The sequence below is a fragment of the Oenanthe melanoleuca genome, chromosome 2 (assembly GCF_029582105.1).
Source record: "Oenanthe melanoleuca isolate GR-GAL-2019-014 chromosome 2, OMel1.0, whole genome shotgun sequence".
In the NCBI taxonomy this organism is placed as follows: domain Eukaryota; kingdom Metazoa; phylum Chordata; class Aves; order Passeriformes; family Muscicapidae; genus Oenanthe; species Oenanthe melanoleuca.
In genome coordinates, this window is record NC_079335.1 from 139,208,377 (window position 1) to 140,303,469 (window position 1,095,093).

Sequence of the window (1,095,093 nt, forward strand, 5' to 3'; positions counted from 1 at the left end):
CTCACTAAACCATACTGCCCTCCCTGCCATTCAGGAATGGCCAAGCTCTTCTTCCCCAGCTATGCAAACAATGACTCGGCCACAACCCCAGCAGCAACAGCTTCAAAACATTGCCTGAATACTCAGCACTGCTGACACAGCTGAGTGCTGTTGCCAGGTAGCATCCCAACATGAAATATTTCAACAGGAATACACTTCCACAAATTCATTTCAGCCAAAGTGGTCTGTTCCATGCTTAATATTAGTAATACTCAGCCAACACTGGTAGTGACTTCACTGCCAGTGTTCCCAGAAGCAAATAACCCAGACTTGTTTTGAGCCAGGAAGCTAAACTAGGGTTTAAGAGTGAGAATTGCAACCAACAATGTACCCAGAGAATCAGACTTCAGAAAGTTGTGTAAGAATTTCACAAGAATTAAATAATTCAGAGTACTAGAATATACAGGAAATGTCAAGATTTATATTTGCTAGTTATAAAACTTAGAAATAGAATCCTGAAATTAGTTGATCCTACTGAGGGTATCTGGAACTTTTCCTTCCATATTCAACTGCAAACTTGCTATATATATAAATATAATGTTTTGGATACCCTAGATATCCTAGTTCCCAGGATAGGAACTGCATATTGATACTCAAACTAACCAACAAAACACAGTCCTATGCAGTTCATCATGAACCATACATGTGTTCATATGACTGCACAGTGAATTTCCAGGTGGTAAAATACAGCATTATTGTCTCCCAAACTAAGTGCCTAGATTAACATATATGTAGTTTACAAGGACTGAAAAACATCTCTTGCTACCCTGCTGAAGAAAAAATATTTAAAGGAATACAAATACATACATTTTTACCTGAATCATCTTAGAGGTAACACAAAGATTTTTTTTGTAACTGTACTATTAGGCCTATGAACAAAAATTACACTATCCCTAGATACATGAGATTAAGAATTTATGCTTATTGGCTTGGCAGTGACTGAATCTTAATAGACACCATTTAGTAAATAATTATTATAAATCTCTGAGTTTACCTTACAGGCTGATGGCTCATTTCTTCTTGAATCCTCTCCTCCTTTTTGTATTCACTGTTCTGTGAAAGAAGTCACAATATTCATGAGTCAGAAATGCTGGGAGGGAATATGTATATGCACCTGTATTAGTAGTATTCTCATCACACATTAAAAAAGGTTGCTCATGAATTGTTTCAATTCCAGACTATTTTTTTATTTCAGTCATTGCTTGTACGATGCTCTGAAAAACTGGCAGGGGCTAAGGGCTGACCTTGGAAGGCTATGGCAAATCTGTTCCAAAAAATGAGATTTTAACAGTATGTATTCAATTTACACAAACTGGACAGAGGTACAGAAAACAGGGCATTTTTAATCCCCAGTAGAGGGACTTGAATCCTAAATTCTGTATTATGAAGGTTTGCTTAAGTTTGGTATTCAATAGGTTGTCTCTCTACAGAAACAGAAAACAACATATAAATCTGGGACAGAAGTATCAACGTGTGTGTGTTCTCTAATAGCTACCTGAGTAAATTTTCAAGGAAGTCAAACATTGAGCAAGCCCCTGATAGATTTTTGTTGTCTGCTGCAGTCAGTCAGTTACAGGAATCACTCATGGGGGGCCCCTACACTGCAAATTACTCATATTGTCTCTATAAAATATATTTCTGAACTTTTATTTCAGAACCTTGTACATCTTCACTCTTTAGGTAGCAGAAGAAACTATCCTAGACCATCTCAACTGTTGCACGTCTCATAAAATTTATTTGATTTTAAGAGTTACAAATTACTAGTGATTCCTTTCCTTAGTCTTGTTGAATAAATACTTATAAAAATCAGTAAAAAAGGTCAAATTATTGATTAAGCCTCTAGGATATGCTCATGCATCATCATGCTCCATATTAGAAACATAGAAGATACTGTATGGCTTCAGAAGTAGAGGCAAACACCACAAATATAAAGGGTCTATATTGACATGCCTACTTATGAGTTCGATAGCTGTGCTCCCTTCTTATACAACATAAAAGTAGCTTCTATTAAAATCATACTTTTTGCTATAAAGGCAGCCTTCAATGGACCTCAAGCCTTATAATATCTCCACTTCAAAGTGTTTGTAAAAATTTCAAAAGTCATAGCAAATAAGAATTTTATGAATAAAAGACGTTTCTACCATATAGGTGGTTTTTTCTTTTTTTTTTTTTTTCTTTTTTTTTTTCTTTGTTTGTTTTTTGGGTTTTTTTTTCAAATTTTATGGAAGAGATCAACTCTGAATTAGCATACTTAAATGCAGATGTAGGATTTTCATCTACCACTTTTTCCTCAAATTTCAGAAAATGTTGACTTAAAATCTTAGCATTTTTATCATTTCCCTATTGACAATACACTAATAATTAAAGTAAGTGATAAGGTAATGCTTTAACAAAACTTACCCTCAGATCATATTTTTTTCTTTCATTTTCTCTACTTTTTACTCTCTCATTAGCTTCTGCTTCTGGCCTTTCTCTGTCTCCATGGGAAGATTTTTCTTTAGATCTCTTTGATTTATGTTTTTCTTCCTCTTCCTTCCCATAATGTTTATGACTTTTCTCTTTAGAAAGCCTCTCTTTTTCTGTTCCAACTGAATGTTCTTTTTTTTCTCTATGTTTTCTTTCTCCCTCTTTATCCAATTCTTGATATTTCTCTAACTTGTGTACACTTTCACCTTCTTCAACTTTGTAGACTAAAGTTTTCTCAATTTTCTTTTTTAAATCATTATCCTGCAAAGAGGAAAATAATATCAAATGGTTTAAAAGTTCTCCAAGACTGTTCTATCTTCACAAATCTATCCATATTTGACCATTAAAATGACTAAATTGTAAGTACTTAATCATTCCATCACATGGCTCTTTCAGCAATTTTTTTATTTCCTATGATAACAAGTTTCAAATTATGGCTGTACTTGAGTTTCTTCTAGGTGTTTCTTCTAGGACACTGCACATTTTACTACAGAAATTCTTTGAATTATATGTTCTTCACACAGAAAACTAATTCTTGTCTACTAGGTGACCAGTAGACTAGTAGTAGATTAGTGTCTACTACTCATCAATTACCCTTGTAATAAAGGCATAAATAGCAGAAACTGTGTAGCTGTACTAAAATGAAGCACTTCTTGCTATGAAATTTCATGTTTACTTAAAAAAAGAACAAAATATATCATTAAAATTGGGTAACATATATATTTTGTTTGTGTTCTGTACACTTGTTATCACCTTACTATCTATGCATCTCTTTCATTTCTTGGGAGTTACAGTCTGATCCAGTTTCTTCATTATTCTACAATTTTATCTTATTCTGTTATGGAAACACTTCAATAACTTCCTTTACCTTCTGTGATTTATGTCTTCTTTCTCGCTCTTCAGTTCTTGCTTTCTCCTCCCCTAGAAAACAGATGTATAAATTAGGAAACAGGTCTTATAATATTAAAACTCTGTACATAATTAACACTAGCATGTAGGAAATAGTATTTTAGCTATGTGTTTTCTCTAACATAACAGCTTTCTTAAAAGGAATTCTGTTGAAATTCTCTCTCCAAAGCTGGCTACTCCTTCTCTCATAATGAATCCCTCCAGTCTTATGTGATGATAAGAGTAATGACTCCTGCTACTCATTTCAGCAATCCCCCTGCAAGTGAATGGATCACTCAGGAGAGAGTGTCTAAGCACTGACCAACAAAACCAGTGACATCCATCCCCTCTTCAGAGGAAGGGAAACAAGCCTCAGTTTTTCTAAAAGCATCAAAATAAAACTAGGTTATCAAACCATTCCATAACGTACACATGCCAGTAGTACTCACACCTGCTTGTTTTATCCTCTCTGCAGTTGGGGTATGGTTTCAGAGTATCCTATCTAAATATCAAATATTTCCAAGTACAACAGCAACCCGAGGTTACTTACCCAAACGATGCCTGACTTCTCTTCTTCTGTGATGTTCTGTATCTCCCCCTTCAAATGATTTCAGATAATTTTGTGGATCTATTTGCTTTATCTCATATGTCTTGTGCTTTTTGTCTCGTTCTTTATCAGTCTCCCTGTCTTTAAGTTTTAGTACACTGTGTCCCTCCTCCAAATGTGACTCTTGAACTTTATCTTTGTGTCTCTCTCGGTCTTCTCTCTGGTGTTCTTTTTCCCTTTCTCTCTCCTTCCTTTTCTCCCTGTCCCTTTCACTGGATTTAAACCTCTCTCTTGCTCTTTCCTTGCTCTTCTCTCTGTCTCTGCGTTCATGTCTGTTAGGGTCTATGTCATGAACAGTCCTCTCTCTCTGCAGTTTCTTTTCTCTGTGTTTTTGGTCTTCATTTTGAATATCTAGTAGCGATGCCTGAAATAAAATTAAAATTCTATCATTATAATTCAGCAATTTATTTTGATAAGAGCATATTTATGTGAAAAAAATATTTGCTGGACTACTAAATGTGTATTTTATTTCCCAAGCCTGCTGATACAGTTCTAGGTTTACTTCATAAATACTAACATTATGTCTGTGTTTATCAAAAAAAAAAAAAAAAAAAAAAGGGACAATAATAACACATATTGGAAAACAGCTTTTAAAAAATAAATAAAACCTAATATGAATATCAATATGATGTGACTGCAGCCTGAATGCCTATTTGACCAGAGGATAATATAATTAACCAGTTTTAAAACACAGGACAAACATGATAGATGATGATAAATACAATAGATAATACACACTTCAGGAAAGTGAATAATATATATAAAGCAGAGCTGTCACTCAGATTTGGGTGACCACCAAATCAGACTCCATTGACTGCTGTGTGGTTACTGTAACAATGTATTACTCCCATTTACCTAATTTAGAAATTTGTAGGGTAATCTTATACAACTCATGTAGCTAGAAAGAGCTGAGTGGGGCCAGCCTCTGGGTAACCTTGGACTGGAGAGATTCCAGAACAGTCAGTTGTGACAAGGAACTCAGCAGTATCATTTATATTCAGTGATGCAGATTTAAAGCATCTGGTGCGCCAGGAAGTGTTAAAGAGCTACTGCAGATCCCACAAGGCAGAGTGGCTTGTGGAACAGAGTCAACTCTTTATGTTTAGACCACCAATAAATTCTAGTGCTGTAAGGCAGCTCAATATCAAGACTAGCAGAAATAAAATAAATCCACCTTTAGGTGTTTCCTAAGTTCCTCTGCTTTCCAAGTATCTTCTTTGGTTCTTTTCTAGAAGAGAAAATGCAGAAAAGACTGAGTAACCAATATGCAGAGAGAAGTAAATCATTTAACAATCAATCATATTTCTAAGATAAAGACCAAGGTACACATAGCAAGTATCACTGGAAGGATCATGCAAACAGTAATATGATTTTGCTCTAACACTTATTTACAGTAAATCTCACCTGACTGGACCTGGAAGAAGCCTGAAGCTCAGACTACATGTGTAAGTTGACTACACCTTAAATATTTATATGTAGCACTGAAGGGAAAAAGCAAAAAGATAATGAAACTAATCAAAGTACATGATTGTTTCACTAGAGTGCTCCCTAGTAAAATTGGTTATATTTCCTCTATCCACATTTGCAGAGCTCCTGCACTTGGCTGCTAGACTGCCAATAAAAAGACTAAATAAAAAAATCATATTGTTTGAGATCACTAAGGGAAAGGAGGAATTTTAATCTATTGAATATTTTAACTAGTTCATTGGAGGATGATGACCATATCCAAAGTGACATGATCAGGCTATCCTAATTGTCAAATTTAGACTTGGCAATAGCTACTGAAGATTAACAAAATTATCACTGATAAATATTGTAATGATGAGCTGTACTGGTGGAAGAAAAGAAACATATGGTGCCCCTTTTTTTTTTTTTATTGTTTATTTATTATATGGAGGTGGTATTTTAACAGTAGATATATATTTTAAATTATTCTACATGAAAAAAAAAATCTTGTCTTTTCAAACTTGGATTTTATGGAAGATTGTAGTGGACTGGTAAACTTCTAAAGTCAATGAGAAGTCCCAAGAAGGCAGTATTTGTAACAAACAGAAAAGTGCCTTTTCAGTTTTATTTTCTTCTGATACTTAAAAAAGACAAAAAAACCCCAAAGAATCCAAATATTTACTACTGCAGAAAGATGAGAAAGTAAAAACAATGCTGATAATTGCCTAAAGTCAAGCTTTAAGAAAGCCTAAGAAACTCAACAGAACTTGTGTGAATGTAACCTGGAAGGAAGGATATGGATGGGAAGAGAGCAGAATGTTGCTTTATAGTCTCAAACAGTAACCTATTTAAAATCATGTTTTGTTTTTAGACAATACTTAGGTATGTATCAGCAAACAAAGGAAGAATGCTAATGATGTCAATAGCATAAAATCAGCATAGCCAACAGACAACATCAGATAAAGCAGCTTCAGATTTATTTTTAAGCTGAGGCAAAAAGCACACAGCAAACATTCACAGGTGGCTCTCTGGCACCCAATAATATGCATCTGTCAGTTTTCTGGGATCTGCAGTTTTCACCTCCCCATCACAACCAGAAACTGCTGCTTTTGTGTATGATGATTTTCCACTTAAATCTCTAATTTTGCAGAAGTATAATAAACCAATAGGGAAAATGAGATATTTTATAAAAGCTTGAGATCTCTGTCCCTCTGTAAGTAAATGTCCACACAATAATGTTTCAGACAAACTTTCAAATGATTTATTGAACTTTCTCACTGTCTGCTAATTTAGGAGTACTTATATACTAATTTAAATCCAGATTAAGATTAATTAATTACTTAAATGACACTGGGGTTAACCTTAATTCATCCACCTGAAAACATTCAGCTCGCATGAAATGCCACAGATTTACTGAACTCAAAAAGCACTATGAACGTTTTTAACACTTAGGAATCTGTCCTTTGACCTAAAGAAAAAGAAGTCAGTGGAAAAAAGAACCTTTAGATAAACTTTGAAAAAGAATAAAGGGGCTTCTTCACTAACAACTAGAAAGGTAAGAGGTTTTCAGAGCATACTGTTTTTAACTAATTTAAGAACTCAGCTAAATGGCATTCAAAAAAAAAAAAATAAACAGAAGATCAGTAAGACAAAATTCTGTCTTAAATTTTTAAGCCAGAGAAAAGTACTTTATTTTTGGCATGTAAACATTTATCCTTTTTATTTCTAATATGAATTGCCAATTTGAGAGCCCTCAAATAGGCAAGAGCAGACTGACAGAAGCAGCAAAAGGAGGGTTCCTCACTCAGTGTGGCTGCTGTGTCACTGTCTCTGGCTCTACGGCACTCCCACAGCGACACACCTGAAATGTTTTAGATCAAAGCTCTACTTTTCCATCACAGCTCACCAGCTCACTGCTTTGGCACTTCTAATTTTTCAAGTGAAAATGGCACACAGTAATTGATGTTAGCACGCGCATGTGGTTTTGTTTCCTTTATTCCGGAGCTCTACAAACGTTCAATAATTGAACACCTTAATGTAAGAGTTACGTGTGTTCCCGAAGAACTAAAGCCCGACAATTAGCGCTTACAGGAGAATCAATTATTAAACACACTTTTATCCAGAATGGAAGCAATGGGTATTCCCGTAGCCACGATCCCTTCTGCAGGAGAATGTGCGGTGGGTACAACCCCCCTCTGCCAGCGGGATGAGGATTTATTTCCTCGCCCCGGCGGCTGCGGGGGGGATTCACCGCGCAAACAAAGCGGCCCGACGGGCCCGGCAGGGCCGCGGGGCTCTGGGGGCTGCAGCCGAGACTCCAGGGCTGCTCCCCGGCCCTGCCCCGCTCTCCCGGCCGCCGCCCCTCACCTTGTCCCCCTCCATGGGGCCGGGAGGCCGCGTCCGCCCGGGCCGCGATCGGGCGCTGCTGCGGGCCCGCCCCGGCAGCCAGGGCCGGCAGCCGCTCGCCGAGCGATGGATGCGGCGCCGCCCGCGGGGAGCCGCTCCCGGCCCGGGACATCCGTGCGGCCAAGGACGGGGGAGTCCTGCCTGCAGCGGGGACAGCACTGCCGGCAGGGCAGGGACCTGGTCCTGCTCCTCTCGTCAGCCCGACTGAGGGACATCTGGAGTCTGCGTCCTGTTCGCGCTCCTCCGTACAAGAGACACAGGGACCCTGGAGCGGGTCCAGCGGAGGGCCACGAAGGAGCATCTCTGCTCGGAGAAAAGGCTGAAGGATCAGGCTCTGTTCAGCTTCGAGAAGAGACAAGTGACAGGGGACCTCGTTAATATGTAGAGATGTCTATATGGGAGAGTGCCAAGAGGATGGACCAGGCTCTTCTCGGTGGTGCCCAGCAAAAGGAGATGAGGCAATGGGCAGAGGCTGATACACAGAGATTTCCACATGAACATGAGGAAGAACTTTTTTACTGTGCAAGTGACCGTGACTAGAACAGATTGCCCAGAGAAGCTGTGGAGTCTCCCTCTGGTGATATTCCAGAACCATCTGGACGCACTCCTGTGCCGTGTGCTCTAGGATGACCCTGCTTGAGCAGGGAGCTTGGACGAGATGGACCATTGGTCATATTCTAATTTCAATATCTGTAGTACATCAATCACCTCTTTGCTGAAAAGAGGAGAGTTAATGAATTGTGATGGAAAGACCAGATGACTGTGCTCCCTTCCAGCCTGACCCATTCTGTGGTTCTGAGTTAGTTGCCCAGCTGGGTTTCCCCAGGTGAGGGCTCGGACCCTGTGAGTTGGGAGCTGCTGTTCTCCTCTGCAGCGCTGCCTATTCTAGGTGAAGTGTAAATTGAAACCATCCTTCATCGTGGCTGACTCACTTTTAACAAAGTTGTCCACAATTACTGCAGGGCAAAAGAACTGTAAAGGGGTGCTATGCTTAATCTGACACTTATCCAGATGGGTAGAGGCAGGTATGAAGAACAGTTGGATAAATAAATTAAAATGCTGATAATCTTCCCCCAGTGACAAGTATCAGAGCTGATTTCTGCAACAAAGCACAAGTGGCAGCTCACCAAACACACCTGGAATGAGCTCGATGGTTGCCTGCAGGAAAGATGTGTGCCATTTCACAGTAAATATTTACAACCCATTAACACGTGCAATTTAAAAGACAGAGTGAAAATTCCTCCGGGTTCTTTTAACTTTGTTCGCAATTTTCAGAGAGTAAAAACAAAGTTAATATGTAACTGCTAGTGCTAATATTGATTGTTGTAGAAAAGTGACTACAGCGAGAGGTAAAGCAGAGGAAGAGACATTTTTGCATTTGAGAAACATTCTTACCATAGTTCAATGGGAGTTTGTGGCTGACTTCAAAGAGATAAAATTCAACCCCTTATACTTGGCCTTAAATAGTCAGTTGACAAGTACATACAAACAAACCCGTGATACCTTGCCTCATATTCAAATTTTCAGAATAAATTAAAAATGCAGCAAAGTTTTCACTTGTCTAAACTGTGAAATATTTTCCTTTCTCATGTAGCAGAAAAGTAAATCAGGCATGCAATTATGAGCAAAAAAACCCCAGCTTGATATTTTCTTGGAAAAAAACAAAACACACAAAGCATACCTGCAAAAACACCAAGGGAAAAAAAACTCCAAACACACAATTAAATGTAAGTATGATTTTTAAGGGCTATATTACATCCACTAAATATAAACATCTATGGATGCTAAAATATTTATGAGGCATCTTGGATTAACTCAGAGAGCTCTTTAGCCATAGTAGTGACAATGCTATGAACACATAAAACTAGGCATTTGCTTAGGAAGGGATCTCTACAGAAATGCTGTCCTATGTATAGAGGCTGAAGGACAAAATAACCTTTTAACTGAGTTTTATTTTTAACAGAAATATAACAAACACATATAACTAAATAAGCAAATGTGACAGTGATACCAAAAACTGTATAGAAGAAACAGCTTTTTTTCAAATTCTGATGGAACATGCATCTGTATTTACTGCAAAAATATTTAAAATACCAGTTTTGGTGGCTGATAGCTTTTTCTATCAGCCCTATGATAGTATACTAGTCAGGCATCTCTAAGACAAGAGAAAAAATACATATGTGGGAAAGTGCCACTAGAGGGTTTGGAAAGAACTTTTCAAACCTTAAACCTAGGAATCAAACTGAAGCTTAACTGCTGCATGAGAATACAAGGTAGAATAGCACCTTTGGAATAAAAATAATAAAATCTGTGCTTGAATAAATGTATCCACCATGTATTAAAATAAACTACAATGTGTCACCAGCGTAGAGGAGAAAATGAATACACCAGTGGTTTGACTGCTTTTATAAAATATGTGTTAGGCTCAAGTGAATACAGGCAATAAAATGACACATACCTGTTTTGTGTAAAGCCAGCATAAAATGATGCCCTATATTTTCTTTCCAAATGTTGTAAACAAGAGGTTTGGTAGCCCTGAGAATTTTATTACAATTTTAGTATCTACAGGTTTTTCTCTTCTCTGGCTCCTTCTCCACCTGCACTGTTATCTGAAAAACAGGAAGATAAAATAGCACAGCTTTTTATACTCTGTAGTTATAAACCTTTTTTTTTTTTTTTTTTAATTTGTTTTTATTTTATTATGTTCCTCTAAGCCTGTGAAGCAATATTGCATTTTTCTCCACCTCTGTGGAATGACACATCTCGGTATTATACTAAAAAGTTACTGGAAATATTATCCCTCAGAGGGACAACAGGACAACATGGCAACTTTCTATCAGGCTTAAAAATCATGACATGCTCTTCTATTAGTAAGAAAAAAAAAACACTTTTTTTTTCTTTTTTTTTTTTTTTTTTTTTTTTGGTATGAAGAAAGGAACTTGTTAGGATCTAGGCTTTGTAGGGTTCCCCCTCCTTTTTTTTTAACTACTTTTTGCTGAGGCCTTTTGAAGACGAGAAAAGATTTAAGTATTTCTTTCAGGAGATGTGCATAAATGACCTCCTGCAAAGTGTCAAAATGCTTTTGTTCTCCAGGTTCATAAATAGAAACAGCAAAAATTTGGATCTCTGCAGTAAAGTTTGTGTCCTTAGTTTTGAACTTGTAAGAATCCAACAAAGGGAAAAAAGGGGACTATAATTACTGTGAAGACTTGTAAAGAAACACGTTTTAGTGGAAAGTATTTCTGTCTCCAGGAACAATAAATATTTGAGCATCTTGTCATGAGCGTACAGTTTATGCATTCAGTGAAACTGAAGCCAGCCTGGGTGATAGCAGGGACCAGACATACACAGTTTTTCTCCAAACAGCAAAAGCTCAGGTATGTTAAGAGTCTTTTGACTCTTCTTTGTGCTATATATTAGATAATTTGAAGCAGGCAAAAAGTATTTGCAGTAGATGATCTGGAGCAGGTTGAGACAGCTGCATAAAATCAAGCACAGAAGTAGAGAGTATTCCATCATAAGAATCTACTAGGATAAAATTTCATGTAAATTGTATTTTCATTAATAATTAAAATTTTTTTAAGGATAAAGTTTCTCAGCAAAAATTCTCAGATTTCTATTCAATAAAGATTTCTCTTCAATAGCTAAAAAGTCTAGAGAGAAGCATTAGAACCATTAGAAATAACGCCTCGGTAAAATAAGATGTAATACCACATATTGTCCTTCAGGGAAACAAATTGTTACTGAAAATGGTCATGAAGTAACAATTAAAATTACCTCCAAAACATGTTTTTTCTGTGAAATCCAAAGAAGTTGGGAAAACTTAGGCTTTCTTTTTTACCACATAAACTGAATTTTCCCAATTTTTCTCATTGTCAAACATGATGTACAAACAAGATCATTTGGGAAGGTATTCTGGAGAGTAGTGCTGGTACTTACTGGAAAAAAAATAATCATGGCAAACTGATGGTGATGCAATGTAAAGGTAAACATAGGATGACACTACTTTGCAATGAAAGCTATGGCATTTGAAAGAGCAAAAAGGAGAAACAAACATATGGCTAAGAACAGGTACAAAGGAATGTTGCAAACAAAATGTATTAATTAAAATTCTAATAATGCAACAGGCCTAAAAAAACAGGATGTGAAAAGAATAAATGTTATCTTAATGAAATAATCAGCTGTGTAGCTGATACAATTGATTATAGGATACTCAAGGAGAAGCCAGAGCAGTCTCTGGGCCATAAATGATTATCTTCAAGAGATCTTGATGCACAAAAGACTACCTTTTAAAATATTAAAATATAGGATCAGGAAATATGTGAATAAACATGTCCAAGTTTCTTGAGCAATTTATTAAACTCTGTATCCACACCAAAAGATTAGAATAAACAAATAACTAGTGTTTATCTAGAACATTTTATTTAAACATTTATAATGGAGTGACTAACTCTAATTTATCCCCTAGCAGAAGACTTTATATCTTGATTCTAACAAGACTCTTTTGCCTCTATTATAACAATGGCTATGCTAATTTCATACCACCCAGCTTCTTCATAAAAATATTGTGTGGGCCCAAGTCAGTTATCTACAAAAGTTCTCAGAAGTCAGCGGTAACCTCTTTATCAGAACTTCCTCTTAATGTTACAGATAAATGTTATCAAATTCATGCTACAAGATCTTACTTCTGTTCTCCTATTTGATTGGCACATAACCACCCACTTTTAGTTCTGATTAATCAAACTTTCACATCGATTAATGAATTACTCTGCATAGGATCAGTGCTAGGCTTCCTGGTCTACAATTATATTTTATTTGTCATCCTTAATGCTCCTACAAGATAAATTTTTATTTTCTGTTGTGTTTCTCCATTGTATTAAATTTTACTGTATGGGGTACTCCTCTAAATTCTATATTCAACTCATTTTCAAAATACACACTGAACATACATGAGAGCAGAATAATATGTAGCTTATTGTAAAGTGCTACTTGCCAAATACCACATTAATTCGATCACTTTTTTTCTCTCATTTTGAATTTTCATTTTAATTTGTGGTAAAATTGTATTATGACTCAGACACTGTGAGGCCGGATAAGGAAATAAAATGGACAATGCACTCCAAGGCTAAGAACAAAAGACTTGAAAAAATGAGAGAGTATTAATAGTGTTGGTTGTAATGGAGGGGGCCAACATACAATGTGGCCATTTGTAATGGTAATTTGAAACTCGGGAGTGACATTAAAGTCACATTATAAGCAGAGTAAGTAATAAGAAGAGGAATTCAATACATGTAAAAAAAAAAAAAAATCAGATTTACTGTAATTAATTTCATTGGTTTCCAGAGGGGTCAAAGCATCATACTTGATACCCTCAGTTCAAGGTCACAAGCTTTCCTAGGGTCTTTCCATGCTCTTCAGTTCCTTCAGGGTTACAGCCTGTAGGTGTTTTGAGTCCTCTAGAAGACCCAAAGTAAATTATAATTTCAAAACTTGGTGAACCACCTAGTTGTAAATCACTTATTTTGTTAGATCTTTTTGTATCATTTGGTTGCTCTAGATATTCTAAATACAGCATCAGAGGTAAAGAGGACGTAAAGAAGAGCAGGAGTCTATAGCCAGAAATTGCTTTAGCTTAGAGTGGTCCATCGACTCTGGAAGCAGACATGGAGGGATTTTGGAAAGATGAGAAAACAGAACACCATATTCAATTGTCAAAATATGGATTTTTTTCCCCCAACTCTGCTGTGTCACACGAAGCAAACAACTTTCCCTTTCTCTGGATAATTGAGATGAGGTTGCTTTCACTTCCTAAGAAAATGAAGCTACTTGTGTGTGTTTTCATAACTTTTCAGTCTATTGGCTAAAGTCATTCTCCCCTCTTCACTGTCTGCAAAAATTAAGTCTCAAAGTCCTACGCATTTTGTGAAAATTGGCATCTGAGAGGAGAAAGGACCCTCATTCCCACTAAGTGAAAGGTTAGCTATTTAAAGAAACCCAATCAAACAAAAACTGCTGGTAAATGCTGAGTTTAATCTGCGAGTATGTACCAGCAAACTGATTAGGACATAGCTAAGGACAAGCAACAGCTGCCTCTTACGAAACTCGTGGCTACATTACAGTTATTTGAAAAGGTAAAGGACTGATAGGAGGAATGGTGCGGGAACCGGGTGCTAAAGTCATACAGGACACAAGCTTGTTATGAAACCAGCTTTTTCAGATTAACAAATTCCAACACAGTGGGTGCCACGCTCCTTACTCGTGTGTGTTAACAAGATGACAGAGAGGCAGCTTTATGTGAGGATGTGCGAGCAAAGCTTCAGGAAACACCTGTTGTAACGAAGGCGCGGAGTGACCAGCGTCTGGTTCCTCTGAGGCATTGATCAGTCTCTCCTTTATTAATACCCATCAACAGGGAACAAAGCGAGACACGAAGGTTGTTACCGAAGGGCGTAACAGGTAGAAACCATCCAGCCGCATACGCGACTGAAGAGAACAGGAGACGGTGTGGTTTGCCCATGAGGAAGCGCACACACGCCTCGGCACGCTCGTCCTGCTCCTGCCACCCATCAAAATCCCCTTTTCTGGCGGCGGCCCCAGAGCCGCGCTCCTCTCCCCGCGCCCCCGGAGGCCGCGCAGCGCTGGCCCCGAGCGGGCGCGGGTCCCGGCGGCAGCGCCAACCCGCGCTTCCCGGTCCGGCCTGGGAGGGAGGGATGAGCGAGCGGCGGAGGGGAGGGAAGAGGCTGCCCGGGGCGGGGGAGGAGGCGAGCGGAGGCGTTCGTGCTGCGGCCGGGCGCCAATAGCGGCGGCCGGGGCCGAGCCGGCTCCTCCCGGCGGCAGCGGCTGTCGGAGCTGGGCCGGCCGAGTCCGGAAGCGGCGGCGGGTGGTGCCGGAGCGCGGTGAGCGGGGCCGGGCGCGGGATGCGAGGAGGCGCCGCCGCCCTGCCCCCTGCCCGCTCGCAGCCAGCGCCCCAGGAGGAGGAGCAGCGGCAGCAGCAGCAGGAGCCGCCGCTGCGGGAGCATGAGCGGGGCAGCCGCTAAGCAGCCCCCCGGCGCGGGGTCCGCCGCCGATCCCGCCACGGAGAACGCGGCGGCTGCGGACCCCGTGCCGGAGTCGCCTCCACCGCTTCTGAGCGTGGACGTGACGGGATTGGTGTCGCAGTTTGCGAGGAGCTTCGTGCTGATCTTCCCCGTGTATGTGCTGGGCTACCTAGGGCTGAGCTTCAGCTGGGTGCTCATCGCCCTGTGCGGGCTCTTCTGGATCCGCAGGCACCGCGGCGGCAAGAGCTCCCGCCTGGGCCGGGCGCTCGCCTTCCTGGAGGACGAGGAGGAGGCGGTGCGGCTCAGCGTCTCCTCCGCGGATCTGCCTGCGTGGGTGAGTGGCCAACACCCTTCGGCGCTGCCGCGGGCACCCGCGCCCGGCTGGCCGGGGCCTGTTATCTCCCCGGGACCGGCGTGACACCCAGCCCCGCGGCCGTCCCCCGCCCCGGCGCGCGGGGCTGCGCCACAGGCCGGAGCCCCAGAGCCGGCCTGGCGGGAGGGGTGCGGGCATTGCATCCCCGTGCCCCATGGCTGCTTGTCCCGGTTCGGCAGCTTCTTCCGAGACCGTGCTGCGGCGGCAGCGGGCCGGCAGCGTGTCCCTTCCCTCGGTTCTCCCTCCGCCGGGGTGGCCTGTCCGTGTCCCTTCCCTCGGTTCTCCCTCCGCCGGGGTGGCCTGTCCGTGCCCCCGCCGCCCGCTCCGCTGGACCCGCGGCGCTGACGGCGCTGACAGCCTGAGCCTGCCGCGGCCGGGCTTCCCCTCGCAGAAATAAACTTTACTGCAGGGTTTGAGTTTCTTTCCCCTCAGGTGTCAGTGACGCGCACGACTTGGTTCTGGCGCGGTCTCGCAGCAGAACGCGGATGTCGCGGCTTGGGCCGTTCCTTAGAAAGTTGAGATGAGAGGGAAATAGAATCGGGTTCTTAATGCTGTTAGGTGTTTCAGTAGGATGTTACCAAACGGGAGATGAACCAGAAGTGAGGCTGTGTTTCTGGCTGGTTTCAGGGCTGTGACGTGAGGACTGAGGTACAGCGGCTGCGGTCGCTTTATTTGTGCATTGGTTTTTAAAAGGCTTTCTCCGAATCTTCCTTTGAAAGGCTTTCTACTAAGTCTTCAGAACTAACGTTTCTTACCTTTTTTTTTTAAAGCTTAAATCCAGCTTCCAAGTTGCATAGGTTTTGTTTGTGATTTCTCCTTTGGAGGATTAATGATGTTTTTGATGCGGCTGCCAGCTGCCAGTGGCAGTGAGCATCCAGGCCTCCCTGTGCCCTGCCCTGGCCCCGTGATGGCTGTGCAGAGCTTGCTGCTCTATTAGTGCCCATACCCGAAGTCTCGAGGGTTTCTGCTGATTCTTTATGTGCGATTCCTTTATTGACTGCTCTCTGCTCCTGACCTATAGTCACCCACATCTCTCCTAGGGACTCTTTGCAGTGACTGTGCATCCAGCGGTATTGAGATCATAAGAGTCCGACTAGCTGTTTTATTGTGATCAGATTGCAATACCTGATGTGACCTGTTCTAGCTCTACTAAGGAAATTATAGGAGGGACTAGAGTGGGTAGGTGTGAGACTAGAGTCTTTTACTCCTCATATCTTTTGCCAAAGTTCTGGTGGAAGATCGTGATAAAAATGAGTCCAGTGTACAGAGAGATTAAATGCTTTTACCTCTTGAAGCCGAGATGTGAGTCTCAAATAATGTAGTTAATAGCTCTTACATTACCGGTGTGTTGTGTTTGGTTTTTTCCTGTAATCACACAGCAATCTAATGGAAATTTTCTGACGATGCATTTTAAATGAATTAATTGAAGCTAGATTTGTAGGGGAGGCTTGTATATAGTAACAGTCTGCTGGTAACTAAGCTGTAGATATTCAATCTTAGTGCTGTGTGTAAGTTTTATTTTTAAATCGCAATTGGATACCTTTGATAAAACAGCGATTAATTTCTGTGTGGAGTTGTTCAAATAACTAAAGACTTAGAAAAGGCCCTCCTGATTGAAGTCAGAGGCAAAAAAAATTGAGTGCTGGCTGCAAGCACCTCCTGTAGCATCCTGAGAAAGCAACTAATCAATATGCAGAGTTTCCCAAAAGCGTGACCCTCTTATACACCAGTTGGCAAATGGATGTAGATTTTTTTTGGCTGTAGATTTGTTTTATTATTTTTTCCTCCGTCTTTATCTATGTTCTTAAATTTTAAAGGTCTTGGTTCTTTTCTTTCTGCTGATGTATTTGCTCTGTTCTGGAAGCATCCTTCTTTCAAATAAAAGTAGCCTTCAGAATAAATGTAATCTGGAAAACAGAAGACTTCTACATACTGAAGACCCCCTTAAATCAAAAGTAATCTTCAGTGTCTGCTGTCATAGTCCTTAAGGTTTATGTGAGTCTTATGCTGCTTCTGTAATGCATCTTGAAAAACTACTGTTGTTCTTACTTCTGCATTGTGTGTATTTTCCTGGAGATTTATGAATTTCAGTCATATTTGAAAGAACTGGATGGATCCTGCCATCTCTAATGGGGATCAGCTTTATCCATCTCAGTGTGAACTCCAAACTGAAGTATCTTCTGTTGGTTTCTGGTTATGGAAATAAATTTTAAATTGCTTGAGTAGGACAATGCTGTGTTTTAAATATAGGAAGCTTTGTACTCTCCTGGGTCTAATAGGGAGGTGTAATAAACCATTTTGTAACTAAAATTATGTGGTATGTCAAGGATGTATTTGATGTGTGGTATCTTCCTGTGCCCTTGATTGGAGAAGAGCTTTAGCTTTGTGTGTTGGGTATGATTTCCTTTCCCCACATGCCTTGGTATTGTCTGTTGCTTTAGTGGTTCATATTAAGTACTCAGTAATACTGCATTGAGTTATTTATTTTCAAGAAAGTGATTATTTTAGGAGAATGTTTTTCTGCTGGCAATATGGTCAGTTGCAATTTGAAAATGATACTGTTGTGCTACCACACTAGATAGAGTTTGTGATGTTAATTGTTAGTTTCCTAAATTAGATTTACTTCTCCCGTGAGCAGGTGGTTATATATCAGGAATATTCTGTACTGTGCATGTAAAATGAATTAATTCAACATGAATACAAGTTATGATGCTTAAAATGTCAACACATAATTAGCTACCAATAAGTATGCACTGGAAAATACTGCATTTACTGTCTTAAAAAATAATATTTGTACTCATAGACTTGCTAACATGTAGTTATAGCTCTGCTGCATGTTTGAAAGGTGTCATGGATTATATGGGGTAGGAGGAAGTAGAGGTGGGTGCTTTTCCAAATAATTTAGAGCTACACAGCAGAACTTAGAATGAGAACTGGAGATCAAAATTGTCTTTATTTAAAGACATCTTAAGACATGAAGAGGTCTTTTGAGAAAGACATTTCCCCTTTATTTGCAACATTTTTATGCACCAGCTGTATTTTATACTAGAATGAATGTAATTTAGACACAAACCTTTATAGAAGGAAAGTGGCAATTTAAGTATCATAACTTAGAAGAGCAAAGGTAGGAAACTAGGACTCCTAAGTTTTTAAAGGCCAGGTATCATGTTGCCTTTTATTTTAAAAATGGTAATGGAATTTAATAATCTAAGAGGTATAACAAATTTACTTTGTTCTTTCTCAGATCAGCTGAAAAAGTTAATCTAATTTTTCCATTTTAGCAGTGGTTCTTGTTGCTTAGTGCCACTTTCATAATGTGCCAGCATATCATGTTCAATACGTTTTTGGATTAGTGAAACTTTGGCTCCTGTTTTCTTCAATATACAGATAAAAAGCCATGCTGAATTTGTTTTCCCCAGATTAAATGTAAATTTGGCCTGGTACCAGGAGCTGTATCTGTGTGCAGTCTGTCAACAATCAGCAGGTGACCAAAATAAGAACAAATCCTAGCATTTCTAAAGAATTGATTCTGAAAACAGATTTAGACAGTATTTTGTAATCTGAAGTATGTATTATACAGAAACTGAAATACTGTATGTGATTATAGTAAAAGTAGTGACAAGTCTGCTGTGCCATTTTGGATCTTACACGCTTGCTTAAGTTTCTGCTCTAATTTGGAGTGATTTTTATGTTGTTTTTTTCTTGTTTTATTTTTTCTTGTTTTTATTTCATTTACTTAAGAAAAAGAAAAAAAGCCTGCCTAAATCTAAATAGGTGTCATTACCTTTTAAATTAAACTTATTTGGAGTAATATTGTAAAGAAATCTGATACATCTTTCTCATGGGAAGCTGCATGAAGTTTTCACCACTGAACTGTTGTACCACTGCTACACCTAGAGGAAGAAGATAATGTCCAGTTATATGGTTAGAGAACAATGACTTTGGTTTTTACTGGTGTGGGAAAGGCAGAACCTGTGTTTGTGGAAGAAAAGTGATTCAGTAGATCTAACTGCAGGATCACACCTGTACTGAGTGACATTTGCAGAGAAGGTTAAGATGGTTATGCTCTGTCTTGTGGAGATTTGATATGAAGATTTCTTGATGATACAGAACCAAACTTGCTAACTAGATTTAAGATAGATAGTTCAGGACAGGAATCTCCAAAGAATACCTGCTGATGGATGTCATGTATTCAGTAGACCTGATAATCAGGTGGACTTATGCAATACAATGTGTGTTATTTACTACAGAAAAAAAAGAGGTTCCTCTTCTCATTATAGCTTTGGTTACTGCTGTTATTGCTGCAGCTGTAGGACCTGTAGGAGGATTTTCCTGCAGCATATGAAATTTGAAGAAACGGAGACATTGTGATACATTCTTCTGAAGCATTCTCCAACTTGAGCATGTTTGATTAAATGTACCAAGGGGTGATTTATAAGAAAAATTACTCCCATGTACAGTAACTTAGTGTTAAGCAGGCTCTAATCAGTCTGGGTGGTGAGTACTGCAGGTGGCTGTTGCTCTGGGCTGCCAGCCTGCATCTGGAAAGAGTGAGGAGGAGTGAGATTAGAGTCGTAACTTGTGAGTACTGAACAACTGAACTCTGTGTCCTTCTTCTGCCTGATTATTTTTCATTTTAAACTGTGTTCTGTTCTAGCTGATTCATAGTATATGAATATGCACATATATATATGCATATTGTGGGTTGTGTGTGTTCTTGTGGTTGGGCTTTCTTCTTAAAGGAAGAACTTTAATTTGGTTCAGTGTTACTTCTTGAAATTTAGGGAACCTGAGTGACATCCTAAGAGTACCCCATAGTCAGGAGAAATGTAAATGATGGGTTTGGGAATGGATAACCAAAGGGGAAAAAAACATATTGGACAATTGGTCCTATCTCCCTGTTTCTCAGAGTTTTCAAGTTGAGGGTGTTAAAGCTATGCTGAGATGATGTCTGTCCCAAAAAACCTTCTCTCATGTTTTAATGTGGTGAGTTGAGGCTATGTGATTCATATATAAAGATCTCTTTCCAAAATATTTATGGTAGAAACCCACATGTTGAGGTGATGTTTATGAACATGATATCAACTTTCTAAAGAAAAACATCAGCCCAAAAGTATTAGTACACCTCTTGAACTCCTTGTGGGTGACATAGACTTTCTAAATACATAATACGTTCTTTTTTAATCTCACAAATCATTATTTAATAAAAATTATTACCGAGTTTTGGGACTACTGTAAGTGTTCTTTAAATATGCAATTTGTCTAAATAAGGAAGATGTGTACAGGTCTCTTTAGTTTTTTTTTGTTTACTTGTTTAGTGTTTTTAATTTTGCATTTTAGTCTGCTGGTGTTGTTTCCATGCCTAAGTGCCTTTGCATATAAGGACTGGCCCATCTCTAACCATGTTTGAAAATGCAGGAGTCAGAAAGATCTTGTCTGTAGAGGCTGAGGTTTTGTGGAAGAAAAAAATCTAGCATAGCAGTCAGCCTTTTCTGCTTCTTCTACAAGATTCTTCTCACTTTAAGTAACTGCTATTTGAGATTGTTGACATGTCATAGTGTAGTGGGATATGCAATCTAAGATTTTTTTATTTATTTTTTTAACATAAGTGCCTTCTGGGAAATAAAGTTGAATCAGTATTATTGTCAAAATATTTTCATTGCAGTTTATAGTAATGAAAGCCTGTTTTATATATTTGAAGTGTTCAAAACAATTCTTTGGTGTCCTGTTCTTTTTCTTCAAAACAAAGAGGTGGCATGTTGTTTCTAGTAAGATAAAGATCCTAGAATTAAACTTTAATATAAACCAAATTATTTATCTCCCATTTATCAATTCATCACTAGTTCTCTAGTTGCTGAAATTGCCTTTGGCAAAGGTTGGTTGACCATATACCCATACTGAATCTGTTTTTTTAAAAAAAACTTTCAAATAACAGCAAGTTTTAAAAGAATGCTAATTTCTAAATATCCTCTGTAGTGTCTAAAATGAGTTTGTCAGAGTTTTATAATTGTATACAAAGTTCTGAAGCAAAAGTTAATTATTATGAACTAATCTATACCACTGATTGGGTGTGTTCTGATATGCAGATAGAAGGAAATCAGTAAAGAATATAATTCTTCTGGATGTACAGAAATAATGGATTTGGTATGAGGCATTGCTAGTTTAGATACAGAGTTGTTTGACCTGTGGTATCATATCTTTGTCTTTGATTTTCTCTACTCTTGGACAATATAAATTAAATCTGATATTATCAGAAGGACGTGGAGAAGGGACACCCCACCAGCAGCTTTGGAGCTTTCCTGTGGCCCAGCAGGGGCCAGCTTCTCAGGGTTATGTACCTAGCTTGAAAGGGCAGCAGAATTTCAAATGTAGGATATGTAAGGCAGCTTTTGCACATTGAGGGTAAATACTCTGCCACTTCAAAGAAGAGAATTAAATCCTTATCTTTGGCTGCTGTTTGTGAACACTTAATGAAAATAAAGGCTATACAGAGTTGGTGTGTTCAACTTAGAATCAAATGTGAGTAACACTGAGTAAAAAGTGTTTTGATAAGAATAAGGGGAGAGTTTTTTATTTTAAACAACTGTTTGAATTCAGTTAATTTTGAAACTGAACTGTTTAGAGAAGTCTGATACTTTATCATTTGTATAGCTTTTAGATCATATGACACTTTGATTCTGGGTAAGACTTTTTTCAGTTGAATGAGGAGAGAGTTCTGTGAACTTGAGAAAGGAAATGTTTGATAAGAAACAAGAGGGAGGAATTAAACCAAGAATTTGCTAAAAGTGTGTGAAATGGTGAAACCTAGTTGCCGGATTTATGTGTTTGACAGACTTTGTAGTTGTCCCAGATAGCGTGAACTGATCCAGTACCCTGCTTTGGTTCCATCTGCCATGCACTGAATGCTTTTCTTGTTATGTAGGGAAAAAAGAAAAAAAATAGTATTTGCACTTTCGTTTCTTAGACAGTCTTAACTTTTTTTGAGGAGGCCTTGGCCTCTTGTAAAGTTTCCTTGGGGCAAGTAGGAAAAGATGATAGTGCAATTAAACATGTTTGTTTATTTTTTGAAAATAACTAACTTAAATTGTTCTGGCATATGACATGTTCTCTCTGTTTCTTAGCTGGCAATAATGGATCACCAGGAGTGGAAAGAGAGGTTGTACAAACTTGCCCCATCAGCTAGGGACATATCTGATAGTAGGCTTCTACTCCATTGACTGGAATTAATTCAGATTTAACTTCCTTTGTGAGGACCTCATTACAAAAGCGAGGTTCAAGAATTAGAAATAATTTCCTGGCTTTAGGGGCCTGTATTAAACCAGCACTAGCCTTGGGAAGTCTGTTCCATTTACCTCAGATTTTCAAGATACTTTTTGATCCCTTGTTCCTTTATAAAGGCCTTATAATTTCCATCCTAATGTCAGGGTTCAGGTAAGAAGCTGTGTCCCATCTCTTCTTGAATCCCATTAATAGGAGAGGGAGGAAAAGAGGTATTCCTAAGCCTTCTTGCTTAGGAATCATTGCTTAGGGATCGTTTGATCCCCATCCCTAACCTACTTCCAGTGTTTTATTCCCAACAGCTTCAAGCTTCATGTACCAGTCTTTTAGTTTTTGTTACATTAGTGGAGTTTTTATTTCCTTTCATTTTAAATGGCTTGGGTTTTTGTTGATTGGTTGGTTTGGTTTTATTCTCTCTATGTGCTTCCTGTGGTACAGTTAAAAGTTAGAGCAGCAGCAAGCATTTTAAAGCTTCTTTCTACTTGGTTCTTACTTAGGATAATTTAGATTTTATTTGTGGACTCTGCTCTGCATTCCTGCATTCATGCTTGTGGCAGAGAGTAGAAGGGACATTAGTGAAGGGACTGATTCTGCAGTTTCAAAAGGAAGTCAATGTGCACTCCTGACAAAAAGGATGTTCTGCATCCAACTACACTTTCCCAGTGCCACCTTGTGCCAACATTAAAGTTTACTTGGCCAGCTAATTATAAGTTTTCTGCCAAGTTGGGTGCTCAGCTGGATGAGTTTCATGAGTTTACTGTGAGACCACACAAGTGCCAGTGCCTACAAAAGGGAGTTAGCGGAAGCCCGTGCTCAGGTTTGAAGGGAGATGGAGTAATGGCCTGCACAAAGAGGCTGTTCTTAGAAAAAGGGTGGCAAAAAATGCTGCTGAAGTATCTTTGTGGGGAAGCAAAGTTTGAATGGGAGTTATTTATAATGTCAATTTGCATGTCTAACTTCTTTTATAACATTTTAACATATGTGTTAACGTATCTAATCATCAGGCATAATACTCTCAGTATTTTGATTCAGCTTAAAAGTTGACCATGTTTTTAGTGTGTGGCTGGATTGGATGAACTCCAGAATTATTCTATCATTTTCCTTTTCGTTTTAAGCTGTCATTTAAATTAGCTTTCACTCTTCAGTTACGGCTTAGAAACGGTAAGAAATCTTTTCTGCTTAAAATAAAAGTATTTCTTTAGATATTAAGTGTGCTAGCAAGAAAAAAATTTAAAAGAGGCTATCTTTAGAGAGGTGTTTTGTTGGAGGTAGTGACACCTTTTAAATCATTCAGATGCCTTTCAACTAAATAGGTAATATTAAAAGTTCTGTGCAGCAAACATTAAAACACACAATTTTTCAAATGGAACTCCTGTTATATAAATAACTTTTGTAAGAGCAACGTTCCCAGATAATGAGTCATTGCACAAAGTTTTGTCTGCTGCACCCTGATGTGACTAAAAGATTCTCCTTAAGAGCTGAAAATCTGAAACAGGACTAACGGTTTTCAGCTGAAGCAGTCTGGATTTATGTACCACGAAGTTGTTACTATACTAGAAACATGAAACTAGTTTTACTTGGCTGAAAATAACTGTCATATGACAGACAAGAATTGCATTGTCATTTGGCTGTCCTTATCGTATAGCAGCATGGGTCGAGTTTACATTAGTTCAGTTGCAGCACTTTTACCTGAGATATTTATATTTGCCATGTAAATTGCATAACTTTTGGCATCTGTTTATGTGAAATCGTCAGTTGAGTCTAGTACAGACTACACTATTGTTTTCATAACCTTTGTTTGCATTCCTTTAGTTAGATACTGTCTCAGTGGATTATCCAAGCAGACTGAAATAGTTTCCGCTGAGAAAATTTTGAAAGATGCAACAACAGAATGTAATATTAAATGTATTGACAATCCATTGTGTTGTATTCTGTCATTGTCAATCCTTAGCAGGAAGATGCCTTAAGAATGCAGTATCTTACTGTTTCATTTTTAAAAGTAAATGCAGGATACGCTGAAGCTTGAAGGTACCTGTAAAACCTTGATTGCTCTGATTTGAATAAATTGTGCAGTGTTACAATCCACAATTCTACTGTTAAAGTTCGTAGGTGATCTTTTTAAAAATAGCTTATTAAAAACAAGTGAATTGTGTAGAGGAAAATTCTGTGGGGAAAACTGAAATGGAACTTCACAGCTCAGGGATCTCACAGTTTGCTTTATATTTAAGCATTATTTCTGCTTGTTTGTACTCCATGGTTCTTCATGCCTTATTTCAGATCTGCATAGCTTGATAGAAAAAAATCCTGTGTCTGTGCTTTCTCAGATGCCCTTCTTCACATAGCCTACTCCATAGACTAGTGAGTAAGTTTACAGCTTCATACCCAAAAGCTCAACAAGAACTCCTGTGGTTTGTTTTTTTCCTGCAGGGAAGAGTATTAGAAGACATGCTCTGAGCTGTGAGTTTTGTGCAGACTTACAGGGCAAACTCTCGGGACTTTTTGATGTTTAGCATGTTTGAGGTCTCTGCATGTTTCAAGCTGACTGTTAATGTAATGAATGTAATAATACTTCAAATGAGGAAATGTCTTGTCTTCATTTGCTAGTATTTCCTAATGCAGTAAACTTGCTGGTCCAGAATTTTGAAAAATTGTAGTTTGTTTTGAGGCAAGTCTTCCCTCCTCCCCCAGGCTGTTGATTCATCTTGCTAATTGTTGAACTAGAATGCTAAATTCTCTCTTGTGTGTTAGGCTAGGAAGTTGCCTTAGTCTAGTAATAAATTTTATGATGCAGACTAAATTTATATCTTAAAATGTGTTCCTCACTCAATGACTTTCTCCAAAAATACTTGAACTAGAAAAAGTATGCTTTTCCACCCACCCACCCTCTGCCAGTTAAATATCAAATGGCAGCCAGGAAATGATAAGAGAGTGTTTCACAGGGGAACGGAAAATCAGTGTTCAGTCATCTGACTTGTATGTGTTAAAAGAATATTCAGTAGAGATTGATACATTATATTATTGATATATTATATTATTAGATTAAATTGTAGTAATGTCTTGTTCTCTAATTGTTCATGCTAATCTTTATATTGGTTTGTATTTTAGGGAAGATATTTGGGCTTTTGAAAGTGTTTGGATTTCTTTTTCTCTTAAGTGTGTGCTAGGTATGAGTACAGTGTTGATGTAAATGTGCCTAAACTGTCCATGTTCATTTGATAAAATCACTTATTTCTGTCATGTTCGTGTAAGTGCTTATAATGAGAATTAATTTTTCTGTTACATTTGGCTATGTATAAAGTTTTTTTAAAAGTTGCATATAATATATGCTTGTGTTGTTTTTAGGTCTTAACATAGATGTCTAATAAGAGGAAACATATTTGGCAACATTGTTTTTCATGTCCTTTGTGTTTTGCAAGTTTTGCAATTGCAGTTGACATTTCTTTCCCTTGTGTCCTATCTTTCATGTATTCAATTGAATAACCAAAATGTTACCTATCTGTTAATTTTGTTACTTTTGATTTACCAAAAGAAAAGCCCTGAAGAAGTTTTTTATTGTTAGTTCATTGAGATAATCCATTACACACAGAACCATAGTGACAGCCTGACAGTAGATCTGATTCGGAGATTTCTTAGTTTACAAATAAAGTTTGCAAATAAGAATGTGTACTTTAGTTTTGCTGTTTGAGAGATGAGGAGTTACAGAAGTGTTTCAGTGATTTGCTTCCAGTGCACACAAGTTGTTACTGGTCTGCCTGCTGCCTTTGTGCTGAACTCTGGTTTTATGGCACAGCCAGTGAGGAAGTCTATTGTACTCACACCATGACAGTAAATCTCACAGAGTGCTTCACCCTCTGTTGGATTTGAGGAGAGGGTCTGCACAGTGGTATTCTGGATATGATGCAGGAGTGGCAGACAATTGTAGGTGGCAGTTCATGTTTGGGAATAAGTGTAGACAGGACCATTGAGGACTAATGGACAGTTTTAGATTATGTTAAAACATTTACCAAGGGAAATGGGCAATAGGAAAACTTGAAGGGATACTGGAAGATGGTCTGTGTTGGCTCTGGTGGGAGGCACCTAAACTTTCATCTTCATTCACTTTAAGTAGTGAGTTTGGTAATTGGGATGTAGAATATTTAGCAGGTATTTTGTAAAACTTCTTTGAGTGTAAGAAGTGGAGGTATTTGTGCTTGAAGTGAACTCTGCTAAAGGGATAGAAGTGATTGCAGCTTTAAGGCGTTTATCCTTGACTGAAATAAGATTGATTCACATCTCTGTCCTCAGGGAGGAAGCTGATAAACTGTAGGCTCAATTTATTGGAGAGCAGTAGAATGTATCCACTTGCCAGAGAGAGAAGATTAGTTCATCAGTGTTCCTAAAATTAATGGGTTTTAAGCTCTGACAAATCACTCAGGAATTTCCTTTGCTGTAAAGCTCTGATTCTTGATTCCCATGTAACACATAAGATTCTAGTTTAGTTTTAACATGTAAGAACTTACAAGGTCATTTGCTTTCTTGCTAGCGACTTGCAGTGCTTGGGGAAATGGATTTTCTTTTTGTCAACCCCAGCTGTCTTGAGGGTTTTCATTTGTTCTAGTTTTCTTTTCCAGCAAAGTTACAAACTCCAGCTCTGCTTTCTGCTACTGTGGTTGTTTGCATTGTCAGTCACATGGAAATAACATTCCTGTATGACATGTGTAAGTACAGCTCTTGCATTGTGATCTCCCACTGAGTAAGTAAAATAGAAAAAACTTGACTTGAAGCAGTCCAGATTAGTCAATGACAAGGGATTTGAGATGTCACTATTTTAAAAGAAAGTAACTACTTGAGCTTGTGACAATTGAAACAAATACATTAAAAGCCTCTTTTTTCCCAACATAGTTTACAAGTTAATTTCACTCATTGTGGTTTGACGCTCCCCTCCTCAGCTGGATGGGGAGAAAAAAGCAATAGAAAAGTTTGAGGATTTAGATAAGGACAGGGAGAGGCATCACTCACCAGTTACCAACATGGGCAAAACAGGCTCAAATTGGAGAAATCACCTGAGATTTTTACAGATCAAGTCAGAGTAGATTAATGAAAAGTAAAACAAATATTAGAAACACCTTTCCCCTACCCCTTCCTCTTTCCTGAGCTTTGCTTTCTTCCTGATTCACTACCTTCTCCTTCACAGACTGCAGGGGAGTCTCAGCTCTGGTACCTGGGGCACCTCTTCCCCTCCTTCTTCACTGACCTTGGTGTCTGCAGAATTGTTTCTCTCACTTTTCCCTGGACAGAATTACTTCTGTGCAGAAGTTTTTATTTTCCTCTGAAGTAAGTTATCCCAGAGGTGCTGCTGGGCCTTGTCTAGCAATGGGTCCATCTTGGAGCTGGCTGGCATTGGCTCTGTTGGGAGGGAAATAGGGAAATAACTCTATAGGGAAAGCTTCTGCCAGCTTCCCACAGAAGTCGCTCCTGTGGCCCTAACCCTCCACCTAACCCTCCCAAAACCTTGCAACAACACCCAATACAATCCTAAACTGTTCAGTTAAAAGAGATGTCTTTAATGTATTTTTTAAAAATGAAAATTTTGGCAGCTTAGTATTCATGTCCTAATGATTTCTCAAGTATGTTGAGCAGTCAGATCTGTATCAGATAAGACAAATCATATATTGCAACAAGGGCGGTGGACTTGACTTCAGCATCCCTTGATGTTGAAAAGAAATAAAATACTTCTCAGAGCCTAGTTGTACATGGAAAAGACTTCTATCAAATTCTTGAAAATACTTCTTTGAGCTGGGAAGATATAGTTGCAAATTAGCTGCTATTTATGCAGATCTCTGAAAATAACTGTGGCATTTTACTCAAGGGGGTTGATTTCATTTTAACTGTCATCACTGCATTCTTCTAACTCAAGTGATGTCTTTTGCAAGAAAGTTATTACATGTGATTAAAAGCTGAGTACAGATCTGAGATTTCTGAAAATGTCTAGTAGCTGGAATTCAGGCCTGGAACAGCACAATAAACCTGTAAGAGAATCTGTTGCCAGTTAGCACACACAGTCACATTTCCTGTAGCAAACTGCAATTTAGATACCAGACTTGGGCACCTCATTCCAGAGATGGTCTCTCCCTGGCACCTGCCTTTGGTGAATGGGAAGGGGTGAACAGAACTCTTTGCAGGAGGTCCCTTTTCTCTGTATAATAAGAACCGACAGTAACAAGGTCATAACTACCCTGCTACTTTTTACATTTTAAAATTTATCAAGGAATAATTTGGGCCACAGCTGTTAGATTTTAATTAATACATGTAGTAAATATTCTGTGGTGGAACTTCTAAAAAAATTACTAGCATCTGTTATAAAATCTGCTGAAAGTTTCAGAGCTGACAGTGACTTGGCTGCATATATTATTCCCTTCATGGGCACTAAGATTAACCTCTCCAAGAGGAATTCAGCTTGAGGAAGGCTCTGCTTAGGAGCAGTCAAATAAATTGGCATTGCCAAGGGCAAGATTTCTTGGAGCTGGGTTTTAGACAACTGACTTACTAGGTTGTTGTTAGCATTCCAGGCAGTTGTCTTAGAATTGACAGAAAAGAAATTTTGCTATAGGATTATTACTAAATTCGATTTTAGGCACTAGATGTTTGGTTTCCCCTTGGAACTAGAATCTGCTAAACTTAACATAAACATTATTTGGAGTTTATCTTTATGGTCATTATACACATCTCCAGAGGACTCTATTTGATTACAAGAAAATTTTCAAGATGTCAGCTAGATCTCTCCAGAGGCCTTTATTTCTTTTTTATTGATGATAAAGCAGGTGTAGAGTGACTTGTTTATTTTTGAACATATAAAAGACCAAATTTAGAGATTTAGAGAAAAGTAATTAATCAGTTGCAATTGCATACTGATTAACAGTTTTTGAATCTTAGAAACCGGAAATCTTTGAAATTGCTATGAAACTGTATGTAGGTAAAAGGGGCTGCTGAGATGTAAAAAGTTTTTTTCATCTTTCCTTTGTCAAGAACTACAACCAGGATCTAGTGGGTATGATCTGATTATCACAGTTCCAGCTATAGACTGTACAAATACACAAAGTGGGACAGTAGATGCAGATTAAAATGCACAAATGGTGAGCTTAAGTATCAGTTATAAACTGCTCAGTCTGAAAAGACTCTTACATGTGTAATGTTATGATTAATTGTAGACAGTATCTCTATAATGTGACACTGCCTACTGCTGTCATTAATTAAAATGATAATGATTTATGATGGCTATTTTTGCTACTAAGTGGTGAAGTGAAGGAACATAGTGTGTTTGTAATAGTTGAGCTAGGGGTAAAGAATATTCAAGAGATTCCCAAATGCTTGGGTGATCTTCAGCATTGATAATTAGTAACAGGAGAGGTGACAGTTCTGAATTGCATTTATAAGAGGGATCATGTATCCAACTCCTCTTTTTTCACATTTGCCCTCCATACCTCTCCATCCTGTCTATCAAACGCCCAACAATTCTAAGGCAGGAACATTCCTCCTCCAAAACCAAGAAAATGTTGAATCTTAATCACTCAGCTGCTTGCTACCCATTGTTTGAAGGGCAGAAGCTGCCTTTACGTAATGGCTGGTTTAAGGTGTGGGTAAAACATCTGCATGCAAGTGGTGCTGGACATAAGCAATGGCTGTGTGTAGAAGCAAGGTTATACCATTCAGTTGGCACTGCACACTTGATTGGCCATTCAAGAGGTGAACTGAAGGTAGTATTGAAAATCTTTGGTATAGACTCAAGATAGTAGTTTGTCCATAGTTTGTGCTTCCACTGAAGGGCTGGTTTTGTAGCTGTTTCTGTGAAAACTAGAGTATATTCTCTCAAAAAACACAGGAACTCCTCTCCAAATGTATGCAAATAAAATACATGAATTCACATTAGAAGCAGAGAAATTGAAATGGAGTATCATTTAAGATATATATGGCCAAATATTAAACTTCCCAAAACAAGGGACAAAGCAGATTCTTCATTTTCCAGTATTGTTTTAAAAAGACCTTAATTTAGAAAGAGGATTTACATTTTTTAGAATTTATGATCACTTACTTTGCTTACTTTTTTAAGATGGAAATTCAGCAGAGTCTGAAGAATGTTTTGATGCAGAGTGTTGCAAGACAGCTATTTCAACAGAGTGTATCAGTGATGGTTTGCAGTCGTGGCAGGAGAGAAAGTGTTTGTGTCTGCAGGAAGCAGGAGTCTTAGGAGATGTTTCCTGGAAACAGGGCCTCGAGGAATTTTTTATATGCTTCAAGGAGAGCATTGCAAACTGACTGGACTTTTAATTTCTGTTTATTGTTTTGTATTTTTGTATTTACTACTGATGTCTTAAAAGATGTCAACATCTTGAAACCTCATCACTGTTTTTCTTTTTCTTTCCCCAAAATATGAAATGTTGGTTTTAAACTCCAGATTTCCTACAACTTAGCAGTATTTCTTTTCCCTTGGCTTTGTTGAGTTGTAAAAACTTGTGTAGTGGGACAAGTGACTGAACAAATGTTACTGTGTACACAAGTCAAAGGATGAACAGGACTGTCAAATATCCAGGTGTGTTTTAACTAAAATATTAAAACATGTAGTACTGTGTTGTTGGGAAAAAGGTACATGCCAGCCTTGAGTGCTCATTTACTCATTTGCTGCAATTCCATATGAGGGGCTTCATCTTCCTTTTTGCTATGTGTGGACTTCAATATGTTGCAGACTGTGATGTGTCTGCCAGGCAGTGTCCATCTGTTTGTGGATGAACATACATCTCCTAGTGCTGTGATAGTGTATTTTGGTATTAAATTCACCTTCTGATGAAAATTATAGTACAGTTCTAGAGAGACACTGCAAGCCCAGGAGATTTGCACCTTCTGGATGTTCCACTGTGCAGATGCTGTATGTGCTAACCCAGTAACATAAGCACATACATTTTCCTCAGAGGATGCAGTTCCAATAGTGGTCTGTCCTTCTGCAGGTTTGATTTAAGTACACTTACTCTTCTTTTTCTAAAATAGCTTCTTGGATAAGAGGTGCTAAGCTCAGTCATGGGATAGATACTCCAGCTGGAAGATAGGCTGTCCAAGCGTGGCTTGTGTGAATACAAGAATTAAAAGCTGTGGGTGCAAGCTTAAAAATCTTTTTAAGTGTTTGTAAAATCTTTTCAATAAATGATGAAAATATTTTTTCTGTTTCAAAACAAAGTGATATTACTGGCTGGGGATTTCTGTTTATGTTGAATGTGACTTTCTGTCATTTTTGAGGACTTTTTTTCCTCTGAAGTACTTTTTGTTAACATATAGAGTCAAAATAGTGAGAGTGATATTTAAGGATGAGGATAATAGTTAATTTAGCTGGGGAGGCAGTCTGGATTTTGATTCCACCTTGCAGCTCAAACATATGATTCCTAAGTTTAGAAACTTGATTTAGCAGGGAATGCTTTCAGTGTTTTTCCTTAGCAACCCAGCCTACCAAAACACACCAGAGCTGCCCTTCCTGCTCTGTACTGAGGAACAGTAGCAAACTCCATGGTTTTAAGGTGGAGTTTATAAACAAAAATAGGATAATGAATCCTGCAATTGTAGGGGATTGGAATTCAGTGGTCAGAGTGTTTTCCAATTACATATTTCATTGGTCTTGCATTTTCAGTATGATTCTGTATGAGGTTAAGGGCTGCACTAAAAATTTGGAGCACAATTTTTGTTTTAAGTTAACTTAGCTGAAGAGTGTTGATGAAATGGAATTGCTTGTGGGGCTTTTTTTGTTTGTTTTCTTTAGCAGGGGCTGAGCATTCCTCAAGATAGAAGGGATGCTGGAGGATGCCAGCAGCTGCTAAGGGATACAACCATCCTTTGCAGAAGCTGAGAGGGCATTCAAGGAAGGATAACTCCATGGTACTGTTTTAGTTTTGATTTTTCCTTAGACATCACTTCTGATTGCTGTGTTCGCTGGACCTTTGATCTCGCTTAGTGCAGAAGTTGCTATGTTATGTGTTGCCAGTGTGACATACTTTGCATATCTTTTTCTAACAAATAACACTGTTCTGTATTCGGTGCTGATACACAGCCCACTGAGGGGACAGAATTTTTCTAGAGAGAAGAGAGAACAAATCTTGTGGACCTTAAAAATTTACCTAATTATTAAAAACTGAGCTTTGTATATGAACCTGGTATAAGAATTTGGTTAAATGCTTGAGTGAAAGAACCAGAAGGAGTTAGACATGTAAGCTTGTCATCCCATACCTGATGCTGTCAGGTTAACTGGGGCTTTCCTCCGTACTCTTTGTCACTGCATTAACTGAGACCTGATTTAAACACTGCAGCTCTTTTTGCTTTCACTTCATTAGAATGCTCTGCTTTCTGTTACTTTGTCAGCACACAGTTTCAGAGAGGACTAATCACTGATTATTTACAGGTTCCACAAAACTCCCAGACTGTTGGTCTGCATTCTTTATACTCTCTGAATTTTGCATAATGAGTTTCTAGTGTTCCGACTAGAAATGAAATGGGGATTTTAAAATGCCTCTTATATCTTGCATGATTTCTGATTATATTTTAAAAATGTTTTAATATTAAGAACAAGCTCTGTCTGGGTAGTACTGGATGCGGTGTAGTATGCAGAAGTGAAACACCTTTGCTGGTGTTGGGTCAGAGTCAGTCAAAACAAACATTATGTTTTAACTACTGAGTGTGTTTTACAGACTTGTTTGACTTCTTAGGATGCAGGTTAACCTAGCTTGAATTCTTGTATTGTGATGCTGTATTATTTTGATGCCACCCACCAGAAAAATAAAAACACAAGTTCTACATTTTGCTCTCTTGTATTTTTAAACAGAAATTTGCTGTTTGCTCATTCCCAATCAGTATAAAGTGAATGATACTTGTCAAATAACACAGATTTGTTTCAGATGTATTGTGAATTATAGATAACATTAAAAAAGTAGAAGGTTGGGCTTCAGTACTTGGTGATGTTTCAGGCAAAAGATGGTGAAAAAATTTAATCTGCCTGAGAAAGAGGAGTCTTGCAGAAGATGATCATTGCTTCTTAACACTTGCCTTTTCTGAAAGCTGATGCCCATTTTGGGCCTCATAGAACACCTGCATGGTTCCCTTAGAGAGGAATTGTGTAATCTAGTGAATGGTAAAGGAATGAGCTCTCCCTGCTGCATGAACCTCAGTCTCAGTGGATCAGGGCTGACTGCGGGGTTAGGGAATCGGGCAGCAGGTCAGTGGAGTAAAAGGTGAAGAAACTTTCAGTGTTTTATTGTAGATACCAGCAGCAAGGGTGGCTGACAATTTGGTGCAGAGCCCAGCACTTCTTTTCACAGCTGTAGACAGTTCAAAGGATAGTAAGTTGTGCTGTGACACTGGTTATAGAGGCTGTTTGAAAGCTAATGTTTAGCAGTCCAGAGAGGAAAATTTTTCTTCTCTTGTCTGTCAAGAGAATAAGATGCTCTGGCATGCAGTGGAATGGGAACATGCCTGGATTCTCATGGGAACTGGAAAGGAATTTGTTATAGAGACTTGAAAATACAAAAGAGGTCATGTTTTTTTAAATGTGACAAATTGAAAATATCGTGTTAATGCTTTTATAATTTTATTTTAAAAACCAAAAGATGGAATTTCAAGGTATTAAGACTTCATTTGTGCATGGAGAGGAAGAAATTAAATTACTACTGAGAATAAAAGGGTAAAGTCAATAATGTCAAAAAAGAGTACTGTGCAAAATTTTTTAAGTGATAAAATTTGGTGAGTCCTGAGAGACATGGTTCATCCTGTGCCTTTTAGCAGTTTAAACATTTAAAATCTGGGTCTTTGCTTTCAGTAGTTGCAATGCTCATGGGAATTTGGAGATGTGCTAATGCAGGCTGTCATTAAATGTTAATTTTGTAAACTTTGGTTGCAATACTTCTCTGTAACATGGTGTGAGAGCAAGACTTCAGTCAGCATAAATCCAGTTTTTGATATTTTCCTTGTATAGAGTTTTATGCTTTTTTTTTTTTTTTAACTGTGCTTGTCCTGGCCCTGTGGTGGACATCAGCATTTATAAAATACAATTTTTACTGCTGTAAATGCCTGTAAAGGTGAGTTTGGAAAAGGGTATCCTGTTGTCCTAAGAGTTCATGTTGAGTTCTGGTCTTCTGAATGAGGAAGTGGTATAGACAAAAACCCTGCTGTAAATGTGGATAGTAAACAGTCAAAATGTTAAACTTAAATTCTTATGTTTCCTCTTTGAGGTGCTCAACAGGTGGTACATGTGAAAAATTTTCCTATGTCAGGATATCAGTCTTCTGTCAGAGGTTCTGGATGTCAGTCCCTCAGAAGTGGAAACGGTTAAAAGGTTCCTGCAACCTAATACCCCCATATGCCTTCTGCTTCTTTATTATTATTCTTACTGTCCTGTCTCACTCCAAACTAAGCACTGAAAACGTGCCTTTGTCCTTTTTGAGATTGAAAGTGTAAAAGAAATGTGAATGTGGCAATCCAGGAAAAACGACAAGCTATTGAACTGCAGTGAAAATAAAGCAGTTTGGCTAGACAGTTGATGTAACCTCTATATTGAAGCCTTAGTTGTGATATATATTACTAATATATATAAATATATAAATATATAAATATATAAATATATATATACTATATACTAATATATATATATAGAATATAGTATGTGAATACTTGAAGGTAATTCTGAAATTAGGCTGTGCTAGAAGATGAGTCTGGTAGTGGACTAAAAGCTTCAAGCTTCCTGTTCAGAAAGAGGTAACAGCTGAGCAAGGCAAACCCCTGTGGTTCCCTCTGGCAGATTCCTGAGCTGTGTTTAGAGTTGATTCTGGAGCCAGAGAAAACCATGCCAGTGTATTTCCATGTATTTGGAAGGAACCTCTGACTTTTACTGGTAGAGAAATGGATTTTTGTTTCATGTTGTTTGTCAGTTTGATTAAGCCTGGATGCTTCTGGAAGTTAATGATGATCAGTTTTTAATTTCTAGGCTGTACCTCTTTCCTCCAGTTGAGGCTATAGAGGCTGAGTGTCAGGCTAGAAGCAGGATTTCCCAGCTCCCTTACTAGCAGACTACTGTTCTGTCATTCTTCCAGAGCAGCTGCTTATAATGCCTGTCCTGGAGGATTTTGTTAGAGCAAGCTGCTGCTAAGTAGGAGGTCTGTGGGTAACTTTCTGTTGTGGCATGCTTGCTCCATCTCTACAAAAATAGCAGCACTTAGGCAAATTTTATCTAGTTTTAGTATTGATGAGTTAAATTGCTGAAAAGTAATGCAGCTTTTGACAAGTTACACTGCCACTGTGAGAGAAGCATATTTAATAGATACTGAAGTGAAAGATGTGCATGAAAAAAATGAAACTGCTGTGCTTTGAAATGGCTCAGCATCCTTCACTTTTGAATTGAAGTATTTAGTTCTGGGCTGCTTTTTCAGTCATATCAGAGCTCTGGAGCTTCTTTTTAGGCACGGTATATCTTTTGCAAATACAGCATTATTTGGCATTGCCAAAGACATTATTTGCCATAGAAATTGGAGAGAATATCCAGGTGAGAATATTCTGGTGGTGTTGCAGGGCTGCATAAAGATGAATTCTGAATCCTCAGCTGCCAAAATGATAAGCTGATCAGGCTTTTGCTGGGCTGCTAGCAAAAATTGGAGGATTGTTAATTTTCTAAAAGCTTTTCCAATGAATTCTGCAATGAGAAGGAAACAGAAAACTCTCAATTACAGTACTGTATATGTATTTAATATATATTTTAAAAAATAATCTTAGCAAAGTAACATGTTTGTATTATTTAAATGAGAAATACAGATACATTTATGGTTATTGGAAAAATGAAGAAAAGGCATTTTATAGTTTGAATTAACGGTATGCTTTAATTTTAGCACAGCAGAAAGGTTGGATATGGGATCCCTATATCCCATATGGATATGGGTGGAGTTTGGGCTCTAGTGAGGTTCAAAGGGTGTATGTATGGGCAGTGGTGGCTCATGGCAATATTTTAGGAAGGTCTAGTTGATGCTAGTTTAGCCTGACTTTTCAAGATGCAGTCTGTGTGCTGCTAGCTGTTTTCCTTGTTTCCCAGGTATAGTACTTATGAATATATATTAGGAAATAATGTCCTTCAGGCCATACCAGGATGCTGAAATGTCCTGTGTATGTGAAGTGCTGTTTATTTTAGGTTTGAACTACTCAATATGTTAGACTTTTCTTTAGACTTTTAAAAAAGGAAAGAGGAACAGAGGTAACAGAAGGTTGCAAGGAAATTAAACTTTCTATAGCTTATAAAGGATGCCAGTTTTATTACTGGAGGTGTATGAATTCTATTGTAGTAGCTTTCCTGTGTTAGCATTGAACCCTGGAGGTGTTGAAAAGCTGTTTGTTTCAAACTTCTCCAAGCACCAGCTTGTTTTGTCTTTAAGTGCTGTGTTGTTGAAGGAATTACTTTTCACCCTAGTGCTCACAGTGACTGAAGCAGATAGCTCAGCATAGTGGGGAATACAGAGATCACCTGGGAAAACTCGTGCTGAACAGCAGTCTGTAATTTTTGTGGCACCTCACAGGACTTGAACTGATAGAGGCAGCTCACGTGGGATGACAGTGTTTGTGCTGGTAGAGTGTTTTGGGAACATTTGGTGGGGTACCAAGTATGTGTTTCTAAAGCCACTCTTGTCTTATAGGTGCAAATCTGACTCAAAGGGTGTGTAATTACTTCTTTCATAAAGGTTTATTTTGTTTTCCAGTGTGTTGTCCAAGCCCTTAAATGGCATAAGTTCCAGTTTATAAATAAATACAGTCCTTAATCTTGCTTGATATTACAGCTGTTTCTTTCATTTAAGTATGTTTTCACTTTTTCCAATATTTCTGTTTTACTTTGATCATTACTTTGTCATGATCATAGGGCCATGGCAAAAATTCTAGGGCCCTTCCCCATCTCCTTTATCTCTGTATCTTACCCTGTGTTTGTGTACTCTGTGTGAAGGGGGGTAGTTTTATTTTTCCCCTACCCATAATTCTGTGATGTTTGATTTTTTTTTTTAAACGTTTTTTGTTTATTTGTTTATGGGCAATTATTGTCAAAACCTGTACTGCTTATTTTGTAACAATTTTAGGTTAGTTGATACTGATTTGTATGGATCTTTCTAGCTGTTATTCTGTGAAGTACCCTATGGACATAAAATACTTGTTTGACAAAACTGATTTTCTATATTCAGTCTATTTCTGGACCTTCCAGATGTTTCTGTTGAAAGATGTGGCACATGCAGCTCATCTGTAGTGATTCTCAGGGAAACTCTTTCAAGAGTCCTGGCTTAATTCTCATACTGCAAACACACTGCATTTGTAGTCCTGAGCATGAATTTTGCTTTTCAAAGGCTAATCATTTTAATATATTTAAAACTGCAAACACAAAATCCATCCCAAGGCATGCTAAACAGAAACTGAATCAGATTACCACAAGTAATGGAAATACAGTTGACTGTTAGTTTAGTAGCAAAGGCCTGCAGGGTTTTTAAGGAATCATCACTGTTAGCATTTAACCTTTTATTTCAGTAATACTGAATCCTGCAGCTCTGCAACAGTAAATATTTTGTGGTATTTTCTTGTTATTCAGAGGAGGAGAGAGCCAGGGTATTTCTAGTATTGGTAGAAGTCAGGAAAATCTCTCGGTTAACCCTGGAGGTGAATTGCTGAAGTAACAGAGGCCGGCTGCTCACAGCCCCCCTTCTTTAGCTCTTGTCAAAAAGGAATGGTCCTCCCTTCAGTCTGCATTTGGGGAGAAGCCTCTGCTGGTTGTGTCAAGTAGAAGAAGACTCTGGGTCAGTTCCTCTGTGGAAAGGAACAAATAGTTCACCTATTGCTGCTCCTTTTTGCTTCAGAGTGAGAGGGGATTGCTGGCTGAAATACATGGGATTAAGCTATTAGCCCTGCTCAGCTCTGTTTTAACTAAAATGTCCTTAGGCCAGCCTGCTTTACCAACTGGAAAAAACTGGAGTGAATAGCTGTTAAATTGAGCTTGAATATCACTATATGACATGATTTGTTCTATCCATGCTGAGCTGCTTCTTTTAGTAACTTTCTCTGGCCTTTTTGAATTGCAAGTGCAGTGAGTTTAGACAATCTGTCAGCTATAATTCAAATGATAATTTAATTTTAGTGTGTTTTGGTTTTTTGCCACACCACTGGCTTTAGGCTTAATAGTTAAGTAACTGCTTATGCTGTGCTTTCAGAAGGTTTTAGAGCACCTAATTTGGGCTTCTGTCCTGGATTTCCTTCTGTGGTATGGTCTCTCTATCCACTGATTATGCATGAAGAGACTATGAAAACTTACTGTGATACCCTTATACATTTTTACATTTCAACTAGACAAATGTACTTTTGATAGAGAGAAGGATTTTTATATGTAATTTTAGCTTTCCAAAATAAGCAGAAGGGATTGGTATCTAATAGAAGACATATTTGTGAAATAGCTGGAAAACTGCTCAAGAATACTTTGCTGCATTGTAACTATATCAAGAAACTTGATTATATTGTATGACCTGAAAGTGACTTGTATAGTTTCTTAAAGATTTACATCTGGAGCAACAAATAATCAGTGCAAATGGAAGGAACTAAGTTGAGTCATGCTGGCTCAGATAAGTATGATAATATGATAATACATTATTTTTAATGTAAAATATTCTGAGTTGGAAGTGACTCATCAGGATTGTTGAGTTCAACTCCTGGCCCCATGCAGGATACACCAAGAATCACACCATGTGCCTGAGAGCATATGAATTTTGGGGGGTTTTGTTTGGGGTTTTTTATTTGTTGCTGTTTGTTTGTTTTAATTTAAATTTAATCTGCTTCTATTGCATCCATTTCTTCCATTGCTGTAATACACAATTCATGAGGAAGTGATTGGTTTGTAGCAAATGAAGTTTTCGGTTTTTGGAATGCTCTGGTCAATACCTGTAGTTTTGTATTTTCAGTGTAGGTGCTCCGTTTTTTTGTTTGAGTTATGTAGATAATAATTAGGGGCTATGTGTTAATCATAATCATCAAATAAATGTTCAATTTAGCAAGGGTTGCTTGCTAAATTCCTTTAAGAAGGGAAAAAGCTTTCAAAGATATTTTTTAAAAGAAGAATGCAAGGGGATCAGTGAATTGTAACAGCTATTATGCAATTTATATTTTATAGTAGATTATTAGTACCTGTGACTTGTGCTGAGAGCAATTCAACATTACTTACAGAAGGGTGTTGTCATGTCTTTCCTTCTGAATTTCTTGTCGATGCTTGCTTTTAGTGACATTTATGTAGATAAGTGAAATTTCCTTTATCTGAATGAAGAATTAGGGCATTAATGTTTTTGTTTGCACTTTCAACCTCATTTCATGATATATGCTGATTGCTATTTGACTTTTCAAAATGTCCCACCAATCCTTAGTCCATGGTATTTGAGTGTAATAGTTATTATTCTGTGTCTAGCCATGTGTCCTTGGAAAGATGCAGATCATAGTCTGGCCAGAAAACTGAGTCAGTTTAGCCAATATGAAGAGTGTACGTAGAGAGTTTGAAAAATTAAATAATTGTGGGTAAGAAATGTTTCTACTGTTGTTCCTGTTACTGTAAGTGGTTTTCTTTTGTCCATTTTTTCTTTTATTGTCTTTCAGGACAGAATAAGGAACTGCATTCTTTGGGTTCTTTCTGCTGTTTTATTGATCATTACAAAAAACACTGTATCTGAATTGAGGTTTTGAAAGTGCAGGATCCGAAATAGAAAGTAAATGTGAAAGTTGTTTAGAGCTAAGCAAGAGCAGTTGTGTGAGAAAGCCAAGTAGTGTCTTTTTAATGTGCAGAAATGCATCTTTTGAGCACTTCCAAGTATTTTGCAAAATAGTGTTTAATAATAGAACTTTTCTGGAACATGTGATAGTATGATGTTTTTGGTGTTGAACATGGCCATTAGGGCATTTCTTGCAACAGTTCTCTCTTGTTATACTTTGAATAATAAATTACTACACAAAGTGGTTGAAATGACACTTGCCAAACCTGCATGAGCAATTTGCTAACAGAAGCCAAGAGGAAAATGCTTTTAGTTGTTAACTGTCTTAGTTAAAATCTTGACTTCTGTCTCTTTCTCTCATGCTTGTCAATAGACTTTTATACAAGAGTTAACAGATTTTGCCCATCAGTTAGTCTGATTCTTGCTTCTGGCCATAAAAATGTTTGTGCAGTTGCTTCAATGTTCTTGTGCTGGCTGGTCCAGCATGCTAACTTCCATCCCTCAGGCATTTGTCTCTGCATAAGACTGTATTTGAAGTCAAAAACTCTTAAAGCAGAACATAATTTTGTCACTAGTATTGCAGTCTCATATAGCAGGCATAAAATATATGGGATTAGTAGATGGATAAATATTTTATTCTTTGTTTTCAGACAACCTGGGTTTGAAGCATTTAAAGATTAAGCAAAGCCCAGCTTTTGATTCAAGGTTGGCTGGACTGAAAATTTCAGTCTTGAAAATGTAAAGTTCTGTGCTCTCTGTTTTGAGTGTCAGAATAGATGCCAAACTGAACTGTATTAAAATTGGAGTGAGCAAGCAGAAAAGCAAGAATGGAAAAGGGATGAGAAACAGAAATGGAAGATGTTGTATTACTTGTTGCCTATTATCACATGCAACTGCAGGAGTAAGCTAGTCTTACATAGTAGAGGAGCTGGCTTAGTGCCAACTCATATAACTGTAGGAACATGATAGGTGAGGCACACTAAAGGACAAATAATGATTAAATCTGTGGAAAAATTAAGAGTTTTGTCCTGTTAAGCAAGGTCTTAATAAAGACTGTCAATAAAACAATCAAAAATTAATAGATTATCATATATGGGTAGATTTGAGTATCTGTGGCCTCTTGTTTATTTCCCAACCTATCTCAAGTGTTTCTGCATAATTTGGGACTGGACATGAAGAGTCCTTGATAGATGCAAGAGAGATCCTTCCTCTTTTCCTCATTCCACAGAGGTGGAGTACTGGATATCAGCTGTGTGCATGGTGCAGGGAATGTGGCCTGTGCTGCCTTCAGAAGTTTGTACTCCGAATCTGGGAAGTTGGATCACCCCTTGGAGAAAGGTGAATTTCATCTGGGCTGAAGTTATATTTAGAGCAGGAAGCCTCTCTCAAGTCTAGTGTGTCTCTTCTGTTGAATGTCAACTGGATACTTGTACAGAAGACTAAAAATGAATTGTGAACATGACAACTGTTACATCTTGCATTACTCACAGCAGACAGGTTTGCTTTTGATATTTCCATTAATTTTCTTTTCCTTTCCTTGTCTCTGTGTTTAATTTGTTGTTTCTATTTATTTTCTTGCTGTTCACTGCAATGGCTGTAGAATCATATAATTTAGGAAAAGACCTCTAAGATCATCAAGTCCAACTATTAGTCTGACACTGCTAGATCCACCACTAAACTGTGTGCCTAAATGCCACAGCTGCAATGTTTTTTTTAAGACATCCAGCACTGGTGACTCTACCACTTCCTTAGAGAGCCTCTTCCAATGCTTAACAACTCTTTCCATTAAATTTTTTTTCTTATATCCCTTTGAAGCCTCCCTGGTGCAACTTGAGGCTATTTCCTCTTATCCTCTCTCTTTTTCACATGGGAGAAGAGAGGGACTCTCACCTGGCTACAGCTTCCTTTCATGTAATTGTAGGGAGCAATAAGGTCTCTTCTGAGTTTCCTTTTCTCCAGTCTAAACAACACCAGCTCCATCAAGTGCTCCAGCTAAGACTTGTGCTCCAGACCCTTTTCCAGCTCCACTGCCCTTCTCTGGACGTGCTCCAGCACCTCATTGTCCTTCTTGTACTGGGGGGTCCAAAACTGGCCTCAGGATTCCAGGTACAGCCCCACAAGCGGGGACAATCCCTGCCCTGGTTCTGCTGGCTACACCATTTCTGATACAGGCCATGATGCCTTTGGCTTTCTTGGCCACCTGGGCACACCTGGCTCATGTTCAGCAGCTGTCACCAGCACCCCCAGCTCCTTTCCCACAGGGCCACTTTCCAGCCACTCTTTCCCCAGCCTGTAGCACTGCCTGGGATTGTTGTGACCCAAATGCAGGACCCAGCACTTGGCCTTACTGAACCTCACACCACTGGCCTTGGTCCATCAGTCCAGCCTCTACAGACCCACCTGCCTTCCAGCACATAAACACTGCCACCCAGCTTGGTGTCACCTGCAACTTGACTGAGGTGTGCCATTGACGCCTTCATACAGGTCATTGATAACGACAGCAAACAGGAGTGTCTCCAACACTGAGCCCTGTGGAACCCACCTGTGACTGGCCAGTTACAGCCATGGATGTAACTCCATTCCCCACCACTCTCTGGGCCTGGCCACCCAGCCAGATTTTTACCCAGCTAATTGTTTGCAGGTCCAAGCCATGAGCGGCCAGTTTCTGCTGTGTGAGAAAATGTCAAAGGCTTCAGTGAAGTCCAGGTGAACACAGGGACAGCCTTTCCCTTGTCTATTAAGTGGATCACACTGTCAGCTCCATGACCTTTGCTGTCACCAAGGTCAGAGTGACAGCCCTGTAGTTCCCCAGGCCATTGTGGATGGGGTTACATTTGCTGCCGTCCAGTCACCTGGGACCTTCCCACTTAGCCAGGACTGCTGGTAAACGATGAGGAAGTGGCTCTGTGAGCACTTCTGCCAGCTGCCCCAGGACCATTGGGTGGATCCCTTCCAGCCACAGACACTTGTGCTTGTCTAGGTGGTGTAGCAGGTTGCTGACCATTTCCTCTTGGATTACCTCTGTTCTTTGTAGAACAGAACAGCTCTGCAGCTCTCACCCGGTGAAACTGAGCATCACTGATTGCTCTTCTAAGCAAATCAGAATGAAACATGTTGCTCCAACTTCATGCACAAGTCATTAACTGAGAATTGACACTTTTTCTGTTTGCAGATTCAGAAGACAAATATTTTAAAGGAAAGATCAGAATGTTATTTATTAGTGTTGGGGTTAAGTGTTCATTCTTTCTATTCCTTAAACTTTTGACCATTGGGAGCAACTTGAGAATCCTGCAAGACAAAAACTGAATGTAAGCTGTTGTAACTGCTTGTGTTGCAAAATTAAAAAACAAATGATGTATTTTTTGTTTTAAAAAAGTGGACACCACCCCCAACCTTCCAAGTACAGAGTACTGACATTCTACCCTCCATAATTTTTTAGGAAATTAATTGTAAATGAATAAAATAGCATTACTCCCAAACTTTTCTGTCTATTATTAATAATTCTATTATTTAAGTTATTTAGTACAATAAATGATGTTGGATGTTTTTTCTTACTGTCAGATCATTGGACATTTTTGCATCACTTATAATGCTTTTGAGAGATGTGTTATACTTGGAAAATATGCTGAGAGCCTTTCTTGACAGTGTAAGAAAGCAGCATTTGTAATTCTTCAAGAATTTATAGAAATATAGGGTTTACCTTTGTTATTGACCTGGGATTGTTGAAAAACAGACTGGAGAGATTACTGTGACACTGTTGATTATGCTGCTGGGGAGCAGCATAGTAAAAGCTGTATAGGAAAAATTTTGGGGTTTAGATGAGATTAGGGACTGCTCTGAGGGTGGATTGAGTATATGAAGAATATGTTAGTGCTGCTTGTTAATGCAAGAAGTGAATAAAAACTGGAAAAAGTAATTAACAGGGCTTGCTTTCCGATTCATCTTGTTGAAAATACAGTTTGAGTGGGTCTTTCACTGACTGCTCACATCTGGGATATGCATAATAAAAATAACTGCTGTTGAAGCCAGTGGCACAATCTGTTATGCTATGAAGAGATTAAGACTCTGCAATTTGGTTAAGTAGAGACATTGCTTCACGAAAGTCACTATATGTAGGTCATGGTTTTTTAGCATGTTCAAAGGCTCTTTGTTTGGGAAGTGTGGTCTGTATCTTGTTCTAGAGCCTGGGAGTTTCTAAAGAAATTCTTGTTAGCTCTATTTCTTCAGGGCTTTATTTTTGTTCGGTGGTGACTTTTGGTTGGGGTTTTTTTTTGTGTGCGTGTGTTTGTAAAAGGTAAAGCTACCAACTGTGCTCTCCTTCTTTAGCTGGAAAACTCTGTCTGTTCTTCCAGCATTTAATTGATGTTTTCCTATTCCCTTGGGTACTTTCTGCTCCATGTGTAAACTGTCACGCTGTCTCTGATTGGTTTCTGCAGTTGTTTAAGAAAAGAAATAACTAGAAATGTATTTCAAAGAGCTTTTGGCCAAATTTAAATCCATATTCCTGAGCTTCAGCTTCACTGATTAAGTATTTATAGCCATGATTTATTGACATTGGAAAAGCTTGGGCATGAATGAAGGGAAGTAGAAATGCAGTGGGGACTCTGGCAGTTGTGTGTGTCATGTTAATATTGGTTGACACTGGCTGTGTTGGGTGTGCTTGTTTTTTAATTTGTCCATGGTGTTACAGCAATACTTTATTCCAGGTGCTACTATTAGGAATAAATCCAAGCATACATTTATGTAGTTCAGAAATGGGTTTGTATTTTGATTCTCTTGTCAAGAGTTTTAACTGCTCAATATGTTGCCCACTGTCTAGGGAGATCCCTAAGCTTTCTGGTATTATAAATGACTGGACAAAATTAACTAAAAAGTGTTTTGTATTTGTATTAATTTTTTGTTTTGTGTTTATTTTGGTTTTTTTAGGTGCATTTTCCAGACACAGAGAGAGCAGAATGGCTCAACAAGGTAAGGAGAAGCATTGCTCTCAGATGGGAAGGGGCAGGAGGGAAAGCTGACATTAAAATAAAAGGTGAGGTAAGAATCTGAGAACAGAGTAGTCTTAATGTTATTCTTTATACGCTTGGTTGTTGATCCAGTTGGTCATAAGAAAGATTAAATTTAGTTTCATGGTGCTGAAATTATGAGTTTTACAAATGATTTAAAGTGGCATTATAGTAATGACAGCTATAATTGTGTGGAAGTCATAGCAGCTGTAAACAAAATCTTTAATTTTCTACTTGTCTGGGATACTTTCCAGTTACTGTACGTTCCTGACCGACAATCTAAAAATAAATGAAATTTGCAGTTTTGATTTGTGTGTGTGATAATCTAAGATATAAATCTATGTAGTTTACTTTTTAAAAAATATCTTTTATTCAAAGAATGTAGAAAAACATGAGTTAATTGGAAAATAGTAAGAAAAAAAAAGCAATATAGAATTTAGTTTTTCAGATAAAAATTCAGATGCAGTGAAATACTGTTTGTTTTTTTTTTTTACATTTATAACTTATTCATGTATTCAAGAACTGTACTTCCATGCAGATTTTTTTTTCTCCTTAGACTGTAAAACAGATGTGGCCTTTTATTTGTCAATTCATTGAGAAACTCTTCAGAGAAACCATAGAACCAGCAGTAAGAGGAGCAAACAATCACCTCAGTACCTTCAGTTTTACAAAGATTGATATTGGTCATCAGGTCAGTGTCTGCTGAAGTTTTTTAAGAGACTCTGTTTTACATAACATTTTCATATAGCCTGTTCAAATCTACCCAGAAATATTTCTCTGTGACACTTGGTCATAAGCCTGATTCTGATTTCTGTTGTAATATTAAAATAAAAATGTGTGGGATTTTAGCAGGGCCTTTATTGCATTTCCTGGGATCTATGCTTCAGAAACTTGACTGAGAATTTGGAGGTGACTCAGTGTAGTAATGCCTGGTCATGTGAAGAGCTCACAGCAATGTGATTTTAATATTGTTCATGCAATGCTTTACCTTAAGTGGGCAGGGACCATTTGCCTTTTGCCAGATGATCCAAGTGCAGTTTTCTTGTAACAGATGCTCTTCTGATCATGTTATGTGTGGGGTCAATGACAAGGCTGCTGGCTTGGCTTTTCAAGGACAGCACATAACACAGTATCAAGGGGCACACAGATGTTTGTCTGCTGTTCTATCCCATGAAAGAAGGAGTCTCATGCCTGCAGGAGAGCCTGTTTGACCAGTGCAAGCTGAGAATGATTCCCTCTGCTTGCAGCAAGTTCAGCACTACTTAATTGTCCCTGCATTAACCAGAACTTTACTGCTTTGAGATGCAGTTTAACAGCTTTTGTTTGAAGTTGTCTTTCGTGTTTCTATTGCTTGTCATAAATGAAATTTCAAGTAAGGATTTAAAAATAAACACCCCCACATACCCTCAAATGTTAGAAAACCTGAAATTAATTTTCAGGTGTGATAGAGGGAAATTGTTTTTCCTCTCTTTGGTACTCTATTTCATGTAGGTTACAGTTCATTGTGCTTTACTGCACCTTTTGTGTGTTTGGTTTATTATTTTTTTAAATTGTAAATTTTTTTACACAGGTCCTCTGTCCTGCCCTAGATATATTTTTATTACAGACTAGCATTCATTTTAAGCTATACTAATTTTAAGTAGGTTTTAGATTAGCTCCCAGACCTCTGTATGGTTCTGCAGCTGGATTGGGTAACCTTGGACATGACAAACAGCTATTGATACTTTATATTGCAGCCTTGATTGAGTTGATTGAACTGCACAGCCCCAAAACAACAGTGAGATTTTGATTTACATAAATTATCAAAAAGGTGTAAATAGAAATATGAATATTTTTCAAGAAAGGAAAAACTCAAAAGTGATGCTGTTAGTCATCCTCTCCTGCCTAGTGTTTGATGAATGTTTGAAGCTTGTGTGTGTGATTGATATGTGTTAATTCTGTATGAGGATGGGAGAGAGGGGAGAGTGTGAACACAATGATTTAGAGAGACAGCACAGAGTGGTTGACACAACTTTTTATGGGAATTACAGATTTTTTTCCATCTATTCTCACTGAATTTCACTTAAGGCACCTGTCTTTTTGTGAACTAAATTTAGCTTGTTTTTGTAGTTACACAGAAAAGAATGCTCTGGGAGAATTAGACATACATCTCTACAGAGAAATCAGATGTTTATGCAGGGGAGAGGGAAAGCTTGATTATTAAATATTATGTAAATCTTGAAGTTTAGTGGTCTATACCAAAGGTAGTTGCTGGATGGATTATAGGTAATTGGATCCCAGAAGGGCAATTCTTGAATAACCTTTCTGGCAAATTTTGAAACAAGAATTTGAACTAAATTGATAGCCTTACTGCACACCTTTCAATGTTTATAGTAGGTGCTTAACTTCAGGCATGAATATGCCTATATTCACCCTTATTTCAAAGTTAAGAGTTTAATGTACTTCTGTAGAAGAATCCAACTTTTGCTTGCTTCGTTGTTCCAGCCTCTGAGGATAAATGGTGTGAAAGTGTACACTGAAAATGTGGACAAAAGGCAGATCATTTTGGATCTTCAGATCAGGTAAACTTTATTACTGTACTACAATGAGGTCCATGCTTTATAATCTGCCCATTGTTTGATTTGGCAGTTACCTTGGCCTAAAAGGAGAATTGCTTCATTATGCAATATAATTAATTCTAATTGTGTATGAATGGAGGAAGAAACTGCATGCTGTAAATAGCATTTATCTGGGGGGAATGGAATATCAGCTCTGTGTGGTTTCATCATTAAAGTCATGTTTGTTAACTAAAAAATACTTTCCAAAGATAAAGCACTATCTTTGACTTTTTTCCTTAGTGTATTAATACTTTTCCATTAAATGTAGTCTGAAATCTAAGATGTAAGATTCTTTTGGTTTTTTACTTTTCTCAGTTACTTATATTTTTTAATTAACATAGTATTATTAAGAAAACGTTATAGCTACAGAAGAATTTGTGTTTATTTTGCCAGAGTAAATCTGTGCATTATAAAATGCCAGAATGACTATGCTCCAATGCTTCAGGTGTCTTTGCTATTTCATCATGACCCCTTTTATATAGGTTTCTCAGTAGGTCTACCCTATATTTACCTAAGTCATTCTCAATACAATCTGCAGTTGTAGAGTTTTTTGAAAGTTCAGTGAGTGAACCCAGCAATGCTTTTATAATTGACTATCATAGGTCTGTGTTACTGTGGCTACATTTGCCTGTTTGTAAGTTATGGAAAAGGCCAAATTTGTCAGACATTGACAGTCCAGCAAAGAGCAGCCTCTTGTATTCCCCACTCCTTCCCTGGCAGTAGCCAGGAGGGTCATCAGGCATCTCAGCTTCAGAGGCACTTCCAAAATTTGAAATGGTTATTCTTAATTGAATTATTTGTCTAAAGCTCAGGCATGCTGAAGTCTTTGCTGCTCTGGCAGAACTGGGCAGGCCCCAGAGTGATAAGAGAAAAGGCTGCTGTCTCCTTCCCTGGATTCCAGGTGAGGGCTTCATCTGTGAACAGAGCCCAGCCTTATTTTTGAATCACTTTAGTTCTGTAGGAAAAAGACAGCTATCCAAACCAGGGATTGGTGTTGCTGGACAAAATACAGCAGGTTTGACTCTTGAGAGCTTACTTCACTGGATGAAAGTGTTAGCCTTAATGGAGCAACTTCCTTGAGTTTTCTCTTGAGTTCTCTCTTTGTTACCACTTTTGGTAGCAGCTGGGAGAGCAGCCTCACCTCTTCAGAGATAAGCACTCAGGAAAACAATCTTGTCTGACTGAACAGCCCAGAGAAATTGTTTTTGAGAAGCTGTTTCTGTTCCAAGACCACTTCTTCCCTTTAAGGCAGAACTATTCCCAAGAAGACAGAGTAAATCTAGTATTTGATTATTTTTTTTTTAAATTTCTGCTCATCTCATGAGGTAGATAAAAGGCCAATAGGTTTGTAGAAAAATTTCAGGAGTAATGCCCTGTTACATAGACCTGAAGGAAATCTTTACCCATATGTCTCATTGCATTATCTTGCAGTCTACTTAGAGAAGTGGTAGACAGTTGCAATAGAATCCAGTCTAAAAGGCTGAAATAAATTTCTTGAAGTGGTTTCAATAACAATGATAGTGCAGCTGAGTACCTGTTGAACCCAACAGCCTACAGTCCTACTGCCAGTAGCACTGGCTTCCAGAAAGAAAATGGAAGCAAGAGCTCTGGACTGACTATCACAGCTTCTAGGAATCAAAGCTTAGACAAAACCATCAACAAAGGAAGTCTTGTTTAATATTTAAGACTTGTCATTGGCACCTCATTCAGAACGGGCTCTTTTTCAAAGACTTTTAGTATGCAAGTTTAAGACAGCCCCCCTGTCCCCCTGTGCCAGTTGTTACTGTTTGATGTTGTTTGCTTTTAAGTAGTTTGATTTTTATATCCTCTGGGATTCTTATCACTAGGATTGTCTCAGTCGTAACAGGAAGAATAAGTGTCTCTTGGTACATTTAGATACAGAGTTAAATACAGATACCAACCCTCAATTATGTCTTATATTGTAGTTTTACAAGATTATAAAGAACAGTCTCACTGCTGGAGAAAAGTCCATCCTTTGGAGTATTTATCCCTGTACATTTTAATCTCCAGTTAAATTAGTTTGTTATAATTTTAATTTATTTCTAAGTTTAAAGTTAGGAGCTTTCTATAAACCCTTCATATTCTGTAAATACAATGTAGAAGGACGTCTCAAACAACCTCTCTAAGCATTCAAAAGAATAGTTGTAGGAAGCCAAGCCCTGTGGGGTGTGTGGTGAGGGAAGGAAGGAAAGATTTTATTTAAATATTTTTTCAGTTTAAAGTACATTAATTCTTTTAAGAATCCCCTTTTATCCTTCAGTTTCACTGTTGTGGCTTCTTTTAGCCCTTTCTACTGTCAGTTGTTTGTGGTGGGGTGTGTTCATTTGCTTTGGACCTTCCATAGTGCATTTAAGTAGTTTCAATGTGTCTCCAAAACTCTAGAGCATTTTTTTGCATCATCCTTGAGGGTTTTGTTTTTGTTTTTTTTGTCTGCTTTTAATTTTAATTGCAAAAGGAGTGTGTTTTAGTTTAGTTTCTATTGTTTCTGCAAGGATGTTGAGTGCATTGTGATCATTGCTTCAGGCTATTTTTCAGAACTCTTTGGAACAGGTTTTCTGCATCACTCAGGATTCAATTAAGAATTTCACTCTAAGTAGCTTGTAGAGCTAATCCACAAAGCACTCACTGGAGAATGTATTTGAAGTTTGAGTTTGAGGACCATATTTGTGAAGGGAATGCTTTGCCTTTCTCTTACTGTGAGATTATGTTAAAAAATATCAAAACTCATTACAGTTTAGAAATCTAGTTCTTGATGACAAATATGAGCAAGAGAAAAATTTCAACCAATTGAGCAAATGAAGATAAAATCTAAATAGATTGTTACTAAAAAGAAATCTTACTTTCGATAAAGTGCATGAATGTAGTAAATACTTAAGTAAAGATTATGGATCAACAGAAAACAAGATAAACTCAGTCAATTTAAATGTAAACTGTAGCAAAGAAAGCAAAAAAGATTGAGAGATTGAAGAAGTGGTTGTTAATAGCCTCAGTTTTTTCAGCTTCTCATGGCACAAAAAAATTGATGCACTGAAAGAGTTTTAGGCTGCAGATTGAAACACATGGCAGATTTTTTCAAACATGGAATACTTGAATGGGGAGACTCAGTACATGATACTGACAGAAGACTGTTGTAAAAACAGGGCCAAAAGACTTTCTGAAAACAATTAAGGTAGTCCAGTATACAGAACCACATATCACTGTAATACAGGAAATATTTTTGCCATAACCTTTTATTTTTTCTTCTTTTTCTTCTGGGTATCTTCCATGGGTTACAATGGCCACATGCAGTACATTGCGCTTCTCTTTTGATTCTGTACAGCTACTGTTAATATTATGAGAGTGTCCTCATTAATCTGTAATCTATCTCAAGTGTTCTGTACCCTAAAGGGATCATAAATATTTCTGGATATTATGATCTGAATGTATAGAATTTGCTTGCTAAATGAGCTTTCAAGTTTTATGGGATATTACTGTGGAATTGTGTAGCCATTGACTCTTAATGGACCCAGCCAAATATCTTAGGGGATAAAACCATATATTTAGCTTTATTATAAAGTTAAATGTTGTTGACTTAGTCCCCTCAAATGCAGTTTGTTACTATTTTTATTTCAGTTTGTCATCGTGTTGTTATGGATTTTCAAACAAGCATGTTGCTTCCCAGTCTTCATAACACAAATAGTTCTGATGCTGCAGAGTGCAGAGATTGAGGTTTCAGTTGCAGGTTTTAATTGACCTTGCTTCTCTATGTCATGTTGTTATGCAATTACATATATATATATGGGAGTGTATTTATATATATCTCTACTATCTCTATATATAGTTAGATAGGTTAAAAATAGAAATTACATAGTTTTAAATTGTGTATTTAAAGTTACATACCTATTTTTAAACTGTACAGTCATACTACATTCTTTCCAGGGAAAGCAACTGTCACCTTCTTTTGACATAGACCCCATCATGTTGTTGTCTTCCAGTTCCCCAGTGGCCATTGAACAAAAAAGATTCTGCATAGTGTTATCTTTTGAATAGTCAAAAATAAATTCCAGTGATGGATGTTTACAAGAAATTCTTGGTGCTATTGTTTATTTCTGTTTAAGGGATTGATAAGATTTGCATTTGTTGAAATCCCAAAGACAGCACCACCACACAAAAAGCAGGGGAGGATGCAAATGATTTGGGTAATGGATATGTGGAATGCAGCAGCTCTCACCCTTTTTTTTATTTTGGTAGTACTTTATGGCCATCAGGCTCAGGGGGAGGGAACAGCAATCCTGCTGTTCTCTTCTTGCTGTAAGAGTGATATATTTTATATTGACTTGAGCCTAGAATGGCCAGTGAAGAGAGCAATTCCATTTTGTTCACAATTCCCTAAGCATTTTTGTAATAATATTGCTTCATGCTCCCAAACACAGCTAACAGTGTTTCACTGTACAGGCCAGTTCTGAGGAACTAATGTGCAGAAAGCTGGGCTCTGCTGCAGAATCTGGAACAGGATGCCCTGCAGAGGAAAATATTTCATCCTCACTTCTGCAGTATCTGGCTTTAATCTGGCTCATCTCAATCCCGCTTAGTTCCTTCTTCCATTTTCTTTACCTGGGCAGTCTGTTCAGAAAGCTCTTCAGATTTCATTTGTCCTTCTGTTACAGCCTCTATCTTCTTAGCTGGTGTCCTCATCCAGCTCATCTCTCCCCACCTGCAGCATGGTATCCAACCTGTTGGGTTTTGCTTTTAGCGCTCATTCTGGCCAATTCTGTGCTAAACTAGTCTCATGTTTTCTTCCTGAATTCCTTGTTGAGTCTCAAAATTAGTTTTCAGAATCAGTGTTTCTCACAGCAGTACCAACTCTGCTGGTACATGCTTGACCTGCATGAAGCTTCAGGGAAAGCAGCTAAAAATCCAAGCTTGAGTTGTGTGTAAATGATCTTGTAGCCTTGAAGCATGGGCAAAATAGATGGGACTTCTTTTTACCAACTTCACCAAATCTGAAATACAGGGCAGCATCTGGAAAATTTCAATCACTTGACCTTGCATCCCCAAATTTGTGATGCAAGAACTGTTCAGGGAAAAACTTGCATAGTTTTTAATATGTTCTCTAATTTACTTCCTGCCTTCTCTCCCTTCAGAAAGGGCTCAACTGTTTTTGGGTTAAAACTTGTTCAGAAGATCATTCAGCTCAGCATGCCCTGCTTATTGAAATTCTAAATATGATTGGCTTTGCAAGTCTATGAATATTTCAGACAAGTTTCATTTTTAGCATAACCACCAGCTCTGTCTAGTGCTTCTCATTATTATGTTAGATGAGAGTGGATTTGGATACATTTAGAATCAATGAGATCTGTGGAGAGCTTTCCTGAACTGGAGTATGAATTCTGTGTCCATTATTTCCCAAAAGTAGGCCTCTTGCTTGTTTCCTATTTTGCATCCTTCTGGAGGTGGTAACAAACCTAGGTATTAATTTGAGTGATTTTGATGACAGTGATGATGTTTTGAAGGGGATATTTTAGCAAACTGGCATTTTTTGTATGTTTTAATATTTCAGCAGACAATTTTTTTGCATACACTGACAGACAAAATAGGTTGTAATGACAGTGCAAAACAGAACAGTTTATTGCAATGTAATCAAAAAAAGTGAAATGTATACTTTATTTTTTGGTTTAGTTTTGTTGGAAACTGTGAAATTGATTTGGAGATCAAGAGATACTTCTGCAGAGCTGGCGTGAAAAGTATACAGGTGAAATTCAGCTTTTTTCTTTTGATTTTCATTTCATTAAATCACTATTTTCTGACAAAATAGCTATAAGAAAGCAACATTAATTCTGTAGTTTTGTAGCTTGCTATTTTTTTCTCATTTGAATAGTATTGATACTGCATTAGAACTTCAATAACATGACTTAACAAAAGAAAAAAAAATCCTCTAAGATGTAGAACAAATATATAACATTAAATACAGAAAAAGCTGGAGATAATTTCACATCAAGCCGATGTGATGTGTCGTGTTCAAGTGATGTGTCAGTTTATAAAGGCACCATGGAGCTTAAAATTTTATTTCAAATATATAAGGGTCAGATAGGATTACTGGTTTAGATGCAATTACTATTAGTAGCCTTGCCTTCTGATATTGTTTCTGAGATTTCCTTAATTTTCTGGTAACAGATCTCTCCCTAAGGTGCAGAATTAGCTCTTTTGCATGTGTGTCTTGACACACTTATAAGCATTTACCTGCTTTTGCTCCAGTACCTGGGGATGCCACTGTGCTTCTTGTGTCACATTTGTTTATGTGGAGCTGTAGAAATAATCTACTTCACACTTCTAAAAAATTACCACCAACAGGACACTGCATGGTACAGATGAATGTAATGTATTTTTAAGCACAACTTCTACGTGTTTGTATTAATTTTTGGGGGTTTGGATGACATATAAACAAAGACTTTTTATATATATAAAATTCTTCCATAAACAAGAACTTAATGAATTAGAAGTGTGAGCATTGCCAGCAAATAAATTTTATTTAAAACTTGACTAAATTCAGTTTCATTGTCTTTTTTTCTTCCTCTTTCACAGATCCATGGCACCATGAGAGTTATCCTGGAACCACTAATTGGAGACATGCCCCTAATTGGAGCACTTTCCCTTTTTTTCCTTAGGAAACCTGTAAGTACTTCTATCTCCCTTTCCACTTTTTTTTGAGTGTTGATTATGGTAATTAGAAAATTATGGAATAAGAATTAAGCAGCAAAAGGAAAGAGTTTGGGAAATCACTGCTGTTTGGTTGAACTTTGACAGATAAGCACTGGAAAAAATTTATGAATGCTAGCAGGAACCAAGATGGATAATAATTACCTTGGAATTTGGAAGTGTGTTTTGTCAAAGCTGTCAAGGTTTTCTTACAAGTCTTCTGGGTAAGGAAAGATCAATAGATACCATCTAGATTGGTTGTAAAAAAACTTTCGTTGCTGTTCTCAAGATAAGTAAGTAAGTAAGCACGATCTGACTTAAAATTTCACAAAATCTGTGCAGGATTGTTAAGGAAACCCCAGTGCTGGTGTTAGCACAAATTAAAATTAGAGTGGGAAATTACCCACCTACTGTGTAGTTTTTGTGCTAGTTAGCAAGTGGGCGATTTCCACTACACCTACCAGTGACCCAAGTGTGAGGGTGGACGAAGCAATAGTGAGGTGGAATTGGAATTCAAAATGATCATGATAACAGCAAAAGTGGAAAGCAGAGAGAAGGTTACAGAATTCAGCTGGAAGATATGCTAGGCCAAAGTGCATGTTTGGGCAGGAATAATAGTGAAACAAAGGTGAGCCTATAAGGTCTTGCTGGTATGAAAAGGATACAGCCAAACTGGCATGTGTTAACAAGAGGACAGCCCTCAAATGCTTTCAGTTTTAGGCACAGGAGTTCAACAAAAACTTTTTTAATAAAAGTATAAAGGATAACATGATGCACATTGCACTTGGCTGGTGGAAAATTCTTTGATGTTGTGTATGTGTGTGAGGCAGTTTTAGCAATTTGAAGTTTGGTACTGCTTTTAAGTATCCATAAGAGCTTGACAGAAAATGTGAACAAAGTGGAAATTCTTATGTTCCACAGACTTCTTTCAAGAAATTAATTGTTTCCATCTCTCACTTGAATTTGTTCATGCAAAACTGATAAAACATTGTTGCTCTTATTTGGAAATAGTTGGGGAAGTACATTGGGATGAACCAAACTTGGATTTCCACAGATTTCTTTGAAGTGAGCCTAAACACTAGATGTCTGCTTAAGTTTCACCTAATTTTTAATCTCTAGCTGAGCAGTGAGTGTAGGACAACTGTTAATCTTCATGTTTATCCTAACAAAGTAAGCATGGCCCTGAAAAGGATTGAGTGTTGTCTTATGCTGGTTTGCACTATGTAATTATTAGCATACTCTGATATCATTTTGCTATTTAATCCTGTCCTAAACAATTTCCATACTCAGTACAGTCCCCAGCTCATTCCAGAGACCATCCAATAAACAAGTTAAATGCAAAAATTCTGGTTTAGAGGAGCAGGGAGAAAAGTGTAGCTGTGTGGACTTGTCACAAAGGCAATGCCTTTTTCTTTCTCTACAGTAATAATGTTTCTCCATTGTCTAGATGTGGTTTGTGTTGTGTCTCTCAGTTATGTTTTGCACAGTCCTTCTGTAGAAGCCATTCTGACACTCTGTGCTGGAACCATGACCTGACCCAGTATGTCTGGATTGCCCTGGGGTACCTCCTGCAGATGCTTCTGTTTGGTGCCTTCTAGGGGAGAGGTTGGAAAGCTGGCAGTGGTAGGGAGAGGTCAGCAGCAGGAATCCTTAAAAGTAGTTCCTGGCACTGCTCTGCTTCCCAGGTATCCAAACCTTCCACTTCTGCTACTCCCAGAGACTTCTCCTGTAGATTTTAACTCTTGTACCTGTGCCCACTCTTTTCTAGGTGCAATGCATCTGCAAAGTGCTTAACTAGGACAACTTGCACCTGAGAGAAGAAACTAAAAACATACCAAGTGAAACACCCCTCACTGGGGTCAGTTTCTGAACTTTGGGAAATACTTTATCCATAGTAATTTTGTCTTTTGTCCTACCCCTGACATTTTATTAGTGGGACAAAAATAGGATGGGAAGTAGAATGGAGTATCAGCTTGGACTAAAAAGAGTGAAGCCCTCCCCAGAAGTATTCAGTTACAAAAATGTTAAGTGTTTTTCACCCTCCTTTCATTTAAAAACTTACATAGTGGTCAAGGCTTGAGCAAACCTAAGGGTGAATGGTTCACAGAATAATCTAACATGACTCATAACTTTGACAGTTATGCATGGCTGTTCAGCTTTTTCTGAGCAGACTTCTCTTCCCACTACATTGTGTTTTTTCAGTGTTTATTTTTCTAACTTCTGTAGAAAAATGTAAAATAATGCTTATTATAGCAAGAACCAAATTCTGTTCTCTTACTAGAGAGCAGGTGGCTGCAGCCAAAGAGAGCTTTTCTTAAATATTTTAGTTAGAAGAGAAGAGGAATTAGCTGGCAGCTAGCATTAGATTTTGTTCTCATATTTTCCAGTCTAAAGTAACTGGCAACAATTCCTCTTGCTCTGTATCATCTGTTTGCTGGACTTAATGACTATATAAGGCAACATGGCCTATGAGTTTACCAGTCTCATATTTCTGAGTAATACATAAAGTTTTTGATCTTTCAAGAGTTCTTCCATTTTATGAAACCTTGTATATACTGCATTTTGTTGTTGTTATTGTGAAAAAGGTCATTAAAGTTCATCAGCTTATAAAAGAAGTCCAAAGAAGTAGAACATTTCAAGGGAGGGAAATATGTGCATGCTAATGTTTGAAGTAGTCTGAGTGTCAGTGCTAAAGAGAAGGTAGCACTGGATTAACAGTCAGGATTTGTGAGGTTCTTTGCATATTTCTTACTATATTAATGTTATGTATATTTACCAGATAGTCAGTTCTCAAAGTTTTAGTTACTGTTTTACTTTAAGCACAAATCAGTGCATAGTTTTGATTTGTGGCTCAGTTATAGAAGTTTATAGGGCTTATAGCTGTACTGTAAATGAGTAATTTTCAAAAGCTTGTTCAGTGGCATACTCAGAATTGAGGGTGTGTCCTAACCCAACCGTTTTCTCTTAATAAAAGCCAAAACCCTCCCAATAAGACAAACACATTAAAATACTATTGTTCTAAAAAGAACAATGGCTGGAAAACAGGATGTCTTCCAGGAAAAATGGGCAGCTCTTCCAAAGCTCTCATTTTCAGATTCACAGTTTTGCCTTCTACTTGCTGACTTGAGTACCACTCTCCTTCTTCTCACTTTGCAGATTGGTTCTGTCCTGTCGTTTTGATTGATTTTTATATAGGTTTAATTTCATTTAATACTGTCTGCCTTTGGAAAACTGGCTGGATGGGACTTTTAAAAATGTTAAGTCCTGATGAAAGTCTGGAGTCCTAGACTCAAAAAGAAGTGCTTGCAGCCATAATCATCCCAGTGAAATGGATGGAAATAAACTAAGTGGTTATATAGAATGTACAGAATGCCTCTAGAATATATGGGACTGTCAGGTTTGTGGAACACCTGGATAAATGCTGATGCACAGCTGTGTTAGAATAATATTTGTAAAAATTAGTCTTGTTGCTTATGAAGTGAATGATTTGCACTGCTACTCAGCATACTTATAATTTGCTACAACTTACATTTTTTCCTCAGTGATTTTAGATTTTGGTAACTTATGGGATGTTTTAAGGGCCATCACAGTTGATGTTTCCATAGTACCTTATTCTCCCTGTGCCCTCCCATTCAGTGTTGTTGTCTCTCTTACTTACACCAGTGTTGAAACTTCTGCTGCTGGAGGAAGCTGGCTAAAGAACATGAGCTGCCTGGATATTAAACACCAGAAGAAGTACCCTGTTGCCTGTCCTTCAGATGTATTTTAGTTGCCTGATCAGCTCTCTAAAGTCAGGAGAATGTCAAGATGTGAGGATGTGCACCAAAATGCAGACTGGTAGAAGGGTAGGAAGGAGTAGAGAAGGTGGAGAGAATTGACTTGAATGAAACTGTGGGTAGTTGACACTGGAGAACAGCAGGTGCACTGGATTTGTGCAAAGTCAACTGTGATCCTTCTGGTCACTTCAACTCACTTGCATGCTGTGTCTTCTACCCCCTCAAGTACACATCTTATATCTCTAGCAGTTGTCTCATTTAAATCTTCAGAGAGTTACAACTGAAAAACTAATATACCATTTCTATGCAGAGATATGCTGTGTTTCCTATAGCAACCAGTGGGAAGCACCTACTCTCTGTAGTATTGTTTGAGAGGTTGAGGTTATTATATATTTCTTGGAAGATACACTGGATAATGTTGCATATTGAATTATTACAGCAATGCCAGCACTTCAGTTGTAGGTGGTGATGGGCTTTGCTCTACTAACAAACAAGTTGTACCTTGTCTCTGTATGGCCATTCACAGAATAATAGTAGAGGGTATGTTAGTGCCCCCCTTGTAATACATTCCTGAGAGAAATCACACTTTATCCCATGGAACTGTGTCCTCTTGGCCTGTAGTAGAGCTTAAGTTTTCCTACAAAAATCTTACACTTCTATAACTCATTTAGCAGGAAATTGTTAATCAGCATTTTAAAATACTCTGTGGCTTCTCTTCTGAGAATTAGTATTGCTTATGGCAGCCAAATCAAGCCACAAGGTTGGCAGTGTTTACAGGCTATATTTTTTACTTCTGTGAACTTATTTATGGCCCTGTGTATTATACATTCCAGTATGTATTTTTCCCCTTTGTAAAGGTTTCTAGAGTCTTGAGAACCCCCCGTTTGTGTAGAAATGCTCATTAGTTTTTAGCCTATCTTTTCTTATTGGCTGACGGGGTTTATTTTTTAATTTTATTTTTTAACCTCTTCCAATGTATGTGTTGCATTAGTTCTCAGTACAGAGTTTTGGTAAGATGTAAATTTCTTGATTTGCAGGGAGGTAACAAAATTTGTTTTCACTTCTCTGAGCAGAGGAAGAATTGTAAGAGGTTTGAGTAACAGGACATACAGATGACTTCACTGGAGAGTGTAACTGGTATCTGGAATCCTGCCTTTGTCCAGTGAGCTGGCTGGTAGAGTCTGCAAGGCACATCACTTCTCTTGGTTGTGGTGTGTTGTGGAAAGACACTGTCGTTTCTGGCTTCTGGCAGAATTTCATTTAGTGACGAATCCTGCACACAGTTTTTCCAGTGCCCTGTTAGTTCTGCTGCAGAGAACCAGCTGGCATTCTCTGAATTTAGCTAAACTAAGAGAATTATGCATTGCTTAAAGTGGTGACAGAGGAGGAAATTATATTGTTAAGCTATTCTTTGAATATGGAAAGTTTTTACATTTGTGCTTCATAAAAGATTCATCAGCTGGCAGTCCTTTGCTTGCTCCCTTTTTCTCCATAGGACTCTTCAGTTAGTTATGATGGCAGTATTGCTGCAACTTGTGTCAGATCCACATGTTAGGGGCTCCTGTTCTTCTCCAGCAGTGCCCTAAATAAAGAATGTAACCCCTTGTTATTTTGCTGGACTGTGGCTGGAGGGCTCCCTCCTGCCTACGAAGAAGTTCTTTGCCTCCTTTCTTCTCATTCTGCTGTGTGTGTGTCTGCTGTCAGTGTTATTTCTATACTTTTGCAGGTATTTTTTTTTAAATTTTTTTTCCCGAGTTGCCTTTTGGAAAGCTCTTATTAAGTTGCAAACAGTGTATCTGTTGCTGGTCTGATTCTGTTTGGAAACCAACTGCAGACTTGAAACAACTTTATTGACAGGAACCTTGAGGTGATGGTTGGGGGAGATAGAACACTAAAAAAAAATGTAAGAGTAGAAAACAAAAAAAAGCATTTCTCCCTAATACCTGTAGATTAAGGTTAGAATGTATGTTAGTGCTGGGTGCTTCTGGTAGAACTGGAAACGAAGCTCTTTGGTGGGCAAATGCAACAAACTTTATCTGCAAGAAGAACTTGTCTTCAAAGCCCAAATGGTGAAATCTTGGTTATGCCAGGAGTTTGAAGGCTCATATTCCTTCCAAACATTTAATGGCTTAATATTTATTTGCAAAGCTTTTCTAATAATCTTGCAAAGTGTTTAGGTGTAAAAATGTTTTTTAATTTCTGAGCTTCAGCTTCAAATGGAATAGGATTTGTCTTCACCATTTCTGAAATTTGTCTTTATTCCTGTACATTAAGTGGATTAAGAGAATTTCTGATATTATATGTACTGATTATATTTCTTGTCTGAATGGTCACTCTTAGTGGCACAAATCTCAGGTTTTTTGTGAAGTTGGTTTTCCATGCTTCATGTAAGTAAGTAAGGACTGATGATGGAATGAATGGGTAGGCTTGGTTTTTAGCAGAGGTATGTAATAATCAAAATATTGACAGTGAGGTTGTACCATAGGCCATGTTTGTGTTTCACAGGCTGTGTTGCAACCTTTTGAAATGCTTTTTAGTCACATCAATGGCAAGTGTCAGTTCTCAGTGGCATCTCTTAGGTTGTTCTTGGTTTTCTTCTGGGCTGTGGCAGTTAATACAGAAACCACTGTGATAAATGTTCCAGTCCAGTGCAGGAGATGTTTCTCAATGTTGAGTTTCAACATGCACTGTGTTGCTCAACACATTTATTCAGTGAAGTCTGTTTAGGAGACAGGACTTGCTGTGTTAATTGCTATATGCAATATACTGAACGAAATATGAAAACAAAAGGAAATGCAAATATTTTCTCATTTGCTATTTAATCTGAAAACATTGATATGTTAAACTATTAAATACAGGATGCAGGTATGATCACCTCAGGATAGGGACCACTTATTGAAGGTATTTATGGTGTACATTCTATTTTGCCTATGAATAAATAAACCATATAATAAACTAGGTTCTTTATCCTTAAACACTATAAAATTACTTCTTCTAGAAGCTTGGCAGACTGCATTGATTTTTTAAGTATCTCATAATGTACAGTCAAAACTTGTGATTAGAACAAGAGAATTAGTCTGAATACTCAAATTGTGGTTAGTCTTATCAGCTACTACCAAGTTACTTGTTTGCAATATTACTTAAACATCTGTGGGTTTGCATGATTGAGGAAGTAGTATAAAACTGAAATTACTCTCACTAAGTTGGACTTTTCATCCTGGTTCAATTTTGTATTTCTTAGCTTTTTTTTTTTCAAATTTAAGATGAGGAGATTTGAGAACATATACTAATAACTTGCACATTCAATGTACACAACAATGTACTGTAATTATCTTAGTTTTTCTAAGTGCAAGGGCTCTGTGTTCTAGCTCATAATTTGTTTTTGTAGAACCGTACAACTAAATCTTACATACCAATGTAAAAGAACCCATTTTATAACAAATTAATTGTTTTCAACAATGTTTTTTTTTACATTTGGAAATTAAAAATCTCATAGCTTTAAATTGATAATTGTGCAGGAAAAAAAAACTACAGCACCTCAAAAAGAAAAAAAAGACTGTTCAGTATACACTATGTGTTGTAACTAGGAACTTATTCTCTTCTGAAAGGTATTACTGCCATTTTGCCTTGCTGGTATTCCATAAATAGATTTATTAAGCTTTTCTTACTAAAGTGTGAGTATTAACCTTTTCTTACTGAAATAATCCTTCTAGTGCTCTAATAGAAAGTGGGCAAAACTAGTTGTAAATGAGGTACTTTACAAATGGCATTGAATACAAAATGGTCCTGCAGCCAATGATAGCTTTGTGCTTTCACCTAGAAAAGGAATCAGTCAAGTCAGCAATCTCTGTAGAACTACTGAAGAATTTTTTCACTCTAGATTCTCATAGTCAGGTTTCATGCATAACAAATGTATATGATCTGGTAGATGGCTTAGTCTGAATTTAGTTTCCCTCACATAGCGTGACTCCGTGGAGAGGGGCCATCTGAGACAGGATCTCTGACTTTCTGGATAAACTACTGGGTGGAATTATTCCATGGTGGAGAAAGATGGAAATTTTCTGCCACAAGGAGGATGACTCCTATCCCATTTGCAGATTTGCAGCTGTGGGACAGGTTTGGGGCCAGTGTAGCAGAAGAGGGCCTGGGAGCATCCAAGCCAGCAGAGCCTGAACTGCACTGTTCAGCTGGAAGGAGTGCTTGATGCACTGATAGTTGTGCTGCTATTTAGAGGGATCTTGACAAGCTGGAGAAATGTGCCAGCAGGAATCTCATGAAGTTCAACAAATGGAAATGTAAAGTCTTGTTCCTAGAAAGAAAAACCCTGTCTCCCAGGACAGACTAGGGGCTGACTGGCTGGAAAGCAGCTTTGCTGAAAAAGATATAGGCTGTTCAGTTGACAGAAAGGGGGAGAGAAGTCAGAAATGCACACTTCTGACTAAGAAGGCCAACAGCATCCTGGGCTGCTTTAGGAGAAGCATTGCCAGCTGGTTGAGGGAAATTTTTCCTTTTTCCACAGCACTGGAGTGCAATGTGAGGTTCCCCAGTACAAAAGAGACAGAGAGATGCTGGAAATAGGTCCAGTGAAGGGCCACAAAAATAAGGAAGGTGATGGGCATCTCTTATGACATCTTTCTGCAGTCCCTTTATCATCTTCATGATGCCCAGGATAGACTGAGCCCTGTTTGTGGCAATGGCATAGTGGTAACTCATGTAGATTCTGGCAGTACATCCCATGATATGTCTTGCCTTTTTTTTCTGGAATATCTGGTTATTGCATGTTATTTTTTTCACTGAAAGGGTAATGATTTTCTTTTTTCTTCCTTAATTGTTTGTTATAGGCCTGGTAATACTGTTCATAGGTAACATTCTTGAAATACTTGCCACCTTTACAAAAGTTCATTAGTGACAATGCTCCCTATATCAGTAAATCTATTATGTGTTATCTTTACTGGAAGTATTCACAAAGGAAATCACTAATTAAACTATTAATAGATCCTTTATGAAAGAATGGTATGTGCTATTTTTAAAAAATAAAGTGGAGGTAGGGTGATAATTCTTGTCTGTTTGTGAAAATATAAAGAACATTTGTTCTTGTTTTGTTTTAGCATTTAGCTGAACCACCACAATTAGTTTCTTAACTGAGGAATATCAAAATCCTTTTCTCATGCAGTTACACTTAGATTGGGTGAGTTGGATTTGGAAACATGGTGGTAACTCAGTGGGTTTGGATTGGTTTTTTGCTTAAATATTCTGTTAACTTCTGTGAAGTCTCAAGAGAAATCTTTCAATAAAGAGAGAGAACTATGGGAACTCAGGTCTGTTGGTTTTGTTATATAGAATTAGAATATTATAGGATCAAAAAGGATGTTTTAAATTAGTTTTTAATGCCAGCAATCCTGAAACAGAATAGGTACCTTTATACAGCATAATATTCTGCAGAGATTTTCAGTGAAGAAAGTATGCATGATCTAGCAATGAGTTATCTCTTTTAATTATTTATCAATTTGATACTTAATCCTGTTAATACCTTTTTTCTTTATCAGTGATAGAATGAACTTGTACCTTGAAAATAGATTCTCTGTTTGCAAGCTGTTATCACATCTCCCTGCCATCTTCTTAATCCCAATTCTTCATTCTTTCTGCTGGTTATGTCTTCTAGATCTCTTATTTTCTTGTTCTCATGTGGCATTCCTTGTCAGTTTATTATAATTTGCAAACTGATCTTAATGACTGTTCATCTATAACAGGTCTATAGTGACTTCAGAGGTATTTCTCCAGAAAGTAGAACCACATTTCATTATTCTGTATGGGTTGTACAGACTAGATACTGTGTATTTGTGTATATTGAGGGGTGTGTATTTATGTGAATGGTGGAAGAGTGAGTAAGAGAATGGTGAAACTTTTTATAACTTTTAAAAAATGTGTCTAAAAATTCTTAAGAATGGAAGAGGTTGTTTTGTTTGTTTGTCTAAGATGATTGTGGAAACTGGTTAATTCTGCATTGATCAGAATCTGTAACAATTGTGTTTATTACCTCAGTGTTACAAATCTGAAATGGCTTTTTTTTTTTTTTTTTTTTTTTTTTTTTTTTTTTTTTTTTAATTTTATTTTCTTTTTCCCCTGCCCTTTTTTTCTGCCCCCTTCCCTCTTTTCTCTGTAATTCACAGCTTTTGGAAATCAACTGGACTGGACTGACCAATCTTCTAGATGTTCCAGGACTGAAGTGAGTATACATAAAGCAGTGTTTGATATATCTGCAGCCCAGTAAAGCCCAGAAAATCTCAAGACCATCAGTTGAACAGTTTCTGGGTTAGATGACTCTGAGCAGTTCTCTCTTGATGTAGAACTATATGAAATTACTCAGTTTGCAGAAGGTAGTGATTTCACCACAAGTCAAAGTATGCCATAAGTATATCTAGTAGGTCTTAAAAATATTTTGAAACTATAATTTGTAATGTACTTCTTTCAGTGTTCTCAGCCTTTCCAGATTTCCAGAATCTTGTGGATTTCCTATCTGGCATATCCTATGACAGCAGAAAGACAGAGCCTTCCTTTCATGCCAGTGGGTTCATGACATCTTGGTTCTTAGATTTGTATGCCAATCCATCTCTATTTGCTTGTGTAAAGGTAGTTAGTAATACCTTAAGACTATTCAAATTAAATGAAGTTTTTGATCTCTTCAAGTGCTTACTTTTAGAGTTTTCAGTTTATTATGTGAAGATCAAGTAAAGTAGCAAGAATATTGACTGTATATAGCTATAAAATAGCTTAGCTTATTCAGAGCTTTTCCTAATACCACATGATAATATCCCAAATTAAAAAGCATCAATAGAGGTGCAAACAGGCTGCTTTGAATTATTTCAAACCTGATAAAGTTAAATCCATGAATATATTTATCAGGTTTTAATAGTTACCCAGGGGCTTTTTAATATGGAGACAATGGCAAAGGAGATAATGGTGGATCTGATATACACTTGGATTTTGTGACTACCCCTTTTATTAGATCCCATACTCTCAACAGTTGGCTGACTCAGGAATTATGTTTTGTTTCAAAACAGGAGTTTGAATTTAGGTATTAAATTAATCCCTTAGTAATCAATTGCATGACTGAAGTGGGTTTTGCTTTCCTTAGACAGGTGAAGCCATTGCATGGAATCCCAGTTGAGCAGTTGGAAATTAGAACTTGCATTAAGTAGGTTAATGGCTGCAAGAATTTCTCATGTTTCAAGCCTGCTTAAGAGTGTCTATGAGGAAAGAGGTTTTCTTGATGAGTGAGAGAAAATGGCTTCCAAAATACAGCTCTTGAGTAATAATTCTCTCTTTTGATATAACATGACTAAATCTACATTTAGTACTTAACTTTACTAGGCTCCTGAGACTCACATCCTGCTATATATTTGCCTGACTGCAAACACAAAACCTCAGATGTAAACAAAGTCTGGCTTACTAAGTATCTCAAGTTTATGGTTTCCAGAGCAACCAAACTTGGCCACATATGCTCAAACCAGTGCCATCTAGACCTGGTATAGTTTCTATAGTAACTGTAACTGAGGTGACTCATGTTCTGCCTTGCCAAGAGGTTTCTTTAGTGCTGTATTTGTTTTTCTTATCTGTATAGATAAGTTGTGTATTTTGGTCTGACAACTTGACATATTGTAGTTGTTATAAACAATGATGAACAAGAGATTGCTGCCACCACAGGTGCCTTGTCCTATGGCTGTTGGCTGCACACTAAACTGCTTATTTGTACTGTTTGCAAATGTCTTCTGCTAATTGAATTTGAGCATTAGCTGCTGGAAGCTTCCCTGTCAGCTGTCAGCAGTTTTCATTGCTTTTCCTGTATGACTCCACAAGGAGAAGGACACACAAGTAATTCATATTCCATCATTAGTGTAGCTTGTGAGAAGTGGAATTAAAATCTCCGTGTGAGGAGGAACCAGGCTGGGAGAATACTCAAGTATTTCAGGAGGAGATGTGGATGATGGGTTGGGGTTGCATGAGATACAGTGAAAGCCCTCTATGCAGTCAGAAATGTGCTGTCTCTGCAATATGAATAAAGATAGCACAGGAGAAATATACAGCTGATAAAAATTGATAAAAATTAAGTAGCACTAAGTAGAGAGCAATACAAAAGAGTAGGCAACTAACAATCATTTGTCTGCAATCAAATTGAGCTTTTGAAGACAGTCTAATAAACTATATGAAACACTGCACACTTCTTTCATTTTTTTGAACTGAAAAAATAATTGTACATAGAACCATTGACTAAAGTTTTATGGTCTTAGGAAACTTTTTTAATGATGCATCAACATGAGAGTTTATATTAATGCATCTTTCCCTGTTGCTTGCAGTGTTTTGTGTCTATTTTCCATAGATCAGACCACTTATTTTAGATAATAAAAAATGCAAAAGATTGTCATTTTTGTCTTGTATTAATGAAGAATACTTTGCATCTGAGACCACCCCAGCTGGCTAATACTAGATGAGATTTAAACAGCTTGAAAGCATCATGTTTTAAAATTTAATTTAGTAGTTAATTGCATACAATCTTCAGTGTTCCTTTTCAGCTCTCTATATTTAAAGTTCATTTATCTGCTACATCCTAGGAGTTCAGTTTCTCTGTGTAAAACGGTGAAACTTCATTAATGCTGCCCCATTTTCCTCAGATGTTTTAGTGAAATTCAAGTAGTAATAATGGGATAAAATTATGGGACTGACCTCTGGAGTCAGAGTTGGGGTTTGGTTCTGGCATAAAGGATTTTAAGTCCCTCCCAGTGCTTGGGCTGTGTTTCTTTCTCTTTTTTAAGGAGATTTGCTGTAGCTGTATTTGAACATTAGTCAGTCTCTAAACTTTATGCTAGTCTAGAGTAGGTTTATTTGTGCCATAAAGTCTGTGATCTTAAGGAAACACTGGAGAAGAGTAGGGCAGCCTTTCTTTTGAGGCAGCTCTGGTATAATTGCTCTCCTTGCACTGCTCCTTTGGTTTCTGCAACCCAGGTCACTTGGTTTTCTCCATTAGTCATCTGTTCTTAAGGAACTGAGCATAAAGGCAGAGCTTTCTCTTCTTGCCAAGTAGGGACACTAACAAAAGCAGGAACATAAAAGCTTACCTGATCTCTATACTAGAGTTTTGTCATTAGACTTGTATTTTGAAAAGTGTGATTTTTACTTTTGTAGTTACCATCACCTCAGCTTGGGTTTGGTTTTTCTTTTTCTTTTAATGTTAAGACTGGTTGAGATGTTTATCTTCAATTTTTTGTCAGCTCTTAACAAAATAATGAATTTTATTTTCTTGGCTCATATCAGGGAGTTTAGCACACATAAATTGAAAGCTAGATGTTTGTCAAAAGGAAACTTTAAAGTTTGAAAAGCAATATGTTAAAATGATGGCTAAAGTGATGCTACTCTTCAAAGAACATGATTATCTTGTAGTATTTGTCATAAGAATTACTGAAACTGAATTTCTAGGGTTCACATAGAATCATAGTCTCTGTAAATGTGATTGGATAAGCTCTGCATTAAGGGGAGGAGAAGGAGGACTCTAGGGCAGATGTGAATTAATTCACACAAGTGGAGAGGAAACTTTTCCTCTGAGCAATATCTTAGCACTATCCACTGCTTCTTCTTTCTAACCAGAGGTCTGCACAGACCTGCCCATTGATTTTGATGCAGCCTTGAGCTCCTTCTGTTCCTGTTGTTCTGAGTACCTTTAAAAAGTCAGCCATGCTCCATCATATATTGTAGTTACTAGATTTACAGTGGCAATGGACAGCCAAGGGGATGCAGGCTGTTCAGGTTGCAAATCTCTGCGTGAAAGTCAATGTGCATTTTTAGTGGGCCAGATTGTATTTAATGGGTTCATTCTGTTGCCCATCTCTAGCATAATGTTAATTGCTCACTGCTACATTTCCTTTCCAAATGAAACTGTATCACATTTCACTGCAGCTTTTGTGTTTTTATATGCTAGCTCCTGAGTCAGAGCTATTTCCAGCTTTAGATTGAGTCTTAGAAAAACTTCATAAGGTGCTGACACTCAAGTGCTTCATCCAAAAAATGTTTAAAGTAATCAAACTTTATCTGCAGCTTGATTTCATAAAGACTGTAAAAAAGAAATACTGGAGTATATTTAGGAGGAGAAATCGCAGCTCCACCAGCTTTAGTGAGAATGCAGCTCTGCAGTTCAGAGAATCTGAAGTATTGTAATTACGTCTCTGAACCTTTGTGCATCTTCCTGAGATGTCCTGAACTTGTGTTCTGTGTTCTGCCCTTTGCCTGTGAAGGTAATGCATGTAACCAGTGCCATTGGTCTGACAAGGATTTGTTGTCAGTTCAGACCTGAGCTGGGTGATCTTGTAGCTTAGGAAATAGTTCTCTGTGTTTATGGAGGGGTGTGGGGTTGGGTTTTATGTGATTCATTACCAGTGTCGTTGCACTGCCACTCCCTTTTCACTGAACAAAACCTGTTTTGCTTCCCTAGGCTACATTTTATTCAGCCATGAGCTTGTGTTCTCTGTGTCTATGGTTTAAGTGAAGGTCCTCCCAGCTAAGAGGACAACTGGTTTCAAAACAATACAGGAATGGTTAGCCAAACTTCCAAGGACAGATGAATCATTATTGAAATACAAAAGTAAATAAACAGTTACCATCTGCTTGGTTATATGCATTAGAGGCAAAAGAACTTATGCAATACCCTTTACCCAGACTGGTTTTAAAAGGCAAGGGTGAGGGGGAAATTTAACTGTGGCAGGGAAATAGGAACTTTATATTCATCCCTGTGGTTTCTGCTGTTTGGTGTCAGCTGCTTCCACCTGGTGGCCGTTTGGGCAAGAATCCTTTATTTTACATTTACAGACCAGACGTGTCTTCTACTCCTCCAGAAAGGCAAACATTTTCTTCATTTAGGTGTTAAGCAGCAAAATACTTTTTTAAAGTAATTGAGGATTCTTTTCTCCAACAGTGGCTTATCAGACACAATAATATTGGATATAATATCCAACTACTTGGTCCTTCCCAATAGAATTACAGTGCCCCTTGTCAGTGAAGTGCAGATCGCTCAGTTGCGGTTTCCTATACCAAAGGTAAGCAAGTTTCTGTTAACAGTAGTAATTGGGCATTTAGTTTCTTCTGTAGTAACTGTTCCAGACAATCTGTGTGGACTTTGAAATACAGTTACTGCAATGGTACAAGTTCCTGTGAATTCAATCACTTCTAATAACTGATTAAATTTATACATGATTTCTGTGAAGTTAATGTTTCAAAACAAGATTGATTGGTTTATTTATTCATTCTATTTTGTTGGAATCTTAAACATACTACTTTTACAATTGCTAGATTGCTGCAATGTAGTTTAACTGTGTAGATTAAAAATAAAGTAGCATGTGTTTATATTATCATGGAAAATTACTATTAGTGTGCTTCACTAAACAGTTGTTGCTATTTTTTGCTACTCACTTCCAGAAACCTGGTATTTCCTGATGTAACTGGCATGTCTCTGATGGTTGATGACAGTTTTTCTTTTCAGGAGTCTCTTGAATGCTAGGTCTGTTGAGTGTGTGGATCAACACTGATATCTTCTATTTACATTATGTCCAAAATAAGCTTCATGTTAAGGAAATGGCAATGGAAATTCTAAAACATCTATTGTGTAAATTGTGATGACATGGAAGCTTTGAGATTACTATACAAACTCATCTTTTCTTTTTTCAGGGTGTTCTGAGGATACACTTTATTGAAGCTCAGGACCTAGAGGGTAAAGATACTTACCTAAAAGGGATTGTCAAAGGAAAGTCAGATCCTTATGGAATCATCCGTGTGGGCAACCAGATTTTCCAAAGCAAGGTCATCAAAGAAAATCTCAATCCAAAATGGAATGAGGTTTATGAGGTATAACAAATAAAAATACCTTGTATGGAAGAAATAAAAGAAGAAATATTCTCTTTTGTTAAAGAGGTTATTTTGGGGGTTTCCTTAAGAAGCTTCTTGATGTCTCCCTCTAGAAACCCAAAGTTCTGTAACAAAACAGAAACTCTCCCTTGATTTATATAGTTACTTATTTTTGTCTTGACTTCAGTAATTCTGAAAAAGTACTTTGGGCTTTTAGAGCCAACATTGACAGATTTGTCTGAAAAGCTCTTAAAATTGCAGTACTTACTAAATTGGAATTTTTTAAAGCATTTGCTTACTGGTGTGTTTTATTATACAAAGCTACTGCACTTCAGCTTTTTACTGTTATTATGCCATTTAACCAAGCTGGTCAGTTTTACTGATAATGCCCTCTCACTGAACTTCCAGGCCTTAGTGTATGAACATCCAGGACAAGAGCTAGAGATTGAGCTCTTTGATGAAGATCCAGATAAAGATGACTTCCTGGGAAGGTAAATGTTATGGAGAATATGTTTTTAGGTATTGAAAGAGATGAAATATTGTAATTTTTCTTCAATCATTATTTTTATTTTATTGCAGTTGTTCTGGTATCTAATTGTATTTATAAATCAATTATCTTGGTAGTAAGTAATTCCCTAACTACTTCATGTATGTAAATACATTTATATGAAAATGTGCTTGGGTGTGCATATACACATCTAGATGTTTACATCTTTTTTGAAAAAAATAGGTGAGTATTGTGGGTACCCAGAATTGTGCCCTAGCTTCTTTAATGTTTGTGAGCTAACACTAAGTCTTAATTCTTTCTTCAGGCAAAGTTAATATAATTTTATAACTCTGTATCTTCTTCATCTTCATAGCTTCTAAATGACTGTCTCGAGTTTATTTTCCTCTTAAGAGCTGATCTTAACTATTTGATTAAAGAAAAAATTTTACTGTAATGCTTTCACAAACATGACTCACTCTTTGACTCCATAGGCATTTACCCATAAACGTTTCAGGGTTTTTGCCAGCTTCTTCCTTCAGTAATTTGTCACCTTTATTTCTTGCAGTTTTGGAACTTTGCATACAGAGTAGAGCTCCCTTACCTTTCCAGCTCCTTCTCCATTACCAGGAGCAACAGTACCTACTTCTCATTAAAATGAAGAAGTAGGTAGTTCAAAGCCTTCTTTTTCCTTGCACTTCCCTAATCTTAAACTTAAGTGATGATGGGAGGAAGTGACATAATGTGTACATCAGTACTAATAGAATAAAAAGCCAGACAAATGTTCATGCACTGGCATGCAGCTGTCTGCTCTTTTTAATTTTTAGTAGATTCATCCCCTGCTACATTTTTAGTTTATGTGAACTAGAACTCTCCCAGACAGTGCCAAAGCATGAGTTTGGTCATAGCCTATGTCCAGGTGCTATTTCCAGTGGGCAGTTTGGATGTGCTGGTTTGAGAGTTGAGTCATATATATGTGAATTATATTGTGCCAGTTGCCCTCATAGCTACAAGCTGTTGGCATTTTTCTGTTATCCTGCACTCATCTTTGCTTAGCCATCTCATTCCCTACTTCTTTTCTTAGGCACTAAAAGAATAGTATTCTACCGTTTTGATCTCAGTGGATACTCAGCAAACGTGGTGCTTGAGTTCTGTGCTAGATCTTTTGTTTCTTGACTAAAATGCTACTTCCTTTTCTCCATTCTTCTAGTTTGATGATTGATTTAATTGAAGTTGAAAAGGAGCGTCTTCTAGATGAGGTAAGCAAGTTCAGTAAGTTTTGGGTCAAAAAGGCCCATATCTTGTACATGTAGTTGTTCTTGCATTGTTTTTTCCTGGGCATAGTTCCTGTATGTGCAAGAATAATTTTAATGCTGTAGAAATAGATGCTGTGATGATCAGTACAGTGGTTTAAGAGATACCTAAACTGGTAGGATCTGAAAAATGATGACATTCTTTGTCAGTCTTGGAGTTTTAAGGTTACTCCTTTGCAAATGCAAAAAATAGTAACTTAGGTATTTGGTGAGAAGGTTTTTTTGCAAGAGAATAGTTATTTGCTGGACAGACTAATTTTTGTCCTATATGTAAGAGATTTTATAGGAGCTTTGTGCATGGTTTGTTTTCCCAGAACATCTGTACAGAACTTTAAGATTTTTCTTGGTATTTTAGAGATGCATTTATTGGATAGCATAGAGGTTTACCTAGGTAGTTTTATCATTCTGTGTTGTAATACTTTATGTAAAACATGACATTTTAATGGATCAGATCTTTTCAGGTTGTGTGGACTTCAGATCTGAGAGATTCTTAGTAGATTTTAGTGCTTCCTACATGTCCTGAAGAACCAATTGCAATCATATATTTGTTTGCCCGATTATTTCACATTACTTTGCTTAATTTTCAGTGGTTTACTTTGGATGAAGTGTCCAAAGGAAAGTTGCATTTAAAACTGGAATGGCTCACATTGATGCCAACTGCTGACAACCTAGACAAGGTATTAAAGGAACACATTACTTTCATTCTAATCTTAATTGTTTTGGGGTGATTTTGCTGTGACTTTTTTTTTTTATTTTTGAAGTATGTAACCAGTTCTCTAGCTGCTATGAATTTGGAGAAACCTGTAACTTTATTCCAAGCTGTCTGTCTTTAGAAACCTCAAACCAGTCATAAGTGTCAATGGTTTAAATGAGATTTTCAATGCTTTTGTGGTTCTCTTCTTTTCTCTTACTGTTTGAAAACATTTGCTAACATTTCATTAGTGTGGGAGATAAAGCTGGATATGATTTTACAATTTGTCCAATCTAAAAAAAAATAAGTAGGAAATGGGGTGCAAATTTCCATGCAAATGGTTTTGAAATGTCTGTATGAGTCTTGAAAACTTACTTTTATGCTTCATGCTATGAATTTGTGAATGTTTCCTTTTTGGGAGATGGTTTGGGGATTTTTGGTTTTTTTCAGAAATAGGACAGAATAGTAATACTTGGTTTCTAGAAAGGCTTACAGTGTGTTTTTGTTTTAGGTGCTAACAAGCATTAGAGCTGATAAAGACCAAGCTAATGATGGGCTTTCATCTGCATTGCTTATTCTGTATTTGGACTCAGCAAGAAATCTTCCTGTAAGTTATGTTCTCATGGATACCCTTTTGTGACATAGTCCCTTGGGTACTCCCAGCATGTCTTGCTTGGTAGTGTGACACACACTGCTTTACTAACACACATTGTGCCATCTTCTCTATAATTCCTTTCCTTTCAAGACGTGTAATGTAAGGTCCACATTTTTAGTAGTATAGTATTATAGCTGTATATTTATTAAAAAATTACTCTTTAACCAGTATGATTTTTCTTTAAAGAATGCTCCTTTCCTGGACTTGAAAGGCTGCATGGTTTTATTACATAATGTTTTCCATAAATCCTATGGGATTAGCATGAGGAATACTTCCGTGTGTTCAGGTAAACTTGCTTGCTTTGGCTTAGGATATTGCTGGAGATTTGAAGGCACTGAAATCCTCATCATGAAATTAATACTATGCAGTTGATATTACAGTGCCAGAATACTTGTACGAGATTTCTATCAGTTTGTTTTTTGCAGGATGGTTTATTTGCTTGTGCAAAACACAAAAATAAATCACTTTCTCTCACTCTGTGAATTTATCCTTTAGGACTGTGAAATAACTTGTTTTGGAGTTTATTTCAGGTTAATGAAGTACTGTTCCTGCTTGTAATTGATAGCAGTAACAAATTTAACTCTACCATAAAGATACATGAAGTTTAACTGAGTTTTGCTGGCTTTCAGCATTGCTATTAGAATGAGAGGTTCTGGAAGTGATGACTCAAATATAAATCAGAGAGTACAGTTTTCTAGCTTTGGATTTTTTTGCATGCATTTTTCAGATTTGTCTGCTGAAATTTAAGTTTAAATTAAGTTAAATCAGAGTGGTAACAAATGAAACCTTAGTAGCCCAAACAATTTTCATGACTGACGAGTGATTTCATGTCTGTTCCAGGGTGTATAGAGCAGAGTTGGAAGCAGTATTTCTAGGCTATTTTAAAAGCTAAAAAGACTCATTTGGAATAGATCCTCATGTTACATTTTTAGCCTCACTGTATATTGAATTCAGGTAAAATCTCTAACTTAGCAAAAAAAAAAAAAAAAATAGAATTACTGCAGTACAGAGTAAGCAGCAACAAAAGAGAATAGAATTATGGTGTGCTTAGCTTCAGTTTCAGAGCACTGCAACAGACAAAGACTGTCTGCCATCTGTTTTGTGTACTCAACTCAATTGAACCAATTTATGTATCTTCTTGTTCAACTAATGGATTTTACTGAAACAGCTACAAATTTAATATGTTTGGTAAAATACACTAAAGCCTCTCATTTAAAATAGATGGTGTAAAGTTCTCTCGTACACCAGTTCCAGTCTTTTCCATAGAGCTCTGATTCTCTGTTACATTCTCCAGCAAATACTGTGAGGCTTTGACATAAATTAAATTTTTTGTTTTAAACAAACATTCTGTACTATTGTCTCCCTCCTTTGGAAAGATTAGGTTGCAAGTCTTGAGTTCTACTATTTTTGCAGACAGTATTTTAATTTCGGTGCATTTAGTCAGTAGATCTCTACACTCTAGGGCACAGAAAGGGTGAGTTGTTTGCACAAAGCTGACCAGTTAGGAAATTTGGGAACAGCATCCCAAATTTCCTATTGCTGCATCTGATATTCTGTCTACAGTACAAGAATTGCCTGGGTGCGTTGAGAATGATGGTCATGGTGTGGGACTGTTTAACCCTCTTACTTTTTTCTTCCTCTACCAGCCCAGAAAAGCAGTTGCAACAAATGACTCAATATCTAACTTCAAGTAATTTTCCTTCCAGTGTTGAAAAGAATATAATAGAAAGTAACATGGAACAATTGCAAATTCCACGTACAAGTTTTCTACAATAGAATTATATGATACTGTATTAAATAAACTTTTCCAAAAACCAGAGACCAAAAGACTTCACAGTTATGTCAAACAGGGGGGAAATACCATGGGAAGACATTTCTTATGCAGGAGGACTGAAAAGGTTCCTGTATATTCTAGAAAAACAATGTCATGGAGCTTCTACATGAACTGCAGTTAATTGTAAATAACTAGAGCTTTTTTTATGGCCATAGGATTCTAATATGGAGCAACATTTACAAAAGTAGACATGAAATTTGCTGGTTTCTCATGTTTTGCTCAAGTTCAGTGGTAGGGGCTGTGTAGAGCAATAGCAAATTAATTTCTTGGATTGCCTGTATTTATGGAGAAGAGAGAATTCAAAGAGAATGAAGGGTTAAAATTATACTGACCCTTATTAAGAGTTTGAGGACTTTCGTGCACGACTTTAAAAGTTACAGTGAAATGTTTTCTACATGAATAATTACTTTTTATTACCTTTTAAATTGCCTTAAGTGATTGTTTATCACTGGTACATTTTAGCTCATGCCTTCAGCCTTGTTTTGTTCAAGTTACAGTGTTTAGTTACCCCAACACAAGCCTTTCTTTTGCACAGGTGCATCATAGTTGTGAGTTTCTGGCATACTGGGATGATATATCTGGAAGAGAAATAGAAATAGTGTAGAAGGCTGGTTTCTGAGTTAGTAAACATTAGTTGCATCTGCCATATAAATCTGAACTACCAAGAGTGAGCCTGGAAAGTGGGTTAATATATTCAAATAATTAATAAGAAAATAAAATTCAAAAAACATTCCACCTTGCTGTGTGCTACAGAAAGTCATTTCTGGATGAAACTATTTATAATGACAAATATTTACTTTTTGTAACCTGCTGTTTACTCTGGAATCCTTTGACTATTTTCCTTAACTTTTCTGTGTAGTAAAGCTGCTTATGCATTCATTCTGCCACAATCCCATCACTCTGCTTTCTCCTTCCATTTCCATCTTCCTAAGAGTATCTACGAGGGAAACTTTGGGTGTGGATACTTAAAAGAGAGGAGAGCATCGGGACTAGTCTTTTGTGAAAACACTACCTCACTCTATAGAGCACTATTTGTGAGTTCTCTGGTATTGTTTGTATTGTACCTTTTCTCTGCCAGAGTGTGGATTAGTGCTACTAAAGCCACTCACTCTAGTGGAATGAGAGCATGCAATTTGTTTTCCTGCATGGTTTCAACAAGTGTGCATTGTTTTTGTGCTATTTTTATTGCATTTTAAAGGCTACTTAAATTTCATTGATCAGCATATAATTGGGTAAGTAATTAACCTTTTATGATAAAAACCCAAGATAAGTTTGTCATAAAAGTTCTTTACATTAAATTTAAATTGCTGATTCATTGAGAAATAAAATACATATTGTACTAGCACACTGTGTGCTGGTTAATTGTTGGCTTTTATTACAAAGAAATTAAAATAATAAATACTGCAAACAGCATCCCAATAGTTTCTTTAAAAGGTGACGCACTTAATGTTTGTAAGAAGTTGCAACCTCTCCACACTGGTTCAAGTTGCTTTAAAAATGGGTGCAGTTCTTTCTGCTTCCCAAACTATAAATTCCCTTGTAAATTCTATCTCACTCCATGATGCTCCTTGTTTTGCAAATTCCCAAGCTCCTTTTCTTTTTCTCAAATTAATCTGTAGTTGGGAGAATCCAGGTGAACTACCAAGTAATATTTTTTGCTTGAATTTAATATTACAAAATTATTAAAAACTGTACTTCTAGATTTAAGTGTAAAATACTCAGACGCTCAACCTTGATATCTTCAAAAAGACTGAGAATCTGTTCAGAATAAATATATTTTTGTCATAGAGAGGTGGGTTTGTCTCCGGAGACTGTGCAGATAAATTTGTTACTGGCTGGCTACACCATAATCCTTGATTTTACAACACCTTTCCAAAGCCCAGCAAAACCCTTTCTGTTAGTTTCTCTGTAGAGGTTAATTCTAAAGTATCTAAAAATTTATAACCATTCTGTAATCTTGTTAAAAATTAATGAATGAGAAGGACAATTTACAACCTATGGTCCCATATTTTGGTGTTAAAACTGTTATGGAGCTGCTGTTTCTTTTAGTTATACAAATACATCGCCAGATACATCTTTAAAGTAATTATTATTTTTTAAAAAATCAAGATGCTGGATTAAGGATGTATCCCTGATGGTTTTTGTGGATCTTACGATCTTTGTCTTAAGACAGGTTGTCTACATAGAGCATTTATTTAGAAATTGGACAAAACTTTACAAATCCCTATATTGAATTGTGAGTCAGAGTGGAACAGCAACTGTTCAAAGAAAGCTGGGTCTGGATTCCCTTCTGCAGCACTGGGAACTGCATGGCTCTGCAGTGTCTTGGGTGCTGATCTTGTTGTAAGCAGCCCTAGAACTGCACTTGTTCCTGGGACCTCCTTAAACATGGGCTGTTACACAAACATTCACTCCTGCAAGCTCAGTCTATAACCTACGTGTAACATGAGTTACTGGGGAAGTGTTAAAATGGGAACTCACTTCCTATGGGGAGAAGAAAATCCTGAGCGCTCTCTGCTGCTTTCTAGATGGTTTATTGACTGCTGCAAGTCGAGATTTGTGACACCAAGACATTTACCCATCTAAATGTGATTTAGCTGAAGTTGTGATGTAAGAATTGTGTTGATTTCCAAAAGTAACACTAGTTTTATGATAATCTGTAGTTCATAACAGTTTTGGTGTCTGTGTAATATATAAAATATATATTTAAAATTAGCTCTTACAGGTAGTGACAGTCTTCTGGTTATTCGGCGAGGATGCACTCAGAGATACCCCAAACAACACTTAGTGAATCAAAAGAAGTATGAGTCATAGCCAAAGCATATTGAATCTGGAGCTGGCTGAATAACAAATCAGTTTTTCACTTGTGTAATTAATGGATGTGTTATTAGGATTTACTGTAAATGTCACTGGCTGTTAGAGAATTCCACTGTGTCATTATCAGTGTATTTCTTGGATAACCCATCCTCTTTTCCTATAACTGCAGAGACACTCAGAACCATAACGAGACTATTTTGTCACCCAAAGCAAGACCTTCCCATTTAGATTGGACACCCCCTTTTCTCCTCTGAGTCCTTCTTCCCAGCCTTTCAGCTACCATCTTCATGGATGTGCAGCTTCTTCCCTTGAAGCCTGAAGCTTGGCTTAATTTGCCTCAGCTGATGTCCCTCTTGGCCTATCCTTGCTATGATTCCAGAGGAATTGAGATATGTTCAATATTCAGGAGTCAGTGGTTGCCCGCCTTTATGTATGATCACATAGGTTTGGTTTTGACTTCTCAAATTCTTTGAAATAATAATATAGGAGGGGAAGGATTTGTATTGAATATGCAGATGCAAATGGAAAGGAAAAAAAAATCCAGTAAGTTGAGTGGCAGTTTAAGATTCAAAATTATCTTGTTAAGTTGTAAATGCCACCTGATAGAATCAGGTACTTTTCTCTAGAGGACAGTCATTGCATCCTTATAAACATGGGATGGAAATAGAAAGAAAGAGATGTGAAAATATATCTTTCTACAGAAAGAGATTTTTAGTTGTGCTGTGTATATTGTTATGAAAGAAAACACTGTAATCTATGTAGAAAAGAGGAATGCAGCCTGTAAGATGTATGGCCTAATCCTTTTGTTCTGCTTAGCTGTTGCTAAGGCCCTGATCTTGGCTGTAGCAACTTAAGGTCTGGAGCACAGCACTGATAATGAGAGAGACAGTAACCATGGCTGGCAGAGGAAGGGAGTTCAGCCTTAGGAAATAAATCATGGAACCACAGAAAGGTTTGTGTTGGAAAGGACCTTAAAGATCATCTCCTTGCAACCCCTTTGCCATGGGCAGAGATACCTTGCACTAGATCAGTTTACTCAAAAGCCCCATTCAACCTGGCCTTGAACCCTGGATGGGGAATCCACAAAGTACAAACAAAGTGACAGTTTTATCTTTGTCATAAAACAGGTAACAGTGCTTAAACTCCAGCAAAGAATGTACCTGTCAAGCATTTAAAAATTTCCTAATGAAAAAAAGATAAGCATTAGTTTCAATGAGGGATAGTTAGTTTCAATTAGCTTCAGCTAGGCATAGTGTGCAGTCTCCATCTTTGAAGTTCTGCAAGTACAGTACTAAGTTCCTAATACATCAGATAAATAACTGTGGACAATTCCTTGATTTTATTTTAAGAAAGATAATGTTCAAGAAAAATACCCCACAAAAGTAGTCAAACCTTATTTCTGGTTCTCTCAAGTTTAAGAGTTGCTTTCCTTATGAGTTGCTTTCAACTCAAAATATTCTGTGATTTTGTGCTGGCTATTGTATGTTCATTCTGAAATAGAAATTTTGGAAGCAGGATGCCAGAATCTTTGGAATATTTTGGCCAAGTGGAGTATATGATATCCCAAAAGAAAGTGTAAAATAATATTTCTGCATAAAGGTTAAATGTTCTCAAATTTTAGTCACTCAGATCTTCATTTCAGAAAGGCATTTCTTTTGGCAAAGCATTAATATCAATTCCTCTTCATAAACTAGAATATTTTAAAAGGCCATTGTGTGATTTTTTTTTTTTTTATTGCTGCTGTCCACAGCTTCTAAAACAGAATTCTCCCTTGAAGCAAAAATGTATCCCTAAAGAAAAAGCCAGCCATTAGTACACTAACTTGAAGTCTGTTTTATTTACAAATCTTATTTCTTGAAATTATTTCTTATTAATTAAATGCAAGTTTTCCTAGACATTATTGTGTCACTTAACAATATATTAATCTTCAAATAAATTTCTAAAATTTCCTTATTTAATGGAAAGCAGTCAGAGGTTTTGTCCTGCTAAGCCAGTTTAAATTCCTATTTTTAGTATACTTGCATGTCTTCATTCAACTGAGTAAGGTAGCAGACCTTCATTCTAGTTAGCATGCAGTGTTTGCATCAGTTTTCTGAAGAGGCTTAAAGAACTTTGACTTCTATAATTGTATAAGTCCCTATCAATTAGATATTGTTATTTCTCCCATAAAAGGACTCCTTTGCCTAAATACTTATCATCAGAGAAGCTTCTGGGTAGTGAAAATATGCTCAACCAAATTCTAAAAAGGTTCATTCAGAAGGGTGTTCATAGGGCATCAGGCATTAAATAAAAATATTTTGTGAATTATCTTTATTAGGATTTAAAAAAAAAAAATATCGGAGTAATACAAGCAGACTGAAATTGTGTATATTAGTTTTAAAGCAGAATAAAAATGTCTAGAGAAGAGGAGGGAAAAAAAGTTTTGTCAGACTTTTTGTTGTTGTGGTGGTCCTTCATTGTTATGTTTTAAAGATGTTGGTTTTATTTTTTTAGATTGATTTTTTTTTTTCCCCTGCTTTGTCCTATGTTCTTGTGTCATAATTTATTAACCTAGTGAAATTGCTTCATTGCATGTCTTATTAACCCTTCCTATGTTCATTCTCTCCTGACTTAAAAGAATAATCCATTAGAATTTAACCCTGATGGCTTGAAGAAGGCTGCTGTTCAGAAAGCCCTAAAGGTAACATTAATATAGTTGTCCATTTAAGGTCACAAGAGTAATTGGAAATGCACAAATGCCTGCAACACTCCACTCCCAACACTGGATGGGATTTCTATTGCCAGATACACACTTTGTGTAATTCTGTTTTACTTACATTTGATTTCAAGAAGCCAGTGCTAGAATGTTGTTAAAATACTGTGGTCTGTGGTAATTTGAACTCTAGATCAGGTTAGTGGAGTACAGGCTGCTTGAGAAGACTGGGGAAAAGTGCTGGGAACTAATTTGTAGTAGTGACTAAAGAATGAAGCTGACATGAAAGCTAAGACATCTTTTACATACTGAGTGAAACCTTATCACTCAACTCTGAATGACTGGTTTTGAATAATCCTCTTCCTGCTAGATGTTTTTAGAAGGTTTTACATCTTTTATATGACTGCTAAAGAAATTTGGGCCAGCTTTTTGGTAGGCAAACTTGGAAAGTGCTAAGCTATATGCTGAGCTGGAGTAACTTGATCAAGGGACAGACTTTATGGGCTGTCAACAACAAGTCTGTCAGTAGCTGGTGTTAGAAGTGCATTACATGTGTGTGTGCACATTAATACCTGCTTAATTTGAATTAAAATTATTCCTATTTACTATCAGCATAAGTGACAGGGTGTTTTTGTCAACTCCTGTAATTTCATCGTTTTATGAAGAAAGTTTCAGGCACCATTTTGTGAACAAAGAAAAAATAAAGATAATGTCACCTACCATTTTAAAACACCATCTGTTGCAGTGTAATATGGCTTTATTTCTGTTCTGTAAACCTTTGTATTGGGCTTTATTTGAGAGCTAAATATTTTTTTATTGGAAATGATAAAAAAAAGAAGGCAGCATTCATCCAAGAAAGGAGTGCTTTCTTAACAGCTTTATTTCTAAAGGAAAGTATGGTTCTAAGCAGTATGTCATATTAAAGTTGAGAACTATTAGTGGAAGTATAATGTCCAAAATGTAAGTTCAGAACAAAAAATATATCTAAATGATGAACTTTCTTAATTGAAAAATATAAAATATTTGAATCACTTGGTTGCAATTGTGACCTTACATGCATTAAGAAGATTTTAACTAACTTTCTGTTGATATACCTGATTTTCCTACAGGGTAGATCTCAAAATAACCATGTATCCTACATTTTCTAGGCTTTTTAAACTGCATTAACACCTGCTTGAGATGATTAACTTTCATGTCTAAATTTTCTTTCTGAGCTGAATTTTTGTTATATTAAATTGAAATTTATAAAAGAAACATACAGTTGGAATGTTCCTTTGCATATATAATTTGTTTCTAAACTGATGTTTGTTTTCACAGTTTGATGTAGTGCTATACAGCTGGTGAGCAAGGCTCAGATATGGCAGATGATTGATTCTCTAATAAAGAGTATTTGGTAAACTGTAGAAATATCCCTCACATACATTATAGTGCATATTCTTTCTCCCCAAACTGAAAAGTAAGGAACATCAGTGTTGGATACCACATCCAGTTTAATAGTTCTGTATATAAAGTTCCTGAGTTTGTGTTTTCTTTGTATCTCCCATCTGCATGCAGTATTCATTTTGCAGTTTTAACTATGCTTCATTAGCTTTGGGGATTGTAATGCTCATTAGAAGATAAGAATTTGCATCTTACCAGTTTCATTTAAAGAAAATGGAAATAAGTCTAAATCTCCTGCTTATTAGCAGCATTTTGCTTCAGCATATTTAGGTAGTTGGATGCCTTCGAGTTGATGTGTTCACCAGCTACTTGCCAGTCTGCCATTCCAGCCAGCTGAATAAAATACTGAGAATAATAGAGAAGCATGAAGTAGAATGTATATGATATATATTTTTAAGATGCAAACATTAAGTTTCAGAGGGGAGAGGTTTTGCTTTATTCTGAAGGCAAAGTTTTTGCTTTTTCTTCACCAGTCAGGAAAGAAAATAAACAGCAATCCCAACCCACTTGTTCTGCTGTCAGTTGGACACAAGGCACAGGAGAGTAAGGTAAGTTCCTGCTTTTTAGGCTTGGCTCTGTCTCCACATATTTGGTAGGTCTGTGAGCTTGGCATTTGGCTACCAAACCATATACACAACACTAAGTTATCACCAGAGCTGAAATTAGCAACAAGCAGCCAAGGGATTACAACCTATGACCTAAAACCAATTTATTAACTAAACCATGGCACCAAGTGTCACATCCAGTCTTTGCTTAAACACCTCCAGGGATGGTGAATCCACCACTTCCCTGGGTAGCCCATTCCAGTGCCCAGTCACTATTTCTGTGAAGAATTTTTTTCTAATGTCTGGCCTAAACTTGCCCTGTTGCAGTTTAAGACTGTGCCCTCGTGTCCTGTCAGGGAGACAGGGAGAAGAGGCTGACCCCCACCTGGCTACAGTCTCCTTTCAGGCAGCTTCCTCTCAGAGAGTTGCAGGGAGCAATAAGGTTCCCCCTGAGCCTCCTCCAGACTAAACAACCCCAGCTCCCTCAGCTGTTCCTCATCAAACTTGTTTTGTAGACCCTTCCCAAGTCTTGCTGCCCTTCTCTACACAAATAAAATGCCAAAATGAAAAATGTGCTCATCTCTTGACACCATCTCTATTAGACAAACTGTTTTATAATTTGTATACTTCCATTTTTCTTAACTTCAGATTAGATACAAGACCAATGAACCAGTTTGGGAGGAAAACTTTACTTTCTTTGTACACAATCCCAGAAGACAAGATCTTGAAGTTGAGGTATGTTCTCACTCTCTTTAGATACCTTTCATTTCTAAGACGTTGCAGTAGCAACATTCACACATTAAGGGCTGTTATGAAGGGAGACTGAATATAATGTGACCACCATTAAAATTATACTTAAAGTATTTTTTTTAGACCAGGCAATGAAATGTTTATTTTCATTTACTACTAAAAGGAAGAAAAACTATAACCAGGCTCTCACATGAAAAGATAGTTAATGGTTGTCTTTTCTAATTTAAAAAAAATTCAAAAGTAAAGTTAGTGTACCAGTTTGGAACTAGGAATCTTTCCTCTGTCATATCAAGGAAACTATTAACTTTATCCAAATATTGTATCCCTTTATGGTGTTGACATGTACATATGCATGTTGACATAGTTCCAAGAGACTGAACTGTAATTGAGGACTGTCTTAGCCACTCATCCTCTAATAGCTGTGGCAATTCATTTTCACATGGACAGTTTGGAAACCATGGAGATACTTTGATCAAGGGTCTGGTAGATGTAGATGTGGTGGTTACTTTTCTGTATTACTTTTGCTGTAGAAGGCAAGGTTGAAGAAACGAGGCATTGAGTATGTTTGTTTTTACCTCCTTCAATGAAAAGTAATCTTAAAATCAGTGAATCTTGATTTAAGAACAAACTACTTTCAATATTGTTTGCTTTTTTTGTTTTTAAATAAAAATGTAATTTCCCTGTTTGAATTCTTACAAAGCAAATGATACAAAGTGACTTAATTTCTGTGTTCCTTCAGGTGAGGGATGAACAACACCAGTGTTCTTTGGGGAACTTCAAGCTGCCTCTAAGCCAGTTGCTAGAGAGTGAAGATTTAACTATGCATCAGCGGTTCCACCTGAGCAACTCTGGTCCCAACAGCACTATAAACATGAAGATTGCACTCAGGGTACTCTAAAACCTTTCCCATTGTAAATATCTGAAAGCATATTTAGAGCTGTGGTGACTCCTGGTCTGGCAGCTTTTGAAGAAGCCAGTGCATTTCCTTTGGTGTCACCTGCCAAGTGTCCTTGGTCAGGCACACCTATCAGTACACTGAGACAGCCTCTAATTTAAACACAATCCGTTTGAAAACTGTACAATTCTCAAAATGAAACAATAGTCACCTGCATTAATTAAAACTTGAGGTTCCCTGTGGCTTTAGGTTTGGAAATCATGTTTGGAATCTGAATTCCTTCAAATCTCTTTTGAACCCCATGGGCTACAGATCAGTCAAGTAGCCTCTATCTAGAAATGGAACTGAGGTTCTGATGGTTTTAAAAAATAAAGTATATAAGGAAAGGAAGTACGTCCATAGTACTGGAAAAATTCAAACCAGCTTTCAAGCATATTGGAGTTTTGAAAACAAAACTTGCATACCTGAAAGTTTGTCTTTTTTTCCCTGTCTAAATTATTTGATTTAACAAGGTACTATATCTCTTTACAAGTGCTGTCAAACTTATTTTTCTTTCCAAAGCACTTTGTTGCTTACATGTCATTAATAAAGTAACCTATAAAAGAGAAAGTAAGGATAATTAATGAGAAAAAATTGTGATGTAAAATTAAATTTCAAAAGAGTAGAAGAAAAAATTGAAGAATATCTATCCAGATGGCTAGAGCTGCCAAATAAATAGCACTTACACCAGAAGTGCTTAGAATATGGGAAGGGAATAATGAGGAGAATAGTTCTTAATGAATGGAGAATTTCACGTTGCTTTATAGTTACTGTTGTTGCCATGAAGGACGGGGAGATGTGTTTTGTCATGCAAAGCACTTCATATTTTAGAGTTAGTAAGTCTGAGTGCTTTTGGTTCTGCTTTGGTGTCTTAAATTTACAACTTGTGACCAACCAGTACTCTGATAGAAACAAATTTGTTCCTGTTTCTTATACTGCAAAATAGTAACTTTATGTGTGTTTCCCTGTATCCAGGTCCTTTCTCTTGAAAAGCAGGCAAGATCTCCAGATCATCAACACTCAGCCCAAGTAAAAAGGCCATCTGTTTCCAAAGATGCACGAAAATCATCCTTTAAGCCTCAGGTTCCTGTCTCGCCAACATCTGACCCAAACAAGTCTGTTCCAGCATCCCCAGTGACTGACAGTGATAAAAAGACTGATGCAGCTGATAAAAGTCAGCCTCCCAATGCCAGCCCGCAGTGGCCAACAGATCTGAGCCGCAGCTCCTCCAGCCTTCAGGCCTCCAACTTCTCCTGCTCCCCCAGCCACCTGTCGGTGAAGGAGCCCACGCCCAGCATCGCCTCCGACATCTCGCTGCCCATCGCCACGCAGGAGCTGCGCCAGCGGCTGCGCCAGCTCCAGAAGTACGGCACTGCTGCCCTGCAGCACGCAGCTGCTGCACAGACAGTGGCACAGAGCAGGAGGGCTTAGTTCACATCTCAGTAATGCTTTTCACTGTGCACTCATTATGATTTTCTGCTTCTTCCTGGTACCTCAGACAGAAGCTGCAATTAGAAGTTCCTTACTGTGATCATCTGGAAGATAAAGTCCCACTTCTTCCCGTAGCTGCACTTTGTAGTTTCATGGCAGTAGTTGTCTGTTTCACCACTGAATCCTATTAGCAATAATTAAGCCAATTAAGCTGGAAATAGTTGGTCTTTTTAAATAACTCAGAGGGATATTTGACTATAAAGAATGTTAAATGGGTAGTCAGTTACTATGCAGTCTATGAAGATTGCTGCAGTCATACTTTCTTAAATTTTGAATTTTTTTTTTACTTGCCTCAGTGAGCAGCTATACTTACCAAGTACAGACAGCTGAGCAGCCATCCTGCTCTGAATAGGAGACTGAAACTATTCATTCCCTATTCATAGAGCTTCTCTGTGAATCTAAGTAGGAAGATTTTATTTCTTTACTTGCAAGGGATTGCAATTCATCTTTTTTTTCTGTCAGAGTTCATAGAATCAGCTGAGTTATAGACTGGCTGGTCATCCCTCTGCTCAAAGCAAATCCCTCTTCAAAGTTAGATCAGGTTTCTTGGGCCTTGTCCAAACAATTTTTGGTTATCTCCAAGGACAGAGATGCCATAAACCTGTTCAGCAACTCTAGTGCTTAACCACTCCACTGTTAAAATGTTCTTCCTTATTTCTATTGAGATTTATCTTGCTGCAGCTTGAATAGTCAAACTGTGGTCTCTTGTTATTTTACTGTGTACAGCCCTGAGGAATCTGACTTGATCTTCTCTAAAATGTCTGTTTTAAGTAGTGGAAGGGCTGCAATTGAGTCTGCTGTTGGCTCTCTCTTCAGATGGTAGAAATACACCACCTGCTTATGTACTCCAGACCCCCATCTACCTTCATAGTCACATGCTAACTCGTCTTGACTTTGTTGGTCTCTCCCCTGGTCCAAAATTGAGTTAGAATTTCTTAATTGTGATAAAGATTTAAGTACTACTCCTCATGTAATTCACAAATGTTATACTTTGTCATCTGATAAGAGTGGTAAAGCTACAGGTAATGAGGTCCTTTATTGCAGGCCACATGTTTTACGTGCTCTGATTTTTATTTAAAATTTTATTATTTTAACTAAGAAAATACTGAAATTAAATCTTTATTCTATTTTTTTTAAGTGAATGACTTGGGAATTTTAATGGAACAATCACTTTGTAGTAGGTAATCACAGAACAGGCACTCTTCTGCCTTGAAAATAAGAGATCCTTAGATCATCTATCTCAGCCTATCCTTAGGCTGAGAAATGTCAAATATGGCACATACTGTCACATACTGTCCTGTGGGATGTGGAAAATACTTGTAGTCAGTTCACACAATCTAAAATGAGCATTTCATGGAGATGAGAGAATGGCACATGTTGGCCATTCTGTAAAACACAAATTCTTAAGCATGGTGCTTGCTTTTCTTAAACACGACCTGTAGATGTAAATTTATTCTAATCTTATTTTCATGGTGATATAAGCTATAGAAAAGTAAAATGGTTGTGTTTATACTGTGATTTGAGCTTTTACAACAGGAAGTGGATTGAAATTATCACTATTTTAATCCCAAGAACATCTATATTTCTGTGATAAAAGAATTCAGAAAAGAGTGAGCTGGTCTTCTAATTGGCTTCTGGCCTTAGGTCAGAGTGGCCCGTGACTGAGGTTTTCATTACAGTTAGCACTATTATTCTTTCCAATTTCCTAGATGCTGCTTTGATGTTTATTTTATGGCAAGCAAGTTCTTTACTCATAATGATTTTTGAAGTATTAAGGAGCAGCTGACCTCTAAACAGACAAGAATAGCTGGTCTGTTTTGGATTGCAGAGTTGTTGGCCAGGGAGCTGAAGTATGAGAATCTGATGAGGATATGCTCACACATTTACTTACACGTTCTGTTCTTTCACATTGGTCTAGAGAAGTTAAATGGATAATACATGATTTCTGGGAAAACTGCTCAGTTAAATCTTACTTCTCATGTGCATTATAAAAATTAAGCACAATATTCTGCTTTTTCCTGCAGTGGAACAACTCTGGGGCAGTCTCCATTAGGACAGATTCAGCTAACAATTCGTCATAGTTCACAAAGAAACAAACTGATTGTGGTGGTGCATTCCTGCAGGTGAGCATACAATACACAATCTCATATCTGGGCATATTTCTTTATAAAGGTTGTCATATCCTGACATACTCTTAAGTAGATTGGTTAATCTTTGTTAACTTTAAAACAACTATGCATAAACGCAAAATATACAGAGCTGTACTCAAATCTTCGTGGAAGATTTTGCTGTGATTTTATATTTGTATATTATGCCTCTGTCAGATTTTAAATGAAATGACATTTAGCTTTTTATCAGCTGTATCTGAAAGCTGTTTCTAAGAGACTGCATTTTTTACAGAATGACCAAAACACGTGATTTCTAAAAGGCCCTATCTAAACTTCAAATTGCAATTTAGGAAACATTCCATTCCCACCTCTGTTCGTTGCTTACTGGTCATCTGGTCTTGTACAAGTCGCTCCACATTCACATTTTGTGCAAGGGAACTGCTTCATATACTAAATTAAGTGATGGTAACATAGACACTTATATTCAGCAATGTCTGATTGATTTTCTAAGTGCTTTCACTTGTTTTTCACTTTCACAGAAATCTAATAGCGTTTTCCGAAGAAGGATCCGATCCCTATGTGCGAATGTACTTGTTGCCTGATAAGAGACGATCAGGAAGAAGAAAAACACACGTATCAAAGAAGACTTTAAACCCAGTGTTTGATCAAATGTAAGTTCTAAATTATGTGTAGTAGTTTTGTATCATGGAATTACAAAGCTGTCAAATCGAGATTTCTGTGCTTACTGAAGGGTGAGCTGTTGAAGTTCCTGATTGTCACCATTATACTTGATCATACCTTTCTCTTCTGCTGTAATAGCTCTTCTCTCCTTCTATTCCCTGTTATCACTATAGCCCTTTTTGCTGTTAGCAGCCACTTCTGTCTTTCCTGCCTTCCTACACCAGTTCAGTGCCCTTTGTGCTGGTAGTTCAGCTGCAGAATTTGCTCTCCTGGCAGGTGGTGAGAACACGAGTGCCTTTAGCTGGCCAATGCTGCTGATCTCCCTTCCTGCCAGAAAACTTTTGGCTGCCTGAGTGCCTGGCTGATGCTGCCAGCCAGTGTCTGTGCATGGTCACATTGCTGACTAACTCAGTGGCACTTCTCAGCATCCAGGGAGTCAGGAAATTTCCTTGTAGATTATATCCTGGCCCATATGTTGGAAGTTGTACCAGCTTGTGCAATGTTATATTGCAAAAAAATCCTTATCCTTGCACTCATCTTTTTGATAGTAGTTTCCCTCACATGTCTGCCCCTTAGTCTCCCACCCATCGCTTTTCAATAAAAAGACCTTTCTCTACAGACAGCAAGTGAACTCAGGGAAAACACTTCAGTCCCTTCTGTCCAAGGCAAATCTGTAAATCATTAGTTATAGGCTCCAGCAGATTTTCTTGGTAGTGCAGTTCTCTCCTGTGCATTCCAGGTAATAGATTTATTTTGCCATGTCTTTCCAAGGAAAATATATTGCAAAGCAATAAAGCTGTTTAAGAACTGTAGTGACAAATAGATATAGGTTGTGGTATAACCTTGTCCTGACTTTGTCTAAGTTTCAGCTCTAGCGAAGAGCTATCTTTGATAGTTTTCTTTAGCCAGCCAGGAAAGAAAAGGAGCTCTGGTTATCAATTACAGTAAGACTGAGAAATCTTTCCCTTTTGGAAAATACCAATACTGAGCTGTCAGTACAGTAGGATTACACATTCTCTTTTCTCTAGAGTCAGTGCTTGACCTTTGCCTCCTTTTGTCTTGTTCATGTGTTTTGTTTTGTTTTACAGTGGCCTCTAGAGGCCAATGGTAACAGAAGTCTCAAATATTTGATGTTAGGCAAAACATTGGGATTTTTTTCTTTAGTTGTCTCAGACTTCATTTTTTAATTTGGGGAGGGAGATGGTTTGCTTTTGATTTGAGTGTTTACCTGTAAGAACTGAACTTGTACCTCTAGTACAGAATTTCCTCTAAAGCATCTCTTTGCCTGTCAGGTTTGATTTCAGTGTTTCCCTGCCTGAAGTACAGAGAAGAACACTAGATGTAGCAGTGAAGAACAGTGGTGGATTCTTATCCAAAGATAAAGGGCTGCTTGGCAAAGTAAGTTGACAATAAGCAAATTCTGTAAATACAGCTTGTGTAAAACAAAAAAAATCCTCTTCGCATATGAGTTAGTGTTGATTGAAGCACCTGATTCAGCTATGAAGCTTTCAAAAATTACAGGTGCCTTAGATGTCAGGCTTTAGTAAGGGGAAGGAACAAACTGCAGAGCCAGACTTAGAAAGAAGAGGTAGTAATCTCTTCTAGAGAGTGGTACATTCACAGTAACAGAAGAAATGTGCTTGTCAGACTTAGTAACCTGTCAGAGAAAGGAAAGAACCAGTAGAAACCAGGGAATATATCAGAAAATGTTCAGACAAAACTGGAAAGACAAATGAGTACTTAGGGAAACACACAAGTAATTAAATTCCCAGTTTGTAAAACCCATGAGAAAGAGCTGCTACTGGAGACATTCTCAATGCCAACACCAGCTGTTGTGTTTGAAACTTCAGTGTTCTATAGGCACACATTAAATCACCCAATTTGCTACACATGTGATTTGGAGCATGAAAAAGGAATAGTAAATTTCTACACCCTTTCAAGTTGCCATATTTGAACCCTATGAAGAGAATGAGAGATACAGAATAATGGTCAGTTCATGGTGAACAGTATCCTCAATGTTCTTGTTCATCCAGAAAGAAGGCTGTTAGGAACATATTTGCTGATTGCTGCTGCCATGCTGTTTATATGCTCTGGGACTGTACCACTGAAGGTGTGGATTTTAAGGTCCAAACCAGCAACTTGAAATTTTAGGCAGATAGCAGAGAGCTGTGATGACAAGGATGTAAAATACATCATTTACCAGTTGCATATCTTACACTGCAGTTTACAGGATTGTCAGATTTGATATTTAATAGAAATAGAACGAAAGGCACACACAGTGCATTGACTGGTAATTTAACTTTCCACAGTTATTAATACCTCTGGCATCTGAAGAACTTGCTAAAGGCTGGACCCAGTGGTAAGTATAACATTTCCTTTATTAATAACAATACTACATACTAACAACTACTATGTTAATAATAGTTTTAATAATACATGCTAAATATAAAAAACCTAATCCTTTGCTTTTTCTTTTTCAGGTATGATTTGACAGAAGATGGTACAAGGCCACATGGTGCAAGTTAGGCCCATGGACACCAGGAATTCCTCATGCATAATTTTGCCAACCTTTATATATTTTTAATGCATTGTTTTCAGAGACGTACCAATATTATTTTTATAGCTTTACTGATTTAGTTCTTAGACACATCCCCAATAATTTTATAACACTTGGTCATTTCATTTAGACATAGCCTTCCTCATTGTTAAACTTTGTATTTTATTTTGCTAAACAGTTCTATGTGTTACTGTAATGTGCAATAGTACAGTAAAGTAACCTTTTGTGTTTAAATTGATCTTTATGATGGCTGTACCTATTAGAAAGAACATGTTCTGCTGTTTTCCTGCCTTGTTTTATATCTCACCAAGGTATACTGTACCATGTAAATATATACTATTTTTTTATAATACTTTCATGCTGGTTTGAATTCAGAAGAAAATTAGATAAAGGATACAGATATTTTCTTCTAAATGCATGTTAATTTCTTCAGATGAATCTCTTTAGTCTTTGCAGCACAATGGTCTTAATCATTTTGTGATATTCTGCAAAAAGAAACTGCAGAAAAACATTTTTACTTTATTGTGTTTCTGGCCCAGTGGGGCTAGCTTAAAATGTATAAAACATTAACATTTTAATATTTATATATAAATGTATTATTGGGAAATCATGCTATAGAATATTATAAATAAAAATGAGAATTCTATAAATATTGTATAAATAGAGGATGAGGTCCACATATCACAGTTTCTAAATCTGAGTTTTCATTTAACGGAGTAAACATAACAAAAAGTACAGTTTTATTATACAGGTTCAGTTGGATTTTCTTATTTATTCCTGTACTTTGGAGTACTAGACATGTCATTTTTTGAAGGTATGAGAACATGGACTTTTCTGTATTATAAAAAATATCTCTAACTACTTTAAACTGTCCTTACCACCATGTTTCACTGATTTATAAGTAGACAAATCAGCTTGCAAGTTAAGTTCATATAGTAGGCATATGTACAAGACATATGTTATTTTTATTGTACAGTACTGTGCTAGAATGTATGTTATGCGATACCTTCTGTAATCCTGAAATGAACACCAGTAGGTCACAGAGTGGGGAACTGAGATGAACCTGGATGTCTTTGACAGTTGCTTCATTGTCACTTGGTATGTTTGGTGCATGAACAAAATGCACTGCAGGGGTCCATGCAGGTTTCTGAGCAATGCTGTCCTTCTCCTGAAGCAGTGCCTGGGCTGGGCAGGAGGCAGCAGGGACACCATTAGCACAAACTGATCCAGGCAGGCAGGATCTGAAGGGAGCGCATCAGCCCCAACGGCTGAGCTCGTAACTCTAATTTATGAATTATGGAAAATTTTTTTTGTATTCAGAACTGATTTTTCTTTTTCTAGTAATTTTTTTCAGACTGTTAGAAAAATGTGCATTAAGAATCCAAGAGAACAGCTTGGCTTTTGCAGAGCCAGTGTCCTCATCCTTGGAGAAGTATGCAATTAGACAAAGTATATTACTTAGCTAAGATTCTAAAATGATGTCTCAGCCAAGAAAGAATTTTAAAGCAGAATGATAAACTCCTGAAATTAGCTTTATTGCAAGACTACTGACAGAACCTTAACTCTAGATGTAGAATTTGCCTACATTACTAGATGTACCAAAGTGCCTACCATAGATGTAGCTTTTTGTCTTTTTCAAGTCTAAAAATGTAAGTTTGTCTAAATTCACTTTAACATGAACATTTGTTATAGATGTGTGTGACCTGCATCATACAGCTCTATACAGTGATGGCCTTCTCATTGCCATGTTTTATACAAGACAATTTTATCAAACAATCTGATATTGTAAATTGCACTGTAACTGCTGTTACTGGGCTGGGGAATAGAGATTCTTCGTAAGAAAACATTTTTCTTTGAAGGCTTCACTGTATATTGGAATGTATGGGTAGCTATATATTCACTCATCTATTCATATAAAATATATTATGAAATACATAGTTTCTTTGCTAGTTCTCCATTAAGACATTAAGAATGGAAAGACAGAGAATTGTTCTTAATGCAATGACAATGCAGAAACCAAATGCTAATCTGAATAAATGAGGTGCAACAGTTGCAGTTCAACATAATTGTCTTTTGCCCTAGTTCAGTCTGAGGTGGAAGGATTTTTGCTCTACATCTTGGCCAGTGACTGCACAGAGTTTGATTTGCAGCCAACAAAGAGGGTGTTAAACTGATTCAGTGTTTCAAGTCTTAAGTGAAGTCTGGGTACAGAAAACTGCACTTGAACAAAAAAAAAAATTGTCTTTTAAAGTTTCAAAGTGGAAAATAATGTCATGTTCAGACAAATGTGAAAGGATAGCACAAAGTGAATAACTGAATAAGAATATAGAGAAGGTTTTCAAAATAGCTCACTACCTAAAATTAGGGATTGGTTCTTAGAGACCCCATTTTCCATTTAGGAATCTGAAATTAAGAGATTGAACTGTCATTGCAGTTCAGCAACTAGAATTCCCATAGTCTATCAGTTCTGGATGCCAGATCTTCAGAAATATTCTCCCGAGTGAATTTGGATTATATTGTGAGTGCTAGATGAGATAAATTCTTTGGATAGTGGATGCAAGTTTTGTATTACCAAATTCAAGTTGTTCCAATTATATGGAAGTAAGAAGGACAATGTTGCCTCTGGGAAAAAACTGCACCTCATTATCAAGTCATTTATTCAATATCAACTGGTAGCTTTTCATGTAGTTCTTGTTTATCCTGTGCCTTAAAAGATGAACATATGAAGATGTTTAAGAAATGGTTAAAAATAAGCTTTGTTACCTGTATGTACCAACACATGTTCTGTACTATTGAAACTGTTTTTAGAATTACTCTGCTTCACTGACAAGAAAACCAGCTTTCTTAAATACAGCAGTGGTATAACTCGAACTCAAATCAGCATGGATATCACTTGGAGGTGGACTGAGAGAGTTTTAATTTTCTGTCTTGAATCCTTTATCAGAGCTGCAGCAAATGGTGAGAGTTAAAATGAGAACAAAGGGTAATCAATTTTGTACAGATTGCCTTTTTTGCTCATGTAATTCTACATTATGATGCATGTATTTATTCAATAAATGGTTCATATGGAAGTCAGTGTGTTGCTTCCCTCTTCAAACCCCTTCTCCTCTATTGTATATCCCTGTTGTAACTGGTAATACAATGAAGTGAATTTTTAAAATAGTCCTGTATCCAGACACCTCCTGTAACCTAGGAAGCCTTCCTGTCAGGCTTGGTTCTTACATGAGAGAAAGCAGAGTGAGAAGTGCAGGATACTTCATGGGGATTTCTGTGCTTGTTCTGGAACAGATTCACTCGTAAGAATTAGTAGGTTCTTTGTTCAACTTTGGTGGTTTTTTTCCTCTTAAATTGATCGATTGAACAAATTGTCCTAATTCTAGCACTTATTAAATAATTTTCATTAATTGTGCTTTCAAAAAGAACCTAGAACTGTATTTAATTGTTTTAGATTTTGAATCAGCAGATTTCTACCTGTGGCATTATTTCCTTTTATTTGCTTGGTAATGCAAATACTGATGGAAAATATAATGGTGTACTGCATAAAGAAAAAGAGGGGTGCTGTATCCTCTTAACTGTTCCAGAAAAAGTGCCATAGAAATTATGCTCTTTGCATTAATTTATAATTAGTTATAATTCTGTAATTAGTTATGATACCTCTTCCCATAAAGAGCTACAGCTTGTCTGAATTCATAATATTCAGTCAGTTTTCATCAGCCATAAATAAAACCTATATCAATCAGTCACCATCTCATTTAGAATGGGCCCCACTGGATAATCCCTAATTTTACTATCTACAAAATTATGTTACATTTTAGTTTGGGATTTTGTGGTTTGTTTTTTTTTTTCTTTAGAGGAAATACATCCCTTTTTTAGCAGAATAAAAAGCATCTGCTAATCAATAAGAAGGCACCTAAAGCCAAGGAAAAGCATGGCTGTCTCCACATTTCCCTCATGGCTCTGGATTGCACACCCCCTGGCAGTGCCAGTACTGATCAGGTGTTGGCATTTTTCTGACTTGGGTCGAGATCAAACCTTCTATTCAGTCCTGTAAGAAGGTGGTACCTGGATCAGCACTGCCTGTGTATTCACAGATCTCATTAGAGAGCAGAAGTAACTGTGCAAGACACTCCTGCAGATGGTTTTGGTGGGCTCGCACCAGCCTAGGATTCTTCTTAGTATTTGCTGCACTGTTTAAACTGGTTTGGGCTTTTAATTCATCCAATTTCCACCTAGGAGCAGTGTTTGCCAATAAAGTTACCTATGTGGCTGTTTTCAGTATTTTTGCAGCTAAGAACTGAATACAAAATTTGTTTCCTATTAAGTACCTTTTTAAATCAATTTAATTGTTTATATTCTCCCCCAAACAAACTCTGAATGTTGGATGGTACCTTGGGTAGAAAGAACCAAAACTGTAGATTTTCCTGGATTCATTTGTGGTTTTAGCTGGCTGCTGAAGCAGCCAGGTTATTTAATCCCAAATGGTGGTTTTGTATATTATAAAGTGTCCATCTGTTGTATGCTTTCCTACTGATTTCTAAGGCAGTCAGGCTCTCAACAATATTCTCAGGCACCTTCTGAAATATGTTTTATGAGAAATGCAAAAATCCACTTGGTATTTCTTTCAGTGTTAGCAGTAAATTTAGCTGCCAGAGTAGATGGCAGCTGCGGGAGGAAAGTTCTCTAATCTGTATTCATGTGATAGAGGTGATACTCTCTGTTCTCACTGTCTGCAGGGAATATTGCTTGCCAGTCATCTACTGTGGAATCCAATTTGAGCAGGCTCCTGCATCTGTTTCCTCAGACACCAACAAAGTAAAGCCAACCTCTCTTTCATGCTAATCTTTGAGTCCTCAGTAGCAAGGGAACTAAGGCCTAATAATGATCATTCTTCCCTCCAAGATCCATATAGGAAGATGTCCAACGACAGCCCAAAGCTAGGCAGGATTCCAGCCTTTCACACCCAGGTAGTGGAAGGGTGTAAACCCTTGGTGCCATCAGAGCTGGGCATGAAGCACCTCAGCCTCTGTGCAAGAAATGACAGAAGAAAGTTGTGATGTCCCTGCACCCAACCCAGCTGTGTCCTGTGAATTCATTCATCAACTGTGTGGTAAGGATCTAACTGATGATCAATTTTATTTATTAATTATTTAAGCAAAGTAGCTCCATTCTGCAGGATGTTGCACTAGATGAACTGGTGAGGTCCCTTCTAACCTCAATTCTATGGCTCTAAGGCATATTTATTTAAACATTAAGGTGAGCTCAGTAAATGTGCTGGAGCTCTGTGCACTCCTGGCCTGTCTGTAGGTCTTCCTGGGCACTCCCCTTCCTGAGCCCAAGCTCTCAGGGATGGGCATGTAGCTTCTGCAGCTGGGCAGAAACAAGGAGTCCCACAGCTGGGAGCTGCAAGCTTTGCTGAGTCAGGATGCAAAAATTTGATAGGAATTAAAATTACATTAATCTGTGCATAAAACTTGAGTTGTAGTGTAGATCATGCTAGTAAAATGTTAATTATAGGTACTGAATGAAGGTCAGTCATTTCACTCAATAACTGGGACAAGATCCTTAAACCCAGAAAGGGTGCATACATTTAACAGAGGTTGTTTTCAGCATGGAATTTCAAACAAGTTTTTTTGTCCTTTTATTCTAGTTGAGTTTGCAAGCTGATTTGTTATTCTACAAACTCTGAGAGCCTGACAACTAAAGCTTAATAAGCATGTCACAATGATTAATAATTTAATACAGAATATTTTGCAAGACAGTTTCATGCAGAATTCTCATGAGATAAACACTTCAACTGATAGGCTGATATCCCTGATGTGTTTTGCATGATTGTTGTTCCTATCTCCTGGGTTTAAGTTGAATTTACAGTGTTGCACTGTTTTCCACCTACAATTTATAGGAAAGTTTATCTAGTTTGGCATGAATCATGAAATTCTTTGAGCTCAAGTAACTGTAATAGCCACTGAATGGGTGCTCTCTTTTAACTTCGAGCTCAGAGTCCCACTGGATACATTTGATGAACTGACAACAGCATCCAGACAAAGGATTTGGATTGTCTCTAGACCTGTCATTTATCCAGGTGATGATAATGAAATAGAGGGTAAAAAATGGGTTAATGGAAATGGATATTCATGACTTATGAATGGTATTGGTAGCAGTGCTGGTTTTTTTGTTTATTTGGTAAATCCTGAATTAATTTGCATGTAAAATAAGTTGGAATCAAAAGTTTAAAATACTAAGATTAGCTTTCTGAAAAGTTTTAATCTTAGTTTTAGGCAACTTTGTTCTATGCCATATTTTTTTATTCAATATGCTTTTTCAAGTTTGGATTGTTTGAGAGAAAAAATGCTTAGTTTCTATTTTTTTTTTTTAATAAAAACATTTTAGTTTTGCTAATCCTGTTTTTCACATTGAGACATTAAAGTTTTTCTATGTATAGTCATTAGTGCCCAGTGTTTATTTCTGAAGGTCCTGTTATATTCCACTAGATGGTAGTGCAGACCCTATTCTCAGAATCGTTTTTTGCTGCCTGTGCACTTTGTTTCTTGTACAATAAAGAAGTGGTCTGGATGAGAGATATGTTTGGGAGTGCAGCCTCAAGTCACCCTGGCTTAAAAGCAGTGAACAACAGGTATGGTCCTCACTGTGCTCTGCTTTCCCCTTTCCTCTGAGGCTCCAGAGATCCTAGAAAAATTGAGTTTCATAATGTGGGATTCAGTTTGCCAGAAGAGTTTTGTAGAGGTGTTTAGTCATGAGGCACAAGGAAATTTTAAAAATGGTCTGTGATGTGAGGAAACATGAAACTCCTGGAAGATTAAGGTTCACAGTTCACCAGAAATTCTGCATGCTTCTGTCAGCAATACACCATAGGTGTTTCATGCCTTAGATACCAAATTAGATTTGATTTTAGAATTCCCTTGAGTTGCTGGCACAACTTTAATGAGATTAAGTGCAAAAAGCTGAAATTAATCAGAAGCAGGCAGAAGTGAAATTAGAGTTTAGGATATGGAAAACGACCTTGATCAGCACATTTGAAACATCACTATGCTTTAAGTATTTATTGTTGATTCAAGCATATGGCTAGAAACTCAGGATAGCTAACAATGAAATCAAACATGGAGCAGTACAATTAACTCGGGCTAAAGAGAAGACAGATAAAATTCTACTAGAAAAAATAAGTTAAGAATCAATTTTCCTTTGTTTAAGGACACGATCAGAAAGTTTGGTAAAACACTGGTCTTGTGATAAAACTCTTTGATGCCCAGAACAGGAATAAATGATAAGTATGTCTCAATTCAGTGGATATGGAAACCCTCACAGGTACCTGGCTCCACATTTCCCCCCAGGCTGATACTACACCAGTGTCAGTTTTGCATGAAGGCAGCAGGACATGCAGTCTGTAAAAAACCCCAGTGGGCTTTGGTTGGGCTCCTGTTCTGGATCAAGGACATGGGGAACACCCTTGCTGACAAAGCCAACACAGATGTGAGAGACAAGTGATTATATATATGTTATAATGTCCAAGAAATGTAAAACAGTTTGTTGAGTGTGTTTGTATATGTATAAACTAATATGGATGAGCAAATCATGTCCATTCTGATATTTGTACAGTATTTTCATGTTTTGTACTAGACAGATGGAACAGAGATGGTGTCATATCTAAATGATGCATGTCTATCACAATGAAACCTCTAAGAGCAGTTGTAAAATTAATAATAATAGTGATTTTGTACCTTAGAAGCAATTTTTCTCTTAAAGACTAAAACAGAATGAGAGCTTCAAGGAGACAGGACACTTACAAGAGCAGTAAATCTCTATCAGAATGTAATTTAATAGGGTTAAAGTAATACAGACATGGCATTTGTAATTGGAGTGTTTTTTATCTGGAACAAATTAGCTGACAAACTAGTATTATAAATTTACTCAGTGATACATAATATTCTGAAAGATGACAATGACTGTGCTAGAAAATGTTTGCTGTAGTTGTAATGAAAAATGACTTTTTTTTTTACAGTGGGATGGATTCAGCTATGCAAATACTGTTATTGTAATTTCTTTTTGTGAGCATCTTACAGCATTTCAGAAATATTTCCATTTTCATGGTACTAATAGCGAGCAGAGAAAAATTACAGTGACTTGTAACACTTTTTATAAGGAATGAGTGACAACAGTAAGGGCACAGTAATACAGCAAATAATAATTATAGGACCATAGAAAGGTTTCGGCTGGAAGAGACCCTAAACATCAGGTCTCCCATGTCTCCATGGGAGAGGTGCTCCACCCCCCTTCATGATATCATAACTAAGTATTTTGTCATCAAGCATCATAACAAAGCAAAGAAAATGAAGTTGCAGTGTTTTTCCAGCTTAAATTGAGCAGGGTGTGGATCCCGCAGTAGCGGGGAGCTCCCGCGGGGCGGCACTTCAGGACTTCGGCTGCACTCCAGGGAGTGGCTCTCCCGAGCACCTTTCGCATTCCCTCTGCGCATTTCATTTCCTTATTTTTGTGTGAGTTAACAAGGATCATTTTTTTTTCTTCTGCAGTGATTTTTTTTTCTACTTAATCTCTTAAACTCTAAAATTGATTCGTGTTAATATTAATAATTTAAGGGAAATAAGCCTTTTCACGGTCTAATCACACCAGCATTGAGAAGTGACAGTTGCCTCTGAATAAAGGATGGCATGATTGGCAGGATTACCTTCAGGCAAGGGGAGATCTGGAGAAGTGGAATAGTGTGAAACTTCATCTCTCTCCCATGCTGTTCGGATTATTTATCAAAGTATGTGAAGATCAAAAAAAAAAAAAAAAAATCAAGGGAAATGCATGCATGTAAATTATTAACAGCCTGCCTCAGAGGATGAGCAGATTTTCTTCATACTGTATTAACTATAACAAATTTTATTACATATTCAAAGAAAAAGAAATAGAAGTTACAACTTCAACGTGGCAGTAGATAACATGTGAAATAATCTCATAAGAAACAATTACCTACAAAATAACATTGTAAATATAAGAAAATATTGTGAAGAAAACGTCTGATGTTGAGGGAACTACTTGTTTATTTTTTATTTATACTGATGACTCCTAGAGGTTTAAGTGGAATGCTTGCTCTAGCCCAAACAACAATATTCTGGTATGAGCCATCTGTAACTGAGATTTCTAATGCAGGGCACCAACTAGAATAAGGACTGGTTCATGAAGCAGTAGCACAAAAGCAAATCTTTATTTGCTGTTGCTCAGCAACCATGTGCGAAAGGCCCATTTTTCATTTTTGCCTTAACTTGACAGGAAAATGATAATAAATATGAGATTATTATCACAGGGTATAGATTATTTTGAACAGATGAACAGATATGTCAAAGAGAGGCATGTAATTTGGTACTCTTGAAAAGGAGAATATTAGAGAAACTGAAAATAGAGTTGTAGGTTTATTACTGGCTTGCAGTTCATGCACAGTTCTTGAAAAAACCTAGAAAACATTCTGCCTCTCTGGTTTTTCTGTGTGGTCCTTTAAAATGAATCACTTGGTGTTATTCAGCCTGTTATTATCTGTGTCAACTTCTAGTTTCAATACTATGAAAAAATCATTCTATGGTTGCTATGCAACAGACATTAAAAGCTAAAATATGTTTTAGTTTGTTTACTAAATAAACAGTAACCAGGTGACTAATGTAGCACCTAATTAAAAAGCTAATCAAGGTATTAATGAAATATCCAGTCTACATGAGTCATGATAAATAAATCCATCAGTTTGGATATAAAATTGCAAGGATTTTTAACATGTAGAAAATTTTTAATATAGGTAGGTGTTATACTTTCTTATTTGTTTTTACAGTTCTACAGATATGCTGATTGCTCATGCAACTTACTCCAAGCAAACTGTTTAACAGGCTCCTTGCACTTAGCTGAATACCTAACTTGGTTAATAAAGTCAGGTCCACAGGATCTGAAACAAGTTGCTTCTTATATCAAATAAAGGTGGCAGAACATGTGAAAAATCTTAATTTTTAATATAAACTAAAACTGAAAGGCAAGATCATTAAGCAAGAGTCTATGTTAAAAATTAGAACAGCAGAAGATGTAAATGCTACTTTTAAAGGAGTAAATTTTTACATTTAATACAACATAAAATCTCAATTTTGTAGTATTTTTAAAATTACAATTCTGAAAAGTCCAACCAGATGTAAGAACTTCTCTAGAAATTATAGTTGGTTTTCTGTTTCTTTGCACAGTAAAGCAGCACACTGCTTCTACAGACTGAAAGTGAATTACTTCAGTTATGCACCTCTCTCTTCTCAACAGACAACACTGAGAAATGCTACTGAAAATGCCAAATGGAAAGATATAAATTAAGCCCTTAACAAGATACTTTGACTGGTTTTGGTTTGCAGAAGAGTGCAAACAAATGGAATGAGGAATATTACAGGATTCAAGATCTGACTCTATTTCCAAAGACTGCAAAGAAGAAACAGAAGACATAATTTCCTGAGATATTAAAAAAATCCTCAGTTATCAAACTCTAAATATCATCTGACTTACATCATCTCCTATACATTCTGGCATATAGGCTGTTTAACTCTTGATTGCTTTGGATGAAGAGTGCAAAATACTCATATTGTTCACCAGGACTGTGTGTAAAAGCATAGCTGTCAGCAATAGCAACAATAACGTTATTGGAGAAAAAAAACACCAGTGCAATCAAATGCGTGATGTTTTTGTAAAAGCAGTTATGTCCACGTTACCAAAGGTCCATAGAAGAAGGGATACTGTTTCTTAAGCATGAACATGAATTTAACTGAGCTTGTCTTATCCCCATTTGGAAGCAATGATGCTGCGCAGGTAGGTACGGAAAGGGAACAGCGGGGCGTTGGGTTTGTACCATGGCAGCAGCCAATAGATAACTAATGGGATGTTCCCCGGGACAAGCCGTGTCCCCAGCCAGCCTGTGTGAGAAAGCAGCGGAGGAAGGAGCCTTGCAGCGCGGCCGGAGCTGCCGGGAGCAGCGCAGCGCAGCCCCGCTGCCCGCGGGGCGCTGCCGGGGCCGGGCCGGGCGTGCGGCCACAGGCGCTGCTCAGCCGTGGAACCGGGGAAGCGGCTGGGACACAAATGCCACAAGCAGCGGCTGGGGCACAAATGCCACAAAGCAGCGGCTGGGGCACAAATGCCACAAAGCAGCGGCTGGGCTCAGCCTGAAGAGGAGGCTCCGGAGGGACCTTTTCCCTCTCCACAGCTCCCTGAAAGGAGGGTGTAGCCAGGTGGGGGTCAGGCTCTTCTCCGAAGTAGCCAGCCACAGCACAAGAGGACACACGAGCCTCAAGCTGCGCCAGACGAGGTTCGGGTTGAACATTATGAAGAATTTCCTTCACAGAAAGAGTGACCGGAATGGGCTGCCCAGGGAGATGATGGAGGCACCCTCCCTGGAAGTGTTTAGGAGACTGGAGGTGGCACTGAGTGCCATGGTCTACTTAACCTGCTGATGTTCGGACACAGGTAGGACTCGATGGCCTCAGAGGTCTTTTCCAGCCTAGCTTACTCCGTGCTTCTCTGACTTTTGAACACCTCTCCCGCTCCCGGCCGCCTTTTCCCCAGCCCGCCCTCAGCGGCACCGCGCGCGGGAAGGGGCGGGGCGGCCGCCGAGCTCTCGCGAGACGAGACGGTAATTCCGCGGCGCGCGCTCCCCGTCGGCCGCGGGAGGATTCGAAAAGTGGCGGGTGTGGGAGGGAGCGGGCGGGGCTGTCCCGTCCTGGGCTGTTCTCCGGGATCCCGCCTGTCCGCGGGTGTCTCCTGTCAGCGGCTCCCGGGGCCGGTGTCTCCTCGGGCGGTGTTGCCGTCCGCCGGCTTCGTTCCGCTCCGTTGAGGCGGCGCCGCGGTGTTGGAGCGCATCCCGCGGATCCATGAGGGTTCGGCCGCTCTGAGGGAGCCCGAGGTAAGCGGCGTGTCCCGGTTCCTGCTGTGCCGGGGCCTGGCGGGAGCCCCGGGTGAGTCGGGACGGGCCTGGGCCCCCGCCCCGTTCTGTGGTGTGGCCTCACACGCAGTAAGTGCTGTGTAAATCACCTTCCCAACTGGAAGAGCGCGTCTGGAGACACCTAGGATGGAGGGAATGTTTACGTGAGCAAAAAAGTGGTGGCCTCTTGGCGGCCTTTCCCATTGCCCATGGTTTTCACTTGACAGTCGAGAAAAGAGACCATTTTACTACTCCTCGGTGCTTCCGAGACAAATGAATACTGTTGTTGGGAATGACGACCGGCTTAAATAGTGGGTATGTGCTGGGGAATGCATTGTGCTTTTTCAAAATGAATGTATCCAGTAAATGTTTATTCTGCTTGAAGGTTTATTTACTAAAAAAACCCAAAACAAAACCAAAACAAAACAAAAACACTACTAAAAAGAAAGCAAGCTTTGCAACCTAATGATATAGTGAATCTAAATGCTGATTCAGATAACTAAGGTATGTTGGAGGGAAAAGCTACTTTAACTATGTAGTACATGTATAACTACTGTAATATATAACATGTATATATATATATATATACATATACTATCTATATAACTGATACACGGCTACAACCAAGACCAAAATGATCTTGTTTTGATATACAGTACCTTCTCTAATGTTACCTTTTGTTTATAAAGTAGGGAAGACCAATTCCAGGATGAAACGTGAAGCGTTTTTGCAAGTTGTGTCTAAAGAGTCAATTGAAGACTTCCTGCATTACACTCAGAATCCTGTAAGTAGGCCAGTGTATACATATATCACTTCTGGAGTCATAAATCTGTTAGAGATGCAGAAATCATGTTACAAAGGGACAGAAACTATTTGTCTGGAATTTGCAGATGTGTGGGAATACTTGCTGTAGAAAATAAGTTCAAATGGTACTTGAAGAAATATAGGCTGAAAAAGTTGTGGAATCTGAAATACGAATGTTTATAAACCAGCTAATTTTTTGATACTTGGTTGTTCCATATACTGCTTTTTAAAAAGAGATTATTAGTACTGTAGTAGTTCTAAAAAAATACTAATTTCATGTTGTTGAAGTATTATATTTTTTAAATTTCAATCTATGAAAGAGTTTATTGGTATATAATGAATATGAGTTAATGTACAAATGTAGCAGAATTGTGTTTCACTAGTATTTGTACATTCATTTGACAGTTTGGGCTGTCCACTTGTTCTTTGGTCCATGTTTAATTTTACTTGAAATGTTCTTTCTGACACCGAATGCTTTATAGAAAGGGTAGGTTGCTCTCTAAATGAAGTGTGGAGGGAACAGGGAGGAACAACAAAACAAATCCCCTAAAATCTGCTATTAAAGGCTCATTCTCACATTGTGTATATATTGCATAACAACGTGAAATAATAATTTGCATTAAGGTGTTTTCCACTCAGCTTCAATCTGTCTGGTGTTAAGATATACATGAGTTCTTCTAAACATCTTTTGCTTCCTGCCATAAATGGTATGGTCAAGTTAGTTTCTTAAGCTTTCTAACGGGTATTTTCCTAGTAGTACCTGTATCAGGATAAAGTACATCAGTTCACCTCTGTGCACACAGAGACATGAACTGATTTAATGTAGCAACTACATTAAACTCACAATCATGTTCTGCACAATAAGCTCAGAGTTTGTTTCTCAAACATCCTTGAATCTTTCCTCAAGAAATTTGCTATTTCTTTCATTTGTGTGCCTGCATATGGTTATAGATGACAACTTTATTACCAGATTGCCTCTGCTTAAAGTCTTCTTCCCATTTTTCCCTAAATCTAAACACTTCAACAAAAAACTATTCACTTTAGTTTTCACTTGTAGTGTTTCCTTTTCAATTGATTTAGTTGTGCTGATTCTGCCATCTGCATTCAGTAATTTATTTTAATGTTCCATGGGCTATTTGGATTAAAAGTGGTTGGGGTTTTGGAGTTCTCTTGCAACAGTTTTCAGCTGTTGCCAATATCTCTGGAAGCTTTGTCACCAGTTACAATGAGTACATTGATTAAAATTGTCTTTATACCTTGTAGCATAAGGGAACACAAATATCCACATGATTTTTTGACTGTCCAAGAGGCTCAAGTTATTTTATTAATTTCCTTTTGAAACTTTCAGTGATGGAGCATGTGTAACTATGTCTTGTCTTAGTAGAGGATCCTCCTTTTTGGATCTCCCTCTCCCTCCCTCTGGAGGAGGCTGTGGTTAAATAAATCATCATTAAATCTTCACTGCTTTCCTTAGTTTTTGTATTATATTTGCTACTTAGTTGGTGCTCTAGCCTTAGAATTTGTCTTTTAAACTCTCTTGAAAGTTCTTTTTTTAGCATCACTGCTTCTTTCAGTGTCTGTTTTCTGCACACACCCCAACCCCCTTTTACTTCCCCCTTGAATTTTTCTTTTCTGCACTCTCAATGTTAAGGTTCATCAGTGTCTTCTAAAATTCCAGGGCTTTACTAATTTTCCTTCAAGGTTTCTCATGGGCTTTTCATTTTTTCTTTTGTAATATTTAAAAAATGTCATATTGTGGTGCTGTTCGTTGAGATCTTCAACAGTGCTGTTAATTTTTTCCACTAAATCCCATTCCAATTCAAGAAAATACATACTTTAGACAGAAAGATAGGAATCACAGATATGATTATCATTCATTGTTATCCTTTCCCCTCATAGATTTTGGAATAATTCTATCTCATATCATCCCAAATAAAAATCCAGAGGCTCTGGTCTTATTATGAGTTCATTCTTTCTGTTCAAAACAGTACAATCTTAATATCCTGTCTTTTGCGTTTGTTTGAAGCACAGGGCTGCAGAATTCTTTGTGAGGCCTTTGGTTTATTGTATTTGTTTTCAGTTGAAGAATAGAATAGAAATTCTCTTATAAATATGTAACAGGATTTTTATTCTCATACCATTTTGGGAACTTTCTAATATTTATCACTACTTCTTTTATTCTTTTCTGTTTTTACCTTTGACTTCTTCTTTTTGATGCCTTACAGTATATCTGCAAACTAAAAATATATTTATTTCAAGATCATGGACATTCTCCCTCTTTCCCCCGAAGTGTTTTTGATCCAGTAAACCTTCACTTCAGCATTGCAAATTACATCTCAGAAACTATCTGTTCTTTCTCTTGGTTGTGCCTGGTTTTCCTTCTCATCTCCTCTCTGCATATTCCCTTTCCTAGCAGGTTGCCTACCCTTCTTTGATGCTAACAGACTCCATGTGTCTCTGAGGTAAATTCTTCTAGCAAAGTTCTTACTAGGAAATAGTTCAGATCAGCCTTGTGGTGCAGTCTCTACTGGAGATGATGGTGCTTTCTCTGTCAGTAGGGTTTCAGCAGGAGGTGTGAGGTCAGTGAGCTCAGGAGCTGGGTTTGCTGTGGGCTTTAAAACAGTGCAGATGATGTGTGCAGATCATATCCCAAATTATTGTTGCCCCTAAGGCTCTACTGATTGCTGCATTTCCAGTCCTTGCTTAAGGATTTTCTTTCAACAGCCATCATCAATTGATGCTTAAGAGAGCAAAGATATAATCAGGGACTTAAATTCTGTGCAGTTCTGAGCTTCTTAGCTAAGAGTATGGAATTGTCTTCATTGCTATCAAGGGCTAAAGACTTTTGTCTTAAAAGCAGCACTCTTGTTTCATGATGAAGAGTTACCTAGCAGGAATTTCTTATGCTGTTTTTTAAAAAATATAACTTAACCACATTAAATGTAGAAAATATGATGATGGAGTATAAACCACTTCACTGATGTGGGATTGTGTGCTATATTCTGACCATTTATAGGAAAATACATTAGATCATTTTGACTTGAATGAGCTACTTCAAGAGTTGCCAAGAAAGCAAAAAGAAGTGTTATGGCAGAGACTAACACAACTATTGACAGAGAGCTTGATGGAGAACCCTGTGGAAACATGGCACAGGACTGGAGGTGATAAATGTGATGATGACATGGAAGTTGACATAGTTCCAGAAATGGTAAGAATTTTGTAAAATGAAAATATAATGAATGTTTCATGTCTTTTTGGGAAATAAAATGGAATATTTCCATAACATCTGAAAACATGCAAGGGTTATTAAATAAGATCAGTTCCAAATATCACCTTCTTGCCCATTTTTTAAATGACTTAATTTATGCATGGGTTATGCTGAACATATGATTGGTCTATACTGTAAAAGACTAGATCTGCTGATAATTTTAATTATGAAAGATGTCACTTAGTTTTCTCAGTAGAGTCGAGTGGGCTTTTTCTGTCTTATTTCAGTAAACAAATGTTAATGTTGCAGATGTTAAGATTAAGTAGTTGGCATATAGTATAAAAAATTCACTACCTGATTTGTGATGTCATTTTATTTAATGAAGATCATGAAATCTAAATTTGACTGTCCCTTGACACAAATTTAGAATATACAGAACTTTTCTGACTCAGACCCTCATATATTGCCTTCTGTGCTTTAGTCTATGTAGCCTTGAGAATACTGGGAGAAGTTATTTCATTTTGGGGGAAGAAAAGAAATGCAGTGGGGAAGTCATTAGAGAAACCTGGAGCCTTGTAGAAAAGGCCTGTAGAATCACACATCTGGAGTGACAGTCACCAAATGTACACATCTCTGAGTTACACAAGACCCTCCTGGGGGCTTTTCAGCTCTGAAATGGATGTTTGGGTGGGTTTGTCACAGATGAGGATTTTAGTGCAGGAATGCACACATACAGTCACAAAGTTATCTACTAGCTGGTGCTGGAAACCCTTTTCAAACTTTTTGAGAAGATGTACTGTAAAGATCTATTCTTTTGCCTCTTATTTGATAGGTTTTAGGTGCCAGTGTGCTCCTTCTTCAAAATGGAAGCATAACAATTCAGCTTTGCTCTCTGTTGCTAAGGTTTATTTCATGTTTGAACTATTTTCTGAGTCCAAAACAAACTGCAGAAGTGTTTCCTCAGCATTGCTTTCTTTCAGAAACAAACTGTAGCAGTGATCCAAGGAGTGGCAGCTGTCGTTACTGCTTCCATACCTGCGGTGGATGAAAGTGTCAACTACAAAGCTCTTGTAGAATGCGTTTTTATATTGAACAGTGAGTACTTCTCTGTACAGAATGCAGCATTTTACAGAGACTGTTTGATCTGACTGAAATCCAGCTGGCCTATGAAACAGAATTCACAGGAGAAAAGTTGGAACTGGTTTGAGTTCATATTTATGAGACAAATTTAAGGGAGTATTTACCTAAAAATCAGCTGCACAATTTTGAAGTTGAAATGTAAATAGTTTTCTTTCTCCTAGCTGTTCACGCAGTGGAAGGTAACTTTGATTATCCTGTAACTTATTATTGCTTTTGAGGGAAACTCAGTATTCCATTGTTACTGATCCAAAAACTTGAGCCAAACCTTAGAGTTGCCTAAATACTCCAGTGAGCATAAGTCAAGAAGGTGTGTAAATGTGGCAGGAACTAGCTGACACTGTAAGGTATAGTTAGTGTGCTAAGAGACTGTTGTTTTACAGGAATGACTTGGTTCATTGCAGTAAATAATTATTTCATTACTCTTGCAGGTATTTTTACTGCATTACCTGCATCTGAAAAAATCTTACAGGATGCTGTCCAACATGTGTGTGAAATGTGGTGGGAGAAGGGACTGGAAGGGAAGGAGCAGCTGGGGAAGACTCTGTTTGCCATTCTGCTGAGAAAAAGCCTGAATAAAGCTGCTACGGTATGCTAAGACTATATTGACTTTCAGGTTTTTATTGAGTATTTCAGAAAAGACCTAAAGACTTCCAATAAAACATTGTCTTCTCTAGAACAAATTGTAAAGTTTCACAAGAACTGGATGTTTGGGGTTTTTTTGCATTCCTTTTCATCTTTTCAGTTTGTACAGTCCAATGACCAAGGTTTTTATTGGAATTAACTCTTTTTGTCAACTCAAGTGCTATGTTCAGCTAAGCATAGAGACAGCTTTTGTGGAAAGCTTCATCTTCTGCTCTTTTTCTTTCTACAAATAATTTTTCATTCATTTTTCAAAATGTGTGAGTTTCTTGGAGTATTGTGATGCACATCTTTTTCACTAACCCAATGGATGTATCCTTATTTCTTCTGTTTTTCCCTGTTGACTGCATTTATTGTATGAAGTTTAAAAAATGGAATGATGTGATTTTAACATATTTTCCATGGAATGCCAACTTTTTTTCTCTACTTGAGCATGTCTTAATTTGTTGGAAGTCAAAATTTCTGCAGTTACATATATTTTTTCCCAGTAATGTGATGAAATGAATGATCATAATTTCACAATCTGTAACAACAATGCATTTTAAGTTCATTATTTAAAATCCCTTCAATTCCACTTTGCATTAAAGCCATGACTACTACATTCTAATATGGGCTTCTTTCCTGTCAGGGTGCAGATATAGTTCGTCTGTGGAATCTACATCAGACATTACTTTGTTTTGATTATGATTCAGATGAGAGTAATGAAGTCAAGGACTTGTTGCTTCAGTGTTTTATGAGTGTAAAACACATTAAGAAAGAAGAGGTAAGCCAACTTTTATCTTACTGTGGTTTTGTGCCAGTGAGCTTTGGTTGCTTTTAATAGTCTTGCAGTTTGTCTTTTTTTACTGTACAGTAGGTATCAACATGAGACAAATCAGCTCTGACTCAAAGCTATAAATGGTTGATACTCTGTTTCATTTGGAAAACTTGTTTCTATTCCAGACTAAAGTGTGAAAGTTTATGTCTAAATCTTCAGTCCAGTTCTCTTATCCTGAGGCAATAAGAATCAAGTGCTTTGCTGCCAGTGCATTTCCCTCGATATTTAAAATCATTCCCTAGTGTAATTATTTTCTTCTCTTTTATAGCAGTTTTTCTTTTATTGAAGACGGTAACTGTAGCAAAATCATTTTCGTTCTAAATGGCTCCATGTAGGAAATTGTGTTGCCATATTCTGTTTTAAAAGTAGCATGAGAAGAACCCAACTTTACAGAAAAATGAGAATTACTTTATTTAACTACATACATTTCTCTGTTGCTGTTTAGTTGTTTTTAGATTGTGCCTGTGCACCAGAATAGTGGTGTCCAAGCGTTTTTTCTGGTTAGATGACCAGACCACCTGACTTTGTCTGTGAAGTTCTAAGTCCTCCCTTCATGTGTACAATAGATATATTCCTTTTCCTGTGGAATATATGAACTTCTGTCATAAAATGAGCATGGAGATTGCTGCAGTATAAGGATATGGCATTTTAAAAATGGAGATAACAAAGGAGTTAGGTGAAATGTTTGATAGAGCAGGGTTTGGATACTTGCCACAAAGTTGATGGGGTCTTTGTTATTTACATAGTGTATTTTAAGCTGTCTTAGTTTTGACTAAAATCATGATGTACTAAGGCAATATGAGAGATGGGAATGGAAAAAGAAAACATTAGTGGAAAGAGGAAAGACAGGTAAGACTTTAATTGACACAATTAATTTTGTGTCTTTGATTTTTAATTTTAAGACATGTTTTTGTCATCTGGAAAAGGTGTGTACTTGTGTGTTCTTTGTCATAGTACTTAAAATGCATTCGCTATTTGATTCTATATTTTTTTTTCTTCTGTTGTATTTGAATCCACTGTATTATTTTAATATTTTATCTTCATATAGGCACAGTAAATAATTGTAATTATATATGTAAAGTACAACTGCTGTCTATGCTTCAGAAGCAAATTCTTATAGTTCTTTTTTTCTTCCACATCGTGTGAGACTTTCAGTATAACGTGTTAATTACTACACAGCTTTTCTAAAGGAAATTTGTACCTTGAATCTTTGATTGAAACAGCCTTCAGTATAAAAGTTGTGGTTTTGTTGTGGGTTTTTGTTTTTTTCTTAATAAGAGGGGAAAAAAGCAGTGGCAGTAAGACTTGGTAATGAATATTTTTCCTGGCATATTAAAACTCATCCACTTTGCTCCACAAGAATGTACAGATTTGGCCACTCTTTGCACATTTGCTTCTTTGCCCAAGATCTTTCTTTTCACTCTCCCAGGGGTTTCTGGTTCTTGACGTTTTTGTCATGTTTGCATTTTCATAGGCCTGTCTCTTTCTAGGTAGATATAGAGAGCACCTTACTGCACTCTCTGCTCTGTCATCTGATCATTAGTGGTTTAAGTCCTTAATTCTGGATTCTTGGCTTTCTGGCTGGAAGGATTGAGTGAAAGCAGCAGCTCCCAGCTGTATCCTAAGGGCTCAGCCTTGGCCAATGGTGGGTGTGCCTTGGAGCTCTGGCATTGGCTCTGTTGACATGGGGAAAGCTTCTGGCAGCTTCTCACAGAAACCACCTCTGCAGGCCTCCACTACCAAAGTCTTGTCACACCAGCCCAATACACAAGTCACTTTACATCCTGGAGGATAACACTTCAAAATAAAAGGAGAACCGTAATCCATTCTGGAAAGATCCTAGGACAGGGTTCAGTTAAATTAAGTGTATGAAATAAATTTAGACATCTGTGCAGGAGCATAATCAGTGAAGGTCTTGGGGAGGATTTGATTGCTTAAGTGAATGACCTGTGCTACATTAAATGACCTAAGTTGACATCCATGTGGGGCTGGCATGTAAAGGGCTTTAATAGATCTCTGCCTTCTGGAAAACCATCTGGGCGGGCATGTAAAATTGCTCTGTGTTTAGGGTGTGCCATATCAACCCTAGTCAGCAGAGTCAACAGGCCAATTCAGCTCCATAAAATAGTAACTAAACAGCTGATCACATGAATCACTCTTTAGACAATTAACATTTCAGGGATTTAAACATCCAAATTCACGTCTTGTTTGTGAGCAGAAATCCACCTTCACTATATGAGCTTCCAGTACTTATCCAGAATTGCAACCAGCTTGGATTTTCCTAGCTCTGCAGACAGGAGATTCAAAGTGTTCAAAGCATTTTCCTGTTGCTATGAAGCCATTGTACTTCACTTGCGAGTCCTTTTGTTTGGGATTTGCATGCTGTGGGAGTTTTGCAGCGATAACACACCTCATGTGTGTTCTCTAATTTTTCTTCCTGGCTCATTTACTAATGATAGATTTCTTGTAGCAGCAAGAAAGCAACCAACACTCCCCCAGTATCTCTGCTGGACCTTTTTTTTTGCATCCTGTAATTCTTCTAAAATTCTCAAAGTAATACTAAATATCAACATGATATATGAATTGCTTTGAGATGAAACTGAGCTTCTGTATATCAGGCCTAATACTCCCTTTAATGCCTGCAGACTTTCCTACAGTTCCTAAGTAAAGTAATCTTAGGTTTTTTTAGAGTACATGTCCCAGAGCACAGCAGCTTAAGCTGCTATAACTCCAGGTTGCAATGATCCTGTGTTGCCATGGGCTGGCATTCCTCTTTTCCTTTCCACAATGTAATGTTCAAGCAGCAATGTCATGGGTTGATTGAAGGAGGTAGCTGTTTTCTCCTAGTAAGATTATTTTTCAGACAGATTAACTGTCTGGAAAGGTTCATCCTATGCAAGACTGAAGGAAGGGAAAGGCAGGAATGCAGTGATCAGTTCTAAATCAGATTAAACCAATAGAGAACTGAACATTTATATATCATTGCAGGATCAGAGAGTTCAGTGTTTCTGCCTTCCCAGGCTGTGCTATTCAACACAGAGTAATATGTCTCAGAGGATTATTATCAGGCTGCATTAGTGGGGTGATCCTCTGAATTTATATCTCTGATTTATGCAAGCATTCTTGTTCAGATGGGATTTCCAGTCAAACAGCTGCCAAGCCTGCAGAACATGTTATTGTGTTTTAGAGGTGGGTCTGCTGTACTCTTTCCTTGCTAACCTATGTGTGTGTAGAAAAAAGTCACGTGCCTACACTCTGATACTTCATTAATCCCAAAGATGACAAGTTCACGGTGTTATTCACCTATTAGCAGGCTACCTCTCACAATAATGAGAATGTTGATACTAGTAATTATTTCAGATCCATTAATCACAAGCAGCAGATTTAGTTAGAGGCACTTATCATTATTTTAAGGAGCAGGCTCAATCTTTTGAAACTTAAGGTTGAAAAGAATTGGTTGAAAACTGTTTTTTATGTCTTTTTATTATCTGTCTTGCTGCTGGGGTTGTAGAAGATGAGTTCGAGTTTGTCCTCATCCATGCTTTGTTGAGGAAAGAACTGTAGGTCAAAACTCCCTTGACCTTTTGTTTTGTCAGGGATGTTGATGTGTGACATGCCAAGTGGGACTCCTCTATGTTTATATTAGGCCACCAAAGTTGGAGATAGAGACAACTCTCACTGACAACTGGAAGCATTCCATCAGACCTGTAGACAAGAATCTTGACATTGTATTTAGCCTTCAGGTCTTGATTTTGATGAGCTTCTGAGTTACTTCTTCAGCTAAAGGTATTTCAGCTATCAGTTGCCCTACAGGGCAGTTTTTGACTATGTGCTTCTATCTCCCTCCCCTACTCTGAGATTCCATCTCCAAGTGTGATTGGCTTTCTATTTCTCTGTTTGGTCTTAGGTGTGACCATAACTCTTGGTCTAGGCTCTCAATGGAAGTGCCTCTTAACCTCTGCTCTTTGTTCAGTGACCCTTTTGCATTTCTGCCAATGTGCTCGTTACTACTGTACTTCCTTTATTAATATTCCTGATTTATTTTTGGCTAGAAAGCTGGCAGATAGAAAGGACCCTTACAGTTGGCTGACTCACCCTTAATGTGTGGTCCAACATTTTGAAGTCTTGCCTTTGTCTGTAAGCTAAGTCAGAGTGAGGCTGCCTGTACGGATACTGTATAAAGCTCCAATCCCTTGGGCAGATCTTGCTGATTCTGGAAGAGCATTGGCTTATTTCCTTCATCCACAGCCTTCCAATGCCTTTTATTGCGAAATTCTATTGGTCATGACATTTGTCATCACTGTTCTTGACTTGTTAAAATTAAGAAAACTGATTTGGCAAAAATAGTTTCTGTTTTCATGAATGAAAACTCCAGCTCCAGGAGGTTTGAAATATTACCTTTCATGTGGCAAAAGGAAAGGAATTGTCCTTGCTGATCAGAACATTAATTTCCTCAGTGGCCCAGCTGTTCTCTGTGGCTTTGTTAAAAGTGCTTCTGTGTCCAATTCTGGTAGAGTTGTTGTGGTGTTTTGTTTATGCCTTCACTGTCATTCCAATGTGGTGCTGGGATCATACTGCACTTGGCAGAGCTCAGTGATCCAGCCTTGATGAGGGTGCTGATTGCACAGTCTGTTATCTTTCTGGAATGCTGCTTGAAGGCACACCAAAACAGAAAGGATGTTGAAAGAGTGGAGGCAGATACGTGATCCACGTGTTCATTTGTTCTGTGTTTTTTCTACAGTATGAATAGCCGAAGTGCTTAAATTCTGTTTAATAATTAAGAATCTTAAATAGTTTTTTCCATTTTACCTCTGCATTTTAAAATTAAAGATGTAATTTCCTTTGTATTTACTGATTTTTGAGGTAGCTCTTCGATTGGGTATTTTTCTGAACTTTGAGTTCCCATTGTTTTTTCCTCTCCCCACAGGGAAGAAGACTCCTGAGTTTTTTATTCAGCTGGAATGTAAACTTCATTAAAATGATACATGGAACTGTTAAAAACCAATTACAGTTCTTTCCAAGGTATGGATCCCAGTTAGAGTACTTAATTAGGAAGAGCTTGTCTAAAATCTTGTCTCACTCTAAAAATACCTATTGTGCTGAAAAAATATATCAATGTCCAGAAAGCCACAAATCTTCTGAATTATAATCTTCTGCTATATAGTTTCAGCAACTTCCTTTAATAGTAGCTCTGATGTGCCTGGTGTACAGTTGCAGGAGTAGTGAATGTTTATTTGCCATTAGCTAAAACAAATGACTTTGATAGAAATTAGACTGCATTATTTGCTGTGTTTGTGTGAGGGTTGCAGGTCCATTTCTCCTTTGTTGGGTGTTTCTATTTTTTCCTACGAGCAATCTCTTAATTTAATTTGCTCAGTTTCTATAAAAGGCATTCTAATAAGAAGTGACTTGCAGGATAAATCATAGCCTGAAAAGTTGGCTCATGGATGAAAAATACGGAGATATTTTTTTCTTTGGTTATTCAGTTAAATATTGCAGAAGTAATTCTGTGTGTTAAAATCAGAGGCTTTCTAGTGCTTTCAGGTAGAATAATGTATTCCTGTAAGTCACTATAAAGAATTTAAGGCATTCTTCAAGACATAAATGGTGAAGTGTCTCTCTGAATGTTTTGACTCTCTTATGTCTTTGACATAAGAGATATTTCAAATATCATGTAATAGTGCTTGGGTTCATTAATTAAGAGTTAACTTGCTAGTTTGGGTGTAGACTTGAAAAACAGGATTTCTTATTCTAAAAAGCAGTTTGGTGCACAGAATTAAGAACAGTATTGGTTCTTACACAAAACTTCGTATTTCACCTTTATGAGTTGTACATAGATACAGTTAGATACATGCTTTCTTGACAGTGTTTCCTATATGTTAATACAGATCCTTGATGGAATACATTTCAGAAATTTACTTCAGGGCCTGGAAGAAGGTGTCAGGAGAATTCACAGAGGTAACACTATGCTTGAAATTTCATTTGCATAGTTTTGAATTTCAAGGTCGGAAAGACTCATGACTTTCTACCTCAGAGAGGTTCCTTTAACAATCCTTAAAAAGTTATTTCCCTAAGGAAAGGGCCTCTTCAGCATTGTCATGCTTTGAATCTTTTCCCACTGAGATCAGTTTGGCTGCAGTTAAACACCTTTAATTCTGCTACTGAAGTTTTGGTTCACACAAATATACGTATATACAATGTTTTTCATAAACATACCCATTAGCTGAATTACTGAAGCTTTTATTCAGTATGTGCAAGTCTGTATAATTGGTATTTATCAAGTATTTATCTAGCTTTTGGGGATTTCCATGGAAATTATTAAAGGCATAATTACAGATCACAACAATGATAGAGCAAAATTTCAGATACGCAAATATTCTATTTACCTTGCTAGTAGCTTCTGACAAAATCAGTTGAGGCAGACTGAGGCCCCTAGCATGGAAAAATTTGGGCCAAGCAGAAGCCAAGTAAGAAATAATAGTAGATACTATTTTCGGTTGCTTGTTTTAGGGAAAAATATAGTTGCAGAACAGCTACAGTAGCTACAGTACTTACTATTGTTTTATTGCATTAATGGGAGCATATTTGTGTTTTTACTGCAGGTACTTGAGTATAACTGCATTCAGGATTTCATGCATCATGGAATTCATCTTCCCAGAAGTTCTTCTGTTCATTCTAAAGTTAGAGAGGTAAATTCCAGGAAAGCATGACATGAACTAGTAGCATCAAAATGAGATCAGTTGCTATAAAGTAGAAAATTTCCATTTCATACTAAAATACCATAGCAGATGTGGTTGGAATGGAAATACTTTCCTTCATAGCAGTCTGTATGGGGCTGTGTTTGGGGTTTGCTGGTGGCACAGCAATGTTCTGGCTGCTGCTGAGCAGAGCCTGTGTGGTCTCAAGGCTTTCCTCCTCCCTGTTTTCCCTTGTGAGTGGGCTGGGCATGAGCAAGAAGTTGGGAGGTCACAGCTGTGACAGCTGACCCAAACTGACCTGAAGGATACTGCATGCCAAACAATCATCATTCACTCAGCAAACTGGGAAAGTGGGTTTTGGGAAGGCAGCCATTGCTAGGGGGCTGGTTGAGTATTGGCCTGGCCTGCTTTTGACAGGTGATGAGTGGTTGCATCACTCCTTTGAGTATTTTTTGGTCCTCTTTTACTTCATTTATTAAACTGTCCTTATCTTGACCCATGAACTTGCTTTTCTCTTCCAATTCTTTCTTCCCTACTGAGCATGGAAGGTGTGAATGGTTTTGGGTGCTTAGCTGGTGACTAGGGCCACCCCACCACAAAAACTTAAAAAATAGCGTATTCTGAGAAACAATGTTAGAACGAGTTTTAGGAAGAATCTGCTTATAGTTTTGCACCAGATTTGTCTTTGCTGCTCAAAAGTAGAAATAGAAGAGGATTTTCCAGAGTGCCAGAATTAGTTTTTGCTGCCTATTGTCTAAGCTTTCTTTATCTATAGGATTGACTTTTCTATAGATCGTCACAGGGACAAAAAGTCATAATGTAGCTGAGGCAAACTTAGTAGGGTCTGAAATGAAACTTTTTCTTTTTATGGCTTTTTTCTTTTTATTATATGTAAGGGATTTCTGTATGTTTATAGGTACAAGCTTTGATTCTAGTTGTCTGTCTGAGCAGAACATTTGAAGCAGAATGAGAAATGCACAAGGCTTTTGTAAAACATTTGTATTTGATCAATGCCCCTTCCCCTCCCATGCTTTCTTCCAAATACCCAGCCTCTAGAGTGTATACTGTGTGCAATGTACAGCTCAACACACCAGTGTACAATAAAGTAGTGGGTTTTTTGTTTGTCTTGTTTTGGATTTTTTGGGGTTGGTTTTTTAGGGGGTTTGTTCTGTTTTCTCCTAGCTATAGGATTTCCTTGTCCTGTGTTTTCTGATTGATGGAACAGACTTTTGACAGGGCATTTAATGTTTTCAGACTCCAAGGCTTATGATCTTGAAAGGACAGTGAATAAATATGTCTTTGGGCTGCAAGTGGAGTAGGTCTTGGAATAAATTTGAACTGACCACCAGAGGGTCAGCTTCTTTTCAAATTTGTGTAATCTTGTATTCTGTTTTCCAAGATCTTCAGGGAATTATCAGTGCCATATTGATCTAGGCCAGAAATGCTCAGAGGATGATCTTGTTTCACTTTCTGATTAATTGCCAACCTTAGAACAGAGCTCAAACTGCTCGGTATTTCAAGTGGAGGAATTCTTCATATCAAATTCCATTATGTCCTTTCTCATGTTCTGCTCTGGTCTTCCATTTTTTCTTTCTTTTCTGCATAATTCAGATACAAAAGTAACAGGATTTTTTAGCTAATTAAGTGCAGTTTTGAGTCCCAAGGAGTGCTGATACTTGCTTTTCATCAATGCATAAAAATGCATTAGGTTTGTATATGTGTATTTGGATAACAGCACTTAAGATAAGTTCCTTTGTTCTTTGCAGAAAAAAGACTTATTTATCTGTAGTTTATAATTTCATGATTTCAAAGTATTTCTGCCAGTTACTTTAAAAATATTTTTTACAGTAACAAAAGTGAGGTGTTGCTGTGACATTTTCTATGTTTTTTGCTTAGTTGTAGATCTTTATATAAACTTACTGACTCCATTATAAAGTTATAGAATATATTTATTAGATTGTTTTAATTTTTACTATTTTTGAGATTTCCTAATAGGATATAGAGATAATTAAAGTGTTTAGTTTTATCATTTCCATAGTAAGAAAACTCTGTCTTATGTAATTATGAAATGTGACCCCTCACCCCTTCCTGAATGCAGAATGTTAAAATGGCTTTGGGGTCTGTTTTATTTGCTTTTTCTTAGATGCTGAGTTATTTTCATAAACAAAGTAAAGTTCGTCAAGGAGTTGAAGAAATGCTCTATAGATTGTATCAGCCCATCCTCTGGAGAGCACTGAAGGTAATTATCCTTTTCAGAAAATACAGCTGTCTTTCTCCAGCTATTAAATTTTGGGTGCCTTCCACATCTTCTGTTTTTATTATTTGCTTTTAAAATGAAACGGCCACAAAAACCAAAATGAATGTTTAACATCACAGATGTAGCTGAATAACTTTGCAAGTTATTAGGCATAGCATGCACAATAATATTCTAACTTGTTAATATAATTACTTGTAAAATTCACTTTTGTTTACAGGTACCAGGAGTGCAGTTGGTATTCTTACCTTCTCAATCTGAAAATTCTGTGTAATCTTTTATTATCTTTTTCAAGATCTTTAGGGAATTATCAGTGTTTAATTGATCAAAGCCAGAAGTGTTCAGAGGATTGTTTAGTCTCACCTGTTGATTAATCAATTACCAGCCTTAGACTATAGCTCAATGAATTTTTTAGAGTATTAATTTAGGAAAGCTTTTATTCTAGTTGGATTGTATGGACAGACATTAATGGTATGGATGGGCACTCAGAATGAAATTTCTTACTTGTAGTTCTTTTATGGTGTGTGTATGTCCTTCTGTGGATTGCATGTGTGGACTAAAGGGGACCCACTGCAGTTTGTCTACTCAGTTACACTCTATGATTAAGAGGAGCCCAGCTTCCTTCTTTGGTGACAGTTTTTATTTTGTCTGAAGTGATGAAATCTGTTTGTGAGAGCGTACACATACAGCCAAGTTAATTTCTGGTAAACATTTACAATTTCTTTTACTGGTTTGTCATAAGCATCTTCTCTAGACATGAGAAAGGTATTTGAAATTCTCAAAATTGAAGGTATTTACTATTAACTTCAAAAGTTGTTTACAGTGGATTTTATGAGCTACAGGAAGGAGTTGAGAACTATTTGGTTTCAACAGACCCCTGTGGTAGAGGTGGAAATACGAACAGAGCCATTGCTAGCCCAGTATCTTGTTTGGTCTGACATTAAAGGTTGGATCCCATCCTTTTAGAATTAATGTAAACAAGGAACCTTCTGGATGAAACATTTCTGTCCTAGTGACAGAGAATGATAGCTTCAAAGCATGGCTTCCTATAATTTCTACATTTCTGTCCCTAAAAAGAATAGGGGCTTTAACTGATTTTTGGTTAGTTAACAAAATACAGTGTTCCATTCTTAAGGGAGTTGCTGCCTATCAGTAGAGGGTTGTAGTCACTTTCCAAAGCCCAGGACTCGAATGAGACCAGACTACTTTTTGGAGAAAGATTCTGTTAAACTTTATGAAATCTGCATACATTTATTTTGCGAAATGTAGCAGATGGTGTGTTTTGAGGGGAAAAAAAGGTTAATGATTGATTTGCAGCAAGACAACAGGAGAATTCCTCATTCCAGAAGTGGTTGAAATTTTTAACAGCTGCTATTCATAATTTTCACAACACTAATGGTTCCATTGCTAGAACCAATCTTACAGTACTACATGAAGTATTTGACATTTTGAACTGTTGCTGTGACTCACAATCACCAGTAGTTTAGTTTAAGACACAGAACTAAGAAGGGAAGCTTATAACTGTTCTTACTGTTATGAATTCTACTCCAAAGCTTGAAATGTCAATTTAATTTTAGATAACCAGTTTGATGCTCTTATTTTAGCCAAATCCCTAATTTAATATAGAGAAGAACAAATTCTCTTTTAGAACAATGGTTATGGAACAAAGGATACACAAAGCCTGTTTACTCCTTCTTGCAGAAAGAAAAACTACTTCAGTTGTAGGAATACAATGAATTCCAGAATTGTTCATCTTTGAACAGAGAATGCACATTTGTGACACAGTTCTCTGTTTTTTCTTCACTTGCTTGTTTTACAAGTACTTAGACTTAACAAGCTTTTGTTGGGGCTTTTTCCAAGACATCTTTTATAAGCCTTTATGCAACTTTAAGTTTTTATAATATAAACCCATATGTAATTTCATCTTTTTTCATGTTCTTCTTATGAAAAGCAAGTGTCATGCAAACATAAAAGAGATGTGCAATGATTGGTTGTTAGTATGAGAAGATATATGGATATAAAAAATATGGATATTTAGTGTGAGGTAAGTAGTTATTAAGCTATTTCTTATCAAGCTGAAAAAGTCAAGAACCACTCCTCCAGGAATTCAAGCTGTTGAAGGAAGTGATTCCTTTAAAGTGTTTGGTTGTCTTTTAAAATTTTTGTTAACATCCCATGCATTTAAAGTAACATGTCTTGGGAAAGCAGTATTTTAAATAATGGGAAGTGAATTTCAGAACCTGTAAGACCAGATAAAATTTAAAAGAAAGCTATCAAAATTAATTGAAGAAAAAAATTAAAATATTTTTCAAAAGGTTCTGAAAGTTCCTCAGAATAGTACAGACATAATGGTAAAGAAATATTAGTCATTTAAATAACTGCAGGCTCTGGCATGGAAAAGTCAGTGTGGATTAAAACAGGCCATGAATTTAAAGTCTTTGGTGCTACGTCTGTGAAGACATTGTATGAGCCTGAATATGCAAATACATTTGGGATAAATTCCAGTTAATTAAAGGCAGGAATTTGAACTGTGGGTACTCAGTTCAGAATTAAAAGTGAGCTTAATGGAATTCAGTGTAATGCACTTAAAAAGTTTATGGAAATTAACTTTCTGGAATGGCTGTGGTAGACAAGGTCTAGGTTATTGCACAAAAACACATTTGAATTAATTTTCACATGCAATGTTAGTGCAGAAGAGCCTGTTTCACCCTGAATTCACATATTATCTTGTTATATGTTAATTCCTAAATATAGACAAGCTCAGAGTTAAGGATTTTCTACAACTTTATAGGCTAGAATTAAGAATTGCAATCTTTTCACCTTTAAACTGTTTGCATTATCCATAATAAATAAAGGAAAACACAGGTCTCTAACTAAAGAATGTATGTGTGTGCTTTATTTGCTTTTGTAGTATTCAATTTAGAATTCCTAGTAGTTTTCTTGACTTGAAGAATTTAGAATGTTATGGTTCTAGTCTACCATATCAGGATTGGTCAAGAAGAGAAACCCAAAACAGATTGTAAATGAAGTAATTGTTACTAATTTCTTTTGTGTTTTTCTGGTTTTATTTGTCACTAGTTTATTTAAGTCTAACTATTACATGGTTATTGCCATGTTTCTTTTCCCTGCCTTTGATCTGTGCTTTATGATAAGGGAAGAAGAAAATTAGATTATTAGAATAGGCAAAAATTACCTTGAACTGTCTTGTCTTGCTGTTAAAATTAGGTCTAGTTTGCATGTTATATTGAGAGATTTTCTTTAAATAAAAAACAAAATCTAGAAAAAATTCTTCCTTCTCCTTTTCAAGAGAAGTCAGCAGAGGCTCTTAATCACTGCACTGCTATCTTTGATAAATAAAATGCAGTTTGATGGTTAGATTTCAGCTCTCTCCTTGAGATGCCCTGAATTTCTTCATGGTTTCATTGCCTGCTCTCTTATTCCTTTAAGAGTCCAGAGGATCAATTATCTGTCACTGAATGGGTGTCTAAATATGCACCTTTTTCTTTTTGCAATTGTGACTCTACAACCAGTAAAATATATGGTGGAGTACACTGAAAATTGTTAAATATGGTAAAATGTTGTGAGGCTTCCCATAGATTTTTGATGAGCTGCCTGGAGCTGAGAACATGGTTCTAATACTTAGGTGCAGAGATGCAGAACTGAATATGTTTTTGCTGGATAAGTTACTCTCCAAACTTTCTGGTGCTTAGTTACCAAATACTATTTTCTTGAAGAAATAGACTTTAGCTTTTCAAATTAAATCACCTGTCTCTTGACAAGCAAGTTAATTAATCCAATCTGATTCAATTCAAGAGTCTTCTGTCTGAAGAGGAGCTTTAAGGCCACGAAGAGAAATCCCAACTGCTTTTAATTTATTCAGCATTACAGAAAGCAGAAGGGCTCTGACTGTGATTTTTCAGGGTCATTGAAGCTGATATGCTTTAAAAGCTGATTGTAACAAAAATTCAGGTTGTACTAAATGGGCAGAAATGTAAGATAAAGCATTAAAACTCATATGTGACTTTAAGTTCTTCCATCCATTTATAAATTCATCTCTTCCATCTACTTAATTAAAAAGACTTGTTAATATGTTTGGAGAACAATATTTGACAGGTTACACCTTTGGATATTAACAGTTGGTCCTTATGGAAAAATTATCTTTGCCTCCATTGTAACAGGCCAGAAACAAAGAAGTTCGAGCAAATGCAGCATTTTTGTTTGTTGATGCTTTTCCTATTCGTGATCCCAGTTTTACTGCTGAAGACATGGACAATGAAATTCAGAAACAGTTTGAAGAACTTTTTGTAAGTTTTAATGAAACTAAAATGTTAAAAATGAAACTTTTATCAAAGCTAACTAAAAAAAATTGTTGATGCAATTAAAATTTATGGAATTTCTGGGTAATTCTAGGGAATTAGAGGTCTGTGGTGCAGAAAATACAAAACTAAACTAACATTTAAATTTCTGTAGTATGTTTTCTGCAGATACTAAATACCACTTTAAACTCTAAAAAGGAAATATTTTTTTTGTTATTCGTTAATCTGTGAATGAGAGATGCCTTTGAAAGATTAAATGCATGAGTAATGATTTTGATTCTTACTTGATCTAGGATTGTGGGGGAGAGCTTCACAGTTACTATGGAAGCACTCAATGAAAGTTCAGTACTGTATTACTAAGTAGCTCTGAAATTAAGTATAATGGAGAAAACCTAAAAATCCCCTTACCAGTCCAGATGGGTGAGAATGGGCATAGTATTTTCATTAAGAAAAAGTTTGGGAATTCCTGAGACAACTTCAGATAATTGAATGAATTTCAAAGTTTTTATATTGTTCCATAGGAACAGTGAGTAGTGTAGACTCATATAAATAGAAGTCCAAATATTCTTAATTAAGTCAGAAATGCAAGACTTGATTTATTAAAAAAAATAATTTCAAAAGTCCAATGAAAAATGTTGGCCAGTAGTTATCTTAATTTTGCTTCTGATTTAAATTTCCTTGTTTTCTTCATAGTAAAATGCCTTGAGAGACTATTAATATTACAGTTCCTTTATTGTATGACAATTTTCATAATGATTAAAAGGTAATGGAATGCATTTTGTTTATGATAGGCTCAGACCAAACAGCAGTAGAGTCACAATAATCCATATGCTCACAGTATTATTCTTCTGTTTGTTTTAGAATCTCTTAGAAGATCCTCATCCAGTTGTCCGCTCTACAGGGATCCTTGGAGTTACTCAGATCACATCCAAATACTGGGAGATGATTCCTTCAACGATTCTTGCTGATCTTTTAAAAAAGATAACTGGAGATCTGGCCTGTGATATAACATCTGCTGATGTTCGATGCTCTGTTTTTAAAGTAAATGGGTTTTATCATGAGTGTTATTTTGTATTTTACTTGATGTACAGGTTTCTAATATAGGCCCAAATCAAGGAAATTACTTGTTCTTCACAATGTCTTAAGTAATAGAATTCCTAATACATGGAGGTTTTGCACGTTTCATAAAAGCCACATGTTTGGAAAACACGAATGTCTTTTAAAATAGTAACTGGCTTTCTGACTCTCTAAGGTTTTTCAATTCCAGAGTTGTATGCACACTGTTTGGACCCAATCATTGATTTTTTTTTTAGCTATTAGAAATTATGCTTAGACTTAAAAATATTTGTAGGCAGGTTCCTGGATGTTCTTACATTACTGGCTTTAATGCATCCCAAGACATGTACGATTAGGATTTTGTACCCCACTTTATGTGTCTGAGGTTTGGATGGATATAATTCCATAGTTTGTCTGGTAATGTCTCCTCCCATTCATTGCTTACTGTGTTAGAAATAGTTTATCTACATTTTTCTGGCATGTGAGAAATAACTGATAGCTTGGACAGAAAAATTAACTCCCTAAGTTGCATTTTCACGTGAAGATTTTGTGTCTGTGTCAGTTCAGCCTTAAATTGAAGTTATTGTCCTGTTAATCCTCACTTTCTCCACTGCTGCTTCATGGAGGAACTATCCTGCATAAGCAGAAAGTGCTGATATAAAAATGAATTGGAAAAAAGAAATATATTTTTAATTTGAAATCAGTGTATTTTAGAGAGCTGGTGTGCCCTCAGGTAGAGGGCAATACCATGGTCTTAGTGTAGGGCTGAAGTGAGTTCACTGAACACAGTTCACTGTAAATTTGAAGTAATCAAAGCAGTTTTTACCAAAGAATATTACAAGAAAAATAATCATGTACAGTGTCTGCCTCTGCTTTATTTAACATGAGAAGTGTCATGGTCCTCTTCAACAATTTTTAACTATAGATTTTTCAGCTCTACTTTCTGGATTTGTTTTTTTATTTATTTTAGTGCCTACCAATAATTTTGGACAACAGATTAAGTCACCCACTCCTGGAACAGCTCCTGCCTGCAACCAAACACAGTCTTCATGACAATTCTGAGAAGGTGCGAGTGGCTTTTGTGGAAATGCTGCTCAAAGTGAAGGCTGCCAAGGCTGCTAAGGTAGGATAATGACACTTGATAAGTAGCAAGGAGACAAAATCAAGGCATTTATTTAAAATTTTAAAAGACTACATTTTGAGATTGCTGCAGTGTTCCTACTCTGCTCTGCTCTGGTAATCCTCTTTAATATTTGTTGTGTCATGAGTGCTCTGTGGGCCCTTGTTCTCTCTGTGGAGGGGAGAGCAGTGTGTTACAACAACTCTTCCCTCAGCTGCCCAACTCTTCTAAATGCCTAACACCTTAACCCAGCAGCTTTTTTTCTTTGATTCTCCTGTTTTTATAATGTCTGTTTCTACTTTGTAGGCACATCTTTCAGGATTTTGGTGTTTAATTTTAGTGATTTTTAATGTATTTTGTGTTCTGTGGACTCTTACTTGGGGTATTACTGTCCAGCCACAGGCATTATAGCATCTTTGAGCTCTTACTCCACTCTCTAATGTTAATAGCTTCTTAATTTCAATTTTATATTTTAACTTAGCAATGGTTTTGTCTCTTGCTAAGCCTAATAAAGACAGAGAAGTGCTCTGAGTATGGTGAAGTGTGTAGAGGGGAAGCCGTACAAGGCATGGCTGAAGTCACTTGGTTTGTGAATTGTTCTGAGTTTGCTGCCATTAAAGACAAAGAAAAAAGATAATTCTCAATGTCAGTGACTTTTTTAGGGGACAGAAAGATCAGGTTTGTATAAAGAAAAAAAAAAAATCTTAGTAAGTGTTGGATGTTTTTCAATAACTTCATATTGATTTAAAACTGTAATGTGTTATCTCTGCTAAGTCCTGGGATCACTTTAAATTTGCTTTTTATGACAGTTCTAATAGGGACATCTATAGTTTGAATTCACAGGGTAAATAGCTGCTGCAATATTTCTATTCAAGAGTGAAATAGGTTCCTTGGCATTGAAAAATACTTTCTTTTTGTTTTTTGTTTTAATTTTAAATTGTCCAGCATGATTAATTCAGAATCTTTTCACAAAAATTACGAGTGTAGTGTTACTGCTGGCATAATAGCTGTGTAGTCTTTCTGAATTTCATAGCCTTTGTTTTCTGTGTTACAAATAAACTAGAGCTCTGCTAAGGATGGGATGAATTCAGTATTTAGTAATGTAGGATTTGGGATTGTTTTGGAAAGGGTGTTGATCCATACAGGTTTTTAAGGCATACACCATACTTGTAAGTTGTTTGGTCCTGCTTTGTCCTGTGAGGAGAATATGCAACATGACACATAATGACAAATAATTGCATTTTATGGTGATATCCTTATTAAGTAAATAGTTCTTCCCTGTATCTATGGAGTTGCATTCATATTGCAGGTGTATTGAACTGGAATGGCTTGAAGCACAATTTTACCAATGAGTCCAAGATACTAGGAGATTTAAAACATCAGCACAGCAAAATAACATTATTGCAGCAGAATTTGACTTCCAGTGCACATTGATTTAAAAATAAAAAGTGCTTATGTTTTCCAGGTTAATGTTCCTTATATCTGTTTAAACTATTGACACTTAATGAAGGTGATGTTTTTTTCTCTATTTGTATTTAACTCCTTTGAATATCTTTTTCTGACTTGACCAAGTTCTGGAATATCTGTCCCATGGAGCACCTCCTGTCTCGCCTTGAAGCCGACTCTCGGCCGGTGTCGCGGCGCATCGTGAACCTGCTGATGAACTCCTTCTTCCCCCCTGGCCAGCCCGAGGACGTGTGGTGTGAGCGCTGTGTCACTCTGATCCAGATGAATCCAGCTGCAGCCAGGAAATTCTATCAATATGCTTGTGAATTTACTGCCCCCACCAATATAGGTAAAGTACAAAACGTTGTCAGCTTTTGGAATTACTGATATAACACCATGCAAATGCTTTTTTTTTCTTATTTCTGTAACAATGTTGCTAGATCTTTTTGAGCTCTTAGTTTTTGAAATTTTTGACACCAGCAATAAGCACAGCAGGCAAAATAATCTGCTTTTTCAACAGCGAGGAGATCAAAGCTTTTCATCTCTGCTCTTAGACACTGTACTGTACACTCCAGCCCATAGTGGTACCTGGTCCTTCTGTTCTGCTTTCTCCCCACATGTACCTTAAAAATATCTGAGTTGATACCTATTTCTCATGTAGAAACAGGGTAGCAAATGGTGCCTTAAGTGACTTGAGATCTTCACGTGAAAAATTATACAGAAACTGAAAAAATGTTTACATCTGATAATCTGCTTATCTGGGATTTGTGGATCAGTATTTCCAAGTTGCTCAGAGAAAATCTAAAAAGTACTTTTTCAGAGAGCTTCAGAAAGTTTCAGTGAAGAGGGCAGGTACTGCCCAGAATGTCAGTGCTTTTTAGAAAAGTCCTATCAAACCAAGTAAAATCAGGAAATTTTTTTCGGAGGAGTTCTGATAAAACCCAAATAATCAGCATGGAGTGACTTGAGTGAAATGCCCAAATCATTGCCTCTAAACTGCTCATCTTGATAAGGTTATGAAATCACATTTATGAAAACAGCTCGTTATACTTCCACCAGAGTGGGCATAACCCTTTCACTTTTTCTGGAGCAGAGCTCCTCATTCAGGAGTGCAATGGTTGGGCTACGATATCTTTTCCAAAGAATGGGAATTAACACAGGAGGGAATGGGAATTGACATAGGAATGAACATTGACCTAGGAGGGAATGTGTTCTTGAACATGGATCATTAAATTAACAGCTATGCCATATTAAATGTAGGAGTTGGAGGAGCTTCCTCTGATTCTGATTTGATAAAGTGGGGGTTATTTAGGGTTTTTTTTAGTATATTGTTTTAACAGTAAAATTACAGAGCCTAATGATAATGTTGTCATTTCTTCATCATACTTGAGAATATAAAACATGTTCACATTTTTTCCATTTCCTTTACAAGGAATTTTTCTCCTAGCTGTTTCTGGTTCTGTTGCCTACTTTTTCATACTGGCTTTCCAGCATTATAATTAGAAGCATTTATTACCAACATTCTTAGCAAATTGCAAATGTCTGATTTTATTCTCATTCACTTTAAATGTAGCAAAATTGATGCTTACTATTCGGCGCTGCTTGAATGCCTGCATCCAAAAATCAGTGAAAGAGAGGCTTCATGACAGTGATGATGATGATGATGATGATGATGATGATGATGATGATGGTGATGAAGATGAAAGTGGAAAGGAGAACACCAGTGTAAGAAAGTGCACTTTATGCTAAATTCTGGTAACTTCAGTTGTGCTTAATGTGAGATAGAATATGACAGAAGTCTAAAGGAAGGCCCTTGGGCATCTGTGGGATTGGCAGGAGGGAACTGCTATTTTGGGGTTTTCATGTCCTGTGATAGCAGAAATTTGGTCAAGTAGCTAAAATAAGACAGAAGGAATATGGAGCATATTTTAGATTAATAGTTGCCTAATTCCAGTGCTGATTATAAGTTGGTTTGGTTTTGCAGTTAAATTATTTTAAAAATTACCATTGCAAGATATGTGACATTAAAGAGAGAGAGACTGAATTGTGGAGTTCATGTTCTACAGCAACCACAATGCCTTTGTAAAGGGACTAGAAGGATTTTCAGTGCTTTTTTCCATTTGAAAATATAATGGGGAATATCATCTAAATGTTTGTATTTCAGGTGTTGGATAATGTGCTGTCAGTGAATGATGTGGCCAGCATGGCAAGTTTGTTGGAGATCACTGTAATACTTTGGAGAAGTATCCACAAAGCACTAGATCACAATGAAGATGCCAAAGATTATGCTATCAAGAAGTTTGCTGCTGTACTTCCTGAATATTTTAAAGTATTTAAGGTAAAGAAAGCCTAGATTTTCCTGTATTTTCTTAGTATTTTCTTCAGATGCTTTCATGTTTTATGTCTTTTATCTATTTTTATGGCATTAACTATTCTTTTTTATTGTTGCTATAAACCACAAACAACAGCAAGTTTCTTGGAATCCCACAAATGGGTAGAATCTATTCTCCAACTGCAGTGTCTGACTGATGACCATTATCTAAATAGTCAGCTCAGAAATACTTAATAAATTGCTCTCCTTGTAAGGTTTTTCTAGGGTTTCATAGTTCTGGATGTTTTAGAACTTTTGGAAAACAGTAAATACAAATGTGCCATTGCAGAATAAATACTCAGTGTACATTAGAGTCCACATGTTTTCCTCCCCACTGTCCTCCACATTCTTCCACCAGCAGCACTTCTTATAATTCAGCTGCAGCTGAGGCTCTTTTTTCACTGAATATGAGCTGGCAGAGTGCACTTGCAGCCCAGAAATCCAAACATCCTGCTGACCTTCTGGAGTGAGTCCAAAGGATGGCCACCAAGATGATGAGAGGGATGGAGCACCTCTCCCAAATGGAAAGGCTAAAAAAATTGGGATTGTTAAACCTGGAAAAGAGGAGGTTTTGGGGTGACCTAATTGCAGCCTTCCAACACCTGAAGGGAAAGATAGAGAGGAACTTTTTACAAGGGAGTGGAGTAGCAGGTCAAGGGGGAATGGATCCAAACGAGAATACAGTAGGTTTAGATTAAATATTAGAAAGAAATTCTTTTTTGTGATGATGGTGAGACACTGGCACAGGTTTTTTAGAGAAGCTGTGGATGCCCCATCCCTGGCAGGCCTGTTCAAGGCCAGGTTGGATGGGGCTTGGAACAACTTGCCTAAGTGGAAGATGTTTCTGCCCATGGCAGGGTGGTTGGAAAAAGATGATCTCTAAGGTCCCTTCCAACCCAAACCATTCAGTGATTCTGAGGTTTCTGCTAATTTGAATCTACTCTCTAATAATCTATTGATACACTTCTTTATTGCTTTGGTTTGATATAGGCAGTTAATTAAAACCAGTCATTTTCAAATTGTCAGTCACCTTGCTCTAATTTTTTAAGTGTTGTTCTTGAGGAGGATGCTGTCTTGAGAGTGCTAATGGTGGCTGCTGCACCCAGAGTGAATTTGGAAGGATTACATACTGGTTATCTTTTTCTTAGTTGATGGCTTTTATTCTGAAGTGTCCTGAAATATGGTGGCTGTTCACTGCAACTTTTCTTTAGATATTTAGGGAGTGAAAAGCAGCTCATTGCTACGTATTATTCTGCAGCACAGATACGCAAGTGCTCTCTACCCTGAAAGCACTTGGAAAAGTTGTCAAAAACATTCCAAATCTTTTTTGGTAGAGGATGTAGCATGCCTTCTGAAAGGATCTGGTGAACAGACAAGATATCCAGCTTTAGCAAGCAGCCTCTTTGACTTTGATATTCTTACAGTGAGTAAACAGCTTGGATCTAAAAGGACCTGTCATCATAGGCTTAGTTCCTAAAAGACTACAAACATACTGAAGCAGTCTGTCTCTTTCCTGAAAAAGCTACAAATGTATTTTAAAAGTTCTTTTAAAAATATGAGCTTTAGAAAAGGTTTTAGATCTTGGAATGACTAAGTAGATAATGATTTCATTTGGCTGTTTTCATGAAGTTTGGACATAGAGATAAACCATTTATGAAGAGTTCTTAACATAGATTAGTTTCTATATAACCTGAGTGAGACTATGTTGTGGCCTAGACCATGTATTCTGACATGCTGTAATGAATAATAGTACATTAAACACTACCATCATGTAAGAACTCTTTTGTTTAGAGTCTTTTTAATAAGTTTGTGGTGTGAATGAATTTAAGGCACTGATTGCAAAGAGTTGGATAGTGTCATGGTTGTGCAATTTAACCTTAGTCACTACTGGAAAAAAAAGCCATGTGGAGCTCCTATTTCTTTTGCAAACATTATTAACCTAATGGAGCCATAACTATTCATGGTAGTTATTCTGGCAGTTTGTCAGAAATTGAAGCATAATTGGTAACTGATCTCCAAAAACAGGAATCAGACATTTCAGATTGCAAGCCACATACTGTTTTGAGCTTCTTTCAGCTCCATTTGTAGTGGGAAAGGGAAATCCTTAATTTGAGGAAATGCAATAGTTTTTCAGTACTTTCTTTAGTTTTGCTTGCATATGTGTACCTTTACATTTACGTCATACAGTGTCATTCTTTTATCCTAGGATGAGCGGTGCATGACTCCACTGGTTATTCTGGCATCCTTTTTGCCCCCTGCTGCTATTCCTACATTCAGGTACTGTTTAGAAATCCAAAATGCAAATGACAAGAAATTTCTTGTTGACTGTATTTGTTCGTTTTTCACAATCTGATACATTAAATGCCCATTTGGATAAATTAAGACACTAAAAAACTGTGATAAGTCAGTAAAATTTGTGATGTTCAAGTCTGTTGAAGTCATTGGTGAATCCTTTGTTTGTATTATACTAATTGTTTTCTGCACTTATGGGTGTAATGTATCTCTTTGTCTTTCTGTTTTCTTTTAAGCTGTGGTGTGGTTTCCAGACTCAGAAATACTGATACTGGAGCTGACCAAAGCAAATATTCTATCCTGATCGACTGCCTGTGCCGCTGGGGTCAAGTGGGGCACGTCATGGAATTAGCCTATGACTGGCTGTCTGACTCACTCACCCCCACAAAGGTGTGCATGTGTATATGACAGGGAGTAGAGCGATTGCCAGACTGCTTTAAGGCATCATGCTGTTTTAAAATAGAATATGGCTTTTTAATGCTATATTATTTTGCTTTGAAATCAGTTCTAAAGTCAGATGCTAACAGAGTTGTACTGGTTTTGTGCTTCCTTCCTATTCAGAATACTAGAACATCTAAACATCGAGTACGCATCCAAATAACAGATGAATCAAAGCCAGACTTGGCAGTTGATTACATTGAGTATTTATTGACTCATCCTGTCAATCGTGATTGCCTCCTTTCTGTTCCTAAAAAGACACTGAAGAAGCTTTTGAGGATCCTCGGTGCTGCAAAGGTTTCCTCCTTATCATTAAATAGTGCTTATAAAATCAATGCTTAATATCATTTATTGCCTGAATCAAACTAAAGGCCTGGGATAACAAATAAATGAAGTTCATGATCCCCTCTCCCTTTTAAAGAAGATTTTTCCTTTTGATTTGTACTTCCAACAAATACTCTAAACTAGAAGTATAGTTTAAATTTGTTTATAGATGGCAGATTTTAACCAGCTTCTCAGTTTTAGGTGACTCAAAATTTTTGTCATCTAGTGTTGAGTGTTTTTATTGGACATGACTTTTATAATATGTGAATAAGGAATAGTCTGAAAATCAGTTATGGCATTGCAAAATGGAAGTAATTCAAGTATGCTTGTTGCTTTTTTGGGGTTGGTGCTTTGCTCTTTTTTTGGGGTTTTTTTTAGCCTTTGTTTAAAGCTGTTGAGGAAAGAAACATTTGAAAGGATTTTCTGAAAAATATAAATGTAAACCTTTATATTTCAGAGGGTTCTTGACTCAATTCTGAAAGGAACAGATTCTGGTGGCTGGAATCAAGCAACCAGCCTAAGAGCCTTCAGCCTCTTTTGCAGATTGAGTATTCATCTTCAGCACAAGGTATGGTTATAGGTCTCCAAAATAAGCTGGAGTTACAGTTGACAGTATAAGGAAATTCCAAAACAACTGGAGAGACAATCGGTAAAGTTCCCTTTGTTTGGTTTTTTTTGGTTTTTTTTCAGTTTTCTGAAGAAGGAGAAGATTACCTTTCACTTCTGACGCAGACAGGTGCTTGGATAGAAAATCAAGTTGTACCTTTTATACCAGCAAGTGATCAAGAGGATGGTATTTCAAAACACAGTGAAGTTTCTGAATTAATTATCCAGGTTAGAGGATTCTTATAATATAAATCAAGCTGCTTTCAGTTTCAAAAGCTGTAGGTGTAGCAATCTGTATGCAGACAAACTGCACGGGCATTTGTGTCATCACTTAGTGTCCCTTACCTCTGATCTTGATTTGCCCTTCAAAGAAAGCATTTGATGATAAAATATGGGTGAGGTTTTAGCTAGTTCTGAATTGTTTTCTGTTGCATTCCTCTGACATTTCATTTAACGCAAGGTGGATTTTAGCACTGAGCTTTTACCAGATTTTGGTGATAGGAAAGATTTGGCTTACTTTGGTCCCAGTAAGTGTCCTTGAACAACCTAGCTCACTCTTTCTGTATCTCTGTCTCATAATCTGTTTAGTATGTAGCAACTGTTTGTCTGTAGGGAAAAGCTCTTTTTGTCTGCTGGTTTTAGTTTTGCTATTAAAGGCAGGTAGATATTTTGCCTCAGTAAATGAGAAGTATCAATGCTTTTGATCTACTAGACTGAGCCTGAGTATAAAAGAAGATTTACTGCCTTTTGAGAAACTACTGTTGGGAAAGGGCAATGGAAGCATTTGAAGGACTGCCTGGAATTCTTGCTTTTCAGCAGGTGTGAACTGAGTAACTCCAGTTAGGTATAGCAGCTCTCAGGACACCTTGGCTAAGAGTTTGTGGTTTTATTATTTTTGAGTTTTACTGAATGGTTACTTACATGAAGTTTGGGTTTCCTATAATTTTGCACTTCTCTTCTAGGCCTATCTGACAGTGTGCAAAGATGTCATAATGGTGGGCCTGGGAAATACCACGTTTCAAGCACACCTCTTAGAAATGGCTCTTCTGATTATGCAAACAGGTATCCTATTTTGGTACTTGTAGCAACATCTGCATTTATACTAGCTGATTTTTTTTTGTATTACCAAGTTAGTTAATCCTTAACTTTTAAGGGTTGGAGGGAACACTGGATTCATACTTAAAATATTAATTGGACCATATGAAAATTTCAGCTAAGGATGCTCAGAAACTAAATGCATTGTCTATACTTGGAAACTATCACTATTTGTTGTATCCAACTGAGTTTCATTCTAAGCTTGTACCTGATGAATATTACAACTTTTATATTGTGGGTTTTTTTCTTTCTCTAGAGAGAGGTGGCTTCTGTGCTCCAGTGTTGCTGTGTGTTCTAAAAGAGATCATTGAAGCTTCTTTAAATCAGAATGCTGAGACAGAGGAAGTGGCAAATCTTTTCCACACTCTACAGAACATTTTTCAGAAAATTTTAGAATGTGTGGTACATAGACTTAAGAAAGAACAGGAAAAAGGAATTCAGGTATCATTCAAATTGCTACATAATTGTTAATGTGTAGATAAATCCATATTTTTTATGCAAGGGGGTATACTTAAACACTTGAGGTTGTTACTTGACTATTGCCTACTGTTTGGGTAGATATGTGATTAAATTTTCAGGTAAATTTTATAAGTTTTCTTGTTACCAATTTTTTTTTTGTTGTTCATTTTGGTCTCATCATGACAGAAGAACTAGTAAATTGCAGAACAAATGCATTCTGTTGCCAATGACCCTGGAACATGCTGGTACTTCTAGGTTGTTAATCTTGTCTGCAATTCGATAAACTTCCTCAATCCAGAGCAAAGGATTTGTTTGTATATATTATGATCTTTGCAAGAGAATAAATTTTCTTTATTATTTATTTCTTTTAACCTAAATGACACCAACTTCAAAATATGTATCGTGTTTAAAATTCTTGAAAACCTTGCATCTTCACAGAAAAGTTGACTTCCTGTATTTTAAAGCAGATACTAAATAGTAGTGAAATGGATGGATCACTCTGGGAAATTTGATTATCTACTTTTTACGACTTCTGAAAAACATTCAGTTCTTCTTTGTAAGAACCACTGCTTTGTTCATTTCTCTCAAATTTATGAGTAGACTTACCAGTTGCTGGTTTCCCCTTTGATCCTGAGTGACTAGAATACCTCAAAAGTTTTCAAGGTGTGGTCTGAGCTTCACAGAATGGCTTGCTGGTATATTTCAGTTATACTCAAGCAATCTGAAAAAAAAGTGGTTTTCTTTTTCATTTTAGTTGATTCGCTCTATTCAGATGCCTCTTGGAGAATTCATCCATGCACTGCAGTGCTGGCATTCCTCATTCCCAGCAGTTCACCAGGGTGTACTCTCCACTCTTTTGGCTGCAATAGTAGCAGAAATAAATTGTGTGCTACAGAAGGTAAAGTTAATCCTGATTTTCTTTTTTCTATTTAACACTTTCTGCTTTTTGAATTTTATGTTGGAATGACAGAGCTTTATTCAGAAAATTGATCTTTGTACTGCAGATGAGGATTTTGCGCTGGCGTGAAACAAACAGGAGATTTTATTTGCTATAATTTCATATTAGAGTTCATCCCTCAGATTTCTGACTACAAGTGTGTAGGGACAGACTATGTCAGTATCTGCCTCTGACAGGAGAACCTAGTAGGTAGGCAGTGTTGGAAATTAATAGTGTGGATTCTTATTAATTAATAGTGGAGTATTCCCTCTGTGATTTTGTACTGGGTCAGGCTGGAGCCAGCTTTCCTCCCTGCAGTCCCTGTGCTGCTGTGGTTGGCATTTGTGGCCAAGACACTATTGAGGACACAACCAGTTTGTTTTGGCTGTTTCTGAGCAGTGCTTGTAGAGTGTCAGTGTTTCCCTGGTTCCTCCACCTTCACTCTAAAGAAAACTCAGGCTGTGGGTGGGCAAGAGGCTGTGAGGGGACACAGCCCAGACCCTGGACCCAAACTGATCGAAGGCTTAGGCCACACCGTGCAATTCTGTATTCAGCAATTAGAGCTCAGGGAAAGGAGGAGGGCAGGGGCTTGTTCTAAACCCACCTCACTTGCTCTCACTCAATTAGGGAACTTCAGAAGTTTGATGTGTGACAGATTCCCATTCCCTATTCTTGGAATGATCCCATAAGGTTCTGTAGTCCCCGTTTCAAAGCAGGCCAGTGCCCTGCTTGGCACTAATCGCTTGTGCATTCTCTGCTTCCATACAGAGACATTTTACACGCTGCATCTTTTTTTTTGGTTCCTTTGGTTTTTGTGCAGAGGATTTCCAAATATCTGATCTGCATTGCTTTCGAAAGTAAAGAAAGAATCTCTAATACTGAAAAGAATGTGTAGACAGAGGTTATTTGATACTCTGAAAGTCCAAGGAACCACAATTGTCATTGAAGGAGAAGGGCAATATTCCGACCCCATTTTTCTGATGCAGGTAGTGTTAGGAGTAAATATGATTAGTAAGACTGGAAGCTTTGAGAACTAAAAAAGTAGAGCAGAGGCTCTTTAGTAGAGGCTGTACTTTTGCTCTGGGTTTTGGGTGTGTCAGAAACAGAGCAAGAAACAGTTGCCAGAAAGTACAGTAGAGCAGCTTTCAAGGAGTACTGTATGGCTGTTTGCCTGCAGATACTGATGTATCAGCTGAGACTGTGGGTGACAGGTGCTCTTCACAGATGATGCACAGGAAACATTCCTGGTTGAATATACTGGAGATTTATACTCATAGATTGAGTGCTCATTCCATTCACTCATCTGAGCTGGGGTTTTCCCTGCCCCCAGGTTGTTGTAAATCAAAATTCAGTTCTAAATAAATATTTGTCATACTGTTCAGAACTTGATACCAAAAAGAGCAGGTATCCAGAAAATAACTGTCACTGAAGTTACATTTAGAAATCATGGATGCACACTTCAATTTGGAGCCACAGAGGGCACTCATTTGTGTTTAATAGGCTGTGCCTTTTTATAAAGAGTGACCACGAGTGTAGTTAAATGAAATTTCTGATAAAAGCAACTGCAGAGAATATTTGCCTTGGTAAAAATTCTATTTATGTGGTTTAGTTTCAGTCTTTATAATTTAAATTAGTTTTGTTTATTTGGACACAACACAGTTGGATTAAAGCTATTTAAAGAACACTTGTGAATGTTCTAATTATTTAAGGATTGGTCCTGGTTAGTGCAATTACTGAAATGCCATATCCTGCATACATATCTTTCTTGGGCTACAATGGTTTGTTGACTTTTTTCTTTTTTTAGGCTTCCAGTGGAGAAGATTTAACCATGCCAAAGACTATTTCAGACCTTCCCCCTCTTTCAAGCTGTTTAATGGCTGTAATTATGAAGTCAGTTCATGTTGTCAGGTAAATGTTTCTATATTAATTTTTCCAAGGTTTTTGCTAATATAGGACAGTTTATATGTTGTCAATAAAATTTTAATTTCTAAATTCAAATAAATTTCAAAGAACTAGTTGCTTTCTAAGATTATTGGGACTATTTAATAATCCCTTTTTCTTGACATATTGCCTGTAGGTGTTGATTGCTGGGGTTGAGTCCATTTTTTTAACCAAGAGTGTTTCTTATTTACAAGACACTTAATCATGATGAGCATCTCGGCTTGCTTTTTTCATAAGATACCTATAAAGCTGAGTCCTCTCAACAAAGAGATGTTAAGATGAGATAAAATATTTGCCAGAAATAGAATTAATCCTCTAGTTGAACATCTGCAACGAGATGACATGTCTACCTATGGCTGTATGAAAGTCACAACATTAAAAATAGAAAGTATCTAAGTGCTAAAAGCCTCCAAAACTGAGCCTATGTTATTTATTTAAGACTTAAACTGGGAGGGAGGGTATTTGTTCTATTTAGTGGTGGCCTTGAATATCTTCTAAAATTGTTACAACTAAATTTTATTTTGCATGCTTTGTTCATATTCAATATTTCTTAACGTGACTGTATACACTAGACTTGTTTTAAATTATAAAGGGGCTTAGAAGTCCATCACTCTCTCTGACTTACCACAACTAATTCTTCTTCTTAACTTCCTCATCTGACAGGCACTGAATATCACTGGCTCTCTGTCATGAGGTGTTCTTTTTCTTCGCAATCTTTCTCTAATTCTAGCTGAATTTGCAAAACAAAAGATTCCAGAGACTCCAGCAATAGTCCAACTAATCCAAATCTTGCTCTTCCATGAGGAAGCAGCTCTCTGTCAAGGTGTTCTCTTCGAGTAAAACAATTATTTTACACAGCTCTTTTCAAAAGAGATGCAGAAAATCAGTTATTTCTTCTGAAACTTTTTCTTGTAGTAATCAAGGTGAATCTTGTCCATTCTTGGTGGAGAAAACTGCAAGTTTGGGCCAATTGTTTCTAAGTGCTTGGGAAAAAAATGTGTCTTCTATCTTTTTGGGGCAACAATTTGGAGATAATTACCATCTGGTTCTCCTGGTGCTTCAGAATTGAGACTACTTTTAAGACTCTTTTATAAATCTGTATTGATAGGCCATAATCAGAGTCCAGTAGTAAATCATTCAGTATTTCAGAAATCTGTATGTCAACATGAAAGCCTTTAACATTATGAAATCTTATGTGAGCTTCTGCTCTGTGAGCTCACAGTCATCTTGCTCTGAGCTCTGCAGAATATGATCTATTTTCAGTCAGTCTCTAGCACTGAATTTAAATCCCCATAGCAGTGATAATACTGGGAGGCTTGGCAATATCTGTCCAATTGAGAGAGTATCCTTCATTTTAGTAGTGAACTGTCTGTATAGGAACCAATTACTTACCTCTGAACCTTATATGTATTTTTAAATAGCTTATTGTTCTGTTCATTTTATCTTTGCCTGCAGGCTCATGTGACCCTTTTTCAGGGGGAGGTGGGGAAAGGCAGCTGCAGTGAGGCTTGATACAGGTTAATGAAATTCCAGTGTTCCTTCGTGGAGGAACATGGAGTGTGTGCTTAGTGACCCAAACAGTGGTAACAACGAAGTCAGGACTCTGATCCCAGTACTGTCCATTAGCAATTTAAGAGCAAGGTGAAATGGAATCAATGCTTGGTCACATTAGTCCACAATGATACAATGAAACTGATGCAATGCATGAGCAACTTCATAATTCTTATTTCTGAAGCTAAAGATTTTTCATCTTTCTCAGCTCTTAGAAGCAGTATTTGAATTTCTGCAAAATTTTTTTACTGAATTGGTTCTTAACTGCATATTTCATTTTGATGTCTTAGCACAATAAAAGCCTGAAGAACAATTGAAGTCAGAACTGGTGATGTATGATGTTCAGTTTTCGTAATAGATAATATTATTACTAGAGGTATTTTAAAATATGTTAGGGAAAGGTACTGTAACATTGCTGCTCTCACTTTCCTCTTTAGTTCTTCACAGAGCATTTAGCTTTGTGCTCTGAGGAGTATCAGGATTATGGATCTCTTCCATCTCCTATTTTATCCCTCTTGTACTTCTCTTTTTCTCTGGTTTTGAAAATTGCTTCTGAGTTAAATGTGGGCTTTTTACCACAAGCACTAATGACCAGTTACTGTTTCCATTTTGTGCTATTGACTTATTACCTACTGTAGTTTAGTTTGGTTGCTAGACCCTACCTGTGACTATCATTTCATTTTTCTTACCTTGATATATATCCCAAAACACCACTAGAGTTTGCTGGTAGTACTTTAATCTCTTGCTAGAAGTGACAAAATCTCTTAAGATACATACTGAGTTAGTATTTTACAAGTATTTTGCTGTCATGGTTCTGTCCATAGTTTCAGTAACTAAAATGTTGCTTGGAAGTGTTTCAGGGCATTGTTTAGTTAAAAATGATCTTCACTGGGTTGTAATTGGAAAACCATCTATTTTAATATTTATGAGAAACACATTTAAGGTCAAAATGTTAATTAAGCCTGAGTAGATACTAGCAAACCAGGAGTCCTAGAATATATTTTTTCAAACTTCAGTAGAAATTTGAGTTTAAAATGTCAGTACAAATTCTGTGAATTAAATTCCAGTAGAACCAGTAGTTTTTTCATGGATTGACTTTCCTAAAATATACCACAAGCTCTTCAGTTCTCTTAATAGCCGCTTTTTCTATTTGCAGACTTTATTTTCTCCCCAAGCAATTTATCATTCTTTGATATTCTCAGTTCCAGAGGCAGCACATGGTTTTCAGTTGCCCAGTCACTCTGCTTTGTCGTGCATGGTATCTTTGAAGCTGTGGTAGCAGGGTAGCATGATGACAAACATGTTCTGTTCAGTTCTGTTTTCAAAGAAATAAGGTTTATAACATATTTTTTCTTTTTTTTCTTAGGTCAATTTTAAATGAATTAATGGAGTGCATTCTCTCTGAAGAAATTGAAGGGATTTTTAGTCTAACTGCTACTGTCTGCATTGTGATTATAATTAAAGGTCAGTTAAAATATTTTAATCCTTTTTCCATCTTCTTTTTATGTACTACATTGAAATACACAGTAGTTAATCCAGGACAGTGAAAATCCAGTTTAATATCTAATCTTCCTTTAAGCAATCTTTTATGTTTAAAGTTATTCTATGAAATATGGGAAGGTGGGGTTATTTTTTTGATAAATTATTATTTTTGTCCAACATTTCAACTAATTTCAAATAGGTAAGCACAAAACTTCACTTCTAAAGGATATTGCACCTGCCATTCAAAGGAAACTGACAATATGCAGGGATGCTGCCACAGGAGAATCCAGCAGCATTGAAAGGTGGGTGTGCTGTGGGAAAGGAGCACTGAGCTCTCCTATCCCCTCTCTGCAATAATTGGCTCTGTTCTGTACTTACATAATACTGTTAGAGCATTCTGAGTGATTGATTGCAAGGTTTAAAATACTAGGGGTGGGGGGGAAAGTGGGAGGTATTGAGCCCAGTACAGTATTAAATTTCCTGCCCTTATATCTGCTGTGATTATAATCTTTACATATTTAGCTTCAGGCTTTTTTCATTTAATTTGAATGTGTTATCACTTGATCCCGTGTATTGCAGGATTCACTTCTGAAATCCAGGTCTTTTTGCAGCAGGGGTAGAACAAAGCGAATAGTCCAGTTAGTATTTCTTATTACTAAAGGATTTTTCATCCACACTTTGGCACTGGGCATATGAATCCAAAGCTATGCAGGCAGTAAAAATTTAACTGAATATAACAATGACTTTGAGACCTGTCCACAGGTGATTTTATTTTGCTCTTTTTTTTGGGGTGGGGGGATTTCAATTGTCATATTTGGTGTATCTTTCATGAAAAGTTTTTTGAAAGTGATTGGCTGTATTGTATTTGCAATCAGTTATCTCAGTTGTCTACAGAATCACGATGAATGCTTTAGCCTTTAGGGTCTCAAACTTGCTTAGGTCTTAAAATGTGTGAAATCTGATATCTGCCTAGTTATTGAACTGCCCATGAAGCCAAAAAGTGTGCAAAGGAAATATTTTAAGCACCAACATGAAGAAACCAGACTGAGCTTATGGGCATTAATCTAAAATTACTGAGAAAGTTTTCGATGCACCACAGAGGCATGAACATGCAGAGGCCCTTGCAGTCTTTCATTCTTCAAATTAGTGATTCTTACTATTCAGTCAAATAATGGATGTGGACAGACTCTGAAATAAAATTAAAAAAGAAAAAAAATACGACAAGCCAAAAAAGCCCATTCTGCAGCAATCTCATTGTATAGGAGCTTCATTTACTCACTTTACTCAACAGTTTCTTGCACAACTCTCCCATCCTGAGCACACTTCCCAGTTTGCTCTGCTCACGGATCCCTGGCCTGAGGCATGTTGTTTTCTGGTATTTTAGTGACTTCATATAGACATTAGTGGCTGAGCTGTGCCTCCATCCAGAGGATGATGCTCTGGGGTCCCTTCCACTATCTGAAAGAGGCCTGCAGGAAAGCTGGAGAGTTATTTGGCTGTGAACAAAATGTCCTTTAGTCAGAACCTAGCTTACACACAAAATCAAACACAAATAAATAAACAGAACCCCATTCTTTTCCACATGAAATTATTTTATGATGACTTGCCAAGTGTCCTACTAGAATATTTTTAACAATAATAATAATAATTATTATCTGGAAAAGAAGGAGAGCAGCAGGGTATCGTGTTTCAGTTTGCATTTCTAATCAAGGCAGTAGAAAAAGCTGTGAAATTAAAGTGAATCTTAACATGATTAAATAAATAGGCACATTAATGTGAATAATTGCTGCCACTTGAGAGCACTAGTGACTATAAATTTCAGTGAGAACACAGATAATTGCTTTATGAATCTATATGATCGTCTCTGCCCGGTGAACTGGGACAAATCAACCTGCATGTTGGGGCAGATGAAGAGTATAAGATGCTACACAGTATTTTAATTTCGTGATATATGAGTGACTACCTTTGTATAATACCAGCCCAGAAGACAGTTGCAGACAAAATTCAAGGGTTTGGGATATGAATGTGATAATGGGAAGATTTTTTTCTATTAATTGGAATTGCACTGTGATAAAATTCAGAAGCTATCACACCTCGCAGAATTTGGGGGGATTCATATTTGTATAGTTATGTTGGGGAAATTTCTCTCCAGAAGGGTAAAATAATTGATGCTGGAAAGAGGTTTGGAGGAAGTTCTGCAGTGATTAGGTTTTGCATGATGAATTAAAGTGTGTTTGCAGTCTCACAGCTGAGACAGAATGTCAGACTAGGCTGGGCCTCTGGTGGCTTCTGATCTGCCATTTTTTAGTGCTCTGCTGCTTGTGTGCTAATGTACAGCTAAAATGTGATTATACCTGGTCTAAAGCATGCCCTGTTGTTTGTAAACTATTTTATCACCCTACTCCACTTACCAAACAGCAAATTTTACTTTTGGTATGCTGCAAGCTAGATGTCTGGTCATTAATTTGAAGACAGTCCTCCAACACACAGTGCTGTGCTGCTGCTTGCTAAAACACATTACTAGATTTTAACTCCTTCTTAATAATATTACTATTTTTTGCTTCTGAATGCATTATCTCCTAATAACTCCTTGAGGGATTATTTTATTCAATACCCAGGTAAGCCAGGAAATGGTGACATTCTTTAATTTCCCAAGAGAACTGGCATTCTGTGCCAGCATCTTAACTTCAGACTTAGAAGTAATCTCTTACATATTAGTAATGAAAGAAAAAAAGCAAAAAAGCTGTTTGGTGTGGTAATTAAGGTGCTGCCCTTATACAAGGAATTATTGCACTAATTCAGAAGCAAAACTTTTCACTGCAATTTACTCTTCCCTCTTCAGCTGAGTTAGTGGTTTCAGATGGTCCTGTGGGTCTGTATTTTAAAAATGCTGTTCAGTGCATATAAAAATTCTGGACGAGATACTGTATATTGAGAGAATTTCCTCAAGAGTAATGGCACACACATTAGTTTAGTTTATAAAATGCAAATATTTATGCCTAACAAAAAATGTAGATAAAGCTGTCAATGCAGTCATTTGGAGGCTAGAGAAAAATGTCTCACATTCTGTAAAACCCAATGTGCTACAGGGTAATAACTTTTATTTAAAACTGTGTATTTACTTTATTTAGCATTTTGATATATGAGTAATATAATTTAAATTTAGCTAATGGCTGTGCTGAAAGATATTTCTTTAGTATTATTATTTAGCCAGCTCCCAAATTCTTAATTGCACTCTCACTGCATCTGTAAATTATGGCTCTTCAATTGTTTTGATGTATAATGCTGGGTATGATTTCTCTGCCTCCCGTCTTTTAAGTTCTCTGGAAAGGTACTGAAGTAAGTTTTACTTCAGCTTTTCTGTTTGGGAGGAGCACAGTTTTCCCAATTGATGGCTTTTTGGCCAATGTGCCAATGGTCCCACATTACAAATCCATTGTTTTTTTAGCCTTAAGCTGTAAAGAAATAAAATTTATCCAAAGCAGCATTGTGCCTAAACCCACAGAACTTAACTAATTATGCTGATTCTGTAGTACTCTGTAACACTACCTTACTTCGACATTGGAGTTTCATCCTGGTTTAAAGGCTGTGGCACTGTGGAGTGGAGCGTGTGATTAGAGATTAGAGTCAGAAGGGGACTAAGAGGAGTCTGAGGGCAGCTGGAGGAGGCAGCTCCTAATAGGGATAAGATAGGAAGCTCAGGCTTGGAAAAAAGTTGCTATGGATGAGAAGAAAAATTATAAAGACTGAAGAATAAGGGAGAAATGAATGAAGTAAAAGAATGAAAAGTTGTCTTGGAATTAATTACCTGTAAAGGATTTCACTGTTTTGTTTGAACAAAAGAGTAACAATGCTGTGCAGAAAACAAGTGGGTTCTTTAGCTAGATGATTAAATGTTAGAAAATGTGCCTGAATTGACATAGTAATTTAAACTGGTTTGCTGTTGGTTATTCTAGAGACAGAAATGATCAGCAGAAAAATGGAAAAGTTGAAAGAAAAAGAATCCAGCTATTTCAAAAGTAATTTGTGAAGGCATTTTAATAAACTAATATGGACTAACTGATCAAAGAAATCATGTGGTAGCTGTGCTCCAAGAATCAAGTAGTTGAGGATTGATTTGGCGTGTAGCATTTCTAATTCTGTTATGTATTATTTTTATGGCATTTCAGATTCCTGTGTGAATCATCTCTGAAAATTTTGGATGAGTTTTTGAATCCTTGACCACGCAGAAGCTTTTGTCGTGAAAACTGAGGGAGATGTATTGCTTTTTGAAAAACTTATCTTGTAAACTTGTGAATTGTTTAAGATTGTTTTCTATTCTGTACATTTAAAGCAAAAAAAATGTATAAAGATGTGTATAGAAATTACATAATAGGAAAGATTTTTCAACACCTGCAAAGGGGTTATTCTGTATAAAAATGTCTTCTTGCGGGGAGTGTAAAATCAGTATTTTTGTATCTTTGTATTTGTAAAACAAATAATAATTCTATCATAAATACTCTTGAAACTGAGGTCACACGTAACCTCAGTCTCTGGGGGCGACTAGAGCATTTTCCTAGGCATTATGTAAATGAATCTTATTTTGAGATATGTGAGGGTCCAAAGGGTGATTGGGAATAGCCATCATGCCTTTACCAGGGGCAAACTCTGCCTAGCCAGCCTGATTTCCTTCCCTTTGGTAGAAGAAGAGAGAGCACAGCATGTCCTGTTTCCTGTCTTTGGCAAAGACTTTTACACAGTCTCACACAGTCTTACAGCCAAACTGGAGAGAGATGGGATGAATGGGTAGACTTGGAAGATGAGTGGGAAACCGGGTGGACCAGAGTGGAAGAGTCATCTGCTAAGGGCAGAGATTGGCAGCTGTGGCTGTGGCACTGCTGAGGGCAGGCCCTGCTGCCAGGGCTGCTTGGTGACAGGGTGGGAGCAGCCTCGGACTGATGGCAGATGACAGCAGCGGGGAGCCACAGCTGACACCGAGGGGCATCTCCTGGTGTTCAGAAAGACCTGGACCTGATGGACAAATCCTGCACCACCCGGAGGCACCTGCTCCAGGGCAGCTTCTTGCCGCCTTCACCTGACTGCAGGAGGATAAAGGAAAAACTTTCCCCAGAGCTGAACAGAGGAGAATATGAGGCTACAGAAACAATTTGGCAAAGCAATTTCTTATCATTATGAGAGTGAATTGGAGCTGGAAGTGGAACTGGAAGAGGTTGCTCAGAAAGCCTGAGGAATACCCATTCTTGGAGATGTGCAGAACTTGGCTGACAAGGAGGGCTCTGACCTTCCATGGTGTCATAGCTTTGGAGTTAGCTTTGCTGACCTTGGGTTTGGACCAGATTCTCCCCAGAGCTTCCTCATAACTTGAATATTCAGGTGATTCAGTACCCAGTGCACTGGGGGGAAATGTCTTAGCTATTAAAACATAGGCTTGAGTAATATATAAATTGTTTTATATTTAGCTATTTTTAAAAATTACAGCTATTTTGATAAGTTAGTACTAATGATGCAGGTAATGCAGGCATCTAAGCCACTTATTTCATTTTCTTCGTGCAACCAGCTGTTCTCCCAAGACTAATAGAATGCTGATTGCACAATGTTATTTTGCCTTAATGGAGATACCTGTAAATTACCTGTGAGCTCATGGAGTGGTTCAAGCCCAGCCAGCAGCCAAGCACTGCTCAGCTGCTCCCTCACTGCCTCCACCCATTTGGACATGGGATAAGGGTACAAGGGGGAAAGAGTACAAGTTAAAAAAAAAAAAAACAGTTGAATAATTAAGAAAAAAATAATAGTGCTTTTTCAAATTGTGAAGAAAATAGATAAAAAGAGAGGGAAATAAAACAATACTGCCAGTCCCTGGGCAGTACCCTCCCCACAGCCTCCCCCCCAGTTGAATGCTGAGCATGGTGCCATATGGTGTGAGATACCCCTTTGGTAGCTTGGGCTCCCCTGTCTACACTCCTGGTGGACTCCCAGCCTCCTCAGGAGTGGGGTGAGAAGCAGAGAGAGGTGGGGTGAGAAGCTGCGTAAGCCCTGCTCAGCAACAGCTGAAACATCCGTGTTATCAGCACTGTGTCCAGCACAAATCCAAAATAGAGCCCTATATCAGCTACTGTGAAGGAATTTATCTAAGCCAGAAGCACAGCTCCTGAGGCTTTAGTTTAGTCTGGTTTAGGATATTTAATAGGAATCTCCAGAATACAATGCAGCCACAGACCAGAGTCACATCTGCCAGCTTAGGCCTAGAGATGTGGACATGCAGCACCTGGTTATCTACAGTCAAATGCAGTGATCCTCAGGGTGGGCCTGTGCAAAAGGCTATTGAGTCTCCAGTGTTAGTGACTGGCACTGACACTGAACCAATTTGGCCAAATTAAGACAGGCTCTTCATTCTTGATTAAGACTTGTGCAAAAGCTGTACCTCCCATCTGTCTAAACAAACATCTACTCTGCTGGTTTTCTTTCTGTGCTAAGAGACTGTAAGGTTTTTTCAATATCTGCTGTCAGTATAAACATCATACAACCCATACTTGACCTTGTACATAAAACTTCCCGACTGGATAAAAGCTGTTTTAGCTGGAATGTTGATATTTAAAAGCAATGCAGTTCTTAATAAACGACTGGCAAGCTTTGCAACAGGACAGTCAGTGTGTGCATGGATTTATGAGTTCCAGATTTACCTCATCCACACCAGTGGCCTGACCAAAGGAACTAATGCTGCCCCAGCAGGTAGCTGCAGATCTGCCAACTGTTTATCTATCAACATCTTTATAAAAACTGTGTTCTTTGGCCTTCATTCTTCTACATCTGTTAACAGGCAGGTGTTCCGGTAATGACCTTTTAAATCTTCTGATTATACAAATTACTCAATGAATATGTAAATAAGTTTCTTTTTTCTGCTTCTCAGTCTCTCAGTATTTGCTCATATCATTAGATTAGAAAAGAATCCAAATTTACTGCCTTGTTTTCCCTCAGTGTATAATTTTGCTTTTTTCATGGAATTCACGATTCACAGATGCCATAGCCCTGCGCCTGAAGGAAATAAAGGTCATTCCATCAACATCAGAAATACGAGGATTTCCTTTGAAGAACCCAGAGGTGAAACTGCTAGGAAGGGTAAAAAATTTAAAGATAAACCTTTGTCTTCCTGGTGGCTGGTACTCAAGGGGTTCTTAAGAGGTTTGAAATAATTTTCTGTTAGTCCTGCAGCTGGTGAACATATTTCAGCTCAATTTCTAGTCTGGCTCTACTAAACTACTCTGCCATGAAAAAACATTGGCTTTCTGCAACACAAATAATGGTGTTGGGATTCCTTGAGCCGCGGTCTGCTGGGCCTTCTCCTTAGGCCTTTGTGGCAAATTTCAAAAGAATATTGGAGGAGTTCTGTGTTTCACTTGCTGTTCTCATTGCAAACTTCAATCTTGCAAGAATTTCAATCTATATTTTCCTTCAGTTTGGAGGATACAAATAAATAGGACAATTAATAGGACATAAGCTGTTATCTTTTGTGAACCTGTAACACAGATTTGTTTCATCTTATTAATAAAAGTGCTCTTGGGGAAGAGGTGCTGTTCTTTGGTTATGTTTGAAAACTTTCCTTAATCTTGAGACAGACTGAGATCTGTTCAGCTTGTTGAAGAAGTTGAACCTGATTTTGACTAGTAAAATTGCTTGAAAAATGAGCAAGATAACACCAGTCTGTGACACTCCTTTGGGCAACTGGCACTGGCGGGTGCTGGTGATGAAGAGCTGCCCACAGGAGAAACATTCTGGCCACAGTTGTATCTGTGAGTGCCAGGGCTGGAACTCTTCCCTTTGTGCATATGCATTCAGAATCAGTGAGACTGAAGAAAGCAATAACTTCAAACTACTTTCAGTAATCAACATTGTTTGTAATGATTTGGGCCCTTTTTGTAATGACATGGTTCATTTGCTTTGTTGTCTGGATGGGAAACAAAGCCCAGCATCTGCCACCTATCACAGCTTCAACTTGTGAGCTAAGCAAAAGCCAGAAGAAATTCTCAAGATTCTTCCTTAGCAAATAAATGTCTTCAGGTATGGATCCAAGCAAAACTTTAGAATACCAGAGAAGTTATTAGAAAAATCTACCTTGCCACCTGCTGGTTACTCCATGAGAGCTGCAACTCACTTAAATATAAACTCCCATGTTCTGCTGCTCTCAAGTGTTCGGAGGTTGTCTGACTTTCAGAAGGACATCAGACTAATTTTGACAAAATCTTTCACCTTACTCAAAAGATGCTTAGTGAAGGATACTCTTGATGTACGTATGTGTCTTGAATGACTGTGATGTGAAACCATGACACACAGCAGTGAACTTCCCATATTCTTTGCTGATCTGCTCCAGTGTCTTGCAAACCAAACCACTGCAGATCCACCCATTCCTGAGCCAGGAGCCCCTGTTGTGGCAGCTGCCCATGGCCGAGAGAAGAGCACGGCTAAGTACTGGCACCATGACAAGCAGCTGGCCAAGGGCAGCTTTCAGGAACAGCTGCAGAGCTTTCCTCAGGGGGCCAGCAGTTCTTCAGGTTCATTAAGCCCTTGCAAATAGGCACAGGTCTTGCCTAATCTGCTCTGGATAAGAATTCTTGGTCCTGGGCTCTGTGTGGCTGCTTGTCTGAGTGTGACCCGAGGCACAGCCCCTGGCGTCCAGCAGTGCTGCAGCTTTGGCTTTCATTTACTCAGTCACTGGGGGATTTTCACTTGGTTAGGGTGTTCAGCACAGATGTGTTCTGGGTCTTCGCTAATCAGAGTCCTTTTTCTCTCTCCAGTTCCACATCATGGTTCTAGCAAAGCTGCAGAAATGATAGGCTGTGGCAATGAGGATATTTCATTCTCTGTGGTATCTGCCACCACTGTTTGAAAACAGTGTGGCAGTAGGAGTTCTGTAACTTTTATTTTGTTCTTGCTCATGACTCTAGTAAGCAGAAGCTGTTACCAATCTTTTTCTTGTGTCATACTTTTTAACCAGAGGACCACCTTTTTCTTAGCAAAATGACTTGGTTCTCAAACATGTGACTTGACAATTGTTTATCTCATGGTGCTTATATTACATAAGACATCATTTCATTAGATTATTCCTATGTAAAAATCTAGGATTTTTTTTATACTCTGTCAACTTGTCCTGGTTTCAAATATATGTTCAAACTTCATTAGTTTATGCTTATTTTTTTGTGCTGTCATTAATGAAAATATTAAATAAGATGCTGTTACAAAACATCATTAGTAATTACTTTTCAGCCTAATCTGGTTCCCTCTTCTGTTCAGTTGGTTCCTTACCCATCTTACTACACCTACAATAAATTCTTGTCTTGGGTTAATACATTTTTATTATGCTGCAGTAGCAGATGCTCTGCTGTAAAGCCTTACATTTTAAACAGGTACATTTGAGCAGTTCTTGCTGGAGATGTATGTCAATCCTGTGTGACTCCATGCCCACATCAAAGGACATAGAGGACAGAGCCAGCCCAGCCTCCTTTAGAGTTCTTTGCAATGTGCAATGGTGTGTGCTTCCTGCCTGTAGAGGTAATTATTAAACACTTAGATAAACTGTTTGTGTTAGCTTAGCTTCCATCTGAATAAAAATATTGATTTGGCTTTTTTTTTGTTGTTGTTTCCCCTTAACATCTTTACTTACCCACTGCCTGAGCACAAGCTTCTTAGCGAGAAATTCAGGCTTCATGCATAGACCTTTCTGAAATCTTGCCATGATTATTAAAAATAGGTATTTGCAGCTTTATTTTCTCAGAACAACCTCTAAAGGAAAAATACAGCATCTCTAAGAGCCTACAAATTCAATTAGACCAGTCTAGAACAGTACTTAGAAACAAAACAAAGCAAAACAAAACAAAAAACAAAAAGTAATTCTACTTCCTGCTCTAGTTCTGGCTGTTTAAGTGACTGTCCTGCATTGAAGGAAAAGCTCCTTTGACTGGATAGGTTCCTTTTATTGATTACACTTGTGTGTGTGATCAATAAAAAATTGTGTCCTTTCCTTCACTATCCTCTATGGTGTACACTACCAATACACAGCATAAAGAAAAGGCATTAGCTCTCAGCATTTTCTCAGTTCTGCACAAATAGAAGTTCTAGGGCTTGTTCTGTATTTAAATGTGGTCCTTTATTAAAGGAGATCGTCCTTCCTGACAAAAATCATTACTTTTCTCTTCTGTCCCCAGTTTCCCTCTCATGGGCTGCTCTCTTGGTCTGCAGGACAGTGGTTTTCTGGATCTGCCCCCCATGATGGGTAAAACACTTGTTTGCCAGTGCCTGAGCTGGTCACTGGGCACAGCAGATGAGTTTGCCTTGTGTACAGGAGCTGTTGGGAAATGTGCAATGACCACAACCACCTATATTCTAACTCAAGGACAGTAGCAAAAATGTCTGAGATGGACATTGCATGGTGCAGTCTGTGTCCCAAGAATCTGATTTTTAAATGAAAGAAGCTAAAGGTGGGTTTACCGTCTTCCAAATCAAATTTTTTTCCTTTTGTAGGTGTCTCCTATTGTCAGAATTTTAAAAGTTAATGTTATGCTAGGGCTCAAAAAGGATATAAAACCACTCTATCTGCAATGAAATTGAGAACTGTTTAATGCAAGAAAGGGATCTGATTACAGCCTCCTGGTTCACTGATTTGGTCCACACTGGAATTGACAGCAAACTTTGGCTCCTAAGCCATCCATCACAGGCCAGCCTCTGGGGGATTCTTATCTTCCCAGCTGAGATCACAGAGCCCTAAACTGCATGAGTAGAACATAGAGATCAGGGAACCTAACCTGCAGTTTTTAATTTATCAGTGGATCATGATGCATTGATTGAATGCTTAAAAGCAGGCCTGTTTCAGTGTGATCTAATATTAGAAAGCACTCTGTGCTATCTGATGAGAGACTCTCCAGGGCAATTAGCACATCTGAACAGGTGTGATGCTTTTGACTCTGGAAATAAACTGACTTTGTGGAACAAAATACATGGAACCATTTTTCCAATTTTTTTTTGTTGGTTGGGAGTTTATTTGTTTGTTTGTTTGTAATTATGGTGAGGGAGAAGCAAATATTTTTTTTTTAATAAACCTGTTTGTGAAGACCATCTTATTCCTCTTGGCTCTTACGCTTCCTGTTGCAGTTTCAGTTTAGGACAGCCCTTCTATCTCGAATTGTATTCATCTGCTAATGAAAGAAAATGCCAGTTACAAGTTTATTTTTGTCTTGGTATTTTTTCTAATTGTGTTTAATCTAATTCTTGCTAGTAGAATTCTGTGCCTTTACCATTTTTCCAGCATGATTTTCCTTTTTTTTCATTGGCAATCTAGGAGATGAAATGATAGAATATTAAGTATCCATCACACACCTCAGAGCAAGAACCCTGTTCATCTGTTCATGTACCTCTTCATCACACACCCTAGAAGCTCTGTTGTACAGAGCAGAAGAGTTCAGGGGAAATGCCCAGCCTAGGAGGGATATTCTCTTGAGAAGCAAAGTAGGTGTTTTTGTTTGGATTTGATGCTCCATTGGAACATCAAAAAAGGAAGGCTTTTAAAGTAGTGATTCAGAACAGAAAAAGAGCATTGTCTTTTCTATTATTCAACTTTTAATACTTTCTCCAAAACCCATGATTGTTCTCAACATAATGCTGTACTTGCAGAGACACATAATATAATTTCAGCGTAGTCCAAACAATGTTCCTCTCCCCAGTTATCATTACCTTGAACTTTCCCTATCTTTTCTTTTCCTGATCACACCCTCAAGAAGTGACCTTCCTTTAAAAGAAATACATCATAGGCAATGGCCCAAGCAGTCTTGTACTCTATCAGAATGCCTTCAGCAAGACTTTCTATAAATTTTAAACTGGAAATTAAGTGCTTACTTTATTTTTTATTCATTTTTAGCTATTCAAAATAACCCATGTCATAAGAATTGTTATAAAACTGCAGTGAAAAGGATTTGAGCTCAATTGTTCTTGCTCCATTTTGAGTTGCTATCAAACATATTGGTCAAGTCTACATTTCCTTTACAGTGTACAAGGAGGAAAATATCCCCAAGGATGCTCCAGGCTTATAGACACACAGCAGCTGTAGCAAATATTCTAACCTCTGGGCAACCACCAGGTTTGGTTCTGTGTTTTATAGTAAGCAGGACAACATTTCCTGGATGAAACAAAGAGTATGGGCTTACCCCCAAGGCAGTTACCTCCAGTAACAGGCAGCCAAAGTGAGAGAGAGATGCTGGAGAAAATAATGGAGAGGAGCACATATGACTGCTTGACAGTTTGCTGTCCCACCAGCACAGCAAGGGGCTGAAAAATGCAAGAATCTGCACTCTGTGCTGTGTGAAACCAGATACTCCCTCCTATGTTTTGAGGATAAGAGGAATGGCCTCAAGCTGTGCCAGGTGAGGTTTAGATTGGATATTAGAATTTCTTCACTGAAAGCATGGTCAAGCATTAGAATAGGCTGCCAAGGGAAGGCATGAAATTGCCATGCCTGAAAGTGTTCAAACAATGTGTGGATGTGTCCCTTGTGGATATGGTTTTGTGAACACAGGGTTGCTTGGGTATCAGTTGGATTCAGTAATCTTGGAAGTCTTTTCCAACCTTAAAGATTCTATGATTCTTTGAAACACATAAATACATTATTTAAGAGTATTATTAGAGCTGAAAAGTCAGGCACTCAAAAGTCAAGTGATATCATAATGAAGATGTGCACAGGTTTTTAATCTCTCCTGTGATTATGTGTCAAATGACACATCTCCAATCACATTAACAGAAGTTATTCACTCCACACAAACTGTTCCCTGTACCTGTTCTATGGATCATGCTAACCCCTTGCTGTTGATGACACAGCAAATGGTCAGTGCTTTTATCCCCTGGTGGTTCAGCACACGGCTCCATGCTGAGCCTGCTGCCTGCTGTTCATACCCAGCTCCTTCTGCAGTGGCGTTACTATGGCACTACTCACTGCAGTGCCAGAATTTCAGTGATTCATGTCTCTTTCCAGCTCCCTGGAGGTTTGCTTATCACCATCTTAAAAATGCACAGTGACACTAAGGTAAAAAATTTCCATGGATTTCTTTTTCCATGCCAGATTATAACACTTGTTGCCTCAAGGCCCCCATCTCCAGCTGTGGGTACTCAGCACTGGAACCAGGCTGCAGGTTCTGAGTCAGGTACAGCAAGTGGGGGACACATAACCACTTCAATCAACTACAGGCCAATTCTTTCAGAATGACAAAGTGCACTAATCTCATTCATCCTTTAATTGAGCACAAGAGAAGTGGGTATCCCAGGGGATTAGTTACTCGTTGTAAAATCCATTCACCAAGTATCAAGTCTTACAGATTAGCAAAGCTGGATGAAAATAGAATTTTTAAACTGTTTTTGAACTTCCTTCCATTAAAAGAACCTAATTAATTTTAAAAATTGTCTCCCTATTGACATTTCAAATCAATTTTGATCAATGGTAACAAAATCTAATTATTCATTGCACACCTAAGGGTTTCAAGATGGTTTTGAAGAACAAGAACCTCAAAAAACATTAGAATTGTCTAATCCTTTCACTTGGACATCCCATTGTGTTGTGCTCAGACAGCACAAGTTTTTAAGCTGTGCTGAGGCCTCTAAATGCCCATGAAAAGCAGCAGAAATTTAGGTGGTTTTGTTTTGAAATCTGTCTGTGACAAAGCAGACAAGCCACAGTTCAGCGTGTGTTGAGCTGAGGTGACAGTGGGCATTAGCAGGAAATACAGCCTTTCTCAGTCAAAAGGGACCAGCTCTAGAGCACCTCAGCCACCTCTGCTTGTTCTCACAGAGGCCATCCCTCTCCCAGGGAAGCCCAAATTCCCTTTTATAGCTTGACACAGACATAAAGATGTCAGAATGGCCTCAGAGTTGGATTAATCAGTTACTGTAGCCCTGCCTTGAGACACCAGGGTTCTGTTCTTCACAGGTTCTGGACATTCACACATTGTTACTTGCTTCACTCCACCTTTGCCTTCTCTTCCAAAAACTTCACACGAAATGCAGCTTCAGCAACCTGTTTCCTGTAGGTATCACCATAAGTGGTATTTGAACAAGTCAGCTAGAATTTTAGATGAGTCTTAAATGAATTTGGGTTCAATCCAGACCTGCAAATGCCTACATTAACAGAAGCTGCTCTCTCCAGCATCCCTAGCAAACCAGCAGGAGAGATTATGGAAATTTTCCTCACACATGCACACCAAAGTGGCTGGTCTGGTACCAAGGCTTCTTACAGTCTTGGAAGTCAGCCCTGAGCACTATATACAAAGATGTTTAGGTCTTCAGTTAATGTAAGTCACATCTGCTATTCTCACTGGTAATTTTCTCTAGCTGCATTTCATCTCTTAGGCCTTGAACATTCCACTTTAGGCTTCTTTCCAGAAACACATGAAAACTATTATCATTCAGTTACAGCACAGGGAATAAAAGGCTCACTCACATCTTAACAGTCATAACTAAAATAAACCTTTCTTTTTTTTTATTTTTTTTTTTTTTTCCTTTTTAAAATTTCATCAGTCATGCACTTGCACAGTTCTCTAGGATTTTTCCTTCTGGCTCTATATTGAACTCCTGCTCCTCAGTAATGCTGAAATATCTAGAGTAAAACTTTTAGTGTGCACCTGGGCAAAGACATTTTCTAATACAATTTTGGAAACAAGAAAAAAAGCTTTAAATACTTGAGAACAGCCAGACAACATCATTCTTAGATATAACAGAATTGCTATGATATTCATAAAGTTAATCATACCACTATCTCCCATCAAGCAGTCTGATATCTTCTAGACCTAGCAATATTTATTTTCATGCTAAACGGTATTCAGTATGAATTAATTAAAAAATTTCTAAGGCTTTGCTAGTTTTATAGACATTAAATAAAAAATACTGAAAATCAGTAATTTCTGTATCAAATGCTAAATCCTTTCAAGTACCTTTAGTTACACTATGAATTATTCAACAATTGAAAAAGACCACAATCACTGCTGATATGACCTTGGACTATACATTTTCACACCAGTTAAAGACTTTTCCCTTTAGGAACTTTCTATTCCTTTGTCCTAAAACTTTGTTCCCGAATGCAGAAAACAACCACTGAACTGAAATTTAATTGAGTATTTGTACTGCTATGGAGAGAGTGATATGACTTCAGGTCTCAGTAAATCAGGTTTCTATAGAATTTCTCATGCTTTGAACACTCTCATTGTCTCAGGCACTGGAAGACTTTTTAGACATATTGTTTATAACTACTGTAAAGTTCTTTTTTCTTAATTGCTTTCAAATATTAGCTATTTAAATTCTATATTTTAAAAGATGAGTACATGGAATGAGTTGTACATTTTCTCTTACTGAAAGGATCAAATACACAAAGCTATATAACCATATCTGTACTTTTTCAACATACATGTGTAAAAGAAGCTACTGGTTAAGTGCATAGTACAAAATTTCTATTAAACTTTCTTGATAGTTTTCAATACCAAGGGCTATTAGAGCCTCTGCAATACAGTTGCAATACCCTCTCACATAATTTGAATATAAATCTTTGACTTTAAACTTTCCATGAACAATAGTGAATTAATGTAAATAAAATATGCCAGGATATGAATGTGTGAACAGTTCTGCAGTCACTGTTTGAGTGTCTCTGCATGATCACTGTGAAGAGTGTCCAGTGCCAGAGCAGTTTATGACTGTTCACACCAACAGCCTGCAAAGTGGCAATTGGTGCTGCTTCTCTTGTAACCGTGGCACCCCAGCATGGGGCTCTAGAGATGGTTTTTGTGGCCTCATTTTTCAGTCATGTGAAAGAAGTCGTCATATCACAGACAAGGTGCAGGAGGCTCACTGCTCTCAAGCAGCTCTTTCTGCCCTCAGAAAGGTGTGGTGAAGGTTACACATGTGTCAGAGCCTTCAAAATCTCACTCAGTGTCTGTAGATACATCTACAGGCTTTGAATATTTTACCTACATCCTCTCAAGCCAGAACATGGAAATAACAAAACAGTATAAATCCTGTCTTTTCTGGGCACGGATACAGGACAAGCCTCTCTATCTTTCTCTCTTCTTTCACCCTTAACTGCCCAGTACATCTTAAAGCTCTGCCAAGATATCTAGGTTACTGAATCTGAGATAAGCTGCCTGATAGGTATTGTTCCCTGTGGAGTTTGGGCCCATTAGCAGGACAAATGATCTGCAATTAATGTGCTCAGAAGTCTTGATTTGGGGAGGGGGGAGTGGAGGGGACAGGGGGATGAGAGGAAGAAAGAAAATGAAGAAGGTAATTTTAATGCTTGTTTTTCCTCTAAGGGCTTGTTTGTCTGTGCAGGTAGAGTGTATTTAGCATAGCTGGAACTGACCTTTTGTTCAGGCTCTTCTTTATACTTGGATAAACTGACAAACAGATCCATGATCTTTAGATGAAACATGCAATTCTGTCCAGTAAAAATATACAATTACTACAATCACACACGTGTACCTATACTTATAAATAATTCCCATTTGTAATTAAAAAACAGACCTGCAAAGGCTTTCAAACATGACCTCAGTAACTAAGTACACAGTAAAACTCAGATACCTTTGTGTTGGAAGGTTGAATACTTAGCATCTAACTATCCTGTATTATTCAAGTTCTGTTCACAACATTTTATTTATATCACAATTATTTACAAATTGATAATTATTAAGAGTATTTTCCCTTTACGTATCTTTATGCCTAACTTATTCTCTGGCAATGTTCTCCTTCAACTGATACCTGTGTTTGTTTTTTACACCAAATAAATGTCTGGTTTGTGTAATTTGGGCACTTTTTGTTCTTACATCTCTAAAAAATTCTACCATCAACTCAATTCACAGCTGGTTAATACACCACTCCTAGTATTTCATTCTAAACAGTAACTAATCAACAAAATAAATCCTATTATGATCTTCTTGCCTCTCCCATGCTAAACTCCTACCTACAAGGTCTTTTCTAGCAGAGCCCTTTGCTTTCAATATAATCTTGAATGGCCCAGTGAAATTGAGAGAGGCTGACTTAAATATCCAGTGGTTAGTTCATGCCTTTGAATCAACCAGAGCAAAAATTTGAGCCTTTAAAATACCAGGCCACACAGGTGTCCTGGCTACTGGGCTAATTAGCCACCCTGGGATCATTTCTGGCCCTTTCTGGATCTTTTTTTCTAGCCCTTACTAGTGGTTTTTTATTAAAATGTGTATATTTCTCAGGAACAACCTTAGTCAGACACAGCATTTTCAAACAGAAAAGTGTTCCCTTGAAAAACTCCTGTTCAGCTGTGGTTGCCATGGATAAGGATGTAAATCTTTCACATGCATAAAATAATATAGATAATCCAGCTCTCCTTTTACTTTGCCTAGCATGTTTTTCACATTAAAATGGGCATCATAAAAAGACTTAGCTTCAGCAATTAAGGACATGCTAAGCCTCAGTGTGTTATTCACTGGGCTGAATTTCTCAGTTCTTTAATTTCCAATGTCATTCTTTCATGAAGCCTCACACTCACCTCCAGACACATTAGCAAGGGAGAGCTGATATTCTACCCTCTCAGCCATCATTCAATATCTTTAGAATCCCTTTCCAAAAAGATTTAAATATGCCCTTACAGAAATAATTTGCTGATACTGTTTTTTAAAAATTATGAAGTCTCACAGTTCTGTTTGAGTCCCACAACATCCCCAACTTTAGGAATGGAATAATTTCTCTAGTCTTTCTAGAAATTTTCACAAATTATTTACACACTTTAGAATTTCTTTTTCCACAATTCAGAAACTTATTGAAAGCATGATAAGAAAAACCACATTCAAAACAACTTCACAAGGTTGGTGGACTTAACATGGATGCTTAATTTATTATATGAACTTTGAAAACCTTGGCACTGATAATTGTCTTGATAAAATGACTGTGAATCGGCAAGGATGCTGCATGTGACGTGTTACTTACACTGTAATACTGTCTTTCATCTAATTTGCACACAGACTCAAGCCTTGCAGTTTTTACACTTCATTAACAAAATTCATTATACCTAATACCCATTACTTCAATCTCTCTGCTCCTGGGGCTTTAAGACAGATCTGTGTATCTTTGTTAGGTGAAGCCTACTACAAACCTGTAAAATACAGCCAGGCAGGGAATGCCTTGCACTTCCCAGTCTTGAGAATTGCTACTTGAGTAATCTCCAAATGCCTAATTCACCTACTGATTGACTCTTTACTCTTTCCTTGACACTTGACTCCTGTCTTTACTGAACTTGTATGTTCAAGGATTTCTTCCTGTCCTCGATGAATGCCCTTTCTTGTCCTGATTTTTCACATTGCTTCAAATGCTTTTGAACAAATGTCGTTATTTTGCTAATCCTCTGCACGGAGTGGCTATGAGAATTTTAATTTCCTTTCAAAATCTGCATAGTATTTGATCATAAATTCACAGGAACTATGCAAATCATTCCTTGCAGAGCTGCACTGATTCCCAGTAATATCACTGCTATTTTGTATTTTGACGTACAACTTGTTCTCTCGCTGTGCCTGCCATTTGCTGCTTCCTTACCTTCAGTTGTTTTGCAGTTCTCTGCTAATTCTGATGACCTTTTTCCTTGTTCCCACTACTAGCTTTTAAAGCCAGATGGTTTGCATAACCCATGAGAATATACTAATTTATGTTTCAGCACTTTCATTTCTCATCTTGTCCTTTCAACAGAATGCTTTTCCCTCCTTTTTTGTTCTTCCCCCTTCAATGCTCACATTTCTCTCAGTGTCGTCAAAATTGATTTTTCTGAGGTAAAGGGACCTTTTGGCTTAGTGAAACCACTCTCCTGCAAGTCATAAACAGTCATGTAACAGACCTCAAGAGCAGAAATGTTCACAGAGACCGTCCAGCATCAATACAGTTTTTTGAAATTTCTGAATCAAGTATTGCCCATTTTTGCACCTGAGCCACCAGCCTTAACCACAAAGGAAAGGAAATGACTTTGCACCAGTTCTAGAAGCAGTGATTTCTTTTTTCCCAGCACAAAGGTTCATGCTTTTCCCACAAAGCAAAACTGAGAGGAGAAGAGTTGTCTGCAGCTGTCTGTAAGTGCCCCTTGCTCTCCCTATGAGCTCCCACCCAGCCACCCTGCCCCAAGTCTTGGAAGTGAGCAAGGTGGAAGGTCTCTGCTCTTCCAGGGTTAGTCTTTTCTGTGGATCTTTGTTGTTTCCTTTTCTGCTCTATGGCAAAGCTACTTCATGTACAACATTTTTTACTCTTTTTAAATACCTTGAGTATGTCTCAGTCTGGTTAATGCCAGAGATTAAGCATGTCAGGTATACTTAGAGCTGCTTACCTGAAGTATGAAGAAAGTGATGGTAACCTGAAACTTCAGGGAGGAATAAAGTAGATGTTTAGGTGATAGATGGAGCTGGGACCAACATCACTTGGTGTGGTATGGAGCTGTCCTGGCCAAAAACACATCCCCCTGTATGGAGACATGGCACCTGTGCTGTTTCACCTTGGTGGCTATGTTAAAGGCTGAGTATTGCCACAGTGAATTTGTGAGAAAAGAAGAGCCTGTGAACCAGGAGGGACTCCATGAGCCTGAGACTCCCGATCCCTCCTGGCAGGCTGGACTGATGCTCCCACTTGCACGGAGTGATTTGGGGACAGGATGGGGAGGATGAACATGTCACACATGGATGTCTCCCAGGCAAACTCACAGAGATGTTCACCTCAAGGCTCATTAAATCCTTTGGAAGAGCCAGTAATTTTCTGTGGAGAAAGCACTGGTACACAAACAGCTTCTGAGGAGGCCACAAGGAGGATCCACTCAGCTGGCACATGTTTCAGGACAAAACTTTGATAGGGTGAACTGGTTTCACAGAATGCCAGAATTTTTAGGGTTGGAAGGGACATCTGGAGATCACCTTATCCAACCTCCCTGCCACAGCAGGGTCACCTGGAGCAGGTGAGACAGGAACATGTCCTGGAGGGTTTGGAATGTCTCCAGAGAGGAAGAGTCCATGACCTCCGTGGGCAGCCTGTTCCAGTGCTCTGACACCCTCAATGTAAAGAAGTTCTCCCTCTTGTTGAGGTGAAACTTCTTGTGTTTCAGTTTATGGCCATGAGCCCTGTACGGCTCCATTGTTTCCCCGTACAGGTGTGTGAAACAAGCACATTAACCCCCTTCCCGTGCCCAGCCATCTCCACGGGGGCTGCCGGCGGAGGCGGGCAGGATCCCGGGCCGATGCCGGGCCCATCCCGGGCCGGTGAGGCTCGGGGCCCGGGGGAGCCCCGGCGCTGCCCTCGCCCGGGGCAGCCGCTCCCCCGCGGCCCCGGCGGGGCGGGCAGGGCGGAGCGGGGCGGGCAGCGCTCCCCCCTCACGGCTGCCGGGCGGGCCGGGGCGGGGCCGGGGGCGGGCGGCGCTGGTCGCTGTCCTGGGTGTTGAATCTGCTGCGGCTGCCGGAGCCGGGGAGCGGCCGCGGGAGGCACAGGGCGGGCGTGCGGCATGGAGTGAGGGCTGGCGGCGGCGGGCAGAAGCGCGGGGCATGCGATGGGCCAGGCATGATGGACGCGCTCGGCTCCGTCCTCCCGCTGCTGCTGCTGCTGCTGCCGCCGCCGCCGCTGCCGCTGCCGCAGGTGCTCGCCGCCGCCCCGCGCATCCAGCCGCCCTCCGCGGGGGCCGCCGCCGAGGCGCGGATCGGTGAGTGGGGCGAGGGTCGGGGGGCGCGGGGCTGGCGGGGAGCGCTGCTGCCCGGGAGCTTGCCCGCAGCAGCCCGGCCGGGCCCCGCGGCCGCGCCCGCACGGCGGGCGCTGATCGGGCCGTCCGCCCGTCCCTCACCGCCGGCTCCGGAGGAGCGGCGCAGTCCGCCGGTCCCTCACCGCCGGCTCCCGATACGGAGCTCCGTCCTCTGCTCCCTCACCGCCGGCTCCAGATAAGCGGCCCCGTCCCCCGGTGCCTCAGCACCGCCTCCCGCTGTCTGTCCCCGTCCCCCGGTGTTTCCCGACCCGCTCGCGGCCCCTCGCACCTCCTGCCCCCCGCTCGCCTCAGCCCTTCCCCAGCGGCGCGTCCCGGCTCGGGGGACGCCTCAGCGGGGCCGCTCTCGCCCGCTGTCCCCACATGCTGAAAACTTCCTCCAGGCCCCTAAAATCGAGGTGCGCCAGTGGCGAGTCCCCGAGAATGCTTCCAGCCTCCACATATTTCACCTTTCTCCCGGTTTGTTAGATTCAGCCCACTGAACTGCCCTTATATTTGAAGGAGACAGGGAATCTCCCGGCCACAATCCCCCAGATGCAGCCTGTGGTGGTGTCCCCCTCCAACTCACGCTGCTGGGGGTGGAAGTCAGCCCTGGCTCCGGGTTAAGGCTCTTGCAGAGCTGCCAGAAAACCTCCAGCTGCCCAGTGCGGACCATTAAAGAGCCGCTTTCTTTTGAGACATTCTCGGCCTTCATTTAGAAGGCACCATCTGCACTGAACATCCCCACCTGCCAAGTGACCCGCACGGCCATGAAGGGAGCCTGGAAACGAACTCTATGTTTCAAATCGATGCAATTCTCCGGTGGCACTCTCCCTGGCAGTCCCTTCCTTGCACTGAGACACTCAGCACTGAATGCTCACCTGAATTGTCTATTAATATTAAGATCTATTCATAGAGTCAGTATCATTTTCACTTACAGCATCTTCCCAAAGCTCACTTTAAGTCAAGAAGGTCATGACTAGGAGAATTTTGTATTTTCCCCCATTTTAATATCTTCCTAGGGTGGTTATGGAGGTCAGAGTGAAAGCTGAACAAACTATCCCTAAGAAATATTTTTCTAAGACAAAAAATTTAAATTCTTTAAGAAACAAAGGAAGCCTTCCAGAGAGATATTGCTGCAGTTTTCCTCATGTACATTCTGTTTATTAAGAAGGAATTAAAATCAGCTGACCGTGTTTTTAATGAGACTTCAGTCAAATGGCAATAAAAATGAGCTATTATGCTTGCTATGGTGAAGGTAGTGATGCAAGGTTTTAAGGAGAAATGGTTTGGACTGGATTTATCCATCCCTCCTCTCTCCTGGTTGCTATAGATATGGACTGCATCTCCTAATCTGCTGAAGAGAAAGCTTGCATAAAAATATTGCAAGTAATAGCTGTAATTTTTTTACCTTTAATAATGCAATAGCCTACACTGTGCTTTCAAAGTAGTCAGATTTTGATTCTCTCTCCCTAAACACAAACTGCAAATCAGTTTGGGTCACAGAGTATTTTATTTTTCAGTTTGTTGTAGCTGAAACACAAAAACAATGTGTGTGTTTGTTACTTCCCTCCAGGTTTCCTGTGCTCCTGCCTCGGCAAGGATCCCTGCCTGCCAGTTAAGGCAGTCCTTGTGTGGAAGGGGCTGGGGAAGAGCAGCCTTGATTTTACACAGTGAACCCACAGGTCTGGAGGTATAATCTGGAGGCATTTCAATGACAGCAAAACAAGCTGAGCCTCCCTACTTCTTGCTGGGATAGGGACCTCACTGATACCTCACTGATCTCTGTGAAAGATGGGAAGGCATTGATTGTGTTTGACAAGATGCAGAAAAATGTTTGCAATGCTCCAAGTGAAACAGTGCTCCAAGTGAAACAGTTTTAGCTGTCTCTTCCTCTGGAGTTCCTTTCTTTCACTGACCAATGTTTCAGATCTTATTAATCTTGAGTTCAAACTATTTATTATTGTAGATTCTGTTCAATATTGGGATACAATTTTTAGACACAATCAGGAGACATACCTATCATTGTATCCGAGTTTTGTATCATTTGTACCCGAGGTATCCGAGTTTTGGGATTATTTGTGATTATATGTGAAAGATACTGATTTGGTTTTTTCTTTTGCACAGTCCCATCTTCTTAAATTGAAAATTTAAGACAGATAGATGCTTTATGAGACATCTAGAATGTGTGCTGAAAACTGTGCCTTAATAGCAAAGTAATTATAGAAACATATTTTTATTGGGTTTTTTTCCCCCCCATTATTTCAGGAACTCTGCCTAAAAGTTGTTTCAGAAGCAGAAGTTCATGACCTTTATCATTTCAAAGGATGTATTAATCCAATTTCATTCCTTCCATCTTTTTTTGTGGTCAACTTTTGTCTGCACTTTCCAGTATAGTGAGCATCTTTAAATGTTGACCTTTGTTTTGCAACATAATTACAAATTTGTTTAAGAAACTAGAATATTAAAACTTGGAGTTAACTGAGATACAAGATTCCAACTTCTGTTTCTTCTGCATGGATAATTCATAGATTGTTCCTGTGGGGAGGTGCCTTGTTAAGGTGCAATAACCAACAGAAGCACATATTCTTCCATTTCTTGACAATTACCTTTAATCATTCTGTGATGATTTATAGTAACATTTTAAATGGGAAAAAATAAGGAAAAGGACAGTCTTTTACCTCTCTTTCCTGCTTAGGTCCAGCCTGAGAGATTCTTATCTTTTCCACAGAAAAAAATTAACTGAGTACATAGTAATATTCACTAGTCTTTAATGAAACACTGGGGTTAGAAGTTTAACATTCTAAATAAATCTTTATTCATTTATAAGACACAGTTCATTTAGGATTATGGAACTTCTTTTTAAGTGTTTTACAAAGTAATCATCTGTGGAAAATTACATCCTGATCTTGTTTGCTCAATTCCAAAGGTTTGGGTTATTCCATTCTTGTGTTGATGGTCATAACACTAAGAAACGTCAATAAGAACTGCAGGTCCAACTACTGAAAGATTTTTGTGGTACAGCTTTTTAGGTAGACTAATTGATCCAGAAAGTTGCAGCAGTACTTTATTTTCATTTTAGGTAGGCTGGGTGAGATAGACAACTTAATAACATAGTAAGCTGTGAACATTCTTAATCATGTTTTTTAGTGATTAAGTACTAAAGCACTGGTACTTCATAGTAGAAGTTGTCCTCAAACATTTCAGAAAAGAGTAAACGTGTTTGCTGCAGTACCTTCACATTGACCTCTATTGTGTAAAGTGATGCTTATAACCTTCAGTGAATATAATTTTGCAATATAATTTGATCTTTTGTGGTGTGTGCAATCCCATTTTTCAGTATGCATTTTCCTCTTAAATGAGTACATTGATATGCTGTGGAAATTTCCGGAAACGTTTGTTCTGCACTCAACGTAAATTTGTTCCATACACTGTGTAAAAGTTCCTTCAGAGTTGTATTGAAGTAATTACAGGCAGAATTTTTGTCTGTGAAATGTGTTAATTTAGTTTTTAACTTGCAAACAAAAAGTCATATTTCAACTTATAAATATGAAATATACTCATAGACCTTTAGTGAGTACCTGACACACATAGTGAGCAAAGACAGTGTCTTACATTTCTCTAGGATTTAAATGTTATTGAGGATAGAAACTTCACTCAAAGACTTGAAAAATATCCCATGTTAAGTTTAGTACTTTCACAAAGTACTGTTGCATATTTAACTACTGAAAAAACATTTTAGAGAGTGGGTTAGGAATTCCAAGTGGCTAAAGTTGATCAGAATTAAGAAGCTGCAAGAACAGGACTTCAGTTACTATTGGTGAAAAGCATTTCTCCAGTGTTGAGTTTTAAATTGCAAGAGAGTGCAATAAACATTAGGACAGTGAAAAAACTATTTATTTCGATTCTTTGCATTTCATTCAATGTTTCAAACACAATCCAAAGGAGGCAGTGATGGAGAGCTTTTGTCTATGGATGTTTCATGGGGAATATCAAAGAAATGTATCTTGGTTTAGTCCTTGTTGGATGGATGTTACCGTAACAAAACTACCACAACTGTTGTTCTCAGCCACCATTGTTAAATGATTTGAAGATCCATGAGGACAGAAGTTTTGCTTCTTGCAGCATGTTGTAATTCGGTAAATGAGGTAAAAGAAATGAAATCAGCATACCCTGCAATCTCCTTCCGGCTAGTCCTCTTTCATGGTCCTGTGACCTTCCCCTGTGACCTGGTACCCACCGAGGGCTCGGGAATTCTGATCCTAGTCCCTCTGCGTCCTCATCCCATTGGCCGCCAGCCAAGGCCGCTCCCATTCCCTTCTCCTGAATACCTGGTTCGGAGAGAGTCTCTCCCTCTTTCGGCCACACCATCGCCATGGAATAAACTGAGATTGAAAGAGCCTCCTTTGTATCCTTTTTCCATCCATGCTATGATACTTGTCTGATCTTAAGTAATTAGGAAAAAGACACAAAGTATCGTAGCAGTAGCAATTGAGCTGAAGCTCACTGAAGTCAATATCAACCTTCCCATTGACTTCAGTAGCATTTGGATCAAAGTTCTGCTTTGAGGCTTGTAGCAGACTGACTGAGAAAGTAGGAGAATTAGAGTGTTGCCATCTGTTCAGTGCAAAAAAATTGCCTGACTTTCCAGTTGCATTAATTTGGAACTTCTCATAGGTGCTCTGGTTTTTAATAATATATTTATTTGATGTAATTATTGATTATGGAGTGTAATCTATGATATAATATTAGAAAATAAAAATAACAGTGAGATAATTTAATTAAGACAAGGCTGTGTGCTCAGAATGTGGAGGATTCAATGTTGGAAACTGGATTCTTCATCAAAAATATTTTTGCATATCCTAGAAATATTTCTTAAGTTATCAGTTATGTTAAAAAGCAGCTTTAAGGTAGATAAGGCATTTCTACCTGTCAGTTCCACTGAATCACAGGTAAGAACATACATTAATATTATTGGCATCATTACTGTTCTACAGTGGATTTTTTACTATAACTTGCTCGTGTTCAAAGTTGCAAGTGGACAGGAAGTGAATTATTTCTCAGTCAAAGGAAGCAGTTGCAGGGTGCTCTTAGGGTTATTCATAGCATGGGATTTCTCTGGAGGTCTTTTTGTGTTCTTGTTTGTCTTACTGGCTAAGAGAAAACAGAGAAGTTTCTGGCAAGAGAAGTTTGTCTCTGCTTCCTACCTGAGTGTGCCCCAGCACTTGTAAACTTCACCACAGCACACCATCATGTGCCATGACGTCAGGCAGGCTCTGAGGGGGAGTTGCTCTCCTCCTGGTGGTTAGATCCCGGAACATTTGGGCAGTTCCTATAAAACAGCCCAGGGCAGGTCGTGTTGACACACTGCTGATAGACAGGCAGTGGCCTGTGTACTTTGTGACTGTGAGCAGTGTGGGTTTTAGGCAGCACTGTGGTGAGACTGCCATGGAGAGGAAAGTGCAGCTGCAGTCCCTGGGGATGCTGAGCTCATTGAGAAGCAGGAGCTGAGGTCCCCTGTGCCAGTCAGATTTCCACTGCCTGGAAAGAGAGCATTAGAACATGAGCTCAGATGTAGGTGGTTATCAGTTATATGTATCCAAATCCACAAGAAGATTTGTGCAAGTCAAAAGGCAGTGTATATTCCACTGCCTGAGAATGATACATATTTTGGTCTCATCCCACTGAGATTGTAGCCTAAAATTTAGCTAAAGTCTCTGCAGTTATTCATATGAAATCAGTGTATTTACTGTCTTGCTAAAATCTGTGTTGGTGTTTACAGGTAGATTTGGGAAGAAATTCAGTAACTGGAGAAAATATGGATTTGGTTTTGGTCATAATTTTGGTAGAGGATGGAAAGTCTCCAAGAGGCAAAGTTCACTGCTAATTTCCATCATAGGATTGCTGAGCTGGATGTGTATTTGGTTTGGCTTAGCATGGTCATTATTAATTCATCTAGGAAGGCAGAGAGTAATATTATTGTTGGTCAAACAGTTTTATATTTGCAAATGAGGAGTAAGCAGGTGAAGATGCAGATGAAGAAGGGAAGCAAGAAGAAGAGAAGCCAAGGAATAAAGGCATGTTGGAATGTGGATGTTTAAAGGATAGAATGAAAAATGAAATTGTCAGAATAGGAGATCAGAAATGGAGATTAGTGAGTTATATATGATCTGTAAATATGTAAATTTAAGATTAAATGGAGTTACCTTTTCTCTTGGAAGAAACAGTCAATTGCAGCAGCAAACCTGAGATGTTCAATGTATCAGTTTGAGGCATGGGAAAATGAAGGAAAGTGACTAGAAGGATAAGGGATTTGGAAAATAAAACTATTAACTCATTCTTACAGGCCAAAGCTGTGGCAAAAAATGGAGTAAAAAAAACGCATATACACTATGAGAACCTGCTCTGGGAATAGAAAGGAATTCTTTCTCTTAATGTAAGGGTTGGGAATAATCTAACTAAATGTAATTAATTGAGCTAATCACGCTAGACTCCTTTTAACCTATTTCTAGTTTATAAATTTCAATTAATTTTACCCAACTGTACATATATAACACAGGTCAGATAAATGTCTCCCTGAGTGTAGCTATTGCTTTCTACTTAGTATTATCTTAATACACTTCCCAGGTTAGGGCAAGTATCTGTAAATATCTACATGGTAGGTACTGCACTTCAGCTCTTCAAAAATCAGATGCTCAGCTTAAACCTGGGGAGAGCTAAACACATTTGGAGAGTGATTCACCTGTCCTTCCCCACTAGGTGAGACTAATGAAGTAGCTTATACTCAGATTAGGTTGCTTGAGGAACACCAGCTATATTTCTTCAAAACCTTTCTGAGATCTATAAGTCTGGCCAGTGACCTGTTCAGGGAAGTTCTTGTATGGTCAAGCAGGTTTGTCACATAAGGGACTGAAGTGAGTTGGCTGTTGGATATTTAAAATATTTGAAAGAAATTTCTCTGAGAAAATCAGCCTCTAGTAATTGCAAACAAGTGAAGGTGACCTCCAAATGAAACAGAGGAAAAATAGGTGTAACAGAATGAGCAAGCAAAGAGTAAAAAGCAGGTAAATGTGCAGGAGGTCTGCTGACAAAACAGAGAAAAAGGCAGGGGAGTCTGGTATTGAAGAGCTGAAGGAAGAGGACCATGGAGACATGAGTTTTGGACAGTCAAGTGAAAGCATGAAGAGAAGGGTTGTCAATGTGTGCATACATTAGCAAGCTTTCTTCTGGGAGTTTTAGGCCCTTTATTTGTGGTAGAAGGGCTCTATATCTATCTCAACCATTCCACAGTGTCAATGCATTACTGCATTCCCAGTAGGAGTTTGCCATTCAGAACAGCTGTACACATCCAACAATTAGGGAGTTTTATTCCTGAAAAGATTAGAGAAACTTATCTTTAAAGATTTTATTCCTTTTGAGAAGGAATTTAGGAATTTCTTGATAAGTAGCTTAGTAAATTACTGTGTCTTACTGTGTTGTTGTTTTTTTTCCTATAGTTTGTTTCACCAAATGGTACTTAAATAACAAAAATAGTTTGTTGATACACAGTCTCTCTGGACAGAGAGTTAGTACTTACAAAGTCTACCAATTTTGCTTCCAAGTAACACATTGATTAAACAAGCTGTTTTTACAAGTAAAATGAGTAACTAGAAGTTTTATGGGAAGTACAGCTGGTTGTAGTGGGTGTAAGGTCTCTTCTTTCAGTCACAGCTTAGCAGCATTCAACGATGGTTACATAAGTAAAGTCACAGCCAGCAAGCACAAGGTAATGTGCAGAGATAGATGTGCCTCTCCAAATGTCCCATACTTCCAGATGTCCTCATAGAAAACAAAGAGCAGGCACCAAACACACACTACATATTGCAGTGAACTTACCCAGTTCAGCAAAGCTCAGGAAATGCTCTGTCAATTTTGAACCTCAACATATTCTACAAAGTACCTTATGAAAATCAGTCGTGGATGCTGAATGACGTGTTTTGAATTTCTGACACACAGAAATCATCTGCTCATGTTGTTCTGCAGGAGATTATTACCTGTCTGTCTGTTGCTGTCCTGAAAGGGGTAAAGATATTATAACCTCTTCTTACTATTCTGTTCTGCACCAAGAGCAGAAGTTGTCTTTTCTCTACAACTGTTTTAGTTGATTGATACAATTCAGTTAAACTCAGAGCAGTTGTTTCAGGCACCAACTTTACTTCACCTGGAAGGTCCTTCCTCATCTTCAGGCCTGAGGAAGAGTTTGTGTGTTAAGCAATTGTCTGTGTTTATTTCAGCTAATACCACCCTGCAGTTTTGCAGTACAGAATGAGAGAAACAACATTTTATGCTATTCCTGACAGTGACTGTTGATGTTGCTTTTGTAAAGGCTATTGGCTTGGAAGGAATAAAAAAAAAAAAGACCTAAACCATAGCCTTGCTCACAAGCAGTGAAACCAGTGTTGGTATTAGTGTTGGTGTCCATGACAGGGGCAACAGGGAGGTGGGTTTTGGGCATAGGATTAGTTTATGCCACTATTTCTCTAAAGGTCTCAAAGGCATGAAATCTTGACTTGTGTCTGTGTAAAAGATAGTCTCCTATTAACCTGGCCTCTCTTACAGAGTAGATTTGTTAGTCAGATATTACATTGTATTTGCACTTTAGTGCTGAATTTAAAAAGCAGCATCAAAGATTATAATATTGATTAATGTGGATAAATCACCACCAAATAATGTGAATGTATATTCTATTCTTTTGAAGAATGTATACATTATTTTTATTTCCCTTGGAAAAAAATGGTAATTAATTTGTAGTGTGGAATACTTTATATATAATATACTTATGTTTCAGCTTTATTTGATATCTGATGATGTTAAATATCAACTACTTTCAGTGAGCAATTACTCATGAAATCTTCCTGAAATCTGTTCTAGATTTCAGCACAACACAGTAGTCTCAGTATGTAGTCAGTCATTGCCTTAGTCAAACTAGCAAAATCTTCCACCAAGCCTCTTCTGAGACCTGGCCACACCTCCCAGCCCAGCTTCTCAGCTACACATTGGCTCTTATCTTCTTGGCATCAATCTGTGGCTTATGCAACTCTATTTCTTGGAGATGGCTGCACTCACTGGTGACTATCCCAATTCTTACTGTAACGTCCTAAAGGAAGAAAAAAGGGAGGGGAAAGGGAAATTTGAGAATTAGTCATCTGTCATGACTGTTTGGAGATAGCGGAATATTAATGAAAACAAGATTCCAAGATAAATACCATCAAGCATTTAGGTAGGTCACCTTGAAGGTAGCAACATAGTTGACAGACATAACTCCACCCCAAATATTTTTCAGGGCAGAGTATCATTAAATTTTGATTTTTGCTAGGTCTATATTTAAGAAGTATCTGTTTGTTTTGTTTTGCTCCTTTTCTTTTTTATTTTCCTCTTGAAAACCAGGGCCAGGCTCTGCAAACTTGTCTTACCTCAAGTTTAAAGTTGTGAAAATATTTGTGTTAGTACTACCTACCTGGAAATTTATTTTAGTTAAGTAGGTCAGCTCATAATTACAGTTTACCAACATATGTTAGATGCAGGGTACAAATTCCAGGGACAAAAAGCAGCTATAAAAATTGTATGTTCAAAATAAATGTGACTGGAATGAAAGCTGAAATTTTGAAGGAAAACCCAAAGTTAACTGATGCTATCTGGTGAATTTCCATCCTAAGAGCTGCAGAAAAATAAAACAATTACGTTCTTTGGAAGCAATCACTCACAATTTCAGACAATATAAAATTTGTAATGCTATAATCAAGTGGCATTTGAAAAGCAGAATGGGAAGGTTGTTTAAGTACTATGTGTGCTGGGTTTTATGCTGCCCAACAAGGATCTAGGGATGAGGGCGGGTTATCTTCTGTCCATTTGCTTTTGTTCCTCTGAGTAACACCTGCTCTAACGAGTTTGTAATCGGAAAGTAAATAACTGAGTAGGGAGGAGGAAATGGACACAACACACAGGCTTGAGAATAAACAGCTGTCAAATGGCTGCTGTTTCAGAAAGTGGGACACACAGCTTTGATGGAAGATCTGATTCAGCTTGAATGAAGGAACTGATCACACCCAGTTGCCAAACTTTCCTAATTGAAGAATTACTTGAGAGAATTCTAGAACAATATGTTATTCTCTTCAGATTATTTTCACAGAAAATAATTTCAGAACTATTTTCAGAACTATTTTCGCAGTTTAGCAGGTAGGGAAGAGCTCTGAAAGGATCAGCTACCCACTGATGGCTACACAGGTTGTAAAAGGAGTGTAGTTGTGCTGCTTTCTCTTAACTTGCAGTTTGGGGAGGCTCATCCCAAAGAGATGGGGATAAATGGGGAGTTAAATAGTAGTGAATTAAAAGGGGATGAGCTTCACCTAAGTCTGCATGCAACTGCCAGAATCTGAACTTGTGTTACATATGTTTGGCCACCTAACACTCTTGTCATTCATTGTCTTTCTTTTTGTCCATCTGGAATTAGAATAATATCCAGTTGCTTTCAGATGAAAGTTCATTCCTGCACAAGGAGATTGCTAATGAGAGAAGTGTATAAAATACAAGTTTTAATGAGTAGCTTCAACAGTTTTCCTGAATTTGTTCCTGTTTTTGTTGTAAATTAGAGGGTTTGCAGGTTCAGTTCCTTTTGATGACACTGTATTAGTCCAGGGTTCCTGGATTTAAGGGGATTTAAGACACCAAATATTAAACAGGGTTTGCCTGATTTTGTAGAATACATTTAGCTCTATTTAAGACAAAGCATTGCCAAGTAAATATTTGAAAATTTTCTTTCTAGTCAGTTTTCTATTGTCTCTGTTTCAGTCTGGAAGATAGACTTGGCTCATGTTTTCCTTATACTTGACAAAGATACTCTGCTTAATTCTTCTCAGTGTGGGGAATTCTTCTTGCCAGATGATGGGCTTTGGTGGTTTGATGGAGTTCCATTTTACAACCCTGATCCTGTAGAATGGGGTGTGAGTGTTACCTTGTTTGGGAATGTCACTCTGGGAAGCAGATGGCAGTGTTCTGCAGGCCACACCAAAGTCACTCCCCAAGCCTGGACAATGTTCATGGTCATATGAAAAGCAAGTATTCCACTCAATACAGAGTGCAGTAAAACAACTATAATACAAGAGAATAGGTGCAGAGAAAGATCACATAACGTTTCATAGCCTGTGATTTTTACCAGAGTGTTAAAGTAATTATCAGAATGCTTAATTACATTTCCCAGAGACAGATTATTTTTGATCAAGTCTCATCCCCTGAAATGCATGCTGACTTTACATGAAGAACCTGCCTTTCTGCTGTGGTTTCTCTTGGGAGAAGGCTCATTCACACCTGGGATTTCTACCCACCTGCCAGCCCTTCAGCTCCTCTCAGCTGTGGTAACAGAACTCTGTTTGACCAGTTTCATCATAGCTGTGGAACTTTTGGAAAGCCTTTCCCAGTTGTACAGATGCCAACTAAACACCAGTTTGAGAAAAACAAAACAAAACAAAACCATAAAAAGCATCCCCTGAACCATTTACACACTTCCAATGCAACTCTTCCTGAACACACATTATTAAGCTGGGAGTCATAGTACTCTAATATCTATTATGTTGGTCAGTATGCAACAGCTCATTTTCTAGTCTTTGTAAATAAAAGTTGAACTGGCAGCTCTGTTGGAAAGAGATTAATTTCAGTAGTTTCTTGCCACTTCTTCATTCCACAGTATTTTACATTACATTTATTCATAATTTATTTTTATTCACATTTCATTTGTGAAAAATGTGTGTCAGGTATTATGATGATATTTTTTTCACTTCATAAATCAAAGGGGAGCTATTTCTGTAATGGTTTATAACCTGAAAGCTGTGATTAAGTCTGTCTGTTTAATATTGGTACTGATTACCATTGCAAAGAGTTGAGCATGTGCCCAACTATAAGTAAATGCTGTTGTCACTTAGTATGTGAGTGTTCACCCTTTATCCTTTCAGCATGGAAAGATACAGGTCACAGTAGTTTTGATTATTCTTTGAATTTTTGTAGAATCTGGACCTTTACCTCACTCATTTAGTTGGCAATTGAGCACTTTGATGACATCAAAATTTTACACACTAAAAAAACTTGAAATTCGAAATTTATAGTGCTGTTACTTGCATACATGTTCAAGGTTACTCAAATAATTCATGCATTCCAAGTAAGACAGTTACAGATACAGGGTTTCTAAAATTAGGCTAGATAGAAGTTCCTAAAATTGCCTTGAATCTGCTGTTTGGAGTGCCTTGTGCAATAAAAATACTTTGTGTATTTCACTTACTTTTGAAAATTTGATATGGCACAAATCTAGATGAGCTAGAAGATTTGGTTTTCATTCTTCTCCAATGAGTAGGTGTCTGCTGACATCTGGGAAGGACAGTAAAACCTACATTTGGGAAGATGCAAATGAACTGAATATTTCTCTGAAACCAGATTGGTGCTGAAAAATCCACTAACTGATGCCTTACAACTGCATGAAAACAGAAAGAGGTTATTCCTCCTTTTCCAAAGATGATCCACAGTATGCATATTGCCAATGCTTCCCCAGAAAAATGACTTGAGCTCTGGACCTTACCTACCAGACTAGTGAGATAATTGCATAGTTACAGAAAAAATAAATATAAATTTCTGTCAGAATCCCCAGGTGCCTCATGAATGAATTTTGTATTCACTCTGCAGTTTCTCAGTTCATATATTATCTGTGTGTAGTTTTTCTCCATATGTGACAAATTGGAAATAGCTTTTTATTCTTGGTTTCATCTCAGGAGGTAAAAACTTATTTCTGCAAATATATCCTTTTGCAAATGTAAGCTTTTTTAAATTTTTTTTTTAATGAAGATGATAAGTTGCTCTAGGATAAAAAATTATTAGAGAATTTTCCTTAGCGGCCATTGAGAATTCTCTCCTCACAAGAGAGACTACTGGGTGGCTAAGGGGAAAGAAAGTAGGACAGACCACAGCAAGTGAGAAGTCATTATGGAAATAGATAAAAACTTTAGTTCACCTTTTCTGTTCCATCCTTACCCATGCTGAATATGAACTGGATTCTTCTGAAGAGCTTGACTGTGCTTTTTAACTTGACCTAGAACTCTCTTAAGACAGTGTTAAAATTTAAAGGGCTTGTTAGGAAGATATTACTGTAGCAACAGAAAAGTAATATTTTTCAGATTTGACAAAATCTGGCCTTCTTGACTGTATCTTCCAGATTTCACAGTATGAGTTTTTTTCAAAGTCACATATGGTATTTGTTGGATGAATTACCAAAAAATAGTCAAGTGGTGCAAAGACAAAAAGGATGATTTCAGATAGTGATTTTAAAAAAGTAATAATCTTACCTACAGTAATATGTTGCCATTCCATTATATGAGGCTTTAAAATATTAATAAAGTGATGATTCCTGCTTTTTCATGGATCTGCTGAGGGACACTGTTGGTGGATCAGCTCTCCAGGCTGGAATGAGGCCTGGCAGCCCTGAGGATATTCCACAGTGATGGATGGCTGGCAGCTGGGAAGGTCACACCAATGTAAATGTTATGATCTATTGCCCCAATCTTTCCTTCTTTCCCTCAGCAAATGCTACTGGTTTCTATCAGAGAATGTTTTCAGTTTAATCTGATTAGATTCTTTGTATGGTTGGCCCCTTTTGACAAGAGCAAACTGAGTAAGCACAAATAGCAGCCTTGAATAATGCTTGGGCTCCCTTGCAGACTGATGGGGCCAGGAGTCTGCTGAGGGTATTCTGAAGAACAATGGAACAATTCTGATGTGGACAGATTCTAGGTGCAGGTAATCAGAAACTCTCCTTAGAAGAAAAAGAAATAGATATTCACAGTAATTGTGAATCAAAAATTATACTAGTATTTGTTCATCAGGCCTTGAATAGGAAATATTTAATGAGAAACAAAATTCCATGGATTTTTTGTTACTGAATTGCTAATGTAGTGCTAAGCGTGGGCAGAAAATACAGTAGTTAAATGAGTTTTTTATAACTGTGTTCTGGCTAGAAGTCTCTATATTAAAGTGCTCCCACTGGGTTCCTGTAGCCATGGAAAGTATGTAACCAGCTTTGATGAGAGAAAAAGCCATGTATTTGCATTGTGCTTGGATTTCAGTCCACAGAAGAAAGTATGAAAGCAAAAATGTTGCATCAAGGCAGAAAGCACAGAGTACTATGAGAACTGGATCCTGCTGAGCTGTATCATTCTACCCAGCTAAGCCAGGCCTCCCCTGCATCCTTCTGCCTCTGCTTTCAGACTGTGTGGCAATTCTATATTTACCAGTTCTGTATTCACCAGCATGTGAGAGCTGATGAAAACATGGACTTTGGAGTGAGCAAATGCAAGTGGGATTTCAATGTGGCCTCCAGCTAATTTCTGTGCTCTAGGTGATGGGAAGGAACAAAACTAGGATTTATTTTACTTCTTGGGTGAGAAATAATAAAAATGCATCTTCCTGCATGACATCTGTGTGAGAAGGAAGGTAAAATTGCAAGCGTGCTGAATTTTAAAAGAAAATAACTCTATAGGGCACTCAGAAAATAGGTAATTGAATAAAGTAGAAAGAGGTACAGTAAATGTACGGATTTATCATGATCTTATATCAAATTGTTGGATATTGTAACCACAGCTGAACCAATTTTTTTTCATTGCTTTGGTTTACTTTCATAAATGAACAAAGTCTTAAAAAATAAGTGTAGAGACAAACAAACCAAGGAGGATAATATTAACAAGAAAGGCTGTTCAGATTCAAAATTCTGTAACCTTGAAGTCACAGAGTTTAAAGAACCATAACTTTTGAAGGCTTGTTTAAAGGAGGTAGGTGAAAGATTTTTGTAAAAATGAGACTGCTTTGACCTTTTAATAGTCCTTCTAGTTATTTGAATATGCAGTTTAAAACAGAGCAATTCCTTGAATCTTCCAGCTTCCAGAACAGGTTTGTCCTAATACAAGCCTATAGGAATGGGCTTATCATTTTCTTTAAAATTAGAATAATGAAGGAAGCATTTAACTCTTTGCCAAAAATTACTATAGTGACAGAAAATGGCAGTTCCTCTAATCTTTGGCTGTTGTATATAGGTTATTTGAGCAATGATTGTGAGTTTTTGCTTGAAGGGCAAGGGATCTCAGATTGCTCCCAAGTGTAGTGTGGCTGCATAGAGCTGCTGTATTTTACTTCTTGAGCCCTGGTTTTCTGTGATCATTAGATTAAAACTCTAAAGTGTACAGATACTAAAGTTATGCTTTACAGGACCCAACAGAGCAAGGAAATACATTATATTTTGGGATGGTTTTGCCTGTATAGTTTTTGTGATTTTTGCTTTCATTCCTTAGTTGCAGCAGAGAGTATTCCTTGAAGAGGTTTTAATTTTATCTGCTCAACATGTGGAGTTTTTCTTTATGGGAGCCTCTCATATTGTAATATTTGTTTTTGCTTCATCTCAGGGCAAAAATAAAGTAGTAAATGAACATGTATTAATGGAATAAACCACTTAAATATATTAATTTTTGCAGAAAGTGAAGTACTGAAATATTTTTAAAAATTGGGGTTTTATGTTAACACTGAATTTTTGCAGCCTGAGCTGTAAGGTTTGTCAGCCCAAGGGCAGAGTGAAGGATTTGCCTCATCCTAGAGGTTGTATCCTTAGATCTCATGTATCCATGATGGGCAGGAGAACCCAATCTTGTCACTGGGCCAGGCTTCCCTGTTCACCTGATCCAGGAGGCTGCATTCTGAAAGGGGCATTTGAAATACCCAAAAGTCACTAAATCAGAATAGGATCACAGAATGGTTTGGGTTGAAAAAGACCTTTTAAAGGTCGCCTGGTCCAACCCCCCTGCAATGAGCAGGGACATCTTTAAACATGCCAGGTTGCTCAGAGTCCTGTCCAACTTCTTTCTTTTATCTAAAGACCCAAAAATTCATATCTGGCTCAGATGCATTGTAATGTTAAACTTACCTCAAATGAAATATTTTGATTCTATATTTGCTTCATTTGAACTATCTTGTAGAACCTCCATTTTCTGAAAACTACATTTTTCTTTGAAAGATCTGTTGACAGTCTCCATCAACTTTAGTTTACATAAGAATCAGAATGTTCAGAGAAGTCAATTGGTTTTGTTAAAAAACCCAAACAACCCAAAATAAAGCAATCTTTTTCTTACACAAGAGCAGAATGTGAGTGAAATTTTCATGAAAATTGTGTTTTGTTTTTTTTTACCAGGTATCTGCCACCTGGTCTGTTTTCTTTAATACCAGGAAAAGAAATCCTGTTTCTCAGCTGTCTTCAAAGAACATGTTGATTTCTCTAAAAAAAAGTGTGTTTTTATGTGCTTTCAAAATCTCCAGCTTTTACAAAATATCACAAAATGTGTAGATATTTATCCTCTAGTGAGAATTACAGCAAAATAGGTTCTGCACAATTTTTCAATTATTTTCTAAACCCAGACAGACTGGAAATTACACCTATTGACAAATCTCATGGGATATAGCAACATGTACCAAATTCTTTTTTAACTCTAGTAGTCTATCAGAAATAAGACTAATCTAATTTATGTTAGATTAGATATTTAAAAATCTGATCTTTTTTTCTTAAATTGCTTTTGATAAGAAACATTTCAACTTTTTTTGAGAAAACTTGCTGGAAAAGCAAGTTTTTCTTGAGAAAACTTGTTAGGTTTGTGGTGTGGGATTCATCTTACTTCAGATCTCTGCAGCTGAGTCAGTCACTCTGTCCCATTTATAGTCACTGAAGGAGAAGAGGTTCTCATGGGACATACTTGATCTGACCTATTTTACGTGTCTGCGTCAGGAGGGGTGAGTGGTACTCCAGGAACATTTGGCAAACTGACTGAATTCCCTTCAATTGCAGAAGCAGCAAAGTGTGAGCAAAGGCTGTATTAGAGAAATGTAGAGGAGTATGAGCTCCCAAAGTTTCTGAAATATCTCCATGAACTTTTTAAAACTCCAGATCTGCATCTTAACTTCAAATAATTTCCAAATCCTCTCTCTTGAGAGTATTTTGTAGTGCTAAGATTTATAATCTTTAGTGGTGCCTTTGTTACGCATAGAAGGTAAATACATTCTCATGCAAATTTTTTAAAACTAAGAGAACCACAGCAATAAAAACTATGTAGGGGGATGGCACTGTCTTCCTTCTCTTGAAGCACATTTTGGCTTTACAGTGATGGAGTATCTTATGAGTTGGCATTAAAAGATATTTTTGAGAAGTCAATTATTTTGACTTCTTAAAAAAACTAATCTTCTTGTTTGTAAATAAATTCTTAGTTGAAATAAGCAATGAAAATATAATCAGCAATAGACAATCACTAACTTTCAACTGAAAAGATGAAGTTAAGTTCCAGTTTGTTTCTAAGCTCAAAAAATTTTTGGCCACGGTATACAGTCATACAAATGCACCAGCACAGACACACTTGGCTGCAAATACAGTCCTTCCTTCTTCTCCTACAGTATAAGAAGTTTCATAATTTGTGATGATTATTTACTTTATCGTGCTTTGCTCATGTTCAGCATGTTTTTTTTTCCTCAGTACTAAGTTATCTTGGGTTACTGTAAAAAGTTCAGAGATACATTTTAGGGATTTTTCTTTCACCTGTGCTTATTAGAAAACAAACCTGTCTTTAGTCTGATGTAGACTGCTTTGTATATAGAAATACTGCATTTTTTGCAAATATCTATAGTGAACTTTATAGTGCTTATTCATTTTATTTTGCCACCTAACATGTTGGAAATTTTAAAGCTCTTTGAAAAGATGCACTTCCAGTCTGAAGAGGTTGATAAATTAGTTAGGATGTATAATTAATGCAAGGATTTAGAGGTTTTATAAGTTCATAGTAGTGCAAAGATGGTTAACAATATGCTGGTCACATTAACTTAATTTGGCAGTGAATTCTTTTCTGTAGTGTAGTAAGAAGAAAAATATTTAACTCATTGAAGAAAGAGCAATATTGTAGTCACTGTGGGCTGAAAACCCATTTGCACCTGGCCTGAGGGGCTGAAAACTCCATGGATATGGATACAGAAGGATTGAGAACTGGTCACACACAAGGACATCTTCTGTGCTGGCCCATGACCACCCTGACGGACTGGGTTTTAAGCTGAGCATTGAAAAATAGAGGATAAGCTGTAGCTTGGTTCAGAAAGGGAACTCTAAATGTATTAAAGGCAACAGCAACTGAGAGTAAAATGAGTTGGAGGACTCAAGTTGTTTGACTTGAGAGGTGGGAGTGATGGGAGAAGAGAGAAATATTAGGAAGCAGATTATGAAGGGCTTTGAATGTCAAGTGGCCATACAACAGGATTTGATTCCTGTTTCCTGCTATGTGACATTAGGCAAATCATGACATTTCTCTGGTTTTTATGAGTTGAAAATGTGGATAATGCTTGCATACCAAGTAGCAAATTGTGGTGACAGCTCTGATCTTGGTGCAATGTAAATGAGATATTTAATTTACTAATTTTAAAAATTCCTAAATGAACACGGTGATGTAAAAGCATTAGGTTCACACTTTCCTTGAACTTACTTTTTGTAGTACTCATTAACATGTTTTTCTGTAATCAAGATTTCTACAGAGCTTGATTTCTGTATACAAAGCTTTTTATTTATGGAAAGCAAGTTTCTACAAGGTGATTTTCTTTCTAATCTGTAACCATATTGAGTAGCAAATGAGGAAGTGTCCTTCTTTTTGTACATTATGATCCTAATCTTTTTTAAAAATCCATAGGTAGGAGATTATACTGTGTCACTGTTGAACTTAGTGTCCCCATTCGTTACATAAGAGAAACATGTGCAATACCATTGCCAGCTGCAGAAGCAGTCCTTGCATGTATTGATTTTATTTTCCAAATAAGAACTGACTTACTACATAAGATATCCTCAGAGTGGTAGAGTTTGTAAAAGCAAAATACAGTACTGCAGAGAAACGAAAATGTTCTGGAGGGAATACATGGTTTCACACAAATATTTCTTTTCTTGAAGGTTAAAAAATACTAAGAATTGAGTCTGTTTGAAGTTGAAGAATTGTTGTTATGTCCAAGATGATCTTGCACAGGATTATCTCTAAGAATTCCTGTCTTCCATGTCCAGCTGGCTATAGTACCATGTTTCATGCTGGTAGGTGATGACCAAAGCTGGATTTTACATCCTTTCACTGCCTCTCATCTGGATTTCAGTAGGATAATGCACTGTGATTTAAAGTTACCATTCTTTAATAAAGGGTTGCTTATCCAGGAAAAGGTACTGAGTGAATTCAGCTAACACAGGCAGAGGTGAGTTGGATTCTGTTTTGAACACTGGTGTCCTGCAGATCAAGCTCAAAGCCTACACTCTTGTTTGTAAGAATGCCACTGGAACTGAATGGACAAGACTGAGAGAAATTCACACAGAAAGAGAGCAATAGAGAGAAAACTTCAAAAAGTTACATATTAGTCATGTAAATTGCACATCAAAGCACTAGAAAACAATTGAATATGACAGCAATACAAAAACACATAATGACAAAAAGTTCTTTATAAAAATACCATGGAGCTTATGTTTGAAGATGGTAATAATTTTATTGACATATGAGAAAACTTATCTTTTCTAAAGTTAACATTTTATGAAAATGATTGACAGATCTGGAGAAAAACCTATATGTGAATGAGTCAGTTTGTGGGTTGTTGAGTCAGTTAGTGGCTTAGGCAAATTAAAATGAAAATAGTTTTTCTTTCTGTTGGTGTTTGGATATTTCTCTCATCTGCAGTAAGTAAGCAACTTGCTTCTAATATTACTTGTATTTTTATTGAAATTATACTTACTATTGATTGTGACTGGGCAAGCAAAGTGCTTCCCACTGTAGGTTAAGACCAAATTCATGACCACCTAAGGAATCTGAATATACATGAGTTGATGGGACCTGATGAGATGTGTCCCAGAGTCCCGAGGGATTTGGGAGATGTAGCTAACACGCTACAAGCTAGCTCTGTGATATTTGAAAAGTCATGGCAGTTCAAAAAACCCAGGTTTCTGGGGTTCAACAATTGCAGTGTTGTTGTATTGAATGCATTTCATAACAGGTTGACTGTAGAAGCTGGTGTGGATGGCAATTTTGTATTCACAGTTTTGTCATTTATGGCTTGTAGTGATATAAGAAAACATAGCTAAACATTTCTTATTATTTTTGTACCAACTGCAGAAGGAAAGGATGGAGGTCTTTATACAATACGGAAAGATAAGTGGAAAATATTTTTTACCTTTTCTACTATTTTAAAATTGATTTTGAAGACTTGCTCATGAAACACTGCCGTACTCAAGGAACAAAATCAAATTCCTGAGTTATAAACCAGAGAAATGATTTCTTAAATAAACTGCCATAAGACTTTTTTCTAGTTCTTGCTTTTAGTCTGTGCAAGTCTTGGAGAAGAGTTCATTTTTCCAGGGACAAGTATGCCCTTGAGAACAGTGGTTTTCAGCTCCACCAGAACTTTATAAGGTTATTAAGTCTTTTATTGTTGTTCTGTCTTGGTAATGTAGCAGCACTTCTAGTGGAGTTTCACCAGAACAGAAATAGTCTGAGTTATTTACTATCAAGATAGTACTCAAGTGAGAGCATCTAGTTGTTCTGTGTTGAAAATCAGAATGAATGAGCATCACCTTGTAGCTCTCTATCATGTCACTTGTAGTGCTCAGCCTAAGCTGATACATTTTGGGATAGCGAAATCCTCAACGTGACGATTTTCCATGTATGTGTGTGTATGTACATGTATATATTATTAATATCAAATCAAGCCCAGGTTTTCAGGCTTTCATGTTCTGGTTCAGCAGTGCTCACTGCTGCTCACTGTCCTTAGATACTCACTGCATTACAGACATCTCCCCACTGAATTCTTCTTCAGGGTTCTGGTTACAATTCCACCAGCATTACAAAGCATCAGAGATTCTTCTGCACTTGTCTGTTAAGTTTCCTCTGCAGTGTTTGAGATCAGACAATCCAGCCCAGCTGATTTTATGGTTATTGGGAAGGAAGTTACACAGAGAAAAATCTGACTAATCAGACTTTAAAATATAGCAATTTTGACCCCAAAGGGATGTATGAATTTTTACTCTTTTGACGAAAAAGGGATGGTTATTGGTTTTGGCCTGGTGTTTCACTGCAGTGCAGCTTTCTATGCCTTCTTCAGCTTTTTCTGTGGTGTTTCTCACTGAAGAAAGAGAATGAGTGAATGAATCCTGTGACTTCAGGTCAGCACAGATCATGCCCCAATGGGCACTCTACCACTGGCTCATATGGAGTTTTAGTCTTCTTACTCACTGCCAAACTCAACATCAGAGAAAAGGAAGGCAGCAGGTGTTCCCCATATTGCATGGGGAGAAATCTGTCTAAGCTTCTATCTACTCCATTCTGCAACTGCTGCAGAGATTTTTAGAGGCAAGAAGAGGCTAGAATACAGTTGTCTTTCAGAAATGAACAGAAAGTTTTTTAGACAATACTTTGTCCTCTGATTTTTTTTATGATTAGACATAAAATTTTCTTATTTTTAAAAGATGACTACTAATGACTCAACCCGTGCTGCTGGTTTAATTTTCATAGAAATGGCATGAAAAATAAATATTAGACAATACAGTAATAATAAAAAAATGGCCATGACCACAGAAGCATGAAAGGATCACCTGCCCTTAGCTTGTTTGAAATAGCATAAACAACAACAAAAGCATACCTAGAAAAACAAAGTGTGTTATTAAAAAAATTTTCCTTGAAAATATATGTGTTGTAGAGACAAACAGAATGTGAGTCATTAGGAGGTATGGTCTGATTGACACTCAGCTCATTTTGTGTTTTGCAAAAATAGATTACACACTTTTCAGTAGCACTAAACATAAACTTTCTTTGTTGAGAGCAGGAGCAATTGTAGCTTGGATAATAAAAATGGAGATATAAAATAATTTCACTGTATTTTGCTTCCATTTTATGGTGTAGAAATTTGTGTAACTTAAAATGTCAATAAGGAGATAAATTGCTGGCTTTCACTGTGAAAAAATAATAGTATGATTTTCTTATGCCAAAAGATACAGCAGGTATCTGTTAAAAAGTAAGAAAAGAACAGCTATTTTTGAGGCAGCAGAGGTTTCTTTTATTCCATACTCTTGCACATATTTTTTCTAGCTATTGAAATTTTTATGTTATAGCTGTTGAAGTAATGAAACTACTGAAATATTTCTGTCCTTTCAAAATTATTAAGAGATAAGTGTCATAGTTAGGAGGTGCTTCCAAATGGTGTTCACATTGTCCTAAAGAAAGGCATGTCCTTATAGACCCAGTTTTAATGTATGGGTAGCTTCTGCTGGGGTGAGCTCATGGTGCAAAAGTGTCACAGCAGCTTTGCCAAATGACAGGAAACAAAAGAGAGCCAGAAGATGTTTGGACAGTGAAGGCAGCAGAGAAAGAATATATTCAGTGATCACTGAGGAAGGCTGCTGCTGCTCTCTGTAAGTGCATGACTGGAGCTGCAGAGAATGCTGTTGTGTGGCTGGACAGCTCTTGGTGATGGCTCCATGTCACCCAAATACTGATCTGCCTCCGCTGCTCTTGGTCAGACAACTTGCTGGTTGTTTTATGGGGAAGATTTTTTGTTTCACCCAGTAAGACAAATTCTTTAGTTTATTTTATAATATTTATTTTACTAAATTTTCCTAGCAGCATTAGAAATGGCAATATTTAGGAATGATTGCATGCCTTTTAGAGGAGCTTATGTTTTAGAAACTATCACACATCTCAGAATAGCTGGTGCAGCACAGGCTTACAAAGCCAGATTCACTGGCAATGTGTATTGATTCTGGATCTGAGAGTTACTTGAAAGAGTGAGAAGTGCCTTGCTGGGAGTGAGATGATTCAGGAGTTGGGAGATTTTCCCTCAGAATCATGGGCTAGTTTTACTGAATTTTTTGCTGTGACACAGCACACTCTCACAGCTCACCAAATAAAGCCTAAAAACATCATGGAAGGCAGTTTGGTGTAGGAAAAGAGAAAAAAGGAGAATTAAAAAAAAAAAAAGAATTATGGAAAAACCTATATTTTAGAGCACTAAATTTAGATGTATGGTTCTATCTATATAATTATGGACATTTGAAAACTTCCATGTCTTTTGGTTTAGTGAATTAAATCCAAATTCTTACAAGATTTGCTCACCTACTTCCAGAATAGAATGATCCTTATGGTGCAACTACCTGTGATGGAAAGCCTACGTTCTTGACAGAGGTGCCATTTTTTTTTGGAGGAGACATTTCTGCTTCTGGTAATCAAAATTTGAGTGGCTTAACACAATTGAAAGTTATATAATTTATTTAGAACACAAGATCACTGAAGCTACAAAGTAAGATGTGAGGGTGGAACACTATTAGAATAGAATCCATAAATCTGAGATATAAAATTGCTTTAGCTGAAACATAGTAAAAGGCAGCGTGGCCAGAAGTACATAAAGTAATTGTACATAAAGAAGTAACATAAAGTATTGAGGACTGAATTGTGACAAATTTATGTCATCCTGAAATCAAATAGTTTGATTTTTAAAGATCCTTTGTTAGATGTACTTTGAGGAAAAAAATGCAAACATTTTACAAGTAAGAACAAAAAGAAATTAAGAACTGGACTATGAAGAGGCTTTAGGCATAATTTTCCAAATTGTAAAGATGGTAAAGATTGTGCTTTCTCCTTCTCTCACCAGAGTCTTTAGCGTGTCTATTTCATTCTGAGGTCTAAAGATGCTCAAAGCTGAGCTGGTCCTCTTGAATCTGTTCCTATGGTCTGCATGAACCAGCCAGGTGTTAACCAGTGGAAATGCTGGTGGCTTGGGTGCACTGGGGTGCAGGTCTTTTGTCTCAATGAGGCTGCAAGGACATTTTTTCTCAAAATCCTCACATTTTTTGGTAGATCTCACTGCTAAGGGGGCAACATAGCAGGAAACCCCAATCACATTTTGATTTCTCCAGCAGGACTGTCTGCAATGCTCTGAAATTACTGAACTACAGCTGGTCTCATGGAGCTGAGATTGGGCTTTAAATAATATTGGTGAATCAATCCTTCAGTGAAACAATTAGCTAGATCTAGTACTTAAAAACAAGGCGGAGATTGTTGGTTTGGTTTTGGTTTTTAAAAAGTTTTTGCTTTTAAATTGAGGAATAAATCTATGTTTTTCGTACAGGCAGTAATTCTGCCATGCAGCACTATGATGAGATTCTAGGGGTATGGCATAAGAGTACTATTCAGGCATTACAGGAGCAGCTCATTTTTTCCAGGAAAGAGAACAAGAAGAAACTATCATTACCAGAGGCAGATATTTTCCATTTTTTCACAGTAGTAGCAGTACCTATTTTTAATTGCTGATAGTTAAGAACTCCATGGGAAATGGAAAAAACCTATAGCTAGTAATTACAGCCTCTTCTCACCTTTCAGTCCTGAAGGATCCTGTCCTCTGCTAACAATTATGAAATCTGGCACTCCTGGATCACGCTGCATATTAGGTTAAACCTAAGTAGCTGTCAAGGAGAGGAGCTATCATACCCAAGACAGGCTACCAAAGGAGGTCTGCATTTCCAAAAAGTTTGAGAATTGCTGCTTTACACAGTCCTAGAGGCACAGATTGGAATGAGCTGTCAAATACAATTTTTCACAGACTATTGTTGAGTTTATATAATGAGGAGGAACCTACCTGCAGAATAGGATGAAGAAAGAGAAGATTAAAAGAGACATTGAGCTCTACTGGCTGATCTCTAGGACAGTAAGAAAAAAGCTGAATGAGTTTTTTATACTTAGATGAAAAGTCTGTATCTAGTTATTTGGCAGGCTGGAATAGCAAATGTCTGAGGCTTTGGTTTGGGTTGGTTTTTGTTTTTTTTTTTCCTTTTTCCAAAGCTTTGTATGATAGAGGGAATAAGTCAATAAAGGGTTATTTTAGGTGGCCTTACAGAACAAATTCAATCATCTGCAGATACATGCAATTCTTTGATGAGCTGGTAGTTTGGACATATCAATTTGAATGTGATGTCTTAGTAAGACTTAGTAAGTCTTAAGTGGACTTAGTAAGTCTATTTGGTTTATAACAGATATGTAGAGTGAGAATTTAATTGTGTGAAAGTAGTATATACATTTCCCCCCAATAAATATAGCTCTTTTAGCTTCCAAGCAAGATTTTGCTACTCTAATAAATCCACACTCTTGCTTAGCTGCAATGTTAATAGTGATTTACCATCAGCTCCAACAGATGTCAATTTTCCAAGTGTAAGCAGCTCAGAAGGAGACACATATGAAGGAGACAAATAGATGTACAGAACCTGGCTGGAGCAGTTATATCAGGTTGACTGATTCATGAACATATACTGAAAGAATTTAATATGTGGCAGTCTGAATCAGTGATTTGTAAGAGATGACAGATGTAGTCAGAAACACCTTACTGGCTGAGGACTGAACATAGTGTTTCTGACCATCTGAAAGTGTTATAGATGTCAATGACAGGCTGTGTTTTATTTCTCCTGCACATCTTGTTCAGGCATTGTGTATTTCTCAATTGTTCTGATTTGTATTAAATTGCAAGTGGCTATGTAAAATGTGTTTTCCTCATCCTTCCTCCTCCTACAGGAAACACACTCTTAATTCAAATATTTCTTTTCATCTTGGAGTGAGGGACACTGATAAAATGTAGAAAGCCAGAACTGGCTATTTGGGCTATCCATTATCTTTTGCTTAAGGAAGAAAATCTTTAGATGGATTTTGATACAGCTTTATTTGTTGATTTTTTTTTCTTTTAAAAATAGAAAAAAAGAGCAAAATACAGCTTGTTGAGGTGTGAGACCTAATACAAAAGCAACGTGAGACAGAATTTTTTGCATTGAATTTAGATTCCCACTTGAAAGGCTAAAATACGCAGAAACTCTCCTGTGATTTAGTTGAAACTAGTTGGCAGATGTTGAATGATTGCAGCAACTGTCTTTGTTGCTATTCCATAGTAAATATGTAGCAGACTGACTGTTTATAATCTCTGTAATATGGGATTTGTCAGTCTTTCTTTATTACCTGTAAAATGGATTAGGAGAACAGTAAGATTGGACTGGTTCTCTAAGGAATGTAAGCGAGTTAAATGTCCATCTTTATTGGGGATTTTAATGAAAAATATGTCTTTAGTGTTTATATTAAAATAGCAGGACTATTGTCTCTGCTTCAGCCTTTCTATTTCTCCTCATCCAACTAGATCTTAATGCTCTCACAATTCCCACCCTTTCTAAAATTACTGGGAAATTACATTTATCTTTGGACAGAAAGTGCTGAGCATCTTACTAGAGCCAGTTTATGATTTAATGTCTGTTTTCAGTGATGCAGTAGTAATGAAGATGCAGATCTGGCTGGGCAGATAGAAAAGGTTTATTTTTCCACAGATGTAGGTTTTTCCGTGTCTTATCTTTGCACATTTTTTCATTTCAGGCTTTATTAGCAGTGAGTTGAAAAGATCAACATTGACATATGTGACGTGTCTGTGATTCCAAGCTGGAAACCATTTCTAGCTTCTTTGCTGGGGAAGCAAAGCACTATTCAGCTGAAAAAGCCCTTCAAATATGTCCAATCATGCAGTTGCATGAGGAAAGTGTGAATTTTAATGAATTGCTTCTTGAACATCACATAGCAACTGGGAAAAGCCACACAATTTAAAGTGAAAAAGAAAAGCTAAACTACAAAGAGCCATTAGGCTTGTCTGATCCATTAAAATGTACATACTGTGTTGGACCTAAAGTGTATACAAGTGAAAAAAATGAATGCAGTAAAAACAACCCAATAGACCAGTCTGGATAAATCACATAGTTAATTATAAAAGATACTCAAGATTCAGGGTTTAATTTAATCAGTGTGAATAAATCATCCTGCAGTCTGCTTTGGAATCCAAAACAGTTTGTCTTTCTTACCCACTACTGCTAATATGAAAAAATGCTGTTCATGAGTTAATTTATATTAACTCATGGAGTTAATATATGGCTTAGTAAGAGAACAGAAGATAATAAAATCATTTATTAGAATTAATATAATCTGTTTTGCTCTGGAAATAGAGAGTTCACAGTGGAACGTCAGAGTAAAATCAGTGTTAAGATTGCCATGCAAGTGAGGACGCCTTGATGAACAGTTTTTCTGAAGAGATATTCACAGATCCATTTCTCCCAAGATAGCAGCTAAATCCTACTGCTGGCCCATTGCTGCAGCAGTGTCTGGGAACACAGGCAATGGCTGACAGCCATGGGAGGCAGAACGTAAAACTCGTTTATTTACTGACGTATTAAGCTAACTTCAGTAATCATTGTTAATACTTTGGACAATATCCAAGGCAGAAGACCAGAGTTCTGTTGGCTCAGGGGTATAAGGAAGCTTTCTGGAAATTGAAGCATTAATGAAAAGCTTATCTTACATACCAGGACTTGAGCAAAAGGCCAGAGCATCTGATAGAGTGGTTCTTCTGAGTGGTTCTCTTTTTTTCTTTGAGGGTCTGACTTGTTTTGGAATAAGACAGCAGAGGATTGGCCCACATCTCTATACTTTAGAATCAGGTGGAAGCTTTTAAGTATGTTTGCATGGCTGTATAAAAATCTATTACAAATATACCTAAAAGGGAAATATGTCACAGACATTTCCCCAGCTTGATCAATATTTTTCTTATAGTTCAAGGTAAATAGGATTTGAGGATAAGGCAGGTAAATGTTCTATCTGTAATCAAGTGAGAGTGGCAGGAGGTTTTGTTAGTAATTTTCCACTTCAAAAACCAAAAAACAAGCAACTGAAAAACTCATACAAAAATCTTGGGAATCCTATACCTTTTCCAGGCAGCCTAGAATGCTTAGAGACTTTGAGTAAAATATGAGATTCATAGCTTTATGTGTCATAAAGTTGCATAAGTCATGGAGATGATTTGTGCAAAATGATTATATGTGAATGCTGGATGGGAGGCAACTCATAAACACAATTTTGTTGCTGCTTGTGTTGATGAATATTTCTCTGAAGTGCTTCTGTACCACAAGGAGAGCACACACTGCTGATCTAACTTATGGTTAGATGGTTCAACATGGGTAAAATGAGTCTCATCTCCCCAGTAAAACTGGACTGGTTTAAAGTTTCATTTGGTTTTACCCAGCTGCCATAAAAATCTCTGGGATATATTTATATCCTTTTTAAATTAGTTACAATGCACTTCAGTGAACAAAGCTTTACAAAATCCCTTTACCTTACAGAGGTTCAAAATCAATAAATGTTAAATTCCAAGAACTTCACAAAAAATGTGCATAAGGATTATGCTGGTACAAGCACAGAAATATTTTAACTACCTTCCCAGAAGAATTTTCATCATATCCCTTTATTATTTTTAAGAAGATTTTTGTTTGCTTTCTTCATGCTTTCACTCTGTTGCATGAATTATATTACATCTGCTTTTCTCTTGAGTATTTTGGCACTGCTGTCAGGCACGGGTTACTTGAAGGGATGAAGGAATCCATACCCACTGCTAAATCCAGCCACTTCCATGTCATACCCATCCAGATGAGCAGCTTGCTCATTCAGATGGGCTGCATTTATTCCTGAATCTGAAAAGAATATGGTTCTCTTATGCTGCTCTATTTGCATTGAAAGTGTAATTTACAGTGAAGGAAAAAATAAGTTTTTACTTGCGGTTGTTAATGTGTTAATATTGACTGTGTTTTAATCTCCATATTTTGAGATTTTAGAAGGTTAACTGGGAACTTTCTGCATATCATCCAGTTGGACTACATGATTTTTGTTGGTCCCTACTAACTGAAATTATTCTATTCTATTCTATTCTATTCTATTCTATTCTATTCTATTCTATTCTATTCTATTCTATTCTATTCTATTCTATTCTAATGACTGCTGAATGTATATTTTGAGAATGTTATAATCAATGTTAAGTAAAGCAAGTTTTGAAAGAATTGATGTTGAAATCATGAGAGAAGGCAAGTCCAGATCACCAATGGTAAGGAGTGCAAGGATAGAGGGAAAATAGAAAGATGATAATAATCTACTAAAAAATACTAAGATTATGAAAATGTTGGAAAACATATAGGAAAATCTACAAGTATTTAAGAAGAGAAATGTTGATTTATATTGTTACATCTCATCAAAATTGGTCAGGAAAGTTTTTCTTATTCAAGCAGTAATGTATTACTGACACATTTCCTTCAGATACATGAGATGCCATCTATTCTTAGCTGGAAGGCACAGCAATTTATTTTCTTTGACCATACTGCTCTGTAGGCAAGCTATCTCCTGAACAAAATGGATTATCCCTAATCCAATGAAAATTAACAAAGTTTTTTGTTACTAAAAAAGTTGTGGAAGTGAAGTAGCTATCAAATGAAGTGCCTTTCTTTGACTACAGCAAGAACAGAAAAGCAATGTGGCAGAAAGTGTTAATGGTAATTACCTGCTAATGATGAAATTATGTGGAAAACCTGAAAGCCAGTGGAGTTACAGAACTGCCAATAGACATGAAAGTCTCTTCTGTATCTCATTAAATGAAAAACTAGAAGTGAACTGAGAAACTCATTCTCGACTATGTGGCCAAACACAGTGATCAGAGTCTGCACTAATAAACCAAATGTCTGACCCATTGTCTGACCCACAGTGACACACTGAAGAGAATAAAACAGGATTTATTAACTTCTGTATTTCACAGAAACTGCCATTCTCATTTCTGAAAGTAGCCCAGATTGATCACTGCATTGTGGAACAAATCCAATATAATATCAAACTCTGAATAATTTATGACAGTGCTTGTAAGCCTATATTAAAAAACTTCTCAAATGTGTAAGTCCTCCAAAGGCCAGAAGAGAGTAATGAATTTATATTTGTCTTATATCTGCAGTCTAGACAGGTTCTTCAATGAGGGACTATTCATGACTTGAAATGATAGAAATTACTTTTTAAAATAAAAAACTGCCAACCCCTTTCTTTACAACATTATTATGATTTTTTTTTCCTGATTTCATCATAATCTTTGACAATTGCAGTCCAGATGTTTTCTTATTGTTATTGGCATATGTGGATTGGAAAAGACTGTTTCAATGAAAATTCCACCAAAGTATCCAAAAAACCCCAATATAGGCAGAAGGGCCTACTTCTCCCCATACATCTAGGATATTTAGATCTCATTCTTGATTGGGGAGCCTGGCATTATAATAAGTTTCTACTTTTCTTACTTCTCAAATACAAAAAAACTCAATAAAAACAGGACATAATACTAATTATACTGGTCAGATTGGCAGTACTCTTCTGGTTCAGAATATATTTCACCACTTATGTTGCCAGAAACATGCATTTACCATTATGTTAGTAAAACAAAACGCTGTGAAGTTGGCAGCCAGAGCCATGCTTCCCTTCATGACTGTCACCATAGGATTTGTAGGTGAGATCCATGGCTACTTATTTAAGGCTTATTAAAAAGATGAATATTTTGCCAATAGATTTTATAGCTTTCTTCACTCTTGGGAAAAAATTTACTTATGGTTTTGTTTTCCACTCTCAGTGCTTCCCACTAGCCCCCACCACCCTGATGTCAGTACATATTAAAACATTTGAGAGGCTGATTCATCATTGTGGTGAAGCCACTAATTCTCATGATGAACATTTCTCTGTGCTTTGCTGTGAATTATTGACAGAATTAAGTAAACTAGGAGTGCTGCCTACTAATGCCCAGCTGCATTCTGAACACCAAAAGCAGTAAGAACATTAACAGTAACCCTGTTCCACTCCCCCAGGGCTGCTTTGCACATGAGACCATCAACATTTTGCTGCTGGTCTGTCAAAATTTCTCCCAGTTCCTTCTCCCCTTCTTGTACTCAGAAAACAATATATAATCCCTGTTTGGAATGCAGAAAGGTGAGGAAATCTGTTGGATTTTATTAAGGGCTATCCTTCCTTGCCTTCCTTTGGCCTGTATTCAATATGCAGAACTTAGTAGAAGGTTGGAATATCAGAATAAGGAGGCAGAAGAATGGTAGAAAATGGGAAGAAGTTACTGCATCCTCTGTTACTTTTGCTCATCAAAAAACCTCCAATTTGTCACCAGGGTTATTCATTGCTCTGAAAAGTAGATGAAGGCTTTCAAATAACATCCCCTTTGAATGTAATAATAATTCTGGTATTAAAGATTAGATTTTTGTGATCATAAGACTAACATTTTCTAAACTGGATCCCAACTGCCTTCTGAAACTCAAAACCTTAAATTTCTCATGTCATTTGTCACCCTATTGATGAGTTTTGGGAGCTTGCTGTACTGCACACATATATTTAATGTCTCTTTTATGGTAATACAGCTTATGAGCCAAAATGTAATATAGGCTTCTTAAATCCATTATTCAAAACTTACATTTCTGTCACTGCAGTAGATTTGTGGTGAGTAATTTCAGCATTTTGGAAAGTAGCCATCAGCTGAATGACTCAGAGCAAAGAGTTTTACACAAATGCAGATCATGACAGTATAAAGTCTTTCATAAAAAGACTGAATCATTGACAGTAAATGTTCTTAATAAAGATGTGTTCCAAGGGCCCAATTAACACAGTCTTTTTTTAAGCAACCTTTGTGCTGCACGACAAAAAACTTGTTTTAAAAAAACTAAAATCACATGCACTTTCCAATTTAGTCTCATGTTTTGCATAAGTATCCTGCATTCTCCATAATAAACTTAAGAAGAAGAATAATGTGTTCCTGGACATGAAAGAACAGGAGGCTTTAGAGAATCACTGAGGCTTTCAGGTGGAGTAAACAACGAAATGCTTGTGCTTAATTCCCACCCAGTCCTGGGCTGTACCATCAGCACCATGGGCAGCAGGTGAGCAGGATTCTGCCTCTCTGCTCTGCTCTGCTCTGGTGAGACCCCACCTGGAATTTTGCATCCAGCTTTGGGGCCCCCAACATAAGAGAGACACAAACCTGTTGGAGTGAGTCCAGAGGAGGCCACAAAGATGCTCAGAGGGCTGGAGCACCTCTGCTGTGAACCCAGGCTGAGAGGGTTGGGGCTGTTCAGTCTGGAGAGGGCTCTGGAGTGACTATATAGCATCTTCCAGTACCTAAAGGGGGTTCTAGAGAGCTGGAGAGGGACATTTTCTATGGAGTGATAAGACAAGGGGGAATGGCCTTAAGATGAAGGAGACAGGTTATGATTAGATATTACAAAGAAATTCCTTACTGTGAGGGTGGTGAGGCACTGGCACAAGTTTCCCAGAGAGGCTCTGAATGCTTCATCTCTGGAAGTTTTCCAAGTGGCATTGGATGGGGCTTGGAGCAACATGGTCTAGTGCAAGGTGTCCCTGCCCATGGCAAGGGGATTGGAACTAGATGAACTTTCAGGTCCTTTCTAACCCAAACCATTCTGTGATTCTATGATTCCGTGACCTGATGGTTCATTTTTTTAATTTAAAAATTAGATAAGAACAATAGGAGGGTGTGACAGCTTTTGCAACAAAGTAAGTTGGTGAGCATACAGACTTTTCCATGGATATTAAAGGGAACAGAAGTTGTTGAAATAGAATCAAAATGGCAAAAATATGAAAAAAGTAAAAACCAAGAGACAGAAGAGTATCTATAACAATATTAAATAATTGAACAGTTCCTAGGTCTTATAGTGCATCTTCACATTTGAATTATAAGAGTGTAGGTGTATACAAAGTAACTTTTAAGTAGTTGAAAATACAGGTGACAACTGAAGAAAACTAGGCTTTCCTAGTTTATGTTTGTATTCAACTATTTCTCTCCAGAGAGTCAATACCAGGAAGCAAGGAAGTAGTAGTAAAGATAGTATAGAAAGACTGGAAAGGCGTGTTTTTGATTTAAGTATAGAAACTGTAACTTAGAAAAGGAAAGACACTTTAGGAAAGGCATGTGAAAGAAGGAAAGCATTAGAAAGTGCTAAAAAGGAAATTGCTAGACTCAGGGGAGATGCCTATTATAAAGGGAGAGAGATTATAATTGCCATATTTCCTGAAGGATTACTAAAACAGAAAAACCAAACCTATCACTGGTGCACACTATCTAAATAAAGTATTTAAATCAAGAACAATAATGAAAGAAGCAAGAGCTTTTTGAATGTGTTTATTTCTCACATGGTAGAAGCCAAATGCTATTTCAGCAGAAGTAAAAGTCTGAATGAAAAATGGCCCAAAAAGAATCTGCCAGGGAACAGAGGCAGTCTGCTCCCTGAAGGAAAGTGAGCTGAGGATGGGAACACGGCTGGCACGGGCAGGAGACTCCCAGACAAGGAGCCAGTCCCACCACACCTGAGCAAAGCAAGCAGGGCAGACTGATGACTGAGAGTCTGGGCCACAGCAAGCCCAGTGTGATGAGAAAGGCTTGAGATCAGGCTGAGATATAAAATCTGAAGGTCTGGGTAAGGGTTTGGGTCAACAGGAGGCATGCCAAGGCACTGATAACCGTGTCAACAGAGCTGCAGTGCAGTTCAGTCCAGGGGACATGGTCTCAGCTTAATAGCAGCTCCCAAGAGATGGAGTGGGGAGTCCCCAGTTCCAGCTTTTTATTTTATTTTATTTTTTTTTTGTAACATCTGAAAGCAGTGAACTGGTTAGTGAGCAGTGAGCTGCTTCTAGGAGGGGAGAGAACTCAGAGCCCCGAGCACATCACAGTAAAATGGTGGTTTGCATAAGGAGGAACTCACATACAAAATATGTGATTTGGATATCTAGAAGAAGATTGAGTGAAGGATAAAATCAGAATATAATAAAGCAACAGATTAATTTTTTTTAATGTATGGCAGGAGAGACAGATTACAGACCTGAGACAAGGAGCACTTTTCCTCCAGAAAAGTTGCAGAAGGAAGAGGGGAAAGGAAGGATGTGGGATAACACAGGATGTTGTTTAAAGAATGATTGTTGGTTTCAAAATGAGACAACTGAAACCATCAATTTCAGAGAAATAAGAAGTGGCTGAGAATGAGAATAGCACAGGAAAAGTGGAAAGTGGTATCTGGATTAGGCAAGAAAAGGCAGCAAGTGTTGAGGTCTAGATCCAGACATGCATATAAATTGTTTGGCTAAGTAATTTCAGTTTAGGCAACAGAGTTTTCCAAGCAAGGAACAGGAAGTTAAGCACCTCCTAGAAATGGGGTTCTTAAGACATTGGGGGCTGACAGGTAGCAGCACTCTAAACTCTCATCTGGATTTGGCACCTGCCTCAAAGTTGTGGTTAAACTTCCATGTTGAGACTGCAAACCTTCACCTTTTACCTTCGACACTTACCTTGTGATGGTGACTGAAACAGACATCTCTCAACATATTTTTGTTAAGGGGTTTGTTAAGGCTGCTTTATAAAACTCACACTGGCAACTCTTGGCAGAGAGAGCCCACCACACTGAAGAGATAACTAAGTAATTTTTGAGTGATTTCTCCATTTTCAGAGAATGTCACTATGTCTTCAGGCTAAGAAAGGACAAAGTTACTTCCCCAGGGAAGAATATAATTGCTTTATTAAGAAAAAAATCTTCAGTGAAATGCACCCATCAATAAGTATACTTTTCCTTACAGTTCCAGACAAAAACCAATCCAACTGTCACCCAAACTGCATCATCCTCTAGGAGCATGAGGTTATGTCTTTGTTAATAAATAATCCTGGACACACTTTGGGCCTGAACACAGATATAAGATCATTCAAACTCCTGAACTGCCAGCATGGTCATGTGCATGGTGCAGTTCGGAGTGTTAAATAAGCACTTTTGCAGATAATTGCCAGGCAAAGACTGGGGATATATTATGGGCCAGGGATCCAGGGAGGTAGGATGCAGCTGTTTTATTTTGGAGAAAAAGAAGATAGAGTGAGAGAAGTCAGCCAAATGCATGTAAGCCAAGCTGTGCTAATAAATACTAGGGTCAGAGAATTGTTGCTGGCCCATTTCATTTATTTTTAGAAAGGACAGGTAGCAGCATCCCAGAGTTATCTTGACATTTGAAGTTATGTATTGAGGAATCATAAGACTTGATAGCAAGATTGCAATGGCACAGGCATCATCTTTGGTTGTGGTCAGGTAAGTAGCTCCTTGATTTAAAACCCATCCTTTAAACCTTGCTTTGTGTCAGTGATTACCTGCTCTTGGTAGTGACTCAGGGCTGCAGAATGTGAAAGTTTACGGGAGCAAGATAAGAAGTTTCAAAAAGTTAAAAGCCCAGTTCCCAGGGACTTCTAATAAGACCTCAGAATCCCTTAGGTCTCTTTGAAAATCCTATCTGAAAATAAAAATTGGATGAAGTGTAGGATTTATTGGTTCTGACAAAAAAAAAAAAAAAAAAAAAAAAAAAAAAAAAAAAAAAAAGCGGAAAAAAAAAAAAAAGAGCTGCAGCAAGTTTTCAGACAAGCTGCAGGCTGGAATAACAGAAGAGAAGTGATATGAATTTTCTAACAAGTTCTGTCAGCTTTGCTGTCCTTATTAAGGAGAACAGAACATCTGCAAATGGGGAAGACATGATCTTGAAAATAAGTCCTGAATCAATTCAGCAAAGAACAATCTGTACACATGATTTTGGTTTTGGCAAATCCTCAAACAGCTATTAACTGGAAAGCTAAATGGGGTCAGCAATTCAAGCCTGGCTGAAAGATAATAAAATCATAAAAACATTATAATATGCATTACTTAAATATGAATAGTCAAGGCACATTTGAATTAAGTGTGGCTGGTTTCAGCTTCAGATTATGACACCTGTGTTTAGACGTGTCCATGTAGGTGCCTGTAATGAATTTGTTACCTAAACTCCCATTATAGACAATGTGATCTGTCAAGGCCAGAGGCCTTTTCAGTTGATCACATGTGGGGTGTTCCCTTAGAGTGAGCTGGATAGCTATGGACTTTTGTGACTACTGTGTCTGCTGGCCATCCATCCCAGCTGCTCCATTCTTTGTGAGAATATGCTTTTATTTGTCAAATTCATAACAATAAACTTCTGCAACACTTGCATTTTAAGCAAAGCATTTATAATGATCTCCAGCATACCTTGACAGTTTCTTCTAATTAAAATATAAATCCCTTCACTACAAGATCTGTAGCCAGCTGATCATCCATGTGCTTTATAGAAACAGAACTTAGAACTGAATATCCCATGGAACTCCTATATCTATTTTTGGCTTATATTTTCTTGGGTTTAACCCTGGTCCTATTTTTAACTGTGGAACATCAGTACTTACCAGTGAACCTGATAAGAGTAATTCTAGAGCACACTCAGGACCCACACAGCCCATACATTCTCTCTAGCATGTAGTATTTACCTGCAGCTTTGGTGGCCTATAGCATTTACCTAAGAGTACAAAGGAATAGGGCAAGCACATAGTCACATTTCTCTAGTTTACTTTTCCAGCCTTGAGAAATTTTCAGCTCAGAAAGTGCTAAATCAAAAGTTATACATCATTCTTGCTTATTAGTGTCTAGAATTTTATGAGTCGCTCTTTTAAAAACTGTCCTTGTGTGTTGACAGGATGGTGAACTTAGCTCTTCATATTTATGTTTTCCATGCTACTTAGGAATTTTTAATCCTTCTGTTTTACACACTCCCTCCTCCAGAAAAGAACAGGCTGGATCCTTTCACTGTGTTTTCCAGATTTACTTATTTGACCATAACGTGCATTTTTGGAACCCAGCAGCCTAAGTCTGAGATTTTGTTCCCTAGTAATAATTCTAAAAGGAGAGGTGAATTTCTGTTCATCTAACCTCTATGTTGGCAAATACCATTTATATCCTAAATTTTGTTGTTCTAATCTTAGTTTGTACTAGTGTCAAATAAACTTAATAAGAAGCATGTTAATAAAAGCAGTTTTTGACAATAGTGATAATTCTACCTTTTGGACTTTACTAATATTGAGAAATATTTTGTAATTCTACCTTTTCTGAGGGGAAGAAAATTAAGGGTAATGAAGGTTTTCTAAATCAATGGGAAACAGATGTGATTCCATGAAAACTCTTGCATTGAAGCTTTATTATCTTGTTTATAATGTTTAAGTAAATCAGCTCTAAAATAAATAGTGCTGTGGGGCAGAGGACATTGATTAACTGCCTGAGTTTGGAGGACAGTTTTACCCAAATCCGATTTCATAGGCACCAAGATGTGGAAAATTTAAACTCACTTCAACACTAGGAAGACTTTTTGAGATCATTGATACAAATTGAGCATTTTAGTCTATTTTTTAAATTACTGCATTATAATAATAATAAAAGATCTGTTTTTAATGAGATTACACATAGATACTAACGGTAACTAAAGGCTGATGAATGGGACATACTTAGAAAAATTAAATTGTGAATTAATGAGATGATGCTCTGACCTGAACTAATGTGGTTCTAAATCTCCAAATTTGCTGATAACTGCAAAAAGTGGGAAACAGTAGGTGTGTGCTATTTGAGTGGAATTATATTAATTGCTGTAGGTTGATACAGACAAAATATAATCTGTGAGGCTTTTGAATGGAAGTGAGTTGGAATATAGCTCTGGCAAAAGTTTGAACATAAAAAGAACTGAGGTTCTAAGTATAAAGAAATGCTGTCATCTTGAAGGGAAATTTTCCTTTGAAGATGATAATTTTTTTTGCTTTGCAAAGCTTATGGTTAGATTTGTTCATATTAATAATAACGTCAATTATAATTTTATTTTTTCTACTTAAAAATGTACAAAAATCTAGAAAAAATTTTAGACAAAAAAAAGTAAATTCTTTCTTTTTGATTGCTTTGCCAGGATATTTTACTTCTCTTTTAATGATGATATGTTAGGTTTAATTCATGTTATTTTTTTCTTTCTTTTTTTTTTTTTTTTTTTCCTAAGTGGCTCATTTTTGCGTATAGCCTGGAGCAGAGCTGCCAGCTTTGAAAGCAGAGGTTTTAACTAAGATGATATGTACCAGTTGCTTCTGAAGCAAGGTCATCTGGGATTTCTCACCTCTCATTTTAAGCTCTGGATGAAGCTCAGGATACCAGATGCTCTCAGTGCTCCTTACCTGTTCCATCCCAAAGGATTCAGTTTTCTGGTTTGCACTGTTCCCTTTCATCATCACAGGGCCTGAGTGACTACTTTGATTTGCATTCTGCATGAAGTATTTTGGGATAGAATTTTGCCAATTATATTTATTTCCAATGAGCTACAATAGTAACTCTGCATGACACCTTAAGGAATAAACTGCACTAATTACAAAGAATTATAAATTTTGTATTTAGAAACTTTTTTTCAAAGTGGAGATACATCACAGTGACAAGTAAGAGCAGCTGAGATGTAGTAGTGTGGAATAACTGATTACTTCTTGGCAGAAAGAGCAATGATTTACTGGTGAGAAAATTTCCTCCTCTGTTCCTTTGACAATCACCAATAAATTACTGTGCCTTTTCCCTAATTTTAAATATTTACAAGCATCCCCAGAGAAAAATGTATTCTTCATTCTCTGAACATACTTTCTGTGTCTAGTATCATCACTTACTAAAGGTATTATGACACAGTGCTATTTAATATATCTCAGAATCACAGCTTTAAGCCATCTCTGTCTTCTGTTTGGCTATATCTCAAAGGAGGTGACATGTTTCTCTTTTCTTTAAACCTGTCCCATGGATGTGTGATATTTAACTGTTGAATTTAATGGAAATACAGGGATGAGTTAAACCACTGACCTCCTGCAGGAAGCAGCTATCATTCAACTTGCAGTTTGGGACTGTCACATTTGGTTACTGAACAGCTTTTAAAGCAAGGTGCTGCAGATTCTGAGGTGAATCAGAGGGGACAAAATAGTTGTTTCTTCAAAAAGTCTGCACCCTGGAATTTTTTGAGGTTTATAAATATGCTAGGACTGCCACTCTCAATTGTTTACTTATGTTTTTAGTAACAGTGTTTAATTTTGACAGAACCTGTGGGACAGTTTTAAAATTTGATTCAGCATTTTTGTAAAAACTGAGGGCTAGGCTGTAATTCACTCTGTCATTCCATTTCATTCAAGGGTGTCCCTCTAATCTTGACTCTTTTTATATTGCTGTAGTTATTCAGTATCCAGTTACTTTTCTCATTGCTTATACAACTTTTAGTTTTTACATTTTAGAATGCCATTCAAATATATTCTTTACACTACAACCTACTTTTTCATGAAATAATTTTTAATCATAAATTTCAAGTAGAAATGGGAGACATGCCCTGATATGTAGAAATTTCATTCTAATAAATATGGAAGCAAAATGAGGTAATATCTTAAAATATTTCAATAAGAGTGCAGATAATATAGAATCAGTATTGCAAAAACTGGAAATATTATGATCTGCTTCCTAAGTCAGGATCAATTTTGTAATCTAATCTAAATCACATTTTTTCAGATTTCTTCCATAATTTTGAGCAGTGGAAGCTTATTGTTGGAAGCTAATATTGTGTTATTTTATGTTATGTTGTATTTCATTGGTTGCAATTAAGTTTGATGGGTTGGCTGCACTAGTAATTGTCCTAGAGTCATGGAATGGGTTGTATTGGAGAGGACCTTAAGGATCATGTAGTTCCAAACCCCCTGCCATGGGGAGGAGCATCTTTAACTTGTCCAGCTTGCTCAAAGCCTCATCCAGCCTGACCTTGACCACTTCCAGGGATAGGGCATCCACATCTCCTCTGGGCAGCCTCATCCTGTGTTTCACCACCCTCACAGTACAGAATTTCTAAGTAATATCTAATTTAAACTGGCCTTTCAGTTTGAAACCATTCCCCCTTGTCTTATCACTACATATCCTCGTAAGAAGTCTCTCTCCATCTACTTGTTTATGCCAAGGCTTCCTTGGATAACTGTGATTTTTGCCTGTGTAGTATAGCTTAAAAGATTTTTATCTCCCAAAAAGTTTTCAGTTGTGAAACTTTCGACAAGTTAATGTTTGGGCCAAGGAGCTTGCGGGGAGTGTTACTTTTAATAGAAACTGGAAGCCAGATTTGTCCTTGGTTATTTGAAACAGCAAAATTCATAAAATTTTACAGAGTATATGTATATTTCCTTTAACATGAAAGCCTATATTCTTTATATAAACTTGACAATACTGCAGAGAGTAATGAAAATGCAAAGCTGCAGGAGGGTACAGGGCTTTCAGTAGAGATGGTAATTTGCAAGGAATACACTGGACTTCAGTTTTAGTTTGGCCACAACCTGCAATCAACTACTTGGACTAGTACATCTGAGTACTCACCCTGCAGAATTCCAAGGTTTTACAGGAAATGGACTACAGAACAAAATAGTGCTCTTCAATTCTGGCAACGCATAAGTATTAACAGTGTAGTTTCATGCACACTTTAAGGAATCACAAAGTTCTCCTGATGCCAAAAAAGCTGCCTGATGGATCTGCTTTCTCCTGAGCTGGCAATCAGTTCTGCTCCTGTGCTGTCCTCCTGCTGCCCTGTCCTCTGCAGGCTGGGGAAACTAAACCCAGTAAAACTAACCAGAGGTGAAAGAGGCAGGAATGAACTGTCAAGGCTGTGATCATGCCACTCTATGCCAGTATTAAATGTTCATGAAGTTGTTATTTTCCTGTGGTTTTTTTCTTCTCTCTATCTCTGCAGATAAATATGTCCTCTTTCTTCCTGAGACAGAGCCACAGTATAAGCTCCTCAAGGCTACTCATCATCAAGGAGATATTATATTCTTGTGTCATAAAAAGATTCGATCCAGGGGAGGTATTTTTTCTTAGAAAATGAAAGTAGCTGGAGCTGGTGAAGGGGCATGAATGACTCAATTAACTTGTCAGGTGTCAGGAGTTCAGGAGATCATCAGATCTAGTCACAATTTCCACTGGCTCTGAACATTTTCTGCCAACAGTGTGTTTTTAAAATCCTTAATTACATATTATTATTGTCTCTAACTATTTGAATTATTTTATTTTGCCCTCTAGCCTTTTATCTGTTGTTACTGCTTTATCCTGGTTGTGTTGCTCTAGTTTCTCCCACCTAGAAGTTTGGTTTCACTTATTTGGACAATGCTCTTAGGCACACAGTGTAATTCTTGGGGCTGTCCTGTGCAGGGCCAGGAACTGCACTTCTGTGATCCTTGTGTGTCCCTTCCAACTCAGGGTATTTGAAGGCAGAAAATGAAGGGAACAATCCAGCATGCATTGCTTGAATCCAGTGCCCACAGCTCTTTAAGAACACAGGCCTTGACTGCAGAGCAGGGATGCAGGGAAAGTGGCTTGAGAAAGCCAAGAGAACAATTGCAAAAACAGCTTCCTAGCAAGAAACATGGAGTCAATGAACTTGAGTATCTCTTAAAAACATTTTTGTGCTGCAAGTGGGGCCATATACTCCTGATGAATTATGCTGCATCTGTAGTATATCCACGTCCCAATGTGTCACATCAATAGGGGATTCAAAGGGAATGACAAGTAAAAGCAAGGAGTAACAGTGTGATGGAATGTAAGTAACATTAGTGTTTCTCTTTTTTTTTTTTTTTTTTCTCCATCGTGCCACTGAAGAGGTCTGTGCTTTGATGTATAATACAAAAGGGCAGTAGTGGAGGGAAATGTGAAGGATGGGTGGATGTTGGTGATGTGCAAAATAACAAGCTTGCCTTCAAATGGCTTGGCAAGGACCTAGCTGTGAGAAAAAGGCACTGCTGACAACTTGGAATCCCCCTAAGTGTGATGTCCCTTCTCCTTGAGCAGTCTTAAAATTGAAATAGTGACAGGCTTTTAGTTATGTACATCTGCCTTCTCATTATTGAAAGTAAGTTAGGAAAATTTATATTAATTGATATAAAGAAAAGCTGAAGAAATGCTTTCAACTGAATAATTATATTTCCATTTATAAATAATGGTCTTTTGTTGACATTTAAAAAAATAGATTAGCAAATAAGGAAAATTTATTGTGATTTTGCTTTAGCCTTGTTGCAACATTTACCTGGTTAATGTCTTTGCTGATGATCTCTTGCACTAGCTGGCACGTGGCTTTCATTTTGCTTTAGTTAAATTCTTGTAGCTTATAGCTTCAGGTAGAAACTGTTTATAAGGAATGCATACAGCCATGTGTTATTTGGTATTTTTGCAATAGACGTCCAGAACTGCTCTGGTTCCCCCATTTGTGGAATAATTATTCTGCATAGTTAGAAATCTAATTAAACTTTTAGACAGATGTTTTGTTCAGAAAGTGTTCTTTGCACTTTTATCTCCAATATGGAATAACACAATGAATCCCCCCTAGTGTAACTGCAGTCCAGTTTTGTAAGAACAACCCTTGAAGAAGGAAAGCCTAAAATTTGTTAAAGCACAATGAGGGGATAGAAAGGATTCTTAAAAATTAGTTGTCAGCTCAAGGTCAGCTTGAAGCCGTGCCAGGCTCTCAATCTTCTACTGCTCCTAGCAAAGGGTATAGTCCTACAGGTAAGTGGTAAGGGCCTCTTCAGCTGTTGATGCACAGGATCTGCAGCAGTTGCAGATAATTTGATTTCTTTTCCTTTAAAAAATAAAAAGAGTAAAGAAAACACATCCCCCAAATATGAAAATATCACTGCTTAGGCTTTTTTTCTGCATGTGCCTACATAAACAAGATAACCTGAATTATTAAAAGTGTGAATTTAAAGAGGATTTGTTGTGCCACATTTGTTAAACACCCACACTCTGTGTGGGCACTCAGAAGTAAAGTGATGTTCTTTGAGTTCAGCTTAACTGGTGACTTAGCCTTTTCTTCACAATGTGGTTGAGGGAGCTCTGGGGATCCTCATGTCCAACCCAGAGGCTCAGGCAGGGCCTCCTCAAGCCCAGGATTGTGTCCAGTTGCCTTTTGAGTACCTCTGACAGAGGAGATGCCCCAGTCTCTCTGGGCCACCTGTGCTGGTGCTGCCATCCTTATGGTGAAGGTGTCTCCTGATGTCTGGGGGGAACCTCCTGTGTTTCAGTCTGTTCCCTTTGCCTCTGGTCCCATCACTGGGCACCACTGAGAGAGGCTGGCTTCATCTTTGCACTCTCCCTTCAAATATTTATACATAAGATTTCTCCCAAGTCTTCCCCAGACTTATCAGTCTCAGCTGTCTCAGTTTTCTTCACAGGAGAGATTCTCCAGTCCCTTAATCATCCTTGTGGCCCTTCCTTGGGCTCACTCCCATATGTCCATGTGCAGGAGTCCAGGTGTGGTCTCACCATGCTGAGTAGAGGGGAAGGGTCACCCCTTGAATCACTGGCAGCCCTCCTCAAATGTAGCTCAGGACATTAGCCTCCTTTGGAATATGGATCAAGCCTCTCATGGCAGCCTTTAGCACTTAAGGATGGAAAACACCTATTTTTAAATTGCTCCTTTTGACTCATACACTGGGATTGTTTTTTAGCTATGTACTTTAAGACCATTTTCCCACAGATCTCTCTCTTGACATCTCTTCAGTGAGTAAGACTTTATTTAAGATTATATGGTCACATCTACCGCTCTAGCTTTTAGAAGTTTGATTTAATAAATACCTGGGAATTAAATTTACAGAAATGCTAATGTACAATTAATATATATATTCTCTGAGACATACTAGGAAGGGGCTCACTTTACTGTGTCCTTCTCTATTGGAATTTCTAAACATTAATGGAAATTATGACGTGTTTTTCACAATACTTCCTTCATATTTTCTGGCTTTGGAATTAGCCATCTGGTCTTCAATCCAGTGCTGACTTCAGCCAGGCTGTGAGAACAGTAGGGGAACTGAAGCTATTGCAGTTACCTGCACTGCTGATAATTCAGTGCAATTTAGCTCTCTCTTTCCCAGACTGGTGCTCAGTATTGCAGTAGCCATGGACCCAGAAGGCCTCTCAGTCTTGGATACCCTGTTGTCTCTTTCAGATGACATGTTGACCCTCCTTCTTATGGAAAAAAACTGTTATAATCAAATGCAGATATTACTGCCCAGTGTGGGATTTGGGAACAGTACACCTACCTACATGCTAACAAAGTGCACAAATTGGGATAATTTATCAGAATTCCTGTACACAATGTAGCTTCATAGAACCCATAAAGACATTCCTAACTAATTACACTGGTGGTGTTAAATGACACATGGCAAACATGCTCCTACATCCTTTTTTTCTAGAGGAAAAAATGTGTGCAGCCAAAGGCATTGCCACCTGCAGTTTGAGAACTTGCCAGGATGACTGGTGAAGTTTAACTTTGGATGTAAATATATAATAGACTTAGATTCATTAAGCATTAAGCATTTCTGTCTCTGGCAGAGCAGAGAACGTACCTCTTTAGTTATTTATATAGTAATTTTTCCTCTTGGAATGAAAAAGTAGTTGGATCTATGGTACCTAACTTCTCGCACACCAGAAAACTTTATGGATTAACTAAATCAAGGTGACTTTAAACATGTTGTTTACAAAGAGGTTTATGCTGCATTTTTTTTTCTTTCAAAAATCCTATTTCATGTCAGGATGACTGGAAAATGTGTAGTGTAAATTCAGTTTAAAACAGAAGCCTACGGTAGGACTCTCTTTGACTTGTGCTCAGACTGTATATTATTTATCATCCTCAGTGTTCTGTTTCTGCTATTCTTAGAATGTGGCTTTGTTTCATTCAAGCAGTATATTGACTATGAGCATTAGTTAGAAGCAAATTGTAAAAGGCAATGAAAATCTCTTTTATTTTAGAAGTTCATGAGGAAAATTATAAGGTGGAAGCAATACCAATACAAAATTGCTTGCATTTTGGTTATGTATTAATGAAGAAAAGAATTATTAGAAATAAGAATTCAGGTAAACATCTCCCATTTTTCTGTAGTGTGTTTATCTCAGTTTGTACAGATGATGTGTGCCATGAAATGCATCCAGTGTGCAGGAAAATCTGGAGGTAATACAGCTGCAAGATGGAGACAAGATCTTCAATGAAGTTTTTTACCTGATAGTAAAATGCGTTTTGAATACTTTTTTCCATCCACTAAGAAGTAAAAGCTAAGTAACTTTTTAAGCATTTCTTAAAAACCATAATAATCTGCTGTAGCACTTAGGCTTCTTACAGATTGACAATTTGATTCTTGGTTTCAAATTCCTGGGTGCTTATTCTTTCTCCCAAAGCACTGAGTAATACTCCTGCTTTAATTTAGCACTCCTCTAGAGTACTCTTTTTGGATTGGTTAATTTTTACTTTTGTACAAACTTTTCTGCTTTGTCTTCTGGTCTTGTGCACTGTTATTACAGGGGAGGTAAATGTGAAGAGTTTGAGTCCTGCTTGTTCTGTAAAGCAAGGTTCTCTCATGGTCTGTTTTGTTTCCTGTATTATGGCTGTCACCTTCAGTTTGCTCCTGCTGTGCTTTCTGTTCCATTTCTTGTTTGGCGAGCGTCAGGAGCTTGGGCTTGTTACCCTGGTGGGGATTCATGCTGCTGATTAATAGCACAAGTGGCTAAAAATATCTGGAGTTCAAGTAGGAGACATTTACTGATAATAAAAGGTTATGCCTTTTATCCAGGGTTCTCAAATGTGATTCTAATCAGGTGATGGAATGACCACTACTGCTCACAAAATGAAGGAACTGATGTCTAACTTTTTAAAGTTATCCTCTGCAGAATGGAAACTTCTTTTGAGCAGAACAGAAGGCACAAGCATGTTAATCAGTTTAAATGTTATCTACAGTTATTTTTTTGCCATGGGTGAGAGGCTTCTGCTGAGGGAGGCTGTTAAGAGTGTTGTGAAGAGCATGTGACAAATATCTTCTATCCCTTTTCAAAGTGGGAGCCTTGCTTCCTTGTTTAACTGAATATAATAGGTTTTGCTTGAATTTGAAATTCTGAAATCTATATAGCAAACATTGGACTAATGAAGATGCCAGTCATTTTATTGCTTAACTGGTAATACACATTCAGATTTTTTTTTTCCTCAATCTGTATGTAAGTTGTAATTATTCTTGCAATGAATTTTAATTATGGTTGTTATTAAGTGTCACATGGAAAGCTAAATACAAGCAACTTCAGGCAACTTTCATACCCCTTGACATTTTTCATCAGTTCTGCTACAATTGGGTTCTCTGTGCTCTTTGAAAGGATAAGTTGTCTTTCCACAAAGTGGAAGTGCACAATTTGAAATGCTAGAAGTTATGCTTTATGTTATAAACATTAGAAGTTATACTATACTGTCATACTATACTGTCAGTATTAATTAATCCTCAGGTGTATTGAAAAGATTCTAGTCACCTAAAACTTGTGAAGTGATGCAGAAGAAAAGTGAGCACTTTTATGGGAGAGCTGATGATGCAGGTTATGTGGGGAGTATAAAAGGTGTATTCTTGACCTCTTTTATCACATGCTAATATATTTCCAAAAGTTTCATTTCAAGAGCTTAAACTAAAAGTTTTGTTCTTTCAAGAATATTCATCTGCTTGGAAAAACTGTGTCAAGTTCTTTCAAATGCTTAAGTTAGAAGTATGTTATATTTGCCCACTGGAAAGGAAAAGCCAGAAATTTTGCAATCATTCAAAGAAAAGTAAAACTTTGTGGTTTTTTTTTTTTTTTTTTTTTTTGTTTTGTTTTGTTTTGTTTTTTGTTTTTTGTTTTTTTTGCATACTCAGCTTGAAAATACTGTTTGTGCATAAAGTAAAAAAATATCATTACCTTGAAAAATGCTGCTGGTTGGATATAATCTATACATTTCTTCATTTGAGCACAAAATACCCTACCCTACCTAAATCTCCTTGGCATTTAGATCCCAGAAGTCCACCTTTGAATTAACTGAAAGTAAAAATTGCTCTAAAGTTAGAAAGATAAATACACTCAAACCTCATTTCCAGCCTAGCCAAAATTCTAGTATTTGGCTCTTTTATACCTTAGAACTTATGACTGAAGAATAAGAAAATAATATATTCATGTTACTGATGAAATGATTGGACTGTAGTGAAGATGGCCATACTTTCTAGTCTGTAAAATAGTTCATCTTCTGCTTGTGGCTTAAAAAAATTATCTATTTTGTGGTGGAAAGGGAATGTAGTGAGAAAGTAAGAGCAAAACAGGGAAGCATTTTGATCTAATAGGGTTATAACAGATATTCAGAACCAGAAGACCTAATGTATTAAAATGGAAGAAAAAAGCAGTCAGCTCTCCACTATTAAAAAAACAACAAAAAATAATCCCTCTGAAAAACTTTTCCAAGTTTCAGGCTAGACACTTTTCTGTTCTTCTGGAGTATTGTATGCCATCTGTCTAGACTGTAAGATCTTTAAGGCAAAATGACATACACAAGTGGCACATGGACCACTGCTAGGACTGTTAATTGCTTAGTTTTCACAACATCTGGCACACATTATGTAACACATTTTCTTCCGCCTGTTAAAAGCAGATACTATTTATTTACCTGCCTGTCACTAGGGCTTTGAAGAGTCTCGTGGAAACCAAAGGAATAAATGAGCCCTGGAGGGGAATTGATGCTTTTCAGACACCACAGTCCAAATGCAGCCTCTAACTCTAGGTTTTTTAAACAGTGTCTTGCCTCTCACTGGAACAGTTTTCTGATGCTCTCTCCCTGAACATCTGCTGTAGCCACTTTCATAGCCAGAATCCAGGTCCAGACAGAACTCCCCTGTTGCAAATGGCCAGCCTGATGTTCTTAAAATTTCCACATTTCTGAGGGACCCATTCAGTTTCACGCTGGTGGTTTTATTGTGCCATCAGTGCCACCTCAGTTGACCGAATGGCAACAGCCATAAAAGGGGAAGGAAAACATTTTATCTTCTGTTGCCTGTGTTTCCTTCTGCCTAGCTGAGGAGATATAAAAGAGCCCTTGGAGTACCAGAATTGAAAAGGTCTCAGCTGGAAATTGTTTGACAGCACTGTCTCCAACAGAACAGGAAGACAGGAAATAAAATGGGACCAAAAAGTTCACTGTGCAGGAATAGCATATACAGAGTTAAGCTTGAACTGGGTCACATAACAGGAATTTATTATTTTTTTTCCTTTCTCATTATTTCTTTTGGCTTTGAACCATTTCTTTTAAAAATGAGACCTCTTCAGTTAGTCATCATAAATTAGTCATCCTCCAGTGTTTGAGGTATTGGCCCCAAGTGAACTAGTCTGCTGTAGTAAAGTATCATTCAGCCCCTGCATAGCCTTTCTTTGTGAACAGGGCAAATGAGCTTGGATGTGGTCTCTGTTTCTTTGTGCTTGGATTCCAGCTGCTGTGACTGGTTATGGAGGGCTCCTGCATGGCAGTTCTCTATTAGGACCTCACTGCAGAAAGGAACTTGCTGGTGCTGTTCTTACATCTCTCTGACTGCAGGAAACATCCATATTTATCTGCATGAAGCTGCAGAAGCTAAAAGTCATCCCACGGTGTTTTAGCATATGTCGAAAAATGAAATACTGTCAAACTCCTACAGTACTTGAAATAGACTTGAAATAGCCTTACAGTTTTGCTCCTTTACACTTTTTCTGTAGGGATCATTCAGGGATTCAGATGCAGTGGGGCACAGAAACAGAGAATGAATCTCTCACTTGTCGAAATGAAAATTAACCTTCTGAACTAAGATGGCTTTAGCTAACTAGAATCCCCAGTTTCATGCCTCCTTTCTGTGTTACACAGAAAGTGCAGAATGAATAATTCAATAAGTGATATCCAAGTTTATAATTTAAAAAGAGAAATGTCTGGAAATGTTCTATGAATGAGATCTTTGTCATTTTTTAAGCCTGATTGCTATCAGCACAGATGATGGTCTAAAATCGTGCTAACTGTTGTTCATACCTATTCAGAGGAGCCAGCAAGGAAATTTCATGTTCTGATCAGCTGTATAAATCTGCAAAATAACATTCTTGGTGCCATTTGCAACAAGTAGGAGCTTTCCATTGATTTTAATGTGGCTGAATTTCATTGCTCTGCATATGATTAAAACAACTTTATAGATGGGAGAAGTATTGAATATCAATGCCTTATCATACACAATTATGAAGCCATCCATCTGATTTGAGGATGCTGGGTGCTGTTCTGCTTGAATTTTGCAGTTTATAAGTTTTTCTTTTGTGTGTTTGTATGTGTTCTTGATGACAGTCTTCTCCACAGACTGGTTTATTACCCTGTGATTGTACAATGACTAAGTAGTGATTCAAGGAAGCTTGAAATGTTAATTTCCTTTGTTCTCTTGTTCTTTTAGAGGCCATCATAGGTAGGGTAAACACCATTCAAATAATTTTGGTTCTAATATTAACTGCACATGTACAGAATGAGATTATCTCTTCTCATTGAGTTGAAAGAAGAAAAACCCCCAAGCTAAGGTTTATGAATCATCACCTTTCTTCCACAGATGATAATTTTCATGTGGCAGATGATTATTTCTGGAATCAAGAATCATACTGCTTCCTAATGTGTTTTTCTTTTTATTTTATTTTTCTAAACTGCCTTTAAATCCTGTTTAGGGATAGATATCAAACATAACAAAAAAATGTGATCCTAAATGCCTAGGCTAGAGGTAAACTTATGAGTTATGTTCTGGATTTTTCATGTGTGCAATGATTATTTGAAACCATTCTTGTCTGTATCTAGGGTGATATTTAGGCTGCAGCTGTCTTGCTGAATATTCATTATGAAATGCTTGTATTTAAAAATAAACCCATTAGTTTTGTTTTTATCACACAAACTTGTCTTTCAATATGTGCCAGTGACCTGGCATGGTGACTGCATCTCTGAGCCTTAGGTCTTCATGGAAATCTTCATATTTTAGATTTCTGTTTTTTGGTAAAAATATCCAACAATATGCAGATAATGCCAAGTATTTTCAGGAATGAATCCTAAAAATATAATGCAAAGTTATTTAGCTGTTTTCTACCTTCTCCTTTAAAAGCCCATGTTGGGCTACTCTCTCTTGTCCTAGGCCCCCATCCCTACTTCCAGGATAAGATGTGTGCTTTCCAGTCTGGAGTTATTTCTGATTCACAGAGTTGCTCATTCAACAACTATGTGACTAGAACAAAATATAGGGAAGGGGAAGCATATTTCTCCTTTTTCAAGTAGAAAGAAAGGTTAATTCACTTTTATGTTCCTAATTTAGTTGAGGAACAGCATCTCTTCTATAATGCAGCAGAAGCATTTTCCCAGACTGCTTTAATCCCTGTTCCTGTCCTGAACATTTAGGATCCAAACTTCTTATTTCAAAAATTAGTGAAGGCCTGTCAGTGCCTGTACCAGGAACAAGATACTCCCTTGGTGACTGCTCCACTCTATATTGTGGAAATACAACCACCTGCAGCACTGGAAAATGAGGCACAGAGGAGCAGGCAAGCCAAGGTTACAAAGCCAACAGAACTAGTATCAAGCAGAGACATTCAGCAAACCTTGAAACCTCATGAAGCAGTTTAATAAATGTACAGGGCCTCCTTTTTTAGTTCTTCCTTTCTCTTGAGTCCTTATATCATCTGAATCTGTATTTTTCAAAGGTATTCAAATGATTGAGACTTGAAAAATTACCAGTTTTGAAGGAGAAGACTTTTGGTTTTCTGACATTTTAAGGAACACAGTAGAGATGTCTCATCTCAGGTAACTGTATTACTTGGGCAGTTGACATTTGTTTTTAAGATCACTAAGAGAAACCTGCAAGACCAGTTGAAAAAAATATGATTTTTATGGCATAGCTCATTTAGATTATTTTAGAAAAAAAGTCCGGGTTCAGTTGCCTGACCAAGTGCACCTTGAGTTGTTCCAGGTGCTGTGGGTATTCTGCCCAATGTCCCTGACACTGAATTTCCCACTGATCTCTCAGTGCTCTGTAGGTACCTTACTCTGTGGTATCTTGGGTGACAGTAGAAGACAATGTTTTGGCAACAAATTTCAACCCATTTTATTGCAACAACAGCAGTAATAACAATAATAATGAAGATGTTTTTAATGCATATATCCTACAGACATGCTTAATATATTTGTATCCATGTGGGTATAATAGAGATGTATACATTTGTAGATTGCAAAGACAAACACTGATAGTGAGTTTTGCAGAGTGCTTGGCACTGAGTGAAGGTGGGAGAGCTGAGGTGCAGCAGTTGGTGAGATTAGCAATCCTCTTTGATCTGTAATTGCAGCTGTGTGGTTCGTGCTTTTGTGTGCCGTGCCTCCCGCTGGGGCAGGCGCTGCACACTCAGGAGCTTTGCAAGTGAAAACATAATGTACTTTATTATTCTCCCAGAAAGGGGAGGGAGAAACCAAGCAAAAAATAACAAGAAACAAAAGCAAAGTACTTTTAGCTTCCCTTCATCATAAAGGGAAAAAAGAACACAGGAGGAAAATAGCTTCCATATTTTTAGGCATTTGTGAGTCACCCTAAATCTCTCAGGATATTTTAGTAAAAATTATATTAAAAAAGCTTCTATCAAGTAATGAACTCGTAAGTTTTTCTGTGTGACATATTTCAGTTGCTTTTTTTAATGTTTCTTTTTAACTTCTTCAGGGTAAAGAATCAGTTATTCATCTGGGAATGCAAATGTTCTGAAGTGAGCAATGTGGATTGTAAGAGAAAAAAAAAGATTGGGTAATCTTTTCTGAGGTTAGATGTAGCATTCTGTGGCTCTACACTAGATTATCAGTAGTAGCAATAAAGGTATTCACACATCTGGGAAAGTAGGGGCTGGTGGGATAATCCATGGCCTAAGGTCACTGTACTGCCCATAAAGACCTTATTGGCAACTGTAGGGTCTTGGCTTTGGCAGGTGTGGTGGAGATAGAGAATGGGTTACAATAAAGCCATAGTCTTGTCAAAAAGTGTCAACAAGGGAATTGCATCCTTAGAGAAGGTTATACCAACAGTGCAGGTAAAGGCTTGGAAGATCTGGAATGATAAAAGGCTCCAGTAACCAGCTGTCATTTGAAAGCTTGTGGACACTTTCATACCCATTATGGAATTAAGGTATTACAACTAAAAGCAGCACTAACTGAGCAGTAATTTTCTTTTATATGTGTTCTACCTTCAACCCAGAATTACATAAATTGTGTATTATTACATCATCAGACATCAATGGCCAGAGCTGCTGAGTGCAAGGAAAGTGAAGATTTTCTGAGAGGTAGGAGGATACAGGTATGTCCACATACTGCCAGCCATGAGCAGCTTTCTCCTTCTTCCTCACAGTTGCTCCCTGTCCTCATATTTTATTTAAATTGGGAAGTTGAATAGCTGGGTTACTGTGATGTAAGACTCCAGCACATCTTGGCCACTTGAGGACTGTTTTTTTATTGAACCTACATATTAACTTAATGTTTTTATTATGCAAAATTGCTAAAAATTGTTGTGGCAATTACTCAAGAAATGGCACAAAAGGTTTTTTATTTTGTTGTTCTGCTATCACATGAATAGCTAAAGACAAGTTGAATTGATTGCAAAAACCTCTTAGCTTAAAAAATCCTGAGTCTCTCCTGAACCAAATTTTAGCCACTGCACGTGAGCAGAATACAGCTCATATTCCATGAGAACCATTTCCCCTCCTCCATGTACCACTCTGTAAAAATGTTCCAGAAAGTTGTACAAAAGGATGAGAACTGTACATGGAGAGTTTCTTTTTCTGATCCTTGACCTGATACTCTCCAGCTGCCTGCAGGAAACTGAAGCCACCTTCCCAAAACAGGCCAGTGCTTGATGTGAATCTGATAGTTAAATTTTATTTTTAATAAAGCTAAATGAAGTAGCTGATTATTATTTCCTTGTACAGAATAGTGTGTAATAACACATCAAATTTTGCTTTTTTTGACATACCATTAATGAAACAATTTCAGATCTTTCAGGCATTCTTGTCATAGTCCGACGTTGGTTTGAAAGAATACTTCAAATGAGATTGCACAGTTAAAAAAAATTAATTTATATATAGGGGTGTAATTTTAATATTCTTGTGCCTTTACTTCTGTTGCATGATATTTAGGTTGTAGAACAGAGAATAATGGTCACAAAGCTTTGGATTTTTAGGGTGATATATTTGTTGCTTTTTTTGGTGTGTGTTTTTTTAAGGTCTTATAATTGGGATTTTTTGTAAACACTGTATTGATGTAGAAAGCATTGCATGCACATTATTCCTTGCTTTCTACAGAGCATTGGATTCAGAAACAACACAAAATTAGATTTGTAATATATTCATCAAATAGAAAGTCTCCAAGTATAGTTTTAAACATTATGTTTTAATGTTTTGGCTGAAGTTCAAATCCTGAAGGAAAAAAATATTTTTTTGAATAATACTGGTTCATTAGAATAATTTAAGAATTTTTAAGAGGGCTCCCATATGAGGTGCCAGACTGATTCTAAACCTTGCTGAATATCATGTCTCACAGAATTATGCAAATGCTGGTCAACTGCAGACTGAAGACTCATGTGTGGAACTTCATGAAATATTAACATCAAACATTTTTTGGAGGAAAAAATTAAAATCCAGTCTTTAATTAAAGAATCTTTTGAATCAATTTGCAAAACTATCAATGGGATTACTGTAAAACAACTTTTATTCTCAGGATGCCTCCAAGAAATGAGAGAGTCCCCTTCTTTTAAATTCTCAGAAATTCCAAGACAGCATCCTGTAAAGTCAGTGTAAGGTGCTAGCAGGGAAATGCAGGACTGTTCTTATCTCTGCCATTGGCTTATCTCTGTACCTTGGACTTTTTATCACTTTTAACACATCATTCATTACAGATATTTCTGTGAAGGTTATTCTCTTGCATTTCCTTTCTCAGACCCTCTTATTTTCTCCCATTTCCTCTTTTCTTGTACATTTTTCTTCTTCAGGTGTTGCACACCGAAGTGTTCACTATTACCTCTGTTCTTCCTCCAGCATTTTCTTCTGAATTTGTACCTTTTACTGTTTCCAATCTTCTAAGTTTCCTCATCTGTCTTGATTCTCTATATTTCCATACAGGGAAAAAAAAAACCCACAAAAAAACAACCGAACAAACAAAACAAAACAAACTAAGAAACCCCCTCTGACGTAAATGTTGGTAATTCCTTTATGAATTAATAGGTCTCATTCTTCTTTCATTGTGTATGCTCTAGGCTAATTATTGTTACTAAGGAGAGGCTGGATTCAGCAGACAGAACCAGCTCTGGAGCTCAGAGCAGCTTGGTGGAGCAGTGGAGGAATCTGTGAGGAAGATCCTGATTGGTGAATAGAGATGTGAAAATCTCTATTCCTTTCTCTTTTCCATTATGTGCCTCCTATCTGGTAACTCTCAGTAGCAAAGAATATCCAGGATAGGATAGGGAATGAGCACAGAGGAAAAGACAAAAAAAAAAAACCACAAAAAAAACCCCACAAACAAACAAACAAACAAAAAAAACAAACAAACAAACAAAAAAACTTGAAAAGAAAAAAACATAGGCACTTGTACCCTAATTCCCTGCTCAGATGCTTCAATTCATCCAAAATCAACAAGTGTTGGAGGCTAAGTTAGTGAGAGCTGGTGTGTCTATGGCTGCAGTGTAGCAAAGGCTTCTGTCTACTCTTAATGGAGAGCAGTACTTCTATAAAGCCCTGACACCATCCAGCCTTCAGATTTTTTTCCTTCATAAATGAATTTCCTTAAATGCAGTTTCTCCTTGGTGTTTAAGGAGTGTAATGGATGAACTTCTAGAATCTGAGAGGTTTAGTTTTCTAATGATCTTTTTCTTTTTTTCCAGACAGAGAAAAATAGTCTTTTGTGCACTTTTTAGGAAGGAAACAGAAAATGAACTCTGGTGCTACTCAGTATGCACAGTATTTGTCATATTTCAGAATCATCTCTAATTTTCTTGGCTTCCTCCCCAAATTGCTTTAATCATTAGGCTTTTTCTTAACTACATCTCTGATGTGTGTCATTATTGTGGCTGCCTGACAACAACTAGCCTAGGGAAAAAAACATCTCACTGGTCTCACAGAGTAGGCAGAGCTGCTTCACAGACACAACAGCAGGATGTATTCTAGGACAGCTGGCTCTACTGCCAGCCTCAGAAACATCAGGGTGAGTCAGGAGTAATTAGAGCTCAATTACTGGTCAAAATCAAGACCATTCACTCTCAGTTCTTTCAAATAGGTGTAATTTCATAAAAGTAAGTAGAAGCAGATCATTTTTACTCTGTGATAAATTTAAACATCTACCTGAAATGAGTTTTTAATCACTACAGAATAGATTTATCAGCATAGCAAAGCATTGTCCTAATTCTGTTCCTTGTCATCATGATGCCCATGTAGGTGGTTACAAACACCACAGCCAAACAGGACTTGAACAAAGCCACAAGGTGCTGCACATGGATTATTTGTCAAGAGATAATTTGTATTGATAGGGGCAGCTGAGTTCTTGGTAGCTTTTAAAAAATATCTAGAAGATAAAGAATTTTATGATCCTTTGGTTTGTTGTGTTTTTTTTTTTTTTTTTTTTTTTTTTTCCTGTGGAAATGGAAAAGTTTTGGGCATCTTAGTAAGAACTGTTAACTTTGATGTGCTTCCAATATCCTTGTCTGACCCATTTCTCATAACTCTGTGCCATCCTAGAGGATGCTGCAGCTTCATTAGCAATTCAAATTCCCAGGGTAAATTGTAGAGATAAATCTTGATGTCACAGTCCACTGAATTTTACCTAATATTGTTATTTTTCCCTCAAGAACTCCAAGAGTCTATGAATTTCTTCATTTAATTTCATTATGTTTCCCCAGTACGTGAATAATTAATGTGGATTACTCTGGACTGTTTAAACTCTTTATTAAAGAAATTGCCAAGTGTATATAATAGTGTCTCTTCCATTAGATGAACACAGGTGATTTCACCACTCTAAATTAACCTTACAATGTGATTCAGAAATGCATGATAAAGGCATGAAGCTGTTTTTCCAAACAGCAATTTTTACTGTTTTCTACATCTATCAGACCTCCATGTGGATACAGAGAAATATATAGATTTAGACCAGTGTTTGGGTCCTGCCTTCCTTTTTGGAGCCCTTCAGGAGTGTACCTCCCACACCCATGGGTGCTGCTGTCCAGATTAGAATTACTTCCCTGCAATAAATGACTCTGAACTAGCCCCTTGCACTTCAGTCTTCTCAGAGTGACGTGTTTCTTTTTTCCTTCCAAGTTGCTTTCACCCAATCCACGTGGTAATTTATCCAGCTCAAATTAACTGTGAAGTAGAGATGAAGCAAAAAAGAGAGGGATTTTTAAAAAAGTCTGAGGAAGTAAAGCAGAGGGGACCCTACGTGATAGGCACTTGGTCATACTGCAGCTCTTGCTACAGGCATCATTGGCTGAAAGATGCTGTATTGTTTTCTAAGTGAAACAGAACAGAAAAGCCAATAGCAGAGAGGTCCTCTGCCTTTGAAGTCTGTTTAAGATATTGTTGGGAGAGGAACATTACCCCTAAATATTGGGCAATTGCTTCATTTTAGAGGCAATATAAGTGGATGAGAATTGTTGTAAATTCCAGTTATGTTTTTTTAAGCACCAAGGAGATAGTCATTAAGAATGTCTGCCAAATAATGAAAAGAAAATTTTGGCACCTGTTAGAGGGAAATGATAAACATGTCTCTTTTCCTTCCTTTGATTATGGAAATAATGGGAGTTTTCCCAAAACAGGAGGCAAAACTTTAAAGAACCCTTTAAAAAAATCCCCCTCTGTCACTGAATCAGGCTCTTGAAGACTGAGTTGTTTCAGAGAATAGAATATAATTTTCTTAACCCTGTAAGTGTTTTGGATATTTTATCTGAAAAAGTTGTCTTCCAAAGCACATAACCACCAGACAGTGTTCCTGTTTCTAGCTAATGGTTCATTACTTCTTTGACCTAGCTTGTCTTAACCCTCACCGTGGAAGACATCTAGAATTGTGTTATAATTAGGATTTAGAATTCACTCCTGTACTGCAATTTTGTTAAACAAGCATGCTGGAATAGACTGGCAGTTAGTGATGGGCAAAATGAGGTTGACAGATATAATGATGCCAGCAGTTCTTTCACAGAATAAATATCACAGAGACCTCTGCAGTGCCGTGCTTGCTGGCTTGTGTGCAATGATACTGAGGAAGGTATTGCTGGTAAAGTCCTACTCTGCTGTATGTAAACTTCAGTGTTATATCTTTTGGCTATGGATAACCCCAGAGGGTTTTGCTGCCAACAGATTTTGTGGGCAAGGTTATTGTACAGGCAATGGCAAGTAAAAAAATCAGGCTGCTTGTTGATGTATTTAAACAGTGAAGTGGAATTTAGACTCAGTGCTGCTCTGCCTTCAAAATCTCTGCCAGGCACAAAAGAAATTTTTGCTTTGCAACTGCTTTGCAGCTGGGATTTCAGTGGGCATTGGATGGTTTCAGTTCCTGCCCAGTAAGGAATGTAATTTTAGCAGCTGGTGACCAGAAGGTTTGAATCACAGTTACTGAAGGCCTGCTCTGACCTTTATGACACTTTGTCTACAGTTTTTGAGTACTCCAATTAACAGTTTGTAATTTTGAAGGAACAGATCCTACATGCTATATTGTAAAGATGTTATTTTTTCCCAATATGAGACACCAAAATGGCAAAAATATTTTTTTTCTGGGGCTGGGTTACTTAAGTAAATCACATTTGACCGCTTCTGCCACAATTAAAAGTAAAAGATTTCAGTCATGATCCTTAGAGGTAGTGTTTGCAATGTTTTAAAATTATCTTCTATTTATTCTTCAATAATGGATTAATCTTCTGTTTTTAAAATATAAATAGAAAGCATGTTAGCGTTCAGTATAACTAATAATTAGTGGAGCTACTTGTTTGGTAGATTATATCTGTGCCCCCCACTTTCCTTTGAGTGAATGGTGGTCTTGCTAAAGAAACAAAATTATACAAGGAAATGCAAGAGAATTGTAATTTTTCAAAGGAGATAATGCAAGTTCTTTCAATGTTTACTGTGAAAAAATGACAAAATGGCACATCAAATGGTGTATGAGCCACTTTCTGAGCCCTGGGCAAATGCAAATGCTGTTCTAAAGCTTTCTTGGTGATGGACTTTCAGCATCTCCTCTCTTCATGACCTGTTATTACCGCTCACATCTTCAATTATTCTTAGTACTGACCTTTTCTCAGTGCTCCCCAGAAGAAAAGCCCTACATCATTGCAATCATGCCATTAGTAATCAGATAAGCTAATAGTACTCTCACCACAAAGCAATTCTTTTCTTTAGTGATGAACATGCTCAGAATACTTACATGCAAAGGAAAAGATCTGTTTTTTCCCTTAAATGCAGAAAGGACAAAGTACAGATTTACACAGTGAAAAACAATAATATACACCACAGCATTTCTATACTATGGTGCCTATTTCATGCACCAATCCATGCACGTTGAAGGGCAAGGGATACAAAGAAGATAACTGAAGTATTGCTATGTAATGTCATTGAGGCTTCAGGGGCAAATCTTGGCTGTAAGTTTAGTGCTGAAATTTTTCCTAAATGAATTAAAAAATCTTTATTCTATGATGAATTATTCTGGCTAGAGTCATGTTTCAGTATACAAATCAGTGTGTATGAAAAAATGATTGAAAGAAGAGGTAAATCTGAGATGAGAAAGTGTTAGAACCATATGGTAACACTTATGGGAAATCTTTCCTTTACTTTGGAAACTTTTCATGTAAAAGTTTGCACAGTCCTGCAGTTAACCACTGCAGGGATTTCTTTTGTCATCTTTAAAACTGTTAATTTGGATTAGAGTAAAGCCTGGATTCTTCACCAGGGAGAAGTGTTCCGTTGTATGAGGCTTTGTACATGCACATAATTAAAAAAGAAAGGAAAAACCCTTCTCTCAAGAGTTTGCAGTATTACAAAAACATCAGGCACATATTACATTCAAAAAACATAAAAGGTGGAAGTAAAGAAAGAAGATCAAAGCTTAATAGATTTTATGCTGTCACATGTTTTTCTCACCTTCCCTCTTGGGAGAAATATCCCCTTTAGTATTATGTGCCACTTTAATATTACTTTTGACCACATTGATTTTCTCTTCTTTCATCACTTAACTATCATCCAAGCAGTTGTTGATAAACCACCACAGGTTCTGAGGGCTTGATAAAATACATTTTTCAGTGTAGAACATTCTGGATATCCTGAGAATCTGAGGAGACAAACCAGAATGTAACTGAGCCTGCTCCAGCTCTGAAGTGCTCTGAATTAAGGTAGCAAGACAGAGCAAATCCTGCCCTTGTTTTACCTCCTGTCTCTTTAGCTCTCTCCCAGTCACACATGAAGAGGCAACTGCATTCTGGTGGTGGGACATTTTCTTGGAGAGTAGGAGTTAAAAAAAACACTTCTGTTGAAGAGAATGGAGGAGTTTGGAACAGAAGAACGAGCAAGGGAAAAATGGGATAAGAATCAAAATTCAAAAGGTAGGGCCAGGGAATATCCAGGATTTTTATCAAAGTGAATGCCACAATGAAACTAAAGCAAGGAAGGCAGTTGATCAGTTGATTTTTCACAGGCAATTGATGAGTTTTGAGTAATGTTTGAGGATATACTTACATTGTATGTGCACATACCTATGTAACCCTAGGGCTTGGGAAATTGGGATGAACTTTGCTTAAAGCCTGTGGTCAGCTTAAAGTACATTTCCCCCAGACATTCTTGCAATTTTGGATAACACTAGGCTTGTTAAGCACATATGTATGCAGGACAGATGAGGATGTGTGAATAGATCACAGCTTTAGCAGACTGAGCAAATTTATCTCTCACCTCTATTAGTGAGCAGAACATTTCTCTCTCAAACAGATGACTTCTCCCATCAGTTTTCTGCAAGAAACCTCGTGTGATTTTTCCTACCAATGTGTTCACATTATCATTCATTATTGTTGGGCATCATCTTGGTTTTTTCAGTTAAAGCTATCCCAGTTGTGTGAGTTGAGTACTTCTAAAATGTAATTACTGGACTGTATTTATTAATCCTACTATAGGAAAATAAACATGTCAGTTACTATTTAGACTCTTCCACAGCTGGGGCTACAAACCTAAGGAGGCATTAACCCGCCCAGGTGTTTCCTTGTTTCTTACCCTCACCAGCAGTGATGAGCTCACTCTTCAAGGTCTCCTGACCTTATCTTGCAGGCAAATGTAAAATAAACAGGTAAATGTGGGGTGCACTTTCATTCTGGACTATTAAAATGTTAAAGATTGTTGGCATGTTTTAATTGAGGAAACATATACTGGCTAAAATGTTGTGATGGAGAGAGTTTGTTAAGGCCTGCAAATGTGAAGAGATATTAAGTGCTTCCATTAAAGTTGTAGTGAGAATGAAAGGAAAAGATAGGGAACCCTTAACAACACAAACTATTTATAAGGTTTTTATTTTCCCAGTTTCAGAAAAAATATAACTGTTCTTGCCTGTTGTTTGGTTTTTTGTTTTGATGGTTATAGGAAAATTTTTGACAAACAGGGTCTATGACCTGCTTTTTAATTTAGAAAAATGCTTACAGGATTTATGGCATTCTTGGGAGAGATGTTTAGTTCAGGATCATCATGAGTTGGTTAACAGGGGGAAAGGACAGAGAAATAAACATAATATAATCTATTTGAATCATCAGTCAATGTCAATTTTTAAAAAAATATTTTCCTGATGAGTAAATTTTTACATTTTTTTTCCTGGATGAAGTTCAAGAGATTTCATCTGCTGCCTTGACTGTCTCAGCCTTCAGAGGCTCCTCTTATAAGTCAAAACAAACAATATGTTCCAGTGCAATTTAAACTTTCCTGTTATTTTTCTTTAGGAAAGCAGAACTGCTGTATGATGAAGAGAAGGAAATAGTTTTATTACTGTTGCATGAGAAGAATAAGTTGAAAAAAAGAAATAGAAACTTTTAGGTCCTATAGTATTTTGTGATTATGCTTTGCTGTCTGTCTGAGAAACAGCACTGGAGTTATAAAGGGAGGGAGTAAAGGGAGGCAGGAGAATTTACAAGGCCCTATGGAATCTCTTCTTGTGGCTATTTAATAATGCATCACGTAAATGTACTCTCGTATACATTATATACAATATATTGCACTGTTTTGTCACTGCTGAAACGTGGAGACCATGAAATTGTTAGCAAAGAGTTGAATTTCAATGAAAGTTACCTAAAAAAAAACTCTTTCAACTCTACATTTAGCAAGGCATGGTAGCCTGGATAATTATATGGAGTCTTTGTTATTTCAGGGCTGCTGTTTGAAGTGAGATTAGGACTTTAGGTTTGGTGTTTGAAAGTATTGTATCAAGAGTTGATGTGTACTGGGAGATTATTTGTGGTAGGGAGATTTTTTTTTGATAGAAAATGCAATGCAATTTTGTTCCTGTAAGGCAGGAACTGAATTAAATATATTTTGGAGATGATACCACTTCACTCTTCAGAGTTGACTTATTACCACCATTACTAATAGCAGATAGATGATATTTAAAATGAAATATGATGCTTCTTAATGTTTCAGTAAATAGCAGGAGATAAATTAGTAGCTAAATTAGCATATTGACTGGTTGGGTGAAATGTGCGTAACAATCAACTCTAGCAATAAATAACTTTAAACAAAATATTTTTCAAGGCATTTTAGAGGTACTTGTCTATCCTAGAGTAATCCTACATGGATATAATTTACTATGTCTTGACTTTAATAAATTTCTCACCAAGACATGTGTTTGCAAGTCTAATTGCATCAGATTCCTTGCTGCAGTAAGCATCAAATAAACAACAGTTATTAAAAGAGAAACTAAAACATGATAATGTCAGTTTTCTTTTGTGCTTTTCATAGAAAATGTATTAGTCAATAAGGCAAAACCAGAGTTCTGTATAGAGGTTGCTTTGCTGTTGATTTCTTTGTACCTAAGCAGGCTCATTTTATTCATTTTGTATCTGTATTTGCTTCTGAGAATATCAGTATATTATTATAGGATGCCCTACCTCTGGCAGGTGGCTACAGACAGCAGGTGGTTGTAATTCCAGCTCCCAGGTGCTTCAGAATCAGTAGAGTCTAGGTGAACCAGTCACTGTTTTAACGTGCCCTCCACTAGAAATATTCCTGGCTGAAACAACTCATCTGACACCTTTTGGATCCACAGCCCTGCAGGATGGAAGATAACTACAAAACTGCCTGTCTTCCCTTCATTGCAGGACAAGTTCAGCAGCATTTTACTGCACACAGATATTTCAGGCTTCTGGGTTTAATTATTTTGTAATCTCTCAGGAAGAAAAAAAAAAACTGATTTTTTTCCTAGCCAAAAAACCTTTTTCTAGAAGACTTAGCTTTAGATTTTTGGAAACAGGAACACTGAAGTATACATTTCCATGTCTACTTTATATTGTTGCTTGAAGTCTTTATTATTATTACTTTTTTTTTTTTTTTTTTTTTTTTTTTTGTCAGCAAGAATGCCTTTCTAAAGTGATCATTGTTATTCTTTTAGTTAGACTCTTGTGCTGTGAACTCTGTGTGGATGTGTTTTGGTCACTGCCTGTCATAATTTTTGCCTGATGTTCTTTATGAGTCAGTGTACACTTCAGGCATCCTCCTGCTTGGCTAGGTCAGTAGCAGGGATGCAGTCAGCTATCTTCAGTGAGTTTCCAGACACTGTTTCAGGTCAATTGGTTCTTACAGCAGACTTGTCTGGAGCAAAATCATCCACCTCTCAAGAATATGTTACAAACCACTGCTTGTGTACTGTGTAGGCACATGCCATTCTGCCACACTCTATGTGAAGAAGCTTTCCTGGTCTGAAACTTTCCTTTCAAAAGGCACCAAATGTATATCCACAGGTTACTGGGGCAGGGGTAAAAATATGAGAGAACTCTATTGGTGTGAATATTGTAAATCTGCTTAAGGTGTGTGAATATTGTAAATCTGTGTAAGGTTATGTGTGTGTGGTCTTCGCAGGCAAGTGTGGGATGGATGTGGAGAATCTGCTGATTCTCCAACATGTCTTGCATTCAGGTAGCTGTGCTTGCCTAGCTCAGACCTAGCATGTGCTACTAAATCCTGTTGAGAGACACAGCATCTTAGTTCAGCTTAATGATGTGCTGATACAGTTATCTGCTGAAAGGCTTTGCAGAAATTCCTAAGTCACTCTATCTCACCAAAACTTTTCTTTTAGCAGAATTAGGGGCCAGGTAATTAATGGTCAGAGGGTTTTGAGCCTTTCAGTCCTTTTTCTAGGACATCTTACATAATCCATTGGTCTCCCTGGTGAATAGAGGTGCTGTACTCTGTTCTTTCATGGAGATAGGCATGGCTGCGGAGAGAGGATTTACTTATTTGTTTGGATCTGGTGTAGTTTCTGGCTGTTTTCTTGATACAAAGTGTGGAAAAGTTCAATATTGTTTAATATCTATACCTCTGTGTGTCCATTTATAAACAAGATATTTCCCAGGAAAGTTAAAATTCTTAATTGTGAAAATATATTCTTAAGGGCTTTGTTTGTGTCCAACATACAGCTTCATTCCTCAGATTTTCTCCAGTCTTAGCTCTTTAGCTTTGTCAGAAAATAAAGAAACTACTGGTTGGGTTAACAAAGTGAGTGCCCTTAAGAGTAGCAGGCTATTTCACAGTGCTTTTGAACCTGATCCTTGAACCTGTGCCCCAGTGTGGAGTGACCAGAGCAGAGGAACATCTTGCCCACTTCCCTGCTGCCTTCCCAAATATCAGCAGGGATTCATTCTGGTTGAAGATAAAGGCAATAATCACTATTGTCTCAATACCTGGTTGGGTGACACCAAGGGAACAGAACAATTTGGTGACAAGGGAACAGAATACTTTATCCATGAAGATGTGTTCAAGTGAAAGAGCTGGGATTGCCAGCCTGGATGAAGTTTCTAGGGTGAGGAGTGGAGCTTGTGCAGCAGGAGCTCATCAAGCAGCAAGTTTGGGAACAAATTTCCTATTTTAAATGGAAAAAATCCAAGGTTATTCTTCATGGACCTATTCTGATTTGTCAGCTGTCTGTGAGGTATCTGGGTGTTGGTAGGGATGGCTTAATTTGGAAACCTTTCTCCAAAGACTTAGCACTCCTGAAGTCTTAGGCATGGTCAGTGGTTGCAGTTATTAAATCCAAGCTTAATCTGAGCAATTTATAGGCTGATTTATAGGCTTGTCTCACTGCAGTAGCATTATTGTCAGGATATATATTCTTGTGGTGTATTGCAGCATGACTGCTGTGGTACAATAATGCACTCAAAATTAAGAGAACATAAAGTCCCTCAAATTACTAAATGAAAGAGAGACATGCATGGAAAAACTGAACCTTCAGTAGAGGAATGAGAGGAAGAAAAACATCAAAGGTTGTTCTGGACAGAGCCAGTTAGTAAGATGTGCTGTCTAATCAGATCTTTTTCTGGATTTTCCCTACTGCCCAGTTTGAACTCCCAAGGCCAACCAAATGTCTGACTCTTGCAGAGCCTTTAACAGGTCTTCAATATGCACTAATTATCCACAGTTTGAAACCTGCATTAATTTTTACCTTTCTTTTGTGTTTTTTAGGCTGCCTGTTTGAGGATGACCTTTGCAAATCTTTTGAAGTCTGTGTAAATGGTAAGTCTTCCATGTTTTATTTGCTGATTGGTCTGTCCTCTGCTCTGTAATTGCTATATGTTTGATTCAATAAACCAAATACATATGTGAGTGAGAAGGAGGGGAAAGGAAAGCTACCAGGTATAACTATTCTGGTCAGCAGTTAGGAAAAATTTAATAGATTTAAGAATAAATAAATAAATAAATAAATATTCTCTCAACTCTGAGCAAAATAATTTCTATTTAATAAATAATTTTTATTTGAAATAGATTTTAATTTAATTAAACACACTGAAATATGCTAACATTTAATTTGTCTTGATATGGTTGAAAATAACTATTTTGTTACCTTCAGTTTGTTCTTCATTTTAGAGGATAATGTTGAGTAATTATCCATCACCTCTTCTTCAAAAGATTGGTTTTTTTTATAATAACAAAGGAGGTCTCAAAGGAACACTGCAATTTTTGATTGTACTGCTTCCTTTTTCTGTGATTTTACTTGAATTATGAAGAAACAGCTTTCTTCTGCTGTCCTGCACAATTTATTTTCAGTAAGTCAAAAAAGCCAACACAACATATGAATGAGGCTGATGGAATAGTAGGAAAGAAGTGTTCTAATAATAGTTGAAGATTGTAAATGTGCTATATGAAATAATTTAATTCCCAGTGAAGGACAGAGGGTGTTTTGAGAGAGATTTTTGAAACAATTACTGTTATAAAATATCTGTATGTGTGATGAAAGGAGGAAGGGAGTAGGTTTACTAGTGCCTTTTGACATGGATATATATAGTAATATGTAGATCTGTAATAAGGGGAGGTTAATTTTTTAATTAAATATTTTATATGAAATTTTTGTTTGTGACTTCATATTGAAAAGAAATTTCGTTTTCCATCAAACACAGAAACAATAATATAAGTCTATTAATAAATGTAGATATTAATAAGGTTTATCTAATGAACATTTAAGATGAAATGAGATTAAATTTCCAGTACTGTTTAACATCAGACAAATGCAAATTTGTAAGAATTCTGTATTGACAATTCCCATAATTGACACCAGGAAGGGCACTGACAGATTTCTACAGGGTGAATTTTGCTGACTATCAATATTTTCCAGTGCCTAGGCTAGTCTTCCTCAGTACAAGCAGATTTAATCAGATTTAATCATAGGCAACTTTTATGTGTGGCAGACAATGCATAATGGAGAATTTATGCAACAGATGATAGTAATTTCTGTACTTTAAGGGGTCTCTCTATTGAAGACATTGCTGTTCCTATAAATGAAACTTCCTAACTTGCTCTATTCATTTTCTTAAATGAAAATGCAGTTTGTAAAATGTTCATGTGACACTCACTGGCATGCAAAATTAAATTATGGAAGTTGCATCTTTGAATCTGAGTGGATCTTTTTTGTAGATCTACTAATATTTTGGCATAACTAACTTAAAGAAATGTCAGTAATGAATAAGACAGTTGATCAATAATATCTCCTAATGTCTGGTTTTAAAAAATACTTGCAGGGATTCTATCAATGTGTTTAACTGCAAAATATTTCTTATTTTTTCATCCCACTGGACAAATGTTGTCTAGAGTGTATTTTAAATGCTGTCCTTGATACAAGTGAAGATAAAGCATTCTTGAGAAAATAAACAGGAGTATTGGAAGATCATACATTGAAGTACTAAGAAACTATCAGAATTTACTTTTTTTACATGTAGCAAAAAGGAAGTGGGCCTTTTGCTTCTGAGCAATCCTTCACATTTTTCCTGCCCAAACTGCTGCTGATTCACCCATATCTCTGAAATTTTTCAGAAATTCTGACTTATTAAAATGTGAGCATTTTGCTGGGTTGAGAGCTCAGAAACTGAAGTTTGTGGAGGTCACTGTGCTCAGAAGCAGAGCTTACTTTGTGTGTTTCAAGGTCGTGAAAAGGTTTGCCTCCTTTCTTGTCACACACGTGTGTATTTCTGAAGTACGGTGTGCAAGTGGGTAAGAAACAGCAGCTGCTTTTCAATACCATCTTTGATGCATCTGTGATCTGCAGGTCTGCTTCTGACTCCTGCAGGAAGACTGATAATTTTGATCTTTTTCTCTGCCTCCAGCAGAAGCAGCTGGACAGACCATGTTTTCAGAAATAAAACTAGGTTTTCCTACTGAAGACATAAGTCATAGTATTTGCTCTCTCACATCTGTCCTCAACTGTAGATTTCAAGTGCATTTCATGCATCAAACTTATAAAAGCATAACCAAAATTCCAATAACTGAGCTATTTCATAGCTTAAAAAAAAACCCTACTCTTCTTCTCATTTCTTCTGGAGAGAGATTTTGACTGAAAGATTTAGAAAAATTTTCCTTTCCATGAAGAAAAAATTGGTGTTAAAAGAATGAGTTTTGTATTGTTAAAAGCAATGTAATAGAGCTGTAAGATCTAAGATAGGCAGCATAACTGTTTATATCAGAGATAAGCACTGCTTACATCTGTTTAGGTCACATGCCATTTTTGCAGGGCAAAGGACCTGCTGTAATAATGAATGTTGACTTTTCTGCCACTTTCCCTTATCCTATAAAGGTCTCTTTTGGCTTCTGTGATGGGTTTGTGCTTATGTTTGTTTAATAGCTCCAGCAGCATTCATGCAATATTAATTTATTTCCTTTTATCAGTTTTCTGAGCTGCACTGACTCATCAATTGGTTAAAAAGGAACATATTGTTTCATGTTAATTTTAATGGCATAAGGATAAAAGGTAAAAAGACTGAGTTAGTTTTCCTGGACTCTTCCTTTGCAAAGCCAGAACTCTGAGAGGTAAAGTGACTTAGATGTCAGTTTTTTATCTTCTGGTACATCATTGCTTCTTTCGTAAAGTTGGAGGAACTGACATTTTCACCCGTCTAAAATGCTTGAAGCTTGAAAGCCTGCAGCTAAAAAGACTTGATGGGAAAGGTGAATATGCCTGTGAGCAGCAGACTCTGATTGAAAGTAACCTGGCATACTATAAGCTTGGAAATTCCCCCAGTAAATGCTGAGAAGCTGTTACAGATACAACAGGAAGCAAATAACATCTTAATGAAAGAAGATATATAGGAGGAAAATAATAATATTAGGAATAGTATTTGCAGTGATGGTATGTGTAGTGACAGCTGTGGGTAAAGAGGGATATGGTTTTCACATGTTCCCCTACATTCTGCTGTCTGGGTTAGAATTAAAGTGAAAGAGTTTGCCTGTGTGTGTAATCTTGTCTTAACAGTCTGCCTAGAATGTGTATGTATGAAAAGGAAAGAAAAAATCATCCAGAAGGAATTTTTAGAGGACCTCTGAGACAGAAATCCTTTGCTTACCCTTGAACAGTCCTTGTATTTATATACTAAATTTAGTACTGCTGGATAAGAAGGAATATGTCATGTTTTGTTTTGCATTTTAAGTGATAGATAAAGCAGTTCATGTAAAGCATCAACTCATTTATCTTCCTTGTTGGAAAGTTTAAACAAACTGGCTCCTGAAAACAGCAAAACAAAGACAAGCTCTTATTCTTTCTCATGAAATCTTGCTATTGAATTCTAGCAGTGCCACTGGGAAAGACACCATGTGGTACAGATAAAAGTGTTCATTTCAAAATAACCATCCTTTATTGGCCTCTTTCCTCTCTTTATTAAACTGTTTGAACTGCTCATGTAGAAGGGTGGCATTCTTTCCTTTAGCTTTAATCTCCAGATATTTTGCTTCAGAAAGCAGCTTTGTGCTGTGTTTTATGCGGGCATGGATACCATGATATCTTTGCTCCTATCAACAGATCCTTTATAAATCAGGGCAGTTTTATTTATGAAAGAGGCTGTGGCTGAAAGCCTCCTTCCAGCATGAAATCATAATGGGGTTCATGCAGACAAGATCAGATAGTAGAAAACAACTCTGTGAGGCCAACCAAGAAAAGTTAATTAAATGCAGCTGTTGGCGCAGAGTGCATCATTAAGTCAAGCTTGGCTGACAAACACCAACCTTCTCCTGGAAGACACGGTCTGATGTCTGCAGCAGTGTTTGAGGAAGCTGTGCTGCTGAAAGGCTGGGCAAACAGCACTGCACAGCTGAATCAATATTGCTTTATGTATGCAAGCTGCACTTGTTAGGAAAGACTTAGGTTAGCATGGTGTGTCAGAGGCACCCAGGCATTGCAGTACAAAGTCATGAACCTTTCCAAGTCCAGATCTCTGCACCTAGTTCAGAATATTAATGCATTTTCTTCCCCAGCTACTGAGCCTCTTGAACATTTGGAATATAAGCGATTGCGTGTGCTGGTGATGAGCCATAAACGGTAAACATGTGCTCCAGATGATAAGGGAGAGAAGTCAGGATCCCTTAAACGGTTTCTTGAACTTAATGTGTTATGCTTTGAGGCTTTCCAGACCATTGCCTGGTAGGGTGGGATTGCAGAGGGAGGTGCACCTCGGCATTGTTTAGCTAGCAGATGTCTGCAGCAGCATCTGTGTTAGCGAGGCACTGCTCTCCAAAAGCTATTGAATTTTTGTCAAATGACACTATAAATCTGGGCCTAAGCTTTCTGAGCCCTTTCAGTGAGCATCAGTGCCTGTTATAACTAAATTCAGACTTCTGAGGAGTAACACTAAGTGGTACCTCTGCATGCACTTGCTGTGTTGTTTGTAGAGACTTTCTGTGCTTTTCAAGGATGTGAGGATTCTTCACAAATAACTGAAGTTCAAATACCACCTGATGTCATTTCTTACCTGAACTCTGAAGTAAATGAGAGTGCATGGATGTTTGAATTAAAAACCTGTCCAATTATTTAAATATTAGGATTTACTTCCAGTGGTTCCTCTGTACTAGTTCAAAGAAATAATGGAAATTTTTTTGTCTGACACTTAATTTTTTAAAATATGCCTTGAGTAAGTAATATCAGAAGAAGTCACAATCTTGTGTGGTATTCAAGAAGGAGTAAAGCTTAAAATCTGCCATTGTATAATGGTCTTCTGAAAATCCAAATATTTAGAAATATCTACACACTTCACTCAACTGAAATCAAGGGTGAGTTAGCACCTAAATATTCCTGAGAATCTGTGGGTATGAGGATGGTGTCTCAGCTATTAGGAATATTTTATAATTTTTAAAGCAATGTACACACCTTTTGAAACAAGTCTGTGGAAACAAACACCAGGATTGAAATTGGCTCAATTTTTTTTGTTCTTCACTTGTTCTTCATTAGGTTATGTGACAGTTGTGTAATAGAAGTGGCTACATGAAATGGAGTTGGTTTGGGAGGAAGACTCCAATTTCCCATTAGCCTGTGCTCTCCTGTGTTTTAGCTCTGACTTCCCCTGAGCTATTGAGGTGCTGGAGGTGAAAAATTAACATTATAAGTCTTAAGGTTAAAATGTCAGTGCAGTGATGGCTTCATCTCCTTTACTCTGAAACAGTGTGGTGGTTTTTTTCCCCTCATTGAAAAAAGCCCCATCTATCTTCCAAACTGTGTACTTGTGTCTTGTATTTATCTCAGTGTGGTGTTAAAAGAGCTGCCTATGTGGGATAGAAATGCCCAGCACAACTGGCACTAGAACTGGGGTAGTGGTCAAAGGGGAAGTTACACTCCTCTTAGGAAAAGATGTTTAACATGATAATGCAACTGGGTTATCCACTACCCCACTACCCCAGCTGTTAGTAAAACTTTTTTGTGGGGTAGGGTTCTTTTTGTGAAGAATCTCAAGGTGCAGGGCAGAAAGCATCACTCAGACTTCAGTGACAGTGTGCTGCTCAGCACCAGGTGTGAGAGGCAGCCATACATCTCCCACCAGCCAGAGGTAATCCTTCATGTTCCCGTGTGCTGTGCTAGTAAATCAGGTTTGGAGCTGCTGAGTGCTGCAAAGTGTTATTTCATGTGGACAGACCTGCTTTAGCTCAGAGCTCAGGCACAAATTCTGCTGTGCTGTCACAAGGAAGCTTTAGTTCTTAGTGTTGTAATTTGGGGTAATGTATTTTCTTGACTTTCACAGAACCAGGGCAAGCATTGTAAGAAAATGGTTTAACCAGTGTTGTTTTGAGTGATTTTGGGGACATTTTTGTGTTCTACTAAAGAATTTAGATTACAAGATTCCACTCTCCACCAGTAGATTGAGGGGATGTGGGGTGTGTGTGGTGGAAAGTTTGACATCACTGGAGAATAACCATAGTTATCTGGTATCTCTCTAATCAAAATTATGCATTTGTGGTGATAAGGTGGATTAATCTCTAAAATCTAATGTAATGATCTGATATTAAGTAGGATTTAAATTCTGAAATTTTGGGAGTTGCCTTTTCCTTTTTTTAGATTCAGTATTTCTTCCTGAAATATTTAAGTGATATGAGGTATTAAACCTTATGAGACATGTTAATTTAAAAAATCCAACAGAATCTTATTTTTCTGCTGTTTTTTGGACAAGTACTAGGCATTATATGTACAATTTAGGGTAACTCTGAACACATATGTTAAACTAGCCTGCTAAATGTTCCATTAAAATATATTTGTGTATTAGAGATGTTGTTTTTATTGTGTATCTTATCATGTGTGGTGGACCTTTTTGTTAACTAATTTTGGTTAAGATACACAGCAGCCCATTCATTGGGCATGTTCAGAGATGTTCCCTATTTCACTATTGTATTACACAAAAAAATTATTTTAACATTTGAGAGGCCATGGAAAAGTACAGCCTGTTTGATAAAGGCATTAGGGAGTCTCAGTAAGGTTTGAGCCTGATGAATGATGAAACACGAGAGCTTGAAAAGGACAGTGTGGTCTGGAGAGAAGAAGAGAACACCAAGGGATAATGTTCTGGCAGTGAGGTGGAAAGCAAATGAATCCTGGTTTGGAGTGACACTGCAGAAGTGTGCCTCTGCTCTAAATCCATCATGGTTTGTCCTCTTCTTGTGTCAAGGGACATTCACAAGTGTGGTTCACTTCATGATGATTAAGAGGTTTGGGTTACAGTCTTTGAAAAATAGAATAATAGGCAGTTTTTTCTTTAACTGTTCACCTTTACTAAGAAAAAAAAACAAACCAAAACACCACCAACAAAGAAAAAGCATAATTTTTTTAAATGAACAAAGGGTAGTAATAAAAATTGTCAAAAGAGAAGAGGTGTGCAATGAGTTAGCAGTGATGACTACACAACCATATTGTGATTATTGAGCAGCCCCAGATTTGAGTGAGATAGAACCTTTCCCCCTGGTGTTAAAGGACACCTTCTACTTAGCTCTTAAATTGCTTAAAAATGTGTCATTCCAAAAATGAAGCACTTAACAACTACTTGCTTATTCTGGGCTTCATCTATTCTCAGTCAGAAGGAAACTGGTGTTTGCCTTTGTCCCCCTAAATATCAGTGACTATTGTCTCAGTCTGGTCAGTTGGGTCAATCAGATTAATTACTGAGGTACTTTGGTAATTAACGGAGGCATTGATGGGAATGTCTGAAAGAAGACAGACCAGAAAACTTTGAATCCATCCCCTGCTTGGGAAAATTGTGCTTCTTAAAATATTCATGCTGCTTGTGTCTTTCTGTTTTAAAAACTTCAGTAATCCTGTCTAATCGGACGTAAACTTAAGACGTGAGGTCATGAATCAAATGTATTTCCAAAATGTACCAATTTTGCAAGGACATTAATGAATGACTCAACTATTCACACTCTGCATTTTCTTGAGTGTGTAGGAGGCAAAGCTGTGGAATTCTTAAGTATATTCTGAATAACATTCTTTTGGATTATTCTTCAGTTACAAGTTTTTCTGAGATGCCATTTTTTTTTTCCTGTTTTTCTGTCTTTTTTTTCATCAAATGTTCTTTTAAAATCCTCCCCTCCTTGTTTTCTGCATAAACTGTACCTCACCTGACTGCTGTTGCATTGCAATAATCATTTAGTGAACATCATTTTGGTTCTGATTTCTTAGCATTTGACAAGCATTAATAGTCTTTTGACTCTCAATCTGCCTTTAAACAGTAAACATAATAGGAAAAAAGTATTTATGGTTTTCAGGGGAAGGATGTTGTGGTCCTGGTTAAGTAGCTTCTCAGACACTATAGGAGAAATGAATAAAAACCTTACAAGATGATTCACCTGAAAGTGATGTCTGCATGAAATAGGGATTTGTTTTGTCTCAAGACAGGTTGTGTGTGAAAAATACATACAGCAATTATTGACATCCACTTTGTCAAGTAAGAAGCCAAAGAGGAAGGTATTACTTTATAATATTCTAAAGGAGATGCAAGTTTATATGCATATGAAAAATAAATATGTAATATACAAAAAAACCCTTTTAATTACCATTATTGTTTTGAATAGATGTACTAAAGAAGTTCAACATTTGCTTTTTAAAAAAAAAACATTTTTGAATAAAGAATGTAGAAGTTTTTTCCCAGGTTGTATACCTAATACTCAGAGTCCTTGATTTGGATTGATTCTTCCAAAGTAAACGAGAAAATATATCCTCTCTTTATTCCAGTGCTTAGAACAAATGCTTTGTAATAAAGAACTGTGAGAGGATTTTATTGTTATATGTCCTCATTTAATAAACAAGAACAATCTGAAAGTGAACTAATTATAGTGCTGTTGATTAACAGGTAAAGACCTGTTAATGAAAAGTCATCCTGCATTATATGACATTCCAAGCCTTTAATTTAAGCAGGGTTTTCCTTCATTCCCTCCAACCCCATGGCAACAGCAACAAAAGTTGCTCTAGAGGTAGACAGAACAATAAATATATTTTATGGTCCCAAACCATTTATTGTAATTTGGTCTTTACTGAAATAGCTTTGGCTGGTGCTCTGCATAAGTTGAGAATATTTGGTAGCTTTTGCTGCTGTGTCAGCGTGTTCCCCTAGTGCCCTGTGGTAGGATCAGTGTGATTTAAGGCTGGTAACAGCAGTGGATGTTGAGGCTGAGCATGGGAATATAACATTTAATGTTTGGACTCATAACCATTCAAGGTACAATGGAAAATGTTTTTAATGTAATGCAGTAAACATTTGTGTTAGTAATGAATTTGCAAGCTTGTGATAAGGTTTAAAATGTGTACCTAATTTATTCTATTTAATGTTAACCCTCTTAAGATTGTATTTAGACTTTCAACTGCATTAGCACACTGAGTCTTCCAAATATAAGGTGGTATCATCTTAGTTCTTTTCCTGGAAGCAACGTGACAGGCTTGATTGTGAACAGCTGCACGCTGTGTGATTTTTCAATAGCAAAAATGTCTAGTTTTTGCTCTCTCTATCTGTTATTGAGCTGCAATTGATGTTTTCTCTATCATAAACCCTATAGTAGATGAGAGAGAGGTGTATTACCCAACCAGAAACAATAATGTACTGGTGGGGAAAAATAAATTGAGGAGTTGAAAACTGCTGAGATCTTCCTTCATTTTTGTCTTTGTTGTGTACTCCTCTCTCTTTACTCCACATTATGCTGCTGCATCTCTACTTCTGTGAGGTTAAGATAGGAAAGGTATTGGGGGATAATTTGATGAATAGATTTTTGGATGGCAAGACTGCTAATAGTTTCATAGTTTATTGAGCACTTAAAGAAAGCAATCTGCAATACCCAATCACAGTGGAAGCAGTTTAAATGGGTTCTGTATTTCCAAAATTAAATCAATTTGTTTTCTTTGGAGGAGGAGTGGTTTTCAAGGCGATAGTGTTTTGTTTTAAAATTTTAATTAATTTTCTATCTTTAGGTAGTAAACTTGACTGCTTCTGGTTTACTGTGACTTAAAAATCCCCCAAACTTTCCAAATTATAATAGTCTCCTGTTAGTCTTCTGATTTAATCTCTCTTTCTGGGATGTTGTTTCACTTCCAAGTTAGAGAGGTGTAGATTTACTAGATTTCTACAATAACTAAGACTTTCTATTTTGCTGACAACTTGCCTTCATATTAGTGGAATTTTGGTGATGGCTTATGCTGAGTAATTTAATGGAACAAACTGTTCTTTCACTGACAGTTAGAAAAGTTTCCACTCAGTTTTTACCTGTAATTTTGATTGATGTGTTTGGTGAATGATTGCTTTTGAAATACTTGACTTTCAAAGCCTTTCATTTTTTTTCTTCCTTACTTAAAAATTTCTATGAATAATAGTCAGACAAAAATGGATCAATATGCAGTTAAGAAATACCAGTCCCATTCCATGTCTCAAATTCTTTTTTTTATTAATTTCAATTTTGTTATGGTAAATCTAACTTTAGATGTCAAACTTCCACAGTTTTTGTCAGAAATTTTTTAAGTTTTCTGATATTAAGATTTCTTTTCTCTATTGTCTTTCTGCTCCTCCATCCAAACATTTGAGGCAGAAATTTTTCTAACAGAAGAAATGGAGAACTCTGAAAGAAGTTTGGGCAGGAAAGGATCCCTCTTTCAGCACTGTTTTTCTCAGTAGCAAAGGTCTGATGGACGTGCTTAATGTTGCAGTACAAATTATAAATCCATGTTCACTAAAAAGGTAATCAGGCAGTTAGTGCCCATTTCGTGTCTCTGGGTCCACTGCATTCCCAATTAGAAGTCAGGCCTTCTCTCTGGGCTTTATTTCAAATATCTCAAGAGATTTATACTAGCCCTGAAATTTTGGTTTTTCCCCTCCCAGGAATAAGGTCATTGATTAAAATTATTTTGTTGTTCTGTGAAATATTACCCTTCATGTATGATGCCAAAAAAGATTTACTTGTCTCAATGTATTTTGTTGGCATGTTAATTGAAAATAAGTTATGCCTGGCATAGAGGTTAATGGCATATTTTAGAAGGCAAGAAAGTTGGAGCTTCAAAGATGTTATTTCATCTCAAAAATCTGTGGAAGGATTCAGTCTAACAGAAAGAATTCTTTTTCTATCCCCAGGCATCTCTTCACCAACACATTAACTAATTCTTGAGTTCTGAAGAGTCATAGTGTGTTGGCTTGGGCTGGGCTAGAGTTAAATTTCATCACAGCAGCTGGTATGGGGCTGTTATGGATCTGGGCTGGAATCAGTGTTGGTAATTCAGAGATGTTCTCAATGCTGGGCAGCAGGGCTTGCCTAGTATCCTAGCCTCTTCTGCTGCTCATAGAACCCCACAGGGAGGAGTCTGGGGAGCAAGAGAGTCTGGGAGACCTCTGGGGTCTGGGAGGGGACCCAGCTGGAAGAGCTGGCCCCAGCTGGGCACAGGCATGTCCCACACCCCAGGATGTCATAACCTGGGAGCTGCTGCTCAGGGCCTGGCTGGACATCTGCTGATTGGTGGTGAGAGAGTGTTTCCATTTGCATAATTTATCTTTCCTGGGTTTAATTATCTTGATCAATTTATTACTATTGTTTTATTTAAATTCAATTATTTAGATGTTATCTCAACCCAGGAGTTTTCTTGCTTTTGCCCTACTGATTCTCTCTCCTCCTTTTCATTTGCTGGGGGGGCAGTGAAAAGCAGCTGTTAGGTGCTTAAATTCTGGCTTGGTTAAAACATGACGTGGTTTCACAGGGCTCCAATGGCTCATGAAGTTAATGTTGTGGCTCCTTCCTGCTTTGCTTAGACAAGATTCCCACAAATGATGCTGGCTCAAATAATTTCTCCCCAGTTATTGGGAGAATGACTTAGTTCATGATAGATAAAAGGAAATTATAGTTCCAAATTCTAGGGCTAAGGGGTTTTCATCATGCATTTCATTCATGTACAGTAGTACAGGCATAAATATTTCCCTTTTTTAGGCTTGAATGTCTCCATAGTAGATATAAACGGGAAATGGGCATTTGTTAATTAAGCTGCAGTAATTGCAAATTTCAGTGCCACTGCAAGCTGCCTTCTTAGGAACCATGACAATGACATTAAGCATTTGCTAAACAAAATCTGCTCCTGTATGTCATGCAGTTCACATCCTGTTAGCTATTTAAAAGTCATTGGCACAGGTAGAAGATGTTTTATTAAAAACAATGAATAAACAGAATTTTCTTCATCTGAAATTGGCTATTTTCAGAAGTATAGTTTTTAGATGGAAAAACAAGTGGAGGCACAAATAGTTTTATTCTCACCTTTTCTTGCCTTATTTTTTTAAAATCTGAATGTCTTTTCAAGCAGAGAAATACTTTCTCATCACACACACACAAAAACATCTAGTCCCTGGCCACAAAGAAATCTTGCAATCAGCCATTTCTAGAGATCTCCTGCAGGACATTGGGGACCATGGCTTTGTGTCTGCCTCACAGAGATGGAAGTGTCAGCTCTTGCTTCTAGAACAGTGATCTAGAATAGTCTCTGCTCTCCCCATGGCAGCTGGTCATCGTGCAGGGGCATGGGGAGGAATTACACGGCCAGGAATTACACTGGAGGAATTACACTACCTTTAATCAAAGCCACAGTGTATCAATATACACACTACAGAGAGTGCTTTTGGATTAAAAAAAAAAATAAATCTATAATAACCTGTAATACCAAATCCCCTGAGGTTGAAAGTTGTATTTAAGTAATCAACTATGAAATACCTCTTGCTTTCAAGGTTCTGCAAATCTTAGTCTCATCTCAATTCATGTCCCCTAGACTGTTCTTTATGTTGTTTGAACTATGCAGGAATTGCTCTGCAGTCTGTGAGCCCCAAGCTGGCTCTTGTGCTGGAAAAAATTGCATGTTACAGCTATATAATCAATGACATAGTCCAAAATCACCCCATTAATGGAGGAAAAAAGTGCAAACAATGTGAGAAACTCATATATCTGTATAGATAGACAATTATGATGATATGTGAGGTTTTCTTGGTGGAAAATACAAATTAATGCAGGTAATTTATTTTAAAAAGCATTATCCTTTGCTAGACAAGGAGATTTGTAAGCAGTCTAACATACTTGCAGAGGAGCAGAGCCATATGTCACTGCAGAAGGTTTGTCCTTTGGCTTCAGTAAAATGAGAATGTGAAAGATTTTATTACTTTGGGTGTTAATACAGGTCGTAATCGAGATGAAACCGAATTATCTACAGTATCAGTGTGCGAGACACTGCAACTCAAGTGGCAGCAATTTTATGGGGGAACAGACTGATTTATTTCTACTTGTTTACTGCCTGTGCCCGTGAGCCGTGCTGTCTGGCAGGGCTGGGTCTGTGCTCTGCACAGGTCTGAGCTTTGAATCAGCCAGGAGCTGATTCTCCCCCATCTTACACTCCTGAACTGGAAGTAACTGAAAATATTGATTAGTGGCTGTTTTTATGGAAGGCAAAAAACAATCTGAGTGAGACCTAAACTACTTTATAGTTTCATCTTTTGCTGTTGACAGTATCTGAATCAACTTTAGGCTCAACTGAGGAATGCAGCTCATTCTCTCAAGGCTTAGAAGGGGATGATGAGATGTTCTGACTTCAGATGTCCTTGCAGCAGATTGGGCACTGCAGAAAGGGGCTGCAGAAGTTGTGGTTTGCTCCTCTTTCACCTGGGTCACAGTGAGCTTTGTCCCCCAGAGCTCCTCAGCTCAGTGCTGTTCTGCACCTGACCATGCTGTCCTTGCCTTATCAGAGCAGAGTCTGACTGTGACCTGACACCTTTTCTCCTTGCCAGAGCCTGGGATCCTCTCTGTGAGCAGTACTAAATGCTCCAGGGAAGAGAAGCTGATTTATTTCACAAATCATGCTGAAAAGGTCCTGAATGGGGGAAAGAGGTTCTTTAGGACTGTGGAGGGAGCCTGGAGCTATATACAGGGTGGAAGAAGAGATGAGGGAATCCCAAATGTCATAAAAGTCTGGGGGAACCTTGACTTCCTCCAAGCCTCCTTCCCATGAGCATCCTCACCCTTCCTTCCCAGGATGTCACCAATAGTTAAATTTAGTTTTGACTCCATAGCTGAGAAACTCTGAAGCACTGAAAGGAGCCTCAGAGTTGGGTGAGGAGAAGACATGAAAAGGACACCTAAGGAGAAAGCCTGATGGTGGAGCAGGGGGTGAAACCTGTGTAAGTAACTTTTATTTTTGTTTTATCAAGACTGGCATAAATAAGCTGTTTCTGTTGGGTTCTCAGATAAATTTACCTTCAAATTTGTCTTCTGCAGCAGCCAGGTGGGGCAAAAGCACAGATATTGTTTAGCATACCAGATCTCTACAGGTAAACTTTGGACATTGTTTCCATTGACAGTCCCTTATACTCTGCTTCCATCCCCAAATCTGTGGGATTAATTGCTAACCCAAACTAATATTAGTTTCAGATCCTTGTCCTTTAAGTTCAAAGGAGCCCTCCACACATCTTACTGTGTTAGGTCTTGACTTCTGAATCAAGTATCAGGGTATATGAGTAGCTCAGGCATTTCTAAAAGCTTATATGGACCTAAAAGATAAATAATGTTTGGCACAACTGCACCTCACCAGCAATTTTCAGAAAAAAACTGTAAAAAAAGGAACCTAATGAGGATTTTTGTATATATATTTTCAGAAATAAGATTGACATACTTTCTTCTGTAAACAACCTTTAACTCTTTTTTCATGTTTAAATCAATCCGTAATTTATTATCATTTTAAAATATACCAAGTATTTTATTTTCATCTTTTTACAAGAGTGTTTACTTTTAAAATAGGAAATTTGCATTTTATGGGGGAAAAGTACAAGGCACATGGGAAAAATAATTTATAGAGTTGGCCCCTAATTTTATTCCATGAGCCACTGTTTGCTCATTTGTATCAAGGGTACTTGTGTAAGGAAAGGGCCAAAAGTCTTGGGAGAAGTGAATCAGCTTCAGTGCCAGAAGACTGGAAGATAATCCAATATAGACACATAATGAAAAGACAGTTTCTTTTCCTGAATCTTTTGTATCCTTTTGAAGTTATATTCTAAGAGAGTAAGAAGTATGAAAAAATAGCAAATTAAAGTGAGAGCTTACACAAGAACATGTCAGAAAAGGCTGTAACATCCAGCACTTGTATGGATATCCCTCTTGTCCTGCAGGTGTTGTGGGAGGTCAGTTTGGTTTTTTTGCTTGCTTGTTTTCCTAGTCTTCAAAAATGGAAAAAATTATGTGATGAGCTGATGTGGTTGTTTGTACTTTAATGTGTTTCACCTGATTTGTGGGCAGTTGAGAGTCTGCCACCAGTGCTGGGTAAAGCCAGTAGCAGGCACAGAGGGTTCATTTTCTGTCTGCCTCTGTCAATCATCACTCCTGTTTAGATAGGTTCAGTCTGTTCTCACTGCCTTGCTTTGGCAAGTGCTTCAACAGCAGCTGGATGAATTAGGTTATCTCTCAATCCCATTAGCATCTCTCTGCCTGATGCCCCTGTCAGGTTGCTAGGTTATGCTGAAGGGTGCAAGCAGGGTACAGCTGGTAGCAGGAGAGGCTCGAGTGACAGCCCCACAATGTCAGGGTCAGGACAGAAATTATTGCAAAGAGAAGCAAAAATTGAGCAGCATAACCTGTGAGTCTGCAGAACAAAGCCCCATTACTTAAGCAGCAATGTATTCTGTCAGGGGTTGGTGCCAATGTGGAGTGGTGGATGGGTGCCATAAAGGCAGCTCCATTGATATTGTGGGAGATTCTGGATGAATGGATACAGCCAGATGCCAAGTTCTACTCCAGAACTACCTAATGGCCTTCTTGGCATGTCCATCACTATTTCAGTGGCAGACAATGTGGAACTGGTAAGAAAGAAAGTTGCAAAGGTGAATTCACTACTCTAACAAGTTTTAGTCTCTTAGAAATACTTGCTTTAAGGTGAGCTTGAGTAACAATAATATGTCTTCAAAAATATCTTTTAGTACTGAATTTCTAAAACTTGATGTGTGTTCTCTTTTAATTTCTGTGACATAATTGTGTTAGCAGATGTAGTGGCATTATGTGTGATAGAAAGGAAATCCAAAGAAATTTTAATGCTTAAGATTAGCCTAAGAGAGCTAGAAATGCTGGTTAGTCTGTCATATATTCAGTCATGTACCTTTCCCATTAAAATTAGTTATCAGAGAATGGAAGTGAATTGGTGAAATTGGTGTGCAATAGCAAGGAGCAATGACATAATGGAATGTGGAAATCTGATGGATTCAGGTGTGGTTTCGGTAATAGCAGTAGAGAAGGCAAAGAATTTCATAGAATTCAGACAATTTGATAGAGCTGGCAGATAACAAAGAAAAGAAAGAACAAAATCACCAATACTTAGAAAGGCAATTCAAGATGGCAAAGTTTTGCAGTATTAGTGTGGATACTTGCAATTCTGCAAATCTTTGCTGTTTAGAATGATTCAGCATCAACTGCAAGGGGCAGCAGTGACTGATAGTTTTTGTTCAAAAGTGTTTGGGCTCTCTTTATAAATTGTAAGGATATTGGTGCATCAGGAAAAAATTTTAAGTTTTCTAATGTCTTAGAAATAACTTCTTGAAATGTGATTTTTATCATTTTTGTGTGTCATGCTACCAGTATTACAATAATATTTATGTGTACTTGTAAGCAAAATAAACATGGACAAATGTGATATGCAAAAAGTCAAAGAAAGTTGACATTGTGATGTTTCTGACTACATGAAAGAAAAGTTACTTTTATGTTTGTGTTATCCATGTGATATAGTTCCTACAGGTTTTGTAAACTCATATATTTGAAAGAAGTTTTTACCTGGGCAAGTTATTGTAGTCTTTGGCATGGCCTCAGCAGATACAATTCTTTGAAATCCACCTTATTTGTGCTGTTGTGGCCAGGAAACCCCTTCTAAATCGTAAGCTTTGTTTGAGACTCCTGGCTGCTCTCTCCAGTCTGCAGATGGTCCTTCCTCATCCTCCCTGGCATCTTCATGAGCAAAAGCAGGCAGCCTGGCTGCTCTCATGAGTCTCTGCCTTTTATTCCCCACCTTGGGTCAGAAATATTGCTGGTGTGAATGCAGCACTTGTCTTTTTCTGTTCCCTGACTGTTGTGGCTGGATTGTCCATCTCAGTGTCCGTGACTGATGCTGGCAGGCAGGATGTGGGGTCACCTTTTTATCTTGTACCCTGCAAGGGTCATGTCCTGTGTGGGCAGTGCAGTCCAGCAGACATTAGGAGGAGAAGGGCTGCCTGTTGGGCTTGACACACCTGATTAAAACCTGTCTGGCCACTGGTATGTGCCTCTTGTTTTCATCCCAGGAGTACCCCAAGCATTCAGACCTTGGTTTTCATTGAAAATAGCTGTCTAACTAGCAGTCAGGTGGTAGGAGAGCACAAACTAGAATAGGATTGATTATTATGCTGGGTTGTGACTTCTGCTTCACCAGAGGCACATTAATGTGTCCATATGTAGCTTGCATGTGATCTTTGTGCCAATCTGAAGTGGTCAGCCAGAGGTTTATTGTTGTGGAGTCCTGTGTGCTGACCTCAGAAATCCCTGAGCACAGAGTTGAGGTGATAGTGGGATTTAAACCCAGCTTAAAGAGTGTGTTCTACCCTTCACACAGCTCCACACCCCATGATGATCCAGATGATCAGAAATCCCATGAGCAGAAGCACAAATTCCATTTTTGCTTTGGGGAATGTCTTTCTCCTCACCTGACCCAACAAAGACCCAGATTTGCAGCCCATCTCTGGCTATGGGAGTATGATTGCCAGGTGGGTCAGAATTTGTATTTGGGGTTATGGAGGCATGGAACTGGCTAGTGAAGTTCCTCTGGATTGTGCCCATTGCTGTGCTCCTAGTGGGAGGCATCTCCTGGCTGCAGGTGATCCCTGCCAGGCTGGTGATGCGGCTTTGGGAAATCCTCCTGGTGCTGGAGATGTGCCCACAGCATGAGGCTCTTGTAGCCATGTTAAGAACAGAACAGAGGTGGTACTTTTCATATACATTTTTTTTTTTCCAACACTGAGCTGAAAAGCATCAAAAAGACTTGTGGGTAGCTAGGCTGAAAGGACAGTGCAGGAGAGAATTTTCCCAATGACTTGCAGCTGTACTGATTACCAAGGAGTGAAACATCTGTGCCTGCCCAAACAGTTTGGGGGATATGAAGGAGTGGGATAGCTGGCTACTACATAGGCACTTGTAGCTGGAGCTTGAGACCAGGGGTCTGCTGGAGCAAGAGAAGGAGGCTTCTGGCTGTGCTGTGAGGAGGTAAGGGACATGTGGGTGTGTAAGGGACAGGTAAGGTAAGAAGATGTTGTGTGAGGGACAGACAGGGCCAGGTAGCTGGGCAAGAGACAGCTTGGGGTGAGTCAGCCATGCAGAAGGAGAGAAGGAGTCAGATGGATGTGGATCTGCCTGTAAGGAATCACTGTAAGGTACAGTGGGAAGCTGCTAATAAGAGGAGAAGTCGGAGTTATCAGAGAGAGGTCTATAAGAGAAGAAAGAGTTGTGTGAGAAAAAGGTCTGTAAAAGAAGGCATGTGGGGTTTGTGAATGAAGGACTGGGGGAATGCCAGTTAAGGGGTTGGTGGTGATACCAGCCCTGCCCCTCTCTACTTAACTGTGACAAAGACTCTTGCTGAAGATACTTTGGGAGCATAATTTGGACCATAACTTTATCTTGTCCACAGTCACTCGATATTTCTGTACCTTTTGGGGTTCAGTTCTGACCCTTCTTTCCCTCTCCCATACAAAGTTTATTCCGCTGTAATAATCATGGATGCAGAATTAAGGACCTGTTTTCAGAGAGTCCAGGGAGATGCAGTGCTCACATCCAAGAGCACAGCTTTAACAAACTAATTGATTTCTAAAGGAGAAAATACATCAGTGTTCAGTACCCAGATAATGTACACCTAAAATGACTTATTTTCTAATAATCATGTATAATGGTTATCTTGTATGAGATGAGAGTATTGTCTGGGGAGTTTAGCAGCAGCAGAGCTGCCCTGTTTGCTTTGCAGCTCTCTGACCTGCTTATTAGAGGACATTCTTATTAAACAGATGAATTTATATGAGAGGTTTTTAGGGGGCCTGTTGTTGCTAAGGGTCTGTCAGCACTTTTTTTTTCAAGGTGTTACAAATATATGCAAACTGTATTTTAAGTAGCTGCTCATCCTTGGTCAGTAATAGGCAGAATAAAGCCTTATATGATCAAAATTGTATGTTTTATTTGCTACTTTATATGAGAAATAGTTGCACATAAAAAGTGGGGAAAACTGAAAACTGCTGAAATTCATCATTAATTTTACAGTTTTTAATATTTTTCTGGGTAATAGTAGATGGGAAATGTGATGTTTTGCATTATAATTATTTAGTGGGGTTTTATTTTGTAGTTTTTCATTGTTTGAGGACTACTTTTACTGAAAACAAACTTGTGTAGCAGTACTGTTGTCTTGAAAAAAAACCTCCAATAATTTAAGAGAAAATTCTTCACATGAAATTTAAAATAGCAAACAGTATGTTCTCCCCCAGAATGAACTGTTCTTTCCTCCTGTTCCCTTTCATTAGTCCCTCCTTGAGTACTGACCTTTTACTTTCTGCATTAATGCAGCTCTGTCTCTTGGCTCCTTATCAGCCTCTCCCTCTTGTACCCTGCTGAGGCAGGCATCCCTCAGAAGCAAGTGCAAGACTGGAGAGCACAGGAGCCACAGCTCAGGATCCAAATATGCCCTGTGAATGACATTGAAGGTTGTCATAGGTAGGGCTGATTCAATGGCAGAATTCATAGTCTGGGCCATTGTGGTAAACCCTGAAACTGTACAAGGAAAGGGAATTTTGAAACTCAAGTTTTAAAAACACAGCAAATCTCTCCCCATAACCCATCTTGGTTCAGTTATTTAAGAAAGAATTGACTTCTGTAATTTTGGGGGAGGGGTAGGGTTTGGTTTTTTGTTCATTTGTTTGGGTTTTGTTTTTAATAGAAAGGCAACATATTAGAAAGCTGCAGAGCTAAATTCTTAAAAATAGGATTGTTACAGCATAAGAGCAGTGTAACTGGCCTTTAAGTGTTCAAAGGTAGCTGGAGCAAATGGTACCTGGTGAATCTTTTTATTGTGTGTGGTTGGCAGTTACATGTGCAACAAGGGGGGGCCTCCAGAAAGGCTTGCCCACCTTAGGAAGGCTGTAGATAGCTTCATGTCGGTACTGATGTCTTACTTATTGGTAATTCAGCACCAATAGGTGTAAATTACTTTGATGTAACATTTTGCTGACCCTGCTTATATCATAGATGAGCAGATGGTATGGAAAACATTTTGTACCTGTGCCAGAGAAAGGCAACAAGACTGAAAAGTAAACCTTAGGCTGAGAGGCTTGGGCACGATGAGCTGACTGTGAGCATCTCTGGATGAGCTGACTGGAGAGCAGCCCAGGCATCGTGGCTGTGCAGCACCTTTCCTCAGGAGCAGCAAATCCTGCAGGAGGCACCGGCTTACAGGCAAGGAACTGCCTTGCCAAGAGGAAAACTGACAGTGAGCTCTGATCTGTAATGGTGTGAGGAGGCTGTTAATTAACACCCCATCAGTCACAAGTGCCAAAGGAGGAGTGGATTCAAAAGGGTAGCTGGTCATTTTGGGCTTGTCCCTTTTTACCACTACTTTCCTTAAGTCAAGGGTGTGAGTGGGGAAGCTTTGTTCCTCTTGATGGCCAGATGTGGTTAACTGGGTTTTCAGGTTTAGAGGTGTATTCAATTTGATGTTTTTTGTTGGCAGTGTACAGTGCTAGAGAACAAAATGCAGCTCTCTAACTAGTAGACAGGTGGTAGGAGAGCACAAACAGAGTAGTAGAAGTGTGTAATGGGACAGGTTTCTGCAGTGCCAGTATGTGTTCATCAAAAACTTGTTCAGGTGTGTGTCAGCACAAAGTTATACCAAGTATGTGTCATATAAATCAGCAGAAATGGAGAGTGTGTAATAACCATTAGAAACCCAACTCAAACCACAGGGGAGAATATTTACTGCTAAGGCTATTGGAATTGCAACCCCTGCTTTATACGTGTTCATTTATGGCTGCATTTTGTACTCTGTCTTAATGCTAGAGTGGAAATCCACAAGGAAATAATCTACTTTTGAATTCACAAAATGTTTATTCAGCAAGAAACCAGTTCACACCCTCTACATGTGCATTGAGATGAATGGGGAAAAAACTATGAATGAGGAAATAGTTTTAGAGAGATAAAATACTGTTTCATAACATGTAGGTACAAAGGACTGTCTTAAGGCGTATAACCTATGCAACTTTTATTCTTTTTTCAGTGTTTGACATAGCAGGTAGAATCTTTAGGTGCAACATTTGAATTTCTGAGAGATACTTTGAAGAGCAATAGCAGTCATATTACCAACTATGTAGTAAATGCTTTAATTTGCAATGCCTGCTTTGTTAGTAAGACCTTGAACTAAATGTAAATGCCTCCCAGGGGTTGTTTCCACCTTCCAAGTTCTCATGCATGGGATTATTGTATTGCATATGAAGAAGAAAACTGTAGAGCAGAAGGGAGGAGGTGGGTTGTATTTTTAGCATGTATAATGTACCTGTATGTAGCTTGGTAAACACCTTAAATGAAATAAAAATCTTGGATCAATCATCTGAAACCATTCATCTTAATTTAAAAGGAGAAAATCAATTATGCCAAACATGCAGCTACTTTTGTGACAAATTCAGATGTTCATTTGTTCTGTGGTTTTTTTTTTCTCAGCAGGAAAGTTAATGATTTCCACATAAGCATGTAAATTATTAATTCCCTGTCAATTTAACTTTGTAAATGGCACAAAAATTGAGCTGAGGAAACAATGCACAGTGCAGTCTGAGGGGGAAAGTCTTCTTTGAAAGAAATTTCACAAAATTAGGCACTTGCCAGAATTGTGAATACTGTGCTACATTGACACGTTTCAGACTCTCTTTAAATTTACTATTTAGCTTTGCAAAGTGAGCATACCAAATTACGTCAGTAACACACAAAAACTTGTTTTGATTTGTCTTCTAGCACAATGAAGGTGACCACACAAGTCTTGAAACTGGATCCTGTGCATCTGCATGGTGTTGTTGTGTTGTACTTGACATAAGCAGCTCTCCTCAGAGGTGAATTTTAGGGTACAATTCACCACTGGGGTGATTCCTGTCTCATCTTCCTCCCCACCCACGAGCACCTGGTGGTCTCCTTGAGTCAGACCTTTCTTCTCTGGTTTTGGGGTCCCTTGGGATTCAGTAAGTTAGCCTGGTGGATAAGGACCATACCTACACAGTTATGTGAGGGAGGCATCCACAAAAGGCTGTTTGGGGAACTCTGCTGCCTGCAAACAATTTTGTGAGGCCGAGCAGCTTCCTTATTAGCTCAGCTCCAGAACTAGAATTATTTTTCCATGCTTTGTGGGTATTTCATTTTGGCTCTCACTGCAGAGGTCTGAGCCATGGCCTCTGCTCCTACTGTTCTGCAACCTCATTTGTAATAATGGAGTTTAATGAACTTGTTGTCTGTGTTGTGGTTCACGTGCTGCTAGGGGAAGTGTAGGGTTTGAAATGCTCCATTTTTCCACATTAGAAACTCAATAATATGAATTAATAGAAGGTAGAAATCAAATTAATTCTGGTGGCTTTTTTTGTTTGGGTGTGTTTTTTTTCAGAGGAGGTAATTAAGAGAGATTTGAGCAATAAATCAAGTCTTTACTATCTTTTATTAAATATGTTGGAGTCAGCAACCAAAAACACAGTTGGGAACATGGAAAAGCTCCCCATTGTCTGTAATAATGAGATATTTTGACTGGACTGCATTCTTCACAGAGTAAATGTGTCCTTTTAATGATATCATTAGGGAATAAATAGTTGTACTATTAAAAAATCCAGTGATTCCACGAAAGAGGAGCCTTTTTCTAAAATGGAAACAGCCTGCATAAAAATAAACTTCTATGCAAGAGTTCAGCTTTTTTTGTTTACAAGCAAGGTATTGTATTAAACTTTCTCTGCTTTGAGAATATGCGGAGGTTTAATATTTGCTAGAAATAGATTTTGTTGTTGTTTAAATTTGGAGTTAAGCATGCAAAATGGGAGATAGCTGAAATTCTTCACCCCACAGGTCAGTTTGGTCCTAGCAGAAGACAGAACCTATGTGTGCTGTCTGGGCAATGAGTGTTGGACTCATGGCACTTCTATGAAAGCTTTACATGGCCTCCAATCTCTAAAAGTGCAACCTGCTTTTAAAGAGATTATCCAAGTGTGTAATTAAATTACATAACCATTTTGTGGTGTGCTTGACTCACTGTAAGGTGTGTGGTGTAGGAGGATGCAGCTACTTAGCTGGCTACTTTCATTTTGCAGTGAATAAGGCTTGGAAAGATGTAAGCCTAGTGCATAGTTGGAACTCCTGTGGATCAGAGTTTGGGCAATGAAATGGGCCTGGATCTTTGGCCAAGTGTCAATGAAATTTCAGTAGTATTGGAGTAGGTAAATATTTGTTTTTAAACTGGTTTTTTGTTTCCTTTGAATTTTGAAGGAAGTTTTGGGAAAGCTTTTCAGAGAGGATTCAGGTCACTTAGGGTTGGGCTCATTCTGGAAATGAAAAAATAAATCAGTCTCTGTCCAGGCATTAGCTGATCTCACTGCTCCCCAGAACTGTAGCTGGGATTGTTACATGTCATATGTAGGGGAGATTGTTTCTGTCCCCTAAAGGCTGGACAGGCCTCATCTGATCACTTTTCTATAAACCAGTAGCCTTAAAGGTCGTTAAGCCTTGGTACAAAAATATAATTAAAAACCCAAAATCCAGGTGTCCCAGTGTGGGAAATGCCAACTGGGCTCTGGATAGCTTCATTATAGTGCCTAAAATGAAATCTTTACAGTATTTATGAACTTGTAAGTTCTTATACTTGGTTATCATTAGTCATATTTGGAATTACTTAATTTTTTTTCTGAAATTAAACCTGTAATAATTTATTAAATGAAAAAATCTTGCTGGCAATGCAAAGGGCAGTCATGCCAAAGCACAAACCTTCTGGAGTGAAGGGTCAGCTTTTTCTCTCCTTTATTTTTTTTTTTTTTTTTTATTTTCAGGGAGGAATGCCTTCTGGTAATAGAAAGAAGTGCAGGTGTATCATAATTAAATTTAGCAAGGTTTGCATATTGAATGACCAGGTGTTGCAAGCAAAAAAAAACCCAAGCACCTAAAAATCCCTCAACAAATACACATATAAATACATAAAGTTTCTCTAAAAATGAAGACATTTTTATTAAGGTATAGAAGCTCAAATAAAAATCTCCATAACATCTTATTTTTCCCTTCATTTTCAACAAATTAAGCTCCCATATTGCAGCTTTTTTTTCCTGCCCAAACAGGCAAAAAGCTTGGGTTCATGCATAACTCAAGAAAGCAGGGATGACACTGAGCCAGAACTTAGTTCTGCTTTATTGATAATAGAGCTGACAGTTAAGAATAAATCTACAGAATGTAACTGCAAATCCTTTAACCAAGCAGCAAGCTGAACATCTGCAATGAAATTGGCACCTAAATTTAAGTTAAGCAGAAGTTTAAGTTCTCAGAAAGCAATTTAGGAAGCTAACTAGATCTGTAATTGTAATAGAGATTGTAGTGAGCACAGAGCTGGACTTGGGGATTGTTTTTTTTTTTTTTTTTTTTTAAATTCAATAGCAAGCAATTGTAAACATGTGAATTTGCAGGTATGGTATGTGTTTATATAAATGAGTAATCAACATATTCACATCTTGCATGCTTCTGTTTGCACTATTTTAGAGCTCCTGTACCAGGGAGCTCCAGTCATGCAGTAAATACAACACAGGGAGAAGGGAAAGGAGCTTCCTTGCTTCCTTCCAATGGACATAGAAAACAACAGGAGACAGGCAGGAATTCTGAGGATGTGGAAAGTATAAACAAAACTAAGCAGTAAAAATCTAATACACTTTGAGAATACAATTGTTTAAGCCAGAATGTGGGTCTATGAAGCTTTTGTTGATTTTTTTTTTTTTTCTGAAATTCTGCATCTTTAGTATTTTTAAATACGTTAGTTAAATTAACTTAAAGTCTCAATTATATTATTTAAATCTATTAATGAAGGTAAATGTATTTTTCAAGTTATGCAGTAATTATCTTTTCAAGTTCTGTGCTTTCTCTTGCCTTCCAAGATCTCTTGTGAAGTAAAGAGAAATTACCTGTAATGTCACTCTTATTATTATTAAGGGAATAGAAATTCCCAAAGAGTTTTTGGGACATGAATCCAGTATAACTCTTGGGGGGAAAAAAAATCTCACCATGGAATAAGTTCATTTAACAGATATCTAGTTTTTAAATTATGCCACAAAAATATTTTGAAGTAAGAGTTAGGAAAAAAATAGTAGGAATATGGCTTGGTTGGTTTGGCCTTGTTCTGAGCTGGAGTTGACCAATATCAGACTAGTAATGAACTGGATTTTAACGTAGGATTCAGCTTTATTCTGTTTAGAAAATGATTAGGAAAAATATATAATTATTTTCCTAAAACCAAATAACTGTGAATGACCTAGGTAATGGTCAGAATGGGTTTTGATGAGGGCATGGCTGTTTTTTGTGCTTCCAAGCACCCAAATGGAAAGAGGTGTTTCTCAAAGAGGAAAGCACATGCTGCAAAGCAGGTGAGGACAGTCTCCCAGGCATGTCCTCAGTAATAGATACAGGTGGCAAGGAGCTTGATACAGGTTTTATTCTGGCTTTATGGCATAAAAGGTTAGCATAATTCATGATGTGAGAACAGAGAGTAACTGAGGGACTTGGGGTTTGGCTTTCATCAAGTCTAATGATAAAGCTACCATGAGAATGCTGCATACAACTGTCATGCCAACATTTTAAATTGTTGTCAAAAATTGGCATGGAGACAGAAAAGAGTAGCTGAAATGATTTTAAGCTAGAGAAAACAATAAAGTACATGAAATTCAGTTGGTTCATTTTTTCAAAGAATGTTGTGGGATTGCATGACTGTGTGATAGTATTTTAATGCTCTGCAGGTACCACACATTAATATCTCCCCAAAGAGAGTCTAAATATGAACTGGTGGGCCAAGGCTGAGAATAGGTAAATAGATTATTTATCATTTGTTTTCAAATAAGCCTCATTGGTTTGATTGGTTTGTTTTTTTTTTGGTTTTTTTTTTTTTTTAATATATTTGATCTTAATATGTATTTTCTGCAATTTTGGACAGTTGATAAGAAGAGAGGAGTGAAGCTGGAGTCTGAGAGGCATGAGCAGTTTGGTTAAATGGCCAAATCATCTCTTCTGGCCTGAACTCTGGCTGTTCAATTTTTACAAAGCAAAGGGGCAGTTTGGGTCACTTGTTCCATCAGTGCACAGGAGCACACAGACTGCAGTTCTGTAGGATAAAGGTTTCTGTAACTGCACTAAAGGACATTTGGAATATAATTTCAGAACAAGATAAATCATGTTCTGCACTGTTTCTGGCTGGTTTCTGAACTGCATACTGCTGTGGGTGACATGGATTGTTCTGATGGAGTTTGAGCTATCACTGTCATTTTTAACATGGCCCTAATCAGATCTGACCAGCTCAGATCTAAATAACCCAATTCCTAGAGCAGAGCTGTTGCATTAATCATAGCCTTGCCATTAACAGCAGAGCTGCACTTTACACTAATGAGGATGGAGGAGGATTTTCATTAAAACACTCTGAGCAGAAGAGGTTTGGGAAAGACTGGGAGATTTCAGTCCTGGGTCACTTTCTAAATTCTCTGTTCATGGCTTTCTTTGGAGCAAATACTTCTTATCTGGCCAAGTCTAGTGCCTCACTTCTGGAGACATTCTAGTCAGGTTTCTTAATTAATCTTTTCTGCATAAATTTTGTCTCAGAATAATTTATGGGCTTATTTCAGCTTTCTTACTATATTAAAAAGTCTGGGTTATATATGATAGCCACTCCTAGCCTAGTCCATTCAATTGTACTTGGTTGAAAAGAAATTGCCACTGATGAGAATGTTATTCCAGAACATTGATGGCATAGGCAAGTTGCAATCTACATTCCAGTTTGAAAAACATCTTTAACAGTTATAAAAGTAGGTATGTATGGTTAATTTCCTTTTCAAAACTACTACTGGGCTTTTGAAATTTTTCATTATATCTAATGGGTGAACTGTGTTCTCTTTTTTTCCTTTGGGTACAACATACAAATTTAAGTTTATGGTTGAACTGCAAATTTGTGATGAGTACTTGGACTTTCTGATCATGTTACTTCAATATGATATTTAAATTGGTGAGAGCTGAGTAGGGAGTGAGATACTGGAAAAGAATCTCTAAGTTTTTAAGATTTGATCCTGTGCTTATTGAAGCTGAAATCTACCCAAAGTGCTACAAAATAACACAGTATATTTCAGGGACTGGTTTGTCTTCTGCTTTGGCCCAAAGAAGGATTGTGGTCAGAATGTTCATATCAGCATACAGGAGGAGGAAAGGATGAAGTCAGAGAAAGATAGATACAGGTGGAGGGGGACTAATCAGCCTTAACCTTAGATATTTGCAGTTTGGATGCAAACCTCTGAGTTGATTTCCCAGATGTTGCCATATATCTGAGAGTAAAACAGGCAGTTTTTAGGTGATACCTGATCTTCCATGCTTTAGATCTTTTCAGTAAGAGAATATAAATTGTTCCTTTGACTGCAGCTCTGCAAACGCAGTGGATAGGATGACTGGGTCTGCTGTTGAGACCTGTTTTTAACCTTATGAATCCCATCCATGCTGTCTTGGATAATGGCCAGTCCCTGGTACTGGCAGGCAAAACTAAAGATCAGGCAGGTATGAAGAACCTAATGCAGTCAGCACTCCCCAGGATAACTCCTGTCTCCTTCCTTTGATTGTCTGAAAGGGAAATGGAAAACTACCCCCTGTGAAGGGAACTTTCTCTAATTAGGTAAAGCAAGTACCAGTCATGTTGGGCAAGTGAACAGCAAAACACAGCATAACCTTGGCCATGGGGTCTGGCACCACAAATGAACAGGGATGACAGACCTTTGCTGGCACTGGGAGCTGTTGCCTTGCACCCTTCCCCTTTCAAACCATGGTTGATTAGACATGCCAGTAGTTTAAAAAGTGTCAGCAGGAACACCCACAAGTACAGCCTAAGATCTTATTAACTCCTGGGGGCAGCACAATAATCACAAAGCTACAGACTGTGCAAAGACAGACTTTGCCTTTCTCTAAAGCCATTGTATAGAAAAGACAAGGTTTTCAGAGCTGGAAAAAGAAGACAAGGGAACAGGATTTTACCCTTGTGGTTAGGCTGTGATTGAGTCTCATTCCCAAGATTATGTAAAATTTTCACTGAATAGCTACTCAATGTACAATACATTAACAATCCTGGGGGAAGAAGCAGAAAATTATAATTGCATTCTCTCCAGCTGAATATCCTATTAGGGTGCAGAGTCATACTTTTCCTTTTTCTTCCTTTCTGGCTCTATGCAGCTTTTCTATTCATTGACATGGCTTCAGCAAAAATGAGACTTGTCCCTACCCCTCTTAAAATCTAATGGCCTGGGACTATCCTGTGATATGGCAGATCAGGGAGTGAACCACCTTCAGACTGAAGAACGTATATTTCTTATTTCCTGAGTGCTAGTCAGTAGTCTCTCTATATATGAAAATGTATTTTTTAAAAAAAATAAAAAAATATATATATGCCTAAGTGTAACTTCCTCACAGTTCCTACCAGACAAGAGCTGCTTTTAGCTGTGAACACCTTCCCTCTGTGCATTTGGATCCAGTTGGTTCTCTCAGCACACTCAGTGAACTGGCTTATTCACTGTACTCCTGGCTTGTTCAGAAGCACTTCCAGTTTGCCACCAAGAATGATGGTAGTGGGGATCATATTTTTTTCAAAGCAAAAAGTACAGAGCTTTGCTGATCTTTTTTGGCCATGGGATTGATTTTCGGTTGCAGTCTGGCTCCCAGTGACTTCATGCTGGGAATTTGCACTGGCACACAGCAGTCATAGTCTTCAGGTAAATGAGGGTGATACTTGTGCTGCATCTGTGTAAAAATGTATGTTGTGGTTTTAATTGTGTGCTTATGCCCACTGGGGGATGCTGTGATTCCTGCCCTGACAAGATACAGAAAAGGAATTTGATTTGGCCTTTTTCTGAGCATGCCCATGGGATGTGACTGGCTTGGGCATTGCTGGTACATTGCAAGTCACTGTGGTATTTTTGGATGTTAAGCATTCTGCAGCCTTTCGAAAGGTTTGCTTTTATTTCACAGATTTGGACTGGAGGGCATGATTTCAGATCTATGATGAGAATATTATAAATAAAGTGATTTGTCTGATTTGTACTACTGCTTTTTGTACTGAGTGCAGGTTGGAATAATTAAAAAAATAGTCTGTTTAAGAATGAATGGCTTGGACAGTTTGGCTCTGGGATTTTATACTGAGGTTATCAGTATCTTTTGCAGTCCATTTTATGTTTCAATGTAAATATAACTAGTTTTTTTGTCCTGCTATTTTTTGTTCTGCCTCATACACAGGTATCCAGTGCAGTGGGTGATATTCTTTCCATAACTATGTAAAACTGGAAAAAGAAATATATTTTGCTTTTAGAGAAAAAAAACCAAGGTTGATGTTTGACTTGTTCACAGATGGTTTTTGATGTGAATAAGTCTGAGGACATTTGAGGATGGTGCAAGGAGCTGTGTTCCACACAGTATGTTGAAATTCCTGAATAGACCAGTACATTGTTCTGGGATTGCACAGCAGGCTGATTTGGGTTTTGGCAAGTGTTTATATCTGATTCAAAAGCCTTTTCTTAGTTTTAGTTAAAGGGCAGCAATTAAGACACCTAGTAGCACATTTGCTTATGAATCATTGGGCTTTACACTAAACACATGGACATCAGTATTGTGGGAACTGCACCTACTTGTAAGTGGGTTTGTTGAAAATTTGTTGTGCAAATACTGAAGTGTTTTGTGGAAAGCTGTTTGATATCTCTGACTAGTCTGAATCATTTTATATTTTGAAAGTAGCTGGATTTCACCTTAAATACTGTGCTGCAATTATCTGTAGAACTTGCTGTCAAAAGTCTCCATTGGTGGTTACCACCACACTAACCAAAGTTTGTTTGTTCTCAATATTTTCTTTCCTTCAGCTACATTATCACACCCTTTTTCAAAACCTATAAAATACTATTTATTTACAAATAACAAGTACTGTTGCTGTGGTTCATAGGATGCTATGTTATAAAACTATATATTTTTCTTTGTCCTACCACCACTAATTAACAGAATCAGACTCTGTTAAGTTCTTGGTTTATTGATTTAGGTGGGTGAGGTCTACTTTAAAGTGTGACTTTAGTTTTAGTTGGGTTTGTTTTTAGTGGTTTTTTTTTTTCTTCACGGTACTTTTTAAATTAACAGTGGTCATCGACCATTGGTTAGAAGACACCTAAGAAACTCTGTTACATGAAGGTCCAAATCCCTGTAGCCACTCTAGAAGACCTGCAAATTTTCTGGGTTAAGTCCAAGCAGAAGAAATAAGAGCTCTGCTACTTGTCTTCTAGAGAACCTGCTTCTCTGCCAAATAAGCACAAGAATTATCTTGCCTCTCAAAAAGAGAAGTAAAGCAGAAATAGCCCTGACAATGAGAAAAACCTGAACTCCTGTTGGAACTGTTCCATTAAAACTTGGTTGGCACGGTACCAGGATCTGCTCAGAAACCCCTGCCACCTCATGTTTTTAAAACATTACTTCCAGTCAATATTTAGGCATTGCATTTCTTCTTTCATTTGCTGTAGTTGATACTTGTTTGGCTTGTAAACCACCTGAGGATGTGGCTTCTTTGAAGCCCCTAGACACAAAACCAGTCTTACAGCTGGGACTTGAGTTGTGAGGAGATGTGAAGCCACAAAAGCTGGAATTGTGCCTGGATAAGATAGGACCAGCTCTTGCATCTCAGGGCTTGCAGGTGACCCTATCCCTATGCCCCTTAAGAGGCTGTGTTAATTAGTGATATTGTGTGATATTCACCTGGTAATGGAATATCAGTGCACACTGCCCACCTGCAGTTTGTGTGGCACCCTGCAGCTGGGAGTGACTGTAGCCACTGTGTGGGACTGGCTGTAATACATTTGCATCCTTTTGCAGATATCTTAGACAAGGAATGAGAGAAATTTGTTAATTTACTAAATTATAGTAAGGAATTGAGTATGTGCTCAATAGCAGGTGACACACAAGGCTCTGTTTCTGCATGCCATGAGAATGCCTCCCAAATCTTGAACTATACTTGTATCTTAATTCAGTTTCTTGCTATTTGAATTTTACATGAGCTTAATTGAAAATGTATTGTCAAGTTATATTAAGTTACAAATTGAGTTCCTCTTGTTAAAGGTGATCAGAACCTATTTTCAGGCACTGCCCCCATATTTTTAACTAGACAATTATATTACAAAGAACCTGTTTTCTATGGAAGGATGCTCCATTAAAACAACCTACTAGATTGGTTTTCAGATAGCAGAAAAAAAAGAAGCCAGAAGTGGCTGCTGCTGTTGATTGATGTAATTGTATTTTTGATATGCTACATAGGAATATAATACATCTGATGGAACAAGTGTTTTTAGAACGTGGTTCAGTATGGTCTTTTTACATGTTTGAGATCTTTTACCCAGGTAGCTGAATAAAAAGAAAATTCTTATAAAAAGAACAAAGAACTTCAAGGCAAACTGATGCATTCTCTCAAATACAAGATGCTTCTAGAAAACATTTGATTTGACATCATTTGAATTTTACATCTCGCAGTCAAACTTTGCTTAATCTGGTTGTCATCAGAACAGTAATGGACCACCTCAATTTGTATTTTTTTAATTATGTATTTCTCTTTTTGATTTAGTTGGTATATCAATAAATGGACAAATGAGTTCTTACCTTACTTAAGAGCTTACTTCAGCAAGCATATATCTTTTATGATATTATCAACTTGTCAAATGTGCAAAGGCTGCCTACTGTGATGACTGTTATTAACAAAGACCATAACATGATGTATTATGGATAAACATACTGAGTTTCCAAAGGGAAACTATTTTAATTGACATTCAACATCCAGTACTTCAATTACATGACGCATTTGCCAATAGCCAGCTTTTACATATTGACATACATTTTTATTTAACTTTACCTGGAAATGTCAGGAGGAGAGTTCAGGGAAAACAGAAGAAAGATGTTAATTAATATTGCTCGCAGCGGGATGCAAGCATTGTTTCAGTTTCAAATTAGAGCAGTGCTCACTCAGGCATACACTGCTAATATGTTATAACTAAGGACTTGTAGAGCAAGGAAAAGTTAATGGACAGCATCTCTAATAAGGATGCTGTACTTCACTCCTGACTTGCACTACAGCAGAGGGAATCAATATGGCCTCACAGCTCATCTATCATTTCCTTTGCTTCAGGTTGCTCTGTATGTGTGTACTAATATACCTGTGTGTGGGATTAAAACTCAGCAAAGGCCAGAAATTAGAACAGGTTTAGAGATGTTGTGTAGATGTATAATCATTAAATAATCAAAAGGAGTTTTTAAAATTCTAGATATACGCTTGCATTTATTATTTTGGTGTGTGATAAAAAGTTTTTAGCACATTTATAAAGATTTTGTTGTTCTTATCCCAGGACTAAATATTTTCTCTTGCAAACACCTTTCTCTGTAAAAGAATCCTGGGAGCTGTAATCTCATAGAGAAACAGCTGGAAGGTAGACTAGCTGTAGAAATTAAAGATATGAGAAGGACTAGTTTGGCCACTTTTGCCATTTCCCTTGGTCTAAGTAAAAACCAAACTGTTAATTCACAGGTATTTGAAAATTGTAATCATTAAGTACTATACAGAATAAAAATTCACTGTAGAGAGAATAAATCAGGTAAGGCACATTTAATGGAAGCCATGGATAGGTATTTATAAGCATGATAAATATAACAGGAGGGATCCACTTTGTTTCATTTGTTATGATGAAGATTATTTAAATCTCTTGAGTTTTGCTCAAAATTTTAAAAGCTACAGTGATCCAACTGGAAGCATTTCTTGTGACAGGCAAGATGCTCATGCTCTGTTGGTAATATGGATCTGAGGATGGCATTGCTGCTCCAAAGGTGGGAAAGTAAGACTTGTACTTGATTTGAGTTATCAAGTGAGCATCTGAAATTGCTGCTTCCAGATGGCTACTAGCTGCTTCTCCATCTACTTGTGAAAAGAGATTGTCAGACCTTGTTTTGGTGATGATTCATCCCTGACTGATAGTTTTACATAATTATATGATTCTCTGCCTCACATGAACCTGATATTTTTGTATTGTGGAAGAAAAAAGTCTCACAAAAAATATATAGAATTATTATAGACTTGCATTTTGTTTTCCATCCAAGGATTTCTAAATATTTTGAAAATTTAAATACATTAAGACTTGTAACAATGTCTCTTTTAAGAAAAGACAAGTACTATTTTACTAAATGTTATGCCTTGTAAAGGTGTGATAACACTGTCTCATGTAGGTAGTTCATTAAAATTCTTAGATTTCTCATCAAGAAGATTCAAGATGACTATTCTGCATCTTGTACAGCTGATTATTTCTACCTAGGTACAGGCATAGCATCTCAAATATCTCCCCACTAAATCATGTCCTTTTTATTATGCCATTTTTCCAAATTGAAAAGATTATTTTGATATTTATCTTGTTTTCTAGGGGCTTGAAAGAAGCTGCAGGCCCTGCATTGTGTGCAGAGAAACATCACATTTGATAAGCATTCACTAGGTTCCATCTAAAGGATTAATGAAAATACTCAATAAGTACTACTAGACCCAGGGCAGACCCACCTCACAATCTTCCTTGATACTGCCTTTTCTGCCAGCCTGTTTTCACATTTATCCTTTGCTGGGTCTAAATATGTTTTTCAAAATAGCTTTGTCAATTTTAGGGAGGTCATTTAGACTTGCTAATGAGTGTCATGTGAGATGGTACCAAAAGCCCTGCTAAGGTGAAAATAAGACATCTACTGACTTGTTCGTTGCACAAGGGCTCTTATCTGTCATGGAGAAAATCAAATTGATTCAACAATCTGTTATGTAAAAAGTCATGTTGACAATGCTTATGTAACTCATCCTATCTTCTGGGTTTTTTATTTGCTTTCTGAAACTTTAGCTTAAACCAAGTAGTTAATATTTCCCAAAACTTTCAATTTTCTCTCATTCTGAATTTCTTTGATTTACTTTTTCTAATATCCTTGAGCTTCATTTTTTCCCTACAAGTCCTCTTAAGTATTAAGTGCTCTAAATTTCCTTTAGTATGCTTTCTAAAAATTAATTAAAAATTAATTCTAAAAATTAAGTTCATCAGGGCTGTGATTTGAAAGTGTAGGATATGTTTAAATGCTCACTTACTGTATTTTAGCTTTCATTTCCTTCTTTTTCCCTGTGCATACTTATTAATTGCCTGATCACATTTCTCTTTCTAATAAAAAATGAAGCTGAAGCAGTTTGTGTGTTTTCTCACGGTCATATATTTGTAGTTTTCCTGAGTAATGTGCAATTCTTATTTTCAATGCACCTATTTATATTAAAAAGGTCCCAGAGAAATCCATGCATTGCCTAATCATTTAAAAAAAAAAATCCATGTATTTTTCCTGTGGTGTAACTATGACGGCTCTTATTTGTGAACCAACTGCAGGATTTTATTTTTTTATCTTTTTCCAATTTTTTTTCTATCCAGAAAAATGTACAAATATTTTCAAAGTCTACATGTATAATTTTCATCATGTAATGGTTTGAGTTGGAAGGGACCTTTAAAACTTCTCTTGTCCATTCCCCCTGCAATGAGGAGGGACATCTTCAACCAGACCAGGTTGCTCAGAGCCCCGTCCAACCTGACCTTGAATGTTTCCAGGGATGGGGCATCCGCCACCTCTCTGGGCAGCCTGTGCCAGTGTTTCACCACCCTCATCGTAAAAAATTTCTATCTTACACCTAGTCTAAATCTACCCTCTTTTAGTTTATTGTCACTTTTCACTTCTGTTATATGTGGACTGCCTCCTGAGGGAACCCTAGGTGATCTAGCAACCATAGAAAGAGAAACTGGGAAGGATTGAACCATCTGTTTCATGACTATTTTCATTCTATTTCTGTGTCCTTTTTATCTGTGCCTTTGTTATATGCCACACTTTTATCTTTCTGACTTTTGTGCCATTGTATTCTTGCTGTTTTTATATTCCTACTTACTAACTTGGCTTCTGAAGTGGTTTATTTTGAAGACCTTGTGATTTATCTACCTACCACATCTCTAGGCACAATGGAATTGACTTCCCAGAATCAAGTCTTCACTGGATTTCTCTTAGGAAGAACTCAGGACCTTTGCCATTTTGCCATCTTTTGTACCCATAACTCCTTTGGCAGGTCTTGAAAAGCCCCTATTTTCTGCCAGAACAAGCTGCTGAGTGTATTTCTCTGTTGCTGTCACATGCTTTTATATAAATAACCAGCCCAAAGTGTCCTGCTGCATTCTGCTTCCAGCTAGCATTTGGTAGTTCTCTTTTACTTTGTACTTAGTGTTCTTGACTTTTTTCTATTTTTTGGTGTAATTGATTGCAAAGCATTAGAAAGCTATAAAATGCTGTTTGGTAGTGTATGTATATGTATACATACAAATACATGCTTAGAGAATTGTGTATGCCTACAAAGTGCAAACAAACTGCAAGGAGGATGTTGATTTAACTTTGTTTTGCACCAGAAATTGGCCAAGGATAGTGCCTGCTTTGCAATCTAATGGTGTTACTTGAAGACTGTGTATTCTCATTATTTCTAGTAAAGTTTTATCACTTGCAATGAACTTAAAGAGTTAAACACTAAGGCAATGTCTTTTAATAAATTTTTTTTGTGGTAGAAAATGTATGCTGATGCTTTGCCTTCCTCTGAGTATTTTTGTTTTCCATATAATTTCTGAACAGCTGAGGAAGGTATGAATTTATTTGACAGCAAAAACTGAGTTTCTCGTCTTGAAATGCTGCAGAACTTGGGTGTGAGAGCAGTGAAATATTTTGGCATGACTGATGAAAACTGTAAATTTCAAACACCTTCCTAATCTGGGTGAACTCACATAACAAATAGTATTCTTTTATTAAAACCAGTAACTAATTTAGATTCCATTATTCAGATTTTACCTTTATCTCCAGAATCGCCCTGTTCTACTTTGTAGTTTCTGCCCCAGCCAGATATAGTAGCACCATTCTGTTTCTGCCATTTTGACATCTGTTATTGTTTTGCTTTGTGTAGCAAGAATCACAGAACTTCAGTTGACTAGTGCAGATGACAGCTGAAAAAACTCAAAGCTGTTTGGATTTAAAAATCATTAATATAGGGAAATTGGATAATTTTAGCACTGTTGTAGCTATCATGAGACTTGTGGCTTCACATCAAACTCAGCTTGTTTCTTTTTTCTCCCATGCATCCTTCAGGGGGCAAAAAAGAGAGCTTCAGAGGAGTTCAGGAGTTTGCTGAAAGCTGTAAAGGGCCTTCTCCAATCTGAGTTCTTTCTGTGATGCAGTCACTGCCTTTCCCTACAGATAAATCCATTTATCTGTACCTGACTTGTGGCTTCTGCTGAAAGTAGAATGGCTCCCTCTCTCTTCAGTGCTGCAGTTGTGTAGTCTGCTAATGAGAAATTTCACCTACTCTCTGTTTCCCTTGAGACATCCACCAAATGTTGAGATGCTGAAGCTGCTAAACATTACTGCATTTCTTGTCTTCCCTAGGTGAAGAGAAACACCTCAAGGGTTCTGTGTTCTTGACCCTCTTCCAGTGATGCACAAAAGAGAAAATTAGGGAAAAAAAAATAATTTAAATAGGGATGGCGTGGACAGAGACTTCCTTCTAATTTCCATTGCTACTGCTTACCTGTGGCATTTCTATTCATATAATCCCTGTGCTTTAGCAATTGGATTTATGTATGTATCCTCTGCATCAGCTGCCAATTGCTGTTTATATAAATATATGCATTTTTGCTCCAGCAAAGCCTCTTTTGGCTCCCTCATTTTATTTTCTTGCTGTTTTGAAGTTAAACACGTTTCTGAGGTACCAGATGGCCAGGTATTAAATACATAAAATGCATTATTTCCTTCTTCCCTCCTCTGCAGCAGTCTGTTTCTGTTTAGCTATGCAAATAGGAGCAGTTGAGATGAAAAGCAGGAGTTGCAGCTGATATAGACCCCAGTAAAATCAGGTGGCATTGAATAGGTCTGAAAAGTAAGCAACTTTTAGCATTCTTAAGGTGCTTTAAATAGTGGTAAATAAAGCTGTTGGCTGAAGAGAGAATATTTATTCATTGTGAGTTTCATGCTGACTGCTGGGAGAGGGCAGTTTGGAGGTAGAGCTCTTCTTTAGCTGATTATAACATCTGTTCCAAACAAGCTGGAGTGGTTCAGAGCTGATGTGACAGAAATCATTCTCAGCTGTTAATGAATTGAGGTGAATTTTAGCATGAGAGTGAAGAATGTGTGGGGAGTTCAAATAGTTAACCATGCTGTTGTGGACTTGCTAAAGCTACAGTATGGCATTGGTATTCCCTTATGTGGATTTAACCTTGTGAAATGCCAATAAAACTAAAAGCTCCTCAGTGCTCATCTCACCTAATATTGAGAGTTAAGTCTTGTGTAAATGGGGTTTATCTGAGTGGCAGGAAAGTACAAGTAACTTATGGATTTTTTTGGTGTTTTATAATTTACTTTTCAAAGAAAAAGTAGCAGAGATTTTTTGCAGACACATTTTAAGTAAGCTTGTCTCAGTAGGCAAAGTCACATAATGGTCCAACTTTGCCAGGTAGTCCCTGTCCTCAGACTTTGCTTCACTGGTTTAAAGCTGAACAATTCATTTTAACTCTTATGATTTTTTTTTTAAATTAAACAATGTACTGTAGGAAGAAAAATGAATTTAATAACTTTGAGACTTCTAAGATTTCTTGATCTTTCATATGAAAATATGAGGTATGATTTCTTATGACTTTATATGACCAAATATCTGAGGTAAATTCCACAGTTTTATAGATACTATTGGTTTCTGAAGTATTTTATTAAATCTCAGGGAAAAACTCCTGGAAGGTATGGGGCTTGCTTTATACAGAGGTTGTAGTATACAGGACTACTGAAATTACTTGTGACCTTGCCTGTCATTCATTAGTGAATGCAGCAGCCAGCAGCATTAATCAAAACATACTCATTGGAGAATTTTCATCTGTGGCATATTGCTCCCATAACTCTTCCTGTGCTTTTCCTAGTGTCAGCAAGATCTGACATTTTTAGAGCAGATGTGTAATTTCTGAAAATATTTTTAATTCACTTTACAAGGCATATGTATGACATAGGAGATGCTATGATATTCAGGTTTTAGTATGTACAACATTTTATGGTTTTTAGGGGCTTGACCTCAATTTATTTGCAAAATAAGCTTTTGAATACTAGTACAGAAGCTTTATAATACAAAGTATTTAAGTCTCCCCTACTAAGTTGGGTTAGTCTGTCATAAAAGTAGCAAACAATACATTTTAGTCCATGAGATTTTTTCTGTGGAAATACTGAGGCACGTTGAATCAGATTGATGCATAAATCCTACTGATTTCAGCAAAGTCAAAATATCACCTGCTGTCTCTCTCACCCTGTCATGACACCTCAAGCATAATAGTCTTTTTGAATCCTGGTTCTGATGATGATGTTACCAGGCTTTGCCTTATTGCTTCTCATCCCATGTGTTTGTTCCAGCACCTCATCTCTGTGCAGCAAAGTACGTGACAGAATTCCATTCTTATTTTCTGACAAAAGTAGGTCAAGAGTAGTTTCATCCCTGTTGTCATCCACAGTTTGCACTGATAGAAGGAAATCTCTTAGCATCTCTCTAATACCTTGTTATTCTCACTTTCACCTCTTGCTCTCTGTTGCTTTGCAAAGAACAAAGCCTTACATTTGTAATGTAGGGCTGTGGTGTTTAGCAGGAATATTAAAACATGTTGGTTTGGGAGTTTATTCAGGAAAATAGGTCCATTTGTTACTGGGCAATAAATCCTTTTAAGGGTAGCCATGTGATGAGAACAGCAGGAAATGTGAATGGAAAGCCATCTGGTCCATGCCACAACCCCTGAGGATATGTCTGTGCAGGCTGGAGGGACTGTTGTAGGAACTGTGCTTGTAACACTCATGCTGGCTTGTTCTTCCATTTATCCTACCTGTGCCTTGACCTCAGCCTGGGGCCCTGGTGTGGGACAGAACTGTGTGTGTTACAGCTGGTGCTCACACTGCTCCTGGGATAGCTCCTGTGCTGAAATGTGAACAAACAGGATTACTGCACTCAAACCACACAGTGTGAAAAGGGGCATTAGGTTCAAATATTGTCCTGCACTCTCCTGTGCAACCTCAATCCTTCTCCCTTTCCTGCATAACCTCAATCCTTCCCCCACAAGGGGGAGACAGAAAACGTGACTGAATCCAAGGAAGAAAGTATTTGGTATGAGGAGATCCTAACTAGCAAGGAACTTTACCATTCTGGAGAGAACAAAACTCACAGAATGAGTAAATATCAATAGTGTGGGAACATTTGGTGTGACAGAATGTTTTCTTGCTAAGGAAAGAGAAAGAGACTGTGTAAATGTGATTATAGATTTTGAAGGAAGACAAAATGTTTCTCAGCTAGATTCTGGCTATGTTTATGTTTGCACATAATGTGGTGCAATTGGAGCAGACCTACCAAGCAAAACACTTGATTTGCAAACCTGACATCCAGACTTGCACAGATATCAGGAGGTGCTTTCCCTTGGAAGACCTCTGGTCCAGTTCCAGGACTTGAAAGCCACTAGTGTTTATTTCCAAGAAAGAGATGAATGTGTGCACTCCACTTTGGAAACCAAAGTGTGTTCAGTGAGGGTGAGCAGAGATTTGCTGCAAAAACATGTCTTGTAAAAAACCAACTAAAACCAACTAACAGTACTGTAAATACACCTTCCTCCTTCAATTTTTCTAAGTATTTGTGCCAAAGATTGTGTTTGAAATGTGAAATTTCTTATGGAAACCTCATCCAAACTTACAATGTGAAATTTCTTATGGAAACTCCATCCAAACTTAGGTTTGGTCTGAAATATGTTTCCTAGTATAAAATCAAAGGAATTTCCTGGACAGAAAAGCAATGAAGGTGGCAGTTCTCTACTAACACCATCTTCTGTTACTGAAATGCTTACCAACCTCAGAAATATATAAACTATTATATGGCCATTTTGTAGAAAAGGAGGGCAGAAGAAGTGAAGTCTGTTTGGATATTTCTTTTTAATCATGCGACATATTGTCAGCATTTTTTAATCAGTGTTGACAATATCCTCTAAATCAGAGCAAATGCAGATGTGCTTTCCAAACCAAGTTATTATTGACAGTCACTGCTGTACTGCTCAGTTCCTGAGGTGCTTTGTTGTTGTTGTTACTGATATATTTTTCAGCAGTATTCTTCCTTCTCGGGGTTATTGATTGTTTCCCACAATCAGAGCTGAGCTGCTTGCCACAACACTGTCTTCAGTTTCTGTTCCTCCCTGTTTTCTTTGTGCAGGTTTGTACATCAATCTGATTTTACTTTAACCTTTATCTTCTCTCGTGAACAGCCTGTGCAGCCTCTGCAGTGGCAGGGACCTGAGATTCTGGCAGATCATCCAGAGTTTTTCTATATTTTTCCAACCCATTTAAGGGTACTCTTTCTCATCAGGAATAAAAGCAAAGTGAAACAAATAAATTTGTGTTTAACTAAATAAAACCTTTCATGCAATAAAATTGTGAATAGTTGAGAAAAAATGAGATTAAATGAGAATATTTATTGCTTACTTCGTACATTGCTGCATGGACTAATGCAGAGTTATTTTGCTACCCAGTGTAGAGATAAAAATGGAAGTTTATTGTGAAGACAAAAATTATTTGCTCTCCCTCCTTCAATACTATGTGTGCAAAAAAGATTAGCTCTGCATAGTTGACGCAAGCAGCAGAGGAGTAACAACACTGCTGGAACTGGGTAGAAGCAAAAGGCAGAAACTATTTAAGTGAGATAATTTGAGATTACTTCACTTTATTTCCAGGTGCTTTGCAGTGAAATATATTCAATACAGTCTTAGTGCAGCAATTTTTAAGAACTCATAGGCACTAGAAAAAATAACCTAACCTTAATTTCTGGGAAAAAGTTCAAGTATATGTACTTCATCTGTCTGCTTATAAGTCTCTGCTTGAATTAAAAAAAAAAGTAGGATAGTAACAAACAGATAAGATGGATTTGTCAAAAAGCAAACAAATAGAAAAAAAGAACAGGATTTCCTATGAACTGATTTTATCTTTAATAAGCATAAGGGCTAAGCATATGCAGTAAACATGATTAAAGCATAAGTTTGAGGATTTTGAGACTTGGGAGTCTCGAAAGGAAGTTGTACAGATACTGTGTGTGTGGAAGTCCTTAACCTGGTGCATACATCATTAACCTGATGCAGCAAAACCACTCCAGGAGGGAACCTGTTACTTTTGGAGACCCTATGGGCAGTGGGTTCCTCTGGTTTTGCTGGCACTGAGTCCTTCCATGCTTGACTTGAGCAAATGTCTTCCTGGGGCCAGGAACTTCTGCTTGGTTGGAGATGCTTACCTGGTGCTTTTCAATATTTTGTAATGATTTGCATGATACACCTCAGAATGTTCTTATGGAATCTGCTGGGAGGTACAGGTGGGCCTGTCAACATGTGAAAGGGAAGACACTTGAAATCCAAAATGACTTAGAAAATATTTGGAGAAATGGCTGAAAGAAAGGGGCAAGACTAACTAAGAAGGATGTAAAACGCATTGCCAACTGTGCAGGAGTCAGTCATGTCATATTTTTGCACAAATATTAAGTGTCCCAAAGGTATGTTTAGTAGGGTATGTTATGCTGGATGTATGGGAGATAATAATTCCACTGCTTTTTCTGGAGCAATGCTATTTTGGAGCTGGAAGGGATCTGCTTGAGCAATGAAGGGATACCAGTGGAAGAATCAGCGATATGAAAAAGAAAAGCCTGATAGGGAAGAAAAAGGTTCTCCCTATAGCAAGAACAACATCTTGTAGTTTAAGCTACATCACGGGATATCAAGGGGAGGAATCAAGATAAATGTCCAAAGCTTGAGACAATAACTATGTAAATAGATTTCTGGTGAGATATAGCCTATAGGAATGGATTAGGGATTTTTGCATCTGCCTGCAGGTGGGTTGATGGGCTGTCTGCTGTCACGAGGTCAGAATGTACATCCTATTTTTCCTGAGCAGCCAGCTGGCTTGGGTGGAGACCTTGGAGAACAGAGAGCCAGAGGAACTGTGTGGAAGAGACAAAAAATGGAAGCAAAATATGTTCAGCTTCCCAGGACTTTAATCTTTGAGCAGAGAAAGACACAGGTGCCACCAAATGATAGGCAGTGCCTGCAGTGTGCCAGAACACGAGTGTGTGCTGTGCTCTGCCATCTGTCACACAGTGACGAGCCTCGCTGCAGCAAGGCAGGCCTTGCTCTTGCACAGGGTTTGCTGCCTACACACTCCTCCTGTGTCCCAGCCCTGAGCTTTAAATTGTCTTTAAACTTCATGAGAAAGTTTTCTGGCAATTTGGTCTTTTGCATTGCCATTCACTTGAGGTGTCACAGGGCTTGTGGGGGAAGTACAGAGATCTTCCAGATAAAGCAGTTCTTGAAGGGTTCCTGTTGTTGTTCTAATTGCTTCCTTGTTTATTCCAAACTGATGTCTTAAGAACAATAAATATAATTTTCACTGATGTTGGTATTGTGTATTTTCACCACAGGACCTATCCAGTTGGATGCTCCAGCTTTGAAAATGGAATTAATTTCACATAGTTTTAGCAACTCAGAGGCTTAGATATTTAGCCTAAACAACTGTAGGTTTCTCCTTCAGGCAGTGGATGGCAATAGGTGCCTTTGAATGAAGATTTGTTGGTTAATTTTGAAGGAAAGGACTCTGCCTCTGAAAAGAAAAGAGAGAGCAAAAGCTTTGGTTACAAAACAATGGGAAAGTGTCTATTCTTTATTAATTAGCCATTAACTCTAATTTTGTGTTGTATAAGTTTGTTAGCTTTGGAATATGCATTACTTAAGAAAATGAAAATCATCTAAGCAGCTTTTATAATATAATTTTGCTGTAACTTAGCCATACATGTATTTTAAAAATATTTTGACTTATTAGGATATAATTAAATAATTATTATTACTGTGGTATGAATTCAAATGAAACAGCATTAATAGTTGCTTTTTCTTTGTTGTGGGATCATACATACAACCTGTGACTGAGCTAGAATTGTGAAAAAAAGCTGGATGGAGGTTAAAGAAGGTAAAATAGCTTTTTAGTTTCTCTTTCCCCCAATTTCCTTCTAACAACTATAATTTCATCTTCTCTGGTACATGAGGGTCTGAAAGAGCTTGTCCGACTGGTAGGTTGAAGTTACAGAAGATGAAGCCCATCCATGGAGTTTGCATGAAAATACTTTGCATATTATTTCAGGAGGAAAGTAAACTGTGCTAGTTTGTTATAAACTAAGCATAGTCTCAGCAATGTCAATGAAGTTTATTGGGGATTAGTTTTATCCAGCTTTGTAACTGAAATATGGCTTTTAGCTGCTTCCCTGTAAATCGTTATAGTCATACACGTATAAAATTGGACTCTTTATGGGAAGAAGCATTTATTGGATTATTTTTTATATGGCAAATCTGGGGATACTAATACATACATGTATGTATTAGTAAATTTTACCTTCTAGTTTTTCATGTGGAATACTAATGTGCATTTTTTGCCTTTGGAAGCAAAGCCTTTTGGGAAGTCATAGATTGGAATGTGCAAAATATTTCCCATAAGTTACTTTTAATATGCATTTCTCTTAATAAATATATATTAGCTTCATATTTAGTTCCTGGCTTTTAGTAATTATTTCAGTGAGGATTGTATATGAAGGGGATGACAGAGCTTGCACTCATACAGTCACTTGTGGTCCATAATTATTGAAAGTGATTTTGGATGGCTTCCTATTCCCTTTTGGAGGCTGCCATCTTGTGTTCTGAAATCAAAATTTCCATTACCATGATTTCTCTCTATCAACCACTGTAGTTATGAAGATAGGTATTAAATTGTGAGCACAGGATAAATGTAACAGTATTTACTGTAAAAAGTAGACAGTAGATAAACTCATATAGTAATTGGTTTGCTTAAAACCATGTGATCCAAATAGTCTCTGAAAGATGTTTATTCTGAAACCCATTGCTGATCATTGGAAAGACAACAGATGTGAAGAACTTTGCAGCAGACTGCTTGATTTAATTCTGAAAGATAATTTTTTTGTAGATTTATGTGACATCACTACCAAAATTTTTCTTGTAAAGTTCTTATTAGAGAACTTTTCTTGTAACTTTTTCGTGTAAAGTTATCTTATTTAGAGATAATCAAATTGTGAGGTGTGCAGAATTTGATATTAAAGAATGTAGTTTTGGAGTACCTCTTCCAACTTGCTTCATGAAATTGTCTTCAAAAAAATTTAAAATTAAGGGTGAAATTCAAATGCAGACTCAAATTTTATTAAGATGGGTCTATTTCATTCTATTTTATTGTTTTAGACATGCTTCTAGCTTCAGGCTTAGTTTGTCTTCTGGGATATTTTCTTGTGTGAAAAGTTGAATGAGCAAATGCAAAGGTTATCTCATGCTTACTGGTAAATTGTTAAATTAGGGTATTTCAGGGCTTTGAGGGTCAGGGGGGACCCATAATGAGGCTTCAAATGTAAGAATCCAGCAGATTTGTATCTGCTACCTTTAGGTGGTGAGCATTAACTTTAATTTATAGCATGAAGTGAGTTACACTCTGAAAAGTGCTAACACCACAGAAAATGCTTAGAAAAGTTTTCAATGTCTCATACAGATGAAAAGCTAGAGCAAGACTTTTGAAAGTTGATGGGAACAGGAAGGTTTTGGGTACTTTTCAGACATCAGAATTGATTTGTCTTGTTCTTCTTTGCAACAGTCCCAGTCTCTTGACAGAGTGAATTAAGCAGAACCTTGCTGAAATATCTACCACCTATCTTTCTGAAATGAAACTCAAAGTGATATTTGGAAGTTCACTTCAAAGTGATATTTTTCCCCACCTGTCATGATGTAAGGACTGAATTATTCTTGATTCATGTATGAGGGAAAAAAGAAAGCTTGTGTGACATGATCAGTGGAGAGGTGTTACAATTGTTCTTGATTAATTCCTGCTCAAGATATAGTTATTATTTTAACAGAGCTGCTCCAGTCTATGATGTACTGGTGTGATGCTTTTCCTTTCATGCTTATTTTTAGCACAAATATATGTTGGGCTGAACATGAAAACTTATTTAATGTTATGGGCTGTCTTCATAGTTACTAAATAAATTAAACCCCCTTGAAGCAATCAATAGCAGGTAACAGAAAAGCAAGACATTTCAATTGTAAAAGCATTAGGAAGCATGTGAGACTGCTCAAATGCAAATCTAAACTCTCACTGAATTATTAATAAAACGTGGTTAAAAAGCAGTTAGTAAAGATACTGTTTCCAAAGCAAGTGTATGGACTCTACTGCTGCTTTTAGGGCAATCTGTGCAATTTCAAAGGTTTGCTAAGGAAAGAAGGAAAAGGCAATTCATGTGCCCTTTTGTGTACTTGCCTGATCTAGAAAATCAAAAATGAATTTTTAGAAAATGTCAAGTGAAATGCAGTCTATTTTATTGAAAAAAAAAAAAAAAAGAAAATTGGAGAAATTAATAGCCCCTATAGTTTGTATTCTAGAAATGGCTGTACCCTCAAAAATCTGCATGTCACTGTGTAGCTGCAGATCCCAGGAGGCCAGCTGGAATCCAGGATGTGTTTGTTTAAGCAAACGTAGCAAGTTTCAAGCCTAGTTAGGTATCAAAGCTAGGGCTTACAATGGTGAAAAAATCAGTAGTTTTGCCAGTGGTGCAGCCTAAACTGAAGACACAGTTCTAGACAGAATTGCAGAACAGGTCAAAATTGAGTACATTCCTACCACACTGTCCAATATTACCATAGCTGTTAAAGGTGTATATCTGTCATCATCAGAAGTATCAGCAAACCCAGAAAGTCCCCAGGCTTGCTGTAATGCTGGCAGTCCCAGAAAATGGAAGGAAATTGCAGTCATGTATCACTCTTAAGAGACATTGCTGAAGGAGAACCTGCCACGAAGTGTCATTTTCAGATGTCAAGGGAGGGGATGGATGACACTGGAATTAATTTCAGACTGCTGCTGGCTTGCTTCACATTGGTTAAGTCAGTGCCTTATTAAAGCAGAGAGCAGAGTGCAGTACTTTCCAAGGAAGAAGCAAGAGGAAACAAGCAGGGTCAGGAAAAATAAAACTGCTCTAGAGGCTTTCATTAGTTCCATTTGCTTAAATCCAGAAATGGTTCTCTGCTGGGGAAAAAGATTTTTAGAAGCAGCTGAACATATGTAGCAAGTCTGTTGCAAAACAACTGGAAATGTGTTACACTCCAAGTACTGCAGGAAGGACTGGACTTGGGACTATGGTTAACATTTTTTTCCAGTTCAGTAGTAGAAACAGATTTTTGATTCCTTTGGATTAGCTAAAATGCAGAAGAATTGTTCATTTGATGGTATTGCTGAATCATTGTCCAAAACCTAGGAAAAAGCTATTCTTTGTTCTTTCTAGTATTCTGAAACTAATATAATTTCTTTCTTTCAGCAAGCAGCAGTTTTCTTCTCAGCCAAAGCTGAGATCTTGTCTGCAATATCAGTTACTTCCTGTCTTTTTCTTTCAGAAGGAAAGAGATATAGCAATTTAAATGTGAAAAGCCTTTGATTTTGAAGGTAGAGACCAAGGGGAAAAGATAGAAATTAAATGAAATTCAGGCTATTACTTGATGCAGCAAGAAAGAAGTGAGTCTCAATTGTTGTTACAACAAACTTTATCCATCCTAAAAAACAAATCCCTTCATAATTTCAGTGAGGATCAAAAGCACTGAGATGAAATCTTGTAATATTCCTTTCGAAGGGGGGAAAAACTCTATCTAAAATCTCCCATGGGATCTGTGATGAAAATTTTTTCTTCTTGGCTTGCTACTTGGAAGGATAAAAGTGTGATCCAATAATCCCTTCTTAAAAAAACAAAGTTGTGGTACCTTTTTCTGAACCTTAGAAGTTTCCCACAGGTTTTCTTTTTTCCCAAACTTTCCTCTGCAGAGCATCAGGTTGCTGTGGATGGAGACACATTGCAGCATCCTGGAGCCCCCTATCCCAGTTCTGTAAGTGAAGAGCAGGATAAAGAGTCACTTCTGCTCATCCTGAGGCTGTTACTAATTTTGTGAACACAGGGAGAACATACAAACTGTGGGAGCAACCATGTCCCATGCAAGCCAGGTCTTCTTTTAGGGCACATGTCCACTTAGTTCAGGCTCTTATCAAGTGACTGTCTCCAAGTTGTTCTACATCTCTTAAATACCTGTTAGTAGTAGTAAACTGCTTGAAAAGGAAAAATAAAATACATCTTGAGATGACTTTCTGCCTGAGGGCAAGAAGCACTCAGCTGTGAGTGTGCTGGGGGGTTGTTCTCTATAACATCCTGCTTTTCCTTTGTGTTGTGTACACACAACACATCCCTTGAACAGGAGGCCTGAAGATTTACCTGACAGAGTTTTCTACCTGTGGGACTGTGTGCTCAGAGATGCATCACAGGTAATTTTGCTGCAAGCTGGCACAAGGGGATGTCCCACTTGACACCAGAAAATTCAGCTGTTTTCCCCTTTCCTAACAAGGTATAAACTGCAGCTAGGTTTTTGCAGCTCTGAAGTGGTTATGAGATGGAAATGAGTACCAATTAAACAACTGATAATTTTTACAGTGTTTCAGGCTTTTCACACTGTTGTGTGGGTTCTGTGGGTGAGACCCTGCATGCAATGGGTGCTTGTTCTGCAGTGCAACAGAACATGGGCAGCAGAGGATTCAGCTGCTTCCAGGTTATCAGCAGCATCTTGGGAATTCACCGTGAATTATCAGGTGTTCTTTCTGCCATCCCGTGGCAATCCTGACACACTGCAAAGGCCTCTCCTGGCTTGCTTAAACATGGAATGTAGAGTGATTCTGTAATGAATCACACTCTGGTTCTTCTTCTCAATGGAGTTGGTTTTCCTTGTGCATATCTGCATGATACAAGTACTCAAACCTGTGGTATCAACCATAATACCACATCATACATAAACCACAAAAGGGGATTTCACCCCCACCTTGTGTATGCAATTTAGCACACACTGCAGCTAGCTGCAATTGTTTCTTGTTCATGAGAAAATGAAGATGTTTATTGTGCTTCCTGTGAGGAAGATGTGAATTATTTCTGACTACTGATCTTTGGATAATTCTATATATACTTGATACATTTCTGAAATAAAAAGGAGTTATATTAACTATTAATGTTAAATTCAAAAGAATCCCCTCATACAATTGAGTTCTAATTAATATGCCTAAAAGTATTTTCTCTTCAGCTTTTACTTTAAAAAGAATCCCTTTAATGGAATTTTTGGAAAGAAATTCTCTTTGGTTCTATATTCCCAGATAAGCCAGCATTCTTTTTATTGCAGTGTATTAATCTTTCTACTCTGGAATGGTTAATTTCTTTGAGTTGTCTTCATGATGGATAAAAATTTGAATTTTTAATGAAAATATGCCTTAAGATAGACCTCAGAACTTAAATTTCTTAATACCTCTGTGGAATAAGCCCAAAACATACATAATGAAAACATGAGATGTAGATTATTTTGTTCCCTAAATACTGTTTTCTTAAATACCTTTCTAGAAGTTGAAATTGTATGAGTGGTAGAGCCTGGAGCAAGAGAAGTGTTTGTGGCAGGCACTACTATTATAAATTGAAAGAGATTAGTGGTCTGTCTGACTGCAAAAAACCTCTAATCTCTACCCTTAAAAACTAATTTTGACTTATTTAAAAGCTGAAAATTATACTTCTGTTTATGGGTATGATGTTTTTTTCTGTGGCTATGTATGTACTTTGGTGCTCTTGTAGAAATGTTCAGCACCTGAGGGAGAGGAGAGATTGTGTCTGTTAAATATTACAACAGATTTGTGATATAAACTTGGAGAGGTCATTCCATGCTTTTTGGCACAGAGACTCCATGACATGGGTGGCATGTGGATGCCACTCCAGGAGTTCTGTTGGTTGGTCTTTACATGAGACCAACAGGTCTTCATTGGGGTGCCCTTGACAAAGCTGATTCAGTTTGTTCCAGGTGAGGTGTCCTGAAAAGCCTTGGGTATTCCAAGTCTTCTAATGCCACATCATTTCTGAATGGAAAACTTATTTCAGAATGTTTTTTCCAGTCAAGTTGGTTACCTTACTTTTTTCAAATAGAAGCACGATGAAGCTGCAGACATAGAACAGTTTTGAAACAAGGCAAATTCTGCATACATAATATAAGCAGTAAAATACAAGGAAAGCAAAGCAAAACTGTGGCTGAATTAATTTTTTTATTCTGCATTCCTTATATTAAATATTTGTATTTTGACTTATATGTGTCTTAGCAGGACCTTTTATTTGTCTTATCTGACCTTTTATTTTCTGACATTCACTACAAAATTAAGTAACTTAGGGATGTTATAGTCTTTAAGGGTGAGGCACCCTTATAGTTTATACTGTAGTATATTCATCCTGTTTGTTTGCTAAGCCACAAACAAATTTCCATTTCTATGGATACAAATGTTATTTCTATTTTCAGCAAGATCATTCCGGAAGAGTAAACTGTTTCTCTAGTTTATGAATCCTATCTATACCCATGACCTGCTCATACTTTAAATATGTATGGCTGTGCATTGAGCTTTATGTAACAGTGTGCATTGTACAGCAGAGGGAGTATTTTGTCAGGAATAGAGAAGGCAATTTGTCACAGTGTCACTGAGTACTTGGCACATCACCAGCTCTAGCAAGCTATAGGATATCTTTCTATCAGGAGCAATCAGGCACTAGCATGTTAAACAGGATATAAGTGCAGAGGTTGGATGGGATAAGCTTTGAGTTACTAAACCCTTGCATTTTGTCAACTGATACAGAATAGATATCAACATTGCTGTAAATGTGGCAGAAAATGGATATATGCATTTAAAAATTAAATGTTCTATTATCAGTATTTACCTTTCTGTAGGCTGGGATTTTAAAATGCTTTTTATGATTTAATTATTTTTGTACAAATTCTCTTCTCTTTCTGTTCCCTAAATCAGTGATTCCTAATGTTTAAGGTTTTATGCTCTTTCTGTCTTTCATGCCTCTGTGTGTGTTAATTTGCAATGGTCCAATCCCCACTGGTCTTAATGGCATTTGCCCCTCTCCTGCTGGACTTGAAATGCTGTGCTGGGCATTGGTAGGGGGCTAAACTGTGCCATGAGGGATGTGGGCAATGTGAGGCATGGTCTTCCATTCATAGGTAAAACAAACAAACAAAAAAAAAATTACAATCAACAGGCAGAATAGAAGGAGGGGATGCAACCAAACTAATCCTGATATTCTGTGGCTTATTTTATTACATATTGGCCATGATTTAAAATTTCTGCCTACTATATTTTATAAAAAGGGGATATTAAGTAAAAACCCCAAATGAACTCTTTGCTTATGCTATTAGGAGTGTTCATTTATAGCCCAATAACCACAAAGGTAAACTGACTTTAAATTGATGGTGCCTTTCTGCTTTGTCCCTGTGCTCCCCTCATCATAACCTGTTGTTTAATTCTATTGGAATGCTAGAGACTAAGCTGGATTTTCAGCTCTGTTTCTTTCTTTTTTTCTTATTTTCATTAGAAAACATTACTTGTACTTCCAAATCTTGATACTGTCATCACACTTCTATTATTTCACATTTCCTATTAGAGTTTCTTTTGAGCACTAGATTTGCTATGTTGTACCTGGCATGACAACAAGAACTGAACAAAACCGCTGTCTTTAACAGAAGGCTCTTGGCAATTCAGTCTTATCACAGAAGTGTGTGTCAGCAACACAGGGCTCAAATCCTGGAGGAGTTTAGGTCTTCATTCTTGTTCCTCAGCCTGCTTCTTAGAAATGTGTGTGAACAACATGTGTGCAGTTCTGTGGTGATGTGACAGACCTCACCTTGCCTTTTGATTTCAAAGATTTATACATTTTTTTCGTAAGAAGATAGCTGAAATAAGGTACAAAGAAAACTTCACTGAACAAATACAGAACTTCCAACATATGCACAAAAATTGTGCTGACTCCTCTGTGTGTATTTTATGTAAAAGCCTGGAACTTCCTTTTATACAGTGTGTCAGATGGTCCCTTCTTCCCTGTTTGGTGCCGACCATTCTGTTCTCTGTTGAATCCACCTGATGCACAAAGTCCCCTGTCTGGAACTGCATCTGGGCTTGGGACCTGGCATGTTTCCAGGGCAGCTGGCTCTGCTCCCAACTCTCTTGTTGTTTTATAGTTTGGGCTCTGTGGGGTCTCATGCTGACACATATTTGCTCTCAGCTTTAGCCTCTGAAGCAGAAAAGGCGAACTCTCCTAAGCCTTGAGACATCCTGAGGTTCTTCAGGTTAACTGTGCTCAATGATTCACCACAGCACAGGAGCTCTCTTTGCACTGGTGGAGATTTGAGACCTGCCTTGCCAGCAGAATAAGAAATCTTTTGTTCTGCACTAGCTTTTACTCAAAGCTGGTCTTCTAAGAAAAACAGAAATTTGGAGCTTCTCTCTTGCCTTACCAATTTTTGTTTGCTTCTTAGGGCCTACTGAGTGTGGCAAGTACCTAATGACTTGACTGTGCCCATTCAAATCCACTCCTGGGATTTGTTCCCAACTTCTCTGTGTTGCACTTGTTGGTCTAGTGCTGGAATTCCCTACATAAGTGAAGATTGTGGTGCACAAACATGTTAATCCTTCATTTTGAAGCCCTTGACAGATGAATTGAGACAGTGCAGTGCATCATGCTGCTATCTCAGAAGGATACATCCATTTCTCATGATTTTGTTTATAATTTTGAATACAGTGTGGGCTGTAGATCCCTGAGCTACTGCTGAAAAATCGAGCTCCAGAACCCAGAAGCAGCACAGCAGTATCAGTATGGTGCTGTACTGGGAATAATTAGCTTTGCTTGAGAGGCAGGCCTAATTAGCCCATGCACAATGTTGCTCTAACGAGGTTATATTCTCTCTGAGACCTCAGCTAATATCCCTGCATGGTGCTGTATAAATGTACTGGTTTGGCTGAGCTTGGCTTTGACATGATTTTGCATTGCATGGAGTAAATATGCATTTGAAGGGGAAAATAAGGGTCCTGAAAGAACTTTTTACTTTCCTCCTTTTTCCTTTTGTTTAGGTTTTTTTTTTTTTTTTTTTTTTTTTTTTTTTTTTTTTTTGTTTAGTTTCGTTTGCTTTGTTGTTTATTATATGCAGGAATATTTATTTATATATATGTATATAAATATCTATATTTATATATATAAATATAGAGATATTTATATATATACCTATAATATATATATCTATATATATTTAATCCTAGCTCACTAGGAGCATCCTGGTGAAATAAATCAATGGAGCCATTGTTTAGAATTCACTCAGAAAAGAGCTCTGTCATTCAAGGTCTTAGTTTTAGACTTATGAAAATGCTACTTCTCATAGAAACATATATAAAAATTACTGTCTTATAAGTTATCTGATCTCTGTTAACATGCCACAGTGGCAGCAACAGACTTCTTTTTAATTCTGTCAAAATATTAGACAGATGTGGTTTAGTCAATTAGGAAACTTCCCCTAATTTTTCTTGTGCCAAGTTGAAAGGCATTGCTGATTACTTAGTCTGAGTGCAGCCTGTCTTTCATCATTGTTCCAAATTTTTAGTTCTGTAGAGTCCTCCTGTTCTCCATAACATTTTGGAAGAGACTTGTAGAAAAATACCTGCTTCAGTGCCTATTGATTATTAGATTAATTCATGCTTCTGTTTCAAAAGACTGATTGTCAAAGATGATTTAGCTTCAACTTGAATTTGTATTTTTTGTCCCACTGTTGCTAGAACGGTTTTCTGAAATATTTGAAACTAGTCCCAAAGCATGTAAAATGAAGTGCCCTGAGAGATGGGATGACCCAAGTTATCCCCAGATATTTGCTTTGTGAATTAATTTCTAAAGCTTTATTCAGACAAAATGAAACATTTGATGTTGGAATGCTGTTCTACCCTAAGGCTCTTCCTGAACAGGGAACAGCACAGGCAGGGCACCAGCTTAGGTTCTGGGCACTGTCCTGGCTGTGGGTTCTCAGAGAGCTGTCCAGAGATTCCCGCTTGGATAATTGTCTCTGAGAGCAATGCCATCAAAATTATTTCAGAAGGGTAGGGAGGAAGGCAATACATTTCCATACCTTTGCCAGGCTCTGTATCCAATTCATGGACAGTATCATACTACTTGTAATTTCCACTGAAATGCTGATTTTACTGGACCAGTCCAATCCTTGTCACTCATCATGTGGAAATGACATTGCTACTGGTCACAGCCCTAAGAGAAATGAGGAACTTTTTGACATCTGTAAAAAATACCACCTCTTGCACATGCACTGAGCAAAAGTCGTTGTGTTGAACTTGGGTATTATGTGAGGAGGGCAGTTAAGGTCACTAAGAAAAGATTGTGACAGTGCCTTAACATGGCAGTGTCTAAGATGTTGGGCTGGATTTTTTGTTATATATACTTTCAAATTCTGCATCCAAATAGTTTATGAAGATGTTGAAGAGCACTGGCCCTAAAATGGAGCCTTTCTGAACTGCACTAGTCACTGAGAAGAATTTTATAAAATAAATTTTTAGGCAGTAAAATGAAATCTCACTGTGACTGCATATTCCATGGCTGAGATAGAAGTACTGTAGGGGTCTACGCTGTGCCAAAGTTTTTTAATGAATATAGTAGTATAGTAGTGCTCCAATATCTAGTATGAAAAATGAATGGTGGTATTTCTTTGGTGGTTTATGAAAATGTTTGCCTATTGGTAAGAAAAATTGATTCAATGTTCTCCACTGTAATTCTTGCTTTACTCTTGACAGAATATTCTAAAATACCAGTATTAATTATTGTCTTTAATGAATAGTGCATGTACTTGCAATCTTTGGGTTTCTTCTACTACATTTCTTCCATATTTTGTTGTCACTCTTCCAGTACATATTTGTATAAATTCGTACTGGTTTCACTGGAATCACTGAAAGGAAGAAAGAGACTCTGAAGCACAAAAATATTGCTCCTGTTCAATATTTCTCTCAATTCTTATTCAGGAGGTTTTTTTCCCCCCTTACATGCAAAGTTGCTTTATGTCTTTTATCTCAAATGCTTAAACCCTTCTGAGATTTTCTTTCATTCTTTTCTTGGTCTATTTGATTATGTTTTATGTCTGTTTTCAAGGATAATTTTCATCTAACAAATAGCCATGGTGTCTTAGTATGAAACATGATTTATTTATTTTATTGTTGATAACATCATTTGTGAATTCAGTCACACACTGAGTGCACCTAGCTAGAATATTAATTTCCTACAAATATGAGAGCAAATAGTGAGTTGTACTGTACATCTTGATCACAAGGTTAAGTGAATTCAGCTACTGTGGACTGGAATACAGCTGCACAATTTAATTTTGTTTCTTCCTGTTGATTACCGTATTTAGATCTAGAAGTAATGTTTTTACAGGAAAAAAGCTAAAGAGAGAGGAAAGAGTGAAACAGCACAGTAATTTTCTTATGTGAGAGCTAAGCATGTTAAATATTTCAGTATTCACTTTTAAAGCAAATTAGATCAAACAAATCACTGTACTTTTGATCTGTTTCAAAGAGTTCAGACACTTTTGTCATAGCGTTTTGACTGTTTCAAGTGTTGTTGATGCCTTAACTTTTAACAGAAACAAAACAACCCTACAAATATTTCTATTTTTAAGCAGAATACAGAACTGAAGACTATGGCTTTACTGCCACCTTTGCTATGGAACAAACACATGTACTTTTAAATAAAAGCAGCCTAATTGATTCAAACTATTTCTGCAAGAGCGTTGCAAAGTTAATATGGATCTGCATTCACTAAGTGCTCCAGCATGTTCGTTGTCCAAGTCTGAAACCCTCTATATTGAGTGGGAAGGTTTTTTAAAATTTAACATTTAATGTTGGAGTGATGCAGGTCAGTGTTCTCAGGGCTGGAAAATGGATTAGATTGCAGCACACAACATGTAGTGAGTCTGTATGTAACTGTGTCCCCACTGTATCTTCCAGCACCTCATTAGAAGTGTTATGTTGCAAATAGTTTTGGGAACCTACCAGATGATCAAATGTTTGGTGCTGGGTTCCCTTGAGAATTCAGTGGGGACAGTAACTGGGAGTGCTGTGGGTGTGCATCACTGAATTTGGAAATTTATCCAGCAGAAAGCCATGCAAAGAATTGTCTACTTAAACAAGGATCTACTGAGCTATAGAAATCTGAGGTGAGCTAATTACAGATAAAAATATAAACACAAATTTTTGTAAATGGTGATGGATGGTATGATTGTGCTTATCTGTAATTCTGTCACCAAGAGGCAGGGACAGCCTCCTCATACAAAAACATATGGGTCCCTTTGATTGTACAAGAGTTCTCAATCCAGTGCAGACACTGGGCATTTATGGTCATTCTCCAAAACTTTCAGGCTATTCTTCTACAGGTCCAATCCACCAAAGCCCCATGGGTTATCCTTAGCAAGATCCACTATTCCATACCAGAGAGGGAATGGGTGTGTTACTGCCATGTGCTCCTGTGTCCAGTCCTAGAGCAGCCTCCTCCCAAAGGCATGTTTGTGCTAATATCCAGCTCTGCAAAAGATCATAATTCTCAGTGAAAAGCTAAAATTCAGCTCAGAAACACAGTTTCTAGAATATTTTAAGGTGGAAGTAGTTAACTAAATTGAAGGGGGAAATTGGAATTGTAGTGAAGAATGTGCAGTAGCTGAGTTATGCAGCTGGTGCCAGTAGTCTTGGGATAATACATGGAACCCTTTGGAACTGGCCAGCTGGGACAGAACTGCAGTGGATGTGGATTGTGGATACTTGGATCAAGCTATGACTGAATAAAATGTAGCTCTGAGGTTAGCCCTAGAATGAAAGCTCTACTTAAAAGTACTTTACAAATTTGGGACTTGGAATTGATTATTACAATTTGATCTCCTCTTCCATGGCCTTTGTATTTTCCCATTTCACTTGTGCCTTTTGCTTTTAGAGCCAACTCAAAGGAAATGTGTCAAATTCATGGAATGCTGGTGTCCCAGCCAGTGAAGGGAAGAAGTTTACCAGAACTTGCATCTTGCTAAGTGTTGTCAATGTGTTCTGTTCTGGACATAGTAAGAAAACTTCAGAAATCTAGGAAAAAACCTACTGGCCACATCTTTTGACGCTTACCCTTTGGTTTTTGAACCGAGTTAGTGATTAATTCTATTTTCACACAAGAAATGTTTGTAAATAAGTAGTAAACCCAAAAGAGTAATCTTGTGGAGAAAGGCTATTCTTCATGTCAGACAGTGCCAGTTGCAATATTTTAGTAATAAAATTCCAAATGATAATCCAAGTCAGTTTTTCAGATCCTCAGTAGCTTTGGTATTAAGCCTCAGCTAAAGAAATAGAAGAAAACTAGCACAGATTCCTGCAGGAACACTTTAGTGTTGTATATTGATTTGATCTACAGGAATAATTTAATAAATAATATATGTATTATATAGATATAAAAATAGATAATTTAATAAAATATATGGCCAGAAGGGTGGTCTAATGGTGGGATAAAGTAATGTCTCATAAGTCAACTCAAGCTTGTGACCTGTCACATTACTTAATATCTTAAAAAATTTAAAAAGTTCCAGAGTCTGGTGTTCTCCATTTTTCAGCCAAGGAATTAATTGAGCTGACAAGGTATGAGAAAAGCATTATAAATCATTTTCTAATGAACTTACATGTCTGAAATTTAGACCAAAAGCTGTAGGCACTTTTAATACAAGTTAGGTTTGACATTATCCTGGCAGTGAATTCACTAGTATTCTGCTGCAGGCAGTTCTTTTGAAGTCCATATTTTTCCCATAGCTTCTTCTATATGTGTAGATCACAGGAGTACCTTTGCCATGCCAAACATTGCTCCTTGTACAGCACATAAAAAATGCAAGGCAGGAGAGAAAATCTTTAGCAGAATGGCTGGTTGGTAAAATTTCAACAATAATCAGTTTCCTTCTTTCTGTTAATGGTATTTAATACATATTCACAACAAATATGCAAACTTGGGTTTTTTTTTTTTTTTTTTTTTTTTTTTTTTTCCTTCCCTCTCAGGAGATTCTTTTACCTGTAAAGCTTAGACATGTTTGGAAATAAAGCATACCAGGCAGACATGATCAGTGGTTTTTGGGTTTTTTTTCCCTCTTCTGTGAATAGCGGGTGCCACAAAAATTGCTGGCCATACTTGAGTCAGTTTTTGTCAGTTTGACTAACACTGTGTAGTTATGTAGAAATGCTTGCAGCTGAATTAGACCAGCTTATTTTCTTACCATGAAGATTTTGAAGAAAATTTAGAGAGAATTGTATCGCTAGTGAGCTGTTGGCTTTGTGTAGAATTAATTACTGCTTCTTGAATATAATATATGGTGCTTTTGTGCCAAAGTCCTTCTAATGACAACAGTCAAAAAATTCCATTTGTGATTCAAAAATAGTTGTTCCACAGCTGATGCCTTCATATCTGCCTGAAGATATGTTCCTGCTTTAATTTAAGTTGTGGAATGGCAAATTCAAATTCTGGAAGAAAGAAAGTAGATTTTGTGCTTCTGTCCTTAAACCTAGAGTTTTTTTATGACATTGTGTGAAATAAAGTTATACTGAGTGTAGTATTTTATTTGGGATAGAGGAAAATGGAAGGAAAATAATGCAAATCTATTAAGTATTCAGCAACAATATTTAGGTGTATGCTAAATTCTTAGTATTTAATGGTGGAATTCCATGGCTGTCCAGCTGTATTCGTTTTCAAAAAATTAGGCTTTTTCTTGAATATTTGTGTCTATGGAGGAATGATTTACAGCATCCTGATTTATATCCTGAATCTTAATACAGATTTAGAGTTTTAGGAGCACATCCTGCCCAGTTCTTCTCACAGTTCCTCTGTCTTCCCTCTGTGGAAATGCTCTGCTGGTAAAAGGCTGCGTGGGGTTGCCTTCCCCATTTTGTCTGCCCTGAGTGGCTGAAGAAACACAAGATGAGCCATCCCAGCTGCTCCATGAAACCATTAATAGCTTAGAAGCCCCCAATCTGAATACACTCTCCAAAAAGCAATTTAAAGACTAGTCAGAGGGTACCAGGAGAATTAATTCAGGTGACCATTCATATCTATGACTGCAGAAAATACAGGGTTATTTTCAGGTATGTGCAGGGGAATAAAATCTCAGTACCATGACATCAGTTTACTATCTATAAAGTCAAAAGCATTATATAACTTCATGGGCAAGAAAAGCCAAGGTCAAAATACAAGACTTATGCTTAGAGCTTTTCTCTTACCACTTTAATTTTCTTCCTTTCCTTAGAAAGGTTTTGAGATCACTGAAACCTATATTTTCCATCCTTTTTCAGTTTCCTGAATTGGTCTTTTTCCAGCTAGTTATGCTGGTGTGATAAGTGCTGCTTCTTGTTGGAAATATTTCATTTCCTTTGTGCATATTGATCTTACAGTATCTGTGTATACCATTTCTTACTCTTTAATTTTCTATTCTGTTAGTCTTACTATTTCTTTTTCTTGTCCTTTCTCCTCATTGGAGGAAAAGAGCAATTTCAAAACCCTGTGCACTTTTTTGTTTTCTAGTTATGAAATTATTTAATTATTGGAAATGAACAGTTGCCCAACATTGCCTGGTGGAAAATGAATCAGTTCATTCACTAAACAGAATATAGCAAATCCCATCTCAGTGAGATGAAGAATATACAGGAAAAAAAAGTTCCAGTAGTGTTTTGCTTTGTTTCTGTTGAGTTACATTACTGACACTTTTTTTCCTAGCTACCATGCCTTTCATTAAGAGAGCTTTGAATTTAGGAGAATTATTTTTCATCAGAGAGATCTCCCAATTACCAGAGCTTTATTCTGATAATTAAGGTCAAACTCATTTAAAAAAACAAAACAAAGTAGAGACAAGAAAAAAAATGCAACTGGATACTCTATTGATGAAAGTACAAAATTTAGAATTACCAAAATTATTGTATGTCAAACCCACATGCAATGTCATGAAAGTCAACCACGTCCCATGATGTAGTTTGGGATGAGCAGAACTATTCCTTTATTAAACTCACCAAAAAGTCAGTCTCCATCACAGAGATTTGTGTGCTGTGCTGCTGTGACTGCTGAGTGTCAAGACCAAAACCCAGAAGCCTTTCAGGACTGGGTGTTGTGAGGCTCCCTGGGATCCCACAGTCACATAGAAAGTGGGAGCTGCTCTTTTGGGAGGGACTTTGGTTTGAGGGCTGGTGCTGGGACTTCAGGCTCCAAAGCTCTCAGGAGAGGGAATTGCAATAAACAACATAAAGTCAAATAGATGCCTTGGGTGCTTTGCTGTAATGAATATAGAGAAGAAATGTAGTTAAACAGTTCCCAAATCTACTTTATGCACTGGTGACCTGCTTTTTTCCTTTGAGATGTTTACAGGCGTACACCATGGTCTGAGTCCATTTCTCTGCCAACATCAATAAAGCTGCAAAGTCTATTTAAATAGGTAACAACAATGATATTTCTTTGTTTCAAAACCACGGAGAACTTTAGAATTTGAAGTTTTATATTGCTGGCTTCCAAAACAGTTTAGTGTGTCTATAATCTTAAATGTAACTTTTTTTTCTTTCAAGTTTTCTATGTTGTTGATGAAACCAAAGCATTTTGAAAGATGATCAGGTGTCTTAATCTAGTTACTCAACACAAATGTTAGCAGATGTGTATATTGACATTGGTTGGGAGGCAAGAAGATATCTTTCAGAGAGACAATTTTTCTGTTAATATTAGGGTCCTGGCTTTCACATGAAGACATTTAATGTATTCCCATAGGTCATATTTGTCCTCCATGTCTATTCATATAAATATAAATCGCTTCTTACCCTTTAGGATGATGTCACAAGTGATATTTATTATCTAACATTCTGAATTGACTTATTTTGGGCATAAGTGGGAGAGAGAATTGCAGTGTCTGTCCTGTGGCTTCATCCTTGGAAGAGGCTGAGAATCAGTGGACCAAGTCCCCAAAAGTACTCATGCATGGTACCAGCCCTCTGCTTATGCAAGTCCACATGTGTAAGCAGCTATTTGAATTTAAGCATCTGAGGGTGCCTGTCTGTGCTTTAATAAATATTACCCATTCTGTATTTCATAGCTATATTTATTTTTATTTTCATCAGCCTGTGTCTACTGCACAGCATATCCAATCCCTGTGCTAAGTCCATAATTATTATTTAACTGTCACATATTGCAATGTCAATCACTACAGTACTATTTACATTTTTCAACATGATTAATTAGTTTACTTAATGGGGAAAGTTGATGTGTCATCAATTGGGAATGGGAAGTGGGGAGAATAAGGCAGAAACTGTCAATACTGAGCATGTTTTTTTTGATCTCTGAGGGTTATGAATATATTAGATGAGAGGGGGTTTGGAACTGAGAATTAATGAGATAATATAATAGGATGGAAGAGACCTTAAAGATCATGTTCCAAGCCCCATCCAACCAGGACTGGGACATCCCTGTTCCAGGGCCTCACCACTCTCACAATAAAGAATTTCTTCCTAACCTCTAATCTGAGCCTGCCCACTTCCAGTTTGAAGCCATTTCCCTTATTCTTTCACTGCATGCCCTTGCAAAATGTCCCTGTCCTGCTTTCCTCTACACCCATTTTACATACTGGAAAGTGCTGCAAGGTTTCCCCAGAGCCTCCTGGTCTCCAGACACAACCACCCCAGCCCCCTCAGCCTCTCTCCATAGAGAGCTGCTCCAGCCCCCTGATCATCTTTGTGGCCTCTGGACTCACTCCAGCACTTCCATGGTTTTCTTACGTTGGAGGCCCCAGAGCTGGACCCAGCCCTGGAAGTGGGGTCTCATGAAACCAGAACAGAGAATCCCCTTCCTCCCCTGCTGCCCATGCTGCTGTTGATGAAGCCCAGCACACATTTGACTTTCTTGGCTGTGAGTGCACATTGCCAGATCATGCTGAGCTTCTCATCCACCCACGTCCTTCTCCTCAGGGCTGCTCTCATATTAATTCTTACTTATTTGTTTTTGAGGGCAACAGGGCTAGCCATAAACATTGCTGCAGTCTGGCTGAACTCAACCATTAAACTCTGTTTCCTTTATCACATCATATATCCTATGCCCAGCAAAAATAGTTTTATTAATTATAATCACCTATTGGTAACATGAAATCAGACAGCATGACTCCTTCTCTTAGTAACATCGCCTGCAGGATTGCAAAGGGGAATGCAAGATAAACAGCTTGTGTGAATGGAACACCCAAAACTGCTTCAGAGGATGTTTGCCCAGAACCTGGTGCTGCTAAAGCAGAAATTAAAAAAAACCAAAGTTTGCTTAACAGCAATATTAGCTGGTTGAAATTGTAGCTAGGGAGTTACCTAGATACTTTTGAGAATTTCAAAGCAAACAAACAAAAAAGAGAGGTAGCTGGAAAAGAAGTGTAAAAGAAGCATGAAAAGCTGATACAGCAGGGAGACAGAAGTGGGAAGAGAGCAGCACCAAATGGTGTTTGCTCTGCTGGAGGCTGCCCCACCACCATCACAGCCTGTGCTGTCCTGGGTGCTGCTTCCTCCCTGCTGGAGGCTGTGGGAATCTGGCACTGCTGGGGCATACCCTGGGCGTTCCCACCTGGCTCCAGGAGCTTCTGATCACTGCCTGCAAATTATGCAGATGAAGAAAGTAGGACAGGTTTGTGCTGAGCTGGAGCCCCCACATCTCCTGGAGGAGAGGCCTGTGAATAGGAACGTGTACCCCAAAAGAGGGAGATCCTTTTACACTGAGTAGGCTGTGTGTGTGCAGGGAACTGTGAACGTGGCTGTGGGCATTATAAATTTTGGGGATCTAGCAGTAGGAGACTGTTTAGAAAATTGTGAGCATTTGCTATCATTTGGTAAGTGCCTGGTACTGTGGTTTATCTGTTCTTTTGCTGGTATTGATCCTGAATGTATGGCTCACTGATTGCCAGTTAATTATGTCCCATTAATAAATCAATAAACCGCTTCAACTCTGAATTCATTGAAACCATGTGACTTGGCTAATTTTTTCTTGTGACAGCACTTTATGTAAAATTGAGGTAAAGGAAGATAATATATCTAGAAAGTATATAATGAATGCCTGCTTTATTTACTACATCAGCTTAGATCATATGTTTTTTAGCATGATGGCTCAGGCTAGCATGTTTTGACAGCAACATGGGCTTTGTTCCTCAGCTGATCCTGTTGTTATGGGATGTGTGGCTGGCTCCAGTAACTCCTTCAGTGTGGCTGTTTTCATAAACCCAATATAAAATAACTGTAGTCTTTATTTTTGTTTATAGATTTTGATCTTTAATCAACAGTAATCTTTTATAGTATTTTAGTGCTTGTTATCTTGGGCTTCAACCAAACTTCCAGGAAAAGTTCAAGTGCCTCTTTGAATTGGAAAGCACATCTGGGAACATGCTATTCTTCTTACTCTGTGCTTTTAGGCATAATCACTTTCTGCCACATGTCAGTCTAAGCCATAGCTCTGGCAACTACTGTCTATGCTTTGTCTGAAATTGGCCAATTAAAAAAATAAAATGATCTCACAGGTATTTATAGAAACTGGAGATAGACTTTTCACTTTTATCTGATGAATTATTGTGCTCCATGGCCAGGGTATCTATCTCTGTATCTAGTTTGCATATCATATGTTGATAAAATTAAGAAGTGTTTTGTCAGTCAAGGTTATATATAAAGGCTAAAGGAAGGCATTCAAAAAGTGTTCACTCTCTGAATATATATGCTATTTTCATGTACCCAGGCTTACAATTACAATTTTGAACTTTTGCTGCTGTTAGTGGCATTGTGCTTTGTGTTTCAGCTACGTAACACTAATTCATGCTGTGAACTTTGTTTCTGTGGTGAGATGGTATTCAGAGATCCCTCTGAGACAGCATTGTATAGAGAACTGCTTCATTAAATTTGTCAGTGCTGGCTCTAAATGAGTGCCTTGAAAATGAATTCCATTCTATAGTAAGAAAATGCTTCTAGAGATGTAGTTCATAAGGACTGTTCCTGCAGGTGAGCAAAGCTAAAGGCATTGACACGTGTGTTGCTATCTCTAGCTAATGACTTGTAAAGGATGAGAATATGGAAATTCTAAATTCATTTCTAGTGATAAATGATATCCATTAAAAAATCTCAATAAAGTGTTTCAACTTTGTAAAACCTCTCTCAGAAAATACCAGAATAATATTTGATTGATAAAAGACTCATGTTGCTTGTCTGCAGGCTTTGACTTCAAACTAAGCTAATAAACTAGAAGGGCAAGATTTAGAAGAAGAGTTCATTGCTTGTTAGAAATATATGTAGAGGGGGAAAAAAAAGAGATATTCAGGCTTTGGGATGGTTGTTGAGATAGTTTTATAGAACAAAAGGTTTAGAGTTGAAATATTACTCACAGGTAAGCTGGAATTGTACCACCGTAGATCCTGTCATTTTGCTTAATGTTTGCAGTTTTGCTCGTGGTAGCTATCTGCAGGTGATTTTGATAGTTGAGAACATGCACGTGAAATTCTTGTCAGCAGGGTGCTTTTGTTACAGGAAACTTTCAGACTTGATTTAATAGCAGTCTGCCCAGTAAATCATCTTCACTCCAGAAAGTATAACATTGGCATGTACTGTGTAAAAGTCTGCTGTGTTAAATTTAATAAACTCAATAATCTATTGCTTATGCATCAGCAGATTAATCTGTAATCAGGAGTACATAGAAATTCTTTCTAGCTTTGGATGTTTTTTGACCACTGTGACTGTGTGACTACTCTTTTCTGATACCCCACACCACAAATTAAGCAGAACCTTTTGTGCTACTAGGCAAAATTATTCAGAGCTTCACAGTTTATGGAAGCAGAACTACCCTTCAATGACACTAGGAATAGATTCAGGCTTGAGGCAGGCTGGAGGATAGCTGCACAAAAAAGGACTTTCTTCAGCTTGGTAGAAAGGTGGAAGTTTGAAGTCAGGCCTGCCCAGTAATATCTGAAATATTTCACAAAGTTGCAGCCTATGAACGCTTCCATGTGGACTTGGAAGATGGTTCCTGGGGACTGCACAGAGAAGTCTCTGTGTTGATAGATGTTGTATTCATCTTGGCAGGAGCCATTCAAACTTAGTTATTTGTATAAACTATGAGCATTTTCTATAAAGGGAATAAATGGTTGTTATAGCTCAATGCAGATGGCATCAGTGCCTGGCTTTGGGCTTATGAAATGCATATATGTATTTCCGTAGATAACATTTCTCAGAGTTTAACAAACTATTAGAAAGAGCATTAGGGAAGATTTGTATGCTATGTACATATTTCCGAGACCTGAATTCTGCCCTTGGGGAATTGACACTGCTACTGCTCAAAGGAGAAGCTATCAAGGGAAAAAAAAAATTGAAAATCCAAATAGGAGTGAATAAGAGATGTTTTATTTCCCCTTCCCCCTTCTCCATTTGCAGAAGATTGGAAAATAACTGATATTGCAACTGTAGTGGCATAAGCCACTGAGAAGAAAAAAGGATCTGAGAAAAAGCAAATAATATTAGTGCTTTGCTTTGTATTATATCTTCATCTTAACCTGCTCAAATTACAGTTGTATTGTGGCTCTGACAATGGCAGGGTTGAGGTTTTTTTCCTAGATTAATGTTATTTTTCTTTCAGTTGTCATTATAGGCTATAAAGTGCATATCTTCACAAATTTTCTATAAAGTGCTTTCAGAGCGACTGAAAATATATTTTTGTAGTGCATGTAATTTCTGCTATTTTAGATCTCCTTACCCTATAACTTGAGTACATTCTAGATCCCATATATGACTATTATATTTAGAGATTTATTTTCATCTTCTTCCTAGAAGATAGAAAAAGAACATGCAAGAGAAGAATAATTTACTCTGCATTTCATTAGGTGGGAACTTTGAATTTTCATGAGAATATTTTCCCCCATTTCAAACATGATATCAAAAGGCCTCAGTCCTTCACCTTTGTCATTTGGACAATACAGATAATTTCTCATTCTAAATCTTTGTGTGCTGAGAACTCATACATTTGTGTAATGAAATGCACAGGTTGTTTTGATGGCAATTACTTGGTGGTTTGTAATATGTGGTTAAAGTCAGTGTCTTCCTGAGGTGCAGCTCTTGCTGTGAGAGGTGTAAAATAAATGGATTTTGTGGCAGGACCTTGGCATTTCCTGCCCCACGTAGCAATATTCCTTATTGTCAGCCCTTAGTTACGGTTTGCTGCTCACTGGGTTGGAATTAGTCAGGGTCTCATTGAAAACCTTGGTGCAGCCCTTGTAGGAGGGAATCTCTGTGATGCTTTGCTGGTTTTAAAGGGCCTTTGCAGAATTGCAGGATTTTATCAGCACAATCTGGTTCAAAGATTTAGGGTATGCGAAGAAAAGTCAGATTCTGACTTTTTTTGATTCTGATGGAAAAGAAATACCCAAGAGAAGGAAGTGTGTTTGGGGTAATTTTAAGCACACTTCTTACTCATTTAGTTACTGAATAATAAACTCTTTTTTTTTTTTTTTTTTTTTCCCTGGATGCCTTGTCAGCTCCCACGGTAAATAACCCTCCAGCACTGTGTTCCTGCTGCACCTTGTAGATTGAAACCTAGTGCAAGTAAATAAATGGCAAGTCAGACAGTATCTGCTTTAATCCAGGCCACTAGAAATAGAGACATGACTTTTAATGCCGGCACAGGTACAGTCCTGGCTGTAAATGCTGTATCAACTCCTGCTGCTTTTCCTTCTCCTCCTGCCCCTCTTTCACATGAATAAAGTCATGATGGAAATTGCACCGCAGCTACATCTTCACTTGGGTGATTTGTCCTCTTTTGGCTGCTACTGAGTAATTCTGGGATGCGGATAGAAAGATCATCACAAATGGATGCTGCTAACCTGAGTGTAACAATGCAAACTCAGAAAAATGTCTGTTGTAAAATATTACTAAAGAATTCACTATCGTGGGAATTAAAGTTATTAGAAATTAATAATAAATATTTATTTACTATACCTTTTACAGTCACAGACTGAGAATCTATGATTAAAAATATCAAATCTATGTTTAAAAATAAATAGCATGAAGGTCTGACATCTGTCATCTATTTATATCAAAATCTCCTTTGGATGGTGGATATCTGCAGTGTCCAGCTTAGCATACCCACCAAGAAGCTGATTTTTAAAAGCTTTTACATATTTTTTTTTACATATAGCTAGCTAGTAGTTGCTGATGCTGAACTGATATTTCCAAAACTGATGTCTTTTGAGTGTTAGCCTGCATTATGGTAAAGGTACATAGTATTTCTAGCTGTGCTATTATGCAATATATAATGTGTGTTTGTATAGACAATTTCATATTCCATTAATACGTACCTAAGGTATTGCATGTGAACTTTACTGTGGCAGATGTGTTGGAAAGGTTAAGCCTGTTTATAAGGCTTGCAGAGAAATATTTTTATTCTGAAAATATCATGGTGTTTTAGGGAGGGCATACAGGATCCAGTGTGTGCATAGCATGGCAGTATCTTTGCCAAAGTAGAAAAGATTTCTGGAATAGAAATAACCAGACAGTATTTCTGAATGCCAAACAACTACACAAGAAATGTCCAGAAGGCCAGGCATTAGAAAATCCCTTTTATCTGAGAAAGCAACCTTCACTTCTTTTAAGTCTTAGCTCACTGATGTTACTGCTTGTGGAAGCAGAGACAGAGCCGGACCCCTCTTGAAAAACAGCTTTAAAGGGCCCTAACTGGAAGAAAATAAAATGCTTACCCTCCAGAGGGTTGAGGGAGGTTTTTTTCTTTCTCTTGTTACCCCTTGCCTTTTTCTATTTTAGATATGGAAATTGGGAACAGGTGGTAGTTAGAGGGAGTATGTGTGTTGCTTTGCAAGGCACCATATCCTTTGCTTGACTGTACTTGTGATTTGACCTTGAGTCATGACTGATTTCCCAAGGTCTTTCCAAGGGCAACGGCATCAAAATTCTCCACAGTGCTGCTGTTCCACTTTTGCTATCCCTAAGTCAGCAATACTGTGCACATAATGAATTTAGGGTCAAACTGGAAACTTCTTATTAAACTAGACTACACTGGTGGCATTGCATTGTGAGTGGTTAGCTGGCGAATAAAGTTTTTATGAGCTTCTGCATTAACATTTTTCTTCCTTGGTATGAGGCCCCAGTCCTCATCCTGACTGTTAGTTTTCAGGTCCTGGTACTTTTCTGCATTTGGGGATCTAAATCTGAGGAGAACATAGAGAAGTGCATAAAGTATATTCAATATCTCATGAAAATAGATTTTTAAGTTAATTAGCAGATGGCTTTTCAATTCCTCTGGAGTGCCTGGTTTAGCAACTTTGCATTCATGTGAGTGATCCCATTGACTTTAGTGGGAGCCGGTATGAAAGGCTGTATGCTCTGGAGTCTTTTGCCAGCAGCTGGCAGGACTTAGAAGGATATTTCCTTTTCTGCAGATATGAGAATAAAAAGATATCTTTATCCAAGAGGCAATGTGCTAGAAACCTGCCTAAGCTCAGTGTCAGCCTATTGTTCTGCTGTTAAGAATGGGGCTGCTGACATTAGAGACGCACAAAAAAGCAGCATAACACTTGTGGGCTCTACCAGCAGTAGACCTGTGAATTAGGGCAGGATGTTGACTCTGATATCTTTTTTTTTCCTCCTTAGAAGCCTCAGCTCCCCTTTGGAAGTGCTGTCTATATCCTATTAAGCAGTCAAAGCACATGTTAATAGCACTGATTAGTTTTTGAATCTTGGACAAGTAAGGAGGGGTTCAGCAGAATGGCTGCCTTTTGGACTCCCAGAGGGGTGACTTTATCCTGTTTGTGAGAGGACCAGACAGAGTGTCCCTTTGAAGACTGTCTTGAAATGTGAAGGTTTCCAGGAAGGAAATCCTAAAGTTGCAGGAGCAGGACATCCCAGTGTGCCTGGGATGGCACAATAAGATTACCTTTGCTGGTGGTGAGGAAGACCAGCCTGCTGAACAGAGAGTTTTTACTGGAACTCAGGAAAAAAAAAGGCAGAATTCGTGTTCTTTGGGAGAAGGGGCAAGCAGCTCACGTGAGTTTGTGAAAGGCAGATCCTGCTTGACCAACCTGATCTCCTTCTATGACAGTGTGACCCATTTAGTGGATGAGGGAAAGGCTTTAGATGTGTCTACCCAGACGTTAGTAAAGCCTTTGGCAGTTTCCCCCAGCATTCTCCAGCAGAAACTGGCTGCTCTGGGGTCTTGTCTTTGCTGGGTAAAAAACTGGCTGGATGGCTGGGGCAAGAGAGTGGTGGGGAGTGGAGTTACATCCAGCTGGTGGCTGGTCATAAGTGTGTGCCCCAGGGCTCAGTGCTGTTTACTATTGGTATCAATGATCTGAATGAGGGGGTTGAGTACCCTCAGTCAGTTTGCAGATGACACCCTGTTGAGTGGGTGTGTTATCTTGTGGAGGGTGAGAAGGTTCTGCAGAGGGGTCTGCAGGCTGGATTGAAGGACTGAGGACAGTTGTATGAAGTTCAACAAACTGGGCTCTGCACTTGCATCACAGCAACCCTGGGCAGTGCTACAGGCTGGGGACAGAGTGGCTGGAAAGTGGCCCTGTGAGAAAGGACCTGGGGGTGCTGGTGACAGCAGCTGAACGTGAACCAGGTGTGCCCAGGTGGCCAGGAAGGCCAATGGCATCCTGCCCTTGATCAGAAATGGTTTGGCCAGCAGGACCAGGGCAGTGATTGTCCCTCTCTTCTCAGCACAGGTGAGGCCATGCCTTGGGCTTGGCTGTGCTGGGTTACTGGATGGACTCGATGAACTTAAAGGTCTTTTTCAACCTAAAGAATTTTGTGATCCTACCTTACTTTCTGATCCTTAGAGATAAGCAAGCTCTGTCTGGCATACACAGAAGTGCTATAGTGTGCAAGAAACTGGAAATAAAAAAGCAGACAGAAGGGAAGGACTTCTTTAGAGTCACAATCCTTGTATCCCAACACCTGCCAAAGTGGCCATCTTTTTCCACCTGTGCTCCAGCAGAGAAGTATGTTCCCAATCTTACAGAATCTCTCCTCTCTTTCAACATCACAGGCACAATGCTGTCTGTGTCAGAGCTGCAGGCAGACTTAAATAGCTGTAGATATATAAAGGAACAAAGTGAAGGAGTCTTTTGAAGCCCAGAAACCACTTTGAATAATTTAGGGATCTTCCTTATCATCCTACTGTTTACCTTGGCAGTTTAGATGTACAGAGTCAGTGGCTTAGTTTGTCAGAAAGAAGTCAGAGGTTGGGTGACTGCAACAACTCAAGCCTGTATAGTTCATTATGCACAGCATTTTTCTCCCCTCATTAGAAATAAGGGTTTTCTGTAGATTTTCAGTATTTATTAATTGGGCATTTAATATAAAGGGCTTTTTTCCTGTTTTTTATTTAAATGCTGCTGAGCTCTCAGCAAGTTTATGACAACAGATTTGCATTTTGCAGTTTCATAAAATGTCTTATTTCTTGCAAAATACCTTTATTTCCAGAGTGTTTTTTTACTTCAAGTTGAAAATCTGTCTTTTACTGAACAAAGTAAGAAAGCTTTCGGAAAAAAGGTGCACAGAGGTTTGAAATACTCATGAAAGTCTAAAAATGACTACTAACTTTTATTTACTATAGATTGCATTGGATTTCACAGAGATGAGAATTGGCTTTTAAAGAGAAACCCAAATCTCTCCAAATGCTTCATTTTGGGTAGGAGGGGGAGAACCAACACTCTCTGATGATTTATTTTCATGAGATGTCTGCATTAGCTCTCAAATTACAGAGCTGATTTGATGGAAAATTGCAAGAGGCTGCTCGTTTGTGACTGACCCTGCCATCTAACAAGAAGATAGACCTTAGGCATAATTGGGTTGATGCTGATTTGATCGCACACACACACAAAAAAAGCTTAAAATAAGTCTTAGATCTGCAGAAGCAAGGCAATGCTCCATCCTTAAATTGCCCCTTTTGTTTGTTGTCACAGGATTTTACTACAGTGGATGACTGCTTACTGGAAATCATATGCCTCCTTCAGTGGATTGAGGATAAAGGGATTTTTATTGATGCTTTGTGCATCTATATTTTGTATGTATGTTTGGAGACAAAAGCATTTGCCCAACATACACAAAGAAATGCCACACAGCTTACACTACATAACTTGAGTGGAAGCAATAAACCTAGTGACATTAGATTCCCTGAAAACTTCCCACCCACACTTTTCATATATCCTTGCCTCAGGAACAGGTGAAATATTAGATTTGGCTAATGAAGGTAACATGACTCTTGAATAGTTTATGGGGAATTGATATTATGAATTTGTTTCATTTTCACTGGAAATCCAAGAAATGGAAACAGGGAGTTTGAATGGGAAGGAAGCACAGTTCTTATTTCATGGTGTATCTGGAAGATAGATTTGGATATTCTGTGCTACTGCACATACAGGGAGGCAGCCTGCATAATCTGGGGTGTCTGGGAGGCTTGTGGTGGCAGGGCTGGTTTTATGGAGCAGTGAATGAGGACTGGGAAGCCTGTGAGATGTGTTAATTCGGCACCTCTCCCAGGCAGTCTCCACTGCTCCTGTGGAGCACGGCCAGCCAATTAAGCTGCCTCCACTCAGCCACCCCGTCTTGCTCGGATGCCCACGTGGATGCAGAGGATTGTAATTTGCAGCTGCCTATACAGGTGAAAATTTTATCCAAACATCCTGCTGCTTAAGGACATAGATTTTTTTGCATCCAGAGTGGTTGAGAAGCTCACTGCTTGTGCTTATAATGGGTTTGCAGAAACATTTTGCATAAGGCTGAGAGTATTTTGCTCAGAGATTTGATTAGACATGTCTACAAACCAAACTTTCACCTCCACACAAACTGGTATTTTAAACAGGTATTATTCTGAGGCCTTTTAGGTAGCAATGGAAAAGATTAAGGCTTGTTCTCACAACATCCTGAACGATGCTGCAAATAACTTTCAACTCTGTTTTAGCATAGTCACAGCAAGCATTTCTGTGTTTGTAACAGACTCCTCCCTTTGATAAGGAGTAAATTTGCATGGCTGAGTTAAGCCCTCTGAAAATAAGGGCTTACAATGAATAAAACACCAATGTACTGTACCCCTTTAATTACCATAGTTCTAAGACAGCATAGTTATAACATGTAATTAAATTTCATTGTATAAATGGAACATGGGCTGTGGTAGGCACATCTTTCATCTTTTGATGTATAATGACATTCAAAATATTCTCTAGTACTCAGTTGATAAACAACTTGAAGAGTCAGGGTCTACAGAGTAGCTTGTTTGATTTTAAATTTGTAAGATTGGCACGTGGTCTCTTTTGACGATACTGCATTCTGATGTGATCCATTTATCTAATGTCATTAACAGTACATGCTGAATGTACAATTAAGCTTGAAACTGTCAATGTCAGTGGCTGTTAAAAAAGGGTTGATAAAAATGAGAAGAGGAACCGCTGTTTTGTAATAAGCATCTGTGTTGCTTTTAAGTCAAGAAAAAAAAATCAATGAATTTCAATATATTGCTGTCTTCATTGCCAATGTAATTCAATAAATATGTTAATTCACTTTTCTGAACACTCAAGAGTGAGAGCTTTTTGTGTCATTTATTTTTGTCAGTTCTGTTTTTCTTTTTTTTTTGTTTTAGTTAGACTTCAAGCTTAAGTCTAGTAATAAAAATTCTATTGAATTAAAGTAGAAAGGAAATGTTCTATATCTCAGACTTTTAACAAACTGCAGGATTTTTTATTTATTTGTTTATCTTTGAACTTGCAAGCCAGCAAAAAATGGATGTATTCTTTTATCTTTAACAATTCTCCTCCTGATAGAATAAAATGGGAGTACTTTGAGGTTCAACAAATACAATTGTCAGTCCTCATGCTAATTTCAGTGCAGAAATTTCTTCCAAACCACATTGCTGGTCTTTATCATGAAACATGATAGATCAAATTCATATACTTTAATCCTATTTAGGAATTTGCATGTTCTGTAGTTTCACAAATCAACACTGAAGTGTTTCTTTAAGAACTCTATGACATAATAGCATTATCTGGTAGTGAATTACATAAACTGATATGAGAAATAACTGTATTTATATCTCTCTACAAGCATGCCCTTGTTTTGTAATAGTCACATCTGTTTTCTAAAGAAATTATTAACATATTGCTAAGTGCAGCCATATAGGATAGGCTCAGAAATCATGTTCACTATTGTAGTGTCCTTTGCTGTTGTGGTTTCCTATACAACTAATAGGTGTGCAAGTGTTGGAAAGGAAGTGTTAACTTGTGAGTGTGCAGAGCTGTGAGCTCCTCTTGCTATCAGCTCCGTTGCTGTATTTTGGAAAAGACTGAGAGTTTTCTGCTGATTGAGTAAGAAAGAGCCTGTGTTTGAAGCACAAAATCACCTCAGGGCATCTGTGTGTTAGGCTTCTCTTTTAACATGTGAAATCTGCTGAAAGACACCATTGGTGACATATCAGACCTCTTCTGATTCTTCTTTCTTAGTGCTTTCCTGTTTAATCCTCTAAATACTAGTCAAGAAATGTATTATCAGAATAAAGATATATGTGCTATTATATATATTTTCTGTTGTCTAGTTAATGGCTGAGGTTGTGTGGACCACATGTCAATAAAATATCCATCTGGAAGGAGTTATTCCAAACAAGGCCTTGCAAGTGGACAGGAGAGGTACAAAGCTGCAGTTCCTACAATTGCCAGTTAATATTCTGGGTGATAAGACAGCCACAGATTTGCCAGCTGAACTGCTTTCGTGCCAATGAAGGTTTTCAAAGGAGACAATACTATGGCTCTATTAATGCTTTCCCCTTTTTTTTTTTTAGTAAGATTGACATTAACTGAGATTACTAAACACTGGCAAAAACAGAAATTACTCCAACTAAAGGAAAACCCATTTAAGGAATGTGATGCTGTATAAGCTCCATTCCACTTTCCAGAATGGTGGTTCTGGCAGCAGGTGTTGTAAGCCCAGCACACAGAGTTAGCTGTGCTTACGTTTGAGGACGGCAAACACAAGCTGGGGAATCAGAGCTGAGCTAAAAGGGAAGACAATAATATGAATCATAGCAATCACCTGAAAAGCTTTGCTTTGCTTTGCTTTGTCCTCTTATTTTTGAAGGAGAACTAAGTTTCTAGATAGGAAACGGAGGCAATGGCATCAACTGGAAATGGGTACAGCATTGGTTGGTCTGTATAAGAAAGTTTTCTTTAAATTTAAGAGACAAAATCTATTGAAGGAATTGTGAAGCGAATACAATGTCTTAATAGAATGTCAATGGGAAGTATTAATGAGAGAAGTACTTGGACTGAGCTTTGTAAAAGAAATTTCTGAAGAATTCTTTTCCTAAAAGATCTCTCTTTATATTCTTACTATTGATTTTGGGGCAAATATTAAGATAGTACTGTCTGGGAACAGTGCTTCTTTCTTGATGAAAAAAAGAATATTACAATGAAAAGAATGTGCACTGTGAGAAGTAGAATGATAAACTCATGTGAACAGTACAGAATGAAAGTTGATACAGCCAGGGACTAAAAATTTCACTATTATTAGAACATTCCCAATTGGAAATGGTAGAGGAGAAGGGCTTGTATGTAATTTTCATCCTTACCATAGTGTTACTATGAAAGACCATGAACAATTTCAGAATGCATCTCTCCAGGACATGGATGAAGAGAGAAAGAAGTAGCAATGTTCATAACATTAACAAAACATTGCCTGTAATACCTGTATGGACACTTTCTTTTAAATGTGTTGGAGAAAGTTTAGTTGAAGCTGGAGGATGGGAAAACAAAGGCTGATGATAAGCTTAGAGAGTGAAGTCTCTAATCAATGAGGAAACTTGAGGAGGGCATCCTAGTTAGCCTTGCACATTACACCTTGAGAGATGATACCAGATAGGCAGAGGATACAGGATGATGTAGCTGATATCTGTCACTATGTGGCTGATAAAAGACCAGGGAGATAAAAGGTCAGTTTAAGGCCAGCATTAGCATGAGAACTGGTGACTGATGAGTAGGTTCAGAGCCAGACTTAGAGGATTCTTCCAAGACTTTGGGCTCTGGAGCCGCCTTCCAGATAATAACTTTGAACAAAACAGTGAGAAGGTGAAGCTTGGTATATTTATATCCAAGGAAATGTGCTATATGCAGCACAGAAGAAATTCCTTTAACTTTTCTTATCCTACACTTGACTTTGAACTTAGTCGCCATGCTGCCTGTTGCACAACATTGCACTTCTGTTAATGGGGTCAGGTACTTTTGGGATGCTTATATGTTTCAGGGAAAAGATTCTGGAGAGAATCAATATCCATTGCTGTTTATGCTGCCTCCCTAAAAATATGTGGCAATAGTGGCCACAGAAATACTGGGACCCACTGTGTGCACCTGAGCAGCACAGAGTGATCCATTTCCAGTTGAAGCCAGCCAGAGGTGCACTGACTCCTACAGGTGTACCTTGAAATCCTGTAGCCCATGAACTATCCAGTTATCTTTGGTGTAAAGCAGTAGCTCAGATATTAATCTGCTGTGGAATTAAACAAGAAAAGATCTATTTTTAAAGACAGTTTGGTAAGCTGCTACTGAATACTATTGTCCTGGAAATCATGGCTTTCTATAAGGTTTTCAGTTTGTGCTTGATTACACTTTAGTGAGCAAATAAAAATAATACTAAACAGCAAGATCTCATAAGAGGTTGCTAATTGATAAATATGGTTTTTTTTAAATTTGAGATTTGGTAAAATACTAACAAATTTTAAGTCTTTGTGTTTAGACATGTAATTTGAGAATTTTTTCTTATACTGGATACAGGCTCTGAATGTATTAGGTTTATTTTTTAAATTAGTAGTACAAGTTTTAATTCCTTTTTCTGTTTTACCAGTTACTTCAGGATTTTCCTTCTTTGTATTCATTTTCAAATAAGCACCTTTGTCCTTCTCCCTCATACCCACTATGTTTGACAGATGCTGTTTGTAACCATTCATGAGCTGACTTAAATATGTCCTTCAGATTCCTTCTTGAAATTCTCCTCCATGGAGCACACAAAGTATGCTCTGGGAACTGGACTGTGTTTAGCATTACTTGCCATTCTGCCTGGTATTGCCAAGCTCTTACTTTGTGCATCTGTGTCTGAATGCCATAAATACTCTTTGGGGGAGAATATTTTAGATTGTTATTTTATATGGGTATGTAATATGTAAATTACATATTTATGTTAAAAATGTAAGTTATATGTCTGTATATATATATATATAGAGAGAGACATATGACATACAGTTATATGTCAATATATAGAGATGGTGGTTTTCTGTTGTTCTATATTTGTATTTTAAACATGTTTTCTGAACAATTATTGAGGATACTAGACACTACAATGATACCAATAATTAAAACCACTGATATAAAAGGCATGCTTTAAGACTTGTGGATCTTACAGCACGTGTTCCTCTCCTTTGTGATTTTTGGTGGTATCTGATATATATATATATATATATATATATATAAAGTACAAACAGTACTTTATGCAGATTTTTGACCTTGTGTATAGGATTATCCTCCCATAACTTCTGCTTTGTTTAGAATTATTTCAATTCTGGCTTCAGCCACTATATTGTGACATTTTCCCATTCCATGAAATGGGGTGCCCAAAATTTAATGTCTCATGTTAAACAAAGCTATCAAGCTCATATTTTTAGCTGTTAGTCTTCTACAACAGATTATATAATTTATTACCATTATTTGAAAGTGATATAATTGTCTGAAGGAATATCCTCATGCTTTGTATTTCACATTCACTTATAGTATCAAATGCTCAGACCAATGTATCCTGTAAAGAATAAACAATTGATACTTTAGTGCATCCAACTAATTCAACTGTAGCACAGATTTCTCCCTGAAGTGATTTAAAAATTAACTGTTAGAAATTGACTATGGTAGAAATCACAGAAAATCAGTTCAAGTTTTCTAAGAATAAGGCTTGAAAATATATTTCAAAACCCTTAAATAACTATGTTTAAGAATATCCTGCTTAATGCTAGGAAATTAACAGTCATTTTATTCATTTGAAATAGAAATGCCTTCAACCTTTTAGGGAAAGCAAGAGCAAATTACAGCCAAATTTTCATTTCACAAGTCATCTTCATCCAGGATAAGCCAGGGCCCCAAGGTCAATTCTTCAATTTGGTATCCTATTTCCATAATGTTATTCTGCAGTGTACTTTCATTATTACTGGAGCACTGCTCGCTTTCCTATTAGTTTTATAAATGGCTATGTTAATGCCTTTTTGCAGACAAAACCATCTTTTGTTAATATCCCAGTGGATTTCCTAAGGATTAAAATATAGTTTTAAGCAGCCATTGGTTCTATTTATATTTTTTCATTGATGATTAGCCCTTGTCACCTACCCAAAAGTGGCATTGTTCGAACAGAGATCGAAGCAGTTTTTAAGAAGATATGAGTGATTGGCTTGACTGACAGAAAAGAAATAATTAGAAGCTGAAAATTCTGGTAATCTTTGTAAAGTTTAGTAATATCTAAGGCAATGCAAAAGTAGAGAAAGAAGAAAAAAAAGAGGTGTGAAGGACAATCTATATTGGCCAGGGAGTAGCCTTTTGTTAAACAAGGAGTTCTGCAGATAAAACTGTTTTCTTTGTCTTTTCTGTGCTGTTTGTGGTGAGATGGTACCAGTGCAGCTCAGCTGGGGTACAGCTCTTACCCCTAAAATCTTGCCAGTTTTATTTTAGATTATTAAATGTTTACCTCTCCAGTTGCAATAAATACATAACTGTAATATTCAGGACAAAAATGTGTTGTGTTCAACACAGTGCAGTGTTCAATAGTCTACATCCTTGATAGGAGGATTTGTGTTACTGTGCATAAGAAGCTCTCCTCATACCTTAGAGTGGAAAATAGCATTTCTTGGGAGCCATATTGATGAAATTTGTTTTTTTCAGGTGTTTCTTTTGTTAGGAGAATAAATTATTTATATATATAAAATATAAACTTATTCAAGAAAGAGGATAATGGAAGAAGCTATTGACTGATTATCTTGATTTTCCATAGTCTACATATCTTGTGAACACTGTGCAAATATTTCCATAGATATACAACAAAATGGTGTTCATAGTAGCAGAGTATTCTGTTCTGCTGTGGAGATTTGAATAGGATATTTCAGTTGAAAGGGACCTACAAGGATCATCCAGCCCAACTCTCTGACCTCTTCAGGGCTGATCAGAAGTAAAACCATGTTGTTAAGGGCATTGTCCAAATGCCCCTTAAACACTGACAGGTTTGGAGCATCAACCATCCCTCTAGGGAGCCTGTTCCAGTGCTTGGCCACCCTCTCAGCAAAGAAATGTTTTCTAATGTCTTCTCTAACCCTCTCTGGCACAGTTTTGAACTATTCCCTTACATCCCATTGCTGGATCCCAGGGAAATAAACTCAGCACATCCCTTTCCAATTCCCCTCCTCAGGAAGCTGTAGACAGCAACACAGTCACCCTTCAGGGTGACCCAAAGCCCTTCCCTGCTCATCATAAGAAACACCTTCCTGCCTTTTCACCAGCTTTGTTGCCCTCCTTTGGGTGCATTCAAAGACCTTCACATCCTTCTTAAGTTGTGGGGCCAGAACTGCACAGAGCACTCCAGATATAATCTGTTTTGAGCAGCTGGTTGTGCTGTCTTAGGTCCAGGTTAATACATTTGTGAAGTGGATTTTTGTAACAGAAGGTGTGTCTTAGCAGGAGCTTGATCTTCCTGAGAACAGCTATTCAAACAACTATGTTTAATTTCTGAAATTGGACTGATAAATGTTTCATACCTGACCTGCTGCATCTGGAACAAAACCAGTGGGCTCCAGATGGAGCAACCCTTTGGCTTTGTTCAGCAGAGCTCCAACTTGTCTTTAATCAGACTTTTTAAAAAAGAGAAACCATTCTGAATGAATTTTTCCAGGCATCCTGATATATTTGTAGGTCTTGGAGACATACAGTCTAGTACTTGGTAATGGAACTCAAGCACATCTGGCATATTGTCTCTGAGGAAGTTATTTTAGTTGAAATTTTCAAACTCCAATGCTTAAATATGAGTATATGTGACAACTTAACAGCAGTCTTCTGAGTGTGGTTTGCTGTTGTGTCAGTGTCAACTTGGGGTAGGCACATACTTCAAAAAAGAAAAGAGCATTTTCACTTTAATACATAATAATATTTCATGTTTTCAAGGTGTTTTATACTTGGATTTGGAGAAAAGTTCAGAGGTCCTTGAAATAATGGACACTTGAACTAGGATTCCACACTGTGCTGATGGAACCAATTTAGATCCTGAACATATATGCATAACCTCAGAAAGGCTTTTTAACACAAGTGAAGGAGAAAACTATTGTGGTCAAATTACTTCTAGACCTCCTCTGAGTGCATTTAGCTAAGTCAGTGCCCCTGCTTTTTGGGCTTACCCCTGTCCTGTTCCTGTTTAGGTGCTGATGTGAGTATCTGCTTTGGACATTGCTCCAGGTTCACCTGACCTCACTTCAGGCACTCTGCTGAGTGTGAGCTGAGAGCTGACAGGCTCTCCACAGCCAATGTAGAGAGGCACTTTTGCAGAGTGTCATTCATCCATCCTAAAATCTGAAATTGCTTCCAAATGTATTCCTCTCTCTTGGAGAGTGTCCTCTTGGAGACTTTCCCTGTGCTATTCTTAATTTCTTCTAAAAATCTCCATAGGTCTTGTGGCTTCCAGGGTATATGTGCTGCCTATTAGTTAAGATACTTTTTATTAAAAACTGTCAAAGAAATGAAAGCAATTTCGTATGGTTCCCAAATTAATGACAGTCTGCTTGCACATTGGTTGCTTTCTGTTGGCATCTGGGTCCTAGAACAGACTGCCATTCTTAATCATATTTTAATTTTCAAATAAATTGCTTTCATTATCCTTTCATTTACAATACCATGTGTGCATTACTGCTCATTAATGTTTGTCATCTACTTTGCTGAGACTGGGTTTTTAAATAGCCATGGTTGCAATGCAGTAATTAAAGATGATCCATGTTGGTTTTGTAGAAATTATTCTGAAGCGTTCTTACAGAAAAAAAAGAATAAAGAAAAAAAGGGGAAAAAAAGACCCAGAAACCCAGAGTACTGTTAAAATCAATTTCTTAAATGTAGGGAGGCAGCTTAGCATAAGGGGTTGCCTGTGGGTAAAAAGGGGGCATTTCTAATGCTTCTGCTGGAATGATGTCTAATGATGGATCTTTGTGAAAACTGTATATTTCTGTAATTACTGTTGGGTTTGACTCTAATATTTTACACTTGAGATGAAGCAACTTTTTTTCCAAATTTTTTTTCAAATTTTTTTATTCCACTCCCTCTTTTGTACCATTAGTTTCTCTACAGCCAATTCCTTCCCCCTTTTTTCTATTTCTAAAACCATGAAGGGACAGAAACCACACAACAGGGATTTTAAAATTACAGTTTTGGAACAGAATCTCTACAAGATAGAAGTCAAAACAATAGCAATAACATCTGCCCTGGTTTTGGTCTACCCATCTTCCATGGGTGGAATATGGAAATGCTTCCCATATCTGCATTTGCAGTTAGTATTTACTTGCCTGTGACATCACCTGTGCAACTGAATTTATGCACACACAAAATAGTGAATCTCCATGTCTATGCTTGTTGGATATTTTTTATTCCTTTGCTCTTTAAGTGTCTGTGCTCAGCTTTTAAGACCTGGCCCTTAGGGATCCTAGTGTGAACTTTCAAATGGAATCTCACTACTGATACAGCACAGGAGTAAGGGAACAATTATACTTTGTTCAAAGAAATTTAAATGGATTTTTGAGATATGATACTGCCAGAAAATGAGTTGTTTTTCTGGTAGTAATATTTTAAAAAGCAACTTCAGGATGTATCCATCCTTACATGACAGCACTTGGCACCAAGATGGGAACCCTTCTTGGTGGGACTTGAAACTTGAATCTTGCAGTGACCTGCAGAGCTTTCGTGTGGTGCTGGTTGGGTCGTGGCTGAAGAGCCTTCTCCTCTCTCAGGCTGCGTTTGCTTCTGAGCTGAAACATGAAACACATCCTGCTTCTTTCAGTCTGGACCATTACTTGCTTCCAATGAAGCTTGTCAGCTCTCCATGACCAAGATCTTCAGTCACTCCCTGCCTCAGTGCAGTAAGCAAAAGTCTGAAGAACCAAAATTAATGATGTGCCCAGTTTTTTTCCTATGGTTTATATATCTTCATGGAAGTGTTGTGAAGTGAAAATATTTGCAAACATGTGTTGGTGTTTTCACACCAAAAAAATGAACATAACTAGAATAAAATTATTTAAATAGTAATAATTTCAAATATATTCAATTAATCATAAAGCAATAGATTCAAGTTTATGATTTTACTTATTTGACTGATAGAATAAAACCCAGAAACCTCTCCACTTGAGTCATCTTTTAGTTTATGATTGTAGTCAAGCAAGTTGAAATAGGTGTAACACCTCCTCTTAGCGTTCATTAGCTGAAAAGCCAAAATGGATGCAAACTAATAGAAGCACCTCAGCTAAGGCTGAATCAATGAAATTTTTTTGAGTTTGTTCTTTTGTTATGGTTAATCCAGTCATCTTAGCTTCATATCAAGGCATGTATCTCTTCAGTTTTTATTGGTTTAGATTTTAATTTAGCCAAAACACCTACAGCATGTGCCTCTTTGTTGTCTTTGGAGTGAATCTGTCACAAATACACCCCTAAATTACTTGTTCAATCTTGTATGCAAGGTTTGGTAAGATGTGTCAGACTTTAAAAACACTTCATTAAAATTAAATCATTTGCTATGAAAAGAATTGCTGCATTTGTTTGTTATTAGAAAGAATACTTCCTCTTATTTGAAAATTTTAGGTTCTCTTTAGTAGTAAAAAATGGAAGGAAATTAAGTATAGAATTTGATAAGCCTGCACCAGATAATCTAAGGATAATACCTAGATAAAACTACAGGTTTACTAGTATGAGTTTGCTGAGCTTTGGGAAGATATTTCAGAAGTATTTGTCACTAAAAGGACAACAATTATCCCTCTCTGAAATGAACTAATCTATCCCAGCCTGAGTGTAAGAGCCCAGAGTTGTAGCTCTGTACCATAACCACACAAAACACTTCAAACCAAGCATGGTCAGTACTTTGAAATCACATCTGCAGAGGAGGCTTCAGTGCCAGTGCTCAGTACATCTTCATCCCACAGGCTCTGTGTTACAGCAAAGCTTTAACATTTCTTGAAGGGTGTGGTACGATCCCAGAAGCATTTTGCAAATGCTTGTAATTTTTTGCATTTTTTCCTAGATCTATGAAAAAGCAAGAGATGCTTTTCTAGAAATGCTAGTCTGAGGCTTCAGTAAGGACAATTGCTTAAACAAGTAGCTGTGTTTAAGCATAAAAATGTTACAAGTAGCCCCTGGGAGGCTTTCAATAAATGGAAATTTAGGCATATCTTTAATAGTAACTGGAGGCATTGGAGCTGGTACAGAGAGAGACTGGGTAACTTGACATCCTTCAGAAGTACTTGCAGCCTTACATGCTTATGAATATTTGTCTTAAGTCCATAGCTAAACTTTGTGTGAAAAGCAGAGAATTCCATGACTGTAAAATTTGTTCCAGGATATTAATTTCAGTTTCTGGACATCTATAAATATGAGAGCTCATAGCCCCCTGGATATGTAGCCTTGAGGATGTTTAATCATTTATTGGGATAGAAAAAAGGTAAACATATTTATTTCCTAATTTTGGACATACTTCATTAGGTGATTTATTCTGATGCAGTGAATCTGTCTAAGCATCTTCTTTTATTTATTTACCACTTTTTCCTTTGGTGGATAATGATATAATTCTGTATATGCTGATTATAAGATGCAAATAAATTGACAGTTACAATTCATCATGAATCTGGATGGCCCCAGATTTAAATTTTAGTAACCAGATACTCAGGAAAGGTTATTATACTAAAAATTCATAATCAGAAGACATGCAATAAGGCCTTTTTATTCCTGTTCAAGTACATGAAGAGTATCAATATTCAGACTGAAATTCAAAATCTGTGCAGAGATGGAGAGGAAGGAAGATTAATGATACTCTAAAAGAAATGTGGTTGGTTTTGCATGGATATCCTTATTCTGGTCATGGTTATCAAGGTTACAGAACATCCCTGCTCCTATGAGGACTCCCTCAAAGCATTGAAGCTGCTACAATAGCTTTAGAATAAGCAGCCAACACTTGCTTTTCAGTAACTTAATAGAGGATCTACACAACCCTTGTCTTTCTATATAAGAGGTATCAGTGATGTCAGTGAAGTGCTGAGGACCAACAATGTTAAAAAAGTAATCTTATTTATGTAGGTATATTTTTCTGTTTGTTTTGTGATATTAAAATAAGCAGAGCAGAAAATGATAGATGATTTTTGTTTTGTTTTGTTTCTTTTTTTTTTTTTTTTTTTTCCTTTTCGAGTAACAGTCACTGTCCAGATAAGGTGAGGGCTAAAAGACTTCTCTTCTTCATACCACATAATATGCCATTTTCATTTTGTGCTGCTTATAACCCTGAGTGTCACAGCTTTCTATTCTAGTCTGAATAGTCAATGAAACATTATGAAGCCGATAAGAAAAGCTGGTCCCGTTCCTTGGCAACGGCTGTTAAGCAGAGCTGAGTGCTGTTGATTGAGGAGATTAGCTGCCAGAGATAAACCTCCTCTTTTTGCTGCCCTGCTGCTTATCTTTCCACCCATAACAAGTTGCACCAAATATGACAGCAGTCAGGGGTTTAGGCAGAATATGAACTTAGCAGCAAATGAAATTTGTGCAAAACACTTCAGGTGCTGACGTTAAAGTCTTGAATTTATTAAAATTTTGCAGGTTGTTTAGTGGACTGTAGTTCCTTGACTTAGGGATGAGAATTTTTATTTGAAAGGGTGGTGCTCCAGATGTGAGGGGGATGTCCTGTTGCAACACTGGACGTTCATAAACAGTGAAGATAGTAGCAAATATTGCTCAAAGTTGTCTCTTGCTGCTGTTCTCAGTGACATTTAAAGAATACATGAGCTACAAAGTAAAATTACTGCAGCTACTCAGCATGCAGAAGTTGGATTAAAAAAATAAAAATTTACTATTTTGGTTGATGTCTTTAGGAGAAAATGCTATTATATATTAAACAAAAACATTTGGATACATCTGTATCTGTGTCTCTCTGTACATGGCTTGGAAATCTTTCTGGTTTCAGTATATCCACATTACATTTAATGACAGAAGCATTGTAGCTGACTGGAAAATTAGTGCTGAAATATGACTAGAGAGAGGAGCTGGTGACTTTTTCCTTCCATAAGATTTGCATTTCTGTTTCCTTTCCCATTTTAAAACTATCCCTTTGCTTTCATGAGTGAGTCTGCAGTTCTGTGTTTTTGACCTTGGGGAGGTCTCTGGTGATGCCCACATCACCACCCTGGACCTGTTGGCCCTTTGCAAACCTCTCTGTTGGCCAGAAGAGAAGCATAGGCTGGGCTGGCTGTTGGATAAGTGGGGAATGACCAAGCACTGGCAAAAGAGTGAAACTCTGAGTTGATGTGCTTAAGAAAAGTCATCTGTGTTCAGAGATCTGGGTGAATAATTATCCATCTAATAAATGTTGTAAGTTCAGCAGTATTATTTAAATGTGTGTGATTATTGTCACTAATGCAGCAGAAGCTTCAGAATAGTAATTTTTGGGTAGAGGCATTTTCCTTCATGTAATATTGCAACCCCTTTCTGTTAGATCTATCAAAACATACTAAAAACCAGTGATGGCTTCTGCTGGAACGGAGGAAGTAACAACAGAGTTAACATTTTCTGTGTGGTTTTGCTATTCCAATCAAGAATCTGGCACTTCATAAGCAATATAGTATCAGGAAAACATTTAGGAAGATACAGTTTGATGCTCATTAGCAAAATATTATTTCAGTGGGTTATTTTGCTGATTCTAAAGTCCTGGCTTTCAAGTTTTTATTTTGTATCTTTGATGAATGGTTTTTTCATCCTTTTGTAGCATTTTGAGTATTTTGTTCAAAATTATTTTTATTTATCTTCTTTTAAGTATATGTGGTGAGTGTACATTTTCTGTACTTAACCACTCCAGTTGCAGGATATTCTAAGGGTGCAAGCAGCTTAAATCCAGCCCCCAAAGTCTAGTTAAAGAATGGGTTTTAATTGTATACAGCATTTTAAAAAGCCCATTACAACTTCTTAGTGTGCATAAATGTTAAGTATTTCACAGGAGTTGTATGCATCCTGTGAGTAAAATAGGAAGCAGTTTGGGGTTGCACATATCATATATATTGAGGGGGTCTCTGTACCCATTGCAAAAGCAAAAGAAGTCTTGCTTTTCAGATCCTTGCTTATATATATTGCTGGTCTTAAAAGTTGTTTTGAATTGTAGCAAACAAAACTGAGGAGAATAAAAACTTCTGAAACTGCTCCCAGCCCTGTTCCTGATCCCTGTTCCCAATGTTTCCATCTGTCTGCAGGCTTACTTAGACAGACAAGAGATCATCTGCTATGCTGAAGACTTCTGGCTGGAAAAGGCATTTCACCACAGGGCTTTTTCCAGCCCATAAATAATCTCCTTTGCTTCTTTCAATGCCCTTTCCAAAATTTATCATTCATCTTCAGATTTGGACTTCAGAACTCTGCATTCCCATACTGACTTTACCACCTCCTTGTTCCCACTTATTGCTGTTATGTTTATATGTCCCCAAGCCCTCTTTGTGCTTTTGGCCTCACATTGTCTCAGGCTGAACACTGGGGTTTGAATCAGGCAAGGAGGACTGTAACATGCTCTGGGTCTGTCACTCAGATGGGGTAAAGCTGTGTCAGGACCTCTAATTAGTTGTATCAGAAATAACTTTTCTGGATGCAGCTTCTGATAGACGGTCTGAGGTATGTAGCATCATGTTTAGCTATTTCAAAGCACAGTTTTCTTGAAAACTGTCAGATTTTTCATGTTCTCCAAACTGTTCTGTTGACACTGTTAGCATCCTGATGTTGAAGTTTCAGTGAGGTGCTTGGCTGTTCCAGTGCCCAAGCCTAAGCTTCCAGAGGCAGCTTGGTGTGCTGTGGTTTCTGTAGGCTCAGACTTGAGCAAGTTATAGAGATTTCTGAGACAGTTGCAATTAGTTTTAATCAGGCCACTCTGAAGTTATCCTTGTTTATAAGAATTTCCCCTCCCTAAAGGATTGCATTGAATTTTTCTGCTGATGTTTTCAGCTTCACATAACATAATTTTCCATATTTTTTTTTAATATTTAGTAGCTAGGGAGCAAGATGGAGATCTTTATTACTATAATTCCATGCACGTCTGAAGTCAGTTCAATTTAGGAATAAATTCAGAACTCAGCTTACAAAAGCAATCTGCAGTCTCAATAAATATTGTCCTGCAAAGATCTAGAAAGCTTCTAGTTTGGCAAAGGACAGAAATAGACCCAGTTTGCTCTGTTAGACACTGCAGCTGGTGAGTATGAATGGAGTGGTCATTAGTCATGTTTTCACGAGAACAGTGTCTCCAGCAAACACATAATAACTAATTCCTAAAATATAAGCTCTTGGCACTTAGGACAATTTAAAACTTTCACTACTTTGTTTTTCATACAAGATTAAAATTAATGCAGAAATGCATTTTTCTGAACATGTTTCCTTGCAGAGTTATTTTTGCCTTGGGAATACAGATGCAAGAGCAGCTACAGTCTGATCACACAGTGAAGACATTGCCAGCACCAAAGTGGTTCTTGGCACCAACCAAAAATGTAATGGGGATCCTTGAAGTGACTGAAGTACATCTCAGTGATACTTGGAAAATTAGTGTACATAAATAAGCATTAGTATATTTGCATCCCACTGATTCCATAAATAAATTCTTAGCCCCTCCAGTAACCTCTGTTCATAAATGCATGTTGTGTAAAAAAAAGAAAAATAATTGTTCATGTTTCACCCTTCCTTATTGCTCTGGCTTAATTTTAAACAGTGCAAGAAATAGGAGCTCCATTAGTCTTCCAGAAGAGACCTAAACAGCCCCAGAAAGTTTTTCCCTGCTTGAAACTTTTTCTGATTCAAAATGTTCATTTTTGTCTTTTCACTCCATTTCTCCCAATAATATCATAAATAATTAATCAACCAGGTTGCACATGTTTAATGTGGACATGTTTGATGTTTAGTGTTTCCTGTAAAGAATCAGGTAGTTAATGCTTAAGGCTCTATGTGACTGCCTCCTTTCTTTCATTTTTCTCTGAACTTCTCTAGTTTTTTCATATCTTTTTGATGCAGTATTCTGGTTTTGTGTTGTTTGTTGTTTGTTTTGTTTGTTTTGTTTTGTTTTGTTTTTGGGAAAAAAAAAAGGGTTTTTCTATATAGGGGGTGTGTTTAGATTTCTCAGTATTGAGATAGTAATGTATGGTAAACCAACATGTTAATCTTGCAGTCCAGTGGCTAAACATGTTAAAGGAAGAGACAGCTTTATTGTAAGCCTACTAATACTTGATTTATACTTGAATTTAATGTATTTATCCGCTTGGAGGAGGATTTATATGTTTAAATATTTCTTCCTTTTTCTCTTTACTACCAGTATTGACCAGAAAGGGAGTTGCTGCTCAGAGGATTTTGACTGCAAGCTCTTTTTTTTAGAAGCATCACAGAGAATACTGAAGGCATAGTTTTGCTTAGAAAATCCCTCTCAGCATATTACAATTAGAAGTTTTTGGACTTTTTTCCTCAAAAGTTTTCTGCATTTGCCTCTGATCAAAATTAGAGACAGATGGTTCCTGTGTCTTACAGCCTGTAGTGGTTATCTGGATGTGGAAGGTGTTGATTCAGTCATCCTTTTTCTGATCCTTTATTATCCTCAGCACAGAGCCAAAAACATAAATTTCATGCCACGTAGTTACCTAAGCTGTGGAAAGTTCAGGCTTGGTTCTCTAAGAAGTACCAAGTTATTGGAGCATTATTCAACTTGAACATTAGCTCCAGCAGCAAAGTGTTAAGTCTTGCTTTCTTTTCATCTCCACTTTTTCCTTTCCTTAAAGTCCCTCCTGCCCTCTCCTCCCAAGGAGGATAATGGCCATTATTTCAATGTTTGTAAGGCTTAAGTATGACCTGTTAAGGCAGAGCTTCATTTCTATGCTCTGAATCACATAAAGTAGGCATTGAAATCTGGACCTCTTATTCTCTTAGCTGAATAACTTAGGGGCATTTTGGAAGCAGGCAGCACTTCCTTCATGGCAAACCTGCTCTCCTCTTGCTTTGTTAGCCTGTAACTCAGTTTTTCACAGGCCTTTCCTTCCCTCCTTTTGCCATACTGAGGATTTTTTAGTTACTTTCTCTACAATTTGCATATTTCTGTTGTAACTTAAAAAAAAAATCTCTAAGTGTGCATAATGCTTTAGGACTGTACAATCCACCACTTAAATTAGCAGGTGAACACAGAAATAGTTACTGAAATTATTTTTATCTTCTGTTGAAGGTTATATCTCTTTTTTTTTTTAAGGAAGGACTGAGTCCCCAAGAACCTGCAGTCAGAATGACTCCTTGGGACAAGGGGACCATAATGCCCAGAGGAGCTATTCATGCCTCGGAATGATTTGGAGCTTTGCAAATCCCAGCCCTATCACAGTATTTGCACAACAGCTAACTAATGCTGCTGTTAATGTTAGCTTTTATCTATTCATATGAGCACTTTCATAATCACTAGCATCCTACATGATTCTTTCAAACAGCAGAAATATTTGGGGGTTTTAGGTTTGGGGAATTTTTCAAAGTAGACCAGCTACCCACCTTTTTTCCTTAAATATCTGGGTCCAGAGAGGTGAGAAGAGGCATTAAATCTTGTTAGAGTTCTTTTATAGGACTGTTAGGTGATCTGGATTGCAGCAGAATTTTTTAAAGTTACCTTTGCCTTCCAGGCAGCAGTTTATTCAGTATCTGAGGAAGAGTGGAATTACTGAACTCTAGTTATCTTCTGCATGGCAACTTTTTCTTGGATAAAAAAAAGTCATGTTTAGAGTGTCCTACTTCATTGTTTTCTGCATTTTATTGTGTTTCTATTATGTTCACAAAATAAATTTACAAAAATATGCTGTGTTTTTTGTGAAGTTGAGGATTCACTTTTGTTGCATAATGTTTTGTGCCTCATGTGGTAGCAAAGCAGAATTCCACCAGATACTCTTGTTAAACAGTCTCAGTGCACTTTCCTTACTTGTCTTTATAATGCTTTACTTCTAGAAACAAATATCGTAGCCTTTAACTTTAAAACCATTTCTTTTAATTTTAAATAGCTGCCTTAAAGTCTTCCACCTTCCTGCCAGCCTTTAGGATAGGGAAGGACAGCGTGGGTTGAGGGTGGCTGGAGCTGCTTAGTTCTGTGCTGGGGTGAACATGATGCTCCAAGTGGATCTGGAAGCAGAGAGTGCAGGAGGTGACAGCGTGTGCTCCAGCACTGATCCCTGTCCACTAGGTGCCACTATTACTGCTCCAAAACGGGAATAACCAAGGACCACTGAGGAAAACAGCCAAGGACTATGGAGATAAGCAAAATAAAATGGCAAAAAGGTTATAAAAGTTGAGCAGGGGGAGGTTGCCCCTCAGAAAGCCTCTCTCAGCTCCCCTGACTGCACACAGCAGCTTTTCTGCTCAACCACTGCAGGTTGTGCTGTTGGAAGCACTGGACTCATGTTTTAAAAACATTGTATGAGAAATGACACTTTAGAAGCCACTGCTGCTCTATCTGTATTATCTCTACCTTACTTGCAAAGTGAATATAAATGTAGAGATATAAATTATGAGCAAATCTTTTTTAATAGATGGAATATTAAAAATATGGTGTTTGCTGAAGACTTTGCCTGTAAATGTTGAATGTGCATTGTGGACTATATAAGGCTCCTGGCATACAACTTAACATCGTCTTCAAGGAACATAATAATAATAAAAAAATAATTTAATTATTTTCTTTTTAATTTTTGAAAAGGGATTTTGAAAACAAACTCCATACTATGGGAAACAGCAGGGAGAGAAGAATAAAATACTGTAACAATCTCCTACATACTTCCTAAACATTTAACATCTGTGACCTTGAAGTTCAGTATCTTGAGACTTTTGAGATGCAAATATTATGCTTCCCATTGGAAAAGGATTTAGTCTCTCCAGCAGGCAATTCAGTCTCTTACTGTGGGTTGCAACACTGACCTTTTTATTAGTCCTGGACCTTATAGCACCTTAAACCACTAGCCAGGGGAAGGAGTGTGATGCCCATATTAAGAGAAGAAAGGATTCTTTTCTTACAGAAGGTTAAGTTGCTGGAAAATGATGCCCATTGAGAACATTATAGCAGCTTCTCTCGTTAACTGTAAGAGCACCAATGATGCAAGCCAAGGTGGCAGAAGTTGCCATTTGACACACCACTGGGTCTGTGGGCTTTCTTTTTTGCATAACACAAGAACAAAGCACAGTGACTGCAGTATGGGGAAAAACTTGAATTTTATACAGAGCTTTAATTTGTTAACAATTGTCAGGTAATTAGTGCAAGGAAGCTGAAGTGTTGGTTGGCCCATGTATGTGAGTACTGACACTGTCTGGAGAGCTGCTCCTTTCTGGCTGCTGCAGGAAATTTGAAGAGCAGAAGAACCAGGTGCTTCAGAGCATCTGCTCAAATGCTCCTTTGCAAAGGTCACTTGTCAGTGCCATGTGAAAGTTTCACTGCGTGGAGATCTAAATAATTAATTACTGCACAGCACAATCTTTTAATTTACATGTATCAGGCTTTCAGCTGCCTGCAGACAAACTCCAGTATCTCTACCAGTCTTCACACTTCTGCTAAGTAGCAAAAGACACTAAAAAAAATTATTCAAAACTGTGCCATGTCTTGGATGCATCTTAATTTCAGTAGGCAGATTAGCCATACATAGTGGTTCCAGGATGGGATATATTTCTCTTGTTTTCACGTACACTTTTTTTTTTTTATTTTTTAAGGAAAGACTGCCTAAAAAGAACATAATGAATTAGCTGCCCACAAATAATGTTGCCTTCAAGGTGAAGGTTGTCACTCAGCACATGTTTCCAAAGACTTTTTAGTGCCTCTTAAGCACTTGATGTCTGTCTCCTTTACCAAGTGAACATACTGAAGAACAATCAACTCTTCAAAACTATTTCGAACTATAGGTTATTGTGGTGTTTTTTTACATAATTCAGTACCTGGATGTCAATCATGAATGTAATGTGGTGCTTTCTCAGTAGGTAATGGAGGTCATAAATATGCACTAATTCGTGACAAATGGGCAATAATAATGAATAATGATGGGTGTTTTCTATTTTCTTTTAAACTTCTCTCAATGATCAGCCCTCAAGAACTTGTGTTTTGACTTGCTCATGTTTTAATCTACCAGTTGTAATTTTTTCATTAGAAGTTGATAAATATTCAGTGTAAATACATATACTGTACTCCAGGGTTTTGTCTTTAATAAAAGACATCTGACACTATTTGAGGTCTCATTGGGTACCTGAATTATAGTAAATTTGTGCCTTTTAATCTTAGCACCTAACTCTTTAGTATATAAATATTTGTCAAAATCCTAGATTTTAATTAAATACTTGTAAAAATTTATGTTTGTGTTTCTTCCCAAACATTTAGCCTATCAGCAAAAGACCCAAATGGTTAAAGAAGCATTTCACTGTTTCCTTGGGTATATGGGTGTATAATTCTTCTGGTTTATTATATTATTTGAAAACAAATCTATCAGCTCTCTAAAAGCCTACATGAGCATGTTGTTAATGCAGATTTTTCCACGTGTAAGTATAACTTTTAAGATAATATTATGGAAATTTCTACTTTTTGCTGACAGCAAGTGATAACACCTTAGTAGCAAACATATGTCCCTATTGATCAGTCTCAACCTTCCCTCAGTCTGGGCTTGTGTGAAGTGCAATGTCCTTTGTGTGTTACGTTCCCTCTCCTAACACAACTTGAATGGAAGTTCAGTATGAGCACACTCTCAGCAGCTATGGGCATGCAGAGCATGGTGCTATTAAAACATCACTCACTCTTTGAACTTCCTCTGTCCTGATGCATCTTCTGTAAAATCTGGGAGTTTTCCACTTTCTTTTTTGCTTTGTGCCCAGCTTTGGGCATTTCTCCCATTGTTTGAGGCACAGCAGGGTCCAGAAAGATGCACCACGAATAGACTTGCTGTAAATACCACAGTGAGTGGGATAGTTCATGGCAGACTGAGGTAGTAATTTTAAATATTAGCTGTAATTTAATTTAATCTGTTTTTCAAGTAAAAATGAGCTTTGTGCTGGACCTAAGGCATTTCTGACCCTACATCTTCCATTTAGGTTTCTTGAAAGTAGAAGAGGGGCACCTTTGACAATTTTCTTGGTAAAATGTCTCTTCCTTTTCTTCTGCTGCAATCTGTGTAACTGAAAGCAAATTTACTTAAAAGACACCCTGAAAATTGAATGCCCAACCCCAATTTAAATTTTAGGTCTCATATCTTGCCACAGAAATCTTATTAATTAAAAAAAAAAATCATCAAAATACACCCAAAACCAAACAAACCAACCCCAACTAAAAAAAAATAAAGAAAGCCCCAAGCAAACAGAAAAATCTGGGAAAATTCCTACTTTTTCTTTTTAGAAAAAGCAGCTGAACTATGAAATGTATTATTTGCACGACTCCAGTCCAACTGTAATCCCCAGCACAAAGATCCTCTGTATTTTAGAGCTGGTATTTGCCAACCACTCCTTGGGGCATTCTGCTCTTGCTCCACTCTCCTTGTGCTGCCTTTAGCAGAGCCCAGTGCTATTTGTGGTTGCAGCCCCTCCAAAGCTTATTATGCCCATATTTCAAGTACAAAAGCCAAAGTAACTTGCAGTTTCTCCCTAAGCAGTCCAGTGTTTTTGGATAGATTGTATAATGCAGCTCAGGCTCATGTGCTAATTGTTAATTTTAGAATTTAAATGGGTTTTGTTCTATTCAAAGGAAGTAGGCTGAAGGTTTCTGAAAACTCTGAGTTTAGGAAAATGGTTTGGTTTCTTTTAGAGTTTGTGAGTGAATTAGCTTTTGCATCCATGGTGATACCCTTAAATGATATTTAATACAAAAATCTTTAATTTTTACTGAATATGTGTGCTTTTCTGGACTTTAAAATAAGATTAGAATTACTTTTAAGGTACATTATCTCTAAAAAAATGCATGGAATATTAGTTGTTTATGTAAACATAGGTTTTGTCCTAATTGTTTGTAGCCAGTAATGGTGGTATTCCAAAATAGAGCTGGCTGTTTCAGGTTATGTTTCATTTTGAACAATCTTGTTCCTAAACACTGAGATGTTCTTCTGTTCCTTTCTGAATTAAAGCCTCATTCCTGTTATCATCCATTTACAAGCTGACTGATATTTATATATTTTGCTTATTTTCAACTGCAGCAGGTTTTTAAACAGAGATTAATATTTTAATCTTCTGTTAGGCTGCTTTTCACATTACATATCAGAAAACCAAACCATATCTGTCTATGTGGTTTCCAAATTAAACCTAGTTTCCAATGGCAAAATTAGATTCAGATGTAGGGTTTTAATTTGAATTAACTTAATTTGGCAGTTGTAAGTGACAGGAGGATTGGAAAGGCGAAGAAAGAAAAAGTTGGCTAATTTCAATGAGGTATTTGTGTTTAACAGTGAGGGCTAATAATGCCCTTTTTCTGCACCCTGGTTTGGTTTATTTTCTTTTATGCCATTATTTGTGTTTAGTGAACAGCTGGGCCAGTAGTTCCCATTTGTAGTCTTTTAGCTCTGTGAAGTAGCACAGAAAGTAATGGACATTTGCAAATTAATGCTTACCCTTATTTTCTGCTCATCTGATGTAGTTCTCCTTTTGGAGCATAGACGTAGTATCAGAGCAGAAGTAATTACTGTGTTAAAACTAGGATTGCAGTAGAATATTTTGCTAATTAAACTTGTTGCATTTAAATTGCTTCCTTTGGATCACTATATAGAAGAGAACTATTTTGAACAATAAATGAAACCTCTTTCTTTCTCGGAGACCCAGAATTGCAGATGGTCAGATTGTATGTGAAGCACCTAGACTCTGAATTAGGCTTTTGTATGAAAGGGAGAAAGGTAATTTGAATGTTTGAACTCCCTGTTCCTCCCACACATACACAGGAAGCTTGCCTCAAAATGAACAATTCTCTAAATAAAGACTAATAAGAAGCTAAATTAATTAGAAGGTGTGATTTGAAAAGACATTGATGAGGAGAGTCTGTCATTTCAGACAAATGGAATGGAGCTAAATAAATTAGGCCACATTAATATCTCATTGTTCTGTGAGGAGCTTTCTTTTATTGCATTCATTAGAGGGTACTACTTGAAATGAGCCTTTACTAGCCATTATGGATTCAGTTCTCATTTACCAATGCCTAACACACAGCTCCTGCATTAAAAATGTTTCAGCAAATCCACATAGTTTCTGGAAATTAATATTTATATTTCTGGATGCTGCACTTTTCATCCACAACATAGTAGGCATTGAGCATTAAGGTTTTCTCTCACTGAATTGTCAATAAAGAAGTCTTACATCTAAAGATTTGGAAAGCAGAAGTCTGAAAATACTTTATAAAATAAACTGTATGCTTATCTCATACAATAGGATATTCCTCCAACTAATATTCTCTCCAGTATTTATTTATTTTGATAGAAAATATCCTGTCTCATGACTTCAGTTGTCCTTTGATAGCTTTTAAAAGTGTCTTTTAAAAGGTTCCTTCAGTGTATAATTAGGATACATTGGAAATGCGCATCTCATCATGCCTCTCAGAAAATGAAATGTGTATTTTTCCTTTTTTTTCTTCCCTGCAGATGGAATATTTGGGAGATGTCAGCGAGTGCCAGTAATAGACATCTATAAATATGACATTTCAGCCCCTGTTCTGCAGCACCTGAGGATCATCCTGGAGCAGCTCTCACACAGAGGTACAGTCGAAACCTGAGTGGGGTTAGATGCACTGGGGGTTGCAATTATTTGTGCTCCCTCTGAGGTGATGTCTCCAGAAGTTTTTGAACACATTTGTGTTTCAGCCCTGCTGGTGCAGACTTCATAAAAGTAAAAAGCCTTTGCATTCACTAAATCTGCCAGGAGGACCTGGGGAAACAATTCCAGGAGAGAATTTCCTCCCTGTGCAGCACATGTCTGTGGCTGACACTGTGCTAGAAAATGTTAGCATCCATGAATGCTGGTGTCAAATAAATAAATCAGTAGGAAAGAAAAAAATGATTTGTCTTTTACACCACAGCATATTTTAGGGTGCATGGGCCGAAAACACAAAACTTCCAGTTAGCTGGAAACAGTTCTCAACTTTTTAATGAATTCAGATAAAAAACTGCTCTCATTACCAGCTGCAGCTGGTCTCTTTCTTTTAATTTTTGTTCACCTTTCCAGTGTTAATCTCTCTGCTCTTTCCAAAGCCAGAAAGGATTTTCTAGCCTTTGAATGGCATAACTTGAACTAACAAATCAAAACTTGAATAAAGTGAAAGCCAGTAAGGTGAACAAGCCTTTCAAATACTAATACATGAAATAATCATCTCTTGTAGACAGTCACTGGAACAAGACATTTTGTAATCCAAATTGTTCCAAGAGTATTGTTGGAACATTTAACTTTGCACTTGCATCGTCTGTGTGAGTGTTTTTATCTAAATATTTTCCAGTCACAATCTCAATGACAAAGCAGTAATGTTGTATTAGCATGATGCTAATTTAATAATGAGAAAAAATTGATTTCTCAGAAGTTTGAGCCTCTGCTTAGAGACTGGACTTCTAGTTTGGACATTCATTTAGAGTATTTAAAAATTTTCTAGAGATTTATTTGCTGTCCAGCAGCCCATCCAAATGAGACAAACTCAGTAAAACTTGATTGTAGTAGCTCCTGCCTGATTAACAGTTACATGTGAATAGTAGTTGTGCCTCTTTTACTTGTCATTTTCTAAAGGCTAAGTAAAGCAGGCAAAGTTATGAAAATACTCTGTTGTCAGGACAACACTGTATGAATGAAAAAACTTGTGTCTGGGCTCTGTTTGAATATAGTGAGGAAGGAGGAGAGGACACATTCATCTCATTAAGTCACCTAAATTAATCCCTGAAGTGATCATGGACAGGCAGCAGTTATTTACATCACCTGGATATAGTCAGGTGTCCTATGTAAAGCTTCTCCTGTGAGGAAGTCAGAGGTAAGAGACCTGCAGGAGACTGATGTCCTTGTGAAGGGAACATTCAGAGGGGGATAGGATACCCCAGGCCATCTCAAAGGATGCTCACCTGCCTCCATCTCCCTGCTTACCATGAGATTTTGGTTAGTTCAATGGAATTGATGTGGCCTCCCCTTCTAAGTGCTCCTCTGATGAATAAAACCACCTTTCCTAGGTCCTTTGTTGTCCACAAACCACCTCCCTGGATTTTGCTTTTTTGTTGCAGGAAACTGTAGTATGCTTCTTTTAAGGAAACTTAAACATTGAAATTTGGTCTTGTCTCATACTTTTTAATAGCAAGAAAATGACAAGGAAAACACAGATTGAAACCATGGTGGAAATTAAGGACTTCTGCTTTTATCTGCTTTACTTGTGACATTCAGAGGTGTATACACAAATGTGTGTACTCGAACTGACATAAAACTTTTGTAGCTGTTTTTGTGGTTTCTAGGTATCCCAATGAAGATGAAAGATAAGAGAATGCTGGAATGCTCTTGCTCAAATAATTGATGTGATAAAACCACTTTTTCATTTTCTTTTTACTCTTAGTATCTTGCAAATTTTGTTTAGTTGGGACAGAAATAGGGAAGGAGTGGAATCAATGCTATCAAATTCATGGATTACTGACAGGTTGCTCAGACAAGACTCTGAAGCTTACTGGTGCTATCAGATATAAAACATCCAACCCTCAGGTTTTCTGGCTGTGATGGTCACTTGCACAGTTAATGCTGTTCTTCTGCACATGGTGTGCAGAATTGGATAACCATTTCTGCAGGATAGATAGATAGATAGATAGATAGATAGATAGATAGATAGATAGATAGATGAAATATTGTCAAGACCACACAAGCATTTCAGGAAACCACCAGAAAGGGCTTCATTTTTTCAGAGGTCTTATTTCCTTTATTTGTGTGATACCCCATTCTTGTCATCTCCAAAAGACTTCTGTGTAGCTCAGCTTGGTGTTGCCCATCTTCCCTGGAAAGAATAGAGGACAACATCTCTTGCATCTGTTCTCTACCTTCTGTAAACAGCAGAACAGTGTTCTCTTGAAAGACTATATAGTAGGTCTCATGATTAGTTAAAAATTTTAGTTATGCTTATGTTGAACCCTCTCTATTTTTATTAGATGTATATACAGTTAAGGATGAGATATTCTGAGGGTAATTAACTTGACTGGTCTTCTAGGTTCTTATTTATTTAATTTTCTAATGTGACTTGGTTTGTCTATTCCATTTCCTTCTTGATATATTCTTGCAGAATTAGTAAGATCTTCCTCTCCCTCCCCAACCCTGACAATAGTCTGTTGAAATATATTTCCATAGGATTAAAAAAAAAGTCAATAGAAAACCTTGTAAAATGTATATTCTTTCATTCTTTTTCATCCCTCTTTGCTGATTGCTTGTAAGTAAGTGGTGCCTATGTTTGTATCATGGCCCAAATGGAAGAGTGTGTGGTGAGATGTATAAAACAAAGGACAATGTGATGTGAATAGCAAATTGAATTTGTGACTCTGCCAACTCTAAATGTTTACTACAATGGGGAAGAATAAGACAGAGGCTTAGATGAGTGACACACCTGATGATAATCTGTTTAATAAAGGACTTTCACTAAAATTGAATTCAGGTTTCATAATGATACAGTTTTTACGTCTTCTTTACACATTGAGTCTATCTTTGTCTACACTATCTACTGGGTAGATTGATGATAGAAATGAATGCCTTGGAATATTAGACAGTTCCCTACAAAGAAATGATCTGTTAGCATTCAAATACCCTTGCTTGTGTCATTTTCACTCACGCTGTCCTTGAGTCAGTCAAACCCTCATGAAGATTTTCTGAAGGTTCAGTGTTTATAAATGGGACTGTCTGTATAGGAAAAACCCTTCTCACTGTAGCTGAAACATGATAAATCACTTTCTGAAGCTGATGGTACTTTATATTATAATTCATAATAAGTTATGAGGAACTGAAACATTTTTCATTGTGTGATAAACAGGACGATCAAAATGATGCCATGTAGATGGGCCTGAATCATTTGAAAAGGGAAGTGTAGGAAGTATCAGTGTAGAGGGGTGAAAGGGTAGTGCCTGAAGGAAAGGGAGATACTTGTCCCTGTGGTTGGTCTTCTGCGTCCTCTTGTCCAACTTGGAAGAAGATACTTTTTGGAGTATAGAAGAAAGATGTGTGCATTTCCTGGTTTGAGATAAAATGCAGAAGATATTTTTTCCTATTTTTTTTCTTTTTAACCTAAGTGAATTAAATTAATTTAAAAAAAACTTTCTTCTTGTCCCTACAATAGTCACATTTATATTGTAAAGGCACAGTATTCACTCCAATAAGATTCTTAACAAGGTTATGGAAACAGTTGCACATTGATTATTGACCTGTAAATCAGAGCCATGAAAGCTGATAGGAGAGCTGACCATGGGACATCATAACTCAAACATGAACCATAAATAGTACATGAAATGCTACCATATGCAATAATACATGGGAAGAGTAGTATTTTTCAACCTGCATGCTCCAAGAGGCATTAATGTGTGTTTCATGGGATTAGAAATAGTAGCAGTGATTAAAATTGGTACCATGATACCGTGGTGCTAACGCTGTGAATGTGCAGCTGCCTCAGCAGTGAGCATTCCCTGATGGAGGAGCTCAGAGGCTGGACACACTTCCATAAAAATATCAGGACAAGAGGGTTTGCTCTGGGTCACAACAAAAGCCCATCTGCCTCTGAGAGAGGGCACTCCACGTTTAGGGAAAAACACAGTAATAAAAGATTCCAAGTCCAGAGAAGAATTTTGCAGCATTCACACCTTTGCGCTATGTCCTTGTGTGGTGTGGTTCTCCTGAGCTGGGGATCGTGTTTGTGTTTGCTCCGTGCTCATGGACAGTTTCCAGCACAGCTGGACACGTTGCTGTGTATTAGAAACAAAGTATGTTAGACTAATAATCAGTATTTCAGCTTCTGTTTTCTGTTTTACTCAAAATGTAACTTAATTACCTGTATTTTCACTTTTCTGCAGGAAATGTGCAGTGACCGAAAAACAGATCAGTTATATATTTTTTAAAAATTTTATTTTTGTGTGATCTGGAGCCATTCCTAAATAATTCTTCAGTATGCTTGCTGCTACTTAATTTTTGCAATAATACCTTGTTCAAAATGTTTCAAAAAAAGTTTATTTCACTCTGCTATGGCGAAAGTCCTGCTTAAGATATTCAGATATCAACAATAATATTAAGAGAACCAAAAAGAGTAGGACGTGTTTTTAAATTCATGTAGCTTAAGTCAGCAAGAAATTCTGGAGAGATTCATGGGCTGTAGCAATAAGCAACATATTTACAGACTATTTGAAAAAAAATAGTACTTTTCCCCTCTTATTGCTTTTTTGCAAGCCAGGAAGCTCTTGACAGGGAGAAAAAATTATCTGTCTTAAATTAATTCTAACCAGTTAAGTGTAAGGTGATTAATATAACTTTGCTAGAAATAATTTTATACTCTTACAGCAAACTTGTTTTAAAAACTGAAATGATTTACAATCAGTTAACTTGAAAATTGAAATGAATATGACTTGTCACTTATAGCTTGTGAATTACAAAAGGGTTGCTAAATATTTCTTTCAGTCAGGACTATTTTTCAAGAAAAAGTATAATCTTTTACCCAAGAAAGGTAAGAGTTGAAAGTAAGCCTTTATAAGCTCAGTTTTGAAATAAACTTAAAAGGAATAATGCAATTCTTGCACACATTTTTGAAGTGATTATCACATCATTAGGGAGGAATACAGAAAGCTGAAACTCTGAGAGGTAAGAGAAAGCAGTTTTTTCTTTAAATTGAAATATTGATATAAATGAAGGCAAACTCTTCTTTGGCAGAGAGCAGTGTGTTTACATCTAATTTCTTGGGCATCAGCCTGCTCCAGACATCTGTCTACAGAGCAAATTCTTCTCCTAGATGGCTGCTGAAGCCAGGAATTGAAGCATAAGTCCCATGATGAGCTGCACCAGAGGAGCTCAGCTGGGACTGGACATATTTACTTTCTCCTGGTATCACTGTCACGCTGCCTTAACTTTTTGGCTCAATGAACAAAAAAATGCTGAAAAGGTTGCAAAAAATTCCTGCCTTTGTTAAGTGCTGAAGCACCACTGACATTTTTCAGTCTTCAAATACATAAATGGAAGTTTCAGAAAAAGCAAGATTTATTTATACAGCAGCAGATCCTGTTTTGAACACCCATGTGTTACATAGCAGAGAACAAAAAAAACCCACAGATTTTATTTTTTTTCCCTGTTTGTTTCTTTGTGTGGCTGCTCTGTTTACCAGGCATAATCTGACATGGCACTGACTTGTCCAATACCATATAATATATTTGTGAAAAAGGTTCTTTTCAGGAAATTGGTATTTATGAAGAATGTATTGGAATTAAAAAATTATTATAGGAATGAAACAGATTCCATGTTTTTCTGGGAAAGATATAAGTACAGAGGAAAGCTTTTTGCAATGTATATAGTGTTTTATATGCATCCACAACACCATTGTGTAAAGCTTTTGATTTTGCATCATTTGAATTTTTCTTTTTTGGAATACATATATGTCATTGAGAAAGCACCACATTCTCTTGTCTAAAAAGAATGACCAATCAGAGCTTTTACTTGTGTTTTGATAAAATAATGCATTAACTAATATGTTTGGTACAAAGGAGAAAAGGTCTGCATGTCTCCTTTGTGTCATGTTTCTATCAACTAGCAGCGACAATTACATCGAACTCTTTGTGGCCAGGTAACTTTAGAGCTCTTCTTCCAAAAGAAACTTAGAAATTAGTGATAATGTAATGCAAATATCTAAGGCTGCTGATCAATTCCTGCCTTGCTTACTTCATTTAAAGGATCTGTATGGTATTTTGTGAATTTTAACCTATGCATTAATGTTTTTCATGTCTTTTCCATGTCTGTGCTGGCTCTTTTGCAATTTGTTCTCTTTCTGGTCTTTCAAAAAAGAGGACTGTCTTTGTTTCTTCCTTCTGTGGAAGAATGCAGATGCCTCTTCTTTTTCCTTTTGGGCTTCCCTGAGGAAGCTGAACAGCTATCCTCTGGATGGTTCTCAGCATTGGACTGAGCAGCATCCCAACTGCTGAAAGTCTCTGTATTTGGGATGTTCATGAATGTGTTCCCCTGTCAGTGATGTCACAGGGAGCTCTGAACTTCATTCTTACCCTCCTAGGTAATTAAAAAAAATTAACCCCTTCCACAGGACCATTGGGCCAGGCAAACACAAGGCTTGAAGTGATATAGGTGCATAATATATTTTTTAAAACACACTTGAAAATGCATCAATCAAATTGCAGTTCATTATCAGTTGTTCCCACACTCGGAATGTCAGCAAGTCTCAATTCAAGCATGAGATTACTTCTTTAGCTGCTATATCCTCTAATAACACCACTTTTGGAAACTGTGAATAACAATATAGCATACCCAGACTAATTATGCCATTTTGTACCATTAATCTGTAATTATAGCCTATTTACATATTCAATATAAGACTGCTTTTTCATCATTGCACTACTAGTGCTTTCTTCTTGACTTGTTTATTAATAGGGAATATTTTCCTTTTCTATTTCTATATTCTTTGCATATCCATATCTACAGTTCTAATCTCTATCTGCACAGCCTCATGTTTTTTCAGATATAGATTCTTAATGACACCCAGTGCTTGACATATTTTTTTTTAGCTTTTTAATAGTTACTCTAAATTCTGAAACTTTTTGACTTATTTCTCAATATCATTATTTAATTTATTAATACAAAACTTCAGTGGGTAGATTTTGTCCCTCACACAATCATGGTAAGATTGAAGTTTTACTTTGTTTCAGTAACAAGTGTGAATTCCAACAAAAGTCCTTTTTTCCCTTTCTATGTAGAAAAAGAACATATATATATACACATACATAAAATATGTTGGTGGCTTTTTATTTTCCACTGACAGTGCTTTCATTGTTTACCTCTTGGCTGTGGCAAAGTTCTTCTGACAAATGTAGCAGTTTCCTGAAAAGGCTGACTAATGTTAAATTTCTTTTTAAACTTTACTTTTGCTTTTTTAATGCTGATTCTTAGCATATACTCACTACATTTCAAGCATCCCCTTCTGTTTTGTTTTGCCTATACATGGATAGACAAAGAAGTTCATGATAATAAAACTGTTGCATCCCTCCAGTATTGTTCAGTTTTTCTTTTACAGATTCTCCCAGCCTTAAAATGGCAAAAAATGAGTTTCCCCCCATTTTTAGTCTTTATTCCTATTGTTGTCTGGTGTCTATTTAAGCATTGCATAGACCTGCACTACATTCTTAGCTATATAATTTCCAGTTTTTTGGGAATGCATTGAATGTTCTTCCTGCTTGACTTCCTGCTTTAATAGCTATAAGTCATACATATAGCTATTAAACTATCTTTTGTTCTTTGCCCCACTTTGAGTTTTGTGAGGTTTTCCTCATATGTTGTATTCTCACATTTCTTTAGCATGGCAAGATAATTGATTTTCTTTACCTTATTTTATCTGTGAGCTACTCAACAATGCAAAACCTCTGACCAGGAGAGAAAGTATAAGGCTCCTGAGTCTGTCATTTTTCAGAAATTTAACTTTTTTGTTCCTTTTATTTTTATGTGGCTCTTTTGAAGAGCTGAAATTCCTGCCTGAGCATCCTCTAGTTCTTTGATACATTCCTAGAAAGCTGTGTTGATTCTTTAGATGTCACTTCATCCCTTCTTCAGTAGAGAGAGTAATGAAATGGAAAGGTTTCAGCATTCCAGCACAGCTTTTTCTAATTTCTGATGAGTTTCAAGCCTTTCCAGGTAAATTCTAACTGAACTGTGCTCACTTCTGATAATGTTATAGTTACTGATGTTCATTATAGTGTTAAATATCTATCTTTTCATTGCTTTTTTAGCTATTAGGTTTTAGCAGGCATCCAGCTCATAGTCACATTCAAGATGTTGGAAGGGTTTAATACCAGCCAATGCTGCAAAGTAGAGTAAAACCTATTTAAAAATTCTGCATGGTCAAATAAACAGTTATTTGTTCATTCACATACCTTTTCTCTTTGCAACTCTCCAGGATAAAGGTCTGTTCTTTGTGAAATTCCAGGCTTCCCATTTGATCTGCAGTATGAAAGGCACTGTAATGAATATCATCATCCACTGAAAGTATTTGGTAAAGTCAGTTCTATGTGATTTAGGCCAGGCTTTTTCTAAAAAAGAAATAGAGATTTAAAAATTCATTAAGTTAAAAATAATTCACCTTAACCCTTCATAAAATATTTATGGGTAGTAAATAATTTTACAAAATTTAGAAATTAATTTCAAACAATTTCTAAATAGAAGAAGGGTTAAACTCTCAATCTAATTAAATCATTAGAAATAAGTCAATAAGCCCTACATAGGAAGGAAAATACACTACTTTATGTTTTGTGTTATGATGGCTCTGACATCGTCAACAATCTTCATTGAAAACTGCAAACTGGGCATTAGCATTTTTGCATATATGTGGGAGAGACAGTGATGCAATATTCTTCCCTTTTCATCCATTAAAGTTAACTTTGCTCTGATATTGCTTTCAGGCTTGAACGGAGGGCAGTCAATGCTCAGAAATCAAGACACTAAATTTAAGTTTAAAATGTTTATCAACATGTAAAATTTCTTACTATCCATCTTATTAACCTGTGAAGTAATTCCACCAGTAAATAAATGAAAATGGAATGTGGTCCTCAGTACTTGTTACTTAAAAGGAGAGAATTTTCTTTTAGCTAAGAATAGCCTTACAAAGAGTGGATAGCAAATTCAATTCAGAAATGGGAAAAATACTCTTGAACCCATCTTGACGTAACTCTGCTTTTTCTCCCTTGTGGGCAGCACAAAACCTGTCTGCTTTTAAATTTTAATTAAAACTTAGATTAGTTATGATCATCTAATCTTTCCTTTGCTCTGCAGTGTCTGATCACTGTGTATAAGTATCCAAAGTTTAATCTGCTTCTGGTCCTCCCAGATTTGACAGTCTAATTAAGTGCTCGACTTTAGCACTTAGTATATAAGCAATCCCACTTCATGTTTTGATAAGATTTTAGATGAAATTGGTCACTTACCTGTTCTGCTGAAATGTTCCTGAATAATTTTATTATTTCATCCTTACTACTGCATTCATCTCCTTTAGGAAACAACAGATTTCCTTCCTGCATTATGCTTAAAAATCTGTTTAAAGGCTCAGCCTACCATTGACTGTAAAGCATCATTCTGGGGTGTCTTAAAGACATTCCTTCAGTGTGAAAATTAATATATAAAAATATGTTAACATGCAAACATTGGTTCTAAGTCTGGTGGTTCATTGTTTGTAAAATCCAATTTTTCTCAAGTTATGGTACTGATCAACATGTGCAGATATCTCTTTGTTATATCTTGCACAGACTTTGCCCTTCTCTCTGTTGACGTGATCTTTACTTTTCTTCTGTAATCCTTCACTTCATCCCAGGTTCCTTGTGACTAATTGTTTTCCTTTGAACTTTGGGACATAACATTCATGCCTTATTCTTAGGCCAACAGCTAAGTGTCACAGAAAGCTGTAGCACAAAGCCTACTGTTTCCAGTTTAGGAAGTAGATCTTCTTCCTTGTGCCAGCTTGCTCAGTGTATAGACATGTGATCCCATTCTGGTAATTCCAGCAGATGTTAAATGGATGGAGATGTTATTTCCATTGTTCTTAGCAGCTCTGTTGAAAGCAGTCTTACATTTGCTCTCTGGGGGTCAGCTTGACTCAGTATAAATAGCTAAGGGATTGTAAATTTACAAAACTGTTAATCTTCCACCTCTTCACTTCCCATCCCCCTCCTCCCATCACGTCCCATTCCATTTTCCCTGACACATCCCATCCCATTCTTAATGACAGTGACTTCCAAGATGGTTGTTGGAGCACTTTGCCACCCTGGCTTGACTCTGCAGCTGCTGAACCCACACTGTTAGCTCCCATGGGTGGATGGCCCCAGCTCACACACACAGACCCTGGGACTCTTTATAAACAGTAGACAAACAGGCACTTTTAGGGTGCCTAAAAGGGTGTAAATTCAGAAAATTGTAGGATGAAGCGAATAATATATTTGATTTCACTGATGATATTGCTTTAGCTGTCCATTGACTGGGGAGTCCCTGGCTGATTACCTCTGTCTCTCATTTAGTCATGTAAATTTGGTCCTTTGTGTCTCACTGAGTACAGTATTAAGTTCAGCCTTGTTCCAGGCCCTGTGGAGAGGTGTTTAGAGGAATTCCCTTGTACTCTAAGATAAGTAGCTTCTGAGTACAGCTTCAATAGTCCTATTCAGACTGAACAGAATATGAGAAACAATTTCAAATTCCCAGTGCCAGGGTCACTGAAAAAAAAAATCAACTTTGCTACTGTTCGCTCTGGCCCTTGCTCTTGCAACATTTTAATTATTTTTCTGGAATCCTCTGGGCACTCATCAGTTATTTATGTAGTAGCATAAACTAATCAGTGCTCAAATTCTGACCTTTGTTGAATAGTAGGGGCTCAGGCAATTTCTAATCCTGCTGTGTTATTTTGGCATGAATTTCTTTGTTCAACTTATGCTAGAATAGATCCTGTTTTTTTCTTGAACTTCAGTTGGACTGATCATGGTACAGGTCCTTGCCTGACTATTGATGGTATGAACTCATCTTCACTGGAAGAAGTTCTACTTTTAGCCTTGAGAATATTCTTATGATCTTATAATTTCTTATAATTTTTGTACTTCATCACTAGGGACTAGGGACTAGGACTAGGGAAGAGATATACCGTTTGCATGTCTTTCATATTTTAGCGACTATGTTGTGTAATTTCAATTTTTATGGGGAGAAAAAGCTATTTTATCTTTATAATTTTCACATAAATGCTGTAGAAGCAGACCTGTTGAAACAGAAAAAATGCAGTATTTTCTCTCTTAAAAAGCAAGTGGGTTCGGAATGTCTTTTTTTAGGACTGTTTCATTAATTTAAAAAAACTGCACCTATCTCTGTTTCTATATTAGTCATTCTGTGCTAAGGCTATGGAAAGCATCAATTTTTATAAGAAAACCTGCCATTTTAGCACTTTCACCTCCCTGCTGTTTCACTGAGCAAGATGCAGTTGGGGGTGGGAGATGCTAAGGAAATGACATTGATTTTCTGCTTTTGTCATACAGGAGTATTTTAAAATGTTCCTCTTTATTTTAATTTTTCTTTTTCAAGGATTCAAGAAATATAGGAGAAAAATACTCTGAAGTTCAAGTCAAGGATGCTAGAATCAAAACATGCATGAAAAATATGTCTTTATTTTCTGGAGGATCTGTGCTAGGACATTGGAAGGGTTGGGTGAACTGCCAACTGAGTTTTGCAATGGTTTGACCACCTAGGGGGCTTGAGAGATCAAAGGGCCAAAATTGAGAGCCTCTTGGTTTCCTTCCTGATGACTGAGCAATAGGCCAACAAGCATTCATCTTCTTTTAATTAATTAATATGTATTTCAATTAATTAATATTTAATCATATTAATTAATATGTAATATTTAATATGTAACAGGAAGTATAACAATTTTTTTTTCTGTAAAGCAAAGAAAGTATTCTTAAGTCAATAATGCTTTTTGCTATTATGCTTCCAAAGACTAGTGGTATAGACACTGCTTGCATCAAGAAGGTAGAAGTCAATGGCTTCTCTTTATTTATTTTGCACACTTATTATTTTATCAATTTTTGCAGATTTTTTTTTTAATTTCTCTCTCAAAATTTTCTCCTGCATAAATAATTTCCCAAATGTATCTACTAAAAGGTCTGGGTGGCTGACTCCTTGTCCCATGAAAAATGTACTTAGGTAAGTTAGTAAGATGTTTTCACAAGTAATTCCAGATATGAAAACTCAGGTATGATATCAGAAACCAGGTGAAACCTTTTGTTTGAGTCAGAGAATTTATAACCTTTTATAGTAGTTTCCAAAACACCCATCACTCTGCAGAGATGCTGCAACTTCAGTGGTGCAATGAAGAGTGAGCAGCAGGTGGAGCATGCGTATTGATTTTGTCACTGCAGGACTTTGAATCCCACAAAGCAGAATCTAAACAAAATCCAGCAGCCCAGAGAGCAGTGTCACCAGTTCTGAGCTGGAGAAAAAATATCCTGAGGCTATTATCTCTGTTATAAATTGTAGTGTGGACTTAGCATTTCCTTCCCAGTGGTGCTTGCTGTGTTACTCTATACTCTGAATAATGAATCTTATATTTTGCATGTGCTCTTTCAATTTGTGGAAGATTCATCAGGTGTCTGTGTCTATTTTTGAGAGAAAAATTACTCATCTGGGGTCGAATCACAGATATATAGAGAATAATCAACAATTAGTCTCCTTACCTGCTTTGCTACAGTGCTGATTAATGGATTTAAGTTCAGTATTTCTAGACTTAGTTCTCATGTTAAGCATGGTCTATTATTGCACAAGTGATATTTACATTGTTTACAGCTCGTGAAATGCCTATTGCAGCTCCTATGAATATGAGATTTAAGGAACTTTAGATCAAATTACAGTACATCCTTCATTTCCAGGCGGCAGAGTTACTCAGCTTTGTTTTATTGAGTTAGTTAGGCAATAAAAAGTCAATCATTGCAGAGTGTGTGTATGTTTGTAGGCTGCTGTATGTTGGGAGGAAGCTTCATTTTATCAGTGAGTTTGCTGTAGCTGGGCCATGCACAGTGAGAAGGCTACATGTGTTCATTCCATCAGGATTGGTCTCACACAACACCAGTTAAGTTCCATGGCTCTTTGTGCCAGGAATTAGCTTGCAAGTCATAGCTTTAAGACTGTGAAAATTCTCAGCCTCAGTAATCATTTTCATTAACCTCTGTATCTATTTGCATTGTTTTCAAGTGAAAGATGGAGGGTCTTTGAACCTTTGGCCATTTCCTTTGATTGTCCAGCATTGCATCCAGTGTGTCTAATACTGAGCATTGAGAACTTGATCTGCAATTGGGCTCTTCAAAGGGAGTCTGAGTTCCTGGAGTTCCTCGTTTCTCTTTGGCTTCCCTATGGAGTTCAGAGCAGAATCCAACTTGTTTTTGTCTTGGCAAAGCCAGGAAAGATGCAAAAAGCACAGTCCCATCATGTAGCTGGCTTCTTTTTTTGGTTGCAGATGAGTCTGAAATAAGTTTTATTGACATTATCCCATGGCAACAAAACACCATTAGGGTTTTGTAAACAAATGTAAACATCTAAACAAATATTTACATTTGTCCTACCTTTGCTGTTAAGCCATCAGGTCTGCTAACATATTTCTGCAGACTGAAATAAAAGGTCCAGAAGCAATTGTCTGGTTTAGCCAGCTAACAAGTCTGGATAAGTGTAAAAGCCCATTGCTCTGGGCTGGTAAATGATGAAGTGCAGTGTTAGCTCACTCAGGTGATTCATCCGGCTGAACATCCTCCTCTGACAGTGATTGGTAGCAGATACTTTGGGATAGAGTGAAGTGTAAGACACTGAGCAAGTATAGAATAAGCTCTTCCCTTGTATCACTTCTGAAACTCAGATTTTTTAGGGAGTTCACAATTCCTGTATTTTTTACTTGTAATATGTAAAAACTAAAAGTTGCTGTTGAAGCAAAGAAGCCATGATGTGATGAAATAGGAGGAAAGATGAGCAATAATTGCATCTTGTCATCACAGGGTTCCCTTAAAAGTGCTTTAAGGAGCAGTGATAGTCTCTGAAATTCAGTCTCTGAATATTAGTGACATTTTTATGAAATACTGTCTTTCCTCAAGCAAAAAATCCTTATTATTCATATTGATTGTCAAGAAAATGACATAGCACATTTTTGGGATGGCTGTTCTGTTTTTCATTAAAATAACTTCTAAAATAGTTAATAGTTTCCTCTTTTGGCCAGGGCTTCCAAAGTTCATTGTGAACAACCTCTTGGTTTGTCCTCAAAGGAGCCAAAATTATTCCAAAGTAGAGTCATAGCTGAAAAAAGTTCTGCATTTCCAAGGACAAACTGCACTGGTGCCAGAGCCCAGGGAGAGCTACTCTTCCACCTTCTACACCAGAGGACACTTTCTCCTTAATTGTAAATACTGCAGTATGACATAGATGAAACCTGGATCTAGTATTTTTATCCTAATGTGTTTTTTTTTATGCCTATCAGAAGTAAAGATTGGTTTTCTTAATCAATTAAACTAACTGGTTTCTGGAAGGTTTGTAAGTGGTGATGTGCACATTAGGAGCATGTTTCATAGGAGACTTGCTTTAGGTTTTCACAGTAATAGACCATTGGGCCACTGTCCCAGCATCACTTTTTGGGATATCACATAGCAATATCCACTGTACCTTCTGGATCCTTCCTTTGGCTATATCACCACTAATTCTCATTACGAATTTTTCATGCATCATATGTTTGTGCTTTTAATGGAAAAGGAAAACACCAGCACCTTCTGGTTTGGGCAAGGAAACAGATGAACTGATTTGACTGAAATGATGATGATGTGGAAAAGTACAGGAAAGTCAGGAGCAAAACCGAATCTGCTGTGGACCCATTCCAAATCCTGTTTTGGCAGCCCAAGATTAACTGTGATCCAGCTGTGGAAAGGACCCAATTATTTGCCCCTTAATCTTTTGCAAACTAAGTTCCTGGAAGCTGCATTCCATCTGTCTTGAAATCTGTGTCTTGGCTTATTTTTTACTAAGAAACTCTACAGCCTCTAAGGATGGACAGCTTTGGGATTCAGAGTGACTGTGCCATATGATACATCATTTGAATGTTAGAAAAGCTGTTTCTTTATGAGGAGTATACTTAGTAGATAATCTAATAGGTCCATTTACCCTTTAATTTCTTACATTGCTGTTAATTAGTATCAAATTCTGGCTGCATTGAAACACTGCTGTTGGCCCCATTTTCCAGTGCTGTCTCTGGGATTAAGCTTAATTTTTCACGTTCCGTAGCAAATTTTCATTACTCTAGGAAAAAAAGGCATTTTTTTTACTACACCAAGAATGGGATTTGTTGTTGTTGTTGTTTTCTATATTTTTTTCTTTCTTTATGAAATCAGTGACATCATGTTGAGGATGATTTTTTTTAAGCATTTGGTAGAAGAAAACCCATGTTTTAAACCTGCCAGAAAAAGTGTGCCAGCATACTCCAGATGCTGTCTCATAATGGTTTAGCAGGATCTGGGCTAACTATGTCTCCCTTACCTAAATTCTCTTTGTGGTCATTGCTTAAGGGTGTTATTTGGACAAGATACCTTTTTAAGATATTTTCTTGGCTCCCCACTAACTCTTTGTAAAATGGCTACCTGTAGTGAGCATAAATTGGAAACAGGTGCTCTTCTCAAAGTTTTCATCAGTTTTTTTCCTAATTAATTTTTGAAGAAGAGCCCACATATGAGCAAGGCTTGCTGGGGGTTGTGCTCTGCCTCCCTTCTGCTGGGAGAAGTGATAGAGAAGGTGGCATCAATTCATTTGATGCTGTCCACAGCAGAGCAGGCACATCTGGATGGGAGACTCTTTGTGCTGAGGAAGAGTGTTAAGGGTCTCTCTCCCTTATTCTCAGAGATGTCAAAAATGTTCCAGGATCTCATAAAAACATGTTGCTGGGCAAATAATGCAGACCTGAATTAGCTGACTATTTTGCTTCTGTGTTCCTGTTGAAGAAGCAGGTTCATCTAAATGAGGCAGCATAAACATGAAGCAGAGTGTTTGGGCTTAATGTTACAATTTATGAAAAAACCGTAACTGTCAAAGACTTAAAAGGTTCAGCATCTGCTGTATCATATACTGCCAGCCTCTGCGGGGGAATCAGGGCAGCATATTCCAGAAAAGCAGCAGTAAGATAAAAGCACAAGTGAAGTTAGAATCTTTCCTTTGTATTTAGAAAGTTTTCATTGAAGGCTAACAGATCATTGAGCATATTTATCCCTGTTCTTCCCCAATTTTAAGGCTTTCCCCATTTAAAATGTTTTTGTTTGTTTGTTTTTTGTTTTTGGGGTTTTTTTTTTATATTACAGTAAAATCTGAGCACCTTTTAATTTTCAGTATTTGTATTCTCTGTCTCTGGTAGATAAAGAATTAATGTTATCCTCATTTCACAGAAGGGACATGGAAGGACTAAAGGGTCAGGTTCACAGAGATATGTAAATATTTATATTTCCATTGATTTCAGTAGCAAGTCTCCTACCTACATAAGATGCTTAAATATGTTTTTGGTCACGGACCTTGGTGATTAGCTGACATTTTACAGGAAATCAGTAGTGACACAGGGATCTGAACCCTTTAGTGTTCTTTGAGTTCATCTTTTTTTGCTGTGTGCTTGCTGAGATTATGTGAAGTCTAAGCCTTCCATTCTCACCAAGCTGGTTTTAGCATAATGGGACAGAGGTAGAGAAAGCTGCTTTGATAGCTGTTTGCCTTGGGCATTATAAAACAGAATTGACTTTAAAAAGGCATTTACAAGTGACCTGGTGCTTTCTGGGAGATGGGCACTGCTGTTGGATCAAAAGCTAGAGGAGATACAGCTTTGGGACAGAATTGAAATCTCTCTGTACTGCTTAAAGTATCAGTATCAGAAGAATTGGAGGGAAGAGGGGGGTGTGGGTGAGGGAAAAGCAGAGTAGGTAAAAGTGATAATTTCTGAATATTTATAACCTCTTTTGTGCTGTTACACAATTGAAAACAAAGGAGGTGGAGCCTGTGTTCATAATTAAACTCTAATTCTTCAGGTCAGAGGGTAAAGTGACCTGTCTGCACTATCTGCTTTTCAGGCCAACATATGGTGTGATTGATATTGGCTCTAGAGGGGTCCTCATACAGCTGGAATGCTGGGGATGTGAATGTGATATCAGTTCTCTAGGGAGAGCTGTAAATTTAACATTGGGGGATAAAGTGAATACAGTATCAATAAAAAGATATTGCTGCTATTTTTGTCACCTGTACACTGACACTCACAGCATTGGCAATAACATGTGGGTCAAAACACCTTCCAAAATGTGATGAAAAACTTACTGTGTTCTTCAGTTTCACCACTGGGGAAAACAGATCTGATTTGAAAATAAATAAGTAAGGTCTCTTTCTTCCACTTTGATGTAAGAGCTGTTGATATGGCAACAAAGGTTACTTGAATTAATTCTGGACTGGAATGTAAATACCAAAGTGTAGGATAATGGGATAATTGTATTGATTGTTACAGTAAGGGTATTTTCTTCTCCCACATGAAAAAAAAAAAAAAAAGTCTTTTCTGTGTTAAATATAAAAAGGAAGAGTAAAGGAATGACTGCTTAAAAAACAATGTAGAAAAAACAGTGGGAAAACCAGAAAAAGCTGCCTGCCATCAGATGTAAGACCTCTGAGTTCAAGAAGGTAGTACATGATGCAGGCTTGCTGATTTAAACTGAGGTTGGATTGGTCCTAAGAACAGCTTTTTAGTAGTCCTTTTCATCTTGAAGGATAAGGTTATAATTACATATTTGGCATCTATGTCTTTATAGGTCTTTAATTCCTGTGGTGAACACAATTGTGAAAAGCAAAGCAGACTTTTTCTGTTTCAATTAGGCAGATTTTTTTTAATCAAAAGTGGTGAGTGAAAAATTAAATGAACACATTCCAAATAATAGAATTTTAATTCTTTTAACCAAACCCTGCAGTATTCTCACAGCATAAAAAGCTCCCCTGGCAGACGTTGTGTTGTATGTTACAGAATAGGCTCAGCACAGGCAGGTACTGGAAGACCTATGACTTCAGAGACAACAGCCAGACCCTAAAGAGCATCAGTGCAGCACAAGGAAACTCTGGAATAACGTGGTTTGGCACATGGACAGTAATTTTGCCATGGCAGGAGCCATTCAGGGATGAGGAAAGGGTGATATGTCTTTGCATGCACAGTTCATTCTGTCAAGACTTGAACATACAGCTTTAGGCAAGAATATTAGATACCTCAAGTCTGCTACATACAAAGACATTTTTCTCAGTTCAATCACTTCTGTACTTTCCAAGTGATTGGTGATAGGAAATCAGTAGCTTATACCTGGGGTTTCTGGCTGATTTTTCCTTCCATCAAAAGTCCAGAAAACTGAGAACTTATCTGGGGATTTTAATGGTGGAAATTCAATACTGCAGCCTCATTACCATTCTGTTATGGATTCTCTTCATCCGATATCTTGATATTACCACTTAGAGCAGTAAAATGGTTTCAATTTATTAAACTAAGTGTTTAGTTGGAGAAAATCAAAAGTGCATGCTAATGTCACTGTATTGACAAACCTTTATCCTTGCTGTGGAGCTGCCTGTATTTATGTTCCCATTCCACGTGAGGCTCTTGAAACGTTGGAGGCTGAAGCCATAGTGAAGACATTTCTGTCAGAACACTGCTGCTTAATTAGACAATGTTGCTTTCAACAGTCCTGCAAGATAGTTGTACTCTTAAAATACCAGGCTTTTCCAGGGACCTGTGGACATTGTGACTTGTGTAACATGGTCTCCAGCCTGAGTATTTCTGAAAATTCAGTGTAAGTATTCAGAATGATTTAAAAAGTCTTCAGTTAGAAAGCTGGCAGTATAGAGAGTTTTGATTTGCCTGGTTTTGAAGCATGTTTGCACATGTTTTCTAGAAATAAAATATATATGTTGCTAACTAATTGGCTGAGGCTTGATTGACAGACCAAAATATTTTTAATTGCAAATTCTAAATCTAATTTAAATCTCATTTCATCTGTTCTAAAGAAGCTTGACTGATTAAAGGCATTTAATTTCACTGCCTTGCAATGGATATGATTTTGGTGCCACTTTTTTTTTAGCTGGCTTTTCAGTGCCAGCAGTGCAAGTGTTGCCTGTAGACCTGAAGGGAGACAGGGTTATATAGTCTGAGTACAAAACTTCAGTGTATTACCCACAAATAGAAAAGATAAAAGTTAAAGAATAAAACAGATTGGTCCTTGTCCCCTTTAAAAATACACCCTGAAACTAACTCTAAAGAAGTTACCATGATAAAGCATGAGTGTCAACCTCTATCAGAAGAACAAATGTGTTAGGGTGATGCTAGGTAAGAATGTAAGTCTTTTATTTCAGGCTTAGATTTACTGTAGGTGATCTGGATTTCCTTATTGTCGTATAATTTTGGCAGTATGAAGGAAGTTATAGTCAAAATCTCTTTGAGTGAGATATGCTTTGGAGGAAGGGATAATATTATTGTAGTAGCTGAGATACTTGATAAAAAACAGCCAAGTTTCTGACATGTCAGCCTTTCTTCTAAAATAAACAGGGAAGGGGAACAGGTGCAGGAGTTGAAGGGATGTGCCCCTAGGTGGGGACATACTGTCAAGGCATTGAAGGAAATGCACTTTGCTATTTCCCCTGCACTGATTGTTTTGTGGGTGAGGTTTTAGCCTCTAATGACAGTCTGGCAGAAGTTATATGAATTTTTCTGTGGAAGAAGGAATGTCTCTGTTTAAGTGTTAGAGGGGAAAAAAAACTTTCTGTACATGGAATAAAAATGCAAGCTGCAAATTGATCAGATAAATGCACTGTTTCACCTAAATCTGTGTATTTTGATTGTCCAGGGAGGTGGGAAAACTCCTAATCCTTGTTGTTTTAGCTAAGCCTGTATCTCACTGCTGACAGTGTCAAGACAAGATATGTGAAGGAGACTTTGGAGGTTCAGTGGATTCTATAATTTGGGCATTTCTCACTCCTGTGGTAACTGGCTCTGAAAAAAGTGCTGCAGGGCAGTTGTATCCTATTGAACAAATGAAGTCTCCTGTTCCTGTTTGATAGAACCTTGACTACCTTTGTATTTACCCAAACAAATACCATCCCTATGTTAGTCTCCTACCAGAACCATAGAGTCAGGTACCAGTGAATTCCTCTCAATTATTTATTTGCCTGATGTGACTTTGTTGTTCGTTTTTTTCTAACACAGCATTGCAAGGATGACCATTGCCTGCCTCAGCTCAGTCGTTCATTAAGTTTTGAATTTTGACAAAAAGCCAAGGTCTGAAATACTTTCAGTGTATACATTTGGTGGCTGGCTCAGGGAGAGCTCCCAATACCCCTACAGAGGGTTTCTTTGATGTGTTTGGCTGGGTGATACAGATATTTTGAAACCAGCCACAGGATGCAGGGAAGCACACGAAAGACAAAGAGCATTTTAGAAGAATGAGAAAGGTAAATAAAGGTGAGAAATAGAGATTCTGGTGTAGGACCTGTGGTGACTTGAGGAGAATGGAACAGAATTGCAGGAGAAAGCAGCAGGTATTTCCGTGGAGGTGGGATATGAACCTTAAGGAGTAAAAGTTTCAGGTTTTTCTGTTTCTTTAGCCATTCTCATTGGTCAAATCTGTTCCTTGTTTGGTTTTGGATAAGCACTACTCAGAGTATTTTAGTGGGGGCGTTTCAGATGTTTCAATATTTTAGGACTAGTAACAGCCTTCCTGTGCTCCTGTGTCCACAGCTGAGCATAATAGTGAAACTTTCCATTTATTTCCCTCTAAAAGAAGATAATTAAATTTGTTCCCAGCAAACCATAGATTATTTTGTGCAATGTATACAAATTTCCATTTTTCAGCAGTTGACTTTGTTTTCTCAGATTCCCATGTGTTAGCAAGAGGCTGATTTTTCACAATTTTGCCAGATTCTCCTTCATTTCAGGGTATATACTAGCTTGTGAGGATGGCCATACCACTGTCACAGCTGCTTTATAGATCATTATTAAATAATCCAAAGAGTCTAAAGGACCTTATATTTAAGCAAGAGAACTGAAATTGAATCAAAATTTATATAATTGTAAATGCATGATGAAAATGGAATTCTTCTGACTGCTATTTTTAAGTTAAATATCAACATTTTCCATAACACAAGTGTTTATTGGTAGCAAGTGAAAAATTTATTGATGGAAATGTTTAAAATAAATAGCAAGGAGGAAACACTTGTGTGTGACTAAATGTGATTAGAATACTTTTGGCCAATCATTTCTTGAATTTACTGTCTGTAAATCAGTGTTGTCACTACTTAGAGACCAAGGAAAAAGAGAGGCAATGAGTGTGTGGCAGTCACAACTGGGAGGGACACACCTCCCTCACCAGAGCTGCCCATTTCACCATTTACTACATCTGCTGAAATTATCCTGCACGTGGGGACTCCTGGAAAGGGATATGGGTAGGAGTTTCCTGACCTGTATCACTAAAGCTGAGATCCTGTGCAGCAGCAGGAGAGGCAAATTTAACCCCTATTCATATAGCTCCTTTCTCTAAATGAAGATGTTCTTTGAGAAATAGAATACATTTGACACTGTATTTACCATTCATGTCTACTATGAACAGAATTTTTTTATAGACAGACACATTGTTCTCTCACATATTAATTTTTTTAAATGCATTTCACTTCTGCTGACAAGCTATTAAAATTCAACATTTAAATGTCACACTATGGCATGTAATTTGCTGTCGTGAAAACAGCTATGGATTTATTTTCTGGTGAGATTCTTGTTAGGTATTGAGCAATATGTCAAAACCAAAAAGTGTCATGATTTCATAAAGGGGGGGGAAAGGAGAAATCCACAAATGGTATGGAATATTAAAAATTGCCTGTACTGATAGGAAGAGATTCAATTTTTTCAGTTTGGAAAAGGAAATAGAATTGTTCTGGTGGGTTGGAGTTTTGATATAATTCTGAATAGGTCAGACCAATCAAAATGTAAGAGTTAATTATTGAAGCTAAGTTCAGTCAACTTCTGAATGGAGACCACCAGTGATAAATTGAAGGTGATATACAAAACAGTTGTCTTGCTGCTGTTCTTTTTCCTTCTTTCTGAGTCTATTTAACATTAAAGTGATAATCCAGCATGGCTCTAAAGAGGAGTGTGCTGTTTCAGACACAGATGCCACTGCAGAGTATAATGCCTTGATCCCCTCTGGATTTTAAAGATGATAGGCACCTTTTGCAAGAAGCAGCACATAAATTTCAGTGACTGACACAAACTTAATTTGGACAATTTTCTTCACCAAATTCCTCCCACACCCGTATAAAATCCATTATATTTATTTAATCGTTGCCCTTATCAGCTGTTCAGGTTTGTTTTATGCTATCAGACAGGCACTGTATTCCAGCCCTCAGAGGGCAACATATTAATCTCAGCTGAAAAAAAAAAAGCATGCAATGATTTTCCAGTGCTTTCATACTAAAAGTTGTTGGCAACAGTAATAAAAATTATTTTATGCTTAATACTGTTTGATTTGGTGATATTTTGAAGGTCCAGCTAACAGCTTATTTTCATTCCCACATTATCCATAGAAATTGCTTTATTCCTTTCATTTTTTTAACACTAAAATAGATCTAAAGTGAAACCAAATACCGTATTTGTTATTTCAAAATATTTTCACTGAAAACTATTTTATATTATGCACAATAACATATTCAATAACAAAGAATGTGATTGCTTTCTTAGATAAATGTTATATTATCCCCCAGGCTTCTGTAAACTTCCCCCCTAAGTGATTTTTTTTTTTTCCTCTTCTGTTTTTCATTTTTACTGAAGCTCTAACAGTATGCATAACTTCGATGTGACTACACAACAGATTTTCATGTGAAAAGTGCTGTGAAAGATTTTTAGTAGCATTTTTTTTTTTTACTGTCAGGTTACCCTGTCTTTCAAACAGCCCTTTTAGAAATTCTGTTAAAATGTGTGTGTCTGGTGTCAAAAGCATCAGATCCAGGCAGGGATGGGCAAGATTTCAAAATGACCTGTAATTGCCAAAGGGAAGTGGTAAAGAACACTGTGCTGCTCTGAAAGAAACCTGTCCATGCTAAAGTCTCTAAAAGTTCCTATATGCAAAAAACTGGGGGAAAACCATGTCTATAAAACTTTTAAATTAAACTGTGAATTTTATCATAGAATATTTTTTAGAAATTTTTTTAGAAATAAAATTAATACTGCTGCCATGGTTGTTACAGGACAGTCCCAACCTGGATTTTGCTTTTAAAGTCCTTTCTGTTACAGAAACCTAATAGCAAACAGAGAGCAAAACCTGGCTTGTCTAAGGAGAGATGCCTGCATTATTCAATCTGCTTTAGATGGGGCCCAGGGATTTGGCACCAAGGACACTAGACTGGTTACTCCAGGCAAACAGGCAATCATGGAGCTCTACAAAAAAGTTATAACTGTTAGTGGAGTTAATGTATAAAGCTTCTTCCTGAGGTCTTATTGGTAGCTTTTGTAACAATATCCTGTTGCAGTTCTAGCAAAGATTTTGGTCTGTGGGAAGAAACGAGTCCAAGTCTGGTACTGGCAGAATGGAGAGAGAGATACGTAAAGGGAAGAGATTGCCATACTCTGCCTTTAACCAGAAAAAGGAAATAATATAAAATGAGAGCTGCAAAGCACCTGATCCTCTTCTCAATTAAACCTCAGTTTAGGTTTAATTGGCAGGCTCACCTGCACAAGATTTGGAAGAGCTGGTGAGAAGCAGCAGGCAGCTGTATGAAATCTCACTGTGATTGCAATAGGGCTGCAAGGTTGATGGGATGAGCTCAGAACACTAAAAGAAGTCTCTGTTCTCTTCCTCCATCTCATCCCTAATTTTCCTTCCCTTTAATGTCACACAGAGGAGTACACCAATATTTTTATTAGCAGGTCACCAGGTTCATCTTTCAACAAGCTCAGCCACTTCAAGTGAGTGAATCCAGATAGAAATTGTAATGTAGAAATAACTAGTTAAAATGTCCAAGATGCTTTTGTCTTTGTTAGAGAGGTAGAGTATGCTTTTATGTCTTTGCATCCTGGTTAGCCACTGAACAATATATGGGATTGGAGGGGATTCAGTACAACTGTGTCAGCATAGTGCTGTTCCTGGGTTAATTAGCCCTGCTAAGATCTGCAGTGCTTTGTTTTGTACATTATAGCTTTGACAGTGCTAACTTAAGTATCTTACCATGGTAGTGCATTTATTGAGTAGATATGCTATTTATGGTCAATTTTAGACTATCTTGATATTAAAAATGCTAAGTCCCTACCTTAAATTTCTATCTGAGTTTTCAGGTTGTCAGCTTTCTGCTTACCATGTTTGGTTTTTTTTAAATTTACTGAAGCTTTCAAGTGATTTCACTGTACTGATCATTAGAAGTTGAGTATTATTGCTTCAGTAGATTTCTGAACAAGGCCTACATGTACTGAGTTCTTGTTCTAAACTACCTTACAATGTGAAAGCCTTATCAAGTTTGCTGCTTTTCTTTTCACAGAGGAAATATTTTGAGTTTACTGTTAATCTACAATTGGAATATAACCTCTTATGATAAAATTAGTCTGTATACAATGAACCCAGACCAATGTCTTCAAATGCACCATATGCATATTTTGTCTGGTATTTCTGAGGAGTTTCTTTTGTTTAGTGTGATAGTCAGTTTACACACAAAAAATTTATTTGCCTTTTATTTACTAGCAGTTTTGTGGGCTTTAAAATTTGTCATCTAGTTCCATATGGACTGTCCAAGATACAGAATCCTCCCTCCCTAAATCTTTGCAGCTGGTTTTGTAAGAGAAACTGGTCCATGAACAAGCCCAAGATTGAATGATGAACAGTTGAATTCAGTGTTTTCAAAGAGACAGTGAATCAGTGCTTAGGTTAAGGTACACAATCCTCTTCTTCTGTCTCTAGTGAGTAGATAATTCAAGGTTTAGATGCCTTCTAAAACAACTTTTTTTGCCATTCCAGCTGTAAATAATTGAGCTATCATTGGGTGCTTCCCCATGGATGCCCTTTAAATGGGAAATGAGAGGGAAATTAGTCTTGTATCACCCTGTGCACAAGCAGGAGTTTTGCCTAGTAGACTTAAGAGAAATTAAATGGAGAGAAGAAGTTAAAGGATTTTTTATTTGTTTGTTTGTTTTCTTTGTTTTGTTGTTGTTGTTATTGGTTTTTTTCTAAGAGCGATGAAAAAGAAGCTTTACCAGTGATAAGGGTTCATCTGTCCAGGTCTCCAAGGATTATAATGTTTTTATTATCTAATTGATCCAAGCCTCTGCACTGCCCATGGTGGTTCAGAAGTGATCACCACGGAGAGGCTGTGATTGGAGTCACAGCCCTTTCACTTTTCACAAAGCATTCTGCATCCCAAAACACAACGTTTTTCCTCCCATTTACATGGCATAGACTGATAGTTAGTGCTGTCTAAATGCTGCAAATGAGCTTCTTGCTGCACTAACATTCTCTAGGAGTCATAGATTATATTTCCAGGCCTAAAGCTGTTTACTACATCCATCATCAACACCTCTAAATGGTAGTTCACCTAATCTGCCTTAAGGGACACAAGTGAATTTTGTCCAAGTAGTCTCAGATAAATGATTGTACAATATACATTATTTCTCCACAGTTATTTATAAATACATTTTAAGGAAAAAAATATATTGTGGGAAAAATTATTTGCCTCACAAAAAGAGTTACAAATGCACATTGTCATGGATGCAGTGACATATTTTGCTTGTAGGAGAAGTAGCATAACATTTATTGATATAAACCAGTGATTTAATAAAGCTTGATAGTAAATGCTATAGTGGTTTAACAAGATTCAATGGCAAAGCACACTTGTTTATTTAGGGCATAGAGGACAGGGTCAGACAAAACTGCCAGGAAGTCCCTACCATTGAGTGACAAGGGTTATAAAGGAACCCCTCGTGTTGTAAGATCCTTTCTGAGAGGAGTTAGGTGTGGCTGGTTCAAGACTTAGTCCCAGGCTTGGTTGATGGTTTGTTCTAAGGGATTATATGTGCACATTAGTCCTTTGTATCACTTAGCTAAGGCTCCTTAGTCTCAGCTCTCCTCTTTCCAATTCACTTACTGAGTGCCTGGTGGGATAAGCATTCTCTCAGTTTTGTTGTGCAGCCTCGAGAGGTGTCCCTGCTCAAGGGCAAATCCTGGCATGGAGGTCACTGCTGTGCAGAGCTCAGGGGGCCCTGGGCTGTCTCTGTTTGTGGCATGATTGATTTATAGTCATATTCTCATTCTGAGCATATTTCAACTGGCATGCACTCAACTAGCCCTCAGCTGTCAAGCAAGATTTTTGGCCTTCAGCTATTTTGGATTTTTCTGTCTTCCCAGAGTCCAGTTCAAGCCAGATGCAGACACCATGATCACCACTGGTGGCTATTGCTGAGTGGGGAAGGACCACACCACCACAAGATTACATTAGCTGTAAAACTTCCCTTTCATTCAATCAGGCACTGCCAGCATGGATGTCATGCTTATTTGTTTGCATAATAATGTTTTTAACTACATGAACACGTATAAAATTTTACTATTTTACAATCTTAATTCAGAATTAGACATTTATTTCCTTACCTTAAAAGTTACAGGTGATTAAGATGACCTGGACTGAGCAAGACCTTGTTTTTGAAAGGCACAGGATAACTCCAGTCTGAGCAGGGAACATCAACTCCCAGCAGAAACTGCTTGTCATTTTGCAGGAGGGAGCCTCTGTGCCTCAAACTGAATTATAGAAATCTGTGTCAGGGAAAAAACCTCTCTTCTCTCATGGGCATGGCAATAAAGTAAATATATCTAAACAAGTTCTTTGAAACATTCCACAGACTTTTCTGCAAGGTGATGCATTGTTAGATTAAAAAACTGCTCAATGCCACCTTTTTTTTTTTCTTTTTTTTTTTTTTTTTCCCAAAGAATTACTATAGCAAGATCAAATCTAAAACCAAATTGCTTTCAGTACAAGATAGCATGATGGATCATTTTTTGGCTTATTTTCTATTTTCAGAACCTCATTCTTTCATTTTTAGTGCTATTCCAAAGAGTGAAGTGTGCATATAAAAGGATTGGTGGGATTTTGCCTTTCTCTTGAAATGCCAATTAGGGTACTGAAATTCTTTTTAAGAAAGAAAAAGGAGTAATCTTAGAACCCCAAACCTAGAAAACATTATTCCAAAAGGAATTGACATTCTGTGAAATGGAGATAGGGTAAAAGCTCAGAATAGAAATTGCTATCTAAGAAAAATAAGTATATATGGTTCTGTTTCCTACTGACTTGTTAAAATGAGACAAATGTTTGAGGGCTATGGGAAAAAAATCCAGAGAAATGAGTCTGGATGAGTCTGATGGATTTTAAGCTTTACATTGGTCATTCTTTAAAATTGTCCTTGAAAGTATTTTCCCTCAAATGGATTGTGCAACTGTTGTATTTAAGTAGCCTGTGCATTTACAGTGGGATGCAGTGGAAAGAAAGTTATAATTCCATTATGTTGTTTGTTTTCTTAAATTCTGAGTAATGTGGAAAAAATGTGCCACTTTTTAATCCTAACTTGGAATAAATGAAATCAGGGATGTCATGGTAGCAGCAGTATTGAGCCAGAGCAAATTGCAGGACAATGGATTTAGAATAGAACTAATCAAATATTGGAAATTTTCATCTGTGAGAAATCCTCACATCTCAAAGACAGTGTCTTGGGGCATATGGATTGATGCTTGGGGGTAAACTTTGATAATTCTGAAATAAATTGCATTATTTTAGAACTCTCAGAAGCTTGAGAAGCACTATCTACTTGGAAGTCCTTGGAGTTTCAGCTGCTGTGAATTGAAGAATTGCCAGGATTTCCTGTCTTTCAGCTGACAGGCTGGAGCTCCCAGGACTTCTTGTACTTCAGCTTTTCTTCCTAGGTGAAAGGATAGGAAGACAGGTTGCTGTGAGGTATTTTCCAGAATGTTTTCTAAACAGAACCTCTGTCTCTGTAAACTTCTAAGCTAATACAACATTCAAATCATGTCAAATCATGCTTCTTTTTGAGTAGTCACTGTTACCTGTTCAAAACCAACAACAGTACAATAAAGCTCTATGCTTTGCTTTTTCCAACATTTTTTCTCAGTACATGGAATTGTCTCATTAAGCATCTTACTGACCTAGAGCTGAAATATCCTCCAAAAGAGCTGAGGAATCACCCCAGGTATGTATGCATGTCTGATAGAAAATCATCACTTCAAATGAGATGGAAAGAAGAGATTGTTGATTGTTGGAGTGGAGAGAGAAAGCATTTGGGTGAGGGAGCATTAAACTCTAAATTGCATTAATATTGGTTAAACTATTTTGTCTGGCAATTGACCAAAACAGATAACATCCTGTATGGCTTGGGGATGTCATTAGCAAGAATGATCATGCTCTAGTAATGGCCAGTGATCATCTGGTGATTGCCCTTGTGATTTTCTGGTAAATTTGATACAGTGCAGTTAAATTTTCAGTGACCTGAGTGTGGGCCATGTCCCTGGGGTTATTTGCATAATCTGAGTTACTCTTACATGGCAGTATCTGACAGCAGTAATGTTGGTGCTGTGAACCACTGTGGTTCCTCTCAGCTGTTGATTAGCAGGAAGAATGTCTTCCTGTGACAATTTTCAGATCTCTCCCTGCAATTTAGCACTTTAGCCCCATCTCTGACAGTGTTCAAGGTCAAGTTGGATGGGGCATTGATCAGCCTGGTCTAGTGGAAGGTATCCCTGCTTACAGCAGGGGATTGGAACTAGATGGTGTTTAAGATCCCTTCCAGACCAAACCATTCAATGATCTTATGGTGATGTTTTCCACCAGTAAAAAGATTTCACAATCCCCATTGACACAACAATGATTCCAGAGTGTTGTTTCAGAATCTAAGATACTTATAATGAAAAGAACTGAAAAAGCTGTTTTACAGTGATTCTTACCAGTTGGATCAATTTTCCTACTGAGATGGATAATAAGATAATTATAACTTTGCAAAAAAATAGATGTGTTTACTAGATGAAGAAGTAAGCTGTAGCCCCTTTTCTATCAGTGGTTTAGCTGCTGAGGTAAATAGTGTTACTTTTAGCATGAAGATTGGACCCCCATGTGCCAAATGTGATACAAATACATAAGGAGAGTTTGTTTCTCTTCCATTGACTGAATCTAAGAATAACTCACGGTAGACGTCATACAGTGATGTTCCAAAAGCCCAGATACTCAGTGGTGCTGTCAGACACACTGAGCAGGTCACCAACACCTGTTCAGTGAGCAGCAGTGTCCCTCCTATTAGTCCCTGTTTGAGTTCTCAGTCAGATGTTCTGTAAAAAAACCCCAACATTGATGACAATCCTGGTTTTGTGCTTCTGCAAAGTCATGTTCTCAGCTAATGATAGGATGTTCTTTTGATTCTCCAAAGGATAATTGTGATGGAGTTCAAGTTGTCAAAACATGTTATTAGGATTGTTGGAGGAAGAATATAAAGCTTTAAATGATCATTAGGTGATGCTGGCAATGATACATACATAAAGACACCTGGTTTAGTGCAGAAGGGAGAGGTGATGAAGGCTAAAAGTTAGAGGACACTTGGGTAAAAGTGTTTGCTGTTTTCTTCTTTCTAAGGATTTTGGGAATCATCTTAGCACAGAATGACTTCTGATCTTGTAACTCCTCTCAGCTGTTGCTGTGTGGTAGTGGTGACTTCAGTGCAGTGGAGAGCCCGGCTGGATTGCTGAGAGAGGCTGAGTGACAGAGGGGGTGACTGGGTTTGGGTCAATATTAATGAAAACATAGGAGGATAAAACTTATTACCTTCAAATGGGACTTGGAAAGAAAAACTGTTTATAGAATGTTCTGTGGAAAAAAATAGGATGGTGGGTTGGATCACTGTAATTTTGTAATTTCTGTGAATAATGTGGATTACTTTTTACTATGAGTGTGCGGCAGAGGTTGGATAGTTTTCCAATCACCCTGGAATCAGTAGATTCTTCAAGTATTGCTACATACTTTAGTCTCAGTCAAATGTTTGTAATTATTAGGCTTCTCTTGTGATTATCAGCAGTTTTCTTTTGTTGTCTTTCAACGTTTCATCCCCGAATGAACTTCTTTGTAGCCATTTTACCAATCAGTACTTCAGGGTCTGAAAAGGGGGAAGAGAAACTGAACATAGTGCCAGAACCCAGAAGGTTTTTTGTATACAGAGGGCATGAACCCCGGGTCTTGCTCCATGATCCATGCGATGGAATCTTCCTTAGTGTTCCCAGCTCTGTTCTTACCGTGAACTGCAGAGCTGGAGGTGAGAAGCTAGTGACAAGCATGCTGAGCTGCCACATGCTGCCCAGCATCTTGTTGAAGGAAAAGAAAGCCAGAAGGGCCTTGACCCCAAACTACAAGATACATTTTCAGACCTAACACATTTTTCCTGTTCTGTATTGTTGGGATCATTTCCTACTGAGGTAGATACAGCCAAAGAAAAGAATGAATGTTTTCAAGTAGTTTACACTGCCCTTGTTGTATCTCCTATGCACTGGGGTGACTGCTTAGAGGAAATTGTTGATAAGTTGAGAAACTTTCACTGGTCTCTTGCTGGGACACAAAAGTTTCAGTTCCCCTGAACTCTGGTTCAAGGCAGTCAGAAAAATAATGCAAAAATACAGGCCTATTCAGAAGTACAGAGGGTGAAAACTTCAAGAAAGTAACTGAAGTAAACAAGACTATACAGTAGATTTCATGGTGATAAATCCTTATAGTATATGCAGTTTACTGTGTACATTCTTGACAATTACAAGGAAGCCATATGCTTCACTTGCAGCATAAGCACTCCTTATCAAGAGAAAATCTGAGCTACTTAGCACAGAAATGTCATTGAGAATCAGGGAAATGGAGAAGTAAACCAGGATCTAACACCATGATTTGGAGCCAGATGGCTCTTCTGAACAGAATCATGCCATGAGCAGAGGATTGGGGTCTGAGAACAGTGCCCACTCCCTTGGCACATCTGTGGTAAGGAACCTGCAAGATGGGATGAGGAGAAGACAATAAAATTACCTTTGACATGAGAGCTGGGGTAGGCATTTTGGGCTGAAGGCATTGGAAAGAAAAAGGAACAGAAGGTTATTTCTTGAGAAATGCTCATTTATCTGGAATTTAAATGAGAGACTCATATAAAACTGACATCCTAACCAACCAAATTAAAAGCAATCTGTATGTTAAAGAAGTCAAGAATATAAACAGGGAGGAGGAAGAGATAAGATATTTCAAACATTTTAACAATTACCCTGAAAGTAGATTAGAGTAGAATCCAAAGAGAGATCTTTTATCCTCTGTGGAACAGTATGAGTAATTCTTGTTTTCATTAAAAGTTTTCATTTCTTTAATGATGTTACATTTGCATTTTTTCCCCCTAAAAGATAAGAGTTGATTAACAGTGCAATGAGTTTTCTTTCTGTGTTTCCAAAGTTTGTTTGAGAAGTTTTGTGGACTTGTCTCTTCAGCCACATTTGGCTGGTTCAAAGACCAGATGCCATGGTCAGATTGAACAACAGGGAGAGGGATAAAGTGCTGAAGGTAATTCTGTGTCCTTATGTTTGTGCCAGCTGATTATATACAACTTCCCTTCTCTGTGCTGTAGCTTAGAAAAGCCTCTGAGCTGCCCCTATTTGTGTTCAGGAGATAACATTTCCTGAAGAGTCGTAACACAGAAGAGAAATTGTTAGAGTCTCTTGGGTATTTTTGCATCAGATTAAATGAACTGTCCAGTCTGCTCTTTTATTATGTTTTTAACCCAACATTAATTTACTAGGGTAGGAAATAAGGAACCAAGCAGTTTTAATCTCCTCCATGCTTTCTTTCCACCTTTTTGACCCAATAGAAATTATTTGGAGCTTGAGAAAAGACTGGATAACCTTGCTTGCAGCATTAGAAAATATATCAGCAAGTTGGTGTAACATTATGTACTTTACTTTCCCTTTAGAATTTAAGTTCAAGTGAAAAAAATGTTAGAAAAAGACATATGGCTTATGGGGACAGGTTTATTCTCTGGTGAAAAGCGAAGTTATTAAATGAGCAGTGCCTGCCAATTGCAGAAAAGTTGGCAGGGCTGTCTTGGCACTGTAGTTTTTATTTATTATTTAAAAGGCCTCATGCAGGGCCTCTGAATATGGCCTTAAAATTTGAGGCAGTATGTGAACATACAGGGTCAATGCACAAATTATGTGCTGTGTTACAAGCAGGAAGAGATTATAAAATGGAAAAGGAATGATATTACAAAAAATCCTCTCAGGAAAAATAAGTAGATATAGTAATGACAAGATCTCACTTTAACAGATTAGAAAACCTTTCCAAAAGATTAAAACTACGTAAAAGGGGAGAATTCCTTGTCTGAGGTCCTTGCCTGAAGTCAAAGCAGAGAAGATTCTGTAATATTTGCTGGTAGTTACTGTAGAAAATTGGTCGATTATCAGAAAAAATAACCAAACACTCAATGGAATTTTTTAAAAAATGTTATTTATTTTGTTTTGCTTTATTTATTTAAATTTTATTTTTATTATGTTAAAAATCCATAATTATGAATTTTGACACTATTTTAAAAATTGTAGATTGGTAAAGAAGTTAATCACATTTTCAAAATAGAACCTAGTTGTTAGTGCAAAGGAATCCCAACATACACAACAGCAGGTACTTCAGTTAAGAATCTGGCTTATTGTTAATATGAGTGGGATGTAGATATTCATTCTAGGGAGCTCTTACTTCCCAAGACTGAAAAAGTTTCAGACTGATACACTTAAGTGATAATTGAATTTTTGCATCTCTGTATAAGCCAATCGAACAAAACTAAAAAATCTTTCAAAAAATTAAATCATTTAATAGAGATATGCCCTCTACAAAATAAGATGTTCAATATTTTTAATATAATGATTCACTGAAACGACCATGGGAACTTCCTGGAAAGCAGTTTCCAAGCAGGCAATAGGCACAAGAAAACCATGTGGGGGCAGCTTTGTGTAAGAAGGTTGCAAGGCAGAATCTCCCAGGGGTTTGTGTCTGCAGGACTGCCCTGCACATTGGGTACTGCTGGTCCAGAGCCAGGCTGCAGTGTCCCACAGCTGGAATCACCCTGCTGGCAGCAGGAGCAGAGGGGATTAAGGACAGCGATCTGAATACACCCCCCGCACTCTGAAAATGTTGCACTTTGTCTTTTTCTTCAATCTGTTACAAATTCACAGCCCTGTATTTTTTCCCCTTATATTAACTTGACCTTTTTTTTTTTTTTATTTTTTTTTTAACCTAAGAGGCACTATTTCCTGATGGTTTTGTACTTTTTGAGATGTATATTGTATCATTTTTATGCTAAAAGTTTTCTAGGAAAGAAAAAAAGATTTTTAGCACTGAGCATCTGTGTAAAAATAACATGATCATATGGTTTCTAATTTGCTTTTAAAACACTGGAAAGGATTGCCTTTGTACAGGGGAAGCTTCAGCTCTTTTGCAAATCCAGAGTCTTCACTTTCAGTGGAATCAAATATATCAACTGATAGGCTGAAAGCCTACTAGATGGGACAAAACCCCTGCATTTTTAGAGGGAGAAAACCATTCATGAGAAGGATAAAATGTAATTTTGTTTTAAAGCTCACTAAAAGCTATATAGGTCATGAAGACAATCAGTCTTTTATTCTTTGAAATAATTCACATTACAGCCCTATGTATTACCACCCTTATCACAGAAAAGCCTTTAGATATGTGTTGGCAGATAATTACAAATTGATTTCTGGACCCTCATTTTAACAATGGTTTTGAAAACCTTTTCTCTTTTTTCTTTTTTTTTTTTTTTTTTCTTCTTCTTTCTTTCTTTTTAAAAGCCTTTTATGATTTCTCCTGCATCATAGTGGAGAAGTACTGTCATGATGGGCTGGCCAGGTGTACTAAGCATTTATAAAAAAGAACCAAAGAGTACAAGACCCAAAATTTTCTGAAAATGAACTGTGAAATGCTGCAGGTAACTGCAGTGTACTTAATTTATGTCTACCTTCATCTCTCATCCCACTCAAACTTGAAATAATTTTTAAAATAGATCGTAATTTAACAAATGATTAACCTAAAATTTTACAACCTGCAGGTTGTTCCTTTCACTGCATACCAAATCCAGTTTCCTTGTCTTTTCAGCACTTATGACTGTCAAAAAGTCTTCAGGAAACGAAAATGCTTAACTCTTTACTGCTCTATTTACCCTTAAGGGTCAATCTGTCTCTGAAGATGCCATGGAGTGATTACCAATGTCACAGGCTGAAAGTCTAGTTTACCTGTTCTAGGGGTAGCAGCCAAGTTTAGCATGCTAATCCCTGCCTTGAGGAGGCTGCAGTTTAAAACTCAGCATGTTACAGCTGCAAAACACATTTAGGTAAAGTTGATGAGTAGGAAGGGAGAAGATGAGTAACAAAAATAACTGGATATCTTGGTATAGATGTGCTGTGTGCACAATCTGCAGTCAGTCAGTGACAGCTAGTGCAGTAATCACTACTCACCACCTGCTTAGCTGAGCTATTTTTAAAGACTCACTGAATGACAGAAGTAGTGGGGTTTTTTTAATTGTTTATTATTCCAGAGATTTAAATAGCCTTATCTCAGCATTTGGGCTACATCTAAAGGATTTACAGCACTAAGAATATCCTAGGCATGCAGGTATGTGAAGTAGCCTGTACGACATGCAGTAAACACTGGCATAGAGTAACTGGAGGCTAAATTGAAATTTTTTAGTTTTGCAGACTTTATTGATTTGCTTTTGAGTTGTTTTCCTTTCTAACTCAGACTTATGTATTATTAAAATGTTTGCAGAACGTCAAGCATGATACCATTTTTCTTTGGTTTATTTTTCTTTCGGGGGGGAAAAAAAGAGACTTTTAGATATGTGGGAATGGTGGCCATTAACTTTAGCTAATAACCCACTTGCATGCCTTTGAAGTATAATTTTTTTTTCTACAACTCCCAGAAGGATATAATTTGTAAACAGTATTAAGAAAAGCATATGAAGTGCCACTGTCTTCAGTAATCTGTAACTCTCAAGGGAGGATGCATTTAGATCATACTTCTTCTTGAGCTTGAACCTGAATACTACAAAATTCAATTTACTTGTCCTTTTGTTTACTGTTTCCTGTGTTTGCTTTTTCCTATGTATTTATAAGTCATTTACCTTCCTTTTATTTTCCATCATTCTTGCTCTTATTTGGGTGAAGAAAACTTTTCACTTTAAAACAAAATAAAAACCCAAAATTCTTTAAAATGACCACTGGAATAACTGAAGTTATATGAAATAAAAATAATAACCCCCCTAAATTTTTGTATAATTGAAATAACTCAGGAAAGTAAGTTCTGAGCAGGTTGAGATGTGATTTTTATTTCTCAGGGGCAGATCTTTAGCTGTTTAGCTTTAGTTGTTGGAGTTCTTTTTATTTCAAAGAGCATTTAGCAATTTGCACAGCTTGGAATCTGTTACCTGATTTCTTCTGTTTTTTTAAGAATATCTCTCACTTCTGTCTGTGCTGTGTATATTTGTATTTGTATGAATGATACTTGCTATAAGCTGTCTTTATTTTTTCTAGAGAAGCCACTTTAGGATTATTTTAGTGTATTGCTAATTTATCTCCATGAGAATGCTGCTGTCCTGTTGTCAACATAAACTGCTGTTTGCAAGAGGCAGAAATTTATGCCTGCATTTAAAGTATTTAAAATCACAGGGAAAAAACAGGAGAATAATTTAGGAATGAGGAACAAGGATTAGGAATATATTCATTCTTTATTCTTCAAATGAGATCAGGAAAGAGATGTGAGTGACATGTGTTTATGTGTTATTAAGGAACAGCATTTGAAGTGGAAAGGATTCCTGTTTTCCAAATTCAGCTGTGTGTGTTCTGCTGTGGACAGGTATCAGTAGGAGGGGCTGCATGTGCTGCCTAACCCTGCTCGAGCCCCCATCCCCCAGGCAGAGGAAGGGAGCAGCACAGCTCAGGCTGTGCACAGTCATATTCTTTTGGAGCTGTTCCTACACTCTGGCAATGCAAATGCAAAGACTCATTTCTTCCCCTGTAAAGCCAATGCTCAGACAATATTGCAGAACAAACCTTTCCTTACACAAAGGTTATTTTCTCTCTGGAGCATTCTCTTTTTTACTGAAAGGCATTGTAGACTAGAAATTCTCTGAGAGTTCATGACACCCTGAGAGTCTTCTTTTCAGAGACAAGCTGTATAATAATAATGTGGTGACAGAAAAATCGAGGAGAGGTGGCTTTCTCTGATAGAGAATTTGCCTTTAATTCTACCCTGAAGAGATTGCAATGGAGCACCAACCTTTGTTCTTACTGTAGTGCTTCACTGCTACACCAACCATTTGTTAAATGGGAAGTAATTGAGGTTGAAAAAGGATTGAATGAATAAAGCTTTTGGCAGGGAAGGGGAGGAGGCAAAGTATGGGTTAAAGGTTATTCCTTGCAGAAATTTCATAAAATGAGAGGTAATGCAGCTTTTGAGCTAAAATTGTTTGTGCCTCTGGAGGGGGAAGAGAGGGAAGAGAGCAGGCTGGGGGGAGGGAGACTCAGCCTGCAGAAGCACAATGGGAATAATAAGCCAGCATCAAATATTCAGCTTTGTGGCATCTTACTGATTATATTACAAATTTCACCCAGAGATGTAGTGCTTTGGCCACCTCTCTAAGTTAGCAGAGAGCAAAGGAGGAGGAACGGAGGAGGAGTCAGGAGAGTAACATGAATACCCTTTTGAAGCTTTTCTCTCGAAGAAATATTTTAGTATTGCTGTAAATTGTAATTGCTGCATCCAGAGGAATGAGTGAGCTTCATGTTTCAGTGCTTTCCTGAGTCCTACAGTTCTAGTAATCTGAAAAATAGTGCATATTTTGATTTTCTTCTTTTCTTGTTATGAACTCATATGTTTTGAGATTTCCTCTGTCACAATGACACAGCATTTCCCCCTCTGCCTTTCCTCCTCCTCCTCAAAATAAAAAGTCTATTATGAAAGTTAATCTTATGCTCTTTTGGGTCTGGGGACCCTGAAGACAGGCAGAAAGGATTTATATCCTTGACATAGCCCATGTTAAATAAAATGTCACTATTATGGAGCATTAATGTATTTCCATCTACTATGCCTGCCTTACGATATTGCAGTTATTTGGAATTTTTTGTTGATTCCTGTATTTATAGTCCAAATGAGTATAAACATACTTTTTTCTTCTCTTCAGAATTATTTTGTGTTCTCCTTATGTACATTGAATTGTGGAAAACAAGATTTTTGCCAAAAAACTCCTTATTTTAAGTTTTTTATTCATTTTCATACACAGCTTTCCTACTGCTACATAGTTAAGCCATTTGTTCGCTTTGTCTTGAAAAGACAGGCTTTGCATATTTTTAGAAATATTTTTAAAACTTTTTTACTCTTTATTTGGATAGAACAATGCTTTCCACTCCCAAAATAATAATGAGATCTAAGTAGGATTGTTTTAGTGAAATACCTTAGGGAGAGATGCTGGCTCAAATCTCATCCACAATTTTGTCAATAAATTGGAGATACACATATCCTAGCTGCCAGTAAAGAAACTTCCAGATGACTAATAGACTATTGGAAGGTGAATAGTAGTTGAGAATTCTACCAGAGAATTTAGAGTTGTTGCCAACTTGGGCCATTCAAAAAGAAAAAAAAAAATCAAAATAAGGAGAATGTAGGCTAGCAGTTGTAATGAGGATATCTATTCTGTTGAGAAAGGTGTCAAACCAGACAAGCAGCTCACTGGGGCTTTCTGTGAGAGCTGGGGCAAAGAAGGCAAATGTGGATCATGGATAGACTGGTTAAAACAGTGATTTAGGGATAAGGAAGTGATTTGGTCTATATTTCTTGTGTAAGGTAACTACTGAAATATCTTTTTCAATTTTGTGTCCACATTTGTTTAAATTATGTTGACAAATTGAAGAAAGTAAAAAAAATGGGCAAGAATAAGAATCTTGAGAGAATGCTTATAGTGAGGAATTTAGAGCTCCATCTGTTCTGCTCTTCTCAAGGAAAGAGAGACAATTTGTTTACAGCTTAGAAGGGCCTTGATGTGTTGAAAATATTGGTTACCTCTATAATCTAGTAAAGACAAGATTTGGCTGAAGTACACTGGAAGCTGAATCCAGATGAAGTCAAATGGGAAAGTAGAAACAAATAAACAAAAGACAAAAGTAGCCTTAATCATGGAATAATACTTCATGAAAAATGAAAGTCAAGATGCTATTTTTTATTTTTAATGAGGTAGTATCATTATTGCCAAACTTGGGAAATAAACAGTGCAAAGGATTATTCTACATTGACAGAGTATCATCACCAGTACATCTTGAGATGATATAGGCTCTAATTTTGAATCTCACAGTAATAAATCATAATGCCAGACCAGCAGCCACCAGCACTGATAAATACAATACTTTATTGTTTTGTACAAGCAGTGTGGCAACACCAAGGGTGAACAGCTTACTCCCTACAATTGAAGCTTTGCTGGTCGCTTAAGGAGGATATGGCCTTTGAATGAGAGCCCTTGGGAGAGTTTGGAAACACTTTTATTGTCCTGGAAAGGTGCCCATGTCCTTACACCATGCAGTGCTCCAGCATGTGTCCAACACTGCAGCTTCATCCAGACTGGGCAGTAATGGTCACTGAAGCACCTGCAGGGTCCTGAGCTGGATTTCACTGGTGTAACTTCAGCTGCCACTTTAACAGACACATTTTCATATTGTGGGATGTTGAGGAGTCCCTACATCACCTCACAGTCCAAGGTCTGAATGTGAACCTTGCACAAGTCCAGCCACCCAGTTACGTGCCCACTTAATGCTCAGTGCAGGGGCTCGAGCAGCCAGAGCCTCTCACTGCTTCCTGCTGCTTCTGGAAGGCTGGGCTCACAGAAATGAGTATTATCATGCACAGCTGAAATAACATTTGAAATTGGGGTTAACAGAGAGATACAAAAAGTGTTAATTCTGTCAATAATGTGTTACAGTTAGAAACCATCATTAATTAAAGACATTCACTTACAGAATGAGGTATTTTCTCTGTGGCACGTCCCTGGCATTCTCTTTACTTACATTTTTATTACTTGCAATTACAATTTATTACTTTCCATAAAAGTGATATTTTTCAAGCATACTAAGTTAAATGAATGATTCAGTAATTTGAAACTGAGTATTTGTTATCTTTGAGGACTATGGAATAAATCACATATTGTTGAATTTAAAATGCCAGTCTCATGGATAAATCAGTCCCTGGGGGCACCATGAGCAGCACTGTCACAAAGAGAGAAGGGGATAGTTTGCAGGGTACAGATATTTACTTCTTTCATATTTATGGCCTGATAGTCAAAGAGGCTAAGCATTTGAAGATTCAGCTGAAGTGAATCGAGTTGAAGGTGCTTCCCAAAAATCTAATCTTCATATATATGTTCACAGTTGACTGGTGGGAAAGAAAAGTTAAAGCAGAGAAATATAGGCAGGAAAAAGACTCAGGCATGAGAGGAATCTGAGTTATATGAAGTTAAACATGGGTTGTTCTTTCATTTCTTGAGAGATCAGAGAGGTTCCCTTTTTGTCTGAGTGGAAAATTTCATGCAGGTTTTCATGCAGATCAGCTGTCCTGGACCAAAGTCAATGCTAGGGACATGACTGGACAGCCCTGTTTGTGTGACTTTTACTCCTTATGTAGGGGATCTAGATATTCCAGCATTCTTGGGGGTGGCAAGCACTGTATAAATGTAGGACATGGTGTTATTAGCAGCACTGGCACTTCAACTACTCATCTGCAAAGAATGCATTGTCAACCACTTTGCTGGTGATTCTGAGGTGGGTTAAATGGAGTGCATATAGCACATGGAATGGTTTTGATGGATTCAGTGGAAACTGGATCAGTTCCTGTGTAATTCCTGCAAATTTATTTTGCCATCATTGCTTTTTTCTTCAAGGTCTTTTACTAACCCAAGACATTACAAATCCGATAGTTTGTTGTTTTGCTTCATGTAAAACCCAACAATTGTGTATCATGTAGGCAAGCATGAAAATGTTTTAGGATAATTGTACACAAGCTATTAATTTTTGGTGGTCTAAACACTTGTACAAGCACACATCTATTGAAAATCTCTGTGTGGTTTCTCAGTTCAGAATTACACATTAAGGATTTTTACATTGATTTTTAAGGAAAAGGGGAAATCTGAAGCTCTTGGCATGAGCTGGGAACGCAGCAAAACTAATAACTGATGGGCCTGAATATGAAAACCAGACTTGTGTCTCAGCCTTTGTCTAGCAGAGGAAGAGAGAAGATTTTTATCCTGTGTGGATACTGTCATCTCCTTTGTTGAAAAGAGAATAAATATACTGGGTAAATTATTTAAAAAAAAAAAAAAATTACTTCAGCTTTATCTAAAAAATGTACATTATTCCCTTTTCAAATTAGTCATTTCTGTTACGCCTGGCATCTCCTGCCATTCACTACCTTAATTGAAACTCTAATAATTGATGCCACTTTTTCAGATTTATTTCCTGTAGAAATAGTTTACACAGAGTCAGAGATGCAGAAGATAAGAAAAGCATTCTGGTCATGGGCTTCTCTCCTCGAGACGCTGTGATGATAAAAGTGATTTCCTGTAGAACAGGCAGCCTGGGACCACAATTGCACGTGCACGAAGCTTCTGATTTACAGGGGTGCTTAGCACCCTGAACTCCAGTTTAATTCAGTAGGAGCTTTAGCACCAATAAATTAAAGTCAACTATGTGTTTGCACATATTTTATATACTGTGTGGCAGGTTCTGATTACTTTCATTGTCAGCTAAACTCAAGCTTACATTTTCCACCTCTCCCCCCAACACTAAGTAGTTTGTGGTGTTTCTCGTGCTTGTATAAATTACTAGAAAAACCCTACAGCAACAATTCCCTCTCCCCCAAGGCTCCTGCTCTTCTTCTATAGATGTTTTAGCCTTTGCTTTAATGCAAACTATATCAGAGGGCACAGAACACTGCTGGCAGTGGTTCAGCAGTGTTTATCAAGGATGCATCTGGCTTAGCCAAGTGGCACAGGTTTACTGTGTTGTGACCAAGCTCAGAAATTGCTTAGGGAGTAATGCCTGTTTGCCACAGTGCAGATCTTGGAGGCACAGAAAATTCTTGAGACATCAGTGTTCATGATAATTAGGTTAAACAGTGTATGTGAGGCAATCAAGTGGTCATATGCATGAGTGAGCTGATATACAGAAGATATTATATTATTAACCACTGGAATATCCATGTCTAAACAAGAAAAATTCCAGGACACTTAACAAGCAGGAGCTGCACACCAGAGGTGTTATTATTACTCAGTACTGTATCATATTTTGTGTGTGTTATACACAATAGTTGTGAATACTAAAAATAATATTAAAAAAAACTCCTGACACTGCAAATCAAGCATTCAGAAGGTAGACAAATGCAATTCTGGCATTTCCTACACTGCCTTAATTCAGCATCTTTCTGCTTCTGTGTTTCAGTGTATTGTCTGATTACAGCATCACATACAATTTTTTTTCCACATAATCCCTGCATCATTTAGTGCAGGAGGAGACCTATTCTTTGGATCACCTGGGATCTGAAATAGCTCCATTTGCAAGCTGATAGTTTAAACTCCTAGCAACCCAGGCATGCCTACATAACCAGCAAGCTTATCTAAGGTCTTCTGTCTCAGGGAATAAATTAACTCCTTCATTCCCAATAGCTAACCATGAAAAAAGAAGAGAAATTGAGTCGGACATGGTTTTTATTTAAAAGCACTGCAGTCTTTTATTCTTTTTCTATAATTTGAAGGGTTATTAATCTCTTAAATATTTAATGGCAGAAGGGTGTGAGCAAGAAGCAGTAAGATGTTATAAATATATTGCTTCTTTTTGTTTCTTCCTTTGAAAATGGGAATTTTTATTTTTGTTAGGAAATGAAATAATTGCATATTGAACTTGGACTGGTGCATGATATACAGGAGCACAACTGCCTTTCTAGGAATGTGTTAAATCAAAGTGGTGTGTATTCCTGAATTGAGATTTTTAATAGGAAATTTAAGTGGTTTTGAAACCCTACTTACTGTGAACGCTGGAGGGAAGGAATGTGTTACTGTATCTACTTGTGAGCTGTATTTTGAGAGTCTGCATGAGTCGTCAAAGGTGCCTGTGTGAGATGTGACCTTTTCAGATTGTATTTATTATGTCTTCCCAAATACACACTGTAGCTGTACAGTGCCTGTCAACATTACATTTAGTGAAACCAGTTCTCTGAAGAGTTCTTTTTTGATACTTAAATACTCCCCGTCTGAAGCTAGTCCTGAAAAAGGTAAAAAAACCATGAAGAAAATTGTAGGAAGGAGAGAAAGAAATATGTTTAAACCTCTTTTCCCTCTTTCTATTTCAAAATCTTTCCTCCTGTTATCTCCCTCTTCTCCTTGTGATCTATTCTTTATATTTTACTTTGTTCTTCTGAGGGCTTTTCAAATAGATGAAGTGCAAGTATCTGATCTCCAATAAAACACAGTGCATTTAAATTATGTTGTATATAGACCATGTTGGGCACTCTTCTCCTTCCCAGAATTGTCTCAGCTACAGCAACTGGCTGTTTCCACCTGTGTTGGTCATGGAAGAAGGCATTAAAACATGTTCAGCCTTTCCAGCACTTTTGCTGTCTCCTTCCAACTTGCAAAACTCTAATTATAGCCCCTAAACTCTCACTGGGGCTGATACAGCAGGCATAAGAGCCACAAACAAAAAATAATGAAATATATATTAAACCTATTGAAAACATGGGAAATATTCTGTTGTCTAACCCAAGCCACCGGGTCAATAGGCCACCATCTTTCTGCATTGTGGGTGGAGACCCTTGTGACCTACACTTGTTTGGTGGAACTTATCTCAAAGCTGAAGTGGCACTCTCCACTCTCTCACAATTTAAAAAATAACCATCCTGTAAACACAGGATATGACATTCTGGGAAGTGAATAGTTAGTATTGAATTGATTTTGATTCAATAAATCAATGTTCCTCCTGTTGAAGGAACATTTTGGAAACCAGCTTTTAATATTGGTAGTAGTAGTAGTAAACTAATAGTAGTAAACTAGTAGTAGTGTGAAAACTTAGTTCATTTATCTGAACACCTGGAAGGGTAATATCAGACAGTCTGATTTGTGTCATTGCGTTTTCTCAAATCTTGCAGTTAGGTCAGGCTATCAAAGTCTTCAACAACTGTGCAGTTGGTCTTTATAGCAATATGCCTTTCCTAAATCCCCACTGTGAAAAGAGATGTCCTCGGTGGACTGGATCTCGTCTTGTCTTGAGCAACCTCATCTATCTTCCTGCTCTGCACTGCTGCAGACAGGCTGGAACAGCTCTGAGCACAACTGGACTCTGACCAAGGCCTTTGGGCAATCCCATAATGTTTCCAATAAATCAAAATAAACTGGCCAGCTGCTCTTTCATGTCCCCTCAGTGCGCTGTATGCCTTGTTTGAAATGGGAGAAAGTCTTTTATGGATTGAGTATTTTGGCAGGGAAACAAAAAAAGCCTCCAGAGCCCTCAGGTAGCAAGCCTGGGTGATGGGAAAGCAGCTGGCAGGGATAAAGTGTGTGGATAGCTGAGGGTAGAAGGAATGATTGAAGAGCACAAGGTCTTGTTCCTGTGAGTGCACATCCTCTTCAGTACGGGGTCAACAGGAGGACCAGGGCTAACTTTTATTTTAAGTAATCCTTTTTTGCTCCCCACAAACAGTGCTGGTGAATGGGGAGACCAATTTACCGGCTAAGATGTACTACTCGCTTGACTTTAGTGTTTTTATTTATTTTGTATTTTTCCATGTAAGAGTGATAATTGACCACCTGAAGCATCCTTCATAGCCCTCATGGGTGTACTTCAAGTGGGATGTTGGTGGAGATAAGTAAACAGCAGCATCTGTACCTCAAATGCTCTGTGGGCCTCACTGTTCTTTGCATTGGCTTCATGCTCTTGTAGCTCTGTAGGATGGAAACTAGATTACTCTTATTTTCTCATGTGTGAATCAGCAGATAGTCCTATTCTTTGTCTCTCATCAAGAAAATGAAAAAAATGTACATAAGATTGGAGGAAAACATTCCCAAAGTTGTTTTTTTTGTGTATGTGTTCTGAATTTCTACAAAAATTTCTGCAGGTCTAACAGCTATGTAATGTATAAATCATTATAAACAAGGCATGAAAGGAACTTCAGTGTTTATACTATAACTTGCCTGCCCTTTAGCAGTGATGAAAACTGAAAATACCAGTGCATCTTCAATTCAAAGGAGAAAAAAAATAGATGAGAGATCATAAAGGGGTAACACAGTTCAGCTAGACTCAGCGTTTGGAATATTAAGCAGATTTGACCCATGCTGAGAAGAGTCTGAAGAGCAAATTCTTCTCAGCACCATCTCTTATGTCAGGACCCTGATTAACAAAGACATTTAAATAATGTCACTGCACTTCATACAATTTGAGCCCATTTTCTCTTTTGTATAGCTTGTGAATGTAATCTTTTTTTTACTTGCCATATTTGACCTCTGTGTCCTAATAGTGGCAGGCAATGATACTTTGAATTATTATGCTGAATATAAATGTAAGCTTCAAAACTAACAAAGCTTTTGTTCCTTCCCTGATGAAAGCACAATTTTGCAGTTGCTTTAAATATTATAGCTCTAAGTCTGCTGTTGCTACTTCTACTGAGGATTTCTCAGTGAATTCATTAGAGGTGTCTGTTTTCATAGCCTGGCTTGTACAAATAAGAAGAAGGGATTTGCAAGTTCAGGGTGTATCTTGCTGAGCTTAAGCTGCAGCAGTGTTACATGTGCTGAATCTAGTTTCATGTTTCTAGTGAGGAATAATGCAAGCTGAACTCAGAATTCCAGCATTAGGGGTTTTAGGTCTCTAAGGCCAAGTTTTGATATTTATTAATTCACCTGTGTGAATTAGTATTTTCTAAGAGGCACACTGAACTTTGAAGGAGCAAATCTAGAAACATAAAGTTAAGGAAAAGCCACGTGTGTTTTCCAGGCATGTGAAAATAATTTCAAGGGTCAGTGGCTTCACAGTTGGAATTAAAAACATGGTAACAGAACTAGGAAGAGAAGGCAACCACAGCTCCAATTTTTGTGTGTAATGCAGAGAACACCGAGAATGCCCCTAATGAAATAATGTTTCTAGAAATAATATGTATCATTACATCATCACACAGATTTCTTAGTTTCATATTTTCAGTTGTCCTAATAAAATTTCTTTTCAGATGAAAATGAAATGAATGGACAAAACCTAGCTATTTCAAGTTGTGTCTAGAGATTTAGGACACAACAAACTTCTGATAATGATAATTTCAGCTTTCAAGTGTTTTTCTACATTTCTATTTCGGAATAATGGAAATGAAACTGCTGTTCATATGATTAAAATATCTGAAGATTGAAGTGATTTTTGGGAGAAAAATCTTCCCTTACTGAGTATCTAACTGAGAGTTTGCCCAAAGCCTCTGTGCTGTGTTTTGAGGTAGCTTGAACTGTAGAGAATGCCTGCCAACTGCCCAGATGGAAACTCTAAATCAGGCAGCAGGCAAATGTGGGATTGCCTCTGTAAAAAATATCATTTTTCAGTTGTTTTTCAGATTAGGAACCTGTCACACTTCATTGCTGTCATACAACCCTGAACATTTTTTAGGGACATACAGGGAGCACTGTGAAGAATATGAAATGTGTAAACACATTCTTATGTAACAGGAAATTGTATCAGATTTAGATGTCATTGCAATCCATACCATGAACAAGTTGTATTTCTTCCCTCCTGTTTTATTCTAACCCCTTAATTCACTGCACTTAGGGAACATTAAATATTTCCCCAAATTATTCCAAATCAAGTCTGTCAGTTACAGTTGTGTGGAGTCAATGCCACAGACTGGGAAGGAACTTATGGAGAATCATTTCCTCCTTCCAACAGGTTCTCACTTCACTGTCATGTAGCCAAAGAGAGAAAGGGCAGCTTTCCAGCATCTTGACACCTGGCTTTCAGTAATTTTCAAACAGGGAGCTGGAATATTTCTTTTTATCAGCTGAGATATCTTCAGGGTTGGTGGATGAAATGAAAGACTTTTTGCATTACACATTTGAAAACTTTGTAGGATGTGTGATGCTTTTTGCCAATATTTAGTGGCTGCCATGTAATCCATCTCTCCTGTTAAGATCCAAAATACCCTGCTGTTGTTGCATTAAGACAACTATTTAACAAACCATACAGGAATTAGAGAAAAGGAAGTGGTGTGTGCTTAAGCATTTTTTATAAGCTTTACAAATCACTGTGTGCAGACATCAAACACAAATTGAAATTGTGAAAGCAAAGGGTTTATCTCTTATTTAAAAGAATGAATTTAAAATAATAATTACATTATTGCATTAAATAAAAAAGTGCATTAATGTAATAATCACATTTTCTATAGTCTCATGTAGCCCAAGAAATGTTTTCATACCTACTACAACATACCATCCCAAGGATGTTATTGAATAGGGTAAAATTGCCAACAGGTTATTTATCCTTTTCTGGGGGAGGGGATGGCGGGGAATGTGTTTTGTTTAACTTGGAAATAAAAAGTAGCAAAGTATCTCAATCTTTTTGTCCTTCATTTTCCTGGATGTGTGCTTGAGAAGTCATTTTTGCTCATCATCACCATCTAGGCTGTGGGTTTTTTGTTTCCTATTGAAACTTCCATTTCAAAGCCAGTTTTCCATTCTGAAGCAATTAGAAGCCTGACAGACACCAAAAGATGGAGTCTTGTTTTTTTTTAAAACGACTTCTACCAATGTCTTGATTTGAACCAATCTTTTTTTCCATTTCACTTTGTATTTTATCAATTAATATTGCTGCAATATCTCATCTATCATTGCAGTGTCATTTCTATGATAAGCTCTGCCAATTATTTTCTGTTTAATTAACACGTTCAGCACCATTTGAGAGTGAAACAAATGTAGGTTTTGCTAAAAAGAAAAGAGATGCTGGTTCTGGCTAGTGAGGGAGGTGCCCTGAAGATAGCTGTGGGTTAGGTCAGGAGAATCACATATCCAGTTTCTCCCCAGAAGAAAAGATTCTTATGAAAGGAGGGAGACTCTGTGTGGCTGGAGGGTATAAGGTGCTATGGGGATTATAACTCCGAAGGAGAGACTTTTCTCTACTGGATCTCCATGGATTCTCTTTATCTGGTCTTTCCTTGCCCTGTGCTGACAGCATTTCTTCTCAGGGAAATTCCCCTAACTCTGAGAAATCCACCATGGGCAAAAAGATGATATAGTTGCAGCTCTGCCACAGAAACATGTCATTAGCCTAAATCAGCTGACATGCTCCTGAAGAATACTATTTGCTGTATAATTCAGAGCCCTGACTAGACTACCCCATACCCTTTTCAACCATTGCTGTTATAGAACCAGATGGAAACGAGGATGCTGCAGTGCTTCCCTTGGAAAAGCATTTGGGTTGTGCCATGTCAGGCATGACAGCAAATCTGGACTGTGCTGCTAACAGAGCAGCTCCACTCTTTGGAGATGGGCATCCCACTGACACTGAGCAGACTGTTCCACAATTCACTGGCAGCATGCAAGAAGTTAGAGTACATAGAACATTTTTTTACTGTATTGCTCAGTTTTTGCATTTTTTTTTCACTTGGATGTTAGAGGTATAGTTAAAAAAATCAGAATTATCTTTCCGAAAATGAAAGATACATAGGAAACACAAATATGCAGCCCATAACATTGCCTGATATTATGCCAGGATAGTTTCTACATGGTTTTTAGAATTAAATATTATACATCTATATTTGGATTTTTAGTTTATATATACTTATTTCAAAAGAAGTCTAATGAGGTACTAAAGCCACATCAACATAAGGTGACTGCTTTTCCATAGTGTATGGATGACCACTGCAAAATATTCCAATGCAGAATGGCAAGAAAGTAATGGGCTTTAAGTAGTGCATTTCACAGAGTTTACAATGGAAGTCTTAAAGACTTTCCTGTTTGTATTGAACTTTTGCATTTACAGTAACTTCTTCCTTTCCTCAGTGCCTCTGGTGCATTGCATGTGCATTTATGTTGCGTGTATTTCTGAACAGGTTTTTAGAATTTGGACTCAGATCCAAACACATGAATTCTTCAAGGGCAAAGGCAGCATCACTTGTCATTGATTCTGCCAAGCATTTAAGAAGAAGTGACATTTACCAGGGCTTGTTTTGAAGATTTATAAACGCAATATAGATTTGGCAAGAATATCTGCTTCAATAAATGTTGTGCTGTAGCATGTAAGCACGGGCTTTACCACCAGCAGATTCACAAACACTGTGTCATCCAAGTAAAAATAAATATTCAATAAACAATTTATTAGGGATGTGAGCTCACTTCTGCTTCATTCCACTTGGAAAGGCTTGAAATCAGTTGCCTACGTAGTATTATTAAAGACACAATGAAATGAAGATAAATTAATTGTGAGATTGTCAAAACTATGTCAGGAAAATTTTCCCTGGCCAACAAAAATGATGCAAAGTATAGTAAGACAAGGGATATATGCAGACTGTATACCTGAGGCTGATTTTTATAATAGCTAGGGATAACTGAATCCTAAACACCTGACTAGAAGCTATTATTTCTTGGGCCTGACTTCTGTTTTATGAAAAAGGCCTTGCATTCTTCAAGGCCATTCGAGGAGCTTGCACTAGAAATAAACAGGATTTACAGCCATTATGATCATGATTTGGACTAACAAATCTGTTGATATGGCATTCATGTAAATTATAACAGGAATAATAAAGAAATTCTGCTTTCTTTTCCTATTATCAATGTAAGGCCATAATGTGGGGAGAATGAGAAAGCACCTAATTTAGCTTTTTCAGTACAATATTTACACAAGTTCCCATTCAGGACCATTTCTTCACACCCATTCAACCAACCACTTCTGGACAAGCCCCACACCATCCAAGGCTCCACCAAAACTGGAGCATGACCTGTTCTGGACAACACTTCCAGCTAAACTTCTGTATTGATGGAGATAAAGATTTTTTAGAGCATGTTTATCCATACAGCATAACCTGCTCAGTCTCTAGGAGAGCCATGGGAAATAAATGGCTCTGTTTCTGTGCCAGGTACCAGGTGACATCTGAGTGTGCAGGAGAGGAGCTCCAGGAGCAGGGACACCTGGGGAGTGCATCATGCCTTGCAGTGGTGGTGCCTGCACAGCTGTAATCTGGTGTGGCTGCACAATCTAATTTAGACTGAGTTGTAATGGGGATCACCAAAACAGAAAACAACAAACCTGAAACATTACATCCACAAAGTATATAAACATCACAGTCAGCTAAACTGGTTTTTTTACTAAATACAGAATAGATGTGAAAAAGACTTGTCTTTTTTCTGACATATCAATGTGAACATCTTTGCCATAATCTTGGAGATCTTGACCAATTCTAATTTACTTTCAATCAAACAGGTTGATCAAAAATCATCTTTCTGAATAACATTAAATATATTTGGCTTCTAAAAATGTCATAGATTTAAGGGCATAGCTTGGTACTGCATAGAGCAAAATGATCCAAACCTGACTCACTGCTAAATATAATGTAAAGTAGAAAAGCTCAGTCTTATCTGGCTGTCAAGAGAGACATGTTCAGTTTATATGTTTGAACCTTTGGCATTTGGCTGAGAAGTAATTGAGAGAAGGAAATATTTTCTTTAATGTCATATAATGCATGTAAAGTAAAATATATATATAGTTTTATCTTTATATCTAGACATAGAAATAAATGGTGAGTAGGAATTGCAAATTAACGATAAATCATTGAATTTGCAATGCCCTGTGTTTCTCTTTATTTGTCATTGTAAATAAAACAAGTTATTCCTAGTTTCCTCCTTTCAAAAAAAAGTCCTGAAGTGTAAAATAAACTGGTTGTTTCCCTAGACAAAGTATTTTTTTTTTCTATTTGAAACTGCTAGCACTGTGTGAAAATCACTCATTGCTCTTTCTAAGATTCGTGCCTTTTGGGGCTGTGGTAGGAAATATTTTGAGGTAGATTACTTTACTGAGCTACAGATTTGGACAACTGAGCCACAAAGATTTTGGAGTTAGAAGAGGACAGTTCTTTGCCATTTTTATTCTGATATTTGGAACACCCATGGTGGAGTGTATGGAACTCTTGGAGACCTCGGCTCTTGGTTACATTTACAGAGACAATTGCTTGTAATTTCTCTACTAAGAAACCTGGTCAGTGACACAGAAATCTTAATTTAAATAACAAAATACTTCTAAAGATTGTGCCATATTCTGGCTTTTTAACTTTCTCTTTTGTTGAGAATTAGCTTAAACTGCTCTCAGAGCAATCAGATTGATTGCTGCAGGTTTCATCTCTAGCAAGACTGGTATAACACAGGGGGAGCACTGCTGTTAATTAAAGCTACATTACATTTTCCAGTATTATTTATATGTCTATTGGAGTAGTTTATAGATGAATAGAATAATCAATGTTCTTTTCTTATTGCATTTTATGCCTTCTTTAAAAGGAATTAATATGCAGGTTTTGTTTTCTTAACGTGGGAGAAAAATGCATGTGACATTTTACCAGGATACCCTGAGGACGTAGAAAATAAGGCACATGACTGTTCCACCACATCAAAAGTATGGTAATAGGTAGCAGTTGATTATCTAGAAAAATATCATTATTTCTTAAAGCTGGGAGCCACTGATCAGACTTATCCTCTGTAACAATACCAACAGTGAGAAATAAGAGCTATACCACCAGTGTTTTGGTAATGCTCTAACATCATTGCTGCTTCACTTCAGTGTTGCTTTAAAACAGATTTGCTGCTTTTTACAGTATTCAAAGCTACTGATGAACAAATTTCTAGAATAAATAATGTTCATGACATTAAATTCCTTGATATTAGTTACTAGTCCTTAAATAGTAAAAATACACTGAAGTTAACAAAATAATCCAAGTACCTGCCACTTAGTTTGTGCCATATTGCAGTACCTCCTGGTGAATTCTCTTTTTGCCACTGTTCCTTGTTTTCACCAGCACAGTTCTACAACATTCAAATGCCTCAAGAAATGCAGCACAACTTTAACCCCTGAAATAGTGTGTTGTTATTTCTGTGGTGCAGATAGAGAAATGAGCCATAGAGCTGGTGCTGCCTTACAAGAGGAAGGGCAGATCCAAGAAAAGGCATGATGCTTCTGGTCCCCCATCATGGGCTCCCCACTCTGTGGCTCAGCCTGCAGAAACCATGGTTTGTGCCCAGAGAAAGTTCTCTGAGTTCATAGTGAGCACACTGGGAATAACAGGTCTGTGCAATTAGTGTTAGACCTTAGTGGCATGAAACTAGTGGAGCTTTTATTTGAGAATATTTGGATTTTAGCTAAGCATATAACTCACAAAGATAAAATTTCTCTCAGGACTGATGGGAATTTTTATGTCCTCTCAGTATGTTTTATTTCAGTGTTATGTCACTGTTTCTTTTTTGAAGGCATTTTGTTAATGTCAGAGTTTCCAGTGAATTACATTTAGACCTAGCTGCTCTTTAGAGTTACAAGCAAAAACCTGATGAAGCTTTTTGAATGCAGTGATGTGTTATGAATAGACACCAACAGAAACTGTCCTCATATAGACTCAGATTTTAGAGGTTTTAAGTTCATATCTGATGAACTTTTCCAGCTCTTCTAGTGAAAATATTTAATTCACTGACAGTCTTTTTCAAAAGCTAATTTAAAGATTTTTAAAAAAACCTTTTTTAGTGGCATTGTGGTATACTGTGGTAAAACTGAGTCACAGCTTTATCATGGCATATTTTAAATGTACAGAGAGATCAACCCCAGAAAGCAGTAAAGAAACAATAGTGTGTGCAGCTGACAAAGCATCAGTGTGGATCCATGAATCAGCACTATATGAATTGTCTAAAAACGTTATTGAAGCTTACTGAGGTATTAACTGCATGAAACAAAGGAGGGAGTATGAACACCATATTGGAAATCATGTCAGTCAGAGATTCCCTAATGAAAACTTTTTCATTGTTGGCTAAAATAAGTCAAATGATAGAATTTTTACTTACAGACACAGCTTAATACATGGGCAGACACTGTACCTTGGCTTAAAAGTGGTACAGTAATTTTTTAATTGGAATTGAGTTGTAAATCAGAGCCCTGAGATGCAAAGACTAAAATGGCTTTAATTAAAAACTTACCTGTCATTCAATGTACAGTAATTGTATCCTCCATTGCAGTTGGTTGGATGGTCAATACCCAAAAATTTTATGAGCATAAGAAATTAAAAAGAAGATAATTCAAATACTCCTCCGGCTGAAAATTATTCCAGGGTTGCACAAATTTTGTGTGTGTATTTTCTCTACATGGGGTGAATTCAAAATTAAACCTGAGGAGCTCTAATCAGATTTTAGGGAACAGCATGACCTGCAAATTGTTCATCTTTGCTACAGGCAAACTGACTTTGCTAATGCAGTTCCCTGGAAAACTCCAAGCTTCCAGCCTCTAAGATCCTTACAAGATTCCTAAGGGAACCCTCTTTTCTGTAACTGCTGGACTTTTATTAATAATAATAGCAACAATAACAATTATTGTTATTGCTATTGTTGTAGAAAGAGACTCTGCAAAAGCATGCAATATATGGCCTGTCCCAGGAAGAATTTACAGTCTCAGAGAAATTACTTCAAAGTGGAAAATGGAAGACATGGTTCTGCACAAACTGCATGTAGAGTTTCTTCCAATCCTTTAGAATAAACAAATTACCTTTTACCTGCTTTAATTTGTGTTTGTCATAATGCAGCACAGTGTGATGAGTAGCAGAACTAAGGGCAAGTGTGTCAGGAATATGGAGTTTCCCAATGGAATAGACTGGGAGTGTCCTGGAGAAGCCTTTGCTCTGCCCATTGTGACCCTCCTTACATGCTGCTGGTGCATTGTCTGTACTTTGTTCAGAGGGAATTTTGTTCAGAACCAAAGGTGGAGGAGCCCTTGCAGCTGCAGCCCTCCCTGTCCAGCCTGGTGTGGCACTCCTGGGTATTGGCTTTGCATGTACAGCTGAGAGCTCTGCTCTGACAGCTGAAAATTGATTTTTCACAAACATCTATGACAGTCCAGCAGTTACATAAAATGGGGGTGAGAACCACTATGTGGAGCTGAAAGAACATTTCTGCTCATAAGCATTTAAAAATACATGAAGAACTGTAGGTCTGAGATGAATTTGCCAGAGTAAGTGTAACCTGTATATCCACTTAATTTTCTGTGCTGATTTAAGTGCCAGCACATTTTCAACCAATTCTACCTTGTTACAGGTGATGGTTTAATTTCCAGACTGAACATACTTCAAAATCCTTTCCCAGTAACTATATTTTTTTGTGACAATAAGGCTGTCTTCATACTGATAGCATGAAATGAGTTGGATTAAATAAAATAAGACAGAAAACCTGCTGATTTTAAATGCATGGATAACTACTATTTGGACAAAATCTCCATTCTTAGCATTGTACAGTCTAGCATTGCAACCAATTTCTGCATACTTAAAGAGATTCTGAGTTTGAGAGAAACTCTGAGTTTGAATGAAAGTGTAGAGGGGTGTAAGACATCTTGGAAGGGGATAATAAGATAGAAAAGGAAAGAGAAAGGAACTGAAAAATGAAAGTAACTTTGACAGAAAAAAAATCATCACTACTTATTCTAAAAGGAGATTGCAGAGGATTAATATATTAAAGAGGTGTTTCGCAGTGTGGAACTAACATCAGACCTTTCTGGGTTAAATTTGGAATAGTTACATCTTGGTGTGATTGCTAGTTACTGCATTTGGGTTCAAAGCTCGGTGAAACAAGCAGTCTCATCTTTATTTTAGTGTCACTATTTTGAGTGCATGTGAATATTTCCTCATGTTCATGAAAACTCCTTGGGCTGACAGCACAGAGGAAATGTCTGTGCATAGTACAGGGACAGAAGCAAATGGAGGAGTAGGAGGTGAACCTTTACTCACCATGTATTAGAGCTGATGGGTTTTTTTAATAAATAGGTTACAGCATAGACAGGGCAGAAAGATATTCAATTTATAGATGGCTTTGGCCATGACTTAAATTAAAGTTGAACATTATTATGAAGTTGTAATGAAACAAGACAACCACCCTTCCTAAAAAGCATTTCTGTGAGTGGAATGATATGCTTTTGGGTTGAGGGTCAACAGTTTGTGAGATGGTCAATGTGACACGGTGAATAGCATGGGATTCATCTCAGAGATTTGGGAATCAAGTATCCATTCTGCTATGTTCTTTGGAAAGTAACCTGCTCCATGTGGAAGTCTGGAGATATATTTTGCATTATAGTATTATTCTTTTATTGCTATCTGCTCCAGTGGCAGAAAAGTCTTATGTAACACTTAGAAACTTTCTCTTGTAGAAACCCAATTATTTGTAGCTCTCTGCAAGAGCTGAAATAAAGGTAAGAAAATGTTACATACTGAGTCCTGTGAGAGCATTTTATAATCTCCTTGGCAAATGAAGCACTCATTTGTCTTTTTCAAATAATAGAAAAATATCAAAAACTGAAGAGAAAAGCCTTCCCTCTACCTTCTGGGATAGTTGCTTAGAGTAAATTAAAATCAGGTCTGTAAGCAGATCATGGTTGTAATTTAATTCTATGGAGATTATCGCTTTTATGTATAATAAAACAATATATGAAAAATTGAAGCCGTAATCCTTAGGCAGCCCTTTCATCTGTTCATTCAAACAGAAGCTCTTTGAGTGTGTGAGTGAATTGCTGCTGAGTGCAGCAAATGAAATTCTTCCATATTAGAAAGGTCTCACTAGAAACTCCGAAAGAAGGCAAGTCACCAATGCAAACCTGGTACCTGGCAGTGGAAAAGGGAATGAAACAAAAAAAAGCTCCAGAGGACTTTCAGGAGTGGATGACCACAGCTCCAGCTGAAATTGATTGGACAAGAGTGGTGACGACTGGTTGTAACCACCAGTCATGTCTTCAAATAAATTCTGAACCAGATTTTCTTGTTATCTAGAAAGAAACACAAAGTTAGAGCAGAGCAAAAAAAATCCGTTAAAGTAAGTTTTTGTGGAAGTGTAATACAAAGTATTTTGGCAGACTTTCTTCCAATTTTGTAGCAAACGTCTTAGTCAAAATTTTCACTAAAAATGAATATTCCAAAACACAGAAATGAGAAATGAAAAGGTTGTGGTTTAAGAGCTGGGTTTAACTTCTCTATTTCTATTTTTGCCATTAACTTGTCATTTCAAGCTGTATTGCAAAATTGCTTTTGGATGAAATTTTATTATAAGACAAAACACCAGGATTTTATCTTTTGGCTGCAATCTTAGATAGGAAATACAGCAATAGCAATTGAAAGGCTTAATTTTGTTGTACACAGCAACTTCAGCATTAAAGCTGCAATTTTGACTTAGCCAGAGCTGAAATATGTGAACATTATTTGGTATGTCCTTGAGCTCTGAAAAGGGAGGTCTGGAATGGGAACAAGAGCAGCTCCTCTGGAGAATGTGGACAGGCAGCCTGCAGAAAGGCATGTCTGTACGTTACGCTGACCTGTCTGTTGTGAAAATAGGGAAGAAAGCAAATCATTCCCAGTTCTGCAGACGTTCTGACAGCTAAAGTAGGCATTAACAATTTGCAACACATGGCATGGGGGATGAAAGTCTCTGAGCTCTACAGTTGAGAGTTTCCTGGCTGAAATGAAGTAGCAGTTGAAGGTAGCTCAGAGAAAAAAAAATATTTTTAATCTACCATATAGGGACAAAATGCCTAACATTAAAAAAAAATTGGAGAAAAAATAATGTCACAACTCAGAAATAGTGCCTATCCTGGCTTTAATTCTGAATCATTCTGAGGGTTTTGGGCCTTTATAAAGGGGATTTTTCCTGACAAAGAGGGATCAAGTTTTAGTATATAGGTTTCTGCAAATTTAGCATAATCTCCTGTTGTTTTTAATGAACTTGGTTTGTAAACATAATTTTGTTGATCATATATTGATGCAGAACTAAAGACAAAGGTTCTGCTGGACTTTCCTGCAGATCCCTATTCAGCCTCACCCATGCTGGCTGGGAAGAGGGTTGGGAACAGCAGCAGGAAGATTTGCACAGCCAAATCTCTGGGCAGTGAGAACTGTTGTTTCTTTAAAGGACATTTATTGAGTTCTGATTTACACCAGAACTCCTCCAAACTGTTAAAAGACTTTTTATGGTTTTCTTGCTTAGGCCTTCAGAGGGAGGGAATTTCATTTGTATTAGTAAGTTTGAACTAAAATAAGTTTAGAGAGAGAAGTAGCAGATGAATGTTTTCAAAAGATGCTGTTATAATTTACATGCATTAAAGATGTGGTCAGGTATATTTGGAGAGACATCACGTTTCTCCAAGATGGAAAACAAAGTCAAAACCACACAAAAGATTACAATTGCTTAGAAAAATTGATCAGCTGGAAGAAGGAAATACATATTTGAATTTTGAGTATTTTTCAGTAATTCTCTCTAATTGCTGTAGCAGCAAAGGCAATTAAGCAGGTTAAGTGAAATTTTATGATGAATTTGAAAGTAATTTTAATTTTAATTTTGTAGATAAAAGCCAACATCTTCACCACTATGAATCTCTGAAACTGCTTTCTTCACTATTCAAACTGCTTCCTTTTGATTTGATTTCAACTAATAATTCTTAGAAGAGTAGTCTTTGTTGACAAAGCCATTGCTAAGTGTTGAATATAATGGGGACCTAAACAATTTTATTATTTTTTAGTTGTGGGTAATAATAATAATAATAATAATAATAATAATAATAATAATAATAATAATAATAATATTGATAGACTATGATGTGGAAATAAAAATCCTGGGGAGATATCTGATGATATGAAAGACTGTGTCATATCCAGACAACCTCCATTAGATTTGACCTTCCAGTTGGGTTTGATAAAAGTATTAATCTCTTCACTGTCTTTATACTGGCATTCCTTTTTCACATACATTTAGGTTATGGAGTTCCAATTAAATTAAAAGAAAAAATTAAACATTGGGCTGAAACCAATGAAAAGTTGGGAAAACCTGTAATGATGGCTGTTTTTCGTGGGATCTCTCTACTATCAATGACCTTCAAGCGAGAGCAGTTTTGTGGCTGCTGCTGTCACAGTGTTTGCGTCATTTCAGTGTCCTCCAGACTCCTTCTCTTCCCTTGACCTTGTCCCTCGGTGGGAATTTGGGCTGGGAGAGCAGTCCTGGGCCTTGCAGCAGCAGGGGGGACGGCGAGGATGCTCGATCGGGGGCTGGCCGCTCCCCGTTGGTGACATGGAAATAATGAGTGCGCGGGGCTCCGCTGTGATCCTGCTCAGCCACTGCACACTAATTGCGGTAATTGGTGCCGCGGCCGGGGCTGTGTGACGGCACAGACAAAGGGCACAGGAAATCGCCGTGCGGCGTCATGCGCTCCTCTCAGCCCTAACTTTGATTGCCGCTGTCAGCGAGGCATTATGGCTCTTGAATGCCCTGGTTTATTCAGCTCAGTGTGTGGGAAATATTTTTTTGAAACTGAAACAATGCTGGAAAATGATTGGCATGAGGTTAACTTTAGACAAGCTGCAGTTCCTGAGATCGTTGCATAAGAGACAGCAATATTAAATTACTGACAAGGGAGTTTTTGAATTAGTTAAAATTTGTGTTTTGCATCCATGTCTTGTTCTAACACTGAAGTGAGTTAGAAGGACTGGAGATAGAGCTGAGGACATATTCCCTGTATAACAAGTAGTTTGTTTTTCTTTCATCTATTTACTCTTTTTTACTGCCATAGTTGCATTTTTCACAGCATTAAGAATGATAGTGCATCCTTACTGGTTTGAAATGCATTAGGAAAAGATTTTAAAATAGTGCAGCAGAAGGAAAAAGTACATTGAAGATAACAACAGACCATTCTCTTGTCAATAAGAACAGACAATGGGTTCATCCACTCTTTTACTGAAAACATTGGGGTTTGTAGGCATAAAACTCTGTACTGCTCAGCATTCAAAGAGATTAATTTCTTATGTGTATGCAGGTACCATGGATGAACTCTTCTTGCCTTAATTTGAAAAAAGCTCTTCAGAATAATTCAATGTGTTTTTCTTCAAAGTTTATGTTATTTGTTTTGTATTCTTTAGCCTTTAATAAGGGTGGCATTGGCTTAGAGGTAGAGAGTGAAACTGTAGTGATTTTGGACTCATAGTTCATAAATTAGTAGTTTTAAGGCTGTGCTAATGATTTTACTACATATGTATTTTACCTGAATTTTTTAAGTTGCACATTCTCCTAAAATTGAAAGTTGTCTTAGTTTTTTTCTCCTTCATTATAAAACAAACAGAAATGTGTGGTGCTAGACAGAGAAGTAAAGCTGAATATATATACATACATATATATAAATAAATAGGTATGGAATATATCTCAACTTTGTTTTGAAATCATTTTAATTGCATTACATCAAAGTAATCATTGGTGCATGGTGACTCATTTTTGTGTGTTCACATAAAAACATGTTCTGAGCAGCCTTAGATTTAGATTTTTGAAACTATTTGAATCCATCTTCTTACATGGCATCTTTGAAAAGGTGATATTTGCATTTGAAAAGGATGAATCAGAAATAAAACTAGATTAGATAGAGACAGATATTCATTCCCCTCCCAAGTGTCTGGAATCATTTACTGTAGCCATTAACATCTAATGTAGCTTCAGGTGAAGTGTTTCCTCAATAAATTTGAGTAATATTTTTTTTAAGGAAAGGAAAAAGAACGATCTCAGGAATGTTAGAAAGTTTTTTTTGTTTGTTTGTCTTTTAAAGCTTTCATGCATACTTACATTGGTTCAGATTTTTTATTTTTATTTTTTTCACTAATGAAAAGAGAAGTTTGGGATGCAGTCCATCTGAAAAATGGGACCTTTCTTTTTTTCTCCCCTAAATCTTGTCTAAATCCAAGACAGCAGCATAGTTTTGATGCTTCCTAGCCCTGTCTAAACGTATATTGAACTTATTTAAGCATCTCCTCTCTAGGATGAAAATTTAATAAATATTAAAGTAATTTTTACTTCTGTGTGCTCAGAATTGTCTCCTTTGGCAGAACGGAGAAATGCTCTATTTAGGCTTCTTTTTTAATTCTAGAATTTAGTAAACAGATAAATAACTCCCATTCAATACAGTGGAAAAATCTGAAGAGCTTAATGAATAAAGCACCCATCCAGGTTGTGTAGTAGCCAAGTTCTCAGTTCTGCTGAGGCTGAGGATGTTTTATCTTCATCCTAAGGGTCTGCCTACACCAAAAAACCTCATGTTGACTCCAGATGGTGATGAAGTTTGTAATTTTTATATAAAATAGGGACTGAACCAGAAATCCTCCTTCCAAGTTCTAGCAGCTTCCCTTCCTGATTCTAACATCCAGATCCAACTGCCTGCATATGGTGCTAGAGAGGATTTTTCTTTAGATGGCTTCTTACAGGAAGATTTTATCAGGATAACCATATCTGGAACTTCTATCAATATTCATTGAGAGATTTATGGTGGTTGCCTGCACAGGGCATATCAGCAGAAATTCTCTTCAGCTGTGATATTTAGTTATTAGATATTTACAGATAATTGTATCACCAGATTCTATGAGCTGGAGTGTTACTATAACATGTAAAAATCTACAAATCAGGAAACAATTATGTTTGGGATTATATCATAATTTCAGGTATAATTACCATGAGATTGGAAGTGCATGTACTTAATGAATTGTCACTCTAATTTGCCTACATGTTTCCTGGGGAAAACAGAGAGGGGGCAGTGTGCTGTGAATGGAGTGGAAATGAAGCAACCTTTCAACAGATAGTGGGATAATTTCCATAGCTATCAAAAATAACCCTTTCTTAATCTATTGAAACTGGTTTGCAGCTGGTTAAGATTCTACTAAGACCAAAGGATTTCAAAATGTCCACATGTGATTTGCTTTCTTCCTTCCATTGCAAGGACGTTTCATTTGCAAAATTTCATTAACAGAATTTCATACAGAAGAGAACAATCTGCAGGTCATTCTTTGGTTGCAGCTGAGTGGGACCTCTTTTTTTTCTTTTTTTTTTTAAATGTTGTTTATATAGGGCACATTTTTGCCAAACTTCCGAGTTATTAAACAGAATCTTTTTTAAAATGAATCTTTTTCATTCTGTTTTTGTTTGCTTGTTTGGTTATTTATCAGGTTTTACCTGGCGAGATGATTACACACAGCATGTTATTGGTCAGGAACTCTCAACCATTCACAAAATCCACAGCAGACACCCTGATATGTTTGCATCTGAAGGATCTGACACAGGAAGGTAAGTCTTCTGTAGAGTTTTTTACTTGGGTTTTGGAAACATTTGCAAATAATAAGAAAGAGATTGGCCCAGAAGCAGAATTTTTAAAAAAAAATCACAAAAGCCACTATCTATATAAAGGTATTCACCAGTGTTCATCAGTGTTCAGGAGACAGAATGAATTAAACCCCTGGACCTTGTTCTTCTTTTTATTATTAAGTTAAGGAAACACAATTCTATTGTTAATTAAGGTGTCAGAATTCAAAACATCAGGCCTTTCATTCAGTTTATGCACTGTCTAGTGTCAGTTCAGCCATCTCTACCCATGACTGGCTAAAAAAAAGCTCAACTACAGGAGATATTTTATTCTGGACTAAGCATTGAATGACATTCTGAGGGACTAATTATATTTTCAAAGTCAAATTCTTCCAAAACATACCTATAATTGATTTGAAGTCCATAGATTCCTAGTGGTAGTTTCAAAATTTGTTCAGGGAGGAGAGATTCCTGCAAGTTCTCATGACAGAAAATAATGTTGGGACATGGCTTGAAAGGTATTGAGAGGTGACTTTGCAGTAATTGGTTTCAAGAGACACGTCAGTAATTCTGTAGAGTGATATGGTTGTACAGCCTGAAATTATATCATCTCCATATACAGTTACACATATATAGAGACTCTTTTACCTGGGCTGTTCTGTCCTACAGGCTTTTAATAGAACCCAGCCACACAAGCCCTAGAATGAAATTTTAGGAATAATTAAAAATGACAAATTTTGCTTTCTCTTACATGATTTTAAGAAATACATTCTCAAAAGCAGTGAAATTGAAAGAAAGGGCTTTTTGTTAAAAAACCTTTCATCATAGTGGGATAAATCTGAGCTTCTAGCCTTGATGGGCAAAATATTGAATGTTGGAATCCAGATCTTCATGTACTGCAGTATGTTGTTTGCACATATTGCAGAACTATTTCTTTTCTACATTGCTTTTTTCTGGACATAAAATGCTGTGTAGCTGATACTTCTCAGTGCCTTGAAATGTATTTGCCTCACTTTGTTTTGATTTAATTCAGAGACTTTGACCCTGTTTTTCACGTTTGCTGATTCAAAAGCATTTCTTAAAATCACATCACTATTTCAGAAGCACAGTAAGATAGGAACTTAACTTTTAAAGAAGATAGTGATCTAAAGATTACCATAAAGTTGATAAGAACATGTGGTTGAATCCATAAACATGTTTTCACTGCTTAGGTACACAAAATGTCAGTATTGAATGGATTACTCTCAGTAGATGGTATCAGAAGTGATCTTCAATATCTTCTGGGAATGTTTTTTTAAGAGAGTACCTAAAATTTTTATTCATGAGAGTAAGACAAAATAGGCCAGATTTCCATGAGATCAAGACCATATTCTGCAGTGTTCCAGATTCATAGTTATATAAAAATAAAAATATATAAGAAGACACAAGAAATTATTTGAGGTTTGTATTGAAAAAAAATTGCACACTTTTAGGAATTCCTGTTTTTAACAAGTTTGAGATGGTTTACAATTTTAACTATATGTGTTAGAAAAAACTGCAACATATTGTATATTGATACTTCAGGAACATCAGAATTTCCAATGTGTTCATGTGAAGCAGCTCCTATTGTGGATAGATTTTCTGCAGTCACCAAGCTGTGCTTCTGAAAGCATTATCTTATGTGCCAACAGTTTAAAGCATTAATTGATTTTTCTGGTTGTCCATTTGCAACGTGTTTTGTAGGTCAGAGAACAGTAGGAAATCTGGTGTCATGTAGATTCTGATCAAGTGTGTTATATGTTCAGTGTGCTCAGTGTGCTTGCTAAAATCTTATCAGATAATAATTAAATAATTTAAAAAGCAACTTAGAGTAGGTATCTAATTATCAAAGAAACATTATGTTAGGAAGGCCTTTTATTAAGGGTAACGTGTGTAATAAGACAATATGAAGTCATACTAATGAGTCATTAATCCCCACAGAGCTGGTGAGAGCAAGAAAATAGACTCAGACACTTGAAAGGTAAATTGACTTAGGCTAAATTAGTGCATACGAAATCTGATGAAACAGAAGACATGGATTTCATCTCAGAAAAAAATGCTGAAACTGGGAGTTTGATTTCAAGATGAAAGTTCTTTCTTTGCTGGCTAACTGGAGTGTACATGGTATTTCCTGGGTCCTTATTAAATTTCAAAAAACCCTCTCTTGAAAGAGGGCTCAAGATAAAGGAAAAAAGTCTATTCTGCACAGAGGGAATAAATGTCAGTTGTGTTCATTGGTGCAATTAGGCAAAACCACAAACGTTTCCAGCAAACTTCAATGTATGAAATGGGGTATAGTATTATTTCTATAATAAAACCATCATTAATTCAGTAATAAGATACTCTCAGCATTTTAAAGGGAAAAATTTATTCTAAAATGTATGGTATCTATTAATTGGGAACATTCCAGAAATAGCAGAGGTGCAGTGATATAGATATTTCCACAAAAAAAGCTTCTGAAATGCTGGATTTTGTAGGAAATGCATAATTATTTCTGTAGATAAATGATTATATGTTGTATTGTCCTTAAACTCTTAAGTTCATTGCATGCAAAGTCATTTTTCAGAGCAAATTAAAACTGAAAATACTTCCAAATAAGTGCACAAAAAGAACTCATCTGACACTAATTTCTCCAGCTCACCAAGTGCTTTTATACAGCTGTATTTCATCTCTTTTCCAGTATGACTTTGTCATATTTAAAAGAACTATTTTAATTTTGTTGCAATAATTGGTCAGTTAATGCATTTTCATTCCCGAGTCAACAAGGTGATATAGTGGTGAACTACAAAAATTTTTAAAAATCTTTCAGATGTATTCATAGTGTCTTCTTAAAGTTGTCATCAAATGAAACATAAAGCTTTATAGTCTTTTACATTTTAATTGTTTAAATGTTTATAGGATAAAATACACATTTAATGTGGAATGTAAATATGTAAATATGAGTGCAATTACTGTCTCCATATGAAAAATGGGAAATCTTAGATCCCAGATTCTACCACCAGCCACAGTGACTATATATTGTAAATAATGGTTTGAAAAGCCAACCTAAACACTGTCCTTTGTCTGTGCACCCAGCTCCCTTTAGCTCCAGTGGAAAACCTTGGGGCAGAATTTGATCTGGTTTGTTTTTTTCTTTTCCATTTTCCCTTCCTTTAAAAATTAGTGAAGAAAGCAGGAGATAGGTGTTGGAATTAATCAATGAATGAAAGATGAGTGTTGGCAACTGGGATCCTTCCTATGAAGAGAGCCTGTTAGGATTAGTTCATCTCTACTGAAGCAGAAAGCACAGTGTACAGGTTTTTCTAAAACTGCAGAATAGTTTGGGTCTGGTTTAAGCTGAAAAGAAGGTGGATAATGTTACTTGCATGTCCATGCTCCATCAAAAGGCAGAATTTAGAGCTCTGGAGTAAGAGAAAAACTCAAACAGCATGAGAAGGAAGCAAGACTGATGGTAAATGAGATCAGGTTTGCTACAGTGCTCTGTGCAGTAACCCTTCTTTTTCCTAGAGTTTGTGTCCCTGATGGGAACCTGCTGTTATACACTGGGGAGAAATGGAGGATTTTTCTGCTGTTTCAAAGTGAGCAAACCTGTGAGCACTGTTGGTTGCAATGCCGCCACAGTAAATTAGATTATTAATTACATCTATTAGTATTAAATTAGTAGGCACACACATTTGGTACAACTGTGAGCATGGAAGGAAGTCTGTTAATTTTTGATGAAAGTAATATAATTAAACTCCAGCTTTGGAAAATAATGTAATGCTCTCTCAGGCTGTGCCTCTACATTAGGACCAAGATGTGGGCTGGTAGAATAAAATTTTATTTGCAGTGGCACAGAGATGTTGAAAGTCAAATTCATTCACTGAGCTGTAAAGCTCTTCCACCTGGAATTCTTCTTCACTGAAGAAGTGTGTGGGCATGTGAGTAGGAAATGGTGACACCAAAAGGTGATTTCCCTCCAGCAGCTTCAGTCACAGGGAAGGAAGAGGGCTGGCAACTTTCTGCTTTCTTGCACAAGGAATGAAATAGCTACCAATGCTGACATTTAAATTATCATCACTGCTTACGTGTTGTTGAGAGAGATAAGGACAGCTGGTAATAATTCAGATTCATTGCACACAGCACTCTGAATCCCATATAAACACCTCCACACTGCCATCATTTAATCACATTGCTAACTTTTCTTTGCAAATGTCACCAAAATCTGTCTAAACCACTTAGGAAACACCACTATTCTGTGAATCCCAGGCACATGAGAAGATCAGAAGAGAAATTTGCTCTATCTCAGTATTCCCTTTTCAAGCCTTTCACTGGAGTTTACTTGCTCCATTATTTCTGCATATCCAGTAGTCTTTTTTTCTGTTCTTTACATTGGTGCAGGGCCAAATTGGTACTGAATCTCATCATCATCCAGCAGGCTTTTAAAATCTTAGAACCGTCTCATATTTCTTTGGGGTGCAATTTAATCATGTGCATTTTCTTTTTACAAGCATTTTCTTTATTTTTTTGACTATGGCTTTGCCTTGATGAGGCATTTTATTTTATTTACTCTAGAATCATTATTTGACTCATGAAATAAATTTTTAATAGTGCAAGATTTTTTTTACTTCTTTTGCTGAAACATTGAATTTTCTATACTTTTCTGGTTGCTAAGCTTTTGAGTGACTTTTCTGTTATGTATTGCACTAGAGTGGCTTGCAGTGCCTTCTTAGTTGGCCACTTTATACATTGGAGAGGCTGGTAACTTTCTTTTCCTTACTTTTGCTGTGCAGGACTTTGGGACAGAATGAAGATAATGAAAGAAATTATGATGTGGAAAATGATGTGAACTTGGCCAAATCTCTTCAGCAATATCTTAAGTATCTCAGAATTCTCTCCCAGTCTGCATCTAAAAATTTGTACCCAAGGAAGACAAGTGACAAAACTTCTGTCAAGGTAGTATTTTTAATGTGGTTCTTGCATTCTGTAATTTTGGCTTCCTTCTTCTCTGAGTTCTCATTTTTGAAATTTCTCCTCCACCTGAAGACCAGACATTGTTTTTTACTGCTTCTTCTAATTGATTGTCATAAGCGCATTAAGTTTTCTCAAAATTGTAAGCATTGTAAATACTTCAGCTAATCAATTCTGGAGCATTTTACCCTAGTTAGGGATGGATTGCATGTAATGAAGAAGGAAAAGTGGGATAAAGCTGGTAACATCTTGACTGGCTGGTCTGAAACTCTGCATCTGAACTACTCTCCAAAACCCTGGCTGAACTACTGTGTGAATTCTTACTGCTGTTTATGCTGCTTAGGTTGCAATTCATATAATCTTTAAGCAGATTTTAATAATGGGTCTGATAATTTGTCACTCAACATTTCCTACTTTTTATTGATCATAAGGAAGGCCTAATATGACCAATTAAGATTCATATGTATACATTATAAATGTACAGATAGCTGGGAAGGTAAATCACAACCATTAAATCTTGAGTATTGACTATGTCAGAGACAACAAACATGCCTATTTGAGAACTATAGCATTTTTCCCCTTCCTGGAGAAAATCTGTCTCACTCTAAGATGTAACTTGATAAATTTATTAAAATTATTGGATGAAGGGGTTCCATAAAACAGGACCTTATAGCCCTGTACATTTTGCTCAAAATACATGCACTCTTTGATTTTAAAGAACTAGGCTGCTGTTACAGCAATCCCTACAAGAAGTTGTCTATGCTATTTCAATGAATACGGTATAAATGCAAAATTTGCCAAAAAATATACTGAAATTTTAGGAAAAGTATTAGGTGAAGAGACTGTAGTGTCAAAGCCAAACTGCTCTAGTTTAGTTCAGGGACTAACTCAGAGACACCCAAGCACTGGTATCTGCAACAGCTCTGGGTGACAGTGCCAGCTGTAGCAGCCTTTTAGTCATGGCTGTTACTCTGTCAGAAGCACAACTTCCCTGTTTCTGACTGACTTATACAGCACTTGTGATTTGTGGCACATGTCATCTGGGGCAAGAGGAGCTTCCAGGCAGAGACAGGGCAGCTCTGAGGAGGGACCAGGGACACCTTGGTGGTGCTTTTCCTCTCTCTCTCCTCTTGGGCACTGGCTGCAGTGAGGATGCTCTGTTTTGAATCACTGGCTTTCAACAAAAACTTGCTCAAGAAGTATTTCAGTGGGTCTGGTGTTGTCATGCAAGTTCATAAATAATCCATATGGCTGAGACCTTCTGTGGGGAAGCCTGCTGTGATAACACCACCCACCAACCTTATCGAGTGTTGCCATGGAGATGGGAACTCTGAAGCCTGGGGGAGTGGGATAAAGAAGAGAAAATCTGGAGATGAAGCACGTATAGGAGCAAACTGTACACTTCTGTTTACTAAGGAGCATTTGGAAACAACAGACATTGAGTCAGATGTGTTACCTGTAATTTAAAATCAAAAAAAGAAGAAAAGGAAGATTATTTTTAAAAAGTAGTGATCAACCATGAATTTTAAATGATCCTGGAGACGTTTCTCTAGCCTTGGCAAATAAAATGCAACTGCTCTTCTTGAAAAAGCAAGAGGGACATGGTGTTTTTATCTTGATTCATTGTTTTATCAGTGAAATAGCATTTAAACAAAAGGGAAAACAGGACTCTTTCTGCACCACGAAGCAGAAAAAAACTCATAAAATTTAACAATTTGAAAAGAGAAGGCAAAAAAGTAGCTGAATGAACTACATCTGAAATTGAAAATTGGAGATAGCTACTTTATGCAATTTAATTGCAAGCTTCAACAAAATATTGGTACCTTATTTTTGTACTTAATATATAGATAACTTACAAACTAACATTAAATAATTGTAGCAAGATCTGACCTTTTAAACTTTCTTGTCCTTTTCTTATTAAAATAAGGACAAGACAGAGGTACTTACCCTCCTTAGAACTGTATCTTTTGGGCTTTGCCCTTTTAAAAATAATTTTCTTTCAAGTGTATATTTACCTCTGTCACTTCATTCCTGCTGTTGTGGAGTAGGAGATGCAGCCCTACTCTGGTTACTTTGATAACTAACATGCTGTGAAGTGTAGCTGAACCTTGCAGAAATTCATTGCTTCTTGACAGACTTCCTGCCTGGATTCAGGTTCCAAGCCTGACATCAGAGGTCTTTGGCCAAATGTAAAACAAAGATAAAAGATAAAGAGGTTTTAAAATATTCCTTATACCCTGAAATTGTTTTTTTTTGTATCTTAACATTAATATATTTTACAAATTTTCAGTCTTCTGTTGCCCTACTTTCTTCCACTTGTATTATCAGTATAGAACTACAGAGCTTCAGAATTAATGGATAGACATCACACATACAGTTATGCAGAAAGTTGTAAAATAAAACATCACAAAACTTAAAGCAGGTAACTCTTTTCCTATTTCACTTGTTCAAACAATTGTCAGCTTGGGGCTTGTTGCAACAGTGGCAGAAATAACACCAGTAAATTTAAATCATGTGATTGACCAAAAATTCCTATGGTGTCTACCATTTACTGCAAAAGTTTCTTTGGGTGATTTTTGAAGTACTTGAAGTTAATGATGAACTTAGAATTATTTCTCAGTATTTAGGCAGTATCTACTGCAGGTTGTAATCTAGCCAGCTGATAATGACTCTGCCAGGGAATAAATAGCAGCAAATCAGAAGTTTGGTGGGTCTGTTTCCTGAGGTTACAGTTGTAAAGAACATTTCACTTCAGTTCAGCTGAAAAGAGTTGTTCAGGAAATGGGCACTTGGTGGCATTTGTTACTTAAGCATTAGCTAGTGGGATTTTGTGTTTGGTTTTCTTGGTCTTCCCCACAGACTCACTTGGGCTTTATGAAAGTTTTACCATTCATAAAATGCTGAGTTATCAGTCTTTGTGATTTCTTTCTACCAAATCTGGATGCAATATGGAAAATAACAAGTAGTCAGGCATATATTTTAACAAAAATTGGTTTATCTTAGTTACAGAGGAAAGAAATGCAGAGGCTTCAAATCTGCCCTGCCCTTCTCCCCTCCAGCTGGAACAAACCCCTCTCATATCAAAACACCCAAACCCCTGAAAAACCCACTGCACTGTTGACATTCCTACAGAAACTGAGGCTAAGATTTTGTTGGATTTGACAGGCAGCACATAGCTGATACTGCTAAAGCTCAGAGGTTGTAAAGCAGAACTTGCTGCTGGTCTGTGTGCCTGTATTTGAATAGTTACATCAGATTTCAATTGTGCTGCTTTCATCTAACCAAGAAATTTTTTTAATCATCACAGAAAGAGAGCTTATTTGAAACCTGACCCATTTGTACTTCCTGCTGGACAGGCTGTAGGAATAAGGAAGTTGCCATCACACTTGTGCTGTGGCTGTAATTCTTGTTGCAGGAATCTCAACTCTATGGTTTGGGTTTTGTGGTTTGGAGATTCATGGAATTGCTTTTTCTCCTTCCCCCAAATTAGCCATTCAGGCCCTCGTGGGTAGGATGGGGGAAAGAGAAAATTATGACACATACATTAGGGAGTTCCATGAATTTTCTGTTGTCACTGTTTCTTTGTGTTTTAGTTACATTCATTTTCATGGTAGACTTCTCATGTAGATGTTGTGATTACAGAAATCTCCAAATCTTAGGTATTCTTATAAATTTTAAAGCAAAGATTTCTGGGGAAAAAAACCAAACAAAACAACAGAATCTTTACAACAAAGACGGGGCCAATAAAGTTAAAGACATTTTCAGAATCATTAGGGGTAAAAGAAACAGGTGAAGTGACTGGTTAGTGCCAGAGAGTTGTGGCTCAGCAGTGCAGTGGTACTAAAAGGGGACAAGCTGCAAGTAAGAATCATACAAATTATATAAAACAAAAATTCAGTTGTTAGAATCTTTGTAATTGATTACCAAAAGAACTAAGATGTGTAGTAATAATTTAAAAGGATTATTGTATATTTTAGAAAATCTGACTGCATAAGTGCTTAAAGATGTACTCTGAGCTTATCTGCAAATAATAATTACTGTGATTAACTAGGGAGAAATTACTTAGTCATTGCACATTTTAACCTGAAACTTTAATTCAAAAAAGCAGCACCTTTATTTATCTAACACTGATTTAAATACAGGACTGAATGAAGTTCATCAGAATTTTGACAAAAAGTCAAAAAACTTCCTGCAATGTATACATTTAAACTCTATTTATATAAAGGTAAAATTTAATATTATCTATATAAGGGATTATGTATAAAAAATGTAATTCAGCTGTGCTTGAACACTTTCATAAAAATGTTTCTGAAATAATTGATAAAGGAATGTCTCCTTGAATTGCCTCTCTATTGGCATACTTATGCAATGATATCTGAACATTTCCCAAGCATTGGTGTATTCATTTACCCAAAGCCATTACAGAGTAAGGAAGAGCTAATGCCCCTACTTCACAGAAACATTTGAAAAGTATTTCATCTTTCAGATCATTCTCCTCTTCATGGCTCTTTATAGCAAAATAGAAACATTAAATCCTCCTAAAAAAAACAGCAAACACACATAGACAAAAAACCCCAAACTAACCAACAAAAAAACCAAAACAACCCAAAAACCCAACAAACAAACCCCCAGAAACACTGGAGAAGAAATCATTTGATCATATAAAGATGTCTGTATTGCTGCACATCAACTTAAACTCATTCCATGATCAATGGAGAGAAAAACAGGGTTTTCAAGTCGTGATCCATCTGTTTAAATTTTTATATATGAAATGAAACACTGTAATTTCCACCCTCCTGGCCATTCTGCAGGAATCTGGTGTAGACTGCAATTTTTTCTAGAGGGACTGGTAGCCACAGATTTAAAGCTCTATTAGGATCATGGCTACAAAGCCTAGTAAAATTGCAGTCACGTGTGTGTGGCATAAATACACAGTCTGGTGATCTAATGCAACTTGTGACTTATTTTTTGAACTAATAATTTAGTAATAATTTAGTACTAGTATCATGCTCAAGTCTTAGATCCAACCCATACTTTTACCTACAACCCATCAGTTATGCAGGACAGAGTTTCAACTTTTAACATAGAAACCATCGTTTCCCTTATCACACAGGTATCTTGTAAGGATTAATTATTTTTTCAATTATTAGAAGATACAAGTGCCATAGAAATGTTATTATAAATGATCTGTGTCAAGTCTAGAGTCTTATTTAAAAGGGCAGTTAATTAATTTCTAGTAATTCCCAGATGCAACATAGATTGATATTTTAAAAATCTCAAATACTGACTGGATAATAAGATTTAGTTCTTTTTCAGACCCTCTCCTCCAAAATCAACTCTTTTTCCCGAATACCATGTGTTTGGAGTTTGTTTCTCTAATTTTTCCTGCATGTTTGCTGTTTGTCTTGCAAATATTTACTCCATTCAGTACATTGCAATCAGTAAATAGAAGATGATGGAGCTGATAGAAATTTTAAAGTGCATTCCATTTTTATTTTTCCATTGTACTTATCAAATGAGAGGGTAGTAAAACTTACTTTATCTACCTCTATATGAATATGTTGGTGTAGACATTTCAGGACAGTGGAACAACATTTTCTTTCTTTTTAATGGAGGAAAAGACCTCAGCTGTTCAAGCAGTTTTCCAGCAAATGCAAAGTTGCTTTCAGTGGGGTTGTAAAGCAGTGGTGTGGACATTGGTCCTGCAGATCTCTATTCACTTGTGTTTCTTAGGATAAAAGTATTTTCCAGATTCACGTGTTGGAGTTATATTGAATTGGTGTTAATGTGCTCAACTTTTGGCAGATGAAGACCATCATGTTTCTATGAAAATCATCTTTAGATAATGAGATAGCTCAATATACCAGCATATGCCTACAGAAAATGTGTTTAAACATCATTCACTGAAACCCTGAGTAACAGACTTATTGGCATATGAGCAAAATGTTCTCAGGCAAGGGAAGCTGATACACCCTGGTAGATCTATCAGCACTGATCACCAGGCTGCACAATTTCTACCATCACTGTGGGTTGGGTGTCACTCTCTGGCTCCTGCTGGTGGTGTCAGGGAGCTCCTGATTGCAGTGGCCTGGCAGAGTAAAGATGCCCCAAGTCTTGTGTCCCCGTGTCCAGGCAGTGAGCAAGTGGAGCAGGTACTGGCAGGAGGCACCACAGGATACAAGGTACAGAACAGAGCTTCCCACCCAAGAGAATTGTTAGAAATTGAGTTTGTTGAGAAGACAGAATAGACACAAGACATGGTCAGATAGGTGTATTGGTCAGCCTGTTTACATGCTATCATTCCAGATTATTCCTTTTTCCTAAACATCTCACAGTATGCCTTAGACAGTGAAAAGATGGCACCCACAAGGAATCCTGCATCTCTTATGGAGTCCCACAGCCCTGCAGACATTAACCTCTTTCAGTCTGCAGGGTGATCCAGGGAGTTTTCCCATCAGCTGTCTGGTGGGTGGCACTGCTGGAAATGATGGCTGATGGCTCACTGTGGTCCATCAGATTATTGGGGGTCATCCACCCTTCATTTTTCTCCATGTTTTATCCTTTATGTGTGGAGACAAGCCAGGTAATCATGTATCCCAATGTGTAAAACTGACCATTTTGTTTATGATGGGCCAATCATGAATGCTGAGAAAAGACCATGCAGAACTCCTTCTACAGCAAAGGAAATGTTGCTTTTACCTATAGGATGGAGATGTGTCAGAAGGAAAGGGAAAAACAGCAATTAGTTATGAAAACTAAAGACAATAAGTTACATCAACTGACAATAACAATGATCCATGTAGGAGGGTCTGTTGTAGCTAGTTGAAGGGTAGACAAGTGGATATGATAATTCCAAAGGAGATCAAGAATTGCTGGGAGCATCTGAGACTTAAAAGTGATTTTATTAAATAATAACTTATACATGAAAGAAGGCAATGTATTTTCCTTTCTTTTTTTTTTTTTTTTTTTTTTTTTCTTTTTTTTTTGAGGGTTTTGAGGATTTTTTGTTTAAGAGTGGAAGCCAAATCTCTGAAATCAGCTGAAATTACAACAGGACAGATTATTGAATGCTGTAGAGCCAGATATGGACAGTCCTGTTGCACTGCGGTTTCACAACAAGGATTAAGAAACAAAGTCATGAATAGTTTCAACTAAAGCAGAATCTGAAGGCTCCTTTTGCTTTGACACTCCAAGCTACAGGATGTTAATTAACAATCTCTGCCACCTTCTCTGATGTAGCTCTTAAATGGTTTCAAAACTTCTGCATTTTTCAGGAAGAAAATAGAAGATAGTTACAGAAAATTATTAATGAAATAGTAGGTCAGGTGAGATGACTATAATGCTGCCTGTTGCCTTAAACCTATGAATCTGTGGAAAGGCCATGGCCTGATGCTGTGCCATCACTGCAGGAAGCACTGGTTTGGCCTCTTCAGTTTCTGTATTCTGAATTAGTTTTTCTTGGGGTTTGTGCATGCTATAATATCATTATAGTTAGTGAAAAGGTCATTAGCAGTGGTAGAAAAGGCCTTTGCTTCATTATTACTCAGACAATTGAAAACTTTCATTGGTTGTAGTTATTATTTTCAGATAACTCTGAATTTGGTGCAGAGTATGTAAGGTCTCATCTGCAGCACACAAAGCTTGTCAAGGGCATTTCCCCTTTCAGGTTGAACCTGGCTGGAAGCCTGCTGAGATATCCTGGCAGGACAGCACTGTGTGGGCACAGCAGCTGCCCAGCTGAAGGAATTAAGGCTTTGTTGTCATAGGACTTGCTACTTCAGCTGTGATGCTCTGAGGACGGAGAGCTGTGCTGCTTGTTCAGCCCCATCCCAGGGATTTTCATGCTGTCATCCACTCCATGACATCCTCAGGTTTCATTGTTGGGTGGATTTCTACCAATTCAAAGGTAAATCGAGCAGTACAAATTCACAGTCTACCTTTGATTGTGCTGGTGTTTATTTGGGGGTTCACATAAGTACAGGTATCTCCCATGTAGTGAGTTTGAATGAGGCAATTCTGTGTGAGTCACAGAGCATCTAGACTGTGTCTGGTACAAAAAGCTGAATTTCTTTCACTCCACACAGTGAGTTAAGGTATGAGGTAATTGCATTGCTGGTAGTCTTTGGAAAATGTTATTTTATCACACCATGTGTAAAGATGAGCCTTCCAGTGTTTGTTGTGGTTTTATCTTCTAATTTCAGAGACTATAATGTCAATATCTCAAATAGGCACAGTAAATTAAGAGTTGTAGGTGGAATCATGCTTCAACCAAATTTAGATGATAGCAAACATAGTTTAATATCTGCAAATGCACCAAATAGAAAAGCATAAATGAAATTGAGAGCACAAGATTTCTTCTTTATGCATTTCTAAGGGATTTTTGTTAGTTCTACATGCCTTCAAGATTTAGCAAATGTATGTGCAAGAAAGGAGTATTTTGTCATAAATTTGATTCCATTCTTTCTGCACTGGGGCAAAACATTCAAGTCAACCTACCCTTTAGTGGATAAATTGAACAGCATTATGTTTTATGCATCTAATCCTGCAACCCTCTTTTAATTTTTTTTTCAATAAACATATAGTCCATAGATTTTTGCATAGTGTGTCTGCAGAGTGTAATTTAATGTGCTCTTCTGTGAAATTTCATGCAGAAAAAAATACCTAAACCATACTAGACATTGCCCTAATAATTCCAACTTCAGAAAGCTTAGTGTGTGTGGACTCTTTGTAATGTGTGAATTATTGAGATAGCTTATTTGAAAGGTGGTGAAGGAAAGGGAAATCCTGTGCAGCTGGAGAAATAAGATTTTTTTAAACTGAGGGTTTTAGCAATTCAGAGTGCTTTTCAAAGGCTTTATATCAGTGACATGAGACAATTGAACAGTATTTTACCTATTAAAAGATGAAATTTTCCTGATATTAACCATTTCAACCCTACTCAATATAAACCATCTATATGGTAACTAGTGCATTCTTTATTTTTGTACATTTCACTTAGTGTTTGTTTGGAGTGGGGTTTTTTGTTCTATTACTGGCAGTAATTTATATAAGTGTAATAAATCCAGAAATGTATTTTCTTTCAAAAATTTCCAACTCCGTGTTTCCCTCTGCTTCTCCATAATGTTAGAAGATTCTCCAAAGACACCAAAATGGGAATTTACATTCCTTTCACTAACCATGGACTGACTATGCTATTTAGCTTTGACATTAATCAAACTACCAATGTCCATGTTCAGGAGTGGGTTTTGCAAAACGCACTTCAAATAAGATAATCACAGTGCTCTGCAGTTGTTATTAATAACTTGAGATATAAATTGTGTCTGGATTCTAAATTACATATTACTGATATTTTTGTCCTGTATTTGTCTGTAAAAATTAGATGTTTTCCCATACCACTTAGGCAAACCCATAGTTTAGGATTGTATTTATCTGTGCTGCAATTTTACTTGGATTTCATCTTGCATGTGTCAGGTGGCACATGTACTTCTGGTGTTTTGTCTGAGATGGGGGAAGCAAGGAAGGGGATCTTTTTCTCCTGCAAGTGGAGGATTGCCATACAGCTGTGAGACCCCTTTAATTAAAGTCTGAGTAAACTACATCAGAAGGGCTGCTATCTCAGTGAAGACAGCTGAGCTGTCAGTGCTCTGCTTTAATTAGAACTTTTAATATTCATCCCTTACTGCCCAAAGTGTGACCTGTCAAGCTGCTGAGAGGCTGCCCCTTCCTGATCGAGGTGCAGCTCTGAGCCCAGGACTGGCACACACTCATGTCCAATTTGTGTGTGATCACTTGGTGGGTTGGTGGTCTTTTCCTTGTTGATGCGCTTGTTGTCTGCGAGAACAGAAAGTCACTGATGTGTTAATGCTAAAGGGTATTTGGACTTGTTAAACAGCTCGTCAAAAGCCGGCCCACATCTCCTAACACTAACCTTTCACATGGTTTGGGAGTGCCCATTAGTTTCTTCCCCTCTAACACTTACTAGTAAAGCTTAAGAGGCAAAAGAGAGAGCTGGATATGGGGACATAGACCAAAATTAGTTTGCAGTAACCAAGTTGGATTGAACGATTTCTTATTTTTCCTTGACTGAATGGAGAATGTCCTCTTCCCCCTGTTGTGTTTCTCCCTTTCCCAGCTCCATGTTCTTCCTCCCCTTGAGCCCAGGAGTTCCTCTGGAAGGCTGCAAAGCAGAGAGAACAGGAGTGGGCAAGGCAGATGGCAGCTTATGTGAATTCTCAGTGAACTGCTTGAGGTGTCTTGGGCTGCTTTGTGTCACCCTTTGAGTTCCTCCTCACTCTAGAGTATCATTAGAGAGTTAATTACCCCAGGCAGAGACCCGTTCAAATAGGGAGATAAATGCATCTGACTGTAAGTTTTTCACATTTAGGCTTTGCTATTAAGCATGTAAACAGCGTTCAACTTGCATTTGGACAACTGGCTTCCCCTTGGAGCTGATCAGAGCAATGCCTACCCTGCAGCTGGAGCACTGAACCAGAGCTGCACTGCTGCTGCTTGATACAGTTCCCAGGGGACACTGAAATATTTCATACACAAAGCTGCTTGATCTCTGGCTCTGTATTTTTTGACACTTCTTCACTGCAGCCTGATTTCTTGGCTTTCAAAAAGCACATTTCTATGTTAAAGACCAACAGCAGAAATCCAAATCCTTGCCTTGGTAGGTCACAAGCCAAAGTAGCCAAAGTGCCTTTTGTCTCTGTAATAAAATTGCCTATCATGATATGGAACCACGGAATGAACCTCTTCAATCATTTGTTAAGGGAAAGAAAACCCTCTTGGAAAGAAATGGATATGAATATGTATTGTAGAATCCACTGGCTGTCATCAGAAGAAATAAAATTGTTCAGATGGAGAGCAAAATTATTGTTCAGAAATTAAGACCTAGAAAAAAAAATCTAAAAGTAATTCTTCATCTTCTTGAGGAGTTTATCAATCTTACTTATTTTATTTTTACAAAGTACATTAGCAAATACATAAATAATGATTTTTCTGTCTGAATCCTTCTAATTGCTCTCCTCTGGGGTGAATAGTTTCTTCAATCCCTCTGTATTTTGTAGCTCCATCTGTCCTAAATCATTGTGTCATCAGGGCACAGGCACACCAGTGATTCACTATAATTTATAGCAGTGAGAGCTGAAATAGTCCCTGTCCTAAGGCTGCCACGTTGTGATGTAGTTTGTGTGACAGTTTAACCAAAAAAGCACAGCTGAGGAGCAGGACCCATCCTGCAACACACATACAGTATGGGATGTGACTTCAGCAGGTGCCCTGAGGGAATTATAAACAAAGAATCTGATTGGAATTATTTTGGATATGAGTAAACCTCTCAGTTCAAAGTTGCATTTAGCAAGAACTGAAGGAAAATGATTTTTTAAATTATATGGGAAGATGGAACTGGTTTGCTAAAAAAACCGAAAAGGCCTGCCTTCAGGTTGTGATCATAACAAAAATGTCTCTAGGATTAAATAATAATAAAAAGAATGTCCATCTGGTGTGTCCATGAAAATAGAAACTGAAAATAGAAAACTGTACTGCAAGCCCACCTTTCAACTTTTTATTCTCCAGCACCTTTTCTGTAAAAATGTGGTTTGAGCTTGACTGACATGTTTTTAGCTTTGTTGTTTAATTTGCTGTGGTGTTTTTCCTGAAAATAATAATTTAATTTAAAAACAATTTAAACATTGTTTATCCTCTTTTTTTTTTCATAGTGACAGGTGATATATTTATTAGAGATTTAATTTAGTGGAAAAATATTTTCATTTAAAATAGAACAAAATATTTAGTGTATGCAAAAATAATTGCTTTACTTACTTCCTTTAAAAGTGACATTTTTAATTTGACATACTAGCTTTCTGAAAAATAGTTATTCTCACAGGTTAAGTAAAAACCAAAGGGAAAGTGGAGTCATTAAATATTTATTTATTTATTAAATATATTTATTAAATATAAATATTTGTTATTTGCTTTGTCTAACTGAATACAAATAGTGCATACATGGTTAACTGTGAGCTGTATTATTCTCTCTCTATTCTCTTTCTCTTGCTTTTAAATAATTTGACAAACTGGATTTCTGCACATAAGTAGTAGTGCCTCTTTGAAGCACACGTATCAGTTTGAGGTTTGCAGTTCACCTTTGCATTGCAGGTTCCAATTATTGTTTTCCTGGTTGGTAAAGCATTAAGGTTCTGCCTGGCACAACGGTAATGACAGAGCAATTCTGACCCCTTTCCTTTTGTCCACCCTCTGCTCTCTCCAGAGCTACATCTACAATGACCCCACGAGGTTCTACACGAGGCAGAGCCCCAAGGAGCCAGCAGCTGCTTTGGGCCGTGCATCCCAGTCAGAGCAGGAATTCCCGGAGAGCCCCCGCGGGACCCTGAGCCAGCCGGGGATGGGGATGGCCCAGAAGAGCCGGATGGCAGCGCTGCACTCCTACATCACCCAGAACCTGTCTGCACAGAGCAGTGAGAAAAGCCCTCGCAGCAGGACTAAAGGGCCTCAGCTTTATGCTGAGAGATTGTACTCTACTCAAGTCAGTCCTTTTGGTGCAACCCTTGACAAAGGAAAAGCAGAAGATTTCAAAATGAGGAAGCTGTTCCAGCCCAGGCCTGTGCCTGGAGTGCTGAGGCCAACCCCTGCCATGCAGAGTCACAAATCTGCTTCCCAGGACGAGCCAAAGGACCCTCTGAGAATCGTGGATGGTAAAGTTGATATTTACTTATTCTGCTTACCTGAAGTTTCCCTCATGTTTACTGAACATTTTTTAGAAAAAGAAAATAAAATTAGACATTTGATGTATCTCCTAGTATTGGCATATTTATATCTGCCATAACACAGTAATAATGTTCATCATTCCAGCTACTCTTTCCCTGCAAACATCTACCCACATTCTTCAGCCCACCTTCCATATGCATACAGAAATATATGGCACTTAGTAAGACATAGCATTTATGCAATTTATTATATTTTCATAGCATTTTACAAACAACACATAATTGTGGGTATATCTTCGCTATCAAATCTGTTTTTATGCAGTCATCCAACACCATATATATAGATAAAACAGAAATGTCTGGTTTTGTTCCATATCTCTTTATTTAACTAAAAATTAAAGGACCATGGGTAAAATTTAAAGTTAAGCACAGAAATTAACATTGAGATGAATTCTGGTGCAAAACACTGAAATGGAAGAGTCTGTTAGTCCCATGGATAGGTGGACCAGAAGGTGGGGTTGCATCTAGTTTTGTCTGGGCATTCTGTAACAAAGAACCCATTTCCTGGATTTTCACCCTTTTTTCTTTTGGTAATGCTGTTTAACAATGATTGGATTACAGTTTCTTCTGTACATGATAGTACAACAAATATTTAAGTGAAAATGGGGGGGGTAACATCTCCATGTTGTGATATACTTAAAGCACTGCTTTAAGTCTTGGGACTTGGGGATCATGTAGACTTTATAACTCTGGTTGCTTTTGTTGTTTCTTTAAACTAATCTAACTACTGATGTTACTCAGTGGTTCAGAATGCCTGAAAAATGAAAGAGTTGATCTTCAGCCATTGTCAAACACTTGTATCTGTTACACTGCAGTCACCACTATCCCAATGGATTTTGGTGATACGTAAGAGGGTTCCTTTGAATCCCTCTTTACCATCCATAAAGTGTAGTGTTCTTTGATTTGTTTTGTTGTTTTCTTTTAAAATATCCTCCAAAATCAGAAAACACACAAATACAGAGAAATGTCAGAGATTCAGCAGAGGAAAGATAATGCTTGTAGTCTAAAGGATGCTCAGAACTGAAAGCATTCTTGGTATGGTGCCCAGAGATAATAGGTTTCAAGGAATGAACTATAATGTAAAATCAAATCCAGGTGGCACTGTAAGTCTCTTGCACAGGTTAGACAATTTTGTTGCAAGACTCAAAACAAACTAGGCACATGCTGGTTTCATTATCCTCCAGCTGTTCCACTTCACCTTTCCTGGTAGGAGCCAACTGGGAAAAAAATGCTTAACACTTACAGGGAATAACATGTTTCACAATTCATTGGGTTGTACTACTTTGACTTCTCATACATAATATGCCCTGTAGGAACTTCTGCCATTGCATTTGCTTTTATATGTTGCATGGACAAGGCATTATGAATTGTTAGAGCAGGAAATAATGTGGTTTCCTTTGTATTTTTACACTTAGTAATCTCACAAGAAAGTGGTGAGGACAGACCCAAAAATATTCATTGCTTAAAATGCTGTCCATTGAAATGAAAGTGGTTTAGATTCAGATTTCCCAGGCTGACCACACAACCTCTTTCTGCTTTTTACCTTTCTCCAGTCTCTCTTGTGCTTATGGATTATGGGTTGCAGGCTTGTGGGTTGTTTTTTTTCTTGCACACTGTGAACTACAGAACTGTAAAAAACTGGAAGTCATGGGGTGCTCAGTTCTCTGATCCATCTGAGAGAGGATTAGACAAAGGCACTGGACTGGGAGAACAATCCAGACGGTACCGAGCAGATTAGTACTGAGAATTGCTGCAAAACAGTGGCAGGTAAATTTGCTAACAAGGCACCCTGAGGGAGAAATACAAAAGAAGGAAATATGGAGTTATTTTTCTATCAGATTTGGAAGCTATTACCTCTAGGAGTAGCATGATGTGCGTGGGTACTGCCTTTGTAGTCACTGTGCAACACTGGAATTGTTAATCTCTCCTCTGCACCAGCCCTATTTAGAACTTGGCTCATTTTGATGTGGTTTGTTCTAGTCTACTGATTTTTTGTGTGTTAAATATTACAGAATATGTCTCTCTGTTCCTTTGAAAAGGTCACAGAATTAGTAATTCAGATGTCTTTAAAAAATTAGCAAATTTCCATGTTTATGGGACAGAAATGTTTTTCTATACATCCTCTCTCTGGCAAAGCTGGGATCACCATTCCATATGGTGCTCAGCTGCTGAGGCTGAGCATGTGGTCAGTAGGGTGATGGAGTTGAAGAAGACAGACCATGATGTGGAATTTCTAACAAAGTTACTGCTCCCATACCATGAGGTTGTCAAGCAAGCTGGCTTTGGCTCTTGTGCCAGCAGAGTATGATGCATCGTTTATATGCTGTACAATAAAAAGCTGTTTTCCCTGTATGAGGGGCTAATCCTACCTACTAAGGTATTCTACTGGTGGAGCTTATATTAAAAATTACATCTTCTAGGACATACATGCTTTTACTGCCATTATGAGTCCAGGGTAACTATAAAAGGCAGTTTGCATTCATCTGTTGGAAAGCTGTAGCTAAGGGAGAAATCTGGTTTGCAGCACAAGTCCTGTGAAACATGACTGAGCATTGGTGAGTCTACTTAGAAGGGAGTCAGTGGGAGACTATAAAAGCTGTGCGCAGGTAAATGCATGTTCAAGTTCATGTGCTGCTTAAATGCTCTGCCAGTGCAATCTCCATCTGCTTTTTGGTCCTTCTCCAACAATATTTTCTGATTTTAATAAATTCATCATATTACCCAAAGGTGTTTGTAAACAGATGCAATGATATTTATCTGTTTATCAGTGTTATCCAGTAATTTACAAATTATTGCAAACATGGACAAGTGCCATAACAAGAAGTGTAAATATCCATATTTACCATGGACAAGGATTAATATCATATCAGTAACCACGTGAAGTTAGCAAGATTCTTTGTGTAGACCTGCATTTCACCAGTCTAGTACAGACACTCTGACTGTGCCTCCTAGGATACTAAAAACTTGACATTCCTCATACTTACTGCCTTTGGTTAATTGCCTTTGGTCCTTGACATTTTAAGTCACATTGTAGCTGTTCAGTAAAAGTAGATATAATGCCAAAGCTTTACTCATGTCAATGCAATATTTAGAACTCTGTTTGATGAACTGTGCCCAGGTGGCAATGACCAGGGCAGGAATGCCAGTATTAGAGGAGCAGGAGGCTGCTCTATATAATTTTGAGGTTTTAGTGAGCCAGAAGAACTTGCAGTGAGCCTGTCAGTATTATCTGGAATAAGGTCTGTGGCCATTCTTTTTTTGTGTTGTTCCTTGCCCTGTTCCCTTATTCCCATTTGTTTAAGACTGCATTCTTGTTGGCAATGGATGTTATAGATGAGTCTGAAAATGGACTGGAGGGATAAGACTGGGCTAAGAATACAGGTAAAGAGAAAACGTTAGTGTGGCAAAAATGGAATGGAAATGACAAGGCTACATTGCCTGCATATTGTTGAGTAGCTCAGTAGTTGGTCTAGACAGCTGGCTGTAAATCAAATGAAATAAATAAAAATCTAGTTGTATTACATTAATATAACTCTTTTAATTATATATGTCCTGAAATATAATTCTCTTTTAAGATTTGTCTTCAAATGATGTTTTATTTGTAAAGTTTTAGTTTTGATTTGGATCTGACATATATTCTGTCTTTTCATTGCTGACTTTATTAGCTCTGCTTCAATAATTCAGGCTTTTCTGTCAAGATATTGTCCAATAGTTCTACAAAAGATAAAATCAGAAATGATACCTAAGCAGACACAAGGCTCCTGTGGTAATGCAGCAGTGCTGTTTTCTTCCTACTTAGTTTTATGCATTGCTGCTATTTTTAACACCCTGTCCACCTCTCTGCTAGGTTTTTTTTGAAAAAGCATCTTGAACTCATGTTGATCAAGTGCATCGAAAAATTTTATTGCAGTTTGGATTAATTTGCACTTGTAAATTACCTTTCTAAACTAAAGCATTTGGTCACCATGCTTTTGGTCACCATGCTTTTCCTGTATTATTAAATTCAAAACAGGGGATGGATACAATAAAATGAAAGGAAACTTTGCAAAAAGCTAAGCTTCAGTATTAATTTTGCTGCCTCCACATATCTTGGCCCAGAGAGTTTGGCACGGATTGAGTTTACATCTTTGATTCACTTTTCTGAACATTTGCTTTCCTGTACAAAGCACTCTGCTATCCCAGTATGGTACCAAGGTCTTTGTCAGCTGTCAGTTTGAAGAAAAATCACAGATATAACCTGTCTTTTGTTATTGATAGTCACAATTAAGTGTAAAAAACTATGTTTTTTAAAGGAAATTTCAAAAGGTCACGTTTTTCAAGATTAGCTTGTATTTTATGTTACTGAATTCTATCAGTAGATTAGTTGAATGTAATAATATCATGGTGGATTATCGGAAAGATGTTTCCTTTTTACCTGGAAAAGAAAGTACATCAAAAAACCACCTTCCCCACACGTCTACACTTTCTCAGGCTCACAGTAAACCTATTATTTAAGCTGTTTAGGTTCTTTTGCTTTTTATGGACTAATTATTTAAGGGAAAATTGCATTATTTTGGTTGGTGAATTTTGGGCCAGGTCAGGGAAAATTAAGCTTTGCCTTGATATGGAATTGGGAAGCTGATGGTGAGATGCTGATGGTGAGATGCTGATGGTGAGCTCTTCAGTTAAAACTGAAGGGTCCAAAAAATGACAGATGTGTCCAAGGTCTTGGCCTCTTATTCCCAATGAAAAATAATCCTTGATGCTTGTCTCCCTGCAAAAATCACAGATGTTCCACTGCCTCTTACCTGAAGCAGAAGTCTGTTAAATACTTTTACTTCTTTCCTAGTCTCTATGTATTTCTTCCCTGCTGTGAGGAAAAAGAAAATTCCTTTATTTTAGCCCTTATGACATTGTTTCCCCCTCTTTTCCTACTTTTTAATTCACTTTTATGTGAGCCTGAAAGCTGACAGCATGGTCCCAAAGTCTTGCTTACAGATGACAAACCTGTCCAACCACTGAGCTTAATATGGAGAATGTTACTATTGAGAAAAAAGGTTGGATGGCACCTTCAAACTGCTTATATGTAAATTCATACATTCAACAGAGATTTGAAAGCAGCCCTTATTTTCCTCTTCCTACACAATACTATGTGAAAGCTTTCTTGCTTGCATGCATATACATAAATATGTTAAATTTCTTACCAACATGAATGAGCAGAACAGAGGCATGATTGGAAATGGTTTTGGTGTGCTACAATAAGCACACTGCATTTAATGTCTCATACTCCAGGGGACATTAGGCTGAATTTTGCAGAGTTCTACAGGCTGATAGTGGAGTAGAGATGCAACATATGCAGTCAGAAAAGTGCCTTCTCTGGGGAGATGTTATGCTCCATCTTCTGACTCACCTTTAATATCCATTGCCCTTGAATTTCCTCATCTTCAAAACTTTTATCACATCAAAGGTGTTTTGCTGTTTTGTTTTGTTGTTTTTTTCTCACTGTGACTGGTAAAACATTCATAGCTGGCAAACCAAAACAAGTTCTATATCTATAATTTATATCTATATGTATATAGATATCTCTGTATCATCTATATCTAAATCTATCTATATCATCTGTCTCTGTATATATAGGTTTGAAAAATTATATGTGTTTCAAGGGAAATTAATCCCATTTAGAAATTTCATCCTTTACATAACCAGTTATGTAATGGATATATATTTATACCCACTTCTAATTGATGAGGAGCTTTTTGATTGAAAGACAAAATATCTGACTCTCATTTTCCCCCAGAACTCTGTATAGCTACTTATCTTGTGAAAGCAAGTCACCAAAGAAAACTGATCTCTAGGAAACAGTAATGTTTGTACTGCTTTGCAGCTAAAAAAAAAAGTTAGGCTACTTTAACACTTGTCTTCAGTATTTTGAGTCAATTTAAATTAGAAAAGAATTTTCTTCTTGAAAAGAAAAAGTGATAATTTCATGTTCTCTCTCTAGGAGAACTTGCTGGGTTAAAATAGCAGACATCCCCCTGTCCTGGCACAGATTCACCTCATCACAAACTTTAACATTCTTTAAGAATGCTGTGTTTTCTCAGGAGTGCAGCATGAATGAGTGTGCCTTCCTTTAAAAAGCAGATAACTCCATGAAGGGAAAGCTATCTTTTAGGAAGAATTAAATATATAAGCATATGTGTTTAATGTACACAGCTAAATCATGTGCTTATGTTGTTTTGTGATCCAGAGACACTGATTAAAAATGTATTGAAGGACCTGGAGAAACATCAAGTGAATGTGGAGAATCTCAGCTCAACAGAACTGGATGAAATCGCTGATACTATTGCCACTGCAATTCAAAGTGCTGACATTCAGGAAGAAACAGAAAAAAATGCTGGAAAAACTAAAGAAGACAAAACAGAGGCACAAATGAAAAAAGGAGATGCTCAAGGAAGGGCAGAGCTTCAGACTGGATTAATGGAAAACAATATTAATATCCCAGGTATTTATTTTAGAAGTTAAGTACAGCAAAAGACAGCTACCCTGATTTTCCTCTATTGCTTCACCTTAGTGCTAGACTTCTAAAATCCATTTTAAAGAAGTGAGAAGGGAAAGTTTCTGTATTTCCTGAAAGGCTGTGAAATTTTAGATTGTTGTTTCCTTTTTGCAGCTTTTTACTTTTTCACTTGCCAAAAAATAAAATCTGTTTATGAAGGCTTTGTCTTCAAGCTTCACAAGCAAGATAAACATACACATTGCTTTATGCTGTGTGGTCTAATTTCGTGTTCTTGAAAATGAAATGTTTACACAAAATTATAATGGAAATTATTATATTACAAGATGTATTTCAAAATATGCAGAGAAAAATATATGTTTTACAGATAACCATTTTTTAACATGCCACAGTTACTTGCAGAAGAAAATATGTGGCAAGTACAGGTACAAACCCACTTGTTCTCTTTTCTTCTTAAGGAATAAGAAGAGTTATTATGGTTATTTGTTTCTGTCTGCACACATATTTTCCTGGTGATGCAGATTCAGGAGCTGCAATAATTGCCATTAATGAGTGGATACCACAGTGAAACATAAGTTACTGCTCATCTAGCTTCTATTTTAGGAATGTATACATTTAGAAATGTATATACTGTAGTCATGAAAAATTATTTTAACTGTCTGTTTTCATGGTGATATACTGAAATCCTTACTAGTTGGGGATATTCTGGTTATTCTGATTGCCAGATTATTTTGTAAATTAAAAGGAGCAAACTTGAGGATTTATCTTGAATCATGCTGAGAAAGGTGAATGACATTCAGTTCATAAAGCAAAAAGCCAGTGTTATTTGACTGAGGTTAAGGATGTGACTGAATATTATCACTGTAGTTAAACTGTAACATGATTTTGGTGAATAATATCTATTGAAATATATAATTTTCTTCCACCAAAGTACGTATGAGGGAAATATATATTTCCTTTTCCTTTACCATAAGTGTCCATTCAGCAAGCTAGAGCCATTTTATTTCTTTTTTTTTTTTTTCTCAGGTATTGGTAAACTGATATGATGATTTGACACTTAATTAGCAAAATTACACTATTACATTAGTTCTTGAAGTACTCTTTTATTGATCTAGCATTAATTTGCTATCAAAGTGGGGTTAGAATAACAATAACAAATTATACAGTGCTCCTTACTCTACCCTTCCAGCTTTGATGTCTAAATCACATAAAAAGGCCACTGCTAAAAAGCAGCCTATGAGAAGTCTTTGCTTTGTATATGATGTTTGCCCTTCATAACTATATATTTGTGCTTTTCATATCCTACAGACAATGGAGTGCATGAAGCCAGTGTGAGAACAGATAAAGAGGTAGAGTACCAGTATTTTAACAAAACAACTGTTCCATCTCAGAACATCAGGTTTCTGTGCAGTGAAAGACAAACTCACTGAAATATAAGAATTGTTCTAAGTTTTGTGTGACTATGATTCAATACCACACATAGACATGTTGTTGTTGTCGATGCATTGAAATATTAAATGAGCATTTATTTAAACCTTAACCAAAATGAGTTTTGATGTTCAAAAAGCAAAATCAAGTCCTTTTTTTTCTCTTTCTCTAATTTTTAAATAGACAGAATTCATAATAGGTTCACAAAGTTCAGACAAATTCAGGCTGTTCCTCAAATCAGTAATTTTTGAGCATTGAGGTGCTCTTGAAAATTCTTTCCCACCTGTTCTTTGGCTTTTTGTTCTAGGTAACATCAGAGATATTTCAAAAACTCTAAGTATTACATCTCATACCCTAGCTAGTAACATCAAAATTAGCATTTTAATCCAGATTACTTTTACAATATTCCTCTTGAGCTTTGAATCATATCTTATGAATGGCTGTCCAATATTTAGCCATTTTTGAGGTATATTAATCTTTCTTTGTCTCAGTTTCACAGAGCAGAAAAAATGTCAAAGGAATATTTTAAAAAACTGTGTGAAACTTCTCCTACTATGTACTCTAACAAAAGCTAATACTGCAAGACTCATAAACGGGCAAATCCTTTTGTGTTCACAGTAAAATCTCTCCAGCCCCTCTGGGTAAACACACATGGACAGTGTGGCAGGAGCTTTAAACACCCACATGAAAATCTTCAAGGAATGAAGTGCTGTAGTCACAACAGACTTACAGAGAATCCCATGTATACATTTCTTAGTGACAGTTTGAATAGGGAATGTTTGAATAGAATTTATTGTGATACAGAGCACAAAGTGCCCATTAGCCATCATTTCCTCCCAAAGGCTTGGCTGCAATAAAGTTATGAAAGGAAACTACCTAATTAATTTTTCCAAGCACCTCTTTTGACTTTGGCTCATTTGCTTATTGTTGATTTGTTAGACAGATTTTGGTTTTCTGTGATCATATGTTTAGCTTGTTGGATCACTCACATGCAGTTTGGCACCATTTCTAGAGATGAGGAAGAGAAACAGAATTGGTCATATAATATCTGTTCCTTTTCTGGTGTTGTAACTTGTGAAACCCAAGAGTTATGAGAGTTTCCAGGCCCAACCCAGACATATTGATGGACATTTCTATTTTTTCTCCTTTTCATTAACTTATCTGATAAAAAAGTTTCATTTTTGTCAACACGTAGACACATGAAAATTACTGGAAAAATATGGTGGCATAATTTAATATTCTTTTATTATTACTGAATAAATATCATGTTCTTAACATAGTCTATAGAAATTAAGTTTATAGAAATTAAGAAAATGACCATTCAGCAGTTATATGAGTAGACCCAACCATATTAATAAGAGTTTGAAAAATTATATCCAGGTTTGGTGAGTGTAACCTTCCTGTGTTTAGTTTTAAAAATAATATTATTTTTTAATACAGGAGAACACTGCAAAACTAATTAGATTCTTGAATGAGAATGCATTAGCTGAAAATATGCATAAAGACCTTTTTCCTGAAGAACCTACAAAGACACAAACTAAGAAATCTGAAGAAACTGACCCTTCTTCCTCAGAAGAAACAAATGCTGGTGTGGAAAATGTAAAAAGTGAGACTTTCTCAAGGGAGCTGACAACTGCAAAGAACGGGGAATCTGACTCTAAAGACCTGAGCCAGAGCAGCTACTGGATTAAGAATGCTTTAATGCAGGAAGGAAACTCCTATGAAAAGCCTCAGAAAAACACAGGACAAGGCTTACAACTTGAAGTGAAATCATCTGAGGATGAAGAATATGGCTATATTGTGACAGTGAAAGAGTAAGTACAACAGCCAATTTTAATGGCATTTTTAACTGGGGGAAAGATAAAGTCATTGCACCTAATGAAATATGAATGTACAAGAGGAAAATGCCACAGGCCTGATTTTTAATACATCTGAAACTGTTTGGAACCTGTTCAGTACTTTGATGAAAATACAAGCAAACAGTTCCGTTTTCTTACAGTTGCCTTTTCTTCCTTGCAGAAGACATTAAATTTGTAGGTCTTTGCTTAGACCTCTCTCTATCTTCTCATGTTCTCATGACCTTCCAATATGTCAGTAAGTGTGCTTTTGGTTAGGATGCAAGCTTTAAATATTTGACTTGAAAGTAGTCTAAATATCAATGCCTGAGTCATTCTTTCCAAAAAATGACACACAATAATAAAGCGCAGTATTTTCTCTGTGGTTTCATTTTGATCTGAAAATAACACATATAGGAATCCAAACATCACATATGCAGCTAGTTTAGAAAGAAAGACCTAATGATTTCAGGTCATGCCACTAATGAATTTGACATTTAATATTATACTTTCAAAAAGGCAACTTTAGCCACCTAATGATGCACAGTTCATTACAGTATTTGGGATTTTAGAACCATGTAGGCACTTTTACATCCTTTTCCCCTCTGTAGAACAATGTTGTATTTAATTAGTGATCCTGACTCCTCTTCTGTGAGAAATTGGGAATTTCTAGGATGAGCTTACAAATCACTGTTCAGCATCATAGAGGCAGAAATTTCTTTAGCATGTATTGATTCTTTTGTCTGTCTTAAACTTATTGATGGGATTGAAGGCAATAGGATTGTGGAAGATTCTTTTTTTTTACTCTACTGTGTTGCACTGAAATGCATGTGGATGCACATTAGAAACAGACCAGATACTGGTGCAATACCCTTTAACTGCACCCCTGTTCCTGCCTAGGAATGCTGTGAAGAGTAGTAGAAGACAGTTTTTCCCCAGCTCAGCACTACTTCCCTACTTCCCCTAGCTGTTGTAACTCATATCAATCTGGAAGACTCATTTATTCCAAAGAATATCCTTATGACACCATCTCCTTTGACTCTCCAGACTTATTTGGCTCATAAATGTGGTAAAGTTTAGAATTGTCAGAGTTCTGTGCAATGGGAGACATTCTGAATTTCAATGTTCACAGCTTGGAGATTCTTCTCTGTATCATACCTGGTTTTGTTCCTAGTTAGTCTTGTACTGATGGGCTTTCCCTGAATTATGTCTGTTAATATTCAATGAAACTTGCTGGGGAAGGTCATTTGTCCAAAGAGTCTTGGTTCTAGACGAGTCCATATGCACAAATATAATTTACCTTCTTTTCCATTTTTAATGGTTTTTAACTGGCTGGATGGCCAGACCAGAGTGATGGGGAATGGAGTCACACCCAGGGTTGTAACTCTGGCAGCCACAGGGCTCAGTACTGAGGGCAGTTCTGTTTAATATCTTTGCTGATGATCTGGATAAAGGGCTCAAGTGTGTCCTCAGTCAGTTTTCAGGTGGAAACTAAGTCAGGAGGAAGTGTTAATCTGGAGGACAGGAAGGCTCTGCAGAGAAAAGGCCTCAACTTGCACCAGGGGATGTTCAAATTGCATATTGGGAAAAACTTCACAGAAAGCTTTGAAACAGGCTGGCCTGGGAAGTCACCATCCCTGGAGGTATTTAAAAGCCATGTACATGTGTCATTTTGGGACACAATTTAATGGTGGACTTGGTAGTGCTGGGTTAACAGTGAGAATCAATGATCTTAGAATTGTTTCCCAACCTAAATAGTTCTGTGGTCCTATGATTCTGCTCAGTGCTATAGCTGACATTTTTGGGGACACCCATTCCCTATTAGCTTCTGAGGTTTTGCAGGTATGATCCAAGGAGGTATAGCAATGCTGCAGTGAACTCCATGAAATGCTAAGAAGGTGCCAGCATTTAATCATGCCACATACAAAAGATAAACATTTCCATCTTATACTTGAAGTAAAGATTTGTGATTCTTTAAAGGCTTGTCAAAATGGCAGTATGATTGTCAATGGCAAGAACAGTAGGTGCCTCCTGCTGTGTTTGTCAAGTGACCTTTCAGATGGTTGCAGCACTGCAATCTATACCAATCCATATTATCCATCAGTGCTAAGCTTTGGAATGAATTGACCCTTTCAGTGTAGAAAATTGTCCAGCAAATCCTCCACTGTGCTGCTTCAGTACTTTATTATTCTGAGAAACCAATCAAATTGGTGATTTACTTTGTTTACTCTCTTCTCTTTCAAAAAACTGCTATTCTATCACTGGAATATTTGTGTAAGGTTTTTTTCTTTCTCAGTGTAATTGCTTTGAAGTGTTTTATTAATTTTAACTCTAAAATACTAAAGTATCTTATTTTTAAAAAGTAATCTATGAGATGTTAATTTCATTTTTATTCTACTTTTGCCATAGTTATAAAGTACTTCTGTTAGAGTTGGGATAATCTATGTGAGCTCTCTAATCAGAGAAGTCTTGCCTTTGGAGTCTATCTATTTTCTGAAATTCTAGTTCTTCACATTTGCTAAACTACTTTTTTTTTGCTTAAAAGCATGCCAATTCTCCCATTTGTTTGGCAGTGTTTGCTCTAAAATGAGGGCCTAGATCCCACAATCAAAACATTTACACAGTGTTTAGTCTCCTGAGTGTCTCATGAGGAAACTCAAAGCCTGACTTTCCAGAACATGTAGTTCTTACCACCTCCAGTAAATCTAAATGTAAGCTGCTGCATGCTCAGCAGTTTAAATAGCCAAGCTGGCGTGCAATTTCTTAAATATGAGATTGAGTAGCTAGGCTTAAATGATGAGAAAAATCCTAGTTTGAAATTTTGTCTCTTTCTACTGCCTATCACAGTCTTTCAAGCTTCAAAATCAAGTCATGCTTGTCTGAAGCCATGCTTGAACACCTAATGCTGAGCAACCCATCCTGTTTGGTGATTTATCAGAAGGCTTGTGCTTGAAGTTTTTCATACAAATACTAGATCACAGACAGCTCATGGCAGCTCTCTTAGCTTGTGAGCCAACTTCTGGCATTGTTGTATTATGCATTTCCTGGATAGTTCATGTTTTGTCATATGTTAGCTCTCAATTCCAGACTGTCTATGGAAAATTGTATAGGTTGTAGATCTGTTCACAACACATTAACCAAATTGGATCCTGCATGCATGGCTCTGCATTTCATTGGAGGTAGCTGCTATTCAGCTCAGGTGCTGGGGAAAAAATGGGTCTTGTGTTCATAGTGTAAAATTGCTATGGAATATGATTAGTCTGACCCATTTAACGTGCTGAAGGGTTGGGTTAATTGCAAATGCTTGATATTATTTCTCCCCCTTTACAAATGTGATAAATGATACTGCTTTGCATATAATGATTACTTTCCTCAGGATAGTATTCAGGTTAGGACCCTGAAGCTGAGTTGTGCAGAAGTCTTGGTTTATTCCTCAAGTTTTCTGTTTTCCTAGGCAGGTCATTAAAGAATTGTATTTTGATGATCTTCATTATTTTTCCCCTACCAGGTGGAAACATTTTAATTGCATTTAAAAATTAAATTTAAATAAATAGGAAAAATTAATCACAATATCTACAGCAATGAAACAGGGCTGATAAGTTTTATCATTTTCAGTTACTGGAAGATCTTGATGTTTCTTAGAAGCTAAACATTTATATTCCATGAGGCCTTGCAGCTCTTTTTAGAAAATGACAGAATTTTCCTGTCTTTTAATACATATATTCAAAAAGAAATGCTGATTTGACCTTCTCTGTATATCTCACAGTCTTTTTTGAAATCATTATTCTACTTACAAGTGCACTTTATCAAGGGAAAGAGATTTGTGCATATTCTTCACTTAATTTCTACAACAAGTTTAAAAACTAAGAGGAAATATAAACACACATAAACCAGAGAACCTATTGCTATTGAAGTCTGTTAAAATCACCAAAGGACAGCATTGCTGACATTAGAAAAGAAGTTAAATACAAAATTTTTATCTCTGATTTTTTACTTCCCTTATATAACTCTTCTCTTGAATAAATAAGTTCCATACATGTGCATAATTGATTTTAAAGCCAAAGGTTTTGCTTCTGACAACATAGCTTGACCCTCTGTCTGAATAATACTCATGGAAAAATCCTTTTCTGTGAAATTATCCAGTAGGCACAACTTGGTCTTTGTGTCTCAGCACCTGAACTTGTAGAGACACATAATTCTAGAATTTTATGTTGCCAACTCTTCATGCATAATTATTCATGGTCCCTTGAGTTTTCTAGACATGAAATATTTTTTCCATCTATAATTCTCCAGTTTTCTTGTGATTCTTAGAAAATGACAGAGATCATATCTCCCATATTACTGCTTCACTGCCTCAATTTTGATATTATGTATTCCCATAGGAAAATGATACTTCATGCTTCCTATTCATCCACAAGAAAATAACAGAAAAGTAGTTAATGTGGCTTTGTCACAGAGAGCAATAAATACAGACTTTTTTATGTGAGTGTTCAGCTTTGTATATTTTTATTATCTGTTATATGTACAGAGATATTATGATAATCCATTCTACTTCAGCTGCCCTTAGTTTTGTGCTTTCAAAATCTGTTGAAATATATTGTGACAGAATGTGTTTCTCACCTGCTGATGTAGATCACTTTACAAGAGGAGAGTCCTTCCCAGTGTCCATCTTCCCCTCCTTGAGGGGCTTTGCTTTCCCAGATGTTTTCCTCTCATTTCTTTTGGGACTAGCTCTGCATTTTTACCTCTAGAAGAACATAGAGAGAAAATTGTCTAGTAGATATAGCTGGTAACCAGCCAGTCCTCTGCACTAACAGCAGTAATGGCAAGGATTCACTCTGGTCCTGATGCAATGGGCAATTTTGGGAGTGTGCCATGAGTTCAGTGCCACCACAAGGATCCCTCAGACTCACCTAGCTGAACTCACTGCATTACTCACTTAGCTGAAGAGGAATGACTGCAGGCCCAGTTTCTCACACCAGACATTTCCAGACACTCTCATTCCTCTTTCCATGCCTCTGTGCTGCTTTAGCATCCTGTGTTTGGGGTCTTACATGCCAGGTCTTTGGAAGAGCAGGTTCAGGTACTCCACAACCTCCCAGTGAGCAGGCTCAGGTCACTCTGCTGAGTCCAGGCTATAGAACTGCACATTAAAAATGACCAAACCAAGGATGGGGCTGGGGGCTGTGCTTTGTTTTTGTAAACAGTGGGAGTCGTTAAAACCCTGAGATGCTGAAATATCTCACAATGACATATGGTCAGTTCTTCTAGGATATCACAGTGCTTTTTGGATGATTACCATTCAGGTCATTATGAAACAGTAATGAATTTTAAACTTTTGAATGAGTGAGAACATGAAAGCCAAAGATCAGCATTCCTGGGAATGCAGCATACTGAATCACAGTGCAGTCTGTTATCTGACAGTACTTTTTCATCAGTGCCATTCTACCCAGTCCTGGGAAGCTCAGATGTAAAAATGTCATAATTTAATTTTCATGCTTTGTTTTTGGTTGTTTGTTTGGGTTTTTTTTTCACTTTCTTAGCTCACATTATGTGTACAAAATATAAATGCTCGACCATGATAAGTTAGAATGAAGTAATTTCATAAGTAGAAAATGAGTGAATAAATTTGAACAGAAGCTCTTTGGACAACCTGTGCCAGCATCTCAGTAAAGAATCTCCTCCTAACATCTAACTTAAACCTATCCTCTTTTAGTTTGAAGCCATTCCCCCTGCTCCTGTCACTACATTTGCTGATGAAGAGCCCACTCTGATTTCCCTGCAGTCCTCCTTCAGACTCTGGATGGATGCTTTGAGGTCCACACACCACCTTCCCTTCTCCAGGCTGAACAGCCCCAAACTCCTCAGTCTTCATAGGGGAGGTGCTCTAGTCCCTTTATGAACTAGTATTTATGTTTCTTCAACTCCTTTTTTTGAACACTGTATTGTTGAATATTCTTTGTCATTTTGCATTATAAAATGGTCTGGGTTTTATGCTGCCTTGAAGGAAGATGGAAGTTATGAAGGAAGGGAAAGAACAAAAAGTCAAAAGTACATTAAAATGTGTATCATCATTTATCCTCAATCTCATTTACTAATTATTTGTATGAAGAAGTAATCTGATATGAAAGAACAGGTTTGAATTTTCAAGGCTTTTTTGCATCAGAGATTCAGGGTGCACGACAAATGAACCCTGTAGCTGTTTCTAGCATTCAGCTCAAAATGCATTAGGGAGTACTTTGGTGGGGTCCATTTCAGCCTCAAAAGGGAGGGCAGCACAATCATGGCACAGATTATTGCCATTATTTCTGTGCTTCTGCAGGCAACAAAGCATCTGTATGAATTTGTTACTATTAACACAGCTGGAGGTACTGAATGTTTGAAGTAATGCAAGCACAGGCTGGCACAGTGTCACACTTTGATTATAACTCCAGAGAGTTGGTCCTTCTCAACTTCTCTCTCACTCTCCTGTTTCCAGGATGCTGTTATCTCCTCTGACCTTCATAGCCCAACCACTGCCATTGATTTTTAGCAAGTGTTATTTGTGTTACAAATTGGTCTGGACTTGAATCTGTCTGTATTAAGAGGTTTAGATTCACACTTACTGATGGTGGGAAAAGAGGCAAAAATTACGGAAAGTGGGAATTTGCTGAGCCGTCAAAACAGAAGTAAGCTTAAAAAGGTTTTATGGCTAATACAGCCTTTGAGGAAACAAGCATCAAAAAATGGAAGTGCAGCCCAATGCAATAAAATTGCAGTGTCCTTAAAATGATTACAATAACAGTGCTCTGAATTCAGGCAGCTCTCAAACAATCCAGTGAATAGCTCTGTGCTTCAAAGTTATTTGGTTGCTCTCATGAATTCTGGATAAATGTAAAGCATTTACAAAATTAATCATTATTTAACTTAATGTAAGACACAGATTGTGTTCAAACAAACAACAACAACAACAAAAAAAATCCATTAAATACATTGCTTCCCATAGTCTTTACTGGAGATGTGTACTTCAAGATGTATGAAGTTGCACTGAACCATGGACAAAAAACTCAAGACTCAGACAGACAAGACAGGCTGTTCTAACACCATGGACTTAAAGCATCAGTGCCCAGGACTTTCATTATAGATTATCAGGTGAGTTACTCTCACAGGCACTTCCAGAAAAGAGAAATAAATACTATTTCAGTGTCTAAATGGTTTTTTTAGACTTGGCAGACTCAGAAAGAATTTAATGAAAGCACTATAAATTCGGTATTAAAAATGTTCCCGTTAGTCCTTGCCATGGCACTTACTTCCTCTGTGACCTTCAGTGAACCCCTCTAATATCTCAATTGTCTTGCTCTGTCATTTCCAACAAGCTGTGTGCTGCCTGAGGTGGCAGGAGCATTTGCTCCATCCTTGGGGTAGGAATAGATGACACCCTTCTCCATCTATTCCCTCCTCAGGCAAATCTTTCCTTTGGATTGTGAGGTGTGTGGCTCAGATGTTGGCAGTAGCCAGGCTTGATAAATGACCTTTCACATCACAGAGCAGTGGTGTTGGTGTACTAAAAAGTGCCACAAAGCCAATTCCCAGGAGACACCAGTTAGTTGGAAGAGAGGAGTGAAAATCTCCAGTAGAACTTTTGTAGAGCTATGTCTTTTGTAGAGCTATGTCTATTGCAGTATCATCAATAGCTCTCCCATGCCTCAGTTACTACTGAAATTTGCACACAAGGAATTTCTCATCAATCTATTTCATACATCAGTAGCCAAGTTTCCCATTATGTTACTTGTTAAAATATTTACTAATCTTAGCAAAAAAGAAAAAAGAAAAAAGAAAAAAGAAAAAAGAAAAAAGAAAAAAGAAAAAAAAAAAGAAAAAAGAAAAAAAAAGAAAAAAGAAAAAAAAAGAAAAAAGAAAAAAAAATAGGGAAACCTGAAAGAAACTGTCCTCACAATGAAAGTTTCCTTAGTGTTGTTTACAGCCTCTCTGAGATGGAGAAGGGCTGTGATGACAGACTGAGACCACATTGATGGTAAATTACTATTTTAAGCTACACAATTCAAGTCCTGGCTATTTTTATCTGAGGCCCACTGAGCCTGGGCCTCCAGCAGGTAGTGCCAGGGACCCTCTCTTCTCCTTTGTGGCAGCACCACACATGGAAGACCCTGAGGTCTGCAGCACCTTCTGCAGAGCTGCATCAGACTCTCCCAGGAGAAAAGCTGCTGCCACAGCAAAACCACAAGTTGTTCCTACCCTTCAAATCAACAGGAGATAAATGGGATGCTCTTCATGGTGACTTTAGGTAGAGTGAGTCACAGAGCAAGGGGCAGGGTGTCACTGAGGATTAAGGGCTGGTTATGAGATAGAAGATAAAGATTTGTCATGAGCTGCTGCTCCTCAGCGTGTACAGAGATTAGCGATACCCCATCGGCAAATTGGCTCTGTTGGGAAGAACTATGGAGGATTTAGGAAAAATTCCAGATGGATTTAAATACATTGAGGGATTAAGGAATACAATTGTAGATGAAATTCAGCTGGAATAAGTGTAACAGAATAATAGACATTAACAAAAATAGTACTTTGGGGGGAAAAAAAAAGAAAAAGCAAAGGTATTCTTTAAACTCCTCATAGTCTGTGCTCTGAGGCTGTGCAAAATTTGAAGATTTGCTGTATCTATATACTTGACTCCTTCTCTTCATATGGTGGCACATATTTTCAGACTTGAAAATTTAAAAGAAAGCATGCAAATCTTGAAAACCCATTTCCCTACATTTCCAAAATACAAACTAGTCTAATATTGTATCACTGAGGTAAAGAATTCAGGAGGAGATTTTTTTTAAAGAGAGATTTTTAGTAATTGTTAAGCAGGTACATAATCACATTAACTAATTGTCTGTAGAATTATAACCATAATCTTATTTACTTTCAGAAGGAATACTCTTGCTGCAGGGTATAAGGCAAGAGGAATTCCCTTCTGATGTCTGTTCTTGCCTAGGCTACAATGCACATGTGGCACATGGAAAGTGCTTGGCTGATGTTACTTTTAAACACAAGGTTCATGTGCTTCATGAGGATCATGTAAGGAAAACGTGGCACCATTCCTGACTTCTGGAGTCAGAGTATGAATCAGTTAGACTGATTTTTTTCATGTATAATATTCTCATTTATTTGGTCTGGTGTTCCTAGTACTCCTGGGATAGAATATCTGTGTTTTCCTACATTTTGTCTTGGTTTTGGGCAAGTGCCTGAATAATGGTAATTTCATAGAAGCCCTTTCACTGTTTAAGTTTTCCTTCAGGGAACTGAGGAAATGCTATTTTTTGAATACTGCTACTGAGTAACTCTTTAAATGTCTTTTCATCTTTCTTTCTTCATTATTAGCTGTGTAAACACAACAGTGCCCAAGCCAAAAAACAAAAAACCAAACCAAACCAAAACCAAAAAACAAAACACAAACCAAAAAACCAACAAATACCAACAAAAAACCCCAAACAAACAAAAAAAAACCTAATATTTTTTGTTAAAGCACTGTTTCTCTCAGAATAGATGGATCCTTAGGTGGTTCTTACAGAGGCAGATCTCAGCTGATCACTTTTCTTGCCCTCCCTCAGAATTTTTCCAGAATTATCTTGGACTTTATTTCATAGCACTTTCTTTTGGGCTATCCTGCATTTAGTGGTATTTTAGAAAATCAGGCAGTAGCATGTCTGAGTGGACTAAAATAACCTCCAGTCTTGTGCTGGTGGCTGCTGCTGAGAACTGGCTCAGAGTCTGTGGTTAGCATGCACTGCTGGGAACGTGCTTCCTTCAGCATGGCTCTTCTCACTCCTTGTTCCCAGCACCAGGAACTGGAAATTGTTTTCTTGCTCTTTATCCTTTTCTCTTGGCTGCTTTTAGCAGGCAAAGCAGTCATGGCTGGTGTGCACCAGCCCCTTGCCCATGGACAGGCAAAGTCCAAGTCCTGATATTCTGGCTCCACCACTTCTCCCTGCCAAGCAGTGCACTGAGAGGGGAGAGAGGATGGGAAAGAACCAAAGAAAAAGAAACCAAACCTGATGCTGGCCTGTGAAGGTGGGTGGTTAAAAATGCTGAAGTCGCCTGTTCCAACAGTCCCCCTTACTGGATTTAAAATTTTGTATTCATTAGAGCAAGTGATAAGCAAATAGACAGTTCCTAGCAACCTATAAGTCATTTTACAGAAGCTCTGAAATACCTTCACACTCCTCAGAGCCTTGTCACTCAGCCTCAGCCCCCTGACAAACATTCCTGCTCTTTTCCAGGCACGGAGGGAGGTGGCAGCTTGGCTGGAGCTGGCCAGGCTGCTCCTCCCAGCTTCCCACCAGCAGGGATTTTGCCTGCACCAGTCAATGTCCATACTGCTGCCAAATGGTGTTAGCAGCCTCAACATTATTCATCCTAAAGACAGACTCCTTATTTGACTCTCTAATGCATTCCATATGGTATTCCAGACTCATATTTCTGAACTTTGATTTTTCTTTTTTAGGTTTAGCTTTTTATCTTCAGTACTAACGAGACTATGCTGCATATTAAGAAAGTGATACTGTTATAGACTGTTGCTCAGTCAGTGACAGGAAGCTGATTTGATGTCAATCAAAACTAAGATGTTACTGAGAAATGGCCAGGTGGAATGTCCTTACATAATTATTTTAAACTATGGAATTATTATTTCTTAAAATTCAGTATTTTAAAAGAGTAGAGCAAAAAAAAGACTCTCAGTTCTCAGATCAGTACTAAAAAAATCTTCAGTGTAAAAGAAATTCCTATTTGTGTCCACTAACAGAATGACTATTAAAAAATCTTAAATATAAACCCTCGGAATACATATAGTGGTAGGCAGGACCAACAAAATTATGTTTTTCAGATCAAAATTCAGATTAGATCCTACAGTAAAGTACTACCCCAAGAAGCCAGGGATCTTTGGTGAAACCATCCAGACAGCTCTTCTGGTAGACTTTTTTTTTTTTTTTTCTAACATGTGCACCTGTGGGATAAAGCACCAAATGAGAAAGACTCTTCCAATTCTAAACCAACACTTTGGCCTGCAGGGCATAATTTGTGTGTAGCTCCCATTGTTTAATAAAAATTGATTACTGAAATTAAATTCTTCAACAGATTTCATCCATTCAGCTTCTGTTTTCAAGAGCTTTGGATATGTGTCTTGTTACCCATGTGTTTAATATCTTTTCCCTTTAAGGCACATTTCTAGGTGTAAAGCTGAAATGTGGTTATTTCAGAATTTAGAGCCAGCCTGCCTCATTTAGGTACCAAACTGCTGGATGCTGCACATGTTCCCCAAGGATGTCATCCACTTCATTTCACATCATTGAGCTTCTTGAGAGACAGGTGAAGACATACCCACACAGGGAGGTTAGACACCTCCTTTCCTCCACTGATTAGAAGGGATCTTTAAAGACTTTAGAAGACAGCCGAGGCTGCAAAATATCTCCCTGTTTCACTGAGACATGCCAAACAAGTAGGATGTTCAGGGATCCAGCATGTCTAGTGCTGCTCTGCTGACAGGCACTGTGCCTAGGATCTTCTGTCTGTCTTCTGCTTATTACTGTGGGCCTTGGAAAGTGAAGCAGGACATGGAAGAGACCTCACTGAAGTTGGTCTGAGCAGTTTTAACTCCCACCTGCTGGAAGAGTGCTCTCTGTACCACAAGTGGGAGATAACACTGTTCATCATCCTCTTTATGGCCCAGTGGTTCATCTTCAGGTCTAAAAGCAACAGGGAAAGAGAAATAATGCACAGAAAAGAACCTAACTTTTAATTTGCAGCGCTCAGGAGCAGTGAAGGTTACTGGACCAAACTTAGTTTTTTGAGCATGTGTGCATTGAAAGTGGTTTTAAAGTCAACATAAGTCGGAATAAAAGATCTCCTCCCCAAAAGTCCTAGATGCTGTTTTCAAGCTCTGCTTCATTTTCTGATTTAGATGTGTATTAAATACTATTCAAGCTGAGCTCAAGTGTAACCAAACTTTTGAACATTCTCCAGGGGAGATAAACAGAGTGGCCATGGCACTGTGCTCGAGTTTGGGCAGCAAAAGAGGCTGGGTGTGAGTGGCATTTACCTGCCCAGAAAATACACTTAGGGATACTGCTGGGAGCATGCTGTAGTTAAGCATCCAGGCAACTTTCAGTCTGCAGAGAAATGCCTTGCAATTTTATTGTAGTACTCATCACTCTTTAAAATGGGCAAACTGGCCATCACTGCCTGTGTTCTGATCTAAGCAAATTTTAGGTGGATTGAACTCTACCTTACTTGAGATTTTACTGGGGATTAAACTGACATTTAGGTTTAAAGAGTGCAATTCCCAATGTCAGACCCATTTCTGTACTGTATATTATTCTTCATTTTTGCAGAAAATGATTCAATTGGATTAATCTGACAGGGCTGACTGGATGTCCATTATAGTGCTGCATTACAATTGCTAAACAGAGTATTGGAAGGGCACTAGGTACAGTCTGGTAAAGACAATACATAATTTGAATGATGGCACTAAGAGAGCATTTCAGAGTTCAGTAAGTGGGTTTCCAAAGGCACCTGGCAATTGGGAGGAGGAAAAGCAAGTGAGAGCAACTTTCTGTGAGACTGACATTACCTCAGCATAACACTGAGCTGCATGTTGCTCTCCTTGGGCTGAGAGCAGGCTTGGCAAAGCCAGCAATCAAGCCATCTGTATAACTGCATCAGATTTCTTGCTACCAAAATGGTTCAATTTATGCAATTGTTTTGACAGGCATGTTGGGAAATACAGAACATATAGTTTTCATCATTGTTTACTTCTGTTTTTCCTCTTGTTCCCTTTGACATTGCCCACTGGCTCATATTAGACTTTGAGCTCCATTTAGCTCAGCATGCAGAGCTGGCCATGCTGCCAGTACTGCTCCCCACAGAACTCCTCCTGTGCCTTCATTTACATGTTTCCTTTTTGTTCTTTAACCAGAAGGGGAAACTTTCAGCCTTGAATGCATAAATCATTAGGTCCAGGTCAAAAATAGGCCATTATTCAAAATGTTTGTTCTCACTCATCAGATTTGTAGTTAATCTTGGGAATTTCTTGAAAACGTGGAATCCATTTGTAACATTGTTCAGAGGATTGGAGTGTGAAGCTGAACTGGTCTTGAGATCAGCATCCAATATTTGGCACTACACTTCTGTTAAAGTGATCTAACTGGTCATTCATGAAGCTGGTCCATAAGACTCTGGTCTCCTACTCTATTTGCCCACAGCAGGCTTTTAGCAAGACTTCCAACTCACCAGTGGAGCAGAAGTTAATTTCACTGGGATCAGGGTGCTCCAGATATGCTCTAAAATCAGAAAGATGTGCTCCAAAACCATCAGAGCCCCTGTGTTAAGAAAGTTTGGAACAAATTTTTGATAGGGGAATGAGCAAAGTTTTCAAGTTAATTTTCAGGTTGCACAGTATTTGCTACATCTCCTCCGTATTTGGTAGGGAGCAGTATATAAAGCCAATAGTGTTGGTGTTTCTATTCTTAGATTCAGAATACATGCAAGTGGAATAATAACATTATTATCTTTTATATAACAATGCTGGCACCTGACAAGGAAAGCTGGTATAATTGCCTTCATTTTATGGGCAGTGGAATTGCAGGTCAGAAAGATGTCTTGTCTGGGTAACTTGATAGACCTCTCCCAGATGAAGATATATTCTGTTCCTCATTAATTATTTGTTTAGCTGCAAGTATTCTCTCATTTATCTATAAAACCACTGAAAACAGTGGGATTGTATAGACAGATTTAAAAAAAATGGTTATCATTACTATACATTTTGTAGGAGGAACTAAGGAGAAACTCACTTATTGGGATTGTTCTAAGTTGTGCCAACTTCCTGGGAACAGATTTTAAAAATTACTTCTCATCACTGCATTTTTCTTGTAAATTGAAAAGTTAAATCTTAATAATCAATAGCAGAAGAAGATTATCATTCAGTGTTCTATTATTTAAATTACCTCTGTAAGTGGATTGTTCCTTAAAATATTTCTGTTTTCAGCTTCCTCACTGGGAGGGACCTAGACACTGGAAGATACAAAATCTTATTTTCACCAGACAATCTAATTTTCTTGTATTCAATGTCCAGTACACTTTGTGGAAACACTTTGATAGTTACATAAAGTTGGGCTTCCAAATTCACTCCTGAGCATGAAAATGGATTGCACTAATTTTCAGCCCAGCCACTCACATTAAAGTTAACAGATATTTATTCCTGTGCTTTCATATCAGATTCATCTCTAACAAATGGCTTTATAGCATAGATCCTGCCTTTTTTTATTTGTTTGTTTTGTTTGTTGTGGGTTTTTGTTTGTTTGGGTTGTTTGGTTTGGGTTTTTTTTTTTTTTTTTGCATACGTTAGACAAAACTCCTGATGAACTTATAGGGAGCTGATTGACTCAGGATTATTTTAGGTCAACCAGGTAGATCTTAATTGGATTATTTATTTTTGACATGATTAAACTGGATACAGAAGTTTTCATGGCTATGTCATGATGTTAAATCATGACATCAGAGCCTTGAACTGAACTGGGGAGTCATTTCATCTGAAGGGATGATGAAGGAGTACCATACAATATTGGCTATTTTTAGCAGAGATATAATCCATATTCTCTAAGAGGTATAGTATTACAAGAGCCATGGCCTAAAAAGCAAGATCAAACAAAAGCAATAGTGAAATATTTTACAGTTGATGCTCTGAAAGACTTTAAAACTATATCTGTCAATCTATCTATCTTTATAAACCCCAAAGGAAATATTTCTATTTCATTCCCCACTTATTTATTCATAGTCATTAGTGTGTCAAAGTATATTCTACCAATAATATGAGATAGAGATTGGCTTCTGAGTAAAACAGAGTTCTGCTGCTGGTTCAGTAGGGTCTGAATCTGTCAACTAAGAAATAAAAATTAGGGTAGAGGTGGTATTAGAAGATAAAGCAATGAAAGGAAGTACATTATACATGAAATTTATATACTTTCTGACTCTCTTTTCATCTTCTAAGAGAACTGGAGATGGAAACCTAAAAGGACCTCAAAAGAATTATTTTAAACAGTGAGATGTATCACATTTTCTTTTAGCTTCTATTATTACAGTTACCTTGAAAGAAGGTGGAAAAAAAAAATTCTACAGCAAATGGAATGAGAGCAAAGGTAGGAAACCCGAAGTAAGCACTGTGTCAGCTGGCAACATCTGTATCATCTGCAAAAAGGTGCTCTGCCATCCAGCAGTTGACTCTTCCTGAGTCCAAAATCTATGCCAAAGGTGATCAGAAACCTCAAGGCAATCAAAAAAAGTAGTGGTAAAACCGAATCATAGATTATCCTGAGTGGGAAGGGACCCATGAGGATCACTGAAGTCCAATTCCTGCCCCTGCACAGGACACCCCAAAAATCCCACTAAGTGCTCAAGACTAATGTCCAAACATTTCTTGAACTCTGCCAAGAGTGCTGTGACCTGGGGAGCCTGTTCCAGTGACCATCAAGCAGGGTGTTAGAGGCACTGCAGAAACCATTAGTTTTCTTGGACATAGAAAGGGATAGCCAGACTCAAGAGAGCTTGGAAAACATAAATAGCATCCATGAGAAGTCCTTTTTCTGCTTTTTTTTTTTTTTTTCCAGCTCATGCTTTGTATCTTGGAGGCCTGTGTAAATTGTGATTTCTCTTTTAAGGATTCACTGTTACTGTTACTGAAATGCCTTATCATAGACTCCCAGAAGAAAATTCATGTGAGTTGGACCTGTGATGGCCCTAGAATGTGAGGGCCACAGCCCATGGACTCACTCTCTGCTGTACTGCTTGGAGTGCCAGCAAGGCCCAGCACCAAAAGAGTTCCCAGTTCCCCCACTGGGAACTGCAGAGACCATCTTGACAGTTCAGATGAAGCTGTGTGAACTCTACCTATAATTTTTCTCCAAGTCTTTGGCCTTGAACAAATAGTTCAGTTGTCAGGGTTGTCTAAAAAGTCTTATTTCTATTGTTACAACTTCAGTGTAGGGTATCTCACTGTTCTTTATCTCAACACTTATTTTTTATCTTTCTTTCTTGTCTAGCACTTCCCATTGAATCAATTTCATACTTGTTGAACCCTCACAATCAATAGACAAAACATATTTCTAAGAAAACCCCACTCCCTAATACAGAAACTGAATTGAGCAGGCTGAAAACTAAGCACAGTATGTGAAAGATCACAAATATCATCAGTTCTACAAGTATTGAGTGCTTGCACTGAGGATGAGTGGGAGGGCCATGGGCAGGAGGTGATGTTTGAAAGATTGTCCTTGTGAAAGCCTGAAATCAGATGGGTGATGTGGGTGAATGGTGCTGTTCAAGGCAGATCTGTTTGGTTAGCACTGTGCTGGTGGACATGATGTGATTCTCTCCATGTAAACAAAGTTAAAGGCAGTCACCATACAAACCATGCAACAAAGAGCAAAATGAAACACTGAGCAAAAGCAAAGCATTAATTGAGTGTGGAAAATCATGGCCTGGCATTTTTCGAGAAAGGTTTTGAATATTCTACTCTCCTACAACATAGTTGTCATACAGCTATAATAAACAGTACTAGATTGTATCAGTGTTGGAACTTGGAAAAATTGCTTTGGAAAATATCATGATTGTAATAATTCTTAATGGGAATCCTCAAATATGACTGTGGGATCAGTAATAGTATTGGTACCATAGAATACTCATCCTGCAGCTTTCCTGTGCTATTATGAATGATAATTTCTTAGCCTACCAAACTGCCTCTGAGTTTGTGAACCTTTGTGTTTGAGTTTGATGTTGCATAAGAGTTACTAAGACTGCTCTTGGATGCTCAGGCTTGCAAAACAATGTCCTTCCTGCACCATTTTCTCACCCATTTCCCCTCCAGCATTATTGCTGGCTTGTAGCATTCAAATGCTCTGATTACACCCCCCATTTACTGCTGCTGCATTGCCTTGTTGTAGCATATCCTGTTTTTTTCAGGGGAGTAGGGAGGGGTAAGCTGGGAGTAGGAGGTTGAGCTTTGCAAGTGAGGCTCCCTTGGTTAAAAAGCAGCACCAATGTACACAGCAGCCTTTGCCTGAATCAGACTTGCTATTACAGTAAAAGCCCACTTGCTGACACCAATCATGTCTGTAAAATTTAAGCCAACCTCTCCAGGAGAAAAGATTTAATTAACACATAAACCCCAGAGTAACTATGACAATCTGCTTTCATAGTGATGGGAATAATCACGTTTCTATCCACTGTCAGTCCTTGAAATATAACAGTTTTATGCATAATCTGTAGTACTATTTTTTTCCTTACACAATCAATCAGATTCTTTTGTTACTTTCACACAAGAACATTTCTGTCTTAGACATCTAGAAAAACTCTATATTTATCTGGTGCCTTGAGGGGCTACCTCTGGTTGTGTGACAGGAGGTCTCTTGAGCATTTTGGGCTAGAAACATGTAGGGAGGCTGAGCAATTCCATCCTAACTAAGATCCACATGAGATATTCTATTATTTAAGCAGAGATGCCCTTAGGGCAGTGCATGCAGAAACCAGTACCAGAAAAAAAAAACCAAAAAAACAAAAAAAAACCCCAACCAACCAAAAAACCAAAAAAAACCCAAACCAACAAAACAAAACAAAAAACCCAAACAAAAAACCCCAAAACCCAAAAAAACTAAAAAACAAAAAACAAAAAACAAATCAAAACAAAAAAAAAAACCAAAACCCAAACCTTTCAGCGTTCATTGCAGACAATAAATAAAATAGTGGCAATGAATTACCATAGTGTAAAATTAAATTTAAAAACTTCAACTCTGAGGTAGAAATAGTGACCTTTGAAAAAAGCTTTGAAAAAAATCTTTTTCCCTTAGTTCAGTTGAAAAGATTGTGTCTAATACTACATGGTTTTTTTTGACACCTTCATCTCCTACTTATTAGAAATCCTTGAAGGAAAAAATACAGAACCTTTTTTTCCTGTGGGTTAAGCTCAGCAAAGTTGTTTTACCATGCTTTACCGTGGCATAAGTTAGATAAGCTTGTAAGATATAATTTTATGGTCTTTGGGGCTTTAACAATGTTGAGGATAAATCTGTGATCACAATTTAAACAGAGAATGTTGGCTCTGTTATTTTCACTGGACACATATAATTTCTGCATCTTTTTATTTTCTTAATACTTTTGTGTTTGGTTCCACAGTACTGAGCAACAACTAAGCAAGGTATGATCTGTATATTAGGATTGGAATGTTCTTAATACATCTTTAGAGTTGCAGCAGCTCTAATAACCTGAAATTTTTGCAAATATAAATTTTGCATCTAGATAAGTGCTTTTTAAAATGATAGCAGTCATCTTGTGTTAGGCTTGATTGCAACCTGTTTTCTAAATTAAAAAATGTAAATGTGGCATTGACAAAGGTTAAAAAAGATTTAAAGAGGGCTCTGTCAGCAGTGCATGCACACACCAAGCTAAATCCTATGTATCTAATCAGTGTCCTCTGGACTGTGTGTCTTGCTCCATTGTTTACTTTCAAATCCATAATAATTTTGTATCCTTTCACTGGGCAAAGATTCATTTTAAAATCTAATGAATTTAAAAATATGCTTTTCACTTGTCCATTTGATACTGAGCCTGCAATTTGACTTTCATTGTTTGTTTCCCTCCTTGTCTCGTCAATCCTTTTCTTTCTTTCTGTCCTTTTACTTTATTACATTTTTTATTGAGGACTGAGATGAACTGGTTGCTGCATCATGGGCCCATTACACTTCCTAACAATTCCATTTGCACCTTATTGTTTGTCTTATTGCTGGAAAATTCAGGTGATTCATCATGCCTGAAGAAGCACCTGATCCCAATTCCCTTGATATCACGATCACTATGTGACAGGAATACAGTTAGTGGTGGCTTTCAGACTCAAAGAGGCCAAGGTGATAACTCTTTTGGGACCTTTAGCCTCTCAAGTATTGATGAGTTCCATTTTTTTAATGCTCTGTTTTCTTGCTCCCTTTCAACAGCCCCCTGAGTGTGGAAAAGGGCTTGGAGTTAATAAAGGAAGTGGCAGATCTCCTGAAGCTGCAGATGAGTGTCTTCGATGATGTCAAGTATGTACATGGATTTTCTCCTTTTTTTATTTTATTGGATGTCTCATTATTTTTGAATAGTTTGTCCTACAAGGAAATATCTGGTCTTTACTGTCAAAATTAAGGAGAGTGGGTAAGAGGGAAAAATGAATATAGATGGTCTTTGTAACAATCCCTATATACAGATTATTTTAAGAAAATTATAAAGAATTAAATTTTTTCCTGCTTTTATAGAGAAAAAGAATCTGTTCCAAATGCTGTATAAATATTGCTAACTTTATTTAACAGTTTCTCAGTAAGGAAAGTCTTCTGAAGGGTCATTATACCCAGAATTGCCAGGGGGAAAAGAGATATCTGAGATGGATAAAAACTTGGGTGCCTGGCTTTGAGTCTGGCACGTGGCACACGAGGTCATGCTTTTTGGTCAGCTGCTTATTTAACAAGTCACAGGGAGTTCAGCTATGCTGAGCACTGGTTTTCCTCCTATGATTCATCCTGATGAATGCTCTGCATGTTAATCTCATGAACTAGGAGGTTATGATCTGCCATGTCTAGTAAAGAGTTTTAGATTGAGGATTTTCTGAAGACATTTTGGAAGAAACATGTACTTCACAAAACTTCATCCTCTCTGTATAAAATCCAAGTAGTCTGATGTAAATGTGATTGAAAAGAAGGGTCAGCTGTGGGAGTGTTTTGAGAAGAGAAGGCACATCTTGGGCACCCAGGAAGTAACTGATGTCTGGGTAGCATCCAGCTCCTGCCTGAGCCTCAGGAGGTTTGGGACTATTTGCCTTGGCCCATGAGCTGGGTTGCTGAAGTGCAGCATCTTTCTCAGCTCAGCTGTGCTGCCATCAGCTTCTGTTTGATCTTCATTTACAGAACAGAATTCACTGTTTCATACCCTGTTTTAAATCAGGGTCTGATGATGTTCCATCTTTAGTGAAAGTGTTTATTCTTGATTGTAAAAAAAAAAAAAAAAAGTTGTACCCCTTCTATTACTGTATTTATATGGAAAGATGGACTCCTGATGAGAAAGTCTTTTCAGAAACCTGGAAAATGCCAGGCATATTGGCTTTAGTTATTGAGAAGGAAAATATTCCCATATTTTGTTTGTTTTGATTAATGTCTTTTGGTTGCACTTCATGAAAGACTTTTTTTTTTATGAATGCCAAGTTTTTAAATTGAAAAAAAAAGTGATAATCTATTATCTTTAATTTAAAGAGAATTTGTACCCTTGACTTTGAACACTGGCAGATAAAATCTACTGCACATTTAAAGGAGAAATCCCATGGAACAATTTCTCAGCTGGAATCAGTGGATTCAGCTTCATTAACATTTACAGTACAAGAGCACTTTCCCCCCCCCTCCCCTTTCTAATTGTTAGTATAAAGCCTTTTGGTTATTTTTTATCATTTGATAAATCACAACACATTGCAGTTGATAGGCTGTAGATTTGTTCTCTAATGAAAAACATCTTTCCAGTGGTATAGCCAGCTGTGATGGACCTTTCTTTTAATGTGCAGAATTAGCTGCTCATTTTGCATCTATTAATATGCAGTCATGTGACTGTACTTAAAATATTTGTATGGTCAGTACCTTAAAAGTGTGATATGAATTACAGGAAGTCCAAACAGGACTGGGCATTCTTTCTATCCATACAATGTTTTTATGAGTCTTTGCCTTTTTAAAAATCTATAAATCTATGAAGAGTTATCCTAAATCTCAAATCAGTGAAGAATTCATCCATAGTAAATTTTCTTTATTAAGAGAATGAGATGCTTTGACTCAGGTTAACCCATAAAGTACTAAAAGAAGGTAAAGCTATCAAGTAGATAAAGCAGTAGTAGAAGCTTTAGAAAAAGTCCTTGTCAAAAAAATAGTAAACTCTGGATTTGTTGTTTTCTTGCCATTGCACCACTATCAGTGGAAAAATGTACTAATTTGAATACTTTAGCTTCTCAGTGGCCTCATGGGGAGGGGTTTCAGGGAAAACCTGACATATCAGGAAATATTTCCCAGGAAATATGCTCCTTACTTGGGCTAGGCATCGTGGGTGATTTATTTTATTTCACTGGCAGCTAAAAGTATCCTTTTCCTTAAAGATTAATTTTTTTTTTTTTTGTAAAAAAATGTATGTAGTATGTAGAAAAAACTATCAGTCAGCCTGGAGAAAGAGGAATTATAAAAGGAGTGAGAATTTGTCATACTGGCCTACTTTAACTCTGACCTGAGTATTTGCTTGGTCTAAAATTCTCAATTCTTTCTTTTCCCTCCTAGAATTCCCAATGGTTAGAAAGTAACAGTGCATACTTTAGATCATTGCAAAGATCTCAGGGGAATGTTATGTTAATGAGAATCACATGGTTAATTTGAGAGTATGGACTCTCAAGTCATCACATCTAGGTCATCACATCAAATAGGAATAGTGCAAGAACTGAGGAGAAAGGGTGAGTTCTTTTAAAGTTCTTTAAATTCCCTGAGTTAATTTTCCCTGAAAAAACCCAAAGAAAATCTAAAGGAATTGCTTCACTGATAAATTACTGCCTTTAGTTAGTTTTGTCTACAAATATCTTTCACTCTTCCATATATTTTTAGTTTTTCCCCTGTGCTTTGGTGTTAAGTGAACAATTGCTTTTGCCATGGATAGGAATCCAACACCCAGCTCTTGTGCTAGCTCTTGATTAGCTGGTGCTTGGAAGTAATCAGCTTATCTTATCTTTTGTCTTTTTCAGAGTCCTGCCAACTTTAGAGATAGGCTTCATTTCACAGGATATCCCCAGGCTTGGCTTCCAGGGCATTCAGTCCATCTCCACAGATGATTTGTTGTAAAGTTTGAATTGACATAAACTTTGCTTGCCCTGTGAAGCAGATGAGTGGGAATAGATTTAGGGAATTCAGAATTAGAAATATTTCAGCGTTGAAAAAAAGATCCAACATGTTAGCTGTCACTTTTGGATACAGCCTGAATCTTTATGGAAGTAATAGTTATGCTTAATATGTTTTGTTAATGGTTATGTAGCTGTCAAATAAATTCCATTATTTCTTATTACATCATTAGAGACCATTAAAAGGATATTAGCATGCTGATGTAATTATGCAAGCAGACGTAAAATTACTATAGTTATGATTTTATAATCTAATTATGGGTGTCCAATGCCCCTGGTGATTGATTGTTGGACTGGTATCAGGGATTGAAGTCAGATGGGTACTAATATTTAGGAGGATTTGTGTCTATTTTCTTTAAAAAATATGACTTTGCAATTTGCAACATTGGCCTTCCTCATGTAATTGAGTTATACACAACACAAAACTTTATTAAGAGACATCCATTTATAATAAAAATACCAAAATCTCTAAGTTCAGCTTTGAAAATAGTGGAAAGGACACAGGATTATTAGTCAAAGTAATTGATTAGAGCATAAATGACTTAACTGGTTTCTGATGAGAATACAAATAAATTTAAAATTTGTATTTAATATTCTCACATTTGGGGTATTTACTGCCAGCATTGTAAAGGGGAAGTTTCAGCTCTGACCTTAGGTGAATACCTTTGCATGGAAAGAAAACAGCTTATTCTGGTTTCATAGCATTTCAGGCCTTATATCCCCATTCTCAGCCTCCAGTTAAGAGTGAGATTTTCAGCTGAATATTACATCCTCTCTAGACTGATATGATTTTCCCAATTGCCATTGAAGATCTTTCTCTCTAGGTGTCTCTTTTTTCCCCATTTTGTTCTGCTTCAGCTTCCTCCATTCATTTATCTTAATGGCAGTTTCTTCACTTTTTTACCTTCTCATATACCAAAACTCAGTACTTAAAGAACTGAACTTTCAGGAGATGTGCTGATTTGACCAGCATTTCATTTTCACATATAATTTTTCAGCAGAAAACCTCTAGCAGAGCACTCTATATTCATTCCATAAAATTACATTAATCTCAATCTGCTGCTGTTGTTCTGAAGTGTAACAATTCACTATATAACCATATAATCTATATATATAATGTTGAGAGTGAACAGGACACTTAGGCTAAATTTGAAATGCTAATATAAATAGATTTTTTTAAGTTGAAAAGGCTGATTCTGATTATCTAATATAACATCCTGGATTGCAAAGCCATTTAACCACTATTCACCTATCATGAATTGATGCATCTATATTGTGCACCCAAAACTAAGTTAAAAGACCAAATCCCTCATCTTTCAGAGTCTAAATCTTCAGCACCCAAGATTCAGGCTGGTTATTCAGCTTTCCCCTCACAGTGCTCCCTGCCCACACTGGGACTGCATGTGAATTCAGTGTTTACTTAAAGAGTTTATAGAAGGTTTCAGCTGAAAAATACCTTTCAAATTTTGTAGCAGACACAGCAATGTGATTTGACATTTGGAAAAGAAAATACTATAAATTCAAAGTAATAACTAGTTTCAAAATTTAATGAAGCTTGACTTATAAGGAAAATGCTTTTACTTAGGTGATGGGAATAAACAAAAAATTGACTTTGGACTGAACTCAAGCCATTTTTTTGTTTTATTTTGTTCAGGTGACCAGTCTTTTGAATAACACTAATTATGATAGACTTCTGAAACATTGAATCACATCTATATATTTTTCTACAGCCAACTGGTTTATTTCATGAGCAGAAAAGAAATCCTCAGTTAACGAGTAGCTCTTCAATGTTTCATTTTATTTTCATTGTTCAATGTGTGACTTCAGGTTTTATTTATTGCACTTTATTCAAATTCTGCTTTGAGGTCAGAAACCCCATTTTTCTTCTGTTTTAGTCTGGATTTCTTTTTCCTACTGTGCTCTTCACTACACTATCAAAATGCATGGCAAACATGAATTGATATATTTAACTCATATGAGATATAGGGTTTTATTAGGACCATCCAGAGCTGGAGTTATGCATGAAAAGATTAGTGTCAAAGCATTTGCCACTACGAGATGAGAAGTGTGATGTGTCACTGCACAGCTTACTCAGCCTCTTCTGAAATGAACTTACCCTGCCTGAGACAGGGATCCCATTGGCTTCAATCTGCTGAGCATTCAGCAGTCCCAGAAGTCAGCTCTCCATTCAGACAATGGGATTTGGCCTTTAACATAAATAAATCAATAAATAAATTCCAGAAATTATTTTTCCTCAAATGAATTGAGACTGAGTCTAAGTCTGAAGCAAATGATTCCAGCAGAATTTAAAGTAGCAGGACTTTTAAATCTTTGTTATTCTATACTTCATTTGCAACATACTTCCTGAAGCCTGATAAAATTGAAATTAAGGCCCCTGAAAATATTGGTCTTCTCTACTACTTGACCACCATTCATCTTTGGATTTCAAGGATCCTACTGAAAAAGCACTTTTAAAAGAAAGGCTGCATTTCTGTACTTGAAGTAAGATTGATTTTTCCTGATATACAATAGCATGTCCACAGTGTTAATCATGTTTTTTTAATAGTTTTGTGTAAACAGTGATTTTAACAAAAGCTTGAATTTGGAAGGCTTTTCATGAGGACAGTTACAAGCACATTCTTTTACTAATTCAGATCTCTTGTTTCCAAGTACTGGGGTTAGAGACATTTTGCACCTCCTTTTTAGAGAACAGGCTTTACACAACCAAACACTGCTATCATTATCCCTGCTTTTAGGAAGAGCTGGAACGGCTGGGCTGGAATAAATACAATTTGAAAAGCCAGCCAACCATCCCAGTGAAAAGAACTTGAACTGAGGAAGATATCTGAAAATCAAACCAAGTGGTGAAAGTTTGGAGAAGCTTAAAGCACTTTCAAATTGGAAGTGTTGGGCAGGCAGAGTGGTGAGTGGAGCTCCCAGCCTCACCTATTAGAAACATGTGCATTGGCTGTAGTGTCCTAATCATGCACTATAGGTTCTGTTCATTGCTTGTCATGTTACTTTTATAACACCTGAAAAATTCAATCAACCAGTTAATCATATTCAGTCATCCAGAACCTAAACACTGGAACAATACTTGTATTTTCACTCCATTGTGCTGATGGGTTATGACATGTGGTGTATGTATGCTCTAAATGTGAACAACTCAGGAAATTATTTAGAGTCAGGGTAGTGTGAGGGAGGATTATTTAACCACTGAGCAGTGGTAGGACAGGTAGCACAGGGTCTTGTTATGTTTGCATTTGAAAAGTTCCCTCCACTGTGCAGATTCTCCTTGATTTGGTGTGATGAATCTTTTTTTGTGTTGTATGTTGAACATCTGTGGATTAATATTCTTGGAAAGATTTTTTCAAGATTGGCAGATTCTGGATTCTGCTATCTATGTCATTTAGATTTACTGGAAAGAATGTTCTATAACTCATCCTGCTCTCCTTAAGATGCTGTAATATTAACTAGAAATAGATTTTTTTTTTTTTTTTGTATTTCCACTCCATTTATTGCCCAGAAATTAAGCAAGGTTTGAATTTCAGTTTGAACTGTACCATGCTTAGTCTCAATAAAAAGATAGACTTTTCAAGAAAGTTGAGCAGTATTTGTCATCTACTCTGATTTTAAATTGCAAACAAATAACTATAGTTATTTCACATAATCTTGTTTAAAGTGTTATAAAAGCATAACTCAGAAATAATGGAACCCCTTTTATACAAGCTTGACTTCTCCCATAGATTTAATGAGTCTGGGAAACAAATTATGTGAAAAATGTATTGCTGTAACTCATTGCATGCAGGCATTTATAAGAAATTACATTGTGTTTTCTGGTACATATTGTCTTATTTGACAACTAATTTATAATATAAAGATTCATCACTTTTTAGAGGAATGATGATAAGGAAAAGAAAAAAGGTGAAAATTTAAACTATGCATTTCCTTACTTTTAAATGTGTGATTCCACAGCCTTAGTATTACATTAGTCTTGTGGCTTTTCCCCTGAGGTACAATACATTTTGTGTTCTTTTCTTAAATGAATGTGCATATAACCAAGATAATTTTGCCTTCTCCACTGTAATTTTGCTGCTAGAAAAATATAAAAATCGTTCAAATAACAGGAAAGATTTTGGCCTGCAGCATTTTATGAATTCCAGATTACAAAAGAGAGACCATAAAAATCTAAGGGGATTCTTAGAAATAATATGTATGGTGCTTGGGTTTCCATTACAACATTTCATCTCATTAAAACAGTGGATTTGCACCTTAGTAATCAAAAGCAGAATGAATCCACTATTATTGATACATTTCCATGAACTCCTAGCTCTCTGCTCAAAAGAAGGTTTTTACAGATATATAAACTTCTGAAGTCTATCTTTTTTGAACTTCATATTTCTCTACTACTCATCTCTCTGTGTGACTGAGAATGCCATCATATTCCTTTTTTAATAAAATCAAAGTTCATAACTTTATAGTGTAGGTAGGATATACTCCTTTCTTTCAAGTAAGTCATTTAGTGTGTGCCATTGAATTTAATTTATATAACACTTCACATATTATTAACAGGTAATAATTTCTATTCTACAGATGGGTAGATTGAAACCCAAGGCAGTTTGCTTCATTTTCCCTAAAATGGTACAGGAACTTGATGACAGATATGAGAATAGAAACAGAGAACTGTGATTCTCACTCTTGAACTAAAGCTTCATCCACAAATAGAATTATTAATATTAGAAATGGAAAAAGGTTTTCATGTAGGGATTTGTTTCAAAGAATAACTTCCTAGAAGAAATATAAAAATTATTTTATGTCTATGTCTGTCTTGATCCTCCTGCCCTTGGCCACCTGATTCTCCTAGAACTACAAACACACATTTTTTTCTTTCATTTTGTGACCTGGGTGGTTGGATTTCATGAGTATTACAGACATGCTGACCCAGCTGAAAAACATGAAGAATTCATTTGCATTTTTGTTACAGCCTAAGCAGTAATTATTGCATAAACAGGTCAATAAGTTGAATTACAACCTACCTGTGGAAGGTTTTGTATTCCTTAAGAGCCATAAAGACAGAGCAAATATACATCTGTAGGTGCAACTGAAAAAACCCAATAAATTCCTCTGGCAGTGCCTCATTTGCCAAGGAAAGCTCTACTCACAGCTGGCAGGGGTGGCTCAGGAGCAAATCTTCTCATTGGTCTTCTCAGGGCTAAAGGAGAAGCCAACAGGTCCTTATGAGTCCAAGCAGGAGAGGTCTGGTTGTAGCACTCAGAATCTGGCAGCCCTTTGAGCTAAGACTGTAGCAAAGTTTGGGGTTTTTTTGTCTATGGTTCTGCTGCCTAATACAGATGCAAGAAAGTTGTGTCCTACATGGATCCTATCAAAGCTCTGAGCATTCTGAACCTGTGCCTCTGTAACAGCCCTAACATGGGAGTCGTGCCCCTCATTAAGGATTAAAAGTCACTTGTGCAAGAGGAGCAAAAGGTGACTGTCATCCCAGCAGACAAATTTTCTACATGCTTTCAGTCAGTTCCATTAACAGCACAGGTGTGCAGAGGGTGAGTGGGGCTGAAGCCAGGAAAATGCATTGAAGGCTTACTGGGTGAAAATTAAAAATGTCTGCTGTTTGTAGATACAAAGGTATAAAGAAGGAGAAAAATACAAATAGAATGGGTTTTTTCCCTTCTTCTTTTTCATGACATAAATTTTATCCTTTAACTTAATCCTTGGGGAGTGGAAGAAAAATCACTGTACATTTAAGAAGGTTTTTAAGACCATTTTCCCACCCTCACAGGGTCCAAACACTTTTTTATTTTACTGTAAGAAATTATAGCATTTGTATGGTTTGTTCTTTTAAACACTGTAATTAAGAACTTTATTTGCATGGCAGGAAAAGCTGGCAACTTTCATGTACTCAGTGTGGTGAAAATGTCAAGTTTCATGGCTTGTGACAGATTAATAGAAAAATTATTTTAAAACTCTGCAAATTATTCATAGATATTGAGTAATCATCAAAAGTTGCATTTTGTGAAGAATAAAAATAGGGCAAACTGAGTGTAGCATCAATCTCTAAATTAAGCGTTGTCTCTTTTTAAAATCATTTAAATTGTAGGCTTAGCAAAATAATCTTCACCTTAGATGAAGCAAGTTGTAAAATCTTTAAAATACTCTTTCATCATCTTTTGCAATGTAAATTAGGATCAGTGTACTTAGCACAATTTTGATGCATATAGATTAAATGATTAATACAAAATTAATGATTAATGTAAAGTAATTAAAGCTCCATCTTTTAGGATCAGTATCAGAGACCCACCAGACATGGACTGCTGTTATTGGGAAGCATCCTCTTCTGGGCCAGTCATCCCTTTTCTGTGACTTCAGTCTGGAAATTATTCTAATGACAGTAGTGTGTCAGGCATTTCATTATTTGAACACCTTGTTGTGGCCTGTCCTCTGCAGTCACTCCTCAGCACTTACCATGTCAGGGGGAGAGAAGAGGCCACGACAAGGTGTCCAAGGCTTTACCTGATTTATGAAGAATGTAACTTGCAGGAGTAAATCTGGGCTGCAACCATCAAATCCAGACCTGAGTTTTGTTTCATGTAGCTGCATTTGCAAGATGTGATTGCTCTGAAACTTTCAGTCTTTCTAATCTTTGTGGTCTACCTGTTGTGCCTCCCAGCTGCCATGTGAAAACCCCTCTAATGAAATTCAGGTGGTGATAGGAAATCAGCCACTACCTGGTGAGCACTGCAGTTAGTGTCTTTTCCTTTGCAGGGATTTTGCTTTTCCATCTATAGTACCCGGTCACTGTCAGATATCAGGTGTAATGCCAGCACAACAAGTCTTTAACTTTCTCTCCCTATGCTGTGTTTAGTGCAGGAACACTTCAGAGAACAGTGCAAACTGTTCATGCTTAGTGTATATGAAGGATATAAACATTACTAGATAATATATTACTTGCTGTATTGCAAGGTGTTCTGGAACACTGCATCATTCTGCACTTTAGGGAACACGTTGAGAGTTTCCTGAAAAGGACTCGAAAAACTCATTTTGCTAAAATAGAAAAAGATTTTTTAAATTGATCACTGGCTGTGCATACATACCTGTCAATAGGAATGTGAGAATACATACAGCTCCACATTGATATTTCTGCAGCCCAGGTGCAAAGTGAAGCAAATCTTTGAACAGTAAAGATATTAAAGAGTGAGAGATGTGTGTCCTTTTAGTATTAAGTCTGAGTGATGATCAATAATTCTCTACTCAACAGTTCAGGGAAGTTATTTTGTAGCAGGTCAGCACAACACATCCTTCACAAACTTTCCTGAATCTTTGAAGCTCAGTCAGGTACCTGCTTGTGTAATGTAAATACAGAGTGATGCAATGCTTCACAAAATAAATTTTGGTCCACAGTTCTGATTTAAAATGATGGTCAAATTTGAATCAAGAAGTCAACTGATTTACAGCTATTCTGAGTATCAGAAGGAGAGCAAAATAGCCAGTGTACACTTCTTAATCCATTCATGTATTATGTGTCAATGTCCAGCTGCAATTTTCTGCCTTTTCTTTTCTCTGTAAATCATGTTGTAGAAACACACTGCAGTACAAAAATTCCTCTGCTAATTATGTGATTTTCCCCATTGATTTGATTTGACATAAGTATGTTTATATACCTCTAAATATAATATATAAAACATTTACAGCATGAGCATCTTAATTTTTGCAAAATTGAGGTGAAAAGGAGGCTTCAGTGCAATATAAACAATGGACATAAGCTTCAAATTCCTAAACACAGAAGGCAGAGAAATGTGTACACATTGCAAGTCATTAGTTCAAGCCCACCAAACGTTTCCTGAGACAATTACCTTCACTGCTATAAAATTTGCTTTGCACAGTCCTCTGGAGCGTTACTAATTGCTTTTCTTAACCTCCAGAGATTAAAGGATTTTGAAATGAACATATAGACAAGTAGTGACTTTAATTTCAAATCTAAGCTTTATTAAGGGAAGTCCTATTTTATAAAATAGGGTCATTAAGAGAATGTTTCATGTTGGAAATAGCCAATCCTAATCTCCTCATCTTCCTCCAGTCTTGACAAATTGCACTCTGCCTGTATCTTAAAAATGAGATGCCACCTCAAATCATTTCCATCTGGCATCAGCTCTATGTCTCATCTTCAAGAGTACACAGACCCATGTTGGCACTTGTTTCTCAAATCCTTTTCCACTAGGGGGTATGATAGACTGTGACTGCATCTCTCAGAGAACAGGCGTGTGATACTGTAATGCTGAAGCACACGAGGGAGAGGAACAGGCATGAAAAGCTTGGTGCATAATTTATGGAGATTTAAATCCTGTCATTCATAAATATAATTATAACCTACGGCTTGAAAGTGATATGGACCTTGCCATATTGATCACGCTCCAGCTCTGTTTATTCAGACCCTTCATTTGTTGACAGGGAAAATATAAGAAGAATGCTGTTAGTCGTAAAACAATTAATGAAAGGAAATACTTCTATTTTACACAAAGAATATTCTTTGTTTCTGTGTGTGTTGTGCACCCTCCCACCTTCAGATGGGAAATATAAACCCAAGGGGAGGGGATATTATTAAATCAGCAATCAACCTTCAAGTCATTTTGGTATAAACACTGTAATTATTTCATCTCTAGTAAACAGAATAAAAGACAACAGCACATAAGGGTGACAATTTGCAATATGCTTTGAATGTCTTTGTTAAAAAACCCTTATTATGACTGAAGGCAACATTATTATAAGTAAAAAAAAAAAAGGCAAAAGTTGTGACAGCCAACGGGGGGGGGGGTAATTAGTTGGTAAAGTTCAAATAATAAATTTAGCAGGTTATTGCAACAGACATTACATTTTGTGTGAGAAGAAGTCACTATTTATTAGCCTTGAAGCCAGAACTGCTTACCTTTATTTTAAAAAATTGTAAAACAGTATAAGAAAAAAGTGATAAGTGCAATTACATGGTCCAGATACCTTCTAAAATTCACAATCTTCACTTAAGTGAGTGTAAGTTCATTTGTGTAAGGAAAAAATGACTACAAATTTACCTGGGGGTAATTGTAGTAGCATGCAGCCTCAGGGGAGGGATAGACAAAAAATGCTGTCTAACATTTTAAACCTCGGCTGCAGCAGGTATGGGTGAGGTTTCAGCCTGGCCCTTGTGGCTCCCGTGTCCCTGTTTTCTCCTGCCCAGCTGGGTGAGTGCTGCCTGGGGTAAGGTACCAGCCAGGAGTGATGCCTCTGCTCCCCCAGCACCTTCCTCATCCGTGGGAATGGTCTGCTTGCAATTCATCAGCTTATAAACAAATGTGTCACTTCAGTGCTTACAGCAGTTTGGAGACAATTGTCATTAATGTTGGGCAGGTTTCAGAGGGTCTGACACAGCAAAGCAGTCTCATCTACCCAGCCTGAAGTTGCTTTTAGGGGGCATTTTATACATCTTGGAACCTTTTTTCAGGCTGGCTGACCTCTTGTTAAATAGTCTTTTAAAAATATTTTGCAGTCAAATAATTACTGGTTTTGTTTAAATGTTCTCATCCAACACATAATGAACAGTGAGGAATTCCCTAAAGGGCATCTTTTGTTATTGAAATGTTTATTTATTGAGTGCTTTTGCCAGAAGCCCCCCATGAGAAAAATCTCATTTTATGAGCTCCTGAAGCAGTCAGTTCCCAAAACATCAAGCAGAAATGCAATTTTGACCAAGTAATCTCAAGGTCTTTTGTTTGCTTTTAAATAAACAGAATGCCAATGTACAAAAAGTTGTGACAAAAGCTGCTTTATTTTCCGTGCTTTGCAAATATTCCTAGAGAAGCCATGCTGATGTGGTGCTCAGGTGATTTCTTACATACAAAAATTCAATTGCTACACTAGAGGAAAACAATGTCTCACAGAGCAACATATGAGTGGGTGTTTTAAACGATTCTGAGATTTATTCTTTCCTGCAAAAGGATGGTCTTAACTCAGTATCATCCCACTTGCATAAGGAATTTTTTTCCTCGCCCTTTTTTTTGTTCTTGTTTCCTGAGCAGTGAGGAGCAATGACAGACTGGGATCTTCCCGTGTTCCTGGAGTATCCAGGTGGAGTCAGTAGGGAATGATGGGTTGGTTGCTGACAGCCTTCTCTCCTTGGAGATCCCTGTCTCTCACTGCCTGGGCTGGGTCACTGAACTGATCCAGTTTTAATCTTTTATATGATTTTACTGATGCCAGGAAGTGCAGGGCTGCAGGGAGTGGGGCAGGGCAGGGCAGGACAAGTGGGAGGGAGTGGGGAGTGGCTGAGACATAAAACATTCAGGTAAGGGAAGGAGGGCAGGAACCTTTTTGTCTTTGCTGATAGAGCCAAAGTATAACTACATTGTGGTTGAAATGTTCTGTTGGTTCTAGATTCTCAGCTATAATGGACTATGCAGTGAAGACTTGGGGGGAATATCTGAAATTGGTTTTTCTTTCCTTCCTATTTTGGTCATACGAGGGCTGTGTACTGGGGTGATGCTGCTTTTATTTAAAGCAGACTGCTAATGGCTCTGTAAATATCTGAGCAGCTGGGGAGGAATCAGAATTTCTCTTAGGCTGGCAAACAGAAAGAAGAACAGTGTAAGATTAGTTAGAATATCCTGAAACAGGTGCATTTTATGGTTGATTATATCAGGGTTAGTCACAGAATAGTCTGGATTTTTGTAAAGCAGTTATCTCAAATAAAAATTACTTTGCTATTGTTGAACATTTTAATCTAAATATTAATATGATGTTGACAAAAGTTTTATAATTGCCTGGCATTATTAAAAGTGTTTCTTGACCATTAGTGACCAATCTTTTAAAGTGTCCTTTAACATTAAAATCTGTTTTCTTTTTCTCCCCTCCCCCTAAGAGTACTTCAAGAAAAATGATTGATTAATGGCAGTCCCTGTTAACTCCAGAATAAAATGTGAGCAGTGCATGCTTTGCTAGTAAAAGATGAAAGATTATTTCTTTTTCTTATTCTTACTCTGATTCCCTTTGTGACCTCAAAGGAAAGTCTTGTAGTTAAGAAGAGCTTTTTTCTGCTTGAAATGGAAGAAGTTTAAAGGTATTTCTGTCTAGGATGTATGTGATGCAATTAAGCACACTTCATTAAGTGCTCTCCATTCTATGATTGTAGGAGATTAACATGTTACTAAAAGAATAAATACTTCATTTCAAGCCCTGCAGCAAAATATTTTTCAAGTTATTTCTTTTATGCAGCAGTTTTTCAGATTTCATTCTTTCCTAAGCCGTGGCCATAGGAAGTCAAAAGCTGTTACATGTACAGTTCCAGCCCATGTACTTCACCTTTTAAGCAGGGTTGTTCTTCATAGTATAAATGTAATTATTTACACAGGTAATATGAGTTAAAAAAACCTTAGGAACTTGCATAATATATATAATATATATATATTATAAACTTTTTTAAAATAGTTCCAATTTTTGGTTTTCTATGCTCTTCTCTTCTGTAAATTCTTGCATTATAATTTATATAATCTCTTGTTCCCCAGAAATTTTTCTCCAAAAATACATTCACTATACTATTATGTGTGTTTTTCTTATGTGTTTTGTAGATAAGTATTTAAGTACAGTTGTAAGGACATTACACCTGAAATGTCTTCTTTCCTTTCATCAGATGCACATGTAGGATGTTTATTGGGATGGATGGAGAAGAAATGCAACATTACTTATACAGATTTATTTTTCCTTAAAATTGCACAATGATACTTTTTGATGAAACTCTGAGTACATTGCCACTCTACATCTGGCTAATCAGTACCTTCCTCTGCAAATGTCTTATAGAATTTAGTGCCATAAACAACTATCAGGCTACATGCAGAAATGTCTCCACAAAGTCAAATAATTTCCTCTCAAAAATTGTTCCAAGAGGTGATCACTTCTGTTGTTAAATGATAAATACTTTGTGGTTTTTTTCTGGACAAAACCAGCTATTGGATCAGATATGCCCAGAATCTCTTCTCCACACATATTTTTGCAGAATATGATTAAGATAAATATTCTGATTTTCTGTATTCTCCCTCTGACTTGCAGTTGTGACAACAGGAACTGAAGTTGTGTTGATATTAGGAATATAAAATATGAAAATACATATAAACTTTTTTGGATACTGAATTCCAGTGATGATCTGTGCTGTACTTGAGTGAATAGCAATTTCTGTGCCTCCATTTTGCCATCTTCATAATAAGAATAGTATTTACAGGAGTGTTCTAAAGTTTAGTTAATGTCATTGAAATTCTATCAGGCGGGCACAAAATACACACAGGAAACCACAAGAGGTATAAAAATGTATGCAAATGTAGCTAATGAAGCAAAAGGAAGAGGGCTAAATGGTGTCTTAATAGGTTCTCTTTAAAAACCTATTTTGATAAGGAATATTATGCCATGTCTCTTGATTATGAATCTTACATTTTTAAAATAATCTCTTTCAGCGTGCTGGGACCAGCTGTGACCTTCCGAGTGCACTCAAACCTTCAAAATATTTCAACTGCAGATGTTGCCAAAGAAGCAGGTAAGTCCTTGTCCTCCTTGCCCAAACTGTGACCACCCACATGTCTGTTTAGCAGTCAGTACCACTGCAGACAGCACAGACACACCCTGTTCTCCCAGAAGACTGACATTTAAAGGGAGAGATTGTTGAGAGGTGAGTGGCACATGAAAATTGAAGTTTCACATCTCTGAGTCCATTAAAACTGTTTGAGACTTCCTTGTTTGTCATGAAAATTAAATAGAGGCTTGTAGTCAAGTTTCAGCATGGTGAAAAGCTCTTCAGTGTTGTCAAAAACTCATAAAAGCACATTAGTCATTTGTAAAAAGATATATAATAATTTCACTTTTCTGATAGTTTTTTTCAGGGAACAAAAATGTTATTACACCTCAGCCTTAATTTCTTTATTGGTGTTCTGTCTAAACTATTTCAATGATAAGTTAATGTTGGAAGTAAAGGTTGCATTTATAGAATTAAGCTGCTTCAAGTAAGTACCTACTGGCTCCTTTTCAGCTTGGCTGTTACCTGAATTATGGAGTTGTTGACTGCAAGAAATAATTTCTGCAAGATATCTGAATTGATAACTGATTTGCTTCCAAATTACTCAGTTGATTTGCTTTAAAAATCAGAATTAAACAAGTAGCAATATTACTTGAAAACAGAAACAGGGAAAGTTAATGTAAATAAGCACTGTGCCCCCCAAACTGTTCATCAACTTCTCCTTTTGCTTAGCCATGGATGAATTAAGTTGCAGAAAGTAGTGGGGTAGTGACTATGTCAGAACTTTCCTTTGCAGAACCCTATGCATTGGAGAAGGGTCTTGTTAACTGGTGATTGAAGAGTAGCAAGGATTTATCATGTCAAAAATCCCTAGTTGTATACTGTCAGAACTCAGAATTTACAATAAACACTGAATTATGTGACCATTGAAAGGTATGAATTTTTTCCCTTGGAAAAAATTCATATGGCTTTTTTATAACAATGACCTCCCCTGTGTTGTAAACTTGCTGAATCTTTCTGAAAGGATCAACAATATGATGCTGTTGGTAGAGACTACCTGGATTGCCAGAGGCTTTTGACAAGGTCTACCCAGAAGTTTCTCAGGAAACTTAATAGTTTCCTAGAATGTGGAATATGGAACAGAAAAATGGTGAATCTCTAATTGGTAGGGAGGCAAGAAACAGAGATTAGGAATAAAGTATTCGTTTTCTAAAAGGCTAAGACAGTGAAAAAAAAAGGTGTAAGGATCTCTGCTGGGACCAACATTCTTCATACTTATAAGTGAATTAGAGAAGAGAGTGAGCAGGATGGTGAAAAATCCTGCTAATACTGAATTATTTACAGTATTAAAGGTGAAAGTTGATCTTAGAAATGTATAAAGCTGAGTGAATGGACTCAAAATGGCAGATGAATTTCATTGTAAATTACTGTAAAAAATTTCATATGGAGAAAAAATAGCTTTGCATATAAGGTTTACACAGTAATTTAGTTAGTGTAGTAATAGGTAATTTGATGAAAATGACAGTTCAGTCTGCATTATTAGTTGAACAAGGAAATTGTTTTTCAGAATTATTTGGAAAGGAATAGAAAATAGAATTATATAATTTGTTCTTTCATAAATATGTCCTTTGCCTCTGTTTAAATACCACATATAGTATTGCTTCTCATACCTCAGAGAGATTTGAAATTCTGGTTGAAATGGAAAGATTCAGGGAAAGGCAGAGGGCATGACTGTAAGTATGGAACATCTTCCATATCACAAGTGGTGAAGTAAGAAAGGAAACTTTCTTTTGGAAAAAAAAAAAAGAGTATGTTATGACAAAGGTCTGTCAGTTCTAGAGTGCATGTGGACAGGACTGTATAATTGCTTTTGCAATGCAAGAACAGATGAAACTGGCAGAAGGCAGGTTTAAAATAAATCCAAATGCAGTTTATAGCTTTCCAGTTGTGGATAATTAGGCTTGCATGTGTTCAAAAATTCACACTTAAGGAAATTAATGGAATTGACATCCATTGGAACTTAGCAAGACTATGGAAACATTGTCAAGTCCAGGAGGTTCCTGATGTGTCTTGGCCTGTTCCTGTGAAAAGTTAAAATGCTGTGACTCATTTATTTCAGCAAAACTCAAGATATAACATTCTGTTTTTTCTTAACACTGGAATCAAAGAAGTTGTTTTCAACTTCCTTAAATTAAATACTGCTGAAAAAGCAGGAAGGTTCTGGGGTCAAAATAATGCCACCCCAGACAAAAGGCAGCTAAGTGGTGAAGGATCTGGAACATAAACCCTGTGAGGAGTGGCTGAAGGAGCTGGGGGTGTTTAGCCTAAAGGCTCAGGGGTGACCTTCTCCCTCCCTACAACCACCTGAAAGGAGGCTGCAGCCAGGTCAGGGGCAGTCTCATCTCCAAGACAAGGGACAAGGGGAAATGGCCTCAAGCTGTGCCAAAGGAGATTCAGGTAGGGTATTAGGAAAAATGTCACTGAAAGGTGGTTAAGCACTGGAACAGGCTGCCCAGGGAAGTGATGGAGTCCCCATCCCTGGAAGTGTTCAAAACCAAGCAGTGGCCCCTTGGGATATGCTTCAGTGGCCATGGTGGTATTTGGTGAAGGTTGGACTTAATGATCTTGGAGGTCTTTTCCAACCATGATGTTCTATGATGCTGTGCATTTCTGCAGATTCACCAATTTAAATTCATATTTTATGCAGTAATTTTAGCTATTCTTTATTGTATTATCACAAGCATTTTCTGATATCTATTTGCTTAGTGCATTAAAAGTTTCAGGTTTTGATGGCTGCAGAAAGAGGTTTATGGGAGTTTTACATAAGCTGCTCTTGGTATTTCACTTTGCCCATGGTATTGTCATAACTAAAGCTTGTGTTTGCCCTTTACAAAAAAAAAAAAAAAAAAAAAAAAAAAAAAAAAAAAAAAAAAAAGAATTCACCATTCTATCCATCCCTCAAATATTTAAAATTTTAGAAGTATTTTATTTTTTCTTTCTAACTCATGAAGTTGCAGTGCTTGTCAATGTACTCACTAATCAGTTCATTTATTTAAAGCAAACTTCTTACTTCCAGATCTCTAAGCCAAAAATAAATTCTCTTAAAAAATCAACAGCAATGTATACTTACATAAGAAGGTTTTTCAGGCTCTAGCTGTAATTATAAATTTTTAAAGTCAACAGTGTCTTGAAGAAAAGCATTCCAAGTACTTAATTTACCAAGGGAAGCCAAAGGAGAATAAATCAATGCATAGTTCCAAAGTAGGCACAGGTAAATGCATAATTCCATGCTGTACTGCTATTAGATCTTGTTTACAGAAAATGAATAGACCAAATGGACAGAAGAATTTCACAGTCTGTCACATCCTTAGAAATTAAAAGAATCTGGAAATTGAGGCAGTCAGATGCCATATAATTATAGGAATGTAAATTATTTCTGTTTGCTAAAAGGAGTTTATTTGTACAGATGCCATGTGTATGCAAGTCTCACTGATAGCCACAGGAAGAGTTTCTGTGCAGCAGTTTGGTCTTGTTATTCATGTAGCATATGTTTTTGTAACCAAAACGGACACACTTCATATTTTCCTTGCACTATTGAAGGTTTAAATACAGGGAACTGTATTTTCCATCCTTCTCTGTGGAGTTTGAAAAATGTGCAGGTTAGAGAAGACATGGGACTATTTAGCAACTATACAAGGAGGTGAATGACTTAAAATATCTACTAAAAACAGAGAAATGGAACTATGATAATAAAAATGGTTTCATCTGTTGTCTTTGAGTTTGAAGTTCATTCTTCTTGGTGCACACATGACCTGTCTTGAGGCAAAATAATCTCTCTAAAATCCTTTAGAGGCATTCTTGGTGAAAAAACTTTTTTTTCCCCAGTAATTCACAGTTCCAATTCTGTGTAAATGTTTTGATTACTTTTGGTTGTTTTTGTTGGTTTTTTTTTTTTTCAGTTTCTAGGGCTACATAATTATATGGGGAAGCTGACAACAGAGTAATTTAAAATTGTGAATAGCTTGCTTTCTCACATTAACAATACCTTTATTTGTTCTAGAGCAGGACACCCAACATTTTGCCAGCTTCACACACTTTGACATTCAAATGATAGAATACATCTTTCATCAAGTAGCTGTCCTCTGGCCTATTTCTGTTTAATAAGTCAGCTTCAGTGGTGCAGTGTAATTTCATCTCAATGTTTTGAAGAAATAAACTTTCTCAAGACATAGGTGACCTGCTTTAGGAGTAATTACAGTTGGCAAGACATCATTTAGACAAACAAGTATTTATTTCTTTTCAGTTTAAAGGTCAGGAGAAACCTAGCAGGGAACAATTATCAGTAAGAAAACTCTATATAGAATTGTAACATATTTGATATAGAAATGAGGAAAGAAATTGCTTTATATGTAGTCCAGAATCCTACCATTTAGGCAAGGACAGTGATAATTAGAAAAGTGGAAACTTCCAAGGTTTCCAAGCAAAAAATTTTGGCATCAGGTGCCTGTAATAGTCATATATATACTGGACACATAGAAAAGAGATGTAGGAGAGAAGTTTTGGGCAGAGACTCTCAGCACTGCTGAAATGCCTTTCAGTGTTAGAGTCATGCTTACATTTCTTTTTGTGTTGAAGTGCAACATTTTAGGTGTTTAGGTAAGACTGAAAAGCAAAGGGTTGTGTGCATAGTGTAGGCATGGCAGTGGTGGGGACAGACAGCACAATGAAAGGCAGTGCATAACCAGATATTAGGGAATTAACAGGTCTTGTGTGCAGATTCTTGTGCCTAAGATACCTTGTGGTACACACCAGTGTGGGAAGTCAGAGATTTTGATTTATTTAATATATATATATAGGAACATAAAGAAAAGTCTTCTTCTTTTTTTTTTTTTTTTTTTTTTTTTAATATATTTCCATAACTTTTAACTAAACCATTGGTTTGGATGGTTTTGAGGTAGCTTTTTTTTGTTGGGACTTTTTTTTACTTTTCTATTGCCCTGTTGGTGAAGTTCACATTTTCACACTGTGCATGGTCTGAAGGGGACTATTATCCTGACCTAAAGAGTAACAAACTTCATGTCTAAAAATAATTTCTCTTTGAGCATTCTGAAAATAAAACATCACAAAATTAATTCTGCTGAAACACAAAAATGCAAAAATAATATATTGTTATTCAAATTTTACTGTATTATGCAATATAACCAGCTAATTTGAATAAATACACTGCATAAAAGTTATTGGAATAGATTAAAAAACATATAGAATTTCTCAGCAGTTTTAAATGAATGCAAATGATTAAATCTGTGATCTTACAGATTTTGAGATTTAACATCTACAAATTTTGGTCATGTCCCAGCTGAGCTGAAATATCCATGACAAAAAATACACAATAGAAATTTGTGACATTGAACATTAATATTTTTGTTGAAGTTTGCAGCTCCAAACAGACAAAACATCTCCTTAGCTTTTAGCATTAAGCAGTTGTTGTGAATGAAACAAGTACTTCAAACCCCTTGGAGTTAACTTATCCTGTGTAGTGTTTTCAGCTGCTGGTGTCTCATTGGTTTGGAGTGGTCCAAGATGTCATAGTTCTGCTCTTAATTAGGATGAGTAAATGGCTGAGTTCTTTGTGAGCCTGGATCCAGTTGGTGAAGAAGTTATTTATGCTTTGTTCTGCCTCCAATGCACTGCTTCTCTTGCTGACATCATGGAATCTGACAATATGTTTTCATGCTGGTTTCCTAATAACATCCACCTTGTTTTTCATTGTGCCTGTCAGTGCAGGAGATATGAATTCTGTGTCATCAAAAGGAGGAAACTTCCGTTTCAAAAAGCAAAATCATTATAGCCAGGCTTGGATTTCTTGTTGACTTTTGGTGTAAGCTTTGCAAGGCTTGTGAGAAGTTTCAGCAAGATGAACTCTGTTGCATCAGGCACCAATATGTCCATGCTGGCAGAGTGTCTTGCTTCATTTTTTACCCCAGAACCATGAACAACAATGGTTGTTTTGAAAGTATTCATTGCTCTGTCACTGTCAGCTCATAATTCAGCTGTGATGAAGTAAACAGAACAAGTTTAAAAGTCTTCAGCTGAGTTCCTTCCCTCTATTTAGAATTTTGTAGACCACGCAATTAGATATCTTTCTCTCTGAGATGGTAACAAAGAATTGTCTGTGAGTAATTTGAAGTTCATCTTTGAAGAGAACTGACAGCTTGTGTGTCAGAAACTTTGAACAATGTAGCCAGGAGGCTGTGACGTTCATCTGATTTCACTTGCCATGTTCCTGGTTTAAGTAGGATTACAATTCTTCAGTCTATAGTGTGAAATGTAAAGGTTTGACAGGTCTTTTTCCCTTCCTACCTCTCTTAAGTCTTTTGGTACAAATCCTAATTTCTTCCACTCCAACCTCCTTAGTTCACATTTTCCTTTTTCACCTCCTGAGCCCTCTCTAGTGGATCGATTTCCTTTCACCTACTGTATCATCAAATCCATCTGAATTATTTTCCTCAAATCATTCCATTGCTGAATAAAGGATGCCATTATGGTTTTGAAGATTATTCAGAAACTGAACGGTCTCCTGCAGTACCAAATGTCTGATACAATGATTAATGAGTTTTCAAGATGGCATTTCTTTCCCACCTTGTTCATCTGCTGAAAAATAGAACAAGTGAGAAGTGCTACCATTCAGAAAATGTGTCACAATCCTGAAGAGCAAAGACCTTTGGTTATGACTCTTCTCCGTGGACTTCCTTCTAATTATGCTGTTCCTTGCTGTGATTAGTAAGGGTGGAATTCATTTTAAGATACACCCCTTTCCACTAAGAATAACTGTGAAATATCTAATTTTAGAGAGAAATATTTCTTGTCTTTCAAGCCACTTTCTGTTTTAATAGAAAATTGCAGAATTTCCTTTGGTTCAACTTACAAAGTGATGTCATCTATCCTGGCATAAATCCATAAATCCAGCTGCTTAACTATTGGGAATGGTAAAGCTACTTAATCATTTTGTGGAACTGGGGAGGAAAACAAAAAGGGCTCAGTAGCATTATGTAGTTAATAGTCTTTAATTTAAAGCAATGATAGTTTATGCCATTGCATTCTCATGCCTCTTATTTACACCCATTCATAGAAAACCGTAAATTAAACTAAAAAAAAAAAGAGATCTACCATTGGTGAAGAATGGTTATTAGAATATTGTGGAATAGAATAATTAATATCTGAACAACACAGTTATACCAAAGGTTCAATGGAGATATCAGAACTGAAGCTTAGATTGAAACTCATGTATTTCGTTAGGTGGTTTTTTTCTGAAATCCATAAGCAAGCCTATGGAGACTGATAAAAATAAGTCTTCTATTTAAGTAATTTATGTCATGGTTTAGAGGTTAATAGAGATTTTAAAGCTGAATTTTTTAAAGACCCCTCTGGTAATATATCTAAATGCATTTTAATAGTGAGGGTAGAATTCATCTAAATCGGTTGCAGCTGTCTAAATGTTAGGCATTTATTCAAAAATAGTTGCCTAGATTGCCTCTACATTCAAAGAGAAAAGATAGATTATATGAAGTGACATTTATCATAGGTGGCTAAAGGTTTGAGAGAGAAATCATCACTAGTATCCACAGAATCACTGAGACGCTGTTGATGATAGAGCTGCCATACATAGATCCTGCCTGTAAATCTGGGGAGGTTGGTGGAAGTCAGGATGGTAGAATTTAGTACACTGGAAAGATTCTTCCTGTAATTGCTGCTTGGTAACATACTCAAAAATATTTTTTCTATTAATAGATCTCTTAAAATCTGGTGCAAATCCTGGTTTCTTCTGCATAAGTCTCCTTTATTCACATTGTCTTTTGCTTACATATTTAAAGCGCTTTAAGAATTCAAAATTAATTTAAGATCAAGTAAAAATAAAAAAAAAATTAAATTTTTATAAATATTACCACGTGTGATGCTATTAAATAACCAAATTCCTGTAGTTGGCTTCTTCATACCTACAGAGCTGATAATCCAGGATGAAACTGCCCTGCAGTTGGAGTGCAAAGTGGTTTTCTTTCAAGACAGAGAAATCTCCCAATACATTTTTGACTATGGAAGTGAAAAGTCTTTAAACTTGCTACAGATTTCCATGCACAGATGTTTGAAACTGAGCTGTACATTTTATGTGTAGGATGGTTTTCAGTTGGTGCAAATCAACAAATAGCTGCTCTAAAATCCATGGCACTGAGAATGTGTGACTGAAACAAAACACTTTTATTTTTTGTATAGCAACAGTATTGGGGGTCCCACTGTGGACATAGCATCAGAAAGTTCCCACACTAAAATATTTTAAAATTAATTTTATTTCTGACTTAAAGCAAGCAGAAATCCCCAATCCCAAGACAATTGCTTAATGTTGTATTTCACCATATTATTTACCCAAATTGCTTCTATTTCCCATTTTTATGAGAAGCAGCACATTTTCCAGAAAAATTGAAATATATATTCAATATGACATATACAGCAATAATAATTACAATTCCAGACACCTCTAAATGTTATAGTCCTTTAATGAAGTTTTATGCATTTTTGTGCAGTACGCTTAAGGTGCTATCTCTGTTTACAACAGATCCCAAGCATATTAAAATTAATTATTTAGCAATGCAACTGTTAGAAGAAATATGGTAATGCAAGTATATACCAGGCAGCTTTTATATAAAGAATAGTTTGTCTATGTAAAATTTTTTATTATTATATATCTTTCTAGGTAAGCATAAAGTAGGGAATTGAAGAAACCCTGATTTAGATCAGATAGCATTGTAACCTCATCTTTACCTTGAAAAGAACAGTCAGTACCTTTTTTTTCACCTATTAGACAGATTGATTATAACTTCTCAAAATGTGGAACAACAAGATTAACCTAACGATTTTAAAGTGTGCATGCAAATAAACACTAGGCACCATGTGGAACAGGGATAATGTGGAACAGATAGTGTTCTATTTTAGTTGGTACAAACAGGAAAATAGTCTTTATCTGATGTAACTAAATATCCTATTTTTAATATATGAAATTGGATGATTAGCAGTCTTGTGATTTTAGCTGATAGCTTTCGTATCAGCCAAAGAATAAAAATTGTGAGTGAGAGCAGTGCTACTTCAGGAGTCTATGAAAAATAGTTGTTATTTAAAGCACAAGAGAAAAAACAGAAAATCAATATACTCATCTTAGGCTGTTGTCCCTTTTACCAGGAGAAAAGTAATAACATGAAAAGGCCCTTCTCCAGAAGTGTGGTGTTTTGGTAACAGTGTGTAAGGACAGCTGCCCTGAACCTGGGAGCAATTTGTTCTCTCGGTAGAACATGATTTACAGGTTGACATCTTGGGAAGGAGGCACAAGTGTGACCTGGGATGAAAGGGCAGGCGGGGGGTTCTGGCTGAAAAAGGCTTAGTTAGAAGGTCCAGGGGATTCACATATCATCTGTCTTGAAAATAGGCACTTGCATGACCTTCTGCTGCTGATAGCTCATGGAGGGCTGTATCTGAGAGGGGAAGTAATGAGCTCTTGGTAGTGGGACTAGGAATTATTTGAGAGCTTTGGGAGAGTTTTTGAAGATAAGAGAAGTTTTTTGGCAGTGCTCACAAGGGCACACTTGTCAGCAGTGTTCATTGCTTTCATTTGAAGCAGTCTTTCTTCTGTGGACTGAAGGCTACATCAGCAGCTGCTGCTCCTGCCTGATACTCTGCACAGTTGTCAGGGAATGTTGGGACTACAAGGCAATGGCCTTGTTTTGCATTAATTTTTTATTTTCTGAACTACCTATGGCCAAAGAAGGGCTTTTTCCCCCCCTCTGAATTTTCCTGAACTCCACATGTCCATTCTAACATGCAAGATAAGAACGAGTTGGATTTATCACATTTTATCTTTTTCTTATTTGGGGATGATGTTTTCCACTGTCTGGCAAAAGTTGTTTGCAAGATTTAGAAATTATTGATCATTGTAATAATCTGCAAATACTTAAATCTTTCTAGCATTACTTAGTTTTCAGGAAAACGTTAAATCCCTTATGTTTAAAAGATATTTTCCATAAAATTGAAACTTCCAGATTAAGAGAAACTGTATGAATTTATGACTTTATGTTGGCTGGAGTCAAAAGACATCTCTAGATTTAATCTAGCCATATATTTTTCAAGTAGTACCTGTAAATTCTCTACAGCTCAGTTTTCTTAAATCTGAAATATGAACAATAAAAGGCTTTTTATGAAAAAATTAAGCTATAATGTATGAGTTAATTCAGAGCTTAGACAGTACCATCACCATAGGATAATTATGATCATTTGTCTCCATGCTGCTTCTGCTGTTTTTAAATATACTTTTTCCTGGTTGCATCAGTGCAACAAAATCAAGATGACAGCAGTCATAAAATGGTTTTGCTTGAAAGATCCATCTAGTGGGTTATTTAGATTGTCACCCAGAATTGTGATGGGATTGGCTGGCAGGAGATCATATAGAAAATATTTGATAGTCTGTTGGGAAAATAAAAAAATAAAAAAGTAAAAAGATGAGAAAAAAATTGTATATGCCAAAATCCAGAGGGTGCCTCTTGGCAAAGTTTTATAGACATTTTAGATCAGTAACAAGAAAAGGTGGGTAGCTACACCCCATTACTCCTTCCTAAACAGCCAGGTAATTACTTTTGGCATTTTGACAAGTGTTTGCTGGAGTGAAGGTCAAAGCTGTCAGCAGAGAAGATCTATGCTAATCTGCTCAGCTGGAGGAGTCTCAGGTAGCTAATGTTTTGTAATTAGAAGTTGTGGAAACCAGCTTTCACTGTAGTTTTGCACCGAGCATAAGTGAACTAATAATCCGGAGTAATGTCATTTATCAGAGTTCACAAAAATTAGCTAAATGGGTGCTTAGGAGTAAACATCCAATATGAATTGGAGAAATATGGGAAATCTGTGGTACAGAGTAAATGTTTATTTGTATGCATATATATGTATGTGTGGTATTATATATACACACACACATACATCATATGTGTTTATTATGTGTGTGTATTTGGCTATACATGTCTAAAGAGATAAATAATGATAATACTTTTAATTTACATTGAAAGATATTAATAAAAAATAAAAGAAGAAAGGAAAGGTAAGGCAAAGGATGCACTTATTGTACTTAATAAAAGTGCTGGAAGTAAAACAAAAATTGCTGGAAATTTCAAATACAAAAATTCAATGCATGCAAAATATTCACGTTTTTCTTGTGGGCATTTGCACTTCATCCAGCACTACTCTGTGGATAGATTTGTTTAATCGAAGGAGTTTTTAATCTGCTAAAATACTTTAGCAAGATATGAGAAAATAAGAAAGAAAAAAACCCCAAACAAATAATTGTATCAATACAGTTATGAAAACAATTAATATTTTTATAATAAGTGTAATTTGTTTTGTAATGTTGATTGTCTTTTCCTTGTGTTATATTCATGTCCTTATCAAACTAAACTAAAAAATACTGCTCTTACTTATTGTGGTATTCTTTGTGGTACTGAAATTGTCAGTTTGTATATATATATATATATATATATATATATACACACATATATATATATATAAAAGATAGAAACAGGGAGTGTTTTAAAGGAGTTCTTAATGTTCAGCTGTGCTCCTAAACTCCAGACAGCCCCTCAGGTCTGCAGTGATTTCACACACAATTAAGTGTTCGTTCCCTCTGATTTTGTTTCATGAACTAAAACACCCAATATAGATATTTGGTGACCATTAAATTCTTACTGTGCATGGAGAAAGAATGCAGACCATCAAAAAGTAATGGTTTGGGACTGATTGGTGTGTACTGTGGAAATGGAGGTCAGGATCTGATGGCCAAATCTTAGACCTAAACCTAATTGGAGAAGATGACAATATTTCAGTGGTTGCAGTCAGAGCTGGAGTAGAACTTCATTGGTAGCAGTCAAACCATACTTGTTTTTTGGCTGGGTGGTTTTTAACCTTGATCAGCTCTGCCACACAAACTGTTGAACTGTTACCAATCAAGAGCCATGGGGCTGCAGCACTGAGGAAAATATTCCTCTGACAATTTTTGATTTTACATATAATCCAGAGCAAAAAGAAATAAAGCTTTAAATCTAGGTCTAAAGAACAGTAGGTTCGTCTGAAACATAGACTTTAATTGAGAAAAAGATTATTTTTTTATTCTAGATTTCATTACTGAGCTTTTATAGGAGATGGTTAATCCTTTTTCAACTGTTACATCATTGCAGGGAACCCAGAACACAGCTCATTTTGGAAAGAGATCAGAAAATGCTTCCTTTTCTTCCCCTCCCCATCCTTCCTTCCCTGAATGGATTTGTATTATATTATTCTTTCTGACATTTCTTTCCATGGCATTTTTCCTTTTCTTAGGAATCACCATGTATTCATTCTCTTCATTCATTTAACAACTGCAGCAATATAGCTGGAAATCTCACATTAACATTAATGGGAAGTGTCCAGCAAAAATCAACCACACTGGGTGTAGTTACTACCCTTGGCCGTAAAATGGATTTGCACATTCAAACAGGAATTATTTCCACTCGAGAACTAGGAAGTCAGAGAGGTTATTATGTTATTTTATATTAAATTAAGAATATTTCACTATTATTTTTTACTGTGTTTCAAATTGAGAAATCCACCTGCTATTTTATGTTGCAACTTAATGTTTTTGAAGTTAGGTCACATTTTAGGCAAGTAAGCTGTTTTCACTTGGCAGCTCCCAATGCTATGCTTTCTTTAAAGTTTATTAAAATATGTTAATGACTATTATTTGTTGGTAAGTTAATATCTTTTTAATTTTATGTTGAAGAATCAGATGCCCCTCTCAGGTTTTCTGATGTAAATATGGATGTATCAAAGCATTTGCAATGGTTTTCTCAGTCCTCCTGCAGTTCTGCTTTTTTGTCTGGTCCCTTTTCCTCTCATTCTATCCAAGACTCTTTTTCCTACTGGCAGCAAAGCTCTCATAGAATAACTAAATATCTGAAAAGAGCAGTGGGGACAAAAAAGAGCTGGAAGCTGGGAGATGTGGTAAGGATAGAAAAGCAGGTGTGGGTAGATGTTTGCCTAAGTGACAGTATGGACAAGGAAGCTGATTCTCTTCTCTGGTTATTAAAGTGGTGATGAGGTAGTGTTTGGATATTTATTACATATTTTTCTACATATTGCTTCTGCTTCTCTGATACTCTTTGCCAGTATGAATAAGTGCATCCATCTCTCACTTTATATTGGTTTCTTGCTGTGTTAGATGTAGGTAAGGAGTATCAGGGAGTTTAAGAGCTCTAATTTGGTTAAACTGTTAAACTGATATCCATTATATACTGATATCTGTTATGCAGCAAACAACCATAAATGTTACAGTTGGCAGATATTTATGTGTAGAGGCGTATGTACCAAAATGAGTTATAACTTGCCCTTAAGAGTTTTAAACAAACTTAGAGGAATATTGCCATACAGTTAAATAAATCTTTGCTTTAGACAGAAGGCAGCAAGCATCTAACAACCCTCATTCCAAATGATGTGTACATTTCAGATTTGTTCACTGAGAAAAAGCAGAAATGGAATCTATCATGACAGAATGGTCAGTAACAGTGCAGACAGTCCACAGCATGTTTTCACTATCACATGGATACCTTCAAACTCAAGTTCTGACACCCCTGGGAACAGGCTTCAGTGTGGCTTTTAGTGTGCATCAAGTAATGGCTATTAGAGTGTCCCTGGTGCCACTGATGAGCATCCTTCATGCTCCTAGTCCCTATTCTGGATAAACACTTGCAATTCACACATGTTCATTAAGCCACTGTTACTGGTTTAATGAACAATGGTATCATAAAACTGAGTTTGGGGTAGAACCCTGCAGGAATATGAAACCTATTGGTGGTCAAGCCCTACCCTCACCCAGGCACTTGTGTGCAGAGCCTTTGTTGATGCTTACACGTGCTGAGGTTAGATAGTACTTTTATACCCTTTATATTTAAAGATATTCTGCATTCTTTTGACACCTTCATCACATTAAAGAGAGAATTCCTAGAAGTTAATGTAAATATTTTTTGAAAAAGGTGAAACCAGTTGTCTTTGATTTCCATATTCTTCCTTCTGAATATGATGCATGGATAAAGGAACCAGATATAGCCATTCATATAGAAACCAAACCCCTCCAGGGCAAAATCACTTTTTACAGATTTTAAATGTACTGTGTCTTTCTCTGTGTTGCGACACACAATTCTTTCTTGAATTCTTTTTTTCACATCTGAAGCTTCAATATGAGGAGTAATTTCTATTCTTCAGCATTCTGTTCAGGAACTGGTGTACCTGATAGAAATGCACTTGAGTGCATCTTCTGTTCTTGAAGATCTTTGAGAGTCCTTGAACATGTTCCAAAATGTGCAGATGGGTTCTGCCCTTGTGCCAAGGGAGGCAGAAGTCACAGCAGTGTCCAGGGAGCCCAAGCTACCACAGTGACTTAGTGAGAATCAAGGCAGGTATTTATTGTGATAAATCAAAATGTTTGTGATTTATGGTGAATTTTTTTTTTTAATTCTGAAAGATGCCTAGATTAATGAAATATTGTTATACAGAACTAAACACTAACTGTGGTAGGACAAAGAGGAAGTTCATGCCCCCTTAAAATGTCTTCCATCTTTTATTTCCAAGGGTTTTTAAACTTTCAAAATGCTATATATTTGTGGGGCTGACAATTATCTTTTCTCCAGAAGATTTCTGGAAAGACTATAAGAACAAAAAGTCCCTTCAATGTTTTAGATTTCTGACAAATCCTGAGTGATGATTACCAAATTCAGACATTACACTTATTTTGATTATTAGCTAAATTCCTCTGAAAATATTTTTGCATGTAGAAACGAGAGAGTTCCTTTAAATTTATGTCATAAACCTTCACAAGTTTTTGTAACTATGCTTGGCTAGTTCATCTTTTATCCTAACCCTAACATATTTCTTTTGAAAACATTACAAGTAAAAACATGACATTCTAATTTCCTTTCTCATTAATGTTATTATTTTAGTTTGTGAACATTCTTTTCTGCATTCCAAAATCTGCTCCATTTTTAATTTTTTAAGGCATAATTTCCCACATTTTAATAGATATTTCTTTTTATCTGTAATTAAATCCATAACTTGTTATTCTCAGAAGGTTATTATGGATTGTGACTTGACTGTTACAAAAAATGACTTAAAGAGGCTCCTAATATCAATTTAGTGTAAGGATTTAATTTATTATTCATTAATTTTGTATTCATTGTAATAGCAGTAATCATTATGAACTCATTGGGTAGGTATGAGAATGTCAGGCACACTATATTTCCATAGAAATTCAGTTCATTAGTCATCTTTAGCAAAACATAAAATACCATCCAAGCGTTATTGCTGTCACTTGTTTCTCTTTATAATTATATGCATGTTATTTTACATAAATATCTTCATATATGTAATGGAACTGGAATTTGAAAGTTTAAATACATGCATAAACTCCCTTGTCTGTCCTTATGGCAGCATAAATTTTGGTGGTTTAAATCAAGATATCTTCACTCAGCTTATGACAGCATACAGGCTAATTTCCCATTTTATTTTAAAGAAAACACTTTCAAATATTGTCAGTTTACATTGGCAGAATGTGTTGATTTTTTCATTCATACACTTCTGCTTTTTAAATAAAACTTTCAGTTTAGCAATGCAGAATTTTAATTTTTATTTCAAAATAATTAATAGCTTCATCAGAACATATGTAATTTCCTGTTTTAACATGGGAATTAATACTTTCACTTCATTGCCATTGTATATTTTGAAGTGTTCAGAATAGAATTGTATTTTTTTTTCCATAAATAGCTCAAATGTATCATTCTTAACTGTCCCAAATTTCTGAGACTGCATCCTTTGACTGGTAAATGGTCCTGCTCATGTTAAAAAGGAGCTCACTGAATGCCTTGGAAAAAAACAAGTGTGTTTAGCATCATGCCAACTAATTACTGTGGCTACCTTACAGCTTAGTGTGGAATTGGACTTGTCCTTCTGAGCACGGAGCCAATCAGTCATGGTCACTATTGTGTCAGCTAACTCAATTCTCTGTAATCAAATTTAAATGTAAGAGTGGATTTCGTCTCCTCTAACTCAGGTTTCTTTCATTTTAGCAGCTTTAAGTATGAGCCAGTCAACCTTGGCTCCCGTCACAATCAGTGCAGTGTAAGAAGTGCTTCCAGAGGGTAATACATTTCATCCCATGAGAGGTGCCTGTCTCATCTGGAACTCCTCTATCTCATCTATCTCATACATGTCCATCACACTTATGATTGGTGTCTAAGACAGGTCAAGTATATATCATCCCCCTGAGGATCCTGTTATTCTCCATTAACTACAACAGGAGTCTTGCTTAGATTTCGGACTAAACAGCATCTCCCAGTGAAAGCAAATCCCTCAGATCTCTTCCAGGCACCCTTAGAGCACATTTCAGAATGAATATGACCATGGCAATCTTTTGCTAAGGGAAGGGCAGCATTTTCTGGAGCAAGGTATTTCCACCTTCTTGTGTGCAGAGAGGATGGGCTGTACCTCACTAAGCCCAGCGTGGTCTGGTAGCACTTTGGGCACTGAGCAATACTTTGTCTGCCAGAAGCTCTTTCAGAAAAGTGGTGTTTTCTCATGGCCCTCAGTCACCTCTGGCCACCCCATACTGATATCTTAGGTGCTTGGGTCGCCTCAAAGGGCATGTGCTGCTGTGTTTAGTCAACAGAATGAATAAGTGGGGGAAAAGGGCAAAGGGTAATAATTTGTTGCCAGTGGCTTTTAAAAGTAATTTTCTAATGGTTTATTCTACTTCAGTGCACATCTAGCTTATGCTAAGAGCAAACTCCATTCACTTTTTAAAAAATTAAGTAATGCACTTAATAAGCCTCTCACAGAAATGACTGTAGCAGTTTCAGTCTGCAGCAGTCATTGCCTTTGACTCCTCTCCAGGCAGGCTGCCATTTTTTGGCAAATAAAGTTTGTGATGGAAGTAATGTCACCAGTTTGCACATCAGTGTGTGGGAACAGCAAGTCTTTTTGAAAAATGTTTTCTGGTAGGTTGCAACTGATATTTAAATTTTTTTATTTTAAAGCCTACCTTGGTTTTGATATAAACTGTCACTTATCTTACCTTTCTCCCCCAACCTGTTTTCTTTCCACCTCTGCAGAAGTGCTTTGCATTATTGTGGCCTGAAGCATCTCTAAATGTTCTTCTGGGAGTATCTGATTCTACAGAATTATCCAATAAAGATAAATAATGCTGTTTGTGCACAAACTGCATATGTATAAGCAAATCTCTGTCTAAATTGCTGACAAGAACAGCAAAACACAACAGTGAAACTTGAAATCCAAAATGCATGCATTCTAAAATTCCTCTCTCAACTTGCTCCTGATTCTTGGCAAAGGGTCTTGTGAATTTAAAAATAAATAATCCTTACTTTATTATTTCCTGATAATACTTATAGCAATAGAGGCCAAACCTGTTGGAGGAGTGTGTCTAGCTCAGCCTCTGTTAGGGAGATGTCTGGAGGTTTGCAGTTCTTCAACTTCTGTTTGTGCTTTTTAAAAAAAAAAAAAACAAAACACAACAACATTAAGTTTGGAGAGTGAGGGAAAGTGGTGCTCTACTTGAAGAGAACAAATATTTCAGTGAATGTAATTCTATCAGCTGTTAAACTTAGACCATTAGCCTCATCGAGTATGAAACATCTTTTTCTTTGTGCCACTTCCTAAAATATCTGCTGTGTTATTAAACAATGTTTTTTGTTATTTTAAGAATAATTTCAATTTTAGTTGTGTTGTGAATAAAAATTTCAAGGAATGCCATTTTGGACATATCTTAATTAGCAGCTTTAAATGTCATTGCCTTTAAAAAGTAAGGAAATAGCCATATGCTACTAAATCACAGATGTGATATTTTTCACATTTACTCAATGTGATTTTCAATTTTTCAGTATTTTCTTGTGATTTTTCTCAGCTCTAATAGAAACAATATTGCATGCATTGTTGGTTGAACTGTGACTGAATCATCTCCCTATTATAGGCAAATGGAGTCTGAAAGTCACCAGCTGAAAAATTTATATGTTCTCTGAAAACTACACAGTACGACTCTTATGGCACTGAGAGTTAAAATTTATACAATTTATACAGCTTTATAACCATGTGAAGGATTTTTTTCTTCAATGAAGCTGTTTTTTGGTTTTGTTTAAATTTCTCTTTTACATGAAGTAATGGTTGTAGATAAACTGAAATAACATATTTTTATCCACGTGATATGTAATTGCACACTGCTGCAAAAGACAAAACCTCTCTAGAAAGTTGTCTATGTTTGCCTCTTTTTCATAGCATATATGGCTAATAGTGGAATTTCTCTCTCAATAAATGAAAGAAAAATCTCTTTTTGTTAAGAATATTTACTGATATATCCACCGTTTTTCTGCCCTTTATTAACATTGGGATCCCCTACATTGGGGTCTTATGCAACCAACTGATATGTCAGCATGTTTCTGCAGACACTTAGGTTTAGATGTCTTGATTTGAGAACTGAATTCCACCCATACCTTCCTCTGAATTTGATGCCCTGGCACTTCAATGCTTCTCAGTTATAAGCACCAAAAATCTGACTATGTTTATTAAGTGTAGGTCTTCCTTTACTTCTCTGCTCAAACTGTGGGAGACACATTTCAGATTGCAAGTTAGTCTTAAACAAGAGAATGAAAATAATTATCTAAATGAGAGCTCATTTAGGGCTTTTTGTCAATAATTAAAACATTGATAGTTGATTGATGTTAAATAGTGATAAAGTTGCATAAATTGATATCCTTAAATTTTAAGATGGTAAAAGAAGCAAAAATTTTTCTTCAGGTGATTTTTTTTTTTCCCCTGTTGTTTTCCAGTAAATTTGTTTATACTTTTATTAAGCATCTGTACCATGTTTCCAGTAAAGATAAAATAAATGGGCAGGTAGTTGATTTGAATCTAGTAAAATAACAGCTTTCGTCTTGCCATAGTATTTGAAAATTTTACATCACTTATTTCTATTAATGTTATAATGTTATCCCTTCTACAGCAGTTAGAGTTAAACAACAAATTCCTGCTTTCAACTTATTTTAGTGCATTCATAATTCAGACTCCTATTAATATAGACTGAAGCTTGTGATGTAGATAAAAACTTGTTAAAAACATTTTTCACATTGGGGTTAAAAGTAAACTGAATTTAATTCTGTCAATATTAAATCTGTCAAAGAAACAGTCTAAATTGCTGATTTTAGATACTGTAAAATTCAGAAATGTGTTCTAATTTTTTAATATATATTAAATTAAATAACAGAAACGGTATATGGATTCAATAACTACCACAGGCACATGCCAGTTATTTTTATACTCTATGAGACCTGTGCTTTTTGCAATTTCAATATCAAGATGTCATTTCACTGTGCAGATATTTCTATTATTTCACTATTTCAACATCCTACATTTATTTTGGAATGCCTTTCAATTACATTTCTTATTTCAGACTCTTTAGTGATTTATGTAGTTCATCTCTCTGTGCTACAATACACATAAGATGGAGTAATAAGCACATGCAATTGGATAGATTATCTCTCTAGTAGAGACACACCATTGCTGTGCAGAAAATATATCCATGCTATGCTTTGTTCTTCCCTTCCCTATTCTGGTTTGTGTGAAATCAGATGGAGATTATATGGATCAAATTTACTACAGTTTATTTACATGTGAGACATCATTAAAGTCAGGGCTAAGGTGGCCCTTTTTTTTCCTGCCATGCTCAGTGGTGCCCTAATCTTATTTCCATTAAAAACACTGGGCTTCAACTTGAATTGTTTGCTGAATATATCTAGTCAGGTACACAGACTTGCTCTTCAGCTACTTGATGCTCTTCCTGGTGTGTTCATTCCCTGTGGCCTGTATACAAACCACTGTGCAAATGTATATAATCAGTCCTTCCTGATTCATTTCTATGGATGAAGTCTCAGTCTGTTATCAGAAATTCACTTGGTCAGGATGAATATATGAATTCACAGTTTTCCTGGGCCTTAGCACATTTTAAACTATACCTTTAATCACAATGATAGTAAAGTCCTGGGAGGAGATTCTCAGCCTTTCCTCCAGAAGCTGTTAGGCTTTGCATGGAATAGTTGAACATTCACTGACCTGGAGTGCAGCAGAGCAAAGGGAGCACTGCACTGTAGCTGTTTGATGAGTCATCTCCAAGTCCTTCCTTTTTGTTGTATATTTAATGTAAATTAGTGAACTATTCATTGAAAAAGGATTGAAACTGAATTCTTCTCTTTGCTGGCTCAGGAGAGTAGTTATAACATCCACTTGTGAGCCCAGTCTTTACTGCTTGACCCAATCTGACAACAGTATAGTTTCTTCTATGTTTCTGAATCTGTGCTAGCATTAATGTGTCTTTAGAAGTCTTGGCTCCATGCTTTGGAGGGGGTCCACTTGTTTGTTTTCAGTTGCAAGGAAGGTCAACAAGTAATGAATAAATGTCAAGAAAGATCACTTATGAGAAGTAGATGCTCTGCATAATAAACATTAGCACATGTTTAACAAAAAATTTCCTCCAGTAGAAGTCATTCCCATATTAATTTAATCCTGCTGTCTAAGATAATACAATCTCTTTGAAACAGTCTTGATTCTTAGTGCACAGGGACCTTTTCTGGATCAGAGGCCAAATTTCCATTACCTGATGAGCTAATCTGACGTGACAGCCTCATATGCAGATGGGGAATCTCTTGTCAATAGTTTTCTTCAGAGACAAAGAGAAACAAATGTCTATATTCATTCTCTCACTTCATGCATGAGTAACATTACCTTTCTATCTTCCTTTCACTCTATTCAGGTAGTCATTGAGAATTTAAATATAAGCTTTTGTGCTCCTGAGTTAGCTTATGAATGCAAAGCTGTTTACAGAAGACTGGCATCCTTGTCTGTTTGTTTAAGTACAGTATGTATTTTGACATGTAAATTTACATGAGGCATATTTAATCAGTCACAATGATATGCTAATTGGATTCCTGTATGAACTGCATAAAAACAGAATTTGAAAAAAAAATATGAAGGGAACTTATTACCAGCTGAGACACTTCCTAATCAGTATTATGCATCATCAAAATGCACAAGGATAAAAGTGATAGATTTCCAGGACTTTTGTAACCAATTAAAAAAAAAATAAACTAAAGAAAAAACCGTCTTTTTCTGATCAGCCTGAAAGTTAGAAAATAGCAACTGAAATCCATAAATTAGAATGCCAAAACTCTCTCAAATGCCTCTGCAGGTTTTGGATGTTGTTCACTGACATAATTTGTGTTCTGATAAGGTTATAGGTTGATCTTGTCTCCAAAAGAGCACTGACATTTAGACTTCAGCTCTGTCTGCCGTAGGGATTTACTCAAGCCTTTTGAATATAGTTTTTTAAAATATATATTTTTATAAGCAGTTCTGACTTTTTCAGGTGCCAGTGGTTCACTTTCAAACAAATGCAAGCCATGCCAGTGTAAACCAGCTACTACATATCCACATATATGAGCCTGCAATACTCTCCCATTCCTCTTCTGTTTATGTAACTGAATTTCCCTAGTAATTAAAGTTTTAAAGCTGAGAGTCTGTATCAATTTTTTTAAAAATGTACCCCTGGATTTATTCTTTGATGATCACATCAGACTCATTCTAATTTTTCTCTTGTGGATCACTATACATACATAATTTCTGGCATAACACAACATAAGAATAAGTTTAGCACACTTAAATTCCCAGACTGATTCAACTACTCATTTCTGGCCTTTACTGAACATAATCTTGATTTCTAATACTTTACTTATGTTTGACTCCACAAGAAACAGACAATTACAGACAAGACCACAGGATCTCCAAATTAAGGGATTTGCCTTGAAAGAAAAATGAACCATTTTACTTTAATTTAGTCCAAGACTGGGGAAGCAGTAAAAATTATGCAAAACTTTTAAATAATGAGCCAGAAGCCACCAGCACAATCCAGTGGGGGGAAATGGATAAACAGATTGTCTCAGTTTTCTTACCTCAGTTGAGTTGAAATACCTGGATAGAGCTGGAAGTAAGGTTTACTGAGAATGCTGGGAACAGAGCTCCTTCTGAGGATAAACAGGAGGAAGAAAATATAATGATTCTTCCCCAAGAATTGGGTTCCTCAAGAGTCCACAAATAGCACACCTCAGGGACGCTGGAAGTCACAGTTTCCCATCCTTGACAATAACTCTGGAGAGCAAACTACTGGGTATTTACAGGGGGAAGAGGGGAAAACATCTTTTCTGTCCTTGCTGTAAAACCTGCCCCACACATCTGGGAGCTGAGCACACTGGCAGAGCCAGACACTGCCCTGGGGGCTGGGGCTGTCAAAGTGGAGTAGGAAAGAACTCAGAAATTTGATTACTGTGTGTACTGGTTTAGTGCCTCCCAGTGATGATGGAGCATAACAATACACAGAGATCTTTGGAGAAAGAAATGCTTCTTCTTTACTGTTGGGTGTCCTAACTACCAAATTACCAAATTGTCTTAATTACCAAATTAGAATGTATTTATAGTTCCTCCCACATTTAGTGTTACATTCATATTGTGAGTAATTTATTTATGCATATGTTGGATCAGACTGTAATATATAAAAGTTCAGGTGAATACATATGTAGCCTTTGTATTAATGACTCTAATTATAATTAGAAGAGTGCTAGGAAGAGCTTATATACTACTAAGACAGAAGGATGAAGATAGCTGGTACTGTGTTTTTCTGGTTTGGAGAAGTCCAGCACTTTCTGGTAATAGCACTAATATGCTGTGGTGATCATATATGGTTTTAATTTTCTTGTTGCCTTAATTTCTTCTTTACCAATACAAGTATCAGGAAAGTAAAAGACTATTCAAAATATAAAATAAGGAAGTAATTGGCTTAAATAATTAAGATGAAGTTTTTTTAAAGTTACCTAGTTAAGATGTGGATTTTTGCTGTAGACACTATTATTTTGTTTGCAGTAGCTCCCTTTGCTTTTGGCTGAGGACAGAGAAGCTGAGAAGACCGTAGATGTTTGGTGGTTGTCTCAGTCTTCCACATATTAAACTCAATCAGTTTGTCACAAACACCTTTAATTTAAACAGTGTCATTTGTGTAGCCTTAGAAAAGTCCCCTATATCTTCTTTTGAGTGGGAAAAATAACAGAAGGCCTAACAGAACATTTTCTGAGCCATAATAAAGTTTGCAGAGAGCTGTGCTGTCCAGAGAGGAGAGGAGTTCTGAAGCAGAAACTGTAACATGGGGGGATGAAAACCACAACTCAGGTTGCCCAGATGCTTAATATCCACCAGCAATTGGTGTTTATTCCTATTGCTCACCATCTCTGAACAAGGTCAGTAAATAGTTACATTTCTTTACTCACAGCACTCTGTGTGTCAGCCTTCTTAGGTGGCAGAAAAGTAAACACTTCCTCTGCATGCCATGAAGTGTGGGGAAGGTTTGTTGCACAGTTTAATAATTTCTGGTGAACAAGTCTGGATCTCCTTCAACATAGGTAAAGCCAGAACATGTGTGTATTTTTTTTCCCTTGAAAAGTGAGGATGCTCAAGTTACGGAAAATTGCACATTGTGTGTGCATGTGTAATGTATAAAAAATATATTTTACCATTTGGATCTTACTGAGATTTCCACAGCTTGGTAATAGCACAAAATTGCTCAGGCTTCTTTGTGTTCTGCATATTCGTTGCCTGACTGCAATCTCATTAAAATCTCTATGTGTCATGCTATAGTTTTCTGAACTGTAAATAGTATTTGAAATGTTTCTGTTGGTGGATTGTGTCTGGATAAATGGCATTGATCATTGTCATGGTCAAAGGGCTGGAGCACCTCTCCTAGGGAGATGGGTTGAGAGAGCTGGGGATGTTCAGCCTGGACAAGAGAAGGTTTTGGGGACACCTCATTACAGCCTTTTAGCACCTTAAGGGAGCTCATAAAAATGAGGGAGAGGAAGTTTTTATACAGGCAGATAGTGATAGAACAAGGGTTTTAAACTGAGAGAGGGCAGATTAAGTATCAGGAAGAAATCACTATTTAAGTATTTATCAAGCTTTTTTTTTTATCTTTCTTTATGGGAAACTCCTCAGAAAAGTGTCTGAAATTGAATCTATGGAACAAGTAGACAAAATTAGGAATATTAGGTCACCATTGCCAGATTATAGTTGCTCAAAATAATTCACTCTCTTCAGAATGAAATAGCTGAGCCAGTAGGTGACATGGGGAAGCCTCATCATTACAGACTAGAACACAGTAAATATAACAATAGTTTGTAGAAATGGTCACAGAGAAGATTGACAGAAATGACAAATGGCTGAGCCAAGTATCTGTATTTTTATTTATTATTCCAAATACTAAATCAGTGGACACGTGAGTGTGTATTGCACGTTAGGAATGGCTCAACTTCTAAAAAGGAAAGTCCTGTCTTGCAGCTTCAGGCCTTTGAATTCAGTAACAATTGTGTCTTAGAGGCAGATACTGTTGATAATGAGTCCCATGGAATTCCAAAGGCTTTCAGCTCTACCTCTCAACAAAGCAGCTAAGTTGCTCTGGGATAAAAGGGAGGTTTTCACATGGATAAATAGTCAGTAAAAAGAGAGGCAGATGAGGTAAGAATGAATGTTCACAATGCAGAGGTGTCCTGGCTGAATTCCACAGAGGTTTGTGCTCTTCAACAGATTCATGAGTGATCTGTGAAAAGGACAGAATAACTTGTGGAGGATGTTGAGGTATTTGAGATATTCAAGACAAGAGCTGACTGTTTAACATTGAAGGAGGACATATGAGTGACTGGGCAATAAATTAGCCAATGAAATTCAATTTTTATAAATGTTATAGGATACTAAGTGGTGAAAAACCCCTCAGTTCTAACTTTGGATATACAGTAATGGACAATGAGCTAACTATAAGTACTTGGGAATGACATTTCTGCTTTTAATGTAGAGTTCTGTGAAAATATCAGTTCAGTGCTTAATATCAGCAACAAAAGCAAATTCGTTGTTAGGGAAGGAAAGAGAGAAAAGAAGAGAATAGATCATACAAAACCATGCTGTGCCTGAGTTCCTAAATGCATGAAGCTCTGTTCCACTGCCCTCCAAAAAGTATATTATTATGGGCAAAGATAGAGAGAGGCGTGACAAGGAAGATCAAAGGTATGGAACATCTGGTGTGCAGGGAAAGATTTAATAGAATAGCAGCCTGCTAAAGGTGATATGATTGATAGAAAGATATGCTAGAGGCTTGTGAAATCATGACTGGCATGGAGTCATTGTGTAGGGTTTGAATATTTCTTCTGTCTTCAGAACAGGAACCAAGGACCATCAATTTTGTTATGTTTTATATAATAAACAGTCCTAATATTGTATATACAGTGTCCTCATTGATAACTGTGTGAAATCAAGCTGTCAACAAGCAGAAAGAAGGAGCTTTGCAAACAGTGCACTATCAAGCAAAAACCTTGCCAAAGTTTTTTTTTTTAACACTAAAGTTCATGTTGATTAAAAAATCCTTGATACACAAGTTAGTGTAAGTAAAAGACATTAATTGCTAAAAGGCAAAACTCCACCTCTGACTTAGAAATTTCCTGACTTACTTTACAGCACTGCTCTAGAAATTATTTCTGCTAAGCCCTGTTTCTGCAGAGGTTTTCCTCAGTATTTAGGATTAGTCACTGTTGGGGATGGGGCTTTAAGCAAATTATTTATGACATCGGGTGTTTTATCTGGTGTCACACTTACTGTATTTTTCTTGCTTTTGACTTTTTAGCACTGTATTTGAGTCTCTCTATTTAAGGAATGTTTGCATTTGCAGCTTGATATCATAATAACAATTTGGACTAATTAGTAAATTCTTAAGTGCTCCTAACAGAATAATGCTGTCTTGGATGCTTGGTCCAGATTTATTTCTACTCGAATTTATCTGAAATCAATGAAGTAACGATGGTAGTAAAGTCTCCTTTAGGATATTTTTTCCTCCATTGATTTCAAAGACTGAGATGTTACAGAGATGTGAATGTCAAAGCTACTTCAAACAAAGTAGCCACAAGGCAGTTACATATTTCCAAATCATCAGACCAGCACAATTTGCAGAGAGAGTAGATGCAGAGAGCACACAGGAGGAGAAACATCAGTGAGAAATGGAGAGGAAGGGACTTTGGAGCCTTTCAGTTTATGCTGGCAGATGGGGCAGAACATTTGTCTTAGGAGACTTAATACAAAAATAGACATTAAAATTATGCTGCTTCTCCTACTTAAGACAAATCATATGCTACCTTTTTTTTTTTTCCTTTTTCTTTTTTTTTCCCCCAGGGAAAGTATCATATGTTGAAGTAAAAGTAGAATAAATTAGTATTTGGATATATAGGTTTTACATGCGTGTTTTCTGGGTGTGAAAAATTCATTAACTCTTCTTTAAAAGTATGATGAGGCTTCTTGAGTGCACCAGACCCAGCCTCCATAATCAGAAATTCTTTTGGGCCCCATTAAGTGTTTGGTTTAATCTGACTATCAACCAAGTTATTTACAGAGGAGAGAGAGATGAGATGACAACTGGATACAAGTCAAACGGAGTAATAAAAAGCCTCAGGCTGTAGCTGAGGTTCTGTGATTTCACAGCCATGAATATTAACTGCTGCAATTTTATTTTAAAATAATAATAATATTTTTAATAGATTTATGACTACTTTCTGAGCAATAGATTATGTTATGTTATAGATTTTGTTAAGAACAGTATTTGATTTAGGTTGTTTTAAAAGTGTCAAAATTCTTTTTTGAGGCATATAGTTACCTGTGAATGAGAAGGTATGAGTGGAAAAGCTTTTTTTTTCCTTTCCCATTTTCATTTCTTTCTTTTAAAAGTATAGAAAGATCACTGGAATCTTTCTTATGCTGGAAGCAAATGGTTTATCCTGAAATAATTGGTGGAATACTCACTTCTGGACCATGCACTGTGGCTTTAATGGTGAACAAAGAGATCACATTTCTCTAAAAATCACAAAATAAAACAACAACAACAACAACGAGCATTCTCTGGTGCTGACATGAGGGTGCCACAGGCAGTGGAAAGGTTACCTTAAAGCTACTGAAGAGACTTCAGGGTGGTGTGAAGTGACATTCCATTTTAACTTGCTCAAAGAAATCACAAACACACAGGAGACATCCATAAAAAAACCAGAGCTTGTGTCTTGGGACTTCCCATGATGAAATCTGACTACCTTTCTAGAATCTAGAGATGTGTGACTTGTGTTTGCATGAGTCAGTGTGCCAGCCATAGTTAATAATATTTAGTATTCAGGCTTGATGTGGAGTATACATGGATGTAAAAGAGAGTTTAATTAAGTATGATAAATATTAATTTTGGGGAGAGAAGATAACAGTGAGCATTCTTGTGTAGCAAACACTTTAATTCTTAGTTTGCTTTTTGTTTTTAAACATAGAAAGTTTGGGTTTTACTGACTTTCACCTGGCTGATTTTATTTTTTCTTGTCTTGGGTGAAATACAAACAACCAACAACTCCACACTTTAGGAGTTTGAGGCACACACCTGTAAAAACCATTGCTCTAGGACAGGCAGCAGGAACAAGGCATCATCCCTCCACAGTCACATCCATGGAGTAAGAGCAGCTCCTCCATGCAGAGGATCAAGTCCAGGTTCCCTTATTCTGAGAAGGGGACAACCAGGGCTCCCAAGTTTCCTTCTTGAAGCTTACCACAAGCAGGATTGTCTTGTCTGACCTGGCCTTCATATTTTACTTGTCTGTTGGCTGATTCTATGTGTTGGTTCCTGTGCAGACAGGTATTAGTGAGCTTTTTGGGAAGATGTTTATGACCCCATAATTCAGGACAAACAGTTCATATGGCTAAATTAGAAGCACAATCACCTTATACAGATCTCAGGCTGAGGGAAGCTTCCCAAGAGGACAATTCAGAGCATCTAAGTTAAGATGCAGCTCTGACTCACCCTGTGTGGGAAGTTCTTTCTTTCCATTCTCTTGCAGAGGTCTTTGGAAATTCAACCTTCTCATAAAGACACCACAAGTTAGATTAATGAGTTCATCTAATTAATCAGTAATGAGTTGTCCAACAGTGAAATGCAGGTTGTTGAGTTGTCTTCTTTTGAACCTGTTTATTGCTAATAGACACTCATAACTTTTAGCAGCTGTTGAGTGATTTTATACAGGAGAATTTGAGGTCTTCATATTGTTTCCAACAGATGTGTTAACATTTCTCCAGCCATTCATACAGGGCAGGCACAAGTTAGAGCAGTGAACCTCAGAGTGCTGTTTCTGGCTCATGCATGGGTGTTCCAGGAGCACCTCAAGCAGAATTTTGTGCTGCCCCTCCTTGGACTTCACCTCTTCTGTGGTATTTCACTCCTAAGCCTTTGTAAAAGCAATTAATGAATAGATGTGTAAAACTTTTTTTTTTTTTGTTAAATTTCCTTTTTAAAGATCTGCTCTGACTACATTAATGCAGTATTTTCTGAGTGCTAAAACTGGAAGGCTGCACATTCCCAGTGGTATTGTGTTGTGGCTGGGAACCTGACGTTCATTCCTTTCATTTAGTTTTAAATTAGAGGCAATGTGAGCCAGTTTATGTAAAAATGTTTTAATTAACAGGACCAAGATGCAGCATCAGAAGTTCTAGAGGAATTTAAAAAATATACCTAGGATTTAGTTCTCTAAATAGTAGGTGGGTTAGATCTATCTGAATTCCTCTGGTGAAATGCAGGCTGGGCCTGCAGATGCTGCCTTTTTTTTTTTTTTTTTTTTTTTAAGTAAGTTGGGCTAGGCCATGATAAAAGGATGCCAGCGTTTCAGTTTAAAACCATGGCAACTAGAAGGGGTGATTTGCATGTTTGCATGACAATGGATTGTGTTATCTCAGGAGATAATGCACATTATATACATAGTGGAACTGCTGTACCTAGATCTATAAAGTGTGGTGGAGGAAGGGGAGGGGAAATCACCTCTGTTGCTGCAGGAAGCATAAGCAAAAAATTAAGTTATTTTTTCATCTTGGAAGGTCAAGAAACCTATAGATGTGTGTGAATTATCTTTTGGTTCAATATATTCAAATATTGGACTGAAGGACAGCTTCCAGGAAAACCAAGTGAAAACTCCTCTAACTATTCCTTTTCCCTTGATTTGTATAACCTCATTCATGAGTGAGGTAGCAGTAGAAAATTTGTCCTAACTTTCTGCTAAACTGGCTGTCAGAGAAAACATTTTGGAGAGGAACAGAGAGAAAATCTAGAAGAATATGAAACTAAAACTTTTAGATTCAGTTTTAAGAGCAGGTTTGAAGCTGTGGCTCTGCTGCCTTTACCTCTGCTGTTTAAGGGAAGTTGTACTGAGTGACTGCTTTGATTAATTTGTGCTAAAGCCTGGCACAGATTTGGCACAACTGATGGCAGTGTAACCTTCAGCAGATTTAATCAGCCTTCCCAAAGAGGAACCAGAAACTCTCACAGCAGCAGTGGATCACTCTGCCATGAATTCTAAAGACCAGTAGCAAGAGCAGGGTATGACTCTTTTTTTTTTTTTTTTTTTTCTCATTAATGGTGGAACAAACAGAAAAAGGTCCCTTGAAAGTTAAAGCTTAGCTACTGCAGAGTGTCCTCATGTATTATGAGTGAGAAACAAAGGAAACTGAGAAACTTCAAAGCTTTCTGTGGCATTCAGAGCTTTCCATCTTCAAAGCACCTCTCCCTTTTGTAGTTCTGCTCTGGGTTTAATTAATACATTTTAAATATTGTTACTGTAAACAGCGTCATCTTTGTTTTCTACCCAGTTCTTTTTCAGAGTAATTTAAATTATTTTATGAAGCTATCTGTCATCTTTATTTAGTGCCTCTTAACCTCTTTTCTTTTACAAATGAGTAGTCACCTCCAGTTGAGATTAAAACAACACTGGAAAGGGGTGTATGTGCATGTGAACCAGTCCAGAAAAAAAAATGCGTGTCCTGCCTTTTATCTATGTTCTCTAAAGTAAAAATAGACATAACCCTCTCAGTTCATGTATTAGCAATATTTTAATATTTTAAGATGGAAATGAGAGATTTAGAAGTTATAATGCATCTCCTTTATTTCATCCTTTAGAAAGCTAATTCTAGAAAACTACACGAGAAAAAAGTGTGAAAATTACATATCTGTATACTTGTATTCATGATATTTTGTTCCTGCTGTCGCTAATTTTTTTTATGTGCATTCTGGGGATTTGGACATGGAGAGAGAGAAGAAAGGGAGAATAGAAGTAGTATAACATTTTGCATCTTATTAAGCTATTTTTGTTTGTGGAGACTTGAGAATTTATATAAATTAAAATCATATATTTCTTCTGCAATATTGAAGGGAAAAGAAAGAATGTAATATTGAGGAAATGTCATTTTGTCAATTAGTCAAAATACTACCTTTTAGTTAACATTACTTAACTGTAAGAGTCTACATGGAGTGATTGTTTTATAGAAATATCTCACTACTAGGACTTGTAGTTGTTTTGTTTTTTTTTTTTCTCTCTCTGTGCCTAATTCCCTAGAAATGAAAAGAACAGGGAAAATAAATAGTGAGGTAACTTGAGGAAAAACAGTATTTTTCAACCCTGATAAGTGATATGAATGTGATTGTGCTCTCATGACTGTGAGTTGCCATTCTTATTTCAGCCCCCATCACACAATTGTTACTGTGCCACACTTGAGGCAGAGAAGAGGCATTTTTAATGCCTGTGTGTGATTTCAATCTCGCATCCTTCCAAAACATAATCCTTCCTGCCCTCTAGAATGTAAAAGAACTTGAGTCAGAGGGCACTGAAGTTAATTGAAGCATTTCTTTTGACATCCCTGGCCCTCAGTTCAGGCTTAAAGCACACAATGATTGCTGCTACCTTTAATTCCTTTTTAAGTCCTCTTTTCAAATCATGACTCATCTCTTCCCTCTCCTGTCTGAATATCCACCATTATGGTCACTGCACACGTAAATGGCAGAGTCCCCAGTGCCTGGAAAGGAGGAGAATCAAATTTTAAATATAGTCACATTGGAGAAATAGGATCCCATGGGCATAATTTATATAATATGAATATTTTTAGTTGTGCAAGAAAGCTAACACTTTGCACCTTGGCTTTCTGTGTTTGTATGTGCATGCAGAGAGTGATTTTTAGCTTGATGTCAACATTATTGTGAAGAAGAGAAGAAACACAGACCAAAAATACAATGTGTGAATGCAGAAAAATCAATCATTGTTCAGCAGACTTGTGTCAAGCAAGTTCTTATTAGTCCTACCTGCCCCTAAAATGTTTTAGGGAAGTTATAAATGGATACTAGAAACTCAACACATGTTTCTGTTACTAATGGAAAATAAAATAGCACATGTATTCTGAGCTGGGTTTGCTTTGTAAATGCTATTTATTCACAATTTGTCTATTCTGTCTTTCTAGTTGTACAGCATCTGGTTTGTATTCATCTCTTGCCTCTTACTGCAAGTTGCAGTCAGGCCACACTCAAACCATTCATTTTAACTCTTCTATGTTAAGGCCCTTCCTTCCTTCCCTCCTTCCTTCCCTCCTTCCTTCCTTCCTTCCTTCCTGATGGATGGATGGATGGATGGATGGATGGATGCATGCTTTATTTTCCTTTTCCTTTCTTTTATCCTAAAAACTTATTTACTATTTTCACTAAATTTCTATTTTTGTCTGGTTTTCTGGTTCCCCAACTCCCTCTTTTTTGCTGATATTTTATGATCCTTCCCTTTTCATAATCCATTTTTCCTTATCTTTCTTTATACTTCCCATCTTTAGAATCTCAATCCTCACTCTTTCCTCTCTTTGGATCTTGTTCTTGTTGTTTTTGCTGTCTGACTGTCATTCAAAGTACTGTGGTAACATTACAAGAAGATCTCCTGAGACTCCATGAAAAATCCTGTGAAAGCAGCTGTCCTTGTGATGTTTTCAGCAGGAAAAGTGTGCAGAAAAGACCAGAAGGACCTGGTCCCCAAATTATGATGCTGTTCAAGTGTCCCTTGCAGTTGTTTCTCCCAGAAGATGGAAAGTCTGGGATGGGAAGATGGGAAGGAGTGTTCTCCCCTTCCTGATTTGTCCATCTCCTTAGTTTTTATTTAGAGCACTTTACTTTCAGGACTTTGGCTTGCTATCAGAAATATCCTCCTGATAAATTCTTGCTAAGATTCAGTGCAGGGTTATTTGTGTGTAGCACACAGGAGGTTTGTTTGGTGGTATCCTTTTAGACAAAATAGGATTTAACCCACATTTAAATAATAATACTGCTTGTTTTCTTTTTCAAATGCTATTTTGAAGTTTTGCTTGATACAATTAATGGATTAATCAAATCTTTAAGGGATTTTTAAATTAAGCAATGGAAAATAGAAAGGAAGCCACTACAGCAACATTTTTGCATGTAATTCCACAACAAAATGTAATTTCTGTTTTTGTGGACTTCTGTGTCAGAACCACCTCTAGTAAATATAGAATAGAACCTTTAAAGATTAAACTTCAAATGTCCCCAGAACAATATCATGTTTCTAAAGTATTATCTACCTTATAAAGTATTAATTATAATTGAAAACTTTTATTTTTTTATTAAATTAAGCTTATAGTTATGCCATATGTAATCGGGTTTGTTGTTTTATAGCAATTCCTATTGTTATATTTACAAATAAGTCATTGTCAGTGAAAAAATCACTTTCTATTACATACATTTTTGGTGGAATTAGAGTTGGTGTTTTTAACCTTCTGCTAAATATTTATGTACAATACAATTGGTGATGATGCTTGTGACAGGCTTAGTTGGGTTATTTTTCCTTAAAAGAAGAACTTATTTGTCAAGCAAAGCATAAACTTATTTATATTTAATGTTTTGGTTGAAAAATAAAACAGGAAACATTTAATTTGTTTATTAGAAAATGGCTCATTGTTGTTAGAAGGTTTCAGCTCTCAGAGGTTGCTGTGTAAGAATCCTCTGCTTGTGTGTGTTTGACTGGAAGTCGATGTTTCTGCACTGCTAAGTCAAATAAGTGTTTCCATGTGAATATATTTATTTGCCAGCTTGTTATCAGAAGCTATGTGTGTTTCAGTTTGGTCTGCAAGTGCTTATTCACACAATAATCCTTTTGGTACTAATACTGCTAATTAGGGATGTTCCTGTGCAAATGGCAGTAGGTCAGGATCAGAATGAACAGATAAGTATAAGGATAATGGCCGTCTTCTGAAAATTTAGGATTTTTAGTCATTTCCTCATGGCCCTATCATAGTACACAAGTTTGGAAAGAATTGCAAAATATGAAACTCTAAACAGCAAACTAATTAAAATACTTCTCAGTGGCATATGTGGGTCTCAGCTTTTTCTTGTGGTTATTTCTACATGTGGAAAATGTTGCACAAATTATTGCAATTTCATTTTCAAGTACAAGATCTGGCCCCCCAAAAATATGATTTATGTTGATTTGAGTCTACTCTTTTTCTGTCCCAGTTCAAGACATATTAGAAGAGTATGGAAGTAAAAATAAAACATTGGGACTTTAATCCAAGCTACTCATGCAAATGTAATGATCTCTTGTGATCACTCCATTCTTTTCTACATTTGTTAGTGGAATACAACCTCCTTGCATTCTTCTTTTGTCTTTGTCTTCCTTTCTCTGTGAAAATTAGCATGTTTCAATATTCAATATTCAATTTCAATATTTCCCAATTAGTTGTCTCAAGTCAATCATTTGACATTCATAGGTATTAGAATAAGTGGAATTTGTGTGATAGATTTCTCTAGTGTAACTCTCTGGGAACCAAGCAGGTAAGATGCTATTTTTCTTTGTTTGTCATAACATGGTACTTTTTCCAGGTATATTTTCCAAGCTGAAAAAAAGTGGATCATCACCAAAAGCCATCTTCATAGTATCTCCAAAGAGAAATAAGCCATATCATCTGTATCTCTTTAGTTCAGAAGTAATTTGATGTGCCTGTATTGAACACAGTGATACCGATTCTATAATTTTATCTAAATAGGCACTAACTTCAGATGAAACTATGAAAGCTAAATAATGCATACGCATCAGAAAGCACACTGTGCCCTTTCTATCTTCCCCAGCTCTCTAGTCTCTATCTAAATCAATATCTGTGTACTGCTGTGATGGCTCACAGCACGACCTGCATTTGGCATACTGAAACTGTTACATGCTTTAAAGCAACATAGGATCTTTTGGAAAGGCACTTTTCCCTTCAAAGTGCTACTGCCAATGAAACCCCATACAAATGGTCAATAACAACCAATTGCCTCTGTTACAGAAGTCACTGAAATGGAAAAGTAACCTATACAACAGAAAATAAACTCAAAGGAAATTTTTATTCTGGATCCGTAGCGGGGGGATTCTGTTTCACTAATCTGGAAAGCTTAACTTTGGTAATATATGCCTATACATTTCTTTCTGGTCTTTACATTCGTTAGTGTATAAAGGTTTTTTTCACAGTATACTGCATCCCTTCTAGAAATAAGTGGATTTTATCTCTGGAATTGTTTTAGTCCCTGGCTTTTGTTTGCTTTTTTTTTTTTTTTTTTTTTTTTTTTTCCTTCCCCTTTTTAGCAATATATTGAGGAAATATCCATATCTACAGCAACAATTTGATTTTGAGCCAATCATTAAAAGTATGATCCATTCCTTTACCTGACTGCATTCCTGGAAATATGATGAAATCTGAATTATTGCATGCAGTACTAGAAATGAAACAGGGAAATAAAACATAATGACTAGCAACATGTCTCACAAGACGCTGCAATAAAAATATTAGCTCTGTCTGAAATTCAAGGATTGATGAGGATTTCCTAACTGATATGTGGTTATGCTTATTTCAGCCAGGGCTGAAAATGTGTGGGGGACAGAATGAGCCTGAAAATGTTCCTTCTGGCAAAATACAATATTTATATTACTGGGGAAAAATATTTCTAGATAGAAGCTTTGTGAAAGTTGAAATAGGTCTGCTTCCTCCTTTTTATGACATCCTGGTGTGGCTGAACAAGTAGCTATTCAATCTCAGAGTATCCCTTAAAGAACTATTCAGCTATTATGAGTGATAAGACACTGGCACAGGTTGCCCAGAGAAGCTGGGAATGCCCCATCCCTGGAAATGTTCAAAGCCAGGCTGGATGGGGCTTTGGGAAACCTGGACTAGTGGGAGGTTTCCCTGTCCATGCATTAGATGGAACTAGATGGTCTTTAAATCCCCTTCCAAGCCAACCATGCTATGATTCTCTGATCCTATGATATTTCTCTACTTTTAGAGGGTATGTTTTTTTTGTATATAACCTCATGTTCCAGCTGCAAACTTGTGAATTAGAACAACTTGTTTTCTGTGATCCAGACTTCAAAAAACCTGCCCTGTGTATTCTATGTCTTGAAGAGAGCAAGTTTCATCTTTCAACCTTGGCCACTACCAATGTCCAGCTCCAGTGCCCTGGGAACATACAATTTTCTTCTGCACTTATTTCCCTGAGGAGGGCTGTGATCTCCACTTCTAGCCAGGCTGGGATATAGTGGAACATGTGGGAGGTGATAACACTTTTGTCAGTATGCATTTCCCAAAATCTGGGAAGCCCTAGGAAACGTCAAACTTCAGCCGATTTGTGCTTACATGAGAGTAGTGGAACTGCAGGTTGGACTTTATTATAGTCTTGAAAAGAAAATTGAGGTCTGTGAGTACAAAGGTAGAAATGTTGCCTTAAACTTTCTTTCTTGTAATTTGCTCTCACAAAGTGAAGGTACTTTTCTGTCATATACAAAGGTCAATCAATACATGAAATGTACTGTACATCTCTTCTTGTTTTTACTTTCAAAATCTCATGATCATTGCTGGAAAATACTTTTGCAACTTTTGAGCAGCCACTCTAGCAATCATGACTGTTCACTCTGCTGTTATTTTAGAAGACACTTTTTAAAAGAATTAGAAAAATGAAAGAAAATGGTTAAAGGCAATTGTTTGCCCTTTTGGCTTTCTTTTTAGTTTCTATATCTGTTTTCAGTTTGCTGTTTAAACACTGTACATTTCCATTCTTTCGTACCTTTCATTGGTAGCTTTGGGAAGACAAAAGTGAAGTATTGTTTATTTGTATAATTGACATTACAGATTGCTAGCAAGAGAAATCTACACTAAAAATTACCAACTTATATGTCATACATTTTGCTAAGTCTAAAAACTAAGTCTGATGTTATCTAAGTTTTGTGCAGGTTCAATAGCTACGATTATATTTAACCAATGCATTTTAACTGAATCTATTATAAAATAGATTAAATTATTTATAGACTCTAAAATTAGGTCAAAGCTTTTCAATGCAGATTTAAATCTTCAATACCAACACCTGAACAAATGTATTTCCAACTTGATTACTGAGTTTACCTATGTTCCCTATTGTAAAGCCTGGTTTATTTTATCTCTGTCATCTCACTTCCTGGTCTCAACTCAATGAAATCATTTGTTCACAGTGAGTCCACACACTCAAATCACCAGGCTTATCACATGTGCTGGCAGATCCCTGTAGTGACCCTCAGCTGGGCTTGGTTTGTCCTCTCCTGCTCAGAGTTGATTTGCTCCTAAATCTTCACATTCACAGAGGTGTCTGAGCTGGCTACCCCTCTCCCCTCAATCACTCCCAAACTTCAAGTCAGCACTGCATCACTCTGTATAGAATTTTATATACCTAGGATGGGAATAATGTCATTCTGAAAAGTTTCTGCCTTTCAGACTCTTGCTAAATGTCATGATGTTCAGGTATTGTGCACACCAGCTTGCTTTTGACATGGCAGCCATATTATTTGGAGGAGTGAAAGGTGTAATGTTAACCCAGGTCTAGGAACACAGACTAAAGGATGCTCTTGAATTCCTTCTTTTCATTTAATTTTAACCCAGAAGGGGTTTCTTTTCTATTTTGTGAGAGAAATAAAAGTATTCTATCCATTGGGAGTGACTGTGGTAAACTCTACTTGTGGAAACCTTGCAAGGGTAAACCAGGGCTTTATTTTCCTCTATTACCTTACATTGGTATAGAAAATAATTTTGCAAATCTAAGAAATACTTTACTGCTTTTTATTGTAAATTATACTATTCAGACTTATCCAGGACTTTGATTTTACTCTCTCTGGAGTCTCAATGATCCATAGAGGAAGAACTGTTGCTTATCACAGAAGGATTATGAAAACTTTTTAAAGAAACAAGTAATAAACACACAATAACATAGGTCAGATTAAAAATCTAAATACTTCCTGATTAAAATGTTTCACAAGATATGCAGTCTTCCGTTTTTCTTTCTAATTTGACATCCAGTAGTTGTTTGGAGTTATATAATTCATCAGATGAATTACTCTAACACATATTGGACATAACATTGTAATTCAGAAAATGCACATTTTTCTTGAAGTCAATCAGAATTCTGGAGAAACAGATGCATCACTACAATGGGCTTCACCTTGGGCCAGCAGTGTGTCTAGGTGTTTTACTTACCAAGTTTATCATGATTATATTGTGCTAAACCTTGTAACCTTAGGGTACTACAACCCCTAGGGCTTCCACAGCATTTGGACTCTGAGTCAAGCACAATTATGTCAATTGTGTGTAGAAGTCTGTTGACACTGTCCCAGTTGGTTGAAGGATGGGTAGGATGCTCCTGACTCATGCTGCTGTGGCTCCAGCTCTGTGATACTTGCATATCAAATACTTGTTGAAAAAATGACAGTGAGTATTCTTTCCACGAAATTTTAATCCTATTTTCAGTGATTTTATTGGCTGTGGCTTGCAGGATGCCACGCTCAGATTTTCATTCATCTCTCTTCAGACAGTGCTTATTTTTAGTGCTGCCGTCACCATGGTGAGACAGGCCTGGGAGAGAAAACGTTTCTGTATGATACCAACTTGGAGAAGTTCCCTGTTAACATAGTAAAGAATGTAATCTGTGATATCACATCTTAAAAGTGGCAATATTGAGAAGAAAATAATAAAAATCAGATTTCCAGTATACTCAGAATGCATACCTGTTGTGTATATACCTACTTCATTATGATGGGATTGCAAATCTGGAGCAGCATGAAGCATAAGAGTTCCAGCAATAAAAAATATTACTGTTACTTGATTTATCCATGTCATAGATGGTATTGTAGCCACACCTTTCTCAGACTTCTTTAGGAGGATGAACATCTCTTCCTAATTTAGGTCACTAATGTGAATTATTTTCTGGTTTTTTATCCTTTCTATAAAAAGCCCCACTAACTCATAGCAAGAGCTAGAAGCAGTATATCCCCAGGCAGGTGGATAAGCCAAGTATGTTCAAGGGTTAGCCACAGTATGACAAAACCTTGTCCAGGTATCATTTTAGTGACTTTCATGTTTCATTCTCACCCTTTCTCTCCTCTATTGTATTTATAATATCAGTCTTCAAGGAAGAGAATATTTTTGACCATATGTATTCTGAATGTGGTAGCCACTGTTTATTTCAACATTATAGCTTTAAAAGGCATGATTTTAAATGTGGAAAACAGAATTTTCCTATTTGCAAAAATAAAATAAAAAAAAAAGGAAAAAAAAAAAACCCAAAAATCATGCCTGAAAAAAAAGATTGTTTTGAAAGATTCCAGTTTTAATCTCTGAGATCATCTGTCCTAAATTGTTTCCTGAGTTTATAAATCTGAGTGTATAAAATATTCCCAACTGGTCAATTAAGCCTTGGGAATTGTCCTACATCCCACTTATTATAACTCTAAAACCGTAACTTGAAATACTTGCTCTGTGCTCCTAACTCTTACAGTTGTCTTCTGTGGCCAGGTAGATTTATTCAAAAATTATGAGCTTCCTCATACTGTGATGCTGCACTGCTGTTCATGCAGTAATTTCAAAGTAATGTTTCATTCTCAGGAATCAGAGGATTTGTTACTCATCTATCTACAACTTCAGGGATACAAGGCAGATCCTAATTTTGTCATTCATTGCAAAGCTATCTTTTTTTCCTAATAGTCTCCACGCTTCCAACAATTTCCAGCAATCTGATAGCTTGTTTGCAGAGATAATCAGTAAGATTTTTCAGCACTTTATAATCTTCACTAACAATAGTGTTTTGTTATCCTTTGATCATTATCTCAATTACCTTATTTTTTTCTCTTTCACTTTAATCCCAAGATCCAAGGTCTTTGAATTTATACATTGCAACAATTGAAATCAAAACGATTACTGGCCACATTTGAATAGCTGCTAATTCTTGCAAAACAGATTTTACAAATCTGTGTCATTTAATATTATGCCCAGTAGAAGTGAACAGACCTGCAGTAAATTCCTGGTTAGAAGAAACTTCTGAAGAGAATTCAGATGTTCAGCTATCAGATGTTTCTATGCCAGTGGTATTGGATGTCTTTAGCATCCTGTGAATCAACCCAAGGATATGAGAAGCTCAGGTAAATAAATGCACAAAGGAATGGAGAGAAGCATGTCATTTAGATGCAGTTCGTTTCTGACGTGACCCATCTGTCTTCTGGAGCTCACAAAAACACGTCCCTTCTAATAACCATTTTATCATGTCTGACAGAGTTTCTCTTGCTGTCTTAATGCTGGACTGATGTGGGCTAAGCACACCCTGGCAGCAGTTGCGATTCAAATTTCTATTTTGTCTTTTGCTGGAAAACAGATGATTGATTGCCAGTGCAGTTCAGAAACACATGGGCCATTCATTCCTGGCTAGTTTTCTTCATGCACTTTCTACAATTGTCACTGTTTCCCTCAGTTCTTATTACAGAGCAAATCATTCCCTTGCCCCTCATCCTGCTGTGCATTCAAGGTTCCCAGCTGTCCTCATTTTCTCTATTCTTTTAGGAAAATCTCTTCAAGAATCTGCTCTTCAATGCCTTTTTCCTAATTTTCTGTGGTTTTAGGATCTCTTGTGCAAACCCACATGGGATATGGTCATTTGCATTATTCAACCCTATTATCTTATTTTAAGCCATGCCACTTTCAATTGAAGTTATCTAGTGTATTACTGTAGTTGTGGTTATTCTTTGCATGTTTACTTTGATCCTCTTCTTCAAATGCAACATTTGAAAACCCTCTCTGCCTGATGCTTTTCTTCTCTATCTAAGTGTCATGTGCACGTGATTGCTGACCACAAAATACATTAGTTTAGCAAATATTTGTGCTCTCCAAACATTTGCTGTGCTGCATGCTTTGTCTTCTAGGAGACAAAGGTACAGGCATAGAGATAATTTTATGACGAACTAATTGATGACAAGAGGTTTAGTGTCTCTAATTCTGTGTGACTGACAGAAATTGTCTAAGTAATGAGAAAGAGCATAATTATTTTTATTTTTCTCATGAGGATTCAGTGAAGAACTGATTAAATTTTCTAGAGCTTTGTGGGAATCAGGATCCCAAAATTATTGTGGTTTTTATCCCACCTGAAGAGAACTGAACATATTTATTCAGATGTCATTAGGACTTTGTTTTATTTCTCATCGCTGTTTAATGTAATTTGTCACTGGAAAAAATGAGCCAAGTATGCTCAAAGTACCTTGTACTGGCAATTGGATGAGGTAATGGTAGTAGCAGTGTTTGTGGTTTAGTGTTATTGATGGCAACATTTTCTGTCTAAATATTCACCAGGTGCATATCAGAAGTGTAATCTCATAATTTTATCTAATGATAAAACTTCAGCATCTCATTTACAGGAGAAAATGGTAGAAAATTTGTTTGGTTTATTTTTCCATGCTGAGAAGTCCTTGAGGATAAAACCAAATTTCACTATTTGCAGGTACTGCTGTATCATCAAAAATTTTATTGAAGGATTTAATTTAACTAGTTTTTCTAAGTACAGCTCCCAAAGCTGGGGTGAGTTTTACTCCTGGAGAAATAAGGCTTAACTTATGGGGAAGTCTCTATTCAGACTAGAGTATTTCCAGATCCTGGTTTTACATATTGGGCTCTCCTGATGTTTATGAAGTACCTAATAAATCTTTCCACAAATATACTCTATTTTTAGGACTTTTGATTAAAGCATTTTCCGTCCTCATCCCTAATTTTCCGTTGGACTGGTAGAAGATTTCCTATTCATTGGCATCTTTACCAGTCTTTTTTACCAGGAAGATTTTCATTTGAGCTGATTAGATTATACTTCTTTCTCTTTGTTTCGTAACAAATGCGTATTTTCTTGAAAATAATTTTTAAAAAACCTTGCTATTTTATCTGTTAGCAATAATTTGTTTGCTTTCCTTGGTAGTTATATCTAATTTCCCTGATTCCTTATGTCCCCCAAAATTCAGGAGGGTGTACTAAGGCCTGCTTTTTCTTTTGCTGTAAAAATTTATGGGCTATTTTAATACAGATTAGTGCAAGTGCAATACCAAAGCACTGTAGGTGGTAAAACCCAGTTATCATTTGTATGATTAGTTTCACCTTGTAGCCGTGTCTCTGAAAAATGCAATTAACAGTTTCATATTCAGCATAGCTGGCTTTTATTCCTGCTGCATGGTGTGCAACATTTGCATCATAAAAAAAACCCTAATTGGTAAACACAGCCTCGCCAGATTCTCTGCAATTCACCCAATTCTCGTCCTGTTAATTGGCTCAGCTTCAACACCCGTTGGATGGGTTTTCAAAGGCAGCCGCAGATTAGAGAGCTTGCAAGCACTTGTGTTTCACAGGACTGACTCCAAGGAGACTGAGAGAGGAAAAAAAAATATTTTAAATGAATGCTGAATGCAGGCAAGCTCTCTGGTCCAAGGGTTGCCATGGAAACTGTTTTGTCTGCTAATCTGATAGCAGAGTGTATGTTTATTGGTACACATCTCTAATGACCTTCAGAGCCTAAACTCAGCTGGAAAGTAGTATTCTACCACTGTGGTCAGAGACAGCAGCTAAGTGATTACATCCTAAACTCTGTTATTGTAGCATATACTGTTGTCAGGTGGGTTGGGGTTTTTTTTCCCCTTCGTTATTGTTGTTCCCTGCTATGCATTGCTCCAAAAATGACAATTTGCAGTGCTTAGATACATAGCTTTGGTAGCAGATACTGTGTGTCAGATACAGGATGTAAAGTTTTTAGGGTGAGGTCTTTAAGCTGGAAATTCTTGTATTGCTGAGCTGAGGGAATTTGTCACTTTTCTGTTTCAAAATAGTGGGCTACTTCAAAACAGCAGTGATTTTAAAAAGGAAAGAAAAAAAAGTTTAAAAAGATAAATTTAATAGGATGTGGAGGATAGGGGAAAATGTGAAATTCATGGTCCTGATAAACAAACAGATTTAAACTCAATCTTTTAAACCTAAGCAATATTTTTTCTCTTACTATTAGACAAGGTAATTCTTGAAATTCAGGTTATCCCTTTAAGTCAGAGACATTAATTATAGCAGCTTTGCTGACAGTTTTTAATTTTGTAGTAATAATACACAAACTTATTATTGGAGCAATTTCTAGAAGCATACAAAAACAAATTGTATCCTAATTAGCCAAGCAATCTTTCTTTAAATCTGGGGGTGTTGACTCTGCCTTAATTACCAGCACTGCATGCATGGGTGCCGTACGATAGCCAATTAATATAGGAGCTGTCATCCAGAGAAGGATTGTGGGTTTGTTTCCAAATCCTGCAGACCAGGTGGCACCTTGGCCCTGTGCACATTGTTCATCTCAACCTCCACCAGGTATAATTTCAACCTTTAGGACTTAAGCATTAACCTGGTAAAAATCCTCAGCTTTGAGGTAAATGGGAAGGTGCCAGAGGAGCACTGTCAAGGCTGTGCATCTCCTGCCTCCATCGGGGGTGCATGGGCTGGAGCTTGTGGGAGAGCTGGAGATACAGGAGATGGGCTGACTGCTGCCCTGGGCTACTGACAGCCCTTGAGGTTTTTGCTTTTTGCCCCGACAAGAAGAAATAAATCTATTTCCATGCTCATCCTCCTTCCCCGTGAGTGGCCTGCAGGCTGATCCCAGACTTCCTAAGGGGCAGATGGAGGCTCCAAAGGTAGAGAGATCCAACAGAGCAACATCTGAGGATTTAAGACACAAATAAAAAGGAAAGTTAAAGGACATAGTAGATTAAAACAGGCAAGAAGTATCAAAAATTCAGAAGTAATTAAGCTACCTACATCCACCTACATTTAATGAGTGGGTATGGTGAAGACCACCAAAAAGAATTAAGGAAAGTTCTTGAAGCAGAGGAAAATTTATAGAAGAGGCTCAAAGATAACTGCTGTTAAATGAATTGTTTTGTCTACCGGGATGTTTGAAGTTTGATTTCCTCACTTTAAAATCTTTGATTAAAGTTTTGATCCTGGTCATTAATGAGGGAACAAGATAATTAGCATACTGGGGCTAGGTCTGTTATTGTGATCTCCTCTGTCTTTTTGTTATTACTGTCAGACCTTAGGACAGTGGAAACATCACAGACCTGGAAACCTTCCTCATGGTGAGGTCTTGACATCTGCAAATCTCACCAGGCAGCACCAGCCTAAACCAATGGTCCTGCAGTCACAGCTCTCCTGCTGCACCTTTCCCATGGGGCTCCAACACCACCTTGGGAAAAAGGGATAAAACCAGTCTCCAGCTGGGATATCAGGTGTTTCTTCATCTGAGCTGCAGTTGTTTATGTCAGTTCTTCAAACTGAGTTAGTGCAGAGAATTTATTTTTAAATGTTTTCAGGAAGGCACTTTCCATCCCTCCTGGTCATTCCCCTCTGATTCATATTTTCCAAAATCTGGCTGTTGAGTGTGGCATCAAATTTCCTTGTCCTCGGAATGCTTCATTTCTTGGCTTGACCCTCTCCCTGTTCCAAGCTTTGATCTTTAAAAATTAAATAACTTGGAGATTAATATCAAGCCTTCTTTTATTTTCATCTATATTAGCTGTTATTTTCTTTTGAAAATATCAATCCCTGCATTTTATGAATTTGATTTAAGCCGTTGGCTGCAGCTGCTCCAGTCGAGCAGAGCCGTGAGCTAACTTAGCTGTGGAGGCAATTCTGAGCTGTTTGTTTGTGCAAGGGCTTCAGGAAGGGAGCTGCTATATGTTATTGGAACAAAACAACAAAACAGGTATTTTCATGCAGGAGTTTGATTCTTCTCTTGATGAGATAGAAAAATGCATAAAGTAAAGGCTAGACTGCTTTGGGGTTTTTTATCTCTTTGAAGTTTTGCTGAATTTCTTTACAAGAGCTGACTTATGTTCACAAAACCAAAAATCTTCAAATCACCATCATGTGCTTCTCTTTCACCGATTAAGGCATTTATCTTCATATATGTTTAAAAAAATAATGACAATGCTTTCTGTTCTGCTGTGTGAAGAGAATCCAAGACCCAGAGCTTATCCAGAAATTGATTTTCTTCTTCTTTTTTTTTTTTTAAGTGGAAGAAAGACGGTTGCAATTTTATTCTTTCATTTCTGCCATTATTTCTTGAATGCAGTCCTCCAGTCTGCTTCTGAAAGGTGCTTGAGAACCCTGATTTTTCCCCCTAAATTACCAAGTTATTAATGATCAGCTTTGTGTCTCAGTAAGGAGTGCAGTTAGGGCTACTTACTTAGTAAGCTGTTCAAAGCTAATTTCTACATCTCCTTTAGAGCCCCAATGCCAATGCAAGTGAAGTCAATTGAAAATTTTCAGTGCAGAAGGACAAAGTTCTAAATTGTCCCATTTTTTTTTAGTTAGGGTTGACTCTGAAAAAGCTCCTTTTTAAAAAAAACAATCCATTGCCTGCTTTCTGCTTGAAAAGCATGGTTACAGGAAATGTATTTGCACTTTAAAAGAGATAAGGGAGCAGAAATGGAAAGCTGAGTTTTGTCCCCCGAATGAGAAAAGGATAGATGTGAGTACTAGTGCTTTTTACAGTTTGCAAAAGGGTATATTATGTTTCACTAAAAATCTTTCCTACATATCTGATTCTCAAATATGTGTGTACCATATCTCTATTGCTGTAAATATTTCTGTTGATGTTAATTGAACAGACCACAGTTCAACCATTTTTAAAAATAAAGATACCTGCATCAAGATGCACTGAAAAAATACTGAAGTTTCAACCTTGTGTTTTTATAGGAGATAAATAAAGTTGATCAGAAGGAAAACATAGTTAACTCATTTGATATTAAATATTTTACTAAGGTCGCTTTCACAAAGCATTCCAAGCATTTTCAGTTTTCAGGATGATGAGAAAAAAAAAGTGCCTTTTTTCAAAATTCAGAGTCCTTTCTTTCCTTTTTTAATATCTGATGTAAAAAATAAAGGTTTCTGTTGAAGAATTTGTGTCAAATTTATCATGTATTCTTATTCTTGAGCATATACTTGTACATATATACTGTGTACATATATATATGTACATATAATGTACATATATACATGTATACTTATACAGCACAACTGATTTCATTCTTCCAGTAGTTCAGGTTTTTCATAGAATTCTCTAATATCTGGAAGGGAAAGAAAAAAACTGTTTCTAGTCCACCTGAATAGTTTGTCCTGGAAATTGCCTCTCCTATTAAAAGTGTGGAAATAATTTAAACAATTTTTTTGCTTATGTTAGCTATCATTGAAATTGAGTCATCTGTTTGATTTGTTATTCATTTGGCTGGTGATAATTATTTCTAAAAATCTCATTAGTTAAACCTTTCCAAATAAGCTTTCACTCCAATTTATCCATAGAAACAAAAAAAATCTGTAAAAGAGGATTAGGTATTTTTCTATATTTTATACACCGTGGGGTTCTTTTGCAGAAAAAACCCAAAATAACTTACTTTGGTTTTTTACTTGGTTTGTTTGGTTGTTGTTGTTGTTGTTTTTGTTGTTTGGTTGGTTTTTTGTTTTGTTTTGGGTTTTTTTTTTTGTTTTACCTGCCTTAAGTGAAAAAACATTATGACATTGAGGAGTACTGGAGTAGTTTGTTCATTCCTTGCTACCTTGATAGCTACTGTGGTAATGAATCACTGCTGAGTCATTACCATCATCAGTTATGCAGTGCTTTGCTGAATTTGTCCAGCTAAGGCATGGCTGTTCTGCCTTCCTGTGCCAAGCTGAGTCAGCCAATCATTACAGCACCCTCAGAGCAACCACCATGTAACAGGAAAAGTGAGATGACCTCCTGGAATTTCAGAGATGAAGAAGTTAAACTGAAGAGAATGTGTCTTCAGAATGTGGCTGACCTTCAGCTGTGTTCTTACATATTTTTCTTCTACTAACTTACCCAAATTTATTAAAATACCTTTTATTTTGCCAAAAACAATGCCTTGTGAATTATTAAATAAATAATTTCCATAACTTTGGATACTATTTAATGATATGCAGGGCTAACTTTCTCCAAAATCTCACTCTTAATTGTGTGCTTAAGTTTCCAACAGTTAAACTGTCTTTTCAGGACAACAGTTCTGAATTGACTGCAGTAAAGAATTTAAAAAAGAACTAATTTCTAAATCATTCCACCCACATCTTCCTTGCTTTACAGAATCTCTTAGGAAAAAGAAAAAAATCTTTGTATTTTCTTGACCTTTATTTAAAGAAGGCAAACCATTTGACATATATAGTGAAATGAAAATGCAGATGAAATCTGAAATTCTTTTCTCTCTGCATTCCATTTGGACATGACATCGTGTGTGGTTTCAACATAAAGTTGGCTTGAGAAACAAATTCAGGTTCAAACCTTTGCCTGTATATGTACCTACAGAAAAGAATATGCTCAGCATGAGAAAATGACCCTACCATTTAAAAACTCTATTTGAATTTTCTTTTGTTAAAGATGCCATTCTCTGTAACAGAAAATGGATAAATTTGTTATGCTTCTTTCCTCTGCAACGTACCTAATTATGTCCCTTAATTCTGTAATCTCTATTTCTATAAAAGTACAAACAAATGATCACATAAGTCCAGCATTACATAAGAAACATCCATTGCTTTGTGACTTCAAAATTTCTGAAATAGATTCACCCATGCCCTATCAGTGAAAGGGCTGTTTCATGAAAATACTTCTTACATGTTCTTGTTCATTCAAAACTTACTCTACCAAACAGCTCAGTGTGACGATGTCACTGTTTGCACAGTTATCTTCAAAGCTGATCCTCCTCTCAAACAAGAAGCCTATTTTGAATTTAAAGTATAAAATATTCCCATTAAAATTCATAGAATTTGGCTTATCTATATTGTTCTGAGCATTTGGCATTTTAAATAATATAGTAACCTCCACAAAAGGCAAGATAGATGAAGAGTAATGCCAAAATGTCAAGATTATGCTGCTTCTTCCACTCTGTCATCACACTGCACAAACACTGTAGACAAGTTACTGCCAAGCTAAAGGGCCACACAACATGAGAAAACCACAGAAATACAAATCCGTGCAATAATTCAGAATCTGTGATGTGTGAATCCTGTTGACAGATGTATTGGAATATCCATATAGAAACACCATTAATTTTTTTAGTAATTGTTCTTAGAAAAAGATTACCTTTAATTAATGCTGTTTCAGATGCACATCTCAGAGAGCACTTCAGGTTCTCTATCCTTAGCTCTGTGTATTGAGATCAAATTACAAATTTATCCCACTCTCAGGTAATCTCCTGACCTTACAGCTTCTCCTTATCACCAGGGGTTTCCACAGTGGATCTGACTTGCAAAGCCTTCACTTGGAGACACTGGTGGCAAACAAATGATTGAAACCCATTTGCAATTTGTTTAGAAACCTATTTATAATTTGTTTGTTTGTCAGAGGACAGAGATATTGTTTTAAATTTATGTTACATCTAAATTTCCCCAGCCTGGACCCAAGACTGAGAAGTGCCTTTGGACACATTTTGCAGAGCCCTGGTTCCTTTATCCCTTTGCCCGTCCAGGCTGCCTTTGGCAGGGCTTCTCCTCTCATCTCTAAGCTCCCCTAATTCAAACACTTCACTATCCAAGCTCAAAAATGCAGGTTTGTATCCCTGCTGGATATCTCACAATTTGGTAATTCAGTACACCATGCTGGGGTCTGTTCTCACCATTGCACTGTCACCCTGTTTGCTTTTTCAATCACTTCCAGTACAGGCTTGGCTGCAAAACTCAAGCACAGTGATTTCTGTCACTGGTCTGGGCAAGTACAGTTTTCATGGAACTGTTGCATCTAGCACTCATTACAGTGATAGATGTCAGCTCCACTGTCACAGATGTATTCCTCAATGACGTGTTATGGTGCTCCAGCCTTGTACTTTAAAAAGCTTTATTCAGTTTGTAAATATTTATTTAGTGATCAAAGTCTGAAAGTAGCTTTCCTTTCTGATTTTGGGGTTATTTTTTCTCTTTCTAAAGACGGTTTCACAGTTAAATGCCACTTCTAATCTGCTTTTCTGTGTCTAGAGTATATTTTATTAACCCTTTTTTTTTTTTTATTTTCTTCAGTGATAGATTAGTAAATTCCAAAGTAGCTTAGAAACATTGCTTAGTGACCTTTTTGTTCTTTGCATTCTTTGAGGAGAAATCAACAAAAGACAACAATAGTAACCTTTCCATATTCATCACCATAAGCTGCACTGACCTTAAGAAGCAGTCTTATGATTCCACACTTGTATACCGGGTACGGCTGCTGTGCGGGTTCCAAGACCTTGACAATTTTTCTCTTCTTAATGCTGTGAGAGACAAAGAAATTAAGTATACTTTAGTACTTGTGCATTTGCACAAAATGGAGTGATGGCGAATCTCTTACATTATAAAAATATTTTTTTTGGTGAATACTTCTTTAAAAATTCAACTTCTAGGTGATATCAAGGATAAAAGCTTCATTTTTGTGTTTAATTTAATTAAAAATAGGATTATTGCTTTTTACTTTATTTTTGAAAGAATAAAAATTCATTTTAAAAATTAATTATTTTCTTTCCCTTCCATTGAGAGAAGGATAGACCGGATGAGGAGTACTGGTATATAAAAAATAAGTCTCAGCTCAGTATTGATGAATTTACATTATTGGATTAAGCTTGATTTCTGGAGTTTCTTGATATTTTACTGCTAAACTCCACATTCTTTCCTGGGAGATATAAAAGAAAAAACGAGAACAGAAAATAAAAAATTTGTGTAACTTGTGGACTTATTTAGTAAAATAAAAATAGCGTCTAATTCATAAAGAACAAAGTGATGATAAATGTTTTTGTTCTATATGGAGCAGGCCTGTGCTTTTAATACTGTAATTAGTTGGTAACTTAAGACAAAGTTGTCAAAAAGGAGCAAACCTATATTCTAGCAAAACTCTGAATTCACTTCTCAGTCCTCTCTGTCCTGATAACCTGAAAAATTACATTGTGCCTGTTTTTCTGCCTACATACACACCATCCCTTCCTAGATTATTAATGAATCTATTAAATAGTCAGTGACCTAGAAAGTAACCACAGGATGGCCTGTCATTAGCCTTTCACCATGATAAAAATGCACCATTTAATCATATCTTTTGGGTTTTTTCTCCTCTGGTCATTTGTTCTCTGGGGCAGCATTTTCCTCTTTGCTTTCTAGTTTCTTACCTATACTCATCTATTGCAACAGGCCTTGAAAAACAATTTTGGCAATCTAAATAAGGTTTTTCTTTCTTCATTATTTTATCAACACATCACATCAACACAAAATCTTCTAAGATTGTAACTCTAAGACATGTTTTCTTTGGCCCTGAAGATATTTTTTCTGTTGTGCCCTTGTTGCTACCTCCTCCATTGTAAACAAAGTTGGGCTATACAGTTTTGTTATTAAATATAAATATAGCTTTTAAGGAAATTTACTGTAGTTGTAATATAACTGAGGTTCTCCAATAATTACAGTGGCACAGTTGTTGGTAAGGACATTACTGTATATGTAAGGGGAGTGGAAATGATGGTTTGGGGGCATTTAAGATGGCTTTTCTAGAAAATAACACATAGAGATATAGTGTTGAGAAAAGATATGGTGTTTCCTCAGAAAACCAGCACTGATTAGCCCCTTTATTATCATCATCTTCCAAGTGTTTTGTTTTTCTGATTTGAGCTGCCATTTACATTCAGTGGTCAGTAATCCCCTGGAGTGATTCTGTATCTCTGCGCTGATTTTAAATACAGCTGCACTGTGCTGCACACATCAGAGAAGCACAGAGAGTGAATTTTATACACTTCATATGACTTTCAGATGCTTTTTCAGAAGCTTGATATTTGTTCCAGAATTCCTGGCACTTCTCTTTTGATAGAATTTATTCTTAATTAGTGGAAAGGAGCAAGAGTCTCCTGTTTCACTGAGGCAAAGGATCATTTGCCTTCTGTGATGGACCTTTCTCTTCCTTAACTGCTTCATTAACCTGTGATAGTCTTCAGCAAATTGTTCTCATTCTCCTCATTCCAGTGTCCTCTGAGTTTCTCTTATTTGATTTTCACTGTAAAATAGTTTTAGACTCTCAGATTTTCCTCTTTTAGAGTGTTGGCCATGGCTCTTGACTTCCATTGGGGCTCTACACTTTTGTTGCAGAGTTTAATTAACTTCCGTCTAACTTAACTGGCATCTTGAATCTTGTCATTACAAAACTATTATTTTCTTCCTGACTTCTTCAATGTACTTGGTTCCTTTCTGAAGATTTTATTTAATTTCTGTTTTTCCAGTTCTGTTTAGCCTTTGGGCTATCATTCCTCCAAAATTTCTCCTTTGAAAGTTCACCAACATGGAGTTATTTTCCTAAGAATAACCATACAGACTGTATCTGGAATGGGATTGACTGTGGTAGGGCCTTAGGAGCAGCAAAACACTGTCATCTTCAATTGCTCAGGCTTAATGAAAACAACACTCTGCTTTTTTTGTTGGTTTATTTTCATGTGAGAAAAACAAAAGTCTGTCAGAGAAGTAATTCCAGTTTTACAAGATTATTTCCCATTAAGAAGCAAAAAAAAAAAAAATAAAAAAAAATAGAGTGCAACAGTGTTAAGCCTTGACTTCTGTTTGATAGAGGAATCTGTATCCTGTATCCTGCACTAATTCCACTAAAATGTGATCTTTTCTGTGTGCTGGATCCACAGAAGCAATCCCTTGTCACCCCAGAGGGTGTATAAGTGTCATCCCTTGAGGTGCCATTCATCCAAGTGAACTCTCATCAGTAATTAGTAGTGCCTTTGTAGTCAGAACAGTGGAAGAAGAAGAATTAATAAAGTATGTCTTAGAATTCCTGTATTCTGCATGAGACATTTATTTTAAACCCCCACTTCTGGAGCTGCCTGCTTGCCCTCCAGCAACTGTAGGGAGAGCCAAAATAACAAGCACATAGGTGGCAAAGTTCAGTGTAATCAGTGCCACCATCACTGTCATCCAGGATCCAGGCAGTCCTGCAGCCCCCAGTGCCACCGCTGGCCCTGGGCAGCTCCTGCTGTGTCCATGGCTTCAGTGGCACAAGGGAAGAGGGGCAGGACTTCCCCTTACATGCTTTATGCTATGTTTCTAAAAAGGTCATGATGTTATATCTGTTTCTTAAATGTTTTTTTGCTAGCTATCTATAAAGGTCATGTTTTACCACAGCCTGAGGTGTCTGTCCTAACCGGGGAACTGTGTTAGCCTGTTTCTATTCCCAATCTGTCATAAAAAACATCCTGCAGGATAAGTTGTGTATTTAGTTACAGTAATGTAAACTCTGTTGTTCTGAAAACAAGTGCATCCAGTTGTTTCCAAGATGCTTACAGATATTCTGCCTTAATGAAGTACAGCTGATGTTTTTACTGGATAGGATTCTCCCAAAGTCTTGTTACTATGTGATAATTTTGCAGCATTTTTTTTGTTTGTTTGGTTGGGTTTTTGTTTTAAATTGCACAGATTTTAGATGCTGACCCATCAGCTATGTCAAGGGCTTTTTCTAGTTTCTGTGTCTAAAAAGGAAAAAAAAATAGAAATTGGAGCTGGGGACTGAGCCTAATATTACTGCCCTTCATAGAAATATTTAATGGAATCATGTTAATAGGTCTATTGAAAAGGCATCTCTAAGGCTTCATGTCTGCTCCCATTAAGCTCCTGGAGAAGTTGCCTCATGATGTATCTACAGGAGATGTGAGAAAGCTGCTATTTTGTAGTTACTGCCATGGCAGGGGGTGTTAGCTTTTGCTGCATTGAATTTCAAACTTCCCTTGCTTTTGGGCTGTATGCATGGTAGAAATGGGAATTTAACTGTAACTTCCCAGTTATACAACCTACCTTCTCCTGAGAGGAAAAAAAAAAAATCAATACAATTACCCTCTAGTAATAATTCTATCATCTTTAGTGGCATTGAGAATATACCTATAAAAGCTGGTGAACTGTCACTGTAAAGGTCCAGTGCTGTAGTTCCACTACCTGAATTTTATCAAATGCAGGAAGGAGCAGCAGCAAGCTCTGAGGAAGTAATTGCAAACAAGAGATCTTTCCCTTGATTTGATAGTATGGATTGGATAATTTTCCAAATCACTAATTCCTCAGTGCAGCGTATGGCACAGGTGGCTGCTGATAACTCAAGCTTGCAGAGAGTCACAAAGCTGACTCGTTCATGGCACTGCTGCTGCTGCTGCATATGTTGGTATAAAATACACAATGATGCTCCTAAGGAGGAGAAGGGATGAGAAGTGATAACAATAAATCAATAATCTTTATTTGACTTCTTTTATCTTTGTTCAGCTCAGTAGCACAAGAAAATGAAAGCAATGTTTTTTTGTGAGAAATTTGGATAGCAGAGAGCACTCAACCACCGTGAAAGTAATTTCGTATCTGGAGATGAGCTGTGAAAGCAGCTTTTCTGTTTATTTGAGGGATAGAGCAGAGAGGCCCAGTGTGACCAGGAGCAGTTGAAAAACAGCAGAAAGGAGAAGCTGCCCTAAGTGTCTTAAATCTCTTTGAGATTAGGAGGGCAATCTCATGAGGAAGCATTAAATATGGCACACTTCTTCAAACTGCTAAATGATGGTAGCACTGCCATCATTAGCTATGAGTTTATTTTGGTAGCATGCAGAGATCAGATTGTGTAATTACTGCACTGGCTCTTGCAATATGTTATTGGCTCAAACCTTGGCAGACACACTGGAACTGAGCAGGCTGACCAGGTTCAGCCCCAAACAGTCTGATTTTTCAGGATATGCAAGCCATCTGACACACAGAACCCAAGGGTTTTAAAACTTTTTATAAATATCAGGTGAGAAAGGAAAAAAAAATGTTTTTACTCTCTCCACTTCCACAGCAGCCTCCTTTAATTTTTTATTGTAGGCCCAATAGCTAAGTATTAACACTCCCAGAACAAGCATATTTTTTAGTACAAATGGGAGTTCAGAGTCCAGCCATATTATTATAGTCAACTGTATGGTCATCATTAAATGCATGACAGCAGTTTATAGGCTGGATAGGGAAATATTTGCATGTGGATAAGGAATATCTGTTGCACTTTTTGACCACCACCTAAAATCTTCCTGTCGCAATATGATCACGTGTTAGTCTAAAGGGAGGTGGAAAAGGCCAAAGCAAAAATTCCTTCCAGCTGAGACTGTTTAACCTGCCATCTGTTTCTGAGCTGCCAACTAGCCCCTAGTTACCAAAAAAACTGCCATCCCATTAACCCCAGTGAGCAGCACGTTCCTGGAATTCGACTGATGGAGGCAAAGTAGGAAGAAATGCACAGATTTTAACTTCTGTGCTTCTGTTCATTGAGGGCACCCTTATGAAAGTGAAATGGCAGCAGTAGCACTTTTGAGCTTTTCTTGTGTGTTATGGATTCTGTGCAAGTATTAAATGAGTTGTATTAGGATGTCAAACACGTGGGAAGTGCACATTCAAAGCAGGCTTGTTCTGAGCTGGCAAAATGATTTCTTATAGCTGCAGTATTAGCAAATTTTTCAAACATCTCTTTTGTTTAGCAGCTTTGCTTTTATGTTGCTTCACTTTCAGTTAATTTATTGGCTCGGAGAGCACTGCAGCTTGGACTTAATCTCACCAGACATGCTAACTAAACGTCATCATCGATGGTCTGCAAATGGGCAGGGGACCTAATGCACTGAAGTGACTGTTCCCAGCAGTTCTGTAGGTGGCACTCTTTGCTCTGCATCTGTGTGAACCCAGGCCTTTACACAGTGCAAGTGGTTTTCTGTACAGATATCAGGAGTGGTATCTTTGTTTACACTCCATTTCAGTAGGCAGCCTCTATGCAAATGATACTTTTAGACTCAACTGTTTAATCTCTACATGCTGTCCTAGATTACTATGCTGTAGTGCTGTGTTCTCCTGAACTCTTAATGGCTTGTAGTGGTGGTGATATTCATTACTGCATTATTTCTTTTGTGATAATGGGTACACACACGGCTTTATGAGCATAAAAGTTAGTGAGTTTATTATTACTGCTGTAATGATTACTAATGAGAGCTCTGGGTGAGTTCTGCTGTTTGGGCTCACACTGTGTGCTACCTGTAGCTGGAATCATCCCATCCAGCCTAGGTATGGTTCAGCTTGGTGGGAATTGAGAATGGCTGACTCCACTCAGTGCTAGGAGGCTGTCAGCTCTGATAAGGTAAACCTGAACTTTTCCCCCAGGCTTGAGCAGTTTCCTGGGCTGAACAAGGAATGAGATATTTCTGCTCACAACTGAACTTTGTCAGACCATAGGTGACAGAGGAACAGCTGCATCGTGCTTGGTGGTTCCAAGAAAGAATAATCTTTAAAGAAGCCTTATCTTTTCATCAACATCCTGCTCAGGTTATGGGTAGAAAGAGGGCTAAAGATGGCATTCCCTTTATTAAAAATAATACTAATAAATAGGTGAGTTGGAAATGAGACAGTTTCTCCCTCTGTTAACAGCTCAGTCCTCTTGTAACACAAACTCTCCCTTGTTTGTGACATTCCTGAGGAGTGAATTCTGGCATTTTAGCCCACTTACCACATCTGAGATACAAAACCTTAACTACCTAGCCTTGGTAGAAGAGAATGACTGAAAGGAGAAACCATGGGTTCGTGCCTTCTTGAACTAGTAACAATTTTATCAACTCACTGACATCAAGGGATGTGAGACACTGACACCACCTCAAAGGCTTCCAGCTTGTTAGCCTTTCACACACCTATTAGGATGTTCCTAGTCTGGCTCATTGGGTAAATTCAGTAATTGTCTTTACAAGACATATAGAAATCTGAAAGGTGGCTGTCAGCAGCGTGTTAGAAGCTGCAGGCTGGTTAGTAAAAAGGGCAGTGGGAAGCTGAACAAAGCAAAACCTTTACCTGCAGCTACAAACCTTTTAAAACTCCTCCCCATTTTGGGCAGCTTTTAAAATATTTACAGAAATAATCATGTGTAAATGCTGTTTAAAAGAACTTTCAGAATATTTACTTCAACACAGATGCAATAGAAGTGTTTAGGTAATGTCATAACTAACATTGTATATGGTAATTGTATATTTCTAAAGAGACAGATGGGAAGACATATAAGGGTGTGATGACTTGGCCCAAATTATACCTAAATGACATTGCATTTTGGAATGAAATAGTCTTTTCAAGGGCCTCTCATTCCTGAGATGAATTAGGTCAATAAAAATGAAGAGAAAAAAAAAAAAAGATTTATTTTTGTTTTGACTAAGCACTCAAATGATTAGCAAAGATAGAAGTTCAAAATTGAGATCTAGAAGACACCTGTATAGCTGTAACTGGGGGAAAACTCCCTTTTCTGAAGATTTTAGAAGGTAGGAATTTCCTCTTTATCTTGACCTGAGTAGGCTTTTCCTTCTCCTGTTGACTGCAAAGATCCTTAGATCCACTTTTCTAATGCAAATTTGACCTCAGTGAGCCTGAAAAAGAGCTACTAAATTCAGGCTCCTGAAGCTGAGATCTCTGACTGTCCTGCTCCTCATAAATGTATGGCCTCTTTTCGCATATTGTGGTCTTGCTTTTAACAGAACATGAGACAGCTGGTGGTACTTGCAGTGCTGAGAAAATACCACGAGTTTAATGCTCACTGCCTCCACTGAGTGTAGAGATAATTTTAGCAAACTTCTCCTGAGAGTCTGGAGAGTCTAGCCTGTCTTTTAATCACAGGATTAAAGAACAACAAGATCACAGTGAGTCCAAATAAGAACTAATGCCAGAATTTTGGTTTGATATTGCTGGGTGGTGGTCTCACTGCCTGTTCCTTCTGGAACCCTTCAGGAAGAGTTTGTAAGTGGAATGTTGATGGCCTTATGCTCATCTGCAATTGGTCTCATTCAAGCTGGGCTTTAGAGGGAAAGGGGTCAGGATGCTTTTTGTTCAGAGGCAGTTTTATTCCTTGGAGTAGCTCTCCTTTTCTCTCCCAGGTGTTTGGGACCACATCTGCATGCCAGCCAAGACCCACCTGCATGGGATTTTGGCTTCACTGCAACACAGCTAAACTGGTTGAAACTAGAACTCAGCACAAAAATTCATTCATTCCTCTTCATGTTGACTTCATTCCATGATCAGGCATAAAACTCACTTAAGTCTATAACATGATTCTGGCTATCACATCATCATCTTTCTGTCTTCTCAGTAAGTTCACAATGCAATTACAAAAAGTATTTTGGGATGAGTATTTTGAATTGAGAGGCTGGACTGTTGTACACTGGTTAAACAAGGAAAAGATGCAACAGATGAAATTTCTTATCAGGAGGAGTTTTATAAACACTTCTGCACCAAAAGAAAGGCCTATTACAGCTTGGCTCTCAACAGTCATATCCTTATAGTATTTAGATCAGATTACTTATCTGGAAAAAGACAAATGTTGGGACTTGTTCACTGAAAAAATCTGAGCCTATCAGGCATGAAGAATAAGACACAATTGGATTGGGAACCAGAGAAGTTGATAGGTTTTGTTTACCAAACTACTGTATGATGTACAAAGAAATTTTTAAACTTAGTTCAGCATGTTGTGTAATATAACATGACATTTCTGTATATGACAGCAGAAGATTCAGCTCTCAAACTTCTCACAGCATGACTCAACACCTCCTGACAAGTCAGCAAACAACAACAAAAAAACCTATCTTTAATCAATTCCTTTACTGGGTAATCTCAGTTGCAATCATAAGGAATTACCCATTAGTCTCAACTGGGATCACACAAAATCACTCCAAGTCTTTCATGACTTCATAATCAGCTTTTTCCACCAGAAAAAAAAAAAAAAATTAAAAAGAAAAAAAATATATATGCAGCTAATGAAAAGGTAAACTCCCTGTGCACACATTGACATAAATGTCAAATTTTAATGATTGCCCTCTTTGAACTTCGGACAACTCATACATACTGTGGGATCCTGCATAGGAAACAGTAAATGTCATCAAGACAGTGCATGGGATGTAATATATTATAATAAAAGGCCAAATGACTTGAAAGTCAGGTTTTCTTGCATTTTTTATGAAAGAAAAATCGATCCATTTTTGTGAAAGATGTCACTAAGTCATAGTATAATTTTTGTAGCAAAATTGAAGTCACTGACCGAGACTTGTGTTCCTAGAGACAACTAGACACTTTTGGAAATGCTTCTTCTAATTAAAAGATACCAACTGATTCAACCAAGAATGCTTTCATCTTTCATCCTGTAGAAACTGGTACATAGCCATGAAAACTGATTTTTTTCTCCCCTTTTTTCTCTGAGCTTTTGCAGACTTCATCTGCAGTATGGATACAGACTATAATTTTGGAGAGACCCTTCTGTTGAAAATAGCTTTGATATCTAGGAAAGGATAAAGAATGCATCTCTGCATTTGACATTTTCCTTGAAATGAAATCAAAGACATTCTTTATTTCACTGCCTCTGAATTAAGTATATACACACACACACAGACACATACACACATATAAAGGTATGTGTGAATTTGGCAAAGAATAAGGGACTTAGAGAGATCCCTTTGAATTTTAACTTTTTCCTACCTTTAATGATTATCATTAGCGTTTCTTTCACAACCCTTCCTTGTAAGAAAATACATGATAATGCTTAGTGCAAGCCATGAAGCTAATCTAACACATCATTTATTTTACATTACCCAAACGACTGAAAAGTAAAAATGGGAATATAACATAAATAATCTGAATTCTTCATTAGATCAACCCCTGGACATGACTAAATACATTAATTGGTGTTTCCATTGTAGTGCTATCAGTTATATTCTTAAATTGTAATTTTTTTTCTTGAAGTCAGCATTTTCAAGAATTCAGGGTTAATCTAATTTATGTAAAAATTAGTAAGTAGGAAGATTTTGGAATTTGAAGATTCCCCCCCTCTTTGTTTCACATCTGTGAATACACAAGCATCTGTGGGTTCAAGGGAAAAAGGAGGAAGGATCAAATCCAATATTAATAGTTTCTGAATTCCTTGTCATGAAATTCACAGCAGAATGCAGCAAATTGGCCATGAACGTTGGAAAATTGTGTGCAGGATGCTCGTTTCTGGAGTTTGCCCTCTGTTTTAGAATGTAATATATATGAAATTGCTGTGGAAAGAGAAGAAGAAAGAATGTGACACAGAACAGCAGGGAGCCTGTTTAAAAACACAGTTCAAGCCTCCCACAGTAGTACAGTTTAGCTGTGCAGGGAGAGGAAGCAGTTCCTCATGAATCCAAGCAACAAAAAGGGCATGACAGAACCACAGGCTTGATTTCAGTGCCAAGGGCTCAGCAGAAGCAGATCTCTTGGCTTGGCACCCCTTTCCTTGACAGCAGCAAATCGAGTTATCCTGACTTCCCTGCGGGGGAGACAGGCTCCAGAAGTGTGCGGGCTGGTCTTGCAGCAGCAGCTGAGCACTTGGAGCAAATGAGGATGTCGAGTTGTACCAGTGGTTTCCATCCTGTCTCCAGTGCTGCTGGGGCCAGTGCCCAAAGGCAGGATGCTGGAAGAGGATAGGTGGGGATGGAGCTGCTGAGGACCAAGCAGGCACAAAAGCAAGGTTGGGAAGCCAATATCTCCTCAAGGATGTCCTGATGTGTTCTGATTTTCTTCAGCTTCTTGCCTTGTTCTTTAAACATAATTATTCCTTATCTGCTGCTCTTTGGTGGTTATTTGCTGCTGTTGGTAGCATATGTGGAAGCAGCAGCATATGTGGGACTGGGCAGGCAACTCACAGAGATGCTGAGCAGCACACACAATTCTCACAGGCATGTACTGATACCCTGTATCAGAGGCTCTGCTCATGTAGAAGCCAAACTTCACACTAAATAAAGGTAAATGGTTTTGACAGGAGTAGGAAAACAGATGTTGGTTACAGAACCAGCCCCAATGACTCGTTTGTTTATAATTTGGAACTGCTGAAAACTATGCCACAGAACAAATTCCTGTGGAAAGTAATGCTTGCAAAATTAAAATAATTCTTCTCTCTTTTTTTTTTTTTTTTTTTTTTTTTTTTTTTTTTTTTTTTTTTTTTTCTTTTTTCCATTAAATTTTTCTGGTAATTATTGACTGTCCATATTTTCTGGAAGTAAATTAGCTATCCTTAGTCTTAACAAAGTGCTGTGGATTATCTGTGGGTTCATTCTGTTCATGCTCCTGTTCAGGGTCAGTTCAGTTCAGATGGTCTATACAGATGGTACCGTTTACTTTCTAAGAAACAGCCAACACAAAAGGAGAATGTTAAACAAATTCTTGAATTAAAAATCCTTGCACACATACTGTGTTATGAGATTCCTCTGTTTGTATTTGGTTTGATAGTCTCACAGTTCTTTCTTTAAAAGCTTACATTTAGAAAAACTGTTGTTTCAAAAAAACACTCCCCCAACAAAAAAAAATAGGAAATATACTTAATCAAACCCAGAAATACAGGTAGAAAATTTAAAAAAAAATTCCTAGAGTGGGTGACAGGTATTTGGGAAGAAAAAGTTAGCACTCCAGAATAGCTTAGAAGTTTGCAGTAGGAATTAGGTGTGTAGAATGCAATTAAATCAAATTAGTTCAGCACAAATTCAGGGGCCAAAGTCTCCAGCGTTAGCAAAAAATACCCAGAGTCATTCATGTCTGCACACTGATGAGAAGATTTTATTTCTTGTATGAAATATGGCACTTCCATCAATGTACTCTTCATTACTTTCCTGAGTACTTTCCTGAGGCGTTGACTTCAGGGACAGCTATCTGTTATTTTTGGCAACATTTTATGGTTTTCTTTAAGTTATCCACTCGAGTCCCATTTCAGCACCTCCTTATCTGAAGAAATGTATTTTCAGTTTCTACTTAGAGGGAGGTAAACTGCTCACCTTGGTATTAATTTTGTAGTTCTAGAAGTTACTGCACATTTAAGATGAATTGCAAATTAAATCATTCTGCAGTTATATTAAAGTTCTGTACTAGAAATTGCTATTTTTTTTCCTAATATTTTACCACTTTAACTGTAGGTAAAAGGCTTGGCCTAATACATCTCAGGGAAGTATAGCCCTATTTGTAAACAGTTTGGTTAAATCTTAATGAAGAAAAGTGCACAAAAGTTACTGCAAAACAGTGAATAAAAAATTCTCCCTTCAATTCCACTTTGCAATAATGAGCATTTAGAAATATTTCAATACATCCACACCATACACCACATTATGAATTGCTGCTAAACATTCCAGTGTAAACTTCACATGAAAAAGGAAAACAGCTGTCATTTTGCACTGAGTGTCAGCATTAGTATTAAAAACAGTGAAGAACTGAACTTGCTTTTTGTCATGCAGGCTTAATTCATGCATGAAATAGCTGTGCTTGCTCGTGTTTTAGGACTATATGCATATTGACATCCTTGTGATGCTGTCTACCCCTCCAGTTCAGTACAAAACACTTTTTGTAGTCCAAGGCTGCAGCATGACTGAGTGCTGCAGGTATGTGGGATGATGATAGTCCTTGAATTCAGGAGATTTTGTGTCTTAAGTAGAAAAGAAGAAGAAGTTGGCAGACAAATAAACAACAAAAAATGTCCCCAGTCTGCTCCTGGAAAGCAGAGCTATCCAGAGGCTTGGTCTAGACTTCAAAGTAAGTAGTGCAGGTTATTCCTTTCCCCAGTTTTTTAGATCTGAGTTGTAGCCTAAATGTATGATGGCTGTTTTCTGAAACAATTTTATGAGTTTCCCACCCTAGACATGAAGGTATCTTTGTGAACTGGTGAATATCATGGCTTTGTCAAATGAAGTCAAATGTCCCCAGTGCAGTGTTTTCACTTCACGTGGATCCAAAGCAATGTGACAGTTTGTGTTAAGGAGCTTGGACACTTGCACATCAGGACTTTCTGGTTATCACTCCAGACATTTATCACATGAGAGCACTATTCTAGGAAGCATATCTTAAGAAATTGCTTTGGTGAAACAAAAATTAATTGCTTTACTGAGATGAGGTGATGGTTTGCTGTGTCTGCAAGTACCTCTGCATTATTTCACAAGGTGCTGCCTAAAGGAATGGGTCACAGTATGTCTTGCTTAAGACTGATGTGCATATGCTGGGATGTTAATTATTGCAAATACCACCTCCTACTTTGCTGACTGGAATGGAAGCTTCCCAAATGTTCTTTGTCCTGCTATTGGTAAAATCAAAGTCAGAGGAAGGTGTGAGGTTCTTCTGCCTTCTCACCCATGGAGGAAGCATAATTTCCCCTCCTTGCTCCCCAAGAGTAGGTGGTTCCTGTGGAATCAGCTCGTGTTTCAGTGGTGCACAGAGATCAGGGTTCTGCAGTGCTGTCCCACATTTATGTGCCACCTGTGCACCACTCCAGTGGCTCTCTGGAGTTGTATGGAAATGCTCTCTCTTTTGCAGAATAAATTCAGCATAGGGATGTGGATCTTTCCTGCATTACATCCTATTCTTGGTCCCCAAATCATTTTGTGGTAGAAGACAATGTTTTTCACTTCACTATATTTGAGTTGGATCATACAAAACTATTCATTTCCATTAAAGCTGCTCCTGCTCTGCATTTGCTGCCATATGTAATTGTATCGTTTTCTCAGATTGCTCTCTACTTTTAATTTTCTCATTTTCTTAAAAACTTCTTGTTGTGGTCTTGTGTTTTGCAAGATATTTGCCAAATCATCATCATCATCATTATCATAATCATCATCATTCCTGCACCTGTATCAGGTGCATCAGGAAAAATCCTGACAGTACTGTGCAGAGAAATCTTGAGCTTTTCTATATTCCTACGACAGATACAAGAATGTAATCATAATGCTTATTGGGTACTGTGGTCACAAACAGGTAATACAAAATGAAAAAGGATTTAATAAAGGAAAGGAGGTCTTTTGGTCTATTAAAAGAAAGAAAAAAAAAAAAAAAAGAAACAATCCAGGTATTAGAAATTTATATCTGAATATGTTTATATTCTTTCCAGGAGCTTGAAATTGGTTTGTTATATCCTCAGACATTTTTTCTTGGATGAAAGAATATCAAGAATCAAAGAAATCTATTTATATCTGGATCTGACTCTGTCAGTTGAAAAATAGCTAGTTTGAATCCTTGAAGGAATTATACCTCTTGTTCGTGGATCATTGCTGGCAAAGTGGTCAGCCAAATCAGCAAAAATAGCCTCTGTACTTCTGATTTCCTGATACTCAAATGGCAATGAGACACAAGGCTCTTTTAATATTTTATATTTTAATATTTTTAACTAAGTAGTTCCTTTAGGAAAGATCCTATTGAATTTCTAAAAATACTTGTTTCCAAAATATCTCACTAGAGCTCTAAGACAGGAGGTGCCTTGTTGTTGTTCAGTTCCCTCACTGGGTTCTGCTGTGCTCAGAGTTGTCCTGTAGGTGTTTGTACATAGGAGACACCCAGAGGGTGGCTGGGCTCTGAACAGGCTGCCCAGGGCAGTGTCACAGCACCAAGCCTGACAAGAGTTCAAGAAGCTTTTGGACAGTGCTCTCAGGCACAAGGTGTGATTTTTGGGGTGTCCTGTGTAGGGCCAGGAGTTGGACTTGATGATTCTTGTGGGTCCCCTCCAACTCAGAATATTGTATGATTCTAAAATCTGCTTTTAAAGTGGGAATTGTGTTTTTTTTCATGATATCAATAAGATACCAGGTGAGAAATTACCTTGTACGTGGAGATACACACTTGAGTGAAGGATTTCAGTTGAATGTTACATTGATCACCCTAGTGTGTCCTCCTACAGCCTCAGTATTGAAATGCTGTTCTGACTGGGGCATGAACACCAAAGGGCTTCATTTTCTTGGATACAAGTGATATAGATATAGATATAGATCTGATATAGAACAGATATAGATCTGCTAAACACTTTTTTCCCCCCTCAGTATTGAATTGCTCTATGTAATGTCTTCCTGATAATCTGTGAGTATCACAGCTATGTTCACTCACTGCTTTTTAAACTTACATCTATTGGTTTGGTGAGATCCAAAAGAAGCATCCATAAACTACTCTATAAAGGCAATTATTGTGGAGCCAAATTTTAATACAGTGGAAACTACCAGAACTGAAATTACTTTAATGAGTCCATGAAAATATATACCATCTGGAGTTTGGAATGGGGAATTTTCACTCCTGCTTTGTCCTAAGGTCCAGGTCATAACTTCTATTCTTCTCTGATCAGGAAAGCTTAGAAAGTAGATATGAAAGATTAGGAATGTTTAATTTATTCAGAATGTGGATTTAGGGTTGGTAGTATTTATGAATAAAATCTTAAATATTTTTTACTCTTCTGGCTAATCTTCTCTAGGCCAAACAATGGAATTCATCAAGAGACGATACTTTTAATCTCTTGTTTGCTTTTCTTTTCTTCTCATGCTCTAAGTTACTTTTATTTCCCTTAGTGATTGAAATAATTTTCTATGCTGTACTAAATTGGTTTTGTATTTCATAATTTGCATGCAAATCTAGTGAAAATACTTTGACAAATTATAAACCTCATGAATGAAACTGCTTTAAGCTTTAAAAAGCAGGCATGTTGTCGTGAAATTTTGAAGTTGCATATTTTCTTTCTCGCAGGCAATCAAATTTAAAATGTACCTTAAAGCCTATCTTCTCCCCCAGTGTAACACCTGAACATAATGCTGAAATGGGCTGGCTCAGCTCATTATAGGAAACTTGCATTTTAACTTGATTCCATTATTTGCTGATATATGATCTTCCATGTGGCCTGTAATATATTTTGGCAAAGTGAATGTCAGCTATAGCAAGTATCAGAAAATAGGAGACTGCAAGAGAGGGTGAACAGTAAAACAAGGCATTTGGCAGTAATCTTTTCCACCACTTAATATGCAGGTTTTATAAGCAAAGTCATGACCCTGTCACAATATTCATTTCTTTCATGCCTTTCATATAATAGGGAAGGTGGTAACAAGATAGGACTTCCCTGCACTGTGATTTCCTTATCATAACTCCAAGTTTTAGAGAATTGCCAAAGTATCTCCAGTTCCTTTTTTCCTCCAGCAAAATCTGTATTAATAGGAAAGAACAATTCTCGCTGTGTTTTCAGTCTTCTCAAGTCCAGCCTCAGTGCACATACAAAAGTTGGCCAGGTCACACCCAGGGTCACCTGTCCTGTCACCTGTCCTGTCACCTGTCCTGTCACCTGTCCTGTCTGGGCTGGGCTGGCACAGTGGAGGAGCTGCCCAGCTCAGAGGAGCAGTGAGGTACAACCCGAGCTCCAGGGCACACCTCAGCCTGCCCAGCCCATCTCTATCTCCCTTGGCCCAGCTAAGGTTTAACATCCTCTGGGTCATGAACTGAGCAGGGAATCTCCACTGGTGGCCTTGGGCATTGCTGCTCAGCCTGAGTGCTCCTTCTGAATGACAGGGCTGAGACAACAGCCCTGTCCACATAACAAGAGTTGTTCTCTCCCTGCAGGAACATCTCATTTTTGCAGTCAGGTCTGTGTCTGAGGACAAGCTTGGATGCAGCTTTTTCAGACAGTGGGACCACATCCATCTGGAGGTTTATTCCCAGATCCAAGATATTGATCTTTATCACATTTGTCACCTCTTCTCTTTGAGCTATGGATTTAGATTCAAGCTGCCATTTGTCTGTGGCCTAAGTCAGGAATGGGAGAGGGGGCAGGTGCCTGGATTCTTCTCTTCTCACATAAAACCTGTAATATATATTGGACAACACAACTCTATATCTACATGAAAAGAACAAAATCAAGTCCATATAGAAACTACATACTACCAGGTCTAAGGTTGCTCATGTGAAACTGAACTTGGCCCCTTGGAGAGCAGGAACTCTGACATACTTTTAAAAATTAATACCTTTTGTTTCCACGTGACCCTGCTTCATCAGCAGTTAGCTTGTGTTTCTTTCCATCCTCTTCATGTAGGATGTGGCCCCAGGGCTTTCCTTACCAGCACATCATTCAAAACCTGCACCGAATATAAAATTATTGGTTTCTTCCTACTTCTCACAGCTATCATACCTGAATGCTTCTCACACAGTAATGAAATTACCTGCATAATACCCTGGCCATTCATGGGTTTGTTATCCCTACAGGTGGCAGAGAAAATAGTTGACAATGTATCAGCTAATTTCTAAATAGCATTTCTCTCATAGTCTCTATAATTTTAATCAATTTTTATGTGTATGTGAATACAGTTTTAATCTACATCAATTGCATCTATAAGTGTTCAATAGCTCAGCTCAGTTGCCTTGTATAGAGACTAGAAAACAAGGAACATCAAATTAATGGTCATCTCTGGGAAATGTGAAGTAATTTGTCCAACATCACATAGGAGCTCTGTGGCAGATCCAGAAATGGAATTCACTTCTTCGGTGGCAGCTGCCTTAACCATTAAATCTTATTTTCTCATTCTGTAGTCCCTTGCTGGTTCATTATATACCTTCCAGTTCCTGAAACAAATGAGGCAGAGAGAAATGAAAGCCTCATTCACTAGATAAACCTGATTCATTCCCCAAATATCATTTCTCAGAGTACCATGCACAATGCAAACAAAAAGCACTGCAGCTATGCCATGGAAAAGTAGCCTGTATGTTCCAGGAGGTCCAAACTGAGTTCCATAAGTAGTTTTAATCTGGCATTTCCCACTTCTTGAATACTAGAATTTGGATGGGGTCTTCAATAATTATTTTCAAGACTTTGAAAAGAAACAGTAAAACAGAATTTGTACTGTCAGGAATAGTACTGACCTTGAGCTTAGATGATCAGAATTTAACTCTTCATCTTTATAATAGAAAAAACTAGCACAAGGCCTTAAAGTAAACGTTATTCATAGATGGCTACTTAACTTTTATGAGAATCAATCCCTACAGTAAAAGAGTAGTTCACCTTATTTTTATGAAACAACCCATAAAGTACTAAACATCTACCATCAATACAATTCTAGGGAGGACCTTGGTATATATATACAAAGCAGATCCATCAATTCTTGTGTGTCTAGGCTCTCTTTGTCTCTTTTTATGTTTTTCCCTTTGTCCTGCACATGTTCTGCCTCTTATTCACTGTGTTTGGCCATCACACACTTCAGAACAGAATATTTTTCTGTGGCTGTGTGTTTTTATTTGTTAGCAAATTAAAAGAGCTGGCAAAGAGAGAGAGGATACAAGGAGTGCCCTATCTAGACATTACAAGGAATAACCCTACTTGGACACCAGGAAGTGCACTGAATGGGCTGAAGAGCTTTAAGGTTGCTCAGGATCTTCGGGAGGCTGGAACACAGAGGAGTGAAAAAGAATTGGGCAACCAGGTGGGGATTCCCACTTTTATTCTTGCCAAAGGGAGCCTAGGTCTCTATTTCTTGACTAGCAGATCAGAGCTGTTCTTGGACACATCCCAGACTGTGTCAGGGTATTTTGTTCAACTCAAGGCAGCAGTTCCAGGTGCAATCTGCAGCAGCCCACTGCAAACCTGCACTCCTGTGGTGTGGGGCTTCCTTCTGGGCTTTGGCTCTTGGCTTTCTGGGCCACCTGACATACACATTGACAATGTTTTTGCCAGTGGGACAGAGTATACTGGTGGTCAAATCTCCCTATGCATTTGCTGGTTTTCAGTGAATAGGGCTGGGTGATGAAGCATACCCTGTTAGCCCAGATTTGTTTGCCATTTTCTTTAGTCCTGTGTGACTAAATGCTGCAGTGCAGAGGCTAAATGTCCATGAGGAGTCAGGGTTGGGCAGGGATAAATCTATTACTTTCCTAAAGAATTTTTGCTTAGCTTTCTCACTTCACTTGTTAGGACATTTTTCAGTTTCTGGCTTCTTGATCTGGAGCCAAAATTTCCTCTCCTGTTGTATCCTGGAAGGGTAATCCCTGTGGCTTTGGCAGGTGCCGATAGCTTCTGAAGGGAAGTAGCTTTTGCAAAGGCACATTGTGACAGGGAGTGTTGCTCTTTAATTCATTCCTATCCCATTTGCCTATCATAATTCAGCTGTGCAGGACCAGCTCATTTGAAAGAGCCTCTCATTTGTTAGCTATTAGTGCATGTCAGATTGCAAGAGAGGCTATGGCTTGTTTGCATATTGTATATTTTCCCTCAAACTTACCCAGGCTTCTCCATTTGACTACTGCAGCTGTAGCTCACATGCAAAGAGGATTTCTTTTACATTTTCTAGTAACTCCTAATAATCGTACTGGCTTTTTAAAACAGAGCTTTTTCTGATTTATTCTCAGGGATTAAAGCCACGTTGATTTCTGCTGTGCTTTTGACACCTGCTTCTTTGTTTGTAATCCAGTTAAATAATTTTTAGAAAATTAGCAAAAATTTACTGTAAACTTAAAAAAATATCACAGCTGCAAACCTCTTTTAGGGATTTATTCTAGTTTTTTTCTTTTTTTTCCTTTATATTTTTTTTAAATTTCACTTTAAGATATGTGCTATAAGATTCTTGGTAAATCATGAGGAAAATGAATGGTTTGCATAGAAATTAATTCTGTCCTCCAGAGACATAGTTTACATGGATATGAGAATAAGCCGCTGGCACAGCCCCCAGCACTTGTGTCCACTCAAGTCCTATTTTGAAGATTCTGTGAAAAGAGGAAGATGATGTTCTGATTGATTTTGCAAGAATAAAATTAATCTTATCTCTAGGAGTAGAGTTTATCCATTTGAGGCCCACAAACTGCAAAAAAAAAAAAGCCATTTTTTCAAACATAAATACATGAAAGAATAACTACAGTTTCAAAGTTTGGCCTATTTTTTATTTGTATTTAAATGAAAACTATTGTTATGATTCTCACAGGAAGATGGAAGCTACTTTGTTTAGAAATTATTTAAATTATTTCTAAATATGTTTAAGTGTATTTTAATTTCAAGAGACTATAAAGGACAAGACAAGGACAGCAGCTGGCCAGACAGGTCATGGGGGCATGTTATCATTAGATCTCCATGAGCCCATGCTGTTGATAACACCCAGCCTATTCCCTCAAGATCAGAATCTGGCCCTGAAAGGTCAATCACAGAAATCACATTCATCAGCTTCAAAATAATTACTTTTCTCCTGTTTTAAATATTCTACCTTTGGCTGGCTGGTATCCATGGTGAAACTCTTCCAACTTTATAGTAATGACCACCTCAGCCTGATTCTTTCCCAGACTAGTTTACCATGTTATTATTTATAAAGCCTGTAACTCTTCCCATTGGATTATTGCAGGTTCCAGTCCTTGGTGGTTTGGTTACTTTAGTCTGTCAGCATGTTCAGAACTGTGGGGAGCACACTGGCGTGCAGGAGGTATATTGCTCAAGGCCAAATGCAAATGTTGTGGTTTGCATACAGTCCCAGAGGTTTTAATTGCTGGAGAAGGGCCTTGCACTTAATAAACAAGTATTGGGGAAGCTCACATCTGGAACAGCTAGTTGTATTCCTCTTTGTGGGGGAAAAAAGAAACAAACAATTGCAACAAAAAACCCCAAACTAAAATTAAAAGCAGTATTTTATTTCAAACTTTGGAAGAATTCCTTTGATTGGTTGGAGCTATATTCCTATTTATTCAGTTCCAAAAGTAATCATAGCTTATTTCTGTTATATGTCATGTCTTGAAAGATTAAAAAAGTGTGGGAAACATTTTTTGTGGACTAAGTTTTTGAATTAATTCACTATTCATAGCAAGGATGAGAGTAAGGAATGGTTTAGTAAAATTAGTACTATGCTGGGCTGTCCAGAGCTCTGTGCAAATCCAGATTTGATGCCACCACTACCACTTTTCTTGAGCTTGCCAAGAGACTAAGGATGGAAATGCTTCTTGCAGGTAGAGATACTGAGCTTTTAGCTCAAGGTTATGTGCTTCAGTCTGGGACATAGCAGGAAAGGAGACTCCTGAGAGCTTCTGAATATAGGTCCACATTTTAACCATCACAGCTCCTTGATATGGCATCGTGATTGTCTGATTCATTTTGTGCTGCAATCAAAATGAGAGATTAATTACTTATTTAGAGGCTGTTTCCTACAATGACAAAGTGAATGAAATCAAAGAGGAGATATGCAAAAATCTTTAATCCAAATCTTGGGTTTGAGCAACTCTCTATTCAAGCCGTGATGATTTATGAAAATTAATCAGAAAGCTAATGATAATTATTATTTTTATTTGAGATGAGAAGCCAGAAGTAAATTTTGAGTGTTGCTTAGATGTCATGTTCTGTTTATAGCCCTGGAAATTTCTTACCAATTAAAGGCAAGCCCAGAAGTGCACAGAGAAGCAAGACCTTCATTCTCAGCATTCCATTAAGTTGTTAATTAGCCATAATGTTTATGACTTTCTAAAGCAGGTTGCTGGAGCAGGCTTAGACTAACATTCATGTTCTTTTGCATCCTGGCAATTTATAAAGTGCAGCTCACTCTAAGGTATAACAAAGTGTAGGACTTAACAGAAGAATGTAATGAATATGACTTGTTAGAGAAAAATTCAGATTATAATATGTGTATTTCTTCCATTAAGTATAATGTGCCAAATGGAAGTTTCTGCTTGCAACTTATTGGGAAAGTACAGATTTCTGGTTAAATCTAGTCAGGGACAGCTTCTTGCTGGAATTTGAGATTATTTTCTTTTTTTTCTCTCTTCTAACTCTGCATTTTGGGGCGTGTAGTTTTTTGGGTTTTTTTGTGATCTCTCCATATTTCTTAAAATACCCCTTTTTCTAGTTAAAGGAAAATATGTAGGGAGAAGAGAGAGTGTGTGACATTTTTATGACAAGCAAAGCAATTCTTAGTCTTGATGTGATATATTTTAAATTTGAAAAGTACATTTATTTTTTAAAATATTGTGGTGGAATACATTTCTTATTTAGACAGATTACTTAAAAAATACTAACTTTTAATAATTGTTTAAAAACCTAGTTTCGTTTTTTGCAATGTAAGGCCTGGGAAAAAAACCTTACTGCTCAAATTTTATTTAATAAATAAATAAGAACTCCTGGAACAGCTATGTAGCTATTTTTGGTGGTGTTTAGTGAAAGGGTGACAGCACTGACCTTTAGAGTGTTTGTTGAGTGCGAGTGAAGTGCTCAAACCATTCACTCTGGTGATGTAAAGCTGCCAAGAATATAACCTATGAGAATCAGTGCAAGTACAATAATAATTCTTTGTAGACCTAAGGTTTTGTTCTCACATTTTTAATACTGTGTGTGTTTATCCTTTCTGTTGCTATCACATGTCCACTGATGGTAGAGTTCATGTGTGAGCTGCATTGTAGTGTGCCAAAATAAAAGCTGAACTGCATGACAGTACACTAATCTACATCATGGAGTTGGGCTCATGTAATTTAAATTATGGCCAGAGGTAATAAAAATTCCTATTTCTGGTTTATAAGGGAACAACATGAACCCTAACAGCTGTAGAACAGTTCACAAGAGACAATTTACCCACAGATGTGCTGAGGCTGGTTTATAATGTATGATGAGCTGTCACAGGCTGGACTTCTCATTTTTAGATTGCCCTATTTCTTTTACCGGAAAAGTTAATAGCAGAATAGGGCTGCCACTATTCCAGAAAGGACTAATAAATGCAGTAGGCAACAATCTGAAATTATATGGGTAAAAAGTATATATCTTGGGAAAAAAATTAACCTATCAACATTGTGATTGACTGCAATTACATATTTTCACACTCTGCAGTAAGTACTGTTAGCACTGAAAGGAATTTTAGTGAAAAGGGAAAATTCTACAGCTTGACAAGCTTAAGAGAGAATGTATTTATTTAACTAAAAATCAAGTTGTGGTCCTTCTGAAGACAGTGATTAAAACTTCAGTTTTAAGTGATTAAACAGTTGTGAATAAACAGTAATTAAAATGTTAGATTTCAGAGCGAAGAGGTTAACAATAAATCCATTTGTTTCAAGAAAACATGCACCTGTGGCAGATGTCTGAATGGAAAAAGAAACATTTTCAATAGAGAATGAAGAAGCAAATATTTTAATTTCTGTAAGGAAATAGGTGACTCAGCTTCAGTACTCTTCTTCACTATTTAGCAAAGTGCAAAGTGCATTGGAAAGAAATTAAGCATTTAACAGGACATAAATGGGAAGCATGATACAAAATAATAAAATATATATTTGGGGCATGGAAGAGTAAACTTTTAAAATTTAGCTTTATGTTTGAGTAACTGAGGTGAAAATTTTATTTTTTTTCCTCTGACTGGCTAAACATTAGCATGTGGCACTAATCTCATCCAAACTATTGTGGTTCAAGAGGTGTGTCCTGAAACTCCCAAGGGATGTTGTCCCTGTGGGGACTCACAGCAGAATATTTATCCAGGATGAAAGTGCATCCTTTGGGTAGGAGGGCCCAAAAGCCAGACTGATAAGATGTTTGATCTCCAAGTGGGAAAACTGGAAATCAGAACTTTGTAGGATCAGTGGATCTTTGCCAACCATACTTGGCTTCTGGTCTGGGAGATACCATCCCCTGGGTCGCTGATATCATTCCTCATAACTTATCAGTTTACTGAGGATCATGGCAAAGCTTGTCCTGATCTAACCATAGCTCCTGGGGAATGAGGCCATGACATTCCACTGTCCCTGCAGTGAGGCAGGGACCAGAGTCTGCACTGAGCAACACAAAGAGGAGCTGTCCAAGTTGTCCTCCTGCAACTTCAGCAAATATCCTTACACAACATGAGGGTGTCACTACCAAAAAATTCAGCAATATTTTATGCAAACCAGTGAACATTGGCCTCTGAAACAACCTTCAGGAAAAGGTGTTGTCCCTTGTGAGGGAGAACTAACAAGTAGAAAAAGAATAAAGCCACGAAGGTAATAGTGACAGATTGGGGGGCCGGGGGGGGGAGTGAATGAATCTTAAGACTGTACATATTTCTTTTACACCAAGGGATTCTTATGGCATAACAGTATTTTTCATCTCTAATCACTGGTGCTGCGTGTCAGTATCTCTTATTCCTTTCCCGATTTGAGTGACACAGTGTGATATGTCTAATGACAACTAGAACAAATTTCAGTAATGAGGTCACCTTGGGCCTGTATTACTGTCTGACTGCTGTTTTCCATAGAAATTATTTGTGAAAGCAGACCACATGCTCTGCATAACTTCCTCTGTTTTACCCAGAGTGACGAAAAGGAGATATGCTAAAACTTGCAAGGTGCAGATGGTTTGCATTGATCTCTTCCTGATTTTGAGCTGTAAATTGATATGTAATGAGAAAGCTGCCACTTTGGTCCCTAGGAAAAAAAAAAAAAAGTTTATGGGTTTGGTTGAATTGTTTAACTTCTCTTTATAAATGTAAAAATATGGAGATCCTAACTGACAATAGGCAAACACATGCCAGCAAGGAAATAATAATGTTCAAAGATGAGACCAAATGAAAATCTTTGCCTCCAGCTCAAATTGAACTAAGACTTTGGGAAACAGTGCAGGAAGTTCAAAGTTCTCTGTTTATAATGAATTCCACTGTTTGTTGCAATACATATAAGTTTATTTTTTAAGAAATATATTTCTGCTTTTGGTGTGTCACAGAAAACCAGTTTGTAAACTTTGTCCAATGTTCCCAAAGAAAGAACTAGTATCAGATCTGCAGTCACTGTGGTGTTCTCAGGCCATTGTTTGGGTGTCCACCATGCAGAAGTAAATCAGGAGCACTGATCAGGACAGCAGGACAGCAATACCATCTAATTTAAATGAGGATAGCAATATTATCCAATTTAAATTGGATTCATTCCAGAGACTGTGAGGGATTTGAATTACACTGATGTAAGAGATGAGAATACATGCTCAGGATAGTCATTACTTTTCATCCTTTAAATATCAGTTGAGTAACTTTATTCATTCTAAGCACAGCACTTCTGTGGCACATCTTACAAAGATACTGTCCTGTGCAGAACACCAGGCTTTAGTATTTTAAACCAGATTCACAGGCATTTAAGTGATTGTACTGAATCAGTACTTAAAAAAGCCACCTTTTTTTGATTAAAGATCCAGTGAAGAGAGAATATGTATTTAGAAATAGAATATTTTGGTGAGTGCTTAGAGTTCAGTCCAAAAGAACAAATTCAGCTCTCCTTTTGGCTTTGACAGGAATCCCCTGCTACTGTATCTTCCTCCAAAAATAGCAATAAATATCAAATTCATGTCCTTTACAAAACCACTGTTCTCTCATTATTAAACAAGACAATGCTGTAGCAACACATTATGCAATGTTTTTGTAAAACTAGCCATTAATCTTAAAAACCTGCACCATTTCTCATGAATTGACTGATCATTGTTTTATTAGTTAATGGATTTCATTAGGTATTTGTGTCCATTTCAAATTCACTATACACTTACAGAGCTACATAAAGATGATCACCAGGCTAAGAATCAAATTATAAGTAAATCAATACATTGATCAGAGAGAGCATTTCTAAATTAGCTCAATTAAGGTGGTTTTTTCCCTAGTACATGGTGTTATAAAAATCCGTGCAAAGATTACACTGACTGCTTGGTGACTTCCACTGAGACACATGAAATATTCCCTAGATTAAAAGCTCTTTCCTTACAAGTAGTCCTGAGAGTTTTGCTGGCTCCTTGCAATACTTGTGCTCATTGAGAATAATTGGTCCTGATTCTGGTCTCTGATTTATAGTTAGCCAGAACGTTAAATTAATTGAAATCAATGGAGCTATAACAGTATGAGATGTGCTGATCTCATATTAAATGCTATGAAGGTAAAATAAAGTCCAATGTTTTCTCATCTGTAATTCCATTAATTCAGAAAATTGAAATTTATTACTGTTTTTACTTGTAATAAGACATTGAAGAGAAAATAGCTGCTTTTTTTTTACATACCATATATTGTCAATGGACTCTTTCACTTTCAGTTTTCTGATTCTTGTATTTTAATGTCAATTAGTGCTGTGGTTTGGAAAAAACTATCAGATTTGCTAACACAGAGCCTTGCCTAGTGTAATCAGACTGTGTCCTGCTGACAAGTGGTGGAGTCTTAGATTTCACTTGAACAATTAAATATACTTTTCCCATGGAATGACTCCTCAGTATTTGCTGGAAATCTGCTGGCTCAGTTATTGTATTTGATTTATGCAGATTGTACCCCAGAGCTGTGTTGAAAACTGAACAGAAAAATTAAAATGTATTGAACCTCTTTTCTTGGATGATGGCCTGTAACTTCCAGGGAGTTGATATGTGTAGGTAGTTAAGGCATACTGCTGATGACAACATCTTCCCCATAGACTTGGGTGCCATATTGCTTTATTTTCCCTTGTTCTTGTTTTTTATCTGTAGGCTGTGCAGAAGTTTAACTAACTCTCAATGATTTTCTCTTTGCATCTGATCTCAGACCTAACTCCATAAATCCAATGTTTACCAAGTTTTTCTGTTAGGTTTATTTTTGTAGCTTCTGATTTGACCATTTCACTCTTCTCTTTAAGTATCTTTACAGACTTTTTGTCCCATTGCACAATTATAATTCTTAATCTTGTCTTTCCTGTTTACCTGACTGTATTTTTTCTCTATATCATGTTATATCCCTTACAACTTTCCTGAAAATGGTTCTTACTTTTTTTACTTTCATAATCTTTCCATAATTTTAGTCTTCCTATTGTAAAGTTGAGCATCTGAAATCAAGCTCCCAAATACATATCCACATCTTTAAAAACCCTTCTCTTTTGAGGAACTGTGTACTTATAATGCCCAAGGAAATCAGTGCTACACACTGGTGAACAATTTTCTCTTACTTCTTGTGAACTAGAAGTAAAATATTTCATTGTTGTAAAATTTAGCTGCTTGAGAATTAATTTTGCAGCAGAATGCTAGATTAAGAACAGATGACAGTGTGTGTTGTAACCAGTGACTTGACTGCTTGACTGCAGCATTCTCAGAATCCCAAACATTAGATGACATCTAATCTGCATAATGATGGTGTAATCATTCTTTCCAGGGTCGAGTTAGTGTGAGAGAGAATTGGTGCCAACTGAGATATTTCAGCTAAAGCTCTGCTGAGCTACAACACAGTCCTTTTTCCAGATATCTCAAAACCTGCCCTAAAAATATTAAATATTTGTGACCAAACTCTGATGACCAGTCTCATCAATGTCCAAAAGGAGGGCCATGGCCAAGTGTGGAGGTGATTAAATAGTGCCTCAAGGCTAAGGTTCAGTCATTGGCGATGTTTTATTTAGTACTGTTGGAGTAGCCACAGTTATGAGAACGGAGGATTAAGGTTCTTAGAATTTGCAAGAGTGTTACTATGTTTAAAGGCGTTTGATCAAAAAGAGCTGGTAAATAGTCAATTTGAGTTACAAACAGAGCATAAATGGTTAAATGCTAGGTGATAATGGGTGGGGATTTGGTAAAGTGATTCACTTAATGTAGAAACATGAATACACAGCAGAACAAAATAAAACAGGTAAGGGAAATTTTATTAACTGTAGAAAATTGGGATGGATAGCTTTCCTTTGTGAAGAAAAAGGTGGGAAATTATCTCCTGTTTTCCTGGTACAGTGAGGGAGATCAGAACAGCAGCAAATGTTGTCTGCTTTAACATTATAATCATGATGGAAGTGAAAGAGTTGGGGCCCCAGGAGGTCCACATTAGTGCTGAATAGTCATGTTAAAAATCAGAAAGCTCAAGAACATTGCTGATTCACTAAATCCCCAAAGTTGTCTTCCCTTAGTAATGTTAGTGTTGCACAGCTGAAATACTGAGGAGTGTTTCTTGTATTTTCCTCTAATCAGCGAATACATACAACCAAGGAACATATGTGGGGTAATTATCTCTGGTTCTGCTTCTAAGGCTGTAAAAAAAACCCCTCTTAATCATATATATAAAAAGAAAAAAGCAGGCAAACATAGATCCCTATATTGGAACACAATTCAGCTTCATTAGGCTATTCCTAGAAAGAAAATTATTTATTGAAAGATTTTCTCATAGATACCAAAGACATGAATGATTAAAATCTAGTCTGAACTAGAGGGAACAAACAAGACAATCTCATTTTACCCTTAGTAAGAAATAATGTTATGGACATTTTGAATGGAGATGAAGTTTAAGAAATTATTTGAATATCAAGAGGAATTACAAACACTAACCTATAATACTATACTGTATTCTTAATAATCCTTAAACATATTTATTGCTCTTAGGCTCAACAGAAACAGGGGGTTTACTTGCTGCTGTGTTCACAGGAGCTTATGTTCTTAAATGATTAAATAATCTTTGCTTGAAATTCAGGAAAGGTTTGAACTCCTTTTATTTTTCAGTGTGGTTCAAAACATTTCTTGAGTGTCTGACTGTTCTTGAATGCAGGGAATAACTGAGGCTACAACATCTGAACCAACAGCACCCATGGTGTATTTTGTTGGTTGTTTTACAATTCACTAATCAACAGTGAAAGTCTAAGCTCCTTAGCACACTGATCAGGAGCAGGGTCTGCATGACATGTCCACACCTCATATCCTTCAAACCTAGAAAGGAATGGTCAGGGAGATCTAATTATAAATGTGTCATTCTGTATTTACTTTAAAAGAAAAGCTCATTGAAGGACTCTTAATGTAGATGACAAGTGAACAAACTGAAATGTACCCCAAGCTGATTGCTACCAGAGAGATTACAGGATTAAAGGAGCTGTGTTGCTTTTCTCATTGTCTCCTAGAGAAATATTCTTTTAAAAAATCCGCCATCTATTTCTTTATCCTTTCACAATGTATTTCTAATCATAGAAAGGTATTTAATATTTAAGAGAAGCATTATAGTTTAGGTTAATGAACACAGATAATGCAAATCTTCCTCCTTCCCTTATTTTGCTACTGTTATATTGTTAGCATTATTCTTTTCAAGGGATGCAAAACTGGACACAAATGCAGGGTACACATTCTCACATGTAGTGCATCCCTTCTGAATAGTTCAGTCTGGTGTGAGAAAGTAATTTTTGTCCAGTTACTCTGCATTGCAGCTCTCTTTTTATTTTTTCATTGCAGGTCCTGGCTTTCTCCCACTGGGAGAAGTCTGATTTTCTTTTTTTTTCCATGCGTATAAAAAGTCTAAAAAATTATTCCTCATTTTCCCCTCTGATTTAACCCTTACATAAATATTGTGTTTCATCAGAGACACCATCTTCTTTGCAGCTCCAGGCACTGGCTGGGGTTCTCTCTGGAGCCAGGATACACAGTTTCTGAACAGGCTGAGAGATGCCCTGTGGAGGAAGGTGTGCCAATTGCCCCCTGCTCCAGGGCTTTGCTGCTGTTTGTGCATCACACCCCTTCTGGGGATTTAAACAGCCTCTGAAGTCGTGAGCTCCTTTGCCATGGTTTCCTTCTTTCCATGCTGCCCCTCAGCTGCACAGCTTCCCCTGGGAATAGCAAGCCCTCTCTATTTGCATTTTCATGTCCTTGAATACTGGTCAGCAATGCTGAGTATCACACATGGATTCCAGCTTTCATTTTTTCGAGTGTAGATATTATTTGTTATATCTCAGGTGCCAGAATGAGTGATTGTCATCCACAGACAGATGTGCTTTTGAAGTAGCAAAAAAAAAAAGATTGACATGACTTTTGACATGATTTTTGTCAAGACTTTAGCATGCCATTTGCTGGCATACCTAGTCTAATGAATACCTTTTACTCCTCTGAGATGTGCAATCTAATGTTATGCTATCTTTTTTCCTCTTTGATATCTAAATGTCAATCATCAGCAGGAAAATTATGTTAGTGAATAGGTAGCATGCAATTTATCCCATAGAAATTAAATATCTATCTGGGTTAGTGAAAAGAATCTTTTCCATGCCCAAATGTAATTTCTGCATATAATTTTGTGCTTGCCAAAATCTCATTTGCACATATGGAACATTGTTTTTATAAGTCATTTTGGAGTGAGTGTTTAATACATGTGGTGTTATTTTAAAAATAATTTTGTACATGTGCCACTAACAAAGGGGAAGTTACTGCCAGCAATAGAATTAAGGCTTTTTGTTTCTCCAGGGAGTGCTCTGACCATTGAGTTAAACTAGTAGCTATTGTAGCCTGAGGCAAGAAAAGCCTTGCTGTTTTATCATAGGCTTTCTTACAACAATGAAACACCTTCTTATTATTTTTTTTAATCCGTGTGTCTTAATGCAGATGTGAAATGTACTGTCTCAGCTGGTGCTAAAAATTCTGATACTTTACAGTCACTTACTGCTGAAATACTGTGGAAATGATGGAAATACCATGAAGGTATGCATAAGGAACTCCTTGTTTGCTATAAATTATTTCATCCTGAATAACGCTATCATAAGAAATACCATATAGTAGAAATTATTTTAATAATTTCAAAATTTCAAAATTTTAACAATATAAAAGGAAAGCTCACTATTCCTTACTACCTATGTTTAAAAATGTCAAGACATATTTTTTCTGTTTTCTACAGTATTTTGTCTGTTATACAAAAGAAAGAGCAAAGCTTTTCAAATCAAATTTCTGCTCAGTTTGGAGACTGTGAGTTCTCACCAGCTCTATCTAGAATGTGATGAAACACATGACCAGAGGCATTTTGGGGCTGACCCATCTTTTTTTTTTTTTTTTTTTTTTTTTTTTACTTTTTTCTTTTTTTTTAAATTTTTATTTCAATCTCTCCTCTGAAGGATGGGAAAGTTTAAGCTCATATGTGTAGAGCTTCATGTTTCAAAGGCAAAGTAAAGGAGGCAGCAGAGCTGTATCTGTTTACATGGCAGCAGCTGGGAGTTTGGGCCACAGCAGCATCAGTGGATGTCTGAAACTTGACAAAATCATGCATTAAATGCATTGCTTTCTCCAAATGTTATCACCATTTGCTACCTGGGATAAAACAGGAGTCTGCTGAGGGATTTAGTATTTCCAGTCACATGGTGAGGTCTCATCCTTTCATCATCTTGCCTACTCAACATCTTTTTCACCTCTTCTGACCAGGGAATCAATCACGTTATGATTAGGCTATTGACACTGTTATTGCAATATAAGCAGTGTCTAAGACTACCATAAAATTGTGTATTAATGCAGAAATCACAAGAGACAAACTATCTACGTGATCTTGTAGGTGCAGCTGCTTTGGCTTCAGCAAATCAATAATACTGGAAGAAATTTGGTTTCAGCTTCTGAAATATTTAGAAAGTCAAACTGCAAGGCTTTCTACATGGAATTTGCCTAATTTTTTTCTACTTCATTACAGTTCACAAGTCATTACATGATGTATAAAACTGTAAGGGAAATATTTACTAAAGTAAATAAATGCATAATGAAAACTCCTAACTGTAAGGGTTTGGATGAGTGTGAATACATATACAGAGATGCACACACACAAATGCAAATATATGTACTATAGCTTTAAACAATTTGCTACAACCAGTACTAACAGATTAACTTCAAAATTCTTCTTTAAGCAAGAAAACCAGTAATGTGTGTAGCCTTTGGGTAATTTATATCTGAACACGTATATGTGAAAGTTTTCCATGTGTTGTATGTATTTCAGAAGATGTTGAACTCCCTGTGCCAAGAGAGGAAAAAAACCCCACTATGTATAAAACTGTCTGCGTGCACTTACCTACTTAAATTATTATTAGACATTTGATCAAAAAATAAATTCCTCTTCTTAACACTGAATAAAACCACTGCAACTGAAGAACTAAGAAGAAACTTTGAAGTAAACATATTTCTAAACATCTATATAACTGTTACTAAAACTTCAATTTTAGCAGTGTCAAACAGTTCAGCCTGGCAATCTCAGAACATAATAATATAATATTGAATTATAGGAAATAATATTGCATTTGTTAGAAATTAGGTTCTAAAACAAGTGCAAATAGAGCAAAACTATACCATCACAACAAAATCAAGTAAGAAAGCTCAATGTTCCAGTTTTATTTGAAGCATTAAAATTTTTCTGTCAAATGCTATAAAAATCAACATGTTCATGTAAAACTTTCAAATTCAATGAAAAAGTGTTTCCTGATGGAGGATAGTTCTTGGGAAAAATGTTGCCAGCTCAATCAGATAAATGCTTTGCGATAGGCACTCTTCTCTGAAAAGGACCATTAATTTTGAAGGTGACAATTTCTGCAGTAAAGAAATAAGTTAGACAAGGATTGACATTACTTCATCAAGAGGGAACCCAGATAACTTGTTCAGTTTAAAAGAGAAAGAGACCATGCATTTGTTTGCTTCAATAAGTTGGCTGCAGCTTCATTTCGGGCTGGAGAGAAGAGAAAATTGGATGGAGTGAATGCATGTGAGGGACAGTGCAGGGTGTGTGTCCGTGTGTGGCTCCCAGCAGCTGTAATATTGTTAGGGCAAGAGGGGGTGCTGTGTTTTTCCACTATCCTGCAATTGTCTTAATATTGTAGCAAAACAGGAAGAGAAGGTTCTGAATGACTCACGCTCCATGACAGAGCTGCCTGGCAAAGCCAGACACCCAGTGACTGCCAACACTGCCCCTCTCTGAACGGAACTCATTTCTTGCATATAAATTTCCCATCTTCTATTGATGTAACTTCCATAACTTTTCCCTGAGTCTATAAAAGACCCTCAACATTGGTGTTGTTTCCCTCAGTTACAAGAGGCAAAAGCCCCACTGTTCCTCCATTCATAAAACCCCATACCCCTGTAGATGGACAGAACTTTTCATTCATGCACACGTGGAAGAGGGGAAAGTACTTTGAAGAGAAAAACTAATATGCATAAAAGTGGTCTCCAGAGTATATTTTCAAAGTGCTCAAATTCACACACAACTTTGGTTAATGGAATTTCTACACCTATCCCCCTGGAGGGCTTTCGAAATGTATTCTGTTTATGAGCAGCTAATTAAATGTGCTTTCTGGTATGCAGGTAATTAGTTGTTTTTAACAATTATTCAGGTGCTGTAAGTAAAAGGTAACGATGAATTTTAATTTTAAAACGTTGATTATTTTCCCACACTGAAATACATTTGCTGAATGCTAAAAGGCAAGTGACACCATCTTTCCAATCTGGCAATCAAATAACAAAAAAAAAAGAAAAGGAAACCCATTTTTATTTTTTTGAAGTGTCAGCCTTAAGGCCCTTATTCATAATCCAGTGGTTTAAGCAGATTTGGGTTTAGATTAGGACTTGAGTTGTTATAATTGCAGACACTTAATTTAAAAATGCATATATATGTATATGTGCTCAGACACACACACACTTAGCTTGAACTTAATCAAGAAATATGTTCTTTGGTTTATGAGGTCAGATTAGATGCTCATAGTGGTCCCATCTGGCTCTACAATCCATGAGGTTAATTTCTTGCTACAACTGAAAAATAATGTATAACTGTGCAAAATTAAATTTGATATATGAAGACTGATAGCTGCTAAATAGAAAAGGCAAATGAAATTTCATTAATAGTGACAGGAAGTCAGAGTTATTTGTTCCTTTAAATTTTATTTTCCTTATCATCAGAAAGAATGTATTCTCATTCTGATGGTTTGAGACTTTTTTTTTTACCTTACATTCAGTTAATTTTCAAAATATTTGAGCTCTTTTGCTTTTACTTCAGCAAAGCAACTCTTCACAGTTTTCAGAATTTACAAGGTCAGCACGTGCTACAATAATAGTAAGGCATTTTGACAAATGTAGAATAGAAATAGTTTTTCTTAATTTGTGTCTTGTATATCTCTAAGAAAGAATACCATCTACACTGGGTAAATTAACATTTATGTAAATTAAACATTTGTGTTTCTGTCGGGGCTCCCGCACCGTATTTTTCTGCAGAAGACAAAGGTGTTTGAATGATGGGTGCTTTACCTCACAGTGCAAAATAATCAGCATTTCTTGGTTATGCCATTCTATTCCTTCAATGACTCCTTTTTTAATCCTATAAATACTCTGATTTTAAAATAATATCATATGAGCTGATGTGTGGGTGAATACTTTTGGATTCTCAAAGAGCAGTGTCATATGCTGACGCTCTGTTTCAGACCCAGGAAATCAAAACAGCCGAGCCAAGAGGTGATTAACACAATAGGCTCGTGTATATGACTAATACCTTGTCTGGGATGGAATGGCAATCCTTGAAGGCTACAAATGATTGAATAATCTGTTTCATACAATCCAAAATCGCATTTTGGAGAGTGATGAGATAACACCTAAAGTTTTGCCCAGCCCAGGGAAAAGGAGAGCCTGCCTTAAGTGGAGACTAGAGTCACTCACATTCATAGAATCATTGAATCATAGAATCATTGAGTCTGGAAGAGACTTTCAAGGTCATCCAGTCCAACCATCAGAGTTCCTTAATATTAGTACTTGTGAAAGGAAAAATATAAACAGGATTCTGTGTTTCAGAATGAAATATACTTTTGTGCAATTGCATCATACTGTGACATATATTAAAGTTTTGGATTGCCATAAATCAGAGTTCTTGTTACAATATCTCACAGATGCTGAAATCTGGAGGTAAATCATGCCCGACAATTCAGAGATACATATTATCTCTAAGTGTGTTCGCTTTATTTGTGATGATGCACTTAAAAGTGAGAAACATATTTTTGCACATACACAAATCCATTTATTTTATTGTAGAAGGCAGTCAGGTTGGTCAGGCATGTTTTAAATTTGGTGAATTCCTCTTGACTGATCCACGTCCTTCTTTTTCATATGCCTAAAAACATATTTCAAGAGGACTAAAAAAGTTACAGAGTAATACTTTTCATAGTGTTAAATATTTGAAGTATTTTTAAATTCCAGATTATACAAACATTTTTACCTGTGAGAAATGATGTTATAAACTATAAAACATAATACTACATCTCTAATTCTGAACCTACCTTTCCTATTCTGTTTTTCCCAACCTCATTCTCTTAGATCATAAATACATACTTTTAATAGATCTGATGGCATAAAATTTAAAAAAACCAAAACTATGCTTCCTCAGTTCAGGTGTCCAAATTTGTTCTCTTCTTTTACATTGCTGGCCATTGTTATAATGGTTTTGTGAAAGACTTTGCAGGCCCCTGATGATTGAACATGCTACAGAGACACTGACAAACAGAAGTTCTATTCACTCTTTGGTTAGCTAACCCCAAGATTGATGGGGACGAGAGCATCCATGGGAAGGTTTTGCAAAGTATTTTAGAAATGACATATCATGTTTAATCTGTGAGGTCAGATGAGCCTTGATGCCTCACACATTTTCAAATCGATCCTAAGCACCTGTAAGTAGATCTGTAAACCTATTCCTTTGAAGTATATTGCCATGAAAAAGAGCTATATTACTGTGACTTTGGGAGTGTCTTTACTCCCACTGCAGTGCAAAGGATATCCACATGAATACTTAAGTGGGAGGTTGAAATTGGAATTGTATGGTTCACAGCATTTCACTTTAGAGGGACTAAAAAGCGTCCTTCTCTCTGTGCGGTTTTTTTTTTTTAAATTTTCTTCTGCTGAGAATCACTTGGCCTTTAGTTAACTGAAAGCTTTTTAGGCTGCTGGAATTAAAATATCAAATTAGGTTCAAATAGCTGCCTTTTTATCCTGGCAGCCGCAGCTGGCTCCCTCTCACCTGGAACCTCTTTTAACTTGACACTAGTGCAAAAAACTCTTCTCCCAAACCTCATACAGTCACTTTTTTCACATTTATCTGCTTTTGTGTTCCCTGGGGTATGTCATCCCTGGGATGTGAGGTAGGAGAGTGAAGCATAAAATTGTATAACCCATTGGAGAGTGCAGAAACTGCTGTTCCTCAGCACCACTAGTGCAAGTCACTGAGAAACAGGTACATGGCAGCCAGGTGCTGGTGATGGAAGTGTCCCATGGGCCACCAACAGCCAGCAGAGCACAGCCACCACTGCTGCTTCTGGTGCCTGTAAGTGATTCCCACACCATCACTGGTCTGCTCTTCCAGGTTCCTGACTTTGCCAGGCACTGACCAAAGGCACTCTATCACTCCCCTCTGCAGCAGGACAGGGAAGAGATAACATAACAAAGGGTTCATGGGTTGAGATAAGGACTGGGAGAAGTCACTCACCATGTGCCATCACAGACAAAACAGACTCACCTTGGGGATATTAATTGAATTTAATTCTAACAAAATCAGAGCACAATAATGAAAAGTAAAATAAATCTTAAAAATGCCTTCTCCCCTCCCCTCCCTCCTCCCTGGGCTCTCCATTCCCTCTGTCAACCCTCAGGAGATGGGGAATGGGGGTTGCAGTCCATCACAAACATCACAAGTTGTTTCTGCCTCTGCTCCAGTGCCATTAAACCATCATTGGCTTCTCCCTCCATGGGTCTGCAGGTCCCTGCTCCAGAACAGGCTTCCCACAGGGTCACAGCCTCCTCTCCATGGTCTCCTCCAGGGGCTGCAGGTGGATCCCTGCATCCCCAGGGATCTCCATGGGCTGCAGGGGTGCAGCTGCCTCACCCCGGGCCGCAGAGGAACCTCAGCTCTGGTACCTGGAGCACCTCCTGCCCCTCCTTCTCCAGTGACCTTGGTGTCTGCAGAGTTGTTCCTTTCACATGTTCTCACTTTGCTCTTCTCTGGCTGCAATTACACCTGTTCACCTAGTAATTAACTTAGTAATTATTTTTTTCCCTCTTAAATATGTTAGCACAGAGTTATTACCATAATTTCTGATTGCTTCAGCCTTTTGCAATGGTGTGTCCATCCTGGAGCTGGCTGGGATTGACTCTGCTGGACATGGAGGAAGCTTCCAGCAGGTTCTCAAGAAGCCACCCCTGCAGCCACCCTCTACCAAAACCTAGCCATGCAAAATTCCAATACACTCCTTCTCCAGGAAAAGCTGAAGGACCTTTTTATTGTCATCTCCATTTTTCACAAACATCTTTCTGTTCTAAAGCAGGATAATTTATCCTCTTCTTTTTAGTGTACACTGGGAGCAAAAAACCCCACAACCCAGTACCTTCCCCTTTAAAGTAGGTTCAGAGAGTTTTTTCTGGGTGTCACTGTTTTTGATTTTGTGCTCCAATTTTTGTTGCATATTAGATTTTTTCCAAAGTCCCGGCTGTTTTCTCTTATCCTTTCTCTATGGTTTTACAATAAAGAAGCCAATGATGAAGCACAATTCTATCAGACGTGTGGCAATCAGCACACAAGGACTGAAGTGTTGGTTCTCCTTCTGCTTTACTGGCAAAGCCATTTCTTTCACTTTAATCAGTGTTTTTTTATTGGCTTTTTCATCTGCACTGAAACTTATTGGACTCTGCAGTTCTAGCAAATGCAGGTTGTTACAAGGGCATGCAGAAGTGCATTTTTTTTCACGTGTCCCATAGGAAGGAATACAGAAGGGATTGCTCCATTTGTTGCAGAGATAGGGAAGTGGTGCATGACTATTCAGAGAGGCTGTTATGATTTGTCTGGTTAACTCTGATTCCAGCTGAGATTGCCATGATGACTGGAGGTGCAACTCCCAGAAGGGCAACCTTCGTTTGAGCCGTTTCGGTAATGGACTAACAATATATTTTTGTGTCAAGACTTGGCTTGGTTTGAACTCTGCACTGATTGAATACTTGATGAGAACCAGCAAATGCAATGATTCCTCTTAGGAGTTTGTGTTTGATAGCACCCCAGTCTCTAATTTACTGTGTGCAAATCATTCTCACAAGGTTGTACAATCAGTGTTTATCCTGACCTGTTATTTTGTAATGACTCTAATTTTATAATTTTCTATTTTTTTATAAAAATAACTATTTTCCTCAGTTTACTTGAGACTTGGAACTCCTAAAACTGACCCACTACCCAGTAATTTCTTCTTCAGATTATTTTTCTGCCATCATACATCTTCTTTGTGTGGTATTTTTTTTACAGTTCTGATCCTCAGGGATGTGAGAGGAGAAAGGATTCGAATGATGCAAATACTTTTCTTGGGCTCACTCTTGTAGCTGCAAAAATCCCAACTACATGATCTATTGAATTAAAGCTGTTGCCTTCTTTTACAAATCTTGTCTCATAATATGTGTCAACATAAATCACTTACCAGTGGGCAGGTTGGAGAGAGATGAATATAGATGGTGTTTACAATTCTTCTTATATAGTAATAAAAAATAATGATGCATATATTTGATTGTACTCTGCTCCATTCTTCTAAGTCACTTTTTTCTTTCACAGTATGGAGTGCATTTATCTGCCCTAATCTACACATCAAAAGTTAGACATGTAAGTTGGAGTTAGTCACTTTATATACCCTTGTAGTCTGTACAGAGAGATAGATACCTCTGTTTGTTTTCTTTTCTGGTAGGTATCCAGGATATTTCAGAGTTTTTCCTTCTAGATCTACATGTCTTTACACAGATGATAAAGTGTGGGCTTGAACACCCATCTTTTGAACTGTGGTTTATTGTAAATCTATGATCCAGCTTTTAAAGTTAGAATTTTTTTTTATTTTTTTTTTTTTTGTCTTTGCATAGATTGGCACAACAGGACGTTGGATCTGAGCGCAGTAGAAATAGGCAGTGGTGGAAATATCTTTTCTCTAAGAAAGGAATGAAGCAGTGGAAAACAACTAAATTTAAAATGTCAGCCATAATTGTTAGTTAGGGCTAGATGTAGTCTCTTTATGTCCCACTCCCTGGCAGGAAACTTGCAATCAGGACATAAACATTCTTGCCTTGATCACCATGAGATTTCTCCTTCTGCCACTCCACACTTCCTCTGCTCAGGGCCAGGGTAGTGCCAAACATGACTCATGCAAGAGCTTGAGTGAAAGCTGATCCATGAAAAGCACTAATCTCTGATTACAATTGCTAGTGTTAGTAAGGTAAAGTATGAGATCTTATTGGTTGAGGTATAAAGCCTTGTTTTTGGGGAAGCCTTTAGAGAGCCATAGGATTTATCCTCTGATACAAGAACATTCTTTGAAGCAAAGAATTAAAGACTGTGAACAGGTTAAATACTGTTCCAAGCAATTTGTTGTGTTTTGAGTTGAAGTAGCAGCAGTAAAACCATTAAAGCATTTAGGAAGTGTTAGAAAATCTGTGCAAGACATGTTTCATCCACACAACTAAAAAACATGGACAAATTAGCAGAGTATTTTGATTTTTAAAATACTGAACAGATATCAAAATAACCAATAAGAAATAATAATTTTGTCATGTGGTGAGTCACCTTGTTCTTACAAATTGCTGAGCAACCCAGCATTCAAAGTTGGTATTTTCTATGACTATGAATCAAACATTAAGTTAGACTAAAGAATCTTACAAGTTCCAGCATTTTTTTGAAGGAATAAATAGTTATTATGGGAAATGCAGAATGAAAGCAAGGAATTGCTGGAATAATTTAGCATAAGATTGGAGCAGGACAACTTTAGCATTTACATCCACCTCCAATTCCATGTTTCTCTTCCAGCAGTATCACATAGGATGCTTGCATTTTATAAAGCTAAGTTAATGTCATACAAGTACACTTTTAGTACCTCTTCCCTTCTATGATTTTAGACCTAGAGTTGGTATTTATAGTACTAACTGGTTTTTTAACTTTAAAGTGATATCTTTTCTGTTCTGTACTCATCATTGACTTCACTGTGGCTTCAAAATCATTTATGTCCAGCCTCTTCTCTTATAGTACAATTGAATTTCATTGTTAGTAAGTGAAATAGCTAAAAGAGATTTCTGATTTTTATTCAATACAATATTTTTCTCCATTTGCTGGCCAGCTTTCAGTGTGAATTTGAAAAAATACAGCATTATAAGTAAAGAAAAGCTATCAGTGGTGTTAAGGCAATATTTATGTACCTGAAAATATATGAACTATGGATGTTTTTGAAATAGCTCTAGTGATTTTCTGGGATAAATAATTTACATGACCATGATATGTATTTACAGAACTTCTTGCACTACTTTGCCTTCATGTGACCCTAAGATTTGAAAATAGGGTTGTTCTGTCAAGAGATATCTATTCAAAGAGAATGATAGGTTTGAGAGACTAAACACAAAAGAAAATTAATTTCATACTTCTTTTTGTGCATTCCCATTAGCTCATTTAATGTGCCCCCCCATCTGTGGGCTGATGACTTTGGATACATCACTAAGTAATATCCAATGACTGCTACACCCTGAGCAGAAGCCTCAGGTAGCATTTCATAGCCAGCTCAGGTCCAAGGAGCAGGCAGGTTGCATTATGGTGTTATGAATTGGTTTGCCCATCCCTGCAGGACTAATTAGACAATTAGACAATTAGGCAAAGTGCCAGGTTAAGTGGTTTAGCTACAAAATGTAGCCTGTTACACAAATCTCTGCTGCCAAATTTGCTGTGAGAAATCATCTGGGCTACCAGGTACCACCAAAGTGCTGCCAGGGCCCTTGAGCAGCCACAGGGAGCCAGGCTGGCAGAGGGAGCTGAGCTGAGCTGAGCTTGGTTTCTTGTCTCTGGAACACTTCTGGTTCACCAAAAGCCTCAGCTGTCCAGGGGCTTTATGCTAGGAATGAGACATCCCTGCTCAGATTCATGCTTTGAAGGGCCTGTTGATTTTCAGTCCAATTTTATATTAAGTGTGTTTTTATATATACACATAGGCATTTTCCCCTTAGGAATTATGCCGCTAAAGTCTAGGCATTGATATGCAACAATGTCAAATGTCTGTGTTTCCATATGTGTATATTTTTGGTGAGTAAAAATCGTTTTTATGAAATGTCCTGTGGTCAGTAAAAGACAGAGAGTGTTTGAAATACCCGTTTAGCCAAATGGCCATATCAGGGCAAGAACCATTGTCAGTTTCCTATGGCAGATTTGTAATTTCTGTTGTCATTAGTGTCCTGTCTGCCATAAGAGGAGAACAGGTCCTTGAGAAATATATTCCTGGCAGTGTAACAGTGCACATTCTGCACCAAATTACACCTCAGCACTTCAGGGGTTCTTCCATTCAGGAAAAATAAAACATTCAAATTGCTGAAGACAATTTCATTCTGATCTTTACTCTCTGAAGGATGAAAAAAAACCACCTCTGAAACTCCACATTATGAACACTCTGCATTTTCCTATTCTTCTGTCTGCCACCTGCATAAAAACAAAACAAAACAAAACAAATAAACATGCAAAAAGCAATACAAGTGTTCCCAATAGTAAGAAAATAATAAGAAGAAACATAGAAACAAGTGAAAAAGTGGATATTGTCTTTTGCTTTTCTAAATGTACAGTGCTTGACACACATATATAACAGCAATTTTTTAAATGGAAATGCTTTCTGTTGACAGTGTAAATATGATACCATGTGAAGTATTTGAATGATGTAACTCAAACTCTCACTACTTTTAGCAGGAGACTGTTCCACAGTCTGATAGATCTTACCTTTAGGAATTATTTTTTTCTTGAACTTAATTCTTCTTATCTGAATTCCTCCCCAAGACTGTATAGAAATCTCTATAGATTTCTTTGGCTAATTTCTCTTCAAACTTACTTGTATCTCTCAGGTCACTGGCAAAGGTTCTCCTTTCCCAAACCAACCTCATGGTCCTTCATTTGCAGCTTGAAATTGTCCTTTTTGCTCCTTCCTCTTCTGGCTCATCCAGCCAGGAGCAGATCCATCAATCAGGAGCACTGTGGAATGGAAGCAAGCTCTGAAGGGGATTGTTGTTTATAAAGTCAAAGTAGAACATCAACATGGAACAATTCCTGCTTGATCCATAGGGAGGGGTCCATATATTTTCCTTCTTCAATGCTTTGCATTCTGGAGATTGGAATTCCTAACCGTTTATTTTAAAGGTTTAAATTCTTTAAAGCAAATAAACAAACAAACAAAACCCACAAAACTCCCCAAACAAACCACTTAGCTTGTCTTAAAGGTCATTTATTTTTCTTTTTTTTTTTTTTTTTTTTTTTTTTTTTTTTTTTTTTTTTTATACAACAGTTCTCAAAGTATTTATTCCTATCTGATGAAAAGGCTACAGGAACTGCTAGAGCATCAAGGGATACATGCTGATAACGCTAATGATACATTTATTTATTTGATATGATTTAATGACCTCTTGGCAAGCTTCATATAATGAAAGACCGAAGAAGTAACACTTCTGCAGTTCCTTGATGTCTTTAAAAAAAAAAAGTTCCTCGACAGCCTAAAAATAGAAGTGATTGTAATAAATAAATAAGCAGATGAAGTTTATTCAAAATGAGAAAAAGTCATCTCAGATTCTGACCCTGCTTGTTCTAGTAATAGGGTCCATCAAAACAGGAGTTGCCAAATCTAAAGCCTTTAAGATTAAGGATTTAAAGAGTTGAGATGATAAACCCTAGAGCTTTGGTTCCTGAAAACCAAGTGATTTTTTTAGTTGGATTGAATACTTGTTTAAAGACTTTGAAATGCTGTGAGATGATGCAATGCTGTAAGACCACAAGAGCTCTGAGACCCCAGATATTGTTGCTTTTGATTTTTTTGGGTTATTTGCCTGGATTTATTTAGAGGATGCTGAATTAAAAAATCCTAAAATCCTCACAAGGGATAACTTTAAGTTAGGGAGAATAAAGTCCATGGTACCCCAACTATGGTGAACTACAGAAATTTATTTAAAGCTCTTTAGAAAGGCAAGAAGGAAAATCAGTAAAGTGGTGAAACAGAAATTCTGGATGGATTTGGCTTCACCAGGAACAAAAAGACTTTCTGAAATGTAGACACCACCAGTCATGATAGGATTGTGTTTCATTGATTTGATCTTCTCCTGCCTCAAGTGTAGCTAATTTATAGCTGTGCAGCTGGCATGATTTAAAGGCAAATACCTTGCAGAAACTGTAAATGACACCATGAGGTGCCAAGGTATGGACTACTGCAATGAATGAGCCCAAACATTGAACGTTGAACCAAAGAGGGAATGCAGAGTTAAGGAATTTGCTCACAATGGATGTTTTTTTAGGCAACAGGAGGCTATCCCAGTACCCTGGACCCTTGTACAATGGAAATAAGTTACATGGGGAATCTGATGCCTAAATGGTCCTTTCTAGGCACAGCTTTCCCTGAATCCAGTCCAAATGCAAATTGAATCAAGAAGTAAAAGTGGAAATCCATATAGAATGCAATAAATCGTGTTTCTGCACTCATCTCAACATATATAATTGTATTAAATTTATGCTAATTAGTGACCTAGATAAAAGGGAGTTCAAGACTGAGGGGAATGAGGAAAATGTGTACCAGGCCCTAGAATTTGGAGGTCAGACTTTGGCTTTTCTGGACACTGGTAGCCAAGATCCTGTGAGAGGGAACTCTAAAGAAAAAAGCAGCTCAGTAGAGTGGGCAGGTATCTAAGACAGAAAGCTCAAGAATGATCTTTCCTGGTACTCAGGAAAATGAGATATACCAGGAAACTGGCTTGGGAAGTAAGGACTGAGTTCCAGTGCAAAAAGGGTGTATACAGGAAGGACATGCTAACAAGAAGAGCTTCTACCAATGAAATGGAAATAACAGAAATAAATTTTTTAAAAAATTAACAAAAGAAAAGAAAGCAAGGGCCCCCTTCTGAATGGAGCAGGTGGTACAAATAGGAAAACGCTGAATAGGCAGAATTGCTCAGTATCATCTTTGTGACCTGCAGCAAAAATAAGGTCTCCCAAGCCAATATATGCAGAGTTTTTAAGGAGAGAAACTGCAATCTGCAATAACAGAAGACAGTTGAGTCAAAGAGCTCTTATGAAATCTTGACACAGGGAGGTCCATGGGTCAAGACAGATGCACACAATGACACTCAGGAAGGTAGCTGATGTTACTCTATATTCTTTGAAAATTATGAAAACTGGGGTTTAAGGCGGCAGAAAAACCAATGTTGCACACATCTTCAGGAAAAGCAAGAAGGAATACAGGAATCAGAGGCTGGCCAGCTTCACTTTGAGAAAATTATGGAGTGTGTTCTCTTGGAAGCTATTACTGGGCACATGAAGGACAGGATGATGACTGGGACTAGAGAGCATGAATTAATCAAGGGCTAACCATGTCTGCCCAACCTCATTGCCTTCTGCAAGGAAATGACAAGCTCTGTGGATAACCAGAAAAGAATGGCTGTTATCTACTTTGACCTAAACAAGACTTTTGACGTGATCCCCTGTTGCTTCCATGAATTTGGGTTCAGACATTTCAGTCTCAATGAGTGTATTAGTAAAAGGTGAAAAACTGCCTGAATTGTTGGAATCAAAGGGAGCTAATTAATTGTTTGTAATCTGCCTGGAGGCCTGTTATGAGCGGAATAACATTTGTGCAAGTGGCAATATTTGCTAGAAAAGCAGAGAATATGACAGTCAGGAGACAGCATTGGAATTAGTGGCTGAGATGTACCACTGTGTCAGTGCTCTGCCTGGCTGTCTAGTGCTTGTTCATATTTGGGATAATAGATCTGCTTCCTTAAGGAATGAAACAGAAAATTAAGGTGGGAGTCTTACTGCCATACAATGAGTTCTTTGCTGCATGCAGAGAGAAAAGTTAAGGTGTCTTAAATATGCAGATGTACCTAGAGATTCTTGGCATGGGGACTCTGATGGGAGACTTTCAAGCCTGGCCAGTGAGTGTTCCTTGGGGACCATATTAGGGTGAGAGTGATGAGAGACACATCAGGGATAGGAGCAAAGTATGATGTGATGTGGGTACTCCTAGTAGGGCTCCAAGACACAACCATCCTGGAGGAAGCTCTGAGGCATAGGGAAGCCCTCAGACCATGGCAGAATTTCCTAATATATCATTGTTCCTAGAGGAATTTAAGAGGAAAAAACACTAAACTAAAACAGCATCATCCTATTTTTCCTTACAGCAATGTACTAAGGCTCACTTCAGGATGAATCTTTAAATATGCATCCATATTCTCTCAGAAATCTAAACATTTTCTCTTCTAACTTTAAACTCCATCATAATGACCTGTGGTGTTTTCCTGGTTCTGGCCAGGACAGGGTTAATTTTTGTACAGACAGACAGACAGACACACACTCGACTTTTGTTATTGGTGTTGTTGCTGTTACTGTTTGTTTTTTCTTATGTCATTGCTGTTCCCAGTAAATTTTCCTTACTCAACCCATGATCTTTATCTTTAGTGCCTTCAATTCTCTTCTCCATCCCACTGCAGGGCACAGAGGGAAGGGAAGGAGGGAGCAAGCAAGTGGCAGCACCATTTCAGTGGAAGCACTAAACCAGGGAGTTCCAAAAACATGACTTTTAGAACATCATTATCATCTTTCCTTGCTCAATTTGGAGTTCATTGTAATAGGTGCTGTTTCAGATGATGAGTAGTCCACAGCATTAATCCAAAAATTGCCACTAGTCACAGGAAAGATGTTTCTGAATATGCTATTCCTACTGTACAAGGCGAACAGTCATAGTTGTGAGTCACATTCTCAGTCCAAGCATATCTTCCTCAACTGTAAAATAAAAGAAAAAAAAAAAAAAAGAAAAAAAAAAACCTCACACAATTAGTATTTCAGGTAAAATTTCTGCTTTGCACAATGGTGTGAGGATTTTCCCTCAAGCTCTAGAAATAAAGGACCCTGAGGATGTCAGTGTCTCAAAGGGTTTGCACTACTGGGGGTGATGCTCACAGTTTAGCTGTGGCACCTTGGACCCTCTCATTGGCCTCCCCACGCTGTTGTGGTGACATTGCAGAGCTGCCAAACTCTCTGGGTTAAAATCTCCTTTTTTTTTTACACTATCTCTGAAATAACTGTGCCCGTGTAGCAATATAAATAAATAATACTGCATAGTTAATAAAGTCTTAGTTTCTCAAGAAAGTATTAATGACAATCTGTAAAGAAAATAAGTAGAAATAAGAGAAGAGACAGAAAAGAGACAGGTGAAGAATGATATGGAGCTATTTCCCTCGCTACACGAGTCTCCTGCCTTGTGCTATGGCAGGGCAAGTTGAAAACCTGTAATTGTGCTGGCTGACAGGCTGTCTCGAGAAACAAGCGTTTGATTGTGATCATCCTTGACAAAGATATAGGGCACAGGCACCCATGGACGCCTAATTTATGGATTTTTATCTTGTTTTATAAACTGTCTGTAGGGTTAAATTGCTGAATAGGAAATGCAAAGTGAGCTGGAGACAAGGTATTTGAAAAGCAGAACTCAGGGAAGTCTAATAATAATGACAGACTGAGGAGATCAGAGAGCTAAAAGACTACTTCAGCTAAATAAACAAGGAAGCCTCTGACCTCTCTGAAATCCAATAAGCTGGTTTTCAGTCTAAGAAATAATGTTGCTTTATCAGCTCATTTTTAAATGGGCCGAAGTATCAAGTGCAACGAATTGTTAGATGTATTTATAATAAAGAATCTTTCACTTAATCTGTTATTTTATTGTGCACTGATTGCTGCTGTTTTCCCAAAGGTGGTTTCTGTTTTTCCCACAGAAAATTTCCTTACATTTCTTTGGAAAAAAGCTGAAGGTAAAAAGAAAAAAATATTTAGCCCAGCTGATTTCTTTAGCTCTATACTTTCAATTATACTTTTAATTATTTATTTTTATCCTGCACCCCTGGTAGTGTTTGATTACAGGTTCCATGCTGGAGTGGACATGTTAAACTATGAGTATTTTTAGAAATATATTTTTTCACAGCTGACAGGACATTGAGGAGTTCTGGTTTTGGCAGTAGGCTGCTTGGTGACTTACACAAATCACTTTCATTTCACTCTTTCACAACTTTCCTGTCTTACACGGAAGACAAAGACTTTTACTGATGCAGGTATTACTGTATAAAGGGGATGTGTCTATATTATGCAATCTCGTTCCAATCACAAAGCAGAAGCAGCTTTATATGACTTTTATGTCTAGCTGAAATTGACGCACAGCAGTTTTATTTTGAGGGAGTCGAGCCAACTGCCCATGAAAGTGTGACCCTATAAAATCAACAGGATATGGTTCCCCCTTGACAGCACCTAAATAGAGAATGCAGTGAAATCAGTGAGGTGGTTACGAGCTCCCTCCAGGTTTCAGCCCTGGGTGAACTTCTGAGTTATGACCTAAGAGTTATGCATAGAAAACTGTTCTTCAAATTAAGTCTGACAAAGCCATAAGATCAAGGTGTTGGAGACAGCCTGAAAACACATAAAAGAATTTTGTATGAATTCATATTTATATGTTTTATACTATGACTGTTTTATGCTATCATCAGCCAAGTACCCAACACTGTGCCTGGTTCACGAGTGCTCAAATAAAACTGCAAAACAGGAAAAAAAATGCAAGCTCAGTAGGGAAAATATGCTTTTTTCAGAGTTGAGTCCTTAATAAAGTGAGATTAATTGGGCTGTACTGAGATGCAGAAATGCACAGGGATGGCTTCAGCTCCAGGACTGAGGCAGACACGCTCTGATAGCTTTAGCTGCAGAATGGGAAACGTTATGGATGGCTCCTACTCGTTCATTTTGCCAAGGGCTATCATTGCCATGGCAGCTCAACAGACTGGGGCATGTGTCCAGCTGTCCCTTGTCACTGCCAGGTCTGTGGAGGGCAGAGCATGCCAAGATGCAGCGTTCCACCTTGGCAGCCCAGACACAAACACAGATTCTGCTCTAGAGTGGTGATTTCTGTGAGAGGAGTACCAGCTGCAACTTTTATTAGCAGCATCTTAGGTTCCCTCAAGTGTGTGCTCTAAGCTATGTCAGGGAGCTTGACTGGGGGTCAGATTACATGAACAGTGGGAAGAATTGTGTTCATTAGAAACAGGTATTTTAAAACAAATCTGAAGAAAAACCTAATAATGGAAGTATAAGACAGTTATCTACTTATTTTGTTTTTGCTTTTCATAAAACCACTTTCTCTGGTTCTCAAAAAAAAATTGTTTAACATATGTGCAATGCTCCCTCCCTCCCTTACTGGGAGCATTTCACATGTGGTGTTATCCAGCACCCATGTTTAAAATGGGACCAGCATCTTGAATATGACAAGAACCTCTTGATTCTGCTACAAGTAAAACAATTGTCATGGTCCTTTGGAAAATCAATATTAATTAATAATTAAACTAAACAGTGTATAAAATTAAAAGCTGCAAGTGTGAAAAAGACCTAATGCCAAAGTCAAATCCAAAAGTCATTTTAATTGCTTTGTCTGTTGAATGCTGAAAACATGTTATATAATATTAACTGGTCAGAAAAATAGGCTATTTAAGTATTTTAACTTAATTGCTGTTAAAAAAGCAACCTTGCCTGCCTTGGAAAAGACACTTTAAAGTAGCTTCTTCTTCACAGTCTACTGACAGTTATAAATACAAGTAATATTTGTAGTTTTTGTAATCTCTCTAGTGCAAAAGCCCAATGTGTCATACATTTGTCTCTGAATTACTACCATGCTTGCTGATAGCAAGCCTAATAATAGAGGAACTTGTATGTCCTTCTCAAATACTACATTTTAGTTAGAGCAGGATTTAAATTCATTGGGGTCTGTTCAGACTTTCATTGGGTCTGCAAAGTATTCAGGGTAAAGGAAGCCTTTCAAAATATGAAATCAATACATGCATTCTGTGGCATCAGATGGTGGGGCCTCCTTTGATGCTGCTCTGCTCTCCTCTCCCAAGTACTTCATGTTCCACACCAAAGGCAATGCTTCACTTTGAACAACTGCAGTTCAAACTCTGCATAGAAAACATATTTAGATACTCTGAGTGCTTTCCCCTTCAGATGTATTAGGCTTTATAAAATTGATGTTTTTCTTTAGCACTGCTGCTGTTGAAATAATTTTAAAGTGTGGCACAGTAAATAGTAAAATTGCACAAATAATAGTGAGGCAGTTTAAAAGAATGAGGTAGATGCTATACTATGATCTATATAATAATGGAATTATATGTTGCAATTGTCTAATAGATGGTATATTCTGATTCCTTTTAATGAATTGTCAGCAGTGCCTGTAATTTGTTTTATTAGGCTTATGTCCTTAAAGTATTCTAACTACTAATGTAATTCCCATCAAGTAATTCAGTGCTATATTTAAGTATTAATATATTTGGATTTAATTTAAAGATTGTAATTGATTCAGGAGTATAATGCATTATTAATGTCTATTATTTAATGTAATTTATAATATCAAACATCTTGTTGATATTTTTAAATAAGAAAATAGATGAGTAGATCATTATACACTGTGAAATTAGGGAAATGAGAGAGATGCATCTTGTCCCTGTTATCTCTGTTTCTCTTTCTTCCTTTATTGCATTTTGTTTCACAAGATATTGAAGATCTAATGAATATTCAAATATATGCAAGTCCTATTGCAGCACCATACCTCATACACAGAGAACACATACACCTTACATATAATTCCATCCTATATTATCTGCATTTACAGGACCTTGGTGTTTTTATCCATTAAAAATGAGGTTTTGTAGGATTTGTGTTTCTAACTTGACCCAAGGAATTATCCAGATCTAAAATTACAGAACATCTAATTAAGTTAGCTATCAAAAAGAGATGGAGAAACCTGTGAATTTTCTTGCCTTCATCTCCTCACCCATCCTGCACCTGAAAAACAACCCTCCTTTCTCCTTCCTATCCCCACTTGTAAGGCAGCAGGACATTCAGCTTCTCATTCAACCTTTGGTGCAACTAATTGCTTGAAATTGCTCATTTTTTATACTTGGCACAATGTTACCTGAAGGAGCATCAAGCCTTCCTGTGATGTGACAATGTAATATAGAGAACTGCTCTTTTTCTGGGCCCCCATTTATATGAATTCCCACAACAACCAAATCCTTTCAGCATAACCCTGGAGGTACTTGTTCCTCCTGATAATTTGTCAACTTTGTCTGTTCAGCAAATTTTGTGAGGTAGGAAGTTTTTTGTACATCTTATCAATCAAAATTGATTCTTGTAATACACATAATTCTACTTTTTTTTTTTTTTTTTTTTTTTTTACCCCCAGTGGAAATACCAAAAACTTTAACATTCAATTAGTTTCAAAACAGGCTGTGAGTACTGAATGAAACAATTAATATATTAAAGTATATTGTAACATAATTGCAGTTAAAAAATCAATTTAATAATTCAGAAAACAAAAATAAAGTGTTGTAGTTTGTACTTAGTAAAAAACATTCTTGATATTTTAAAATTAATACCGTATTTGACAATTGTCATTTTAAGTCTTCTACTCTCTCACTTTGAATTTTTCTAGGTCAGTTTCTTCACTCTGTGTTAGTATTGCTCACTATCATATTATATGCTAGACTGCATAAAATTTTAAAAATATATGAATGGAGAAAATATATGGTTTTATTTTGGGTTTTTTTTAAGAAGAAAATCCAAAATTACTTTTGCATTTTAAATTGCACTTTCAGAATCATAGGAAAACATCTCTCTAAAATGTTACCTTTTTATTTGTAGTCTGGGTGACTCAGCCTTTAGCTAGAAGAGATTTCCCCTTCTTTCCATGTTGATATTCTAGCCATTCATTTGATATCCCAGTTCCTCAAAAGATCACCTACTTACTTTTGTATCATGAAGTCAGTTCCTAGAGTTTGCATCAACTCCCAACTGCTTTTGGGGGATCCTGGCTGCATATCACATGGATGCTGACACTGTATTTGTATCTGAGTTGTCTTTCTCAGAGAGGATGAAGCCCTCTCTGGAAGTGCCTCTCTCTATCAGCTGTAAGGGAAGTAGCAAAGAAATTTTAACTAAATGCTTAATTTTCATATATCCAAAACTGCATTTGGAAACCACCTTTGTATTACAAAGTGGAAAGTGTAGGGAGTAGCCAAACCTAATCTGAAGTCTTGAGTAGTTTTTTCCATACCCCCATCCCTCTGTGTTTGTTGGAGACACAGAACTGGCCATAACAAACCTGAAACTGTTACATGAATAAGTCACCAGGTGAAAAGGCATTAGCTGCAAAGCTCTGCATCTGGCTAAATAAAGCAAAATGCTGGTAAAGTTCTGCAAAGATGAAGAAGAACAAGGCAGAAATGCCCTTCATTCCCAGTGTTCAGCAAAGCAACAGAAGGGCACCAAGGAAATTCAAATTATGAAACATTCTTGATGAAATATTAATCAAACCATACCATGGTCTTAATTGCTATAATTTAACACCCTGTATGGTATAAATATTTTAGAAACGTGGTAAAATGGAACATTAAGAAGGGGTCAAGGGATAATAATATACATTAATCTTGATGGGTGGAGATGTATATCTCATACTTAATTTATGTTTATACTACAGTTCTGTATTCCTTTTTGAAGAGTAGAGTGTGGAATAAGCTATATGTATGCATCTTATATTGAGACATGCATGTTATGTATGTATGTGTAGATTATTGTAGGTATTTCTAAAGTATAGGGCTCTGGTGCAAAATATAGATATATAGATATATAGATATATAGATAGATGATAGATATAGATATAGATAGATAGATAGATAGATAGATAGATAGATAGATAGATAGATAGATAGATAGATAGATAAAGGAATTTTAAAATATCTCCACAACTGCATGCTCTCCTTTAGAAATCAATCATGGATCCAGCAGTCTACAAAGCAAGAGGGTCAAGGAAATATGCAAACCACTTTCTCACAGAATTATTTCCCGAGGAAGTAATTATCTGTACTGCCCTTGCAATAACCACTTTTCTTTTTCAGTAGTAAGTATTTCTTCTAAGGCTAGTTTCCATAAATTTCCATAAAGGGGAAACCCTGGAAAAATACCTGTGCTATGGCCACAGTGTCAGGGAGGAGAAAGCATGGCTTTATTCACAGTCTTAGGGGTACTTTACAGCCTGTCTTGGTAGAACAGTGTCTGCCTGACACTGACAGCAGTCAGACAGAAGTCAGAAAACATTTCATTGAGCTTTTAACTCTCCTATAGATTTTTCACCCCATAGGAATGCTATTGTGATAATTTTTTTTCCCAAAAATAGCATGCAGAAATTGCTTGAAATTGCTGGCACTCTAATAGTGACCTGTGCCCATGTCTGCATAAAGCAGATAGGCATTTCATTTACATTTCTCGAAAATTGTATGCAGTAATGATTCCTATGTGTTAAATTGCATAATCCATACTAGTCTGAAAGTCTTACAAAGGCTGTGGGCCAATGTTTCCTTTTGAGTGTACCAGTGCCAATGAAAGAGGTTATCATACCCTTGAGAGGGGTTTCTGCTGTCGTGTGCTGCTTGTGGAACTGCTTCTGTGGTCACTCTCTAAACCATGTCAGTCAAAATTTACCTAGTAGGCTCAACTAGTTTAAATAGCAGATTTTTTTCTAATGATGCACATTTTGAAAATACAAAGGATAAGGGGCTACTCATAAGAGGGTGTTGCTGGCATTTTGATGGACAGTGAACAGTTTTATCAGCAGGGCAGACTCCTGATTCACAGCATTAGTCCACAGCCTTTCCCTGTCAATTCACCTGTCTCCTTTAGTTTGAATATTTCTGCAGTTGCCTATTTCTTTTTAAAAATGCAGCATGACAAAATGCTTTTCTTTTGGGATGTAGAATTCTCCCACAAAGTGCACAGAGGTCTGGGACACAGACCAACATTTTGCCCAATGAGAGGTTTATAATTGGATTTACAACCTCCTCAGATGGAACTGGCACCATGGGGAGAGGCACAGCCCAGGTAGCCTTTTCTAAACTTTGAAAGGATGTCCTAAAAAATGTTTCCATAGTGTTGTTAGAGGAGGGATGGTGCCAGCAGAAACTCATTCCAAAGTGCACAGGGTTAAACCTACCACAAAGGAGTGACCCCTCCATCACACATTTACTGAATGGGAGAGCTTTGCTTTTGCTTCCAGTACTTCTGGAAGAGCTGATCAGTGTCCTGTCCTGCCATTTCTCCTCATTTTAAACCCTGCCAATAAGTCTTTTCTGCCCCTAACAGTGAAATGGTGAAAGTGCTGCAGCATTTAAAGGATTTATAAGGCTTAGCTGAACAAATCACTACCCATGCCAAAAAATAAAAGCATGTTGTGTGGATGGAGGCAGCTTTGGCATTCTGCTGTTCTGTTGCCTAATATCCATTCCTTGTTATTTCTACCCCTCTGCCAACAATTACTGTCTCCACTCATTTGGTAGATACAAGCTCTTTTGCACAGGAAACACCTTTAAGTGGCATTTTTGCACAGTGCCTTTGGCACAGTGATGCTGGCCATGAAAAGCATTGTAGGTGAGGTTGTAATAATCATAATATTTTAAGTACTGCAAAGCAGCCATCCTTCACACACTCAAATCTTTCCTGTTACATCCTTCTCCTCATTCCCATCAAATGTGCAGACACAGGCACATTCAAATCATGTAAATGCATTTAGGACACAGTTATCTCTGTAGGCAAGCATTTATCTTCCTTATTTTGCATTTCACCCACCCAAGGATAAAAGTAATGTTTTTTTTATTACATAATTACATAATTACAAAAAATATTTGGCCTGTATTTCTGAAATATAAGAGTTCTTCCATTCTTGTTGATTTTCAAGAATTCCTTTTAAAGGTAGTGAAGTAGCCTCCAGAATTTTCATGAAAGCAGAATTATGAAAAACTGTTTTCTAAAAACTAACTGGGCAAGTTAACATCATCTGTATTCACTCTCATCTGAAAGCTTTATTGTGACTCTTGTTACTAGTGGCATCCTTGGTAATAAATATTTTCATTTTATTCTGAGGCACAGCAAATAGATTTTGTTAGTGAATGACCTTGTGCATTAGCTGTGCTATTCATGATTTAGTGAGCCAGTCAGTTGAAATATTGCTAATGTTTTTTGTGACTCAGTCTTGTTACATTTGTGCCATGAGGATGACATTAAGTGTAGTCGTAGATGAATAACAAATAACGTGTCTCGAAGTTGTGTTTTGGATCATTAAAGAAATGAACCTACAGGGTGCTGTTTTATTAACTGGGGAAATGACTGGGAACAAAATGACAGTTTTGAATGTGTATTTATTAAAAATAACATTTGGCATGCTGAGAATTAGTGGTAGTGTCCGTTAAATTTTTCATAAACCAGTGCAAATACACCACAGTGTCCATCCAAAGATTTTGACAGATTTTAAATAAGTGTAAGAATAATTCATACATTTCTTACTGTTTCAGGCTAAGACTCAAAATGGTGCAAGCAGGAGAATGCTAAAAAAGTAGAGCATAACAAAGATGAGGATTAATAATTAGATGCTAATATGGGTATTTTAAAATATTATGTATTATAATATGAAAGCAGGTCAGTGTGTTTTCCAGGGATACCCTAGGGACGAATGGATTGCTTCTTTAAAAGTGCAGCTATTGTTCTTGGATTTGTTTTCCTGAGTCTGTGTTTCTTTTGTGTTAAAAAGTAATGGAAACTAGAAAAAGTATCTTGTAGACTGATGGAGAGATGGTTAAGTCCTTTCCTTTGCCCCAGTAAGACATCTGCTCCAAAGAAACCACAGGTCAGTTAAGTTCCAGATAACAGGGTTTCCTGAATTTCTACAAAGCTACAACCATAAGTATCAGCCTCTGTATGACTTCAGTGGTTCTTTCTGTTTATTTAAAAATAATTAATCACTAGGAGGAGATGCAATGGATATCCTGAGAAATTAAAATAAGTTATATGGAAGGAGAGACTATTCAAATAGAAGGAAAAAGAAGATACAAAACTAGAATATTAGCTACTTGGAAAAGCTGAGTTGCTGCTATTATCTGCTTGGGTTTTTTTTTTTTTTGTAGTATTTTCAACCCTAGAAAATTAAAGCAATCTGTTGAATTCTTGACTATAAATAAACAAGGCAGAAAACCTGTTCTTTTATACTTTTATTCCAAAAACTTGTCTATTTAAAAGGGAAAATGCTGTAGCCTTGAGCTTGGCTTATGGGCTGTTTCTTTACACTAGTGGTGAAGGTGAGGAGGCAAAGAGTGCTCTGCATGGGATGGGCTGAGGAGAGTCCAGGTGATCTTTCTTTCCACTCCTCCCCTGGGATCAGGAATCTTGCTTTCTGTTTTTTAAATGTTAAGGTTGGACATATGATGGTGAACTTTGACATTTAAGCTAAGGGGAACTTCAAAAAGGACAATTAATAGTTGATCTAGACATTAGCAATCATGCAGACATAACTGCAGAGAAGCACTGCCCTGCTAGTCACAGCATTTTGGTCTACCTGAACCTGCTCTCCTCCAGTTTCAGCTCAACATCCTGCAATTTGTTTCATCTGAATTTTCTGTTCAGAGCTGAAACTTGTCTGAGAATATTTATGTGAAAAAATTTTGATGTGAAAAGTGGAATGACACTTCTTTTTTTTCATTTTCTGCTAACACCAGCTGAATTGGTACAACTTTTACTATAAATAATGAATAAGTGTTTTAAGTATGCAAGAGAGTTGTTACACATACATGCACTGCACTCTGTCAAGTAATGTGCAGCACTGAATTGTCACTGTTAAAATGGTCAGTAGTTTTAAAAATTGTTACTGTTAAGCATTCATTGAAATATTTTTTTGTGTTTCTAAAGCATATACAACATATAACAACATATATATATATATACACACAGAGATATATGCATATATACAATGGATAACAAATTACATATATCCAGAGCATAGTTATTTTTGTTATTCCTCAAAACTCTTCTTTTGATAGACACCAATCTGCTTATATTATTTAAGAGAATATTTTTGATAATGAGTTTCTGAAGCTCTGTCAAAAAGAAGGATTTAGGATAGACAAAGATTTTTCATTCCTACAGTTCTAATTCATGTAAGCTGGGTTTGTTCATCTTTCAGGAACAGAATCATCCTCACACCACACATCAGAAATCCCTCTCTGGAGCCATGGCATTGTCTATTGAGATGTTTTACTGCTGAAGTATTTTGGAGCTTATGTACATGTGCTTCTTACAAGGAAATACCTGTGGAAAAAAAAATAGAATTGGTTAATGCAGCAGGCCTTTCCAGGCATGCATCTATATATCTATATATATATATATATATATATATATATAATAAATAAACTAAACCAATCTCAGGATGGGATAAGTAAATCTCTGGTGATATCTATCTACTTCTCTTGACAAGGCAGGGAATTTGACTGATTTCTTAGTTGAGACAGCAAATTTTGTAGAGATGGATCCCATCATGAAGCAAAAAAGCTCCAGAGAAATAAAAAAATGTCATTTCATACATCCCAAACTCCTTTACTACAATTTAAATATCAGATTTTAGAATAGCAGTGTGCTCATTTTAAAGGAAAGTTAAAGGAAGACATACAATTGAGCAGTTATTTATTGAAGAAGTGGAAATAAGTCAATACAAGCAGTCATGCAGAAAGGATGTGTTTAAAATACATCCCTAATATATGCAAACACATAGGTACCTGAGGTCCTGCTGCATAAAATAATTTCTACTCTAGTCTTAAATATTACCTGGGCATGGGTATAAGAGGTAGGTGGTTTAGAGTGGGTAAAGTGGCATTGTTTTGGTGAATTAGTTTAAAAATATACAGTTCTTGACAGGTATTCAAGTATGGCCCAATTTCCCTTTTAGGGAAACATCCAGTGTTGCTATTTCCCTGACAAAGGGATTGTGTGTGTATTTTTTTGCAGAGAATTAAAGACAAACAGAGATGGAAAATTCCTTGTTTGTGAGCATGGAGGTTTAGCTGCCTTGCACCAAAGTGAGAATGCAAAGGTGCACAGGGAATGGTGAGCATGGTCTGAATTTCCATCTGCTGGTTTTATTGGCTAGAGCAGGTTGTAAAGGATGTGTGCTCTCAAAATTGCTGGAGATGCAAACAATATTTTAAATTACTCCAGGCAGCAAGGTACTGCATCTGAACAGATTGAAAGCTGAAATGTTGATATCAGAAATTAAATTAATGCACATGAGATTGAAACAATATCTAATTAAAATCGCTTGAAAAATGACTTGAAAATTGAATATGACAAAGTATTTAGCAGGCTGTTGCTAGCACAGTGGTGTGGCTTTGACTTTTCTGCAGCCATTTCCATTCCAGGCCTGGCTGCCAGTTAAATAGAAATTACACATGAAGCAGCTATCTTGTGCCATCACCCTGTAGAGACTGGAGGACAGAACACCTTCTGCCTGCAGCTTGTGTACTTGCTCCTCACTAATTGCATTGTAAAATTTAGTACAGGCACCCTTCTCATTTTATCTGGCCACTTGAGTTGGTCATTCTTGTTCTGAGCTGATGCATTCTGAATATTCCATGTTGTGCTTTTGACTTGCTGTGCATATACATGGCACAGTGGCCCTGCCAAGGACAAAGGCATTCTCTCTGAACCATGCTGTGAAGAAGCTTTCCAAATATTCAAGGGCTCCTTGTAGGGGAGAAGAAAGAAAAGTCTAACTTGAGGTTAATAAATGTAACATTTACTTGTCTTAGAGATACTTGTTAAAAAGCTAAAACCTGTAATAAGCACCATCTCTCTGGAATTCCCTTCTTTTCTTTTTCCTTTTCTCAGAGAGGAAAAGAAATTAAATTCTTCTAAATGTGGCTCTTTGAAAAGAGCTTTGCAGCAAGCTGATGGGAAAAAACAGTGGTTGCAGAATTCATGTGACAGCCTACAGTAAATCTGAATTAGTTGCCCTCAATTTATTGACTGGAGGTCCAGTCAATATAGTTAGCAAATCTTAGAGCATGAATTGTCTCATTCTAAAATGGGCAGGTAATAGAAGTCAGGGAAATCATATGCCCATAAGTACTTTTTTCCTACATTCAATTAAATACAACACACACTCAAAGTCAGATACACACCAAAAATCAAGTTTTCCTTGTGAGTGATGCCATCTTCCCAGAAACATTTTTCATATTTAAGGGTGTTTTCTTCTTTGGGGCAGGTAAATCCTGCAACAGCTTGGGACAAACTGGGGAGGTTTCCTGCTGAAAACCTTTCCCTGGCTCCCCTTCCCTGGCTTGTGCCAGTGTGTGCTCCCATGCAGTTGTGCTTGATAGAAAACCTTCTTCCAGAAGTGCAGTAATGAGGCTGGAGCTCTGCTCAGAGCCCTCCACAACTTGCTCCTTCTAATAAGTGATGGGCTCTGAGGTTAAACCTGCCAAACCTACGCACTCCAATTCCTGACCCTGCCACTGACAGATAACTCTGCTAAAGGAAATAAATGTTTGCCCTTAGAAAACACATCAGACCTCCCTCAGGTTAGTGAAGACTGAGCAGTGCCAATCCCTACCCTTAAACACTCAGCAGCACCCTCATCATGCTCTCTAATAGAGCAAAGCCATTAAGTTGTCCCCATTGTAATTTAGATCACAGAAGAGACTTCCACAGATTCTTTCAGGTTAAAATAACTGGTATACAGAGAGTAGGCAAAATTATTCCACTGTAGCTACGTGCTTAATTATATGGAATACTGCATAAATTGTCAAGTGCAAAGAATTATTCTGATAAATTAAAATACTAATTAAATAGGCTATTGCAGAATTTTGAGAACATTATAGGGCTCCGCTTCTTCAGGTAATTTGCATATCCTTCATCTAGTGAATTTAATTTAAAGGCCTCCCTTTTTGTGTGTTTGGAAGCTGTTTTTGTTTCAATGGAAGATTAAAAAATGGATTTATATGTTGCTAACTGGTTCGAGGGGGATTTTGTTGGGATTTTTTTTCTTTTTCTTTTTTTTTATTCTGAATAGCTCTTCTTATTATGCCTCTTTGCTGATGAGTTTGTCGGTTCACCATTAGTATTATAGGACTTTAAACTGTGACCATAAAAAAATAACTTTGATGAAATGTGCAATATACTGTGTTACCCAGAATTGTAAGTTTTACTTCCATAAAATTTGCAACTGAAACATAAGCTGCTGTGTGCTGGTATTTGAGTAAAAGCTAGCAGTTAGTATGCTAAAATATTTTCAAAAATTTGGGCCAATTTTCAGGGAATTAGTAGCTTGTTCTTAATATCTGAATACATTTTCCCACCACTTCTTCCATCTATCTATATAGACCATGTCTTCTTGTTTTAAATTCTCCATTATAGCTCTGCATAGGAAAGGTTAAGTGGTTGTTTTCACCATTCCACAGCTTGAAGCAGCTGCTTGGTATGTAGTTGCTGCTTCAGTTTCAGCACCATTTTTGACAGAATTTCTTGACCTTCCTGGGCAGCTTGTGGAGTTCAAGGTTAGCTCAGACTCTGTGCTGTACACGCCTGGAGTGAGCACGCCAGAGACTGTTGGCCGTGTCTCTCTCCACAGTCTGACAGAGCCTGGGCTTGGCCATTTTCCGGTTATGATTTAATCAATAACACCTCGTGCCTTCATGCCTCCTAATTTTGGCAGGGTTTGTGTTAGCATGGCTGTCAGACCTGTCCTTTGTGTTTCAGCCAATATCAAGTGGGAAAGCAGGGGTATTAAGTAAACCTTTTTTGTTGTTGTTTTTTAATATCAAAGCTTCAATAATTAATGTCTGCAGGAAACCTATGAAAAGGAGGTCAAATCTGTAATAGTAATTATAAAACTCAGCGATTCAGCAGACCCAATATTTTCTATTAGCTGTTCATGTGGTAAGAAATTACACAGTGGGAGTTATGCTTTGTTGTTTACTTATAGCCATTTATTTTGCAGCCACTCTGCTGTGCAGTTTTCTTTATCCTAAGCTGCCAAAGAATCCTTTGTTGGACCATTCAGTTTCTTTGAAGGAGGCTGTGGAACTTTCCCATTTTATAAATGTTCTATTTTGTACTTGGTAGAAATCTGCCTTTAATGTGTTTTCTGGGTGTGAGGTGGTCAGTGTGGTAGCATGGCAGATCTTTGCAAAGATTTACTTATTTTTTGGAAATTCGTACTGCACAAGATATACAATGCTGCAAAACCTGATTTCAAATTTCATGTTTCAGTCAACTCGCCTTCACATGGTCCCTTTGGCTCTGTGTTCAATAAATATATTTGTGAATGTATAAAGTGTGGCACAGGTGTTAAGTATGTGAGTATTGCATGCAGGTTTTAGGTTGTCATTCAGCAAAACATGCATTTAAGCTTTCTTAGTTTGGGACTCCATGTTCCTCTCTGCTTAATCAGCATATTAAGAAGTGCAAAAAGAAATGTGTCTGTGTCTAGAAGGTGTACATAGCTTTTTTTGTTTAAATTGAGGGCAATATTCACCCCTTGAGGAAGGCATTCAGATAAGTTTTTCTGTGTTAGAATTGCTAGGGGTGTAACTTCTTGAGTCTTTGCATGTACATACTCTTATAAAAATCTCTCCATAAGTGGTGAGATGGAGCCTAATGATCTGACTCTGGAATAAATGTGAGTCATTTGTGTTGCACTTTTGACAAACCAGTTCACAAAAATCTTCTAGAAATGTCTGCTGCTATCTGAGCTGTTTTGAATGTTTCAAATGGCAAAAAATAAGAGAATTATTCACAAAATGAAAAGAAAAAAAATGTAATTTTCTTAAGTATTTTCATGTAAATTTACAATGCTCAATATGTCCTAGCACTTCTTGACCTTTCTGAATTGAAGGTTTTCTCTAGGCAAAACTTGAGAAGCAGCATCTATCAAATTTTGTTCATAATCAAAGAAAAGAGGTAGATGCCTGCAGATACGTGTAAGATGTGTGGGGTGACTCACCACATTAAATGTGCATCCTTTCCAAAGACAGCAGAGAGAGCCCAGATGACTCACTTGGATTACAGGCAGCTAAAGGAAGGAGAGGTTAACAAGGCTGCAAGGCTTCATTGCTCCTCATAAATAAATCAAACCAGGTGCCTGTGCTTTGGCCACGAGTCCACCTGACACAGTTTGCATCTAGAAGGTTAAAATCTTCCCAACCAGAATGGGATGGCATTACCCATGCACCCAGCTAGGAATAATCTCATCCTTGTGCTGCTCCCAGAATCATGGATGAGCACTGTTTTTTGAAGCTGCTAACAGTCACAGGCCAGAGTCATATCAGACCATTTAAGAGAATGGGCAATTGTACAACAGTGCTCAAGCTCATGCCCTGAGTGTTTGGGTTGCAAGTGTGATTGGAATCTTAGTTATTATTGCCTTTATTTAACTGGTTTATGCTGGTTTGCCTTATGCTAGATTTTAATGATACATGTTCTGATAAAGAGAAAAAACTGAATTAAAAAAAAAAACAACCCTTGTGTATTGCATCCTGGTGGTGTGAAATACACTCTTTTATTTCCTGTGACATAAGACTGTATTTGCTGTGAAGAGTCCTACACAGTTATGGTAAACCACTGATCTGCCCTTCAATGCAAGGAAGTGGGAAGTATCCTCAGTAAAGAACTTTCCAAACAAATTGTTAAATGTGTGTAATATTGTATAAAATATAATTAGCTTGGCTTTCTTTTTCACATAGTAATGTGCAATTAATAGCATAAATATGCATTCAAAAAACATAGTAGCAGATTTACTCTCAGGGAAAGATATTCCATAGATGGAATGGCAGGAACTGTCATGAATATATTGAGGAAGGAAAGAGGGTTGGTGGGAAATGCTGTAAAATCATACATATTCCAGTTTTCCTTTAACTCTCTCAATCTTAATTTTTCCTTACAGCCATAAACAAAGAGAAGCTTGAAAAAACAACTGGACTGAAAATTCTGCAGACTGGTGTGGGGGAGGTAAGTGGCTTTCAGGCATTTTACATTCTCAAAAATATTTTCATTATTGGGATTTTTTTAAGAAATTCTGGAGCTCATGAACGTTTGTGAGCTACCAGTCTCATAGTGCTAAGGGCCTTTTTATGATGCAGTTGCATCTGTCAAAATACAATCTGCTGCACAAATAGCACTGTATCCCACAGAGAAAAAAAAATACCATCCTTATGAGAAAAATGCAGCCAGCTTTAAGAAATGCAGTTTTTGCTTTGTTGTATCACAGGAAAAAAGTCCCCAAAGATGAGCACATCAACTGAAGTCATCATATTATTGGCCATAGTTTTGAATGAGTGCTGTCTCATCTGGGTCAGTGGAAGCTTGAATTTGGGGTGAAGAATCTTTAGATTTTAGAGAGAATCTGACATCTGAATGTCTCGCTTATTTTGGATGTAACTTGAAACATAAATAAAACATGTGTCTGTTATTATAGTGATATCACTAAGCAAAAACTCCACTAAGCAGTTCATCATTTATTAATAAACATGATGCTATCTGCTAAGAACCTTGTATGAACTACAGTTGATTGCTAATTCTCGTGCTAATTTTGTGTACACAGTTATCTCTTTTTTTCCTCTTCATTTAAGTAATTTTGCTAGTTGGTGAATGCTCACAGGGCTAGGCAAATGCCTTTTTTCATGATTACATTATTCTCAGTATTAAAAATAATGAATTACTAACTTCTAATATACTGAAGAAAAAGGTTGTTTTCATTCTTTTTGGGGGGTTTATATTTCTGATTTTTATCAATTCATGTCTAAGAACTTGACTTGACAAGATTTGTGAGGTTCACTGTGCAACTTTATTCACATTATTGAAAGACTTGGTCCTGAAGAGGTAATAGCACTGCACCCTGCTGTGATGCTGAGGGCTAAAGCTGAAGGAATTAGAACTTGGAAACAAAGATGGGTGAAATCATCAGAAGATGAAAGCCATCATCTCTCCTTAACTGATTTATCTAGGAATGTTTCTCATGGGTGCATAACCTTAGAAACTGGGAAGTACATCCTGGGGCACGGCTGTGCCCCTCATGCTGTGCCCTGACTTCAGGCCAGGCTGAAGTTTGTGGTTGTGCTGTCTGCAGCCCCTGGTTTCTGTTAAATAACAGGAGAACCAGGATTGGGGTACAGGCTATGGAAGCCAGACTCAGGATCATTTTATCCAATGGGACTCATCAATGCTGATAAAATACCTCCATGTATTTTGTCCAGTTTCAGTCATTGAATGGATTTCAGTCTGCTGAGAAATCAGCTGGAGAATGAAAGCCCACTTTAGATGCTTTCTGTTAAATCAGTTTTTGTATTATATGTGGTCAATGGAGAAAGAATTCCCTTTTGGATAGCTGTAATGCAGGAAGTTTTCACCTGCTAATTGTGCCATTAATCCCCATTGTAGCTGTAACCATGGTAGTCTGAGAATGTGCTGGAGCTGTAACCTTAAGGACTTCCTAGATTATAAAACCAGCTATAAGAGTGGGAAAAATGGAAGAGTTCTTAGGCCAGAGACCTCACCAGCACAATTCTTGTGTTTGGTTTAGAAAAAGTCACTGTAGAACTCACCTTCCATATATTTAGGCTGTCGTAACTTTTTATAAAAACCACTGATAAAACTTGGATTAATGAAGACTTTGACATAATTTTGTGCTTTATGCTCTACTAAATGTGTATTGTTAGAAGGCAAAAAGTGAAAACTGGTTAAGCCAAGTGAAGCAGATATTTTGGCCTAAATGTATTCTAGGCTATATCTGAAAGAGGGTGATCAGCAGAGAAAGAACCAAGTGATTTGGACCAAGTAAGGTGGTGGAAGAACATTTATTCAGCTGCTTATGTATTTTGTTGGATGTGAATTCTCCCAGCTGTGTACATTCCCCTTTCTAAGTCTTATCAGATATGATTGTGTAGCTAATGAATACATTTCTGTGGTCTCACATAAACAAAAAAATTGAGGAGTGCTGTAACCAAGCTGTTTCTCTGTTGATACAGTACCAGATTCAGGCTATTTCAGGTTGAATTTAACTATGGTAATCCAATTTTGCAGTTTTTGTTTTATTTGCCCTGGTGAATAATTATTATTGAAATAATAGAAAGTATGTATTTAAAGATAATGAAGAAGCTTCTTGTTGAATAAGGATTCCTTTTACTTCACACTGGAATTAGGAATGGAATTATATATAATGGTGACAGTAAATCAAAGTCAAGATGCTCTAATCAAAAGTACTTAGAAAAACTTTAGTAGAGAATGAGAAATGACCTTTTTGTTTGGACAGCAGGTGAGATGCATGACAAAGTTAATGGATATATAATCTTCACATGCAGGCCTGTAAAATAAAAAGGATTGATTTTGCAAGGCAATTTTCATATCTGAAATACCTCAAGAGAAATATAGCCCAGATGGCAGTGGCAAATGGATCTGCTATCCAAAGAAATGCAGGAACTCTGCTAAACTCAGCAGTAATTCATGTGTGGCTCTGGACAGTGGAATCTGTTTTAGGTGTCGATCTATGATAACGGGATTTGTGTCAGTACGGAATGTGGGGACACCAGTGATTTCCCAGGTCTTGGCTGTGCTAGAAGGAAACTGTTTCTTCCTCTGTGGAGATGAGAAATGCTTCTCTGAGCTCCTCAATCTCTCCCTTTCTTTCCCCTATCTCAAGAAAAACATTTCAAAAGCAACAACAGATTATAAAATTCACACCAAGCTTACTGAGCCATTCAGTCAAGTCCAGGGAGGGCTGATGAATTGCTTTTATGTCACTGCATAAACATGTGCTATATAGTCATTAACAACATGGGTCTGGAGTCTACACAGCTGCAATGCAGTTCATCATCTTCATGTCATGTAAAAGATTTCCACAGCTTGTGATTCTTGCTGCTGGGCCTGAGTTAGCTGCATTGTGTGAGCGTAGGGCTGGCTCTGCTTTAGCAGGACTAAAAATGAGCTCCTAACTGCAACTTCAGAAGCTGCTTGTGTTTCAGGATGTTGCCTTAAAAGTCCTGTACATTTCATGGGGAGGTGTGGATGATAAAGTGAAAAGCCTTGTCTGGACTATGGGCAAGCAGAGCTTCCTTCAGGCCATTATAGAACAGACTGTACTGATATTTCCAGAGCCCATCCGTCTCAACATCGAACATTTGCAACAGAATATTCAAGAGAAGAGGGATCCAGAGAGTTAGACTAGAGATTGTTATGATGTGTATCACTCTTAAAATGAGAATTGTTTTGACAGTTCTCTTGTTGACATGAAGGCTGTTATGCCAGAAAACCAGAATAACTCTGCTGTAGAGAAAACCAGTGCTGAGGTTGTGATCTTGAGGGTCTCTGCATTGCTGTAGTACTGACTATCTCTGGAATTATATTTGCCAAGATGTTTCTTTTTTATTTGCAGTTTTCCAGCACCTATAACAGGAGCTGGAAAAAACTAAAAAACCTGTAGAACTCCTCTACAGTATCCATGAGAGATTTGTTGGTCTCATTGCCATGCGTGTTTGTGCCACACAAATCCATCATGAGCATTTCACTCCTTCTTGTTTATTCAGATACAATGAAGCTTTGAGGTATTTTCTTTTGATCTCCTACACATGAAATAAATCTCTGAAGTCCTGAGGTCATCTTCAGCTGTTCAGCTGAGTGTCTATGAGGGTGTGAATGCATGTTGTGTTATTTAGATGTCTATTTGCATAATACCATGAAAGACATAATACTGGTAAAAACCTGAAGAGATAAACAGCATCTTAGCAGGACCCATAACTTTGTTATTCCCTTCCCCAACTTGATGAAAACACTACTTGAGTTGAACTTGTTATTCTGCATGGCTGAGCTCTCCTGCAGATCTTGGGGACAAGATTTTGTCACACATCAGGGGAAAGCCTCCTTAGCAGCTGCACAGCTCCACCTGCTCCTCCTGAGTTCAACAATCAGCAGTGGCAGAAGCCCCAGTCCCACACCAACATCATTCCACCTGGACTTGTGCCCAGGAGTTTCTCTCCAGCCCCAGGGAACTCAGCAGACACCTGAGCCACAGCCCTGCACAGGAGTCACCCTGTCAGGTGTTCCTTCAGCATCCTGTAGGAACTTAACTACTTCTGTCTCTTCACATAAGCACTGTTGAATTATTATAGAAGCACAATATTTTTAAGTTCAGTTCCATGTCCAGGTTGGCTGTGACCAGAATTACTGCGACACATATAAATGTTTATTCAGCTTTTGATTGAAATTTGTTTTCAGAATACCCAGTCAGGCTCTCCAGTGGCTCAAGAAAGTGCAATCAGGTTTTGGGCTATAACAGTCTATGATTTGAATAATCAATGAATAAGGCCTGAAACAAACCAAGGGAATGTTCCTATCTTGAACTGACAAAACACTACCTACTTCAGAATAAATTATACTAAATTACCTCTTTCAATTTCCCAGTAAGAATGCACAGAAGAAAATAATCAATGGAATCATAACTTCATTTGTAGGATTTGAATCACATCTCTCATATAGCAGACATAAAAATTAGAACAGTTTTCTAAAGCACATGGAAATAACCCAAAATATATGCAAAATGAACATTTCACCATACCTCTAGCTGTCCTAAAATAGAGCAGTGATATTTTGACATGTTTCAGGATATTCTCATTTATAGATATTTTGATAGGTGTAGATTTATGTTGATGCTGCATAAAGTGATGTTACTACAATAAAGAAATCTGCGTTTAAAATTCTAGTGAAGTTAGAGGACATAATAAGACAGACTTTCCAGTGATGTGCAAGCTTCTAAGGCAGCTTCCTTAATGTTGCCAGATTTTGTCACTTATGCCTGTATATCCAGATTTTAATTAGAATGATATTGAATTGAAAATCCATAAGATCGAAGTGCCAATCTTGACAAAAAAATTTCAGTTTTTGAAGAAGGAGGTGTAAACCTTTTTTCTGATCTTTGACTACTGGGTAAAATGCTAACTGCTGGCTTTTGGCTTGTAAAGACAAAACTAGCCTGGGATCTACTCCAGCTGTCTTTGCTACAGTGACATTTTGGCAAGGCAAAAGCTCCTGACCTGTAGCAGGTCCTGCCCAGGGCTACCCAGGATTGGAAGGGATGCTGTACCCAAGATCATTTAGATGAGGAAGGTCTGAGACTGACCTTCCATGGTGTAGGAGCAGCAGCTGTACATGTACAAATACTCAACTTTTAGCCCAAGACACAGCTAAGTTTTTCAACTCCCACTGAAACCCAACATTCTTTTACCAGAACTAATTAGGCTGAAGCCAGGCACAGGCGCATGTGAGGGCAGACAACTCTGCACTACAGGTAAGCATTCTTAGACCAGAGAGGGCTTTTTGCCTGTGCCTGCCTTCAGCATTTTTTCTTACAAACTCCATGATTTAGAGATTAACAAGTTTATTTTTCCCTGTTATGTGAGAGTGGAGTTCCCACAGTCAGCTCTTGCTGTTGGCTGTGTTGATGAGCAGCCAAATGGATTTCCAGGAGGGGCAGTGTTTGAAGCCACATGCATTGTTGTGGGCAAGACATGGATCAGGTCACAGAGGGGCTCTTTCCCTTAAGGCATGCAACTTTAAGTCTATATATAGAAATAAGGACAATAACATTAAATAGAAAAACTTTTAAGTGTACAATCCTTGAAATATTCTTGGTGAAGGCATAATGAGAAAGACCTTATCCCACACACACAAATTACAGATTCTAAAGCTGGGTAACCTTTAAAAGCTAGTAGATTATGTTTTACACAGAATTCTAGTAGTAATATACTACTTTATGTGAAATTTTACTAACAGTGAATAATATCTCACTATTACAGTTTGTAAGTACACATGAATAGTGAAGTTATGCTGATCAGAACCTAGTCACATAGTAGCATTTAGAAGCAACACTTTAATAAATTTGAGGACTAAAGCTAAACAGAATATTAAATTTCTCCAAAGAGAATGATGAAGATCTATGGCTCATTTATTTAAGACCTTGTATGCTTTTGAAAAATGCATTCTAGCTAATAGAGATAATGTTAATGCTATTTATTAACTATTCATTACAGTACATAGCCCACTAGAGGGCTGCTTTTCAAATAAATTGCATCCAGTATGTTAATAAAAGTGTTAAATGTTTAAAAACAAAATATATGCAGCAGAAATATATGTATCATTTTACCACATTATTTTGTCAACCATCTTTTGCTACTGCATGCTATATACGGAGTATACTAAGACAATATAAGTCATGGACCCAAATCTAAAAACATTTAGAATATGCTTCTTTTAAGCTGTTGCTAAGTTTAGAGTTAAAGAGATGCCTGGTTGCTCCTGAGACTGTCTTCTGTCACATATCACACCGTCTCTGCTTGTGGAGGGGCAAAGTTCCAATGTTTATCCCCTGTATTTGATTTGAATATTGCATAGCAGAGGTATTTTGACATCTGAATGACAGGTCACAGCTTCAGTTTGGAAATCATGTGTCAGTAGTAATTTCTTTTCTTGTGCTTTGATTGTGACAACGCCCTCCATCTTCTTTACAAATTTTTAAAGAACACAACGAGGAAATGAAGAGATTATAATATAAAGAAAAATACAGCAAACCTGATTTTCAGAGAGAACTATCAGTCTATATTGATTTATGTTTTCCTCCTGAAACAGTATATAAAGCACAAGTATTCAAGTGTCACATTGGTTCATGAGTTCCTTTACAGTAGCACTGTGTGATTTAAAGGAGCAGAAGTGCCAAGTGATGTGGCAGTTGCCATGGCAACTACAGCAATTCAATTTTTATTCAGTATCATGTAAAATGAAACAAGATACAGTTTGCCTTGTGGCTCCAGGAACGTATGCATCCTACCAGTGTTGCTCCTTTTTGTCTTTTTTAACATTGTGCAGTTTAAAAAGTAGCATGTGTTTGTTTTAAGGATTTATCTTGGGTTTAGGCTGTGTCATGCCATTGTTTTTAAAGCAGAGTTTCCCTTACAAACCATTATAAATCTGCAGAGAAAAGAGATTTAGATACTAGAACTGGCTACACAGAGCAAACTGCAGGGTAATTCTGTTTAAGAATGAATGTTATTATTCACCTTAGCTGTGATTTGGCAGCCTGCACTCAATATATTAATAAAGAATCTTTAAATAGGAGAACATGATTGTTTGTACTAGATACCTTACTGATTCATGAAATTCAACAACCTCCTTCTACCAACAGCCAGGTTATTATGACTCAAAGGAAAACAAAATCTTGGGTGATGTAATGGCTCAGCTGGGGAAGATGCAGATTAAATTCTCCTAAACTCTCTGAAGTTTGAGGGATAGAGCTGGTCAGAAATTGTAAAGAAGGGAGATTCTTCCATCTCCACAAATAGGAGCTTGATCCTGGCAGGAACACGTGGATTTCAAACAATCTCAAACACATATTTAACTATTTAAGGAGAGGAAGAAGTGGCAGATCCCAGTCTCTCAGCCCTCTCTCTAGCAGACCCTGGGCAGGAAATGTTCCCATATAGATCACCATGGAAAGACACCTGTCAGGACTTCTGATCTGGGTCTGTAAGCATAGGAGAATAAGGGTCTGGTTCTGAGATTCAAACTTTTAGACATGCAGCCTTCCTATAGGAACCCTTGACATCAGGGGCCCTGTAGCTGTATCAGAGCTGCTAAAATGAACAGGAGCAGGACCCAGAGCCTGTCATGGTCCCACACTTGTCTCTACTGTCACGTTGTTGTCAGTCACTCACATTGTGTCCTGTGCCAATTAGGACTTTTCAGGCAGTCTGCTTCTCCATCTAAGCAAGATCCTGGCCAGGGACCACTCATAGCAGGCAGTTTCAGTGTGGTCACCTTTGGAGCATGGGCATAAAGGCACATTAAAATTAAAGAATAATAAAATTAAAACTTAAGCTGTGGCTTAAAAGAATTGTGCCATTTATTACAGGTTTTTAATACTAGGCTTTAAGTACTTAAGTAAAACTTAAGATCTTTGCTTTCTGGGAAGGCCTGATAGCACATTCTTATTCATCCTTCTCAGAATTGTTTTGCAATTATACATCACTAATTTTCCACCCTCAAAGGCAACATGGCTGTAGCATCCATTATTTCAAACTCCTTCAGAATGCAAAGCTTTATCTGTTATACATATTAAAGCAAATTTTTGTTAGAAAACTTTTAACAAGTTTCTAAATTTAAATATGATGATTCCAATTAAATTAGTCTGTTGGAGCTCTGTTTTGTTTTTTTTTTTTCATTAACCAGCAGACTTATCCCAATGAAATAGTTTTAAGATCTAGTTAAGAAGACTGTTGGAGTTGCTTTGATTAAGTATTGTTTTAATTCTGTGTGCACTGTGACCAGTATCAAAGGGAAATATTGGAGTTTTTGTGTAATAAGAATGCAAATATACTTCACTGCATTACTAACTCAAAGTTTCTGTAGAAACAATGAAGTGGTTCCTGAACTGTAGAATGTCCCCAGCAGGTCTCTGTGTTCACTTTGGAACATGTAGGTATCTCTGATTTGGATTGCTGACCATTAGGCACAAGCATGGAGGAGATAACTGATAGATAAGGAGTGAACTGGTTGTCCTGGTTTCAAGGACAGGTGTCTGCCAATAAAGGCAGAAGATTCTCTTTGAAATGGAGAATGTAAACCCCCTCCCTCCAAATTATTATTTTGAAATTAAGGAGCTCTCAGGCAAAGATATGGGAATTAGGAATAACAGTTCTTTACTAGGAAAATTAAAATAGAAGTACAGTATAACAAAGAACAATCCCAAAACACTGACAGAGTCAGAATCCAAGCTGACACCCGTCAGTCAGTCAGGGTGTTGGCAGCAGTCCCATTCAATGGTGGCTGCATCCTCCTGCAGTGGCAGATGTGGTTCAGCTGGAGCAGTGCTCCTGTAGAAGGTGCAGTTTTCCTCTGAAGCTCCAGGGATGATGTGGAAAGATCCAGCTTTCCTCGGGAATCCAGTGGAAAAAGGTATCTTGCTGTCCAAAATCTCAGTTTTTATCTGGGTAGGAAAGGCTTGGCTCCTCCCCTGGCTGGAGCATCTCCCAGTGGGATGATGGAATTTTATCAGTCGTGCGCTGGGATTCAATGGGCTAGCAGCAGATGATATCTCCTGGAGGGAGGATGAGTTGTGGAAAAGATAAAGATGATTGCCCCAGCTGGTTTAAAGATGGCCCAGCAGCAGATAATATGTGCCACGAAGATAGGAAATCACTGCTCCACCCAGCTTCAACAGACAATCTGGCCACATCCTGTATGGCAACCCAACACACTGGGAGATAGAGTGCAGCTCCAGCAAAACCCCCATTTCAGTGAAGAATTACTTGTGTCCATGTACTGCACACCCAGACCTGGGGAGGGCATGAGCACAGCACGTGCCTGGAAACAGCTCTGGGGTCAGTGTGAGTGCTTTTGCTGCTGAGGAGAGGTCTGTCATGGGGGGGATTTTTCAATGTGATCTGAGCATATTGAGAGTGTATCAGCACCTGTGACAAGGCAAAGGGACATGATTCTGTGCCACAGAAAAGTGACCCAGTCCATTAATGCCCAGGGACCACTGCAGCTGACAGCCACTCACTGAGCACTCTGCTCTCACAAAGGGATGCATTTTACAAACTATTTGTCTGTCTGGTTCTTTACCTTCAGCAGGTAGAGTAATGACTTCATTTTACAAATGTCAATGCTGGCTTTATGATATGGATTTCACTTGATTGTTAAACTATTAATTTGCAGATCTTTACTAAGTGAATGCAAACAAATTCTGGTCCTCAAAGCTCTGCTAATGCACAATGTTTGAATTTTAATTTCCAGTCCATCTTAGATTATGGTGATGAAAAACAATATTTAATCCCTCGTTAACACATGAATAAGCGGAAACTGTCATTTCCCACCAAACAATAATGGGATTATCTCAAGAACTGTCAGTTTATGTGAAAACATTATGTTGCCCAAATTTTCATAAAAATTAGCAGTGGGTAATATTCAAGATCAGAGCAATGGAAAGAGGGGAATCTGCATTCATGGTAATAAATATTCATATTTGTCTGCTCAGGAGATGAAAATCTAATCAAGGGGCTATTGATGCGCTGGCTTTTTTTCTTTTTTTTTTTTTTTTTCTTTAACCAAGATGTTTCATCTAAATTGGGTTTGATATGGAAATTAGTCTTACTCCAAGTCCTCCAGGCCATGAGCATGCTGGGATAACACTGGAGGTGTCCAGTACATCAGATGTTGCTGCTGGCATCTGCTTCTACAGACAACAATCACAATAAAATAAAATAAAAAATCGGCAACATCTCAAGGGTCAAGCTCCCAGTGGCTTAGGGTGTTGGTTGGGGGGGGTCCCCCTTAACATTTTAATTTTATCCCAGTTAAATCCTCAGTACTGCAGGGTTAAAACTGACAGCATTTTTTGCTTTTGTTGACAATTACCATAAATCAGAAGACACTCTGCATGAAGCTTAATGAAATATGTATGATATAAAAATGGGAAGAAGATAAGTGCAGTTTGCTGCTTTAGGATTTTGTGTGTGTATCTCTGTATCTGTGCGTGCACATGCACAGCCTGAAGAGCTAACTTGTATTTTGTGTGCTGTGCACTGAACAGAGGAGTCAGACAGTTACTGATTGGACAACATAAAAAAACATATAATGTGAAAAAATGTATTATAATTTATCCAAAAGTGAGACTAGTATGCTTTCTATATCAGTTAATTTGTTCAGCTAATATACTTGCATGTTCAAATACTCAGTTTAAAATAATTCTTCATACTTTGTTTTGTCTTTACTAGTATGAAAATCTGGTTTGTCCTAAAATAAGTGTTTGCCTTAAAATACTATTATTATTATTATTATTATTATTATTATTATTATTATTATTATTATTATTATTATTATCAGTAGTTGCACACAGTATCTTCTTCTTTATTGTGCTTCTCAGGGATTTAATGACCTTTTTTTCAAAAAAATTAGACACATCATTAAGATCCTGATCCTGCAAATGGCCCCATATATATACATATATACACATACACATATTCACATATATATATATGTGTGTGTATAAAGAAGGACATCTTTTGTGGGAGGGTTTTGTGTTTTCTGACATTTACCTGACAGACCTGTGAGTGCTACTGTGGGACACTGGACAGTTCCATTCAGCTCCTGCTTGCTGTGCACTCACCAGCAATGTGTGATTCAGTCCTCTTAAAACTCAAAATACCTTCACTGACTTTATTGAATTCCTGGAGAAACTGTCATACAAAAAGCATATTTTTTTTTAGATTTGATATTGGGCAAAAAATATATCAGCAACATTCAGCTATAGTGCCTGTATCAGGAGAGAGCAGATAGGCAGAGCCTGCTCTGAAAGAAAGAATATTCCTGCCAACCAAGAAAAGAGAATAGTTAGAATACAAATATTGCTTGTTCTGGGGATTGCACCTTTTCTTTTTGAAATCTATATTAAATAGGAATATGGAGATATGGCTTGTTTCAGAATTCCAGTAATTTGTGCAATAAATTGTTGTGAGGCAAGTATAAGCAGCCTGCAGAGTGTGGTGTGCATGTACTGGCAGACCTGATATCTTTAACTGTACAATCTATGCTGGCATCTTTGTCCAAAATGTTTTTCAGAGACTTTATCTTCCTAATCAACTACTTTGCCAAGCTTAAAAAAAAGAAAAAGGAAATGCATGTAGCATATATAGCAGATGGGTGTTCAGCTGTACAGGTGTCTGGTGTGCAGGTGCCAGATAATGCAAGGTAGTTAGATATTTTCTGGAAAATTCCATTACTTGTTCCTAAAAGAAAGAGTTGGTCATTCCTCTAGTGCTACCTGCTCCAGCAAGATGCACACCTGGGAGTATTAATGGCCCCTCTTAACTCTTTGATCCTGTTTGATCAGAGTGGTTCTTAGAGAGCTGCCTTTTTTCTCTTTGCCTTTTCCTAAGACACTAAATTGACTCTGAAGTTCATCAGTTTCTGTAGCAGAACAGCAGCAGTCTGTGTTGAGATTAGGCAGCATCATTTGAGCCAAGTTCTTCTTTATTCACGTCAGCTTCTTACATGTTTTGCTATTAATTTTAGCATAATAATTGTTTCTTCGTGGAGAAAATTGCTAATCCTTCATATATAATAAGAAACCTTAGCTAATATAGATGGATATGTAGGAAAAATGACCAAATCAGTTTTAGTAGCTTCTACTGAAATGCTGATTTGAGTTTGTCCTAAGTAGAGAGATCATGATTAGAGAAGCATCAGTCATAAAATCACAGAATCATGGAATGGTTCGGGTTGGAAGGAACCTTAAAGATCATCCAGTTCCAACCCTCCTGCTGTGGACAGGGACACCTTCCACTAGACCAGGTGGCTGAAAGCCTCATTCAGCCTTAAATATTTAAGCCACATATATATTAAGCCATAATACATCTCAAAGCAGTATCTGGAGATAAGCAATGTGCTACCTGTAAGCAATATATCCAACATCATGTGAGTACTCACACCACTAACCTGCAGCCCTTTTTAGCTTTTTAAGTTGGCTGTGTAGTAAGTAATATCCTCAGGCTCTTACCACAGGTAAGAGAGAGGCTCCATGGAGCTCAGCTGTGGTCCTGGGTCCCATTTCCAGCCACCTTCATGCAGGGAGCTGCTACTGCACACTGCTGAAGTATCACAGGCAGCTGCAGGATGTGCACTCTGATTTTCCCCACAAAAGTACCCCATGCACACTTGGCAGTGCTCAGCAGGAGACAGTTCTGTGTGCTGCAGAGCTTGTTGATATTGTGGAGCATTACTGCTTTCCCATTTGGATGAAATTTTTTCATGAGAGAAACACAACAGAGACCCAGATTGAGGGGAGGCCCTCAGACAGAAGGAGGGACACCCTGATTTTTCTGCATGGCTCTTCTCTCTGGGCTGAGCCTCATCAGCTACACTGAGCATTAGCTTCCTGGAACTGTTTTTCTTTTTTAGCTATTTTAGTATTCCAGATAGCTTGTGAGACCCTGGTATTTGTTCAACATAGCTCCTGGTTTATATCAAGATTCTTGTTCCGAGTCAGATGGATGAAGGCTTGGACTTTGGTTTCCCATAGGAGTGCTCTGACACTAAACTATAGACGGTGGTAAAGCTTTCTGTCAACTGAACATTAACAAAAAATTGTACTCTTGACATGAAAAGATATTCCCTATTCAAAGTTTCCCTAAAACTTATGTAGACCTATTTAAAAAATTATTCTGCAGCAAATTGATATTTCTTTGCATAAATCATTTAATTGAAAAAAGGCTGAGTAGTTTTGATTAACAGCAGCATTACAGTAATGCTTTCTAGACAGGATTGGGATCTCACTGGGTACCTGCCCACACATAAAGTGACAGGAAAGCTGTATCTTTCAGTGATTAAGATAATCACTGAAAAAGACAAGATTAGGAAATAAAGGGAATAAGAATTACCACATTTCTTATTTTGAAATTAAGTATACAATCTATAAAGATATTGAATGAAATTACCCAGATTTAAAAACAAGACCATGAGAAATTTTTAGAACTCAAAGTCCTCTCTAGTGTTAGAACCAGACACTCACCTTTCCTGCCCACTGGTGAGCGATTCCAGAAGCATCAGGATGGAAGCTTATCTTCAGACTTGACTTAACAAAATGTTTTAATAATCCTAGCTATGAAATGCTAGGAGCTGATCTTGGATTTTACAATAAGAGGCAAAGTGGTTGTGATACTGTATGTTATGTAAATTATATGCAAAGTATATTGGCATGCAGATTTGAATGCTAAAAGGAAAATCATTCTTTTCTAAACCAGAGAAGAGAGTTTTTCACCCAGATAAGCCAGAATCTGCAGATAATTTTTTAACATACTTATGGTGTTTCATTACATCCTTAAACATATAATAAATATATAAAATAAAAATAATTGTGCCTCCTTTCTAAACAAGCTCAATTTCTCTACTTTGCTGGTACCAAGTAGTCAAAAACACTAAAAGTCTGTCAGATAGATTAGATCATATCAGGATTCCATAATATTAAAAAAAATATTATTAATGTGTAAAATTTTAAATTGCCATTTTAATACTTTACTGTTTTGGTTTCAACAGTCAAAACTTGGAGTAGATCCAGGTGTTGTTTGTGACCCTGTTGGTCAGTAACATCCACAATGGCTAATACCACGTTGTTATTGCTGGTTTTATCCATTAGACAATGAAATGTTCCTCTCTCTATTAACATGTTGAACTTTGGAAACACTAATGGGCAGATGCAGAATATTTCAGGAATAAGTAATGTTCACAGGGCATGACAAGACACACCTGGTTGTACCTCTGGCTCACCAATAACACAAAAGTGCTATTAACCATATTTTGTTAGGTGTGACAAGGCAAAACAGAACAATAGTGGCTGTGTCTGCTGTCTTTTCTCTGTTTTATCTTTTTCATTTTGAGCTTGAGTTTTGTGCCAGACTAATAGCTGGTGGCAATGGGCTGGGGAAATGAAACTTTTGCTAAGATTAGGGAATGTGCAGAAAACAATGTGTGAAATCCTGCTTTGACAAGGATGAACAGACTGGTGAGGGCACTGAGACATTTTGTGAAGTGAAACCATATTTATACCCAATGTGCCTTGGAAAAAATGGTAACAACAGAGGTGCCAAAAAATTCCACCCAGGAGACAATAGAATGACATCCTCATTAGACCAGTCAGGGAATAAAGGAAGTGTGCAGTTTATTCTGCCCTTTCTAATTACTGGTAGCTTATATAAATTGATGTTAGTGGAGCAATGTGTGTGTTGTTGTGCTCTGGGGTGATTATTCTTGTGAGACTGTAAGTTCAACAGTTGTCATGTGATTTGGAGTTGCAGACTGGCAATTTTCGTAATTGAATCTCAGGAAATAAACAAAATATGGCAACTTGATGCATTTTGAGCAATTAAATTTCTGCTGAATTTTCTGCTTCATCCTGGGGACTCCCAGATTCTCAGCCAAATTCTGTCTCTGATTAAGAATGCAAATAACCCAAAGAAACAGAAGAAGGAAGCCATCTTTAATATTCTTACATATCACAACAATCTACTGTATTGGCACCTGCCTTTAATTTAAAACATAGTCTAAAAATTCTGCCATCAGACCACAAGTCAGGAGAGCAGAATGAAAAATTGTGTCAACTGTGGCTTTTCTGGCTCAGAGAACAGGAACCACAGAATTTCTCTGTAGTAAGATGGCTTATTTGCAGGGTTTGAATTCAGTACTCCTGCCCAGCTCATTCAGGATGTACAGCTTTCAGAGCAAGGTCTCTTCCTTGCTTTGTGCCAGGTCTCTAATATGCTTATTATTAATTACTGTGCTGTAGCAGGTACAGGGAATCCCCAGGCTGCATTGTCTCATGCTAAATACCTGACAGATTAGCAGATGCTCAGGGGTTTGCTGGATCATTTCCTGAGAGGGTAAATAGTACATGCAAGTTATTTCTTGGGTGCAATGCTGCTCATTTACAGAAACTTTACCCCAGCTCTTGTTTCAAGGGGCACTGGAGGAGTGGGCAGTGGCAGATCTGTGGTTTCCAGGATCTCAGTCCATAAGACTGGCTCTGGCTTTTCCCAGGGCTTTGAAGGACTGGCTCACAGTCTCCTGCACCCATACCCTCCAGTGAGATATGAGCCCACTGATTAGAAAAGTGTCACTATCCACACCAAACTTAGTTGTGCAGACACTTAACTGAATCATCTGTGATAGGAGTGTAGTCAGCTGAGCTCTATAATCAGCAGAGTCCAGCTATGATTGGAATTGCCTTTTATTTCCCATCACTGATTAGAGGGAAAGCCAAAAGCTGGGGCTGCATAGTTAAATGGAATTTAATTTAAAAGCTAAGATTGAATAGGTTTCTTGACATCTAAGGTGTCAAGATGATTCTGTCATATAAATAACTAGGTAAACTAAGATATCACAGTGTTCAGTGTTGGCTGAAGATGCAAATGGTGCAAATAATGCTCACTGAACTCCATGTTAGTCTGACAAACCTGTCCTGGGGATTCCTGATTGATTTTCAACCATTTGTGGCCATCTTTGACAGAGCACTGAGGCTGTGCCTGCAGTGTGTGAGCACACTGAGCTTGAGCAGTCAGATCTCAAAGTCCAGCAGGTCTCCCAGCTCTTTACTTCTGTCCCACTTCATGTAGCCCATGCATTGATGGCCCAGTGGGTTTTCTACCTTCCAGGACAACCCTCTGACAGCTGCTGGCCTAAGCAGTGAATATTCTGTAGTCTGCATTAGCTTCATAGCTGATCAAGAGCCTTTTCTAGTATCCTGAAACTCCCTCTTTCCAGGCGAGTTCCCTAATATTAACATTCAAACACAAAGAAATGAAGAGTTCATTCTTTTTTGGCTGATGTTGAGAAGTGGTATGGGCTCAGCCATGCTGACAGGACACTTTGCAAGGGAAGAGGAAGGCTTTTGTGGTATCTAAAGGATGTTTCCTTCTCTTCTTTTCCTTTTTAAGTTTTGTTAAAGAAGTATGATTTCCCAGTCAGTGCAGCTTGCAGTGTGCCCTTGTTTTCCAAATTAGAAAAACCAAATGAGCTGTTTCTCCATATAGTTTTTGGGCAGTTTGTTGCATCCAGCTGTGAGCAATGTATGCCATGAAGAGAGCCCTGGCTGATGCCAGCACAGGAGATGAGTGATGGGGATACAAAAATAATGATGCCACTCAAAGTGTATGCAAACAACTCTGGTTCTCTTCTAGTAGTGTAGAAACCCCTGGAGCATTCTCGAATCTCAAAGCTAACTCAGAAGAAAACGATAATAATGTTGTCATCTCTTCTTTTTATTCTTTCTTTCCAGTGCTTCCTCACCCCTTTCTAGGGGATTATGAGTTCTTACCATGAAGAAAATGTCTATATGAGTTCATATAGTTCATAGACCTGAGAGCAGCTGACTCTTGTTTGTGCTCACCACAAACCTGAGGCTTCTTGTGTTTAAGCAGCTGTAGTTCCCTCAGGGTATCTGGATCATCCAGAAGAGGGAGACAACTCTCCCACACTGTAAAATTCAGAAGTTTAGAAGGATGAAATACCTTTGAATGTATCTTTATTGCTTTTAAATAATTTATTTGAGAGTGTATGATTTTCCAGGGCAAGGGAAGCATTACAGGTCATTGTTAGAAGTCACCAAGTATTTTTGCCAAAATAGTTTGCAGTTTATTGAATGCTACATTGAATGCTAAGCAGTTGGGTAAAAAAATTAAACCTATTACTTTCTGCCAGAATTTTCCATGTAGTTCTTGATATTGGGGATGTCTTCCCTGTTTTGATTTTAGACTTGTTTTCATTTCTATTCTATTCAGAACAAGTCAGTATAATATTTCCTCAAAAGCTGTTTACTGGATTGATTTAGCATTCATTTTTATTTAATATTAACTTGGTGAATGAAAATAAAGAAAAAAATGCTCAAATGGAATTGAATTTCAGGTTTCTATCAAACACATAAATGTGATAGTGTGAAATAGAGAGTAAAAAGTATTAAAAAATTGTAGAAGGGAAGCACTGCTCTATATGCCAGTAGGTATCTGTTCCTCATTGATTTTCAGAGTCAGCTTCCAGTCATCTGACTCTTTACATCTTATGAAATATAATGCAATATATAAAAATAAATCAGCTGGATTGCAACATGCAGCATTATGATGTCAAGGGTAAATGAACCCATTGAAAAGCAACAAATGCACTTCATTGATTGCATTTTTTTAGATTTTATCAACCACGTGCAGATTTTGTCTGTCTAAACACAATGTAGTCACCATTTATCTCCTATAAAATCAGTCATAACAGAAACTCCTTTGTAATCAGTTTGACTCAGTGATGGTTTGGGTGGTGGTGGTGCTGGCAGAGGGAACCACTTTTCTCCAGCAGTTCTCAGCCAGCCAATGCACAATCTTATCAGGGTTACCTAGCAACTGTATGCTGCTGTTAGTTGAAGTATAATGATTAGTTAATAGCCCATGACTTCACAGGTTACTGTCTTTACAATTACACAGAAGTATTTAGCATTTGATTTCTTCTGAAAAACCCTTCTCATACAGAAATTAATACCAGGTCAGATTATGACTGGCGCTTATCTAGCCAGTATAGAGTTAGCAGTAAGTACTTCCTTTCCTCCACCTTCCCCATCATATTTTATGTCTTTCAGATGATTGTTACGACTTAAGTACATTACCAAGGGAAAATTATGAAGTATCAAAAAGAAATCTATTCAATTTTCTGGGACATTTTATAATTTAAATTTTACTTTCAAAATGCGTGATGAACTGCCTGTTTGCATCTCCCGTGTCATACTAGGACTGGGCAAGAGAAAAGATCTTTCAGATGCAGCATGGGGCACATTCATGACCACTATTTCAGATATTAAAGCATGATGTAAGTGGGACTTGACTGCCACATGTTTAGCTCAAGCCTTCAGCAGTGCTTGGGTAGTTTGATACAACCCTTCACATGGTATTTTCCTTTTTACCCTTTTTTTTTTTATTTTAACCTTATAACTTTTACTAAAACTATGCTGTTTTCTCTTTGTTTGGTTGGGGTTTTTTTTCGGGGGGGGTGGGGGGTTGTTGTTTTTTTTTGTTTTGTTTTGTTTTTTGGGTTTTTTTTTTTTTTTTTTTTTTTTTTGGTTTTTTGGTTGATTAGTTTTTTGTCTGTGTTTTTGCTGTTTTGGTGGGTTTTTTTCATCAAATATCTAAAAATCCTCTAAATCCTCCCTCTTTTCTGTATGCTGCATTTATGCAATTTGGAACAGTGCATTCTCTAGATTAGCAGGAAAAGTCCAGGTGAGACACAGCTGTTCTTCAGTCGTGCAGCATTTGGTTCTGTGTGAAGCTCCAAAGAGGGACAGAGGTGAACTGTGCCTTTGTTGACTGTAATGGCCATCCACGCTGACTGCAAGGTTGTTTCTGTTTTTATGGTGAAGTTTCCTCATATTGCTGTCATATTTCAAAGCCAGTGTGCTTCTACAAGCATCTGGAAAAGTAAAAACAAAGTCTTAAGAACATTGTCTGAAGGGACCTCTAGTCCATCTTGCCTCATCTCCTGCTCAAAATGGGGTGATTGCCAACACTGTGTCAAATTTCCTTTCTGGACTGGCACTTTGAGCACCATCATTAGAAGATGAGGACAAATTTTTGAAGGCAGAAGGAAAAGGCAGGAATTATCACCTTAGATCATCCTTTGGGTGCTACTAACTTGTTTGTGCAATCTGGTCTCATGCCTATTCCAAGGATTTGTTTTCTACCCTCTTAGTCTTTTGCTGACTGATGGTGATACTGGTGTGTCCCTAGGAGAACCATCCTGGTTCTGGCATTCCTGCCATCTGGCACATGATAAATAATGCTGAGTTCTCTTTGTCTTCCTTCACCTGCTCAATGCCATGCATCAAATGCTCTGCAGGTAATAAATGCATCTGCCACAGATGTCTGGGGTGGCAATCACCCATAATCACACAGAGCCTTCTTTTCCTGTCCTGCCAGGCCTGTGCAGGGTGAGGAATGCCATCATTTTCATGGCTTTCTCTATACCTTGTGGATTGGCTGGTTGAACTAGTTTGACAAACAAACAAAGTTCCCCACAGCTGTTTTCCTTCTGTGTATTACCAGGGGCTTTGCATGAGTGTGCAGTCTTGTTTGATCCTAGAGAAACTTTTAGAATTGACTAGAAATGTTCTGGACACAGTCAGTGACAGCTTATTCCCCTGTTCCTGCTTTCAGGAGCTCAGGACCATGTGCCTACAACAGTTGCAATTGAAAATGCTGAGAAAAAAAATGGGGAAATGCTTTGATTAGGTCTCAAATACATTAGAATTATTAGGATGGAAGATAAAGAACTGCTAGTAGAAAGTACTACACCCATCTGTTCCTAAAGACAAGGAAAAGACAAGGAAAATTAAGGAGCTTTCCTAGAGTCCTTAGGTTCTCTTCCTTGTCTAATTCCATGTCATAAACACCACTTGGCAGCTATCCCAAAAGGAAGAGCACCACCTTGCTTGCCAATGCCCTAAGAAGAGCTTCCCCTTTGAAAGTAGTGGTGTAGCTGCCCATGGTCTCTTCAGGGAGTCCCCTGGGATTTTGGTGTGGACTCCTTGAGTACAACCCTTACTCTGAATTTCAAACACTCATCACATAGCCTTTACTAGTCTTAAAAGCACAGAGCAGGTTTTATATAACTTACTTCAGGTTCAGGGCTGTCTTAAAGGTTTCAACAAATTGTAGTTGGTGTCCCACAAAGCTGTGCAAGTCATTCTTACAAGCACAGGGAAGAGCAGGTAGAGCTTTTTCCTGTTTGTCTCTTTTAACGGGATTTAAATCTGCTACTAATTGTCCTAAGGTCTATGAGAATTCACAAGAGATAAATGTACAAAATAAATTTATTTCTATTGTGAACTGAAGACAAAAATATTACAACTTTATTATAAATTATATGCTCCTACTATAATTCCTGTTCCATGGACTACATATATCTGCAACAGAGGTCCAATTCCTATTGACATGTTAGTGTAAACTAAAACCCAATCCTTTTGTAACTTAGTAAAATTTGGTGCAAGGGCTAAATTTTATTAATTATAACAGAGCAATAATTTTCATCATCTAGTATCTAGTAATTTTAAGCTTTGATCTCATTAATAGGATTACATTTTGGTACTGTTGGGAAGTACTCTTTTAAAGACAGCTGCTGCAGTTTCTGCATAGAGATCATAGAGGTTGGGTTAGAATATCACAATGATTTATGTGGCTTTGGAGATATTTTATCATACAGTACTAAATATAAACTGCAGGTACAACAGATGGCTTTTGCCATACAATCCATTTATGCTTCATTCTCTAATGTGTGGTTATCACTCCATGTATACAGGATGTTTTGTCTTGCTGAAGTTTTTCTAAAGGATTGCAGCAGGATTCATGCTGTCATTTATTAAGCAGCAGCCCCAGACCACAGAGTGGTGCTACACCATGGCAGCTGCCATTCTCCACAAAAATAGCATTTTTCATCTCTCAGTGAGATCCACAGCAACTTTAAATCATTCATCTCTTTCTTTGTTTTTTGAGGGGCAAATATAGCTGGAGATTGACTGAAGGACCATTTCAGCCTGTTTGGGTTTCTTAAAGAAGCACCATGTTCATTTGCAGTGGTTGATCAGTCTAGTGAAAGGATCTGTTGCTACATCCCTTCCTCATTAGCTTTTTAACTGACTGTGTTGGATGTGAGCCCTGCTTGAAAGTACAGGGAGGTGTTTTGCTTCTGGTTTCATCAAAAGCAGCTTTCAAGCAGCAGCATGAAGATAGGATAAATTATTTGTTAAATTAAGCTAATAAGACCAAAACTGGGACCAAAGACTCCCATCTCTCATTCCCATGTTCAGATATCTTTGGTTATTCTTTTCAAATAAGTGGTGTTGAAATCCTAGCAGGCAGATTTGGAGTTACTAATGCCATTTAGAATGGAGCTCCTTGTCATCCTCAGGAGAGTGCACACAGCCTGGGCCGTGTGCTGGGGAAGCAGTCTCTTGTTAGTTAAGTGACAACATCACATGCACAGCTCTTCTGGCACTGGTCACATTGTTTTTCAATTTGATGTGAGCATATTATTTAACACTGACTGCACTAAGGGTTTTTTAGCTCCCAGAAGAGAATTTTACTGCATGTTTGATCCTCTTTTTATTGCCACATTTCACACTCAACAAAAGCTTTGAACTGAGAGCCTCTGCATCCATTGGCATTGGGTAACAGCAGGTTTCATTCCCTTCTTTTACACACCTGTTTTACAGCACCTAAGTGAATAATTTTAGGAATAGAGCCTATATATCCAAACCCCTCCAAAACCTGAACCATTCTAGATACAAATGTCAATTAAATAGCAAGTGCTCTGTGTCTGACAAACATGTTTGTCTGGCAGGTGTGAGCAGCACCTGCCCCTGACACCTACACTTTACGTGCACTCATGAACTCTTTGTGGACTCCTTTTGAAAAGTGTATTCCCTGTGAAAGGACTTGTCAGAAGTTAAATTATCTGTGAGATCACTAACTCTGCCTTCATCCTAGTGTTAAATTCATAGCAATTTCTGTCAACCCTCAGTATCAACAAGGATGTTTAATGAAACTCTTACAGTAGTAAAACTACATCATCTTGGCACAGGTGGTGATGAGTCAGAAGACAGCCCTGGACCATACAATTAACTTATCAGCTAGAGAATTCCTACTGGGCACATCCCTGCTTGTAGGGCTTTTGACTTGTTCTTTATTCTTATTTTTAATCTAAAAGGGTAAACTTTGGCCTGAACTGGTATTTCTGTTGACATAAAAGATGACTGAGTTTGCATCCAGGTCTGGAGTTTCTTTCTTGCAGGGTCCTTGCAGATCTTACAGTAAGGCATTTTAAACTACACTTATCTAAATAAATAATCTTGTTTTGCAGGTCACAGTGTAAAGATTTTTCTTCCTGTGGCATTTATTTTCCCTGATACTTTCATTCTGTTGTGGTGTAACTGAATCCATCATTTAAATGTGCCCAATGTGAAGAAGAGATCTAGATGCAAACACTACCAGTATTTTAACAAAGATTTAGTTTGACTAGGAGGGAGATGAATGAATATCCAAAGGTTCAAAACATACAAAGGGTAATCAAGAAAACTCTACGAGGAAGTGGCCATTGTGACAAATTTACCTTCCTACTTTATGAAGATGGGACAGTGGATTCTATGTGCCACCATTTAGGCATCTGCTTTCAGCCTTGCTCTGCAGTATGTATTTAAATGCTACATTTTCACCATCAAAGTGCAAAAAACCACTGCAAAATTGGCACATAGTGCAGGAGACAGTGTGTCCCTATTTTCAGCTCCTTGGATGTATCAGAGTGGAAGCTAGCGGCTCAGTGTAGGATGTACAGTGTTACTCTGCGGAACCTGAGGGTGCACTGTGGTCTGGGGACCAGGCAGGAGACAAACTTCTCTGTTTCTGCCTGGAAGGGATGCTGAGCAGCTGTAACTGTGCACAAGAGCTTTATGGTGCAGATCTGTGAGCATTAAAAAAAAAATAACAACAACAACAACAACAACAACAAAAAAACAAACCAAAAAACCTATCAAAGTGTAGAATTTAAATGGCCATTGCAAAACAGAGCTAAGCAAAACTGCCTGCAGCCTGATCAGTGACCCCTTCTGAACTTCTAATGCTGGGGCACTCAGTGTACACTGACTCCAGCTCAGCCTCTGTTTTCACCCACTCTGTTTTCTGCTAATGGAAAGAGCATGTTTGATGACTGATTATCAGGGAGATACCTGCCCTGTTGCCTGTAGTTTAGTAGTTAATGTTTAAAAGCATGGTATTTTAATAATAATTTTTTTTTAAAAATAGTATCCACCAGGAATAAACATTATCCCTTAATTTCTAAAAACAATTATAATATGCATGTTAAAATTCAGAAGAGTGTGTCTCATGAATAGGAATCTAATTTCATGATTTAAATGCTGATGGTACAGCTAGAAAGCAACTCAAGTACATAATACACCAACCTAAGATTCTCATATTTTTCTCTAATATCAATTCAGCATTAGCAACGCTAAGCCACCTGCTCTTTCCTTAATAGTGCATGAGTTATTAAGACCAATGTTTTAAATTATGTTTATGCTCTAATAGAATGGATCTGGTTTCTTAATTTAAGAGGTGATTTAGTTTACCTGCTTTACTTGGCATATTAATTATGAAGTCACTGTCTGAGTGTCATGTAAGATTAAATAATGCTGAATTGCTTTGTTAAAAAAAAACAATCAGGAAAGATGAGTTTAAGGAACAGCTTGGGTGAAAGAAATTAGCATAAACTAAAGCAAATCAGAACTGGGAGTAAGAGCAGTCTTGTGGACATGATTGAATATTTCTAGTTAGAAGAGTCAGAAATTCTTCTGCACTGTGCTGAAAAACTTTATTTCACTTTATATCAAGACCCTTACTAGAGTTTCAAAAGTACTTTTTAATTTTGAATTATTTAAATTCAGGGCTAAGTGTTTATCATGTGTCACTGTCATTTGATTTTCAAAGCCAGTGAGTACTCAAAGCTACAGTTTGAATCAGATGAGATCCAAAACGCCAGGCAATTTTGAAAATGAGGCTTTATTTTTGGAACTTTACAGCATAAATTTTTTATAAACTGTGGGTTTAGGGTATAAATTCCAGTAATATTTTTTTTCTAATTCATGCATTACCTAGTCATATTAATCAAAACAAGTATTTTCATGTTTAACTTTTAAGAATGTGTTCACTTAAATTGATCTAATTTTTTTTAAGTTGCATCAAGATGAAGTGCTAACATTTCTGATTATAAAATATACAGTCAGAAATTTTGAGACATTAATAGCTTCTATGAAAAGGAAAATTAATCAATCTGTCTATTTCTGAGTGTTGTCAGTGGCTTTGATGCCTAGAAAAGACTTGTACTGAGAAATTTTCTTTTAGTGCTATAAGCAGAATTTTCCTGATGTTGGATATTTGTCAAGGGAAATTCATCAAGATAAGGGAGTTAATTTTTGTTGACTCTATGGATTGTCAGAGCACAGCAGAGCTCTGTCAAATTTCTTGAATACCTTTATGTCATATTGCAGGATATGGATAAGGAGACAGACTGCAGAACTGCAGGAGCCATTGATTTGTTGGTTCAGCCTTTCCTTGCCCTGCTTTCTCATCTCAAGGAAATGCACAATTATGCTTGGGGGTTAAATATTGAATTCAAGCTCCCCTTGATAAAGCATAGCAATTAAATTTTCATCAGTAAAAAATTCAGATCTTCCTGGACATTTTGTTAGGCAAGATAAAGGCAAATGCATTAGAACTTGCTTTAAATCTCTTAATATCTTAAGCTTGGAAAGAGTTGGGATGGTTCTGACTAGTCAAGAGATCCCAAAACTTCAGTACACAAGGACAAGCTCCATGGTGTGAGATTCAGGAATACCCTTCCTCTCCTCTCTGCTTAGAGGCAGCAATAGAGGCTCTCTCATCATGGGATGTCGGACCATGTTTCAGTTCAGGTGGCATCCACAGAAAAGCTCGAGATCCTGAAGCCTCCAAATTAAATCCCACCATGTTACAGAGTGGAGACTAGGAGAGAGTCATCACATGGCCAGTGTTGAGTGCAAGTGTCCTGACTTGCTTCTCCATCTGTTCTTACTCTTCTCTGAGCACTCAGCTGTGGTTGCTGCCACTAGAAGGGTGTTCACCATGAGCAGTTTTGGTCTGACTTGGTTAGATCACACCTATGTTTTTAAAGTCTCAGAAATACACATCTCATATGTTCTTTGGCTATTAAGAAAATAATAATTTCTCCTGTTGATCAGATCCTATTATTGTTGATTGGTGTTTCTATTATTGGTGCAAAAATAGAAAAGACAAGGCTTGTCTTGCAGAATGCAAAGCAGAAAACTGATGATGATGTATGTGATTTAGACTGTGTCTTTTTTTGTCTCCAAATATCTCCTCTGTCTGTGTCCAGCAGAAAGAACAGCAATAAATCTTACTTACACAACACAAACTGTGATTTCAAAGGACAGCAGAAATCCAGCTCTATGCAAAATCAGACAAAGGCATATGTTTTCCCCCAGTAATGAGGTTCAGTGAAGTCATCACTCTGGCAAACCAAAATATGATCCTGTCCAGCCCTCCCAGCAGCCTTGTGCCACTAACTTCTCTGGGATGACAGGGCAGTCAGTGTCTCACACAGGGGGTCACAGAGCTTCTGCAACAGAAAAATAGAAAATTAGTGATCTAGAAACAGCAAAACTACTGTAAGACTCCCTAGCTTGCACCAAAACAGGCCCAAACTCACTGAAGGAAGGAAATGCACTGGAAACAAAATCATGCTTCTTTTAAAAAAAAAATTTGGATTCTCTTTGGGGCAGCTGACAGCCCTGGAGCCTACACACATAGAAGTGGGGATCCTATTCCCCCTGATGCCTTCCTGCAAACACAGGAGAATAAGGCTGCATCGAGCAGTGGCTGGATCAGTCTGGATTTAGGGACTCCAGAGATTATTAGATGTAGGTGACTGATAGGAAGTGGTTGTTGTTGTCCAGCCATACCTCAGTCCTTCAGCATACAGGCACCATATGTGCAAACATAGTTTGTACCTCTGGTATTCATTCTGCTTGTCTCAAAGCCCCATCACTGCCACTGAGTGACTGCTCCAGCCACTGCTACAGCTGGGAGCTGGAACATAGAAATGAACTGAGAGCATCCATAACCCATGAGGAAAGGCAGCAACAGACTTGAGAATTGGCTAGATATCTTCTCAGTCTCATTTCTGTCTCTTCTTTGCTTTTTTCTGTCTTGGTTTTTTTCCTTCCTTTCCCCAACTGAGAGCATTATCTGGAGGTGAAGAGAGGAGTTGTGCTGAGACCTGAACTACCCATGAGCAGCTCAAGTGCTGGAGCACCACAGACATTGTGGGAACCCAGCCTGTGGCAAACTTCTCGTAGAAAGGGCTTACATTTCTAACAGTGGTGCATTTTACTGGGATTCACCCATTTTTTATTTAAAAGTCTCTACCATATTAGCCATACAACTTTTTAAGCTTCTACCTGTATACTCACATTTCTGCCCTTATTATAGCATCCATCTGGCAGCCCTGAAGGCATTTACTTTTGTAAAAGTTCATGAAGGTAGGGAAGTCATATGTATCCTTCAATTACCAATGGGGAGTCAAGTCAGGGATGGGCTGTTGGCCCTGGGGATGCATTTGGTATCCCAGATCTCCTCAGTCCTAAGCCAGCATCCTCTTCTCTGGACCATCCTCTCAGCCCTTCCTTGAAGGTTTTTGAATTCTGGGAGTCTTGTCATTAAAAAAAGGAATCCTTTCATCCATCCCTCCATCCGTCATGCATTGCTATCACGTCTAGCAGCAGATGCACACATTTGAACCACATGACAGGGAGAAAAAAAGGAACAAAGACCAATGTTTACATACCATGGTTTGAAATCTTTGTAGTTGGCAACTAAATCAAAGGAATGCTTATGTTTTGATGTACAGCAGTCTTAAATCATTTGTAATTTACTATCACCTCATTTATCAACAAATTAACATCTTGATATATAAGATCATCAGTAAATTAGCAATCAGCACCAGAACACAAATTTATTTTTAATGTGTGTACAAAACAAAGGACAATTGATAATATGTGGTGTAGCACTTTACATTTTAAAGAGAAAATTAAAATATTTATAATGTCAAGATATTTTTTAATTTATTCTGGCACCTGCAATTGGTGAATTTCTCTAGGCTTTGTGTCATTTTGATGTATGTGCTGCCCAAATTCTTCTCTTTGCCAAGAGTCCTCAATTTTCATGAACAAGAGGGAGGATGGGGAGCTGTATCAAGGAAAAGGGAGCACATCTGCATCTTGCTCAAGGAAAATGTTTCCAATGTAATATTAAAAAAAATACTAATTTCAGAGATAAATTCTCTGTGTGTATGGTGAGGGCTTTTCCTGTAAACAAAGTGAAGTAATAGTTTAAGCGTGGATTTAAAGCTAACATCTAAAATTGCAGATCAAATTCTCCTTCCCCCAACAATCATTAATTCATTAATCCTTGAAACCATCACTGCATTGTTTTCTGGTAATTATACACACCTCATATGCCAGCTTTTTAAGACATTAATTGCATGATTAGTTTTATGATTTCTTCTGATTACCAATTAAGTTACCTTTTTCTCTCTTTTTTGTATTTCATACATACCATTAGACTTTATAGTGCTTCTTTTTTAATTTCTCACCTAGCAGGGGTTCTCACACATTCGAAGACAGCATTATCCACTCAATAAACAGAGAGAGAGTTTAATTTTCTGTGTAAAGTATTGCTATGGACTTGGAAGGGTGATGTTTCAGATATTATGCTATCAAGAGTGACATTTAATTTTACAGGGAAAAAAATCTTGTTTTTCCCTGTCATAACAATGTTCACAGAGCATGATTTTAAAGATGTGCAGAGACCAAATCAAGTGATTCTGTCTGTTGGTTTAGCTGAAGTTGTCACATCTTCCTTTTTTGCCCAACATGTATTGCCAGCTGGTCTTCGATTATATTAGTCTAATTTCTTGTATAGTGTTCTCTGGGTCTGTGTAGCCTCCCATACATCATAAATCAGATACACAGGCACAAGAATCTAAGACTCAGAGAAAAAAAATTGATCAGTGGGAGTACAAGTTTGAATAGAGTTGAATTCCCAAATCCCAGTTTAAGTGGATCCCAATTGTCTTGCAGCCTGCATCTTTCAGAAACTGAGAACTTTTTCACTCAGTAGACATGTGACTTTCAGCAAACAGGAGTCCATTCAGTTGCAGTGGCAGTATGTTAATGCCTATACACATCAGGTGAAGATCCTGGAGGTGCTTTGGGGGATTTAGAGATGAAAATATTGCACAAACCACAGAAATGCAAAACAAGATGCTAAAAATTTGTTTTACTTTCCATATTGCACATACATGGACAAATGTTCATTTGGTATGTGTTTCTTTCTGTGTATGTACTTGTGTGCTTGGTTTATCAAATATTTATGTGGGATTAATATATATATTCTTCATCATCTTTGTAGTGTAAAAGCATTTTCATATAATAATCAACACCAGACAAGATGCCTAAATGGAATTTAATTGAGAAAAGCCCTTATGTAAAAGACACAGGGAACTGACTGATAGACCTTCTTGAAGAGAATAATGCAGTCTAGAGCATATTGTGTGAGTGGTTTTAAGGCAATCCGGTATTGATTTAAATGAGTACACACTTCCAAATTCCTGACAGCTGTGGCAGGTGAGAGAATAGAAGGACGTTGGGAGTTGCAGGGTAACTCTAATTGGACCAACACAGAAAATAAACTCCCAACTTTTCTGTTGATCCTTAAAATGCTTGCTTGCCAAAGCTGTACTGTGGTTCTCTAGTAGGGGAAAAATTGTCCAGAGTGCACCATATGTTGTTCTACAAGCACCCTGTGGACAGCAAGTCAGCATTGAGAAAATTCAAGGTGTTCCCGTAAGGAAAATAAGGGCACCTCCAGATCTATGAAAAATGAATTTTTTTTCATAAATTATAGTGAAAAAAATCAGATTTTCTGATTAACTTCTACTTTTCTGTTATCATTTTCATTTTTAAGAGATCTTTTTAATCTATTTTATTTGGTCCCACTTTGTATTGTATTATATAGAAGGCAGCAGCCAACTCTGCCAGGCCAGAAAACAGAGGACTCCAAGGCACTGGTTGTTGCCTGCCAAGGTCAGGAATTATGTTGAAGAGGTTGCAATCACCTTAGTTACAACTGATAGTACCTTCAGTATCTCACTAACCAGGTACAGTTAGCTTTGATCTCTTTAAAAGTATTTTTAGGCATACATCTGTTTATTATATTCATGTTTTCTATTTAATAACCAATATAAATTGTTTGAAATATTTTCCATTGCCCAAAAAAATGCATGTGTATTTATGCCAAGTGTCTGCTTTCCAGGCTGTGTCAAACTCAATAATCAAAGCATAAATATTTCCTTCTAATTGCTGGTTTGTTTTTTTGAAATGCACATTTCTGGTTTTAGCCATTCATAAAAAGTGATACACACAGGAGGCAGTGAGATAGGACCAAATGTTGTAACTAGCTTGAAAAACAAGAATTAGCAGCATTGAGATTTCTGCTTCTTTCTCTTTGACAAAAGTTGCTTAACTGCTTCTTTTTGAAGCAAGAAAAATTTTGAGAGATTTGAAGAGGGGGGGAAAGCTATAATTTATTTTTTTTCTTGTATAAAGTTTTTATTGGTGACCAAGCAAAAAGGATTCTCTTGAAAACACACTCAACATTTGTCCCAAAAAACATTTAGACATTTTATTTCTTCTTTGTTGCTCTGTTTCTTCTTTCCACAATCGTCCAAATTATCATTTGTCTTTCTGAAGGCTGAGCCCATGACACATACCTGCTTTCTCTGCAGGAAGACAGTGCCTACAGGCTAGCCTTCCTTCCCTTCTGGCACTCTGAGAAGAACTCTTGCCTCCATTCCTAGATTAAGAAGTTTAGAAGTCAATAGATCTACTTTATTTATAGCATGTCAAGGTTCGAATCGAGTATTATAGGATCAGATGCTGAACCCTCTTAAAAATTTACAGCACTGCATGGAGACATGTTCCTGGGTATCATGGACCATCTCCAAATAAAAATTGTAAAAACACCAAACCAAATAAACAAATCAATCAATACAAGAAATAAAATATATTTATATATTGAATATTGTATATTTATATAGTTCTATACTATTTATGATTTTATATATAATTTTATTGTTATGTATATTTGCAAGTACGACTCCTTGTGAGGAGAAGAGGAGCGGCAGGCACTGATCTCTGCTCTGTGGTGACAGTGACAGAACCCGAGGGAATACCCTGAAGTTGTGTCAGGGGAGGTTTAGGTTGGATACTAGAAAAGGTTCTGCCCCCAGAGGGTTGTTGAGCACTGGAACAGGCTCCCCAGGGCAGTGGTCACAGCACCAGCCTGATGGAGCTCAAGGAGTGTTTGAACAATGCTCTCAGGCACATGGGGTGACTCTTGGGGTGTCCTGTGCAGAACCAGGAGTTGGATTCAGTGATCCTTGTGGATCCCTTCCAACTCAGAATATTCTGTGATTCTGTTATAACAGTGCTGTGCTGAGAGTGTTTAGTGCTGAGAAAATTACCTATTGCTCTCAGAGAATGCTATGAGTTTTAGAAGTTTTGTTGGTATGTGTAAGAAGGTGCTTTCAGAGCAATATAGCACACCCCTGAAAGTTGAAAGTACAGCCCAGCAACATAAAAATACTGTCAACACACATTCTGGTAACCTCCAGCCTTCCCATTTGAATAGCAGTATGAATAAATGAACCAGTAACAATTCCAGTTTGGGCAGACTGGGGTAGCCAAAAACATTAACAAAATAGTAATTTGAACTATGTGATGTCATCCTCTTGCACTTCATCTGTGTGTTTAGTTTTCACTAAGTACATGAAGTGCTGAAAGTGTCACGAGAGGTTTTCTCTTCCTGAGGTCATTTGCAGTTGTGCCTTGTGTAAAGCCAGGAAGTTTGGAAAAACAAATATGTCAGTCCTTTTCAAACTGAACTGCAGCTCCAGAATTTCAGTTTGCCCATCACTAATGTTCATTCAAATCCATGTTTAAATTGGGAACAAAACTATCTCCAGTTTACAGAAATGTAGCCATCCATAGCAGCCCAAATGGATTAGGATTGCTGCCTCAGAGAAGTCCATTAGTGTAGTGTAAAGTACAGATACAGTATAAGCCATTTCAAAAAGTACAGCTGCCTCTGATCAACCTAAAAAAATCCTCTTATTTCTGAAAACACAACAAAAAAATGCACAGCAGGCTACAGGCCAGATATGTCAAGTATATATTTTTTCAGAAGTTGAGTTTAACCCATGTGAGTCATCATTCATTCACTCTTAAATTTCTATTATTCTGTTATTCTTGATATCATCTCAATTTAAGTGGATGCTGAAGGCCACAATGGATGTCTCATCCATTTCTCTGCCTTGAAGCATCCAGGGAACTCGATGTACTTTTTCTGGCTGGCCCTCTGTATCACATACTGACCTCTGTCCATTAATTGCATACAAGCATGGCATGCAGGGGGCCAAGTCCAGGCATTAGAAACAGGACACAGAGAGCAGGCAGTCCTGGACTATATTATACAGTTTTTATAAGGGGGATATAGGTCAGAACTACAATGCAAATATGACATTTCTCATTTCTTCAATCAAGAGGGGTAAAATAGACACCTTCCTTGCTCTTGCAGCATTCTCCCTTCTCTCTTTGCTGCAATGTTCATTTGCTGAAAGGAATGGACCACTGAAGAAGTCATCCCAGTCCAGGCTGCATGGATTTGCTGAAAAGGGCTGGATTTCCCCCATGGATTTCCTTCATTTTTCACACTCATCAGAGGATGAAATCCTAACCAGTGATGTACAGCAACATCTGATTTCTGTGTGTTAACATCCAAACCTAAACCCTCTGATTGTTCAAGTGTCAGTAAAGAGAGGTTATTGATGGTATCAGTCAGAGTGGAAGGACATCATTGCATGGCATAAAGCACTGTATTCTGCATCCTCTGTGGAAGCTGTGAACAGGGCAAATACAGCTCTCATCAGGTACTCTGGAGAGGAAGGCAAAGGAATTCAGATTTGGAAAACACAGGGGAAACTTTCAAAAGGGCAGGACTGAAATGCCACACTAAGCTGCTCTAGCCAGACATCTCACTTGAGATCCTTTGTCCCTTACCTCTTTTTCCAATAAAATATCCTGAAAACTTGTTTCTGAAGACAGGATATCTATTTATAGAGAAAGCTGTTGCTTTTTTACTTTTTTCAGGAGCAATCTTTGATATCAAAATTTGTTTGATATGGAAATACTGTATACTTGCTATTTTTTAGCCCACCTACATGCACACCAAGTTTCTGAATTACCAGTAAAAATCTTTGTTTGAGCTTTTGTGCACAAACAAGCTCAGCTTTTTAGTATGCACCTCCTTAAGCAATTTCTTTGAAACCAGCATACTTGGGTTTCGGTTTTTTGCCTATAAATAGCCTTGCTTTGTAGAATGTAGTTTATTGCAGGCTCTTTTCTAAGGGGAAATATGTGGGGAAATTTTAATAAGTTGTCCTTATTAAAAATGAATTATATACATCAAAATTATAGTTGTTTGCAATAACATAACATTCTTCTTTATCTTGTGCTATCAGCACACTCAGTGGAAAGCATAAAAGGAGGTATCCCATACACATTTGAAATTACAATTACAATGTCAGGGGAGGGGCTCTTTTAAGTCAGAACTTTTTTTCCTGAGAACAAGGCTAATTTTCTTAAGAACTTCCTACTGACTCCTGGCTCCAGCACATAACTCTGAATCAGCTTTGGAGCAGAAGGCTGCAGGAGGAGGAAGTCCTGCCTCACACATTGGGAGACACCAAATGCTCAAATTAAAAGATATAGTAGAAATTAAAAACAAAAAGACAAACAAAAAAACCCTCCATTAAATAATAATTATATAACCATATTTGCACCACTTTTGAAACACAAAATACATTTTCCTACTGCCATCAGCTTTTCCAGTTTTCTTTTGAAGTGCTATGCAGATAAAACTGACTCCTGGCATTATTAAAATGACTCTTTGTGAGGATAGTTCACGTTTTCTGAGGTCAATCAGGAATACATTTTCCAGAACACTTCAGGAGATCCATTAATTTGTTTGACTTTCTCACAAAAATTATTTAAAGTTAGAGACTGTTGCTTGGACAAGATCTGTGTGGTGTGACAGTTGGGTTGTACCTTCATAATGACTGATTCTGTAGTGATCTGATAATATTGTAGCAAAAATCAATTTTTTTTTACTATTAGTAATTCAATTTCTTTTCTTTATACCAATGATAGTCAATAACTGACGGACTCTGTAGCAACACTAAAGTTTAAAGTTCATCTCTGTCTTTGAATGCATGTTTGAGTTGCACATGGACATGTCAGAAGTAGGCTTTAATGTAATGTTACCTTCTTGGAGCCTTAGTATTTTTTTTATTTAATGTTTTTCTCATTTCTAGATTGTCATTAAAATATTTCAGCTTCCCAGCAGTACTGTATGATGCCTATGATCTAGTGTTGATAGACACATCAAAGTTAATCACAGACTTAATTTATGAGATAACCCAGAAATCTAACCAATAAATAAGAACCAAGGTGTACACTCATTTTGAATCAAAATCCTAAATCCATTATCATATTTATACTAAAGACCAGGATGATATGAGGGCCCCACAAAACTAATGAAGTTTTCTTTCTATTTTTGGGACTGACAGGAGTACAGGTTGGTGTTTACATATGCTCTAGTCCTCCTTTAAGCTGGCCATCCCCACCAGTCCTGAGAGCTTAATGGAAAATTATGACAATTGCACTTGATAAATGAATTCACTTGACTCTGGAACAGTGCAGCACATGAGCTCCAAACTGGGCAATTCTATTGAGTATTTGTTCTTTTTTTTTTAATTATTTGTTTTTAAAGTTTTTCTTCTTTTGGAAGCAGAACAGAGGATACATTTGTATGCTGTGTGTTTTCTCTGGAAGATAAAAGGCACTTTTGATGGAGGTACAGACTGTCTCCATTCATGGTAACTTTCAAAGTATAGTTAAAAGATGCTACATACAAGCATACTGAAATTTCTTTCTAAGTTATTTTGTTTATAGCTTATATCTTGGACAACATTACCAACCATTAAAGTTTCTTGGCACTTCCAGCTGCAAACTTTAATAATTTGAAAATACCTAACGTGCTCTCTGCCTCTGGCTGAATTTTCTTAGGAAAATTACCACAAAAACAGCTAAGTCATTTCTGAAATTGCACTGTTGAAAACTGAACCTAAGCCAGTATGCAAAAGTTTGGTGCTTTTTTTTCTTTTAACTCCCTGTGATTCATCCCTTTTACCTTTGTTTGATGCTGATGGGTAGGGGAAGCCATGTGACAAGGATTTATCTTTTGCCCTTTTTATATGGAAATCCAGGAAATCCTTTCCAAAGTAGTTATGAATCTGTGTATATCTATGGTTTGCACATGCCCTAAAGAAGTTTGTGGGATTTTAGCATCTGAATTCACCAGACAATGCATCCCATCATTGGTCAGGGTAGACAAAAAGCTTGTTGAGAGCTTGTCGACCATGATCTGGAGAGTTTGTTATAAATTGCATGATCAGAGTGAGAAATAGAAGAGATCTTTTCTAAATAAATCAAGGAAGTTTCTGTGACACAGACCTGGTTCTTAGAGGGGACCTTAACTTCCCTGCTGCATCAGCAATTCCACAGGACACAGCAGTCAAGAAGATTTTGGAAAGGTGTCAAGGATGACTTCTTGTAACAAGAAATGCACCAAGGCCCCCAGGGGTAATACACACCTTCATCTGCTGGAGAATTGGCCAGGAAAGATACAACCAAGACAACCATGGAGAGAAACTTTCATACTGGGACTGGGTAGGTGAAGAACCAAGGGTCTGGGAAAAAGGTGGGTTCAGATTTGGAAAACATTACACAGAGTACCTTCCTTCACCTTCACAGTGTGTTCTGAAGTCACTGTTCTTTCTTTGAGAGACTCCCTGCATCAGCAGAGAGATGTGGAACCAATAGCAATACAATGACTTTCAGGGAATTGCTGGAGTCACCATCTCTGGAGGTATTTAAAAGATGTGTAGAAGTGGAACTCAGGGACATGTTTTAGTATTGGATTTGGCAGTGCTGGACTCAATGAAATATTTTCCAATCTAAAGGACTCCATGATTCTTTGATTCTGTACTTTATTCCAGTAGCCAAAATGACATAGGTGTGGATGGTGGATATGTCAAGTGACAAGCTATATTGGAGTCACTATGAAAGCAAAGATCTGAACTACAAAGGGGAGAGTTCTTTTTTCTCAGAATCAACATCTTGTGCTTATAATTTCTTATTCTGAAAAGAATATTTTATTTGAAAAAAAATTGCAAAGTTAAGCCCTCAAAATTTAATGCCTGACTTACATTTTTTTGTGCATCCTTAATTTGTCTCATTTTTCCATGTATATTAAGCTAGCATGTTTAATTACAGAATCATGCTTCATTCATATGCAGGAGGAGTCAGGTCTGGCACTGAACTAGGACTTTGCAGTAAAGCAAATGATTAAGAGTCCCCAACCTCCTTTGTTAAGTAAATCAGAAAGTATAGAGTGAATGAGACAGGATAGTCTCTTGGTTAAAACAGCAAAATTCATTTTGTTTTTACCAGAAAGACTTTTATGAAATGTATGCAATTTTCTTACACCAATTTTTTCAACTCCTTCTCATTTTCTAGATGTGCAAGACCTTCCATATAGGGCTTGACTCATGGCTTTGGTTGGCACTCACACAAAAAATGTATGAACTGAGGAGTGTATGTGAATATATGAAATACTAAAAAATACAGAGACAGCTCAAACTGTACCCAAAATTAATGAGTACCTTTTGACATAAATCTCTCTGTGCTTCAAATTCCCTTTGTACAGAGGGAATAATACCCACATGTCCTAGCAGGATATGAAATTCATTAAAATTATGTAGTGTTTGTATACTGGGAAAATGAGTACCAAAGAATGAAATGAAAATATTGAAAATTATTAATCTATCCTTAGAGCTGACATCTGTCATCACAAAGGGCTTTGTGTAATGTGAGGTAAATATGGGCAATGGCCAAATGCAAATATAGGCAAAAAAAATACTGTGCCCTGAGCAAAGAGGAGTCCTTATAAAACACCATTTCAAAATACATGAAGAGGGCAAGATAGAGTTGATGAGGCCACAGTAATCCTGGCTTTTCCTGACACAGAGTGCTTTATTTTCCAAACTTAATCCATGAATTAAAGAAAAGCTTCCCAGGATTCTTTGGTCCAAGTGAGAGCAGCAGGTAAATCTAAAAAAAAACCTCATTCCCTGGGCATACAGACTGATTCACCCCAGATCCAGGATGCAAAATCCAGATTCCCCATCACAGCATTTGACCCACATGCTTGGCCCCCCTGAGTGTGCATTGACCTGAACGTGTCTGTTTTGGGAAATCCGTCATAGAAAATGCTTCAAATCCATGTGAATGGATGGGACTCTGTCCCTAGGGACAAAACTCCTGAGCTACAGTAGCATGCTTAGTACTCTCTAGCCCAATGAATGTTTAACTGGGCCTTGCAAAGTGGCAGAACTCCATCAGAATGGACCCAGAGCAGCTTCCCTGGGACACTCCAGCTCTGGTGCTTCAGCTGTCTGGCAGGAGGGATCTCCCTGGGAGGAGATGTTTGATCAAGGCAGGGGCCCACATCATATGGTCAGATGCTTTAAATACTGAGCTACTGGATGCAAAGGGGCACAATCATATTGCCTTTAGAGAAGACCAGACCTCCTTTGCTCACCTGAAGGATGGGTTTAGTAACCTGAGCCCTGAATGCAGCTAAGAGCCTCTGAAAGAGACCCCCCTGAATGATGCAGGCTAAAGTCATATCCATCTTCTGCTGGCCAGGCTGGGCAAATCCAGGGATGTGCTAGCTGTGAACCCTTCAGTCTGGCCTTTCCCTCACCCCAAAATGCCTAATTCAGAGCTGGGAAAAGCCCTTAGCAGGATGGTATCTAGGAGGCAGTTACTGCAGTGAAATTATCAAATGCCCTTGGGCTACTTTAGCCCAAGGGGGGAAAGAGGATATTTAGGGATGGCAAGATGTAGTCCACACATTCTTAAGTAGCTTCTGCAGGGAAATATGCATAACGTCAGAGGAAAGTTTTTCATTAATATAAAATACAAGGTTCCTCCTGAGAAACCTTTTCTGAAGTGTGTTTAAACTATGCACTTCAAAGCTTCTTGTGAGCCCTGGCTTCACAAGGAACTTTGCCATAGATACAAAGAAGGAGAAAATCTCCAAAGTAATGTATGGAAATAGGAGAAAAGGCTGTTTGCTCCTTTTGCATGAATGTACCAGATTTTGACACAAGAAAGGAAACAGTAGACAGAAGAAGCTCAAAGCTCCCAGCTGCAGCCTTTTTACAGTAACAATAAAATATGGGGTTTAGCCAAAACTCAACTTTCTCCATTATTTCAGTCTGCTGTTTTCTTGCTCATGACCTGCCCAGCTGTATCCCAGAGCATCATTTGTGCCTGTGCTTTAAAATGCCATAGTTACACCCCTCTCAAGCTGAGTACTAACAGTAGGTGGAGATACAATCCAATTGTTCTGTAGTGTTTCCAAACAATCTGAAGCCAGTCTGACTTGCTATTAATTTTAATTAAGTCTTGCAATAAAAACCAACAGAACAATGAAAACCATGAGCAAAAATAAATGTATAGGTCATGCCTTTAGCTCCCTTTATGCAGTAATCTGATAGCTTGTTTTGGCATCACAGGTGGAATACACAGATCTAAGTTTAGTCTCTGCTGTTTGTTTTTCTCTCAAAACCCATGCCTTCTGCTTCTCCTTTCCCTCAGTTAAAGAAAATTATAATAAAATGGAGATGGTTCTGAGACCAATTCAAGCCTCAGAATACAAGCTGATTTAAAAAAAAATCTATCAGGTTATTCAAGATTCCTACTTGGTGCATCTTATTTTTTAAAGGAAAGGCAATATGAAATGCTGACATTATGTTAATTAAATTTCTACTATAGCTGGATTTGAAAGGCTGTATCTGATCTATGCTTCACAAAGGTGAAACAAAATAGTGATTGTGTTTCTTTGCAGGTTTAAAGTTTGGAAAATGAAAGTCACAACCAGTTTTTTGCCCATGCAGCTACACTCACTTTGCTCCCTGGGCAGTAGGCAATGAATATTGACAGTTCTAATAAGAACTCTTAATCATGTTTTTAAAGTTCTCCCAGACCTGCAAATCAGTAGGAAGAGCAGCATGCCACCCCTGGGAATAGCATCCCTGAAGAGTTTATGTCCATTTTGATGGTACCTGCTGCCCAGCTTTTCAGATCTTTGCAGGTTCAATGTTTAAAAATTCATCTTTAATTTATATCCTTCTCATTCACAATCAGTCCAATCCAGATAACAATAGTTTTGGGGTTTTTTTTTAATAAGAATTTTGTCATAGTTGTGCTATGGCACTGCATCTCCTTCAGAAGCCCCCAGAAATGCACCACCAGGAAAAGCAGCCAGCACTAGGCTGCAGGATGGCAGAAAGAGTAATGTTCATTAAGGTGCAAGTGCTTTTCTGGGAATAATTCTGTTTTCTGAAAGTACCTGCCTCTTTTTTTTTTTTTTTTTTTTTTTTTTTTTTTTTTTTTTTTTTGTGGTTTTGTGCTGTTTGTCATACACAGCATTTATCCTTTCCTCCTTTTCAGTCCTTATGAAATATCTGATGATCTGCACAGCTTGGTTTACTCCTAGATCCTCAGTTTCAGAAGGAAGCTCTAAATAGAAATAAAGATATAAGGGAAACAAAGGGATGAAGTCTCTTGGCATACAGCAGGCTGGGGGATATGTTATGGAGATACATGTAGGTTCTGAAACTTATTTGCTCATCTCAGTACCTCTCCCAGTTCACAATTTCTTACTTCCATGGCAAATTGGTCAGACATGTTACCAAAGATTATAGTGAGATGACAAAATGATAGTTAATGGAAAGCTATTAAATAAAAGGTTCTGTCTTTCATACAGTTAGTTTGATGAAGACAATTTTCAGAGGAAAGCACCAGAACCCCAGGAATCACAGTGAACTTTAGAGGAGGTGCAATTACCTCTCATGTGAAAGTCAAGTCACATATGTTTCATGTGTTTTTTAAATCTCATGCAAGATAATTGCTACTGCTGGAAAATATCTGTCTTTCAGTGCTGCATATCATATTCATCCAACTTATAGGACTTCTTTCATTAATAGTTGCATTAAAATATCACCCCACTCATATTCTAAAGAAGCACTCAAAACTTAGCAATTACTGAATTTTTAATTACATGATTTTGTTATTTCTTCACTGTCTTTAAGTGCTTTGCTTATGCTCGTGAAAACTAGGAGAAAAAAATAAACTGTGAATGGAAGAGCATATGGATCTTGTGTGTAGATATTTCTGTTTCTGCCTTTCATTTAAAGAAAGTGAATTTTAAATTAACAAAAAGAAATTTTAAGAGACAGCCACATCTCACCAACACCAGGCTTCTAGAAATTTATGGTATGATTCACCATAATCCAAAATCCTAAAAACGAAATACATTTCTTCTACAAATGTGTTTTCTGTATTGCATCATTTGGTAGCATCTTTTGATAGCAGAACTCCACACTGCAACCTACCAGAGTTCCTTATGCCCCTGCAAACCAGAAAGGAACCTGGCTTCAAGTGAATTCACTTGATCCTGGTTGTCTGAAGGAATTACCAATTTTCTAGCATTGAGTGTGTACATAATGTGTGTGTGTATATATATATATATATATATATATATTTTTTTTTTTTCTATTGAGTATATAGATTTAGTGTATTTTTTTCCTAGCATTCAATATATATGTATATCTATATATAGACTATAGCAAATAATTATAATTCATAGTGCCTCTCTCACATCAATGAAAACTTTGTTCACCTTAGGTTTTGTCTCCGTAGGAAAGTACCTTTTTAGTCATACCAAGATTTTATCTTTTCTATTTTATATGTTTGAAACATCATGAGCCACTCAAGATCCTTGAGTTTAGTTTTCATGGTCTCAAGTTGATTTCCACTTGCATTCAGGCAAATTCAGCTAAACCAGAAAACATTTAGAAGAGCATTTTGTGTTCAACACAAAGATGTCATAAACTTGATTCCCTCAAGCTAGATCTGTGCAGTGAGCCACAGAGGTTCAACTTTACTTTCTAGGGGATACTTTACAAAGCAGAGGCTGTGATTTTGCCTGGGGTCTGGTCCCACACAGAAGACATTGAGCACCAAAACTTTGTCACTTTGGTGAGGATTTTTTCCCTCCTACATTTGCTTTGCTGACAATAATTTCATGTGTGCTGCCACTATGTACCTACTTGTGCCCTGGGCTCCGGATGTGTTTATAAATGGAAAAATTTCAGACATGATAACTGCATTTTAACTGGAATTAGAGCATATGGTGATGTTAAATCTTAATAGAAACAACCCTATTGCAAAGATTTCAGTCTGCCAGTAATAGAAATGTAACATTTATGCAGGCTTTGTGTTTGAAGCTACTGGCCATTGTAGCTGAATTGCTGTGTGGCTCCACTCAGCCATTCTCTTTCACAGAGGTTTTTCTTGAGCAGGCAGCCATTTATTTTCCTGTTTGTTTTTTTTTGTTTGTTTGTTGGTTTGTAAAAGGGCTAGGGAGTTATGTAGCTTTCCCTGCAAAAAGGCTTGCAAAGACTTATTCCTCCTTGACATTTCAAATCTATGTGGTTGTGGTTAAACATTTAGTTACATGGCAACTTTTCTAACGAGCCACCTTGCTTAAAAATGAACTCTAAAATGCCAGTCCGCTTTAGCAGCTATTTTATGATCAAATTCCCTGGTGAAGTGTGTATAAGTTGCTGACTTCAGTGGAAGCAACATACATCTGAGGGCAGAATTTGTCTCATGGATTGACTGATTGTCAGCTGTTTGGTGCTACGTGCCAGCTATTCAGGGGCACTTAGCTCCCAGCAACTCTTGCAATGAGACCTGGGGCTGAATTTTCACAGGCTTTTTGTGAATCTCACATACAATGTGTAAATAAAAATGGGCCTGGGTCCTTATGTTCAATGGGAGGCAATTTATCCTCAGGAGCAGTCCCAATGCGTATCCAGATCCTGTTGAGATGATTAAGTACTTATTAACATGAGTAAGAGTTACAGATTACAGTATTCTGTTGACTATTTAAAAAATCACAAGGCACAATTCACATTGAGGTCAGTGGGCAGAGGCTAGAGGAGCAGGAAACACTCATTAGAGACATGGACTGCACTGGGGTCCCTGGGAGCCTGTGTTTGTCGAGCTTGAGGTGTGATTTTTAAATTGCATCTTTGGGTTTGTGGGCGCCACTTTGCACTTGCAACTACTTGTGCCCATCATTTTGAACTGAAAAGGTATCTCACTTTCCCTCAGCTTTTTCTCGTGGGTGGTTAACCTCACACACAGAAGAAGAGTGCAATTTAGGAGTAAATCTAAGAAAGAATATTGTTTTCCAAGCAGACTGTCTTGTAAAAATTGGGGTTTTTTCCTCTATACTCCCCCACTGTAAGCAAGATATTAATATTTTCTTTCCTCAGGTTTACAGTTTGGGAAATCATCCCAGGGTACTTGGAACTGGTTTTCAGCTGCATTTCAGGGTCACATTTTCTGCCACATTTCATAAGGGGCCTGAGGAGTAAGAGAGCCCATGACTGGGAAGCCAGGTTGTGTTCACCCCACCAAGCACTGGTGATGCTCTTCAAGGCTGAGCCCAAATCCTCAGCTGCCTTTTTCAGGTTTAGACTAAGGACAGTACTGAGGCTCTGAGGTATGAGATGCTTTATGAAGTGTTTCTGCATAGATTGAATACGTTTAACACTTTTTAGAATAGAACCTTTTAAATTACAGGCATCCATCTCTCAGTCCCACCATCCAAACAGAGTGACAGGGTGTTTTTTGACATTCTGGGATCATAAAGTAATAGACTTGCTTGATGGTGAATTATTTTTATTTTGGGGTTGAGAGAAAACCAGCACACATTGAGCATTAGTTTCATTTTGAGTCTAATCATCATTCATTTATCAGATGAGGTGTCACTTTGTGTTGGTTGATGGAGTCACACAGATTTGTGGACCAGACTCTGGAAGCAGTTCAGACCAGTTCTACAGTAGAAGACATTCACACACTATCATTATCATTGTATATGTATATTATTTTAAAATTTAATTAAGGATTCCTATTTCTCCTTCATTGTGAGTACATTTTTGTCCTATAGGCAAAGCCAGCTAAGTCAACCACTGCCAGAGATAATCAAACAACTTTGGTTCTTCTGCCCACTTTGACCATGGCACAGCACTAAATATCCAGGCTCAGAAGGGGAAAATTTAGTATGTGACTCCTAAAATATCATTATCATTGTAATCTAAGAAAAAACATACTGTTCTTTTTCTTGAACTAGCAAGAATATAATCAAAGCTGGTGAGCATGATATCTGGGAGCTTGAAAGGTTTGGAAATATCTGAAGAATGTGGCTGTTTATGCACACAGAATTACAATCCACAAAGGTGGTTTATACCCCATGACTTCAGGCTAAATACCTCAAACTGAGAATCCATGTGACATTTGTATATCTTTTCATCATGTCATATATATATATATATATTCATTGCAAAGAAATACAGAGATCTACAGATCTTGTGTCATACAACCACTGACAATAAATGTCATATCAGTCCCTTGTGAAGTAAAAGCCAAAGATTTTGAAAATCAAAAGAGTATCTATCATGTGATTGTTAGAAAATTTAAATAAGCCCATTCCACACATTTCCTTTCAGGGAGAAAGGTGGGCAACAGCTGAGCATATTTCAGAGTTTAATCATAACAAGAGAGGCCATCATGAAACCTTAGAGACCTAACTTCAAAACCAAATTATTAATAGCCAAGAGGGTGAAAAGCTCTAGTCAAATTCAGAATCCAGTTCTAAATAGGATCTCCACTTCAAGAATGAATAATAGATGGAGTCCAACTGTTATGTGGTTGAGCACAAATTAGTGATTCATTGATTGTAATCAAAAGCAGCTGCTTGTAATCAAAGCATAGGTTTTGATAGGTCATTATCCAATGATATGCTAATTTTCTATGTATATAAAGAGCAGAGATGGAGCTTTTCAAGAAAGGTCTTGACAATGCAAAATGTAGATTTTGTAAGAAGTTTACCTTGGTGTTTTCTTTCTTACCTGTCCTTTTTTCTCAGTCAGTATTTCCTGTCTCCATAATTAGAATTTTGCAGCAGCTTATTGGAAATGTCACCAACAGCTGGTTTGATGCAGCAGAGCACAATAATGCATTTATAGGAGGAAATCAGTTCTTAGCCCTTCCTTTTATCATTATTAACTCACAATTAACACCCTTGCTATGGACATTAGTTTGTGACTCCAAATTTTGCTAACTCCTTAGGCAAATATTTTCAAATTCACCTGTTTTGATTTAAAAGACTTCAATAAATGGCAACAGTTAGCCAGCAATAATTAGTGAATGAAAATTACTGCTAACTAGAAAGTGAAAAGCAGATAATTCTTTAAATTCTTAAACTTATACACACATTTGGAAATACCTTGCCCTCAGGTCTCATAGTCTTGAAGTTAAAGCTCCATGCAAAATTAGTTTCCCACTTATTTAACCACAAAACATCTTTGAAATCCAAAATCCTCTTGACTTCTTTTTCAAAAGAGACGTTATTTTGCCAGTTCATGGATAGGAAGGATTGCTGTCTGGCTGTCTCCCTTCCTGCTCTGCAGCACCCTTGTGAGCCAGCAGGTCAGTCTCTGGAGCTGAGCTCCAGATGTGGAACTGAAACAGAGGAGTTTGGAAGGCCAAAATAGACAATTGCAATTCCCTGGTCTGAATTCAAAACACAATAGCCAATTCAATGGAAATCAGGCCAAGCTCAGTGTTCCTCTAAAGGAGACCATAAGTGTCCCTTTTTACCATATGTCTCATTTGCCATTGATCTTGGTGTTTGCAATCTGTAGTTATTGTTCACTCCCTAGTTCCTTTTAGGTGCTCAAGAGGAGTTTTCCATATCAATACAACAAGATTTTTCCATTTCAATACAGGCAGAAAGTAACTTTTTTTATCCTCAAATCTTGATGCTACAAACCATTCCTTCTGTCATTTCCAGACAGTCTTTCTGTGTTTGCTATTTAAATTGATTTAGAATCTAAAAGTACTACACTTCTGTCACAAAACTGTCACTCTCAGCTAGTGACCACTGGATAAGTATTAGATTAATATGAAGATAAGGGCAAACAGACAGGTCTCAGACATTCTCTCTGGTTTATAAAGAGTGCTGCTTGTAGAAGCACTGACAACCTGGCACATTAGGCTGTGCTTTTGAACCACAATTTTTTGTAACTTGTGTGGTTTTGACATTTGGAATTCTTTTATTGAAGTGTTTCTGATATCAAGACATGACTGCAACAGGAGGAGTAAGGAGGGAATCCCACCACTCTTGCACTGGTGGGTAACTACATGGGGCATGTCTGACCTCTGAGACCAGATTTGTAGAATTAGGAGTTGAAACTTCCTTCAGAGGGAGGTTCTGCCCTTCTAATTGTGGGATTTTGTATCCAGGATGTTGAGAGACCTGTCCTGTAATCATAAATGGGATCAGTGGCTCAGGCATTGGTACTGTCATGTGAGGATGACACCAAATCCCCCATCCCCTACAGGATCCACAGCCCCTTTCCAGCCCCTCTGGGGAGGAATATCATCATGTCTTCCTTGTGGGTAAACAGCTCTCTGCTCCTCTAACTAATCCCAATAATGTAATAAGCATTTCCAGCTTATCCTCAGCTTTCCCCCTGAAACAGTCCCAGCCTTGGAACCATTTTCACTCATCAATATTTGCTTATAAAGCAAACACACTCCAGATTATGCCATGGTTTCTGAATGGAAAATCATAGCAAAACAGAGGATTCTTTTCTCACTAATCATGGGTTTTGTGAAAATGTGGACAAAAACAGAGAAAAATTACCACAGGCTGGGTGGGGTGATGGGTTTTTCATGTTCCCTTTTAAGAATGGGGAATAGTTTTCTTCAGTGAGGCAATTTAAAGTGTCTTGTAACTAAATTGTGAATGTAAATAATCCCCTCACTTATATAATTTCTGAATTTGGCCGAAAGTATTTATAAATGTAGATGGACAGAAAACATTAATGTCACAAAAATAAATAATAAATAATAAATAATAAATAAAAATAAAATAAAATTTTTCTTTTTGCTGAGCATATTCTCAGTCTTCATCAGGAACAGAGCATGATCTGAAGGACAGTTATTTGTTTACATTGTTTCTAAGACCTTAGAAATATCTGTACACAATTGTTACTTTATTTTTTCAATGGCTGCTGTATGAGTATTTCAGTTTTGGACAATATGAGTGGGGACAGTTTTGATTTAATTTAATTTCTATTTTCAAAAATGAGCCAATAAACACATGAAAATATTTTTATCATAGTTTTTTGAAGTAGAAAACTTTTCAGTGTAGTTGTTCTCTATTCTTACACCCATCTTCCCAATATTTCTTACTTTTTACTCTCTTACAGCAAGCTGGGGGCCTGATTGTCTAACTGGGAAAATTAGATGGTCTAGTTCCTTCCATCCCGTTCTTCAGAGGTTAATACACAGAAAATGGAGTGACCATTTAGTCATATATCTAAAAGCTTTTTTAATTTTGTTAATCCAGAGTCCAGCAGGCAGGCCAAGTGTGGCAGAGGGATGGAGAGAGAGGTTGAAGCCCTTGCTGCTGGATGTGAGGAACAAATCTAGACACAGTGGAAATAATGTCCTCCAACCTTCACCTCAGGAGTCACACACTAAATTTTCCCCTTCTGAGCCTGGATGTTCAATGCTGTGCCATGGTCAAAGTGGGCAGAAGAACCAAAGTCCTTTGCTTATCTCTGGCAGTGGTTGACTTAGCTGGCTTTGCCTGTAGGACAAAAATGTACTCACAGTGAGGGATAAATAAGAAACATTAATTCAATTTTTAAATAACATTACATTTCTTTCTTACAAGGGTTTTCCTGGGGAGAAAGAAAAGAAAAAAAAAAAAAAAAAAAAAAAAAGAAGATAAATTATACCATCTCTCTTATTTTTCCAGCATCAGCCTCAAGCCATTATAATTGCTGGAGTGAAGGTAAACAGCGAGCCAAACCAAGCCAGGCATTTGGCTCCCTGTTCTGCTGACTGATGTATTGTTATTTGAAGTGCTGCATACCTCATTATCTGCAGTTAATAAAGTAGTATTGTGGGCAGATCTGCAGTGCTCTCAGATCTATGGAGCAGGTTAAAAAGTGGACTAGCACTCAAAGGTTGTGAAGCAGAGAAAATGATCTGCGAAATTCACAGTGAATAACAATGCATGTCTTCCATCATTGTGTTGCCCCCTGTTTTCTGCTTTTAACCACAACCAAAACAGCCCATTCTCCTTTTTCACTTTTTTTTTTTCTGTATACATATTCACCTTGTCATATTTTTTCATCTAGTTGTGGGATTGTATTCAAATATTCACACTGGAACCACAAGGCGAAAGTATCATTTTCGTTTTCTGGGTGAAAATGTCTTTGCAATAAACAGGTAAGGTAAGATTTGCACCTAAGTTCAAAGAAGGAGTAAAACGTTTTTTCTCAAACTGGAATTTGATAAAAAATATGCTACAGGACGTGGCCTTTCTTTAGTTGTTAGAGAAAAAAAAAACTTTAATGATTTTCACACAAGATTTCAAGTAAAGGGATTTCATGAAAAGGTTGCAGTATGAGTTTCAGAGCTTTCCACATCTTAAAAAGATATGGTTTAAAAGAGAAAAAAACCAAACAAATAAGCCCAAGATAATTTTAGTTCATAGGATCCCATGTCTGCTGCTGCTGTGGCCATCAATGATTATCAGAAGACCAATAACATTCTGAGTGTGCTGGAAGATGTTGCATTTCCCTCCTTGGTCACTTCTAAACTTTCCTCTCTGCCTGTTATGTGGTTTTAGACCTCCTGCACTCAGAGGTGTGGAATGGGACTGGGACATTGCTGCAGCAGATGTCAGAAGCACTGAGATGCTCACAGGCTCTGTCCCCAGGCAGCACAGGGACCCCCAGGCTTTGACATCCCCCCCACCAGGCTCATCAGTGCTCACTGCACAGCAGAGGAGGGGAGCTTTGCCCCCAGTTTTACTCCAGCCCCTTTTGCCCTTCCCACACATCCTGCACACTCACTGAGTAGTAAACTCCAGCAAGTCCATTTGCAGACTTTGGGACACCAAAATATGTCTAAAAGAGACAAGTTCATAGGTGTTACAAGCAATCCAAGCAATGGCTTGTAGCTCATCTAAAATGTTTTAGGCATTCAGGTCATAAAGTTTGAAGCCACCAGTGGGATACAGAAGCTTTAAATGGACAAAAGGGATACTAGAAGAAAAGAGGAGGATTTGTGAAACAAATACATAAAAATGCTTTCAGCCATTTCTTTATTTACAGAATATGAGCTTTAGCTAGCTATCTTGTTTGTCCTACAGGCCTCCTTTATGGAGAAAAAAATGGCTAAGGCATAGGCAATCAATTAAACAGAACTAAATTAAAGTTGTTGACAAAAAAATCATAATGTGCATTTGATTATTCAGCCTCGATGAAACAAATATTTCAGACAGCATTCAAGCTTCCATTGTTTTAATGGCCAGTATGTTTGCTGCCATGAACTCAATCACAGCACAATAGGAGGTGAGACTAAATGGTTTGACACATAACAAGTAATCCTGATAAAAGAATTGACACTCTATGCAGTGCAGAGGCTGTTACATTTTTAAATGCAAAGTTAATTTCGAGATTGATTGAAGTCTTCTGCCTTTCTTCTAGCAAAGGAATTAGTGTATTGTTGTGGGCCTTCTGCAGCTCTTTGTCTAGCCTGTGGCATCTGCAGTGAGTTCAGCAGTGTTTAAAAATGCATTTGGATTGAGCTTTAGAATAACCTTTGTGAGTACTTTTCCCCCTTGAAACTTCACAATGAATTTCATCTGGGAGACAGACGAGGAAAAGGAGGAGGAGTTGGCATTAGAGCTTCACAGGATACTGAAGGATTCTGTTTACCCCGAGCCCAGGTAAATTGCTGGAGATTTAGCACACAGCTCATGCCATTTTTCTGAGCATGACCTTGAGAGGACACTTTTTTTCTGGTTGGAGGGGGGTAATTTTGTTTCATGCACTTGTCAATCTTGCAGCTATTTCTCCAAAAGCAAGCAAGCGTGCTGAAGGAAATTGTGACAGTGCTGAGAGGCGTCCAAAGTGTAAGGGTTGATTATTAATTAAGCTGAGAATACATCCAAAGCTGCAATGCTACAGTACAAAGTTATTTCTGTTGTTTTTTGGGGGGTTGTGTGTGCTGGGCTAGCACAGATCTTGCACACAGGATTATTTGCAAACAAAAGCAATCATCTATATGTGGCACTCCACACTGTGTTTGCAAGTCCTCTTGCTAAAGGCAGGGATGAATCCACGCTTGCTGCAGGGCTCTGCTGGAACAGATCTGTGCTAATCAGGATGATTTTTTTGGCTCTTGGGTAATTCCTATGGTCTTAACGAAATCAGACTTTAGGGCACTTCTAATTGCTTCCCTAGCACTGGTTTACAGCTGCAAATGGAAATGGTCTGCTCTAATTCCCCTGTGGAATATCAACAGGTGGTGAAGTGTGTGTGTGTGGGAGGGAGGTGGCACTGTCTGGGTGCTTGGTGCTGGCAGGAGATCAGCTGGAGGCTGCAGGGCCACAGCAGCAAGGCACATCCCTCGTCCTTGGTATGCAAATGCTCTTGTTCATTACCTTAACTCCAGCATTGCAATTAAAAATAAGAAGAAAGAGACTGACAATAAATAGTGCAATGCCTGAAATTGAGCTACAATACACCCTAAATCAGCTAACCATTATTAATGAAAACTCAGATTAGCCAAAATCTGCTAATGTTTAGTCATGCTGGGAGAGCAATTCCTCTGCATTTCAGTAGTTTTCCCAAATTGGATATATTTCCTTGTGCTTCAACTGGATTATAACAGATCTACATGCAGAATGAAGATCTTGCCACTTCAATGATGTGACCAACAGAAGTTATTCTTTAAGATCAGTTCAGTTTAATTTTACCACAAGTCCTGAGAAACAATTGCTGGGAAGCTGAGAACTGAGCACAAGGAAAGCTCATGGCAGATTAGGAAAACACCAGATTTTATTGCAAGGATTGCTTCTGCAGGTAGCTAAGATTTTGTTGAAGGGATGCACAGTCAGGTGTTCTTCACATGACTTCTAGTTTGCCAGAAGCAGGACATGGATGTGGATATTTACTGTGGAACAGGTGCACAGCAGCCTGGAGTGTTGGGAAGTGACCTGAGGTCCCAGCCAGGCACTTCTGCATGTTTTACCCAAACTAAATTATAATAAAAATAAAATAAATGAAGTTATAAAACTGTCAGAATTTTACTTTCCAAGTTTAGTAAAAAAATGTAGAATTAGTACTTAGGTTTATGCACCACATGTAGTACACTTCACAGGACTAGTCAAATATTTTCCTTTTAAATTGTTTTAAAGAATGGTTTTTAAAGTTTTCTAATGGAAAACAATTTCAAATAATTATTTGAATTCAACTTTATTAAAAAAATAAGTTTTGGAATTTTGAGATGCACATTTGTGTATGTTTTCAAAACTGCATTAATATTTTTTTCTGAAATTTTTAAATAAGTCTAATCTAGAACTTAAAAATTGCCAAACCAGCAATGAATTATTGTATCTTACTTAAATTAAGTGTTTACTATTATTCAAATAATTCATTAAAATTTGCTGTAGGGCAAAATGCAGATTATTGTGTTTGAGTTAATGAATACAATTTGGTTTTTGAAACCCCTTGATTTTTCACCAGGCAAAAAAGACTGCTTCCAGCTCTTCTTCTTCTGCTGGTTTGTGTGTCATGTAGTGAAGAATCAAGTACTGAAAAGAGTTAAAGCAATTTAGGGCTCTATCTTCTTTCTCACTAATGGCATCTTCACTGCAAATCAAGCCTGAGCACCATGTGAGTCACCGTACTCCTAAATTTTCTTTAGAAATTCAGTAATGCTGAAGTGAAACCTGTAACTTTTTAACAACTTTAATGGGAGTAGTATTTCACCCCAAGTAACCAGGCCAGTGAAGTATTGCTGTAATCACTATCTTATGCATAGTTCAGCAGTAATAATCTCAGTTATATATAGATAACTCTCTTGTATTCATAAAGACAGCTCTAAGTCTTAAAAAACTGGTAATCTGTATTTACTAGTTTGAAGCTGTTTTAATTTTATCTTTTGCTTTTGAACTACTTTTATACAATTATCTCTCCCCATAAAAACTCTTTTCTGTGTTTATTTAACAGCAATATGTTTTCATTTGAAAAGTCTTAGCATTTTAGATTAAAATAGATTAATTAATTACTCTTTTCCCTGAAATTAATTTAATTTACCTACCTCTATATAGGCCTCTGTCTTTATTTTATCACTTGGATTTAATTCTAGGGAATAAATAAACCACAATATTCAAGACATTTAATGCATAGGGAGAAAAGGCAGTACTGTCTACCACTGCAATTGCCTAAAATGCCCAGATTGGAAGGGACCTCAAAAGATCATCTGGTCTATCCTTCCATAGTAAAGGGAACCCAGATAAGATTATCTTGTTATCTCATCCCCTGTCCAACCACATATTGAAAACCTCCAGCCATGGAGACTCCATGGAGAGTCTCTGGACCATGTCTCTGGGGGGTTTGTTCCAATTAATGATTGTTCTTGCTGTAAGCAATTTCTTTCTTATAATGACATGAAACCTTTCCCCCTGGAACTTGCACCATTTGCCATTTGTCTTCTCCATGTGGGCCCTTGTGAAGAGAAAGACTCTCTCTTTCTTTCTGCCCCCTAAGTGCTGGAATTTTGTGTCAAGATGCTCCCTGAGCTCATCTCCAGAGACAAAAGAACCATCTCCTTAAATCTTTCCATGTAGGGCAGGCTCTCTAGCCCTTTGATCTCCTCTGTGGCCCTCCTTTGGGCTTCTCCAGTCCATCTGTGTCTTTCTTGAATTGTGGTGGCCAGACCTGGGCTGTGTTCCAGCCTGAGCAGAGTGGGATGATCACAGCTCTTGTCTATGTTGGCCCTGCCTGTGGATGCAGCTCAGGATCTGCTTTGCCTTTGCTGCTGCAGAGGTGCCCTGCTGACCCCTGCTTGGGCTGTGACCCACCAGGATCTCCAGCCCCCTTCAGCAAGGCTTCTCCCCAGCCCCAGAACCTGGAGTGTGCTGGGCTTACTGGTTATGTTTTTTAAGACTTTGCACTTGCCTTTGTTAAACTTCATGTTGTTCTCCTGCTCTCCCAGTGCAGTCCAGGGCTGTCTGTAACGTGGGTCTGTAACCCTTCTGCCATGTTCATCTCTCCACCTGGGCTTGTCAACAACAAAATTGTGCTTCCAGTCCCATCAGCAGTTTACTTAGGAAAATGTTGAACAACATAGGGCCCAGCATCAGTCCTAGGACCAGATGAAACTTTCCAAGAATGCAATTAATTGGGTGGGTTACAGAAGAGTCACCACAACTGAGCAAACCAAAAGCATGCTCAGTTACTTCACAGCAGTCATTTCCTCAAGTATTTTGGCTTCATGGGTAATGCAGGTTATCTTCTCTTACTTATCCCCAAGGCTTAGTGCAAAAACTACATAGTGAAGATAAAATATTCAGCAGTTGCTCATTCAGAGAGCACCAGCTGAGGACTTGTTGAAAAAGGGGCCTATGATCATGTTATTAATGACAGAAGCAAAATACATATTTATGAGCTAGATGGATTTTGGTGTTTCCTAATTTTTGAGCACTTGTCACTGTAATCTTAATATTTAAAACATTTCCTCTGCGTGTGTAGCATGTCAGTGTGGGCAGCAGAAGGCATGACTGGCTCCAAACCTGCTGCTTCTAAGAGCCTACATGGCTTCTGGGCACCAAGAAACAACCAAAACTGCTTTTTGTCTCTCCAACAGAAGAGTCAGTCCATGAGTTCTGTACTTCCTGATAGAAGGCAGAGCCAAGAGTTTTATGGACTTTTTTACCTGTGATCCAACTCACAGAAAGAATTTTGTCTCTTCCCACTCTCATGCAAGTTATCTTACAGATAGGTAATGGTGATGTTAAGGTAGGTGATGTTAAGAATTCAGAAATCATAATTGAAAGGGATTGCCTAAAGCATTTAAAAATGAAATTTGGGGTGGTTGTCACCAGATTTTTTTTAATTAATAAACTGAATGGCTTTAAATATCCAATAAATATCACCTCAGATCTTAATCACTCCATCTCCCTCTATTTAGGATTGCACATTCTCTGCACAGTGGTTATTTCAGTTGTAGTAAAGTACCAGAAACAGAAAAAACATGCAAATAAAATTCCTGCACGTCCTTCAGAAACTGTCTGTGCAGCCTGTAATTTCTAGGGCAAAGGTTTGATGTCTGATGCTTCAAGTGAAGTTTGAAACTGAAACAAACCCTGGATCCTGTGGAGAAGAAAATGTGTGGAGGAAGTTTGTCCTTTTTAATCAGAGCGACTAAGAAAAAGTATTAGATCTAAAATATAAAGGTTTTTCCAGAACTGGCTTCTATTAAAAAAAATCAAGACAGAGAATTTTTTCTGCATTTTTAAATAAGATTTGCGTTGAAAAATAAGATTTTCAAGGTCTCTCTCAATGCTACCATCCTAGACAGAGTAGTAAGGAGATTAACTGTTTAACTGAAAATAAGAGAAATGCAGAATCATAATACATACCCACATAACTGTTTTTAAAGTATTCTTATAGAAATATTTTGTTGATAAATAATTTTATTACATTTTCACTTAGGAACAGGGCCTGCCCTAGTTTCTATGGTTGTTATGGCATTTTCAGTATCTCCATTTCTCTGTAAAACTGTAGAAAAGAGATTAATGAAAAATTGGCAGTAATTGCTGGAGTTGGGCCTCCAAACAGGGCACCCAAAATCAACTTCCTATTACATCATTGGTTATTGTGTTGAAATAAACATCACAAGGGCTTTTTCAGAGGATTAGATTAAGGGAGGACAATTTCAAGGTAAAATCTTATCAAATATATTAGAGCATTCCCATGTACGTGTGCTAGTGAGTGCTTAGACATGAGTGTAAATACATACATAAAGCCTTCTGGGAAGATGCCATCTCATTAGCTCTCTTAAATCCAAGAGAGATGAGCACATGCCAGTGTTGCAAATTTATCTAAAGGAGAAAATTTATATTATTGTGACTGCCTCCACCAAAAGAAGGATTAAAGTCAGAGGCAGTAGCCAGTTACAGTGATCTTTTCCATAAGATTCACTCAGTGTCAGGTATGGCTGTGCCTGAAAAAGTATTATAGATTTATAAAAGTTTAGATCACATATGCCATTGTATAGAAACATGGAGGGGAATAAAAAATAATTAATACCTGTGTATGAATGTTATGTTTCAATCTTTGAGCTTTCTTGAACTCATGTCTGCTGAGAGTTAGTAATTTTGTCAGCTGTTTCATTATTTTATGCCTAAAGGTAGGCAATTATATTTTGTATTTGAGTTTCAAATACCCTATGAAAATCAGGTGATTTATTGAAGTGCTTTGCTCTGAACTTAGCCCAATTCTGTTACTCAGACTGGAATATATTGGCTTGTATTCTTCAAAAGTTTGTCTCAGAATTAACAGGCATATGCAAACAGGCATATTTTGATCTGTTCAGTTTCTGTGTTGCTGCTTCTTTTAATAGGTACTCAAACATCACATGCAACCTTTTGTCCATCTCCTTCTCCACAGGACTATATTTATAAATGGTTTCACCTTTAATATGGCCCTGCTCTCCTATTTTAGAGAACAGAAATGACTTATCAGCCTGGTAGCAGATCCCTATTTTGTCTGCCTCCCATAATCCATCAGGAGAGGGTTAAGAAAAGGACCAGTTATCTCATAGCAGTCAAATTCTTTGTACATCATTGAGTTTTACATTGAACATCTCTGTGTGCTGTCAGCTGCAGAGAAAGAAGATTACACTCTGTGTCTGCTACATGAATACCCTGTAAATACTGCTTTGGTGCAAAAGGCAGATTTCTAATCAGCTATGAAATAAACAGAAACTGCTGGTCATTTCAGCAGTCAAATAGCCAAATTTGGTTGCTTTAATGCACAACAGCAATTTACTTCATGTATTAACAGAAAACTAACAGCACAACAGCCAAAATATCCAAAGGAGTAAAACAAACCCCACAAATGAGAGAGGTTATGAAAATCTTTAGGGCAGTCCTTCTGTCCTCCAGTCCTGGGCTGCTCACCAGCATTTACAGTGCAAACAGATCTTTTTTGAATCTATAAATGGTTTTGAATCATTGACCCTCAAGCTGGGGATGCAAAGAGTAACTACTCTTGAATGTATGTTGTCACCCAAAGCATGTCTGTATACAGGAATATATGAGGCTCAAGTATATTCCAGCAGAGAAAAAGATTTGATTTAGAGTGGTGAAAGTTTCTTGTAGGATGCTCATGTATCTTTTGAGAAATGACAGGCATCTTTATGAAGTGATGCAACACTCACAGAGTCACAGCAATTGTGCAGATTGCTCATTCTGCTGCTGGTGGGGATTTTAATAGTATAGCCTGCATGGGGCTTTGTTTTCACAGCCAGACACAGGAACAAATTCAAACTTCATAATTAGGGCATAACCCAAATCCCAGGCTCTTAAAAACCTCTATTTAACTCTGCTGATTGTTATGTTTCCCCAAGGACTCAATGCTGATCAATAGCTGAAATTTGAATGCTGGCCATAGGGGGCTTTTACAAATAATGGCCCTTGTAAAGTCCATAGTGCAGCAAACAACCTTAGTACCAGAGATCTTCACTTAAGAGATTCCTGCATTTAGAATGTGCCTCTTTCTTGTGGCACTTGTAAGTATTATGATTTTAAAATTGGTGTAGACCTTTAGTAAGAGGCTGGACTGTTTTAAATGTCAGAGGGAAAATATCAAGTTCTTTATGGAGTGATCAGGTTTGGTAAGTGAAATGATGTAGCAGAGAGACAGCCATCCTGATGGGTTTATGCCATCTCAGTTTAATTCAAAGGAAATTCTGCACACCAGTAGTTATTCTTTGACAGTTTTTTTTTTATTTCTTCTGTTTTCAGTGCAGGGAGAGTCTTCAAATTTTTAAGATATATTGGTTGTCCTCCATTTCTTATGCAACACTGGAAGCATCACAAGGGCCTGCTTATAAATGGGAATGCTTTCCTACCTAATGAGTGCAATGATCTATTTTGGGGCACAGGATTTTGTTCACTTCCCAGCTCTGTTACTGTCCTGCTTGTGACCATATGACAAGGATGCAGCTGCATGTGGCTGCATCCTTGGTGAAAACAGTAAGCCTAGGTCAGTGTCTCCAAATTAAATTAGGGAAAATGCAGCTTAGTTATTGTGATTTAAATTCTGATCCACATTCTTTAAAGAATGAAAATTGCAAAGGCTAGTGACTCTGAAGAAAAATTATATTTTTCTTAGGTATGCAGTTTCTCCTGCTGTTGCCAATTAGAATTCTACATGTACTTTCAAAATTTACTTCAAATCTTGGGCATGGCATTTTATTCCAGCTTAGCCTATAAGGAAAAAAATGGCTTTGAACTCTTAACCAGGACATTTTAAGAGGGAAAGAAGGAAAAAAATTCTTTCATTCCTGATATCTGGCATCCTTTATTTTTTTGTCTGAGCTTTGAATTACTGTTGTTGGGTTGGGTTTTTTTTATTTCACTTTTAATGAAAGTGTTGTGGGGGGAAAAAAGGGAGTCCTTTCTAGTACATGACATAAAAGAAATAATAAGTGCAACAGAATATAGCTGGGAGAAATGAAAACTCTTTTGGTCTTAGATTTCTCTGGCTTCAGCTTTCCATCAGGGTAAGTCTCTAGCTTAGCCTGGGAAATGGCAGTCACATTAGAATTTGCTTTTCCTAAATCCGTTTGTGAAAACACTTGTTTCTTCAATTGGTATAGAATTAAACTTTTAATTAAAATTAAGATTTTTTTTTTAATATTTTACCTATTAATATTTTTTGTTCTATTTTTTTAGAGACTGAGGTCTTAGATTTGCCAGTCAAGCCTTCTCTCAGACAAAGATGTACGCTGACTGGATCCAATAAAGATCAGTGGTTTCATGGGAAAATAATTTACAATTTGCACACATTTACATTTTTTTCCTTTTCAGGTTAATAAAAACCCATAGCTTTTAAATAATAGTAGGCTCTGATCATGGGAGTGACTGTAATATATGCTGGCTCCAGGCTTGGAGTCAACTGCAGGTCTGGAGCCTTGTTTTGTATTTTCAAAACAGTAAGCATCCCATTTTCCACAGCAGCATATGGGAACACTGGCTCCTCAGCTTTGGTCTGTTCAACCCCAGATAAGCAAGTCATTCCAACTTAAACTAATAAGAACTTGAATTGTTGCCAAAAGATGTGTTAAAAGTACAATAGCAAGTCTAAAAATCAAAATACATCATTCATTCCCTCTGGAATAGATTCCTGATGCTCAAAGGCTTCATTTCAATCCCAAAGCAAATATGAGCAACTTTGAATAGCTGTGTACCATCTTTTGAAGTTATTTTTATTTTAAAAAAGGAAAGAAACTTTTCTTACTATGCTGTATCCTCAAATCTTATTAATCAATAAAGCCTTAAAGTGGCAAGTCAGTCACATCCTCCTGCTAGGGTAAATGATGGTTTAAACCCTTTCTAAAAATTGCTTCCTTTCTTCCTCTCTTCTCCATCATAACATTTGTTTTGTTACAGGCTGCAAATGTGCTTTTCTGACTGCACTTTGTCACCCACAGATTCCACTGCACAGTGGGTGGAGAGCTGGGGATTTGTGTTCTGTTTTCATGCAGAGCTGTGCATTAAAAAATGTGCTGCTGCTGTTGTATTGTGAGCAGAACATCTTACCCAAACAGATAAATGAAAGTCTTTCCAATATAAGTAAAACTAAATAAACCAACTTCATTACTTTCTATTCCGAAAATAAGAATACAAACGGGGGGGGAAAAGGATGGAAAAAAAGGCAAAAAGCTTCAATCTCTGGTGATACCTATGCATGTATATTTGGTTATGTTTCCATTTATCATAAACTAAAGTCTTGTGCTTTAATGAGGAGACAAGAGGCATCAATTGTGCCCCTTGTTATTAGTTCAACTTTTCATTGTGAGTAATTCTGACCTGTATAATGAAATCAGATTATGTGTGAAAAATGAAGCAGTGCTGTACTGAAATGCAGTGTGAAGGTCAAATGTGGATTTGTAGCTGTGAGAGACAACTGTAGCTGTGAGAGACAACTCTTTTCTTCAAATAGACCGAGCAAAACATTTCTGATTATGAAATGTAATTCAAGAGGGAGATAAAAGGAACAAGGAGAGGTATAGCTTGAACACCCAAAAAGAGAAGGAGCTGGGAAATGCCATTTCTTAAGACAACCTATGACAGAACTTGATTCCAGTCACTAACTCTTCTTCTGTTTTGTTTTGTGTACACAGGGAATTACAATACTCATCAAGGGTCTGGGTCAGGCCCCTAGTGTTGGTAATGAAAACACATCCACTGCCTGTAGTGGTAGCTCATCATTCAGGGCTTCCAGAGGTTCATGCTTATTTATAAGTAGATTGTTCCTGGATTCATTTGTATTATTTAGAGGTGAAAATGTCACACTGATGCTTAGGAAATGAAATTATATGACAATATTTGCTCTGCATTTAAATGTTTAAATTCTGTGTGGTGCAATTTAAGTGAAACATAGACATTCTGGGAATGATTATGGCATTAATCAAACACCCTCCATATGATTGGTATGGGTTTGATACATTTAAAACAAAGTTTCAAGAGTTTTCTTTTTTCTTTTTTTCCAAAATTTTAATTTTGCAAAAGGGCAAGAAACATTGAAAAAACCCCTGAATTTAATATTGTTGAATGTAATTGAAAAGAGCAAAGTCAATAAAGAACAAAATGTATTTCTAAATAACTATTTAAGAGGAAAATTTTTAAAATATGCAAGTGTTAGCAAGAATTGTCTAGCTTGTAGCAAATAGTCACCCTCTAGGAAATTGATGCTTCTGTTCAAAAAACCCCCACATTCTAAATGCACTCTCAACAAAGACTGCAGCTCTGTTCAAATTTAGAGAAAAGAATTACATAGTTCAGAAATTATTCCAAAAAGGATGGAACAAGCAAGACTTGAACTGCAAACTCTGAGTCTGGGAACATGTATCCTGCAGGCCATGAGGAGCAAGGTCTCAGACACAAATCTGGGTTCTGGATTGTCCTTTCTTTGTAGACCCAGGAAAGATCAATTCCCATTTTGGTCTTTGAGAGAGCAAAATAATTCATATTCCTCTGCTGGCCCAGGCTTTGCTTCAATTCCCCTGCTCTGCCCCCAGCTGTCTTCACTTTGGAAAGGTTTGTAGGGCTGCCTCTCTTCTTCCAAGTGCAACATATTGCAGGCTTATATTGGGATATCCCTGTATCAGTTGGAGAATAAATCCCACAAAAGGTTGAAGTTTCATCTGTTCTCCATCAAAGTTGGAAAAATATGGCTCTTGGAATGGGGTGTAAATTCTGGTAAGTCATCAATGACTGAAGTCTTTTATTTTTGCTAGTGTTGATGTCTTAGTTTATTTCATGTTTTCAACTTATCTTAACTGCTTCTCTTGCACTCTAGCAAACTCATCTCTTTTCATTCATTAGTGGTTTATTATGTTTTGTAGAAGTAGGTATGAGAGTACAAGATTATTTCCCATTTAGATGTGTGTTGTTAAACCAATGCTGACTTTCAGTGAGGAATTAGTTTTTGTCTCTCCAGCTGGAATATTAGTTTAAGTTGTGAGGGACTTTGACATCTTTTAGATGACATGAGTTTTATTATGCAGATAAGCAGAATAGATCCTAAAAATGCTTTCACACAATCCCACACAACTTCATGTGTTAATATGAGGAACTTGTAAATTGTCAGCACTAACAAAATAATTTGCTGAGCTGCCTCTTTAGGACAGCTATGCATTACTGAGATAATAATTTTTGGTCTATAAATACAATTCTATGTAAAGAAATATCTATGTCACTAGATATCACTGCAGCAGTGACATCTCTTTATTGAAATTCTTGGTTTAAAAAGGTGTTCCTGTTTTTAATCTGAAATAAGATCAAAATAAAAAAATGCAATAGGGAAATGATTGCTAGTCTTGATCATGTTTTTGTCCCCAGAGTAAATCAAAACACAGCTTACTGGGGAAAGATGAATATAATGGATTTAAGGATATTTGGAGCTTTGCCAAATTTTTAATTAAAGTATAAGGAGTGACACTTAAAGGTTTAGGAAACAGTGGGAGAAGAAGGTCGTGGGCTGCTCCACTCCACACAGCTTACACCTCTTCATGGAGGAATGCTGGTTTCCAGCAAAGACTTTGGTTATGCAAAATCTTGGCCTTCCCTGATATCAGTTTGTCAGTTTGGTCTGAAATGGAAGATTCTTTATCAGGATATCTGATTAATTGTGTATCATAATATCTGAGGCAGCTGTAGATTTCAGTTAGCTGTCACTTATCCGAGTTTACCCAAAACTGAATAGCAACTCCACTGGCAACTAATCCTTTATTAAATTTCCTCAAAATGTAGCACTGCTGAAGAAAGGGTCTGAGATTTGTCTCACCCTGGCAAAGTTATAATGCTCTGGTTTATTTATTTGCAGGCTGTGTTGTGTTGTATGATTTACTAAAATGATGAATAAGTTGGAGATCCTCATCTTGGCTCTGATCTCTCAAAAAGCTGTTTCCCTTTCCACTGGCACAAACCAGGACACCACATCTCAGGGACTGCAGGTGAAGCAGGGGTCAGGGGCTGCAAACTGAGGTCTGCTGCAAGGGTAGAGAAGGAGAGATGCTTGGGAGAGAGGGAGACCTGCCTGCTGCAAGGACACTGAGCCTTGCCCATGTATCCATACTTGTCTGTCAGGGCTGGGTTTTCCCAGTAAGGCCCTGAAAGTCACCCTTTCCAAAAATCTTAGTCTCACCATTGCTGAGTTTTCACAACATGATGAGTAGTTACTGCATTGGGGGTTAGTATTTTGTGCTGCCATAGAAATCAGTCTTGGAGAACTGGAACCTTTTGCTATCTCTGCTCATCTTGGTGAGCAGGTGGTCCCTTTCCTCACAAGGTTCTGGCTGCCCTGGCATCCATCACATTCACCTTCAGGGTGGATTTTAAGCCTAAGCCACCTAGCTCAGAGGTGCAATCATCTGCCCTTTGCAGCAAGAGGTGATGAGCTACCTCTGGGCAGCTTCCTTCACATATTCCCTTGGGGATTTGATTCTGATTCTGTTTTCCAGGTCAGCTGGAGGGAGGCTCCAGCCCAAAAGGGCAGGGATGTCCCAGAAGCCCAGGAATCTGCAGATAGAGCAGTTAGAGGCTGGTGATGTGTTTGAGAGCAAGGTGGTCCCCACTGGAGCTGTCTCTGAACTTAACATCTCAGGTGGCTTTCTCAAGTGTAATGCATTTATGTTACTACTCAGATTTTTTTTATATACAAAAACTGACTGAGAACCCCATGAAAATTGGTCCCTTTGTCCAGAAAGCAGCCCAGTTCTCTCCTATTTATGGATTCACACTCAACAGGGCAAGGCCTAGAGTCACCAAGTCTCGGCAGTGCTTGCAGGGTCAGACCCCTATTGTCCCTGCCATAGCATTGGCAGCCCTAAAAAGCAAAGTTTATATGGGCCACCTAATCCAGCCTTTTGGGGATTATGTAACTTCATGTCCACAGCTCTATGGAAGCTTCTGGGACTGAAAATTGCTAATCCTGATGAAATGCTGGGCTATAATAGTTCTTTGTGAAGTACTAATCCAGTGCTTCTTGTACAGTGACCATAACAGAGCAGGGTTGGGGAGGAAGAGGATTGTAGAGTGAAGGCTCTGGTTTACTGAATGCAGAGTCCTTATCTCTCAGAATTCATCTATTTCCATAAGTCAGCAACCAGCAAAATGCTTCTCTGATTTTTTTATCAGGCATCAGTTGGTGTTTAAATGATTATAAGCATGTTATGAAAATTGATCTGTGCTCAACTTGCTTTATAGTTGGAACTAAATCAGTATTGATTTTATATTTTTGTATTAAATTATATATCACAGCTTTAAAGTGCCAAATGCATGAATAAATAGAAACCAATTTTCAAGCAGCTTGTTGCATGTGTTTTTCCAGAAGGTGGCAGCTGGGGAGCTCATACTACTACATGGTACATTCAGACTACTACAGTCTGAACCCTTTGGGTAGGTGAAATAAGATTATGACAGAGCAGAAAGGGGACACTGCACCTCTACTCATCACCACTCACATGCTTGAATTGGAAGTTGCATCAGAATCTTGTTATGAGCTCTACTAATTGTATGAATTTGTTTTCCACAAGAAAAAAATCAGGATATTTAAGATACCTATTTATATTTCTTGTATATATATATATATAATATATACACACATACACACACACATAAATAAAATGAGAAAAGCAAAAAGTCTGCAGAGGGAAGAGGTTGGAAAACAAGACAAAGCAGGGTGGGGTAAATCTAAGTGGCTGAATTCCAAAGAGGAGGCTGCTGTGGCAGTTAGGTTTGGGTTGAAAGGCTCCAGTGTAAGGCTGCAGAACTTGTGCCACAGAGCAGAAATACGCCCAGTGATCAAAAATTATCAGAACACACTGAGAAATAAACAGGGGAAGAGAGAGAGACTAGTGATAGTGATAGAAGCAAATTCCTGCACAATTGGGTTTTTTAGACTGATTTTTGGGTTCCTGCACAAGTGAGGGTTCTTTAGACTGATTTTTGGAACTGTAGGAGAGTTTCTTTGAAGTGATGACTTGGCATGTTTGAGAAGGTGGGTGGCAGCTCCCAAAAGCTGAAAATCTGGAGCTTGCTGAGGTCAGAAATAATTTTGCAGCTGTTGAGACTGCAGGCAACTTGGTGATAATATATTGGGGTAGCCTGGCTTTTCCTTCTCCTGAGCATTACTTTGAGTCAGCCATGAAACACTTCCAATTTGACAAGGATGGCTTTTTTCTGGAGCAACACCTGATCACATTTTCTCAAGAATTCTATTCAGAAAATTGGAAAATGCAATTTTTCGTTTTTTTGAGGGGGAAAGGGGGAAATTTGACAAAAGAGTGGTGTTTAGTTATAAATAAAACCAAAAAGGTTGTTATTTCCAAAAGAATGAACTATATATTTAGGAATTTAGGTTAAACTTTCTCTTTTCTAGGTTAGTTTTCTTGAACACTTTTAGCTACAAAGAATTGAGAATATATCTGTTTCATAAGTAATTACGAAAGGTCAGCAGAATAATCTGTGCTTTGCATAAAAAAAGAAAAATTAATTTCAATGGCCATTTCCTGGCCCTGGCAGCTGGAAATATGAAATACCAAGTCTTGACAGAAATTTCTAGTTAACTAAGAATGTTGTACATTTATGTGCACTGAAAATCAGAAAATAGTCTTGCTTGTGATGAGCAGCTTTGATGTTACTGGACTATTAAAGTCAGTTTTGAGAACAGACTTTGCAAACAAAACTTTATTAGCAGACCTGCTAAATCATCAGCACTACTTTCAAATTCTGGTTGCATTTGTGCTCCCTCTTTATTAAGAACAATTATAATTAACTGTTTCTGTGGGAGACTCTTCATTTTAGCTTTAAACCTTCACAGGAATCTCCAGAAGAGTGCAACTGATCTCAGTTCTATGAAATTTAATTGGCTTTAACACAGTTCCTGCTAATAAAATAGAAAAGTAATGTATCAGTAGGTGTCCTCCCTTGTTGCTTTCTCCTATTACAGCGATCCCACATTGGACTGTGAGAGCAATTTGATTCGCAAGTAAATCAGGAACACTTTCTTAAAGGGCGGTTTGTGCGGCGCAGCACTGCTGCAGAAAGTAGCTTTGATTAGTGAGTAGTTGACATCCTTCCCTGAAAAACCTCGTGTTAGAAAGAGCATTTTACAGGGTTTCAGGTGGAGAAATTAAAAGGCTATTGATCTCTTGTTCGTTAACGATCTTATTACACTTTTGCTACACTGGCTGCCTAATACCCTGTCAAAATTCACCCTTGGCTGCCTGTCATACAGCTGCTCTCCAGCATCAGCCCTGTAGGATAATATGACATTTTTTTACTTTCTGTTTTAAACTGTTGTGCAATGTTGTCCTGTGATATTTACACTTATCTAGAAGCAGTTGCATATCAGCACTTAGTGAGAGATTCCCTAGACACACTTGAGTTGTACAAATGTTAAGGCCCCACACTTACAGTAAATGTTCCAACACTCATGCAGTATTAATAATACAAATTCATAATATTTATAATATATCCCAGGGGAGAGGAAGGGAGGTTCGTTTGAGTGTATTGCACATCATATCAAAAAGGTTTGGAAACAGCTGCTTTTTTCCCTAGCTCATGGCAGCTGATGGCTGCTGCTGCTCTTGGAGACAGTGCTGTCTGACATCAGGTAATAGATGTGCTGCTGGAGAGCTGCAGCATCCCTGGGGCCACAGGGAGCCTCTGGCACAGCCATTCAGTGTGATCCAACACAAGCACAAGTCATTAACACTGCAGGAATAGCAGCTGTAGGAAAGCCAGTACACCCAGTGCCAAACCTGATGATGATTTTGCCTCTGAAAGTTCACTGGGAGAAAGCGGTGAGTGAGTCACACCTGTTGGAAAATACTGTGTCATTCTTATTTCCCCAAGATAAATTGAACATTGATCAATGGCAAATCAGAAACATCAGTCACTTTTGAGAGGAAATCTTAGTGACCAGTCTTTCTGTTAGGTGAGCCCAAACCTCATCTCTGCTGCCTTTATATTTTTAAAATGGTGAAGATATGGTATCCAGGGGAAAGCCCCATCAAGCATTTAGGATTAGGGTTTATGGAAAGATCCTGAATGGAGTTAGGGATTCAATCTTTTGAAAATCCTATCTTAAGACCACATGAGGTTTCAGCCTCTAAGGGACAATATGCTCATAAACATTCAGAGCATCTGCTAGGTGACTCGGGAGAAGATAGGGATCTGTATAAGCACAAGTACAGCGCAAATTCACGTTTTACCATTTTAAAGTACCTACCCGTTTCAGTTTGTAGGAAGGGGTTTTGTTCAGGATAGCAATATTAATTCTGCCTGTCTCTAACTTCTGACTAAAATATCTCATTCAAAATGTTTTATTCAAAAAATATTTTAAAATAAAATTGTTCTGCTAACTACAGTCAGGTTGGCTGTGTGCTAGTTCTCAACCTTGACCCAGGCTAAAACTCAAGGCTGTCTTATTAAGCCCACCTGCAGGCAGTTTTGGATCTTTTAGCTTTTTTTCTGTTGAGTACCTCATCTTCCTCCTAATCTCCCCATAATTCACTAGTATGTGATTTCTAAACAAATGGGGCCTAGGTTAAGATTTTATTTGATAATGGTTAGGATGCAGCCACTGAGGGGCTTTGTTTTGGTAGATTTTAACCAAAGCTATATTATTGTATCATACAGTCTGTGATATTTAATTATTTGGAATAATTGTGAACACTAGGACACCTACAAGTAGCTGTAGGTCCTGGGATATCAATGAAATGATAACTTTATTAATATATCACTGTATATAAGCATCATTCATAATGCCTTGTGACTGTGCTCACATGAGTTGCCCCCATGAGGTGCATCACAGAGATGCAATAGCTCAGTCTTCTGTATTAAAATTATATTTACATTTTGGTAGAGATTTAACACATGTAAAATATATTTCCATGTAACCTGAAGATGTGTAACTGTTTTTCAGTTAACTCTGAAGCAGAGTAGATTGATTTAGGTGTTGCTGTTGAGGGGGTGCAGATTCCTTTGGGAGTCACAGAATGTGGCAATTTTTCCAATATATCAGTGAATGTACAGCTGCCATCTGAACTGATTGAAGCTGACCAGAGGGATTATGTTTGTTTGAGTTTGGTGCAAAGATCCTGCAAATTTCTGTTTTCCCACCCTCCTAAATGAGCATGAACATGTGCCAATGCTTATAAACTGTGTATAATTTTTTTAAAAAAGCATAAATATAAAGCATATAAATGTGGTTGTTTTCCATTCTCTGAAGGGGTGAGGGCTGATTCACTTATACAATTTATTTTTAGAGGGACATTGGACTGGGGGAAGGAAAGGGGGAAAATAGTTTTTCCACTGGTGGAGAGGAGGACGCTGATGCTGCTTTTGCTGGTTTTACTCTATTGCAGAGTGGGTAAAACTCCATTTCTGCTGTGTTTGAAGGACAGGTTTCAGAGAGAAGGGATGAGCATTCTATTTACCCAGACCATTATGACACAGTGGTCCATGAGTGTGGAGGCTGGAAACCTCCCCTGGAAGTCCACTGCCCAAATTCCATAAACAGGAGTTCATCCTAGTCCTCTAAGCAGAAACTTGGCTGTTCTTTTTGACTGTGCTGGTGTGGGGTGGGAAATAAAGGGATAAGAACATTAAAAATAAAAATCCAAACTGAACTGAAGAAAGGTGATGTTTGTAGCACCTACTATATGCATATGTATGTGTGCCATCACAGGTCACCAAGTGATTATTTAAAAAGAGACTTGAAAGGGAAAAACCTGTACCTGGATTTTATCATAGTGATGATCCTGGAAATGCCTTTATATCTGTTCAGATTTATCACCAGAAAAGTCCCTTTGCTCTCATTTTGTGCTAGTCTTGGGGCTCAGCTCTTAATGCAGCCCTATAAAAACACAAACCTGTAATACATGCCTGATTTCAGCTGTAAAAAGGCTTTTGTTCCTACAGTGGCCTCCCTTTGCTGGAAGTCTGCTCTGCGTGAGCTTTCTCAGTGTGTAATTACTTGAGGATCTATAGGTAAGACTTTTCAGTACTTAAATAACTGCTATATGAAAACTCCATGGTGAGGCCTTTCATAAATCAGAGTAGGCTTTGGTGCAATTGATTTGATGATGCAGTTCACTCTGGGGGCTGTGAATTGTGGAGTCCAATGAAGAATATTGAAAAAGTTACAGAACTTTCTCTTGCTCTGGGTGCTTTTTGTTTTGAGGCTGATGCTTAAATGGTAGAAACGGTCAAGTTTTTAAACCCCAAACCTTTCCTTTTTATTTACATACATATACATTTCAAAACACATATTTGTCCACATTTTTACTTTTGGCAAAAATTAAGATTTCTGTCTAACCATTATAGGTTTCTCTTTAACTTTTTTTCTGATGCACTTATTGCAAAAAAAAAGTGCAAAAATTGAGTGTAGATCTGTGCTGTACTGAAAGTGTTCATAAAAGAACATACTGCTTAGAGAGCCTTTGGCTGCTGTTATTTATTTGTTTTCCTTTCCTCTTCCCTCTCTTGCAGAGAGTTCTTGGGGCTTGCCTGAGTTTTGCATTGCACTGTGAGAGTAACATTTAAGCCCTGTCATGGATGCATTGCAGCAGAATGGCAAACAGCAAACAATTTTCTGTATGGCATTTTAGCATGAAATTCTCTGAAGGCCTCTGGTTTTTCTCTGTTTATGGAGAGAAAGCACAGTGTTATTTAAGACTGGGCCAGTTTTTCCACAATATATCAGTGAAGCCCTTTCTGTGAAGGACAGGGCTCAGCAAGCCTTCAAGGAGCAAAGCTTTCCTTCTGTGAACATGGTTCTTTTTGATGTCTGTCAGTCTTTTTGGAATTGTATGTCTGGATTTAAGTGAAATATATAGTAATGTTAACTTGTATTTCTTTCTTTAGTCAAAAGACTCATATTTCTTTCAATCCTTCCTTTGTTGTTTTTTGTGAGGGTTTTTTTTTTCAGGATAGAAGAAAAGACTAAGGCAGTCTTATTCTGATTTGGCTGAAAAAACCTTTAGCAGTGTTAAGATTATGGCACAAAGGCAAATGCCATTGCTTTTATACAGCAATCACGTTGTACCAGAAATAATAATCTCTTGGTAAGCTAATTTCAAAATGATGATAATGACATTGATCTCCTTTCTAAAGTGCTTTGAGATTTACTGATGAATGTCTCGATGCAAGAAATAGATATAAATTATCATCAAAAGCATTCGTGTACAGAAATTCCAAGGAAAATTATCAGAAAATTTAGGTTCCAAAGTTTAATACTGCTATGGAAATTCTGTCTTCTGCCATTACCATCAGTAAAGAGTGAAAATGAAGATGAAAGTATGCAAGGCCAGCAGAGTAACCCTATGTGTGAGCCCCCCCTGCTGCCTCTGGCTGCCATTGCCTGGCAAGCCCCTTCCATGATCACTCCAGAGCTCATTTGGGAGCTTCAAGAAGCCAAGGGACATCGTGGTTGCAATGAGGATCAAATTCATTCAAGAGAGAAGTCAAACTAGGAAAGGGTACTTTTTTTATTCCTTCAACCAAAACTTTAAAATATATTTCCAAGAAAAGAAACATTTTAAAAACTTTATTAAAGCTAATAATATTGGGGTTTTTTTCAAAGGTGTAACTATTATTTTCAGAATTTCATAAAATGTAAAATGGTATTAAAATTATAAAGGACCCTTTGAATTTTTGAAATGTTGACAGAAAATTTTAATTTCTCTGTCTTTAAAAGTAACCTCTTTCCTGCTAGGGCTTTTAAATGCTATGTTTCTGATAGAAACGACTTGGAAAAACAAGTGTAAGGATTTATACTGCTGCAGCCTTGCAGCTTCTTTGTTCATTTTCACCTGCTCAGCAGGAGAGGAGAGTGGAGTGAGTGCTATCGCAGGAAGTGTAGCACATTATACCTTTTGTGCAAAAGTATCGATATCGAGGCAAGGCAGGGAAGGATCAGGTTCCCTGACAAGAGGCTGCACCAAAAGTTGTGCTCCTTCAAGTAGGAGATGGGTTGCTCATGGAAATTGTCTTTCAGACTAGATTTAAAATTTGGAATCTATGGCTAGAAATAAGACCATGCACATGCTGTAGTTCTTGGATGTTCTGTTTTATTAGCAATGCCAGTATGAGCTACAGTACAAGTGTAAATGCTCTGTTCTGGTAATTCTGCAGAATTAATATTTGTTTGTATTTTTGCTATCCTGGTTTAGTTCCAAATAAATTCTGGGGGAAAAAAATCATTTTTCATAAAGGAGATTGGGAAGAATCCCACATATAAATACATCTATGAGTCTGTCTCCTCTAGCATCTTACATCTCTCCTCTGATTTGGCATGGATGAACTCCTGTAGAAGATGTAAAAATTGACAAACATATTTGGATGGGTAGAGAATAATGGAAAACCAGTGGAAGGAGAAAAATACAGAGCTAGCTTGCCCACTACTGCAACTAATGAGCTGCAATGTTAGCAGTGTAGAGATAATGATGGCTGATTTGAGGAGAGGATGAAACTGGGAAGTTACAGGAACTGAAGCAAAGGGCAGTGCTTAATGCCAGCAGCCTGAAGATGCTGTCTTTTCTGGGAAACCTATTCTGAACTGCTGTGTCATTCCCTGGAAGCTGGAGACTTTAGGTGGATTTTAGAGACTTTGGGATTCATTGAGAGAGCTGTGGGAGTACAAGGGAAAGCTTTTTCAGGGATTAGCTTTAAAATAATTTCTTTAAAAAAGTTATGTAAGGTTATGTTCTCAGAGGGACTATATAGAGATTAAAGGCAAAACATATGCTGTTGAACTGTGAAAGTGATTACATTGTACCCACCTAAAATAACCTTGGAAATGCTGTTTTAGAGTAGACTCTGCATTTGCTTTTAAAGAATTATGTAGGTTTGCTCTAAATTGTTAAATAGTTGCTGTATACCAGCCTGAAAGCTGCTGAACTTCACCAGTGTATGAAGATGTGGGATGCTTACATAGCCTTCAAGATGAAAAGAACATTATGGGTTCTCTCTGAAAGTCTTTGGTAATACTGTCAAGAGTTTTGTGGGCTTTGGCTTAGACTAAGCTGTTGTTTATAAATAGTCAAAAGAAGAAAATGATGGCCATTGCTTGGCAAAATTTAGCATTCCTGTTTTTGGGAACCCCTTCATGGCTTCACTAACATGGCTACTGAGAATGAGGCCAAGGCTCTATAATCTCCCTCTGATGTATGTGCTGAAAGCTTTGAAATTCTTATGCTGTGAAACATGTGGTAATATAGTGTCAAGCTGTTTTACATAAAACTTCTAGCAATTTGGGAATCCATCACAACTGCTTAAGAAAACTCTTTGAAGGCTACAGTTGACCTTGGATTTATAACTGTCATTTCTTTGACATTCTCTTTCTTATTAAAGGTGTATATTCACTTTGCACTGTCTTCATCACAAATACAAGATGAGATTGATGAGACCCATCCATTAATTCCAACTTTTTTTCATGACATGTCTTGCACATCTCCTGTCCATTTCTAGCCTGTGCTTTTCATATTAAGTAATAATCTGAACTTGCATAAAGGCAGTCAACTTGCAGAGGTACAAGGGGAACTTGGTCTTTCCAGATAATAGAGTTTAACCTTTTGATTTCTAAATGTGATTCCTTTCAGGGGTGCAAAGTCGTGATATTTCTATTTGACACACAGAAAGTCATTGAAACTTGAACTCCTGAACTGGAAAGAACACAAACAAGGGACACAGTATAAAGACCATAAAAAAATAATACTGCAGCCAAAAAGACAGGATAGCATCCTTATTTTAGCCAAATCCTGAAATAAAAATCATAATTTATTGACATTCTTATCTTATTCAGACTGCAGAATGGGAAGGACACTTCTGGGGTACGTTTAGCAAAGGATTACGGTTGCAGTTGCTCTGGTTTATTCAATCTGCCATTTTTCCTCTCTGACCTGTCAATAAACACTTTATTGCAAAAGCTGATGGAAAGTGACCACTGTGCTGTTAGTGAGCTGGATGTTCTAATAGTGGCACAACCCGATAGACTGCTGGGCAAATAAAATGCTGAGTTTAGGAACGTGTTCTTTGCCTTTCTCTTGGGTGAAATAAGGAAATCTTGGCTGAACTGAGCACAAAGAATGTGAGTGTAGGGAAATTGCTTTTATGTCAGCTCAGTTCACCTATTGTTATTTTTCTGCAAAGAGTTAAACAAGGCCTTTAGAGGAGGGAAAAGGGAAATGGAAAAAGGGAAATCACGTACAGCCTGGAAGAGGTCCCTGGTGATACCTGGGTGCTTTTAATTAGGGAAAGCCTCTAGCCTGGCTCTATGCAGCCTGGCGTACCATAACCCTTCTGCCTTAATCTATATCCACATAAAATCATGTAAATGTGCCTGGTGTAGCATGAGAGTGGGGGAGCTGCCAGAAGTGGCCAGTCCTTAGTGACAGGGACCCCGAGAGTCTGTTGCAGATAGACAGTTGTATGAAAGGGCAGGCAAGGCTGAACATGCACAGACACCTGTATTGATTTACCCCCTTGGTGAGTAAATACTGTTCTCATAAATGTGGTAGGGGTTTTTTTCATTCATCAGAGAAGTTTTGAAAATGTGCAGAGCTGATAGCTGCTGCTCTGACACCCAAACTAGCCATGGGCTGTGAAAACCCAGATGATTAAGTGAGGACACTTAAGTTGCTCTAGGCACTTATGTTATATTTAATTTGAGGGAATCTCACTCAAGAATTTGTAAATTTTTTATAGAAAAAGGATATTTTCCTCCTTCTGCCTCAACTGCCACCTAAACAGAACAAAAAATGTTTTATTCTGCAAATTATTTTTATAAAATAAAGATAAAAGAGAAAAAATATATAAGGAAAAATATTATCTAAAGAGATAAATAAATAGAAAATTATATCGACTAAGAATGTAATACCATAGCACTATTCCTGCCATTGGACATTTTTGCAGAACCCAGAGCCTGTGTCTGTTCTGAACCATGGGATAAAAGTTGAAAAGTATTCTGAGTTTTTGTATTTATAGCTTGCACCTAAGAGATTTTTTTTTCTCCCCCCCCCACTTTGGACTCTTTATCTCGAGGCTTTTGGCTTTGGTGAGGCAGCCAAGCTCTGCCTGAGCTGAATGCTGGGTGTTGCATGTGTGCATAAGCACGCAGCAAAAGCTTAGTTATTGTCTATATTATCTCTGTGCACTGGGCTGTGATTTTTCATTTCAGAGCTCTGTCACAAATTGGTGTGCTTGAACTGGTGACACAAAGGAAAGGATTTGGACATATATTGGCATGGGTTTCATTAGCCACTGCACTGCCCTGGTCTGAGCTGGTTTTATAGATAAATCCTGTATTCTTGCCCCATAAGTAAGCAACAGAATAATTCTTTAGGGGTGTATTTTGTGTAATCCCCATATGGGAATAGTCACATCTTATTTAATTTCACAACAGCCATTTTATTCTGCTAAATGCTTCCTTTTCCAGAGAGGTGTGAAGGGTGAAAATAGCTTTTCTTTGGTTTTTAACCTATGCTACATGTCTATGCCAACTTATAGAAACACCAAATACATTTGCAAGCCACAAACCATGCACTGGCTTATCTGCAGCTTCACTAGCCATTGTTTTGGTGCCTTTCAGTTTCCATAATTTCAGGAAAAGAGAAGGGCTCCTTACATCTTATAGGATTTTTGGGGATGAGCCAAGTGAAAGGTTGATGTCATGAAAGGAGGTTTGCCAACATGGGGCAGGTCAGGCTAGCTGAGCCTCCTGATAGATGAAGAACAGCGAAGGCATCATGACATTATTGTTCTGCCTGCCCGAATCTGAAGTGTTCTGGATGTTCGTCACATTTCATCCCTCAGCTATTTTTATTCTCTGGCTATTACAATTCTTTTTTAGCACAAAGGCCGTATTTACTGTGTTTATGCAGATATTAACACACTTCCAGAGACAGCACAAACTGGGAGCTCTGAGGCTGTGTTTCTGCGGACGTCGCTTTTGGCATCAAAGGCAGCGTGAGCCGTTCCCGCTTTTCTCCTCTTCAACTCCATCTGTTTATTCCATTTAGCTCCAACTGTTCACTCCAGGGGTGGCTCCTCAGTTGTGCCATTGCCACTTTTTGCTGGGCTATAGATGAACTGGTTGACCTCAGCTATATTAAAACTATACTCATTCCTTTCTTGCAGTCCTTTAACAGGATTAGTTGTAAGTTCAGTTTCTCAATGTAGTTCACCACAAGGTCACACAGACAAACATCTGCAGGACTGAGGGACAAAGGCAGAAAGAGCCACATTGGCCTGTTTTGCCTCCAAGAAATCTGTCCTGAAACTGTGACGTAAAGCACAGTGAAGTGTCAGAACAAAGTTTGTCATTATGATCCTTGTGCCACTTTGCTTCCCTTATTAGGATGATTAGGAATAACTGTGGGACAAAACTGCATTCTTAACACCTCAGAACTGCAGAGAAGATGAATGGGCATTTAAGGATGGAGCTTGCCTTATTGTTAGCTTTGGTTTTTAAACTATCTTCTACGCTCTGTGTAATATATTCTATTTCCTCTTTATTTATATCCAGTACTTTGTGAGATTGCCTTTATCATCTGATTGTTATCCTTTCCCAGCCAAGCAGGAACTAATTTTGGCTTTCTTTGCTGGCTCACCTTTTAACTTCTCTTGTTCCTGTGTTGTTTGCCTTTTTCACACTGAATGCTGATGAGGTACTATTTGGTCTGTCTTCAGCAGTCATTTTCTGGGTAATTTCTTTAAGCAGCAAACACTAATTCCTCCCACTCTTTAAAGTGCCATATGGGATCAGATTACCAGATTAAACATGAATCCATTTTTGGATGGCATTTCTGTCCCATGCTAATTCTATTAAAATTATTGACTATCTGGCCAAAAGTACTGCTGTCTCAAGACTTACATGCAGCTATTTTTGGGCCAGAACAAGAAGGGCAAAGGGCCATTTTTAAATGTTGTTTCTAACATCTTTATCTCAAAGTTTGCACTTATGCAAACATTGCTGAGTGGGTTCCATTTGTTCATGTTAACAGGAACTGCTGCAAACACAAAAACATATTTTTAGCAGTTATCCTCCTATGAAACATTTTCAATCCCAGCTGACCCATAATTTCAAAAGATCATGTGGGGGGCCTCAGCAAGAGAATGTGGCCCTAGAGATGATTATCATCATCATTGACATGGTAAGGTTGCACACATTTTAGGAGCAGATGATCATCTAAAGACTGTATTTGATACCCTTAAGAGAACTAAATATTTGTTAAAAGAACTGGTATGAGGAATATGTTTAAAGGAATAACACTCTTCTCCTGCATGACTATTTCTGATGCATTAATATATAGTGGGTGGACTGGGCTGGATGGTCAGGGAGGAGCATCCTGATAGTAATGGGGTACTTTGTATTATTCTCTCTTGGAAATGTTATGTTTGTTTGCTGAGGCTGGGTAATGCATGGCTCAACAGCATGGATTTTGCTCCAGAAAGGAAGAACACACTATATTTAGTCTATGGATGAATGGTGGCTGCCTGATTTCCATACCCTGCTGGTTGGCTCTCCTCTCCCCTGCCCAATAGATGCTATGGTGCAGTGAGTGGGAATTCCTTCACACTGGAGGCTTCTTGGGGACAGGGGACTACTCCATCAGCCAAAAATGGCATAAACAAGATTTAAAATCATTAGCATGGATTCTGCCATTATGCTCTCAGCAGATATTGTAAACTTGCAGGATTTGATTCATCATTTGCATTGGTGCAAAATTGGCCGTGACTGCCAAAAAAACAATTGACTGTTCCTTCCCAGCTGTTTTCTAATTACATTAGAATACTGTGGTGTCTAATGCAGCTGCTCAGCCATGGTGTGGACCTGCCTTCTCCCACAGGGACCTTTCCAGAGCAGCAACACTTGCTTTGAGATGGTATCTGTAGCAGAGGTGGTTGGTACACAGGTAGCAGTGACACTTCAGTCATGGCCAATTCGTTTCTTTCCCGGGAAGCTATCCCACAGGACACATGACTGCTGAGAAGTCAGAGTTTAGAAGAATAACACTAAAAACATCAAGTCATCTCACATCATGCTGGCATGCAGCCCAGAAGCTTGTAAAAATGCAACTTCATCAGACAAAAAGGAATTACCCAAAAAGGAACAGAACAGAGAAGAAAATACCTTCCAGCTCTGACTTGTGATGTTCCTGTGCTTCATAAGCTATGTGCAGCTTTTGTTACCCTGTCTCCAGCTGGATCTGATGGAACTGGAAGAGCTGCAGAGAAAGTGCCAGCCTGAACAGGGGAATTGAGCAGTTTCTGTACAGCCAGAGACTAAATTCACCAAGTCTCTTCATCCTGTGGAAAAAGGAATTTCATGATGTGCATAAAGATGTGAATAGCAAAGATGTAAAAGGATGCACAAAATTATAAATGATCTAGAGGATGCAGGAAGGAGTTGATCATTCCCTGCTATCACAGAATAAGAAGCAGGGGCACCATGAAATTTCTAGGCAGCAGGAAAGCATTTTTAATTCCTAGTGCAAAATAAATTGAGGATTTCATCAATACAGGATACTTTGGATACCATATGTTTAAAGAGCTTTAAGAAAAGGTTGGATAAATTCAAGACAGAAGGATGAAGCAAAAGTTGATAAATATAACTGGTTACAACTTCCAGCTCAGGATTACACAAAATCTTTAACTGACAGAAACTAGAAGTTTGCGTTAGGGGAATATCATCTGGCATCTTTGGGCTAAATGAGGACAGATTAGTAAAAGAATCCTTTTTTTCAGGTATCTTCAATTGTCTGGATATTTTACATGCTTCCTTTCATGAGAATGGACCACTGAGGCTTAAGCCTGGAAAATGGTATTACTATTATTTGAATACCTTTCCCAACTTTCTGAAGGGAAGAAGTTCCCATCCCACTCTGCTTCCAATGTGTGCTCTGCTGATAAACCTGAAGAAACACAAACTTTTTCCCCCTTTCCCTATGTTTCTGGCTTCCCAGACAGCTGTTTTGGACTTTTATTTTTCTTTCTTTTTTTTTTTTTTTTTTTTTTTTTCTTGGTCTATCACACCCTCTTGCTTTCTTTATGTTAAACTGAGGATTCTTGGAAGAGGACTGGAGGCAGGAACAGGCATATCGCCAGGCTAGAGCTAAAAAGCACTTAAACTGGCTCAAATAACAACCACAAAGGGATACAACTCTAAAACTGGTCATCAGTGAGGGACAATTTACTTGTTCATTAGCCCAGGTGCCTTTGGCCTAAGGCAAAGGAGAAATTATAAATATCCTTAGAATGTGGTCCGGATTTTCTTTTTTCTTTTTTTTTGGTGGTTTTCACTGGCAAAGAAAGACTAACAGCATCTTAACCAGGCAATTTTTTTTTTTGTCTGTGGGGACTGTTTTGTTATGTCCAGAGTCTCTATTTATGTAGCAAAGAAGTTATCATCTTTTTGTGCTTGAAAAGATAATGAGACAAATTAAGTGTAAACCAACAAGATGAGATTGTCTGAGTCACAAGATGGTCTAAAACAAGACAGAAGTAGACTGCCTTCATTGCATTAATGAGTTATTTGATGTCCAGCTAGGATGATATTGACTCTTTTTACTGCTAAAGAAGATTTTAAAGGAGATGAGAATATTAATATGTAGTATTTTATACATAAAGTATAAAATGTTTATGACATTGCCTGTTACCATCCACTGCTGTTGTTTTAGCACAGCTGGGAAAGAGCAAATACAAAAATAATTCCTTGGTAGCAATTAAGCTAGGTCTAAACATATGTGTTGCACCTCTTGCTATCTTCTGAATCAAATGAAGATACCAAACAGGGAGCCTAAAGATTGCTCATGCACATTTTTTCTTTTTCCTGTTTCAAGTAGCATATATAAGAAAAATCAGATCTCTTCTTATTTGAGGAACCTGGGTTCAAAGCTTAACAACATTTTTTTACAAATTACAGAGCATGACTTAGAGAATTCTAGACATGCTTAATGGTGTGATGGAAAGAGTAACCTGAGTTACCTTTTCTGAAGACTTTCATTATCCTCTGGGTTATATTGACAAAGATGATTCATACAACTAAAAATAATTTTAAATGGAAGGTGTGTTTGGTTTTCTTTCTGTCCTACAGAGATTATCATAGAGGATGACACTGGCTGTCATGTGAGACAACTAAATAGTAGGGGCAGGTAGAATGGCCTGACTTAGCTCATCATTTCAACTGAAGTGATTAAACAGTTTCGAATTAATGATTTCTTTTTCCCTTTCTATGTATAAATACCCTGGAGCCTCTACTCAGAATTGTGCTTCAGTGCCTTCTTAATGGTGTTAGGAGAGAGGGTTCCTGCTCTTTGGCATTCCCATGGCTCACTGGCTAAACATGGCCATCTGCTAAATGTTGGGGCTGCAGGCTGACAGGCTCACCAGGCCATAGAGGTAGAAATCTTATTCAAACCTTATTTTTGGGACCACACAAATAAGGACAGCTGCAGCTACTGACATCTAAAAATGTGACTCTGTGAATACTAAATATTGCCACAAAAACGGCAGGGAGGCTGCTGGCATCCATTTAAAGAGCTTCTGTTTGGTACAAAAGGGTTAAAAAGGAAAAATGCTGTGCACAGAGGCTTTGGATAATAGTTTGCATCTGAGCTTCCTTGTGCCACATTCCCAATTCTGCAAAAGTTTTGTACATCCATTTAGAGCTGTTATCACTGATAATGATGATGACCTTGTTTCTCTCTAGCAATGGAAGATCCCTTGATGTTTCTCCTTCTCACTGATGAAAAGTAAAGTGAGGTTCTGACTCTGGAATTTCAGCTGGTAAAGTAGAACTGAGTAATGGACAGTTACACCCTATAGGATCCTAAGAGGATCCTAACACTGCATATATGAATTTCATCTAAATTTTCCAGCCCAGACATTTTACATACTTGAAATAAGACCTGAACCTGACTAGAAAATTCACACTATAATTTATTTTTTATTTTTATGTACGAGAGAACTGTGGGTATTCCAAAGTATTCAGTGGAAACAGCAGGTGTGCATCTAACATTTTTCTAAAATTATATAAATTATCAAACAAGAGAAAACTGTAGTTTAAAGATGTTGGTGGTGTGGTGTTAGAAATATATTGTAGATTTGTTTCACTTGTAACGTCATCAGGATAAGGGAAAAGTCTTTAGCATTTAATTGTTATTATAGGGCATTATTATTATTAGGGTTTCAAAGACACATCTTTTGAGATGGGGAAATAGCTGATCTCTGCCCCAGGTAACTGTATGTGGTCCCACACAGAAACTGGAACTTCTAGATGACGCTGAGTAGAAGATACATGAGAAGGATATATCTGGACGACCGTGACATTTTTAAGCATCTTTACTTTCTACTGTGTCTTGCAGATGAGGTAGACAGCATCATTCTTTTGAGAAAATTGCTATAATAAGGAAAGTGTCCAGGAGTAGAAGTAGAATCTTGTGCAGATACTTTGGAAAGGATTTTTGAGAAAACACTGAGTGCAGAGGCTGCTTTCAGCAGCAGAGTGGGGAGGATGGGAGCAGCCACAAAGCAGTCCAAGGTCCACGATAGCATCAAGCACTGATGAAATTTTTCTTGCTGTATTGTGATTCAGAATTGTCTTTGAGCAGTAAAATTCTGGAAGGTAGAAGGATGGTATACTCTGGCAGATTATTTGCTGAAAAACTCTGTTGACGAATTCTCCCTATTATCCTACATGCTCTTTATGATTTTACAGACAACATAAGACAAAGTAACAGCATGACCCCTAGGGTATATTGAACAACAGCAAGTACAAGTTGAGACAATATGGAACCACCTTGCAAAAAGCCAAAAAAAGTCTTTGTCATTTTAAAATCCTAGAGTCAAAATGTAGGTGTTAAATTAGAATAGCACATATTTACAAAATTCATAGTCTGATGAGTTTTAAGTGAAAAATGAATGTTCTCATCTTATATATGTCCTTGTGCACTTAATAACAGCTTCAATTCCTCTTGATGCCCAGACCTGTTATAGAGATACCTTTCATTTCTTTGTTGTGTTTGGGTCATATTATGGTGTTTGTCCATAGCACTGAATATGTTTATCTTTCAGAGTGTATCAATAGATATTAGATTCCTTTTCACTGCTAGGAATATGGAGATATGCAACTCCCTAGATCACACATCATTGTTTAAAGAGACCCTTGGTTTGGGGTACCTCTGATTTTACCCCTCAAATGGCACACCATCAAGGGCACTTGGTTTTAGAAGGTGGCTAGCCCAAATACGTGAAAATCAGTACCTTTTGTAGTTTCTTTTAATTATTTTCTTTTATCATTTTGGGCACACAGGAGGAATTGTTCTGAAGAACAATTTTGAAGACTAAGATGAAAGCCTAGCCTTCGGATATTAAAAAAATTAAAAGCCAAGAATGAGTTTGCTTTTGTTTGCTGTAGTAAGTGTTAAGTTTGCCAGTAGAGCTGTATGAATACAAAGCACTTCTCTTTATGCTCATGACTGCTAAAAGTATATATGGCTCTGCAGAGCAATGTTGGGTTTCAATATTGTATGCCTTTTCACTTTTTGTTAGAGAATGGATAATTTAGGTCTAACTTGAAAGAGCACTTGGCTCCAATGATTCTGATAATTGAAATGTATGAGAATTCTGTTTAAATACAAATCTAATCAGGATATCACTAGTAGCCCAAGTGAAATTCAGAGCACTCTAATTCTTTGATCTATGAAGGTCTTTTCTAACAGGAAGGGGAATTAGTCTTGGTGGCTAAACAAACCAAGTTTGCTTTCTTTTATTTTCCTTTGCCTCTGACGTTTGTTTCTGTTTGAAGATCACTCCAATTTTATTCATTTTCGTTTTCTCCCTTTGTGTTCACTTCAAATGCCCCCTCTCCCGACTCTTCTGTGTGATTACTCAGATCCCTCCTTTTCCACAGCAGTGACTTGATACTGCAGTCTCACTCCTGCCTTGCAATGAAAAATCCTCACCAGTAACATTATTTTAGAATAATAGAAGTTAGTTGCTTTATTGTGACTTAAAAATTGAGCAGTTCTACTTGTGCAAGAAGTGCAGTCTCAGCAGCTCTGTGTTTGGCTTCTATGGTAGATTTTCATCTGAGCAGTTCCTTTTTGGGGGAGAGTACCAGGATGCCAGTCTACAGCTGACTAAAACAGATGACCTCCTAATTCACCACATCCAGAAGGAAACCAACTGAGATTTCTTGACAGTCTGTCCTTTGGTTTTCATTGCCTCCATGTGATTAATGTGCGCCTGCATCGTTTTTTTAGAAGTCTTTTCTCATCATTGTGTTTCCTTTGTCACAGGGTCCATCACATCACACTTCACTAAAATACCCTACATTTGTTAATGACATCTCTAACTTGATGCTTCTATCACTTTTGTAACAAAAAGGCTTTCCACTTCTACTAGTAATTCCCATTTATGGGAAGAGAAGGATAATTCAATGGCTGTGGTACTTTCCATTATTCAGAATGACATAAAATTACTTCTTTTCAGTGCAGCTTGCTCTCTTTGACCCAAATTTACAAGGCCTCAATTTTGCCCAAGTCCCTGTGTTTGCTACTTACTCTTGACTGACAACTTCTTATCAACCTAGACCTTCTGAAGGATATTCAATAAAAAAGGACAAACTACAAATAAGAATGCATATTTCCTTGCCTTCTGTGTCAGAGTGGGTATATATGGATAGTTCATTGCTATGTTAGACATAAACAGTTTTGTTCAGAATGAGGTAATAGGGGTGTAAGTGAAAATCAGGTTATTTGATTCTCATCTTAGAGTTGTAAATTATTATTGTTATTGCTGTTATTATTATTATTATTACTACTGTGCCACCTTTCTTCTCTTCTGCCTGTTGTACTGATAGATTTGGGGAGTTTCTCAGTGGACCAAACCAGAGAATTTAGCCTTATATGAAAATCTTAGTTTTATTTACAGGGGTTCAGATCTTTCATGTAGCTATACAACATGAGTTTGGTGGAACCTGATTGAATTCTTCCCATATAGAACCATTCTAAGTGAGAAGATAAGAGAATTGTAACTCTTTCATACGCAGTTTGACTTTTTCTCCTAGTTTTTTCACCTTTTTTGGTTTCTTTACTTTGCATTAAGGATTCCTTGTACCTCAGCCATCTAAGGCAGATGAGTATCAAAGAGGAGCTGTGTTGGGACAAGAGATATGGACCTAGATTTTTTCCCATCTTTTCCTTTTTACCACTTGTTTCTCATATCTATGCTGTATTATTGTCATTCCAACAGACTTCTAGTTCAGTTTACCTGAGCTGTTGTCGACAGGCTGTTTTATGTTTGTTTTTTTTTTTTTTGTGTAAGGTTTATGGCATAGTTTGACTACTGCCATTTTAATGTCTGTGTCAATAGGGTCTTAATCACACTGAAATCTCTGGATCTCTTAGATTTACCAAGAGTTCTCCAAGGAAATCAGAATTGCAAAGGCTGGAGAAAGCCCTGGAGGCTTTCCAACTTAATTAGGAGTGAACTCCTTCCCTGTAAATGAAGTGGTTCTTTAAAATGACTTAGTCTCCATTGGCATCTTCTGACAGTGCTATGATGAAGTACAAAATATTATTAGAATGATGTTCCCCTCTTGTGACACTCTCTTTCTCTCATATATCTTACAGAAATAGCCATATTTTGTGAGTACCCATAGCATTATTTTCCTTGTACTGGGACAGAGTCAAAAAAAAAAAAAAAAAAAAAAGGGAAAAAAAAGAAGTTATATAATTTTTTTAATAGTGCAAAATAACAGATCTCTGTAGCATTACAGTCTGGACTTTTGTATTTTTAAATAAAATTTGTGAGTGTGAAACAATTATTGATGGAAAAGCTTTGTAATGAATGGATGAGAATAATTAATTTATAATAGACTTAATCTTAAAAATGGCCACTGTCTTGCTATATTACACATTTAAATGATGCTGCTGTAAAAAGGAAATCATACATCCTAATATTTACTGTTTTTTTCAACACCTTTTTCTGCAAAGAAAATGTGATTTTATGCCCTGGTCAGGTATTCCTAGGTGCCACAAAATTGTGAAAAAGCTGGTTTTTTTCAGGTGAACTGAGCAACACCAAATTTGAAGTAATGGTAGATAAGCTTGAGACAAGCAGTTCATATGCTTCAAAATATGCTCTAAACCCTTTTCTTTATGGGGGATTTCTCTATACATCTTCCTCTTCTGTCACTTAACAAGCAAAATATTGCCTAACCTATTTATATATCATATATCACACATAGTAGCACCAAAACACAGCTTTTATTCTTCATTCCAGAGAGTAAGAGTTCCATTCCAAATGAGCTACATATGGCTCACCAGAGTAAACACAGAATACCTGCATGAAGGTGGCTGAAGTAGCCTGGTTTTACACTGGGGTTGGGTGTCTTACTTCTAACAAGTGACTTCTACTTGGAGAATCACTAAGAGTGAAAGGTTTTGTATGTTAATCAAATCATCACAGTGAAGTTTGCTGAATATTTTAAATTGAAGTTCTACTGAGGAAGAAAAAAAAACAAGGAAAATTTCTGAAGAAATTTCTAACATAACTGCAGGATGTATGGAAAAGCAGATGCTAGGCCCACCCAATTGTTTTAGTTTGTTTTTATTTTCCTATATGTATTTTTTGTTCCAGGTATTTTGACAGGCATGATTGAAAAATCAGTTCTGAAGATTTTTTTCCATGCTTATCTTCATCTATTTCAGCAATAGGAGAGAAGCTCAATAACAGGGAGAATGGGCAAGTTGCTGTTAACTGAAAGTGCAGGTGTTGCAGGTGTCATTTTGCAGGGTAGATTGTTATCCAGTTTTGTAATTAATTCCTGTTACAATAAAGCCCTTTCTGGGTATTCTAGGTTCTCTTTCACAGTGCCATTATAGATATTTTTATTCACTCCATATTCAGTGGTGCTCAGCTACAAAAATCAAGGAGACTTCCCTCCAAAATTTGGGCCCAGTGTGCCAGCATGGATGTTCTGCAGTTGAGCTAGCGATCCACTAATGAGTCTTTTCTAATTATTGATCCTTTTCTTCACCCAAAGCTGTTGGAAACTAACATTAAGCAGAGGTGCAAGTGCAAAATATAAAGGAATCTTATGTTCTGCTTCTGAAATAACACCAAATTGTACATGAAGCTCATCTATTCTTTCACTGCAGTTGTGCAGAAAAAGAGAAATTACTTGCTTATTTTAGGACAGGGGTGTTTTAATAAAAAAAAAAAAAAAAAAAAAAAAAAAAAAAAGAATGAAACAGGGTGAGTTTAGCCATTACTGCTTTGATTGCTGCTGGCTCATTAGCATTGGCCACGCTCCTTCAGATTAGCAGTAATTAAACTGTGAAATCAGACCGATTGCCTTAAGCTGAGACACCATACCAGGCTGTCAAGAGAAATCACAGGGGATAAATCAAGGGCCCTGTGCATCTCAGATCACCCTTGGCATGGGTGAGAGTGTGAGAAGTGGAATAATGAGGACATTCAGTTTTTTGTATCTGGTGAACTCTCGGCAGACAAGCTTTGGAAGCGTTGTCATGACAATGACAACAGCAAGGATAAACTCTTACTCCCACTAGCTGTGGTTAATGAAGATGATAATGAAAAATTATGCCAACATTACTGCAATTTTTTTATTCCGACTGGCACTTGTAACCTTACGCCTAATGACACAACACAATGCTGACAGTAATTGTGCATTGATAAATGGGGTAAAGATGCCGAAAAAATGTCTGACTCGAAGATATACAAGTTTAGTTAGCTGAGTAATTTCTTTCAATAAGCATTTGCTTTATTCTTTGAACTCTCACTAGGTGGTTTTGGACTGTGCATGCCAAAAAAACATCTCTAATCACTTTTCATTGTTTACTAAAGAATAGGCCCAGCAATTAAGGCAAAGAGCGCCTGTGTTTTATTTCTTCTAAGCAGAACAAATGCGATCAAGATAAATAACGGTAATAAAACAACAATACTTTTACAAATTCTGAATGGGTTTACAAATTCAGTGTTTGTTTAACTGCTGGTTTCTGGGACATCCAGTTTGTCCCACTCCAAGTGTAAAGCTTTGGTGGATAAATCTCCAATTACATTATGTAATGGCTGTCTCACCCCCACGCTGCCCCTGCCTAAATGCCACCATTTATTCACATTGCATTAGCGCTTACGTAAGTGTCTCTTTCAACCACAGCCCCTAAATCCTGGCTCATGGGGGAGGATAGATAGGTAGACAGATAGACAGACAGACAGCATGTTTTAAGAACATAGTTAAGCAATTGTAAAAACTTTCTACTGACCTATCCCAGCTATCTGTGTCCTTTTTCTTTCTTACATTAAACCCATGACCAATCATGGTTGAATTAGTCCAGGATGCTAAATGGACAAAAATCTGCTGACTTCATGTTCTTTGGTCTCTTGGTTCAGCTCCCTGATCCAGATGAGGGTGGTGATGGGGCAAGAGAAGCAGCAAGAGCATGTAGGCAAAAATGGCAGTGGCAGCCAGCCTAACTAAAATCTTCTCATCCTACCTTGAGACTTGAGGGCTATTCATGACACTGTGGAAGGATCTGCACTACAAACTCTCATTGCCTTCCAGTTAAGCACTATGAGACCATAATCCTGAAGAGGCTTATGGAAGCTGTTCAAAAAGCACTCACAGCGAGAATAGAGGCAGCCACCAGAGCTTCTGCAAGCACTTCTCACAGTGATTTCCAAAGGGCCACAGGATTCCCTCCTGCTCCCCAGGCCACCAGCTTCCCACTGCTGAAATGTTGATGTTCTTTCAACAAGCAAGGGTGATACGGTCAATGAAGAATAGCCAACTCTTTCAGTTTATGTAGTGGATTCCAACTCTGCTGCAATCCAGTATCCACACTCCCACTTTAGAAGCCACACCACTTGGCTTTAAAGAATAGCCCAATTGAATGTGTGAGTATGTTGCAGCACAATAACCTCTCTGGGATTAGACAAATAAATGCAAATGAATCATTTAATGCAAACAAATCACTTAAAGGAGTAAGTGTTGTTTTATTTACTCCAAAACTACCTAAAAGAATAGCTCTTTTCATAGCTTTAGTAAAGTGTTTGGGGTTTTTTTTCTATGTAAAGTTCTACTGTTGCTCACCAGTGGCCTCATTCCATCTAAGCTTTAGAAATCTAGATTGTTGGATGTGGGATTTTTTTGTTCAAACACTGTTTGTTTTGCTTTGTTTGGTTTTAAGAAAAAAGATTAATCACAGAGCATTTGGAGGTGTATCAGATATATGAGGGTTTCTCCTTGACTAAGTGGTATTTGTCTTTTCAGTTCTTGAAAGGCAGTATTAAGACAGCACAGTAGTGTTTGTGATTCATGGTTGCAATTCTCTTTTTATTGCTGAACACCAGCAGTGAATAGGAGCTGCAGAAGGACACGTTTCCAATTACTCTATCTCAGAGTTCTCCATTGCTTCTTAACAGAAACGTCTCTATCTCTGCGAGTATAATACAGAAGTTTATACAAAAATAAATGTGTGTATAAATATATATACACACATACACCAAAGAAAGATTTCTTTGCTCTTTCAGATATGTTCTGTCTTAAAGTTGATTCAGTATCTGCTGCTTTGTTGCCAGTCTTCTCACTAGAAGAATAAAGATGATTTAACCATTAGAGAAACGTATTACATGAAGCAATGCCCAAGCAATATTGAATGTTTTTTGGGAAGAAATGGCCTGACTCCTGAATCTGAAGTGGTGGTCTCCTTGCACAGAATGGCAGAAATGGCTTAGCAAGGCAAGATCATATTTCCTCAATATGCAATAGGTTCAAGTGGGAAATATAGAAACTGAGTACTGCTTCCTGGAGAGATATTTTTTCCTGAACTGTGGTCTTTGGTCCTTTGTGAGTTTGGGCCCTAATACTGTAGTGGGATGAACCAAAGTTAGTTTTCTGTGCGGGTGCAGAGCTGGAAGCATCTCAAATGGAATTTCTAGTCCTTCAACATTTACTTGACTATTTCTTCATAAAATGGGTGCTGATGGGGGGGAGAACAAAAGTCTCAGTTACATTATCCTTGAGCATCTTTAACCTTTAACAGCACCAGTTTTAAGAGAGAATTTTTTTGAAAGTGAGACTGGAAAAACATCAAAATATTCTGCCTAAACATTAACAGAGGGCACAGCTTCCAAATTGACAGAGAAATCAGTGCTAGGGAGAAGTCAGGAATAAAGGATCAAAAGCAGATACAATCTCTGAAGAAAGGAGGATAACAGTATAGAGCGCCATGCACTGGGTTTGATTTAAAGCATTTTAAAAGAAAACTCCATTTACTTTAGAGACTGACAAAAGTTTATACATTCATGAATGAGCTCTTTATGTATTTAAGAGGAATGACAGCAGGAAAAGGGAATATTTGATGAATGTTAAGGCAAGATTCTGAAAGTCAGAGATCATTGAGAGAGGACAGAAGGTTTTGGCTTTTTCTTACAAATAACTGCATCTGTTTGGCACTTTGTGTTTCCATTCTGTATGCTAGAATTGTGAGAGAACTAGAAAAGGTATTTGGGATCTGAGTGAGGAACTTAAAAATGTAAAAGATTTAGGAAAGCTATGCCTCACATCCTTTCATACCTTGCTTTTCATCTTGCCCTATAATGGAGTACCCTGGCTAAAATTAGCAGCTAGCAAAGACAGGACAGTCGTAGAGATAAAAGGCTGTGACTTGAATTCATTGAGAATGAGTGGGAGAGAGAACTGAGGTATTTTTAATATATTTTTGGGGTTATATATTTTGTTAATACTGCTCTTGATGGGCATATTTTGGCTGTGCCCTGTGTCAAGGTCAACAGAAAAAGACTGGGCATCTGTATTTCAAGGATGTCCCTTTGCAGATGATATCTCAGCAGTTTGAAGAGGCTGTTTGAGATACAGGCCCAGGTTTTAGTTTGTTCTTCTGTCCGGGGCAGTAACTTTGGCAGAAAGCTGGGAAAAATACTGAGAGCAGTAACATCTAAACCACCTCAGCAAAATTTACTGAAGTTCATCTGCTACAACACATCTTTTTTGTTAAATCAGCAAATCTTCACATTTCAAAGTTCTTAATTATTTATGATGAAGTTTAACTTGTGGAAGACTAGGAAACCATACAACAAATGCTGCAGGTAGATTTTTAATATGATGACAAGTAAGGTATTCACATCCTCTCTTGCCAGGTAAAGTTTTTACTTACTTTAAAACATTCATCATCACCTCATGTATACAGAACACAGAGTTGCTGGGGAATTTTGTTAATGAAGCATCACAGCACTGATGGGAGCAGTTTACCAGACTTCAGGTAGCAGGTTTAGAGATTTCTAGATCTGTAGAGTAGCCTGACAACCAAAGCTAAAAAGGAGCAACCAGGTGATATAAATCAGTGATTACTCTACATCACACTGCACCAGTTCTGAATTACTAACAGTTAAATAGATGATATTCCTGGCTGGACTGCTGTCAGCAGACCTTGTGCCAGGTTAAGTAACATTTGCCGTGCCCAAGTTTTACTGTCATTGTTTCCACACAGGCCTTTTCTTCTGACCCACTTTCTGTTCTCCCCCATGTAATCACTGAGTAACTGCACGGAGACATCCTTGTCCCTCTTGAAATCCAAGTTCAATGCAAGTCACTCCACAGAGTAAAGCATCTCCTAGATGTTAACACTATCTTTTTCAGTAAACTGAGTTGGTTTTTTTTATATCCAGTGGTTTTTCCTGTCTTGGCCTGGCAAAATGTATCAAATACAGGATACCTCTGAAATGAGGAAGATATGATTATCACAGTCTTCTGCTTTCTGTGCCATGGACCTGTGTCTATGTCCAGGGTAGAAAGTCCCATGTCCCTTTGTGAGCCCACACAGGAGAGGGTTGGCAGAAGTCACAGAGCAGGAAAGGCACTGAGGTTGTAAAGAGCTTAACACAAGCTACATGTGGAGTTGAAGCCACACCAGCAAGCTCCTACCAGTCATTAAACTGGAAATCACAAATAAAAAGAATCACAGGATAAACTGAGTTTGAAGAGACTCAAAATAACCATCGAGTCCAACTCCTGTCCCTGCACAGGACCATCCCCAAGAGTCACACCCTGTGCCCAAGAGCTCTGTCCAAAGGCTCCTTGAGCTCTCTGGGCCAGGTGCTGTGACCACTGCCCTGGGCAGCCTGTTCCACAGCCCAGCCACTCTCTGCTTCTAGAGCAATTATCTGATATCCAGCCTAAACCTCCCCTGGCACAATTTCAGGCCATTAAATAGTGTCCTGTCACTGGCCACCACAGAGATCAGTGGTTGTGCCACCTCTTCCCTTCATGAGGAAGTTGGAACTGCAATGAGGTCTGTCCTCAGTCTCCTCCAGGCCCACACCAACTTAGACCTTAGCTGGAAGCATGAAATAACCCCGTGCTTGTACAGGGTATGTCAAAGGGAGGGATGGCAGGAGAGGAGGATTGTGCTGTGCACACTGTGCTAGGGCTGGAAATAATGCTCTGGGCCTCAGTGTCATTGGCACCAGAGATGAAGGGATGAGGGCTCTCCTCATGGCTGCTGTGCCTCAGTGATGTTATCATCAGAGATGAAGGGATGAGGGCTCTCCCCGTGGCTGCTGTGCCCCTCCCCAGGTGCAGACCAGGCCTGCTCTCTGTGGCAGCCCAGGGCCGCCCTGTCCCTGCCCAGACACCGCTGCCATGGTGGCAGCCCCTGAGCCCAGCGGGCAGGAGGGCTCAGGCTGGCACCGGGTGCCCCCAGGGACAGCGAGCATGGCCCAGCTGGCAGCAGTGGAGGGTGGTAGTGCCCTGCCCGAGGCTCGTGCTGCCGTGTAAAACCTGCCCCAAATTTGCACATTTGGCAGTGGCTGCAGAGCGTGGCTGTGGCACGAGCTGCCTTGGCCTTGGCCCGTGCTGGGCTCCTGCCCGCTGTCTGTGCTGCCTTTGGACACTGGAGAGCAAACACAATACTCGTCAATGAGACTTAGGCCTTGCTAAGGTTTCAAAGTTTTTAATCATAAGGAAAAAAGGCAGTGCAGTAGCACTCAGAGGCACCTGTTTGGTAGAAAGTTTTGGACAAGAATTATATACTCCTTCCCCTGTGATTCTTGCTTCCCCTCAATTTTTCTCATCCATATTACTCCTTATTATGGCGAGCATTTAGAAGCCTAACTAGATGGTTTATGATTACTATATGATATATATGATTACTATATAATCATAAGAATTACTATATAATTCTTGCCATTTAAGGTGTATTTAGTGTACAGATTTCTCTGTTAATTTAACTTCCCAAAACTCTCCATCATGTAACTTGCCAACTTTTGTATCAAAACTTCTGTATTGGTGGATATAACACTTTGGAAGCAAACAAGAAATCATGATGAAAATTATAGTTTATTGTTTTCATATTCACTGACCCCAGTGATAATGCCTTTACAAAAATAATTTATTGTTTTCCTTATCTCTAATTTCTTCCTCCTTCTTGCAGACATAGTTTCATACAGATATTATAATGACATATTATTATTCCATATTCTGGAAAAAATCTTAGATTTTTAATTGTTCTCATCACTGAAAGATTGAAGTTGTGAATCAATTGAAGTCAGTGACAGCTTTGCTGTTAATTTCATACATCAGGATTTTGTCTAGCTGTTCTGAATGCATTTGATTGAGATTTTCTGTATTATTAACTTTTACATACTTAGGAATACCACCAAACAAAAAAATTTGGCAGGAGGAGGTGGAACTTGGTTCATAACTTAGCCTTGAGAAAGACATATACCAATATAAAAAAAACATTGTCCTCTCTATCTTTTTCCCTTACTGGAACTGCCCCTTCCTTCAAGTACAACTCAGCTGGTATAGTGGTAGTTTCCAGCAGTCCATTGTACTACAGCACACAGAACTCTGCCCACTGGTAGCCAATAATTCATTTAAAAAGTCGTCTATATCTGCCCCATGGGACTATTTGTGTAGTTAGAATTAAGCAACTACATGGAAGGTTAGGTCCCTTGAGACTGTTTTGCTCAGTTTTAGCTGTTTTGGCTGCTGTAATGTCATTCTGGAGTTCTGCCCCAAAGCTGAAGTCTCAGACTGGGAGTTTCTTTTGGCAAGGATTTCATTACTTTCAAAAGTGGGCAGCATGTTGTATAAAACAGTCGCTTTCTAACAATAATAATAGTTACCTATTAGATGTCTGTGAAAAATGATGTAATTGCAGAATTGGTCAGTTGATCATGTTAGCAGAAAATAATCAAAACTATACATTGCCTTGTAGCTTTCTGCCTCTGAATTAATCACTGCTGGCTCCTTTTACAGTCAGTGGAGAGAAACGGGCATTTTTCAGATGTGATTCTTTTGGCCTATTTTAGATATCTAGTTTAGGACAAGATGAACTACAGCCTAGAAGTGTCTATTTCTCATTGCTGATTATAAAAGGAGTCTAGACATCTCCTGGAGAAGTAGGCAGCCAGATTGCAGATGTTTTTATTTATCATTGTGTGTCTTCATGTGGCATGGGCGACTAAAAAGACTTCTAAGCTCTATTTTGTTAGAATTATTCTAGTACAGTAAATTTAAGCCTCACTACTGAAAATAAGAGATCTTTTTATAGGTTATTATTTTGTAGATAGCAATTAACCACTCAGAAGAGCTGCTAGCATTGACACGCACATGCTCAGCCACTTCATGCTTTAATGTTAAATTATATTTGACATTTAATTTAAGCTCATATTGCCTTCATTCAAAAATAAACCTTACTGCATTAGTAGTGAGAAGGTGGAGGGATAATTTTTCTCCCCAAATTCACACTCAGTGAAATCTAAACTGATTTTTCACGCTTAGTTTTTCAAGTATATTATGTGCATTCTTCTGAATAGGTCTGTGCAATTGCTTCTCAGATGTGAGGGAAAGAAATCGATGCATCTTTTTTAGTAAGCAATTACAACATAAAAGTGTATTTTTAATAGGTGCTTTGAAGGCTGCACATAGTGTGAGGTTTGTTGCCCCCTTGAACCAAATGTAATCAGAAGTGACATATACCATTATTTGCTGGGCAAAGCAGCCCTGATATTGTGGTTGTACCAGGGCATAATGTGATCCCTTTAGCTCTTTAGAAATTAAACAGAATGATGACTTAGCTGATTGACACAAATGTGCCAGGGCACAGGAGGAGCTACTGCCTGGTGTCCTGCCAGTGGTGTTTATGCTCCTTGAGTGGCAATGGAGAGCTGTCTCACCATGTCTCTGCTACAAGGACCTGAAAGGATGCCAAAGGGAAATGGCTTCTTCCTCAGGCTAGTGTGAGCCATAACTTAAAGCTTTCCTTTGCAGACTCTGTGTCAGTCCTTGGGTGCATTCCTCTTGCTCTTAAAAGAGTTAAATCATGCTTAAAGTTGATCTACCTTTCACTCCATAGCTATTGCACCTCACAAAACATGCTGCCATTCCTGGCAAAGAAGCAGAATCTCCTCTGGGGCACTGCAGCACCTTTGAGTGAAGTTTGAAGTTGGTATCCTGAATGCTGCTGTCTATGAAAGACCCCATCGGCTGCTTAGGAGCACAATGTATTGAGCCAAATTAGGCTCAATTATGTAGAGCTGCTACATTCTCTTCATCTTTTAGCTCTTCAGCCCATTTTGGCTGCTTCAAGCTTTCTGTGCACACCATGACTAAGACCTGTTGGGAAATCTTTGGATGGTGATTATTTGAGGGAGCTGGTCTCTGGGAACGGCTTTATGCAAATTGCAGAGTCACAGAATTTCCTGAGTTGGAAAGGACCCACAAGCATCATCCAGTCCAAATCCTGGCCCTACACAGGACAAGTCACTGAGTCACACCAAGTGCCTGAGAGCATTGTCCACATGCTCCTCGAGCTCTGTCAGCCTTGGTGCTGTGACCACTGCCCTGGAGAGCCTGTTCAGTGCCCAACCACCCTCTGGGTGAAATACCTTTTTCTAGTATCCAACCTAAACCTTCAGTCCATTCCCTCAGGTTCACTGTTACTGTTCATCACAGAGAAGAGATCAGTGCCTGCCCCTCTGCTTTTTCTCATGAGGAAGCTGAAGACTTCAGTGAGGTCTCCCCTTATTCTCCTCTTCTCCAGGCTGAACAAGGCAAGACATCTCAGCTACTCCTCACACAGCTTCCCCTATAGACCCTTCATGGCTCTCCTCTGGGTGATCTCGAACACGTTTATATCCATCACATTATGAGGTGCCCAAAACTGCCCCAGGACTGGAGGTGAGGCTGCCCCAGAGCCGGGCAGGTCAATCCCCTCCCTTGCCTGGCTATTGATGCTGGGCCTGATGCACCTCATTGTTTTCAATTATCAGGAGTCACTACTACACAAAAACAAGACAAACAAACAAACAAAAACCAAAATCTGACCCTCCCAACATCAAATAAACCAGTGCAACTACAGCTCCTCAGCACATTTGTCTGCTGTTAAATTGAGTGATTTATCCACCTTACAAAATACATTAACATTAAGGGACATAGTCTTTCTTAGATGCAATTCATTATTAATCTTAATGGGATTATGCTTCAAATACCACTAAATGCACATCTTCAAAGTACTTAAATTACTCCCTATTATTATTTTTCACAATAAAATAAATAAAGCTTAGTTAAATTCTACATGCTAAACCCAAATTACTTTTTTCACTGTGCCAACCAAAGTGAAACAGACCAATAAAAAAGACCAAGCAAAACACCAGGAAATAAAAACACCAAAACCCAAACCCTCCACTCAGAACCTAAATGTTTGAATAGATTGTCATTGACAAACAATCATAAAACTAGGTTGAAGACATTTGAAATTGCATTATTTCATTTTAAATGTACGTGGCATCCTTGTATGATTACAGGGAGAGAAGAATAAATATTTAACATCAAACACATTTCTTTATTAATATAATTACATGATGTAAAATGCATTTCCTAATATTGCTTTAAATAAATTTTAAAAATTCATATTGCAAAGCTAGCACTATCAACAACAGAATCTAGATAATAGGTAAATAGCTCTTTGGGTGGCACTTCCTTTAAAAACAGCAGTGAAAGCCAAAATTTCCATTTGTCTCTGTTTTCTAATGCAAATTCTTCACAAGCTTTGCACAGAATAAACATGTTCAAGCTGTGCCCTGGCTGTATGGAGTTGTGCAGCAGGGAGACGTTTTCTGATGTTCGTGCTAATTGCATTGGAGCTGGACTCTTCCTAGGGGTCCACCAGGTCACTGCACAGAGTCACACAGAGGGAGAGCAGAGAATATCCTGGACAAATGGTGTAGAAGGTTGCAGCAGATAGACTTGCCAGATGCTCAGGGTATCCCCAGGCACTCGGGGCTGTGGTACGTGCCAGCCGCCCGCGCTGGGTGTCTCTGCACCTGCCTCAGGCACCTGCTGCCCACGTGCCTGGAGCTGGTGGCACCCTCCTTTCCTGGGCACTTGGGCTCTGAGATGAGGAGCAAGCACGTTCAGGGCATAAAAGGAACACATCTGCTTTCAGAAACAACAGTTAGGGCTCAGGGTTTGTGCTACCCCAGCTCAAATGCTGACTGATCCTGTATTCTTTGTGAGGAGATGAAACAGGCTCCACTGCTCTGTCAGTGCACAGCCTGGGCCTGTTTTGCAGGTTGTTCAGAAATGGAGTGATCTTCTTTAGCTCTTCAGCAGGTTCCCATATGTTATTTAACTCTGCACCCCCTGTTAGGGAGCTTCCAGGAGTAACATCTCCTGTATATATATGCAGGGATATATACCCTGCATGTAACCTCTATCAGGAGGCTCCTCTCTGTTGGGGCATCTGCCATCCAAACTCATGGCCCAGCTCATTTATTTCAGGTCTTCTCTGCTAACAGAGGCCTTAAAAGTTCAGCTTTCCCTCTGTGCCTGGGACTTCATTTGCTCTGTGGTGCCTCTAACAAAAGACATGTATTCTGTTGGCAGGGATGGGGGTGATGTTCCAATTTGTCCCCTTTTCTCTCCCCTTCAGTTAATTCAGTGGACTCTGTAGATGCCCTGTTGCCTTCCCTCTGACAGAGTGCTTGGTGTTACCCCCTCTTCCCACCACCTCCATCTTCTGTCTGGCTAGGAGGCAGTCATTTGGTAAGGCACTGCCTTAAACTTTATGGGGACGCACCCATAAAGGGATAATGCTGTTCTGCAGGATGTCTACTAGTGCCCTCAATCAGTTCTTTGGCATTCAGGCCAGGTACCTGAACCAGTGGTTTTAGGAAACAGATGGTAGGACTCCCACCTTCAGTCCTCCCAATTTCTTCCCCCACAAACAGCCCAACCCCACTCCAGCAAAAAAATCAGTTGATTATATTGATGATGACTTGCTACATGAACACATAAAAACATCTTTCTTGGACTATAGAAGTCTATGTCCAATGCAGGCAACCACAGGATGGAATAGGGCCAGTGACAGGTTCCTGATGTATTTCCCCATCTTCTGGTGTTTTGTGGTCCAAGGACTTCCTGCCCCAGAGATGGTATCTTTGTGTTTAATAGCCTTTAATGCATTTTTTCTTCCCTTCAACTCACCTCTAATATTGCCCTTGAAATTGTGGAGGAGAGTAGGTCTACCATTCCCAAAATTCACCATGTTGCATTCAAGTAAAAAAAAAATGCCACTGAGCAGAGTGTAGATTCTCCTTGTCTCAACAAGTTTCTTTTATTATGGGTTTGCAGTAGTCAGGACTCCAAACTTGGTGGAAATCAATCTGTTGTCTGATTCAGTTTGTGTTGACTGGGGCACAGGTGGTCCTGCCTTGTTAAACTTAGCTGAATCACAGTTAAAGAACACAAATTTTGACAAACAAGACCCAGAAATGGAGAACTCCTGAAAGACAAAGGCAAGGCAGGAGTGTGGTATGAGGTGAGTAGTTCAGATACCAGCAAGACAGGAGGAGGCCTGGGACCAAATGCTGGCACTGCAGGAAAAATATGCTAGAGTCCAAGGCTGGTAGTCAAAGCCTTTCAGGTTTCAAAGCAGAACACAATTATTAGGGGGGCTGTCACATAGTCACTTGTTTTATGTTTGTCTTAGGATTGTGCTTGGGTGACATGCACCCTATCTAACTTGGTAGAGTGGCCACCTGGACAGATGGGTCAGCCCTAGCTGGGCTAAACAATAACCCTGGGGTGTTGCTCACCATCCCTACACACAGTGTTTAGGCTTAAGTCAAGTCCCCATTGATCTGCAGTGCAGTTTTGACCTTAGGGCTGTGTCTTTCTCAGGCCTGGTCAGTGGGATTTACAGCTACAAGCCCACATTTGTAACTGTGGCAATTAGGTTGGGCAGCAAGGTTTGTATTTAAGTGTTAAAATAGGCATAATTCTCCAAATGTTCATTACCCCATGTCTAAAGTTAGATGAGATGATCAGACACATTTGAGTGAGTTTTGGTGCTGAGATCAGACTGCTGAGGTTGGAGAGTTTGAGTATGGCATGAAGCTTCTCTCCATTTACATAGGTTTTATCTGAACCAAGTGATTTAAGATGTTTTAGAAAAGATTAAACCATCCAAATGCATCTAGGAGCTTCTGTGCCAAGGCTGAAAGGAAGTATGTAAAATTTTCATAGATGCTTGGTAGAAAATAGTTGCAGTGGTTTAAGTCAGTGTAAAACAGAATATGTTTAAGTGTGCCTGGCATAGAGGATATTTGGATTTTTTAAAAAAATGTCTTGTGTTTCTACTTTGCAAAATTTAAGAACATTCTTTACATTTATTTTTTATTTTTAAATGGTTTAGCTGCAGTATATTAAAAAAAAAAAATTTGGTCTGGTCTACCAGCTTTTGCTTTATGCTATAAATGATTCCTGAGGGGGAAGCATGTCACAATACAAACATCCAAACTGGACTGTACGTCAGAGCATGTAAGATTTTTCATTTTACAGTGTAGAGAGAATATAACTGAGGTGTCAAAAGCACAGAGAGAAAAATCGTTGTTAAAGATCTTCAGTGAAAGTTTTGCATTTATTTAGGCAAATGGAAATGTGCACAATGGCTGCATAGAGCTGGACAGCTCTTGGACACAGGGCTGTTAACAAGTTTGAAAAAACCGCATCATTAGGAAGACAAGAAGTAGAAAGCAGGATATAACTTTCTTATTTCTGGATATTCATGGCTTGTATAAATGTCAGAGGCCAAATAACTGACTTTTATTGGTAATAGCCTGAACTGTATTACAATGTGTATATGTAGCTGTTACTGCAATATATCAGCAAGCTGCCACACCGGGTCAGACCTGGTTATGTGGATTATAGGGGGGTAATATGCAGGCTCAGGAGTTCTCTTTGGATGGGACCCTTTGTGCTCTTTACTTGTAAAACATATAGATATATGCAGTCAACTGCTATAATGAGGAACCATAAAACATCTCATTCAGCAGGAAGCATAGCATCTTCTGTGCTGATACAGTCATTGTTCAACAAACAGAAATTGAAAAAGAGACTTTTTTCCTAGTAAAATTTTATTTTGTAATACGTGCCTCATCTAGAGCATGTACTGTGAGTCAACAGTGCAAGAATTTTGTGCAACTTATCTAAAATCATGCCATATTGTGCTCTGTGCTGTACTTTTCTGCTATTTCAAAGATCAGGGCAATTAAGATTGCTCACCTGTGATTAAGGATTGTTCCTCTCCCCTGTTAAAGACAGCCTATTCCAGTATGCTGACATTTGTCTGTACTGATTCTTTCCATATTAGTATTTTAAGTACACACACATTTCTGATGGAGAAGTGCACATATACTTCTTAGTGCTTCAAGACCTATGGTTCCTGTGCAGTTATTAGTATTTTAGCACTGCATAACTTCTTTGATTTGTTACTTCTAAGATCTTCCGCTGGCTAGTGCCAGGTGGCCTTATCTGCTGGAATTCATGGTCTTTCTTAGAAATGCTTGAAACCCAGGCTCTCTCTTTGCCCCTTAGTGTTTCATACTTTTTGGAGTATAGGAGCTGAACACTTTCATTTTAAAGATGCCTCGTTCAAAATGAGGAAGCTTTCAGATGGAATCCATATAGAAAGCTACATGATGAGAAGTACAGTTCCTATGGTCTCCAGGGAAGTGAAAATCCCCCCCACAGATGCACAGAAATGTGAGACTGTCAGTGCATTGGACCTGTGGGCACTGTCCCTTGATGTAACCTTTGGGCTTAGAGTTCAATATCACACCCTATACAGAAGAAAGATGAAGAGAAAAGACTACATAGAGGCTATTAAAGGGTGAGAATTCCTCCATTTCTGTTAGTCTTGATATCTGTAGAATTGAGGTTAGATCAGAAGACTCAGATGACAGAAGATTATACCTGAAAGAATTTAAGAAGCAAGTATTTTATGATAAAGAAATATTTTTTCTCTGATGCTAAACCACACTCAGTGCCTATACCAGGCTTAAGGAAAATTTTACTGCTCCCGATCTAGAGCAATCTAGACTTCTCCTTTCTAATTATATATGTTCTAAGTACATTGTATCTATACAGTTTAAAATTAAGACAGATTTTAAATCTAAAAATAAAGATGAGGTTTTTGAATAGTCTCAGAAAAGAACAAGTTATTTTCAGAACTCATTCAACTTTTATGATCACTTCCATGTAATAAATTAAAGTTCTCCTAAAAATACTGATGTACCATTACCTAATTAAACTATTTCACACAGTACAACCTCAGAAGCCTGGATGCTTCTCGATTCAATCTCTAGTAAACGTACCTTCCCAGTGATAGAGCAGGGAGTTGGGAAAATACCTGATTTCAGAAAGTGCTGCAACTGAAATTACTGTGTCTCATGCTAATACAGATCAGTCAGTATGGATGGAAATAGAAAAGGTCAGCTCAAAAAGAGGAATTTTTTCATCTTGCCACAGGCCTTTATTTGCATTCCAATTGAACCTATTTTGAAGACTTTTTTTTTTCTGTGAAGCTAATGAACTCTTGTACAGACCTGTGTAGAGGTGTGGATTTGAGAAATGTCCAGAGGACTCAGTGGAATGAGAACATCTTTCCTGGGGATAGGACTCAGCCTTTCTCAAGGACTAGACAGAGGAGATCTGGTATCTGATTACATGCCACAAATCCCCTTATTTAACTAGCACTTGGAATCAGGTTCTTCTGGGATCTCATGGGCTGTTCTCAGAGAGGATGGGTATGGAGCAAACATTCTCCCAGAAAAGAAATCAAGTGCACCTTGATGTAAGTCTTACCTGTGATTTCTGCTAAACTTTGCCTTCTCTTGGTCACAGACTCTTTAAAGGAGGTGTGAAGGCATCACAGAGAGGCCTCAGCAGTACCACCAGGCTGGCAAGGTCACTTGCAGCTGACACAGCACAGTCCTGTGCTCAGGTGGGCCATCACCCCAGGTGAGCTTCCACAGCCAGGGATATGATGTAGCCCCTCTGGCCTCTTCTGCTCTGGCTCTTGGCACCTGCACACCTCAAAGAGAGGGAGTACCTCCTAATCACAACCTGCAAGGGTAGTGCTACTGCAGTTCTTTTCATTTTAACGTACATTATGTTTGTAAGTAGTCAATGGCATGCAAGGATTAATGCTTAAAGCAGCATATGCTGGCTGATTGTTAGGAGTAGTGCTATTAAAAAGTGATAGTGCTCCAGCTATAAATGGATGCAATTTAATGGATAGTATTAGTAGCAGAGCTGTTCAGCTAAAGCCATGGCTAAAGGGACTCTGGTTTAATAACTTTCTAATTACATCTGTATAAGCTGGGTCACTTTGCAGCAAACTGACAGGTTTACATTTCCTTATATACTAGGTATTGCTCTGTGTATTAGCCCGACACTAGAATTGCAAATAGAAAATAATTGGGTTGCTTTTTTAGCCTCCCCAAATGGTTTAAATTAATGGCAGTGCAGATCACCACAATGCCTTCATGTGTGTGATTTTAACCTTCATTGATTTTCTCAGTTCCAGGGCAGCATGACATTGGCTAGAGAGCCATGCTGATGTGATGGCTGCTGAGCTGGGCGCTGAAAGGAGGTTTACACAGCATTAGATTAGTTCCTAGTATTCAAGAGCACACATTATGGAAAACTGAAGGCTCAGTTCTCCACATTATAAGTGTTTGGTGTTATTCCTCAGGGCAGAGAAATTTAGTGTCATTCTGTTTATGAACGGCTGGCAGCAGCTTTGCACAAAGGTTTGAAATCCCTGAAGGAAATCTGATGCCTGGCTGAGATGCATCAGGAAAGTTTTCAGAGAGGATAAGCAGGAAGGCTGCAGTAGCTATAAACAAACAGGCTCGTGGAGATTGTAGCTACCATCTTCCACATACAGTGCACTTTAAATTGTATTAATTGTAGTCGTGCCTGTTACCATGACAGCTAGGTGCTGCAATTACCTCACACCTCGGGGAATTTCATGCTTAGTACAGCATTCAGAGTCTACTTCCTGATACTCTGTTTTTATTTTTCTACTTTTTTTTGTACTTTGGAGAAGTATTGTAGAAAGAGAGCAGAGATGTGCCTTGAAAGAAAAAGGCATCTTTATACTCTGAAGGCACTATGAGCCCTGTTTAGCCATGTCCTGAGGAAGCAGTAAAACATAATGATCTCTGTGGCGATCAAGTGCAGTGACTGAGGCTGAGATTTCCTCTGTAACTGCCCAGGATGGCCATGAGAAGAGCTCTTCAGTGAGAGGGACACGCTGCACTGTAAAGTGACTTTGACAAAAAAGCTTTACAGGGTGAAAGCCACAACATCCCCTCATCCAGAGGGATTAGCCTGAGGTCTGGCTGTGAGCTTCTGCATAATCTAGGCACTTCAGCTCCAGGGTAAGGCCATAGCAAAAAAATATATATTTAGAAAGAATGTCCTTTTCCATTGGGATGCTTTTGAATTGGAAAGCTAGTTACAGTAAGCAGGTGTGCTGGGCACTGGGATACCAGGGCAGAGCAGGGACCACAGTGCTGCAAACCCAGAGACAGAAGGAGAGGGAAGGAGGTTCACTCGCAGTGCTTGAGAAAATACATCTGTTAATCCCTTCTTTAAGGCGTTAAGCAGGCTCAGCTGTCATGCAAGCCTTGTGCTGGTGATCCACTACAGCATATTTCCACAAGTAGCTGATTCGAAGCTCACTTACTGTACAATATCACTTTGAAGAGTGTTGTAAACAAAGAGATATAGGCTAGGTGACATCCTCTGGGCAAACGTGAACCCTTCAGACTGAAGCTGGGGATTCAGGCATTTGCACCCAACCAGCAATAGTTCATGGATCAGGTTTCCAACCCGACATAGAAGCAGTGCTGTTTTATTTGAGTCTGTCAGCATTTTCACATCATAAACCTCAGTGTTGCAGTATATCTCAGCTGTTTCTAATCCCTGAGAACTGAGACTTGGCATATAAATTGCTAACTCATATATTAATTTGAGTGGAAGAGGATAAAGCTATGTCTAAGTTATACAACAAATTATATTGATTTTTATTTCCGTTATACACATGCTGTCTGCCAAAATCCTGTAAAATATGTTTTTCACTACAATGAATTGCATGTTCATTATGTTTTACATGAATTTATGTATTTTATATTGTTTTAAATGCTTTTGAAGTAGCCATTTTGTTTACATCAAATAAGCTTTAGCTAATATTCTATTTCATACATCATTACTCACTAATATTAGAATGGAAGCCATGAACCAAATGTAGATCCTTTGGCTTTGGTCTTGTTCTTAATTTATGTAAAGGTTTGCTAAAACTTTATTTTGAATCTGAAAGCCATGTATCACAATATTTGCTGGCAAAAATGCACCTGTCAGTGAGAGCCAGAAGATTATTATTGTTCAAATGTCACAGCATTCAAATATTGGAGAGATTTCTAACAGAAATAATACAAATACATTTTTTTAATCTTGGGTATTTACAGAACATTGGTTATGTTTTTGACCTTAATCCCATTGCTGGTACATGTTTATTTACCTGTGTGCTGGGAGGGGACTTGATTGATTATTTCTTTAAAAAGGTGGAGGAAAAATCCCTGGCAGACAGAAAAGAACCTCCAGCAAACAGAAGTTACATACTTAGGATATGCAAAACATAAGTGTGATCCATTCTGTGTGTAATACTGCACTCACATGATAGCTTCACAAAATCAAATTTACTTCACCTGTCTTCTAATGAATTTTTCTGCATTCTAAAGACATAGTGCTATTGTAGCCAGAGTGAGTAACATTTGGTATATTAGCATATACCAGTCCAGAAGCCACTGCATTTTCTCATGACTAGGGAGTTTTTACAGAGATGTTAATTCAAACTTCACGATTGTGAGACAAGTCAGATTTTCCACTGATCTAAATCAGCTGAGGGCTTTCTCTTTCCCCCCTCAACCTGTACTGCCCAAACAAACTACCAAAAAATAGTGGTTTTCAGCCAAAAAACCACGTCAGTCTTTGGGATGAGCTGTCGAGTAATGGGTGGTCCAGGTACTGTTACTTAGCAACTTCTGAGAATGGATTAACCTTCCGTGGGCATCCCTTTCACTGCTTTTTCATACTTGTTCATACAGCCAGGTGTAAGTCTCCTGCAGATCAATCAGAGATTTCCCTAAAAGAAATCCAAGTATTGCATTGCACAGTGAGCTGGGTGCAGCTGAGACAAACTGAGCAGCAGTGTCAGCACAGCACGGTTGATCTGCTCATGAGCAATAATGCAGATGCACCTCAAACACCTTTTTCATGTATAGATCATCTTATAGGGCATAATCCAGGGCTTCACTACCATAATAATTCTTGGATAAATGTGTTTTAATATATGTGGTAATGTATTTTTTCCAGCACATAAACCAGAATAGCCTGACATGTATGCAGTTACTTTTTCTCTCAGGTTTCCAGGTTATGCTTTGGTCAATCTCACTAATTGTTTAAAAATCTTCAGCAGTAAGCCAGTTTTCCTTTTCTTCTGCTGCACTCCCAAAAGAGTAGGAAAGTCAAAAGAGTTTGGAAAGTCATATATGGCAAACTGTGTTAGATAATAGAGTGCAGTGTGGAGACTCCTTTTGAAATGAGACTCACCTGTGGTGAGTGTTGTCTATTATTTTGTTACCTGCTCTTCTGATGTAAATATAAAATCCCCATGAATATTAATGGTAGCTTCCTGAGAATTGTCTAAACAGGAATGAACAGACACTATAAAAACCAATTCATTTGACATGACTGGTAAATTTTTTTATGCTGTAATAATTTGTCAGAACCATTCTTTATCCCTCAGAACAAAATTACTGCTTTCACAATAGCTATCCTTTTTATTATCTTTTGTGTAAATAGTTCTATTCACCATGTTAACTTTCACTTAACATTATTTGGGGTCACAGAAATGGTGACTGGACGGGACATGAGCAGTTCTAGGCCAAACTCCAAAGTGCAGCTACTGTCAATGCATTCTCAGATCAGTTCTGGTTTGGTCCCCCTAAGTCTTGAAAACACCAAGAGTGGAAATTCCACCGCCCCTCTTGGGCTGCTCTAATCTCCCAGGCTGGTGATCTGTACTTGTATGTCATCTACTGCTGCTGCAAAGAATTTGCCACCTCTTTCATTAACCCTTAGGTAGCTGCAGTTTGCCCTTTTAACCCATCTTTACCAAGTGTTCAATTAATGTAGGAGTACAAATATTTCCCTAATGTGCTTTTTGTTTGTGTTGCTGTTTCTGGACTGACTGTTCAATTTCTGTGTAGGCTCTGCTCAAGCACTAAGGGGAATTTTCTCTTGGTACAGTTTGTTCCCACAGTTTCCTGTACTACATCTTTTCTGGTGCCTGTGGGGAGCACAAGGCTAAAAGCATCTGTGCAATCAAAAGGCTCCTCCACCCTCTCATAAATTATTTCAGTAGGTGGAGATAAAGATTTCAGTGATAGCAATAGGAAAGGCCAGACCCAGGTTGTAAATGCAAGTTAAGAAGAATACCACAGTAATATTTTGCTCATCTGCTTTGGCACAGAAACAGTCAAAAAAGATTAGGCTCAAAGACTTCCTGCCTTATTTTCCCCTGCCTTTCATTAACCTGGATGGCCAGCAGGTGATAGCAATTTATGCAAATCCTTTTCTCTATACAACATTTTACCTTTTGACAATAAGCAAGCGAGCAGATGACACAGCTACAGACAAGAGGGTTTCGAAGACCCAATTTAAAATCTGAGATACCATATATTTTTCAAAAGCTTTTCTAAGGATAAGATAAGAGTGTAATATCTTAGTTTGGTGCAAATATTTTAAGACTTTGTGTTTCTAAAATCCAATTTGAATTAGCCTTGAAATTTAAAGCTATTTATGTCTACTGAACCAAGAGGCACTGTGTGATGCACACAATAGTATGGTACAGTTGATCTATTTCTCCTCCCCTTCTGACACTGGTCTATAGTATTTGCAAAGAAAAATCATCCAAAGGCAAAATGTCATAACTTCAGAAAAAAAAATTAAAAAGCTAGTCCCTTTGCAACAAGGGACTTACAAAGCTTCCTTTTCCTTAGCCTTCTCTAGTCTTGCAATTTATTAGGAATTCTTGTCATCAAATATGCTTAGGTTAAACTTGACATTTTGTGTGAAGATATTTCCAATATCATGTTGTATAAAATGCATCTTGATGCTCAGAACAGCTTGGACAAGTCTGCTGCACCTTCGAGAATCAGCACTTTGGGAATGTGCATGCTGATGTGACTTGTGAGAGGAGGGCCCAGCATATAATGAGATGTTGACTTGCTCTCACTTCAAATCACACATTATTTGAGAATCGAGAGGAAAAGGTTGGGCAAGCTGTCATGGATTCCTTCACTCCCAATCAGCCTACCTATACTTTTGCCTGAAATAGGTTTCTCTGTCAAAGTTTGCCTACTTGCAGGATCTATCAATTGTTCACAAAACTCCTGATACTTTAGATGCTGGAGTAAATTACCTCTTTGTGACTTAGATTATTCCTTTAGATACAATGCAGATTTAATTCCTCACCAATGTGGTCAGAATAATGGTGACACAAGTCATAAGCACCATTTCTGAAAGTAACTTTCTTCTATGTGTTATTAGTTTAAAAAACTCTCAGTAATTACAACTAGTTTATTAACCAAGCCTAAATGTGAGGAATTCACCATGCAGGTTACTCATTCAGTGCATAGGGTTTGCAGATACAGTAGATGAACTATAAAACTGACCAGGAACTGCCTAAGGAAACCAAAGAGAATTAAGTCACATATATTTAAGGAAACAAAAAATCCCAATCAAGATGGGAATTAAAACTCTGAAGCTTATTCTACTTGTAGGTTTTTATCTACCAGACAGATTTCAAGAAAAAGAAAACAATAGTAGTTGGAGACATTGTCCATGGACAATGCCTTAGCTTCTGACCTTAGATCACTAAGGACATGGGACAACCAAATTAAATTTCCATGCTTTGAGAAATATTCTGGCATTTCTGGTCTCCTGGAAGTTGTTGTAACTGACCAGCATGTTCTCAGATGCTTTCTTTCAAGGAGTCCTGTTGAAGTTGTTGTACTGTACCTAGAGTAATTAAATGATTGTTGGGCTGGAAGGGGCCAACATCATAAAATCATATATTCATGGATGGGTTTGGGTTGGAAGGCACAGAGGGGGCACCTTCCACTAGATCAGGTTGCTCACAGCCCCATCCAACCTCACCTTGAACATTTCCAGGCATGAGGCATCCACAGTTTCTCTGGACAACCCCTTCCAGTGTCTCACCAACCTCATCATAAAGAATTTCTTTCTTAAATTGTATCTAAATCTACCCTTTCTTAAATTTAAAACTGTGATTCCTTTCCCTATTATTAGAACCTTTTGTCACCTTTTTTAAATGCCCCCTTCTAGTACTGAAAGGCCACAGTAAGATATCCCCAAAACTTTCAATTCTCCAGGCTAAAATCCTCAACTCTCTCAGGTTTTCCTCATAGGAGAGGAACTCCACCCCCCTGATCCATACGTGTCCATTGCTAAACAAGTATGCATGTGGCTAAAACAGAATAAGGTAGGAAACTGTGACAGTGCCTTTTGCAGCCTTTTTAGTGGCATCTCCCTGAGGATTTTTATTTCAAAATTCATTTTAGCATGGATGACAATGTAGACCCTATCCTGGGTGTCACCAAATCCCTTTTAAAAGTTGCAAAGATCCTCCTGGCCGAGTACAATGAACACACCTGCCACCTGCTTCCTACATCTGTAGGTGATGCTTATGTTCAAGGGCCAGTACCTGTTACAGCTACTTTGGATTAAACAGCAGAGGTGACCTAAAAACTGGTGGCTTAACAAAAGAGACACTTAAAGCAAATGGATAATCAACAAAGCTTTATTTACAGGGTACCAGGCCATTATATTAATGTTTTAAATATATGCCTTTTTGTCTCATTCATCTGTGCCCGAGTGGGAAAAGATCCTTAACAAGTGTGGCTTCCTAATGAAAATAATATGAATAAGAAAAAATCTTCTTAGCTTTAAAAGTAAATGTCACGATCTATGTAAAAGTTAGTCTTTTGATACTGTTTGTGAGACCAACATCTTATTGAATTACCTTTGTGCTACTTTTCTGCTCTCTAAACCTTACTCTTCAAAGCTTTGTGGCTGCACATTACTGTGTGAATAGGCTTATGGATGCTATGAACTCTTAACAAAAAATCCATTATAATGATACTTTGCTGTTTCAGGGATATTCAGTGTATAACAATCCTAATGGTTCTGGTGAAGTAATAGGTATGGAAATGCTGGGTACAAGATAGCTTCTCCCTACTTGAGTTAATATATGAAAGGTTCTGGCTCTGGTTATTGATGATCTAACCACCTGCAGCACTTAAACTTGCTTTTTACTTTTGTCCCCAGCAGTAGTCCCATTGCATTCAGTAGGACTGCATACATGATTAGTCTGATCAAGATCTAATTAGTGAAAGAGGTGCAGCCACTGGTGCAGCAGACAGAAGGCTGTGCCCTGAGCCTGTCTTCCAGACATATTTTTAACCCCTGTACCTTTATCCATGCACCCACACAGGCACGAGCTGCATGCAGGATGTTATTCTGAACAGGCATTTAAATCCAGATGTAAAACAGTTTCATAGTTTGCATCCTCTGGAGAACCAGACAAAAACTACCAATTTTGATTCTAGAATATTTCAGCAGCCTAATCAGGACCATTTGGTGAATGCAGAGATCCCTTTCAAGGGGAAAGTAACAAGTGGATATTTATTTGTTCTGCTTATGAAACAACAAGACCTTCTTCAGGCAGCAGTTAAGGGCTCTGTTTCCCCATGAACTGATCAAAGAGCAGAGTTGCTCTGGCCCTCTAAAAAGCCATTGGAGAAAGAACAAGATTTGTGTCCTCAAAACACAGCCAGGGCAGACTCATTATTTTCCACAGCCCAAGTGGCCTGCAGAAACTAGTTCCCCAATTTAACCAGCCAGGGAAGCTGCCTCAGGCTGGATAATCTCAATCTTTCAGGTCTTCTGCTGCTAAGCTCCATTGCAAATGCCCACTATGGCAATGATTATCTGCAATATTTAGCTCTGCATGTTTTGCAAAATAAAAAGCAGTGATTGAGCTTTGGGGTCCTTTTTTTTTTGTTAAAACAGTCACAGTCTGATGTGCCAAAGATGCTTCTGTCCCATTTCCTAATGTGAAAGGATATAAACGGCATTTAAGTTCTTGGGGAATTACTAAATGAATGTTTAAAGGGTTGGGTTTTTTCCTATAAATACTGTTACTGTTTAAAAAAAAAAAAATCCCACCTAAATTTGGATTCTCAAGCTCCAAATTATCATGCAGATATTAAATAGTTGAGGTAGGTAAGCACTGGGAGTAAACTGGAGAAGTGGCTAATGGAAGAACTGGGAAGAAGGAGAGTTGGCTGATGAAGTCTCATAGTACAAGTGCACATTACATGGGCAACTGCACCAAGGTGACTCCATAAATCATTCTGTTCATGAAAATGCTGGTGAGTCCTCAAAGCATTGTGAGCTTTTGTGGGCACTGAAAAGTCATGCTAAGTGAATATTCATGATTCAGTGTTGACAGTGACTTTCTTACCAACCTTTGAAAAATTTTACTCATTCAGTCAGGATAAGGAACATAATACTGTGTTAATTAAGTGCCCAACTAAATGACACAAATTGTGAGTATGTAATAATTAAAAGGAAAAGTTCATATAATAGTTCAGATAAAAATTTTCAGACTCTGAATATTTGGAAAATATTTATGAATTATAAATGAACAGCTAGAAAATTAATTATTGACTTGTGAATTATTTACTAACCAGAACAGATGTTAAAGTTCTGCATTATTTATTATGATGCATTTATTTCAGTGCTGAGTATAACCTATGAAAATAATAGTGATATTAAAACTGTATTATTTAAACAGGTTGATCAATTGTAATTATTACCCCTATTTAACAGAAGAGTCAACTAAAAAACACAGGGAGGGATATTTTCAAAGTACCCAAGGGGTGAGGGTTCCACAAGTCTAATAAAAATTAATGAGAGTTGCATTTCTGAGTCCCTCGGGTGTTTATGAAAAATCTTTCATTGGGAGGTTAAATTGCATTCCCAGGAGAAGCCAAGAGCTTGAAATAGAGCCTGGGAGTTCTGAGCCCAACTTAAATTTGCTACTCATTGTATCTGATGTCTCTTCAGTTTTGGGCTTTTTTTCCGTGGTAGTGGAATGTAAGAGTCATTAGATACCAGGCTTTCCTAGCTAGACCAAGCAGCTCATCCCTCTGACCCACCTGCAGGTAACAAATCCATTCTTCAGATAGTCATATGTTTGGAGTTTGCCAAGCAATTATTATCTATTTTTTTTCTTTCTCCCCAAAACTGTATTGAAACAGAAGGTTCTTTTTGTCATTTTTTAATGCAACTTAGCAGCCATCTCATTAAACTTTAGATTTTTCATCTTATGGGTGGAGTTGACTTTGCATATCCATGACATATTATAAGATCTGAGGAAGATAATGAAATTGCAGTGTTGGCACTGCAATGATACAAGTAACCACTGAGCCATCCTGAAGATCTGTTAGAGTCCTCAGACACAAAAACAAATACCCCTGCCAAAAAGAATTTCATTTTTGTCCCTTAGTGTTTTGGTTTTGTTATATTTCACAAAGACACCTTTGTTTATTCCTGCTTCATGGCATTTGTTACAGAAATCTGTCTGAACATCTGTCTATCAGCTGTGATATTTAAATTAACTGCACTGTGTCCCTCTTGCTTATTGTTCACCCAGGGTAAAAATACTTGGAAAATACTTGGATATCTTGATTATTTTAATTTTATTTTTTTCTGTGCCTGGACTTGTTTTCAAATTTTTGTTAGTAGTATTTTATCAAAGTCTTGCAGTAAGCTTGGAGATCTGACCCTGCATTCAGTGAGTTCATGTTACTTCTATTTGCTGGAAATCCACACAGTCCAGAGGCAGCTCTCTTTTGGTGTTCCCAAATGGGAGTGACACTTTCTTCAAAAAGGATGTGCCACTTTCAAATACCCACCTGTAACTTTTCCATGTGGGTGGGCCACAAAATAAAATGTAGAAAATGGCTAAGGTAACACAAGAAAACCAGTATATGTGATTTTTTTTTTATTCTGGTTTTTATTCAGCTGTGTAGAGAAGCAGATGTTACAATCTTCACAATTTATACAGTAACTTTTGGCTAAAAACTTGAATGCATCTTATAAATTTTAATGAATTAAATTCTACAACAGCCTTGTGAGGGATTGAAGTTCTGCCATGTCCATTTTACAAATAAGAAAACTGAGGAACTGATAAATGTAATAGCTTGAGAAAGATTATACCAAGTGTCATGGGCAGACCTGGGAAGAAAACCAGAAACTCAATGTCCACTTATCACTTTACCTTCCCAAGGTCCAAAAACTCATGGAAATCTGTAGAACAAAACACTTTGCTTTCATTGCTAGCTCTGGAGGGCTTTTTATGCTGCTCTGATGAGATTTGGCTTGAATCTGAAGATGGAAAGCAGCCTGTCCTCTTCTCATTCATCCTTTCATCTCCATCTGACCCACTGTGTGCCAACAAAATACTTTAGTTTGAAAAGGAGAGGATAGTGTACGAAATTAAATATTTTAATCTGGGGATGAGCACCTTGGAGGATTCAGAAAGGGCTGATAAACCCTGTGGTTAAGGAAGGTGTTGATTTTCCCCCTCATCTGGAGTAGGTGCACTGATACCATCCCCAGCTGTGGATTTATTGGTCCAGCTGTGTGGTTTTAGGCCAGTGTGATTTGTTTTGTGTGGCCAGGACACAAGAGGATGAACAGGGCTCTCCATGAAGGTGCCTTGTCCTGACCCCAGGCAGGCATCTTGATTTCTCCTTCTATTGTCCAAATTAGCTCATAAAATCCACAGTTCCCCTCCTATCTGCCTAAATCCCCCCAGCTAGCAGCTTTAGCCAAACCTACCAGTAAAAGCCTATGGTATCAACCTCTAGGCTTTAAAATAAACCTGTTGTGGTTGTGTTGACTATATTATTAACCACATGTAAGGAAATAAATAAAATGTTTGCATCTTTCATTTTTCCAGAGGTCTCTGTAATCCTCTTTAACTTCAGTTTTTAAAAAAAATCCTGTCTTTTCTTCAAAATCAAATGGAGGCCTATTCTTATTGAAATGAGGTTCATAAATCATTCTGCCAGGACAAGTTGTTCAGATCTGATCATCACAATAAAATAATAATAATCTGCTATATAGAAATTAGTGTGAGCACACATTTTCTACTGTGAGGGGCAAAAGTGATCTACAGCAAAAAAAAATTCTCTGCTGGGATCCTTTTTAATAAAGAGAAGCAGCAAGCTGCTGGAGAGGTGTTAAAAACATAGCACATCTTAGTCACTGGGTTTAAAGCGGAATTCCAACAAAAGAGATATTAAGGAATTGTTTGGTGCTCCTCTAAGTCAAATCTGTTGAGCCACATATTTCATAACCATTTAGAGTTTTACTGACAAATAGATTGATATTAATATTTTAATTTAATGTGTAACTAAGAGTCCTTGATTTTTCTCAACAATAAATAACCCAGCAATCCAATAGATGATGAATGTCCCTACTCTGAGAAGCTTGAGAGCTGACACTCTGAGGAAAATGCATAATGCAGCTGCTGCCCCTGAAACCTGGGGCTGAATTCAGTGCAGGATTTAGGAGCCTACATCCAAAACTGCAGCCCAGCTGCCCTCACTCCTCTCTCCTTCAGTTACACACATCTCTGTGTGATCATGAAGGTCTTGTAGCTTTTGTGTTGGGTTTCTTCAGTGCTCTCTTGCAGTCAGTGCCTGGTGAGGGCAGCCCAGTGCCTTTGGGAAAGCTTGTCTGCAGCAGATGAGAGCAGAGCATCCACCCTGAATCTGTGCATTGATTAGAAAATATCAGCGTTTTAAACTGCATCTGCAATTACTTGCGTTATCCACATCAGGTGTCTCTGCAGGTGAGCCTGGCTGGCCAGTTAACCCTGTGATGGCCACACAGTGTTTCTGCTCAGAGGTGGTGATGGGCTCCTGCACTCATCTCTGGCTGAGAGATTAAAGATGTGCTGAGGCAAAAGCTCTCCCCGCTCCACCCTTACACAGTGCTCCGATGCATGAGTCTCAGCAGGTGACAAAAAGTCCCTTCTGGTCTGAGCATGGGCTGAGAGCAGCTTTTAGAGGCACAGAGGAAGGTTCTGAGGTGATCTTTGCCTCTCTGCTCTGAGTGCCTCGATGTGCTGGGAGCAGGACTGGGCTGAGCTGCAGACTCTGCCTCCTGCCCTGCTCAGCGCCGTGTGTGAGTTCCTGGAAGTCGTGACTCCCCTCCCTCCCAGCAGCACCACCTCTGCTCCCAGCGACCTTCTCTGTCCTGGAAAAGGGCACAGATCTGTGCCTGAGGAGCCCTCCCCCAAGGAAACCCCATGTGGGAGCAGGGAGGAAGGAGTGCCCCAGCTCTGAGCAGCAGGAGGAGAGCTGCAGCATCGCTCTGCAGCCCTGCAGTGAGCAGTGACCTGCTGATGGACCAACGCTGCCAGTCCGGGTTTCCTCAGCATGAACCTGAGACATGCAGTAGCTCAGCCTCTATTCACCCTTCTGGGAGTACACCCTTGGAAATTATGATTTGTAACTGTAGCTCTAAACCATGCACTGTAACTGTGAGATAGTACAGTTGTCTGATTTCTTCTCCTTTAAAAAGCCCTTTGGATTTATTCCCTTTCTTAGCCACTGGAAAGCAATTTGTAACATTCTTGTTTTCTAACTCTTGATTACAATGAGGTCTAATTCTCAGGCCAAATGTAGAGTTTATTTTGTTTAACATCCATTTTGATAAATGTGTAAACAAATTGCTATCAAAACTGTATTTTGTTAATACACTCTTTGGAAATTCTCTTCCCCTCCTTAGCACATCATTAGTTAGACACAAAACCAGGACTAAAGCCTAACTTTTGGATCTCTTAATTCAGTGTTGTAATAGGGTATAAAATAACAGAGCTTTCATAATCTTGGATCCATAGTCTTCTCCTTAAATTCTGTTCTGCACAACAGAAAGCAAAAGTCAGGGCTCTGTAGGAAACCCACAGAAAGATAGCAGCTTAAAAAATAATGACCTTGATGATTTGTTTGTTAGGTTTTCTGCTCATTTTCCTTCAGGCAGATGAATTGCCTTTTAAAATCTAAAGTGGTATGGAGAGATTGTTTCAAAGATATAAGCAGTTAGATGGAATGGGAACTGCCAAGAGAAATTAGAAACTGGTTTGATATTCTATTAGAACTTGTCTGATCAGGCAAAGAGTCAGAGCTTGTTCCTAAGCATCTCCCCTGTACTGCTCCATCAGCTGAAGTAACCTGGGAATCAGAGTAAAAGCTGTGGCAGAACTAAAGTCCCACCAGGGGAACTGGGTGATGTGCTGTATTTTAAGCCAGCTCTGCACTTATTGCAAGTAACCAAGTGCAGTGGGGAAACCCGATTGTAACAAGGAGTCCTATTGAAAGACATGCCAGATGAAATAATTGGGATGAGAAGTCATTTGCAAGCTTATTCCACCTCTTGTTTCCATGCAGATGAATGTTCAAACTCATGAAGAGTATGAGGGATCCATAGGATTCATGGATAGGACAGGACAGTTTTGGTCTTCTTCCTGAGATATTTCCCATTTTAAGGAGCTCAAAGAGAGAAGGGGGATCTCTACAAAGAAGCTTGATGTTCTTGTTTTAAGGCACTTTTGTCATATTCCTATCCTGAAGGAGTGTTTTTTCAATAAAGGCTGGGAGGAATCAGTACACAGCCACTCTTCTGCCTCTCTGATGCAAGGGAATCCTGGAGACCCTGCCTAGCCCAGCCCTGCAGTTGGGTGAAAACTGCAGTGTCACAAAGCAACTGGAGTGGGCCAAGATCCAGCACTCATTCCTGGATGAGATAAACTGATACAGAAAGATATCATTTTTCTTTGTCATATATATGATAGTCATGTTTCCAAACCCTGCAATTTCAAAATTGTGTAATTGTCATATAATGGTAATCATGGTTGTTACACTCTGTTATGTCTAGAGGAAAAGAGGGTAGGAAATTTGTTCTGTGTGAAACTACCAGATTGAGGTATACAGCAGACACATGAGCTTGTGTCTACATTAATTTACCCACTTGACTGCATCTTAAATTTCATATCTGTTCTATCATCCCCTTAATTAAGCCCTAAGTAATTTAAAGCTTTGAGGTGGACTGTTTTATTTCTAGCTGTGGTGCATGGAAGTGTGATTCATACGTGTGAATAAAAATAGATGAGGACAGACCTTCCCCAGTGTAAACTGTTACAGCTCCAGAGATTTGTCTCTCAGAGAGGAGGCAGGAGAAGTGGCATAGAGATTTTTGTCATGGTTTTAGGGCAAGGTTTGTTACTCATACATGGCAGAGGTACAGGACCATGCAGAAGGAGCCTCAGGGCTGAAGCCTTGAGTTAGTCCCATTTTGTATTTGTTCCTACCTAAAGGCTGATGAATGATGAGGTAAACACAGAGAAATTCTCACATCTGAGGAATTAAATACATCCTGCTGAAGAAACAAGGTGAGGAGGGCTACTGAAGAAAGTAGCACCTCCCTTTAAGAAATTTCTCACTTCATGTAAAAATAGCCTGTGCTCAGGTGTGTGGTCAGTGGGGAGCTCTCTGCCAGGGCAGCTTCAGCACGATAATCACCTACCTTTGATATCCAGATAGAAGTCCAGCTCTCATAGGCACCCCAGAATGTTATGGCACTGAGTCTATAAACCAAAAAATGTGTTTGGCTGATCCAGACAATGTTGAACAACTGCGTTTTGAAACAAACAGATCTATTGCTATGTGAAACTCCTTCTGTGGCACTGAATAGTAGCATAATTACCAAAGATTTGAAATCAACTTCCAGCTGAAAACTTGCCACAATATGCTTGTGTTTCACAACTAAAGCTTCCCCTTCAGTCCATGCTGGTAGTGGCAAATTTCTGCCTCTTGCTACTGCCTAATGAGCAAAGCCTGTTATCAACATGGCTGGGCTACAATTTGGGGTAAAATTCAGAACATAACCCTTCATGAGACTGGTGCTGGTGAAAAATTATATCTAAGTATATAAAGGATAACTAAATATTTCCAAAACTTCTTCTTTCATTTTAGAAATAGTAATAAATTAAATCAGAAGCAAGATACCAAGGATACCTCAGTTACAGCTGTACTATGTACTGCCCTTCCTGGTTTTAGGATGAAAATACTACATTTATCTTTCTGAGTGGCAGGAAATTTATAATCAAAATTTTTAAGTTAATTTAAAGAGTGGGATCACTTCCAGAATATATTTCTCTGATGGTGTCTTCTACATCCTAATAAAATACTGCTCCTCACCTTCACATAATCTCAGTTAATTCCTTGAATTCATTCTCTTTTCCATGTCATACAGTTGAAGTGGGAACACAAAACCCAATTCTGATAGAAGAAAACCTAAAACTGTATTTTAACAGTCACAGTATGATGATGATATAAATTAGCAAGTAGGTAATGGCAAGTTCCCCTGACCATGAGGAAGAACTTTTACTGTGAGGGTGACTGAGCACTGAAAGAGGTTGCCCAGAGAGGTTGCAGAGTCTCCTTCTGTGGAGATATTCAAAAGCTGTCTGAACATAATCCTGAGTAATATGCTCTAGCATAACCTGCCTGAGCAGGAGGTTGGACAAAATGACCTCTATTGGTCCCTTCCAACCTTCCCCATGTTGTGATTCTGTGTTTAAAAAAAAAAAAAAAAAAAAAAAAAAAAGTATTTGAAAATTCTTTTTAATATGGAAAATGTTTGCAGCATTTTTGGCAAATCTAAGTGTTCACTGGAAGCTATATATTGAAAGAAATAAAAATACTTTTGTTTGGTGATTTTTTTTCACTGGGTTTATTGTCTTCCTTACATCTGTCCTCTGATGGTTTTTTCCTCTCTTTTAGAAAGGGAGGAAAAAACAGAGAAAGAGCTTTTAAAAAAAAAAAAAAAAAAGGAGGAAATAGGGCTATGCAAAAATAGGACTTTTACCACTAAAAAACTCAGAAGCAAATTTCTAAGACTCCCTGCATTAAAAAAATGAAAGAAATGAAACATTTTTATAAGAGTCTGAAGAACAAAAAAATAGTTCAATTTTGTTGTTTTTCCTCGTTTTCAGGTTGGCTCTTCTACAAAGAAAATGAGAAAACTGTCATTATTATCATTAATCTGGTTCCATTCAGCCATGCTGTTTATCTACAGCAGACCCAGTAATGCAAAGGGAAGGCACAATGCCTTTATATTATTATCTCCTCTAAATATGCAAGAGTTTATGAATAAACTATTTATCAGCTTTCTTTGTGACCAGCTCTGAATTTTCTTTAAATTTACATGATTATTACTTGTGAAGCACCTTCCACTTTGACTACAGCTTATTTTCTTCTGCTTCTATATGATCAAAGTGTCTAATGCAGAAGGACCTTCTTCTGCTCTGCCAGAATAAGTCAGTTTCCCAGCTATGCCATGGAAGGAGGATGGAGCATTGTATGTGAGATTAATGTTATGCTACAGATTGGTACAAAGAAATGAAAAATAAGTTATAAAGCCCAGTACCATGGCCTGGATTACATTAAATTAGGACATTTTTCAATTTGAAATTTTCTTATTTGAAGATACAACATTAAAATTCTCTCTGTGTGTGGAAAATGTCTGCACTGTGTCTCATTGCAGACAATTTTCTTTCCATTCATCTTGTCTACTACCATGTAAATATGTTTTCAAAGTTATTCTTCCTTTCCAAGTAGTTTTTGCTGGCATTGCTTACATTCTGTGTGTTTTGTCATTCTTCATTTTTGTCCTCTCCTTCCTCAATCAAGTGTTTGAACAAGAGACGACAGTGTTCAAGTTTTCTCTGGGGATGTTACGTAGAACAAGATAAAATCAAAAGTTGGGTTGTGTCATGATATACATTTATTGAGACTAAAACATCTCTGTCCTAAAAGAGTGTATGTTTGTAGATGTATTTTTAAACTAATGACTCACTGGATGTGTTGCAATTTTTAATGGGGCGTGAGTAATGCCTGGGAGTCTGTATTTAAATGTGAGGGAAATCTTGACATTTTAAAAGGGAATTCTCTGGTGTTGTTTCTATGGTAACTTTTCTAAGGGGATGATATTTTTTCATTTGATTTTTAATTGTGATCAACAGTAGAGTAACTAAAATATTGAATATAAAAGAAAAGAAATTATATTTGTTACGAGCCCTTTCAGACCAGCAGGAGACCAAGGCACTGGTTGCACGTCACTTAAGTCTTCAGCTGGGGACCTAAAGAACTTTCTGTGGTTCATGGACTTGACTTGGGGTTTGGGAGTCAAGGGGGCAGGGTAAAAGGCACAAGCATGTTTTGGGGAGCATAGATAGTGGGGTTACAGTCAAGAAATCCCCAGTAGTGACAGTGAAGCTTAATGAAGACCAGCTAAGCTTTACATAGCTAGAGAAACAAAACTATTTAAACCAGTGAATTAGAGATAATGACATACTTAAAGAGTATCTTCATACATCCTTTCCTCAAAAGCATCCTCTCAATTTCCTTGAAGAGCTGAACAGCTGATTTTTTCTATTAATTTTATTAACTAATTATTAAGCTACAACTCTTAAAACTTCCTGTACATGTATGTTTTAAAACAGTGCAATACTTTCAGGCATTGTCTCCTTTCACCTGTGAAGTCAGACCCTAGTATGCTTTTTTCCTACAAGCAGGGCTTGGTGGTAGGAAAAGGTGCAAGCTTTGATCATGGCACACATATCCTGGCCTCTGGGAGAGTTACACTTTCATGCACCAAACAATTGATCCAGACACCAAGCCTGTAACTCTTCCCTGGGTATATTTAAAATCTATCCTGAGATCTCCATGGTGCATTTGGGAACTCTGAGACAAAGATCAGAGGGAGGCTGGAAGAAATTCCAGATGAAAATTTTCCAAAGTACTGTTCCCCATTAATTTCCTTGATTTTACAAGGAAATGTAACACATAAAACTTAGGACCAGCTGTGTTGGAGACTGTCTAATTCCCTGTGGAAAACTGAATTCTATACATAGTTTGAAATAGTAAACACTTAAATTTTCCTGAGCACCACGTCTGAAAAGGCTGCATCATAAGTATTACTGACAATTTAAACTTTGATATTAAATTAAGAGAAATCTTTAAGATTTATTGAAAAACTTTTTGTATAAAGATATCATACACAGAGTGATTAAAAGGAGGGAAGAGGCAGGAAGGTCTTTCTTTCAAAGGACAGAGCAAATCACAAAAAAAAGTGATAAACAGAACATCTCAGAAACTCTGGCTTTCCCTCTGCAATTAGCTTTGCATGAGAGGCTTGTCAGTGCACGTCTTCTCAAGCTTTGACATGACCCCTCCACTCTTTGTCCTTCCAAAACTCTGACAAAGTTATGGGAATACAGTGATGTAGCTCTTGGTGTCACTTGTAAGACCACAGCTGAGGATGAAAGCTTCTGTTCATATAAATCACACCATTGTTCTTCTTCCTTCATTTAAAAAAAGGAGACTTCATGATAATCACTTCAAGCACCAAGTGTCTGAGTCCAGATAAAAGTTCAGGGACCATACCTACATCTACTGGGGATTGACATATCTGTGTCAGTAAAGCAGTGACTCTGAAGTCTTACTGGTTTAACTGGAATTTTGAATTTGATCTCTGTTTTGAAATCAATTGAAAAACTCTGCTCGGAGTGTATGCATGCCTCATTAAGTGGAAAATATAGGATAGATGCTTTTTCAACAGTGTCTCTGATTTCATATGTAATGTGAAGCTACATATTTAAAGCACATATTTTTAAAGTGACTGTGACACATTCATGCTAGCATGCCATCATTAGCATGCTATTACACATGATTGTTTATCTCGATTTTATAGCTTGTGGTTGCATAAAAAGATGCAGTCATCTCTTTTTCTGTAGCCAGAAAAGGTGAAATTTTTCAATGCTCTCAAATGCTTGTATGACTCAGAGAAGAAAGGGACTTTCTGAAAGTTATGTAGTCTCTATCCTCCTTCCTCTGTGTCAGGATTTTCCTTCTCTTTTTGGTAAGTGTTAATATTTTCAGGATTCTAGTGATATTACAAATGCCACAGACATAGTGCCCACTTGCTTTATTGGCTAAGGGCCTGCTTCCAACCAAGAAGGGACATTTTGTCATTTCTTCAGTAGGAGGAGAAAAAGAGGAAAACCCTGGTAAATTGCTTTCTAAAATGGAGAAGTGGGGTGTGAGCGGAGGTGGTGTTTTTATTAGATACAGTAAAAGTACATTTAGGATTTTATTGGGTGTCTGCCATCTTTGCCAAATTATCTGTTGAAGCCCAGCTCCAGGACCAATACTCCTGGTGGTATTTCTAATGCTGCTCAGACTTCCACTGTTTCTGTGTGTCACAGCATAAAATCAAGGCTTTTATCAGTGACCCTAAACCAATGGGAGCAGCAGCTAGAAATGTAAAATAAAGTGGAGCTCTACGAGAACTTCAGCTGGCCAGACAGTGCTTTGCAAGTCTGACTTTTCTCAAAACTTTGTATACCAGTTCAAATGCTGTCTCCATCCATTTTCATAGAAGGCATTGCTGAATATCCCACAGAGATGGTCATGCTCTGCAGGCAGAAATGGAAGGTCAGTGCCAAAAGAAACTCAGTGGGACTGTATGAAGCACATAAGAACTTTGTAAACTGTCTGCTTCAGAACTTTAAACTATTTATAAGAGCATTTCATTAATGTAAATTTATAATGCAAACAATTTAAAGCTAATAAAAATGTTCTAACATCAGATTGAGGTAGGTTGGAAGTGAATTTCGATCGATATAATGAAGGACAATTTTCTAACGTAATCTATGTTTGTCCTGAGGCTACCAGTATTAGGAGATAAGATAGAAAGAGCATTATCTGTGTCAAAGGCAGAAAAACACATCTTGATTTCAGATCTCCTTCAGATTTGCAGCACTAGCTACTATTCTGAAAATACTTTTCCATAGTTAAACTGTACTAGTTTGTTTTCATTTCAGGAAAGAAGAATCAAACACTCTTTCCATTATGATATTAAAATTGCACTAAAACAAACTAATCTGCTGATGTTACAGTAGAGAAAACTGATACCTCACGTTCTCTGAATTCTTGGCACATACAGTACTGGTGCATAAAAGGAGTCCATCATTTCAATGATAGCCACATTCTCTTATAACAAGATCAGAGTATAAAATCATGCATTTCTCATCATGTTTTGCCATTAAACATGTTTTAAGTTGTCATTTTTATAGAAGCTTCTTAACCAGCCTTTCATAATACTAGTATTTAGTCTGATGTTAAAGTTTAGATTAATATTTTTATCTATATTCTGTGAATATAAACCTAATCACAATGGAATTAAAGTTTCAATACTGCAATTATTTTATTTTTTTATGAAATAACAATCTACATAAAGCCTGACTCTGAAAACATTTGCTACTGTGTTCTAGGTACTATTCTGATTGGTTCTGCTGATTTCTATTTGATTTCTTAGAATGAAAGGGACAGGATTGGGCCCTACAATGACACTCAAAATGTTCTGTATAAAGGACAGCTTTCAAAACACCTGCTGTGACTCCTAAGGTATTTTTGAAACTTTGTCTTCAATATTTAGTTTTCCTTCAGCTGATGCTGCTGCTCAAATATTTGAAGGATATAATTATTACTGAATTAGGTAGAATTACACTTTTAATTTTTTGACATAGCTACTAACAAGACTCCTCTGCCTTGTCCTGTGTTTTATCTCAAGAAAGAGGTGCACCTGCAAATCTAGAAAATGTCAGGTTTAATTAAATTGAATATTAAAAAGTGTTTTATCCACTGGTCTTGTAATATTTTGTCTGTGGATCAGTAAGCATCACGGGCAAGTGGATTAGAGAGATCTAACAGCTTTGGGTTTTTTTAAGTTACCTGTAAAATGTAATAAAGTAAAATTTTCATTTGTTTAAAAGTGTCAAAAAAAGCATCCAGTTTTATCTCACTGATTACCTTTATAAGCAATACATTATCAGGATGCCACTTTTACAGGGCTACATCAGCTTCCTGGAAGACTGAACTGAACTTTTCAGACTGTTGGACCTCTCTTCACTAATGGGAACCCCCAAACATTTCTGCATATCTTTCCTTTTTAAAAATAAACAGTCAGGAGGGCCAATGTGAAAAGAGAACTAATCAATAGGAAAATCTGCATCTGAGTTTGTTTTGATGAAGCACAGAACTATTTTATTTATTGAAACTGTATTAATGTAATTAAAATAAATGGAAAATGCACTCTTTACTTAATTAATATTTTAAGCTGTCTCTGAAGAATAGTATGCAGCTTGAATTTAGTTATCATTTTTAAACTGCAAGACAGATTAATTAGATTCAAATCTTAGCCAGAATGAAATAATTTTCTTAATAAAGCTAAGAGCTCTAGAATTTACTTGGAAGTAGAATGTGTCTGTTGTTGATCTTCACAGATGATCATGAGAAGACATAAAACTCACTGGAGTCTAGTGGTTAAAATTCTGCTAACTCTCCTTTTAAATTATGGTCCTAGGTGTTGGTTTTATTTGGTTGGTGTTTTCAAGACATGGGAGATCTACCTCTTTCCAATACATATATTCCTAAAGTTAAAGTAACTTAAATGTATCTGCTATAGGAAGTTAATATTTGGAAAAGATGTTTTCTTCATTGGAGTGAAGGAAATTCAACTTTGATTTCAAGATCCACATGAAGAGAAAATCTACAGAAAATCCTCTACAACATCCTTGGATCTGTATTTAATGAGCAAGACTCCACAGGATATCTTATAAACAAAACAACAAGTGAGATTAAATGGGGTTTTAGCTTTATCACACATGCTTTAAAAGAATGAAAATCTATTTCATGCTGTACATTGTGCATGCATTTGCAGAAAGAAGGGGCTAAACTTAGAAGTGCAGGCAGATCTATAGTCAGAAACCAAGGCAAAATGGTCAGTGTGATTTGCAGTGCCCAGTTATGAAGAACAGATTTTTGGGGAGTCCTGACAAACACTGGTGGTTCTCAGGCAAGAGTTTTGTTCTATACAAAATGGAAATGCATTTCAGCATCATTCTCACTGAAATTGCAAGATTTAGAATATTTTGAGTTTAGGCATAGTTCAAATACAGCTCTTGAATTTGGATGAATGTTAATGTGAATCTTCAAAATACCGGTATTTTTAGATGCGCTAAACCCAGAGAAACTGTCTCAAAGTCATTTATACTTTCAATGTCAACTTTTTTTCCTGAGAAAGAAACATGAAACTTTCTAGAAATTTTATAATGAAAGGCTGCTGGTGACAGGGTTCTTTTTTTTCCAATTTTTTAATTAAATCATATGAGAAAATTTATCAGTAAGTCAATTCACAGATATGTGACCAACAGTTCTATAAAAACTTTAAAAGCAGATTTTAAATTTAAAATTAGTAAACAATTGGAAATTATTTCTTCTATCTCTCAACACCTTCTACATTTTTAATGAATAACATGTTAAACAATCTATGTTTAAATAATTTCTCCCTGTGACATAACCCACACAAATATCTGTCACTGTTTCAAAGGTCATATTTAGAATGGGATAAAAGTAATGAAAATTACATAAACGTGGAAAGTTTTTAAATGTCACTACAAATTTCTCAAAATCTCACTGTTAAAAAAAAAAAAAAAGTGTTTTTACTAGTATTTTGCTGTGTCTTGACACTTGGCCAGTCAAATTCGTGTTCAACCCATTCAGCACCTGACAGTTCTGAAAAGACACAACGTTATCCCAGGAAATGTTAATGAATATATTTTTAAATACTAAATACAAACTACAAAGATAATGGAAGTATTTATCAGTTTCAGACAGTTCATTAGAAGGATCGATATGCAAACACACGTGTCCTTTTAATGAAATCACTTGGCGGGTTCATTTATCTTTCAACTTAAGCAATGCAGGTTAGTGAGCAAATTATGTGTGCTCTGGCTCTTCCGGGGCAGGAGAATATCAGACGGAGAGGGTCCTCTCAGGCTGACAGACTGCCAAGGCAGTGCTTTCAGAGCAAGCACTACAAACCGGGCTGGGGAAATGTTTGGAGAAGCCAAATTTGTGTTAATCTGTGGGAACGTGAAGGATTTGGCATGAGCAGAGGCCAGGTGAGGAGTACCTTTCCTGCCTGGAAACATTCTTTTCAGAAACGGTGGTGATGTAAAGAGCATCTTCCTCTCCCTGGAAAGGGAAGGCTGGGTGTGGGTGAGATGTTAGTGGGGGAGAGCCCGTGACACAACCACTCTGCACTTTCTGGACACGGCAGAACGACCCTGTACAGGGGATGGGGATGACATTTCGGTTCTGTCCCGCAAGTTTAAGTGAGGTGTCGCTCTGGGGCAGGGAGGGGATGCTCTGGGAGCTCAGGCGGCCCTTGCCCTTCCTTGGCTCCTCGCACAGGTGGATTTCCCTTACCCAGAGCCGGCTGCCGAGGGGCGCTGGAAGGATGAATACTGTCGAGAGGAGAAAGAGGAGTTGCTACACGGCACTGCTGCGGTGTCCCCAGGACAGCCGCGGGGAGCCAGGGCCGCCCGCTCCAGCCGGGAAGGCAAAGCCCTCCGGGGCCGGGCAGGCGGCAGTGCCCGAGCCCCAGAGAGCTGCCGGGACAGCAGGGCTGTGGGGAAAGGGCGGCCTGGCCTGTCCATGCCATGCCATGCCATGCCATGCCATGCCATGCCGTGCCGTGCCGTGCCGTGCCGTGCCGTGCCGTGCCATGCCGTGCCGTCCCGTCCCGTCCCATCCCGCACACTGCCTCCTCCGCACCGTCCCCCCGCTCCGCGGCTGGGGAAGGGCCGGGGGGGGGTCTGGGGGTCCCTGCCGAGGGGAGGGAAGGGCCGGGGGGGCTGGGAATCCCTCCGAAGGGAGGGAGGTGTGCGCAGCTCTGGACAGCGGCTCAGGACAGCTCTGCCCGGGAGCAGCCGCCGCTCGGACCGGGGCAGCCCGGGGCACAGCGGCTGCGGCGGCGTGGGGGCGGGACGGCTGGGGAGAAGGGGAAGGGGAAAGGGAAGAGGAAGGGAAAAGGAAAAGGACTGCCCGCCTCCACGGACAGAGGAGAGCCGGCTTTGCTCTGCCTGCCGTCCCCAGACGCAGTGACAGCGGGAAACAATGGGGCCAGGGAAGCAGGAGAGCTGTTCATCGGCGGGGGAAGGGAAATGGAAGGGACCTGCCACCCTGCCGCTCCCCGCCCGCTCCCGTCCCGCTCCCGCAGCCAGGGCACTTCGTGGGCAGACGCTGGGGGTGGGGGGGAGCCCGCAGCGGGTTTGTGGGCGGCATGCGGGAATTTGAAGGAGATAGGGGACACCGCGGGGTCCGTTTCGTTATCAGGGTCGGTGCTGCCCTGCGGGAGCGTGGCATTGAGCGGGAGTTCGGGGTGCGCAGCGCCGGGAACGGCGCGGCCCCGCTTGCCCGCGCCGGCTCTGAGCAGCGCCTGCCGCGCTTTATCCAATTGGACTTTAATACTGTCCCGGGGCTGGTCGGAGCACACTCCTCCTTCCTGATTTCGTGTGTCGTTTGGAGAACGAGGACGAGAGGGGAGAAAGTTTGAATCTCCTTTGCTTGGCATTGTGTGGATTTTTTTTTTTTTTTTTTAAGGAGGAAACTCTTTTCAGGAAGAAGCGTTGTGGGCTCCTTTAGTGTATTGTGATGCAAATTACTTGTAGATTTTCCTTGGTGACCTTGTTTGATTTTATTTTTGGCTTTCTGTCATTGTTCTACCCTCCACTTCCATCTTGCAAGAGAGACAGCAAGAAAAAAAAATAAAAAGGAAAATAAAAAGATGGGGGAGGGAGGTGCGCGTAAAAAATCAACCAAAAGGGGAAAAAATCCAAACAAAAAAAAAAAAAAAAAAAAAAAAGCAAAAAGCAAAAAAAACCCCAAAAGCCCGCACATCCACAACAGAAACCCCAAACAGCCAAACAGCTTTTCCAAGTGAGTGACACAGCCCGTGTCCATTCATCGCCGCACTCCGGCGAAGGGTTTCTGCACAGCCCAGACCTCCTTAGCCAATTGCTGCCAGCAACATGTGGAGGGGAGGCATCGCTATAGCAACCGGTGGATGGGCCATGTGCGGCAGCCGGCAGGGGCTGCGAGCAGCCCGATATAAGGAGGGCAGCGCCGGGGCGCGCCGGCATCCTCCGCCCGCGCCCCGCGGGGACACCGGGCCGCCCGGGGCCGCCGCCTGCCCCCGCCGCACCGCGCCGGGAGGCGGCCGCGGGCTGCGAGGGGCGGCTGTGCTGGCTGCCGCCTTTGTCTGCGCTGAGGAGGGGCGGGGGGGCAGAGGGGGAAGTTTTGGCACCGGAGAAGGATTGCTGGAGCCCGCCGAGGTGCGCCGAGCCCTCGCAGAGAGGGGCCCGTCCCGGCACGCCGGCAGCAGGTACATGCGGCGGAGGACGGGCTGGGGGGAGCGCCCGCGTCTCTGGAGGCGGCCCGGCCGGGACTCGGGAGAGCCTCGAGCGTGGCGGGGGTGCGGGGGCGGCCGGGCTGGGGCAGCCGCTGCCGCCGGCCGGGGCCGGGTCGGTGTCCGCGGAGCAGCGCGGACGGAGGGGTCGCTTCGGCCGCCGGAGCCCCGCGCGCTCCCGGCAGCGCAGCCCCGGGGATGCCCGGAGCGGCCCGTCCGAAGGCGCGGGGCGGAGGGGCAGCGGGCCCGGCGGGGCGAGGACGCGTTCCCGGCCCGGGGCCCGAGACGGGACCCCGCGGTGGGTGAGGCGTGCGGAGCCCCATCCCCTGGCGGGGACCCGGCCCGGGTCCCTGCGAGACGGGGCGGCTGCTCCGCCGACGGAAAGCTGGTGCTTGCCAGCATTACCGAGAGCCGGCTCGCTTGCTGGCACTCGGCTGTAAGGGCGCCTTATCTAATCCCTGAATTATGTGCCTTCAGCATCAGCATTAGATCAGCGCTGGCGCTGCGGCTCGTGTTTCTCTTGTAGCTGAAGATATTTGATTAAGCTCGGCTATCGCTGACCGTCCTCTTGGCTCGGGCTCTGACACTCTGTGACTTAGACCTGCCGAGAGTCCCTCTCTTTCACGGTTTTACTCTGGCTAACAAAGCCTGGGCTGCGGAGGAAACCTGCTTCCTGGTGCACCCACTCTGCTGCTTTGCCCTTACTGCCCCCGAGTCCTTAGAGACGGGGATCGAAGTTTCTGCACTAAGGTTTCTTCACCGTCTCCGAGCCCTCCTCTTCCTGCTGCCACCTCAGAGGTGCCCTGTGCGGCTTCGGACAGGATGGGCCGTGCTCCTCCATCTCCGGCTCACCTACCTCTTCCACAGGCATGGATGTGGCTGTCCGGTTTCCTGACTTGTGTGTTATCCCTACACTGTCTCAGTAATGCTGTAGGCTTTTGTGCTTTACTCTTTATCTTACTGCTGACTTAAAAATATATCCAGATCCTCATGAAAATCTTCAAGCTCGTTGAATTTCTTCTTTCACAACCTTATTCCTTCCATGCCACAAACTTCTTCGGGGTGCTTCTTGGACCTTCTGGCATTTCAGCATCACCTTGTAGTGGGATTCAGAATAATATCTCTAATTTCTTGTAACTCTAACCAGAAACTTCACTTCTGTTTGCCTTTAGGAAGCCAGAAGAAAATATCTACCATTGATCAAGGGATCTTTGAACTCAGTGAATTCTTGATTGTATTCAGTCATTGTTCATGGTATTAATCCTACTAAAAGGTATAGAGACGCTCCAGAGTGCTTTGTGGTGTTGAAGGTTGTGGAAAGATCATTGTACCCCTATAGATGAATAGATCTGTGGCTTTTGCAGTGACCTTTCTCAGTGATTTGAATAAGCTGCAGTTCCCAGAAATCCATCTGCCTTTTGTGTTTGTCGATTTGTCAAATCTTTCTGACCCTAAAAGAAGCAAAAAGTACCTTCCCATCCGATTTCATCCTCCCAAGTAAAAGCATTAAATTGACCTCATTTCAGGTGATGAACTGACATTTGCTGAAAGTGATCCTGGAGTCAGGTGAGCTTTCTGGGTAGAGAAGGAGGGGATGTGAACAGGGAGTCAGAAGGTAGCGGCCCCAGAAATCTCTCAGTAACTCCAAAGATAGAACCTTAAAACACCAACAAGTAGCCTGGACCAAACAGCTTGGGTGTGCAGTGCTGCACACAAGGAGCGTTACATGCACAAGAGGTGAATATTCCCAGGCCCTGCTGTCCAGCCTAACCTGACTGGGAGCACAGTAGGGGAGGAAACACAGCAACCAAAACTGAAGGAGATGCTGATTTCCCTCCTGTTTTGTTTTCTTACTTTATGAAAGGTAAAAAAAAAAAAAAAAAAAAAATCCTCTCTGTAGCTTTCCTGGGGACAGATTACAGTAGCCAGGCTCCTACTGATGTAAAGTGTTTCTCTGATTTTCTAGTAACCTATCAAAACTTAACCAGCAGAGAGTATCAACCTATGTCTCAGATAACCTCTGGGAGAGGGAAATGACTAGAAGTGAATTTAAGTTTAGATTTATATAAATAAGCAGACACACACAGATACGTGTGTGTGTATATATATATATATATATGAACACACACACACATTATATATATATACACACCCACACACATCCCTTTCTTCATGCTTTCTATATAAGGAAATAATACGCATATCCTTTATATTTTCTTGTAATGCCAGTGGCTGCAACTCTTAACATAGGATATTCCTTAGAAAACAAACAAACAATGAACCAAAACTTATTTTAGTGAAGTTTATTTCTAAGACTAATGATTTTCTTGTAGAATTCTTTTTTTTCTGCCTAGGTACTTTCTTCCCTCCTTGAATGGCATATTTGCAAGTACAATTTCATCTGCACAGAGGAACAATAGCTTTCAGTTGCACAAAGGATTTCTCCCACCCTGAATCCAAACCACAATGCCTCTTGCTCTGATAATAGCTTCTGAAAAGATTTTGTAATGCACAGAATTAATACATGATTATTTCCGCCTCACTTCTCTCATTTATTAGATTCTATAGTGAATTCCAAATTAAAAATAGCACCTCTTGAGTTTCTTAACGTTCTAATATTTTGAAACAAATCATATTCTGAAGTTCCTCTTTTTGCCCATATTTACTAAGAAATTTTATTTTTATTATAGTTCAGAAACAAAACTGTGTAATATAAATGTAAAAATTGAAGCATGCAAAAATTGCAAAAAATTATAATGTTAAGTTCTTTAGAAATTAATTGAAGTGATTTTTCCATTGCTAACTGGAAGAATGGTCAGGTGCAGTAACTGGCAAATTGGGTTTTAAATCTTTTTAAATTTGTGAAACAAAACAAAACTCAACTTCAGTTATAGTTTTGCAAGGACCAGAATCATGCCCTGTGTCCTAAAGTAAATAATGAAGTGTAATTTTGCTGAGGCATCTGGATGGTGAGCTGCCACATCACTGCATGGGGAGCTCCTCTCTGCTCTTACAAAGACTTTCTCCCACACTTCCAGCATAGGTGTGAGAACTTATTTACATGAAAGAGTACATTAAATATTTACTGACATTTGCCTGGAATTCGTTTGAAATGTCGACTGTTCTGCTGCATCATGGGATGACACCGCAGAACGGGATGCTGCTCTTTGATTAGAACAGTGATTTGTGACTCCAGTGTTATGGCTGCTCTAGTTAATGACTCACTTTTGGGTGTATAAAAAATGTGTTCTGTCGAGGGACCGGGAAAGCCTACATGAGATCAGACCCTAAGCATTTTCTTTCCTCTTAAAAAACCCACAGACACTCACAGAAACAGTGTATTTCAAGTAAAAACTGTGTGTGCGTTAGGTGTACTGTTGTTCTTTGCCTTCTAGCATTTAAGCTAGGTCGGGCTGCTTCAAAGCAAGTGAAGACTGGATGAACACCTCCAAAGCCTCTTCATTCAGATTCACTTTCTAAGCCATTCATTTAGGAATTAGTTGTTTTTTCCTTTATTGGGACTTCATTGGTACTCCATACTTTTCGAAGGAGAAAATCAGTCAGAGGAATGTCAATATATTCTGTTACGTGAAGTTTAAAAAATGCATAGTTACATGTAGCTGAGTTTAATATTTAATTGCGTGTAATTTATGTGGTCTATTTATTTGTTAAGCCTTGGGTGGGGAGGTAATTTGTTTTTCTTGTTATGCAACAGCTATTGTTCCCCCTCCACCCCAGGCACACGCACCATGGCACACGCACCATGGCAGCCCCAACCAGCACAGGGAGAGGTGTTCTGCTTTAAAAGACATCCGACTGTAAATGTCAAATTCATAAATATTTAAACACTTTTCTTTCAATTTCAAGTCAAGGCTGACAGGACGCCTCTAATTAACCCTGGGCTCCGTTTCAGGCTGGGGCCTTATTGCAGGGAAGAGTCAGGGGGTTAGGCGAGGTGGGGAAATCTGTGCTCCTGGCTAGAGGCAGCGGGGGCGGCTGGGGGGAGAGCTGGCAGGAGGGAGGGAGCTGGTAACTAACACGTCGGATTAATTTTTACCCGTTTCATAATGTGATGTTTGGTCAGGCATCGAGCAGGATTAAAGGGCAGCGGGTTCCTCCAACTGCCTTGGGGACAGTGGGGGCTGTGTCCTGATGGGATGTACCTGGGGGGACCGGGCCGGGCTACCCTCTGCGGTTCTGCGGTTCTGCGGTTCCGCGGTGCGCGGCCCGGAGCTGGGGCCGGAGCCGGGCGATGGGACTTTGCCGTCGGCCGCACCCGGCGGTTCTGCGGGACGGCGCAGGGGAATCAGCCGCTGGTCCCGCGGTGTTCCCCGGGGGCGGAGTGCGGGCTGACCGAGGTGCCCGAAGCACCAGCCCCGCACGCAGGGAGGGGAGAGCGGAGTCTTCCAGGCCCCGACGGCAGCGGCTGCGGAGCTGCTCGCCGTGAGGCGGGAGGGATGGAAGGGGTGCGAGAAGGGCCGGTGGCTCGGCCGCAGAGCCCCGCTCCCTTCCCCTTCGGCTGTTCCGACGGGGCGGGCAGCGCGGAGCGGCCGTGCCCTTGGCCCTTCGCCGCGGGGCTCCCACCTTCTCCCAGGGCACGGGGACCGGGGCGGGCGTGGGCGCCGCGCCCCTGGGCGTGCAGGGGCTTTGCAAACCTTCGCCTGCCCGAAGGGACACGGCTGCACTAACTCCCCCAGGGCAGAGGTGTAAGCAATGCCGAGCGCCCCACGGAAGGTTTCTAACTCTTCCCCGTGTTTCAGGCTCCCGAGTGCAGCTGTACGCTCAGAGTATGTGAGGGAGGAGGGTGGTCTTCGAGAAATTCTTTTGTCAAGAGCAGCCAGCTCCAGGGACGGCAGCCCTGACTTTGCGGGGAAAACTGCCGGGCAAAGTTGGAAGCAACATCTAAAATCGCTCTAACTCCAGTGGGAGAAAGAGCCTGACGCCCTTTCTCTTCTGCATGTTTACTCGGAGCTTTTGACAGCACTTTGCTCCCATCATTGCCATCGTTTCTCTCGCATAGCCCTTTCTCCGTGTGCTTGGTGCGGCTGTCACACGGCATCCGGAGAAAGAAAATCGTTTAAAACCGCGGTAGAGATAGCAGAGAAGTAAGGCTCAGGAGCAGTACCCGAAACTGCCCGCCAGCCTCTTTCCTCCCGTCGGTGCCACTGAGCCCACCCGGGGGCGCGGCGGCCCGAGCCGGGGGAGTCCGGGGGAGGGGGCGAGTCCCTGCCCGGCTGATGGGGGCCAAACACCGCGGCGAGGATTAACGTCCCGGGGCGCAGCGCTCGGGGAGGGGGCGCCGGCACTTCGGCGGGAGCCGCCTATTGAGATGCAGATTGCGACCCTTGGCCCCGGGGGGACGGGGCCTTTCAGGGAGATGCTAATGGCAGAACGCAGCAGCCCTTTAACCCCCCCGGGGCCGAGGCGGCGGGAGCAGCGAGCCGCCGGTGCTGCCCCTCCCGGTGTCCCCCGCCCGGTGCGCTCCCCCGGGGCAGGTGCCCGGCTGCGGCCGCGGGGGCGGTGGCGAGGAGGCGGCCCCGGAGCCCCCCGCGGCCGGGGCGGGGTGGGGTGGGGGTGCAGCCCCCTCCTCCTGGTGGCTGTTGGGATTTGGAGGAGGGGCCGAGCGCCGTGCAGGGGAGGAGAGGCGGCGGGCGCGGCGGTGGCGGCGCGGACGCGGGCGGCACATGGCCGGTGGCCGCGGCGAGCCCGGTGCCGCCCCCATCGCCCCGCCGGGGCGCACGGAGCCGCGATCCTCCTCCGCGCGGCGCATCCGGGCAAGAAAATCCGCGAGTCTGACTGAACCTGCATTTCCATTAACTCAGCCTCAGCCCTGGCTAATCCGCAGCACTGAAGGCAAGGAGGCTAATTAATGACAAGCTTTTACAGTCAAGACCAGCGATAATTGCTTTGGTGGCCTTTATGATTACAAGATAAAAATGGACCGGGCCTGACATAAGAGCCACTGTGTACACTGCAAGACGGGAGGAAATTAAGAGCTGGCTAGCTGAATACGGAGCAGAAAATTACTAATAGAGGAGAGATAATGAATAGGCCGGCTAGGCATTCATGGGGAAAAATCCATTTTGTTACCACGCGAAATTAGGTGGTGGAAAGGAGTTTGCTAATTGTTCTCGTCTTGTAGCAACCAGGACTGAGGCAGGGGCGTGCTTTTCAATTCATTTCCCTGGTAATTGTGAAAGGGGGAATGCAGGCCAAATGAGTCTTGCTGCAATTTGCGCGCCTGGTCTTTTCATTTTCATGTTGCGTTTTTAATTGTTGCTAATATAGCTTATAATGAAGCTAATGAGGGGAAATTATTGTACAACTTTTTAGCACATGGAGACAAGTGAAATTCACTAGAAGGATTCTCTCCTATTGCTGCAAAAATAATAGTAATCTGGAGGAGTTTGGAACTATCGGGGGTTTTTTAAAGCCGCTTCCCTCTACAACAGACAAAAGGAAGGATCGCCACCTACTTTTTTCTTTCTTTCTTTTTTATTTTATTTTTTTTTTTAAATTGTGTTTTATTTTTCCCTAAGAAAAAAAGTAGTGCCGGATTTTCCCTTGCTGCGCCCCTCGCAGCCGCTGGCCCTCGGTCCGGTGCGAGCGGGGCGCTCCGCGGTGCTTGCGCGCATCCAGCGCCTCCGCCTCTCGGTAGTTAAGTGCGAGCCGCCGGAGCGGAGGGCACGGAGCGGGGCACGGCACTGTCCTGTCCCTGCCCCTCTGTTTGCCTCCCTCTCTGGCCGAAAGTTAGGGCTGCCGGGTGTTCCCCCCGACGGGATCCCCCTCCGCGCCGCTCCGTGACCGCGCAACTCAGGCGCTGCCTCTCTCTCCTCCCCTGCAGAAAAGCAACGTCCCGCCGCTCGCGCAGCGCGGGGAAGAGGCAGAGTCCGCGAAATTCCTCCTCCTCACCCTCCTCTCCCTCGCCTGCATCGCCGGGGTCCTGGCAGCGTCGGGGGTCGCCTACTGCCTCCGCCACCGCGCCCACCACCGCCTGAAGGAGAAGCTCTCGGCCCTGGGGGCTGACGCCGGCTCCGATGCGCCCGCTGCTTACCAGGTAAGGACCAAGCTCTCCTCCTCCGGCCCTGCCCCGCTGCCCGGCAGAGCCCCGGGGGGGCCCTTCTCGCGTGGGGAGTCGCGGGGGTGGGTTTGTTTCCGACGCTCCCCCCCGCCCCCGTTCCATTCATTGTCCCGCGGATTCGGTGTAGCAGCTTTTTTACTAGTGGTTATTAATCTTGGCTATTCTGGTAGCTGCTGTAAATTCGTGCCTAATTAGGAAAAAAAAAAAAAAATTAAAAGAAAAAAAAAAAAGCAGCCCTTGCCATTGAAATTTTCAGAAAAATAACATTAATATCCATAATCTGTCACCCCTGCCACTATTAATAACGAAAAATCTTTAACATTTATGAGGAATGGATTGCACGGTTATCTGAAGATGTCTCTCTTTTTGAGTAATCGACTTCTTCAGGGTCTGATATGAAAAGAGCCTTTGACCCGATCTGTTACCACCTTCTGCCATTATTCAGATAAAATGAAATCTAATGCTGATAGATGGGAGGTAAACCAGGACTGGTTCTAGGAGAACAATGATAGCAGATGTGTACCCAGTAATGCTGAAGGACTGCACTCAGCTTCTCGGAAATAAATCAGAAACCTCAAGCTTTCTCTTTCAGTTTCAAAAGTGTTGGGTGGAGAGACACTGCATCTTCCTGAAGTTTGTTTTAGATCATATGGCACTTATTTCTCGGTGTGCTGTTGGTGTGGTAGTGCATGTGTTATGGTCATAACAGCCTGGACAGCCCTGGTCTGCTATCCAAAAATATTTGGAGTGTGACCAGGAAAAAGAATCTGAGAATGTGTAAACATTGTCTCTGTAGTATCTCTGTCTGTTGTGCACCCATAGGGCCTCGCCAACGGCACTTTTCTGTCAAGTTTTATTTTACTTTCTTGTTCTGCTTAGGATCAGACATTCTGGCCTTTCTGTATCCTTGAGCTGAGATAGATTCAAATTGGCAGCTGAGAGTCATATGGGAATAAACTCATATTTCCTCACAAAGTTTGGGTCTGTCTGTACCTCTTAGATGTATAAGATGTATTATGTTCACAGGCTGGGTCTAGAGAGAATTAAGCACAGAATAAGAAATATGAATGTTTGTGTAACAATTAGTGTCTTCAGGAATGGTTTTGATTTTCACTTTTAAAGCAATGTTTACTTAAAAAAAAATCATTAAGTTGCATCTTTGCATTTAATGACTTCCAAACCAAGGCAGAGTGAGAGCTAGAAAAAAGAGGACTATTCTCTGAGATCAAGTGTGACCAAAACAGCAGTTTATCACTTTTGTAGGCCAATGAGACTGTGGCCATAAATATTTTTGTTTGATTTTAATAGGTGACTTGCTGGTGGCTTATTTAAAGTGCAGAAGCAATAGGTAGGCTTTTTCTTCCATTAATTGTGAATACAGGAATTCTTAATTTTTTTTGAAAAGCCCTCCAGGTTCCAAAACCACACTTGAAACTGAATTTGTGATAATTAACAGGACAATCTTCCTACTGACAGCTCTAATTAATAGTATCTGTAATTAAAATCGTGCCCTTCCAGCAGGAAAATTGTTTGAATTTCTTGGAGTGACCTTTTTTGCCATTTCTCCTGGGAATGTAGTGGTTGATATTGATTTTATAATGAGCTCAGTTTGTTTAATAAGAATCTGTAATCCAGACACTAAATGAAATGTGTGCTTCCTTTTTTTTCACAGATTTATATATATTTTTAAATCTTCATGTTTAGATCTGAGAATGACATTTTCTGTTTTAAAAACAACAACAATGCTTTGAGATTGCTGCTCAGTTTTGCAATAGCAAGTGTGTATTAATATTCTTTGTTCCTGACCTCTGGGCCAGTCCTAACCACCTGACTTCTTAAACAGTTCCATTGGGTTTTCAGGGGAACTGTAGCCATGAGTGGGAGGAAAAATGTTTTCCCTTAAAAACAAAGGTTTCTAAGAGCTTGGCTCTCCTCCCATGGAAGTAAATGGGAATTCTGCCATTTATTTCAATGGCATCAGTAGGAAGCTCTAGTACAGGCAGACAAAATGCTCAGGCAGTTTTGATGCTGCTAAGTAGCATTTTATCAAAATGAATCACTGAGCCTGGGTCTGTATATAATAAACTATTCACATGGATTTGAAGAGAAATAGGCTTGAGCCCTATTCACATTGTCAGAATTGCCTTATGCTGACCTGTGTTAAATGTAATGGATATCTGGTGTGATGCATGTTTTGGATAACATCAATTAGGTCTCAGAAAGGCATCTGCTATCTTTTCCTCATCTTTTCTTGATACTTGGAGAGGAATAATGTAACCTGTATTAATATGGGGGAAGGAAAGAAGCAGGCAGCTTTCAAAACTGTTCCTACTTGGTTCTCTTCTGTTATATGATTCCCAAGTAGCCAATCAGTTAACTCGATGGTTTTTTTAAAAATATGAATTATTTCAGGGGCTGCTGCCACTGAAAGGCTATGCTTTAAAGCATGGTACTCCAATGTGTTGCTGCTTACAGCTGACATGACAATTCTGATTTTTTTAATTTTTTTTTGGGGGAGACGGGGGAGGAGGAGAAACTGGTAGGTATAAAAGGGCCTTGTGGCCCAATGTGCTTCAGAGACAACACAGAAATATCACTTTGATTCACATGCTTCTCAAAATGTCAGTGGTTTATATCTTCACATAAACAAGGCTGACCTAATTTTTCAGCATTTAGCAGAAGCATTTTTCATCCTAACCCAGTTCAGCCAGGAGAGTTCATTCAGGGTTTTACTCCTTCCTTACTCATCCTGTGAACTTTGAAGTGCTTTTTCCCATGGCTGGTTTTCGGAGGGGCTTGGGTTTGTTGTTTTTGTTTTGTTTTTTTCCCTTTTCTGGTTTGTGCAGTGAAATGCCATCTTGAGAAGGGGAAAACAGATAAACCATATATTAGCAGGGAAATAGCAGGCTGGCTGCTCAGTCTCCCCCCGTACTGGAGGCGTAGCACTTGTCATGCAACATCACCCTCCCCCAGGCACGAGCACTCCTTACACTTAGCCACTAACACAAGTGTTTCTTGTGTAACTGCGTGGAAAAGGGACCTGTCTTAGGCAGGACAACCAGTACTGTATAAAAGTTGAAGCAGGCAAATTAAATGGCTGCAGTGCTCCTGATAAGCTGCCAAACCTGGTTATTCAGGTGATGGGTAAGGCAAGCAGCTGGCCCTCAAAGTGTTGAGGTAGGGAAACACTATTGAAAGACTAGCTAACAGGAGGAAGGATAGATACACAATTCAACTTCATTTATCCTTGAATCACTAAACAACAAAATTACAGGCTGGTTTAATTAGACAGTAGCTGAGGGGCTTTTCAAAATTAATGGAAATAGTGTGTCTCGTAAAATGTTGCATTTTATACATAAAGGCGGACAGTTTTTGTGTCTCTCACAAAAACATCCCCTGTCCTTTCAAAGCACACGTGTAGTGATTAGATAAGTCAGCGTTAGCATTCAGGGATGACTAAAAAGAGGCTCTTGGTGCCTCTGCGGAGCCCCCGCGCATGCGCGCACCTGCACCCCTGTTTTTAATTGTTGCTGCCGTTGCTTTGATCTTCTTTGAAAAGCAAGTTTAGCATTCTGCAAGCCCACTCTCTGGTCCAGGAGATTAGGGCAGAAGCGTTTTAGGAATTTTCAGCAGACTCTCTTTGATTTATTTCACAACACTGAGCAGATTTTCTTCGTGCACTTTGAAGACTTTAGAACGTAACCCAGAGAAAAACGGGCATTCAGGCATCAGGAGCGGGCAGCAAGCAGGGCCACTAAGTGCACATCTTACTTGTCACTGCTCCCATTAGCGAGCAATTTATTAATGTAATCAGTGTGTGGTAGTGACTGCTACGATTTAGGGATGCTCTGTTTGATTCAGGGTGATGTATTTGTGAGTCCAGCTGAACCCTGGCTTTTGACCCCTGTGTGGGGAACGCTGGGGTGTGCATGTTAAATCATCAGCATATTTTATACTTTGCACTGCAGGACTTTCCTATAAGCATGGTCTTCTGCATCACTGATAATGCTCAGCAAAACCTTGCTCGTAATGGAATTAAAATGCAAAAGTTAAAATGCTCTCTGAAGCTGGCTTCAGCAAGCTTGCATTTTAATATTTTATGTCAATAACATTCTTTTTAATTTTCCTTCATCTCAGCCCAAAGAACTTCCTTTTAAAAGTGAGGAGGAAAAGACCAGTTTACAATGAAGTTCTTTCTTAAACTGCCTGAAGTATTCAAGATTACATGCAGATGGATTACATCATCAGCTGTTTTTAAAACTTGTCCAATTAATTTGATTTGGCAGGCATATAGTTGTAAATTACATGTTAAATTCTACATTATTACATGTATTGTATTATGTATAAATTATATATTCCTTTGTCAAATACAGTCTTATTAATTACCTGATCCTGCTGGATTCAAAGCTCCTACGAACTTCTGTGTGCTCTTGCAGATTTGATCCCGCTGGTATTTTTTATTAGAGGTGTTAAGAACACACTATTTGCAACAATTACAATAAATATTTTGCTGCAAATATTTTAAAAGGCTCCAGCTGGAAGAATCTGCTGGAAACAAACCCTCTATTTAACCATCATAGATGTCTTGTGTGTTTAAATACAGATAACTCATTACCTCTAATATGACTTAATATTTTACACTCTAGACTGAATTTCAAAAGCAAACTTGTTATTATAATATTAGACCTTAATGTTATAGTAATACTGTATATCAACTCCTTAGAAACTGGAATTTTGTGGACTAAGTGAAATGAGGCGGGGGAGAGGGGGAAAGGAAAATTTCATTGTTCTTATTAATCAGGTTCTCAGTAATATTCCAGCTGACATCACCCTTAGTACCAAGGAAAGCTGGTAAACTGGGGACAATCCGTACCGTGAAGTATTACCTTCTGTCTTTATAAAACTCAATTTTCAAGGACCCTCCTACACTTAAGCACAAAAGATATCACTGAGGATGAGGTTATTCAGTACATGAGTATTTAGTGAACATTTCAGAAGGAATACATTTTGTAAGGATTTTGGATAGATGAAAATTTTGCCTTAAGGCAGAATGCTGTGAAGGGCTTGCTTGTGCTCTCTTCTGGGAAAACAAAGGGCATAATGCATTTTTAATCTTTTCTTTTCCTGTGTCCTTATTTAAAAAGGCAAGAAGAGATCATCTCATGACTATGTAAAGCAGCAGGACAAACTGTAATTGTTTGTGATTAAGCATACACAGCGTGGTATATGAATTAGAAGCGTTGTTCTTGTCCATTTAAGTCTGCTTATTGTGTATTATGTGAACAATTTTGTCTCTCTTTGATCAGTATTTTGTCACAGAATAAATTCTCAGGAACCTGCAGATACTTTGTATGTACCGTAGTTACATAAACCACAGTACTTTAAGGTGAGACAATTTTCACAACATACAAAATATGTGTGGCTACACAGAATTCCCAATAGTCACACACAGCAATTCTGGGAGAGGAGAAGTGGGGAGTGTTTCAAGGTGATTAGAAGAAGAGTTTGCCTTATGTTTAAACACTTAATTGAAGTCAGTGGATGACCAAAGCAGAATGAAGCAAAATAGGATGAGTACAAATCTGGATTTAACATTTAGCCAGTTTTTTTATCTGATTAGTGTTCAGAGCTATCCACAATTCCTGTGGTGCAGTGGACTCTGTTTTTCCCTAACCTTGCTTCCTGTGGTAGCCATAAAATTGAGTTAAATGGTAGCAGTGTTCAAAATAGCATTCCAAAATACTGTATGAATTTATAGACCAGCAGAAATTTTTCAAACTTGCTGGGTCAATAAATCAGAATACAAATAAATAGGGGTGTATTTGCTAACAAAGCATTTAAAATCAACTTCGAAATATTGCTTAATGAGAAATACTCACCTTGAGGGCTGGAGCTTGATGGCAGAGATTTCAGAGGGCACTTCTGGGAGTCTTTATTTGAGCTTGTGGTGTGTGTCTCGAGGAGCAGGGCTCTCCTGTCACCTCCTGTCCCTGCTCTGTCCCTCTGTTCCAGCACACACAGGCCATAGGAAAGGGAACCTAATGGGTTTATTACTGATAGCTCTCCTCCAGCCTTTTCATATTCACATGAATAACTTTTGTGAATTACTCAGTGTTGGAGAAATGGACTGGCCCTTACCAGAGAAGGTTTCACCTTCACAGCCCAGACCTGGGCTGCTGTAGCAGTGAGGGTGTATTAACACCTAGGAATAAAATGCTCCTTACATTAGAGCAGGCAGGTGAGAGAAAGGTTGTTTTTTTTTCAGGTGTGGAAGGAAAATGAGCACATATGCAAGGCCTGGAGTGCTTGGATGAGAAGGTGCCATGCAGGTCTACCTTTTCATTAAAACACTATCTTTTTCAAGTACTTGTCCGTTTTTCTGCATAGGACTAGTGCAAAGTGGCAGAGAGAAGGTGATGGTGACCCTCTTCTCTTAGCCAATTTTGTTTATTTTTCAAAAGTGTGGTGTTTGAGCTTGGTGTTAAGTGAAGCAAGGACAAACATGCCCCAAGCATCCCGCAGTATAATTCCTCTGTATCTAGGATGTGAGAAAATGCTAAGTAAAAATAGTAGGAGGCAAAATTAAGTTAGTGACTCATTTTTAATTACTGGGAAATCCAGAGTCCTTACCCAAACAGGCATTTCTTAGAAAAGTGCTGGAGGTGCTCTGGACTTGCAGGCTGCATCTCGCCTGGTAAATTAAACCAGTAAATATTTTAAATGGTTCTGGCACCATTTCAGGTTAGGCCACCCAACTTTCCCCAGTTTCTTAGCAGAGTAAGCACAAACCAAGAAAAAGAAATAAATTCCTTCAACAGGCACTTTCATTAATAATTTGGCTGTTTTTAACCTGGTTTTAGAGGGTGAGAATTCCTGTTGCTTTATCTGCCCTAACTCCCTGTCCTGGACCACCAAGGTCCAGGCTCCTGCTCCTGAGCATTCTGCTCCTGCTTCAGAGCTCCTTTCACCCATCCCTGCAGTGCCACAGGCTGTTTGCCAGCTGAGCATGGGCTGGTTCTGGATAAGTACAATGGATTGTCTCCCCCTGGTAAATTGATTATGTCCCAGTGCCTGTAGGTTATAAAGAAGCCAAAGATAACCACAGCCTTGCCTAATGGGCTGGAGAGTATTTGATTTGCAGTCCCAGGCTGTACATCATCTCAAGTGTCCCGATTTCTTTCTGGAATAACTATACTGTCTTCAATGCCTTTTTTCCCCCCATGTAATGTAGAGGATAATCAGGCCTGTCTTTCCTACACACTTCTACCCTTTTTTCTGTTTTAGGATTTTCCTTTTTCTTTTGCAGCAGCTCTGTTATCATGTTTCAGATTTGACACATTCTTCTATTGTATATTCTCTGAATGCTCAGCAGCTAACACTGCAATCTGGCTTGCTGATCCTTTCATATTCCTCCAGAGTGCTGCACTAGAAGAAAAAAATACATTTTTTAAAGTTTTTTTAACTGGAAAGTTTTGAGGATTTTTTTTCAGGATAAATCTTATGCCAGGACCTCTGAAAGGGACTAGAAATAATTTTGTGCACATAAAGACCTGTGGTATATGATGTTTGTCTGTTCTTGTAGGACATGTTGCCTGCAAGCAGGAACAGGTTGAAGTTTATTCTCTGAAGTCTGTAGGGTATATAAAAGCATTCTTCCTACTGCTTTCTTCCTGATACATCTGTTCCTCCTGCACACCAGTCTGGCAGGGTGGGCAGTGGAAGGGAAGAGGAGCAGGGAAAGCTGTGTTGCTTCCTTCTCCATGCATGCAGGGAGGCTGTGCTGTGCTTGGCCATGTCCAGAGCAGCTCTGTGACCTGCCCAAACATCAACATCTCACCTCCAAGGGTCTTTGTCCCTCCTGCACTGTGTGTTTGTGCTTCACCTTTGGGAAGGGTTTGAGGCTGACCTTGGCTGCTTTGTGGGACAGATGAACAAAAGTGAGTCTCAAATACTTCACTTTGCCTGTAGCCCTGTAGGGGCTCTTGTAGGGATGTTGCCAAGTGGAATATCCAGAGTGGACTGGATAGTTTTGCTTGTTCTGTTGTGTTATAAGCTATAAGTTTGGGTAGAGCAGGCTGGAGCTCTCCTGGGGCTGAGCTGCTCCAGTCTTCTTAAGGGCACGAGTGAGAGGTGTCATCCCAAACAGCCTCGTGAGAGTGTGTAACATGTGAGGGCAGGGAGATCCATGGAAGGCCTGTGTGCTGAGGATGTGATTTGTGTTGGCTGGACAAGAGGCCCAATTTCATTTCTCCCAATTTCATTTCTTTAATTTTTCTCTCAAGAGAAAAAGCTCTAACTCCAGGGCTGGGGCCTTCTGCCCAAGATATTTTCTTTCTCTTGTAATTTCTTGCACAACAGAGATCTAAATTCTTTCCAGCGATTTAAAGAACTGTAAAAGACAATCTGAGTGATTTAATGCACACCAGCAAGCATGACAAAGGACTGAGACAGCTCACCTGACTTCTTTGTTCTGTGTTTTTTTTCCTGTGACATGTTCTAAGCTCTTATAGCATCAGTGTCTGTCCCTGTACTTTAATTCAGAGGGGACATTCCTGCAGCTCTTCCCATTCCACTTCAGGTTCTCAGCTTTCAGTTTTCATCACTTGTATTCTTAGCAAACAACCAAACCAAGACTGAAGAAGGGAGACTGTAAAATGATGTTCCTAGAAGTTAAATCCTTCAGAGAAACAAAATTAATTAGAAGGCGAGAGAGAATAGCTTTTGAATAGGAGAAAATCAAATTCAGTGTAAGTGGCTTATGCAGAGGAAAAAATCCATGAGGTTCTCTAGCTTTGTTGACCAGTTTCTGTACTTTTTGCTGAAGACAAACAAGTGATGTTTTATTGATGGCTGTTTGGGATGACTGCGTTCTGAGCAAGTACATATTTTTGACCAATAGTTTTTTTAAATTTTTACTCTATCATACTGATAAAACCCTGTTTAATTTCAGTATAGTTTTTATTTTTCTGTTTTCCTGTCTAGTTGACATAGTTATAGGCTTCTTGATGAATCCAGCTTTTTCCTTTTACATAGGAGGGCTGTTGTTCTGCAGAACCACATTCTGGCAGCCTCTCAAGAGATCTCAGAAATGGCTGATCTTGCTCTCCAAAGTGAGAACAGCTCAACATTATCCTGATAAAACTCACTTTTGGTATTGGGATGACATGCTTAGCTTGGCTGATTAAAATCACTCTTTTTCCCTCATCAAGTGTTGCCTGACTTGGGGAGCACTGCACCCAATGCAGGTTGGAGAGCTTGTCCTTGGTCACACTGACAGCAGCAGAGGTGCCTGGTTTGAAGTGGGCTGCACTAGAGCCCTAAGGACCAACACACCCATTTTCTGGTGCTGCTGGTCTCAACATCCCCCTGATCTTCAGAAGTGTATTAGGGAGAATATTCACGTGCTGGAGACATACTGATCTTTCCCACTAACTGCTAAGAAAAGAACAAAGGAAAGATGAAAAGGTAAAATTCACTATGTTGGTGCCTTTCTGACAGCGTGGGGAAAAGAAACTTGGATTTTACCTTTTTTCAGCTTCTCAACTGGAGTTCATTCTGGCTTTCTGGGAAAGAAAAATGCCTTGACTGGAGTGAAATGGTGTGATTTGCTGGAAGAGGTTTTGCTGCAGTGGCTCACAGCACAAGGTGCCAGTGGCTGCCTATTTACATCTGATAGAAGGAGAAACGTGATGGAGCTGAATGTATTTTTGGGAGCAAAACACATAAATTTATCTTATATAGGGAAATTATGTCATACATCTCCCTTTGTACTGTGTGGTAACAATGTGCATAGTAACATGGGGATTTGAGCATATAAATTCTGTGTATTGTGACCCCCAAGAACAAAATAAAGAGCTGCAGTTCCTAGTTAACCTCACTGGAAAGCACTGGGATGTGAAGTCAAAACATACATAAGGGTTGCCTAGCAAGCTGTTCCAAATTTCAGCTTCTTTTTGGACGTCTGGGTCAACCCAATTGCTCTGCAGGCATTGTTAACTAAGAGTTTTGTTTGCTTCTTTGAGGGCTTTAGAAGTTAATTAAGTACAAATCAATGCTTGAGGCTTCTGTTAGTGCTGGTCACTCCATCGCCAAAGGGACAAGGCAGAAATGGAGGGAGCAAGGAAAAGGTGACAAGAATGATTAAGGGCATGGAAAATTCATATGAAGAGAGATTGAAAAGACAGATTATTTCTTCTAAAACAGTAACAAGTAACAGTATAGAAAAGAAAATAAAAAGAGATATATAAAATGAGAAACTGAAGAAAGAGTAAAACTTTTATTCTGTCTTTGGCCAAGCACCAGGGCAAAGATTTTTCAGTTATATTATGTACAATAAAAGATTAATAGAAGAAAAGCTATCAGCAGAATACAACTGCAACAAGCAACACTTTCTGCAGAATGTTGTTGATGTATAACTTGTTATCAGGAATCTCAAAAACCAAAAGAGCCACATGAGAAAAAATACTCTGTGATAAAACAGCTAATAATGTTTTAGATGATGCCTGTAGCTTCATGCTCAGGTCTTAAAATAATCCAAATATGAAGTGTGATGATTTAAGAAATGGGCCCACTTTGAACTTTTCCTCCTGTGCTGTTCCCTGGTGCATCTTGCAGACAAACCAGTGCTTGGTGGTGAGGTGCAAGGGAGAGTAGTGACCACCCTGTTCATGTATGGGTTAGGAAAAGAAAATGCAGGAATGTCAGTAATGGCCAGGGAAGTCCTTTTCTTGGAATGCAAGCACACACATTCCCTGCTGCTGCTGCAGGGTATTTAGAGGAGCTGGTGCCACAGGGCAGGTCAGGGACAGTGGAGAGGGCTGCAGCTCTCCTGTGGCCAGGCACTCTCAGGACACAGAGACATGGGAGAGCCCCAGAGAAATTGTGCATTTTTGCTGTTGCTGCTGTCTTGTTCAAAATACGAGGTGTCTCTGACCATCAGTACCCAGTATTAAATCCCTGTTAGTTTGTCCAGTATCTCCTATGACACCAATACATTAAAGTGTAGAAATACTGACCATTTTTTAATCCTCAAAGATTTTTGTGATGTGTGATAGAAAGAAGGTCTGTACTCAGAGACATGAGGAAACTCATACATACTATTTGTCCCCATAGTTTAGTAGAGTTTCCTCTATTATGAAAAATTTGCCTCCTAATAACCTACTGTGACTTAGTAGCAACTTTGTTCTTTATCAAAGAACACTTTAACACTTGTGCACTAAATTTGCATTTGGTCTTCCTAGCAGAGCTGAAAAGGGGTTAAATTTTTTTTTTTTTTTTTCCAGTGGGGAATGGGCAAAAAGCAGTGAGTTTAGTTTTCAAATCAGGAGGGGGTAATGACTGTCATGATAGATGATTTTATTAAAAAACGTTGTCACTGGTGGTCATCTTTGGTAAATACTTCCTTTATCCTTGCATCACCTCTGGTGTGTGGCTGCCTTCTGTGGAGGAAAAAAAAATATATTTGAGGTTTTTAGAAGTTTTTAAGACTTCTTTTCCCATTTCTCTTTTGCCTTTAGAAACTCTGTTACCATGAATGCAGTTACACAAACTTAGGGAGGAGCACTACTAATATTTGGAGTGGGATAAAATAACATTTTTAGACATAAACTAGTGGCTATTTTGTTTCTCTCCAAGCTGGAAGTGCTCACTGAGTCCTGCTGGCTGCTGGGAAATCTTATTTCCAGCAGAAATGATCTCCCATTTTCAGTCCTGCAGGGCAATAAAGTAGTTGACTACACAGCCTTAATGTATAGCTTTCCTGAGAAACTACAGCTGTCTTGGGACTGCATTTTTTGCCTACTTTGGGCCCCAGGCAACTATAAACGCTGGGAGTGAAAAGGGAAACATTTGTGGCAGTTATCTTTAGGAGCCCTGGCATCTGCTGGAAGCTGCTCAGGTTTGGGGTGGGGTTAGACAAAGTCAAAATACCTGATGGATTTACACGTGGTTCTTTCAGGTTAATTCAATTGTTGCTGTGGTTTATCTGTAACTCATACTGTGCTGGGTGCTCTTGCTGTGCTAGTGGTGAATTTTCTGTGCCAATTCATATTAAGAAGCAGCTGTGCCCTCATGAGCATGTACTAGAGTTAGTTAAGATGAACTGAACATGGCAAAGGTGAAATTTGTTTTGCAGTATTTTATTTCTCTGCTTACTCCTTTAAGAAATCTTTCCTCTTCCAGTTTCATACTTCCCATATACTCATATACTTGTGAAATGTTAAGTGCAAGCACAGCTGAAATGTGGGAAATGCAGTTTAGAAACCAGCACTGGTAGAAACCACCTTTTGTTTGTTTGTTTGTTTGTTTGTTTTGGTTTGTTATGTTTTGTTTTGTTTTGTTTTGTTTTATTTTGGTTTTTTGTGGTAGGTAGGTCAATCTAGTGTGACATCACTTCCAGAGCTGCAGTTGTCTGAACTGCAAGGCCAGACATTGTCAGGAACCACCTGAGAAAAAAAATTTTTAAAGGGTGCTTTTACACCAATAGATCTCAGGTGACTTGAGGTACACAGTTTGCAGCTATATCCTATTTGAAACAGACATTGATTTCCTTGGAGTCATCCCATTTAAATTCTTAGGGAAGCCACAATGAGGTCATCATGCAGGGAAGATGCTCTTTCAAATCAGTCTGAAGAATCACCACCTTTCTTTGTGTAGCTCCTGTTTATGAAGACCAGGGTGCTGCAGTCCTGTTTAGTCCAGCATCTGTTTCACAAATCTTTTAGAAATAAAGGCTCTAAACTCTCATACTCATGCAGTCCCATCAGTGATCTTTTGTATTTTTCTATAGGAAAACATTCCCCAGCTGAGTAACTTAAACATGGTCTTCAAATTTCACTGACCCTCTGGAAAGCAGTATTATCCTCAAAGATACCTGTGCTTTCCTGGAATGGATTGCAGGGCAATATTATCATTATTTCAGAGAAATATCATTAAACCTGTGCTGTCATGTCTTCCTTGGCAGTGTGAGCTATGTAGGAGATATCTGCCTCCTTCAGGAGCTTCTGGACTATTCAGATTACTTCATCATTGATGAGAGGTTGCTGAAAGAATGAATTTAAAAATATTTTCTCTAGCTGTATTGCACAGACAGCACCTTTGGTTTTGTGCAAGCACAAAATTTTCATGTCTGCAGGACACCTGGAGATGTGTACGAGACCACAATGGCTTTTTGTTTGATTTAGTAGCATAAGACTGTGCAAAAGTTTGAATTTAGAGAGGGAATAAAACAAATAAATTAAAGAATTTTTTTTTAAAAAAAGGAAAAGTCATTTTCCATTTGAAGTTAGCCATGCTTCCTTTGTTTTCCCATTTTCTGCATGGCCTCGACTTTCTTTGTACACATGAGGAAAGGGGAATCGTTATTAATGAGTCATCACCAGGAAACACACACAATACTAAAGTAATTGAAATCTTAAATTTCACAGGCCACAATGGAAATTGAGGTTTTGTTAGGAGAATGATTCTCAAGCCTGTATTTGGCTGTGATGCTCTCAAAAAGAAGCAGCATCCCTGGGTTTTAGATCATTTAAAAATCAAGCAAAGCAACCTCCTCCTCCCAGCCCCAACATTCAGAGTTACATTCAGATATACAGTGTGGTGTGAGAGGGCAGATAGTGAACTGAACGGGACACATGGATGCTGAAATGACAATCAAAGAAATATATTTTACTTTCTTCTTTTTTCCCTTCCTTTTTATTTCTGTTCCTCCCAGGATCTATCACATACAAGTCTAGATAAAAATGAATTGTCCAGAGTATGGATCTGTAATGATATGTTTGATGCTGTGTCTTTCAAAATATTGCTCTCAAACATTTTTCTAATATATCCCTTTATCCCTTTTCTGAAGGGACACAGATGTGAGAGATGTTGCCTTTTCTGACAAGGATAGAAAATATACATGCAGCTATTCCACATATATAAACAGCTTCTTTATTCCTGAACAAAAACTATGCTAAAATTAAGCTAAAGCTTGAAAGTATGTTTCAATAACTCAAAAATAAATGGTAATAAAACTGTAATTATCCCCAAAGCTACAAATACAGTAAATAAGTTAAAGTTAAATTTATAACACCTGCAAGCTTATCAAGTATGCAAAAGCAAAACAAAGGCAGCCAAATGACTTTAGCTTCACCCTGTAGTAACACTAAGCAAATTTAGTTAGAGAGTAATGGTGTTTATAGTCCTAGATTCATTTGTTAAAAAAAAAAGAGCTTATCTTATTTTTTCACTTTTTAAATCTCATTGTCTTATGACTGCATCCATTGCAGAACAGTGAAATCCAGGCTCTACGAGCAGACCTCAGCTCATCCTGTGGATAATACCTCCTGAAAAGGAGAAGGAGACTACTGTCTCCAATTAAATATATTAAAGCTGGGGGGGGAAGGCATTTTAAAGGTCTTATTCCTTCATACCTAGCATATAGATTATGTATATTCTTTGTCTTCATTATACATTTTATTAAAAGGTGTAGCCTTGAATTACTTAGAATTGTGTCAGCATTTTAATTTGAAATATGTTCGTTTCACATATAAAATTAACACAGTGTTCTTGTGATCATGCCTGCTTAAGCAGATTTGTTTCTTGATTGATAGAATATTAGGCAGGTCAGGTTGGAAGGGCTTGGTGTACACTCAGCTATCACTTTTAATAAACAGCAATTTCTTTGTTTAGTGTCTCTGCATTTTCTTAATAGTTATCCATGGAAAGCTTTATTCTCTCTTATATTTTGCAAATTCTAGAATAATTGTGCCACACTTGTTTCTGGACTTACTCAAGTTATTTCCATTTTAACTTGCTTAACAAAGCATTCTTTAAAGCATGGAAATGTTAGTCCTATTTCCTGGACTTAATTTTTGGTTTTGTGCAGATTTTGGGATCAGTTGCAAAATAGATTTTTGTTAATATATAGTAATGAAATTATATTTCTTTTTCTAAATAAACTGAACAGTTGACATTTCCCTCAGATCCCAGATCTCCTGTTAGTCAGATCTGAGGTGGTTGTGGCTGGGGAAGAAGAGCAGTGTTTTAGATACAAAGCTATTTTTGTTTGCTTTGGACAGAACATTTGTCATGCACCTGGTACCAGCTAGAAGAGAATGATTCATGTGCTGTGATCACTGGCTGGACTTGGAATACCTGAAGGTATTGCTTAGAAAATTTGCATTAATTATTTGCACCTTCCTCTCTGGAGGCACCTTTGGGGTGGAGTGCCTTGTCTTTAGTGACTGCACAGCTGAGGTGAACATTGGCCATGTCTTAACTGGGATGCTCCAGTCAGCTCTCCTGCCTGTAAGGGTCACCCTGAGGTTCTCAAATTCCATTTTTGCAAAAAAAGCAAGGGAAAAGATTAAATATTACCCATTAGTCTCAGTTACATCTGGTTTTAATTCTGTGGTTGCCTATATTCATAATCCTTACTAGGGCATATACATATATTTCTCTCAAAAACCAAACGTTTCAGCAAACTGTGTGGCTTCAATGGATTTTCCAGTTTCCTTAAATGGATTTTCCAGTAGATGACAGATGAGAATTTCTCTGAGTTTTCTTTTGCTGTCTTGCCCTTCTGTGGCAGCAGTGGCTGTGCATCACAAAGGCACGTGGCAGAAGGCACAGCTCCTGTTATGGCTCGTGATGTGCCATAGCACTTCTGCTGATGAGCACTCACATCTGCAAAGCAGCCTGGCCAGGTATCTGTGAGCCCCATTTCTGAACAGGCTTGATGCCTCCTTGTTTGAGAGGAGAGTTTCTTAGCTCTTCAGGTTCAGAGACCCACCTAACAAAACATGGTGGCAGAACTGGCTCTCAGTTTTTTCCAGGAGGTGCAGCAAGTCTCTTAATGCCCTTCTTTAAATGTGGATAAGCTACATTCATGCTACAGTGGTTCATTCACACGTGGAGTGTATGGATTCAAAAACCTATTTGTTGTACCTGGCACTTCATGCTTCTCCCTGTCTCTGTGTGGACAGCCAAGTATTAGAGGCATTTTAGAATCTCATTGTGCAGAGGATTGAGGGTTTCCAAGAATACTGTTTATGGTGTGTTTAAGGGTATCAATTGTGTGTCAAATAAAAAACTCGCTGCAGATGATCATGGTGCAGTACTTTGAACTCATTTAACTCAACATTATTTACAGAATATTTATCTTGGTTATGGCAGTTTTTGTCATACAGTGATATTACTTCTCCATTATATACTGCATGTGACCACCATATAAGTTTGATAATAAATGTTGGGAAATAAAAAACAGAGTAAGTGCCTCAGTATGATAGCAATTCCCATGTGATGGGAAATAATGTCATAAACTTCAAATTACCTTTTAAATAAATGTTTATGTCCAACCCATCCATTAGATCATAGCCTGAAGGTCAGGAGGATCGTTTCTTCATCTTTCACTGTATGCATTATGGTTGCTTTTTTAGGTGTAAATGATGTTTTTAAATGAAGAATGGCACTTGAACTATACACAAACAATGGCTGGACATTACTGAGTCGCAGCATGGCAGAAATAGCCTCAGCCACTCTGCTAAATATAGAAATGCAGCAGTAAATTGAATTCATTCTTAGAAAATATTTTTAATGGCTGAGACAATACAGAAGTACAGTTCATGTCATTCTCACAGTATGAAGCTTTGATATTTTAGTCAAGTTTGAATTGTAGTTCAAACTGGTAAATGGCTGATTTTCAAAATGGTTGTGAGAGTATAGATTTTGGAGAGGAAAGCAGAGCATACCTGAGCATTCAGAGAAGTGCACAGGTAACAGATATTGTATTTATGGGAGTCTGAACCACCTAGGGCTTTGTGCATTTGTGAAGAGATGCCAGTTCATGAAGTGCCATGGGATGGTGTGAAGCACCCCACACTCTGAGACCCCACTATTCCCAATGCCTTTTGTGGAAAGGAACACTGTTGACCCATCTCAAGGCCAGATTCCACATAAAGACATTTCTCTGCTTTAAGCTGAACATCCCTTGTCTGTATGTCCTGGAGGAACCCATATGGCTCCCCAAAACACCCCATGCATCAAAACTTCTATATGTGGTGGTCTTGAACATGTTATCCCTGCAGTGCCAGGCTAGAAGCCCAAGTGGGAGCTGGGATGGTTGGGCTAACAGAGAGGTGGCTTTGGAGAAGCAGCAGCTGTAGCTGTCCTGAGCTGGCTGATTTTGGGTGGGGATGGGGCAGGTTCCTCAGCCAGGGCTGCGCTGGCTGGGAAAGGGGGAAGGAAGAGCTGTCGAGGGCTGTTAGACTGATCTGGAAATAAATTCAAACCAAAAACTTCTGCTTACAGGCAGGGGAAAACCCATTGTCATGGAGATTTAAAACTCCAATCAAGAAATTCAGGGGTGTTTTTTCTTCGGCTATGATTTGACCTTCCTGTTTACATTACACATTTTTACAGCAGAGTGCTGTGACGTGGTTGCTTTGTTTGAGATATTTGACAGTTACAGCAGTTCTGGGAATAATTGTTTTGGTTCTATATATGTCAGCAAAGAAATATGTTAATATTTGAGATCAGGTACATTTTTTTAAACATATTTAAATTTCTTATGTTTCCCAACATCACCTTCTTCCATGAGGACCATGAACCTGTTAAACTTAATTTTAAAACAATATTTCTTAGTAACATATTAAATACTTCATGTCCAAAAAGGTCTTTTTGGTTAGAAGTAAATCTATTCCAGAACAGGTAATCTATAATATTGTTTCTTTGTCATTATAATTCCTGTAAAAATGGTACATTAATTTCTTAGAGATCACTTGATCTCAATTCTTTTTTGTTAGCAGAGGTCTATAATCCTTTCCACAGCAACCACTTGTAAAAGCAGAGGATTATGACTTGAGGCAGGATATGAACAGCAGGAACAGATCAACTTAAAAACAAAGATCCTGTTTGAGTACAAATGCTATTATTAGCATAGAGTTGGGGTGAGTCAAGTGGCAGGATGTCTATTAGAATATAATAAATTCATATCAAAGCCACATGGCATGCTAGCCAGAAGACACATCCTCCTAGCAGTTATGTATAGGCCTCTTATTTTTATACCTTTACTTATTATACTTTTGCTTAGTCCAATAAACCATTCCCCCTGGGAATGGCTGATATCTAAACATCTGAGCAGCTTTTTTGGTTTTCTGTAGATTTATTTTTCTGTCTAAAAAGTTTCCACTCTGTTATACCTTTCCCAAAATCTGCTAAAATCAGGGATTTGAAATTACACTACTACAAGGTCATTCTGAGGTTAGTAATAGTCATTGTGGACTATTGCTCTCTTTTCTTATGAAGTGTGTGATACTCCAGAGAAAAGGAGAAAAAGAGGTTTTTTTCTTTCTATATTTAAAAATAAGAGATACAATGACATATTTTCCTTTATTAAAAAGACTTATGTTTAATACTGATAGTTCGACTGACCTATGTAACACAAATATCTGTGACTCAATTCAATGTATTTTTGAAGTTTAATTTATTTTTCTAATATTTTTCATGTTAAGGTTACCTTCCTACAAAGGTACCAAGTGACAGAATACATACTACTCAAGTGTGGTAGTATGTTTTTACTTTTGGTAAAAATTAGAAAAACTCTTTCATGACCTAGACAAAATTAATAAATATACAAATGCAGTGATAGAATCAGGTAGCAGTTTCACTCGGGATAGTCTTCTGTATAGTTATTTTAACAACTGACACCACGTACAAGGAGTAATCTCTGCTTCCCAAGCTTCTGTTGACTGTATTTTTGTCATAGACAGTGAAATATATTCAGTTAATAAATGATATGAATTTAATCTCCGTATCTTAATTTGTACATGCATACATACATGTGTATGTGTGTATATATATATATACTGTATTATTAATTATTATTTATTATTATTAATTATTAATAGTAAAAGTCTCTAAGGGCAAGTAAGACAGAGCATCTCTAATGACAAGTAAGACAGAAGTTTTGATAGAAAAGAATATTTGAAGGGGTCTTTAGTCATTGTCATGTGGTGACAAGAGGAGACTCAATACAATGGTGTCAGGGAGTTTGTTTGAATGCTTGCTGCTGCATGGATTAGAATCCCCCTTCAGTGTCCTAAAGTTTGCCCCAAACATAGTCTTAAGTTATATTTCAAACTCCTGTCTGAAAAGAAAATTTTATTGCAGTTGATAAATAATGGTTTTCAGATCATCCTACTGATGGCACTTGGGCTGCAACTAAATTATCAATGAATAAGAAAAAACAGAAGCCATTCAAGTGGTATGATTTTTTCAGCCTGTATTATTTTGTTAGCCTGAGGTAAGAGATTGTGCTCTTAGTATTGGTTTGTGCAGAATGAGTAATCTGAGACAAATGTGTACCCACACCATGTGCAATATGGCCACATCCTGTGTGCCATGCAGCCAAGAACCTCTCATGGACAACAGTCATGTTAAAAAAGCTATTATTTTATTACAATGTCTGTGATCTCACCACCACAGCTGATTCTAACAGCAGTACAACTTAACAGTGTAACTGTGGGTCTGCTCATCCTGTTAGAATCAGAATTTTATACTATCAGGAGTCGGTTTTACCATCAGGATTTTCTCTTACCTAACCAGAATTCTGTATATTTGCACGAATTCTATGCACGAGAGCAACTGAAAATATGTATTCCCAGTGCTATCTATTTTGGTGTTTCAACATGACTTGCATTAGTGTGTGTGATAGCTTGAATTTTCTTTCTTCGCCAAAGCTGCTTAAACAATACAATGACAGATTTCTGCTTTTATTCTTCGTTAATGTCATTCTTCATCCTCTCTGCCCCACATCAGGGAGGAAGTGTTGCGAGTTTGCTATTTTAATGAAGAGAAATGAGGCATCTATCAACTAGGATTTACACTGGAGAGCACATCAATTCAGTTGCCTTGAGCTTGCTGAGTTTGCATATCCAGGGCCAAGCAGTGCTCTCAATTACTCCCGTGCAACCCCATTAACTTCAGGAGGTTGTGTGTTTCAAAAGTGGCTTTGCAGAACGTGGGGCGATATTAGGGGGAGGAAAAAAACATCTGTTAGAGCTCCAAAATGTGATTTTTGGTTATCTCTATGAAGATGTGCGTGCAGTCATAATTGCACTTTTGAAAGGTTAGGGTGGTCATCATGTGTCACTATTGAGCTAGGAGTGGCGAGTAACAGCAACACACTTCTTCTTGAGTGAAAGAAGCACTTTATTGAAAATCAACCCATATTTATAGGATGGTTTGTGAATCTCAGACAGGACAGCAGTTCATTGGGTAATAGGAGAAAACATCCCATGTCATGTACATCACACACTGTCTCACTGGTCAGCACCAGGTGCTAATCTATGTTATTAATTCCTTTCTATTTGTAAGAAAGCTATCATCCTGGGAAAGAATCCTGGCCAGAGCTGGAAAAGTCTCACAGCCTGGGAGAGAATCTAAGCTAGAGCTAAAACAGCTCAGATCCTGGCTAAAATTTTCCTAGGCCTCCAGCAGTGTCCACAGTCATATAGTTATTTTCATCAAGCATCCCTTTGTAGATATGCTTAGCAGAACAGCCAGCCACCCAAAAATTACTGCAGTGAGGGCGAAAGCACTTCCAGCCCTGGACACATGTCGTAAATCGTGTCTTTAGTAGACTCTGTCCTGCCATTGCTCTCAGCGCGGGCTGTGCTGTGTCTCTGCAGGAGCTATGCCGCCAGCGCATGGCGGTGAAGGCCCCTGAGCGGCCGGAGCCGCCGCCCTCGTCGCGGATCAGCAGCGTGTCGTCGCAGCTGAGCGATGGGCCGGCGCCCAGCCCCTCGGGCCGCAGCAGCACCTCGTCCTGGTGCGAGGAGCCCGTCCAGCCCAACATGGACATCTCCACCGGTCACATGATCCTGGTAAGGCGCCGGTGACGCTGAGCAAAGCCGCTGTCTCAACGAGTCCATGGTCTGCGTCGTGTGCACCAGCCAAACTCTGTGTAGCTGGTTTTCTCCATATTTTCCTGCCTAGTTGTTTTTCTCCATATTTTGCTGTTTCTTTACGCGCTGTTTTTCTGTATATTTCTTAGTTTAGACCAATGTTTATAACAAGTGCGTGAAATGAGCCATTTTCAGGTATTTTTCTACAACTTGTTGAAAGCCTTCAAGGCCACTAAAACATAAATTGTGCTAAATCGAGAGAAGAAGAGCTGAAAAACAAAATACAGAGATTAGAAGCTCCAAGATAAAGGTGGGCAGTGAAGTTCTAGACAGCCACCAGTCATCATACCCGAAGGGCTCGTGCAAGGCCCGTGAACAGCATAAAACACCAATCAAAAAATGTATGATTGTGTGGACAGTAGTCTTAGAATATGTAATTAAGGCTAAAAAGTAAACAATAAATCAACCTCTGCATAATCATATTAGTTTGCTGTCCAGAAGTCCTGTTTCTCCTGCAGGCACCACAAGGTGCCTGCTCAGCTTTTGTGAAGAGATAGCTTTTAAAGATGTCTTTTCACAGGTGGAAAATATTCCTGAGCTTCATTGGCAATCTTAACAATGTGTAATTAAAACTAAAGGCATTTTTATTTCCATTTCTTTTTCATTATATCTTTGTTTTTCTCCTCTTGGGAACATTCTTGAACATATGACTTGTTTGCATGCTTGCTTTTAAGAAAAAAAGCCCTGTGTTGTCCTCTTGTCCTATTAATTTATGTTTACCTCAGCTTAGACTGAACAAAGCTGCCAAATTTCTGATCAGCTCACTGCTTTTTCTCATGTGTCTCCAATGTGTGGAAGTATCTGAGCAGAGAAGACAACAGAAGATTAGTGATATGGAGCAATTTGCTTCTGACACCCTTAGAAAAGAAAAAGGATCTGAATTTTAAACCTTGTCTGGATTTTCAGTTTTTTGTCCTTTGATGAATTTCTTCCAAGCTGGATTTCTCATGATTGAAATGATCCAAATATATTCTATTGATGGAATCTATGTTGGAAATCTTGGGTTACTTCCAAGCACAGCTTGAAACCAGTATCAGTGTAGAAGATGGACACATGTAGAGTTTTCTGTGTGTGAGAGTCAGAGTCCAGTGGTTGGGACTGGTGGAGCTTGTTTCTGTCCTGCTGGGAGAGCTGTAGAGTAACCCTCCTTTTTTTGTGCCTTATTTTCATCTTTCTTTAAATATTTACTATCTCTCTAGAGTGCACTGACATTAGCTGAGTAGAAGTTAGGTGGTGGTGAAGAACTTGACCAAAAGTTGTGTTCTTTTGCTTTGTATATTTGACTTCTGCTTTATATATTTTCTTCTGCTTTATGTCATACTTTTGGGTCATAATTTTTAAACCTCTTTCTTTTTCTGGACTTATATTTTAAAGTGCTATCTTCTGAGGTATTTTTCAATTTCTTACAAACCCATCTCACATATGGAGAATGGAATGAAGGCAGGCAAAACCCAAAAGCCTAATTTGACCTCAGCCAAGTTACTGACCTCCTCTGCCTTGATCGAGTCAGCTGTAAAACTGAGCATAAGCAGGGTGGGATTTTAAACCAGATGCTTCCTCAGAGTATATGATCCTGAGTAAATGCATGACTGCCATCCCCCTCCAAAAAGTAATTAATTAATTATTATGTTAATATCTGATAGAAAAGTGTGGTTTGGAAGGGTTGTTCCCATGACAGAAAACCATTTCTTACAGTTTTGACTGTTCCACTTTTGCCCGACCATAATTAAAATTCACTTGATTTCCTTTTATAGTTGAGTAAAGTACTTGGGGTCTGGGGTGGGGGGAGGATGGGGAACCCTAGACATTTCCATTTGCCCAACCTCAAAATAAGTACAAATTTTGAGGCAAGGTTCAAAAAGTTTTGAGGCAATATATTTGTATGGAAATAAGAGCAAAATTTCCTGTGTAGATGTAAATAAGCATTTAACATTTGCAAACAGTTTCAACTACTTCAAATTGAGCAAAATTGTTTTCAGTGATATTATTGGGAAACATAAAATGATCATCTCCAAACCATGCTTAAAGGAGAGAAAGTTGCATATGGGAAACAATTATTCTGGCTCTGTAAATTTCTGCAAGATTGCAAGAAAGAATTTTATTCATATGGCAATAAATAAACTTTAAAAATAGTCAGATTGGTCAGGATCACTGTTCCGGTGTTCAGTGTCCATAATTCAGTCAATTATGTTTAACCCTGGATGAACTCATACATGTGTTAACTATCTAACAGCAGATGTTATATCTTAGATGGTGAGGGTTCAAAGAAGGGTAAAGAAATGCTGTAGGGTCTTGAGAGTGCAAGCCACACAGAGAGAGTAAAAACAGTTAATTTGTTAAGTCTAACCTGAACAAACAAAAATCAGTGATTCAGGGGAGTCTGTCTATGTGCTGTGGCATACAGGATGGGGGAAAATTGTTCTTAATGGACTCAGATGATACAGTTAGGAAGAAAATATTTGTTAGCATAGAAAGGATGCATTTAGCTTTGCTGTCAGGGCAAGCCTAATAGGAGGGTCAGGCAGGCAGTGGGATGTTTACTTAAAGAAGCAGTTAAACCATAAATACAAGATTTGCCAAAGGCAAAGCTGGGTTAGGTTTACATGGAAGGATCAGCATCTCTCAGCTACAGCTCAGAAGCAGATGATTTGGCTTGATCAGAAACGCTCATGTTTTGTGTCACTGTGGGTCACAGTGAAACCAGAGAGCTGACCCAGTTTGTGTTCTGCTCGAAAATAAATGCACGTTGCTGTAATACCTTGTTTACTTGAATTTCTCTCCTTCTGGGGATGCTGTGGCTTGTTGGACCTCAGCAACAGAAGCAGCCAGAGGTGAACTCTTCCTCCCTTTGCCTTGCAGATGCAAGTGGAGGAGAGTGAGGAGACACTTTGCAACTTTTGTACCATTCAGTACAAGACATTTTTCAGTTCTTCTCATTTCCCTCTGCCACAATCATCTTACCTTTTAAATTTTGTAGATATTTTCTTTGAAAAATATGCCCAAAAAAGCAATGAGAAATATTAGCAAGGGGCCCAGTAAGAATGGCAAATACCCTCTGCTTTGCAGGGTAAATGCACTTACAGATCTGTAAATGTGTGTTTGAGCTCCACAATGTGCAGTGAAGGGGTGGTTACCTGAGCTAAGGCTCCTCAGTCCTTATTGCTATATGTGCCAGGATCTCACTAGGCAAAATAAAACAATGGATTACTGTTTAAAGTGGCAACAGGAAATAATTTATTTTGAATCATAAACAGAAAAAAACTTTAATGGAAATAGCTTAGAAGTGTGTGACTACTGAATGATTCCATGTAATCTTATTCAGAGGTAGCATTGGTCAGAAATATTTCTGTAAAGCTGTTTAATTTGCTGGAAAATGCTATCAGTCATACCTTCAGTTATATCTAAGTCACCTCAGCTTAGGGTTTGCTGGAACTTGGCCACAGGTACTGTCTTTTTGGAGGACTTTCCACTTGTTAGTTCCATTGTTTATAGTGCTCGAGGTGTGCAGAAACCAGGAATCTTCCAAGCCCTGTGGCTGTGGGTCAGAATCCTCACTTAGACTAAAACCAGCCTTCAAAGGGAAAAAATCCTGCATTTCTGCCACTCTCCTGTGCAGCAAAGGCAATGGCTCTGCACTGGCAGCACCATGAGCTGGTGTGAGCTCTTGGCAGGAGGAAGCAGGGAGGGCTCAGGAGGCCCAGAAGGACAGTGATAACAACATTCAGAGCTTTTTTTTTTTTCCTTTTCACTGTCTTTTTCATCACATTTCTAACAGGAGGGTGGCGCATATGGCACATTTTGATTCTGTCTTTCTAAAAAATCCCAGCACTTTGGAAAGTGTAATTAGAGGAGCATGTTTAATGCAGTCATGTTTGTGGCACTGACTGGCTGCTTTCAGCATGAGCAACAACTCAGGATGTGTGCCCTCATTTTGGTCACCACTGGGTCTGCAAGAAAACATCATTCAGAAGGTCACAACAAGGGAAAGAATAGGAACTTAGATTTCTGCCCACTTTATTCTCATGTGTGTCTATATTGCAGCTGACAAGAGAAGTTCTAATAAAGGGCAACAATTCTGTTTGCAATCCAGCAAGAAAACCAGAGGAGGTTTAAAAGTGATCAGGAGAGATTTAGTCTCCCTAACTTGGGCTCCTATATTTTAGGCACTTAATGAAGTGTTGGTGTTGACTTGAGCCCATAAATCCCCCCCTCTGGTTGATGAAGTGAGTGGGTAGCTATGAAGTCTCCAGGGAATTAGGCAGAGTGGATTTCTCTTGAGATGCCCCTTTGTGCCTGCACAATCCAGTTGATGTTTGCAGCTTACACGAAGGAATCTCTTTTGTTTGTGCTGTAGCACAAGTTCAGCACCAAGGTGGATTGGATCCTACACCTGCTTCATGTATTTCCATGCTTTTTTGGTTAAAATAATTATCTTTTATGAGGTCTTACATGAAGAACAGTACTGCAAGAAGGGAACATAAGCTTTTGATGATAACATTAGGAGGTTGTTATCTGAATACCATATAAGAGAGGGAATTTGCAGAAGCAGAAGTGATTTTCCGTGTTTTGCAGCATTTTCTGTGTTTTGCAGGTTTTTTCCTTGTAAAGACAGATGTGCAAAATTTGGAGCATTATACATAAATTAGAATTTCAGAATGTGGATTTACAAAAGGTCTTTTTCAGTACTTTTTGTAAGCTGAAGTCTGAGGAGCCTTCTCCCAGAGGGGATGAAACTGCTTTATGTATTGGAAATAATAATAATATGTGATTGCCTGTGATGATGTACTTTTCAGAAGGAGAAGAAAGTTTCATACTTGAGCTGAATGGGGTGATGGGAACAGATGAACTAGAGACTGAAAGCTATGGCTTTTTATCTAAGAGATATGTCTGCTTAATCCCCTTGTCTTTAACGATATGCCTGTAAAACCAGAAGGACATTCACCACAGAGAAGTGAAGGATGGCCTCATATGAGAACTTTCTGTCAAAGTCCTGGGACAGGCTGTGTCCCAGAATGTGACACAACCTTAGCTGGGGACATGGGGTGGGCGCCTGGTCTGCTAGAACAGGCAAACCCCAGGTGCTGAATTCTGCATCCACTTCAGTTTTGGTGCTGAATCACTGGCAGGATTGCTGTAGGACTGGGAAGGGTAACAAGGAGGGAATGGTTTCCAAGATTGAACCTAGGGGATTTTGATAATATTGGTATCCTGTATTCTCTGAATAGTAACTTTTTTTTGGTAGTTTCTTTACAATTTCCCCCTCACTCTCATTTTTTGAAGTGAATTCTTTTTTAAATGAGCTCTATGGGATAGCAGCTATAGATTTTATTAAATTGAATATGGAAGAGTGTAGAACTGAGTGACTGAAGACTCATTGCAACAAGAAAAGGTATTTGTTAGATCCTGTACTACATCTTGCTGAAATGCCTTCATTTTATCCCTAAAGCTGCAATAAAACTGGGAGCAAAAGGCATCTAAACACACTTCTCTTAATGAAGAGAGAAGCTTCAGCATGTAAGGACGAATAGCACTGAGCTAGAAGCAGGTGTACTTTCCACCTTGACCTTAATCCATATACACACTAAACATCTCCTGAGCAAAGCAGCAGGCAGGGCATGAGTGCAGTGCAGTGCCTGGGGACACAGATGCTGCAGAGGTGATTAATGCTGGCAGGGACAAAGGTGAGGAGTGCAGGTATGGAAAACAAGGGCTTTGTCACAATCATTTGTTTGGTTATAAAGTGGGTTCTAATATTTCTTTTCCTTTTCCACCATCTCCTTCTCCCAGCATTAATACCTCTTCATGCATCTCAAGAATATAAATACTCTGTTTAAAAAAAGCTTGCAACTGAGAAAATGAAAAAAAAAATCCTCCCTCACATGGGAAGGGAAAAAAGTCGGTGGCAAAGTTTAGCTAAAAGCATAAACTCTTTACACATGTGCTAAGTGGATCTAAATCCCAAGTTATCTTTCAGCTGTGCCAGGACAAATAGTTGTAGAAGTCTCACAAAATTAAGTCCCAAGAAAGCTTTGGCCCTGAGGGCCATTTCATCATGAGCAGTTGGACAGGAGGACTCACAAGGGAAAGGGCTGTTGTGGATTGAATTACTCAGTGTCAGGATAGCCAATATCCCAAAAAGACATAAACACTGCAGATGGGAAAATCTGTACCCATCTCTCCCTGAGTTGTCATGCTTTTAGGGACAAGCAGAGCTGGCTGCCTTCTGAAAGATCTTCTGCTGATGAAATAGCATTTATCCCTTCATTTTACATATTTTTTTTTCTCTCCCTAAATGTTTAAGTTGTTTTGAAACATTTGCCTGTGTTTGTTTAAAGCTGGGATTTGAGATACAGGAGCAAAGAAAAGCTGTAAAGAAAAGTGAAAAAAAATCTCGTGGCATATGGAAACAGCTCTACTAATAGAGCCATAAATCTAATAAATGGATGTATGTACTACATAGATTACATCAATAAAACTCAGAAAAAATATTCATGAACACATTACCCTTTGATTCTTCCATTTTTATTTGTTTCATAATAAGTTGCCCCCCATTTTCTATATTAATTTTGTTGAATGGGCTTTAGGAAATAATGACAATTGCAGAGTCAGTATTAAACTGAAAAAAACATTCCTCTTGAAGATGGTATGACATTGATTTCAAAATCTTTTTTTCCCTATATTCTTCCATGCCAGTTGTTTTCCCCTAATGTATTCATGATTAGAAATAACTCACCAAATTTCTGTGACTACATCTTGCTCTGTCATTCGACTGTAAAGTGTTTATTCCAGCTTTGTTTAAGCTGCTTTGGTTGAACACTTTCATCCAACTTACATCATTCCCTAAGGCTTTTAGTAGAAAGATGAAAAAAACCTTTCTCTTCTTATTCTAGAGCACTAATTTTAAAAGTGTTACATTGGGAGAAATATGTGACACAAAACTAGGTTATGCAACTGTGTGCACTAAGTAAAAAGAAAGGATCATTTTCTTGGCTGAAACAAATCTTGGTGGCCCTCTGGACGTTTTTGTTTCACCCAGCTTTCTTGCATTTCTAGAGGACATCCAGGTAATGTCAAAGTAAGACAAGTATCAGCTGTAGCCAGTAGCAATCCAAATCCCCAGATGGGGATTCAGTGAAAAATATCTGAGTTTTGATAGTTTAGTTTGAAGACAAGGAATGTTACTGGATACTCAGCTGCTTCTGAGAGTCTCATGAACCATGTAGTCTCCTGGAGATGAACATTTATCTGGGAGATCTTGTCTTTTGGCTCCAAATACATCCTCAGTGATGAAGTGCTCTTGCTGTATTTTTCCTGTTGTGCACACTCACATCATGCATTAAATCCTTGATAACTCATTGTAGCAGATACAGCATTAATCATATTTTGGATCTAACACGTGGAAATGCCTGTGTAGAAGGTTTCTAGGAAGAGGGTGGTTCAGGAAGACTTCTCAAGCAGGAGACCCAAGATGATAATATATGTTACAGAGTATTTCTGAGCTGGTGGCAGAGTTCAGATATGAGAAGGTGGTGAGTTTTGAGAATTACTCACATGGGTTGCTAGACATGGTGCACTGCTAAGATCAAATGACATGTGGTAAATGGGACTACAGCTTCAGAGCTTCTCCAAATGTGTAAAACTTCAGGGTGAAACCAGGACTTGTTTCATGATACTTCCAAAGAGACAAAATATTGGCACTGTGTTTTTGCACTGCTGTGCCAGTTGCAGTTTAGGATGCCCAGGAGAACTCCCATCAGTGTTTTGGAGAGCTCTTTCTCTTTGTGTGGGCCACGACAGCAAAAGTTATTGAACATGGCCTGGTTATTTGTAATGAAGACAGTTCAGTCCCTCCACTGATTCAACAAAGTCTGGTTGTGCTCATCTTAAGGGCAAAATTAAAAAAACTTATACTTTGCTTTCTGCAGCTCCTCCTGGGATTAGACCATAATTTGGCAGCGTTTTCGGAGTAAGGTAACAGAGTTTGGGTGGTATTTGGAAAATTTGATGTGTAGGACACAAAATGCTCCTGTGATGATCAAATTTTGCATATGCACCCACGACGCAGCTGTGGAAACTTTTTTAAATAAGGAGATAAACATTAAAATAATCTGTGAAGTTTACTTGGAAGTGGATGACATAGTATTTGCTGTACAATAAAAGAGGACTGTTTTACTTTTTGGTCAAAACCAGGTAAAGTATTCCATCCTCAAATATTACATCCCTACCCCAGTGTGTCTTTATAAAGACATAATTTTACTGAGTTTGTCTCCTTTATGTAACTGTCCTTTTATTTCAGACCAGAGTAATATCTTACGTTTTTTCTAGTTGGCAGCTCTCCCTCAATGCTGTCATGTCTCCCTTATCCTCTTCTCCTAAACTTATGAGCTAATGCTGCTTTAGGTTGCCAAGCTGGCCAAGAAAACCCTATTCATAGCAAAGGAGAATTATGAGTTGCCTCTTGTTGCTGGCTGTATGTTGGACCTTTGCATTGGACTAAGAATAGAAGGGAGGGGTGATAAACTGCCCACAAGCATCACCTCCTCCAAACACAACCTGCCATTGCTCTAGGAATTATATTCTCTGGCCTTTTTCTTTCTGGAATGATTGTAAGGGCTGATGTCCAGGTCCTAAAATGTTTTTGTCCTCTGTCTGGTCATTTGTAAATCCATCAAGTTTTGTTGAAGATGGTTGGTTTCTGGATTTGACCCATCTTTAAAAAATATTTCTCTGACTATATATCACAACTATGTTATTTTTAAGATGATTTATGTGAAGGTTTGCCACCTTCTGACTGGGCTGTTTGTACCAACTGAAATATTCCCATGAACATCCAAAAACCCTACTGCACATAGCAGCTAAGCTCTAGTAGCTGTCAGACTGCAGTGAATTGAAGCTCGTTTCTGTACATCTTTTATTAAATATGTGCACATGCAGCACATTTCTTTAAAGAAAATAGAAGATGACAATGTCTCCTTTTTGGATGCATTATATTTATACTTCAGCACTGAAGAGAGTCTGGTAATTATAAAGCTGTTTAAGTGATTTTATTTTAAAATTATAAAGGTACTGAACTTGAGAAAACAAATGCAGTCAGTTATTTACTACTGACTACTTCTTTCATTCTTTCTGTATTTAATTTAAGTGGACTTTAGCTGGTTGCAAATAAAAATACTAAAGGACTAGCAATGCACACCATGATTTGTGTTCTTGCTGTCATGCAAATTCACAGAAAGAAGGAAACATATTAAAGAAATTTGATAAGACCAGGTGGTCTGAGTGAATAATTTCCCTTTCATTAACATATTCCCCTTATTAACTCTGTAATTAATTGTACATAGCTAAGGAAAGCTATGGAAATTGCATTTTGAGATGTATCAAAGCTGACTTTATGCTTCAGACTTCCATGCAATTTACTATTAATGAAGCAAGAGATGGAGGCCCCAAATCTATAATTATTACTTACTATTTGAATGACAAGCAAAGAATTTTATCAGCACAGTTTCAAATGAAAGGGGATTAGCAGCTAATGTTGAAATTGTTAATCTTTCTTATTAAAATAATTTTGACGAGAGTGTTTAGCCTGAAAGAGGTTTCTGGAACATCATTTACCATTAAAACAGCTATTTTCTGAGGCTCAGTATGAATTTGTCTAAGTTTGACAGCAGGGTGCAAATATTCTTTAAATGAATGAATATTTTATGGGAGCTAAGGCTGCTCATGTGTGAGCTGATGCCGAGCTGCTTGCTGTGTGCATATTCCTAGAATGTGTAGCAGGATGGTAGTTCAATATCCATCTCACCAAAGTGAAGATGTCTACTGAGATAACAAGGGGAAAAAAGCTACAGCAGGAAAATCTGAGAGCTGAAATTGCACCCACGGCTCTGTCTGCAGACGAGTGATTAGCGGGTGGGAGCCCAGTCAGAATCAGGCCCTAGATCTTGGTGGTATATTTATGACACAGTGTTACTTCATGTTTATTTAGGCCTTCTTATACCTTTAAATACTGGTATATTTTCAGGGTTTGTATAATTTTTTTTAGTATCATGTGCCTTGAGATGACTGTTCTGTGGTGGGTGCTTTATACCCACATGCATGCTGGTGTACAAATACCATGAACAGCAATGGTATCCACTATAGGTATAGATAAATATTTGGGAGCAGAGATACAATATAGACAACATTTCTGTGTTAATGGAAAACTGTTTGGCATTTAAAATTTTAAAACTTTTCCTTGCAATATTTGCAATTTTCGTCTCTTACAGCGATTATACAAATGAATTTGACAAGGCTATTTGTGCTCCTTGGGATGGGGAAATTGTAAATATATAGTGACATAAATGGTGAAAAGCACAGCAGTGATAATTCATAAAATTTAATTTGCAGTGGTCGCTGCCACATCAGTACTGGAGGAGATGTATGTTGAAGAACCCTTTTAATCTGCTTGTGTCACATTACAGAAAAAAGCTAATGGAAAAGATGTCACATGTCTTTGCCAGTGACAAATTTTACCAATAGAATAGATAGAGATCATTTAAATGCTTTAAGAAATTATTTGCATGAGTAGATGGACTATGTGTAGAAGTACCATCAACACAACAAACCCTCATGTGCCTGCTCTACCATGAGATTTACCTCTGCTTAGAGCATGTGGAACTTCACTGGGCTCTCCCCAAAAACTGCAGGTTACAGAATTAACCTTTTATCTGTAGTCCTACAATGTTCCTTGGAGCAGTCTTGCAGAAGGAGTGTGATTGCAGCAGGAAGTGTCCTAAAGTGCAATAGCAAAGGAGTTTTGGCTTAAATGTAGCAGTTTTTAAACAGCATGCAGTTACAATACCTTGAAAAACACTACTATCATAAAATCATGTTTTGTATGTATTATAATGATGTGCTAGCTCAAAGGCATCAAGGGTGCTTCTTAACCTGTCAGAATCATAACAAACCATGTAGATCATGACAGTAAGAGACAGTCACCATGCCAGTGTGGTGGGCTGGAATGGACTTAAAAGAGTGCATTTTTCAAGGATGAGGCTAATGCAGAATCCAAACCCAAAGCTTTTCTAAATGAAGGAGTATTTCTGATGCAGCTATTTATCTGCTGCTGGGGAAGGCTCCTGGAAGGGTTGGGTTTATTAACCACAGCAACCTAAGATCCCCAGGGCATGGCTGGCTCACAGCAGAGGGGTGTCCTGCTGCTTCTCGGGTCTGTGTGTGTGTAATACCTGCCTGAGAAAAGTGCTTTCTTCATTCTTCATTGCCTCCTTTCACCTTTTGGTGTCTTTGTTTGCATTGCACCATTTTGATTGAAAATATCATGGTAGTGTCTAATTGCTGTAGTAAATGTACTAATGGTGCCTACTAAACTATTTCATCTGGAAGTCCATAAATGGCTTTTGTGTCATTTGAAGTTCTCATGTAGTCATGAAAACTTGGTGCTATCTGAGGGTGTCTACCAGCCTTTGACTTACCATGTCTGTGTCCTCATCACTGAATTTTGAGAAACTTTGTCCTTCAGATAGGATTCTGGGAGCCTGATAAAATAAATTTTGATAAAAGCCACCAGGATCCTTTCAACTCACTCCAATAACCAAAATAATAATAAGCCAATGTTTATATACTACTTTTGATCAGTAGATTCAAAGCTGTTTTTAAAGGTCGATATCATTATCTTGTCTTTTTAGTCCAGCAAACTCAGGCACAGACAGGGAAGCATCTTGACCACGACAAACCTTAAGGCTGGAAACAGAGCCAGGAGTAGATCCCCATTCCCTGATGTCCCAGTGCTGTGCTCTCACAACTCATCATATTGACTTGAACAGAAAAAGGATTGTATCAAAGGATAATAGTTTTGCCCTTTTTTTCTCTCTCATTACTCTTTTTTAAGACATAAAAGTATAAAGGAATTCTGAACTTCAGTTTGTCAGATTTCACTCTATGAGTTTAGTTTTCACCTTGTTATTTAGAAGCAAAATATTCCATCCTGACTGAAAGATGTTAAATACATACTGAAAAATTTGGTGAAAACCAAACCAAGGATGTGCAGTCTATAGTAAATAACTGTGATGGAAAAGGATGCCTTCCACAGTTTTTGAGTCTCTTCTGAATTTATAACTGTTTTCTTCAAGAATATTTGCCCAATCTGCTAAATCCTTAGCAATCATGAGCATGCAACAAATTTTAGGTTCTTTTTCCTTCTGTTTAACAGTCAGTGTACTTTTGCTGTCTACTCAGAACTACTGCTGTCACTCCCTCAATGCATTCTCCTTGTTCAGCAGTTGAAGGGAAGGGTTCCAAGGAAAAGAAACAGCATGCAAGGAAATATTGGGAGTTATCAGCTATGACCAAAATTTGCTTCTTCCCCTAGCATTTAGCTGTGTTCTGGTTTTTGTTTTTCTGACTTTCTTCCTCAGCAGTATAGTGTCTTCTTTCATCATTTCACTTCTTTGTTGACCTCTACAGTCTGTTCTTGGCTTCTTCTTCTGTTCTCTTTCACATTGTTTTTTCCTTGTTCTTATTTTGCCCTCTGTCACTTCAAATATTTTCATCTGTGGATTAGACCAGTGTTCCTCAAACTTCTTTAAAGTGTTATCCTTTACTGGCTTCCATGGAAACCCAAGAGTCCCAGGAGTAGGCAGGGTGTCTTCAGCTTATGCACTTCTAAAGCTTTTCTACCATCACTGCACAATCCCTTTTGAATGCTTTCATGAGAAAAATATTTGAGAATCACTGAGCTAGGCAGCATCAGTTGAAAATCCCATGGTGCACAGATAAAAGGTTACCTGAAAAATGGGACACTTCCTCCAGATTTGGGAGCTGGGTAGATGCCAGCTGCATCTTTCTCATAGCCAGCATTGCTTATTCTCCTACTGCATGTTGTTTCAACATGGCTGTGAGTGTGACATGGAAGAGGTAGGGCAGAAGTCTCTTCTCCCACAGTCATCTGTTTTAAGTCCTGAAAGGGCTTCTGTGAAAAAAGTGTCTTCATTTCTTACTGTCATAAAATCATAAAATTGTTTAAGTTGGAGGAGACCTCTTATGTCAAGTCCAACTATTAAAAAAAAAATCAGTATTTCATTTAACCTACTTTCTGAGCTGTCTTTAATAGTCAAGCTCTTTGTTTTTGCTATTGCACTGAGTTTCCTGTACTTCCATGGAACTGGCAATTCACTAATTGTGTTGCTTCTCTGTGTGCAAACATGGAACTTCCTAGCTAGTGGACATGGTTCCAAAATGGTCCTGAGTGCAAGGATGTGATTGCTGAAGATGTTTGGGGAGGTTGAAGTGTCTGTTCTCTGTTGCAGGAGATTTCTAAGGAAAAGGCTGATTAGCCCAGATGTTCTTTCCCAGTTTTTTCTCCCAGGTCACTTGTGCTTATATGCATTGCCAGCCTCTGGGCTGTGGATTTAGCATGAATTGCAAGATTTCTTGGATTTGATATTGCATGTTCTCAATTTTCTACAACCTCTGTGTGTGTCTAGGTACAAACTCTATCAGTTCAATATCTTACCTTGCCTCCCACCAAAAAAAAAAAAAAAAAAAAAAAAACCAAACCCACACTGAAAAGCAGAGAGGTTTTCCTTTATGAGCTATTATTTTCTCCTGGAGAAGCACTTTCTGACTTTTATTCACAAGTTTCAGAGTAGCAGTTACTAAGTACTTACTTTGCTTTAGCAGGGGTATTATATCTGTAAAAGTAATATTTTCCCTTTTGGCCTCAAGATGGCCAGTGTCTAACATAGTGATATTTTTCCAGGCTATCTATAAATCACATCATGTTCTGTATCACTTGGAAATACTTGGTCGTGGTTGCCTGGGTTTTACTGGTCTCATTATCTCTGTAGAACTTGACCATGCTTGAAGAGAGGATTATTTTTAAACATGACGTTTTCAGAATTCTTTATTTATCCCTTGGTAATTTTTATATATATAGTAAAGGAAGATGACTATACAAGTGCTCTGGAAAGAAACACAGACTGTAATTCATTAAAATTTAAATTTGAAAATGCAGTATCCAACAGGGAACCCAAATTTAGATGCTTAATTGAGTTAGCAGGGCCATGAGAAGAAGCCAGGGAATTTGGTTTTGTGTTTTCAGCCAGGTAATTAGTGTGCAGTAATATATTTTTAAAGTTTTCATTTCAGACACACAACAGACGTATAAATGAATCACAAATATGTCTTGGATTGTAGTATGGTGTTAAAACATTAGTAAAAAAATGAAGTGAGAAGGGATCATCTGAAAAATTGATTTAATGTGTAAGAAGAAAATAGCAGTTTTCTGTGAGAATAGTGTTGGGTGTCAATATTTATCACAAAGAGTCAAAGGACCTGATTTTTTTGTTCCGTTTTCCAGCTAGTTTTTACATGCTTGTGCTTTTACATTTTAACAAAGCTACCAGAAATGCTTCCCAAAATGTCTCAGTTGATGAATTCAGCTGACACTCTCCTTGGCGCCAGTTCCTGTACTGCAGAGCTGTCTTTAATGGGCAGGATTGGGCTGAGTTTTTTCTTGTTTTGGATTTATTTTTGGTTTTAAGAAATGTCACAACATATCCCATGCTGTGAAATAGCAGTATTTGGCTAAGAGGCTTAGACCTTAATTTTTTGAAGCAATATTGTTCCTTTTTGTGAAGGCTATTTGTTATTTAAGATTTTTGTAGTGATGTCTACTCTAAGAAGTACAGAAATTTTTGAAACCACTTCTGGATAGTTCATCTTTTACATATATATTATTTACCTTGGCATGTCTTTGTATAAACAGAATACAGCATGTGCATAAATTTATCTTACTAGACACTTAAACCATGTATTTCTAAAATCTCCAACCCAAAATCTGTAATAATTCCATCACAGTCAGAAAATCTGGCATACTTGTAATTGCAAAAATCTTATCAGATATGGATTTATTAAGGTGTCCTGATTTTTAGCCATGTCTATAAACACGGTCATGGGGAAAAAAACAGTTGTCAGGAATATTCCTGCAAAAATTAGTGTTTTAGGAACATATTCTGTGACCCTGGGAAATTCATTTCAATGTTTCTGCCCTTTCATTTTCCTTCTGTGAGACAGCAGTGATACTTGTCTCCCCTGCAAAAGTAATGTGAGCATTTTCAGACAGTTGGACAAGGAGCTATAGAAATACAGGGATTGTAAGGGAGCAAATTATATTCCTTTTATGGCAATCATCTTCTCTTTTTTGTTGAGTTTTATTTAAAGTAAAGTAATTGCAGGGGTGAAACTTCATAGGCATAATTTAGATTTCAAGAAAGGGGGTAAAGAGGAGGAGATGAGGGTGGTTGTATTTTAAGACCTAGAAATCACCATTAAGTAGCTGATATTCCTTAAGAAGGGATTCCTTGTAGAGTGAATTTCTTTATCCTCTGCTATATTTAGAGAGCCAGGTAGAGTAAATATTTCATAATGAATCATTCCAATTTTTTAATGTTTAAGTTCTTAGCTGCACTTCTTTTAAAAAGTATGCCTGCCTCCGCCTTTCCAGTTGAAGCAATGCTTAACATCAGATGTATTTTCCAAGATTTCCTCCAGAGATGACAACCTGTGTCAGTCCACACCAGGTTGTGTCCATCCATTTGACTGGGATTTCACTGAACACCTTTGGCAGCTGGGAGCTGTAAGAAAAGGGATTAGCAAGTGTTTGTGTGGCCCACACTGATCCCAGCACCTGCTGATTGGATTGAAGTAATCCTTTTACAAGTTACAAAACTCTATTATCAGAGCATTAAGAGAGGGAGAGATGGTGATGTACACTGCATCAAGGGTGTATTAATTTAGGCAAACAGAACATAGGTTGTTATCAAATATACCCATCAAATCACAGCCTTTCTTGCCAAAGTTGCACACTGGTCCAGTCTGGAGGTAATACCTTACACTGCTTGTGCAGAGGTGATATTTCTCTGGCAAACCAGGGACAATAATTTAACATTATTTGAGATGGCATGCTGGAAGCACAACTGCTCTCTGTGTGCATGCTTAGGGGTCTACAATGAGCTTTACATCTGAAAATATGAAACTGAAACTATGGAATGTCATTTTTACTGTTGGCTGATATCACCTTGGAAGATAAATTATTTACAAATAATACAACCTATTTGAAGCAATCTAGGGACATTATTCTCAACCACACTGAATAGTTGCTTTGTCAGTGAATTGCCTCCCTCTGGCTTTTTTTTTTAAGTTTTCCTTCATCACCTACCATATTACATATGATATTAGTAGTGTTCCATGCCAAATTACAAATAGAGCTCCATAGTATTTTTCAGTACATAATTGAAAAGCTTCAAAACTATTTTTTTCACTGGTGTAATCATGTCCTGAGAAATATGAGAACTATTAGATCAAAACACATCATGATAGTAATGTGGCTGCAAATGGAGGAGGAAAAATAATTTCTCAGTGTCTTTTGCAGAGAGAAAATACAAATTCCCAAGTTTTTATTTCCCATATATTTTCATTTGTGGTTACTGTGAGCAGGAGATCTGGAATGGCACAGGATAAGTTAGAAAAAGAAAGGAGCCTTCAGCCTGAAATGACTGACTAATCAGGTGATGAAATCCTGGTTCTGGTAAAGCAGTGGATGCAGAACATTCCCTGGGATTGAAACATGTGAGACTTTATAGCCAGATGGTAATTTACTGAGATTTCTTCCAGATACAAGTGCTCTGAGATACTGACAATGAGCTGCCACACAGAATTTTTCATTTTATCTATCTATATAAGCCAAATATAACTACCCCAATAAAGTCACACTTCTTTGCAGTTAATATTGAAAACTTGATATTTAAGATTAAAGCTGGTGTTTCTGCCATTTATGGATTGATGCTTCAGAGATGGAGCTGGTCTTGGTACCAGTTACAGGCTCTGCATTATTGGGGGTTGGTTGGATTAGAGCACCAGAAACAGCTGTGGGAGTTCCATGGAACAACTAACTATTGGAAAAACTGGTTTTGTTAACATGCTAGTAGTTGATGGAAAGACTGAAATTGGTTGAGATAGTGCATCCTCTATTTATTTAAGGTCTGCTTTGCTAGAAAGAAAAGCAGGAAATCATGGGCATAGTTTGTCTTTGCTCCCATGTTTCAGCACCACTGAAAGTTTCTTCATGGATAGATGTGATGAGCTCCCAGCCTTTTGTCTGTGCAAGGACACCAGGGCAGCTCAGGGAGAAAAACTGATCTTCTGCAAGCCAGACCCCAAAGTAACTTCAGTGCTACTAAAAAACTGGGTTGGGAAGTGAGAAATGCTTAAAAAGTGTGGAAAAAACATTGTGGGGCTCTGCAGGATCTGAATATGGCTCAGAGTTGTAATAGTGACACTGATCTCAGGTGGCTTTATTTGATCAGCTCTGGATAAGTTTGGGTGCACCAAAATAGAATAAAGCAATGATTTTGTAAAAGAGAAGTGGGGAGCAGGAAAAGAGAAAAGAAATGAACCTTTCTATTGCTATTCCCTGAGTCTAAACTCCAGCCCTAGAAAATAATGGAGCACATACTAAAAAGGAGTTGCTGATTATCTAGAGAGAGATTTTTCAAGGATGTAAAAGGAAAATAAATACAAGGGTGTCATTTAAGAAGATGGGGAAGACTAAAGCTTTTCCTTTGTGTGTTTGTTAATCTCCTTCACTCTTTTCATTGGATAGCTGAACAATGAGTAAGACTATGCATAATTTTCTAAAGAGCAAATCTTGCCTGGACAAACCTGATTGCTTTTTTTAAGTAACACTACAAAACCCAGTAGATGAAGTGAAAACACCGGATGTAACACATACAGATTTTAATGAAGTCATGACACTGTCTCATGAATGGTTAATTGAAAAATTAATGCCAAATTCTTAGATGACAATTATGTGGATTGAAATGAGACAAAAGGTTGATATACAAAAAGTAATGATCGAAAGCTCTGTCTAGGAGTGTCTGGCACAGTACAGGAATTTTTCTTAGATCCAGTTATATTTAACTTTTTAAATAATGATGTGGAAATGAGTGGAGGTGACAATGACTTTCATCACAGTCTAAAGTTCTGCACAGATGTGATGACAGAGGAGTAATTCAAAAGTTTGGAAATGTTAAACCTGAAAACACATAAAACAAATAAATTATCTTTGAAGAAAAGAGTTGCAAGAAGACATATCTATAATTTGCATAGATCCATTAATTCACAATCTGTGAAGACACTGGAATATATACAAGCAGGAATTGTGGAGAACAGCAATATTCTGAGCAAGCAGACTAAAGCTGAAATAAATGGCTTAGTGAAAATGAGTATCAAATTAAGTTTGAAATAGAAAAGCAATATTATTGACATCCCTATGAAGAAAAACATCTCAAATGAGAACTACTGTTCCTTATTGAAAACATTTGTATATTTACAGGGTATACAATGTATAGTTCAGAACAGTTAAGAGTCCAAGTAGTAATGAACTGTGCTTTAGGCTTCTGCTGTGGATCCAGAGCAGCCAAATGTTAGAAAGATTCTAGTGAAGTACAAGAAATTACATTATTTGAAGACCTGGAAGGAAGTAATCAGATAGGTTGCTTGTGTCTGAATTCTATAGCACTGTGAGTAATATGAGTGGGAACAGAGAAATTTACTGTGAAGCCACTAATGATAAGGTATTAAGCCAGAGAATGGAAGGACAAAACCATATGTGGTGTTGAAAGCAAATTGGATTTATGCAGAAAAGTATTCCTCTTACATGTAGTCAATGCAATGTGTACTAGAGAACACAAAGAAATTCAGAGTAGCAAGAATTCTGGGGCATCCTGGGCCAGAACGATGCAACCCATGAGTTAGCAAGGAACAAAGGCAAAAACTCCCATTATTTAAATTAACTGGCAAGAATACAAAACAAATCTTTTCAAGTATAGTCTTTTACTGCACAATTTGCTATATAATAGCTAAGAGAAATTCTTTCCTCTACATGTTCCTTCCGAGGAACCCTGGGAAGCACAGCAGCATTGCCTGGCCCTCTGCATCTCTGGAAAAAGGAGCAGCAGTTTGAAAGCAGTGGCTGCCACACTGTTGGGTGAACAGTGTGGGTTTGAGTGACCACCATTCACAAGGATTAAGATAATTTCACATCCTCATCTTCAGCTGACATTTGAAATTCGATTAGACCTGTCAAGGTCTGTCAATTTGAGAGCTGCACATGTTTTCACTGGAAGATGCATCCTCAGCCATGAAAAGGGTTCCTACTCAACTACCCTATTGGAATTATGGTGTCAAAAATAATTGTGGCAGCTGAGCATCAGCTAATAAAATAGGCATTTTTAAAACAAATATATTGACAGATGCAAACCATACTATCTCTGAAGAAAGTAATGTGTCTCTTCACCCAAGGAACAAGTGATAGGAGGAGAGGAAATGGCCCAGGATGTGCAAGGGAGGTTGAGATTGAATATTAGGGAAACTTTCTTTCCCAAAAGGGCTGTCCAGCACTGGAACAGGCTGCCCAGGGCAGTGGTGGGGTCATCACCATCTCTGGAGGTATTTAAAAGACATGAAGATGTGGTACTGAGGAACATGGCTTAGTGGTGGATTTGGCACTGCTGGGTTACCACTTGGACTGGATGATCTGAGAGACTTTTCCAATCTAAATGATTCTGTTATTTTATGATTTAAAGATTGACCCATCAATTAGAATTTAATTGTTATATTTTAAACCTTATTTAGTCACAGAGCATGTGTTGGGCACCCCTCTTGATAAAAAAGTAAAGAAGAAAAGAAAACCAAAGCAGTATGACACCCTATCAAACATTAGCTGGGCATACAGGAAGCTCTAACAAAGCCATGTTCTACTAAAGCCAAGCCAAGCCACTGTGCTCTTTGTGCCTGTGTTCAGGCACATGAAATCTGTCTTAATATATGCCACTGAGTGTGGCATTCATTGTCTCTGGGACAGCTTTTCATCCTCAGGCTAAAAGCTCCCCTTTTGCCTTACAACCTGTGTGTCTCACACAGCAATAATAGATTTTATAATACATGCACTCACACTGTCCTTATCCCCACAGTATGTTTGGTAGCAAGAGTATCTCCTCTGTCTAAACAGGAGAAAGTATGGACTGGGCTACCAATTTTCCTCACAGGTGAGGCCCTGTGGAAGGAAAATTAAGGTTAATGGAATTTAAGGTGCATCAGAAGACCTGTGCAAGCAGATGGTGTTTGTTTAAATAATAGCATATACTTGGGATTACAGGACTGGCCTTGTTGTGCACATATTGGTGAAGCTAGACCTCTGCTTTTTCAGCAGGCTTGAGGAGCATTGCAATAACAGTGTGACAACCTCTATTTATTTTACCTGCAGCTCTGGGACAAGGACAATCATGTGCGTGTTTGACATGTTGGTAATGAATTTCTTTTGTAGCAGGCAAACACTGCAGAATGTCTCATCAAAAACATCCTAATTAAGGAGTGGATTTGAGTAGACATACAATCTCTAAAATATCAGAAGTTCCACTCAATTTAATGTACATCCAGCAGCTCCCAAGAGAGCGTTTCAAAATCACTAAGCTTCTGTTTAGCAAAGTGGGGATGAGCGTAGGGGCTCTGAAGGACTGTAAATGAAAGATTGCTTAACTCTGAGGGAATTGTCTGGCTCCTGAATATTTTAAAGCAAGCTTCTTTCTCAGTAGCTTTTAAAAATGTGTGTAAAGCAGATGTTCATATTGGGCAGAGCCTTCCATGGGTCCATTCAAATAGTCAAACACCTCTTCAAAGTCTGTCAGGAAGTGCTCTGTGAATCTGATCCATGTGATGCAGGAATTGAAACCACACAAAAAATGGTTGGTTAAAGTAAAGATTTTGGTGTGTTTTCATTTGAAAATTCATGTATCTTTACACTCGAGATTATATGAAAAATGAAGGTAAAAAGTAAAAACTTTTAGGGAGCATTGAGTTATTTAAAAGTTCATGTGCAATAGAAGCAGTCAATTTACCTTAATTGTAAACTTTGCCTTAACTGTGTCAGATTTGATGATTTTAAAAGGAAATTATATTTCTTTTCAAAATACAATCCTTGAAATCATCAAAGAGACAAACTGGAGTAAACAGAAAGCTCCTTTCTACATCCAGTCTTGCCTTAGGAATCAAATGTTCATGGCCCTTTTCCTGAAGATGTGGACCTACCAGTGTTTTGGAGAGATTCAGTGTTGGCAGATCTGTATATCTGCATAAAATGTCCCTGAAGTCTGTGGGACACTGGTGATGGGCATGTCAAAATGAATCAGATTCTAAAATTGTGGTTTAAAATGGGAAGATGCTACAGGCTGGTCCTTGACTGCCTGATCTCTGCTGCATGCTAAACAGCTGCTCTGAAGCCAGCAGTCTTGGCTCTGTGGTATTGTAAGATTTTGCTATTTTTTCCCTTTGCCTCATAAAAATTCTTATATACCAGCAAGTCTCTGCTCCAGAGGGATTATATTTTTTTTCCCTGTGATTCCAGTATACATATCCAGGCACAGATTTGCTAAGGAAAAAGAACAGGATCTTTAGCCTCCCTCCTTTCCCCAGCAGCAACAGCCTTTTGACAAGGACAAACTAACTATTAGAGAATGGTTTCCTCCTTTTAACTTGCAAGTTAATGCTGGTACAGGTTCCCTGACCCACACCCTGACACCCAGCAGGGCCATGCTGCTCTCCCAGTTCCACGTCTGCCAGGTCACAGCTCTGTCCACTTTCTCCTTCATTATAGAAAAGAAGCAATCACACAGTAGGTGTTTTGATTGCATCTAGGCCACCACTATTTTTTACCTCCTTTAGAAACCTCTCTTCTAATACAATATCTTTCTGTGTCCTTAAAGACATCCCTTCTGGAAGCGTTGAATTGGTTTTTCAGCACCTGGTTTGATTTACAGACACGTGTGCCCAAAAACCCCTGCACCAAACAAAGCTGTGTGTCAGGGGCTCTTTTGTCATCAAAAAACTGTTCAAGGTGCAAGAGGGAGGTGAATCCTGCCCTGCCAGCCAGGTGGGGAACACAGTGGCACAGCAGATTTGTAGAGCTCCTGTTTGGCAAAGGAAAAGCTGCAAGCTTTTTACACCTTCTGTTAAACCTGTTGAGAGGGCATGAGAGCCTTTCTTCTTTAAGGCACGTTTGGGAAGAACAATTCCACATCACAGAGATTGTCTATGGAAAAGGTTTTCTAAGCAATTAAAGTGCTTTTTATCCTTTACAGTGAATCCTTTCTGGGAGCTTTTTCTTGACAAGGTTTGCTACAGATTGGGCTATATTAGTGAAATTTCCAGCAATAACCACTGTCACTGATGTTTGGGCCAGAAGCTCTGCTGTTGACTCCAGCCCTGAGCCTGTCTCCTAAATAGTCTGTCCTTTTAAAATCTCTTTAGGAATGTTAATTTCAACCTACCTAGTAAAGGCAGTATGGAGTTTAATATACAAATATGAACAGGGTATAATGTGAGATGGTTCTCTTGCTTGTTGTAGGAGAAGATGGCAGGGTCTGCAAGGTAATGAGCCTGTATTAGTAGGCTTAAAGTAGCAGGTGATCACTTTCTTAATTTTCATGTTAAAGGGAGGGGAACATTTCTGGGTTAACCCACCCTTCTTCCTTTATGTTGTCCTCCCCTCACATACTTGGATTATTTTCAGATCCATGGGATGAAGGAAAAGGGTTTTTGATTCACTTTTCTCAAATCTTTGGAACTGAATTCCTATCCACTGCTGGATGGGAGCTCTAGCCTTGGGAGATCTGCAAAAGCTTGAGACCAGCACCAATATACTTTGATGGCCCATCATTCCTGCCACAGAGAGTTTTCTTTGGTGATGCTTTTCCCAATACCATTAACTGACTGCAATGTACAATCTTTAACAATATATATTAATATTAATTAACAACACCTTCTCAGTTCAAGTCTCTGTGCTAGTTCATCTACAAGATGAGTCTCTGATGACCCAGTGCTTAAGCCACAACAGTTCAACCTAGCAATTTTTAAATTCTTTTCTACATTTCTATCACTGTTGTGATAGAACATATGTGCTTGAACTTTAGTTGTTAAATTCTTTGTTTTGGCATAAGTTGTTGTTTGTAGTAATTTTTGTCAATGGAACTTTCTTTCTTTTCCATTGCCTGATGAAGGAGACATTTGGGCTTATGTTTTCTAGGTACTGAAGAAGAAATAATTTCTTCCTAAAGCTCAGTGACTGGATGTTTCAAGAATTTCCTCTCTATTAGCAGTGGTACATTTTATCATTCTCATTTTTTATAGCACAAATAAGCTTGAAGTTAACTCTCTTAAGTAAAGAAATGGACCTTAAAACCGACCCACGTTTTTCCCCAAAGCTCCGGATTCCCATGCTTTGAGAAACATCCTTTTAGCTAAACTTTCAGCCTAGCTAATTCAGTGCTTAATGCAGTATTCTTTTCGTTCCAGTCCTACATGGAAGATCACCTGAAAAACAAGAATCGTCTGGAGAAGGAGTGGGAAGCTCTGTGTGCTTACCAGGCTGAGCCCAACGAGAGCAGCGTGGCGCAGCAGGAGGAGAACGCCGCCAAGAACCGCTCGCAGGCTGTGGTGCCGTGTATGTGCTCCTCCCTTTGGCTCAGGGCATTCTAGGCTCTTGATGCCTTCCCCAGTGTCCTTTCCACAGTGCTGTGAAAGCTGCAGAAGGCAGGCAAACATTGTGGAGTGGTTTCTGTGTGTACAGGAAAGCTGTGGCTACAGCTGTGGGCTGGGTACATGTCCTGTTGTCGTATCAGAGCCTGTTTGCCTCCCTGTAAGTCACTTATATGTTAAAACAATGCACAACTGTGCCACATAACATTGCTGCTGCAGCTGTGCTGTCTCACAAAATTCCATAGACAGAGTGGTTTTCAGTGCTGGAATGTACTGTCTGTACAAGAGTGGCATCTGTAGCTATTCAATAGAAGCCTGTTCTTCTTCTGAGCAAGATGAGTTGGTCTCTTGTCCATCCAGCAGTAAAACCAGCAGTCTATAGGCAGAGCTAGATGATCTGTTTATCAGATACTCAGCTGTACTGAAGCCTTTAGGCTTCAGTGGATAACTTTGCAAACTGGCTTCTCTCTGCAAGGCTGTCTAAACACACAAAAATAAAAATAATGATAAAAAAAAAAGAACTAATGTTTATATTCCTAGAATCTGCTCTTCCCTGTAAGCAGCCGCCTTTTGAGCTTGAAATAAAAGTAACATATTTTTCCTATGCAAACATATATTTATCTTGTAGATTACATTGGTAGTGTATGGATACATATTTCATTAAGCAACCAATGAAACAAAAATGAAACTGAGAATATATGCACAGTCCACAGCAACCAAACTGCTCTCAATCAGTGTGCCCACAATCCAGCTGGATATCTTGGCAAACATATATAGCTGGTTTAATTTTTAAAGTGCCCTGAAAACATTAATTTTCCCTAAGACAGTCTTGGGTAAGTAGTATTCATCCTTTAGAAAATGGGGAAATGACAGGTAAATGTCATAGCCATATTTAGAGTGAAGATTCTTTGGAAGGACATGATAATTTAACTTAGTCCATCAGTCCCTGCCTATTTGCTTCAGCAGGGTTTGTCTCTTTTGTTTATGTAGTGGCTCTTTCTGCAATACTTTTCTACTCAGGAGAGGATTACAGCAACTTGGCAGTATTCATTCTCCTAAGTAAATATGGTGCTGGTCAGAAGCCTTTTGAGGCAACAGCAGCAGTTTATTGACTTCCATGTGTTTTCAGATCAGGCCTTTTGAGAAGTTCTAAAGAAGTCACCATGAAAGCCTTCTGTGCCCTTTTACTTCTTGAAAAAAACAGCACTCAACTGACATGATAGCCAGTGAAAATTTTCCATGAAAATTATGTATTGATCCAAGTTAATCTTCCTCCCTTAAGTGTTCCATCAATATGGAACCAGTCAGACCATCTTAAGATATTTCAAGTTCCTGCTCATAAACTTAAGCTAGACTGGTTTTGGTTGCTGGCGCAAAGACAGCAGGGGAGCTACAGAGGTTGCCAGAATTTGGTGCTGATTATTTGACTGATGTTGAAACTGTGTCTTCATGATAGGATGAGCTACAAGACAGAAACCTTCAGACTAGAATTTTCTACCTCCAAATCCAGAAGTATCATGGCTGGGACAGTGCTATAGAGCAGAGATTTTTAGCTTGGGTGTCACAGAATCATTTGGGTTGGGAAAGACCACTAAGATCATCATGTTCAGTCATTAACCCAGCACTGCCAAGTCACTACTGAACTACATCTCTGAATACCACATGTACGTGTCTTAAATGTACTCAGGGATGGTGACAGGCAGTTTGTCTTTTCTCCTCACATTGCACTGTGTGGGTGTATCAGCCACTGACCAGCCTTTGTTTCTCTGCCATTACTTCTTCCATGGTATGTTGTTATTCCTGGTTTTCCCATATCTGGTTCTAGACTGAATCAGTGCTGCCTGAAGGTGATTTGGTGAAGTAAAGGTATTGGACATGGATAAAGTGACTGCAATTTATCTGAAGTTTTAACTGAAAGTATTTTAGTACAATTAAAAGGGTAAAATGATACATTTGCTTTGCTTCTTCAGTGTGGAAACTTCTGTTACAAATATTAGTGCACTGGGAATTTTCCTTTTTGACTGAATTGCATATAATTACCTGTCTTCACTTTCTGAAGTTGCTGTGCACTGGTAAACAGTTGTCATGTTATATATGTTTAAACTACTTACTACTTTGTTGATGGGTGGAAATTATGGCATAGAGTTTAAACAATATGAAATTTTGATAAGGAGGTGGTTATTTTAGACTCTAAGATTAGACTGAGATGAGAAGGCCCAGTTTGCCCACTTTTTTTTAACTGCTTAACTGTTTTTTAGACATTAAAACTATAGCAAAGCCACAGATTTGCTTTATAATGTATGAAGAAGCAAATGTGATATGCTTTTGATATTTTGATATTTATATTTGATATAACAGAGTTGTTATACTACATTCAGTGTATTCTCACAGAGTAATGCCTTGTTAGTGTTTCCTTACCCCTTTCATATTCATAATCACCCTGACAAGGTAGAGCAAGATTGCCAATTCACGTAGATTTCCTCTTAGAAAGGGTTCAAAGAAGCTTTAATATCATGTTGTATTTGCTTTGTGTTTTTCTTTCTGAACCAGTCTTGAAGTAATACGGTATTATTTTTACTGAATATATAACTGATCTAATTATTATCACAATTTAATCATAGCTTACTCTTTTACCTAACTTTTCTATTTTCTATTCTATACAAACAGCTTTTAAAATACTTGATAGCAGAACATCTTGACACTGCACTTAACTAATTACTAGTTTAAAAAATACTAACAATTCAAGTTACCTAGATCTTCTAGATTAACAAAACTGTATCCTTTTATCCAATCAAGAAGCAGATTGCTTTAATTTAGGGCACATGGTGTTTATATTTAGTGCTGTAATTTAGTGATGCCTATTTTGTTTATGAATCCATGAGCAGCTCAAGAAAATCTTTCCATATTTTTTTCTCTTTTTGCATCTCTGAAAAATAAACCCATCTCAATAGAGTCAATACTGTATGCTTTTATTTATGCGCACTAAGAATATATGCAGGTATTATAAACATTTGGCAAACAACTCTTTGCACTTGGACATCTATCAAAAACTGTCCACCATAGCCATGTCCATGGGTCATGGTATATATTTAAGCAACCTGCTTATCTCTGTGCTTTGCCTTTCCTCTAAAGGAAAGCAAAGGATTTAGGGGCAGAACGTGCACCCAGATCTGAGGCTTGTTTGCCTTTAAAGCACAGCCTGGGGTTGTGCACCAAAGATGGGAACACCTGAGCAGATGGTTGTGTGCATTATCCATTACAAATGTATGTGCAAATAGTGCTCTGAAATGAGCACACTTGAGCAGTTCAGAGCAAGGAAAAGTTCCATTTTCTGCAGATCATCTATAGGCAAAATAATGAGAATCAGCAGATTATGATTCTTCATCATCTTCAGGCTGCACCACTTTGATTTCTTAGTAGTTCTTCACTTTCTTTATTCAGTGGAGTCCTGTGTAATGCTCTGTGTAAAAAAAAAAAAAAAAAAAAAAAAAATCAGCCTAAATCTAGAAGGAAGAAAATTATGATCCAGGCAGGATGTGCCAGGCTGATTGCTGTAAGATTTGCTTTATTCTGTGATGCCTGGATTCAGACGACTCAAATTTGCCCATATTCTTTATTTTTCAACCTTATCTTAGTTGGTTCTGTTCCTTCAGAAGTATCTGATTAAAAGGAAACAAAAGACAGAGGGAAAACGTGACTCTTACAAGCTTTCAATCTTCATCCAACAAGAAAAATAATCTTCATTAAGCTGCAGGGCCGCTGTGAGAGAAGTAAAAGGTGGAGATGACATACTGTTGTATTAGTCACTGTTTAATAATTCAGATATTGACAATATAACAATGACATTTTATTCTCAACTAAGTCATTTTGGCACAGGAATCCAGTGTTGTTTGAGATGCCTAAAGTACTCAAGGCACCCAGGCAGAACTAGTAGGTGTAACACCAGCTCTGTGGGGACTTGTGACCCTCCTGCCTGCTAGCCCAAGATATCAGTAGGACTCTCAGATATCAGAAGAAACCTACAATGAGGCATTGAAACCAAGATTTTTGGATGTGAGTCTGTGAGATTGCAGATCAGGATGCCTGAATTTAAGTGTCTCCACGTAGCTACCTCCATCTGAGGCAGGTGTCAAAGCACCTGGCACAGCCAGTGCAGGGACATCAGGTGAGCTGTGCATGGCCAAAGCTGGTGCTTGGTTCACAGTGAAATGAATAGCTTTAGGATGCCACTGTGTATCATGTGTGAGATTCAGATGCTGGTCTAATAGGGTAAAAGTCTTGGGGTCTTGTGTCCTGTCTGTTTTCCTTGTGCAATGTCTCACCTACCCTACAATTTCTCAGTCAGTGTTCATGTTTTGCCACCTAAGTCAAGCTCCATTAACCACTTCACATGAAGACATCTATGTGTAGATACCAAAATTTAGCTTTTTCACTCTATAAATTGAGATTTATACACTGCAAACTCATGTATATTTGCTTATATCATGTTCTTGATGCTCTGTCCTCTATACTTTATAATTTATATTTTACATGTATATAAAATGCAACATTGGGTTGTGTTTCTCTGGACCTACAGGTTGATATTAACCTTCTTATTTAGGAAGCTTCTTCTGCCACATATCCATGTATGCATTTTGCTTTTCTTTCAGTAGCTTGGCTGAAGCAATAGCAAATGCAAAGCAGTTCAACATTCAGCAGCAGCTATTGTAGATACTTAAAATGATGACCAGTTGTAGCTTGGCCATATTACAGTAGCTTGTAACAGCATTTGTCTTTTCTCTAATTTTTTATTACCAACCCTCTCCTATTTCTTCAGTCTCTTTCTTTCTTTCTTTCTCATTTTTTAGATTGATCTTATGTATCTTCCTTTTCTGATATACTTTCCTCACTTATATTTCCTGCTTGTCCTGCTTCTCACATAATCAATATTCAGTTTGCAAAATAAAAACAAATGCTGTACATTCAGCATTTTACCCATAGTTGCTCATTGTTAACATAATAAGCTGATGTCCATGGTATTCTGTTAGGTTTTTTCTTTTTTCTTTTTTCTTGCCGTGCCTGCTTCAAAGAGCTATTAGGCAAGTTCCTAGAAGCTTTGAGGTGATAACAGGCATAGACAAGCACAATCTGTTCATTGCCAATAAGAATGGTTGATGCTGCAACTGAAGCACACATGGGTGCAAACTCCTGATATATGCAGCAAAACATGTACAACCTTTTGTGCACACCTCTTTTTTCCAAAAGCAAATACAAAGTCTCAACACCTTTTCACTACCAAAGCCTTAATATGTCTCACCCTCTGATAAAGCCTCCAAGACAGCAAGATAATGACATGGCACACTAAATCAGAGGCTGGATAAAACACTGTGTTTTTAAAAAATAGATCACTGATCTCACACCTGACTCTTATTGAGAGTCACCCTGACATCTGTTTGCTAAATACTGATGAATCACTGTCTGCTCTCTCTCCTTCCTCCTTCATCCATTTGAAAGCATTTCACACGTTTCCTTTGGTGATTAGTTCAAACACTTTTGCTGTTCAATGCACAAGGCTTATCCTGAGTGCTTGCTTAGCTTAAGGTCTGTGAGACACCACATTTCCTGCACGTAACCTGTGTATCTCCTGCAGAGCCAGAACGTTTCAGAGCTGCAATTCTTCAAGCACTCTGACAATGCTCTTTGCAAAGTCTCCTATAAAAAATATTGGGTAGCCCAAGATCTCAGGTGTCATAAGTTCATATTTATGTTTTGAATTATTTTGTGCAGTGGTGCCAAAGTGGGGTGGATATGAGTAATGTTCATGAACATGTTCTCTTTCTTCTCTTCTTCATCCTCAAACCTTAGCAGGGAAAGTAATTTTATGTGAATAGTAGAGAATATCTCTTCAGTTATTTGATATGACTTGTCCATCACTAATCATATTCCTGGAGAAGACTGCTGACACTGTTGGGTGAGATTGAGTGACTATAAACAACACTCTTACAAACATCCCTTTGTCTTGCTCATCTATTGAACTGCAATGGTATTTCTGTTGAATAAACCTAAGCAGAGCCCAGACTCTCTATCACTACCTTCCTGTATGCTCCTTAGAATGTTTGATAATTCATTTATTGCCCCCTCATTATTAAAACAATGATTGGTACTTAACTCAACTTGGAATCCTGGTGTTGAGAGGTGTCACAGGTCACTAGAAAATACACTCTTATTTTGTCTATTTGAAAAATCAATAGAAAGATCCTCTCCTCTCAAAACATCATATCTGTGTTCAGCTCTAGAGGGTTACAGAAAGAGCAGCTCCACAACCTCTTTCTACCATATACTGTTAAGGGTAGGTTTCCTGAGAGGTATAAATTGTGCTGGTTATATATCAGGTGCAAGTTGTTTGAGATTCATATGTAGATTTAGACATCTCTCAAATTATCTGAGTGTGGTCTGGGCTTGCTTTCTTTAGGCAGTGGAAAGAGATGGCATTTCTTGAACACAATTTGGCCTGTTTGTGACAGCTAAATCAGGGTGAAATGATCATCACATAGAAACATTTCTTTTTTCATAACAAAAAGTGAGTCTGGATGATTGGAAGAGATGCAGACATCTGTATTGTCTCTGCCTGAGTATAAACAACTAAAACTCATCCATTATATGTGTTCTGATGTAGAAATTGTTTTTATTTTTTTAAAAAGGGACTAGAGTTTGGGGTGTACCAGCTTTAAATATAATTGAGCTAGCACCAGTAAGATCACAAGTTAAAAAGTGATAAAATAATCTTGATGATGGGCATACATAACATGAGTATCTCCAGAACTGCTGTTTTCTTTACTGGTGTCTGAAGTAGCTATAGTAACAACAGTGTAAGATGTCTGTGTGTGCTCCAGTTGTACTTACAGTGGAATTGTTGGCATTTCTCTCTCCCATGATCATCTCCAAGTCATGTTGTCTCCCCATATCACTAGTGGAGCACCACACATGCTGGTCTTTGACAAGGACAGATTAATTTACTGTCTAGCTCTCAACTGTTCTTCCATGTTCCTGCTGTTCATATTTTAGAGAAGCCAGGTGGACCAAGTGCCATCAGCTCCCCTCTTCCATGACCCTGCAAGCACAGGAATGTTTGCTATAATACTGGGGGTTTTTAGTGATTTGCCTGGTTTAAATCTTAAACTCCCTGAAAGAAGAGATTCTCTTTTTCCCTATGAAATGTTGTAGCACATCACAGTGCATCCCATGAGGACAGGCTTTGTGACACTGAGCCTCTGGAATATCCCATTGCTTCATTCCTGAGTGAGGCTGTGATGCTGCAGCTGTATCAACCCTATGGCTAGGTTGGGAGTCAGAAGGAAAAATCCTTTCTGATATTCACCTGTTTTGAAAAGCACATTAATCTGCCTTTTAATTGTCTAACATAAAATGGGTAGAATACTGGTATAGAAACTTTCTTGTTTTCTCTTTTGCAGATGACCATTCCAGGATATGTCTGAAAGGTGAAAGTAGCCACGACAATTCAGACTACATCAATGCCAGTCCAATTGTAAGTATGGTAACCTATGAGAAGTGTATATTCCAAATAGTGTATCCTTGCCATTCCTTGTTGTCAAAATTGGTCACTCCAGGCACCTCACTGCTAATCTCAGGTTGTAAGCACCTCACAATACTGGTGTTTCAGCCTCTCCTTTCAAATTGAAGGGAAGTATATATGCATGGAATACCCTTGAAGTTTATTCACTAAGAAAAAGTCACTTGATAACCCTCATTCTACCTTGCAATGCTGTCAGTTTTTCTGTACTTGATCTTAGATATTATTAGCTTGCAGATTATAAAATTCAATGCTTTACTTTAATGGAGCTTTTCCTTCTCCTGAGAGATAAAAATAGCTTGTTCTTTTTTGCTTTGTCCTACTAGCTACAGTAGGAGGAATGATTTCTGTAGGCATGGAGAGCTGAGCTCCACAGACTTCTGAGCTTCTTCTGCATTAGGAAGTGACATTTCCTCTTATCTTTCTTCCTCTGTTGACCTAGTGATGCACAGTCTGGTGGCTCTCCTGGTTCCTCTCTGAGCTTGCTGTTTTGAAAGCAAGAACAGGATCCCCTAGCCCCTGTGTATGCATTCCAACTGCAGAGTAGGTCAGTCCAGTTGTTTTGTCCAGATACTCCAGTGTGGCCCAGCTGCCACTTCCCATGACTGTGTGAGCTGAATGTGAATCCTTTTCTTGTCCATGAAAGGGACAAGGAAAGGGAGAAAAGGTCTCTGTTTGTAGACACTAAACAGGTACAGTAATGCCAATGGCATTGCCCTGTCATACCATCTCAGGGGAAGTGTCAGCAAATCCATGTGAAGGAGGAAAAAGGCACTGTGTCCTTGACCTCTGAGGGACTGCTGGTATTGCAGTCACTTTTTCTCACAGTTTTTATTCACATTAATTAGGCACCAAAAAGTTACAGGCAACTGTGAGAAAGAACTGAGGCTGGAGAATAAGATCTCTCTGCAGTGGGCTGTATTTGCCATTGCTGGCTCATTTTCCTGGGGAGTATCACTCCCCCAGTTAAATGACTTTGTGTGGGCAAGGCAGCTGACAATTTGCAACAGCATGAAATTGCAGGCTGCTTCCTTCCAGTGTTGTTGACAATACTTTTTTTCTTAAAAAACAACTACATAGAAGCTGTTCCCTGATCTTTGTTTCAGCAGAGTTCAAAGCTTCATTTCCTTCAACACATAAAAGTGCTTTATTCAAAGAATTAAAAAACACAATGAAGCCAAAAAACATCTTTGGGATATTTTTGTCTTTTGCTTAGGGTAGAAAGGAAACCAAAGCGCCTGCATGTTGTTTTCATTTCAGAGGACAAGGGTAGATATCACAAATTAGAGTTTTTAAACTGCTTTTAGGTAGGTCTCTGACTCTAGACCAAGCTCCCTCTGGCACCAGGATCAGGGGATCACAGTTGTGTTCCAAGGAATGTGAATCCTGCTTGTAAAATCATACACAGAGGTCCAGCTCCAGGGTTTCAGTGTTCTGCTTGTGTCTTCAGGACCCAGCTGGTGAGTTATGTTTGGTCAAGCCTTCATCTGATAGTAGAAACTGAGAGGTTTTGTGGGAAGGACAGGAGTGGGAGGTGATACTGGAAGTGAGATATTGTATTCTTGTAAGAGCTTGGTTGTAATTCACATGGCAACAACGTGGTATCAAAGTGGAATTACAGCATCTGTAGACAGGGCTAAGTCACTAAGAGTTCAGTGTTGACAGCAAGACAAATGGGTTTTTACTGAAAAACTGGGCTTCTGCAACTTGCCCAAAAGTCTGTGTAGACACAGCTTAACTAGTTTTAGACACAAATTTGGCTGGAGAAGGGGGCAAATTCTTGCATGTGTGTATATCTCTGTTGCAATTGTAGTTTTGGATTATAGAACAACTATTTCTTTAATTCCACTGAAGAGTAAAGTATAAGATTAACTAGTGTTGGAAGTGAAGAAACAGGAATAAGACATCCCATTGACAAAACTGGGAAGAGATTTTCTTTATCAGGATGCCCAAAGCTCATGCAAGCACAGGGTCCCTGCTCCCACAGCTTTAACTCTTGTGTTTTTACAGAGGGTTGTAATCTTGCCTTTCCATCCAGCTCTTAATAAGGGTCCTTCTGCAGAGTTAGAACATATTTATTTTTCGTAGTTTTCCCAGACTCAAGAGTTCTGTTCAATACAAATCACACTGATGAACCAAAAATTCTTATGGCTGTCTTTGTATCTCTTACAGAAATACTTCTGTGCCCTGAATAAGTGGGTTCATAAGTTGAGCGTTTCATTAGATTGGGACAAGTGCCCAGTAACTTGTATAGCTAAGAAGAACTGGCAAGAAAAATTTCAAGTTCCTCTTCGTGGTAGGATAGAGACCCTACTGTGAGAAGTGCCACAGCTGCCATTTGTGTAGACCTGCTATTCCAAGGAAAGAGATGCTCCAGTTGGTCACATGAGTTTGCTCCACTAAGCCAGTAGTCATTTTGCTATTTTGAGTGCAATAGATCAAAATGTATTTTTGAAGGTGGTGCAGTGGGGGGCTCATAGGAGGAAATCCCTGCTTTGCAAGCCCATGTTCTGGAAAGCTTCCCTGCAAACTGCTGAATTTCAAGCCAAATTAAATGTTCTCAGATTAGTGTAAACATATTTGTTAATCTAGTGTAGTTCTTGTATTAATGAGGTCGAATATAGAAGTGGCAGAGATTCAGTCTCTGTTCTCCCCACTTCAAATGCCTACTACAATATTGAATTGGGCACTTGCTTCTGCAATATTTACTGTGCTTATACAGCCAGTGAAGTCTAGGCTGGACATGTGTGCTATTTCTACTGCTGTTTTCTTGAGATATTTTCTGGGAGCAGGCACACATTTAGTCTGTCTGTGTGAGCACACTGTGGATGTGGACTATCAGTACAACTGCTTTCACTCACTCTTGCAAAAATCCTACCATTTTTTTCCTTCAGACTGTTTCAACTTAAATAACCTCAGTCATTATCCTGTCAATACAGGGATGCTCCTGGTGCATTTGCTCCTTGCAGTGCCTGGATGAGGAGTGAGCCCTGTTGTGAGATGGGCATTGATAGCACAGGATCAGTATGGGATGAACTGACTGGAAGAGGCTTTTTGCTCCCCACGTGTGGGAGCTGTCTGCTGCAGGAAGAGTGTAAAATAAAGTAATTATATTTCAGCTTCAGAGAGGGAGGCTGCCAGTCCTGCACATGTTGCTGGGTATCTCCAGCTTCTGGGTCACTGGTCCAGTCTCCAGCAGGGGCTCACTCAACCTTCACTGAAGTCTAAATGAGTGCAGCAGCTCACTGTAAAAAACTCCCTGTGCTAGACAATGAGCTGGCCACCTGCCCACATGTTTCTTCCTTTTAAAAATTGCTGCCCCCCCTCAATACCTCAATACCTCACAGTAGGTTGTGAAAACTGGGGTTATGTTGGTGGCCTCACTGCAGCTGGGAGTGGGTGAAGGGAATCAAGAAAGATTTAGTCCAAGTTCTTCCCATATGTCCTTTATTTCACTGTAACATGAGGCCAGGCAAAATGAGTCCCTAGGATAAATTTGCAAGGTAAAAGTGAGGTAGAAATCTGTTTCCCTCCTCTCTGAAATAACATAAAGTACTATGATAATAACTCTGGTATCGGCAGCTGAATGAAAGGCTTGCAATTACTGCACAAGGAGACCCTGACTGTGCAGAATAAAACTGTGATAATTACTTCTGTCATATTTGTACTTAGTCCTCATTAAATTTCAGGAAAATCATCCACTAGTAAATAATGTGCAATCTTTGCTTTTAAATCAGAGGTCATGAAAGTAAATGGGAAATTCTGTTTTTCCTCATAGGGTGTCTGAGAGAGAAAAAATCCCATCAACTACATTTAAAAACTCAGTTTGCTTATTATTGAAGACAGCAGACTGAGGAATGTCATTAGCATGACAGTTTGTTCAAATACAGCATACAAATTTCATCAGCAAGAATAGACTCTGAAATTCATAATGGCATAGACAACCAGATTTGCTTCTTTCATTCCATTAGGGGCTTAAAAGGAAGGATTTAAAAAATTGTTTTAAATTTTAATTCAAACATGAAGATGAGGACTAGTCTACCTTTTTAATTTTAATGCTGAGATGAATGATTACAAAGTTCATCTGCATTTGCTGGATATGCTTTCTTTTGCAAAAACAAATACACTCCTTCTTTTAGAGACTGTCTGTACTTTGTGTAATAAATATATGCATGGAAGTAGATTTTCTTGGTGTTGTAAACACATTAAGTCTGGAAACCACACAGAAGCTTGGATCCATACAAATTTTTAAGGTGTTAATCAGATTTCAACTTCCTTTCTGTCATATTTGGTCTACACTGGATTTCATTATGATCTCATGATTCAGGAATATTTCAGATGGACTCAGGATTTAGATGAAGGTAAATATGATATGACTGAAAGCACATCTCACCCAGCATTTTTCTCTGTGGAAAGTAAAGATCTAACAAGCTGAAAGGAAAGGTAAAAGGAAGGAATTAATCAGTGTTATCATTTACATGAAATTTCAAAATGGTCATTGATGCCTATTGACACTTCTACTTCAATTTGCAGTTTTACAAGACAGCTTAAAAAGAAACTCCATGTACCACTGTCAAGGATTTACTCCCACAATGTATTGATTTTTTACATTTCATCAGCATTATCAGCGAAATCATGCAGCAGCAGAATCTCTATCAAAAACTCAACAAAATTCAGAATTCTTCAGGGAATCCTTGCAAAGTCTTAGAATAAGGCAGCTGGATAATAGAACTCTTGAAGGAAGAAGCAGCTTTTATTCTGTAGTAAAGCAAAGGTGGAATCCTGATCTGATATTAACAAGATGCAACCAGTTGTGATAATATTCTTTATAATCTATATTCTATATTCTGTATAATATATTTTCCTCCTTTAGGGTACTGTAAGTTAGCTTATACTACAAAGCCCTGTAGGAAAACACAAGCTGTACCACTAAAGTTTTCTCTAGTTTTAATTTTCCAAGAAGAAATCTCAGTGCTCCTCCTTTTTCTTTTCATTTGCTTTTGATACTGGTAGTGATGGAAATCAGTGCAATCAATTGCAAGGCCAGTTATAATCCTTGACCCCTAATATAAAATAATGGAAAAATAGATTGAAACATTATCACCAGACTTGCCTTTGCTGTACTGCAGCAGAAAATGAGAATTCCACCATAGTAGAACAGTTGTAATAATTGTTGGTTTTTCTTTCCAACAATGGTTGTTCGATCCCATTCTGATGTAAGCCTTGTGAACTTGGTGCTTTGATGTGGAAATAGAGGGAAAAATCATGTTCTTTTTGAACAGTTACTATTAGGGTGATTTCTGAGGGTTGTTCTGATGTAAAATGTTAGCAAACAATCAATTTTTGTTTTAATACTTGATTGTATGAAGTCTGGAGTCCTCCATTCTTCTCTGGAGAATACATTTTCTATTTTATTTTCATGAAGTGAGAAATCTGAGAGATTCTTGAGAGAAGGTAATGACTACTGACATAAAAAAACCCCACCTTTTACTTGATCCTTGATTAGTTAGTTTAAAACCCATTACTGATTTTATTTCTTTATTCAAACTTCTGTTAACTTTGATAGATTAAGATGCCCTTGGTGTTCTTGGTGACCTTGAGAGAATAAAAAAGAACAAAAACATTCAAGAACTGTCCCTTGCCATCACCTACTCATATTAAATTGGATGTGACAGGACTAGAAATTTTTCACACTTTTCTTGAAATCCGTGGTCTTTTAAACAGCGCATGTAATAGAAAATTAATGAAACCAGGAACTCCATTTAATTAGTTTAAACTTTGCTCTTATTTTTGTTCAGTTAAAGATCATTTAATAGTGTGATAGCATTTTCTGCCATTTTCTATTTGCTCCAAGCAATAAGAATTTCTGGTCATAATTGTTTTTTATGCAACACAATGTGCTTGGAATGTAATAATTGTAATTGTCTTTTGAATTATTGTTAAACTGCTGATATACTTCACCACTCTGTGCTTATTGTAATGTTTGCCACATTCCAACAGCACCTTTGTGACAGAGGTTGATTATGCTGAAATGCCAAGATTGGCCTGTTCCTGATTTATCAGCTGAATGTTTAGATATATTTTCTCCATCACAGCACTGTTTGCATCATCCTTGATTTCTGCCTTTGTTTTCTGGCATGCCTACTTTAAAAAATATCATTTAGGAAGAATTCAAAGTAAATTAAATTTTTTCTAAAGTTTGGTGTATGTGCTGTTGGTTACATCTCCAAGCCAAGCTCTAGCCTGTTGGAAAAGTGACATCATTTTTGAGTGGATGCAGCCCACAACAATTTCCACTGGGAGTAGTACATCCTCCTTGGTGTAGGTCAATTTTTCTAAGTTAAGATTTTTAGTTCCAGCATAGGAAATCATTTCACCACAAGGTTAAATCCTGTGGATCTTTGGGATTCAAAACAAAACAACAACAAATCATTTCAACTGTAATGGAGAATAAAATACCCCCTGCTTTTAAGCTTGACTTTTCTTGATCACATTTGCTGTTGTTTTCAGCTGTGTTTAGTTCAGTGTCTCAATTCTTACAAAACAAAACAAAGCAAAGCAAAGCAAAACAAAACAAAAAGAGTTGCCCCTTTTGAAATGTGTCCTAAGGGCTTTTTTGTTAATACTGATTTCTGAAGAAAGCTAGTTTTCCTTTGTCTCAAAATACCACAGTAGTAAATGTCCTGCTATCAGAATTGCTTTTGTCAAAAGGCAAAGAAAGCAAGGTTGAAATTTGTTGTGAGCAATTGCTTGTTGGGAAGATTTATTTGCTGATAAGAGAAGCATCCCAGTGAAACTTGGAATAAAATGATGGTATTGTAGACATCCTGGTCAAGGTTTTTTATGACTATGGGTGCTGAATCAGAAGTAGGCTTTTAGTCTAAATGGATTCAGTGACTTTTACCTGTGTTGTGTTGTCATGGAGAATTTTAATATTAAGTCCAGCTTAATTATATATCAGAAAATTAGAAACATAAAAGTGTTCCCTTCCTTTTTGCAACATTCATCATATTGTTGTTCTGTTAGAATAACTTACATCTGTTCTTTTATGGTTCTTCCCTCTTTTATGTTGCACATAATTATGAGGTGCCTTCTTTTACGCTGACATGTACCATCACTGAAAATTTTGATAGGCTATGAATAAATTCAGGAGATGCCTGTTAATGCAAATGTGACTCACATTCATTCTTATTCAGATCTTTACTTATAGAACAGAACTGTGTATTGAGACAAATTCTGCCTTCAGCTACATGGGTATAAGTTAACTCTCACCGACTTCAGTGTCACTGAGTCACACCCACACATCTCAGAGCTGAAATGGGTCTCTTTTCTTTATGTTCAAAGTTTTGTCCTGCCCAATGCAGGGTTAGAATGAGTTTGTTTGTTTTTTAATCCTATCAGCAGATCTTCTTTTTCAGCAGAATGGGTCCTAAGATTTAGGACCAAGAAAACCACCCATCAGTTCGAAAACATTCATTGTAACACACTAATCCTATTTACTCCTGATGGCTTTGTTTCTTAGATTCTTTATTTTTTCTGCTCAGTGAATTTTCTGCTCCTTGAATTAAACATAATAATTAAGGTCTTTAAGCAGAACTTCCTCCATTGAGGCCAAATCCATGCATTTAGATAAATCAGCTAACCAGAAAAAGCCAGAAACTGAATTTGTTCCCCATTTTTGCTGGTTTTTAGTTACGTGTGCCTTTGACTGGCATGGTGGAAATGGAGAACATATTTAGATGTGTGGAGCATTCTTAACATTCAGTGTAAAAAAATGTTTCAAAAGGCTCCTAGGTTGCTATGAAACCACAAATACTGTTCTCAAATAAATGCCTTTGTCAGCCACCATAATGATCTTACTCTGCATATTGAGGCCATGGGACATTGCTCATCACGTGTGCTGATACTCATCTGGTCATCAGTCTTTTGGGGGAAAACTTCTCCTCTGAGCTTACAAATAGAAATAAAACACTTTGCTTGCCAACAAAGGATGGAGAGACCTGACAATTCCTTTAGGAAGTCCCTTGTTCTGCCCTCCCAAACTTTCTGTCTCTAACACTGCAAGGGATTTGCTTTAAATAAATCCAGTCTGTGTTATTCTTCCTTATTCCAGATGGACCATGACCCTCGAAACCCTGCATATATTGCCACCCAGGGCCCTCTCCCTGCTACTGTTGCTGACTTCTGGCAGGTAAGTTAAATTAAACATCTCTTTGAAAACTGAATTTATGGCACAAGTTTTCCTGTGCTTCTTGTAATGTAATTTGTGTAAAAGTATGTTGTGCTTGTAGGTGAAATAATCTTAATTCAAGTGTCTTTTTAAAATTTAGTACATGGATATTCAAGCCATTTATGTATCTGAAAACCTCAGGGTGAAGTATTCATATTTTTGTGCCTGGTCTCTGTAATTAAATTACTGCCAGGTCTTTAGAGATTTTCAGGGGGCCTGAAGAGTGTAGCCATAATTCATTGTCATTCTCCAGATGAGAAAGGACCTAACACTGAGTGCCATGAATTTTCCATTTAAATCTATTCCACACATGTCCCAGTTCTCCAATGTGCTTGAATCCTTATGCATTTCCCCTACCACAGGCAGTTAGGACCCAGCTGTATAAATTTAAGTAGGGGCATAATATTTTGCAGGATTTCGGCTAAATGGAGTAGATATTCATGCACAATTAGGAGCTTACAGGTATTTTGGTGCTCTCAGATTTGGACCAACACATCTTGCCAGGGTAGATGTGTGTGATGGTGTGATGGATACCAGTGTTAGATATTCCTTTGGAAGTGCAGAACTGTGTCTGAAAGTTTACAGAAGCTGCCTGGGGAGGAGGCCAACTGGGGCTTATTATCAACATGAACATATGCTTTTATTTTTTGTTTTGCATTATGAATTTAGAAGTTTCTGTTCTGAAGATGAGAGAATGTCTATGTGACAATTTCAGAAGTGTCATTGTATTTTAAGAGTTTCCATCAGTTGAAATCATCTCTTCATCTGCATCACTTGACCTATCATTAAAAAGTATTAACTGATCCCTAATTGAAGACTCTTCTCATGTCACAATTTTTCTGATGATAAATCAGGACATTTTAAAAAAAGTTGTTGAATTTTGGATGTGTGGATATTGAAGTGCCCTGTCCAAGATACTTTGAGACTGTTTTCTAGAAGGGCAGAGGAAATGTTTTCTGCTTGAAGTCAGGTGAGCTTTTAGTCTGGCTTAAATTTTCAAGTAACTTGTGATTTTTGTCTTTACTGTTTGGTAATTAGCTAGAATTGAGAAGACTGATCTTTTTTGCTTGGCACATGAATTCATTCTAACAGGCATGATACTTGAAAATGTATTTGTTAAGTTACACATGCAAAATCAAACAGTATGTTGGCTATTCTTCAATGACATTTTACGATTTCTGTGGCCCAGGTCTTTAACTGTTAATTTTTTCATATTTGTATAACTATGTTGTGTATGCTTTGATCTGTAAATGCCCCTTTACATGTTGAAAAATACATGTTTTTATTTTTAAATACGACATTTTAAAAACCCACTTTGAGTAAGCATTGCAGAAATCAGAATCAATCATACAAGCATAGTATGAAGGATATCTCTGAACACACCAGTTTGAAAAGTTATGCAAAGTTTGCATGGTCACAGAAACTACAACTTTGTTTCTTTGTTCTGTGGCACAATCTTTTTCATTCTAGTTGAAAGATCTCTTCCTTTACTTTCTTTCCTCATGCTGTTTTGTGTGGAAAAGTCTTCACTTTCCTTCTGCTCTTCTTGCTATTTCTCTTCCAGTAATCCATCAGTGAAAGTTCCCTCCAGCTCCCCACCAGATTTGCTGTAAACATCTCAGAAACTGTTTGGGAGTTGTGGTTCAGCTTGGGTTTGAGTGTGGCTGTATGCATTTCTGATGTGATGCTCTTTTACTGTTTCTTCTGTTAGGTTCCATAGAAAATGTGCTTTCTGATGTTTATTTTGATGATGTCTGTCATTTCAACATAACAATCTACCTGTGCCAGTGTCCTGGTTTGGTCCATTACCATGTTATTAAACTTCCTGCAGATCACATTTCAATGTGCCAGTTCTTGTCCCAAACTTTTTACACAGCCCAGGGTATGAAGCAGATGTAATAAACATGCCAAGAGAGATGAGCTCCTTGCAGAACACTTCATCTAGGACCACTGAAATGAAGGAGATCCAGTGTACAAGTCCAAAGCCATGGCTTGAACATGTTGCAGTTTATGCCCAGTTGCAGGAGAAAAGTTAATTTCTGTTTTTCACCTAATAGTGCCTATTTTAATATAAAGCATAGGAAACCTGAACTTGCTATGGAAAATAGTCTTAAATCCTGTCAGGGCACAATCAGTTGATATTTATACTTGGATACAGTTTTCTGTAGTTTATGGTGCTTCCATGATGCTGCCACCAGGGATTGTTTAAAGATTTAATTATTCATCTCTGATACATCTTCTCAGTGGTTCTCCTCCCTCTCCCTCCTCCACTTAATGCCAGCTGTTGCAGAGTTGCATTGCTGTTTTCCCCTTTCTGTGCTCAGTGAAGCAGTTTTCTGACTGATAGTGAGAAGAGTGACTGGCTCCAGAGAGATCTGGGACTATTCTGCTGTTCCTTGTCTAAATGCACAATGTCATGCTTTAGCAAGTCCAACAGAAACTCTTGGAGCTTGGCATTACCTTCCATGGCAATATTTACTGGATGCTTGCTTCTTATTTTTGCAGAGATTTAGCTGCTGAGATTCCCAAGGGCCAGGGTGCCCAGTGGGCATCAGCCACTTTGTTGTGTGTTGACTGAAAGGTTGTCCCAGCAAGACCCTATTGTAATTGTTTCCACTCCTGCAGGCATTTCAAGCTGACTTCCAGAAAAGTCTTGTCTATAGAGCATTTGTTTTTCTTGAAAGTGTAAGGCAGCTTTCTTGGCATTTACAGCACAGCTGATATCCACAATGAAATCCAAACTGCTTCTGATCTGTGCTGACTGTCTACATTTCATGCTCTCATTCCAGATATAGTTTCTAAACCAGCTTTCTCTTAAGCTTTCATTATATTCTCCCACCAATCAGTGACTACCTCTACAGTAGCAAGCAGTCTGGCCTGCTTTGAATGGATTTGAGGAATGTCACAACACTTTGTAAGTTTTACCAAACAGATAATTTCGTTTTGGGTGATCCTTTTTCCTAGTTTTACTGGCAGGACCCTGTAAAACCTGTTATGTTGATCCAGTGCCCAGTATTCTAGTGCAAGTGCTATTAGACACTCAGCAGTCAAATTCCCATTTACTGTATTTGAGTTGCCCAGATCCAAAGACCATAGTTAGCTCAGTGCCTTTGCTTTCTCAAACTAGGCATGAAGCATTTTCATACAACGTTGATGATGTTTGGTCCAGGCTCATGTACAGGTGAGAAAGGTGAGATGCAAGCCTAGTACCACTATGGGATTGAAGAGGCACCAGTTCCACTGATCTCACCAGTGACCACTTCGTGGAAGATTATGTCTTTTTGGTAGGGTGGAGAAGAGCAGGAATCATTCTTCAGTACCATTTAACTTGAGCCACTAGAGTTGGCCATTAGTCTCAGAATTTTTTGTAAAACTTTCTACTCATTTGGGTTTCCAAGATGACCCGAGATGGAAGTTTTTCTTTCAAGGCACAATGTTTGTCCAAATGCCTGGATATTGGTCATTTCCAAATGGTGTCGAATTTGTATATGTTGTAAGAAAAATAATGGCAAAAAAGGCAATAGTCTTACACTGACTTTTCTAATGGCAAAAAAACTCCATGGTTATGTGTGTGTCCCCAGTTGACTTCTCCAGCTCCTTGGATTCTTGGCACAGCTTCTCTAAGTCAGCAAGTGCCAAGTTAGTTCCAACTTTCCTGGCTTACCTATTTCTTTGAAAACTTTCTAGCCTGCAGGAGTTGTGTTGTCAGTCATCTCATTGATCTGTTTTGCCACAGGGCTTCCTAATCTGTCTGGATGCTCTGTGTTTGCGGCTCAAGCAGAGATTTCATCTCTACCGCTTGTCATCTCTTGGACCACTCTGGAAATTTTCCAGCCACTACTTTAATTAATTTTGAAAAGCCTCCAGCTGATTTAAGTCTTCTTTTAATTTTATCTGGTCTTGTTTTCATCTCTTTTTACCAATTACTATTTCTGAGAAATACATCCTTCATTGATTCTATTTTTGTTCAGTGGGAATTCCACCTCACAATTCCGTTTCTTGAAAACTGCATGACTGTCCTCACATGGTATTAATCCATTTTTACCTGAGTGGTTAAACAATTTGTCAGGTCTGTGGGTTGTTTTCTTCTCAGCTGGAAAGAAAATTCATCCTCAGGACAGGTTTTGCTTTGATAGAGTTCCATTTTATTTACAAAGAAAGAACAGAGTTTTATTTCCTTGAACAAAGACAGAATCAAGTAACAGTCAATAACTTCTTTTTTCCAAACCTCATTCACCCAGTGTTTTACCCCCAACCTTTCTTTCAGCTTTTCTTCTATCAGGATCACAATGCTAGTTTGTCGAGCTGTGCTGGTGGTTTCTTTATTCCTTTTACACATTTATGCTGCTTATCAGGATTAATCATCTTGCCTTGATTAATGCTCTCTCTCTGCATTAAGCATATCAGTTTCTAGAGAAACTCACAGGTCCATATGCTTCATGTTTCTCTTGTTTTTGATGATAACTTCTGTAATTTCAGTTATCAGGCTTCATAAAAGAATTTGCTTGTTTCTTACATTTATCTTGAATGAAAGGTGATGATTTTGTCCAGCAGCTTCAGTGAGATTTCACTCATCTCTTTCACATAGCGCTATTAAAATTCAGCATCTCTTTGAACATAATTCAAAAGAAAGAGGATGTAGAACATTTCTGATCTATAACAAGTTTTCGCAGCAGGAGTTCCATGTTGTGAATAATTCTGGAGGCATAACATTTTATTATTTTCAGTGTGTGCTGGGTTATAATTCCACAAAATATTTGACATGAAGTACATGTCTTAACTTGCAAAGTGTTCTAAGAAGCAAGGGATGATAATATGCAAGAAACTATTTCTAAGAGTTAGGATACTTAGAACCAGCTCCTTTCACTGAAAAAACTGTTCTTAATTATGCTGGTTTTATAAATTGTGTGTCTACTAAGGTTTGTCATCTCCAAATGAAAATTTCTGTAGGAGGCCATAAATTTTCCCACTTGAAAATACCCATATCATGTCTTTCTTTCATGAATCTATCCACGTTTGCATTTCTTTCCCTTCCTTCTTTTTGGAGGGAAGTGCATTTTCACATCTTTTTATTTTACCACATTAAGTGAAATAGGGGGAGAAAACAAGCATGTCCTGCCATGCTTCAGTTACCTTAGAAAATGAAATAATATGTGATATATATATTTTTGTAAGCATGTGTTGGGCTCCTGTGATGTCCTCCCTCCATGAAACATAATTAATCATTATCTAAACATTACAGAAGTTTGCAGAAGGAGCAGAGAAATATGATATGCTGAGTAAGTGCACCTGTAACAGTAAGTCATGAGAGTAAGTTAAATACAGTCCACACTCGTAGTGGACACACTGGTAGTTTAGACAAGAGAACTCCATAGATTTTGCCTAAACAGATCTGTAGCCCAGGCTAGATAGAACCCCCGATGTCTTAGTGTGGCAAGGATGACAGAGCAGACACCACTGATGGACAGCACCAAGTCAGAGGAGAGGAAGGCAGACTTCAAGTGCTGCCCCTTTGAGGTTGGGATGCTCCTCTAGAAAGCAAGGAAAAGCTTCATCATCCTACACATTCTGCATCAATGCTTTTCCTTACCCCATGCTTTTCTTGCCCCATCTTTCCTCCACTACTTGTCAGAACATTAAATAGTCTGAAACTGGAAATGCGCTTCAGCCTTCTAGTTAATGCTCTGTCTCTTGCTGACAGACAGAGACCACACTAGAGTGGAGTTTGCACTGTTGTGGCTGTAGTGTGAGGGGAAACCTCATCTCTGTTCCCTTGATTATTTTTTACTTTTATTGCAAGTTAGATGTGAAGTGCAAAAGGGATCCCAAGAGTAAAGTCCATAGCCCTAATATGAACCAGAGTTCAACTGCCATTTGCTTTTTGTTGCCCCAGTCCTGCATTTCTTAATTTAAAACTATGTTTACTTTTCTCTACCCCTGATCAGGAATAAGTTATCAGCATCAGTTCAAGAAACTGACTGCTGATTTCCTCCCAGATCACAATAGCATATTAAGAACTGATTCCTGAATCACAGTCTTGAGGACGTGACAAATCTTTGCATGTCTAATCAGCAACACTTGCTTCTCTCTTCCAGTTTTGGAATTCAACAAAAGAAATACAAAACACTGCTAGTTGACTGTTTCCTCTCTAAAATGGATTAGTCATCAGTAGTCTCCAAGGGCAAATCCCTGTAGCAGGGGACCATGTCCCCATATCTGAATGAGTCTTCCAACAAAATCAGTGTTCCAAGCCCGTGGGCTGAGTACGAACAACCGTACCAAGCCCTTGTCTGCTCTAAATGCTGTTTTTTGTGCTCCCAGTTCAGCATGTTTTGTGAGTGCTGAAATTAATTTACAGATTAAATTGTTCTTCTACATTTTGTTCTGTGCTTTCAGAACAAGACACAGTGCTTTCAAGTAGTTGTGATTCCCAAGTTTTATTTTCTTTGCCTGGAATGGGACTTCCTGCATGTCTAATCAGTTCTCACCTTCAGAAAGAAGAGCAGATGAAAACTAACAAAAAGCAATTCAATGTGTAAAATATGCATATTTTAATTTAATAAAGGAAAAGCAGAAAGGGAGACATAGGCACAGCACAGCAGCCCCTAGAGCTCTAGTAACTTGTCAAGCAATGAGAAATAAATATAGCATTAGAAATTCCATAAGCATTCAGGGAAGGAGGCTGCTTTTACCATGCTCCTTTCTAATTATGGCTTTGGTTGGAGAAGGTACTTAGAAATGGTCCCTTAGAATTTGTATCCCTTTATTGTTCATTTTCCACATTTTCAATACTAAAGGAAAAGCTAATTTCTGATGATTTTGGTGGACTTTTGCTCCTTAATGTGATTTTGTCAGCAGAGCAACTCTAAACAGAGCTCATATTTAAATTATTTAATAATAAGGCTTGAGTTAGGAGTCTACTGAGAAGAATAAGAGCAGTTTATGTCTTATGTGAGAAAGCAGAAAGAGAAATTATTGCAACACACACAGTCATCTTGAATTTGCCTTTCCCAAAGACTTCCAAACCAGTGTCGCTGCAACAGCAGGGGACAAAATGCAGCTGTACATTTATATATGGTCCTCTCTGAAGACATTTTTCCAGCTGCAGTCAGATACTTTTGAAATGAAATACAGATTATTGACCATTAATCTTTCAACCTACATATTTACTTAAGTGTCAGGCACAGTAATGATTTTTCAACTCTGACCTTGCCAGATTTGACCCATTTCATATTAAAATTATGTAATTTACAAACAAAATATTTCACAAAAAAAAATTTGTATGACTTTTTGACTGGCATGCATTGTGAAGCTCTAGTTGATAACAAAAATCTAAATTCAAGCCAATTTTTTCCTTCAGCTAAAAGATCCCCCTTTTTTTTTAAAAGCTTGAAAGACATCACAGTTGAGTTAATTATTTTCACAATGTCTAATGCAATGAATGTTATCTGATGCAGCAAAGGTTAGTACCTTGCTTTGTTAATTTTTTAGGTGTCATATTTATTAATATTGAGTTTTGATTATCCTTAAAAATTATTTCGGCTCTCTTTGCTGGTTCATCTGCTTTTCCAAGTCTTTGCATTTACCAGTTATACCAATTGTATGGGAAGTCTAAAAGACTGAAAAGGTAAATTCTGTAGTTTGCTGGAGGTCTCTCCCAGAGAGCAGCTGGTGTGATTAGCATGTCATATTTAGTGAACTGGCTGGATTTAGCTCATTATCCCATCTATTTTCTACTTTTAAAACACAGCATTTTAGAAACTTCTCCACTAGTCTCCATTAAGTGAAGAGTGTCTGGGCAGAGCTCATATCTTGTCATTTCCCCTTCACAAAAATGACAGAAATGGCTGAAAAAGGTTTAGGGAGAATAATTTATTATAAAAAGAAGCTTCAAAGTGATGAAGTGTCTGAAAAAGAGAAGGGGGTTCATATTAACCATTTTATTTACAAGCTAGTAAACAAGGACATTTTAAAGTATAAACTATCAAAAACTGATGTTTTATCAGATTTATGGCAGTGTTGTAACACTGGTTCTGCTATTTGTGATTTTGTTTTTCTCATTACATGAAAAACCAATTCTGTGCTCCTTTTCAAGTAATTCTTACTAAACATAATTCATCCCAATGTGGAAGCCCTTTATATGGGGCTGGCAGTGCTGGATAACCACAGCATGAGGTCTCCACACTTGGTGGATTTCATCAACAGGGAATTCTGAGGATCTCAAATGCTGTGCTCATCTTTGGATTGCAGGATTCAGCCTTTAATTTGCAGCTAATGGAACAGGAAGGTGTTATTCTCGTCCAAGGAGTGTTCTGAGAATGATGCATGCAGCAGAACCTCATTAAAGATCATTAACATGTGTTACTCTCTAGGCCTGGAGGCTGAAGGTGGACATGTCACACAAAATCATGCAGTGTCCTCTTTTTCAGCAAAGAATACACTGCAGGCTCTGCAGTGAGCTCCTGTAAGAACTCAGGCTTTATTGCTCCCATTCACAAGACTCCATTCAATATTTCCTCTTCTACTCAAAGTATTACCATGAATTAGAAACATGAGCCTGCCTGTGCTAAGTGATTTAAATAAATTTTATCTATTGTAAATATATACATGTGTATATTATATGATGTACATATACAGACACTTGGGGTCTAAGATGTAATTTTGCTGGGCTCTACATAAAAAGAAAAGCTTCTGCTCTGAGGACCTGATGTTCTGTTTATTCTTCTATCACACTGTGCAATCATACAAAGTTCAGAAATATGTGAATTACTGCATATTTGCAGTTGAACTTCTTTCTCCATTTTCCAAGGCCAGCAGAAATGTTTCTTTGGTAAACACAGGTGCTTCTCCAGAAGCTGTGCTGGGATTGTGCAGACCAGCTCTGGGCTACCTGTTCTTTCTTTACCAAGACACATTCTTGGGGCCACTTTCTAGTTTTTGGGTATGTCTGGTCACAGCACAGCCAAGTGTGAAGTGCTGGGAGATGCAGCTTCTGAAAACCCCACCAATTGCTTAAAGATGGGGAGGTGAACAGATGACAGTGTAAAACTCTGTGAAATGCCTTTGACTCATTCTGCTTCCAAGTTATTTGGAAATATATGGTAATAGATACCAGCCTGATGTTCTAATATTTAAATTAGCAAGGAAACAAAGAAAATGCTGTAGTCCTTCAGTCACAGGCTGTGAGCCTTAGTGAAAATCCCATCTCAATGGTAAGCACAGGAGATGCAGGGACAGTTGCTTGTAGCAGGAATGAAGGCACTCGATTGTATTGCCTTCTTGATTTAGTAGATTTGACTTCTACTTTTCACACAATGACCTAAAAGAAATATTATACCCTAGAGTAACTTTGAAATTGTTTGTTTAAATTAACTTTCATTTGGATTTATGCTTAATGAAATCTTCAGAGATGCAGGCAGCCCCTCTCTAATGAAATGCTCTGTCTTTGAACCAATGAACGGGGTTGCCAAACTGTAAGGATTCCTCTCTAAATGAGTGGGCTTTTATAATGTTACACTTGGGTGGCACAAGCAGAGTGCTCGATGATTAGTTTATGGTCTAGATCATTGTATTTTTATTACACTCATAAAAACTGTGTTTCTCCTCATTTTCGTAATGGCTTCAATGAGCTTCTATACCTTCTAGAGGCACATTAAATCGTTATGTGATGAAAGTACTGATTTAGTGGGGCTAGTTTTAAAGTAAGATGCATGTTTTGAATTCTTATCTTAGTCTGATTGCTGGCTGAAAAAGGTGAAACTACTTTAGAATGAATGAAATCTGTATCATCTTCCTTACATATAAAGAAGGTTTCCAGCTGTGGCCTGGAACAAATGCAGTACAAAAAAAGATACAAATGATAAATATACATCTGTCTGTAAAGTGTCTATAATTTTAAAGTATGTTTAAATGGTTTTGTGGCATTGTGAGGTTTTAATGTGAGGAGGAGGAAATTACAGACATTTGTATTTAAAAAACCTTTTTTAAGGGTTTAAAAGAAAAAAAAAAAAAATTATTCCTAAATTCCACTGTCATTTTTTTACCCCATTTCGTTTCAAAATTATAAATAACCCTATTCTGTGTAAACCCTAGATTCATCTCTCTAAATAATACTAAGCTGGTTTTAAAAGTGGTTTTAATTATGTTACAAAATGAAAAAAGAGAAGAAAAACATTATTTGTTTCTCTATATGCAAGCTATTCTTAAAAGAGAAGACAACATCATTATCCATGAATGGGAAACCTTTTTATTTGATATGTAATTAAAAAAAATAATCCTTGAATTGAATGTATCATCTCATCTTTGCACAGTTTAGACAAAGGCCTTTTTTGTTGACAAAATTTACATGTCAATACAGTTGCTTATAAATATTTCTGTGAAGTAAACATAACCCTTCACAAAAAGAGCAGTTTACTTTTCATTTAGTAATTTTATATGCTAGCAAAAAGACAATGAAAGTTGTATGCAAATATAACATCAATGTACAGCATAATAATAACAATTTTTAGTGATTAGGCTGCTTGGTATTAATTCATAGGAGCCTTTTTGCTCAGTCATGGGCTGTGTTTGGAACAGAGATATGCCAGACCAGAGCATCTCTGCTTGTTTGCTGTTTGTGAGGGACATCCACAAATCCTTTAGTTGAGGATGTGCTTGATTTTTGTATCCTACTCTGTGGCTGGTCTAAATTATTAAGTGATCATGCTGGCAGTGAAGATACTCTGCTTTCTTCTGTTTCTGCTGTACCTGTGCTCTGTGAATGCACTGTCTGCAGCACAGTTGGACTTTCATTCTACCTCCAGGGGAAAAAAAAAAAAAAAGAAAGAAAAAAAAAAAAAAAAAAAAGAAGGAGAAAAGGGGAAAACAGAACTAGAAAAGAAAAAGGAAGAGGGGAGAGAAAAAAAAATGAAAGAAAAATAAAGTAAAAAAGAGAGAAAGACAAAGGAAAAGGAAAAGAAAATTTAAAAAAGGAAAAAGGAAGAAAGAAAACAAAGGAAAGCTGTAAGGAAAGAAAGAAGGAAAAAGAAAGTAATGCACATTTGCAAGGAATGGTTTATTAATGTGCATTTGGATGGATGACTTCTCCATCCAAAATGTTCCTGGAAAAATAAATTTGCTTTGAATTTTCCCTGCCTTTTCTTCATTAATGTTGTTCAGATGCAACTTTTATGATTGTTTTGGCAATGCAGCACTTTAATGGCTTTCACTACTTGGCAAACTGAAAAAAGACAAGGGGTTGAGAACACAAACAGGTTTCAGTACATGTGAATTTAGCAGATTTGTGCTGCTTCAGTGTTGAATATCAAATCTTAAATAGATGGGTGTTCTGCAAGCACCATTCAGTGTTCCTTTAGTGGATCTAAAAGTTTGACAGAAAAGCAGTTGAAGACAGTACCGGGAGCAAGGAGAGATTTTGTGGGTGACCTGAATTGAAATCACCGGAAATTCTTTAATATTTCATGGACGCCTGCAAAATATGCTGCCAGTTTATTCAGGGATTTGAAAGCAGCTGCAGAGTAAAAGTGTCTAATGAAAATGAAATAAATTTCCTGTGAATGGAATAAATTTTGATTGTGTGTCTGAGTGCAGTAATTATACATGTCACGCAGTAATTAGGCAGTCACAATGTGGCCACGGTGTCTTTCTTTGTCTGCAGATGGTCTGGGAGAACGGCTGTGTCGTTATTGTCATGCTGACACCCCTCGTGGAAAACGGAGTCAAACAGTGCTACCACTATTGGCCAGACGAAGGGTCAAACCTCTACCACATCTACGAGGTACCTGCACAAAGTATCTGCTTGCAAACGTGGCAGTAAGTGCAGGGGCTGATTCCAAAGGGGGCAGAACGTGCTGCAGATGATCTGACCTGCAGGGCGAGCCGTAGACTCTGAAATACACTTGGTTTGCCTTTGGGTAGTTCTGCATTTGCAAAAAAATTCAGACTGCAGCTTTAACAGCAAGGTGGTTTCCACCGAGTAAAATATAGTAAATAATGAGTGAAATACTGCAGTATTAAAAAAGACAGTAATTTTTGCATTTTGAATGGTTTTGCAAGTGGTTGATATATGAAAGCCTGTATTTATATTTTATAGGAAAATTGTATTTTTAGAACTGGTGAATTTTGCCTTAGGACAGCCATATGTAAATCTTTGTAGAAAAATCTCTATATTGATGTAGTAATTAATCCTATCTATTTTTATCTCTTGCCTCAGTCACAACAACAAATATATATTTTTATTTTCTGCTTTGCATTTCTAGCCCAAAATATCAAATCACGAGTTATGTTGCAATGCAACATTGACAACGACTGTCAGATTTTTCCAGTGGTCCAGCTGTGTAGAGGAAGAAAATAATATCACAATGCCAAATACGAAGAAATGTGGAGAGATTTTGAAGAAGTGCTGTTATTTAAACTAAAATGGAAATAAAGTCATTTTCGGAAAAGATGAGCTGTGCAAATAAGCTGCATTTTTTAATGCTTATTTTTCTTCATAGCAAAAGAAACTGAATTTTCACTTCTCGTGTGAACTCAGATTTTTAAGACCTCTGAGAGTGGCCTGGGCGATGCATTTGTGGACATTTCTGATAAGAAAGGAACTCCCAGTCTAACACATTTTCAATACAAACTATGTTTTGAATTCACATAATGTTATAAAGATTAATTCTGTGAATTTTGCTTTTGCATTATAATTGTCAATATTTTTCTTATGTTTTCAATGCAATAGCAATGGCAGCTAACCCCTTTCTGACAGCTACACTGATTGCTATATCAAAATTTTTTTTCACCCATACTGGCCAATTTGCTAATAAAAATAACATTTTCCTGCAATTTCTTCATCCCAGAAATGTTACACCTGCAATCCTGAAGATGTGACTTGCAACCAGAATTGCTGATCTCCGTTTGTTCCTTTCTGTGGGTGCAGGTAAATCTTGTCTCTGAGCACATCTGGTGTGAGGATTTCCTCGTGAGGAGCTTTTACCTGAAGAACCTGCAGACCAACGAGACCCGCACAGTGACACAGTTCCACTTCCTCAGCTGGAACGACCAGAGGGTTCCTGCTTCCACCAGATCCCTCCTGGATTTCCGCAGGTAAAGCACAAAGGATGGTGCTTCTTTTAACACAATAGGGGTCTGAGGAACTAGTGCTTTTTTGTCCTTTAAAGATTTTTGGGTTGAAAGGGGGCTCCTCAGCCTGTGATGCCACAATGCTGAACTAAGAGAAATATCTTCAGTAGGTTGATGTTTAGTGTTGCCTCACACAGAGATGTTACCTGGGTTTAATACATATTCATTTCCCATTTAGAGATCAATACCTTTCCTCCCTTTGTATAATCTCAGTTCTTCTGTATTTCTTTGTTTTTCAAGCATTTATCCGTTCTGCAACTTCCAGGCTTTTTGTGTGCTCCTCTAAGGTCCTTGTATCAGGACTCTCACAAGTAAATTAGAAAGTGTGAGCGTGCTTGAAAAAAAGAATCACAATGGAGTCATATGGCGATAGAGTCATTCCCATGGGACCATTTGCTCATAAGGATCCAACAGCAAGGTCTGCAGACCTTTGGCTGCAGGAGGGTGGTAGCTTGAGAAAGCAGACAAAAATGTTGACAAAGCGTACCCTCTGGAACTTTAAGGAAAGTCAGTGTGGCTTTAAAATATAAATATACAAAGGCAAAAGCTGTGAAAGTCCTTGCCACCTTCTCTAATGTTTGCTGTGCCTATCTAAATTTTAATTTGAAAATTAAAGCCGTGCATGATAAATACTGGAGCGAAATAATCTTCATTTGATTGCAAACCGTGCCCAGCGCATCACGTGTAGGTGTTAGCGTGTGCAGCTAATCCACGGCGATGCGCTTGTGACTAATGAAAAGAATCTCCAGGAGGTTTGGGGAGTTGGTGCTCAATCCGCCAGCGGCCTGTGGGAGCGCGTCTTGTTCTCTCTGCTCTACAGTATTATCTACAACCCCCCAAAGTGATTATGAGGGGCTCAGTGCTCAAAAGGTCCAAACTTGTTTCTTTCAATGTGCGCTGGGAGTTCTGACTGATGCCAGTTGAAGTTGTGCGTCTGCACCCAAGGGGAGGAGCTGGCATACAGCCAACAGGAGCTGTTGCACAGTTGTCTATTGGCAAAATTTTACCTTGTAAAATGTAGTATTAAATGCCACCCTTCATCCACTCAGTATTCTTGTAAGTATTGCAAGGCTTTTCAAAGCAGAGAGACATCTCACATGGTGCAGGTCAGGTAATGGAGTGCAGCTGCTCTGAGTCACTTGGAGCTGTGGCCAGGTGAGGATGTAAGGATATACTCCAGAGTCACAATACAAAAGCAGTAGTGGAGCAAGGAAGCACAGCCATAGGATGGAATTGAAATTCTAATTGAATTTTCAAGGTTTTCTTCTCTGGGTTCAACCTTAATATGATTTTTATAGGTTGATTTCCCTTTGCTGGTGGTACTGAGGAAGTTTCCTGTAGTGAATTTCTGTAGTGAGAATTGTGACTCGCCTCCATTAAGCTGTGTGGGGCTGCAGCACAGCGCCCGGCTTTGCTCTTTTCAAACTTAGTGGGAAATCTGCTAGCAATTCTAACTAGAGCATAAATGAGCCTGTACAGCCAGGACATCTGAAGTTCAGAGCCCCTCGCCTCTGACTCGTTTCAGGAAGGATTGAGGTCCCTGCGTGAGCTGCAGGATTAGATCTACAGTAAGTCACAGTTCACATCGCCAGGAAAGCGCTTCTTAGAGTGACATTGTGTAAGGGTTAAATAGCCGTGTTGAAGGAGTGTTGTGCAATACTTTGAAAAGGAAAAATGATAACTAGATGAGAAAAGTAGCAGAGCTGCCATTCTTTGTATTTTAAGCCAGTATGGGAATGAACCTGTTAAGATTTAATTGAATTCTGAGTGTTCATTTCACATGTATTCACAGTCCAGTGTAGGGTACTGTAATCATTTGCTACGTGCAGATTTTGTACAATGAACTCTTAGTACTGAATGCATAGTAAAATTCCTCCTGCAAAGGAATTTTGGCATGCACAATAGCTGGTCTATGAATCTCAGTTTTCTTGGTCATCTGATCTTTGGGTGGTTGTTTTTTTTTTTTTTTCATTCTTTTTTAATGACAAAAGAACTAATGCACTATTGCTAAAATATTCATTTGTACAATACATGTTTTGCACCTGAAGCTTTCTATTTAAAGTACAGGCTCTGCTGGATTACAACAGCTGAGTCATAAAGCCCCCAGAAAAATGTCTGACAGTGCTACCATACTCTTAGTAGGGTAGTGCTAGGAAGGGGCTGCTCTCATTTCTTTTAATCTTATCTATGTTTTTTATGTGCATTCAGCGTGTTCGTATATATATGGATATGTGTGTATATTTATATATTCACATACATATATGAAATTAAGCATATACATAACCAACCCTCTATTTTTTCTAATTCATCACCAAGAAAAATTGGATTCCCAAAATTACCTTGCCCAGAGTCTGTGGAAATATGGACCTAAACATTTTTATTGAAATAAATTTTGCAAGTCTCTTTGAAAACTGAAAGCTTACATTTCTCTTACTCTGTATCAGACAGTGATTTAGATGATTTTACATCTAGCAGATACATTAAACCTTGCTGAATAATCTATCATATTTTCATAATGTAGGAATAAATTGCCAAAAAGAGATTATTCTTTGTAATTTACAAATCTGTACAAAAGACAGTCCCTGAGAGGTGAGGCAACTACGGAAACCACTGGTCAGTTTTAAATGCTTCTGGAGTCCTAATTTCATTTTGAACAATAGACCAATCATTATTGCTCTGGACTAGCTTGTTAGTCATGCACTGATATGTGTCATTAAATATTTCTTGAGCCCAGAGGGAGCACATTTACACTTTAAAGAGGGACTGCTAAGCTAAAAGATAATTAGCATCACATGTGAGGGCTTTGCTTAAAATATATATCTATTATGCTATCACTTCTCGCTGTGTGCAATGGCATTTACTAACACTGCTCACTTTAAAAATGGACAAATTCTTATTTTGCCAGCTAATTAGCGGTTGCCAGTGTCATTTTTGTGATGTTGCAGCTAGTAATATGAGCCCAGTTGCATAGTCACAAAAGTGATCATTGGAAACTGTGACTCTGCTGCAGGGACAATGTGGGAAACCCCTTTTCTGAGCCTCTAACGACCTCTGACCTTTGCTTGCTGATGGTTTGCATGATGATTTCTTTTTCACTCAATGAGCCAAGGGTTGGTTTGTATTACTAATCATTCTTTCTAAGTTAATTCTTCCTGTATATGTATATATATATATATATAATATATATTTTCTTCAACATTCAAGAACTTCGCTTACTGATGAATTTTCAGCTCACTCTCATTAGACAGAACTAAGAATGAAATAAGATGTTGCTGCACTTCTAAATATTTTCATGAGCTATATATAGACAAAGCTATGAACCAGCTGGATTGAAACCCTTTGTTTTAATGTGTTTTCTGAAATGTGTGATAATGAAAATGTTTGAAACGCCTTCAATAAAACTGACAAACATAAGGTGTCTTTCCCTAACATGTGTCTCTGGCTGTCTGATTTACTGAGAGGTCTGATAGATTTAGATTGAGTTTTTCATTGAAATTATATTAGGACTTTGGTAGATGGCTAGTCAGAATATGCAAATATCATATTAGTGGTGCCACACAAGGAACAAAGGAGCCACACAAGCAGAAAGAGAAATGGTAAATACCCCTCTGTAGTGATTGGCTTTTAGTTAATACTTGAAATGGAAAAACAACTCTTTACTAATGCACATGATGATGGGGGTGGGGGGAGAGTGACCAGCTGCAAGTTGGGGAATGCAGGCTGACTATCAGATTTTGGTACAGACTTTTCAAATATAATTTACTGTATAATTTAAAACAAAACAAAACAAACACCAAACCAGGCTTTGTATCATGTAGAAGGAACTGATCCTCAAGATATGACCATCAGGAACTGAATGGTTCATCCATATGAAAACTCTGCTGTAGCCCGTCATTGAAGTTTTGTTTGGTACTGCCTGCATATAGATATATTTATGGACATATAAATGGTCCATTTAACTTCTGAAGTCATGTGCACCTCAGTTATTTACCACTCATTTAATAAGAACATTGTTCTACTGCATTACTTACATCCAGGGAAAATAAATAGAGACAAATGTCTCTGCAAGTATGATTTACATAAGTAAGCAAGAGAGTAAGAATTGTGAAAAGTTGCTGAATTCAAATGTTTAAAAGGAATCCTTACAAGAACTTAATATTGTTCTCAAGTTTGGTTAGAATTTTAAGTAACAAAAAAGAAAACTGTGAAAACATGGTTTCATGGGATATCACCAATACCTCTATAACCCATTTGGGTTGAGTTCCAGGTATCCCAACACCCTGTCAGAAGTCTAGGCATCTTCAGGCTATACTCTAAGCAGTGTTTAAAGATATGTGCATGTTTTCACAGCACAGATGTTAGTGAATAGATGAACAGCCAAGAACTAAATGATTCAGTAGGTTAGTTATGCTTTAAAATTCATAATATCATCACACCACTGTTGTCAAATTTCAGCAGCTCCCTTTAGCTCAGTTATCAAGATCCTGTGTAGCACTTATGCTGAGCTGGGGACTATTAGACCAACCCTTGGAAGCTGCCCTATGAAATTATTTTATAAGAGACCTTCTAGCTCCAGTAAACTCAAATATCTCATCAAATAATTTGAATGAAAGGTTTTGATTTCTTGAAGCAATGCTTTCCCGTTTTAGCCTTTATTCATCTTGCCTTGTTAACATATGTGTGCATATTTTATGGGTTTTTGGCCTGTAAAGTACTTGACATGCAAAATATATCCTAGAGCAAAAGAGAGGGCTTGGGATTTTGGTTTTTGTAAGGCAATTTAAATAGATTTAAACCAATTTTGTGGGCTCTATTCTTAGACTGAGTATATTGGTTTGCTTCAGCACTAGTTAATTCCTTCATTGAGTTTACATATCAGCTGACCTGTTCTGTGGCTGTACTTCTGTTGATGGATTTCACATATATTCTCTTGCCATGAGAATGTTTAACCAGGAAGCTGTCGAAGACAACAGTATGTAAATATGAAATATATAACACTTTTTCAATAGAACCAAAGCAGTAGAACCAAAGCTTACTGATGGATTTAGTTATTTTTACTACAATAAGATTAGATTTTAGAATTTTTAAGAAGCATTTCAGGAGATTTGGCATTTGCCTTTCTGAGAAGAAGTGGTGTTATAGATCAGCACACATTGTACAAAGTGTAATGAAATAGCCTTTTTTAATTTTATATTCAGTTTGGTGCTCCTTGATATTTCCTTGAGCAAGCTCATGAACTCAAAGTTTCCCTCAAAATCAAGGCATCTCAAGATAATCTTAGTTTTGGAGTTAAGAAATGAACCATTTGAGAAAACAGCTCATTTATTTTGCCCAGACAACAGTAATAATTGAATGTTTTCAGGGATTTCTTAGGCAGCAAACCAGAATCAAACTTTAAACAAGATTATCTGCTTAACAGCTTGTTATATTAGGAAACTATCAACCTGAGTATTTCTTTAAAGTCAGCAATATTTGCATTTTCTCATTGCTTATTTTTGACAGTTGGCTAAAGAAATGGTATATAATGTGCTTAATTAATTTTTTGTGTCTGTTTTATTTCAGAAAAGTAAACAAGTGCTACAGGGGTCGCTCTTGTCCAGTAGTTGTTCATTGCAGGCAAGTACAATTTCTAAAATAGCTTTAGAGAAATCTGTATGTGTAAGAATTTAACATAGATATAAACAAAGTCTAATCAAAACTTTACATGAATCACAAAGTAGTGAGGCAGGCTAAAAGTTTAAGTATAATTCCACTTAGTTTTAATGCTATTTAATACTAAGGATATGTTTTCATCATAAAATTATCCTTCTGTATGATTTTTTAGGTGTTGAGCTGTCACTTAACAACGTATGGCCACACTTTCTAGTATAAGTAGCATCTTCAATTTCATACATCTCCTTCAAAATTATAGATGTTCTCTGCATGCTCTCCCAGTTTAGTCTGCTTTATTTTATTAACACTCAGTTATGTTTTATTTCTTCTTTGCTTGTTTTTAGCAATCAAGGTAAGAAGAGGGAAGTGTCAGGGAGTGGAAACCTGCCCAGAGATTGAGCAATTCTTTAAGCACAGAGTATTTTTAGGCCTGACAATGTGATAGATGCACATGAAAGCTGTTGGGCAGTTCAATGGAAAAGTTTACCATAATAACATTAATGTTGGGTTTTGCCATTGGAGGTTCTGACTTATTTATTGAAAATATCCTCATAGATAATGAAGACAAACAGCCCTGGTAAGAGGCAGGATGTTTGCCATGTGGCACTCACTTTGGGTGGGAGTGAGGATTCAAGGAGCTGAATGCTCCAGAGGGGGCTTGTCTGCATTGCCTTCAGAAAACATGAGAAAAGAACTATTTGATGCACAATAAAGACCCTTCAATTTCTCACTCTTTCCTTACTGTGATGGATGGAAATATCTGCCATGAGCTCAGCAGTTTTTGTTTTTATTGTGCCTGCTTGCTGTCTTGTCTCTCATTATTCAGCTTAACTAATAAGATTGCATCTTTGTTCCCTTTATAGACAGAGGAAAAAATTATTACCACTAGCTCCTTTTCTCTAAACAGTGATCTAGTAACTGAAAGAAAAAAATATCTGTCTATAGAAATTAAGTTTCATAGCCTGCCTGTAAACAATATGCAATAACGTGCTTCATGCTGTTCTATTATTTTTTTCTTTCTTTAATTCTTGTACACAAATCGAGCTATCAGTAAAACTAATGGCTTAATTAATAAAACTACATACCAGCCTAATGGGTCACACATGCACCTTTGTAAAATTTTGGGGAGGGAAAGAAAAAAAAGCTTTTACTTAAAGTCTTAATTATGTTTGCTAACAGCAGCTCTAAAAGAGCATCACGCTGGCAATTACACGTTGCTCTCTGAAAGGGACACAAGCTGCATTCAGATTAGGGAGCTCTCCCCTCCCATGGCTTGGTCTCACATCTCTGAGGAAGGGCTATTGATACACGAAAGATAAAGCTATTTCTTAGGAATTATAAGATAGTAATTATTTCTGGTCATTGCTACTAGGGAGGAACTAAAGGGAAAGGTACAGAGAAAAACCAAACCACTCATATACAGTGAAGAAAGATTGCAGTCTTCAGTAATCAAATATTTGTTCTTGAGCAGGTCTCTGCATTCCCTCTGACCACTGTGTTTAAATGCAATCTGCATCATTTTTGGCTATTCTGGATAATGTTCTAGTCAAACTTACTCTGACCTCTTCATTTCATATACAAGTGACTGTAAGGTTACTATATATACACTTTTTGAATAGAAATGGTATCCTGGTTTAGGGTTTTCCACTGTTGTTTAAAATGTTTTTCGTGCATGAACACAACTTGGCTTAAAAAAAAGCAAAGCAAAGCCCTGTTATCCATGCAGGGTAATAGTTAATCTTCCACAACCAGCTTGTGTTTATTCAGTGCAAGCTTTCTCTCCTCTCTCAGTACCCTCCTTTAACCCTTCATTCTCTCCTCTCCCACCATGTGTAACACTATAACATTAAGGGCAGGTACCTTCATGTTGAGTCTAGATGCACATTGATTGGCTTTATTTTTTCTTTTTCCTTTTCTGTTGGCAGTGATGGTGCGGGAAGAAGTGGAACCTACATTCTAATTGACATGGTTCTCAATAAAATGGCCAAAGGTGAGAATCGAAAGGCTTGTTACTTCCTCAGTACTGAAAGATGTGCTTGTGTTGCCATGACAACAGTGGGGGAGCAATATTCACAGAAAATCTGAGAATAAATTAGAGGCAAATTCTACTCTTTCCTGAATGTTCCGTAGTTTTATTTTCATACCTAATGCAAATGCTTTGTGAATAATGAGAGGTGTGTTTGTGCTGTTGAGATGTATTTGAATTCTTAAATTTATCTTTTAAAATAGTTATTACAGTTTTTGCAAGAGATGCCTTGGGGCTGTACAACCCTAATTTAGTGGTTACAGGAGCTAGGTCCCGAGCTGTGTCATGGCTGTTGCCCAGTGCCCTGTCACCTACCTCACCACAACAGTGAGATGCAATTATTTTACTTTTTGGAGCTGCCCATTGCCACCAACGTGTGTGGAAGTGGTGGTGCCAGACAGGGCCTCGTGTCTGGCATAGATTTGTTTCTTACAAGGAAAAAGACTGTAGTGAACCAGACAGAGGACTGAAAATAAATCTCCATTGCCAGTTCTAGCACTATTTGTTTGATATTGAACAATGTATTTAACTTTTCTGTTTCTTAAAAGTCTCATCTGTGATATGTAATTTTATGATGCGGGAAATAATCTGCCAAAAAAACATAAACTTGTTTGTTAAAATGAGCAAGATAGAGATTAGGACCATTCCTTTTTTTCTTGATTGGTAAATTGTTCATGTTGAGAAGTACTTGAGATACTCTGAAATAATCTTTGTTAGAAATGAACAAATTTTTAATACTGGTACTGTCTTCAGAAGGGGGGGGGGTGAGAGCGAATGTGTAAACCTGACCAAATTTGCCTTTATTAATTCTTAACCTGAGTTTTTAAGCCACATCTGGCATAATGCACACATGTCTATTTAATGAAAAAGGATTAGTTGTAAAAACATGGTAATTTATAGAAAGAAACAATAGTTCTTTGAACAGTTTTTATTTAAGATCTTCTAACATTGACATATTTTTGCATGTAGTTTAAAAATACTCTCCATGCTTTGCAGTCATCTGCTGCTGCATCCTGAGTATTCCGGTCCTCTGGGACATGGTGACATCCGGTCCCTTTAGAAAGAAGATTTTAGCTTTTCTTTTTTTTGTCTCCAGATTCTGTTAACATGTCTCATCAAACATGGACTGAATTTTCTGCCCGCAAGCATCATGTGGAACTTGCCACTGATGCTAAAAGAAGTTGTATGTTTGCCTTCTCCTTTGCGCTGTACTGAAAATAAATTTTTCAGTGGGATGAGATTAGTTTTTCATGCTCGTTGGAAAATGGGTTTTTGCTCTGTGAAGGAATATGGAGATATTTCCAATGCTTGTTACTTGCCACGTGACAACCTAGACTTCAAAAATAGAAGCAACGGTACATCATAAAATTAATGTGGAAAAATTAATGTGGACCTTTGTTAAGTGTTTGTTCACTCATTTCGGCCATCAGCAGCGAGAAGCCATAATGAAAACTAGATTTAAAGTATATGCAATTTATTGGCATATAGAAGTAAATGAGGAGAATTTTCTGGCTTGGGGCTTCCAGCCACTTAAGGGAGGGTTGACTTTGTTGTAAAAGCACTGAAGAATGCCATTTATTGACTCCATTGTACCATGTAATGTCAAATTCCATTTTAAGTGTGGGCTTAGCGCTTCACAATGCCAGACAAGTCATGTGAAACTGGCCAGAGAAAGGCGTCACAGGGCTTTTTGGAGATCGGTCACCCCCATTTTGTTCTTGACCTGCTCCCCTCTGCCCGTGGGGGTGTGCGACGCGAAATCCCCTGACCTGGTGCTTTGGCTGGAGTTTAAATGAAAGATCAAAGGGCAGAGCGGGCATCTCAGCCCTGCTGAGGTGGGCCTTTCCCAGGCTGTCACACTGTGCGGCCGCCAAAGGTTTTGTTCGGGCGGGAGCCGCGGCCCAGCCTGTGCGGCCGGGGCCCTCTTTGTCTGGCCTGAGAAGCTGGAGGCCCAGGTTGAGGATCCAATGTTCATCAAATGATCAAAGGCCTGAAGCCCTGGACATGAAATCTTTCTTTCCATTTCCTTTTCTTAGAGAATGAATTGCACGAGTGGCAAAGAATGCCCTTTCCAAAGCTTTTATGTGCAGTGCGAGGGCTAACTTCAGAGTCCTTCAGCACTGAACATAAAAATGTAAGTGCACTTTCAATCTGGGCCCAGCTGCAGGGCCAGCATCGAGGAACCCTTCTTTCAAAAAGGCTTTTAAGGATTAAGGCCTTCAGTCTTTCAAAAAAAAAAAAAAAAAAAAAAAAAAAAAAAAAAAAAAAAAAACCCAACCAAAAAAAACCACCACAGACTTTTAAGAATAAACTTAGAATAATTTGAGTTTCTTGTTCCATGGTCTGGTTTATTAGAAAGAAGACAATAATGCATTTTTAAATCAAAGTAAATAGAGGAGTACTTAGTTTCAGCAGTGGGAAAGTAGAAAGCAATCAATAAATACCTTGGCTCTTTAGTGGGGTCTTTAATAGGTTGGGCAAAGGAGCTCCTTTTTCATGTAATGATTTACTTCCCTGCATTCTCTTAGACAGTTAACTGTAAATGCCTTTGTCATTTACAATTTCTTCCACTGCTCATTGAATTAGTGCTAACACTTAGTCTATTAAACATGTTATAAATTCATATCTTCTACTACCCTGCTGTTGCCAACCTTCATATTATTTTAGGTGCTGAAAACCACCAACAAGGGACCTGTTCCTAAAACCTAGAGCAGGGGAAAAGAAATAAGTTGGGGAGGATTTTGTGTTTGACATCTGCCACATCAGTTTGACAGCCCCACCCACTTTGAGAAAGGGAATTTTAAAGAATGAAAATTTAAAGAAGCAAAGCATCTCTGCTCAGGGCACTTACAGGACAGTAAAAGTTGGCAACAAGGGCAGAAATGCTCCCATGTTGTACTTGGAGAATGAATTGAGCTGGTGGAAGGATGTGCAGGAGCTCACAGGGGCACTGGGATGGGTTTGCTGTTGGGCAAGGTTCTTGACGAATTTCACTGTCCTCAGTGCAGTGAATGCAATGACTGCATCTGTGCACTTACTCCTAACATCTACATTAAATAATCTGAGATGCTGGAGTAATCAGAGATCAGCAGTGTCTATCCAGTGCTATCATTCCTGTGTCATATCAGCAGGAAGTTTCAATGCAAAGTATTTCTTTTTGTTTCATTGTCCCAATAATTAATATAGCTGTTTACTGTGTCATTTATTAGTATTGTTTTTTCTTCCTAGCTTCATATGCTGTTGCCTAGAAAGTTTGTACAAGTTGATCCTTGAGATCCCATTCCAACCTAATGTTCAGTGATTCTGTGATATGCAGAGACCCTGATCCTATACCCATCAAGGCAAAAACAAAAATGAAACAGTGTTGAATCTGGCCTTACAGTAACAAATCTAAATACTATGTACAATATTTCAACTACAATACCTATTTAACTATGATAATTATTTGTACATGGGTGTTAGAGTTTTTAGACAGTTATCAAATCACCTTTCCTTTCAGTGACAGCCATCTTAGGACAAGCTTTAGTTTCGAGTTAGAAGCAGAGAAGTGATTTAGTTCAGCCCATGAGCTTTTTCATGATTTAAATAAATACAGAAAATTATAATGGATTGTTTCTGTAGATAACAATGCTTGCTGGATTTTTGATAGGGACTGTTTCTCTGAGGCTGATTTCTGCTGAAAATTTCAACGTTCTTGATGTATTTACAAGTTTTATCCTTTGTAACTAGGGAAGATAAGATGATTTAGATTTAGTCTACTTGATATTTCTTCCTCACTCCAAACTCACAGTAATGCTGATTTTTTGTGTGATCTAGACAAAAGTTGAGAATTTTCTCATTTCATGTCTTTCCCGCAGGCTTATTGTAGTGACTAAAAGTGTGATATATTGCAAGACATTTTTATTGAGTGTTTCCGCCACAAAAAAAAAAAAAAAAAAAAAAAAAAAAAATATTATGAGTCCTCCCACTTTCATTTTTCTGAACTGAGAGGCTTGGATAGTGTAGATAATAGTTTGATTTTTAGATATTCATCCAGCCAGCAGTTGCTTAGGGTTTGCTGACCATCCATTTTCTTGTGTTTGAACTGGCTAAAACGAGATGAGTCAAAGGGAAGGTGAATATGAATTTTAAAATCCTTTTAAAGTATTGATTTCCAAATTCTAAAACCCAGCAAAAAAGATTTGATTTAGCAAAGCCGAACCAGCGGTTTATTCTCTTGCATTCAAAAGCTTGGATTATAATTGATGAGCACACACACTCTGGCCTGGGCTGGCTGTGGAGGTTATCTCCCCAAGTCCTTCCCTTGCCCCTGCTCCCCTATTGTCTGAGGGTCTTGTGAGTCAGCTCCTGAGCAGATGCAGTTTATACCGTGACATTTTAAGGCAAAACAAAAGATTCCTTAATTCGCCTTCTGACTCATCGTGATCAAATGATTTGGGCTAATCTGAACCCTTGCTGAGGTTTTGCTTATCTGCTGTTTGGATTTAACAATCATAATGAAGTTGTGGGGTTAGCTCCTCTGTGAAAGGGTTTTATGAAAGGAAATGCTTGCCCATACTCGTGTTAAAATGGATTCAATCTGCTTATTTTTGAGTGCTTGTGCAAAGTCTGAGAAAATTCTGTTGTTCTGTTGTGCTGACACAAGTCTAGAGCTGACTATTTCTGAAATGCTTTTGGTGAATGAGGGAATATTTCCTCAGCCCAGGATCAAGCTTCTCCTATGAAAACAAAATTTAACATACAGAGGTTGAGACAATATATAGTGTAAAAGGGAGATTTATTTTTTTCTTTTTTTTGAAGGTAGTTAATGGCTAGAGGCTCAAAAAGCGGGATTAGAAATAGGTAGTATTCTACAAAAAAGAATTACAGCAGAAAAATTCAGGATTTTATAATTGTTTTCAGGGTCTGAGTTTGACTTAATTACATGGCTAGTCTTTGAGGTTTGGGTGACACAGATTATTATCTCTAGGAACAGAGAAAAAAATACAGAGCCAAAAAAATGGAGTTTGCTTTGTTTACTGTTGTGCTGTCTACAAGACTGCCTCAGCTCTCAGCAGCAGTAATGCCAACCATGTAAATCTGAAATGCTGCTATTTCAATTTCCAAAGGAAGTTGCTCGTGTCCATGTAAACATATCGTATGTTATGAGGCCGGTTTTTCGAATGAGCTGCATTTATGTATTGTAACTTTTATGTAATGAGTTACCCTGGAAACACAATTAGGCAAATAGTGCTCGTTCTTGCAGCCTTTCCCAGCAGATAATTAATCACAATGAGAGCTGGGCCCCCAGCTACATGCACAAGTGTATAGGGAATGTATAGGATAGTTTTTCACGGTCGAGCCTGAGATGCTCAGATAACTCTTATTATTTAGAAAAAGCTATTAAAAACAGTGTTTATTTCCTTTGAGAAACACATTTGGATATATGATGCTTTAAATCTTTTTGCATGTTTTTGCCTGTATGGAGCCACCAATAAATAGCTCATAAAAGGAAGATAAAAATGTCACATGTTCTACAAGCTTCTGCACTGAAATGAATTAGTGACCATGGGGAAGGTGTTCTTGGTTGATGTTTCCCACTGTATGTTGTATGGTCTGCATTTTTAGGTGGTTTCCTTTATGGAATAGAAAGATCTTAAGCAAAAAGCAAATGTTATTGATACATTTTCTTTATCTCTTTTTTTTTAATATGTATAATTTAGTGCTTAGGGGTTACTCTAAAAGAGCGATATTTCTTGAGTTATTTGCTATTCTGAGGATTTTATTGGAAACTACTTGGGAGTAGGGAAGTATGGTAGAAAGCAATTCTAATTATCCAGGGTTAGGGGTAAATGAATTGTGAAGACAGACTGATCAGACATGGGCTATTCCTTGGGAGAGGGAGCACGAAGGGGGGTCCCCATAGAGTGCTGGAAGACCCTGAAAGAAATGTATTGATGTCAGTAAGCAGCTTGAGATAGTTACTAATTTGAAAACAAGAGGCCATTGACTGAAACTAAGGAGGAGACAAGCAGATAAGGAATTTGTGCGGCGTTTTTTTTCCCACAATGGGTAGGTTAGGATATGGAAAAGTGAAAAAGCTGGGTCATAGAAGTACTGTGCTACTGCTTTGAAAGCAGCTGGGCATGATTGGAAAAGGAAGTTTATACACAGAGAGTAAAACCATTTATTTTTCAGTAGTTAATCTTAAGCAGCAGAGAAGTGTTCAATTGACCAGTGGTGGACTTCTGGCTGTAAAGGGTACAATTTAGTAGCCAAAGTGTAGTCATTCCACAATTTCTATAGCTGGACCAGTTTAGTCACTTTTAAGGATAAGCTGTGTTTAAAGAATTTAAAGAGTGAATCCATAACAGTTGCATCTTTTATTCAGGTCACTCCATGTATTGTCTTGCGAGAGCTTTACCACCTACGTGCAACGTAAAATGAAAGTAATGTAAAATGTAGTTCTTACAATTTAATAGATTTATGTAGGCGAGCTACTTCTGTGTCTCCTGGAAAAAAATGCATATTTTCCAAAGGGGACTTCAAGATTTTTTTAAGGCCAAGTGAGACGTGTTTTCATAAATGTCATTTTTGCAGTAAGCATCTTAACTTTGTTCGTGTTCGATTCATCACATGGAGATCAACTGCCTTTCAGGTAATGTTCCAAGAGTTTCTGGAAGAGATACTAAAGGAAGCAAATTGTGTAAAACTCCATGGGAGCCAATTCTAGAGAACATTTATTAGCAGGAAGTAACAGCACATTCACAGTACTTGCTCTGTATGTGCTCAGAGTGTGTGTGTGTCTGCACATGCACGTGTAAGTTGCATTTAGATGTGTGCACTGGTATTTTCAATAGGTGATTATGGAACATTTTACCCCATACAGAATAAAACTCATTAACATCCATTTCTTTAGCAATTCTTCTTTCGTAATTTAGGCATATTCATTTTACTTTTAACTTCTGGGGAAGGTGGCGAAAATCTAATTGTAAAAGAGAAACAATTCCTAACATGTATAGAATGTGATGTGACAATTCTCACACACTCTGGAAGTGAGGAAGGATCGGTCCTCAAATTAGCATCCATTTGCATTCAGTTACAGTGAGTGGTTTCTGCATGTTTCTTCTGCACTGACAAAGAATATTAACTTAAAAACTGACATGTCAGCAGTGAATTTCTATCCCAGCAAGGCTGCTAAAATCAGTGTAAAACTTAGAAGCATTATTTTCTTGTATAATTTTTTAAAATACTAGATTTTGCCTAATCTTCCATCTTCAGTGTCACCTTCCTTTGGATTGTGTACAACACCATATCACATTTCTACATTTATTACATGCAGTCTTCAAGCATTAATATAAAATGTGTAAACAGTAACACATTATGTAAGGCATATATGTAATGTATACTCTGTGCATGACTGTCACAATAATTTTAATTACTTCACTTTTATTACTTTAAGCACTCCCTTCTCCACTTACATGCTTGCTTTGCCCATTGGGTACTTTCGTTGAAGATGTTTTTGTTTGGTTTTCTTTTTAATAAAGGTAATGAAATCTTAATTTGGGTTGTTGTTAGGTGCATAGAAGCACTCAGGTATTTAGGTATGAAATTACAGACACTTCACTGACTCAGGCATAGGCTGGATCCATCCCTAACTACACATACATGCACACAGATTTTGTTCATCTCAAAGAGTGAATAAGCTTATAATGAAAACGCCAGCCTGAATACATTAATCTCTTTTGTTATCTTTAAAAGTGTACCCTTCACTAGGATTTTGCTGATGCTTTTCTCTTTCCATGAAAAGTGTCAAATGATCCTCCTAGCCAAGAGCACAGCTACAGCAGCAGACATCTGGATAGCTACAAATGAAAATTGCTTTTAGTTTTGTAGTTTCTAGCTGATGGTCAGGCCTCTTTTTTGTTTTTAATACTTGGAGGTGTATTTTATGTAGTGGCCACTTAGACAAGTTGAAGGAAGAAAATAGTCTTGTTTCTTTGCAGCAGAGCACTTTACAAACAGCAGTTACTCATAGGACACATTTTTCATTTCCATGGCCTTCACTACTCTGTACTGAAGGGAAATAGGGAAGGCTACAGATACAAAGCACAGATCTTAAATACTGTAAGCTTTAACAGATTCTAGCATTTGTGAGCCCAGAAGAGCAGAAACTCAGCTCTTTTCAGCCCAGGTTCATTCCAGCTAACTTTGGGCACATAAAACATCTAGTGTTAAGCATCTCACCTAACCTAGTTGTCTGGGTCTCCTCAGTCATCAAGGAGAACGATACACAGCTCTGGAGGATAATTCTCAGGCAAATGAATTGCCCATCAGATTACCCTCTCTCTCTTAGCTGTTGAGAGAGGGGATGACTAACTCCAATTCGAACTTCAAGGATGGCTGGAGTAGATGAGATGAGGTTGGGCCTTTGAGACTAAGCTAGTTAGTAAATATTACTGGTTTGCTATTAAAACTAATGGTCAGTGAAGAAGTGGTGTTACACTCCCCCTAGTTATGACCCTTTTCTCTTTATAATCAGATTGAGTTTGCCCCTCATATGGTGTGATTAAATGTTTTGCTGCAACATTAAGTACTCAATGGGGCAAACACTTGCTGGGGCAGCTTCATGAGCCTTCCTTTGGAAGCTGTCAGTGGGAAGCTGGAGGCATGTAGGGCTTTAGGAGATTTGCAAATCTACAGCATATCTGTGCTGTGTCCAGCTACATTAGACACTGGAAACAGCATGGCTGTGACAGTGTAATAGTCTATGAGTGCTGATTTGCCCTCCTAAGCCCCAGAGAGCCCACTTCTGTCTCTGTACACTATGGCAGACACAAGTGTAGATGGGTATAATTTTGTGTTGGGATCCTGACAGAACTGGATCTATTTACTGCCTGTCCTTTGGTCTCCATAGTTCATTATCCCCTTGCTGTGGCAAAGCTGAATGCTGAAAAGGGCCAGAAAATCCAGGACCAAAGAAAGCCTCTTTGTCAGTCTTCAGATGGGGAGGGAGAAAGGCCACGTGAAGCTGCTGCACTGCTTTAGACATGAGTCATGCAGCCATCACCCAAACATGACAAACACTTGTGTTCTTCCTCAACACAGGCACACTGGTGAGACAGCTTACTGTCCTCACTGGCACTGTATTGCTTCCCCTTATTTTCTTTCTCAAGTGTATTTTTGCTGTTTCACATTATTACAGGTGCATCTTCCACAGCACTCCTGGCTGCCTGAGCCTGCAGGATCCGAGGCTAGAGGCTGCTGATCCTGCAAACACTGATTGGTTCTTTTTCAGCTTCTGGCAACAGCAGTGTGAAGAACAGTAGCAAGGACTATTCCTTCAAGATTTTAACCAGCCAGTTTTTAATCTTAGCTAACAAGTCCCTTTGCCCTTCAAGGCCTAATTCAAAATCTATACAATATAATAAATATAAAATGATGCATTAGGCAGGTAATATCTGACTAGAATGAAGCTGAATACTTTCTGCTACAAAAACAAAGTCATTTGAGGTGTCATTTCTGTATTGCCCCTAGAACTCCATTTTTTTCTGTTGGGATAAATGCTTATTCCCATACTAACTATCATAATTTCCTTAAAGAGAAATGGCAAAGGTGCTAATAACCTCCCCTTTACAACTGCTCAGCATGACTCCCACCTCATACAGTCACTATTGCGATCACTTTATGATCAAAGGGAAGAGAAAGAGGGCTGAGAAAGGTGCAAAGGGTATTGGAAAAAAAAAAAAGAGGATCTATCTAGGTCTTCACCTCTCTAGTGTCCAAGTACCTTATAATCATTAATGGATTTGCTTTCATAACAACTCATTAGGTAGGGAAAAAAATGGTTCATTTTATAAATGATGGTGTGAAACATAGGGTGAATTTAATGATTAGGCCCAAGTGGTGCAGGAAGTCAAAGTCTCAGTCTGGAAGAGAACTGAAATCTGTCTAAACATAGCCTCCTAATGACCAAGCCATCCTTTAGGACTCACAGTAACAAATTTATAGCCATTCTGCAGAATTATAATCAGATCTTTTTGAGGATATATGCCAGTAGATATGGAAGTTTTTCCTAACTAGAAAAATCCTTTTTAATTTAATATTTATGAGCAAAATGTATTTGTGAAACATTCACAAAGAAAACTCTTCACTTTTGGTTATTTAAAAAGAAACCCCCCACAAATAACTGCTTTGATGAAGTATTTAAGCATCATTTTATTTTTATAAATACACAGAAAATTCAGAGCATCTAGAATCTAAAATATTCCTTTTAAGACAGAGCTTTAATATAAAATTCTATCAGTCTCACAGAATCTACACTGCACTTTTCATTAGTACTGAATAAAATAGAACATTTGACTTTGCTTTCAGTGTATGTTCAAGCCTATTACATAGGCTTACATAAAAATCTCAAAGATTACCTTAATTAAGCTAAAACTTCTGCATTTATGTAACAAATGCTGATTGTTCTTACAATTGAAAAGAAAACCCAGCCCAGCACATTTTCAGATGCACAAACTCTGTAGTTTGCTGAACCTGAAAAAAACTTTTTAATGATATGGCTTCATTTTTTCTTCCCAGCTGATACATTTAAAGATATTACTTCTCTTGACAAACATTGTCATATTCCTGTGCCATCATAGTGACAGCAGCACTGCTGCAGTGTGGAAGGGACCATCCTCCACACAGTATTTCTCATGTGTCTTGTGCTTAGCAAAACAGGACCCCTGCTATGTCTAGGGGAATGAGAAGAGAGGGAAGCTTTCATTATCATAGTCATAAAATTAACATTAGGTAACTCACAGTGATTTTAAATATTGTGAGCTGCTGGTCACCTCATGGAGCAGAATTAGGCTGGGTCGTTATTTATTGCAGGAGAAAAGGGGGATTTACCCATGTTTTTATGACATGCTGGATACTCCACTTACATGACTGTCTAAGGGCAAACACTTTAACCCCTTGAGATCTGCTAATCAGGAGCACCAGCTGTTAAGTGCCAGCGTGCATCCAGCATTCATGCCTGCAGGGAGAGAGAGGGTTGCAAAGGATATGACCCTAAACTTCAGAAACTGCTTCTCTCCTTGGGGGCAAAATATCATTCAGCTTGCATCTTCTCTTGTTTTCTTTTGGTTTATCCAGTTAATGTTCCTGGTGTGGGTTGTTGTGCACTCACTGTGAATGCTTCAAGCCTTTAGGAAGATGATAGTTAATTACTGAAGTTAAAATCTGGCTTGCACTGGTGTGGAGATGCTTTCAGAGGTATTTACTCAGCCAGCTCACTGAGCTGCTAGGGACAGGGGAAGGCTGGCAGTATCTGGCTCACAGTGAATTACTGTAAATGTATGTTCTGTTTTTTAAAAAATAGCACATTCCACAGTCATTTTTCACAATGTTGCTGGTACAATATTAGCTAAGTCTCACACTAAGTTACATTCGTATGTTCATTTAAAACAAGCAATGAAATCCATTGTGGAAAAGCCTGTCACAAACACAACCCAAATTTATTCCCTGCAGAGAAAAATACAGTCAAAAGGTGAAAAGGCAGTTCTTTATTGTTTAAATGCTTCTTCTTTTATCCCTTTCTTTAGCTCCTGAAACCAGTCACACACAGATATATATTGCTGGAAGAAAAGATAGAAAATACTGCCTTTTTGACATATATTGTTTTCTTTTCCAAATGTCACTTGCTCTCCAGCCTAGTATTTTTAACCCTTCCTGTAGATTATTTGTTGTATGACAATAAATTGAAGTCTGTGTGTGTTAGTGGACTTAATAGTTTAGAAGCCTAAGTAAAACACTTCCAATAATTGGATATCCTTGGAATCAGTGGATCAAGCTCTTTCAGTTTTTTTCTCTAAACTGCTGCATCAAATTTAGTTTGTGTGTGGGCTTTCCAGATAAGCAATGTTTCAAATGTCTTAGCAGGGTGTGGATATTTTGCAGCCATCTCAGTAAGAGCATGACTTGACCCTAATGTCCTTAGATGCTATATCCCTCTCTCTCAATGTCACGTAGCATATGCTGTATTTTTTGTCACCTGAAATGGCTCAGAAGCATATATAAATTGTTATTGGGTACTATAGAATGTAATGCCATATTATCGTACTCCCAGATTAAAGGAAAGTCTCAGCATGGCAAAGAAAATGTTGAATTTGGGTCAGATTTCAGCAAAATAACTCTAAAGAGAGTTGGAAGTTCATGCTGCACTCAAACACTGAGCTCTTCTCACCTGTGAAGGCAGGTTGGGTTCACACCTCCCTTTGTGCCTTGAAAATTTCTTTGTGTCTGTCACCAGAAAACATTTTACAGACTATTGCATATGCCAGTAGCAGTGAGCTGAATTTACATAATCCAGCAGCAGAGTATCCTAAACTTGAATAGAAAAAAGCCCTCATCACAAAAATGAGATTTAATAGAGGACTAGCAATGTATACTTAAACATATTTGTTTTAGTCACAACCCTAGATGCAGAACATGTAGAAATGGAGGAAGAAGAGAGGCTTAGTCGTGTACAGAGAGAACAAGTCAAGCTGGCTTTTTCCTATGCCATTGATTTCATCTCCTGTCCTGTGAATTTCCTTGTTCCAAGATGTTTTCCTTCTGAAACAGTGTCCTGCCTTTGCAGCACTAATTTTCATTGATCAGTCTCTCCAGGCACTCAAGTATTTTCCATCACCATAGTATCCAAGGCATTCAGAGGTGCAAAAAATGTTGTAGCAAACCAATCTGTTTCTCTGCTTTGGATTGCCTCTGACCCAATGGCATCTCAACAAGACATTTGATTTGCTCTGCTTTTTCTTAAAATTACCTGTGGCTGAGGACATCAGAAATGCTTTTGGGTGACCTGCTGATCACAACCCATAGGCTGGGGACATTAGTCAGTAAAAACTGATGTTTTAGGGACTTTACTGACAAAACACTTCAGAACAAGCTTCCCATTAAGCACACCAGCCCACTAGGACTGTTCTTATGTTCCAGTGCATACATATGCTTTGGTGTTTTGCTAAATCAGGATTTTTTAATTAAGTGTTGTTCATACTATTAGTCATGTCATTCCCTTAATGATGATAAAAAAGCAAACATCAGTTCGCTAGTAAATGCCTGCAAACTGCATCAGAGAAATGGAGGAATTACCTCTTTCAAAGGTAAACTCAGAAGCCTCTCTGGCCACTAAAGAGTGTAACTATGTCTTATCATGAACCTTTTCTCTTTTTGTACTGAGAGTAGAGTATTTTCAAATAAAGATCATCCCTCAGTGTTGGGGGGGCATACATGTTCACAGTCTTGGGTACTTCAGCCTGCCAGCTGCACTGGGAGGATCTCTGGGTCCATCCTTGCAGCACACACCTGGGAAACTCAGAACTGTGGTTAACCTTGCCCCTGGATGACAGAGTCTTAAATATTTCTCATATCTTAATTTCTGAAAGGAGAATTCCTCTTACTTTGAACCGAGGTGCTGCTGGAACTTTTTATTTCCTGGTAATGAAACGAGGCCACAAGTGAGGCTGTAAAGCATGTGCAGTACTCACATAGCTCTGCTTCCATCCACAGCTGTGGTGGAACAGGAAAATCCCACCTAATTGCACGTGTATGTGTGAGTAAAGACTGAAGAGAGCTACTGTGTTACACCAGTGTTAGGGTTTGTGAAAATGGTACCTTTAATGATGCTTTCCAGATGAATTGCCCCTGCAAAACCTGCAACAGATTTAAGGTATAATTACTGTCACTGTTATCAGACTTTATAGTGTATGTAAGTATTGCTTTGCTCCGCTGTAAGGAGATTCGGGGGTTTTTAATTTTAAAATAAAACCTTCTGTGTTTTTTCAAAGCTCATCCCTGTAAATCCTGGGGAGGGGTGGGGAGCAAAAGGCATGCAATGCCCCAACCCATGGTAATTAGCAAACTGTCTGTCAGATACCATTTATAAGTTGTCACTATTATATTTTTGAATGGATTTGTTGCATTTCTGATACAGCTGAGGAGCATGTTTTCATTGATTTAAAGAACATATTCCAAAACAATTATTCTTGTAGAGTTTATGTTGTTTTTAAATATAATTTCATATCTTTTATCAAGGAAACCAAATGAAATCATTCCCTATTCATTGCTTTTCTAATTTTTTTAAAATGATGCTGAGCTATAAAATTGAATTGGGTAAATGAGGAGGTGCATGATGTTTGCATTGATATGAACCCAGCTACAGGTAGACAAAGCCTTATAAGAGTTGTAGGAAGTGCGGTAAGTGTTGGATCCAATTCTCCAAATCCAGTTCTGGGAACTCAACAAGTATGTGTTCTAGATGTGTACAGGTTACACTGCAGCAATGCTCTAGGTGCATGGCCCACAAGTTGGCCACTGAGACCCCTGTGAATATTTGGGAATATTCAAATGCCTCCAGAAGGAAGTCCCAAATTGGCATAGAGTGGCTCAGGAAATTTGCAGAATCAGGCAATGGGAAGCAGTTGACAAATCTTCTTCCGAGCACACCACTGAGTATCCTTAAAATAGTGCAGATTCCAGAATTGTGGCCAATCCCTGCCTTTGATAAACCATCCAGTGACAAAAGTGAATGTTTAAAAGAGACCTGAGGTCAGCACATTTCCAAGCTCCTGTAGCTATGGGCCCACATCAGCCCTAGGAGAATGAACAGCCAACCAGGGCAGTAGGGCAGGGTGGGGCAGAGATGAAGTACTTGCACCTGCATTAGGATGACCCTCTGCTCATCTCCCTGGTGCTTTGGTACCATGAGCTGTTCCTGTAAGATGCAGAAGGGAAAGCCAAATTGTGCAGGTGAACTTTTCACCTCAAAGGATTTCCAGCCAGGCTTCTACTCTTGAAGTTCATACAGAAAGGACCAAAATCCTGATTCTCCCTCAATCCCTTCATAAAACATCAGATTGGGCACTTAAGGAAAATGAGGAGAGTGGTCTTGAAATATCAGTCACTAGAGGAAAGTGAGGACTCCCTTCAGCTCTCTAGTCTGTGTGGATTATAAGAAAGGGAAGAGGCTCAAGGACTTGCCTTGATCCCCATAGCTCATGTATTGAAAGCAAGCACCTCCATGTGCATGGGGCAGGGAGCCATTCCCAGGCTGGCTGTGCCTCTTTCACATGCCCTGGTGCTGCTGATGGCCACAGGGCAGCTGTGTCCAGACACCCAGAGCAGAACCTAAAGAAAATGCCATAGACTGCCCAGATGTGACCACACAGCAGGCTGGTCTGACAGGTCCTGAACTAGGAAGCCACAGACAGGTTTTCTGGATGTCAGCTGCAGGTGACAAAAAGTCACCTGAATCTTGTTTTTACAGCATTAATCTTTGTGTGGTTCAGCCACTTAATTCTTAGAAGTGACAAAGGGACACTCAGTGGCATTGCCATGACAGACCCTCTGCTCTAGGTGCAGAGACATTTTTAAGAATTTGTTTTTCTCTGGCTTCTCTTGAATTAATATTAGTAAAAGGTGCCCCAACCTCTTATTTTTCTATATGAAGACAAAAATTGCAGCTGCCTGCCAAGTCTGCTGAGAGATAGATGTAATAATTTTCAATTGGACTGTTAGCCCAAAGGGAACCCGATGGGAAGAGATTGACAGATGCAGCATGGATTATCTTGTGCTCTGAACTCAGCCCAATTTGTGGTTTGTTGCAGGTGCTAAAGAGATTGATATTGCTGCTACCCTGGAGCACTTGAGGGACCAGAGACCAGGCATGGTCCAGACAAAGGTACTGTCAATAAATCCTCTGGGATTTTAAATACATTAAAGGTCTTTCACAGTAGTTGTTTTCATGACAGAAGAGAGAGGGTCTGACCTAATTTAACGCAGGTCGCTTGCTGATTACTCTGTTTGGCTCCCTACCAACTGAGGTTTATTTATGCTGAAGATTTATCTAGGTTACTTTCTTTGGTGTTTACTGTTCTTTCTTGTAACATCTCCAACATCTATCTTGATTACCATATATGAAGGGCAGTCAAGACAACAATCTATAGCCTACTAAAGAAAATGTGCATTTGAAAGAGTGTTCTTGCTTTTATCCTGAACTATGGATTATTTTCTTAGAGTATCTCTACTTAACTTGCATGTAATATTTTTTTTAAAGCTTCTACTCATTAAAGAGAATGAAACTGCTTCATTTGATTTTTTTTTTTTCCTGGAAAAAAGAACCCAAAAGTTTTGAATTAAAGAAAATAAAGTCTTGCAGGAAATCAAGTAATTTTTAGTGTCTTTGAATGGAAGACTTTGCATCATGCCTACAGCCTTTATGGATGTATAACTATACATGGTAACTATATTTTTACACTTTAGTAAGATGAATGCCTTACTCTCAAATTCCTGTCAGCTGTAATAGTTTTGACATTTTTCCACAATGTAAAACTTAAACATAGTAGCTGATGGTACAATTCCAGTCCCTTAAATTAGAAATGAAACTTTCTGTTATTAACAATTCCAGTGATGTATAAGAATGATATTTTGGGATATGTGCTACAAGTTAAGAGCTGCAAATATGACAATAAAGAAACTCTTTCATGGTATTGAGGCAAAATGAATCTGTTTATGGCCTTTTAAAATATCAAATGATAGTTACAGTTCCAAAGTGAATAACAAGGGCAATGTGACAGCACCATGTCTTTGCCAGGCTGGAACTGATAGGAAATTCTGCAGTGTTTAGAGAATTGAAATTGCTGAGGGGCAAAGGTGAAATAAATATCTCTTGTCGGAATCATTGGTTCATAATTTTTCCTGAATCTCTTCCCAGTCATGTTATTTCCCACTAATACTTTGGGAAAATACTACTGAAGTACGGCTTGGGGAATGTTAATTATTATTTACCAATTAAGTAAGTACATGAAAAATAAAGATGAGCCAGTCAAAACTAACTAATCTTTATCTGCAAGGAAGACATAAAATTGCACAAGTCTTTCTTCTGGTTTGATTATTCAGACTGGGAAAAAAGGCAAATAGCACCAGTGTCCAATGCCATATATGTTTACTCTGAGGTAAGATGCAAATCCTGAACTACTCTGCGAGTGCATTCAAAATATGAATTAGCAGCTCTGTGGCAATGTAGAGCTCAAATTCCAGTTTCCTTTTCAGGGCAGAAAAAGTATGGCTAGTTGCCTTCAACAGAAGAAAAAACATCGCTCCAGAACCAAAGAATGAGGTTATGTGAACAACTTCTCCTACTTAGCTCAGCAATAGTTACCTGAGTTCCATGAAAATCTCCCTCAAGATATGTTTTTCCTCTCCAAACATTTGTCTGGAAGAGCTCCAGAAAACAGATGTATCCTGTGTTTTCATCCAGGATGAAAAATTTTCTCAGGATATTGCTTATCTTACCTCTTGCTCCTTCTTCCATCATTGTCATTTTCTCAAAACCACCCAAATCACTTATTCAAGCTAATGTCTTGCAAATTATAAATATCTGGTTACATGCTAGCAATGCACGATCCCCAGAGAATATTTCTGATGGATTTAAACAAACCCCTGTGCTTTCCCAACTGAATACAAATGAGGAATATTAGACTCTTGGAGTAATTTAAAACGATGGATTAAAAGTCAGGTTAGAAATGCCAATTACAGGATATCCCTAGGCAAAATAAACACCAACTTCCTTCAGCAATGTTATTGTGTTTCCAGCAGGCAGCGCTCCACCTTTCCAATAGGCATGGGAAAGATTTGTTTGCAGCATTTTGTTTTCTGGAAGGAATCTTTAATTCAAAAGCACTGTATATAATAAATTGTAATGAAATGATCATAATGACATTCTGCATTTCTGAGAAGCATAACAGAGGGTATGTGGGTTTGCTGGGGTTTTTTTTGTTGGTTTTTTTGTTGTTGTTGTTGTTGGTTTTTTTTGGTAGGGGAATCATAAAATAGAATTGATATGTCACATGTGAGAGGAAAAAGTGATGAAGGAGGAAGTGTATTCATTGTGATGGGAAAAATATATATTTCCTCTTTTTCCTCTCTCCTATATCCTCTCACAATCTATAATAGTAGATAGATTCCTTACTGTGTTATATATGCTACATGAACTCACTTTGTCTTCCTGGGAATTTTTATCTGCAGACTTAATGAAACATAGCCATAGTTATTTTCTACTAAGTATATTCTTGTCACCTCTGCATTATAGGTGAACTGACACCACAGAATGTCTGTCCAGCTCTGTTTTCTAGGCAAAGCTAGATGTTAAAATTCATCTCCAGGCAGTCTTGTAACTGCAAATAGAATATGTGAATGGCAGTGTAGCTGTACAAAACAACAAACTGAGCTCATTTAAAAATTACTGACATTAATTTGCTCTACTGCAGTTGTCCTCATGGAAAAGTGAGGAAGGTGTGGGAAGGTCTTTCCTGGGAGGGTGGTGATGCCCATCAATGGAAGCTGCACTCTCTGCCTTTCACCTGCTGTGTTATGCAGAAGGATGGAGGGGGAAGAGCTCAGCTGCACCACCCCTGACAGGCAATGTCCCCACACATCTTGTGTCTGCTCTCCTATCCCTTTTACTGCAGTCAGTTTTCAGCTCTGGCTGTGCAGATTAGGCTCTGCAAATTGTTTTGCCTCAGTCATTAAGGTCACACCTCCTGTTGCTCAGTCCCTGCGCGAGGCAGACACTCCTCCTCAGGCTTTTTGAACTGGCACAAGCACCCAGTTTGGTTCTGTCCCAGCATGTCCCATATATGCTCTTCTCTGACCCTGCTGCTCTCCAGCTTCTCTGACACTCATGGTGCTCCAGTTAAAATGCAACTGATGCTCCTGGATGGCTCCAGCATTCCCAGTGTTTCCTTTAATTGCAGAGACCTTAGTGCAGGGAGCCTTAGTCAGTCATGCACACCATTTTCAGAGCCTGCTGAGGATGAGCCCTGCTCTTTAGGGTGAATTGATGTCTGATTAAAAGCTCTTGGCTGCAGTCCAGCAAGTGTACATGGATGCCACTTTGACAGCTCCAAGCAGACAGCAAAATTCCTGAATGGCAGTGTTGCTGAGAAATTATTCTGAGTTTTGTTCTGCTTTTTCTGCTCTGGCACTTTGCCCAGCATTGCTTCTCTGAAGCATCTCCACATGGGAGCTGACTGCAGTCGGGTAAGACAAGGCAGAGAAGACTGGCACTGGATTGCAGGAGTTAAAAGTCAGCTGCCTTTCTGAACTATGAGTTGTACATCTGTAGTTTGTTCTTTCATCCTTCCTGTACATTCTGCAGTAAAATGAAACACCATGGAAAATTAATGTTACTGGTTCAGTGATCACTTCTGGGTGTTCTGTAACCATCCTACAGCACCAACTGAGGGGCTGGAGGTACAGACCACCAATTTTCTAATGGGAGACAGAGACAGTATCCCAGCAGTGATCTTGACTTTGCAGGGTGCATCTCAAACCTGAATCCTCAGAGTTGATTCCTCAGCAGCTCTTGACTCCAGCTGTCATAAAGCTCTGGAGTACTTCCAGAAAAGTCAGGAATTTCTTCTTCACAGTCCTTATTTGGTATCTTTGATTTTCCTATATTTTGAGAAAACTTTCCACTGAAAAGTCTCAAACTCCAAATCACCCTGTTAGTTATTTCAGTAAGCTAAATTACTGAGAAAAAAACTTACTTGCTTGGAAAATATTGCACCTGTTAACCTTAAGGATTTAAAACTGCTTTGTCCTTCTGTAGGACTACACAGTTCAGGAGTGTGTTAGGGTTGCACTTAGGAGAAGTAGCTGTTCATGGCTGTGTCTTTCACACCTCTGCCAACCCAGCACAGAGGCTTCTAAATCATTTTGGTGTTGAGGTTACAGTAAATTAATAGCAGAGAAAAGTCTTCCCAAGTATTTTTTATGTAGGAGTAATTTGTGAAAATGGAAAGGACATTAATGAGAGGCTTAAAAGATCAATGACAACTAAGTCAAAAAGCAGACACTGTTCTATATAATAGAAATCAGATAGATAGAATAGATGTAGATAAAATAAATCATTTTATTTTAGATTCTTTCGACTAGAAACAGTCCTGTGAAAAGCCAAAGTCTCTGCTTTACAGCATTTCACTTACTTCATATTTCAATAAAGTACTGAGTTCCTATATCTGTGTCAGAAGGAAATGGCTGATGATCAGATACTCCCAAACCCTTCTGACCATGCAAAGGCAATATATTATTGTGTCCCTATAGCTTGGGTTCTGCTACTGACATTTTTCTCCATTAAAATTACTCTGGCTTCGAGATGCTGTCAAACATGTTATATGACACCAATAATCCCAGAACATTTTGTTCCTTTCCATTGCAGTGTACAGTTCATCCTGCATATTCATATTTTTAACAATGTCTTGAGGACGTTCAGCTGTGGAATAGAGAGCTAGGCTTTTGGAAAGTGTTTTGTTTTGTTTTGTTTTGTTTTGTTTTGTTTTGTTTTGGTTTGTTTTGTTTTGTTTTGTTTTGTTATTGAGGGTGTGTGTTTGTTCTCTCCACAGGAGCAGTTTGAGTTTGCTTTGACAGCAGTGGCAGAGGAGGTGAATGCAATACTCAAGGCCCTTCCCCAGTGAGCTGCTCAGTCTCCTGAAGGTTCCCACAGAATCCATCCCTCGTTTTCCTCATCCTCAGCCCCTATGAATGTTCTTGGAAACCATGACCTGACCTTAACTGTGTATCTTCTGTTGTAACCACATAGTGATAGGGTCCTTACAAACTCCTTTAGCTGGTAAAAGTTCAACAGTTAAAATGTGTATTCTGTTTTTTGAGGGGTTTTAAACGAATTTTTAAAAGTACATCAAAGCCTCGGATTAAGTGACAGAACAATCCATCTAATTCCTCCCACATCCTTGAAGCCCTGAATGTCACTTTGAAAGCACACATTCATGTTCTTAATAGCAAATATACAATATTGTGGGTAATTAGTGCAGTCAATATAGTCTCAGAAAACAGTGTTCTGTTATATTTTGTAACTTCTCAAAGGCTGAATAAAAGAGTGAGGGCCTGAAGAGGATGGTGATTGTTCCCATACAGTGCCAAGCTGGAGCATGAAACAGTGCTGTGGGTGTGAGCAAACACAGGTCCAGGCTCTGGCAATGAGAGCTTGCACCTTCTCATGCCAGGCTTTGGCAAGCAAATGTTTTCTTAACTGTTGTTTACTTTTCAGCTTTGTGCCATGAGAAGAAGAAAATCTGAACTATGAGTAAAAGAAGCTTGCATGGTTGTTGCAGCTGGGGAGAAAACATGTTGGTCACATTAAATGGGAAGCCAGGGGACAATGAGCACAACTCTGACCATGTACCTGGCACTGCCAGCAGAGAAGAGGAGAGCATAGGCTCCCCTCAGATGATGGGGAGGGTCCTGCCAGCAGTCAGGTCATTGTCCAGAGCTGCTATGGAAGGAGATTGTTGGTTTTATGGGATTACTGAGGAAGAAAATGGGATCCTCCTCTTTATCTTTGCATTTCCCTCTGTAAAGCTCCCCTGTGCCATCCTTTTTTATACCAGGAAAGTATATTTCTGTAGAAGCCTGGCTGAAGAAGAAATCTCCATCTGCATTTTATGACTCTCATCGAGTTTGTCTGATCCAGGCATTTTTTGCAGCTCTCTGCAGAGGCTCTGCTCACTCCTTGTTCTGCAGGACACCTATTTGAACTGAGCATGAAGGGGTAAAGCAGCACAAAGATTGAATTTCAGAGATTTGTGTGTTCTCAAAAGCCTAATGCCTACTGTTGCAAAGTAATGCTAAAATATGTCTGTAAATGGTTTGGATATGCAATCTTGCTTCTGTGATTTCACAGGTTTAGCTGTGGCACTCTTCTAAAGGAATTTACATTATTGATAGAAAATACTCTGATATGTTTGAATGAGGGGCCTGAGACTAAAATTATTGAAGGTACCTAAGTGGTGTAGGCTATTAATTCCATTTTCAAAAGTGAATGCTTGGATGTTTTTTCATATGCTATCCTACATCTCCATGACTTAAGAATCTGGGGTGCTTTTTTCCCAAAATCTTATCAGTGTTGTGTGCTTGAAACCATATTAGGCTAATTGTTTAATTTCGACACTGGAAAACATATCACTGAATTTAACTTGGGAAGGGGAGCTTTTATAAACTTCTAATCAGTGAAATGTTACAAATAAGAGTATCACACAGTTTCGCTGGGCCAGAGGTGAGGAGCATCAATCAAAATCAATCATGTTGAAATTTTGTGTTGTAGGTGTGGATATTGGTGATTTCTTCTTTTTTGGCAATTAAAGTTACCAAAAAAAACTTTAAAAAAAACTTAAAAAAAGCAGAAAGCAGAAGGCTTGTTACTTTTTGCCATACATTTTTGTATGCTTTACTTGATATATGTTGTTGCTTAATTTGTGCATCCCATTACTATAGCAGTGCAGAGCAGTTACTGCAGATGCCATCATCCTCTTAAGTACACATACTGTACATTAAGCCACATGTTTATTTTATGGCCTAAGCATTTTAGAGCTTTCCTAGCAATAACTAAAAAAACTAATGGAGTATAAATGAGAAAATTGCCTTTTTCATTTGATAATTTAGATTTAACGGGATTCTTTTATTACTTTTGCTAACACAAAATTGCAGATCAGGGCAGATGAGATCAGTTTGAGCTGTATCAGCAAGTGTTTGAAGTAGATTTACTGTGAGCCACGTACTGCAGCTTTCTGAAAATACAGGTAGTTGTATGCAAACAAACTGTCCAAAGACTCAAAACTGGGGCATCCTAAGCCAAGCCCTCTGACTACTGGGTGGAATGATTTCCCAGTGTGAGATGCTGTGCCATCACCCACTGCCAGTGGGCCAGTGGGGTTGCACCACAGATTTCTGCCCTGGGATTCATCAGTGTTTGCCTCCTGACTGTCCCTGTGCAAACCACAAACATGACTGACGAGCCTTTCATTGCACTTCAGGAATATTTTTTAATTGTTCTTTTGCAAATATTTGCATTTCATAATAGCAATTTCAGGGTGATCCCTATTAATTCACAAGCAGCTGAGTGTGGGACTTCATGCTTCAGAGTTTATTTAGTGTAGATTAGAGGGCATTAATCTTCCCCAAGGCTAATGGGGCAGGAATGTATTGTTTTATTCATCCTTGTGGAGCAGTTTACACAACAGAAAGATGCAGTCTTACTCAGAGGGTTAGAGCATCTCCCACTGACCATCATCGACAATCCTGTTATTTCAGCCATGTTTTGTACAGTTCTTCCACAAAGAGGTGCAAGGCTTATTCTGTTGACTGTAAAAAACCACACAGAATATTTCATCTGTGCATAGCACACTGTTCACACCTCTCAATAAATGCCCTGCTTCTGGGGGCAGTAATGTGCTGCAGGGTCAATTAGTGAAACGCAGGTTTCAGTTGCACCAGGGCAGTCTAGAGGGGTCTGTCCATTTGCCAGGAAGGTGCCAAAGCCATGGATGAAGCCACAGAGATGGATTTGCCATGCAGGGCAGGTATTTCTTTTCACTGCAGTTAACTTAATCCTTGTGATCTGGTGAAGGATGTTATTCAGGCCAACCCCCAGCCCCTTGCACTGGACATGGGATGCACCCCGTGTTCTCTGTCAGGTTGAGTTGAGCTTCTGCCTGAAGACTGGGATCACCTGAGAGCTCAAAGTCAAATGAGACCCACCATCCTTCTCTGGTCAATTTTCTGCTGATCTTTAGTAAACTCATTGTGATTGAAGCTGGGGCTGGTGCCTGACTCTAGGCCACAAACAGCATGTGTTTAATATTGGACATGCTCACATTCTTGACAAAGACAGATGGAGTGTAAGGTTGTGTTTGTGTGGTTGAATCTTTAAAGGATGTTTCAGAGAAGTAAAAGCACAGTTCTCTCCAACCTTTGCCCTTCCCATGACATGGGCTGGGACTTAGAGGGATGGAGAGGCAGGACAGTACCATTCCCCACATCCCAGATCCCTGAGGTTCAGCCTGAGGCACAGGTGTGGGGTTTTTTGTTGGCTCCAGGTGTTCAGGTGTGAGCTGTAACCATTGCTGTTGGCCACTGCCAAAATGGGACCTGCTGCAGCCCAGGTAACTCCCATCCCAGTGGAAGTCCTTGGCCAAGAATGAATTTCAGCAGAAAATCACAAATCCAAATCTCAATCCAGTAGCAAAACAAGCCAGATTATTTTTATAAAAGCTACTTAATGTTTAACACATTTCAAAATATTTTTAGAATCTACACCCATGACTAAACCTTGTCCCTTGTCTCCAGCATGCATGCAGAACCAATCCCCATCCATCCCTAGGGGAATGACAGCTATAGTACCTGTAAGGAGTTCATGCTTATTAGTCAAGTGGAACATTAATAAAACCTGGCCCACTTCATAATTTCCAGAATAGTCATTAATTAAAAAAAACCTGTTTATTGGAAGAGAAAACAAGTATTTGATTAGCTTTGTTACAGAACAATAGCTCTCCTCATTTTTATTCTGCATATTTTATTCTTTCTTTAGAAAATTCTCTTAAGAAGCATTTGAGATAATTCGCTTTTTAAAACTGTACAGTTTCTATGGTTTTGCTTTTTAAATGAGAGTACACTTTGTAGATTTGATTATTATATTTTTCTGTTAATATTACATTGGGCATTACAAAAGCATTCCCCACCACAGTGAAAAGAAAGTGATCCTGTTGGTTTATTGTAAAAGAAAAAAATAATTAAAACAAAATTGCAGAGCTGTGGCATACTCAATCCAATTAGAGCATGACTCTTTACTACTCTTCATTTACCACATGAGAAAAAAAAAGTTACACCAGCAAGATTTCATTTGAAGCTGTTCATGCATGCTGTTTGTACTGTATTTGATGGCATAATATTGTTTTGTTTACAACCTTTTCTTTCTTGTCATTCTATTATATTCTTTATATGTATATAGTTTAAAAAAAGATTATACAAAGTATTTTGTTCTACCTCTGTAAAAATCATATTTGTGAATAAAGTCACGTTGTCTGTGGAGTATGGTATTGTGAATACAGCATTAACAGCTGGTGCTTTGCTTTTCTTTGGGGGGTGGGAGTGGGGTCTGTGTCTCTGGCTGGAGGGGGGGGTCTGACTATCCAAGGTGGGAGCAGGAAGCTCACAGGTAGGGGCAAAAATGCCCTGCTGATGGCTTGGAAATGCACATTTCATCTGCTCTGAAAAGATATTTCAGCCAGCTCTGGCTCAGGCTGTGGCTGTAGTATTGCACCATACAGGATTTTGATTGAGACAGATTCCTGTGTTCAGGCCAAAAGCAAAGCAGGCAAAAGAATCATTAAGTTACAGGGACTCTCCTTGTACTGCTAGGAAGTGGAAAAAATCACCTAGAGCCTGTGTCAAAGATGTACAAGTTAACAAACATAAATGGTACCTGCTTTAAGGAAAATTAAAGGCAGGAAAGTGTTTTTGGGAAGGAAAGGCTGGTGGAGCAGACCATCACAAAATGGCCAAGGATTTATAGTTTTAAAATAGTACAAGTTCATAGGAGTATTTGAACAGGCAATGGAAACTTCTCACTGTTATATTAAATAATGTTAAGAGGAATAAAGTATAAGGTTACCACACAAACACAGCATTCAATAAAAAGTCTTTTTCCTGAGGTATAGAAAGTCATTTTCTCATAAGCACTGTCCATTATATGAAGGTTTGGATCTTCCCATGAAATGCCTACTGTTAGCTACCAGAGCAGTCTTTGGGTTTAGACAGCCCTGGCATGGCAGTTCTCATGGTCCTATGTTATGTGTTAAAATTTCACTTATATTTTGAGGAAGACTTAAAATATGTTTGCCACTTATCTAAAAATAACTAGAAAAATGTAAACAGAAACCTAAAGTGGTCCTAGTCCAGTTCGCTTCCTTCCCATCAGAAGAATCACATTTTACATTCTTCAACCTTGCTTATGTAGTTGCATGTTTTAATATCTGTTCCTTTCTCAGTATAAGAAGGTGACTTTCATCTTGGAAGCAAAATATATGCACCATTACAGCTATTTTCCTGTTGGTGTAATTTAGGAGGTCTTTCATCTCCGAGACAGCTTTCTGAAAACTCTGGTAACATCAGAGGGAGGACTAAAAGAGAAATGTGTTTAACTGTATAACTACTGGAGCATTGTGAATGCTCTGGGTGAGCCCAAAGCCATGAGCTGTGCATCATTCATTCATTCATGCAGGCAGTGCTGCTCTGGCTTCACACTGTACAGGTGCACACAGCTGTGAAACAAGTGCTGGTGGGACTGGCATTCCTGTTTTGGATGCTGAGCAAAGAACTGCATACCCACAGGGAGGGGTAGCAGGTACAGGGGTTTTAGTCTTGGTTCAAACATAGGAACTTTCAAGCACTGTGTGCTTGAAACAACTGAGTCCTTGGGGAAATTCTTCTTAGGTCAAAAATTATTTCTTTCCTTGAGAGTGCACCAGTTAAGCCCCCACATGCAGGTAAATCAGCAATACAGATAAAAGACTCAATGTGACTGACCAATGTGGGAATTTAGACTTAGTAAGGTTTGGGATATTTGGCTGATGTACTGCTCTGCCCCAGATTTTTCCAGCAGCATCTTTGGTCACACTTCTTAAAGATACAGGAATGTGTTGCCTCCATCAATTCCAGCATATAATACAGGTGGGATTCATCTTAACCAGCCTCTGAGCAGTTTTCATGGACTTCTACCTACAAACCACCAACTTGTCATAAACTGCCTTTGTGATCAATAAAGGAAATCAGAGCATTTTTAGAGGGAATTACCTGGTTTGGCTTCCACTTCACTATGAGGTGATTCATCCTATTCACTCCATACCCTGAAACAGGCAACATCAAAATTTTACTACGTGCTAAGTACAAAAGAATTTTCTTTCTATATTGTAAGCCTATTCCCTCAAAACTGCATTGGATCACTTGTGAGAAAAAGGGAAGTGATTTCTGATTTTATAGACCTTGCATTTATAGACTTCCTTATCCTATTCCTCCTTAGTTTCTCATTCCACACAGATGACTCATGTCCCCTCTTAAAGAAGCTTTCTTGTGCCTTTGATCACCTTTGCTATCCTTCACCTTAACTTGTACAGCTCTGTTTTACTGCACTCCAAGGTACACAGGGCCCACCCAGGCTGTGGTCCAGTGTCACAGTGATGTTTCTAGATATTTTAAATATTTTCCTCTTCTTTGGAATGTCTAACATTTTGTTGCCCTTTTCCACTGCTGACCATTGAGGTTCTGCTCACAGACTCTCATTCACAGCAATACCAAATGCTGTTCTTCAGGTGATCTTTATATCTTTATTGTTAAGATGTATTTCATGATATTAATTACTTTATCACCAGTGATTTTATCTGCCATCCTCACTATCCTACAGTATCCCAATGTCTCTTCATGACACTTCACAGCTATTTTGTTTTTATAAGGGTAGGTAATAATGTGTCACTGACACTCTGCCACCTCAGTATCACCTCTTCTTTTACTATTGTTTTAAGTGGAGAATCACCATCACTACAAAAATTGTTCCTTTTTTCAACACGTGTTTCTTAACTTTTAATCCCTCATTAACCCACTAAAAACTTCCACCTAATGTAATGGCAACTCAGTTTCTGTAAGAACCTTTCACCAAATGCTTTTAGGAAAGCCAAATACAAAATAATCATGCACATCATCGAACTCACTGATTCCTTCAAAGTCTCTTAGGAGGCTTTTGCAACACAACTTTCCCCTGCAAAAGCCTTGCTGCTTCTCTCTCCTCTTTACACCATCAGTTATGCACCATCCTGACACTGGGGTGTGGATGCAGCTTATAGAGTAGGACACAATAAAATGGCTTTGCTATCCTTTTGGAGTCAGTGGGGAGCTACTGGAATAGCTAAAAATGCAGCTGTGGAGCTCAGCTAGTGCAACCCCCACTCAACACAGCACTTGGAGCACATAGCTCAGGGTCATTCCCAGGCATGTTTTGAGTGTCTCCAGAGATGCAGACTCCACTGAGTCCCCTTGTGAAAAATATCTCTTGAAAATCTCATTGAAATTTCCCTTGATGCTGATTGATGGCCAACCAGCTCCCCAAAAGGAGATGCCTTGTGCAGACAAATCCCTCTCTAGGTTCCACTACCAAGGTTGTCATTGTAGAGCACACTCAGGCAAGTAGCACACATGGAAGGATTTTAAATAAATTCTTAATCCAAGAGCCAAGTCCCACCCTCTGGGCAGGATTCAGTGCTTGCTGGTGAGTGGTTGATGTCACTGCAGTTGCTGTGGGTCCCCTGCCCAGCCTGCAGCACTCCTGCCAACAGGCTGAGTCTGAGGTTCTTGTGCTTTGTTTGCCAGCCCTGTACTGGTGGCTTAAATCTCCTGAAGTGCCTCAAATGATGTTGGATACCTACATTCAGGGATCTGGATCCCACATCATGTGTCTAGTAGTTGGATTCTGTATCTTCTACCAAAATTGAAGGTATGGGAGGGAATTTGACAGAATAGCAGCTTCCCAGATAACCCACCACTCCCAAAGAGGCAGGAGCTTCTGAAAACCCTCGATTTGCTGTCAGAGCTGGATTCAAGGCAGGGCTGTGACTTCAGCAGCTTTACCTGAGTGTGTGCCAAGCCTGGGCACGAGGTGATGCAATGACCACAGCAGGGCACAGCTGGAGAGCAGCCCTTGCTAGGGTAGCACTAAAGGGCTTTGTGTACCTCACAGCCAGGGAGGGATCAGAGGCTTTCTAGCACAAGAGGGCAAAAAAAGGAAAACTGGCCAAAAGCATGAGTTCACATAAAATAAAACCTAGTGTACAGCAGTAGCACTTGTTTCTAAATGTGGCATCCATTTCCTTCACGCAGGAAGTCTGCTCCATTTGCCAGCAGGTTTCATTTGTATTGTCCAAGTTAGAAATGTTTGTTCCTGAAGGTGGATATTACAATAGACAGCATCAGCAAGAGCAGTTCTTGAGGTGTTCCTGATGTTACACCTGAGCTGTTGAGCAGAGGCCAAAGTGGACCCACTGCTTTGTGATCCTGATAAAAGCATTGCCAAGACTGGAAGGAAGCCAGAGCTCTGGTAAGTGGCTGAAGCGGAAAAACAAACTTCCACTTTTTCCAGAAAAACCTTTTATTCTTCAGACATTTCTTTCCATAAGCAGGAATACACATTGCTTTTTGAAAAGGGAGATTGATGTAACATCTGGTGTGTCCAGCTGTGCATGGTTGAAGGAGCTGGGTAAGTGACCTGACTCAGTGAGGTGTTCCTTGCACAACAGAAGGTCTTTAGCATTGACTTTCTCATCTGTTCTACTCTTCAGTCTAAGAATACACAGTATTTTCATTATGTTTTATTTAAATATGGTAATATAGAAACTGGAGTAACAAGCTGGGATCTGTTAGGGTTAATCTGAAATTAATTACCTTCCTGCCCATGCCATATATTTTCATTGCAAAGACCCTCAAGACAGGCAACCAAGCCAAACTGTTTTCCTAAGCAGTTAGGTAGGATTTGGCTTTCCTTACAGTTAGAGCACTAAGTGTTCAGCTTTTTGAAGAAACACTTTGATTGTGTTTGCTATGTGAAATTACCTTCTTTATTTTTCTCTCTGCAGTTCAGAGAATAAAGACACTGTAATAACATGATGAGTTAATGAGATGACTTGGGAAATAAAATATTTCTTGATGCACTACTGGCTTATAGACATCCAGATATTTTGTTCTGGAAGATTTTGTTATGGCTCTGTTTGCTGAACCAGACCCTTGTTGGATTCTCAATTATGCCAAATTCCTGCCCTGCTCGACTTCCATCTCCTTTATCCTCCATGGCCAAGAGGCCAAATGGAGATGGATGTACTTTGTAGGCTGGTCCCCCTCTGAAATGAGGATGTGAGGAACAAGAATTGAATGTTGCAGGAAAGATGTGGGTGCTTGCTGTGCAGCTAAGAGCTTACAGCAGAGGTTCCCAAATCATCACGTTCTCCAAGGAATGGAATGGATGCACATCTTTGCATCTTTGTACTGATCTGCCAGAGCTGTCATCTCATTGCTGAGCAAGTTGCAGTCTCTAATAATCTTGTTCTTCTCAGGGAAAAAAAACAAAAACAAAAAACAAAACCAAAACCAAAAGAAAACCACAAAAACAAAAAAACAAACAAAAAACAAAAACAAACACTTTTTTTGTCAGTGTTGTAGGTATTTATCCTGGAAGACCTTCACAGATCTTTTTCTGCACCTAACTTGCTTTTCTGTAAGTTGCCAACACATCTAACATGCACAGAACGACATAAATGTCAACAAAAGTTCTTTTTTTAGCAGAATGCTGGCTTGAAAAAGCTTTTTCAATTCTCTTTGGTGAATTCCAGTCCTGTAAAAGCAGGACTTACGTAAATGGAAGTCACAGCAGCCCTGCCATACATAACCAGTGCTGGTCCCCCCACTAAAGCAGACTCCTATATCTATATATACAAGTCTAGCTGCATCTGACCAGTGTGAGTCACTGAGACCATCCCATTTCAAATGTTTCTTCAGAAACATTGATGGCTGATGCTGCATGAGTTACACTATTTTTAATGTATGTCAATTAATTAACAATTTAATGCTGCCTGAAAATTCCATTATAGCTTTTACTTTTGGCATCTGTGAAAGCTCATTTAATATTATTAAGTATTTTAAGTCAGGGAAAAGTAATTTAATTACTTGTCTGAGTTTCCCTTTAATGCACAGTGAGATATAGAGAGCTGGGCAAGAAGGAAAGGAAGAATAAGAATAAACTTGATAAATTTCTCCTGCCCATATCCAGGGTCAGGGAATGCACTGGCAGGTTAGACCTTCCAGGAGACAAGAGATGAGAGCACAGCAGTGTACCACTAACAGATATTTTTATAAAAAACCCTCCAATAAGTATTTACTTAGACACAAACTTTCCTCTCCCCATACCATCTGCTCCCCTACCCTTCAGTAAGTAATGTAGGTATAGAAGGTGGGATTTGCTTTCTCTAATCCAAACAGCTAAAAATTAAGTGGTAGTCCCAGATAATCCTTTCAAGCTTTCTTCCAAACCAGCAGAGAGAAAGAAACAGTGGTAAACTACTTACCCTAGAATTATCTGTGGGCTAAGAGCAGAAAAACACTATCCCCAGTGGAAAAGACAGGCTGGGCATTAAGCAGGCAGGACATTACTGAAATAGCATCCCTTGCAGAAGAAAAGCATCATGAGGTGTGGAAGGACTCCCACCTGGCCAAGGGCTTTAGGTCTCCCCTGGAAGTTGCCATTGCCCAGTGTGTCCAGGGCTGTGGTCAGGGACTCTGCATCTCTCATGGGAATGTTGCACTGCCACAGCAGCTGCTAGAACCAACTCCCACAAATCTCACTGGTGTGCCAGGAGCACTGCAGCACAAAGCTGAGAGTGAGGACTGCCCCTGCACAGGCCAGGTTTGTGTGAGGATTATGAGTAACTGGCACTTTGAAGTTAGAGAAAGAAAAGACAGTTGTTTTTCTTTTTTAGCTAGAGAATATCAGATGGTGTTCCAGCACTTAGGTCTGCCCATTGTACTGTGACACAGGTTTGCTCTTTAGCCATCTTCACACTTAAATTCACCAGTTACCCACAGAGAGGGTGAAGCTGGTAGGCAGCAGCTCTGGGGTCCTGAACCAGAGCAGAGAAGCTGCCCTGGCATGGTGTGAAGTGGCTCAGGGATAGATGGGGATAGAAAGCAAACTGTCTTCAGCAAAGTTTGAAGCCATCTAGGGGATTTTGTTGCCATATGGGTTAGCACCTTGTCCATGCCAAAGATGCAGAATCACCTCCTGGCCCACAGTCCAGTCTTCTTTTCACCATGTTTTGGCCAAAATTTCGTTCTTATACAACCTTTTGGTGAAGGACAGGGGAGTGAATTCCACTCACTCTGTACCAAATTTGAGTCAAGGAAGGAGCAATTGTGCAGTAACAGAATAAGCAGCTCTGGTCTGAGAAAGGACAAAGGTGTGAGGTTCTCCATTGCACACTGGTCTCTCCTGACCCCAAAGGCTCTGAGATCAGACAGCAGCCCTTGAGCAGAGCAGGGCTGGAGCTAAACAATGGTCTGGCCTCTTACAGACCAAACACAGGAGGAAGGGGAGACCAGCACCAAGGAAGCTGAGCAGGGATTTCTTTCCCTGCCTCACCTCAGCATGAGATATGCTGATAATGGCATCATTTTGTGAATGACAAGATCTTCTTCCCCTAGAGAGAGGGGGAAAAATTCATTAGCCAAGCACAGGGCTCAGAGGTGAATCATGACAGGCCTGGTAATCTGATAAAAAAAAAAATGTTTCCTTATTAAAATACAAATGGAAAGCTTTATTATTGTTGTTTTTAAATCCTGTCTGCCCCACTAAAAGGCCAACAGGTAAAAGATAATTTTTGTTGGCTCTGGGAAAAAATGAGCTATGGACAGAAGGGACAGGACAGGTTTGCACCTTTCACCTGGCTGGTCTGGAAACTTTATTGCTCATATTCCTTATGTTCCTTTGTGTCTGCCAGGCTACAATAATCCAGTCTACTTTCCTTTCATATTTGACATCAGAAGACCTGCTGTCTCTGAACATCTTCTGGCACTTGAAGGGCAACCAAATGAGTTTGTGGTACCTTGCTAACTTTATCTGATTTTTTTTCCTAAGCTTTATTTTTGAAAATGCATTCTGTTGAGCAGTTGCAACTAATAGGACTGTGCCTATGACTTTTGAGTGCAATTTTGTGTTGATTTCTCTGCTAAGACAGTATTTTGTCTCTATGGAGCATACCTTGCAACAGATGTTTATCTGTGCAACTATCTCTGGAGCTGTTTTAGAGATATATATCTCTCACAGATCTAGGCATAAATAAACAAGAGCAGGAAAAAAAAAAAAAAAAAAAGAGAATAAATAAAGAGCACAGCTATGTGGACAGCCAACAGATGGATAAATGTCCCTGCAGACATTTGTGCAGGATAAAGTAGCGTCACAGAACTCCTACCAGGCACATGTTCACTTACTCATGGTTGGACATCTCAAATGTTTGGTGTAGGAGACATCCAGCCCTTCACTATCACATTGGCTCTCCTGGGATCTGGTAGTTATTCTGGATCTGCTGGCATCCTTACACCTGGTTGGCAGCAGTGCCTCTCCTACCAGTCCCCTCCAGTGATTCCACCAACACAAGGTGGTTCTAACTGGTAGGAAACTGAAAATCTGATGGAATGGTAAAAGCTGGAAAAGCTATGGGTTGAGATAAAGACATTTTAACCGGTAAAGCAAAAGTCACACCATGTGCAAAGCAAATGAAAGAATTCATTTACCACTTCCCATGGGCAGGCAGGTGTTCAGCCATTCCCAGGAAAGCAGGGCTCCATCACACATAGCAGTGACTTGGGAAGAAAAACAGCATCACTCCAAATGTTCTCCACTCCCTCCTTCTTCCCCTGCTCTCCACACTGAGCATGATGCCATCTGGTGTGGGATATCCCTTGGCCCAGCTGGGGTCAGCTGTCCTGCCTGTGTTTCCTTCCAGTATCTTTGTGCACCTCCAGCCACCTTTGCTGGCAGGGTGATATGAGAAGCAGAAAAAAAATTGGCTCTGTGTTTGGCCCTGCTCAGCAGTGACGAAAACATCTCTACCTTATCAAAGCTGTTTTCAGCAGCAATCCAAAACACAGCCTCATACTAGAAACTGTGAAGAAAATTAACCCTATCCCAGATAAAAACAGCACAGTGATACAACTTAGACCATCCTCCCATTAATTCATTGCCTGGCAGATGCATTCACTGGGCATTTATATTTCTTTTCTTTTTTTTCTGAAGGTTTAACAGAAGGTTTGTGTCTCAGTACAGTACTCACTGCCTTTGGAGCAGGCAGCACAAAGAGCTTTGTTATTCCACATCCAATCCTGACACTGCCTAGCCTCACAGAAGGGGTGTTAAGGGTTCCATCCCTACACAGCCATTCCACATAAGAGGGCAGGTTTGGGACTCTGGACCCTTCTGTCCCAGCTTCTGCCTAGGACTACATCCCACATGCTTCACCCATAGGCAGTCCTTTCCACGTTTGCTGGGACAGCCTGTAAACTTTGCAGTCAACACTTGGAAAATGACCCCTGCTGGCTCCAGGGAGCAAAGTCCTGCACCTGCAGCACAGGGAAGGGAGCACTTTTAATGAGGCTGACAGAACACTGCCCTATCTCCAAGGGCAACCCACTCTCCTTCACTGGCTGTTCTGTGGGAGGTGTTCACACCAGCTTCTTCATGGGTCTAAATTAGCAGCCTGAAGTCATTTGCTCATCAGTAGTTAAATGCTGGCCCCTGTGACAAAGCAAACTGCTCCCATGGTGGCAGAGGGAGCTGAGATCTCACCTGCAGTATTTAAACCAAATAGACATCAAGTTTTGTGGGTACTCTGCTCCTCTCTCAGAGGGAGGTGAGCCTGGGCATGTCCCTGCCAAACCCCTGACCAGGTCACGTTGGCTTGGCTCAGCCCATCCCCAGGGAGTGCAGGAGTGAGGCAAGCTACACTGCTGGTTATTAGAGAGGGAGAATGAATAATTTTCACAGGTTCAGTTAGGAGCTCTCAGACAAATAGCTGAGACATAGCAAGTGTACGTGATGGAAGACTAAAAGGTGAAACTCTGAAAACATGAAATTATTCTTGCTCTTAGCTCCCCTGGGCCTTATCCAGAAAATGCTTGACTTGGCTTTTCCATGCAGCACTATTCAGGAACGATGTTCACAGCGTGTTGCATAGAGCTGGGTCTTTATTTTATCCATCTGCATTTCTCCTCTAATTTATTGACTTCTCCAGTTCTGATGATTAGGTCAGGCAGTGTCACATGCTTCAAGTACTGAGGCCAATTAACACTCTTTCTGGGTGACCAGGATTGCTGATCGATTAAGCTGCTCCGTCCCACTGAGACTCCTTGCTGCTGCAAAGGCAGGCACACGGTCACATAAAATACATTGAAATAGAATTAATGAAAAGGCAGGCCTGAATGACAGCTCAGATGTTTTTTTAATTTCTGGAAGGAACCCAAGGAGGGGTTTATTGGACTCCTCTTCCTAGCAGTTGCAAAGAAATAACAACTGTTATTAAAAGAAAGCTTTCTGGGAGGGGGAAAGCAGTTCAGAAAAATGGATAGAACCAGCTAAAATAATCTCTGAACAAAATAGCCTTGTTCCTTCCAGAAAATGGTGAAAGTGAGAAATCATAGCAATAATAAAATTGAGGCTTCTTCTAAAAGATATACACATTTATCATACTCCCATCTATCCAGGAAAGATGTATTTTTAAACAATATTCAAAAGCTATATAGCTTATGTCCCTCAATTTTTTTACACACCCAAATGAAAACGAAATTAACTGGATACAGCAATGTACATGACCTTGAAGTGTTGTGCTAGCCACTTTTTTTTTTTTGACAGAAAACATTCCAGCTTGCATGATGTTAACAAAGGCAAGACTCTGCTGGATATCCTTGCACTAGGTGATGAGGGTGGGGAAGAAATGGAGAGGGGGTTCTGCTGCTGGAGGTGACCCTCTGCCCACATGGCACTGTCTCTTTCTGGCAGTGGTTCAGACCAGCTTGATCTACCACCAGAGACACCCCTTGGACACTGATTCAATTTTTCTCGCTCCCAGACAGAATAGCTAAAAAAGCAATCCACATCATTGCATAAAAAGCAAACTCTCATCATTTTCTCTGACTGAATACATCAGAAGAGCACTGGGCATTTGCAGAACTAACACTTCAATGCAAGTGAAACTTGAATGAATAGCAGAACTAACTACCAGCTTGCATCAGAATCATTGACTTGTCAAACAGTCTGAGTTGGAAAGAGCCTTTAAAAGCCCATCCCCACTGCAATAAGAAGGGATAACTTCAACTAGATCAGGTTGCTCTGAAAGCCTGTACAACCTGACCTTTAATGTTTCCAGGCATGGGGCATCTACCACATCTCTGATCAACTGTGTCAGTGTTTCTCTACCCTCACCAATAAAAAATTCTTCCTTATATCGAGTCTAAATCTACCCTTTTTTTTTAAATCATTACCTCTTGTCCTGCCACTGCAGACCCTGATAAACCTCTGTCCTCATCTTTCTTATTTGCCCCTTTAGGTACTGAAAGGAGCTCTCAAGTCTTCCTGAAGCTTTCTCTTCTCCAGGCTGAACAACCCCAGCTCTCTCAGCCTGCCTTTGTAGCAGAGGTTCTCCAACCCTCTGATCATTTTTGTGGCCTCCTCTGGACTCACTCCACAGGTCCATGTCTTTCCAAGGCTGGGGACCCCAAACCAGACTCAGCACTCCAGGTGGGGTCTCACAAGAGCAGAGTAGAGGGGCAGAATCACATTCTGCTACCTGCTGGCCACACTGCTTTAGAGGCAGCCCTAGATACAGCTGCCCAGCTGGGCTGCAAGTGCACATTGCTGTCTCATGTCCAGCTTTTATTCCACCATCACCCCAAAGTCCTTCTGGGCAAAGCTGATCTCAATCCCTTCATCCCCCAAGCCAGATTGATGCTGGAGGTTGCCCTGACCCAGCACTTTACACTCACCCTTGTTCAACATTGCAAACTCCTCATGGGCCACTTCTCAAGCTTGTCCAGGTCCCCCTGGATGGATCCCATCCCTCATGCACATCAAGCACACCACTCAGCTTGGTGCCACCTGTAAATGTGCTGAGGGTGCATTCAGTCTCCCTGTCATTGGTGAAGACATCAAATAACACTGTCCCCAGCACAGACCCCTGAGGACACCCCTTGTCACTGATCTCCACTTGGACATTGAGCTGTTGACCACTACCCTGTGGGTGTAAGCATCCAACCAATTCCTCATCCAGCCAAGAGTCCCTCCATTAAGTGCACATCTCTCCATGGTTTGGGGAACTGTGCCAAAGGCTTTATGGAAGTCCAAATAAATGATATTTGTAGCCCTTCCCTCACCCAATGATGGGAGTCATCCCATCATTGAAGGCACTAGATTGGTCAGGTGGGACTTGCTCTTGGCAAAGCCAACTTGGCTGGTTATCTCAAATCACCTCCCTGTCCCCATGTGCCTTAGCACATCTGCCAGGAGGTTCTGTTCCATGATCTTCCCAGGCACAGGTTGGGAATTCCCAGGGTCCTTCTTCTTACCCTTTTTTAAGGTTGGGTGCAACATTTCCCTTTTCCCAGTCACCTAAGACTTCACCTGACTGCCATGACTTTTCAAATATCACAGAAAGGGGCTTGGAAGCTACATCACCCAAATCTCTCAGGAATCTGGGACACATCTCATCAGATTCCACAGACTTCTGTACAGTCAGGTCCCACAGCAGGTCACAAGCCTGATCTCCTGGAACAATGGGAGAGACACTGCTCCCCTAGTCCCTGTCTTATGATCCACTTAGGAGTCTGGGAAGAGAGGCTGCCAGTGAAGACTGAGGCAAAAAAAAAAAAAAAAGAAAAAGAAAAAATCCCTGTATGCTGTGAGTTGTCCACACAGAGCAGGGCCAGTAGAGAGGAGAGTGGAATTACTGGATGACAGCAGCTTTTAGCAGCTTTTTCAGGTAGGTGGAGCCTCAGGCCTCTCAGAGAAGTACAGCATAGGCACTCTAGCACATTTTGCATTAAATGATACTCAATTTGCCATTTTTTTCTTTTGTAAACTGCCAAGAGTTACTTCTATGACACTAATACAAGCTGAGCTGTGCCTGCAGTTTGCAGCCTCTGAAAAAAAACAATTTGTGAGAGTTCAGTCAGAAATGGGTTTGGGAAAGGCAGAGCAAAGCTGGGGTGAAAGGCAGGCAGAGGGTCCAACCTCCAGAGCAGGGCTCTGGGAGGACCCAGGTGGGAGAACAAAACACAAAGGCATTTGGATTTTCCTTTTAGTTGAAAACTGGTATTTACCCAGGGGCAGCCTGGTGTCCCAGCTCAGGTTAGCACCCTCTGGACCAGGCACAAACCCACCACAAGCTCTGCTCCAAAGGTTAAAGCCTAACTGCAGAAGAGACATGAAAGTTAACAATGGAAGGAGGCAAATTATTGCTGTAGCTGAAGGTAATACAGAAAACCTGAAGAGGTTCCTGGGCTGATAGACTTTGTGTGGCAGAACATCTTTCTGTGGGACAAGCTCCTGTTTCTAGTCTTGACCCCTTATCCTGGAATTTTCATGCATGGCAAATCCTGTCTCAGCCTGGCTGAAGATCTGACAGACTCTGTGTTTGCAGAGTATCCTGTTAGCATCACTAAAGATTTGGATAGAACAGACCCACACAGGACATTGTGAAAATGGGATTGCACTCTCTCCAACCCTTCTCTTGGGTATGTGCATGATTTCCTCTGGGATCTGTACCTTCTGGCTCCTTGGGCTGTATGGTCTCTAATGCCAGTCAATTCATCAGCTTTCTGCAAAAAGAGAGTAATTTTGGAAAGCTGAAACATGGTCTTAATTAACATGCTATTGTGGTTAATCTGTTTTACCAATCCCTTAATGCAGAGAATCAATAGTTACAGACATCAAAGTTGATGAGTTTCCTCACAGGAAAAGAAAAATCTATAAAACATAGATGGTTACACTTCTCAAAGCTGCAAATTAAAAACAATGAGTTTCACTAAACCCTACACCAAGGTGAAAGTTGCTGATATTTTAAATAAGCCTACAGCTGGCTTCTGGGCCAAAATTATTGCACAGCCCTTTGAGCAGCAGGAAGATTGGGACAACTGCCTTCATAACCTTCCTAGCTTGAATGGCACCTCAGTACATGACTTGGTGGATTTGCAAAAGTAAAATTTTTCTTAGTACAGGCCAACCAAATGGCTGTGATATTGACCTAAATACAGCAAATCTTCCAGACATGTTGAGAAAATTTACCAGGCACAGCATTAAATGGTCTTACAGGACTACAGTGATTGATGAAGGCCAAATGTGAATAATAAGATACTTAACTGCCAAAAATTTCTATGCCATGGAGTAAATATTGTTTAGTTTCAAAGTATGCAAGAAAGTTGTATCTTTGCAATGATTTGGCATCTTTAATATTCTACAGACTGAAAAAAAAAAACCAGAGACCTGGCTAAATTCCACCTGCTCCTCTTACCTGAGGGTAAGAGCTCTGTCCATCTTTGCAGTTGGGTGTTATGGTCTAGCTAAGATCTCTCAAATTTTCCATTTGTATAGGGATTGCTCCTTTGCCTCTGGCAGATATGGCCACATTTCTTAGTGTTTTTAAATGTTTTTTAAATGTTTTCTCATAGCAGATTTTATGTAGAAAAAGCTTCTCCCATCTTTCACGAAATATGCAGGAATTGAGGTTTGCTCTGTGTCAAATCACATATAATTTTACACTTTAAAATTATTTAATTTTTTAACTCTTTAGCTCTTCTACAAAAGGCTAAAACAATATCCATTCTCCTCAGACAATCTGAATAATAGAGCATTTACTGTAGGGAGGAGTTGCAGTTCTGGATCTGGGGAGGCAAACAGCCATTGAAAAGAAACTTACAGTTTCAGTGCCAAAGTTCTGCTGCATTCCTTGCAGCCTCCCTATGCTAAAAGGCATTTCCATTAGGTACTTACAGCTCTAGGAAAGAAGACTTAATCTGGTAGGTTTGTTTATGAGTATTCAATGGGACACAAGAAGTTTTATGGTGCCTTTCCTTGGACATTTGGCAGTGGCATGAATCCCTTTTGGTGTGAAATCACAAGATCAGAGCACATTTACCATAAATATCTGGGCTGTAGCAAGCAGATGTTTTTCTTATATTAGATACTTCTCACATAGAAATACTGATATTTTCTAGCCATTCAAGATTTTATATTTTCCTTGGAGAATACATTTTACAGAGCTGCCTAAAAGGCAACCAAGAGCTGAATGCTGAGCACTGGGTAAGTGTAGTAGTCAATCCCTGCTCAGAAGAGCTTTTGCAATCTCAAATACCATGTTTAAGCCTTTTTTTTTTCCAGCTGTTGCTGTTTGAACATGGCCTTCAGTGAGGGAACTGAGCAAACAGGTACCTTCTCTGTAAAGGAGGAGCAGTTTTGGGGGTCTCAGAACATCTGGGCAAATAGCAGAGATCATGGCTGGAATTCTTCCTGCTGCCAGGGGCCATTCAAGTAACAAAATTTTTGGTGCCTGACTGCCTGGTGGGGCACCCAGGGTGAGTGAGGTGCAGCACCACAAATCCAGGTATCACAGTAGACCATTGCACACCTCCTGTTACCCCAGCTTCTGTGTCAGAAACATTCTCTTCCCGCTTTCTAGTAAATCCTGACTGCTCTCAGCCTGAGTTGCTGATTTTTCATCTCTTGAGTAGGACCTTCCCAGTGTGGTCAGTTCAGTTTTACTGGACTTGTATAAACACTCAGGTTTTGGTGAATCTTCAGCATGGGGTGCCTTGATCCACAATGTTATTTCCTGTGCTCCCACCAAGACTGATGCTATCATGACAGCATCTGAACAGGGAGTCCCAGTGGTCTAGCTCAAGGGACTGTGTTGTCACTGGGGGAATTACAGATGTTCAAAGTGGGAAAAAAAAAAAAAAAAATAAAAAAATTAGTTAAGTACCATTCCTCCTGGCACTAAGCAACCAAATTCCCAAAGGATTTTTGCAAAGCATTCCTCATAATATCCATCTCTTCATCTGATTAAAACCTCTTCTTTGTTTAAAAATAAGCCTCTAATCCTTTCAGTTTTCTAAAAATATTCACACTTTTAGCTGAGATGCTGCTAATTGGTGACAACTTTGTATTCTGAGTCTTACTCATTTCTCATCAAATGTAAGAGTCAGGCTTCACTGATTCTTTATGCTGGTTAAAAGCTTTACACACTGGATGCATCTTCCTGTTTTATGAAAAAGAGAGCTTGTTTGGGTTTTTTTTCCCTTAATGTGCATGAAATTTTGAAGGTCATCTCCTCCTAAGGCTTCTGACCTGCCTTATTATTACAGATTTCAGTGTTTCTGTTCTCTTTCTCTGGCATCCTCTTTATAACAACCGAGAGAAGGCACTCTGTATTTTAAGGTCTGCTGGTGAAACAAAGTCACGTCCATGAATAATTGAGCCCAAATCCAGTGCTATAATCTATGTGGGCAGGATGCAGATCCATTAATTCCATTAGGAGTCCATGTGTAGGACAATCCTGTGAACAAACCCAGGGAAATCAATGATTTCTGGTGAGTTAAATTCATTGACAGGAAGAGGACTTGCATATGGAATGGAAGTGACAGCACATATAGGATGAGATCCTGGCACTGTCCATGTCAGGGATGGGAGTTTTGAGTCAATAGTTTAGATTCCACACATGGCTTGCTGTTTTCTTCCCTCCAAGTTTTACAGACATGCAATTATTTGCACAAGTAGGACAGGACTGGCAAATTCAATAAGGCAAGTTTTTGATAAAGGTCTTTGGCTAATTTAGTGCCAGACTTGAAAAAAAAAATATATAGCCTTAGGTTGTTAAGATTAATGAAGTGCATTTTGGTGGTGTCCTGAACTGGATGCATTAGCAAATAAGCCAAGAAAGCACCAGTAGTCTAATCAAGCAAAATGCTTGACTTAGGGACTCCAGCAACTAAAAGAGCTCACTGAGGAGCCAGAAGTAAATAAAGCCACAGTAAAATAGGGATGCAGTGGGCTTCTACTTGCTCTGGGCTGAGCAGATACAGAGCACCCTACATGGAAAGAGACAGAAAATGGGAAATCCCTCTAGAAGGTGCCAGGCTGACGTTGCCTCTGTACAGTAGAGCAAGCCATCTCTTATTATCACTTCCATCTCTCATGCTGGGTTTTGTAGTGTGAGAAAGAATTAGGTTTAGCAAATTAGGTAAGGGAAAGGGAATTTGGAAATGACATCCCCAGTGATTGATGATACTAATAAGTGTTGTGTCAAGGAGATCCCCTTCCCCCCTCACACAGGGCACATCCACACCAGCCTTGCACACTGCCTGGACATAAACGTCACTGCATTCCACGTATATCGAGCTATTTACAGAGGGGGAATAAAAAATGTACACAACAATATTTCTGCATGCAAAATCCGTGCAATTCTAAGTATACACACACTATTCATCCAAGTAGAAGAATGCAAAGAGGGACACAATTTATATGCACAGAAATACGTATATTTTAAAAATCCCCCTGCGTACACATCTCCCTTTACAAAAAGATAATGGAACCAAACCATGACAGATGATTGTTAATCTTGCACTGCAGGAAACTCCAGCTCAGTTCCCTGGGTTTGCTTCATTTGAGGCAAAATTCAAACCATTCCCCTGAGGGGAAGGTGTTCTGCAGAGGAAATATTTGTGCTTGAGCATGTTCATTCAAACAGGGAGAGCTGGCAGTAGGGTTATAGTAGGATGTGGGAGAGGAGTTCATATTTCTCTGCATCAAATGATTCAGAGCAAAATTTGAACCTGCCTGTCACACATCAGTTCTTAAACCACCAAGCTGGAGGGGGCTGCCAGGGTGGCAAGACTGGCAGAGGTAAAAATGAATAAAGGGCCACATGTGTCCCTAGGCTGTCCATGGCTGAACCACAGCTCCTTTTACCATCTTCCTAGAGTTTCAAAGGTACTGGATAGTGAAGTGGGGAAATTCTGCATTTGGGGTCTTTAAGTCCTGTTTCATCTTGAGCTGGAACACTTAGCATATTCTCAGCTACTGGCAGCACCTGTATCCAGGAATTTTGAATAAACACAGGAGTGTGTGGAAGCTTAATAATCTTTTTGTGGCTGCAATAGCACCCAGCTGACAGATTTGGGTGCTGAAGGATACCTAAATACCATTTGAAGAGCGGGCCTCTGTTGCTATGGTGATGAGAACTGTATAAAAAGCTACACAGAATGGAATAAAACAGTATGTTTAAATAGATCCACGGAGATCTACAAGTTTATTTCTTTTTTAGGTTTCACACTCATGCACACCGCTGTGTGCCTGCCATAGCTCCAATTTCCTTCTTCAGTTTGACACATGGGATTAGGTGACATGGAGTGCACTCTGTGCTCCCTGTGAGCTGCCAGCCCAGATGCTCAAAGACTTGGAGTACAGCAAAAACTGGAAATGCTACTTTTGCCCACTCAACAGGAACGTGTTAATCACATAGGAAGTATGTGGTGAGTGGTGCTAGATGGTATTTCAAAGATGTAGATGTGTGTGTGTGTGTGTGTGTGTGTGTGTGGACAACAGCCTTCTTTGTTGCAGACTAAATTGGAGGCTATCATCACATGGATGTCTGCAAACCTAAGATTTCAGTATTGCTCACTCCAAAACACAGTAACAGTAAAATTAATGCTGACTTCTCTCCCCAAGGTATTTCCTTCTCTCTCCCCAACATTTTAATCCACTGTCAGGAGATAGAAGGGGCCCCACACACACTCACTCCTTGGTCTCTGTGAGAATCATTTTAGAGCATAGGAAGACTCTGTTCTGCTGTCAGCTGAGAGGCAGCTTTTCACCACTCCAGCTAGCAGAGTTTCCCTCCAGCAGGGTCCTTCTGAAGTATTCCCTAACTCTTCACACCGTGATGAGAAACTCACAGTCAGCCCATTCAATGTAATGGCAAACATGCAGCTCTTCAGCTTACATTAGCATATGGATAAAATTCTTCCAATTTTCTGGTGCACTGGTTTTTAGAGCAAAACTTCTGGTCTCAGTTCTTTGTGTTCTAGTCTCCTGCTCTGACTTAGTCTCACTTGAGAAGTCTGGAACTGCATTTCGGCTACAAAATACGCTAAAAATCTTCTAAACTACAGGATCACAGAAATGCTGGTTGCAATGGACATCTGGAGATCCCTAGTCTCCATTATTCTACTCATCACCCAAAAGGGACCAGGCCTGTGGCTTTTTGTAGCTGAGATGTGCAAACTTCTTGGAGGTTGAACAACATTTCTGGTGAGCTCTTCCACTGCTGTGCCTCCTGCTGAAATTTTTTTCAATGTTCAGACTGAAACACCAAATCTCATTTTGTAGTCTTAGATCTTCTTATAGTGGCACTACCAAGAAGGGTTTGGGTCTTCTGTCTTTGTAGCTGCTGATCAAGTCCTTTTAGTTACAAGTTTGTCCATTAGCCTTGTCTCCAGAAAGGCAAGACTGACTCAACTACCTTGGCCTCTTCTTGTGAGCCATGAACTCCCAACCTCATGCTATTTTGGCAGTCCTCCTTTACACCTGCTGCAGTTTCTTCCTGTCCTTCTTCAGCTGGAGCCCAAACCAGACACAGATGGGATTTCATGAGAGCCCAGCACTCTGTTTGCTGCCAGCTATCAGCCAGACATCAAGCCACTGATTTCTTCCCATTTCTTCATGAAATCAAAGGGCACCTAAAAATCTGCAGGCATCACAACCTCAAGCACCAGTGCTCCTGAGGCAATTAATGTTGTATTTTCAGCTGTGCCCAGAAGTTTCTCATTTTTGACCAATCTGAGCCTGTTGGTACCCACAAATGAAGCATCTGTCTTGCATGCAGGGTGGCCTAAGCCTGTGATCAAGGAAAAAAAGACCAGATGATTCACAGAAAGACAGCAAATAACCAGCAAAGTCTACTGTGACAGCTCACTGCCAGTCTTCTGTCAGTGACCCTACAGACTTCTCTTTTCCAGGATACTGGCTGCCTGTGACATTATTTCTTCATCCAACATTCAAATTAGAATGATCAGAAGCTGACCCACAGAGTCTAGTTCATCATGAATTTTTTCTTACTGATTGCATAAATAATCACATGCAGGAAAGTGCCTTTTACATCAACACACAATTGCATGAGCTTTTGTAAGAACATAAGGAGGAGTATGTTGAGTGGTAAAGCCATGCTTGAATTGTCTTATTTATCTTGTAAGTCTAAAGGCCTGTCATGTGCAAAGCCACAAAGCTGTCTGTTTAACCTAGACTCATCTCCATTTTCTAACCTATTAATGCATTTGGAGTGCATGGGTAAACAGCAGTATTTAGCACTGATGTTCTTTGGGATACTCTTTTCTCTGGCTTCTGAGAGATTTTGTATAATTTTGCACCCTTTTTTGAGGTATTAATGGCAGAATAATGGGAAAATTCAAGGGATCAGGATGGGATTCTTTCTTAAACAAAAGAAATGTGCAAAAGCAAAGGAACAGGCAACCTGCTATGCAAATAAAAACTATGAGGTTAAGTACAAAATAGACATGGAATTGCCTGGAGGAATATGATGAAAAGAGGCGCAGATCTGTGAAAACATGACAAGGATAAAGTTATCAGCTTCCTGCATTCAACAAAATATGGTGACTGTGCTGTGAGGTCAGACTCATGGAAAAATCTGCCTTTTGTGTGACCCACCTCATCTTTGGTCTTCAAGGAAAGATGGGCAAATGCAGCATAGAGGTTGCTTCATCTTGGGTAGTGAAATTTCTGAATAAATTCTCTCCATTTCATCCGAGTGACGCGTCTTTCCAACAGATGATTGAAGGTCATAGGAAGGAAGATTGGAGACTCTGTTTGGTTATGCAGTTGGGGTAGCAAATAGAGAAAATGAGTCACAAGCTCTAATATTAAACATAGATGTCTTTCCATTTCCCAGAAAGTGGTCTTTATATGCAGGCTCTGCAGCCACTCAGCCAGCTGGCACAGGAGCCCCAGACACCTTCTGAGCATCCTTTCATGTCAGTGTGGCAGAATTTTCCTCTGTTCCCTTCTCTTCTGGCACAGCTATGGAGCCTGTTTGTGGCTGGCCAGTCTCTTCAAGCTTCAGATCTGTGTTCAGCATCACAGCTGGGCCCTGCTGCTACCAGAGCTAATTAGAGTCCTGCAGGTCACTGCCTTCATGGAGATGTTTTTGTTGTTTTGTACCAAGTACCCCATTCCCTGGCTACTGGCACTTATCCTGCTTTCAGCACTGAGCCCTAAAGCTCTAAGACAGCAGTGAAGACAGACTGTCAGTACAATAATTAGGCTGAAACACAGAAGAAAAGCAATCCATTTTCTCCTGTCACAGCTAGCATCACTTCTTAGGTCCTGTCTCCCACTCCCCTCCCAGACTGCTGTGTGCTGTGTGTAATGGTAGCATGCTCCAATTAAAGCATTTGGGTCTAGCTTTTTGCATGCATGCTTGATAGGGAGCTGTGCTGAAGGTTTGTGGGTTGATCTTACAGAGGAATGACACTTGTTCACCCCTAAGGGGAAAGGTTCACAGGCACAGAGGGAAGCTCACAGCTCACTTCTCTGGGTAGTCCCTATCCCTGCACATCCCCCTGGTGCTGGCAGTGCTGGCACTCCATGTCCCTCACATTGGCCCAGCTAGGACACAAAAATCCATTTCTGCTTTTCTTCATGTATGTTAGTGTGGTTTTTTTCTCTGTAGTGTTACAGACTGGCTGCTACAAGGTCCAAAGATCAGAGTAAATGCAAGAGAAGCAGTTAGACCACAGGATCTGTACAGGAGAACATAAAATTTTTGCAGACTGTGAAATGAAGGCTGAGCTGCCTCACAAAACCTTATTCTAAGTACCTGGGCTGTGACTGATTAGAGGAAAACAAAAGAAAACCAACTCCAGCCTTAACCTTTTCTTGGGAATATTTAGCCTTTCAAACATGCATGTACTAAGCAAAGATCAGAGAGAGACATTTTACCTCTCCATATAGTATTTGTAGCATTCTCTTAAGAGTGCTACACTTATATGCTACATCTTATGTCAAGAAAATCTTGACATATCTTATGTCAAGACTCATCACAGAATCAAAGGATGGTCTGGGTTGGAAAGGACCTTAAAGACCAAGTAGTTCCAAATCCCTGCTATGGGCTGGGACACCTTTCATTAGACCTGGTTGCCCAGAGCTTCATTCAACATGGCCTGAAACATTTCCAGGGACAGGAAACGAACGCTGACTTTGCATCCTGAGCACAGGTAACATCAGTAAAAGACTAGCAAGGAAAGAGTGGCTCTTTATTTCTTGTGAAAACTGTGGAGCCTTCAGATATGCAGTGAATGTCTAAAGAGGAAATGCTGTGGCAATGGTAAAACAAGAGACACTTTCTTATGCAGTGTATGGATCAGTCTGATGACAACTATCTGGTTAGGTATGGAACAAATCCCATTCTCAAAGAGGCAAAAGTGAAACACTGTTTTACTGATCAACTCCAGTGATAGTTGCCAAGGGTTATATCCATGCAGCATCCAGAATTAGGCCCTTTGTGCTTAATTTCCAGGCAAGATAAAAACCTTTTTGAATAATGAAAATATGTGAATATGGATTGCATACTGTGCTGAAGCCTCTGGAGTTTGACTCACTGGGGTACTGGAGGTGTCTAACTGCTGGCCCAAGTGCTAACTTCCAAACCAGCCATCTTCCAGACCTCCTTGGTACCTAAATTATATACCATGGCTGTCCTCCTGTACAGAAATCCCTGTGCCACCTGAATTTCAACTACTGCTGCTCCCTATCTCAGGCTCACAAATCAAACATTTCCCTGCTTGCTGTGCTCATGGGACCTGAGCTATTCCATGCTGCACTAAAAATATACATATTCATTAAGGCACAGGGAACAAGAAGCTGTAAAGAGTTGACTCTGCAGCCTTGAGGGTTGGATCCTTACCTGCACTGGAGGAGAGGCAGGGCTGGATGCCTTAGTCTGCACAGACTGAATTGCAAATGCAAAGGAAAGGGCTTCTATTACATTGAGATTAATTTATGGGATTGACCAAGACTGCCACACCCTATCTCAGTTAATACCTCACTGGCAGAAAGTTTCATAAAGAGGGGAGATCTGGCTGTGAGTTTCTGTCCCAAAACAAACAAATCAGGGATTTTGTCTCAGGGATACCCAAACAACTGGGGTTTAGCTGTGCTTTGTGAGAAGATGCAGGGATATGGAGGGAAAGGATGTTTCAGGATCTGCTACTCTGGGAAAGAGAGAAAATTTGTCAGTGAAACAGATGTCAAGCACCTCAGAGTCATCAAACTGCAGGTGAAAGTCTATCTGTGCAAGCCCAATGCCATGGCACCTGGCAAAACTGACCAGTGGAAACTTTTGTATTTAAGGAATTAAACATTTCCTGTTTAAAAAAATTTAATTAAAGGGAGGAGGAGACAGTTAAAAAATTTACATTTAGACTTAGAGCATAAAATGGCTGCTAGTATCCTGATCTGTTCTTGCAAATCCGGCCCCAAGGCTTTTACTCACTTTTTTATTGTAAGTTATTATTTTTAACAACTTGTTCTCTCTCTACAGAATTTTCTAAAAATAGTAAGGATAATAATATGGGTGGAAAAACCCACAAAATCCAAAGACCCTAGGGGGCAGAGCCAGCAGCACACAAATGATCACCCTCTCCCCTGACTGCATGGCAGGCAGTTATCAATGCCAGTCTAATTCCCTGTCTCCACTCTCAGGATACCAGCAAAACAAAAGGGGCCAAGCAAATCCCTGGTGTCACTCCAAGGAAGTTGCTGGAGCTACCTGAGGCCTGGGTTTGCCCAGCACATTTAGCAGAGTGATGTATGCTAATGGGCAGGCACCTCCCCGGGTGCATCTGCACCTGCCCTTGGTCCACACCGAGTATCTGTCCATCACTGCATTTCTCTGCTTGTGGTTTGGATTCCTGTGAAATATATTCTTGCCTCTTTTGTTTAACCTTTGTCTTCCAGTTTTTGTCTGCCTTGTGAGTTCTGCCTAATTAGGAACCTTTCAAATTCCCTTGTGGCCTCGAGTTTTCTCATGCAGAATTTGGAATTAGTGCATTATTTTGTGGCTAGTTTTCAGGGCCAGGTTCAGGCTTTAAAAGTGCTATAATAACAATTAACAATACTTTGCACTTCCATACAATTTTTTTTTTCCTCTGGGGATCTGAAAGCACTTTATAAGCTGCAATTAATTAAGATTAAATATTATGAAGGGAGGAATGTATAGGGACACATTTCTACTGTAAGAATGCATCCATTTCTGGGCTAGCTAGTAATAACTAGTTTAAGAGAGTTACTACAACATATTCAATACCAGACAGCAGTTTTTAGACTGTAAAGTAAAGAACCAACACAATAACCAGGTGAATGTGCAGAAGAGATTTATAGAATCAGAATGAAATTACAGAAATCAATTTTGACCACATTGCCAAAGTCAGGCCCCCTCTCACCCATGGCCAGAAATGCTCTTCATGTCCTGCACAGAAGCAGCCAGCCCTGATAAGTGACTCAAACTGGGCCTTAAGGCTCCCACACATGATGCTGGGACTCAGATTTGTTCCTAAATTCAGAGGAAATAGTGCCACCTACTGAATCAGCACCAAGGACCAGTGCTCAGGGTGAACTCCTGTAATGAGTGACACCCACACCCAGTATGTAAAATCCAGCATGTTTTCTAAATGATGTATATACAGTATATATACAGATAGGCAGACAGCAGAACAGTCACTATGCCAGAAAAAAATGCAAACTGAGGCTTGTGTGATAATCCAAGTTTTTTATTACAGCAAGGAGAAAAGACTTGAGTGTGGACTGAAGCACCAGCTGGGAGCTGTGTATTTTGAGGCCCCACAGTAACTAGCAGTCATGTCTTGCCTTTGCTTCCACAGCCTTCAGCATGTTAATGAAGGAAAGAGTGTTTATTATTTTCAACACTCCTCCTCCCTACAAGGATAGTATTAATGATGTAAGGAAGTAAACAACTCTCTAAGCCACAAAGATCTAACAGTTATTAATTTCCAAGGAACTATCCTCACACCAATCTAGGAACTGCAGCATTGAAGAATGGTGTGAATAAATATGAACACAGACACATGCTGGTTTACAAATATCAGACATTGGTCCAGTTTGTCAAAACTGCTCCTTTTCAATAGTTTCATATTTGGATGATGACAGCTAAATCCACACAGGTTTAGCTTCAGTTTTGCCCACACACTGCTGCAGTGGCTGGTGCAGGCAGCATGCTTGAGGCTACTGATCCTAAAGCAACCCAAGCATAGACCAACAGGCACCTGCAGCTCTCTCAGGACTTCAGATACCACCAGGGCCAAGCTGGGGTAAATCTGCTGGTGGAGTTCAGCATGGCTGAATAAAAACTAGGAGAAAGCCATGGCAAACCTTGTGCATGCCTGATGACTGACCATGCAGGTTCCCTCCTGCTTGCTGTCTCTTCCATGTGACTCTTGACAGCTTGGCTGTACCCTGGTTTGGCTTGGAAAGAAGAGCTGGCAATTGCTCTCATCCAGGATACAGTAAATCAGAGCTGGAGATCTGGGAAATAGGAGAACATTTGTTCCTGCATCAGAGGAAAGCTGAGAGCTAGATAATCCCCTAATAATCTAAAATCAGTACTCTAACTGCTGCCACATAGTTCATAACATAACAAATGGCACCATCCAGTGCTAGAATCCTGCCTTTATAGAAAGGAGCAGATGGAGCAGATTTCACCTTTATAGAAAGGTAATGGAGCAGATTTCAAAGGCATGAAGACAACTAACATTTCCAGTGAGTCCCCTCTTCTTTCCTCACACACCACAAATAAGGGAGACAGGAGCAACCTCTGGAAGATTTTTTTGTTGCTTATGTCTTTTCATTGACTGGCATTGACTGCATTCCTCTCTTTTTCCTTCTGCCCAGGCCTCTAAAATTCAAACTATACATGCAAGCTAGATCCACTGCATTCAGGCCACTTTCACAGATTCATAGAATCATAGAATAGTTTGGATTAGAAAGGACCTTTAAATTTAATCTAATCCAACCCCCTTGGAATGAGAAAAGATATCTCTCACTAAATCAGGTTGCTCACAGCCCCAACAACATCCCTATTTCCACAGATGAGGCCTCTACCACCTTTCCAGGCAGTAGTTCTCATCACCCCTTTGCTGTACCTCATCAGGGCTTTTTGTGCAATGTCAGGAAGTCTGGACCTCAGAGAACTCTGCAAAATGCAGGCAAAATCTGCAATTCAGGATCAGCTCTCAGCAGAGCTTAAGAGTGCAAAGTCAGCTCAAGGCTGATCCTTACTGCAGGTAAAATTCAATTCTGCAGAAGCAAAACAAAATATTTAGAGGAAGACTGTGGGAAAAGCTGTGAGACACCAGTTTGGGAGAAGATTACCTTTCTAAGTTTCCTCTGGGCTATCTACCTGAAAATTTTGTGAGTGGGAACAGGAGATGCTGGATCAGGTGAGAGGGGGAAGGGACAATCCGGGGAAGAACTAGACTTGCTTCTTTAGTTGTTGCTGAGAAGGAATAAACAGATTAGTAATCATTGTGTCTATGCACAGTATCTGTGCATAGAGACCAGCCAGGCAGGGACTGGGGATCAGGGACTGGGAAGGGCTTTGCCAGTGCTTGTCCAAGCAAGGCAGTCTGCCAGCCACTGCTGCCACAGGGAACCACCAACTCTCCCTGTCTGCAAAGGTGATGCTAGAGGAATGAAGACAGAGACATTAATTTCTATCCTGGAGCACATTTTCCCCCCAAAGCTCTGTGTTAGTGCAGGGTCTCATCTTGCTGCAGTTTCTTGGAGGAACAGGACCCTGGTCAGGAAGCTCTGCTGAACACCATGGCAGCTGTCTCTTCAGCCACTGCTGTCTGAGGTCACTTATCAACCTGTTGGGAAAGGAGTTCCATTTTTCTGAAAGGGAATAGTTTCATTTCTTTATATATGAATCCACATTTGATTGCACGTTGTTTGTAATGTGGTACTGAGCACAGAGACCATAATCCTCACCAAAGCCTTTGGGTGTGCCTTTACTACAGGAACAAACAAAAAATAGTGATTGCATTAGTTACCCATTCATCAAACCTGGGTGCCATTTAAGGGTGCTGCTTCTTGCTGTCCCTCTGCAGATCACTATCCTCAAAGATAAAAATAATTTCAAATAATCATTTCAGTTTCAGGTTGCTCAAAGCAAGGCAGCTGTAAGGGCAGGCTGTCAACTTTCCTGCACCAATTAATGTATTGATAAAGCTTCTGGAGTAGTGACATTAACAGCATTATCTTACAAAGATACCTGCAGGTAATATCAACACAATTACTATTGAATCCAAAGTGGGGGAACTGGTGAGCCTGCCTTAACAGAATTACTGAGACACATTGAATTATTTCTACCAATATGGAAACATCTATAAGAACAAAGCACTGAGTGAGATGTATTTGTCTTTGTTGAGCAAAGCTGAAGCACAGATGTTCCCCAGGCCATTCTGGCCCATGCTGCTGATATATTCAGAGCTCTGGATGTTTCAAGTAAACACATCTTTAGCCACACTCCCTCTGCTGTCCCTACTGCTTTTGATTAAAGGAAAAGACCCTTAAAGCAAAGGGTTATCCAGCTGCAGAAAGGTGACTTATATCTGTAGCACCAGTAGCCAGCACTGTAGTCAGTGGAAGAGGCTCAGCCCCAAGGTGGGATGTCAGAAGAAGGTGCTCTTACCAAGGTATGGATTGGCACAAGGCATTCATCCATTTTCACTCCTGTAGCAAAACCCAGTGGCTAAATCAGTGTTTAACAACCTTTGGACTTCCTCCAGCCAGTGCAGAGATGTTAGCTTCAGGGTGAGGAGAGTGGGGAATGTGATCAGACAGGAACAGTCACAGGGCATCTCGGTGAAAACAACAGGAAAGGATGCTGGATGAGAGAAAGTTGGGATGTGTCCATCTTAGTCCTATGTAGCAAATGCCTCTATTCTCAAAATGTGAGCATGCCCTTATAAAATCTTAATGTACCCTAGCCATGATCTGTCACTTTTTTATTTAACCCATTCATGTATGCATGTACATATACAAATATATAATTTTAATATATAACAAGTGGCCCATTGAAGAAACAAAGGGGCAAATACCACACAGGGTAAGCAATCCTACTCAGAGACATTGCCTTCCCTATTTCACTTGCTATTGTGCAGAGATATCTTCTGCTTCCTCTTAATTATCCTTAATTCTATTAAACAGACAAACATCAACTGCAAATAATGCATGCTTAATTATGCAGTGTTGATGGTTGATACTGTATTATCACCAGCTTTTCTTTTAATATTTTGGCAACACACAAATGAAGCTGCTACAATATGTTTAAATAGCCTCTATCTGAGTGATGGTCATGAATCCACTGCATGCACAGTAACCTCACCTCTGCCCACAGAAGGCCAGCAGGGATGGTGAAAAGGAGCAGCTCCCACCCCAAACGAGCTTCCAGATGCCCTTGCTCAATATGGATCTGATGGCAGGAGGTAAGCAAATGGTTGCCAGGGGACCCAGAGAGAGGCAGGAAGCGCCACCATGCAACACAAAACAATCATTTTCAAAATAAAGCAAAAAATCTCTGGGTTTTGTCATCGTTATTATTTGTAATCACTTCTGAGGATGGAGAAGGCTTGTCAGACCAGATGGGACCAGAATACATAATGAAGGACACAGTACATTGCACAGGAGCCAGAAGTAACTGAGAGCAATAGGGCCCCAGGACTGTCACTATTGCATTAGGGACAAACAAATCCATAGGGAGCCCAGTAAAAGATGCATCTATTTTCACAAGGACATTGCAAAGATGCCATGTGACAGACAGCATTTTTAATCACTAAACAATCATCTAGTACAGACACTCTTTACCTGTCATAGCAGACTTGGTCTGGGCCTCCATGGGTCTGGGATCTTCTTGGGTTTGGCTCTGTGTGTCATATTTGTGGCAGAACCTGTAATTAAAAACAAAATAATTTGTTTTCCATGTTGAATATTTCCAGGAACAGATCTAGGTGTAAAAAGCTTTGTGATTTATTTTGCTAGATGCTTTACTTTGCTTTCTTGTCTTTTCCACCTACATACTGCCCAAGCAGAAGTGGTACATTTTCCTGCTGTCACACAACAGCTTAAATAGATCCATGACCCATCTCCACAAAACACCTGAGGCATGGCCCTGTGCCAGCATCCAGGTAATGAACCAACTCCTAGTGGGCCCAAAGGAGGGTTTGGAAGTATTTAGATAGAACAGTCCTTTTACAGTGACTTGGTCAAACTGTTTCATGTAGATTCATCCTCATGCTAATTTACAGCAGTCCTGCTCAAAGGCACTGCATTTGCTCAGAATGAGACTATAAAGAGGATTTGGCCCTTGACCCATTAAGTATTCACTATTGAAACCATAACAAGCCAGGTGCAGACCCCTCCTAAATACTTGAAATAAGTTGGGTGATATAGGTCTCAAGGAGTGCTGGCCCTGTTTGAAGGGAGTTTGGACTGGGTAGTGTCCCAAGGCCATTTTGGTGTGAGCAGGGCTGGAGTGGTGCACTGAGGAGGAGGAAACCTGGGCACTGTGAAGCCCCTTCAGAGCTCCTGAAGCATCCTAAATTCATATTGGCAGAAGTGCAAGTAGTAGAGATTTCTTTCTCTGCTGACCAAATCAGCCAAGAGCTTGAAACACCTTCAGGGTGCGGGAGCAGCTCCTGCATTCACACGGCTGAATCACAGAGGCCAGAGACAGCTCCTGCCAACGTGGGATTGGCACAAAAGCTGAATAATGAAGAGATGTTTACGCTGCTGCTGCTGCTGTTGCTGTTGCTGCTGCCTTTACTCAGGGACTCGTTTTATTCTTGCAGGCTCTCAGGCAGTCACCATTCATGCACAGGTGCTACCATAAAGGGGCCAAATGTGGAAGGCAGGGTGTGACTAAGCCCAAAAATGAGCGACACAAATGCATTATTCATGCAGAAAGCTTACAATGCTCCACAATTCCTTTCTTCAGAGCAGATCACTCCACTATCAACGTCAGCTACACGATTCTTCATTTCTGACACCTGTCTTTGTTCCTTTTCTACCTCAGAAGCGAGGTGACCTGGGTGTTTGCCTGAAATGGTTGCTCAGGATAAATTTTCCAGCAATGCTGGCTAACAGCCTGGGACATTTAGGGTGTAGAAGTGACACTAGTGGAGACAGGGTCCTGCCCTCTTATGCTTCTTCCCCTCTGAGCACAGGAGTCTGTGTGGTGTCAGGAACTTTGCTAAAGAATTGTATTAGAGGAAAAGAAGGGTATAAAAGAGAGAGAGGAAGAGGAGACCAGAGAAAGCAAAAAGGGAAGGTGAAGAAGGGAAGAGAGAAAAACATCCAATCAACATTAAAAAAAGAGATGGAAACTTGGCTATGTTGTTGAAAATAATAGGGGTTTTAACAGTTAAAAGGTTTTAAAAGGTCATTATGCATTTAGCAGCAAAAGAGCAATATGAATTTCTAAGCAGCAACATCTGGAAGATCAAAAGAAATCATACTTCAATCAACATGAAAATCTCTGCTCATTACACACAATCATATTTAGTTATTAATAGACACAGGCTAGACACTGACATTTTACACATTTCATCCTATGATGCGCCAGGGACACTTCTGGCATTTAGTTTATCATTTTCATCAGTGTCATGGAAAGAGTGACCGAAATGACCCCAAAAAGTCTCACACTGTCAGTCATTGTAAGTGAATTTATCAACACATACGAAATCGGAATCCACATGAGAGTTTTAACTGTTTGCATACTAAATCACTTCATTCTTCACGCTTCAAAAAAAAAATCAGTTTTACATAATAAATAATGATAAGGGCCAGCAGACAATTATATAGGTGGAAACAGTATGCAAAGTACTTGGAATTCAAATTTGATGTGTGAATATATCCAGAAGTTGCTTAAGCAATCAGCTCAGCAGCTGTATTAGCCATTGTTAGAGCTTAATACAAAAGCTCTTCAGCTTACATTAAAAGCAGCCCAACTTAAACTGCAGTTGGCACATGTCCTATTAGTATTTTTGTTTTGTTAGACAGCTTCCAACGGATTCAGATGTGCAATTAGGTCAATATTAAAATTAAATGGTCTGTTGTTTTAAGTCAGAATACAAAGAGGTCTTTGGGAGGAAGGAGTCAGTCCAAAAATAATGTTGACTTCAACATGAGCACAAAAACAAAGTGCTGTAATCCAGCAGCCCCAGCCTAAATCTGTACCTTGTGGTGTGAGAGGGAAGGTTCTTGGCTGAGAATCATTTGCTAAACTGGCATATTCGATTTCATGACTGATTTTTGTGTGTAATAATTGCATTAAAAAAATAATGAGAGTGGGTTTCTTTCTAGTTTTAGCAATCACTATGGCAAACATGCTGAGATGCTTCAGACAGAAATGTGATTTTACTTCTAATGACAATTATTTTTGGACTGAATTGTAATTTAGTTCGTTAATTAGATCTGTCACTGCATTTTCTAACTCGGTTATTGCATCCTTTGATGATTTTACTAGAATTATACTTCTATTTCTGCCACTTTGCATTCTATGCTTTAATAATTCTTCAGACAAGTATGCTAGGCAGTTGATTACATTTTGTGGCAGCAGTAATGTAAGCCCTCTCCTGTGTTACATTGATTCAAAAATCACGCTGGTCACTGAACCAACGCACTAAGCCAATACTGCTCTGAACGAGTGAACTATTCAGAGGAATTCAGCCAGGGACAGATTGTGGACATGCTTTTTTAGTCATTAAATGGATATAAACAGTTACAAGCAATTGTAAATGAAAACAAGATTTAAAAACAAAAAAATACCCTGAATGTTCTAAAACTCATTTAACAGCAAAATGAGATCTTATCTACTAAATTATTTCAGGGCAAGCTGGCGAAGGTTTATTATATATTAATGAACTGACAGATTTTTAAAGATCTTGCCATTTCAACAACTTTAGAAAATTGATTGTTTTTATGCAAGGTCTGGCTTTTTGCTCACCCAGAACTGTGGGTGTAGTTAGAAATTCACTTCTGGAATAAAGACAATATGATCAAAACAGTCACGTCCAAAAAAACTCCAGCACTCCCCAGCTACTGATTCCTCCCAGCCTCCCTGTGTACCCAGACATCTGCCAGTCAGGTGCTGTGTGACGTGGATTACAAGACAAAATCCTGCTGCTGAAAATACCCAGCACTAAACATAGCTGGTAGGGCAGTGAGTAGCCCCCTGGACTATGCTGGCTGCAATTCCACTGTCTGCCCTGCACAGGAGACAGCTTGGAGCTGCCCTGCAGCTCAGGCACAACAGGGAATGATCACAGTTTCCCTCTTCTCTTTGCTTGCTCAAAGGAGAAACATTTGCTCTGCTTCTTTTCCTGGAATTAACCTGCTTCTGTTATCTCTCTTTCAAGAGAGGGATCACAGAGCCAGAACTCCAGAAATTACCTACTTCTGCCTGACATGTCCTTACACAGCTCTGTCCCACTCCTAAAAGAATGCATTTGATAGAAGATTTTTATTAAACACATTCAATGGTATTTTTAATGCCAGTTTAAGAGCATTTTCATGCATATTGTGTGGCTGGATTTTTTCAAAGTAGCTGTGCACGCCCTAGGAAGACATCCTGTGAATCCAGTATTTGTTTGTTTGGCTTTAGGGGTGCAATGAATCTCCTAGCAGTGACCTACCAGACTTTCCAGGACACAGGGAACAGCTAATCACTTAATTCATTTAATAAGTGGACTCAATTTTCAATCCACTAAGCAACAGCACAGGGTAAAAAATATTTGTAATTCTAATAGTTGATTTGTAATCATTCCTTAATCTCCACGGATTTCTTTTCTGTAAGTGGATGCTTTCTTGAAATGTTGGGTTGCAGAACAGAAATGGATATTGTTTTAAAAGGCTCTATAAACCTGGAAAATGGAGCAATGCTCACAATACCAGGCTGGTGACAGAAAGGCCTTGCTGGGGTATGAAGAAAACACTGAATTAGCACAGCCCCATGAAGAGGCTGCCCATTATTCCACAGCCCAGCCCTGAAACTGAGCACTACTTTTCTTTCTTTAAATCCTCTGCCTTATGGTTTTTGATCGTAAAAGTGCACCTTCAAAAAAATAGACATAATAATGACAGATTTGAATCTGAATTGTTAAAATTTCCAAGGATTTTACTAAAAATACTAGTAATTCCTTAGGAAGGTGCTTTCCAGCCTGAGAAATACATTCCAAGCTGGTGGGAATGAGCTCATGGGCTTGGAAGTGGAGTTGCAAGAGAGGATGTCTAGGAATTTCTGCCTTATCATCTCCACGGGTTTTTGTCATGCTGTCATGGTTTAATTTTGGCAATTTACCTCCTCTACTAAAAATACAGTTTAAAAACCTGAGAGGCAGTTCACTCATGGCTTTTCTGAACCAGTTTTTTTTTTTTAATCCACTAAGCAAAATATTGATACTTGAATGTCTTCAGTGCTTTATGAAGAAGCAAGACAGAGAAAAATAAAGCACATGGGCATGAGAGAGAAGTGGGATATTTGGCAAATTCCTGCAAAATTAGACACTTTGAACAAAATGAAGCTGTTTAAAGTATAAAGCTGTAGGAGCACCATATGAGCAGGGCAGGAGGAGGGTGGGTTTGAAGTGCAACAGCAAAAAAAAAGAATCACTTATCTTTTAACGACCACTACTTATAATGATTTAAAACTTTAGGTGGAGGGAGTAGCAAGAGAGCATCTGTATCACAGTAAAGCCACTTGGATGCTGTAGGGTGCTGCTGGCCCTTGTCCCCACTGTGCTTTCCTCCTGCATGGTCTGCCCCAGACACTGGGAGGTCACAGCAAAAACGGATCCAGTGAGGATTGGATGAGCCCTTTTACTGGGAGAGAAAAAAGCCCTGAGAAATCCTGGGGCATGACATCCACGCTGGATCAGTAATTGAATGGAAGAGGGGAGGAGGGGGAAAAGGAGCAAGAGAGCTGTCAGGCAAGCAGAAAAGCAAAGGAGCAAAAGCAGTTTTCTCTCGGCATGAAAAGTGCCCTGTGACATCTGGTCAGGATGCTTGTGGAGCAGTAGGATTCATGCAGGTAAAAAACCTATCCAGATGCAGGCCTGAAGCAAGGCAAGGTGGGCTACCTGTGAGAGGACTGTCAGAAGGGATGTAGTCACTCTGAAACAGAGATGCCTCTGCACAAACTTGTACCAGTGCAACTCATTCCAAAACAGAGTCATGCTGCTTCCAAAGTGGTTTAATTACGGCAGAATCAAAATGTCAGCTTAAAATAAAGGAAAAAAGAAAAAGAAAAGAACTTTTGTATGAAGACACAAGGCATCTGATGCCAAAAAAACCCACAAAAATTACAGGGGAGGGGAAAAAAAATCTCAACATTTCCATCTTGCCAAAGACCTTTCTCACTGGAGGGAATTTCAGTTGAATAGTTGCCACTGCCGGCAGCTGGAGTTGCAAACTGAGCAGGGGAGCAGCAGGGTTCTCATTCTCTTGCCTTGCTGACCAAGGGCTCTGACAATCCTGCTCATTATTTTCAAAAGCTCAGCTCAAAGCACAGTCCCAGTGCTTGCTGGGCCCACATTAGTCCATTTACAGCATTTGTACCATCCAGTGACTGGGATTCTGGCAAGAACTGAGATAAAATCCATTTTGGAAAGGAGGTTTGGCAAATGGCAGAGCTAAAAAGTACTTCTGATTTTGCTATGCAACAGGAAATTCAATGAGAAATCCAGCACAAAGCTACAGCCAGATGCAGTTTTGGGAGAGCAGTGCAAGGGACAGGAAGGAAGTTTCATTCCAAGAGGAGAAGCGTTGGGTGCCCTTCTTCCACTGAATGTTTACTGGAGGTTTATGAACCTCCACATGCACTTTGGAAGGGGAACTGAAGAAACTGAAACCATGATTGCTGCTTTTGCTCCAGACTGGCTTGGACATCTGGGTAGTTCCTCAGCTGCAAAGCAGCACTTGCCTTCCCTCATGCAAACCACAAGCAAAGGTCCAGGCAGCAGCTCCAGAGATGGTTTTGGAAATGGTACCCCAATGCCAGACTGGACCAAGTCAGTTCACAAAAAGGAGAGACTAAGAATACCTGCAACAAAGGTGGTTATTGTTGTTGGATGTTGTTTCAGCTTTTCCAATCTAAAAACAACAGCTATTAAAACTCAGCAAAATCTTCTCTGAGAAATTTCACCATTGTGCAAATTTTCATGCATGCCCGAGTTATAAACCCAAGTAATTAACAGCACTCCAATTGAAATGATAGTGAAAAACCACACTACAATAGTGCTATGGGGAATGCTTTCCCTTTGTCTTGTTACAGTTCTTTTTTCCCAAGTTGGAAATAAATATATAAGTTAAAGAAAATAAAACTGCCCACCTAATTGTGCAGATGCATAGTTAATTAATCACTTAATTTAACCCACGTAGCTTCAACAGGAAAGAAATGCAATCTGACAGTCAGGGCAATATTTTTCCATTCATTCTAGTGTTTGAAAACATCTACTTTATTTTAATAGCACTGAATTCAACGGATTGATGCTAATGCTTTTGCTTAATTTGGTTTTAGAAAGGTTGTATAACATTAAGTAGGGAAAGAACATACCATGGGTAAAAATAGCAGTGTCATTATGTTTCTGGCAAATATTAACAAATGTTATTAAAAACAAATATATATATTTGTGAATAGATTGATTAAAGAGGTACTTAGCTAGGAAAATTTGCTTTGGGATGAAAGTTGATTAAAAAAAAAAAATCATGTGCTTACGGCTCCAAAGAACACACTGCTAGAAAACACTGAAGTGTGTGGTTGGTTATATTTTAAATCTGAGATTCCTGTGTTAATGGCTCCCTGGTATTCATTACCATAATGCAGCATTAAACAAGCCATGCTACACTGCCTCCACAACACACTGCTGTCCATCAGCAGGGAGCAGGGCACTGGGGACCTGCTCTGCAGCTCTGTGCAGCCAAAGGCTGATCTTGTTTGCCCTGGCTTTCCCTTCAGCCCCAGCACGAGGAGGCACCTGCAGCACGGCTGAGCAGGCTGTGCTGCCCCTGTGCACCTCTCACTGCTCAGTACTTTGTCCATAGGTAAAGGCAAAGGCAGCTCAGCCTGACTCAGGAGGCAGGCAAAACTGAGATATGGCCTCAGGGTGAAGGATCAGGGCCGGGCTGCTGGATCCATGCCCACCAAAGAAGGCTTGGAACTGAATTTACCTATCCTGATATTGTCAGGGATGGCAGCAAGAAAACCTCAAAAAGCTGTGTAACTACTGCCCTCAGCATTCTATATACCACTGCCAGCATACACATGTATTACATCATGATGGCTTTTCCAAAACAGAAGACAATGAGAGATTTGGGGGACTATTAAAACGGTTAGTAACAAAATCCCACGCTGTGTATTCATGGGAGATTTTTGGGAAAGACTTAAAAACTTTCATGCAAAGCTCAGTGCAAGTATTGATATACTCAAATATAACCGTGTGCTTAAGTCTTGGCCTGGGTGCAAAGCCAGGGTACATTTCTGGGTACAGAAATAATATCCACAATAATGATGACATGCCTCTCCATGAGTTACATGGAGACACTACATCTGAGGGCAAACACTGTGGCACAATGCCCTTGTTTATAAATATACACTCATGCTTTCAAATAGATGCATATATAAACACACATACACATATATGTGCTATATATATATATATATATATATATATATATGTGTGTGTGTGTGTGTGTGTGTGTGTGTGTGTGTGTGTGTGTGTGTGTGTGTGTGCCAGCATCAACCATCTAAAGATCACAAGATACTTTCAACACAACTTTCATGACTTAAATTCTCTGCTCTGAACTTTACAGATAATGGATTTTTTATCTCACTAGTGGCTCTGAAAAAATGACGTTGAGATTACTGTCTCATTTCAAACTATTTTGTTACTTAACTGCAAAGAGAAAAAGATTTTAAAATCATTGTATCAGGTAAAACAAAATACTTCATGTACAAAAATATTTTATTTTTCATCTGACATTAAGAATTTAGAACTTTTTTGGAATAAATTTTAATGTAATTTCTAACTAAAATGCAATTTCCAATTTAAAAAATCAAATATACCACCCTTACAGTATTACAAAGAAGCATACTTCATATGAAATTAGAAAGCAAAATTCACAGTGAGATAACTTTTTTTGCAAGTTGATATTTAGTATATATGGAAACTTCTTGGTTCACCAGAAGTTTTGCATAAAATAGTCCATCCAGCTGTGTGTTTGGGCCCACCATATGGTTCCTGGTTTTGAAGCTGTAGACAGACTGGAAGCAGGTTAAGGTATTTCCTTATTTCCCCAGCCTTCTTTATGCAATTCTATATTGTGTGCTGTTGAGGTAAGAGACATTAGGGAAGGGAATATGCAGGTTCTTGGTTCTTGAACTGCATTAGTACTGGGAAATGAAATATTTACTTGGGCAATGAATACATTAGCAGTAAAAAGGAAAAGGAGAATTATTACTTGTCCACAGTGTAGCAAACTCTTTTGCTGAACCTGCTTTTGGTATGCACCATGGGAAACAAATCCCTGTGCTTTGTCACCATCCAGCTTTGCCTTTGTCCAGAAGGAAACAGTGCAGGAAACTCAGTGGGTGAGTGCATCCTCCTGCCTCTGATAAGGCCATGGCAAAGAGGCTGCCACCTGCACACTGCCACACGAGTGCAGGCAAGGGGAGGATAAACAGATGCGGCCCAGCCCTCTCTGGGACGCTGCCCCTGAATCGAGATCTTCTCTCATCTTCACTGAGCAGCCAGAGAAAGGGAAGGGAAGGGAAGGGAAGGGAAGGGAAGGGAAGGGAAGGGAAGGGAAGGGAAGGGAAGGGAAGGGAAGGGAAGGGAAGGGAAGGGAAGGGAAGGGAAGGGAAGGGAAGGGAAGGGAAGGGAAGGGAAGGGAAGGGAAGGGAAGGGAAGGGAAGGGAAGGGAAGGGAAGGGAAGGGAAGGGAAGGGAAGGGAAGGGAAGGGAAGGGAAGGGAAGGGAAGGGAAGGGAAGGGAAGGGAAGGGAAGGGAAGGGAAGGGAAGGGAAGGGAAGGGAAGGGAAGGGAAGGGAAGGGAAGGGAAGGGAAGGGAAGGGAAGGGAAGGGAAGGGAAGGGAAGGGAAGGGAAGGGAAGGGAAGGGAAGGGAAGGGAAGGGAAGGGAAGGGAAGGGAAGGGAAGGGAAAGGAAGGGAAAGGAAGGGAAGGGGCTCAAAACCAAGACCCACTGCTGTGACTACAGCAACATGCAAAAAGCTGTTTATGCCCTGCCTCACACACGTTGATGTCACGTTTGTCAGACATCCTTCTCTTAGGAATAAACATGGGACCATGGTTAGTCCTGGCACTCTTGGGGTCTCCAAGCTGCCTACAGCCAATGGAGTCTGACAGTCCCATGTCCAAGGAGCTGAGAAGGAAACCAATCTTGAGGAGATAGAGACAGGTGAGGGAAATCAAAGAACGCCTAAAAATTGTTATTACCCAAATGCATAGCAACAGAATTTAAAGACTATTCAGCTGAAAAGATAAATATCAGCATGTGGAAGGAACCCACATATATATAGGAAATAACAAAAAAAAAAATGCCAAGCTAGGCTATCATTTGTTTAATCATGAATATAATGGATGATGGTGAAGGAAAAGGTCTTGCCAGCAATGCAGTTTAGCTGGATCCTTAGTGAGGCATAAGCTTTGCTCTCAGAAAGTCTTTCTTGAAAACTAAATTCATATTGGCTTGAATACAGGCACTGTCACACAGAGTGACAAGTGGCTGAGTGGCTGTAAACAAAAGGTAGAGATAAATGACACTGCATCAGGTCGGTGTGTCTGCATGGAAGTGACGGCCAACGAGACACCATCGAGGAGAGGCCAGAGCTGTCAGAGAGCTACCCTGGCTTTATTTAACATCTTTGCTAATTATCTGGAAAAAGAAGGAGAAACACACCACAGTTACTTCGTCTGATTTTCAAGAAAAGAGGCAAGACTCTCACCTGCTCCTGGGAGACCCCTAATACCAAAGCACTGCTGTCCCAGTGTCACAGGGAGATGGATTGCTCCGAGGCTGCGCAGGCGATTGTTTGGGAAAACGCCCGATGGTGGAGGTGGTGGCAGCAGTACAAAAGAATATGTAGCAATTATCTGCCTGGCGAGGGGGCTGTACAGGAGCAATCCAGCTCTTGACGTAAGCAAAATGCAGTAAAGCAGATAAATAAATCTCTGTGTGTCAAGAGAGGTGTTTTGAATAAAACTGCAGGGATTTTTGCTCCAAATTATTTTAAGTATCTGTGATAATTCCATAGGGAATTTCTTATCTCCTCCTTCCATTGTGAGGGCGTTCATTCACCTTGCAGGCATATGAGTGAAGAGGTGAGACAGCATTCATTACTTAGATGTTGGGGTTTTACATCACAAGGAGGGGGAAGAGTAGCAAGAGGAGTTTTTGAGTGGGCAGCCAAAGGAGGAGCAGAGGCAGAGAAAGAAATGGTGAGGATTAGGCAGAGATCTCACATAGTATGTTAAAGCCAGAAGGAAATGGTCTCTTTTCTTTCTGCCTTTTAGATGAAGGCAGGCCTGGCTCTGTTGTGTCCTGCACTCCTTACTGCCAAAAACAGAGCAACACTGTTTAAATAAGAGAGGGAAAAACTTCAAGGCAGGGAAAATAGAATAAATGGTAGAAGAAAAGAAGACACAAATAACCCTTAATGCTGGAGGAAGGGATAATCCCTCCATAGGACAACAGGCCCAGGGGATAGAGGCTGCTTTGGTCTCCTGTGGCTAGAGGAAAGAGGAGGAAAAAAGCAAGCAAGTGCTGACAGATTTCTCCTACACTGCATCTGAATTTTCTCATTCAGAAGATGGTTCTTAGCAGGCTGCTCAGGAGGCAGATCACCTAACCACTCCCCTGATTTCTTGTTCATTTCTGTTGTATTGTGTAGGTGGTGCTATTGTCAGATGCTGAAAAGAAGAGAGAGACAGAGCAAAGCAAGGAAAATAAAAACAAATTATTTGTAATCTCTTCAAAACTTCAGCAAGTGACTCTAGAAAATAGGTCTGCACTTACATCCTGGTTTTAGTAAACTAAGTGTATTACTGCCTTTTCTCAATTTTGTCTTATTTTCCTAAAGGTATTTTTAACAGTTATTTTTCCTGCGCTATTAACCAGGGAATAATATCCCTCTATAGAGGGGAGTTCTGCCATTTCATCATAATGTGCAAAGGGAAGTCTGTTGTTGCTCAAGGTCAATCTAGTTGCAAAACCTTGAATGTTGAAGCTGAGAGGCAGGGGATGCTCCCGATAGCCTGAGTCTCATCTTCAGATTGCAAAGGTAGAATAACAGCTGAAATGAGCTGATGCTGTTTCATGGAAGTCAATCTGGTTGTTCCCACACCTGCCCTGAAAGCTGGAAATTATGGCTTTCAAGCAATGTCACTCAATATGTTTGGACCAGACATGCGCATTAATAGGTGCCATTGGAGCACAAATAATTAATAAATATGACCATGAGTGTGTCCAGTAAGTGCTTCACCAAAGAACCTCAAGCATCAGTATCCAACAGCCTTTTAAACAAATCTTTCTACATTGCCATTATAAAGTGAAAGTGGCACTTGACTCTTTAAAATGTTTTTTCCCTCAGCTCTGAGTGGTATAAATGCAATATGATTTCATATGACTTCAGACAAGTGATACTGTCCAGAGCAGGCTGCTCTGTATCACTGAGGTGCCAGAAGTGGAAACGGCAGGTAACAATCCAACAGAGGCAGGCTGATGGAACTATTTTATTCTGTTCTGTGCTGTGACCCATGTTACAACAAAAAAATATATTGGATTGCTGATTTCTCCTTGTGACCCAAAAGAAGGGAAAGTTGTCAAGGCACAGCCACAACCCCAGGCCAAGAATTATTGACATGATGGTCTAATGAAACTTTTCTCTTTGCTGGGAAACTGCCACCTCTCTTGTCGTAAGAGATTCGACAGTCAGAATCCTATTCCTATTCAAGGGCAGAGATGCCACTGGCATCAATAGGAGCAGCACTGGTATGAAATAGTTGAAATGTCAAGTGTGTATTTGCAGAAACTGATTCTACTGAAGACTATGCAGATATAATTATGCTGCTCTTTTCCCCATTGCTCTCCTTTTATATTATCTAAGGCAAAGTGCCCACAGAGGACACAGATGCACTCTATTAGATGTAGAGTGAGTATTGTTAAAAATATCCTCTCTAAAACCAACTAGATATTTACTCCTTTGTAACCTCATCAACTGTGACACGATGTAATTACAGATTGTTCAAGAGTCTTGTCTGCCCACTCAGTGCCAGACTGAAAAACAACTGAAGAAAACATAAAAAGCAAAACAGACAACTGAGCATGTGCCCTCCACCACATTCCCAGGAGGCTCAGTAACTGAGTATACACTACACATCTCAGGGAGGAGAGTGCCCATCTACAACATTCTTCCCTTCCACGAGGCACTTTTACAACACTAAAACTGCTAACAGTAGAAAATGGCAACATGTGAGAAAGTAAAGTTTAGACAGAATCAATGTGGATGAGTCACTTCAATTTTTTTTTATTTCTGCTACACTAGCTTTCAAAAAAAGTCTGTGGTATTTTTCTGGGTAATGATTTCCTCTCTCATGCTGTGTTGGTGCACCCAGAGCTGTGCCAGGACTCTGCCTAAAGGCCCCAAGGTCTGTCCCCATAGCACAAACCTCAGTCCTTGTCCTGTAATCAGCCCTGCATGGGCAGAGCATCAGTACATGCAAAGCTCTGCTGAGTTTTGGGAGCTCTGCATGGATGAGACAATCTTCCCATGCACATCAAGGATTGAGAGTGGGGCTTAAGAGAGAAAATAATAAACAAGAGGATAAAACCCACTGTGAAATACTGGGTAATTTTTTAAAATGTAATTTAGCAGGTGTTTAGTGATTACCCTGAAAATAAGGCGCAAACACTTTCATGACTCATATTTGTGCTTCAGTTGAATTCTCTCTTCCATGCTATAGCTGTAATTTAAAACATTTGCTTCACCCTGAGAGGAAAAATGAAGATGTTTGAAATAAAGCACTGCTGCAGAACTTACCCCCATAGGGTACACACAAAAACTACACCACCAGCAAAGATTGAATTCTGCTCGTGGCTCTTCCTTGGGGAAGAGCTGTATTCACCTTCTTATTTTGAATTCCTCTCTCCTTTTACTCTAAATGCTTAGACTTGTGCAGCTATAAATAGCTAATATTACAGTATAAATAGTTAATATTATAGATCAACATTTTAGTGCTGTGGGGACTGCCTTACATTTTTGTCCTAATCTAGTGATGTTCTACAATGGCAGGTCTTTCTTAATGTTTTCATAATGTGAAAGGTAAGTGCTGATTATATGTATTAATAAGTGGAGGGGTAGGGTGACAAACGACTTCTTGACAGCAAATTGGTAGTGAAATTATAACTGTTCCTTTGTGTTTAACATGACTGGCTAAATTAAATGGTTGGGGTTTTCTGTGATTTCACTGTGACTCTGCAGAGCACCACACAGGATTCTACAGTTATCCCTGCTTTAGCCAGTGTTCCTTACCATCCATGTGCTTCTTTGTAAAGCACTTTCTACATCCTCAAATGCTATAAAGAACAACTGCTCCACTGATAGGTGCTCATCACCACTGGAGTTTGGCTGGTTTATGCCAGGTGTGGTCCAGGACATGGCACTGCTTATCAGTATTGCAGAAATTAGTTGAAATAGAGTGAAAATGCCTCTTCCAAGCAATTCCTTTTGTACCTCTCCTCTTTCTTTCTTAGTTAATTTCTTCATCTTTCCTCATCTCTTATTAGAAGACAGTGTTGGTTTCTCACCATCCAACACAGAGAATGAAGAAATCTCTGGCAGGAAGATGTGGGGAAAGCAAGAGTTGGGAAATAATTTTTAGAGGCAGAACATCAGGTAAGTTATACAATGACTCTATCAGTTTATATAGGTATTCCCTGGTGGAAAAGATACCTAATAAAGGACTTTCAATCTTGTTGACAAAAGCTGGAACACGATTAAATGGCTGGAAGTTAGACAAATTCAACCTTGAAACAAGATGTAACTTTCTGGCAGACACAGTAATTAAACACTAAAAGATTTCCAGCAATGGTGAGGGTCTCACTACTGGCTGCAGGTTGCAAGGCAATACCACACACCTTCCAAACAGATGAGGTTTCAATGCAACCTCAGAGCAAGTATGGGCAAGAAGGATTCTCTCTCCCTCTCATACTCAACTGGCCAGATGGACATGACTGGGCACTTGGAGATTGGGATTTTTTATTTATTTGACTGTTGGAGGGTTGAGGTTTGTTTTCAAAATTACAGACTTGCCATAGCTGACAAAAAGGCACCAAAAATCTGGCTTCTGACCAGAGACAAATGTTCCTAGATACTATGCATGTATTTCTGACTTAAATGCACAGAACCATATTGATTAAGAGTTGGAAAGAATTTCTCAGGTCCAGCTTGAAAAAAAGATGGGAGAAAGCACTACTTTTACTAATTGTGATCAATTAATGTCCCATTTAATAAACTCTCCATCATCACTGAGGCCTCACACATACTTGGCATTACAGATTGTTCTTTCTGTGTTATGCCTGTGGCATGCAACTGCTACCTACCCCTGAAGACAAATTCTTTAATCTAATTAAAACTATCATTTAAACCATGAAAATACTTGTGTATCAACTAAAACTGAATAGATCATTTTATACAGGAGATCAAACTAGAGGATCTTCTGCCGCTTTCCTATCTTAGAAGGAATTACTTGTAAGAAATCAAGGATCAAGGTTTTTTTCCTTTACCACAATATGAGATTTGATACCAATGCCAACAAAATTCCTAAATATGTACAGGGATATTCAAACCTGCCATTTTTGCCAGTAGCTATAAGCTCAAGACCTGCTTGAAAAGCTCAAACAGTGCACAATGCAGCAGCCTTCTGCATTACACAGGGATTGCTGAAAGTAAATTGGAGCTTTTTGGTTGCAAAGAAGCTGAGTAATGTTTTAACTATTACACTCCAATTATCTATGCTGCTTTTATTCACACAACCTGTTACCATATCAACATTTCTGCAACACAGACACCTATTCCCTATGAAACATCCATAATTCTGGTACCATAGTACTTTGTCCAGAAGGAACCTATCCATCATGGTACCTTTTCTTCCCAGGCCATACATAACAGAAGCTATTTGTAATCTAGTAGAATTATGGCATGTGAGATCCACATCCAAAGTGCTGTTATTCCTCTTATCTCACTGTTTTATTTCCGTTTTGGATAAATAGCAACATCTTGACTGATTCTATTTGATCACAGAGCATGGACAAAACAGTGGGATGTGTCACTATGGTAATCATGGCAAATACACAGTGATTTCTGGAGATGTATTAGACATCTCACTGCTGGCTGGCTGCAGCTTCACAACTCAGCTGCCAGGTGTCTTGGAAAGCTGAAGCAGCTACCAAGCTGCTGTTAAAGCAGATTCCGTGGCTACACTTGCCATGATCCTACCAACAACTACTGCTCAAAGAGTGGGGAGGCCAGTAACCAGCTGCTTTGGAGTAACTGTTCCTGGCTCATTCAGAAAAAGGGTCTTTCCAGGTTTGTGAATGAGTTTTGTGTGAAAGAGGATTGTGTGGCAGACAGCAAAGAGTAATAGGGCTGAAATGTTTCACAGAATCTTTTAGACTGGAAAGGACCTTTAAGATCATTGAGTCCAACCCTTAACCCAGCACTGCTAAGTCCACCACTAAACCAGTCCTTAGGTGCCACATCTACACATCATTTAAATACCTCTAGAGATGTTGATTCTACCCCTTCCCTGAGCAGCCTGTTCCAGTGCTTGACAATCCTTAAAGAGAAAGCATTTGTCTTAATATCTGGTCAAATCCTCCCCTGGTGCAAGTTGAGACTGTGGCCTCTTGTCCTGTTGCTTGTTCCTTGGGAGGAGAGACTGACCCCCACCTGGCTGCACCCTTCTTTCAGGCAGCTGCAGAGAGTGTTCCCTGAGCTTCCTTTTATCCAGGATAAAAAACCTTGATTCCCTCAGCCACCACTCTGACCCTCCCCAGCTTTGTTGCCCTTCCCTGGGCACTCTACAACATATCAATATCTTTCCTGTAGTGAGGGGTCCAAAACAGAATCCAGGGTTAGAAGTGCAGGCTCACCAGTGCCCAGATTGTCCCAGGGGGACAATCCCTGCCTGGTTCTGCTGGCTACACCATTTCTGATCCAAGCCAGGATGCCTTTGGCTTTCTTGGCCACCTGGGCACACCTGGCTCACGTTCAGCTGCTGTCACCAGCACCCCCTGGTCCTTTCTCACAGGGTCACTTTCCAGCCACTCTGTCCCCAGCCTGTAGCACTGTCTGGGATTGTTGTGACCAAAATGCAGGACACAGCCAGCGCTTGGCCTTGTTGATCCTCACACCACTGGCCTTGGTCCCTCAGTCCAGCCTGTCCAGATCCCTCTGCAGACCCTTCCTGCCCTCCAGCACATCAACACTCCCACTCAACTTGGTGTCACCTGTAAAATGACTGAGGGCACACTCAATCCCCTCACCTAGATCACTGATAAAGATATTAAGCAGAATTGACTCCAGTACTGAGCCCTGGAGCACACACTTGTGAATGGCCACCAGCTGGATGCAACTCCACTCCCCACCACTCCCTGGGCCTGGCCATCCAGCCAGGTTTTATCCAATAAACAGAGCACCTGTTCAAGCCATGAGCAGCCAGTTTCTGGAGGAGAATGCTATGGGAAATGGTGTCAAAGGCTTAACTAGAGTCCAGGTAAACATCTACAACCTTTCACTCACTCACTCACTCACTCACTCACTCACTCACTCACTCACTCACTCACTCATTGTAAGAAGAGGAGATGAGCTTGGTCAAGCAAGGCTTGCATTTCATAAACCCTTACTGGCTGGGCCTGATCCCCTGGCTGCTCTGTACAGAGATCTTTTGAAGCAGATATAAAATGAGTTTTCTGAAAAGCCTGGATCACCACAACACACTGACAGAATATTCATTTTGGCCTTGTGATCCCAACACACCTACTTCCAGGACATGGGTTTGTCTCAATCTAAGGAAGACAGAACTATATAGATCAAGCAAATTACGTGCCAAATAATGTTTATCTCCAATGCCTGGGCTCACTAGGTCTGCTATACATTTCTCCTCTCTAAACATCTAACGTATGATTAAATAAATGCTGCCACTGTGGAGAGGAAGGTTTGGATCCACAGTAGATTGCATCATATTGGCTGTTCTTTCTCACAGGACAATTACTCTGCAAACAGAACCAAATCTGAAAGACTGTCTGGCTCTAATAACCATAAAGTTTTATGGCATCAGGAGCCTCTGAGTCACTCATCTGTTTCTTTCCCAATCTATATCTCCCAATATCCACTATTCAAACAATAAAATGTGAGAACATATTTGCATATTATGACAATTTCTAAATGAGTTGGCCTCATCAGTCTGACTAATGCTCTGGCTGAACTTACATACTTTGTACTGAAGAAGTTTTTCACCTAGTGCTATGTCATGAAGATGCTCAAGTCATATCCCACAGCATGTTGACAGTGCATGTTACAAAATACATTGCAGAGTTTTGTACTAGGATTTTTCCTCTGGTCCAAAACACAGCATTCAAGAACTAAACATGCATTTTAAGGGATCTCTGAAAATTTGAAGAGATTAAAGACTATCAGCAAATAAAGAGTCACACCATGCTGTTAACCTGCACAACTCTGAGCAATCATTGCAAAATTCCTTGTCTTTTTGGTGCTCTTCCATGGGATATCTACATCAAAGTGCCTATTATGGCTCTGAATTCACAGAGCCAAGTTGCTTTGCTGTTCATTCCAGAGTGGTTGCCAACAGTCTTCTCTTTGCAGCACCTTGCTGGAGACATTATGTCAAGCAGTATCAGCATATCCCATGCTCACTCTCCCAAACCAGCTCCTCTTCTTCCTAGCCACATGAAAGAGCATCCCATCCTTCATCAAAGGGCTACCAATAGAGAGGTTCATTCAGTTATTACCCTGCCCACACTTTGGTCCTATTTCCTCAGATGTCCCACCTGTCAACTTAGTGTTGTATCAATAGGTAAGGCTCCCTTAAGTGGTGATAAGCAAGGTACACTCACAGGTACGTGGCAAAAAAACAAGGGGTGAAGAAAATCCTTGCTGTCAAGACAAGTGAAAAAAAAGAACAGTTCCCCACAATTTTGTTCACTTTCAGGGTCTGGCAGTGAGCCCACAGGTCCCCTAGGAGCAGGATTTTCACTGAAATCCTGGCCTTCAGCAAACCTGATAGGGAACATTTAAGAGAGAAAAGACAGTATGTTTTGAAAAACTCCCAGCAATCCCACAGAGGTGAGCCCAAATGGGATGAATTCATGTCTGAGAAGCCAGGAGGAGGCCCAGGGATAGATTAAAAAGAACTCACCATATCCTTGTTCATACTAATAACAAGAGCTGCCTGTCTTAGGGTTTGCTAACAGACTGTTCCCAGTGCCCTTGACCTGAAACTCACTTTACTTTTGACATTTCCTGAGCAGCTGGCATTAAACAGAGGGTTTCTTTATCTGGGCTGCAATACTTTACTTTATCCTTTGTTGATTCTCATCAACTTCATCACACTATACAATGTTTGTGGATTAATGTAAACTCTATGAAGATTACTGATGGCATAAACTGGTTGAAATTACTTCAGCAAAAAAATGTTTTAAATTACAGAAGGATCTTTGCAGAGAATATGTTTGTGCTAAAGCACTATTTAAAAACCATTGTTAAAAATGCAAAGCTTTTTTGTTTATACAGTCCTAATAGAAAAGAAGCATTAGAAAGTTTGCAGCTTTTTAAGTAAATTGAAAGAAGCCTTTTGTTTCTAAAAGAAAGAAGCTTCCACTGAAACAATAACATTAAAAATTTGGAGGTAAATATAATTGTTATTTTCCATGGAAATAGATTTGATTTTTTTTATTTTTTTTTTTTTTAATCAGATGTTACAGAAATGAAGAGAAAAAAATACAGTTTTTACTATTTTTCCTTTGTTTCTCCTAGCTTCTCCTGCTTTCTGAAGATTCCCTCCTGCTCCACCCTGGCCACACACCAACCTCCCGCTCATCATGCACCAAAATGTTCCCTTTCCTCATTCAGCTCTTTCCTTAAGAGCTGCTTCTTTTGTGAAAGCTTCCTGCATCATTTTTCTCCCTGTTGGTGACTCCAGACCTTCTCACACTTGAACTATTGTCCAGTATGTATTGTATCCATTTGAGTCAGGTTGTTAGGTCCATACCCCAAAGGCCTCCAGCCCCTCCTTCGCCCCTCAGTGCACAAATACAGCAAAGGGAATTATAAAATCTTAATCAGGAGAACTCAGCAAGGTTCTTCCTGAGGAGCTGCCTACAAAACGTCCTGGGGAAGATGCAAGGCTGCTGGAGTTGGGCTCTCTCCACCCTGAAGGTTCAAGCACTATTTTGGTGAAGTTTGGACCAATGCACAAAGGCAAAAGCTGTGCTGCAGACATCATTACAAGAGCTTTCCACAACCTGACAGGAGACTTACAGAAAGAGCTTGGCTGCTGCTGGCTGGATTTCTTGTGATTCCTCAAAAGAAAGCATGGGAGAGATGCTAAGGCCATTTAAAGCACTGGAAATATGGATTTGTTTAAATTGCTTATGTTCTTAAGAAGTAGTTTGCTGCCTTTCTGCTGACTGTTTAGGCTATCCCAAATCTCATGGTATGTGCAGCAAGTATTTGTATAGGTGTGGGAATAATCATCTTCCAATGCCTTAGACACAAAGTATTGTATACAAAAATGAAGATCAATAAATGATAAGTGTAAGCCACAATTATTTGGTTCACAAAAACATGGCCTACATTTCTTGCAAGTGAAAACTGTTAGCATATTTTTTGTTTTAATGTATGTTGCAGGGAACCACTGCCACAAAAAAAAAAAAAAAAAATATATCCATATGTACAAATTTTAATACTGTGTTTTCAGCTAAATGTATCTCAGACATTTCTCAACTTTAAACACTGTGGGTTCTCCAATGCCTGAAATAACTTTTTAAATGGAATTTTAGAAAGCACTTTCAAAAATGGGTGGGGTAGACAATACAGTTTTTCCTTTATCATTTTCTTCAATAAAAAACATTTTAATAATAGAAAATAACAAAACATAAGAACCCTTGCAGCTGAAGCTTTTAGGGACTGCCTGATGGCCAGAGCTCACCATAAATGTTTTCTTCTCCTATATGCAATGTTTCACAGACTTTATTTTTTTTTTTTTTTTTTTAAGTGCCCATTGGTTTTGCACAACAGAACATATAGTTTAACAATCCTAGAAATAATTCTACATTCTACTCTGAATCACAGAAGAGTCGGATATATTTTATCTTCATCTCAGAGCTCTTACTCAAGTATTCTCATGAACCAGTCAGGATTTGAGGTGCAAAAAGCATAAAATTCCACAATACAAAATATGTAGAAATTAATCTAAAAGCTCAGTAATTTCCTTGCTGAGTAAACTGTTTAGTGTGGAATTATCTGAAAAACAGGACTTTGAGGAGGAGCAGGGCTATCTCACCTCTCACATCAGTGATGAACCTTCAGGGTACAAAGAGACCTCTGCTGAGGTCAATATTTGGACAGCTAAGGCTGAGTCTGGCCAAAATTACAGCATCTGATTCAAAACAAGGATCAGGTTCATTATTTTTTGCCAGAATTAAGAATTTTTAAGTCACATTTTTCCATGGAGACTTGACACAGAAAGGTTTGAAACAATTTGTCACTAGTTTGAAAAAAAATACGCCAAGCAAGACTAAACTCTGCATGAGCACAAGAGAGGTGTCTCTTCTGACATCAGTATTCATTAGGAATAGGAAAATATTATCATTTCTGTAGCATAACATCCACTGTACTTCTTATTCCAAGAAGATTAGGGGAATTAAATGAATTGTAGCAACCTGTGTATTCAGGTATGAAGCACCAGAGGCTTTGTTCAGGCAGGAGGGGGGATTCCAGCTGAGGAGCGATCTTTGGGGAGCAAGATCCAGTTTTGTGGGGAAGTGAAGCGGGCAGGTTACAGCTGTGGCTCTCGCAGGGAACATCTCCACAGCCAAAGGGAGACGGCACCATTGCCACAGGCCTGAGCCACGGCAGCCTCGCTGGAGGATATCTCAAGGTATCTCAAAGATATCTTTTAGGAGGCAAGAAAAGCCAGCCTGACTGCTGCGCTCCTCACGCACCGAGGGGACAATTTCCTCTCCAGCTGTTAGAAAATACCACTTCTGGTGTTTGTATCCTATTTTGTCTCCGAACCAAAGAGGGGGGAAAAAATAATACCCCAGCAGGTCAGAGAGTTCAGTGAGAAATCCTACAAGCTTTTCCTGAACAAATAACAGATAGTGACCTCTGGCCTTGCCTTTGCATGAGAATTGCCATCGCCTTCGGGAGCCGCTGCTGCAGCGGGGGACGCGCAAACGGCAGATTCTGATTTAAAACTGATTTCCACACACACACACCCCCTCCTATTTTTTTTTAACTATTTTTTTTTTAAGAACCTAGAAGAAAAGGGGGGTGGGGGAAGTGGGGGGGAGGCCTGGCAGCTCATCTGCATCACAGATCAAGCCCTCTTTGAGCAAACCAAGCATCCATAATTCATTACATGTTTCCTGCAGGGCCTGGAGACGGCAGAGCCTCCCTAGCAACAGAGCCATGGCAACAGCGCGCCGCCCGGCCAATCCGAGCGCGCCTTGCAGCCTCCGCCCGGCCAATCAGGAGGCGCGGCACAAAGCGGGGCGGCGGTGGCGGGGCGGGTTCTGAGGGGATTGCGTGGTTCGGGGAAAGGGTCCGCGCTGTCCTGAGCTGCGAGTGTTGTGTGGAACTGAGAGAAACCTGATGGCTCTGAGCGCCAGGAAGCGGGTTATTTATCTGCTTGTTTGTATATTTTTAGGAATTTTTTTAAAAAATTATTTTAAAGCACCTTCACCTTGAGGATTTCTTAGAGGGAAAATGCCCCTTTAGTACACCTAGCACAAAAACCTCTGTAAATTTATTCCCTCCGCCTTTCTTTTTTTTTTTTTTTTTTTTTTTTTTAAACAAAGATTCTTAAGTGCAAATCGCTGTGTAATTTGTGAGAACAGGAATTTTTATTTGGTCTTCGTGAAGTAGAAATGCTCCTTGAGAGCGTGCTGTACTACTCCAGAAATGACACATCACTTTTAGAGAATCAGCTTAAAAATCAAATTAGTTTTCCCTCCACCCTCCAGCAATAACCATTGCATTGTGGCTTTGCCCTTCCAAGCCCATGGCTTGTTTTATCAAGGACACAGCCACTGCTCTCGGGTGACATATGGGAGAACGAAGCAAAAAGTGACACAATAGTGGCAGAAACAAATCAAAAATTTGCTATAGTAGAAGTTATACCTGGACACAAAAAGTGCTGAAAGCGTTGAGTCTCACATGCAATTGCTTTGTGGATTTTTTTTTAACTCTTGTTGTAGTAATGCCACACACAAAAATGTGTGATTTCCCTACTTTGAAGGGAAGGAAAGGGATTGAGCTTTGTTTGGATTAAATGAGAGCAGTGAAGGCAGAAAAGCTCGTTGATCACTGAAGGCACACAATGGTAGCTTAGTGCAACCATCATGTTCTGTAAAGTAGTATCGTTTTTCTCAGAATGGCGCAAGGAGATAGTTGCTTTTGAAGTATTTGCATTTAACATATATTTGAAAATACATACTTGATGTCCATGTGGGTACAGAGGTCTGTAAATCCTAGTATAAAACTCTATCTTTTATCTTCGGGGAAAATGAAAAGCAATCATTTATCCAAACCTGAACATTGCACTTGAAGCTGAGATACTGTGGGTTATCTAAGTAACCCCTGAACCTAAAAGCTGATCCCAAATTCCACTCTAATGCATATGTTGCTCAGATAGTGAGAGAAGAGATCAGAAGATTTGCTATGGATGCTTCAAAGTACATTTTGGGACCCAGTGCACTGTATTGAACTTCAAGAGATGATGCATAAATTGAATAAAGCCATGAAGGCTGCCAGGGGAAGATTGAAAAATACATTCCAATCTCCCCTCATATATTTTATAAAATGTTGCAAACTACCTGCCTTTTCAAGGCCATGCCTTCTGAGATTCCACAGATGAAAAAATACTGTATCACTAACTTTTTTGATCTGATAAATGGCTGAGAACTTTTCTTTATCTTTCCTTTCTTTCAACAAATTAGTACAACTAATTACTGTGATTTCTGTTCAGAAATGGCATCTTCCCCCTTGTTTGAAGAGAAGCTGTGTTAGGATTTTCACAGCAGTATTTTGCAGCAGACAAACCTGAGATCAAAATATTTATTTTACCTTAAAAAAATCCTAACAACAAATAGTCTGAAAACATAATTAATAACCATATTTTTTTCCTCTTGTCACGAACGATTCGTTTAGCAATTTCCTATTTTGCTTGCAATTAGACACAAATGAAGATTTGAACATCAGGCCTGTGACTGTTCATTAAAATCATTTAATGAACCCCGTGGTCTGCATAGCTAAAAATCAGAAATTGCTTTCCAAGATGGTGAAGTTGTCCCATACCTTTATCCTTAACTTTGACAGATTCCACATAAGACTGGAGGCATGCTCACTGTGAAAGGCAGTGCTCTCTAATGAGCTGTTACAATCACACAACTTAAGCTAATGAATTTCTTATCCTCTTATGTGGATAAAAGTTTCTGTTAGAAGTCAAAAGATCTCCACTTTCTAAGTGGATTTGTATTTGCCGTTGGGGAGGGAGAGGAGGAAAGGATACTGCAATGAGTGAAATTCATTGTATTTTTCTTAACAGACAGCACCGTGTGGCAATAACAAAACCATCAGAATTAATTAAGAATCTTCACATGCTCCATTTGAAGTGTGGAATGCTTCATGGATCCACAGGCACAGGTGGAAATAGGAGGTCACGCTTGAATGAGTCAAGTGAGTCTGTGCAGGAGAGAGGACCCTGTCCCCCCTCTGATCCTTGAATGACTCTGTGTGTGGGGAGGAAACTCAGTGCTGGCAGAGGACCCCACCTGTGTCACTGCAACAGTGTGTGGAATAATATCACTTCATGGGCAAAGGCTAAAATCTTCATTTGTAAGGGGGTTTTCTGATGTACTGGTGAACAACATCGGTCCTGAGCTTCACAGTGGTGAGATGCTGTAAAGTAACAATATTGCACACTTAAATGGGGATCTGGAAGCATTTTGTAACCATTTACTGCTCACACCTTGCAGCATCACAGAGATATATTTCACCTAGGCCATAAAAACTGTGTTGTTACACGTTTAAGTGCTATTGCTCCTGTAGAAACTCTCTGTAATCTCAAGAGCTGGAAGGGAAAGTCCTGAATTATTTCAGTAGAGACTCTGATGTGCAGACTGCAGTCCCAGGGAAGGAAGGAATGAAGTTTGACTACAATTTCTTCTTCTGTAAATGGTCTCGGAGTGTTTCAGAAGGAGTTTTGAATCTTGCCAATGAGTTCACATGGAGGTTCTGAGCATATGTTAACTCGTGCTGCTGAAACTATTCTCTACTCAGCAAGTGGAGAATTATTTTCTCTTCTGTTGTCTTAGGAGAGAGTCTGCACATCTCTTTTGAGCAGTTTGCTGTTCATATCATTTAAAATAATGAAGGCTGAAATTGTAGGATGCCTTAACAAGGTAAAAGTAATTACTAGTTACATCTTTGATCCAAATTATTTTCCAAAGTAAGCAGCTAAACAATGCTTATTTCCCTGGGGTCTGCTTTGGAGGCAGCAAAATCTTGCTCATTGAGTTCAGTGGGAACTACAAGCCCTTATCTGAACAAAATTTGACCCAAAGACTTGAAAGAACAGAAGGTATCTATGAAAAGGTAGCTCTTGACTCTAAATTCCACATTAGCTCCTTAAAGGTCTGACCAGAGACTAATGTAGGGACAGAAGCCCAGTCATGGCCTGACTCAAGGCCTATGAAATTCAGTCAGAACACCTGAGTTATTTCAGAAGATTGAGATTACACTCTAAAGGAGCTACCTGCAACAATTCAAACCCCAAACAAGAAGCAGAATAGGTGATTTTATTTATTGTTTCCTGTCTGACAACACAGAACCCAAATTTTCCTGTGTATTTCACGTGATCCTTGCTTTCTTAAAGTACTTCATGGAAGCTCAGTGTTTTCCTCAAATTTCAGGCTGATGTGTAGGGAGAGGTCAGTGGATTTACTGTGGATTTGCAACTGCAGTGAGTGTCACCAAAACCTCCAAGTGGCTCGAAACATGCACTTCAGCACTTCACTTTTATTTGGATTTTAAAGCTTTGCTCAGCTAATTCTACTGTGTCCCAGCAGCCTGGAAAATCCCCAGGAAAAAACCCTAGGGACTGCCCTTTTGCTATTGTCTCTTTCCAAAAGGGGCCCAGGTAGTGACTTGTGAGTTGCCTCTACACAAAGCAGAGAGAGGAAAAAAGAACTAATCTCCCCTGCCCCCCGTGTGCGAGAGAAAGGCAGGGCTCAGCAGCGTGTGTGCATCCCAGCGAGAGCGGGGCTGGGGCACAGGGTGACCTCCGGCTGCCTACAGCCACAAAGGGACCATGGCATTGACACAGCCTGGCTGCTCTCCTTCGGAGGGGACAGATTGAGAGGAAGTGACCCTTGGTGCCCCCCTTCTGCAGGGGACCTTGTGAAATAAGTGTTGCTCTTCTCTTCCTTCCTTCCTCAGGCAGCTCAAAGAATTTAACGATGAGAAATCGCTCGCTTTTACTTCATCATTCAGAGAGCAAGCAATGAAGAGACTTTTTCCTTGAAAGGGATGAGGAGGAAGTGTAGAGGAGCTAGCCTTAACTATTTACTTCTGTCTTGGGAAATCCAAAACTGGTCCACAGGGTTCACGGATGACAGGGCAGCAGGCAGCAGCAGCAGGAGCTCTGGGTGAGGCTGTGGGAGTCTATCGGGGGTTGTTTTCTGAGGGGACTCATAAAATGATCCCTGCGGCCCCATTCCCAAGAACCAGGAACATCAGAGTGTTCAGAGCTGTTTAACACAACTCCCCAATGGCATCTGTTTAGTTTCAAGTGAAACCCAGATCTGGGAGGACAAGAAGGATTTAGGGGACTGTGAAAAGGAAAAAGCTGTTTTTGGGGAAGGGAAACAGAAATGGTTAAGCCCATGTCACAGCTGTGTGATCAATCTGTGCCCATCCATGCTGAAGTTCACAGTGCCAAACCTTGAACCTAAGGCCAGGCCTGGGTGGGTTTGAGCATCAAGGTCCTATGAGGTGCAGCTGGAGGTGTTCAGCCAGAAGAAAAGGGGGGCCTTAAAGCTCTCTACAACAGGAGAGGTTGTAGCGAAATGGGAGTCGGTCTCTCCTCCCAAGTAAAATGTGGTAGGACAAGAGGAAATGGCCTCAAGTTTTGCCAGGGAAGATTTAGATTGGATATTAGGAAAAAATTCTTCAATGAAATGGTTATCAAGCATTGGCACAGGCTGACCAGGGATGTGGTGGAGTCATCATCCATGTAGGTATTTATGAGACATGTAGATGTGGCACTTAAAGACATGGTTTAGAGGTGAGCTTGGAAGTTCTGGGCAAATGGTTGGATTTGATGATGTAAAGGTCTTTTCCAACCTAAACAGTTCTAGGATTCTATGATAAACATTTCATGTGCAACCTTGTTCACATCTCCTGGCTGTAGGTAAAGCACATGGACTCTACCCTCCCTCTTCAAAGGAGTTTTAAATGTCTCTCAGATGCACTTGGGGTAAGTTGGGGAGGGAGGGAATGACCTTTGGATTCTCCCTCCAGAGGGAACCTGAGAAAATGACCTTTTGGCCCTTAGCTCTGCAGGGGCTCGGGAGAGGTCGGGAGGAATGACTCTTGGTCCAATCTTGCTCACCACAGGGGCTAGGGGAAGGCAAAAGAGAAAGAACTCCAGGAATATGTGATCACAGGAATTTCTGTCATCTTCTGAAAAAGAGGCATGTTTACTTCATAGCCCCTGCAAGAAAAATAACCTGCCACTGAGAAACAAGCACGTCCATTTAAAGCAAGAAAAAGCATCTACTCGGTGACCTAGAAATCAATGCTGAAAGTAAAAGCTGATAAATAAATAAATAAGTAAATAAAATAATCAGGGATGTCGTGCAAAAATCAAGGGGTACCCTCTGAAGAGGTGTAATCAAGGCTCTGATCCTTCAGTTATAATGGTTTTGATTAAAGAAAGCTGTGCAGAAGTAATCTATTTTATTTTTAAATGGCCTGATTTTCCCTCACTACTCTCTTGGAATCTGAACCTAGAACAGTTTGGAGGAGGACATGAAGTGTTCAGTGAAAAAGGCAAGAGAAAAGGTATGCATTTAATAAAAAAGAAAACTGACATCTGTTTATGTTACTTTTGAGGTTTGATGGCACACATTAAAATTCACTGAAAATAGCAGTGCTCTGGTAAGATAAAAACATTAAATCCTGGCTGATCAAGCCACACAGTTCTGCACTTTTTCCACAAAACCTGCAATATAATTGCAAGCACAGTTGTCACTTGGAGCTGGGGATAGGGCTCATCATGTGCTGTGTACCTGGGGGTTTATTTATTTTTTTTACTCTTCCCAGTATAAAAAACTTTAAAACTTCCTTCCCAGAAACTCTATATTTATTCACAATTTTGAACTCTTCAATTTTTTCCCATTATAGCTGAAAACTTCTTCAAGTGTGAAAATGTTCTGTTCTTATATAGGGTCAAACATATTTTCTTTGCCTGATAAATAAAGACAAATAGTAGAAAAGAACCTCAAAAGAATCCCAGCCTGGGTGGGAGGGGAGGGAAGTTTACATTTTCTTCCTTGAGAAGGTCAGATGTTTATTCAAGCCTATCTGAGCCTTTTGAACAGAGCCTGGGCTGAGCTGAAATCTCCTGAGAGCAGTGTTCCTTAGAGAATGGAAGGGAGGGCTGCCTTCAGAAGGGCTGGCCACAGAGTGGTCTGCTGGCTTCAGAGTCTGGCAGTGCCAAAGGTGCACTGAAACATAATGTGCAAAAACAAAATTTTGAAATACTGTCAATGCTCAGCTCTTTCCTTCTTCTTTTTCTTTCATTTTTAAAATAAGCTGCATAAACTATTAAAGCCTGGAAAAGCAAAGGAAATCCAAAACTTCTATCAAGTGTCCAACTTTGGTTTGGTAAGTTACAAGTTTTAGTGGAAACCCAGGCCACGTCTTCATTTGCCTGTGGTTAAATTTTTGGGAAGATAAAGAAACTGATTGCAGTTGGTTTTCTTTTGACACCTCTTAATGCTTCAGGCTTACAATGGTGTTATTTTCACATTGGAAGTTTGACATACAGACTAATGTACACAGAAAGAAAAACATCATTGTGTAACTAGGCCTATAAAAGCTTCAACAGCATGTTTACAGCACAGCAGAGCTGTTTAAAGCTGAAAATCTTAACACTTCTTCATGGGAGCATGGCTGTGAACATGAGCACAGGCAAGATGCTGATGTCCTCTTTGCAAAGGTAGGCAATAGCATTAGACAGTGCCTGCAGCCACAGCTTCCTCTGCCAGGACTAGGGGCTGGAATTACTTCTTTCCTAATAAATTACAAGAGTCCAAACAGACCTGCAAATTACAATTTTGGGCTTGGAAATTATCTTTGGCCACAATGAATGGGCAAAAGCTTATTGTGTCCTCCAAGCCCCAGTCATAATTAACATTTGATTTCCAAAAGCATGGCAATCTTGTATGTTCTTTGCAGGAGCAGCATGTGTTCTCTATTCAGAGGAAATCAAAGTTGTATGATGTTTCCATTTCAGCAGCATGCTTCAGAGAACAAATTTAGCCATTCAAAGCAGAGCTACTTTTAAATAATATTAAGATAACAAGGAAGTCGTAGAACAAAGGACCAAATGAAGTTACATTTCTCACCTGTTAAAATTACTTTTATAATATGCTGTCTGCTGCCTTAGCTTCTGAGCTCTGCAGGTAAAATAAGCAATGGTCTAAACCAAAAGTTACTTAACCCTTAATTTGTGAGGAATAATGTCATGGCACTTGTGGCCTTGCCTGTATCTGGACCATCCCTTTCCCAAAGTGAGGCTCAGCCTCTGCAGCCATCTGGGAGCATCCAGCACAACAACCATGTTTCTGCTGGGAAACTATTTTACATCTTTTCAAAAAACTTTTTGCCAGGTACATGTGCATTGGTGTGCTGTCCAGTCTGAGGGACAATTATGGGAAAGCACACCAGAAGTCATTTATAAGGCCTGTGGTACCCTAAGGTTACCCCAGTCATATCTGCATAATGCTGAACCATGCTGTGTAGGCACATCTTTTTGTTGCTCTTCAGGAGAAAATTTACTCCATAATGATGAGGAAAAGCTGAATAAAATTTGATTTATCCAGAAATAATGTCCTTTTTTGTCCTCTTGAAGTCACAGTTTTTTATGTGGTAACAAGAGACCTCTTTTGCCAGAAGGAAAAAAAAACAGTCAGCTCTAAGAAACACAGTCACTTGAAATAAACTAGAATTTACCATATGATTTTCCTCATCAGTGTGGTGTAGAAATGCACTGGACAAATCCCCATGTTTATTAAGGAGGGAGAAGTTGCTTGTGGTGTCACCTACAAAGCTTGGATTTGGCTTCAGCAAATGTTTTTTCTCTTGGTTGGTGACCCAGGCTAGTTTAGTTCATGTGAACATTTTACAGGTTATGCAGGGATCCCTGGAGCTCACATTTCATGTAGATGAAATGTAAATCCACTGAGTTTTTGCCACTGATGATGAAAAATGTGTTTAGTAGTTTATTATTAAGTGAGAAAAAGCAATGTGTGATGGAAAACCATGTCTTTGACACCATTAAAATTCTTTCTGTTAATATTGATGAGCAGTGGTTGTAAGTCTTGCATGCATTTGTATGAACAGGATGAAAAATAATAAAAAGATGACTGGAATCACAGAAGTGCAGGAACACTAATACAACCGTCATTCTTGTACAGGGATTGGCTGCCATGCCCCTGGCATGTGTTTTTTGCCAAAATACCACTGAGCAGTGCATGTTTGCTGGGTGGGTATTGTAACACATCCTAACACAAAACAGGGAGGGGGTATTCAGTGACACATTCTGATTAATTGGTTAACAGGAGCCTCCTCATAGTCATTACAGCTATTCAGCCATATCACTTTTGAAATCTGAAGGCACAATTTTATCTGAGAGTCCATATGGCTTATTAGGAAACTGTGCATATAGAAAACTACCACTATCCTGAACCAAGATAATATTTATCTAATAGACCATTACAACTCAGAGAGAGTAAATATGGTCTCTCATTTGAGCATGCATTTTGATATGCGTTCTACCTATCCAAACACAAGTCATTTACATTGCAAGCTATCTGTCTGGTAAATCCATGTTTAGGTAATTCTTATAACGGTGGGCCTTTTTTACAAGAGAGATTATGAAGATGACTTGAATGCATTGTAGTCCATGGGCTAATTTGGAAATTACTGAGTATTTGCCTGATACATTATAATGGACTCTGATGGAGCTGTTGGCTTTTATCAGCTAAACCCGTATTTTGGTATGTAAGCAAATTTGAAAAAGCAAAATATTTGCAGAATAATCAGCCAAGCTGCTCTGTTTGACTTGCAGCATCCTGCCTGCTTTGAGCCACCAGGTTGATGGAAGCAGGGACTGTCTGCTACCAGGGCACAGACCTGGCAGAAATGAGCCATTACTGTAAATTCTCTTGTGTCCCTTCAACTCTGAGCAGCCTGAAAGAGTGGAGAGCAGATTGCTGCGGGCTAATGGCTGAGGAGAAAGTGAAGAGGTAACTCTGCTCACTTAATCCCTACAGCTCTGCAGAGAATATCCTATGGTGAAGCTGTACTTGCCATGAGAGTCCCGAGTAGATCCCTGGCTGTATGTTTAGAAAGCATTTAACAGGTTAGTTAAATCATCCTCACACTCTCTGTGTTTTCTGTTCTATTTTTCTTCAATTGGAAAAGCAAAAGAAAATAAAAACAGAGAGAAGGCAGAGAGTATTGGAATACAGAAAAAGAAAAATAGCAACTAGATATTGTTTAGGTTTTATTTGAGTTTGGATACTGTTCAAAGTGAAGGATCAGAAAATTTTCAAAGAGCACGGGGGTTTTGTGAAAAATACACTCAGAGAGATTTTTACTTTTAAGGCAGCATTTTTGGCAAACCCCCAGCCAAAAAAATGAAGTCTTCCTGAGGAAGGATTGTCTAAAATCACAGTGGCCCCTCAACATAAGCTCAGAAAGTCCACAATAAGTGAGATGAAGGTGTCTCTCCTCTTCACTGAATGTAGAGGGACCCCACGTGGCTGGTGTAGATGATGTGCCTGCTTCCTAAATGACTCTAGTTAGGGGAATTGCAACCTACTCAAATTCTGTTTTTTCACTAGATCATCTCATTGAAGAAAAAAGGAAAAGCACTCAGGCAGCACCAGCTTTTCCCACAATTTTCCCTAAGTTACCACAGCAAATCCCCCCATATATCAATGTGCACAGTCCTTTTGATTAAATTGATTTCAGTCATGTTTATACCATCTCCAAATCATTTGGTGGCATTTCCAGAAGAGGCAGGAGGTGCTGACACCAGGTGGAGTAGAGAGGGAGTTATTCTGTGTTGGAAGCACACAGAGGATAAGTGATGCTATGTGCTACAGTTTTGGTAGGCCTTCATGCAACTGTGCAGAGTTGCAGTTATTATCATTATGAGACATTTATGAAGTCTAAACTGAAATTCTGATAAATAATGTAAGCTGAAATGCAATTTTTTATCAGATCTCATTTTTCTGGAGGACTGTTAGTAAAATAGCAGTTGACATGGTGCCAATAAGATAGTGTAATGAAAGGCAGTATTTAATTTCCTTGAAAATGAATTTAGATTTGATTATTGAGGATCTGTTGTCAGCTGTTAAACTGCTAGAACAGGCTTCAAAACCTACTAGATTGACTATGCAACTCAAACCTTTCCTGTTAGCTAAACAAATAAATGTAATCCATATTCCTCCATAGCTATTAAAGAAGCAGGTTGCTTCTGGTGTGGCAGAAATGAAGGTGTCATGAAGAAATGAAAATCCTGAGCATAGAGCTTGCACGAATCACTGCATAGGGTTGTCTTAATTTTAGGAAGAGGATTAAAAGAAAATATACTGAAAAGAAATGTGTGCTGATTTCTGCCCTGCCAAGTCTTGCACATCTTACAAAGTGAATGAGGGGAGATGAGCCTTTCCACAGTATCCCTCACTTCTGCTGATGCAGTACAAGACTACCTAGGAAGCTCCAGGTTTCTGTGTACTCTGCACGGAAAGTGAGCACACTGCATTTAATTTCCATTGAAACAGCAGCAGAGATTCAACAGAGCATCTTCCTGAGGCTTCCTACATACTTTCATATTTCATGTGTCACATGCAGTCTCAGTTCTTGCTCTTCCTCACTTTCTACTGCCACTGAACCCCAGTGACGGTTGTGCTTGATGTTCTCAACAATATTTCTGTGTCAAGCCCATCTCTTGACTGTCTCCTGCTCTGGCCTTCAGCCATGTGTCTAGCTTTTTTCTCACCGAACTAAACTGACGCACACTTCTAACCATAGAATGATTTTAAGCACAACCATCACATCAGACTGCTTTTAAGGAGAAGGGATTTGAGACAAACAGTTACGAAGTTCAGGAGAACAGCATTTGCCATCAGTGAGGATGCCCATATTTGAAGCATATATTTAAGTGCTTTCCAGAATCAGAGTTCCAGTCAGTCCTTACGTGCCTCAGTTTCCCCAGGGGAGTTGCCATTTACTCACATTACTGATGTGTGGTTAGCTCCTACTGATTGTGTGCTCATGGTGTGCTTGGGAAAATGCCATTCACTTTTCAAAGGTCTGAACTGCCTCTCTTTAATTTTAACTGGTTTTGTTCATAACCTCCAATATTCTTTCCCTGTAGATTGTATCAGTGTCTTTATGGGTAAAATTCAAATGCATCAGGAAAGTTCCTGAATAACAAAATGCAGCACTCCAGCCACCTGGAGTTTTACTCTATTTGTATGCCCACTCCTGCTTCAGTGACTCTTTCAGAGGTTCCCACTCACAACTGCAGCTAAACGGGCATGTCTAAAGGTGACAGATTGAGAATAAATGTTCAAGCACATGTATAAGTGTATATATAGATTTCCATTCCTCCTTTGCTTCTTCCTCCTGTTCACTGATGTTAAAATCACACACTTGCAGTTTAAACCCCACCATACATTGTTGTTTTGTAAAATAGTAAAAATGTTGCTCACCTTCATCCCTTCCCTTTCTCAGAATTTCACGAACATCGTTTCCCTCACTCTTGGTTGACAAGGGACTCTCATAAAGCTAGTGATCCTCTTCTTTGACCATATCCTTGTCATCCCAGCAGAGGTATTTCCTGCACCACACCGTTCCCATGGAGGTCTAAGCTGACAGTTGACTAGGAAGGCTTCAGATCCAAATCAGACTTCCTGACACAACCAATATGTTCCTCACAAGATGTGGAGTGTCATGGCTTCTACTGCATTATATTTACCTGAAAAATTCAGAATCTGGTCAATACTGTAAAGCTTTCAAAGCTGAAGGCACTCACACTGACGAGTAGGGGGGAACATGATTCTGGGCTTACGTTTTTACATCTGTTTGCTTCAACCACCCTGGTGCTGCTTTTGTGTTCACTTTCTTTGAATATTCATGTGATTGAATTCTGTGTCCATTAACATTCACAGAAAGTGAACCTCAGAGCTGCACATATATTTGCAGAAGCAGCGGTTTACATTTGCACACTTAGGTATTCATAGCTAAAAGCACTCACTCGAGGAACAAAATCACTACCATTTAGGCAGCCAGTCCCATGCAAAACTGTTTATTACCCACAAAGAACTGATTTTTGATCCTGCTATAGAATTTTTTTCCTTGCTTTTAGAAAAAAATTGTGTATGTAAATCACTACTTTCCATACGTTTGTGCAAGTAGAAGAAAAGCTTAGACAGATTATGTATTAGGAAGTATTTGTTTAGAATTTAGATACTCCTGCCACAAAAGCGTGACCTCTAGTAGATTTTGGTGGTATAGAAAGTATGACACACAGCTGAGCAGATACAGGCTTTTCAGCAGAGATGTTACACATCCACCTGACACAGTTAATTAAAATGTCACTTCTATAGGAGTAAAGGGAGATGAATGTGAGCCAAACAGCTGAGCAGAGAATTTTGTTTTGCCTTTGAGCAATTCACTGTAATTTTATTTAAACACAGGGTGGGGGGGTTTCCATTGTATGATCAATAAAAAGCTACAAAATTTACCCTAAAAAAACACATATTCAAACTGTTTTCTTAACAACTTAGACTTATTGGTCCCAAACTTTCCAGCCTTTCTGCACAGTGGCCTGACAAGACCCCTTGTGATTTCAGTGGGAGTTATAACAATCTTGCCAGGAGGGTGTTTAGCATCAAAGGCTTCACTAAGTGACAATATGGGGTTTGTTGAAAATGTACCCTAAATGCAAACACTGAGCTGGCACAAATGTCAGGAGCATTTGGTGGTGTATGTTGATGGCACAAAGCTGGGAGGTGTTCCCAACAGAGAAGAACTGATATGTGGTACAAGGAGGGATTGCATGGTGCTTCAGACTGAAATAATAGAAACAGGGTAAAATTCATTCAAGGTGCAAAATATTAACTGATGCATTTGGAACTAACACTGAAAAAATAGACCCATAAGATGGGAGCTCATCATTGGAAATGACTGAAAGGTCATGAGCTGATTTTGTGGCAGCTGTGAGCTACCAGCCCTGGGGCAGTTGTGAGAAGGCTGCCTTCAGCTGTACCAGGAGTGAGATTCCTAGGAGAGCCAAGGATGTATCAAGGTAAGAGTCATGATCTTCTGGGTTGGTCTAATGGCTCACTCCTGCCCTAAAAACAGACATGAGTCTTGTGCCTTTTTCCTACACTCTGACACTGCTCCCACTATCTCCTGTGCACCATCTCTCTTCAGTCCTCATGGTCTTCTGCTGCCTATCAGTCCAGTCTCGTGCAATTTTTTGTAGCCAAGGAACAAAAAATGGGGTTTTTCTGAATGAATGATCAAGCATCCGCCTGCAGAGGGATTCAGAGAGCCACATACCTACCACTTGGTTAATGACAAGGGTGTATAGCAGAGAGCAGAGATGGGGGAAAAAGACAGGAGTAGGCACTGATTCTACTGGAAAGTGGCTGTTAGGTCAGTTTATCCCATTTTGGGAAAACTGGTGCCACAGTGGCGTTGAGTAATGCTTTGTCTGAGAGGAGCACATCCTCAGCATTGCACACATGTGATGGTCACACCAAGATGGGTCTTTTGGTGTTGTCTTTGCAGAGCAGCCCAAAAAAGGAGGTTCAGACTGCCCTCACTGCCCTCCAGAGATGCTCCTGAGACAGTCAAGGGTTGGGACTTGCTTGCCAGTTGGAAAATGCATTGTGCCAGTTGGCAGCCTCCGTGGGAGGCTCGCTCCCAGATCTCCTGTTTGTGATAGCAGCTCATCAGTGAAAAGCAGACTCCAGAGTCTGCCATGCCAGCACACAAGTGCTGCAAACACCATTATATGGTCCTTTTTGTAAGCCTATTAGGGTTTTTTTGCCCTCAGCTGAAAACCTGGTCCAGAACCTCCTCTACTCAGTAGAAATGTAGTGATTTTCAGCTAAGTGTATTTAACATCAGGGTATGCAGGGGATCAAGTAAACTCAATGGAAAAACAAGAGAAGACAATTAGCAGGATATATGGCCAGGCTTTTAATTACTGCATTGAAAGCAAATGGTCACAAGATTGCAAATACAACAGACAAATCTGCTCAGGGATAGCAACGAGCCTCCAGCTCCTAGACACCCCAAGAACCTTTTCAGCTACCAGACCTGGGAATCAAGAGCTCCTGGAGACACCCTGACCTCCAAATTTCTCCCCCATTTCCATTTATGCTTATATTCCTGTTATTGTACCAGCTTCAGGAGCAGGTGACCTGTTTTTATCCCATAATACTTTCCTGGGCATTCCTTCAGCATCAGGTACTTTTACCATACAGCAACTTATCCCTCTTTGTCACAGAGGCTTTGACATGTGTTGCACAAATGATGTCTGTCTCAGGATCCAGATCTGGAATGGTGAGAGGGATCCTTTCATCCTTTCCTGTGCCAAATATCTCTCCCCCTGCAGATATTCCTTCACTGCTGTGCCCAAGACTGCAGGTCCCAGCATCCTGTAAGTGGTGTCTAAAAGGATCCAGCACAGTGATGAGGAATGCCAGGGAATGCATCCAACCCATGCAGGAGCATGAGGAGGCTGGGAAAAGCGTGAAGGATGAAGTGTTTTCTGCCTTTCAGAAAGAGAACTGGGAAATAGGTCTGGGAAATAGAGCAGGAGGTGTGAGAACTGGATGATTTATGTGTATGTACACATGAGAAAATGAGAAGCAAAGTTTCAAACTGGCAATTCATTTGGGTTTTTTATTGATTATAAATTGAATCTCCAAGTTATAATTAATAACCTGAGCCTGAACCATACCTGTTGTAGAGAGCTGCTAACACATCTCTATAAAATGTCTGGCAAGGCAGTAGCTAAACATAAATTCTGTGAAGCTTATGATTCTCAGCATGTTACCAACTTCCTATAAAGGCAGTCTGTTGTTATAAAACATGGCAGTAGGCATGGCCATGAAATGCTGCTTGAAAACATCTCTTCTAGCAATTGTTTTCAGTGTTGCCACACTTTTTGTGTAGCCTTTGTAAGATTTCTGTGGCCCATTTTCACCTCTTTCCTCTTTGTTCTTGAATAAAATAAATGTAATAGTCATAAGTGAAAGTATGTTCAAAGACCATTAATGTTATTTTAGTGTCTCTGTTTATGTCATAATTTACACTTTTTCATTTAGACAAACACAGCTATTTATACCCACAGCTGAAAATTCAGCTTTGGGCTTGGGGCTGTGTGATTTGGGCTGAAGTGGCATTGCAAATTTTGACTTTGTGGATGGGGATTTTTGTATATACATATATATACAAAATTATTTTGCCTTGACAGGCCTAAAAGGGGGCAAAAGCACCCAAATGCTTTTATCTCTTCTCTTACATATGACTCCAACAATAATATAATAATTTTCATTTTGAAGTCCACTAATGCCATTTTAATAATTTTTTGAGCAACTAACATAATACAAAGGAAAGGATGAAATGGAATATTTGTGGCTGCAGAGACAGATATCATTATTCAAGGGTAGAAGCATGTGAAAGGGTAAAGGGGGTTTAAAGAGATACTCTTTTGTTGTACTTAACACTGATAAATGACATACAAGTCAGGATAACAGGGCACAGCTCCTGTCAGGGAGACAGTGATAAATGTGGAGGCTGGGACAGAAAGGTCCACTAAACAGAAATCTGTATATGACACGTTGTACATTTGATAGACTTGTCTGCATGGTCTGAGCCACAGAGTGTTGCTCTTGGCTCAAATTATGGCCCTCAAGCACATCTTATACAACCACTGAGCTCATGTTTGTTTTCCATTTCCATGTGGCAGCAAAGATCAATTCCCCTTAATCAGTGCAACACACAGGGCTAAAACCAGTGAGGAAAAAATGTTCTTTTGCAAATATAATTGATATCTCTTTCAGGAAAATCATTGTATAATATGAAACAAAAAGCAAACAGACCTTTTTATTATTACTGCTGTCTCCTTTTCAAAAAATGCCCATCAACATCCTGTTAATCAAAAGATTTATTTAAGAGAAAACAAAATCTCCCATTATTTCTTTATGAATGAAAGTCTGTGTTTTGTGCATTAAGCTTCCTACATCCCATGCAACATGACCTGTACTTCTTGAATGACCTCAGCATCAAAAATGAAGACAGAGGAGTAGAGACAGGCAGAAAAGATATTTATGTCCTCCAGAAGCAACTTTGACAGTTCACAAACAAAAAAAAAAATCCAAGAATTGACACATGTAAAATTCACTGTGCCCTCCTAGCAGATGACCAAGGCTTGTGCTTTCGGTAGGAGGAGCAAGCATGAAGGAGCTGAAAACACAAAGAAGATTGAATGAAAGCAATTCTGCAAGACTGGTGAAGGATTAGAGACTCATGGTCAGTCACTTTTGGGTTCCTTTAGGGACACAGACATTTTGACTGCCATGGACTGCCAGTGTCACTGAGCATGTGAGTCTGGTGGTGCAGTGGAGAATTGCCAAGTCCTAGGTGGGAGCACTTTCTCTGTTACAGCAGGTTGTGGATGTATCATAACTGAGGTGAAGCTGCTGTACATGTCTGTGGGTACCAATATCATAGGAGCATAGTTGGAGGGCACCTAAAGTCCACCTTGCCATGGGCTGGGCCACCTTCCACTCAGACCAGGGTGCTCAGAGGCCCAAACAACCCAGCTTCAAACACTTCCAGAGATGGGAAATCCACAGCTTTCCAGGGCAACCTGTGCCACTGACTCACCACCATCACAGTAGAGAATTTCTTCCTAACACCTCTTTTTAACCTACTCTCTTAGTTTGAAGCTGTTTTCCCCTTGTTCTATCACTTAATGTCCTTGTCAGAAGTCCCTCTCCAGGTCTCTTGTAGCCCCTTTAGGACCTGGAAGGTGCTTTGAGAACTCCCTGGAGCCTTCTTTTCTCCAGACTGAACAACCCCAGCTCTCTCAGCCTGTCTCCACGGCAGAGGTGCTCCAGCCCTCTGATCATCTTCACCCTCCTCTGGAGCAGGTCCATGTGCCGACACAGTTTAACCAAGATGGGTCACAAGGGCAGCGTTGAAACCTGAATTTCAAAGTTATCCAGCTTCATATCTGCCAGTGTCACCACTGGCTGCTTTTGTCCCTGCCATCTCCAGCCCAGCCCCAGGGAGTGATGTGGAGGCACATCTGTGCTCCAGGCCATGCTCACCTCTCACTTACTGAATTTAGGGCTGGAAAAACATGGGGAAGAGCTCCCCTCTCCAGCACTGTGCAGAGGAGACAGGGCAGCAACACAGGTGTCTGTGTTCACTTTTCTGCTGAGAACTGCCTTCTTCCAAAGTCTTCTGGGACTGTAGGAGGGATCAGCAACATTGCCGTAAAAAATGTTTTATAGGGAAAAACTATTGGAGGCCTTCCACTTGAGTGGCTTCACTTTCCAAGCACTCACTAAGTTCAGGAACAGGTTGTCCAAACTGTTCTGCAGGGGAGAGAGGGTAGAGACCATCTCTGCTACCATACAATGAATTGAAATTCCAGGGAAGGGCTCCTGTGAGGGTGGCCAAGACCCCTCAAGACCCTCTTACCAGTTATCAGTGTGGGAGGTGTAAGAGCCACAGATGTTAACACAGTGAGGCCAGGCAGGTGGGTGCCCACACAGAAGCTGTGAATTTGGGGGTAATCTTAAGAAGAAACAAGACCCTTTAATAAAACCTGCCGTATTTCAGCCCCCTGCTTTGCAGGAGCTGTGTTTAAATTTAATATAATACAAGCTGCCCCTTCAAAGCATCCCTTCTCATAACACACTGCTCTGACACCACAGCTGGCACAGTCCAAACAGATTGACTTGGGGAGGGAAGAGGGAGAAGGGAGGAAAATAATGTGTTGTCCCCCCACATGCTGCTTTCTGTCTTAATTTGCTACCTCTTGCAATGTGGGTGAGAATTGGCATCCTGATCCAGATAAATTTCCTGTTAGTCCCTGGAATCAAAGAGTGCATTAAATAACAGACCTCATATCCATGATTTTAAAACTGTATTAGAAGAATTTCTCTGTTTAAAATGTATTTCTACTACCAGGTCTAAATATTAATTTCAGGCTAGAAAATTTTCCATGTTAGGGTAGAAGGAGAGAAATATGCTGCATTTTCCCATTTTTGACTATTACATTAACTTTTTTGTTATTAAAATAGTAAAAAAGGAAGAATTTTTCAACTGTTAGCTGTTGTATATTTTGGTTTTTTTCCATTTTAATCCTGTAAATTTTTGACAGGAACTTAAATAAGCTCTACAGGGATTTTTTGAAGAAGAGAAGTCTATTCAATAGTAATGTAAAATGCAAATTAAATATTTGTTCGGTGTTTAGTCATTCCTCAGAGACTAAAAGAAATTCTTCATCACGACCTCTATACTGACCTTCACATCAAATTAGAAAGTTATAGTGTTTATGTGGAACCATATACACTGTCCCTATTGTAAAGAAGAAATGAATATTTTACAGCAATTGCAGTTTGTTTCAAGGATCATTTTCTGAGATCTCTGCTTGCTGAAGACTACAATTTACCTTTTTACAATTTCATTTAATGATCTGACATTTGAGACACTTCCTAATTAATTCTGTCACTGCCTAAGCCAGCTGTGATAAATATAACCTGTGCATACAGGATTACATTGTCTCTTTTAGAAAATACATCCAGTGAGAAAAGGTGAAGTTTTCATGCTGGGACATTTGTGTCATCCATGCTGGAAAGGATGAAACTCTGGAGTAGCCACTGCACTGAGGAGCTGGTGTGAAAGGCTGCACAAAAGATGAGAGCAGAAACTGCTTAGTACTTAACATTTTTCATGGTTTAAGATGGTTTTTAGCACACAGAACCAGCTGTTTCAGAGTTTGCCATTTGTAGGATGCTTCTTTTTCAATGGTTCCAGAATGGAGCTCGGCTGTGGCCAGCATGAGGCAATGCTGCAGGAACGTGGGGTGTGTAATCCCCTTGGAAAAGCAGAGGGAATGTCCTGAGCATGGCCAGAGCGTGGGCTGCAGCTCATGGCTGGGTCAGCTGGGGGATGCTGTGGTTAAAGAAGTCAGGCTGCAAAAATGGTCTCTGCAAGCCAGCCATGGGGTCATTTTTAAAATGGCTTTGCAAGCAGCAGCTGTGACAACTGATGCCACAATGTAGAGTGACCACTGGGCCACCAGGCTGAGCAGATTCTTTGTTCTGTATACAGTCAGTCATGGACCCTGCTTATCCATCAGAAAATAAAACCATTTTTAAATTTAGTCAGATTTTTTAATCTGACAAGTGCTCCTGGATACTGCCCAAAAATTGTGCACTGCACATGCAAACTTCTTCTTTATATCTTTACTTCCAAGTAAATATTTCAAGGGCTTTTTCTCTTATTGTTCAGTGAATTAAATCAGGGATGTGAAAGGGAAGTTTTTCATGCCACAGAAGTTGGGGTTTTTCCATTAAAGAGCAAAAATATCTAGAATAAGATTATAACAGATCTTGAACTGTTCATTATTTGTAATATAACAAATCCTGCTGTGGAGGAAATAGTAATTTCAACAACTGGAATAAGTCTAATACTTCCAAATTTCTGTTTCTATGGTGACTTTAATAAATATTCTTTTCAAGATAAATTTAGGTACTCAGGAACATAAATGCTTCCTGCCTTCTGTTTCAGATGAAAATAGAATCATGTTTGCACAGAGATATGTTTTAGACACATTTGGCATATTTTCCCCAGATTGCCACTTTCTTGGTGACTATTATTTTTTTCTGGAAAAGCAGCAGAAATCCATAAATACTACTTCATTTAACTAGAGAAACTGTGATTGCAATAGCAGGAGAAGACCTGGTGTGGAAAAGGGGAAATTCTGCAGCTTCTAGGAACCCAGAATGAGATAAATTCACTTTTGCTGTGGCCATCACTCACAAAACCCTCAGCAGCAGGAGCAGCCTGGCCTTCAGAGATTATTTGTTTGCCTAAATGTGTCTGGTGCTGCAGACTCGAGCTATGGCTGTTCCTGACTCAGTCTTGGATTGTTTTCTTGTGTCAGCACAGGTGCCCTGAGAGCAGGGCTTTGCCAGAGCAGGAATTCCAACATTGATTCCCCATTATTAAAGTTGTGAGCTTTAACACTGGTCCAAAGTGACACAAACATTTTTCCTTTCTTTCTTTTCTTCCTGTGTCTATAGAAACAATAACCTTATCTCATGTTACTTCTTTGACTTTAAACCAGAAATAATCTGCAAGCTTAATAACAAATGTGTTTGGAGTCTTCCATCCGAGAGGGAGAAGGAGGGACGAGGCTGGAAGTGCTGGAGCAGGCTGCAGCTGGGTTTGGTTTTGTAGTGGAGGTTTCCCTCCAGTGGCTTCTCCAAAAAGTGCAGCGTTGAAGAAGCAGCTGGGGTTTTATGCTGAAATAAGGCTGACTGAAATAAGGTGCTCTCACGTCTCCCAAAGCTCACCCCATGATCTGTTACCCTAGAAAAAAAGCCAATGAATGGGACAAACTGATGTGTACATTCAGGGGTCCTAAGGGAGTTCATAATATCCAACTAACAGGAAATTTAGGTCTGTCCTCCTGTTGAATGAAAAAGTTATTACCCTCCTTAATTTATCCTAATTGTTATTTTGGTTTTCTTTAATAACAAACTCCTGAATGCAGTTCATACCCCAAGGAGCTTATAACCAAAAATTAAAAACAAACAGGAAATAAAAGAAATCATTAACAACTACATTTATTCTGTATAATAAAGTATTTGTATAATGTACTATGTCAAAGATTTTTTTTTTTTTCCTTAAGCCTTATGGCAAAGTATAATTAAAATAGGAGCTCTGAAGGAAGGTAATGATGTCATTTTGTGGCTGTTTTCAAGATGTCTCTCCCAAGCCCTAGGGCTTATGGAAGAAAGCATACAGGTTCTTGTTGGAAAAGTAAACCAGGAATGATGGCACCCTGGCAGGGAGAGATGGAAGCTGAGGCAGAAGTTTGGGAGCTGGCCAGGCTGTGCCCAGAGAGCCAAGGCAAGAGCTGGTGTTCAATATCTGAGAAAAAGGTGTCAGTGTGGAAAAAGAAAGGTGAGAGGCAATCCAGGCTGGAGAATGACCTTTTGTAACCTGTGGAGCAGGATAGGATTGAATTTCTCAGGGGTAATGGAAAGAAACCTGCAAGGATCCAAGTGTGAAAACGGGGGTGCCTGGAGGAGAGGTTTACCTGTGGGCATTGCTGGGAAGGGTTGGCTGCTAAAGAAGTCAGAAATGAAGCATTGAGATTTCAGTAATCACTGCTCAGCCAAATCCCAGCTCATACAATGGCTGTGCTGGGAGCCTGAGTGACAGGCAGAGCAGCCCTTTCAGCTGCCATGATTAGGAAAGGATGTGGAAAGGAGGAGACATTATGGGGAAAGATTAAAAACTGAACAAAAAGCAACTGACCAGTCACAAAGATGTGCCAGGATTTTAGTTTGGACAGCAAAGGTGGGATCCAGACCCTGCTTAGGACACAGAATTTGAGGGATCTGCCAGGGTGGCTGTGTGTAGGGCCCTGTTACAGTCCCTGTCAGTGGGAGCCCTGGAGCCCAGAGGGGGAATTGTGTGGCCAAAGGCAGTCAGAACTTCAGGATGATCTCCAATATTCCTGTGGGTCAGTGGATTGCCCTGCCCAGAGCTCCACTGCCTGCTGTTGGTGCTTAGGCAGTAGCTCCAAGGACACAGCTACCTATGGGTGCTTTCCACCCAAGGAACCCAGTAATCCAGATGTTGTCAGCAGTGAGAGGATACTGGGATCAAAACCAGTGATGTCCCAGGACTGGAAAGAGAGATGGTAAAGGAGCAAATGGACATAAACAGGAGAATCAGCAAGGGACAATGCTTAGTTCTAAAATTCTAGAATTTTAGAGCCTGGGTGAGAAGGTTTTAAGTCCTAGGTGGACTTCTTTGAAAGGCAGCTTTTTTTTTGTTTGCTTGCTTTGTTTATCTATTTATTAGATTTGAAACAGACACTTTAAACTAGAGACACTATTTCACATCACAGCATGACCCATCACTGGCCAGGTGAGAGAAATTTTGACCACAGTTTAGCAAAGCACACTGCATGCAACTTAAAGACTGGTCCCTCTGAAAGCCAGGAAACAATTCACATATTTGAATGCATCTAAAGACTTAACTTGGTTTTAATCATAATCACAGAAAATTCCTCATTTAAATAGTACCGTGGATTGTAAGTCTTTTCCCTACGCTCACTGACTTTTACAGCACTTGATTTTTTAGCATTTAACATTAAAATATAAGTGTTACGATTTTTATTTTTGGAAGTGCTTTTACTTTGCTCTAGAGCTGCTTAATTCTCTGCCATATCTGGAATGACATTTGCCATGGATGTCAGCCAGTAAGTTTGTGAAAGTTTTCCTGGTTCCCTGGAAACCTTCCCTAACATCCCACCCTGCCCAGAGTTTAGACAATGACACATCTCAGTGTTACATACTTCCCATGCCTCAGTTCTGAAGGGATTTTTCCCCTTTGCATATGAAGAAGAGCTGACATAGCCTAGATAGGCTTTTGAGACATTCTTGGAATAGTCAAGATGCTCTGTGTTTAAGAGAAATATTTATTTTACAGTTCACAGCCAAGGGCAGCTGGCCTGGCTCAGAACCCGTTGACTCCATCAGGAATTGGCTGTGGCTGAAAGAAGCTGCTCCCTGCCTGCCAGCAGATCCTTGGCCAACCTAAAGTGTAAACCTGAGAACTGGAGGAATTGTGCCACCAGTTAATAAAAAATACGAGTTTATACACATTACACAAAGAGAACAGTGCTTGGCCTGCAATTTTAGGAGAATTTACCTTTGCCCAAGACTTAGACAATGTAGAGAGCCACTGAGTGCAGATCTGGGCCCCAGCCTAGTGCACCCTGGGGACACAAGGAGAGACACATATCACACATATCAGACTCCAACCTGAGACCCATGCAAGGGATAAGCAGCCCCTGTGGCAACATTTCCAGAGGATGAGCACTCAGAATTAAAGGAATTAAAACCAGAATAGAAGTTGGTGTACTTCAGGAAAAAAAGCCAACTCACAGTATAATAATTATCTATAATAATGTTCTTCAGCCTTTCTCCATATAGTCAAGTCCTCCTGCACTTCCTCTGTCAGAGAGATTTCCAGCAGCTTTCCTGATTCCCAGCAGATTTCCCAATTTCTAAGTTTTTTGGTCTGTCTCCTGTTTGCAGAGCATCTGTTTCTTCCAAAATAAGCAGGACTTATTCCTGCTAGTGAATTTTTACACATAAAATAATCTGAGTAGAACAATAACAACCAGATGTGATATATGATGTATCATAATCTCTAACAGCAACCTCTCTCTCCAGCCCAGGAGGGTTATTTCATTCATCAGGTGTAACGAGTGTTCAAGCAGTTTATGACACGTACTGCTTCACACAATCTAAATGCAGTTATGTCATTATATCAGATAAATCTTCCTGAGCAAGAATCCATGCTATCTCTCACACACACACAAAATTGGTGTCAGTGCTACTCCAAGGACTCATGTTTTACCAAATAAATTCAATTGGGATTTAGGTTAATGGTTTTAAATATAATTATTCTACACTAACAGTGAATTTATGGCTTTCTAATATTAGTTCTGCTCCCTGTGCTTGGTCAGTAGGAAGGTTCTGAGGCCATGCAAAGATTAACTAGCTCCCATGAGAACCCTGGCAGAGAGACTTTGGGGGTGTCCTGCTAACAGCATGATTTTATTCTGAGTTTGTGACATCTGTAAACTGTATTTAGTAATAAAACCTACACAGATTAAAAGTAAAGAGAAGCAACAGCATGAGACTTGAATTAATAATACTGTGTTTTCCACGCAGGGGTCAAGGTCAAAGAGCATTTTCATAGTGAAATCAGCAGCCATCATTTCCATGTGCCTATTTCTCATCCCCAGCCTTACATGACACTGAAAGAGCCACGTATACATCAGGAGCAGACTGATGAGAACTTCTGGCAATGCTCCAAAAATAGGCTATATTGAGCAATTGACAGTTGGGAACTTGCAAATTTCTGGTTTCCTTCTAAGATTTTAAAATATGAATGGGTTTTCCAGGGATTGAGGGAGTTACCAGTAAAATATCTCCCTGGCATCAAAATTATTAATCTGAAATAATTCAAGGATGACAATATTGGTCTGCAAAATCCCAGTTAGAAGTGTTTTTAAAAGAGGCAAACTAGGAGGAATAGGGATTAGAATCACTTTACTAACAATATGGAACAATACACGTATGTTTATTTTGAAAGGTTATCATTAGTGCCAGTCATAATAAAATGCCTGGAGCTAAACATGTAAACTTGTAAAGACATAGAGTCCATTGTAATCACATATTGAGTAATGAGCAATGGATTCTTTGATGCAGTTTGCCTTGATACAGCCCTATCTAGACCAATAGCATCCTTGAAAATTATTTGATAACATAATATTCATATACTGAAGCAATTGTTTTAGAAGTCTTGAGGTTAAAAAGAAGTGATGTAAATTCAAACTGGATTGATGGCGTCAGAATAAATTCCTGTTTTAACTTGGTTGATTTAGATTTATAAGCAGAACTTGAGTGCTCCAATACCTAGCAAGAGCACTGTTGGAAGTCAAAGACCTTAAGGAATGTCATCAAGATAAGGTAAACTGACCTCACAAAGTGTGATAGGGCAGGGGGTAAACACATCACTTTTATATGAAGCTGTCCAGAGGACTCCACTGATTCCAGATGTTAAGGTCAAACTTTCCCACATTTATGAAATCCTGGAATTGCTATCTGAGATCTGCCCAGTTACTCTCCCTTCAGCTGCAGAGCCCTGTGGGCAGCAGGCAATGCTTCAGGCAGCTGAGGGAGGTGAGCTTGCAGCTACTCCAGCCCAGCAGGAGGATTCATCCCCTGAGCATAAATCGAGATCACCTTCAGGCACGTGGCCTTTTCAGGGCTCTGAAGGTTCTGAAGGTGAGAAAGGGCACAGAGCACCTCGATGGTGAGCCCAGCAGGAGCACAGGGTGTGCACAGACTTGGTGGCTGTGTGTCTCTGAATGCAGAGCATGTGGAGGTGTTGGAGGAAATCTCCAAGGAGAACCTGGTGCAGCCTCAGGCTTAGGACACTGTCAGATTTACCCAGGGAGGGTTGGTGGCTGAAGGCTGGGCAGGTAGGCTTCAAGCTTTGACTTTGGAATTGCTTTTTTATCTCTTTCATGCCCTGCCCATAGGAAGGAGATAACAGATTTTCCTCCAGCTGTTGATAAAGTGGCAAAGAAAATTAAAAAAAAAAAAAAGAGAAAGGGAGACAGTTATATAAAGCTAGACAGACAGAGACACATTACCTCAACAGCACCAGAATCTGAGGCTGAAAAAGAGAGAGAAAATTGTGTTTGTCCTGGAATTAATAACTTTTAGAAGAGCAAGTTGAAAGCCCAGTAGACTACAAATTAAAACTCTATTTGTTCTCTCTTTGGGGGAAAACTAGTTAAAGATACAAAGCAGATGGTGGGAGCAAGACTGAGCCACAGAGGGATGGACCAGAACACACAGGTCTGAAAATGGGCAGTGAAGATGCTCAGTTTTGCAGCCCTGGCACATTTACTATCAAATGACAGCAGGAGCATACAACAGAAAGACAAGGCATGCACCAACTTCTCTGTCTGCCTGGAAGCTGCCAGCAGCCCAGCTGGAGGAGCTGCAGAACTGAAGAGGGGGCTGGAGCAGGGCTGAGCCTCAAGGAGATGGTCCCTGGAAGCACCTTGTGAAGAAGGAGAGGAGCAGAGCACAGCAGGACTGCACAGCAGTAATCAACCAATGCCCTCCCTCAGGGCTTGGACTCTGACACACACGAGCAAATGCACAGTCTGAAATGTGAGGGCTTAGTGAAAAAGTGTGGAGTTTCAATAAGTGTCTTGGGTTGCAATGCAGGATGTGGCCAGAAATGTGAATTCTGTCACCATCTGCTGCAGCCGGGTGGGGCAGTGACCCTGATCTCCTGGCACGTATTATCTGCTAATGGGCCATCTTTAAACCAGCTGGGGCAATCATCTTTATCTTTCCCACAGCCCATCCTCCCTCCAGGAGATATCATCTGCTGCTGGCCCATTGAGTCCCAGTGCATGACTGATAAAATTCCATCATCCCACTGGGAGATGCTCCAGCCAGGGGAGGAGCCAAGCCTTTCCTACCCAGATAAAAACTGAGATTTTGGACAGCCAGGCACCTTCTTTCCACTGGATTCCAGAGGAAAGCCAGACCTTTCCACATCATCTCTGGGCCTTCAGAGGAAAACTGCACCTTCTACAGGAGCACTGCTTCAACTGAACCACATCTGCCACTGCAGGGGGACTGTAGCCACCATTTAATGGGACTGCTGCCAACACCCTGACTGACTGACAGGGTGTCAGGTTGTATTCTGACTGTCAGGGTTGGGATTGTTCTTTGTAATACTGTATTTCTATTTTAATTTTCCTAGTAAAGAACTGTTATTCCTAATTCCCATAGCTTTGCCTAAGAGCCCCTTAATTTCAAAATGATAATAATTTGGAGGAAGGGGGTTTAAATTCTCCGTTTTAAAGAGAATCTTCTGCCTTTATTGGCAGACACCTGTCCTCCAAACCAGGACAATAAGGAACAATTTCCTCACTCTGCAGTGAGAATTTGCCCCATTCCTGCTGCTGGTGAATGCAGTGGTGCTGTCTGTGGGGCTGGGAGCGCCTTGTCCCAGCACAGCCGCGCTCGAGGGGCTGCTCGGCCATGCCTGCTATTGGAAACCTGAGCAGATTCAGATAGCTGAACTCTGGTGTGTCTGGGATCAGGAGCCCAGGTGAGAGGATTAGGAGGAAGGATTTGTGGCTGCCTCCAGCTCTCCTGCAGCAGGCAGCATCCAGCATCCTTCATCACCAACTGTGTCCTGCCCTTCCCCTGGCGAGCCCAGCTCGCTTCATGTTCGCAATGGGTCCTCAGAGATTTACCCAAAGCTGTAAATGTTTCACACTGCCTTTGGTCATTGTGATGGAAGGCAAAGCATTTTTAAAATGGTTAAAGTTGATGGATATACAAGGATGGACCACAGGCACTAGTCCTGCTGGAAAGACATCACTTGAGGGGTGATATTGTGCATATTTCTTCTTCCAGTCTTTACCACAGCTGGAAAAGATAAAAAAAATCCAAAACCAAAACTCCACCACTTTCTGTTTAAGTTGCTGTAAAAATCCAGTCCCTGGGTGCTTTGATAGGAGATAGCCTAATCCTCTTCTTGCTTGAGTAGTCTCTCCAATTTCTGCTGTAGAGCTGACAAGTCCTTTGGGGTTTATGGTGAGGGATTTTTCTTTAGTCCTTTTTTTTTCCTTCTTTTGCTCTACTGATTTTACCTCAAGGGAAATCACTGAGGTTCTTTTTTTTTTTTTTTTTTTTTTTTTTAACAAGCAATAGGTTCTTATTTATTTAGCTAAGATATCTAATTCCATTAAAGATAGCTGCTTTGAGGGTCTTTTTAAACATTCCTTCTTTTGCTCTGGATTCTTAAGATTTTACAGCATCTTTTTACCACTCTAGTTGGCTTGGATAGTTAGAGTTCTATTACATTTGTCTAACAAGCAGAAAAATGTATTTAAACCCTTCAGAAAGTTGAGTCCCAAGGTCTGTTCCACTCCAGTGGGACTCACTCCAGAGTGCTGGGGCAGAGCTGAGGGAGAGCCAGAAGACTGCTGGGTACTTTGTCTCTGCACTAACCCGTGCCCCCAAAATGTGTGTGCCTACAAAAGGGCAGGTCACAAATACAGAAGATAAATAACTGAAGGAGTTTAATAACTTTATCAGTAATGAATGTGCTGAAATTTTCCTATAAATCAAGATTGTGTCTTCCTGTAGCGCTGCTCCGTGTCACATCCCAAAGTGGTGGGATCACAGCACAGGAGCAGCTGGACAAAGAGTTACAGCTGAATTATGCCAAAGGGCAGGAATGTGCTGCTCCTCCAAATACCATTTCAGCTGTTCAGTTTTGTTTTCTCTTGACAAACAAGGGATGAATTAATTACATTATATTGCAGATAGCTGTGGATGGAAGTGAAATAGAGCCCCTTATCTCTGGGAAAGCCCTCGGATGTGACTGTGGTTGTACAAATACTTGCACTGCAAATACAATTGCTCACAATGAGAGGGGTGCAAGGAGAGCCACAGGCAGAGGGTGGAGCAGGGCACTTAGCAGACCTCACCCATCTCCCTCTCTGGTGTGTCTAGATTTCAGGGACAGGGAGAAATGCTGTCTCAGTTTTGGCTCTAAGGAGAAAGACCCTGTAGGGTTTAATTTCATCTTTCTAAGCTGAAACAAGGCTCTTTATTCTGTATTATTCCACATTGTTTCCCTGCCTGTTTGCCTTGTGAAGAAGCATTTTTGGTTTCCTGATCTGAAAAATGAGCTAAATGCACTGAAGTGCAAGAGATACAGAGGGGGAACAGAGAGGCTGACTGGTAACCACTCTAAGATTGGCTCAAGAAATCAGGAGCAGAGTCAGGAGCTGCATGAACATCCTCTGAGTCCCAGTCTCTTAACCCTGAACCCCACCTTGTCAAGGACAGAGTTCTGTTTGTAATGCATCAAGCCACTTTCTGCCTCACTTGAACAAATATTCAGCTTTGATTTTCATGTCTATAAGGGCAAATTCCTCCAAAAGGAAAATGGTTATTCCAGAATAATATGTTCAGCAGCACAAAATGCTCAGGAACTGCAGATAAGATTCTAAAGAAATAGATACTGTTTTTTTACAAAGCTGATAAATCAAGCTAATATGTTGGGAAATTCAGCTGTTTCAAAAACGAGGTTGAGGTAGTAGCTTACAAAGAAGAAAGCACTTGGCTGATGCCAAAAAGCTGTTTCAGTATTGGTTTCCATTTGACAAGAGCCAGGAACACAGCAAACCTCTTCCAGGGGGAAGGCAGAGCTCTGCTTTATTTATGAAGTCAGGACCCTGACTGGAGTACGTTAAGCTTTGTGGAGCAAAGCTCCTTCTAGGCTCATAAATGGTGTCAGGATTTGGGGCTTTGCTGTGTGTGCTGGAGTTCACTCATCACAGCAGAGTGCTCCACGTTTGGAGCAACACAAATCACTTGGTGAAGGCTGCTTTAGGGAAAGTGCCTTGATGGGATTTCTTCCCCACTGCACTTGGAAGGATGCATCAAGATTTAATTCACTGAATATCAACATATATTAGTGCAAATAGCACAGCAGCTGCCAGGGCTAAATTAGGAATGGTTAGCTCCATTCAGAAAAGCATTGTGCACTCCACAAGGTTTAATTTAAATAGAAAGACCTTTTGGGGATCTTTTATAGAGGACACAGCCTGATAATGCCATCAAATTATGGCTGGATTCTGAGGCTGCAACATGGTGCTTCTGTTACTTGGCTTCTCTCTTTTGTGAATAATATATCCTTTAAGAGTGAGATTCAGGGTAATGATGCTCATAACAATGCTTTATGTTACATGCATGAATCCTTAAATAATTCCAGAATCTGTGTTGGTTTAATGAATGTTTAACACCTCTTTAAGTTCATATGTCATTATTCCAGTATATATTATCACTATAAATGCAGTGCTAAAACACACAGTGCTGGGTCCTGCACCAGGTGAGCGCACAAGTACAAACACAAATACATCCCCTCCAAAAAGGGGCAGCAAAGTGGGAAAAGCTGCACCTGCAGGAAATGCATCCACGTGACAGAAATCCCAGACAGAAGGCAAGGGTCTGATATAAAAAGCATGGTATTTATTTTAAATTAATCTTCAAAGTGTAAGAATACAGCTGTGTCCTGGGGCTCTAATTTCAGATAAGGAAACAAAACTGTGCACTCCCTTTGACAGCTCTCTATCTCTTATCCAGCTCTTGCAAGTGGAAGAAATAAAATACACCAAAATCCCCTTAACAACAGTGTAATTATATTTATCAAAGTCTATGTAATTATAGCTACCCTGGAAACTGTATTTATGCCATTTCCCCCACTAAAACCCATTCCTTGTAGCTAACTCAGGACAAACCCTGTGTTCAGTCCTGGCCAGAGATGCTCCTACCTGTGCAAAGACCCTGCAGCCAGACAGGCAGGTGTGTATAAGAAACTGCAGTTTGAGGAACTGAATAAACTGAGGTAACTTCTGTATGGGATGATGCTTAAGAGAGATAAGTATTCCAGTTGTGGATGGGTGTTTCTCTATGAAATACACTCTGGGCTTGCCATGAGATCATAACTTCAATGCAGGCATCATGAAGTGGAATTATATGGTCCCATGTAACGTAGCAGATCAGATTTTCATAATATTCTCCTCTTGACCATAAAACAAAGGAGTTCTACTGAGGAATCCCAAATCAGACTTAGGTTACTCCAGTGTTTGGCACTGCCTGAACATAAACTCAGAGGTCTGAAAAATAAAGGTTCTGGCAAAGGATATTCAGAAAACTGCTGATTCCATTGCTCTAAGATTGATAAAGGCAATTCCAGTTTGCTTCAGCTTCCTAGCTGCTAGGACAGTATCCATCTTCTTGGCCAAATAAAAGTAGGTAAAAACATCCCAGATAATGTCTGAGGTCCATATACATGTGGATGTGTATGCTTGAATATTTATTTCTGTGAAGAAAGAAACAACTTGAAGGTATTCACTTCAGCTTGAGCAGAAATCGGCCCCAAAACGGAGCAAGCAGGCTGGCAGGAAGGATACAAAATACAACTTTACCTGACAGAAAATTGACTTTTTAAAATTAATGGTTCAACTCTTCCTGTCTGATGTACCTGCTTCCTCCAGGAGCATTAATCTTTGTCAAAATACCTTAATGAAAATATCTTGATTAACTGTTTTTCTGAGCAGCTCAGTTCTGTATAGAGAAATAATTTGGTCCCTGTGTCACTGGTCCTTTACTCAGTGGTAATAGGTATATGGTTAGTTTTCAGCCTTTCCTGTGCAAATGTGCAGATGAACCTCTTTGGATGTGGAGCTGTTTTACCACTAATTTTACAAAAAAATATGTGGCCCCCACCCTGCAGGGTGGGATGCTGTAAGAAGCTGCTGGAAACTTCCCCTGTGCCCAGCAGAGCCAGTGCCAGATGGTTCCAGGATGGATGTGCCACTGGCCAGGGCTGGGCCAGTTAGGAATGGTAAGAATGCCTCTGGGATAACATATTTTAAAGGGGGAAAAAGAGTTATTGGGCAGATGCAATTGTGGCCAGAGAAGAGCAGGGTGAGAATGTGTAAGAATAACAATTGTGGGGTGGGAAGGGAAGGGAAGGGAAGGGAAGGGAAGGGAAGGGAAGGGAAGGGAAGGGAAGGGAAGGGAAGGGAAGGGAAGGGAAGGGAAGGGAAGGGAAGGGAAGGGAAGGGAAGGGAAGGGAAGGGAAGGGAAGGGAAGGGAAGGGAAGGGAAGGGAAGGGAAGGGAAGGGAAGGGAAGGGAAGGGAAGGGAAGGGAAGAAGGGGGACAGGTGTTTTTAAGATTCATTTTACTTCTCATTATCCTGCTCTGATTCTGATTGGTAAATTCAATTAACAGCCTCAAGTCAAGCCAGTTTTGCCTGGCTGTTAGTCTGTGTTTGATCTCCCTTGTCCTTATCTCAACTCATTAACCCTTCCTTATATTTTCTCTCTCCTGTCCAGTTTTGGAGGGAATTGACAGAGTGGCTTTGGTGGGTGCATCCTGCCAGGGTAAACCCACCACACCATGGTTATTTTTAACTAAAGAAAAAAAAAATCCAAAGTGATGCAGGGGATTTCTTAGTTCATTTGCCCTATGAAAAGTAAAAAAAAAAGTGTTCCAAATAGGTGAGGCCATTATTTATTTGTCCTTCAAGAAGCACAAGACATTTTCTGCATTGGCATTAGCAAGGAGAGGGTCACTTCTGTTGTGGCTGGGAGAGAGCTGGCCCAGGACAGCCAAGGCCAACCAGCTGGCAGCAAAGATTGCTGGAAAAGAGCAAGAATGAAAGAAAAATCAGAAACAGCCTCACAGATCACCCCAGACATCTTCTCCTTCCCTGCAGTTAACCTGGTCCATTATTTTTGTTATCAGTATTGTGGGATTTTAATAAGAAATCCTCAGTGCTGACCATCATCTCTACCATGGGTGAAGTGACAGCAGGTGCTCAGCTCAGCTTTCCCCTTTCCCCTCCTCCTTGCAGCAAATCCTTCCCTGCCTTAACTCACACCTACACAGCTGCTTCCTGCACAGGCACCAAACCCTAAAAATGACAACAGATGTTTTCCTTATCATATTTTTTAAAAAATTTAATGAAAGCTGAGGTTAAAAAAAATGCATCTATAATTTCTCTGTGGCACTAGACAAACAGCCTTCATGCTCCAAAGGTAAAAGCCTTATTTCAGGAGAGCAAGCATGCTGATGGCACAACACAGACCACTATCAATTGCTGCTCCCATAAATCACATTTATTTTCCAAATAATAGGAAGATTCATTGTTTTCTGCCAAGAAGTGTCACCTGGTAATAGGAGCCAGTCAAAGCAACAGTAATTTTCACGCCATAAAAACAGTATCAAGACTGTTCACTGGGTAGGATGAATGCTATTGATCAGGGGAAAAAAAAAACATATAAAAACAGGAGACAAAAGTGAAGAAATTAAGTAATGATGTATTGGGTGTGTAATGAAAGGTCTGTTAACATCTCCATTATTCAGCTGCCCTCTCTGAAACATTTATGACCCCACTGGGAAACCTTCTCCTCAGACCAGGGCTGTAAGGGGTTAATGGTGTGAGATCAACACTTTGAGAAGGGCAGCTCAAACCATTGTACAAAAATGAAGGGGAAGGTCCTGCCCTGGCCTCTGTTTATTGACACAGCAAAAGCCCCAGAGCATTTCACTGAATTGACTTTCTCTGCTGCAGAAAGACACAGGGCTGGAGGGGTGGGACTGCAGAAGAGCTGTGGCCAGGAGAAGGCACAGAGGAGATACCTCTGCCCACCCCAAATCTGTCCCTGTATGAGGGGCTGGAAACTACAGGCCCCCTCTCTGAGTCCACTAGTAATCAAAACAAACAGCACAACAAGAAAAGCTGAAATACACATCCTTAGTCTCAATATTTACCTAAACTTCTACGCAAAAAAAAAAAAACACAACAAAAAAACAACAACAACAACAACAACAACAACAAAAAGTTTCTACTATGACTGATACTTCCAGACTGAGAGGCTGCTTGCTTGTGCAGCCTTGGCAAATCCATGGGCATCTCAGCTGGAAACAAAGCACCTGGCTGAAGGTCTCACCAGACCAGGGGTGGAGAGGGACCAAGACCCGTTGGTTTCCACCACTTCCATCATCCACATCCTACAGACACGATTTCATACTCAGACTTCTTCAATGTCCTGAAGGAATGTCCTTTGTCCTTGTGAATGACCAACAGAGCCAGCAGGGACAGAAATACAAAGCCTGCCTTGAACACTTCTGCCTGTGTGCAGAATTCTGTCCCCCTCTGGATGAAACTGAGAACAGGGCCTGTTCTGTGACCTCCTGGCTTTCCAAATCAACCTCCACAGTCTCAGCAGCAACAGGATGGCATCATCACCCCCTTCTAGTCACTGCCAGCAGAAGGTAGTCCTAAAATAAAGGCCATCTCAGAACCTTTCCCGTCTGCCAAGGGAGACAGTCTCATCCTGATGACTGGAGTTTCTGAGCACATATAACCCTTTCTAGCTAGAGACCCATGACTTTCCTGGGTGGAAAATAGATTCTGAGGCAGTTCATTGTTAGCAACTTAAAAAAACACATTGCTAAATGACAGACCAGAACCTATCTGCAAACTAACCTAGGAAAAAGTTACTAATTCCTGCATGAACCAGCAGCTGTTTCATAATTGGGCTGGTGGAAACACCTATAGCTCTCTACCTTTCTCAGCTGACACATCACAATAAAACATGACATGAGGTGACTCATTACCATCGTGTTCTATCACATCCATCTCATAATTCAACCTCAGACTTGCATTACATGAGCTGAATAATATTTTCCTAAGAAATCATGATAGAAAAATCTGTAGTTCCAAGGGAAGTAATTTTACTGATTAAAGAAAATGTCATCACCAAACCTGAATCCTGCTGAGAAAAACAGGGGCTCAGGTGCACCCAAGCACCTCCTCCCTGTACAGCCAGCAGGGCTGTCTGCTGGAGCAGAGGCACAGCAGGCAGGTCACCCATCACCTGAGTCTGTGTCTGCACTCAGGGCAAAAACCTGTTGGGCAAAATCACATTTACAGTGGAGCTGCATCTGACCCAGAACTGCAGAGCCAGACTCACTCTGGGCTTTGCCAGGACCTGCCACCTCTTTCTGGGGGCTCAGACCAAGGAGCTGTTCTGCCTTTGCACTTTTAATTGTTACTGTTTGCTGCCCTGTCCCCTCCCATCTCTCTGGATGTTCCCATCACTGACGCTTCCTCAGAACTATTTCCCCAGACATGCAAGATTTCCCAGATGACGTAGATGACCCAAAAACCCAGTAAGGGAACACTTGCATGCAGCTGTCCCTGAACAAAATATGCTGACAGGAACAAGGAAACTCACAGCCCAGATTGCTACAGATGGGAAATATCTTCTGCATATTGAACCAGAAGGGGTTGGCAGTGGAAAAGGGCAGTGCTGCAGAAATTGGGGACACGAGGAGTGACAGCACCCAGGACTCCTGGCACTGCCTGCAGGGATGTCTCACACCAGGAGCCTTCCCAAGGTTCCCTGGCTGGCAGGGACCCTTCAGGCAGTGCCAGCTTTGTGGGACAGGCAGCCTGGCAGTGGCCATGGACCCCCAGCCCAGCAGAGGAAGGGACAGAGAACACTTGGAGGAGCAAAGAGTGGCAGCAGAGCTGAGCCTGAGTCAGGAGGAGCAGGTCCCAAATGCTGCCAAGGAGTGTCCTATGACGTGGTTTGAGCTGAGGGGGAGGGAAGGTGTGTGGGACCACACTCTGGAGATACCATCACTGCCATGAGCTCATGTGTTTGCACCCAGAGCCTGTGAGAGCCTGGTGAGACTGAGGCAGCAGAGCCAGCCCCAGCTCTGCCCCTCCTGCATCCCAGGGCACACTTCTCTTTCTGTCAGTGGAGTATTAGCCAGCTGATAATAGGCTACTCATGCTTGTCCAGATGGTCAGCACAATTTATGGAGCTGAGCCACTGTTCAATCATCTTTCCCCATTCTGAGAGGGTGATCAAAGGGAGGAAAGGCTTTCTGCAAGGAATGGCTCAATGTGCTGAACCTCTTGAGCCATAAAAGAGTTAACCAAAGGCTGGCATGAGTGAGATGTGTAAAATCACGAGTGCCATGAAAAAGGTGAGTGAGGACGTGGTGGGCAGTATCTCATGCTGAGATGGAGGAGGGGAGGAAGCCAAAGGAAGATATAGGAGAGAGTTTTAAACCACAGCACCCATCTCATTACCCAGTGGAGTCACATGACGAATGCCTTGTCATAGGACAATGAGTATTGAGCAGCTTTCTAGGTTAATGGGCAAAAAACACTGGTAACAAAAAGGCCATTTCTGGATCCAGGAGCCTCTGACCCCCAAAGTGCCAGAGCTGGGAAAGCACATTGGTGAGGTACAACACGCTTAGCCTGTTCGTGTGCTTTCCCCTAGGCAGCCACATTAGTCACTGTCAAAGACAGGACAGTGGGCCAGGCAGCTGACAAACCCTTTCATGGCTACAAAGGGTGACTCACAGCCCAGGGAAGGCTCCAGTGCTGGTTCCTCCTCCCCTCACATCCCAGAGCAGTCAAACCCATGTTGTCACAGCTCTGCCAGGATGGCAGGTTGTAGCTTGTGTCTGCTGCCAGCATCAAGCCAACCACCTGTGGTGAATGTCCCTTCTAGGTACTGTGCAAGTGGTTTTTTAGTGTTCCAAAACCTCTCCTCAGTGCTCCTTCCCTTCCTTGGCTCTGAGTGTGCAATCTGTTACAGAGCTGCGAACCCTCTCCTGATGTAGCAATATGCAATAGCACTGCTCATCTGAACATCTGAAATCATCCAAAAGTGCCACACATCTGAACTCAAAAAATCAGGCAGAAACACATTTTATAGGTTTAACCCCTATTTCAGGGGTGTATGTGCATAAAAGCTTTGGTGTGATCCATGATTTTGCCATCTCGGCTTTTGTCTCAAAAGCCTGGAAGTAAGTTTTGTTTTTAAGTTAAGGGAAATTTTCCCAGCTGCAATCTCTTAACATTGAAATAATGCAAAAATAACACCTGCCATATAATAATACCTCATTAAATTTCAACCACCAGCAGCTTAAAGAACAAGCAAATTGCTCAGCATTGACCAAAGGATGAGCACTTCCCAAACAAGGGATGGAAAATATGACATCTGCTGTTTCAGTACAAAGGTGTATGTGTGTGCCAATGGGAACAGACACTGAAGAGATGCAATTACACATCCAGCCAGCACAGTGAGGTCCCATTCCCTCCTTGAAGACATCCTAGAAAATCCATGATTGCTTCCAGGCAGATATTGAGGCGTTTCCCTGAAATCAAAGTATTCAGACTCGTTATCAGAGCAAGTGTTTGAATCTCCCTCTCACACTCACTTCTTACTTTTTGGGCTGGTTTTGCAGTGACAACTTGTGGCCTTCAGGAAGAGGCAGGATCTGCCTATCTCAAGTCTGGGATACTTGAAACTGTAGTTCAAGATATGCCAAGTGACATGGTCAGTCCCTTCTTGTCATGGTGAGAGCAGCGAGGTAACGTGCCCCATGCTTGGAAATGTCACCTCATGTCAGCTCAGGCACTTTGTGAGTGCTTCTCCTGCTGTCAGGAGTTAACAGCTGGTGCCTGAGAGGGCACCAACAAGGTACATAACAAATCTGACACTTCCTAACACCCCACCTAATCCTTTTTGGCTACAAGAGCTTGTGAAGAGACAAAGTGTGCTGACACAGGGCAGGTGAATCAATCACAGCTCCAAGTAGGAACATCTCCTGAGATCTGTATGTGGCTGTAAGTGCCCTCTTTTAATTCTCATCAAAGGGGAGGAAAATTTCCTTGCCTGGAGTTTTTAGTGCAACAGGTAGCAATGAGAAAAGTTTTGCAAACAGTGAGAAAAAGTCTCTCAAGACCAGCTTCCCACTTGGAAAGAAGATAATTAAATCTAGCTATTCAGGGGCAAAAATGCCAGCCCCAGCCTCCCATCAGTGTGTGAGTTACAGGGCAGCAAGGTAATCCCCAGGCAAGGAAACAAGAGAGAGAGCCCTAAAATGTGAGCTCAGCTTGGACATAAAAGAGCAGAACTGCACAAGATAACCAAGATCTGAAATGTAGGAAGGACTAACCTGTGCATCCAGGGAATCCCGTGTAACTAGCACACAAAACAAAAGGGAAAAAATGGAAATTAATAGAATTCTTTACAGATAGATTAAAACAATGACATTTGATTTAGTAACAAGCTAATCCCACCACTTGATAAGCACCACTTGGTGGCACATGGGGGGGAACATTACTGAAGGACAAGTGGATATGAGTCACATATTTCAGATGTGGTTGGGAAAACAGGCAGCTTAATGCTTACCTGATGATTAGTGCACATTTTCCAGATATTTGACTCATCATCTTTTCAGTGTGTTATTTCAAGAAATACATACTATTCATGAGATAGTTTAAAATGTGGGGAAAAGGGAAATCTCTGTAAAGGCCAGGCTGACAGAAGGAAACAGAGTTTTGTGTTACCTCTGAGAGCAGGATGTGCAGGTCTGCAAGCTGCCCATGAAGGTGGCACCAGCACGGAGCAGAGACTGGGAAAAAACTTGAAAAATACTTTTTTATCATTCTGACACCCACACACTCTGAGGTAATTTATTTTAGATCAAAGTCTTGCCAAATCTTGGTTCAAAGAGTAGACAGTGCACATCTCTGAAAGGTGTGGGGAAACAACTGAATTTAAACCATTTTCACAGTGGCAGCTTCCAAGTGAGGAGCAGAAACATTTATCTGTCAGCATTGTGCTTGTTTGCAATTGTGTGCCCTTTATCTCAAAATTGGGGTATTTTTCAGTGTATCTTTTTAAGGGATACCTTTCAGTGTATCCTTCATGTTACTCAACTGTTAGCTACCCTAGTAAATTTATTTTCTTATGGGATATATTTTGGGTCTTGGAGCCTAGGTATCCGCTACAGAAAGAATCATTTTGCAGTACATTTTATACATCACATCAGGCCCTGTATTTAAACTAGCTCTGTTTCTGTTCTCAGCTCTTCCACAGCAGTATTGTGGGATGGGCAGGAATCATTTCCCAACCTTCACAATACATTTATTCACAGCCACTCTTGGGCCAGCATCATCTGTTATCAGTTGTGGTGTCTCACACCCACCTGCATTTTTTCCTACCCCAACACATATTTAAGCACCCACATCATCAGGCAGCCTTCACCTGTGGCAGAGGGGGGCAGTGGGACACAGAACCATGTCCCTGCTCCTGCAGACACAGCTCCAGCTCCAGCTCAGCCACGGGAACACAGTGCTACAGCCATGCTACACTTGAGCAGCTCTCCTTCAGCTAAAATCCACAAATAATTAGGCTGAGAAAGAAGGAATTAGGCTCAGTGGCCATGGCCCATGTCTCTTGCTTTCTGGGCAAGCTGGGACAGATTCTAGGTAGTGATGGGAGAGATGATGCCCATGGTTCCCTCCTCTGGGGACTCTGCTTCCCAGGAGTTTCTCCCAGTGGAAGGCTGGGGTGTAGGAGGGCAGCACCCTTCCCCTTCCCCTGGAGAAGGATGCCTTTGTTGAGGCAGGCTTTTCCTCACTAATTTAGAGCCTGCCTGCAGGTCTCCTAATTAATGCTCTACACGCCTCCTAACACAGGGATTGAGTCAAGGAGATATTTATGTACCAAATCCCTGTCTGCTCTAACTCTTCGAGGCACATTCCTGATCTGGAGCCACTCTGTCCCATTACAGAGGCTGCTCCCAGCACAGGGACAGCCCTGGGGAGACCAGCCCTGTGCTGTGTCACCTCTCCCTTCCTCCACCTCTGCTGCTTTTCCAAAGCATGCACCATGTCCCCAACAAATAATGAGCAGTAACAGCTTTAAACTAACATATGTATGGGGGGCATTTCCCCTGTTGTATGGAAAGCAGCCTAACCAGGATGCAGTTCAGTGTTGTGCATTATCCAGGATGAATATTCCTTGCATGGCAAATGTGCAAGCTCTGCTTGAAGTGTACTCTTCTCAACATAGTGATGTTTCCAGCCAGAAAGAGCCCTCATTTTCCAGTATCAGCCATTTGACACAGGGACTGTACTGACTTGCTCATGGATTTAACAAAAGGAATTACCTGGAATGCTTGTGGGTGTTGTGTGAATGAGAACTCTCCCCCCTGTGCTTACAGCCTGAACTTTAATGGAAATGAACCACAGACAACTGATGCCAGTCTACAGTACAGTGCAAGAGGACAAAGTATAAAGGCAGATTTTCTTTATTTTTAAATATTAGTAACACTGCACAAAAAAAAAAGGTGGTACTTAAGTGACAGAAAACCGATACTCAGACCTTATTTGATCTTAACCATAATTTACAGACTCTAAGAGAGTTCACAAATGGTTATTGTGTGTTATGTGGTGCCTGCAGAGGGTTACATTGGGGAATTGAAGCTAAACCATTCAGATACCAGAGACACCAGAATTTGTTATATCAAACCATGCTAGAATGCAGACTTGGCTTTTCTGTTTAGCTCCTCTCTTACACCATTATGTGCATTCCTACACCTTTGAAACGTTAGGATGAGTGAGTTTCTTCAGGAACTATGGACTTTCAATATTGCCAGGTTTAAGGCTGTTACATCAACAACATATTGGCAAGAGGAAGACAAAAGAAACAAAACAAAACCATAAGCTACTAACTCCTACCTGGAGGTTAAAAAAAGGAGACAACACACTGACAAGAAACATGCAGGTAAATGCTTAAGGCAACAGAGGGGCTCTGTACACACTAAAAGGTTAAGAGAAGCAATGTGTCATGCACATGAGACAAGTATGGGAAGCAAGGAAGTCATCTTGCCAGGAAACACATATTTCTTTTAGATCTAAGACATCTTTTTAAGCTAAAACAAAATTTGCCCTGCAATAAAACCAATGCAAAATGCTTTCATACATAAAGGTATAAGTTCTTTGCAGAAACAAGTTGATAAAATCTAAAATGGATGCTAAAAAAATGTTTGTTATCTAAAACCTACTCAGAAGAAACAAAGAGCAGTTTTAAAGTAGCACTTGGATCATTTGTCTCTAGGTTCTGAAAATAAATTTTTAAAATAAGGAATGATTTCACTAAATGATTCATCAGGAATCAACTAAGCCTAAAGAAATCAGTAGGAGTGCTTACAGGAGACCATCATTACACTACATTCCTTAAAATCAGAGGATATAACTTCAAGATACAATTTCATATCAGGGAACACTTTAATAGCAGGGGCAGAACTGCCCAGCCTGGGAAAAAAAAAACCAAAAAACCCAACCATAAAAGCCACTTATTAATCTTGCATAAATTACCCTATAAGAGCTCATGTCTCAGCCCCACTCCCAATGACATGAGTGAACAGGACTCTTCTTTCAATGGGCCTGGTGTTGATGCCAGTGACAAGCAGGCATTTGCTTTTTATATCCTACAAGACAAATAAAAAACACTAGACTAGAGTTGTCTTAGTCCCAGGGAAGGAAGAGGTAAGAAATTCTGTAACTTTCCAATCTTCAAACATAACACACTTCTAACCACGACCTGCCTTGTCTGAATTCACTAACCTGAACGGGCAAGAAAGCCACTCTGTGAAACTAAGAGGAATAACATAGTGCAATTTTAGTACAGTTTTAAACATGAGTCACTTCCTTGGTAGCAGTGTGAACAATCAAAAAATATACACAAAAGAGGTGTGCTTGAAGGTAACATGAAGTTGTCATTATTAAAAGGCATTGGCATAGCAGGGAAGTCCATTTTAGTAACTCGCTTTGGTTGCCTTCTTCTTCTTCAGCTCCTCTCTCTGCTTCTGCTTCCTCCTCTTGCTGCCTTCTTTGTATCCTGAGGAAACATGGCTTGTAAAACACTTTTCACAGCATTCATGGACTTTTCTTTCTAGCAAAAGCACATGTTCTCTGAATGGTTTAAAGAATATTAAAGAAAAGGTCTGGCTTCCTAATGTGCTTGGCTTGTTTTTTTTTAAATTGCCATTTCCTTTATATCCCCCATTCTACTATATCCCTTACATAGGATAGAAAGAAAACACTACCAATCTTTGAAGTTTGAAAAGATCTGGAGAACTTTCAAAATACTTCAAAGCCATTCAGGAAAAGCTTCAAAATTAGAGCACATGCAAAACCAGACTAATTTTCAAAAAGGAAGCAATAAATAAGATTTATGCAGCAGGAGCAATTTAAGTACTGGCATTTCCTGCTCACGGTAGTCAGAGTTACCACGATATTTGCATTTCCATTTTAAGACTAGGGAATGCCAAGAATCCTGAGTAAATAAGAAGGTGCTCAGTGTTTACCAATATATATTTTATATGCTGGTCATCAGCCTGCTCATGCTTAACTATGCACCACAGGTTATATTCAACTGCAGCCCCAATGGTGCATGAAAGCATTGAGTTCAAGCAACAATTATTTGCTGCAGGTTCAGTAGGCACAAGCTTCCAGCCATGTGATCATCATTCCAATGGTTTATTACCCCCACAGAGATGTGTGAAAACCAATTCTTGTTTAGCATCACCTTTTCCTCCAAACTTGCAGCAAAATCCAACTTTCACGGGCAGTGAACTGTGTGAACCACCACATCTACCCAGGTGCACTCATAAATCTAAACTGAGAGCCAGTAAACATTTCCCTCAGACAATCATTCTGTGATGTTTTCAGACAGCTGGAGGGATCTCTCAGCTCAGTGGTGCTCTGTCACTGGAGATCAGCACAGTCCAGGCACCAGGACCAGCACAGAGCAGAGCAGCCCCTGCAATCCAGGGAGAGACAGGGCTGGGACTCAGAGGAATGGCCCTGGAATTCAGCTCTGCCTGTGTGGAAATCCCTATTCTTTCCTCTGTTGGGTCAGCAGGCAGGCAGAAATGGCCCCAAGGAAGCAGTTTCACCAGTGCACCTGGTTCTCCATCAATTTATCAACAGCAAAATTAAGATGGGAAAAGAAAGTGGTGGGAGGCTGGGGGAGCACAAAGCCACGTTGTGGCTGCAGTTTGCTCCCCACCAGAGCTCCTCCCAAGCACAGTTAGAGATGTGCCCATGGCAGAGCTGAACTTCCTCAGTTTAAGACTTGGGGAGAAGCACAAGGTAAGTCTTTCAGCTAAAACCATTTAAGACATTATCAAAGGTTAGAGGAAATACACTCACTTGTAGCAACAGGAAACTGTTCTAGGTTATCACTCTAGCTCCTGTGCTGTACCCACTGCATGACTTCATCTTTTGTAATCATCTGAGTCAAGAGGCAAGATATTTATTTAGAAATTCTGCCATGAGCGATCAGCTTGCACAAAGTTAGAGTGGAAACCAGTTTTCTTGTTTAAGGAAGAGGGAAACTGGCAGTGCTTAGCAGAATTGCAGATGACACTGGGTTTTCCCTGCACTCTGTCACCCCCTGAGCTAAACTCCTGTCCCTGGAGTCACTGTGTGAACATCTCCTCACTAAGAACTCCATCCAGGAAGTTTCCTTCCACGTCAGCCCCTTGGTCACCTGTACATCACCAAAAAAAGGATCCTTCTGCATTCAACTCACTGAGTAAGGCACCCATCCCTGAAGGGCTCAAGCATCTCCCTGCTTTCCCACAGAGGTCAAAGGAGGTGGAAAAGATGAGAGATGTGCTGACTCCTGAGAATCAGTCATCTGGGGGGTGTTATTCAAAGGATTCCTCCCTTTACTGGAAGGAAAAACACCATCACCTCAGCTGATCAGAACTGGCTCATGGAATAACTATGAAACAATAACACAGATATTTGGGAAAGGATCATTAAATCCTAGCAGGTATTAGATACATATTTTTTTTCATTTTTCATTCTCAAACAAGTGTCAGTATTTCTAAAAGGTTTCCACATCCAGGCATGATAGCATTTGATGCTGCTATTTTATGTCATTACACTTTTTTTTTTTTTTGCAATAGTTCATTTTTTTCGAATGCTTGAGATTTTGAAAGCAATTCTAGCAACTGTTTCTTAAAAATATTAAGTCAATGTAAATTATGACTTGAAGTGAATGCCACATAATTTATTGTCTTATAAATGAAACCATTTAAATGTTAAAATATTATGGTATGAAGATATTTAGGCATTTGACAACATGGTCTCCCACCAGCCCCTGGAATGATAAGGCTGAAAAGTGGAAATCTTTCAAGCGTTATCACTGACACACAGAAAGAGATTGCCCAAAGTAGGAGATAACACACAAACACAGAGTATTCCTCAAGAGAAAACTGCCAGGTCTTTTCTGTTATGAGCCTGCTGTGATAAATAATTTCACTGTCTGCCATTTCCTTTTCTTCCCCCACCTAAGAAGAAAGGATGGGTCAAACTTTGCCAGTCTGTTGCTCCAGTAATGCTATGCTGGGTGATAACAGCCAAAAACCCCAATCCAAACAAGTGAAGCAGCTCCTAACATAAATAAGAACTGCACACTGAAGATGTAACCCTTCAGTGCATATTTCACTCAAATTCTTCAACCAGCACTAATTAAAAGCTTATTTAGCTGTCTTGGTTACAAGACTAGCCCCAAAGTCATGAGACAACAAAATCTGAATTAGAAAGCAGCAGCCCCATGACTGGTCACTCTGCAGTGACCCTGTGTCCTGGCGAGTTGCCAGCATCCCTAAGTGTCCATAGAAACTTCCCATAGTAAGTGCCAGGCTGAACTGCCCTCAGCCAAACAGTGCTGGCCTTGGAGAAGGCTGCTCAAATTTCCACCCTTAGCAGCAATCTTCAGCCACCCAAACTCTAGAAATGCCTCACAGGGCACAGGGAGAACAGGTTGCCAAGAGCTTCCCCAAGCTGTGACGTTTGGAAAACAGATTCACTCAAATGCAGATAGAAATCTCCCTAAGCTGATATTTCTTGCTTTTGTCAGCTGCCAGCAGCAGAGATAGGTGAAGCAAGAATCCACACCATTAGGAATTACACCTGATTTACTTGGATAATTCTTGTCTAAAACAAACAGCATCAGCTAACCCACTCTCCATTTCATCCCCTTCTTTTCTACTTCTGTAAGAGCCACAAGGAGCACAGAAGCTATTCCAGCTTTCATAAAGCTGCTGCTGAAGGCTGCAAACAACTTCCAGAAACACTCAGGTGTAACTCCTTCAACCATCACTCAGCAAGGACCCAAATAAACTGGGAAGCTCTTCTGCTGTGTCCCAGACTGACTTTCCTTCTGGCTTTTCATTTCCCTGCCATCTGCACCTGCCAGGGTCACGAGTTTGTTGGGTCACTGAGTGTGAAACTCATGGCATTCCTGGGTGGCAGCTGCCAGGGAGGTGTGCACATCCAAAGGCACAAGTGTCCCGGGGAACATTTCTGGTATCCTGCTTTTTCCTGCCCTGTCTGACATCTGCCTGCTCTACCAGGATGCAGAGAGTGGCCATGGGTCTGCTCCACCTTCCTTCTGCCAGCACAGAGGAGCAGAGGAGTCAGCAGAAGGAAACAAGGTGTTCCATCAGAACTGGCAACACACAGCATTGCTGCTGCTCGGGCCAGGTCAGTGAGCAACAAGGGCCAGGGCATGATTTTTGTAATGATCTGCTAAGGTTAAGACTTTGGAGGAGCCTCCTTCCACTTTCAGAGTGAAACTTTGAGTGTGGGGGTGGGAGCAGAAAGTTCACACTTTCTGCTCAAGTCTCAGAGAAAATGTTCTCCAAGATCTACCAACTTTTTGCTAAGATTGTGGCCTTTCTTCAAAGCATGGAAACAGCCATGGCCCCACCACCCACAGAGCTTTAAAAGGGCAGTGAGGCACTTTCAAGCTGGGCTCTATATTGCTCTTTCTAATTTTCTGCTCTTAGAAATGTCTCTCTAATCAAAACAATAAACTGCTATTTCAAAGGCAGCTGGCTTACCTCTGAGTTGCAGCCACCCTCTGTTATTTTAGACTGATCACACTCACATATGCCATTGTAAAAATTCACCCCAGATCACAGCTTCAGTATAATTTAATGTGTGACTCAATTTGCAATCACAACTTTACACTTTCACATTCCCTCCTCTCAGCCTGAGCCACTGCCCAGCACACAGCACAACCTGACCTACTAATTCCTTCTCCTCATCCACAGCTCCTGCCTGTGCCATGGAGCATGGTGGAGAGGGAGCCTTTAGCCAAGACCTGGGGTGACAAAACATCCCACCCTATCTAGGTATGCTGTTCCACTATTCAATTATCCACACTGTTAAATCCAAGGGGTGAGTTCTCCAGTGTCACTGGCCAACCCAGTGATGTAATCCCAAGTTTGATGTTTTAGGGGACAGAAAAGCTTTAGTAACTTGCAGGGGCCTTCCTTCATGCTTGTTCACCATCCTATTTCCTTTACCAATTCTGCCTGGAATTGCCACAAGAACACACCAAGCCAGATTCCACCTGTTTGCCTCCTGTTAATTAGGGTAACACCAACACTGAATAGATTGCCAAGGTTTTACTTCCAAATGGCAAGCAAAAGCTTGCAAGGCTATGCAGCCACGGAAGCCCTTACACACAGCCCAGCTGTCTTTGATGAGTAACAGGATGATTTTCTACCAGCAGCCAAAACACCATGCATGAAGGCAGCTCTGGGCTAAGCCTGGGGGCAACCTGCCAGCCTCCAAATCCACCAGTCAGCTACCAAATCCACCAGCCAGCTATCAAATCCATCAGCCAGCTACCAAATCCACCAGCCAGCCTCCAAATCCACCAGCCAGCCTTCCCAGCCCTGCCCCACAGGGGTACAGCTGTTACCCCATCCCATTGCACAGTTACAGCCAGGGGATGTGGAGCAAAGGGAGGGGGAACTCCATCTCCACACCTCCAGCATTGCTCATGGATTAGATTTCCACAAAAAACAGTGGCTTTGCTTTCCTTTCTCTTTCCATTACATGCCCAAAACGAAGTTTGTGATGGAATTATAAAGTAATTAGTTTGGATAACAAAGCACATCACTGTTACTAGTTAGTAAAGTGTAATTCAGGAGACTGCATGTTGGTAGAAAGAACAGAGACTGAATTAAAGATGAAATTAAGGACAAACAGCTCAACTTTCCAGCAGAGGAATCCATGCTAGGAAAGGATCAAGATTAGTTAAGCTAGTTATTTTAGAGTGGCTTCCTCTTCACAGATGCCAGCAAATGAAAATGCAGCAACAAATGAATTATTAATGTTGTAAGCTGTAGGTTAATACAAGCTGTTTCTTTGAAAAGGAAGAGCAAACCTTGCAATATTATTTTCCAATAATAAAATTTGATAATATTTTTTTACTATTTTAACAATTAAACATTTCAATCATTCTTGATGGATAAAGGTGAAAATTCTCAAATCCAAAGCAGTAGTTTTTAAAGGGTAGTTACCACTACCTCTGGCATTAACAGCTGCCATCCCCAGGTCTCTGCTGGCATTAACATCACTTTGACACAGCTCAGATCCCACCAGTCAGCCATGTACCACACTATCAGGGAGCATAACACTTGCAGTATCTGAATTCTTATTTCAAAAATTCCTTGTTGGGAGCTAAAGAGCTGTTTGAGATATGCAGCAAATTCAGAGCACAAGAGGTGAAGTTTTATTCTAAAAGGCCATTGTGAAACCAGAAACAGTTTCCAGAGCAATTTCCACTAAAACACAAAGTGTCCATGATAGATGGAGAATTAAATTAAACTCACATTTTTGATTAAATTCCCACTGTGATGACTAAGGAGAGGATTCATCTCACCTCTGGATTTGCCAGTCTAAAGGAATTGGCCAGCCTTTCCTCTTGGGCACTAGAGAGATGCCACTTCCAGAGGGATTCCCACCACATAGTCAAGATGAAACCTCTCCCCTTCTCCTTCATTTAAATTTCCTGCTGACTTACAAATCAAAATTCAAACAGTCCCATTCTTAGAGCTGGGAAAAGAAAACCATTTCACTGCAAATGAATCATCAACGACTGAGGGTTTGCTTGAGGTGCTGAGACAACATCTAAAACTGCTGCATGGTCCTGCTGTCAAGGGCCTGATGCTGGTGGTGGCAAAAATGTCTGAGTCAAGGTGGAACTGCACCTGGTTTGAGACCATTGAACTTGATTGTTTCCCAGAATTTGAGAGGGCTTTGGAGCAAGGCAGAAACAGATTCTGCTGGCCCATGTAAGCACGGCAGTGATGGATGAGAAGCCAAGCGAGTCAAGTGGTCTCTGTAATTACAGAGCTGTGCTGGTGAAGCTGCTTGCAGGGCAAGGCAGTCAGCAGAGGTGAGCACCCATGAAGGGAAATGGCATTACTGGCCAGGGCTCGTGCACAAACTCCCCAGGGAGGGATTAAGACACTCACGTAGGTTTTTATGACTGACTCGACCAGTCCTTCAGCAGCCCTGTCCATCAGAGGAACAGCAGGCAAAATATTTAAAGCAACAGTAAAATCTTAGTCTCACTGCAATCAAGTTTTCACCCTGAGTCTTTTTTGGCAACTCACAATCTACTGGTAGAAGAGAGTATTTTGTGATTGCATTAATACTTCTGGAAATTAATTTTAATTGCAAAGTTGTGCGTCTTGGAGCATAAATAAATTCACAGCAAAAAGTCCTAAGCAATCTTACAAATTGCTCCAAAAATTGCACGGTGCATGTCAAACTCAGCTGCTCCTTGGAATCCATTGCAAAATATTGTAATTGCAGAGATCTTTGTGCGTCCAAAGGCAGAGTTGTTTTGCCAGCCATAGACACAGGAGACCAAACCTGTCTCTTGCCCTTGCATGGGAAGCTTCAGGACATCAGCCCAGAACTTTACGTTCAGGCCTCTGTAACTTTTTGTCAGTTTTTTTTCCTTTCCTTTTTTTCTTTTTTAAATAAAATATTCAACTTGGTCATGTTTAAAGACAAAGCTTCCAGCAACTTATCAGGAAGACATTAATCTAAATTATTCTATTTTTTCAATCTTTCATCCTTCATAATATCTTTAGGTCTTCCACATAAAAGACAGTGTTATGTTTAAAGGCTCATAAATACAGTGGAGGTTGGTACAGCTCTGGGAGCACCTGTTTTGGGATACACTGCATATTTTTCATGTGCTGTGTTTACCCTGAGAAGCCTCATAGGCTCACACTTCCCAGAACTTCACCTGATTTCACACTACGAGAAGGGTCCCTGGTTTGGGCATCCAAGTAGAAAGGCATCCTTCATCTCAGAAAAACCTGTCCTCACAGTCTTGGATGATTTCTGACCACAGGTTCCACTTAAGTAGTTTTGAGGACTTTGTTGTCCAAGATAGCCTCTGGACTACATTGCCAAAAAATTACAGACTGGAAATATATCAAAGGACTAATTACTTCCAAAAATAACCCAGACAATTGCCACATTGCCACGTTTGCCTGAACGTTCTCAGCCTCCTTTATTAGGATTTAGTTGCCTAAAATTGCAGCTTCCAGAAATAGCATCAACTTGCTGAACTTCTCCTTGGACAAGGAAGCCAAGCACAATTTAAGTAAATGAATGTGCAAAGTATTGTGATGAGTTAACCTCTAAAATGCCTTCACTTTTAACAACAAAGAGCAGAGGCACTTCAGCAGCACAACAGTATTTGCCCTGGATCCTTAAATCTCCCAGGGCGTTAGTGAATCTAGGCTAAATGGAAGATCAGAGCTAAAGCAGGATGAAGGCAAACAAGCTGCTATTAATTATCTGCCAGGGAACTACCATTAAGTCAACACACAGCACCAACTTCTTGCTTGGCTCTTTGGGTTTGCTTTTTGACTATGTGATGGGTCCTTCTCTGCACATTTCTCACCAACACGCTTTTGCACACCTGATAAATAAAAAGGGGCCTCGAAGCTGCTCATAACCCGGCTTCTGTCTTGCTCTTCCACCTCATCGCTGCTGTAGTGGCAGGGGAAGCGGGGGGTGCTGGCAGCTTTGTGAGGCTTCAGCAGGCGCAGGTTGGAGGGCTGGGAGGGCAGAGCGTGTTGTCCTCTCCGTCTGCACTCCTCAGCAAAGGCTTCCTCGTCTGCCTCCCCTGCAAAAGGCAAAGAACGCAAGAAAAGTGAGCTGCACCCAGAATGCATCCATTCAGCCTGGGGAAAAAGCCCTCAGAAATGGGCTGGGTGAGAGGGGTCACAAAATAATGTCTTGGCTGTGGTTGGTCATGGACAGTCCTGTGTGTCTGCAGGCTGGGAGTGTCTGGAGCAGAAAGCTCCATCAGTGGCCATCACTACACTGAAGCCATCCAAAACAGCACACTAGATATGATGACTCAGGGGCCACTGTTCCATTTTCCCAAAAGGCAGGGTGAGGGAGCTGAGCACATGGCCCTGGACAGGATTTCTGTCCCGTGCAGAGCAGGTCATCTCATTCAACCTCAGCTGGACTGTCCTACTCAAGGGAAGAGGGAAGAAGAGATAAATACCCAAATTGGCTGCAAAGGCGGTGGGACAAGAATTAAGCCAATATGGGTTCAGAGGGGCTGGATCTTTGACATCACAGCTGGAAGGATGGTGGAGATGTGTGATGGAACACATGAAGACAAGAAATCATGTTGAAGGTGTGAGAGGTAAACACAGCCAGAGGCAAGGCAGGCACACACAGCACAGGCCAATGAACACAATGGAAATAAAACCCAATGTTTGCAGAAACTGGTATGAAAGATGAGGTACTCCCACCATACTCATGCTGTTTTGCAGATGACACTTTCCTTTGCTGCAGAAACTGTAAACAGTACCACTGCTGCAAAGCAGAGAAATCAACTACCATAATACACACAAAACTCAGCAAAACCACACACTGAAAAACAAACAGACCCCAAAAAGTCAACAAAAGATGTTCAACAGGGAAAATAAGGGGGGCAGGAGGGAAAGACTGGGAATAAAGGTGTGTACCACATTTGTCTCTTAAAGGCTTTTTAAAGTTTCATTAGTTCAATTACTTAAGTACTTCTAATAGAGATGATGAAATATGGCATAATTTTATTTTCATCAAAAGTGGTGTGTCATATTCTGGAAGATTTTCCTGGGATGTGCCCGGCATCAGCTGCTCAGGGAGGGGTGTGTGCTCTCAGCTAATGCGTGTGCTCTTAGTTCATGGCTGGAAAATGCTTTGAAGATGAAGAAGGCACCACATATGAAACACAGGACAGAGCAGGAACACCCACTTTGTGTGTGCCCCACACCACCACTCCCAGACACAACGGGCTGCAGTGTCTTTACCTTGTAATCGTACACGGGGAGATGCTTCTGAGGGCATGAGGAGGAGGAGGCAAGGTGTGTTTAAAAAGTCATTTCACAGTGAGGCACCCGAGGCCCTGCAGCAGAGGAGGCTCCAGGACGTGCAGTCATCTGCCTGAGCAGAGCACACTCCTTCCCCACTGCTTAAATGCCCATCCCCACCTCCACACTCCTGCTTCTGTACCTGGTGTCCCCCCCACTTCCAAAGGCACAAGCAAACACCACAAAAACAAGTTCTGCATTTAGTCCCTGCCTGTATCACACCAGTGTGAAACCTGGGGTGTATGGCTCTCCTTGCAGTAGGAGAAGGCTGCCAGGACAGCACCAAGACTCCAGCTACAAGAGGCAAAGCACAAGGAAAAGCTCAGGGAATGCCAGATGCAGAATTGCCATCATTACCCACAAGAGGCTACAGGATTTCACACACAGTACAAACAGCACTGAAGCAGGTACCAGGCTGAGGACACCAGGTCTATGAAGGTAAGCCTATAAAATGCCAAGACTAAGAAAAAAAAGCACATGGAACCTATTTACATCAACTGCACACACAAAAACCAGTCAAGAGAGTTCACTTCCTAACAAATTGCAGTGCACCAGAAATAGGAGATCCCTCCTCTCCCATGAAAACACAAAGTGCATGGATTTCTTTTTCATGTGCAAAGTCTCACCTAATGTATGTTTAAAATGTATATTCACAAATAGATGCAGGAATGGGAAACATGCTGAGGCCATTCTTGAGGCTCTGGGTGTGTTTGTGCATCACAGAGAGATCCCAGCAGGCACATGACACAACTCCTCAGTACTGGGCTCAGGGAACCAGCAAACCTTTGGAATCACAGAACACTTCAGTTGGAAAGAACCTTTAAAGCTCATCTGATCCAACTCTCCTGTAATAAGCAGGGAGATCTTCCACTAGATCAGGGTGTCTCAGGGCCCCATCCAACCTGACCTTGAATCTTTCCAGGGATGAGACACCTACCAATTCCCTGGACAATTTGTCCCAGCGTTTCACCACCCTCATTGTAAACATTTCATTGTTGTATCTAAATCAACCCTCCTTCAGTTTAAAACCATTACCCCTTGTCCTCTCACTACAGGCCCTACTAAAAGGTCTGGCTCCATCTTTCTTATTTACTCTCTCTTATAATACTCTCTTTAAGTATTTGAAAGGATTTTATCCATCTTGATCACAGAACAGAGTCCTTCAGTCTTCCATATCCCTAAAGCAAAAGCAAATTTTAGTTCAACAAGTAGGCCCCAAAAAATTGCCCAGACTTTTCCCCCCTTATGAGTTGCAGAAGAGCAGGATGGCACCACAAATCAGTTAAATGGTGCAACATCACATTAGCTGTGATTGAAATACTGAAGCAACTCCAGTGCTATGCATGGCATGAACTGTCAGATCCTCCTCTGACCATCCACCTTTGGCACACCTGGCACAGCAAAACTAACCTGTGATTTGCATCAACTATTCTATGCTGTTCTACATATTTTAAACATTCGAGCCAGATTGTATCACTGAAAATATCAAACTTGAATAGAATTTGCTCTGGGAGAAGTCAGCTACAAAGGACATCACCACCAAAAAGTGTTTAAATTCTGCTAGAGTTCTGTCAGCAATGATGTTTGTCCTAGAAGTGGCTTTTAGGAAGGCAGCTGATATTGGGGGTGAGAGCTGGGTGAGGAATACTTGAGTTGTGAGCAGGAATATCCATCCAAGGAGCACCTTCCAGGAGTGCTCAGGGTGATTAAACAGCTCAGCTCTCAGTTCCCCCAACAGCTCCTCCTTGCCATCCCCTGTTCCCCCACACCAGCACACCCACGTGAGAGCCTGGGCAGCCACACCATGACCCCAGGCAGGGACTGGCCTGGGTTAAAAATAACTTTTTGCCAGCTTATTTTTAACCCAGCTGGGGGCCTGCAGCCAGCTCACAGTGCAGCCACCCCAGCTGGGGCAGGGAAGGGGGAAATTATCGAGGAAATTATCAAACCAGCATCCAGGTTATGGTGTTAAGCAAAAGATCTTATTCTACTAATGCAAATAATAATTAAAAACCTAGCAGTTTGGAGAAGTTACATTTCTAAGGGTTAATTCTGAAAATTATGGATTTACTGGCATTGCCAGTAACATTTAAAAACAATAATTAAGATTTGGTTTTCTGGTGACACCAGGTTCTCCGAATTTTCCAGGGAAGAAAAAAAAAAAAAAAACCAAAAAAAACAAACAAACAGAGCTGTAGCATCCTAAAAAGCTTTGCTGGGGCTAAAAGCTGCCTTCTGCTCCGAGCAAGAAGAGCTGGGAAATAACTTCTGATAGACAGTGGTGCTGCCTGGCAGGGAAGAACAGGGCTCCCAGGCGCTGTGCTGAGCCAGCAGAGGGCAATATTGGCTGTGGCCAGGTGTGCCTGCAGAACTGGGAGCTCCCACCGCGGTTTTACACTGTCTTGTACTAGGTGGGGCTTAGGGGAACCACAGCTACACCCAAGGGTCTGTGTCTGATCCTGGAAAATGAAGATAATTCACAGAGACAGGTAGAGACATGCCAGGTGAGCTGGGACAGGTAAGTCTTGCAGCACTTCACACCAAAGCAGTCCTGCACAGGCTAGCATTATTATTTAGTGTTATGTTTAAGTAATATCCATGTATGTCCAGGAATTGGACTGAAATCCTAGCAGGAATCAGCAGTAATTAATGGCAAGACAGTAATGACAGAACTATGTTTGCTCAGGTAAACATCCTGAGGAGATGGAGCTGCTGATTTGCATTCACCAGCTCACTTCCCGCACGGCAGCCCTGCTGTGTTCTTACACACCTCACCAAAGAAATACACCTAGAATCAGGGTTTCCCCCTGTATTATGAAATAAAAAGCAGGTGCATGAGTTTGCTCAATCAAAGGAACACCTCCCTGAGGCCACAAACACCAGAGAGCCCCTGGTCCTGCAAGCAGCATCAGGAGATGCACCTGGCGAGGGACATCCGTCTGCATCCAAAGACACAACTTAGCTCCGAGCTAAGCTCCTGCCACAAAGACACTTGCAGGAAGCTTCCTCCACCCAAACCTTCTTTGGAGGATGGTCTAACACTTCCAGACTCTAAAGTTAAGGGGCAGTGTAAACTCAGAGCAAGGCATCATATTCACACCAAGGCATCATGTTGCTGCTTCAGCTGGCAGCCTGAGGTTCACCTGAGCTGTTCCTGATGCAGGCTGACATCACAGAGTGCAGAAAGCAGAGTGGGGGAAGCTTTCTTGAATGTTTTCCCCCTTCCTATTGCAAGGGTTTGGAATTTAGCCTGTGCTTACAGAAGACACTGGAGTTTCTGATGACTCAACAACATCCGCTGCTGCTGCAGAGAGCTGAACTGCAACGGAAGGAGCAACCAAAAGTGAAAGAAATAAATCCCCATTTAAACACATTTATCTGAAGTGAATTGCACTATGATCTTTGTAACCTGTTGATAAGATTTTTCTACTGATGAACTTTTCCATTATTACAGCAGCTCCGGTATTAATATTTACCATGGCAGAATCTACCAGGGTTCTTCCTAGACTGAAGTCCAACAGTTGCTCGGAAATCTTATGTTTTACAGGAACCAGTACAATCTGAGAACTCATCTAACAGATCTGTCTACAGGCCTAGATTACCCTGGGCTGAAAAAATCCTGGAGATTAACTGGATCTTTTGCTTCTTCTCATGAAAGCTTCATATCTAATGTATGATAGCACAGAGAAGACAGCAGGAGACCGAGTGACTCCACTAAAACACAGAAATGGTCTAATTTGGGGGACCACACCTTGAAAGTTGTTTTCAGAAAGTTGCCAGATCATCAGTTTCTTTTAATTCCTGTTGGAAAGGATGGATGCTCATTATAAAACACCCAGCCCAGGGTATTTTCCAAAACCACGTGCACATACACACCCCTCACCTCTCCTGAAACTGCAGACAACATGCTCAGCCAGGAATATACTCCCTCACCATTACTAGAGGCTATGTTGAGCAAGTTCTTCTGATTAATTGTTCTTAAACTTGTTTCTAAATGCCAGGAAACACTAACACTGTGACGCTTAGGAGGAGTTATAAAATTCTCTTTCAGCCTGTGCTCTTGGGTTTCTCAGATTCAATAGAAACCAAAAGTTGCATCGAGCCCTCTTTGGAAAATGTCTCTGAGTTTGACAGTGACAGCCCTTAAAAATTTCTCTCTAGCTGTCTGATGTGATGCTTACAAGAAAAAGCAGCCATTTTAAAATCCTCTGATTAGAAAGATGCACATAGTTTTGAAAGCTGAAAGAGCCTGAAATCACTCAGAAACTATCTGGGGAATGCCAGAGCAGCTGCCCCATCGGCACAGTCACTTTCGTAAACTGTAAAGGGAGTTTATTTCAACAGTGACTTTAGCAGCCAAAGCACAGGACAAACAATGAGGGCTTGAGTCAGCTCACACAGATCAGTGTCTTTCATCAATTATTAGCAATCATTTTCCTTCCAGAGCAAATCTACTTGGTGTTACAGAGAACACAAGGTGATTCAGGGTTTCCTGGTGTCTGTCTGAGACTCCTGTCCTGTAAAATTCAAGGAAATATTTATCCAAAGTGGTGCCTGGAGTGCTCAGCTGGGTAGAAACTGAAGATGCCAGCAGCTCCCAATCCATGCCCTGCAGAAACCTGTTCCCAGGGTCCCAGCCCCTCCTCTCCCTATCTCACATCCTGCACTGGCTCTGACAGCTCAGCTCTCAGCACCGATGGCACTGCACTCGGATGTGGGTTATGTCTCCCTGCTTCAACCCAAAAACTCGTATGAAGTTTATAATTAGGGCATTTGGGCTGGCCTTTCTCAGGCCAGGACCAGCACTACTATCTTGCCAGCCATGCAAGCCAGGCATTTCCTGCAAGGGGGGAAATAAAATCCAGAAGTGGCAGGAGACGGCAGGGGAGGTGGTGGCAAGGTCCTGGGAAGTGATGGAAAAAACAAGGGTGTGGGATTTGGGAAAAGGGACAGACTGATGGAGTGCTATTTCTGTCCCAGGAGAGGCCTGGCCACAGTACATCCAGGAAAGGGCAGGGCTCAATGCTTTCTGCTCAATGCACAGAGCAACCCTCTCCCTTCTGGCGTTAACAGCTGGCAATGCACTCGCTCCTTTTATTTTTGCCTCATATTCATCTGCTCCAGTGCCAGCTCACACTGTTCCTGCCCAGCTGTACCCCTGTGGCACAGACCTGAGCAGGGAAAGCCCCACGCTGGGCTCACCCTCCCTGCCCTGCAGCAGCTCCCTCACAAAATTCAGACTTGGGATTTTCTTCCTTTTTTTTTTCTTAAGGTGGATTTTACCTACCACCCCCATCCACACCCAAGAACCCCATTATATCCTGCATTCAGCTCAGCATGTACCAACACGAATCCTGCATTCCCAGCACATCACTACTCAAGGCAACATTTCACCACAAAGATTCCCCAATCTGCAACAAACTGGTAAGTAGAATAAAGTGAGTTTTCAGCACACACCAACCACAAGTGCACTGCTTTGAAAGGAAATGTGATCATGCTGTTCCCCATGGTGGCTATCAGGGATCAATGGCTACAGCCACTCCTGTTGGACCAGACTGAGCTCTGGAGCCTGGCCTAAAAAGAGGGAGCTTCTGGGACAGCCTGGAGTTACCTCCTCCCTGCCCAAACTTCATCAGAACCTTTTAAAGCCCAGTGAATTGGTCCTGCATTGTTTGTGAAGCAAGAGAGAAGGCACATGCTGAGCACATCCAGGTTTCTGCAGCTATTTTTCTTCTGTTAAAGCACACCAGGGCATCCATATGGATAATGCCACTTGCCCTCATTTTAAATATCTGGGGTGTTGGAAATGCAAATGGCAGGAGGTAACAGGAATCCTCACGTTTCCAGCAAGCAGAGAGATGACCCAATTTGCATGCTGCAGCTCAAAGGGAATTTTATTAATTTTAAAAGACTTTATCAAGCACAGCCTTTTATTCATTTCTGCATGAATTTTGAAAGGAAGCAAAGAATGAGGAATAAGCTTCACAGCTTGACCTATATTTATACAAATTAGCAAGATTTCAAGCTTGGAATTTGACCAAATGGATCTGATTTTTAAACAGCCACCAAGATTAAAGATTGTATTTTCTACATTTTTCAGGGTCCTGTCAGAGGTCTACCCCAGTTTCCCGCAAGTCTCATTGCACAACACTACACTGAAGTGACCAGACCCCTTTAACAACCTGTACCATGGGCTCCTACTCTTGGGGCTTCTCTCTCCAGCACAGCTCACACAACACACAGCTGAGGTGGAGCTCAGAACACTGTACCTGTCTCTTACATGGCTCCTCTTCCTCCAGAAATTCCATCACTGACAGCAAATTATTATATTTGGTTTGATACTTACAAGGGCAGATAGTGATAGGACAAGGGGAAATGGCTTTAAATCATTGAAAGGGGGCAGGTTTAGATTAGATATTTGGAAGAAATCTTTACTGTGGGGGCAGTGAGGCCCTGGCACAGGTTGCCCAGCAAAGCTGTAGCTGCCTTATCCCTGGAAGTGTCCAAGGTCAGGTTGGATGGGGCTGAGCAACCCAGGATAGTGGAAGGTGTCCCTGCCATGTCAGAACTGGCTGAACTTTAAGGTCCCTTCCAACTCAAATTGTCCTGAAACAAAGAGGGGTTTTTCATCTCAACTATATTTCAGCCTCAGACAGAAATCCCCATGGGTTTCATCTCTACCACGAGGCAGCCTTGCAGTTTCACTTTGAAATTGTATTTGAAGTGCAAACCAAAATTCTACTGAGAAAAAGAAAAGAAGAAAAAGAAAAAAGGAACCAGCCCTTATAATGAAACTTAATACTCACTACTAGGGGAAAACAAAGAAATAAAAATTCCACAGTGCAACTACATAAAGCCCTGCCAGGTCCTCCATGGTGCCTCCCACCAGTGTTTTCTCTGCCCCTGTGCCCAAGCAGGGCCTCATGGACTTTCACACCTCTCACACTTGTTCTCCAGAACCCCCCAGTTCCTTCACTGCCCCCAAACACAAAACTTTGCTTCTTGTCTTCAGCTCCCCTAGGAGATACCACCACCAGGTCAAGCAAAATTGGCTTCTACTAAAAAAAGCACTTTAAACAGCAAAAGCAGAGAAAAAGTGTTCTTCTTGTTTTGCAACCATTCTTTGTAACTCTTAAAAACTAATGAGTTAAAGTAACAACATGTCATCTTAAATTCCCATTAGTGGCCCTCTCTAAAAGAGCATCTCCAGAACAGTTCTGAGCAAGCCCTAATTTGCTAATTGTACAGCTGTGTTACATATTTTTCCATTGATTATCAGCTTTAAACCCTTCTTCAAAACCTTAATGCACAGCAAACCCAAATTACCGTAAGAGAAAAAAAGATACATCAAGAAAAAGCCATGCAGTTAAATTTAAAAAGAAAAGAATCTCATGAGTGGCTTCAGAAAAATGTGATGAATGACTTCCCCAGCTGTTTTGTCAACACTTCCATAGTAATTTGGCAAAAGCACAAAATCACTAAGTTTATACTTTCATCAAATGGCTATTAGTGCTGTTGAAATATCACAGACACGAGACAGTAAGTGCAAGCTCCACACTTCATACTGCACTGTCCATGAGTTTGCAAGGTCTCATCTTTTCAGGTTAATCATTTGAAAAATATTCTCTCTTCTACCCTGAAGCTTAAATATGACAGTATGGCTCTGACACTAAGGGTTCCACGTATTAATTACAAAAAAAAGAAGGGATACCTGCCTCTCCAGTTATACCACCCAACATGCAATTTATTCCTCATCTACCTATCCCTGTAATACTAGGACTACAGCAGGCAAATCCCATCTTCCAGTGTGAGCACACATCTCTGATTTACAGAGCTCCAGAGACCATCATCTTTTAAATGACCCTGAAAACATCACATGCTCACAGTAACAGGACATCTCTTCTGATGGCTCAGTGGGTTTCAAAGTGTTTCATGAACCTTCATCACAAAACCCAGTCCTTTTTCTGACATCTTCCCAACAATGGGAACACTAAGTCATTAGCTGCTCCTCAATTTTTGACACAAAAATGACAAGCCTGAATTTTTTTAAAAATAGTGTTTGAAGTTGACATTCAATAGTAGCTTTAACTAAATACTGCATTTAATTATGAAACACGAACTGTTGGCCTTAGAGGAGACATGACTCCCAAGTTGCACCACCTTTTGTTGTCTGGCATCTCCAATCCATCACAGAACTCTCAAGAGTTTCCAAACATTCTTCCTTTCCCACCCATAGTCAAGATCTATGCCTTAAAACCCACCACAGTTTAGAAATACAACTTATTTTTCAAATCCTATCAGTAACAATGTTTATAAATGCAAATGGATGCATACATATACATGCATGTATTTAAACAGACACAAATAAATTGTTCCATGTATGCTTCTCAAACAGAACTTCTGACCCAGTCAGTCAATAAAGAGAGCACAGAAATGAAGATTTTCTCAACTGAAAAAAGCCCAAACACCAAACCAGGAACATGACCACCACCCAGCACTAACAATACTTACAATTCTCTTTTGTGCCTGGCAACAGCACTGTCAGTTTACACACTCCTTCTGCAGAGATCCAGTGGGAGCAGGCAAGATTTTACCAAGAGAGCTTTGTGAGTTTTGGGAAGAGAAGGAGAGTTTGAAGAGCGACATTAGTACCTCTTGGTGCACCCAGGAAGGCCATGTATTTCCCAGGATGGCCACCCCAGGGTTGTCCATGGCCAGAGCAAGGGCTGCTCCCCACTGTGTTGCTGCAGTGGCACCATCTGACCTCCTCCTCTCACACACCTTTGAGATCCATGGGATGAAGCACCAAGGACAGTAACAATCATTTCCAAACTCAATCTCTGGGGCCAAAGTGAAAAAGGGAGGACAGTATTTAAGAACTACCATAAAGGCAGAGAAGCTGGAGCACTCCACATTCCAGAAGGGTGGATGTGACTGCAGTGCCCACTGGCTCTTGCTGGAGAGGTGGATGTGACTTGGGGAGGGCTACACCCACCAAAACTGCACAACTGAACAACTCGACACCTGAAGTTGCCATAACCAGCTTCTGCTCAAATTCACCAGCATAAAGAAGTACCCTCATCTCCTGTAATTCTGTACTGGCAGTGAAACATTTTCCAAATGTTTAAGTGACTATTTCTCAGTGGGTTCACTCTATCATGGTATAAATATTTGAAAAACTATAAAAATAAATACCATAACTGCAGAGGTTTGAGTTGCGTAACAATTTTGCACTACTGGCAGCCCAAAGTGCAGCGTCCAGCAGAGCTACTGCACCTCCTCTTGGACACCAGCAAACTCAGACTCTTCTCAGAAACATGTGCCAACATTTTTACTAAGTGTGAGGGTGTCAAACTTCATTTACACAAAAGTATTTCTCCTGAGTCTTGTGAACCAGTGTGGCTCCCTTTGCAGGGCTGGAATTGTCCTGCACTGTGACAGAGAAAGGAAACCTGGAACAGATGCACAACGGGTAAGGCTGATGTTCACCTACACTTGTTATCATGCAAGTCAGTGACTGACAGAAATAGACCCAGATTTTGCACATTTGAGAACATTTCATCACTTTCCAATTAAAATTCTGACCTTGCTTGAACTGCTGGTTGATACAGCCTGGTATCTCTACAGAAACAATCTCCTTTTACAGTAATATTTAAAAATACTAAATAAAAGAATCATGAACTGTTTTTCTAAGGAGAAAGTTGCTTAGTCAAGACTGAATAGTGGGCTGGAAACAGAATTGGAGCCAAAAGGGCATCAACATAACCTTCCAGGAGATGGAATCTGTTTGCAGAAGCCTTCAAAGCACAGAATTCATTTGAGAAGATAAATCAATAAATAAAATCACACTATTGTAATAGCAATAAATAGACATTAATGACAGTTCAGCTAGGACCTGAGTGTCCACCTCTACCCCAGTTTCAACTGAAATCTGGAAGACCTATATTTTAAGGAAAGATTAGCCAGAATTGTCACAAAAATAGAAAACCCAAGAGGCTTTGACCTCTTTGACCTCTATAACAATCTATCATCTACATGAAAGCTACATTCGAAGTTGCCAGCTTGGCTCTGTGCCACTTACAGGCCCAAACTCAACAGGAGACACTGACAATTTGGGTAATTTTGCCACCACGCCCAGAAAACAACAGCAAGCTGAATCGAGAGCCCAGCATGAACCATGGGCTGGCTTTTGGTTTCAGGAGGAGCGAGCTGGGAGGCACAAGGCAAAATTCCCCCCCTCAAACAGCTCTCATAAAAGAACTTTCCACTATTGGAAACTATTCTGTGCAGGGCAACAAGCACCCCCCCTGCACAGAGCAGCACGGGCATGCACTTGGCTTCATGATTTATTCCACGAAAAGGGTTACCAGGGATGTTGTCATCATCTTCTATAAACATTTCGAGGGCAAAAGCACACATGTGATCTGATCTCAGAGCAAGCGCTGGAGGAGAGGGAAGAGTGGAAACCATGTAAGAGTAGTCAATTAATCTTATGTTCTCAATTTGGTCCATCAAGAAGAGCAGGGAGGTTTAAACACCTGTGTCTTCTCAGAAAAATATGTTATTTCCCTGAGCTGAGCTTCTTGTTTTTAGAAGTGATTACAAGAAGCATCTTCTCAATTAGTCACTGCATTAAAAGTCTCTTAAAAGTCACTTTCTGTTCTATGACACTTTTCAAGACAGAGTTATAGCTATTAATAAATAAAGTATTAATGGCTACAAAACTGCTATGAGAAAGAAGGCTTCAGGACAAATTACTCTACTTTATCTCAGCCTTTAACCAAAAGGACTTTCTTCCAATTCTTCCAGGTTAATACTTTCAATATAGATCAAAAGTAGGGCAATAGCAATGCTTCAAAAGTACTTCTGAAATTATGTAGACGTGCCCTCCCCTTTCAATAGACCTTCCAATTTAAATACTATGTGGTAGTAGCTGACATTGAGATATAACACCTCTAAAATACGTACAGCAAAGTACACATAATTTTCTTTTTACTTAACAGTGGTAAAAACCAATCCACTTGTCATTTTCAACCTGCTTCTCAAAAGAAAATGTTGTTTAGTCTATGAACACATGGCAGTGACTCTGCCGTGATGTAACAGGAGACTTGTACAGCAAACAGAATTGTGTTTTCCACTCTGAAATAGATTTCACACAGAATGCAACTCAAACCTCTGAAGGTCCTTGAAAAACACAGATAAAATTGATAGAATTGTTTTGCTTTCACAACTTACAGTTCTGGTACATTTAAAAATAATTAGTTTTGAAGCCTTTTACTTCTAATGAACATTCAAGGTGTATACTGGCTACACACTTTGCAAACTACAGAAATATTTCTGTCCCAGCCTCCTTTTAGGCCAGAAAAGGGCAGAGCAGTACAGCACGTACACTTGTTTGCTTTTCCATTAATAAGATTCCTTGTGTCACTACAGCTGGCTCTGTCCATGCTGGTGACTGGCAAAAGCCTTACAGTTTTTATCACTTGCTCAGAAAGGAGACTGCACAAAGGCTATTTTCAGGGCTGAATACTTAGATCTCAAAATATGGTTCATTTGACCATTGAAGACTAACATTCTGGAGTTCCAGCACTCTTCAAGCAGGATAACTCTCCCAGAAAATATGGAAGGACCTTAAGAGACACCAGGATTTTACCACACAATAGCTTACATTTTAGTTTTGTTACAAACTGTTTTTTGCTTATATGACCCAAATGCTGCTGAGTTATAATTCTAGGAAGTGTCTTTCCTCAAGTTTCTCTTAGAAATAAAACTAACAAACACAGCTCTGGGTATATATAAAACCCAAAAAAGCATCCACACAGGTTTTTCACACACATAAGCCCTGTAGGACACTTCCCTGGCTATTCTGTAGAACTATTTATCTGACATAATGCAGTCTTAAGCATTTAGCACACTACCAAAGGTGATTCCATTAACAAAAAGCCAGCTCTTTTCATCATTGTTACTTGAAATTCTAAACACATGTATTGCTAGCTATATAAGATTTAACACACACCAAAAATAAAAAACTTTAGATCATTATAACATTGCCCACATTCAAGAAAATGAATAGTTTACTCTGAAATGTGGCTCTTCGGTGTATCATTACATTGATTACCTAGTGACCTCCTATTCTTCAACTCAGGAGCTGGAATTAGGGTGCCTCAAGGTGTGCAGTCAGTAGTTGGTGAGAAGACAGGACATACACAAGGGCTCACTGTACTGCAAATTCCAAATATAATTCCCTGGCACAGTCATCACGGACCTCACCCTGGTTTCTCCTCACTTAACATCCAATTCATTCATTACAATAAAGCAACTTACCTCAACAGATCCAGAATGTCTTCTCCCACATGAAGTCCACTCTTGGCACCTACACATCCCAAACTGGATGCTTTAGGGCAATAGTCATCAGGCTGCCCCAGATGCACGTGGTGTTGGCTCCTCTCTTGCCAGCTCCCCTGCTTCCCTGGCACCTCCCAAGGCAAAGCAGCCCCCAGTCACAAAACCACAGCAAGGGAACATGACCTGTGCATTGATGTCAACACATCAGGAGGGAAGAAGCCAAGATAGAAATGAAGGAGGGCTGGAAGGAACACTGTGCTCCATGGTGCATCTTGCTCTGTGCCCCTGGCTCCCAGAGCTCCCACTACTTCTCTGTAAACCCAAGCACTCCCTTCTCACTAGGAGATATTTTTCAGAAAGCTGGTCTTTAAGACACTGTAAGCCAGAGAAACTACTGCTCTTGGCAGCTTCTTCCAACAGTTAATCATCCATGTGTTAAAAATGTATGCTTATCTTCTCATTTGAATTTGTCTAGCCTGATACAAATATTTATACTCTTCTTCCAAACAAGGCGACCTCTGATATGCACAGTTTTTTCTAACTGGTGTACACATTTTTTTAGAATCAAAGTGGAATTTGGCACACCATCCTCAGGCTGCTGAACCACCTCCCTTGCTTGTGCTGGCAGGAGAACAGCCTCCAGAGCAGCCCTGGGCCTGGGCAGCAGAGAACAGACAGGGTTCACTGGAGGAGGAGACACAAACACCCACCACTTCTGCATTCACTGTGATAACTCGTGATCATGTTTTCCTGATGAGAAAGGCAAAAGCCAAATGAGGAGAAAAGTCCTTGAAATTTATGTCAACAGCACAAAACAAGCTGCATTGTTTTCCTGCTTCTCCCTTACTGGTTTCAAGGATCTTAAGATTTGCTGTTCTTCTCAGGGCTAAACCATCCAATCCCAGAAAAGACAGAAGCAGAACTAGAGGTGTTTAATAAAAGAAACATTTTGGTGGTTGCCCTACTCTCAAGTTCCCATGAGAAATGTCCCCAAGAGAAAAATATTCCATCTCTTTGTAGTTACTCAGAAGCTCAGTCAAAAACTGAAGGCAAGAGGCTTGTGAATGCTACTCCTGTGTGCAGGCAGTACCAGATACACCCAGAACAGCTCTAAGGGAATTTCTAGCTCTATACTGCTCTTCTGGACACCCAGCTCCCACTCTGTGTAGAACAGATGAATAAAGCCCTTTCATTTTCAAAGTGCAGTACACTTGGTGAGAAGGACCTGACCGTATTTCCATAGGCACCCAGCAGTAAGAAATGAGATTAGTAGAATAATTCTCATGAGTGTCTGAGTGACTACTTAACAGGAGATGTCCAAATAACTCAAAGCACCAAAGTGCCTTCTTATGAGAGGCAGTGTCCTTACACAAACCTGGCCAAACTCTGGAGACAGGAGGCCAAGTCCTCTAGCTAAGAAATGCTGCAGGAGAGGCCAAGCCTTGGCATGTGGGTTTTCTCCATTTTCCTTCAAAAACACTTTTGCAGAGAAGTTCAAATCAATTTTAAAACATCCACAGTCTAGCTCCTCCTGGAAGGAGAATGACAGAGACTGATACTGCAGAATGCTCTTTCACAAATGCAAAGCACAATATTTCCATTGCTGAGTTTGACAAATATCACAACAGGATGACAAACGCAGATTTAGTTTCTGTGAAGAGTAAAAGGCAGACTCCAACTATATGTGTATGAGAAAACTTTGCCAGAGGTGGCTATGGTGACAGTTATGCAAATGTGTGATAAATTAACAAGTTAATCTTACTCTATATATCAGTTACAAAGATTAACACACACTTGACATGTATTTCTGGAAGGAAACTGAAAGATGGATGAGGCTGCCCAGCTTCTCTACCAGATGTCTCAAAGCCTCTGCAGCCTTATGACTTCCTTTATTATTGGGAGGCAAAGTCCCTTTTCACCACAATTCAATCAAGCTTGTGACTGGAACCAAGACAGAAGATTCTAGAACTACTGCTTTGCATTTTCAGCTGGTTTACTAACACCTTCAAGCACAGACACAGTCAAGTAATTCTGTTTTCTGGCCATCAGGAATGTGTGTTCCACAACATAAATTCTATGTAGAGTGACCCAAGCTGGACTCCTCTCTCATTCTATTAACTCAAATAAATTTACAAATAAGAAACAATGCAGGAAATTTCAAATTTGACTTCTAACAGTCAAAAAAAAAAAAAAAAAGCAGGAACTGAAGCATTCTTAATGTATCATGTTACCTGTTCTGTCAGTAACACACCTGCAATCTCACATGAGCTTCTACAAACTAGGTGTTACTATCTAATAATCTGTCTCTAACATTCAGGTGAATGAAAGGATTCAACTTTTACTGCTGGTAAACTAGCAGCTACAGGGTTTTGTTTTGTCTGTTTTTATGAAATTCACTTGAAGTTGGTTGCATTGAAACGACAATCTAGAAGAGCCCTCATTTGAGATTCAGAGGCATGGATAAGCTATAGGCCAAAGCCAAATGTTAAGAGTTATTACCAGCAGTCTCTAAAAATACATTTTCTTGACTGTAACTTTTAAGTCAGATTCAAAAATTACCTGCTTTTAGTTTAAAATTAACTCAATATGCTGCAAAGTTAACCTTATTGTAAAAGCCAGAGAAACTAAGGAGAATTCTATTTAACAGCGTCCTTCTGATAAAATGTTTTACTTATCTTCTCAATTAAACATACTTTAACCCCCACCACAACATTTTGAAGCTGACAACATCTGAAAGTCTTCCACTTCCTTTATTTATAAGGTAATTAGCAGTCAGGCCATCAGTGCAATCTACCTCACACCAGGACAGCCCAGCTTTCAGGCCTGGGCACTATCACCTCCAAACTCCTATCTTTTGGCCACAGCAGCATGACAGAGCATAGAGTACTCATGTGGGGTTTTGATTAACTTTCTACCAGCTGTTGTAAGTGAGATAACACCTAAAGCAGTGCTGAGTCTGCCAGAACAGAGTTTTCAGAGAAGTTTCAATGAGTTTAAATCAGCACAGCTTGCAGAGGTTCAGAGTTATGGCTCTGATCATCACCGGATTTTAATTCTTTCGGGTTTTTTAATCTGACAGCAGCATCTCCAACATGAGGTTTAGTATTTTGTGAATGTATGACCTATACAGCAAAGTATAAACCAACCACCTTTGGCTCTAACCTTTCAGGAGTGTACTTCATTCAACAACCAACTCTAACAGAGCTATTTTTTTCAAAACCAAGTAGGAAACCCACTAGAATTATAAATTCAAAGGCAGTTTGTATCACTAACAAAATCAACATTCTTCATTCCAGCCACAGTGTAACGTAAGGACCATTTCAGCATTTCAGGTGGAAGACAAGAAGTTCTGTACCTAGGAAAACTACCTGAAGACAAATAATAACAAGAAAACCCAAACTGTCTGTGTTGAGTACTAGACAAATTAAGTCTGTGGTTGCAATTCAATCCTAAAGCAAACAAGCCCTGAGGGAGCAGACAATGCAAAGCTTTCTTATGTTAAAAAAATGAAAGTTTCAAAGTTTGGTTACTGCTGACTGGCAGATTACTGATGTCCATATTGCCACTAGCCCATGATTTGAAAACAAGTCCAAATACCAGAACATCCAAAAATCAGAACCAAAGAGGGAAATTTTCCATAAATACTAAGAAACATTTCCACAAAAAGGTTAACAAGTATTTTAAGTACTGAGCCATTTTCCAAGGTTCTCTGACCACTAGCATCAAACAGCTGTAGCATTCATTCTGCAACACAATCATCTTCAGAAGCACTATCCTGTTACAACCACAGATTAAACTCGGGCAAAGGAGGTATTAAGCTCATTTCTCAAACAGAACAGAAGCAGATTCAGGAAACTCACACTTACAAAAAAAAAAAAAAAAAAAATCTAACTTTATCACTGGACCATCCCACAGATGATCTGAAACACAGCACAGTTAAATACAAAAGACAAACCTCCAGTTACACCTAATGTCAAAACACTGAAGGAGTCAAGGAAACAGGATAACCATACACAAACACGGAGAAGAGATACAAACCCTCTGGGCTTAGAGATTATGGGTTTTTAAATCTTTTACAATCTTGTTTTCAGCATTCTAACTCAGCTCATCAATTAATCACAAGTTGATACAGGATCCACCTTACACATTCTCTGCAGAGAAACTTTGTCACCCTAAACCACAAACCAGCCCCTCTGATTCTCAGCGGAGAAGGTATTGTGAGAACTGAGCACTGCAGGAGTGCAGCCATTTTACAATGTGAAGCATTCTAACATAAAACCTCAAACTCCTTCAGTAAAGCCAAGTGAAAGGAGTAGGTGCCATGCAATCTACAGAGAAACTGGGGTTAGTGTGCTGCACTGGAATCACTGCCATGCACAAGGGGCCCAAAGGAGGCTACACCAGGAGAAAGCATTACAAAGTTCTTGTATCCACCAATGAACTTTGAAGCAGAGCATGAGAGAGTAAATGACTTAGCAGGTTCAGAAACTCCATCTTGGTTTTTGCAAACAGCTGTTTTTCTAGGAAGCTTAATTTAAATGGGATGGTGTCCCTAAATATTATAAATTAATCCCTGATGTATAAAAAGATGGCACTTTTAATCCAACAGCATTTGGTTTTCAAAGTTGCCTCATCCACTGTTCATTTGTACCCAGCATTTGCTATCAATAACTTTTTCTGTTATTAATTATTTTGTACTATTTTGGCCAAAACAGAAGTCTAAGGAAATGTGCTGCCCTTGATGATCTGTCACTTCTAATAAACAGGTCTTGTACATCATGCAAATTATATATTAGAAAGGAAGAATGTAAATTTTTTTCAAAGCAACCTAACAAGTGTATTTTCAGGAGAAAATAACTAAATTCAGCAGAAGAAATTCTGAATATAACATGGAATGTGGATTTGTGTTATAAAAAAAGGACCTGGATGCAAGAAGTTGCATCAAAAACATGTTGGATGTGGTAGTGTAACTATTTCAAAAAACACACTGAAAGAGAAGGAGACTGTTAGCTTTAGGTCAAGTGAATGAAGACAATTTTTTAAACCTGGAACTGGAACTGCTGGTCCAGTGATGTATTTGGACCAAGACCACATATCCAGTTCAACCACCAGCCTATGGAAACGCTGGCGTGTGGGTCTCTCATTCCTGCAGGAATCTACTGCCAAACTCTGCCTTCTGCTGACTCATTCCTTGTGTTTTGCCAGTTTGTCTTTCTACCAAAGAAATGCAGCACTGCCATTTTAATGCTGCATTTTGGCCAGCTCTGACAAGCAGCTTCAGGGATCTGAAGGCAGAACAGAGACTATCCAAAACACTGGATCTTGAGCACATTTAGTGTTAAAAAATTCACTACAGAACCCTGGTGTGACCTGTTGGTGTGTAACACTGTGAGAAGGACCACACTTTCCTAGGTAAGAAGATAAGCACGTGGGTACAGATTTGCCACCCTAATTGTGTTCAGGTTAACCTGGGCAAGGTAATTTAAATGTTAAAGAAGAAGACTTGGAATAAAAACAGAAGGCGAAGTTTGGCACTTTAATATAAAACCTACTGGTATCCAGAGGAAGGCATTCAAACTCAACTCCAGATTGTCCTAATTTTATTTGACTTGGTTAATCAATTTTAAAGCACTTTTTACAATTTACATAATTTAAAGGAGCACACTGCATCCTATAAATATAAATTAACATTTTTAATAACTCAAGACATCACAACAAAGCCAAATTTTGAAATCAATGTCATTTTTAGTTATCTGGATCAAGAAGTAACATACATGGGGAGGGAAAAACCAGCATTAACAAGAAAACACTGTTTAGTTCTAAACTAAGTTTGTGCTTCTACATCAAAAACACAACACTGAAGTGACAGGAACTCTGCAAAGAACTTGAAAAGGTATGTAACTGCTTTAGTCCCAAATCCAAAGTACATATTTTTTCTTCTACATGTTATTTTTTTCAGTTCTCAAATTAGCATTAATGGTAGAGGGACTAAAGTACAATATACTAACTTTACTGCAAATACGAATTCTGTTGTAGCAGTTTGTTAGCTTGGTTTGGCTTAAGTTGAAATGGTTTTCCTGCATGAAAAACAAGAGCATATCTTTTCAATGTACTTAATAATCAAGACATTTGTTAGTACAAAGCAGATGGTGTTTAGCAAGAAGGCATTAGGTGATCATTTGAAAACACCATGCTTTTTTTTTTTTTAAAAACACTAAGCCACCCTGAAGAGTTTTGTGAAGGCCAGATGTTCAAAGCTGGAGCACAGATGAAAACTGGACATCCATGATCCATGCATGGAACTATCCAGAACCTGGCAGGTATTAACATACACCATTAGCTACCTGCATGCTTTCTCTGGGACACAATAAACCAAATCATCTTTCACTCAACTCTGAAAATCTGGTCTTAGCTACAAATGAACACTTTACTTCACTCTGTTAATTTAACAAAGGGCATTAATCCATCTTTTGATTTTTGGTTGAGGACTAAAAATAAGAGTGAGATACCATAATCCGAATAATTTTGTCCAAATCTTCAAAGCAATTATTATTTGTTCTCAAAATAGCAAAAGAAAAAAAATCTCATAATTCTCAGTCTTTGTAATTATTAAATGTTAAATAAACTTATCAAATGTATATTTATATTTACTACAAATTATTTTTTGAAGCAAATCTCAGAATAACTTTAGAAAACTTTTTAAAATACAGTTGCTTTAGGCCTAGACCTAAAATAATTACATATTAGGGCAAAAGATGGAGTTAAGAGAGTCAGTCTCTGAATGCTTCTTAAAAATAGGTGCTTCAAATACAGGTTTAGAAATGAAATTAAAAATCATGTTTTCAGTCACACTGAAGAAAACATCTGCAAAGAAAAAAGGCCCTCATCCTTAAGACTGAAGAAAAAGATGGGGAAAAAAAAAAAAAAAAAAGCACCGTTTTCCCAAGTTGCCCAAATCACACACAGACACAGGAAGGTTACAAATGCCATTCATGAAAGAATGCACCACAAACATCAGCATTTATTCATTTTGAATTTTTTTTTTTTAGCAAATGACAAAAGACTCAGCTCACTGGCTTCACTTTTGTTTACCTTTTGCTTACATTACACATTTAAACATTTGTCAAAACTTACTAAAGTTGTCTGCATTCATGCACAACTAGAAAACATCCTTAATTTATTTAAACCAGAAATGCATTACCAGAAATGTATTAACATTGTTCACTACTAAACATTTAAAAAAAAAAAAAAAAAAAAAAAAAGTTGAAATTATTAAAAAGGTTATCCTGGAACTGTTAACTTCACAGCAGACTTGAACTACTAATTGGCTCACATTTCAAATTGGAAAAAGCAAGATTCATGCTAGTGTTAGTGTACACCTTGCCCTAGCACTACTGAAGGATCATGGTTCACCTTGATCACAGATAAGAAAAGAAAAGTGCATACAGAAGTTTACAACAATTTTAAGGACAAAAAATGGTCCAATTGATGTGGTCCCAACGATTAACTCAAAAGTCTATGACAAATACGAGCTTCTGTGAGCTACTTATACTACTTAAGATTGAGTACGGATATACAGAAAGTTGAATTCGTTTGAAATCTTCAAAAAATGTTCCTGTCAATCCTCAAATGGTGGCTGTTATAGCTTAAAATTTCTGTTAAATGCGTGCGTTGAATTACTTGTTATCCAAGCGTAGCAGCTGCTCCTTACCATTTATTGTTAGCGACCTTAACTGGCCATCTTCTTCAACTTCTACTCTCTCTTGTCCATTCTCAACAATCCTAAAAGACAAAAAACATTATGAGCCATTTGGGAGTACTGCAGGCAGTTTTAAACACACCAGACCTCAGGTTTAGGTAACAAACTCTAAGGGAGCACACCAGCTTAATGCAACTGTACTTGGCAAGCTTTGGTGTTTACCAGCACCAGAGCTGTCACCAGTAACCATCTGCATTTCCCCACTGCTTAGTCAGGAAAACTGCCTTCTGGAAGTTGGAATCCTCCAGGATGTGGAGTTCACAGTAACAGCTGCCTCCTCATAGATTGTCACAGTTGTGCTCACACACTGTTATCCAGGCCTAAATGCCTGGATCAACTGCACAATCTTGACATTGCCTTTAGTCCCTACCCAGTTGTTAAATGTATGATATTCTAGATCCGATCATAATTTTGCACACAAGACAGTCTTCAATCAACTTTTAATTTGATTAAGTAATTTGCAGACCTACTATATGACCTGAGCATGTATATTACAAAACTGAAGCATCCCTGATTGAAAAGAGATTATTAAAGAGCTTTTGAGTTCTCAGATTTTTCTGGAATACACTCACAGAAAAATATCATGACCACACCAGCATGTGATCCAGAGGCTGTTTTTAAGTGGTCAAGATGATAGGAGCTCTCCCATACAACAGTTCACAGAAGAACCATGCACTTACAAGTACGGGACACAAATTAAAGAAAAAAATTCATCCTCCCTCGCTTTTCTGTATTTTAAGTAATGAAATTACATTTAACTGCTTGTTCAGTACTCCTACTGATTATCATATTCCATGTAGGTTATTCTATAGCTAACTAAGACTTGGGCTTCCCAAACGCACTGATTTCCCCATCACAAGCATGAAATGGAGAGAAAGTACATTGTGTATAGGACTTGAAAATGCACTTTCCAACAAACAGGCACATTTTTCTCCATAGTAGGTTTCAGCTGCTTATTTCACTTAACAGACCCAAAAAAAATTACTATCAAGACTTCACTCAAACACTAGGAAAGCACACTAAGCAGATGCTAGGGAAAATTCTTTCATAATGTCTGCAAAATTAAAATTCTTCCCAATCCCCAGTTAAAAAGCTTCACAATCAATAGACACAAAGCACACTTTCCTCCCAGAAGTTCAAGCTGACCAGGCACACAGTAGTCAAGGACCGTAATAAAAGGTGCAACACTACACAGGAGGTTCTGAAGCCTAAAAGAGCTCCAGCTACAGCATTAAGTAACTCAACAACGCCAAGAAGAGAACCCAATAAAGTACTTCAAAATCTTTTAAGCATTCAGGGAAATCCAAGTAATATGATGAACATAATAACAAAAGTAAAAAAACAAAAACATGTATCACTATATGTGTGTATGCAAAGATACAGTGTATTTATATGTATGTAATTGTAATTATAGGTTGCACATCTCTACACATAGTTTCATATAAATATATTTATATCGCTTACCTCTTTGTAGTAATTTTTCTGCCATTAACTATTTTAGTTGAGGTTGATACAGATTTGAAGCTTCCCATCCCACTGCCACCAAATGACGTAGAGGAGAACGATGAAGTAAGGCCTCCATGTCCCAGAGAGCCAAACGACGTAAAACCTATGGAAAAAGAAGGCATTTGAATAAAATGTAATGACTGCATGACTGTGGAATCCAAATTTATCATCCACTCAGGCTACATCCTACTTTCAGGAAGGCCTCAGCATCAGTGACTAGATGGCATTAACACCAGCATGATACTAAAACCACAGCTCCAGCCCCAGCCACTTCTCTCTTATGGACCCACAGTTCAAGTTCCAAATGCACAGCATTGTCCAAAAACCATTTGCTAGCTCCTCCCCTGAAAAGGCATTCAGCCTTTATCCATGCTCTGCACTCAGGGGAAAGCCAGCAACTCTAATGAATCTGATCATCAGCTTTAGTGCAGATGTTGGGATGCCCCAAGCTGGCAGGCAGAACAAGTCCTGTATCAGTAACATCCCAACCAATACCAGATTCCCAACACTCAAACTAAGTAGTACCATGGGGTTTAGGCGTGTGTTTTTCAGGACCTGTAATAAAAGCCACCACACTCCTGAAAGCAAACAGAACAAGAGAATGCTAAAGCCATAAAGAAACTATAGCACCAAAATAAAGAAAACATAAGTTATACTTCTTAGAGATCTGCTTACTTTTTACGAACTTTCAGGTAGCCCAAACTATGGCTTTATTTACATTTACATCTTAAAGAGAGCAGCATAATTTAAAAAAAAAAAAAAAATAATCAGTCACAGTCACAGAATTGCCTGAATGGAGAAGCCAGCTTATTATACTGCTTTGTGAGCCAAAATTGCATTTCTTTTTAAATGTTATACTTACTTGCGTCAAATGGAGAAAAGCCACTTCCAAAGGCAGGGAATCCACCAAAGGTAGACAAAAATGATCCACCACCACCTCTGTTCCTGCCTCCCCTTGGACCCCGCCTGACCCCGAAGAAGTCCTCAAAAGGGTCTTCTACAAAACAGAAGACAACATTTAAGAGGTAAATATTATTGAGTGATTCTGTATTCAATCATAAGGAATTCTTTATTTAAAAAAAGAAAATTATTAACAGATGAGATTCTTGCTTTGAAATATTTGAGGCTACTGAACTGAGACGTCCCCAAAGGTAATTCCTGTGCTCCTTCTGGTCTAAATTCTGCTTGCTTCTGGACCTAACAATAATTTTATATAAAAAAAGTAGTTGATTTCCTTTTTTTTCCTGTTTAGCATTAAAAACTACTGAACCTAATGCAAAATACTGCACAAAGATACCTGAACTTTCCAGCTTATTTCTGTTCAAGATTTATTGTGGATCACCATGATCTGAAAAATAACTTCCAGATAGATTGTATTAATTACTGAAATCTAAAAACAGCAGCCAAGGATTGATGACTCATAATCCTAAAGCATTCCAAGTGTTTAATTTAGCACTTGCCACATTAGATACTCCACACACATATTCTGATGTACATTTAGCAACAAAGTGCAGCAGTTTACACACAGTGTCCCAAAGAGGCATTCGTCTGTACCAAGCAGGAGGGAGAGGGCAAAAATAGAGAAAGGGGGTCACTGATAAAATGTTATTTCAAGTTCAAGTTCCACTGTTATGTCATTCAGAACAGCTATTGTTCCATCCCCGCCAGGAAGACAATAGCCTCTTTCCAAAAAGGAAAAAAAAAATGGGGGAGGTGTCAGGCCATGGGGTACAACACCAGCACCTATACAAGCAGTCTTTATTTACTAGAATTATCAGAAAACTGCTTTTTTCTAATTCTCTCAAGACAAAGAACAACAGAAAAAAATTGCAATCATAAACGAAGTTAATAAACATAATACTTGCATTAAAACAAAAAAGTTTAGGAGCTACAACTACTCACTCTCTTGATCAATCACAATTCTCCCAGAAAAAGTGTTATGGAGAACACCAATGATTTGACCAAGTTTTGCACATCAGTATTGAAAGCTCAGAATAAGGTTTTAATGAAAAATGCAGAACCTGGTGATAGCACGAACAGAGATGTGAAAGCAAGGCAAGATTTGTGACTGCCTGACTGCTCAGAGCTACAACTGACAAAGAGAAGTTCAGAAATGCAGTATTTGTTCCACTTCTGGTACTTCCACAAAAACCCATGATGATTTATGACAAATCACCAAGTTAATGCAATATGCATGATGCATCATTAAGTAATCAGTATGATAATAAAAATATGTAAGTTGCCATCTGGTTTATATGCAATTGAAATGCCAAAATGTATTTATGCTGAACAAGGGCAGCTGCTAAAAGATACCCCTACCCCTCTCCTAACCTCCACAGTTACTGAATAAAACAGTACAGCACCAAACTTTTATCTTACATATACTGGCAAGCACGTGATGAGTGTTTTTCTACCTCAGACACTTTTTGTTTAGTAGCTTCTTTTTTTTTTCCATGTAACGTAAGTTTTCCTCAATATAAAGATTATTACCTATTAGTACCTTTATAGACGTTAACCAACACTTGAGTGTGGAAATACAGGAATTATTATAATTTCCAAAAGAAGCACTATGCCCATTTTTAAAAAAGGTCAATTTTGTCAGTCTAGCAGATCAACCAGCAAGTACCAACCACTGTAGTTAATTGTTTTGTAGTCCAATTTATTCTCATAGGAATGACTCATAGGTTAGTTATGAAGGTCATTCACTCACGTGTACAAATGATCTATACTATATTACTCCCACTGTTAAGTTTTCTATTTATAATTTTCTCGTTACCTGGAGTTTGAATAAAAACAAAACAACCTCTCATGTAAGCTCTGAGTTTTTAATCTCCCACAGCCTATCAGCCTCTTCTGCAAGTGAATCTCTCCTCCCCTGCACAACAGCTGCAGAAACAAAGTTATTTAAGGGAAGATCATGGACTGTCCTAGAGATCCCTGATATCAACCCAGCTTCTCAGTGGGTTATTGCCACACCAAAACCTAACCAAGACTTGGCCATGCCTTATCAGCCTGCACAGCAAAGGAAGAGGTCAGCTCTTGGTATCAGCACGTGTCCAAATGTCAGGTGATTGCTGTCAGCAGCCTGGGAACAATCCTCCAGTGCTCTTCCTGTAATTCTCACGTAAGACAGAGCAGCCACTCTTCCGCAGTGCACCGCGGAATGCTCAGCAAGACGGATTGTGCAGAGACAGGAAAAGGGGCAGGACTTGTCAGAGAAACTATTCCTTTATGACTCTGACAGCCAAGTACAGCATGCAGAAGGAAAAAAAAATACCAAAACCATTGAGAGAAGGCAGCAGGAGGCTGCTGCACTATCATTTGCTGTATCTCCCACCAAATACACATTGATGTAGCAACCTCACTGCTACTCACATCCTCTTTATGCTTTTACTCCCTAAATCAGGATGATTAATAGCACCACTCAGCAAAATAATAACATTTCAGCCCTGTAAGTCTATCTTAGCAGAACCTTTGCATCCCTGATAACCTTTTCACAAAAAAAAGCTCTTTTCCAAACCGCTCAAATGCAAGGTGCTGGGTTTTTTTATATGATTCTTCTTAGAGTCATTTTGGTACTTCCAGTCCATTTTTTACTGAATGTGAGCAGCATATCAGACTAGGAAAACTAAGCAGCAAAAGAGAAAAAAAAAATCACCAAACAAACAAACAAACAACAACAAAAAAAAAAAAAAAAACAAAAAAAAAAAAAAAAACAAACAAAAAAAAAAAAAAAAAACCCACAAACTTTCGAATTAGGGGAAAATCCTATATAAATACAACTTTTAAGCTTCAGAAAATTGAAATGTTAAACCAGTGATAGTTAAGAGTAACTCATGTCTGGATATAAATGTTAATGTGGAGATTGGAACCCAAAACCCCCAGCAACACAAAAGATTGTACACTAACAAACCTGTGTGAAAATAGCTGCACTGGAGAAAATGTTTCAAGGAAAATTTACTTTCTTTAGAAAAATCATTGCTAACTCAAATGCAACAACTGTCTTGTTCCTCTGGGTAAAACATTAAACCTGCTCTCTGCAAACCATGGAATATTTCCTTGCTTTTTTGTAGTCGCAGGAAAAGAATTTCACCTCTAAACAGGTCAAATAACAACAACCACTGTAATAAATATCTCACTGCAGCTCAAAATAAGGCAAGTTGTCATCTCTCCAGTCTGAGGAGTCCCCAGCTATAACACAGAAACAGGATGTTTTTCCCTTCCAGCTCATTGCCGAATGCTACTTAAAAGATGTGATTGTTTTCCTTTCCTGCCTTCTGATCATGGAACCAAATAAGTTGCACTAATTCACTGATCCAAAGGAAAACACTGGGTTGTTACTTTCTATTACACCCATGACCTAATCTCTTTCAGCACTGAAAGACTTGGAAAAAAAAGGACAAGAAAGCACCATACAACAGGGGAAGGGAAGAAAGGAGGCAAACCCCACAATTTGAAGCAGCCCACAATGCAGTTAAAACTCAAAATTCATTATAGCAATCTAAGGCATTAGCTAAAATTACATTACATGATAAACTACAAGAATCATATGGCAGCCACTTCTACCAAGACCACTGTATCCTAGCTGATGCTTGGGGAACTAGATCAGGAATTGATATGCTGAAAAGAGCATCTCCAGATGAAAACAAGTTCAGCCACATCAGTTCTTTGCTAGAGTTCACAGCGTGGCTGTAAAAGCAACTGTGCTGGTTACAGGGCAGGCAGCAGCAGAAGTGCCCAAGGGTCAAAGGCAGCACAAGAAGATTCTTTCAGTCATAGAAGGATGCTATCGCTGTTGAGCACATTCCACTGCAATGCCATCATTCACCTCCAAAAACCAAAGGTGTTGAGATAAATGGTGAGCTGTCAGCAAATGCTCTCCCATGCGTGTACTGTCACAGCCAGAGACGTCCATAATCTTTTGGGGACAGTGTGCAAAGGGAATTTTCCTGTCCAAGCAGGGTCACTGCTCAGGCCCCACTGACTGAGCCACCTCCCCAGTCAGTGAACCTTTTCTTCTTTATTCTCCATCACCAGAGCCTCCCCACTGCCTCTGCCAGAGGCCGACACCTGAGCCAAGTGCTCCTATTGCAGAGGCAGGAGGGGGGCACTCACTGCAACACTGGATGATGGAGAAAGGATAAAGGATACTGTGGAAGGGCACAGCCAAACCCACTGCTCACTGCCGCAATAAGCAAAGGCTGCCTGCCCCATCCTTTCTTTATATCAAAAGCATCCTGTAATGACTTTATAGGTCATGCCGGAAGAGAGTCTCAGATGCAGGTCTAAACAATGTGTTTATGCAAAGGGATACAGATACAATACCTACATAACAACAGAACTCTTGGAGTAGATGTTTTCTACTTTGTATCCTACCTGAAAAGAAGTTTCAAAGATGCAAACTTGCAGTAAATGCATACAGAACCTCACGCTACAGACTGGAGAGCACTCAGGCACTAAAAAACATACCATCAGAAGTGGAGGGGCCACAGAAACCTGTAAGCACTTTTGCATGGAAATATTTTTGATGCCCTGACACTAAAATGTTGTTGCAGCACTGTTGCTTCACCTGCCTAATGTTTCAGCATGGTCTTTATAATTGCTCACTTTGATAAATTAGATGTCAAACAGATATTTGCCCCACTCATTTAATAAATTAACAGAAGAAGCATTTGGAAGTCCTTGCAATGATATATAGCAGAGATCTTGTGATTCATTATTTTTTAGAAAAGGAGACCTAAAACAACACCTTTGAATGCCATTTATATGGTAATTACAGAGATGCTGGAGTACAGTAATCAGCATTTCATACTTATCAAATGAATGCTCAAATGTTCACACACATCTTAAAGATGGAGGAAACCTCCACTACCTCTGTATGATCTGCTCTCCTTAGGTGATGTTCAGCATTTGTGCTCTGATCAATTGAACCAGCTATCTGTCCAAGAAAACCAAATCAAACCATTTTCTTGGGAACTAATAACCTCAACTGCACTGGGCTTCCCAAGACAAACTTTGGCTAGTATGCTAACAACTAATTTCTCAGTCTATCTAATGGGATATCAGACAAAGATTATAAGCTTTAAGATAGATGTGAAAATTTGTAACAAGGCCTCTTCCCTTAAGCAGGGGGACCTATGTATTAGTTTGGCCATGGAGCCACAGTACTACCCACTCCTGTCTGATAATGCTGTCTGGGTGAGACAATTCCTGTGTCTCAAAAACCCTCTTCAAAACTATCAAGTTATTTCTGAAAAAGTCATAGTGAGATTTGGACCATTCAGTGGATAATTATGATATAAAACTGGTGGCTATGAAATAAAACTGCACATTCAAACCAAAGCAATGAATGCACATGCAAATCTGTGAGCACTTCATAAACTGCACCAAAAGCAGCAAATTTACATCAGCAAAATATTAATTACCAAAAATACACAGCTGTTCAAGACAGCTTTAACTGAAAGTCACCTCCATCTTCAGTTTCACTAACATTTTACTAAGAAATACATTTTGTATTAGAACATTTAAACAACCAATTATCAGAAATGGGACAACATACCATGATCTGATTCTTATGTGAATGTTTTGCCACAGCAAGACAACTTTCTGTCCTCAAGACAAATAGTTTGATGGAGCTGTACCATTCAAGAAAAACATCATAAAACACAAATCATGTAGAGCTAGCAATGATTACTGCACATAAAATTTCCTCTCTTGTCGGGTTAAGACTCTTTTGCCTGGATAGTAAAAGTAACTCACTGTACTTTTCCAGAACAGTCCTGCTTTTTATGCAATAAATTTACAGTAGTAAAATCTGTAAATCTGAAGTAACTCTGACCTTTGATGGAAACAAACTACATACAGATATCTAGCTAGCTGAAATTCTCTGTGACAAATATTTGTATCTAACCAGCTGTATAAAGGTGTTAAGTTTCATTTTACCTTTCATTTCCAAGAGCACAGATTTTGAAATAACACATAAACCAGGTAACCAGAATTCTCAAGGGAAAACTCCACAGAATCCCCATGGGTTTACATGATTAAAGTACATAATGAATTCTATTTCACAATCTAAAAAAACATTAAAGACGTGTATCATAATCTCCAAATGTACACTGAGAAAACTAAAAAGTTTAGGAACCACAGCAAAACTGTCAAGACTACAATCAATATTTAAAGAAACCCCACAAACAGACTTCCCTTGGGACATCAGAGTCTAGAGGGGGCATCCACCAGGAGCAATTAACCATGTCAATTAGTAACACATTCTACCAGGAGAAAAGCCTGGTTCCTTGTGGGATTCATTTAACTACACACACAGGCACTGGAAGCAGCTTGAAATACCCTGAACCAACCATCCTGTCAAGCTTGCAGATACTGCTGCTGGAGGACACTGATCTGCTGTATGCCCTGAGTTGCATTTCCTAGCCCATAAACAAATTACTACAGCAACATTGGTACATCTGGAGACAGATGAGATGGTTTAGGATGTATATGCAGCTTCAAGTCTAGGAAAAGAGAATTATCTCCTTAAGGAGTTTCTGTAGGGTAATGTTATGGTCTTGTTATACCTACTCCATCTTTCACAGTAATTCCTCACTGATAACACCTTCCAACACAGAAGAACCCACTCTTGAAGAATATCTGAAAAGCCTTTAACCAAAACCAAATAAATTCTTTAACAGCCCAGAAATACAGCCCAGCCTACACCAAAGCACATTAAAATTTCTGTTCCTCAGCCTGAAGCAGAAGTCTTTCATCAATACACCTCCATCACCAGTGGTAGCACTGGGATACCTCCCCTCCTGTGAACTCAAAGTAGAGAAGAAAAAAGGTCCTTGAAAAGTTTACAAGTAAAATACAAATAAAACATAACAAAGAACACAAACCAAATCAAGGCAAGCAGCACATATAAATGGAGTAGGACATAGCTGAAGTATGAAAGTTTAAGTATACTGACACAAGAAACCAATTAAGAGTAAACAGTGAGCTCCAATGTCAAAGGACAGTCGGAGAGTCAGAGGTGTATGGGACAGACTGAACGCCAGATCACCACACGCTGCTATACCAAGGCAGAACTTCACAATGCAAAGTGTTGTCCTGCACAGGAAGCACCAACTTTTCCTCCTGTCCCAAGGATCACTATCCATCTGTATGCCAGAGGCTAAAAACCGACTAGGAGAGCACACCAGGAACACACTCTCTGCTGTAACCACGTGCCACAAAAAGCAAGCCTAAAAATCTCAGGGTAAGAGCTAAGCATCTGTCAGTATCAGATCAAGTTTTAAAAAGTACTTGCCTTCCTGCACCCCTAGTTTCACAAAGAATTTGCCTTGAAAAAACAGTGAAAATAAACTGTGGCTATCTCCAGTGCAACACATAGCACATAACATTGATTTTACTCCTTTTGGAAGCATTCAGAGCTATCTCCAAAAGAACTATGGATTTTCATTTGAAAAGTCTGAAGGGACTCAATCTAAAAATCACCACAGAAGTCTTCATATTCTGCTCTTTTCTACAGATGAATAAAGATGCTTCTCTTTATAAAGAAAACTTTCTGCAACTGCAAAAGCAGTGCAGTATAGCTCAGTAGAGTTGAACACACTCAATTCATAGCACAATTTCAGAAATTCTTCACATCCATAAATTTACAGAAATTATGCATATGAATGTTGCTCTTTACATACTCAATGACAATCAGGATATAGAGAGTCCCACCTGCATTCTGTGGGCTTCACTACATGCCACTTCAAACCGTATAAAAAGTACAAATGTTCTGAAGTATTTATTCAGTTTCATCTTTAATTCTACCAGTGCACATCTTTAGAAAACATGACCTCAGTCCTTATTTAGTGGCTTAGAATATCAATTTTAACCTGAGAAGCTCCTTAAGTAGTTACCAGTTCCACAGAAAACTCATCAACAAACTGAAAACTCCTAATATTTAGAAGATAAATTCCCTCATTATCCAAGACAGTGTTTCAACACAGCAGAACCTACAAGGGCTGTAGTTCATCAATACAAATATTCACACTATACACGAAATTCTACTGCTTGCTTTTGGAATTATAAAATGCACTGAAAGCACACATTTTTATGTTATACTGTCTTGAAACATTCATGTATGTGTGAAGACCAATTCAAATACTTTCTACAGAAATTTGTGGAAAAAAAACTGTTTGGAGTCACAATTTCCCGTGTTAAGAGAATGTCTTTAACATCTTAAAGAAAAGAGAAGTGCTCACTTTGAAATCTTCTGACTAGAAAAAATTCAAGAAAAAAAATTCAATTCTCTATACTGAAGAAATCCAGCAATCCTCTCAATCAGTTCTCCGTGTGAGAGAAGCTCCTATAATTATCTTAGTGGATAATTTTCACTAGACTCTATCCAGTAGCTCTTTTTCTTTTACTGTGGAGACCGAAGTGGACCCAGTACTCCGGATGTGTCCTAAACAGTGCTGATATCACTCATCTAAACTGAAATCCTTGTCTAATACTTCCTAAGATTCTTATTCTACTGCAGACAGTGAAGAAGTTGCATCTACCCAGTTCAGAGACCATTTCACTCATCAGTATTTTGCTAGATGTCTACTCCAATCTTCCCCTTCCTACTTTCAGCTGATTTCACACCAGATCCAACTGCCCAATTCAGCTGCCTATCTTCTACCAGATTCTTCCTCTAGCTACTCATCTAATTCATCAACTAGCCTTCTACTGCATTCAACCTCCAGCCCTTTAACCACTTTTCTAATCCTTCATTAGTCATCTAACAGCTGATGATCCTGAAATAGCAAACCAGAGAAAGATATAATTAAAATCTGAGCTGAATTACCCCCTAATGCTGCCAAAGATAATAAATTACTTTTAAAAATATTAAAACATTTACAAACATTATTACAGAGATAAATCAGTATCAACATACTGAACAAGAAGAAAGTCTGGTTTTTCAAGTACATTTCTTGCAGTTTTCAGTATGGAACTTTCTCACAGTACATACTGAACACAAGATCTGTTCTGCTTTATACGTCAGCATTTTGCTGAGTTGAACATAAACAGAGAGATTACATAAGAACTCCAGCACCTCTGAAAAGACCTTCACTACAGCAAGTAACATCACAAGCCAGAAGTCCTTCAGCATGAGGGTAAAAAGATTGCTTTGACAACTTTTATCACATACTGCTTCCTTTAATGAATGCTTCCTAAATGAAGAATTCAGGCCTCAAGAACTGTTTTATCTGAGTCTGTTTTATCTAGGGGCTCTATACCCCAAGCAAACAAGAGACATGAATTCAGTAGTGTCTAGATTATGTATGCAACTGTTCCTATTCTGGTAGAAGAAAATCTGTCCTGCTAGGACACAAGTTCACACTGAGAGTTATGGTGTAACAGTTATGGTTAAGCTGTCCCATTCAGAAGCACTCAAAGTTTTATTTTTAAATTTATTTACAGAACAAAAGAGAGAAATCCACAAGACTAAGTTAGCCTGCTCAAATTCTTGAGAGGAAACTCCAATATGCACTTTTTCTGTTTAATATTATTTCCTTTGAACTTAGAAACATTGCAGGTATCATTTTATGGTTTGGCAAACCAGACTTCCAACAAAGCATGAATTAGCAAGCCATATCTGCTCTGTACTATAAAATTAACCAAGAAACAGATATGAAACAAGATTTCAAATATAATACAAAATACTAGTTGTTTGCCTGATTTTCAGAACTATTTCCAATACAACTACATTAGCTGTATTTGTTTTGTATGAGAAAAGTTTTAGCCACACTTTAGATAACACATAATTAAAACCAGGAGACCACTTACCAAAGAATGCAAAGGGGTCCCTTTCACCAAAAAACTCCCTGAAGACATCTTCTGGGTTGCGGAATGTGAATCCAAATTCGAATGGATTATCATGATGATTTCCACCTAAAAAGAAAATTAAATTTCAGTTACTTTCACATATTCTTACTAATAAAATTCAGGCCTATAGGGTACTTGAATCATCTAAAAATACCAACAATTGCCAAAATCTCTCTTTCAGACATCACTCAACTTAAGTACACACATTATTTCATTACTTTTTATAATAGTGTCTCTGTTTTCAGATAACAGTAATACCTTTTATAATAACTAGAAAAACTGCAAACAATTGTAATCTCTATTTTTATAAGTCTGAATTTTAGGCCTTAGTACAAGCATTTCCAGATTGCTGTCTTGAAAGGAAAGCTACAGAAAATACAGTAAGCAAATAACTTGTTTGTCAACATACCTCCACCTCCATTTATTAGGCCTTCTTTTCCATATCTGTCATAGATGTCACGTTTTTTAGCTACAAGGAGAAATTGTACATCATGTCAGTAAACATGTTTGCTGGTTTCCTGAAAAAATAAAACCACTTAACTGGTATTCTTAGGTAAGCATCTTCTCAAAGCTAGTTTATTTAAGGAAGTTCTAGCATATAACTGCTTGGCATCTTTAACAAGGACTGCCAAAGCAATTTAGTTCAGAAAGAACATTTACTGAACTTCAAATTTACTACCAATAGGTTGTAGAAAGTCTGGTCTTGATGTATGAGAAAAAGTTTGGCTTAAGGACAAACTTCACAAGGAAGTTTGCCTTTAAGAAGAATATGGCAGGTTTTTTTCTTTGGACAGCTACCATGAAAAGCCTTAAGGCTGTGAAGGACCTCTGGACTTCAACCTGCTCCTTCACACAAGTCTAAGAGTGAATTTGGTCACATCTTGCCTATATAAGGCAAGTGATTACATCAATTATCAAATAAATTATCAACTATCAAATAAAGCTGTGATCACATCAATTTCTGAGAGAAGATTCTACAGGCTCTCTGCAGAAGAGTTCCAGTACTCAAGAATTCCCTTCCTTCTGTCCCTTGCAAACCTTGACCATCGCCTCTTTTACTGCACAAGACCCATTGTGGGAGAGTTATGAGAACGGAAGACCAGTGTTTATATGAGTGACTGCAAAACCCCTAAAATTAATTATAACCACTTCTGCTAGCTTAATAAAGGAGAATGAAGTGATGTTTCAAAATGCCATGGAAAGATATGACTCAAACTGCTTGCTCTCTATTATTTCAGAAGCCATGGGATTAATTTCACTGCAGAACCAGCCTTAGAGTATTCATGAGAAAGGAGAGAAAAATGAACTCTACTGCACAAGATCAGATGGCACTTTGGTACTGGAACGGAACCTGAAGACTTTAAAAAGGCAAACAGCTCACTTTGCTCGCACTGGTGTGGAAGTATCAGTCAAAAACCAACGAGGGCATTTGATTTTAGTCTCATAATATTATCATGCTTTTCCCAATGGAATCTCTTCAGTGAAAGATGTTTTTAAAATTTAAACAGCATCACTGAAAGAACATGCAGTTACCTCAAAGAGATGCTGGAAAGTAAAATACTTCTAACACTAATTAAAGTTTTATATAATGGTTATCATCTCAAATAACAGGAGCTCGCAATAGGTTCACAAGCAGACAAATCCCCAAAGCCTGATCCATTATCTGTACTGCTTTTCTAGAAAGCAGTTTTTAAAGAAAGGAGGTTAACCTACCCATCAAATTATGAAGAAGAAAGCAGGAAGAGAAATAAACTGTCATGGGCAGGAAACAGCAAGGATGCCCTGAAGGCTTACAAAGACCAAAATTCATCTTGAAAAATGTTCCATTTTTGAAACCACAAGGTTTCCCACAAGGGAAGTGTGTTCAATGATCACCCAATTTCAGTATTCTTTGCTTATGTAAACCCTTGCAAAACTATTCTTCTGCCAAAAATCCGTCACAATTCAAGCCTGTAATAGTGTCAGAAAATTTTCATTAAGTTTGCAGAACATCTGACTGCCTCAACCACCAGTATTCTGGTATCCCTGCTGCACAAATGATTGTTAGAGACACCAGTAACTTAGGATTTGGCCTAGATCCAAAAACTGGCAGCACTTTTAGAAGATGTTCTAAAATTCTAGCAGTGTACTGCTTCCAAAGAACTTAGAGATCTGTATAACAACCAGACCAGTATCCTATTTTTATTCTGCTCAAAAAAATTAGCTTAAGAAGGATCAAATACTCTAAAAGACAAGTATACCAGGAACTAATGATAAATCAAGTTCTTTTTCTCCCTTGTCAATTAAGTATCAAAACCAAGCAAAGAAACACAGTGTACAAAACAGCAGCTCACTAAATCAGCTGAACTCTGAAAGGTAATCTAGATGCTGCTAGTGCTTTAAATATAGCTTTCCCATGCTCACTGTCTCAGGTGAAATCAAGGACACTTCAGAAATAGCATACAGACAGCTGCAGTCAATTATAGAGGAAAATAATCAAAGCAGCTTAAATCACTTTGTTATGATTCAGGCTGCTTTTGTCAGAACACTGGCAAAAGTCAATGATACTGTTCAAGCAAAAAGACATGGGTAAACTGCAAACTGCATTCCTGCACTAAATGGATCAGGCTAAACACCTCTTCAGGAAATAAAATACACATAAAATAAAATAAACACTATCTTTAGAATCACAGTTGACTGAATTTACAGAACTCACTCAAATGCAATCCAAATCTTCAGCAAGGTTTACAGTATGCTTGGGCTTTGTCAAGACTAGTTTACTTTTAAAAAAAGGCTCCATAGTAGATACTTCAGAGTTGGTCTGGCCTGACTTTAGAGGATAAACACAATACCCCTATACTGATGGTAACACTGGCCTCACCTGCCAAGATAAAATTAACCCTGGGATTCACAGAAGTCTCTACAGAAATTTCTGGCAGACATTGAATTTCAGCTTCTAGTAGTTTGGCTACGTATCTAGAGAGATACTGAAATTTTTGTTTCAAAATTTCTGCTTATTCTGTCATAATCTGCAAGCTTCTTTCCTTTCTTTTAAGAAAAAGAAGTAGTCAAGTTGGATGGTAAACCAAAATTACAATATCCCTTCAAAGCTGCATAGATCAGCACTTTCAGTCTGATCCCCAGAACAGAGACAGGTAGTTCAAGAGACTTTTTAAAATACCTACCATCTGACAAGACTTCATAGGCCTCAGCTACTTGCTTAAATTGCCGTTCCGCCTCATCTTTATTGTCTGGATTTTTATCAGGGTGCCATTTTAGTGCCAATTTACGGTACCTGAGGGGAAGGAAAACAAAGGGTATTTTACTCTGGAATAATGGAATATACTATACAGATAAACATAGTGTTGTCACGTTAAACAAGTTGTCAGGGTTTGAAGTAAGAAATTCCTGGTTCTTTGTATCATGCATCTAGATGCTGGGATCAACAGATCCTGCAGGTACACAATGAACCACCTATTCAGATATGTTTTAAATTAGAAAGTAGGTTTGGGGTTCTTTACTTATTCTGAAATTACTCCTGTGCATTTCTGATGATCAACATTTGTGAGACCTAAGCAACACATTCCAAAATATCTCTGTTGTGGGCTTCTCCTTAGAGCTCTATAATTATTCAGTACTACAACCAAGCAAAGGAAGCATCAAGAAGGATCTGGTGCGTTAAAAGTTGATAAAGCTCCAAGAATACACTGACTGTGACATCCTACTATCAATGCCTTTTTTAACAGCTACACCTGCACACAATTCCTATCCTCAAATGAAACATTTTAGGCAAATTGTTCATAACTTCTTACTTAGAGCCGCAAAGCTAAACTTGCACTTAGGTCAGTATGTTTTGTAATCATCCAAGATCACAGTTCAAATATTTGAGTTGATAAAGTAGCGCGTGCAGAAATTTGCAAAAGAACGCAGGAAGACAACAAAGTGTGAATCCAAAAACCATGTAATTGTATCTGTCCCTTAAACACTGTAACATCTACACCAGAGACACTCACGCTTTTTTGATATCCTCTGCTGAGGCATGCTTCTGCACTCCCAGAACTTCATAGTAATCCACCATGTTTCAGGAATTTTCTTGGTAACAACAGCTGAGTCTTTCAAGTCCTGTAACAACAACAACAACTTGTAAATTAAGCTTGTCCAGTACTGCTACTTCATAGGAGGCTGGCATTGCCTTGTACCAAACCTGATCAAAGAAAGACAAAGTCCAAATGTTCCAAATCCCAAAAAATAAAACTGCTTTACTTTAGGTCAAAAGATCAAACAATTATTTTAATTCTGATTTTTATGTTCTTAAATCCCGCTGAAACATAGTATACAAACACACAGATATATAGTAGTTCCTGAAACAAATTAGACTGATCAGCTAAATTTAATCAGTATTTTAAGAAGGGTATCTGGATTACAGTTTTGATGTAGATATTAATAACTCTGAATGCAAAAGTCATCTTAAGCACATATGGGCATAAACAAAGGGACACATCTTTCACATCTGTTCTTCAGAAAATTACTTCCACTGAGATGTTCCCTTCAGAAAAGCAATGTATGCGCAGGTCTTGGAAATTTAAAACTGAACCTCATTGAGTCAAATAAGCCTTTCTTGTACTCAAACTTTGACAAAAAACGTGCACATTGCCGAAGCCACTGAATACCATTTGCCTCCTTTACATTTACCAAGAGAAGCACAAAACCAGGCAAGATTGCTCCAAACGCAAGGTAAAAAAAATGCAAGGTAACCAACCAACTCAGAGGCACCTAGCATTTGTTAGCATAGCTACTACAAGAGTCCTGAGAAACCTAGAAGTTAAAAAAAGCAATTTAAATACTGACAGTTTCTTGTCAACAACAGAGAATAACTACAAGGAACAGTTCCACTGACCATTACTCCAACTAAATGACCACTTAGATGAAAGAACCTTTCTAAACAGTTTCAAGAATGTTTCATGTCTTCATGCAATGCTCCCTTTCTCTCCACTACTTTAACAAGTCTCCATTTTGGCAAAACTTCCAATCCCCTTTCCATCCTACCACTGCTGGTTTGTTTCAGGTTTAACGAACAAGGAAACAGTGACCTTTTCCAGTAGTTGCAGAGAAAGTCACCCAAATACACTCAGAACACAACAATACAGCAAAGTACTAGTCACATTTTCTTATCTCATGCATCAAGAACAAAAATTCATTGAAATAACCTTTCCGCCCTCAAATCATTCAGTGTTTTTCATTTTAGCCCAGGCAAAGTCTCAGTCTCATTTTCCTTCCCATAAATACTGAAAAAAATAAGTATGATGTAGCTTACTGAAATATTCTGAAATCCATTTATTTTACTTATTTATTTTACATGCATCTTTCAACATCCTGGGATATAAACACTGAAAAAAGACTTCCTTTTAAAACAAATTGGTACATCTTCAAAATACGTTCCTGCTGTAGGTTAAACCTTAATTAGCTTTAATTATGGGTTGTGGTTACCCATACATTTCCTCAAATGGCAAAACCAGTTTAAGAGATACCTTGCCATGCTTCCTCCCCTCTCCAAACTACTTAGAGAAGCAAATGCATGGGAGGACCCACGTGTTTAAAACTCAGGTAGTTTTAGCAATCAACTTAACTATACAGTCCCACAAACACAAAATTAAAGTGTAGCAAGTAAATAGCCCTTTGCCCTTTGAAGAAATCTCCACCTCAAAAAAACCATAAGGGTATAGTTAATAATGCGACCAACACCAAAGGAAGTTGGGGGACGTGCATTAAAATAAAGAATGCCAATAATATTATACTAATGGCAAAGTTCAAGATGTAAACCTACAGATTACCAAAAATATCCCAGGATATTTGCTATCAACTGGCCTCTCTGGTTTTGCTGTTTCCCACACAACAATTAGAACTCTGTGAATGCAGAGGTGAGGAGTAGAGTCAATATGGGTTAAGTATGTTATCAAATCCCATATGAGCCTTATGAGCAATAGCATACACGGAACCTATAGTTTACAAAAGGAAATCAGAAGGGGGAATCCAGTATGAGTCAAGCTAAAGGCTAAGAGTCAGAGTCCCTCCTAACAAGAGATACCAGCCTAAAACTAGCAAGCAAACAGCAAGAAGCCACAGGACAGGACAGCAGATACAGTGACACTAAGTGTTCTTTCAATATTCTCCTTTTCTTACATACAAGACTTCCATTAGCTCTCCTCTCAATTCTGACACCTATCTTACAGGGAAAATTTAAAACTCAAGCTTCTAACTAGAAAAATCATGTAGGAAAAGCAACTTAGATGTAGAAAATAAATCACATATTTTCCTAGAGAACTTTGTGCACACAAATAATCATATTGACTTCAACACAGTATTTTTTTAAACTTTCCTGCTTGTTTAAAAGTAATGCTGCAGAGCTGTTAGGTTCAGATTCAATACAAATACCATATCCATATATCCTAGAAACCAGAAGCCTGAAGTTGGGACAAAAAAAAAAAAAAAAACAAACCTGAAGCAACATGACTACCTCTTAACAGATGACTGTGACCCTAAAATGCAACTCCTTCAAGATAGAGGAATTATTTGTTTTAAAGGAATGTCTGGCAATCACATATTCTGTATGCAGTGAGTGTTATTGCTCAGTTCTTACTTGCCACTACTATAAAGCCTGGAATTAAAACAAGCCAGAAACTTTCTAAAGAAAACAAATTCTTAATATTATCCTTCTCCTAATCAAAGGGTCACCAAAGTCAGGTGACAGCAAGAATTCATCTGTAATATATACTGTTATTTCTATCTGCTAGTTATCATAAAGCATAAACTGTACTGCTGAAATTTTAGTTATCATAGGAACTTTTTTTGTATGTAAAAAGGTTTTAAAAATATTTACAAGAAAAAGATTCATCTGCAGCTTTTTTTTTCCAGCTTAAGAAAAAAAAAAAGTCAGCTAATATTTAGCCCCTCAACAGCCAGTAAGACTGACCAAAAATCACCACACACACCCCCAAAAAATCCAACAATATTCACAAACTAGAAAAGACCTCTATCTGCAGTCTTTTCATAACAGAATTATTTAAAATATTCACTCAAAACAACAGCCTCTATCAGCTTATAATAAAGTAGAATATGGATGACAACTCACTTAGAAAATAGAAGATGGCCAATTTAAAAAGAAAAAAAAAAAAAATCAGTACTTTCAAGGCTAGTAGGAATGTGCATGCTGAAAATGCCTAAATGTTTCAAAGCTACAAACCATATAACATCCCTGCAAGAAACCATTCAATTGTCGTAACTAAAATGACATGACAAAAATCTTCTCCAAAAACCCAATCTGTCAAACAATTTGTCTCCAAATATACAAGCAAGGCTCATTAATTAGGCACTTGATAGTTTTTTCTAAAGCCAGGAGGAAGCCAGCTCACATTAGCTGATTTTCTGCCTCCATCCACAGAAAATCTTCAAAATTTCAGAAGAAAAGACAAGCAAAAAAACCCCAAAACAACCAGCTGAAAGGAAATGTTTTATGGCCTTCGTGTTTGCTTGCAAAAATCTGTAGTTCCTGGAGTTGGGAACTGCACTGTTTACAGTGTGCTATCAGCTACTCCAACTCCTTCTTTGGAGCATGAAAATCAAACAGGCAAATGTTTATGTGAACCAAAGCTTTCCATAGTTTATAGATTTCTCAGTCATCACAGGAGAAGGCAGCTTTGTTCTGGCTTACGGAGCAGTGGCCCTGAACTACAGACCCAAGGCAGGTGACAAAGCCACATGACCAGGCTCAGGCCCTGCTCACACAGCTCAGCACAGCACTCAGCCCGAGTTACCCAAAACCTGGCTCAAACTCTCTTTACAGTCCTCAGCTACACAAAAAGCATGAGAAGTATCATATGGATGTAGAGAGCTCTAAACTTCTGTAAGATCAGATAACAGAGAAAAGCAAGTTATCAGACAACCAATCAGCAGGGTTGACAAAGCAGCACCCCTAACTAAATAGGGAATGGAGAAAAGCATCCAAACAAGACATTCTTTAGAGCAGCCAGAAGGGAATTCAGACAGCAAGGGGCATGCGACCTTTGCAGTCAGCTTAGTCAGAAAAAGTTATCTATTTCTGGCCATGAAGCAACAGGCAGCACAGAGAGTCCTCTAAGATGCCAGAATAGCTCGAGCTGAGACTACAGCAGACACCTGGAGAGGAGGATGGAGTTCCAAACTCCTGATTCACGCAGTTCACAGAGCAGGCAGTCATCAACGTCCTCTGCAAATCCCACAGCCACCCAGGTCCTAGCACCTGCCTGCTTTCCATGGACTTAGCTAAAGGATTGCATCCTGCTGTCAGCTCTGCAGGAACAAACACCCTGCTCTGAAACCCGGTCCACTTTGACTGAACTCACAAAAATCCACTGTGCTAACACAAAATCTCACACAGTTTACCAGAAATTTTTTCTAATAGTAGGAATGCTAAGGAACAAATAAAGTTACTTATGAGTGAAAGAACACAGAGCAAGAAAACCTGTGTAAGTTTTGTGTTTAATAAACCTGACAAATACATTTAAACAAGGCCCTAGCACTAATTTTTCCTCCTGCTTATACATGCACAGTGCAGACTAAAGCATATTAACAGCTTCACTACTTTTAGCTTTTACTTACCTAAGCTTAGAAAAGCTATCATACTTTAACTTCACAGGCTCCTGAAATTTATTGTTTCATGCAAAAATGTACATTTATCATATAATTAAAATTAATAAAATGTACTTAAATAGCCATGTTTATGCTCATTATTTTAATACTCCCTCAGCATCCCCAGGAGATGAATTTAATAAAATGAACACTCCAAAAAGCTTAGTTTAATCTCATGTTTACAGCAAACATCCTGCTTATATGTCAGACAGCAGAGTGGATTTGGATACAGTTATCATTACACCAGCTCATACAGGGAGAAGGCAGCTGGGCTGGCTGCTTTACCTTGCAGCTCATGCTCCATTGTAGAAAAGCCAGAACAACAAAACTCCACCACAGCCAAACAAGAGACACCTGCACAGGACACCCTCACCCCTTAAGGTAGGAAGTTACAAAGAAGCCTGTCCACCCCTCTCCTCCCCAAGGGCAGCAAGACAACTCTGGCACAAATTACAGGACTTGGTCTGTATTGCTGCCTGGCATATGGAAAGCCTGTAGAGGACAACAAGTAAGAAACCATTAAAAAAGAGTGAACCAACTAAAAATGGAAAGAGAAGAAATCCAAAATCTTCATCTGTGAAAAAAATGTAAACTGGCTAACAAAAAAAACCAGGAAAGGACGTTGATCAGTCAATAGGCCGCCCTTACTCCCTTGGCTGAGACTCTCCCACTTATCCATCTGATCTCATAAAGGGGGACTTATTTATGATCTTTCCTTAAAGCAAAGGAGCATTTTTCCAAAACACGACAACTCAGGTGTCCAAATTTGGAATTGTGTCACAAATATCTGGAACACTGTCACTCTCCTAAAACTAACCATAAAAGACTATTTTATACGACGTAAAATTCGTATCTTATTTTAAAAAATAGATGATCTGTGTATGATTAAGCAATTAAAAACAATGAAAGCCTCAACCAAAAGATAAGGCCCAGAAAGATTTAGGAAAATTATCACATGCTATCAGATGATCATTTAGGGAAAAGAAAACAGTTTCAAGTTTCTACATATTTCCCCTGAAGTGTTTTTGGAGTCATGATAACTTCATTTAAGCCAAACAAAAAAAGAAAAAAAAAGAAAAAAAAAAAAAAAAGAAAAAAAAAAGCTTCATTAAAGCAAAGAGCAAGCTCTTTTTCAGAGTGTTGACAGGCTACCAACAGAGTCAGACTACATTTTAAGACAGAAAAAAAATGTCTGATAGAAAAATTAAAGTTTGAATAAAAACTGGCAGCAATGTAGCTATGAATGGCTTGAGACTTATTATATGGCCTTTAAGATCCTTGATAAGTACTGAGTCCTCACTAGTATCAGTGGGATTTCTGTATAGAAAACATAAAACCTACAACTAGTAACTGTAGGAGTGAAATGCATATGCATTAATTATTTCTTCCCCAGCAGTTAAATAATAAATAACGCAGAATTATTTCATTAAGTCTAAAGTAAGGGAAATCTACCATTCATTCAAATGTATTTCATCCAGAAGAAAATACAATTTAAACCTACTAATACCCTCAACAACAGTTTTATTTTAAATCGGTCTTGAAAGAAAATCATCATATGCAAGATCCAACAAGTATTGACAAAGCTAAGTAATTTCTCACTAATTCTTCCATCGCTTGAATAAGACAAAGAAAAAGCTTTGACAGAAAATGTTTCCAGGACACAACTGACAGGCTCTTTACAAATGCTATTATAGAAATGGAGCACTTCCTACTTAAGGAGCACAATGCTTAAACATAAACCTCACGCAGCTAAATTGAAAATTAGAGCTGTGAATTCCCTCCAAGGCATCACTGGGCGGTTCAGAGGCGTAGCTGTGCCCCCCGGCCGCGCCGCAGCTCCTGCCCCGGCTCGCACGGGTGGCTGCGCCCGGCGCTCGGCCCGCGCTGACATTTCCGCCGATTGCAGCGATCACCGCCCCCGGCCCTCGCAACCCCGGCTCAGACCTCACTGCGCCCACAGCTCGGCACAGATGCAGAACGAACTAAAAACCTCCATTTATTTCCTCAGTCCGTGTACTGTTAGGAACTCCTACATCCTCCTTAAGGTGATGATTTATCCTACGTTGTTCCCTGTCCCTACATACATTCCAAAACTTCTAATGGAAAAAACAAAGAGTACAGTATTTGCCTATTTAAAAAAAAATCAGTAGCAAAACACATTAGCCCTGTAACTAAAACTTCAGTGTCACACAAAAGTAAAGCCCTGCATGCCTTCTTCCCAAGCCCAGCCAAGAGAAATTAGCCAACTGCATCGATCTGGGAAGGACAGAGAAAATACCAGAGAGAAGCTGTTTGGGTGAGAGTCTCCTGTAGTTTAAAAGTACAAGTACTAAAAAGACAAGTTTGATTGACAACAAGGGGAACTGCAGTTTACAGATGGAGACATTATTAGTAATATTGCAGTCCAAACAGTCAATAAAAATAGCAATTTAAATTTCTACTCTAACAGAGATTATTTAAGAAAATTTAATACTAATTTAATGTCCATTTTCAACACACTCTTATTCTCCACTGAGAAGTCATCACAGGAGCCAAGGGGAATATACAAAGTTAGACCAGTGTTGTGCAATAGCTAAAAGTTTGGTCGTTTGCAATTAAAAAAAAAAAAAAAAAAAAGTAATCACAGAGACAAGATCAGTAAATACATTTACTCATTGGTCCAAACAAATCTTCTTTGACAACATAATCCATCAAACTAAGTGGTATTTTAACTACCAGGCTCTTGATCACCAGCTGAACATAAAATCCCTAACTGGAGTACAAGGATCTCCAAAGAGTAAACAAAAATTAAGGTCAGCAGGCAGCAGCGACTGCAACCTCAGCTGAAGGACCAGAGAGGCAGAGCCTTGCTTCATCCCAGTTGTTCCCTTTGTGTCAACACTTTGTTCTTATCACTTTTTGACACTTTATACCCTAAAATCTCTTGGGTTTGATCACTGACCGTCACAACCCTGACCATTTGAACTGTTATAAACGCAGCTTTCCTGTTACTGTGTCTAAGTAAGTTTATTGTTACCACAATTTTAAAAGAGATTTATTCAGTATTTTGAATCATTTCTAATACCTTTGTTAGCATGGCTGAAGACCACAGCACATGTTTTCAGCAGCCATGGAGAGCTCCGACAGCAACACAACACGAAGTGCCGGTGCAAACAGGAACGCGGGTCGTAAACCCAGCCCACTGCCCCCTCCGAAGGGCAGCAAACACCGCCGACAAACAGCGTTCCTTACCTGGCAGTGCCGATTCCCAACTGGGCTCGGAACCTGGCAACAGCGAGCTAAACACACGACCTCTGCCGACCTCACCCACAACAAACCTCCCTCCTGCCCCTACCCGAGGAACAAACACGGAGCAGAACGTAACAAACTGCCTCCAGTGGGGGAGATAAACTGCACGTTTGGCTGAAGATCGTCAGGGGTGGAAAACGCCTCTGAGATCATCCAGTCCAACCACCCCCCACCGTGTCCCTAAACCACTAAACCACAACACCCAGCGCCACATCCAGGTGCTCCTTGATCATCTCCAAGGATGGTGACTCCACCGCCTCCCTCGGCGACCTATTCCAGTGCCTGACCACCCTAAAAGTGAGGTATTTTTTTTTACATTATCTAATCTGAATCTCCCCTGTCTCATCTTAAGGCCATTTCCTCTGTTCCTCTCACTGCAGGCACGGCACAAGAGTCCGGCCCGCACCTCATTACGATCTCCTTTCAGAGAGATGCAGAGAACGGAAAAAAGGAGGACACGATAACGCTCACAAGCCGCCAAGGCACTGCCCTGCGAAAAAAGCGCTGTAAGGACAAGGCCTGTTTAACGAACAGGTTCGCCCTCACCTTCTGGAAACCAGCATCACTGTAAGCAAGGAATGGAAACCCGGATTTTTTTTTTCTGCCTTGCGGTGAACAGGCGGACTGCGAGCTGGGATTTGTTCCGCTCCGAGTCCGGGGGAGCCCTGGGCAGCCGCTCCCCGCCCGAGCCCCGCCGAGGCCAGGCAGAGCCCCCGCGGCACCCGGGGCTGCTCCAGCACCGCGGGGCCTGCGCCGGCCACGCCGCGAGGCCCCGCTACCAGGGACGCGCTGCCGAGCACCGCGGCCCGGCCGAGCGCCCGCTCCCCGCCGCCCGCCCGGCCGCGAGCCCGCGTGCCCCGCACTCACCCGCCGGTGACTCCGCAGCGCGGCCGCCGCTCCGCCCGTCCCCTCCCGCGGCTCCCGCCGGGACAAACGGCAGCGGCCGCAAACAGGAAGCGCCGCCAGCGCGCGCCGTCACTTCCGCCTCGCCGCCGCTTCCGGAAGTTTCTGGAAGGGCCCCGCCGGGTGTCGGTGTGAGCGGGGAGCGCCCCCTGCCGGCGGCCGGCGGCGCTGCGCCGGGGGCGGGGCCGGGGCGGGGCCGAGGGTGGGGCGGGGCTTCCGTGAGGGCGGGAACCGCTGAGGGGAAGGGGCTCGCTGAGGGGAAGGGGCTGCGGGCGGTGCCGGGTTATTGTGCCTTTGTGCCCCCACGCCTTCCAAACCAGCGACATCTGCTCCCTGCTCCACAAAATCACAGGATGTCTAGTGGGCGTGATGGTGTTCAGTTATAGGCTGGACCAACCTAATTTACAATGTGATTTTGTGAAACATTGCCCAGGTGCGCAGCTGAAAGGAGAAAGAAAAAAAAAATAATGTTGAGAAATATTCTTTGAATAGGTGAGTTTGGTTGCTGGGATTGAGATGACAAAATTTCTTCCTCTTTTGTGTCTTTACTCTTAAAAACTGGGTGCCAAGTGGATGGACCAGGCTCTTCTCGGTGGTGCCCAGCATCAGGAGATGAGGCAATGGGCAGAAACTGATGTACAGAGATTTCCACACGAACATAAGGAAGAACTTCTTTACTGTGCAGGTGACCATGACTGGAACAGATTGCCCAGAGAAGCTGTGGAGTCTCCCTCTGGTGATATTCCAGAACCATCTGGACACACTCCTGTGCCCTGGGATGACCCTGCTTGAACAGGGAGGTTGGACCAGGTGACCCATTGACCCTTCCAGCCTGACCCATTCTGGGATTCTGTAAGGGGAAAGGCAAAAAGTGATGCCTGGGTGTGGTACTGTAGGAAAAGGTGAAAAAACAACTAATGATTTTAAGAATTAACTCTCCATGAATTTTAAGAATTCACTCTTTTAATAGGTGAGCTTGGCTGCTAGAGGTGAGATCACAAAATATTTTCCCCCTTGTGTGTTTAATTTGTAGTCTCAAAAATTGTAACTCTGGCACACAATTCCTTTGAGGTCAGATTCCTCTCCCTGCATGTAGCACCTGGACAGAGCCTTGTGCTGGGTGAATGTATTGGAGCATCCTTTGTATTATGTTCAAATATGTGGTTTTCTGAGTGCCATGGCTGAGAGCAAAGTATAGGGCAGCAAAGTTATTATTCTATTTTTAAAATGTAGACATTATCTATGCTTTAAATTGCTGTAAAATTGTATTTCTTGCCCTTTATTTAAAAAGTGGAGGCATTCATTTATAGATCACCAAAGTGAAGTTAGAGAGTTTCCACACCTAAAATGTATGCTTCCCTAATAAAGTCAATTAAAAGGCTCCTCATTATTTAGGAAGTGTTTGTGTGGGAGTGGGGTCAGTTCAAAAAAGACAAAAGCCAGCTTGGAATAAGACAGAGGAAAACCTAAAACAAATCAGCAGAACAAGCAGTAGGACAACTCTAAGTATAGACTTGGTGCTTTAGGGAAATGCAAGCTTCAAAAGAAATATTGTAGATTATTGGTGCTAAGTTGTGGTCATGGAAACAATTCCATGTTAGAGCAAAGATATACCTCACTCCATTATTAGTTTCTCATCAGCAAGTAACTGTGAAGTCCAAGTTGTTGATCCACTTGGAAAGAAAAAACCCAAAGGATTAGTAGGTTAGACTGGCTCTTCCTAATGGGTGAGGTTCAGCCTCAGGATTCGCAGCCTGGCAAATGCAAAGGCAGGTCAGTACTGTGTGGTGTGGGAGGAGACCATGTAAAATTTTGATTTAATCCTTTAAACATTTTTTTTTAATGTGGAAATAAAGTTTTTTTCCCTAACCTTTCATAACCGATTACAGGGGAGAAAAAAAGAGCAAAGAGTCTTAAAACCTGAGCTGCAGTAAACGAGACAGAAGCTGCACGAGGCAGTTTCATTGCTTTAAAAACTTAAAGAGCAGATTTTATATTTACAGTTAAGGTATGATGGATGCCAACCCTAAAATTTTCTGTTCATCTAAGCAAACAGAACATGGAAAAGGAGTAGGATTCCATATGGAACTGGAGGATTGTAATCAAAACAGTGCCTGCATCAATGCAACCATGGCTTCTTAAACACAATTGTTATAATTACATTAATCTGCCCAGAGATTTTCTGACACTGTTATGACTCTAGACAGCATAGCCCTGATTTAGCATTCTTCAGATATAGGAGTAATATCTGGGAAGGCTTAGAAAACAATTTTGCATATGGAAAAAGGAGGGTATGAGAAGGTAAAGTGCCTGCTCATAGCCGAGGGCAGGGCCACTTGGCATTTTCTACAGCAAAACACTGAGAATGTAAATAAATGTTTCCTAACAAAATTATAGATGAAAACAAAAGATTGTGTAATTACAAAAAAGAAATCCAAGATATGAAGACAATTCCCAAGACTTTCCAGAATGGGCAGTTTACAGAGCCACCAATTACAAATATCATTTAGTAAGGCACCTCTTTTTTTGTTTTTTTTTTTTTAACTTACAATCTTTGATAGCTCAGATTATCTCTAACACTGAACAAGAACAATATTTAATTTTCTGTTCTCTGTTACAGGGAAAGGCAGGTGATTGCAATTGAAATAGGACGTGGCAAAACCCACCAGAAGAGGTACTGCAGGGAATACTGAAGAACCTACATCCCGGATTGCCCTGTCCCTTGCAGAATCCAGCACATGCCCTGGTTGAACTTCATATGGTTGGTGATTGCCCAGCCCTCTGATTTGTTTGGGTCTCTGCAGGGCCTCTCTTCCTTAGGGGAGTCAGCAACTCCTCCCAATTTAGTGTCCTTGGTAAACTTGCTTAGTATCCCTTCCAGTAGTGTATCCAAGTCATTTATGAGGATGTTGAAGAGCGCAGGGCTGAGGCTGGGGCCCTGTGGAGCCCCACTACTGACAGGACACCAGGCTGGTGTAACCTCATCCTTCCAGACTTTGTACTGACCCAATTGCTCACCCATCCCATGATGTGTTTTTCCAGCTGTGTGCTGCACATTTTGTCCAGAAGGATCCTGGGAGCGACAGTATCAAAAGTTTTACTGAAATCCAAAAGGATTACATAACTGGCTCATTAATATTTTAAATTAGATCTATTTATAGGACTAATAAAAGCTTTTATATTCAGAAAACCTTCAAAGGTAGGTATTTGCAAAAGTATGAAGTCAAAGTGTCCTCTGTTTTTATGGCTTGTTTCTTGCAGCAGAAGCCTGGAATACTGTGTTAAGGGGCATTAAATCTGACATTGCTGGCAGAGCATCAACATTCCAATAACAAAAGAAGGTCTGGTGGGTCTGTTAAAGCTGGTATCAGAGATCCAGGCTGATATCCAAGTGCTGAGTCATTGAGTCAGAATAGACATTGCTATGAAAGATTCTTAATTGTTTAAGAACTTTCAACTCTCCTCTGGGAACACGAGGGAAAGGTCTGGTCACTTCACCTAACTTCAGCTATCTCAAGCATCCAGTTTGAGGCCATTGACTGTGAAGAGAGAGAGGAGAAGAGGGCACCTGCAGGGCACAGTTCATTCCTCCCTCTTTGCAGATGTTTCAGTAAAGAAGGAACTGCCTGCCAGAGCTCTGTCCCAGGGCTGCCTTTTCTCCCCAAGTGCCCCGACAGCCACCTCACAGATGCCTGAAGTTAAGGGACATGAATTCAGGCCTAACTGGTAGCTATAACCGAATGATGGAAATAATGTGGCAGCATTCCAGGAGGTATTAGCAATTCACATAGTTCCCAGATTCTTTTTTTAAACCATCTTTTATGATTTATGGAGGTCAATTATATAAAGCCCATCAGAACACAAGAAATGCTTAAAAATGCTGCATTAGAGACACATTAATATTAGTCCTCCTGAGGTGGTAATGGCTGTAGCCTTCCCGGCCCTGCTGCTCTGCCCTGCTGCTTAATGCATCCAGTTTTTCTATTTACAGATTTACAGATTCTATTTTTGGTGTTAACAAAGAATATGAGCATATGTATCAAACACTCTTCTCACATCTAATTATAGTACTGCTGGCAAAGTAATTCTGGAAAGTGCCACTTAATTAAATATAAGCATTAACTTTTTGCTGATAGCTTATCAGAAACAATTAGACTTGAAATGTGGGCAATACACCTAGAGTTTAGAACTTTCAGGAGAAACATTAAAAGCACAAAATAACCCATTTTCAATGTTTTGCATTCTCCAGTGTCTTCCTGCTGAGCACAACCTCGGTTTTCATCAGTACAGTGTGTCTTTAGGTAATGTAGAGGCTGCAAGTTTATCTGGACTCTTTTTGTGTGCAAAAGCCTGAGCTAAGTGGATGCTTTTAGAACTGGTTAAACCACTTTAGTATAGTTTATGTTTTTGCCAATTCCTCCTGAAATACCAGATATATTCTGCTGATTATTCGGGGTCTGCACACAACAACCCAGGAACTACTGGGGACAGTCAGACGAACTCACAGCTTATGCCATGTGCTTATTCTTTGCAAGGACAGCTTGATCAGCATTTATATTCACTAACTTGATCAGAGATATGCTTTTTTGTCTGTGTGGCAATGCCAAATATTAGTTAATTCTATGTAATTTTTCATCAATAGCCAGATAGATCTTCCAGATAATTATACCTAAAATATCTCTGCAGAACTTTGAGCTCTGCTGCTGTTTGCCTGAAAGTGAAGAGGGGAACAAAGAAAAACAGAGCTGTAATGAAAATAATTATTCTTAAGTAAAAATACAAGGGCTAGAAGGAAATAATTCCTTCAGGTTTGTTTGACAACACAACAAAACTACATAGCAACTGAGGGCAGACGCTTCTCCCAGGTCTAACATTTGGGCAAGCAGCGGTAGCAGGAGGATCTGAAATAACACCATCTGGTGAATGCCTGCTTCTTTCTTCAGCAGTCAAGAACTATGTGTAACTATAAACAAAGAATAAAATAGAAATAATGCAAAACTACTTTTCAGTTAAATGTTACACAGAATGAACAAACAGCTGCTCTGGGAATGCAGAAAAGAATGATGTTAAATATAGTAGGAAATTTGAGCACACTGCTCCTATAAATACATGAACCAAAGAGAATGTAGGATTCTGCAGAGCTGTGGACAGGGAAACTTAGTTCCAAACTGGAGAGCAACTATTCTGGCAATAAATGTAGCCACAATTTAACCATCACACAAGAAGAACTCATCTCTTGACAGTGTGAAATCAAGCTGCAGGACATCTGTGCCTGCCTTTATGTCCCATTTTTTTGTCAGTCAGAATTCCCATGTTTCTTTTCTCCTGTTTGACTGTCTGATAGGCTTTCCTGAACTCTGGGCTACTTGACCTTCAGAAGACAGTCAAAATACAGGAGTTTGCACAAGAGCTTGCACCTGGGTGTTTGATACTGTTTGTGGCAGAAGCAAATATACAAATAGGTGATTCAATGTTTAGCATCCTATCTATAAACAATAATTCAGAGCTCAGTTTTTACCAAGTCCGCTATTTTGCATTGATAAGAGATTTGCAAAATCCTTGGAAAGTCAAAGCAGGACTGGAAGTTGAAAAAGCAAAGCCACAAAATCTTAAATCCAACCCTTCCTGGTAAATACCACTGATTAACAACCACAGGAATTGGACAAGGAAGAGAGTTACTGCCCCTTAACTCAGTCCCCAGTCACATCAAAGTCCACAAAAGGTATTTTGAAGATGCTGCTGGATTCACTAACAAGTGAGGCAGAGAGAAAGATTATTAAGGTTTTGGAGGCTGTGTCATGAGGAGAGGCTGAGGAGAAGCTGAAGCAAATATGCTGCTATTTCTAAGCATCCAAAAATAAAATATGCACAATATTAATAAATATTAAAGTAGAACTAAAAGTATATTTAGCATCGAAAATAATAAATAAGCAAAGTGAAGCAGATAAGTCTAATTATCCAAGGAGATAAAAACTAAATTGCACCTTCAAAGGGGCTGACATGTGCTAGAATTCCAGAAGTAGCTGAACCAGAAATTTTTGTGTTTGCTGACAGAGTAGCATTCTTTACTATAAATTACAGCTTCTTAGACTTCTATCCATGGAGTGTTTCTTTCCAAAGATTCTGAAGAAGTTTTTACAAAGCAGAGCAAGTGTATTATTTGAAAGTCCCCCTGAAGGGTATGAACCATCCCAAAGCACCAGAACCACAGGAATGTTTAGATTGGAAAAGACCTCGGGGATGCTTGAGTCCAGCCATTAACCCAGCACTGCCAATCCCACCACTGAACCAAGTGCCTCAGTGACACATCTCTAGGAATTTAAAATCCCTTGGGAACTGTGACTCCATCACTGCCATGGGTGGCCAAATTTACTCCACAAAATAAAAGAGTGTTTCTGCAGAGTTTCAAGAAAACTCAAATTATTTTATTCACAAAAGCAGAAGTCAATAAAAATATAGATATCCTGATCAGTTTTACAGACCATGTTCATTTCTTCTCTCAACTGACAGGCAAAAGCATCATGTAAAAAAAAAAGGTAACAAGCATTTACATCACAAACCATTATTAACACAGATTCATGTATATGAGCAAATATTACAGGTCCATCAAACATTCCTCTTTTATTTTTTCTTTTTTTTCTGTACTTTCCACTGCTGTTAAGAATATGTGCTATCTCACTGTTATTTAACTAATAGTTTTAGTAGAAACTGTAATGTATGAACTCACTGCTCTCAAAGTGTTTTCTCTGAATTCTAAACCCCTTTATAGGACTAAACGAGGATGTTTGTGCTATATTACTCAAGTGATGCCAAAAAAAGAGTCAACATTGCTACTAATAGCATCAGGAAGCTCATTTTTTATTACTTTTATGGAGCACCTCCTCAAAAAATACCTGAAGATATCCTTATTCAAATCAAACTGGTCAGCTCAGTGTTTATGCATGAAACTGGAAGGAAATCTTTCCTCTTTTGAAGATATATAAATGTTCCCTAGAAATCAGTTTTGTGACATTTATACAAGTCTGGCTTTCAGGACCATGAAGGAAGACAACAGAGATTAAGGACAATTACTCCTGGTTTTGTTTGCTGTGATTCTTTTTTTTTAATTCACCTATAGATTATATAGATTTGATACGACTGAAGCCCCATCTGGAAAAACTCTCACTGAAATAAAGAGACCAAGTGCTAATTTTATTTCTTTATTCCACTTTTAATGCCTTTGAACTTTGTAGAGATGAAAAATTTGTGAACTCTTCCACCATACAGACCTTGACAAAAACGTTTGTAGAACAGGTTACAAAATTACAAACCCAAACTTACTTGAAAACAAAAACCAATCAGAAAATGCTTGCTTTTTCAAAAAGCAAGTACTGAACTAGGAGGAAGAAACACTGTAGTATAGAAACTTACTTTAAGGATGGGTTGTGTTGTACAGAAACCAACCCCAAATTATTACTGCTATAATTCTGATGATCAAATCTACAATAATATTTCAGGTTGCTTGCATGCAGATTGCTCCTGCCTCTGCCTACCTAAACTTTGGGAGCATTACCACTGGGGGACAATCCACTTTTCTTTTAAAATCCAGAAAATCCAGTTTCATATAGAAACAATTCTTGCTACATAAGTGCTACAAGAGATCATTTTGACCCCCCTGCCCCTCAGGACATGACTGTTACCTCTCACACCTTTAGCTCCTCTTCCTTAAAATATCCAGCAACAGAGCATTGAAAAGCAGGAGCCCCTGCTTCATCCTCTCTGCAAGCAGCTGGCAGAGCTGGAAGCACTGGAAGCACTGGTTGCCAAAGGAAAGCCCCACTCTCCTCTCACTGCAGCCTGGATTCTGAAGGTGTTGAAGCTGCACAGACTCCAACCTGTGCACAGTGAAATTGGAGCTACAACTGCTCTGATGCTCTGCCTGTGCCAGAGTCACTCCATGCACAGGATACACAGACAGCACCAAGTGCTGCAGAACGAAGAAATAAATCATCAGAGTATTGTCAGCAAACTCAAGTCTTCTCCTGAAAGTCCTGCTGCTCTGGGATTCCTGCAATTCAACTCTGTGCAAGTCACACTTCCCCCGGCCTACCCTCCCTGTGGCACCCGCTGCTTTCCTGGCCACAGACAGCAATAGTGGGCACTGGCTCCTTTTCAAAAGCACAAAGTGGACGTCACCAGTCACCAGTACTTGGCATGACTCCAACACAATCTTCAAAATACAAATATTTAATAGAAAAATTTAATTTAATTTTACAAAATACAGATACAACACTACCCAATGTAGCAAAATAATGGAATTGAAAAATAATTTCAAAATATTTAAAGCATTAGGTTCTAAAATAAATAATGCTATCTAAAAGAAGTGTTCAGGTTTTGCAACTAGGAGGCAGTTTCACTATTACTGATCTCTTTTTCAACTTCTTTACAAGTTTCATAATTTATGTAGAAAAATATACAAGAAAAGAATTTGGGATAAAGAACAGGTTGAGTATGTAACATTTAACATAAATAAAAAGCCTAAAGCAAACCAAAAAGAAAACCAATCATTTTATTTCTGTACATCAAGACTACAAATAGTATTTTAACACTTCATTTATTACCCAAATTAAGAAATTATACATTTTTATATGGTTACTAGTAAACATCTTAAAACCACTCAGTTTCCCCACATTTAAAAGGATATTGCTGGTTACTGCTTATTAAATAGGAAATCCAGCAGAGTTTCCAGTAACAGCAAAATATTTTTTTTTTTGCATAAGAGATGAATACAAATTTGATTGTAATTTTTGATGATTTAAAATATAGGAGTTCAGAGGGATGGACTGATTAATCTTATAGTCCGAACTGTAATTCCTTTTCTAAACTCACTGCAGTTTGCAAATGAAACCCTACGATGTGCCTACTACGAGAGGATCAGCTCCTTCCATACAAGAGCCATTTTTTCCGCAGATATCAAATTATATTCAGCAGCATATTCCCACTTACTTTTCTCAGCAGAAATACTGTAGGGGAATGGATACAAAAGCTGTTTAATCACAAAAAAAAAGTTAATTTTATTAGTGTCTACGACACAGATATGGCATTTAAGATGGAAAGAAATGACAGGGAAAAGGAATGTGAACACCACAGGCTTCAAATATAAAAGATAAAGCCTGATAACTTTGGTTCAAAGAACTTTAATAATTATTACATGTATATTTTTCCAATGTGGTGATTTCTCTATGTACTGTGTATGCAATAGGAGATTGACTCATTTAAAACCAACCAACCAACCAATCAACAAACCTGTATAGGCACAAAAGACAGAAACAGAACAGAGAAAACCTGGAAAGTCACATCCATTCAGAACAGTGTCCAAGTGATAATGAGTCAGCAAAGGTTGAACTTAAAATAATGCAAATCCATTTTCTTCCAAGTGTTTCAGAATGCACAAATGGAATATTACACCCATTTTATCTCAGTGCCTACCATCTTGAGGGAAGGTAGTATGAAACAAAATCAGTTCTGCAACAACTATCATAGAATCATGGACTATGCTGAGTTGGAAGGGGCCAATCAGGATCATCCAGTCCAACTCCTGGTCCTGCACAGGACACCCCGAGAGTCACAAGTATCTGAGAGCATTGTTCAAACACTTCTTGAACTCTGGCAGACTTGGGGCTGTGACACTGCCCTGGGGAACCTGTTCAGTGCCCAATCACCCTCTGGGTGAGAAACCATTTTGTGATACCCAACCTGAATCTTTCCCAATCCAGTTCCATGCTGTTTCCTCGGGTCCCGTCACTGGTCACCACAGAGGAGAGATCAGTGCCTGCCTCTCCTCTCCCCCTCACAAGGAAGTTGTAACTGCAACGAGGTCTCCCCTCAGTCTCCTCCAGGCTAAACAGACCAAGTGACCTCAGCCACTCCTCACACAGCTTCCCCTTCAGGCCCTTCACCACCCTCATGGCCTCCTCTGGATGCTCTCTAAAGGCTCAATGTCTTCTTTATATTGTGCCATCCAAAACTGCCCCAGCCCAGAGCAGAGCGGGACAGTCCCCTCCCTTGCCTGGCTGGTGATGCTGTGCCTAATGCCCCCAGGACAGGCCTGTCCCTCCTGGCTTGTGTTCAACTTGCCATAAATAAACCAGCACCCCCAGGTCCCTTTTCACAACTGCTCTCCAGCCTCTCATTCTCCAGTCTGTCCACACAGCCAGGGCCCTGTCCCAGGTACAGAATCCAGCACTTGCCCTGGTTGAACTTCATATGACTGGTGATTGCCCATCTCTCTATGATTTGTAAACAACTCTGCAACGTAAGTTAAGATGTTAGGTTGTCAGTAATGAGCATTTTCATCCTCTCAGTTCTGGGATATCTTCAAACATCTGCTTGCCTTCCTTCTAAAAGATTAATTACAGGATGTTAGCCCTGTCTCATCCCAATGCACCGCACAGTACACAACTTTATTGCCAGTTTGCAAAATTATTTATGTTTGAACAGCAAAAAGCCAAAGCTTCATCTTTGGTTAATTTCACTGAGATGTCACTGTTCTTTAAATGTGCTCTTTTTTCACATAAACACAGAAATCAGCCACGCTGCACACAGCATTCATTGTTTTGAGTCATAAAGCAGTGTCAACGCAATATTCAGTAATGGAAGCTAACTAAGAAATTGTGTTTAGAAATGAAACCTATTTGAGGGCATTTGGTGAGACAAGAGCTGCAGAAATGGAGACAGAATTCCCTTAAAACTGCTTGGGTATGGGTGCTGCTAATAAAGTAGGCACTGGTTCTTTCTTCTGCAGATCATCCAAAGAAGCATTGGTTGGACTCAGCTGAGTTCAAATCCAGCAGCACATTCAATGGCATAGAGGAGCTTGCTTCGCATCAGGTTCTCGTCATAAAACTCGGGAAGCTTCAGCAAGTTCATGCAGGTACTGGCAGTAGGAAGCCTGTCTAAATCAGATCCTCCATTGTGAATGCAAAATGCAGGATATAACTCCTGGAAGATGCAACCAAAACAAAAAACAACCACATATCAAAAAAAGGTGTATAAAACCTACCCTGTAGCAGCTGGCACACATTTCTGTGAAGTAAATCACTAGATGAAAACCTGTCACAATGACACTCAAATGGCATTTCTTTCATTCCTCATAGCACCAAAACGATTCTTGAATTGTGTAGTGTCTGCCTTGTTCCAACAAGGTCCACTAATTTGGAATACACAAAGCAATTTATGTGATTCTAAGGAAAATACCATGACTTGCTATTGTTCATACAGTCTACGGTACAAATTTACAATGCTACAAAAACATAGTATCAATGTGCATAGTGAGTCTGCAATAATGTAGACTTGTCAAACCCTGATTATTCTTCTGCAGTGTTAACTACTGATCTAAGAACACACTTTAAAGACATTTATGTAATATTTAATTGTTTTAATAATATCCCATTTATCTTCTTCTAAGAAGTAGTATAGTGAAAAATCCATTTATTTGTTACCTCCAAAGCACTGCTTTTGCTAGCAAGACAGTATTCATTTTATCAAATGCTTCCCTGAGGTAAAAAAGTTCTGATTTTAGAAACTGGAAAAAAATTCCAGCTCCAAAGACAAAAGGTCAATGAGATTCTAAGCTAAATTATTGTTCAAATGGAGGCCTTAAAAGTATTTCACAGCTAAAATGTTGCATTTTTAGTGTTCCTTTCAAAATGCTAATTGAATTCCCCTACTCTAGCTTTAAAAATGGGAAAATGGAGTTCTAAATTGAAATGTCATGCCAAGGGCACCATTTGTTGTATAATTAAATACTGTACAGCGGGAAACTGTAATAGTTTGGAAGGGAAAAGTATCATCAATTTATTATGTGACTTGATTGGAACTTAACAATTTTCAACCACACTTTAATGATTTCTTTTTTGTCCGCAACAATCACATTTATTAAACTTATTAAACTTTAATTAGCTTTAGTAAATGTTATTCTGAACCTGACTCTGGCAATGAAAGTTTAAAATTTTTAAATGATGCAAAGCTAGACTATGTAATCTATAAGCTATGACCATCAAGATATTTCCTGATCCTAAATCAAAGTTCACTAACTTTAAGAAAACATGCTGGTCCCACAATACAATTCATACACAAAAAATTTCAGAGTGAGAATAAGAAATTGTGTTTCTCTCAGAAAAATACAGCTCATACACCAGAAGTGCAAACAAATTTTGAGGATGGTTTGTGTTCATGTCTCCCATCAACATAAATACTTGGCTGGTAATACTCAGCACTCCTGTGGCTTCACACTGCACCTTCAAAGCTCCAAACAAGGCACTGTCATGGGCTACCAGGACATTCCTGCTGATGACAATACCAGTCACCACTGCCTTTTCTGGCAGACACTTCCTGGCAAGCCCCTGGTTTGGAGGTAAATCCCTGCTGACAGGTCCTGCTGCAGCCCTGCTCAGACTGCCCAGCAGAGCGGCCCTAACGCCCTTTCAGCTGCTTTCCTCTGCCAACACTGCTGCATGTGCCTCAGCAAGCCCCTTGTACAGTGAGTTCATTTTTTAACTTACTGTTTTCATGCTGAAAATTTGGTGACCAATTTGCTTCCATTTTTTCCTAGCCATGTATGTTACAGGCAGTTTGTGGCCCATCTCCCAAATCAACATACAAACAGCAGCTTTCCACATTTAGCTTCTTTGGAGTGTGTCACTGTCAGCCTTAAAATTTTTAGACTTTTGATTTTCCATCTCTTCCCAAATGTCACACTGGCTACCTCAAAGCTGCAATTTCTTCTTCTCCCCTTGTAATTAAAGAGGATGACAACAAACAGGAACTTCGGCTTACTTGGCTTCCCCAGGTGTTTCCCAATTCTCCCTTCCTCGTGTGACTGATGTGTACTGTCCTATTTTGGTCTCATCCTGGAGTTTTCCAATTGCTTTTCCTGCTGTCCTGTAAAATCCTATTCATTGCTAGAGTACTGTACAGTGATATTTGCATGGACTTGGGGGGTTTAGGAGAAAAGCCTGCAGACTTTTAAATTAGGAATCACATAAATCAAGCAACAAATACCTGAGACAGGATTCATATGATTCAACAGCCACGTTCATTGTCTCCATATCCATATTTATGGACACTCTTTACTGTTAAAAGGGATCTGGTTAGCATGTTTTGGGAAGTCTAAGACATGACTCATTTCATCCTGAAGCTAACACATGGAACGATCAGACAAATTAACAACTGAAAGTGCCACTTCCAATCCTAGATGTCTACAAAGGAGTGTAGTTGAGCTATAGATTACAGATACTGAAGATGGAGGATGTTGCCCATTCACATGGTAACAGCACCACACAACACTGAATGTTCCCACATTTTAGAGGAAATTATATGATGGCTGGTTCTTAGCCAAAATTCTGCAGTCCACTGAAATTCATGAGTAGAACAACCCCAGAATTTAGTTTCAGAATGCCTTCACATTGCCTTGGCCCTTCTTTTGTTTTATCAGCAGTACGGAAGATTTTTCTTCATACTTAAGATTCCCTGTAAATAGCAATCTGGAGACTGCAGCTAAATATTTTGCTGCGAAGGGTAATGAGCTGTGAGCTATAGGCAGATAAATGGGAATTAGAAGAAAAGAAAATACATGTCCTTGAAATGGCTAATTTAAGAGGATCAAATTTAATAACTGCTTTTATATTCTAAATGTCTTTTGCCTGACTTAAAAGACACTAGGCTTAACTCAACCTGTTGCTTGAAACTGATAGCAACTCTGTTTCTGCACAACATGAAATGGCAGCAAGGACCTTCCATCACATGCAGTAAGTGATCTAATCAGCAATTTGCAGGCTTGTCAAATTTCACAGTTAAAACAGAAAGCAACAGAACATTTCTTTACATATTTTGAAACTGTACTTATTATGCATGCAAATGCAAACATTAAAGCTGTTCCTGTAGTCATGGATGAGTATTCTCAAATTTTAGATTCTGAGAAGAAAAATTTGGGCCAACATCTCCAGCATTTCTAAAAGCTTGCCAGGAAGTCAGAGGACATACCTTAAACCCCAGAAGAGGTGGTCGAGAGCAGCTCGTTACAAATTTGAGTAGTTTGCGTTTCTCTTCATCAGTGAAACTTTCTACAACCCTCCAGAATATTTTAATTACAGGATGGTCTGCTGTGTAGCCACCTACAATGAGATTTAAATGATTTTCAGCTAGAAAAGTTTTATGTAAGAAATAAATTATTCAGAAAACCTATAATCAATCTTGAAGATTTGGGGAAAATATTATAATCAGTAGGCTTGTATTGCTAACTTCCAGTACCTACAGATCTGTCATCACTGCAATTTCGGTTTCTTTGCTTACCTATGCCTATTATATCCCTCAGCTTCTTAAATGCAATTTTTTTCACTTAATCCTATTTTGAATTAATTTTATTTAGTTTACCATTTAGCTATTATTTCCTTTCACTCCAAGAGTGTGAAAAATCTGCAAGACCCAGGATGTTACTGAATTAATCTGCCTTACCCTGAGGTAAGCCAAGATGTAAACTGATGATTTGGTAGCTACTTTTTGATTACTTTAATGATAAATGCAGGGGACAAATTAAATACGATAACTTCCATTTCTTAAAAGGAAAATATATGATTTCTCACTTCAGACTCTCTGAGAAATGGTATCTAAATGGGGTAGTAGAAACTATTATCACAAAGTTATTTGCAGACTTAATTTAAGATCAATCAGACACAGTGACTAACTTTAATTTAGAAAAGAAACACCCTCAAGTTATCCGGCTATAAACTTGCATTTAAGCATGTGAACAAAATAAACTATGTATCTCAATTTCCCACAATTTATAAAACTGGGTTGTAATTTCAGCCAATTTTCTGAAATTTAGGCCCATCCATCAAATTTGGCCAAAAGTAACAAGAATGACCCCACAACTTATTCTTAAAAGGTAGGATAAGAAAGTTCAATTATTCCCAAGTCAGCAATAATAGATTTTTCTTCCTTAAGCTTACCTGAATAGTTTGTGAAAGATTTAAGATCATCCAAACTAATAGGAACTTGTGCACCAGAAGTCAGAACCTAACAGCAAAGGAAATGAGACGGTTACATTACAGGAAGAAATCAGCACTTATTTCTGTGTAGAGCACTTGTTCTGTGCAGCTTTAAGCAGAAGTACCTGGATTTCCTGCTGGTCAAACATCCGCAGCCACTCGAGGTTCACCACGTTGGCCAGCCCCTGCCGGAAGGCCAGGCAGTGCTGGCGGATCTGTTTGTTCAGCCTGTAGTCCGCCACCAGATGGATGTACGCGATCCGGTTGGCGCTGGTGACGGGAATGTCCTTTCCACCCGGCTTCAGCTCAACCACCTACAAACACAGCCATTCTCATCACCTGCTGAACTGCACTTCTGTGCCCTAACCGTGAAATGGGGCTGCAAAACATTCCAGTAAGTGATGTATCTGTTTGAAATTGACTAGAGTACACTCAGGAATATGCACCTCAAAGGAAGACAGAAGATTGTGAGATTTACAAAGGTAGGTGTTTTTTGTGGTCTAAGAGCACATTCTGTGCCCCCACCTCCAGCTGCTAATGCAGCTCATCACACAGTCCCATGGTTTATCACCAGAAAGCAGATTAAACACAGAGCTCTTTCACAGGAGCTGTCTGTAACACCAAATTCACCAATGCAAGTCAGACAAGAACTGAGGTGAAAATATTCTTTGGCAAGCTCCCCGCAGCTTCACTGCTACTGTCCTGGAACAGAGAGTAGCCTGCAGAACACTCTATTTGCATCTAGATTAGGGAAGCTGGGCTTGACTGGCTGGGCTCCTCCCTAACTGCTGCTGGTGAATTCTGCAGGGGCACATTATGGCAAAAGCAATGTCCACTGAGTTAAAATTCAAAGTCTGACACAAACCTGATTTGAAGAAGGCTCAGCACTCACAATTCATCCTGTGGAAAATGTACTGTTGTACAGACTTAGTACACTCAATGAAAGTAAAAAATGCAACCAAACAAATCAAGCCTAAGTTGTTTTTCTACTGGGAAGCTCAACTTTTGTCCTTCAAGTACACCACGGCCCCTCAGATTGGGAGAATTTTTAAAGAAAACCCCCAAAACTAAAGATACTGTAATTGCATTAAGATATAAACCAGGTTCAAAGACAGCTGTTATCAGAACACTATAGCCCTTCACATAGTCTACTCTTTACTACATGACGTTAATTTTGTTAAGCAGCAGCCCAATTGGAAGGTATTATTGGAGTACTTAGGAGAAGAATTAAAAAAACTTGAAAAGCCAAGATACTGTCACTCTTCAAAAAAACAGTTTCCTTTTTTTTTCCCTACACTCTGCAGTCAGCAATTTCTTCACCTAAAACAACTGTACACTTCAGTATGTGGTAATGATGACATTTTTAGAGCACAGAGAATGAAACACATGAATAGCTTCTTTTCTAATATGCGACCTAATAATGTGAGCTGTTCATGTAGTAAGCTAAATGTGTAAAATGGTATGATTAAAAATTCACAGTGCTTTTGAACATTCAGATTTTTTCTTGATTCATAGCTCTTTAAGGCAAAAGAAGCCATTAAGATCTGTGAATTCTGACCTCTCAGATAACACAGGCCAGAGGATTCTGTCTAGAGGTTCCTGTATTTAACTCCATAAATCCACAGATGAGTTAGAGCGCATCTATAGAGACATGCAATCCTGTGATGGAGTATCTACCATTTTCTTTGATATGATACCACAACCTGAATTACAATAGGGGTTAAAAATATGTCTTACTTCCCACTTTAATCCTTCAGCTGCAAGCTTCTGGCTTTTGTTAGCTCCTACAGTAAAAAAAACCTCATCAATACTCCACCATGTCTATGTGCAGGTACTGATAATGCTTAAACTCTATTCCTGCAAGAATTAAGCAAAAGGAAGGTGTCAGTGTAGGTAACACCATTTCACACTCTGTACACATTATCTTGCTTCCTTCAAGAAGAACCAGGGACACAAGACCCAGGAGGGCTCTCTCTGGGATCCACCCATTGCAGAGCCTGGCATGGGACACAGCCAGGGACTGTTTCCAGAGGGTACAGGCCAGTGCCTGGGGCCACTGGCTGGCCTGAGGGTGAGAGTATTTTTACTGGTAAAGTCCACATGGAGTATTAATAGAAGAGTGGGACATGTTCCATACCATAGTGGAAACAGCTGATGAGAAGGGGCCCCTGCACTGCTGAGCTCTCTGTGTTTCATCCCACTGTAGAAATTTCACAGCTGGCGTGGGAAAGTTAATCATCAGATTAATCCAATTATTGACAAGAAATATTCCAATTTTCACTTCAAATCCAATGGGTAAAGTTTGTTCATATCCATTGTCCTTATTTCAGTGTTGGAGAGCTGAATCAGCTCTTTCCTTCCTCCTCAATATATTCATGATATATTACTTATGGGCAACAACTTCATTAATCTTCCCAGAGACTTTTACACAGAACTAAAGACTTTTTTTTTTTAAATTTTATCCTATAAAATACCTTTTACAAAGCATAACAAGACCTGAAAGCTTTCTCTTATTTCTTAAAGTCTCGTCCTCTTCAGCTTTACAAGATCAGAGCAACAAGTGATGTTCCACATGAACAGATCAGTGTTGTGACCTCAATATTAGTAATACTTCACTATCTGCTCACTTACAAAGTTCTCTACTTGTTTTGCAGAACTGCAGAATCCCTTAGGTTTTTGACACCATTTAGTACAATCTCTCTCTCTGAGGTATGGACACACTGAATTAGGCCATATTAAAATGCACTAAAGCATATTTGTATCACCTAACTCATCAAGCATCTCTTAAGAATACAGACACCAACACTATACTAATAGATAACACTCCATGTGCATACAACAATTTCTGTGAGCAAAGTATTTACACTAAAAGATGCTTGAACTGATCTCCTTTCTAAAATAGTCAAAGGGAACTACTGGCAGGGTGTCCTAGAAAACTTCATCCCAGCACCAGGTGAAGTAAAATCCCTTATCTTCCCTGCAGGCCAGCAAACAGAAATCAGGACACAGATTAATTTACATTTGCATTGCAATAGCACTGGCTCCACAGTGCTCTAGGATGTCAGGAAAGCTGTATTTATTCTATAATAAAAAGCTATTCTCTCCCCATAAAGTTCTTCCTGCAAAACAAAGAAAAGAAAAAAAGGTGTTGCACTCTTTATGACTCCTATCTTTAGAAACCAGGACAAAGTTGTTTGTTTTTTTAAAAATCCTATTATTCCTTTATATTTTTATATTTTTAAGTAGCAAATCTCGATTTCTGATCCAGCAACATTTCTGTAGCTCCCCTTCCTCCCCAGAGCCCTGCATTGCCACAAGTACAGGTACAGACTCAGTTGAGTGCATTTCCTGGGGTTTTCCAGAGACCAACCTATCCATTTTCAGAGTTTGTCAGTGTGAGGTTAATTTTACCACTGTTATGTCACAGTATCATCCAAGAACAAAACAAAAGGGGTAACAGAACACAAATAATAAATATATTATGCCAAAAAGGCTAAGAAGGATGTAAAACAGAAAACAGTAACACCTGGTAAGCATAAAGCTAAAGTAAAGGTAGATGCACTCAATGTTTTCATGGCATTAAAGGAACTATTATAGAGTTCCCACCTAATTCTAAAAGCCAGGAACAATTGTTGAAGAGTTCCTATTCAAAAAGGCCATATATACATAGTACAACTTAATAGATCTTAAAAGCTGTATCAGCTTTATTTTTACTTTTATCCATCCAGCTTTGGCCACTAGATGGGGCAAGACAATAACCCAGGTTACCCGGGACTGGCCACACGAGGCATCTACAGCCCAGTGTCATCTGTTTCTATTCTGTAGATCTAAGTTTAAACAAACAAACAAAAAGCATTTTAACTTGGTTTGTAATCAAAATCCCATGTAATAATAATTCAGGTAAGTATTCAGATCATTCAGATAAATTTGATTCCCTACTCACAAAGTGAGGGGGATACCAAAAGGGGACAGAAAAGTCCCGTATGAAGATGTAAGAGAGGCAGCTCTTCACAAATCACAGAACCTCCAGTGCAATTTCATATACCTCTTATAGGCATTCAAGAACTCCTACAAGATAAGAATTTTTCATCTTTTATCTTGGGCTCTGATCACTTTTGTTCACATCACCCCTACAGTTTTTCTCCCTTTCGAAAAGAAGTCAATAATGTTTTGGTTTTTTTAACTTTCTCTGTCATCTGCCTTCCAGATGTTAATGCAGTAATTCCAGGTAGGAGATATAAATACCTAAGAAAGCATTTTCTGTAAGTGTTACAAGTCTGCCTGAGAAGGCCCAGCCTCAGCTTAATTACTTTGCTAGTGAAAAACCTCTAAAATCATCCATGTATGCCACTGTATCCTAGTAAAGAGGTTGTCAAGACAAACACTTTCCAAACTCTTTTTAAGGCTTCAAAACCATCCCCCAAAGAAATTTAAAGGCAAAGAACTCCCCTTTGGTATTTTCAGTGACAGCAATGGCATCCACATCTGTTTAAAAGCTCAAGAAGGTGTCCCAAAACCAAGTTCTGTAGGATACAGATTTCACAGAAACTGCTGCCATATATATCATAGTGCTTCTCTGTGGATTTGTGCTTCTACACTTTACTTATGGAATCTTCTGATCACACTCAGCTTGTGATCAATGTACTCTCCAGTATGAGTGTGAGACTGATACTCTACAGCAGAGTTTCTGGAGTACAGTACCCAACATTTCTGGAGGAAGAAGCATGAGTATCTGAGTCTCCCTCTTGCCCAGAACAGCCACAAAACTCGCCTTCCTCACTGAAAGAAGGGGAGGTATTTTCTTGAGTTTGCTAACCTTATTCTTACAGACCTTTCATAATCATCTCATCTACAAGTTAAAAGGAAAAACTGAATCAATGTACAGACCTGTGACCACAGGCTGACCTCCTCTGAGACTTTGCTACTGGCCACCATTTTCTGCAGGAGACCCAACAGCTGAAATATAGGCTGGTATCACTGCATTAGACAGATCTTTATCAAAAGCTGTTTGGGGTTGGAAGATAAGGTTGATGGCATAGCTCTCCTAATTAGCAGGTCTAATGTGCAAATTATTAAGTACCTTTTTCAACTTCTGGTGAATGCACTTTGACAATAGTTTAATGGGGTCTAAAAGCACATTACAGGATTGGAATCAATACACTGATAATAGAATTTCTACCTTCTACTACTGACAGAGGCAATCGAGCCCCTTTTGAATGTGTCTTTCATTGCAGATAATGCTTTTGTGCCACAATTGGTGGATGGACACTGTCATGAGGACAGCTATTTACAATGATAGATTTATGATGCATTTGCTGGGCACTAATTTATTAAACACTAAAGTGGTTGTTTAGCTAAAAACTACATATAATGTACATTCAACATAAGGAGTGCAAATTAAGCTCTTTTCCCAAAGTGAATTAGCCTTACCTTGGCACAATCAATTAGTATGCAATGGTTACACGTCAAATAGCAGATAAAATGTATTTATCACTATGAGGTTTTTTAAGGTAATGAAATGAAGTATAAAAAGAGACTTGGTTGCATTGAAAGACAGAAGACAGTGACAAGTACCAATGGGTTCTGTTGAATTACACTAACATGCAGTGAGCCTCATCAAAAGATGGTGATACTTCGTGGGTAAAATGTTCTCTCTTCAAGGACAGAAACAGCAAACCAGCATCAGACTATTTACACTTCATCTTCTTACTCAGTAACTCACTATTATATTAAATCTTCCTTTTAAAGTTATGCCAAACAACTACAAATCAGAAGTCTTGAAAACAGCAGCCATAGCACCCATTTTAGTTAAATACTAAACTGGATTTGTGTTAACTGTGACAAACAAAGCCATTACTTTAAGCAGAGTTAAATAAATAGTTTTAGAATTCAGACTTTCCCCCCATTGTAAAAATCCCAGGTAATACTGGAAGCTGCCATTTGGTGTGCTTTGCTCCCTAGAACCCAACCTCTGGGTGCTCCAGACCTCAGTTTAGTACCAGCCATGCAGAGCACACAGTACCACAGAGCAGGCACTCTAAGAATGTGCTTTTAGGTACATCTGTATCACATCTTTATCTCAAGTTTTTGAGCGTTTTTCTAAAGACAGTGCAGGTCAGATGTTCTCATACAGGGAGTGGAATCCAGGGAGGAAAATGACATATGGCACATGTTTAATATTAAACCTTACTTACATCAAGCAACTGTTGCCTCTCCCCTTTAGTATGCTTTAGGAACCCCAAATCTAAGGGTACTATTTTAAAATTTAATGCAATTCATATTTTAAGATCTTCCAAAAAGGCAGGAAATGGATGACAGAAGAGTAAGATAAAATCCAAGCCTGATGCTGCTCAAGCAGAAGTCTTGGCCAGCAAACTTGCTATGACTTAAGCAGCAGCAGAGAATTCAAGGTACCAATTTCCAGGGCTGGTTACTGCATCTCAGTGCTGGTGCACTGGAGATGTGCACGGTCCTGGCTTCCCTGAGCAGCAAACCCCAGAGCACTGCTCACCCCCTTCTGGAGTCTCTGTTTCTTCCTTACAAGAGAAGGCTGAATTCAGATGCTGCTGCTTGTCACAATGTGGTGAGGTCTCATTTTTTCATTCAACTATATGCCATAATCAAGTGTAAGTTTGAAATCCTCAATTTTAAATCCCCAAAAACCAAAGAGGAAGCATGACAAAAGACTTTACCTAGGAGGCTACCTGCATTAGCACACTGTGGCAGGCTTTCAGATCTCCAGTGACATTTATTTTCTACTATGAGTGATCTTTAGTACACACAACAGAGCAAATAAAAGCTGTAATCAAATTATATTGTGCAACTGCATGAAAAACTCAGATGTAAGGACCTAAGTAACTGCTTTTCAGAAGCACTGAACACCATTTATCCCCTTTGACTAATCTGGTATCTCAACCCTTAAAAAAAAGAGGCGGGGGTAAAAAAAAATAAGGTTTGTCAAACTTCAGGCTCTCTTACTTTAAAAATTAAAAAGAGACAATTAAAAATTAAAGGAGACAATGCTTATCTCACAATAAAGAGTCTTTAAAACCTCTCTGACTGCTAACTGCAATTCTAAAACCAGGCACTACTTCTGCAGTTTACACATCATCTAAATTCTGCTATTATTATGACTGCAATTGAAGAAACAACACATTTTTGTTCAAGAAACATCCTAAGGAAATAGAACTTTAGATGTGTGACTGCTAGAAAATAATCACTGCAGTTTACTCCTTAAAGTACCAGACCTTTAAGTAATCATCAGAAGTTATTTTTAAGTACACAGTTAGTAACTCTCTACTCCAAATATTGAGGCAGAATCCCAGATGCCTCACAGCACCTTTAGCAGTTGTTTCCTATCACCTTTAAATTTAAAAAATTAGTTAGTAGGGATAGTAAAGATTCACCAGTCAATAGATAAAAGAAAAAAAAATTGAAAGCCATTCTTACCTGTGCTTCCCCAAGGTCATTATTTACCACGGTGAAATTTAGTCCAAGTTCTTCCACGTCCCCTTCATAGCTCTTGAGAAAAAGCAAATTTTTGTACATTTCTGGGTCTAGTGAAGCTAAATGATGAATGTCAACATCAGCACTTGTCCCTAATAATTTTGAAAGGAAAAAACTAGCAAATGGCAGCTCCACCAGCATATTTTCATAAAGAGCCTGAAAAATAAAGCAATTAAAAGCACATTAGATTTTACTGTTGTACATGCAGCAATTCAGAAGGTTATTGTCTCTTTCTCAACTTTTGAATAAATCTGTCTTAATTTGGTGCCTGAGTAGGTTCTTCTGGCATGGAAATAACTCAGATATTGCATAAATTTAAGAATTTTCATCCAAAATTTGAAATGTGAATATTCTTGTGAAACACCAAGGGTCCCAAATCTCACAAATCAATTATGTTGTGATTTAAAATGCAAGGTCATTGCTTATCTGTCATTACTCTTCTTATCAAAGTAGCATTTATTTTCATGAAAAGCAAGGTTTGCTAAAGGACAATGCAACTGCATCAAGAATGTCTTACAGAAAAGTTTACATCTCTCCTTCCATCAGCACCATCACAAGCATTACTATTCCATTCATATCAATCATTACATGTAGAACTGTCATCCCCTCATTCTCTTAGAACACCTCTGTAAACCCAGTACATTTCAAATTAATAAAAACTATCTAGTGCACATTACACAGATTCATTGGTGCACTTTTGGTCAAAACATCCTTGTTTCCAAGCCAAGAGTTTAGTTCTGACTGTATCACAGGTCCAAACCTTTCTATGCCTGACACTACTACAGTTGTCAAAAAATTACTGAACCAAACATGAACCTGACCCAAATTTGCAGCTCTCACAAATGATTCATTCTGACTGCAACCTCAAATTATCCTCAAGAATTTTCAAACTCCAGCAACACCATTCTAGGTTCATCTACTGTCTGAGCATATTTCCATGTAATGCAAAATATCTTTGCATTATTTTTTATTAAGCCAGTAACAACTGCTTGATTGGAAAAATGGTAGCTCTCAGAAGAATGAGAGATGTACCCTCCAGAGCTACTCTGAATAAAGGACCACTAGTTTAAAAAGACCCATTCTTGGCACATGCTGCCTTTCATTGTCCAGTCTGTTTGCCACATCTGCATCTCTACCAATGACAAGCAAATCTTTACAGAACATTAATATCACTGCCAGGCTGATCAGAAAAGGCATCACCAACATAACATCATTGTAACATCATTCTTTGTTCCCTTTTAACTCTCCAAGAGCAGTAGTTTGGTGTTACTTAATTCCTTCATAATCTGCTGCAAACATAAAAAAGGAATCCCACCAAGGGGGGGGGGGAAACTGAAGAAAGACTAATAGATGCAGCTCTAATTACTCAATGATATTCCAACAAAGACTTTAAGAAAAATATACACAATTCCTTAAACTTTTGAAAGAACATTTTTCTATGAGGTGAGTTAGACCTTGCAAAAAAACCTGAGAATAACGAGTTCAAAGCCAAAGGGTGCATTATATTTAGAGCCATATGATTTATTCAAGGTGTAGAAGTCAAAATCCTCATTTGTATAGTTGACTTTAAAAGCAAACTAGAGGGATAAATCATTAATTTGCAATGTGTAAGGTCAGTGTTTGCTGTTCCTGCATTAGTAACAATAAAGCTATTGTAATTCCTTAAATATATCAAAGCTACCCGAATTTAAAATGGAATTCCATCTGTGACTCATAAAATGTAAATGCAGAGGTGTAATTTTTTACACAAGGCAGGTTTAAGCCTTTAGAGCATTTAATATACAAGGACTAATAAATGATAGCACTAAAAACTATGATCACATCAGCTAAATGGATTATAAATTAAATTTCCATAATGTATGCAACTGAAATACAAATGTAGACATAAATCAAGGTATTTTCTAAACACAGGTTAATTACACAAATTCAAAACCTGTCTATTTTTTATGCAAAATAATCCACTTAGCATTTTTCAAACTGGTCTTAAGTCTTCAGCACTTGCAACACTTGATCCTAGAAGCCTATCAATAATTCCTTGTCAGGAAAAAAACAGCAATAGGTATATTGAAGAAACTTGTATGTTATTTTTCAAGTGTCTGTCTTTTATGAGTGTTTATTGCTAGAAATTGTGCCAAAATGATTTGAAATAAAAAGGATTAATTATGGTAGAAGCTTTTTAATATAAGTGAGTGCAGCTGCAATGCAATTAATGCAAATTGTGATGCTATCAGGAAAATAAATGTGAACAACATCACTGGCTATTTCTGTTTGCTGCCAAATAACTTCAGTAATTTACTACATTAAGAATCAATAAAAAAATAATGCATTTCAAATGCATCACTATTAATCTTCAGGTAGTTCCAAAGTGAACATTTATAACTTCATCTAAAAACTATATAAAGCATTTTTAACTAAACTAAATTGTGCAACTTGAGAATAACTTTAATTACTCCCTCTCTTAGCTAAGTGATTGCAATATTCAAAATAAAGTATTTTTGGAAAGAAGACAAACAGTAGTGTTTTAATTAGTTTGAAAGTCAAGCTATCCTAATAAAGTTTAATAAAAAATGCACTAAAACTCTGGTGAATAAAGTAATGATGAACTTTGATTTTGTTTCAAAGAGGTGAATGCCGCCATTACAGCCCCAGCACTGTGCACAGATGCTGAGAAATGCTGTGTACAACATGAGTAAATAAACCAAAAGTTTATTTTCTGGATTCCATCTAACTTTTCTCTTTCTCACTCAGCATAAATTGATCAAACTACCTGTTGTTGCTAAAAGATGTGATTCCACACATTTCTGCCAGAGCAATGAAACCAATCAGCTGCTGATTCCCCCAGGTTTGATGCAAGCACAGCAGTTGCACAGTAGAGGCTACAGGGTCATTACAACCTGAATAAGGGTCAAAACTTGCAGATTATTTGTGCTGTGCTTTGTTTGGGCTGTTGGATTTGAGGTTTGCAGGGTAAGTGTGTGTTGGTGGCCACAGCATGGGCACTGAAGTTTCTGCCAAATTAGAGGAAGATCCTGCTCCCAGCCATGGCTGAAACAGGGTGGGAATTGCAGGACCATTTATTTCACCAGGAGCACAACCTTCAAGCTGCCAACTGCCCATGGAAGCCCACCCTGATGGAGATTTTTCTTACTGCAACTAATCTAATGGCCAAGAGAGAGACTTCCCTCCTTCCTTGTTTTTCTATACTGAATTGCCTTGGGGAGCTCTAAGTTATCCTATTTTAAGCTTAGTTTTATGCCTGCCTGAACTCTCTGAACTGGCTTTCTGCAACATCAACATCAAGGAGGCAGGAGCCCAGCATCAGCAACAGGCAAGGGAATGGTGACCACCTCTTCCAGAGGGAAGCAGCAGATGCCAGATTTATCAGCTGCAGGATGAAGCTGAATCATTAGAGTACACTTATACAATCCTTTAATACAATATATGGTCAAGCTCTTCACACAGAACCTTCCTTTTTCTTCCTCCCACAGCCAATGAGCAACAACACAGAGGAGAAAATGGCTTGCCCTTGGACAGAGATGTCTACTTCTGTTTGGCTAAGTCAGAGCTTCCTGCTCAGACATTGCTTCAGGAGACCAAAGCCAGCAAGCTTAACCAACGTATATTTTAAAATTAACCTCTTCTCAGACTTCAAGTGCTCTCACTCTTTCACAAGTTTCCACTCACTGTGGTAGTCACTGATGAGACTGATGCCTTTCTATGATGAATTCTGACAGTTCCCACTCCCAGCTTTCCTATCTGAGCCCCTGACCTGAGTCTCTACCCTGCAGCCCATAAACTGCAGCAGGTGTACATAAGGCACAAAGTCCAGATGAGTCATGAAAGGAGTGACTGGTGGTCACACATGGCATCAGACTTCCAGCGTCTAATGCTCAGGTGTAGGGTCAACACAAACAACCTCACCTGATCCTATACAGCTCTGTGTCCTTGAAAGGCTGGGAAATTAGCCCAATCTGCAGGTACAAGCTTGGGGCAAGCAGCTGGTCTGAAGCAGAGCTAGTGATATTCACATCAAGGGCAATCCCACAAGCATTGTAATGTTCACAGGGTGACGTACTCCCAAGTACCTAAAGTATGCTGAAAAGGCCAACCTGGATTTCCCAACACTCTTTCAAACTCATGTAGATTAGAGATGTTCTTTAGTTAAAGCTGACATCTCTAGATAACAAAAAAAAGTAACTTAAAAGCTTCTGAAATGACTACAAAAAATTACATTTCAGTAACAAATTAATTTTAGTACTCCCCAACCCAGTGTTCTCCTAATTATGTCAAGCCTTTTCTATTTTCTGAAGAGATGGTTAAAGTTTTTTTCTGGTTAAAAGGCCAACTTGTAAACAAATTCACAGATGAACTAATTAAACCTCCCTCCCTGTAAGGCAGCTTTAGTGCCTTTAATTACACTTTCAGGTTTACAACAAATTCTCTCATTTATTATTTCAACTAAAATCTATCTTAAGAAAGATAATCAGTCACTGCTTCTACTTTCCATTAATCCTTCACAACCCAGAACTGTATTTTAAAGCATAAACAATGCTAAAGTCATATCCCTAGAAAGATGCATGACTTTTGGGATAAGGCAGTAAATGACTGGACTTAAATTCAGTTATTTCCATAATCAGCACCCAAGACCATAACCCTCTCTATTTCAGTAATTTTAAACAGTTACTATTAAATAATACTTAGCACTTACAGAGTGCAATAGATCTTCAAAGCTGTACAGAACCATTAATAAAAATGATCGAAAAATAGCAAAACCATTAGAACTTCCTTCTACCTTATTATTTATATCCAAGAAATATCTCATCACACTCACAAAGCCTCTGAAGGCAGCAGAATCTTTTCAACCCTAATAAAAAAGATGAAACTAAAAATTTAAGTTAAATTAACATGCACTCATATTTTTGAAGCATTTTTAGACCTAACATTCAGTAATCTCTAGATAAAATAATTTCTAAAAGATATGCTCAATTATGTGCTTTAAAGTGAGCAAACCCCAAATGATATTGTTTCTAAAGCCAATGTGGCAAAATAAAATTAATTCTCCCAGGTGTGTGTCTCAATGCAATGTGTCCAGTTACCTGGGAGCTCTAAGTCACTGTTTCCAAGCCTCTGAGCAGTAGCAGATGTCTAGATGCATTTGTATCACCATAGTAATGGAAAATCTGGTGCATTATCTTCTCTGTATTACTGTGAAAATTCATAACCCCCCTTTGTTCTGTCTTTTAAAAGGAGTCCAAAATTCCACTGCTTGATGTCTGTAATTAGGCTTCTGCAAGCTTTAACAGCCCTTGCAGCAAGTGTGAATATCATTATATTTTAAAATTATTATTTTTAAAAAAACCTTTCGTAAATTGGTTTTACTTCAGATTTCCCACTCAGTGGGAATTTGAAGGTCAGTGAGTACAAGTTTATAGAAGTTCCAGAGATTTGGGGTGGCAAGACTCGGGCATGAAAGGACCTGCCTGTCACAGGTGCTAAAGTCAGTGCAAATCCCTGAAATGGATGGCAGGGGTGTGGCAGCACAGACCAAACTCATGAACACAGGACTGGAAAATGTAAAGAACCATTGACCAAGACTTCACTGGATCATATCAACTGTAATGACCTTGAATTAATTTTTAATTGATAAATGGAAAGTCATGCTAGTATTTTTACTCTAGGAGTTTAGGATGTCTTTAATTACATTAATGTTTATTACCAAAACAGAGTGCTTCAGAAATGCCAGCACGTGCAAAAAACTACAATTTTATCAGCTTGATACTTTCTTTCTCATAGGAACAGTTCTAATAGGAACAGTTATCTCTGTAATTTATGCCATAACTATGATATAAATTGCAATCAATGCCATTTGGGGGGTTTTGAGGGATGAGAGAGGAAAGCACTATGGATACCTGTGGATGCACTGGATAACTGATAGTTATCATTCATTACTGAATTTCCAGTAAAGGCTTAATAGATTTTTCTTGTCTCAAATTTAAACATAATTTAGGAAGAAGTGAAGATAAAAGGAAAACTTCTCCTCCTTATTTAATCTTCTGATATACTGAAACAATATTATATAACTAACCTCTGGATATGCTTCTAAGATAAATCTGTATTTTAATAGCAGTGAAAGTGGTAATTTTTAAAGTACAAACCAATTCAAGAATTTCAGTAAATATTCCAAACCTAATTGACTGAAATGGATGTAAGGTGTTCCCAACTGTGAAAAAAGATCCGGATACCATTATCACACACTCTAACTGTTTATTTATTCCCTGTCTAGGAACCTGATTTAGAGGCAATAAAATGCAATCAGTACACAAACCAGAAGCAGGAATCATCTGCTAATGGAACTTTTAATTGAGGAGTGACCAGTGACATGAGGTAATTCTTTCCATGCAGAACTCCTTGCAGAGACCTCTATGCACTTTATCACGGTAAACAATCACTAACATATGCATTAAAGAAAATTTAAATACATTATGACCCAATAAATATCACAATCCATCAATAAACACTTTTCCTCCCTAAAGATTTAGAGCTAAAATACCACATTTCAGTACTCTTTTAGCACTAGACATATATTTACAAGGTTAGTAGTAACATAGCTATTTGTAATCAAAAGATAATTGGTTTTGTTAAATGCACCAGTACACAAAGGAGTTGACAAGCTGAAGAACTGTGTCAGAAAATAGATTGAAATTAGTTTACATCTGCATTCATAAATCATGAAATAACTTCCATAAGGTATCAATGCTGCTCTCTTAGGATTGTGTTTCCACACTGTAAGTTTATCATTAAAAGACCATGACACTTTCCATGGTAAATTCCTGTTTTGATTCCATATCAGATGATTCAGGATTATCTGAGGCAAATGATCATCAGCTAACTTGCTTTTAAGCAAAATGCTGAATCAACAAAATCATGTGTGAGGTAACTGAAATTAATAAAACAAAGAGTTTATACAAATTACTTCCTCTTTGCATGAGTATCACCAATCCCATACCTACCCCTCCAGGTACTAGCAGTATAAATTTTGGCTGCAGCACAAACCCATCAAGGGTGTACTGACTTAAACCAAGCCAAAGTGGGTCTAATTAAGTGAACAATAAGAAAAGGTAATGGGCAGCCTAAAAATGAGAAGGAAAAAAATTCCACCCTCCAAGAGTCAGAGAGGCAGAACAATGCTCAATTGCACTACAAAATAATCAAATACATGAAACTCAGTTCTCATTGTGAGGTTTTCGGCTTTGTTTTCTTTCCACAAGCTTTTGGTGCACAAATGACATTCAAATATGTTATTAGAAACATTTCCTTGAATATTTTAACGCTATATGTGCAGCTTACTTATAATTTAAGAGTTTAGGATCTGATGCAGATCTTGCTGTGAAAAGAATCCCCTGATTCCATACTTCTTAGATAAGGCCTGAGAATGATTACGAACTACTTAAGTTTTTCTGCAGAATGGATTCTACAGACACTGCTCATCTTAGAACTGTATGTTCCAGACAGACACAATTCAAAGTTACAAACCATAGTAGCCATAAGGTACACTCTCTAATATACACGAAAACAATCTAATCAATAATTAGGTCCCAAACTTGTAGTGTAACAAAATCTGTATTTAATCTACTATTAATCTTCTAAAGCTTCATTTTATCCAAGGACTTATTTTGTAACTCTATTTTTCAATTATATCTATTTAATAACATTTAGATATGTGCAAAGAACAGTCTTAGATCTTAAATCAGGTAACTACAAAAACTCATAGGCAAATAAACAACATTGACTTTCATCAATATAATATCCACAAGTCTGTGCAAATTATTCACCTCCTATATACCATTAAATATGAATGATCAAAGAACTAAACCTAGATTGTATTCACCATCAAAATAATGCTGAAATTTAAAATGAACATGTTAGTTTTTCTCTAATCTTTGCTGAATCTTCTATGAAACTTCTTTGCTTGGTTCCAAAAGGAAGGACTCAGTTCAAAACAACTCAAACGACTTTGCTCTCCATATTTCTTTCCCAATCATTTAAGACAGAAGTTGGGTCTTAGCAAAACAAATCTATGTATTTTCAGAAAACCTTAGTGTCTTCCAAGGACTGCAGGTTCCATTGCCTAGAAAAGGGCACTTAATATTACATTTCAAAAATAGATGTTCTTCAGCAACATGAATGTGTGACTCACAAGTCTTACTTAATATTCTGGAATAAGAGAGGTGGTAGAATTCAGTAAATGCAAAGACAGTGTATTATACAGAAATCTCTACTATCAGAGTCACTCTGTTTAACATGCAAAGACAGTCACTGCAAAACAAAGTAAATGCAAGAACTAGCAGGTTTATGTCAAAAGGGAAGAAGAGGAAACCATAAAAATTATCATATTAATCTGTCTACGGATTTCCTGCCATATTCTTACACTAATGCTGATACTTCGTGAAATTTAAGTAAATTATCCTAAGAATCAGCAGCTTTATATCAAAGAGTTCCAAATGCAAATAATGTCCTTTTCCACAACATCTGTCACAGTAACATCATTGAATAAATGCAAATGTAAATCGGAAATGGAGAAATATGTTGTATACTAGACTGAGTTTAGGTCAGAACATGGTGAAGTTGAGATATTAATTCTTCGTCACTTCTGCTGGAATGGTTAGCCAGTGTTTCCCTCTTTTCAGGTTTGCAGCAGACCACTCAAGAATCAGCATGGAGAAAATTCTCATTTAATATTCTCAGGTGTTGCTTCCATATTTCCTTGCTTTGTTGCTTCTTGGCAGCCTGTCAAAAATGCTCCTTTTGTGTTTTCCTGATCCAATTCCACTACACTGCTAAACCTGCAGCAGCAGAGCCTGCACATGGGGAGATTTTTAGTGCAGCCAGAACAACTCCTGCATGTAGAAAGGAAGTGGAACCAAACCAGGAGCCTGCCCACAGCCCAAAACTAGCAAGAGAGAAAAAGATCACAGCATTCTGGACCATCCATCCCTCTGGGACACCACTTGAGACAAGAAGACTTTACTTTTCAGAGAAGACAACTAAGAGGATTTGGGGTTAGAGCTCCTCTGCCTGAACATTCCTGACAGCCCAGGACACCCTCAGCTCTCAAGCAAAGCCTGGGACTCAGAGAGTCCCAGCTGTGCTTCCAGTGGGCAACACACAGGTTCAAGTTCCTAATCCCTCTGGCAGTAGGAGACTCTTACCAAAGGCAGGCACGGCAAGCTGAGCTTTAACGTCTAAGGAAGAGAAAGGAAAATGCTTAAAAGGCACCAGTGCTAAGGTAATATTTACATTTCAGAGTAAAGTCACTGACAGTTGAGAAATGTAAACTTTGGAAGTGTTTGAGTAGCTGCTGTTTAAGCAAACTCATTTCTGTTTTTTTTCAAAGGATGATTTCGGACAACATATGCAATTACCACACAAGACCTTTTGCTCATCCAGTGACTACAAAAGCTGCATGAACAAACTATGCATTTTGTACACAGATTTTAATTTTTCATCAACTAGAAAAATACACCCAAAAGTCAGGAATTTACTCAGGATTAAAATTTACATTTTCAGATTTACCATTTTTCAAGATAGGTTTTAAATTTTCCAATATTTTTGCTTCTGAACTGACCACTTAACAAAGAGGATGCCAAGCTGTTAGAAATTTCCTGATGAGAAAACTGAACTAGGTGTAACTTCATGATGCTGAAAGTTTAATGCATTTGGATATTAGTATGAAGTGGTTACCAAGACACAGAGAATTTCTAGAAATTATTATATTTTAATGTATTTGTTTTCTGATAACATTGAAGCTTCTTACGTGAGAGTTTTTGGTGGCAGCACTCTTTACATACTGGTTTCCACAAATAAGAAATTGCTGTGGATGCCTGATTTGCTTCCTTTGCATTATATCTATTTTGTTTGCAAAGGGGCTTTTAATAATCCACTATTGCTCTCAAATAACCCTGTGCAAAGCATAAAATGGACACATTTTTGGAAACGGATGAGTGGGTATTCAATAATCTAACCAAGATCACAATTCTGGCAGGTTTTGAATAGTATGGTCGTGCCTTATCTTTCTGTTTAATTCATCAAGTCTCTAAATACACTACTAAAAAGGTGTCTGTGCACCTGGGCAAGGGTAATTATTAAGTAGCACTGTCAATTCTTATCTTATCTACACATACTGCAAATACAAAAACAATTTATGCTTTCAAAATATTAAATAATAGGTTCTCTGATTTAAAAAAAAAACAAACAAAAAAAAACCCTCTACTTGTAGCACTCTGTGAGATAAAACACATTTTGCAACTTCTGTCTCTATGCTAATATTTGAAATTCAATTACAGTAGGCAATGTGTTGTTTTGACAGAGGAAACTGAAGACTCAAAATTACAATCTTTTTTTTTAAATATTGTTTCAAACTTCCCCAACAGTTGAGCCCTGCCTCCTTCCCAGGTATGCACAAAACATTTTTGTGGTGAAGTAACTTCCTTAACAATACCACAAGTGTTTGCTTTCCCACTCCAAAAATTTATACATGCAGAAAGAAAATGAAGCTTGGATATGCAGTATCAGACATAATTACCAACTACTGTATTAGTACTGAATTCATCTCCCAACAGGAGTGGGAACATCACTCAAAGACAGATTTGTAATTTCCATTTTTTAAGAAGTTTGGATGTGGCAGTAGCTAGGACACATTAGCAGGGAATTTGCTTACAAAGAGGCAGTTTTACCTAAATTAGTCAACTGGCAACTCCCAAGCACTGTTTCAACAATTCACTGTTTGCCAACAACATCCCTTGAAACAGCTTCCAGCTACATTACAAAGACATCCAACTGCACGTCAAACCTCACTGCAAGGCAGCAGCAGCATTTTAGCTTCCAAAATACTCCAGGCAGTTAAATGGGACTTTTACATCTTAAATATCTTCAGTATTAGACAGCTAAGGAGCTTCTTTTTCTGAAATGGAATTTGTATTCCAAATTTTGTTTTACAATTATTAGCTTTATAAAAATTATTTTGAGTGCTTAGAATGAAATAGCTTCAGTATTAAACCTGACCATAAAAGAAAATTGAATGTAATTAATGTTTGTAATGGTTTCTCTCTTGGTTCCTCTCCCTTCATTCTTCATCTAGCTCAACAACCATCTATTAGCCTTTGAACATTCATATCACCAAATTATCAAGCACTAAAACTCAAGAAACACGCAAAATGTACAAAATCCCAAACAAAATATGTGAAAGGTAATATGCATGTGGCTCCTAAGTATGGAAAATGCTGATGGCAAATTTTAAATGCTACCAAGAATTATATACCTAATATAACTAGTAACTGTTTAAAACATTCATTTCATATATTCCAAATGATGGAAATGTAACTGCAGTCACATTCCTAAAAGCTCCAGGTTGAAAATCACTATATGCAGAGTAGAGATGGTGACTTCAATCAACTTAACCTTAAGCACAAGGATATGCACAGAAGCAAACATACACAAACGTTGCTCAACTGGCAGCCAGAATAAGACAAATTTCCTGTACTTCCCAAATACATAATTTATTAAAATCAACCAGAAATTTAGTAGTAGTAACGTTCATACCCAACATCTGAAAGTTACTGTCTCTCAAATCTGGGAAAATCTTTTGTTTTTCCCATCCACTCCTTCTAATTAGAAAAAAAAAACATTACTGAATAATTCCAGTACTGCTATAGCTCTGTATTACAGAACATTGGTTTTACCTTTCCAAGCATTCTCCCAAGGAAGTAGTAATGTCGGGCATATGAGTCTCCAACGAGCATCTGTGCAGCAGGGTTAGGGTAAAGCAGTCCCTCGTTGGTGGTCTTAAAAAAACCCTGGTTAGGGTTAAATCCTGATTTGAGGAGTTCATTCAGAAATTCTCTGAAAATTCCACCACCATCAATACCAGCTTCATCAAGACCGTGTGCATTAAGCAAGTGAACACGAATGCGCTTTTTTAGGTCAGGTTCTGCAGAGAAAGGAGAGAGACAAACTCAAATGCAATTGTCTGCTTCAGTTTTGTATGGATAAAAACACATGTAACTACACACACAAACTATATATGCTAGAATAAAAACTGACCTAGTAAACAGTAGCAAAACTCTTATTACTGGCTTGAATTTTGGAACATTCAGTTTGTGAAACACTCACTGTGTAGAAAAAGTCTTGTTTTAACAGTCATCAAAAAAGAAGTAGATAAGACCACAGGCAGGGGAAGAAAAAAAATTGTACAAAATGTTTAAAAGAAACCCAGAAAAAACTTGAAAATTGTATTTATATAAAATACTGTGAGCGCAAGAGTCACACAGATTCACATGAACGTGATTTAATTCAATGTAGTAAAATGCATAATTCTACATCCCATCATTAAAAAGAGCCCTGCACTATTATCAGACACATTGTACCTAGCAAATCCCATTCAGTCTGTATGTATTTGTTGGCAAAGATCACCAAAGCAGATAATATCTAATGAACTACATAGAAAAATATACAAATTACAATTATTTGGATGAGGAAATGAGAAGAAAAGCACCATAAAAATAGATTGTAAAGGGATTATTTAGACTGCAATTATCAGAAAGAATATGGGTGAAAATTACTTCTGTAAAAACATGGAAATTTAACTTTAAAGAACTTTCACATCTCAGAGCTGATAAACCTACAGCATACCAGTCAAATAAGCAAATATGGAAGTACATGGTAAGAACAATAAAGTGTTCTAACAAGCTAGCAACTTTACTGTAAACCTACCATTCTCAGGGGAAAGTTTATCATAAGCATCTTCATAAATATAATTTCTTCTGATAGTGACATTAATTCCATCCAAAAATGGCCCATCTCCTTGAACTTCCTGTTTATCAGCATAGATCAGTCTTTGAAAAATCTGTTAAAATGAGTGAAAAGAGCAATCATGTCATTGTGCAGATCTAAATATTCAATGAGAGATGGTTATTCACTCCTGTTACTTCCTTTGAGCTGCCTCTGGCACTCACTTTAAAGTGATTTGTCTTCTGTCTCACTGAGCTGCAGAAACTTTAATACAGAGCCATGATCCATGGAAGGGGAGGAGTGGGACAGAAATGCAACGAACTTTTCTGTGCTAAGATCCTATCCTCAGTTCCTTCTACATAAGGAGGCAAATCTACATACATTGTGCCAGTGCTTCCAGTTTCCTTTCCCTAACTTTCAGAGCTCTGAAATGCAAAGTATTCAAAACCAAAGGAAAAAAGTCCCATGAGTATTTTATATACAGAGGTTATTCTCAGTACTGGTAAATAATTTTTTTTTTCTGTTTGCAATGGTCAGGAACATTCTCAGTAATAAAACAGGTACCAGTTCCCCTTGTATAAGCAGTGAACAAATAATTCAGACTAAAATAATGGATATTATTGCCATTAAAAAATAACCAGAGCATCATAAAAATTCAAAACAATTATGCCAGGTGAAGTACAAACTGAACTTCACGCTGTCCATTTTCAAGTCTTCACAACAGGAACTTGTTCCCCTGAAGAATAACTGCAGCTAACTGTGCTTCTATGCCAAGATGTAGCATGGGAAGTGGTTGCCTAATGTATAATAATATTCCCTCTATCCAGGCAGTGTATGTTTACTATCTTTTCCCTTGGCATCATTCCCATTTTCAATAAATAGTCTAGCACATTTTCCAAAGGATATAATCTCTCAGTAATACATCAGACAATTTTTTAATGAAGAAGATTAAGTAAGAGTCTGCAGGGATTTTTAAAAACAACAAATTTACCATGAAAGAGGAAATCTAACCCCAGCAAACAAAGGTAGAATAAGGTCTCAAATCTACTGTTTTTATGGGCAACTGTTGCTAGTGGAGAAGATGCTTTCTAACAAGGAAAATTACAGTATAGACAAAGCAGGAATCTTTCCCAAGGTACACAGCAGGAAAACAAGAGAAAATAGTCCCAGGCTGCAGAAAGAGAAACAAGGGACGGACATAAAGAAAGAAGTTCATAATAGGAGTGATTAGGTATTGAAAAAGGTTACGTGAGAGTCTGTAGATAGACATTTCTGGAGACAGACAAAACTCATGTAGACAAGTCCTTGTGCATGCTGATCCAAGTCTTAAATTATTCTTGTGTGAGGAAGGGTGTGGACTAGAGTACTCCAGAGGTCCCTTCTGGCCTAAATTTTTCTAGTTTTATAACATCAAGGCACGTAGCCACAGGCACCTTTTTCTATGTACAGAGCATGACAATATGCTCACCACCACTCTCCTTCCTGAAGCAGGACTAGATATAGTTTATTAATTATTGTTATTCAAGTCTAGATGGAAAAAAAATCACCTGGTATTACATTTTTATAGCAAAACTCTTTTTGGTAGTGACCCTGACTCCCTATATAACCCAATGTTCCTGGATATGTTAGTCCTGAAAATGAGAACCCTAAGTCACAACTGAAGCATTTGCAATGACTTCAGACAAACACAGGAAAACAAGCAATGCTGACTGAAGCACACACCATGGGAAGTAGCATCACCATAGGCAAGCTGACCAAAGTATGGCCTAAGGAGGTGAGAACCAAGGCACTTGCTACAAATCGGGTTCATTACCTCCCACAGATTGAAAGGTGCACCCCAATGTGCCTTAAGGCTGAAGGGGAAAACACTTCCTGGGGCCAGAAAGCTGAAGAGCCTACCATGAAACTGGACTCTGCAATGGCTTGTAAGAGTATCTGTTATCTAGTAAGTCAAGGTAAAAATGGCAAGAGGAAGTCAGAAAATGAAAGGTAATGGAACAACTCACACACACAAGCAGCACTGAGCTTACCGTATTAAATTACAGAGCAATAGACAGCAACTGACCAAAAGTAAAAAAAAAAACCACCTTATTATGGTCGTGGTATTTTCTTCCCTTATTGCAATTTGGTCTGTAGAAGCAGTGGGAGATTCCAAAAGAATGCTGACTCCCATTATTATACAAAAAGGACTGTACACACTTGTTCCAAAACATGGTGTAAGAGGATCTGCTCTTTGAACTACAGAAGTTCAGTTGTAGCTTTATCTCCAAGCTCTCGTGCCACTGTTACGTCAGTTTTTGTGACAAAAGCACACAAGGTTCTATGAATTCCAACTGCACCAAAAAAGGCTTTATGAATTCCAAAAACATAACATGTATGCATCTCAACAAAGCTTTAGGAAGTCCAGAGGGTGGAATGCAATGACTAAGTCATGACAATGGAGATCCCTACTCGATTCCCTGTAATCCTAGTGTACAATTGCCATACAGTTATAAGACGTCTTGTTGGAACAACTGTTTCACAGAAGCCTGAGGAAAAAACCCACACATTTTCTACCAAAGCTGCCTCTGTCTGTTTTGACAAATAAAGACTAACTTTTCCTATGGAATTACTCTTCATTCCCTTGATAGTATTTGAAATGTATTATTTCCATGGTCCCAATTTAGGGACCAGTTTTAAAATAATTGATACTAAAACTAAACCAGTTTAAAAAAAATGTGTTTAATAGAAAAAAAAAAGGTTTTAGAACATTTATGATGGAAACTGAAATAGGTAACAGTAACAGAACTAACAGTTACATCTATAAAATCTCAAGAACATTCAAAAGCAAATCAAATCAATCAAGAATCTTGCAAATTTTAAGCTATACACCCTATTGAAACTCAGTTACTCAGCTATGAATATGCAGTAATTTCATTTCTAGGTGTTAATTTCCCAAAACAGAGATTCATTATCTCATTTGGAGCAAACCCACAGTGCTCCAATGTGTCCAGCTGTGACCCTGCTCTCTGGTACAGACACAGCTGGCTGATGCTGTGCCACCACAAGAGGGTGCAATTGTGTAGAGCCATCCCAGAGCTGGGACTGCAAACTGCTCTCATCTGCCTCGGAATAAATGTTTCTAACTTCAATGAAAATATTATTAAGGGCAATGTAAGTAGGAAAGTAAGAGAGAAATCATTTACTTCAAATGTTCAGCTGCTGCATGAGTACTGAAGAAAAGCAGTGCAGACTTCATATCCTTCTGCAGGAAATCTGAACTGAATCCAGTTTCTACCTGAGTGCTCTTTTTACAGTTACTCAAAACAAAAAGCTAAAAAAAACCAATTGCATATTAAATTAGAAATTAGGTACCTTTACTCTTTCTTCAAAAGGAACTACAAAAGGTAGCTCTGTCAGAATTGCAAGTTGTCGTTCTTCAGATACAGAAAGAGGTGCTGGTTCCAAACCCACTTAAAATAGAAACAATAATTTTAAAAATTTTGGAAACAACATTTTTAAAGCAATTTATTTTGTATCAAGTGACTCAATCTGCTTTGTATAAAAATACATATATTAAAATGGTTCATTTCTTACATATTCACTCAAAGTCTTACCTTTCTTTAAACATCAGTTGCTACAGGCAAACTGAAATATAAGCAGTGAAAACACAAACAAAATGCATATAAAAATACTTATTTCCACACCTCTATTTTATTCAGAAAAAAAAAAAATCTTACTGACATTTTAACTTAGGAATTAGGAAACAAATGCATGATAGAATACAATTGGTAACTGTGATGATTTAGAATTTTCATTGCAGGAATATAAAATATTCCTACGCTCATGCTCAAAATAGTTTGCAGTTATTGCGCTTTCAACTACATCATCTACTTTCAATCAAATTGTTTTAGGTAAAAGCCTTTAGAATTAAACCAAATCTAAGGAAACCAACAGAAAGATAACATTTATATCAATGAGTTTTCTCTCCTATCAGCAAAGTCATAGTGACCACATTAAATCCCAGTCACTGCAGAAACAGCAAAAACATCTTCAAGAATCTGTAAAATGTACTGAAGACAAAAATCTTAGAGAAAAACTCAAGAAGCCACAGCAGAGAGGCTCATTCATGCAGCTCCCAAACTATTGTGCAGCTCCTTTGAGCCCACAGAGGGTATTTTTAGGAAACAACTCAACTTTTGGTGATGCACAGTAGAAATGACAATCCTCCCCTAACTTCATGGGAGGAAACTCAGCCAGTGAGCACGTATCTGTCTGTAAATTAATTAAGTGCAGTCAATATTGCTCACTGAGGAGCCACTGAGGCCAAAGGTCCACCTGACTTCAGTCTACAGCAGTAACAACACCCACAGTTCCTCAGTCGTTTCATTTTCACGTTTAATAATCACCTCTCTGGAAAAAAAACTCCAGAGTCTGGACTATTCATAGAGTGTATTACAAAATTAGTAATTAATTTCATGTCACTACCCTGTCTGGAAGTTTTTGATTACAGTTTCAAGGTTTTTTCTTTGGTTTCTACCCATGGTGACAAGTGTCTTCTGCCATCTTCTGGACTGAACAATTCTATGTTCTTTTTTGTTTGTGTTTTAAATCCTCAAAGCACTTTCAGTAGGGATATTTTAAGCACCAATTTAATAGGATATGACTCTAAACATCACTATCTTGATATATATTCATTGGGAGCAGTTTCAACATTGCAAGCCTTTGGAATTTCTGATAAAATGCTTATTTGGGATTACCTTTAGTTTACTTAGTAAACATTTTTAATTAAAGTCAATGTATGAAGCCTATTAAGCTAACAGTTAAAAGCATTTTAAATGAAAAGTGCATGTACAGCAAAGGTAAACTACTACATGACTTCGACAGTTCAATTATTTCAGTCAATTAGTCAATTTTATCTGCATTTCTCCATCACAGCTTCTTCCTTTAAAGAGAAATATGGGATGGAGTCATCAATACAGAGGGCATTTAGAACTCACAAGTCTGCCATTTAAGTAAATGAAAAAGCACAAATAAACATGACCATATGTGATTCAGCAGTACTTTCATGCTAATTGGCTTTAACCCATATGGAGTCAAGAGGGATTAAATAAGTCATGTGTACAAGGTTACCTGCTTGTTTTCACACATTCATGTTGACTGCACTTTCTTTTTAGCCTGATTTCATATGAAAAGGAGGTTTACATGAACACAGCCATCATTCCTCACCATTTTGCCTCCAATACACCTTCTGAGTTCATCAGCTGAACTTCAACTTTGACAGAGAATAGGAGATTCAAAAATATCAAGTACTGCGAAAATTTTCAATGGGCCAGGGAGGAGAAATTCCTTTAGCAACCTGAATACAGGCAGAGCCAGGAGAGCACTGCTCAGTGTGCCAGCTCACCTGAAGCCAACCAGGAAAAAGGAGGGAACAGCTGCTCACACCAGCACAGCACAGGCATTCCTTATCCCCCACAGGGGAGGCATGAAATGGAGAAAACTGGGGGCATTTGGGGAAGGAAGACCTGGCAGAGAGCTCAAGGTACTGTAGGTGTGAGTGCAAGGAGACCAGGAGAATATGGAAGTGATAAATGACAGTGGAGAACATCCAGACAGTATAAATAGCTGTGGAGAGTCATGTAGGTCAGTGAAAGAAACAAGGACTGCTGATGTGGAGAAGAGGTGACTTCCAAAGAAAGAAACTAAATTGAAAAAATATATATAATTAAAAATTCTCAGCAGTACTTAAACTGAGCCAACTAGTTATTATCTGGAAACTACACTAAGAAGGTAATTAATACTACCTTAAAGTTTAATATTAAACTTCTACCATCATAGTTACTCAACTAAAAATTACCACTAGAAGTTTTTAGGTTTCAACCCTGGACCAAGCTCTTAATTCTGTACAATCCTACAGCAGAATTCAAAGGCTCCAGTCTCTACATATCTACTGGCTAAACTAACTCAAGCAGATTGCACTATCTTGAAAGACAGTAAGGACTACTGTAGATTAATCATTTTGCCGCTTAAAGGCCCAAGTTTAAATTCATTAATAAATCTGCACAAGTGCCAGTGATTTAATGATTATTTTACCTGTTCATAGAGAGGTAAAATTCTAGAATAGTGAAGCTGGAAAGGTATGAAAAGCTGGAAGAGAAAGACTGTCTAATGAGAAAGCATATTGGCACAACTAATTTAGTGTAAATTTACCCTGATTGCTAAGTTTGTCCCATTCTCTAATTTTTCTCTGCAAGTTTCATAAAATCCTGATATTTTGAGTAATTCAGATGTTTAATTTTCTGCCTTATCTAATTAGAGACAATATTTATTAAACAGAAATCAATATTTACCATGCAAAGACTGTTTGTTACAGTTTACTACATAATGAAAATGTTTCTTTATAGTATACAGTAAAAGCAAAGTCTCAATGCTTTACATCTTCTACAAATTGTATTAATTTCCTATTCTATGCAACTGTCTTCTATACATATTAATACATTATTTTAAAAACATTTCTCTACCTCATCATTTCCTCTCCAGAAGCTTGGGCAAATAAATTATTAAATTAAATACCATTAAATATTCTAAACACATGCACACATGCATTCAAGTACACAATTCTAAAAAATATCTTAGCCAAAATTATGAAAGATTGTCTTGCTTTAGGCTACCAAGATTTTACTACAAAATACTCAACTGAGTTCCAGAAAAGACAGATTTCTTTGCATAAGGCAAGCTCTTATTTGGACTGAGCAAAGCTGAAATTGTATAGGCAGTGTCTTACCATCCAAAGTAGATTGCAGTGGTCCTATCCTCCCCATCCTCCTGACTCTCCAGACATGTCTGGCTGATGGCACATACAGCTGTGTAACCTCACAAATTAACAGGATTTCACAGTTAAACAGGACCTAATTACACATTACAATTTACTGTTGCATAGTAAATACACTGAGTTGTCATATGCAGGAGTGTGTCTGAATGCCTTAACATCTTCATTTCTGCTGATCCCTCCTTACATTTGTACCTTAGAGGAGAGCCACACAATTAACAATACAATACAAATCCCATGTATTTAAAAATACCACACAATGTTACATTCAGTTCTGGTATTTAGGACACTAGAGAAGCTGACATGGAATTTTGAGATGTCAAATATTCTGTTTATTTTGTATTGAGCATGTGTCATGATTCAAAGGAATCTAGTCCACAGCAGGTATTAGCTTTTTCTTTTGCACACGCATATACACTTTTTGAGATCAATGTCATTTTTTTCAAAAGCTCTTAATAAAAAAAAAAAGTAATTTCTAGTTGAGGTAAGTATAGAAAATGCTGCTGAATTTTCTTTCATTTTGGAAGAGAATTTTCCCCACTATAGTACAATTCTTCCATCTAGCATTTTTACTATGAGAATATGCAACTAAATGCTACCAGATTTCCAATTCTCCTCTGCTATAAATGCCAATGATTTACACTCTTGAACTGTAGGGAAAGTTCCTCTTTATGGATTGGAAATGTGCTTTAACATACAAGTTTCTTAACATATTCAAGACACTTACATCAGAGAAAAGCAACATTATTCCAGGTTTTAAACCATACAATCTATACAAAATCAACATCACTAATACTGTCAGGAATCAAATACTTTACCATTGAAAATCTGGCACCTGCAAGGCTCTGTGGAAAAGGAGATGACTCTTACCTTATCTGCTTTAATGTTTTCTTGTTCTGAGAGCCAGTGATTTGGTGGACAGAAATTTCTCCTTGTATCCCTAGATTTCAACATTTTCACTAAGTTTGTGATGACCTAGGTGTCAGAAACACAGACATTCAATATACATTTAGCACTGTGAATGAAATTACATAATTCACAATGTAAAAGCTTTTTTAAGAAAAATCAGTAATGTGTAAAATTGCCACTTATTTTTAACTCACAAAACCTTGCTTGTTAGACTTAAATACCTTAGAATGAAATTAAGTACTCATGGTTTACTTCCAAGACATCAAAAAACCTATCTTAATAAAGTCTCATTCCAAAATCTAGGAACCAGGATAGAATAGGATTTAGCAGTACTGCACACCTAAAGTGCTGCATGCCAGTTCAGGGAACAAATCATTATCAACATTAAACTACTTATTTAAAGAAAATAACACCTAACCAAGTATACACACAATGTATATTATGTATATATATAATGTTCTTTTATCTTCCTAGCAAAAATGAGAGGCTGAGAAAAATTGTTATCGTGGTCACTAGGGTATCTTTGCAATTTTAGTGTTTTTCCTGGCAGTTTCCTCCAACCTAGAGAAAAAAAAAAAAAAAAAAAAAAAAAAGAAGCAGAGAAACCAAGGTAACAAGTTCTCCACCTCAAGCAGAACTGCCATACTCGGTTGCACGTCTTCTGTCCAAAGCTGAATCAAGTTCACCCACCACTACATAAAACATAATTAAGTGGAATCAATAGAATAGTAAATTACTAGGCTAAAAAGACATTATCACTGCTACAATGAACAGCCATCTGTTTGGCAACTTTAAAGTACAGCACTTGAAAAAATGAATAACAAAAAAATGTACACAGAGCTTTTCTGAAATAATCTTGCTAAGACAGTCTTAATAGACAGGTGTCAAGAGTAACAAAGTTTAATGGGCCTTCTAAAGGATTCTGTGTCTAGATGCCACACAAAAGATCTTTTAACATCCAGTTTTTAAGGTAATGTCTTTATTCAAGACAGCACAAAGAATGTTATTAAGGGAACTGTCTGATCACACAGGAATTTTCATCACCTTTCCCTTATAAAATTCAGTGCAGGTTACATGAGTCACTGAAGCTCTCTGGTCCCACTACCACTGTAAGTGAAGTAAGTGTTTTCAAAAAGGAAAATAAATTCAGAACATACTATCCATATGAAGACCATGTAAATACAAGATTTTATAAGCAGCTGAAGAAACCTTAAAGGAAGCTGAATCAGATTAGGTGAAATCTCCAGCCGAATGCACGGACGCTGAGAGCACTAACTCAACTGCCATTCCAACACAACTTTGTAACCATTTTTATAAGTATGTATTCCATTGAAAGGGAAGATGTATACTACAATAAAAAATATCAAAATGGGAATTTCTTCCCAATAAAGTGTCCAGTGCAAGCAGCATTTAAAACTAAAATTCAGCAAAATTAGAAACTTGATTCCACAGGATTAACTCTAGATAGTGAAATAATTCTTTCGTTTAACAAAATCCATTTTCATGTACTCATAACTTAAGATTTTCTACAAAATCTGTAACAGCTGACTGACTACACTACTCATCATTCTACCAAGCCAAAAATGGGGATTCTGTTGAATGGAGACATTTGCACATGGAAATCTTACCAAAGACCTCTAACTTGTTAGCAAGTATGTACATCATTGTCAGCAGCCTGTTTCCAGATTTACCATTACATTGCACAAGTAAAGTCTATATGTGCATGTATATATGTGTGTATACATATACAGATTTCATTCACTTTATATATAGGCATATGTATTTCACCAGACACCACAGAGATGGAATATACACAAAAGAAGTGAGGAAAAAGTAAAAAGGAAAAAGGGAAATTAAAAGCACAGATGATAAGGAAGGAATGTGCCTTTTTTCAGCCAGCAGCTTGCAAAAGCTTTAGCAAAGATAAATCCCATAAAATTGATAGATATATTTGACATAGTGCAAAAGAAAGAAAAAGTATTTTCTACTTGAATTTTTAATTAACTGCTTTAGCTTTGTTTTAATGATTTGGAAGAAGGTACAGCTGCCTGCTTACTGGCAGGAAGCAATTTGAAAGCTGCCCTGAGGAAAGATTCACTGCTATGCACAGGAGTCTTCTCAATGACATTAACTTCAGCCAGATTCAATTTTTATCTGTAACAACAAACATGTTTCTGAAGAAGTAAACAAGGGAAGCTGTACTATCACTTCTTTTTTGGGTGGAACTGGAGCCTTCCAGATACCCTAAAGACTTATATTTCCAATTCAGCTGATGGAAGACAACCCTGGCTCCTGAGCATAGTTAAGAGCACACCCAGTTTTGATAGTTCCACTACAAGTTTAATTTCTGACTGCCAAGGTGGGACAAAGTACCTCAGGATTTTACACTTTCTGAATGACAGCAAAATATGATCAAATTCACCTGAAATCCACCACCTTACACAAAGATTGATTAAGCATAACAAACTAAAGCAAACAAAATGAAGGAGGCGTGATATGAACTGCATGCATAAAAATACCCCTGATCTTACATATTTCTCAAAAAAAAAGACATATTGGGGGTTTCATTAGTGACCTTTAAATCAAAAGTTTATTTGGTAATTTAAAGACAAGTAATTAAATTGCATTGTGCAAACATATATTAGATCAATCTGTGCAAATTACAAATTCAGTGGTGCATTAGGACTGTATTCCATGCAATCAAAACATTATCAGTTACCCTCACTGCTATTAATGCTTATGCTCATAAGTGAAATGTGTTGTAAAATCAGGCAGAATAGGCTGGATAGAGGCTATCTTAGACTTGTAGAATGAATAAGCATTCCTTAATTAGCCCATCAGGTTAAGTGCAAGCCTTAATGGGCCTTTCCTAAAGTCTAGCATGACATCTTTCTCCAAACATGGCCAAGAAGAAAGTTCCATTAGCAATATTAATACAAGCTTAGTTGATCATTTTCATTCAATTAACTTCTTTCAATTAAATAGATAGCTTGACAAAAGCAGTGATAAAAGACCTGAAGGGACAGCTGATGACTCGAACTGAACATTAGTGTGCGAGAGGTCGCCAGTATTAAACAGACTGTAAATCTACCATTCAATTTGGAAAATGCATTTCTTCTGCTCCCACTTCTTTAATGAGCAATTTTAGCTGACTAGATGTGTTTGCTGCAGAATTTTCATGACAAGTCAAGCACTCCTTTTTTTCTGCAACAGTTATATTAGGTTTTTTTTTTCTGCCAATGTTTTCAGCTTCTCTTAACTCATGTCTTAGCTTAGGATGGATAAAACCAGCAGAAAAACACTGGTGGATATCCAGAAAGAACATACACTAAATCCAGATTCACCTCCCCTTCAGTATTCCAGCAAACTCAAAACAAGGAATACCAACAGGTTTTAGGAGAATACCAACAAAACCAATACAGCATGGTACCAATATAGAGAAGTCTCTAATACAGAAGTACCTGAGTAATCATTAGATTTTGTTAGAATTTCACACCTATGCAAAGTTATAACATGCTTAAGCACCATTCTGAATGGGAGTTTGAGTTAAACCCCACATTTTACACAGTAACTGTTTTATAAACAAGGCAAGCAAGAAAAATTAAGAGTTGACAGAAGGAAAAAAAAAAAGGTTAGTTATCAGTTTAGTTACTTGAAGTTTAGCATATTTGCCAAACAGCAATCTTCCCAAATCTATATTCCTTGTTGCAAAAGCAATTAAATTAGAGAAAAAAAAATCTGATTTCATATCTTCAGCAGCATAATGAAAATTTTATTCAGCTATGTTCTGAAAATTGACTCAATTTACCTTGAATAACTGAATCCACCTCTTCTGTTCTGTCTGTATACATTGCTGCATTTCTGTGTTTTTTGTTACTCCAACACTTCTAAATGCTGCAATATATTCCTCACGAACCTCTGGCTTTGTTTCTGGGTAAGCCAACTTTATGATTCCTAGACATGCATCTCGAAGGCAGCGGGACAGTATTACAAGCTCTTCTAGTGTAAAAGGCATCATTGATGATTGTCTTTGACCTACAACTGCATGAAACACAAGCTTAAGTTTCCTTAAATGACTTTTAAAAACCCCACTTATTTAATTAAACTTTAATATTCACACATATAATCTAAAGGTAGAGAAAAGAAACGTCACCCAAAAAGAGAATGAGTAAACATTTAGAAAGGAGATCAAATCTTGGGATTGTGTGTAGTCACAATTATATTAACTACAATATCCCCTTGATCTCTTTTGTGATTCCTGCTACGTTAAATTTATACATTAAACTACAGCTTCAGTCCAGAAGAAGTTCGCTCTCTTCACTAACTCATTAAAAATTATCATGATTAAGAACTTCCATATCAGACCCTGTATAAAGCTAGGGCTCCCAAGGTACAGACCATTAATTTTTCTCTCTTTTTTCAAAGTGCAATCACCATAAAAGAGCCAGCTGACAGCTGAGTGCTCAGGGGACCATCAGCCCAGAAGCTCCTTCCTCCCAGATGTCAGCAAATCATTGCCCAGGGAGCTCTCCAGCCTTACACAAAAACATTTTACAAAGCACTGCTATTTAGTATGTTCAAAACTCACCTTCTATTGGGTCACCAAAGAATTCATTATCATGAATAGAAATAAGTGAGTGACTAAACAAAGAACTGAAAAGGTAGAAGAGAGGGATAATTCGGCTGGAGTCCTCTAAAGACATTGGAGAGCCTCTTGAAATCACTTGAAGGAGTGGCACCATAGACCTTAAAATACAAAATGCAGTGTAAAAGAGAGGGTTAATAAAACACTCTATAAAGTACCACCTTCAGCATTCTAGTAAAAGAATACAGTAGTAGCTCCAACAGCAATATAAAAATGGTGTTTTCAGTTAAATAACTATTATTACCAATTTTTGGAAAATAGTTACTCTTCAGAAGCTCTTGTGACTGGTACCTCAGTGTCTCCCATGACAAACAAACTTGGGCATTAATTAATACAAACTGCAGATACTTAGGAGACACAAATAGAATAATTCTCTGCATGTCAGCACTGAACACATCTGTAGGTTCAGTGCCTCAGCTCCCAGTAAAATGGCTCTGCCACCATCTATTTTTGGGCTAGTCAGAGAATGTGAGATAAAATTCACACTCTTGGGATGAACAACCTGGGGCTTCAGTGTTTGTTACACTGATGCTTGTAAGCACTCCAAGAACTATAAAATGTTCGGCTCATTTTAAGTAAGTGTTTTCTTTATTCTGTCTGATTTCCCAGATTTTGCTCAGTTTTACGAAATCACAGGAGGTATGTATCTCTAATTGTCCCATTCTCTTTTCAGTAGATATGCTCTATTTTAACAAAATCAGTTCCAGAAATGGCACAATACATACCCTGTAATCATTCGTGTAGTCATTGAAGATATCAAATACCAAAGATGCCTCAGGAATCTGGCATTAAAGGCTAAACTATAAAGAAGCCTGCAAGAAGAAGTTCAAATGAATTGTGTCTTCCAAAATACTGTACTTAAAAACCACAATGTTTCTATAAGAACTTTTCTGTCAGGCATTTCTCAGAAATTACCAATTTAAATTTACATATTCAAGATGAAGGGTCTTATTTGGATCAAATCTGGTGAAAGACCCAAAAGCTGAAAACCAACCATATAAAACCTTATACCAAAAATAAGTTTTCATTAAATCAGCAACAAACTACACAAAATAAAACCACATTTCCAGTCTTCCACACAATTCAACATATAAATATATAATAAAAATAACATAACACTGAATTAATGATCTGGGACTTTTAAAATTCTAACATAGAAAATTACACCAAACTAGTTAACAGGTCACTTCTGTGGTTCTTCTGACACTAACACAGCAATTTTTTGCAAAAGGTAGATTGAAATACCTTCATTTATGTCAGAAGTATCAAATAAAGAACTTCAAAACATTGGAGAATGGTTTAACTCCCACACAAGAACACCTACACACCCTCTCACAAACCAGTACAGAGGTCCCTGGGTCCTGGCTGCTCCTCCTGCTCCCTCCCACCAGCACAGCCTCAATCCTGACCCCACAGCTGGTCCCTTCCTGGGGCTCCCAGCTCACCTGCATCCCCCGGATCCAGCTGCACAGACAAGGATCTGTGCCAGGATAAAGCAGCATGAGGAGGGCAGAACTCCTCACTTATCACAATGGTTGTTTCACAGGTACAGGGAGTTTTGGAAATAGAGCAGGGCCATGCAGGAAAATGGGAAATGAAACAAGTAACCTTGAGTTTGCAGTGTGCCTCTTTGAATTTTAAATGCATACATCAGTACCTTTAAAAGTTGGGAGCTTCACTTATTTCACAGAAATTGCACATACCAAGTCCAAGTCAAATTTGAAGCAACTGAAGCTAATGCCAGTTTAAGATAAGCTTTGCTGTTACATTAAGTTCTACTTTAACTACGTGTTTTTTTAAAAAAAATTCAACCTGAATTTGATACATGAGAATTCTATTCCCTTCTAAAATCACATTATTTTGACATTTGGCGAAAATTATGCATTAATATGTAAGGACAGCCTTATCATACCTAGGTAATTTAGAATAAGGATTTGTATTTTAATGTTTAAATATCTGAATGATAGCTCAGATGTCTTGGTTTCCGAAATGAGAACTTTCCTCAGTGACCTTCAGTCAGGCTCATATTTAAAATGAAAAGTAATTTGGCACCTTGCCTTCAGGTCTCACACAGCTTCCAAGCAAAAACTGAATTTCACAATCATCCCTGGAAATTATGTAACAGTTTGAGCAGAAATGAGCAAACATTATGGACAATGAACCTATCATAATGTAATACATTTTTTCATTCTAGCAATATTCAGCAGTAATGAAGGGGAAAAAAGGACAAACCTTAAGAGCTTATAATAATAACCTTTGCTAAGTTTTAGCCATTTTTATTCTGTATCCGTGATTCAGGCAGCCAATTGTACCAACTGCTCTGTTTCATGGCTCAGTTCCAGAAATGCTAAATGCATTTAACTTTCACATTTCCCTTTCCTGAAAATCCATTTAAGTACAAAAATGCACATTTGGTAAAAGATGGTACCACCAACCCGTTTCATTAAGATGAAATAACTGTAAATATGAAGCAAATTAATTCATCAGTTCTAAAGCTTCCATTCTAAAGCTCCCACACTGTGACCAGAAAACAAACATAGAACTGCAAACTGAACAGAGAATGGTGAATTGGGCCATGTGTTACAAGAGATTTGCATTGCTAGATTCACCTGAAATTTAACCCATTGCTAAAGTAAAAATGGCAGAAAAAAAATCTACCTTCCCACTCCAAGTACAGAAACTGGCTTCCAAAGTTGAAAGCCACAACTGTAACCAAAAAATACAAAAAAGAAACCCACCACAAAATATAAGGATGCTTTTGGAAAGTTGTATCTACACAAAATTTGCTGTAATAAAGTTCCAAACCTTTTGGTTCCACATTGACAAAAAAAAAAAAAAAGGACTGTGAAAAAGCAAAAAAAAAAAAAATTAAGTAAAAAATTAAAACTTTGAGAATTTAAGTAAGTCAAAATCTACTTTATTTGGTCTTTTTCCTTGGCAGAGAAAATGTTCATCTGCTTAAAAACACCCTTTCCAGGTAGAGCTACATTAAAATGACACAGTGAAAGAATTCCTGATAAATTGTGGAAGAATACAGGGATGACTTATATCTCCTGAGGAAAAAGCCTTATGACTCCAAAAAGTTCAGAGATCAGCTAATATAAAGCTTGAGTGTCCATACAGCCTTGACCACATTTTCTTTTACAGAAAAAAAAAGATCCACACAAAAAAAAAAACCAAAAACTAGAAATAAAAAATATTACAGACATTTTGATTTCTATGTAAAGTTGTAAGATCTAATTCAGGGGTTTATTTTCAATATTTGCACTATTCTAAAAACAACCTAAGCAGCTAGTTTAAACTCCTCATATCTGGAGGTTTTGCATTTTCTTGAAAATCTCACTGAATGCCACCAACATCTTTATTATGAGATCATTATACATGTTTTATGTAATGGATTCATTAACAGATTTTTAAAGTCCAATATTAAGATTCAGCACCGTCATTTGGAAGAAAGAAACATTTCTCTGCTACCAGAAAGGATAAACTTCTTTCAAGTGCAAAAACACACACTGCCTCAGCCTCAGGCTGTGACAGAGGTTAAATTCACTTCGGTGATTCCTGTTAAGTATCAATTTTAATCATACTAAATTAAATTATCTGTTCCCAAAAGTAAGTACATAACGATCATTTATTTAGAACCTTGTTTCTCTCTCTAGGTATCTAATTGTCCACAAAGGCCACATGATTTATGTCTACTTGCCAGAATAGCATTTTGGGCACCTCTGGTTTAAAAAAAGTGTCAAATTCCTCCTGTGCAATGGGACAGATTAAATGACCCATTAAGCTTAATTTAGCTGAGGCACCACTACAAGTTAATTAGTTAAAGGCAAGATTTTCAGTCTAGGTCATAAATTGGGCCCAGTTTCCCACTGAGACCATTTAAGTTAATGAAGAGAATCCAGCAGAATGAGAGGAGCTCACACAGCCTGCGACAGGTCACTGCTGCCAGGGCAGCGGATTCTGTCACTGCAGAACTGTGAGGTGTCACAGGTATGAGACAGCAGCACAGCCATTGGTGAATGAACTGCCCTGCTCTTGAGGCTGCTTTATGCTTCTACCTCTGCTTGTACTGGACCAAGAACATAAAGCAAAGCTTAAAAAACGAAGGTTAAAACTGCATATACAATGATTATGGCCTTAAGAAAAACAGAGTCAGAGACAGCAGAGTCAGAACGTTGCCAAAAGAATGACCCCTTCAGCCCCAGGTAAAGCCTGGGTATCTCAGCACACATATGAAAACAGGCTGCTCAGATCACACCAGAGTGGCATCTGCCAAACAATTCTGAAGCACAGGCTAAGAGGAGCAATGTTACAGTAATTAGCAGCAGTGATGAACAGTGAATATGGAGCTGTTAACTAACCCAAGGCAAGTGAACTCAGCAGCACTGATAGGCAGCAACAGACATCCCAGTACCAGCACAGCTTCCATCACCATTGAATACTCAGCTCTAATAAAAAGGAAGGCTAAGGTATTAAAATACACTCCAAAATATTTTATAGAAACAGAACTTACTATTTAAATAAAAGTTTTTTTTAATGAAAAACGTCTTGCAAGTCTCTCTTTGAGAACCATAGTTCAAGACGCAAGTTTTCTCCTTTTTTTTAATAACTGCATTCAATAATGTATATCAACATCATAATGAAAATATTAATGCCCCACCCTTTTTGAAAACAAGCAGAACTCATAATGGCTTCTTTTACAATCAGGATTTAATTTTACACCTCTAATCCAGGTCACTGAACACAGGCTACAATCAGGTTTTTCTTGTATTGTGACTTTCTTCTTTAATTTGGCTTGATTGCATATTTCCAGAATAATTCAGAGTTCATCAAAATTCCTAATAACTAACCCAAAGCAATGTGATTTTTCAGTTATCCACCTCTGGATCCCACCACCCTGTACAGAGCATCAGAAAATAACTTTACAGGCTTCCTCCTTTCAAAACTACATTATACAGGTGGGTATCTTGTTTTGGTCTTGGTCTCTGTTGCAAAACCAAGGAAAATACTGAGCTGATTCAGCAACACCAATGTTCCTAACACCACAATATCACCATCATCAGTCAAATTATAAAAGTACTGAGAAGCCTCAAGTGAAAATAAAAAAGGCATTCAGAGTGAAATAAGAGAGTGAAATAAGTCTATATTCTGAAATTCCCATCTTTGTCCCAGAAGGGAAAAACCTCACAACTATTAAAAAATACTGAGATATTTGCCATTTGCTCCCTTCTAAAACCTGTCCAATTTTCTTGTTATTGAAAAATTATTTTCAATTATTACTCTATTTATCATCTAATTTTTCAGATTTGAAGCTCCTAGGTTTTTATCATTATTTTATATTACAGATGTATATGCAATTAAATAAACGAAGTCTTTTTAACAACTCCTATCTTAAACCATTTGAACCCATTATGATTCCAAACATGAAATAAAAGAGCACTATTAAGCTCTTAGAATATATTAAAAATAATTCGAGATAAATTATTTTTGTTTAACTATTTCTACATGGCTTTATTAAGTAGATATACTTCACTCTGGATATTAAGCTTTAAAAGTTTAAAGGCTTCAAAGCAGGTGTAGCATCTTTCAAAATACTTTAAATTCCACAAACAAGCAAAATCTGTCCTTCAAAAAACACTCAAAAATTATGTTTAGAACAGCTGCTTGGTAACCTAGGTCAGGTCTGAAATGCAATGAGAATAGGACAAAAGACTAACACCTGCTGAAATGATGATCCTTGGCAAACCCAGCACTTACAGATGACTTCTAAGTCAGAACTAGTAATTAAATGTCTACTTTAAATTATCAAGTATCTGCATAAATTAAGTTCATTTTGACCATGAAAGTAATGGCACTGGTATCATTGATAGAAATCTTAGTATCTGCTACTTATTTCTAAAATTCAGCCATTCAAAAATCACAATTTGTAAATTATTTTCTACTAGAAGATGCTATATAGAACTTTCATAACTCCTGAATTTATCTGATGTGTAAAGAGCTTGTTATCACAAATAACTGCAAAGACCCAACAGAGCTTCTCAGAGGAAATAGATGCCATACTCATACAATTAAAGTGCAGTGACTTCTTTATTCATTAAACACCCTTTTCCACACAGTTCAACAGCAAGCCTCCAGTCAAAGCAGTGATGCATTTAAGCTCAGTAATTACTATCCAAGGCAATGTACTACTTGCAACAATAAAGCTGGCACACTAATTCAACTGCTGCTATGATCTTCAGGTCTCACATCCTGCTCTAATGCAATTAGTCTACAAAGAACTAATTACCCTAATCGAGCAATCACAGTTTCACTGACATCTTACTTCCTCTAGCAGCTATAAACACCATTGGGCTAAGATAGCACTAAATTAGTTTTCTGTATCACTGTTTACAATGCAGTTTGAATTATATTTACAACATTCCCTAAATACTTACTTTACTACCAGCAACTACATAGGTACTCAAAACTACTTGCACCAGAACAGTGTTAATTCTTATGGGTCTCAGTCTGATAATAAAAAGGTAAAAAATCTTCTCCCATTTTTCTGACATTTGTGGTTTGCAGTCTTTGTAAAAAAATACTGCACAAATGAAAATGTCCTTTATTTTCATCTCAGGTGCCAAACCCTTCCCAAACAATAGCAATTTTCAATATTTAGGAATTATTTTAATTTGTAGCAAGATATTTTGGAATGTATTAAAGAAGGGTGCAAACAAGTTGGTTTCACTGCTCAGCTAGCCAGAGAGACTGGGGAATTCATAGCACTGAATGTTTTAAAAACAAGGTAGTCCCATTTCTACTAGATTGACTCTTAACACTGCCTCTGAGCAAAGGAACAGATAAAATGCTTACTAGAATCTTGAGAGGGCATAGTAAACAGCAAGAAAAGTAAGAAACAAAAAATCCACTCTTTGGTTTGTCTGGAGTACTGTTTAAATTCTAATTTATTTCAGCTAGTTGTAAAAGAAAATACAGAAAAAACCCCACAAGGAATTTAAAACAAGTCTAAGAAAACTGATTTTGGATATACTACAGCTCAAGATGACTATTATTTCTACTTGCCTGACTTTTGGCACCATCATTCGGTGTTGTACCATAAGCGTGTGGCAGATTGATGCCATCAGGGTAAAGACCTCTTCACTGGCTGAATCTCTCCAAACCATGTTCAGCAGAGTGTTTGTCTGCTGCTTTGTGTCCAATTTCTTGAGGCACTCCTCAGTTATGTACTGGACTGATATTCTCCCATCACCCTACAAACACATCAAAGGAAAGTTTACTTATAATTTTTTTTAATTATACCCCTTTTCTATAAAAAAAAATACTTCGAAATTTAACTAGAATGAAGTTTTCTTGTACAATAAATAAAACAGAAGCACATATGTATATCTAAGTCTTTAAAATATCAGACCCAAGAGCCAGGGCCCCAGGCACGCAAATGTTGTGCTTTGGTATCCATCCTTCACTGAGGCCAGTGGAAATACTGCCTTTACTGTAAGTATGCTCTGCAACACTTGCATACAATTAGGCAAAATCATTTACTGGCATGAAACGTGAACAATCATCTCTTCTCCATCATCAGTCGGCATGGGATATGAAACCCAGAAATGGATATTGACTCTAAAGTCCTTTACAAGGAGTATTTTTACATTCACAATTCTTGGGTTAACAAATAACAACAAAGTTCAGGGTGGTCGCTACATGTCTGGGTAGTACCAGCAGTGTGTGATGAGGAATGCTTTCTCTTGGCATACAACTGAGTCCACTTCAACATTTTCTTCTCCTAATTTCCTATCTTTATCTTGCCCCCAACTGATCAAAGCTGTCAGGTTCACTGAAGGACACAAGTTAACTAGCTATAAATGTTCAAGAAAGAGGGGTTCCCCACCCGCTCACCTTTTCTTATTTTTTTTAAGATAGGCATGCATGAAAATATAGAATACATACAAAAAAATCACAGGAGAAACACACAAAAAAACATATTTCAATAAATATTATTATTTATATAAAGCCTCCTCAGGGCAGATTTTTTTTCTAATTTATGAATTAGTGTAACTTATCTGTGAACGGAAATTACTGCTTTGTTTTTACCAAGTCATCTCTTAAGCATCTCCTATCTCTAAGCCTCAAGTAGAATCTGCCAGTATTCACATTGCACACAGTGTATGTGCCTGGCAAATTGAGTATATTATTCACATTATGCTGGTAAAGATTTTGGTGTGACAGTAACATGCAGCATCTAAAAACACTCAAGTCAAATGCTGCAAGTGCTCCCTGACAGCATGGCTCTTCCTAAGTTTTTGTTTTAATGAACTTTAAATATGGTGAAATTTCTCACATTCTAGAAGAAAAGCATGCACACTAAGTCCTTTGAATAGCTGCATCTTCTGAAAGGTTACATAAAGGCCAGTAAGAAACTGCTGAATTTATATTTGTCCAACTTTGGTTAGTCAAAGCCTTGATATGAGTAGTAGTAGGCTAAAGTTAGCACAGATTTATTCTGTTTATAAGTTGAAACTATAGTGAAGTTCTATTTGTAACAGTCTCTCTATGTATTATTGCAAAAAGCAGGTGTTTCCCTTTGAGGGCTTTTGAGATAGTGAGTATATACAGACCTATTCTACATGATGAAGACTGTAGTTAAACTTGTAGTTATTTCCATGAGAAAAAAAAATGAAAATACTAAATTGGAGTATCAGTGTATTTCATGATATCTCAGCATCATCATGGACCTAAGAATACAGAGAGTAACAAAATCTCTGCAAAATACAAATGTAAAAAGGCAATTTTAAGCCTTTTTTTAAATAAAAGCTTTGTAGTTTCACAGACACTATCTGTAGTTTAGGATCTATTATTATAGTAAGGAGTTTCCTTTAATGTAAGCAATCAGTTCCAATTGCTTGCAGTGAATAATCATCAATTTTTAAGAAGCAAACAGGCTCCCTTCTACACCTATAGAAAAATACTAGACTTGGAGTGATCACGTTTTTGCCTGTCTTTGCTGGTGCTGCTGCTGTACAAATCCATTCACTACTTACCAGTGTAGTTGTCATTTTACTGATCTCTTCATCCTCATCTTCAGAATCACTGTTTGCATCTTGACAATTTGTACCAGCAGCAGACACAGGCAGCTGAGAGAGAAAAGTTTGGAGTACCCTCAAATACACAAGAAGTCCTTCCTCTGATAGAGATCCTACAGCACACACATTGAAAGAAAAAATCATCAGTGAGATCACACTGTGCTATGAAAAATATTTTACCAGAAATACCTGACCAAAACAAGTTACACCAGATCTTATCTAATTAGTGCATTTTTATGATGAAAAGGGTAAGAAGAGGTAACAGATCTCTCCAACACTTTTATCCACAAATTGTCCTTTTTATTTGGGAATGAACCACGGAAATACATAACATATTAATTTCAACATGAAAAAAATAACAAATTGTTCACTCAGCTTGCTCACCCAAATATGTTTCTCCAACTGTTAACACAAAGTAGAAAAGCCATGGGGCTTGATCACTTCTTCTTGAATATCCACTTTCTGCTAATAATAGTGCATTCAGAAAGAGTTCATAAGGGAAAATAGTCTGCACATCAGCAAGCGCTGGAATGATGAAATGGAATATTTGATCTGTAAAAGGTGCTGCCAGAAACTCCTCTGTGAAGGCTACAAAAATCTGCTGCCTGAAAGGAAGAAAAATTGTTGCTATGGAAAACACAAGCAAAATCTCCTACAATTATACCAATGGAATAATAGATCATTTTGCAAGTATGAACACATCCATCAAAAGGACTGCAAAGATGCTCCATTAATTCTATCCTAGTACATCAAATTCCTCAGATTTCTCAAAAATTAACTTCTTACACTAAATCCTCTTCCTGATGCTCTTACATGCAATTCTACCCTTTAAACTTTTTATGAACTCAAAGAAAACTATTCTGAAGTTAAATACATTTTTATAATATTGACAAAAAAACCACATCTCAAAAACCCCTTTGACACAAAATTCTACTGTAACAAAAAACAAAAACAAAAAAATACAACCTGTCTACATACCTGACTCCTTCTGCTTGTAAGCTGCCTTGGTAATTTCTCTCCATAAACCTCTGCCCATCTGTCACAAAGTTCTTTTGAACTCTAAAACTCTTTTCATCTACCCTTAGCTTCATCTCTCCTCTCATCTAAATTTTCCACACCCTCATTCCTGTGTACTGTGATACCTGCTATTCTCTGTGCTCTGTTTATTGCAGCATTCAGCATTTTATTGCCTTTTTCTTAAACACACCTGAAACTACATTGCTTCAGTGATGTACAGTGTTACCAAAAATCATTACTGTACAAATAAATCAACAAACTGCACTGCAAGAACGGCTGGACACTGGACAACAACAAACTGCACCTCTGACTATAGCAAGTGAGTACACAAATGTTTAATATTATCTTTGTTTACCTTGCACCTTCTGGGCAGGAGCTATATGTAAAGTGCAATGGCTTCAGAACATTCTCCAGAAGTATTTTTGCAATAGGGACACGAGAAACATCAGAATACTCAATACTTGAGGGAAGCTTATTGTTAATTAACAAATAAAGAGACTTGTAGTAGCCTGCAAGGTGAAGAAAAAAAAAAACACCACTCTTAAACACAGTATTTTTTTTCTTCTTTTCCATATAAAACAATACAAATTAAGTTGAAAAATAATTTAGAATTCATTACATGAAGCTTGACTTAGGAAGACATTTTACAATAGTCCAAGTCACACTCACATAATTAACAGGCTATACCAGCAATCTCTTTGAAAACATCACATTATAAAATCATCCATAGATAACCATATTCAAAGTCAGTTTGATTTTCAAAGATCAATCAACTCTTGCTGATGAAGTAATTAGATTTCTTTAAATAATGATTTATGAAAAAGATGTTCTCCTTGAAGTGACTCTAGTCATGTTGTCCTTCCACTCTTTCATAAATGAACAATTTTTCACTCTACCCCCAAACATGACTGCATCATGCAGGCAAGAGGCCTGCTGGCAGAATGTCCTAATTTTGTGATCAGCTTGCCTTAGCAGGCTGAAGAATACAATCACTATTTCCAGAACAGGGCTTCCTCAGACAGTGATAAAATGCATTGTTACCCACGCCATAAAGAAAGCAATTTATTTTTGTCTCTCTGAAGCACAAATGGAACCATGTGATTTCATTCTTCTTAAACCAACTTCCTTCATGCTCAATGAACTCCCAAACTAAGACACAAGTTCCACAATTACAGGAACACTGTAAATGCATAAACAGTGTCACATCATTGAGAGTCCAGTCTAAAAACCCTTCTCAGGGACCACCTAACTTGTCACAGTGGAAGTCCCTATAAAGAAATGACTTAGCAATGCTGACCAGACATACATGGAAGGCAAATTAAATCCAAAAACAAAAACTAATGAAATCTGGTAATAGATTCTTTATAAGTTAAGCATCAAAAATAATTAGGAGACAGAACATCTGCAGTTGCACAAAACCACTTCTTTTTGTTTTCACTGTAAGTAATCAGAAAGCTAAATTTTAGTAAAAAATTATGATTCTATAATCTCAAACTTTCATGTATCAGTTGAGAGGAGAGAACATTATACTGAAAGAACAAATACATGCATTTTGGAAGACATATTTATTACGTAAAAACCAATGAGACAAACGTACAGTTTTTGTTATGCCAAGGCAAATAAAATAAATGTGCCACAATAAGAGTAATTTTTTTTCCTCACAGTGACTTCAACAGAGTCCTTAGTAACAGGATTAGGTAGTCAAGTCCATGGAATGAACTTTAAATATTATATCGAAATATTCCAATAATCAATGATTGGAAGATGCTCTTTCTGCATTTTGTACCAAAGAGGCTGTCCAAGGGATTTATTTCAAAGTGGTTTTGTCTTTCCTCATGATCCACAAGTTCTGCAAACTCAAGCCCCCACACCAAAAAGGCAAAATAATTTATTTTGGACGTTCCCAGAATAATAAAGTCTCTTTGCAACTAAACATCATTTTGGTGTTAACTATCCAATTCATTAACTTTTGCTATGTTTGCACAGGTGTCACTGACTGCAGTTTAGCAAACAGTTTTGCTGATGATGGTAGGAGAGAAATAACAGCCAGGCCACCATCTCTGCTAGGGTGTCTGAGTGCTGGCAGGATGAAAAGGTAATGCCAACCTAGAATAATAATGAATATTAACATTTACAGAGAACAGTACTGCAACACAATGACCAACTTTTACACAACTGAGGCTTAGTTCTGCCACAGTGTGTGTGTCCATGTGAGAGTATTAAACAGGTACTGGAATAAAATTTTTGTTAAGCAATATCCACCTACTCTCAAAATCTGTGCTAAGGTCTGCATAAATAACTTAGTAGAATATTCAATTTATAAACAGAATTTCCAAAGAAATCAAGCAGTAATTTCTCAAGCCATGATCTCATTACAAGGACAATATCCACCTAATGTACACATTAGTGTATGCAGCACTTCATGCATTGTGTCTGCGGTAAAGACAAAAATTTGATTAAACAATATGGGCTCCAGATGTTCCATTTTTGATTATTTACCAGAACTTCTGGTTCCTAGCTACTCACCTTTTTGAACCATGTAGTGCAAAATTTGTTCAATTAATGATGTCACATAGCTGACATCTTGTAAAACAGGCAAATACGTATTCTCAGATGAAAATACCTCAAGCATTCTCATAGGAAGTGCAACATTCAGACTGTCATCATTGCAATTCTGCAGTAGCCTGTAAATGAAATTAAAATTATTTAACAAGATATTCCTCATATTTACCACACATTCACCTTAAAAGTGACTTATATATATATATATAAAGTAACTTATTCCTATCTACTTGGTTTCCAGGTGCTCTCAGTGGTTTAGCCACATCTTTTTGATGGCATCTTTATAATAATAATTCCTGATTTTAGGCTATCTATGAATATGGCATTCTAAATTCTTGCTCTGAGTGGTTTGAAAATTTGGAGGTCTACTGCACAAACTGGAAGAGAAGCAAAGAATAATACATGTTTTACCAACATGTACCACTAACCATATTACAAATTAAGCCATAAAAGCCCAAGAGCAACACGGGCTGGGAACAGGTGCTAGGGAACACCATGTGCATAATCAACACAATATATCTTTGATTACAGGCTGAAATATTAGAAATAAAGCCATTCCCACCCTTCCAACAAGTTGCTTATGTAACAGCTACCAGTAACCACAAAAATTATGATGATTAAAATCTTGTTTAGAATTCAAAGTATTTTTTAATGCAAGATACACATGGGCTCATTTGTTCTAAAAATGTGCTTTCTTCCCTATCCATATTAAGAGCTGCATTAACAAAAGCACAACTCCCACTGGAGTGAAAATGTGCAGCTCCATGCAGTGACACCACAGCTGTGTCCCACTGCACACAGACTTTAAAGTCCACCACTCACATCTTCTGTAGTATCTTTTGTCAGTGTTTATCACACAATTTACACACTGTAAGAACACAAGCTTCGGTTACTTAAATGAAACAATTTTCTAAAAAACAAGTATTTTAAAGCTCTGCAGAGTGTAACTAGTCCCTATTATAGATAAGAACAAATATATGTAGTTTTCTAAGAATAACAATAATTGCCTGATATTCAAGTCAACTTAACAGATTTACCTTCCTGTGACTTTCCCACTACAAATAATAAATTTAATGCTGAAGCCAATAATGTAACTGCTTAATATGTCTTGTATTCAAAATAAAGAGTAAGAAAAGGCATATTAAATTATATTAGTTTTGAAACAACATTATCCAAAGCATTATCCTTGGAACAGATAATTACATCTAAACACTACCAGTTCCCAAGAAAACCTGGCTTCCACAAATATTGCCAATACTATATAAAAACAGTTAAGAAAATGTCAGGCCTATCCTAGGAGAGCACCCCTTAAGCACATGTTGAAATTCAACAGAGTTTAAGAACATTTGATTGTTCTACAAAGAACAAGTATCCTATACCATGACCAATGCATTTTTAATATAAAGTCCTTCTACATAAAATTAATGTACATTTAATACTTCACTTGCTACAAAAAGAAATAAAAAAGTGTCCAACATAATTTCTGAAAACTTTTTACATAGTAGCACACAGAAAAAAAAGAACTTACCTGCAACACAGCCCCAACAGTCTTTTTATTTGGAATAAGCAAGTAAGTCTGTCTGGACCATCCAATTGCTTAACAAACTGAGAACTCTGTTTAATTAAATTCTGACACATCCATACCTGCAACAAGATATGCACAAGTTTATAGGTTATCATTACAAGTTCTATCATCTATGGCAACTCAGTAATATTTCAGTGCTCTTGTGGATACCTTTGGAGGACTTACAAAACACAAACTCACATTGAATCATGTTCAGTTGAGAAAAAAATAATTGTTACTCAGTATAAACTCCACAACCACTAGAACTAAGCTTTCAAAGTTAAGACCAAGTAACACCACCTGGTATTTTTTTGTTATTAAACAGCCATAATTCTTTAATGTCCATTATTAACAGCCACTATGAGTCACACTTACTCATACATTTGGGAAGCTGGCAGCGACTTTGCAATTGATATGCCAGCAATATTGAACAGTGAGAAAAAAAATATCACCCAAACACCTCAAGAATGACCATGGGGCCAAGTGGAAATACTGTCTAAAAATTAAAATCCTAATAGAAGTATATTATTTTTTAAAACTTAGTGTGAATAATACACATAGGATTTTTCAAGGCTTCATTTCACATACTGTGTATGTGTGTGGGCACATGCACTTCTAAAATCTAATTTCAAGTTACTGTGACTAAATGAAAAACAGCAGAGTGCAGTAAAAAGTGCACTTTCAAGTGAAAGACTGGTTTAAAAGTGCATAAAATGCAAGTACTGCAGAAGAAAGTATGTAACAGTACTCACCAAACGCTTTGAATCCTCATTCTGTCTGTAGAAAAAGAGTAACTGGCGAACTAAAAGAGTCAAATTGCCTCCATTAGCAGTAGAAAAGGCTCCTCCAGACTGGGCCAAATTAGCACAGCGATCAAATTCACTTCTTTGGATAGAGTACTTAAAAACAAAACATGCATCAATATATCAGTAATGGTTATGAATTAAAACAGATACAAAATTTCAGCTTCCCATCCTGCCAGGTTGTACAGTAAAACAGATACAACACATATTTGTTAAGAGATCAAAATATACATAAAGCCATAACTCCATTCTGTAACTCCAAAAGTACAGTTGCAGCAAATCTGTTGCTTATCAAGAATTATCACATCAAACACTTTAGTCTAGTTTACTCAAATTAATGAATTTAAACAAAACTCTTTCTTCGAAGAATCTACCCAACAGTAACTTAGAACAACTTCTTGACTCAAACTACTGCCTTAGCAATACTGTAAAAAAAATTAAAAGCTCCACTGGTGTGTGAGAGTTCTTAATACCTAATGTTTTTAATCCAATTTATCAGCTAAAAAAAACACATTGCAGGATCCCACTCAGGTCCAGCCATATCCATGCTTTGCAGAATATACATCCATTTACTAACATATTGAGTTTGAAATGAAAATGTCCAGAGGGAAAAAAGAACTTCCACTTTCTCAAATACTCAAAATTATTTTTCAATGAAATTATTTATTACTAGAAAGTGTCATCTTCAGCAAAACTATTTAGCATCTTTCTAATTAAATAACAAGGTACTGACTTGATGTTTTCTGTCTCTGTACCCTCTTACAAATGACTGGATTATTATTGCATTTTTCAGCCTCCGCCTTTCTTCCTGTAAAACAAAGCAAGAAAACTGAAATCAACACCATAGGACTGACTCTAATTTCTATCATTTTATCAAATATATTTGCATACAATATGACTTTTTAATGAAAATTAGGCAGTAATCATTAGTAAAATTAATTATTTTAATGTCTGTACCCAATATACATAAATCAATGAGAATGCTTTTTATGTTCTTAAATGCAAATTTACCATTAAATATTGCAAAAGAATCTTTAATACTCAGTAAATATGTAATACTACAGAAATCAACATATTTTATTCTTTTGCATCACTTCATTGTTAATGCATTTTATTAGACAAAGTCATAATACTATGTTGAAAAATGTTGAAAGATTCATCAAATTCAATGACATCATTCCTCTTTCTGCTTAGAGCAGCAAACACTGACAACCCACTTATTTGTTTTCATTCAAATAATATACAAGCATTATGATGCTGGCAGAGTTTAGATGCGGGAAAAAAAATCAGTTATTCAGAGACAGTACTTCTGCCACAAGGAAAATGAGGCTTAAAGCTCATTGTGGCCCAGGAGCAAAATATAGAAATTAATAAAAATTCTTAGCCTCTTTTCCAAACCAGACATATCTAGTGAATCCTTTTATAACATCTTCCTCAGCAGGTGGAAAGAGTAGTAAAAATCACCCCTTTACAATGGCTCTGAGAAACTGAAAGCCAGCTTGCTTGAGATGCTATGGAAAGAGCTTTTGGAGGGCTCCTTGACAACACCCTGGGCATATCCCATTACAATAAACATCTATGGGAAGTGGCTACTGTAATTGTATTTCTAAAACTGTCCATATATAGTTTCTTAGGGAAAATAAAGAGTTGTTCATGAATCTAGAGCTACAAAGCAGCTGTTGAAGGAAAAGACAAGGATCAAGAAGCTGCTTGAAAAGGAGAAATTTTAACGTAATCAATCCTTAAACTATATTGAACCTATAACTCTGAGGGTCACCAGGCAAAACAAACACCGAAATGTTTTTATAAAATTCATTAAAATACTTTTTGAAAGTTCACATAAACTTTCAAGTCCCAAAAATCTTGATTTCCAATTTAATATCCTATAAAGACATATCCAGCTTGAAAGCATGACCTGAACTGAGAGAACACCAGACAAAATTGCTATTCAAGGCCTATTTTATTTTTCTTGGAAAACTCTGGTTCTTAAAGCAACTTACCTGAATAAGCAGATTCTTGAAGACTCTGCCTCTAAATCATGGACCAAAATCAAAATTTTGTTAGGCCAAAGGGGATTTCTCTCCCCAAAGTATTGACAGTAAAACTGCTATCAGGAGAGAGTTTCAGAGAGGTGGCATCTCTTCATAACTATAATGTAAGACTCAACTAAAACACAGGTAACTTCTCTCTAGGTACTGGTTTTATCTCAGAACACATAATTGTCAATTAGAGACTCCTAATTGCAAAGGTTTTAAGTCCGAGGTCACTGCTAAGATTCTGCTACAGGCAGTTTTTAAAAGCCACAGCTGATTTTATTCTCAGAGGAGCCATTCATTTTGTGAAAATGTGCTCCATGCCACAGCAAATCATTGTGTGCACATGTGTGCTTCCACTGGGATGAGTGCAAGGCTCTGCATGAGCTTTGCAAAGGACAGAGCCAAGCAACTGAATGAGTTTATGGACCACAAAGAATGTTTGCATGTTGCTAACGACTCATTGATCATAAAGCTGATGCATAGCAAGAAATTCTGAGTTAATGGGTGAAATCCTGATACTTTCATACCTGAACTTAGTCCATGACTACACACCCATGTTGGAGAGAAAAAAAAGCAGTAACTGTCCACAGAAACTGAGGAGCCACTACAGAACTTGTGCTTAATCCAGCATGGGTCAAACACACCTTTAAGGGCCAAAGACTTGTTTTCTTCATGAGCATTTCCCTAACTCTCCACAGCATGAAACCTGCATAGTTATGTTTTTTAATCAGTATTTAAAACCAAATTTTTTTCAACTTATATGAGGGGTGGGGAGGGGGAAATGGCAAAACTAACATATTGACTCAAATTCCACACTACTAATTTTGTGTTCTTCATTTCAGTGCCTATTCCTCCTTTGCATTATTCCAGACTAGTAAACTTCCATCACAAACCAGTATTAAGGTTGCTTAAAGCCTCACACAGCAGCTTCTCACTGCTCCTTAATTATCAGGTGACTTCAAAGCACTTGAGCACTTTTCAAAGCATTCAAGAATCACTGTTCTGATTTTACCTTCATGGAACTGAGGCACACACTGGGGAAGTGAAGTACTAAAGGCCAGCCAAGAAACCATAGCAGAACCAGGAGCAGAATAAAGTTTGCTGAGACCAACCCATAATAATAGATTATGGACAAGGTAAAAGTCGCAATTTACCAGCCAAATCTTTATTTTTTCTCAACAAAGACTAGATCCAATAAACACCAAAATAAAAGGGAAATTTCCCTTTGCACCCAGTGCGTGCTTATCTTCTTTTGAGATGAAAAGCACTTCTAAGGAACATCTCAAAGCACTCAAATTGTTTTGCCAATTAAAGCATACCTTAAGACTATACAGAACTTTCAAACTGAAAGAAAACATTGGTGTACTAAGTCCTACTGCAGCAGAAGTACTTTGCACAGTAAATGTAACACCAAAGAAAAATCTGTGGGCAGACAAACGCTTACAGGCTACTTTACCTCTCGTTTTCTCCTTTCTTCCTGAGTACGATGAAGGAGAGAAGCCTTTTCTTCCTGTAAGACACAAATAAAGACTCTACTGCATTTCACTCAAACCTGCTTCAACCCTGTTCAGGATATTTAATGCAGACTTCATTCAGGGATTGCTTAAAATGCATAACACATAAAACATAGAGAAAAGCAGTTAATCATTTTCTGAGTTCACAGAGACATGGCATGCAGCCCTCCCAAAACACAACGATGGAGGGAAGTTATGTCCCTAAGAAAAGGCACCAGCAAAGAGCAGCGAACTACACTGATCCCTGTCCATGTTTTGGTCTCAGCATCCCAATTACCCCAGGAACATCACCCATTTACAAACGGCAGAGCTGGAGCACAATAAGGTCCTGGTCCCACTAGGTCATACCAGAAGTCTGAGTGTTTTCCTTGCCTGGAGGGTATGTAAATCCCTGGCCCAGGTGCACACAGCAAGCTGTGGCACATTCAGAGCAATCACATCCTGTTCCAAAGCCCCATGCTTTTATCTAACTTGCAAAAAGGCATGAAGCTTTTATATTTACTTATCCTTTTCCCAAAGCTTGTCCAGAAAAGATGTCAAGAGAGACATAGCGTAAATGGCAAAAGTTTTTTCTTTTAAAATTTTGAACTCTTCACCCAAATTAAGGCTATGCATCAAAACTTTCAGGACAGTGATCTCACCAACACAAAAATACAAGAATACTAAAGTATTCATGAGGCCTCAAAACCCAATATTATTACAACAGAAAAACCATGCATTAGCTTTTAAACCACAATCTTATATGACTACCCATAGATTACAATATATAAACAAAGCTTTATTTGCAGGAGTCTCTTACTGGATGGTTCTGGGAAATTTCTAAGGAAATATACAAAAAAATTCAAAATATTGAGGCACTGTATTCAGTTTCCACTGGATGCAACAAGAGATGAAAGCATCCTGGCACGTTCCCAAATCCAGTCTAAAACACACAGTAGATTTAAGGAACCTGTTTTCATTTTCTGACACTACGACACATATGACAACTTTGTTTTACTCCACATGCCCCTATTAGCTTAGAGAAGTTAAGAAATTAAAAAACACTCAAGCTGAAAATGTACTGTATTTCAATACAGAAAAATCAATTTGAAGATGGCAAACAAATGTTTATAAAATATTTAACTACAGCTGAAACAACTGTGCTGGAATACTTTCAATATCTAGCAGATACAAAAAATGAGAGCAAAACTCTTCTGCATTTCTTTTTTGATGATACAGAGGAAGCAAAGTCATGATTCTCTTAGTTTCTTTAGGATAGAAAATACTGTAACACAGACCACCAAGAGAGCAAAAAAGAATAAGATCCCACAAGAAGGTTAACCATCTTTCCTCTAAAGACAGTATTTATGGCCAAAGACAACACTAAGTACAGCTATTGCCCTCTAAAGACAGGGTTTGTTTCATGTGTTAAACACACCACAACCTAAGGAAATCCATACATAAGGATGATACATCTCCACTCAAACAGTACAGAAAGGAACACACACAAAGACAAAACAAGTTACTAAATTAATAACCAACAAATGGCTTAAAGTTTCAGGACTTTCACAACAGCTGATACCCAATGCTTTAAAGAAGTTGATGAAATTTCCCAGTCTAGAAGTGATCATTCTGCAGACAGCACTATGTAAAGTGCACTTCTGCTTAGAAACAATGTTTTGTAATTTGCCCTCACACTTCAGAGAGAATTGAAAGAAAAAGCAGAACAAAATACAGGAAAAGGAAAACAAGTTGCTGCGTGTGAATGGAGAAGAGAATGGTATTTTAAAAACCAAGCAAAGACAGAAAATACAAATTATTAGTAGATAAAGGGAAATAAGTGGGCAGAGGGTTTATCAGAAACAAACAATTTCAAATCACTTGAAGAGGGACAAAGATGTAACAGGGAAGTGTATCCTCAGTGTATCACCAGCTTTTCACTGATGAAATGCTGGGTTTCTTTGTAGCAATCAGTCTTCAATCCAATCCACTCCGAAACTAACAGAAGTTTTTAGTCAGCCACATACTTGCTTTGAGTACTTGTAAAGACAAACGCCAGTATAAATTAAATAAAATAGAAAAACTATCCTAAGACAATAAAATATTCAGGTAAGTACACCTCACCTTTAACAAATTATTAAGGGTAAAATAATACTGTTACTCATGTTCACAAGATATACACAGATCATAACTATGACTAAAGAACACATTTAAATTAAAGAAAAATATATCCCCTTAAAGAGTTTTTAAACCAAGCTCGAATACACTGTCTCTTCAGAAATTAAAAAGTAACCATGTAAGTTCAAAAGAAAACAAACCTGCAGTAGGAAAGAGATGAAAAGAACCATGAAATAATTTTCTTCCAATACAAAGGGCATTCTATGAAAATCATTTCTTAAAGAGAGGTAACTGAAATGACCTCTGAAATCCTCCCTGAACTGACAACCAACCAGCACTGTGAAAAGGAGCCAAACTCAGCAGCTGCTTTCTGTGGCTGGTTGTGAATGACAACAGCGTTACTCAGGTGACACACGTTTGACAACTCCCACCCAGAGCGACAGCCACACTTCCAGCAGCTCTCCTGCTGCCCAGAGCTCCTCACTGCAGGAGATGGCCCGACAGGAACTCCCCAACATCACACCTGGCTCCCTCCTACTCCCCACCTTGCACTGATCCTGTGCTGCTCATGCCACCACCTTTCTTCACCTGCCAGACAGGCACACACCAGGTGAGAGTCTTCCTTTCAAAGTAGGCAGGCAGACAAGGCAGGAGGACAGAAGCATGAGCTTGCCCTGACTCTGTCACTCCTAACTCAAAAGGAGTGAAAAGCCATTCCCTGAATCACTGATTTTTGTGATGTGGTCGTCTTCCTTCAGGGCTTGCCCTCCCAAGTGCAAATGGGGAATGCACCGTTCGTGAGTTTTCATGCAATGCAGGAGACATCTGGCAGTGCCTTTCCTGCTTGATGCTTTCTCCAATAGAGAAAAGACAACCAAGCAACCTCCTGTTCTAGCATGTTGAGCTGCAGCACCATGAAAAACCCAGTTTGGGAAGTTTTCTGTGAGGCACAGCGCAAAGAAACAAGAAAGCAGAGAAAGAATATGTGACAGCAAAACAGTGCGACATTACAGAGGATGGCTCGAAGGGTAAGACAGGAGGAGGAAAGAGGTGAAAACAGGGAGGCAGATGGAGGACAGCACACAGAAAGGAAAACATGGGACTGCCACCAAAGAAATGCTGAGTAACACTTGAAATGTTAATTGGTACATGAGATAACATACACTTCCATGTACTGTGCTATTCATCACAGCAAAGTTCTGGGTGGCAGAACTGCTGCAAGGCAGCAACTGAGAACAGCTGACAGTGGAACGATGTCAATGTCAGCGCTCCAAAAACAGCAATTCAATCCATATTGAAAAAAAAAAACTGACATTGTTTTCTTATCCTTGTTTTGCTGAAATACACTTTCTGGTTGCAAAAGTATATTTGCAGAACTCCTAGGTTTCACACATCCTACACAAAGTCTGAATAAGGTACACAAATATAGAAACTATTACTCTTTTACTTCTGCATTTGAACACTTTGTCTTGAGAGAAACACACTTTCAGCCCTCTTGCTCAAAATCCAGATTCAGAAAAACAAAATGTATACATAATTAAATCCTTTTCAACACTTCTAATAATTGTTGACTCCTAAACTCTGAAATTGAACACTCCTGGCCAGCTATGTTAACTAAGCTATCATATAGCAAATAAATTTAAAACTGAAATATGCCCAGATGCAAAGATAAAACAATCATTATTTTCAGAAACTAAAAATCAGATAAACAAGGATTTTAAAAAATATATTAATAACACTAAAGCAAAAAAATTAATATTATTAATAAATGTTTGATGCTTTTTTATAGACGAAGAGGGTTTACTTTGATTAGTAGCTGAGAATGTTTTGTATTTCACATTACAAGAGGTCATGCAAAGTACAAGGCATGACTTTTTATGCAATTTTCTTTAAAAAACAAATGAACACTTCATCTTTTTAATTTCTGTGGACAATTATAGAAATTTGTATGGTTTACATCTACAAAACCCAGGAACTTGAATCTTTTTTTCTTTCCTTAAAATGAGGAACACAACTTTACAGATGAATTTAACTTGAACCACATAAAAATCAGTAACAATTCCCAAAACAAATGAAGTGACCTAAGCAATTTATAGAATAAAATCCCTTTCAACACAAGTATTCAGTAACTCAAGCAAATAAATGGAAATTTTTCTAACATTTATTTTTATTTTATTATTTATTGTTTACAGAACAAATGTGACCACTGAGAGATATTTCCCCACCTTTTCAACAATGTTTCTATTTCCCAACATTATTTTAGATAAGATGAACTCCATTTGGGTTTTTTAAATCTGAACAGTAAAAGAAATTTGCATTTTAAAAGGCTTGCAATGCCTTGAACCGAACCTCAACAATGTCAATTCCACTGAACATTCTGAGTACGTTCAGCAGCTTGAAATATTCTGCTATCATGGTACCCACAAAACCATACATGGTGGAACCAGAATTTCATTGGAGGCTCTAGAGGAGGCTCTTGCATTTCATTTCTTGAAATGCAAGAAAGCTGCTTTTACATTTATGCTCAGTTTGTCCCTATTATGGTGTTTAAGATGTATATTGTACACAGAGCTGTAGGTGAGTGATTTCTAGTGCAAGGTGTCCCTGCCCACGGCAAGGGGTTGGAACTGAGTAATCTTTAAGGTCCCTTCCAACCCAAACCATTCTGTGACTCATCATTTTCTCAGGAACAAGTGGGGAAAATGTATTTACAAAGGCATTTTTTTTAATAAATAAAATCTATAAATATTTGTATTTATAAATTTTTCATTTGGATTTGAAAAAATAGCACATAACTGAAAATAACAGTGCAATCACTGCTGTCAGCTAACTACAACTCCATCACTTGTAGCTTGTTTTCAAATGAGAATTTCAAATGTTACAGAGAGAAAAAAAATGCCTAAGAATCAAGGATGCATTAACTGTGCAGTTTCCTACTGACAGGCAGGCATTATTTTACAACATGAAGGTCTCCTCATCCTTCCACACCACAGATCTGAAATTCCACAAGTATTTCAAGATTTAGGCTGTGACACTGCAAGATTCTGGGTAAACACAGCTCTGACTCAGAATGAGGTATGCACCTGCACACAGAGCTACACCATGTGCCTGACAGGACAAAGGTCTTAGGGAGCAAAGTACTGCAATTCTTTCCCACCATTCAAAAATAAACACTCAGTTTGTAATTCTAAACTAGAATTCCCATACTGCAATCCTTACCATCATTCCACTTCCATTGTGGCATGGTGTAGAGTCAAATAAGTTATAATAAAATAGAAATCATTCCTTCCTAAAATTATTAACTATTTTCCTCAATCAATCAGTAAGAGAGAAACAAAACTGGTTTTTAACTGTCCCATCAATGCTTATATCCTACGGGCATCACAACAACCAATCCAATAAGGGCAGATCTCTCCATACATTGGCAATTTTACAGCCCACTGATTGTAAAATTTTAATTTTAATTCCACGTGTATAGAATACAGACAGCAAAGAGCAAACAAGGTGCTTCTGGAGTTCTACCTCTGCACTTCAGCTGAAAGCAGGGGGAAATATAAACAAGATTCTAATGTTTAATGTCATGCTTCTAATTTAAGAAAGCAAATCGGTAACTACTAAATTAAAATATAAAAAAACTTTCTAAATAGATCTCTGATTAGTGAAAATGTCCATATTAAAAGCAATTACTGAGACTTTTTAAAATACAGATGGAGTAATCAGTATTAGTAAGCTTCATTAGTAAGCTTCTGTCTTCCACAAAAAAAGCCAAAGATCAAAAAGAACCCCAAACTCAATGGAGTTGTTTTCACTTTCACTTTCATGACCATGCTAGCTCATCTGTATTACAAATCCTGAAAAAGTTGGGGGGTTTCTATTTTAAACAGTCTTGGGATTTGTAAAAGCATGGTTTAGATAGCTCAAGTGATACTGAACATTTGACTGAATATTCTTTTACCCATTTTTCCTATTAGACTTCCAAGGTGTCATTCATACATTTCACAACATAATCAAACTATGTGGAGCTACAGAGCCCCTTGTACATCGCAGCATTGGCCTGGGGATGCACGAAAGCATTGCTACCTCTGAGTTTTCTTAATATTACTGAATTAATGAAGTAACACTAGCCTGAGTGTCCCAAATCAGGCTGACATGGTTAAACCACTTCTGTGCTTTTCTCAGCCTCATGCTAAAATCAGTGAAAGCTGCCAGCTGTCCCCAGAAGGCCTGGTGACACTCCACCTGGCAGAAACCTGTTCACTGCACGGGACACAGGGGATGGGCTGGGAAGCAGCCAGGTGAAGGGACCATCTGCTCCCTTCACAGCCCCCTGCACAGCTGGGTTGGGTGAGGCCAATCTGAGCTGCACCCCAAGCCAACTCTTCATGCACAGCTCTGCATTTCCTGCCTAACACACCACAGACTCTCTGCAGCCACAGCCTTCCAAGCAACAATTACTGTCCTGCACAAAATGCCCAAGAGTAATTCAAGAGGTTCCCATATTGAACTCTAATAACAGCATTCATTTTTGGAGGCTACTTCACTTAAGAAGCACAAAAATATAGTTTGCCAGTTACAATTAAACTAAATTTGAAAATTTCTTTTGAAGAGCCTCATAAAGCAAAGAACCATGTTTTAAAGGTGACAATAAATTACCCCAAAAATAAAAATAAATAAATAAAACCCTCTAAAATTAGCTTATCACATTGAAAAAAAAAATCCTGTATCTATACCCTCAAACATATACAACAGGGCACAGTTCAGATGAATCAGCAGATTCTTGAAAGTAGATATGGAAGGAAAAGTACAAGCACTGACAATACCACCTACATTTTTACACTTTTGTACAATGCATTAATATAATGCTAAAATAATAATCTGAAAGGATCAGTCACTGAGGCAGTAATTTTGAGAACACTAATTTGCAGCCAGTGACTAGAATAAAAACAAGTGATGCTTGATATGGGTGGACTGAAGTGCCTCTCAAGAGCATACACAATTCAGACCACAACACACATGAATGTAAGATGCAAACAGTGCAAAATCAGACCCAAAGCTCTCTGTTTTTGTAGTTCAAAAATGCCATACAAGCTAGTGATGGGAAGGCACACTAGATTCAGTATCTAACTGCCAAAATTATGCAAATCCCCAATTTTACTTCTGTAATTATGCTCCTAGTGATAGAACTTACTGAAGCTCCCTAGTGAGGCCTAAGGGAACACTACAGACACACATGGTGGTGCCAGACAGGTGTCAACACATGTGAGCTGTGACCAACACAGTTACTGTTTGCAGCTGCAGTTCCATCAGCAAAACCACACTTCTAATAGTGTTGCTGATCACTATTTTGGTGTACCTGTACTCACATCAGGCTCCACTGGCACCTTCAGCACTGACTGGCTCCTCAAACAAGCGTCCCTGTGTCTGTACAGGGAGGTTTTGTCATTGTTCTGCAGTGGTGCAACCACATTTGGGAAACTTCCCCACACTGGGTACAGAGTTATTCTTAGCATTAACCTGCATGGCCCCAGTGTTTCTGAACTGAGCCTTCTCCAAAGGAATCACAGTGGGAAGCACCAAGTATGCAGCTAGCTACCAAAAGTATGGTAGAGGTACAGAGTTGATCTTTCTGAAGTTATACACCATTTGGGAGGGTAAGGGCATTTGTGAAAAAAATTAGGGTTTTTTTGTATGTGTACCAAAAGCTGAAAGAAAATAATTTACAATCCATCTTTCTGTAAAAATGAAGGCAATACATATGAGAAACATGATCCCAAGGAGTCTATGATGTGAAATAATGAGAAACTCATGTGATGCCTAATTCAGGCTTACTTAGAAACAGAGACCAGACAAAGTTAAAAGATAAAAGCATTTAATTGAGGGCCTTCAGGTACATTAAGGGCAAAGTCTCCTCAAAGGGCTACACCCAAGATGGACAATGGTCATGAGTTTTTCAGACAGGTATAAGTGTGGTATTTATGTATCAGGTGTTCATCCTCCCATTACAACTTCAGGTAATGAAGTCGTATTGCCCCAGTTTGCTCCCCCCCAAATCACTTCTATACATAGTTTTTGGAGCCTGAGGCTGTAGAGTGTCCTTGGATAACAGGCCCAGAGGGATTATTTTGTCTAACCAAAATGTGAAGACAGTTAACTACACTTTATATGGAGTTTATAGCTATGCAGTAACACAGTATAGGATTTGAGAAATACAAAAGCTAAAATCATAAGGCATCACATGGAACCCACATAAACACTTCCCACAGTAATCTTTGTTTTAGTATGTTTCCATAGAAGATCAGGTAAACCACATTTAGAAGTAGTTTTTAGTACTGTTTGAATAAGTTATTTCATTAGTACCATACACAGCTTCTGAAAATAAGCACCTATTTCAAGGACACTCTAGGATGTCGATGTAACCAAGATGCCCAAAGCTGCATGTAACTGATTTGCACTGATGCAGCACAAGCACTTCAGTGAACCAATGTAAAATCATGAAATCTGTGCACCAGTCAGTATCAATCTCATCATGAACCACAGCCTCTACTGCACAGAGTGAAGGTTACGCATCAATTTCAGTTTCCAGTCCTTTACATGCTAATATTTGCCCTTGGAAATTTATGCCTGCATAACATTAATAAATTTGTCCCATATAATTCTGATACATTTTCATTAATTGCTGAGTGTAAAAGAAGATGTTATGACAGTTGTTTCCTTCTGTAGGAGGCAACATGTTCAGCAAGAAACACTATGAACAAGTCAGGGTCAAAAGTTGCAAAGTACCTGAAGTGTACAGCTGAGGATCAGGGCATGTTCTGCCAACTCCTACTTAAGCTGGGGAGTATTTATGGCATTTTGACTCATGTAATGCCAGTTTACATGGCCTAATGAACAGAAATGTCTTAAGATAAACAGATGATGAATCAGAGGAAAAGCTGCATAATCTAAATACAGTTCTGTATACAATCTCTTCATATTAAATCAATATGCCAAAATGCAAACTTTGCATTTTGCACTGTCGTTTTAGTATCACATACTGGAGTATTTTTGCTCATTTCCTCACTGTACTGCCAAACCTTAAAAGTTTCCAAGAATCAAACTTGGTTTTAGAGCACAGTAATAAAAACTTAAGACTTATTCTTTTACCCAATTAAAATTCAAAAATACTAATGGAAACATTCATTAGCTTCCCACACAATCATCTCCAATGACAACGGGGAGACTCAAGTATTTTCACAGCGAATTAAAGTGACCCCTACAGATCAGGCCACTTCTAAAAACACTTTGTCCCTTCTGTCGTTCTTCGGAAGTCCTGTGCCCTTCAGTGCTCGACTAAACATTTGCTTACACTGTCCAACCAGCAAGATCTGAATAAACCATTTTGCTTCTTTCCCATCAATAAACACAAGGAGATCAAACAGTCTGCTACAGCTGGCAATTAACTGCTACCCACCCTGCGCACGACAAATTGACTGAACCTAAACTTGACCGAGACCAACCCGGCAGCCCCGGCTCACGTGGACGGACCTCCCCCAGCAATTTGGGTTGTGTGAGGCTGTGTGCGCCCCGCATCCCTCCGGCGAGGCAGGTCCACGCCACACATTCCCTCTGGAGGGAAATGACAGGCGGTCTCCGAGTCCTTTCCCCCCGAGAGACCCGGCGAGCGGCTGCCCGGGAGGTGTCACCGGCCGCGACACCGGCATCGATCGATCGCCCGCGGGGGGGACGAGCCAAGGAGACATTTCCTCGCTTCCCACAATTCTTACTACACTACAAGCCTGGGATGGTGTGGCCTGATTATACAAAAAAATAATAATAACAGAGAGGCAAGGAGATCAGAGATAAACACATCATCACGAGGGGAGGGTTTTTCCCCTCTATTAAACCTTAGTCATCGCTGCTCCCATTTCTGAAGGCCCGACGGTAAAAGCACGGATAACAGGGCGGGGGGCGACGGAACCGACACACACACAGCACGGGCGGGCGCCGTTCCTTACCTTCCTGCTCGCTCCTCCGAGGGACACCTTGGGCCTTGTTTTGAAATCCCCTTCAAAGCTGAACATGTTTACAGCTTATCCCATGGGGAGCGGGGCCCGGCCGGCCGGCAGGGCGAGCGGAGGGGGCCGCACGAAACCCCCGGGCTGGCGCCCCGCGGCCCGCCCGCCCCCGCGGGGCTGCTACCCCGTCCCCCGCCTTCCCCGCGGCCTTCGCTATCCCGGTCGCCCCGTTCCTGACCGGCGGCGACGGCGGAGCGTAGTGGGAGGAGGGAGAAGGAGGAGGAGGGAGCGGAGGAGGGGGCAGAGAGAGCGCTCCCGCCGGCCGCGCAGAGAAGATGGCGGCCGCCAGCCGCCCGCCGGGCGCGCTCCCGACACACGGCCGCGCCCGCCGCCCCGCCCCCGGCCCGCGCCGGCCCTCAGCCGCGCCGGCTGCCCCGGCTGTGCTGTGTGTTCTGCCCCGGCTGTGCTGTGTGTGCTGTCCCGGCTGTGCTGTGTGTTCTGCCCCGGCTGTGCTGTGTGTTCTGCCCCGGCTGTGCTGTCCCTGCTGTGCTGTGTGTTCTGCCCCGGCTGTGCTGTGTGTGCTGTCCCGGCTGTGCTGTGTGTTCTGCCCCGGCTGTGCTGTCCCTGCTGTGCTGTGTGTTCTGCCCCGGCTGTGCTGGCTGCGCTGTCCCGGCTATGCTGGCTGCGCTGTCCCCGCTGTCCTGTCCCCCCTGTGGGTGCTCCACGGGAAACTTCCCCGCTCCGGGCTCCGCGGGAGCTGCCCGCGGGTGTAGGGGCGGCTGGGGCTGGGCTGGGCTGCGCTGTGGTGCCGCATCCTGCCCAGACGGGCCCAGCTGAGGGCGAGAACCGAGCTGAGGGTCCCGCGGGGCTTTGGAATAGGGCTGCCCTCAGCGTCATCTGGCTACGGGAACACACTTGTTGTACACACGCACACATAAATATATATTTGTCATTTGTATTTTTAGTAGCACAAGCATATCACAGAATAAATAAGGTCTTGAAAAAGACCTCTGAGATCATAAAGTCGAACTTTTGACCAAATACCTCCACCAACTACGTGACGCATCCAGTTCTTAAACAACTCTAGGGACGGTGACTCTGCCTCCCTGGGCAGCCCAATCCAGTGTTTAATCACCCTTTCCTGTGAAAAAATTTCTCCTACTGTCCATCCTGAACATCCCCTGGTGTGAGGTGAGGCCAGCTCCTCTCGTCCCGTGCTGGGAGTCCGACCGCTGCCTGGTTACACCTTCAGGGAATTGTAGGGATAAGGTCATCCCTGAGCCTGCTCTTGTCCAGGAGCTGATGGAGATGTGATGGACACGGCCCCAGGGCAAAGACTTCGTGATCAGGGTGAAGAATGGACACTGAACACACCAATACAGGCTCCTGTGTAGCCATGGCAATGCACCCAGCCCGAAAATACACTGGAGGAAGTCCATCAGAGAGGTGGGCTCAGGAATGGGAGCTCAGCTGATGAGTGGAAGGGGGAAAGGCTGTCATGTAAAAGCAGAAAAGAGAAAAAGGCTGTCATGTAAAAGCAGCAGACCTGAACAGTGAAACTACACCTGCAGCTGCTCTACATTTCTTAGCCCATTCTCCATTTTTTCAGCTTGGTGGCTGCATCACTCCAGATACAGAGGTGGTACAGAAACAGCAACAGCAAAAAGCAATTACTCAGTCTGCAGCTCAAGGTGGTAAATAAATATAGGTAGCCAAATCCAGATTTCATTCCCTTCAGTGGAAATTTGATTTCGTGAGCTCTAACTTGTGAATTCTCACATCAGCATATCACAACAAACACATGGCAAGCACCCACTCCAGGAGAAGATGTGTGTGTTTTGCAGCTGTTCATACCAAGAGCACAATTCTCTTTAGCTGTTGTCAAGCTGACTGGCAAATGAAATATTTGTTCAGATTTCATTGGATTTGGATGATTCAGAAGAGTATCAGTTTTAAAATTTCAGATTTTTCATAAGGGGATGAGTGCTTGGCAAGAGTAAGCATTTCCCCAGATAACATCGTCTCAGTACAAGCAAGCCCAGCTTCCTTAAATACTGTTTACAAATGCAGATGGGGTTTAGGGTATTGTGAAATACCATTTCAAATGTTTGTTCATAGTTTCAACACATTGCATTGCTGATGAAATATCCCACCACCCTGTATTGAAATGATTGTAAGTTTTTTTCCAAACATGACAAGATTTTTTCAGTTTGAACTTGGTCTTGATACGTCTCTTGATACAAAACAGGACTAGTCTAGATGTCCCTAGCAGTGAATTAATTAATTTTCATTAGCACAGAAGCAACCTGTTGGGTCATGAGTTTGTGCCATCTTTAGCAGTAGCAAAGACAACTTAGAGATGCAATTCCTCTTCATGTAAGAAGCCAAAGAAACATGAAACTACAGAGAACAGAGTTCCTATGAATTAGGGCAGAGTTTCTATGAATTAGGGTTTTCCCTAATACACATTTGATATATTCCAGCTTCAGTGTCAGAAGGACTCAAGATCTTCTGCTGGCCCTGGCTGTTACCTTCTGCAAAAGTGGTTGGTAAATAACACAGGCCCAACTGATGAGTGTCTGAGAAGTCTTGGTGATTTCTGGTGTCCTCAGCACAGGAAAGACATCAATCTGTTGGACTGAGTCCAGAGGAGGCCACCAAGAAGATTAGAGGGATGAAGAACCTCTCCTATGAGGAAAGGTTGGGAGAATTGGGGTTGTTCAGCCTGGAGAAGAGAATGTTGTGTAGTGACCTCATTGTGGCCTTCCAGTACCTGAAGAGAGCCTGCAAGAAAGATGGCAAGAAAGTTTTAACAATGGAATGTAGTGACAGGGCAGGGGGAAATGGCTTTAAACTGAGAGAGAGTAGGTTCAAATTAGACATGAGACAAAGATTCTTTACCGTGAGGGTGGTGAGGCACCGAAACAGATTGCCCAGAGAAAAGTTGTGGATGCCCCATCCCTGGGAATGTTCAGGGACAGGTTGGATGGGACTCTGAGCAACTTGGTCTGGTAGGAGGTGTCCCTTTCCATGGCAGGCGGATTGGAACTGGATGATCTTTAATGTCCCTTCCAACCCAAGCCATTCTGTGAGTCTATGATTTGCATGTGCCCCTCGAGGCCATGACTGGTTTAATATTCTCAGGGAGCAGCAAAAACAGGTTGTTCCATGAAGGAAGCAAAGTGGACGCCCCCAGCATGACCCCAGCACAGGCCATGCCCTCCCAGGTCAGAACAGAATTCCACAGGATCCAGAGAGAGGGAGCAGAGCTTGGCATGCCAAAGAAATTAAAGCAGCAACATAAAGATAGTCACAATTGTAGAAAATACGGGTAAAGTGTGATTCAATCCACATTACAGAGAAACTTGCCTACAGAGTGTCTCCTTCTTCTAGGTACCAAGGGACAGGAAAAATCTGTGGTTCCCATATGGCTGCTGTAAGATCTTCCTTTTTCACTGTGAGTGGCTGGAGCAAAGCCATCTTCTAATAGTCTCTTGTTGACACTTTGAATGTCTCTTGTTGAGCAGAAGAAAAAGAGGAATGAAGATTTGGTGGATAGCAATAGTCACAGGAAAAATAATTCCTTCCCAACAGTGACAAAGATCTTGAGTTGTTGTGCTGGGTGCCAAGTATAACATTACTGAGGTGACTTATGAACTTCTAAAATTATGAGCTCCTTTTACCTTAATGTAAGCAGCAGCACACTCTGCCTATGTCAGGGAGATATTTTTATTTTTGTAAATACTCTTTCTACATATTAAAATAGATCAATGGCACTTAAATTTTCAAAGGAAAATAAATATTACATGTTTTACCCTTTTAATGAGCACTGTTTTACATCTACAATCTTTTTTCTATTCTCAGACTATCCCTAAACAATTTAAGTTCTGTCCTTCTGGCCTCATTCTGTACACAAATTCCTGATTTAGACAGGGTAAACAATCAAGATTGTATCTGGCACTTGCTCAGTTCTGTAGGGTATGATGGCCAAATTGTCACCACTTTACCATTACTTTCCATTCCCTATGCAATTATAATAAAGTGTCCTAAACTTTTTTGCTGACTTGCTGAACTCAGATGAAAATCTAAGATGCACTGACAGCACCTCATTATGTGCTGCATTATTTCCCAAGGTACAGAAAGATTTTTTACAAGAGTGCATAAAAAATGAACGGTAAATAAGTTAGAAATGCTTTAATTTACAGGAGATGAGGCTTGAGATTAGTCCAAATGCTGTGATAGACCAATATCTGATTTTTAGTAATGCTTTTAGTAAGGTTTGCTACCATATGGACTGATGGTGGGAGGTAATTTTTTTTTTTAATTTATTTACTCTGGGTAAAACACCAAAAATTAAATCTATTCTATCAGAGAAGATACTGGCAAGACTGTAATGTAAAAAGCACTTCACTTAAGCACTTCCTTTAGTTAAACCTGAGTGCCAATAGACACTGCCAAGGAATGAAGAAATTCTATTTAAAATTACACTGGCAAGAGACCATCAAATTATCCTTAACATTTTCATTAAATTGAGATACAGATATAGTTAGGGTAGTAAATCTTTTCAATACAAGGAGTTTATTCCTGAGCCAAGGCCAGATTCAGCAGTAATTGTAGGAACTATAAGACCTAAAGGCTCACCTACATTACCAAAACAACTGTTTGAGGCTTTGGCCCAGTTTTGAAAAATGGACAGGCTCCATCCTGTACTACAGAGCTAATCACATCAGCAAACTACAGTGATGAGTTTAGATTCCAGTCTGGGGCCATCATTCCATGTTTTGTTGGCTTGGTTCAGTGACATTTTGGGGGTTTCCATTAAAAATCTACAAATATCTGTTGGTTGCCTTTAGTCCCTGCTCTTAAGGATGTAAAAAATTCGAACAAGTGATACCATTTTAAGAATTGACACCTTATTGCTCTAAAGACATGTTGAGCTGAAGAGATGAGGAACCTTATTTCCACAGTTTTAAGATGAAAAAGTTATTAGCCTATAGTCTCAGCTCCTTTATAATAGCTACACTGGAAAATTTTCCCCCCAGAGGTGCCTATATTTCATCCACAATTGCTGAGGGAGTAAGATCATTTATTTTCAGAATCCAGTCTTCTGGGGAGCACTGGGGGTAAGGGCTTATTGTAGTTTTAGAGCTATACTTGTAAGATATTATTATGTTATTTGGAAAATGTTGGTTAACCATAAAACCTGTTTTGTTTTCTAGGGTTTAAAATTATAGACATATTTAATTCAAATACTATTGCTGCAAAGATGTTCAGCTAAATAATAAAGATTAGAATCATCTTTTTCAAGTCTGCCTAAAACCTAAACTATTTTTAATAGAAAGACAGCATTCAGGATTCTTACATGTCACTGAAAGTCCAATTTTGAAGAACAATTACCCTCAAGTGAACACAAACATAACTTCATATTTACCTTACTATCTTTGGCTTACCTTTGATACACCTGGAAGCTTCCCCTAAACATAAGCATTATAAAAATCGGAATTTCAAGCAATTCCAACAAGTTAATTTTATCTTGAGAGAAACACGTGTGCTATGGGTGAGTACACATCTAGATCTTGTTAAAACATGTTCCATTTAATTTCCTATTTAAATTGGTTGGAGCATTTTCACCCTCCCTTGGTGCCCATGTAAACAAGAACCTTGTCGAAGTCAAATCTTTCATGTGGTTTGAGAAAAAACAGACCAGATTATTTCTTTAAGTTAGGTCACCTGAACTTCCCTGTGATCCAGAAAAGCACATACACACATGCATTCTTACATGTGCATGTATTGATACAAGGATTTATGGGTGTGTTTTCATGCAGGAATTCACAAAAGAATTTAAAGAGTTCCTTCATAACAAATTACTCATAATTACAAATGTTAACAGTCTTGAATGTCTGAAGAAGATCCCAGTACACCACAACCTCTGTTCAGCAAGTATGAACACTCAGGTGCATTGTTTATTGCACAGGGCCTGGGCTCCTATAACAGTGAAAAAAAAAAAAATAATGAAACCACCTGTTAGTATCATGTCCACTCAGAAAGAAAATTTTCCCTGACCAGTTCTTATGAGGTGGAAATGGCCTTCATATGGAAGCAGCTTGAAATTAAAGGCAGACAATAAATTCATATTCTAAAGACTCGTTCAAAAAATATTTAAAGGACACAAATTATGATCTGGTGGAAAATAATTACAAAGAAGCAAAAAAAAAAAAACCCCAAAAACACAAAAATCTGTTTAGACAACTAAGGGGAAACAATACTATTCTAATATTTAAATTAGTCTGGAAAATTTACTACAGCTAGCTATGGGATCCTGAAAAATTTTTTTTATTTACATCTTTGTATCACTCAAGTTATTCAGATTAATTTTCTGCATGGGTGTTTTAGCTTAGTCCTATATGTGCTATATAGGTTCTCCTCTAATTTTAGATTTTGCATGGGTCAGATGCATTGGTTTAGGTTTGCCATTGATAAAAATGAGCATGGGCACACTGAATTCAGTAGTAGAATTATGCTGCCTTAGAATAAAGTTCCTGAATTTTACTCCTACCTACTCTTATATTTCTTTATAAGTGGCATCAGTGTAATCTAATTTTAGCTATCTAAATATCAGGCATCTGGTCTAACCTCTTCATCTAGACCTCTCCACACAGAGAGTCACTTCCTTCCTCTTCTAAACTCCTCCCTTACAAGGTGTTCAGGTTGCTGGATGTGCTGATTGACTGAAAGTTCATTATGAGATTGGGCACTTGCCACGTGCAAGGCTCAAATTAGCTGGAGTCAGTTCACCTTCCATGCAAGTGGAAGTAAGCTAGTAAAGAAAATTAAGAAATAAAGAAAATAAAACTATAAAGAAAAAATGAATCCTTTATCCTTAAAGTAGGAGCAATGATGCTTAGGCTTTTAAACAGATTTTAAGACCTAAATGCCAAATGAGCAATAAGATTATTCAGGATTATTATTAGTGTCATAGAAGGATGTTGAGAAAAGTGTCAGAGGCTGCTGAATAATTCCCATTTTACCAATTTCAAGGACTGTAGTTAACACCTCCTCTAGGAAAAGACACAGAAATGATGTTTTCTCTTTAGACCTGTTCCAGTAAATTTGGATTTTCAAGTGCCATTGAGAAGAAATGGAGGTGCCACAGGATTTGGGAATTGTAGTTTAAATACCAGGCACTTCCACTCACCTGCTGTATAATCATGACCAAGTCAGCCAGCTGGAAAACATCTGTGCACAGAAGGGCCTGGGCTGCACCTAGGAAAGAAGCTGAACATGAGTGGCCAGTGTGCCCTTGTAGCAAAGAAAACCAGCTGTGTAGCAGGTTGCATTAACTAGAGCATAGCCAGCAGCTTGATGGAACTCCTCTCTGCACTCTCTGCATTCCCTTCTCTCTGAGAGTGCATCTGGAGAGCTGAATGCAATTCTGGGCTCCTCAGGGCAAGAAAGATTTTGAAATACTGCAGGAAATCATCAGAGGACAACACAATACAATGAGGGATTGGACTGTATGATACAAAGAGAGGCTGAAAGGATTTGGTTTGTTCAGCCTTGAGACCAGAAGCTGAAGGAAAGACCTCCCTGCATTTTATTATCATCTGTTTGGAGTGTGCAGTGATGGGGGAACCAAAATCATCTTGAGGATACAAGTTGCAATGGACACAAGTTGAAACAAGGGAAATTAGATTATTTTCAGCTAGATATTAGGAAGAACCTTTTTATGCTGGTGGTGGTGAAACAGTCTGGATGGGACCCAGACAGACACCTTGTGAAACCTCCATCCTTGGGGACATTCAAACCTACACTGCACAGTGTGCTGAGCAATCTGTTGTCCTGTTTTGTCCACAGGTCCCTTCCAGCCTCATCTCTTCTCTGACTCTGTGACTCAGTTCACCAAACTAATGGCTATGGTGTGGTTGTTTACATCTCATCTGGTTGCTCTGGATTCCTTTATGGGATCACTGTTGTGACTTCCACTGCCAACCTCATGATGAGACTCACCAGCCTGTGGTCAGGATTATTGCTCTGTTGCTGAGATCTTTCAGATGATGAAGGGGTGTCTCCTCTAAGCTATGACTTGGTCATATCACTAACACACTCTTCAACTCTCTTTCACACTTGCAAAGCAGAGAAACTCCTACCTTAATACTTTTAGGAGGAACACTTTTATTAATATTTGACTCTCACTCAGAGACTGTGGTGTTGGCTGTTGGGTATGGAAAGAGTATGAAATAAATAAAGCCTTCCAGATGATGACAGCACAGTGGCTCCCTCCTCCCCTCAGCAATGCCAACAATAATTTAAAATCAGCTTTTTATCTTCAAATGTACTTCAGAGGCACTTCAGCATGAAAAGAGCTTCTTAACATATGAACTTTCAGATGGGTGGGTTGAAGAAAATATGGAGCTTTCCTTTAAACAATTAGAGACCATTTTGCTAATCAATTTTTGTCAGGCGCCTAGAAACATTTTTCATTATCAGATTCCAAATTGTCTTAAACAGTACGAACTAATGAACTTTTATCAGTCCAGTTTGGGGCACTCTGATACATCCCTGCTCAAATTAAATAAATCACAAACCTTAATTAACAAAGACTGGCATGGCTGCAAAAGCAATGAATTAGTTTGTACTATCTGAGAGATCACAAACGTACAGTAGTTACAATTAATGGATTTAATTTTAAATGCTCAGGCTCCAGCATGAAAGTGCCTGAGAAGTCCATCCTGGCATTCTTATTACACTTTAATTATAATTGATGTACCTGGGAAAGATGTCAGCAGTGTACATTTTAACAGAGATGCTGGTGTCCCTTAAGAACTCATAGTCCTTGCTTGAAACTGTCAATGATATGCAACAAGATTTTGATGAAATCCAAATTTATTAGGGTTATTAAAAGTTATTAATTATTTGGCACTGTAGAGATGTAATCTGGTACTATTTTTAATAGACAGCTTTATATATTTAAGTTTCAGAACTGAGGTTTATTTTTAGTTTAAAACGTGGTCCCCTCCCATCATTCCTGTTTCTTGCAGATTTCGGGAGTTTTTTCCCTTCTTAGGCTAAGCTCTTATCTTCCAAGCAGATATTTTCAGCTCTTTTCCATGGGTTTTTTTCTAGCCTCAAGAGAGGTCTTCACTGCCCCACTATCACCATTCTTGTATGAAGCAGCTCTCAGGAATGAAGTCAGTCAAGTCTAAGAGATAAAGTCAGTGAACATCAGCAGAAGATAAATCCATCCTCTGTAAATTACATCAATCTGCTGTCACTGTTTAAGGTGTCAAGCTTGAATTGAACATAAGTGGCCTCAAATTAAACATTTTCCAAGGGTAGTCCTCTGCTTCCCTCCATCCCACACACAGCCCAGCATGCAGGGTAACACCAGGCACAGATGAAGTCACAATCTGACAGCTCTGCTCCCACTGCACCCCTGCCTGTGCCATCTGCAGAACAGGACCAGCAGCTCCTGCCTCTGCAGAGCAGAAAAGGTGGCAGCAGCAAGGAAGGAGGTGGACAGTTCCAAAAACAGACATCATTGCTGCCACTCACCTCTCCTCTGAGGCACAATGTCAAGGACAGCTCAGGTGGGATCTGCACCCCACTCTCCCTCCCAGCGTGGTCCTTCCACCTTCTCAAAGTTGCCTGGACCACACTCCCAGCCCTTAATTCCAGGGCACTCCTGTCCAATTCATCAAATCTCCCTGTGAGACACTACCCTTTTCCTGCAGGATGAGTTTAAAAGAAAAATTTGCTCTCCAATTGACTGGAGACACTTAATTAGAGCACAAACCTTATGATAACTTGTCCTGTTATTGCCTCAAATCCTGGACTTATTAGACTATCGGAAAATTCCATCAGTCAGTTAAAGAGGGAAATTAATTTTTTGATTACAGAGACTGGAAATGGCAAGTAGGTGAGTCCTGAAGGCTCATAAAAAACAAAAGGCAATTAAAAGTAATTCCATATGGATTTCATCATTGACTTTACAAAAGGTTTGTCATTGACTTAATGACATGAATCAAAAATTTTCTTGATTCCTTTTGAAATATATTTTTAAGGATATGTCCTGATTATTGGGATCTCATTCACAATTTTTTAATATTTTGGCTTGGCAACATATTATTTTGTGGAACTCTGTAACAGAAGTGGAACCATTTGCTAGATCTTGTGTATTATGCATCTCTTGAACACAATCTATAATATGAAAATTAAATTATTTGAATCAAATAATGAATACAAGATCTACAAAACTGGATTTTTTTTATTAATTAAATGCTCACTTTCATCAGTTCCATTTTCTATGCTTGCCAGCTAGTGTCTACAGCATTTGAAATCAATAACAGCAAAGTGATGGATGGTGGAGAATAAAAATGAAACATTTTTAACTGAGAAATGGAAAACTCGCCTACAAGCTGTGCTTGTTTTGCACTATCTGATACCCTAGTCTTAAGCAAGGAAATATTTTGGCCAGATAAGAGTGCTCATTTGGTCTCCTGTGGAATACAGAGCATGAAGCTTGGTTCATTTACCTCTGCAGTGATCCATACACATTGGATCTAGGACTTGAAAAGGCATCCTGCACCATGCACTCTGGTCCCCTGCTACCACACATTCCTTACATATAGTCCTTTGCACAAATGTATGGAGGTCTATCCTAGGAACACTTTTTGAAGTCTCTGTGTGAAGCAGAGACTGAAGTGTTTCCCCTTCAGGAGTTTGGCCATTCCCTGTTTGAGCCCATCTATCCTTGTGGCCTCTGTAACATCCTCCAACAGCAGAATCCTGTTGCTGCATGCTTATAAATGCTCTGTGGGTGAAAAAGTAATGCCCTCTGTTCTAAGGTTTTTACTTGAGTGTTTATTGAGTGTCCCTCAGTGTTTATGTCTTTCCCATTTTCCTGACTGATCCCATTAGAAACTGCAGAATCTGGCTGGTATGGAGCCTAAAACTACTCCTCTAACTTGCAGCCCAGCTTTGTTCATGGCCAGTTTGTGTCCATTTATTCTTCAACAGCACTGGCTTCTGTCTTATGTGGTTGAATGTTGGTAGACAAAATCTCCTTTCTGTCCTGTCAAGTTTTTCTAGGCTGAGCAAGCCTTGCTCTGCTGAGTTAGATGAGGTTGCCAGAAACAGGCCGAGTCATTCCATCAGCTTCTTGCCATTGGAAGGGATGATCCCTGATTTTCTTCTCCTTCTCCTCACAAAAACAATGAGTTTTCTGCTGATTTAGGGAGCAGGATCAGTTTGACAGGTGGTCAAAACTGGGCTTGTTCGGGCCACCCCTAGGAACCACTGTTTCTTCTTGTGAGACCAGCTCCCCACTCCAGCATCATATCTTTAACACTTCTTCACACTTTTTGTCAGGATATCTGACCAGAGCTGGGTGACACATTGCAGAGTAGGTCTCCCTTGTCAAATTAAACCTTTCCTTGTGCTCTTTGAAGTACTTCTGTGAATGCATTTCCACTCACTTTTCTCATCTCTGCATAACATTGTTGTCTCCTAATAGCCTGGTATTCACTGGTACATGCTGATCTTCCTTATTCTCAGCTGGTGAATTTAATTTACAGCAGAAGTCCCTCTGATGGCTCCTCTAAAGCAGGACACTTCTGCACAATGAAATTTGGAGCCAGTTTTTGATTCCAGCCCTTTTGGTTATTCAGTACTTTCTTTGTCCTGGATATTCAGATTCCTTTCAATATCAACACTCTCTCTCAACTTCTTAATTTTGACAATTTCCTGATGTGTGTGTCACAGTCATTGAAAGGAAAATTGTACAAGACAAGCCCCAGGCTGGACAGGAGCTAGAGAACATTTCTGGTGACGCCTCAGCTTAGACAATTTCTGCTTGACTGAAGTTTTTCTTCACTAAACTCTGATTACAGTAATCTAAAGGAAAATGTAATGTTGCAAAGTAGACAAATTATGTCAGACAACTTGACCTTGATTTTTTTCCTCATCATCCAAAATACTGTAAAGTCTAAACAAGAAGGAAAGGCCAAAAAAAAAAAAAATTATATATATATACAGGTTAAGTGCAGCCAATTACTGTACTGCTCTTGCTATTTTCATTTGTTTTGTGAAGCTTTTATAAATCAGGTTTGTTTCCAGGGTAGATTGCCTTTGGAAGGCTTCCTGGAAAAAGTATCTTTAAAAGTTAACTTTCAGAGAAAAAAAGGTCATGAATTTGTTTCCAAAGGAGACTGGCCCATGCATCTGATCTCTTTATTGCTTAGAATTGGTGTTAATAATTTTCAGGTGAGTATGCTATTTATTGTTGTTGTTAGGCAGCCAGCAAAATCCCCTGCTTCCACTTTATTTATTCTTAAGTTACAAAGACATAGCATATTTAATGTGGTTGGGAGTCACCAGGTACTACACCACAGATAATCTTCAGGTATTTACTTTCCTAACTATAGAGACAGAATAATGAGATTTTTAATATTAGCTAGTTGTTAGCTGTAATTAACTTATTTTTAGAAATTGCCATGATGATTTTTCTTCCTGACTCTGTACCAAACTGACATAATTCCTAGGTAAGTCTCTTGCCTTCAGGAATCACAGAAGCAAACAAAACACCCTGGGATGCAAAAAATTCTACAGCCTTTGATACACATTTGTTGGCCCTACACTGTACTCAATCTATCTAGTATGCAAAACTCACAAGGGAACCAAATTTTATGGATATGTTTAACTTTTGAACTCAAGAAAAACTCTTCACTGAGTTTCAGACTGTTCCTGCTCAAATGACAGTTTTGCAGAGCAGTACTTGATACACTGCAGCAATGTGTCACTGCTGATTGCTAATTTACTAAATAAAGTATCTCTGGCAACAATTTTCCAATACATGCCGTCTTCTGTAGATTGTGTTTTGATTTTAAGAACATTAATATCAAGAATGTTGGACAGTAACAAGGTCTGATGGAGAGTAACATTTTCCATAGCATAACCCTGGTCTCTAGGAAAAGAAAATAACTGAGTGAATACAAAGAAAGTGTAATTATATTCAAAGAGCAATTATTGCTATACTTGCATCAACCTTGTGAGTCTGCTGCCTACAATGCCTATACAATGTATTTTACCTGGCATTTGAAAATTAGATATGATGAGCTGATCACTGTGGCAAAAGGTAATCAGGAAATGCTCACCAGCACTGCTACAATGTGCAGGATAAATGCTACAATATGGAAACAGAAAGTATGGCTGTAAAAAAAAATACAAAGTGACAGGTAAGGAAAAACAAGGCAGGAGGGAGAAACGTCAAGAATTCAAGTTATTTTGATTGTGGTAGTTCATCTAGAGGCTTCCTGAAATTGGTGTTTCATTGTTTTCAACGAAAAAAGAAGCTTCAAAAAAGCTCTGATTATTGGTGTCCAGGCAACCAAGTGAGAAATACTTTTGAAATTAAAAGAAAATAGACAGGTGGCTGATATTTACTGCAAAGCTAGGTGATGTCATCATTGAAATGTAGTTTCTAGTCTTAGTCAAATCCACATATAAAGTTTTAATTTGGAGGAGCAATGTCTTGACTTCACATTGATTAGGCCATGGGGTAAAGAGGTGAAGTAGCCCAGTCCCCAGTCAGTGCTGACACAGCCTCAAGGTCCTGTGAGCCCAGACCAGCTCTGCCCAGCCAGGGCCTTCTTACAAACCCTCCACCAGTCCAAAAGGAAAAGTGCTTCCATTCCACTAGCAATGAAGTTGCTCAACAGATCAACTTTTACGAGTGGTGTGAAATACAAAATTTGTCTTTGTTGGACAAATAAATAAATGCAGAACAGTATGGACACAATTTCAATGTTAGTTCACAGAATAACTAGAGTGAAGCTAACTAAAAAAAACCTACAGAAAAATAAACTCAGTTGCCTCTGTAGTGATGACAGTACTAAGATAAAATTAATTCATAGCCATGATGTACATTGACCCCTCCTAGTATCAGACCATAGCTGGCAAATGATGCAACTTTTCATCATCCAAAAGAAGTACAATGTTCCTCTTCAATATTTAACATTAAAACTGGATTAATTCATTTAGCTATTCAAATTCCATTCCTTTGCAGTTAATGGTCTTCTTGTGCTGAAAAAAAAAATTCAAAGATTTTCATATTATTTATCTTGTACATTTGATTTCTATGACAAGATTGCAAATGGAATTTTGGAGGCAGCATTTAATGTGAAACCACCAAGATATTTCTCCACTGACAGATGAATTTAGATAAACCAGGAATTTAGTTATTTTTGTGCTACAGAAAGCTGCAGTTGACTACAGTAAGTTTGCTGAAAATTTACAAATGCATTTGTCCAGCAGCTTGTAAAATATAAGAAAATCAAAATTTTCTTCTGGAAATTTCATTTTTCTTTTTGTTATGAGATTATTTGCTTATACAAAAATATTTTTAAGAATATGAGGGTTTGGTCATGTTTACCCTGTACTGAAGCATTCATATGAAAGGGACTATTAAAGGTACAAAAATATATTTCAGAGATTTATTGCTGTGAAATCTGGCTGCTGGACTGTAGCAAAACAAAGACTGAAGGTACAATTTGGTTGTGTGAATTTGTTAATGTAGCATCTCTAATTCCATGGATTTATGGTTCCTTTTTAATTACGTTCATGGCAATGGCAGTATGCTATTTTTAAATTTTGGCAGTTTAAAAATCTTATAAATTTGGTGAAACATTGAAAGTTTGTTCACTAATATCTTTTTGGGCCTTGCCTCTGCAATCTGCAGATCATCATGTGGGTGTTGTCACTTAATGTTCCACAGATTACTGTTTTAGAAAGGATGCTGTCTAATGTGACAGATTCATCTAATCACAAATGGACTCAGGGTTTGGAGGATTAATGGATTTGATGACAAATATTTAAAAGGCAGCCCAGCACTTGGGTTTATATGGACATTTGTTTTTAAAATAGGAATGAAATTGTTTTCTAATACATGAATAATAAGATGTCTCTGTCCCAAACTCTTAGTCATAGGAGACCAAAACCATTAGATGAAAATGTTAGATAAAGCCATTACATTATGTTCTAACCATTTTTGAAACAGCTCATTTGGAAAATTTTATTGGCAAATAAAATTCTTCTTTGGATCTGTCTAAAGGTAGTTTCTGAAGTCTGTAGTTTGAAAAATGATCCATTTGTAGATTATTCTAAAGTCTAGGACAGGGACTATTTTAAGGTTCACTAATGGGTAAATTTTGGCTTTCTAGAGTAATTGCAGTGTCACATTCCAAAGTTTGCCATACAACAGTTTTCCCAAAATGTATCTGCTAAAAATTACTTTCAAAATTAGTTTGTAATAAAGTTGTTTTTTTTTCATGGCAAATACTTCATCACACAATTGGTTTTGTATTCATTGCTTGTGAAGAACAAGCCATGAACTGTATTCTTCCAGGACAAGCCACACAGAGAACAGCAGAGATAACATTTTATCAGAGGAGTAACTTCAGCTTTGCCAGTTGAGTGATTCAGCATTTCACTGAGGTTTAAACCCTTGGCTGAAGAAGCCCCTCTGCTACAGCCCCACCACTGCAGTCTGAGCCCCAGACTTGCCCTTTTCCTGTCTCCCTGCCCCATCCTAGAGCTCTGTGTGATTCCCAGGTTTCAAAATTACAGCTCCCACAGCACTGGAAAAAAATTTGAAATTCAAATCAACCAAGGATGATCATTTTCTAGCAATCAAAACTTCTCAACAATTTATGGATTTTGTTAGAATTTTTAAGTCATGCATGGTCTTTCAATAGATTTTTTTGAGTGACTCAGGGAAACATCTTCCTCCATTTCCCTGGAGGGGATCCTGCCACAGGGATTTAACCCATCATTGCTACTTCAATACAACAACCTCATACAGCAGCTCCCAGGCCATGGTGAAGGTGTTCAGCCACAGGTTTGAAGGCAAAAGCACCATGAAAAATGGATTTGACACCATTTAAATAAACCAAAGGAAATCCACCAGCAATCCCTCTCCTTCCCATGAACAATCATTCCATGGTGCAGAGGGCCTAGTGCCAAAAATTCACATTGTCCATCGAGGCTTCTTCCAGTTAAGCTATTTTAGCTGTATTTGATATCTGACTATTGTACAAATCACTCTGTGGATGTGACTATTACATCATGCATTACCTGGCACACATGGAGAAGAAAAGGAGGAAATGGGATAAACAGTCTCACTTAGGGCCAGAAATTATGCCTTTACACAAAGATTTCCTGACATTTTCTCTTTTAAACTGAACTTTTATCCTTTTAAATTTTTTTTTAAATTTTTTTTTGCTTTTTCATGACAAAAAAGGAAATCTGATGCATTTCACAAGAAAATTTTTTAAGGTATGCTATTATTTCCTTTTTTACCCATGGTGCAGCTGGTGAGTCAGGACATCACCAGAGGCAAGAGGCTGACAGCTGTGGAGATGATCTGTCATGATCTGTTAGATGCCTCCAGGGACCCTTGGTGGGACTGGTTTTCACAGAGCTTTCATTGCAGTTGTGAGTGTTTGGTATATAAGACATCAACTCTCTTGGAGAGAGATTATTCCCACCCTGGCACCTGTGATCAGAGAAATCACAGCACACACCTTCCAAATTACCCAGCCCCATCTAGGAACAACAGAAATGACCAACAATCTCAGCTAAATTGAAGGCAATAATGAAGCAGAATGAACATTTTATTTAAGAAACAAGACAAATTCTCCCAGTGCTCTTTAGCTGTTCTTAAGAGCAGTTTTCATGTTGCTTTTAAAGCACAAGACAGAGTAATTGGCTGTTCTGAAATTAAAAATTATATATATATTATATTTTTCCTAAAGAAATTATAGAGGTCATTTTAACAATCAAATTAGTTCTGATTAATGCTCCATACTTTTACGCTTTCTAAACCTCATAGAGGAAACTTCAAATGACAGAAATGTCTGATGAAAGATGGCCATCAGCTGGAGTTTCCTTCTCATCTACTAGTTTTTACATGGAGGAGATTGAATTGGCTGGCTTCTCAGCCCTATTTCCTCTTGAGCTCATTGCCCATCCACTCAGTCACTGCCCACCAATTGCTGGTGCTACAGCTTATATAGAAACTCCCTGCAAATTAACCAGGCATGGCATGGGAGAAACACCCCCCAGACCCAAAAGGAAAACTCCAAAATCTAAAATACTTTTTAAAAGTGTATTCCTCACTGATTCAAAACCATCAAGAAACAGCAGTGGATGTCAGCATTCACTCACAGCCCTCTGCCCCTCTGGTGCTGACCCCAGGAGCAGAATTACTCTGCTCCAGTGCACTTGTGCTCCACTCAGTACCCACAGCACGAAGCAGCAAAATGTGGGTTATCCCAGCATGGGGAGGAGTGTTCTGTCCTTTCAGATGTCCATGAGATGAGAATCCTCCTGTCCTTTGTGTCTTCCTTTAGCCTGGAGAAAAGCAGACTCAGAGGTGGCCTTATCACTCTCTACAGCCTCCAGAAAAGTGGCTGTAGTCAGATGGGGTTGGTCTTTTCTCCAGGCAACACTGACAGAACCAGAGGACACAGCCTCAAACTGTGCCAAGGGAAAATTAGGTTGGATAATAGGAAGAAGTTTTTCCCAGAAAGAATAATGAAATATTGGAATACTTTGCCTGGAGAGGTGGTGGAGCCACCATCCCTGGATGTGTTTTTAAAAAAGACTGGATGTAGTACTTAGTGCCATGGTCTAGTTGAGGTGTTGGGGCATGGGTTGGACTAGATGATGTTAGAGGTCTCTTCCAACCTTGTGATTCTGTGATTCTGTGTGATTCATGTCCCCATCCCCTGTTTTCTCACTCCCATGTATTTAAAAACACCTGTGGCTAATCTACTCCCATGGGTACTTGCCCTGCATTTTCTGGGAGAAAGCTGTGCTGAGAGCTGTGGCCTCCCCCTCCCTATTTCATTCTGCCATGCCACTACCTGTCCCCAACATCCTACAGAGCTTAGCTGCTCCCTGTGTTTTCCTTGGGATCACAGGAATCTGTAATAAGGAGGCAAAAGGAATGATCATTTTTGATAAATTTGGTGTTTTTCTAGTTGTTTTGGATTCCTTTAATTAATTTTGTGATAAAACAAGGCTTCTCAGGTTTGGAGACTCTATTGGAGGCAATAGAGCCCCTTGCAGTGTAACACTGTCAAATGCAAAAAGCAGGGTAAAGTTTATAAAATCTAAATTCATGGTTACAGAATTATAGTGTTCTGGACTTCTTTTTTCCTGTTTCTTTCAGATCACATCTGGTACAGTTTCAAAATTTTTTTCACCTGCAAACTATATGTGGAATTAGAATGATAATAAAGCTGCAGCTACAGAACTTGGGCTGATAATGAATAAACCAGAACAAGAATCCAAAAACCTGGGATGGAAAGCATTGTAACTTTGTTAGATGGGTTTTATGCCGACTTAGTTCCCAAAAGTTTAGAAGCTGGGCCTCAGCTTAATCCAGCAGGATTTTGTTCCTTTATTATTTTTACTTCTTTTTAGGGTTGGGTTTTTTTTCAGGTTTTTACAACTCGAAGCTGCCACTCAAGTCTCTCAGCAGTTTGCATAACTCACACAGGAAGGGTGGAGATATTTTGTCTGTCAGAAAATATCCCCAGTTGCCTCAGCTTCAAAGAAGGCCTGTCTGGATCCTGATGGTCTGCTCTGCTTCTTTGTCAGAAAATTCTGTTTTTCCCAAGGTTGAGGCACCACTTCCCAAATGCTGTTAGTACATGATGATAGCACAGGAGGGCTGGATTAGCCAGCCAGGCTGAGCTGTGTGCAGCATGGGGAAGGCACGAGAACAAAGGAAGCCTGGATATGGTCATCCTAATCCTTGGGCCACTCAACTGTTCATTAATCCCAGCTGCCTGTGGCCCCAGGATTTATGATTCACCATAATGGTGGGATTTGGGGCTCTCTCCCTTTTCCTAGGAATGTATAAAAAGGTCAGCTAAAACTGACTTCCAGGGTCTTTGTGATGTTGAATTGCTAGAAAATAATTGCATAAATTGCAAAATTAAATCAAATGTCTCCTCACAGCTCCCAATTGCTTTGATGCCTAGTGAAAACTTTGGGGAAGTTCTCATAATCTGGAACTGGTATTTGCTATGGTGCTCCATCATGATTTTGTGCTTAGCTACTTCTCCATATTCTCCTTCAACTCTCATGCTTAAAATTGTCTTTTCTTGTGTTTGTAAAACACCCAGAACCTTGGGACTCAACACAGACAATAAATACCACTGCAATAATAATTAAAATCAGAGGCCAGTGTCCAGTAGAGACAGGAGAAAATATCAGGATTTCCCATCCAAATAGTTCCTGAGAGAAAGCAAAAGCAAGGTCCTTTTCTTTCTTGGCACTGAGTCACTGATGTGACTTCAATTAGACTTTTCAAAAGCAACAAAGTTATGATATGAATGCAGTTTAATCAGTCATTTTACAGCAGCAACAGTGGCAATTAGAAGTGGTTTAGTACTTTTAGGTCAAGATTAAAAATTATAGAATTTATTGCTGCTGATTTAGAGATAAATGTGCCAATTAATCAATTACTCAACATAAAAGATTGACAATTCATTGACATTCTTTTTTCAGGATAGCAAACTACTGTTTGATAGTTGAGAATTTAAATATATATATATATATAGATCTGGAACAACAAGTCCTTTGGAAGCAGTGCAGGTGGGTAAAAATAGGCTAGATAAAAATAACATTGAGTACCTTTGCAGTTTTCATCAACCTCTGTAGCCACAGGGTTATTGCAGAATGAAAAATCAGACACAGCATTTGATTTTTGTGTAGGACATAAACATACTCTGCAGCAAACAGAGCTGTGGGTTATAGGCAGCCTAGGATCACCTCCTCCCAGACCTGGTTCTGCTGTTGCCTTTCTTAAGCAGTTGTCAGAAGGCATTTGGGGGAAGTTGAATGAATGAATAACATAACAGGCAATCCCCCTTCAGTTTTCTCACTGAGCTTGACCATACCTACCTTTCTTCTTTCCAGATAATCCAGCCTGCCTGTTAAATCTGGGCTCCAAAACCAGCCATTCCCACCAGATGTGCTGTTTTGATGCCACCAGTCACAACTGCCTGGAGAGCTTTTTCTGTTCTGCACAAAAGCAGAGTCAAGCTTTGAATGGTGCCTCCAAACCAGTGTTTGTGTTGGTGTTAGAAGAATTAGCACCAAAGGGGTTTGTGTGGGATTTGTGGGAGAGGAATCAGCTGCCAGTGTGATTTCCACCTAGCCCAGGAGGGATAAAGGTTGCAGTTTCCAAGGTGCTGAGAAATCCCTGCCCTGTGGGCTGGTTTCTCTGCTCAGAACTTCCTGTCTCAGAAATCAAAACAGTGGGGCTACACAATACTGTGCTGCTCAACCAGGAGTGTTTACACCTGTATATAATGAATATTTGCATCTCTTCGTGTTTGCAGGAAGAGAGAGAAAAAGAAGAAAGTCAAAGATCCAAATTCCTTTTGATATGAGTATTCCTCCACACACAAATTGTATAAATGCAACATATTGCAGGGGGGTTTTTTGTTATTTGAATCAAGTCTACCTGTAGGAAGTGGGTGAGCAAGAAAGAACTTTTGCATTTAAATAACTTGTTAATATCTAGAAACCAAAACAGTCACAGAACAGCAATAAAGAAACTCTTCAATTGTTGCTGGAGGATGTCCATAAAGAGGATATAATGAAAAAGACTGCCCAAATGTGCAAGGATAATATAGTTAATGTATTACTTCTTTTATTATTTTATCATCTTTCATTAATTGCTGGCATCTTTCCTGCAGAAGCTGGTTCCATGAAAAGAGCTTTTAGTCAAATGTCCTAAATGAAGCAACCACTTAGAACCCAAGAACAAGGTTGAAACAAGGTTCACCTGACTTCTCTAAATCACACTGGAAGGGTGAGGGCAAGCCTCAGGGGTTTCATTTTCTGGCATCCTAATGTCAGGACTGAACCAGACCCCACAGAACAATGTCTCCAGGGGTACAGCTGTGTCTGTATCCTGAAGTGAAGACCTGGTCTGAGAGCATTAAGAGATATTTCTATTCACCTGGGCTTGGGTTTAGCCACTATCTTTACTGAATTCTCACAGAATCAAGCCTGGGATACAGGCTGGCCAGGTGGGCTGTTATATTTTTTACTCTTCCTGGCTAAATGGCCAAACCAACACTCAGGCATGGAGCAAGTTTACTCTCTCCATGCAGGGAGTCCTGGGCTCAATTTTGAACAAAGAAAAATAAGCCTTGGCCAGTAAACATTTCTTCACAGTGTTGGCTATTGAAGGTCAACAGCATTTCCAGAAACCCTCTGAGCACTTCAGCAGGACAGGGGAAGAGCATGGGAGTAGGGTCCTGCTCAGACACAGCTGTAACAGCAGGTCAGGGAATCTCCAGGGGGAGCAGCGGGGAGCAAAGGCTGCTGCTCATGCCAGGAACACCCACCAAGGTCACTGCTCCACCTCTCTCCCTGTTCCCCAAAGCAGAAGGCTGCAGTGTGAGAGAGCCATGATGAGCACAGGGCCTGGAGTAAGACAGGAGCTCAGGTAACATTTGGAAAGGCTCATTCCTGTTCTGTGCCAGGAAATTTCCATGTGCAGGCACTTCAGAAGCAGAGCCCAAAGAAGGGCTCATCCTGCCTGCTCTGAGCTATGGGACAAGTGCAGGCAAGTACAGAAACATTCTCAGTCCAACTCAAATCGAGTCCTTCATGCAGCAGGATTTGGATAACTTCTCTCCAGAAGCAGCAGTGACCACTCCTCTCCATAACTTTTAAGATCCACAAATACACTTCCAAGTCCAAGGGTTACCCCCATTTCCTCACTAGAGAAAGGTCATGGACCTGACTACATCAGGAATATGGGAGTCACTGATCACATGCAGATGTCACCATTCTTCACTGGCTGATTTTTATTAAAACTCAGTGAGAGTCAGATATTGCCCAGTGTTGAACACAGGTACTTCCTCTGTCACAAGCTGGCCATTTTATGCTCCCATTGCAATTGTTCACTGTCCTTCTGCAGCAGAGACTTTTTTTCCCAGCTACCATTCAGCTCACATTAAAAACATAAACCAGTAAGGATATTCTGAAATTTATGGAGAAAATGTTTAGAAAGAAACTCATTCACTGATACTGAAGTAGGCACCACAGAGACAGCCCAGCAAATCAGAAGCAGCCAGGAACAAAAGAAATACTTTCTTTGTCAGACCAAATTTTATAAAAATCCTGAGCTTTTGACCTTTAGACCGTAACAACTGATTTTAGTGGAATTGCTCCCAGGTTGCTTGACAATAGTTGGGAGGAGAATGAATCCATATGTCTTCACTTTATATTAATTTCTAACACTGTCAGGAAAACTAAAGGGCTGCTTTACCCCAGGCAGTGTGAGCAGAACAAAAGAACAACCCTGACTCTTGCACAGGTTGTGTTGCTGCTTTTGCTCAATGACTCTGATTAAGCTCCACTCAACTGAATTTAACTATCCAGCTAAACTGATATAATACATAAGGGAATTTATTATAATCATTGGGACTGCACCAGTTTGTAACCTTCTGGTTTGGGTCTGTGCATGCCCCAATTCTTGCTGAGTTTGGTGTCAGAATGAACCAGAACCAAACAGAAACTTTTCAGTTGAATCCTTTCCAGTTAGCAAAATATTTGCAGAAACACATCAGTTTAGAAGAAAATATTTCCTCACTTCTGGTTGGAATTTTTGACCAGAAAGAGGAACAAAAAACATTGATTTCAGGACTCACCAGCCACAAGGGGAAAGGGTCCAGGTCTCTCACCCAAGCAAGTGCTGGCAGCTGCCAAGTTTGGATAACAAGGGCTGAGGAGAAGACCTGGGGCTTATATCTGAGGCAACTGCTGTGCATAAATCACTGGTAAAGCAACTGCAGTGTCACCTGAGGTAGCATGAGGACCATCAGGCATGTTAATTTCATGGGATTCCATCCAAACCAGTTGAAACATAGGAAAGTTAGTCCAAGTCACTTCAAATCATGAAGTTGCTGTTGATCCTCAGATCAGGAAAGTGAGATAAAGAGCAGACATGCGATTTGCCTGCCACAGTCACAGGTAACATCCACTGTGCTTTCAGAGGATATTTCTGCACAAGAGAAAAAAGAATTTGTAGGCAGTCTTTTGCTGAACAATTTTAAGTTTTTGTTTTACTCTTTTAGAAGGTCATTCAGAAATTACCTGGAGGCTGTCACTGTGTAGTTAGGTCAGCAGTTTCAGCTCATGTTCACAAATTATAAAGTAATTTTCCATGGAGTATTTGCTCTCTCTGACATGTGCCACATGGCTGATAGATAGGCAAGGTGAAACTGAGGACAAATGTGATGATTTGCAGGAAATGCCGGTTTTGGTAAAGAAAATGAGATATCCCACTGGCAAAAGTTAACCATCATGTGGTCACTCAGAACAAGGGCAGAAAAATCACTTCCTCCACAGACACAAGCCACACACCATCCTGCCCCTGAAGAAGAAATTAAAATTGCATGTTGTTGAGATCAGAGATCCAGAAAAAGGTATTCTGGTTCCTCTTCCTCATTGACAACTCGCGCTGTTAATCACAGCAAACTGAGCTTTTCCACTTCATCCTTTGGACTTGGTAAACAGGGCTGTGTAACCATCCTTCTCCAAGGATTTGATTTCAAAGCTTTTGCTGTCTTTTTCTTCCATGCATACTTTCACTCACTGCCAACTTTTCCTTCTTTTTCTTTCCACCCTTCCCATTTCTAGGCCTGGGGCATCAGACCTTCTTCACTTTTTAAGGGTTTGGTACAGAGCCACTGTCTTGATCCCCATGGTCCCAGAGTAAGTTCAATAATCCTCTTCTGCCATGGCTTCTTCCCTTGAGGAGTGGTTCCTTTTCACTGAAGCTTTTTGCTGACTGTGTTGCTTGCTTTCTCATGAGTTTAATAATAGTAGGGTTTGATGATTCTTTTTCCCTGCTTGCCAAAACCCAAAACATTTAAATGCTTACCTTGCCTCACACAATGGAAAGAACCTAATGCGCTTAACATGGGTTTGGGAGTTCGTAGGCAAGAGGACATTGCCAATGTTTTAAAGTCATTCATTTCAAAAACAGAGAGAAAGGCAATTCTGTCATGATCTGTATTTTATTATCTCACTTATGATTTGTAAGCCAGGAGGACAGAAGGGACATTTTCTCTCTCTTGGATTGGCCAGAATAGCTCATAGTTCATTTTAAAATCAATTATATTACATAGCAGATTTTCAGCAGTTCAGCCTGGAACTGCTCTCAGATCTTAGAAAATAGGATTGTCAAAGACCTTGAGAAGCCCTCGATTCAGCCCCCAGGGTGTGATCAAAAATATCTACATAATCTCTGACTGAGCTTTTGTTAGCCAGATCTAGTAAAAAATATTTTTCTCTGTTAGACTTCAAGCCCCTTGTGCTTCTGGATACATCCCTTCATGCTCTACAGGCATGCAGGAGAACTGACCTTCCTTATGCAGCCATGATCTGAATTTGAATCTGTCCATCACCTTCAGTTCCAACTTTATTGCATACCTGGTGTAGGAGGTTTATTCTTAAGACTTTGGTTTCATTCAATAAAAGTGTAAGTGCCAGAAATAAGTTTATTTGCTGCTATGTGGTTGTGTTTCCCCTATGGTTCAGTATTGGTACTGGAGGGTTCTGAATGCATAAAGAGAAAGAGCTACTCTAGTAGCTACTAGAGCTACTCTCTTAAATATTATTTAAACTTTTTTCAAACTTTTTTTTTTAAATCAGAGTAGATCTTTTTGTTTAATCTGAAAGACCATACAGGCAACAAATCAATAACTTTTTCAAGACAAAATATCTGGACTCCTAGGTAAGCCTCCAGTTCATTGCAAAACTGCAGATGGAAAGTGGGGCTTGTTTTGCTCCCAGCCTGATGTTTGCAAGCACATCCCTTTCCTAGGAGCCACCTGCAAAAGTTCTGACTACAGAACTACAGGTTTAAGGAAAGGGCTGGCCTTGTTAATTTATTACCTTTCTTGACTCTTGTTTTCATATGAATGGGATAGAAAGAGATTACATAGCAGAGACTGGAGAGGCATTGGCTGTCTGTCCCAAGTGAGGAAATTTGTCTGGAGTGAACAATAAGTCCTTAGGAAATGAGCCTAAAACAAGATTTTGGATAGGAGGCAGTATTTCTGTTGGAGTGGGACAAGGGATATATAACATCTACTGACTAACAGCTCCCCTAAATAAAACTTCACCATAAGCTTTGAATGGCTATCCTTTATTTTTTCCTACTCCTTGTGCAAGGTTCAAAAGCCCTGTGTTTAGTAAAATAGGTTCATTCAATTCATTCAATTCCAGTGGTGAATGGCAGCAAAGGTGAAAACCCCAGCAGTGCCACTAAATGAAAAACTGTCCTGCTCTAGGAGATCTGCTCCCTTCAGCAACCCCATCTCTCACTGCCCTGCAGAGGCAGCTGCTGACAGTGATGGGGAGTTTTGCAGTAGGTGACTCTTCAGCCATACCCACCTGCACAACAGAGAATTTGCTCAAAAGTAGCTGGTTACCAAGCCCAAAATACCCACAGACAAGCACCTGTGTCTATTTGTGTGTAAAATCATCATTGCATTACAGCCAGCAGTGCTGATAAAGGTTAATTACTTAGATAAATTGAAAAATCTATGTTCATTTACAAATGGACATAAAATGAAGTCTCAATTATTATCATTTATTTATACTGTCAGCCTAGATGAAAACATATTCAAAAATATTGCTGAAAACTGGGGCCCTGGAGCCTGAGTCTTCAAAACCTTACCCTCTGTTGGAGTCAAAATAGTTAAGAGAGAATAAGGTTTGTGTTTTGTGGAGAAATAGAATTTAACTTATATAAGAGTAGAATGCATCAAGAATTTCTTCCTTGCCCAGAAGTCATGCATATTTGATTTGGATAGTCTAGGGCATTTTTGTGCTACAGTAAATTCATAGCAAATATAAAAAGACACTTCCATATATTTATTACTCCAGAGAGACCTGTAGATGGATTTTACCTCACTTACCATACCACAAGCAAATTATGTTGAAATCCTTCCAAGATTTGAAATGTTATGTTTATGAATTCTCCTTATTGAACTCTTGGCCTCAAGTAACTTTATTATAATAAAACATTTAGGTGTTTATTTTATTTATTTATTTTTTAAAATGCTTTCTGTTTACTGTGGGAGAGGTGGAAGCAGTTTGTAGCTTCACATCTATCAGCTGAATTTTATGCTGCAAAATAATCATAAAGCAAAATGAACCAAATAAAAAAAATAACACCCCAGTGTATCAGATATGTAATGAATTTCTGTATGTACTCTTGTTTTCATTATACTGATTTACAGCCACTTTAATGTACCCAGCCTTCTTAAACAACTTAGAGTTGATTGTTCTGGAACTAGACTGTGATTCAAGACAGCATGGTGGCTCTTTGCCATCTTTCAGGAAAATTCTAAACCCCTCTGGGGTCTTGTATTAAAGTGTTTGGGCTATTCAACATACAAATGATGTCCTAGCCACTATAACTAATTGCTCAAATGTGGTGGAAGCAAAATCAACACCCCTGGAGCTGGTGACAAGCAGGCAGTGGAGGATTAGTGTCTGCAGGTATCTGTAAATCACATCAGCCCTTACATCCTGAGAGCTCCTGGTGCACTCACAGTAATTTCACCTGAGGATTTGCCTTTAATGACACCGTGCATTCTGGCCTTGCTGTGTGCTGTTTGCATTCCCTGCAACAGGCTGGCAGCCCTTTTGGTCAGTGGCACTCTGGCTGCTGTGTGCAGGCAGCAAATGCAGCCTGGGAGCCTCACTGCAGGACAGACTGTCCCAGCAGGGTCAGCTTCCCAACCTGTGCCCCACATCTCCAGAGCCCCTCTTTGGAGTACAGGCAATATCAATGGACCTGCTACACTTCCAGGAAGTATTTGCATCCTTCACACAGCAGAGAAAAAAGAAGGCAAGTCTGTGTGTCCCAAGTCAATGTCACTACAAATCCTGCAGCTCTGTTAGAGAAAAGCATCATCCTGAGCTTTCATTTTCTGACCACTGCCAGTGTTTTAGCCCAAGGATGGCTTTCAGGGTTGTTTTTCCAGTTTCCTGTTCACCTCACCACAATGCCCTGGGATGATGGTAGGTCCCCAGTATTCCCAATGTCCTGGGATGGTGGTAGGTCCCCAGTATTCCCAATGTCCTGGGATGATGGTAGGTCCCCAGTATTCCTGCTGTGGATGGGGTGTGCCAGTCCCAGCTCCTGCCTGCCTGCCTGGAGCCCAGGCTGACACAGCTGAGCTTTCCTGGCCCACCAAGATGCCCCTGCTCAGCCCCTGAGCGTGGCAGGGAGTAACACAATTCCAGGTTCCAGGAATACTTCTTCAAATGCTACTCCGGAGCTCCTCACCCAGATCAGCACAAGGCTAAGCTGTTTGTCACCATTATGATTGAAATTTACTGGCTAATGCAAGGTCTGGGAAAGCCAGCTGGGAAACCTAACTAAACAACAAAACAGAAACTTAACTGGACCCCACTAAACCTAGTGAAGCTCACATTTGTAAGAGACCATGACAGGAAAGGAGTCTGTGTTTTCCTCTGGAGCATTTCCCTGTATCATTGCTGGTACAATGATGATCATTGCTGGCACAGCCACTGTCATTGAGCTCCTCTCCATCTCCCTCTGCTTTGTCAAGACAGCTCTGAGCAGAAGCCACTAAGTCACCAGCAACAAAATCTCTCTGATTCATCCCCAAATCTGACTTTTCTTGATCAGCACCCTCTGCTCCCCTTTACCATCCAACACCCTTGCAGGAGCAACCCCTGAAGCCACAAAGCCACAAATGCCAGCAGTGACTGGAGCAGGAGTTGAAGCAGGAGCTGCACCAGAGCCAGAAATGTTGCTGAAATTACTACTGCTCTTCTCTCTTTTAATCTTATCTCTTTCACAGGCTCTCTCATCAGAGAGCTGTAAGTATTGTAATAACATTAATTAGGTGTCCATTAGTATTGCAGATAGCACTTTTCATACACCATTATGGAGATACAGATTTATAAAATGTCACTATTTTCTTTCCCTGCATTATGTTAATCATGCTGTGAGTTGCCCCATGAAGGGGCCTCTTGGGCTGTGATATTTATGCTGATTTAACATTTACAAGCCGCCAGTCTGCCTGGGCACTGTGCTCTGCACAAACACATGTGAAAGGCTAATGGGCTGGGCTGAAATATGTGCCTGACTTCAGTAATTTTATAAACACTTTAAGCACATTAGGACACTTACTCTGCTCTGCAGACACAGGGCCTGGTCCTATTTGCTGTCAAACTGGTGGCAAAATTCCCACTGAATTCCCTGAGACCCAGTTCACTGGGCCTCAACTAAACAAATGTGCAATAAATGTGCAATAAATGTACAGTAAATGTTCAGCAAATGTGCACTAAATGTAGAAAATGCAGACTCAGTTCCACCAGAGCAGAGAACTCCTTGAGTCCAAGATACACAGGGAGCTGCTGGGACCATGTATGGGCTGAGCTGAGCTGGGATGAGGAGGAGGTGTTTGCACAAGAACAACATTTGGAGCAGGGTTTGTTCCTGCCCTTCCCAGGGTGAGTGCTGCAGCACCTGTGCCAGGTGTGAGCTGCCTCACAAATATTTGTGGGCTCTGCCATCCAGTTCCACACATGGTGCCCCTCTGGGCTCAGGGCTGGAATCAGTGGACATGACTGAGAGCTGCAGTGTTGGATGGACAGGTGGAGCAGGACACAGTCAAGAATATTCCCTAAATTTCACACTGCAAGGAGGTAAGATGATGGGACATATCAACTCATCTCCCTTAAACATATTGATTACTTTTCAAACACACACCTAGCTAGAAAAGGGGTTGGGTGACTCCAACATCAGCTTTTCCTTCCCAACAGCATCAGTTTGCCAACTCCCTTTCCAGTTCTCCAGCCCCCTCTCCTTCTCTGTGATCCCAGAGCATCACCCTCCTCACCCTTCACCCCTCTCCTCTGCACACAGAAAATTCAGCAAAGCAGAGGCCACAGCCCCCACATTGTCCCTGTCCTTTGGACTCTCCTTGCCATGTCCCCCTTACAGATACCTGCTGTGCCCATCTGGGGCATTTCTGGGCCAGGAGGGGCTGTGCAGCTCTGTGTTTGCTCAACACCAAATGCAGCAGGGGTTGATCCACCACAGGAGCTCCCAGCCCTGATGGAGCCCAGCAGCTGCTCCTGCTCCTGCTGGAGTTTGTGCTGGAGGAGTTTATTTTGTTTTCTTTTCATGAGAGCAATTTCTGTTGATGTTGCTGATCTAAATGTCAGTATCACAGTATCATCTTCATTTTGCAGCACTTAGTTCTTGTAGTCCTGACATGATAACTATGTCCACTTAATCTTGCATGGAAATTTCCTTTCAGTGTCCATTGGCCTGCACTGATTTATGCAGACACTGCTTTCTTGTGTCACTGAGAACTGCTCTCCATAGATTTTCCGTGTCATTGATTTGCCATCATCTCCACAATCCAATACAATTTTCCTCCACTTGCATTTGATATTCTTATGTTGACACCAAAGACCTGCATCACTAATATTGTATTAACATCACTTTGACATGGGAACAAATCCTCACACTAATAACATTTACTGATATTAACCCACCATAATGCAGTTACCAGTAAATTGCTTCCAGAGAATTAAGTCTTTGGACTTGACATTCACCCATCCTCTTCAAAGTGTTCCTGATGACAGTACCCTGCAATGCACATTCCTCTCTAAATTAGTAATAATAATGCAATACCAATAATTTGATAGATCAGATTTTCAAAGCCACTGCAAGTGAGTGTTTAATTCTCACAACCTAGGCAAGAAATACTCTCCCTGTTCCGTGTAGCAACAAGCTGGAGAGGTTTTTAATTTTGCTGTATGAAAATCCAGTAGATGATCCTTGGAGTAAGAAGTAGCCCAAGGGCTTTATCAGTTATGTGAGAGTCTCACAGCCCTTCAGCTCCTCTACCTGACCCAGACAGGCTCCAGATGGCTGCCCTGACCTGCTGGTCATTCCCCACTCAAGGATTTCATTTTTTTGTTACAGTCAGAGATTCTGGCTCAGGCCCTAGCAATCTCTCTCAACAAAATTTAATCAGTACTGATATGTTCCCATGAAAAGTTTCAGTTTTAATAAATCAGCATTTTCCAGGAGAAAAACATCTGGTTGGAAAACTCCCAGCCCACTCACATCTCTGCTATCAGCTACAGAAAGTCAATATTACCCTCCATCATCAGGACCACCTCTATGCTCCAATGTTTTTAAAAAGTTAAACTAAGGTCCCAATAAAGAATATGATTTTTTTTAAAGGTGCCCAAATGTTGGAAGACCCCAGCAATTTCATAGGACTCCTGTTCCAAAGTCACTTGTAAGCTTTTGAAAATCCCGGTTTAAATCTGTCATTTTGAGCTGCAACTTGATTTTTACAGTCTGGGATTCAAAGGCATGGTGAAAGCTAAACAAGCCTCTTTGAGACCACAAAGCAAGATGATGCTGTCCACAGAGTGGTGAGAAGGGTAAATTTGGGGCACTCCTCTCTCTCATATGTGGGGTAGGGCAGCAAACCTGGGCTCTTTGCAAGCCATGCAGCTGGAGGCAGCTCTTTTTTCTCTTTAATAGCCATGTCTGTCACCTGGCCTCAGTTCCACCCATTCACCACTATAATTTGAGCTGTCCAAAGCCAGATGAGGGCCCCTGCCAAAAGGAGATGTTGGAGCCATGACCCACAGGTACATTGAAAACTACATTGAGCTCAGCCAGCAGAAGCTGTGGATGAAACCACTCCTCTGTGTGTCAGCAGTGTATCAGCAGTTGTCAGAGTCATGGAATCACAGGATCATTGGATGATTTGGGTTGGAAGGGTCCCTGAAGATCATCCAGTTCCAGCCCATCTGCCATGGGCAGGGATTCCACCCATGAGATCAGCTTGCCCAGGGCCCCATCCAGCCCTGGCTTGAGGACAAAAAGCACCCAGTGCTAACTCCCAGTAGCAATCCTGAGGTACTCAGAGCCCATTGAGAAACTTTGGGGGAAACAAAAGGATTTTCCAAGTTGCCCACAGCTCCTCTTCTGCTTGCTGAAACAATCTATTCAGCAGAGAGCTTTAGGAGAGCTCAGTATTAAATTGTCATTTTGTCAATAAAATGTCATTTCATCAATAGTACATCCAGGTGGCCAAATGTTTCTGCATAATTAATTCAACTGATGCATTAAGGAATGTTATACACAATATTAATCAAAAACTACTGTCAATATAAGGCCCATATATAAACCCAGCTAAGAAAACTGCAAACATGTTTGAAAGCTAAGCTTTTTTTTCCAAGATGATCCTTCAATCTACAGAGATGTGGATTCTGGTATTGAAAATTCCATTAAGGAAATAGCATTATAGTCCATGGAAATATATTAATTAATTCCTCAACAGTTATATCATCAGAAGGGCATTACTAGGATTTGAACTTAAATTGTACTATCTGAAAGCCAGGGATCACTGAGACCAGAGCCTTAAAGGAAGCAGAATTTGTGGTTCTTGGGAAACTCTATAATTTTGATATGTGTTTGAATAAAAATAAACTACAAATGTTGTACAGCTTCCTGAGAAAAGAGGAATTTGAGAATACTCTGTCATGCCAAGTAAAATCATTTTCCTGCAGAGTGGATTGAAATTATTTGCCCAGTTAAATTTTTTACAGAGTTGGTTCTGCAATGAAAATGAGGTTATTTAATCCCAGGACTGTCAGGAATTCACTCCTCTGTGAGCAACTGCTGAGAGCAGCACAGAGCACTGATCAGCACTGACCACCACTGACCATCACTGACCACTGCCGAGCATCACTGACCATCACTAACCACTGCCAACCACCACTGACCACTGCTGACCATCACTGACCATCACTGACCACTGCTGACCATCACTGACCATCACTGACCATCACTGACCACCACTGACCACTGCTGACCATCACTGACCACTGCTGACCATCACTGACCATCACTGACCATCACTGACCATCACTGACCATCACTGACCGGTGCTGACCATCACTGACCATCACTGACCACTGCCAACCACCACTGGCCACCACTGACCGCTGTCACCATCACTGACCACCACTGACCACCAATGACCATCACTGACCGTCACTGACCACCACTGACCGTCACTGACACCACTGACCGTCACTGACCACCACTGCCACCGCTGACCACCGCTGACCCCTCCCTCTCGCTGACATCCTCTTTGGCTGCTGCTCCGCAGACGCTGCCTCTCGCTGCCCGGCCACCCCTCGTGTTCCTCCTCACCTTCCACCACCCTGTCTCTGCCCCCAGCACCAGCATCTCTGTCTCTGCTGTCCCCCAACTACCCCCAGCCCTGAATTTCTCTGCCAGCCCTGCGGGTGCAGTACCCGCAGTGCCCCAGGAGCATCCCCACGGTACCGGGAGCATCCCCGTGGTACCCAGGAGCATCCCTGCTGTGCCCTGGAGCATCCCCACGGTGCCCCGGAGCATCCCCGTGGTACCCAGGAGCATCCCCACGGTACCCGGAGCATCCCCGCCGTGCCCCGCAGCATCCCCACGGTGCCCGGAGCATCCCCGCGGTACCTGGAGCATCCCCACTGTACCCAGGAGCATCCCCGCCATGCCCTGGAGCATCCCTAACCCGGCTCCTGCTGTCCCCTCTCCTTCCCTTGCTGATTCCTCATTCCCCTCGCCCCGGCTGCTGCAGCCCATGGGAGGCAGAAAAACCAGCGAGAGGGAGGGAAATCCTGCTCACAGCCCGACCAGGAGCGAGGGCAGCCCCTGGGAAAAGCAGCTAAGCAGGATGAGCAGCTCACTTTGGAAAGTTTTATGGTTTGGCCAAAGGCTGGGTTGGTGGGATCAGTGACAGGAGGCGTGTGCCCTGTGCCAGGGGGGCTGATCCCGCCCAGCCGTGGCTGTAAATCAGGGCTCAGTAGGTCTGCAAACACCATCAACGGGAAGGCTTTAAACCGGCCGAACAACGAGGTTATTTCTTAACCTGGATCTTTGAAGCGACTGAGCCAGTTCAGTTAAAAAAAAAAAAAAAAAAAAAAAAAAAAGGCAGATATTTCAGATATTCAGGAATTTCACTCCACATTGATCAAATGTAAACGAGTAAAAACAAGAAAAGGTATTTTTGGCTTTTTTTTTTACAGACAAAGTAATTATCAGCTCTGCTCATGGTAATAATAATACAGCATCACTCTCATTCCTTAGAGTTCCTTCGAGAGTCACCAGTATGAGGTTGAATGAACAATGCAGCAGCATCTACATGAGCTCGGTTGGATTTTATATTGACTATATTTATATTCATATTTTCAGAATTTTTTCAATCATTTTGTTTGCATGAGTCATGCTGCCATGAAAAGAGCTCCACTGTAATCAGCTGCATAAGCAAAGCAATTTAATTCTGCTCTTAAAATTAAGCATTTTATGCTGAAGTTAATAATTTGAACTCTAAACGATTTTCTAGCCTTCTATAAACAAGATCATGTTCTAGAAATTTTCATCAGAGATGTTATTAATTCCATTACCTCCTTGTAATTACTTCCTATCCTTAACACGGGAAAATTTATTCTAGGTTGTTATCTGTCCCCTGAAAATTTTAGGTGCCACAACAAGTTGCCAGGTTCTGCACAAATAAGCCACTTAAGCTAAGAAACTGCTTAGATTTATCTATTTTATTTGTGTTTGATATTTTCAGTGTGTCTGCATTTTAAATGTATTTTAATGTAAAGGTTAATGGAGTTTTAATAAAGGGCAGATGGCTACTCTAATTGCAGAACACCCAGCATACTCTTTTAAAAACCTCTTTAGCTGGCTAGACAGATATTAATAATTCTGAATGTCATTAGAAAAGCAGAGGTTTGAATCAAATAATTCTTCAAAGTTACATTTATTATTAAACCAAAACTGCAATCATTGCATATATTTTGCAAAGAAAAATTGTATTATCAATATATTTCCCATCAAGTAATCCTGTGAACTCTCTATTGTCTATTATCTATAACTAAATTATTTACATTAAAGTGCCAAATGTTCAACTTCCTATTACATATTGTTTTTCATCCAGATGTCAACTTTCAGCCTTTCTTTTTTTTTAATTCTCTAAACATTTTGCTAGCCACTCAGTCTCCTCCCCGCTTCACTAATTTGATTTTTTTTTTTTTTTTTTTGCAAGAGCATGATTCCTGGCTCACATACCATTATGCATGCACATCACAATCCCTGGTATGTGTCTTAAAAAAGAGAAGAGAAAAGGAAATAAAAAGCATGAGCTATTTTGTACTAGGCCCTGTGCCAAGCAGGGCCTCCTACCTCCAGAAAATACAAAAAAATGAAAGCAAACTGTATCTATGAATATTTTCAGAGCAGCCAGTTCACTGGGAGGGAAGGTGGCCAAATGCTATGCAGAAATCAAGAAGCCGCTGGTAAAAATATTGTGGGGTTTATTCCCAAAATAATTTGATTCCTTAAGCATTTAGAGTCAGGCATTTCAAGTGCTGATTGAATTCTCAGGATCTCTGGTGTGAACCTGAAGGCACAGCAGGATGACCATGTAATACCTAAAATAATTTAAACTGGACAGCAATTTTCTGCTTTGGAAATAATTCCTCTAACCTCTTCCTGCCCCCACTGCAGACCCCTCAGCACAAGCCCATGTACACCATAACCATCCCCATCATCCTCTGAAATTAGCAGTTACATTAACAAGGTTTTGAATTATTGGCTGGAATGCGGTTTGGGGCTCTACAATGGAAGAGAAGTAAGTTTTATATCATTTTATGAATGGACATTAATCAATGCTAAATCACAATGAGAGTCTTATGGAATCACATATTACAATCTCCTAAATCGCAGGGGGAACTTGCTGTGATTGATGTTGCTACAATGACATTTGATACAATCAATAGTGAGAGCAGCTCACGTTTAGGTTTTACCACATTAGGTGCTTTTCTGAGCCCATCATGGATGGGGGGGACCTTTGGAGCCCTAGCCAGGAAACAATAGTATTTGTCACATTATTAATCTGTCCTTATGATTCATCTTTTATCCTTCCTGGCATTTATGCTGTTCCTCTGACATGCACACTGGAGGCCCAACCAGTGCCAGAGCTGAACAGCCTGAAGGTGAAGAGAGGCTTCGTGTGCATCCTGGAGAGGTGGCAGGTGTCCCACTCTCCACCCACATGGATCTCCATTTCTCCAAATAATTCCTCTAAAATAATTACAGGAAGCTTTGCCTGGTTGGAGAGAGGGTCCCATGGAGGCAGGGCTGGAGATGGAGCTCAAGGCAACCTCCAAGATTTATGGACTCTGGAACACTCCAGATTTGGAGAGTCCAGTGACACCAGGGACAGCAAAGCCCAGCTCTGCCTGCTGCAGGAGTGACTCTGTGCACAGGTTTTCTGTGCCCAAGCTATCATGGAGAGCTCTGCCATCACCCCAGATGTGGGTGGAAGGCAACTTCTCTGTGGTGGTGTTTAGGCACAAATCAGTGAAGGACCACTCAGAAAGCCCCAGGGTGTCCCAGAAACTGCGTGCAGACAAGATGTTTGAGACACTCAGGCCCCACAGTGGTCCCCCAGCCCTCAGGTGCTGGAGGGTATGATGGGATGGGCTGGACCAGGGAGGAGGCATCAGCTGAGGGATGCAGCAGTAGGAGCCATGGGATGTTCATGTCCATGTGCACACATTGTGTACACACAAGCGTGTCCTCCACATCCCACACTGTCACACCCCATCCGTGCTCACCTGCCCACTCAGTGGTTCTGACAGCCCACTCCCTGCACCCATCCTGCTCCTGGGGGGCTGCTCCATTGGCCTTGTGCATTTTCAGGTGCCCCCATGGGCTCGTGGGGTCCCCTTAAGTGTCACAGCATGAGACAGAGCCAACCCAGCTCATGGGGAGGAGGGACTGCAAAGAGTCTGTGTCTGCTCAGAGAGGGGGGTCTGCATCGGGGGTAGGATGACCCAGGAAAGGAGTTAACCAAGATCACCCGTGTTGCCCAATCTGTATTTTAGGGCAGCTTTTAGGGGTCTTTCCTACACAGGAGAGAGGAGCAGAGAAGGTGAAAGAGCACCCAGCTGTTTCTGCCACAGGAGGGACACACATCCCCCTCCATCCCCAGCCCACCCCTTGGGCAGTGCTTTGGGGGAGGGCGCTGCAGATCACCCCAGCCAGGAGAGGGCTGCTTATTTAACACTCCATTTGATATGTATTGAATTCCCTCTTTAGCTCCCAGCCCAGGCTCCTGCACGGGACGGGCAGCCGGGGAGGGAGGTGTCGGCACTGGGGGGGCTGCCAGAGGGGAGCCCCGAAGGCGTTCTGCTCTGAGAAACAAAGCAAAACAAAGCAAAGCCTCAGCTCTCCCCCAGAACAGCCCGGTTTGCCCTCAGTGGCTGCGGACGGAGCAGCGCAAGCGATTTTCAGAGACTCGCCCTGCGCGCAGCCACGGGCGGAGCGCGGAAGGGGCCGCGGGGCGGCCGCTCCCCAGTGCGTAAAATACGCGCGGTGTTTCCCTGTGATGCATTTAGCCAGATGTTTAAGACGTATGAGAGAAGAGTAGTTAAAACCCACATTATATAGTTCTGCCTAGTCTAAAATTGCACGCGCTGACCCATATATTTTAAACTGTAAACGGACTCCAGTCACTTAAAATATTGCAACGTCGATAGGACTAATTAATTGGAAATAAGAAACGAAAGAATACAATTAAACGAGGAGAGAATCATTTTCTAATTTAATAGCGGGACATTTATAAAGATCACAAGCTAAAAGGCATCGAATGATCCTATCGACGGAGTGTTAAATCAGCGCAGCCGGAGGCGGGGCACGGCCCCGGCCCCTCTCCCTCTCCGCCCCCGCGCAGAGCCGCGCTCCGGCCCGCGGAAGCCCCGCGCGGTGCCCTCAAACGCGGTGATGTTTTATTAGCCCCCATTTCCTAACAATAATTTATTGCGATAAAACAGACATCCGAGGTCCTCTTAAATTGTCTTTTTATAATGAATAAATTTAAACTGGCTAATTAATATATAAACTAACCCAATTTGTCAGGTTGATTTGTATTTTAGTTAATTGTGAAAGTAATTACCACACGGGCAAATTAACAGCTTTCTGGAAATGACCAAGGCAGGGTTTTTATTTCCTTCCTGGGTGAAGAAAATTCATTTTTCCCAGCTCTTGATGTGATGAATAAAAGTCATAAATCTGGGTGATTGGTGCAGGCAGAGTCTAAATGGCTTCATATTTCATTTTAGGTTTAATAGAAATATTCATGCTCTGTTTTAATGAAATTAAATTGAAGGGGGGTGGACTGAGAGGCTGTCGGTCGGGTTTAAAGGGGCAGCGCACATTGGGTAGGCTTTTTGTTGTTTTCTTGTAACAAAAACTGAACAAAAACTGCCCAGAGTTCTTATTCCAGACAAACCACTACTGATGAGGGAATTGCAGCGATAGCAGGAATAAATTCTAAATTTTTGTTTTACATTATCTGAAGAACAAGTCTAAAGCAATACAGGCAAAACTTTGGAAAACGGCTTGTAGGGAAGGAAAAAAGAAAACAACCAAAAACAGTCAGAAAAAGCATCCCGGCCTCCTAAGGCATGGCCAGCTTTTTGTCCAGATGTGGGGTCTGAGGTGAAGGCGGGATTTTGGCAGCCCGGGCCCTCCGTGCAGCTCGGACATCTTGGAGTGATGAAACGCCCTTTCCCCGGGAGGGACGGGCCGAGGCGGTCGCCCCGCGAGACCCCGGGAGGGGCAAGGTGCTGGTGGAGACCCAGCCGCATTTGGGACCTGCCCAGAGCCCTCCCGGCAGCCCCAACTTCTTTGCCGGGCCAAAGGACAAAGTTTGGTAACACAGAGGCATTTTCGGAGTGCCTGAGGGTGTTCGTCCCAGCCCAAGCAGCCGGAGGGTCTCATTTTAGCCCCCGGCACAGGAGCGGCCCCGGCGCGGGAGCTGCCGGCAGCCCGGGGCCGCTCCGTGATGGATCTGATCTGTGACTTGTTGATTTCCCCTGAGCAAATAAGGCTTTGATGCAGTCCCGGCGAGAGCGGTTAGCTGATGAATTGACAAAAACTAATCAGCTTTATTGGGAAACAGGTTAAGGGCAGCAGAGTGTCAATAATTCTCCGCCTGACCCCCTCATCCATTAGGAGAGGCAGCTGATTAGACCGAGAAGACCCTGTGCTTTTTGCACTGAAATTGCTTTCATAAACTCACCATTATTAGCAGTCAATGCAAGCGGCTAATTTAGAGGAGACATCCCGAGGATGTCACATTTATCAGGGAGGTTTATGTATCATTATCTCATTTACAGAATGTCGTAGTGTAATATGTGTTTTTGGCAATAACGCTGGCCCCGCGCCTGCGGTTCGTAACGGCTTTGGGGATATCGGGGGAGTTAATTCGGAAGAATGAGAGACACCCCCATCGCAGGGCTCCGGGCGCTCCGCTCGTTCCCACCGGGATTTACCCCAGTGCCCTGCACCGCCCCGGCTTTTCAAAAGGCGAGATATGCATCTGTTTGCCCACGGCCGGGGCAGCGGGGCTCTGCTGAAAGGGACCACCCGGAGGTGTCGGGGGAGCGCGCTCCTTGCGCTATCTCCGCCGAGATAACCGCGCATTGTTGGCTCCCGGGCAATATACTGGATCAACACAGGTGCGGGAGCCGCGGGGAGTTCAGCAGGCCCGGATGCCCTGCGGCACCTGTGGGGACAAATACATGGAACGGGACAGTGCGGGGAAAGGAGAAAAAGGCTTTAAAAATTGCAACAAAAAAAAGGAAAAAAAAAAGGAAAGGAAAGGAAAGGAAAGGAAAGGAAAGGAAAGGAAAGGAAAGGAAAGGAAAGGAAAGGAAAGGAAAGGAAAGGAAAGGAAAGGAAAGGAAAGGGTTCTAAATACGGGTACTCGTTTAAGAAGAAAAAAAAAAAAAAGAAAAAGAAAAAAAAAAAAAAGTCTGAAAATCGAAATCCTTCTCCATGCACTAAATATTCATCAGCCGAAAGATGCGACACCCGGGCCGAAGGTGCGGCGTGTCCAGACGGGGCGGCCGGCCTGAGCCCGCCCCCGGGGCGGTGATGGACGGGGTCGCATGATCCCCCGCCCCCGGTCCTCGTCCCCCACCAGCCGGCGGCACCTTCTGCCCCATCGCCCCCCGGAGAAGCGTTCACGACACCGCCCGCCCTCCACCGCTGGCCGCTGCCAGCCGCGCGTCCCCTCCGGCGGCGGACACGCGTCCCTCCGGTGTCCCGAGCGCAGCCCTGCGCCCGTGGCTCTCTGCTGACGCAGGACGGTTTCCCCTGCAGCTCAGTCCCTCGTCCCTAGAATGCCCCGAGAAGGGGTCGCACGCTGTACCCAAGGCAGTGTCTCTGCGTGCGGGACAACCCGCAGCCCGCGCAGCCCCGGGCATCGGGAACCGGCCCCGGCTCCGAGACAGCCGCGTCCCCGTGTCCAGCGGGCTGGACACCACACACTGAAGGGACCGGGACACAGCGAAGGAGGCGGATGAGGGCCACCACCATCCTCCTCCTCCGGAATCTGCCACAGGGACAAGCCCCGGGTCCGGCCACCCGCTGCTCTGGGACTGCCCGTGCGTGGGGCACAAAATGACGGTCAACGGGAAATGTGAGGGTGGCTAGGATGCCCGGGGCGACCGCCGCTGTCCCGGGTCCATTTTCTGAGGCCTCCTCAGCCCCTCAGAGCCTCGGCAAAACCGAAGCGGCTCATTAAAACCATCCCGCCACTCGGTGTCCCCCTGGTCATCCCGGAGAGCGGGGGGCACCGGGGTCTTGTGCGGCTGCGAGCCTCGACCCCTGCCCCGCGGCGTGTGCGGGCTGTGCTCGGGGAGTGCGGGGCTTTCCCGGGAGGCAGCGGCTGTTTGGGAGCATCTCCTCCCCGCTGCCCGTGTGCGGGGACTGTGTGCGTGCTTGTGTCTCTGCTGTGCCACGCGTGTGCATCGTGCCCGGCCTGTGAGCAGGCGCGTCCGTGTGCCTGCTGGAGTTGTGTCCACATGTCTGTCCTGTTTGTGTCTGTTTGTCTGTCGTGCGACTGTGTCCGGAGGCTCTACTGAGGTCAAGGGTTGGGGGGGGGGGGGGGGGGGTGGAAAATGCAGGGGAAAAGGGGAATAAGAGGGCACTGAGCAAAGGACGCGTTGTCTGTGTGTGTGCTCAGCCCGCAGAGGGGCTCCGGACTTCCCTCCCACGGAGTAGTGGCAAGGAGACAGGGCCAAAGTAGTCAGATATTTTGTTGCCGACTCCGTTTATCTTCTCCATTTTTTTTCTCTTTCTCCTTTTCTTTTTCCCTGTTCCTCTACTCTTTTCATTGCTTTTACTTTCCCCACCCCAGGGGCAGGGGCCGGGAGGGACAGGCCCCGGCCGCCTCTAGGGCACAATCCCGCCGCCCCCCGGGTGCGGAGCGGCCCCTCCCGGGGGGCTCAAGGCTCTTTGGGCATTTCCCGCAGCCCAGAGGAGACCCTTCCCCACGGGGGAGAACTTTCGAAAGGAGAAGATGTTTGCCTTGGCAGCGCTTCGTTCCGCAGCCTGACCTTTCTCTCACACTGCCGGGGCGGGGGTCCCCGTGCCCCCCCCCCGGTAAGGAGAGACCCCTCGGCCCGCTCTTTCCCTTTTCTGTCCGAAGCTGTTTGCCTTAGATAAGCAGGTGTAATAAGGCTGTTGACAGACCCGGCATTTGGTGGCAGGGTGACTCCCTGACCTGCAGGTGTTTATTCTTTCCGACTCGTTAAAAAGCGGCCGGCGGCGCGTTTACTGCAAATATTTGCCGGGTGCGGGAATGGTGGAAAACTCTCGTTGGACGCCCGGAGGAGCCAGCGCGGCCGGCCGAGAGCCGCACACCGCCGTGGCTGGGCGAGCTCTCTCCGCGGGGTGTGCCGGTGTCCCGGACCATTCCTCGTGGGTGTCAAGGGTTGTCCCCCGTGGGTGTTCCCCATGGGTGTCCAGAGTTGTTCCTCATGGATGTCTCGGGCTGTCCCCCACGGGTATCCCGAGCTGTTCCCCATGGATGTCCCGGGCTTTTCCCCATGGGTGTCCCGGGCCGCCCCCCGGTGCCGCCGCCCGCCGCGGGCTGCGCGGAGGGGGCGGGCTCTCGGCGGTGACGGGTGGGCGGCGCAGCCAATGGCGAGCGAGGCCGCAGCGGCGCGGGGCCAATGGGAGCCGCCTGCGGCCCTTGAAGGGGCGCGCCGCGGAGCGCGGCCGCACTGCCGCCCGCCGCCGCCGGGAGACGCGGCCGGCCCGGGGCAGCCGCACGGTCGGTCCCCAGCCGCCTCCCGCCGGCGCTCCCATGGAAAAATCCAAAAATTTCCGCATCGACGCGCTGCTGGCTGTCGACCCCCCCAAGGCGGCGGCGGGGCAGAGCGCGCCGCTCGCGCTGGTCACCTCGCTGGGCGGCAGCGGTAGTAGCAGCAGCGGGAGCGGCAGCCCTCCGTCCTCGTCCTCCTCTTCCTCGTCGTCTTCATCCTCCTCCGAGCACCCCGCCGGCGGCCCCGCCGACTGCCTGCGCACCGACAGCCCCTCTCCGCCGCGCCTCCTGGCCGCGCACTGCGCCCTGGTCCCCAAGCCCGGCTTCCTGCCCGGGGCGGGCACCGGCTCCCACCCGCACCACCACGCCTCGGCGGCCGGCATGGCCCTGGGACTGCACCCCGCGGCGCCCGGCGGGCCGGGCATGCCGGCGCAGGCGGCTCTCTACGGGCACCCGGTGTACGGCTACTCTGCGCTGGGCGGGCAGCACCCCGCGCTCTCCTACCCCTACTCGCAGGTGCAGGGAGCGCACCCCTCCCACCCCGCCGCCGACCCCATCAAGCTTAGCGCCGGCACCTTCCAGCTGGACCAGTGGCTGCGGGCCTCCACCGCGGGCATGATCCTGCCCAAGATGCCCGACTTCAACTGTGAGTATTTACCTCGCGTCCCCTCCATCCTCTGTCCCGCTGCACGGGCCTACCGGGAGCTGCCGCCTTCCGACAGGGTAGAAGCTCCGTCCTGCCCCCGCCTAAACAAGCTGCAGACTTAAATTCGAAGAGACGCTTTTAATTTTTGAAAAAATTAGTTTAGAAGAAAGAAATAGGATCTGCGGTCACATCGCCGTTCCCTGCCCTTGAGGAACCCTGTTCAGCCTGGCTTCTCACGGCAGGTTAAACGGGAAGGTGACAAATTGCTCCCTGCCTTTGCAAATATCTTTTTCGCCGTACCCGGAGGGTGAAAACCGCTGGGGAGGGGAGATGGGAGTTGGTGGGGACAGGACAGGGGTCCTTATGGTATCCCCAAAATCCCAGTCCCAATGCAACCCCCCAAAAGAGAGGTGGTAGATCGCACCACTCACTCACCGTTTTTTATTTTATTTCTCCTTTATCGGAAATGGGCGTATAATAATAATGTCAGGCCTCCTAGGCAAAGGGATGTAGGGAGGATCTGGGACCTGCCAAAAACTAGGGGTTCTGCGTTCCCTGGAGGCAGCGAATAGGGATGAAGTGCAGTCGGAAGGGTTTAGGTTTGGGCCCAGGAGAGGCTGGGAGTGCTGGATGGAGCCAGGCGACCGCGGAGTCCCAGCAAAGCGCGGTGCCGAACTCTAGGCCTCGCGGCGATGGGGAACTTGCGCGCATCTGGTTTCAGCAAAGATTTTCGGAGGTGTGAGCTCTCGGTGGGAATGGCAGATTTAACAATACCGGAGGTGTAGTTTTACGAAAATCATGCCAGGAAAAAAATTGCGATTTTTTTTTTTTTTTTTCCCCCCCCCCTTCTCCTACTCTGCACACGCATTCGCAGACAAAAAAGTCCATTGTTTTCTCTCGAATTGGGTTGTTTAGACTGGAACACTCAAGAAGAAAAAATAATTAGGAGAGCTGTTAGAGCTCTGACTCTCAAACAAGGGGAAGAGGGGAATAAATAACCGAGCAAAACGAGTCTCGGAAAATCGCACGGCGGTGAGAAAATCTCCCGGGCGCTGCGGCCGGGAGCGGACACTGTCCTTTTCTTTCTGCCGCTTCTAGCGAGCTGTCTCCAACCGCGGCCAGGGAGCAGGAGCTGCCCTTTCCCATTTTATTTTAATTATTTTTCTAAACCAAATAAGCCATACTACCTAAATACTTCAAGAAATGGGCAGTAGCGCCGCCGGATCGCATGCCCGGGGGTGTCGGGGCCTTAGAAGAGGCTCAATTCCCGCTTTCTGGCGGCTGAATCTTTTTTTTTTTTGTTGTTATTACTTGGTGTTTTGTTTCTCCTCTCTATTAAATCTGTAGTTTTAATAATTTTTTGAATGCGGAAAAGCGGCTTCCCCCCCCCCCCCCCCCCCAATTTCCAAGACGGTTTTCTAGTCCTCGCTGCTGATTTATGCTCCGAGGGGCAGCCGGTGCCCGGCGCTCTCAGGGTGCGGAGCGGGTCCCGGTCCTGGTTCCGGCTGGAGGTGTGCCCGCCTGCAATCCCGCTAATTAAACGGATACGGGCGGGCAGGGAATGAGGCAGGTTTAACTAAAACATTAAATGGAGCAAATTGCCGCTCCCCGGAGAGCCCCGTGCCCCTTCGCCGCGATCCCTGGCTTCGGTTTATTGTCTCGCGTTTGTTAGGCTCTTGGGAAATCAAGAGTCATATTTTCCTTTATTTAAAAGATTTAATTTAATTCCCTCTTTTTGGTCCCTGGGGGCGAAAGCCGACAAACCCCGGAGTCAGAGGGGCTGGAGGAGATCCTCCCTCGGTCCGTGCTCCGGTGTATGATGGTGCCTTGCTTCAGAACAAGAGCCTTTCCTGCCTCCCCGCTTCCCACCGCCCTCCCGGGGGATGCGCGGCCCGGGGGCTCCGCGCTCACCTCCGCAATCCCCCTTCTCCTTCCGCAGCCCAGGCGCAGTCCAACCTCCTGGGCAAGTGCCGCCGGCCCCGCACGGCCTTCACCAGCCAGCAGCTGCTGGAGCTGGAGCACCAGTTCAAGCTCAACAAGTACCTCTCGCGGCCCAAGCGCTTCGAGGTGGCCACGTCGCTGATGCTGACCGAGACACAGGTGAGTGCCCGGCCCCGCGGGGCTGGGCGGGCCCGGCCGCCCTGGCGGGCGGTGGATGAGGGGATGTGTTTGTGTCCCCTGTCCCCCAGGTGAAGATCTGGTTCCAGAACCGGCGCATGAAGTGGAAGCGCAGCAAGAAGGCGAAGGAGCAGGCGGCACAGGAGGCCGAGAAGCAGAAGGGCGGCGGCGGCGAGGACAAGGGGGATGAGGACCTGCTGCTGCCCGCCCCCGAGAAGAGCGCCGGCAGGAGGATGCGGGAGCTGCCCGACAGCGAACCTGAGGACGAGGAAGAGGAGGAGGAGGAAGAGGAGGCGGCGGCAGCGGCCGGGAGATGCTGCCCGTACCACTCCTCCGACTGTTCCGAGGCGGACGAGGAGGACACGCAGCCCCGGGGCAGGCACGGAGCCCCGGCGCAGCCCCAGTGAGCTCCCTGCAGCCCCGGTTCCACCGCTCCCCCTTGTTCTGATTTCTCCCTGCTTGGAGAGGGATGGAGAAGAGGATCCTCCGTATGACGGGCGGAGAAAGAGGATTTATCGTGAATACAGTGTTATTATTGACTGAAAACCAGACAAAACTTGAGCTCCCCCGCCTCCCATCCCTGCCCCCGGGAAGCGTGTTCCTTTTGCTGAGTATTGGAAATGTTTTGTTCTTACTATATATCGGGAAATATGTTTATGTCATGAACGTTAAAACTGCTGGAAATCTCAATACTGTCTTTATTTTTGTATATTGTATTTATAAAAAGAAAAATTACCTCTACTTATGCATGCTAAATTATTCCCCAGGTCCTCCCACACGTGCGATGGGGGCAAAATAAATGGCGTTTTTTACTGGAGGTGTATGAGCGCTGTGTGAGGGGAGGGATACTCGCTGCTCCCGTGTCAGGGCATCCCTGTGCTTTGGGAGGTGACGGAGCGCTCAGGAGGAAGCGGGGAACCGCTTCCTCACCCGAATTTAGCCCAGCGCTACGACTACCGTGTAATGTCTGATGTTGAGAGGATAGTCCTGATATTCCCTAGAGGAGCGCCTCCGGCAACAGAGCTGCCAGTGACGGGGCGGTGGTGGCGATGCCCGCGGTGCGATATTTTGGGAGCTGGGGGGTTGGTGGGGGCTGTCCCCTCCCGAGGGGATTTGGGCCTAGGAAATGGGGGAGCAGCGCTGCTGTCCAGGGGCGGCTCGACTGCCGAAGGAGCGAGGCGCTCCCGAGCCCTCCCCGGTACCGAGGCCGGCACCCCCCGCCCGGCCGGCGGCGGAGCGCGGGGTTTTCGATAACTGCGCGATTTATCTCGCCAATAAATTTGCAGGTCAATTAATCCCTGTCACCGCAGCTCTTCCCCGAATCAATTATAGAGAATTTAAATATAATCACTGGCTCATCCCCACCAGCTCGGGGCCACGTCTGGCAATTCATCCCTGGGAATGAATTACGGGGCGGCTCCGCTCCCGCGTAGAGGGGAGCAGGGACCTGGATTCCGCATCCCATCGCCCATGGGGCACCGCTCCCCCTCCTAGCCCCGGAGGGTGAGAGTGAGGAGCTCTGAAACACAGAGCTTTCCAACTCTCGTGCACTTCAAAATAAAATAATAATTTTACCAAAGGTGTTTTCTACAAAGTCGCGTTAACCACAGCGTGACCCCTCTTAACCGCTTCTGTAAAAATGAGCCCCGTGAAACACAGGCTGGCAGACGCATGAGATTATGGGATGAGATTAACGAAGGAAAAGTGTTACCCTTCACGGAGAGCTTCAGGTGGGCCGGCTGGAGGTGGCATGCAGGCATAACGCGGGTAATGCCAGCTCACCGGCCCCGCACACCCTGTGCCCCGGGACGACACTCCAAAAATCGCGATTTATCATAAATCAAAAACCTTGATCAGGATAATCTCGATTTGAGTTTGACCGATACCTACCCCCTTGTACGGAAACGATCGCGTCGGAGGTTCTGGTTTAAATTTGTAAACGATTTTCTTTTGGCCACAGGCTGTGGAGACTCCAAGGCGATAGAACGACAAAGGCATTGGTATCTCTGGTTTTTCTCGCTGCTGGCTGATGCTGCATATTCGTGGGTGAACGGCCGGGCAGGAGCGTGCAAGACCCGCGTAGGGCCGCGGTGGCTCCTCCACCCTAATCCTGGCGACACGTCCGAGTTACTGTCAGCAGCATTCACCTCTTGCTTACACTTTAAAATGTCTGATCCGGATATATCAGACTGGGTCTGATATCAGACATATCAGTCCGGACAACACAAATACAATGGATAGTGTACACAATAACACCAACAAAAACAAATAATAATAATAATAATAATAATAATAATAATAATAATAATAATAATAATAATAATAATAATAATAATAGATCGCCCCTCCCCCAACAATAAAATCCTCCCTCAGGCATTAATTTCCAATTAAACACCCATTAATTATGCTGGCAGGCTGTCCAACCGGGCAACAGAAATATCCTGTATGTCCAAGAGGTGTGTGTCTGAACTCGTCTCAGCCCCAGAAAAGCAGCCTTGTGGATACAGGCAGCTATTCACGGACCCGGTATCAAAGTCCTACCGGTGTATTGTGTCTGTCTCAATAAAATTAATCTCTTTAAAGCCCAGCGTTTCACAAGAATACCTTCAGTGTTCCAGACTACAAGGCCAAATATGTTTTTCAGATTCTGTTTTTATGGACGGATTAAAGTTTATTTTCCATAATAGGGCACCTAATAAAACTCATAAAGCTCTGTCAGTCTTACAGCTGGTGGCCTCATTTAACACTTTCACTTCGTAAATCATTTTACAACTTACCAGGTGTTTCCAAAACTGAAAGGAAAGGAGGGGGAAAGAGAGTGAGAGGGGGGAAGAGAAATTAAAGTCACTTAAAATATAGATACGATCCTTTGGCGCTGGGTGCGTTTGCATTGTCGCTTGGAAGGGCTTCAAAGAAGGTGTCGGTCCCAACGGGGGAGAAAAGCCTTTTAATCAGCATTTCCCACGCTCTTTTGAAGTGCGGGGGCTCGTCCCCACGTGCAGGGCAATCAAAGGCTCCGGGTGATTAGCGCAGCCGGTAACGCGAGCGCCACGCTCCGCTCTCCGCGCCCCCGGAGCGCCCCGGGCGGGGAAGCCTCTGCCGGGGGGCGCATCCGGGACCCATCGAAGGGACCCCGTTAGCACCAGGGGACTCGCTCCCCGGCTGGGCACCACCTCCGGGGTGTCCCCGTGTCCAGCCGCATCCAGCAGCACCCCTCTCCCTGCCCCAGGAACCTCATGGCTCCAGCCGACCTCTCCCACACCAACCTCCCTGCTCTTGTCCCCAGGGTGTCCCCCACACCCAGCCCCCAGTGCCCCCCACATCCAGCCCCTGGTGCTCCACCGGTGTTTTTGGGGCTGCGTTGCCACAAGACCCAGCACAGGCAGGGCTTTAATCTAAACCCCTTCCTTGTAATTTCATTATTCGGTCGTTTCCCTCCCCAGACGCAGTGGGTAACAAACCTCTTAAAATTTTCATTGCTGTACTTGAGAAGTGGTAAGTATGAACATGGACCTTTGGTAGACATTTTACTTTAAAAAGCAACATGGTTTGGGCATGGATGTCATTAACTGGCAATTTCACAAGCATTAAGTGCTAAAACAAAAGAACCAAAACAGGATCCATATGTTCGAGGTAAACCTGCTAAAAGTCTTTCAAATGGGAAACCATAAATATATAATCTCCCTCAAACTCTCCGTGAAACCGCTGCCAATGAAATACTCCACTAGCAGAAAGAATATTGATTATTTCGGAAGTCCAAACTATTACATCCATCCAAAACGAGGAGATTGATGTTCTGCTTCTCAGTGATTTCTCCAGCTCTCAGTAAGACCCTGTCACACGGTTTTCCTGCTCCTCTCACGCCGGGAGGGCTGACCTGTGCCTGCTGCTCCCGTGAGTGCCGGCAGCCGCCTCTCCACGATCCTTCCAGCCTGCCTCCAGTCGCAGCGCTGCTTCCTCCGCCGGGGAGCTGCACTGAGGCTTTCCAGGTGACACCAGAATACCGCAGGAGGGTGAATCTTAGCCTAGATGCTCTTCTTCCTTTCCCAAATTTCCCCTTGAGCACTAAGATAACCACACCATGCTTCAGCTGTGAAAGCAGGAACATAATTTATTTGTTTATTGTATATTTGTATTTGTTATTTGTATAATTTGTAGATTTGTTTATTCCTGAGCCATGAATCATTGCTGTCATGTGCAGGGAGTTTCTTGGTCTGGTGTTTGAATCCCAGGAACAACACACAGGACAAATAGTGGAAGGGATGAAGCTTCCAAGGTCCTCAGTCTCCCTTGGGTGTTGTGTAGTGGCACAAATTACAATTTTTCTGCCCCCCAGAAATGGTCAGAAATGTGTTGTGGATTTTGATGGAAGGCTGGGACATTAGAGTGAATTTAGAACACCTCAAGGGATGGGGCAGATTGTCCATTGCTGGTATCCCTGGATGGCCTTTCTGGAAAGGACGTGGAAGCCAAGCAGGAGCTGCTGAGCTGCCTCTGGTGCTGATTTCTGCAGTGTAATTGTGGCTGGCAGTGTGCTGGGGTCTGCCTAGACCATCTAATGATTCTTTCTGGACTTCAAAATGATAAATCTATAAAGCATGTATTGCTGTTGTAGCTAGGTGCAATTTTAGAAATGTTAATGAGTAATTACATAAAGGTTGTCCACAGTCATCGATGTTAATCACTGTTCTTTTGCCAGGGATAATTAAGATGACACTTCAGCAGCATCAGCCAGTGGTTCCTGCTGTCTGTGCTGTCTCCTTCTCCCCTCCCAGCTCCTGCTGCAGCTCTCACCCTCCTTCAGGGATCTCTTCCCTCCCTTAATTCCTCCCATGCTCTTGGCCCCCCTGGCTTTTCTGAAGGGCAGCTCACCACAGCCAAAGGATTTTTAAGCTGTTTAATATAATTTCACATGGTATTGTGAGGGTGGGTTGGGGTGCTGGTAGAAGAAGATTTGGGTGATGTGAGGCAGTGATCTGCTGCTCCTACACTCCTGCTCAGAGTGTCAGGGCACTCAGCTCTATTCTGCAGGTAACTTGCTTAGACAATATGTGCAAGCTGCTTCACCTTTCTTGAGCCTCCACCTCATGAAATGGCTGGTCTTGACACCTTGTTTTGCCTTTTTGTGTGTCTTGGAAACTTTAATCAGTGGCTGTGGAGGAGATGGAATAACAGCTATCTAAGAATATGGTTTGCTGTAGTAAAACCTGTGAATTTTATCCACATTTTCACTCTTCAGCCTGTGATCAGATTCCACTCAGTGTAACACAGGTTTCAGGTGATGGAAAGCCCATGGTGGAGGTTTTAGCAGAGGTGAGATGCCCTGTCTGTGCCTCTGAAATGTGCCACTCCTGCAGTAACCCAAAACCTTGTGTGTTCCTCTGGCTTTGGGGTGTGAGGAAGAAATTTCTCCCATCAGCTATGGATACCTGAACCCCTCACTCCTTTATTCCTCCAAATCTTCATCTCTAGGACTGATAATTACATCTACAGGTTAGATTTGAGGGTCGATTTTGGTAGCAGATGAAAATGGGATAATGTTGAAAAGTCATGAATGTGCTCTTCTGCAAAACCCGTTACTCCTGTGCCTCTGACAGCTCCACATCAGCCTTGGGCAGCCCTGGCTCCCCCCTGGAGGAGGCCACCTTGGGGAAAGTGTTTAATAAAGGTTTGCCTCTCCAGCTCTTAGCAGTCTGAAGGTTCCTTCAACTCACAAACCTGGTGTGAGGCTTGCCAGGAACCAGGCAGCCCAGAAGCATGGATGGGTCTAGGGTGTCTCCATATCTGACTCTCACACAGGTTTCAGAACAGACATCAGAGATTTGAACTGATTCAAAACCCACAGCAGCTTTTGAGCTGATTTATTGCCTTCTGCTCAAGCTCTGAAGTGCTGGTGAAGAGCTCCCTAGAGCCTCCCTCCACAACTTTTGTCATCACAGGAACAGTTCAGGATTCTCAGGCACTGTCCCTGCCTTTCTGCACTGCTTCCTTATCCCTGACACACAGAACCTGGCATACACAAAATCCCTGGCATAATAAATACCCCCAAGGGAGCAACACACAGTTTCAAACCATTTAGGTAGGGAAATTTGGAAACTAAATATCTCTAGGCAATATTTTAAGGGTGATTTGAAGTACAGAGTAAGGAAAAGAAATTCCGTGCAGAATTGGCTGGGGAGGAAAGATAATTTTTTGAAGATGCAAGCCTAGAAAATGCAATCAAGGTGACTTAATTTTCCTCAAGGTGACATCAAGTATATCTTGGGTTATTGTCTCTGTATTAGAAAAATATAGTTCTGTCCCCTGGCTGTAACCAATGGCTGCTCCTCAGTGAACTTAGCTGCCTCCAACAATATTCCCTGCTATTCCACACCAAAGCCTTGAGGGCCTGTGCACACAGGAGAGATTTGAGGGTACTCTTATCATCTGAACTGTAGGAGGTCCATAATGGAGTTTTTAATGAAAAATGTGTAACACCTGGAAATCTTTCACTTATGAAAATGAAACAACCAGTTCACTGTAACTGATAAAAAACTATTAAGGTACAATTAAAAAATGGTCTCTGTTCTAATTTTACTCTGTACTTCTCAGTCATTCTTAATTCACTTTGAAATGAATTCCACTCAATTAACACAAGGTGAGCTGTTTTTGGTGTGTTAACAGTTTTGTCCTAGGACACAAGTTTTAAGGAATTTTTGGTGCCAGCTGGCTCTAAGCTTATCCTTGATAGATGCTCATTCATTTCCTTAAAGTGTTATTAGGGAAACCACGTGGTATCCAGTTTGGAATTGTGCATGCATCTAAATTAGGGGAAGGCTACTGTAATTAGCATTAAGGCAAAGCTGCAGATCACACCAGATTTTGGGGATAGCAGAGCTGTTTGATGCAGGCAGCTGCGATGTGAATGCCTGCAAGCCTCATGCTAAACTATGCTTTACTGGAGGGTGAAGGAAAGTGTCTCCAGGAGATGAAATCACAAGAAGTGTCATGAAAGAGTCATATCTCTACCTACAGTCCCTGAAATGAGTCCAACTCAAAAAGTCTTGTGTTAAATGTACATTCAGCCTTTTAAAAGCAACCCTACAGATCAAATTGTCTTCTGAAAACAAAACTGCTTTATCAACTGCAGGAAAAAATCACATATTGTCTCACACACGTGATGTAACTGGGCACTAAGCTGCAATTATGATCAGTGCAGCAAAAATTGGAGTCTCAGAGCTGCCACTCACACATTTAATTAGCTGAAATCACTGTCGTGCACTGGCTGCTGCCGGGCTGTAACTTCTCATGTGCAAAGTTCAACTGCAGAACAATGGGACTGAAACGATCCCAGATGTGCTCTGAGCACAGTGTTGGGTTGCACACCTTGGCTAGCACCAGGCAGGGCAGCCCCGCTGCGTCTGCGCCCTCGGAGCACCACTGACATCAGCCCCTCATCCCCGCCTGCAGGACAATGGAAAAACGTCAAGTGAAAAACAGCCCTGCAGATACTTGGCTCCTTCAGGTGTGGTGTTAAAACCCTGCCAGAAGGACTCGTGTATGATTTATCAGCCCAGCACTCCGGCCAAAGCTAAAAACCAGACTTCACTGCCCCGTTAATTTTGATACAGAAAACAGAGAAAGTTTAAAACATTGCTGTCCAGCTTAAAAGAAAACAAAAATCCAAGCTGCCATAATAGCAATGAGTGAATCGTGCTGTTTAAAGGGGGAATTGACATTTTCTGCTACGCAGCTAAAAAAAAATCAAACATCCGGCCCTTTGTTAAATGCATCTAAAGCAAATCACACTGTGTTTTCCCCTGCTCTGGTGGGAGTAAGGATTAGTGTTGCAGCCGTAGCTGCTTGGCTTTCCAGCATATTGTATTTTTACCAATCCAAACCCCTTTTCTTCTCATTAAGTAGCAACTCTCCTAAACCTGCTGTGTGGAAGAATTTGGGACATTTTAAATGGCATCTCCATTATTGGAATGATCAGGGACCATTTCTCACAGGGGTTTGCTGTGGGCTGCCAGACTAATACTCAACAGGAAGAAATCTCAATGGGCTGTAATTTGTGTATGTTATTGAACACTTATTCCGTGGCAGACAAAGCAAAATGTGTCCCAGCCAGGTGTAACTTCCCCTGCAGCCTCTGCTGGCAGGCAGTGCTTAGTGTGCAGTCCTGCAGGAAGGCAACTGCCAGCATTTGGTTTTGCTGCTCTTACAGAGACCTCACAGCCCTGCTAGAAGGAGGAGAGACTCTGGTAGGGCCAGCTCAGCTGGGACAAGTTCTTTCTCCAGGGTTAGAAGTATGATACAGTCAAAAAATTTTATATTATATATATGTTTAGACACAGAAGCATATATGTGGAATACCTGTAAGATACATTATGCATACATATTTTAATATAAATATACATATAAATAAGTACAAAATCCTCTCTGGTTTCCTTTTCACAGGTGCTTTATATTCTTGGAATGTAACAACCGCTGAAGTAACAGCTTGTGGATGATTATGTACAGCAACAGCAGAGTCTGCCAGGCCTTCCACCTCTGTCAAACTGTGGCAGTCTGGCCAGTAGGACCATGGAAAACTTGTTAAATATGACAAGATCCAGGACTCAGGAATTCACATATATCTTGGAATTGTCACATTTCTGTGGACAGTTATTCTCTCACTGAATCACAGTGAGAGGATGGGACTTGTGCAGAATCACCCACAAAACCTATCATTGATGTGACTACAGCACTGGCGGCTGGCAGTGTAGTTCTGCTGCTTTTCTTGAAAAGTGGTATTTTTAATTTTTTTATTTTTTTAAATTTTTTTTTAAATTTTTTAATAAATCACATTTATGCATAAATCTGCTGAACATAAAATCCCAGGCAGGTAAAATCTGTTTTTTTCAGAAATGAAACAATGTCTCTGACAACACTAATTTAGAACAAGACACACGAGCTCTTTGGAGAAATAATAATTAATGCAAGCATAGGGAAAAAAAAAAAAAGCAATTGTAATTCTTGACTGTAAGGTTAAAACCATCTCCTCTAATTGCACAGCAACACCTGCATTGCACCACCTCAGGCAGCTGCAGCAAGTGAATGCTCACACCCATAAAACACTTGGCAATGCTGCCACAGCAGCAAAGCTGGTCAGCTTCCTTCACCAAGCAAAGCCCTCACACCAGGCAGGGACAGGGAGCCTGGCACCTTTGGGCTAAGGAAGATAATTCAAAATTTATCTCCAGCAGCCAAGTTGCCTCAACCTCCCTGCTAGAGCACTGTGCTTCCATTGGTGTGTTATTTTACCACCACATTGACACACTGGGCCTATCTAAACTCCTGCAAAAAGGGCAATTAATTAAGTGGCTGCTGCAGTGTAGGGGGAACAATTTTTATTCAGTCTCATGTGTACCACAGCAGCTACTTCTAGGGGCTTGCACAGATTTTCTCCTGAGTCTATACTCCAAATATTAAGCACAAGGTTTGGCACGGTTGGTTGTAAGGGGAGATGTTTACACACATCCCCTAAAGTTGTGACTTTTGTCAACACCAAAATAGCATCAATTCAGCTGCTGCCCACACTTTGCTAATCAGTAGGAATTCTAGAAAACATTGTAATTAATTTTATTGCAAATAATTTTAAAGTTTTGTATACTTAAAAGCTGCCAGTGGTATGATACTGGCTTAAAAAAGGAATATTTTTTTTCTTTGTTCTTTTGATAATAATCTCTTCTGCTTTTACTTTGCTAGTGTAACCCAGGACTTTGAGAGTGGGTCTCAGCTCCCAGGACACCTTTTTCCCTAACGCTTGCCCTATCCACTCAGATGGAAGGTGAGAAAAACCAGCTCCCTGGCTGCTGGGGGAAGCATTTCTCAACCTGGAAACAGTACACCTAAGCAAGCAAAATATACTACTTTTAACAATTTGATTAAAAAAAAAAAATTCTCCACAGGGACAGATCAATTGGTATCAAAGGCAATTGGGAGGCACCATAAGTAAATGGCCCATTGGACATTGGCTACAGAAACAGGGCTGACAACTCCAACACAAGTAGATCACAGATGCATATTCCAGACAAGAAAGCACTTCCCTTCTCCACCCAATTTAAGGTCATTCCCTTTCTGGCAGACCAGCCATAGTAAAGCTAACACAAACACCAAAGCATTTGGAAAAATGGCAGTTTAATGTGTAGTGGTAAGGTGATATGAGAAACAAACCATTAACAGAGGGTCACAGAAAGACAGTCTATTTTTATTAAGCTTCCAAATGAAAAATCTGAGCAAACCTTCTTAATACCTTCTCAAGGGAGGTATACTCTTATTAAGACTCATATTGATGATATTACATATGTCTAGAAAAATCTGATTAACACAAGTGATTTGGCAACTCCAGTTCTCAAGCTGTGAAGAACAGGCTAAAAAAGCCATAAAACTATGCTGTGATCTCTAAACCCAATATAATTGGGCAAAGACAGATCTTCAAGTTGCTTTGCTACAGATTTAAAACCAACTGAAGATATTTTCCTGACCCACAGTCAGGGAATCAATTCACAGAATTATCGAATAATTTTCAACACTTTTAAGAAAAAAGTTATTTTCTTCCCCACTGACTCACCAGTGCTTGTGCCATCTAGTGGCCCCTTTCTCCAGGTGAGTACCATGGCTCCTTATTAAAAGCCTTTAGTTAAGGCTGCTTCTTTTATTACTTTAAATGAAAGGCTAGAATGCAAAGCAGAACACCACTGCTGACAAAGTACCACAGAAGAGAAATTCACCCTCTTCTCCAGATACCAACTGTCAATATGAAGCACTTGTACCAAAAAGGGACATGACAAAACTATATTTTCCTTTTCTTCAAAAAGGTCTTGTATCCCCTTCAATTAATCCTCCAACTAGCACATAAAGCAAAGTAACTGTTTATATTAAAAAATGTATCCTTTAGAGTAACACAGCTCTCTTCATTCTCAATTATTTAGGTCTGAAAGACCCCAGCTCAGTTCTTCTGTATGTTTTATTAGAAAAAAGAAAACTATAGCTTCAATTTGGGTTCTTTTGCCTCTAAAGCCTTGGTTGCTAGTTCCACTCTCTCTTTTAACAAGCTGGCTTCTTCAGCACTCTTTTGGGCTTGTGCATGTTTCAGTAAGAAGTGGGTAAGGAAGAGTTTCAAGCCTTCCCGCAGCATTCCCAGTTTGGGGTTGTCAGATATCCTGTAAAGATACAGATCAAAAATATTATTTAGTCTTCCCCCATTTCAGAAGTTTCTTAATTTTATCATCTTCTTCAAATAGAGCTGTAGAAAAAATCCAACCCATAAAAGAAGTTTTATTGAAGAAGCTTTCAAATTACCAAGTCTACCTTGGTTTGGCAAACAGCCCAAACACTCGACATACAACTGGGCTCAACAATAAAATGGAATATTGCAGCCTCAGGCTTGCTTTATGTAAACAATTACATTAAAGCAAAGAACAAAGCAAACACCATGTGCAAGCTTCCTTGTGTTGCTGTATGACAGGTCAAACATCACCATCTAATTTTTTCTAACTTTATGTGACATTGCAAGTCTTACCCACTCAAGTCCTAAGCATCTCTAAGGATGGAAATTTCCCAGCCTCTCCAGGCAATCCTGTCCCATATAAAAAATATGTCCCATATAAAAAATTTTCAGAGAACATTGATCAAAAACCCCATTAAAAATACCCCCAAACTTTTGCCTCATTAGTATCACTTTGTTTTTCCTTCTTAAGAAACATCCAAGCAATGACTGCTGGCAGAGTGAATCCCACTGCACGCAGGTAGTACAGCAATAAGGAAAACGGGGAATTACAGAGCTCTGTTCATGAAAACCCTATGACCAAAATGATACATTGAATATCTGGAAGCCTTATTTTGTGTAACACAGTTGCATCTCTATCAGAGCCTGTACCAACAGACTTAGGGCACACTTGCTCCACTCAGCCAGGAAAATTTGCATTTTAATGGATGGAGGGCTGATGTATGGAAAAGGCACAGTGTAATTCCAAACAAAACAAGCAAACTTCTTTTCTTCTTAATTACTGCTCAACAAGGGTTCTCTGGAGATGCCAGTGATCACTTACCTCACAAAAATGTCAGTAATTTCTTCCTCATCTGCTTTGGTTAACAGTGTGCTTAATACCTGTCGTAAGAAACGGACTTTGGGTTTGTCCAGTTCACTGAATTCAATTACCTGGGAGACAGAGAGGGAGAATTAGATTAATTCAAGTATTTCAAACAGCTAATCTTTTGTCCTAAATGAAGAACTTTCAGCACACCAATTGGCCTCTACATACACTGAGCCTTGAGTTTAGCACAGAATAATTACCTGAGAAGGCTGCCTCCAAAAGCCAATCAATAATGAAAGCAAAGAAAATCTTCTAAGGAATATAAGTCTACTGGTACCAGAATACCAGATGTCCTTTCTCAATTAGATAAATACTTTGTAAGTAGTTGGGACAATCCATTTAATTGCTATGGACTCCCTATTCTGAAATCCAAGAAACCTACTCAGCACTTTCTTGTCTAATAAAAACAACATCAGCTAAAAACCATTGCACAAAATCCACTGGCAAAGCCTGCTAATGAAGGGCCCTCAGTTCCAACTCTGGATACACTAAAGGAAATAATCTCACAACTGCTCTAGATAAAGAAATGTAGACTTTCTCTACGTCTGGGTTACCACATGTTCCCTTCCCCAAATGACAGCATTACCATAATCAACTGGAACAATTTGGTAATTTTTGAACAAATTTATCTTAGCATAATCAGATAAAATACCAGAGAAATATGCCTTCCATAGAACAAGCAAATGCAGGGAAAACACAGAATGATTTGAAAAGACACCAACCTTGAGAACTGAAAGTGGCAGTGATTTTGTCCTTATTAAGTGAGCCAGCAGTGAAACCAAGTTGGAGACGGCAGCAGCTGACAGGTTTTCTAAGCCTCTGATTTTGTCCCAAATACTAAACTGAAATGTCACCTAGGGGTCAAAGGTAAAAACAAAATAATCCTACAAATCAAGGGGCTGTTTAAATGAGTAACAACATAACAAACCTTTTGACCTTCTATTCTTTATAAGCCTATCTTTAATTAACAGAAATGCTTGATCAGACTGTTCCAATTATTTTAAAATGCATAAAACAGAAGGAAGAAAACATTCAGCATTTAATTTCCTATTCAGATCTGACCATGGGTATGCCTTACTGAATGCTTAGCCACACCAGCAGAATTTTTCCTTGGGATCAAGATCCAAACAGGCATGCATCCATTCTCAGGTACTCTGTCTTTCTAATCACAATCATGACACAAAACCAATGAAGCAACAGATTTGTCTTTACCTGAAATCGTCTTTCATGTCCACAAAACTTGTTAGCCAAAAATGCATAGAAGGGGTTGAATGTCTTTTCCTGTAAGCAGCAGTAAATGATGACATGAACTATTTCTCTCTCCTGCTGATCTTTCAGTCCAAGCCTAAAATTTAGCAAGAAATTGAGAATCATTTTGTAAGGAAGAACTTGCTGACACAAAGTAAGAGCTGCAGTCAACATTTGACAGCAGTACTTCAAAACCTCACCAAATATCACATTAAATTTTACTAGTTACAAAGTACCTATGAAGTCTTTAAAACTCCTCTGGACTCCAATCTTTAAGAGTACTGGCTAAACAAGTATCCTGGTATGGCACTGTGGAAATGATGAAGCATTATGGACGTTAGCACTCATTCCCTCTCCTGAGTGAAACTGTGGTTTGTGAAGAGGGTGTGGCCTTTCAGCTGATGAAGAGGATCCAGTCTCACTCTCCTTTGTGTCATCAGTGATGTTCCCAGCCCTCTCTCTTCCCTGACACCTCTGTAATCACTGAGCACTTCAGGGAGCTGTTCTGGCTTCAAACTAATTACTTTCAATGGCAGTAAGGAGGAAAGGAACTAGAAAAACTGTAGCACCCTGGATTTCAAACAGTTTAAATTATCCTTTAACCACACCTCAACTCTGCCACAGAATTAGCAGCAGATGAATCAACAAGAGCAGTTATAATATTTCTTTATATGCTCTTCCTCACGAGACTGACACAAAACATACAAATACAAATTCCCATACACTCTGGAACACATGTTCCCACTGAAGTTAATTCCTTCACTGACAATTATGTGTGCATTCCATTATACTCTGCCAGATGTGGGCAGATTTAAGAATTCCTCTCTTTGAGTTTGCTGTATAAACATCAGCACCAACACACAGCAGGCAGCCTGCAGAGAGATTTTCTGCCAAGCCTGTATGTATTCAGATTTGTGTACTAGCTTAAATGGCACAGATGAGAGTCAAGTCCAATTTGCAAATTGAGCTGCCAGGTCTTGGCAAGAGCTGCAGCAGCAGCTAATTTCTTTTAATTGAACAGGCCATATTAAGATATTGGAATTACTCCATCACAGTCGTAAGTCCAAGCTGTGTTTTGCAGAAGTGGCATTTAATCAAATATTAGTTGACTTTATTACAAAGTCTGTTTTGGTTCAGTAAGCAAATTAAATAATTGCACGCCATCCTGGTAAGACAATACCCTTGAGTTACAAAGCTGAGACAGAAAAGTTCAGATCTGATCTCTCCCGTCCCAGTTCCTACAGACTTACAATTAATATTCTGACAAACACAAAGAATAGCTTAGTTTGAGCTCTTCCCTAATTATATCTTCTTCTGAAGAGCTGAATGTTGAGGGGTAAGGGAACTGGTCTCAATGTGAAGCAAATCCAAAGTTAATAAATTCTGCAAGAGGGAAGTGGAGGTGCTAGAACACTACCAGGTCATGCAAGTATGAGCAGACATGGCTTATCAAGGTGGCAAGAAGTCAAAGAAGTGGCAGTAGTACTGAAATCAGAGCAATCCAGCAAAAAAACACCCCAAGAGATGTTCTGCAGGGGCTTCTGGTGTGCCTCTGTAAGGAAACAAGCCTGCAGCAGCCTTCCATCCACTCTACTGGGATACACAGCTCCAATGCAAACAGGCTCCTCATATCAAAAGATGCTGCAAATCCCAGCTACAGCCAGGTGTGACAACAACAGGGACTACTCCTTTCTTCTGACTGCCAGTCAGTTCTGCCTGACTCCATTAATCCTTACACCAGGGTTCTGGTCCCTTCTCCTACCCTTTTACACTATGTGAATCCCTATCTATGCACTTCTTTCCATTGCATTATCAACTGAATTTTCTCATGCCTAGACCAGAAATAATCTATTTACAACCTATTTTTAGTTCTGGGTTGATTTCTGTACTAGGCTGTACTTACTTCAGAAGTTTTTCAAAGGCATCCATGAAGTCTTCACTCATCATCAAGACACAAAAAATACTTCTCCTGATATCAGTGTTCATTCTCAGCTTACGAGCAAGCTCCATTATTTTTGAACTCACCTGAAAATAAAGTTTGCCTTAAGAAAGCTATTTCTGTACAGCCTTAAATAACACCATCAATGAAGCTCTCCAGTAAACCATGAATCACCAATCTAAAGGTCCTGAGCTTTTGTCCAGAAGCACAGGCATCACCAGGAGCTTTTTCAACTATGGAAATACATTTTAATCTACTTTAATTGTGCCAATTAATTTTAAGATGTGCTTCTTTAATGTGAGTAATTTACCATGATCATCTCATCACATTACTTTTGGGATCAGCTTGGATACATGCCACAGATAGACACCACAACCTGTCAGAATTCCTACCAGCAAATCCACTGTTGAATCAAGACTCTTCTTTCACCTTAGCAATTCCACAGGATAAGAAAAAACAAGCTGTACCATATTTTCAGTAACAGCTCTTATGAAGCACAATGTTTTAAAAAACCTGAGAGCAGAATTTACAATCCAAAAGCTTGGTCTTACAAGAGCATGTGAAGGTTATTTTGGTGGGGTCTGAAATGACACACATTGAAAAACTGACATGCATGAAGAATCTTCAAGAGATCACAAACACTTTGACTTGTAATTTGGATTTACCTTTCCTACATGCAGCTTTTGCTGAGTCTGGCTTTTTGTATCACTGATCATTGGTGCTCCACTCCAGGATGACCCCACGATCCACCAGCGACCAGCCTGGTCAGCACTGAGGAGAGACTCCAGCGACACGCGGAGCTGAGTGTCTTTTCCTGAACCACTGCTGTGAACCTTGAATAACAAAACAAAAACCAACACAAAAGCTTGTATTTGAAATACAAATACTTTAATTACTTAAAAATTTTTTTAAACAATTTTTACACATATAAGTCCATATCTCCATAAAGGTCCTTTCATGTTTCCTCCCCAGCCTTTGCTTCAGCCAGCAATCTAAAAAGAATTTACAAGTTTCCCATATTCTGTGATTTTTAAAATGCATAAAGTTACATAAATCTACATGTAGAAACTCCTGGTTTGTTATTTTAAAAAGAGATACTAATCTAAAAGGAGACTTCTTCCAAACACAAAGTTTGACTAGAATTCAGAGGATGCTGACATTGCAGCATCTTACAAATCTGGTCATGATTTTCCTTTTGAACACTTGTGACTACATAAAATGACACAACAAACTGCCTTATGGATTGTACAGTTCAAATAAGAAAAATTTTAAACTCTGAACAACATCATAATTTTCAACAACAGAGTCTAGAAGCATATCAGGACTGCAAAAATTTAAGAGAGGAAATCCTACAGAACTAGACTACCTAGCTTGTTTTTGCCTGGCCTATTATCTTCATATGCACATCCTGCACCAATAAATTACTTTCAACCCTTTTATACTGCGCTGTTCTAGACAAACTGCCCATTCTGTAAAAAAAACTCAACAACAACAAACCCCCAAGAAAGCTGACATCCAACACAAATAATTACTCCTGGATTAAGAATAACAAGGCTACACCAGCCTAGAAAGTTCTCACCAGTGCTCTCTGCAATTTGCGGAGTCTTTCCACTGGCTCAGGATCATACCCAGGAATCTTACGCATGTCGTTGTTCCTAAGTGCCAGCATAGTCTCCAGCATAAATCGAACCTATTGGGAAAAGAAATAGTTCTGTGGATTCTGAATTAAATACAGTAGAAGAGTGTACTTTGAAATTACTATTCTGTGAGAATAAGCAGCTCAGCTGGCAATATACACCAAAATTTAAATACAACATGTTTAACTCCTATTATATTAATTTGTGTACAAGCTACATCTGCTAAATACCACGCCTCAGTGACCATTTTCTGAAGTGTACAAAGTATCACAAAACAGAAAAACTATCCACTGCATAAGACACAAACCAGTCCTGTCTCACCGATCATGAACATTTTGGCATTTGTGCTGTAAGAACTAATGCAGAAAGACAGACAACTGAATAAAATATAGCAGAAAAGGTTTCTGTAAATCAAACTATGTATCCAAGTACTTACTGCAGGCTGTTGAGAATATAAAATCTTTAGAACAAACACATACCCTAGTCTGATCCTGGAATTTCTTCTCTGCAGTGCTTGCTTTCCTCTGGGCTTCAGTGATCAGTTCTTTCAAAGCCAATGCATCATCTTTTCTTAAGGAAAAGCCCACATTTTTCAGAAGAAACAAAATCAGCTCAATCTCTTTTTCAGTGAAAGCACTAACAAGCTTTTTCAGAATATCAAAGATCAGCAGGCAATGAACCACATGGAAGTTATACAGATGAGCAATCAAGGCAAGCAGATTTTCACATTCTTTCCCTTCAGCATCACTTTTACAGAGTTCATCAAATTTCTTCACCACAGCTTCCAAAAAGTGAGCACCGACCTGGCAACAATTCCATTAAGGGAAAAAAAAAATCCGACAGTTAACTGTAAGTAGATTTTACAGACATCTGTAAAACTCATTTTTGGGTCACTGCCACTACTAATTTTAAAGAAATAATGTTGCTCCTCTCAACCAATATGGCAGTTCTACATTTACATACACAAATATCTAAGCAGTGTGACATTTTTCTATAAGTCTATGTTATTTACACCTCATATTTGACATCCAGTTGCCTTTTAAAGACTGTGCAAGAAAAACAAGTATTATGAACTTACAGTATACATATATCAGCATTTATTTATATAATATTCATGGACACATAATAGCATCTTTCCAGCTGTCAGGCTAGCATGCTGTTACTGCTAGTCATTCATCCAGGCAAAGCTGAACGTCAAAAAGCAAACGCATTCCTGAGTTTGGCATTCCAGAACAAAATCCTTAACAGGAGGATAAAAAATAATATTGTGAAAAAATCCCCATAATATCAAGTTTTCACAGGTGCTAAACATAAGGCGAAGCTTCTTTTGAAGTGGGGATAATTCTTAGACATTTGTCAGTGGTACAGCTGGGAAAAGAGACTTTGGAATATATTTATTTCTGAAGAGAGAACTGATGCTAAAGGCTGGGATTAGAAAGCCTACAGGCTCTAAAACACAGGAAGGTAATGAATGTATTGCTGCTAAATAAGACCCTCACAATTATTATTGTGCTAAAATCTGCTGACCTTAAGAAAACCAGAAGTCCCAGCAGCAGTACTGACTTGCATTCAAAGCCTTGACCCAGCTTAGGTGTTAACTATGCAATGGCTGCACAAATTTATAAACACAGGACAACTTCTGCATTGCTCAACCTAATCTTCAGTGCAGCTGTACTATCACACTTTCATGTAATGCATATTGTACATTTATTTTATAGAAACATCGTATTTGCAGTCAGAACTGCCTTTCAAGCAGCAAAAAGGGACAAAATAAAAGTTTATTGCCAAGGCTACATGGGGAAAGCTGTTGTAATTATATCCATCTGATATTTAATATGGTTTCAGAGCCAGCATTCAAGTCACAGTGTGACAAACTGAAAAACTTGCATTAATGTATCTTTTGCACTGAGATGGAGGAGAAGAAAAAAAGAGTAATCTAATAGGAATATACTGCTGGAACAACTGTTTCCTGACAGACATTTCACTGAAATTAGCCAAAATCTTCCCTTTGACATCAGGAGCTTCAGCATCAGCTTGGACAAGAGGGATTTTACCTCATTCATCAGGCTTAAAAACACAAAACAAAACCCCCTCCAAAAATTGCCATGCCTTTTGAAGTTTTTAATATTCCACGTTATAACTACTTTATTCCACTGATGATTTGCATGATTTGCTTAGAAAAGTTTATCCACCGTTGTAAAAGGATTCCTGTAGTTGTAACACTTTCCTTATCTGGATATACGTAGTTCAAAAACAATACCCTCATGTATTCAGGAGAACAGAAATGGATTTGTGTAACTAAAGGGAAGAGAAGCTGAATGGTAGAGATTTTTGATTCCTAAGTGCAGAAAGATTTTGATGAAAAAATGATGGTTTTATAACTGACCAGTGGCACCTCATGGAGGAAATAAAACCAGATAAAGCAATAGATTTAGACCCTTTCACTTGTGGAAGCCTTGCAAATAAGCCACAAAATACTGATGAAACTCAACTGAAGATGCTTGTTAGTGCCATATAGTTAAAAATTACAAAACGATTCAAACAAAATGTCAAGGAAAACACTCTACAATATGTATTTTTAGACCAAATTTGTCCCAAGCACAAGAATTACCTCAATTCCTACATTATGATGAAGGATGCTGACCAGAAGGACATGCTCCATCAGCAGTCTCGTGGGCATGGCCACTGGAGTAACACAGGCATTCATGAGAATGTCTGTCAGAGTGTCATTCATGTCCTTCCTGCTGTTGGCCATGTAGAGCTCTTCCATCTGTCCACTGATGGAGGACAAATTTGGTTCACTCAACCTATGGAGAAACACAATTCAATGTTCACTCTTTCTTCTCTTTACATGGCTCCAGAGTTTTGAGTTCACCCAACAAACAACCATTCTTTTTAGAGAAACTAGTTTGACTTAAGAAGAAAAGATTGAAGATTAATAAGATGACTGGAAGGGACCTTTTGTATTTTTTCTGTGTTTACTAAACTAAAAAAGTATAGTACATTTTTTAATTCTAATGTAGTTTAAAAAAAATACATGTAAAAACATGTTAGCAGTATTTACAAAGATCTGTCAATATGCTGTCACATTGAACAGATTTATTACAAAATGAGACTGGTTATAGCAGTTTTAACTGTGGCACATCACAGTCTTTGAAGAAATTAAGTATGAAAATAAATTATACTTTAACACATATGGTATATCAAATTTCAGATGACTGAACAAACTCTAGTCTATGTTTTATAGGCAACAGATGAAATCTACCAATAGATTTCTGATTTTAAAAATACTCTAAAACTGAAATGAATGTTAATTACTTTCTCTACTCTGTAGTACTTTAACCTAGGAAGGGTTGCTCCTCCTCAGTTGTAGTGTTGGAGAAATTTAATTTATTAATTTAATTTATTTAAAAACACAAACCAAAACCTGTTTTCTTCTGAGTTTTTTCTTTTAATAAACATACTCCAACTGACACTTAGTGAATTATACCTATAGCACTCGCAGGTAACTGCTGTGTGGAATCCAGCCCAATCTTAAATTTATTTTCTAGATTTTTCAACATATATAATGACTAATTTTGATGAATTTATACCAATAAAGATAATTATTCTTAACAATAGCAGACGATGATTGCCAACTTAAAATCAGTTTGTGAAGAGAAAAGTCAAATCCTTGCCACCTGGGCTTGAATGATGAGCATTGTCAAATTGATCCAGAAAGATTAATGACTTTCCTTATTACATTACCTATTAATGAGGCCATTCACCATTTTCTTCAGTCTTCCCAATTCTTCTCTTTTCTTGTCATCTAGTGCCTCCTGTGCTTTCCTTATTTGAGGAGGAACATACTTTGTAGCACCGTGGTTATCACTCTTAGGAGGAAAACAAGAAAACAAGGTATCAGATGAGACCAGTATCTTAAACACGAATATACATTTCTACTTAAGATTAAAGAACCAGACTCCTAGTGAGGTTATGTATTACCATCTAATAACCAATGCCAAAAGAACAACATGAAGAAAAGAAGCAGGCAAAAAATTACCCTTTATGACAAACTTGATGACAGCAAAGCCCCTCTTCCCTAACTTTAAGTTATGGTCATTAAAACACGACATCCTAAGTCTTGGTTTTACTCAAGTTTTATCAGAGACAGTTTAAGTTTAGGCAAATGAAGGCCAAATGACCTGTGTGACCTCCTCTCTTCCACCCATTCAACAAGATCTAATACTGGCAGAACCTCAAAGATCATCCAGAAAGCAACATTTCAGTGTGCAACCCTGCTAATTTCAACACAAGCTCTCTTTGCAGAAGGGCTTGATCATATTCTTACACTCTAATGCCAGGGCAGTTCCTTTTATTTGCAGATTTCACACAGCTCCCACATGCCTTGTGCTGGAGGGTATTCCCTGCCACCAGCCTGACTCGGGAACTCTTCCCTCCACGCCTAACAAGTGTCCGTCCCTAGGACCTGGCAGACCCCTCAAGACAACACTGTCGCTGGGCCCGGCTGTTTTGAACCAGGACAACACTCCACGTGGCCCGGCTGGACAGCGAACATGCGGAGATGCAATTCTGCCCTGTGTTCAGGTTGTGGGATGTGCTTTGGGAAACAGGTCTGTGCGTGCTGAGGCGAACATCCTACCTCTGCCTCCTCCTCCTCTTCCTCGCTGGAGGGCTCGCTGGCCTCTGGCACCCCGCCGTCCTCGGGGGATGAGCTCTCGCTCTCCCAAAGTCCTTCCCCGTCATCTGCCTCGGAGGGGTCTGAGGCGTCTTCCTGAGCCTCCTGGTCCTCACCATCCTCCTCCTCATCCTCCTCGTCCTCACCATCCTCGTCCTTCGGCGGCGGGCGCTCCCGCGGCCCCGGCTGGGTGTCCTGCTGCTCCTCGTCGCTGCTCTCGCACAGCTGGCTGAGCCCGGCCCGTGTGCCCAGCGCTCCCAGCACGTACCCCAGCCCGTCCCGCAGGAAGCTCTGCGGCAGCCGCTCGGCCGCGGCTCCCTCCTGCTTCTTCTTGCGCCGCTTCCCGAGCCCCAGCTGCCGCTCCAGCCGCCGGATCTCCTTCTCCTCCTCCTCGTTGGCTTCCAGCAGGGCCCGTTTCCGTGCCGAGGTGGCGGCGGCGGCCGAGTGTGCCTCAAGGGCTGCCGATGTCGGTGCCGATACCGGCCTGGGCCGCTGCTTCCCAGCGGCAGGCGGAGCCGGGGCTCCGGGGCGGGCGGCAGGAGCCGCCTTGGCCTGGCCCGGCTTGGCCGGAGCGGGCTTGGCCTGGCCCGGTTTGGCCACAGCGGGCTTGGGCTGGCCCGGCTTGTCCGGAGTCGCCTTGGCCGGGACGGTGGAAGCCTCCACCAGCTCCTCCACCAGCTCCCCGCGTTGGAGTCGGCGGCGGCGGCTCCGTTTTAGTCGGCGCTTCTCCTTCCTGGCCTCCCGGCGGCTCCTGCGGTTGTACCTCTCCGAGTCGTTGAGCAGGGCCAGCGGCGGCTGGTCGCCGGCCGCCTGCACGTAGTCCTGCACCGCCTGCCGCAGCCGGTCCAGTTTCCCGCCGCGGCGGGCGCGGGCGGCCGCCCCCCCGCTTCATCCTCCCCGCAGCCACACCGCGCCTGGGTGCCGCCATCTTGGATCGGGGCCGGGCCGCCGCTTCCGCCGCGCTGCCGCCATGCCGGGCATAGCGCCCCCTGCCGGGCGCGGCTGTGAGGGGCCGGGAGCCCGGAGTGCCGCCTCAAAGCGCTCCGGCTGTAGAGAGCCTCCCGCTTGTGCGTGAGTATCTAAGAATGACAGAATCATGGAAGAAATTAGGTTGGAAAAGACCTCTGAGATCATCGAGTCCAACTTATGACCGAACACCATCATGTACATTAAGTACAGTGTTTCAGAAAACACCTCCAGGAACCGGGACTCTACTATGTCCCTGGGCAGCCCATTCCAGTCACCCTTTTTATGGCGAAATTTCTCCTGCTGTCCAAACCTGCAGTTTGAGGCTGTGTCCCCTCGTTCTGTCACTTGTTACCTGGGAGAAGAGCCCGATCCCCACCTGGCTGTCTCCTCCTCTCAGGTGCTGGTAGAGAGTGATGAGGTCCCTCCTGGGCCTCCTTTTCTCCAGGCTGAGCACCCCCAGCTCCCACAGCCACTGCTTACAGGATTTATGTTACAGATCCCCACCAGCTTTATTGCCCATTTCCCTCCAGAAACAAAATGAGAGGCTTGTCCCTCTTCTTACACCAGGGACCAGAGCAATTTGTCCTTCACAGCCCTGGCTGTGATCACACGGCTCCCATGGGGCACGAGGTTCTCACTGATGCCTCTCGAGGAGCTGAGGGACACCAGCCCCTGGCCACTCCTCCACTTGCCAAGAGCCACATTTTAAGCCACTTCCAACACAGCCAGGCTCAGGTGTCTCTTGCTGACTGTGCCAGAGCCAACATCTATGTCCATGGCCTTCTGTAGAGGAACTTTGGGGTGCTGATGGATGACAAGCTGTCCATGAGTCAGAAGTGTGTCCTTCCGGCCAAGAAAGCCACGGGATCCTCAAATGCATTTGGGAGAGCATTGCCAGCAGGCCAGGGAGGTGATGCTGCCTCTCTACTCAGCCCTTGTGAGGCACATCTGGAATGCTGTGTGCAGTTCTGGGCTCCTCAGGACGAGAGACATGGAGCTCCTGGAGCAAGTCCTGTGTAGGGTACAAAGAGGATTAAGGGACTGGAGCATCTCTCTGATGGGAAAAGGCTGAGGGAGCAGGACCTGTTCAGCCTCTAAAAGAGATGACAGAGGGGACCTCATTAATGTACATAAATATCTATGTGAGGGTGCCAAGAGGATGGACCAAGCTCTTCTTAGTGGTACCAAGCAATAGCAGATGAGGGAATGGGCAGGAGCTGACTCACAGAAATTCCACCTGAACATGATGAAGAACTGCTGTGTGGATGACCATGCACTGGAACAGATTGCCCAGAGAGGATGTGGAGTCTCCCTTACTGCAGGCATTCCAGAACCATCTGCATGCAATCCTATGCCATGTGCCTGGGATGACCCTGCTTGAGCAGAGGGGTTGGGACAGATGACCCACTGTGGTCCCTTCCAGCCCAACCCATTCTGGGATTCTGTGACTGGTGCCAACTTCTCTTGGGCCATTTCCACTTTGTTCAGGACAAAGTGATGCCACTGCTGGGGGTTGTGTCCCTGGCACAGGCGTGCATCCTCCTGGCTCTGCACAGCTGGTGACAGCTTGTCTGTCATCCATGTGATCAGGGGAAATTAAATGTCCGATGGCAGTTTGCTGCTGTCAGCAGGAAAACCTATTTGTCTGTCTTATTTTTAGTCTCTGCTGTGCTCCAGGCTTATAGAGTCTGCTGGGTGTGTGCCAGTCATGTCTGGCAGATGCCTGGAGTTCCCCAAAACACTGAATTTTTCCCAAGTTTCATTGAAAACTGGGCAGAAAAAAATTTCTTGGCTGTACAAAGAGCCTCAAGATGAGCCTAGACCTAGGCAGACATGAGAAAAACACAGCACACATGACCCAGTTTCAGAAAAAGGATTGGTCTTGAACCTGCTGTGGGGACCAAATCCAGAGAAAATCAGGTTTCATTTTGTCTGTCATGATACTCCTGACCTCTTTTGGACAATGAAGTACTGCACAGGACTTACATTTTACCAGACAATTTAATATGGCTTTATTGCTCAGAAGATTATTTTTGTCTTTCTATGCATGTTTCCATATTCTCTGATTACATCATATGTCCTACATGACCCATGCCTCAGAAATTCAGCTTTCTCAAGGCTGATGCATAATGAATCTTTCATCCTCACTGACAAAATATGTTGCATTGATTTGTCAAGGCATTCCTTTTGCTACATTTTAAACTATATATTATGTTGTAATTTATTGCTGGGCCACTCTTTATTCATGCACAGACAGCTCACACGCATTTTGCATCCTATTTATAGATTTATTGATAACAGTAATCCAGCAGCATGCCAGAATGCAAGATAAATACAGCTGAATATAGTTTGAGAAAATATTAGGTGCTTTTAGAACCCTAAGATTTGCATCTTCCTTGTGTGTCATCTTGTAATTTGTTATTCAGGGCAAGAGAGCTTTCCAGTAATGGGAAATTTCACGTATCTTCAAAGAGAGAAAATGCCAATATTTGCCTTCTTCAATAATTCATGTCACAAAGCAAAATGTGAAAAGCATGTATCTTGCTGAACCCCATAATCCCGAATTTGGGTGAAAATGGACATGTTACTTTTGCAAAAAATATATGGATAGAATTACTATTACCTGTTTTTGAAGTAAAAATACTTTCAAAGAATTAAAACAATATTTCAGACAAACTACAAATATTATAGTAATGAAAATGTAATACTTAAAGGAATATCAACCTATTTAATAGACTAATCCAGAATTCAAATTTAGTGGTCAAAAAACATACAACATTTGCATTACAACAAATATTTCAGATCCTATCCTGGGATATTGGGGTTTATTATTTTACATTTATCATTTTGGCTTTGAGTAGCTGGTAAATACAGTCATCTTAAGGTCTAAAATGTGAATAAATTAGAAACCTCTGCCAAGGACTCTTCTGACATTCCTGTGTTGTCTAAATACCAGAAAAGGGAGGAAATCCAGTTTCCATTCCACAAATTTCTCTTTTAGATCTCTGCATCATGTGAATATCACTTACCAAACAGGAATTTGGAAATGAGGGAATATTTTATAATTGTTCTTTGTTTTGACAGTGATCCCACATCGGAGAACAAGCCATGAGGGCAGGCTTTATATTTGCAATGAAATTGAACATAATGGCATGATTCACTGGAAATGAAAGTTCATACAAAATTGTTGCTTCCTGCTGAGATAATCTTTGTTAACAGATTTCCTTTCCTATTACTTTAAATTCATGGATTATTATTTCCCACCCTTCGGCAGAATGAGCAGAATAAAATTCCTTTAGCTGCCTGTCTGCTATTGTCTCCTGTTCACCTCCTACATGCCATGAAAATGTGCCTTAGTGACTACATAATGCACATAGGTAGATTCTGGCTCTTTTGTAATTTGCAGCTATTGAGAATATTTATCACCACGGGAAATATCAAAGCAGCACCAGAAAGACTTTTGGACTGAGCTTGTAAGGGTGGCTCTTTGTTCTCATCAATGGAGAAAACAGCCTGATTAATGTAAGGACATGGCTTTAAATACAAAGCCTTTTTTGACTCTACAGAATAAAAGCTTCTTGCCAGAATGAATTTATTCCAAGCACTAAGAGCCTCAGAACAGTGCAAGTGATTCTGCTGTGAGCACCCAGTGCAGCATCTCCTGGAGGTACTGCCTCCTCCCTCGTCATACTGTCACCACTGGGATCAGCAGAACTGAAATTTGGTCTGCTGGGAAAGATTATCTGTGGAAGGACACTTTTCTTCTGAAAAACATTTTCCACAGTCTCAAGGCAGTACAAAGTTGCTGGTTCTTCACATGTGTTTCAGTCCCATATATTGTGGAAGATATTGATAGATGAAGAAAGTAGTTTCCATAGTGTTTTAAAGATACATTCCTGTTGCTCAGAATCTTGGTAAGGGTTTTTTTGGTTGTTGGTTTGTTGGGGGTTCGTTTGTTTGTTTTGGGTTTTGTTTGTTTGTTTTCCCCCCACGGTGTATGTGCTAAGCAATTCCTGCAGTCCTGGTCTGTAGACAGCTTAGCCAAGCATGCTAAAAACTGACTACACAAAGAGTCTAGAAAAATATCTGTTCTGGCACTTTCTCCCACATTTCCATCATCTTTGTACGTGACCTTGGGCTGGTCATTTATCTCCTCTCTGCTGCCTTTGTACAAAATGAGCTTCCTTCCATCATTCTGAGACTAAAGCACACAAGGGTATCCCTCTGTATCTCCAGGTTTGTTGGTTGAGGAAGTTCCACCCACAGCACCTCCTCTTGATGTGTAATTCCTGCCTCATTTCTGGGGCTGCCCTAGACTGAAAGCTGTTTGCTGAGTTTTTCACGTAATTTCTCTCATAGTCCCTGAAAACAATGTCATCTGAGTCAGTGCTCGCTGGTGATAATCCTTAGAGGAGATCTGCCATTAGCTTAAGCTCATTTAGGCTGTTTGTTTGAGACAAATTATAAAGTAACCATGAGTATTTCACACGAGGATGCCTGTAGCTTTCCTCCTCCCCTCCAAAAAAGCAGATGAAAATGGAAACCTCAGCTGGCAAGACTCAAGTAGGGAGAAGATGCATATTCACTGATTTTAATCATTAATATTTTTTAGTTCATTGGAGGGAAGGAGTGGGTACTAAAGGTTATTATTTAGATAAATAATCCAAAAGATAAGCATAAAAAAGACAGATATGCTGAGTGAAAGCAGAAACCCATTTCCCCAATCCATTAGCATTTTTAAACTATAACGAGATTATCCAATATGTTGCACAATGACGGCTGAAGAAATGCAATCTGATTACTTTCTTGCTATTAAAAGGACAAGGTAAATTGCAACTAAAATGAACTTTTAAATTAGTGTTTTGTGCCCATCATAGTTAAAAAAAAAAAAATTGTAAATTGGAATAGCATCATTGATCAAAGTCCCACATTATGGCACTTAGCATTTTTCACACAAAATTTGTATAATCAAATGTTCTCTGCCAAGAATTGTCTCTGTGGGAGACTTAGTGCTAAACACCAACCTTATCTAATAAACACTTGTATTGCCATTTAGAAGGCAGTTTTCATCCAAAACCTGTAAATACATACCAAGGGACCCTTTTCCCTCTGTTCTTTCTCCTTTGCTGTTAATTACTTAGCTTTAACATCCCAGTTGAAATTCTGTTCCCTGAAGAATAGTCTTTATTAGCTATTTCTTTAATTCTGACAAAGCAACTTTAGAAAAAGAATACTTAGGAGTAACACTCCAGAAGAAATACCTGGGAAGGCTTGAATTCAACAAACAAATTCCCTAAACTTAACAGGTGCTGTTACTTTGTTAAAGTCGCTTTTTACCTGTTTGTTTACTTACTTATAAAAGTGAAGACAGTAACAAGAGTAGGTGCTGTGCCACTGACACAGAAGCAGTGGCAGCAGCAGCAGTGTGCCGTGCTACTGTTCATCCCCTCTCTCTGGTACATGGTGTGAGGTGATATTTCCAGAGACAATCTCCAGCAGCTTTTTCAGCTCAGTGGGGTGTCCTAGCTATTAACAAAAGTCTTCCTGCATTTCTTCTGAGGCTTTGCTAAACATGCAGAACATGATGTGTGTCTGAGCCAAATACAACGAAGCATTTGGAGGTCTCTCCAGGGTGTCAGCAAGTTTGTAGTGAAACAAGGATATAAATTTATACATTTGGGCTGCCATTCTTTATTTTAATCCCAGTTCTTATAAAGCATGATGTTATTATGTATAATATAGTATTGTTTTAAGGTACAGCTCCTGATCAGGAGCTCTACTTACATGACCATAAGCAGAGTGCAGCAGTGAACTGTGCCTGTCGCATCTCCATTTACAGATCCTTCTCTCAAGGTACTCTGAAATAGCCACACTGATCTAAGCCTGACAGACAAGAGAGTTCTCCCTTAGTTTAGACTGATTGAGCCAACCTCCTTGCTCTCTGTTTATAGTCAAATACAGGGAAATATTGACTTCTAGAGGAAAAAAATTCATCTAATTCATCTTAGGCTTCTGCATCAGGACAAGATCATCAGTGCCTTAGACTCCCTTAGCCCAAGGTGAAACGGTTACCTTCCATGACTGGCTTAGCTGCAGGTAATGGCCTCGGGGATCCCTCATTAGGTGACTCATGCAAAGGTCATGGCAGCAAAACAAAACCATACTCACATGACCTTAAGTAACCTCGTATTTACACAGTGTGTCTGCAGTATCTAAAACCAGATACCACCCTAATCTACTCCTTCACTTCATGCCTTCCCTTTCAAGTGATTACCACCTTTCAAACCTGCAGTTTTGCAGCTACTTTAGGTTAACCTCAATCTGCCACGAATTTGTCCAGGTAATGCATTCCCCATGTTAACACCAGGAGTCATGGCATAATGCACCGAATTCAAGATTTGATCAGCATGAAACGAAGAAGTTTTTAAATTGGACTGGCTTAATTTTGTGATTCAGCTATACAAAGAGGGAGCTAGCTGTAGGAAAGGGGACTTCTTCCAGTAGCAGCACAGAGCAAGATCACTCAAAATCAGTTATGAAACTACACTCTTAGCAGATTACAGAAATTACTGTGTCAGAGTTATTTCCCATGCTGCTTTAAGGGAGAATTCATTATTCAACAGCTACAGCTGGCCCTTCTGTTGCCCAAGGTTTTGAAACACAGGTGAAAACAGGAACAATTACAAAACCCTTTTTTGTATAATTACATTTTCATTAAAGGATTTGTCTTCTTTGCTCTGCTGAATAATTTTTTAAAAAGCAAAGCACACTAGCAAGTAAGTTAATCTTAAGAATATAGCCTACACAACTGTATATGTGTGCCTAGGGACCTGTCTGAGTCTGTACAGCCTCAATTTTTGTTTCCCTTGTTTACTGGTGGCAAAGGTAAGAAATCTATTTTTAGAAGAACCCACATTTGTCTGGATGCACTTCCAGACAGTGTTAAGCTTACTGCACCCTATTCCTCTAAGTAATCATGGGAAAACACACACTTAAAATGAGGCACATGGTAGTATCATAGAGAATTTTATGATTTCAGAAATCAGCTGAAGAGACAGTTTTATTCTTCATCTTATAATTGCAGTTGTAAATTCTTAACTGCAGGTGTGATATTTTCATTAAGTGTTTAAATAAATCCTCACAATGTGAGGCCTTATCCCTGATGGGAGATACCTGCAGCCCTGTAATGAAGAAGAAACAACAATAACGAGAATAAATAACTGTGCCTTTGCTTCTAAGGCATGCCAAGGTATTGGTTTGAATTCTGAGCTCTTTAATTAGTCCTGAATCCTGCACATGAGTGGTTCCAGTTCTAAGATCTGTTATCTTTGTGGTGACACTTCTGCCTGCTTTTGAGCCCTGAGGATGAAAGAGGAAGCTTAAAAGGAAGAGAAGCCTTTCAGCAAATTGACCATATCTTTTTTTTTCCATTTTCCTAGTAGAGAAGGTAGTTAATACATATTAATGCATGACACTAGTAGTGATGATGATATCTATCTATAAATGAGCTACCCATGTGTAGGACTTGTTTTCTTCTCTGGCATTCACAGGAGAACAACACCAGCTATGTGATCTTAATGATCCTTTTCTTGGTAAATTGATCATGGCTTCTTTCTGTTTCAACTTGTGTATTGAAAGAAACTTGATCTACACAGGACCAAAGACCTGATGTACCTGAATTTCAGTCCTGATGTAGTAACATCCTCTTTATAGCCTTGGGCAGGTCACTTGATCTTTGAATTTTACAGCTTCATATTTTGCTATGCAAATTGATTATAAAGATGTTGTGATGTTAACCTGAGCCACATTAGTGGTGGGAAAACTCTTTAGATGTTCTTCATAAAAGATGGTGAAGAGGAAGTTGTACCAGGCAAGAAGTGTTATTAGAGATACATCTGAACAGCAAAATTCAGATACTGAACCTAATCTGGGTGCCCTAAAGATAAGAGAGCACAGGGATTTGAGGTTCAATATGACAGTGATTATTTTTTAACTCACAGGATAAAGCAGTTGACCTGTTTTGTTAAAGAGCTGGAATTTTGTATTTTCCATACCTTTCACATACCTAATTTCAATTGCTTTTTCCCATCAGCAGGAAAGGTCATTCTCATTAGGAGACAAATAACACAAATTGGATGCATTCAATTTGCATGTTTGAATATGTGAATGAACACACTTCCCATTTTTCTTCCCAAGGAATGACCTCTCAGTCAAACTGAATTTATTCTACTCTTAGCTGAAAATGAACTTCTATACAATAAGGATGGCTGAGAGTCACAGGGCATCTGACATATTTTAGCTAATTATGATTCCAGATATTTGATGGCAGACAGAAAACCTGTGGCCGGATTTCACAAGAATGAAAAATTAGAAGTCAACCTAGATTCCAGTTTTTGTGTAGGAACAGAGGCGATTAAGTGAAATTATTGGACTTGTTCAAGGCCAACATCAAAAATAGTTTTAGAGACTCGTGTATAAGATTGATGTTATCAGCAGCCTCTTGATGCAGACTGGGAACATAGCCATGGAACAATCCCAACCTCCAGCAATAAGGAGGCAGATTCAAGGTCACTTGCAAGCTGAGATGCTTTATATAGCACATCTTAATGCTTGCTTACATTCTGGACTGACCAAAGGTTCTTGCAGTACCAGGGATTGTCCTTTTATTAGGTAATCACTATGAGTGATTGTCAGATGAGAAAAACCTTGCCATCATTATCTGTGATGGACAATACACCATTATTCTGCAATAGAATTTAAAAGTATCACCACACTTTATTCTTTAGTAACTAGATTGAATAAGGGTGTGATCCAGTATTACTCTCCAGTTCCTTCAAAAATAATTACGCACTAAAAATTGTAATACATCAAAAATTTAATTACACTAAAAGTGCTTACTAATGTTTTGTTATTACTCTGTTTGATCTTGGCATCTGCATGCCATCCATTAATTTATTTCTGTAAAAACTATAGGTCACATTGTGGAATTCTTATTATATTTCTATGTAGTCAAAACTCCCATTTTTTTTCCAGAGCATAGTTTAGGTGAAGACATTGATTGGAGCTATGTGACTTTGTGCATGCAGTGATGAATCCAACAGGGGAAGATAATTAAGATAATGCTTTAGTTTGTGTATATTTCAGATTTGTCTACAATAATTTTTTCAGTTTATAACAGCTTATTAGTTCTTCTATTATATTAGGCAGCCATTTAAATATTTTTTCCATTTTTAAATAAAGAATTTATTTGGGGAACAAACTTCAATGCTCCTCTGAAGGAAAGAAAATATAAACTGCAGAATAAAATGATAAGCTGAAGAGGCAGTGCATAATAAAATGATAAGCTAAAGAGGCCCTCCAACAGTTATTAACCTATATTTTCCTTTCATATATATACTCAACACAAACTCACATGAAAAAATAATATAAGCTGCTCCTTCACTGTAAAGGCAAAAATACAGTTTTCAGAAAAGTCACTAGACCATGATTTTGTGGAAAAGAAAAGATCTCATACCTATGCCTTTCTTGAAGTTTACTCAGCATACAAATTATGTAATTTGGCTCTTGCAAAGAAATTCTCTAGAGGACAGTCCCCAATGATCCCTTCTGTACAAGCATATTTTAGTACTATAGCACAGTAACTATATTTTGGAGAATCTTAAATAAAAGTAAGCACAAGCACTACACATAGACACATAAATACACAGACCCACACCATATATAAATATGCATACAGTATATAAATTCATTCGATTGTTTGAAAATGTACACTTTAAAGTCTACTGCATGAGTGAATCTTTGAACAAACTCTTTAAAGATGCAATAAACTTGTCCTGCTGACATTATGCATATGTGTTTCTTATTCTATAGCCCAAGGCCAGAAGAACTGTCTGAAATTGATTGGTCCATAGTTATATCTTGACTCATAAATCCTTTATGAGGATGGCGATTACAGAGCAAAAAGACAGTATAATTTCTCACATTTTCTATTACTCTCAGTACTACAAATGGCATTGGCCAAACAGAGAAACATATTCCTGATTGTTTTGAATGTGCACTGTAGCTCACAATCATTTCTGTCTGCAACAGGGATGACTGGAGTAGCTCCCTATGCTCGGTTTACATCACACCTTCTGTTGTGTGAACACAGAATGAACTGGCTCAGAGAATTCATTCTGATGAAATTTCTTATTTTTGCTCAGTTATTTTCCTCAGGTCTCACCAGCTACGTACAGCTGTGTCAGTGCTGCTGAGGGGTAGTGGTAATAAATTGAACAAACCAGAGCTGGACAGGATCAGCACCACAGCCCAAAAAACACTTGCTTGAGTACTTTTAAAAAGTGCTCAAATGAAATCCTAAGTTGGATTTTTCAGAGGCTATATGGAGATTATTAGCCTGCAGTAATGTAAAAATCAATTAGATGTAGGGAACTTGGAGTTGTACAGTGTCTGCTGCAGCATCAATTCACAAGTGCCAAATTATGTGAAAATTTTAGAACTTGAATAGAAAAATAGTTTTTGATTCAGATATTCTATAAGGTGCTTTGGGCCACAGAGAAGGAATCTGAGACTTCCTGAAGAGCTGTTTGACAGAAAGCTAATGTTCCCTCAAGCCTGGCATGGCTCAAGGTCCAACAAGAAAATACGAAGGGATGCATTAGCAGATCCTGCTGTGTGGTGATGGTGTTAAATATGGGAGTCAGTGGTGGGGGCTGCAAGGCAGAGGAAGGCAAGGAGTATGGCTGGAATTTCATCTCACCAGAGTGCTGCTGGTGATTTTTTGTGGGCTTGGGGTGAACCTGGAAAGATGATGAACTCACTGGTTAACCATCTCTGTCACTACAACCAAAAATCCAATTGTTTATCAGAGCCCATAGTGTTATTTAGGACAAGAACAATGTTCAGTAATTAATTCCCTAACAGGTTTGCTAGCAGCCTGAATGCATCCCAGACTAAATATCACTTTAGTAACGGAGTTGAAGTAGGGAGATCAGTCTGAGAGAGGTGGGTTATTTTCTTACTTTGTTGAGGGTTCTCAGGTGTTAATACACAGTGAGACAGCAAATAGGTCTGAAAATATATTCTAATTATGCTAATTTGGGGGCAGGTGACTATAAATGGACCAAAGGGTGCTGCAGGCTAGGATTTAAAGGTGAGGTTGATTTCAGGTTAGCATATACCCAGAGCACTGGCACTTGGATACCCCCAGTGATGACAGGAAAGAGTGTGGGGTAGGGAGATGGGCTGTCAGGTTCCAAAAACAGCACAGACATGACTGCATAAATAGCAAAGCTGTCATATGCTATGCAGCATTAATGGTACTGCAATGAAAACTACATCCTCTGCAATACTTTACCAGTGAATACAAATTGCAGAGTTATTTCCCATGGTTTGTTGTTTTTAATATTCAGGATGAAGTGACTCTTTGGTATGCAGGTTTCTCTGTGTGCCTTATAGTGACTTTTAATATACTCTTTTAATTTGTGTTTAGCTATTGGCAAATTAAAAACAATGCAAAAAAATATTGTTTCTGCAAAAGCAAGTAAGTTTTGAGATATCAACACATATAATGTAAAACAGTATTAATATATCCTGTGAAACTTTGCTGATTCTGTACTATCTCTACAATTTAAATAAGTGATTACTCACAGAGTAACATGTGGACAGTAGTGTTCAGACAAATCTTGGATTCTGAGATTTTGGACAGGCACATGCTTTTCTGTATGTTTTGTAGATTGGCCTTTCCTCTTGCCCAGGCCTAGGGCTACAACTCAATAAAATGGGAAAAAAGTAGAGGGGCACAGTGTGATAGTGATTTTTGAAGGGGTGCCTTATGGAATGGAATTAGGCTGTCTTGGGGGAGGTTCAGATTAGATTTCAGTTAGGAAAAGGTTCTCCCCTGGGAGGGTGGCTGGTCACTGGAACAGGCTCCCCAGAGAAGTCACGGCACTAAGCTTGTCAGAGTTCAGAGAATATCTGGACATTGCTCTTTAGTCACATGGTTTAGTTCCAGATAGTCCTGCAAGGAGTGGGGAGTTGGGCTTGACAGTCCTTATGGGTGCCTTTCAACTGAAAAGATTCTGGGATTCTGTGTGATACACTGCATGTAAAATGTGGCCAAATATCACAAATATCTGTGCCTTGTAGCACGGACAGAGATGATGGAGTATCAGCATGCAGTGTCTCTGCAGTTGCAATCACTGGCAGGGTGAATATCATTTGAGTTTAATGTATGGTTTACAGGACCTAAAATTAGAAAGATGGAAATATTTTAAAGAGTTGGATGAATCACAACCTATTCCTTGTTCTGTCCTCCCACCTTGAAGTGAAATGAAATCTCTGGAGCCCTTCGTTCAAATACTTAGATATACCCAAGTGACTAGAGATGGCTTTGCTTTTATGTGAGGGCCAGAGGACTATATATCATCCCAGGGACTGAGGATCCTGCCATTTTTTTTTTCTTACTTGCAGGTGTAATTACTGTAATGTAATGTCTACTTGAGAAAGGAAATTAAATCTCAAGAACAAATTAGCTAATTTCACATTAATGGCATGATTTTTGTTAAAAGGCTTGCTAGACCTGAGTCCAGTTTCCGAAAATAAGTATTGTCTTATGTTATAAAATTACTAGCTCTCTTGATGTCAGCATTTTCTGATAGACCACTGGTGGAATGGATGAGTACCATGTGTTCTGTGGATCAGTTACTGGACACTGGAGCTCTTTGAGGAGTGTAGTCTTTGATAGGATAACTGTTCTTCTAATTCTTCTAATTTGATAGGATAAAGTTCTTCTAGTCAGGAGATCACACTTGACAGACTTTTTTGGTTTTCCAGCCTTTGATGCTTTTACAATGGCAATAATCTTATACAGCAATGAGCAACTGGCAGATGCTGTAAAAGTGCATTTTATATATGACTGTTGCAGGAAGGAATACCTGCTGAAATTTATTTGCTGTGTCCTTGAACAACATTGAATTCTCCAGATTAGGTGATGCCTGTGGAGCAAACCTATTCATTTTGCTAATGAGACAGAGGAGGAAGAGAAAGATTTAAAAAATGCCTGGCATCATATTTTATTAGTCACCCAATATAATTATTGACAGGGATCGAGGATGTTAAGTTCCAGAAAAGGACTACTTATTATCTTAACACTCCTGAGATGCATTAAACACATTTGAATTTAATTAGAAAGGAGTATCCATGATTTAAGAATAAATCTTGCACCAATTAATTTAAGAAATTAAGATGATTAATTCCCTTTAAAATTTCTAGCATTTTGGATAAAAGTCCTTCATAAAAGGTGCATGGCTTATTTTCAAAGGCTAAATTTATACGATGTGATTTTTGTCACCCAGACTGAAAAACGGTTGCAGTTAATACTGAATAGATTTTTGAAATGCCTTCCATCTGGTATTTAACAGGACAAGCATCTTAGTCATGATGAGTCAAATGATGAATTTAGAGAGAAAAAAAATATTAAACTAATACCAAATATTTTTTTGTATTATTGTTTAGGGATTTCACAGTGCAACCTCTCTTCTCCAAAAATAGTAAAATTCCATTTCTCAAAACTATGTAACTAACAAAAAATAGCTTGAGGATAGTTCAGAGTAAGCACAGATGGCCCAGCAGATTAATGATTTAATTTTTTTTAAAGAAGGATGATTACAGCCACGTTAAGTAGTCAGGAACTGATCATATGGGTGGATATCTGCAATTTCGTCATTTATAATACAGCTAATACATGATCACATCTTTTAGAATCAATAGTAGATTGGCAGACTCAGATACCTAATGCAAGATGTTGACTGCCCACAAATCAAAGGAGAATATTCTGAAAGGACAGAGAAAGGCTGTAAAGTAACAAGGTAAAAGATCAGCAAAGCTTGTGGAGAAAGCACAGGGCAGACTGCAGCCCATGTTGTGCAGATGTAACATGGTGCAGTGAACACAACAAACCAAAGCGCAGCAGGGCCTGGGGTCCTCTCACGTGGGACCATGTGGGCACTTCAAGAGTGGGAACTAAACAGAGAAACAGAAGAAAAAAAACAGAGCGAAGAGAACATCTCTTCTGGAAGAAGAGAATAATTGTTTGTGACACTTGGGTTTCAGAGACATATTTGGTGCTACTATTCAGCCAGTGGTAAAACAACATTAAAGCTTCTAATGATTATTTGCTAACACAAATAATACTGACTTCACTCTCAGATAACTCTTCTAATCTCCTTATGATGTTGCCATGGAACCAACCCCTAATATTGGCAAGCTCCTATTACATATGGGCAAACATAACACTTGCAACCAGTAAAATAATTATTTTATGTACATAGTACATCAGGAACTTTCCAAAGATGAGGAAAAAAAAGTAAGAAAAACTTTAAAAAAACCCCACAGAGATGGTAATGACATTTTTTAGAAGGATGTATTTATTCTGGTTGACAAATCACTGCTAGTGCTTCTGGTAGATAACACAAAAATGCTGGCAAATACTGGAAATAGGAGTGGTAAATTACAAAGATGATCTAATCATGCAGAGCAATCTGAAATGTTTGAGAAGCAGAAAACAACAGAGGCTTGAACGGTCAAACACCTGAGAATGCACTGGGAACAAGGGGTTGAGGTCCTTTCTACAGAGCCAGGGCTGTATCTGTAGGGCAGTGGTTCAGAATAGAAATTACAGATTGCTGCTTGTTGGTATGAGTGAAGTTCAGAGGTAACCACTATTTTCTATGTCAAGGAAATGATCACTATAGCGTTTGGATTAAAATGTCCCTAAAATTGGCTTTACCCTCTGTAAGAAAGTAAGTGGACATGACAATCAAAACCACAAAGGCAGCTTTTTACCTTTCTGACAGCAGGAAGACAGGAGTAGATATAAATGTCTTCAGCAGTACATTCCATTTACTTCTGGGAAGTAATCATGTTTTTCACCTCTGAATCCATGTGCTGTTTTCCTCTGTAATGATTAAATTGTCTGTAACAAAGAGCATAAGATAAGAAGGTGATTTTACATCTGTTCACAGAATTGCTGAAATTACTGAGCCTAGAGTACTGCTTTCAGTTCTTCTGTCTGCATTTTAATAAGCAGGTTAAAAGTTTGGAGAGAATTCAGGGACGGAAAAAAAAGAGTTCACGGTTGAGAAAAATTTTCAAAGGGTAAATTTACTCAGAGTAAATCTTCTTAACTGACTGAAAAGGAGATTTTGAGGAGAATTGTGATTAGCAGGAATTAAATATTGAGCACACCATAAGGAGAAGTAATGAATTTTCCCTCTTCTCATCCATCTGCTCTAGCTGAACTCCTTTCAGAGTCTAACACTAATTTCTGGGCTAAAAAACAAGCATTGACTGGTGAAAAGGACATTTTTTTTTTTAAGTTGATTTAGTTCTTTGGCTCTTTTGTAACAATATTGGCCCAGACAGCAGTTCCAGAATTTTACCAATAAATACCTCCTTGAAGAATCAGCCCAAAGAGCCATGGGTACACAGCATGGAACAGATTCCTGACCTCATTCCTATCTACATAGCAAGTGAACTTTGACTTGCAGATGCATCTGCATATTAAATATTGAATATTACCTTTCATTATTATTCTTAATCAAGTTTAGGCTGCAATGTGGTGTAAGTTTTGCTTTGTTTTGATTTAAGGAGTGCTTGGAATGCTCCCAATGGGACATGAAAGACCCATTAAGAGTGAATGGAGGCAAAATGAGCTTTCAGTCTCTTCATGCTGCCTAGATATAGAAGAGAAACTGTTCCAGCTTCATGATGTGGCTTATGCTTCCTTCACCTGACAGCACTGAACTCCTGCAGAGTTTATGCCTCTGACTGTAATAAACTGCAGGTTCACTGACTCTAGGCTCCTGTCAGTGAAGGAAACTTGGGGATTAGAAGGGGTTTTATTCATTATCAAATCCAGTTCCTTGTTATTAAAAGCAATCTCACAAAACTTTTAACCAAGCTTTAAGTTAGAACTAGTGTAGATTTTTACTAAAATGTTAATTTTAAAAGCCCAAATTGTAATTTAAAAAAATTTAAAAGTTCAAAATTGTAATACTTTGTTGTGTTTTTTTCTTCTTTTGGGAGGAGTATATATTAATCAATACATTTAAGACTATATATATATAAAATCCAGCACATACCTATGTCTGAACTGAGCTAGTTTGTATCTTCTTTTTTCATTATGACATTGTAATTTTTAATTTAAATTTCTTTCCCTTGGCTGTTCCAAAAATTAAAAAAAAATATATACTGTGCTATAATATAACATTTAGCAGCAGAGTTGTTACTGGATTGATGCAATGAAAATATAGGCTGGAAGTATTTGGAACAAAAAACCCCCAACTTTTCTGTTCTACAAAAAAAGCAAAGAAGTAAAAAGTGGAAGTTATGAATAGAAATGAAATTTCTGTCAGCAATATTTTAAGCTGAATCCAGATCCAAGACTGATGGAGCTGGATTTCTGAAGTTATAATTCAATTCTTTCTATGTTTTAGATTAGCAAGTATAAGACACTGAAAAAAATCACTGAAAAAATAAATAAACGTAATGTACATAGTTATGATAAGATTATGTTTCTTTTATACCATGATAAAGATATTTTAACTTTTGAATATCTCTTTTTGTCTTCTATAATTGACTTTTGAGCATAAAGTGCTGGGTGTCATCTGGGGCATGTATTTACTCTAAGATCTCTTTAAAACCAGTGGTTATTGCTGGCACCATACTAAAGTGGGCTTTGGGCTTCAATCTGACCAATTCTTAGGTAATATCTTGAATACACGTATGTAAGTAGTCATATTAACTGAGAGAATAACTTCTAGTTTCTGTTTAGTCCCAGCTGCATTTGGCTGAAGGATGATTTGACAAGAAGGTATCTCCTATTCAAATCCTGTAAGATAAATTTAGACTTAAAGACATGGTGCCTATTTCACCTTTAAAGAGTTAAAGAGTGCTTTAAAATCCATTGGCAAATTCTGAGGGAACCTTCCTAGAGAAACAGTTCCAACTTTAGAAACTTTCATCTTTGACAATTCAAATGAATTTTATTAGCTTGACTATCCCAGCATGTTTTCCTGGAAAATCTCAGAGGTAACCCTGTGCACATAAAACCCTTCTTGGGCATTTAGGGCACCAGATACTTACTGGATCATCCTAGAGCTGAAAAATGGTGTTAAAACTATGCTGAAAAGCAATAAACTGAGCAAAATATCATAAATCTTCTTATTTTTTTATGCTAAAGGATTAGCCAAATAAGTTTAAAAGAAGTCTGGATTTTATTACTGCTTTTGTGTGTGTGTATCTGTAGGTTAACAGTATAAGAAAGTTTTCTATTTGCATCTAAATCATATATAGCTTACACCGGATCCCTTAGGGTCACTGAGGAGGTCCTAAGAATGGCTGAGCACAGTTCCTCCAGCACTGTCTCATTTTGTCTGGGATATGGATGAAAAATGTCTAGAAGCCTTTTAACCAATCTCTAGTTCAAAGTACCACAGACTTGCTTCTGTAGTTTTACATCTAGTACGCTTCAAACTATTTTGTACTCCCATCAGATCAATGCATGCATCTGTCAGCCTCCTCAGTTTGCAAGAGCTGCCTGCTTCAGACTGAATTTCCTTTGGTATAAATAGATTTTGCTGTGCTGGCAACTCTGGCCTTCCTTTGTGATGTAGATACCTCAGAACTGAGCAGTAACTTCTGCCCGAGAAAGGATCGAAACTATTTCTACTCCTCCCCTGCCTCTTCAGCAAATATAAATGTGTATGTTGTTTCTGATGATTCATCTGCTAGAACTAGAAGAAAGAACTTGACAGTCCACAGTATAAGACAAATTATATCCTATATCTCCTCCTTAGGTTTACTTAAATTTCAGTAGATTAAAAAAAA

At 38.8% G+C, this 1,095,093-nt stretch overlaps 8 protein-coding genes and 1 long non-coding RNA gene across 13 annotated transcripts in view; 5 read left to right on the forward strand and 4 right to left on the reverse strand.

Annotated features, from left to right (window-relative positions):
* The window catches only part of DYNC2I1 (dynein 2 intermediate chain 1), a 26,724-nt gene extending 18,798 nt beyond the window's left edge, over positions 1 to 7,926 (reverse strand). The window contains exons 1-6 of the mRNA XM_056485001.1: positions 7,814 to 7,926; positions 5,175 to 5,228; positions 3,944 to 4,364; positions 3,374 to 3,426; positions 2,440 to 2,766; positions 1,034 to 1,092 (exon numbers count right to left, since the gene is read on the reverse strand). Of these exons, the coding sequence (XP_056340976.1) occupies positions 1,034 to 1,092; positions 2,440 to 2,766; positions 3,374 to 3,426; positions 3,944 to 4,364; positions 5,175 to 5,228; positions 7,814 to 7,828 (929 nt within the window). The 5' untranslated portion in view covers positions 7,829 to 7,926. The remainder of the gene's footprint in view (positions 1 to 1,033; positions 1,093 to 2,439; positions 2,767 to 3,373; positions 3,427 to 3,943; positions 4,365 to 5,174; positions 5,229 to 7,813) is intronic.
* A 6,882-nt stretch (positions 7,927 to 14,808) lies between these two features.
* On the forward strand, positions 14,809 to 94,326 carry ESYT2 (extended synaptotagmin 2). 2 transcript variants are annotated; one of them, XM_056483708.1, is made up of 23 exons: positions 14,809 to 15,223; positions 45,229 to 45,270; positions 45,865 to 45,999; positions 47,793 to 47,869; positions 53,585 to 53,657; positions 54,488 to 54,577; positions 64,548 to 64,603; positions 69,338 to 69,458; positions 70,087 to 70,263; positions 70,672 to 70,754; positions 71,958 to 72,006; positions 72,648 to 72,737; positions 73,263 to 73,358; positions 80,675 to 80,737; positions 82,663 to 82,737; positions 83,383 to 83,469; positions 84,224 to 84,373; positions 85,394 to 85,782; positions 87,934 to 88,032; positions 88,557 to 88,688; positions 89,991 to 90,096; positions 91,008 to 91,057; positions 91,179 to 94,326. In XM_056483708.1, the coding sequence occupies exons 1-23, from the start codon at positions 14,870 to 14,872 to the stop codon at positions 91,222 to 91,224; spliced, it is 2,640 nt and encodes an 879-aa protein (XP_056339683.1). In that variant the 5' UTR covers positions 14,809 to 14,869; the 3' UTR covers positions 91,225 to 94,326. The 2 variants fall into 2 exon arrangements, with proteins under 2 accessions (XP_056339683.1, XP_056339684.1); XM_056483709.1 differs by lacking the exon at positions 80,675 to 80,737 and having other exon boundaries at positions 14,810 to 15,223.
* Positions 94,327 to 102,945: 8,619 nt separating this feature from the next.
* NCAPG2 (non-SMC condensin II complex subunit G2) lies at positions 102,946 to 147,755 on the forward strand. Its single transcript, XM_056483710.1, has 28 exons — positions 102,946 to 103,181; positions 103,889 to 103,983; positions 107,020 to 107,211; positions 108,192 to 108,306; positions 108,780 to 108,937; positions 109,619 to 109,753; positions 114,735 to 114,829; positions 115,696 to 115,765; positions 116,410 to 116,496; positions 118,649 to 118,744; positions 122,938 to 123,063; positions 123,937 to 124,116; positions 125,102 to 125,254; positions 126,824 to 127,046; positions 128,271 to 128,422; positions 128,862 to 129,035; positions 131,275 to 131,345; positions 131,597 to 131,750; positions 131,922 to 132,095; positions 132,580 to 132,690; positions 132,813 to 132,956; positions 133,691 to 133,790; positions 134,080 to 134,264; positions 135,037 to 135,180; positions 137,024 to 137,127; positions 140,078 to 140,175; positions 140,393 to 140,495; positions 144,363 to 147,755. The coding sequence occupies exons 2-28, from the start codon at positions 103,909 to 103,911 to the stop codon at positions 144,412 to 144,414; spliced, it is 3,471 nt and encodes a 1,156-aa protein (XP_056339685.1). The 5' UTR covers positions 102,946 to 103,181; positions 103,889 to 103,908; the 3' UTR covers positions 144,415 to 147,755.
* A 12,850-nt stretch (positions 147,756 to 160,605) lies between these two features.
* PTPRN2 (protein tyrosine phosphatase receptor type N2) lies at positions 160,606 to 788,019 on the forward strand. Its single transcript, XM_056484320.1, has 23 exons — positions 160,606 to 160,897; positions 225,336 to 225,386; positions 319,396 to 319,509; positions 379,847 to 379,964; positions 384,770 to 384,932; positions 397,219 to 397,663; positions 403,962 to 404,216; positions 405,537 to 405,577; positions 407,097 to 407,470; positions 426,502 to 426,588; positions 441,938 to 442,017; positions 551,689 to 551,753; positions 681,745 to 681,957; positions 702,651 to 702,845; positions 726,330 to 726,477; positions 733,964 to 734,037; positions 742,196 to 742,273; positions 753,969 to 754,088; positions 755,235 to 755,401; positions 761,000 to 761,053; positions 763,015 to 763,079; positions 778,745 to 778,818; positions 783,542 to 788,019. Exons 1-23 carry the CDS (start codon positions 160,759 to 160,761, stop codon positions 783,611 to 783,613), a joined length of 3,192 nt encoding a protein of 1,063 aa, XP_056340295.1. The 5' UTR covers positions 160,606 to 160,758; the 3' UTR covers positions 783,614 to 788,019.
* An 89,896-nt stretch (positions 788,020 to 877,915) lies between these two features.
* DNAJB6 (DnaJ heat shock protein family (Hsp40) member B6) lies at positions 877,916 to 934,351 on the reverse strand. 4 transcript variants are annotated; one of them, XM_056485075.1, is made up of 10 exons: positions 934,159 to 934,351; positions 925,353 to 925,461; positions 924,525 to 924,634; positions 921,770 to 921,829; positions 921,322 to 921,426; positions 911,369 to 911,503; positions 910,465 to 910,609; positions 908,953 to 909,023; positions 887,444 to 887,650; positions 877,916 to 879,523 (listed from the first exon to the last, which is right to left on the reverse strand). In XM_056485075.1, the coding sequence occupies exons 2-10, from the start codon at positions 925,415 to 925,417 to the stop codon at positions 879,441 to 879,443; spliced, it is 981 nt and encodes a 326-aa protein (XP_056341050.1). In that variant the 5' UTR covers positions 925,418 to 925,461; positions 934,159 to 934,351; the 3' UTR covers positions 877,916 to 879,440. The 4 variants fall into 4 exon arrangements, with proteins under 4 accessions (XP_056341050.1, XP_056341049.1, XP_056341047.1 ...); XM_056485074.1 differs by lacking the exon at positions 934,159 to 934,351 and adding an exon at positions 933,838 to 934,041; XM_056485072.1 differs by having other exon boundaries at positions 877,916 to 887,650; positions 934,159 to 934,301.
* Positions 934,352 to 934,906: 555 nt separating this feature from the next.
* LOC130249915 (uncharacterized) lies at positions 934,907 to 944,424 on the forward strand. The gene is made up of 2 exons (XR_008839873.1): positions 934,907 to 935,004; positions 936,815 to 944,424. It is a non-coding gene; the product is annotated as an uncharacterized LOC130249915 (long non-coding RNA).
* On the reverse strand, positions 942,727 to 1,010,886 carry UBE3C (ubiquitin protein ligase E3C). The gene is made up of 23 exons (XM_056485076.1): positions 1,010,545 to 1,010,886; positions 1,000,396 to 1,000,449; positions 997,637 to 997,711; positions 996,853 to 996,999; positions 996,065 to 996,180; positions 994,501 to 994,658; positions 992,330 to 992,483; positions 991,342 to 991,562; positions 990,916 to 991,070; positions 988,943 to 989,130; positions 982,603 to 982,689; positions 981,821 to 981,978; positions 981,041 to 981,273; positions 977,194 to 977,298; positions 976,279 to 976,366; positions 972,867 to 972,964; positions 969,495 to 969,627; positions 968,465 to 968,712; positions 956,670 to 956,882; positions 949,346 to 949,534; positions 949,182 to 949,248; positions 948,217 to 948,347; positions 942,727 to 945,174 (listed from the first exon to the last, which is right to left on the reverse strand). The coding sequence occupies exons 1-23, from the start codon at positions 1,010,608 to 1,010,610 to the stop codon at positions 945,004 to 945,006; spliced, it is 3,255 nt and encodes a 1,084-aa protein (XP_056341051.1). The 5' UTR covers positions 1,010,611 to 1,010,886; the 3' UTR covers positions 942,727 to 945,003.
* A 40,967-nt stretch (positions 1,010,887 to 1,051,853) lies between these two features.
* On the forward strand, positions 1,051,854 to 1,055,412 carry MNX1 (motor neuron and pancreas homeobox 1). The gene is made up of 3 exons (XM_056484508.1): positions 1,051,854 to 1,052,496; positions 1,054,436 to 1,054,596; positions 1,054,686 to 1,055,412. Exons 1-3 carry the CDS (start codon positions 1,051,893 to 1,051,895, stop codon positions 1,055,019 to 1,055,021), a joined length of 1,101 nt encoding a protein of 366 aa, XP_056340483.1. The 5' UTR covers positions 1,051,854 to 1,051,892; the 3' UTR covers positions 1,055,022 to 1,055,412.
* Positions 1,055,413 to 1,064,942: 9,530 nt separating this feature from the next.
* NOM1 (nucleolar protein with MIF4G domain 1) lies at positions 1,064,943 to 1,077,178 on the reverse strand. Its single transcript, XM_056485376.1, is given in 12 exon segments — positions 1,064,943 to 1,065,800; positions 1,066,689 to 1,066,798; positions 1,067,456 to 1,067,587; positions 1,067,946 to 1,068,078; positions 1,069,885 to 1,070,006; positions 1,070,586 to 1,070,753; positions 1,071,500 to 1,071,610; positions 1,072,037 to 1,072,360; positions 1,074,169 to 1,074,364; positions 1,075,305 to 1,075,429; positions 1,076,200 to 1,077,117; positions 1,077,119 to 1,077,178. Coding segments are annotated over 12 exon segments (2,562 nt in total). The 5' UTR covers positions 1,077,164 to 1,077,178; the 3' UTR covers positions 1,064,943 to 1,065,622.
* Positions 1,077,179 to 1,095,093: the final 17,915 nt, after the last annotated feature.

Coding starts and splice junctions, on each gene's coding strand:
- NCAPG2 (XM_056483710.1), top strand. CDS start 103,909: ATGAAACGTGAAGCGTTTTTGCAAGTTGTGTCTAAAGAGTCAATTGAA. Junction 103,984..107,019: donor TGCATTACACTCAGAATCCT/GTAAGTAGGCCA, acceptor GACCATTTATAG/GAAAATACATTAGATCATTT. Junction 123,064..123,936: donor AACAGTTTGAAGAACTTTTT/GTAAGTTTTAAT, acceptor TGTTTGTTTTAG/AATCTCTTAGAAGATCCTCA.
- PTPRN2 (XM_056484320.1), top strand. CDS start 160,759: ATGATGGACGCGCTCGGCTCCGTCCTCCCGCTGCTGCTGCTGCTGCTG. Junction 225,387..319,395: donor TTTTGAAGTCTGTGTAAATG/GTAAGTCTTCCA, acceptor TCTTCCCTGCAG/ATGGAATATTTGGGAGATGT. Junction 404,217..405,536: donor AAACAATATTAATATCCCAG/GTATTTATTTTA, acceptor CATATCCTACAG/ACAATGGAGTGCATGAAGCC.
- MNX1 (XM_056484508.1), top strand. CDS start 1,051,893: ATGGAAAAATCCAAAAATTTCCGCATCGACGCGCTGCTGGCTGTCGAC. Junction 1,052,497..1,054,435: donor CAAGATGCCCGACTTCAACT/GTGAGTATTTAC, acceptor CTCCTTCCGCAG/CCCAGGCGCAGTCCAACCTC. Junction 1,054,597..1,054,685: donor TGATGCTGACCGAGACACAG/GTGAGTGCCCGG, acceptor CCTGTCCCCCAG/GTGAAGATCTGGTTCCAGAA.
- ESYT2 (XM_056483708.1), top strand. CDS start 14,870: ATGAGCGGGGCAGCCGCTAAGCAGCCCCCCGGCGCGGGGTCCGCCGCC. Junction 82,738..83,382: donor ACAAGGCACAGGAGAGTAAG/GTAAGTTCCTGC, acceptor TCTTAACTTCAG/ATTAGATACAAGACCAATGA. Junction 84,374..85,393: donor ACATGAAGATTGCACTCAGG/GTACTCTAAAAC, acceptor CCCTGTATCCAG/GTCCTTTCTCTTGAAAAGCA.
- UBE3C (XM_056485076.1), bottom strand. CDS start 1,010,610: ATGTTCAGCTTTGAAGGGGATTTCAAAACAAGGCCCAAGGTGTCCCTC. Junction 997,000..997,636: donor ACAGAGACAGAAAACATCAA/GTCAGTACCTTG, acceptor TTTGTTTTTAAG/TACTCTATCCAAAGAAGTGA. Junction 968,713..969,494: donor TAAACTTTCCCCTGAGAATG/GTAGGTTTACAG, acceptor CTTTCTCTGCAG/AACCTGACCTAAAAAAGCGC.
- DNAJB6 (XM_056485072.1), bottom strand. CDS start 925,417: ATGGTGGATTACTATGAAGTTCTGGGAGTGCAGAAGCATGCCTCAGCA. Junction 910,610..911,368: donor CTTTTCTCCATTTGACGCAA/GTAAGTATAACA, acceptor CTTTTTCCATAG/GTTTTACGTCGTTTGGCTCT. Junction 887,651..908,952: donor AAGGTCGCTAACAATAAATG/GTAAGGAGCAGC, acceptor TGCCTTTTGCAG/GGGAGGCAGACGAGGAAGCC.